Below are 1,153,433 nucleotides of genomic sequence, written 5' to 3'. Positions count from 1 at the left end.
ATAATGTTCCGGAAAACGCTGTTGTTGTAATGTACTTTACTTATTTCCTTTGGTTTGTGTTATGACATACTGCCATTCTTGTCATTCTACATTCTTACTCCTCATGGTTCCATACCTCAGATGAGTCTTGGAGCCTGAAGGAGTTGGCAGAGCCTGATGACCACTGTTGGTGATGTTTCCTGAATAAATCTACAAGATACTCTATTCTGGTGTTTTTGACTTCTTTATAACACTGGCGACGATTGGAAGCTTGGAAGGGACAAGCCACATCACCACTCAACCCTGAACCCACCTTTTAACCTGGATTTTCGAGGATTTTGCGTTTTCATACTTTGGATTTTAAATATTAATTTTGTCTCTATCTTAGTAACTTCTGGTTTATCAAATGCTTACTGGATTTACAACTCTGGATTTTCGTTTTGGATTTTATTGACCTTTTAAAACAAAGATGACATAGGATTTTGACTTTCAAATATACACGATTAAGGATTTGGATTTCGTGTTTTACCATGAATGATTCTCTGCTACTCGGTAAAGTTCCTGCAGGTAACCATTTCTTTCGAAATTGCCTTCAAATCTGACTTTATTTTTAAGCGAAAGACACTCGAAGATTATTGTTTGTCTTCAACTTTAAACGGCTACCCTTACCGTTTATCAGCGCGCTCTGCAACTGTCTCGTTCTGCCTCGCAGCTCCATTCTTTGATGCGCTGACATCGGGCTGTTCTCCTTTGCGTGTCACTTCCTGGATCTTGGCTGGCTACGCGTGACGTGTTGACGTTTTCACGTCACACGCACGCGCACGCAAGCCGCCATCTTAGCTTACGGTTACCTAGCTACCGACTGTGAATTTTACCGAAGCATTTCACGAAGGATTTTCAACTTATTCGTGGTTCGTTTTTCATCATTTGGATTTACATTTGGATTTCGTTTTCACAATCTTACAATTCCTGCATTTTGAAGCATTGAAACACAAATTTGGGATAACTTGGTTTTTGACTACTACTGACTTGTTCCTGTTATTTTTAAGACTGTGTATCTTTCTAGACTTACTTTCTTCAGTGATACACACACTCTTTGTTATTTATTTTTATTTTTCTTCTCCCTTGTTTATGAAATTGTCTTCTCCTTCCTGAATATTTACAGTTGATGCTCTTGTTATAATTTTATCTTTGACAATGAGTTCCACTTCTATGACTCAGTCTCCGGCTTTTCTTGTGAGAAGGGTGAACCTCTTCTACCATGGAAAAGGTGGAAACATTTATTTGATTCTTATCTAGTTGCTATAGGAGGAGAGAAATTCTCAGCCTTAAGGAAACAGGCTATTTTACTTCACAATTTAGGTGTGGAAGGTCGTAATATTTACGATAGTATTGATGAAATATCTTTAGGTAATGGTTCTGGTGATTCACCTTCGGATGTTTTTCAGATGTCTTTAAAAATGCTAGAAGAGTATTTTGGACCTAGAATAAATGTTGTTCTAGAACGACATAAATTCTTTATGAGAGTGCAAGAACCTAAAGAAAAGGTTGGCAATTATGTAGCTTCTTTGAAAACTCTTGCACGCACTTGTAAACTTGGAGACCTTACAGATTCCTTGATACGTGATCAATTAGTTAGATGTACTAATAGCTCTAGAGTACAAGAGAAGCTCCTGTCTAAAAATCCTTCTCTTAGAGAAGCTTTAGCAATTGTTGAAGGTATTGAGAACACTTCTGGTTGGGCAAAAGAGATGAAAGAACACAAAGTTTCATCAGTACCTGCTTCCTCTTCCAGCAGCATTCATGAGGTTTCTCAATCCTTTACTTCTAGTCCTCAAGTAGGTACTCAACCTATTTCTCCTGAAGATAGTATTTGTAAGGTTATTCAAAACTCAAAAAGCAAAGTTCCTTTTGATCGCAGTAAGGTCAAATGTTATCGATGTGGTAGTTCTAATCATTCTTCTTCTTATCCGAATTGCTATGCCAAGTCTGCTACCTGTCTTAAATGTGGCATAAAGGGACACTATGCCAGAGTTTGCAGATCCACTAGCAAAATACACTCCGTTGATAACCTTGAATTTACACAAGATAATCCTAGAGTGGTAATTTCTAGCGTCACTAGTGATGGTATTATTGATGCTGATCCCATAACTATGCCTGAATGTAATGTAATAATTGGAGGTGAACATTTTGTAGTTCTAGCTGACTCAGGTTCGCCTTTTACCTTAATTGGTAATGAAAATTGGAACAAGACATTTCCCAAAGTTGAGTTGATCAAACCTGATATTAATGCCGTCAGTTACAATGGTTCTCGCATTGAAGTCTCAGGCTATACAGTCATGAGAATTCACTTCAAAGGTCGTGAGACTGTTGATAAAATGTATGTTGCCTACAGAGGTGATAATCTTTTAGGGTGGAGACATCAGAGGGATTTGGGGATTATTCTTAATCCTAATGCTCTCAAACCCTCTGATCAAGTTATGCTTATTGATCAAATCTCCTATTCTAACACATTTTTTGATGATTTCCCTCATGTTTTCTCTGACAAATTGGGTTTATTAAAAGGATTTGAACATCGCATCATTTAAAAAAAAAATGCTATCCCTTGTGTATATAAAGTCAGAAAAGTTCCTAACTTAATGCTAGCTCCCCTGAAACAAGAACTTTCCAGACTCATTGATCTGAATGTTATTGAAGAGATTGAGTCATCAGAGTGGTTGGCTCCAGTGGTTTTGGCCCCCAAGGATGGGGCAAGTGCATTCGCATGTGTGTGGACCTCAGGGGGTTAAACAAATGCATATGGGTGGATCACCAACCTCTTCCGAATATTCATGAATCCATCACTATGCTGTCTGGGGCTAAGATATTTTCAGTGCTTGATTTGTCTTCGGCCTATCACCAGGTACCGCTTCATCATGATTCGAAACATCTAACCTCCTTTGTTACACCTCTAGGAGCGTTTCGTTTTGTAAGAATGCCATTTGGGTTGGCATCTGCGGCGGCATGTTTTCAGAGGATTATGAAATTGGTGGTGGGTGATGTCTCTAATGTCATCTTTTTTCAAGATGATATTCTTGTCTTTGGCAAAGACGATATTGACCATGACTGTGTGTTGAGATCAGTTTTGACTAGGTTGGCTGATAAAGGTTTGACCGTAAACAAGGCTAAATGTAAAATTGGTGTAACCTCAGTAACGTACCTTGGTCGTGTGATTTCTGGTGAGGGAATACAGCCTAAGTTAGAATTAGCTAAGTGTATTGTGGAGGCTCCCACGCCATGTGACAAGGATCAAGTTAGATCTTTCCTTGGTCTAGCCGAGTTTTACGCCAAGTTTGTAAAAAATGTTGCATCTGTTGTTGAACCCATTAGAAATCTTCTTAAGAAAGGTGTTCATTTTGAGTGGAATGCTGGTTGTAATGATGCATTTTTGGTTGTTAAGAGGGCAATCAGTCGGTTGCCTAGTTTAGGCTACTTTGACACAAAAAAGAAGACTTTCTTAACTACAGATGCTAGTCTGTCTGGCTTGGGTGCTGTTCTCTCTCAGTTAGACAATGGTGAAGAAAGAGTAGTAGCATTTGCCTCCAGAGCATTAAAAAAAGCTGAAGGACAGTATTCCTGTATTGAAAGGGAGGCACTCGCCATTGTTTGGGCTGTCAAACATTTCAAGTTTTATCTATGGGGTATTCCTTTTGTGGTCAAGTCTGATCATAAGCCCTTGATACAGGTGTTTTCGTGTATGGAGAGTGAGAGGTTAACACCCAGACTTAAACGTTGGAGTGAGGGTTTGGAGGAATTTAATTTTGTTGTGCAATATTTTCCTGGGTCCTTAAATAAAGCTGCTGATTGTCTCTCACGGTTGCCGCTACAGGATCAGTCTGAACATTTAGAGTTAGGTTGTGTCAAAGTATCTTGGGTGAGTGAAGGTGCTATTTCTTTGGAGTATTGGGTTGCTGCTCAATCTGGTGACCAGATTTTTCCGTTGGTAAAGGATTTGGTAATTAATGGTTGGTCTAATGACAGCAGAGGTATTAGTAAAGATCTTTTGCCTTTTTGGTCTGTTCGTGATGAACTTACTATTGTTGATGACGTTGTGATGAGAGGTGAGAGGTTAATTACTCCTTCTTTAATGAGGTCAAAGTTGATCAATCTTGCCCATGATGGACACATGGGTAGGAGTCTTACCAAAGCACGTTTAAGAGAGAGATATTGGTGGCCCAATATGGACAGTGAAGTTGAGCGTGTGGTTAAAGACTGTTATCAATGTGCTGTTAATGATAAATCCAAGGTTGTGTGTAAAGCCCCTTTGTCACCCGTGTGTATTCCTGATCAACCCTGGTCCAAATTAGGTTTGGATATTATGGGTCCATTTTACTTGTTGCTACCTTCTGAAAGATTTGTAATCCTTCTTGTTGACTATACGTCGAAGTTGGTATCTTCTAAGTGTGTTGCCTCTGTTACTTCTAAAGTGGTCATTGATTTTTTGCGTGATGAATTTGTATCTGAAGGGATTCCTAAATGTATTATAACAGACAATGGTGTACAGTTTGTCTCCACTGATATGGAGACCTTTTTGAAACACCATGGCAAAACACATCTTAAGACTGCACTTTATGCACCTCAAGCTAATGGTCTTGCTGAGCGTATGAATCGTGTTGTCAAAGGGTGTGTTCAAATAGTTATTGACATGAAAAGTTCTCTTAGAGATGAACTGCGAGATACCTGGTGGGCCCATCGTACCACTGTCAACTATGTTTCTAAATCTTCTCCATTTTTTTTGTTACGTGGTAGACAAGCTTGTTCTAAACTAAATCCTTCCTGGCTTCCTCCTCAATCTTTTTTCTCTTTGGATAGGGGAAATGTGCAGGATAGAATTCATTCTCATCAACAAAAATATAAAGAACGTTATGACATGAAGAATTCTACCAATCTTAAATCGTGGAGTGTGGGTGAATGGGTTCTTGTTAAAAAAAACAGATTTTCTAAGAAAGGTGTCTCTGAGTTTATTGGTCCTTTCATGATCACACATATTTCCAAGAATGTTGTAACTATGCAAAATGGTTGTAAATGGAGCATGTCCAGGCTTGTTAAGTTTTCTGATGTGGTTCCTTCATCTTCCTCCAGTTTTGATTGTTCCGCTTCCTATTCTAACTCAACTGGACGTGATGTAGTTTCTCCTAGGCGGTTCCCACAGAGGACTCATCAAGCTCCTGTACGCTTCAGAGACTTTGTCTAGTATCCTTATGTTATGTACTTATCTTACTGCATGAGACACTATGGAGTTATGTCTTTGTTACTTACATGGTTCTTTTCTTTTATTTCTCTTAGTATAGGGGATGTGTTGAAATGTGCTTTACTTATTTCCTTTGGTTTGTGTTATGACATACTGCCATTCTTGTCATTCTACATTCTTACTCCTCATGGTTCCATACCTCAGATGAGTCTTGGAGCCTGAAGGAGTTGGCAGAGCCTGATGACCGCTGTTGGTGATGTTTCCTGAATAAATCTACAAGATACTCTATTCTGGTGTTTTTGACTTCTTTATAACAGCTGTCTATGTTGGTGATGGGAAGGATGATGCTGTAAAAAATGATGCTGTTACCTAAATCATTATATTATATTTCCTTCTTCCCCATATGTACACCCAAGGGATGGATTCAGAATTAGAACATTGGAATGTTGGGAGCTCCATTGAAAACAATGGAATGTTCCGGGCTTATAATGGCTGGTATAAGCCTGGAGCTCCGACATTCCAATGCTTCTTTGTTCACAGCTCTGGCTGTGAACAAAGGCTTCAAGGAGCCTGAGGGGATTCCAATCCCCTCACCCTCCCATAAGACCTTGTTCTTTTTTGTTAGAACATTCTGCCCTCTAGTGGCAGAATGTTCTAATAGCCTTATAGCCCTTCGTAGCTGGGCTATACCGGCTATTAAAGTCCCTCTCCCTTGTTAAAGGCCCTCGCCTTCGGTTCGGGCCTTTAACGCTGGAGAGGGCCTTTAATAGCCGGTATAGCCCTCTACGGCGGGCTATAAGGCTATAATACATAGGCTGCTCTTGGTGTTGCATTTGTCTGGATGACAGATCTACAATATCCTCATCCAAGTTTAGACTACCTGTGGACGAGGGTTGGCCACCACAGCTTTGAGTTTTACTACCTGGCGGCCCAGCTGCAGTGGGATGCCAGGTGGAGGAGATATGACTGTGCGCAGCTTGGGGACCACTCCCTACCTTCTTGGAGAGTGCCTTTACCTCTCTTGCTAGATCTGTTGAAAAACCAGCCTACTGGAGAGGACATTTTAAGAAGAACTCTGTGATATGCTTGAAAGTGAGCCCTGCTTCGAACCCACACTGGATGACCATATGCACTGGAACGTTCGCTGTTCTCACTGAATAAACTACCTCGCAGTGGTTAGTGGCCGGCCTCTACGATATGGGAAGAGAAGGGACTCACGTATGTGGGAGACATTTAGGAGGGAGGCACTATAGTTGGTTTCCAGGATCTTTGCTAAGACTATGCTGTACCTGACAATAACTTCCTAACTTTTGGGGCCTTCGTAGGGGGATGGGTACTTGGTGGAACAGTGGGGTTGCAGAACCATTAGTCCACAATACTTTGCAAACGATATGCACTATAGATGGCAGACATAAAGCGGTGATCTGCTTAATGGAGCATTGTTATCGCAATCCAAAGTAGAGGTGGCTGCACTGTGGGATGAACGGGCAAATGACATGGGGATCCCGGTAAGTGAGGGAGATTGGACTAATATATTGCATAGCGCTCCCCGAGTTTCCCGCAATGCACGGTTTAAGATCATTAAACATTACTATATACACATGATATGTATAACACCTAAACATATACATTGTTTGTTCCCTAAGGCAGCCATTGGAAGTCCTAAATATGGAGAAATATGGACTGACCTCTTACCATATGGTATAGAGCTGCCAAGAGCTACGCATATACTGGAGGGGTAGTCCTACAGGTGGTTTGCGGGGCCATGGATGGGGCTATCTCTGAAAGCCCAGGACACTGCCTGCTGGGTTTATTCCCAGGGACCAAGGCCAACAGTATGAAAAAGTAGATTTCTAGACCTGGCATTGATACTGGCTAGTGAAACAACAACTCGTAGTGGAGGATCCGAGGGAAATGTTTAGCGATGAATACCCCCAGTGAAGCTACATAAAGAACAAAGAACCTGTAGGTCGAGTAACGCTGAGATAATTAAACTAACACTGGACAAATTGCACATCAAAGATTACATCAATAATCAAGAGTCGGACTAGGCTATCAACAAATAATGTTTAAGTCCTATCAGCCCACCCAAGTGGCGGAACCTCATCATGTAGGACCACCAAACCTCGCTCTGTGTGCGAAAGCCCTGGTGTATTTTGGCTTCGCATCACTCGGCCATAGTCTGGTCACCGCAGTTGTTCTTACAAATGGTGGAGCTGATGTGTGCAGTGCAAAAAATAAATCAGGTGAAGTGTATAAAATGGCTGTCAAGGCAAACAAAGACCTTTATTAGTGCTTGCCTAGACGAAACTGATCTATTTGACCACTTGTCCTTGTAAGAAGCAGTATGTGGGCCACACAACAAGAATGATCAAATCTCGCATCAGCGAACATAAGAGCACGATCCGGTGTAAGAAACAATCTACATGCCTCACAAATCACTTCTTAGAAGTAAAACATAAAGCAGAGGACTTAACATGGGTGGTACTGGAACAGCCATACATCCCGCCACACATCGCGGACGTGGGTGGCTGATAGGACTTAAACAGCATTTGTTGATAGCCTAGTCCGACTCTTGATTATTGATGTAATCTTTTATGTGCAATTTGTCCAGTGTTAGTTTAATTATCTCAGCGTTACTCGACCTACAGGTTCTTTGTTCTTTATATTGATACTGGCTAGACATCAAATTTCTGTGACTTCAAACAACCCTAATGGTCCAAACTTTGGGAAATGGAGTGGAGAATTTACAAATAGGCGGAATGGAAGGAAAGAACTCTTATTAGGGAGGCGGAGAGTGGTATCCATCAGCGAGAGGTTGCTCAGGCATGGAGTGCTATATGTATGTGAAACATCTAAGACATCATATGCCAATATGTTTAATAAAAGTATTTGAATAAAATCTGGAGAAAATGATCCTTGAGGGAGAAAAACCAATCATCATCAAACATGTTTGTTTCTGGTGTATTTCAATGATTTATTAGTTGCCAATGCAGTAACCCGCTGTGTTAAGGATGCAGTTTGGATTGGTACCTACACAGTTGTCAAGGTTTTGATAGGAGATGGATAGGCCAATAGACATTAACGGTAAACACAACTGATGAATAATTTTCTCATTTACAATGATCCCAGAGGAGTATGTGGATAACTGAGGAAGAGCAGTATTCCAATAAGTGAGGAGGAAGGAGAAATTAGTGTCAGTTGCCAATATGGTTTAAAATATGATTTTTGGGATATGTTTTAGAGCTAGTGGAGGTGGTATATGTTGTTGGGTGTCAAGGTTATGGACACTCCAGAAGGACCTTAAATGCTGGTGGTGAAGAAGTGGCCTTGAGACATGCAGTAAGGTGTCTCAGTTCAAGGTACCAAGGTGGTGTAGTCAACAGAAGATGGATGTAGTGCAGGGTTGGAGGTTGATGGGAGGCAAAGGCTGGCAGAGCACAGCAACCAGGAAGGACAGTACAGGGGGGGTCAGCAGGGGAAGAGGGAATAGAGCATCCATCCCTGTAAGGAGCTTCAACTGGCGTCTGTAGCTGGCAGAAGTAAACATGTCACAAAGTCTCAAATGTCACAAAGCTGATCATTTGTCAAGGAAAAAAGGAGCATTTTCAGGAGGCCTACAAGCAGGTTAATGTATGCAGTAGGCGAGATTAATCGCTCTTATCTCATCCATACATACACGTGCTGTGGCCATGGTACAGATAAGGATTGTAAATGCAATCTAACATTCCTGCTATGTATAGATATATGCTACGGAAAAAATGCTTTTATTGACACTGTGTCAACATGAAATGTTGCGTATTTCACTGTTGGAAAGTCACTCCTGACATGAGTGAGAATGTACACAATAAATATTTGTGTACCTGTGGACATTGACAGTAAACTATGATGTCAACACATCACAGACACACCATTGGAGGGGAGTGTGTTGTTTGAATGACAGGTGAGTGAAGGAGTGGATGGCAAGGATGGTGATGGTCACATGATTATATAGGGCTATGCTTGCTTGCATAGGGTTTCCAGCTCACTGCGTGCCACTGGGATCCTTTACGCCTGATTGGGAGCTGGGTGATTATGAAAAATACTCTTATTTGTGGAAGGAAATCTGGAATGGTTTGACATTGCTGTTCCTCCCAACTTTTACTTTCTTTTCTGGATCATGACATTCATAGAAGAAGCTGAGGCAATCATGTAGCTGTAGTGTAAATAAATAAAGCAGTGGTATTCTTTTTAAGTAAACGGCGCCACATATAAAATTCACACAAATTATCTCAAAAAAGCCCAGTATTCAACGGTGCTATAAGGTAAGGAGAAGCCACCCCTCTCCTTATGAAAGGCCACAGCCTTCTTGAACAGAAAATACTCCTTGGCACACGTGATAATACAAATAGCACAAGTATGTGACGTGTTTCAACAAATGATGTTCGTCGTAACTGGGAAACTGTCCCACGACTTTCTCAATGCTAATTCTTGTAAGTACCTATATCTTAATGTGCGGTGATAATTCCAAGCCGCATAGGGTTTCCATAAGGGTGGCGTCCTTTGGTGTTATTCTGGTGTCTCTGGTCTTTTAGTCTTGTGGTATAAACATTCTTTAGTGCTTCATCCGTATTAGAATTCGCCGTGACGCCACCACAGCTCCTCGAGTCAGAGTGTACTTACAAGAATTTGCCTTGAGAAAGTCGTGGGACAGTTTCCCAGTTACGACGAAACACGTGTTGGCTGTTGAGAACTTCCGGGAATACTTACACTCAATAAAGTGACGAACAGAGAAGAAAGAATATTTTCCTTCTGTTCATTGTTGCATCATTTGTTGAAACATGTCACATATTTGTGCTATTTGAATTATCACGTGTGCTAGGGAGTATTTTCATGTAGCTGTAGTGGTGGATTCCTGCTAGCATGCCTGGCCAGGACTGAATAGTTTGTGTAGATAGGTTTTCTTCTCTCCGTCTCCTGATGCTTGCATCCAGCGCCTTGACGCCCTTGGGCTAAGTTCGCGCTCTACAAGTTTAAATTCATTCATTCATATGGAACCACATTGTCTACTCTCCTTGATTCATCTGTCTGGGAATTATGCTTTTATTCTGTGGTGTTTTCTTACTTGATGTCGTTATTAGATTTATGTCCTGCCTTCCATCCTTTGTAAAGCGCTCTGATGGGACCATGTTCGCGCTATATAAAACTTTATAAATAAATAAATACATTGTGACAATATCCAGGAGTGTCTTGGCACAGATGAGGGTCCACCCATTCATGATATGTGTAGGCTATGGTCATGTGTCAATGTGTTGTGGGTTGCCTTGCAGAGAGAAGTGCCTCGGTGTGTCACCCTTGAGTCCTGACACCAGCCAGGAAGAGCTGACCACAAGTCAGGGCCCACAGTGTACGGGAAACAACCTTTACAACGCAACTTTTACAACGCACTACCATTACAACAAAACTTTTACAACGCAACATACATTACAACGCATGCCATTACAACGCAACCATTACAACGCATGACACTACAACGCATACCACTACAACGCATGTCATTACAACGCATAACATTACAATGCATAACATTACAACGCATAGTACCCTTACACTATGCAACACTTACCCTACTGTTGCACCCCCTGGAGTTAGCATAGTAATTTTCACCACTACACTATCCAACACTTACCCTACTGTTGCACCCCCCTGGAGTTAGAAAAGTAATTTTTACCCCTACACTATCCAACACTTACCCTACTGTTGCACCCCTTGGAGTTAGAATAGTAATTTTCACCAATACACTATCCAACACTTACCCTACTGTTGCACCCCCTGGAGTTAGAATAGTAATTTTCACCACTACACTATCCAACACTTACCCTACTGTTGCACCCCCCTGGAGTTAGAATAGTAATTTTTACCCCTACACTATCCAACACTTACCATACATGCAATGTAATGTTAAGCGTTGTAATGGTATGCGTTGTAAAGTTAGTATGCGTTGTAATGGAATGCGTTGTAAAGGTAGTTTTAAAAAATTCGTTGTGATGGCATGCGTTGTAATGGAATGTGTTGTAATGGATGTTGCGTTGTAAAAAATGCCCTGTAAAGGTATGCGTTGTAAAAGTATGCGTTGTAACGTCATACATTCACGGTGTACATAGGACTGGAGAAACAGGATGTCATTTCCTGAGTGTTTCCTGTCCTTGATGTTCTACAGGTGCAGAATGTAAATGATTTTGCTGAAACCTGTTTGTGTCAATATTTACTGGGACAGTACAGTAAATGTTTTGCATACTTTGTAGAAAGTACTTAAAATGGAGCATGTCTGCCAGCTCAACCTGTCTTTTTAGCAGTGATGGTCTGCACCGGAAGCGCTTGATAGGCTAACCGGAAGCGCGGCGCTGTATGCATTTCTTGATTATGATATAAAGTCTTCCTCAATTCCTGCAGATTGTCAAGAAGCACACCTCCTTTGCCAACAGACAGTGAAGGTGGTGTGTCAGTGAGCGCATGCGTGCAAGTGACGTCATCCGAGCCCAGGAGTCCAGACAGCACTCAGAAAGAGTCCTGAGACTTGCAAATTAATGTTTTGGCTGCAAATTCATCGTGTGGTTTTAAGTGAAAGCTAAAATGCTGCTGTTATGTCTTAATGATCACTTTTTGCACAGCCAGCCTCAGCCGAAAGTGCGGTGTCTGCTCCAGGAATGTTAGAAAATGATTGGTGTGTTTTTCAGGCACGCCACAGTGTTTCGCTGACACAATCAGTTTAATCATCCTGATTATAGTCTGGGTTTGCTGCCTATGCGGGTATTGTCATGACAAATTACTTATTTCATCACAGGGAAAGACTAAAGGTATCTTTTAGGAGAGCTGGAGCAGTGCAAATTCATGAACTCAAAAGCAGAGTTTCTTAACCCGCATCCGTCCCAGGAGGGGGCCACACCTGTTCAGAAAATTCAATAATAACAGGTTAACAAAGACATGCATCAAAATGCAAATTGTAAAATTGAAAACTTTAAAATGCTCTGTAAATATTAAAGAATTTGACATTGCAGGCTAAATGTTAAGTTGATATTCTTAGCTTGATTAGTGAACCAGCCCAAGTCCTACGAGCAGAACCTAGTAGGGACCATTGCTGGCCTCAACTAAAGCACAGGTATGCACACCCCAACAAGAAGACAGGATGCACTAGGAGCAAAAAGACAATCTAGTATGCTAAAGTCTAGCTCACAACCTTTTGAAATAAAACCACATTCTGAAAAACCCTACCTTTTCATTTGAAAATGTTCTTTTTTGTATATTTAGTTTGTTTGAGAATTTAAACATTTCATAGTTTGTGCTTCAGTTTGTTGTACACTGGTATTTGTGTTTATGGGTATTGGTTTGAGGTTTAAATCACAGATATTGCTTAGGCCAGGGTTCCCTGGCCATTTTTTAAGTCCTGTGGGTGAAGACTGGATCAAAAAGATCACCCCACCCTCTGACCCTTCCAAGCTCGACCATCTGACTGCGCCAGACTGCCAGGTCGCCTGAAAAGCCAGTCCAACACTTTTTTTTTTTTTAAATTAAATTCTTTATTCATGAATGTACATACAAGGCAGAACATACCTATAATCGTCACATATTTAACATTCACGGTTTTCTATTTTCACCCCAACAATACGTAACACAGTGGTAATCCCCCTCAATAGTTACGGATCTATGTAGCTTCTATACCATTCAATATGGCCCCTCGGCGAGTGACATTACACATCTACTTACGGGAAGGTTGATATAGTACGTCTATATCCATACATATGTCTGAAGAAGACGACCCATCCCCTCCCACTCCCACGGTCCAACACTTTTAGGAGCTGAAAAGCCGGGGGACACTTGTCACTAGCAGGAAGGATGGATATCTAGAGGGCCAGTTTTTCTTTGCACACCACCACAGAGTGTTCTGTCTACTGCAAGCAGGGCCTTCTTTGTTCTCAACATCTGGCCTCAAGCTTTTGGGAAAGATCAGGAACCCTGATCTCATGGAGGCAAGAACGTGTCCTTTCACTGGCAGGCTAATTCCCCGGCTCCTTCCACCCCCGCTGGGGTCTGTTCAAACCACCACAAACCCTGCAAATCAAGGACCCAAGGGCTGTCTCCTTTTCAAGGAGGGTCTTTCAGAGGCATTCTTTGATGGTTCAGCACAAGTATTTTATCAATCTTGATCTTTGAGTCATGTGCTTAATTCTGATCCCAAGACTGACGCTCTGTGTTGCGCGTGCCAACTCTATCAATGCGTGACCTAAACCGTAATACGGTCTATTAGATAGTTGTTGTTTTTTAACTTTGTTGGCAGAAATTTGGCGTAGTGAGATATTTTTAGGGTACGTGATAGCTCACAGATCTGTTTATCTCAAAAATTAGATATGAATGGACAGAACATGCTGTACATTTTACCAGTACAGAACAGCTTTGATCCAAAAACATGTATAAATGACTCTAACAATGAAAGGCCTTTTGTCTGCATCCAGCGAGAGCCAGTTACGGCAGCAAATTAGAAGGCCTTCACCATGTAAATTCATAAAAAATGCTCCCATAAAGTATTTGAGCCTCTAAATCACTGGGGAATGGACCATGTTTACTTTAAACTATTCAAAATAACCATTGGATTTTGCTAATCTTCTCTTTGAGGATTCCACATTAAAATTACTTTTAGACTGCTAAGTAAAAAATCTCAGCCTTCTTGGGGATCTTGGCCGCGGAAAGAGGCTGCCGTGTCCCTTACCGATTCCTCAAGTTGCCAGGTGTAGCAAAAAGTGAAAACATTCTCATCTCAAATGACATTGCATGGTTGGCCTCTTGTTTCACCCTGGACCCCACAGTGATCTTCCATTTCCCTGATGCTCATGCCATTGTCATCCTGACACCTGAAACTAGTGGTAGGACCCCTGAAACTAGTGGTACCTTGGGTGGTACCAGAGATAGCTGCTTGAACTCCTGGATACTCCTAAGTGGTATCTACGAGTGATTGGTTGACAGACACATCTTGATCTCTATGGCACCAGTGGCCATCAGGTGTTGCAATAGAAGTCCCAAGTAATAACGCATGAGAGAGATATTGCATTATCTGTTCCGCCATGCATTAAAGGCTCTCGGTCTCTCTTCTCATTCTCACCCTGAGGACCCTTTGATACATCATTAACAACCCACAATCTCTCCATCTTCATCCTTCTCTACCTTCATTTATCACTTTGTCAGATTGGAGTCATGTTTATAAAAGTGGAAAACTGGCCACGACACTGACAATCCCACCACCTTGGAAGTCGTGCTCCACTTGGACATGAATGAGCAAAGATGAAGTGGAGCCTCATTATTGACAGGGGTTATAAAAAAAGGGCAGCCAGAACCTGTAGCTAAAAAGCAAGCAGCACAGGAGTTAGCTCTAGTAAAGAAGCAGCACCACTCCACTACGGAGGCAGGTTGCTGCGGAAACATGTTAGGGTGCCTGTGGAAAATAAGTGCCTTTGGTGAACTACGCGCCAATTTTTTGGTCATTGGTAGAAGAGAGGAGGGTGTGTCATTTTAGTAGGTTATCTTCCAGTCTGAAACATACTCGACGATTGTTCCACAGAGTGGAGCATTGACCGCGTGGAGACCTACCACCTAATCTTCTGTGTGTGGATGGATGGATGATCAGTAGGTTCTGGGTGGTTGATTTCAGACTCCTTGCTGATAGAGCGCGCAGGTCACCCGACTAGTTTTACCATACTCACCTGGAAACATAAACAACATACAATGAGTTTAATCAGGTAACCTGTGCACTCTTACTCTAATCAGTGATTTATATATTACGTTTTTAGGACCTATACCATTGACTAACCAATCCTTGTCACCGGTACCTAAAGTTCTAAGGGATCAAGGTGTTAGCATAATAGGTAGAAATAATAACATTTGCACTCATATAATAACCACAAACTCAGGAAAGGTTTAAACTCGTTATTTAAATTTTCTTTAAATTGTCATAATCCAAGCATTGAACAGTAGAAAATTCTCAATTAGGAAAATAATGATTAGAATGAAAATATGCAGAGATTTTATGAGGCAGTCTTTATGCATTTGACATTAGGGCGGGAAGAGAGAAAGAAACAATACAGTGACGTACCCACATTTACTTATATTTGCCTAGAATGAAGTGAAGAGCTAACCCTGGCCACGGGTCAGTCAAAGGATAGAACCCCGAAAGTGCAAGTGCCAGCGAGATAACAGGTGCCGACCAGAAATCTGGACAGGTGCAACCAGATTTGGATCAGGACAGGACCACCACAGGCTAAGACCGGCACCCACAGTTAAAGTTGCTACGCCAGCGCTACAACCCTCTCGGCAGCTAACAGCCAAAACCCCGATTGGGTTATCGAATTCTCCGACAGAGTGCTCCGCCAGCACCCTTACTCCCGAACCCCGATTGGGTTATTGAATCTTCTGTCAGAGTGCTCCACCAGCACCTCTGCTCACGATCACCTATTGAGTGCGTTGGGTCAGTGACAGGTCAGCTATTCGGACAAGTCGGACAAATTAACTAGCTAAGCCTACTCTAGTTATACTATTTTCCAGGTCAGTGTACCACCCCCCAATGTTGCAAGTGTAAGGATCCCCAATTTTGATTGGACAAAAGTACGGGCAGAGGTCATCACACCACACTAAAATGAAACTTTTCGAGATGAATATTAATGTTTGCGTTCCCGCCCATCAATTTATTTTCCCATGCACTTTTATTCCACCCGACAATGAATGTCCCAATAGTAAATACATTGTTATAACATTTTAACAATATAAGTTCAGCAGGTCATCTTCCTAGGCGCATCTCAGTGGAAGATGTCCTTGGCATTCATTCAATGCCATGATTCAAGCGTTTCTGCAAACTGGTGCGCATGTACAGGGTGGATTTTCAAAATGGAGTCACTGATACATTTCAGGCCCAAACACGAGCTGATAGTAAAGTAGAAAAAGAAACGGTTTTAGAACAAAGAATAAATGAATGCACTGTATGCCACTTATCTCTACTCTATTCCCATTACTTTATTTTTACTATTGCATTAGAGGTTAGGCAGGACGAACAGCTTAGCATAAGCAGCGGTGCAAGCTTCTTGCATGTGAGGACATAGAGCAGCCATCTTAGTTCTAGTGCGCAGAAGCAAAAGATTCGCTCCAAGCGAAAGATACATCATGTCATGTGAGTGTGACAGACGCATGCGCAATAAAAAATCCCATGTAGCAGCAGCCATTTTAAGGTAAGCGGATTATCGTTAGTAAAAGCACATATGCAAGCTTCAGTGTCTCTTCACTGGCAGGCCGATTCCCCGGCTCCTTCCACCCCCGCTGTGGTCTGTTTAAACCACCACAAACCCTTCAAATTAAGGACCCATGGGCTGTCTCCTTTTCAAGGAGGGTCTTTCAGAGGCATTCTTTGATGGTTCAGCACAAGTATTTTATCACTCTTGATCTTTGAGTCATGTGCTTAATTCTCATCGCAAGACTGACGCTCTGTGTTTCGCGTGCCAACACTATCAATGCATGACCTAAACTGTAATATGGTCTATTAGATAGTTGTTGTTTTTTAACTTTGTTGACAGAGATTTGGCGTAGTGAGATATTTTTAGGGTATGTGATAGCTCACAGATCAGTTTATATCAAGAATTAGATATGAATGGACAGAACACGCTGTACATTTTACCAGTAAACAACAGTGTAATCCAAAGACATGTATAAATGACTCTAACAATGAAAGGCCTTTTGTCTACATCCAGCGAGAGCCAGTTACAGGAGCAAATTAGAAGACCTTCAGCATGTAAATTCATAAAAAATGCTCCCATGAAGTATTTGAGCCTCTAAGGGCCATATGTATCAAGGTACCCATTTGCGATTCTGAAATAGCGAGAAATCGCTATTTCAGAATTGCAAATTGGTAGGTATGTACAAATTCGCTTTTTTTTGCAAATTCTTAGTATTCCTTAATTGCGATTAGCAAATTGCGAATCGCAATTAAGGAATACTTTCCCATTCATTCCTATGGGCCAGGAGGCCCATAGGAATGAATGGGAAAGTATTTCAATTTTGCGATTCGCAATTTGAAAATCGCAAATTGAGAATATTTCAAGGGTGCAGAGGTGTCCAAAGGACACCCTGTTTCACCCCTGAAATAAGCATGGGTGCACATGTGGTGCACATACATGCCTTAAGGGCATGTATGTGCGTTACATGGCACTTTGAAAAATGCAAAAATGGGAATTTTTCAAGGAATTCGCAAATTACCACCAACTTGAAGTTGGTGGTAATTTGCGATTCCTTAGGGACAATTTGCAATTTTTTTTTGTTTCATACATTGCATTTAAGGAATCGCTAAATTTGCGATTCCTTAAATGCAATTGAAAAATAAGGAATTGCAAATTTTGCGATTCCTTATTTTGCACCATATTTTCCTTTATACATACCATTTTGCAAATTCGCATTCGCAAACGCCGAAATTCGGCGAATTTCGGCGTTTGCGAATGTGAATTTGCTTCATACATATGGCCCTTAATCACTGGGGAATGGACCATTTTTACTTTAAACTATTCAAAATAACCATTGGATTTTGCTAATCTTCTCTTTGAGGATTCCACATAAAAATTGCTTTTAGACTGCTAAGTAAAAAATCTCAGCCTTCATGGGGATCTTGACCCTGGCCCCTTACCGATTCCTTAAGTTGCTAGGTGTAGCAAAAAGTGAAAACCTTCTGATCTCAAATGACATTGCATGGTTGGCCTAGTGGTAGGACCCCTGAAACTAGTGGTGGCTTGAGTGGTACCAGAGATAGCTGCTTGAACTCCTGGACACTCCTAATTGGTGCCTATGTGTGATCTTTTGACAGACACATCTTGATCTCTATGGCACCAGTGGCCATCAGGTGTTGCAATAGAAATCCCAAGTAATAACGCATGAGAGAGATATCGCATTATTTGTTCCACCATGCATTAAAGGCTCTCGGTCTCTCTTCTCATTCTCACCCTGGCCCTCTTAATTATACTAAAGCGGCACCTGGATTTCTTCTACAGAAGGACCCTTTGATACATCATTAACAACCCACAATCTCTCCATCTTCATCCTTCTCTACCTTCATTTATCACTTTGTCAGATTGAAGTCATGTTTATAAAAGTGGAAAACTGGCCACAACACTGATAATCCCACCACCTAGGAAGCCGCGCTCCGCTTGGACATGAATGAACAAAGCTGAAGTGGAGCCTCATTATTGACAAGGGTTATAAGAAAAGGGCAGCTACAACCTGTAGCTAAAAAGCAATCAGCACAGGAGTTAGCTCTAGTAAAGGAGCAGCACCACTCCACTACGGAGGCAGGTTGCTGCGGAAACATGTTAGGGTGGCTGTGGAAAAGAAGTGCCTTTGGTGAACTACACGCCAATTTTTTGGTCATTGGTAGAAGAGAGGAGGTTGTGTAATTTTAGTAGGTTATCTTCCAGTCTGAAACATACTCGACGATTGTTCCACAGAGTGGACCATTGACCGCGTGGAGACCTACCACCTAATCTTCTGTGTGTGGATGGTTGGATGATCAGTAGGTTCTGGGTGGTTGATTTCAGACTCCTTGCTCCAAGAGTTTGGATATGTTGCCAGCAGGCGACTGTGGAGTTTTGCTTTACTATGTAAAGAGGTTTATATTGAGCGCACTCTTTAGTTGGAAGCATGGACTGCGAAATAGGTCATGTCGTTTTAGAACCGAGATGAGCTGGACAGAATTGTTACTTTGTTTGGAGAGGACTTTTTCGGACAGCTTAGTTTATAAATTACTACAGTCCAGACAAGAGACAACTAGGGTGAAAAATAAGGCAGTTTTTTACCAGAGTTGCATTGGGTGTTGATGAAGAAAAGCAATTTCAATGGATGCACTTATGGGTGGATTGAAGCACAGTTTAATGTTGAGAGTTGATGGACCACCTAGACCCAAGTGCAGTATTACTGATACGTCACTACTGAGGCCTGATCAGTTCCTTCGTTTCCAATTCTGAACATCGTATACATAGGCACCTGGTTTTGTACACCCGTTCCCTCAACAACCTAGAGATACTCATGGGTGTCATCGCAATAGAGCTGGTGACCCATGATCGTGGCTACCAGTGTGTAAACCAACGGGGTCCAACTTGTATGGAGTAATGTGAAGCAGGCTATGACTATCCCTATCACCCTTGTGGTAAATGACAGGTGCACTTGAAGGTCAATGCTAAGGAGGGGTCAAATAAAATCAGTGCACCGGTAAGGTCTTTATTTCACACATGGAGTACCACTTCTCTGATGCTTGGTAGTGCAGCATTACTTTGGCAGAGTTGCTGACATTTTGAGAGAGTGCACAGCAAGATGGCTGCACTGTAGTGCAGCTCTGCTGGCCAAAACATCCTTCGTCCATAATCCTCAACACAGCGTGCCAGCCAGAGCATCGAACTGTGACACAATTTTCTAAAATATTTAACAACAAGGGGTGGTGATGGACAGAGTTTCTGAATTAAGCAGAATACTCTCACCCAGTCAAGAGATCAGGGCTAGATCCAACACCAGTTTTTTAGCTCACTGCACCATCCCAGTTCAGAACCTGGCTATATGCAAATTAGTCTGTTCCTGTCCCAGTGCATGATGGGAACAGGGCAAACCAAACTACCAAGCCAATTCTTACACTGGGAAGGAAACAAGCTTCCGGGGACCGGTTTCTGGCATTTCAGCCGTCGTCGGCCCGGCTTGCTTGAATCCTGATGGTGCAATGAGCAAGGGACTCACATCTGAGTATACCCTTCCACGCTTAGGGTGGACAAAATATTTAACAACAAGGGGTGGTGATGGACAGAGTTTCTGAATTAAGCAGAATACTCTCACCCAGTCAAGAGATCAGGGCTAGATCCAACACCGTTTTTTTAGTTACAGACTAATTTGCATATAGCCAGGTTCTGAGCTGGGATGGGGCAGTGAGCTAAATAACGGTGATGGATCAAGCCCTGATCTTTGGACTGGGTAAGAGTGGTCTGCTTAATTCAGACACTCTGTTCATCACCACCCCCTTTTCTGAACAATTTTCTAAAAAGCGGGAGTGTAGATTGATGACGTGGCAGAGGGTGCCAAACTCCAAGATAAACGCTTGCGCTGCTGCGGCACCGGTTGCAGCAGGACAGCCACGGGCTGCAGTGGAACTCTGTGGCTGGACTTCGGAAAGCAGAGCTGCTGCTGAGGTGCCCTGCGGGCCCGAATGGACCTGAGAGGCACTGCAGGGATGTGGTTGATGCCTGATGCCCGCTGGGAGCTCATGTGCTAACGACATCATTTGCGACCAAGCGGTAACAATTAACGGCGGCTCCGGTGCACTGTGGTCAGCCTGGTGCCCCGGACCAGGGCATGGCGTTCTCTCCTCGCTGCTGCAGTGCTGAAGGGCTCTCTGAGAGCGTGAATGACCTGGGAGTGTGCTGAGCGGGTCTGGCTGTAAGAAGTGTGGCGTGCTGCATGATGCTATTATTGCAGAAGTCGGGGCCTGGTGCTGCGAGGTTGGGGCCTGCGGCAGGCGACTGCTTAAGCTGCGAATGCTCACATGAACTGTGAGTCCCATGTGGATGCATTGCTTGTGCCCAGCCCGGCAGTGCACTGAAACATGCCAGAACTGCTTCAAGGACCCTGAGGCAGGTGAGGGAGAGAAACGCGCAGTGGACAATAGAGGGCACTACAGGCCAGATGGACACAATGAGCAAGACGGATAAGAACCAACCTCTCCTCACCTATGAAATGCGGAACCCTGGCAGGTCGCAGCAGAGGGTGACCTCGGACTCCGAGCAGGATGCCCCAGCGGAAGGTGCCCCGTCGCTGGAAATGAATCTCCTTGCAATGCAGAATAGCCTGCAATCTATAGAAGGGAAAATCGATGCTTGAATTCTGCATGGACCACATATCAGCGCAGCTTGATAAACAGGGTGCTAGGATTGGTGAAGTGGAAAAGCGCATCTCCGATGCAGAAGATACCTTATAGAGTGTCTCAACCAAAACCCTAAACATGGAAAAGGTACTAGCAATAATCTAGGACAAGAATGAAGACCTCGAAGCTAGGTCAAGGCGCAATAACCTGAGGATCATGGGCCTGCTGGAGTCGACCAATACAGGGACACTGGAGCTCTATGTTGAGGAAATGCTCGAAGAGTATTTGGAGCGGAGTACCTGTCGAAGATGCTAATTGTAGAAAGAGCTCATCGGTCGCTGAGGCCGATCATCTCACAGCTGCAAACTACAGAGACCGCAATGCGGTCCTATGCCTGGCACGTGAGAAAGGAACAATACATTACCATGAGAACAATTTGGCTTTTTGCCCGGATTTCACCTCATCGGTCCAGACAGCGAGGCAGGAATTCTAGCCTGTCAAGAAGTTGTTACTGACGGAGAACATCCTGTACGCCATGTTGTAACCTTCCCAGTTATGAATTGGATTAGAAGGTAAAGCTAGGATATCATCCAAGTCCACCATGGAGTATGCAAAATCAATTAAACAAAGCTGTCATGACAAATCAGATGATCAGGAAGATGAGCAGCAATAAAGAGCGTAGTAACGCTGTGATTTTCGAATCAGCTCAAGAGACCTTCTCCAAAGTCATCATGGTAGCGGCAATAGCCGGTGGCTGGTTGCGATGGTCGGTGGCTGCAGAGGGTAACAAGTGTAGCAATACACTAAGTTGAACATCGAACGGACCCTTGACCAGCAGTTCGTGAGTATCGCAACAACACAGTTGTTAAAGACTTTAAGTATAGTGGAGTTTTACAGAACAAATGCAGGTCTGTCATGCTACCACAATGGACACGTTCGGCCACCTCCCTGACACCTGGGAAGAAGACTGCGCTATAATGTTCCCCTATGGGTGCACCCCACATTCATAGCTGGGAAATGTTCTCTAGGGGGTTACATTAAAATGTTATTGGTATGGCTTTAGCATGTTGTGGGTGCTGAAGTGGATGGGGGTGGAATGTTTGTTCATGTTCTGGTGCAGATGCAGTGCAGACAACATGTAGTAGAGAACCTAGTGCATTAAGCGGATGGCTATCTATGCAGCAGTGGAACGGGCAGGGCAGGAAAAGGCAAGGTGGTGGCCAGGTGGTACTATTAAAATCATAACATGGAATGTACGAAGCCTTAATAACACCCCAAAAAACCGTAAGGTACTGGCATACTTAGATAGGCAGAACATCCAAGTGGCGTTCCTGCAAGAGACGCAACTCACCAAACACACAGAACAGAATGTGGGGGTTTGTTGAGCTGCTGTTAGGGTGGCGGAGTCGTATTCTACATATTCTAGAGGCGTACTTGTATTGGTGAAGAGGGGGACTCTAGTCACGCTAACCCATTCAGAAACAGATGAACAGGGTAGAGTACTCCTGCTGCTTTTATTTGTAAACGCGTATGGGTCCAAATTGGATGATCCTATGTTTTATGATGACATTTTGAGACGTATGGAGGCACTGCCCCCCTCTGCCGTGATATGGGGTGGAGACTTGAATGTATATTTAGACCCGCAGCTTTACCGATCGGCTAACAGAACATGACATGGGAAACAGGCTGTGCAAATGATAAGTGAAATAATGGAGGCAGAGAGCCTAGCTGATGTGTGGTGATGCTGTAACCCTGCAGTGAGGGAGGGTACATGTCGAATGTACCTGGTTCATGGTCCAGGCTGGACTACTGCCTTGTCTCCAAAGAAGTGAGCACATGCACAGTATCAGTAAAGCATCTTGCCAAAACACTGTCTGACCATGCCCTGGTGCTCCTGGAGCTGGCAATACCGACCCACACAAGGCCACCATTCCAGTGGAGACTGCAGCCGTCGTCACTACTGGATCAAGTATTTAGCACCACAATTGAGGCAGAAAATGAAGGTACTGTGGACAAGGCTGGAACGCTGTGGGAGGCTTTCAAAGCTACTATCTGTGGGGAATGTATAGGAGCGCAGGCAGAGTTTTAAAATCACTTAGGAATAGTTTACGGGATTTCGAAGACAGTATACATGCATTTGAACGTATCTACGAACAAAGACCCACTCACGCAATTCTTGCCCAAATTAGAGAATTAATAACAGAGATGATGAGGTTGCCGAACAGGAGATGCGGCGTAGGTCCAGGAGGTGTAAAGCACAACTATACGGGAAGGGGGACAGACCAAGTCACTCTCTGGCAAGTAAATTGGCAACGCCAAGTAAGCAGGACCATATTGTTGAAATAATAGACAGTGATTCTGAAGCACATAACACCACCCTGGGGATTAGTCGGGTGTTCACAAGGTTCTCCTCTAGTGTGTACGGGCCTAGGACAACTGTTGAAGATTGCGAGATCTCCTGCTATTTGGAAGACATTGCGCTCGGCTGTTTTTCTCTGGGCCAGCGACAATATCTCACACAGCCCTGGATGGTTGAAGATGTGAAGGAGGCTATAATGTCACTCCCGAATGGTAGAGCGGCAGGGATGGATGGGCTGCCTAGCGAGTTTTATAAAGCTTACGTGGATACTTTAGCTCTTCTGAAGGTTTTTTCTGAAGAGTATGGTAAGGGTGTTCTGCCCAATTCCCTGTGAGAAGCGCTCATAGTAATGCTGCTGAAGCCAGACAAGGAGCCCAATAGGTGCAAACCATTCAGCCCACTCTCATTGATAAACATAGATCCAAAAATATTGGCCAAAATAATTGCTAATAGATTACAACCTCTGGTCCCAAATCTGGTCCTGCCGGATCAATCAGGATTCGTACCTAAGAGATCCACTATACATAATTTGCACAATATATTTGCTGTGCTACATCAGTTAGAACCAGAGCTTCCAGCTGCAGCAGTATTATTAGACGCGGCCAAAGCATTTGATTTGTTACATTGGGGCTATATGTTTGTGGTCCTGCAGTGTGTGGCTCACTGGTTAGAGGAGGCAGACCCTGAAGCAGAGGTCAGACCCGGGACCAGGGTTCAATTCCCGACGCGGCAGGGTCTTGAGCCCAAATATCCACGGACTCGATAATTCTCGTTTCGGTGCCTACTCGAATCATGGGTTCACACTCTGCAGCACTGGGCATTAGCCTGCTTAATCTCCACTATGGCCCCCCCTGCGGCGGGATGCCTGGCTTTCACCTTGGGGGAAGCCAGGACGGGTTCCCAAGGCAAGCGCCGAGATGCCTACGGGTAATCGAGCGCTATATAAGAACGCATAATAATAATAATAATAATACCGCCATTTTTTCTAAAATGGGTGTGCCTCCTCTACTCAGGCCCTGTTTTCAGGATACACATAAATTGAGTGGTCACTGCCCCAATAGATATATGTAGAAGTACCAGGCAGTGGTGCCCTCTCTCCCCAATGCTGTTCTTTTTGGCACCGGAGCCATTGGCATGTAAGATCAGGCAAGGTCATGCCAATGCCGCTTTGGGTTTTAGGCAGCGACTGCTCACCATATCATTATATGCAGATGATATGTTACTGTACGTTAGAGAACCTGTGACACACTTGGCGCCCCTAATACGGGAGTATATTCGGTTCGAGAGATATTCAGGCCTTTCCATCAATTGGAATAAGTCAACGGTCTTTCCTCTTACAGAGTGCACGGATGAGCTAGAGTTGGAGTTCCCACTGGCCTGATAGAGTGAACCTGTGCAATAATTGGGTGTGTGGGTGCACAGAGATCCTGCGACAGTTATCAGCATTAACTATGGGCGAGTGCTTGCTAAATTAAATGATCAAGTTGCCAAGTGGACCCGCCTCCCTCTGTCCCTAGCAGACAGAATAGCAGTTGTTAAGATGACAATTCTCCCTCAACTGCTGTACTTGTTCATGAATATCCCAATAGTAATAAATAGAGCGGTATTTCAGGCCCTCAAGTCGTGTCTGCTGGTATTGGTGTGGGGGGGTAAACAGCCGGGATGTAGCTGGGCTCCGAATTTACCATTGTATTACCTTTGCACGCAAGCTCAATTTGCACACTACTGGTACTTTCCTCATCGCTACCTACCACATTTACCTGTAGAGACGGATAGTGCTCACCCAATCCTGTTGACTGCTGTGGGTCTACACAATAGAATGGAGGGGAATAGGAAAGAGAAAGACACAGTTAAAAGTACTATTAAAGCATGGAAGACCTTGGACGCCCATGTAGGACGTTAATGTTTGTACGCACTGGCTATGCCGATTGCTGCGAACCCAGCATTTCGGTGGTGCAGGAACGCGGGGCACTGAGCATTCTGTCTAGTGCAGGGATCACTAAACTAGTGGATATGTATACAAATGGAACATTCATAGCCCTAGGTGCCTTTACATCAGGGAAACCCTACAGTGTGATGCAAGGGTTTGTCTACACTAGACTGCACATAGCTTTCAGAACACTAGACCCGGAGTTCCCTAACGAGCCGATGTTGTTAAAGGCATTACAAATTATATTAACAGTGGGGGAATGTAAATGGCTAATCACTAGGCTATACAATGCATCCCAAAGATAAATTGATGTAAAATGCTCTGCCTCCCTAGATAAATGGAATAGTCAGTTGGCGGAGCCGTTGGTCTGGGAGGACTGGGAAGCATGCTGTGCACTGACCGAGCACCTAACCGCCAATTGTAACCTCCGAATAATACATTTCAAGTTTTTAAATCAAATGTATTACACACCGATGAAGCTGCAGAAATATGGGCTGCGAGAGGATGCTCGATGCGTGAGGTGTGGTGAGTATAGGGCAGATTTTGCGCACCTGGCTTGGGCTTGCAAATCTATTTATGATTTCTGGATGAGTGTAACTCGGACATTAACATTAATGGTAATGGAAAGTGTGGAATGTACACCTGAAATATGCTTGCTGGGACTGTTAAAAAAGCTCAAGCCATGTAATAGGCTTATAGTGCCTGTCACCACCCTATTGGCCAAGCGCATTGTGGCAAAGCATTGGGGAGGTATCCAGGAGGTTGAGCACATCTTACGCACCCTGGTCCAGCATCTTTTTAAGATCCTCTGTGGCCAATATAAGAGCTGTCTCTGTACTGCAACCAGATCAAAAACCAGTCTGAGTCTGGTGCAGTAAATGATTAGAATCCAGAAAGTCAGAAAGAACTCAATTTAACAATTTGTCCAGGATTTTACTAACCCCTTGGAAGTAACAAAATGGGTCTATAATTGTCCACTGTGTCAAGGTCCAAGGAAGGTTTCTTGAGCATGGGTGAATGATTGCATTTTTCCAGGTATCAGAAATATGTCTTGTTCTCCAAATATAGACTATAAATGACCGTTAGAGCACATATAACTGTTTTCACTCCATTTTAACAAAATATTTATGGGGGGAGCCTGACTTCACTGTATTTGCTGCCCTTAAAATATATTTTTTACTCAGTTTTGGGAAAGTTGAAAGTTCCAGCATTGGCTTCTCAACATTGACTCAGTTATTGGCTTAAATGAGGGGGTCTGATGGTCATAATAGAGAGTCATAAATAAGCCTGACTTTCCTAAAAGAAATGATTGGCCAGCTGCTCACACTGTTCCTTGGAGGAAGGGGGACCAGCTCTGGTAATATTTGGCTTTAAAAAGGATTTGACAATGGCACAACATTTCTTTAGAAGAATTTGAGGACTGACTGATCCTATTGGCAAAGTCTTTTAACCTGGCTTTGCGGATCGTGTACTGATACATTCTTTGAACTTTCTTATATATTTCTTTACCAATCCCATCATACTGGCATCTCCATATTGTTTCGTATTTTTTGCATTCTTTTTTCAGCTTCCTTATCTCAAGCGAGAACCTTTTAGATGTGGTTCTAGTTTGGGAGGGTTTGCAGGCATTCCTAGGAGCTAATGTGTCTAATGTTGAATTGATCCATTCATTAACCCGTTCCATGTGTCGGACGGGCCCCGGCCGTCCGATGTCACAGTGGGCATGTGCTGAGGACAAACCCCGCCCACTCATTAATTTGCCCGCACTGCGGCGGAGTTCGCGCTGCGTTCAACGGGTTAAAGGTCTCATAAGAAGCAAAAACATCGCTGTCTAACCTAGGAGGAGATTTATCCATAGTTGCTTCCCAGTTCGCAACGTCCAATTTAGTAGGTTTTACTTGAGCGCTATTTGATTTGGGCAGTTCAGATCTGAGGATAAAAAATGGAGCCAAGAGGTGGTGTGACTTGTAGAGGGGCATTGATCGCCACAGTCGAGAGGTTTTTAAAGACCGGATCCAAGATATAGCCCTTAGAATGGGTAGGGAGAGTAACCAATTGCGCAAGCTGTATTGCTAATAAATCTTGTCTAAGATTACTTGCCTGTGTACATGAATTGCCATCCATATGAATGTGCATATCACTCAACAACGTTAAGTTGGCTGCCTGAAGGCTATGTGCCTATACAATTTCTGACATGGTCTGTACAAATCCTGTAGCTGACCCTGGTGGGGTCAACTCTGGTAAGAGTAGATCAGAAGAGTAGATCAGAAAAAGTCAATTTCCGGGCAAGTTTTATTGAAAAGGGTGGATTTTCACAGTCTGCAATATCAAGAGGGGACAACTTATGCTCAAGATTGTCTTTAAAAATGATTTCCTAGCAGGTCTCTTCTCGCAATTTCTCGCATTTCTCACAATTGCATAATCAGGTGGAAGTGCTGCTGCAATAACCGGGCAACTGTCATCATTCAACCACGTCTCTGTACCAAGGAAGTACCGCGGTACCTATGGGTAAAAAAACCATGAATCTCAACAAGCAATGATACACCACTCCACCCTATTCTACGACATTCTATGACATGCTACTCCACTGTACGCCACTACACTCTATGCTACTGCACTATATGCTACTGCACTCTGCCCGACTTCACTCTGTACCAAAGTACTAAACGCCTATACACTCTACGCTACTATATTCTGCGCCACTCTGCATTGCACCACTGCCTTATGTACCACTCTACCCTGCACCACTCTATTATATGCCACTGTACTCTATGCCACTGCAGTGTACTTTCCACCACTCTACTCTATGCCATGCCACTAAACTCAATGCCACTGCACTCTACTCTGCACTCTATGCCACAATATTCAACTCTACTCCACTTTTGTTTACGCCATTATGCTATACACTACTGCAGTCTGAATCACTCTACTCTGCACCACAGTACTCGCTACTATAGTCAGCACCACTCCACTCTACATCAGAGCTCTATGCCACTGCATTCTATGCCACTGCACTCTACGCTACTCTAGTCTGCACCACTATACTCTGCGCCACTGTAGTCTATGCCACTGCACTTCATGCCAGTGCACTCTATGCCATTGCACTGTATGCCACTGGACTTTACACCACTGCACTCTACGCCACTCTACTGTTCTCTCCACCACTCTACTCTGAACCACTCTATTGCACACCATGGCACTACACTGTACAGCACTAAAATCTCTACTCTGCACCACTGTACTCTACGCCACTGTATTCAACTTTGCACCACTGCAGCCAAAGCCACAGCACTCTATGCTCCTGGAGCCTGCGCCACTCCACTGTGCACTACTGCACTCTATGCCACGTAAGCTATGCTACTGCACTCTGTGCCACTGTACTCTGTGCCACTGTACTCAACACCACTCTACGCCGCTGTACTCTATACCATTGCACTCTACTCTATGCCACTGCACTTTACATTACTGTAGTCTGCACCACTCCACTCTGTACCACTGTATTCAATGCCAATCAATCAATCAAGGAACATCTAAGTGCTTGCTACCTCTGACGAGGTTTCCCGGCGCTAAGAAAGCAGACCAGAAAGACTGAAGGCTTGCGCCACTATTCCCCTTGCTTGAAGGGCCAGGTTTTCAGCGCCTTTCTGAAATCCTGCTCTGAGTTCAGCATACGTATGTGGAGAGGAAGGGCATTCCAAAGTTTGACGGTCCTAACCATAAAACCTCCTGCCCCGCTGTCCCATTTGAAAAAAGTAAGGGATAATTAGGAAACGCTGATGGTTAGATCTTAGAGGCCGCTCCTGGCTGTACAGGCTAAGCCGCCGCCTGAGGCCCATGGCCTGAATGGCACGAAAAGCAAGGTTAGGGCCTTAAATACAATCCTCTTGGTTACCGGGAGCCACTGGAGCTGTCTGAGATAAGGGGAAATGTGCAGGCACATAGGAACCTTGCGGATGAGCCATGCCACCGCGTTCTGCACTGTCGGGAGCCTTTTGATCAGGTACCCTGGCATCCGCAGATAAAGATTGTTGGCATAGTCCAGATGGTATGTCACCAGGGCATGAACCATGATCCTGTGGCTCTCTTCCGGCAGGAAGCCTAGACATTTTCTGATAGATCTCATTTTTCCGAAGCATGCTGCCGAAATTTGTCGGGTATGTGCAGGGGGGGCCAGGTCTTTTTTCCATCTGACTCAAAGGGGAGGGTGGGGAGCCCATTTCCCCAGGCCACCAAAGGCATGGTGGAGAAGGTGATGCTTGATTAAAAAATAAGACCTCGGTCTTATCGGACTTCAATTTCAAGCAGTTTTCAATCATCCATCTTGCAATGTCTGTCTGGCAGTCTTTAAAAGAAGCTAAGGCCGCCGTAGAATGTTCTTTGAAGAAGAACACTAACTGGGTGTCATCTAAGTTGTTTAATTGATGAAGTGAAAGGGCGGAGAAAAACGTGCTGCCCACATCCTTTCAGGTTGGACCAAATCCACATAAGTGCCACCCCCTATACTCCTATAAGTTTTAGCCTTTCCAGCAAAATTGCATGTGACACTGTGTCAAATGCTGCTGAAAGATCTAATAGCACCCGCATGGCTGCGGAGCCGCCATCCATTGACAATAAAACTGAGTCGGCTACTGTGTGCCACTGCACTCTATGTTTCTGCACTCTGGCCACTCTACTTTGCACCACTCTACGAAATGCCACTGCACTGTACACCACTGCACTGTACCCCACTACACTGTTCACCACTGCAGTTGATGCCACAGGACACTATGCAACTGGACTTTATGCCACTGCACCCTATGCCACTGCACTCTACGCCACTGTACTGCACTCTCCACCAGGAGTGGCCCATGCAGGTAAGAGCAGGGGGACGGGATGGGGAGGAGTCGACAGACAATAACGAAGTAAAGTTAAATTAAAAAAAAGAAAAACACTTACCTTGAGCTTGCAGCATTGCCGAGAGCAAGGTGTGTTTTTTATTTAACTTTACCTCGTCGTCGTCTGTCGACTCTCCCCACCATGCCCCCGCCCCACCACTAGAAGTCTACGACACTCTAGTCTATGCCCCCCACTCTATTCCACGCCACTTCACTTTGTGGCACTGTGCTGTATGTCACTCTACTGTAGTCTCCACCATGCTACTCTGCACCACTCTACTCTACGTCATGCACTCCATGCCATGCCATGCCACTACACTGTATGCCACTCTACTCTGCACCACTGCACTCTATGCCACATTACTCAACTCTGAGCCACTGCAGTCTATGCCACTGCACCACTCCACTCTGCAACTCTGTTCTCTATGCCACTGCACTCTATGCTACTGCACTCTATGCCACTCTACTCAATACCACTCTCTACCACTGCACTCTATGCCACTGCACTCTATACCATTGTACTCTACTCTGTGCTACTGCAGTCTGTACCACTCCACTCTGCACCACTGCACTCTATGCCACATTACTCAACTCTGAGCCACTGCAGTCTATGCCACTGCACCACTCCACTCTGCAACTCTGTTCTCTATGCCACTGCACTCTATGCTACTGCACTCTATGCCACTCTACTCAATACCACTCTCTACCACTGCACTCTATGCCACTGCACTCTATACCATTGTACTCTACTCTGTGCTACTGCAGTCTGTACCACTCCACTCTGCACCACTGTACTCAATGCCATTGCACGCTATGCTACTGCACTCTGCACCACTCTACTTTGCACCACTCTACTCTACGCCACTGCATTTCACACCACTGCAGTCTACACTACTCCACTGTACACCACTGCACTGAATGCCACTACACTCTATGTAACTGGAGTGCAAGTTACTGCACCACACGCCACTATACTCTATTTATGCCATGCCATGCCACTCCACCATATGCCACTGCACTCTACTCTGCACCACTGCACTCTACACCACTATCCTCAACTCTGCATCACTGCAGTACATAGCACTGCAATCTATGCTCCTGCCATCTGTGCCACTCCACTCTGCACCACTCTACTCTACCTCACTGAACTCTACTCCACTGCGCTCTACACCACTGCACTTTACGTGTCAGATTTACACTCCGCAGGATCCGCATGCAGCAACAATGCTCCACCTCCAGACCTTCCGAACACCCTGAAGTATAAACACAGGGTGTTCAGACGATACGGTGAGGGAAAAACCCCAAAAGGGGAAAAAACCCAAAAGAATAAAGGGAAGAAGGAAGGGGTCAGCAGGGAAAAAGAAGCTACAAGTCAAATATACAAAGGTTAATACATTCCTTAACCCTACACTCATAACATTCTCACTAGGCAAACAACCAGTTGATTCACCTGAAGAATAACATGTGCATACACCATGCTGCTGTGTCTTCAGTCTTCCTTCTATCCTGCACAAGATAAGATTGTTGCAATAAACACCATCTGCCTAAACCATTAGTTCTCACTAATAACATACCCCATAGCCAATGATAGGAAGCACTGACGGATTAGTACCATTGAAAACAAAAGAGAGTACAAAGGAGCATGTTGCACGTCTTGTGCCTACAAAGAAAAAGGGTTCCAGTTGAAGAATAAACAAATGCCCTCCTTTGCTATGATATCGCCATCATGTTTCCAAGCACTAGGAAAACATCAGGGTAAACCAAACACGGTATGGCGTAGTTCCTTCACTACAGCCATCCGCTTTGATATTTATATTCCGACTTCAGACTGTGCCTAATAACGTCATTCATTCATGACGGTAGTGCGGAGGTCCTCATCCCCCCTGCACTCCGCCACTTGCTACTTCACAAAGAAATCCTTGTTATTTCTCACCGCTGTATAACCGTGTCCCAGAGCGAGTGCAATAACTCGGAGTACAAGGCAGGAAATGAATACTCGCAACCGCGAGTCAAAACACAGCTCTTAACTGCTTCGAGCCAAAGCGTGAAGGAAAAGGAAAACCAAACGCGCTAGCCAGCGCGTTTCCAAATACCGTAATACAGTCTCTTCCTCGGGTAAACAACAGGAAAATTCACCAAGGTCACACTCAGGTAAACCAGGAACACAGAGGAGCAGCCGCTCCCGCCGCCAACACAGAATCACGAGCATCGACCGCCCGTCTCCGCCCAGTAATATTCTGCAACCCACCGGGAATTCTGGGAAGTGTAGTTTTCTGCCCTAGATTGCTGGGAACTGTCGTTTGGCAGGCGCGGGCTGTACTACAACCTGACAGTACGCCACTGTAGTCTATGCCCTTGCACTCTTCTCGAGGCCACTGCACTGTACACCACTCTAGTCTACTTTGCACTAAATTTACTGTAGGCTACTTCACTTTATGCAACTGCACTCTATGCCACTCTATTGTACCCCATGCCACTCCACTCCCTGCCACTCTACACCACTCCACCCCACTCCACTACACACAAAGGCACTCTACTGTACAGCCCTCTACTCTACGCTACTTTAATCTATGTCAATGTACTCTACAGCATTCCAAGTCACTCTACTCCACCCTATTGTTCACCACTCTGCTCTGCACTACTCTATTCTACTAAACTCTACACCACTGCACTCTATCCACTCTACGCCACTATGCTCCATGCCACTCTACTGTGCACTGCTCTACTCTACCCCGCTCTACGCTATGCCACTCCACTCCACTCTAGGCCACGCCAAGCCACTCTACTCTATGCCACTCTACTCCAGCCTACTTTACTCCATATATGTCACTGCACTGTATTCTACACCACTGCCTCAAGAGTTCCTATGCATTTAAAACACACTAACAATCTAGATTTCGCATTAACCCCAGCACAAACCAAAAGTGTGGCCTAGACAATATGCTGCCTTTTAATACTGTAAGTGCTGTCATTAACCAATAGCATTGTGTATTTTAGAAGCGCTGAACCAATTTATATAAAAATAACAAAACCTTTTCCACAACATAATTTATATTCCCAACAAATTTCACAAAAAACTGTTCAGACATTCTTGCGCTACGTGTATCATTAAAGTCTCCCACTCCACTGTACGCAACAACACTCTACACCACTAAACTCTACTACACTTCAATCTACCCCATGTCACTCTCCGCCATGAGACTCTACACCATTTCACTCTATCCCACTTCACTCTACCCCACTTCGCTTACCCCACTTCACTCTACGCCACTCTGCTCTACACTACTCTACACCACTCTACTCTCCCTCACTTCACTCTACCCTACTCTACTCCAATGTACTCTAAACCACTCTACGCCACTGTACTATATATCAATTAATTCATACCAAAATAGACAACATTACATAATTACAAAGCAATTTATACCAAAAAACATAGAAATTCAATGAAAAAGACAAAATAATTTGTTATTTCTATACAAAAAGAACCTTAACTATACAAACATTAGAAATTTATATCACTCACACACCTTCATACAGAGTGTTCTCAACTGGCTGGGCAGACTAAATCATCTATATAACTCTAGCCTTTACTATGCGCTGCTTATCAGCATTCTTATTACATCAGTTATAGCATAGTCAATCATAGCAATCATAAAATCATTCATGCAATCTCAAATTTCATTATTTATGACAACACTGTGCGTGGTAGCAGGGCGCGTTATAGTTGATTTAGTTTGCCTATTGAGCAAGCAAAAGAGATGTGAAACCCATGCATGCCAGAAGCATAAGAGGACATGCTGCAAAGTTAACTAGAAATAATTCATAATAACATAAATTCTACAAAGGACAGAGTGTCGGAATCTGAAATTCATATTAGCACTCTGAAGGCCACTGCCACTAACTACAGATCATTCATTAATTTTTGTCAGATCGGAAAAACTGGAGAAGCACTCCAGGAGCAATAATATATGCATTTCGGGTGTCCCAGAGAGTTCATAGAGAACTCCCCATGGCAGTCTGTATTGTTCCTGGTTGGAAAGGATCTTTTGCTTTGAATTTTACTGATCATCCTCTGCTGACAATTGGTTCCATGTCACGTGGCTCATTATAAGTGACAAAACAGGAATTCACCACAGAGGGTCTGCATAAGTTTGGCCCAAAACATAGCTGCCAGGTGACTGGCCACACGTCATATGTGAAACAGGATGACAGACTTTTTATTCAGTCAGATTTGCATGTTGGAATTTTTGAGCCAAAAGCTGTGATGATAACAGCAAAACTACAAGTCCCAGAATATGAACTATTGTTGGATAAAATATTAGGACAGGCAGAAGACATGACATGGAGTCACTTAGCAGGTATGGAAAAGAAAAGTAGAATGTATAATATGGTTTCTCTCTCACAGAACTGAACAGACAAAACATCACATGACACAAGCAAGATGAACTCTTTTCATTTCCAACACTGTCACTGAAACGTAAAACAAATGTTTACCTAGAATGGATGTGAGCATGTGCTATGCGCAGTAGAGGAAGCTTAGGCTGGGAAAGGGAATTACTGATGTCCCGCGCCGTTGTCCTTTCTTTCATTGTTGAAAGCTACAGGTGAGTAGGAATCAACAGAAATTAGCATTTATCTGTCTTGGGAAAGCAAAACCACACTGTTAAAAGCAGGAAGGTGAACAAAAAAGTTATTAAAAAAAACAAAAGAGCTGAAATAAATCACCTTTATATTATGATAAGGAGGCAAGTTTGATCCGGTGAAGTTGAAAGCTTATTTCAAAAGCTAGAGATGTATATTCTGTTGTCATAGTGCAGAGCATGCAAGCTATAAATTAGCTATAACTTACTTGAAGGAAAATGGCCAGTAGTGGTTTAACCACACTATTTAATTTATGTCAGAAGAAGGATACGTCACCAGCAGAGACCTCCCTTGCTTTACTATCAAGTCCACCATAGCTTGGAGTTAACTCCGCCAGACACGGAGACTGGTCGACTACTTCCCAGATGCAATCAATCAATCAATCAATCAAGACATTTATAGAGCGCACTACTCACCCGTAGGGTCTCAAGGCGCTAGGAGGGGGGGTGCCGTTACTGCTCGAACAGCCAGGTCTTGAGCTTCTTCCTGAAGGCGAGGTGGTCATGGGTCAGGCGCAGGTCGGTCGGGAGGGAGTTCCAGGTCTTGGCGGCCAGGTAGGAGAAGGACCTTCCTCCTGTTGTCGCTCTTCGGATGCGTGGGACATCGGCGAGGGCGTGGCTGGTTGATCTGAGGTGGCGCTTGGGAGCGTAGAAATTGATTCGGTTGTTGAGGTAGCTCGGGCCTTGGTCGTGTAGGGCTTTGTGTGCGTGGGTGAGGAGACGGAAGGTGATTCTTTTCTTGACAGGGAGCCAGTGCAGGTCTCTCAGATGTCCGGAGATGTGGCTGTTTCGTGGGAGGTCGAGGATGAGTCTGGCTGAGGCGTTCTGTATCCGCTGGAGTCTCTTCTGGAGCTTGGCGGTGGTTCCGGCGTAGAGGGCGTTGCCGTAGTCCAGTCGGCTGGTGACGAGGGCCTGGGTGACGGTCTTCCTGGTCTCGGTGGGGATCCACCAGAAGATCTTCCGTAGCATGCGTAGGATGTTGAAGCACGATGAGGAGACGGCGTTGACTTGTCTGGTCATGGAGAGGGAGGAGTCCAGGATGAAGCCCAGGTTGCGTGCGTGGTCCGTTGGTTTGGGTGCGGTGCCCAGGGCGGGGGGCCACCAGGAGTCGTCCCAGGCGGAGGGCGAGGAGCCCAGGATGAGAACCTCCGTCTTGTCTGAGTTCAGTTTCAGGCGGCTGGTAGTCATCCACTCGGCGACATCTCTCATCCCTTCGTACAGGTTGGTTCTGGCGGCGGCGGGGTCGTTGGTCAGGGAGAGGATCAGCTGGGTGTCGTCGGCCAAGGAGATTATGTTGAGGTTGTGTTTGCGTGCGATGGCCGCGAGGGGGCTCATGTAGACGTTGAAGAGGGTGGGACTCAGCGAGGATCCTTGGGGGACGCCGCAGATGACTTCGGTGGCCTCTGACTTGTACGGTGGTAGGCGGACTCTCTGTGTTCTTCCGTCGAGGAAGGAGGTGATCCATTCCAGTGCCTTCTCCTGGATTCCGATGTTGCCGAGGCGCTGTACTAGGGTGCGGTGGCAGACAGTGTCGAACGCCGCGGAGAGGTCTAGGAGGATGAGGGCCGCTGTTTCTCCGTTGTCCATCAGGGTTCGGATGTCATCGGTGGCAGCGATGAGGGCGGTCTCGGTGCTGTGGTTGGCTCGGAAGCCAGACTGTGAGGGGTCGAGGGATCCATTCGTCTCGAGGAAGGCGGCCAGCTGTTTGTTGACGGTCTTTTCGATGACTTTGGCCGGGAACGGGAGGAGCGAGATGGGACGGTAATTCTTGAGTTCGGTGGGGTCCGCTGTGGGTTTCTTGAGTAGAGCGCTGAGTTCCGCGTGCTTCCAGCTCTCCGGGAAGGTGGCGGTGTCGAAGGAGGTGTTGATAATGTCCCGCAGGTGGGGTGCGATGACCACGACGGCCTTGTTGAAGACGTGATGAGGGCAGGGGTCGGTTGGAGATCCGGAGTGGATGGAGTTCATTGTGCGGATGGTGTCTTCGGTGCTGATCGGAGTCCAGGCGCGGAGGGTGGTGGTGGGTGGCGTTGCTGTGGTCGTGGCGTGCGTCGGTTGGATGCTGAAACTGTTGTGTATGTCCGCGATCTTGTTGTGGAAGAAGGAGGCGAGGGAGTTGCAGAGGTCTTGCGACGGGGTGATGTCGTTGTTTCCGGCGTTGGGGTTGGAGAGCTCTTTTACGATGTTGAAGAGTTCCTTGCAGTTGTGTGCGTGATGCATGATTTCAAGCTCGCAAATGCACATTACAGCAGGTGCATTGGTAGGTAAGCACTAGTCAGACCACGTGATTGTAGGCCTGGGTGGAATTAAAATGTATACCCTCTAGGAAAAAGGAGGATGAAAGCAGTGATGAGGTAATGGGTTTGTGGATGATTTGAGGGAAGAGCTTTATTTTGGCCAGCTGTATGAGTATGCATGTATGAGCAGAACCTTCTATTAGTAAGTGGTAGTTGGATATGAGCTGTCCTCCAAGCAATGTCTACGTAAGCTAGCCCAGATGCAGCATTGTGGGGCAGCTGTGCCACTGTCTTACATGCCGTGCTTTGCATAGGTCAACACTTATGAATGTGCGGTAGTCTAAAGTTTCCTGCCTGTCAGTAAGGATCCAACCCAAAGGGACTTAAGTTGTAGAGGAACCAAACCTCATCGAACCATGGATGGTAGATTCCAGGAGGCACTCCAAGTCTACAACACATTAAAGCTGTACATAGTGGTTTTATCAATGCTTGGAGTGTAATCTGTTTGTGTGCTACCTCTGAACATTCATAAAGGCAAGGCTGATGAACCAATCCCTTGGGTGAGCTCCAGCATAATGGCCAGTGGGCATACATGGGAAAACTGAGGGGCATATTATCAAGCCGGGCGTTAAAATTATCGCCGTTTTAGCGGCAAAAAACTGCTGCCAAAGCGGCGATAATGGGCTTGATAATATGCCCTGGAAAATTCCAATAGAAGCCCATGTTATTATTATTATTATGCGTTCTTATATAGCGCTCGATTACCCGTAGGCATCTCGGCGCTTGCCTTGGGAACCCGCCCTGGCTTTTTTTTCCCTGTGAGATACACGTACTGGGCATTCCCAAGGTGAAAGCCAGGCATCCCGCCGCGGGGGGGCCGTAGTGGAGATTAAGCAAGCTAATGCCCAGAGCTGCAGAGTGTGAACCCGTGATTCGAGTAGGCACCAAAACGAGAATTATCGAGTCAGTGGATATTTGGGCTCAAGACCCTGCCGCGTCGGGAATTGAACCCTGGTCCCGGGTCTGACCTCTGCTTCAGGGTCTGCCTCTTCTAACCAGTGAGCCACACTTCTCCTTGTTCTCCTTCACACCAGAACATGGGTTTCAATTGGAATTCACTAAGCCATATTATCAAGCCCATTATCGCCGCTTTAGCGGCAGTTTTCTGCCGCTAAAACGGCAATAATTTTAACGCCCTCCTTGATAATAGTTAGGAGAGCTTCATATGTTATATGTGCAGGAAACTTGCTCACCTCGGCCTACAGTGCACAGCCAGGTCTTAACACTACTGCAGGAAGAGATCAGTTATCTAATCACTATGACAGGCATTGAGGCAATAGAAGGTATAGAGATGTACACTGCTGTGACAGGACAGAACTAAAACAGCACCTGAATAACAGATCTCCTGCATAATCTGTGCAATGTCTCGTGATCATGAAATTACATGCATTGAAGTGGCCTTGGCAGTGCTAAATGACCTTTCGTGTGCCACGTTTGCAACTATATTAATGTCCCCCGACGCAGCCACATCACACCCCATCTGAGAAGCCTACACTGGCTCCCCGTCAACAAGAGGATAACCTTCAAACTCCTCATCCACGCACACGAAGCGCTACACAACACCGGACCTACATACCTCAACGACCGACTCAGCTTCCACACCCCCACCCGCAGCCTCCGCTCAGCCAGCCTCGCCTCAGTTCCTCGTATCCGGAAGGCCACTGCCAGCGGCAGATCCTTCTCCTACCTCGCCGCCAAGACCTGGAACGCTCTCCCTACCAGCCTACAACAGACCCAGGCCCTGCTGACCTTCAGAAGACTTCTCAAGACCTGGCTCTTCGATCAGTAGCAGCCCATCCACCCCCCAGCGCCTTGAGACCCTCACGGGTATGTAGTGTGCTTTAGAAATGCAGTGATTGATTGATTGATTGTGACAAATGGTCATACTGAATATTACACCTGGCATAACTCGGTTGCTCAACATTCATATTTGACTGGGATTGTGTTCAGTGGGCTAACTCATGCATGGTGAAAAACAAATAAGCCACACAGTCTGGACATCAGTGTCAGTCGGCAATTTTAGGAGGGAGCGGGGCGGATAGGACACACACATACACACTCGCTCACACCCATGCATTCACACATTTGCGCGCACAAACCTCCATTCACAACACTTATTGCCAAATAGTTACACATACACGCATGCACAGAACAAAAATGAATGTAAATAAAATCACACTTACCTGCATCTCTGCCTCGGGGGTCCCCGGAAGGTTGAGACTGCTGCCTTCCCTCATTGGTTGACCTTAGGTCAGCCATTGATGGAAGGCATCAGTCCCAATCTCGTCACAGAGATTGTGAGATTGCTGGCCCCACCCCACTCTGTGACGAGGTATCACTGATTGACATTCGTCCCTAGGCACTTCAGGGCTTAAAAACTGGGGAGCCCAGGTCCGAGGCAATGAGTGACACTCCCCCTCGTCACGAGGGGGAGGGCCTCGATGGCTTTTGCTGAGCTGAGAAGCTTACACCCACAGAAGATGTGACATCCTCAGCCCAGCAAAGTTCAGCTCAGGCAACCTGCAGCCTTCGTCTTTAGGACATGTCAAGCTCCTGGCTGCCTGACATGAAGAGTGTCTGTCAGCTCACCTTTGCTCAGCCTGACAGACACTCTTCTTGAGACGCAGAAGGGGAGGCGGGCGTGCCCCCACCCCACCCCCCGGCCCTATGGATGGGCTGAGGCTGCAGGACATACATGAGGGACCCAGTACAAAAAATGAAATAAAATAGATTCAGAAATACCCACACACATTTTTGTCTCTGGGAATTACAGCAGGGCAAGGGATGCATATTAAGGTGTGCAGTGGGAGCTGAAGGCACACTTACAGTACGTGAAAAGTTTGATTAGGCTCACTGTCAAAAACCATACATCAAACAACATGTCTGAGTACTGAGCACCAAGCCTGTAATTAACAGAAATATCACCTTTGACCTTCTAACAATGCAACGGAGCTTTCCAACACGTGTGGTGGCCATTTTCTAAAAGCAGGTAAGAAATGTTCTGAGGTAAATGCAAGGAGATATAAAGTGGAAAATACAGGATATTAAAGAAAAAACGATAACCACACTTTCAAGACCCCAACCATTGTATATTGATTAGTGATATGCACACTGCTAAATGTTGAGCCACAGCATATTGCATTGACTAGAAGAAAGAAACAGTAAGCCAGACACCGCATAACGAACTGTAATGCATGTGCCTAAAAAAACGAGATAATTAAAAATGTAATTAAAAACTAGATAATAGGAGGAGCTTCGCGCGCAACCAAGATGGCCGCGTGAGCAAGGGGCTCCCGAGACCCTCGTAGCCTCCTGAATATATCCTGTAATTTATCCTGCCTACAGTTAACGTCTTGGTGCGGATGAACCACTGATGGTCCTGAAACTGTTGCAGCCGTTCCGATCGGACCCCGGTGACCGGAGTTGTGGCGTGGAGACATTTGCGGCCTTCATCTTCTGGATGCCCGGCGCCCGAGTTGACAGGACACCCGGGGCATAATTGAACAACAACGGCTTGTTGCAGCGCAGGACCTCGGTTCCGTTCAGTTTCACTTTCGTTTTTGGTTATCACTGGGGTCTCGGACTTGTGAAGCCTCATTGACATTCGCCCTCTCGGCTGCCTTCTACTTTGGCGCACTGTTGGCGGTCCCTCTGGATGGAAATTGTTCTTTCCCACTAGCTTTGTCTGTTTGTCCCCTCTTCCCTCGCTGTTGCCTGAGGGGAAGGAACTATTTAATAATATCGCGACATGGCAGGCAAGCCAGATGGAGACAAGCAGAGGGTGAAGAATACCAGACGGGGCAGCTACACGCAAACCAACGTCATGGATCGATATGCCCAGATCCGGGGATCACCCGGAGGGGCCGGCAGGTCGCTGGAGAGTGCAAAGGTTTCGTCGACCCCGAAAGAGGAGCCGACGCTACAAGACGTTATGGCCGCCATTGATGGTATCCAGTCTTCCCTCGGGAAGCAGATGGAGACTCTTGCTCACAAGTTGGACACGGTGGCGATCGAAATGAATCTTATCCGGGCGGATCTCACCAAAACCAATGAGAAGGTTAAATCGTTGGATATTAAAACATCGAGCCTTACGGATGACGTTGTTGAATTGCAAACTACAGTCCGTAAGCTTGGGGCCTCTAATGACATCGTGGTTCGGCGCCTGGAGGATTTTGAAGGACGGGCCCGGCGGAACAACGTTCGTATAATTGGGGTTCCGGAAAAGGCAGAAGAGCAGGCAGCAGACCTCTTTGTTGAGGACCTTATCACCAACAATTTGGCACCTAAGGGTCTGAGCAAGTTTTTCATGGTGGAACGGGCTCATAGGATCCCGGGCGGACAGCCGAAAGTGGGAGCCCCGCCACGGCCTTTGATAGCACAGATTTTTAACTTTCGGGACAGAGATGCTATCCTGCAGGCCTCTCGTGCGGGAGGTCCTCTCAAGTTTGAAAACGCCTCCATCAGCTTCTACCCGGACTTCACGCAGTTGGTACAGAAACAGCGTCTCAGTTTTATGGGGGTCAAACGACGTCTTCGAGATATGGACATGAAATATGCCATGCTCTTTCCTGCCAAACTGAGAATTGAACATAACGAGAGAGTGTACTTTTTTGATAAGCCCGAAGTGGTTGCGGACTGGTTGGACACATTGCCTTCCCGAAGAGATCCTGGGAGTCGGCCTGGCGGAGCTGAGGGAGGACTTGAAGAACAAGAGTAGGCTCCACCGGGGTCGATGAAAGGACCTTTATTGTGATGATTCCGTATCTGAGCTATTACTGTCAATATCCTTTTGCACTGGAGGTTATGGGGTTATCTTTGGGGTTTATTCCTCCTCAGCCTTACTTTTCGTAGTTTAGTTGGGTGTAAGGGCGACAGGCACACTGCAAGTTGGGGTGGCTTTTTAGTCTCGAGCAGGGGTTCAGGGTGGGGGGCATTGTAATGGGTTGTTTAGGGACAGGGGGTGGGGGGCTTGGTTGTTTTGTTTGTTGTCTCTGCATGGTGCTTTACTGTTGAATGACTTCATCGAGGCATTGAACTTAGCTCGTGGCTGGATCTTCTTTCTCTTTTATGATGGGGGGTAGGGGATTGAGGTTGCTTAGTTGGAATGTTAATGGGTTGGGGGACAAGATTAAACGTGGGGTGGTATTACAATTCCTGAAACGCCATTCACCCGATGTTGTTCTTCTTCAGGAGACTCACTTGGTTGGGAATACATGTCACGCTCTGAATAGACTGGGGTATTGTCTGGCTCGCGTGGAGTTGGGATCCTTGTTAAGACTGCTCTCCAGCTTGAAGTGGATTCCACTGTCATCGATGAGAGAGGCCGCTATGTGGCGATTTCGGGGCGGTGGGAGGGTCGCACGCTTACCGTGGTCTCTATCTATGTTCCCCCTGGTTTGCAGTCGACTACTTTCTCTGAACTGGGGCGGGTGCTACTTGACCTCCCCGTTGGGCTTTTGATTCTGGGGGGGGGGACTTTAACGCAGTTGTTTCCGGAAAGCTTGATAGGTATCCACCAAGAGACCTCAAAGGGTCGCGTGGCTGGTTGCCGGATTTCCTCGATGTATTGGGTTTAGTGGATTGTTGGCGTTTACTCCATTCCAGTCAGCGGCAATATACATTCCTCTCTGGAGCCCATGGTAGTCTCTCCAGGATTGACTATGTGTTAGTGCCAGCCGCACAGGCTTTTGGCGTTGTAGAGGCTCGTCATCTAGCCCGGGGGATCTCTGATCACTCCCCACTATGGCTCCGTTTGAATTTGGTCCCGGGTGCCGAGGGTCGGGTTGCCCCGATTAATCCTTGGTACCTTCGTAGCCCTAAAATTCGTACTGGCCTGGTGAAGGCGCTTGACCATTATTTCCTAGAGAATGTAGGCTTGGTTGCTTCCGCAGTCTCCTTATGGGAGGCTTTTAAGACCGTCCTGAGGGGTCAGGCCTTATCATTGATTTCTGGCTCCAAAAAGCAGAAAGAGGAGGAAGTGGTAAAGATAGAGACAGAAATACTGGATTTGGAGTCGGAATTGGAACAGGAGGTGACCCATTCAAAACTGCATGTTTTACAGCTAAAGCAGTTCGAATACAAATCATTAGTATCGGACGCGGCGAAGGCTCTGAGCCGGGAGCAACAGGGACGCATATATGATGTTGGAGACAAGGCCGGCAAACTGATAGCTTGGTTGGATAGGAAAGATAGAGCAAGTCGTGTGGTGCCGGAAATTGAGACGGAGGAGGGGGCCGTGGTTACCGACCCGCGGGAGATAGTGGCGTGCTTTGCCACCCATCTTCGCACTGTGTACTCCTCGGTGTCTGATAGGCCGGAGGAGGACTCTTGTTTGCTACTTCGGGATATCTCCCTTCCAAGTCTCTCTGAGGACGAAAGGATCTTCATGGACTCGGCGATTACGGCGGATGAAATAGCATCGGCTCTGCGTTCCTTGCGCTCGGGTAAAGCAATGGGCCCAAACGGTTTGCCAATTGAATTATATAAGCTTCGGCCCGACAGGGTTGCCCCGTATTTGAGAGATATGTTCAAGGAATCCCGCGATAGTGGGTTCCTCCCCCGCGATCAGCGTCTGGCAACTATAGTGGTTATACATAAGGAGGGGAAGCCTCGGAATAAATGTGCATCATACCGGCCGATTTCATTGTTAAATGCCGAGCCGAAGGTTTTGGCAAAGGTCTTAGCCAATAGACTAATCAAGGTTATTGGTGATTTAGTGCATCCGGATCAATCCGGTTTTATCCCGCACCGGAATACTGCATTGAATCTTCGGCGGTTGCATGGTGTTATTGCTAGAGCCGGGACGTTGCGGGAACCGGCCATTTTGGCGTCTCTTGACGCCACTATGGCGTTTGATACTGTGGAATGGCCGTACTTGTGGGCAGTGTTGGCCAAACTCGGCTTCGGCTCTGAATTTATCGGCTGGATACGGCTTCTTTACGCCGACCCCCTTGCTCAGGTTGTGGTTAATGGCCGAGTTTCTGGAACGTTTGCTCTTGGGCGTGGTACTCGGCACGGTTGTCCGCTATCCCCCCTCCTGTTTGCGCTGGCGCTTGAGCCACTTGCTGCATGGATCCGTTGGGAGCCTTCCATGAGAGGTATCTACTGGTCCCCAGAACATGAGGATCGTATCTCCTTGTATGCGGATGACATCCTTTTATATCTCACCTCCCCTAGAAAATCCCTGATAGTGTTGTGTGACGTTTTGGTCTCTTTTGGTAGGAATTCTGGTTTGACCATCAATTGGGCGAAATCCTCCCTTTATGTGCTCAGTGGTGATGCAACGGTCAGATCACACAGCAGGGGTTTAAATATCTTGGTATTTTTATTTCACTGAACCCTTTGATCCGATATGAGAAAAACCTCCTCCCTCCTTTGGCTCGGTTGAGACGGGATGTGGCGGGTTGGCGAAAGCTACCGCTTTCCTTGCTCGGACGGGCGGCCCTTTTTAAGATGATGTCCCTCCCTCGGTTTTTGTACGTCATGCAAAATACCCTGGATTTGGTTCCTAGTAGTTATTTCCGTGTTGTCGAGGGTTTGCAGAGGAAGTTGCTGTGGGATGGTAGGCCCCGAATTGCACTTGCCAAACTGACACTCCCCTGGTACTATGGGGGTATCGCTCTTCCTGATATTAAACGGTACTATTGGGCATCGCACTTGGGGGCTATCAACCATGGTACGTACTATCCCGGGCCTCACCCGGGTTTCGCTATGGACAGATGGCTGCTCCTCGGAGGTAATTACTATAGGGCATTATATTCCAAATCGGTAGTGGGATCTTTGACGGGGCCGACACGTACGGCTGTGCGTGTTTGGCAGGTTGCCACTAGTACATTAGGATGGAAAGATCGTTTGACCTTGGCTACCCCGCTGTTTGGATCGGATCGACTTGGCAAACTGTGGAATACGAAGGGATTTGACAGGTGGGACCTTATTGGTATTTCCAGGGTTGGGGACCTCTGGGCTAAGGGGCAGGTGAAGTCCTTTGTGGCCTTGCAGGCCGAGTTCAAGCTGGGTGGAGCGGAGTTCTTCCGCTACGCCCAGATTCGTCATGCGCTTGATTCGGTCTTTCCTAAGGGGACGGAGATACCTGAATCTGCCCCGCTGGAGGACCGTGTGCTGGATGGATATATACCGGATAGTACCATCTCGCTGGTGTATAAAAAATTGATTAATCATAGAGCGGACCTTCTCTCCCAGCTGCGAGATCAATGGACCCGTGATGGCCTTGAACTTGATGACGAGGACTGGCAGTCAGCGATCTCCTCCCCAAAGGAGGTGGCGATACCGGCCCGCCTTAGATTAGTACAATTTAAAATACTGCACAGAGTATACGTCACGGGCCCCCGTTTGGTACAGATGGGTTTTTCGGAGGAGGGTCTGTGTAGACGAGGTTGTGGCCAGCTGGCCACATTTCTGCACATTATCTGGGAGTGTGGTTACATCACTGATTATTGGCGCAGGATTCACCGGGTGCTTCAGGAGGTCACAGGGATCGCGCTTTTACCTGAAGCCAGGCGTTGTATTTTAAATGTTTGGGAGCCCACTGATCATAATGTAGCCCAAACTCAATGGGTGACCTTGGGAACAATGATTGCCAAACGCAATATTGCACAGCTGTGGGGAGCCCAAAGGCCTCCTACTATTGACTGTTGGATGAATGATATGGACTGGTGTATGTTTAGGGAAAAGACTGTATATGTAGTCTGGGGTCGCCCCCGAAAGTGGCAGAAGATCTGGGCCCCCTGGAATCGTTATAGAGGAGATATATGTGTACCACCTGAAACAGGTATACTTGATCTCCCACATTCCCCCTGATCCTCACTGTATATGATGTTCAATGTTTTATTTTGTCGTCTTCTTCTCCTCCCCCCTTCCATCTCTATTATATGTGAGTTAACTGTCGCTTATTTCGAGGATCCGCCAAAGCTCAGTCTATTTTCTTGATGTAACTATCTGATACCTTGCTGTTTTGCTTTGTTAATTTTCAATAAAAAGAAATATTTAAAAAAACTAGATAATAACATCGAAAGGAGAGCAAATTAACTGGCATTGAGCTGCATTTAAAATAATGACATTTCAATATACTTCAACTGAGCATGTTGTAGAATTTAAAACAATGACATGAAGACTGTTCCCATGGGGAGCAGAGTGAAGACTGATTTGCATATGGCTGGGTCTAAACTGGAACATCATGGCATGCAAAAACAACTATGGATTTAACCCTGATCTGTGACTGGGGGTGAATGTTTGATTTGTTAAGCATTACTTCTCTCCTTTTTTGCATATGAGTTACAACACTGCGCACAAAATGACCTCTTCTTTTCAGATGTGTTCAGTCTGAAAAGGACGGGGCTTAGATAGAAAGATGAACGTCACTAGGACCTCTTCTCCAATGGCTGGCCACCGTTCAGGAGGCCAGCCAATAGAGAAGAGGGGCGGGGCTTAACCCTCGCTAGTGAAGTCACTCTTAGAAAATCTCGCGAGCTCGACTGCGCATGTGCGCAGTACGCCACGCGAGACCTAAAAAGCATTGTAATGGGGGAAGACTTTGTTTCAAGATGGCTTCTACATTTACCAAATAGTCCCTGCTGCTCCAAAAGACAAAGCACTTCCTGCTTTACAATGTAAGCACACCACCCATGGAGGCAGAATAATATGCTTAGCAGCCATCAAAAGGATGGTGAGAGAGAAGATGTGATTGACAAAATCTCAAAACAATGACTTAAGGGGACTGACTGAAAGAAGCCAGGGGCGGAAGTGAGCTGACTCAGAGCACGCTCTGTGTATATTGTAAACAATAGATCATGCAGACAGGTAAAGCTGTCAAACTAGACCTACACATGCACAACATTCCCACTTGAGGAAAAAAAAACATGGAGAAAAGAAAAGTAGAAAAACAAGAAGATGGGAGTAAAAGGATGAAAAGCGGAAAAATTAATGATATGGAAGAGGAAACAGTCTACGGAAAAGCCAGTAGGTATGGCAGTGTTCTGAGTTAAAGTGGGTCATCACTGATTGGCTAGTTTACAAATGGTTGTGAGGATGAGTGGCTAATTTGATCAATGTGCAAATGATAGATTTATGAGTGTGTGAATAGGTGAATAAATGACTGGATTCAAGGTCAATTAATTGGCAAATAAGCACATACATCTATAGTTGAATGGCGAGCACATGGATGAATCATTGACTATACAAGCGCCATCGATGGATTAATGAATGAATGAGTGAGTGCATGGATGGATGCAGATTGGAACACACGTCTTGTAGGCTGAGGCCTCAACAAAAGTTGTGACTGTATTAAAAAGCCAAGATTTACCAATATTATACCAACACTTGTCAGCTTGACATATATGTAATTGGTCATACTAACACCATATGTTCCCAAGGGGGCAGAAAAGCCTTAGGTTCAGCTATTTTTGTCTGATGCTCTAAGGCATTGTTTAGGTCGGTGGGGATGCAAACGTTCACTCATCGATGACCATGAGGTTGAGTAGAGTGTGTTCGGGTTATGTGTCTATACCTTCTATTCCTGAGCAGAGAGATTAGAATGTAGCCCAGACTTCTGACAGCAGGAAAGTTGTTTGGATATGTTCTCTATACAACAATAATACTTTCAATCCCTGTTTGCTGGTGGTATATGTTAACATATTAGCAGTAAATCTCAACAGAATGTGGACATCCATTACATGTTGTTTTCACTAAAACAAAATGCTGACCATGCCACATTAGGGTTAATTTTTGGCACACTGTTCACATAAAAGGCATGATGGCGTTCACTTATGTATAATGTTTGCACTGGCATAAAGTTGGTTATTCTTCATACATTATGGGCATTGCCAGCATAATGATGTCCAGTCCTGGTATGATGTTGTCAACTGACTTAATATTGGTAATTCTTTGATTTTTAATAACATTACAACTTTTGTTGAGGCCTTGGCCTATAAGACTTGTGTACCAGTCTACATACTCCCATCCATGCACTCATTTACTCAATGATGTATTCATGTGTTCACCATTCAGCTATCCATCTATGCACTTACCTGTTTTCAACCACGCTGCACAACTGTACAATATGGCAAAAATCATTGACAAAGCCAGTAGATCTTGCATAGCTGAGATCTATTGGCTTTGCCAAAGCTTGGGGAAAAAAGCACTATGAGGCAGCCAGCGGCAGCGACGAGGGAGGTTTGAGAGGGATGAAAGCAGCAATAAAGCTGGAAATGGGTGGATGCAAACAACGACGTGAGAGGGGGTGGGGGCTGGCTGCAAGCAACTACTGGGGCAGGGTGCTGGGTGTAAGCAGTGTAAAGGGAGGAGTACAGGGGAGGAAGAGAGACAGCCTGCAAACACGTACTCTTAAGGACACTAGCCATGGACAGGAAGCTGTACTTGGTCTATGCTCCACCAAAGGGACAAATACAAGAAGAGAAAGTGAAACCGGCAAGCGGTAAGCAATGAGAAACAAGAAATGAGAGAGACAGTTAAGCTAACCAATGGTAAGTAACGCGCATGATATACGCCCTTTTTAGGTTGAGCCACAACAGCGCAAGACCTATTGTACCTCTTCTGTGGGTTTTTGGCACACCCACAGTTTGGTTCTTATCTGTGGCATTCAGAAATGCTGGCTTGTTATTGGTGCATCTATGTAAATGTCCCTCCTCTGTGTGCTTAGCTCCCTCCCCAGCGAGAGAACATTTTGGTTGACGATTACATTGTACAGCGTATGATGGCCTCTACTGCCTACTCCCTGTCTTCATAACCCTGAGCCATAGTCCTACATCCCTGTTTCTAGTTGCCCAGGGTTTTTCATGCCGGTTGGTTGTCCTTCCTTTGTTAGTATATTGGCAGCAAAGTCGAAACTGCTCCTGTAGCTCAGAGCATGAACGCCTATGAATACACTCCTCCAATCTGATGCAGCAAATAAAACCTCCCGGCGCTCCAGCTGCTTTCGCCTCAGTCGAGCTGCCCACCTGACAGCGATTGCATGTACCCGATGCACGTTGAGTCTCATAATAGAGTGTGCAGTGGCAGAATAGCCTCTTGCTGGGCTTGTGCGCTCTCCAAGGTGTGGCCCGAGTCACTGCACTTGGGACAACAGCCTCCCCTTACAGTAGTAATATTGAGAACAGGTTTCACGGTCAAGTGAAGGACTGGTCTTGACAGTTCTAAAGAGGCATATGTCTAGCTCAAGAAGAGAAGAAAGGATTCACAGCAGATAGGAAGGAGCTCGCCCTGTGCTTGCAGGGGTTAACTGACTTTGGATGTGCCAAGTACAGTTAAGAGATGTGCCCAGAGACAGCTACACTTTCAGCTCCCGTTCTTAGCAGTTAGTGAGTGATTTTACAGTTTCGTAGTGGCCATATGGGCAGTGCTTTAAATGGGCCGGTACTGTCCGGTACGGAGTACCAGCACTTTTTTATTTTGAAAGGGGGAGTACCGGCACTTCTCAAGAGAAATGCTATACTTTTAATTGGAGAGTACTTGCACTTCTCAGAAACAAGCGATGATGAGTAAATACTGTGTTAAGTTGTGGAAGCACGCGATCTGACCGCATTGCTCTCTAGAGAAAATGAGGTGTTTCGTCGAGTTACGCCGCTCACTAGTAAAAAGCACTCCGATTGTTTTCCTTTTTCCCTCCGTGAATTTTCTGAGAATATTTCTTAACTGGACGGCAAACTTTGCTATTAAAGTGTATGATTTGTGATGAGCACAGAATTGCAATTGCCTCTTCTTCTTCTGTCACTTTAAAAATTAAATCTGACCTTACCTGGCTACCTTTTGTTACCTTCTTATCCTCTTGTCCCCCTCCCTAACCATCCCTCCTTCTTTCTCTTTCCCCCTCTTTTCTCTTTTCTTTTCTTCTCTTTCTCTTTTTCTTCTATTTTCTTTCTTTTCATATTTTACCCGAACCATCTTTTCCTATCAATTTATCTCCCATTGTTCTCTGAGTGGAGAAGCGTGGCTCAGTGGTTAGAGGCGGCAGACCTGGAAGCTGAGATCAGCCGTGGACCAGGGTTCGGTTCCCCACCTCGGCAGGTCTCGGGCTCAAAAATTCCACAGACTCGATAATTCTCGTTCCGGTGCCTACTCAACTCATGGGGTCACACTCTGCGACTCTGGGCAATAGCTTGCTTAATCTCCACTACGGCCCCTCGCGGCGGGATGCCTGGCTTTCACCTTGTGGACACCCTGCCGGGGTATCTCACAGGGGAATACCAGGACGGGTTCCCTAAGCAAGCGCCGAGATGCCTACGGGTAGTCGTGCGCTATACAAGAGCGTAATCATTTCATTTCATTTCATTTCTCTCATATTGGTTCAGATTTTTGTCATGATGTTATCTTATGTTGTACTTTCTTCTCTTATACAAAATAAAACTTTACTAAACTGAAAAAAGTGTATGATTGACGTCTACAGGGGAATGAAAGTGAAATTAATGCATGCATTTGCAGATTAGGTGGCGTGACGAATGTACTCCTTTGCTAACAAGCGCTGGCGTTTTTTTTAATTCTGCACAAGTTTTTTTGTTCTTTTTCAAATAAAGGTTTGTCATGCCATGGTAGTAATCATTTACTATGACTATATCAATCAAATGAGTGGGATGCCCTCTTCCCCCACCTGGAGATTGATTAGTTTAAAACACTAATGGGTGGCAGAGTTGAATTTCTTGACAGTAGCACCACTTTCAACTTTCCAACGCTTTTTCTTTTTAACCAGCAAAAGTGATCAATGTCCCCAAAATTAGGCCTCCTCTTACCAGCCCCTGTGGCCACTGAAATGGAAAGTGCCAGTACTACGCACTCTTGTTAGGATACTTCACAGACTACACTAAAACCTTTGGTCACTGAGGGTATTCAGGCAGAATAGGGGGAGAGAGGGCAGAAGGACGGGGGGTTTACATTACAGAACATTCAGGGACATGTGCTACACCCTGTGCTGTAAATGCCCCACCTTCTCCTTCTGAGGCTTTGTCCTCTTCATCTCCTGCAGATGTTGAGATATGTTGTTTATTCCTTATGCAAATGGTGACAGTTGTTTGCAGGGCCGGGACTGTTTGTTGCTGAATGATTGCCCAGTATGCATTTAGATTGGCAGGTGGAGCACGCCACATACATATATTCATTCCCTAAAGTAAAAGCTGTCACTTGCTACCTCATTTGAGGCATCTTTTTCTGAAAGCCTCTTTTTGTATCGAATCACGCGATACCGTGTATGAAGAGCTAACCGGAATGTAGGTGTGTGTCATTTTTATTGCCTCTCTGACCAAACCCTAAAGTTTTACATCATAGTTACTGTTTGACTTACTTAGTATAAGACCATTCGATATGGAATGCATTGCTACAAAGAATTGGCCAACACACATTCTGTGTGGCCTATGTTTATCAAGTTGACTTTTTGCAATGCACTTTTCAGAATATTTATTAGAAATGCAAACGTTTAATGTTGAGTTAGTATCGTCAATGTAGTTTTAAAACAACAATGAAGATTTACCAAAGTAAGAATATGGGCCCAAGGTTTGTTAATGGATAAGGATGTATGACATTACAACGCACACTTTTACAACGCATACCTTTACAATGCATTTTATACAACGCAACATCCATTACAACGCATTCCATTACAACGCATGCCATTACAACAAAATTTTAAAAACTACATTTACAACGCATTCCACTACAACGCATACTACCTTTACAATGCATACCATTACAACGCATAACATTACATTGAATTTTTTAGTAAGTATTGGATAGTGTAGGGGTAAAAATTACTATTCTAACTCCAGGGGGTGCAACAGTAGGGTAAGTGTTGTATGGTAATGTAATGTGTTGTAATGGTATGCATTGTAATGACTGCGTTGTAATGACATGCGTTGTAGTGGTGTGCGTTGTAGTGTCATGCGTTGTAATGGTTGCGTTGTAATTGCATGCGTTGTAATGGACGTTGCGTTGTAAAAGTTTCGTTGTAATGGTAGTGCGTTGTAAAGGTTGCGTTGTAAAGGTTGTTTCCCATGGATAGTGTAGGCGTGAAGCTGGCTCAGTGAAGAGTGGCTAGACTTCAATAATTTACAGGATATCACTGAGGTTTTGAAAGGTACAAAGTCCACTTGATGCTGAAGAAAAATAATCCATATGCAGCCAACTGTTTTCTTTTAGCAAATGGAAGTGTGAGCCCCAAGATGGAGGGCCCTTGTATTCCAGATGATTAATAGTGTGTTGGTTCATTGGAAAAAAAGCTCACTACTGAAGGTGTAATCTGCATGTCACAGGTGTCCTGTTATAATCTGTATCCTATTATAACCTGTTATAAAAGGTAGGACACAGATTGAAATCCTGTCACAACCGACTCAATTGGTCATCTTTCTGAAGTCAATTGTATTGGTACTCTGCAGTTTTGTGGTAAGAGCATCTTTTCCTAAAGCAGAAAAAGTAAATTCATTTTTTGATCAGCATGGTTTATTTAGCTATTTTCATTGTTATTGTTGGACTGGTTTTCAACTACTCAGATCAAGAAACAGTCAAGCAAGTTGAGGAAGTGGGTCTTGCTGGGACACCATCAGTTTTGAAATGAAAGTGCAGAGGCCAAAGGTTTTTTAAGAGCTTGGTGCTACCGAATAATGAGTTTGTAGAATATTAAGGATGCCTAGTCTTCATTTCACATCCTGCATCTTTCAATCACCAGGGTATTCTTACTGTCTATCTCCTTCTTGCGGGTTCTTTTCCAACACTGTTTTCAGTCTTTGTCACTCTTTTTTCCACTTTCTTTTCCTTCCTTCTTCATTTTTAGGTAGAGCCTAGGAAGCGCTTGCACTGTGTGTAGGAAATGCTATATTCAGTCTATGGGTTGTAAGCACGCCCATCTATTGTCATTCGTTCTTTATTGTGCTTGTCTTAAATGCTTCCTTTTTATTGGTGCATTTTTGTAAATGTCCCTCCTTTGTGCAGCTCGTTCCTCCTACTGCAATTTTACTAACTGTTCATTATGGTTGTCTCGCAGGAGGAGGCAGTGCGAATGCAGACCTCAGTTGGGCTTTTTTGGTAGGATATTGGTTTCATTTTGGGCTTCCTTTTAAGGGGGGCTGGGCTTGTTTGTATGGCTTGAAATCAACTGTTGTCGACGCTGTATCTGAGCATGGTTGGAGCAAGCAAACACTGTGGAGGAGCGTGGACAGGGCTTTCTGGTGTCCTTTTTAGGTCGAGGTAAGGCAGCACTTCGCTGTCTGCAAGAAATGCTGTATTCAGTCTACGGCTGCATGGATAATGACATATAAGGTCCCAAAGGCAAGACCAGTTGGATTACAAATGCTTGTTAAGTTTGGTTTTAGTTAACAAAAGATCTCACAAGCAACAGCGCATGTGCTGTTTCATGTGAGACTTAAAAATGAGAAGGAAAAAAAACCAAGGCAAAATGTTGAGAAGTACTGAGATACAGTCAAAACTTCTGTGAGCATAACATTGTGGAGAGGAAACTCGTAATATGCTGGGCAGGACCAAGGCAGTCCTGCCAAGCATATTGCAGCCTCAAGACAGCCACGCCATGTAGGAATCTGGCTCTGTATATACTATACCAAAGTGAGGCATAGTGTGCACAGAGTCCAGTGGAACCCCAAAGGTAGGCAGAGGTAAAGTTAGATAGCACCACACTCTCTACTTGTGGTAGTGTGGTCGAGCAGTAAGGCAGTATCAGAGGACAGTGTTAAGCATTTGTTGTACACACTCAATCAGCAATTGAATTCACACACTCAAGACTGAACCTCAGACCAATTGTTTTTGTATAAAAATATTCTTTTAGTTATTTTATTTTCTAGAACCAAAGAAGCCTGGCACAGGTAAGCAATAACTACTTTACAGTAGTAATGCAATTGAAATACCGTTTGAATGATAATTGTATATGCATTTTGATATGATTTACTTTTTGGATGCAGGGAAATGCAATACTTAGTAAATGCAGTACATAGACTTGAATAGGCATTTTAGTAAAATAGCAGGTAAGTGACTTTTGAGATTACTAGGCTTACACAGAATAGTATACCTACATACTACTCTGGGACATTTCCTGAAAACAGGTAAGTAAAATCGTTTTTGTTGGATTATGCAATTTGAAAGAATTTCTTTAGTTTCTCAAACTCCACACTTCAAAACTTTTCACAGAAAAACAGTCAATGTTATTCTAGTGTTATCGGCTTTGAGGTAAGTATTTGGTTGTGGGAGTTGAGGTTCTGGGGGTAGACTCAAGGGTCCCCCAGGGTCATGGATGCACTCTAATAACACCCTCAGTGGCACTAGGGCGGCCAGGTGCAGAGTGCTGAGGCCTCCATTTATAGTGTGCGCGGCTACTCTGAAGTGTCCCGGCGCGAAAGCCAAATGGTAGAGAAGGCAAAAGAAATGGCCCAACAAAAGATTACTTAATAACAGGGTTTTTAACTGTTTTTTAAAAACACTGAGGCTCTCAATATTTCGTAATTCAAAGGGCAGGGCATTCCAAGCCATGGCTGCTTTAACGGGAAGAGAGCAACCACCTAACCTAGTCTGGCGGAATCTAGGAACCACAGCAAGGCATTGGCCTGTGTAACAAAGACGTTGAGTTGGCTCATAGAACGAGAACCGTCTCCTAAGATATTGAGGCCCTACCTTATGGAGGGCGCCATGGACTAATGTAAGAGCCTTGAACCGTACCCGCTGCTCAACCGGGAGCCAATGCAGGTCTCGAAGGTTCTGGCTAGCACTGGATCTCCCTGGCATACCCAACAAGGCTCTAGCCAACACGTTCTGGCCAATATGTAGCTTTTTTAGCTGATATGCCGGAAGACCAATGTACAGGGCGTTGGCATAATCCAACCTTGACAGGATGAGCGCACGGGTCACCATTTCCTTAGCCCTTTTAGGTAAAAGAGGCAAAAACTTCTTTACGTGTTTCAGTGTGCCAAAGCACACACCCGCAAATTTGTTAATTTGAGGCAAAAATCTCAAATCCTCACCGAACCAGACCCCTAGATTTTTAGCAGGACACCCGGAAGAGCTAGGCATAGGATAGTCCACAGGCCAAATATCCTCTCTGAAATGCGGCGGGAAAGAACCATAGAGGAGCACTTCCGATTTCTCCTCATTGCACTTCAGTTGGGCCTTTGCTAGCCACTTAAAGACCTCAGCAAGACAATTCTTAGCAATGGTCGGAGAAGAGTCCGTTTTTTTCCATGTGAAGAGGAGCTGGGTATCGTCAGCGTAGGCTATGATCTTAGCACCCAGCTCCTCTGCCAAGTAGACCAGGGGCGTCATGTAAACATTGAACAAAAGAGGGCTCAGTGTAGAGCCCTGGGGGACGCCCGTATTCAGACTTCTAGGAGTAGAAGAGAAGGGAGGCAACCATACTTGCTGTGATCTATTGGCTAGGAAGGATTCAGTCCACTTCCATACCTGCCCAGAGATGCCGATGTGAGACAACCCTGCCAGAAGTTGTTGGTGAGGCACGGTGTCGAATGCGGCAGAGAGATCTAAAAGCACTAATGCTGCTCTGCTGCCAGCATCAAGACACTCTCTAATAGCCTGTGCCATCTCAACCAGTACTGTGAGACCCCCTGAAGCTTGACTGGGCGGGGTAGAGGGCGCCCGAGGTCTCAACAAACTCAGAGAGCTGCTTATGGATAGCTTTCTCACACACCTTCGCCACAGCCGGGAGAAGTGAGATAGGACAGTAGCTAGCCGGGATTGTGGGATTAAGTGAGGGTTTTTTCAGCAAGGGTAGGAGTTTTGCCTGTTTCCTCTCTGGTGGGAACATAGCGGCCTGAAGGGACATATTAACAATGTTGTTAACTTCTGGGTTAACTATATCCACAACTGCCGCCAGTGGCCTTGCTCGACAGGGGTCAGTAGGAAAGCCTGATTTGAGCGATTTACGAATAATCAGGGTGTCGGACAGCGGAATAGTAGAAAATGTAGCCAAAGAAGGGCACACTAAACCCGGCCTTACAGTTTTAGGATGGAGCTGGATCTCCTGAGACTGGTTGACAAACCCAAAGCTATCCTGTATGGCTTTAATTTTATCAGTAAAAAAAACTGAAAGCTGTTCACACCAATCATTAGATCCAGGAGAAGTCCTCTGTTCGGCCCGGGGATCAAGGAAGCTTTGAACAATAGAGAATATTTCTTTTGAATAATTTTTTGATTGGGCAATACGCTCTGCAAAAAAGTGGCCTTTGGCAACCTTCACCATAGAGTAATAGTTGTTCTGCGCATTCCTAAGGGCTGCTTTAGCTACAGGACTGTAGGCCTGTCTCCAATCAAGTTCTAGCTTTTTACATGCAGATTTTTGTTCTTTTAACTCCTTAGAAAAGCAGGGTTGGGACGGGGACTTTCTTGCTCTTTTGTGCCCTAGAGGACCAGAGAAATTCTCCACTGCACCGGCCAACCAAATCTTAAGTCTGCCAACTGCTTCCAGTAAATCCCCTGACATATCTGGACAAGTATCAGCCAGGACCCACCAAAAGCAGCCGGCTCAATACGAAGAGGAGGTCTAATCACAGGAAATGAAATGAAATGAAGAATGAAATGAAGAAATGAAGAAAGTTCTTAATAAAGCGCACTGCGACCAAGCGGCTTCCTGGCGCTAAGGTAAAGAGCTAAAGAGTAGGTATAGCCGAGGGAGATCAGCTAGAGTACGCTATGAGAAACAAATGAGTCTTGAGAGCTTTGCGGAATGGGGAGTAGACTGGTATAGATCTGATCGCCAGAGGGAGGGTGTTCCAGAAACGGGGAGCTAGTACAGAGAATCTAGTGCCTCCAGTTTTAGATCTACGGAACCGTGGAACAGTGAGGAGAGATTGATTGGAGGAACGAAGGGCACGTTTAGGAGTGATGGGGATAACACGAGAGTTGATGAAGGCCGGGGCAGTGCAGGTACGAGCCATGAAGGCCAGGCAGCCCATCTTAAAGAGGGATCTCTGGCAGATGGGAAGCCAGTGGAGGGATTTCAAAACAGGAGTGATGTGAGAAGACTTGGGAAGGTGATAAATGAGACAGGCGGCCTGATTCTGGATAGACAGGAGTGTTCATAGCGGAAGTAGAAGGCTGATTGAGGGGGTACCTCCCATCAAAAAATGAGGAGAAATAGTGAGGGGGAAATCCAACACTTCGCCCTCCATAAAATCCTGGGACTTCCCCTGCTTAAAAATCCAGCTTTCCCTGTAAACTACCTCAACCCCTCCCCCTCTCCCTAATTTTCGATCCACCCTGGCAATTTTAAACCCCATAGGGATAGCCAATGTAATAACCGGGCGGAGCAATCATTTAACCAAGTCTCGGTTATAAATAAAAGATCATGCTGGTTATCAACCAGAAGCTTAAAGATGTCTGACACGTGCTTTCCCATAGACCGCGCATTAATCAGGGCTGCTTTAATATTTTGTCCCGACCAAAGGGGTAAAAGAAGTATGGTTGGGTGTAGAGCCCCCGTGTGAAGAAATCTAAAATTACAGTTAGGACAAATACTATCTATATTTTCAGACATGGTCCAAACATGAGCGCACCTGCTCAAGGACTCACCAATTAATCCCAGGTTCTCCTTGCTCCATGACTTGCGGTCCACATGCACCTGTGATGGAAAACGGGCAGCGTGGCTGGCGCTGGCCACTTCCGGGATGCTGACGGGCGCAGATGGGCTTGCCTTAGGCGCGCCTCCGGAGCGCCAGTGGCGCGCCCACTGCGCTCGTCCGCTGCGTGTCCGCGCAGCGTGCGTGCTTTATAGCAAGTTCCCCCCATCTGCTAGAACGCACCTTTCCCAAGCAGGAAGTGTCCCTCCGAGATTCCAGGGTGTGTGTGGAGCAAAGTGCAGGTGAGTGGTCCCTTTTTAAAAACAGCATCAATGTAAGAACGATCAGCTTCCCAACTACTAATAAAATTTCATAGAGTATAGCAGCAGCAATAATGTTTTAAAAATGAAGAAATAAGCACATTTAAAACACGGGTCAAATTTAAAGAAAAGCGAGTGGCAGGAAATGCTCAATTGCGTATAACAAGAGCATAAAGCCCTGGGAGACAGCATCTAACCACCCTTCTCAATGGAGGATAGGGGGCCTCTGGTTGGTGGCTGCTGACGAACAGGCCACTGGGTTGTGGGAGCAAAGCTCCAGGACTTTAGCGCAGGGCAAATGGGGAAACAAATTAGCACCAAAGGTGCACCCTCAGAGACACTAGGGCAGCCGGGTGCAGGGTGCTATTTCGACGTTGGACACCCTGTTGGTTTCAATGGAGAATCTCCGGTTTGCAAAAGCACTGCAAGCAGGGAGACGAAGGTCTTCTGGGTGTGACCACCACTTCGATAGGTGAGTTGGGAAGTTAGGGGTTGGTTAAGCTTCGTCGGTTCGGACACACAAAGTCGTGGGGTGTCAGGTGCAGGGGTGTCTTTTGAGGTCGGATCTTCTTACCAGCTCCTGGTCACGGTTAGGGAGCCTTCTGGATTTAGACTGCAGGCGTCAGCTAGAGGCTTGAGGATCTCGGGTCAAGATCGCCAGGGGAACCTCCTCGTGGTGTTCGCCCACTCGAGCTCGGGCCGTGGATGGCGGATGCAGAGTGGGGCGGATTCGCGGTGTCCAGCCGTAGTCAGAGGTTGCAGGTGACCAAATCCGGCCTTCACGGGAGACAAAGCCTTTGTGCTTGAAGGCAGTCAGGTCCTCCAGGGTTTTTTATGGCTGCTGGCTGCAGCCCACACCGGGGTTTTGCAGAAGCAGGTTCGAGGTGGAGACTGGTAGGGCTGGGGCCAAGTCAGTGGGCGTCTTCCTCTTGTTAGCTTCAGCACGGCTGTTCGGTCCTTCTTCTTTTCTTGTTGTAGGTTCTTGTCTGTGGAAGAAAGGTTCAGGAGTGCCCCTAAATACTATATTTAGGGGCATTACAGGTAGGTAAAAGGCAGTGACCAATGGGTCCCTTTCCTGGTGTGGGGATACCCCCTATTATGCCACCCTCCAGTGGGAGGGGGCATGAGCTCGTCTCTGGGTGGCTGAGTCCTCCATCTTCAAGATGGCATGGACTGAGAGTTGTGCTTCACCTCGCCTCCCCCACCTAAGGGGTAGAGTTGGCAGAGGTGGGCACACCTCTCTTCCTCACTTGTTTTTCCTGCCAGGTTCTCCCGCCCAAAGTGGGGGTCAGAACCAGGGGGGACCAGCTGCTGAGAGCAGCAAGTGACCTGGGGAAGCTCACAAAGGCGTCAAGCCTTTAAATATCCCCCTTCGTGAACCCTGCCCATCCTGGGGGAGGAGGCTTGGCACCTTGTCCCAGGATGTGCATTGTTTCAGGCCCTAGAGAGCAGCAAGCTCTCGACCCTGGAGTCCAGAAACATGTCTGGTGGTGGCAGGTGAAATCAGCCACTCAGCCTGGACACTAATGGTAGGTTAGGTTTCAGGGGGCATCTCCAAGATGCCCTCTGGGCACATTTTTCATTAAATCCCACACTGGCATCAGTATGGGTTTAATGTGCTGAGAAGTTTGATACTAAACTTCTCAGTCTTCAGTGTAGCCATTATGGTGGTGCGGAGTTCGTAATGACAAACTCCCAGCACCATATACTCTTAATGGCAGCACTGCACGTACAATGTCTAAGAATGGACTTAGAAACTGTAGGGATATGGGCTCATGCACCTGTACCCTCACCACTGGTATAGTGCACCCAGCTAGAGGGGTGACTGATCTATGCCAGGGTAGTCGGTTGTAGGCATGGCACACAGGGATGTGTGCCATGTCGACTCTTCACTTTGTTCTGCACCAAGACACACAACCTGCAAAGGCAGTGTATGGGTTTCAGGGTACAGAGCCTCTAAGGGTGGCACAATAAGTGCTGCAGCCCTTAGAGGCCTTCTCTGGTCACAGTGCCCTGGGTACCTATGGTACCATTTACCAGGGGCTGACCTGTGGCCAGAGGTGCCAATTGGGTTTAGGCCTCAATGCCGTTTTAGGAAAAGAACATAGGCCCTGGGTACCTGATTAGCAGGAGCTCAGGGCACACTCAGTCAAAGTACATCAGCAATTCAGCAAAAAGTGGGAGCATCCATGCAGAAGAAGGGCACTTTCTCACACGCCACCATCAGGGAACGGCGGTTCCATGGTGGTGTCGGCAGTCCCGGGTGGACCAACCGCCCAACTCATAATGGGGCGGGCAGATTGCCACTGCGACAGTGGCTGAACTACCGCCGTCTTGCCACCACAAGTCTGACGGTCCTCAGACCACCAGACTCTTAATCAGGCCCTAAGTGAGAAGGAGTTAGCATTGAGTTAGGAGGCATTACAGGAGGGGTAAGGAGGAACATGCACCCACCCACAAAAGAGAAAGCTCATTGCTATTGACAAAATGCATTTGCATATCTACTATTGCCAGAAAAAGACCCTAAACGTTTGTAAATGTACCCCAGCTCAGACCTGGAGTAAGTCTGGAACCACATATGACCAACCACTGGTACTGAAACACCCTCCCATAGAATATAATGGAGACAGTGACTTAAAATAAAGGGCCATAGGAAATAATGTTAAATTAAATATCTTATTTAATATTAGCAAATTATATTTAAATATATTGTACATATTGGTTTATTATAATATATGATAATAATTTTTTTCAAATTCAGAGATTATTATAACTGTTTTTTAGAAACAATAATGAAATTAATTTCAAATTAAGTACATTTGTTAATTTAGGTAGGATCTATTTTTAATTCAAATCTTATCAAACATATTTTAAATTGTATTTAATACATTAATGGTCAAGATTTAATCGAAAATTGTGCATTTTTTGTTATTTTGTTTTACATTTAAAATAAATATTTAAAATGCATTTACATTAACATTTAAAATTAACATATTTTTACTACCTTATTTTGAAGTTTAATAAAGCTGTACATTTTCCCCTGTACTTTACCATGAGGTACTGTGCCTATGTGTGAAAAGTTACAAGAAGTAACTTTGCACCCAGATATTAGGCTGAACTCAGGGGGTGGGGACATGTAAGTCACACTTTTGAGAAACTTTACAATCACAAATGATGAATAGCCAAAAGTAGTACAGTTACTCAAAAGTGTTAGAGCAAACTTACATGTGTAGATGTATGCAAGCATGAGCTTACCTTTAAACTAGGCCTCAAAGATGTTCAGTTGATAGAGTGGGTGTTACACTCTAATCTTTTTTTAGATTAATCCTTAATACATAGATTGGCTTGCGAGAGTAAAATAACTGGATGGAAGGAAACTGTGGGACCAGAGTAGTTATATAAAGTAACACCAGAGCAATATGCAAAGCTGAGTCACTAGAACAGGTCAAATTAATTAAGGAAAACATACGCTCCTACATATCTCTAGTGGTCCTTAACAGTAGCGGCCAACATGCTCCGGGATGGGGAGACGGGCGCAAGGGGTCGTGGGGGGAGGATTTGAGAGGGTGTAGCTGTGAACTACATTTAAATTTTTTTAAATTAAACTTACCTTTCCGCCGTGCCAGGTCCTGCGTCTTCTCGGCTCCTGCTTCGGCTCTCCTGCCTCCGACAAGAACAGGAAACAGGCAGCCAGGCTCCCTCCCCTAAGCCAATCACAATGTTGCAAGCAGTGTTGTGATTGATCGGGACAGCGCCCTGCCATGGGCAAATGGAGCGGCCATGTTATGCAGACTGCATGGAGAAGGGCTGACTACGAATGACTGGTTTGGGCAGCCCGAGAGGGCCGACCAACCAGTCTTTTCGCACTCAGGAGCTCAAAGGGCAGAGCAGCAACAGCCACCCGCCTGCCCGCAACGCTCAAAGGAAACATAAAATGGTAACAATTTTTAGTTTTGCACCTTACTCAGTGCCTCATCCCCCGTCGAACAGGACTCCTTAGACAATCAGGCCATTAGTTTTAAACACTGGCTCGAATCAGCCAGTGACATTGTTGCACCTTTTAGGCGAATCAAACTAAAACGCCCCCATGACGCCCAGAGATGGTTCTCGGATGAATTAAAAAATAAGAGACTCACACTCAGGCAGGCTGAACGTAGCTGGAGACGAGACTACGCCCCTTGTAAAAAAAACTCAATTTGTGGCGCTGTTTAAAGACTATAAACAAACAATTCTCTAGGCAAAAACTTCATATTTCTCTCTGAAGATCACCGACTCTGCTACTAAAACTAATGATATATTCTCCATAGTTGAGGAGCTTTCACATCCAGACAGAGTTACTATTAAGCCCCTTCCCTCTCAAACTCTCTGTGATTCCTTCAACTTATACTTCATGGATAAGATCGCAAAAATCAAAAGCAGCATCCCTTCCCCCATACCACCCACTATCCCTGTACCTACTATTAAAAATTCCCATATAGTGGACCAAATACCCCTGATATCCAAAAAAGCTTCAAAAGGGTGGCATATTGCTCACTCTCCCTTTTTAAAATTGTATTTGTGCTGTGACGGAGGGAATTTGTGGGGGGAGGTTTATGGTGTGATTTGGGAAATTTGGAACTTTTTATTTTTGTGCGCTTTTAAATTCATTGGGGCATTGTAGTATTGACATTCGCCGGACATTTTGCCATTAGAGTGCACTACTACCCTTGACTATCGGGCGGCCTTTCTGGGGGTTATTTTTAGGACAGCTGCAATCTTGGATGCAACTCGCGTTGTTCGCGGTCAGCGTTCCTGATGACGCACGCTGAACGCCGGTCCCAGGCAATCTCTATTTAGTAAGGCCAGAACGGCGGAGCGGTGCTTCAAAAGGTGGCATTTTGCTCACTCTCCATTTTAAAAATTGTATTATTGCTGTGACGGAGGGAATTTGTGGGGGGAGGTTTATGGTGTGATTTGGGAAATTTGGAACTTTTTATTTTTGTGCGCTTTTAAATTCATTGGGGCATTGTATTATTGACATTTGCCAGACATTTTGCCTTAGAGTCCACTACTACCCTTGACTATCGGGCGGCCTTTCTGGGGGGTTATTTTTAGGACAGCGGCCATCTTGGACGCGACTCGCGTTGTTCACGTTCAGCGTTCCAGATGACGCACGCTGAACGCCTGTCCCAGCCACACCCCTTAAATAGGATGCATGACAGGAAGCGCGCGGGCGCGCCGATGGCGCGCCGAAGACAAGCCCGTCTGCACCCATCAGCGCTACTTCAGGGCATAGGGCCTGTCACTCTGCACCAAATGCCTCGGAGACTTGCATTCCCATTCACTTTTCAGCGGAGAGGCTGAAATCTTTGAAACCCCTTTCTTGTCTATCTCACAGAGTTTGGTCCAGTGGGCCATCCAGAGATTTTACATGTGGGGATTGTGGGTTTAGCTTTACTCTGGAGCCCCTGTCATCGGGCCGGTCCGACGCTATATCGAGCTCGGGGGCGATCAGTGCTTGCTTAATCAATGCGAGATCTGTGAAGAAGCATTTCGTAGATGTAGCAGATCTGATTATGGATAACAATTTGGACATACTGTTTGTTACGGAGACCTGGCTTGATGCCTTCTCTAATCCAACAGTGGCCTTGGCTACACCCGCCGGATTTAAAGTACATCGGGTGGCTCGCTGTGTGGGCAGAGGCGGCGGCTTAGCCATTTGGTATAGGGAAGACTGGATCTTCCGGAGTGAAATATCCACCCTTTGGGGTGAATGTGAGGCCTTGAACTTTAGTCTTCAATTATCAGCCCAATTTACTCTGGGTGGCTCCTTGATTTATCGGCCCCCCGGGCCTGCTAGGAACTTTCTGGCTGCCGGATTTTAGAGTGAGACTCTGGCCTTTGGGCTTTCCTTGCCTGACTGAGAATAACGGTGCCGTAAAAAACCTTGGCGTCTGGTTCGATGAGAATCTGAACTTTGTGACGCATGTAAAAAAAACTGTCTGGCACCTGTTTCGGTGTGCTGAAAAGCTTGAGGAAGTTTCTTTCTTTCTTGCCGAGTACGGCGAGAGAGACGGTGGTTCGTGTACTGATTCTTTCCCACTTGGATTACGCTAATGCCCTCCTAGTTGGCAGCCCGGGCTTCCTTGTGAAGAAATTACAAGTGGTACAAAACTCGGCTGCCAGACTTCTTGGGGGGTTGTCATCCGGACACAGTGTGCGGGCTCAGTTACGGTCATTATACTGGCTTCCTGTCGAAACTCGCCTGAAATTCAAAATGCTGTCAATTGTGCAACAGGCCCTGTACGGTCTCTGCCCCATCTATTTGCAGAAGAGACTTGCTTTTTACATACCAGGGAGACAGCTGCGTTTGTCTTCTCAGCTGCTGATGCAGACTCCTAAGTTTAAGCGCCAGCGACTGGGGGGAAACTCCTTTGCGCACAAAGCTTGTCTGGCCTGGAATACGCTGCCCTTGGCTTCGAGGACCATCCAGGATCCTCTTCTGTTCAGGAAAACCTTAAAAACCCTGCTGTTTTAATTGGATATTTGTGCATTTGTTCTGCCTTTTTGTTGTAAGCGCCGGGACACTTCCGAGTAGCTGTGCACTGTATAAATTAAAATAACATAACATAACATATCCGAGGATGAGTTTTTTGCTCTATTAAAAAAGGTAGGCTCAGGCTCCCCCACAGATTGTTGTCCTCCTCACATTTTACAAGAAGTTTTCGCCACCTGTCCCAAACCCCCTCTGACACTCCTCAATAACTCTCTCAGATTAGGCTTAGTCCCCGACTCCTTTAAGATAGCTGAAGTCATCCCCATTCTGAAGAAACCTAATTCTGACCCTTCCTTAATGAGAAACTTTTGCCCCATCTCGTTGCTCCCTTACCTTAGTAAGGTGCTTGAGGCCAATGTCACTAACTTCCTTAGCTCATTCATCGAACATTCCCAGTTCCTTGACCCACACCAAGCAGGCTTTAGGCCAGCTCATTCTACTGAGTTAGTCAATCTCTCAGTTATGGATGAACTTAGGAGGGGAGCGGACCTTAAGACCAGCCAGGCCTTAGTGCTCCTGGATTTGGCGGCTGCCTTCGACACGGTCGACCACAACACCTTGATCGACCGTGTCGGCGACGCCGGCATCCAGGGGCTGGCACTAAGGTGGATTTCCTCCCTCCCTAGTAACCGACACAAGGCTGTTCGCCTCTCCAACTTCTCTGCGGAAAAAGTTAAGTTGACTTGTGGTGTCCCTCAGGGATCCTCCCTTTCCCCTCTTCTTTTTAACTTGTACCTGACTCCCCTTATTCGTTCCCTGCGCGGAAGCAAGGTCACTGCTTTTAACTACGCAGATGACATCCAGCTGGTCTTTGATATCGATCCATCAGACTACTCAATCAATAATTTCCCGTCCAAAATGTGCCTCATCAGCAACTGGATGGTGGCCAATCATTTAAAACTCAACCCCGACAAGACTGAGCTGACCAACCCGTGGAACTCTAACTTTTGGCCCCCCCGCCTAAGCTCTCCTCCCTGCCCTGTCGATTCTGCAAAAAGCATGGGGGTCATAATTTGTAAAGACCTATCCATGAAGTCCCCAATTAGCGCAGTGGTATCTTCCTGCTTTTTTCACCTTCGCAGAATTCGTAAGATCTCCAGATTTTTAACTACGGAGGCCTTAACCCTGGCTCTTCTGGCCTTGGTCATCTCCCGCATTGATTATGCCAACTCACTCTACGTTGGCATCCCTGCTTACCAGCTCCGCCGTTTGCAGCTGGTACAGAACCAGGCTGCCAAACTCATTTTCCATCAACCCAGATACCATCATGTCCGTCCCCTGCTTAAAAGCCTTGATTGGCTCCCAGTGGCCAAACGCTGTGAATGTAAACTAGGCTGTATCACCTTTAAAGCAATGGCCGGCCTTGGTCCAGCCTTTACTTCTTCCTTGCTTCACCGCTATCTTCCTTCTCGTAATCTTCGCTCCTCCCACCTGGCTCTACTCACAACTCCCACCTTTTTCCGCAAGAAACACGGAGGTCTCAGATTCTCTTTTCTTGCCCCCTCCTGTTGGAACTCACTCCATCTGGAACTTAGATCAACTACTTCCTATACCCACTTTAGATCCCGCTTAAAAACTCTGATGTTCTGCCAGGCCTACGAGTAACGCACTATCTGTTCATTAACCTTCACTGCTGGTTTTGCCTCCCCCCGTTCATAGCGCCATGAAACCGTCTGGTGTAAGTGCGCTTTAAAAATAATTTTAACATAACATAACATATTACCATTTTATGTTTTGGCTTTCTCCCACTGCGAGAAAGCAGTGGGGCGACGCTCCTTTGCCCTAGTGGATGAGCCGCTCCTGGTCCTTAAATACTTTGAAATAAGGCGCAATGCTTCCTGATGTTAGTGTCACCTCCGTTGGGACAAGAGTCCTTTGACCTCCTAAGTTGATCCTATGGGACTTTTTCCTCTCGCCTAAGGGTGGAGAGCAATTTTTGTGTGAAATTGCATCCCATCACCCTCTCTAAAGACGACCCATCACCAGGTCGAGCCATCTAGGAGGAATCTCTCTCACCCTCCCACTCGAAGGGACTAGGGTTGCTTGATATCCCTCCTCAGGGTTAAACTCAGCCCCTGCACCCTATGCGATGCAGAGGGGCCCCCATTCCTGAGTCCCCCAACCCCTTCAAGGGAGCTCCATTCAACTCAAAACCAATTCATATCTGTGGGGTATGGGATACTCAGGGGTTCCTCATCACCCTCGGCAGGGGGGGCATCATTTTCCTTTATGCCACTGTTTAACTCCACTGCCTGGCTAGTACATCAGCTCCTCATCCACACTGCCACTCCCCTGCAGGGACATACCCAATCAGAAACCTATAAAATGCTGTCACTTGCCCCAGACTCAGCTCTCTGTGGCTAGCTTGTTCCTGCAGTCATATGCAACATGAGACCTTACATCTGCAAAAGAGGTTTCTACATCTGGGTCATCACTGGTATTACTGACATCACTCCCACCTTTGTTCTTAAAGTCCAGATGCAACCAAACTCCAGCACATCACGCAATACCACCCACAGTACCAGAATAAAGCCAAGGATGCCCACAGCCTCCTCTAAATGGAAGAAGGACACCAGGGATAGATGCATCACTGACATCACTCATGTCAGGACCAAGTCCACCAGTATGAGCATAGGCTACCTGTACTGGAATGGAGTCGACTTGCAAATCTGTTGTAACAAGGTTGAATGTACTTTGTGAACTAGAATATTTGCATTTCTAAATTGTTTTACTTCTATTTTTTTTCTTATGTGTTACTCCTGACAGCTTTTTACCAATTTGTTTTTGTTGTTGAATTTATTATTTTCCCTGTGTCATGGTGATCCTCAGCTAGACCTACCAGTCCTAGGGGTTCGCCCTTCTCTGCACAAGTCCTTAGACCGATAGAATAGAAGTTGGCACGGAAACTGGAATATAAAGCAAAAGCTTTATTAACCTCATGAGTGGAACTACATCCAGACAACACCCTTCGGTAGTGTATGACGTAGCACACTGAATAGAAGGAACAGGGACCTTTTATACCCGCACAGGGGCTCAAAAGAAGGCGGTACAAGCACAGAAGAGGAGGGTTTACATATATAAAAGGTCATACAGAAACGCACATTCAAAAGTAGGGAGGAGCTTAGCAGTTTGCTAATTACGGTAAAAATATCCTGACAGTTAAAGACTAAAACATATGTGAACAGTTACAGTGTCTTCTGCGCAAGTGCAGAGTAGCAGAGCCTAAATATAGTCTGTCCATAAGCAGAGTACAAGAGTAGACGACAGCAAGGAAGGACAGAGCACATGGTGAGCACATGGCAGACACGATGGCTGCCGAAAACAAGATGGCTTCAGCTAAATGCTAACATCGATCGCTGCCAAATTACAACACCTCTTCCCCTCTGTGTCCAACTTATTTGTATGCATTTTCCCTTTTAGCCCTTTGGGGCATATTATCAAGGGGGGTTATCTCCGCTTTTTTGGCTTTAAAAGCCAAGAAAGCGGAGATAAAATTATCTCCCTATTACCTAGCTGTCGCTAACACCAGTTAGCGACAGCTAGTAGGAGATAGCGACCATCTTGGGCCCCACTTTGCATGTCAGTGATATTTATCACTAATGACATGCAAAGTGGGAGTACATCGCTATCTCCTATTACCAACTTTTGGAAATATTCGCGATAAGCGCGAATATCTCCAAAAGCTACCACCTGCCCTGAGCAGTTCTTAGCCATGTTATCCAATGGGAGGTGGATAACATGGCTAAGAGCATTAGCTTGGTAATGCATGAATATCGCTGACTTTTCAGCGATATTCATGCATTGCGGCCATTTTTTATCACATTTGCGATAAACCTTGGTAATACCAAGGTTTATCTGCGATAAAAATCGCCGCAGCTGAGCGGTAAATATTTGTCTCTAACCAAGCAATAGCGATAATTATCGCTATTGCTTGGTAATATGCCCCTTTATTCTTTGTGCTGCACTTTCTTTTACCATTTCTTATTTTGTAGTTTTCTTTCTTGCTAACCCTTTTGTGTCTGCCTGTAAGCTCCTCTCCGTTGTCTGCCCCTTGCCACAGGAAGTGATGATTATTCGTGTTGTTTATTTTTTCTGCTAGCAATTTCGAAATTATACGATTTGGCAATAATGAGCATTTCTATTTTTTTCCAAGCAGCACTTGTAAGTGTTACATTTCGATGTGACAATTTCGAATGGTTGAGATAAAACCACATCAGTAACAATACTCTTCCCACAAATTCTGGACAAGGCCCCAAACCCAATATTGTCTTTCACAGTGCCGCTTTTGCACCCCAAGAGCATGCTGAAGACGGCAGCACAACCACTGGCATAAGGTGACCCATTCTGTTATACAGTAATGTCCAATGTCATATACTTTGCATCAGAAACAAGCATTTGATTAGGTGACCAGTCAAGACCATTTTGGAATTATGGGCAGAGGTGAAGTAGACAAGCCATCGGATATGATTGATACACTTCCCATATTCTAACGGCTGCAAGGCTGGACTGGTAACCAATAGCAGCCGTGGGAAATTTTTTAATAGCAACCCACAAACGTGTGGTGCTTCTGGCGGTACCCAGCAGTGTTCCTGCAGACAATGCAGGAGAGCTCTGATCAGCAATTTCTTGATCTTATGCTGGCCCCATGGCTCTTAGCAGACCTCAAATCAATCAGTCAATCAAGCACACATCTATAGAGCGCAGCAAATCACCTGTCCGGGTCTCGAGGCGCTGGAGATGTTACCTTGGTTTATAACTGGTGTTTCATAACGGCCCTTTAAATTTATCACAAGAGATGTGGACACTCTGTTAGAACTGTGATTTGTACCGACCTTACAATTGAAAATCACGAAAGGATTTTTTTCCACCAATTCACTACCGATACGTGGACTTATTGTTTTTGTTCTCTTACATTTATGTCATATTGCGTGAATGTGTTGTGTATGACTGAATGGCCAAGTGTGTATGAAATATGTAAATGTTTGATTGTGATTTATGTTTGTGGATGTATATATTGTATATAAAATTCTTTGTATTTCCATGCACTAAAAATAGTGTTACAAAAAGTAAAAAAACTCTATAAATGAGAATAAATCTCGCATGTGCTATTTTGTAAGCAGGTTGTTTTTGTTTCATTCAAAACAGCTATTTTGGTAAAGAAATTGTTGGTATACTGAAACTCTCAGCATTGGTCATTGTTTTGCTATATAAATTTGGTTGGACTCAGCCTTGCTGAGTTAGGAGTCAAGGCCCTTCTGTGTTTTTTGACTTTTGAGCGGGCAATTGCTCGCGAGGTCCTGTTAGGTAGGGAAGTTTCTACCGCAGGGTACTAGTGTTTTTGTGAAAGGTATGGTTACGCGCCCATTGTAGGGGCAATTGTGTATGGTCACACTTTAGGAGGTGAAGCTTTCATTCTTTGCTAATCCTTCCCTTCCCCATCTTTTTCACTCACTTGCTTTGTGTGTGTATTGTTCATTTGAAAACGTGCATTTTTTATGTTATGGCTGAAAGAGATACACTTGCTTTTAGTGAAGAACACATACAGAATTTGATTAGAGACCACCCAGTGTTTGCTTCGGCAGCTCTAAGCCTTACTGCCAACACTCAAAACGAATCGGATAAACTAACTCGTCTACGTAAAAAACAGATCCGGACGGACCTGCATGGTCATTTTTTACTCCAGCACCTCCGGTCAGGCACAATCCCAGCGGGACTCGTTATCCGCAATATACCAGTCGTGTTCACTGACGACCCGGTGTATAAAAAGGGCTTCAGTGGGATCGAAACGAAATGCAGTAGAGACCTTATGGTCCTAACCATCGAGACTGCACACAGGACATCACTTAAAGAATTGGAGGAGATAGCAACGTTACAAAGGGAAATTGAGACTAACCAACTAATTACAGATTCTAAAACGCTTTTGGAAAAAATCGACAAGGAAATCTTGGAATTTAAGGATTTTACAGTTACCCAAAAAAATAACAAATTCGAACTGGACAAAAAGAACTTTTCATTGGAATCCATTTACCCTTATTTAAATAAGGATTTTTATACGCACTCTGATTCACGTCGTTTTTTGCAAGATAACCAGGGACGGTCACGTCGGAAATTCTTGACTTTCTCTGACACAACTTCATCGTCAGGGAGTGAGCCAGACAACACTAATCGACCACCCCAAAATAGAACAGGCAATCGATCGGATCATTACCAACAACAACCACAAAATCAGACGCCTTTTTTAGGACGGGGCCAGCAAAAAACCAGAGGCCGAGTTCGCTATACCCAACCATGGAAAATGAGAACACGTCAAAAGTTCTACAAGAACTAGACAATTCACCAATTTATAACCTTTCGGACAGGATTCTTACATCAGCTGAAACATCTGTTTTGACCAAAGGACTCAACTTCGTGCCGTCCAGGCCAACGGATTTTGTTAAAATGAAACTTGAGACATTAGAATTTTGCCGGAAGATTCGTCTAAAAACATTTTTCCATGATTCAATTGAAAATCCACAAGAGGAAGCGACAGGGTTAAAAAGAAAATCGGCCTTCTGTCCGAAAGGACCAAACATTCCCAAGGAAGTCACCACGTTCTAACGCACTGTTCTATCTGGAATATCTTCGATTGAAAAGAAGAAAACCTTTGTCAAATATAACTTATCTAAAGCAGAGAAAGATGCTTTGTTAACTGTGAAAAATGACAATACCATTGTAGTCAAGCAGGCTGACAAAGGTGGAGCAGTGGTAATTTGGGGCATTGCTAAATATAAACAGGAAGTACACCGCCAGCTAAATGACCAGAATTCCTACAGACGCATTGGTAAAGACCCCACATCGGAAATAAAAAATCAATTGTTCGAAGTGATTCAAAGAGGCTTTGACCAAGGATTCGTAGGGCCTAAAGAACTAGCGTTCTTACAAAATAAAAATCCCAGGACCCCAGTATTCTATGTGCTCCCAAAATTGCACAAGGATGAAAATAACCCTCCAGGCCGCCCTATAATTTCGGGGTGTGATTCACTTTTTGAACCAGTAGCAAAATACATCGATTTATTTTTGAAACCCTTCATTCAGACTATCCCAGCTCATCTACAAGACACAACTGCTTTTCTGAACCGAATAGCCACCATCAACTTTGACCATAACAGACAGCTCCTGGTCACATTGGATGTGGTGCCTTTGTACACCCAAATCCCACAAGAACAAGCACTGGAAACTTTGACTGTGTTTCTGGAAAATAGAGTAAGGCCAGTGAGAGTCCCCACTGATTTCATTCTTGACCTGGCCCGCTTTGCACTACAGAAAAACTTCTTTACTTTTGACGCAGAGTTCTTTTACCAGATAAAGGGGGTAGCGATGGGGTGCCCCTTTGCTCCAGAGTTAGCCATAATGTTTATGGGACTATTCGAAGAAAAGTTCATATATAACGAGAACCCCTACTGCAATCGCATTTCCAACTACATGCGTTACATAGACAACGTGTTCCTTATTTGGACAGGAGGACACGAAGATTTGAATCAATTTGTTTGTTGGCTGAATTCAAGAACATGTGACATCAAGTTCTCAGTCACAGCATCCAATGAATCGATCACCTTTCTGGATGTGAAAGTAGAACCCTATGAAGAAGGCCTAAGTACAACCTTATTCCGTAAGCCCTCAGACAGGAATAAAGCGTTACACTTCAACAGCAATCACCCACGCAGTTTAAAACAAAATCTACCATATGGACAATTCTTAAGGATCCGCCGTAACTGTTCAGAAAAGGAGGAGTATTTCAAACACGCTGACCACTTGAGAAATCGTCTAATTCAAAGAGGTTACCCTAAAAAATTATTAAAAAATTCCCTGAAACGAGCCTGGTGGACTCCACGAGAGACTTTACTTGAGAAGAAGATCAAACAGGATGTGAAAAGGATGGTGTGTGTCACCACTTTCTGTCCAGCGGCAAACCAACATAAAAAACTCATAATGTCCAATTGGCATTTACTCAAAAACCTCCATGAAGATTTCACTGTACCACCACTTTTTGCATATAAAAAAGAGAAGAGCGTGGCTAACCACATCGTAAGGGCTGCCCTCCCAATTGTGAAGGCTCCAACATTGCAAAGCCTATTCGGATTACCTCCACCCAAAGGACACCACAAATGTGGGACGTGTACTTGCTGCAATGAGACTATAGAAGAATCTGTATTCACTTTTGAGAACATCCATTGGAAGCATTACACCTTTACGAATTGTAAAACCAAAAATGTCGTGTACGCGATCATCTGTCCATGCCCTTTGGCTTACATTGGAAAGACTACGCAAGAAGTCAGAAATCGGATAACGCAAGATAAATCGCGAATCCGCAGAGGGATAGAAAATGCCCCATTGGTCAATCATTGGACAAATTTAAAACATGAGCAAACTGATTTAAAATGGACAGTCTTATCAAAAATTGAAAGAAACCCAAGAGGCGGCGATTTGGATGCTAAATTAGCCCAGCGCGAGGCGATGCTAATCATGAAGTTTAATACAGCAACAAGGGGCTTAAATGAAATTTCTGAAATTTATAAACCTAGCGTCTGATCCGCCCAGTTTAGTTCGTCTTGACAGTTAGAGTGAATGCAGATCCAGTCCATTGCATACCTTCACCATTCTGTACAGCCTGCCCAGGGATCGAACTACAAGTCCCAGATCCACCTGGGACACCTTGCAACCAGGAAGTACCGGCCACGTCGGCACAACCAGCCTAGGTGAATCATTCCCCAAACCTGAGTGAAGGACGGACGCCTTTTCACAATCGGTGTGTATTTTCACCAGCTCTACTCGCGCCACGGATACAATTGAGCCCTGTAACATCGACAGACTTACGACTCTCTTCCGTTTTTCTTCCAGCGGAGGACCAGCCACGCTCAAGCAACAAGGAGAAAACTTGAAGATGCCAGCGAGTCAGAAGCTGTCACCCTAGCGGGTAAGTTGCACGCTCGTAGCAAGGGTCACCAGAATGATTGCGTATCAGTGTGTATGACTAAATGCAGCGCGCTTCTTTGTCTATCCCTTCTGCAGCCCCCGCGAGCACTTCTTCGTTTGGAAATACAATTGAAATATCGTGTTGGGAATCTACTCTTTCACTAATCTTTGTGATTATTCGACAGTTGCCTTAAGGTAGGGAGCGGCAGTTGTCTCATACTGGAACCAGTCTTTAATCTTTTTAGAAAATATTTCTAAGCAAGTCTTTGTTATCTTTACAGAACCCTTCCGGTCCTGAGGAGAACCCCACCACTACACAGGGGTTCGAAACGCGTCGACCGACCCTGTCCCGTATCTGGTTTATAACTGGTGTTTCATAACGGCCCTTTAAATTTATCACAAGAGATGTGGACACTCTGTTAGAACTGTGATTTGTACCGACCTTACAATTGAAAATCACGAAAGGATTTTTTTCCACCAATTCACTACCAATACGTGGACTTATTGTTTTTGTTCTCTTACATTTATGTCATATTGCGTGAATGTGTTGTGTATGACTGAATGGCCAAGTGTGTATGAAATATGTAAATGTTTGATTGTGATTTATGTTTGTGGATGTATATATTGTATATAAAATTCTTTGTATTTCCATGCACTAAAAATAGTGTTACAAAAAGTAAAAAAACTCTATAAATGAGAATAAATCTCGCATGTGCTATTTTGTAAGCAGGTTGTTTTTGTTTTATTCAAAACAGCTATTTTGGTAAAGAAATTGTTGGTATACTGAAACTCTCAGCATTGGTCATTGTTTTGCTATATAAAAAAAAAGGAGATGTTACCTTCTGCATGGTGGTTTGGCATTCAAACAGCCAGGTCTTTAGCGTTCTTCTGAATTGCTGGAGTGTTGATGTCATCCTGAGGTGCAGGGGTATGGTGTTCCATCCCTTGGCAGCTAGGTACGCGAAGGAGCATCTGCCGCTGTTGGTTCGGTGAATCCGTGGAGTGTCTGCATGGGAGAGGTAAGAGGATCGAAGGTGTCTGGTCAATTGGTTGAAGGTCAGACGTATGATGATGTATGCTAGTCCTTTGTTGTTTAGTGCCTTGTAGGCTAAGGTTAGCATCTTGAACTGGCATATCTTCTGAATTGGGAGCCAGTGTAGCTTCTTAAGGTGGGAGTGATGTGGGTCCTTCTGCGGAAGTCGAGGATGAGTCTTGCCGCTGATTTTTATATTGTCTGGAGTCTCTTCCGGAGGTGTGCAGTAATTCCCACGTAGAGTTGTTTCCGTAGTCCAGTCTGCTGGTGATGAGTGCCTCCGTGACGGTCCTACTGGTGTTGACTGGGAACCACCTGAAGATCTTGCAGAGCATGTGAAGGGTGTGGAAGCAGGCAGATGAGATTGCACTGACTTATTTCTTCACGCATAGCTTGCTATCCAGGATGATGCGGAGGTTGCGGGCGTGGTGTGTTGGAGCAGGGGGTCTGACGAGTTCTACGGCCCACCACGTGTCGTTGCATGGCGAGGAGTTGTTCCCAAAGATGAGGACTTCCATCTTGTCTGTGTTGCGTTTAAGACAGTTGTCCTTCATCCAGTCATGTAGATGCCACATGGAGCCTCCCCAGTGGGTACCCACAACACTCCTACAGGTAACTTACTAAGCTGCATAGCCCCAGATGAGCTAATGTTATTGTTGGTGCACCTAACGGGCGAGCCCACACAGTACGCAGGACACCTGACACCTAGAACATGTTGTTTGTGGTCAAAGAAAAATAATGTAACTTGAATCCTTTTAAGCTATTTATAATGCTCCCAGAATGCTCCCTGGTTACCAGATTACAGGCAAATTCATGCATAAGCATGGAAGCAAGATCAGTTAGTGTTTAGTTTCGAAATCAAATATACATAAAAAACATGCAACTTGGAAAAAACGTTTTGCTGAGATTTAACTACAAACTCTCAGAGGCAGTGTTTAATAAAATGTGTTTTTTTGCCTGCATCATTTAAAAAAAAAAACAGATTATTAATGAAACTCATCGTAAAACCATTGAGTGCATCATTATAAGCAATAGTAAAATAAATCAGGAGTATGATTATTAAAAAAAGGCACAAGCCTGCACCTGGCCTTGCACTGGTACCGATTTGTGTCTTTTGGGAATTCACAAGAGTTTACAGAGTAGGCCTAAGTCTAGCAAACGTTTGTGAATTTAATTTTCATGCAAAAATCTGCTGATGGATTGCAAATTCACTTTCCCTAAATCCCATTTTACCGCCCTGAAAAAAACCTTCACTTCAGCAGTTGTCAGGAGTAAATTGTTAACCTTTCACAGTGGGAAAAGATTGGAAAGGAGCAGGGGAATACCCTTCAGCATGTTAGTTTGTGGGTCTGCACAGACCCACAGAACATTCCAACTCTGAAACTACCAGTTTCCACCTATGCCCAGACCCTGTATATAGATTTGCATGAAGGCTGAACATTCAAAGCCTTGGTAGAATACAAACCATGGTATAATAATGATAATCAGATATATAGCAAGTGCCTTGGACAAGTAGATATTTTATAAAAATCTAGACCCATGGGTACGTAAGTGAGCTCCTGCGGACACCGCACTGACGTCAATCTTATCCCTCAGACCAGTGGCGTAGCTGGACCTACTGCCATTCGCGGTGGTCCCTAAGTTTGCTGCCCAGTGCAGGTAAGGGGGGTGACGGCCGACTTGTTCCGGGGGTGGGTGTGGGGTGGCTGCCAGCGTACGACTTCTTCGTGGGGGCGGGGAGATAGTGGTAGTCAACAGACATGACTTGCTCACCTTTGCCACCCTCAAAAAGGGCGCCGCTTTGGGTGAACCACCGTCCGCATCCTCCTAGCTATGCCACTGCCTCAAACTAGTGACAGGGGCACATAAGGCATCATCAAAAATCAGTGTGGTGACCAAGAACCACAGTGCTGCAATGGCCCTGCCCATGCCACCCCTAAGACTCAAGGACTGGGATACCTGCAGGAGATGCTGCTGTAACCTCGAGCAAGTGGGCTGCTGCCATGCCTGCAGGTGACCTGCCTCTCCTAATCGATGACAGCCAAGATGGAGGAGTGCTCCTCAGCCCAGGAGACCCGGCTACTTGTAGGTACCGAGGCCACTGCGTTCGCAGGGCCTGCTCCCTAATAAATGATTGTGTTTCGCCTGCTCCCCCATGTTTCTTCTGCTATCTGCGGCACTCCTTGTGACAAGAGGTAGCCAGCAGAGCAAAAACAAAGCTAATGTCCCCGTTCTTGTGAGATTTGCGGTCAGCCATATTGAAAGTAGGTCAATGTCTTGTGTTACACTGCTGCTGTGGAATAGGAGTCCATATACCATATGCTACTGCTGCATGTGCTGCATTTGCTTCTATGTATCACAGAAACAGAGTTCAAATGTAAAACAAGTATTCCTGCCCCCCGCCTCCCACTCACAACCACCTCTCCTGGGACCAGTCTGTGAGTGTCATCCTGCTCCTCAGAATTTGAGGCTGCCTATACCGACCACCAATGTGCACACACCGGTTTAGCAACATGGCCTTCTTAAATGGTGTATTATTCTCTTACGTTATGCAAATCTCGCACATTATCTTCTCCTCAATCAGGTGTTTGTTAAGCGTGACTACTCACCCGTAAGGGTCTCAAGGTGCTGGGGGTTTGGAGGGTCGCAGGTTCCAGTCCATCAAGGAGGGAGTCTGTCAAAGAGCCAGGTTTTGAGGTTTCTTGCGAAGATGGGGAGTGATGTTATCTGTATGAGGTGGAGCGGAAGGTCGTTCCAGGCTCTGGACGCGCGGAAGGAGAAGGAGCGGCCGCCCGATCTGGTCTTTCTGTTGCAGGGGACCACTGCGTAGGAGAGCTGGTCTGATCTTTGGGTCCTTTGGGGTGCCTTGAATTTGAGTCGGCTGTTCAGGTATGCTGGTCCGGTGTCGTGGAGGGCCTTGTGAGCGTGGGTTAGCATCTTGAAAGTGACTCTAGCTTCGATGGGGAGCCAGTGGAGTGTGCGCAGATGCTGGGAGATGTGGCAGTGTCTTGGCAGGTTGAGGACCAATCTTGCGGCGGCGTTTTGGATTTTCTGCAGCTTGCAGTGAGGTTTTTGTTTATTCCAGCATAGAGTGCGTTGCCGTAGTCGAGCCTGCTGGTGTTCAGGGCATGAGTGACGATCTTTCTGTGTTCTGGGGGGATCCATTTGAAGGTCTTACGTAGGAGACAGAGGGTGTGGAAGCAGGAGGACGAAACGGAGTTGATCTGGCGGTCCATTTTGAGCTCTGAGTCCAGGATGCTTCATCATCAATATTTATTGTTTGATTAATAAAAATCTTTACAATATTCGAATGGATAAAAACAAAGAAAGAAGAAGAAAGAGATTAAGATGAAAATAAAATGACATGTATTCTTGACGATAAAGAGTCAAAATGTTCTGTCCCAAAAAGGACCTCTCTGGACATGTTCCTTTCGTTAAAACACAATGTGTGTATCCGGGGCGAGATTTTCGCTAAGTGGCATTTGTACCACCACGTTCTTCTTTCCCTAGTCACTCTTTGCACTAGGTGGTAGGTGCCTTTGTCTGTTCAGTTTCCTGTATCAGTTTTGTTACCTTGGTCATAAATGTTACTCCCCGGCATGACAGAATGGATGAGGCACCTCCTAACCAGCTTATCACCGCTTGTCTGCAAGTGTGATAAAAATTCCCCGTAGATGCCTTCTTCTTAGAGCCAATAAGGCCGGACACGTACATAACAAGTGCGTCAATGTTTCCTTCTGGTATCCGCATAATCTGCAGTTGGAACTATCGGTTTGTTGTTTCCAAGAGGGCCTTAAATCTTTTGATAGATGCATGCCCATTCGGTACGCTATAAAAGCTTTTATTAGATGTTGGCTGTAGTGCAAAGCTAGATATCCTTGTGGTTTTTGGTTGGTGTAGGAGTTAACTACTGTCCAAGCATGTCGTCGTTTGGTTAAGGTAGTCCAGGATGATTCCCAGTTGCATGCGTGGTCCTTGGAGTGGGCGGGCTTCTGAGGGCGGGTGCCTCCAGGGGTCGTTCCAGGCGTCGGGGTTTGGGCCCATGATGAGTACTTCCGTTTTGTTGGTGTTTAGTTGTAAGCTGCTGTTTTTTTTTCCATTTGGCGACGGCTTCCATGCCTTTCTCGAAAGTTGTGTCTGGTAGTGTTGGGTTTGTTGGATAGGGAGAGGATGAGTTGGGTGTTGTCTGCCTATGACACAATGTTGAGCCCGTATGTTCTGACAATGGGGGTGAGTGGAGCCATGTAGACGTTGAAGAGAGTAGGGCTGAGGGAGGAGACCTAGGGGACTCCGCAGGTGGTAGGTGTAGGGTCCGAGAGGAAAGGGGGGAGTCTGACCCGATGCATTCTGCCGGAGAGGAAGGAGCAGATCCAGTTGAGGGCCTTGTCTTGGATCCCAGCATCGTGGAGTCTGCGTATTAGGGTTAGCTTTCTAACCTTAGTGATGAGGCCAGCATCCAAACCATCACCTGACAATCTGCAAGGATCAAGCAATAGCTTTCAGCCCTGTGAGCTGGGACCCAAGACTCCTGACTGAACCCCATCACCATGGAAAGTGCTATAATGTGCAGAGGTGGCAATGCACCCTTACCTCAACCCTGCACCCCAAAAACTACTCCTTCCCGAATCCATCAAATTCAACATCCAAAAATACCGGGAAAAAATCTCACACTCAGAAACTCTTTTGCCCATGCCATTATTACCTCAAAGTGGGTTTTTGTTAGCCATAGTACAAAGTAAACCAAAAAATATTAAAAAAGGAATGAAGATGCAATTCCATTGTGTAGATGACAGATTCACCGATTGTTAAAAGTTTGGAGTTTAAGAGCTCGAGATGGACTTCACGGTGTCATTAAGACATGCAAAGGTAGTATAGGGCACCTGGGGACAGGTGAAGGTAAATAGTGAAGACTTCCTTCACTTGGTTACCTGTTTAGGCTCACTTAACCATTTTGTGGTGGCCTCCAGCTTCTCTGGCAACGGATTCTGTCTCAGGTTTCAGACAGCATTACTTCTCTTTCAGGTTTCCGTAAGCATGTTTCTGCTCAGCATGTACCCACTGATATAGTTGGTGGTTCAGAAAACTAACATGACTTTTATAAATATGTAAATCTTTAGAATTATAAAAACCGTCCTGGAAATATTGGTAGAGTAGGCTTGCTCCTGGGCCCCATGACTGTGCTGCTGGGATTTGTTGCCCCTGCCTCGTGTTGCTCTAGGATAATCCCTTAAGACCTGGTGTGCCTGCATGTGGTGGTCACTGGAGGTGGCTTTCTCACTATACTTTGCAGATATCTGCACACCCACTGAGCTTTGGTCTTTGACTTATCTGTAGCCTGTTATTTTCTGGCACTATGCGTAGGTCACACCCGAGAAATACCTTTGTACATTAAAGGGACAGGCAGGCAAGAGTGATCCATTAAGGACAAATTGCAATGGCGTGTCGTTACTGAAAGGGCTGGGTCTATACGTTCTAGACCTGTTCTAGAGTCAAACTCCAATGGTTCTTTTTCGCAGCATGAAAGTGTAAAGGGGAGATAATTTTGTTAAGTAACAATCAATTAGTCAATACTTCTCCTTGATACATAATAAACGACGGAGTACTACTTAAAGTTAGTTGATTTATTACAAAGCCAAGAATAACCGAACATAGAGACACCTCAACACGAGGGTCTAGAAATACATCGGAATCAGCATGAAGCCAAATATGCGCATCCAGTTTAGACGATGCAGCATAAACAATATAATTAATCCAAAAAGTAGGATACAGAGTATCAGGAAGCATGAGTCCAAGTTTCCCTGCATCGAGGGTTGGTGAGTGAAAATCATTAAACCTATCCCTACTCTAACGCTGAGGTGATATCCCTAAATAAGAATTTTCAGAAGGAAGGACAAAAGGTGTCAGCATGTGGAGTTTTCCTAAGACGTTCCTCCACAAACAATGGGTCAAGTAGCATAAAACTACCAAAGACAGAGCTTGTTGTAGGATACTCTCTCTCTGAAGGCAAGAAAGAAGTGGCGTGCTATCCCTACTTCCAACAACCAGTTATCCACGGGTGGCACTCCATGGTGCATTTTGAATCACACCATCCCCCCTCGGTGTAGGCCTAAAGGTATTTTTCCATGATGGGGATGGTGTGCCTTCCTTGTTACAATTTGTCCTTTGTTCTCCTGTGTGAAGCACAACGGTCTTCCTTTATCGACTCAAGCCACGTGATTGTAACTTCTTCTCTCCTTGACTAACTAGTAAAACAAAGAAATTATTCTGCTTAAAAGAACTCTTCTTTCACTTGCAACACAAAACGTGAGAAAGAAAAGGTTCAACAATGTACATGAAATTCAAAACTGTTAATTCTAAAGCGAGAGTTTTCAGGGACTTGCATTTCAGGCCTACGACTTTCAGATATCATGAGAAAGCATCGCATAAGCTTTATAAATTCACATAAACATCAATGCAATTACAACAAATTCATTTAACTACATGTGGAAATGAAATAATTAATAAACACATCTGATACATGAATAATTATCAGTTAGACAATACAAGTTCTTCGTGTTAATGTTTTCTGCTAGTTATGTTCATTTTCTACGTTGATCGTCCATGCTACCTGTCATTAGCCTAAAATGCGTCATGTTTCCATGTTAATACATTTCACAATACTAACACTTCATGTTAATACAACAAATGATTATACACGGGTGGGCTCTACGTGTGATTATGATGCACCCCTACAAATGAAATAAGATCTCCACTCTATCATTATGGTGGCCAAATGTGAAAGCAAAGCATTCACGCAGGCACCGCAGCTCAGGAATAGGAAGCGAGATCGGCTTTAAAATGAAGGCACCTTAGTGATAAAATAGAAAACTTAGGGGCATATTATCAAGGGAGTTATCTCTGCTTTTTTGGCTTTAAAAGCCAAGAAAGCGGAGATAAAATTATCTCCCTATTCCCTAGCTGTCGCTAACACCAGTTAGCGACAGCTAGTAGGAGATAGTGACCATCTTGGGCCCCGCTTTGCATGTCAGAGAAATTTATCACTAATGACATGCAAAGTGGGCGTGGCAAGATGTTAGCGACTGGAAACAGTCGCTAACATCGCTATCTCCTATTACCAACTTTTGGAGATATCCGTCGATAAAATTATAGCCGCTAAGCCAACATAGCGATAATTATCGCTAGTTTTTGGTAATATGCCCCTTAGAAACCTGCCTCAACACTGCATGAGAAGAAGTAAAGTCTGAGAAACGGCCACATTCCTCGGTGGTAGGAATTCAGGTGCCCAACAGTAAAATAAGAGGCCACAGATTAGCAGGGGCACAGAAGATCTCTCAAGCCGCAGTAATGTTTTCTGCTTGCTACCAGTTTCAGGAAAGGGTCAACCAGACATGTTGCTCTCACGATTCCACCTTTTTATTGATTCCCTTGTTTAACAATCAGTGGTACATTTTGTTCCACTGGTTCCCCAGCACTCGCATCCATCTTCTCTGCACCGCCTCAGTTTCCATTTTGTCCAAATACACTTTTCTTGCCTCTTGATATTCTATGTTTATCTTACAGCTAATGCCTTTTTCCAGTGGCTCGCTTCCTTTTATAGCACAGTGGATTTATGTTATGTGTCTGGTACATGATGGGGCACTCCTAACAGCTCTCTATGTCGTGTTGACCCAGTCCTGGTATTCTGCCCCCCCCCCGAGTCCTCTTAGCAACCATTGTTTCCTCAAGACTATTTCATGAAGCAGTTCTCAGATTTAAGCATGAGACATAACAAACACTGGACGAGATGTGCTCACAGCCTGCAGTTGTCAGTGTGGTCCTCGTGACCGCCCAGGGATGCTCTCTGATTGGTCCAGCCGCGAGCCCAGGGAGCCCTGAGTGCTTTTCCATCCGGCTGCTCGAGTTCACTTTGCTTCAGCACACCCATTTGCCTCGAATGTGAAGAAGCTGATTTTTTATATTTAGATTTTGTCAAACTTTGCAAACTTTTTGGTTATTTGTGGATAGACGTTTGTGACAGTTGCATCCTCTTGAAAGTTTCAATACCCAATGGAGTGTAAAGGTCAGAGTGCTTTCTAGCTCTGACTAATAAACGGAAACAACTAGTTACTAAGGGCCATATGTATCAAGATACCCGTTTGCAATTCTCAAATAGCGATTTTTAAGAAATCGCTATTTGAGAATCGCAAATGGGTATGTATGTACAAAATCACATTTTTTTTGCGATTCCTTAGAATTCCTTAATTGCGATTAGCAAATTGCGAATCGCAATTAAGGAATACTTTCCCATTCATTTCTATGGGCCAGGAAGTCCATAGGAATGAACGGGAAGTTATTCTCAATTTGCGATTCGCAGTTTGCTAATCGCAAATTGAGAATAATTTCAAGGGTGCAGGGGTGTCCAAAGGACACCCAGTTGCACCCCTGAAATATGCATGGGTGCACATGTGGCGCACGTACATGCCCTAAGGGCATGTATTTTCGTCACATGGCACTTTGAAAAATGCAAAAATGTGTATTTTTCAAGGAATTCGCAACCTACCACCAACTAGAGGTTGGTGGTAATTTGCGATTCCTTAAGGGCATTTTTTTTTTTTTGCAGAGTTTTATATATCGCGAACTAGACCCAAACCGAATCGGGTATCAGACCGCTTTACATAGCACAAGTTACGTTACATGAGGACGGACACACATTCATTTTAGGCACGGGGAGATTAGTGATTTGCCCAGAATCACAGGATGTTTGGCGTCGTTATCGAGACTCAAACCCGGTTCCTCCAGGTCCGAGGTCGAGCGCCCTAGTCGTTAGGCCAACTCCTCTCCCCATTAGCATTTTGCTAATTTGTTTTGCTACATACATTGCATTTAAGGAATCACAAAATTTGCGATTCCTTAAATGCAATTGCAAAATAAGGAATCGCAAATTTTGCAATTCGTTATTTTGCACCAGTTTTGCTTCATACATTCCATTTAACAAATTCGCATTCGCAAAGGCCTAAATTCTGCGAATTTCGGCCTTTGCGATTGCGAATTTGCATGATACATTTGGCCCTAGGTGAGTTAACTGCTTCCAGCTGAAATTTTATTAATCTCAGACAGAAGCAAAACTAACAATGTATGTCAAATTTTAACAGCAAATCTATCCACCAGGAATCTTGTAGTTTTTTTATTTACCTTCAAATGTATCAACACTGGCATGGAAGGTACTACGAGCTGCACAGATAGGACTGAGTGATGTTGTCACACATAGCATGGGGCTCCTGAAGGGGGCGTTTAAGGGGTGGGAGGGCCAGGCACTGCAATGCCCCCGTCCCCCAAATAGTCGGGACTGTCAGTGACGTAGCCAGTAGGTCATGAACCCTGGTGCACGGATGCAAATGGCTTCCTGGCCACTGTTTGAACTGTGAAATAAAGCAATAATTAGGGTTCAATGGGTCACTCAGAGCTCTGGGCCCCGGTGCCGCTGCGCCTGCTGCACCAATGAAAACTACGCCCTGGGGACTGTTCATAGTGTAAGAGCTTCAGAGAAAAGGAAAGAGGGAAGGGTGAGAGGGAAGATAAAAGAGCTCTGGCGTTGAGAAAAAAGAAATAGAATGAGTGTGACATAGGTTTATCAGCCATACACTATGCAAGTGCCAGCTTAGCTACAGATTTATACTTGGCAGAGCGAGGAGGGTGGATCAGTCAGCTTGACGTTTGCTGCTGACAAATGCAGTGTTTTGGAGATCAAACATTCTAATCCTGGCAGGGAAAATTCGGCATTCCATCCTTGCAAGGTCAGTTAATTGTCCATCAGAAATTAGGAAACTGTGGACTCCTTTGTCAAATTGGATTTGAAGTAATGAATTATTGTGTTGTTGCTCCAAATGGCATATGTTTTAATATACTGTCTTAATTAAGCTATATTTAGTGTATAATTTGATTGTGAAGATGTACATTGCTGTTTGCTGATATGAAATAAAAAAAATAGGGGAAAATAAAATGAAATTAGGAAGGAGAAGTATCTCTTATTTACTACACTTAGAAACAAAAGAAGTGCAGTATTTAATGCTATAGAAAAAAAACATTTTTTGTCAAAGTCTGTAAAATCTGAATAATGAAATTAATTCATGTAGCGCTCATGAGAGGACAGGCAGGGCTGAGCCTCAAGTGACAAGATCCCAGCTCAGTACTCAGGTGTGATCCTGAGCATCTCACTGGGCTGATTTAGTTCCACCTGAATCAGACTGTAACTTGAGGGATAGCTCTGCTGCCTAAAGACTCACATTGTCAGATCTGAGTGACACCAGAGCCGCATCTACAGCTGAAGCCTGAACTTGTAGGATTGGTGGAGACTGAGAATTAGTTCTGCTGCTTGGTGCCCTAATAGGCAAGTTATGTGTAACCTCATGACTGCTCTGCTGCCTAAAGATAAAGCAAGCCCTAAGTCTATGTCTGTGAAACTCATGAATTAGTTATTTTGTCCAAAAAGGATGGCAGTGCTGATCGAGGCCAGGCTGATAAGGTTTAGGTCACCACGTTTGATCAATTCCTCAAGTTTCTTTGCGGGCGAGAGAGCAGTGATGGAGGAGGTGGTGAGGATTCACCCTGTCTCCGTAAAATACAGACTCTCAACAATAATCTTCCTTTGATATCATTAATACTCTTTTATAAGTCCTGCATTTGCTTCTGACTGGGATCACTGCTTTTCAGAAAGACAAAACCACCATGGACACTTGCCCGATTGTAATATTACAAAACTGTGGGCCTCATTTATGAAAAGTGACGCATTACTGCGTGAAAACAGCTATGCGTCATTTTTCACTGCGCCCTCCTTGCGACATGCTGGATGCGTCATATTTACAGTATAACGCATCATGTCGCAAGGAGTTACAGATACGTCAGAATTTCTGACGTATCTGTAGGCGCAAAAATGACGCATTGCTGGAGTGTGTCACAAAAGTGACGCAACTCCAGCAATGGGTTATTTCAAATGTGCCTGCGTCAGTCTTATGCCTGCTGTGAGGCAGGCATAAGATATTGACGCATTTCCGTCCTAGAAGTGACGCAGTGTCACTTCTACGAGGCTTACTTGCATCAGAACGCCCCCCCCTGCATACATTATACCTGGCGCAGGTATAATGTGGCTCAGGGGTTTACAAAGTAAGGCATCTACCTAGACGCGCCACTTTGTAAATATGATGCAACTTGGCCCATTTTTTTACCCTGCTGGTGCGTCACAGAAAGTGAAGCACCGGTGGCGCAAAAGTGACGCAAGGGCTCATAAATAAGCCCCTCAGTACTCGGGTTAGCAACCCACAAAGAATGAGAGGGTGCACCATACATGCTTGACATGTACCTACTTCTGGCAGGGACCCACACAAGTGATGCTCTGTCATGAATCACATGAAATCACACAACTGCTCACTTCAATGTACTTTTTTTTTTCATATAGTTTTATATAGCGCGAACTAGCCCCAAGAAATCGGGTATCAGACCGCTTTACATGAGCACCAGTTTCGTTACAGAAGGACAGAATTATTTTTGTTAGGCACGGGGAGATTAAGTGATTTGCCTAGGATCACAGGATGTGTTTGTGTCTTTGCCGAGACTCGAACCCAGGGCCATATTAACAACAACTAGCAATATTTATCGCTATATAAGCTTAGCAACATTTTTTTTATCGCCGCGCATTGCCGGATTTTTATGCAGAGATAACGTGCTATTAGCAACGTTTATCTCCAAAGCGATAAAATATCCGGCGATAGCGACGAAATGCGTGAATATTCAGGCATATTCAGGCATTATTGCTAATAGGGACTTAGCCTGAATATCCACCTCCCATTGGATACACAGGCTAAGAACTGGTCTGAGCAGGCGTTAGTTTTCAGCGATATTCGCGCTTAGCGTGAATTTTCTTGTCACTACGCCTGCGTTGATAATAGGCGATAGCGATGTTAGTGACTGCTTTCAGTCGCTAACAGGTTGGGTACGCCCACTTTACATGTCATTAGCGATAAATATCGCTGACATGCAAAGCGGGCCCCAAACCGCTCGCTATCGCCTACAAGCTGTTGCTAACTACTGTTAGCGACAGCTTGCTAATAGGGCGATAAAATTATCGCCGCTTTGCGGCCGAAAACGCCCACAAAAGTGGCGATAATCTCATATCGCCCGCCTTGATAATATGCCCCCAGTTCCCCAGCTCTGAGGTCGATCACTCTAGCCGTAAGGCTACATCCTCTCCCCGACTTATCCTAATGACTTCACATTGTGAAATGTTGAGTCGCCTGACAGCGTTCTAAGCTGCGATACAGATCTCTGGAGCAGCTGCATTTAGAAGACCCAGGCATCTCACTGCTGATTTGATATGCAATGTTATCTGGATAACATGCGCATTACCCTTTTTACTCTTTCTGACCACTATTTCCATACTTATCCAACACCTTTCCCCTTTTCCCGCCTCTCTGACCCATCCAACAGTTTTCTCTCTTTGCACTTTTTGGTGAATGTGTAAAAATCCCGCAAACCTACCCACACCTCTTCGTGTGGATCATTCATTTTTTGAGATTCTTAGATGCAGACAGCAAAAGAGGTTTATAAAGACCCCCGAATGGACCTTACATCACCTTAGAAGTTTGTGGATGTCTACGAACCACTTTTTATAAAATGACATCTGACTTCGAGCAGTTTCATATCTAAGAAATGCAATAGTGAGTGCATTTGTGTTTGCTGGTATGTCATTGTGTCTGTCCATCTATTTCTCCATATGTTCCCTTTGTGGAGTGGGTTGGCACATATCACTAGCTGCAGTATTGCAGCCCCATGCCTGGCCTACACTTAACATCCGTGCAACCTTTGGATCACTCTATCTGTGGTTAGTATCTTCTTTGTTTCATCTTCTGTGCAAATCATATGGTGAGACACATCCTCTCTTATGATACCTCACATCCTAATAAAAAGACATATGAACTATAACTATACTCTTTAACACCTTCAGTGCTCATGATGAGCTCAGCTCATCATGAGGCACAGTGGCGCTGTGCTCATGACGAGCTGAGCTCATGACGAGCTGAGCTCATGACAAGCTGAGCTCATGACAAGCTGAGCTCGTCATGACTGCCGCGGCGCGCCCACGCGGGGACAATTTCTGTGCTGTTCTGGGCGTTCCATTAAACGGGCGTGGTCATGACGAGCTCATCACAAGCACTGCGGCGCCGCATGCGGCCCCCTTCCCCCGCACCAGGGGGGGATTAGCCCCGCGGCGAAGGGGTTAAAACAACAAATAAGAGGTTTAGCAACAATTTCTAGCTATCTAAATCAACCCGCATTTTGTTTGTGAGGCTGTAGGCAGGACCATCTCAAGGTAACTTAGATATTCTGCTGTTCTTGGCGGGGTATAGTTGTGGTCCCACCTCTTATTGTTTGCACCAGCCGCTACAGCTGTGTTCACGGGTAATGCTGGTGAATTGTAAGGCTCTGTAGGTGACAGCCTACGTGGCATTTGCTATCATACAACTCTTTCATACTCTTTTCCCTCCTTGACCTATGTTAGACACCTCTGATCTAAGTGGTTCTCAGCTCTGGTGTGATGACTCCAACAGAACCAAGGAAAATACATCCAGCACAGTCCACCTTCCTTCTGTTAGTCAGCAATGAGGATCACAGGCAGCAATTCAAGGTGCAACAAACATTGGTGTGGTTTAGAGCAGAAAGAACAGACCATTGGTGTAGATTTAATTCCTTAGGTAAAGTTCAGAAAAAAGGTTATTAAGAAAACAGAAAGTGAAAATACACAATAATACAATACACAATATAAGATCATATGAAAGAATAATTAAACATTAGATAAAACCTTGTTTAAGTGAAAATATCAAGTATACATGACCGGGAGAGAATGCCTGAACAAACAAAGAAATATAATAATATCATTCATAAAATATTGTGATCTTGTATAAAAAATATACAAAAAATGACATGAAGATGTAAAGTAGTATAGTATTTAGTTGAGGAATGTCACGGAGGTTGGGCAACTTCTTGTTGCATGGGAGTTTGAGAGAAAAATTGTCTAGCACTAACCTCAATATGTCTTGTGACAGGTGACCATAAATGTAAGCATTTTGTGGCTAAATGTATAAGATAAACAAGAGCCGTATCCAGTCTATGGTTATCACATACAGCGTACCACCAGATCTGAAAGGATAATTGGTAAAATCCTTCCAGTTTTTGGTGATCTGTTGAAAGGCAACTGCTGACAGGCCATCTATAATCCTGATATTAAGAATATAATTGTCCCAAACAGGTGATAGGCTTCCTAAAAATAGGTGAGCAATAGAGAAAGGGATTTTAGAACCAAAAATCAAGTTAATGTGAGACCAGACGCTTTTCGGGCATCAAAAGAGCTAATGTTTCAAATCAGCAGAAGAGGATAAACATGTCCAACTGGTATCGGGGACGTTAGGATGCCTCTTATGCAAAGTGACCAGATGTAGTAAAAGTCTATTATAAATAAAAAATTATATTTGTGTGGTGTTTGCTGCTCTGGATGACTTCCTAATTATAGACCATATCTTGTTACAAAAGAAGGTTGACCAATCCACCTCTAAGTCCCCCTCCCAAGATATTTCTACTTTGGTCTTCTCTCTATCAAAATGTAGATTCCAAAGATAAGAATATATAGTAGAAGCTCCAGGACATGAGTATAATGTATGTAAGCTATTGACAGGGTGAGGAGTGGGATGGCTAAAAGATAAAAAGTGAGTGTAAGCAGCAGAAATGGCTTGTTTTAGGAGGGTGTATTTAGGTTGATAAGAAGGTGGAAGATCAAAAAGTTGGCTAGCCTGTGAAAAAGTAATTTCATTCTGAGTAAAAAGTTGGTGCGTCCAAATTAAGGGGCCGATTAGGATGGCGGACGGACTAGCGTCCGTCCGCCACCCCAGAGGTGGAGGGACCGTCCGCAGGGGCAGCGACGGTCCCTCCGTGCAAATTAGGATGTGACCGCCACCCTGGCGGTCACATCCTGGATATTTAACATTGCGGCGGGTGCAGCTTCAAGCAGCTCCCGCCGCAATGTTAAAAGTGCATGTTTAACATTTACATGCACAAAGCGGCAGGCACCGCGCGGTGCCTGCCGCTTTGTGCATGTAAATACTGGGGGGTACCATAGGTACCCCCCATGTGCACCCCCCACCCGCCTACACCCTGGGGGCCCACAACGGGCCCCCAAAATCAAAAGTACACATGCTTTTCCACGGCGGAAAAAACGCCGCGGAAAAGCATATTTACAAATGCTTCCTAATTTGGCTGACGGTGTCTGATAGACACTGCCAGCCAAATGAGAGCTTTTCCGCCGCGGTTGTAATCTGACCGCGGCGGAAAAGCTGCGGACAGAAACCAAGACCCACCAGCCATCGTAATGCGGCGGTGGGTCTTTGGTGACTCCGCAGAGGATTTTCCGCCTCCTCCGGGCCGGAGGTGGCTTCCGCCGGCCCGGAGGAGGCGGAAAATCCTCCATCATAATGAGGCCCTAAATCTTTATGCCTCCATGACTTCCAATAACAAGCATTGGCATAGCCAATAGGTCTCGCTTTTGGGACCTTATAAGTGTTTAGCCATGCAACAGTTGATGTTGTTGCACCAAGGATATTGTGCTGCATAACTAAACACTTATAAGGTCCCAAAGGAACTGTAAAATACAGGGTACCATATTTATTTTATTTACCATAAGTTACTCTTTGGACAAACCTTCTCCACCATTTGTTTACTGTTTGGTTCTTTGCCAAACATAATTTACTTCGTAAAAATATTTTAACAAAGATTATATGTTGTTTTTCTATGTCCTTGTCTTGTGTGCTTTTAATATCACTTGTCTATGCAGGCTCCAGGTTCTTAAACAATGAAGGCTTATTGTGCCAAGAAGCATTATTCAAACATTTATCAAATGGGAGGCCATTCCTGGGCAGTTATTGACCGGGGTGAAGTCAGAGGGAGATAGGTCACAAAATTGTTTGTTAGATGGTATGTTTTTTATGAGACTTGTAAAATGTATTGCATTGAATGCCTGTTTTTGGTTGTGACATTTCATCAGTGGGAAAAAGCATTACACCCTTGGATCTTCTCGTCCTGATTGGTAATAGTGAGGTGATTCCACCATGAAAGATATTAACCATGCTGCCCACACCAAACAAATCACGATTAGTGTTTCTGCAGGATATTTTGCCACTGCAAGAGAAGGGACATAAGAGTCCTGCACTCCTCTAGCAACCCCTTTTATGGTCTCTCTGCAGCAGTAGGCAACACATCATCAGAAGATATTTCATCAAATGTAAATGCAGGGTGTCTCTCTGTCGCTCACCCCAAGGCGGATGTGTTTGTCCAGGATAGGCCAAGGGCTCATCTGGATGTCAACCTAACTCTCAGAGAGGCATGTGAAGGAGATCACAAGGGTCTGTTAGGACATCAACGAAGAATGAAGGCAGAAAATGTCTCCATAGGCATGAGTAAGGACCGGGGGAGCAGGAGCACATTACCATAATTTGCCCCAGTCACTTTATGTAGCTGGGATAGACCACTTTCTTTCTGCCCATCTTTGGCCTAGCATATGCATGGTGCTGCTACACACAAAGCAAAATTCAATGCAGTGCTGTCTGAAGCATGCTGCTGACCATCTTGATGTGGGTTTTATAATTATCGGGTATTTAACATCCCACAATGACAAAGGGGTCCAGGTGAAGCACAGCAGGCTGGGGTACCCATTAATTTATTGCCCACCACATTCATATATTCAAGGGCCAAATATTGGGATTTATTTATAGGCTTGGTAGCCTAGATGGATCAGACTTCAGCCTGACCTACAGAACACAGTGCAACTACTGTAGCAAACGATGAGACACAAAGCAGAATGCTGCTGTTTGGAATTAATACAAGCTACTAGGACACTTGAGATAAGGAGGAGGGTGGGAGAAAAGAGAAGAGCCTGAGAGGGAGACGTGTTTATAAGAAGGGCCTGAAGGGAGAGAGAGAGGAAAGGAGGAGCTGAAGAAGAGTGTGAAACAAAACGAGATGCACAAAAAGGGGGGTACACGAGAGTATTTATTTTATTTTATTGAAGTTTTGTATAGCGCTAGCTGGACCCGGTGGGTATCAGAGCGCTTCACAGCAAATGGAGAAATGCAACAAAGACAATAAGCATAGAAAACAAGAATCGGACATGATAGGAGGAGAATAGAGACTGTACACCAACATCTAGAGCGCAATAAGAGACGGAGTTCAGGGGCGAATCAGTTAGTTCTGAGTTCCGCAAAAGGATATCTGATTTCTGCTGTTGGGCGATGGGGTTCTCGCTAAGCACCGGAGCGTTCAAGGAAGAGGGCTTTGAGTAGCGCTTTGAATAGTGGGAAGGAGGCGGTCGTTCTGATATGTGGGGGGATGGAGTTCCAAATCCTGGGCGCGTTCCCCGCAAAGGATTTATTTGAGGTCTTGTGTTTCTGTGATTTCAGCGGGATGAGTAGGAGTGTTTCGGAGCTTCTGAGGTTCCTGGATTGACCAGCCCTTTTGAGTTTTGAGGCCAGGTATTCTGGTTTGCCTGTATGCAGGGCTTTATGTGTTAGGCAGGCTGTGCGGAAGTTGGCTCGTTGGTCAATCGGGAGCCATTTCAGTTCTTTGAGTGCCGGCGAGATGTGGTCAAATTTCTTTGTTCCTGTGATCATTCTTGCGGCTGCGTTGAGGGTGGAGTTGAGGGGTCCCAGGTGTGACTTGGGTGTTCCAGTCAGTACAGCAATGCCATAGTCAATTCTAGAGAGCACAAGTGCCTGGGTGGCATGTTTCAGATCTTTGGGTGGGAGGAAGGGTTTAATTTTGTAGAGAAGTTTCAGGTTCATGAACGCGCTTTTGGCGGTTTTAGAGATGTGCTTCTTCATGTCCAGTTTGGGGTCGAGAGTGATTCCTAGGGATTTTGCTGAGTCCGTTGGAGTAAGAGAGACATTGAGGGTATTTAAGGCTTTGAGCCATTCCACTATTTGTGGGTTTTCATCTTTGTTCGAGATTAGGAGAACTTCCGTTTTCTCTTCGTTCAGTTTGAGGTGGTTGGCTGAGAGCCAGAGTTGAACCTCCATGAGTGTAGCATTAAGTCTGTGAATGTCAGCGATCGAAGAAGTTTCCAAGTAGAGTTGAGTGTTGTCCGCGTAAAGGTGGAAGGGGATGTTGGAGTTCCTTAGGAGTGAGGTGAGGGGTTCCATGTAGATGTTGAAGAGTTGCGGGGAGACTACTGATCCTTGAGGAACACCTCTGTTGATGGGGAGGGGGTCTGACTCGAAGCTGTTGATCTTTATTCTTTGAGAGCGGTTGTTAAGAAAGGAGGAGAACCATTTTAGGACTGTGTTTTCGATGCCTGCTCTTTCTCGAAGGACATTAAGTAGGAGGGTGTGATCAACTGTGTCGAACTCAGCCGAGAGGTCAAGGAGAATGAGAAGGCTACATTTGTTGGAGTCGAGTGACATGTGCAAATCATCAAGGACATTTAGGATAGCGGTTTCCGTACTGCAGCACTTTCTGAACCCTGATTGGAGTGGATCCAGTAGGTTAGAATTCTCTAAATGTTGGTTTAATTGTGAGAGCACACATCTTTCCAAAATTTTGGCTAGGAACGGAAGATTCAAGACCAGTCTGAAGTTGTTCATGTCTGTGAGATCAAGGCCGGGTTTTTTGAGCAGAGGTGTGACTTGTCCTAGTTTAAGGCAGTCAGGGATGTGGCCCTCGCTTAAGGAGCTGTTGATGATCTTGCCCCAGATTGGGGCTAAGGTGAGCTTCAGATCCTTGGTCGGTCTCGAAGGAAGTTGATCGAGGGAGTGAGAAGAGGGTTTCGCTGCGTCGATCAGATTGCTTATCATTTCAACCTCAACCGGCTGGAAGGAAGACCAGCGGAAAGATGGGGTTACTGAGGGGAAGTGGATGATTGCAGGACTAGGGTTGAAGGAGCGATCGATTTTGGCGATTTTTTCGTTGAAGAAGCTTGCAAAGTTGTCGCATTGGGTTTTGGAGGCAGCTAAGTTGGCTGCCTTGGGAATGGAGGTTTGGTTTCTAATGATGTCGCTTTGGGGCGGTTTATGGCATTGTCTAAAGCAGAACTGAAGAAGGAGGTCTTTTTGCTTTTGATGTGAGTATAGTACATTTTGCGAGCTGCCTTGAGTTGGTCCCGATGAAGTGCGGAGGGGTTGTTTCTCCAGGTTCTTTCCAAGGATCTAAGGTGTCTTCTTTCCTCATTAATGTCAGTAGAGAACCATGATCTGGAGGGGATGCTTCTGGGTTTAGTTTCAGAGGTGCCAGCTGATCTAAGACGCGCTCTAGGTTGGAATGGTAGAGCGAGGATAGTTCCGAGGTAGAGAGGGGCTCCGGCGTGTTCGGGAGGAGAGTGCTGAGTCCTTCCTCAAGCTTGTCTCGGGGAACTCTGGAGGTGTTCCTGACCCACTTAGGGGGGGCTTGCGTGGGTGGGAGGGATACGGCCGGCTGGATGATATGAAATCGAATGATGTGGTGGTCAGACTAGTCCACCGGGATGATGTGATCAATCGAGACTGCATTTTTGTTCGCAATGATGGCATCCAGGGTCGCTCCTCTGTAGTGGGTTTCTTCTGAGCAATGTTGGACCAAATCGTTGTCTTGCAGAAGGGAGTTGAGAGATTGAATCAGCGGGTTATTGTGGTCATTCCATCTTAGGTTGAGGTCGCCCATAATTAAATTGTCATCGCCATTAAGTGCGGATTGGGTGATCAGATCCGACAACTGAGCTTTAAATTAGTTGGAATTGCCTGGGGGATGGTAGAGGAGATGGCACTGACGAGAGCTATGACCATGAGATTTGATGTTGACCGACAGACATTTGAAGGAACTGTGCAGGTAGGAGGGAGCTTCAGAGACGGAGAGGTCGCTTTTGTAGATGATCGCTATGCCACCACCTTTGTGTATGGGCCTGTCTTTGCGGATAATTGAGAAGCCGGGTGGTACCAGCATATCCAAAATGGGGTGGGATAGGGTGTTTAGCCACGTTTCCGTTATGAAGGCTACATCCAGGTCGTGAGAGAGGATGGATTCAGCTATTTCCGTTGCATGTTTGACAGCGGACCGGCTGTTGATAAGCATGCAGTTCAAGGGAGGGGGGTCTTCTTTTGCTTTCAAATTGTCAGGATTGGCTCTGGGAATGGGGGACAGAAATAGAGGGGGTCTAGCAGTTCTATGGGTGGGTAGGTCCCTACCTACTCTGGTGATGACTTGGATCGAGGAGGGGAGGGTCGAATTCAGGGGTGGGGCCGGGGTAGGTAGGTTCGGGGGGAGTTCGTATGATGCGACGAGTCTGCTCACTTCTAGAGGGGAGAGGGAGGTTAAGTTTCTGCTGGGAATGACTGTTCGCGACTTCGTCGGGACTTTTGTGAGATGAGGCAGGGAACAGGGGTGAGAATGAGCCTGGTAGGTACGGGGATGGTTAATCCTAGGGGAAGGCGGAGGGATGTGGAGTGGGGCGGAGGGGGAGGGGGGTAGCTGGAGATTCCCAAGGGCAGACAGGGTTTCCTTCAGTCCGAGGATCAGGGTCGTGATCTGTGCTTCAACAAGGTCAAGGCGGTGCGTTAGCTCGAGTGAGGGGGAGATGAGGGGAGGATCAGTGGAGCTGGGCCCTGGGTGTGAGGATCTTATGGGCGAGTTTCCCCTGGGGGGGATAAAAGGAAGGGAGGAGGCTGGATCAGGATTAGGGTTCGGTTGTGAGAGGGCTGTTAAGAGCGGGGAGTTACGGTCCCTTCGGGGGAGGGAGATAACTTCAGTGAAGGGGGAAGTGAGAGCTAGAGGAGAGTGGGATGGCGGGTTGGGTGGTTAAGTAATGGAGTTGTCAGGTCTATATATCACTTGTGGAGGGGTTAAAGTGTGAGAGGGGTTGCTATCCAAAAGGGGGGGCGTGTTCTCTTCGTTAGCGGGTACAGTGTGACCAAGAGGAGTGTGGATTGGCGGGGGTGGAATGGGCGATGGCGTTGTTGAGGGGTCTGGGATCAATGGGGGGCGGAGGCAGAGAGCTGGTGGTACTTCCGGAGCTAGGGAATGGTCAAGGATCTCTAGGGGGGGAGGCTGGGAGTTAGAGGAACTTTGTGGGCTAGGGAGTGGGAGGTCCTTTGGGGATGGGATTGGGAGCAACGGGGGGAGGGGGTAGGGAGAAAGGGGGAGCTGGGTCTGGTGAGGACGAGGTATTGTCTGAGTGGAGGGGTAGGGAAGGGTGGGGACGCTGGAGTGGCTCAATGAGGGTGTAGGACTGAGAGTAAGGGGAGTTACAGGGGCTGGGGAGGGGAGAGTTGGGAATCCTAAGGGGGAGCGAGGGGGGCCGAGTGGTGGGAGATTGGGAGTGACGGGTGGTGGGTGTAGACCGACAAAGATGGGTGGGAGAAAGAGGAGAAACCGGTGGATGGCGGGAGATACCAGTGAAGAGGGGGAGAAGCATGGAAAGCAACAGGTAGTGGCAGAGACAGGATGAAAGCAAGGAATGATTGAGTAAGAAGAGGTCAAGGAAGATGGCGGTGAGAAGTAGATGAACGAGGAAAGAGGACTCGAGAGCGTAGACCAGAAGAATGTTCGAGAGAGGAGAGAGGGAGGTGTGTTACTGTGAGCAGCAACTGGTGTGACAATGTGCTAGCGGAGAACCAAGAGACAGGAGTGAGTCTATGAAGAAAGGGGCAGAGTGAGGCTGCAAGGGCAGCTCAGGAGGCGTGCCTCGGGCATGTGCACAGAGGGGGCTGGTGTCACGGTGAGCGGAGAATGCTGCAACATGTCTACTTCTACACATCGACCCTTCCGAGAAAGTCTTACCACAGCCTGCAAATACGTGATACCTTCGGCTCTCCAGAATGAGCTAGATAATGCTTGTTAGAGGAGCCCTTGTGAAAAGAAAAAAAACTGATGAATCACTCTGAAAGGAATGTCTTATGTTAACTCCCTCAAAACTACTGAAAAAACTACAGCAGAAGACTCAAAACGAAAAAAACCAATATGGAAACAGAAATCACTACAAGAGCCTGAGGGGGAGACATGTTTATAAGAAGTGCCTAAAGGGAGAGAGAGAGGAAAGGAGGAGCTAGAGAACAGAGGGGAAACAAAACGAGATGCCCAAAGAGGGGGTACACGAGAGTAGACCATGATGGGTGGGAGAAAGAGGAGAAACCGGGGGATGGCGGGAGATACGAGTGTAGAGGGGGAGAAGCATGGAAAGCAACAGGTAGTGTCAGACACAGGATGAGAGCAAGGGATGATTGAGTGAGATAAGGTCAAGGAAGATGGCGTTGAGAGGTGGGAAGCAGATGAACGAGGAAAGAGGACTCGAGAGAGTAGAACAGAATAATGCTCGAGAGAGAAGATAGGGAGGTGTGTGACTGTGAGCAACAACTGACGAGACAATGTGCTAGCGGAGAACCAAGAGACAGGAGTGAGGCTATGAAGAAAGGGGCGGAGTAATGCTGCAAGGGACTATTTAAAAGAGAACACTCATACATGGAAAAAAAAACGAAAAACAAAACACAGGAAAGTACTCATAACTAAAATAAATACATGGATGAAAACACCAAAATAATGTACAGGCTTGAAACAACTAAACCCATCAAAATATTAAAAACCTAAAATTAGACACGATCTCTAGATACAGAAAAAAAAAATGAAGGACCCTGGAAATGCAACAAAGCAGAAGTTAATTTTCACGCGTCCGAAGCACTCAAAACTAAATTAAGACAAACAAAGGGAGCCAGAGAGAAGGAGCAACAAGACCCGTGGCTGCGAAACGCGCTCTGTGGTGGGGGAGGGGCGTTAAAGCACGAGCAAGACACAGAGGCGGAGTGAGGCACGCGCGCTGGGAGAGTGAGAGGAGAGCGAGATGGCGCCTCTGCTCGTGCCTTTGCGTGTAACTGCACACTCTATGCCACCCAAAAAGCTGTGGTCGGCTTTTTACAGCCCACTCACTAAATGTCTCGCCAGAGCAGCGCATGTGCTGGCTCAGTCGAGACCTAAAAATGTTTACCATGGAGCAGTATAGAAATATTGTGCCATAATGGAGACTTAAATGAAGAATATAAATATGTGGGAAGTAACTTCGTATTAGATTTCAGAAGCTTACAGGTATGTTTAAAAATAGAAGTGGAAACAGATTGTGGTTTGCGGGTGAAAGAAAGATACTCTTTAAAAGAGAAAGGAAAGAGAAATTAACTTTCAAGTTCCACCCACAAAGGACTATCCAATTGAGATTCAGAAAGCCATCTTGAGGTTTGACGAAGTAGGAAAGATTTATGATAATTGAGGAAATCAGGAAAATTAACCCCACCTTCTGACTTTGGTTTTATGAGTCTTAAAAATGACATACAGGATTTTTTAGTAATCCATAAAAAGATGAAAGTATGGAATTAATTTTTTTTTTTTTTTTTTGAGGGGAGAGGTACTGGAATATTGGAAATTGTATACAATACTATAGGAGGGAGCATCATTTTAATGGTATCAAGACGCCCCCACCACGACAAATATAAGGAATGCCATTTGGAAGTTAATGTAGAGATTCTTCGTATGCAATTGTCCATGCATAAAGAAAGTGTTGTTGGAATTGAAGGGGCAAAAAACAAACATAGATATTTTATTTGTTTAGAATTCCAAGTAAAGTTTGAAATAGCAAAATCTTCTTTGAATGTATATTTAGTCAAAGTAATGTAAGAAGGCAGGAATAGAAGATTGTGGATTGGATATAAATAGTAGTATATCATCAGCATAACCTGACATTTTTTTTTTTATCATTAATATTAAACCCCTGGATATCTTTGTTTTGACAGATTTTGGACAAGAAGGGTTCTAAAGCTAGGCTGAAAAGGAATGGAGACAACAGTCAAAATAAGAGGACGTGTTACCGTTTACCAAGACAGCTGCTCGGGGATTAGAGTATAAGAGCGATATCAAAGATATAATCTTTGACCAAAGCGGATCATTTAAGCACTTGAAAGAGATACGACCAGTTGACACGGTCGAATGCCTTCTCCACGTCTAGAGCCACACCTGATAATGAATGAGGTACATGAGAAGACTTAGAGAAAATGTAAAAAAATAGGCGAGTATTGTCTGAAATGAGGCGTCCTTTAACAAAACCAGATTGCTTGGCACCTATTAATTGAGGGAGATAGTATACCAGACGTATTGCTAATGTTTTAGAGAAAATGTTGTAATCAATATTGATCAAAGAAATAGGACTCTATTTTTTTCAGTGTTTCAAATCCTTTCTGGCTTTCAGAATTAAACAGATCAGTGCTTCTAAAAAAGAGCCAGAGGATTCAGCCGAATGTAATAAAGAATTAAAAAGGGTGTGTAACTTATGGAGAAACAGTGGTGCAAAATGTATACAAAATTCAACTGTAAACCCGTCTGGTCCTGGAGCCTTGTCTTTCTTGAGCGTTTGTAGAGCACTGAGGAGTTCCTGTTGTTAGATGTCTGATTCTAAGAGAGTGTAATCGATTTGGGAATCATAGGAGCGTTGAATGCCTGAAAGTAACTGAGAGATATCAAGATCTGAGGGTGTAGATTCAGGCATGTATAAAAGTCATCCAATATTTCCGAGTCCTTAAATCTTAATGTGTTTTGCTTATCCAGAATTGATTCGATGTCAAGCTTCTTATTTTTAACTTTTAAATAATTTGCTAAGAGTTTACTAGCTTTGTTTTGGTCACCATCAAATTTTGCACTCGACTTTTAACAAATAGAGTGAGGTATTATCAGTTGAGTCCTTATTGAATTGAAGCTTAGCCTCGATAAGCTGAGATAACAATTCTTTGGATTTCGAAGAATAATATGAGTGCTCCAATTTCTTTATTTTTGCCAAGAGATCCTTGGTGGTTTCACGTGAGATTCTGAGTTTTTTTGGATACAAAACCAATAATAAAATATCTGGCTGCTGCTTTAAATGTGTCGCAAATAACAGAAAATGGAAAAGTATCAGACTGATTTAAAGAAAAATATTCATTAAAAAAGGAGATAAAGGAAGAATTAATGATCAGAAGGAGAGAGTTACTAAAACACCATCTCCTGGGTGTATTAGATTTAGACAGTATTAACGTAATAGATATGGGGCATGATCAGATATTAAGATTGTCCCAATATCCGCATCTCTCAAAGATTGAGCTACGTTATGTGATACAAAAAAGTGGTCTATTCGAGATTGAGATTGATGAGTCGGAGAATAAAAGTATATTCCCTTGTAACAGGGTTGTAAATTCTCCATGCATCAATAAGCTTATATTGACATCAAGAAACATTTTGTGGGATTTATGTGGTTTAAAGGAGACCAATGAATTACAATCTATAAAAGGATCAACAATTTGATTGCAATCTCCAACATGAATAAAAGAGGGGTCACCGCTAGTGGGAGCATATACATTGAGCAAAGAAACTGGAGCACATTCAATTTGTAATTTTGTATATAACCATTGTCCATCGTCATTAGATAATTGAGAAAGTAGTTTAACAGAAATCGATTTATGACAAAGAGTCACTACACCATTTGGTTTACCATCCTCTGGTGAAAAGAAAACCTCTCCCACCCAATTTCTTTTTAGTTTTGATTACTCAATTTCCGTTAAGTGAGACTCTTATAAAAGAGCTATGTCAGCCTCCAATTTAGATAAATGTGTTAAAACACGTTGTCGTTTAATGGGAGAATTCAAAACTCTAACATTCCATGGCACAATTTTCAATAAAAACATGGGGGAAACGCAAATCTTAAGAAGAAATAGTTCAAGCACAAATGTGAAACATAAAACCAAACTTGGAAAGAAAAGGGAAGGGCCAGAAAACAGAGAAAAAAAAGAAAAAGAAGAAAGGAGAGAAGAAAAGAAGAAAGAAGGCCGAAAAATAGAAAAACAACAATAAGCTAAAGAAACAAAAATAAAAATGGGGACAGACATAAGGCGAACAATGCCAAAAGAACAAAGGCGGAGAACATACCTAAGAATCCAAATAGAAATAGGGGGGAGAAACCACGAGGAGTAGATATGACGCCCAAGCATGACAGAGGGGAGGATGAAGGAAGGTCACGGCTCACAGAACAAGGGGAAGGACAAACAGGAACAAGCATGAATGGACCTGTAAGGGAAGGAAAAATAGTTAATCATCAGAAATAACCAAATACAAATAGTAACAATTTTATAAAAACAGCACTGTATTAACCAACAACATCGCCTTAAGAACAAGACAGCTTTTCAACTAAAAAAACTAAAGTCAAGAAAATCCTGCAACCCTACACAGTCTGAGATGTAGATGCTCCCGAGAAATCCATAGAATCTATCTTACATGAATTAATAAAACTTTTCTGTCTTATCAGGTCTTCATAAGTCATTGTTTTACTCTTATATGTGACTTTAAATAGGCAAGGGTGAAAAAGGCCATAACGAGCTGCAAGGAATCTGAGATCCGATCTCAAATTGAGAAATTCTTTTCGTCTGTCAGCTGTGTTTTTAGCGGAATCTTGAGAAAAATATAAATTACTGCCCTAAGTGACTAAATTGCTGAAAGAACTTTAAGTAAGTCAGTGTACTCCAAAAAGTATAAAATAACACCTCTGGAATGCCGTGGGTTGGCAAAGGAGGCTTGCTGACATCCTAAGCGATGTGCACGTTGAGTATTAAGGGAAATCTCAGCTGGCATTTTCAGAACCCTTGGAATGAAGGATTGGAAAAAAGCAAGAGGGTCATTGCCTTCTGTGCCCTCCGGCAGTCCATAAATGTTTAAATTATTTCACTTATTTCTTTTTTTAAGGTCCTTCACTTGTTTCTGAAGTGAGGCAACCTGAGACTGGAGAGTATTAACTGCCATCTGTGAGTCCAAGTGAGGATACATTGTATATACATATATATACATAGTTAGTCTTTCATCCATTTTTGACAAATTTTCTGTGAGGAACTGCAGTTTGGCATTAGTTTTTTCCAAAAAAGGACATAATGAGCGATGTTCTTCCAGTAACATGTCCAGAGAGACAGGAGAGGATGACTTCGAAGGAGATGGTGGATCTTTTTTTAGACGTTTCGTGGAGGCTTTCCCTGCATCAGCAGAAGCAGTTGTCGAAGAGGAGGAGTCCTTAGATAAAGAAACCAAAGAGTCTTCCATTTAGGAAAATTTCGAGAAAATTGTAGAATCTTTAACAAATGACTGCGTGGAGCAAACCAGGGAGGATTCACCCTATTCCCATAAAAAATAGTTGTAAAATCTCTGAGATAACCAAAAAGGAAGTAGGGCTGGGTCAAAACACGGGCTTCGGAATATATTACAGGCGATGACCTTAGCAGTAATAAAAACCAGACAGACGAGTAAACCCCCTTGTTTGAGGCAAAGTTAATAACATATTTTGCAGAAAGAATAATCATTGAGCAATAATATTCCACAAAGCTGCTGCGAGAAGTCAAGACAAAGAAACTCAACTCCTTGACTAATAAGAACATGCCTAAAGCCAGGGTGGAAAGAGTAACTTATAACACTCCTGTCCCATATCTGCATTGATATGAGGTGAAAGCATGTCTAAAATGGCGGTTATTCACAGTGCTACTCCAAGGCAAGAGGACCGTTTTACAGAGAAAGAGGGAATTTTATGTGAATGCTCAATAAAAGAAGGTTTTATAAACTTTTCCCAAGTCTCAGCACCAAAAAAAAGAACTTCCAAAAAGGAGGAGGCAAAAGGAGCTGATGTTTCATACTTATTTGTGGGAGACTTGCCTCAGGGGAACATCCTATTCAAAATGGCGGCCGCAATTGTTGTAAAGCCGAGACAGGAGCTCTAAATGGCAAATGCGGCATCCCGGGCCCATGAAAACCACGGTAAAAGCTGTCTTCTGAATCAGGCAGGCATCCGAAAGTGAAGGCACCCTTCCATACAGAGGAAGAAACAATGGTACCGTAGAGCCTGCCTGCGTCGTCCCGCGGACCCTCACTCGGGCGCTGCCATCCTCCTCAGCGGTCAAGCCACGCCCCCCATTCCTTAGTTACAGGATATTCATTAAGATAACTTTACACATAATGAAACTAGTTGGAACTCATTCACATTGTACTTATCCTGAAAGTGTAGCATGGATCCACCACCCCCTACCCCCGGCCCTACCTTGGATGTCCCTGCTGTAGACAAAAATATATTGGAAATATGAGTTTGTGGCTGAACTGGAACCTTTGGCCTATTTGAGATCATTCACCAGTGTAATATGATAGTGTTAGAAATGGGGGTCTCTAGTTGGCAGAGGTAGGTACCTTTGTCCAAATAGGGACCCTTGCTTCTATTCAGAGAAAGGGGGATACACACTTTAGATAACCCCTGCTCACCCTCTGGGTAGCTTGGAACGAGCATACAGACTTATCCCAAAGGCAATGTGTAAAGTATTTGTACTCACAAAACAAAGTAATACAGTGATAACACCACAAATAGACACCACACCAGTTTAGAAAAATAAAGTATCTTTATCTAAACTCAACAAGACCAAAATGACAAAAATCCAATACACATGTAATAAGAATATGTCTTTTCAAAGGTTTCAAACACCATGGCCCATAGAAAACTACGGATCCGTGATTTCTCTCAAAGTACCTGCAGTTGCAACAAAATTCACAAGGTCAAGCAGAAGCAGAGATGGGAAGCGTTGAAAAACAATGAGATATGTCAGTTCCTGAAACACTGGGGAGGCAATGCAACAGTTCTGATGCACGCAGGAGAAGTGATGCGTCAAATCCGGTCTGCAGGGGAAAGTGATGCGTCGATTCAGAGACGGTTCTGCAAGTGATGCGTTGGGAAAGTTTGCTGAACAGGTACGATGTATGGACATCCAGGATGTGGTGGCGTCGAGAGGCTCTGCATCGGTTTCTTTAGCCGCGATCCTTCGATGCGTTGGTTCTTGCAGCGGCAACAGGTGCGGCATCGGTTTCGGCGATAAGTGGAGATTCTTCTCACACAGCGGTGCTGCGTCAGAAAAAACAGCCGCAAATCGAGCGATGTGTCAATTTTCTTGTCGTTGCAGCTCCCAACAGCAGGAAAAACCTCCAGAGGCCCAACACAGTCACAGGGACCTCTTGGCAGGTCAGAACTCCCAGCAAAGAAGTTCAGGGGAGCTGGAGGTGAAGTCTTTGTGCCCAAGAGATTTTAGAACAGGAGTCAAGCTCCACTCAAGCCCTTGGAGATCTACCTCAAGCAGGGGGACACAGCCCCCGACAAAGTCGTTGTCCTTTCCTTGGCAGAAACAACTACTGCAGGTCAGCCCCCAGACAGCACACAGCAAAGGGGCAGTACTCCTCCTCCAGTTTCTCCAGCTTTTCTCCTTAGCAAAGGTTCCTCCTGATTCCAGAGTAGTCTAAAGTTCTGGGGTTTTAGGTCTAATAGTTATACCACAAATTGTCTTTGTTATCTTTGTGCAATGGTCTCTGAGCCCAGTCCAAACCAGTTCTGTCCTCACTGGTGCAGTATGACCACAAGGGTTGGAGATAGCATTGCGCAAGGGAGACAGGTCCTATTTAGGTGCAAGGAAATCTCCGCCCACTACACTAAATTCAGCTAGCGTCTCTTCAGCCCAGCTCGGAGTCATCCAGGAAGGGCCAGGCACATCTCAACCCCCTCCCCCGCCCCCTGTGGCTGTCTACAGTGAATGCACATCCCCAGCTCCTGTCACTTCAAAACTAGACAGTCAATACAGAAACAGGCAGAGGCACGCATAATGGTTAAACAAGAGAATGCCTAATTTCTAAAAGTGGCATTTTCAAACACATAATTTAAAAACCATCTTTACTAAAAGATGTGTTATTAAATTCTGAGTTCAGAGAGCCTAAACGTTATTTCTCTGTCTTGTCCCAATGGGAAGTTATGCTTCTAAAATATTACATATCATTTCCCATTCTATCATATGGGGCAAGATAGCCTTTCAATAGTGAAAAATGAAATTGGCAGTGTTCCACTATCAGGACATGTCACACACACCAGTACATGTCCTACCTTTCACATATACTGCACCCTGCCAAGGGGGGTACCTTGGGCCCACCACAGGGGTACCCCATATATAAGAAAAGGGAAGGTTAGGGCCTGGCAGGGTGGGTGCACTTGCCAAGTCGACATGGCTGTTAACAACTGCACACAGACACTGCAGTGGAAGGTCTGAGTTACCTTTTCAGAGCTACGCATGTGGGTGGCACAACCAGTGCTGCAGGCCCACTAGTAGCATTTGATTTCGAGTCGCAATTAAGGAATATCTCCCGATTCATTCCTATGGGCCTAGAGGCCCATAGGAATGAATGGGGAGACAATCTTAATTTGCTAATCGCAATTAGCGATTCGCAAATTGAGATTGCGATTTCAAGGGTGCAGGGGTGTCCAAAGGACACCCTGTTGCACCCCTGAAATTGATGTGTGCACATATGTTGCGCACACACATGCCCTTAGGGCATGGGTGTGTGCAACATGAAACTTTGAAAAATGCACTTTAGTGCATTTTTCAAAGTTTTTGCAAATTACCACTTCATGGTAATTTGCGTGCCCTAATAGCGAATTCGCTATTTTTTTCACTTTCATGCATTGCATTTAAGGAATCTCAATTTGAGATTCCTTAAATGCAAAGAATCGCAATTTAGCGAATTCTTAATTAGTGATTTTTGCATTGGGGATGATGCATCCCAAATGCAAAAATTCTGGTCGCAAAGGGGCAGATTCTCAGAATCTGGCCCTTTGCGAGCGGATTTAAGCTTGATGAATCTGGCCCATAGTCTTAGCTGGTAATGTTAGTGAACTCTTTTCTTATTGATGGCGCAGGCAGCCAAAGTGTGTGATATTTGGAGGGAGGAGAAAGAATGGTTCAGTGACTAAGATGGTGGCTAAGTGAATTCTAATAGGAGATGAGGTATGTATTGAGAGAACCCCATCAATCGTGAATTATTCTAAGGTATACCCAGGAGTTAGGCTTTCAAATTGATCTAGATAGCCGAGCAGCTTGGAAGAAGGAGCAGAAAACAGGATAAGCTCTCCAGCTACCTGTGAGTAGCTCTCCTGTGATCTGCTCAGCCTACTAATATAGAAGCTTTTGCTTATTTGAATTATTATATGTATTCTAAATTTTAAAAGCATATTCTCAAAATGAAAGTGTGTCTATTTTCAGAACTCATAAGCTGATGTTTGGAAACAAATAGGTGCGTTCAAAATGTTTCAACGCTATTCCTGAGTTAGGGAGGTCTATTACTTATCGTATTACCTTAGTGCCAGGGGTATTACAGCTATGGCTTTTATGTATTACCCATGTACAGTCATTTCAAATTCTCAAAGAATCTTTTTTACATTACTGCTGGAAACCCTGCCTCATACACAGGTGATCACTGCTTACAATCTTGGATGGGGTGGTCACTATTACATCACTAACATTAGTAGCTTGGGATGGCTTCTATTGAATGTAAGTGGCTCTCGTTCCAGAAAGGTTTAGATACCCCTGCGTTACAGGATTGGCATCTTGTCTACCCTCACTCCCTCCACAGCCTTCTGTTTGCTGCCAAGAGGCAGTGAGTCCTTTGTGTAGAGAGCAAACAGTACACAAGGAGGAATATTTTGAATTGCAGTGCTGTTATGGCCTACTGTTCAGTTCTGGGGTTCATATTGTAATAGCATTACCTTGTGGCCTGCTGTCGGAGTCTGATGTCCACACTTTTAATGCATATACCGCGGCGGACATTCCGCCGCGGTGCAGGTGTTCGCCGCAGTGGGCGGGGCTGCGTCGGCCGTTGGTCGTGCACAGCGCCGACGCGAGCATGCAACAGGTTCAGTGGACTCCTTGATGTCTGTCACTGAGCTGTTTGGAGAGATTGATCTCAAGCTACTGTGGTAATATATACAATAAGGAAGGGAGTTGGATTTTTAAGTTGTGATAAAAGGTGTTTACGTAGCCAAGTTACAAGGCCGGGCAATTTTACACAGACTGTTCATGAATGTCATAAACTTTCCTTGTTACTGCAAGCAGCTCAGCTGCAATGTTCAAAACAGGTGTAAAATCATGTAGGGTGTGAGGAGATTGTGCAAGTTAGTGGGAGCGTTTTCACTTTTAGAGTTAGAGTGTTTGAAAGCTTCACATTATCAAACCTGATTGGATAATGTAATCACTGCATATGTGTGTGTTACTGGGAGAGAAATGAAACTGTCTCTGGTTGGCACAGGGGGTAGGTATGTGGCTTGTGCATTTATAGTACTACGAGGTGCCAGCCTGTGAAAGCACAGTGAATGTGAAAGTCATTATTTTAAAACTGCATTACACACAGTATATGTCAGGCTCCGGCAAAATGTACAAACAGATCATGGGCTAGATGTAGGAAACCTAATACCGGTCGGTAACGGCCGAAATTACCACATTTCATCCGTTACCGACCGGTATTAGGCTTTCCAGATGTAGGAGGCCAAAAATGAAGGATTCGGTAATTTACCGAATTGGTAATTTAAGGAATCGGTAAATTACCGAATTCTTAAAATACCGATTCTGTAAATTACCGAATCCTTAATGTAGGGAGCACTCAAATGAGTGCTTTTCCCATTTTAGGATTCGTTATTTACCACCAACTACAAGTTGGTGGTAAATATCGAAAACCCTAAAAGAAGCAATTTTTTGCAATTTATTACAGTGCCATGTGGCAGACATACATGCCCTTAGGGCATGTATGTGTGCCGCATGGGCACCCATGCACTATTCAGGGGTGCAACAGGGTGTCAAAGTGACACCCTGCCACCCTTCAATGTGTTCCCCCTTTTACCGAATTGGTATTTACCGTTTCGGTAATTCCCGAAACGGTCTACAGGCCCATAGGAATGAATAGGAATTACCGAATCTGTAAATACCAATTCGGTATTTACCGAATCTTACCGATTCTGTAGTACTTACCGAATGAAAACCTACATCCCATTTACCGATTTCTAAATTACCAAATCTGTAAAATTCGGTATTTTAGAATCGGTAAATCTGGATTACCTACATCTGGCCCTTACTCTTTTATGTCAAGTAGGTTAGGGGCACTACATTTTTTATTTTTTCCAACAATATCAATATTCTTTTATAGCTTTTATTGCTCAAAAGTATGTCATTTCTGATTTTATTGCTTTGATAGGATGTCATTGTTTTGTTTTATCTGCGAAAAAGTGTCACACATTTGGCAGCCTACTGTCACTCATAAGTACACTCAAATAAGAAAAATGTCATATATAAGCATTCTGAAAACTAGCCAGCTATGTTGACCAAGGTTTCCTGTTTATAGAAACTCATATATTGTTTCACACTGTTTTAAAAGGGCTCAGTACTTAGGTGACCACAATGTGTCATAAATCAAAGCATACTTTCTTTGACTATAACATAATGTCCAACTGTTTCTAGAACCTCATTTTACAACTTCGTGATAGTGCCCTTTGTATTTATATGCACTACCATATGTTTACAGCGGGACAACTCGGGGGGTTGCGCTGGCGTTTCCCAGCATTCTTTTTTACCTTATTGCATTAGCAATGAATTATGCCTGAGTCTGAGTGACAGTATAATCTCCTAGTTGCACTTGCTATGCTATAAAATGTGCTTTTTAGGCTAGCGTGATCATGAATGAACAGATTAATGAGCTCATCTTCTGAGCAGCTGCAGTGCCTCCTACCCTCTGTTACTGAGAACTGCAGTCACACAGTCTGTCTCCGGTTAGTGCCCTTCCATTTCTGGTGCTTTGCAGCACTTTTAGGATAAGAGTTTCTTATTACTCAAATGGGTGTAATGTATGAAATGTATATGTTTCCCTCATCTTCATTGCTTGATTTTGCTTGCAAGAATGTGTCACTCATAGTCATTGAAATGTCACTCATAATGACTCTGAAAATATGAAAATGTCACACATAGAAATGTGTTACCATGGCAGCTATGTGTGTGTAATTTCTGATATTTATATGTGTCTCTCATCTTAATTGCTTGTTTTTGGTCACTTGAAAGTGTCATTCATAGTCGTTGAAATATCACTCATTATTACACAGAAATTCTGAAAATGTCACGCATAGTAATCTGAAACCTTGGCAGCTGTGACTATCTGTCCAGGGGTGGAGAATAGGGACACGGTGAACAGACCAAAATAAAAATATACTTTGTCGGTTTTTGCATGACAGCAAGTGCATATGGCTGCTACTTTGTCTGCATTCAAGCCTGTGCGAGTGAGTGTGTGCGTGTGCGACACGTGTATGTGCGTGCGTGTGTACGGACGCACACCTCTGTTTGTCGAGCTTTGTACCCGGGCCCCTTTATTAGGTCGAGACTGGGCAGCGCATGTGCTGCTCTGCGAGGCATGCTGTATTCGGGTATGGACTTGACACTCTCCCCACTATCCGCCCATATTTTTCATTGGCTAGTGTCATTGTCCTTTGTAAACTGTGACTTTTCATTGGTCAATGGGCGTAGTAGTACCCCCTTGGTGCTGCCTTGCCTCATTTTGTAACCTCCCATGAGGACACCCCCTGTTACATGTGTTGTTACTCGGTAGGCTTTCATTACAACCTCCGAGCACTATTTGGTTAAATGGTTTTCACAGGGACTCGATCTCCCGCAATACATTTTTTTTTTCATAGCACAGCACGGCACTCTGATACAGTGTGGCTGGCACACCGGGTAACACTCCGTGTAGAACTGCATAAGTTAAAGTGGATAGTCTCCATCATTATGTGCTAATCGCATTTGCACCTGCACGCCTTACACTGGTATATGGCTAATATACCATGCGCTCTTTTTACCTTGATATTTCTTGGGAATTGGATTTAGCCAACTAATTTGTATAGCTCTACTTGGATTATAACCCTGAAGCATTGAACAGATATCGGGCAACTGTTTTTGTTCAGGATATTTCCCACAACTATGGTACAACCTAGCGGATTGGTTGTTACCTTATAATGAGAGTGCCCTGAAGACGTCCTATGTAAAAAGGACGAAACGCATTGGCTGATGGATTTTTATGAACTGAATAATAAAGAAGAAAATATTACACAGCTTGTATTCGCATCCACTCTCTTCATTGAACTATGATTGCTCAATAACCATGGATAATTACTTATGGACATTTTTTATTATTAGTGGTGCAGTTTGTAGGAGAGTAGGATCTGCTTCCTATGGTTACCCCCACTTGTTGCTGTGTTTCACTGTTTTTTTACTTTAGTCTTGCTGTGGCCCTGCTAATCAGGACCACAGCCTAGCTGTTCTCTCTCTAAATTGATTGCATGTACTTTAGGTACATACCAGATTGGTTACTGAGTTACCTTGTAAACCCCTAGTATATGGTACCTTAAGTACCAAGGGCATAGGTACCCCAGAGGCCAACCAGGGGCTGAAGCATGTATTATGCCACCCCTGGGAAGCCTTCCAAAATGGCACCACATGTCTGCACTTGCAGCCTGGGTAAGGTGGCGTAAACACCCCTTACTTAGATATAGTATACCTATATATATATAGACACCTATTAACCTATAAGTCACTCCTATGGCAGACATTAACAATCCTGAAGGCAGAGTGCTTGGTTTTGTGTGAGAGGGTGCCCTAGCATGACCTGAGCCCCTCTGAAGCTGTTCTATGATATAGCCATATCATATACTCTTAAGTGCATTATAATCCTCGCGGTTAAGGCTAACTTTGGTTTGGCTTTATCAAAACATGTTGTGTTTGGTGTCAAACGCTTTGGAATACTATCCCCCCCGCCAGTTCTGGCGGCTGGGGTAGCATTCCACCCTTCGAGAGGGAGAAAACATGTACACACTGGTACACCTGGTAAATGTTTAAGAGAGCCTCTGCATCACAAAATGGATGCTGCTGCCACAGACACGAGTCTGACCTCCTGCTGCTGGACGAAACTCTGGCAGGTGAGGCCTGGACAATAGCTTTCCTGTCCAGGGAGGTGCCAGCACCTCCCCAGACAGGCTTTAGTGTATTGGGGCAGGGTGGGTTGCATTCAGTGAATGCTTTTCAGACACTGCCTGGGGCACACAAGGTGCTCCATGCATTTCCCAGTTCAAACTGGTTGCTGGGGCACTCAGCCTCCGCTCTGGCGCAAATCTGGACAAAGGGAAAGGGGTGTAATCACCCCCTTCCCAGGTCCACCCATAGGAGGGACCTTAGAGTTAGTCCAACCCCTAAACTTAGTATAAGTATAGGAACCCTGAAGAAGAAATATTGAACCTTCGACATTCCATATCGACTGGAAAACAGAAGAAATCTCCCTTGGGTTCAAGGAGTGACCTCCCTGTTCAAACAGGCACCAAAGACGCATCTTGCCAGTCTGTATTTTTGAGGCTCCCGCCGGATCCCAAAGAATCTGCGACACAGGACATGGACTTACAGACATCTCCGAGGCTGACACGAGTCCCCAGCAGAGCTGAGACCTGTAACTATCACGAGAGACATGGGACCGGAACTCCTGGACATCCTGCAATTTTGCAACTGCACCTACTTCCCGAAGTTTCCTGAAGTTGTGCATTGGGGTATTTAAAGCCCCTGCCCGAGCACCTTTTGCACTGAAGTTGAGAGGCCTACACTCCACGAGTGTTCTGTGGGCCTGTTTTCTTCACCGCAGCTTGAGGCTCCTTCGCAATCCCTAGTCCGTTGGCTAGTGGGTCGCCATGAAGGACAATCTTCTGTTTCTTGGTTGCTCCAGACGTGCTCTGACTCCCCTCCAAAGGGTGAGTCCCTCTAACCTTGCTGGTCTGCACCGAAGCCAATCTTGTCATCTTGCATGGGTTGCTGTTGCCAAGGCTTGTTGGGTCCAATCTGGATGCCGATGCTGCAGCACTCAACATCCTTCGTGGGACAGCTCGAATCCTGGTCCTGGTTGTTGTCGACGCCTCCTGGTCCTCGTGGCTGAAGAGTCAAGCTTCACCTACTTCACCTTAAAGCACCGGACATCGGCTGGCATCTTCCTGTCGCCATCCTGGTCACTGGCTAGTGACCCAGACTCTGTCCCCTCTGCTTTCAGGTTCATCAGATCTCTGATCCACCCTTGGATCTACCCGGACACTTTTCCTCTGGTCACCTGCAGCACTTCTTCGTAGCTCTCCATTGAAATCGACGACGAAACCCGACACCAAATGGCACCTATGCACCCGGCTTCCCTAGGTGAGGTAACACGAGTACTCCGGTGCTCCCATGGGTGTTTAAGTCCAAAAGGGTTCCATCGTAGTTCACTCCCAAGTGTCCTTCATCTTTAAAATTGTAACTTGTATTTCCTCCATAGAAGTCAATGGTGATTCGCTGCTGTGTTTAGACACTGCACGCGTCCCGCGTGGGTCTCCTGCGGCCCTACCTTGGGTGGTTCCTGGTTGCCCCAGTGGTTCTACAGGCCCTAGGCCTCACTTCTATCCCTCACGTGGTTCTTATACCACTTTTTTAGTATATGGTTTGTGAAGCCTCTACGGCAAAACGTATACTGTGCTAGTTTACTGTGTGCTATTTAAGTCCTTGTATTGTACTTTGACCTCTAGCCTCATAAAGAGACTAGAGGGGTTGTGTTTAGAATAAATACATATATTTTATATATATATATACCTTGTGTGGTGTACTTTCATTTGATCATTCAAGAGATTATAGACTGGTAAAACAAGCTGCTTTACATTCCTTCAAGACTTAGCCTGAAGGCTGCTCTCCACAGCTACCACTAGGATAGCTTTCTATAAAGGTTATCTTAAACCTACCATCAATAAGGGTCGTTTGGACTGGTGCAAGGTGCCCACTAGAATAGTGGACATCATATGCCAGGCCAACTTCTCACACAGTTCCAATTCAGTTTTATTATGCAATGCCACACTGCACGCTCAAATCACGGAACGAGCAGGAAATATCACCCCTCTTCCCGTGAGCTGCGACAGGCATTACAGAGTCTAACGAGCGACCCCTGACCCTCCTGGTAGCTCGCTCCCCCTCCACGCAGCTCCGCCTGTGGGCCCCTGCCCATGCTGCCGCTGCTAAAGGCTCGCTGTGCCCATCCGTTTTCTTTTCTTTCTGTGTCACTCGTTTTTCCCCTCCTTTATGCCCCGTTTTTTCTTTCTGTGCCACTCGTTTTTCCCCCTCCTTTGTGCCCCGTTTTTTCTGCTCTGTGCCACTGTTTCCCCCTCTTTTCTGCCCCATTTTTCTTTCTGTGCCACTTGTTCTCCCCGCCGCTGTGCCCCATGCGGCCCTGCCCACTCGCTGCTCCCGCCTCCCAGCTGCTCCTCCCTCCCACCTCCCCAAAAATGCCGGACGCTGCGCGGCCACACCGGTGGCACGCCGAAGGCGCACCTAAGGCAAGCCCGTCTGCGCTCATCTGCGTCTGTCCGTGCCTGGACCGCGCCCTGCACCAGAACCTCTGACCCCCGCAAACTCCACAACGCCAGACTCCGATACGACGCCAGCACCCTCCACGCACTCAACGCCGGCCGAGACCGCAGCTGCTTCCAGGCCGCCCCGAAACGCTCCCACAGACCTTTCTCCTGCCGCACCTGCAGCTTCACCTGCGACAGAGCCACCAAACCACCAAGGACCGGACCCAACCACCTCCGCTGCATACTCCTAAACACCCGCTCTGCACGCAAACACGCCGTCCAGCTCTGGGACCTGCTCGACTCCTCCACCCCAGACGTTGCCTTCTTGACCGAGACCTGGTGGAACAACTCCTCAGCGACCGACATCGCCATAGCCATCCCGGACGGCGACAAAATCACCCGCAGGGATCGCGCCAACGGAATCGGAGGAGGAATAGCCATCGTCCACAAGTCCAACCTCAAGGTCGCCACTCACGCAGATGACACCCTCAACACCGCCGAACACCTGCACTTCCGGATCCACACCGACCCCAACAACACCCTCAGAGGAACACTCATCTACAGACCCCCCGGACGCCAGGCTCAGTTCAGCGACTCCATCACCGACCTCGCCAGCACACACGCCCTCGCCTCCACTGACTACATCCTTCTCGGGGACCTGAATTTCCACCTCGAGAACAACAACGCCAACTCCGCCACCCTGATCGACAACCTCGCCAACAGACAACTCGTCACCGCACCCACCCACGCCGCCGGCCACACGCTGGACCCCGTCTTCTCCACAGGCACCCACGTCGCCTTCAACCACACCACCGAACTCCACTGGACCAACCACCGCTGCATCCATTTAACCTTCAAGAAACCCACCACCGCACCCAACAGCTGCCTCGCCGCTGCTAGAGCAAAGTCACTGAAGACCAGCTGATCACCACACTCGCCCAGAACCCACCCACCGACCCCACCAAACCAGACGCCGCAGCCCGCAACCTCAGACAGTGGATCGACGACTGCGCCATCACCCTCGGTCCGCTCAAGAGAACCTCCAACAGCCACACTAGCAAGAGAGCCACCTGGTTCACCGGCGAACTCCAGACCTCCAAAAGCGCATGCCGGAAACTGGAGAAGATATGGCTCCACAAACGCACACCGCAGCCCACAAGGATGCCACCCGCAGACATCACCACCGCATCAGATTAGCCAAGAGATCCTCCTTCAACGACCGCCTGGATAACAACGCACACGACAGCAAAGAGCTCTTCAGCATCGTAAAGGAACTCTCCAACTCCAGCGCCAACACCAACGATATCCCGCCCTCACAAGAACTGTGCGACTCACTAGCCATCTTCTTCCACCGCAAGATCGCTGACATCCAAGCCAGCTTCAACACCACAACCGCCCCGACTACGCCAGACTCCACCTCCCCTGTGAACACCACCAGCGCCAACCGCCTGACCTCCTGGTCCAACGCCAACGACGACGAGACACGCAAGGTCATGAACTCCATCCACTTAGGATCACCGTCAGACCCGTGCCCACACCACATATTCAACAAACCAGACCAGCCATCGCACCCCAACTACGGAAGGCCATCAACATCTCCTTCGAAACAGCGACATTCCCGGCAAGCTGGAAGCACACTGAAATCAAAGCCCTCCTCAAGAAGCCCAAGGCGGACCCCAAGGACCTCAAGAACTTCCGGCCCATCTTCCTGCTCCCGTTCCCGGCGAAGGTCATCGAGAAAATCTTCAACATGCAATTGGCCCGCCACCTTGAAGACAACAACATCTTGGACCCGTCCCAGTCCGGATTCAGACGAAAAACAGCACAGAGACAGCCCTCATCGTCGATACAGCCAACAACAGGCGCCAACTAGACAACGGCGAAACATCAGCCCTCATCCTCCTGCACCTGTCAGCCGCCTTCGACACGGTCTGCCATCACACTCTAAAGACACGCCTCCTAGAAGCCGGAATCCAAGAGAAGGTCCTTGACTCGACCACGTCCTTCCTCTCCGGCAGAACCCAGAGCGTCCGCCTCCCACCCTTCCGATCCGAAGCCACCTACATCATCTGCGGCGTCGGGCTGAGGGCTCATCCCTCAGCCCGACGCTGTTCAACATCTACATGGCCCCCTCGCACATGTGGCCCACCATCACGACCTCAACATCATCTCCTATGCCGACGACACCCAGCTCATCCTCTCCCTCACCAAGGAACCACACACCGCCAAAACCAACCTCCACGAGGGAATGAAGTCCGTCGCCGACTGGATGAGGAGCAGCCGTCTGAAGCTGAACTCGGACAAGACGGAGGCCCTCATCTTTGAACCCACCCCCTCAGCCTGGGACGACTCCTGGTGGCCGACCACACTGGGAACAGCACCGACACCCACCGACCATGCACGCAACCTAGGATTCATCCTCGACTCCACCCTCTCCATGTCTAAGCAGGTCAACGCCGTCTCCTCCTCCTGCTACAACACCCTCCCCATGCTCCGCAGGATCTACAAGTGGATCCCTACTGAAACCAGAAGAACGGTAACACAGGCCCTCGTCAGCAGCAGACTGGACTACGGCAACGCACTCTACGCAGGAATACCAGCCAAACACCTACGACAACTACAACGCATCGAAACGCCTCCGCCCGACTGATTGTCAACAAGCCCCGCCGCAGCCACGTCACCCCCCACCTGAGAGACCTACCCTGGCTTCCCATCGACAAGAGGATCACTTTCAAGCTCCTCACCCACGCACACAAAGCACTCCACAACGCCGGACCAGCGTCCCTGAACAGCAGACTCAGCTTCTACACCCCCACCCGCCAGCTCCGCTCGACCAGCCTCGCCGTCGCCGCTGTCCCCCGTATCCAACTAATGACCTCCGGCGGCAGATCCTTCTCCTACCTCGCCACCAAGACCTGGAACATCCTCCCTACCCACCTACGGCAGACCCAAGACTTACTCGCCTTCAGAAGACTCCTCAAGACCTGGCTCTTTGAGCAGTAGCAGCACCCCCCTCCCTCCCCTCAGTGCCTTGAGACCCTCACTGGTAAGTAGCGAGCTTTACAAGTACTCTGATTGATTGATTAAGGTATCGGAGCGCTTTATTAGTGTCTATAGCTCGGATCATATGTAACTCTCACTTCACACTTTGTGTCTGTGTAATTTACAACATGTATACATCTTCTTCACTGCACTATTTATTACTAGTGTTTGTACTTTGAAGACGTTGCAGGCCGGTCTCTTCCTCTGATATTTACAATCTAACAAGTGGTAGAGAAGGTCGCAGCTCCCCTACGTGGCACATCATGGTGCGGCGCATGTAAGTCACTTTCTTTCCTCCAGCATTTGGGTTCTGTGCAGTGTACACCTTGAGCATTTTCCCAATATCTCTTTACACAGCTTGTATCGAGGCCCAATGGGCAGTGGAGCACTTGAAACAAAACACAGGCTTCTGTGACATCACATGTTTATTACAAATGGCGGACATATTGTAAACCCTACAGCTTATGCGCCACAGCCTTTAAATACCCAATGTAAACCCACTCGATTTACTGACTTTAGGAAGAGGGCAGGCTGTCTCGATTCGAACTCGTGACCTGCAAAGCTCATCTTTCAGTGTGTGTTCACCCACTGAACCAGCCTGCAGGAACCGCTCTGTGGATACAGCCTGATATGTCTCCCTACCTCAGATGAGCCAGAGTACATGATGTAATGTACAGCTGTTTATATTTTTATCATGTCAAGCCTACAGGCAGTGAAGATGGAGGGAAAATTCCCTCCTTGTCCAGTGCACAGCGTGTCGAGTAATAGTCGTGTAAATTTATCAATAATTCCTCGGTTTCAACAAAATAGTTCCAGATAGTCCAAAGTTTACTGTAATTTTCTTTATTTTGTAATTTAAAGTACTCGTGCAGCATGTTTATTTTAACAGGCAGTTCATAAAGTTAAAGTATTTTTGAACATGTAATGTTGCTTCAGGGCTAGTTTATCAGTGCTTTACATATACATCCAACTCATATCTATTGCTCTGATCATATAATTTAAAAGGCCTATGGGTTTTAACCCCTCACATGCTCATGACGAGCTCAGCTCGTCATGAGCCACGGTGGCCGTGTGCTCATGACGAGCTCAGCTCGTCATAACGGCTGCAACGCTCGCAAGCGGGCTAATTCCCCTGCGGTGCTGAACGTTCTACAGAAACAGGTGTGCCTGTGAGGAGCTCAGCTCGTCATGAGCACATGGCCACCATGGCTCATGATGAGGAGTTAATGGCACCTCAAACCAGGGGGGTGCTACCGGTGCCACCGCACCGGGTGCTGGATTCCGGGGGCGCCGTGTTTGCAAGTTTATTATTCTTTTAAAGCACCTGTTGCCGCGTTCGTTTCCTCCAGCAATTTCCGGGCTACAAAAAAATGTCAGGATAAATCCTGTGATTAGTGTTCTTTCTGAAGAGAGATCGGAGCTTTGCTTAGTTGTGTTTAATTGGGGTTTTGACTCACTATAAAGTAGTGCAGAGGGTTTATACCTATGTTGCAGAAAACAAGTACAGAGCCGATTACAAAGTGCATAAAATGTAAATAGTTCAGTGGGTCATTGCTTTTAAAAGAGATATCATTTTATTACTTGCAATTCATAAGTTAAAATCTTAATATAGGATTTGAACTTATAAATTGCAATTAAAACAATTAAGGGGCAGATTTATGATGACTGGCGCATCCCCAGGGATGCGCCAGTCATCCTGCGCCGCTGCTCCGCCACCCATGGTGCGCCGCATTTACAATGCGGCGCACCATGGGGCAAAAACGGCACAGATGCGTGACGCATCTGTGCCGTAAAGGTGGCGCATTGCTGGAGCTGCGTCGCAAGCGCGACGCAGCTCCAGCAAGGCTCGGGGGTGCCCCATCTCCACAATGCTGCGTCAAGACCTACGCCTGCTTCAAGCAGGCGCAGGGTTTTGACGCAGCATTGTCCTGAAAGTGACTGAGTGAAATCTAATAGTTCACTCAGCCACTTTTAGGAGGCGTTCCTACGCAGGAACGCCCCCCCCCCCCCCTGCGCAGGAACGCCTCCTTATGGCGCAGGGCTTTGAAACGTGATGCATCTCCTAGATGCGTCACGTTGTAAATAGGGCGCATTGTTTGCGCCACCGTTGCGTCAAATAAAGTGACGCACCGGCGGTGCAAGGCCTTCATAAATCTGCCCCTAAGTCTCTTTTAACAACAGTAACTCTTTGACCTATTTACATTCTATGCACTTTGTATTTGTACTGAACTATTAACTTTTATCAAAGAACTGCATGCACGCTGCATAGTATGGATTTGAACAAAGATTAATGTTGCAAAAAGGATTAATTTGGGTAGATATCTATTCTCATTATTAAAGAGAACAACCCAGCTATGGTGTTCCTTTTTAAATTCTGAGTTTGTGCTTCTCCAGACCAAGCACTATTAAACTATCCTGCCTACCAGTATCGATGACATGTGCCTCACACCTCGTAGTGCTGTCTTATGTAACATTTCCTATACAAGGATTTATACACGTATGATTGATTGTCTCTGTGTAATGTATGTGATGTAAAGTGCTCTGACACCCTACACTGGTGAGTGGCGCTATACATGCACCTTAGAGGGACTGCTATATATGCATCTGCGAGAGAGTGGTTATGGAGACTTGGGCACTGTTATAGGGCGGTGGAGAAGGCATATCTATCCCATAGGTAAAAAAAACATATTGACAACAATGCCAATAGCTCCAACTTCAACAAATGCGAGATTTATTGCATTTACAATGCTTGTGTCTATTGGTCTCTGTGCATAATTAACATGACATGCTCCAGATGGCGCTAGAGTTCTTCTCCTTGTGAATTTGTTTTCACAAAGTATTTTGAGATGTTTTTCCGACTCTAATTAGCCTTTCTGTGCTGTGCGGTTTGGCTCTGCTCAAAGGGACTTCCTTTTCCTAACTACAACGAGGTTGAGTAACAAGTCGCAGCCTGGCCTGTAGTTCGGTGTTTTTATGGCACTCTGCGATTTAACAAATGAAACAGTAAAAAGAAGTAGTCTTTTTCACAGTTTAATTTGTGACTTACTTTGTCAATGCGCCTTTAACTAAAGTAACCCGTTTCTAATTTTGATACACCGATTCAAGTTGTGCTTTTCAATAAATATATCAGATCTTTTTTTTTTTTAAGTTGTTGTTTAATCCTATTTTTGGAAATTGTTTAGTATAGCACATTAAGGGGGGGGATTCACAGATCAACTTAAAAAAAGCAAAAATATAATCCTGATTTGCTTACATGTATGACTTTTTGGGACTCCGCCAAAAAACCCTGGGGCATATTATCAAGATAAAATTATCGCCGCTTTAGCGGCAGGAAACTAAAGCGGCGATAATGGGCTTGATAATATGGCTGTATGATTTTACAACGCATTCTGTTGTAACGCATGCCTTTACCACGGTGAACAACCATTACAACGCAACTATTACAACGACATACCATTACCATGCAACTAACTATTACAAAACAAGTCATTACAACAACTTGCGCTGGGGGGTGCTCTAGGATAAGGAATAGTTTAATTTACTATCCAACACCTTCCCTACTATCAACGGGGACTGGAGTTGGAATAGTAAATTAAACTACTCACTATCCAGCACCCCCCAACGCAAGTCGTTGTAACGACTTGCGTTGTAAAACATGCGTGGTAAAGCCATACATTGTGAAAGCATGTGTTGTAATGAAATACATCCCTTTACCACGCCTGCGTTACAACGCGAATGCAATCACCCTTGCATATCTTTTACCACGAATATATCTTTTACGCGCATACTTTTACAATGATTTTCGTTGTAAAAGTATGCATGTAAATGGTATTTTCATGTTAAAGGATTTTCACCCTAAAAATTTTCTTTTTTAATTTAACTCTCCACTACACCACCCGCTCATTCCTCCTTACCTCTCCTCTCCTTGTTTTTTCGTGATGACGTTGTATGTCATTAAGAGGAAGCGGAAGTATTTTTCTGTTTCCTCTTATGACGCCGATCTACTTCACATCTTTTTTTTTCCCCACAAACAGGTGCCTTTTTTGCTTTTTAACCCCACGCTTTTTTTTGTGGGGGGGAGACCCCCCAAATACCCCCCTTTTTTTTTTACTTTAGCACACATGCCTTTACTTCGTATTTCGTAGTAAAGGTATGCGTGGTAAAGGCTTCTCGTTGTAACCACGCATGCGTTGTAATGCATGCGTGGTTATGGTGTGCGTGGAAACGGCCGCGTTGTAGTGGCCGGTTCCCGATAATATGCCCTTGTGAATTCCCATAGCAGTCCAAGTTAACACCAGAACCTGGACTGCTATGGGATTTCACAAGAGCATATTATCAAGCCCATTATCGCCGTTTTAGCGGCAGTTTCCTGCCGCTAAAGCGGCGATAATTTTATCGACGTTCTTGAAAATATGCCCCACGTGTGCTTGTAAAAATGCATTTAAATTGTACATTTCCATGAGGCCCTATAGCACTTCATCCATTTTATACTACAAAAAAATACTGCAATGTATGGCAACCAAAGAAACTATCATTTCACCTAATCATATCTAAACTTTTTGGGGGCACCTGTGTCCCTATCAGCACCTCTTCGTCTGCCCCCACCCTTCTTAACCTTGTCCATGTTGCGTTCATCTTCTAATCAACACCTACAGCTGCGGTAAGTATTTTCTTCTATAAAAGTAACTGCCATCTCCCCTACTTCTCCCTAACTTCCCTTTCCCCACCGCCTTGCACCAAATCAAAAATACAATACTCCTACTGCCATACACTTGCTCCTGGCGATTGCTGTGGCACCTTAAACGTGAAAATATCTTCTCCAAGACCCAATGAAATATCTCCAAATTGCACACTACTTCCCAATGAGCGCTCTCAACACCCACCCTTTCCCTGGGACCACCTGTTTTACTCGGGAAACAGCGTTTACAACACTGTAAATACAACGCAGTAACTTTACAACGCGGTTGTTACAATGACCGCATTGTTACCAAGTGCGCCATTACATTGCAAGTCGTATCAACGACTTGCTGTAGGGGGTGTGCAACACCAGGGAATGTGTTGTATTTTAAATCCAACACCTTTCCTGCTGTTGCACTGTGGGAGGGCGGGTTTGATAAACAGGCGAGGAGGCTGTATATATTTACAAAAAGGATGTTTTTTATTGTCAAAAGTAGTAGTAGGTTGTTCAGGTTGTTTTTCTTAAATGTTCTTCTCCCGATGCATCTTGGGTTCAGCTTGAGCTTGATGGGGATCCCGAGGTTGATGTTCCCAGCTGCTCCTCCTTGTTTTCAAGGAGGAGGAGCCCAGAGGCTCAGAGGATGGAAAAAGAGGGAGCCGTCTGATAGGGATTCTGATTATGTACAATTGATTTTATACCTGTCACCACACCTTCCAGTGTTGGGCTTGCTTCTCTTGTGCTGGTTTAGGTTAGGGAAGGGGTTATTATTAAGTGCCCAAGGATTTTGGGTAGTGCTCGGTGCAAAACGGACTGTGGTGCAAATGTCACCAAAATCACAGAAAACGGATAAATGAGGAGGGTGCCCTTGGTTGGGATATCACAGGGCTCCTCACAGGGCTCACAACACACGGGCTCTGTACAGCGAGACTTCTCGCCCCTTACCCGTAACCCACCCCGTTTTCACCACCCGCTTCCCTTAACCCCACTCCCTGGTCCCTTGAGCCGCTATCACTCACCGGCTCAGCCGCAACTCTCCAGAGTTGCGGCCGCTCCCCAGCATCCTCCAGAGGGCACCACCAATCCTCGCACCAGCTCTCGTCTGGTTCCACATCTTCTTCTTTAGGTCCTGCGTCTTCTCCTTTCGGTCCCGCGTCTTCTCCTTTCGATCCCGCGTCTTCTCTGTCCTTGACGTCCTTGTTCCTGGTTCCTTCTTCCGTTGTCCACGCCAAGGGTCCATCCTCGTTCTTCTGCTTTCCCGCCTTTCTTCCTGTTGCCAGCGCGCCACCGGTCTGAGACGCCTCCCCTTGGATTCCGCCTGCTTTCATTGGATCTTAGTAACTGCTTCCGGAGTCATTCCTTCCCACTTCCGGGACTTCATCGGCATTGGCGTCTCGCTGTGAACAGATAGGCAAGGGGTATGGTTTTTGAAGTCCCCTGACCGAGTCCTGGCTGTTGAGGGAATCCTGTTTTGGAAAGTCCTTCCACAGCGACACCCCGGTGAGTCCTTCCTGCGTTTCGAGCATTTTCTCACATGCACAAACGGCAGTAGGAATAGTAATTATTACTATTCCTAAGTCCAGGGCGCCCCCTACCGCAAGTCGTTAATACGTCTTGCCATGTAATGGCACGCATGGTAACAATGCACTTGTTGTAACAAGCAGGTTGTAATGGCATGTGTTGTAAACGCATGCGTTACAACATCACATATTCGTTTTACTTTAACTACTTCTCACCTTAGTACTACTGAAAAATCACAGCACTGGCAGATTTTCAGAGACTAAGAGACAAATGTGTATGTTGTCGTGCCACTGGTCTCTCCACCGGGGTGATGGAGTAAATTACTCTGTCGCCCTGACAGAGGTTTTTTTGTAAACGTAAGGTACATTTTTATTGTTTAGTTAATTAAAACCATAACAAAACTTCAAGCAAAACAACGGGTAAAATGACAGCAGTAGAAAGCTACCACAATTTTTTAAAAGCTAAAATATAGGTTTTTTTGTTGTTTCTTTTGTACTTAGCACTTTTTGATTGCTTGATAAGTGGTGTTCATTTGCACATGTCATAGTCAGAGTTCCTTGATGAGCGTAGAGTAGCTGCAAACACCAGCAAGACTGCTAATTTCAAATCTCGGTCGTGGAATCTGAGGAATTTAAGCAGCTTACTGTTCTTTTAGGTATCCGTTGGTTTTAGTCATCTCATTATGGGAGCTCTCAGGTCCTTATTCCTCTATCAATGAAAGCTTTTCTTAATAGCGTGGCTCGTGCTGACTGTAATTTCGGGCAGATGCATATTATGGGGTCCATTAGGATGGCAGGCGGACTACAGTCCACCCACCACCCTAGCGGTGCTGGGTTTGGCCACCAGTGGTGCGGTGGCCCCCTGCCACCAATTAGGGTGCGACCGCCACCGTGGCGGTCGCATCCCGCATATACAACATTGTGGCGGGCGGTGTTGTGAGCAGCCCCCGCCACAATGTTGTAAATGGGTGTTGTGCATTTTCATGAAAGCGTGACAGGCACCGTGCGGTGCCTGCCACCTTTTGTAAGCCAATTTAGGGGGGTACCATGGGTGCCCCTCAAGTGCATCCCCTCGCCCACCCAGCACCTCGGGTGGCCCACAATGGGCCCCAAAAATTAAACACTGCATGCCTTTCCATGGCGGAGTCTTCGCCATGGAAAGGCATTAAACCGCCAGCATTATAATATGGATGGCGGTGCCTGCAAGGCACCGCCACCATATCGCAGGCCTTTTTAGCTCCTTAGGCAATCGTGATGATTGCCTACCGGCAGAAAAGCAGCGGACGGTCTTTCGGTCCACCGCGGTACCCCCCGCCATGCTAATGTGGCGGGGGGTAAAAGCCCGTCCGGCAGGGTATTTTGGCGGGCGGATCGCCATGCTGGTGGACCCTTAAGTGTATGAGATCTATTTTTTTACTGCCACAGAGACGGCATGCCGTAGGGCCTTCGTACAACCAGCTTGGTTGGTCCGCTATTGATGGAAACTTTCCGAAGCAGAGTGCCATAAATCGCTTTTATAGGTGTGCCACGAAAGTGAGATTTAGGTAAGCTGCTGATCTAAGGACTTTGTAGTTGTTGATCACCATCCAAGCTTGAGATCTGTGAGAAAAAGTGTTTGTGTCTAGTAATTGAGAATGAAGTTTAGCAGCTTTATTTGTGCCTTGTTTAAACATTATGAAGGGCAGGTTCTTATTCCACAGCTCCTCCGTGTACGTAGCTGTTAGTGCTTTATGTAGATATTGACTGAACGCTGATTTTGTTTATCTTTTTCGAGTTCGGTCTCCTCGACGCACGGGTTCACACTCTGCGACTCTGGGCAATAGCTTGCTTAATCTCCACAATGGCCCCTCGCGGCGGGATGCCTGACTTTCACCTTGTGGATACCCTGCTATCTCACAGGGGAATACCAGGAAGGGTTCCCTAAGCAAGCGCCGGGAAACCCACTGCGGGTAGCTGTGCGCTATATAAGCTCAACTACATTTACATTTACATTTACATTTGCAGGATGGGCCCTCCAATTTTTTTGCCAGGGGTATGAAAGCAAAGGTTAATGCGCAGGTTGGCCGGGACATGTACTTTTTTTGCTCTTGGTGATTCAGCCTGTTATGTTAATGTTAATGTTAATAAAATGTACACAGCGCACGAATACCCTCAGGCGTCTTGGCGCTTATCAATGTAGACCCGAGGTATTTATAGCAGGTTACTTCCTCCAAGGGTTTCCAGTCTACCCAGATGTTCAACTTGGAACTCAGATGATTACTGATGGTCTTTGTTTTGGTTTTGGATGCGTTCATTTCTAATTTGTTAACTGATATAAATTCCAGCATTCATGTAGGTAGCCTTCGGAGGCCAACCTTTGTTACACTTATTAGAACCACATCACTGCGACATGACAGAGTTGCGTCACGGCAGATTTAGAAATGACCGCCAAACTGGCGGCCCTTTCTAAAGCTTGGGCAGGAGCAGCAGTTACTGAGGTTCCTGTAAATTCTTTGTGTAGTTTGGTGCAGGGTTCCGTCAATATGACGGAGCCTTGCACCAAACGTTTTTCATTTTTTTTTTCAAAAAGAAAATCCAGAAGTGGGATTTTCTTTTTGAAAATAAATACATTATTCCCCCCTCCTCCCTCACCATTGGAGTCATCTCCTATGTCAAGGGGGCATTAGTACAATGTCGAGGGGGTATTAGTACATAGAACAACATGTTTACAGTGCAGTCTCTTACACTAAGTAATCGGCTCCCTTCAGAGGGGGTACTTTCATGTTTGGCAATCCCTTATAAAAGTTATGACATCGGCTGATAGTAATACTGTTCTAGAAATATTAAGAATGCCTGATGAGTGATGGTTCTGACCAATATAAGCAGAAACAGGGAGCAATATTTGTGGTTTTCTTAACTAGATGTCCAATAGATAATTGGCTACAGGCTTGAATTTGAGAGAAAGTTTACCTTGCTGGACCTTGGGTTTTCATTCACCTGTACTAACTTTGGAAGTAGGTAAACACTTTTCATCCAATTTATATGGCTCTATGAAGCTAGCAGTTCTCATTTTTAGCCACAATGCCCACAATCAGGCACATAAATTCTCAAATTAGTAAGGCCCAATCTCTTATTTTCAGTACGTCACCTACCTGCTTCTCCTACGGATGCCTGGTTGTACAGGAATGGCAACACAGGCGAAAATGGTATTGAGCAAGAACAAAACACAGTGATGTGAATGAGAGAAAATGTCATCTGAGCCAAATCCAAGCTGCAGAAAAAGCAGGTTTTGCCAAATCTCAATTTCCAAACTTCCCTTTGAAGTCCAGGGTCAGAACTAGAAAAACACCGCTGGGAATTTCACAGATATGTTTACACTCCAGGCGCGTGTATCATCGACATACACATTTCACACACTCTACACACACATTTGCACATCAACTGGAGTGACTGTACAACTAATGCTACTCAGGCATTACTCTCTGGACATGGTGGGCATTTAAAAAATCACTGACCTGACATTCTATTACGATTTTCATTATTTCCAGTGTTTAAAAAGGTAACAGTTTCGTTTGTTGGCACATGCTGAAAAGACTGCAAGTAGATTCAAATGGTCGAGTGTATGTCCTGGAAGTCACAACCTTGAACATTGTTTTGGAGGGAACCGCTTCTGCCAGCTGCCTCAGGCACCTGCTTGCAAGAGCAGTACATGTCGGAGCTCACAGCTGACAATTGTTAGTTGCTGTGTTTCCCTTTGAAAATTTATGTTCGAAACAAATGCGTGCCCCTCCAGGTGTGTATGTTGTGTGTCTAGAGGTCAAGACATACACTCTGTGTATTAAAATACCCCTCACACACCAAAAGGTCCCTCGGTGTCATGCTTCATCATCGGGGTCTTCCCACCCCGCTGCGGGGCGTGCTACGACTAGTGACTACGCTGGAGCATTTATTGTAGTGCTATGTGAGGTGTATTGGTAGTGTCATACACAAGATAATCTTTCAATACTGCCAAGCAGTGGCGTAACAAAGCCTGAGAGCCCCCCCCCCTGCGAAATATGCTGAAGGGGCTCCTCACACTCACATCAGTAGGGAGGGGGCCCCCTCCAGTATGGGTAAGCATGGGGAATGCAGGGGTCTTTGCTACGCCCCTGCTGCCAAGGACACAGATTCCTTGGACCCCGAGAGCACAGCTGAAAGAATATGTCAAAATAATCCTCAAACTTGTTCATGCATTTTACTTGCATTTCTATTCATATTTTGAAATTTGAAACTTAAATCATTTGTTGTGTATTCCTCTCTCATATACAGACCCCTCCTATATTCTACAACAATTCTGTTAACATACAGTTGATTCAAAAACGCATAGTCACCATGACAATAAAGCATCAATTTGTCTCATTGTAATCATTACAGAATTAAATGCCCAATGCATTTTGGGATGTACTGAATTGAAATAAAAAATCAAACGTAAAAAACACAAGTCGGTCCATCATCTAGGTAACTATCACTTTTGATGTGTTTCATAATGGAATTTCGCTACTAATATGTGACATAAAATTCACGTGTGCTCTCGTTTGAAAAATATATCATAAAAAGTGAAAAATTAAAACAAGTTCCCATGCGGTGAAAGAATCTGTATAAAACAATGACCCTGTCCTGTAAAAAGAATGAAGGTTTACTCAGACCTGTCCCCTCGATTGTGTGGTGAAAAATAGAGAGGTGCGTTGGTTTTTATTGTGTGTCGACGGTTATCCAAATTTATACTTAGGACAAACCTGGTAGGATGAAATGCAGCAATGCACTCGTTCTATCACTGTTCCCTCCCATCCTTTGCGGAAAGAATATCCCCACGCGCACAGAATGGTCACTGGCCTCTCTGCCGCCTTCGACACCGTCTGCCACCGCACACTACGCGCACGCCTCCACGCCGCAGGGATCCGAGACAAGCCTCTGGATTGGGCCACCTCCTTCCTCTCTGGCAGAACCCAGAGCGTCTGCCTCCCCCCATTCCGTTCCAAAGCATCCGAGATCATCTGCGGCGTACCCCAGGGATCCTCCCTCAGCCCGAGGCTGTTTAACATTTACATGGCCCCGCTCGCACACGTAGCCCGACAGCACAACCTCAACATAATGTCCTACGCCGACGACACTCAGCTGATCCTCTCCCTCACCAAGGACCCCATCACTGCCAAAGCCAACCTCCACAAAGGAATAAAGGACGTCGCCGACTGGATGAAGACCAGCTGTCTGAAGCTGAACTCGGACAAGATGGAGGTTCTCATCCTCGGCTCCAACCCTTCAGCCTGGGACGACTCCTGGTGGCTGACGGCACTGGGGGCAGCCCCGATACCTACCTACCACCCATGCAACCTGGGATTATCCTCGACTCAATGCTCTCAATGACCGAGCAAGAAAATGCCGTCTCCTCCTCCTGCTTCAACACCCTCCGAATGCTCCGCAAGATCTACAAATGGATCCCGACAGATACAAGAAAGACAGTCACCCAGGCCCTCGTCAGCAGCAGACTCAACTACGGAAACGCCCTCTATGCGGGAGCCCCGAACAAGCTCATCAAATGACCTCAACGCATCCAAAACACATTGGCACGATTGATCCTCGACGTACCACGCCACGGCCACATCACCCCCCACCTGAGAAACCTGCACTGGCTCCACGTCAACAAGATGATATCCTTCAAGCTCCTCACCCACGCACACAAGGCACTCCACAAGACCGGCCCAGCCTACCTCAACAGACGGCTCTCCATCTACATCCCCAACCACCAGCTACACTCCGCCGACCTCTCACTCGCCACCGTCCCGTGCATCCAAAGAACAACCACCAGTGGGACATCCTTCTCCCACCTCGCCGCCAAGACATGGAACACCCTCCCACTGAGCCTACGACAGACCCAAGACCTGCTGACCTTCAGGAGGATACTCAAGACCTGGCTGTTCGATCCGTAGCGTCCTCCCCCCCCCCCGCCCCCCAGCGCCTGGAGACCCTTGCAGGTATGTAGTGCGCTTTACAAATGATTGGTTGATTGAGTGTCATCAGAGGACAGCACCAGCAACAAACACTTTGCTAACCCCCCACACAGTGCTTGAAATGGAAAACTAAAAGTGCAGGTACTCTGTAGTAGAGTACCTGCTTGTTTCAGAGAAGTGCCGGTACTCTCCAATTAAAAGTGTGCCGGTACTCTCCCTCCCAAAATAAAAAAGGTGCCTGTACTCTGTACAGGACAGTACCTGTCCAGTTAAAGCACTGCCCCCACACTAAAACACTTGCTCCTGAAGCAGCGTATATACTTGCTGGTAATACTCCTTGGTGCTTGGCGTCACACCCGGTGGGTTATCTCTGCCCCAAAAATAAACTGTGATTTTTTTAGGGAAAAAGAAAAACTCACAGGAGTCTCTCATTGCTTCTCTAAGTCATGGGCAGGTAGGTGACAATATTTGGAGTCAGACAAAACCTGTCATAGTATCAAATCTGCAGATGGTATATAGAACCCCACCTCCCAAAATCAATACACACACACAGTAGTTGGCATTTTCGACTATATGATAATTTATTTTACACTGTTCCTCTGCAAACCATATCCAATAGAATGATTGTAAGTATTGTAAATAGCTCAGCAATTAGTATTCGTTAGGGCAAAGGTTAGATAAACCTCAATCATATTTCATCATACACCCCTAAACAATTAATCAGGTTTCTTATGAAGCGCAACTACTCACCCGTAAGGGTCTCAAGGCGCTGATCAATTAGTCTAGAACCCTCAGTCATAACCAGCATCCTATCAGCATAATGATATTAATTTAGCATAATATGCCAAGCCATGTAATTCCTCGCTTATTATACCATCAAGCCTAACGTCAGAACATGGCACTTTACCATGACACCAGGAGCCAGCCAGCCTGTGTCTGTCCTTGTCCCTGCACTGGCCTCTTAGTCATTCTGCTTTCCGCAGCGAGGAGGGTCAGTTCACAGTTGGTAAACGTCATTTACAACGCTGTGTTTACACCACACGACCTTTACCACGCTGCCATTACAACGTAAGTCGTTACTACGACTTGCGCTGGATGGCGGTGTTGGTTAAGGAATATTGTAATTTTATATTCCAACACCTTCCCTACTGTTACGTGAACTGGTGTTGGAATATAAAATTATAATATTCCTAGATCCGCGCCCTCCAACGCAAGTTGTTGTTACGACTTGCGTTGTAATAACCACGTTGTTAAGTACCGCGATCTAAAAGATCGCGTTGTACTGACATACATCCTTCACAGTCAGTTCTTGTTTTGTTCCACTGGACGGTGAACAATGCCTCGTGTTCGAACTATAGTAACACACCAAAGCTAACTATTACTTTTCTTCTTTCTTCCAACAAGATGGATTCCACAAGACCTTTTCTTCTCGAAGCCACATTTCAGCTGCTGTGTTTGTGAAAGAGCATCAGAGAATGGAAACTTTCCTTCTCCAGTTTGTTAGCATAAGTCTCAGAAAACCATGGCAACCGAACACACATTTTATTAGCTGATTCATTAGGATGAGTAAGCCTTCTTAACATTTTGCAACATAAGGACGTCTTTCTTCTTCTGTAGTAACATTTGAATATTGAAATAATGGTAATATTGGTGTATGTTGCACTTTCTGTGATTATATACTATGGTAGGATATGGTATTTTGAGGCTATTTTTCTGTTTGCATATGTATAGGTTAATTATGTTATACAATAACAAACTATATAACTCTATATATGTGTTGTTGTTCGTAGTACGTTGACTATACTTTTCTCTATGTTCATCAGCGAATATGTAATTATATGATATGAATGAAAGGTTTATATTACATGTAGTATTTCTAAATCGTGGGGTGAATGTTCTAGTATGATATTTTATGTTTTTAACAGCAGTTGTGTGTTTCTGTGATGTTTATGTTTTTTGTGACAGTGAATGCGTCTTATCGAGGTAGTGAGTGTCTTTTTGAATGTTGTTTGCCATAGAGTGGTCGTTAACATTAGATTTCTGTTATAATGTCTAAAGAAGAGTCATATTTTATAGTAGTGCATACAGCATTATTGCATGGTTCATTCAAAAGTACATGATGTGAAACAATAGTTATATCATCTTTCTGTTATTAGTTATAGCAACAGTGTAGGTGAGACACTTTGTAAATAACGTTGGGGCATATCATCAACAACTAGCGATATTTATCGCTAAATAAGCTTAGCAACATTTTTTTTATCGCCGAATTTTATCGCAGAGATAACGCGCTATTAGCAACGTTTATCTCTGTCTCTATCTCTAATATCGCTGATATGCAAAGCGGGCCCCAAACTGCCCACTGTCGCCTACAAGCTGTCGCTAACTGCTGTTAGCGACAGCTTGCTAATAGGGCAATAAAATTATCACCGCTTAGCGGCCGAAAACGGCGCGATAATCTCATATTGCCAGCCTTGGTAATATGCCCTGTTCTTTTACACCTTGACTTCAAGGGTTATTCCCCCTGATGATGAGTCGTTTTTTGCATGTTTGGGGCATTTGCTCTTAAGCCGTCATAACTTTGTTTACAAAAGGCACCCCGGCCAAATTTACATATTTTCCCCCACATATGGTAATTCTGAATGTCCCCAGGCTATGTGGATTCCTCTGGAGGCAACCAGCCAAAATATAGCAAAAACTTTGTTTTTTGAATGGGGAAAAGTGCAGTGCGAGAAAGTGCAATGGGTTTCGTCTAAAAAAAAAATGACGTCAACAAAAGGTTTGCTGTGCTAAAATCTCCCTCTTCAGACCCTCCGGGATATCGCGATTTGCAAAAAAATCACAAAATCCGTACTTTTGTAAAAAATTGCTTGCAAAGTTGGCACTCTAAATAAATTGAGACTGACCCTCCTTTTATTAGGGCTCGGGCCTACGTCACCACGAAGTGGGGGCGGAGCTTCCGAGCTCTTATGCATTTAGAAAAAAAAATATTCTATAAGGGGTCCGGCTGGCACATTCCTTAGTGCGCTCCGCGTTTTTTATGGCATCTGCCTAGTGATTCGTCTTCGCTGTGCTGTCTATTTAGTAGCCTTGACGTGATAGGCTATATGTAATTTACGCGCGCCATGTTTGGCATATTCTCGGCGGTTTCGCGCACGGCAGACTTATTAATCTTAATTAGGAGCTGTCAGAGTGCCCGTGTAATGCAATCCAGATGGTGCGAGCGCGTTCACCATTGCATTGCATGTATCATGCGCGCGTTTAACATTTACCTTTCGCGCACGGCAGTCCATTCATTTTAATTAGGAGCTGTCAGAGTGCCACGTTCACGGCGGAGATAATGGAAAGAAGTTTCCTGTAGCTTCAAGGGCAGTCACAGTATTTTTTAAGATACCTCGCATACAAGCACCCTTGCCTCGCCAATGAGTGTGTCTTCTAAAATAAAAGTGCGCAGTCTTTCAAGATTTCTGAAAAGATATTTCTGTTGTTGCACGAACATTTGCCTCTTCTCTGCGAGGAGTGATTTCCGTAGCTGTTTTCTCCTCCCTTCAATATGTTAGAGTTTAACAGAGATTTTCGCAATAAACAAAAACACCTATGTAGATTGCGGCGTGTTTTATTTGCCATCACCTTGATTTGATTTTTACGTACGTATTTCACACACACACAGTAGTGAGGGCAGAGTAGTGAGGGCAGAGTGTAGAGTAGTGAGGGCAGAGTAGTGAGGGCAGAGTAGTGAGGGCAGAGTAGGGAGGGCAGAGTAGGGAGGGCAGAGTAGTGAGGGCAGAGTAGTGAGGGCAGAGTGCAGAGTAGTGAGGGCAGAGGGCAGAGTAGTGAGGGCAGAGTAGTGAGGGCAGAGTAGGGAGGGCAGAGTAGGGAGGGCAGAGTAGGGAGGGCAGAGTAGTGAGGGCAGAGTAGTGAGGGCAGAGTAGTGAGGGCAGAGTAGTGAGGGCAGAGTGCAGAGTAGTGAGGGCAGAGTAGTGAGGGCAGAGTAGTGATGGCAGAGTGCAGAGTAGTGAGGGCAGAGTGCAGAGTAGTGAGGGCAGAGTGCAGAGTAGTGAGGGCAGAGTAGTGAGGGCAGAGTAGTGAGTAGTGATTAGAGTAGTGAGTAGAGTAGTGAGTAGAGTAGTGAGTAGAGTAGTGAGGTGAGTAGTGAGTAGAGTAGTGAGTAGAGTAGTGAGTAGTGAGTAGAGTAGTGAGTAGAGTAGTGAGTAGAGTAGTGAGGTGAGTAGAGTAGTGGGTAAAGTAGTGAGTGCCGAGTAGTGAGTAGTGAGTAGAGTAGTGAGTAGTGAGTAGAGTAGTGAGTAGTGAGTAGAGTAGTGAGTAGAGTAGTGAGTAGAGTAGTGAGTAGAGTAGTGAGGTGAGTAGTGAGTAGAGTAGTGAGTAGAGTAGTGAGTAGTGAGTAGAGTAGTGAGGCAAGTAGAGTAGTGAGTAAAGTAGTGAGTGCAGAGTAGTGAGTAGTGAGTAGAGTAGTGAGTAGTGAGTAGAGTAGTGAGTAGTGAGTAGAGTAGTGAGTAAAGTAGTGAGTGCAGAGTAGTGAGTAGAGTAGTGAGTAGTGAGTAGAGTAGTGAGTAAAGTAGTGAGTGCAGAGTAGTGAGTAGTGAGTAGTGAGTAGAGTAGTGAGTAGAAAGTAGTGAGTAGAGTAGTGAGTAGAGTAGTGAGTGGAGAGTAGTGAGTAGAGTAGTGAGTAGTGAGTAGAGTAGTGAGTAGAGTAGTGAGTGCAGAGTAGTGAGTAGTGAGTGCAGAGTAGTGAGTGCAGAGTAGTGAGTAGTGAGTAGAGTAGTGAGTAGTGAGTAGAGTAGTGAGTAGAGTAGTGAGTGCAGAGTAGTGAGTAGTGAGTGCAGAGTAGTGAGTAGTGAGTAGAGTAGTGAGTAGAGTAGTGAGTAGAGTAGTGAGTAGTGAGTGCAAAGTAGTGAGTAGTGAGTAGAGTAGTGAGTAGTGAGTAGAGTAGTGAGTAGAGTAGTGAGGTGAGTAGAGTAGAGTAGTGAGTAAAGTAGTGAGTGCAGAGTAGTGAGTAGAGAAGTGAGTAGTGAGTAGAGTAGTGAGTAGTGAGTAGAGTAGTGAGTAGTGAGTAGAGTAGTGAGTAGAAAGTAGAGTAGTGAGTAGTGAGTAGAGTAGTGAGTGGAGAGTAGTGAGTAGAGTAGTGAGTGCAGAGTAGTGAGTAGTGAGTAGAGTAGTGAGTAGTGAGTAGAGTAGTGAGTAGAGTAGTGAGTAGAGTAGTGAGTAGTGAGTAGAGTAGTGAGTAGTGAGTGCAGAGTAGTGAGTAGTGAGTAGTGAGTAGAGTAGTGAGTAGAGTAGTGAGGTGAGTAGAGTAGAGTAGTGAGTAAAGTAGTGAGTGCAGAGTAGTGAGTAGAAAAGTGAGTAGTGAGTAGAGTAGTGAGTAGTGAGTAGAGTAGTGAGTAGTGAGTAGAGTAGTGAGTAGAAAGTAGAGAAGTGAGTAGAGTAGTGAGTAGAGAGTAGTGAGTAGTGAGTAGAGTAGTGAGTGCAGAGTAGTGAGTAGTGAGTGCAGAGTAGTGAGTCATCTCCTGTTGACCAGACGCTGGGCTGCCGTGCTGCTGCACTTGTTGACCGCTTCTGTCTCCCTCGTTTGAACCTACAGCTCGCGGTACCCGCTGCGCGGGTCCTGCTTCGTGGGGGGCCGCTCCTGCACAGCGCTATTGCTGTGAACCACCTTCTGGGCACTGAGACCTGCAGGGCTGCGAGCGTGTTGTGGGCGCAGGACTCCAAGTCCCAGGAGCGCCCACAACTCCCAATTGCCAACACCTGGGACGCTCTCCCTGCAGGCTCCTCCCCTGGACTGAGAAACGCGGAGAAAAGCAGTGAGTTCACTTGCCTCGGCGGATTCCTTGCCTCATCTCCTGTTGACCAGACGCTGGGCTGCCGTGCTGCTGCACTTGTTGACCGCTTCTGTCTCCCTCGTTTGAACCTACAGCTCGCGGTACCCGCTGCGCGGGTCCCGCTTCGTGGGGGGCCGCTCCTGCACAGCGCTACTGCTGTGAACCACCTTCTGGGCACTGAGACCTGCAGGGCTGCGAGCGTGTTGTGGGCGCAGGACTCCAAGTCCCAGGAGCGCCCACAACTCCCAATTGCCAACACCTGGGACGCTCTCCCTGCAGGCTCCTCCCCTTTCTTTGTTGGCGGCTTAAATTTGATGTGAGTGCCCCGCTGCGCGAGAGCGCGCGGGAGCGCCGGGAGAAGCCCGGGAGAAGGGCGGGACCGTCTGTGGCCGTCCGGGGCCGAGAGGGGTCGGGTCGGGCCACCCCTCTTACATTCTATTTTTGAAGCTAAGGTACTGTGCTGATTGAGGAAAATCCTTTCCTATCTTGCTTACTGACACTGACTGTTCCGATTCCTCTGATTTAGGAAAAGGTCTAGAATGTGCTTATTTTATTTAATGTAGGCTTTTGTAGATTATTTGAAACTGTTTTATATTGTATAGTTTTGTAGTGATTTTTTACATAATAGCTCTGTTATTTTTTTCGTGTCCTAGCTTGCCCATACTTAGTAGACTGTTGAGTGTCATATCTGACCATTGTTAGTATCGTGAAGTTTATAGATATGCCTAGAAAATCGGCCGTTATGACGTCAGAACCACTCAATACCTTAGATTCCTTTCTAGTCCAACTGGTGAAGAAAAAAAATACCGAGAGAAGGGAATCTCTAGGCCTGAGTCAATCCCCAATTTTACGACCATTAAGTCCTGCCCCTGATGCACAATTGTCTGGGACCCGGTCCCCTGATCCTGTAATTCTGATCCCTGATATAAATTCCCAAGCTAATAGCAATGTGATAGAAAATTCTGACCTGCTAATTGATTTCTCACTGCATGAAGGGTCTGACTCCGAGCAACAGCATAATATTATAGCGGAAGCCCTGCCACCTCCGTCGCCTGTTGGCCGACCAGTAAGAAATTGTAGAAAGTCCCAAGCTAAACGTGGGGCCAAGCAGACAGGAAAGAAAAAGGTTTCCCCGCCACCTAGACATAAAGACAAAAATGTGGAGCATGAGAACCCAGAAGAGTTTAGGCAAATCATTGACGATGACCTATTTAATAGGATTTCAGAAATGATAGACATTAAAATTAGGACCATCATTAAGCCACTCATTGGGAAGATAGATAAATTAACAGCAGAAGTAAAAAAGATGGGAGGGTCACAAACCAAGGTGGTAAACGATCTGGAAAACCTAGCCTCCCACGTTATCAAACCAGTAGCCACAGTTGAGGTGGGCACGGGTCCTGACACTTGTGAAACTAGTGATACTTGTGGCATTGAAGGCCAAAAACAGCCCACTTTGGTAGGGCAGTCACCCCCATTATCTGACCCAGGCCAGGTTGTCATAAGAGAGCCACCAACTTTAGCTCCTGCTGTTTTAGCACCACTGAATTCAGGGGAGGATTCAATACATTTCATCATGGCAGCCTCACCCTTAGTCTTAGTATTAGCGAATGTCCCTGTCCTACTTCCTGAGCAAAAGGAAACTGCCCAAGGACTAAAAGACAAAGCTCTACACTGGCTTTCCAACAACATGTACATGGCACCTCAGGGAGTTGACCAGTTAGCAGGGGAAATTGTCACGACAAGGAAGGTACCTTGGATTGGGAATAATCAAAAGAAATTTAAAGGGGACTGTGTAGTCTTAAATTTTGTTAGTGCAGAGACACTTCCTAATATCCTTAATAATATTTTCCCACCTCAGCGTAGAAGCGGTTCTATAATTCCGCTTACTCTGAAATTTTTTTATCATAAAAATCACAATGTGACTTCCCCTAATTTGCCCAGGCCGAGAAGACAGTCAAGAGTCACCCATTGGGGGGGGGGGAAATAGACTTAGATTTAACAATGATCGCCCACATTTAATGACTAGCTTGGGGACAGGGCAATATAATTTCCCGATTGGGCAAAGGGCTAGAACCCCGGGTCCAAATTGGCACAACATAAATAGGTGGGGAGCAAGTACCCCAGGATTTGATAATGGAGGATATGGACATGGCTTTATGGCCAGGCCGGGTAACGAACAGCTCTTGATGCGCCCCAATACCCCACAGCCTGCGTGGAATACAGTAGTGAATGGCTGGGGCCAGACAGCCACCCCATTTGATTGGGGGTTTGGTACAGGGAACAGGTACGGTGTTTTGTCCAATTGAAATGATTGTGACTGACAGATAGAGGGTATGATCCCGGGAAATAACGATTTTAACCAGCAACAAGAACGGAATAACTTACTCATTAATAGTTCAGATTCCGACGAGTTCATCCCCCTGATAGGGCGGGGAGAACAAATCATACCTAGACATGATCACCCTCCTATGTCATATTTGTCTGAGCATTGCGTGATTCAGCACATCGCAGAAGTTAAGCTGCAGAGACCACCGGAAGCTGGTTCAGATGATTTAACTCAACCAATGTTCAATAATGCAGGGATTTTGGCAAGGTATTCGGAGCCTATGTCAGCTAGAGCCCCGTGCAAACTGATAAGTTGGAATATAGCAGGGTTAACTGGTAAGCGACAGGATAAGTTGTGGTCAAATTTTGTTTTAGGTCACCATATTATTGCGCTCCAGGAAAACTGGGATACCTCTGTGAACCTTTGGTGGGATGGGTTCATAAGCTTTACCAAACCTGCTGTCCCCAGTCGCATGGGGAGGGCTAAGGGAGGCCTGTTGATCTTGTTCTCATTAGATTTAAAGGGTACCTTCAGGGAGATTAGTACCAATTCTCCAAACATTTTGATGGTCGAAAGAGTGACTACTAACAATATTAGCAGAACTATTTTTGTAAACTTCTATAATTCAGCGAATTGCGACCACAGAGGTCAAAACATCACTGGATTAGATAATATTTTAAACCTGGCCAGTCAGAATACTAAGTTTGATACCGAATACATTGTATTAGGTGATTTTAATATACACCCTTGTAACCTGTTTTGTATGAAAAACAGTATGGAAAGGGATAATGGAATAGAGGGACCCCATTTTGAACATACTATAGAGGGTGAGGAATTGGAAGATTTTCTTGCTAATTTCGATCTTCACGAACCAGATGGGGGCATTAGACTGCCAACCTTTACTGGTATTGCCCAAGGCACAACCATAGATTACATATTCATATCTGTGGGAATCTTAAACCGGGTAATTTCTTACCGCACAGTTCAATCACACTTTAGTGACCATAACCCAGTTGAACTGGAAGTAGCAGGTCATATGGGTTCATCCCCGTTGGCTTTTAGCTCTGGCCTCCACCTGAAGACTGCTGATCAAGGTAGACGCCTGAAATGGGCTAAGGTGGTACCGGAGGAATTTTATGCTGAAAATTATGTTAAAATTAGGGATAACGTGGAGATTTGTAAAAATCCATGTGCCCAGGGCCAAGAAATTGTCGATGCATTTGAGGGGATATGTGGGCAGGTTTCACAGGACCTCATAGCTAAGACAAAAAAAGGAACTCCAGGGACTAAGCGCTGGTTTGATTCAGCTTGTTCTAAAGCACATAGATCACTGCTGGCAGCCCTTAAAAACACTCCAAGGGTAAAAAGCGAGATTAGCAGATTTAGGAAGATCTATAAGTTAGCTGTCAAAAAACGGAAAGACACTATTAAGCAAGAGGCCTGGGACAATCTCATTTCGGTAGCAGTTCTGAAAGACAGCAAAAAATTTTGGGAGATCATCAAGCAGCCCTTTTTTTCGGATGACAGCAATGATTCTATGGATTGTGTTGTCTCCGAGGATAAATGGCTGTCACACTTTAAAAATGTCTATGGGGACACTGTTGACGCGATGTATGATGTCCCGCTAAAAATTTCAGCCACCTGCCCCATCTTTTTTAATCGAAATGAGGTGGAAAAAGCTATTTTGGCTACTAAAAAGCATAAGGCACCGGGCCCTGATGGCGTGCCTGCTGATTTTTTTCAGTATTCACCAAAACTCTGGGCTGAAGTTTTGGCAAACGTGTTCAATGCCGTTAATGGTGGACTGGCACCTGCCTCCTGGGATAATTCTACTATTGTTCCAATTTTTAAAAAGGGCTTGCGGGATGACCCAGCCTGCTATAGACCCATATCCCTCCTCGATTCTTCAGTGAAAATTTTAGGTAGAGTTCTTTTAACAAGGTTGAAGGAAAATGTAGAGTACTGTGGTGGGTTGGCTGAAATCCAATATGGTTTTAGGGAAAGAAAGGGCACTATTGAACAGTGCGTCAACTTACATCTGCTCATTTCCAAATATACTGTAGCCAAGGAGGGGTCCGTATATCTTGCATTTATGGACCTCTCCTCGGCTTTTGACCTAGTCAACAGGTCGAAGCTGTGGGCCATTTTGCTGGAGATGGGTATTGATGAGGCCTTGGTCTCTTTTATAGCTACCCTGCATCAAGAACTCTCTTCTAACGTACGCATGACAAATGAGGGTAGGTGTACCACTTCATTTAGGTCACTAAGGGGGGTGCGGCAGGGCTGTATCTTAGCCCCTTTGCTCTTCACCATCTATATTAATGGCCTGGGTGCACACCTGTGTGGCCAGGAAGCCGACGTCCCGCGTGTGGGAGCAATTAAGATCCCGGCGCTCCTATACGCGGATGACGCCGTGCTGATTGCCCGCACAGGTGTTGGCCTCCAGTGCCTTTTGAATGCATTTGGTTCGTTTATGGAGAAACTGGATCTTAAAATAAACGTAACCAAGTCACACACAATGGTGGTGGGCCTAGAGTGTCGCAAGAAGAGAAGTAAAACATTTACATGCAGGGGGGACACAGTCTCTAGGGTATCTACATTTCCCTACTTAGGCGTTCTGTTTGACCAGAAAGGGTCCTGGGGGCCGCAGGTAAGAGCTAAGAGGTTGGCTGTTATCAGATCATCTTCTGCGCTCCTGGGCTTTGCTGGTAGGCTGGGGGCTAGGCCCATGGAAGCTATATTGAAAATTTATAACAGTAAACCCGTAGCCATTGCCTTATATGGTTCCGCATTGTGGGGCTATGTAAATGTGGAACCAATTCAAAAAGCGGAAAATAGATTTATTAGATCCCTACTCTCTGTTCCCCAGTCGACCCCGACGTATTCAATTCATAAAGAAGTGGGCCTACAATTTCTTTCCGATAAGCTGAGTATGGCCCCCCTGATTCTCTGGTTGAAAATGTGGATGAATGAAGATCTCCCACTGAATCATAAGATCATGTCTGACGTGCTGTCCTTGGATAGATCTAAGAAGATTCCTTGGGTGGCTTATTTGAGTAAGGCTTTTTCGGATATTGGGCGGCCAGATCTTTTTTCCTCCCCCGAGAATATTAGGTTTCAAGATATTGATTTTGTTAAAAAGTCATTTCTCGAAAGGAAGGAGGTATGTCGTGAAGAATGTAAACTGGTAAAACCGGCAGTGAGGGCCCACTGTTTATTGGTCAACTCACTATCATTTGCTCCATACCTTGGCTTTGTTACAATTCCTTTTCACAGGTTTCTTTTAATTAAATTTAGATTTAATTTGGTACACTTTTACCTGGGTTCTTTTAAAAATTGGCAGAAACCAGAATCGGCTCCCCCCTGTAGCTGTGATCAGTTCTCAGTGCAGGACACGATACATTTTGTTATGTTTTGCAGGTTGTTTTCAGAACCACGAAAAAAATATCTGTTGCCTATACTTAAAAAGGCCGGCTTTACTCAAGTGAGACCAGCCATGCTTTATTTACAACTATTACCTAACCCGTATGTTACTTTTTGCATTGCCAGTTTTCTGGTAGCTGCCTCAAGGGCGAAAGTCGCCTGTCATGATTAGTTTTATAGAAAAGTGTGTTTTACCTTTTTTATTCTTATGTACAAATGATATGTTTTTATTGTAGATTAAATTGTTATTCATGTAATGTTTTTTTCTTTTATGTAACTAGGATAGTCTTATATGAAATGTATTGTATCTTTTTTTTTTTTTTTTTTTTTGCTTTGTATGGCTTTTGAGTAAGCCGAATAAAGTTATTCTGACTGACTGAGTAGAGTAGTGAGTAGAGTAGTGAGTAGAAAGTAGAGTAGTGAGTAGAGTAGTGAGTAGAGTAGTGAGTAGAGTAGTGAGTAGTGAGTAGAGTAGTGAGTAGTGAGTGCAGAGTAGTGAGTAGTGAGTAGAGTAGTGAGTAGTGAGTGCAGAGTAGTGAGTGCAGAGTAGTGAGTAGTGAGTAGAGTAGTGAGTAGTGAGTGCAGAGTAGTGAGTGCAGAGTAGTGAGTAGAGTAGTGAGTAGAGTAGTGAGTAGTGAGTGCAGAGAAGTGAGTAGAGTAGTGAGTAAAGTAGTGAGTAGTGAGTGCAGAGTAGTGAGTAGAGTAGTGAGTAGAGTAGAGTAGTGAGTAGGACATCACAGGCAGCAGCTGTGCAAGCTTCTTACACTCACAAGGAGACCACAGGCAGCTGAGTTGCAATCTTCTCCCACTCACAAGAAGGACATCACAGGCAGCAGCTGTGCAAGCTTCTCACACTCACAAGAACGACATCACAGGCAGCAGCAGTGCAAGCTTCTCCCACTCACAAGAACGACATCACAGGCAGCAGCGCAAGCTTCTCACACTCACAAGAAGGACATCACAGGCAGCAGCTGTGCAAGCTTCTTACACTCGCAAGGAGACCACAGGCAGCAGAGGTGCAAGCTTCTCACACTCACAAGAAGGACATCACAGGCAGTAACGGTGCAATATTCTCACACTCACAAGGAGACCACAGGCAGTACACACCACATGAACACACTCCATAACACATAGTAACAATACATTGGCATTTACAATGCCATTAGCTCAAACTCAAATAAATCCGAGCCCGATTGCATTTCTAATGCTTGTTATCTCTGCTATGTGCTGAGCGAATGAAATGAGGGTAAGAAACAAGTTAGCAGACGGCAGAGGTGTTCAGTACCTCTGTCGCCTGCCTTTAAACCATCCGAAATATTTACCATGTACCACTTACCTTATACCACACAGGATGGTTACCCATATGAAGATATCCCTTTGCACTGTATGTATATGTACAAACACCATAAATATATATATATATTTTTTAAACAGATTTAAAAAAAGGTGCAGGGCCCTCCTCCTGAGCCGACAGTCCCCCTCCCTTTGTGCCCTGGGGCCTGCTGCCCGTAACCATTACCTGTTGTTGTTTTGGTTACTCTGTATAGCTTGGAACGCTTTATTTGAGCTCCAGTTACATTAAATAAGTAGTTTTTGGGAGCTGGTCAGGCTTCCTGATTGACGCTGGACTCAAAACTTTTTGCCCAGTTGCAAAGTCAGTAGCTTTGATCTAAACACCTCATCCTCTCCTCTAAAGTACCCCCCTGCCTCCACTCCCACCCCCTTGATAAACACCCTTCCCCCAACAATCTCAGGACACTCATGGCCCAGCCGCGGCCGGAAGTGGAGTAAATGAAGGGCGGTGATGTGGGGAGGGGCAGGGTGGGGGTAGTAATGTATGGATTACGGAGTTTTACAGGTAAGTAAACATTTAAATAAATAAAACTAATTTTGTTGCGCGCACTGCATCGCATTTGGGGATGCGGTGTACTCAACGAAATTTGTTTTATTTATTTAAATGTTTACTTACCTGTAAAACTCCGTAATCCATACATTACTACCCCCACCCTGCCCCTCTACCTCCCCACATCACCGTCCTGCGTTTACTCCCACTGCCGGCCGTGGCTGTCATGGCCCCCTCGCCTCACCCCCATTGTGCTCCCATTCTCAAGTCATCAGTATTCCCGACACTCCATTTGCCCCCTGCCCTGTGCACTCACCTTAGCAATAGTGGCGGTCCGATGCCAGAGAGAGCAGAGTTTTGACATTTAGATATGCGCTCTGGCAGAAGACACCCTCTTGTCCAAGGTGCATTGCTGCTGGGCACTCTGCCACGTCTCAGAATGTGACTTGTCAGAGTCTCCAGCAATGGGCGAGCGGTATTTTTGTGACAAGCACATGTTTTGCCTGCCACAAAAATCCCCAAATCTTTTGGTTTTGGATCGTTACATTTGCTTTTTTTGCCACAAATATTGCCATCCCAGGTGCAACATCCTGGCGGGTCTGCCACGTTCTAGCTGGCAGGAACAGGCAAAGATGTAAAAAGAAATCTAAGCAGCCGCGGCCGGTTCATTGGGGTCGAGGGGCCCCCCACTTTTTGGCCCTCACAAACAGGGTCTGTCAGGCTGAGCAAACGTCAGCCTGACAGACACTGTTCATTTCCAAGTCAGGCAGCCAGGAGGGAAAACAAACTTTACAACGGAACTTTTACAACGCACCACCATTACAACAAAACTTTTACAAAGCAACATCCATTACATCGCATGCCATTACAACGCAACCATTACAACACATGACAGTACAATGCATACCACTACAACGCATGTCATTACAACGCAGTCATTACAACGCAGATGCTATTACAACGCATGCCATCACAACACATAGTACCCTTACACTATCCAACACTTACCCTACTTTTGCACCCCCTGGAGTTAGAATAGTAATTTTTACCCCTACACTATCCAACACTTACCCTACTGTTGCACTCCCTGGAGTTAGAATAGTAATTTTTACCCCTACACTATCCAACACTTACCCTACTGTTGCACTCCCTGGAGTTAGAATAGTAATTTTACCCCTACACTATCCAATACTTACCATACATGCAATGTAATGGTATGCGTTGTAATAGTATGCGCTGTAAATGTAGTATGCGTTGTAATGGAATGCGTTGTAAAGGTAGTTTTTAAAGATTCGTTGTAATGGCATGCGTTGTGATGGAATGCGTTGTAATGGATGTTGTGTTGTAAAAAATGCGTTGTAAATGTATGCATTGTAAAATTATGCGTTGTAATTTCATACATCCGCCAGGAGCTAGGCATGCACTAAATGTGCAGGCTCACTATCCTGGGTTGAGGAAGTCACAGCGCCTGTGGGCGTGACCTCCTCAGTTCAGCAAAGGTCCCTGGGATCCTCCCCTCAGTGACGAGGGGTAGCGTCACTGATTGCCTCGCACCTGGGCGCTACAGTTTTAAGCTCTGAAGGGCCCAGGGTCGAGTGTCAATCAGTGGCACTTCATCACAGAGTGGGGTGGTGTCGGCAGTCTCAGTGACCCCCATCCCACTCTATGATGACGTTGGGACTGCTGTCTTCCATCGAGGTCAGCCAACGAGAGAAGGCAGTAGTCCCAAGCCTCCTGGGACCTCCGAGGGAGAGCTGCAGGTAAGTGTATGTTTTTTTCAAATTAATGTTTGCTGTGTGTGTGTGTGTGTATGTATGAATGTTTGGTAATTAGTGTTGTGAATGGATGTGTTGACTGTGTGTCCGCATGTGTGAATACATGGCTGTGAGTGTGTATGTGTGCTTGTGTCAAATTGTGTCTTTGATCAGGGAAAGAGGGGGATAGGGTGAGGAAAGGGACAGATAACCAAAAATGCCTGGGATATGACACCACAGGAAGGGTCTTGCACAGGTAATGGCGGTGCAAGGTAATGTTCATGCTTTGGCAGATTCTTAACCCCTTCCATGCTCATGACGGCCCCCGGCCGTCACGAGTCACGGTGGGCGTGTGCGCATGACGGCCGGGGGGCCGTCCGAACCACTCCCAAGAATGGAATGTCCAGCACAGCGGCGAAATTCGCGCCGCGGCCAAGGTGTTAATATAGTGAATAGCGGAGCCACCTTAGGAAGGGAATTAAACTGGATAACAAAAATATTGCATATATGCATAGGTAATGAATGACTTACTAGATCCGTAAGATGGATTTGCAATGATGAGCCCCATAAGCACCTGGATATGCCTCGAGAACGTAAAGGAACAGGCACTAAAGACACCAACAGAGCAGTGGCCACAACCTTGTTGAGTCATCTTGTAGTGCCGCTTTCAGGTAGGAAAGTGCAAGCAACAGGAGCCCAAAAGGTCACAAGGGCATACATGCCAACCCTCCTGATTCAGGCGGGAGACTACCGATTTTAAGGCTAGTCTCCCACCTCCAGATTCCTGCATTCAAAAACCCAATGTCTCGCTGGGCTTCTGCCCACAGGGCAGTGCTTAATTTGAGCAGGTGCTTGCAGGTGCTCAGCACCGGCACCTAATCCTCAGCACCGGTGCTTATAGCACCAGTTAAGGACACACTCATTTGGAAGGCAGCCTGATTTTCCACAGAATCGCAGGATGTTGAGCCACGCTGAGACTCAAACCCAATTCCCCAGCTCCGAAATCGGCAGCTCTAGCCATTAGGCAAAGTCCTCTCCAGAATAATAAGTGCTGGGGCTCTAGTTCAGAGGCAGTTTACACCAGCACATTTTACGCTGCCTCCTGAGGAGAGCCCCAGCACTTTTTATTTTACAAATTAACCACTGCCGCAGGGACTGGTCTTGTGTGCCTCGGAGTGTGCACTACCAGGAACCTGCTCCTGCAGGGCAGTGCACAACATTTTTGTCATGCTCTCTCTGCCTGCCACAGCGCCTACGCCTTGCTCCTGACAGATTAAAAAAAAAGTATATTTGCATTTCTAATATCTGATCCTGCAGCAGCATGCTCTCAAGTCCCATACATGCAAATACACCCGATCCAGGCCTCAATAGAAGTCAATGGAGGAAATACAAACTCCCGAACTCCAGAACTTTTCAGTTCTAAAATGTTGGCATATATGCAAAGGGAACAATTCGACTAGAGGGCGGGGAGAAAACAACCAAAGCAGAGGATGAAAAACTAGTGATGAACTAAAGGAGGACAGGGTCCATACAGCACACGAAACCAGTGGCGGCCACCACAAACAAAGAGTGGTGAGGCAGGTGGAGGGAGCGCAGGACGGGGAGCGCGGGGTGTTAATAATAATGAAACAAGCATTTGCAATGCAATAGGTCTCGCATTTGCGAGATTTTGAGCTATTTTTATTGTAAATGACATTGCCTTTCATTTATGTTTTAGTTTTTGTAACACAAATTAAGGCCATTGTCATTTACAATGCCAATAGGTCAAACCTGCGTAAATGCGATACCTATTGCATTGCAAATGCTTGTTTAAATAAACTTCTTATGTAACTGTTAGTCACCAGTTGATGCCTTTCATCAATCTATTGATAGGTGGACCAGGCCTCATTTCAGTCTAAACATGGGTGAGGGTTGTGTTACCTTAAATGATTTACTTTGTTTACTATGATTCAGTAAACAATAATACGGGTAGACAGCAATGCTTGCGCCTATTCTCACAGCTGCAATCAAAAGTTGTAAATATATGCGCTGATGCTTTCCTCCTAAATTTTGATTAGATTTCTCAGTTGTCGTTTTTTTTTTTTTTAAATCACCCGGAGTAACCATGTACATGTATTCAAGTCACAGATTAAAGAGAATTCCTGAAGCCACACATTTACTTCTGTGGATGGTCTTGAAAAACGCAAGTCACAAGCGTGAATGTGGCTGAAATGTGTTAAAAAGTCGTGGATTTTCAGTGTAAGTAAACTCTATATTCAGACTTAAATCTCTGCAGAGTTTGATTTGGAGTCGAGATCTGGGAATTACAGGAACAGGTGGAATGTGTGCACCGAGGGAGTGAACTTAGTATGCATAAAGCTTTGTGAATCAGTTGATTTGAAGCATTACAGGCTTCTAAGTGTGTGTGTCTAAACGTCATCCTAACTTAATGACAGCAAACATTTTAAATCAGTCACCGTTTGTGCATGCGACAATTTACTCAAAAATACCTGTTACATATTTCACTGCCACTGCACTTTTGTACTGTCATGTTCGATGGATTTCACATTGGCCTGGCTTCTAGGCAGACAGACGCCTAGTTCCGCAGGGTAAATTAATTCGTTAAAACACGGATTTATTCTTTTTTTTTTAACTTTTGGGCCTGCAGGTTAGGTGAAAGGGTGTGGGTACCCTGTATGAAGAGCACAGCTAGTGAAGTGCACGCCTAGAGTCCAGGCCACGAGCCTCATATCGGTTACGAGATGTCTACTGACTTCTTTATAAACAGAAATGTAATTTGTAATATAAAAAACAGAATGTTTGAAGCATCAAGACTACACAGCTCTACGCGTCAATGCTTTTGCTGAAGGGTGCAACTTGCAGAACAGGGATTGTAGACTAGCAGTCATACTCAGCCTTTCAGTCTCCCATATCGATAAAATGAGCTCAAGTACACTAGTAACTCTTTCTAAAATACTACAAGCCTGTGTCAGGAAGCAGATGTGAACCAGGGTGAAGCTTCCGAACGTGTAGGTAGCAGATCTCAGCCAGTGCATGAACCCACTGCGCTGTAGTATAAATAAATAATAAATAAAGTATGCCCAACCAATGGGGTTCACCCTTATCCTGCCACCGGGACGTTTAAGAAGCGGTGGGTGTATGATGATGTGTGTATGCACGTATTTCCAATCGGACAGTCCCTCTCCGGTGCATGCCTTATAAATCGAAATTACATGATAGAGACACAACTTTACCTACCCTAGAAGAGACAGTTGTAAGTTTACTCTGGAGCCGTCAGCTGCACAGAGCACCCCCGCCCTGCCCTCTGGTTGCTCCTGGACGGGGCACGCAGGGCTTTATTCTGTACCTGGCCTACATCGATTTGTGCAGGATTGGGCTTAATTAAGCGGCTTCGCAAACCATGATGCAGAGTTGGAGTACTGCGCCCGTCTCTCGTTCAATCAGATTGAGCGATCCCCGCATCTCTCCAGCTTGCGAGGTTAAAGGCTCCTTCTGTAGCCGGTGGAGTCAAAGGCTCTGGTATCAGCGTCTAGAAAATGTGATCTCGGGGTAGATCTGGTCTGCAGGGAATTGCGTTAGTTAACTGTAACATCTTTTGTTGCAGCGCTTTGAAGTCGTAAGTGTGGTTTGCAGTGCTAAAAACGAATTCTTTCTCTCTCTCACACACACAAGCACACAGACGCAAGTACACCCACACTGCAAGTACAAATTCACACACAAGCACACAGACGCAAGTACAAATTCTTTAGAGGTGTGCAAGCACTATTCTCATGTCAATGTTTCAGGTTGTCTTTTAATGACCGAATACAAAAATCGTGTGAAAGTAGTGAGAATATAAATCGTTTTCAATACATATATTTCAATAAGTTATCAAAGAAACATGACATGTAGAAATGTGGATAATGTATGGGAAGGTTTATTTAAGTCAGAATCTTTTATCGCCGATGGAAGGTAAAGGATACAGTTCTCCAGCCGGCCCCTGGCTGCGCGGTTTCCTTCTGGTGGCCCAGACAGTCTGACGGAGCAGTGCTGTTTTAAAAATGTCAGTGCATGTAGCAGCCATGTTTCCTGCAAACTGCTGGAATCGCTCAAGGAAATGCAGATAGCGGCAGCTCGGGAGGCAGGATACCGTGAGAAAGAGCGACGTGGAACATGGCTCTCCAAAGTGAGCAGGAGGGGGCGCTAGCGAACTCACTTCGAAAGTCGCAGATAGGGCTGGGGATTGGGGGAAAGCGGTGGCTTGGGGAGAGGAATTGTGATCATTACAAAGGGCAGCAGTTCAAAAAACAGATACCAGCGTCGCCTCCATCCATTCAGACAGCACTGAAAGTGATTGCGAGCGATCGTTATTGTAAAAAAAAATGACGGAAGAGACGCGGGAGGGCAGGAGCGAGATGCCGTGAGCGGCGGGGCTGCCCTGCTGCTGCCGTTGTCCTCGTGGTAGGTGCCCACGTGGGACGTGCTCGTGGTGCCTTGGCGGGGCTTGCGGGGCTTGCTGGGCTTGCTGGGCTTGCTTGTGTGCTTCCCACAGAGACAGGAGATTGGGAACGCACGCGCGCGGCCGGCGCCGATCGCTTTCCTGAGCGTGCGCGCGACAGTCTCTGTCTCCTGGGAAGCAGACTCCGCAACTATAGTATCGCGCCTGGCGCGATGCATATGGCTTCGCCATATGCATCGCAGGCGCGAGACCTAAAAATGGATTAACATACCATAAGTTGCCGGCTGCCTCGTGCGTCGCGCCTCCTGTGCTCTTCCTGGTCCCAGCAGCCCTTGGGACAGACTCCCTTTATTTATTTGTATTTATTTATACGTTTTTATATAGCGCAGACTTTACCCGAAGGCGTCAGAGCGCTTCACAATAGGAACAGAAAATTACAGGTGAACAACTTACAAAAGCAGACGTTAAGTTACATGAGGTAAAAGTGACAATTGTGAGCAAACAAAATAAATGAGGTAGCAAACCGTGCATTACAGGAGGAAAAAGTGACAAGTGTGCAGGTTACAAGAGAAAACAAAGTACAATTAGAGGTAAAATACTGCAATATATGCTAGACACTCAGGCACAAGAACAATCGTTACGTAGGCAATGGTGGCACTTGTGTAAGTATCAAAGGCAAACAACATGTGAGAGGTAGGAAACAGTGTGTTACAAGAGAAAAGTGGCGTGTGCATGTTACAAAAGAGTACTAAACACAGGTACAAGGATAATACTGTAATAAATGGCAAACACTCCAACCACAAGAACACACTGGGAAGGCACTTCCATAGTCATGGAGAATAGAGTTTTCAGTAATGGGAGGTCTTCCTTCAGATAATAGAGAGGGCGTGAATTACTTTTGGAGGTGTCTTTGGAGGAGGAGAACTTTGAGGTCCGTTTTGCGATATGAGCAGCACAGGGATTGGCCTGAGCTTGCTGAAAAGACGCACCGCTCAGGTCAGAGAGTCTGCAGGGTGTCTCCAGCCCGGCTGTTCAATGCAGCTGGGTTGGAGATACCTAAGTGCGCATATGTGTCTGCCCGGCCTGAGACAGCTGGAAAACACACATGAGCACTTAGAAGTGCACATAGCATTCCTTCTCCCCTCCCAAGCCTCGCCCCGCCCCTCCCTGCATGCGCTGGCTCAGAGGTGGCAAATTAAAAATAAAATTATGACAGAACATTGTTTTATTTTTCACCCGCTGGCTCTGAGCCAGGCAGTGGGGCGACGCTCCTCCGCCGTTGCAGCCGCCGCTGCACAAAATGTTGCCAAGAACCATCTTGATAGTTCTGATCTCCTTTTTGTGAACCAGGACCAATGTGCATGAACAGCTGCCTCTGCCGGGCCTTATCCAGAAGTGAGTGTTTTCGTGTCTGTGCGGGCCAGTCGCCACGAGCAGTACCATAGTTTCCGGTTACAAGCAACCCACAAGAAGCATCATTGTCTTCACAGCTCAGCCTTCTGTTTCACCAGCTGATACATCCAGAACACTCATATTGAACACCAGAAGCATTGCATATTTCAAACAGTGAAGACAGCTTCACAAGCCTGGCATCCAAGAACCTGCCCTCCAATGGATCTGCACCTTTCTCAACAAAAGAAACAATATATTCAATCAATCAATCAATCATAGCATTTGTATAGCGCGCTACTCACCCGGAGGGGTCTCAAGGCGCCTGTGAGGGGGGTGGGGGGGGGGGGGGGGGTCTGCTACTGCTCAAAGAGCCAGGTCTTGAGTTGCTTCCTGAGGGAAAGGTGGTCCTGGGTCAGTCGTCGGAGGTGGATGGGGAGGGAGTTCCAAGTCTTGGCTGCCAGGTAGGAGAACGATCTTCCTCCGGTGGTGGCTCTGCGGATGCGTGGAACGGTGGCGAGGGTAAGGCTGGTAGAGCGTAGCTGGCGGGTGGGAGTGTAGAAGGTCAGGTGGTTGTTGGGGTACCTGGGGCCCAGGTCGTGGAGAGCCTTGTGTGCGTGGGTGAGGAGTCTGAACGGATCCTCTTGCTGACGGGGAGCCAGTGCAGGTCTCTCAGGTGTCCGGAGATGTAGCTGCGTCGGGGGATGCCCAGGATGAGACGTGCGGAGGAATTCTGGATGCGTTGGAGTCTTTTCTGAAGTTTGGCTGTGGTTCCGGCGTAGAGGGCGTTCCCGTAGTCCAGTCGGCTGGTGACGAGTGCCTGGGTGACCGTCTTCCTGGTTTCGGTGGGGATCCACCGGAAGATCTTTCGAAGCATACGCAGGGTGTTGAAGCATGACGACGAGACAGCGTTGACTTGTCTGGCCATCGTGAGGGAAGGACTCCAGGATGAAGCCCAGGTTACGTGCATGGTCCGTTGGCTTGGGAGCGGTGCCCAGGGCAGGGGGCCACCAGGAGTCGTCCCAGGCGGAGGGCGATGATCCCAGGATGAGGACTTCCGTCTTGTCAGAGTTCAGTTTCAGGCGGCTGTTCTTCATCCATTCGGCGACGTCTTTCATCCCTTCGTGTATGTTGGTTCTGGCGGTGGCGGGGTCGTTTGTGAGGGAGAGGATCAGCTGGGTGTCATCAGCGTAGGAGATGATGTTGAGGTTGTGTTGGCGTGCGATGGCTGTGAGGGGGCTCATGTAGACATTGAAGAGGGTGGGGCTGAGTGATGATCCTTGTGGTACACCGCAGATGACTTCGGTGGCCTCGGATCTGAACGGAGGCTGGCGGACCCTCTGGGTTCTTCCGGTGAGAATTGAGATGATCCATTCCAGTGCCTTCTCTTGGATTCCGATGTTGTTGAGGCGCTGCACTAGGGTGCGGTGGCAGACCGTGTCGAATGCTGCGGAGAGGTCTAGGAGGATGAGGGCCGCTGTTTCCCCGTTGTCGAGCAGGGATCTGATGTCATCTGTGGCTGTGATGAGGGCGGTCTCGGTGCTGTGGTTGGCACGGAAGCCGGACTGCGAGTGGTCGAGGGATCCGTTCGACTCGAGGAAGGCGGCCAGCTGACTGTTGACGGTCTTCTCGATGATCTTGGCAGGAAAAGGGAGGAGCGAGATGGGACGGTAGTTCTTGAGGTTGGTGGGGTCCGCTGTTGGTTTCTTAGGAGGGCGCTGAGCTCGGCGTGCTTCCAGCTCTCCGGGAAGGTGGCGGTGTTGAAGGAGGTGTTGATGATGTCCCGGAGTTGGGGTGCGATGATGGAGTCGGCTTTGATGAAGACGTGGTGGGGGCAGGGGTCGGTTGGTGATCCGGAGTGGATGGTGTTCATCACGCGGGTGGTGTCTTCGGTGCTGACCAGAGTCCAGGCACAGAGGGTGGTGCTGGGGGGGCGTTGGCTCGGTGCTAGGGTGCGTGGTCTGTGCGTCGAAGCTGTTGTGTATGTCATAATCTTCATGAGTCCGGGAACCCATTTGCAGAGTTCTGCAGTGTTCCTCACTCAGCCTGACCATATTCAATATCTACATAACTCCACTGGCAGACATCATCCAAGCACAGAACATCAAAATACTCACCTAGGTCACCCACACACAACCGTTACTGTGTCTTGTAAAAAAACACCCTGCATAAGGAGCAACCTAACTCCTGCATGACCAAAGTGGCCACCTGGATGAAGTTCAACTGCCTCAAGCTGAACACGGGCAAGACTGAAGTGGTGATCTTCGGAGAAGATACCTCACCATGGGACTCCGTCTGGTGGCATCCAGACCTCAGGCCCACTTTCACCATCAGCCCACAAGCAATAAACCTCTGGGTCATTATCAAAAGCAATCTGGACATGTCACCCAGGCCAATGCTATAGCCATGTCCTCCTGTTGCTGAGAAAGATATGTAAGGGGCTACCAAAGAACACCAGGAAGGTCATCTCTCAAGCCCTCATCACCAGCAGACTGCAGTATGGCAACGCCCTCTACACAGGAATCATCAACCAACTCACAAAAAGACTGCACACCATCCCGAGCGCGGCAGCAAAACTGCTTCTCAACCTCCCATGCCGGTCTTATGTCACACCTCACCTCCGGGAACTCCACTGGCTCCCAATACATAAGCCTTCCCAGTTCAGGCTTGTGGCCCACAAACACAAAGCTCTACACAACACAGATGCATCCTACTTGAACAGCTCTGTGTAGTTCAACCAACCCTCCTGACAGCTGCGCTCCGCCAGACTCTCTCTCTCAAAAAAGGATTAGGAGGTCAAGCCTTCTCACGCCGCTCCTAAAGGATATAATACCTTCACATACCACATTAGAGCCTCCTCATCTCTTCTTGAATTCCACAAGAAACTGAAGACTTGGCTCTTCGAGTAAGTCCCGTCAAGGCGCGCCTCACACACCTACAAAGCGTCAGGATACCTATATAGGTCATAGTGCGCTGTTGAAATAGGTATAATGTAGCATAACATTCATGGATAGAAGCAGGAACATCACTTAAACAGACCAAGGTCACTGACCAATAGGAATCGAAACAGATCACCGGAGACAACACACACCGTTTTTAAAGCATGTTTTAGTCACTGTGTGGAAACACAGAAAAGAAAGCGGTCATTAAAAGAGTAGCTTGTATTTCTTCACTGCAAGTGGGCAGAGCTGGCATGATGTGTCATTGAATCCCCTGGGACTATCACAAGCTAAGGATGTTATAAAACACACCTCAATAAAGACATGTATACATGACATATAGGAGTATGATGAATGGAAGACCCAGTGGATTGCCTAAGCCCCCAAAGAAAAATGGTGACATTTTCAGTGACAAGAAAACTGGCAAGCATGTCTGACCCCTCCCCACTGAGTTATTCTTGTATTGATAGGAATGTTAGGAGTGAGACAAAACCTGTCAGACAATCTCTTATCTGCAGCTGCTATTACAGAGCCTCTCCCTGTTCCAGAAAATTACCACACAGGTATTGGTATTTTTATATTATTACTCTAATCAATTTGACTAATTACTACCTACGTTGTAAAAAAGTGATTAACAGTCTAATTATATCTGTGTATTCCAGGCCACGTCATGAAAAGCCCAGCCTTCCGCATGCCTTTCATGCTACCTGGCCTCAAGGTGAATTGAGTGCTAGCCTCCCATCTCAATCAAATGCACCTCATATTCTATCTTGGGTATGCTGGCCTCTGTGTTAGCTTGCACTAGGCTCCTGTTGTGATACACAGGACAGTGAGCAATACTTTTGTTGAAATTATAGGAAGTAAACTGAAGCCTGCTGTTACAGTGTCTCCTCTGTTTCCTTCAAGATGGAACTAGCAAGGTAATTTGTATTCATACTAACATTTCAGTAAATGTATTAATTGAGAAGCTTCAGGGAATAAAAAGTCTCATCTCCAGCTTGTTAATATGAACGTTAGAAAAAAGTTTAATTTAAAGCACATATTTTGTGAGTCTTCTTAAACTGAAAGCCCCCTGGTAGAAAAGAGCAGGCAGGGTAGAAAAGAGCAGGGTTTTTCCACACCATATGGTGTCCCCAAGCATTTTGATGCATTCAATGCCCAAACACTTAAAGTGTTAACATACAGCAGTGTCTGTGCCCTATGCAATGCAACATTATAAAACACATAAACAGCCATGCCAGCAAGATTTTTGGATGATATTTGTTCTAGTCTGCCGTGCGGAAATAGGCTTAGCTGATGTCTCTGGTGCTGAACTATGGATAACTCCTGGTTAAGGTCAAGGGGGAGGCTTGCCCCATTGAGCCATATAGCATATGTTGAGGCTCAGAGAAACTAGAGGAAGTGTACCTAACAACTAAGGGCCTTATTACGATGTCGGGCGGATGTACCGTTGCGAAATCTGGACCGATCGACCTCTGGTCGGCGGTCCCAACCGCAGTATTACATTGTTACCGCACATGGTGTGGTCGCATACTCCCATTTCCCTATGGGACCTTGTGCTGCGGCCGTAAACCAGCCGTAGAACAAGCTCCCATAGAGAAATGGGAGTTTCTGTTAATCCCTGTCCGTGTGGCAGGCACCTACATCAGAAATCGCGACATGGAAAACCTGTGGGAAACCATGGTAATGCCGATGGCGTAAATGCCGTTCATAGGGATTACGGTGAGGCCTCCGACTGGCTGAGACCGTCTGGATCCAGCCAGAATGACCGGCCAGCTTCACTTTTGAATGCCTTTATCATAATGAGGCCCTAAGTGTACAATATGATGGCTGCAGTACATCCTTGTAGTATCCCTGAGCGAAGGAAGTGAGTGATAATATGGGCCCGCCCTTTTCAAGTAACAGTTATGAGGCACCATAACTTAGGATAAGCATAACAGACAATTTGTTCACAATTTTTACTTCTGAAGGTAAACAACTGCTACTTATGTTTAACGAAAAAAAAAACATCCCAAGCTACTTACATTATTACCGTTGTAACAGTGACCACATAAGACAAGATTACATTAGAGGCCACAATTTACAAGGTTACCAGAAGTTAACAACTCAGGCACGGTTGCCAGCATTAATTTAAAAAACGCTTTGTTAATGTGGAATGTCTCTACATTGGTTATAACAGCCGTAGCTGCAATGCCCATGGAACCAAATTAATATTAATAACAAGTATTCCCAATGCCAAATGCTTTATCACTCAAATAATTTTAAATATTTCTTTGAAATTCACTTTTCTCCAATCTCAGCTTGAGTTCTGAAAATGCACACATATGTGGCCCAAATAACCACTTTTCAATATATATATATATATATATACCAGTTGACTCTTCCCAATTAGCCCAATTCCATCCAGGCAAAGAAAGAGCGCAGACCACTGTGGCTAGTCAGCTGCAGTTTATTCAAACACTAGTTAGTGCAGCAGCCGTGGTGCGTTTCGTCCCTCACAGGGGACTTGATCAGATGACGCGCTTCTGGCTCGACAGTTGGTTTAAGTATTTTTTTCAGTTTTTTTACTGCTCACACCATGTGACAATTTTTAAAGTGACAGTGCAATGTTGAAACATCAAAATGGGGCTGTAATTGCTGCATAAATGCATACCAACAATTCGTAACAAGGCAGAGAAATTTCCTACCCAGTATACATATGTCCACCATCCATATTTGTAAATAAATAAATACACACAAATATATAAATATAATATATAAAAATATAAATAAATATATAAATATAAGCCTTTCTATCACATTGTGAAAAAATATATATGACTGGAGTCAGTGTATACATTGATCACACTGCAAACATGTGGTAGTTATAAATAATACATATATGTAAAATATGTTATATATATATATTATATATAATAAAATATATAACTTTGGCGTCACAAACTTTCCAATATGTCTCATCCACCTAAGAACCTTCCTGGAAAGTTTTATGGTGATCCCTTAAGCGGGGACCAACAAAAAGGGGGGATCCAAAAACATGTTTAGATTCAGATGCATCCCAAACGGCAGAACAGATTTACACCAAATTTAACAGAAAGCTAGAACTTGGTCCAGAAAGTGTGCTTTTTGTGATTCGCTTTAAATCGGATTAGTAGTTTTTGAGATACTAAGCACCAAAAATATTGTATATTTCATGCCGCAGAGCATCTGCAGGGCTGGCAGATCACGAGACGAGATCTGATTTGGCTGTCACCACATTAACAACCATGTGGCAGCAGCCATTTTAGGACTTGGGACTCAGTCCTGAGCCCTAGAAAATAGTATATAAAATACAAGCTATAAGGGGGCAGGCCCCCGAGGCCTGGAGGACGGGCCGAGGGGAAACCACCTGCGGCGAAAAAAAATATATATATATTTATATTTTTTTTGCTGAGAATTTATTGTGGATCTGAAAATCTGCAGCAGAAAAAAGCTTGGCCTAACGTACATTTAAAAAATAAACCCCCTGGGGTGCTTGTTTGCGGTCCAGAGGGGACCAGTCCTGGCAGTTTGGGTTGGACTATTCCAATGGGGAGCAGGAGCAAGACTGATTTGAACATGGCTGGGTCAAAAAGCAAAAAAACGATAGATTTAACCCAGACCTGTGACTGGGGATGAATATTTCATTTGTTCCGTATTCCATCTATCATTTATTCTTTTGTAGGGCCCGGCGTGGCAGCGCAGCGTATTTTAAGGGCAGAGGAGGGGCGCGGCCCCCATGCCTTTAATGCCCCTGGGACCGCATCTGGGACGGTAGTTATAGTTACTTTAATACACAATATATAGTTACTCGTACTGTATATTTATGGGGATGGGAGTGTCCCCCCCTCCACGAGCTGTTGATGGCCCCGGGGACCCAATCTTGCCAGAGCACAAACTAGATTTTAAGGGGAAGGCGGTATGGCCCCCTCCTTAAGCTGTTTTCAGCCCCGGGAAGCCCATCCTTTGGGGCCCGAAGTATTTATTAAAGGGAGGGGACCATCCAGCCCCCCTCCCTGAGCCTTAAGGCGGCCCTGGAGACTCCATCCTCCAGGGCCATCATTTCAACAAAGGGAGGGGGGCGGCATGGCCCTCCTCCCTGAGCCTTTTCTGATCTCATCCCCCGGGCCGCTCACTTGCTGTGTCCCAAGGAGCCCACCTTGGAGACTCAGTGGTTTCCCTGCCCACAGTGGTTTGGGCAGGGAAACATGTTTGCTCCTGTCTGGTGGGAGCATTCTCAAATCTCTGGCCAAATGGAAGCAAACCCAAGGTCTACTTCCAGCAGGCGGAAGCTTTAAAAATGCTCCCGCCGGCTCGGAGCAGACTTGTGATCTGTTCCCTGCCCACAGCAATGCGGCAGGGAAACAGAACAATAGATTTCTCCCACCCACAGGAAGCAGCATAAAGAGCTGCTCCCTCCAGTTGGGAGCAATGCCTGCTCTCACAGCATGCGAGGAGAGGTTGGGGCATGGGGGCAATGGGGGTTCCTCGCAGCCCCAATGTTGTGCTTGGTGGGTCCACCTTTAAATAATGGAGGCCCCAGGGAATAGGGCCACCGGGGCTAAAATAGTCTCAGGGGGGGGAGCTGCGTGGCTGAAAAGGCCACCCCAGGGGATGTGATAACCAGGGCTAAATTCGGCAAGGGAATGGGGGCCGCAGCCCCCTCTTCTTTTAAATAAAAAATCGACTGCCCTGGCTCATAGTATAGTAAGGCTTGGGGTGGGGAGCCACACAGCCCCAATCCCCTTTTACATAAGGCATGGCCCCGGGGATGGGGAGCCAGGGGCCTATAAAGGCTCAGGAGGGAGCCTTGTGGCCCCTCCCCTTTTATGTACATTTTGGCCCTAGGGGATGGCAGTGGAGGCTCCTTTATAAGAGCGTCGGGGCATTTACTTGCTATATTTGGTCTCCCTAGCCCCCATATTTAATGTAAATAAAAATGTACAGTTTAAATATTTTTTGCCAGCCACGGGCGCTGAGCACTTTTTTTTAATTGGCCACGGATGTATGACATCACAACGCATACTTTCACAACGCATGCCATTACGACGCAACTTTTACAACGCATACCATTACAACGCATAGTGCTTTGGGGCGCTGGATAGTGAATAGTTTAATTTACTATTCCAACTCCAGTCCCCGTGGACACTAGGGAAGGTTATTGGATAGTAAATTAACCTATTCCCTATCCTAGAGCACCCCCCAGCGCAATGCATTGTAATGGTATGCGTTGTAAAAGTTGCGTCGTAATGGCACTGCGTAGTAAAAGTTGCGTTGTAAAGGTTGTCTACCATTGGCCACTAGCCAGGTTGCTTTGTGATGGGGGGGGGTTAAATAAGATACAGGCTCACATCCTTGTCGTCGACACACACTCACAAGTCAAAGTGTACATGTCATGTTGTCCGACTGCCTTTTTGTGGCCACCCAGACATGCGCACTAGAGGCCTATCACGATCTGTGCATAGTGCCTAGAGCTGCTCTAAGCAAGGGAGCCCCTTGTTGTAAATATTTTTGTCCACCCTAAGCGTGGAAGGGTATACTCAGATGTGAGTCCCTTGCTCATTGCACCATCAGGATTCAAGCAAGCCGGGCCGAAGACGGCCGAAATGCCAGAAACCGGTCCCCGGAAGCTTGTTTCCTTCCCAGTGTAAGAATTGGCTTTTGTAGTCTGGTCTGCCCTGTTCCCATGATGCACTGGGCCAGGGACAGACTAATTTGCATACAGTCAGGTTCTGAAACTGGGATGGTGCAATGAGCTAAAAAACGGTGTTGGATCTAGCCCTGATCTCTTGACTGGGTGAGAGTATTCTGCTTAATTCAGAGACTCTGTCCATCACCACCCCTTGTTGTAAATATTTTTGTCCACCCTAAGCGTGGAAGGGTATACTCAGATGTGAGTCCCTTGCTCATTGCACCATCAGGATTCAAGCAAGCCGGGCCGAAGACGGCCGAAATGGCAGAAACCGGTCCCCGGAAGCTTGTTTCCTTCCCAGTGTAAGAATTGGCTTTTGTAGTCTGGTCTGCCCTGTTCCCATGATGCACTGGGCCAGGGACAGACTAATTTGCATACAGCCAGGTTCTGAAACTGGGATGGTGCAATGAGCTAAAAAACGGTGTTGGATCTAGCCCTGATCTCTTGACTGGGTGAGAGTACTCTGCTTAATTCAGAGACTCTGTCCATCACCACCCCTTGTTGTAAATTATTTTGTCCACCCTAAGCGTGGAAGGGTATACTCAGATGTGAGTCCCTTGCTCATTGCACCATCAGGATTCAAGCAAGCCGGGCCGAAGACGCCTGAAATGGCAGAAACCGGTCCCCGGAAGCTTGTTTCCTTCCCAGTGTAAGAATTGGCTTTTGTAGTCTGGTCTGCCCTGTTCCCATGATGCACTGGGCCAGGGACAGACTAATTTGCATACAGCCAGGTTCTGAAACTGGGATGGTGCAATGAGCTAAAAAACGGTGTTGGATCTAGCCCTGATCTCTTGACTGGGTGAGAGTATTCTGCTTAATTCAGAGACTCTGTCCATCACCACCCCTTGTTGTAAATATTTTTGTCCACCCTAAGCGTGGAAGGGTATACTCAGATGTGAGTCCCTTGCTCATTGCACCATCAGGATTCAAGCAAGCCGGGCCGAAGACGGTCGAAATGCCAGAAACCGGTCCCCGAAAGCTTGTTTCCTTCCCAGTGTAAGAATTGGCTTTTGTAGTCTGGTCTGCCCTGTTCCCATGATGCACTGGGCCAGGGACAGACTAATTTGCATACAGTCAGGTTCTGAAACTGGGATGGTGCAATGAGCTAAAAAACGGTGTTGGATCTAGCCCTGATCTCTTGACTGGGTGAGAGTATTCTGCTTAATTCAGAGACTCTGTCCATCACCACCCCTTGTTGTAAATACTAAGCAAGGGAGCAGCATCTGGATTGGCCAGGACTTGCGGCACTAACGGCAATTGCACGCGGAGTCCATGGAGAGAGTCGTGACCAGTCCGGCTGAGTTCCATCCTACCAAAGACAGTCCTCTTTGAGACGGTGCAAGATGCCCACCACCACGGTGTAATAAATAGGAGGTCATTTTTGTACATGTTCTGGTCTGACTTTGTACGCAGTAACAGGTTTGTTATAAGAGGGAGAAATGAAGGCGTTACCACTTGGGCACGCAGATTTTCCATGGTAAATGCAGACATCGTAGCCTGAGATCATTGCCACTGTTTCTAAAGCCTATTCTTGATGCGAGATGTCCTGCCAACAGCAAAATGGCTGCAAACTGTATGTGCATGAATATTTAACACGAAGGGGAGAGACTAGTGGACCTGGTCAGGTGCACACTCCTTGTGCCTCAGGTAGCAGAGGGACACCATCTCAATGGCATAAGTCACCACACGCACCTGGGCAGGAACTGGGTCACCTGCTGTTGCCATATTGGGAGCAGGGGGAAGTAACCCGAAGCCATGATACATGCAAAAGTGCTGCAGACACTGCCAACAGCTCATAATGGGCCTGGGCACACTCAAGTACATGGAGGCCCAGCCCAGATAGAATGGCAGACCTGTGAGATGTGCAAGGTGGGCTGCCTTGTCCATCTCAGTGCATAGGACCTGCTGCTCTTCAAGGTGGCCACAAGATCTGGGCACAGCAAATGGATGGATATCCCCAACAATATGGGTGTGATCGAGCAGTTCCCCGTCATTCTAGGTGCAATAGATCTAATTACAGATTACTCACCTCTCGTTCCTGTTGACAAGATGGAGACTGGAATCAGCCATCTGTAAAGATAGAAGGTTCGATTGATTACACAAACAGGACCATGCTGCTGTGTCCTCAGGGTGTTTAGATTACCTTCAGTGGTACCGGTTGTGTTTTTTTACAACCCCAGATCCCCGACGTTGCTCAGCTGCTGCTGTTTTCAGACCGGCGCTGAAAAGCTTCTTACGCTGCTTTTTCCCTAAATGTTATAAATGCCCAAAGACAATGGAACAAATAAAACGTAAATATATTTATCCAAACTTTCAAGACTTTTTTTATGCAATACAATAAGGATTCTAGTAATGCATAAATGTGTTTGTTGCTCTCTGCCTCACCACTTTTACCATCTACCAGCTGCCACTGGGGGATGGGTCCCCAGGTCCTAATTAAGCTCAGGGAGGGGAGGGGGGCAGCATACCCCTCCCTTTATTACTTACTCGACATCTGTGGGTGGCACGCTCCCTCCCCTTTTTATTATATCTGGTGGCTGGGGATGGGGGCCCTGGGTTTTAATAAGGCTCTGGGAGGGGGCTGCATGCCCTCCTCCCCTTAGGGTTTGACTCTGAGTATTTCAGTGGCATTGAACACAGGAAACATCTTTTTCAATGATACTGAATACATTTCAACTTTATTAAAGTAGACTGATTCGGTGTAAAATTGGGCTTCTGGCTGCTTTCTCTCCTCTGTTGCCTCTCTGCGTCTCACTCAAGCTGATGGACCTTCTATCCCCTGTGCCAAGGGTGATTAATGCAAACCTGCTTCACTTGGAACGCTGTGAATTTAATCTATGCAGCAGTCAATGCTCAGTTAGTTCCCACTGCTAAACTACAGGAATACATTGAGTAACGTCTGAAGCCTTTAAAATTGAACCAACAAAAATCAAAATTAGGGAGTGAAGAGGTGATGCTGATCAGCACCAAGGTGGACGCACCCTCCTCCAGTAAATGGTTCAGATAATCAAAAAGGTCCAACCTCAAGTAGTTAAGCCTACCAGTCTCCGCTACACCTTTTTTAACGAAACCAGCTTGTGACTAATAAATAGTTTTTTGCTTTCACAAAGCCAGGTATCATTTTAGATTCACTTTTCCAAACACGCCTGACCCTACCTACACTCACTCCAACTCACATAGTACTCACAATTATTTAAGGTACTCCAGCGTAGTCACTAGTCGTAGCACGCCCCGTCTCGCAGCGGAACGGGAAGACCTCGATGATGAAGCATGACACCAAGGGCCCTTTTGGTGTGTGAGGGGTATTTTAACAAACACTGTGTATGCCAACAATATCTGGACTCACAGTTAACTAGTTATCTAGCGATAAAAGCTGCAAGTCCAATTAGTGAACAGTTAACGGTTTGCAGTGCAGCTGGTGTACATTAAACAGTCAGCAAGAAAATAAGGCCAGTCTTTAGTACTACGAAACTGCATTCTGGGACTTGTAGTCTGAGTGTTGCCCAAATGGATTACTAGATCCGAAAGCCATGAATTGATTTTTAAAAAGCACTCAGGGATCGAACTGCCGTGTCCTCACAACATGAGGTTATCTAGCGAACAAACAAACGTGACATGCTCAAAAACTTGGAAAATCGCAGCTCGATTCTACTGAAATTGGTTATAGTAGCATTCTATGAGAGAGGCAGTAGTTAAAACTTTGTAATGGAGGAACAGGAGCACAACTACTGTGTGAAAGTGTGGACGGATGTGACCATACCAGCTAGAGACAAAAGAAGTTGGAGAGAGTTGTCAAATGGGAGGACACCACCACGAAGGGCTAACACTCACCGTTAACCTTAAGATCGGTGAAAGGGGAACTGGATTACGATACTGAGAACTCAGAGCCTAGGCCAACACCGACAGAGGATTTTAACATCCTACATAGCGATTGTAAAGTACTGTCCGAATACCTCTCCACATCGCCCGATCTCTCCGACTTTTACACGTATACGTATCATTGCACATAGCCTCATAGCGAACAACTTGCCTCCCCCTGCCAGTCCTTACCGCGGAGTCGTTACCCAGGACCCGATCCTCCGTTCCCACAATGGCGGCCTCTATACGTCCACAACGCGCTCCCGGAAGCAGAATTCCAACCCTCCAGAGTTTTCACCAATAGCGAGCTGCTAGGCAATAGAGGAACGATTTTTACACCAATGAAAAGCGGAGTACTAAGAGAAGGCGGTACCGCTATGCCTGACCGACAGGCAGCTATCAGCATAACAAGGATGCCGATATAAACAATAGACAGAAGAGAAACACTGCAAAATAGGAAGAAAAAAGTTAGTATGCGTTATAATAAGTGATTCCCTGATCATTTTTACCATGCAGGTTAACAAGCTGATAACCACAGATCACTAAAACCACGGAGGAGACCAGCTGGGGGCACCGGGACACCACCACGTTTCTCCGAGGCGAGGCAGGAATGCCTCGGAGAAACGACCCGTGATTTTGGGATTCGGGGGCGTGTTTTCTTTCTCTCCTCTTCCCATTGGCTGGAAGGGATAATTCCAGCCAATGGGAAGAGGAGAGAAAGAAAACAAGAAAGAAGCTAAAAAAGACACCCCTGAATCGGAAAAAGACGGGGCTTGAACAGAGTGACGCCCCTCTCCTCCAATGGCTGGCCTCCGTTTAGGAAGCCAGCCAATGGAGAAGAGGGGCGGGTTCAAGCCCCACTCTAGAAAACATTAAATCTCTGACTGAGACTGCGCAAGCGCAGCCTACAGTCCTCGACCTAAAAAATATATAGACATTACGAAAACATGTCTAATCACCAGCAATTACTGCACCAGTAGCGCACAGCTTGCAACCTGAAAAATAAATATAGTTGTAAAAAATGTATTTAATCCAAATGTAATGTGTGTACTTTCCTCTTTGTTACACTTATTACATATATAATTCGTAGTATAATCCCACATGGCACTAAAATAAAATTGTGTTTGTTTTATGTTTTTTTTCATGAACAACGTTTCCCTTTTTTCTGAATTTGAATGACAAATATCTAGTTTATGACTGTAACAAGGTAGCTGTTGAACATTTTGTGGTAATATTAAGGAATGAATGAAGTTTGCACACTTTACAGCCTTTAGCTTCACATGCTGCATATTTACACAATAATAAAGCATGGCACAAGCCAGGATGGGCTGAGTTCAAATATTTTTAGAAAGCATTCAGCCAACCCTTTGGCCCGAGGAATACATGTTATAAGCTTGACTTTCACTAACGTGCTACCATCACCTTGAGCCCTTTCACTAAGTTTGGCTATTCCTTTTTTCAGCCGCAAGGTTTGCTCTTGCTACACACTGGATTTTTCTCCCTTCCCCCACAGCACCATTCTCTTTAACACAGACAGCACCTGAGAGGAGCTGTTTATGAAGGCCTTTGATGTTCAAGGAACTGCCCATCCTTCACACTATAAGCAGCTGAAGAAGTGCCAATGTTTTCAGTAGGCTGCTGGAAGCACTTTTCTTCTTTGACTAGTTAGTGTCAAGGAGTTTTGTTGGAGATACTGCTTACGGATGAGTGTGGTAGAACATTCGGAACTTCAAACCTTCTAGCACTTGGGGGAATATCATCGAGACAGGCGATAAAATTATCGACGCTTTAGCGGCAGAAAACTGCCGCTAAAACGGCAATAATGGGCTTGATAATATGCTCTATGGAATTCCAATTGAAACCCATGTTCAATGTGAAGGACATCAAACATGGGCTTCAATTGGAATTCCATAGAGCATATTATCAATCCCATTATCGCAGTTTTAGCGGCAGTTTTCTGCCGCTAAAACGGCAATGATTTTATCGCCTTACTTGATAATATGCCCCTTAGTTCCTTTAAGCAAAGGAAAGGCTGGCGGCCATAACACGGTGTCTGCGCTCTCTAGAATGAGGCTACACATGCGTGGAGAAAGTGCTAATCAAGAGTATATTAGCAATGAACTACCATTCAAAGCAAAAGAAAGTATCCATCTTGGATTATCATGTATAACTTCCCTCGTAGTTAATGGCAGCCAGGACCTCGCTGCACGGATCTCAGACTTTCCTTGCCAAGATCTATTGCTACCTAAGGCTTTGTTTTGATAGACTCATTCCGAGTAGAATACCGTAGAATACCGAGAAGGATTATGAAAATCATGTTGTTGATGAAAGCAATTTTTAAACTATTTTCTTGACATTTTTATATTATATAGCAATTATGGCTTACAAACTTCTCCATCTATTGAATCGTATCTTAAGATTGTTACTAAGCCGTTTCACCGCCTTTTGTTGGTTAGAATTCGGTTCAACCTAATTCATCTCACCTTGGGTATATTTCAACAATGGGGGAAACCGGAAGATGCCGCACCATGCTCCTGTGATAGGTTTTCTACACAAGACACACTCCATCTTGTAATGTTCTGTGAGCACTTTTCTGAGGCACGTAAAAAAAATTGAAACCCTATACTACGAGAAGCTGGATTTGCACAAGTGAGGCCCGCTCTTTTATATCTGCAAATGCTGAGTAGTGTGCATGTTATTTTCAGCGTAGCAAGCTTTTTGGTGGCTGCGGCCCGGGTAAATAATAAAATACTTATTTGTACGTAACTGTTTAGTAGGACTAATAGGGGGCTTATGGTTTTTACTTAAGAAACCCAATGATGAACTTTAAATTGTAAATACTGTACCTTGATTTTTTTCGGTATTGGATAAAGGGTATTTTAAGCAATCGGCGCATGATACATTTAATGTTTGATCTTTGTATTGTAAATAGTGTATATATATATATATATATATATATGAAAAGAACAGTAATAAATGAATGATTATTTATCTTTTTAACCATTTTAATATTTGGTGGATGTATGTACTGTTTCTTCTTTTATGATTTTAATTAATCGAAATAAAGATCTCTGACTGACTGACTGAAACTATTTTCTTGACATTTTTATAAACTTTTTTAACACTGGGGTTGTTACTTTCTACTAAAGATTATCCATTGACAAGACACAAAAGATTCCCACATTGGACCACACTGCATATGTATATAAATTAATGTCAAGCACAGGATATTACAGTCCTAGCATATACAAATGATTTGCTAAGAGTAGAGAACAACAGGAAGGTAACAGTGTTGGTTAATTTGTACTTCTACATAAGTCAAGTAGAAACTATAACTCATCTTTCACAAGAGAGTGTATAGTGACAAAGCTTGAGGTACTTACTCAAATCCTACGGAGAAGTGCCACTGTATGTGTTTATTTGAGGTACTCATTCTTTGTATGTTTAGTTTTCAGTAATTGCCAGTTTCACATCAAAGTACAGAGAGTTGGTTACACAGAGATGTTGCTAAAGTATACAAATTCTTAGGGATCTCTAAGCCAGAACAGAGATGCCCAAGTACAAGCTCAGCCAACAAAAACCCCATTAAGGGAATCACAGAACACATATCCGGTGTAATGAGACTCCTCAAACTTTTTTAAAAGTTAATTACTTTTTAACCTTCAAGTGCAATACATTAGATTATCGTAATTAGTGATATTAATCAAATGTTGTAATCCAAAACATAAAATACTTATATAGGTTACATTTACGAACGATCTAGCCAACTTTACATTAAATGAGCAAAGAATTTGAGAATACTATTGTTGTTTGTCGATAAATAAATTAGCATAATGTGCTCAATAACAATTACTGGCTATGTATACAGTCCAAATCACTACCTATCTTGCTGAAAATGAGGAATGTTTTTAGTAAGACGTTGGTTAAACAGGTTGTGGGTCAATTACAAAATTAGTATCCATCAATCCAATTAACTACAGGGTGTAAAAAAATACCTATGTTCAGAGAGTAAAGTGTATTTAAGAAAATTAGAATACTCAATTTTCCTGTTAATTTCACTAGCCTTCCCTTACATAACACAGTACTATTCCTGAAGAAGCCCCAAAAGCTAAAAAGTATACTGATACTATACTATAAGGTCACAGAATGTGGTCTGGAGGTTTCTTTCAATTTGTAGGCTGGCCTAGTCATTACCGTCACCGCCTCATGCTTCCAAACCTTAAAGATGCTGAGAAAGATTTTCGTATTGCTCCCAATTAGCACCCGGAAAACCATCAAGCATGCCCTAGTCACAAGCAAGCTGAACTATTAGAACACCCTCTATACCAGGATCAACAAAAAACTCACCAGAAGGCTGTGGACCATTCAAAACTCAGTGGCTAGAATCACTCTCAACCTCCTAACCACACCGCAATCACATCACGCCAATGCTCCACTGGTTCCCTGTTCATAAATGAGCACAATACAAACTCCTCACCCATACTTTCAAGGCACTACATTACACTCCCAGAGCATACCTCAACAATGGTATCTGCTTTCACAAACCTTCCAGACATCTCTGCTAGCCCGGACTGCTACTTGCACAGATCCAATGCATATGGAAAACCAGATCTTGCGGCTGAGCCTTCTCCTACATCCCCTGAAGCATGGACCGACCTCCTGTTACACATAAGAGTCACCTCCTCACTTTTTGAATGGATAAGACGCTGAAGACCTGGCTTTTGGAGTAGTCCCACTGGGCCTCAGGTGTACCTAGACTCACATCTGCTCAGCACCAGGATACACTTCTGGATGATAGTGCGCTCTTCAAATCTGCATAACATGTTCATCTAGCAGTAGTCTATTAGCATACATGCAAACAGATCTGATTCAGGCGGGAGACCCCTGATTATTTCAACCAAAAAGGATTTTATTATAGTTATACAAACCTTACTCAAGAGATAATTCCCCATCTGATATCGAACACCTACTGGAGGAACTTCCAATCATGAACTTGGACACTCTATCTGAAGTATTTTGCCAGGTAAAATCTGGCTCGCCTCACGATCCGGCACCCCTCTACTTTCTTCGTAAGGCCGAGGAAGTAAAACTCCCAGCTTTACTGGAAGTGCTTAATTTGTCTATCACCACTGGCCAAGTCCCTCCATCCTGGAAACATGCCATGGTGAGAGCCTGCTTAAAAAAAGCTTAAATCCTGAGGTTATAGGCAACTGGGGAACAACCTTCCCAACGCAACTTTTACAACGCACTACCATTACAACGCAGTCATTACAACGCAACATCCCTTACAACGCATGCCATTACAACGCAACCATTACCACGCATGACACTACAACGCATACAATTACAACTCATGTCATTACAAGCAGTCATTACAACGCATACCATTACAACGCATAGTACCCTTACACTAATCAACACTTACCCTACTGTTCCACCCCCTGGAGTTAGAATAGTAATTTTTACCCCTACACTATCCAACACTTACCCTACTGTTGCACCCCCTGGAGTTAGAATAGTAATTTTTACCCCTACACTATCCAACACTTACCCTACTGTTGCACCCCCTGGAGTTAGAATAGTAATTTTTACCCCTACACTATCCAATACTTACCATACATGCAATGTAATGGTATGCATTGTAAAGGTAGTATGCGTTGTAATGGAATGCGTTGTAAATGTAGTTTTTAGAAAATTTGTTGTAATGGCATGCGTTGTAATGGAATGCGTTGTAAAGGATGTTGCGTTGTAAAAATGCGTTGTAACGGTATGCGTTGTAAAAGTATGCGTTGTAATGTCATACATTCTAGGCAACTACCATCCCATCTCACTTTTCCCTGGGATAAGCAAGATCGTAGAAAAATATGTCAATTTGATTCTCTCCGAGTTCATAGAAACCCATAACCTATTGCATGCCTCCCAAATTGGTTTCCGACCACAACACGATACAAAAACTGCCCTTCTCACAGCAGTCGAGGAATCCAAGAAAATTCTCGATCAGGGAGGAGCTGTTGCTATTTTCATCTTTGAACCGAGGTCCCCTTTCGATACTGTCAGCTATGACATCCTTCTTAACAGACTGAGAAATGTTGGAGTCTCAGGTGGCGTTATCACCTGGCTTCAGTCTTTTTTAGACTGCAGATCATTCCAGGGTTTTGAAGGAGATAACATCTCCAAGAGCCTGTCGCTCAGCTGTGGAGTGCCTCGAGGCTCTTCATTGAGTCTTACATTGTTTAATGTATACATGAGACCTTTTGCTGAGATAGTCCTGCCATATGGGATTAACATTGTCACATATGCCGATGACACTCAACTGGTGGTTGCTCTAAACCACTCCCAAAACCTTCCTTCCGACCTGGAATCCTGCCTAGAGAATGAATGGAATATTCCTGTCTCAAGCTTAATGGAGACTAAACTGAGCTAATGATCATAAGCAATCCCCCTATCTCCAATCTCAGACTGGCCTGGCCTAACTGTCTCGGCCCCTAAAGCCAAGATTAAAGTTTAGGTGTTTGGCTGGATAGGTCTTTCAAATTTGACCGCCAAGCAGTGAATCTTGCAGTAACCACCTACGGCATTCTCAGACTGCTTTGGAAAATTCTACCTCTCCTTCCCATGTCAGCAAGGAGGGTCACAGTCCAGGTGGTAGTTCTCTCCCACCTGGATTATGGGAATCCCCACTACCTTGGTGTCCGGAAGTCCACGTGACGAAAATTCCAAGTCGTACAGAACTGTGCAGCCAGGTTGCTGCTTACTATTCCCAAAACTCAGTCTGCCAAGCCTGCCCTGAAGATGCTACATTGGTTGCCAATTAACAATAGAATAACATTTAAATCTTGTTGCATAGCCCCCAAGACCCTTTGGGGGGGAAAGACCCGTAATCAAAAATTCTCTCATCCCCTTCTATCGCCCTAGGAGATGCCTTCGTTCAGCTAAGCTATTCCTAGCATCAGTCCCTAATATGAAAAGGGCTAGATGAGGAGGCCACTCCTTCTCATATATTATCGACAAACTTTGGAACACTCTTCCCCTACATGCAATTAAGTCCTGGGTACACAGGAACAAGGTATCAATCCAAAGATAATTTCTGTAGGTTTCAAAAAATCTCAAGAGTTCAATCTTCAGTATATTTTTGTTTATTACTCAGAGCAACACACGACAACCAGCCAACACGTGTTTAGTCGCCAATGGGAGTAATCCTGTGACTTCCTCAGGGCTTAGAAAAAATCGCAACGACGGTCAACTCCAGCCGGGTTGGAATTATATCCGACAGAGCATTATACCAGACTATCACCATTTTTTCTAAGGTCTGGGGAAGTCACGGGATTACTCCCATTGGCGACGAAACACGTCGGCTGGTTTTTGTGTGTTGCTATGAGTAATAAACAAGTATTTACTGAAGTTTGAACTCTTGAGACTTTTTTTAACTGAAATTATCTTTGGATTGATACCTTGTTCATGTGTGCCCAGGACTTAATTGGTATTGACTTTGTGTAGGGTTTTCTTAGACATACGAAAGGGTTTTAGGGAATTATCCCCTTGCCTGGTGGCACTGTACACTTACTACCAATTTACATAACCGTAGACAGAGCAGAGCGCCTTTTTTCTCCTGAGTCACTAAAAACCCTTCTAATAGATTTAAACTCTTCCCCCACATCTCCGCTCAGTGACTCGTCATCTCTCCTTTCCTAGGCTCCTGAAAACGTGGCTGTTTCAGAACGCGGCTCTGTAACCATCTCGACTGCTGCTCTACCTGACCAGGGGTGTGGAATTTATTAAAATATCTACTTGTCCATGGGGCAAGTTGCTTCATAAATCTACTTGTCCTGTAACAAAATCCACATGTCCCTTTGGTGCCATGTGGTTCGGCGGCAAATTATGGCAGCAATCTCATTATATAAGTCCTGACGCTGCTAGCACTCTGATGCCTTAGGGTAGCTACGCGCTTAACAAATGCTGAATAATAACAATAATAATAAGTTGTTTCCCACCTAAAATTACCTCTGCCTCAATAGAAGTCAGCAGGGAAAATACATTCCTGCTATTTTCTTTTCAACATCTCCCCTTTTACAGGTTTAAATGTTGGCATGTATGACCTAGACATGTATAGATGTGCTTGTTGTGTGCTTAATTAGAAGTGGAAAGTTGAGGAAAGAAATGGGATCATTTTGGTTAATTCATTGACTTGTGAAAGTAAAAGACCTTCCCAGCATTTCTTGTAAATGTAGTCATCCCAAATTTATAAACAAAGTTGACTGAAGGTACAGACCAAACACCTAGCTGGTGGTTCCATACTACTGCACACGGCTGGACTGGGAACAGCAGCCAGCCCTGGCAATCTACCCGACCAGCTCCGGTAGCAAGGGGGGCTGGGAGTGGGGGGAGGTGAGGGTGCATTGCTCTCACTTTTGTGACATGGGGCCGATATTGCAGCACTGCTGCAAAACTTGCCCCCAGTAACAAAATTGGCCAGCGCGGGTACAAAACTGGCCCTTTCCCTTTTGGCCCCTCTGGCAAATGCCCGGTACATGCTATGGCCATTCTGGCCCTGTTGCTGAAGAACTGGGTTGCGGAGCAGCAAAGGACAATCAGTGGAAGCTGCCTTTTTGTGTTGAAGTCCTAAATAGGCATGTCCCCGGCATGTGTCATAATCGGCATGTAAGCATACACTGTGCAAACCAAGCTGTTCCTATTTGTCAAATCTTGACAAGCACCACTCTGTTTGCTTACCACTTCTGCAACAAGGACTTCGGCCCAGTGCCATGACTCTTCCTGGTCCTGCTGATACATAGGAGTTAACAGTGCTCCTATCTCACAATATTTACATAGACTAATGGGATGTACGTCGTTACAACGCGATATTTTACATCGCAGTACTTTACGACGCATGATTTACAACGCAAGTCGTTACCACGACTTGCGTTGTTGGGGGCTGGATAGTGAATAGTTTAATTTACTATTCCAACTCCAGTCCCTATGGATAGTAGGGAAGGAGTTGGATAGTAAATTAAACTATTTACTATCCTTGAGCGCCCCCCAGCGCAATTCGTTGTTACAACTTGCATTGTAAAAGTTGCGTCGTAAGGGAACTGCGGTGTAACATCCGCGTTGTAAAGGATGTTCCCCAGACTAATGTATTGCCTAAAGCAATCACAAACAAGTACACTCTAATGTGTGTATTAGATAAGAATAGATAGATTGTAAAGATATATGCACATTCATGAGATAAATCAAAAATTGCTTCTTAGCTTTGATTATAAAATAAGCCCATTCTCAGTGGGTGGTATGAAATCCCCTAATTACGGAGTGTGCTGGAATGGCAACCAAATGGACAATAGTGTAAAAGTGACAAGTAACAATAACATTAGCGTTGTGACATCACTTCTAGTCAGTTCACTGCATTTGCCACTAGACTTTTCATATAGATCCCCACTAATTTTTTGGCCTGTTTCACCTGAACAATACTCATTAGTAGATAAGAGACAAAAATGTTCTATAAAAATGTACTGTTCATCACCTATCTTACTAAAACATTAATTTTGGCCAGTACAGTATGTTTCATATGAAAATTGTATTGTGGTATTTATAAACGAGAAAAAGGCTTGTTCTGGCCTGGTGTGCTCGACAGATTGTAGCATAGTGACGCAATTAAGAAGACTCTAAAAAACATTAAAGTAGTTACTGAAAGGTTCATGGTGTTAACATAAGTGTACCATTTTTATCCTGTTTTTGTTTTCTATGTAATGAAAAACCAAATAATGCACTACAGATATTAGCGCAAATACAATTTCCTATTCAATCTAAAAATCTAGCTCTTGGATAGTTCCAAATGTTGGCACTCACTGCCTGAATAGCAACCATACCGGCAGATTTTCAAACTCCCTTGTTACTGAACTAAAATGCACATATTAGTTTTACACTTTTATTCCTACCAACATTTCAGAATGGGAAAGTGGGAGATTTTGTATGAAATATCGGGGTAGTGTACTATCCCTGTTGACTTCTATTGAAGCAATTGGCAATTTCAAGCGAGAAATAGCTAACAAAGACGCCAAGGTTTCAGATTGCTTATGTGTGACATTTTCATAATGTCAGTGTAATAATGAGCGACATTCAACGACTAACAGTGATACTTTCTTGCAAGCAAAATCAAGCAATGAAGACAAGGGAAACATAAAAATCTCAGCAATTACACCTATTTGAGTGTGAGAAGGAACCCCGTTCACACCGCTCCGAGCAGGAACTACCACACCCAGAATGCCCTACCGGACCAAAGCGGCCCCTTCCACAGCCGAGGAGTCGGGAAACACCAACCTCTTCTGTTTCTTCGCAGAGGAGTGCGGAGCCCGAAGGAGGAGCCGAACCCGGAAGAAGATGCGGAACGCCAATAAAGACTGACGCGACCCAGGAAGAGGCGTCTTGGACCAGCGGGAAGGCGGAGCTGCATAAGGAGGAGGAGCCCAGCACTTCCGGGCTAAGGTTTGCTAGTTCAGCGCTCTAGTCCCGCTGTACTGCACGAGTGTATAAATTCTTCCATTCTGCACACTCGCGTGGTGGAGAAGAGTCTAGCCGGTGGCAGTGGCTGACTCTATCCGCTCACGCTGTGTGTCTTGTGTGTGTTACACTGCGAGCGCTGACTTTTAATAGCGTTTTAAAACTTTGGCGAATGCTGCTAAATTTTATGCCTGTGTAATACTGTGTTAGTTTTTTAAACAGCGCCTCACCTGAAATCACTCTGCTTACTTTAACACTCCCGCCCCGGTCCGCCGCGTCCAGCGTGGGCGTTTGTTGCGGAGGGTGGAGGAGGAGCCCAGCACTTCCGGGCTAAGGTTTGCTAGTTCAGCGCTCTAGTCCCGCTGTACTGCACGAGTGTATAAATTCTTCCATTCTGCACACTCGCGTGGTGGAGAAGAGTCTAGCCGGTGGCAGTGGCTGACTCTATCCGCTCACGCTGTGTGTCTTGTGTGTGTTACACTGCGAGCGCTGACTTTTAATAGCGTTTTAAAACTTTGGCGAATGCTGCTAAATTTTATGCCTGTGTAATACTGTGTTAGTTTTTTAAACAGCGCCTCACCTGAAATCACTCTGCTTACTTTAACACTCCCGCCCCGGTCCGCCGCGTCCAGCGTGGGCGTTTGTTGCGGAGGGTGGAGGAGGAGCCCAGCACTTCCGGGCTAAGGTTTGCTAGTTCAGCGCTCTAGTCCCCCCTAGGTCGCCTATAAATGTGCGTAGGTCTGCATCCGCTCAGCGGACGCGTGCAGCGGGCGCGCCGGAAGCGCGCCGAAGTCGAGCCTAAGTCCAGCCCATCTGCGCCCGTCCGAGCCAGGACGGGGCGCGGGGCCAGGACTCCTTGCCCCTCTCATCCCTCACCGCTGCGATATGATAGGCAGGTATTGCTAGATTTATGTCCTGATGTCCCCCTCCTATGCAAACACAATATGGAGGCGCTTTCCTTGCATAGATGCCCTTCGTGCACATTCACGCCGACTATGTTACCTACCAAGAATCCTATCACTAAGCAGATTAAGGCTGGCCTGATCAATTGTCGCTCACTTAGTAAACACAGCACTCAAATACATCACCTACTTGAGGATGATGGATTCGATATCCTGTTTTTAACCGAGACGTGGTTAGGTGAATTTTCTGACCCTGACATCATAGAGGCTATGCCTCCTGGCTACTCCCTCTCCAGAATAGACAGAAAGGATGGAAGGGGAGGAGGAATTGCTATAGCCATTAGATCTCCAATAGTCTGCTCTCTATCCCCCATCATAATTGACCACTGTGAAGCTGGCTCTTTTACTATAGTCTTTGGCCCTCAACTTTCTCTGTCAGGCATTCTTGTATACAGGCCTCCTGGCAGACTGTATGATTTTATAACTAGCCTGACAGAAGCCACAGCACACTTAGCAATTAGGAAAAGTAGACTGATTGTGCTTGGTGATATGAACGTCCACTTTGACGATCCCCTCGATACCGAAGCTAAGGACATCAGGTCTGAACTTCAATCTCTACAGCTCGACCTTATCAACAGTGATCCCACGCACAGACTGGGCCATCTTTTAGACCCAATCTTTATGAATGGTTCCGGAGTACATGCCAACTGCCCTATTCCGGTCCCTTGGACTGATCACTTTATTATTCCATTCATCATTCAACTATCCGACTCTGATCCTAAACCAGTCTGCAATCATCGCTACTTACGGCGGAACTGGAAAAACTTCTCTCATGAGACTTTTAATAAGATACTTGATACAGGAGGTTCCCTGGGAGGCACAGACTGCGAAACAGCCTACAGTCTCCTGCAGAATCACATTCTAAAAGCCCTAGACATCACCGCTCCCATTCGGGAAATGAAAAACCCTAAATATGCGAGGAAATCTAGTCCTTGGTACACGCCTGAACTTCAGGCTATTAAATCGGCTTGTAAGAAATTGGAGCGTGAGTGGCGCATCAACTTTTGTCCTACAATTAAAACACAGTACAAAAATGCACAAAAACAATACTATAAAAAAATACGCTCCTCTAAAGCTCTCCACTATAAAACTCGCATAGGGGAGGCGGAGAACTCCTCTAAAGAGCTTTAAAAAATTTTCAAAGAAATATCGGTGCTTACCAACGACAATCAATCTTGTAATGACTCGGTTGAAACCTGCAATAAAATAGCCCAGTACTTCTCCGGAAAAATCACCAACATTTATGCCAACTTTTCTGAACAGATGACCTCTGGTCACGATTTTAAGGAAAACTTAGAAACTGATCCTACGGCACAAAGTCTTCTACACTTCTCTGTACCGCCCACGGAAACGCTTATAAATATATGTAAAAGCGTTAAATCAGGTTCCCCTCGGGACCCAGCTCCACCAAAAGTTCTAGCCACTAGCCTACAAGTACAAGGAACCCTACTTCAGGCATGTTATTCAAGTATCCTTCTCCTTGGCCTGTCTTCCGGAAGATTGGAAAAAAGCGATAGTATTGCCCATTAAAAAGAAACCTAACATCAGTCAGGATACCTTAGAAAATCTCCGACCTATCTCCCTTCTCCCCTATCTCGCGAAAGTGGCCGAGAAAATTGCAAACAAACAACTGATGGTCCACCTAGAATCCAACCACTCCCTACATGGATCCCAATCTGGTTTCAGAACGAACTACTCCACGGAGACAGCTCTTCTAAGAGCGACTGAAACTCTTCGGGCAGGAGCAGATGAGGGTCATACAATGGCACTCATCATGCTGGACCTCAGCGCTGCGTTTGACACTGTAGCACATTCCATCCTGCTACAGTGTCTAAACAAAGCGGGGGTCACCAAGATAGCACTAGGCTGGCTTAAAGCTTTCCTTTTGGGCCGCAGCTTTCAGGTCCAAAGAGGCTCATTCCTCTCAGACAGCATTGCTCTTGAACAGGGGGTGCCTCAGGGCTCTGCCCTGAGCCCGACCCTGTTCAATCTGTATATGGCCCCTCTGGCAGATGTGGTACAATCGTATGGCATAAAATTAGTATCTTACGCCGACGATACCCAACTGCTCATCTCGCTATCCCAAGCCCCTACTTTAGCTGCAACCAACTTCAAAAACTGTATGCAGGAGCTGGCAGGTTGGATGAACCAACACTGCCTAAAACTTAACGGCTCAAAAACAGAGGTTCTTGTGATAGGTGGTAGCGATACCAGCTGGACTCAGGATTGGTGGCCCTCCGGTTTAGGACCTTTACCTACCCCTGCCAAGGAAGCCAAGAACTTGGGGGTTTGGGTTGATCCCAAACTCTCCTTTGACAGTCACGTCCACAAAGTGGTAGGGAAGTGCTTCGGGGTGCTAAAAATCTTAAATCGCACTCTAGACCTTCTTCCGCTAGAGGCCAGACGCACCCTGACCCAAGCACTAGTCACCTCCCGTATTGATTATGGAAATGTGCTTCTTTTAGGGACAACTGAAAAGAACAAGAAAAAGCTTCAAGTCCTACAAAATACGGCAGCACGGCTAGTCCTTAAGTTACCCAAAAGAGCTCCCTCTAAATCCGCTTTGGATGCTCTTCATTGGCTTCCCATAAAAAAAAGGATCCTCTTCAAAGCATTGCTCATATGCTACAGGATTAATTCCATGAAAGCCCCTGAATATCTCAAAGACTTAGCCTTACCCTATGAGCCAAATAGAGCACTTCGCTCTATGGGAACGGGTCTCCTTAAAATTCCTCGCATAAAGAAGGCCAGGATGGGAGGACGCTCCTTCCGCGTGCTGGCGGCTAAAAACTGGAATGCCCTTCCCACGAACATCAGACTAGCTGAAACAGAAACTATTTTTAGAAAAGTCTTAAAAACCTACCTGTACACCCTATAACCTCGGCCTCTGCGTCCAGCTACTCTCTCCACAGCGCGGGGACACGCCGGGAAGGCGTCACCAGGCGCTTTATAAACTCTTTATTATTATTATTATTTAAGGAAGAAGACGTGAGCGTGGAGGACGCCGAGGGTCGGAACCGAGAACAGCGAGCCGAGACCCAGGACAATGTTCCAGACACCGAGGAAGCGGGGGAGGCCGAAGAACCCTGGTCGGAGGAGTGGTGGTGTCCCCCGGAGGAGGCTGGAGAGTGTGCCGTGACTCTGGAGAGTTACGGCGGGGGCCGGTGAGTGACACTGCGCCTGGGGAACTGTCGAGGGAGGTGGGAGGTTTTTGTTAAGTGATTGAAGGGAGGGAGTGCACGTGGGGAATTCAGCCTTACTCAGTACGTGCATGTATCACAAACTATCTGACTGAACCCTCAGCCATCCTGATATCGTACTTTCGTTTACTCTGACTGCACTATGGTGACTTATTGACCTGATACCCCCTCAATCCCTACCTCACGGGTTATTCCTTTTTACCCACCCCATCCTCTTATCACATGCCTAGTTCTTGCCCCTCACTACCCTTATATTGTCTGTTGAGCACTACTGGGTGCAGGAATCGGGTACATATTGTTGACCCAGAACACTGACTGGTCCCATTCTTTCTCTCCTTCTGGTGAGCCTCCGGGTGAAGTTACGTCACGGACGAATCAACGCCCCAAACACCTTGTCACCCATCCGAAGAGGGTAGACCAACGCTGGCCTCGTCATCAATTGCCTCAGGAAGCAAGAAGACCCCAGAAGAAGAGACTCTAAACCCTGTAGTAACTCCTAAATCTGTGTCAACAACTAATAAAGACACTCTTGTTCGCCAATATATCCAGCCTCCGCGTCTGTATATCCGCCCTGCCCTCCCACATTGAGCAACGAGAAACTCTAAGCTCTTAAAATTGTTTCAAAGCAGCAGAAATGGAAGGGCACTAACCTAGTAACTCACAGCTAATCCTCATAAAATACAGTTTTGCGAATACGTGGTTCATGTTCTTTTGTGAACACTGTCACTAGACAAAATGCTGATCTTGCTCCAGTGCTCCATTATTCACCAGGGTTATCTTGACATTTTTATTGTTGCCTGAAAACTCCTGGACACACAAAGACTTCTTCCCCACTGCCAGTTGGTTTTAGACCCATGTTATATAAACAAAGCACCCTCCATCCCTCAGGTGAGCGCCAGGTGCAACAGAAGTTCCACAAGTAAACAAAAAGGAGCTCATCTGTGTGAGAAAAGCAATAACTTACAGCTATCTTCATATAAATACACAGTTCTACAAATAGGAGTGATTCATGTTCTTTGCAGCAGGGATATTAACCCTCTGTGCTGCTGAAAACTGCCATAAATAAAACACTGATCTTGCAAGGAACATTTATATTCACTGACTTATCTTGACATTTTAATTGTTGTGTGAACAGGTGCCTGCGCTGTGCGACAGAGAAGTTAGTTGCACAAGTAAACAAAATCAGGGTTTGTGCAAGTGGTACCTCACAGCTATCCTCGTAAACAGTTTTAAGAATAATGCATTGATTTAGTGATGTTCTTTTAACAGGGATGTGATCTCAGCTGAGCTGCCTTATAGCTCTGAGGCCTGCCCAACTGTAACTTTACTTTAGTTTAAAGCTCATCATTGATGACGTGTCACACACTCTTAAAAATAATAAATTAAATTAGGAATGGAGATTGAAGATCAGGTCTGAAGTGACACTTACTAGTCTGTAGCGACTCAACCAGCGCTGTCACAGGTACAGGCCAGCCCGCCACAACGATTCCCCGTGCATGGGATGTGGGCACCAGGCAGTGGCCGCAGGCCACCAGGACCCGAGTCGACGTCTCGCGCAGTGGCGTAATTCTGAAATGATCATGGCTGATCAGTGCGGGACTGCGGTACAGGCTGACTGCTGAGGTTGGGTCGCAAGTCGTTGCATTACAGCGCAACATGAACAACGTGTGGCGTGAGCAGTGGCGGGCTGCGCTGACAAACTGTCAGCCACGCTGCCTGCTCATGCCCAGGCGGCTGGGCCTATGTGTGCATAGCTGCTAAGGTTTCAGATTGCTTATGTGTGACATTTTCATAATTTCAGTGTGGTTATGACAGACATTCAGTGACTTTAAGGGACACTTTCTCGCAAACAGTATCATCTCACCTACACTTAGTAGTAGTATGGCACAGCCCACAGCATAGGTCCGATACTTGTTGCCGAGTAGCTGTAGAGAAACAGTAAATTAAACAGCTATTCCCTGCCATAGCCCGCCTGCGCCTCTTTGGCTGGCAACCAATCAAATTAATGGCATGATCAGATCATGATCAATTGACAGAGTCAGTTCAAGCTCTCTGCCACGTAGGTCTCGAGGCTTACTACAGGATGTGAGAAGGGCACCAGTGGGGATCTTCTCTCTGTACATTTCTCCAATTAGGCCCCTCTTTTACTGCAGTTTAGACTGGCCCAGTTTTTGGCATGTAGTTAGAAGATTTGTTTTGCAGCCGGACATCCACAAAGCTTTGATACTATGGTTTGAGCAAGGGGTGTTTTTTTACATTAATAAGGTAGGTGTGTGGTTTTGTGTTTTGGTCTTCAAATCTCTGAAGTTTGTTTGGCTTACAGTGATAGGATATTTCCACATCAAAATAAATTTAGAATCCTATACCTCCCGTTGTACACTAACGCCATCTTGTAGCGTTTGAAAAACAGCACTCAAGCTCAGCTTTTATGAAGTCCGTCTCAGCAACGCGAGAAACTGAAACTATCGCACTTCAGTACACGGTTCTTTTGCGTGACAATCTCAGGAATTGAGGTAATGCCGAAAAATTACCAGAAATACATTGTTCGAATGCGAGGTGCATGGAACTTGCAGGGTTGTGTGTGTATGTGACACAGTCTCAGTGTCTGTCCTCAGCTGTCTCGGCAGTGGCCACTAGGCATTTGCAGATTGACTTACTCACGTCGTGACATCATGTGACTGAATCTATGCGGGTGGTGAAAACGTGTTACATTGTAGCTAAAACTGCCTAAGCCAGTTCAGAGTGAGCTGAGCCAGCCCCCAACCATGCTGCAAGCAGTGCAGACCATGCGCTGCCAGCTGATTTTTATTTTATGCAGTTTTATATAGTGTGAACTTTACCCACAGGTGTCAGAGCGCTTTACAAAAACACCAGGTAAGTTACAAAAGGTACACAAGATAGACTAAACATGCTAACAAGTTACATATATACAGTTACAAAGGTACATAAGATAGGCTGAGCACGCTAATGAGTTGCTATGATAACCACTAAGCTTTTATCTCGTGTCCATGGGGTTTTGTTTACTATCCGCTTCATAGAGGTTCACTACATGTCGGAATTCTATCTCGAGTGATTTTTGCCCCGTGTTGGGCAAAACTTCCCTGAACATATTAGGTGACCCCTCATAGGCCCTCTGGTCTAACCCCTTTATTGTAACCCGGTCATTATATTTATTGTTGGACTTCATTGTACCGTCTTTGTTAACTCCCCGAAATCCTAGCCATCCCCTTGTTATTTATATAAACTGACATCGGATCCAGCGTTCTCATGTAGGGCAGACTGCAGAACGTTTTTAAATTTTATTTAATTTTTCTGCAGAAATTCGACACTCTACTTTTGGCCTAGCGGATCCTGGGAAGATACTTCCAGTTCCCCCTAATCATCCGAGTTCTAATCCTCTGGCATCCTGTCGCAGGATAGGACAAACCATGAGTGCAACGTAGATCTGCCAGCGGCCAACGCTTGTGGTATGTACCACCATCCTCGATTTGGGGATGGTTGAACTGGGTTGTTATATGCCCTTATGTCTTCGGGGAAAGCAGCCCGTTATAATAATATTTATGTCCTCCACAGAGCACCTTGGAAGCGTTTACTGTGGGGCCTTGTATTTATTTAGTCCCCTGAGGGTATTCTACCTCTTGATATGTGGCGTATCTCCTTCTTGAATTGGCATGATGTCCACCTAGGTTTATTTATAATATCTTTAGCTTTTGTAAAGATATATTTAGGAAGAACAATTACATATGGACCTAAACACATTAACATATAACACTAACAATGTAAATATTCTGTGATAATAAATTAACCAACCGGAATTTGGAGGACAAAATTCACAAATAGTTGCCAGATATATTTTTATATATTTATTAACTGATTTAGATGTACAGAAAATATTGTCTTATACTGGATGACTGTTTTTTTTTTTAACTGTTTTTATTAATTTTGTGCACAAATCAGACCATTCAAGTCTCAGATCATCCCCCTCATATATCGTTCCTCCCCGTCTTGTACACACATACCCATTCAACAATCCTAACCATAACATCCCACCTCCCTCTCTACCCCCACCCCCCCCCTTGTCAGTGTGCCTCACATCCCCAATTGCGGTTCGTTTGGTCCAACATTACAACAGCGGGCGGCACTCCCCTTTATTCACCACCCACATACAGCTCCAGGTATAATCCAGCATTATCAAAGTGCAGCGTCACAACCCCGGGGTCCAGTAACCCCCTCAATCCGCCCCCTCCCTGTTCTGGCTGTCAGTTGAACTCCTCCCCTCCATCCCTGCAGCTTCCACCCCGCCCGTCCCGCCTCCCCTGTCCTATTCGCCGGCTCACCAGTCTCCCCCTCCTCATCAGCCTCCATTCGCGACTGCAACTCTATCACTAGTGCGCTCCACGCCCTAGCCGTCTCCATCGCTTTATCGTTAGCCGCGCGCCTAGCTAATTGCAATCGGAGAGTGCTCTCAGATGAGGCCCATTGCAGGAAACACCTCCGCCACCTCAGGAAGTTGGGTCCCCCTCTAGTTTTCCAGTGTAGGGTAAGTTCCCTTTTGGCCATTATGAACCCCAAATCATAAAATTTACTAGTGACTTTAGTGGCAGGAGTATGGGGAAACCAAAGCAGCAGGCATGCCCCCGCGTCTGCATCAATCTGCCGACCCGTGACCGCGTTCAGGCAAGCAACAACGTCCATCCAGTACGTGCCGAGCCCCGTACATGACCAGAACATATGTGCAAAGTCAGCGTCCCCCGCTGCGCAGCGTGGACAGGCCAACAGCGCACCTCCAAAAATTCGATGGATCCTGGCCGGCGTCCAATATGCCCTATGGAGGGTATAATATTGAACCAGCTGGAACCGGACATTTCGGGTGCCCTTCCAGGCCCTACGTACCAGCTGGGGCCAAGTCGTCTCCGGTATCTGCCGTCCAAGGTCAGCCTCCCAGCGCTCCCGCAGCCCATCAAGGGGAGGGGGTTCAGCCAGCGCAACTCTCCTATATAAGCATGTGATGGCCTTATGCGTGCCAGCCGCCATCATTACGTACTGGCAGCCCAGTGATGTGGGCGGCTCCACCAATCCCATCTTCCAACGCCTCTGAATCCCTGCAACCAAAGCCGCGTGCAACAGGAAGTCACCCCGCGGGAGCCCGAATGTCTCTTGTAATGCGCCGAACGGCAGCAAGACACCGTCCTGATACAAGTCACCCAGCATGTGGACCCCAAGGTCCTCCCAGCCTGCTAGCGCCGACCAATCTCCGCCGTGCGGGATGGCAGTACACATCCCAAGTGGTATCTCCGGTGCATAGGGCGTACGACCCCCCCCCGTCTGTGGCAGCGCAGCCAGCACTTGCGAAGAGTACGCTCCTCAAGTGTCAGCTGCTCCAACCGAAGTTCCTGTTGGAGCACAATAAATGACAAAACATGGCGCTGCACAAGCCGCCCCTGCGGGCCGTCCGGTCCTCTGAATTCTCGCGCCACCGCCTGCGTGAGCCATTGAAGTTGAGCAGCCAGGTAGTACCATTCGAAATCTGGCACGCCCATACCACCCTCATCCCGGGACCTGAGCAAAGTATTCAGGGCTACCCGTCGCCTGCCAGTGCCCCAAATAAAGCCGATCACCACGGATCTCAGAGTGCGGAAGAAAGAGGATGGGATCCACACCGGCAACGTCCGGAAAAAGTAAAGGAGTCTCGGCAGGACCACCATTTTTAACAAGGCTATCCGCCCCGCGACAGATAACGGGAGGACCTGCCAAAACCTCATACTTCCTCTGATGCCTCTCATGGCTCTTCCCACGCTTCCCTCGTACAGTAGCGAATGGGTGTGATATATATGAACTCCGAGATACTGCAGGCAATCCGGTTCCCAGCGCAGACCGTCCAGTTCCACTGGTTGAACACATCGAGCGGTTAAGGGGAAGAGGCAGGTCTTGGACCAATTAACCCGAAGGCCCGATAGGTCCCCGAATTCCCGAAGCAAGGCACGCGCCCCCGCCACGGATGAATCCACATCTGCCAGGAACAACAAGAGGTCGTCTGCATACAAGGAGATATAATGCATGTCGCCTCGGGATAGTACTCCGGCAAAGGACCGACCCTGTCGGGCCGAGCCGCCAGCGGCTCGATCGCCAAAGCGAAAAGGAGCGGGGACAAGGAGCAACCCTGTCTAGTGCCCCGCCCAACCGCGCCCGCCGCCGATATGGAGCGGCCCGTCCGGACCCTAGCAGTGGCCGACTCATATAACAGCCTCGTCCAGCGGACAAAGCCCTCACCTAGCCCGAATCGAAGGAGCACGCAGTACAGATAAGGCCATTCCACACTGTCGAAGGCCTTTTCAATGTCCACTGACAGCGCCGCCGCCCCCACAGGGCCCTCCCCCTCCACATCCATAATGCGTATCAGGCGTCGTATGCACGTCGAGGTGTTCCTAGTGGGGATAAATCCCGATTGGTCTGGATGAACCAACGAGCACATATGAGTTGAGAGCCTCGTCGCCAATATCCTGCTCAGCACCTTATAGTCTACTGTGAGCATCGACAATTCTCACGCCGTTCTAGCCGAAGGGACGCCGCCCTTTTTGAACAGCGGGATGACAATCGCCTCTCGCGCCGACGTCGGTAGCCTACCCCGCTCCCAGGCCTCCCCATACACCTGGTGGAGGCGTGGTGCCAGCAAGTCCAAAAACGCCGCGTAAAACTCCACAGGGAGACCATCCCCCCCCGGTGTCTTCTTCCTGGCCATATGTTTAATCGCCGCCCTAATCTCACCCTGCGTAATAGTCGCCCCAAGCAAAGTGCTCTGTTATAGTCCTAGCCGTGGTAGCTGGGCCTCCTCAAGGAAGGCATCCAATTCCGCAGGGCAAGCCGTCATCCGACTCCGATAGAGTTCCGCATAATACTCCCGGAACTGAGTGTTAATCTCCAGTTGCGAATGGACCACGTCCCCGGTCGATGTAGCTAACGACAAAATCGGCGTACCCCTGGCATCAGGGTTCGCCAGCCAGGCCAGCAGCGTGCCGACCCGATCTCGCTCCGCGTGCGCCCGGACCATGTATTCCCGGTTGTCATGACAACGGAGCCTCTCCACCTGGGCGGCCACCCGTTCCCGAGCCTCCAGCACATCATCCTTATTACTACCCGCTACGTGACTGGTCCTCTCCGCCAGGCGCAGTGCAGTCTCCTCCCGCGCGATATCGGCTAACAGCGTACGGCGAACCCCCGACGTGTACGAGAGGCACGCGCCTCGCACCACCACCTTGAAGGCGTCCCACTCAAGTGCCCGAGTGGACGCTGTCCCCGAGTTCTCTAGGAAATAGCGGTCAATGCAGGTCTGCAAGTCAGCGTGAAAGACTGGGTCCTCCAGCGTCAACTGATTCATCCGCCACGAAGGAACCGGTTGTCGCTGCCTGGTCCAAAGGACTGTGAGCAGGCAAGGGTTATGATCCGATATGGTCCGCGCCAAGTACTCGCAATCATGGGTGAGCTCTTGGGCCCCACTTGAGCAGAGGAACGTGTCAAGACGCACATGTAAATCATGCGGTACCGAATAGAACGAATAATCCCTGTCTGTGGGGTGACACGTCCGCCACGCGTCCTGCAGGCCCCAGCGGTCCTGCCAATCGCTCCGGACCGCGGCTACTCTACGCACCGCCGATCGAGCCAGCGGCGGATGAGAACGGTCCAACTCAACATCTGTTACCGAGTTTAAATCCCCACCCATGTACACCGTACTCACGAGCACATCCGAGAGTCGACTCGACAAGACGGAGAAGAACGCTGCCTGATCAAAGTTGGGGGCATATACGCTACAGAACGCCACATCCCGGCCATCCAGCCTCCCCAACACTGCCACAAACCTCCCGTCCTGATCCACTCTAGTGATCAACGGTTGAAAGGGGACACCCGCCCTCACCCAAAGGAGTACCCCCTAGCATGCGCAGAATAAGTAGTATAGAAGAGTTGCCCTCTCCATCGCCGCTGCAGCGCCTGACCCTCCGCCAAAGTTAAATGCGTCTCTTGCAAGAAAGCCACCTGGACCCCCCTCCGGACTAAATATGCATGCACTTTATACCTCTTCCTCATGGAGTTAAGCCCCCGCACATTCCAGGTAATGCACTTCAGTTCCAATCTAGCCGCCATCAGTGGGCACATAGCGCAGTCCAAACCCCAACAGTATCACCGGCACACTGACAATACCCAGCAACTCAACAGCCCCATAACATCCCCAACCAACGCCCTTCCCACCCACCCCCAGAACAGGCATCAAACAGTTGTCACCCATCCAAACCCCACCCCCGAATACGAGGGAAACTCTGGTAACTACCAGAGACTCACGAAGTACGTGAGGTCGAGGAGGTGTCCACTCACCAACCCGCCGGACAGCCCAAACCCATCGCACCAGAGGTGCCGATCTCGGCTATTAACAGTCCTCCCCCACCCCACCCCCGACTGCACCACCCCGTATCAACAATCAGGCCCGAGGCCCATCACCCTCCATAAGATGCGGAGCACAGTTGCCCCTCTGGGCGCCCAAAGCACAAGGCCTCTGGAGCCCTCAGTTTGTTCACCCCGCCGGGCCCTCAGACCCCCTTACTGTCTGGTACTCACCGGCTCGCAGTCACTCGTCCAGTAAGCCATCCGCCGTCTGCGGCGTGATCCGGAGCTGTTCCCCTATGTCCTTGTCCGAAGCTTCATCTGACCCCCCTGGTTCAACCTCTTCCGAATCCTGTCTCGAGCTCGGGTCTGCCACCTGAGTCTGATGAACCACTCCAGATATGTCCGACACCGCTTTCAGGGCATCTCTCCTTTCCTGTGCAGTTTGAGAAGCCGATGGCGACCTCCTACCCTGCTCTCTCCTCCGATTGCGCCTGCTCCTGCGCGGTCTCGGCCGTGTCTCTGCACTCTCCGTCCAATTGCCCGATCCATCCTTGCCCGCTCTGTATCGCTCCAACCACTGCCAGGCATCGTCCGGGGAATCACAGAACGTCGCTACTCCGTCCACCAGCACCTTCAGGCGAGCAGGAAACAACAGCGAGTATTGAACCCCTTCATCACGGAGGGCTCTTTTTACAGCGATAAAGGAATAGCGGCTGCGTTGGACCTCCTGGGAATAGTCTGGGAAGATGGATACAGAGGCGTTGTCCACCTTATAGGGGCCGGCTAGTCTGGCCTGCCGCAATATGATGTCCCGGTCCCTGAAGTGGAGCAGCCGGGCTATCACCGGCCTCGGGGGTCGGCCCGGGGCAAGGGGACGCGCTGGGACCCTATGAGCCCTCTCCAAAGTGTAGAAGGGCGTCAAGCCCTCAGAGACCACCACGTCCCTCAGCCAGTTCTCCAGGTACGCAACCATATCGTCCCCCTCGATATTTTCAGGCAATCCCACCACGCGGATGTTGTTGCGTCTGTTGCGCCCTTCTGCGTCGGCTGCCCTCCGTTCCAACATCTGCACCCTGCGGGTTAGGTCCTCCAGGGCAGCGTTCGACGTCTTCTGGGCTGGTTCCATCGTTTCGATCGCCAGTTCAGTGGCTTTGACCCGGTCCGCAAGCTTTCCATGGTCCGCCTTCAGAAGGCCAAGGCTCGTGGATACCTGGGCGATGTCCAGGCGCAGCGCCTCTCTCGTGTCTCCGATAGCCTGGAGAATCTGGTCCAGCTGTTGCTGCTGTAACCCCGCCGTCCGGTCACCCGCAGTTTGCTGCTGGTCCAGGGGGTCCGACGAATCCTCCACCTGGTCCGGTTGCGCGGCGCCCACTCCCTTCCGTGGTTTTCCCATGGTGGCGAACCGGTGAGCACAGCACTACCAACCCCGCACGAACACCCAACCTGGATCCGCAGCAAGGCCAAATGTGGTAGTCCGCCAAGAAAGGCCTATCTGGTCAGCAGGACCCAGCCCAGGAAGGGAGGGCAACCAGCCAGCACAGCCAGGACTCGGCCCCACTATCTCCAAAGAGGTGCACTGCGCCCCAGGCCCCCAGCGCCAACAGCGTAGGCCGCCAGGGATCCTGCACTGCGCCCAAATCGTCCCCGCCGGTCACCTGCTGCTCGAGGTCCGCGAAGGGGGTGGAACGGGCCCAGGCCCTCCCCGGCGCCAGCCAGTCGTCCCAGGGAGCTCGAAGGGCAAGGTCACCGGTGTAGCTGGTCGTCGCAGGACACAGGAGGGCCCCCTCTGGCGATCCCCGGGCCCCCTCAGCGATTTTGGCCACTAGGCCCGGCAAGCACTACCAAAGTCCGATAGTCCCGCTTCCAGATCAGTGCCACCGCAGGAGCAAGGCGCCAGGCGGTTGCTGTACCGACCTCCACCGGCGGGCACCTCCGCCCCCAGCAGCCGCTTCCGATCGTCTGTTGCGCCGGTGTCCAGGCGTCCGTACCGCCAATGCCCGGTGTGTCAGGCCCGGTCTGCAGGGCCCCAGGGCGTCGCTGCCTTTTCCCGGGATGTAGGCGCCCGTCCGCGCCGCCCGCCAGCCTCCCACGTCCGAAAAGCTCCGGCGGCCCCCAGAAATCGAGGCCGGGGATCTGCCGGCACGCACAGGCCCAGGCAAGATGGCCGGCTGACGCACTCGCGGAGCCCGCCGAGGGGCGCGATTCTCTGCTGCTGCGGGACCCAGCGCAGTCCCTCTCGGCGCTAGGGCAACCCGCGGCTCTCAACTGCCGAGCCCGGGTGTTGGCGCCGCCGGGGGGGGTCTGCGATCAGGATAAGTCCCGAGACCGGCCTGGAGCTCAGGGCTCAGGCATCCATGCTCGGCGGCTCCGTGGCCACGCCCCCTTATACTGGATGACTGATATTATTATTTACTCAATGTCACTCCAAAGATACAAATGATCACAAATACAAAAATCAATACAAAAAATGCCTATTACTACAAAACATTATTGTAAAGCAAAAACAATAAACAATTATTTCATGGCTCGACAGATAAGTAGATCCTACGCGCGTTTCGGCTATTAGCCTTCATCAGGTAGCCATGATTAGAATTTCGATGAACAACCTAGGCTTAATACAAATAATCAAAAAAGATGTATGTAAGTGTCATGTATGGGTCCTATATACATTAAAAATCGTCTCTTTACCATGAGGTCAATCAATATCAAAAAAGTATTCATTAAAACATGCTATTAGTCATATACATTAATTCTAACAACAAAAAATTGGTGCCATATTAAATTTAAAAACACCCAGACCATCACCAAAAGTGTCATATATATACACAATCTCTATTGAGTTTTAAAGCTTCACTAGAGCAAAGCATTAGAGACAAAAGGAGGATAGAAACGACCAAGGCAAGATTGAAGGGGATGCAGGGGAAAAAAACAAGAAGATGGATCACTATTTTTCGTTATGGGCATATCTTTGATGCTCTCTTTCACCTATGGCCTTATTCTTTATTCTTTTTTGTTTTCTTTGTTAGACCTTTATCTACTATTTTCTTCATTTGACACGGGTATTGTCTGGATACTCTCACTATACTATTTTAGTCTATTCTCCAACACTGTGGTCTCATCACCTGGTTGAGACTACACGTCTGGTCTATATTGTGTGTGACTTTGCAGTTTATTCCAGGCATTTTTTGCTTCCTGAAATCAGACTATCTATTCTTCTTATACTCCCCGAACAGCTATGTTTCTGAATTGATTGATAAGTAAATCACTAGTGGTCTTGGTGTTGAAACATGTATTTTCTCTACAGATATTCTGACCCACTGTGAGTTGTACATCTCCGCCCTGATGAAGGTGTAGCCCCGGCTGGGGCCACACACCGAAACGTGTGTCGGCGTTTTTTCAACTGGGGATATTTTGACTGATCTACTTTCCATCTCCCTGATGATTTGTCTTCATCTGTAACATCTTGATCAGCCTGTGGCTGTTATGTACCTTGGATATGTTGTGTGTATGTGGTATGGATTGCATGTAACCCTGGTATGTATGATGGTATGAGAGTTATGTATGAAGTTGACACGTGGGACTGTATTGATGAAGTTTGTTCTCTGTTTTAAAAAAAAAACATTATGTGGTTTGATATTTATGTACTGAAGAAGATTTATCCTATGTAATAAAATCTTTATATATTTGTATTGAATTGTTCCTGGGCTGTTCTGGGGGGAATTTTGTTATTTATTCATTCATTCATTTGATAACTTTATTTCGGTCGTTGACCATAAAAGTGCAGATAAAATACATACAAGCACGGTAATAAAATCCATAAATATAAGCAGTTAAAAATTATTAAACAGTACGTTTATCACAAGGTATCAAAAGTTATCAAAAGGGGGAGTAAAAGGAAAAAGGAATACTAAAGGGGGGTTGCTCCAATTAGGTCCTTATCAAAAAGGTGGTCCTTCTGCGCCACATACCGTGTAAGAAGCGGGAGACAGCAAACACAATGGGGGGGGGAGGTATCATATGTTAAAATTCTGCAAGCCTGTGCACATTGTCTAAGTCCCAAGTTTCTACAGAGAGGGGCCAACCAGCATTTCTGTATTTTGCTATACGCCGAGCAGAAGAACAGGACATGGACGATATCTTCTGTGCTATTGTTACATGCTGGGCAACTTCCCTCATTTGAAATAGTCTATTTGGAGGTCAGCCCCCTGATGGGCAAACAGCCATGCTTTAGTTGAATATATAGTTTTCGCGCAAGAGGAGGCTGCACAAGATCTAAGAAATCCTCCTTCTTGGGCGCAGTTTTCACCTGCAGGAATTCAGTTGTTAGCTTGCCCTGGGATGGCGAGCTGAGTAGCGTGTTGAGGCTGTTGTTTCTCAGGATAGCCAACAGTTCTGACCTCTGGAGCCTAGGACAGCTCTCCTCCAGGGACTCCCACAATTGAGGCAAGCCAATTTGGTAAAGCAGGGCCTTGATGTGGGATAGCCAGGGTATATTTTTGTTCTTGAGCTGCCCCAGACGGCAGATAATTCCGTTCTGTAATCAACAAGTTCCGGTATATTACAGAGCCTTCTCCAGTAGAGCAGGGGTCGTGCGGCTATCAGATCTTTTATGGACTCAAGGCCCATATCTAACCGCAATGGTATGAGGGGGGTGCTTTGGGGTAAGCCTACCAAATTTCTCATGAAAGCTTGTTCCACCTTTAGAAGACTCAGTACGTTCTTGTGCCCCCATAGTTCTGCCCCATACGTAGCTGCTGACCTGGTCTGGGCTCTATAAGTTTCAAGGACGGGGGCGACTGGTTTAAATTGTGAAGTTTTATGAAATTTCACAATCCCCCTATAATCTGTGAAAGTCTCAGGGCAGATCTAGACACCTGTTGGCCCCAGTCAAAGTCTTCAGTTAACGTGACACCCAGGTAGACAAAGGTTTTCACCCGCTCAAGTGGGGTGCCGTTCAAGACAGGGCTCGGGCGGGTGTGCTTCGGGGATTGAAAACCATAAACGTGGTTTCGTCCAGGTTAACCTCCAATCCCCTCGAGGCACAGAAAGTTGAAAACACACCCAGAACCCGCTGGATGCCTGTTGATGTTCGGGATAACAGCAAAGTGTCATCCGCGAACATCAGAGCAGGCACCCTTCCAGTTGCCAATCTCGGGGCATCGTTATCCCTAACTCCATCCAATTCGTCTATCAAGCCATTAACATATAGGCTGAAGAGAGTAGGGGCAAGAGCACAACCCTGGCGTACCCCCCTGGTTACAGGAAAGGGGGCCGAGAGTTTGCCGTTCCTCCCACACCTGACCTGGGCAAAGTTATTTATTAAATGACCTCTTAGTTAGGCATATGACTGAATGTGAATGGATAGTACTCGTCTGATTTTTTATTTTGAGCACGCTAATGAGTTACATATATGCAGTTACAACACTAACAAGTTGCATATGTCTATTGTAAAAAATAAAGGTGTCAGCATTAGGTTAAAACAGGAGTAAAATACATAATTATAAAGTTGACCTCATGTGAGTGCCAGATGACCGTAAGGGTCAAGAAATGAGTTGAATTACTGTCTGGGGTGCAGTTTTCAGTGCTCTGGTTTGACAGCTGAGCAGGCACTATAAATGCATGATTTCACTTCACATTTCAGTGAGGTGATGTGGAACACCACATTGAAAAGCGTTAGTCTAACGCATGATGCGTGGTATTTTTCAGGGCTGTAAAACAGAACCATTGTTGTCTAAAGAAACCGGGAGTCTCCCGTCTGATTTGGGTACATTGGCATGTATGCACTTGCGCCACATTCGGTGGTGCATGGAAGTGCGGTAGCATCCTATTTTCCCTACTAAAGATGGTTCCAGAAACTTAAAAGTGTGAAGGATCCGAAAGACTAAAAGTTAGTCTTCCCAATAGAAGATGGCGTCAAGTTTAACTCAAGTCTCATCATTAAAGGACCAGCATTTGTTCCCAAATATAGACGCAGTTTTGCCATTACAGAGGCACACCAATCCCCGATCAGACATGGCGCTGGTTTGCGCTCCTCAGGGTTCCATCCATCCGCTCTCAAGAGAAACTAAAATAGTCCGCTCAAAGATGGCGTCTGCTCCAGCGGGTGACGCACTGCTGCCCAACCCCGAATGGCTCCCTCCCTCTGCGGGGCGGGGGCTAGGCAGGGGGCGGGCGGTTGGTTCCCCTGCTCCGCCTGGGGATCAGCGGGGACAGAGGGAAGGAGGGAGTGGAACGGAGAGGGACGCCTCACCTCCCAGGCATTCGGCGAGCGGCAGCGCTGCAAGGACCAGCCCGTTCTCTCGCAGATCGCGCGCCATGGCTTTCCTCAGACCCCCGGCGGCCGTGCGCGGCCGCGCGCCCCCGCTGCAGCGCGTCACGCCCTCTGTCAGGTGAGCTCGCGGGATGCGCGCGCCCGCTCCTGTCATTTCGAACCCAACGGTTTTTTTTCTGTCTGGTCTGTGTCATTTGGTTGCCCTGGTGGCGAGCAAGGGGAGGGAGGGGCTGAAGCCGCGCCCGTGTGTCATAGAAACCCCCTGGACACAACAACAACACAATGCCAACGTGTCCTGGGGGTGGGCATCCTTCTGATGCCCATGCCACCCCACAGGACACGTGGACCCCCCCCCCATGGCTGCCCGTGGACACCCGCACTGTCCGCCACCTGAAGGGGTGTGTGGGAGAGAAAACAACCCCCATCTACAACGTGGCAATTATCGGGTCTCAGCAGGGGGCGACCTCACCCATGAGCTCATCATTATGTGGTAGCATTTGTGCTTTTTTTTTTACATTCATAGTTTATAAAATATTTCATACTTATGTGTAATACAGAATACCGTTAAACGTGCAATATACACCATTGTTCACCACGTCCGTATTTATACAAATCCCTAATGTGGCCTAACGGTTGTTGATTTTGGAACAGAATCAACATCCTGTGATTCTGGGCGAACCAGTCAGTCTCCCCGTGCCAAAAAAAAATATATTGACCTTGTTACATTTGCAATATACTCATTGTATTCACTTGTTCTGATTTCTTCCTTTTTCTGGTTCCATAGAGCACTGTTTTAGAATGCAAGTCCCCAGGCAGTCAGTTGCACTGGAGGCCTGATGTCTTTGTTGCTGTGCTGCATATTATATACATTAAATGACTTAATTTTAATTTGAGTAACTGGAGTTCTTTCACTTTTGTACTGTAATTTGGGGGTCATGTAAATGTAAATGCACGCTATGTAAAACTGTAACAAAAGAATACAAAAAAAATACATTGAAATATCCTCACTCATGTTTGTGTTGTAAATGTCACGATCACTATTGTTTATCGTGTCATTTATGTGAAGATATTTTTTTCTTCTCTTATATTGTTTCTGTCTGATGTTTGCGCAGTTGTCACAATAGCATCATCACTATTTACTGTGCATCAGTTCCAAGAGGAACACTTTTTCTGATCGCGATAGCATAACTTTTATAGCATGTCACAATTGTACATCATTCTTTATTCCCGGTTATACCTAATTTCTTTTCTTGTGGTCGCTATCGCGATGCTCTGGTTACTAAGAATCGCGATTGACATGTTTGCTCTCTCTCAGAAACAAAACTGCTTACTTTTCTCTCAGAAACACAACTGCCTACTTTTCTCTATCAGAAGCCAGTGTGTCCTTTTACCCTCTACTTGCCACTTCTTCTGCAGAAGGCCACATTCTGGCTTGACAAAGAACACATGCAGCTATTATTTCTTTGTCTTGGGGAATAGCTGTTGGCTATTTCTGAGGCAGAGTGAGTGCCTCTGTTCTTAAAAAATGTTCTCCTGACTTCTAGTTGCTTTGTTTGACATTCCAGAATCCCCATGCTTTGTGCTTGGGTTGGTTTTGTTTCGTTTATTTCAGTTGAGTGCTGTCTAATGCAAAGTACATTTACACTCATTGCTGTAATTCCCACACTTCTTGTTTAGCAACCATCACCTTTCATTCTAGCACTTCTATACATTTTATGTGAGAGCAAACGTTTTTAAGTGAATTAACACTTTCTGTTTAAATATGTTCTTTGTTTCGGTTTCGTGCACTCTACCTAGTATTCATAAAAAGTAAATACGTTTTGCATTGGGTTATTTCTTTTTGTGATATTTACTAGTTGATGTAAATGAACACCTACTGCCCCAGTTGTGTTTTTCTGCTGGCTGCTCTCAGCCACATGATGACCTGTGCCCTTGAAAGTGACCTTACAGCTGTTTATTAAGCTGATGCCGTTTTTTGAACGCGCTTTCGAGCTCGCTTGCAAGGTGATTAAACTGTGATTTATCATTGCCAAGTGATCTATTGATTGAAATGTGCTTTGTTGATGATAAGGTATCCTGGTCCCCAGCAGAGGACCTCCATGCATTTCAAATGAGCTCTTTTGTGAGGTGGCATCCGCTGTGTCAGATCAGGTGACAGTGCAGGACATGATACCACCTAAATGCACGTTCTGCTGCAGCCAGCATTGCAACAAATATGGACGGTGTGTTTGGAGATTGTTACGGGTTTTCTTTGAGACAAAGTGTTAGTAATTATACCTTTTTAACAATCGGAGGATTTTAATTAGCTCACCTGCCTCAAGCATTGTGGACAGGTACAGAAAAATAGAAGAGCTTCTTCCCTAGACACATGCATTATATAAATACAGTGCACGTGTTTATATTTTAGCGCTTTTTTTTTAAGTTGTCACGGACATGTTCCTTGTGCTTTGTTTTCATATCAATAAATTTTCTGTCTTGTTGCTTTTGTTTTGTGTCACAGGACCCAGTCAGTGATCACTCTTGCTAAGTTATTATTTTGCTCCGTAGTTTTGGAAACTGAGGGCAAAATTCTTTCTTAGGGAGTGAAAAAATAATTATTATAAACTTCAGTAGTGTATTTTAGTGGGTTAGTACTTACGATATTTTTAATTTTAATCTTTGGGTTACTATTGTGTGTGTGTGTGTGTATATATATATATATATATATATATATGTGTGTGTATATGTATATATGAATGTGTGTATGTGTGTATATATATATATATATATATATATATATATATATATATATATATATATATATCCACTACACATCTCCAAACCACTTCCAGCAGTGCCGCCGAAGAAGGAGGATGGACCACTTAACTTTCAGGCAAGTTCTTATTTTATTTCAGCCTGTTTTCCAGCAGTGACGCGTTTCGGGCTTTGCAACCTACGCGTTTCGAACCAAGAAGGTTCCTGTTCACGGTATTTAGCCAATACCTACCGTGCTCAGGAACCTAATTGGTTCGAAACGCGTAGGTGGAGGAAGAGAACAGGCCAAATAAACAGAAATTATAACCTTCAAGAGGAGTGCGGCGTCTTTGTAAAAAGGATTTTGTTGCTGATATATATATATATATTCCAACAACTATTCCCCAAAAGGGGAAAACAACGGGTCGCACAACCAGCTGGGATTTAAACAGCAATCCTCTTTATTTTTTCAAATCTAAGGGCAACTAGCGCATTGATCTACGCGTTTCGGTGTCACTCCACCTTGCTCACGATCGGGAATAGTTGTTGGAATAGTAAGCGGCTGGGTTCTGCCGCAGGATACCGCACATGTGTGAGCGCTGCGAAAACTCCCGAGAAGGAACCGCTGTGGAGGAGATATATATATATATATATGTCGCAAAATTGTAAAACAGAAATCTCCTCCAAATGAAAGAGCAGTGACCCAAGGGGAGATTTAAAAGGAGCACTTTATTTTGGTGAAAACTCAGGCGGATGCATTTCGGCTTGTGGGCCTTCTTCGGCGCCCCTCTCCAAACGTGAGTGCTCTGCCAAATGTAGTCCTGTCTCCATGATGCTTTATGTGCCTTGCTCCGCCCCCTGATGAAAATAGGCACACCCATGTAGTCCTGCGTGGGAGGACTGCAAAACCCTCCAAGAGTTGGGGGTCTGGATTTTCATATGCTGGTATAGTGTACACACGCAGACCCCGTGGGACCCTCTCCACCTTGATGTAGTTCTCATGCGAGGTGGCCTCCCACCATTACCCTTTGGCTCAAAAGTACATAAAGCTCGAGAGACTGTTCGAGAGAGAGACACGGAAATGGTGGGAGGCCACCTCGCTTGAGAACTACATCAAGGTGGAGAGGGTCCCACGGGGTCTGCGTGTGTACACTATACCAGCATATGAAAATCCAGACCCCCAACTCTTGGAGGAATGGCACGTACATACCGCGGAATTTTGCAAAGGGAGCTTGACATTACTTGTCAAATTCGCGTGGAGTGATAGGGAGAAGGCCATGAATGAGATCAAACTACTTGAGGATGAATTGGAAAAATCACCCGAAAACACAAAACATCAAGAAATGATGGTAGAAATGAAAAAACGGCTGACTAGGTACGAAACGAAAATCAGATTGCGAAAGGAAGAAAAATTCGACAGGGACGAACGGGATTATGCAATGGGGAGAGTACTTACTTTCGCCAAGAAATTTGATGGCCCAAGGAAAGATCTATTCAAACAAAAGCAGAACTCTGCACAGCCGCCCGAAAGAATCGAAACCTCAGAATCCGAAGTCACTGGATCCGATGAGGAAGGAGTGGCAGGACCATCCAGGCCAACTAAAACTCCTTTTCACGAGGAATTCGACGTAATCCGCCATGCTTGGCTCAGGGGGGGGGAAAGTAAAGCCCCCGGAACCAGACGCAGAAAAACAAGGAGGGGCGGCCGGAAGAGGACGCGGAAGAGGAAGAGGCAACAATCTGGCTCGCGGGAAAGCAAAGAAGGGGGGAACCCGCTAGACACCTCTGAATCCTTAACTATTGTGAACCTTAGTCCCAAACAACTGACTAAGGATGAAGAAACTGTGTTACAACTGGGCCTCTCGTTCTGTCCACAAAATGATCTGGAATTTACTCAAACTAGGATCGATCTCTTTAGATTTACCAGGAAACTAAAGTTGCATAAATATTATAAAACCAAACCAACGACACATGAAAGACGACAAAATAGAATTTTGGAGACTGATACCATCCAATTGGGTGATCTGGAAACTTTAGAAATCTTGGAAGAGATAAGATCGGAAACAACAGTGAGTGATTCTGATAAATCGAGTTTGACTCAAAGGAGTAGGAAGGTGGGCATAGATCAGGAAGCCCCACAGAGTCCTTTCAAACCTACCTCGCATTTCCTACCACAAATGGCCCAAGATGCGATCGATATTTTCTCAGAGACTGTGATAAAAGATCTGATTAGACTACGCATGTCCAAAAAGAACACAAAAGAGAACGTCACAAACCCATTAACCATGGGACAAAGGAAAGCCCTAAAAAGTCTTCAGGATGACACTTCCGTGATCTACAAGCCTTCCGACAAAGGAGGAAATGTAGTTATAATGACTAAGGACATGTATGTAGGGGAAGCGAAACGACAACTTTCGAACCAAGAACATTATGAACTCACTACTATGAGGAAATATCAGGAGAGCATCCAAGAGTATGACAAGCTTATACAGATATGGCATAATAAAGATATGTTAAGCACTGAGGAACATCTCTTTTTACGATCAAACCATCCTGTAATCCCTACTTTTTACCATCTGCCCAAAGTTCATAAGGATCTCAAAACACCGCCTGGCCGCCCAATAGTTTCATCAATGGGCAGCCTTACAGAGAATCTTTCGGTGTTCATTGACCATTTCCTGTTTCAGTCAGTGCTCCAATTGTCCTCATACATTAGGGATACAAAGGAATTTATTGTACAACTACAAGATCTAGTGTGGGATCCCATGTATGTTATGATTGTGATGGATATCACGAGCTTATACACGTGTATTGATCATGCGCAAGGCCTGAAAGCAGTGGAATATTTTATGAAAAAGAGACCACTAAAGTATGCAGGACATAGTACCATGTTGCTAGAGTTAACAGAATTTTGCCTGTTAAATAACATTTTTCTCTTTCAGGGTGAACTCTTTAAGCAGATCTCTGGGACCGCCATGGGAACCTGCTTCGCCCCCAGCTATGCGAATTTATTCGTAGGCTGGTGGGAGGAGCAGGTGGCCTGGTCAGAGGGAAACACTACTTGGACCACTAATGTGGTCAAGTGGCACAGATACATTGATGACCTCTTCCTGGTGTGGAGGGGGTCGGAACAGAGTGCCAGAGAGTATATCTCTCATTTAAACAACAACAATGTCAATCTTAGATTCACAGGCGAGGTTAGCTCAGTGGCAGTGAGCTACCTCGACCTTCGTGTAACTATTATTGATAACCAGGTAACAACATCCCTATACCGCAAGCCTACTGCTGGCAACAGCGTCTTACACGCTGAAAGCGCACACCCGACGAACCTGAAACAAAGTATTCCTTACGGGGAGCTCTTGCGTCTTAAACGGAATTGCTCACGTGAGGAGGACTTCCAGGAAGCAGCAAAAGACAGTCTGTCCAGGTTCAAACAAAGAGGTTACAATCAGGCTCTCCTGACCGAAACTCTCAAAAGAGTGTCTGGGATAGACAGAGCCGAATTACTGAAAGACAAAATAAACTCCAACAAAACAGATGAGGGCAAATTCCGCTTAATAACATCCTACAGCAACAATTCCAATCAGCTCAAAGGAATCCTACGCCACAGCTGGCATATCTTAAAGACTGACCCTATAATTGGGGTAGACATCCCCAACAACCCACTTGTAACCTTCAGAAAAACGAAGTCCATTAAGGACTTACTGGTACACAGCCACCTAGAGACTCCCGTTGCTAGGACGAACACTCTGGCTGAAATGAAAGGATTCTATCCTTGTGGCAAATGCAAGGCCTGTGCTTACAGCAAAAGGGTCTTGGGCTACGAAATCCCTGGGGTCACAAGGAAGAAAAACATTGGGTCCTTCATCACATGTCAGACACCGTATGTGGTGTATTGTCTAGTATGCCCCTGCAACCTTAAGTATATAGGGAGCACCATAAAAAGTGTGAAGTTAAGAATCCTAGAACATATGAGGGCGATAGCCAACAAGGATCTGACTTCTCCTGTTGCCAAACACTTTGCCATCAAACATCGCAGCAACAGAGATCTGTTACAATACTTTGGGGTTGACCAAGTTCCAGAGAGTGAAAGGGGTGGGAACAGACTTTTAAAGCTAAGACGTTTGGAGTCTCGCTTTATTATTGACCTACAGACCAAAATTCCAAATGGTTTGAATAGTGGCGAGGAATTAGCCATCCATCTGGGCAAATAATCTGCATCAGTCAACAGCTTGCTGTCTCACTCTAATCTGATGGAATCTGTGTTGACCTGGGGGCTTTCCCCTGGTCATTATTAGCGGTTTCTAGCAATAGGAGCCGCCTAAGCCGATCCACGGCAAGATAATAATGGAATGTTTGATCGAGTGGGCATTTGTATTTATTTTCTGTGACAAAATGAGTAACCATGTACAGTAAATAAGAGGATAAATACGGATGGAACCTACATGCAAATTTTAGCATATCTAAAATGTACCTGTTTTAGCTCATATATATATTTTTGGTCACAATAATCATTAATTGAATGTTGAATGCATGCTGATCTACAGCTTAATAACCAAATGAATGATACTGAGAAAAGGTAATCTGTTGCCCTTTGATCATTGTAACAATGTTACATTGCACATTCCAATATGGCGCCCGCGGTTCTGAGTCGGGTAGTCCATTTTCAGTTTCCATCAGACGCAACGCGCTGCATATAATGTCTTCCTGTCAGCGTTTTGTAATTACATTGACAAAGGGCTTTGCCCGAAACGCGTCTGCACTAAAAAAATAAAGAAACTCTGAAACCCACCCCGCGAGTGCTGCTTTTCTACCTCTCTCTCGGCTGGGAGAGGGGTTGTTGGAGCATATATATATATATATATATATATATATATATATATCAATGCTCGAAGGTGTCCACCTTTGAGTAGCACGCGAACAGCAGCTTGGTTTATGTATAGGTGAGGACGGGGATCCACTCGTAGACGCCGCTCCGTACGGGATCTGCCCGACGCGTTTCGAAGCTCCATATGCTTCTCTTCAGGGGCTTTAACGGAAGCGGTGTGCGCAACCGCCGACCCACTTCCCCATTTTATATATAACACACCCACCGATGGGAGGCTCAAATGAGACTGTGCATTCTGGGAAGTGCGGTCCGGGAAGCACACAATCAAGTCCTGTATGGACTCCACAAGTGGGCCCGTCCTCGATTCCAAGTACGACTGCTGCTTCACTTTAGTGACCCCCAGAGTACCGGGGTGGTGCATACTCCGCGGCTGGACGGCCGCGTATAAATCAATGCTCGAAGGTGTCCACCTTTGAGTAGCACGCGAACAGCAGCTTGGTTTATGTATAGGTGAGGACGGGGATCCACTCGTAGACGCCGCTCCGTACGGGATCTGCCCGACGCGTTTCGAAGCTCCATATGCTTCTCTTCAGGGGCTTTAACGGAAGCGGTGTGCGCAACCGCCGACCCACTTCCCCATTTTATATATAACACACCCACCGATGGGAGGCTCAAATGAGACTGTGCATTCTGGGAAGTGCGGTCCGGGAAGCACACAATCAAGTCCTGTATGGACTCCACAAGTGGGCCCGTCCTCGATTCCAAGTACGACTGCTGCTTCACTTTAGTGACCCCCAGGGTACCGGGGTGGTGCATACTCCGCGGCTGGACGGCCGCGTATAAATCAATGCTCGAAGGTGTCCACCTTTGAGTAGCACGCGAACAGCAGCTTGGTTTATGTATAGGTGAGGACGGGGATCCACTCGTAGACGCCGCTCCGTACGGGATCTGCCCGACGCGTTTCGAAGCTCCATATGCTTCTCTTCAGGGGCTTTAACGGAAGCGGTGTGCGCAACCGCCGACCCACTTCCCCATTTTATATATAACACACCCACCGATGGGAGGCTCAAATGAGACTGTGCATTCTGGGAAGTGCGGTCCGGGAAGCACACAATCAAGTCCTGTATGGACTCCACAAGTGGGCCCGTCCTCGATTCCAAGTACGACTGCTGCTTCACTTTAGTGACCCCCAGGGTACCGGGGTGGTGCATACTCCGCGGCTGGACGGCCGCGTATAAATCAATGCTCGAAGGTGTCCACCTTTGAGTAGCACGCGAACAGCAGCTTGGTTTATGTATAGGTGAGGACGGGGATCCACTCGTAGACGCCGCTCCGTACGGGATCTGCCCGACGCGTTTCGAAGCTCCATATGCTTCTCTTCAGGGGCTTTAACGGAAGCGGTGTGCGCAACCGCCGACCCACTTCCCCATTTTATATATAACACACCCACCGATGGGAGGCTCAAATGAGACTGTGCATTCTGGGAAGTGCGGTCCGGGAAGCACACAATCAAGTCCTGTATGGACTCCACAAGTGGGCCCGTCCTCGATTCCAAGTACGACTGCTGCTTCACTTTAGTGACCCCCAGGGTACCGGGGTGGTGCATACTCCGCGGCTGGACGGCCGCGTATAAATCAATGCTCGAAGGTGTCCACCTTTGAGTAGCACGCGAACAGCAGCTTGGTTTATGTATAGGTGAGGACGGGGATCCACTCGTAGACGCCGCTCCGTACGGGATCTGCCCGACGCGTTTCGAAGCTCCATATGCTTCTCTTCAGGGGCTTTAACGGAAGCGGTGTGCGCAACCGCCGACCCACTTCCCCATTTTATATATAACACACCCACCGATGGGAGGCTCAAATGAGACTGTGCATTCTGGGAAGTGCGGTCCGGGAAGCACACAATCAAGTCCTGTATGGACTCCACAAGTGGGCCCGTCCTCGATTCCAAGTACGACTGCTGCTTCACTTTAGTGACCCCCAGGGTACCGGGGTGGTGCATACTCCGCGGCTGGACGGCCGCATATAAATCAATGCTCGAAGGTGTCCACCTTTTAGTAGCACGCGAACAGCAGCTTGGTTTATGTATAGGTGAGGACGGGGATCCACTCGTAGACGCCGCTCCGTACGGGATCTGCCCGACGCGTTTCGAAGCTCCATATGCTTCTCTTCAGGGGCTTTAACGGAAGCGGTGTGCGCAACCGCCGACCCACTTCCCCATTTTATATATAACACACCCACCGATGGGAGGCTCAAATGAGACTGTGCATTCTGGGAAGTGCGGTCCGGGAAGCACACAATCAAGTCCTGTATGGACTCCACAAGTGGGCCCGTCCTCGATTCCAAGTACGACTGCTGCTTCACTTTAGTGACCCCCAGGGTACCGGGGTGGTGCATACTCCGCGGCTGGACGGCCGCGTATAAATCAATGCTCGAAGGTGTCCACCTTTGAGTAGCACGCGAACAGCAGCTTGGTTTATGTATAGGTGAGGACGGGGATCCACTCGTAGACGCCGCTCCGTACGGGATCTGCCCGACGCGTTTCGAAGCTCCATATGCTTCTCTTCAGGGGCTTTAACGGAAGCGGTGTGCGCAACCGCCGACCCACTTCCCCATTTTATATATAACACATCCACCGATGGGAGGCTCAAATGAGACTGTGCATTCTGGGAAGTGCGGTCCGGGAAGCACACAATCAAGTCCTGTATGGACTCCACAAGTGGGCCCGTCCTCGATTCCAAGTACGACTGCTGCTTCACTTTAGTGACCCCCAGGGTACCGGGGTGGTGCATACTCCGCGGCTGGACGGCCGCATATAAATCAATGCTCGAAGGTGTCCACCTTTGAGTAGCACGCGAACAGCAGCTTGGTTTATGTATAGGTGAGGACGGGGATCCACTCGTAGACGCCGCTCCGTACGGGATCTGCCCGACGCGTTTCGAAGCGGCGTCTACGAGCGGATCCCCGTCCTCACCTACACATAAATAAAGCTGCTGCTCGCGTGCTACTCATAAGGTGGACAACCTTGGAGCGTGAATATATATGCGGCAGTCCAGCCGCAGAGTATGCACCACCCCGTTAACGTGGGGGTCACGGCAGTGAAGTAGCAGCCGTACATGGGATCGAGGACGGGCCCACTCGTGGAGTCCATACAGGACTTGATTGTGTGCTTTCCGCACTACACTTCCCAGAAGTCTCATTGGAGCCTCCCATTGGCGGGTGAGTTATATGAAATTGGAGAAGTGTAACGGGTGCGCACACCGCTTCCGTTAAAGCCCCTGAAGAGAAGCAGATGGAGCTTCGAAACGCGTCGGGCAGATCCATTACGGAGCGGCGTCTACGAGCGGATCCCCGTCCTCACCTACACATAAATAAAGCTGCTGCTCGCGTGCTACTCATAAGGTGGACAACCTTGGAGCGTGAATATATATGCGGCAGTCCAGCCGCAGAGTATGCACCACCCCGTTAACGTGGGGGTCACGGCAGTGAAGTAGCAGCCGTACATGGGATCGAGGACGGGCCCACTCGTGGAGTCCATACAGGACTTGATTGTGTGCTTTCCGCACTACACTTCCCAGAAGTCTCATTGGAGCCTCCCATTGGCGGGTGAGTTATATGAAATTGGAGAAGTGTAACGGGTGCGCACACCGCTTCCGTTAAAGCCCCTGAAGAGAAGCAGATGGAGCTTCGAAACGCGTCGGGCAGATCCATTACGGAGCGGCGTCTACGAGCGGATCCCCGTCCTCACCTACACATAAATAAAGCTGCTGCTCGCGTGCTACTCATAAGGTGGACAACCTTGGAGCGTGAATATATATGCGGCAGTCCAGCCGCAGAGTATGCACCACCCCGTTAACGTGGGGGTCACGGCAGTGAAGTAGCAGCCGTACATGGGATCGAGGACGGGCCCACTCGTGGAGTCCATACAGGACTTGATTGTGTGCTTTCCGCACTACACTTCCCAGAAGTCTCATTGGAGCCTCCCATTGGCGGGTGAGTTATATGAAATTGGAGAAGTGTAACGGGTGCGCACACCGCTTCCGTTAAAGCCCCTGAAGAGAAGCAGATGGAGCTTCGAAACGCGTCGGGCAGATCCATTACGGAGCAGCGTCTACGAGCGGATCCCCGTCCTCACCTACACATAAATAAAGCTGCTGCTCGCGTGCTACTCATAAGGTGGACAACCTTGGAGCGTGAATATATATATATATATATATATATATATATATATATATATATATATATATATATATATATATATATATATATATATATATATATATATATTTTTTTTTTTGTGTGTCGAACATACAGTAGTGAAAAGATTTGGTTTTCAACTTAAAGCCCCTCTCATATTAGAGAATGCAATAAATATAAAGTGAGGACATGACCCACAACCAGACCGGGCTAACAGTGGGGACTTTAGCCCCCACCAGGACTCGCGCCTTGAGGCACCAACCGTTATTTCTTGCTTGCATGCTGCCCCAAAGAGCTTATAATCGCAGAACCACTCCTGGAGCGCGAGACACGAACCGCAATCAGACCGGGCTGACAGCGGGGACTACAGCCCCTACCATGCACCCCGCCAGAATGTACTGATGTTTGTTTTCCAGTCGTACACTGGCCTAAAGCACTTGACGCAGTACCACTCCCGCAGTGCAGAACATGAGCCGCAACCAGATCGGGCTGACACCGGGGACTTCAGCTCCCACCAGGCTACCTGCCAGGAGACTGACCAGCATTGTGTTAGGCCAATCGATAATTATTGAGAATAAATCATTGTGGAATGATGTTTAATGGTTTAGATGGCCTATTATCAAATTTATAAATGTGATTCTAAATGTTCCTCTTTTTTGATACTACGTTGTAGAATTGTTTTTTATTTTTGTTAAAACTGTTTCCCAAACCCCCCCTTCTTTCTTTTCTTCTTCAAACAACACATTTCTGTTGGTTAAAAAACTGTATATATGAGTATGTATGAGAAAAGTGAATGAATGATTGTAAGAGTGCGACACCTTCAAGAAAACACAAATCTTATTCAGACAAGGGATTCTTCCCCCCCATTCCCCTTCTCTCTCCTGTTGATTTAATATGTAACTTTTTGATAAAAAAAAGAAAAAATATGACTTTTTGATTCGCTATTGGAAATAAATGGATTAATTCAAATGAATGTTTCTTTCTGAAGAAGTAGTTTAATTCTTTTCTTCAGGTTGATGTTGTGATAAACAGGTTTGCAGTACTGGCACACAGTGGTTGTTTCATAACTTTAAGGCTAAGCCTTACTGCAGAAGAGCCAAACCCTTGCTTGGTTTTCGCGACATTTGTTTCCCACCCGCACGCTGCCTCAAAGTGCTAGTCAGTGCAGTGCCACTCTCACAGTGTGGAAAGTGCACGGATGAAGCCGGGTCCAAGGGCAGGCCATCTGCACCTGTCCGCGGCTGAACGAGGCTGGCCACCCCCTTTGCCTCTCTGCCGTTAAGAAGCTGTGCTGTCAACATTGTTAAAGACCTCATCACCCTACGGGTAAGATGAAATCCACAGCCTTAGACGTGCCTAATGCACCAAATAAGGAGCGTTTAATAACTGGCACCATCACTAGCTTTTTGACAAGCACTATGGGTGCAATCAGTATCGAAATTGAGTGTGTGGAGGAGAGACTGGATGCCACTAAGAAAGCGCTGACCTCTGCTCTAATTAGAGATCCCACCTCTGAAAACACGCTTACAAATGCAACTCTGATGAATTCCCAGGGGGCATCAACAGAGAGCAGTTGTCCGGTAGTGGACAAACCTTGCGTATTTTTGGGGGCGTTGGAAAATTATCCCAGAGAGTGAGCCATATAATGAGAGAGACCCTATTGGGTCACCCCAACTAAGAAGCACAAAAGTAATATGCAACAGATAAGAGCCGGTCTCAGGAAACCAACAGTGGCCAAGAGGGACCCCAATAAGATAGCAGTCAGTGCATCACTTGAGAAAGGCCCTTTGGCCCAAGGGCCTGACAAAGGGTTTCTGCTGTACCAGACATTAATACAGGATGAGGATAAGGGTGACCCTATCATACTTTATCTAAAACTCATGGAGGATGCACATATCTAAACCTCATGGAGGATGCACGTATGAATTTGCTCAGCCTAGTTGTCTCAGCTCCCAAGGGTATCGAACTGGCACTGAAGGACGTTTTAGGGCAACTCCCAAAGCTATTAGACCAAGATGGAAACGTGGCCCAGAGAACTCACACTACACTCCAGTCACTACTTAGCATCTCAACATGAGAAGAGACTCTCGAGGATAAATGAATAGGATTGTACATGAACAGCCATTATATTGTAGTATGACTGATCAACCCGTACCATCCTTGCAGTCGGAAGCTACCTTGATGTGATCTGACTATATATCAAGCAGGAAAGTCAACAAATCCCTTGTAATTACACCTCCCACTATCCTCCACCTGCCCCTTGAGGCTACCCTTTTTGTGATCATATTAAAATATGTACCTGTCCTGCAGCCAGGACAAATCGTGCTCATCGCTGGGGAAGTTAAGCAGTAATCCCTTATCTAAAGGCACTGTCTTGATACGGAGAGTCTTATTGTTAGGCACCAGGACCAGGAGGGAAGAAGGAGACTGCGTAGTTATAAATCCCCATGATGCACAACTGACTGGTTTAGTACTGCATAGTCTGTCCAGATTGGCCTTCACCAAATACACTATACAGGCAGTAGCCCTGAGCTATTTGTACAGGCCCCTTTTTTGATGCATTGCTCAATAAGGGTCTAACAAGACCCCTCGTAAGCAGGACATTAGCCTCCCCATGTGCTATGCCAACATACAATTACTTCTCTGTTTTAGCCGATGTTGACTGACTGGATAAGTGTTGACTGACTGGATAAGTGTAATTGTATGCATAAGATTGAACATTGGGTGGGTGACAAAAATTCTTCCTGTTCTAACGGAACACAGAGCCAAACGGAGCAACATGGACCCTGGCCATGAACTCTGGCCTAGTTCTAATGTTAATGTGCCCAGCATTAAAGAACTATCAAAGGATGCCAAAACCTGGAAGCATTCTACTAATCCTAAACCCACCCACACTTCAACATGATCCTCCACCACATAGGTACTCAACAAAGTTCAATTCTTTTATTCAACCGCTAGTACCAGATATAACCCCAAGTCATGGCATAAATACTGCGCCAATTGCACTGGACCCAAATATTCTTTTTTTGGAATATTGCTGTTTAAACTGATAGATGCTTACTGGGTTAATATGATAAATGAATATCTGATCAATTGTTTACATGAGACATGGTCACATATAAATCAGCACATGAATGGGTTTTATTCAGTAATTACGCCAGCTATACCAGCTACACATGGTCACAACAGTGGCGGTCTTTTGCCCATAATTAATGTTGCATTGTCTTGTAAAATAGTCAACAATCTTTTAGGATCACCACATTTTCAGGTAATTTATCTATCTTTTGTATCACAATCACTCCTAATCCTTTAATTTCTACCATAGCAACTTTAACTACAGATTCCAGCAATATTGTACTCATTGGACTCTGCACTAAGCAATGTAATAGGTAGGACAAAGGAGGATTATGCTATATTATGTGACGGGGATTTCAGTTGTCGGCACTTCTCCATTTCCAGTAACACTGTTAGCGGACTATGGGATAACGATGTAGCTGACGATTCGCACTTCGAACGTAACCTATTTGGTGAGTCGCTATTAGAATGATGGTGGGACACCCCCGGCCACATCAGATGCGGCAGCAGGTCTTAAACGACTCCCCTTTCCCTTCCTTGGCTTATGTTGTCCTCATTTTGTTGTACCCTATGTCCCCAGTTGGGTCCAAACTGCACTATGCCTAAATCGTTTGCATGGATATCAAACTAAGGGGAATGATTCGATTGAGGTGACAGAGGCCAGAATCAATAATCAAATATTTCAACGAGCACGTTACCTCTGACACCATAGATCACAGTAGGTTTCCTATCACAGATGTCCCTTTTATTGACTCTGTGGTTGCAAACTCCATGCTTCTTTTTGCATCAATAGGGACATCTGTGATAGGAACCCTACTGTGATCTATGGTGTCAGAGGTAACGTGCTCGTTACCATATAAATAGTTTGCATGTCACCCAGTGGTTTGACTTACCAGCACTGCTCCGCCCTGTCTACGGATATTGACCCTCAATTCGATGTGCTTGCCATAATATACACATCTGTCTTTCCTGTTAATGTGTGACCATAACCACTTAGTTTAAACTTATCCTTGGGACAGTTTCCATCACAGCATACATTATCCCTTCAATTGAATACACAAAAAATAGGGGCATTGGCCCCAAGTAGGCAGACATTGACACAGGGTGAATGTGAGAATCTTGGTTAGAGTTAACATGAAAAATCTTATGGTATGTCTTGATCACAAAGCTAAACCACTAGATATCCTGGAGGCATACACTGTAGTATGCAAATGTACCTCAGAACTGCTAACAGCCCCTTCGAAGCTTGCCATAGTAAGGATAAATAAGTGATCTGATAGTTCCTGCTCAAAAGCACACAGACTCTTAAAAAGTGTCCTGATAAAAGACTCCCAGGGACCTTGACGAAGTACAACATTGAAGAAACCATTACTAAGCAATGATCAGGTCAAGAAAGGAAACCATAAGAAAGAAGGCATGGGATTGCTAGAGAGGGCAAGTGTTACTAATTAGGTGTCCCTGCTCTAGAAAGTGGGTGAATTCATCCTATTTTATAAGCGGATATATTGTCAGAACTGATGTAACTATACAGTCCTCCACATGGGTGACACTTTACCAAAGACTTTGAACCCTAACACCTAGGGAGTGGACAATATCTCCATCCCAAGTTAAGGTGACCAACTGACAGTCTCACTAGAAGAGGTCAATCTGGCAGTGGGATGGTACTCTAGCAACAAAGCTCCATGTCCGTGTCCCCATTGACCTTTTCAAACACAACATCGATTTTCGGACACTACTTCTAGCTAATGTACTGAATAGCACAATCGTCTGTGGCCCACCTAAGTCTTGGTCAAACTCAGTCATTGTCGTGATTTAAAAAAAAAAAAAAAGAGGACAGAGGGGACCCCAGTTGTTATCGCCAGATATCACTTAATGACTCAACGGAAAACGTGATTGACAGGATTCTGTTGGACCTCTTGGAGACCTGTGCAGCAGAGCAGGATGCTTTAGCATCAAAACAATATGGGTTCAGAATCGGGCTAGGAACCATTGCCTGAACCTCCCACTCATGATTAGCAAGTATGTTCACAATAAGGGGGAGTGCTTATACCTCGCTTTGTGAACCTCAGCATAGTATTCGATAACGTCCACAGAGGTAGACAATGGACTTAGATGCTGGCTGTGGGTGCTGAACCTTTGATTGTATACATTCTATCTAAGCTAGATGAGGATATAGTGGGCAATGTTAAATATAGGCCCGAATATGGGTTAAATATGGCCCTAAAGGAGAATGCATACACCCCATTAAGATCAAGAGGGGCGTAAGAAAAGACTGTGTACCCGCCCCTTTTTTGTTTGGCCTCAATATTAATGACCTGGAGACATACCTTGCTAGAGACTGATTTCCCCCCGCTCCCTCCAAGAGCCGGAACAGGATGTTTGCCAGTCCTCATGTATGCCGATGACTATAACCTTATGTCTAGAACAGGGGTTGGTTTACAAAGGTTACTGGAAAGATTTGTGGAAATTATGGGCAGCCAGGGCTGCAAATAATGAAGACCAAATACTTCACAATAATGTGCGGACCATCCAAGAGCAAGGTGAGCCTGTTTCAGATACGTGGCATCAAATTGCAGACATTATTGACTTTAATGTATTTACGGCTACCTTTCGACAATAAGTGCACTTGAAAACACCTGATGAAAGTGAGGTGCATTGCATATATTTTGAGCAGAATAGGGCATCCATGTTAAAGTTCGCAAAGAAACTGGGATCCACTTCCCTCGAGGCAATAATGAATATATACAAAGCCAGATGCATCTCGGCCGGCCTGTTATGGAGTGGTATCTGGGGCCTCTGCAAACTGGTACAGTTACAAGCTGGCGAAAATATTTTTTTGCGTCAACTCCGACTACCTGGGGGGGGGGGGGAGGGGTACCTCTCACTATATAAACATCTGGGGTACACTATCAAGATAGAACCAATACTGTTTTGGATATCAATTTGAAGTCAATCTTAAGCAACACTCAATCAAGTGGTGATCACAGATTACTTGACTTTAGACTAAGCGTGTATCCTCCTGTGGCTACAGAATATGAAGACCCATTTGTGTGCAATTAGACGTCACAATCTTTTTGATAATCCACAGAATCTAGAAATGCGCTCCAAAGTAATTGTCAAAAATTAACTCTTGGTCCTTATGGTAAGTAAAAGAGGTGAGTTGGAGTGCGGTAAAAGGATGGTGGGGGCTTATGCATCATTAATGATGACTAGCCGTATAAAACCATACCTAAATATTATTCCCAGTACCCAGAGATATTATCTGGTAAGACTTTCAGCCAGATTCATCAACGGAAAATCTGCGCGCAAAGGGCCAGATTCTGAGAATCTGGCCCTTTGCGAGCGCAATTTTTGCATTTAGGATTCATCACCCCAAATGCAAAAATCGCAAATTGCGAAATCGCTAAATTGCGAGAAGTTGCATTTAAGGAGTCTCTATTTGAGATTCCTTAAATGCAATTCATAAACCATTTTTGAATTGCGAAATCGCTATTGTTGGCCGCTATTTGCCGCGAAGTCTGACTACGTGGTAAATAGCGAAAACTGAGATAAATGCACTTTAGTGCATTTTTCTCAGTTGTATGTTACACACACACATGTCCTTTGGACATGTGTGTGCGCAGCATCAGTCTACATTTACATTTCAGGGGTGCTACAGGGTGTCCTTTGGACACCCCTGGCACCCTTGAAATCGCATCCTTATTTGAAGGAAGCTGTAGAAATCGCAATATTGCGATTTCTACATGAATCCTGTTTTGCGAGTCTTTAATAGCGATTCCTTAAAAAATCGCTATTAAGGACTCGCAAAAGAGGACAATGATGAATCTGGGGGTTTGTTCTTAACATGGCCCATCTGTTGGTTTCATTCCCATCACAGGCATATTCCGATAAAGATCTCATGGTTTGCCCATCTGACCCCATATCTACTCAATCACAGTTGCACTTTGTTTTCTTTTGTGCCCTATATAGGGTCCCTTGAAAAAACATTTTAGTCCCACTGCTCAGAAATCTTATTATTGGGTCTCGTAGATCAGCTTTGCTTTAACTGCAACTATTACAAACAGAAATGGTATGCCACACAGTATACATGTTCATTGCAGCCTCCATAAGGCTGTGCAAAGTGGTCTGAAAGCACTGTACTGCAACAAATGCACTTTATTCCATTGCCATAATGTTGCTACCACCATTGCGCTAGGTCCATTGGCAGTGTATTCTAAAATAACGTTTTTTACACCTGGTCTATTAGTGATTGTAAGCGCTGCAGAATTTGAACATGGAGTGACGATTTAATTTTCATGTGCAGACATATTTTATCATTTTATTCACCATGGTCAGTTTTTAATTGTACTGTGCCCAATGCACTTTATATTTTGTTGCTACTATTCAGCTATTTTGCTGAGCCAGGCTCCTGAACGCGCTCATGCCTGGCTTTCTAAGTGATCGTAAATGCTATGGATTTTGAATATGGGTTGACCAACTGATCCTTAATTTGTAGACCTGTTTTCTTTGTCTCTACCACCTAGATTTTCCAGAGCTGTTTTGTTTTAACTGCCTCTGTAAGGCTGCGAGAAGTGGTCGAAAAATAACTATACAGCAATAAATGCATATTATTCCATAGCTTGCATTTTGCTACTCCCGCTGCGCCAGGCCTTGATAGTGTATTCTAAAAGAAAGTTTTTCACACCTGGTCTATTAGTGATTGTAAATACTGGGGAACTTGAATATGGATAGACAACTTGCTTTTTATGTGAAGGAATGTTTTCTCTTCTTATTTATTATTGTCTGATATTTATTGCACTAAAACCAATGCATTTTACATAGTGCTGCTCCTATTTTGCTATTGTTCCGAGCCAGGCCCCCGAAAGCGCCCATGCCTGGCTTTATAAGTTATAAGTGGTTTGAAATGTTGTGGATTTTTAGGTCTCGCCTGTCGATGCGCATGCGCATCGAGCTTGCGAGACTATGGGGGCTTAACCACTCTTTACCTAACTTGCAAGGAATCATGGCGATTCCTTGCAGTGCCCGTGACTTTTAAGCTAAATGCGCATGCGCTTAAAAGCGCGTGCACATGCCCCCAGCCGCCTGCCTGCCCCTGCTGCTTTCACACCCTCTCGCCGTCTGTTCCCCCTGCTGCGTCATCAAAGGCTTTCACGGCCGGCCGGCCGTGCTTTCAGTTTCACTGCCGGCCGGCCGTGTAAAGTGCACTTCAAAGGCCGCTCTCCCCGCTCCGCCCCCTCCCCTGTCCGCCGTGTCGCATTTCTCCTCCTCCCTCCCCTTCTCTGCCTTCCCTCCGTCTTGTATTTTCCCTCTGCTCTTTCCTTTATTCTTTTTCTCTTTCCTTTCAGATTCCGTTTCTTTCCTTCCCTAGTTTGTTTCTTTTTTCCTGTTCCATTTTAAACATATTTAACAATTCTTCCCTTACTCATCGTTTGTTCGATCCGTGTGACTTTGCCGACTTACACCTCCCCTCCCTACTTTCTGCCCTGGCCCCTCCCCCTCTCCTTGAGGTGAGCTCGGCATCACCCTCGCTCATAGCCTCGAATCCATCGCCCTGCTTCCAGTATGCACACCCCGAGCACGTCCTTCGAAACACATTTCCATTCTGTCCATTCCTATTCATCATTCATTTATCACGCAGACACCTCTCTGATCCGTTTCAAAGCCAAACTGCAACTTTCTTGCATTTCAGTTCTAAATGATTTTGTAACGCAGGGCTGCATACCTAAACTGAATCTGTAGTTCTACAGAATTATGTCGTGCACACTAATTATCTTATTTAGATGAACATTTCTTTCAATACATTCTTTTAACTGCCAAATGTCATGGGGATTTCACAGAAGAATACAACACAGTATGTTTTGCAGCATGTCCAAGTGCAAAGCAAAGATGCACTGTCGTCATGCCCCCCTAATCCGAAACCCGCTCCGCCCCCTCCCCTGCCCGCCGTGTCGCATTTCTCCTCCCCCTCCCCTTCTCTGCCTTCCCTCCGTCTTGTATTTTCCCTCTGCTCTTTCCTTTATTCTTTTTCTCTTTCCTTTCAGATTCCGTTTCTTTCCTTCCCTAGTTTGTTTCTTTTTTCCTGTTCCATTTTAAACCTATTTAACAATTCTTCCCTTACTCATCGTTTGTTCGATCCGTGTGACTTTGCCGACTTACACCTCCCCTCCCTACTTTCTGCCCTGGCCCCTCCCCCTCTCCTTGAGGTGAGCTCGGCATCACCCTCGCTCATAGCCTCGAATCCATCGCCCTGCTTCCAGTATGCACACCCCGAGCACGTCCTTCGAAACACATTTCCATTCTGTCCATTCCTATTCATCATTCATTTATCACGCAGACACCTCTCTGATCCGTTTCAAAGCCAAACTGCAACTTTCTTGCATTTCAGTTCTAAATGATTTTGTAACGCAGGGCTGCATACCTAAACTGAATCTGTAGTTCTACAGAATTATGTCGTGCACACTAATTATCTTATTTAGATGAACATTTCTTTCAATACATTCTTTTAACTGCCAAATGTCATGGGGATTTCACAGAAGAATACAACACAGTATGTTTTGCAGCATGTCCAAGTGCAAAGCAAAGATGCACTGTCGTCATGCCCCCCTAATCCGAAATTGCATTAATAACTTACTTTAGCAGATTAAAAAAAAAAGGCACCACCACCGCATCCACCACCACATCCACCACACCCACATCCACCGCATCCACCACCACCACATCCACCACCACCACATCCACCACCACATCCAACACATCCACCACCACTTCCACCACCACCGCATGCACCACCACCACCGCATCCACCACCACCACATCCACCACCACCACCACATCCACCACCACCACCGCATCCACCACCACCACCGCATCCACCACCACCACATCCACCACCACCCCCACATCCACCACCTCATCCACCACCGCATCCACCACCACATCCACCACCACATCCACCACACCCACCATCACTTCCACCACCACATCCACCACCACTTTCACCACATCCACCACCACCACCACATCCACCACCACATCCACCACCACCACCACATCCACCCCCACATCCACCACCATCACCACCACATCCACCATCACCACCACCACATGCACCACCACATCCACCACCACCATATCCCCTAGATCCACCACCACCACATCTATATGTGTGTGTGTGTGTGTGTGTGTGTAGGTGCAAATGCAATGTTCTTGAATTTTCGTCACAATAAAATACACTGAACATAATCTTCACAAAAGTTATTTACAAACGTTTAAGCTATTGCCAATATAAATTACAATACATTTTATTTCAGTATTTATTATTTACAAAATTAAAAGCCATTGTTATTTGTAATATCAATACATCTAAGTCACGTAAATACAACACACATTGCATTACAAATGATATAGGTGTCACATTTGCGAAAGTTAAAACTATTGACATTGTAACTGACAAAGCTATTAATTTTGCTATTTTCAAAACCAACGCCACTCAACCACGCAACGCCACTCAACCACGCAATGCCACTCACCCACGCAACGCCACTCACCCACGCAACGCCACTCACACGCAACGCCACTCATCCACGCAACGCCACTCATCCACGCAACGCCACTCACACACGCAACGCCACTCATCCACGCAACGCCACTCATCCACGCAACGCCACTCATCCACGCAACGCCACTCATCCACGCAACGCCACTCATCCACGCAACGCCACTCATCCATTTGCAAAACGAAAAATTTAAAACTCTTCTATTGCGAGACCTATTGCATTTTCAATGCTTGTTGAATATGGGTTGATTAACTGATCCTTAATGTTAAGATATGTTTTTTTAGTCCCCACCACTTACATTCTGCAGACCAAATTTGCCATATCTGCAATTAGTATAATTAGCAATTATGTTATATAGCATATAGGCTTATTGCAGCTACTATAAAAGCTGCGCAAAGTGGCAGGAAACAATTGCATTACAATTAATGCTCTTTACACCTTCGCTGTTATCATTTTGCTATTCCTGTTATGCCACGTCCTAGCAATATCTTATAAAAGAGTGTGCTTAAGTCCTGCTATATTAACAATCGTAATGCATGTGGTACCTGAATATTAATATTGGTGAACAGATTTTCCTTTTAACATGTAGAAATGCTCTTTTATGTAATGATTGCAAGTGATTTTATATTATTTATAATGAATTCTAGTGTGTACTTTTATGGTTTGACAAACCGAATAAAGATCTTTATATATCTATCTAGAGCTTCATCTTCTTTCAGTTTACTGCAGGTGTAATTGTCCTCCATATATATGATTTTGGACTTGGTGGAAGCTAGAGTAGAGTTCTGTGTATCCGTAACTCATTCTTTTCCTCTGTTTGGAAGTATTTATCAGATTGCATATAGCAAATCAAGGTAGTACACTATTTGTCTTTGGCCCTTCTCTTAATTTCATTCTCACCCTCGGTGCTTGCGCAACACTGACCTTCGATCCACAAGAGTTTCCATCGGAAGGATAGATCTTGTGATGGGCCACATCACCAACTACAAGTAAGCTTTGTTGTGTTTCACATTGAAAACTTTGTTCAATTCTCATGTTTGAAGCAGCATGTTGAAGAAAAAATGCGAAACATTCATGTACGTTTTGTTGACGTGTTAACGTTAATCATCAGCATTCTGTTTGTGCCCCCCCCCCCCATTGAAGATAGTCACATAAATATAAACTGTCTAGTGGGCTGCATATTTATATAATTAGAAGTTTTGTACAGTGCTATGTGTAGTATTAGCTTAGTTCAGAGTGCCTCGGATGGGACAGAAAAGTAATTAGCAAAAGGAAGTAAAGGGAGATTGAGTGTGATAGTGGTCTAGTAACTGTATTAATGTAGCTTTGTCACAATCCCTGATGAGCATACCCTTCAGTTGAGAGGAAGTCTAAAGCCATCAGTTTTTCAGAAGTTTTCTAAAATAATTAGGATTGGTTTGAATCTTAGATTAAGATTGAGAACGTTGTGTAGGTTCTTGATTTCCCAGAGTCATGTCGGCATGTTTTGTCCTCTTCAAAGGGCTCTAGTTGATCAGGTGTTTAGATACTGAATGGAAGGTTTTGGTAGATTCGTAATAGAGTGCCCATTACTATAGGTATTTTGGGTCTTTGCTGAAATAAGCTTTGTATTATTGCAGATAATTTAATATTTGATTTTAGCTTCAACCAGAGCCACTGGATTGCTTTAAGGTTGGGTTTGATGTGGTATTGCAGAAGTTTAGACACATTCTAGATTCCTGGTTGTGTACCATAATGCAAACATATGGGATAGCTTGGGTTTTGGAGATGATTGCTTCCTGCATGGTTGTTGCCAGAGCCTGTCTCTGCAAATCAGTTATATAAGCAGGTTATTAGCAGCACATGTAATGGCAAATCAGCTTCTAGAATGCCGGGGTATTCCCATCTGGTCCACATGATTTCCCTATAGGCAATATAGCAATGCCGTAGATAAGTTCCCTTACAGCTATGCCCTTTTCTAGTATGGTGGCCTGCTGATCCGTAAGTTTTGGAGTATTGGCTGTGTCAAGGTAAAAGATGATGTTATTGTGTTTCGATAGAGGGTCAAAGGATATATCAAATTGTGTAGAATTGCCAAAAGGCATCCACAATCCCGTCACTTTCATCTGTTGTTTTCCCCTTGGTAGTTGGTGATTCAATCCATAATGCCATTCTGAATCTTGACTCTGCTCTCTGGACTGCGGTTTACCGGCTTTCGTCCCTTCTTTGTTGTAGGGCTGGCAAAGATGCAGTTAAGCATACGCCACGCTTTCCTTTCCATGTGTAGGGCATTGAGCTGTTGACAAGTTTGCGTGGCTAGTTCCATTTTTGGCGAGTCTGTGAGTTTGTGTTTTTCCTCCAGTTCTAACCTTTTATCATGCCTGTCAGTATTATTTTTTACTACAAGTGAAATGCCCCTTCCCCCACACTGACTACCTCAAGGGTATTTAACTTGGTCGCCTCAGGGTGTATCAAATCCTCATTCTCCTGTAGAAAGTTGGAGTGATTCTCCCTAATTGTTCCATGCTTGGTCTCACTTTTCAGGAGATTATCATTTGATCACCATGTTTGATTGTGTGCAGGAGTGTGGCGGTCCTCTATTGTGATCATCATGGGTGAGTGATTTGATAAAATCAAGACCCGATGTCTATGTGACGTGTTTTGGACTGTTTGTGGGGTACCCATGAAGAAATCAAGCCAGGTGTAGATTTGACATGAGGTGAAATAGTATGTGTATTTCTGTGGGGGGATGACTAGTTCTCCAGGCATCTGACAATGTTAATTTCCTCGCCCACTCCAGCCCCGCTTTGCTAGAGCTACAGATTGACTCATCCGCTGAGCAGTTGCTCTAGCATGGATGCCATTACTACGTTTAAGGTGCCTCGCACCAGCACCTCTGAATCAGAGAAGGTCATAATTGTTTGATAGGGCTTCTATTAAGAATCTTTCTTGGTTGTCATTATGGGCATAGAGAGCTCATTGTAAAATTATAGGTCACCAATGGGATCCTCACAGCCAGCATGTGGCCTGGGAGTATGTCATGGGTGTTTAAAACACTCCAGCCATGAGGAACTGTTGGGAAAACCAATTTAATCTAAGTCACCCACGTCTCGTTTTATAAGGTGGGTCTCTTGTCCCAAACAGTATTTTCCCTTTGTTTTTGGTTGCAAATCGGAACAGTTGTCTTCTTTGTACAGTGATCGGTGACAAATCTTGGTACAACCAGATGTTTATTCCTGCAAATGAAATCGGGCCTGCTGTAAGCGCCGCTTTCTTGATGGCCTCCTTCTGGTGGAAGTAGTTCACACATGTCAGGATGTCTGGCTGGCTGGCCCTGGGGTCTGCTGATAAGCCCTTGCTTTGTGTAATGGCTAACTGGATGTCCCCTTTATCGAGCCTTGGGAGTATGTTGTGAAACAGTCGCTTTGTGTATTTTTCAATATCCCCTTTTTCCACATCCTGTGGTACTCCCCTGATTTGTACAATGGACCTGCAAGATCTGTTCTCAAGATGTTCTTGGAGTTCGATATCATGGCCCTTCGGTTCTAGTACTTTTCTCTGGAATGAGTCCAGCTCTTCTTCCCTCAGTTGTAATAGGTGCATGAGAAGTTGTCCTCTGGATAGTTGAGGAATTGGGGAAGCCTGCAAATACTAACAACACAGAAATGTTAAAAGATACAGAGAGTCTTGAAAATCCGGCTGGTAAAATCCAGACGAAATGTACTTGAATGAATTCCAGCATTGGGCAACTGTGAAGCAACAACCTACTAGGAAATATTCAGTTCTTAGAAATTGATTGAATCTCCAAGAGCCTGCTCATGATTACACTGGTCAACTAATTAGGCGCAAGTAGCTGAAATTAATCAGTGGCGAAATTCAACTACAGCTAAGATGGCCGCTAACAGAGATAGTAAAGTAATAATTCTCTATTACTATAATAGCAAAAACACATTTAGAGAAGTTATTATATTGTTTGTACCACATGTACTAAATTTCTTTTACTTCTTCATGACACTTGGATAAACGGAAGATAAACTTGAGAAGAGGCAGGCAATGTATGTGAAAAAGAAATGCTATTTCTGTAGACCTCACAGTTGTGGCATTTGCGTGCTTTCTAGTTCTGCCATAAGCTGTTTGTGACTGAGGCCTTCTGCTACCAGAACATGATCTGTTGTAAAGAGCCAGAAGAACTATACTGTGCTGCATAATTCCCTCACGTGACCATTTTTGTTATCTCTTTTATGGTGTAGCAATAGGCCAGCACCCCAGAAAGGCCTGTGTTGTGTTTCCTGTATAAACCTGCTTGCATACTTGAAAAAATAGAGAGAAGAGATAGAGGGTTCCATGTGTAATAAATTGCGTGAAGAGCTAAATAATAAAATTTGCCTACAAAAACGTGACTGAGAAGGAAGGTTAGCTCTATGTGAAAAGCTAAAGTGAGAAATCAACACAGAATGTATGTCCTACTAAACATCACCAATTCCAGTACAATGAGTAATACCCCATTAAAAGTGCTGCAGTGTTTCCTTTACTGGTTTGCTTCGTTCCTTGGAGAATTGAGCAGTTGGAGGTTGTCTTTAGATGTTCTGGCATATTGCTTTATTGGACAGTTGATTGAGGCTTTACAGTCAGGTCCGTATAATTAGGTTGCATCCATTTTATTGCTAAGCTATTTCCCCATGAGAATGTCCTCCTGATATAATTTAAGCGTAGGCCATCTCATTGTTTCTCATGACATTGTAATTAAAATGGTGATAAAATGTTTTGTGCGATGACTGAAGAATTTAGGGATGCTGAGTAATAGGTTTAAGGGTAAAGGGATTGAGGGTGAATGATTTAGGAGTTATGCATAAAGATTGGTGAGACTAGGAGTAAAGGATTTAAAGGTGAAAGGTTTAGAGCTAATGCTTTAATGGTGGGTGTTTAGGGGGAATGATTTAAGTGTAAAGGGTTTATAGAAGAAGATGTAAGAGTTTAAGGGTGATGGCTTAAAGGGTGCAGGGCGATGGGTTTAGTAGTGAATGGTGAAGGATTGGGAGTTTAAGAGTGAAGTGCTACGGTTTCAGGGGTGAAGGGTAAATCATTGAAGGGTTTAAGGAGTTTGATAAAGGTAACCGAATTGAAACAAGCTTTGGCATATCCAACAAGTTTCACTTTTTTAACAAATCAGGTCTCGAAAAATCTACTTACCCACTCGCTATGGCAAGTCAGATTTGATGACGTCGAGCTATTTTTAGGACTTACTCTGGCAAGTGAACTTGAGCTGCAAAGGAACAAGTGTTTTGTTCATTCAGAAAGTGAACGAGCAATAAATATGTCTTTAAAAATTTGTTTTTTTATTGATATATTTGCTGTCTGTTCAAGGACAGAGGTCAAATGCCAGTTTTTTTTTTTTTTACTGATTGCTGCTTATCTTATCCTGGAAAATGGTGTTTACTTCTCTTTCTCTTACTACAGTTAGAAGATTTTGTTAAGTGAGCTGTTTGCCAATCGTGAAACAAAAGGCTGTAGGATTTCAATTTTTGTTTTCTAACACACAACATTTAAATAAGGGCAAAACGACTCTGAACACTTTCCTTGGTGATGTGCAAAGGATAAATATTTACTACATAGTTTTATCACTAAAACCTAATGCCACTTGGAAATCACAATGTGCTGCAACGTGCTAGTACAACAAATTCAATAGATACCATCCCACTCGAGAACTCAGGTCAGCAACTGCCAATCTGATGACTGTCCCAAAATTTAGACTGGCGAAAAAAGGAGGAAAAACCTTGGCAGTCATAGGTGCCAAGGCATGGAACAAATTGCCTCACCAACTTCGAGCAATCAACCCCGAACAGAATTTCAGAAAATCCCTTAAAACCTGGATTTATAGCCTAGCGGATTCAGTCTGCAAAACACTTGTTTAATCCCCCCCTTTTTAATGCGCTGAGAACAGTAAATTCTTCCATCCTTTCAGATATGGAGTCAAAGCGCCATGATGCTCCCTGGAGTGGCCGTGCGCTATATAAATTCCTTTTCATGTCATATCATAGTTAAGTTACATATTTATTAAAAGTGATAGTTTTTATAAACATGTTTGAGAAACGTTCTTGCTCCCGTCCCAATAACCATGCTTTTATTGAACTGAAAGGCATGTCAGGGATTATGTGTGGCTAGATTTGTGTTATAAATGGAGCAAATGTTTAGTCAAATCAATCAAACAAAAGAGTTTTTTGTACAGCAGACATCATATGTGCTATCATATGTGATAATAAAGAAAATGGCGGCTTAAGGAAATAAAACATTTTTATGATTTTTCGAGGCCTGCATAATGACTGGCAATTTTTTTGCTGATGAACTTCCAACAGTCAAAGCATCTCATACATTCCACATTCTCACTTATCCAGTAAAACAGATTATACACAAAGAATAGACAGCAACCAAATCAGGATTATGTAATAATGCAGGACCGAAACCACATAGTGGTATATACCAGAAAGTACCAACTGGATGCTCTCTTGTAAACATACCACTATTATTACATAATTCTGATTTAGTTTCGGTCTATTCTTTGTGTATAATCTGTTTTACTGGATATGTGAGAATGTGGAATGTATGAGATGGTTTGACTGTTGGAAGTTCATGCTCATGTCTTTGAGTTTATGGTTTTATATGAGCTCTATGTAGTGGGTAGGGAGATTCTCTATTTATGTCTATGTATTTGATAATTTTGTGTGAAACTGATTTATAGATTATTGTGTATCTCTTGTGTCTACATCACTCGGAGGGCATAGAGGAAAGCCCCTACAGAGGAAAGCTCCTACCTGGCGTGTAGCGCTGCTGGTCATAGCGCCTGCTCTGTCCTGCTCTCTCCCGTCGCCGCTCTTGCCACCACGGGCGCTGAGAGGGGGGAGCGCCCACGGAAGAAGACTACACATCCCAGCGACCCCTGCTGGGCTCAGGAACGCCGCCTACAGCGTCATTGCAGCGCGCTTTGAGGCGCATATAGAACAGACACCCCTGCTGGGGAGCGGGGGTCTACATCACTCGGAGGGCATAGAGGAAAGCCCCTACAGAGGAAAGCTCCTACCTGGCGTGTAGCGCTGCTGGTCATAGCGCCTGCTCTGTCCTGCTCTCTCCCGTCGCCGCTCTTGCCACCACGGGCGCTGAGAGGGGGGAGCGCCCACGGAAGAAGACTACACATCCCAGCGACCCCTGCTGGGCTCAGGAACGCCGCCTACAGCGTCATTGCAGCGCGCTTTGAGGCGCATATAGAACAGACACCCCTCCCGCGTCGCGGGACGCGCGCGGGCGGAGCCCTGGCAGAGGGCGGGCCGTCTGAGGCCGTCCGGGGACGACCAGGGACGGGACGGGCCATCTCCCCTGGCTTGGACTTGCTAATTAAGGTACTGTGGACTAAATCGGACTATAAAAGTGTCCTCCTCTGGTTGAGATCGGGGGGCCAATTTTAACCTCGGTAACTCCCCATAGTTGGTATTATACAATGTCTCGTCAAAGTTTCTAGCCACACGGGATGTATCAACTGTTTGACTAATTGCGGGGAAAGCTTCTATTATATATATATATATATATTTTTTTTTTTTTGTTGTTGTTTGGGTGGTGAAAAAGGCGGTAGTGCCACATAAGATCCTCATGGCTAGCCAACCTAAAACACGTTCGGCAACCAGTAAACTAATGCGAGGGGAGACTCTTAATCAATCAATGGATGTCGTTAACAATGGGGTGTTAACTACAACTAAAAAGCCTACCGCAATAGACTTGATGTTAAGATCGGTTACGGGGCAAATTGAGCGAATGGAAAGGAGTCTCTCCGCCTCACCTATTCCCGTACTCTCTAGCCCTCTACAATTAACAGCCCTGTCAGTAACAGATAGTTTAAATAGATCAGTCAATGCATCTGTTTTGAGTAACCCGAATGAGGGGGTCCCCTGTGCACAACCCCCTGCACGAGCAGGGCAAGAAAGAACAGACATCCAAGGGGACAAGGCTGGTATCAGCCATGATAAATCTACAAAGCAAGGGAGGACCAAGGGCCTGAATAAGAAGAGGAAGGCTGTGAGGGTGGAGGCTAGTGGAAAAAATGGGCAAACTCCTAGGGGGAAAGTGGTGAATGCAGAACCGAAACTAATTCCGCCCAGATGGTTCGAGGATGTCATGGGGGACCTTAAGAGTTTCTTTGAACAATCTATTGCCACTCACTTAAAGCCCGTGATCAGCAGGGTAGACAAGCTGGCAAATGAAGTAGCGAAGCAAAGTAAATCGCTAGAGTTATTGTTAAAAAACAATACACATGTTGGGCTGACTGATTCTCGAGGTGTAGTATCTAACCCCAGCACCAACGACAGTCGAACAAACAACTGTGTGGCTCATACCTTGGCTCAGATACATAATTCCCCAGTAACCCCCCAAGGACTCAATACGGGTCTAGCCCATCAAGCATCCGTTACAATTACTAATCCGATTCCTCCCCAGCTGCCGACGCAAGGCCGAGTGGAGAACAAGCAGCTAAACTCGAACCTCCCTAGCGCATTAAGTGATTCCCGAGACCCTACCCCGGACCCAGATAGCCCTCCACCACCACACATAGATCTCCCACCTGAGGCCATTCCTTATGTGGTCGTGTTCGCAGGAGTACCAGAATTAGGCCCATCAGAAAAAGAAACATATAATCAATTACATGCGAAACTGGCAGGTTGGTTAAATATACACAGACCTCTGAACACAGGTGTAAATGGTGAAATAGTCCATGTAAGGAGAGTGTCCTGGGTTGGGGGAAGGAATAAGGATATTAGGGGCGATTGTATAGTGGCAAACTTCAGGGATCCCAAACTTGTGGGCCACATCCTAAGACTCCCGAATAGGAACCATACAAGTACTATTCGTGCGGTACCACTGGGCTGTTTTTATCCTAGAAAGTGGAGCAGCATGAACAATGTCAGTGGGCTCACAAAGTGGCAGGATGGAAAATCATTTAATAACATTCCACAATATACAAATAAGATGGGAATCCCAGAGTTTATGCCCCACCTTCGCCCTTCATATGGTCAACCTCAGTGGAGAAATAGATTTGCACCCTTGCAGGATCTTGATGAAAATGATTGACTACTGCCTGGTGGCAGGGCCCTTACCTCCAGCGCCCCGGGAAGGGGTAAAGATGCCCTTTCTTTGGAAAATGTACCTATTGCAACCCAAAGCATTACTAGGGGAGGTATAAGGAATCTGGACCTGCGGGGAGTGGTGTCTATAGCTCCCCAGATACAGAGGGAGGAGCTGGTTAGTTCTCTTGTGATTTTTGCAGAAGAGAGGAGTGGGCAAGACCTGGTGGGCACATTAAAAAGAAAAGAGGAGAGGGGAGGATTAAGTTTTATCTCCTGGAATGTGGCAGGTTTGGGGGCCAAACTGACTTCAGTGGAGTGGTGTGAGTACATTAGGGGTTTTCATATTATAGTCCTCCAAGAGACTTGGGCTCTAACCTCAGATCATCTACAATTGGAGGGCTATAAATGTTTCTTTGGGCCTGCTAAAGAGTCAAGCTCGGGAAGGGCTAGGGGTGGTCTAGTCATCTATGTTAATCTAGAAATAAAGGGTAATTGGACTCAATCAGGCTGGGTGTCTGATACCCTGCAGGCAATAAGATTTCATGGAGCTGGACAGAGCTTCCTAATCCTGAACTTTTATAACTCAGGACCCGTGGATGGTCATTTTCCTGTAATAACTGAACTGGAAACAAGGTTAAAGGATGAATTAGAGTCAGGGAATGCGGGCCCTGAACCGACTGTTTTACTAATGGGGGACTTTAATTGTCATCTTTGTCCAAGTCTACTTACGTTTTCCCCTGACTGGTCATCATGTTCGAGGGAAAGTGGGCCACATTTTGACCATGGCAGAGAAGTCTCTATGCTAATGAAGGTCTGTGAATCCTTTGCCCTGTCTCATACCATGGATTTATTGTCAGTTAAACCAGGAGAGGCTGCTACACCGACATTTAAGGGTAGAGGATGTGCCTCTGTTATAGACTTTATAATGATTTCCGCTTTTGGTAAACACAGAATTTTGGAGGCTCAAATTGAGTGGAGCCCTTTTAGTGATCACAACCCCTTAACTCTCTTATTAAAATACAACAATATTGTATCTAAGCCGCAAAAAGGGGACACAGTAATTTATCCTATAGACCAAGGGAGGCGGTTGAGATGGTCCACGATCAACCCACTAGATTTTTATAGCTCCCTAATAAAGAATGGTAAAAATGATATTGATGTATGTCTGGACTTAGAAATGGGAGATAGGGAGGTGGTCGTAGCGTTCGAATCACTAACAAAGGTGGCAGAGGGACTTTTGAAAACTAAAAAGCCCCTCAGAGTACATTCCTCTCCCAGATGGTTTGATTCAAAGTGCTCTTTGGCTCTTAGAGAGCTAAAACAAGCCCTAAAGGACTCCCCGAGAGACAAGACGGTAATAGCTCTCTGCAGGCAAAACTATAAGGCCCAGGTTAAGGTTAGGAAGTTGGAACTACACAAGGAGGTATGGGCAGACCTTAGAGAAGCGGGGGAGAACAGAGACTTTACTCAGTTTTGGAGAATTATAAATAGACCAGGTCTCCAAGACGCGAGTGCATTAACTATCGGCACTAATATTCTCCCAGGTGACTGGATAGCCCACTTCCAAGGTCTTTATAACCAACATGATGAGTCATTGGTGGCAAAGCAGGACTCATGTTTTGCCCGTAGTAAAGTGGTTCTGGAATTTTCACTCCTCGAGGTCCTGAAGGCCATCCAGGGACTGTCTAGAAATAAAGCTCCGGGGCCGGATGGGACCCCGCCGGATCTCTTCCTGAGCAAAACTGACTTGTGGGCACCTATTTTGACCAGAGTCTTAAATGCGGCCATTAAAACAGGACTCCCACGTTCTTGGTCTACAGCAGTGATTGTCCCTATTTATAAGAAAGGCTGTAGGGACAATCCACAATGCTACAGACCAATTTCGTTAATTGACGTCTCAGCAAAACTTCTGGGGAGAGTTATATTAAACCGGCTATCTGAGTGGACTGATCTCCACAACACCCTGGTGGAGACTCAATATGGATTTAGAACGGGTAGGTCAACGAGTGACCAATGTCTTAATCTATACTTGCTGGCTGCTAAATACACTAAAAGCGAAAATGGTACCCTGTTTATGGGGTTCATGGACCTAGCAGCAGCCTTTGATAATGTGAACAGATCTAAACTGTGGGCTCTGATGCAAGAGTTAGGGATGGAATCAGACTTGATTGACATCTTAAGGGAGCTTCATTGGAACACCACGGCCAAGGTCCGCTACAGCGCGGGAGGGGTGAGTACTGATCCCTTCCCGTGCTCTAGCGGGGTGAGGCAGGGGTGTATCCTGGCTCCCTTTTTATTTTCCCTCTATATTAATGGACTGGAGAGTGCACTGCTGACTCTGGGAACGGACTGCCCGAGAGCAGGACGGCGTCAGATACCTGTGCTTTTGTACGCGGATGACGCCGTCCTGCTTGCTAGAACTGCGGTCGGTCTGCAGTGCCTCATTGAGGGGTTCGGTAGCTTCATGGAGAGTTTGGATCTCTCCGTGAATCTCAGTAAATCTTTTATCATGGTGGCAGGGAAAAAGCCCCTGAAAAAGTTTTCTTTCTCACTAGGAGCACATGTGTTTGATTTTGTAAACTCCTTTTCCTACCTGGGTGTACTCTTTGATGGTCAATTGGGTTTTAATCAACTATTGGAGGAAAGGTCGAGGAAGCTGGTTGCGGCAAATGGCTCAATCCTTAATTTTGCCCGCAGGATGGGACGTTGGTCTCCGGAACAAGTCGTAACACTATATAAAGCAGTTAGTATTTCAAAGGCCACGTATGGGGCGGAGGTGTGGGGTTTTAGGGATGCTCACTTACTCCAAGTGGAGGAAGACAAGTTCTTAAAAAAACTGTTAAGATTGCCACAGAGCGTTCCTGCTTTCATCACACATAAGGAACTGGGACTTCAGTTTATAGCTGATCTGATTAAGCTCAAACCTATCCTGTCTTGGCTCCGGATTTGGCAAAACCCGAATGCAGGTCTTTCTAGATTGATCATCACAGACTGTCTAAAGAGAGATAGGTGGTTGCTAATTGATTGGCTCAAATATGTTAGTGATGCCTTAAAATCCATCGGGTTAGAATGGGTTTTTTCAGACCCCACTAAAATTAATAGCTCTTGCAGGTCTAAGATCGAAAAGCAGTTATATGATAAATACGAACAGCCCAGAATACAAGAAAACTCTGCTAAAAAATCAGTTTTAGCCTACTCTCTTGTCTGTAATGAGAGGGGTATGGAACCCTATTTGTTTTTAATGCACAATCAGCAAGAGAGATTTTTAATTTCCCGTTTTAGGCTCAATTTGTTGCCAAATATCCTCGCTTACCCATCGGGTTTTACCCGAACAATTGAGCAGAAGGGTGCCTGCGGCTGCGACAATAGGTCTCCGCAGGACACCCTTCATTTTGTATTATTATGTCCTTTTTATAGTTTACCCCGCAGAGGATTTCTTGTAAATATTTTAAAGGAGGCGAAAATCTCCCAAGCCAAAACTGCTCTGTTATTCCTCCAAAAAGCTATGGACACAAGGACTCTCTGTTGTATTATCAGTTTCCTGAAGATTGCTGTTAAATTGAGGAATACGAGGGATTGAACTCAATGGGGCTAAAACTACGATTGAATTAATGTTTTTTAATTGACATAGGCCCCCTGGACTATCTTTTTTCAATCTCTGTAATTCGTATTCTTCTTCTTTTCTACAATTTTTTACTGTGATTAGTTTTAACCAAATTGGTTTTTACTGAAATTGTATATGCTGAATCAGATTTTATATGTTTTGTGTATGTACTTTTTATGATAGTTTTTAACTATCGAAATAAAGATGATTCTGATTCTGATTCTGATTGTGTCACTCCTTTTGCTCCGTGCTCAGTAATAAGGAGAAAAAAGATTAAATAATAAATATTAATTTGAATTCCACACTTTTGAATTATGTTTATACTTTTAAATAAACAGTAATCTTTATTTATCTTTAATGTATCCATTGTTGGTTGGATTTTAAAAATTGTATTTCTCCTCCCTGGATGACCCAAACTCACCCTTTATTATTAAGAGACGGAGTCACGTCCCATCAGTATCCATTGGCAGGTGACACCTTCTTCCCTCGCCCTGAGGGTTGATTTCTATTAGTTTTGTCCCAAGATCCCCTGGCAGTATCCATGTACTCGGGGTCCCTTGTATTTTGATTGAGGATCCTGCATTAATCACGGATCGACACATAATTGACCCTAAAACACTCATACCCTGTAAATATGTGGATACGACTCCTGGGTGCAGTAGTGTTCTCCTTGATGTAAATAAGTGACCCCCATTGTGGCTATGGCTTATGATCATTTAATGTCTCATGCTTGTTTGTTTCCAAATTTTTTACTTCCGTTGAGGATTATCCCAGTGGGGTTATATATATTTATATATTTGATTAAACGTGTGACAGCATATCCATTTTTTATTACTCCTGGACATTAATCTTGAATTCAGAGCATTATTAGCTATTCATTGACTTTAGGGACCTCTGTTCCAGTAAATAAAGACCTAAAACAGGTCTGAGAAGGCCAATAATATTGTTTCAGTTAATCCCTACCCTGCACGCATCGGCCAACGGCTATCGCAATCATTACCTGGCCAGTGCTGCACATGTCCATTGGCCGACGCAGACCCACACACTCGTTAAAACCGCCGCACCGCGACTGAATTCGCCCCGTGGTTAATAAAGTTAGTAATGTTTAAATGTATTTCATGTTCGGCTACGTTTGCAGTGAAGGGTAATGGAAAGTTGGTGTGGTAATTATGCAGAACGGGGCCATTCAGTTGAATATGTTTTCAAGAAGGACAACTTGTATCTACTTCCAAGTGGTCAAAATAGTTAAAAAATGTAAAAAAAGATTAACTAATACAGAGGTTGTGTGATGGAGTACTGACAATATTATGTATAAAACAAGGCTGAGAGAGGGTTTTAGAGGAACAAGCTTGACAAGCGTATTAAGAAGAAACCGATTTTACTGCCGGTGTATGTATTTCTAGAGAGAAATTAAAGCTGACTGAAAAGGACTGTGGTCCACAGATGCAGAGACAACAAACGGGTTCAGCAGTAGGTGCATTCCTGACCTCTGCTTTCTAATGTTTAGTGACAGAGGAGTTTAAGTATGTCTTCATGATAGACTTTAGAACTTCCAGGCTACCAATGTATAATAAATGCTGAACATATGCAGAACCCTTTCTCCTATCCCCTTCTGCACAGTTAGACGTACTGATTAACTCATTGGTTATTAGCAGGCTACACTACTTCTTTAGTCTTTTAATGGATTTCACTCATCATGCCTTTGTGCCCCTCAACAAAGTCTTAAGTTCTGATACAAGGGTATGATGCAATCCAGAAACAGCCCTACTTCTTCCTGTCAACATCAAGTTGGTTTTTTTCCTTCTAAAAAGTGCCCCACCACTTCAAAGCCATGCATGGATCACCTCCATACTACCTTTCTGATACTCAATTACTGCAGGATATATAAGATGAGCAAAATCAGCAACTCCTGATTTAGCTGAATTTAGACCTTGCCTTACTTTCCAAATGTAGCACTGATGGTCTTTTCTTTGCCTGCTGAAAGTTGTTGAGGGGAATGAACACTTAAAGAGTATACTTACAATGTAAATCCTAAATAGAAGGGGGACCCGGACTAATTACAGGCAGGTAGGCGGGGAAAATACAGGAAATACCTGCCAATCAAATTCAATTATAGGCCTGACTAAGAGGTCCTTTGATAAACTAATTTTGATCTCTTTTCCACCTCCCCGATGATTTGTCTCCATCTATAACATTTAGATTAGCCCATAGCTGTTCTGTACCTTTGGATATATTGTTTGTGTGTGGTATGAACTGTATGTGTAATTCTGGTATGCATGATGGTATGAGAGTTATGTATGAAACTGGTATGTGGGACTGTATTGATGAGTTATCCTGTTTTAAAAAAAATCTTTATTTGGTCTGCTATCTATGCATTGAAGAAAATTTATCCCATGTAATAAAATCTTTATATATTTGTTATCATGCTTTGATATGATTATTTGAATTGTCTTTGGTCTGTTTCGGGGGCTTTCTGAGTTTATCAAAGGACCTCTTAGTTAGGCCTATAATTGAATTTGATTGGCAGGTATTTCCTGTATTTTGTATTTTATACTTCCAATGTAGTCATGCTTTAAAGACCAAAGACTCTGAATTCTAAGTTATGGATTTTATTTAAGGCCAAAAATAATTGGATATACACGCATCGGATAATGAGTGAATATAGATACATGAAAATCAATAAAGAGCCAAATCTTCGCATATAGTTAATTCGGCATGGAAGCGACAAAGTAATAAATTCAAGAAGCAAAATGCACCCCAAGATGGAGGCGGAATGCAAATCCTTGTTCATTGGGAAGGAAAGCATAAATTATCTTTCCCTACACAACTCTCATTGATTATATTCCTGACTGCTTCCCCCTACCTCAATTCCCAAAGGTGTCAGCACATGTAGCCTTCCTGAGAAGAGCTCACGTCAAATGGGTCAAAATAGCTTAAAGCTATGGAGCTCACTCTTAGGACGCTCCTTCTCCGACGAAAATCTAGAAGTCTGATTTTCAGTCCCTGCACATCCTATAAAAAACCCATAATTCAGCCCCCTCGGAAATGTATCAGATGACGAATTACTTCATTTGCAAGGGTTTCAGTAGCTTTCCATTACTTCTCTAATTAACATTTGTTGTCTTCTAGTGGCCTTGAGGTTCAGATAGGCAGGCAAAGAATATCTCCTCCCTTTCCGCTTCTCAGACTCTTCAAAGACATTCCAGTTATCTCCTTAGACTAAGTAACTAGGTTGAATTCCTGTACCTGCAGTGGGGAGAGAGCATACTGTCCGGCACACACAAAAGATACATTTAATTAACTGTTCAGCAACTAGGGCTTTCAAAACTATCAACAACCTTTAACTCTGGGCCTACAGTGCAGGCAACTTTTACACACAATTACATTATTATGAATATAATATCTTCCTGCACATTATGCACACAGAAATGGTGTCTCTAATACATGTAAATTCTATTTTAAGGTACACATTAAATGTCTTGCTTAAAATGTAGATTACATGCATTTGTTACTCTTAATACGCTAATGTGATTTAAAGTCATAAGTCATAGTCATAAGTCATAAGTTCTTATAAAGCGCACGGTTCACCAAAAAGGTCTCAAGGCGCTAGACAGAAAGAGACAACAACCTTGAGTTAAAAAGGTGACACTAGTTAGTTAGGAAAGAGCCATGTTTTCAAGCATAAAGATATGCGAGTGCGTTTAAACCATAGTATAATGCACCCATACAGGTTAGAGTGCTGTAAGCACTCTATCACTCCTAAATGCTCCACAACCACCCAGTGCACCATTCAGATTTTAGTTTTTCTATCACCATGGACATACACAATGGGATGTTGACCCCTTGAGGAACACTGCAGGATTATTAAACAAAATTAAAAATATATCTCTTGTAAATCTGTTGATTTTGTGCATATACCACATGCTAAATGCCACTTCGTCTGTGCTAATACTTTATAGTTGGTATTTTGCAGAACTATCTAAAGATGACTGTCCTTGATGTTCTTGCTCTCCAGACAATAGTTTATGCACTCTTCTCAGTTATAATCTTATTTGTTTTCTGATCTCTGTTACTCCACTCAGTCCCTTATTGCCCCAGGTATCACAGGACCTAATGTCTGTCATTTCTGATCAAAATGTTACTCGATGCACTATTCTTTGAGACACATCTAGAATGCTACATGTAGCTTTGATATTCAGCAGTTAAATCGGTGCTACTGTGCTGCCTTAAGGACAGTAGCGCCTGGTATGCCAATTGCCCGGTTTTAATTATCAGTCAAATTTACATAACCCACATCATAGCTGTGAAATTTATTTTCACTCTTGAACGTTGAGATAATATTGTTCCATCTTTGAAATGTTTCCGCTAGTCTTATTGCAAGATCTTGCTTTTGTCTCTGAACTCAGTACAAGTTCTTGTATTGATCACCAAACTTTATATAGACTACTCTGCAAACTCATTTTAATTGCTTGGAAAAATAATTCCAGTCCTGGAAATTGTAAAAAAAAAATAAAAAATAGAAACATGTTTTACTAACTTTTAACTCTGTGTGGGCGCTGTTTAGCTGGGGTTACAATCCTGGCGTATAGCAGCATGCTAGTCCTAGACTCCTTATGCAATCAAATACCAGATTGATGTACATTTATAAAAAAAAACTAAATGTGAAATTGTAACATAACGTGTATTTGCAAAGCTCACGTTCACCCAAGGGCACCTTGGCGCTGAATTACAGATTTTTATTGTTACCCAACTCAGTGGTACCTATTTTATCGAACTACGAATAATGAAAGGCTGAGTGGACCGACCGGGATTTGAACCTGTGACCATGAGGTCAAACACAGACCCCTTTAGTGGACGCGTTAATCCCCTAAGCCACCAGACCTGGTCTTGTAAAATTGTAATTGTAAAACGTTTTGTAAATGTACAGGAGTTTTGAAATCAGAGGCTAAAAATAAAGTTTGTATTTTTTACATTGATCCGCAGGGCAGGTGCATCTAACAGAATATTGTATTGGTGATGGGTGGCCTCAATTGAATTTAGAAAAGCACCCAACTTCCTATTAAACTTTTGATATTGTTATAGTTGTTAATTGAACAAAATATTTAATCATTTGTGTATTTGTTTGATAAATGTTTTGTGTATTGTTTTACTGTTCAAGTCATCATAAATGTTTTAGGTCGGGGTCCTTTAATTCCAGTAGTGACTCAGTAGCGATCCCGGATTTCAATAATGATTAATTGGGGTCACCGATTAAGTGGAGGTCGACAGAAGTTGTATGTTAGCCAGTGAGAAGGAAGTAAAGTTTCTCGGGACAGTGTTAACTGTTTAAGTGTAGTAACCAGTACAATGTCAACGTTGAGCTATATGGACGTCTTCGCTGTTGAAAGTAGAGTGATGTTGTTAAGTAGTAGACCTTTCTTTTCGAGTTGCGTGGCGTACTTTTTCCTGTGTGTTTTTTTTTTTAGAAGGGGAGATCTTAGCTTACCGGCAGTTCTCAGGGTAGGGAATTTTTTTTATGGCATGGCTTGATAGTGCAGCCGTCACCAGACAAATATATGAGAACCACCGGTAGAGGGACTTAAGCTCTCCCCACAGGGTAGGAGCCAGGAGTAAGTTTTGATTGGGCAGATGTGTGCTTCCACAAAACAAAGTGCTTGCCCTCCACACAGCTGTGATGGTTTTGTTTATCAAACTGCCTGGGATTTCATTTTTAGGGGTGCACACATGACATTGTAATGGATTGAAGTGTCCTAGATAATTTATAGTGTTTTCTCTGGCAGCAGCACAGATGGGAGGAGGGTGGTCATTAACCTACATGGAGTTTTAGGTCTGACTTGATAGTGGAACCTATCATGACCTTTCATACTAATCCAAGGTTATTCTACAGTTCTTACTTTCCACACACATACATATTCAATCCCATCCTATCTACGTGTAATGTTTCACTTTACCATACAGTGTTTCACGTTACCATACAACATTACATTAAAGCCAGACCTATTGGCATTGTCTATGCTTGTGCTCTATGCATGCCTACAATTGCAGAGGAAGTCCTGCTGGAGGATCTTTTACGGGGATGAGCCCTCGTGAGAAGAATGGAAAGGGCTTTGTGTATTCAACTACTGCTCAGGTGAGTACTTTGCTTCTCCTATGAAGCCAGCCGGCATTTCCGGGGACCCCCCTGCCCAATGCCATCTCGATGACTAGGCGTTGCGCAGAACCCAGATTCATCAGTCTACTGAGAGGCAGTAAATGGGCAAAACTTGTCAGTTAACTAGTTAATGCTGATTAAATAAACAATGGAGGAGTGTGAGTGATTAAAACATAGGAGTTAACTAGGCCCTAGAGATATTTTAATTATGCCTGTGTTACACAAAATTCCCCAAGTTACTTGAAATTTTGCATTATTCAATTTTGCACAGTTTTTGCATACAAGAATCAGAACATATTTAACCAAGAGATATTTTGTGGTAAACAAGCCTCCTTTCGGTTTCTCAAAGACTTTTTTTCCCCCGTGAAATGCATGCTTGCATGAAAAAGTAATGCAAGATACTGGCAAAGCACATTTTGTTCTAAAAGCACAATTCCGAGAATTTTTTTATTAAATTTAGTGGGAAAATGTATGTCATTTTGCCATATTTAGTGTTCACTTATATTACACAATTAGAACCCTTATTTATAAGACCGACCAATGTTTTAGTAATTACACAAATCCCTCGTCTGTGTATTTGCTGCTCCTATAAGTTAACAGATACCAAGGATAACCAAAGATGTATGGATGGGGACCTGAGAGTGAAATGCGTATGCAAATATGGCGGGCTCCTAGGACCCACCCAGCATCTAACTAAATAGATGATCTTCTAAGATGCAGAAGACTTCCACTCACATGAGGAGTCCGTCCCACTCTTGATCAGACATATGATAGTCTTTTTCTCGTGTCTCCGGCCTGCGAGTCAATATCAGAAAGACTTTACTGTTTCTATTGGCGAGGTTGGCCACGATACCTGAGCATTTGCCCGTGCTCGGGATTTGCTGAGAGGGGATGAGTTTTCTATACTTGGGGGCGATGGTTGCACATACAGACGACACCTAAAGGACCCTCAATGAGGACAGGGAGTTGAGAGGTCGATAGACTTTAGGAAGACTCTGCCCTCGTCAGTGGCTGGACGACAGTCATTGCCAAAATGGTCTTTCTTTCTAGTTGCCTATAACTTATTTGGAACTTGTTGTTCCCTCTCGGGATGGACTTCTTTTGTCGTCTGATAGCCTGTTAATTTCTCTGGTGTGGGCCAGGAAGCGTAGTCAAGTTGCCCTGTCGGTACGCAAGAGGGACATGGCGCACAGGGACTAGTGTTGCTGGATATGCAACTCTACTATTTCGCAGCACACCTTCAGTGTGCGGCTCGATGGCTAGCAGACACAGATAACTGGGAGAAACAACTGTTGCCGGGTATGATTGGCGAGGAGACCTTGCCGTGCTTGCTGATGAGAGGTGGCCTCACTAGTGACCCGATTTCTCCCCCCCCTCCTCACTCCCCCAGCTGTGACCTGGTACATCACACAGCTCAGGTGTGGGAGCTGGTGGTGAAAAGGGTATTACAAAGGGCCCCCTTTGACAGGGAGTTGCAGGTCTGCAACCTTGAACCCTTTTGGTCTATAGACCAAAATAGGTCTATGGAAAGATGGAGAGTGGGGATGCCTTTTAGAAGAGTACCTTTACCTGGGGCAGGTTTTCCTCACATTTCCCGACACTTTCAACGGAGGGTAGGGTCACTTCCTCCACTACTTCAAGCTGGAGAATATGGCCAGGGGGATCTGGCGCATCCACCCGCGGTCTCCGCTGCCTTCTCATACACTGGGAGGTTTGGTTAGGTGGGGCGAGGGCAGACACCTTGTTACACTTTTCTATAAAGCTCTCAGAGAGGATACCTCTAAAATTCCCTAATGGGGAGGGCGGCATAGGAGGCTGATCTGGGCGGCCCTATCGAGGACTCGTACTGGAATGGGGTCATGTGTAGAGCGTGTTATGTAACCATAGATGTAAACTGTTGCACTTCAATTTTCTACTTGGCAAATATATAACTCCTGTGGTGCTTCACAGAATAGACCCTTCTAGGGCAGCGAAATGTGTTCGCTGCGGGGAAGAAGGTGACTCCTTTTTACATTTAGAATGGCAGTGTACCATGGTTTTAAACTTTTGGAAAGAGGTGGTCCCTAAAATGGGTGAAGTCATAAGCATCGAGATTCCTTGCACGCCGGCGGCATGCTTGCTGGGGATGGTAAAAAGACCCAGAAACCTCAAAATGCCCTACAAATTTCTGCAACTTGCATTGCTTCTGGCAAAGTAGCCATAGGGTGGATGGTGCCCCTGGTCCAGGTTGGAGTGGGGAACTGCGGACGAGCACCATATACGCATCTGCTGCACTGATGAGAGGGCTCCCGAAGCAGCAGCGGCTTGGAGGCAGCTTCTGGATGAGTTTAATGCATATGGGACCTCGAACTCTGACTGTGACCAGGGTGAGTAGGTTTTTTAGGTCGAGCCTGGGCAGCGCATGCCCTGCTGTGAGGCATGCAGTAGTAGAGTATGGCTTTGAAGCCCCGCACACTCTCCGTCCATGACTGGCTTGTGTCATTGTCCTTCGTAAACGCTGGCTTCCTAGTCATGATTCGGCTTGTTAGTCCCTCCTTGGTACCGCCTTGTCTGCATTTGTTACCTCCTATAACGACTGGACCTTTTACTGGTGTTGTTACACGGCCTGTTTTATAAGTCTTTGAGCACTATTTTATTTAATATGTTTACCCTATTAAACCTACTACCTTGCAGGACGCCGCACGCTTTTATTTTAATTTCTACTAAATGGCGGTCCGCTTTAACTATATCAGCACGTTTTTAAAATTGATTTATTTTAGCAGCGCAGTCCGCAGTTAACGGCATGGGCGCTTATACCAAAAAAACATCTGTTTGTCAACTTGATAAACAGATGATTTTTTTTCTTCAAAGCCCCATGCTGCGGTTTCACTTTAATGTAGACACAGCTTTTTCAAAGAAAGGGGCGCGGCCTTCATGAATGTGAAAGCGCCGCATGGGCTCTAGTAAAATAAATATTTGTAATGCAATAGGTCTCGCCTTTGCATTGCCAATAGCTTAAACTCTTGTTAATGCGAGACCTATTGCATTACAAATGCTTTGTTAATTCATGTATTGGGTACATTCATGTCATCTAATGGGGTCACCTAGTGTGGATGTATTTAATGCATACGTTAGTCCGACTTGTAGACTTGGTGTTCACAATGTTGTTTCTTAAGTCCTGCTTGTAGGGCACAGGGAGGCCAGATGGGGAACACACTAACTGCGCAGTTGATATCCAGTTCCTGTGAAGTACACTGGATCATCTATATATTTTTTTTAACCTTTAGTTTTCGTTTTTCTCAAATCAGTAAGATTTGAGAAAAACGAAAAATAAAGGTTTAAAAAAATATATAGATGATCCAGTGATGATCCAGTGTACCTCACAGGAACTTTCACCTTGCACACTCCGATCCCCAGACAACCCTCCTGTCATCACTGATAGCACTTCATAAACCACGGAAGTGTAGTCCGAGAGCAATGGCGTGAATATCCAGCTCGGTCATCCCTGCAGGTCGGCTCCCTCCAAGCCTGGCCCCACTGAAATATCGCGTTGACCAAAGGTCGTAACTTCCTGATTGTGATGTGGTGGGAGTCAAATGTAGTGTTAACAAGAAAATTGTTTAACGTTACATTAATTTAATAATTCTTAACCGAACCTCTGAAACAGGATCAAGACAACAAAATAAATTGGCTACATTAGGGTGTTTTCATGTGCTGTTCGAGGAAAGTTGCTATGCCATTGTGGAGGTGGAAAATGGAAAGTAAAATGTGGCTGTGTTTAGTTTTTGTATATTGTATTTAATTGTTTCTAATACAAATATTAAGATAATAAATCAAACGAGGCTTATGGTAATGAAAAGAGTATAGGAGCAAAAAACACTATTTTCAATAGAGTTTTCATGAAGGCTCCTTGGAAGTCAAGATAATGAAGGTAAAGCATGAAAGTGATAACATCGTTGGTTTTATAATTCGTAGTGTATCTGAAGTAGATCAGAATTTATGTTTACCTGACTGCAATTGCACCATATCGACAAATAGTTATTGTTAGCAATTGATCTAGTTGTATCAAAGACTAGCTTGAATGTGGTTATTGAATAGGTTGATCCTTAATAGTCTATGCACAACGAGAATTATTTTGTGGCAAACAACCTACTCTTTAACCAACATTTAACTTAACTTCGGTTGTCCACAGCTCCAAGATGAAACTGGGTGCTCACGGTCAGAAAGATGCATCGTTTCACATTTCAGTCTGATAATCTCAAAAGAAACGCCAAAGAGTTTTATTGACACACCTAAATCAGTCCAGTAAAACTCAAGGCACTGCTCCCGAGGTTTCACAAAATGTACGATAGTGATGGTTGATCTATCAATAGGATGCATTCTGATTTTTTTTTCTTCTTACTTTGACAATTGGTTTAAAATAATAAATCTTTCAATTCACCATTGCATGCTTGCAAGAAATTTCCTCTCTGTGTTCCAATTGAGGTATGTTTCTTCCAAGGAAATATGTGAGTTTTTCATAAACTCTCACTACAAGCATTTGTAGATAAGGCTCCAAACCGCTGTACAAGAAAGGACTAGCATTTTTTTGTGTAAACTGCACCACAAAACGTCCAAACTCTGTAAATGCTTGTAAACCTTACAATAACTGTAGTTATTCTAGCCCATTCATAGAGATACCAAGGGAAATGTAAGGAAATCATTGTTTTCCGTTGAACTAGGGAAGGTGGCCTAACGGATAGAGTGGTCGACCTCGAAGCAGGAAATTCGGGTTTGAGTCTCGGCAGTGATGCTCAACATCCTGTGATCCTGGGCAACTCACTTAATCTCCCTGTGACTAACAAAATGAAGTGTCCATCTGTAACCCAACTGGTACTCATGTAAAGTGCTCCGAAACCTTCGGGCCGAGTTTAACGCTATATACAACTCCCCAGAAATAATAATATATATTTTTTTAATTACTGACTATGGAGCAGGAATTTGTATTAGTTATTGGTCCTATTCTGAGTCATGGGCCTACGATGCAGGCAAGTTGTCAATAAGGTTGATGTGTCAAAACTCCTGTCATTTACTAATGCTAGTAATGCTATTGGCACATGAACCTGCCAGCACTGTGACTTCCTCCCTCCATCCCACTCCCTCCCGCACTCCTCCCACCAGCAGTTGTACTGTTGCTCATTTCTTGGTCTTGATATGATTGATTTGGGTTTTAGAGATTTTGAGACCATCCAATACTACCAATACTACCAAACTGATCAATCAATCAGGGGTTGTAAAGCACGGCTAGTCACCTGTGAGGGTCTCAAGTGCTGACTGAGTTCATCCGAAGTGCCAGGGCTTGAGGTCCTTCCTGAATTGTGTCCGCGTCAGCGAGGGTGATTTCTTGAGGTGGGTGGGCAGGGTGTTCCATGTCTTGAAGGTGAGGTAGGAGAAGGACATTCCTCCGGTTCTGGTCTTGTGTATTCGTGGAATGGTAGCCACGAAAGCTGGGTGGAGCGGAAGTGTCTGTTGGGTTCGTCTAATGTGAGGCATTGATTCAGGTATGTGGGTCCTGCATTGTGAAGGGCCTTGTATTCGTGGGTGAGCGGTTTGAAGGCTATTATTCTGTCGACTGGGCGCCAGTGGAGGTCGCAGAGGTGTTGAATGATGTGGCTGCGACAGGGTTTGTTGAGGATTGTTCTTGCTTGGACGTTCTGGACATTCTGGAGTCTTCGGAGGAGTTTCTGGTTGATGCTGGCGTAGAGTGCGTTGCCGTAGGTGGGTCTGCTGCTGATGAGGGCATAGGTGACTGTCTTCCTGGATTCGGTGAATATGCATCTTTTGAAGCAGGCAGAGTGTGTTGTAGCAGGCTGAGTAGACTGTGTTTATCTGGCTGTCCATTGTGAGCAAGGAGTCCCGTACGATTCCAAGGTATTGATATGATGTTTTTTTCACTTGGACACCATCCGATCCATAATATGCAGATTTTAACACAAAAATAAGTTTTAGGTCTTACATGTTGCAAATGTTAACTAGTTACCTCCCAGCTGTAGGTTGCCAATCAATTAGGTGACAGTTTTGGCCAGACAGTATTAACATTATCATACTCTTGTGTAATTCTTGTGTATCTGCTGTTTGTTGTGCTTCCCTTCCCGCAAGTATGGATTTTGACTCTGGATGCAATCATTAAGCTTGCGTCATGTAACTGTTAGCAGGACCAGAGTAGGTCAAGTTCCTTCCCTATACCTAAGATGGCTACTTGTCTTATGGTGGATTTCTCTCCACAGTACAGACGATGAGTCCCTTTCCTACGTATCTCCAGTACACCAGGAACTTTTCACTTACCACGGACTACAGTTCCTGCTTCCCATTTACACCGGAGGCAACATAGAGATGTCACTATTATAAAGCTGTATAGTCTTTATCGGGGGTAGTAAGCTCTTAGTTGTAGCAGCCATAGACTTGCTTGTCTCTCTGCTTCCTTAGGCTGCAAACAGAGCTATTTTGCAGGTTGTCGCCAAGTGATCTAAAGTCCGGTTTCCACTCAGACATTTTGGTGTGTTTTTTATATATCTTCGATATTACTTCCATGTTGAGTTCTTCCTTCAGTAGCTTTGTTAATCAGCAGAGAATAAACTAGCATCTCCTTATACAGTCAGATTTTGAAAACCGAAACACCATGGAAATGCTGCCCTATGTGTAGCCTGGTTGCTTAGCTGTAGCGGTGGGGCTACCTGCAGTTCGCTGGTTAGCTCAAGGTTTGAACTTGGACTTCACTACGTTTTTGCTGTTGCATTTATGGCTTTGCAGCTGCCTGTTTTCAATGTTAGGTCTTCTGTCAGCTCTGACACTGTTCAACTCCCTTAAAGATCTGATGGGCGCAGTGTGGCTTACACCACCTGCCTTCGGCTGGATAAACAGCAGCCTCAGCAAAGACGACATCTGTTATGCCTGTAGTATAGTATTGGAAATCCTGATCGGAAATCTATTCCCCAGGCTGGTCAATACTGAACTTGAAAGGAGATTGTGAAGAGCCAACTCGCACCGGATGGCACAATCTTCAGCAGTCGAGCTCAGAACTGACCCTTCTTCAGACAGAGCTATGGGGACAGTGGTGTGATGAACACAAGAATGTGATCCCGTTTGGTTATGCACGTCCTGGCCCCGGGCGCCAGGCAGCGAGGCTGAAAGGCACGGTTTTATAGGGGTGGTAACGTTTGTGGCTGTTGCTAAGTGTGTACTGTAGATGCCATGGGATGCCCTCAACAAGCAAGAATGCCTCAGCCTGACAAATCCCACGCACAAATCTCCTTGTCGCAAGCTAAAGGCCAGACTGCTGTCAAGTCACAGAAACTTTCCACATGTTGGCACCGACGAGTGGGAACGTTTCATTTCTTGTGGTCACTGCTGTGTGTACTTGCGAGTTCTAGTACAAACTTGATGTGTATTTGATAATTGGTGGTTTTAGAGTTTCCAATAAATATGTGTAATTTAGTATTGTATGGAGTTTATGTGGTTTTAAAAAAACGTTTAAACTTTAGTTTAAAGAGTAAGTCTAAAAATTGTGAGTTTAATCATTTGATGAATTATTTCTGCGTCAGTTTATTTTCTGATCTGCTGTGGTGCTGTACAAATCTGATGTAATGTTTCATTGTATCATGTATCCCTGCAAGTGCAGGGAGGCACTTCTTTGTTGAATCCCACCCTGGGTGCTTTTCGTCAGTGCTGTGAGATGGAACATTCCTTGAGTGCATCACTGGGGTACCTGTTGTAACTTCCTTTACATCTAATCACTGACCCGTACATGCTTGCTTGAAGTTTGTTCTTCATGTCATTACATGCCCAGAGTGGAATGCACAACGTTAACCTCGGCTCATCGGTGGTGCCCTGTGCCAAACGCGAACTTCGAGACCCCTCCTCATGGAGAGGCGTCATTTACATAATATGGCACTAAGGAAAGGTACATTAGTCTGTATGATTAATGGCATTGGTGCCTCTATCATTTGCCGCAATTTTACTAACTATCTTTAACACATAGGTGCTGGGAGGAAGGGTGCGGGGGGGGGGGGGGGGGGTCACCCGCCCCACCCCAAAAATAACCATGCCAGCATTCAAAATGTGAAAGGGCAATAAATAAGCCAGTTTTTTCCTTTAATCGTGTCAGAGTTCAAATGTCAGGATGCATCTTATGGATATTTGCTGCTTATTCTATTAGCGTAGAGATTGAGGTTTACTTTTCTTTTACAGACTTCAGGGTGAGAGCATTTTTGTGAGCAAATATGTGACAATCTTACTGGTTTACATGAGTGTCTAAGGAATGGCTACAGGATGTAAATGTATAAAACCCAACAAAACGTAAATTCCAGTAAAGGAACTGTACTAATGTTTAAATATTAGCAGCTAAGGAACACGAATGAAACACCTTTTTTATATTTCTGAAGTGTGGTGAAGACGAGAATTTTAATGGGATTTAAACAAAACAAGAGTCTATATAGTTTTATCAGTAAAACTTTGTCTGTCCAAGTTTAGTGGCTAATTTAATGGAAAATATGCTGCCTATAAATGACAGTGTGCTACCACACAATTCTTTAGTAATTTATTTCCGAAGGTGTTCTAAAATGCACCACCATTTAATTACTTCAAATTTACCATTCCCACACTGAATACCTGTGGCTCATTTGCTAGACTTATTTTGTGTGTGATGCTTTTGTTGACAGTCCCCATGATTTCTGCGTTGTAACATTGATTTTCAGCAACCTCACTGTGAAAATTGTTCCATCATGATTGCTTTAACATGTTCGTCCTCCATATAGTGTTCACATGGTGTAGATGTTTGCTACTCTCAATTGTATTCTAAATTTGCACTTGCATTGCACTCTCTTGGCACGTTGTCCCAGAATCTAGCACCTGGTTAGTTGCAGTCAAGAGTAATCTCAAGTATATTTATCTATTTGTAGTTTTTCTTCAGCGGTCAAGCTGAAGAGAATATTCTAGAAGAAGAAGAATCGTGAGTGATAATCTGTTTAACTATGGTGTCTGATCGCTTTCACAGTAGACGTGCCTTCAGTAGGTTCACTCGTGAAGCTTTTGAACTCTGCTCTCAGATTAACCTGTAAGTAGTGGAGCTCTAGCTGAATGGGGAGCTTGGGGATCATATGTTTGGACCAGGGGTTAGTCAACAGAGTAGTTTGCTCCCTTTGAAACGTATCCAACTCTTTGGTCATTGCAGCAGCTTAAGGAGGTGAGAACAGCAGCAAGGTTCTGGCTGTGGCGTTGCTCATACGTGGGGTGATTAACAAAGGGAGCCCCAAGCTTTAACCGCTTTCAAAGCACCTTGACCGTAAGTGTTTCCCAGCGATACAGCATCATAGTAAAATTCCAAATGATGCATGACCTCTGGGTAGAGCGGTTGGTATGGAACCCAGCTGAGGTATTGCTTTTGTTAATGACGTGTTGAGAGAATTACTAGGTCCTAGGGATGTGAAGGACTGCTACACCCTCATTTTATATGTTTTTCTATTCACTTGTGAGGGCAGAGTGACCTATTTTCCTTATTTACATATGACACTCTTGGTATACCTCTGGAATGGAGCCCAGAACATTCCAATGTCACTGAACATTCGTTCAGAGAGATATTCCATATGCAATAACAACAACTAGACGGCTGGCCAATGGAAAGGACAAGTTGGTAGTTAACACAGAGAGAAAACAAAGATGTTTGTGTTGTGAAATGGAATAAGGAAAAAAATCCTATTACAGTTACTTAATTTGACTAACAAGGAATATTGGTTAAACTGGTGCTATCATCTTATACAGCGGTAAACATTTTATTGCTTTTCAAGTCGGATGTAGAATGTATGTGAGAAATAGGTTCTGCCAAGTTAATCTCCCGGAATTTTTGTTTTTTAATCCACCTGAGTTTTGCCGTGAGCGAATCTCTGTACCTGAACCTCACTCATCTAGAAGTTTTGGACTGAGAGTGCTAGTCGTCAGTGTCCACCTTTTTAAAACAAAGTCTGTTGCTGCACAGCTGGGATAAGAGACTCTAGGCTGGTTGTACGTGAACAAATGTGTGTGTACGTGCGAGTGTGTGAGTCTTCTGTGTAAGTCTGCCCTGTATCTGCTTACAGGAAGCCTGTCACAGAAGATGCCTCCAAGGTTTGGTTCTGAGGTGGGCCTTCTAATGTGAGTGGACATTCATTGTGTAGATCTGTCATTCTTAATTGAAAAGAATGGGTGCTTTACTGAATTATACGTTATAGGCAAAACTTGCACAAAAGTACAGTTTTGCTATACTTGGGCCTAGTGATTCTGGTGTGGCTTTAATCTTGTGATACAAATAGACCACAGGTGCAGATCCAATTACACTTTTGTGATATCTGCACTCGTTCTGACACTTGAGGATTTGCCATAGTTTTCTGACTCAACTCATAATAGTATTCCTGGCTTTTGTTTTCCCCACTAGGCCACGCAAACTACTAAGACACTAGGAGGATCAAAGCCCTCCCACACCATAGGATAATTTGTCAATGATTGGACCTGTTTCCGACAAAAGAAGGCGTGGGAACTGAATCTGCATATCGCAGTTACTTTTCACCCTGCATCCGGCCTGGCGAAGCACCTACAGAAACGAGGGCGAATTTCCAGACAGTTTGTGTGGGAGAGACCAGGCAGCTGTGGCAGTTAGGGGCTGGGCTTAGGACCTCAGAACAGGTCTTTTAGCAGGGCACTTAATCATCATCTTGCAATGTCCCAGAATGCTGTGTCACAGGGTTGGGATACGTGTAGAAAGATGCGTCTTCACAGGATTGAACAGAGGTGGCTATGTTAATGAACTTTGCGCCCCCAATTAAAAATCTCTGCACAGGGGAGAGCATTAAGAGAGGTGATGGATTTAGAAGGACCCTGGAGAAGGCCAGATTCATGTCTGGGCTGCTGGAAACCCCTGGACTTAGCTCTCTGGATTCACGTCTCCAAGGCCAGTTGATCCTCTGGGAGACAGTACAGGGATAGGACTGGTAGGGGACCCTGCAGGAGAGGGGCTCCCTGAAATATCGGAGGGCAGGACCTGTGGAGGGGTAACCCTCTTCAAAGGGCTAACCCTGACTTCTGCTATCACACTGGTGCCCTTCAAGTGACCAAGGAGCTATGGGTGCAGGCATGGAAGGTATTCTACCCAAAGGGCTGTCAGGAGTTGCTAGAAGTGACCCCAGGCACCTGAACAGGAAGTGCAGTACCCAGACGAAATCAAGCTCTCTGGTGAATATAACACTTTAGAGCCTCTGTTGGTAGATAGAGCTAGCGAACAGGAATCAAGCAACACCAAGATCATCAAAAATGGCATGACATGGGCTGAGGAAACAGCAGACTTATTGTGATTCCCACTGGGGAACTGAGATGGGCTGGGTGTGAGTTACATCCCCTTCCTGAAGTCTCTGAAATTCTTCAGGGGTAGAGAGTGGGGGTGGCAGCTCTGACTGCAAAGAATAGCTTTTTCAGTAGCAGGAGCAGGCTGGGCTGCAGAGTAGTGCCCTTTGGTTCGGCACATGCTGGGTACCCCATTGGAGGGAGAGAGGCTCCTGGCCTTAAAAACGAAAAACACTGTGGCATGAAGCTGCACATGTTAAAAATAAACCAAACGAAAGGGGCTACTCCGTTAATCTAGAATTTAGGCTTGAATGCAAAGTAGAGCCCCAAAAGCTCCCTTGAGTGGCTAACCACTTGCATATTCATCTTCCGCGATGCCCCAGGAAGGACAGGGGCACCGCCAACAAAGTGCCTATGCGTATGCCAGGTGTATGGCAGCTCCCACCCCTTAACCACATCAATGCTGATGGTATTCCCCTCCTATGCTGAGATTTGTTGATTCCCATTATTCATGACGAGCTGGGCTCGTCATGAGCGTGCGAGGAGGCTACTTCATGACGAGCCCAGCTCGTCATGAGTGTGGAAGGGGTTAAGAGCCACACAAAGTTTTTATTGAAAGTTACTTCAAGTCTCCCAGGGGTTTATACTCATGAACTTGGGGACTTCTCTCTCTTGAGGCTTAGACTTCTGCTTCGAGGTCCTGCAGCGTTGGAACCCTGTTTGGATTAAGGCTGCACTTACATCATGTCAAAAGTAAAAGAAAGTCTCATGCCCACATTCTATTAAAATAAAGTATCAAAGATTGACCCTACATTTCTCCCCACTTCTGTGGACCACTTGCATCTGATTGCGCAACTTCCAGCTCCACAAATATCTGCAGTGCCTTGTCCACATTTCCAGTTCCCTCAACCGTCACCATCTTCCTTCCCTCCAGCGCAGTTGCATTCATTTCTATGATTTTCACTCTTGAACTCACAACCTTTTCTTCCTCCTATTCGAGTAAGCTCCGCCTCAACTTGTCATGTTGTACTGGTGAGCGTTGTTATTGTGGGGACGACTTCCCAGATTTTTTTGAAGATTGCGTTGCAGATTTGAGTCTTATTGGTTTTTTGACATGTGTAGTCTTTTGAACGATGAAATGTGTCTGAGTGAGTTTTGGGTTTGATGTGCCAGGTCAGAGAACAGCACAAGGTCACTGAAGTGTCCTCTCATTTGTTAGACATGCCCATTGCCCGGCAGATGTATGTGTGTATAAGGAAGCATGTACTGTTGGTTGTCCTAATAGCCAGTTGTGTGTTTTGACAGTGTGGGCTGCTCATTTGAGGATATGATTTTTGTTGTAGAAAAGTGTTGTACCATGGAGAACAGTATTGTGTTTTGGTGATCTATTCTATGCTGGGTGTTTGTCCGGTGTTTGGTGTAATGTGTACTATGGTATTCTCTACAAGAGGTGTTCTATTGGTCTGTTTGTTCTATTTGTCTGCATGAATATAGGGCCTCATTAGGATGTTCGTCGGACCACCACCAACATGGTGTCGGTCCGACTGACATCCAGCAGAGTGTTGTGACCGCTGCATTATGATGCAGTCGCTCCAACCGCTTCAGTCGGAGGGACCGACTGACGCTTCTGGTGGGCTCAAGGAGCCCATCTGTCGGATCGTATTCTCTAAAACAGGGGCGGGCCTGCTCGGGCACTGCTGTAGGGATTACGATGTCCCTTTCAGACAGCCTTTACCTGGAGGTCTGACCGCCATGGAAAGGCTGTCTGAAAGGGACTTTGGCGGCCCCTAGCAGAGCCCCCATCCCTGAGGGCCTCTGCTATGAAGCCTGGGGGGCAGCTGTGGTGCACCCCCGCCCCTACCCCCAGCCCCCAAACATCCATGCCCCATGGTGCCTGGCACACAGGGCTCAAATCTTTCAAAACATCCTTTTTTATTGCGACTTGTACTGCAGCCTTTTTTGCTTGGTGATCGCATCATAATTTGGTGGGTGGGACCCCTGACTACTTGTCGGTCGGTTCCAGTTCCTCTGCGAAGTACGACTGCCATCGTAATCGGGCCCATAGTAGCATTTGTGTAGCACAAGCCTAGCTAAGAACAGATGCAAAGGTCAACAGTAGCCGAGAGTCCTGGGAAGAAAACACAAATTGGAACCATCCAGAACGGTTGGCTAACACATGCCCTCAGCAAGGAGTTTTAACATGGGAAATCAAATTAGATAAGAGCATGGCATCCGAGGAGCAGCCATTTCTGTAATCACATGGCTTCACTCCATACCATAAAATTGTGATATGTAAGCATCAAGAGCAACATTGTTCTCTGAAACAGTCCTTCTTTATTTCCTTGAATACTGTCTTCAAAAGGGGCCATGTGGACAAATAGATTTATTGAACCACCAAATTGTGTTAGAGGCGTTTGCATGCAGTTGAAATTTGTCTGACGAGGAGCAGCTAGTAATTTGGAACAAAACGTTTTCAGTGGGGTTTTGAACAGTCGTCCAGCTACACAAAACTTCTTTTACAGTTGCCTGAGTAAAGTAAAATAAAATAAAATAGTTTTGTCATCAGCCTGAAGCCTCATGCTGTGACCATGTGACTCTGAAAAGCTGTTGTGTTTTAGCATCTGTATGAATAGATGTATTATGAAAATGATGCTTGTAAAATACTAATATGAATGCGTTTACATATTTAACATTTATGTTAAGAGACAATTTTCCTTTTGATTTTGCAACTACATCGTGATAAAACAAATAGCTTTTTTCCAGTCCATTTAGTCTTGGAGAATCGAAGGGCAATCTTGATAATACATATATTAATGGCCACGTTCTTTGTAAATGGCGAAATATAAAGGTTACTTATCATTATAAAAAGAATGCAGCACAACTAGAATTTGTTAATATTGTAAGCTAACATTCCCAGTTATATAAAAATTATCTATCTATATCTATACTACTATTATAAAGAGAGAACTGTGACCTTTGAGCCAGGTAAACTCGAAAACTACACCACCAATCCAAACACCCAATACATGTTTGAAAACGTCAGGACAAGCAGAAGGACATATATATATATTTTTATAACGCCTATACCTTATTTAAAAAATTTACGATAAAAAAAAAGTAGTCCAGGGGCGTGGCCAACTGCCGAGCATGGCGGCAGCTTAGATCGGGAGCTCCACAAGGCTGACCGGCCCGCGCAATTATCCTGAAGTCCATCCGTGCATTAACCCGCCCGAAGGAGTGAAGTCGGCTCGGGGAAGCAAGCGGCGCACACGGATCCGCCCCCGGCGACAATCCGACAACGAGAAGTGCTCCGTTCGGCGAGGGCGTGGTGGGGCCTCCACCTGCCCAGCAGCGCCGGCCTGGAGTGTTGGACGTACCCGACCGGAAGTCCACCTTGCCCGGCTAGGGGGCGTCGACTCTGGCCGGCGCCCACGTCCCGCCGCCAGAAGAAAGGTACCAGCGCGACTTGTAATCAGCGCGGCAGCCAGCGGACCCGGAAGCGGCTGCTGCGCCGGGGTCTGTGAGGCAGTTCCTCCTGCACACGAAGTGGGCGCCCTCGGGGGCTGAGGCGTCCCTGCCCGGTGGCGGCGCCATCTTGGGACTGCGCAGCCGGTCGGGCGTCCCTCACGCACAACAGGGCGAGACGAAATGCGCCTGAGACCGAGCTGCACGCCTGCAGCCCGGTAAATAGGACTCTGGCCTGAGGCTGCGTGGGGAGAAGACGGTACTTGCAGATTGGCAGTGCCTGTGACACACCGATACTACAGCCCGCTTGGAGGGGGGACCACCACACCACACCACACCGTCTGCGCCCGTCAGCGTCCCTGAGTACCTCCTGTCGCGTTTACAGGTGGTGCAGAACTCGGCAGCGAGAGCAATCTTTGGCCTCAGCCGGAGAGCCTGCGCAACTGGACTTTTGAAATCGCTTCATTGGTTTCCTATACGGAAACTTATTGCTTTAAAGGCTCTTGCCATAGCTTTCAAGACCTTGCATGGCTCGGGAGCCTATTACCTTAGGAACAGAATTGGCTCGCACCAGCCGTCCAGAGCTTTGCGCTTTGCGTCACTGTCGCTGGCTACTGTACCGACTATTAAGCGGGCTCGCATTGGGGGTCGCTCTTTCAGATATCTGGCGCCCCGATCTTGGAATGCACTACCTTTGTCTCTAAGGAAGACTGAGAACTTGCTATCATTCAGAAAGGATCTCAAAACGTGGTTGTTTGGCCAATAATTCCACCTCCTTTCCTTGTTCTGTGCCTTTGTCAGGTCTGAAAGCGCCGGGACACTCTGTTTGAGTAGCTGAGCGCTCTACAAAACACCGGGTAACATAACATAACACTCAATTGCTACCTGCGAGGCACTCATAGCCCAGACACCACCGGTGGCACTTCGCAGCCCCACACCAAGGCATATTGTAGCAGACACGGAAGGAAGGGCCACGCGCGTGGTGGGACACAGAGACTGACCCCCAGGCAGGCAGAGACCCGGGCTGGGCATCGAGGGGCTACAGTGCACTGTGGTCTGAGCTCCTGCGATCTACGACACCAGCGCCTACCCGGGGAATAGTGTGAGCAGCGTGAGGCTGGACCTGGAACCACTGGACAGGCCGGACACTACAGAGCAACACACAGCACTATGGCAGGCAAAAACACGAGGAATACTACGACGCAAGCGAAGCTTGATAAAGTTGCGTATGCCCAGGGTGGCCACTCACAGGGGCCTGGGCGCCACTCCACTGGTGCTTCCACAGACGCGAGCGGGGCTGGGAAAGTTACACTGGAAGACATCATGAAAACCCTCACTGCGGTCCAGGCGACAGTGGGCACCATTTCCTCCGAAGTAAACCTGCTGAGAGCGGACTTCAAGAAGATGTCAGAGAGGGTATCCCAAGTGGAGGTGGTCACCAAGTCACTCGTCGAGGACACCTCGGATCTACAGGTCGCGATGGAACGACTGGAAAAGACCACCAAGCAACTGCAGGAAAAGCTGGATGACCAGGAAGGGCGCTCTCGAAGAAACAACGTCCGCATCCTAGGCCTTCCGGAATCGGAGGGGAAGGGCGCCATGGACCTGTACATCGAAGATCTTATCAAAACCAAACTACAGCCCAAAGGCCTGTCCAACTTCTTCTCTGTCGAGAGAGCACACCGGGTCCCTGGGGGTACGGCCAAACCGGGAGCCACGCCGCGGCCGGTGCTGGCTAGACTCTTCAACTATAGAGACAGGGACGCCATTCTGCAGGCGGCAAGGGTGGCACCACCTGTGAAAGTTCAGAACTCCACTTTGGCCTTCTTCCCAGACTATACGGCTGAGGTGGCCAGACGCAGGAAGTCCTTCACTGAAGTGAAAAAGTCGCTACGTGACAGGGGCCTGCCCTATTCGATGCTCTTCCCCGCCAAATTGCGGATTGTGGCTGAGGGGAAGACATGGTTTTTCGACACACCTGAGGTGGCGCGAGAATGGCTGGATGGTTGGAGGCCGGTGGGCAAACCCCAGCGCTCGCACAGAGACCGCCGCAACGAGAGGACGTCGGACCACCGAGCAGCCAGCCCGACAACTGAACAGGGCGCCGCCGCGGGATTGGACTCCGACCTTGAGAGGGATCCGCTTGATTCCGGTCAGCCTAGCAGGGGTTGACTGCCTGAGCTATATGAGAGACGACACGTACACAGCCCTTGGGACTTCGGGCCGATGGAACTGAGTAGGGCGGGCACTGGCCGGTGCCTGTAGGGGACTCACCAACCCCACGAGCAAGTAAGAATAGGTAGGGAGGGGACTAAGCACTCTGCCAAGTTGGGGATGCGGGCGGGACTTCGTCCGTGGAGCAGGGGAGCAGGGAGGGGGTGGGGGGGAAAGTTGTACTGTTAAAGTTATGGTTATTGGTCATCACTAAGTTTGCGCGAGGCGCAGTTACATTGCTGGCGGTCAGCGCCAGGTACCCCGGCGCACAGCTCACCACACTGGCTCTACCGCATTACTGTATATTGGCAACATGGGTCATAAACCCAAATGGCACAACAAGCGCTAGCAGCACCCACTGAGAGCGCCCCTGTAATGACAATGGTACCTCCACTGAAACTGCTTACATGGAACGTCAGGGGGCTGGGGGATAAAATTAAGCGCGGTTTGGTACTGCAAACCATCAAGCGCCATAGATCTGATCTGGTACTGCTTCAGGAAACACATTTGGCGGGAACCACATGCAAAGCACTGAACAGGCGTGGCTATAACATGGCAGTACATGCTGAATTCACCACAGGCTCCAGAGGCACGGGGATACTCCTCAAGAAAAACTCGTCCTTTTTGGTTACTAGCCACAAGACGGACGACCAGGGGCGTTTTGCGGCTCTCTCTGGCCAGTGGGAGGGAAGGACCCTCAATGTGGTATCTGTGTACATCCCCCCGGCGCTTCACTCTACGGCACTGCCTGCTCTTGGGCAGTTTCTCATCGACCTCCCGGAGGGTGATATGATCATTGGGGGGGACTTTAATGCTATAACAGACCCCTTGCTGGACACCTTTCCCGTACGGGATCGCCAGAGGGGGACTGCCACGCTTCCTGGATTCCTGACGGCCCTGGGACTCACGGATGTATGGCGTCATCTAAACCCCACGGCAAAGCAATACACACACTACTCCGCCCCCCACGATAGCCTTTCGCGCATTGATTTCTTTTTCCTGCTAGGGGTGGGATTGGGCTCCATAGACAGGATGGACATTCTACCGAGAGGCATCTCTGACCATTCCCCGATATCCCTTCACCTTACTACCAGAGAACAAAAGCGCTCTAGAATGTACCCGATATATCCCAATTATCTGCAAATTCCTGGTGTCAGGAAAAAACTTAAGTTGACTACGACACACTACTTCAGCGAAAACACGGGCTCGGTCACCTCGCCTTCGGTGCTCTGGGAGGCGTACAAAACGGTCCTGCGCGGGGCATCCATATCGGCAATCACTGGGCACAAAAGGGAATCCAGAGCTGAACTTGCAAATTTGGAATTGGCACTGCACACAGCGCACACTGCCCACATGACGGATCCCACCCCTGATACCGCGCATGAGTTACAGCTCCGACAGCAGCAGCACCAGGCGCACCTCACCACGGTCACTAGGGGGCACCTAGCACACACCGCACACCGCGTCTATGATGTGGGAGATAAGGCAGGGAAAATGCTGGCGTGGCTGGACAAGCGGGGTGGCAGTAACAAGGGGATACAACGCTTATATGATGCTGAGGGCCAGCTGCAGACTCACCCGGAACGAATAGTACATACCCTAGCGCACCACTTCCAGGGGATATACACACCGGCGCGATCGGTCACGGAACAGGAGGCCATGGCGTCGCTCGGAAATATTCCTATCCCTATGCTCGATCCTACAGCACAGCAGGAACTAGATATGGACCTGACAGAGGAAGAGATCCAATTAGCGATACGGGCATTGCAGTCCGGCAAGGCTCTGGGTCCCAAGGGAATACCTGTGGAATGGTATAAGGCAATGGCCTCGGTGCTGGCCAAGCCTCTCTTGGGCATGTACAATGAAAGCTTGGAAAAGGCGCTGCTTCCACTCGACCAGCGCACGGCCACAATCGTAGCCATTCCCAAACCAGCCAAGCCGCCGACAGAATGCACCTCGTACCGGCCCATTTCTTTGCTCAATACTGAAGCGAAGATCTTGGCGAAACTTCTGGCCAGTCGCCTGACCCAGCATCTAAGTGCCCTGATACACCCCGATCAATCGGGCTTTATGCCTCACAGGAGCACAGCGCTTAACCTACGAAGGGTCCATGGGGTGCTGGCGCGGGCGCATCTTCTTACAGACCAAGCTGTGATACTTTCCCTAGACGCCAAAATGGCGTTTGACCTGGTGGAGTGGGAGTACCTGTTTGCTGTCCTGACCCGAATGGAATTCGGCCCAAGGTATCTTACTTGGGTGCGACTGCTCTACACCTTGCCGGTTGCGCAGGTGGTTGCGAATGGTCACATGTCCTCAGCCTTTCCACTGGGACGGGGAACTAGACAGGGATGCCCGCTGTCGCCCCTTCTATTTGCGTTAGTGCTGGAGCCGTTGGCAATCATGCTCAGAGCGACGCCACTGTTCCGAGGCATCGCTTGGGAGGAGGGGTGGGAGGACAAAGTCTCCCTGTATGCGGACGACATGCTGATATACATGATCAAACCCAATGAGGGGGTCCCTGCCCTGTTGGCTCTCTGCGATGAACATGGCAGGGCATCGGGCCACACTTTGAACTGGTCCAAATCCGTACTTTATGTACTCAAGGGCCCGGGCCCAGTGCTGCCAGCCGAGTGTCCCCTAAAGATAACAACCACCTCATTTAAGTACCTGGGTATTTTTGTGTCTGCCGATGCTGCGGAGTTCTATGCCCAGAACTTGCGGCCGCCTCTGACACGCTTGCGTGCCGATGTCAAATACTGGGCTACACTACCGCTGACCCTCCTAGGGCGAGCGGCACTCTACAAAATGATGGCTCTCCCACGGTTTCTATATGTGCTTGAAAACTCCCCTTATGTGGTGAGCCCACGATACTTTCGGCAGGTCGCGGCATTGGTTTCCAGTTTGCTGTGGAGCAATGGCCCAGCACGAATAGCACAGGATAAATTGGTTACGAGCTGGTACGAAGGTGGGATCGCTCTGCCCAATCTCCAACTATATTACTGGGCGTCCCAGCTTAAGGTTGTTAATCACTGGATCCACGTCACGCGGGAGGACCCCGCGTATAAGGCGGACTGGTCACAACTGGGAACTGAAGGCATGCTTTCAGTGCTATACAACTACCCGCAAGTAAAGACCCTGCTCGGCCCAACGCTTCACACGGCGACGCTATGGCATGCAGCACATTCACGTCTGGGATGGAGGGGTAAAATCACCAGGTTAACTCCATTATGGGACACTAAAACACTGGGAAACCTGCGGACATGTAAGGGGTTCACACGATGGGATACCATAGGGATCTCGGTGGTTGGGGACCTCTGGGACAAGGGCACGGTTATTCCTTTCCAGCAGCTCCAACAGCTATACGGCCTGGGCCCCTCTGAAACATACCGATATGTGCAAATCCGACACGCTCTGTTGCAGGCAATCCCACCTGACACCACACTCCCGGAATCGTCACCACTGGAAGATCGGTTACTGACCGAATTTATGGAACAAAAAGCGACCTCCCTCACGTACAAAAAACTGGTTAACAACCTGCCAGACCCCACACAGAATCTTAAAGAGAGATGGGTGGGAGAACTGGGTGACATGGATGACACAGAGTGGAACGAGGCGCTTGCTTCACCGCGAGAGGTGGGCATCTCGGCCAGATTCCGCCTAGTGCAGCTTAAAATTTTACACCGCACCTACTACACCCGCACACTACTTCACAGAATACACAGGGCGCCGCACCCATACTGCCTCAGGGGTTGCGGGGAAGAGGGAACTCTGCTCCATACGCTATGGGAATGTCCTCAAATCCGGGAACTCTGGGGGCAGATACTGCGCACAGTCTCACAGGCCGTCAAAATCTCTGTCCTGCCGGAACCCTGTAAGTGCCTGCTGAACATTTGGGACCCTACAGACTTAGACAGGTATGGACAACTATGGGTCACACTGGCGGTGACAGTGGCCAAACGAGACATTGCGCAGAGGTGGGGTGCCCCGGAGTTGCCAACGGTAGCAGGGTGGATAAGGAATATGGACCTCCTAATGGTAAAGGAAAGAGCAGTGTATGTGTTACGGGCATGCCCCCGCAAGTGGAATAAGGTGTGGTCACCGTGGAACGAATATAGGGGAGAGCCATGTGAGCCCCTGCCGGAAGGTGAGGACTCGGACTCAGAGGAAGACGAGGACTAGCCGAAAAGGGTATGCTAGTGCGGTGATGGGGGCAGCCGGGAGAATGCGGAAACGCAACACTACCCAGTGCGCACTGTTAAATGACTGTACCTGCGGAGGACTGTCAGTGGTTGAACACACTAAATTGCTCAATGATGACCATAGTTGGGTTTTAATGTTTTTGTTTTTTCTAACCCTTTACATTGTTAGTCTCAGATGAATATATCAGAAATGTACTGTCAGGGAATGACTTATGGACCAGAAGTGGAATTGTGCCATGATTTGAATCTGCTTGTTACTCATAACTGCTACAATACCTGCCCATGGCACACTTTGTTAGTTGAGGACACACGATGTGTTATGTTCATTTCTCCTGCCTACACATGCAATTACTATGTACGTGCACCTGACGAATGAATGTACGACTATCTCTGTTATACTGCTGAAAATAAAGAATTTAAAAAAAAATAAAAAAAAAAGTAGTCCCTTGGAAGTAGCGCCGGCCGGCCGCGACGTGCGTGCTGACATCAGCAGCGCAGGGAGGAGCGGCGTACAGGAGCCCGAGGAACAGCGGTGGACATGAGCGCGGGGAGGGGCTGCGGAGCGGCGAGAAGCGGAGGAGTAGTGGAGCGGTAAAATAAGCAGCGCGGGGAGGAGCAGAGGAAGAGGTAAGAGAAGCATCCGCGGGTGCGCACCGAGGGACGGGCGGGGGCCATGAACACTTAGTGATCAAAAAGCCTTTTCCTCAAAGTCGGGACGTAGGGGGAAACAAAGCGTGGGCAGAAGCGGCCAGGACCAACGACGGGCGGGGGCCATAAACACTGAGTGCTCAAAAAGCATTTTCTTCAAAGTCGGAACGTAGGGGGAAACAAAGCGTGGGCAGAAGCGGCCAGGACCAACGACGGGCGGGGGCCATAAACACTGAGTGCTCAAAAAGCATTTTCTTCAAAGTCGGGACGTAGGGGGAAACAAAGCGTGGGCAGAAGCAGCCAGGACCAACAAAACGGCCGCTCTGCTGCGCCACTCCTGCTGCGATGCTGCCCCCAGCCCCCTTCTGCCCCGGGCAACGCCGGGGCGGGCTGCTAGTTACATGATAAATTGAGAAGGCCTGTATGACCTGATCAGGAAATCTGCGGAGTATGTCATTTGCGTTTTAACCTTCTTGGGATAGGGATGCTCAGATGTAACCGAAACTATGCGCTGAACCGTCAAGAGTTACTATTGAAAGACAGGAGAAGCCCGTGCATGCTGAGGTATGTAGGATAATAGACCATTCTAGAGAGATCCCATCTGAATGACTGGCATAATGCTGAAGCCGGTTCTGTGACCTTGCTAGGCTCTGTGTGTAATGAATCAAGAATCACTGTGTTATAAAATATGAATCTATCTTTTGAAATATATCACGGAATCCTCTTTTAAAAAACGTATTGCAAAAATCAACAAACTAGATCCAACTAGTGTAACATAAGACGGTCATGACTTTCTCAACTCAGCATCTTCTCTCAAGTAAAACATCCCAGATCGGAACAGAGTCAACAATTGTTCAGCAGGTTGTCAAAAATACTTAAAATGACGAACCTGGAGAGGATATGGCTAGCCACGAAGCTCCCAGCAGTTGATCCAAACTAGAAGCTTGGAGGTAGGAAAACAACCATGCAGTCAAAAAATATAAAGCAAATTACATCCAAGAGCAGATCACCACCTCCCAACCTATGCCAGATCACTGTTCAAATTCATCCACAAGTAAATAACCTCTACATGGCATAGCTGTTATATCTCCTAAAAAATGCCATACATTTATGTTTTTACGGGAAAAAAAGTTCAGTCGGAGCAAAATATCATCCAATCAATTGTCATCTGTGACATTCAAACCAATAAAAGAAAACATTGTACATTTTCTCATTAATCACATAGCATGATCTTCACAACAGAGTAAAACAGCTCTTGGCATTCAAATACTGCTAGGATACGGTAGCTAATAAATTTATCAAAATAATTGTGTACCTGCTAAAACCATCATATTGTACAAATGCCAGTATATTTTGCTACTTGGGCAGCAAGAGTGGAAGCTAGAGTAGACCCTACTTCTAACTCCAAACCTAAAAGAAATGAAGCTATATGGCATGAACGCAGACAAATACGAGATCCGTATTCCTGCTGTGTGGTTATCTGACTGACTGGAGACTTTGTCCCTATTTTCAGCTAACCACTCAAGTTTTTTGCTACTGATTCTTTTTCTTGTGGTCCTAAATCCACTTCTGGATTTCTGAGCCCAGGCCATTTTACCAACCTGATTTTAAACCACCTCTGTACGTTGTTTAATATATGGGTAGAATGTTTTGCACTGCACCTTTGCTGACAAATCTCTGCTACCAGCAGTTCTGGGTTATTTCACAAATAATCCATTACACAACCTTGTAAATCATACACCGTGTTAATGGTTTCCACTGGCAACTTTCCAGTGTGGCTTTTATTTTGGATACCAGTTAGTGTTTCCAGGTTTTCTCCTTGGGTAACGTTTTTAGACACTGAAATAGAAAGTTTAATCATTATTCTACATTGAGGATCGGATCAGTTGATTTCTTGAGGCTAGCTTAAGTTTGTTCCAGAGGCGAGGGTCTAGAACTTGAATGGCTCTTCCCCAGTATTTTATTCGTCTAGCTATTTTTGGGCAGAGGCGTGATGCATTAAATGATCCGAAGTGCTTCCTAGGGTGATAATTTTGTGTGCTGATCTGTAGATAAAGTGGGACTTTCCATTGATTCTCTTGTGTATGATATATCGTACCTTGAAGGTGGTCACCTGCTTTAGAGAAAACATTTCACGGCAGGTAAGATTGGACCGCACCTTCGGTGGCCCAGACACATTCTAACTTTAATTTTGTATGCCCGTTTTTGCCCAGCATGGATTATCTTGAAATAGTCCAAGTTTAAGGTGACTACGGCTGTTGTCATTTCCGTGAGATGGGTTCTGTATTTGCCAATTGAAACCAGAAGAAACTACCCATGGTTTTATCTGATATAAACTGATGGGCTCCTGTTGGGACACTAACCCCCTTCCTGATTACCTGACTGCTGTACTGGCCTACATGGTGATACATATTTCCACATATGTATCTTCCTGCCTCCAGCGATGTGTACTTGCCTACATTCATCCTTAATTACCACACAATTGTGCACTTGGGAGTGCCGGATCTGGCGATTTTTCACTAGTATGAATATTAAGCAGACAAAATATAAACATATTGCTAAAACCATATTTAGAGAATACTAGGAAGCGAAAACGGATCCGGTTGTAGAGCTAAAGGCTTAATTTGCATTCTTATGCAATTTGTATAATTAGTCTGCCAGAAAGAAACCTCCAACCCGCTCTTCCTGTTTCTGAGCTAGTGAGACTTGGAATGGGAGAGGACTGTGGATGTATTTGGCTTCCATCGGCGCTCTTTAAGTAACCTCATTCTTTTTGGCACAGTCCTAGCAGGGCCGTCTGCTCCAGCTGCTCTGTTGCTGAGCACAGACGACAATCAGATTTTCTTCTAAATGTGGATTTTAACTGGATCCAGGCTTGGAGGGCAGAGGCAGACTCTGCTCATCTGCTGCCTGTCCATGTGAGAAGGAACAGTGCATGGCTACTTTATGGAGTGGAATTGCTCGCCTGCCTTTTTATCTGAAGCTCCACCACCTATTGTTTCCCTTTCTTTTTGCCAACACCGTTGTCTCACTTTCACGACCTAACGATTATTTGGCATTCGGTCAGTCATTAATTAGGCGGGGGCAGCTCTCCTGTCAGTGTTTCAAATATTAGCCTTTCCTCCCCCAGGCAGTCCATAGTTCACAAATCCATCTAAGACTAAGTGCTGGAGCCATTCACTCTACACCTACCAGGAGTAAATCTGTCAGATAGCATGTAGAAGTAAACGTAAGCCTTCTCATTGATTGGAGCTTATACAGAATTACCCAAAGGCACAGTAATGGGAGGTCAACACGGGTCATTTCTAGGAACTCTGAACCCTTGTAAACCCTTGTAAACTAGTACATATGCGTACACTGGTACATATACTTGCAAGGAAATGCAGGCGGACAAGGGTGTGTATGTATGCCCTTTTTGCAAATTTGTTTTATTGGCTTTTAATTAATGCATAAGATTATGACATTTCAAAAACTAAATTTATGCTAACGTAAAATATTCTTTTTATATGGGGAATAGAGTTACTTAACATCATCAATAAAAGGTTTCATCTCCTATGTACAGGCATATGAGATTAAACCTTTTATTGATGATGTTAAGTAACTCTATTCCCCATGTAAAAAGAATAACAGTTGTATCTAAGAGAATATGAAGTGTGAATTATTACACTGTTAGTACACTATTTGACGATTTTCAGTCTAGTAAAATTGAGCAATAACCATTATTGGTCTTTATATTACTTCAGGCCTATTATTTCTTTTTCGACTTTGTCATTATTTGCATTTGAAAAACATACAAACAAGACACGTTAACATGTCCGATGACAACATTTGCGATCTCCACGTCCCTTGATTATTCTTCATTAGCTGACATCTTTGCATAGTTTTGAGTTGTAGCAACTATACCTTAAATAAAAAAGTATACCAAAAGTCTCAAATAGTCATTGAATTAAAATGACATAAATAATCAAAAATCTTTCAGAACGTATCTTTCCCTCAACTTACAAAAGTGTATTTTGTCTTTGAGCCCCTTATACTACCATTTTTAACATTTTCTTTATAAACCTGTTTTACAGTACTAGGGTTCTGAAGCTAATGTGACCCATTAGAATGTCTGGAATTGTGTGTTACAGAACTCCCAGAGGAACTGGGATCACAAAATGTAGATTCCCTTAAAAGATTGGGTATGCGTCCTGGGCCCAAGGCAGTCCTACCCTGTTGTTTGATATATGTGCAAAAGGGAGTCCCAGTTTTTTTTTCTGTACCCATTTCCTGTAATATAGCAGTAAGTGTTTCCATTGTGTGTATGGACCAGATCTTAGCCACCCAGAAAAATTGAAGTAGGAGAAAAAGGGTATTTCCAAAATTGGGTCAATGTTGATCAGGGTGCAGTGAGTAAATTAGTAATTAGTTTCCCACTCGAAGTTGTCTTTGGGTATTCCTATTCTTCCAACACTAATGGCAGAGGGTCCAGTCGCAATGCCATTCTAGTGATTTTTCTCATTTTAAAAACTGTGGCCTTCCAATGGAACTGAATGAGCTCACATCCACACCACATATCTTGCAGTGTGCCTCTCTCTGTCCTACATAGCCATCATTGTGAGGGAGAACCAAACATTGCAGCAAGACGAGTGGGAGTTAAGTACCATTGCGTAAGGACTTTTTAACAATTCTCTTTATATTGGGTACTAATGAAAGCAGACGAAGCTCGCACCCATAAATGAAGCCACAAGGTCTCATCTTTTTCTAAACCCAAATCTACCGCCCATCTATTGGCATATGTCCATTTAACGGGGTCCCGCTAAATATTGGTATAGTCAGATAATGCATTTTTAGTCAGTTTCTTTTAATTAAACTTCTGTGGGTTTAAAGTACGGCATTAGTCCTGCCCTCTAGGTACTAGTGATGATCCAATGTAATAACTGTATGTCCTGGAAGGACTTGCAGCCCAGAGTTGTCCATTGCTGACTTATTGTGTCTAGTGAAAGGAACTTTACTTTTTCAAACAGCTTCCCTATTGTGACCGTATCGTGTTTAAACCAGTTGTGGAATCCCCTATTAATAACTCCTGGGAGAAATTCTAGATTATTCAATATAGGGATCAGTGGAGATAATAATTTTTATGTGGTAGTCCACCTCCTGAACAACCCCGTTCCAGTGCTTTAAGGTGATTTTTATAGTTTCCATAGCATCTTATGTTCCCTTAATCTTATTGGGAGCCGTGGTAATATGTGTATTGGTTAAAATGAAAATGCATCTTCCAGCTGTACCTGTTGCTTCGAACATTTAGGCATTATGAGATCGGTCAGCAGTCACAATTGTGCGGCACAATTGTATCTTTCTATTTGTGGAAAAACCAAACCCGCCAATATTTTCCCCGATATAAGGAGGAAATGCAAACCGAGAAGAGACCCTTTGGAACAGTACCTCCTTACTCACATAGTAGTTTCCAGTTATACAAATGTAATGTATCACAAGCTTTGTCTCTCAGTCCTCATCCTAGTGGCAACTAGGTTGAGACCAACCTTTTTGATTCAGCGAGCTGTGTATTCTACTCGGTTTTGGGTCCTTTGAACCCGCCAGTTTGTCTTGCTGTTCGTCGCCCTTGCTCATCCTCTTGCGTCTCAGTGGATTTATGAAGATGCAGACGTCTGGGAACGTTGGATTTATGCCCCTAATGAAAAGACTGTAACAATGCATACGTTTTTCTCCATTATCCACCAATATCCATTGTGATCTGCAGAGTTGCCACTCTCTCAAACAGTGTATCCTGCTCATCATCTCTGATTATTGTGGAGCCTCAAATAGTTCGGCTCACCCTTCAGGGATTTGTACATGATGATCTAGATCACTGGTGGATCTATTGAAGTCGTGTCATTGAGTGGATATTTCTGCATGGCACCAGCGGAGGGGTGGTGATAGCACAGACATCCGTAGTGTCTCCTTTACAAACCTCTTGCATCAGTATGTGAAAAATCACTTTTTGTGACGGGTGCTAACAATCTTCTAAGAAGATATGGGAGGCGAATCAGCAACTAACTGATCGGTGGATAGTGATTTCCGACTCCTAAAAGCTTCTTTAATTATGGGGGCGGGGCGACGTAGTTCTAAGTTCAGGTTTTAAATCTATCTCAAGTACTTCTCAGTGCATTACTATGATGTGTTGCATTAATGTCCAAGCTTCCACATGTTAAAGAAATACACTTTTTAAAATGTTGATGAGGCTTTACCATATTTTATATGATGTTTGTTGTATGAGAATCAGGGCAAAGATTTTCGGGGCTCGTTCATGAATGGGCTCTAAGAGCCAAGCTGCCACATTGGCTTGGTTCTAGCGCGGCTCTCCCTGTTAATTTGTTGACCTTCCCACCTCTAAGTATAAATCCTCTCTGGTCATTGCAGATGTCAGTTTGTAAGTAATCTCTTTGCAGTAGATCTCAATTGCAGGGCAAGCCAAGATCGTGTGAAAAAAAACCTGCATCATTTATTTTGATCTGGGACAAATGCGATTGACCCGGTACCATACATTTTACACAGTTTTTGAGTTTTAGAGCATCTGTTAACCAGAAGTGAGTAGGCCATGATATGGTTCCATTCAACATCTATGATTTCTAATCCTAAATCCTCCTGACACTTAGTTTACCGGTAAGATCTATTTTAGTACTATTGTATTACCAAGTCACCAAGTGTCTAGCCTCTCCTAATTTATGAAGTGATTGTAGGACAATGTGTGTTTTTGGTTCGGTGTTAGAATTGTTCCACAACTTATTTGTTGCTCTTAGTACAAAGTTATAGATGACATTGCCTTGATGCGGATACCTTATCTAAGTTCCTACATAGATCTAATTGTCCCTTCAGAGTAGCAGTCTTCTATCCCCTCTAGCCCAACCTTTGCCGTCTATGCGGTTCTGCATGGCGCTGGAAGAGGAGGTGGTAACACGGACATCTGTAATGTCTTACGTGATGTGGTCTGTCCTCTTCTGTGTGGCACCGGCGGCGGTGGTGGTAACGTGGACGTCTGTAGTGTGTCTTGTGATGCCGTCTGTGCTTTTCTGCATGGCACCGGCGGAGGAGGCCGTGGTAACGTGGACATGTATAATGCCTCATGTGATGCTGTCTGTGCTCTTCTGCACTGGCCTGGCGAAGGGGGCGGTGGTAACATGGACATCTGTAGTGTCTCTTGTGATGCTGTCTGTCATCTTCATGGGACCAGCGGTCGGTGGGTGGTAACATGGATATTTATAATGTCTCCTGTGATGCTGTCTGTGCTCTTCTGCACTGGACTGGGGAAGGGGGCGGTGGTAACATGGACATCTGTAGTGTCTCTTGTGATGCTGTCTGCTCTTCTTCATGGGACCAGCGGTCGGTTGGTGGTAACATGGATATGTATAATGTCTCGTGTGATGCCGTGTGTGCTCGAGTGCATGGGACCAGGGGTAGGGGTAACATGGACCTCTGTGTCTCTTGTGATGCCGTCTGTGCTCTTCTGCATCTGTAATGTGTCTCCTGCTCGCCGCCTCATCCTGTAGCTGGGGAGAGCTGCTCCGAGGCTCGGTTTGATGTATTGCTTCCTGCTCCCTCCAGAAGCAGCTGGTCGCACGCCTGCCAGAGCGCTGCTCGCGTTTGCATTGGAGTCTGCATCACATACACATGTTTGTGGTTTGGACGCATCTGTTTGTGTTTGCAGGGGAGGAGTTAAGAAAACATTGGGGGGGGGCTGATTCTTCAAGCAAAAGTCAGTGGAGCAGCAGGGGCCCTAAGAAGGGGTGAAACCCATGAAAGCCTCATTAACAAGCAAAAGGTCTTTAAAAGACGTGTGGAGTGCTCGGGTGCGGCTGTGGGTGCCACACACAACGGGGGAGGGGGGTGGGGGGCTAACGCCCTTTGAGCCCAATGGGCGTTGCGCGCCTGGGGTCTACTTGCCGCGATGGAGCTCGTCCTTCAGACCATCGCATTTGTCAGTGTCGATCGTTCAGCTCACTGAGCCACCTCGGGCCTCGCCACTTGCACTTGATTGCGCTGCCCGTGTTGCTGGTGCCTCACTCTCTGGTGCTGCCCGTGCAGTGAAAGGAAGCTGAATGTATTTATTTGTGCGCGCGGCAGGGGAGGTTGTGTTCCATATCCTATGATGTGCCCAGGTTCACACACAGCACTGCACATCAGGCGGATTCTGGTTTATTTCCACGGCGTGTGCTGGCTGCTGTATTTGCATTACATTCCTCCTTTCAGCGCATGCGCAGCCGTTGTCAGGAGGGTGTTCTGTTTATGGGAATCTTACAAAAGGGACTTTCCGTCGCCTCACAGTAAGGCAGCCTCATCACGTCTGGCTTAGTATGCGCCACATTTCATCCTGGTGGCGGCGCAGACTTAGCTCCCCGAGCACGTAGAGGCCTGAAAAGGGTTCTCAGCCGGTCCCGCCTCGTTAGCATGGAAGAAAGGCCCGAGCCTCGAGGGGCCCTCAAGCACCAGACCGGCCTTTATAGGACCAGACGGACACAACGTGAGGAATGGCAAGGAGCCAGCTAAACACGGCAGCCGTGTTTGTGCAGACCGATGCGCCATTTAGGACCATGAAGGGGGGCCCTGTGCCCTCGGAACCTTGCCTTCGCCGTGGTATACATAGTGCACCCCCTCCCAAAGGTCTTTATTTTACTGCCGCCATAAATGCTGATACATTTGTCTTGAATTGTGATGGCAGTACAGCACATAACCAAACTCAGATGTTACCTGATAAATGCAACCTTTATCCAGAAATGCTTGCATAGATGCGTCCCTGGGCCTACATAGGGCACAGCTATGTCATGCTGTCATCCAAAGATGCCATGCGTGCACCCGTGCTACAGAAGTATACCTGCCAGAGTTTAGCTGCCACGTTTTAGGATTTGTGGCTTAGACGGGATCTTTCCAGGTGTCACAACTACTAAAAACTGGAAAGTAACAGAACTCCCAACTCAGACTGAAAAAGAGATTTCACTCTTCTAACCCTGTTCAGAGGCGAGGTTCTAGATTTGTTTTCCTTTCTTAATTTCTTGAGTAAAGCCTGTGGCATTCCAATTCAGAAATCCTTTATGGAGAGCAGAGCTCATGGTAGTCAAAACAATGGTAGCTGTAGGGGAGCTGGGGACACCTTGGGCAAACCGGTAAGTGGGCCTGGGGATAGTCGGACAACAGACTGACACATGTACTCAGTTAGCTGGCTGGTTGGACCGGAAGCCACGAGCGACGACCGTCCGTTTATTTAAAGCCTTCTGGCCACGCCTGGCCAGAAGGTGATACATTGTGTGGTGGTGTTTCCGGGTCTCGGCCGAGACCCGCGAAACACTAGAACGCTACATCCCTGACCAAATCAGATTTCAACTGAATGTTCTTTTCTTCAGCATTGCAGAGTCAACACACAAAGTCCGCCAGCATCCGATTCGGTCTGGGGTTTGGTCTGAGATGGTGGTAGCTTCGTCCGCGGGTGACCTTAGGACTGGGCGCTCTCGTCTCTGGGGATGGTGGACTGGTGATATTATCCTCCCCATCACAAGATTTCTGGCCGTCGTCTGGTTGGTTGTTCAGCTCAGTCACAGGGTCATCATTTCCTCCGTTACTGTCACTGGAGGGAATTCGTTTAAACCAAGACACATTCCTGGTGATTTCTTCACCATTCTTCTGTGCAGTCACGGCTGTACCTTTCGTAGCTTTGACTGTCCATGGCTCCACTTCATATGGAGTCCTAAACTTTCCTCCTGGGCGACGCGTTCTCACTAGCACTTCATCACCTGGCGCCAAGGTTCTATCCCGCGCCCTCCTTTTGTTGCTTGCCTTCTCATTCGTAATCCTCCTCCTGTTGTGAGTCAACTCTGGCGAGAATGGCGCTTGCTTCCAGTTCTCCGCTGTTGGCAACAAATCATGTCTGTGCCCTACAAACATTAGTGCCCACGGGGATCTCTGGGTGGTACCATGTGGGGTGCTCCGATATTCTCTCAGGAATAGTTGCAATGCTGCTTCAGGATCAGTCCCCTCTACAAGCGCAATTCTCAGAGTCTTATTCACAGTCCTCATAAAACGCTCTGCCTCCCCATTGGCTTGAGGCCATTGGGGTGTGATTCTCCTATGTGTTATCCCTAGACCTTGCAGAAATTCTCTGAACTCATGTCCTTGAAATGGGGGTCCATTATCTGTTTTCAATACCTGCGGGATACCAAACATCGCAAATACCTTACTCAGTATCGGTTGTATGTTCGTGAAACTTGTGGATTGAGCAACTTCTACCACTGGGTATTTAGTGTAACTGTCAACCAATACTACTGTCACTCTCCCGTCCGGGAAGCTCCCAAAATCTAGACTGACCCAAGTCCAGGGTGCTGGGGGCGGTTCCTCCGTTATGATGGGTGCCGGCACTTCTTGAATACTGGTTAGTTGACAGGCTCGACAGTTCTTTACCAGGTCATCCACTTTGTCTTCCATGTAAGGAAACCACACCTTCTCGCGCATTCTAGCCTTCATCCGTTTCGTACCTTGATGTCCTTCATGAGCTAGTCTTGTTGCTCTATCTTGAAGAGTGCGGGGAATCACTATTCTCATTCCTCTCAGTATTAGACCATTACTCGCTCTGCTTAGCTCATTGTGTATCCTCCAGAATTGGGACAGCCGATTCCGATCCGTTTCGTCCCAGTTACTCACGTTCCTCAGGAAATTTTCCCACGACCCAGTGTCCATAGCGGCCTGGACTCTCATGATGACCGCATCTTCGCCATACTGACCCACAATTTCTTCAGGTGCTAGGGCTTGGGGGCATGACAGCTGGGCTACCATGTCTACATAATCCTCTGTCTTGGTTTCCTGATCCAATTTCTCACTACTTTCGGTCTGGGGATGTCTTGACAAAAAGTCTGCCGGATTCTTGGCTCCGGGTCTATAAATCAAGTCCATTTGATAGTGTTGAACCTGAATTGCCCATCTCTCGATCCTTGGCGGGGGATGTGGAGCCGTACCTTTGAACAACGGCACTAGGGGCTGATGATCAGTGATCATTCTGAATGGCTGTCCTGTGATGTACAAGTGAAAGTGATTACACGCCCATTTCACAGCTAACGCTTCTCTCTCGATCTGTGAGTATCTGGCCTCTGTGGCTGTGAGGGCTTTGCTTGCAAACGCCAATGGCACCCATACCCCAGGTTCTGCTTCTTGTGTCAATAACGCCCCTAGTCCTACTGGGCTGGCATCCACCAGTATTTCCGTTTGACGTGCTGTGTCAAAGTATGCCATCGTCGTGCTGTCCTGCAGCGCTGCCTTGATCTTGTTGAATGCATCCTCTTCCGTCCGTGACCACTTCCACGGGTTCTCCTTTTTCGTCAAGTTTCGCAGTGGTTCAGCTATGGTAGCAAGTTGTGGTATAAATCTGGAGCAGTATTGCGCCATCCCCATGAAGCTTCTCACTTCCGACGCAGTTGTCGGTGCTGGAGCATTTTTAATGGCAGTTGACTTCCGGGGATCAACTCTCACTCCTTCCGTTCCGAACACGTACCCAAAGAACTCTATCGACTGCTTGAAAAACTGACATTTCTCTTTATGCAGCGTGACGCCAAACTCCGCCAGTCTTCTCAGTGTCGCCTTTAATCTTCGATGATGTTCCTCGCTGGTCTTGGCATGGATGAGTATGTCATCGCTGACATTTAGTACTCCGCTGAGTCCTGATAGAATTTCTCTGATAGTGTTCTGAAATATTTCAGCGGCTGACGTGATTCCAAAGTTGAGCCTCTTATACCTTCTCAGGCCCAGATGTGTGGAAAACGTTGTGATGTATCGGCTTTCTTCCGCCAACTTCAACTGATGATACCCCGCATTGAGATCTAATTTGGAGAACCATTGCGCTCCATTCAAGTCAGTCAATATATCATCTACTGTAGGGGTAAGATGTCTCTCTCTTTTAATTGCTTTGTTCGGCATCCTCATGTCTATACATATCCGAATCTGCCCTGGTTGTTTCGGTTTCTCGGCAATCACCATCGGCGACACCCACGGCGTTGGTCCCGACACTTTTTCAATTACCCCTTGTTCCTCTAGCTTGGCTAACTCTTTCTCCACTGCCGCCCGAAGATGAAACGGTATCCTTCTGTGCCTTAATGCAATTGGTTGGATCGCCTTGTCAATATGCAGTTTGACTGGGGGCCTCTTGATGGTCCCTAATCCTTGGAACAATGACGGGAATAACTGGAGGATTTCTTCCGTATGTAGTTCTTTGACTGAGTTCGCAAAGGCAATTAACTTGAGGTCTTCTGCCGTGTGACTGCCGACTAACAGGTCTGCTTCTCTGTCAATCACATGGAATGTCGTCGTTAGTTCCTGATCCTCTGCGCTGACTTGCACTGTCATCTTCCCCTTTACCGGTAGCGGCGTCGTGCTTCCATAGGTGAGGATTCGTGCTTTTGACGGTACTAGCGGGGGTTTTGGTCTCAATGCATTGTAATGTTGGATGCCCATTACATTTATCGTTGCTCCTGTGTCTATAACTCCTGTCACAGCCGACCCATCAATCTTGATCTGGCACTTTGGTTGGGGCCGACGACGCCGTTTGAGCTCATTCACAAAGGAGACGTAGTAACATTCCTCCTCATCTTCTGTTGATGAGTCATCCAGACGATTCGGGTGACGAGCTGGTGTTCTGTTCCCTCTTATCGAGTGATCGTCTCTCGTGTCTTCTACTGCCAGCTGCCGAACCGCCTTAGTTATTGATTTCTTTCCTTCCGGTCTTTGTCCTCGAGATGATCCTCTTGCCCCTCCTCTGCACACACTAGCAAAGTGGTTACTTCCTCCACACTTGTCACACGTTTTGCCACGTGCAGGGCAGCTGTCTCGATTGTGCTCTTCATATCCACAGGAACCACATTGTGGTCGCCTTTGTGTCCTGGTCGGCCATCTTCCTCTGCTCCCTCGGTTAGACATCCGTACTGCATCGACCCTCTCGGTCTTGACTGTCACCTCCGAGCTGGTTGACGGATTGATGGCTGACTCCATCGCTGCGGCTCGCACGTCCGATAGCTCGTGTGACCGGGCTAGCAGTAGTATTTCGTCCAGTGTTATGCGTGGCTGCCTTAATATCAATGTTCTCAGGTGTTTGTTTCTGCACCCCTGTATGAGCTGCGCCGTTACCTCCTTATCCTGATCGTCATCCGGGCATGTGCTTATGAGTTCCCTCAGCCGTGCGTAGAACGCATCCATAGACTCCCCTTCCCTTTGCCTTGACTGTCTGAATTTGAATCTTTCAAAATGGGGGTTCAACTGCGGATCAAAGTGCACATTTAGTGCTTGGACGGCACCATCATAGTCTGTAGCTGCTCCCGTATTAGGTAAATGTAAAAATAGCTTGTACAGTTCATCTCCACCAAAATGTAATAACAGAGATCTCTTAACCTCATTGTCCTTTTCCCTCGTCGCTGTGAAGTAGTTATTCAGGCGACTTAGCCACACACCCCAGCGTATCGCTGCTGTGCCGGGGTCTATTAACGCACTGAATGGAGGAATGGGGTTTATTTGGGCATGTGGTGATTGCTGGACCACAGCCCCTACCGCCTGCTGACCTGCTGGCCCCACTCCCTGTGCAGGGGCAACTGCTTGCTGTGCTCCACCCGCATTGGCTGTACCGGGTTGGTCAGACATGTTGTGCCCTGCTAGGCGTTATGCTCCACCACAGTCCAACTGACCAATGTTCCTCCCGTTTGCCTCCACTCAATTCTCTGACTCTTTTACTCCTTTAACCACCGCTTGCGTGAATAAACTGCCCCTCTTGTTTGTGTATCTTGTGCAGTTTCGATTTGCACTAGCCAGTGCTTGTTGATTTCTGGTTCGAGGCATGTGGGCTGCTAAATTCATATCTTAGCATTAGATCGCCGCCTAGTGTTGGGCTCGGATGATTGCACATTGTTGTCCTGGAAGAGTCTTCGAAGTATCCTGAGATAGGTGGCTCCTCCCCTGGACTACAGTGCGCATGGGCATCGGCTCCATCCCCAGATTGTTTTTCGCCATTGTTTTTTTCCGCCATTGGGTTCGGATGTGGTCTCGACGTCTTACTGTCGGAACCAAGTAAAACTAACTTTTAGCGGCCTGAAGGCCTCGATTTTTCTTGCGTCGGTATTGTCTGCGCTCGGTCTCGAGTCTTCCGTCTCTTGAAGCCGGAATAAGCGGAGTTTTCTTCGTTTTCTACACTTTGAGGCCTTCTCATCGCGACACGACAGCAAGCCTTTACGGACATGGAGCGGAGCCCGTTTAAATACTGCCCGCTCTGTGGGTCCAAGTACCCACACATCGATCTACACCCCGTGTGTAACAAGTGCCTTTCACCGGACCACGACGACGGCAAGTGCAAGGCCTGTGCACAGTTCCGCTCCAAGAAAACTCTCAAGCTTCGGCGCGCGGTGCGCTTGGAAGCTAGGCAGGCGGCCCCAGAGCCGGAGAACATCTTCGGCGACCCGGAAGAAGAGGTCCAGGGTCACCTTCTACAAATCTCCCCATCACAGACGGAGGTCGAGGCGGATCCGGGAGACGACGACGGAGTCGCGGGTCAAGTCCTCGAATACGTCGAAGAGGTAGGAGACGACGATGAGATTTATGGGGCCGCGGCAGACAGCTCGGGGGACGAGCTCTGCCCTGAAGGTTACGAAGATACCGACCGGGACACGGGATCGCCTGTCGGCCTTACCCAGGACCCGTTGCCGCAAGCCACAGCCCCGCCTTCGGGCCCGGCTACGGACTCACTTGCTGGGCACGCTGTTTCGAAACCGAAACTGAAACCGTCGGAGTCGTCGACACCTAAAATGGCCGACCCGAAATCGAAACTGAAACCAAAGGACTCGAGTGTCCCTAAGATGGCTGCCGTGCCTGTGAAGAAGTCGGTGCCCGTCAACCCGTCGGCTCCGTCGACCTCCGGTCCGCAGAAGCCGAGGAAGTCTGTCGATTCCGATGCTGCAAAATCGAAACCGACGCCCGAGGAGGGGGCCCCCAAGAAAGATGGTCGGCACGGATCAGCGGCTCCGGCGCCGTCCAAGCCCGCCAAGGTCGGCTCCAAAGAGGCTACGCACAAGAAGTCTGCGCCCCGGCCTCAAGATTCGGAGGCGCCGAAGTCAGTTTCCGCGCCCAAAACGCACAAGGCCCGCGAGGACGTCGGATCCGAGGGACCGCTCAAAGCATCCTTGTCGGCGGCGAAACCCACTGGCGGTGTACCGTCCCCCATTGCGGAGTCACTGCAGAGAATCAGGGAGAAAGCCTTTGCTCCATCGGCTCCGATGCCATCGCCGCAGCCGCGAAAGGACGCTCCGGCTAAGCCTTCTGGGAAACTCCTCTTTCTCTTGCCACCTAAGGAGGCGCCGAAAGCGTTTTCGACGAAATCGGCTCCGAAACAGGGTTCCTCGCTGCCTGACCCCCTTCCACGTCGTGCACTCGAATCGGTAGACGATTCAGAGCATTTCATTGATGCTGCCACCGGCAAGCTGACACTCTATAAACGGAAGATCACTTCGGAGCCGGTGGACCCCTACGTCATCCCGTTGAAGAAGAAGAGGGTGCCCCTTGACGCCTCAGGCCTCACGGAACCGATTCAGCCTCCTCCAAGACGGAGCCCTACTCCCTCCCCAGAACACTCTGTGGGTGAGGAATATGATGAGGATGAACAGTACAATTTCCCCATCGATGAACCTGATGTACAACCAGATTCATACGACGACACTGGTGACCAGAACACCCAAGGTGCGGGCCAAGACCCGCAGACCTTTAATGCACGTGCATCCCCGACTGAGGACTCAGCAGGATTTCATGCACTAATTGAACGGGCGGCGGCCAATCATGATGTGGACATGCATGCCGACCCGGTTGAGGAAGACTTCCTTTTTGACACCTTTGCCATATCTGAAAGGACAGTAAAGACACTTCCTATGCTGAAAGGTGTTCTCAAACATGCTGGAGACATTTTTAAGGAGCCTACGAGGGCTAGAGTGGTCAACCCTCGCATTGAGAAGAAGTACAGGCCTGCTCCTGCGGACCCCGTCTACATCCGGGGACAATTGCCACTGGACTCTCTTGTGGTTGCCAATGCCAGGAAACGTGCCAACTCACAGACAACGGGTGAAGCTCCTCCCCCGGATAAGGAGTCCAAAGTGCTTGAGGCAGGAGGCAAAAGAGTGGCTGCACAGGCGGCAAACTTTTGGCGCATCGCAAATACACAGGCGCTCCTGGCGCGTTATGATAGGGCGCACTACGACACCCTAGAACAGATTATACAACACCTGCCCCCACAGTTCCAAGAAGGCACCAAAATGCTTATTGAGGAAGGAAAGCTAATATCAAACGCAGCCATCAAGTGTGCACTTGACGCTGCGGACACAGCTGCTAGGGCTATCAACACTAGCGTTATGCTGAGAAGACAAGCCTGGCTCCGCATCTCAGGGTTTAAGCAGGATATTCAGACAACAATTCTGAATCAGCCAGTCAATCCTGATAGTCTGTTTGGTCCGGATGTTGACACCACCCTAGAGAAGATAAAGAAGGACACGGAAACTGCTAAGTCTATGGGGGCCCTGCAGTCCCAACAGTTTCGTGGCAGCAATTTTCGTCGCTCAGGTGCACGTGGAGTCACCAGAGGACAGATGGGTCAACAATCCCAGTTCTCCAAAGGTGGGGCGCAATCCTCGTTCACTAAGCAGAACAAGGGAGGTTATAGGAATAACAGCAACAGAGGTCGCGGCAGAGGAAACAACAGCTCCCGCACCTCGACTCCAAGCAAACAGTGACTTTCTGTCACTGCCCCCCGACCACCTAACACCTGTCGGGGGGAGACTGCAGCAGTTCCTGCCCGTCTGGAGAAACATCACCACAGACAGGTGGGTGCGTCAACTGATCCAAAATGGTTATTGCCTAGAGCTGAAATCCACTCCACCCAACATCCCACCGAGGCAAAGGCCTATGTCCGCAGAGCATTTGCACTTATTGCAGCAGGAAGTAGTGGCGATGCTGCAAAAAGACGCAATCGAGCTCGTGCCGGTGGGGGAGGAAGGCACAGGGGTATACTCCCTGTACTTCCTTATTCCAAAGAAGGACGGTTCTCTCAGGCCCATTCTCGATCTACGTCCCCTCAACCTGTACATACTGTCAGAGCATTTCCATATGCTTACACTGCAGCAGATTCTTCCCTTGCTAAACCAGGGAGACTTCTTAGCGACCTTAGATCTCAAGGATGCTTATTTCCACATTCCACTACACCCGTCACACAGGAAATACCTAAGATTCACTATTCAAGGCAGGCACTACCAGTTCAAGGTCCTACCCTTCGGAGTCACTACGGCCCCGAGGGTGTTCACCAAGTGTCTAGCGACAGTGGCGGCGCACCTCAGGAGGCAGAATATCCATGTCTACCCCTACCTAGACGACTGGCTCGTACAAGCCAAGTCAGAGCAACAGTGCGCCGCAGACATGTCGACTACAATTCACCTTCTTCACGATCTGGGTTTCTCCCTAAATTACCCAAAATCGCATCTTCAGCCGGCACATGTCCGGCAGTTCCTGGGTGCTACGATCAACACCCTGACAGCCATGGCTCAGCCAAACCAAGTCAGAATCGACAGCATTCAGTCACTGATCCAACGATTCCGACCGAGACACTCCCTGCCAGCGAGAGTGTTCATGCAGTTGATTGGCATGATGGCCTCCTGCATCTTCATAGTCCCTCACGCACGGTTACATATGCGCCCGCTCCAGGAGTGCTTAGCGAATCAGTGGACACAGGCTCGTGGGCAATTGACAGACCTAGTGTTGGTTACCAGTCGGGCATACGACTCTCTGCATTGGTGGACTCCACACAACCTTTGCAAGGGCCGACTGTTCCACGAGCCCGTGCCGCAGATTGTCCTGACGACGGACGCATCCCTCCAGGGATGGGGAGCACATGTGCTCACTTACACGGTGCAGGGACTATGGACGACGCAGCAACAGAAGATGCACATCAACTATCTGGAACTGATGGCAATCTTCATGGCGCTCAAGTCCTTCATTGTACATCTGAGCCACAAGGTCGTGCTAGTCCGGACGGACAACATGACCGCGATGTACTACATTCAGAAACAGGGGGGCACCCACTCGCCACAGCTGTCTCATCTGGCTCAGAGCATGTGGAAGTGGGCCATTCAGAGGAACATTTTCCTCATGGCAGAACACCTCCCGGGCAAGGACAATCAGATGGCGGATCTGCTCAGCAGATACAGCCATCAGATGCACGAGTGGGAGATACACCCTTCTGTTCTCCACCCGTACTTCCAGCAGTGGGGTCATCCGGAGATAGACCTGTTCGCAACAAAGGAGAACGCAAAATGCCGACTCTTTGCCGCCAGGTTCCCTCACCCACAGTCGCAGGGGAATGCGATATGGATGAACTGGTCAGGCAAATTTGCATACGCTTTTCCGCCAGCCCCTCTAATACCGCTGGTCGCAAGAAAGCTAAGGCAGCACTCCATGACTCTCGTCCTGGTTGCTCCAACGTGGGCACGACAAGCTTGGTACACCACGTTCCTCGAACTCTCAGTGGTGCCGCATCAAAGACTGCGCCTCACGCCCAGTCTTTTGACGCAGAACCATGGAGACATTCAGCATCCAGATCCACGACAGCTCAACCTGGCGATCTGGCTCCTGAAGTCCTAGAGTTTGGATACCTTAACCTACCTCCAGAATGCATGAGTATCATCAAGGAGGCGAGGAAACCTACTACTAGAGCATGCTATGCTGCTAAGTGGAAGCGTTTTGTCATCTATTGTACGTCCAATGACATCAACCCGCTAGATGCATCTATTCCCAACATCATCTGCTATCTGTTACATCTCTACAAGTGCAATCTGGCGTACACTTCCATTAGGATACATCTCTCAGCCATAGCGGCTTATCTTCAGAACAGGCAGCACCTCTCTGTCTTCAGAGTGCCCGCCATTAAAGCCTTCCTTGAAGGTCTGAAGAGAGTCATTCCCCCAAGAACTCCACCAGCTCCGGTGTGGAACCTCAACGTCGTTCTCACCAGACTGATGGGGCCACCATTTGAGCCACTGCACTCGTGTGAGCTCCAATTCCTTACGTGGAAAGTGGCCTTTCTGATAGCTATTACGTCTCTGAGGCGTGTCAGTGAGTTGCAAGCGCTCACCATACAAGAGCCGTTCATTCAAATTCACCCAAATAGGGTAGTGCTACGCACTAACCCTAAATTCCTTCCTAAGGTGGTGTCACAGTTTCATCTTAACCAAACTATTGACTTACCAGCATTCTTTCAAAACCCGCAAACGGTGGCGGAAAGAATGCTCCATACCTTAGATGTACGGAGGGCGTTGATGTACTACATAGACAGAACACAACCCTTTAGAAAAACAAAACAACTCTTTGTTGCCTTCGCACCACAACACAAAGGCAACCCGATTTCCAAAGCAGGCATAGCCAGATGGATTGTTAAGTGCATCCAGATATGTTATCAAAAAGCCAAGCGCACTTTAACAATACCCCCCAGAGCACACTCCACACGCAAACTGGGGGCATCCATGGCTTTCCTAGGGAACATTCCTTTAGAGGATATTTGCAGAGCAGCCACGTGGGTCACACCACATACCTTCACAAAACACTACTGTGTTGATGTGCATTCCAAGCAGCAAGCAGCTGTAGGACAGGCTGTTCTCAAGACACTTTTTCAGGTTTCTGCAGCTGGCACGGGCAACCGCCGCTGATGGAGGGACTGCTATGTATTCTATGCTAAGATATGAATTTAGCAGCCCACATGCCTCGAACTGAATATGCTACTTACCAGTATGCATCTGTTCTTGGCATGTAGGGCTGCTAACATTCATATCGCCCGCCCTCCTCCCCGGTGCCTGTCGCAGCTGCAGATATACTATTGTATTTATTTCATTAGCATGGACATCCTTTACACTTTCACTCCATCTCCTGCCACAATGGCGAAAAACAATCTGGGGATGGAGCCGATGCCCATGCGCACTGTAGTCCAGGGGAGGAGCCACCTATCTCAGGATACTTCGAAGACTCTTCCAGGACAACAATGTGCAATCATCCGAGCCCAACACTAGGCGGCGATCTAATGCTAAGATATGAATGTTAGCAGCCCTACATGCCAAGAACAGATGCATACTGGTAAGTAGCATATTCATTTTGCTTTATCTTTTGTGTTTCTCAGGGTCTGCTTGGCACATCACGCCGTCACACAGCGCTGTACACCCTCCGCGGCGCTCCACGACCACTGCACGCCTCTTGACACAGCCGGGGCCTCCCCACGTGCTTCCACCTCGAGCGCGGCCTCAGCGGTACTGCGCATGCGCACACCTCGTGCGGCGGCAGCCGGGATCACTCCGCGCTCTCCTGCAGCCTCCCAGTGCACTCCGGTCCCCACGCAGCTCCGCTCACGCTGCTTACCGGACACCACGCCGCCAGACACCGCTCCGCCGAAGAGAAAACGGCAGGCACCACGCGGCGACAGGACCACGCCAGGTCCTTCAGCGATATCCCCGCTCCGCAGTCCGGGTTCAGGCCACCACGCAGCCTCGCACCACCCTCGTCGCCAGTGTAGGGGAGCTGGGGACACCTTGGGCAAACCGGTAAGTGGGCCTGGGGATAGTCGGACAACAGACTGACACATGTACTCAGTTAGCTGGCTGGTTGGACCGGAAGCCACGAGCGACGACCGTCCGTTTATTTAAAGCCTTCTGGCCACGCCTGGCCAGAAGGTGATACATTGTGTGGTGGTGTTTCCGGGTCTCGGCCGAGACCCGCGAAACACTAGAACGCTACAGTAGCTATTAAAAGGCATTGCTCCTGGTGGACTTTAATGTTTTTCTATTTTTATCCCTTGAATCAATGCCTGTCAGTTTCTAGCTAACTCCTTTTCTGTGACTGTCATCCGTGGGAGCCCCAATATAATGAACAGTAACAAGGATAAAATAAAAATGAGCACCGAACACACTCCATTCTAGAGTACTGACTAGAGGAACCCGGTCAGCTGATTCGTAAGGACCTCAACGCCTCAAGCTATACAGTCATACACAAATAATATAAGAAGCATTTCAACCCTGTTACTGGGACCACATGCTTGCGCCAGAGGTTGGAGACAACGCAGGACAGTATGGGGTGTATTAAATGCACCAAAGTTAACAATGATCGCCTCTACCTGAACTCTACATCTCCACGTCATCGGTTCAACTCACTCTCTCCGGTTCCCTTGGGTACCTTGTTTGTGTTTAGATTACTTGGTTCTGCTACTGTATTGAAGGAACCAGGGATAGATGTGAGCAAACCTGTATACAGGGCTACCAATAAATATACTACAAGTAAATTAGCAAATGTATGTATACACTTTATTTGCTTTTGTGTTATTTGTTTAGCAAAAACTAGTACAAGACCGGCTGCACAGAACACATAGTAACCATGTACACATGATATGTATAGCCGTATATTCGGATTTACACATGTCTAGTCCTTGAAAGTAGACTGGGCATTGACAGCTGTTATGGCATAGAGCTATTTGAAAATGACCCACCAGGGATGGGCCTGTTTTGTAAATGACCCAAACTCTGTGGGTATATTGGGCAAACCCTTTTAGTTGATGAATACAGTGAATCTTGGCACAGTGATGTGTATAGGAAAATGTCTCCCAGATTATCAAGACCTGACTGGCAGCTCGGGCTGGACTGTTCCTATGGGGAGCAGCGACAAGAATAATTTACATATGGTCGGGTCTAAACTGGAGGGAACGTGGCGAATAAAATAAAGATGGATTAAAACCATGTCTGTGACTGAGGGTGAGTGTTTGAAAAGTTTCAACACTCCGTCTGTAATTTTATTTCGTGATGTTGATGTAATCTAGGCACATGGCCGTGATCCAGTGGGTGCAAGATTTTGGCAGTCATTGACTATGTTACTCAATGTTAATTGGGCACTAATTTCCGATTATGAGAACTTGAAAAGTACAGTCATTGGGAACATTGGTTTGGCTCCTGCATATTTTGAAAGAGATTCCCACAGCGCAACTGGAAAGGTGCCAGTTTATTGTACTGAATCCCATTACGCAAAAGGACTATTTTGCACTCCACTGTTCCTGCCATCTACCTCCGTTCCCGACGTTTAGAAATAGCGCAGTTTGTTTTTCAATGATTGTTTTACATGGTGATAGCTATGAACTTCACATGCTGTGTAAGGCTTTCACATAGCACATCCGTTTGTTCCTCTGACTATTGTCTCAACAGCCTTCGCCCTCCTTCAGTTTTAAGCCTCAACTGGTTCTAGTATCAAGTAGCAGGTTGCATCGTCCTCTCTGATCCTGCATTCTATCTGCCCAGGAGGGAAGCTCTCCACATTGGCCCACATTGCTCCTTGACCCCACTGCTGTTATAGCTGGAACCAGAGCAGGAATCCCCTGCACAGACCTTTTCTAGAACCACCCCAAAGGCCAACCGGGCAACTAGCCTGACCCACACCTACTCCTGATATCAGGAGAATCCATTCATAACATTCTAATGAAGCAGGTTTTCACTTGGTCTTCAGAACCAGTTCCAAACTGGTGAAAGCGGAATGACTGGGGTGCAAGTCTGCACCAGAAGTGAAACTTTTAGGAATAGAGTCCAGGCATTTGAACACCGCGTGATCGCTTCCATTCCTACTAGTGTCTTTGTGGAGGAAAACGCTTTACTAGAGATCCACTCACTGACCTCCAGAGGCCAGTCTTTGAACAAGAGGTTGCAATTACCATAAGATTATAGAGTGTATGAAATCTGACAATATAAAGTAGAGGCCGCAAAAATGACAAAGGCTGATATTTGTGGCCTGTTTTGAACACTCACTTGGGTCTATCATGGATTTGGAATCAATTTGAAACACCCTTATTCCAATGAGTTTCCAAGGGCTTGATAATTATGCAAGGGGAGTGCAATTTATCTTGTAATGAAATATGTTTTGAGGCGCAATGATGATGAAGCAATGTGAAATGGTACTGGTCTGTGACCAGGATCCAGAGGCAATAGCTCTGTCGCATATTTGCTAATTGCGCTGCCTAGTGTGTTCTGTTGGGTGTTTGGTAAGAATTCAATGTGTATCATAGTTGCTGCACTATTATGTGGGAATTATCTGATCATGCAAATAGGATAAGTTTTATTTTACTTAATTGCATAGATCAGGTATTCCTCAATTAGCTACGTTTAAGCACTAAATAAAATAAGCCAGAGCCTTACCAGCCCTGTTAGAGTATGAAAAGCTAACTCACATTACACTTTAAGCTGGTCCTGGCATTCGATTACTGTCCACAGCCATCAGTAGTGAAATAAGTTGGCAAATGCAGTCCCTACCCCAATAAAACATACATTCGCAAAGCCAATAATTGTAGCCTATGCCTATTGGCTTTTTCAGTATTTTTAGACATGTTGCACAGCAGTGAGGGGCAATGATTAAACAACATGGGAGGAGGGTTTGGGGGCAATTATACGAATGGACATGGAATGGGGATGGGGAGAAAGCCGCGTGCAAGGAGGGCGGGGTGAGGGACTGCAGACACATGCACTCTCTGAGTGCATGTGGTAAAATGAAAAAAGAGTGCATTCAGTAGCCTGCGTCCAGTGGAAGGACACTGACCACAGGGAGCTGTACTTGCCCCAAACTCCTCAGCACCCACGTAGACTCCCGAAGAGCAGGAGGAAACCACTGACCAATAGGAAGCAAGGAAACAAGATTGATGTGGGAGCCCACCAATGGTAAGTAAAGGTAATTAGTGGGTGAGCTCAAACCGCTGTGCAGGCAAAACCTGAAAAGGGAAGGCTGCTGGGGTGTCTGAAAGGGCAGCGGAGTCTGCATGGGTAAAAGAGGTGCAGATCCAAGGAGGAGACTACTGGCCCCTAAGATCGCTGTAACCAGTCAGTGCAGATTGTTTTTGCCTTATATTCCAGGTCTGGGGGGGGATATCATAGAGTATACAACAAAGTGATGGGTGGAATGCTTGAATTAATCTCAGCCACAGGTAATTACTCGGGCCACATCCCAATCCATCATTATTTTGCACACTTGCACACCATATCACCGTAGTTAGGATCCAGCCTTCTTCTCGACTCTGCTCCAGTTGGAACAGTCCAGCCCAAACTGCCAAGCCATGTCCTCCCTGAACCAGAACACAAGCAACCCAGGACCGGTTGCGCCCTAGTTATGAACTTATCAGTCGGATACAGCTTGGTTTCAGTGACACAGTGTGCTTGGGACCCATGTCTGGCCATACCTGTCTCACTTAGGGCGACACACTAATGCATACAAAAAAGTGATGGATGGAATGCTTGAATGAATCTAGGCCACTGGTAATTACTCGGTGCATCCCAATCCATCGTTATTTTGTGCATCATGTCACCTCAGTCTGGACCCAGCCTTCTGCCTGCGAATCAGTCTTGACCCTGCTCCAGTTGGAACAGTCCAGCACGAACTGTCAAATTCTGTAACACAGGCAACCCAGGACCGGGTTTGCCCTAGTTATGGGCTCATCAGCCCAATACAGCTTAGCTTCAGTAACACAGTGTGTAGGGGAGCCATGTCTGGGCATACCCGTTCCCACTTAGGTCGCCAACACACTAAAGTATACAAAAAAGTGACTGATGGAAGGCTTGGAATAATCTCAGTAGAGCTACTCCAACCACTACCAGGCGACCACATGGAAGCCAGTGCTACCCACCTGGCAAAGGGATGGAGATAATAATCCAGGAACCAGTATACCTGCGAATCAAAGTGGCCAGACACGTAGAAGATTGGCAGCTTCAAACCAATTGCTTGCCTCAGCAAGATATAGAAAAACACTCTCTCTTTAGAGAAAAGGGAATGGGAACAAGTTAGGACTTCCAGCATTTGGAAACAATGGCAAAACTGAGCTAAAGAACCCCCTTTTAGCTGTGATTACACATCTCAGCCAATCATGCATTTAGAAAACATTGGGCACCACCAGGAGCAGAGAAGTGAGGATCCATCACAATAGTTGCCTGGAGGCGCAGGCAGATGCCAAATCAAGAGAGAGCGCTCATCCCTCAAAAGAGGAGTGATCAACATGAAGATTCCCAAGACAGAAAGACAAGACTGAAACCAAAGCATGGATCACAAAACTCACCCAACCACACTAGGTAAAATAGACTCCAAAGTCCGAATGTTCCTAGTCCTTAATTGTTGCCCTTTTCTGGCCTCACTTTTCAGATTCGAAGACTAGTCAAACATCTTGGCTAATGCTGGTTCGTTGAGTGATTGTCTTGAAAGACAGATCCATGAAAGCCTATTTCATGAGGTTTATTAGGATTGGAAGACTTTGTGAGGGGTGCAGATAGTATGGCATGCCGAATGGCATGGAGAGCTTTGTTGAAAACGTTCTACCAGTCGGCCATTGTAATAGGCCAGTTCGTTTTTCTTCACAGTAAATATGCAGTGATTTTGAAATTTAAAAATGTTTTTCTTATCTTATGCACTTTGGTTTATAACAGACGGTTCCATTCACTAAGGTATTTATTATGTGCTTTAAGAATACTACTTTACATACTCATAAATTACTTTGTGAATTGCTCCTGTGTATATAAATAAATCAAATGTCAGCACTTACTTTTTAAAACATTTAAGACCAAATTTCTGCTGTACAGATTGCTGTTGGATATGGCAAGCTTCTATTCTTAAAACTTCACGCTCAGGTTGTCAAGCTTGACTCCGACTTCTAATACCAGATTTACATACTGGCGCCACTATTAGCGAGTGACTTGTCTGCACATCCAAATATCAGTCGGCCCTAAAGGCTACTTAAGGCAGTGCGATTTGTTGTGTGTTTTGGAGGAACAAACTACAAATGCATGAAATAATTCCATTCCAAACCAATAGGTTTAGATTATTTTTGGAGAGGGGATAACGTGGGCAGTGGTTAATGTCCTCCGGTCACATTTTTTACTGACATTGTACCCTGCTGTTGTTGTTAAAACTGATTACTACAATGTACCTCGACCATCATGATCTAAAACTACTGCATATCCACATTGTCCTGCCCATTCATTCCACAAAATGCGTCAGCCCAGCTACTGTGTGAAACAGACAAGCTAGAGGCATTGAGTCAGAGAAGTATGAAGGCACACGCCTTCCAGGTCTGGAGGAAAATAAACCCACAGAAAGGGTACTGATGGCCAGATGACGATGTCCATTCAGGATAAGCGGTGCAAGGTTCTGGAGTGGGATGCATTAGTAAATGTAAATGTAAATGTAAATGTATGTGTCTTGTAAAGCGCACTGCTGCCCTGAGGCGTCGTGGCGCTGTAGACCGCTGGGGAACCAGTCCTGGCTATCCCTGTGAGATGGTCCCTACTGGGTATCTCCAAGGTGAAACCAGGCATCCCCGGCGAATGTGGGCAGCCGTTGTAGAGATGAGGCAAGCTAATGCCCAGAGTTGCCGAGTGTGATCCCTGGTTAGAGTAGGCACCGAGGCGAGAATTATCGAGTCCACTGACCCTGGTCCACGACCCTGCCGCGTCGGGAATTGAACCCTGGTCCCGGGCCGTTCTCTGCTTCCGGGTCTGCCGCCTCTAACCAGTGAGCCACACCACTCCACCACAGACTGACCTAATTACACCTAATTACCCCAGACATTGCTGGTGTGAGATGAGTACTGGAGCAAGCCTTGCAGATGGACTCTAGGAGCAGCAAAGGTCAATAAAGTCTGAGAAGCCAGAATAGGAGACAAAATGGGTCATAAAAGGAGCTGAGAGCACGAGAAGTAGGAGAGAAAGAGACCTGGAGACAGGTAGTTGGAGAGAGGGTAATTGTCGGAAGGACTTTGCTCATAATGTCTCCACTTACAACGTAGCAATGATTGGGAAAGCCGTGTGCCCTATTTACTATGAAGGTAGTGATCAAACAAATGTGTACTGTGGTGAGCACGCCTTGAGGTCCTGGCCAGGGAACCATCCGTGATCCTATTGGATCCTAATCGGGTCTTCAGCTGGCCTAGATCAGATGCCAGAACCATGCTGCCATATCGGCAGATTACGCCACTACATCATAGTTTTGGACATTCTGGGTAGAGAGGATCCTTTTCTTAGAAAGTTTTTAAATGAGTGGTGCGAGCTAAATATGCATCTGCAAGAATGGATGGTAACATGTTAGCGGTGAGTCAGTGTTTTGCCTAGCTAGGAAAGTACACATTGACTGGATACGTTTTGGCCATCCTGAGATCCATTTACCATATAGACTTTTAAAACAGGAAAGGCTCAGTTGCTGCATATTTACCTTTAAAGATTTGTTGTTCAAAGATGGTGTTACGTGATCTGGGTTAGATTAAATAAAAAATAAAAAATGCTCCGAGTAAACATTTTAACTACTTCTCGTCTACATCAATCAGCAAATTGCTGTTGAGCGGCAAGTTGCTTCTCCGTTCCTTCACAGTGAAGATCTTTAGTTACTATATGTTGCCAAATGATGACTAAATCATTGCAGGCTCGACTGCTGCTTATGTAATAGTTTGTCCTCATCAGCATACATTTAGGTTTCTTGAGTCATCTATCCTAGGATGGGAGGTGCGCCACCAGCCCTACAACTCTAAATTTGGTCTGCTAGTGCCAACTTAAGTTACGAGTACCATTACCTGCTTGAGACTGTTTTAACTCTACACCGCCCCTTGGTGAGACCGTTTCTGAGGGACCTCAGCAAGATCTTTCCTTGTCATAGCCTTCATGCAGGTAGTGGGGTCGGGCAGTGCGGAGCTGTGTCACCGAGCCTCCTGGATGAGTCCACAGGTCTGGTGGTGTCTTCTTGTGGGTAGGCACTCCCAGGTTTGGAGTCAACGGTTGCGTGACAGTAACACCTGAAGAAAGCAAGCGGAAAGAAGCTTGCGACTCAAGGTGGCGAAACAGTGTCCTTGAGCAGACCTAAAAACAGAGGTAGCCAGGCAGGAGGTACTCTGATGGTCTTGCTTGGATTGGGAGGAGGGTTTCGACCATAATAGCAAACGTTTGAAAGAAAGGACTTACAGAGGGGCCCGAAAGAGTCTCAAAAGAATAAAGATAAGGGTGTGTGGATGTATTACCTGCTTTCTGATTGAAGGAACACCGTGCACTTTGTTTATATCCTCAGTCCTGGGACTCGTTGATTTGTGGGGCTTCTAGCTGTTAAGATAATGTATTCACTACACAAACATTGTGCTGTAACTATCCGTTCACTATTCCCAAAAGAAGTAAACCTGGGTTACACAGACCATGTCATCAAAAGGGTTCAATGTATGGAAGGGAGAGCATAGGCGGCATAGGTGCCAAGTTTCCCAGGTGACAAGTTAGGCCAGTACGTTATTTTTTTTTTAAATTATGGGACTTGTAATTATATTGTACCTAGCATCAAACCAGCACTCCAAGTCCAGCTGTGCAGGCGTCTATGCCACATGTGTTTGAAGTAAGCCCTAACTTCATCCGACCTCCCGGCCTCTCCCTCTCTTCACTGTCCCTCCTGGACTGTACACACAGCGGCCCCCCGGGCCTCTAATGTATGGGGAATGTCAAGGCTCCCTGTCGAATGGCGGCCCACTGTGAAGGCATTCTATCGAGGGTCAGCGGTCTGTCACCTCAGTTAATTGGAAACCGTGTTTACAGCCGCCCTTGCCTCATTGCTGTTTCCACGTCAGCGTGTCCACCGCCTTCTCAGCACTCTCTCCCCCTATAGACGTTTGTGCAGTAAGAGCTATCTTCAGTAACCTGAAAGAACAATAAAGTAGTAGCAGAATATTTTGTTTTTTAGTGATGTTTTTGAACCTGCCACCACATTAAATGACCACTCACTGCCACGGCACTCAGCCACAGTCCCATACATTTAAGTGCACTGCAGCCCCTGTAAATGAAGACCGCCTGGAAACCCAACAAGTAAACAAGGTCTTGCTTGCAGGCCATGTTCATTTACAAGGCGATTCAAAAAGGGGGTGCATAAACTACCAAGCCAATTCTTTACTGGAAAGGAAACAAGCTTCCGGGGACCGGTTTCTGGCATTGGTAGTTTGGTCTGCCCTGTTCCCATGATGCACTGGGCCAGGGACAGACTAATTTGCATATAGCCAGGTTCTGAGCTGGGATGGGGCAGTGAGCTAAATAATGGTGATGGATCAAGCCCTGATCTTTGGACTGGGTAAGAGTGGTCTGCTTCATTCAGACACTCTGTTCATCACCACCCCCTTTTCTGAATCATTTTTGGCCACTATAGGTGTGGCAGGGTATACTCAGACATGAGTCCCTTGCTCACTGCTCCATCAGGATTCAAGCAAGCCGGGCCGACGAGGCTGGAATGCCAGAAACCGGTCCCCGGTAGCTTGTCTCCTTTCTGGTGAAGAATTGGCTTGGTAGTTTGGTCTGCCCTGTTCCCATGATGCACTGGGCCAGGGACAGACTCATTTGCATATAGCCAGGTTCTGAGCTGGGATGGGGCAGTGAGCTAAATAACGGTGATGGATCAAGCCCTGATCTTTGGACTGGGTAAGAGTGGTCTGCTTAATTCAGACACTCTGTTCATCACCACCCCCTTTTCTGAATCGTTTTTCGCCACTATAGGTGTGGCAGGGTATACTCAGACATGAGTCCCTTGCTCACTGCTCCATCAGGATTCAAGCAAGCCGGGCCGACGAGGCTGAAATGCCAGAAACCGGTCCCCGGTAGCTTGTCTCCTTTCTGGTGAAGAATTGGCTTGGGTTTGGTCTGCCCTGTTTCCATGATGCACTGGGCCAGGGACAGACTAATTTGCATATAGCCAGGTTCTGAGCTGGGATGGGGCAGTGAGCTAAATAACGGTGATGGATCAAGCCCTGATCTTTGGACTGGGTAAGAGTGGTCTGCTTAATTCAGACACTCTGTTCATCACCACCCCCTTTTCTGAATCATTTTTGGCCACTATAGGTGTGGCAGGGTATACTCAGACATGAGTCCCTTGCTCACTGCTCCATCAGGATTCAAGCAAGCCGGGCCGACGAGGCTGAAATGCCAGAAACCGGTCCCCGGTAGCTTGTCTCCTTTCTGGTGAAGAATTGGTTTGGTAGTTTGGTCTGCCCTGTTCCCATGATGCACTGGGCCAGGGACAGACTCATTTGCATATAGCCAGGTTCTGAGCTGGGATGGGGCAGTGAGCTAAATAACGGTGATGGACCAAGCCCTGATATTTGGACTGGGTAAGAGTGGTCTGCCTAATTCAGACACTCTGTTCATCACCACCCCCTTTTCTGAATCATGTTCATTTACAAGCACTTGCAGAGGCATTTGCACCCCCTGGGAATACAGTCACAGGTACCCAGGGGGCGCCCCCACACTTTGAAGACCTCTGGATTAAGGGGAGGAGACGCGTTTCTTGAGGTGCGTGTGGCATGTTGAAGACAGTGCATAGCCTTCCCCTAAATAATGGGCTCCTGGACTCAGGAATTCTATAGATCTTTACATACAAGAGAGAAAACACTGGGATGGGGGCAATGCTGAGCCTCATGAATACACAAACCTTTTGTTGATTTCAGTAATGCTTGGTTCACATTCTCTGCACGGCCTTATGCACTTCTACAATATATTCTCCTCCTTTATGCACTTCTACAGTTGATTCTCAATGCTGACGTTCCCTGTGTTGGATGCATAAGTGCTTATCCCTTGCTGTTTGTGCTTAAGCACCATATCTTCTTGACCATAATGCAAGGGAAGCCTATGTCTTTAGGATGCTGCACTTCATAGTGCCAGGTAACAAGAAATGCCCTGCACCAATATTTTCAAAGGTGCCTTGGAGTTCTCTAAATACAAAATGTTTCTTTGCTTAGGGTGCTGAAAGACCTTTCCTCTGTAAGGACTGTCCAAGAAGTATCTATCAGTTAACATGTGTAAAATATGTTCTCTCACTGACTGTAGCCTGTTTCCTTTCCAGTCTGTCTTTAACTCCACTATTTGTTTCTTCTTCGTATTTCCTTCTACTGTCCATGTCTCTTCTGTATTGTTCCTTTGAAAGGGGTAATTTTTCATCCTCCACTCCGGCTATCCTTGCTCTGTGTTGCCTAGAATACATGCTCTTCCAAGCAACTGTTTATCACCACCATTTCCCCTATCTGTTGCCCATGCTCCTCTGCCAATCTAGGACTCTAGGTTTTCCCTCCTACGCCCTTTATGCTACCACAGGCTCCTCTAAACCTGCTGCACCTACACATTGGAACTTTTCTCTAGAAACTGTTTGTGATGCTCCTGGCCTTACCCCATTCCAAACATGACTACGGTCCACCTATTTTCTCTTCTTTCCCCACCTATCTACCTCGTGCTTGATATTGCTCACGTTTTAATATATAATTTAGTGATGTCAGTTGCATTGTTTACTGTTCTAAATAAAGTGATCTGGGGAAGCTCTACATAAATGAAAATGCAAGTGCTGTTTCCAGTGCCCTCAAGTTTGTAATGTGCTGATATAAAAAAAAATAACAGGGGCTTGATTTGGTAATTTAAACATATATTATTATAATCCACGGCTACCTTAGAACATTGGAGGAGCGAGTGGAAAAACGAGAGGGATTATATTGTTGGTTTCATTGTATTTTGTTTTTAGGCTATCACTTTTTTGTACCAGTGCTTAACACTTGAGGTCTGCTGCACCTAGCACTCCTGGGGCCATATTGCCCTGGGGTGCAAGTGGCCTATGTGGCTGCTTTTTGCACCCCAGGGCACTATGGTATTACAGAAGGCCACGGCCCCTTCTTTAATAATGATAGCACGGGGGCACATATACCACCAGCACTGGCATTAGACGGTGTCAATCATTTGCATAAGGGCGTGGCCACTGCACATGAGGGAATCACTTTGCCCGTGCTATATGATCAGATAGATAGATAGAAACCGAGTGTCTTCGAAGTTGCTGCTCCGTATTCCACTGGATACGCTGCAGTCAGGGCAGTGTGGGTTTGCAGCTGTCCTGGGGGCAGTACATTGCTGGTAGTAATAGGGAGCAGTCTCCCTATTAGTGCCTTGCACACCTGCTTCAAGATGTGAGGTGGTGCAAACCAGGACAGAGTGCTGTGTTTGTAAAACAGGCCCTGGTGTCCGCTAAGAGCCTTGTCTTTGTTGTGATGAATGCCCTGCAATTTGTACAGCACATTAGTTGAAGTGTTTTTGGTTTGTTGTGAATGCCATTTTCTGGAGACCTGTATGTATTTTTACACCACATATGGCCTGTTTTGCAATTTTTTAAAAAAGAAGTTAGCAAATTAACCAGTGAATGAGGAGACCTATCAGAGCAGCATAGCGGCTGATTTGTTCCTAGGCACCTACTTAATGAAGGACAGGGGTTCTTGGTGGTCAGAAGAGGTGTGCTTTAGATGAAAGGGCTTGCATCAGTGAGCTGTAGAATATTGTGGAATTAATCATTTGGTTTTTCGGAGTGCCTTTGAGAGTCAGACTGCTTTTGATTGACATAGCAGAGGGTCAGTGTTGCTGCCAAGGGAGGGAGTCTGTTAATTATCAGAGATTATCACGATTCCGCCTAAATCCTGTTTGTGGTTTACAAGTTGGTTGTATTATGTAGGTGGAGTTATAATGAGGCAGACCAGTCATTTTCTTAAGATGGTTTGGATGATGGGTGTGTGTAGATGGTTTTATGATTTTGTGTGGTTGTGGGTTGGTGCTGCTCTTTCTTGGTGGCATTGGTATTGTATTTGTAGTTGGTGATCGTTTCAGGACATCATGTGACCCTCAAACGTGAAGGTGTGAGCAGGGACTTTCACCAGCTGGGATAGACTGAACCTTTGTAGTTTACTGATTGCGGGCATTGTTGATGTTTCTTGAGTAGTTGGCTCAGAGGCATTTAGATGTATATTATGCAGAATCTGTTGGTTCCTGTGGTGTATGTGCAGATGATCTTTGGGGGTCTATTGGATGAGTATGTTGAAGAGGGCCTTGCTAAATATGAAGAGCTATGGACCAAAATGGTAATTGAAGATGGTGTGGAAATTGGTATTTAAGTACAGTAGTTTGTTTCCAAATGACACTTTCAGCCCTGCCACTGATGCCGGTCGGTATACTTTTAAGAGCTGCTTCAAGTGAAAGATGTGTTTGCATTTTGTTGTGTTCTGTTTTAGAGGACTATAAATTGGAAAATGAATTGGCCAGCTATTTAGTATTACATTGCCCATGCCTGTTCCTGAATGCAAGATAGTGATATCAATGGTTATTAATAGGGTCATGTCCTTTTCCCACTCTAAACCCGAAGTCCAGCATGAAAAATTGGCCCTCGGTCCTAAACGGCTTAAGATACATTGCAATCTTAAAATAAATTGTGTTTATAGTCACCAAAACCAAACCTTGAGGGTGAGTCTTTCAAGTGAAGAACAAAGAGCATCTGTTTTATACTTCAAAGCATTAAGGATGTATACAAACCAGTGCAGAAATATCCTCACCTGAATGAAAAGAGCAATAGTTAGCAACTCCCATTTCCTCCATGTGAGCAGATGAGCTCAACACCGGCATCTTATTCATGATTTTCTTCTTTTGTAAGACATGAAAGACAGCTTATTTTTAGGCCTGCAGTAGACCGCGTTCCTGTTCTGCCAGGGATCAGGAAGAGAGAGTTGGCCTTGGGTCAGCCCCTTTCATTCATTGGCTTTCATATGTTTTTCATTATTTGCAGATTTTTTTTGGGTGGGCTATCAATCAAGACCACGCTATATCTAGCATGGTCAGATTGATCCATTTGAGTTTCCTTTAGGGTTTGTTGCTGGGCACCACATAGCCGTTTTGTAGACTACAGATGCCAATCTAATTCATGCTTCATGTTTTTATTAGTCTATTTTGGATGTGCAGGCTTGGAAGCCTTTGTCTGTCATATATATTGATGTTCTCTTATCACCCTTGTGCGTTCAGTCGTTACACGTTGCTGTCATGATACCATGGTGGGTTTACAGTTTTCGTTGTTCTCATTGTAAAGACTTGCATGCACATTTGCTTTCTCAAGAATGGAAAGTACTCACCTTTTCAGAAAAGAATCTACTAAGCAGTATTCTGCCAAGTATGGGCTTTATTTATGTTCAACATTTAGAACAATCACTTCATCTTCTGACTCCCTTTCATAACACTTGTCTTTGAGGATAGCGCTTAACTCTGCTTATGCAGCCTGTTCAAAAAAGGGGCCCTTATCAGAGCTTTTTATTGTTGTAGCCCATGGTGTTCGTTCATTATGGAGTTTCTGATCTAGGATGACTGAGGGCAGTGCACACAAGTCACCCACCTACTGCCAAATGCTCCAGCTAACCAAAAAGCGAGACCTCTTGGCTTTGACAACACAGGGCGCCAGGATGCCCTTTGGGTGACAGGTCTGCGCTATATAAGTACACCTACATTTACATTTACATATTTAGTAATGCAACCCACCATTAGCTTCTAATGTATCATGACCAGACTAGCTCATCCATTTCATTCTCAAAATGTAAAAGAATTAGCTGTTCTCAGAGACTTAACTTTTGAAGTGCCATGGACTTCTGATGATGAAAGACTCTTTGGCAAGCTTGTTTAATCTTCTCAGTGCTGTGAACTGAGTTGGGCACTGGCTAAGTAGAAGAAAGAACACAGAGTAGGGTGCTACAAGTGCCCATCCTAGATCCCATTCCTTTAAGTGTCTTTGCCAGAAATGTTGTTTAGGTTCCAGTTAGCTCAACGTGCAACGGACATTGTTACCAAGATGTCCAAAGGAGTTGGGTGCTAAGGTGGCGAAGAAGCATTACTACCTTGAAGTGTTGTATAAAAGGTGGCAATTTGGATTTAATGAAGCTAAGTGCAGAGTCCTGCATTTGTTCTGTAGAAATCCTGGATTACAATTTTGGGAGACTGGAGTCCCTCAAACAAACGAGGCATTTTGGGTGTGTCTTACCCAGTGATGTCTAGGTATCATATAAAGGCAAGGTGAATAATAACATTTTGGAGGTGCGTAAGGGTGGGATTGAGAGTCTTACCTGTGCATATTAGTAGTGATCTCCTGTCTGAGGTTGTTGCAGTACTGAGTTTAGCACCATGGTCTTAACCCTAGCACAACTTGCAGCACCGAGAAAGTTTCCATTTCTAATACTTATTGGCTCCAGTGAATTCATAATGTGATTTCTTCCCAGACATCAGATGATCCAGTATTATTTCTGTGGCTGTGTTAAGTGACTGCTTATTTGGAGTTATGCATTTGCTGGGAGTTGCATGCACGTAGGAAGCCCCGGCATCTGGTGATGCGGTTTCTTTTTCTTTTATGTCTTCCAGTCATGGGATCAGGAACGTTTCTTCTCTGAGAATCTTTTTAATGCTTTTCTACCCCTCTTGAGTCATTTTGTATACCCACAAAAACTTTGAAATTCAAATGCTGTGACTGGTTCCGGAAGCAGCTGTCCATCACCAACCCAAGCAACCTTTGCTTTTGTTGCCTTGATTTCCCCAGACTTGAGAGCCATCAGGGAGGGGTCGCTCACCTTTCCATTTTTTGAAGTAGTCAAAGTCTCAGACTAAAAACTGATCACTCCCCAACTCCCCCCGCCCCCAACACAGTAAGAGGAAGCATTCCTCCTCCCCTTTTCATACGGAGAAAAGAAAGCACAGGCGGGCCAGGTACCTTAAGAGGTCCTGACTGCTTGTGAGAAGCGTCTGAGGTAAGAGCTCTTCTTTTTGGACCCCTGTAAGCCCAGATTGAATTCTTCCAAAAGGCTATGTGTGGATTTTTCAAGAAACATAGCTTTGGTTTACCTTCTCTGGACTCCAAGGGATCGACTTTGCTAAAAGGTTAGACGCTGTCCTTGATGTGTTTTGCTTTGGGGAGTTTTGTCTAGACGCCAATTATAATGTCATCCGAGCACCGCTTGCTAGCATGATTTATTTACTTCTCTATTTATTTACTTCTTATTTACATTGTTTATTAGTTATGTTATAAAACATAAATTCCACCCAACAGGATTGCAGAGAACATGTGAAACATGAGTAAAAAAGTCAACCATGCTTTGGCTGTCGTATCATAACAGATTTGCAAACTACAATAATTACTCTGAGAAAGAAGATTGATATTAGATTGAGTAAAAGCATAAGTGATGAGAGAAAATGCATTAAATAATATAGAGTGCTATTTCAACATCGGCAACATTTGTCTTGCAAGAGCAGCCAAAAGGGACCTGTTTACAGAAACGATTATACATTCTTATGATATACAGTTACAGGAAGTGGCACTGAGATGGAGGAGACAGGGGTTCAGGAGAGTTAGGAAAACAACAGCAGGCTCCATTAGAAATAGGTATAATATATGTGTTACACATTTGCCCGCTGATCCTGCAAGCCGATAACCAGGATGACTCGATTATGCCAGAGATTCCAGTATTTCTACAATCAAAGGTACACGGCTAGCGCTCTAGGAATGAGGCGTGTAGAGGGCCATAGGGGCTAGTGAACAGACACAGGAGATATGAAAGGAAAGGAGCAGCATGGATCATGGGATTGTACTGTCTGGTAGAGGAGTCTCTCGGAGCAGATCATTAAGAAAGGGTTTAAAGCTCGGAAAAGAGGATATTTTTGATAGGAAGGGGGGCATTTTAGCATTTTGCATTGTTGCCGGAGATGAATCTGTAAAACAAGGAGGCTCTTCTTGTAATGTGCAATAGACTGGGGTGGCCTCTTTGCAAGAGAGTGGAAAATTAAATCCCATGTCAAACAATGTTTTTGGCGGCTTTAAACTGCTCATTGCCTTTTTAGGGCTCGCCTGCTGATGCGCTTCAGCGCATAGCTGGCGAAGCTCTATAGGGGCTTATCCAGTGTTTATCCACTGGCGATTCCACTGGCGATTCCTTCAAGTGCATGTGCTTTTTAGGTCATTGCGCTTGCGCAAGCCCTAAAAAGCGCGTGCACAATGCCACCAGCCGCCTGCCTGCCTGCCTCGCATTACCACATCAAAGGCAGCCCTCCGAGCGCATTTCTCACCCCCTAATTATTCACGGCCGGCCGGCAGGCACATCAAAGGCTGCTGCTGCCGTGACTCGCATTTCTCCTCCCTCCTCCCCTATCACTGCCCAGGCCGGCCGTACTTTCTCTTTACAAGGGCGCCCATTCCTGAATCACTTGAAATCTCTCCACATTATTTGCATTTTGTTAATTAAAAAAATTAACTTCAACACAGCGTTGCACATTTTTCTCGACTTCGGAAGGATGAGTCCCAATCTCATTTGTACAAAGTGTTGTAATGGGATTATTGGAGAGTTAGAGAAACGTGCTCACAAGTTACATTTTTATGCAAATCATCTGAGTAAATAAACAATAGCATGGTGCCGTTTGCGTCCTTGACTTGATCTGGTTTTTATTTTTATTTTGCTATTATTCTCACAAAGGCTAAGAAGGTCTGCCTACTTTAGTATTAAGTGCTATACGTCGCATAAGCAACAGCTAACCATTCACTCACCCACGCAACGCCACTCACCCATGCAACGCCACTCACCCACGCAACGCCACTCACCCACGCAACGCCACTCACCCACGCAACGCCACTCACACACGCAACGCCACTCACACACGCAACGCCACTCACACACGCAACGCCACTCACACACGCAACGCCACTCACACACGCAACGCCACTCACACACGCAACGCCACTCACACACGCAACGCCACTCACACACGCAACGCCACTCACACACGCAACGCCACACACACACGCAACGCCACACACACACATGCAACGCCACTCACACATGCAACGCCACTCACACATGCAACGCCACTCACACATGCAACGCCACTCACACATGCAACGCCACTCACACATGCAACGCCACTCACACATGCAACGCCACTCACACATGCAACGCCACTCAACCACGCAACGCCACTCAACCACGCAACGCCACTCAACCACGCAACGCCACTCAACCACGCAACGCCACTCACCCACGCAACGCCACTCAGCCACGCAACGCCACTCAGCCACGCAACGCCACTCAGCCACGCAACGCCACTCAGCCACGCAACGCCACTCAGCCACGCAACGCCACTCAGCCACGCAACGCCACTCAGCCACGCAACGCCACTCAGCCACGCAACGCCACTCAGCCACGCAACGCCACTCAGCCACGCAACGCCACTCAGCCACGCAACGCCACTCAGCCACGCAACGCCACTCAGCCACGCAACGCCACTCAGCCACGCAACGCCACTCACACAACGCCACTCACACATGCAACGCCACTCACACACGCAACGCCACTCAACCACGCAACGCCACTCACCCACGCAACGCCACTCACCCACGCAACGCCACTCACCCACGCAACGCCACTCACCCACGCAACGCCACTCACCCACGCAACGCCACTCACACACGCAACGCCACTCACCCACGCAACGCCACTCACCCACGCAACGCCGCTCACCCACGCAACGCCGCTCAGCCACGCAACGCCGCTCACCCACGCAACGCCGCTCACCCACGCAACGCCGCTCACCCACGCAACGCCGCTCACCCACGCAACGCCACTCACCCACGCAACGCCACTCACCCACGCAACGCCACTCATCCACGCAACGCCACTCATCTATATGCAAAACGAAAAATGTCAAACTCTTCTATTGCGAGACCTATTGCATTTTCAATGCTTGTTTTAGTTATGACGCTAGAAAACACTAGCGTCCTGACTAGAGAACTAGTGATGTTTTAAGGCTAGCTGGCATATCAAACCCACTCTTGTGACAGCTGGGTGTAGAGAATATGTTTTATCTTCTTGCGTGTGTGGATTTGGAGCCTGTGAGACGTAGCCATAGGTTAGATGTGATCTTTGAGATTCTGATTTGAGTTGCGCACAAAACTCAAGGATCTAGCAGGGGAAGACAATATGATATTTAGGGAAGAAGGAATTCAATGTTTTACATTTGAGCTACATTTGCTCCATCCATCTGCGACTGCTTTGAATTGAGGATTTCAACTTGGAGATTAATTTCTATGTGACTAGATGGAGATAGTGAAAAGGAAAAAATCCCTTTGGGTAGATTTCTATACAAATCATGGATATCACACACCTCTTTGCACACCAAGAAGTTACACTCCTTCAACTTTCTCTCTTTTCACACCTGAAGATTGAACCATATATAACGGGGAAACCACTATAGAGATTAAAATTACACATAGATTTATTGTTTACATGAGCACAAATTCATTAAATTGAGTGACCTAACAGTAAACTAAATATCTCAAGGTTTAAAAAAATACAATACATTAAAAATTGAAGCCAACATAATTAAAAAACATACTGGAGAGTAAAAAATCCAGACAGGTATAATATGTCTTGACAGGCTACACATCCATCACTACACAATATCAATAGCATGGAAATGTACAGTTCACAATTAACTTCTTTTAACCAATGCCAGATAGGTGGATTGTGTATAGATTTGGCATCGACGTGTTTCAATGGCTCAATTAATCAGTCCATCTTTTTCAAGACCAGTTTATAGACTCTCTGTGCTTGTTATATTGATTCATCCATTCACCTTTAGTAAAATGGTAGACTTCATTGTCCTTTTTGTACTCGTCTATCCCTTGGGAGTATAGACAATGGCCCACGATCGATAGTCTAGAAGTATCCCAGTATTTAAGCTCAAAGCTGGATATATCAGGGATCTTAATTTGGGCACTCTGTATATGGTTCCAAATTGAAGTTTATTTGTATGGGCGCAGCGGCTTAAAATGTGTCCTCCCCTTAGAAAAAAGGGGGGTACTATAGCCACTGGACAACGGGTTCTCTTGTTATTCACATATCCCTTCAAGTTACTTAGTTTTAATGAGCAGAAATCTTGCTCAGCGTTCTTTTGGTAGTTAGGGTCAATGTTCCGTCATTTCGGGCTGCTCGTGTGCGTCTTCCATACGCTGGAGTCTACCGGCATATACTAGATGGAGATAAACTTCTGTTGTATACGTATTCATGAAACAAGATGCAAAGGTCTTTACAAAGCTCGCCCAAGGGTTCTGCGTGGACATTAAAAAAGATGGGTGCTAGAGTAGAGATCTGAAGTCACCACACAAAATTAATGGAACTTAGATAGGAGTCTAAAATTCTAATCAGTTGACAGAGATCTGAAAGAGCAATGAAACCAGAGTAATTGAAAATAACTGTTGCTGCTCATACTCTCATAGGCTTTTTAGCTGAATGATTGGATAGTAACACTCAGTTTTGCAGGATGCATATTTTCACATTCAGATTACAGTCAAGTGTAGATAATATCTGCGCTTTGTAGTTCGTAAAGAGCACACAAATTAGCAGCGCTAAGTTTAGAAATCTCCCCGGCTAAAAGGTGTTCACCAAAGAAATTGTGGTTGTGGTCATCCACCTCCATCCCAGGGCATCCATATTTTCCTATGTATGCACTATTGTCTAGTTAATGCTTTCTCTCCTGAACTTAATGTCGACACTTCAAAACTACAGTCACTCATTTGCAAGATCGAGCCTTTTCGTTAAATCTGCTGAAATCAAACCTTATTCTTACATCGCTTTCCTTCATCAAGAAGTTGCCTAACAACCCTGAGCATTTCGCAGTTGAGGTTGTTGGGTCTAATGGCATTCTGCTTTCACACACTGCCTCACCGCTCATGAGACATCTTCAATGGGTGCTGGGGAATTAATGGAACTAGTATCTGTGGGAAAAGTCAGAATGAGAACACTTGCCAGTGTTGGATTTGTAGGCATCCCCAGCCTAACTTTGTAGGAGGAACTGTCCCTGCCTTCCTGACCTCCAAAGTTCATTGTGGTGGAGGATTCTCTCGTATGGTGAGATGCGCATCTAAGGCACATGATAACCAACATTCTGTTGTCCCTACAGGAACTTCATTTGCACATTAGCCTCTTGGAGTGGAGTATAATAAAGTTTGCTCTACAGTCTTCTAAGAGTCAAGGTCTTCAAAGTCCAATACTGACAGCCATGTTGCGTGTAAACAATTGGTGAGGAGTCTCCTTCAGATTACTGTGAGACAACGTTGCCTGTTTGTGGTTTTGGGCAATAGACAACCGAATTGGGATATGTGCAGCTCATCTAGCAGGCAGCCCAATATAGCAGATAGCCTCAGCTGACTCCAGTCAGCCAGTCACAGATGGGAGCTGTACCTAGAATTACTAGCCCTTCTTTTTCAGCCATACTACTTTTTGCCAAGAAGCATACCACAGTGACAGCTTTATGAACCCCTAGTGGCTATGGAGGAAGTACTGTCTCTAATCTGGACTTTTTGTGTATAGTTTGCATTCCCCACCCCACCTCTGATCCGTAAGTTATTTTGCAAAAATCAAACATCAAGGGGTGCACACAATTTCCACTCCCCCAGACTGGGCAGGAAGTGTATGTCACCCAAAATTCCCTAGAACCTGATCTGCCTTTTCGCCTCCCGCTCTGAGAGCATCTTCTGTACCCACTGGGGGTTTTCTTCTTCATCCTTTTCTCTAAAAGCAGAACCTTCCGGCATTGAATTTAAAAGGTAAACTGTGAGTTCCTGTGGCCTATATCAGGAGGTTTAGGACGTCCTTTTCTCTGTTTGGCACCACTAGAGCTCACTTGAGCAGTTTACATTGTCAGATGATTGTTATTATCTTCCTGGTGTTGAGTTGCATCAATTGCCGCTTTTTCTACATGAACAAATGTAAAGAAAAAGTGTATTTTCATGTTTACCTGTCAAAACTTAATTATACTCTTCTCCATGGAGAATCCCTTTAACCTACACGTCTGATACATTTGGCAGTGTTTGCTCCATAGTCCTAAACTGCAAACATTTTTACACCTTTTCTTGACACACAGTAATCTGATAGTGTTTTCATGATGGGGAACAACATTCAAAATGACAGTGGCCCACGCTAAATACACCCCTTTTCCTGCCTTTACTACCAGATTTGTATACATGGAAGTTTGATCATTCTGGTTAAATACTCTGTTTGCATGTTGTATAGGCAAAGGTCAAGTTCAAATACTCCTGATGTTGTGATATTTTAATTGATTTATTTTTTACCCTGGCAAACAAATTACTTTTCCATAGATATGTGAAAACATGTACGAATCAAGCCCGGGGTAATGTATGTGCGGGCAGAGTTGCAAGAATAGGTACAGGTGTGTGTATGTTCTTTAAGTGAACAAGAGTACAGAGCATGTTGGGGAGGGGTATGCAGATATCCAAGTAACACTTGACAGCACATTTACTTTTTTTCCAGGCTTGCTTTGCACATGTTTATAATTTTGGGGTACCTCGACGTAATGATGTATTATGTGGAGGTTCAATATGTCCCAGTTATGCTAGTTTGTGCCAGAATTTTCTGTGGCGCTGTAACGTGGACTTCGATGTACACCCCCCTCTCTTAGCCTCTCCCCCCTCCGTCTTCCCAGCAGCTGTGGTGACTCTGGGGAATTACTTGAATGTGCTGAGTTAGAGCAAGAACATGCATCGTTCTTTGCTGTGACGGAGAATGCGGTCTCTTGGTACAAACAGCCCTTTCTCTGGTGCAGCCTCTAACGCTCACTCGGCCCCTTTGTGGTCCTAAATGAATGTTCTGCTTTCACACAAAATGCTTTGCATTTGCGTCACAGCCAAGTCTCCACAGGATTCTCGATTCTAACATTTACTTGCTTACTCTTCAGGCACAGCTTTTCTGTAGGACAAAGCAATTTGATGCATCTTTTCCCAGAGCAGGCCCCCCAGCCTACCTCTCCCGTGCTGCTGCACTGCCCAGCTTCCCCCATGTTTTTTCTGAGTGCTTTCTCCTCGTTTTTTATCCCTCTCCCAATTCTGAGTGCTTTTCCTGCTTTTTTTGCCTGTTTTTTTTAACTACCTTCTCCTTTCTTTCCCTCCCTTTTCTGAGTGTTTTTCCTGCTTTTGCCTGTTTTTTTTACTACCTTCTCCTTTCTTTCCCTCCCTTTTCTGAGTGCTTTTCCTGCTTTTGCCTCGTTTTATACGTCTTTCTCCTTCCTCTCCCCCTTTTTGTCGTGCTTTCTCCTGCTTTTACCATGTTTTCTTTACTGCTGTTTTAGTTTTTCTGAGTGTTTTTCCTGCTTTTGCCTATTTTTTTATTTACTTTTCTCCATCCTTCCCTCCTGTTTACCTAAGTGCTTTTTAGTTTTTCGTGCTTTCTCTTTCCTTTCCCCCTAGCCTTTCTGAGTGTTTGTTCTGCTTTTGCCTGATTTTTCACTGCTTCATTCTCTCCCCCCTGCCCCATTTTTCTGAGGGCTTTTCCTGCTATTGCCTAGTATTTTTATTGTTTTCTCCTTCCTTTCCCCCCGTTTTTTAGGGCTTCTCTTGCCTTGGCTTAATTTTTTTGTGCTTTCTCCTTCCTCAGCCCTTTTTAGGTCTCGCGGAGCGAGAATTCAAGTAGCCAAAATCCTCGTCAAACCAAGGGCTTTCTACTGCGGTTTTGTTTAAGTTCACGTGAATCACGCGATCAAACAAGCACGCGCATCAGCCTCCCTCCCTCCTAATTGCATTTTTTTTAACGGCCGCCGCACAGCACATCAAAGGGCTTCGCCCAGCGTGCGCCCTGCGGCTTCGCGGCTTCTCGGCTTCTCGGCTTCTCCTCCCCTAATTAGTCATGGCTCAGTTTCCCGGCGCACGCATTTGTTTACATTTTTTCGCCGCTCTCCCCACTCGGCCCCCTCCCCTGCCCGCCGTGTCGCATTTCTCCTCCCCCCTCCCCTTCTCTGCCTTCCATTCCGTCTTGTTTTAATTTATGTTCCTTCGTCCACACTAATTTTTACTATTATTTATAAGTATTTAGTTTTGCAGCACAATATCATTGGTGCAATAAGGATATTGTGCTGCAAAACTAAATACTTATAAGGTCCCACAAGCGAGACCTATTGGCAATGCCAATGCTTGTTTTCTGAGTACCTTCTCCTGCTTTTGCCCCGTTTTTTACCTTTTTTTGTTTTACTTTTTACTTTTCTCCCCCCCCCTTCTTCTGAGTGCTTTCTCCTGCTTTTATGTCATTCTTCACTGCTTTCTCGGCAAAGCAGCTAGCAACTCCAGCGCCTTGAGACCGTCATGGGTGATTTTCTACGCTTAATATGTCCTGAGTGAGTGATCGATAATAATCACTCATTCAAGTGTTCATTGTGGGTGGGGTTCCTTCAATGATTGTGTAGATTTCTGAGTTTATGAAATTTCAATGGCTGTGCACATGTATTTTCAGACCACGGCTATGGGGTACAACATTCAGAGTTGGCTTTGGGTCAGCCCGTTGCTCATGATTAGATGACTTTGTTGTCTATCTCAATTCCCTCCTTCCGATTTGATGGTTTGCCTCTCTATTCTTGAGTTTGTTCCGCTTAGCAGCATTTTGGTCTTGCATTGATCTAATTGGACGGGTTCTACCCAGTTGCGGCCGGTGCAGGTAAGAGGTAAGAGCAGTGGGGCTGGGTGAGAAGGGGGGGCCTTCGACAGACCATAAAGAGGTAAAATTAAGGAATTATTTAATTTCCCCTTTGTCCTTCGAAATCACACCCCTCCCGCCCCAAGCGCCTCACCGCTCTTACCTGCACAGGCCGCGGCTGGTTGTGTCCTTCCTCTGCTTAGACCCACATCCCCTTTAAAGACCTCAATTGTTCTATTCCCACTGTAATTGCTCTAGCCGCTTTACAGCTTTTACTTCCCCTCACACCCCTGCTGTACTGTTACTCCACACCCTTCTGTAGCATTCCATGATTTTTTCCCCTACAATTATTGATTTATATTTTGGAAGGCCTGGCCGCTGCAATATGTTTCTGGTCCAGTCCTTTCTTAAAATATACCGTCACACACATTTAATTGTTATTTTTTTGTAATTTGCCACCTAAGAGGTGGTGCATTTGCCACCTTGGAATTGCAAATTGAAAAAAATTTACCATAAAATGGCAGCTCCGTTATACCCCATACGTACGTGCTATGTCCTTTCCCTGCACACGTGTATTGTCACCACAGGAAAATGGGCATCCACCATTTCAAAATGGTAAATAAGAAAAACAAGCATTTGCAATGCAATAGGTCTCGCATTGGTTACATTTTTAAGTATTGGAGTTGCACATAGCAATGTTTCTTGATGTAGGAGTTTGAAATTTACCAGTGTCTGGGATCCTGAGAAAAAACATGCAAAAATAAGCAAAGCACCTACATGTATAATAAAGTAAACTGCGGCATTTGATTCTTAACCCCTTCAGTGCTAATGACAAGGGTAACTCGTCATGGAGTTTCCATTGATTTCAATGGAAAGTCAATGGGAAGAGGGGGATGTACCTTAGCAGCCAAGTGGTTAAGAGTGAAGGGGAGGGGAGAGTGGAGGGAAAGAGGAGGAGTGAAGGGGCTGGTGGGGACAGTGAAGGGGCAGATAGATGGGAAACAGATAACAGAGTGCTCAAAACTGTAGTCCAATTTCTGTGGTTTATTGAAGTGTGCGTGGTTCCTACTGGTAGTTAAAGTGCATGTGACGCCATTTGATGCATAATTTAACATCTGTATCATATAGGGTGACCAGAATTTAAAAGCCAAAAACCGGGACATGTCCCAAAAATAGAATAAGGTCTACAATTTCACATCAGCCCAGTGCACAGAATGACAGTGCTCCTTAGCAGAGAATTACAGAACAGTCAGTAAAAACGTACATAATATGCAATTTTTAAAGCCAGTAGCATGCCTGTTAATTAAATGGCTTTCATATAACGGTTGCTAACTCTCCCGTCTTTGTAAAACATAAAAAGATACCTCCCACCGTTTTCCGCTGACTCTCTAAAAACCGGGATATAAGCTTAATTTCTTGAAATCTGCCGGGACAGCTGACGAAAAACCGGGACTGCCCAGGCAAACCCGGGCCGCCTGGTCACCCTAGTGTCATACTAACAGAACGAAAACTACGCTGCTTCAGGGGTGTGCCCAGACAGTTCAACAGTGTGTGCATATAATGAGCCTCGATGATTATTGCAAAACCAACAGTTGATGGACAGAATGCAGAACAATTTCAAAAATTCACCCCAGTACAGAGATCTGGGCCTAAATCCATTGTTTTTTTGCACTCCACACCACCTCAGTTCAGACATGGCCATGTGCAAATCAGCCTTGACCCTGTGCCTCATGGGAACAGTCCAGCCCGAACTGCCAAGCCATGTCTTTCCTGGACCGAGTGGGATGGGTATGCTCAGACGTGAGTCCCATGCTCTCCACACCACTGGAGTCAAGCTATCCAGGCTATCAGCCGTCTTCAGCCAGGATAGCTTGACTCCAGTGGTGTGGAGAGCATGGGACTCACGTCTGAGCATACCCATCCCACTCGGGGTGACAAAGAATGCAGAATAATGTCATACATTCACCCCAGTACAGAGATCTGGGCCTAAATCCATTGTTGTTTTGCACTCCACACCTCCCCAGTTCAGACATGGCCATATGCAAATCAGCCTTGACCCTATGCCTCATGGGAACAGTCCAGCCCGAACTGCCAAGCCATGTCTTTCCTGGACCGGAATCAAGCATCCTAGGACCGGTTTCTGGCTATCAGCCGTCTTCAGCCAGGATAGCTTGACTCCAGTGGTGTGGAGAGCATGGGACTCACGTCTGAGCATACCCATCCCACTCGGGGTGACAAATGCAAAACCAACAGTTGATGGACAGAATGCAGAACAATGTCATACATTCACCCCTGTACAGAGATCTGGGCCTAAATCCATCGTTTTTTTGCACTCCACACTACCCCAGTTCAGACATGGCCATATGCAAATCAGCCTTGACCCTGTGCCTCATGGGAACAGTCCAGCCCGAACTGCCAAGCCATGTCTTTCCTGGACCGGAATGAAGTATCCTAGGACCAGTTTCTGGCTATCAGCCGTCTTCAGCCAGGATAGCTTGACTCCAGTGGTGTGGAGAGCATGGGACTCACGTCTGAGCATACCCATCCCACTTGGAGTGACAAATGCAAAACCAACAGTTGATGGACAGAATGCAGAACAATGTCATACATTCACCCCAGTACAGAGATCTGGGCCTAAATCCATCGTTTTTTTGCACTCCACACCACCCCAGTTCAGACTTGGCCATATGCCAAACAGCCTTCACCCTGTGCCTCATGGGAACAGTCCAGCCCGAACTGCCAAGCCATGTCTTTCCTGTACCGGAATCAAGCATCCTAGGACCGGTTTCTGGCTATCAGCCGTCTTCAGCCAGGATAGCTTGACTCCAGTGGTGTGGAGAGCATGGGACTCACGTCTGAGCTTACCCATCGCACTCGGGGTGTCAAATGCAAAACCAACAGTTGATGGACAGAATGCAGAACAATGTCATACATTCACCCCAGTACAGAGATCTGGGCCTAAATTCATCGTTTTTTTGCACTCCACACCACCCCAGTTCAGACATGGCCATATGCAAATCACCCGTGACCATGTGCCTCATGGGAACAGTCCAGCCCGAACTGCCAAGCCATGTCTTTCCTGGACCGAGTGGGATGGTTATGCTCAGACGTGAGTCCCATGCTCTCCACACCACTGGAGTCAAGCTATCCAGGCTTATGACGGCTGATAGCTAGAAACCGGTCCTTGGATGCTTGATTCCGGTCCAGGAAAGACTTGCCTTGGCAGTTCGGGCTGGACTGTTCCCGTGAGGCACAGGGTCAAGGCTGATTTGCATATGGCCATGTCTGACCTTGGGTGGTGTGGAGTGCAAAAAAACGATGGATTTAGACCCAGATCTCTGTACTGGGCTGAATGTATGACAATGTTCTGCATTCTGTCCATCACCTGTTGTTTTTGCCTTTGTCGCCCCGAGTGGGATGGGTATGCTCAGACGTGAGTCCCATGCTCTCCACACCACTGGAGTCAAGCTATCCAGGCTGATGACGGCTGATAGCCAGAAACCGGTCCTTGGATGCTTGATTCCGGTCCAGGAAAGACATGCCTTGGCAGTTCGGGCTGGACTGTTCCCATGAGGCACAGGGTCAAAGCTGATTTGCATATGGCCATGTCTGACCTGGGGTGGTGTGGAGTGCAAAAAAACGATGGATTTAGGCCCAGATTTCTGTACTGGGGTGAATGTATGACAATGTTCTGCAGTCTGTCCATCACCTGTTGTTTTTGTCGATGATTATTGGGCACCTTGATTAGCCCAGTTTATTTGGCAATAAGAAAAGATGAAAGACCCTTCCTTTAAGGTTGCAAGCTGGGCCCTGCAGAATGCCAAAGGATACAACAAGCCAGTGGTAGAGCTGAAATCCTGGAGCTAATGTGTTTGAGTGTGAATAAAAGCATTGTGGCCACTTTGTGACCTATTTGTTTTGCTTTATTTAGTTAAATGAATATTTTTTGTATTGTGAATGTTTTTTGTGTTTCTGTACTTAGGCTGCATTTTGTAACCAAAAACAATTCTTACTAATATGACATTTCCAGCAAAAGCGGTTAAAAAAAATCCATTTCACAGTGTAGCGAAGAAAAGGAGAGGAAAAACAATTTTATTGAAATCACCGTTTTGAAGAAAAACGAAAAATAAAACTAGCGCTTCAGTGTCAAACCCAAGTGGCGCTAATGTGTTTGGATATGAATAATACCAATCCGTGCACTTTTTAACCACTCTGTTTTGCTTTATTTAATTAATTGTTGATTTTTAGTATTCTAAACTTTGTTTTCTTTCCGTCCTGAGGCTGCACTTCCGAACAGAAAAATGTCAAACAGACAACATTACACAAACCTAAAAAAGGGAAACGGGCAACAGAAAAGTGAAAAGGCAGGAGCAGCAGACAAAGAAATGAGCGATTGACTTTTCTAATCATCTGGGTTTGGAAAAGAGGAAGGGAGGAAGGGAGGGTGAGTGCTAGTCCACTGCATACATATTTGAACCAATGGGAAGGCAGCAGGTGGGACACAAGTCCTTTTCAAGTCCTTTTCCCCTACGACAGGTCATCCTGAGGGCACATGCGCTGTCTAGGCTCGACCTAAAAACAAAATGGCGACCGTGCCATTATCCTCGCGTGTACGTGTGCGTCGTGACTTATGTCGACCATCCTGCAATGGATTTTTTTAATAAGAAGTCTGTTCCAAGATTGGTGGACATGTGGACGTCTTATCTCTTGACGCATTGTTTTTATAACGCATATTGGCAAAGGCAATAGCTCAGCTATTTAAAATCTCAGACTTACTCATGAGTTTTGTATAGTGCGAACATGATCAGAAGGTATCAGAGCGCGTTACAAAGTAAGCCCAAGAACAATAACAAGAGGTACCTAGAGAGTAGATGAGAAACTATATAGTAACAGTAAAAGGAATAAACTGTATATAGTGGGATGTGTAAACAGAATAGCAACAAGTATCCGAGTTACATAATGCGTAAACAAAAATACATAGCAACATTATAAAAAAGAAGGATCCAATAGACTGTAGGACATGTGCACCCATCAGTTCTGGGGTAGTTGAGGTAGGGAGATGTGAGGGAAGGGAGAATAGATGCATAGTTATCTACAGAAGTAGACAACAAACATGACATCTTAGCGCTTACGTTCATGACAACTTAGTGCTTTACAGAGTAAGCACATCAGCAACAGCATGAGGTACATGGAGAGTAGATAAACATATGTAGTAACAGTAAAAAGGAGTAAACTAAATACAGTGGGATATGTAAACAGAATGGCAGCAAGTACCTAAGTTACATACCGTGTAAGCAAAAATACATAGCGACAATAAATCAAAGAAGAATACGATACAGTGTACACCAAGGTTCTGAGGTAGTAGGGAAGAGCGTGGGTGGTGAGAGTAGATGCACAGTTTTCTCCAAGGTAGTGCTGCATACATTTGAGTGAGGGGTGTAGTGTAATATAGCCCAGGAATCAGGCATGTTACGAGGTGTTTTAGAGTTTTTTTCCTTTATTTGTACCTGAAGACAGATTCTTTTATGCTTTGTGAGAAATAAAAAAAAGATAGGTTTTTCATCACCCATTCTGCAGTTGGAAGTCCAGTGGGCCAACCAGCAACAGGCAGTAGTTAGTTTGCCCCTCTCTCACTCCTCGCTGCTGGCCCTGGGTGACAGTGGGGAAATGCAATGGCTGTGACTTGATGAACCACTAACATCCCCTTCCCCACTGCCTAAAGTCACACTCTTGGTCTTCTGGTGTCAGTGATGGGACAGTAATCAGTTCCTTTGCGACACAGTAAGCCGGAAGCCGGCAGGTGCTGGTGACACCTGTGTCCCCTTGCTGCACTGAAAAGGTTCCCACTACAGCACATCTCCTATCTATGGCAGATCTTTTTTTTTTTAAACTACATCAGGTTTACATATTTTAATACTGTCAAAGTCTGACGTATCCAGCTCCAAGCTTTGCTACTTGCACAACCCTTGGCATGCCCAGGCGGGCACATGGAATCAGCACATTCTACATTTTACTGCATAATTTAGCTTATTTTTGCACCTCAAGATTATACACAGCGAAAACAATTTGTGGTGGTAACCATATTAGACATGTGGTTGTTTTCTACCATTCTTTACTTCTTTTTACAGAAACCCTGGGAGCGTTGCATATCTTTTTTCACCTTAGAACTGTAGCAACAGGCTTAAGTTATTTATGGTATAGTGATGCGAACACATTATTCCTTGCATATTTTATGGCCACGTTGCCTGACACGCTGCCAAACTCCTGTTTTGCAGGCCATAACCATAAAGGCCTACTCTGGAAAACCTACTCCATTCTAGATTTTCTATAGTCGTTGGGGAAATTTCTGGTTTGAAAAATCAGTAAATCTTGTTTTTTGTTCAATTGTGTGTCGCTTTGCTGCAAAAAATGTTTTGGGAGTTGTGCCCTTAGAGCGTCAAGGTAACTTATACATTATCAATTGATGCCATCCACTAAGTGTTTGTGATTTCGCCATAATTTGTTTTTTGCAATGCTGAATTTTAAGTTTTTACATTTTACTCTTTTTTTTCCTCTTCCTGTTTAGTTGCAGCCGCCTTAGACAAGTTCAGAGCATCCTCAAACAAAGCTGCAAATCCAGACCTGATGGAATCCTCTGCATTTTAGGTTTGTCATTTTCTTTCTTATAAATTAATCAACTAAAGTTCCTTTCTGTTTTATGCCTTGAACCCTAAAAATATTCTTCATGTGTAGCCTAATGTTTCCCTTTTTGTTGGGATTATTTGAGAGAAATGGACGGCCTAAAAAAGCCTGCTATTCCACTTAAAATATTTTATGCTATCTAGCCAAGTCTGCTAATGTTTACAGGCCTCCAGGGCGGCCTTTGTCAGGGCCTATATTAGGCCTTCTGCACCCCTTTTCCTTTGCTTCTTGTACCTTTCTTACATGTTTGAGGCGATTTACTTTTACCTTTATATATTTTCATTGGGAACCTTCCCTTCAGTGTGATATTTTTAGACTTATGTTGTAAGGCTTTCTCTGCAAAACTTCACTGTAAAAAAATCACTTTGTTAAATTTTGTCCAAAAATGACTAGTTTTTAAGTTTGGCCTTTGAGACCACTTGAGGCGTTTCACCACACTGTTTGTTGAAAAAACAATTGGAGGCTTTTGGTCGGTGGTTTACCTTCATTGGTCTGTTACATTGTCAGTCACAGTTTAGTTCCATCCACCGCAGCATGGGGCAAGGCTCAAGGTCACTTCAGCCATAGGCTCCTTGTGTGTGAGGGATGGCATTTTGCTTGTACACACCAGCTTTTAAAATATTTCCCTTTAGTGAAACGGATTGTTGGACAATATGTGCTTAAAAAAGGTGTTTTAATTTTTAGCCACCAGTTGTACACCACCTGTTTCTCTGTTTTGGTATACTTAAGTCTCATCCCCTCATCTCAGCGTCCTCTGCCGTACTGTCCATGACTCCTCCTTGCCCGCTGACATTGCTGAGAGTCTTTGTAGTTTTGTAGACCCTCGCCTGTTGATTGGCCCGCTTGCTGCCAGGTGACCCCCTTGATTCTACCTCCCGCCCTGATCACTATAGTTCAGCCTGAAGCTACCAGCCTTCTTAGAATGGGGTCTAGAGCATGAGGTGGGTCGATGACTGGCTTGTGGAGGTGATCCTTGCAAATTCATTTTGCTTTCACACGGTTTTCCTTCATGCTGTTTAAATAGTGTACTGTGTTAAGGAGCACGGCCTAATATTTAATTTACGTTTCATTGTCTGTATTACTATGCCCAGGTTCTGTGATAATATTGCCTCTTCTTTTCCAGGACTAACTGCTGATAGACAAGGAGTTTTCTTCATTCAGTGTTTACCCCCTCTGGTGTGCCTCCTCTTCATCTGCCATGCTCTCTATACTCTTCCTAGGACCTCTTTGATCCCCTTCCTGCCTGTGGAAACTAGTGAGAGTCCTATCTCTTTTTAGTTTTGGCAAGCACTCACTAGGTGGTGATTGGTTTGCTTGCGGTGGTCGGGTGTCACCCATCGCCTCTAACACGCGATCACCCTCTCTTAGCCAGCTGTGACAAACTCTGTTGGAATGGTGCTCAGATCGTGAAGTTTGTGACCACAGCTGCTCTTTAAATAATAATGTTGTCCAAATCCTGCATATTTTCATCTTGGAAATAGTCTGCTGTTTTCGTAAGCATTGTTTGTGATGTGCTTTAATTAACTAATAGTTGCCTGTTTATTTTGCCTCTTTTTTTGAGGCCATATACTATAGACCTTTTCTTTCTGTGTCAGTAAGTATGCATTACCTCTACATCTCTCGTGTTAGTCACATTCATTACAATTTAAGTGACCCACCTCCATGGCAAGAAAAAGCATAGGGAAATTCCATAAATGAAGTGTGCCATAGGCTAGTGTTCCCAGAACCCCCTGTTCTTTTTCCTGTTTACAGGACCACGACGAGTAAGCGGCACGAGGGAGGCGTGTGTTGTGTTTTTAAGGAATTATAGTAGGAGTGCGCCATTATGGGGAGGAACTCTCTGTTTGCCAGGCTTTTCTCTTAGATGGATTTTCTGAACGTACTGCATGGGGCAATATTCCGGGTTCAGCAAAATGTAGGCTCCTTCCTCGTCAACATCCAGGATGCCAGAGGAGGTGGAGCTATGCTTTCGCATGCATGGTGGATGGGGAATCTGCGCAGGCTCGAACTTTAGTTTTTGGAGTGTGTCTCCTTAATCGTTTGTTTACTGTGAAGAATGCTCTGTTAAATGTGTGCTCTGTTTAGGATTTCAGTTTGGTCTTTGGTGGTTAATTTTGCTGTTTTCTGACTGTTCATGAGGGCCCTTAACTATTTCATTCTTCATTATGGTTAAACATTCTTCCAAGAAGAGATATGTGTTTCTCTCACCCTCCAGATCTTCAGGGTCTACTTGCACCTCTAGTATCTCCTCTCCTTCGCTCTAAAGACATAGCAAGGGCACAAGCGAAACTGCGGAGGAGAAGATAAGAATTGCTTCAATACCTTGAAAGAATTTCACAAAGATGATTCAGAATCCATCAAGAGGCCTGTAGGTGATGTGCTTTCAGCTTCAGATGTTACTCCAGACTCATGTAATACCTACCGCGCGAAACAAAAGGGGATGATGGACGGAGCGTTTGAGCAAATCAAACACTCACCCCCAGTCAACTGATCTGGGTTTAATCCACCACCATTCTTTAGCCCACTCAGCCACCCCATTTCAGACATGGCTACATGCAAATCAGTCTGACCCTGTGCCTCATGGGAACAGTACAGCCCGAACTGCCAAGCCATGTCTTCCATGGACCGGAAACAAGCATCCTGGGACCGGTTTCGGATTCATAATCCTCATCAGCCAGGCTATCTTGAATCCAGTGGCCAAGTGAGCAAGGGACTCACGTCTGAGCAGAATGCGTGAGTTCTATAAAAAATGCATTTCTGGAATCAATGGCTTTCTAACTGGTAGTGATGTTTGATTGGTTGGATAGGTTGCTTGTGTATGGTTGTGTAAATGGTTGAAAGCAAGAGTGCATCAGTGGTGCACTCAGTCACTTAATCCATGCTCTCACTTATCAATCTGTATTAATGTACCCACTCACTGATTCTTGCAGCTCCCATTTACCAAATGACACTTAAAAAATGTCTTTTAATATACTTTCGCAGAAAATAGGCCAGACCTGTTGTCTTTGCCGATGCTTCTTTACGACGTGGTGCAACAATGAAATTAAAACCATGTTGCTCTTTGGGCAGCAGAGTTTGATCCTATTTTGGCTGAGACCACGGTTGTATTATGTGGTTTGTTTAAACTGCTCAACTCTTACCTTGGATTAAGTCTCATCTATTGCAGGGCTCTCAGCTAGAGGAACCTTTTGGACGCGTACCTTTGGGGGACTAATTAATATTGTGAGGTGGATAAGGCTATGAAGTGAAAGAAACATTTGTCTTGGTGTCTTTCCTCATAAACCCAAAGGTGACATTGGAAGTAGACATACCTGTCTGTTCTGTGCAGCACCTTTGCCCCTAGTATCAACAGTACAAAACCAAACTTGTTGTCTCCCTCCTGGAATCAAGGTTGATTCTTTCAGGGGAAGCCTGAGATTCCCAACATAAACTTGTGTCTGTGTGTCATGACCTGATGGGTTCCGTGCTCCTCTTTTGCCCGTTCTGCTTGTCAGTGTAGTGTCTATTTAAAGTTTGAATTTATGATTGTGTAGATTCTTTTCATTCTACACTTTCTTTGCCAACTTAACTTACATGAACCACAATCTCCCATAGTTTCACTAACTACCTCTTAGGTTGCACTTGATAAAATCTCCAGGAGTTGAGGACCACCACACTTTAAAAGGAGTCCCTCAGAAAGCTTTCTTGGCAACTCCAGTCAAGAATCAAGAATTAGCTGGCTAAGTAATTGTTCTAGAAAATGGTGTTTGTAGTTATTCAAATAATGGTACATACAAGCATTTGTTTAGTTGGATGTGCACTCACCAGCTCAGAAGACAACCTCTCTGATGCTGGCACCCTCTTTACCTTTTCTCAGGCATTCTTGAGCAGAAAAAACATCTACCGTGGTAGACCAAGGCTTTTCTTTTCTTTTTTATCGGAAGATAAGGCTCTTTATCTCAACTCGGGTATGTTGTGTCCAACGCCACACATTCGTTCAGTGTCTGTGAACCTCAATCAGAATACCAAAAGGAGCTGGGGCTTCAAGCATTGAAGTCAGTGCCCTGTGGACTCGGCAGCTGTGGAACTAGCTTTTGAATACATTAATTTGGAATACGGCCTTTCAGACATACAAGGTTTAAGGGATGCTTCTTCTCCACTTCTTCAAGCAGAGTGTTCCAAATCAATAGTTTTTTTAAAGTTTTTAATGGTCTGCAGATTTTTTATTTTTTTTAATTTTCTCAGAAATTAACTTTGTTCCTCATACTCACTGAAGTCTGCAGTTGGTCTAGAATAGGGTTCTCCCAAGTCGGTCCAGGAGGGCACGATCCATTCCAGATTTTTTAAATAACGACATTTATCTAACTGGGGAATTGTTAAAAATTTGCATGGATCCGGCCTTCCAGGACAGACTTTAGAGAACCCTGGTCTAGAACATTAGAACATACTGGCTTTGCCTACATTCATTTACAACCTTCCAGTGTGCTTTCCAGCCTTGGATCTGCTCAGAACGACCCTTTCCTACATCAGTATTTTAATTCTCAGAGCACGAGGTCCATAATTTTCCACACATCCCGTTGTGTCCTACTAACTATTATAGCAACAGTGTTATTTGTTTTAATGGTATTGCATATTATGCTTAGATTTCTTGAAGATGCATCTGTCACCCATTTATATATATTGTTTAAGTATTTTAACACCCAAGTTGCATTTAAAGTATTTTAGCAACTGTCCTTGGGGAATCTCCATAGTCATCTAAAGATACAGACTTTAAGTTCTGCTTGGCTTATGCCTCTGTCATAAAGGATGTATTTGTTTACTTATAGTGCTAAGTTCATGTCTGATGGGGTAGTATTTGGACTCTTTAGGACATCAGATAGCTAAACATTAACCTTTTTCATATCTGAGGAGTATCTGTATGATTCTGGCAATGCTCTATGTTTGTTAAGGGGTTTTGTAGTGTTGAAACAGTACAGTGTGGTAGTTTGAAATGAAATGAAATTTGATTTGTAAAGCGCATGGCTGCCCGGAAGCGTCCCAGCGCTAACATCAGGGCTAGAGTGCTGTTTAAGTCTCTCTGCTTTATGCACAAAGCTATGTGGAAAAATGCCCCTACCATGATCTGCTCCTTGGCTAAACCCTACCTTCCACACAGGTCCTTAAGATCCAGTACTGCCTTCCTGGCGACTGTCAACAAAATCAGACGGGCCAGATGGGGCGGGCGCTCCTTCTCATGGAACGCCGCAAAAGAATGGAATTCTCTGCCCACCTTCCTCCGCAGTGAACCTAGCCTCTCAAAATTCCGGAGGAATTTAAAAACCCACCTGTTCATCTGATCCCTTTTTTTCTTTTAGTATGACGGTACTTAGCGCTACGAGGCCTTCGGGTTGTTTGCGCTTTACAAAATCCGGTTAATAATAATAATAATAATAACAAAAGGAACAGAAAACAAACTGAAGAGGGTACCAATAGTTAGGAATCCTTTGGAAAAAGAAATGTTTTAAGGGCCTTTCGAAACTTAAAATAACAGGGTTCAGTACGAATCTGACTGGGGAGAGAGTTCCAGTTTTTTGCCGCATTTACGGAGAAGCGGCGACCCCCTGTTCGTGCCTTCCTAACTCTGGGAACCTTAGCAAAATTTCCAAGGTCCGACCGGAGAGCCCGAGATGATTTATAAGGGCAGATCAGGCTCCTGAGGGCCGGAGGTCCTTTGTCCTGAAGAGCCTTATGGGTGATGCATAGCGATTTAAAGATGACTCTTTCGCGTATTGGCAGCCAGTGAAGTGCTCTCAAGATTGGTCTAGCCGACGATCTTCTTGAGGCACCCGCAAGCATCCTGGCTGCAGCATTCTGCACCCGTTGAAGGATATTGATGGTAGCTTCAGGGGCTGCCAGAAACAGGGCGTTACTATAGTCCAGTCTGGATAGTATTAACCCCTGGATCAGAAGTGTCCTGGACTGGGGGGGCAGAAGAGGGAGAACCTTCCGCACTGAACGCAGCAGGCCTAAGCAAATGCCTGCAACTTTCTGTGCCTGCGTCTTAACAGTTAGGTCAGGCTCAAACCACACCCCTAAGCTTTTAATTTTATCCTTTGGTATGGGCAGCTCACCCAAACAGGGGGGCCAGGCGGTTTTGGGGAGAGATTTAAAGTGATGACCCAGGAGCATGATCTCTGTTTTTGCTCCATTAAGTTTGTGCCGCGAACCAGACATCCAGGAAAATATTCCGGCAAGGCAAGCGGAAAGATTATCCAGACATCCCTCTTTTAAATGCAGTTTAACAAGCATGCCAGCAGACTGAATCTTCCAGTTCAGCGGATCACCTGAGTTTGATTTGGTTTGCGTCAGTGATCGCGGACTTTATGTGGAATTACCCACGTGCTACTCTGATTCAGAAATCATACAGTTTTCGGTAGGGATCCATTATGAGTGTTGGTTTTTAAATGGACAAAGTTTCCAAATGAGCCTTGTATGCTAAGTTAGGGCCAACCTTGCATTGCTGTTCAGACTGAAATGCATTTGATATTTTAGTGCTCATAAGGACAGTATGGAATTATGTCCCAGAAGCTATGGCCACCTAATCTCTCACCTTCCTCTTCTCTAAAAATAACTATACCCAGTGCTCATCTTTGAGCTTACTAATGTTGAAAACAAATTAGACTTGGGGTCATGAGAAATACTCTGACATGCATGTTGAAGTAAACATGCATGCACATTATATTTACTTCTGAGATTCTGCACATATTGTACAACTTTCTCAGGTTCATCTTCTTAGAATCCGAATCGTACTAAATATCGACGAGCCACAGTAGGGATACCGTACTGCTAATAACATCTTTGCTGTGCAGTTTGTAAATTCAAAGAACAACTAAATAGCCATGTTATCCAGATAATCGAAAGCCTGCTCGATACAAAAATACATTAGTATGAAAACAGTTTGGCCGACGAACATAGTGAACATAGTTTTAATATTCAAGCAGACAATCGTGCTAACGAGCCACAAGTAGACGAGGCAGGCTATGGGAAGCATTGAGAGAAGGAAATATGTCTCCTCCGCACAAAAATAGGATAACAGGAGAAACATGGGTGAGGGGGAGATATGAAGAGGCCCGGTTCTAGAGGGTGGGCCGGGTGGGCCCGGCCCACCCAAAGATCAGCCTGGCCCACCCAAACAGGAGACCTTGGCCCTCGCAGTGAGGGATTGAAGGCAGGCGCGCACCGCCCAGGCCGTGTGTGTCAGCCCGGGGAGACAGCTTCCCGGGCGCACACACACACACAGACAGTTTAAAATGATCGCAGCCGCACCAAAGTACTTAACAGGTCTTTAAAATACCATTAACATGTTAACTAGGCTTTGTTTACTTTTTTCACCCCTTCATCTCTGCATGGTGAAAGGGGACAAATCCTCTCTTTGACAACAGTAACCTTTGGTAACCTTTGCCTACTGTCCTGCTGCGTTGATATTTCTTTTTCTTTGCAGCGCAGGGGAAAAGTGGTCTGTTTATTCCTAGTCACCCCCTGACCCCTGCAGCTGCTTATCACATAAGGCTGACACACAAAGTATGACTAATGGAGTAGGTAAGAGAATGTGTTACAAAAAAAATTATTTTTAAAATCTGCACAGGCCCAGCAGGACAAATACTTCGTATGTGCTTCATTTAAACAGTTTTTATCATTTCGTCATAGCCGATGCTGGTCAACAATAAAACAATACAAAATGGCAATGCCCAGATAAAGTTGGTGATTAATGATCTTGCTTTAGAGCAATCGTTTGTCTGTTAGTATTTTTTAAATGCAGACGCACTGTATTTTATGTGGATAGCTCAGTGGGTTACTGCCTTTGTCACAGAGATCCTTGTGTTACTTCAGAAGTTACAATCCTAAAAAAAGGCAGTGAACAATGAACTGCCACCAAAGAGCTGCAAACAAACATGAATGGTATAATTAGAACTTCGGTTTTTTGTTTTGTGATATTTGTGATATAGTTAGAGCTTCCCTAGTCTTTTCATTATTCTAATGTTGCTAAAATGAGTATGTTTGGGCAGATATACATTTTTAACAGTAAAGCTGACCCCCATGGAATACTCTTTAAATCCTAAGGTTGTGTTTCCCCAGACCAAACCCTCTTAAAATATAGTACCCACCAGAATGAATGACCTATGATTCCTACACCTTGTAATCCTCATTGGCTTATGTGACATTCCCTGTAGACTGATTTACATACTTGCATGATTCATTGTCTCTGTAAGTGTGTGCGTGGTGTAAAGTACTGACACACACTACATTGATATGAGCAGCGTTATACAACAAATTAAATGCATATGAGAGAGGGGATACGTAAACATGAGGGGCGCTGGTGGAGGGTGCCAGTGAGGGAATCCGAGGAGGAGGTAGTGGGAGGGGCTATGGAGCGATGAGGGGCACTGTTGGAGGATGACAGTGAGGGAATCCGAGGAAGAGGTCATGGGGTGGAGGGGGAAGCTAGGGAGAGATGAGGGCACTGGTAGAGGGTGGTAGTGAGGGAGTCTAAGGAGGAGGTCATGAGGGGGATGGGCTACAGAGAGATGAGGGGCGCTGGTGGAGGGTGGCAGTGAGGGAATCCGAAGAGGAGGTCATGGGGTGGAGGGGGAGCTAGGGAGAGATGAGGGGCACCGGTGGATGGTGGTATTGAGGGAGTCTGATGAGGAGGTCATGAGGGGGAGGGGCTACAGAGAGACGAGGGGCACGGGGGGAGGGTGGCAGTGAGGGAATCCGAGGAGGAGGTCATAAAGGGGAGGGGCTATGGGGAGATGAGGGGCACTTGTGGCGTGTGGCAGTGAGGGAATCCGAGGAAGAGGTCAATAGGGGGGGGCATGGATGGATGAGGTACACTGTTGGAAGGTGGTAGTAAAGGTATTTATGGAGAAAGAGGTTTTTGGTGCAGCGCCCAAAAAAGACTTTTGCATCAGCGCTGAAGCCGGCCCTGTCATGGCCTTTCTGTTTTTGTTTATTTAATTAGCAGTCGGGCCATAAGGGCCACTGTGGAACATACTTTAAAGTGCGTGCTAATTATATTTATTGCTCTATTCAATGTTTTAAGTATGAAGGTGATTTTACTAATGTTTTTACCGGGAGATGGTGGCTGGTATGGGGCTGGGGCCCACGGTCATCTGTGAGATAAGGTGCACTGGAGAGGAATAGTGGCTAATCAAGCTTGTAAGGGAGTGCGTTGAAGAGTCCGTGGTCAGGTGGCGGTAGTAATGAAGAGGGATTCTCACTGAAGTCTTGCACAGAGGGAGCCCGAGAAGTGTCACTTGCCTGATACTCCCACCTCAGAAACCTGCTCTTCCCATCAAAGGAACATTACATAGAAAAAACACTTTTTGTGAGTGATAACATTAAAAAGAGATTTGGAAAAGAGTGAGTTTTACTGGGCCTTGTAAGACTAAGAAGAGGTAAAGGAGGGCCCTGAAGCAGGCCTGCCTAGACATATATGCGACAAATCGAGCCCGCAGTGGCCCACCCAAATGCGCCCTTGGCCCACCCAATTAAAAATTCCTGGAGCCGGGCCTGGATATGAAGTTATTTGAAAATCGTTAAGGAAGTTAGTTTCCCACTCCCCAAAGGAAGTGGGTGATGGGAGGCAGAAGGAAGGACGGTCAGAGTGAAAGGGGGAGAGGGGGAGTTCCCCCACAATAGTATTTAACAAAAAATGGAATGCCTCCCGTTGATAGGACTTTGGAAGTGAATTTCGATGAATGAAAAAAGAATCTGCGCACGCCTTTAAAAAAAAATATATATATATGCCTAAAAAAAGCATGTATAAGGCATCAACGCAGTCTTAAGAGTTGGTTTCTTGAAAAAAGTAAATACCATTTGTCATGACAATTCCGAGTAGGTGAAAAGTCTTCTCAAAATTGGGATGTCATGAATTTATGATTCTTTTAAATTGCATACAACCACACAGTGGTTTGATAACTCCCTGGGATGCAAAGGGTCCTGAATATTTAATGGTGCTTCATGTTGAGAATAATGATATTGCTGCCCCTGCACGACTGGAGCAAGCATTTTTTGTTTTCTTGCTTCTCTTGTTAGATTTTATAATCGGACGCATAGACCATGAACATGTCTATAAATAAAATGTGCTGCCCAAGTGGAGAGCTGAAAGAGATTAACTGGCTCCTTTATCAGAAGCACTCTGAGAAGGGTCAGTTGCAGAATAAATGTTTTCTTTTCTAGTTAAACTTGTAGTGCTTTTTTGGCCGGGGTGAACTGTATTTCCTGCCGTCATCTGAAGATTATTAAATCTGTTGATCATTTCTGCTTTGTTAAGTGCTGACTTGTGACGGAAACCACTTTGTAGCACAGTTCCAGTGGAATGAGTAAAAAAAAAACAGCCCACTTCCTGCAGCAGGGATACTTGGCAGAGGTGCAGCAGGGAGTTTGTAGAGGTTAATCTGCAGTCGTTTCGAATTCCACAATGAATGTCCTATTTTCTGTTGGGGACGGGTAGGTGACCCTGTAATTCCATTGTTTTGATGAAGACTAGGAAAACTTGATTGCACAAGTAAGGTTTGATTTTTCCTTTTTTTTCATTTTACTTGAACACAGCTGGACTTGTAAATTTCCTCCTTTTAGATTGCAGCAAGATCTGTAGTTCTGCTCCCAGGACTTGCATTCTTCTTTGTCCTTGATTCTTGTGATTTAGATCCGATTTGCCTTTCTTAATCTCAAGTTACCCATTAGACTAGCAGTTCTTAACCTGTGGTCTGCGGACTCCTGGTGGCGGTGACACCTGCTCAAGGTGTCCAGGGCTGCTTAGAAAATGAAATAAAATGGACTAATAAACTCGTGTTTATTTAATAAAGAAGCAAACGGCAAGATTGAACATTTTGAAACGATTTGTAAATGTGAAGGAATTTGAAACTAAAAATGAAGTTGTCATTATCCGATTGATTCGTAGGAAAAACACAAGTGCATCAAACAGAACATAGTATGGGTGATAGGTGTCGTGAATTGAATTTAGAAAAGTTCTAACATTCCCATAAAAATTAAAATTTAGATTTTTTTAAATATTTGATTGCAAACTAAATAACATATTTCATTATTTGTGTATGTGTTTAATGAATGATTTTAGAACCACTGTATTCAAATTTAAGAAGGTCGTTTTTTGAGAGCTAGTGTGATGTTATCAGATCTTTTTAAGTTAAAGCAAAGCACATGCGTCATAGATCTGTAATCTAGTTTTATGGTACTTTTGTTAGGTGCTCTCCCACAGAGAGTGTTGCAGTATTTGAATCTATATTATACCAGTACCTTGGTTAGTTAAATCTAATTAGTCACTTTAAGAAGAGTAATCGGTCTTCTTGGGTAGAAATTGGTGTTCTTCTGGTTTTCTGTTTGAAGGATAGATTGCCATGGAGTTGTATTCCAACATCCTTAACTGCTTACTTTGGGGATGGGATGGCTACGTCAATGGTGTTCCCCAACTCTGAGAATGTCATTCTTGGTGCCATTCAGACAGAGATGACTAAGTTCTATCCACAGGTTTATGCATTTCAAGAAAGCTGGAGTTTTTGTTGTTCTTTTATGCCCAGGTGATTGGCTAGATGTATATTGTCTTCATATGTTTGGAAATACATATATTGCAGACAATTGTTTTATTTAAATGTTAGAGGAGAGAATATATCAAAGATCCTTGAGGAAAACCGAAATGTTTTTTATTTTTATTTTTATGAGGCTGATTGACTAATTGTCGCTTTAATTATCAGACTTGATAACCCTGCATGGATGCTCCAGCATAAATTGCTTTAACGGATTTTCAGTTAGTGACCTTTTCAGAATCATGCGGGCGGGAGAATGCAACAGTAGTTTATCCCCTTGATGGCACTTTCTCAGCGAAGTCTTGAATTGAAAAGATATGTTTCTATATGAATGGATCTGCATATACTAGAATTGAAAGTTGTTACTCCAGTAAACTGCACGATGCACTTGAATTACCAAGTACCACAACCTAATTTTCTATAGTTTCTGGGCAGTCATACTCGAAAATGAAACCTACTGCGAGCCAGGTGTTCAGCGGCTCTGTGAGGATCCCGAAACACTTTAATTATCTATAGAATATGTTTTTGAAAAAACAGAAAATGTGACAGTTTTAAATGTTGATATTTTATCATACAATGTACTGGCAATTGCCTCACAGGCTCAGTTATTTCTTCTCGCTCATGTGAGTAAGATCTATGAATACTGTTTTTAGAGGCATTTCTCTCACATGTAATTTGTTTCCTTCTTGTTTCATGTAATGCTCTTAACACCTTTGAATCTTTTCAAAGTAGGAATTATTTTATTAAAATAAAACATGACTTTACTATACTACGCCCATCAGGTTCCCATTCTAGGAAGGACTGTGAATTTTTTAAAAAAAATGTAAAAAGATACTCAAAGTCTTGCAGAACCTCCTCCTCAGAGGAAAACTGAAAGGTTCAGTTCCAAGCAGGCCATGACAGCACAAAATAAGATGCACATGGAGATGTGTCTTCGAAGAGGCACAGGATTCAAAACCACTCACGCTGTTTTTGCTTGGTGTTGGTTGTCTCAAAATCAAAGAGCGCATATTTGCTGCGAAGAATTGATGTGGCCTTTGAATCGATGTTGACGCTGAAGCTTGAATTTCAGTCATAGTCCAGGTCTGGTTTAACATCATGACTCACAACGGTCTCTAGAGATGAAAATAATGGTCTATGGAGAGGTAGAGTTGTTGAGTGAATTATACCAGGTGGTCTGTATTCTCACCAGATATGAAACCACACACACACCCTGTTACCTCCTGATTGTTCCTCTGCCCTACTCCTAAGTTAATTCACACTGACAGCCTTGTTGTCCTGTAGTGCTGTTTCACATTAGCAAGGATATATCTTTGAGGAAATCTTGTGATCTTTGATTGACACATATTTGCCCTCTTCTTAACTAGCCAAGTAATATAAATGATGCAGTCACTCCTATATCTCAGTACTATGGTGCATGTTTTCTCTTCTTGGGACAATGCAAATTATTCATGGAAGAGCACAGACCACAGATATCTGGGCTGGGGCATTTATCAACTGTGCACCAACCCTGCCTACTTTGTCTGCCTTGTTCCATTGGGCCGCACATATCTAATGTGATAAACAGTTAGAGAGTCCACAATTTAAAGCCAATGAGTTTCTACTTTTTGTACTATTGGGTGTGTGAATGCTTTTTGCCAATGCTATGCAGCATCGGGCAAAAAAGCTAAACGGAAAAGCTATTGATACATGCATCCATACATATCATGGTGATATGACTGACCCAACAGTATGACATAGGCACTAAGGGTGTGCGCACATAATGCTTATTTTGGACACAAGGATACATTTTGCTTTAAAAACAAAAAATCCCACTAAAACACAAATGGAGTAAACCATATCCGCTCCATTTCTGGTCATTCGCGTTGTTTTTTTCTGCAAACTTGCATAATTTACACCACATAGATCCTAACTCATAGCATTTTAAACCGTCTCAAAACAGATTTTCCAGCAATTAGGAAAAATTCAATTATGGTTCTTTACAAGAGCTAACTCTGCACATCTCTCATTCTGTGGTCCAGAGAAAACATGCAAAACCTGTTGAGCAGCCACTGCCTCCTAGAGTAATCGGAAGATGCAGTAGCACATCATTTTGATGACCACATTTATGCTCATAGGCACATCCTGTGTGGAATTTGAAGATCTGTTATGCCTCTCTTGGACCATGAGCCATATAGGTTTTTTCGTCATTATTGTTTGTCTGAGGAATTTAGTCAGATAATTACCCCGCAGTTACTTAAGCAAGCATCACTGACATTTGCGATGAGCTGCAGATCATAACTTTGAACCCTACCAGGCTAGTCAATCTTCCTTACTTCATAGACCAGCAACTTAAATTTCATTAAATGCGGTTATGGTACCATTTGGTATTTAGGTTTCTAAGTGGCAGAATTTCGTATGAAGCACTATATAAAACAAATTACTATTCTCACAAGTTGTGTAGCCACCTAAGCCAAGCGTAAATAATGTTTTCAGATTAAGTACACAACATGTTGGGTCTTATGCGGATGCTAAATATGGAGAGGGAAACCAGCTACACCAGTGGTCTAAAAGTCTGAAACCGGTGCTCCAGTTTACCATTTATACTGGCACTCGCACACCACTATTTTTATCTAGCATATACCAATCCTTTAAATGAAAAATAGTTTCCAAGAGTCCATGATTTGATTTGATTTCGTTTTTGTAAAGCGCAAACGATTGCCAGAATTCGGCTTGGTGCTGCCTATGACTGTAAGGGAACAGAGGACATTCACAGACTTTAAAATAAGTAGTTAAGATCCAAAATGAAAAGTCAGGCCTTTAAAGCCTTCCTGAACTAGAGCAAAGAGGTAGCACCTTTCCGCTTCCGGGTTAGACGGTTCCAGTATAAAGTCGTACTGCATATCAAGCTCCTGACTCCCCAGGTTGCCAGCCTGTGGGAGGGAATAGTCCACTCTTGTGCTGAACCGGAGCGAAGTGTCCTGCCTGGAAGATACCAACTAATCCAATCTCTAAGGTACACATGGCCTTGGCCCTAAAGAGCCTTACTAGCTGTACATAGGCCCTTTAAAATTATGCGTTTTCTCACTGCCGGCCAGTTAAGACTGCTGACAGCTTGGGAGACTGAACCACATCTGGGAGTCTACATAAGAAGATGGGCTGCCAGATTTTGTACAATTTGCATTTTTTTCAAAAAAATTATTTGTCAAATTTAAATATAGTCCGTTGCAATGGTCTATTCTCAATAGTGCTAATGCACGGACTACTGTCTTCAGCATGTCGAATGGCAAAAATTGCACAATTGCACTGTGCAGCCGAAGAGAGTAACAGTACCCATGCGCGTTGGTAGGCGTCGTCCGCGTCCGTCGTCCGCGTCGTGATGATGTCGTTGGAGCACTTAGACGCCGCCTCCGCGCGCTGATGTCAGTTCTTGTTTCCGCGCCGGCGAGCGCAGATCTGGAAAAAGTTGTACCCTAGTAAATTTTTGACTAACTTTTTACGATCCTTTTTGATCTACTTCGAAGTCTCTCGACTCCGACGGTGCCGGTAGGGATGCCCGGGGTCAAGCCCTGCGCCGACTGCAACCGACTGATGTCGGTTACCGACCCCCATCGCCGGTGCCTGCACTATCTAGGCCCGGACCACGACGACAAGTCCTGCTCCGACTGCCGGGCCCTGACGTCTAAAGCTAGATGGGAGCGGTCCCGTAAGCGACTCGAGCTTCGGCAGTCTGCCCCGTGCCGCTCGAGGTCCCAGTCCGAAAGGAGGTCGAGGGACCGGTCGCGGGGCCGGAGTAACCACAGTTCCGGGAGTCATCATCGGCCTTCTGGCTTGAAGTCCTCAGGTAAGAGGCACAAGAAGTCGTAGAGGCACCATCGCTCTTCTGACTCCCCCGACGCTCGCGCGACGCGGCCGGGGGTTCAGGCGACACCGCCCTCGCGGCTCCGTCCGGTCCGCAGGCGTCGTGGCCTGCTCCACACCCGCCGGTCCCTGGGCAGAACGCGACGCCGGAGGAGATCGAGGCCTTCGTCGGGTTCCGCAGCGCCTTCGGGCCCAGCGGTCCCAACTGGGTCCCAACGCGGGCCGGGTGCTCCGGCCCTGGCTCCGTCAGGTGCTTCGGTCCCGGCGCCGTCGGCGACTTTGGTCCCGACGCCGCAAGGTCCCGCCGGGTCCGGGTCATAGCCGGTCAACCTTCCGACCTCACCGGCGCCGGCCCCCAGGGTGTCGTCCCAGGACGACGCCGTCCCAGGTCCTACCCTTGCTTCGGGCCCGGAGTCGGAGCGGCGCCACTCGGCGCCGTATTCGACTCTGCTGGGAGATTTTTACTTCTATGACCCGGCCCCATCCTTTGAGCCTGAGTACCAGGCAATAGGTGACGAGGGGGATTGGGAGGGGTCTGAGGACCCTCTGGCACGTGAGTGTCAGTCTTCTGAGGACTGGACAGGAGAGCTTGGGGAGTCCAGTGGTCTGGACACTTCGCCCGAAACTGGTTTTGTCTCTCCTCCTGGCGTGGCTACCGGAGGAGGGGGCTGCCTATAGTGTGGCGCTGATAAGGGCGGCCAAGGCCTTGGGCCTTGAGCTCCCCGTCGCGGCCGTGAGGACTAACCTCCTCACTGAGGTCCTTAAACCGCAGTCAAGCTCTGCCGAGCCTCTGCTGCCGTTTAATGAGGCCTTATCAGACGTTCTTCTGGGCACTTGGTCCATGCCTGCTACAGGTCAGCCTGTGGATAGGAACGTGGCCAGGCGCCACCGCCCGGCTCCGGGCGACCCTTGCTTTCTGTCTACCCACCCCACTACCGAGAGCCTGGTCATCCAGGCCTCTAATTCCCAGACCGCATTCCCGTCGGCTCCCCCCGATCGGGAATCCAAGAGGTACGAGCAATACAGAAAGAAAGTATTCTCCTCCCTGAGTTTAGGATTGCGGTCTGTCAACACCGCATGCCTCTTGGGCCCCTACACCCACTCTCTTTGGGATACGGTCGCGGACATGCTGCCAGAATGCCCGGTGGAGGTCCGGGCTAAACTCGGCAAGCCCTTGTGGTGGGTCGAGATGCGGCGCGTTATTCCATCCGGTGTGGGCTGGACACTACTGACTCACTAGGCAGAGCAATGGCAACAACAGTGGCGATTCGTCGCCACGCTTGGTTGAGATCTGCCAACTTCTCGGCTGATGTCCAAAACACACTTATAGACATGCCGTTCAATGGCCGTCGCCTCTTCAGCGACAAAGCAGACCATGCGCTCGAGCGCTTTAAGGACTCCAGGGCTACGGCCAAGTCCTTGGGCCTCTCGGCCCAGCGCCAGCAAACTACTGCTTTTCGCTCCTTTCGTGGCCAAGGAAGGGGCGCCCCCACACGTTCTGCCAGCCACGGACCGCAAACTACCATTCAGCGCGGTGGCGGACGTGGAAACCGCCGTGGTGGCGGTCGGGGACAAAGGCGAGGCCAGTCCACACCCGCCCCTGCAGCATCCGCCTCAAAACCTTCCTAGTCTGAGTTTTCAGGCCCATGTGACGCCAGTGGGGGGCAGGGTCCGCCATCCCCACCAACACTGGCGCCCTGTCACATCGGACAGGTGGGTGCTGCAAATCGTCCAAAGGGGCTACTCCCTCCCCTTCGAGGCGTCCCCTCCAGCCATGCCACCTCAGTACCACCGCGTGTCGGGGGATCACTTATTATTATTATATAAAATTTATAATGCGCTCAGTTACCCAGGGGCATCCCGGCGCAGTACAGAACAAGAAGAAGAAGCGCACTTTATCACTACACTGGAAACAGATAGGTCTTCAGAAGTTTCCTAAAAGGTAGGATCTTAGGCTCTGAACGGATCTTCAAAGGAAGGGAGTTCCACAGTGCCGCCACTTGCACTGAGAACCGCCTCCCCCCAGAGCGAGCTCTCTTTACTCTGGTTGACTGCAAGAGATGTCTTTGGTCCGACCGCAGTAGACGTGTGGGCTTATAGGGACGAACCATGGGGGCAAGGAGCGGAGGGCCCTTACCATGCAGAATTTTATGGGCCGTACACAGCGCCTTAAATTTCACCCGTTCCCTAACGGGAAGCCAATGGAGCATTTTCAAAGCCGGGGCAGCTGAATGTCTTCTGGGGACATCCATCAACACTCTAGCAGCTGCATTTTGTACCTGTTGGAGGGTCTTCAGAGTTGCTTCGGGGGCGCCAAGAAACACCACGTTCCCATAATCAAGCCTCGACAGGATTAAGCCACGAATAAGGAGCTTCCTCGCTAAATCAGGGAGCAGTGGCAAAACCTTGCGAGCTGACCGAAGCAGGCCGAAGCACACCCCTGCGATCTTCCTGGCGTGAGTCCTCAGGGACAAGTCTTCCTCCAGCCATATTCCCAAGGTCTTGATCTCCTTCTTGGGAGATGGAGGATCACCCAGAGACCGGGGCCAGCAGCTAGCAATAATAGAGGGACTGGACTTTCCCAGGAGCATCAGCTCAGTTTTCTCCCCATTCAGCTTGAGGGCGGAGTGGGACATCCAACGATGAACATTGGCAAGGCAATCATGAAGGACTTCAGGTTGTTCCGCCAACTGGGTAAGCCCCACCACCAGCTGTGTATCATCAGCATAGCTGATGATCTGGACTCCTGAAGGGGCGACCACTCTTTCAAGCGGAGTCATATAGGTATTAAATAAGGTAGGGCTCAAAGATGAGCCCTGCGGAACTCCACATTGAAGAGGGAACCTGGCTGACTGCTCTCCCCCTTCCCATACTTGGTAACAACGATTAGAGAGGAAGGATTCGAGCCATTTCAACGCCAGCCCTGTCACGCCAACCTCTGACAGTCGTTGGAGGAGCACCTGATGACTTACGGTGTCAAAGGCAGCACTCAAGTCCAGGAGGATCACTGCCACTGATCCTCCTGAATCAAGAATGCTCCTAGCTTCCTCCACTACAGCCAGTAAAGCTGTATCTGTTCCCTGACCAGGGCGGAAGCCCGTCTGAGAGTCTCCCAGGAGATGCTGGGACTCAAGATGGTGGGAAAGCTGACGATTGACCAACTTTTCGGCAATTTTAGAAAAGCCGGGCAGAAGTGAAATCGGCCTATAGTTGGCCAAGTTAGTAGAGTCTAAACCTGGTTTCTTCAGTAATGCCTTTACCACCGCCTCTTTCCATCTCTGAGGTACTGTGCCCTGGGAAAGTGAGAGATTAATGAGATCCGACAGCGGGGAGGACAAAGAGTCTGCCACTAATTTAAGATATTTCATGGGCACTGGGTCACTGGGGGACCCACTCTTCATCCCCTTCAAGACGTTTGTGACCTCTTCCTCTGAGAAGGGGCCAAAGGAGGTTAACTCAACAGGGCATATTGCTGGTCTAAGGTCCAACTCCGGATGTTGGGAGGTCGTCGGCAGTGAGAGTAGGATCTTCTCTATTTTCGAGTGAAAAAAACCCGCAAGTTCTTCAAATTTTTCCTGGGGGTTATTGTGAACAACTGGGGGGATAGGGGCCTTCAGGAGTTATTTAAAAATTTTAAAAGATTCCCCTGGACAGTTGCTTGCTTTCTCGATCCTATCACTGAAGAAGCTCCTTTTGGCATTCTTCAGGGCATTTTTGTATTTCCTCATCGCTCTCTTGTAATCTGATCTAAAGTCTTCCGTCTGCTTCCTTCTCCATGCACGTTCTAATCTCTTGCAAAGAGTTCTAAGAATCCTGAGTTCGGGGGAGTACCAAGGGGCAGAGCCCACTCTTCTTTCTCTAGTAGGCCTTCTCTTTTTGGGAATTAGTGAATCCAAAGAATTTGTCAACCAATTCCCTATATGTTGATCAGCGGTAATGGGATCTGTGGCAGGAGGAGGACAAATTCTAGATAATTCTGCCACCCAAGTATCCACTGGCAGCCTCGACCAGAGTCGTTCCACTATGTGCTGCCTAGGGACAGGGTTTCTCCACTTCCCCAGCTGCCATCTAAAAGAGACTAAGTAATGATCAATCCAGGGAAGCGCTAGCGGCTGGAGGGCTAGCAAGTTCTCAAAATTAGCAAAAACCACATCCAGCTGATGACCCCTCTGATGGGTGCTACCGACATTTACAAGCTGAAGATCGAGTGCAGCCAGCGTACTTTGAAGGTCTCTTGCTACATTATCAGAGGGATCATCAAAATGTAAATTGAGGTCCCCAAGGACAACAAAATTGGAGGATGCGGCAGCCAATGGTATCACTGCCTCCATAAAGGAGTCTACAAAATTACCTAACGTTGCGGGAGGCCGGTATACAAGTAGGCCAGATAAAGAGATGGTAGAGGATATGCGTATGGAGAACTGACAGCTTTCCGAGTTATTAATGCTGCAGTCTTTTGCTTTACATACATATTCATCTCTGTATATTATAGCCACTCCTCCGCCTCTCCCGTCCGGCCTATCCAGGTGATACATAATATATCGCGAAGGAAGGGCTTTAACAATATCTGGATCTGAACCGACGTCCAGCCAAGTTTCCGTAAGGAACAAGGCATCCAGATTATGATCTGAAATCACTTGAAACTTCTGCAAGAGGAAGTTACGGCCCTCTTGGCGAAGGGGGCCATTGAGCACGTTCCTGGGCCAAAAGTAGGGTGTGGTTGTTACTCCCACTACTTTCTGGTACCCAAGAAGGGCTAAGTGGGCCTACGCCCTATCTTGGACCTACGGAACGTCAACGGCTTCCTCCGGAAAGAGAAGTTCAAGATGCTGACTTTGGCTCAGGTCTTAGCTGCCCTGGACCCAAGAGACTGGATGGTAGCATTGGACTTGCAGGACGCCTATTTCCACATCCCCGTCCTGCTGGCCCACCGGCGTTACCTGCGGTTCACGGTAGGCCAAGAGCACTTTCAGTTTACCGTGCTCCCCTTCGGCCTTACCAGCGCCCCACGGGTGTTCACGAAAGTGATGGCGGTGGTCGCAGCTCATCTGCGCAGGTTGGGGGTTTCAGTCTTCCCCCTACCTCGATGACTGGTTGTTGAAGGCGGGCTCGCCCCAGACAGTCGTCAGCCACCTCCAGACTACGGCCGACCTCCTGCATTTGCTGGGGTTCTCCATCAACGTGCCGAAGTCACACCTGTGTCCCTCTCAGAAGCTCCTCTTCATCGGAGCGGTTCTGGATTCTACGCAGTTTCGGGTTTATCCTCCCGAACAGCGGGTTCGGGATATTCAGGCTATGATTCTGATCTTTCAGCCTCTATCCCGGGTTTCAGTCAGGATGACCCACTGGCTCCTGGGCCTGATGGCCACCTGCATCCTACTGGTGCAACATGCCAGATGGCATATGCGGGCTCTGCTGTGGGACCTGAAGTTCCAGTGAGCGCAGCATTAGGGCAACCTGTCTGATCATGTCCAGATCTCGGAGGGCACTGCACGACACTTGCAGTGGTGGCTCACGAATCGCGATTGGGTCAATGGCAGGTCCCTCTCTCGTCCCCAACCGTAGCACACAGTGGTGACGGATGCGTCCCTCCTGGGATGGGGAGGCCACTTGGGAGAGGGGGAGATCAGAGGCCTCTGGAGTCCGGCGGAGTCCCGGCTCCATATCAACCTTGTGGAGCTTCGGGTGATCCAGCTTGCACTGAAGGCATTCCTTCCTACTGTCCGGGGAAGTGTGGTGCAGGTGTTCATGGACAACACCACTGCCATGTGGTATTGCAACAAGCAGGGCGGGGTGTGGTCCTGGACCCTTTTTCAGGGGGCTCTGCGCCTCTGGAAATGGCTGGAACATCAGGACATTACCCTGGTGGTTCAACACCTGGCAGGCTCTATGAACGCTAGAGCGGACAAACTCATCCGCCAGTGCTTGATGGATCACGATTGGCGTCTGAACTTGGATGTGGTGCAAGGTCTCTTTCTGCAGTGGGAAAAGCCTTGGTTAGATCTATTCGCCACTGAAGAGAACGCGCAATATCATAAATTCTGTGCTTTGGAATTTCAAAGGCGGCACTCGCTCGGTGACGCCTTTCGTCGCGAGTGGAGCTGCGGTCTGTTGTACGCCAGTCCGCCTATACCACTTCTGCCCAGAGTGCTGATGAAGATCAGGCGCGTCCGGGCCCAAGTCATCCTTGTGTCTCCGGATTGGGCATGAAGATACTGGTATCCCGAGCTACTCAACATGGCGATCGATCCCCTGATCCGGCAGCCTCTTCGGGAGGATCTCATGTCGCAGTAGCAGGGGACGGTCCTCCCCTCGGAACCTGTCTTGCCTCCACCTCCATGCGTGGAGATTGAGCGGCAACAGTTGACAGTTGTCGATCTTCCTCCCGAAGTCTATGATGGTATTCTGGTATGAAAAACAGTGGTCCTAAACCTATATCATAAATGATTGAAACACAATCCTACAATCCTTATCTGTAAAAACCTTTAGAGCCTCAACACTTTCGGCTCACCGTATTAATACATTAATTCTCCTAATGGTGCAACAACCAGATACAGAAAGGAGGCTACTCATAGGAACGTGCAAAAAAAGAGAGAGTGCTCTGGTGATGAGGGGGTGAGTAGAAGTTTCAAGAGTAGTGATAGAGGGACATTTGACAGTTTTGACTTGACTGATCATACAATCTCAGTCCTATTACAACCTGGCACATTTGCTTTCAATATTGATTTGATATCATTTGTTTCTTATACAATGCACAATTGAATTCTTGTGTGGCACATGTGTGAAGGGGAGACTCGTGGTCCAGGTAGGGTATAGATTGGCGTTGACGTTTTGACCCGACTGGGGGCTCAGGTGAGTTGGGGCCTCAGCCTGCGGGTCTTCTTCAGTACTGAGTGAGCAACCTGGGTACCGCTGTGGTGTCAGAGTCACATACCTAGGGGTTTAAAGTATGATGGATCAAGGTTGTGCACAATTAAAACGTATATGCAAGACTATAGAGTCCTTTCTCGAGGTTTAGCTTACCCGTGGGCTCTCCTGGGTAAAGGGGATACATCCCGTCTTATTCTGGCTAAAACCGTGTATCCTTATTAATGATTCAAAAAAGCTACTGCTTGAGTTCCTGTGGTTTGTCGGGAAACTTCTCGTCCGAATAAAGCAGGAAAAAGCGTCCTCCTCTGCAAGTTAGTGGAGCTTTAGGTTAAAAAGAGCAATTACAAGGTACGTCGTCTCCTTATCCTATGTAGTCCCTCCTTAACATTGTTATGGGGACAAGGGAATCTTCGGTCTGAATCAAGTAGGGTAAAATAGCTTGAGGCGCTGGGGTTGGCTGTATGCCTCTGTAGTTAAAAAAAACCCTGTTCAAGTACGTGAAACATGGAGCCACACTTACCCACCAGTGGAAGGTAACGCGTGGGCATGCAATGCTGCTGCTGGATAAAGAGAGGGCGGTGGTTAAACTGACATGTGTGGGGAGCGTATAGCTTGAAGCTATCTACATTATTACCTCTTTTCTGTAGGATCCGGCGTCAGAAGTCCGCACGGAAAAAACGGCAGACTCACTTCTGGGTCGCGAGGACGTTCTATAGGACGTCCCGCTAGCGGGAGCTTCACGCCGGTAGGGGCTACGGTTCAACAGGGGGGAAGAAAGACTCCCTGTCGCCCGGGCTAGTTGTGTAAGATGTGTGCTGATCGTGACATGATAATTACAATATATACAATTTACATTAAAACATGATGTATTTTGGATTCACACGAGTGAACACAACGGGATAATTACATTGCCCTAGTAGGTGCTAGCACATTTATACGAAGTCTTCTTGTGTTTTGTAAAAAATACAGTGTCACGGGTAACAGCTGCATGTGTGCGATATGTCATAACACGACATGGTACAATATTTGCAAGGCGCTGCGTACGTAATTACAATATATACAATTTACAGTAAAACAAGGTGTATTTTCAATTTGCACAAGTGAACACAATTCGATAAATTAATTCCACAGCGGGTGCCTACACATTTATTCAATGTCTGTTTTGGTTGTGGAAAACACAGTTAATGTGTTCGGGATGGCCACTGCATGCGTGCACGACTTCTAGACAGGACGTGGTGCAGTTTTAGCCGGGGCGCTGCGTGCGTGCAATTGGGCTGAAAATGCAATCCTCAGCATTGTAGAAATTATATAAATGAGGCAAAAATGAAATGTACAGCTTAGGCATAGTGCAACAGTCATCGTAAGTTGTGAAACGTATGTACATGAGGCATAGTACGCGGGACAGCAGATGTTAAATTCGTTCATGCTGGTTACTTGTAAGCAATAGTCAACAACAATACCATTTGGAATTAACAATAGGACTAGGTTGGTGAGTGGTAATACAGATCTCACTGGTAAGTCAAGGGCAAGAGTCCTTAGCCATTGTTCAAAACCGAGACCTGTTTGATTATCTCTTCATACTCATTGAGGCCTCGTTTGATGGTGTCAAACAAATGTATGAATCTGCATTCACAAGTGCTCAAGATATTGTTAAAGTCTCCACCCCTGGGGTTCGGTTTCACCTTTTCTGTGATGTTATTCTGGCAGCCAGGCGTCCCTCCACAAAAACGGTGTATGCCTGCAGGTGGAACAAGTTTGTGGCATGGTGCACAGTTAAGTCTGTGGATCCCCTTTCTGACCCTCTTTCTGAAGTTACAAATGGGGGTGGGGTCGCACACTACTCACACACCGGCGGTGTCGCCCCTAAGGACTCTGGTCAATGTAGTAAAGTGTTCGCGATGCATCATCTTTCGATCTTCTGCTATGTTCGCTGTCTTCGCCATCCCTGGACACGTGTTTCGGGGTATTACCCCTCATCAGCAGGGATAGGCCGTGTACTGGGGTTGCCGATGGCTGCCAATATCTGCCAGGTATAGTACCACTCAGGCGCGTAGGTGCGGGATCCCAGGCTCGTCAGCCCGCTGCTTAAGGGAGCTTTGAAGTTACAAATGGGGGTGGGGTCGCACACTACTCACACACCGGCGGTGTCGCCCCTAAGGACTCTGGTCAATGTAGTAAAGTGTTCGCGATACATCATCTTTCGATCTTCTGCTATCTTCGCTGTCTTCGCCATCCCTGGACACGTGTTTCGGGGTATTACCCCTCATCAGCAGGGATAGGCCGTGTACTGGGGTTGCCGAAGGCTGCCAATATCTGCCAGGTATAGTACCACTCAGGCGCGTAGGTGCGGGATCCCAGGCTCGTCAGCCCGCTGCTCAAGGGAGCTTTGAAGTTACAAATGGGGGTGGGGTCGCACACTACTCACACACCGGCGGTGTCGCCCCTAAGGACTCTGGTCAATGTAGTAAAGTGTTCGCGATGCATCATCTTTCGATCTTCTGCTATCTTCGCTGTCTTCGCCATCCCTGGACACGTGCTTCGGGGTATTACCCCTCATCAGCAGGGATAGGCCGTGTACTGGGGTTGCCGATGGCTGCCAATATCTGCCAGGTATAGTACCACTCAGGCGCGTAAGTGCGGGATCCCAGGCTCGTCAGCCCGCTGCTCAAGGGAGCTTTGAAGTTACAAATGGGGGTGGGGTCGCACACTACTCACACACCGGCGGTGTCGCCCCTAAGGACTCTGGTCAATGTAGTAAAGTGTTCGCGATGCATCATCTTTCGATCTTCTGCTATCTTCGCTGTTTTCGCCATCCCTGGACACGTGTTTCGGGGTATTACCCCTCATCAGCAGGGATAGGCCGTGTACTGGGGTTGCCGATGGCTGCCAATATCTGCCAGGTATAGTACCACTCAGGCGCGTAGGTGCGGGATCCCAGGCTCGTCAGCCCGCTGCTCAAGGGAGCTTTGAAGTTACAAATGGGGGTGGGGTCGCACACTACTCACACACCGGCGGTGTCGCCCCTAAGGACTCTGGTCAATGTAGTAAAGTGTTCGCGATGCATCATCTTTCGATCTTCTGCTATCTTCGCTGTCTTCGCCATCCCTGGACACGTGTTTCGGGGTATTACCCCTCATCAGCAGGGATAGGCCGTGTACTGGGGTTGCCAATGGCTGCCAATATCTGCCAGGTATAGTACCACTCAGGCGCGTAGGTGCGGGATCCCACGCTCGTCAGCCAGCTGCTCAAGGGAGCTTTAAAGTTACAAATTTCCTTAGGGGCGACACCGCCGGTGTGTGAGTAGTGTGCAACCCCACCCCCATTTGGGGCTGGGGTTGCACCCATTTGGGGCGTCTCTTCTAGGAGCTGTCGCCTAGGTAATGCATTACTGCCTGCCTGTCGACTCCTTCAGCCCCCCCTCTCCCCCAAGGAGTGCCTTTTCACTTCTATTTCAAAGGGGATTTCACACTAGCTAGTTTTCTGGTGCATACTGGGAACCACCACACGTCATTTTAATCCAACAAGTACAAATGAAAACCCTATGCAAGCATTTCTATGCTGTGATTGCCAAAGAGTCATGTCATATAAAATTGTAAGGTACGAAGTTCGATCTTATCTCCCCCTTTGGCAGTAGCCTGAGATCTTACCTGCTCGTCTCTTGAACAGACAGACGTAGCGCAATACTCGATGTTTCCGGCAGCTCTCCCTCGGAGGCAGGCTGCGACAGACAAGGCTGATGCGGCCATAAATGTTCTCTAATTGAAAGGAAAGAAGACACAACTTTAATTGCCAATAAAGCACAGAATTTATTAGGCGCACGGAAGATCAGTCAGCTCTGCAGAGCTGTGCATCGAATGTCAAATCGCAATGCAGTGGACAGTAGTTTATATACTTTTTAAAGGTGTCTGTGTTGCACCTAGATTTGCATATTTACTGATACATTTGTACAAGCACTGCATCGTTACAAAAAGGCCATACTATTCTACTAAAATAACTGATCACATCACTAATGAATGAAATTATCTATCCTTGTGCTTTGCTACATTTCTGCACTGGCTTGGTGTCCTTGACTTGCCTGTCTTTGAAATGTAGCAATGCCCAACTCCTGCATGTCTACTGTCCTGTGAAGCCTAACACCCCATCTGTCCTGCGCCTCTATTCAGCGTTATCAGCATCTTTTCTTAAACACGTTCTCTCAATGCGGGCTTGTGGCCTTCACGTCTAGGGTGGTGTCTAAATATAGTTTCCTACTCTGCCAGAGTGTGCATCTGCTTACCTCCCCCAAATCTTAATCCCACTTGTGCTGCCTTTTATTCTGCTATTGTAGTAAGGCTGGGCCTGTATCTTTCTTTTAACACGTACATCTGAACATGTTATCCTGCTGATGTTTGCATTAACATGTGTACACTTTCTACAACACTCTTCAGATGTTGAGCCCTGATCTGAAAAGAATCTTTGAGTTAAACCTTTCGGAATTCATTTACCTGATGGTCTGCCAACCAATAAATGGGTGACATGAAATAAATATCCAGTTGTTCAGTCTGAAAATGAAATGTTTAAATTTATATGTGATTAAGGTATGTGAATTGTGTTTCTTCTGGGTAAGAACCTGCTTTACACCCAACTTCCAAATATAGGGCATAAAATACTTCCACCCCAAAAGCTTATCTGATCCCCTATGCGAGTGTCCTCCGAACTGTATTGGGAAGCTCAGAGTATCATCACTTTACACATATGTTCACATAACCATATATGTATTAAGCTTACATACGTTTAGTAGCTAATTGCATGTTATTGTTAAGTGCCACAGCTTATTTTTACCTTATTTTTAATGTTGTAATTTAAAACGCAATTGGTTTTACTGTATAACAGTCGAAGGTATACCCCGGTAAATTGCCCATCCTAATGTCCAAAGTGCTTCTTAATAATATATCCTATAGGTGCTCCAATACGAATATACATAAGCTTGCATTGTTTCCTTGACGGTTGCTTGTGATGTTCTTGCAATGATTGGCAGTCCTGTATCTGTGTAATAGGTCATACAATTATTTTCTTTATTATATTTTGCAGGAATCGACAGCAGATACAATGAAGGCTGCAGAGAACTGGCAAATTACTTACTGTTTGATTTGTATAACCAGAAAAATAATGATTTTGAAAACCTTGGATTTCCTGAGGAAGCCCTAGATGGTATGTTTGATCTTCTAACAACTTGCCGACGTAATGAAAGGTTGCAGCTTGGCGACTGTTAAAGCAATAGTTATTGTGCAGTGTCCGAATAAGGTACCGCTAGTGTTATTGTTTTCTGACTCTTCTGTAGCACACATTCTGCATTAGCATCTCACTAAATTTTCGAAGGCTGTGGTATGAATGTCTAATCATTTCCATTTCAGACTCCATAATAAAAGTGGAGTTTAGCAAATCTAGTTAGTGAATGAATGAATGAATGAATGAAGGATTATTTATAATGCGCGAACTTAGCCCAAAGGGCATCAAGGCGCAGACTAAAACATAAAGTATATATATATACAATTACAAAAAACAGACAACGAATTTAAAAATTCAGTAATAGGCCTGAGAGAAGAGCCAAGTCTTCAAGAGCTTCCGAAACATAATCAGGGAAGGTTGGTTGGAAAGCTCGGGGGGAGGTTATTCCACAATTTAGGGGCCAGAGTGGAAAAGGCTCTTCCTCCCCATTTCGCTTTTTTGAATCTGGGGACCGCCAGCAGATTTCTTGATGATGATCGAAGGGTTCTCTTGGGAGCGTAGGGACTGACCAGAGCCTTTATACCATCGGAGCCAGAGCCGAACACAGCTCTGTGTGCCAGACATATAAGTTTAAAGGAAATCCTGGCATGTATGGGTAGCCAGTGGAGATCCTTTCTGGCCTGAGTAGCGGATGATAGCTTTGGGAGGTTTAGGACCATCCTAGCAGCAGAGTTTTGAACCATCTGAAGACGATGGAGGGCTTTCTTGTTTATGCCCCCATACAGCGCATTGCAATAGTCAAGCCTGGAAGATACCAGGGCAACAGTTGACTGCTTGCGAGCGTCAGATGACAAATAGGGAGCAATCTTTTTTAGCATGCGGATGGTATTGCAGCAGGTGGATACAGTTCTATTTACCTGAAGTTCAAAGGAGAGGGCCGAGTCAAAGAGAACACCAAGGTTCCTGGCCAAATTGGTGGGTTGGGGACAGTCTCCTAAAGAGGGAGGCCCCAGTCCTTGGACCAGATGTCGGGATTTCCTCCAAGAGTTAGTAACCAGAGCTATCCATTAATATACAGTAAATGGAAGAGTTACATGGCTTAACTTGGAGTGTGCATTAATGTCATAGATATTTTCATGAAAAAGAAAAAATATAGCAGATGTACTGGAGTGTTTGATTCAGGATGTAGAAGGATGGATAATGATTGTAGCGAGGTCCTAGGCACAGGGAGCCCTCCTTGAATAGTCTGGGTATTGGTGATTCGAGTAGATTTTATGCTCCCTAACTGGTCTCTTAAACCATTGAGAATACAGTTTAAACTTCCAATCAGCTAACTGCTGTCTGCCAGTATCCTTCACATCAACTACCATTCTAAAACCACATACAGATACTGATGAAGATCAGCCCACCTCTTTCAGCATGACCCATTTTCTACGTGCTTAGTCTTTTCTGTTGAAATAGTGCTTCCCTCACTCCTATAGGTCTCTCCCAGGCTTTGCAGAACAGATTTACTCGTGTTGCCCTACCATTAAAATAATTTCTATGAATGAATTTCTTGGTCTCCTATTCAGCCACCACCAAGTGTCATCTAATAGGAACCAGGCACCTGCTGAATTATTTGCACCCTCTCAGATGGGTCTCTACTGCTGTCCTCTTTAAACTTCTCGATCATCCCTCCCTCTTCCATACTTCAAGGCTGACTCGCAATTAATTTTCCATTCATAAAGTACACCTATAGCCAAAAAAAGTTCTGCAGTGCATTATACTTGATTTCAAAAAGTCAATCAATCAGGGATTTATAGAGCTTACTACTCACCCGTGAGGGTCTCAATGCGCTGAGGAGGGAGGGGGATACGGGCAGCTCCATGGTCATCCGAAGAGCCAGGTCTTGAAGTTCTTTCTGAATAGGTGCAGTGTCGAGCTTCATCTGATGCTGAGGGGGATTTCATCCAGGTCTTGGGAGCGATGAAGGAGAAGGATCTGCCACCCGTTCTGGCCCTGTGGATGCGGGGGGCATGTGGCTAGGGCTAAGTCGGCGGAGTGGTAGTTTCTCTTGGGGGCTTGGAAGGAGATTCTTTTGTTGAGGTATTGGTATCCGGTGTGGGTTTTGTAGGCTTGCGTAAGCAGTTTGAATGTTATTTTTTCGACGTGGAGCCAGTGGAGGTGCTGGGTGATGTGGTCATGTCGTGGGATGCAGAGGACGAGTCTGGCTGTGGCTTTCTGGATGGTCTGGAGTTTGCAAAGGAGTGTTTTGTTGATTCCAGCGTAGAGCGCGTTTCTGTAGTTGTCTGCTGGTGATGAGTGCCTGGGTGACGTTCTTCCTTGAGTCAGGGGGTGGTGCATTTGAAGCTCTTGCGGAGTGTGTTGAAGCATGTGGAGGATACAGCATTTATCTTGCTGTTCATGGTGTGTGAGGAGTCGAGCATATGCCGAGATTGCAGGCGTGGTCCGTAGGGATGTGTGGGTTTCCGAGGGGGGGACCAGATGTTGTCCCATGTGGAGGGGTTGGACCCGAGGATGAGGACTTCTGTTTTCTCCGAGTTCAGTTTCAGGCAGCTGCTACTCATCCAGGATGTGACGTCCTTCATTCCTTCTTGGAAACTGTGCCTTATGTCGGGTTCCTTGGTGAGGGAGAGGATGACCTGCGTGTCGTTGGCATATGTGTTTATGTTGAGTCCGTGTTTTCTGACGATGGTTGCGAGGAGGGCCATGTAGACGTTGAAGAGCGTGGGGCCGCGTGAGGATCCTAGGGGTACCCCGCATCTGATCTCTGTGGGTTCGGAGAGGAAGGGTGGGAGTCTTATTCTTTGTATTCTGCCAGAGAGTAATAGATCAAATCCAGTCTAAGGCTGATCCCTGGATACCAGCGTCGTGGAGTTTGGTGGCTAATATGCTGTGGGAGACGATGTCAAAGGCTGCTGAGAGGTCTATTAGTATGAGGGCTGCTGTGTGGCCTTAATCAAGGAGGGTGCGGATGTTGTTAGTGGCAGCTCTGTGGGCGGTCTCGGTGCTGTGGGTGCTGCGGAATCCGGACTGAGAGGAGTCGGGATGTTGATGGTTTCTATGAAGTGCGTTAGCTGGGTGTTGACGACTTTCTTGATGACTTTGGCGGTGAAGGGGAGAAGAGAGATGGGCCTGTAGTTCTTGAAGTCAGTTCCGGTGTGTGCAGGGCTTACTGAAGAGGGGTTGACTTCGGTGCATTTCCAGTCTTTGGGGAACGTGGCTGTTTCGAGGGCGCAGTTGATTATCTGTCGTAGTTCTGGTGCGATGGTGGCCCTGTGGAAGAAGTGCTGCTGGAAGTGGTCTGTGGGTGCTCCGGAGTGGGTGCTTGTCATAGTCCTTGCGATGTCGTCTGTGGTTAAGGGTCCAGGTGAGGTGGGTAGGTTGGGTGGCATTGCTGGTGGAGGGTCGGTGTCGTGGTTTTGTTTGTCGAAGTTGTTGTAGAGCGTCCTGATCTTGTGGTGGAAGAAGGAGCTGAGTTTGTTGCAGAGGTCTTGGGGGGAGGGACGTCGCAGTTTTGCTGTGGGGTCTGGTGAATTTTTGTATGATGGCGAAGAGTTCCTTGGAGTTGTGGGAGTTGGGGAGGATTCTGTCCTAGATGAAGTTTCTCTTAGTTGATTTGATGAGTTGGTGGTGTGCCGTGGTGCAAGCCTTGTAGGCGATGCGTGCTTTCAGGGATTTTCTGTTTCTCCATGCTGGATCACTGACAGAATATCGAGGAGTACAATATCGACCTGACCTAATATCGAGGACAAAATATTGAATACCAAAATATCGAATTTCGATCTACAAACAGGTAAGTGCAAAAATATCGGATCCAAAATATCGTTGTAAAAATAGTTATTCAAAATATTGAATTTTTTAAGTGTCTTAAAAGTAATTTAAAATTAATTAAATGTTAAATATAATTAACTAAAACATACTTAAAAATACTTATAACCTTAACATTAATAAATAATTAATGTAAGTAAAAAAATACATTGTAATTGTTTAATACATATATATATATATATATATATATATATATATATATATATATATATATATATATATATATTAACGTAATATTAATAAAACATATTCAATATTTTTTGTGTAGGATAGCGGGAGGGTAAATATTACTATTCCCATTCCAGTGAGTGCAACAGTAGGGAAAGTGTTGGATAGCAGGAGGGTAAAAATTACTATTCCCACTCCAGTGAGTGTAATGGTAGGGAAAGCGTTTGATAGCGTAGGGGTAAAAATTACTATTTCCACTCCAGAGAGTGCAACAGTAGGGAAAGAGTTGGATAGCGTAGGGGTAAAAATTACTATTCCCACCCCAGAGAGTGCAACAGTAGGGAAAGTGTTGTATAGCGTAGGGGTAAAAATTACTATTCCCACTCCACTGAGTGCAACAGTAGGGAAAGTGTTGGATAGCGTACAGGGTAAAATTACTATTCTCACTTCAGTGAGTGCAACAGTAGGGAAAGCGTTGGATAGCGGGAGAATACAAATTACTATTCCTACTCCAGTGAGTGCAACAGTAGGGAAAGAGTAGGATAGCGGGAGGGTAAAAATTACTAATCCCACTCCAGTGAGTGCAACAGTAGGGAAAGCGTTGGATAGCGTAGAGGGTAAAATTACTATTCTCACTTCAGTGAGTGCAACAGTAGGGAAAGCGTTGGATAGCAGGAGGGTAAAAATTACTATTCCTACTCCAGTGAGTGCAACAGTAGGGAAAGAGTAGGATAGCGGGAGGGTAAAAATTACTAATCCCACTCCAGTGAGTGCAACAGTAGGGAAAGCGTTGGATAGCGGTAGGGTAAAAATTACTATTCCCACTCCAGTGAGTGCAATAGTAGGGAAAGCGTAGGGGTAAAAATTACTATTCTCACTCCAGTGAGTGCAACAGTAGGGAAAGTAATAATTTAATATTTTAATAAAAATAAATGATCAATACCAATAAAACATGTATTACAATTAATTACCAATTACATAATATGTAATAATTAATCAATGATAAATACAAATACATATTAATTATTAAAAAGTATCTATCCATACTTAATTACCAACTAATTAATTTCCAATATCAAAAATTAATAAATAATACAACATATACCAATTAATAATTAACAGTAAACTAATTATCAATACACAAAAATATTTTTAATATTTAATTACAGTTAAATTACTTCCCACCCTATTCCCCTACAAACCCACAACCCGCTACAAACAATAAAATAATACAATTAACATAATTAATCAATTAATAAAAATGTATTACCAATTAATACAAATGTATTACCAATGAATAATTAATTTACAATAAATTATCAATACCAATAAATAAAAATAAATATTTACTGAATTACAATTAAATTACGCAAAAATTAAATAACATAACATTCTTTACTTTAATTTTTTTTTAACATACATTACAAAAATAACAAACACTTTTAATACATATTCTAACATACAAAACACTTTTAAAAATTCGATATCATTAAAAATTCGATATTTTGACAGTCGATATTACTTACCTACATTTCGATATTATTAACTATATTATGTCCATTCGATATTATGTCCATTCTATATTTTGGATTTGATATTATGTCCATTCAATATTTTTCTCCGATATTGTGTCTAGTTACCCTCCATGCTTTCCCCAGTCGTCTGCAAGAGCGTTTGGATTCTTGGAGGTCCGTGGTGGACTAGGTGGCTTTCGTGCTGTGTCGCCTGTTGGAGTTCTGGAGGGGGGCAGGAGTGTTGGCGCAGTTGGCTATCTATTGGTGAAGGTTGTTTGCTGCTGTGTTGGCATCTGTCGTGGTAGAGGGAGGAGTACAGCTGAGGGTGGAGGTGAGGTGTTCTTCTGTGATTTTGCTCTAATTTCTGCATGGGAGGCATGGCGTTGGCTTGTATGCGGTGGGTTTCGAGAAGGAGAAATGGACGCAGTGGTGGTCCGACCAGAGAGGTTGCATGGTGTGACTGAAGCTAATGTTGTTTCCTCCGGCAAAGATGGGGTTGAGAGCGTGTCCTGCAGTTTCGGTGGGGGTGGAGATGAGTTGCTTCAGTTCAACATTGGTGAGATTCTATAGGAGAGCGGTGGTGTTGGGATCGCTGAGGTTGTCTAGGTGGAAGTTCAGGTCTCAGCAGTATGTAGTTTGTGCAGGCTAGGGTATGGAGAGCGATGTAGTCTGCGATGGCATTGCTTAACGGGGAGCGGGGCTGGATGGTCTGTAGGCGAGTGTCCATCAGAGTGTCGTTCTCGGGTTTGGCTGGATCTGCAAGTGGATGTGTTCCATGGGGGTGGGGGGGTTGGCGAGGCTTCGTCCGAGTTGGAGGTTGTCAGTCAGAGGGAGCTTTTGTGAACGATTGCCAGGCCTCCTCTGGGGCGGTTGTGGCGATCTTTCCTCAGGATATTATATCCGTTGGGGATGGCGCTTGCCTGGTCGGGAGCGGAGCTGGCATGGTCCAGGTCTCTGTAAGGAAGGTGAGTGTTGAGGAGGTCCCACACTTGTACTGAGTGTCAGTGCAGGGAGTGCACGTTGAGGAGGATTCAGCTCAGGGGTTTGTGTTGGTTGGGTGACTGTCTGGGTCCGGAGGTGGGTGACGGTGTGGCGGCAGTGTCGGCAGGAGAATGGGCCTTGGGAGTTGCTCGGCGTCGAGAGCTCGCAGTTGTTGCGTACGGGATTGAGTGCATGGAGAGTGCTGGGGTTGTAGCGGGGTGGGGAGGGGGAGTCGGGTGCCAGGGTCTCTGGCGTTTGTCGCGTATGGGTTGCGGATGAGCACAGACGGGCTTGCCTTTGGTGCTTCTTCTGCGCGCCAGCAGCGTGGATGCACACCGGCCACAATCAAGTAGGGGTCGGAGTCGGGAGAGCAGCTGGGAGGCGGAAGTTGGGAGCGGGAACACACTGGGGGGAGGGGCCGTGAGGGCAGCAGCTGCGGAAAGAAGGTGAAAAAGGAAAAACCGAGGGAAAGAGATAAAATAGGCAAAGACAAAAACCAAGCAGAAAAAAAACAGAATAACCAGCAACAGCAAAAGACCGACAAAAGCTGACAGAGCGGACCAACAGAAGAGGAGGCTCTTTCACTGGACCATTAGGGATGAGGCGCAGAAAGGAGCGTGCGGGTGGAGGAAGGCCTCGAACACCTACCTGGGTCACCAGAAGGCACTGGGGGCAGTGCCTTAAGGAAGGAGCTGCGCGAGGGGAGAGCAGTTACCCTCACCAGGAGGTCAGAGGTCTTGCTCTTGATTTACATGGTTAATTAAACATGCATCAACATGAGCAGGTGTGACCTGTGCACATACTGGACACCCATCGAAGACCGCACACATGCAAACTCTGACTGGGAATCAAAAAGCGAACCGTCCCAGGTTTGTCAGAGTTTTAGGCCTTGAAAATTTGTTTTTTCATTTCCTAGACCTCCAAACTCTCATTTTACCACTCAGTGTGGCCAACGGAAATGCCTTCAGTCTAGTGAAAGCTTCTTTTCACAGCCCCCGGATCAAGCTATTCATCTGTTACCTGTCCCGGTTCTTTATGCATATTCAGGAAAGAGCATGACCCATTTCATGTGTATATATTTATAATTGTTGAAACTTGAAAAGGCGAAACAAATTAAAAATAGGTAAACTTTCCTCGATCTCCCTACTAGCTGTTGTCTTTTTGGAGACATGTATATTTTACACAGCCTCTAAAAAGTCCGGTAGGGCTGGTGTACAGTCAGCCACTTTTCAGTCATAGCGCCCAAAAATATACCACTAGACTGGAGCAGTCTGATTGTTCAGTATCCTTTTTGAAAAATCCAGGAGGGCTTGATGAGAGACACTTGTCATACCCGCCTCGAATAGCCAGCTAGCTCCAGAGTAGAGGCTCTCACATCTGAGGTTTGTGAGAATTGGTGGGGGCTGGTGCAGAATCAGTCACATGACTGTCATCTGAGATTTCATCTAAAGTCCATTAGACCTAGGGCAGTGTTATTGACTAGTGCATTTTGTCTCTGGTGTGGCTGGAGCAATGGTGGTCACATGGTAAGTCAACGACTGAAAGCCGTGACCAAATAAACTGTGAAAGGCCAGTGGTTTGCCACAGTCGGTCTCATGTTAGGTTAGCTTCCGCAAGGTCATTAGTGCTGGAGAAGAATCCGTTAGGTAACAGACTATTAATGATGCTAAAGATCATTCTATAACTGTGCTCTATTACTAGCTGAACACTTAGTATGTCATATTGTCAAAAAATCAAAATACACCATTTTGGGTTTTGAAAAAAGATGTAATTGTCAACATTTACTCCTACTTCAAAATGAGGGGTTGAGAAAACCTATAAGGCTACCTGGAGCCCCATAGGCTTAGTAACGTACTAAGTTACTTCACTTGTGCTTTCAAGTTCAGGCTCACTAAAAAGCAAAGCTGTAGAGATTTACAATCATCTAGTCGAGCTAAACTTATCGAAGCACCACCTTTTCACTTAGTAGATAGATCATAGGCAGTTAAGATGTGTGAAAAATGCTTGTTATAGCAAAATGTTGCTACAGCTTAATATTAATGGCGGAAAGTGTGTTATAAAGATGTGTGTAATAAGAAAAATAACACAGTTTAAAACGTTTATATTGTCCATCCTGAGTAACCCTATTCTTCTTTCTCTATTGTATGCAAATAAAATATATGTGCTGGAAGTGAGTGCAAAGAAATGTGCAAATGCACTTGACAAAAATCGATCATTCCACGTACGAGTAGTATCTAGAGTTTTGAATGTCACCGCCTGTATGGGCCATGCCTCCCATTACTGTGCCGTGCTACAACATGTCTACTTGGTGGGGACCCTGAATCAGGAAATGTCATTGCAAACGACTGAACCCTCTCACAAACACATGTAAGTTCCAGGGAGGACAGCTGAAACAGTGTAGGGCAGGATTTGAACGGTGCGCGGTGCCCAATTGGCTGGGCCAGAAAACACTGGTCTGAAACAGAAAATCCTATTGGCCCGGTGGGATGGTTTTGCAACCAGTCGGCCTGCATCCTTATGCCAAGTGGGGTGGGGGAGGAGTGGTATAAGAGGTTCCTATCACTCTCCTCTCTGTTACTTTAAGTTGCCATTATTTTTCTAAATATGGATTCCGTGAAAATATCCGTTGTTCGAAAATATTATGCGGAGTTGAGTCATCAAGGGTCACACCTCCGCACACTCCTAGCCAATCCAGTTAGGGGATTTATAGTTACCACCCAGTCAAACAAGCAGTATGAAAGGCAATATATCTGGCTTGGAAGTGAGATTGGTGTTTGAATTTGTTTGTAATATTGTGACTTCTAGTCACCAAATTATAAGTGCTTTCTGTCTCCAGTCTCACTAGACAGTATGTGTAGTCCCTTTACGAGGACTGTAACATAGCTGCTCATAGGAGGTAGGGCATCACCTGTACACAACAGACATCAATGGCCAGAATAGACTATGCCTTGTTCTGCTTCTTTACAGAGGCAGCCTCGTGAAAGGTTGACTAAGGTGCACACCTAATGTTCTGGGAAGCAGCTCGAGTCGAAGGACCAAGTTTTGTGGAGCAGATGAGTCCTAGCTCAGCTTTAACCTTAGTCTTCATCCTCAAGAAGATGTTTGAAGCCAAGAATGAGGACAGTGTGCGGGGGCCTTCTGGATCATCCGTGTCCTTGTTCATGTTGCAGTCTGTGGAGTCTTCCATGCTTCCTCTTGTTCTTGACAGCGGACCACCAAGAAAGTTCTTTGCACCAATGGTTCTCAGACAGCTGATACCACTGAAAACTCTGAAATGCGCTCATGGTAAGCTTGTGGATGTGCTCTGACAGCTCACTCCTCCAAAGCCAGGTTTGCTGCAGAGTCTTGCATTCCGCAGTCTGCTTCAACAGTTTCGAAGTAAGAGCCAACAACCACACGGTGCCTCCAGGCAGCTGCATAACACAAGGGTCCATAATCTGGGAGGAATCCCAACACTGTTGTCCTCTATTTTCTGGATATGGCTGAAGTGTGAGGAATACAAGTTTGTGCTCTCTTTTGCTTACTTTATTTTTTAAGTATATGTTTAAACAAATAAAATTAGCATATATTTACAATGTTCGAAAAAGAGCCATGCTGTCAGTTATACAATAAAGTTATAAAAAAAAACTTAAATTAGAGAACCTTTTTTGTAAAACGTCATATCCAAATAAATGCGTTATGTCGGATTATATTTGTATCCAGTACCCTTGGCATTTAAATAAGGGTAATGGGAACGAAAAGCATGTTTATACACTAGAGTGTGTACGCTTGGTCACCAAATCACAAGTTATCCCAGATGTTAAAATTTCATTCGAAAGTTTCAAAATGTCTTCCAAAATGTTTGAGGAATGCTCCTTTCTCACTGCAGTTCATGATTATTACCACGTTTTACATATAAATATTCAAATGATAAATCCGTTCCTGAAATTTTTTTTATATTTTGCTTAATTTCATGGAATGAGTGGGTCAGAAATTGATCTGCTGGATACTTCTAATCGCAGATTCCTCACCTTTAGAATATTCAGAAGGTGCCAGACTGGATCTCAAAGGTTTCTCAGCAGCGCTCTTGTGTGCTGCCAGGTGGCTCTGGTTTGGCCTTGTTCTGCCATGGAAGTGGCGGAGCGGAGCGGCATGTATGCACCACCTAACTGCATTGACTTCAGTTCCTTTCTTTCCATGCCTTTGAACATGGATCCGGAGCCCGCTCTCTTTTTATCAATTAATGATGCTCTCCAAATTGAATTTCGTGCTGCGGCTGTCAGAAACATTTGTCAGTAAATAACCCATACGAGATGTGCCTCTGGTTTTTGGGGTTGGGCATGCTTCTTAGTTGTGTGAAGAGTGTGCCCACATACACCCGGAGACATTCCGGAAGACCATAAAGTGAAGATGTACATCGTCGAGCATCGAAACAAATCACAGACTTTGCGCAAGACCTGCTCCAAGTCGATGGCGTGGACCCGTTCCCTTTCTTGAGGCCACTCTCGCAATATATTCTTTGTGGTTGAAGTAGTATGTTAAGTGGAATTCCAAGTCAAAGAAGAAGCACAAGAAGACGAAGCGGGACATAACCCATCCTCCCTATCTTTTTTTAAAGAGAAGTAGAGAGAGTTTAAAAGTAGCAATTGATTTTGCTCTTGATAACTGATTTAGTAGCCAATTTATGAACTGGATTTCCTGGGCCATCAGTGATATTGCAGCAGGCCGAGGCATTTAAGGAGGCCATGCTTCTTATTTTTGGCACTCTTCTCACTCCCTCTGGCATGCTTTCAGCCCCCAGGATCCGAAGAAGCCTACAGTTAGGTGACCTCAGGTGGATCTGTTGTAAGCACCATCTGAGCCCCTGGAACCTGCCTTGGGTTCCACACTTATTCTGGTGTAGACTTTCACTCTGGTTCCAAGACCTGCGCTGGTCCCTCTTTTGCCAACTCCGGTACCAGAGATCCCTAGAGGAGGATCCAGTGGGAGACTCTGATGTCAATTCCAGATCTGAGTCCGTTGCCACCACAACTACGGTTGTGCTCCAACTCCACTCAAGTGCATCCAGTTCCCGTACGGTCAGGCTCAGATAACAGACTCCCACTACAGCAGAGCTGTCCTCAGAGTCTCCGTCCTATCTTTGGTTCTGATTCTGACCAGAGTTTGCCACCACCTGGCGAAGACAATGTTGATAATGGGGATGATTTACCTCTACATCATGGTGATAACAGTTAATATGTTGCATTAAAAAGCACAATGGCCTTGATATTTTCTTTTATATATAGTTGATATCACACCATAAGAAGAGAGCGTTTCCCTTGCAGTGGTAATTAGATAAGCAGATGGTGTCCTGACCTACAAATGCTTTATTTTGACGTCAAAACAAATTACTTTACTTTTGCACCCTGGACTTCTTCATCCGAGCCCTTGATTGAAGCCCTAACTGGAACCCTTCTCTTGCCCCTCTCTTGCCGGTCAGTCCACTGGCAAGTAGCCAGATGCCATAGATTGTTCCCGGGCAACCCGGAGTTTATTATACAGCACCCTACTTCTGAGAGTTGGGTGTTCCAGGCTTCCACCAGCAAAGTGAATCCTAATGCATTCCTCACCACCCCTCCAGATAGGGAGTTGAAAAAGATTGAGGTGTTTGGAAAAAAAAATTTCTGTTCGCCCAGCCTAGCCTTGAGGTTGGTCAGTCCGTTAATCTGTTATATGCATAACGTCTTGGACATGGCCAACAAGATCTTGCCTGCTGCCCAGAAGGAGTTTAGGGCTTCCATGGTTCAGACCATTTAAGATCACCAGGATGCAGCCAAATATGTGAATCGAGCTGGGCTGGCTACTACTGATTGCACGGACCGAGTAGTTCGCTCGAGTGTGACGATTAGTCGCCAGGTAGCGATGCAATCCACAGGCTTTTTCTCGAGCTGTACAGCCATTCCTGCCTTTTTATGGATCCCTCCTTTTTGGCGAAAATGCTGATTCCGTCGTTGAAGTCTTCAAGAAACTAGAGCCACTGTGCATTCCTTGGGCCTTTCCACCCTGCCTGACAGTTTACTCATGAGTTTCAACCCTTCCGAGGCTGCTCCATAGGGATGATGTATATACAGCGCTAGTCCTCCCATCCCACCCTGGCATACCCCTTGTACTTTGTTTTTGGGTCTGAGATCAAACAGACATGGCACAGGTCACCTGGGACACTGTTCTTCTCATTCGCATGCGGCATCAGCCTGCAAGCTGTTGTAGTTTGCCCATATCTGTGCATGACCACCCTGTGAGGAGACCGGATCAATCATTTTCTCCAAGGTGTGGCAATCCATCACATCCGGCAGTCGGTTCTGTAGATTGTCCAACAGGGCTTTGCCCTTCTTTTCCGTTCTGACCCACCACACCTTCCAATCACCTCAGAGCGGCTTTCAGATGAGTGACTATTCATCTTATTTCAATAAACATGAGCTCTACTTTACAAAGGAATCATAGAGAGAGACGGACTCGGAAATAGGGATGAGATGTTATACCCACTATTTATTTGTGACGAAGAATGATAGAGGGCTTTGGTTCAAGGTTTGCCAGGAGTATTTTCAGTTTGATGTGCTCTGCTGAAAGTGATTACTGTGAGTTTTGCACATCTTCCGAGGTTGGGTTTATCAGCTTTCCCCAACCTTGATGACTGGCTATTTGAGACGAGCTTGCCATAGTTAGTTGTAGACCACCTCCAAACATAGAGAACCTCTTGGCATCTTTGGGGATCTAGATCAATGAGCCAAAGTCACACCAGGCTCCTTCGCAGAGAGCTTCTTTTTATAGGAGCTGTTTTCAACACTGTGCAGTTCAGGATAATTCGTCTGCCGCATCAAGTCAACAGCATTTGGGCTATGAGCTCGATGTTTCAGCTTCAGTCTTGGATCTCGGTGAAAGTAGCTATAATATTTCTTGACCAGATGCACCCTGCTTGTCCACTTTGCCAGGTGGCATATGTGTGCTCTGCAGCTGGATTTAAAGTCTCATTGGGCACATCATAAACAAAACCTGTCAGATGTCATCCAGGAGTCCGAAGACATTGCACAAGAACTGCACTGGTGGCTGCTCTACCGCAACCTGACCAATGGTAAACCCCTCTCTCTTCCACACCCAAAGCTGATGTTGGTGATGGATGTATCACTGTGTGTTCCAGAAGTTATCTTGGTGAGGTGGTGATCAGAGGATATTTGTCTTCCGACTCCACCTCAGTCTGTTGTAGTTGTGGGCCATTCGCCCGGCATTGAAGGCCGCTTTTCTGTCCTTCAAGGAAAGGGTATTGCAGAATTCTTACAGGCTACACCACGCAGGGTTATTAACATAACATAACGTGTGTTTGTAATTGTAAAGCGCACGTTCACAGCGAAGGGTACCTTGGCGCTGAATAACAGATTTCTATTGTTACCCACCTCAATGGTACGACCTCAGATGGATGAAAGGCTGAGTGGACCTGCCGGGATGTGAACCTGTGACCATGAGGTCGAACACTGGTCCCTGCAGTGGACGCATTGCCAATTGGCGCTGCTCCTCAGGAATTGTCTTGCATTTCAGGGTATCTTCCTGATCTTGAACCACCTGGCGGGATCTGTAGTTGCTAGGGCAGCAAATCTCAGCTGGCAGGGTCTGGCGGATCATGAATGGCAATTGCACACTGTGGTTATACCCAGTCTGGACCTTTCAGCCAACATTGAGAATGCCCATTTTCAAATCTTTGATACATTAGAGTACCCAAGAAAGCTCTCTCTAGGAGATGCATTCCTGCTGGAGTGGAACACAGGACTCCTGTGTGTCTGTCTGCCTCTCCTGCCCCATAGTTCTGAAGAAGATCATGAGTTACGAGGCCCAAACCATCTTAATCACTCCTACTTGGCCAGGAGAGTGTGGTTCCCGGACCTTGTGAGTTGCACATTTGTCCTTTGATCAGGGTACTGCCTTGAGAGAACTTCTGTTGCAGTAGGGGAGGGTTCTGTACTCTAACTTGTGCAATCTTCATGGGTGGACATTGAGTGTTGTCAGTAGACTGGTTTTGGTCTCCCACCTGAGATTGTGGATTTCATTCTCTCTAGGCGTCCTTTTACAAAGTCCATTTACGGAGGGCGTTGGGACACATTTTTGGCCTGCTGTAAAGTATGCAACACAGACCCCTTACAAGCCAAACTGTTGAATGTTTCATTGTTTGTTTTTGTCTTTGGCCCAGCAAGGTCTTGTTGTGTTCACTATTAAAGGTTATTTGTTAGCTGTTTTAGTTTTTTTGTGTTTGCCAGGCCAGCCACTTTGCTGAAATCACCTGTTGTGATGAGGTCTGTTAAAGGTTGGGCACACATGTACCCTTCCAATCAGTTTATGATGGCACAGTGAGATCTTGATTTGGTCCTGATGTTCCTCATGTGCACCCCTTTCGAGCGAGTGCACAGCTGCTCATTGCGATCACTTCAGCTCGTCACGAATTCTCTCTCAGTGCAGCAGTTCTAAACCAGTTTTTGCAGACAAACTGGTGTTGAGGACCAGGGCTTTATTCAAAAAGTCGTGACTCCTTTTCACGTTGGGATATCCATCACCCTCGCAAACTTCTTTGCTCTACCTCAGCCCTCAAAAGAGGAGTAGAAACTTCAATGTCTGGCCCCAAAAAAGCCTTAATCTTTTCTATCCATCACACCAAAGACCACCAGGTGGACAATAAGCTTTTTGTGGAGTTCTGGGGACAGAAAAGGACATTGTCAGGGTTCATTGTCCTCTGCAATAAGATCTGCTACGAACTGGCCAAGAATCAGCCTCTAGAAGGATTGAGGGCTCGTTCCACTAGGGCAACGGCTGTTACCACTACATTGGCATGCGGAGTGCCTGTTATTGATATCTGTTAGGCAGCTACATGGATGTCGGTGCACATATTCACAAAGCACTACTGCCTTAATAGCCAGGTCTGATGGGAAGGGCATTTCATCCATCGATCCTGCAGAACGGTTTGTTTTGAGCCCACTCCACAGACCTTCCACCATGAAGAGTTACTGCTTTTGTATATATTCCAAAGGAGAAGAATCTTCAGTTAAAAGCATCCATCAAAAGAAGACGTTAAATACCTTCGTAATGTTCCTTTTGATGAATACTGTATCTAACCACAAGTTCTTCACTGCTGTCCCACCTTCCCATTCTGTGGCGTGGCATCCTTTCTACTGTATAAATAGGTCTTGAATTAGAGATCCGCAAACTTTTAACTCTTCTTGTTCATGCTCTTGATCCAAAGGCACTTTAAAGTGTTGAACAAGAAACTGACGTTGACATGCAGGGCTGGCGCATATGTGTGGCTCTGTCCTGTCACTTCCACGGCGAAGGAGGCCAGCGCAGAGCTGTACAGAGCCACCAGTCAGCATACGAGAGCGCTGCTCTGAAAACATCTTGATCAGTCTTGGGAGGAATCTATGGTAAGAGTATTCACCAGAAAGAGCATTACCGAACATAAGTAACTTATTCTGTATATTATGGTATATTTCACTTAACTCCTCCTAGAAGGTCTCAGGATCTTCTTGAATTTCAAATGTACAGCCATTTAAAAAAATGGGAGGAGTCAAAGTCAGAAGGAACCGTGCTCAGGACGTACCACACCTACAACCGCGAGACCTGTTGGTCTTGCCCCAGAGCAGCACGCGCCAGATGAAATTAAGTCCGCTCTCCAGACATGTCCTCCAGGTCCTCTCTGCGTGGAGTCACTTAGCTTGAAGGGATGTGGAATGGGAATGCTAATGCTCATAAAGCATTTTTCTGGAAGCAGGATTGGGAGGGGAGACTTGCTCTACCCTACAGTGCCTTGACTGTATAAGACCACGACACTCAAACTAGAAGTGCAGCGTGATGTAACAGTGCAAAGGAGTTTCTCGATAAAATACTTTTTGGGTATCTGGTGCTATCACCATTCTGACTGGTATTACCAGCTGTTGTGCATGGTCTCCAATGGTAAGCCCTAGTGGTAGGTGGTGGGCCTCTGAGTGGTATCCTGTGGTATTGCACCAGGTTCCAAGGAGCTCTTTATCGCACCTAATGTCTGAGCCTGAGAGACTGTGTGGTTCTTGCTGTTGAAAATGAAATCCAGCATCACTCAGCGTGCAGAATACGGTCACTCCTGCTTCACATAAGCGTCAGACAATTCATGAAAGCAAGGTTGCATTGGTAACGCACAAGGGAGAAAGTATATCCTAGATTGCTGTTCCCCAATCAGTCCATGCAATGCTTTGGGGTTGAAGATGCTTGGTTAGTACAGATTGCTGAAGAATCGATTTCCCAACTTGAAAGGTGCAGCAAGAAAAGAACACACCTGTAAAGAAAAGAAAGCATAGTCAGAGGTGAAGGCTCAACAGCATGGACATGCTGAGGACAGTAGCAGCAGATTCCAGCCACATCTGTCTGTGATTAAACAAGCATACTGTGTAAGGGCAGGAAGTGTGGCTGTATACCATGGGAGTGCATAATCCTAGCAGTGGCTCTACAACATGACGCTGAACATCTTGAAGTCCTTCCACTGGGTGCCCCTGTACCTATTGGCTAGAAATATGGGGAATTTAATTAAATAGTAAGAGACAATTGTTTTTGAGTGACAGGGAGAATTTAGACCTGGGTAAAGGGTGGTGTCTGTGTGTCTATCGGCGTTTTGGAATTGATTGGGATGCAGTGGGCAGGGTTTAGCTTTGTCATAAAAACACACAACTGAAGATTTTGTTGCCAGTCATTCTTGCGCTCCAAGTCACAGGTTCCATTCCAGATTTGCTCGGATACTGAATCTCTACCACCACTTCTGCCAGTGTTGTTCCTTAAGATTTCCTTAAATTCAGCATTTAAACAGTCTTTGCAGTCAAATTATTTTAGATAACATTTTAGCAATAAGGGGGTATTGACATTAATTTGGAAATCGGTGTGATCTCCACTCACCAAACTTTGAAACATCTACTGCCTTCTTTCAGCTTAGACTCTTCTTTAAATAACTATTAAGGATTCCTGTCTTTCTTTTTTGCAGATCTGATCATTTTAATAAGGCCGGACCATGTTCATCTGTATTGTAACCCTGTCAACTACTCATATCTGCTACCATTTGTGGCCTTCTGGAGGAACCTGCATTTTCACTGCATGACTGAAAATGAGGTAAGAAATTTGTGAAGTGTTTTGTAATATACATTTGAACCTTTTTATTATGCATGGTAGCCTTCAGAATTTCAATTGTGGGGGGGTATGTTTGAAGGCATACATTCGGTTGAGTGTTGACGCCACAATTGCTTGTTAAATCAGATGCTGTTTGGTATATCTGGAAGATAATTGGTTTTTCCATCACTGCATACAGTGAATTTTCTGTTTCCCATGCAAGCTATCAGGCTCGCCAGAAATAGGACCAGGATGGCTAAGTTAGTCAAATCTCAGAGTTGGTTAGCACATTCACTTACGTAGAGTAATATGTGCCCCTAAACTCTCCTATCAACGGATCTGTCACTTGAATGATTGCACCAACTAACTACGACCTTCTTTATGATTTGGCCGGATTTACCAGTTGGTAATATTCTTCCAAGGTGAATTTGAGACTACTCCTTGAAATACGTCTATCGGTGAAATTGCTGCATCGTTTGGAGTTTGAGCTCCGAATGAAAATAACCTTTGGTTTTGGAGTTTGCACATCAGATTGCATCACATGTTCTCTCTTTATGACCTCTGCTGCCTCTGTGCGTTCCCCAGCTATTGCCCTCCAAGCTCAAAGCATCGCTCTTCTCTGACAGTTTCCAAGTGCAGGAACTGTGTGGCTCTCTAGGATTATGTTTTAAAGAAAACTTGCTAAAGATCCGGCCCACCATCGCTCTCATAAACACTACGACGCCCATGTGTAACATACTCCTCTCAACCACTTTTTCTCCACTAAATCCAGTCTCCTTATTAATTGCTAATTAACCTCAGCTCTGCAATGAATTCAGATCTTAGCACTGTAGCCATCACACCACAAAAGAGGTGAAATCCCTACGGTTAGGGACCCCACCGCTCTCCAAAAAGGATATACGTGATCTACTTTGTCCAGACATGTGCCGTCCCTTAGAACATGTAGATATATCACAACCCCAAACCCACATAGAAAATCCTAGACACATACCATTCTGACCCCAGCAGCACCGATCTGCAAGAAACTGCAGCCCTTCGCTCCTTAAACAGGTTGATGCTTTTTTACCTCTCTGCTGCTTTTCATGGCGTAGACCTCATAATCCTCCTTACCTGCTTCCGGTCAATAGCAGACCACTGCCCTCATTTATTTCAGGTACTTCACAGCCCACTGCCAAAAAGTAAGGCTTGATGACTTGTCCTCTGTACCCAGCACAGTCACCGGCAGAGTACCTCAAGGGTATCTGTGTCTCCAACATTGAGTGGGCCTTCTCAGATCTAATGAACTCTGATTCCACTTATTTGTTCATGGCATGTAACTATAACTCCTTGTCAGAGGAGAGAAGCATAACTTAAAGCTGTAGAGTCCTGGATAGGCCCAATCCAGCATACATTTAAAAGGTCTGGAACTGATATGCACATTCTTTCCCGCCGCTGCTTACTCAAAGAAGTAAATGTCCTTCGCCCACCTTATTCACAGAAACAGTTATTAGCCAAAACACTGAGGCATTCCCAGCCTCAATAACCAAAAAATGAGTGCAGTGCTTTCAATATTCTACCACCTAAAACTCCTCTAAGTAACCTGACCCCAGTGAGAAGTGATGCGTATAACATAATCCAATGTCTCACTCCTAAATATTGAACAGTATTCCTAGTCCAGTTGCTCAGCATGTGGTCAGTACAACCCAGACTGCACGCTAAAAACATATGAAGTTGATAACAAAGATGCAATGTAAGATATGTAAGCTTCTGCCTCTCTAAAGATATACATCAGTGCCCTTTCAGAGACCTTGACAAGCAACTGAGGTATGAAGCTCACACTTTGCAGATACTTTAAAAATACACTTCTGCAGCCTATGATCCTCACTGAAGGCATAAAGGTAGAGTATACCCCTCCTTGTGTAGAGAACCCAGAACACTGCCTTTGGAAGGTCACAGAACCAGTCTGTACTTGGAGGAAGGCGCCGCAATGTTCAATCTACTGATTCCTCCACGAATAGCAAGGCTAACTTTTATTGCATTTTTCTTTTGCAAAAAATCTTTCCCTTACATAGCAGTGAGACAACATTCAGCACATATGTGAGAGCAATGTGCTACATTATCCAAAATAACCTTCATTCAATGGAAGAGAAAAATGAAGGAAAGGCTGTCAGGTCAGAAATACTCTCGCTGTAAATAGAATACACTGTTTATCCAACAAGCCCGGACTTTCCATCTCCAGCATTCACGGTTTACCTCACAGCCTCAGTGCTTTTCTAACTCGTGCTAACTGTGTCTCCGACACTTCAAGGGTTATTTACACTTTTCGTCTGAGGTTTTCTCTTCAGATTATTAACATTTTCAGCATTATTTGACGTCTTTTCTGTCTAAGAGCATTTAGTTTTGTCATCTTTTGGGGGAATTGTTCTCTTAAAATGCTTTCTCTCTGTGAAGTGCCTCTCCTATAGGAGAAAAAATTCTGCATCAGATCCAAATTCAGTGCGTGTAATCTGCCTACCCGTGACACATACTGTTAAAGAATTTTGTCATAAGACCACTAATTACACAGTAACCAAATTGGACATTGGGTCCGATGATGATGCAAGAGTACAACTATTTCTTTCAGGCCTGTTACTCCAGCTCAGTCTTTTTCACTTCCACCTTAAATGCCAGAGAGACATAAGAGGAGGAGAATTCCTTCCATTTCTCCATCCTGTTCAAGCTCCCATTCCTCTGACTCATATTGTTTGTATACGCCAGCTTAAAATCATGAATCTTTCTTTTGCTGGAGCTGTCCTCTTTGAATCTCATACTGATGTTGACTGGCGAAGAGATCAGTGCCATCGGTGGCACAGGGTTCTATCCCTAGAGTGTCCATGTTCCTGCAAGCTCTGGGCCAACAACAGCAACCATAGACCCAGAACCACCGTTGACTTAGTCGGCGAAGAGGACAACATCAGCAGCAGTGCTCCTCTTCATCATAAAAATCCCTTTCCCAATCTAAACAGTGAAGGCTGCCCTCTACCCATTCTTCTTCCTACTCTTGTGGGAGTGAATATGTCCAACCACTTGGCAGAGTGAAGTTTAATTAGCTGAGTATTATTTTCATTATTTACTTTCTAATTATTGAGACGGCCTACGCCCTTCAGTTCAAAACTTCTCTATCAATCCCTTCAAAGCTGGCGCTGAAACATCCCTCCAAAGTGAGAACCGAAAGATCAGTTGCAACTTTTAAGAAAGGAGATATAATCTCAGCTCCTAAAGCAAGCAACAGAACCAATTTCTCCATCTCAAAGAGGTAAAGGATTCTATTCCAGATATTATTTTAGTCTTCACTAGAGGCCCCAAAAATATCAGATGCCGGCCTTGCATCATATATAGCCAGATGTTGTGAAGAGAGACTGGATGTGTTCTGTGAATCTGCACAGTGCTTTATTCCCATGCCAGCACAGAATGTTTCTGAGATTTAGAATAGGCAAGACCCCATATCAATACAAGGTTCAACCCTTTGGGCTTAAATCTTCACCAAGAACAATCTCAAAGTGTATGGCTGTTGTAGCGGTTCATCTTCGCAGGAGAAAAATCTTCTATTACTCATACTTGGATAATTGGTTGGTAAAGGCTCGCTTTTCAAAAAATAAAAAATTGCAACACCACTGCGGTTTACACATCAATAACGAAAAATCAATGTTGTCCCTTGTTCAGGTTCTCAACTACCCGGTAGCAGCACTGAACGCAGAAAAGGGAAAAGTGTATTCTCCTGAGGAAAGAATATGTGTCATATTGCAGAAATGTCACCAATTTCTGCAAACACCGCTACCAATCGGACATGAGATGTCATCCCTATTGGGGCCAAGCTTTATATATTTTCCAGATGCCCAATGCAAGTCTCCATATAAGACTGTTATTACAGTGCATAGAGGATCAGTGGTCCCAGTGAAAGGATGGCTGAAAGGCCACATTGATGTTAAACATGCAGGCAAATGCATTTCTCAAATGGTGATGCACGAGAAACAACCCCCTGAAGGGAGTTCCATTTCATCAAGATCTCTCAGCCCCTAAGCCCTTAGGGCCTAAGGGAATGGGAAGCCCATCTGCAAGACCCCTCCGTTCAAGGACTGTGGTCGGAAAAGGATCACTGACAGAATATCGACCTCAAAAATATCGAGGTACAAAAATATCGATGCAAAAATATCGATGTCCAGAATATCAAAGTCCTATCTGCACAATGGTAAGTACAAAAATATCGATAAAAATATTATCTAAAATATCATTGTTAAAAAAAATCGTTTTTTTGTTTAAAAAATAATGTAAAATAAAGAAAATAATACATATAATTAAAATAAACATAGAATTATTACCAAATGTTTAAAATTATAAGTATTACATATAATGTAAAAAGAAAATTTAATTTATATATAAAATATTATATATAGTTACTTAATAACATTAATAAATAATTATTGTATTAAATTATAAATTGTTAGAAACATATTAAAAAGTATAAATACATATAGATATACACATACACCAATAACAAAAATAAAATGTACATATAATTAAAAAATGTAAATATTTTTAATCTTTTTAAAATACATTTTAACCTACATTAACTGAAATAGTAGAGAAAAGATTGGATAGCGAAGGGGTAAAAATTACTATTCCTACTCCAGAGAGTGCAACAGTAGGGAAAGCGTTGGATAGTGTAGGGGTATGTAGGCTGGGCAGGGGGATCGAGAACACTAGCAGTGGTAACAAACTCTGGCTCAACAGACACTAGACCCGTATATCTTTTTAAACTAGGTTTTATTTTCAACGTGCGTCTTGTGCGGAATGTCAGTCTTTCCCTTGCAAACTCTATCTTATCCGTGGTGGTGGTCTTCGGGGTTCGCAGGGTAGTTGATAGTGAAAGCCCCACAGTTCAGAGTTAGACGTCGGGGACGTCGTCTTGGACAGCCGGTTGTCGTCACTCCCGTGGGGTTCCAGACTGTGGCGTTGCTCTCCCGTTATATCCACATGTAAGAAAGGAAATGGACAGAGGGACGCCGTTAGTCTTTTTATCTGACAAGGTATTGCACCTAAGGGAACCCGTGATAGTGAAGGACACCGGTGTATAGAACAAACACGCTAGTGACTCTGTGCTGTAACGGGGGGGGGGGAATTGAGTGAGGAGAGCGGGGTAAGTAACTAGGTATTTTAAGGGGACGGGAAACACAGAGGGAAGTTACATACAGGGGTTTCAACGCTATTCACACGGGGAACTCTTCCTCCCCACCCAAGCCGCCCAACGCCGCCGTACCTGGCTGAGCCACACTCCTCCCTCGGGAGCGTGGCACGGCGGAACACGGGGTCGTTGGCCTCCTGGCTCTCCTTCTTTTCGCCTTCCGTCTTCTTCTTCGTCTTCTTCCTCCGCTCGGTTCTCCTCGCTTCCTCCGTCCCTCGGTGCGGTGATGACGTCACACGCCGCGTACAGGGCCTTCCCCGTTTTCACCCATCCAGGATCGTCGACGTCAGAGGTAGGCTGGTCCTCCTGGAAGTCCTCATACGCCCACTTAAAGGGAACTGTAGACGACTCATCGGTTGGTTCCGCGTCCCAGGCCCCCCTCGTAGATGTAGTCTGTGGAGCAGAAGGGGTACAATCAGGATTCCACCACTCGTCTTGGTAGCCCAACCCGACCCCGTTACAGGGTAAAAATTCCAATCCCCTCTCCAGTGAGTACAACAGTAGGGAAAGTGTTGGATAGTGTAGGGGTAAAAATTACTATTCCCACTCCAGTGAGTGCAACAGTAGGGAAAGTGTGGATAACGGCGAGGTAAAAATTACTATTCCCACTCCAGTGAGTGCAACAGTAGGGAAAGTGTTGGATAGCGTAGGGGTAAAAATTACTATTCCCACTCCAGAGAGTGCAACAGCAAGGAAAGTGTTGGATAGCGGAGGGGTAAAAATTACTATTCTTACTCCAGTAAGTGCAACAGTTGGGAAAGTGTTGGATAGCGGAGAGAAATAATTTACAATTCCCACTCCAGTAAAATAATAAAAAATAATTAACAAACAATTAATAGAAACTTTTTTAACCTCCCACCAAAGCTCCCTTATAAATGACACCATCAATATTGTAAAACATAACCCTATTAACATAATTAATAATTAATTATTCAAAATTAATAATTTAAAAACAATGAATAATTTAATTCGCACAATTAAGAGTACAAATCAAGTTAAAATAAATTTTATAATAAACAAATATAGAAATTAAATTACTTCCCAGCCTACTCCCCTATCAACACACAACCCGCTCTTAGAAAATAACATAATTGATAATTAATAATTAATTATAAATAACCATTCATAAATAACTATATTATTTACCACAATTTACAATATACATTTTTAAAATCATAAATATTAAATATTTTATTAAATTACTTCCCACCCTACTCCCTTATTAACCCACAGCACGCTCCTAAAATAAATAACACAATTTACATATTTACCAATTCATTATTAATGATGAACTAACAATAACTAATTAATAATTCATTATTAACCACAATTAACAATATAAAATAATAAATACTTAATTAATAGAAACTATTAATTAATTATAATTAAATTACTTCCCACCCTATACCCCTATAAACCAACAATCCGCTCCTAAAAAAATAACATAATTAAGATATTGACTGGTCCATGTTTCGTGAAAAGACGGTCTATGTGGCCAGGGGCAGACCCAGGGCGTGGACGAAGGTTTGGGGCCAGTGGAATGATTATCGTGGGGGTATTTGCACCCCTCCCCTTGACAACACTGCTGAGATTGTCCTTTCTCCCTAGACTAGAGTTCCCGGAACCTTTCCGTAAGGTTTTTTATACTTCCGGTTCTCCCCGCTGCTCCCCTCCCCCCCCTCCCCGACTTGATTGGAGCCTCCGGGCTCTGGGTGTGTTCTCCTGATCATGGAACTGTCCCCTCCGCTCTTTGGGCTGACCTTAATTATCGTCCATTCGCCTTAGTGTTTATGTTTTCTTTTTGTAAAAATAAAAATACGAATTGTTCTGTGATGTCTATAGAGTAACGCTCTGTACTTGATCTGTACCTCTCCACGGGTGTATATTTTCTTACATGCATTTTGCCTTGTTATTAGCGGCCAGCCCGTGAGGTTGTAGGCCCATTCTTGTACTTTTTTATGCTTACTCCAATAAAGGTTTTGGAAAAAAAAAAAAAAAAAAAAAGATATTGACAAAATAATTACGAATATTAGCAACTAATTAATAACTAATTGGTAATACATTAAGTACCACAAATAACAATATAACATATTAAATATATAAATCTAAGTTATTAAAAAATATAAATTAATTAATTATAATTAAATTACTTCCCATCCTATTCCCCTATAAACCCACAACCCGCTTTGGAATAAAAACGCAACATGTAATTGAAAATAATTAATAATTTCTAAACATTATTATTAAACTTACTATAATTAAATTACTTCCCACCCTAATCCCCTATGAACACACATCCCGCAACGGAACTAAAACGCAAAATTGACTTACATTTTTTTTATAACTTCTAAAAATGTAAAACATATATTAAAAAAAAAATACAATACTTAAAATATAGCACACATACATTTAAAATACATACTAAAATACAAAACACTCATATAAACATCAATATTATTAACAACAATATTTTTTAAAACGATATTACTGACTTCGGTATTAACAAAAACGATATTTCTTACCTTCATGTCGATATTCTGGTCACCGATATTCTTGATGTCGATAGTCTGTCCCTTCGATATCTCCAACTCGATATTTTTGTACTTCGGAAATAAAAACTCGATATTATGTCTGTGCACCGTCCGAAAAGCAGCATCTCTACCACATAAATACCTTGGAGTTGAATATGTTTGCTATAAAAGAGGAAACTAATTAAACTAGATTGTGAATGCCGACCTGACCAAGGATATTTGTGTTTTTTATATGTGCACATTGCAGCGATAAGATGGGGGTGCAATGGAGTCTCCTTGACAAGTAAACCATCTAGTCTGAAATACATATGTAGTTCTTTCTGGCAGTTTGTTTGGTTTTTTCAGTGCAACGGCATCATGCTGCCAGATCTCTTATGCAAAGAAGGTAACGCTGTTAGCCTGGTCTTTTTCACTTTAGTGAGCTATAGCTGACTTGTAACCTCTACTGTTACTCCCTTTATTATAACCCTGTGGGCAATGTTGTTAGGAAACCGGTTTATATGTTATGATTATGAATGTGTGCATTTACTAAACTGAAAAATGCTAATTTGTTTGATAAGAATCAATACTTAGTATGCTATAAGTAGGTAAAATAATACAATCGTTTTATGTTTGAATAAAAATAATTCTTTTAAGATTAAAATGTTTTCTTATGGTTTGAAACATTTGCATTTCAGTTTGAAGATGAAGAAGCTTCAGAAGAATTTAAAATTGCCAGTTTTGTAGATATGGTCCGCGATTGTAATCGAATTGGCATTCCCTACAGCTCTCAAGGTGTGTTCTAGTGCTATGTGTATTGTTGATTATGGACACATCATTGTTTTTATGTTACTGTGCTCTATTTTACTATGGCTTGTGAGGATTTTAACTAATGGTACTGGAAGAAACACCTACAATTTGTTGGTCGAAAGGAAAGCGGTCTTATGCTAGAAAGAATCTGCCACAAGGACTTTTTGAACTGCTCTGGGTCATAATAGGGGTATCTACAAGGGGGAGCAGCTAGACATTGCTTTTGTCATAGGGAAGGTTATATTTTCTGGCAGCCTTCAAGTGTAAAATCTATCGACACAGTGTTCTCCGTAAGTATTATCCATGGTTCTAAGATAGTTTATCTGAAGTAAAAGATATCAATCTACTTTTTGATCCTTAGATAGTGTGTAGAAGAGCTAGTGACACCCAATAAAAGAGTATTAACCCTGTTCCATAAGCATGTGATAGTATCTGAGAAACAAACTTAATTCTGCTACCTGGCACCTACACTGAGATCGTGCCAAGGCTTTTCTCTCTATCCCGCGGGTCAGGCTTTCCAGACATGGTTCATATCCTTCTCTCGCACCGCTCTGAGGGAATGGAATCCGCTTCCTGTCTCTCTTCGCAGCTCGGTAGATTTCAGTCAATTTAAGAAATTGTTGAAAACCTGGCTGTTCTAGAAGTTTGGGGATGGGATCAGAGGAGGCTAGCGCCCAGATACACCTTCGGGTGGGATTTGTTGCGCTCTACAAATGAATATCATATCATTGCCTGGATAGCTGATATGGTGGAAGGAAATGGTACGTTATCTGGAAATGTACTTTCAATTTAACTTATCTTTAAAAGTGTTGGTGATCCCTATCAGTCTTCTGAATTTTGAGGTGCGAACCAAATTTTTCTTGTTATTTCTAAGGGCATATTCTCATATTGTGGAGGATTCATAGATTTTTTTTTTTATTAATAATGTGTAATAGAGTTGGATTGTTTCATTTAGAGAAAAATGCAGAAATTGTCTTAGTTTTTGTTATTTTATTAATGAAGAATCCATTCATACGAGTATAGTATTGTAATTTCAGTCTTTAAATGGTAGCCCAAAGTAACACAATGTTGACAAATATTTCATGTAAGTGAACAGTTCATTGATGTGACCGTGATTTGCAAATATAGAACACACTTAAATATGTCTGTCACGCATGTGTGAATGCATCAGGCTGCATCAACGTCACTGAAAAATAAGGAGAGATGTCCATATTTTTCCGTTGCTGTCTCAGCTACACCTATTCTGCGTTGTAGTTGGAAAGGCAAAATTGCGTATTGCAGTGTTTGAAGAGGGTTTCTCAGTGTGTTAACTGTCTGCCAAGAAGATGGAGAAACGAATCAATCCACAGTGAGCACTGGAACAGAACAAGGTGAGAAAGATACGTACCTGACTTGGCAAGGTTCAGCTGACCATACTGTTCATCGCCAGCGTTGATTAGAACAAGACTATTAACTGATGAGGAAAAAAGGTTGGAAAATCAAACCAGTTCATAGTACAAAAAGCAAACCTAATAAGATGATGGACGGAGAGCTGAAAAATTTCCGACACTCGCCCGCAATCACTATTAGAGCTGGGTTAAATCCATCATTGTTATTTAGGTCACTTCGCCACCCCAGTTCAGACCTAACCATATGCAAATCAGTCTTGACCCTGTTCCTCATTGGTACAGTCCAGCCCGAACTGCCAAGCCAGATCTTCCCTGGACTTCAAGCAAGCAATCTGGGACCAGTTTTGAGGTAACACCCCTCATCAGCCAGGCTAGCTTGAATCCAGTGGCAAAGTGAGCAAGGGACCCACGTCTGGGCATACCCTTCCCACATAGGGTGAACAATCAGACCCTCCAGGATTTCGCGGTTTGCAGCGAAATCGGCACTTTTGTAAAAATGACGCGGTTTTTACAAAAGTGCCTGCCAAATTGGCACTTTTCTAAAAATGTTATGCCGCGATTTTAACAAAAGTGCCCGCGAAATCAGCACTGCATGGACCGCGGCTGCCTTTAGGTGTTATTGAAGGAGCTGCAGTTTGGAAACTAATTCAATTGAACTTTTAAGCATTCAAGACAGCTGTTTCATAACTTTGCACTTTGGGCACCCTCCGCACTAATTGTTCCTCTCTCTCGCACCGTAAGTCCTATCTGACACAAGGTCATGGTGTGTAAAGCGAAGAACTTTGTGAGGCGGAGCAGTCAGGATATGGCTGCCCTCCCATTAGCCAGTGGACAGAGAAAATAAAACTGTATCACTGGTGCAGCACAGTGAAAGGACACCACACATGATAGGTATGAAGTTATCAAGGAGCATTTCTCGTGGGAAAAGTCCAGCCCAAACTGCCAAACCAGGGGTTCCTTCGAAGAAAAAGGGCAGCGCTCAATCTAGACCTTCTTTCCAACTCCAACCGCTCCTCTGATCTCCACTTTCCAGTGTTGTGGAGACTCTGCCGCGAGCATTCCAGGACACAAGGCAAGTGAATCATGGGTGGCGACAGGAAACAACTCAACACCAAGTATCCTTACTTTACTTGTCACGAGCCTGAGCTTCCAGCAGCAAACTCTGCATTTCCAATAATAGAGACGCAGCACCTAAAACGCCTTCTTCAAGGGGTCATCAAAGACGCTTCCCTGCACTGACCTCTCTCTCCACGTAGTTACCATCGACCCCGTGGTCTGCTCCACAGGTGGAGTCCGATATCAACCTGTATTTGAGCCTCTTCAAATGCCAAGTCTTAGACCGTCTAAAATCCAGCTACTACTCTATCAGCCGATTGGAAACCAGAAGTCAACGTCTCCACAGGTGTGGCTGAAGACCATTATTTCCCCTTATGATTAAAATGTGCTTTATACTCCGTGGCTTGACCTACTAGTCATAAATCTCTCCAACCTTTCTATGTGCCAGTAGAACAGAAAACCTATTGTCTCCGATTGGCCCCCAGCCTCCTCCCCTGGCTCATGGTGTCCAATCCACCACCAGCTCCACCCCCGACCCATTGGAAGAGGTGCCCAGTGTTTTCTGCTCAGGGTCAGGCCCACAGCCAGGGAACAGACTCATTCGCCATCGTACAGAAATCACTGACAAGGAACCTTTCCCTGCTGGGCCTCGCCAGCCACACTGTCGTGTCACTCTGTCGTGTCTGTCTGGGCCTTGAAACAAGTGAGTTGTGCTTTGCATATGTAATACGGCATATACAATGTGTTTCTACATTGTCACCAAGTTTATTCTGCAATGTAAACCGTTCATATTGGATTTCTCCAGTTGTGATTCTTTCCAGCTGTGCCTTCGATAATATGCTAGTGGGTCAGAAAACGGACCAGGCAGCCAGCCAGGGGTGACGGGCTCGCCTACTGAAATGGAAGAAAAAGATTGTGTTATTCGGCTCTTAGTCTTACCGTGGCTGTAAATATTGTCCACTTGGGGTAACGTGCATTGATTGTAATCCCAAAAGAACCGTGCAACCTTTTAATGTCCCGCAGAGGGAGAACACATACTTTATGCTGCGTCTGTATTTTAGTTTTCCTCTCGCTGAACTAAGCCTTAAAAGTCAATGGCTCTGACATCTTTGTGTATCTTGTAGTGTTTTGGCCGTCGCCCTGGCAACAGAGACAGCTTGCCATTGTACAGCCAATAAATGATGGGTCTAGGATGTGGGAAAGTCGCAGACTGGTACAGTTGTAAACGGGACTCTATTCAGAGAGGAGAGCCTCAGATAAGGACTTGGCAGGGTCAGTGGACGCACTTCTGCCCAGGAAGTTCCCTTTTTAGCACAGAAGGCTGGTTTGTATAGTTCCCAGATTTAACCTCATGGCTGCAAACTCAAAAATAGGCTTCCTTCAAGGTCAGTTTTGAGCAAAGTTTTGAAACAGTTTCTTATTTTGGGAGTTCTGTAAACCCTTTCGACCATGAGTGCATTGCTACAGCTCTTATTTTCCTGCCATTCTTTATTTTGGGTGTTTTAACAGAAACACAGGAACTGCATCTTGGAAAACGTGCCAATGATTAAATGAAAACCACCCAGAACTGAAGCATTTCTACCCAGCAGCTGCACAAACTATGTGGTAAAAAAGCAGTAGAATAGTTTGATTTTTTTTTAGCTTTTTAGCTTGTTTGCATATATTATTTATTTTATATTTGTTTCTAGTTTAGGTTTGTGGTGTGAAGTAAAGAGACTGAGGGCCTGATTAGAAGTCGGAGGACGCGTTACTCCATGACAACAGTGATGGATATTCTGTCCGTCGAAATCTAAATCCCATGGGATATCGTGGGATTTCTATTTCGGCGGATGGAATATCTGCCTCCGTTGAGATTTTTTTAGCTGAAACACCTTTCCTTCCATGCTTCCGGTTGTTCATACTTCTGTCCCTTAGGTGCTTACAGGAGTGTAGACGGTGGTTGCTGCCCAGCTTCAGAGGTTGGGAGTATATATATATACCTGTAGCTCAACGACTAACTGTTGAAGGCAGGCTAGCCAAAGTTATTCATACACCACCTCCAGATGTCAGCTGCAGTCCTGACATCGTTGGGTATCACTATCAATGAGAAATTCAACCTAAGCCTCATGCAAATACTTCAATCATTGGGGAGTTCCTGGACACTGTGACTTTGGGGTTGCAGCAAGTAGGGCACATTCAAAATATGATTCTGATGTTTCGGGATCGATCCTCTGTTTCAGGAAGGATGGCTCTGAGCCTACATGGCCTCTTGGCCTTTTGCGTCATTTTCATCCTGAATGCCAGATGGCAGCCTGAGCTCTACAGTTGAATCTTATATTCCAGTGGGCCCAACATCAGAGATTCCTCTCAGGCACTATCCAGATCATGCAGAAGACAGCTCAGGATCTTCCGTGTTAGCAGAAAAACTCCAACCTGCCATGCAGTAGGACTCTCTTCCTCTTCTACCCAGAGTTCGAGGCGGTGACTGACTCCTCACTGTTGGTTTGGTGTGGCCATTTGGCAGAAGTAGAGATCAGTGACCTCTGTACTCTGGCATAGGGACGGCTCCCTAACAATGCTCTGGATCTTTTGGGCCTGATACCCTTTCTCGCGTCCATTAGCGGGATGCTGGTACTGGTCCTCACGGACAACGTGATAATCATGTGCTACCACAAGGTGGATTGCGCAGGACCAGACTAGGGAACCAGAAGCAGCATTGGCAAACCATCCCCTCTTCTTTCCTCTCCCCCACTGTCTCTCGCAATCCACCCATTCTCTCTCTCCATCTATCAAATCTCTCTCTCCTCCCTCTCTGATGTCTTTCTCTACTCTCTCTCTCTCTCTCTCTCTCTCTCTCTCTCTCTCTCTCTCTCTCTCTCTCTCTCTCTCTCTCTCTCTCTCTCTCTCTCTCTCTCTCTCTCTCTCTCTTTTGCTTTCTCGCTTGTAGCTGTGCCGCAGTTAACGTTTGGGAACAGGGGGAAGTAACTGAGGTTCTGTAGTAGGGGATCTCTGTGTATAGTCATAATCTAGTGAATAGTCCCGCCCATGTGCGTGGACCCCGGCAATCAAAAATAATCTCTTAAGTTGTCAAAAAATTGCAGAACTGCAAAGACACTTAAGAGAAAATTTAAAGACAAATAATGCAGCCTATATCCACAGGCTACACTGTCCAGTACTTCAACTAGAAATTCCACCAAAAATCCACAAACAGCGAAGCCTGTCCAGATTTCCCTTGCTTTTACTGCAAAACCCCTCAGAAATGATAGAGAGGAAGGCCTGGACAGACAAGCCCCATAGGCTGCCATTATGTGGCCCAAACAGGATACTGTGCCTTTAAGGAAACCTTCTAGAACCTTCTCCCAGTATCCCAGAATGCATAGCAGGTCCCACTGACTTCAGTTCTTTTTTCCGGCTCCTGCTTACAGGACCCTGGCATTGAGCTCTCCCTTGTTTTCAAGGGTTTATTGCATGTTTTGGCACTTTTGTATTTTAAAAAGTGTTGCAGTTTACTCTCTTGGTGTTCTCCTCTCTTCTGTGTGCTGCTTCAGGTGTTTTAGGGCTCTAAAATGCCTGGACTCTTTGTGAAGTGTCCAGCATGTGAGAGGAAGAAGGCCAGAGGTGATCCACATGATGTCTGCATCGTCTGCCTCCCTGGAGATCATGTCCCTGAGGAGTGTGTCATCTGCCAGCAGTTTACCACTCGCACTCTGAAGGAAAGGGCGAAGATCAGGCTGTCTGGCCTTGAGGAGAGGCGCCTGCAGGCTGCAGGTGGGTCTGGGCAGTCCGGGAAGGTTCCCTCTGCCTCTGCTGAGGCCTCTGGGGGGCTCCCCAGAGGCAGGAAGCCCAGCAAACGGTCCCGACGTCGAGAGGGATGACGGCGGTGTGCTCCCCTTCTCCCGGGGGCTCCGGGTCGAGACATCGGGGCGACTCGACGTCGAAGCCACCGCGGACGAAGCCGCCGTCGACGTCGTCTTCGTCGTCGACGTCGAGGGCTTCATACCGACGTCATGGACGTAGCACACATCGGCGCTCGCCGTCGAGGCGACACCGCCGGTCGACGTCGAGGGGATCCTCGACGTCGAAAGCATCCAGACGGTGACGACGACGCTCGCCGTCGAGGAAGGACCGTTCGGCGTCGCGGAGACACGCGACGTCGCGGAGGAAGAGGTCGACGTCGAGGGATCGGCGTTCGACGTCGAGGGATCGCCGTTCGACATCGAGGACGGAGAGGTCGACGTCGCGGAGGCGGCGTTCGACGCCGGAGTCACGGAAGCGCCCTTCGACGCCGGAAAAGCGACGCTCGACGTCGAGCAGACGGAGGTCGACGTCTGGGAGTCGGTCAGGCTCTCCGAAGCGTCGCAAGAGGGATTCTAGTCCCAGAAGTCACACTGCTTCCAGTGGGGGGCGCAAGAGGAAGCGTTCTCCGGCTGAAGGGGCGGGCTCTCAGCCCTCTTCGCCTAAGGGGTCACCGGGCACGGTGTACTCTGCGGTGTACACTCCTTCTCGGCCTCGGTCGACGCATACCCCTGTTCCTAAGGCGGTCACTCCTCCTCTTCCTAAAGAGGATCCTCCGACACTGCCTCCACTTCCAGCGGACGACCCGCCACCGCCGGTCCCTCCGCGTGGGCCGGCCCCGCAGCCGAAGGTTCCTCCGCCGAGGTCCACTTCGCTGCCGTTTTTGCCTGTACCTCCTAAGGGGACCCCTAAACCTGCACCCAAGGAGGCTCCGAGGAGGACCCCCCCACGGAAACCGGTGGGGCGGCCACGGACTGGCAGGTCTCGCTCTCGCTCTGGGAGGCGGGACGGGTCGCGAAACAGATCTTCCACGCGGTCGAGACGCCGCCATAGGAGGCGCGAGTCTCGATCCCGTACGGGATCCTCTGGTTCCAGGGAGCGTTCTCCTACCCTGTCGGGATCACCGGACACGAGGGTGTCCCCAATTGATGACCTGGTGGCGTTCCAGGATGTCCTCTTGAGGGGCGCTGCGAAGCTGGGCATACCCCTGACGGTGCCCACGCCTAAGACGTCGGTGATCTTTGAGACGTTGCACCAGAAACACTCGTCTCGCCCTCTCCTGCCTCTGGTACCGGGCCTGGAGCAACCAGCTATGGACCTTTTCCTCACCCCCGCGGTGACAAAGGCGGCGCCATCTAGGCTGCTGAGGAAGTACCGGGCCCCGGATTCGGATCCGGCTTTTCTGAGAGCGGAACCCCCTCCGGACTCAGTCATTGTGACGGCGGCACGCAAACAACATGCCTCCGCTCCGTCATCCACGGTCCCCCCGGATAAGGAGTCCAGGTGGATGGATTCGGCAGGGAGAAAGGTCTGTGGAACAGCCGCCACCTCCATGAAGGCTGCGAGTGCCACGGCGCTGTTGGGTCGGTACGCCCGCGCCCTCTGGGACTCCCTTGAGCGTTTTGCGGAGCACTTGCCTCGTGAGCAGCGTGAGGACTTTCAGGAAGTGCTGAGTGAAGGGATGCTGGTGGCCAACCAGATCATCAGCGCGGCAGCGGACTCTTCCCTGTTGGCTGCTCATGAGTTTTGCCATGGCATCAACCAAAGACGTCACGCCTGGCTCCGTCTTACGTCCCTGAAACCGGACGCACAGCAGAGGGTAGCCAACCTGCCGTTCTCCGGCAAGTCTCTTTTTGGGCAACATGCGGACGACGAGATGGCCCGCATGAAGGCGGAGGCCGAGACGCTCACGGCGGTGGGCCTCGAGAAGCCTAAGGAGACGAAGAAGACGTACCGCCCTTTCCAACGGCGGTCCGGTGGGCAAGGCCGTGGACGTGGCCAGGCTTCGGGACATTCGCAACAGCAACAGCAGTTCCGTAAGCCGTTCCAGAAGCGCCAGAGGGGCAGGGGAGGCCAGCAGTCAGCTCCGGCGCCCAAGGGCCAGGCTGGGTCTAGGCCCTAGGAACTTACTTCCCCCGGATCCGTTACCCACTCCGGTAGGGGGAAGCATCCAATTTTTTCTGGCAGAGTGGAGAAAAATTACTCAGGACAAGTGGGTGCTGAATATTGTTTGCAATGGATACAGTCTTCGGTTCACCAGCCCGCCTCCATCGATTCCTCCGGTCAGCTCGCGGTTTCAGCTGCTAGAGCTCCAGGTGGAGGCCGATACCCTGTTAAGGAAAAGGGCGATAGAAGACGTGCCTCTGTCCCAGAGAGGAAGAGGCCTGTACTCCCGGTTCTTCCTGGTTCGCAAGAAGGACAAGAACGAGTTCAGGCCCATTCTGGACTTGCGACAGGCAAACAAGTGGATTCGCAGGGAAAAGTTTCGCATGCTGTCGTTGCATCAGATTTATCCTCAGTTGCAACAGGGGGACTGGCTCTGTGCCATAGACCTACAAGATGCGTACTTCCATGTGCCCATTGCACACAATCACAGGAAGTTCCTGCGGTTCCAAGTCGGCACCAATCATTATCAATACACAGAACTCCCATTCGGACTGAAGTCTGCGCCGAGAACATTCTCGAAGTGCATGGCGGTGGTAGCAGCGCACCTGAGGAGGAACAAGGTGTTTGTCTACCCGTACCTGGACGATTGGTTGATCAAGGCAGCCTCCTTCTCGGAAGCGCGAGAACACTTCCAGAAGACGTGCGTTCTCTTGAACAAGCTGGGGTTGCACATCAACATGGCCAAGTCTGTCCCGACTCCGGTCCAATGCATACAATACTTGGGAGCCTCCATCGATACGCTGTCATCAAGCGTGTCTCCTTCGGAAGAGCGACGATTATCTCTCCTTCGGAAGGCTCAGGCTCTTATGACGACTCCATCTACAACAGTGAGGACGGTGTCTTCTCTGCTGGGATCGATGGCCTCTTGTATCTTCCTGACGCCGCACGCACGACTGCGCATGAGACCGCTGCAGGAGTGCTTGGAAGACCAGTGGGATCAGAGGACAGGATCCTGGGACGGCAGGATTCGACTGTCTCTGCATGCTCTTCAGTCTCTGAAGTGGTGGTGTTCGGCGGAGAATCTCCTCAGAGGGGTTCCTTTTCACAAGGACATTCCCACGCAGACTGTCGTGACGGATGCTTCTCTCCTGGGATGGGGAGCGCACTCCGGGACTCTACAGATTCAGGGAACGTGGTCACCAGTGGAGGCCACGTATCACATCAACTTCCTGGAACTCAGAGCTGTTCACTTGGCGCTAAAGGCCTTTCTTCCGTCCTTCCAGACCAGCTCCCTGCTTGTGCAAACGGACAACACTACCACGATGTACTACCTCAACAAGCAGGGGGGCTCGAGATCCCGCACTCTGTCACAGGAGGCGCAGGCGATCTGGCACTGGCTCCTGGCCAGAGGACTGACGATCACGGCTACCCATCTGCCAGGTGTGCAGAATGTTCAGGCGGACGAACTCAGCAGACTCATTCAGGAAAACCACGAATGGGTCATAAACGACGAAGTACTGGGAGAAGTCTTCGCAAGGTGGGGAACTCCAGACGTAGATCTGTTCGCCACCGCCGAAAACAGCAAATGCCGAGACTTCGCCTCCAGGTACTACCAGCCGGGGTCGCTGGGGAATGCGCTATGGATCAGCTGGTCGAACAGCTTTCTGTACGCTTTTCCACCCATTCCCCTGATTCCGGCGGTACTCATCAAGCTGGCCCGGTCCAGGGCTCGGATGATCCTCATTGCCCCGGAGTGGCCCAGGCAGTGGTGGTTCACGGACCTGCTTCACCGATCTCTCCTTCCTCACATTCGGTTGCAGGCCGGACCTTCTCACGAAGTTCGGGGGGCGGATGTTACACCCCAGCCTTTCGTCTTTGAGTTTGGCGGCATGGCTCCTGAGATAGTGCAATATGGACATCTGAATCTGCCCGAAGATTGCATGGACATATTGAAGGAGTCTAAGAGACCTTCCACTAGGACTTCATATGCTTACAAATGGAAGAGGTTTTGTATCTGGTGCCAGTCTAGGAACCATGACCCTACGACCTGCAAGGAAGATGTCATCCTTCCTTACCTTTTACATTTGGCGCAGTCTGGCCTTAATGTTCATTCCATTAGGGTTCATCTTGCTGCATTGACTGCCTACAGGAAATGTCCTTCACAGACTTCCTTTTTCCAGATCCCTGTGATCAAAGACTTTCTGGAAGGATTGAAGAAGGTGTTCCCTCCTGTCAGGCTTCCCTCGCCTTCATGGGAATTGAATGTGGTGCTGTCCAGATTGATGAAGGAGCCTTTTGAACCCATTCACAAGGCTTCGTTGCAGCACCTGTCCTGGAAGGCGGCGTTCCTCGTGGCCATTACATCGGCCCGCAGGGTGAGTGAAATTCAGGCGTTGTGTTGTACTGAACCTTATACTGTATTTCATGCTGCTAAGGTTGTGATGCGTACTCACCCTAAATTTCTTCCCAAGGTTATTTCTGATTTTCATGTCAACCAGACCATAACTTTACCTACGTTTTTTCAGAATCCTTCCTCTCCGGCGGAACGATCTTTGCATTCCCTGGATGTTAGGAGGGTGTTGAAATTTTATCTGGATAAGACCAAAGATATTCGTGGGTCAGACCAATTGTTTGTCAATTATGGATCAGTCAGGACGGGTCTTGCTACCTCTAAGCAGTCCATTTCTAGGTGGATTGTGTCCTGCATTCAATTGTGTTACCAAAAAGCTAATAAGACCTTAGGAGGTAAGCCTAAGGCTCATTCCACCAGGGGCAAAGCTGCCACGACAGCCTTGCTCCGTAATGTGCCGATTGCAGAAATCTGCAAGGCCGCCACTTGGAAGTCGGTTCATACCTTTGCTAAGCATTACTGCCTGGACTCTGATGCCAGGGCAGACGCTCAGGTTGGGCAGGCTTCGCTGCGGAATTTGTTCGCACAGTAGTGGCGTTATGTTCTTTCTCCACCGCCGCTTTGGTGTGGGGATGGGCTTGCCATTCTATTCACTAGATTATGACTATACACAGAGATCCCCTACTACAGAAGGAGTAGTTTCTGTTCTGTAACTCCAGTTCTGTAGTAGGGGTATCTCTGTTATAGTCATAAGCGCCCGCCCTCCTCCCCGGTGGAGAATTGTTCATGTAAGTGATGCTACAGGTCTGGCGTTTTTACGCCTTCAAAAAGAACTGAAGTCAGTGGGACCTGCTATGCATTCTGGGATACTGGGAGAAGGTTCTAGAAGGTTTCCTTAAAGGCACAGTATCCTGTTTGGGCCACATAATGGCAGCCTATGGGGCTTGTCTGTCCAGGCCTTCCTCTCTATCATTTCTGAGGAGTTTTGCAGTAAAAGCAAGGGAAATCTGGACAGGCTTTGCTGTTTGTGGATTTTTGGTGGAATTTCTAGTTGAAGTACTGGACAGTGTAGCCTGTGGATATAGGCTGCATTATTTGTCTTTAAATTTTCTCTTAAGTGTCTTTGCAGTTCTGCAATTTTTTGACAATTTAAGAGATTATTTTTGATTGCCGGGGTCCACGCACATGGGCGGGACTATTCACTAGATTATGACTATAACAGAGATACCCCTACTACAGAACTGGAGTTACAGAACAGAAACTACTCCTACTGGCAGAGAACCTGGGCTTTCCAACCTCCTGGTGGGGTGTTTGAATGCCAGTGTGAGTAAACTAAGCAAGCTGCAGGCAGTGGACCATGAATCGTGGCTTCATCCCGAGTTGGGAAAGGATGTCTTCAAGCAGTGCGGAACGCCCTGACTAGATGTGTGCCCTACCTTTAAACGCTCAGTGCCAACACTACTGTGTCATTCTCAATGACCCATCTTGGGCTAGGAGAGTGTGGGGCCAGAGCTCCTGAGCCAAGCATGTGCCCTCTCCTTAGGCGTCTGCTTAGAGAGGACCTCCTGTGTCAGAGTCCTATGTCCTAGACTCTACAACCTATACCTTTATATGTGGAGATTGAGCAGCAGCAGCTAAAAGCCTTGAATTGGGGTCATTGGTGGTGGATGTTGTCCTTGCTGCTAGATGCCCTTTCATGAAGTCAATTTACGCTGGGAGCCTGGACATATTTGGTGCCTTTGAGACACTGACCAATTTCAAGCTTGACTTTCTGATGTTCCTTATTTGTTCTTCATTTAGCCTAGTAAGGGCTTCTGGTGGGTACAGTTAAACGTTATCTGCCTGCCTTTTCGGCCTTTCTGAATTCATTCGACCAACTGTCTTTGTTTAGGTCACTAAGCTGTGTTGAGTTTTGCAAAGGTTTGACTCTTATGTCCTCCCTTCCCCCCCAAACCATTTGTTTTGCCCCATTGGGATCCGTACTTGATATTAAAAATGTTTGTGTGCAAACTGTTTGAGCCTATGCACTATTGTTAGACAGCCTTCCTCATCAGCTTTATGTCAGCATGCCATGCAAGTGAACTGCAGACACTTTCAGCCCATCTGCTGTATGCCATCTTCTTTTCTGACAAACTTGCGCTGAGGACTTGGGTCGTATTCCTAAAGGTCATGACTCCCTTTCTCATTGGCCAATTCATTTCTTTGCCTGCTTTTTTACCACCCCCCCATCGTAAAAGGAGGAGGAGATGTTCCATTGTGTTGCCCCTAAGAGGGCCTTGAGCTTTCACACCAGTAACACAAACAGACCATTGTATGTATGATCACCTCTTTCTTGGTCTGTCTGGGTTGAAAAAAGGTAAGGTGGTGCAGAAGAGAATGATGTCGAGGTGAATTTTCCTCTATCTTGAAATCTTTTCTAACCAGGAAGCAGCCTTATGTGGGCTCATTCCACCAGGGCCAAAGTGCTATGACCGCATGAGGGGTGCCTGTTCTAGACATCTGCCAGGCTGTGACATGGGTGTTGTTGCTTATATTCACGTTAAGCTACTGCCTTGACTGACGGGTATGATGGAAAGATGACGCTGAACACTCCTTTATGCTGGAATTTGTGGTATGAGGTAAACATTTGGTATCTGTTCTAAAGTTGAAGAATCTGCAGTTAGAAGTATCCATCAGAAGAAAAACTTTATCTTCGATAATACTCTTTCTGGTGGAAACTCCATCTAACCGCAGATTCTCATGCCTCTCTGCCTCTTTCACCTCCCTGTTCTACAGAGTGGCTTCTTTGCCATCTAAAAAGTTAAGAATCCGCAGACTGTCTCAGACAATTTGATCTATACTGTGCGTCGGATTTTGGGATGAAAAAAGGTGCGAGAAACTGACAGCGTGCAAAGGTGGTGCTTATGTGGGCACTGCAAAGCTACACAGCGCTCTATAACTTTGCTGAAGAATTCTTCAGTCCAGTCTGGCACCTGGAGATATTCTGTAGTTGCGAAATCAGCAGTTAGACTGAGTATCGACCAGAAAGAGTGTTACCGAAGGTAAGTAACTTGTTTGTCAGTACCACACATTCCAGTTTCAGAATGTAACCAATTGCACCCATTAGTAGTCCATCTTTACCGACATACCACATATATCAAGGTATTTTAATTCCCTGTGTTTGACCGCTATCAGATTTGCTATGTTTGTGACACTACAGTTAGCAGGTCTTTTGTCAGCTTTGACCAAATTCACAGGACAGACAAGTCATTCTCTCACTCCCCATCATTGTCCATCTATCTCTAAGACTCAGACTCTGCTATGTTCAATTCGCTTCTCCCCATCCTGCTGTGCTGACATCTTGTATCACAGCGCAGAAGTCTGCCAGGCCATGCCATTCAATTCAATTTCAATTTGTAATCTTTATTCGGTTCTTAAAAAGACACCATAAAAGCACAAATACAAAATACAGACAAAAAAGTTTAAAACGAGAATAATGTTTCCATTAAAAGGTTAAGGATGTTAAAATTAGAATTTTCAGGGACCGTAATTCATTAAGCTAGGGGAGGAAGAGTTCAATTGTTTGGGTGCCAAGTAATGTTAGGGTCCAGATTCTCTGGTGTTCCTCAGCCGTATTGCCATCCGGATAAAGTTTATAATACAAAAAAGGGTATAAGCATCCTCAGCTTCCTTTAAAAACCTCAGGGCCAATTTTGCGTGTTTAAATTTTGAGTCTTTCAGGATTCGCACCAGGAACTTACGTCTTGGGACAGTGTAAAATGGGCACAGTAAAACAAAGTGAAGGGTATCCTGCGGAGACCTATGGTCGCAGCCGCAGGTACCCTTCTCCTCCACTGTGTGAGTGAACCATTCATAAGCCAGAAATCCCAAATTAATCTGAAGTAATTTAACTTATGATCTCATGGCTCTTTCCAAAAGTACAAAATCTAATAGTTTATCCTGCAGACATATAACCACAAGTTCTTCCACTGCCTCATCATTTTCCCCATCACTGCCATTGAGCTGTTTATGACCACCTTATTGTTCCTAGTGGCAGTTGTTGATCTGTCTCATCTTTCAAAATCTTCGGCGCTCTTCCTGAGGCCCTTGTTTAATGCATGTAACAGTAATGAAAAAGAACTCTAACTCAATGTAGGAAAGTCATTTCTGTTGCAGTAAACCCCCTCCCACATTTTTGCAAGATTTCTGATGCACTTTGACTGCGTGCGCCCTGGGTCCCTGCCAGTCAGGTTCCCAGGGCCTGAATTATTTCCAAACCTGTGCCATTGTTTCCACAATTGGCACAACTCTGACCTATTTGTAAGTCCCTTGTAAAGGGGTACCTATGGTACCAGGGGCATGGTAGCCAGGGAAAGGCCTCTGAGGGGTGCATCATATATTATATCACCCTCAGAGACCTCTCACTACAAACATGCTCTACTACCATTGTTGTGTGCCATGCCTGCCCAGCACTGCATGAGGCCTAAGTAAGCCACACTTAAAGCAGAATGCACTATTCCTCATGTGAGGAACCATCTGCATGAGCAGACAGGTCCCTATAATGTCTAAAGCCATTCTTAGATATTATAAGTGCACAGTAAAACCATACTGAGTATATGGTCTAGAAACTGGTCACCACGAGTTTCCTAGCACCACAATGGCTTCAGTGAGTCCTGGGATGTTTGGTATCAAACATATCAGAATAATAAACGTGCATTGATTCCAGTGTCAGATGTATTATTCCATTGGCTCGGGGTCTCTTCTAGAGAGGACCTCTGAACCAAACCAACCACTGGTGGGTTCTTGACTGGTGAATTCCAGCCTGCCACCATGAGCCAGGTTTCTGGACCCCTGTAACGGGAGTCTTCTCTCCCAGGGCCCGAGAAACAAAGCCTGTTCTGGGCAGAAGTGTTCACACATCCTCCAGGTCAGAAAGAGCCATCTGTGAAAGGGGAGCTTCAAAAGGCCAGGCCGCCTTTGTAAGACAACCCCCAGTCTCTCCTGCTATCTGGAGCAGACCCCCTTTCTGTCTCACCCCCTTTTCAGAAGGAAGACGGGCGGGAAACTTTAGAAAGCCCCGGAGGTGTGCCCACCTCTGCCAACTCCACCCCTCAGGTGCGGGAGCTGAGATGAAGCCCACTCCTCAGTTCCCGCCATCTTGCTGATGGGGGGCATCCCTAAATCAGGGTTAGGGAAAGAGCTCACTCCCCCACGTGGGGTGAGCACACCAAGGGTGTAGTCACTCTAAGGTTAGTAGCCCATTGGCGACTACCTCGAGACCCCTAAAAAGCCTCCTAAATACAATATTTAGGGGGCAGCCCTGAACCCAGGATTTCAGAATTGATGACCTACGAAGACGGAAACCCAAAGACGTCGCAGCAGTGAAGACTCCAGGCCCAACTGACTTGGCCCCAGCCCTACCGACCTGCCTTTGGCTCCCAACCCTCCTGCGAAGAAAACGACGACTCCAAAAAGGATCAGCAACCTCCAGTCTTAGTGAAGACTGATCCCCTCCTTCAGTAAAGTCTTGAGACTCCAGAGGACAGCAGTCCTGTCTATAAAAAGGTGTCCTGACGTCCTCCTACATCCAAAGTACCTCCTCCTGGTTGTTGGTTTCCCTTGTCTGGTATCCTGACAGACACCTGCAGCCTGGGACCGATTTTGAAGATCTCCATGGAACAGCATTAGGAACCTGAAACTGCTTAAGCACTCTGCACCCGACCGCCCCTGTGCCGCTGGTGGTGCAGTTTTGGTACTGCCTTTGGTCTCCCTTTGCCTTAACCTGAACCCCAAGAGATCTTCATCCTAGCCTGAGTGGCTTTCCCATTAGCAGCCTCCAAACGATGTGTCCCTAGTCCCCACTTACTAGCATTGGCATCTCTTCACCCGGCCACCCTAGTGTCGCTGGTGCTGCACCTTGAGTGCAGAAATTTACCCTGGGGAACCTTGGTTCTACCCCCTTAAGGACCACACCAAAAGTCGAAATACTTACCTGCAATTGCTAACTTTGTTTTTCCCATAGGGTTACATGGTGTTTTTTCTCTGAAAAATGTTGTAAGTGTTGACTCTGAAGCAAAGTGAGTTAGTGTCTGCAAATGAGTTGTCCTGCTTACTAATGTACTGCAGGACCTAAACTGTGTTATTTGTTTGTTTTGCACTAAGCTAGAAAAGTAGCTGAAAAGTAACTAGAAATGAATCTAACATAATTACAAGTATTCTAAAGAGTTTACAACGCGTTTTCTATGCTGCAAAGTAACTTGTATGCTTCTTCAAAACCAGTACACACCATATTTAGAAAAGTATTATTGTTTTGAAAGTATCACTTACCTGCTACTAAATAAATCTGGGTTCTACTAATAAAAGTAACAAAGTGACAACTTTTTATACAAACAATTGGTCTAGATTCAGTCTCTGAGTGTGTGACCGCATTTCTCGCCTGAGTGTGTACAACAGATGCTTAACACTACCCTCTGATAAGCCTGACTGCTTAACCACACTACCACAAATGAAATAGGGTATTATGTACTTTAGCTTCTGCTATACCTCTGGGGATCCACTGGACTCTGTGCACACCTTACTTTGGTATTGTATATACAGAGCTAGCTTTCTACACTAAACCTGTGGCTAAACATGGTTGCTTACTTCACTCCAAGGGATGAACATGCTGAGCATGAAATAACTGTCACAGAGGTAAGGAGTCTCTGCCTGATCCCAGTTTGCACTTATTCTTTTCCCATCTCTGTGGTCTCTGAAAATCTGTGACTGCAGGTCTAGGGTGACATCTTACACCTCTATACCACTCATTTTACACTCTATTCAGCCACCTCTCCAGGCTTACAGGGAAAGACATTTTTATTTAAAAAAAACCAAACAAACAATTTCAAGCCTAAAACCATCTACCCAGTTGACAGTCCCAGTTGGGAGGCTTTTTTTCAGTAGAGCTTTGGGGTTAATCCCAGGTTTAAACATATATAGACTGATCCATTGATAATATTAATGCTTAATTAGCCCAGAAGATTTTGTGGCATTTTAGTACTTGGCCATGGACGTCCCTTTGTGAGGGGAATCATCTTTATTAAAAGTATGTGGTATGGATCTTTAAAAAAAAAAAAAAATTATATATTCAGTTATCTCTGCTTATTTTGTAGTTATTCCACATTTGACATTTGAAGAAATTTCATGAGAATTTTGCAAACGTTTATAGGAAATATAGTCCAGTTATTGGTACTGTAATGAAGTTCACACTGCCCTAGGTTGTTTTTGTTGATATTTCAGTTTACCACACAGCCTTTATTTTACTTATTGTCTCATCGTTAATGTACTTTTTATCGCTGATATTCTGAAATCTAGGTTGTAGCCCTTCAATTCGGTTGCAATGACCCTCTTCGTGCTATTGTAGTCTTGCTTAGCAATCTCATTTTAATCTAATATTTTTACATAGTGTAATAATAGATTATTCCCCCCACAACCCCTTGAACGGAGTGTGATTACGGTGTTTACCCACAAAAGTAACTAGGTCTGCAGTAATAGCAGGATGTTTTTATGAAGGTCACCTCCTCAGATGACTTTAAAAAAATCATCTTTGGAAGAGGAGTCAAGTGTCTTAACTAAGGTAAAAAAAAAATCTAAGAATAGACTCTTGGAAGGGTGTAATACACTGCCAACATTTGCCTTCTTTGATTAGTTGGTTTCAACGTCACCATGTTGCCTGCCAATCACCTGGGTGTCCTTGGATTTCAGGGCACCACTCTAGTCCGGTTGGGATCTGCAGCAGGCTTCGCGCCGAAGCCCGTCCACCCCCGCCTCCCTCAGGCGCGCCCAGGCTTCACTCCCACGAGGCCTCCGGCCATCCCAGTGGAGGGCATTTAGGACTCATCTCAGCAGCTGAATGGAGTGCCGCTCCTTCCTGGCTGGCAGTGGTCGATCTTGAGTGTCGGTGGGGAGGAACAGAAGGATATTGTGTGTCTACGTGGCAGGATTTCGGCAGATTTTGTATGGGGCTACGGTAGTTCGCCTAAAGCGCGTCCGCCATGTTGGACTGCTAGGCCGCACCTATATTAACAATATTTTGGTGAATACTTTATTGTATTTCTGCAAAAAAGATTGGGTGATTCTGGTCTCGCATTGTTCTGAGGAGGCCATACTTGGAGGCCGAAACGCTTCGACTTTCATCATTCAGGAAACAAAGAAATCCAATTTGGATTAGACCATAAATTAATGGTGGACTCAATTAATTTAAGAGTATTTCTAGTTGGTCTAATAATGAACTAGTGTTTGTACCTGTAGATGCCAATCAAAGCCTGAAAAGTGCAGGCACAATTAGCACAGCAATAAGTTTATTGATTTCATTACCTTTTCTATGTGTTCGTTTATTTAAAAAAAATTGAACTATATTAGGCAAGGTATTCCGCCAGAGGCCAAACAAAACTTAGAAAGCTGGCATCTTTATAAATTATTTTGATCTATCCCACTGGAGCCACTTTATTCCTCGATAATGACAGCCGTAGTCTGGCCTTACCATTTGTTCCTTTGTCAATGGCATCATCTTTGAAGACTGCTAACACCTCTGCGACCACCCCTTCAATGTCCTGTCGAATGACAGCTTTTTAATTGATGACCCCACATTTTTCTATACTTGTGAGCAACCATCAATTACATGGTCAACTATGACCGCTGGAGAGAGTTCAGGAATGAGAACACAGATTTTACTAAAAACATTATCTACTGTTCTATTTCTAATAGACTCTCTAAGCAAAATCTCCTCTCAAACTTGACACTCAAAGTTGACACTTGCTTGACATTGAAAGTCCTTTTGACCACTTGACCAGTGTTAAGAGGAAGAAGAATAGGAAGAGGGGAAGCAAACAGGCCAGGTTATGAGTGGGAGTTCACACCCAAGCACTTATTTCCCAGAGGATAAGTAAGTGATAAGTAAGTGAACTGGGGCTTTGGTCACCTTCTTTTTGTCGGGTGGTATAATGAGTATTACAAGGAAGCTCATTAACAAAAATAACCAGTGCTTAGGTTAGCAGTATATTAATCAACTCCAATTTCTGTCTGAACAACAATCTGCTTAGGAATCATAGCTGCAGCAACCTCCGCAATCATCGGTCTGGATGCGAACCACTGTCACAACCACCACCTGCTCCTCCACAACTTCGACCACCTACATCGCACCCTTGACCAGTGGAAATGGATACAACTGATGGAGAAGCTTACCTTTGGAAGTGCCAATCAGCTCAAGTCCTATAATGGGACAATTACATTGTCTCGATAACCAGTTCCCTAGCACTGCCACATGTTGACTTTCCACCAGACGATATAACTAGTTTTCACTTAATAGTAGACGGAATGTCCATTGTTTTGATTGACTGTCTCAGCTTGAAACAGAGTACTTTTAGCAATGAGAATCTGTGAAGTCTATTCCTTTTTTGATTACGATAAAATAGTATGCATAATGAGGAATCCAAAAGATGCCTCCTATTCTAGCTTCTCAATCTTCATTTCAAGGACCTGCAAGTCTGATAGGGAGGACTGCCAATTGGACAACTTTGGAAAGATGGTCTTAAAATAACTCTGTATTAGATACCGCTTTGGTTTCCTCCCCAGCATTATCCGTGCAGCGCCTTGGCTCAGTACCACCTACAACGTTTGTTGCAGACTGTGTGTAAGACTGGGGAGGAGTATATCACCCACATAACTTGCCTATGTTCTGGTCTGTTGCTTGAAAGAAGGAGACTATATTAAGAACTCTTTTTAACCAACGTGTTATACATACATACATGCAGGTAGGCGGTAATTGCTTGCTTCAAGGCAACAGACCCCACCTTAAATAGTAACTTTACTACATTTTTAAAAACTTGCAGCAGTAAAACTAGATTTGTAAGAATTGCAGCCTCTCTCTTCTGTTTATTAAAAACCTGTCTTTTAAATGACGCTTTTGATATAGATGCTAAGCAATGTTTGTATTACATGCATGTTTACAGATCACGTCTTTTAAATGCTGCACTTGAGGTTTTTAAATGGAAACTCAGCTGGTAAGCAAATAGAACCCCCGCTGGTAATAAATCTGCTTAATCGCTGCCCTGAAATTAGAGTCTCCCAGTCACATCCCTGGTTGTGCCTAAGTGGCCCTCTTATGCTAATAGTCACTTGCACGTTTACCTTGTACGTTAGGAGCACTTTAGACTTCTTATAGATGTTTCTATTTTTACCTGTATGTGCTAAATTTACCCTTCTGCTCTTGAGTCTTACTTGTCTTGTGCCCAAGTAGCACTCTAAAGCTAAAAATCACTTGCACTTTACCCGGTATTTTGGGAACAGTTTAGACTGTTCCTTCCTATTGTTGTCTGTATTTTAACCTGTATGTGCTGAATTTACCCTGCCTCACTTGAGTCTTACATGCTTTATGCCAAGTGTTTTAAGTGTTTTTATCAGGATTAAATTGTAATAATTTTTTTATCAAATACGTTTATATGCTATTTTGATATACAATTTAACAGACTGAAATGTCTAAATAAGGTACATATTCATTCATTCAGCTGTGGCTGGATATGGGTCTTTACTTAGATTGCTGCAGTATGATAATAATGATTAATTAAATGATGTCCTCTGGAAAAGAGAAACTGCCTCACCAGTCTTTATCGTTGGTGCAATGGATGACAGGCACAAGTTGTATGCAGTGTTCACAATTTTCATCCTCAAACAAGTTGTTGTATGATCCTGATCACATAAAACACTCTTATTATTTAATGCATGTTGGAATGTTCACTGGTGTTGTGGAATCCTCATTCTGAGAGATCATGATCTTGAAGGAAGCCACATGCTCTCTGCAATTAATACAACTTGGGTGTCTGCTTTAGAACTGATGATACTTTGTCTTACATTTCTCAAAAACATTTATGCTGTTTTTCCATACCTTAAAAATCTCTAAGTGTATATGGGTGATACCGGAGTTTATTCAAAGTAGTACCGTTCATGGAGTTGTATTAATCGTCACAGTTGTCCACTTGTATATAATATTTTGACCTATCCGGTGTTCTTAAAAATAACGTGAAAAGTTGGAAGATGGCTAAATAATCTGATTGTTGCTTTTCATTTTCTTCCCTAGGTCATCTGCAAATGTTTGATATGTTCAATGTGGAAAAATGGCCAATAGTACAGGCCTTTGCACTAGACGGCATTGGCGGTGGTGGATTTTTTACCATGAAACATGAGGTAGGTTTGTGTATGATTTACTTGCGTTAGGTTACAGCAATTTATTAATTGCACTGCTACCCTGAGGTGTCTTGGCGCTGACTTCTAAAGAGCAAGGGAAGGAGCCTAATTGTTAAAGAGACAAGTTTTTGGCTCCTTCCTAAAGAAGATCAGTGTGGGCTTAGTTCTGATTGTTCTAGCACCAAAGATCTGCCTACCCAGTTAACTCTGTTGAATCTGGGAACCATCATTCGATTCTCCGCCAGGGAGCCCAGCAGTCTGCTAGGGACGTACCATTCAAAGGAATGCTTCAAGACCTCAGGGACAATTTTATGTAATGCTTTGTAGACAGTGGAAAGGACCTTAAATTTGATACGGTTTCTTACTTACTCTTAAGGTTTTTCCTGCATATTAACATCAAGGCCATTTCAGTAATCCAATTTTAAAAGACCTAACGCAGTATTCACTGTCATTTTAGAATGCACTGGGATGAAAGAAAATTATTTCTTAATCATTCCAAGCAGGTAGAAGCTTGAGGAAAATAAAGAATTGATTTGCTGCCCGTAGTTTAGCTCTCCATCTAATAAAATTCCTAAATGTTCAGCCTTGGTCACTGGGATAGGAGTTGGGCCCAATTTATCTGGCCACCAAACAGGAGACCAGGCAGGATAAAGATTCCTGAACAGAACTACCTTTGTTTTATTAGAATTAAGTTTAAGGCCGTGTTTATTCATCCAAGAACTGATTGCCAACATATAATCATGGAAATTGGCAGATACCTCCGTACCGTTTTTGAAGGCTGACAAAACAATTTGAGTATCGCCTGCGTACGAGGCTAGCGAAAGGCCAAAATATTTTACCAAAAGGACCAATTCTGTAACATAAATGCTGGGCTGATAACAAAACCTGCGGGACCCCACATGTGAGAGAAAAAGAAGAGGATTCATAATGACCCAGTGCTATTGATGGTAGTCTGTAGAGATTTGAATATATCCTTGATACCCAAAGTACTGAGACAATTGATCAACATCCTCTGGTCAATCGTATCAAATGTTGCTGACAAATCGAGGAGAATAAGTGCTGCAGCTCCACCTCTGTCCAGCGCCACCCTAATCTCTATTGCTTTAATCAAAATGGACTCTGTGCTATTCCCAGACCTGAAACCAAATTTAGTCTCTTCCAACAATATATTCTCTTGTTTGTACTGTGTAAACTGAGAATTCATAACTTTTTATAGTAGTTTAGTGGGTAATGGAAGGCGCTAAATGGGCTGATAATTGTTGGGATCAACTGGATTCAGAGTGGGATTCTTTAAAAGTGGAAGAAGTGATGCAATTGTTCACTGAGTGGGGAAAACTCTGGAAATAAACATGGAGTTGAAGATGGCTGTCTGATTTGCACCTATCAGGTCTGGGATACATTTCAGGACTAAGGTAGGGCAGGGGTCAGAAGGTGAGGCAGACTTTGCCCTGCTAACCATGATGGCTGCTCTGCCATAACAGGGGAAATTCAGTGAAGGAACAAACCTTGTAAGAATCCTGGAAGAAATCAGCTATGACATCAGAAGGAATTGTGTCCTCAAACGTGGAATACATTTGATTAATGTTATCCTTAAATCACTGCGCCAAAGTGTTGCGAAAAGCTTGCATGTTGTTACTGGAATTATTACCAGGAAGTGTTGTGAGTTTAGATACTACTTGAAAACGTTGTCTGTCTCTCTCTCTCTCTCTCTCTCTCTCTCTCTCTCTCTCTCTCTCTCTCTCTCTCTCTCTCTCTCTCTCTCTCTCTCTCTCTCTCTCTCTCTCTCTCTCTCTCTCTCTCCCTCCCTCTCTCCCTCCCTCTCTCTCTCTCTCTCTCTCTCTCTCTCTCTCTCTCTCTCTCTCTCTCTCTCTCTCTCTCTCTCTCTCTCTCTCTCTCTCTCTCTCCCTCTCTCCCTCTCTCCCTCTCTCCCTCTCTCCCTCTCTCCCTCTCTCCCTCTCTCCCTCTCTCCCTCTCTCCCTCTCTCCCTCTCTCCCTCTCTCCCTCTCTCCCTCTCTCCCTCTCTCCCTCTCTCCCTCTCTCTCCCTCTCGCTCTCTCGCTCCAGTTCAAACCCTGTGGACTGAGACGGCGGTGCGATTCTCCACATCTTGGACCGCAGTGTCTATTTGTTTCCAAAGTTCTGTCCAAAGGCACGAGAACGCACTCAACAGCAGTTGTTCACAGAACTTCGGAAACAAATTGACACGGCAGTCCAAGCTGGGGAGACTCGCACCGCCGTCTCTGTTTTCCATAGCACTGTCAGTGTAGTTTCATTCACGTGACATGGTTTTGAAGGGCTTTAAATTTGGCAAACTTTATTTTCACTGTGGTGAACAGGCGAAACACGTCCCAGCAACCGACTTGTGTAAAAAAATCTTTTAAAAAGCAGAACATGGCGTCGTCTCCCTGTACTGCATCGTCTCCCTGTACTTTCGAGTAGAGGATTGTGGAAAATATATAGATATATATATATATATATATCTCATGACTCCATAAGATGCTATCCATATTGGAGAATGTAAGCATTCTTTAAGTGATCAAGCCTTGTATGGGCAAAGTAAGAAAAAAGGGGGGATGAGAATATTCTGCCGCCTGGAGAAAAGCCAAATAGCCAAAATACATCTCTGTACACCATATTACCCTATGTGGACCCACAGCTCTTTTTCGTTATTGAGGCCAACCAGGGTTTTGGTAGATAATTCTACAATATATCTAGATTCGAAACTTCGCAACTTTTTGACCCGGTCACCTCCTCTTTCATCTTTTTGTATTTGGTCAATACAGAAGAACTTAAGTAAATCACTTTGCTATTATGCTTATGCTCAAAATGCCGGGCAACCGGATAGCTTTGGTCCTTATTTGTGATTGCCCACATGTGATCAACGATTCTCATTTTGGCAGGATGTATGGTGCTGCCACTGTATCTTTTAGGGCAAGGACATTCTAAGCAATAGATGGTAAACTCAGAATAGCAATTGAGTAATGTCATTATCTTTTTATGTTTGGTTGTGCCCTGTCCTTCAAATTCATATTCTGCTACCTTTTTCCTGAATTTGCAGTCCTTCCATCTCAAACAAGGAAAAAAGCCCCTACAAATTTCTTTCTTAGTAGGGTTGATTTTATAATGGATATGTACAAGATGATTCTTGATAGAAGTACTGCGCCTATAAGTAATCTGCGGTTGTAATGGTATCGCATCTCTTATGACATTATCATTGTGAATAATATGCCAGTTTTTCCTAAAGTTCTGGGATACTTTGTCTGACTTCTCATTGAATTCAGTAATCATCCTGATAGTCCCTGTTTCATTGTTGTGTCTTGGATTTGTCTGCTAGAAGCTGTTGTCTGTTAATAGAGTCTGTCTTCTTGACTGCTTCTTGCAATAGGCCATCAGTGTAGCTCCTTCTCCTGAATCTCTTAACTTCGCTACTTTGTGCCTTAAGATATTCCTCTTCGTTGGTGCAATCGCATTTAATGCACTGTGGTTCCCCAAAGGGTATGTTCTTAATCAGTGCTCTGGTGTGTTGGGTACCTGCATGCAAGATGGAGTTGCCGGCATTCAGCTTACGATACAATTTAGTCAATAGTCAATTACCATCTATGTACATCTCTAGATCCAAATAGAAGACAATTGAAGTGCTCATGTTTGCTGTGAATAGCAGGTTTAGTTCATTCTGATTGAGGACATCTACATAGGTTGAAACCTCCTCCTGGGTCCCTCTCCAGACAATAAATAAATCATCAATATACCTGGCCAAAAAGGGCCACTCTATCGCTCCATTGCTCCTGTCTGTCTTCCCAGGCCACATGCTTCTCCCACCAGCCCACGAACAAGTTCGCGTAGCTGGGGGCGAAGCACGTGCCCATCGCGGTACCCCGCCTTTACCGGGATAATTGCTCTGCAAACATGAGAATGTTGTTCTCAAGGCATGTCTAATAACCTAGCATTATGCTCTTGGTATTTTAATGCTCTCTTGCTGAGAAACCATTTGATAGCATAAAGGCCCATTAGATAGGCACAATTTATAGTCAGTAGTTTTAAAATGGTCTGTCAAATAATCTGTGCCAAAATACAGCTTACCAACCGAGCAGGCAGTAGAAACAGAATGGAAAATATAAAAAAACGCCCGCTTGTACTCACTTCATAGTATGTCCTATTCTAAGCAGTCCCTTCAAGACTGGTATATTTTGAGGCTCTAGTTGGCGACACTGGGTGAAACTAGGGTTTTGTTGGTCTAAAGGTCGGAATGTTTGTCTGAAGTGGGTTTGATATTCATTAGTAAGGAGTCTGTTTCTTGAAGTCAGAGAGATTGTCATTTATCATGTACATAGGGTAAGTAATGGGGTCTGGGATTGGTGTGTGGAGTTTCATTCCCTGTTAAAGACTTTAGGATATTAGTTCTCTTGAAGTTGGGTTTAAATTATGTTTCATGCATTTAAGTGACTTTTTGATATTCTTTTCTAGTGAATTGTATTCAGAAATGTTTATGGTTAATGTTTAACATTGCCATGAATAGGGACAACTGTCTACCTCCGAATAACTGAAGCAGCAAGCTTTCTCTGTTAATGTTCCGCCAAATATATTTGAAGAATAAAAACACGTAAATGTAAGGGTAAGGACTCACTTCATAGTATGTCCTATTCTAAGCAGTCCCTTCAAGACTGGTATATTTTGAGGCTCTAGTTGGCGACACTGGGTGAAACTAGGGTTTTGTTGGTCTAAAGGTCGGAATGTTTGTCTGAAGTGGGTTTGATATTCATTAGTAAGGAGTCTGTTTCTTGAAGTCAGAGAGATTGTCATTTATCATGTACATAGGGTAAGTAATGGGGTCTGGGATTGGTGTGTGGAGTTTCATTCCCTGTTAAAGACTTTAGGATATTAGTTCTCTTGAAGTTGGGTTTAAATTATGTTTCATGCATTTAAGTGACTTTTTGATATTCTTTTCTAGTGAATTGTATTCAGAAATGTTTATGGTTAATGTTTAACATTGCCATGAATAGGGACAACTGTCTACCTCCGAATAACTGAAGCAGCAAGCTTTCTCTGTTAATGTTCCGCCAAATATATTTGAAGAATAAAAACACGTAAATGTAAGGGTAAGGACTCTGCCCCCTGGTCCAATGACAATCTAAAAAACCTTAAACAGGGATGCAAAGAAGCCGAGAGAAGGTGGAGACGTGACTATTTGGACACCTTTAAAGAGGAGTGGAAAAATAAGGTCCTTGTATATAAGAACCTGATTAAAAAATCTAAGGCAGAATATTATTCCTCCTTGATCTGTAACTCCACCAACAATTCCAGGAGCATTTTTAACATCCTTAATAATGTCTCTAACCCTGAGTGTTCCAGGAACGCTATCGTCCCGTCCCAAGACCTGTGTGATAACCTTGCGGTTTTTTTCAAGGAAAAAATTGAACTCATCCTTAGGGACTTGGAAAATCCTCCGGAATTCGTCCCTTCATCCGACTTAAGACCTGGGTCTCCTGTGGGCCAGACGGCTGGTCCTGCCTTGGCTATGAAAGAAATGCTACTTGAGTTTCCACCACTTACGTATGAGGCCTTTACTAAGCTAGCCAAAGGGATTTCCTCTGGGTCTCCTCTGGACCCTGTGCCCCCAAAAATTTGGAAGGAATTTGAGGATGAATTATTCCCCCCACTTCACCTAATTTGTAACCAATCACTATTGACTGGCACCGTTCCAGCTCAATGGAAACGGGCGCTAGTATCGCCTCTGCTAAAAAAGCCTTCCTTGGAACCAGATTGCTCTAAAAACTATAGGCCCATCTCCCGGTTACCTTTCCCTGCCAAGATTGTGGAGCGCTTAGTTAGTAACTCACTCTCCAGCCATCTGGAATGTCATCAATTATTAGATGGGGCTCAATTTGGCTTCCGGCCTGCCCACAGAACCGAAACAGCTCTAATCACCGCTATGGACGAGCTTCAAAGGCGCGCAGACAGAAGGTAGGCAGTGTTCTTGATCCTGCTTGATATATCTGCCGCCTTTGATACGGTGAATCACAAGATTCTGTTGAGGCGGCTATTTGAGGCGGGAGTGAGAGGTACAGCGTGGCAGTGGTTCCAATCATTCCTGCAGGACAGGGAGCAGGCAGTGTCCCTACCACCCTTTCAGTCAGGTTTCTCCTTGATATCTCATGGGGTTCCTCAGGGCTCCGTAATCAGCCCAATCCTTTTCAATCTTTATCTCAGACCCCTGATTTCACTCATTAAAAGCTTTAACATCAGGATTGTCAACTATGCTGACGACACGCAGATGATCCTCTCCCTGGAAGGTGAGGACTCAACATCTGTGGAGGTTCTCCACAACTGTCAACGTGATACGTCTCGATGGTTAAAAGACAATTCCCTCCAGTTCAATTCAGGAAAGACGGAGGTGCTCTTTAGTGCCGAAACTAAGATTTCCCGACCATTTCCAAACAACTTTTTGTCCTCGGAAACAGGGACCACAGTTCGACCGGTGGAATCAGTCCGTAATCTAGGGGTCATGCTGGATCAAAGGCTCAGTATGGTGACACATGTGCAAAAGACGTCTGCCTGCTGCTTTGCAATCCTTTGCTCCCTAAGAAAAGTCCTGCCTCTTCTACCATCCCAGGCCCGTGCCCAAGTGGTAAGATGTACCATCCTTAGCAGGCTGGACTATTGCAACGCCCTTCTGCTAGGATCCCCTGGGTTCCTTTTGGATAGGCTCCAAAGGGTCCAATCAGCAGCTGCTAAGCTGGCCTTGGGGCTTCCGAGAAGATCTCGTGGGCCGTCCGCTGTGGGTAAATTGCACTGGCTGCCGGTGAGACCGAGGATACAGTTCAAGGCCCTCTGCATAGTCTTTAGGGCTCTCCATGGAACTGGCCCAGCCCCTTTACAATCGAAATTTGCCTGGTATACTCCTACCAGACAGCTTCGATCCTCTGAGGCTAAGCTGGTTGTTGTACCCAGATTTAAGAAAGTTAGATCCGGAGGTAGATCCTTTGAAGTGGCAGCTGCCAAACTCTGGAACACTCTACCTGCTGAGATTAGGCACATCTCTGAACTCCTCCCATTCAGAAGAAGGATTAAAACCTGGTTATTTCCCGTGGCTACCGCCTGAAAGCTCAGACTCTCCGTGACCACTTACGTTTCCTCTGATCTATTTAGCGCCAGGATGCCTGCAATGGTGACAGTTGCGCTCTACAAATGCCTTAAATAAATAAATAAATAATAAGAAGGCGCGTTATTTTCCAGAGCCTACATGCTTTCTTTGAAAACAAAAACTTTCCTTCATTGGCCTCTGTCGATCTGGAGACATTGGAAAGATAAATGACTATATTGGAGGCTATGAGGTGTGAAAAGATCTACCTCCTATTTAAGTTTCAGGCCCTATGGTCTCACTGGCACTTTTTACATGCAGTTTGGGACCTAGAAAGCCCATCGCCTGACTAAATTGTACAGTTCCTTGCTAGGGATGGTAACTAACCATTCCAGAAGCAGGCCTTGTTTTCGTATTCAAACCCGGTACGTCAACTGACCTAAACTACTTACATTTATCCATTTTCTTCCTCAACTTAGGTTCAAAATTATTTACAAATATACTGACTAGTCAATTTTGTTGTATCTGTTTATTAAGGTTGTTGTACATGAATAAAAAAACAATAAACCATCATAGGAATTGTCATACAGAACCAGTAGGTAATTAGCCGTACACCATTTGTAAGTCAGTGGTTCAACGGCATGGTAACATCATTAGCAGTGTGTACAACTGATAACAATTGGCATATCCCATCAATCATAGAGCCCCCATCCTCCATCAGTAATACGAAATGATCTTGTTGTGGTACATTATAACTCGACTATGCGATTACATTTCAAGTACACACTCCGCGATATCACATCAGTCACCCTATATAAACCAAACAGTCTTTTGAAATACACTGAACGTGAAAACACTAACGGGAACAGAGGGTAGGAGGGAAAACAGAAGCCGCATAAAGGTAGGCAAAGAAACGCGGGTCCCAAGTGCTGTGAAATAGTCTGTCAATCATCGTATGGGTGCACATCTTGACTGCTAGGAGAAACAGCTGTATAGTTTGGGGCATGAAGGAGACTTTTAACAAATCAAAGCATAGTGTGGGCCATAAGTCTGCCCAAATATAACTTATAATTATTCTGAATTAGAAATATCCAAATGATCTTCTGGTGTCAACAGCCCCTGTAATGTACACAGCATTGCATTCCATGTAGCAGAAATAGGGAATTTACGCAGGCCCAACGTATCCTCATGCATCAAAGAGACCGCCTCAGCCTTCACCCAATTCAGCATGGAAAGAAACCAAGGGCCAGATGTAGGTAATTCTATTTTACCGATTCATAAATACCGAATTTTACCGATTCGGTATTTATGAATCGGTAAAATAGAAGTAGTCAGATGTAGGTAAATTTCTTTTCTTATTTACCGAATCGGTAAGATTCGGTATTTACCGATTCGGTAAATACCGAATCGGTATTGCCCATTGATTCCTATGGGCCTTGAAGCCCATAGGAATCAATGGGCAATACTGATTCGGTATTTACTGAATCGGTAAATACCGAATCCTGCAAGGGTGCAGGGGGTGTCACTTTGACACCCTCTAGCACCCCAAATACAGGCATGTGTGACATGTGGCACACAGACATGCCCTAAGGGCATGTCTGTGTTTCACATGGCACAGGTGTGCATGCACAGATGTGCATGCACACCTGCTTTCGGTATTTTACCACCCAATAAGATTGGGTGGTACAATACCGACGCTTAAGGGCCTGTGACACTCAGGAGTGTCACCTACATGTGGAATTACCGAATCGGTAAATTTACCAATTCTGTAAAATGCTGGCCCCTACATGCCGAATCTTAAATACCGGTCGGTAACGGCCGAAATCATCCGTTATCGACCGATATTTCCTCTCCTACATCTGGCCCCAAGCCTTTAGCGGCGGGGGCTCCTCTGTCTTCCACATGCTCATAATTAATCGTTTGGCCACAATAAACCCCAAATCTAGGAACCTATTGGATGCATTGTGTTCTTTGCTTCTTTATACTGACTAGTCATGTAGAGAATCTGCTCTTGAGTGTTGATCCTACATCTCGTAGAGAAATTGAATAAAAGAAAAATCCCACATACTTCCCCACACTTGACAGTGAAAGAGCTTTTGATTGAGAAAACTGGACTTTTCTACACTATGCGATTCCTAAAAACAGTCTGAGGCCGTTGATGGGGTACTACATATGGAAGGGATAAGTGACTCCAAAAGCAAGGGTGGTGATTAATAAAGCAAGATCTGTGCACTTTCTTCTTGGAAGATGGACCAGCAGTGATGACCTCTCTAACACTGAGACATATGAAAAGGACATTAGGCTTTCCTATATCAGCTGACCGGTTGATGATTATTTTGGATCTGCGACCCCCGGATATGAAAGCCATATTGAGGAATGATAGCTTTCTTACTATGTATATGCTACTCGCAAAGCAAGTGATAGCGACCCATTGGAGAAAGGTAGACCCATCTGCACTAATTGGTTGGGTAAAACAACTGTGAGTGTTGATTACCTTGGAAGTGAGCTGCTATGATCCAGCAGATGAGAGGAGCAAATCCAAAGGTATGTGCAAGCCATTAATCTGTGGTGAGATGATCTGAAGACCTTACATGTTTTCAAGCTATTGTGCAACCCATGAATGTCTGTGCAGAAGGGTTTAAACATTAGAAGAGCTGCATTAACTCTCAGATGACAGCTAACCTAGGATGTTAACTTTTAACTGAGCTTACATGTGCACTTTTCAACATGCGGCTCTTGTTGAGGAAAGGGATGGCAGGGTAGTGAAGGGTAATGGAAGCTGCATAAACTGAAAGAAACTGCACTGCTTTTGTTACGTTTTTTTTTTTACAACTTGCCTCGGTGAATTCTTTGAAAATGGCTAAAACAATGAAATTACATAATAGAAAAAAGAAATCCTAGAATTGGTGTGGATTTGCTTGGGATGTTGTGTAGAGATTGCATTTTTATTCAGCCCTATAAAGCATGTTAACTGGAGTGTTCTGGTGAAGTTCAGCAAATAAAAATAAATTGTTATCTTCGGTATATGTACACTGATTTTGAATAGATATACATTTATTTTTGCAGTTAGTAGATGTAAGTGAGGATTTGTGGAAAACGTACAGCAGAATGGATCCAGTTTCCCTTGAGGTTCTTGTGACGGAGGTAATATATTTATAATTCGCAATGCCAGCCTTTTCTACCTATTAGTATGATGAGAATTGAGCTTTTTAGTTCTTTTTTTCTTTTGATAAATGTGGAATGCATGTTTTAACACCTCTTTATTAGTATATTTGGTATGTTAAACTAAATTGAGGGTTGAATTACCAGTCAATAGAGCCCACCGTTGTCAACTTTGCTTCACAACACCTTGCCAATTTAGTATACTCATTAATACCTGTTTAGGAACTGGAGCGAAAAACAATTCAGTAGTTTCTCAGCCCCTCACACCCCCGCTTATCCATCCGGATCCATTTTTAGGTCTCGCCCTGGAATTCGCATCCGAAGGATGCGTCCAGGGTCGGAGACTTATAGCGAGCTGACACGGGGGAATGACGGACAAAAAACTGTCACGCGCTTCTCCCCGGCTGGATTCAGCTGCTTGCACGCGCACCAACATTCACGCATGCGCACATCACAGGCACACGCATACACAGCACTCACGCATGCGCACATACACACGCGCTGCTTACTTTCACTTTGCAACCCCCCCACCAGTCATCGGATTTTTTTACACACGCACGCATGCATGCATACATACACACACACACACACAGACACACGCGCACGCACAGGCACACACGCACACACAGGCAGACACACACGCGCGCGCGCGCGCACATGTCCCCTCCCCCCCTCACACCCCACTCACCGAGTTCTTTTCGTGTGTCCCTCTCTCCTTCCCTCTCTCCTTCGGCAGGCAGCGGCAGGCAACGGGTCATCCTCAGCAGCAGGCGGGGCTCTCCACGAGCACAGGAGCCCCGCTAGCTGACACGCAAATCTTCCGGCAATCTTCCGGCTGACGGGCACAGGAGCGCGGGGTAGGCTCCCGTCTGCTTCCTGTCTTTTTGCGGCCCCGCCCCCGTCCCAACACAGGTTGCCTGGCTTCCTGTTCGAGCCGGGCTGCGGCGGTGAGTTTTTGCACAGGGCACACGCTAACCCATATACCCGGCTGTAGCTACGCCCTCTATGCACACCTCATCAATCAATGAAAATGTACTTAGTTGGATATGGTTGTTGAAAAGATTATGCAGAACGGTGCAGTAAAGTGTTCGGTAGAATGTCGCCTTCAGTAAATTGAATGGAAACGAGTGACGAATCTCTGTGAGTAAGTGCGCATTATTTTGTGCCAACGTTTTTTTGTCTTCAAATAGCCTTTTTAAAAATGCGCTCATCTGCAAGATTGGGAATTTTAAAAAGCTGCTCTTTGTAATGTTTATCTATTAGTCGACAACTGCTTTTATTGGTGGACTTTGGAATGTCGCTAGAATTATGTAATATCAATCAAATATCCAAGAAACAAATCAAGGGTTTAAAGTGAAAGTAACCGCAAGTAAAACATTGCGCCTAGAATCCTGAATGTCTAATCTATGAGCATCGAGGTCTCGGTTTGCATAGATCGGGTTATAGCCATGTGTGTTCCATCACTTGGCTTAACATAGAATGAATATTCTTATGCTGCGCATTCGCCTTTTTATGCAAAGAAAATTAAAATAGCGCATAAATAAAAATAAAAACATTGCCATTTACAGTACTAGTAGCTTAAACTTAAATAATGCGAGACCTATTGCATTGCAAATGCTTGTTACTGGGAAGGTTCCACCCAACATCAGTCCTGAGATGTGCGGTTTGGGCCATCAGTGGCATCATCAAGCACCCAAAACCTCACCGCTCCACTGCCACTCTAGCTAAATATTCAAGTAAATGGACACCAATCAGTGCTTTCTTGCCACATTTGCTCAGAGTGGAGTTGGCTCGTAGCCATACTCTCAATTTAAACCCAGGAGAGATTGAATTTCACTGAAATTTACAGAAGCACAGGTAAAGGAAGTAAATATTTGTCCCTGGAAAATAGAGGACTTACTTAGTAAAGTCAACGACTACAACTTAGCAAGATACTGGCAACAATTCCATATCCTTATGCTTCAAGAAATATGGGTGCAATCCCCAGTTCATTTAAAGGATACATCGAATACTTCAGCCGAGCATGCAATAGTGCCAACTTCGGATCCCTAGGCAGTTCCCATGCCAATACCTCTGAGAGGCAGCGAAAGACCCCAGTCCAGAACCTATGCAACCCCGAGCATCTCCATGTGGTGTGGAATAGTGTGCCAACCTCTGACCCACAGCGCAGGCAGTCCTGGGAACCTATCATACCTGCCTTCCATAGACGCTCCCTAGTAAAGTACGTACGGTGAAGATACTTGATTTGTATGAGCCTCAGGCGTGTGGAAATCGCTGTCCCCCTAGGACTCGCCACGGCCTCCATCCACTCTCCCTCCTCCAACTCCCCCACATCCCCCACCCACGCGGCCCGCAGCTTCTGTAGGTCAGGAGAACAATGTCACACCAAGGACTGGTATATACGGGACAGCTTTTTATCTGGGAGTTCCCCCATAAACAGCTGGGCCTCAAGTGGGCTAAAGTCTGGGAGAGTGTCAATGCCCGTCAGATATGGTGTCAAGGCATGCCGGAATTGGAGGAATCTAAAGAATTGAGAGCGGGGCATCCCGAATTCAGCCTGCAGGTCCAGGAAGGACTTCAACGTATCGCCCGACATAACATCCCCCAGAGAGGAGATACCTATGGCATCCCACCCATCAAATCCCTTCAGGGTCACTAGGTGGGGCAAATGGCCGTTCCTCCACAGGGGGGTCTCCCGAGTGAGGACACTCCACCATTTCATTCGGCGGAGCGCCTGTCGCCAGATAGAGAAGACCACTTGCAGAGCCGGCGGAAGACCCGCCGTAGCTGCGCCGAGTATAGTAGTGTGTGGATAGATGCCGAGCCCATGAGGTGGCGCTCCACCACATAAGCTGTGTCCCCCCTGTCGCGGTACCACCAGTCATTGAGGATCAAGAGATGTGCCGCCTGATAGTATGAGAGGATATCTGATGTGTCCAGGCCCCCGGCGTAATGTGGAAAGGAAGCATGTCGGGAGTGCCACCCTCACGGTCCCCCCCTCCCACAGAAACCGACCCAGTGCCGAGTTGACCTGCTGAAACCAGCGGGTGGAATAGGGTATGGATGGTTCTGCAGTTGATACACAAGCCGTGGGAGCGCCACCATTTTGAATATGGCCGATCTCCCGTAGATAGACAATGGCATACGAGACCACACCTTCAGGTCCGCCCGCGTGCGATCCCAGACCGGAGTGAGGTTGCGGGCTCGGGAGGCACCCGCACTTTCGGATAAATAAACACCCAGGTACTTCATCACCCCGGCAGCCAGCTGCATGTCTACCGCCCCGCCACCCACCGTCTGCCCGTCACCCAGCACCCACAATGTGGATTTACCCGGGTTTACATACAAGCCAGAGGATTCCCCGAAAATCATCAAGATGCGCAGCAGCTGTGGCCCAGACCGGTCCAGGTCCGTGAGGAAGAACAGCACATCGTCAGCGTACAGCGCTATCTTATCTGTAAGGCTGGGGGACCACCGAAACCCCTTGAGCTGGGCATCGATGCGCACCCACGCGGCTAAAGGCTCCATAGCCAACGCAAACAGGTATGGAGAGAGGAGACACCCATGTCGCATACCCCTCTGAACCGGAAAGGGCCGTGAAACCGCCCCCCCAACACGCACGGACGCAGTGAGATCAGTGTATAACAACTGTACATGGGCCAAAAAGCGAGGACCCAGGTTGAGGCGCCGTAACAGGGCAGACAAGTATGTCCCGCTCAAAGAGTCAAAGGCGCAATCCATATCCGCTAAAAATAATGCAGCCGGCTCACCTAAGTTCCTCCAGGCAGAGATCGCCACCTGGGCCCGTCTGATATTGTGCCGGGTCACCCTCCGGGGCATGAAGCCCGCCTGGTCCGGGTGTACCAGGTCTGCAATATAAGGCCGAAACCTGTTAGCCAGAGCTTTGGCCAAGACCTTGGCTTCAGTGTTTACCACTTGACTGCTAAGGCAATTCCCCCCATGTGCTGAACTTTTCAGATTTCCATGGTTTCATGACAAGGTCAGCTCGTCATAAGCACACGACCAGTGTACTGCATGACGAGCTGAGCTCGTCATGAGCATCGAAGGGGTTAAGAAGCGATATCGGGCGATAGGACGAGTGACTCTCCGGGGGTCGGCCCAGCTTTAAAAAGACCACTACCTCGGCGTGCCTCCAGTCCGGCGGGAGCACTCCACTCTCCCGCGCCTCCTCAATTACCGGACGCAGCCGGGGGCCCAGCTGTACATGAAAGCGCTTAAAAAACTCACAAGGGAACCCATTGGAGCCCGGCGCCTTCCTGGGGTTGAGTTCACCAAGGCCGTGCCCAGCTCCTTGTCAGTGAGCGGCGTATCCAAGAGGTCTCGTGCCTCATCAGGGACCGACCGCGGGGGGAGGTCATCTATGAACCGCCGAACAACCTTGGCCGACAGGCACTCCTGAGGTGCATATAGCCCCTCGTAATATGTAGCAAATTTCTCCGCTATGGCAGACGGTTCAGTAACCGGGGATCCCACTGAGTCCAACTACTGAGGCAGCGGCTGGGCGTGAAGAGCCCCCTGACATAAACGGTGAAGCATTTTACAGGATTTGTCTCCCCACTGATATACCCGACTGCGGGTAGCCAACCATGCCTGTCGTGCCTCATCAAGTAGGACCGCAGCATATTGCTGCTGAGCCAGGACTAGATTCCGCCCTATAGATCTATCCCCTTCCTCCCTGCACCTACGTTCCAGGACTACCAACTCCGCCTCCCGCCGCACCAGATCCCGCCGCCTCTCCGCCCGGGCCACCACGCACCAGGAGATGTCCACCCCACGCAGGGTAGATTTCAGGGCTTCCCAAAGAGTCATCGGGAAGTCGACGGAGTCACAGTTGGCCGTCAAGTAATGGTCTATTTCCCGGGTCATATGTTCCCTATAATCAGTCTGGAGCAGGTGCCAACTAGACATGCGCCAACTAAATGGGTGCCGGCAGGGCCCACTCGAAAAGTAAGGGCCACTGGTGAATGATCGGACAGGGCCCTTGGCAGGATGTCCGAGGTCACGATTCTCTGGGCCAGACCCTCGGGGACAAACAAGTAGTCCAGCCTGGAGAACGAGCCGTGCACCGAGGAGAAATAAGTGTACTCTCGGCGCACGCCATGGCCAAACCTCAAGACGTCCACCCAGTCCAGGCTCGTGGCAAGGGCACGAAGCCTGGTGGGGGGTCCCTCCACGTCTACCTCAGTCGCCCCCCTCCGCCACCGGTCTATGCATACGTCCATCACATAGTTCCAATCCCCCCCACTATAGCAAGGGTGTCCGGCATCTCACCCCAGAGGGACATGACCTTTTCAACTAGGGACCACTGCAACGGTGGAGGGGCATAAATGCTACCCAGTGTCACCCTGTCGCCCCCAACCCTCCCCTGGACAAAGATGTACCTGCCCTGAGGGTCGGACCAACTCCGTTCATGTATAAAGGAGACTCTACGATGTATAAGGACAGCAAACCCCCGGGATCCCCTCCTGAAGCCTGCATGATAAGCATGTATATTTCCAAATCATTGTAAGGAAAGTGCCTTTGTGCGCAATAAGTGGGTCTCCTGAAGCAGCAGGGCATCTACCCCGGCTCTCTTGGCATATTGAAGGACTGCCCCCCGCTTTACTTTATCTATTACCCCCCACACATTCCAACTCAGTAGTCGCAGTGTACCTGGAGCTACGCACCCTCCATCCTTAGCAGTAGACATTGTAAAAAGGCATTGTATGAGCCGCGGCGGCCCCGACAGATCAGCATTTAAACATCCCAGTGTAAAGACAGCAGCAACATAAGCGCAACCAGAGCCACCCCCCACCCTCCCATCCCAACCCCGAACACCCCCCCCGCCACCTCCCACCCCGCACCTCCCAACATGGAAGCACCTGTCGCGGTCGTATCGCGGCCTGGCCTCCAACGGGAGACCAAGAGCCACCCCCTCCAATGGATCCCCTGAACATACCCCATAACTAGGGAATCGCCACCCCGACCCACCCACTCCTACAGGGCAGGTGTCCAGCCCAATACAGGGCACCTGAGCATTCGATAGCAACATAGAATCCAAGGTGAACGTCTCAGTCCTCATTTCACCCCACTCGGTATCGCCTGCTCCAGGGCCGGCCGCGGAGACGCTGATCTCGCACGGGAGGCACGGTCAGATCCGGATTTCCTACGACGCCTCCGCTGACTCCTCAACCCCTCACGGGCCACCCCGCTCGAGGATGAGTCAGAATCACCTCCCAAGGGCGCATTGACCCTGATCTTGACTGTCTCATCTGCCCATTGGAACACCTCCTCCGGGGAGTCAAAGAAGAGTGTGCGGGACTTGTAAATGACACGCAGCTTCGCGGGATAAAGCAAGGCATATTGAAGTTTGAGGCCACGGAGACGGGCTTTGGCTGCGAGGAAGTTAATTAGGTTTTTAATAATATATTAAATATGTAACATTTGATCATCTGTTTTTCAATGTACTAATAACATGAAAAATGCAACATTTTTTGGCGTTCGCGTAGAACAGATGAGTTTGAAAGTAAGTGGCATTTTGATTTTTGGCGCTTGTGTTAGTGATAATAATTTTCATGTGAAGAAGAGGAAGTTGGTTCAATACTGATACGAAGCAACGGTTTTGTGGAAACGCTGATGAAGTAACGGTAATAAGAACTAATGGTGGTCAAAATAATAACATATTACTGGATGCAGGCAACCCCAGCACCTGCAGCCAAGATCTTTATTGAGAGGAGATCCACACATGGTCCCCAGAGTCCCAAACCTTGCACTGCACAACGTGAGCTGCACTGAGCCCCATACTATGCAGGCTTTAAGGCACTATGTTAATGAAATGCTGTAAACTTTCATTCCTGATATATGTTAAACCATTGTGAAGCAGGCTCGTTCTGTGCAATAGAGAGAAGAACTGGCATTTGTAATTAAGCATATTAGTGCATGTTACCGCGTACAAATGCTACTCATGTCTTGTATTTTTCTTTACTAATGATAAAACGCATGTCTGTTTTTAGGATTTACAGATTTTTGAACACCAGTGGACCTTATTCTTCTCCAATTTTGAAGTTGAAATCCCCTTTATTTTGGAGCTGTCAGAATCTCAGGCTGGAGAGGTGCAGTGCATCCTTTTTCTTTTAAGTAAAACGAACAAAACATTGAACTGTAAACATCCAAGACGAAGTGCAACTTGTTGCTTATTGTTACTGATTACTTTGCGTTTTAAAACCAAGTTCACAATTTAAAATTATTTGCAAATGTTAGTGAATGTATGTTATTTGTTGTGACGCGTTATGAAAGCAAGAATCATTCCAAATTTTGCCAAAGTGGAATAATCAGTGAATTACCTGTCAGTTCTTAGCAGTTTGTACTTTAGAACAGATTGCGGCAGTAGCAGGTCTGATCATCAAAGTGTACATAATGGATCATCTGTCAGTGTTTGAGAATAAATGTAAATGTTTTTAAAAGATTCCACAATATGATTTCCCAAAGAGATCAGCGAGTAAAGAGAAAATAAGAGTTCAGCAAAACGCCTGAATTAACATTTTTAGACTCGTCCTTTGTAAGGTTCGTTCTTAGGATATTCCATTTAGAAGGTACCTGGGGATTATTTGACACATGCTAGTGTTATTCCGATTTTTAGCATATTTATTCCTATTTTAAATATCCAACAAGACCGCAGCTTCATTTGAAGACATTTCTTTAGCGCTTATATAAAAAGAAGACAGTACCTGAGTTGGTATTCTCCATCATTGACATTTGTACAGTATTCTTTTGTATGCATCGCACGTGTTGAAAGTGGCCCTGCGTTCCACATCCTTTCCACCCCTCTTTTATGTGTCATATTGTCCCCTCCCGACTCCTGCAATACAGTGGCATTAACTCATTCGCTTCCACAAATTGCGGTTCTATCAGAGTAGAACTGGGGAGCGGGGGTATTTGGGTGTGTATGTGTGCGGGGTTGTGGGGGGTGGGGAGTTTGGCGACGAATATCCATTCACTGCTCCGCAGCCCATCTGTATATTCGGGCACGGCCTCTCTAGGTGTATTTCACTCATCCTCATTGTTAGTAAGCACTGCTTTGCGCTGAATGCATTTTAATCTGCTTTTTAACCATTTTAAAATAGCATTTTAAACTGTAACTGTGTAGTTTTGGTGTGAGTTTTTTTTCATGAACGTATTTCTTAACTCTCCTAGTGCGAGGGAACCTTTTAAATAGATTGTGTTTTACCAGGGGAACGGGGATACGGTGTAAAGGCAACCTGAGCAACCATAGAGTAGGAGCCCAGGACCATAGAGACGCTAATTGAGGGCAGCGCTCTAGTTTTTAGCTGACTTCCATAAATGTCAGATGGGAAGCGGGCGCACCTAAGGCAAGTCCGTCTGCGCCTGTCAGCGCCCGAATGGGACCAGGAGCCAGGACCCCTGAATCCACTCCCAAAAAGAAGGTGGAATTTTCTGCCAAAGTTCTACTCTTGCTGCGGTTCCAATCTCTTTCCCCATTCTTCCCACCACTTGGCCTTGAAGTTGGGGGACGTCACTGTTCCCTTTGTAACTTTGCACTGGATAGGATGCTGGATAAAAGAAGTAATTGTAAAACCATTGCATGGAACATTGGTCTGATCAATTGTCGATCCCTCCCATGTCACAGGGATGAGCTCTCCACACTAATAAAGGACGAATAGTTTGATGTCCTGTTTCTAACTGAGACTTGGCTAGATGACTGCTCTAAACCGGATATCAACCAGGCGCTCCCCCCGGGTACTATATCTGCAGGAGAGATCGCTCACAGAAAAAGGGTAGAGGTATTGCCATCATTTTAAAAGACATTTTTCAGGAATTTTAGTATATCGCCTCCCTGGCTTATGTACAGGGTGTGCGGAACCACTGCCGGAGATAGTGGCAGCTCACGCCATTGAAAAAGCTCATTTTACTTTGTTAGGGGACTTTAATTTTCACTTTGAGGAAATTAACACCCCTCCCCCGGCCCCCCTTCCCAATATTCTACAATATCTAGATGTTATGCTTTTAACAGAAAGGGTGGAAGGGTCGATTCGCGTTATAGGCCACCTTTTAGACTCAATGTTCAGCAATGACTCCTATCTTAAAGTTAAGAGTGTCCATCAAATGACCTGGACCGATCATGTCCTCATATTAATAACTTTGGAGGGTCCCTCCTCGGGGTTATAGGTCAAGAACCTCAGAGCAAATGCTGAAGATGGTCTAAATTTAACAGAGACCTGGCTATTGGCACTTGCTAACACTGGACCTGTTTAGGAAACAACCCTGCTGCAGCAAATATTGCAGTAAATAATTGGATTAACCACTCCCTTGAACGTGCAATCCCCATTTCTACTCTAAAAAAGAGGAGCAAAGAGAAATCTGCCCCATGGTCCAATGAGCATCTCGTCTCCTTAAAGAGTGTAAAAAGTTGGAGACAAAATGGAAACTTAAATATGATGATATTGAAAAGCTGCCTATCGAACTTTCACCCGGTTTTACCATCTTGAGATAAAAAGGATACAGGCTGCATACTACACGGACGTACTGGTCAAGGCAGCAAATGCTCCGAGGGAACTGTTTCGGATTTTAAAATCCCTGAGTACCCTTAAATCCGAAAATTCTTTGCCTAATCCCTCAGAGGGACGCTGCCATGAACTTGCAGCCTTCTTCCAGAACAAAGTGTCCTCCATTTGCAGTGTACTTCAAAAGGGTAGCAAAGTCCCACTCACTGAACCAAAGATACTGCCTATGGCCGAAGAAACAGACGGTCTCAGTAGCTTCCCTCTAATGACTGAAGGAACACTTTTGGCCCTGTTTTGGAAAGTGAAATTGGGCTCTCCTCTGGACCCGGCCCCTCCCCATATTCTCTGGGAAGGAAGACCACAATTTTTTCCCAGCAACAGTGAACTACTAAACCTCCATCACCACAGGCCTAGTCCCCAGAGAATGGAATCATGCTGTGGTCAAGCGACAGCTAAAAAGGCCAAACCTTGAATCCTGCATTGCCTAGGAATTATAGACCTATTTCCTTTCTTCCGGCTATGGGAAAGGACCTTGAGAAGCGTATTAATCAGTACCTTTCGCCGCACTTAGAGGAACATTTGCGCCTTTACCTTAATCAGAACGGATTCTGTCCTAATCATAGTATGGAATCGACCATATTGTGCGTAACTGAGGAGGTAAAACAAATTCTTGAGATGGGTGGAAAGGCAGCTATCATTCTCCTTGATCTGAGTGCAGCGTTCAACATGGTCGACCATGACACCTTAGCACTTAAATTGCTCCTGTCCTTTCTAAAACAATGATCTGTCCAGATCTGGGGGCCCGTGCTTTTCGGAGGTGCTCCCCTTAAAATGTGGGGTCCCGCAGGGATCTGTACTTCGCCCCATGCTCTATAATAGCTATGTTCAACTGCTGGCCTCCATCGACAAGGAATTTGGAGCGTCCACTATATCCTATGATGACAATACGCAGCTGATCCTTTGTCTAGCCCCCAGTGATGGCTCCTAGCGTCAGCTAGGTCCCGGTCTTGGAAAAGTCACTACTGGATGGCAAGCTGCTCCCTGAAACTTAACGGAGACAAAATGGAGATGATGCTAGTGGGAAACAATGTATCTCCACTCACTATAGACAGTTTAGGGACCCCACCAGTTCCTATCCCACCCATAAAGAGTTTAGGAATAAGGCTTGATAGCCCCCTTTCAATGAAAGAACAAGGAAAAAAACTGACCTGTACTTGCGTTGCCATGCTGAGAACCTTGCGCACAATTAAGAACTTATTAACTGATCTTTCCAGAAGAATCGTAGTCCAGGCACTTGTTCTGTCACTCTTGTACTACAGGCACTCCTTGTATCTGGGCTCACTCAATTCGGTGTTCATGAAACTGCAAGTGATCAAAAAATACCACAACCAGAACAATCTTCAAGTTACCGACATGCTCGATAGCCAAAGATGCCTTGGTCTTTTTGCACTGGTTACCAGTGGAGAACAGTCTATAATCCAAGACATTTAGCATAACTCACATGGCAACAAATCACAGGGGACCTAATATGCTTAGGCCTCTTCTTACTTCCACACCCCCAATAGGACTTTAAGGTCCTCTAACACCGGTCTTCTGGAAGTCCCTTGCATTCTGAAGTCCAGATGGGGTGAAAGGTTCTTCTCTTATATATCCCCCAAATTGTGAAATTCAGTGCCTATTGGCTTGTGAACAGAGCCAAATGAACCCAAATTTAGAAAGCTCCTCAAAACTTGGCTTTATGCCAAGAAGTTTCTCTACGCATTAATAGGCTAGAATAATGCTTATTTTCTCAGCTCTGGGAAGCCTATGGGTAGCTTTGCGCTATACAAATCCACATAAGATACGTATAGTGTGTTAGCTTACTGATCATATCTGCCCTCCCATCAAAGTCACTAAATTCTCTCATCAGTTCTAATGGCTTTCAAGCATAGCTCTTCCGTGTTCATTTGGTTAGGAGATAGATTTTAAGGTTCATCTCTCAACATTCCTGCCTTACTTCCATAGAGACGGTTGCCGTGACCATTTTGCCGACCTCTGTTCCTGCTATCATCAGAATCTTCCTGGTGTGGTGTTTAGCGCGTGCAGGACTGAGTGGGGCAAAGGTCAGTATAGGACACGAGGCCTTTGGACACAGGTTGGTCTTGGGACTACTTAAGTTACTTGTGTATGTATTGAGTAGTCTGATGCCATTCCAGCAGACCCACGACAGTTCAGAAGGTTATTGCAGTTCAGAGGGTCAAGCACTGGACTGCTCACACTGAGAAGGACTAATGAAGCTTTTAAAGCTAATCAGGGCAAAAGGAACACGAGTGACAGAGTTTCTTCCAATTGTATTTGTGTGTGATGGATGTAACCCAGATTGAAGCGGGCTTCAGATGCCGAGAGAACCATAGCTGGGTTGTGTCTGTACATTGCAATATTTTGTTAGGAGTGGTAATCTGGCCACCAAGCAAGCATTGGAGGACATTTGGGCTCAAGCCATGCTCTCAACATACTCGTTTCCATTCTCACTGAATTGCCCATGGATTCTGTTTCCTCAGTGACTTTGAGTTTAAGCTCTATTTATCGTAACCAGAAAGGTTTCTGTGAAATATATTTTACAGTGATGTTTCTATTCGTTTTTATGAAACTGTTTTAAAAAGAACGATTAATATTATACTCGGGAAAATGCAAAGTGGTCTGTTCTGCTCTTGGGAAATAATCCTAACTCTGTTTGGCTGCAGCAGTGACATGGAGGCACTTGTGAGGTAATAAATGCCCCATCCTTGAAGTGTAATCATCTCTGTGCCACCCTCTCTTGGATGTGTAGACTGGTATCTTCATCCATCTTCGCTCCTTAAAAGCCAGCCGCGCCCAGGAGCATCAGAGGGTGCCAGGGGGGTGGGAGTCTCAGACACGGGTTCCTGGTGGAACTGCTGTCCTTTAATTAGGCGGGGCACAATCAGATCCGCTTTCTCCTTTGAGGTGCATTAATGAGCAAAACATAAACACTTTGTCAAGGCTTTGAAAACACATCGGTTGAGTTTGCTATCGAGATTTAACGCGAATTAAAGTCCACCCCTCCCCCCCAGCATGTGCTATGTTTGTGCTGAGCAAATCTTTCTTTCCTTGTTATCTGTCTGCATAGATACCCACCTACTAATCGGACATTGTGCGGGGCTGTAGCAGGAGACTGGAGAAATTAAATACATTTAGAATTTTTGTTATTTATTTAGTTTTTTTGTATAATCAGCTTCTTACAAAAGGACACAGTGGCTTTGTAATATAGGACTACTTGTCAAGCTCCATCACTTCATCCATACTCAGTGTGAGCATTCTTTGGAAAAGCCTATGTGTTTAAACTGTATATTAACAATGCAAGGTGGAGTAGCACATTTAGGCATCTCTCCTACATGGCTACTACCTCACATCATGCACAGTAACGCTGGATTTACATGGCAAGCTGTCCGTTGATACGTTTCATCTGACATGGAGGTAACTGCCACTGCGGACTCAACATTTGACGTTACTCTAATGTTGGATACCGGATACCGGTGTCCTCGGGTCGTGAAGTCTGATGTGGTTGAAGATCATACGTCTGCCCATTATCATTGCAAGATATCAACTCCTTCACAGTCCTTAATTGTTGGCACCGGGTCTTGACCAAAGCGCTGTTGGAACTTATTTGTTGTCAAAGCTTTGCATGTCCTCAACAAACCCCCTGAGAGGTAACTGTGTGGATAGGGCTATCCTGGCCCACCCTTCCAAGCACCGTCGAGCAAACCTCTCCCCAGGTGGACGTGAACTTTGAACAAGTCCATGGTAACTGCCTGAAGCTTGCCTCCTGCAATCAGCAACAAACAAGCTTCATAACCGCAGGACTGCAGTTGAACTGGCATGTGACGCAGGCTATGCAAGCGTGTTTAATGTAAGGATCTATGTTTAGCATTCTTTCAAACTCCTTTAGCCCAGACCCAGATGCTGTCCATGCGTAGCTGCTACGGTTAGAGGACACCTCTCTTCTAGAATTCCCTCATAAAGACATCAGCCTCTCGATGAGGGCCAGTACTTGTAACCAGCTATTTGAGGACCCAGAATCCCAGCAGCCCCACTGGCTCTGCAAAATTCGGACTGATGCTCCTCGGAGTCTAAAGTAGGTAAAGCGGTCTAAGGAGGTGGTGTTAGAGAACCTTGAAGTATATAAGTGACAATGCTTTTGCTGTGTAGACATCTTACATAGTCCTAGGCCAGCCAGCCGAAGCTTAGCCTTGGGCTCTATCTCAGAAGAAGGTAAGGATTAGTTCCTAGTGAGAGTTCAGATGAATGACCTGCACTCCTGCCAAGCGCCAGCCTGCTGACGCCATGCCCAATTTGTGCAAACCTCTATGTCCACATATGTCACTGCATAGCCTGTACTGTCTTTAAAGAGCACTGTGCCAGCATCCCTATCAATTTCTGAGTGTGGTCAAGGTGGCACTGGGTGGTTAGAAATTGTAAATTCTACCCGGGAAGTAGAATTGTAGATCTCAAGGTCAGGCTCTGAGTAGGCCTTCAATTCACATTGCATTGTCAACAATATCAGAGTAACCTCTGCTTCTTCCTTGCCCACACCAATCTCGAGTGTGCAATCTGCCAAACAGAGCCTTTGGGAAGGAGTATAGGTATTTTAATGAAAGATGCAGGAACCACAATGAAAATGACCATCTTAAGTGCAGTCCCTCCTGCCATAGAAAGATGTAATGCAATCCAACGATCGACAGTCTCTCTGGAGCGTGTGCATCCCGGGTTCAACCAGAGAATCACATGTGTCTTGCAGTGGATCAGCACCTCACTCTACTGCCCTGATTTGCCGTTCCAGGTCTGTAGGTATTTAAACTCGATTAGGGCCGTCTGGGACGTCAACAGGAATAAATCTGATAGTCCACTGAACCTGATGAACTTACAGATGTTCTGAGCTAGGTTGTGCTCTGTCTTGCACACATACAATAGAAAAGCAGCTGTTATAGAGAGGAGAATCCTATTCTTCCTGTGTGTGAGTGGTGCTCCCTGAGAATACAGGCCAGTGGATATAGCGCAAAGACAAATATTAAGCGCAACGTAGGGGACGAGGTGGGGTGTTCCTTCTTGATGTGGCCCTCTAGAGACTGAGAAGGGGAACGAAAGTTATTCATCTTTACAGGAGTACTGGGATCGGAGTACAATAGAGAGCGACCACCTATCATGCCCTCACCTAGTCTGTACCTACCCCGCACTGGGAACAGAAAGGTGATCTCCGGTCATTCACTTTCTCAGCATAGAGAGATCTAGTAATTGCACTGAGATCCGGTAGCACCTGTTGTAGGAGATCAAACATGGTATGCCAGTAATGACCTAGTTTAGGACACCCCCCGCGCCGCACGACCACCAGCTGCTGCGTGTGCCTCCCGCCTGCCTGCCTCGCTGCCCCGGCCGCCGCCGTGTGACCACGCCCCCTGCCACCGAGTGGCGTGGTCTCCTACGGTGTAGCGCTGTGCTCGCCTGACCTGCTGGCTCCTGTTCCCCGCTATCTCGCCGTGTGCCCCTCTGCTTTATTGTATCTTATTGTGTATTTATTTTGGTTTTTTGCCTGTTTTCCTGCTTGCCTGTTTCACCCCCCGTCTCCTCCCTACCCGCTCCCCGCTTCCCGCCACTGCCGCTAACCACGCCCCTTTTTTCTTTCTGTACCCTCCCCGCTCCCGCCTCCCAGCTGCTCCGCCCACCCTCGCACTTCGCCATCTATGGCGACCGTGCGAACGCTCAGCGGTCACGCGCAGCGGGAGCGTCGATTGTGCGCCGAAGGCGCGCAAAAGGTAAGCCCGTCTGCGCCCGTCCGCGCCTGGACCGCGCCCAGTGCCAGGACCCCTGGCCCCCACCGACGGAAGACGACCCGACTATCCTACAACGCCACCGAACTCATCGCACTCAACACTGGCGGGATCCCTGGATGCTACCGAGCCACCCCGAGGCGCACCCACGGACCCTTCAGCTGCCACGCCTGCAAGTTCACCTGCACCCGGACCTGCCCCACACCAGCACCCGCCAAGCCGAACACCAGCAGCAACCACCTCAAGTGCATCCTGCTCAACACCCGCTCCGTCCACAGGCACGCGATCGAACTCTGGAACCTCCTCGACACCACAGCTCCTGACGTCGCCTTCCTCACGGAAACCTGGATGAACGACTCCTCAGTGCCCGACATCGCCATCGCCATCCCAGAGGGCTACAAGATCACCCGAAGAGACCGCGTCAAACAGACTGGAGGAGGCATCGCCATCATCCACAGGGACACCATCCACATCACGACCAACACCGACGACACCCTGAAAACCGCCGAACACCTACACTTCCAGATCCGCACCGACCCGAAGACCACCCTCAGAGGCACCCTGATCTACCGACCCCCGGGACCACGCACACAATTCAGCGAGGACATCGCCGACTTTGTCAGCCCGCATGCCCTCCCCTCCGCTGACTACATCCTCCTGGGAGACCTCAACTTCCACCTGGAGAACAACAACAACCGCAACACCACCACCCTGCTCGACAACCTCGCCAACCTCGGACTCAAGCAGCTGGTATCCACCCCCACCCACCTCGCCGGACACACACTCGACGCCGTCTTCTCATACAGCAAAGACATCGCCTTCAGCCACGCCACTGAACTCCACTGGACGGACCACAGCTGCATCCACTTCACCTTCAGAAGAACGACGATCCACCACCACCAGCAACCGGTTGCTCGAAGAAGCTGGAACAAGATCACAGCCGACCAGCTCGCCGCTTCCCTGAGCCAGCATCCCCCCGCCAGCTCAGCGAACCCCAGCCAGGCCGCCGACAACCTCACGAAGTGGATCAGCAACTGCGCGGACGAACTCGCCCCACTGAGGACCCCGCCTAGCAGACCCGGCAGCAAGAAAGCCCCATGGATCACCGACGAACTCAAGAGCTCCAAGAAGAACTGCCGAGCCCTCGAGAAAGCCTGGAGAAGGGAACCTACACCAGACAACATGACCGCCCTCAAGCTTGCCACCCGGAAGCACCACCAACTGATCCGCGCCACTAAGAAAACTGCATTCAAGGACCGGCTGGACAACAACGCACACAACTGCAAGGAACTCTTCAACATCGTCAAAGAGCTCTCCAACCCCAACGCCGGAAACAACGACATCGCCCCATCGCAAGACCTCTGCAACTCCCTCGCCTCCTACTTCCACAACAAGATCGCGGACATACACAACAGCTTCAGCACTCTACCGACGCACACCACAACCGAACCACCGCCCCCCACCACCACCCTCCGCGCCTGGACTCCGATCAGCACCGATGACACCATCCGCCTGATGAACTCCATCCATTCCGGATCTCCGACCGACCCCTTCCCTCACCACGTCTTCAACAAGGCCGACGCGGTCATCGCACCCCACCTGCGGGACATCATCAACACCTCCTTCGACACCGCCACCTTCCCGGAGAGCTGGAAGCACGCCGAACTCAGCGCCCTACTCAAGAAACCTACAGCGGACCCCACCGAACTTAAGAATTACCGCCCCATCTCGCTCCTCCCGTTCCCAGCCAAAGTCATCGAGAAGACCGTCAACAAGCAGCTGGCCGCCTTCCTCGAGACGAATGGATCCCTCGACCCCTCACAGTCTGGCTTCCGAGCCAACCACAGCACCGAGACCGCCCTCATCGCTGCCACCGATGACATCCGAGCCCTGATGGACAACGGAGAAACAGCGGCCCTCATCCTCCTAGACCTCTCCGCGGCATTCGACACTGTCTGCCACCGCACCCTAGTGCAGCGCCTCAGCAACATCGGAATCCAGGAGAAGGCACTGGAATGGATCATCTCCTTCCTCGACAGAAGGACACAGAGAGTCCGTCTACCACCGTACAAGTCAGAGGCCACCGAAGTCATCTGCGGCGTCCCTCAAGGATCCTCGCTGAGCCCCACCCTCTTCAACGTCTACATGAGCCCCCTCGCGGCTATCGCACGCCAACACAACCTCAACATCATCTCCTACGCTGACGACACCCAGCTGATCCTCTCCCTGACCAACGACCCCGCCGCCGCCAGAGCCAACCTCCACGAAGGGATGAAAGACGTAGCCGAGTGGATGACGACCAGCCGCCTGAAACTGAACTCAGACAAGACGGAAGTCCTCATCCTAGGCTCCTCGCCCTCCGCCTGGGACGACTCCTGGTGGCCCCCCGCCCTAGGCAGCGCACCCAAACCGACAGACCACGCACGCAACCTGGGCTTCATCTTGGACTCCTCCCTCACCATGACCAGACAAGTCAACGCCGTCTCATCGTCATGCTTCAACATCCTGCGCATGCTTCGTAAGATCTTCCGGTGGATCCCCACCGAGACCAGGAAGACGGTCACCCAGGCCCTCGTCACCAGCCGACTGGACTACGGCAACGCCCTCTATGCCGGAACCACCGCCAAGCTACAGAAAAGACTCCAGCGGATCCAGAACGCCTCAGCCAGACTGATCCTCGACATCCCACGACACTGCCACATCTCCGGACATCTGAGAGACCTTCATTGGCTCCCCGTCAACAAAAGAATCACCTTCCGCCTCCTCACCCACGCACACAAAGCCCTACACGATCAAGGCCCTAGCTACCTCAACAACCGCATCAACTTCTACGCTCCCAAACGACATCTCCGATCAGCCAGCCACGCCCTCGCCGCCGTCCCCAGCATCCGAAGAACGACAACAGGAGGAAGGTCCTTCTCCTACCTGGCCGCCAAGACCTGGAACTCCCTACCGACCGACCTGCGCCTGACCCAAGACCACCTCTCCTTCAGGAAGAAGCTCAAGACCTAGCTATTCGAGCAGTAGCAGCACTCCCCCCTCCCCCTAGCGCCTTGAGACCCTCCGGGTAAGTAGTGCACTATATAAATGCCTGTGATTGTGATTGTGATTGTGATAATGAGTCGGCGACTGGCCAGGCGCACAACCAGTCCTGACCTGTGTGGAAGAATTCGGACTACTATAACCTTCCCCGAAACATTAGCATCCATAACAATGAATGAAAATGGCTTACAGGAGGCGGACTGTGAGGCCGGTTCACCAGTCGTAAGCAAAGGTGATAATGACAGCCTCAGGTAGAGACGTTTCCTGTACCTCCTCAAATATGGACATCAGGTGGGGGGGCCAGTGGCTTTCCTCCCCCTTATATAACTTCACCATCTAGTACAAACCATTGGGCCTTGATTGCAGTGCCTCCAGCATTTCTGTTACTAACTTTGGCTTTGTCAGTGGCTCCCCTTCTGCATTGCCTATACAGCCCAATGTGATCCTGTCATGGTAAGACCAGCTGTGGACTTCAGTAACCCACTTGATCCATCTTCTATAAACTGTCGACTGGAGCTCCCTCCAACCACACCTGATGCCCATCGATCGTGAATGAACTGAGCTATGCTCCTCATATGTTTGAGGTTCTTCCTTCATCCCTCTGCCCTTCTTACGACTCCTGTCTAAACCAGCCAACATGTTTAGCATATTATCCGAGTACAAACCCAAATACCTTCCAAAAAATAATCTCATTAGTAAATGAGTAGACCTAGTTTTAAAGTAATTTGCTGGAAGCAAAAATAATAATTTACCAGATTAATTTTTCTCAGCTATACACATTTCATCTATTCTGAGTGCATATATCCAGCTCATTTTGTTCTTAAATTTGCAGTTTTGTTTGTTATGGTGCATATCTTCCTTAGAAGTTAATTGTGTGCCTCTTAATCAGCCAACATATATTTCACCCTTTACTGCACAAAGGGCCTGGACTGTCTGAAGGTTTTAAATAGACAGATAGGTGTAAAAAACTGAAAATAATATCAGAAAAACATAGTAGAAAAACAGGTTGTTCATAGATACATAATCTGTACCCGAGAGTAGCCTTATCATGTTTTGGTGAGAAACTGCAAACCGTGTAGCACTACACACAACAGATTAAGTTGGTGTTTAGTGTTGTTGTGTGAGAAACATCAAGAAAGTTCAGAGAATATATGTAAGAAAATATTACAGCGACAGAGTAAAGGTTTTGACCTTTTTGGTTGGTCAGATCTTATAACGTAAGTCAATTCTACTTGCGCGTTATTTTGAGTTACAAATGGGGGTAAGGAAAACGGTATCTTAAGTTAGTCACAGTTTCCTACATATCCTATTTTTTTGCTGCAGTTATGTAATACCGAGGAAAAAGTGGATAGTGCCACTTTGTCGCAGTATTGGCTCAACCTCCAACAAGGAGGCCGGCAGAATTTTAAAAACTGACACTAGTCAGATAATTGTGTTCGGTCTTAGTAGATTTCTTCTCGCTGCTAACTTTATTAGAATAAAGTCGGGTCTACATTTTTAAACCTTAAGGTTTAATTTTTATATTTTTCATGCTCATTAAACATGCTAAAATGCGTAGGATGGCAAGGTATCTAAATTATATTGTGAAGTACACCAACCGTGTATTACTTTTTAACATTTTGTAGTGTATAAGTTTTAAAATTATGCCTTGGTGGTTACTTATTTAATTATTTTTTATCATGAAAATAGGTTGCTTATATTTTAATAGTATATTTATTTAATGTGTGATGATTCTAAACCATAATTGTAAGATTGTTATGAAATTCCACATAAACAAGATGATGTATACCGGGATGAAAAGAGCACTAATTACCATGTGATATCAGGTCGATCTCCCTTACCTACTCTGTGTTTTAGAAAATTATAAATTGTAATGAAATGATTTTAATTGTGTATCTTTTATGATGCTATTGCAACGAAATAAAGATTATTGAAATTGAAATAGTCACAGTTTCATGGTCTGGAAGAGTGAAAGGCAATGGGAAACAAGTGAAAAGGAAAGGAAGATTAGAGTAGTCCGAGTCATTATGTAAGGTGGTAAGGGTGGAGATAAAAAGGTCTTGTTAACCATTTCTCGTCATGTTGGTGATATCCTCAATACCAGCTCTTTCTCACTGCTGTAATCCTAGTAATCAGCCACAAATTTGGCCACGTTTGTTCGAGACTGACCAGTAAGGTTTATGATCGTGAAATCCCTATCCTCTTCTTCCAAGCCCCCGAGAATATCACACTGACGTGTAAGGTATTTTGGCATGCTGCGTTTTATAAATACCAAATATATACATATTTACGGCAGTGCGTGAACTTTTACTGTCCAGGTAGCATGAATTAGGCGTATTACACCGTCATTTTCTTCCATATGTTGTCGTCCACTGCCTAACAAAATACCTTATTCTATTTCAAATTTGCAGCCATTCCGAAGTTACTTCAGTCATGGAATGATTTCAAGCAATATTACAGACAACAGGTACTCTTTCTATGTCTGTTTTCATGTTGATTGCATGAGGTGCTGACAGCTCTTTTGTCAGTGTTTTTTTTTTTTTTGAAAACCTTTATTTGCAGCAATAGGATATACATTCGTGGGCCTACAACCAATTCGGCCGGCTCCAAATCAAAAAGCGATCAAAAGTCGAAATAAGCAACACAAGGTCAGTCGGCGGGCAAGCAAACATACATAAAACAGTACTGAAAAAAGGACACGCGACTTTCTTTTGTCAGTGTTAATATGTTAATTGAAGGTAGAGCAAGCACAAGTACAGAGACCCCTTTTGAGAGAAGACACAATGAGACACCTCTTTCGAATATCAGTTAGTATGCATGCCTTTACTATGCACATCACTCAGCGAGTTGGCCTTTACAGCGAGTTGTATTACAACGTTTGTGTTTCCCACGCATTTGTGGTATTTTTTTGTGGTAACAAACACAGAAAAATATTTTGTCTTTTTTGTGATGTATTCATTTTTTTTGTATGTATGTGTTTAATATTCTTGGGGGATTGGCTCTCAGACCTCCCTTTTAATTAAATGAAGTACTTTATATTTTTGTAGGGGAATAGACCCAAACCCTTTTTAAAAAACCCTTACCTCTATCCATACGTGAACCCTAAAAACCCCATTACATGACCCCTGCCTAATGTTACCATCCCTCACTACCACTTACTCCTACCCATCTCTGAAACCTCAAAAAAGCCTTCCCACCCTTTACCCTTCCCCATCTCTAAACCCCCTTAGTAACCCTTGGCTCTACTCCTCTCTGAAACCTAATACTCCCTTATTACCCATTCTTATACTCTAAATATCCTTTACCTGTACTTAACTCATTCAACTTAAAACCCTTTTTAAAATAGGTTTGTGTGTGCATATATATATATATATATATATATATATATCTCACACACACACATACATTACCTACTGGTGATTGCCAGTAGGTAGTTACAGTTAGGGCCATGTTACCATAGGAAACGCTTTTTTTGACGTGCCTATTTCTTTGGCACCGTTTGATGAATCTTCACAAAAGTTTCCCCCAAAAATGCCCTGGTGATTCTAGCTGTGCATGGAAAGTTTTGGGTGATCCCCCAAGCGAGGGGCGAGAAAAAGGAGTGGTCAAAAAAAGTGTGTTTCCTGTGTTAATTCCCATAGGAGTTTTAAACACGAATGCAGCCCAAACTGCTGGACGCAATAGTACTTAATTTGGCAGAAAGATAGATTTTGATCCACAGATCGCGCTTTTTTGTTATTTGATGTAAATCCGTTCAGGAAATCAAAATTTGTATGCCTGGGTGGAGTCAAGGCACAGATCTCATAGTGAGATCTGATTGGCTTTCACACTTCAACGAGAAAGTGATGGCAGCTATCTTGGGACAAATATACAGGATAGCACTCCACTGAAATGCACTGTAGTGAATAGCAGGGGCAACAAACCAACCATGCAGGACAGGCAAGAGAGGCGGTGGGGATATAACAGACCATCGGGGGCAGAAAGAACAGGCAGTAGCAGTGCAACCATACATGCCAAAGGCCTGATTCAGGCAGGAGACTCCTGATGTTTTTAAGCCCAAAAGGGATTTATCTTATCGGTCTCCTGCCTAAAACTCCTCTTTTTTAATGTAAGTCAATAGGGAAAATCAATTCCCGAGGTTTTTTCTTCAAAATCTCCCTCTTACCAAGTAAAAAATGCTGGCAAGTATGGTACATTGGATCACCCAGGGCAGGATGAATGGGCTAGGGTCATGGACTTGGATATCAGAGGGCAGGAAGGAGATGGGCAGGGTCATCAAACTGACCTTATATGCAGCAGCAAAATACACCACACAGGGCAAGCAGGATGGCAGTGTAGCACAATGGATCATGGAAAAAAATAGGGAGGGGACAGGAAGATGCACATGGACCACAGAGAGGAGAGGAGAAAGAGACAAGGGCAGCATGCTGACCATACTGGACTGATAGGAGAGTCAGTTGCAGCATAACAAACGATGAAGGGCAGGAGGGAGGGGGCAAGGGCAGGACAATGGACCTGGCAAGGCAGGAGGGATCGGATTGGGGCCTTCACATGGAAAACGGAGGGAAGGGGAGGGGGGGGCAAGGGAGCAGGGCTGGAGCAGCAAGCTGACTATGAAGGGCAGGCGGAAGGGGCACTGGAAGCACACTTCACCATGGAGGGCAACAGTGAGACTATAATGGCATACACACAGACAATGGAGGGAAGATGTGAGGGTAGTACCACAGTGGCCATGGTGGCCAAGAGGGAGGAGGCAGGGGCATGCACAAAGGACCATGGAGGGCAGAAGGGACGAATAGGGGTTGGGGCTTAGCAACAGACCATGCAGTGTAGGCAGGAGGAGAAGTTGCAGCACAACAGAGCATGGAGGGTAGGAAGGAGTGGCACCAAAATTAACCATAGAGGACAGAAGGGAGGGGATATGGGCATGGAACTTAGACTTGCAGGGTAGAGGTGGCAGTGACAGGCTGCAGTCATCTGATCATGCTAGGCAGGTGGGAGAGACAGTGGCAGCTCGACAGAACACTCAGAGCAGATAGGAAGGGGAGTGGAAGCTCCATGGAATATGGTGAGCAAAAAGGAGGGAGCAGGGCCAAGCACACAGACTTCGGAGTGCGGGGGAAGGAGGGTAAGGGTAGCATGCTAAGCACAGATGCTCAGCAGGAATGCCTCAATGGCACATGGAATTAGACAATGGAGGGCAGGAGGGGTGGGCAGGGACATCAAGCTAAATGGAGGGCAATGGCAGCTCATTCGACCATGGAGGGCAGGGGGGAGGGGGTTGATGCATGGACTCGGACTACAGATGGTTAGGAGAAGGTGGATGAGGGCAGCAAGCTAACTGTTCATGGCAGGCAGGAAGAGCAGTGGTAGAACAACGGCCACACTGGGCTGTAATGAGTGAGCAGGGGCATGGACCTGTACAATAGATGGCAAGGAGGAGAGGGGGACACGAGCTGCAAGCTTGGGAGGGACAGCACCATGCCAGGTCAGGCCCTGCGCCCATCTCCTCCACTCCCCCCTCCCCCCGTGCATTGCAATGGGCATTTTACTTAACGTAAAAAAAATGTCACAGAAAAATCAATGGTTTCAGGGTCGTTATAGTTGGGTCCGGATTTTTTACGCACAAACCCAAAGAAATTCAGCTGTTAAAGTTAGTTATTTCAAGTAACTATAACTCGTGACCTAATGTAACTATATCTCGCGCCCTCCCCATGCACTGCTAATTACCCCAGATATACATCACTTGTGACATCTTCTATGATATCATTGATAGTATCACTGTAACATTTGCAGTAAAATTATTGATGAGAAAACTGCATGGCGAGGGCGCGAGTTATAGTTACTTGAAATAACTGTAACTAAAACAGCTGAATTTCTATGGTTTTGTGCGTCACAAAGTGTGGCAGGGTATGCTCAGACGTGAGTCCCTTGCTCACTTGGCCACTGGATTCAAGATAGCATGGCTGATGAGGATTAAGAATCCGAAACCGATCCTAGGAAGCTTGTTTCCGGTCCAGGGAAGACATTGCTTGGCAGTTCGGGCTGGACTGTTCCCATAAGCCACAGGGTCAGACTGATTTGCATATAGCCATGTCTGAACTGGGGTGGCTGAGTGAACTAAAGAATGGTGATGGATTAAACCCAGATCAGTTGACTGGGGGTGAGTGTTTGATTTGTTCAAGAGCTCCGTCCATCATCCCCTTTTGTATCGCTTTGTACGCCCTAAGTGTGGCAGGGTATGCTCAGACGTGAGTCCCTTGTTCACTTGGCCACTGGATTCAAGATAGCCTGGCTGATGAGGATTAAGAATCCAAAACCGGTCCCAGGATGCTTGTTTCTGGTCCAGGGAAGACATGGCTTGGCAGTTCGGGCTGGACTGTTCCCATGAGGCACAGGGTCAGACTGATTGGCATATAGCCATGTCTGAACTGGGGTGGCTGAGTGAACTAAAGAATGGTGATGGATTAAACCCAGATCAGTTGACTGGGGGTGAGTGTTTGATTTGTTCAAGCGCTCCGTCAATCATCCCCTTTTGTATCGCTTTGTTCGCCCTAAGTGTGGCAGGGTATGCTCAGACGTGAGTCCCTTGTTCACTTGGCCACTGGATTCAAGATAGACTGGCTGATGAGTATGAATCCGAAACCGGTCCCAGGATGCTTGTTTCCGGTCCAGGGAAGACATGGCTTGGCAGTTCGGGCTGGACTGTTCCCATGAGGCACAGGGTCAGACTGATTTGCATATAGCCATGTCTGAACTGTGGTGGCTGAGTGAACTAAAGAATGGTGATGGATTAAACCCAGATCAGTTGACTGGGGGCGAGTGTTTGATTTGTTCAAGCGCTCCGTCAATCATCCCCTTTTGTATCGTCACAAAACAGCAGCAATAGAAGTCACATATTTGTTTCAGTGGCAGGCTGAATAAAATCTAATTGCAGGGAAAAACAAGTGCAATTTTGCAATTTGGGTAAAGCGTCTGTGAACATGTTCAATTGAATGTGCTTCAATTGTCTGTGATAGATATTCAAGGTAGGGTTTTGTTATACCAGATCAGTACGTAGGAGCACTGTACTTTCTCTTGATTTTCTTTTTAAAACATGTTATTAGTGAGATACCTCATTGTGAGTTACTTGGCTGTTTTAAAGAGCTATTAAGGAGGCTCTCTTCCAGCATGAGTCCATGGTGGTCTGAATGCCTCAAGGACCCACTGATAGTCATTGCTCAGAGTCCGAGTTATACTTAGGAAAATGATCATGGATTCGGAGAGCTCGCGTGATCATTATTCTGATCACTCGCAAGTCTTGAGGACAAGTGAGATCCCTTTGAACTGCATTAAGCTATGAAAGAGGCCATTGACTGCTAAACACACATTGACTCTGTGTCATTGGTTTTATGTTGGCTATTTCTACTCTTAAAAAGGTTGTTCCATGAGGATCCGTCCTGTTCAAAATGCCTAGTCTGGTCTAATTGTGTGACATTTCTGTGAAAACTAAGGATATTGCTACTCACAGAGGAGTTTAATGACCATATAGAGGAACAAGGCCGGAAGCCGAAGGCTAAGTTCTTTTATAAGGTTATGGAATTCGAAGGTGACTTGCAGTAGTCCTTAAAATACAAAATAACACCATCACCTTTCCCACAAACCATTTGAAACCTTGATGTGTAGATTTCATATGAAAGAGAGAACATGTTTGCATACATGAAGAATAGATATAAAATTTCTAGTGCAAAATTAAACACATCAAAAAAGCTGTTAGATATTTCTTGCAAAAAGATTTTAGAGTCCTTGTAATTCCAGTTAATATATATATATATATTTCTAGAGGTGTAGTTGCTTGGAATGTGTAGAAACATGCAGAAAGATTATAACTTTTTTATAAATTACCTAACAAGTACAAAACATAAACATGGTTCCATAAATAATCTCCTTTCTGCTTGTCAACCACAGCTAGAAAACAAAACAGAAGAAAGTAAATCCATGTTTTGTTTTCGTTCTTTAAACCGCTGCTTTAATTATACTCCCTGACCTGGCCTGCCTTTCTCCTCGTTTGCTGGCTCTGGCAGTCGCCATTGTGTCATCAGAGCTCAACTGAAATCATTTGAGTTCTGATGCCACAAGTCACCGGTTATAAAAAGTGTAACACCATTCTAGTTGTCGGTGGCATATATAATGACAAATGGAGGTGCCTTCAATGCTGCCTTTTTTCTAAATTATTTGTGGCATGTTTATTGTGTGTTTTGATTTCGCTGAGCTGCATTTATTTGAAGTGACTTGCTGTCATGACTGCAAACCTTTATTGTAAACCTCTGTGGCTCCAAGCAAGCTTTGAGCCAGTGGTTCTGGATGCCAATATATTGTCTTTGCGGTCGAGAGTCCTGAGCTACTTTAGGTTGACGATGATTGCAAAGAAAGCAACTAGATATTTAACATTATATTCCATTTTCAGTCCCAGCAGGCAACCCTATGTACTGTTTGGCTGTCACTCTACTAAAGAAAACCTGAATTCTGGTAATTTCAATTTTCCATCCGAAGGACATCTGGTCAGAAACACTGGATTTGGAGGAAGCACCGCTAAACACCTGGTCAGAAAATAAAAACATTTTCTCACGTTAATATTTCAAAATAACCTTTAAGCATGTTTATGAAATAAGAATATCGCCTTTATTGTATTGTTCAGTCTAGATTTCACTGTCTTGAACGGTTCCCTGTTAATGTAAAAAACAAACAAAAAAATGTGGTGTTGGGGGGTTCTGATTGTGTTAAGGCTGTTGTGGTTAGACCTCTTATTTGAGGTTGATAAGATGAGAACTTTTGGTTTGGGTGGGTTAACCATTAACACCTACATTTACAGCAATCTTAAAGAGGTACATTTGCAGTGGCACATACAGTACAAGAATAGTGTATTATTTTTTGATAATTTCCTGACTTCCTTTTGAATGGCCTTGATGCTTTGTTAGTTTATGCATTTTTATTTTCCTAACCCTTTCCTCATACATTACAACTATTTCCACTAGCTGGCGCAGTGTGTCTCTCCAAAAGGACCCTTGGCCTGTTCACGGACGTATTTCTTTGGGACTACTCATGTTCCTTATTTGGGTAAGAGCTTTGGAATTTTGTTGTTGTTATTTTTTTAAACAGGAATGAGTTTGCTGCGCTAATCAGAACTAAAATGTTAACCTTGAGGATTAAGACATGTAGGCATAACCACCACGCGCTGTAAATAAACCAGGTATTGTGGGGGCACTTATTGTAGTAATGCAAAATTGGGGCTGCTGAGACCTCTGGAGGGAACGTTATCCGACACATAAAGAATATTCCTGTTATTCGCCGCCCATGGCACATATAGTAGGCTGGATAGAGCGCTGGGCACTGCACATTTACAGGTGGAAATACATTATTGAGTTCGGTCTGCTAATACACTACACCCCCCTCCAGCCAAGCTCGGTAGGACATATTGGACATCATTGTCCGAATCGGGGAGAGAACCCAAACCGCCAACTCTCAGTGAAATGGGGCGCGCCTCAAAATCCACTCAACAAAGCTCTCCCAGATGCATGCAGTCTGCTTCGCCACACATGGTACAGCGTTCGAGACACCCACTTTCTCCATCAGCAACGACGACAGCCTGTCCGGCGGGACCCTATTGCACAATAGTCTCTTTTCCCATTTGTCCCCCTCATCTTGCCAACGAGAGGCGTGCTGCAGCTGCGCTGCATAGTTATAAAGATCCAGCCGTGGTGCCTCCAATCCACCATACTCGTTAACTGGTTCAGAGTGGCCAGAGCCACCCTAATACGGGGCCATCCCAGTAAAGATCAACCAATGTGGAATTCAGTTGCCTAAAAATCATCCACCTAGGTATGAGACACAGTGAATTCTGTAACACATATAAAAATTGGGGCAGCACCACCTTATTGGCCACTGCCAGTCTGCCTATTAAAGAGAGTGCAAGGATATCCCAAAATCCCACCGAGCGCCTCAATGCGTCAATCATCGTGTAGATATTATATTGCAGTATCTGCGCATCATCTATTGCAACTTGTGTGCCAAGGTACCTGAATTGCTCTGTCTTCCATCGTAGTCCCAGTCATGGAAGCTGCTCGTGGGGGAGTCCAGCCAACCAAGCCAGAAGGAAGATCAGTGATTTATGCTTGTTAATCCCCAACCCTGAGTAGGTGCTGAACTCCTCCAGTACCCGGAGGAACTCAGGCACAGCCCCAGGGGAGAGGAGACATAAAACAGAGCATCATCTGCAGATAGCGAGATGATATAAGGGATTCTTGCTGTGTTCTTGCCCCACTGCTCCAAATCCCTGCATGCTCAAATTGCCAGTGGCTCAATTGCCAAAGCGAATACTAACGGTGACAATGGGCTGCCCTGGCGCATAACCCTCTCCAGCTGCCACTCCTCAGACCTGCTATGCCCCACCTGAACCCTGGCGCTGATCGCTGTAGGTATTTTCTGGACCCAGCGACGAAACAGAGGACCAAAACCGGCCACCCTCAGTACCTCCAGCAGAATTCCCCAGTCGCCAGAGTCAAAAGCCATCTCTAGATCTATGGACACCAGAGCCAGCTCCTCATCTCTATAACATGCCTCATGCATGATCTTTGTCAGTCTTTGAATGTTTATACCCGTGCTGCGGGTTGGTATGAACCCACACTGGTCTTCATGAACCAGGTGGGCCATATGTGGGGCCAGCCTAGCAGCCAAGATCTTACACAGAATTGTAATGTTGGAGTTAATCATTGTGAGGAGCGATACACAGCTGGGTCCCGGTCATTACCCCCGGGCTTCAGGAGTATGACAATCTCTCCTTCCTGCATGGTCGGGGGCAGTAGTCCCCGTTCATATGCCTCCTCGTACACCTGCAGTAGGGGCTGCACAAGCCAACGGGAAGCCATCGGCCCCCAGAGGCTTAGTCCCCTGCATGGCACGTAATGCCTCTTGAATCTCTTAGACTAGTATCTTGGTATCCAGTTCCTCTACTCCCGTATGTGGTAGTTGCATGAAGGCCAACTTCTTGAGAAGGGGAATATAGCGGCCCTCGTGCACTGCTGGGTCTGATGTGTAGACTAGTTGCAGGAGTTGTTTAAATATCTCTAGTATTCATAACCTAATGTACACTAAGTTTCCGCCCTCATCTGCCAAGTTGGTCGTTAGTGGAGCTGTCGGCTCCTTTCGCAGTATTAGGCTGGTAAGCACCCTGATTTATCCCCCTCGGCGTGAACCCTCTGACGATACCGATTCAATGTATAATTGTCTAGCCTGTTCCATATATCTCTGATTCACTTGCGCAATCTCCTTTCCCGATCTCCTGTGTCCAGGTCAGTCTGATCCCCTGCCTGTGCCTCTTACTCCTTTTTGAGATCTCTTTGCAACTGTCTTCGTACCCCGCATACCAGCCCAATGCTAGCTCTCCGAGCCACTGCCTTGAGGGCCTCCCAATCAGTAGCCCTACCCGTTGTCCCCTCCCCAATTTGCAGCCACGTAGTCCATCTCTACCTTCGAAAAAGCAGTTCTCCCCACCTGGTCATCGAGCAGGTCTTGGGTAACCTTTATTGTCTCGGTCCCAGTACAAGAGCCCCCCCACCTCACCACGAATCGCACCGGGGAGTGAACCAACAAAAAACGAGCCGAATATGTTACCTCTGCGTCAGGGAAGGCTGGCGTACCTGAGACCAGCACTCTGTCCAGCCTACTGTGAGTGCCGTGGATGAGGGAATAGCAAGTGAAAAGCGTGAGCATGGGGTGACCCTCCAGCCAAAAATCCTGATAGGCGGAACCAAGGCCCTGTGCGCTCTCTCTATGAGGAAGAGTTCAGAGAGGCCCGGTGGGCGCAGCTGTGTTATGGTCCATTGCGCTAGGAACTGTTCCGCGGACCCCTGCTCAGATTTCGCTGGGAAGCCCAAGATCCGAATGTTGTTGCGCCGGGCAAGCCCCTCCTCATCCTCATCCTCAGCCTGTGTTCCAGGGTTTTCGTTGTGGTGGACATTTGATCTACTTGCCTCTTGAGCTATGCCACCTCTCCCTTGAGTCCCATGATGTCTCCCTCTGCGATGGACACCTTGTCTGCTACCTTACCGAGAACTGCTATGAGGAGGTTGACGTCAATCAACACTGCCTCTATTTGGTTCTCGAGGGCTTTCCTGGAACCCTGAATGGCAACCAGAAGCTTGGCTCGGGAGGGCTTGCGCCATCCTCCCCATCATCTCTTTCGCCGCCGCCCATCTGTCTTATAATACGTTGAGGGGGAGGTGGCGAGGCGTGGTATATTGCATGATGGTGTTGGGTCCGGCAGAGCGATCCGCTTTATCCTTGCCCAAGTTCTTACTCTGGCGAGACCACAAGTCTGCAATTTCCGGTTTCCAGCCGAGTGCTGCCCTGCCCTGTATGATCAGGTGTTGCCCGGTTTACTAGCTCCCGCTGTGCCTCGCTCCGCCAGCCAGTGATGAGGTCCGCTGACTCAATGCGTGAATTTACTAGCTGCGAGGGCACCCAACTCAGTACCTCCACAACTCCACAGTTCGAGGACCTGCAGGCTGTTCTCGCTGCCCTCCCTCCGCTTTGGTATTGTGGGCAATCCTGGATAAGCTGATCAGGGGTTAGGGTCTTTCCGCTGGTGTAAGGAGCAGAACCTAATTGGTAAAGCTCAGTCTCAGTGCTTGGTGCACTACTCGTCCTCCTTCAGGCTGCCAATTCATATGGTCCCTGTGCCGTCTGAGTGCCCTTGGCGCCCCCACACCAAGGCTGGACTGGTCCTGAGCTCCGTGTGCACCTTGTCACCTCCTGGGGCAGTTTCACTGTTCAAGGAGCTTGTGCTACTATCATCGGGCGTCCGAGACCTAGCGATCAGTCAAATACACTGCAGCGCGTGGTGCAGCACATTGGGCTAGTGCCCCTTCGGAGCCGCAGCCAGCCCCAACCACGAGGCCAGCTAGGCCAGCTCAAAGGTCCAATACCCTACCTTCATGCTCCACGGCAGCAAGGATACTGACAGTTGCCTCCCGCTCTCCCATCCCCTACTTCCCCGGGAGTCATTTTTTTTGCCAATGGGCCTCTGGGTCCTCCCGTTGCTGCCGTCAAACCTTGTCCGTCAAGTAGGCCTCGTTTTGTTTAGTTGTCCACTCCCCGCTGCAGCTCTCTGCTACAATGCTTGAGGACCGATCCCTCTCCACCTCATGTAATTGGCTGCGAGGCCGCCGACCTCCCCGCCCACCACCATGCCCGATGTATGCCAGCCCCTCCATCGATGGGCCCTTCCCGGCCGTGATTCCTACCGATGGGCCCACCTCGCTGCTATGGCTCTGCACCTCTCAAGCATGCTTCCCGGAGGCATCTTCGGGCAGGGGCGGGGCATGGACCAATGCCTGCCATGTGCTGAATCCCGAGCGATCACTGGCTACTCAGAGGGTCCTCAGAGTCAGAAACACTTCGGTCCCCTGTCGCAGCGCAGGCCAGCTGGCCCACGTCGCAGGGCTCTATTGAGCCTCCGGGATTTGACTCATCCACGGAGACCATGCTGCCAACCATGCTGCCAACCATGCAGCCAAAGCGAGTCCTCAGTGGAAGACCATTCTGCATGGTTATTTAAGCTTTCTGGGCTGTTTTGTGGGTCTGAGCAGCAGGATTAAGCAGAATTACTCGGCGGGTCGGCCGGGAGCTCTGATGCTCACGTCCTGTCGGCCATGTTGCTTGGCCATGCCACCCCACCTCTCTGGGACAACTTAATTAGAATTATTATAAGTTAGGAAAAAAAACAAAGACAACAAAGTTGGGTAAAACATAAGAGGAAGTAACTTACCTGATGCCTGGTCTTTTCTTTTCCTCTGAGGGCGGGAGCACCCGAGTCAAGTTCCAAGATGGAGTGCACATGGAGGGAAGAAGAAAATAAACATCAAGCGACCAGTGTTCCAGGAGAGCGCGAGAAAACTCTGAAGGGGGATAGGCAGACATCAGTATTCTTTGTGACTCTCAAACTTATGGAACTAGTTTCACATGCTTATTCAATACATTTCTAGCATTCTGACCCTAGCAAGTAGTTTACTGGTGTGCTTGGCCAAACCCTTAACAGTCCCCTAGTAATGTCTGAGAGCCCACGGCTATAGTGTGCAGTTCTGGTGAGTGACCACTGCAGTGACTGAATGGAAGAAAAAAGTTGTTGCTAAAACTACCTTCTGGATGGTAGCAACATTTTAAGGGGCCCGTTGTATTCAGTTCAAACAATAGGACCTCAAACATCTGCCCAAACTTGTGCATATTGGGCTACCAATGAGCGTAAAGTTATTTGATCAACTACACGAGGAGTGCCATAAGCGCATCACCATATTCTTTAGCTTCCAGATGCTCTATTACACCCATAAGAAATACATCTATTAAAGCTTGTGCTTGCCAGATAATTTCCTTCAGAAACCAGTATCTGATAGAGGCATCTAGCCTCAAATTCCTTAACTTAGAATTTCCACCAGGCGCCAGTCTGGATCCGGAGATATTTCAGCAGTACCTCTGTGCGCTGGGGGACGGATTTGTATGGCTCCGCCCTGACGTCGTCCTTGGATATAACGGCTCTCTGACGTCGGTCTTCTTCTTTCCCGCACTGCAACACGGATCTAGAAGAAGCGGTTCCTCAGGCCTCTTTTAGTTTATTGGCCTTTTCGACGCCTTTCATGTCCAGAACAGTGTGCAGATGCCTTCGGATTTCAAGACGTTCAAGACCTGTACGCGACACATGTCGGCTATGGATCTGCATGCCATTTGCATGTGGTGCTTGGGCGAGCACCACGACTCCGAGGAGCCGGAGGGCGCTGACTGTAAAAGGCTGAAGCCCAAGTCCTTGTGGGAGTGTCGGATAAAGTTGCTGTCAGCCCAGATGTCCTGGTCGGAGTCCAAGCAGCTTCGCTCCCCTTCCCGTGCTGGGGCTCCTGCTCGGCGCAGCTCACAGTCGTTCACATGGACGCCATTCGCCCTCAACAGGTAAGTGTAAAAAGTCGAAGTCACAGAGGCGGTCAGCCTCGCGTGGCCATGGCGCTGGTGCCTGTTCCTCCCGGTCTTTACTAGAGTTCCACAGAAGTCGACCCCACCTATCCACCATTTCCTTAGGAAGGGGCGACTAGGGCCCATATGGAAGCCTACTATCAGGCTTTACATGTCCTCTTTGGGTCAGCCCCTCTCACTGGCGTGCCTTCGGGCTCACCCAGAGGTGTAGGGGACTCTGATCGGGGTTTCACCGGCGGGTCCTCCGTCGGTGCTGATCGAGTGCCCTGGCTCCGTATCTGGAGTTGCTGCGACATCGGGATACAGCCCAGTGGTGCTTCCCATTGAGACATCAGGGTGCAGCCCAGTTATGGCATCAGGAAACAGTCCGGTGGGGCTTCCTGTTAAGACGTCTGTTGCGCCTGCAGCAGAGGATTTGTCTCTGCCTCAACGCTGTTCCACGCCGCCTTCACCAGTAGGGGTAGACATCGATACAACGCCGTCCGACGCCATTCGGCAGAGACACCCTTGGTGGCGGACTTTGATACGGTGCCTTCTCAAAGTCATTCAGCGCCAGAGACACCCTTTTCATTTCCTCTCCACATGGTGGATGAGGTCTTCTGTTTCCACTTCTCCAGTGTTGCAGGTGGATTCTGCACCTACTGGTGGAGTTAAGCATTTGGATGCTCACTGCCAGCCTCAGCCAGGAGGTTCTTTGAACCTTGGAGGGCACATTAGCCTACAGCCGTTCCCTACCTATGATTTACTGTCACCCCAAAAAATGGCTACGGAGGCTAGTGCACCTTTTGCTAGGGTCATTAGGGACATTTTAAACTTCCAGCCTCCGGTTGTATCTCTGACTTCGGATCTCTTGTTGGAGATTCACGATCAAGACGGCACTAATGTTGAACCTTTACTGCCCTTCGGTGAGTCATTATACAACATCCTTCTGGTGACTTGGGCAAGACCCTCATGAGGAGACTCTGTGGTGCGTGCCATTGTACATGGTCATCGACCTGCTCCAGATGATCCTGTCTCTGTCACTACACCCTAGGGCTCAAGGGCTGGTCGTACAAGCAGCTTCAGCTTCGCTGCTTTTGTATTCTCCTCTATTGCTTCCACAGACTAGGGAGTCCTGGTGGTTGGAGTCATGTGGCCGGAATCTATTTGCATCCACGAGCACGCCCCTCAGATCTTTAAATACGTCCTGCGTGTTTGGACGAGCTTCTTTTGTCCTCTGGGATTCTGTTCACTGTCTCCTTCAGTCTGGGTTTAAGGCTTTTAATTCCCAGATATCTGGTTCGGCTGGGCAGCTGTTTTGCCTTTGTTTTCCATTTTCTCTGCCTATGAGCTAGTCTCAAGAGATGGCCCTCTTCCCTCCTTTTTATGGGGGTGTGACTTACCCTATGTAGGGTATTAGTTGGTTATTGTATAGCTGTTTTCTCATGCCACATCAGGAGTTCTTCCTAGGTGGTATATTTCCTCGCTGAGGATCCAGCTTGTCCTTCTCAGATTATTGTTCTTCTGCAATACCCCTGGAAGGTTCTGTTGTCTTTTTATGGTGAAGGCTTCTGGCGATGTGCTTTCACTTATTTGTCGCTCAAGGTGTTGGTCATGGAATTTCGGAGCTGGACATGACGTTGCTCTATTTTAAAGTTTCCATGTATGCGTTTTGGTTTACAAGGTAGCAATGTCTTTGTAGTGATGGTTCCTGCCTCTGATAATGCGAGCATTGTTCAAATCCCGCCAAGGCTGACTTCTTCAGGGTATGCTACCGTATGCATACCTTTCGTGCCTTTTAGCTGTGATTTCTCCCTTTGTCTTATAGCCAGTGCCTCCTGGGAGCATGTTTATTTTCTTCCACTTCACAATCAATATCCGTTTTGTTTCAGTTCTGGCATGGTGTTTTGGTAGACACAGGATTCCTACTGGTCCACCTTGCACCCCACAACATTGGGCGGTGCTTGGTTTTTTGTGGTCCGGCAATTCTACAATCCCTTGGGTGTGGAAGTGCCTATGTTTTTCACTTTCCTTTCTCATTACAGTCTTCTGTTTGGTTTCCCAGGTATGCACTTCTGTCTAGTTTCCCTGGTCGGCACTTAGACTTAGGCCAGTAGCGGTTGGTCGTGCTCAATGTCTTGTGCTCCTAGTTTCACAGGCATTTACCATGCATGGGCTCAGATCCTATGTCTTTCTTGTTAGAATATCTTAGGTTTCTTAGCCCCAAGCTCGGTTGTTTCTCTGTCTTTCTTTCATAATGCTAGCGGGCCTTGTTACTATGTCCGGCTTCTGCCGGTATTCTTTGGCCAGAATGATTCTGTGAATGATTTGTTCAGTATGACTCTCTTGTGATACATTTCTGAGTCTTGATAATGTTGCATGTGTGCTGTAGGTGCCCCGTTTGGCGTACTCCAATGTGTGGTGTGGAATCAGGAGTCCACAAGTATGCATATACATATACGTCTCTATGTATACAGGGGGGTATGTACCTCGGTATCTACATATGTCTGTCTTGTGGCATCCACTGTAGTGGATGCACATTTTTTCGGCATTGTATATCTTTAATGCTGTTCTCCTTTCCGTAGTGATATCGTTTTTGCAGATCCCTAGGATCCAGTACACAGTTCTTCTTAATGTCGGACACTTTATGGATTATGTTTCCATTGTGCAATTGGCCCTTTTTTATTGTTAATTTTCCTTCGTCCCTTTCTTAAGGGTTCAATGTTCAATGTTGTCCTCTGACAGCGAGTTCTTACCATTGTTTTATTACTTATGATGCTTGTGCAGAGACTATTGTTCCTCATAACAGCCAGGTTTGCTCTTGCTACTCCTGCCTGTTTTGGTCAAGCATTGTTATCCTGGTTCTATTTCTATGCGAAGAAACTATACTCGTAAGCTGTTTTATTTAACTGAACTTGCATGCAATGTAGTGGTTAGGCATTGTAGTGGAAGCAGTGTTGCAAGGGTGTACCCACAGAAGGGGCAGCCTGAAGGTCCAGACTTCAGAAGCATGGTGTTTTAATATGGACTAGTGAATGGCTGCAGAAAAGAATGTTTGTTCATTTAGATGGTGTTTCATGATATTTGAAAAAGGTTGCTCTGAACGTATTTCTTCTGTAAATGCTGTTGAGAGTGCAATGAGTACAGATATTGATATGATTAGCGGGTTAATAATACGTAATGGTATTGGTAATGGTATTTTACATAATACTCAAATGGCATTTGTTGCTGTGGGATGCGGGAAAAAGAGATGTGTTCCTGATAGTAATCCTGTTATTGTTTTGGAAGTTTATTTTCTAAAAATAAGTTGACATAAGGTAGAAAGGAATATTAACTTTCAAATTTATGCAACCAAAAACTTTAAGTATTTGTAAAATGAATGTTAAGTATCTCGTCCACTTGATCTTAATTGGTTATTATCTATTTCACATTGACTTAACTTTGTTTAAAATTACAATTATAACCATCACGTTTAAATTTGAATTTTTCCTTTGCAGGAAATGACAATGAACTGCAGGCTACCAATGAACATGTGTAAGTTTTTTTGTATAGAGAATGCTGAAAATGCTATTTAGTGAATGAGTTATTTCTATCATTAGATAATTTAATTGTAGGACTAGCTAATTATTTTGATGATTATGGTTTTCCTGTGGCACATTTTGATGACATTTTCATTACTTCATTGGAAATAATGTTACCATCAATCTTGTGTTCTTAACTTTCACATGTTCTTTTGCAAAACAGCCTAGATTTCCAGCGTGACTTAACTCCTCATTGCCTCAGTCACCCAGTAATAAACCCTATCCCCCATATTTCTATGTTCTCCAGCATTGAATGTCTCATAGATTCTCCACTTGAATTAGTTCCCATCCTTAAGCTTGGAATCTCAGGCATTTGAAAGAGCAGTATTAGAATGCATGCATGTAGCCTATCAAACCCATTGTTTCGGGTTGTATAGCAGAAAAGTGTGTCGAGATTCTTCCACATGTTGAGCCCAATGGAATCCTTATCAGCGTAGTGCCCATTCACACCATTTCTACTTCACTTTCTAAATCGGAAAAAGAATATACCTACTTGGTTTGATTTTTGCTACATCTCTTTTATCTCCGAGGGCGTCCTATTCCCAATGTCAGTAACTTGATGAGTTTCTGCATCTTGACAGTTAAGCTAAAAGAAATTATTTGCTTAAATATACAATTGCTAAAATTATATTTGAGGATACCTCCCATTGGTAGGTGTTAGGCATATGTCCATCCTTGTCGCACTAGAAACAAGTGGCAGTGGTAATAGGAGAATGGTCAGCACCTCCGTTATGTTTGCAAATATTCAATAGTTAAGGTAAAGACGTGCTCAATGAAAACACTGTGCCACCAAAACAGTGTTACTCTGTAGAGGAGAAGCTTTTCCGTATACTATATAGGACTTCTCTGCAGGAAGCAGGGAGCACCATTCCCAAGGGTTGCCTTGCACCTACTATGAATATCGCACTTTTACATTGAAATTTTAGGATTGTATTCTCGTCTATCAGAACAAGCTACACAGTCTCAAGCTTTTAAGTGTTACTCGCACACTTGGAAGACTATGTCTATAGTTGGATCAGTATCCGCTACACCGAGGATAATTTTGAAGCTTTTGCAATTTAGTTGAATTGAACAATCATAGACGTTACTGTCAAAGTTTGAGCCTTGAGAAAGTCGTCTACACGACAAAACACGTGTCGGCTGTCTGCATCTACGCTCCAACTACGTGTCAACAATATCAAGAACTTATTTAATATTGTATTCACATTTAGACTTTATTAATCTGTCCATTCTGTTTATCTTGGTGTTTTATTGAAATTAAATCTAACTGACAACAGTTTGAAACTGTCTTGATGCTGTGTTCTGTTTTATAATTGTGATATGTCCATCCTTCTTAGCCTAGCCCTGAGGGATAGGTGGATATTTTCCTGTTAAAGATGTGTTCCTCCAAAGAGAGCTAACAACTATATAAAATTTGACTTTTTGCAATGTGTTGCTGTTTTGATCTGGCTGCTCAGTTTTTAAAGATTCATTTTCATGCACTAAACATTAAATAATTTTGTCCTTTGCAGTAGGGTTTTGTCACTCGTCTATGCTGCTGTCGTGCAGGCTGTTCTTGCTGGCATTAAAACCTATGTCAAATTGTCCAGTATCACAAAGGTAATCTTGTCTAAAATTTAAATGGTGTAAGCCATGGTTGATATTTTTTATTGTATAATTTCAAAATACGAATTATGTATTGTGTTATAATTGTAATCTAATTTGTATTCAGATGACAATTTAAAGGAGGCTTACAAGGTAAGCTAAAGACCGGAAATCTATTTTTGTCAACAACATTAACAGAAATAGGAGAGAGAAAAACAATGGTAAATAATAAAAAAAGCTGTACTTAAGGGTTATTTTAGAGAAAATACTGTTCTTTAAGTGATGGAAAATCCAAAAAGGAAACCGTGTCTGGTTTGAAAAAAAATAGTACTCAAACTGATTCTTTGTGCAGAAGTCCATCAAGCAGTTCTATTTATCATAACTGTGATATATCAGCCAGTTTGTGTGGTATAAAGATATGTTCATATACATTTGTGATGCAACTTGTGTACTAATCGGTTGCAATGCAAATTGTACATTAACAGGTGGTTGCAGAAGTGACCTGCCTAATCTATATAAATGCTCAGGGGCCTGTTTGCTATCTCCTGTGAATGGCTGCAAACGCAGTGATGGAGGCTTGCAAGAAACAGCAAACCTTCATCCTTGCATTCCCAAGTGAGAATCTTTTTTTTATTTTTTTAAAGCAGCCTGTGTTCAAAAGGGACTATTAATGCTTTAAACAAACAGAAGAAAAAGAGTTCCCAGATTAGGAAGACTTCTGGTAGAGCAGGCAGCGGTTCCATGGGCCTCTGCTGTTCCCTTTCGAGGCCATCATCATGATTCCTCTTCAGGCAATCAGATACCACCCCTTTGAGGTGTCAATATCTGATCAATGCTTTGCGATCACAGTTGAGATAAAAAAAAAAGCATTGCTACATTCCTCTACGAATCTGGGAAACGGCCTTTACAACGAAGCCGTTTCCACGAAATCTTTAACCACGCATGCAGTACAACGCATGCGTGGTTACCACTAAAAGCTTTACCACGCATACCTTTACTACGAGGTTTGTAGTAAAGGTATATGTGGTAAAGGTAAAAAGTAAAAAAAAGGTGGCTTGGAGGGGTCTCCCCCCCCAAATAAAAAAACTCACCAGAAGTCACGTTGGGATCTGCACATAATCAGCGTCGTTTAAGAGAAATCGGAAAAAAAATTCCGTTTCCTCTTAACGACGTATGACGTCACCACGCAAGTAGTCGAGGTAAAGGTTATGCGTGGTAAGCGAATTCCGTTGTAACGCATGCGTGGTAAAGGCATGCGTTGCAACGGAATTCGTTGTAACGTCATACATTCTACGAATCTCGGATTGGAGGTCCTAGCTCACGGTTTTAGACAATGTGTCCATTTCAGCGAATATCCCCTTCTTTAGATACCTGTGCCATACACCCCACCGGTAGTGCGGAAGATGATTTCCAAGACATAGCAATGCGACGTTTGGCGAGTATCAAGGCAAGATCTACAAACCTATTAATATTTTTCATCTTTTTTTGTACGTGACATCAACCCCTGCAGTGATTGAAGTTGGGCTGAACAGTTTAAATAGAAGATACCTCTTTATGTTAAAAAAATGAGTCAAAGGCAAATGCGTAAAAAATGAGTTAGCACTTTTTATTTTGTAGTTCAAATTGCTAACATTTCTCATTCTAAAGACCTTAACGGGAAACATTGAAAATAAAACAAGTCCCATATTACTGTTGTGCTTCTATTCAGATTTGGTCAAATGCAATTTTTTTGCACTTTGTAATCAATAGCAGAATGTATTTCCATTGGGAAGGCTATCTGTTTCAGTTGCCTGATAAATGCATACGAAGTGTATGGATGCAATGCGTTTCCTAACTACCTTTAAATAAGGTTAGAGGTAAAAAAAAAAATACAAAGGCAGAGGTGCTAAAACGTGAGTTTGCTCCATAAAGGAGGACCCTTGGAAGCTTCATAATGGCATACCTGCCCCAATTAAACAGAGACAACTGTGAGCGCATTGCTGTATCCACGTTATCATAGCAGCAAATGTATAAACCCATAGAATAGCCATGTCCAGTGCAGATCTTTTGCTGTGCTTAACCGTTCACCTTCCCACGGTGTCAGTGCATGCTTGCGGCGAAAAACAAAAAGAGCGGCACACCAGGAGACTGAATAATAGTTTATTATGCACCAAAACAACGCGTTTCGGCGTTACCCGATAAAGGCTATAGCCGAAATACGTTGTCTGTTGCACAAGAAACTATTCTGCAATCTCCTGGTGTGCCGCTTGTCTTGTTTTTCCTAAGAATCTTTGAGTAATACACTGGACATACCTTAATATAAAAAAAAACACACACACACACACACACACTTACTTACACACACACGCACACACACACACACACGTGCACACACACACACACTTACTTACACACACTCACACACACTTACTTACACACACTCACACACACACACACACTTACACACACACTTACACACACACACACACTTACACACACACACACACACACACACACACACACACACACACACTTACACTTGGGCAGAAAGGCACTACAAATTCCCAGCGTGCAACACAAGTTGAACTCACCTGTTGAGGCCCACTGGAAGGTAGTATAAGTAATTGACATGTAGAGAAGGGCGCCTTTCAGCAGGACTGTGAATAACATGGAAGCCTGTGATCAGGGAGCTGGTTCTCTGAAACGCATATGGCAAGTAAGGACGTCCAAATGTAAAATGCTGGTTTTGCTTTTATTAAAGAATCAAAGGAATTTATCTGCTGTGGAGTGTGTTTTCACAGCGTTCTTAATCGAGGACAAATTAGCAGCAATATAAAAATATATATTTACTGAAAAAACCAAAGGTAATAGCGACGTTATAGTTAAGCTCAGATTTCACTCGTAAAAAATCATTGAAATTCAGCTGTTCTAGTTACCTGAGCAAACTATAACTTATGTCCCCACAATGCACTGCCTATGACCTCAAATATTACATCACTCATGACATGAGTGAAGTGTGCGAGTGAGTGCATGAGTGTCTTAGTTGGTCTGAGAGTGGGTTTGAGAGTATCTGAGTGGGTCTGTCAGTGGGTGTGTGAGTGTGTCTGGGAGTGGCTTTATAAGTGTCTCAGGTGGTATGTGTGAGTGAGCATCTGAGTGGGTCTGTAAGTGGCTACGTGAAGTAGTGTGCATGTGAGTGGGTGCATGAGTGAGTGGGTCTGTGAGTGGGTGTAGGAATCTCTGGGTGAGTGATTGCATGAGTAAATGGGACTGTGAGCAGGTGCATGAGTCTCTGCGAGGGTCTACCGGACCATGCATCAATGTCTGAGTGGGTCTGTGAGTGGTTGCGTTAGTGTCTGAGTGGGTCTGTGAGTGGTTGTGTGAGTGTCTCAGTGTGTCTGATTGAATGTATGGGTCTCTGAGTGGGTCTGTGACTGGGTGCGTGACTGAGTGGGTCTGTGAGTGGGTGCATGAGTCTCTATATAGGTCTGTGAGAGGGTGCATGAGTCTCTCAGAGTGCCTGTCCCTAAGTGGTAGTGTGAGTGTCTGAGTGGGTCTGTGAGTAGATGCATTAGTCTCCGTGTGGGTCTGTTAGTGGGGGCAGGAGTGCCTGAGTGGGTGGATGACTGTCTGAGATGGTCTGTGAGATGGCACATGACCTTCAGAGTGTGTGTCTGTGTCTTTCTCAGAGGGCATGTCCTTAAGTGGTAGCGTGAGTGTCTGAGATCCAAGTGGGTCTGTGAGTGAGTGCATGAGTCTCTGATTGGGTCTGTGAGTAGGTGCCTGAGTGGGTCTGTGAGTGTCTGAATGGATCTTTAAGTGGTTGCATAAGTCCTTGTGTGCATGAGTGTCTGAGTGGGTCTGTGGGTGGGTACGTGAGTGCCTTATTGGGTCTGTGAGTGGGTGCATAAGTCCCAGTGTGCATGAGTGGGTGCATGAGTGTCTGAGTGGGTCTGTGGGTGGGTACATGAGTGTCTGATTGGGCCTGTGAGTGGGTGCACGTGCCTCTGAATGGGTCTCTGAGTGGGTGTGTGAGTGTCTTAGTGATTCTGTGAGTGAGTGCATGAATATCTGAGTAGGCATGTGACTAGGTGCAGGAATGTCTGAGTAGGCCTGTGAGTGGGTGCATGAATTTCTGAGTGGATGTATCGGTGGATCTGTGAGTGTCCAAGTGGTGCCGATATTTGCAAACGGATATATATATGCGCATATATATGTGTGTGTGTGTATATATATATATATATATATATATATATATATATATATATATATATATATATATATATATATACATATATATATACATATACATATACATATACATATCCAACAAACTGCAGAGACCCATTTGGATGCAGCCACACACGAACTCCATTTAGAACTCCTTTATTTCAACAGCCTGCCAGCAGGGTTACAAAGGTGACGCTCTTCCAGTAATCAACTGCCAAATGCATTTCGAGAGGCACAGCTCTCTTCGTCAGTGGCAAGTTCATCATCTGCTGGCACACTCCCTCTTTCATAATGTTAAGTCCCCGCCCACTGGGCGTTAGCAGTCAGAGGCGTTTCTGGGATCAGTAGTCTGTGTATCAAATGGAGTGATCCCCAGCGAAATGGATGCAAATTTTAAAACCAAGTGGAATGAAGGCACATCGCATTTGTTTGCCTGCCTTGCTTTCCTGCCATTGATGGAGTGTTCACAGGGAATATCTCTGCAGTACATATACATATATATATATATATTTATGCATGTGTATATATGTATATATATATATACATATATATATTTATGCATGTGTATATATGTGAGTGTGTGCTTATATGTATGTGTGTGTATATGTATGGGTGCATATGTATGTGTGTGTATATATATATATATATATATATATATATATATATATATATATGTATTTGTGTGTGTATGTATATATATATATATGCATATATACGTATTTATGTGTACATGTATGTATGTATGTCTGTGCTTGTATATGTATATATGTGTGTGTGTATGTGTGCATATATAACATATATGCTATCTGGAGTGTTGTGTTCTTCTTTCACAATTTTAGAAATAGTTTTAAGTGAAAATGATATACTAATACATCATTGTATTGCTTTACTAAGAAGGACAACCTTATATCAAATTGTTTAGAGTGTGGTGGAAGACTTTATTTGTAACTCAGAAGCTATATTGTTTTTTGCAAAATCTTGCATCCACTTCAACATTTTCCAAGTATTGATTTAAAACAGGCATGGATTTGTCTAGCATCATAATAAAGTGTTTTTTTGAGTTTGCTCTGTTTGCTCTATGTTTCTGTGATAAATTATCCTCTTCCCATTCTTTTGTCTTCTCCTCCCAAGATATTTTCTTGTCTGGGCTGTTTGTGTAAGTGTATTCTCTAAATGCCAAGTCTCATTGATTTGATCAACTCTAATAATCAAATGTGTATCTGGTTTATAATATAGTGTTAAGAAAATTAGCCAAGTTAATATAGTTGTTAGATAATTGTATTTATATAGCTGTTAGTTTTTAAATAGAAATGTTACATCAGTTCAGCAAATAGCTTCTGTTATATTTTATCTGATTTATAGAATACTACAATTGCTGTAGTAAAACAAAATTGGGAGATATATAACTGTAATTGTCTCCGATCAAATCAGCATAATTGTATCAAATGACGGTTAACCTAATAAAATTTTTTACAGGCAAAAGAAGCAGCAGAACAGTTATTCTGGTCTCTTTTGGATTCCTTTGAACTTGTGCAATTGAAAACTGCTCTCCGGTATGGAACCTTTTCTACATTTAAATGTTTATTTATTGCAGTGAAGAAAGGCCCAAATTGGTAAATGTCCAGATTAACTGCGATTGCTGAATCTTTGACATCATAGTATTTATTTCCTTTTTCTTTTTATGCTCCTAGATCTAAAACAACATTTCAGATTCAAGCTGTAAATTATCATGGGAGGTCAGTACCATTCTGAGTAAATACGATTTTAGAAACGTTTGATCTTCATTGGCACATTAACTCTTTGCTCTCTGATTCTGCCTCCATAAACTATTTCATTTTTCCAGCCAGTTTACAATGAAAGAATTCCAAGCATCTACCTTTTGTTCTGTTCCGAAAAGGTAAAGACTAGGTCTATTGGGAGATGCAATGGAATTAATTGTTGGATAATTGTAGTACTATATCTAGAAATTCATTTCTATAGGATGACAAAATTGCTAATTTAAAAAATAATCTTACGGGAATCCTTCTTTTACTTCACTAATAGTAGAATTGAGAACCACTGTTGCCTGGCCAGCAAGAAAAATGTCAGTGGAGCAAAGGAAGGCATGCAATGTATTATAATACTGGTGATATTTTGCTATCCCTTAGTTTGATCATTTCTCACCTAATGACTTGATGACATTTGCTGATATGACTGCATCTTCAACCTAATGATTTGGCGACTTTTGCCGCTCTGTAGTCCCTTTAAGACTCAGTGGGACTTTCAACTTTTGGTCCCAAAACTGTCTTTATCCTTAGTTTGGGCTGGTCTGACTATTTCATTGCATTAAACATTATCCCTGACTTGGTCTAGTCCTGTTTCTTCTTTTGATTAGAAATCACATGATTGAACCAGAGTTGGACCATCTGTTTTTGTCAGAAGTTGCTCATCAGAGTATTGAATTATTGTAACAGTGTTGCAGTGGACAGAATTCCTGCTGAATAAAACATACTTTAAAGGGAGTTCTCAAAGCAAACTATGAAGAGCTTCAGCCTACAACTGGAAATGTTATTTTGTTTTCCAATCAGCACTTTTTTGTATGGGTTACTTTTACTGATAAATCCAGTTGTTGGAGTGGTAATAATAGCATGTGTGGCTGTAGATATAAATGCTGTGCACACTCCTGCCATCTAGTGTTGGGTTCAGACATTTACAACTTATTTTTCTTAGAAGAAGGTTTTAAAATTGCAAGATCTTGTGATTCCTTCTCTACAAGGCTACACACATGGTCCTCAGTTCCATTTCTATCAGGCTTGGATTGTTCTGAGAGACGTGATGGAATGGATCCCATTTCGTAGGTGCCCGCAATGCAAAGCAAAGTAGCCGCACAATGACCAACACCTTGTCTGCAACTTTTTTGTCTACCTCCGGAACACAATGACCAGGACTATGCGGCATTTCAACAGTTCAAATCCAAGAAAACCTTAAGAAACCATCTGGCACTTAATCAGGCAAACCACTGAACAATAGGTGTCAGAGGGAATGGAAATAAACTGTGCCGATGAGGAAGGCATGAACGAGGGATGATACGTCTTGCCATCTGCGTAGCATCTGGAGACTCCGACGTCGACACAATCCAGCGATGAAGTGGGCTAGCCACTGTATCCTTTCAATGAAGTCCTGACGTTGAGTCTGAGATAACCACGTTACAGGTCATGAGTGCTGTTACTCCTCTAGCCCTGATACACAAAGAACAACTGCAGGGCTTGTCGCAGCCATGCTCTAGAGCAGATCGCCCCAGCAGCCCAGTTAAAGACTCAAGTCTTGTTGGTCTTTGACCTGGTCGACACAGAGCTGAGAAAAGATGAGGCCTCTTGATCCTAATCAGACCCATGGCCACATAGCACCAAACCTAAGACCTCTGGATGCCACACCTCAACCAACACCTTTGGTGCAGAAAGTTATGGTGTCTAAGCTTACATTTTCGAAGCTATCAATGTTCACGCCATCAGTTCCAAAGGAACAGTCTCTGAAGAGATGCTGAAAAAGCCATCACAGGGACATTTCTCCACTGAGCTCCTAGTCAACCTCAAAAGACTGCTTACTCAAGGGAGACCCTATCCTCAAAAGACTAGTCAAGTCCTTGATTACCATCAGACAACAATAGATTCACTAACTGGCAAACTAACTGCCCCGAAATAAGGAGGCTAGAATTTGAGGAACCTTTTCCTGCATTCACCCCCAGAGAGACCTATGTTCAACAAAGGCACTAGCCCAACACCAACACCACACAGCTCACCTGCACATTCTCTCTCATCGCAGTCATCTACACATTCAGCTTAAAGTGTAAACCATATTCTCAGGAGATGATTTGGATGGGTCAGCTGACTACCCACAGAGTCCTAACAACCCACGGGAAGACTAACGTCGAACCACAGGAGGACCCTGATCTGGAGGCAATCCCTGTTAAACCATCCCTGCCAGTTGACATGACCAGTTATTACACTTTTATATAGAGATCTGCAACATGCAACAAAGTAGATGTGGATGTCACGCTTAAAGAGGAGTGTTTCCCGGTGGAGACATTATCTAGAATGGAAAGGTCTGTCCAATATCTACCGATGATAAAGTCTATGTTAAAACCAAACATTAAGTTTTTCAAGGGCCTAGTTAAAAGTAGGATAATAACTCCCAGGGTGGAAAGAAAGTATAAGACCCACTCAACATCAGGGGGCATCCATCCCCAGATTTCCTAGTTGTCGCTACCGCATGTAAACACGCGGAAGCACAAACAGGAAATGCACCTCCTCCTTACAAAGAGAGTATGCGGATAGATGCTGCAGGGAAGAGGATGGCTGTAGGTAATGCCAACTATTGGTGTATCCCCAATTCTGTAGGCCCCCTGTCCAGACAACTGGGCACAATAGGATGAGATGGAAGATCTCTTCGAGCACCTTTGTAATGAATTAAGAAAAAGAGTAGAAGACTTACCTGTAGAAGGGAAACTTGTTTCTAATACAGCCATTAGAGGTCTATTGGATGTGTCTGACACTTTAGCGAGGTTTATCAATTCTACTATCCTACTATGCAGACATGCATGGTTGCATATTTCAGGATTAAAGCCTGAGGTGCAGCAACACCTACTGAATGTGCCCTTCGATGGAAAACATCTCTTTGGCCCCTATGTCGATGAGATGCTAGAAAAGATTAAAAGGACACAGACATAGCAATAATGATGGGTGCACTACAAAGAGCCGCCCCGAGTTAGTGCTTTCGAAAGCAACAGAGAAGCTGTGGAGGTAAAACATCCACCATAGATCAGGGGCAATCCTACCAGCGACAGCAGCAGGCCTACTCTAGCAGGGTGGAAAAGGTCTTTGTAGAGGTTTATACAGAGGTAATGGGAACTGTTAAAAGTAAAGGCATGCCCTCTAAGGTCACCGCCTCCACCACCAAGCAATGACTCCCCTTGCTTCTCTGCTGACCAACCAACGCCTGTCGGAGGAAGAGTTCTGGAGTTCCAAAGACAGTGATTAATTATCACATCTGACTAGTGGCTACTGTAAATAGTACAGCACGGTTACTGTCTAGAACTCCTATCAACTCCACGAAACATTCCTCCACGCAGCCACATACTCAGTCCTCAAAACTAAAATATTCTGAAGGCAGAAGTAAAGGTGATCCTTGGCAAAGGGGCCATCAAACCAGTTCCAAATAATATCAGGGCAGAGGAGTGTATTCATTATACTTCTTAATCCCAAAGGAGGACGGAACATTGTGGCCTTTTCTAGACCACCGGCTGCTGAACAGATGCATCCTAACAGATAATATTCATACGGTGACCCTTCAAGATGTCATTCCACTTTTTTTTTAGGAAAGCGGGTTCATGACCATCCTTGACCTCAAAGAGGCATATTTCCGTATTCCCATCCACCCAGTAAGTGGTTGTCATTATCAATTCAAACTGTTACCGTTCAGAGTGACAACCGCACCAAGGGTTTTCACAAAATGTCTGGCAGTAGTAGCAGCACACCTGAGAAGACTGGGTATCCATGTCTCCCTTATCTAGACTATTGGCCGATAAAAAATGCTGACAGTCAGGTGTGTAAAAGAACACACAAGCCACTATCTCCCTGGTCCACATATTAGGCTTCACTATAAATGTGACGATGTTAACACTGGAACCACACCCGATCCAACCCTACTTGGAGTCAATTCTCAACACTGTGATGGTCAAAGCCTACCCCAATCTCCATAGAGTTATACATTTTCAGAACAAGCTGGCTATTTCTCAGTCACATTTCCGCCTGCCAGTCAGTATGGTAATGCGTTTCTTATGCATGATGGCCTCTTTCATAGTCATTGTACCCCAGGCAAGATTGCACATGCGTCCCTAACAGAGTGCCTAGCATCGTAGTGATCGCAAGCAGCGGGCAGTCTGCAGGATCTAGTGTTGATTTAGACCACTGCAGGGAAGGGCTTTCAGGTACCCAACTTCGCAAGTGATCAGTACCACAGATACATCAATCACGGGGCGGAGGTGCATGTGTTGGTAATGACAGTACAAGGAGTATGGGTTGCTCAACAAAGAACTCATCACATCAGTTTTCTAGAGCTCCTTGCAATACAGCTAGCACAGAAGGCCTTCCTATCATAAATTTGATGCAAGGTAGTCCTAATAAAAACAGACAATATGACAGCAATGTATTACATACAAAAGCAGGGAGGCACTCATTCTCCACTGCTGTCTCAGCAAGCACAGAACATATGGAGATGGGCATTACAGCACCACATTCAACCCTGGCATAATATCTTCCAGGAGTAGACAGCGACTTTGCGGACCTCCAATGCTGGACGCAGCAACAAGTCCATGAGTGGGTACGCCAGCCAAAAGTCCTTCACCGGTACTTCCAAGTGTGAGGAACACCAAAGCTAGATCTTTTTGCAAAAGCAGAAAACGCAAAATGCCAACACTTTGCCTAAAGGTATCATCACTCACAGTAACTAGGCATGCACTATGGATGAAATGAACTGGTGAGGGATATTTGCCTATGCTCTTCCGCTTCTCCCCCTACTTCCGTATGTGGTGAAGAAGCTCAGACAAACCTCTCACACTAATTCTGGTAGCTCCCTTATGGGCATGGCCACCATGGTACATCACATTACTCTTGGTCCCTCACCAAAAGCTCCCCCAAGCAGTAGAATCCTCACACCTCGATCCCAAACATCTCAACCTAGGCGTTTGGCACCTGACGTCTTAGAGTTTGGTACCTAATCTGTGGTCAGAATATAAGGATAATCTTAAAGAATTTAGATTTCCGACCACTAGAACATACTATGCAGCAAAGTGGAAAAGATTTGCATGCACTGCTCAACACATTGATACTATCAGTCCTGCAGTGCAAAATCTGTTGTGCTGCCTACTGCATCTTCAATGGTCATGTCTAACTTACACATCCATATGTCTTCACAAAACGGAGAACACTGTTTAAAGTACCTGTTGTCAAAGTGTTCATGGAAGGTCTGAAAAGGTTAACACCTCCAAGCACTCCACCAGCTCAAGTATAGAATCTCAGTGTGGTACTAACTAGTCTCATGGGGCTCCATTTCGAGTCTTTACATTCCTGTCCTCTTGAATATCTTTCATGGAAAGGGACATTTTTAGTTGCAGTCCCCTCTTTGTGAAAAGTTAGTGAAAGGCAAATGCCCGCTTTAGAGGAGCTGTTCCTCCAAATGCATGCGTACAGGGTAGTCCTGAGGGCAATCCCAAAATTTTGCCTAAAGTTCAGTTTTACTTATTGAGCTGCCAGTTTTCTTTCCCAATCCGGAATCGATAGCTCAATGAGCACTGCACAACTTGGATGTTAAGAGAGTAATTCTTCACTATATTGACAGAACTATATACAGATACTGCTGGATGGATAGTCAGATTCTTTCAAACTTGCAATGCCAAACACAGGCACATTCTACTAGGAAGAAGGGTGCTTCCGCAGCTCTTTTTAGGTAACATTCCTATAGCTGACATTTGTAAAGCAGCTACTTGGCCAATTGCGCACACATTTAACAAAAACTACTGTGTGAATGTCCTCTTACTCCCAACAGGCATGTGTAGGGCACAATTTACTCAGAACTTTAGTCCAAGCATCTGCAACAGCCAGTGACCAGCCATCGCATGGGGAGAACTGCTTAACAGTCTGTGCGCAGCGTATGTCTACAGCCACACATGCTACGAATAGATTGTTTATGAAACTAATAGATTCACATGCCCACCCACCTCCCCGGAAGTCATTGGTTGTTCCAGATAATATGCACATTGTTTTTTTAATTCTCTTTTTCACTAACACTGCATGGCCGTCACTGTGAACACTATGTAGCTCCACTACAACTGTACCCGAGGTCTGAAAAACAATCCTAAGATGGAGCCAATGACCATGCACATTGCCTCGAAGAGTAGCAGCCACTGGATCTTGTGACTTCGAAGACAAGCAAGTTGTAAATGTTTGAACCCAACACTAGATGGCAGCAGTGAGCACAGAATGTTAATCTACAGCTCTACATGCAATGAGTGGGTGCTTGCACATTAAGTAACATAGGGCCAGATGTAGCTCGCCAATTACCGGTCGGTAACGGCCGATTTCGGCCGTTACCGACCAGTATTTGGGTATTGACATGTAGGGGGCATATTATTTACAGAATCGGTAAAATACCGAATCGGTAAATTTACAGAATCGGTAAAATACCGAATCGGTAAATTTACAGATTCTGTAAATCAATATGTAGGTGGCACTGGAATCAGTGCCACAGGCCCTAACCGAATCGCTATTTACCATGAAATACTATTCCATGGTAAATAACGAATTCCAGTGTACATGTACATCTGTGCATGTACACCTCTGCCATGTGGCACACAGACATGCCCTAAGGGCATGTATGTGTGTCACATGGCACACAAGCCAGAAACAGGGGTGCAACAGGGTGTCAAAGTGACACCCTGTCCCCCTTGTAAAATCGGTAATTTTACTGATTCGGTAATTACCGAATCGGTATTTGCTATTGAATCCTATGGGCTTCAAGGCCCATAGGAATCAATGGCAAATACCGATTCGGTAATTACCGAATCTTACAGATTCGTTTTTTTTCCCGAATTATTTACCTACATAGCAATTACCGAATTGTAAATACCGAATCGGTAAAATTCGGTATTTACCATTCGGTAAATTGCTATTACCTACATCTGAGCCATAATCCTTTGCAACATCTTTGTCCCAGAGTAAACAGGCAAGAAACGCCATGCTTGTGCTTACTAAGTGAACATCTGATGCACTGCCCTAAAATTCCATAGAACTGGCAGGTAGAGAAATGTCTCAATCAGTTGCCAAGTGGTGTAGAGCACCTACATGTCTATGCATTTTAGGGATAGTTTTGTTAGCAATCCATCCTTGTTTGTGGCGCCATGGGACAAGCAGAGGCAACTATCCTCAACTGTGGGAGTTGAGGTCGCTTACTTACTGTGGATCTGCAAACTGTGCGAAGTACAACACCTTCAGTACTTGACACTCTGTGATAGCGATGGCAAGCAGTGACAAGCTTCTCAGGGAAGGAGTGTGGAGGTACTCAAGCTCAGATCTTAACAATCAAACAACACTGCAATATCTGAATGTCCAATCCAGTGCTTATCTTTTAAGAAGGAAAGTGTTTTAGTGCATACTAGAATGGAAATCAACACACAAATATAGGCAAAATCAAAATTTATGTTCTGGGCACTGTTGGACAGGGCTGCCCCTTCATTCTGTGACTTTCAGCAGTTTCCCCCGGGATTAGAGCAGTGGTATGATTACTGCTTAGGTGCAGCTCTACCGCCTTAAGGTAGTTGCCCTCAATCACTCTCAGTTAAGTAGCTTTAGTTTCCATACAGTTAAGTGCTCAGTTCTTACCACCCAAGGTGGAAAAATCCTTTTGGGCAGCAGGCTTTTTCTCAGTGCACCCGGTCCTTCTTATTTCTGGCAGATGTGCTCACTGGCAGCTCTGTCCTGTAGTTTTGTCAATTGCGGCGGGTGCCCTCCCATCAGAAGTAGCTGGAGAGGTTCTGCTTCTGTATGTTTTTGTTGGTTGTTTGTGACGGTCATGCAGGCTGGTATGGTGAGCCTCATTGAAGGCTCGATCACAGTGTGCAACATTGTGCCCCAGCACAGACACGTTCTCTGATATCGGTGGGCATGCATTGGCCATTCTTCTAGTGATGTAGCCTTGCAATGGCTGATCTCCTTCTTGACAACATGACCTCACAAGGACCGAGGTCTTCAGGGCAATATGGCTATGCACAGAGTGATGTTCTACGTAATGGAGACGTAGTGACCGATCTTCTGGGCAGTAAACACGCAGAAAGGCTGTGTTGGTCTTAGATCACAACTCTGACCAGGAATGTCAGGATGAGCTGTCACTGTTACCACCAGGCACTTCTTCTTGAAAATCTGTAGGCCCGCGAGTACTGTTGTCGGCTGATTGCTCTTGGCAGTCGTTGTTCTCTGGAAGTTTCACCAGCCCTGGGGACCCACTGTATCTTCCTCCTCCTAGAGACAGTTACTCCTCCTGCAGTGTTTGCAGACTTCTTCCCTCTGTCCGCATGCAGTCTGGCTCTTAGATACTTCAGGACTGGTTATAACTTTTCAGCAAGGGTCGGGCACAGGTGATGGTGTTACAAAATGACAGTCGTAATGGTTACACCTCAACCCATCAGTACACAAGTATATATTTGATCAAGTAGATAATGACTTTGCAAACTTCTTAAGGTGGACCAGCAACAAGCCCACGAGTGGGAACTCCACCCGCAATTCCTTAACCCGTACTTCCAAATCTTAAGAACACCAAAGCTAGATTTGTTTGCAACAGTGGAAACTCAAAAAGCCAACACTTTGCGTCATGTTATCACCCACAGGCACTACCTGAATATACTATGGGTTAACTGGTCAGGGATATTTGCCTATGATTTTCCGCCTCTCCTACTGCTTCCATATGTGGTGAGGAAGTTCAGACAAACCCCTTTCACTCTAATTCTGGTAGCTCTCACATGGGCACGGCAACCATGGTACACCACATTAATCGAATTGTCAGTGCTCCCCAATTGGCAGTATCTTCTCACACAAAACCACAGGACACTCAAGATATCCGGATTCCAAATAGCTCAATGTAGCCATATGGCTCAACACACCAGTTCACAAGTATATATTAGATCAAGTTTGAGTACTCAAGCCTGGAGGTTCAACTTCCAGATAAGCTTCTCTATATGCCATAATCTTAAACAAATAACAAAGGGAATAACGACATAATAATAAATTGTCTATAATACTGTTATCACACATTGTATTCAACAGATTCCGAAATTACCTTGTTGTTGTGGCAACATCATAACGATTTAATACCTGTCAATAAATTTAAAACCCAGTGTAAAATCAGGGAATCAATATTTATTCTTGAATCTTGCTTAAAACAGTATACATCAGGGGTCTCCAACCTTTCCTGTAGTGAGAGCTACTTCTGATCACTGAAAATGTTTGTGAGCTACTGAAAGCCAAGCCGATCGTGCAACTTTACCTGACACCTCCACGTCCAGTTTCATTGACATTAAGCCTGTTGTCCATAGAGCCAAACACTATGGTTTGAACAAAATACTTTGACATGGGGCACTTTGACAAGGCTGCCATATGTGTCAGTGAGAGTGTGGTCTTCGGGGATGTGTGAACATGTGTGCGTATGAATGGGATATATGTGTATGGTTGACTGAGAGCCTGTGTCATATGTACTTTTTGCACAGGACATACCTTTTGCCATATGTGGCACTGTTAAATGTATGACACAAAAACATACAGCATATACAGATTTTTTTTTTGACGGGAGAATTTTAATTGCAGAAGAATGTTCTGAAAAGAAAATTCATAGAATAGAAACTTTTTCTATACTTTAAATTTCTTCCACTTAAAAAAATTTCTACAAGCCTCTGGGAGCAAGATGCCTGTTGTGTGTATATGCAACGCTTTGAAATGGGAGAAAATTAAACTGAAGCATTAACATTATGTTTAAATGAATTACATAACACTCATCATTTACATTTTCTCCCATTTCAAAGTGTTGCATTTACAACAGCAGGCATTTTGCACTCAGTGAACTGTAGAAATGGTGCCATATTTATAACAGGAAAATACAGCCATTTGTTTACATAAGTGGAATTAAAAGTGAAGAAATATGCTTCATAAAATATTAAGACGTAATTGGCTTAATTGAAAGAGGAGAAAAACATTTACTCAGTGTTTCATAGAAATATGTGTATCTACTTTAAATTCTTCCCATTTGTAAAAAATTATATCTTTCAGTTATAAAAATGGCACATTGTCTACTGGCCACTGGGAGCAAGAGGCCTGCTTTTCATTAATGCAACACTATGAAATGGGCTAAAATTAAAATGAAGGGTTAACTTAATGATTAAGTTAATTGTTCATTTTAATTTTCTTGAATTTGCAAGCATTCAGGAACATCATTTTGTTCTCAATATTGAGTTGACAAGGATTTTTATTTAATATTGAAATACCTCAGTGCTTCAGTTCTTCACCTCTGTGCCCTGGGTCCTAAATCTGATTCCAGCACTGCTCATTATCAGTCCCTGCTATCTGCAGCCTGAGAATAGTAATGTAAAATAAACACAGCCTTCCCTTAACTCTAAAAGGAAAATGTGACCCTGTGTTCATTTAAAAATTAACTCAAGATTGTGAGCTACTTTGAATGTGTCTGTGAGCTATTGTTAGATCGTGATCGACTGGTTGGAGACAACTGGTAATCAATCAATCAATCAATCAAAGACATTTATAGAGCGCACTACTCACCCGGAGGGTCTCAAGGCGCTGGGGGGGGGGGGGGGGTGCTGCTACTGCTCGAACAGCCAGGTCTTGAGTTTCTTCCTGAAGGAGAGGTGGTCCTGGGTCAGGCGGAGGTGGGTCGGAAGGGAGTTCCAGGTCTTGGCGGCCAGGTAGGAGAAGGACCTTCCTCCTGTTGTCGCTCTTCGGATGCGGGGGGCGGCGGCGAGGGCGTGGTTGGTCGATCGGAGGTGGCGTTTGGGAGCGTAGAAGTTGAGGCGGCTGTTGAGGTATCCTGGGCCTTGGTTGTGTAGGGCTTTGTGTGCGTGGGTGAGGAGCCGGAAGGTGATTCTTTTGTTGATCGGGAGCCAGTGCAGGTCTCTCAGGTGTCTGGAGATGTGGCTTCTTCTGGGGACGTCGAGGATGAGTCTCGCCGAGGCGTTCTGGATACGTTGGAGTCTCTTCTGGAGCTTGGCGGTGGTTCCGGCGTAGAGGGCGTTGCCGTAGTCCAGACGGCTGGTGACGAGGGCCTGGGTGACCGTCTTCCTGGTCTCGGTGGGGATCCACCGGAAGATCTTACGTAGCATGCGCAGGATGTTGAAACAGGACGAGGAGACGGCGTTGACTTGTCTGGTCATGGAGAGGGAGGAGTCCAGGATGAAGCCCAGGTTGCGTGCGTGGTCTGTCGGTTTGGGTGCGGTGCCCAGGGCGGGGGGCCACCAGGAGTCGTCCCAGGCGGAGGGCGAGGAGCCCAGGATGAGGACTTCCGTCTTGTCTGAGTTCAGTTTCAGGCAGCTGGTTGTCATCCACTCGGCATTATCTTAACCCAGCCAATGTGTTTCATCCCTACCCAGGACTTAATCAGCAATACATTGTTGCTAGAAAACCGTACAATTCATCGTAATGCATTTTGTCTCTAACTAGGACTTAATCCAGACTGCACAAACAAATTTGGTAGGACATACAGTTAAAACCCTCACAAAAACAAGTATACACAATGTGAATACTTTCCATGTTACAGATTGCTAAAAAGACACAGTAAATCCTCACATCTTTAGAGTAAGAATAATAGGCCAAATAAAAATAATCAATATGGACATAAATTACAAATAATAAAATAACATGGTGACATAATATCTCATTGTATGAAAGTGGCCAGGTTTACATCACCTGGACGCAAATATGCCCAGCTCTATTGATGTACACCATTTGATTACAAATTCTTCTGTTTATATGTTCATAAACACAATTTATTCTCATCAATAATCTTTTCATCATGGACACCACATCATTATGATATGATTCACATCTTTTCCACAAAACAATTAGTAATACAAAAACAATCAGTGTATTTAACAAACTGTTGACCTAATCTCTATAGGTAAACTTAATGATATTCAATTAAATTAAATTAATCTTCGTACTCGCCCAATGCATTTCGGGACGGGCAGTCTCTTCGTCAGGGGAAAACTTGTGAATAAAACATAATATAAGTTCTTCCTACTCAAACTGAGTCATAAATCACAGCAACTAAAATGCTTTTCATGATTTTCCAGAATATGTTAAGTACACACATTTTTTAATTACAATCAGTGTACATTTTCCAATAGGTATGACATCCACATCAAGCTAATGTTAGCTAAAATCATAGGAGCTGTATAACCCAATCAAACTGTGTGGTACATGTTGAGTGAACACAACAATCTATACGAAAACATAACGTCCACCCCACCAGTAGTGTAGCATATCGAGCTAGGAATTCTCACTTGTAAGCTGCCTGTGTTTGGGAGATGCCAAGAATGATGTGGTTTCCTGATTGAGGTTAAAAGAAAAAATGTCAAAGACCGAAAATAGTCCCAAGTGACCTCGTAGATAACCAACTACGTTTAAACAATAAAGTACCTGTTTCTTTAGTTGCCAAGCACACAAAAAGTCTGAGCAATTTAACCTCAAGACACAGATTCTGTAACAGAAGGATACAATATAATAATTGCTGTTACTCATTCCATTCTCACCAATGCTCGAGCACCAGCAAAACAAAGAGGAAGGACAAGGCTATTCATCTGACCAAGGTGCACTCATGTAACCCCGGCGTTTCTTAGCTGCAACAACGATAGGAATGAATATTATCGTTGGTCACTTGTAAATTCTTCAGATCGTGGTTAGTGATGCGATGAGGCGGGAACTTTAGGACATTGAGCAGGAAGACGGTGTTGGATAAGAAAGGCCGAGGTTACATGAGTGCACCTTGATAAGATGAATACCCTTGTCCTTCCTCTTTGTATCGTTTTGTTACAGAATCTGTGCCTTGAGGTTAAATTGCTCAGACTTTTTGTGTGCTTGGCATACTAAAGAAATGGCCCTGGGGTGCATGTGTGTGTCGTGTTTATGGGCTTGGTAAACCCTGAGCATTGCCAGAATAAGTGCTGTTATGAAGCCTTCTGTGGTCTACATGGATTTCAACTGTCATGCTTGGTTGACTTATACCAGATTTGCATTAGGATACCAGTATGTAGGAATCTTATTTACCAAACGCACATATTTTAATCTTTTGTTTTAGAACTGTGCCATTGGACCATGAAGACAGCTTGTATTTAGTGAAAACGGTAAGAAAATGCAACATTACATAGATTCCAACTTTCGCTGAGTGAAAAGCGTATCTGAAAGAGACACGTTAGTATTAGATTCCTTACCTTAGAATATCCCCAGGCGTCAGACTGGATCCGGAAACTTTTGCGTAGCAGTACCCTTGCGCGTCGGTAGGCGTCGTATGCGGCTCCGCGTCTGTCGTCGGCGTCGTGGGCGCCGTGATGATGTCGTCGGAGTACTTAGACGCCGCCTCCGCGTGCTGACGTCAGTTCTTCTTTTTTCCGCGCCAGCAAGCGCAGATCTGGAAAAAGCAGTAACCCTAGTCAATTTTTGACTAACTTTTTTGATCACTTTTGCTTGTTTTCGAAGTCTCTCGACTCCGAACGGTGCCGTAGGGATGCCCGGCTTCAAGCACTGTGACGATTGCGATGTCGGTCACGGATCCTCACCGCGTGTGTTTGTCTTGTCTAGGCGTCGACCACGACGACAAGGCCTGCTCTGACTGCCGGGCCCTCTCTTCGAAAACCAGGCAGGAGCGGTCCCGCAGGCGCCTCGAACTCCGGCAGTCGGTCCCGCGCCATGAGAGGTCCCGATCCCATGGGAGGTCGAGGGACAGGTCGCGGGCTCGGAGCCACCACAGCTCCGAGAGTAGGCCGCACTCCTCCGGGTCGAAGTCGTCGTCAGGTAAGAGGCACAAGAAGTCCAAGCGGCGTCATCGCTCTTCGGATTCCCCCCGACGCTCGCGCGATGCGGCCGGGGGTTCGGGTGATACCACCCACGCGGCTCCGTCGGAGTCGGGGCTCCGCGTGCAGCTCCACACCCTCCGGTCCCTGGGCTGAACGCGTCACAGGAGGAGATGGAGCGCTTCCTCATGGCCTTGAGGAAACTCTCTCCTCCGACGGGCTCCGCGGCGCCTCCGGGCCCAGCGGACCCGTCTGGGGCCCCTAGCGGGTCGGCGGCTCCGGCCCCGACGCCGTCGGGTGCTTCGGCCCCGACGCCGCCGACGCCTTCGGGCCCGGCGGCGCAGGTACCCACTATCCCGACGCCGCCGGCACCTTCGGGCCTGGCGCCGAGGGGTTCAGTTGTTCCGGCGCCGCCGACGCCTTCGGGCCCGGCGCCGCAGGACACCGCTGCTCCTCCTTCGGGATCTGGTTCGTCGCCGGTGGACCTTACGACCTCCCCGGCGTCGGACCCTCAGGTGTCGCCTCCGGCGCCGTCCTCGGGTGGCGCCGTCCCTGGTTCCACCTTCGTTCCTGTTCAGCCGTCGGGACGGCCCCGATGGGCGCCGCTCCAGACGTCGTTTGGTGAATTTCACTTTTATGAACAGGCCCCATTAGTTGAGAACCCTGAGTTTCAGGAGATGGGTGATGAAGAGGACTGGGAGGGGTCTGAGGACCTTCTGACCAGGGAGTGTCAGTCTCATGAGGACTGGACAGGAGACCTTGGGGAAGCCAGTGGCCTGGACACTTCTCCAGACACTGGTTTTGTCTCCCCTCCTACCGTGGCTTCGGAGGAGGGGGCAACCTACAGTGTGGTGCTGATGTGGGCTGCCAAGGCCTTGGGCCTTGAGCTCCCCGTCGCGGCCGTGAGGACTAATCTCCTCACTGAGGTCCTTAAACCGCAGTCAAGCTCGGCCGAGCCTCTGCTGCGCTTTAATGAGGCCTTGACCGACGTTCTTCTGGGCACTTGGTCCAAGCCCGCTACGGGTTCGCCCGTAGATAGGAACGTGGCCAGACGCCACCGCCCAGCCCCGGGCGACCCATGTTTCCTGTCCACCAACCCCACCCCGAGAGTCTGGTCATCCAGGCCTCTAATTCCCAGTCCGCATTCCCGTCCGCCCCGCCGGACAGGGAATCCAACAGGTATGAGCAGTATGGTAAGAAGATACTCTCATCCCTTAGTCTGGGTCTGCGGTCTTCCAACACCGCATGCCTCTTGGGCCGCTACACCCACTCTCTGTGGGATACGGTCGCGGATGTGCTGCCAGAGTGCCCATTGGAGGTACGGGCCAAACTCGGTCAAGCCCTTGTGGAGGGCCGGGACGCAGCCAAGTGTTCCATTAGGTGTGGGCTGGATACCACCGACTCGCTAGGCAGAGCGATGGCAACGACGGTGGCGGTCAGACGCCACGCCTGGCTGAGGTCCGCCAACTTTTCGGCAGATGTCCAGAACACAATGATGGACATGCCGTTCGATGGCCGTCGCCTCTTTGGCGACAAAGCAGACCATGCGCTCGAGCGCTTTAAGGACTCCAGGGCTACGGCCAAGTCCTTGGGCCTCTCGGCCCCGCGCCAGCAATCGGCTGCTTATCACTCCTTTCGTGGCCACGGAAGGGGTGCACCCACACGTGCCGCTAGCCACGCTCCGCAGGGCAATACCCAACGCGGTGGCGGCCGTAGTAACCGCCGTCCGGGCGGTAGGAGTCAAAGGCGAGGTCAGTCCGCACCTTCCCCCGCAGCATCCGCCTCAAAACCCTCCTAGTCCGTGCTTTTAGGCCCATGTGACGCCAGTGGGGGGCAGGGTTCGCCATCACCACCTCCACTGGCGCACTGTCACTTCGGACAGGTGGGTGCTGCAGATCGTCCGAAGGGGCTACTCCCTCCCCTTCGAGGCGACTCCTCCAGCCATGCCACCGCAGAACCACCGTGTATCGGGGGATCACTTGCGACTTCTGCAGGAGGAAGTTTCGGCCCTCTTGGCCAAGGGGGCCATCGAGCGCGTTCCTGGGCCAGAAGTAGGGTGTGGTTGTTACTCCCACTACTTTCTGGTACCCAAGAAGGGCAAAGGGGGCCTACGCCCTATTTTGGATCTACGGAACGTCAAGGGCTTCCTCCGAAAGGAGAAGTTCAAGATGCTGACACTGGCTCAGGTCTTAGCTGCCCTGGACCCAGGAGACTGGATGGTAGCGTTGGACTTGCAGGACGCTTATTTCCACATCCCCGTCCTGCCGGCCCACCGGCGCTACCTGCGGTTCACGGTTGGCCACGAGCACTTTCAGTTTACCGTGCTCCCCTTCGGCCTTACCAGCGCCCCACGGGTGTTCACAAAGGTGATGGCGGTGGTCGCAGCTCATCTGCGCAGGTTAGGGGTTTCAGTCTTCCCCTACCTCGACGACTGGCTGTTGAAGGCGGGCTCGCCCCAGACAGTCGTCAGCCACCTCCAGACTACGGCGGATCTCCTGCACCAGCTGGGGTTCTCCATCAATGTGCCAAAGTCACACCTGTGCCCCTCTCAGAAGCTCCTCTTCATCGGAGCGGTTCTTGACTCTGCGCAGTTCCGGGTTTATCCACCAGAACAGCGGGTCCGGGATATTCAGGCTCTGATTCCCACCTTTCAGCCGTTATCCCGGATCTCGGTCAGGTTGACGCTGCAGCTACTGGGGCTGATGGCCTCCTGCATCCTTCTGGTGCATCACGCCAGGTGGCGGATGCGGGCTCTGCAGTGGGACCTGAAGTTTCAGTGGGCCCAGCATCAGGGCAATCTGTCCGACCACGTCCTGATCTCGGAGGGCACTGCGAGACTGCTGCAGTGGTGGCTCACGGACCGCGATTGGGTCAGCGGCAGATCCCTCTCCCTTCCCCAACCGGAGCACGTAGTTGTGACGGACGCTTCCCTCCAGGGCTGGGGAGGCCACATGGGAGAGGTGGAGATCAGAGGCCTCTGGTCTCCGGCGGAGGCCCAGCTCCACATCAACCTGTTGGAGTTACGGGCGATTCGTCTAGCACTGAAGGCATTCCTCCCCTCTGTCCGGGGGAGTGTAGTGCAGGTGTTCACGGACAACACCAACGCCATGTGGTACTGCAACAAACAGGGCGGGGTGGGGTCGTGGACCCTTTGCAAGGAGGCTCTGCGCCTCTGGCAGTGGCTGGAACGCCAGGGCGTGACCCTGGTGGCTCAACACCTGGCAGGTTCTCTGAACGCCAGGGCGGACGAGCTCAGCCGTCGGTGCATGATGGATCACGAATGGCGTCTGAACTCGGACGTGGCGCAAGGCCTCTTTCAGCAATGGGGAGAGCCTTGGTTAGATCTATTCGCCACCGAAGAGAATGCGCAATGTCATCAGTTCTGCGCGTTGGAATTTCCAAGGCGGCACTCGCTCTGAGACGCTTTTCGTCGCGAGTGGAGTTGCGGTCTGTTGTACGCCTTTCCGCCTATACCACTTCTGCCCAGAGTGCTGAAGAAGATCAAGCGCGACTGGGCCCAAGTCATCCTTGTGGCTCCGGACTGGGCGAGAAGGTACTGGTATCCAGAGCTACTCAGTATGTCAGTCGATCCCCCGGTTCGTCTGCCTCTTCAGGAGGACCTTCTGTCGCTGCAGCAGGGTACGGTCCTCCACCCGAACCTGTCCAGTCTCCACCTCCATGCTTGGAGATTGAGCGGCAACAGTTGAGGCCATTTGACTTGCCTCCTGAAGTCTGTAACGTCATTCTGGCAGCCAGGCGTCCCTCCACTAAGTCGGTATACGCCTGCAGGTGGAACAGATTTGTGGCATGGTGCACAGCAAAGGCTGTGGATCCACTCTCTGCCCCTCTTTCTGAGGTTCTTCTCTTCCTTCTTTCTCTTGCCCAGCAGGGCTCTGCTCTGGGCACTATCAAGGGCTACCTTTCAGCCTTTCTCAGGCTACCTGATCAGCCTTCTTTGTTCAAGTCCCCTATTGTTAACAGATTTCTTAAGGGCATCACACACACGTTTCCTCCTGTTCCGTTTGTGATGCCTCAGTGGGACTTGAACCTGGTTCTTACATTTCTGATGTGCGCTCCCTTTGAGCCACTTCACAATTGTCCTCTTCGCCTTCTGACTTTGAAGACTGCCTTCCTGGTTGCCATCACCTCTGCCAGGAGAGTGAGTGAGCTCCAGGCTCTTTCTTGTACTCCACCTTTCCTTTCTGTCCATCCGGACAAAGTGGTGCTACGTACCAAACCTTCTTTCCTGCCCAAGGTTGTCACGGCCTTCCACATCGGGCAGTCTATCACCTTGCCAACCTTCTTTCCGCCACCGCATCCCTCTAAAGAAGAAGAGCGGCTCCACCGTCTGGACCCAAAATGTGCGCTCTCATTTTATTTGAATCGCACACGCCAGTTCCGGGTGGATGACCAACTCTTTGTTGGTTACGTGGGCGCTAAGAAGGGGAAAGCGGTACATAAGAGGACCATCTCCCGGTGGATCATCTTGTGTATCCAGGCATGCTACTCTCTAGCTAAGAAGGAACCCCCTCCTGGATTGCGGGCTCATTCTACCTGAGCCACGGCGACTACCCCTGCCCTGGGCAGGGGTGTGCCCTTACAAGACATCTGTCAGGCAGCTACGTGGGCATCACTGCACACGTTTGCAAGACACTACTACCTGGACAGCCAAGTCCGGAGGGATGGCTTCTTTGGCCGTTCCGTCCTCCAGGACTTTCTGGTGTGATTATTGGTTCGCAGACCCACCACCGGGGTTGGTATTGCTGGGGTATCTATTCTAAGGTAAGGAATCTAATACTAACGTGTCTCTTTCAGATGCACAAGTTACTACTTGTGTAACGATATATCTGTAAGAGACATTAGTTAGTATTAGATTCCTTACCGACTCACCCATCCTCCCCGTTCTGCAAACCAATATCTAGGGTTAGGGTTGTCCCCTTGCAGGGCCCTAGTTTCAATGGCACCAGTGTTGGTTTTTAACATGGCTCTGCGTTTCTGGCGCGGAAAAGCTGTGTCTAAGAACTGACGTTAGCACGCGGATACGGCGTCTAAGTACTCCGACGACGTTATCACGGCGCCCACGACGCCCACGATGGACGCGGAGCCGCAGACGACGCCTACCGATGCGCAAGGGTACTGCTACGCAAAAGTTTCCGGATCCAGTCTGACGCCTGGGGATATTCTAAGGTAAGAACTGGTGCTATGTAAAGCGCTCTGATAACTGATTCGGTTCGGTTCAAGTTCGCGCTATATAAAACTCTCTAAAAAAAAAAAAAATATACTAACTAATGTCTTTTACAGATATATCGTTACACAAGTAGTAACTTGTGCATTTGAACATGGGTTAAAAGAGCACAATACAATATGTGTATTGAGAATGTTGTTTAACAAATACATTTTACACCACGGACCGTTTCTTAAACGTGTTTTGAGTCTAGAAGAAATGTAATCTCTTCAAACATGATTGAGAAATCCACTGTGACAATTAATCCTATTTATTTTACAGTGGTATATATTTTCTATTGCCTGATGGAACTGTAAAATTTGGAGAGGGAGTACATTATAGGTAGTGAGTACATTTTGTGACTGTTTTCAGTCCAGTTTGACAAGTGCTTTGTCATAGTGGGTCTTGTGTACAGTATTGTATATAGTTTCTTTAAGATGTTTTGAATACCTGGATCCCTAAGTGTGTTTTAAATGTCACTGCAAGTTTTGAAGCCCCAGTTAATATTTGGAGTGGTACATAGGCAGTCATGTTCTCTTGACTGTATCTCTGGGACATACATCCATAATGATGGCTTTACTGTTCCACTCTTATGCATGGCATGGTATTATAGGAGCTCAATCTAAACACGCTTTATATGGTATTTTTCTGTTACAGGCTTGCATGGTAGTCAATGACATTCCTGACCTGCAAAAAGGCAGAGGATGCCTGGGATCTGTTGTCTTCTCAGAATCATTTCTAATTTCTCAGATATCTGTTCGAGAACTGGGTTAGTAGTGTTTGTATGTTTATTTTATTCTCTTGCATGTCTATCCATCTAACTTGCATCTATGATTGTTTAATGCGAATACCATGAGAACACCTTTTAAAATGCAACTTCACCGAAGGACCAGAGAGGGCATCACTGGTTATCACTCATGACCTAACAATGACTCCACTCTATAGTGGCATCGGAGATCTTTAGCCAGTGCTCAGGATAGCAAAGTACGTCATGTATGCACTTAGTAACATGTAAAATCTGCAAACAATATCATAACTGTTACAAGGCGTTACTAGGTACAAGCTCCCTTTGTAGGAACTGCAGACAATAGCTCATACATATCAATGCAGTGAGAACTTGTACAAAAGCATCCCACTTGGCACAAGAACCACCATCCAAAAACATTACAATTAAAGAATATGTATGATGTCTGTGCTTGCCAACCAACCGAATCGCGACCAAGCGGACACAGGATCGAACTTTTGGTCTTCGAATGCTTTACGTGCATGGGCATAGTGACTCCCCCTAGCACTGACCACCATTACTGGCTCTCTATTACACCTGACTGGCCATTTACCCGCACTTCTGATTATTACCTTGCCAGGCACATTTTACATGTTCTCTGTTTGACTTCGCTACCCACACCTGTGTGGTACCGATCACACCCATAGCGGCAACCACGCTTTTCCTCTTTGGTGGACACCAGTTGGATTGTTTACAATCATCCTACGTCGTACCGGAAGTACTTCCTCCAACGACAGTTGTGTTTTGTTCACCCAAACATTTGCTTTGCACTGGTCCGGGACGAGTTGTACTCTATAATGATCGTCATTCTTCTTGTCATACCATTCGACTCATCTACTTAGCCTTGAGAAAGTCGTGGGTACGGACTGTGTACCGACGAAACACGTGTTGGCTGTTTCCTTTGATGTTTTTTGAATAAATGGAATAACAGATACAAAAGGACTTTGGCTTTACTATCCTGTCTTAAAAAGAAAACTTGTTGAAGATATGTGTGATGCTATTGTCACCGTTTTGGGTAGTGTTGGCATGTTGGATGAGGGAGATGATAAGGAGGTCTTAGAATGAATTAATGATGTCCTTTCTGTGCCTGGGAGGCCTGTAGATGAGTGGAAAGGCGGTGATCTCACTTGCAAAGAGTTCGAAAAGACATGTCAGCGGCTCCATGGAACTTGCCTAGGATGGACCAGGAGGATTTATGGATGACAGAGAAGCCTCCTCTCTTCTTATGTGTTCAGTCCACATGATGGATGCTGTAGCCTGCAGGAAGAAGAACAGAGAAGCCTCCTCTCTTCTTATGTGCTCAGTCCACATGATGGATGCTGTAGCCTGCAGGAAGAAGAACAGAGAAGCCTCCTCTCTTCTTATGTGCTCAGTCCACATGATGGATGCTGTAGCCTGCAGGAAGAAGAACAGAGAAGCCTCCTCTCTTCTTATGTGCTCAGTCCACATGATGGATGCTGTAGCCTGCAGGAAGAAGAACAGAGAAGCCTCCTCTCTTCTTATGTGCTCAGTCCACATGATGGATGCTGTAGCCTGCAGGAAGAAGAACAGAGAAGCCTCCTCTCTTCTTATGTGCTCAGTCCACATGATGGATGCTGTAGCCTGCAGGAAGAAGAATGTCAAAGATGTGTGAGGATGGGGTGGCCAACCATGTGTCTGTGGTGAAGCGAATATCAAGTGTGTGATATTTTATGAGGCTGCAATGTCTAGTCCTTGCAGTACTGCAGAGCAAGCATTAATGAGCAGGAGTTGGGATGTGTGTTCTGCAGTTTGAGGGTGGGTGTTAGTTAATTGGATGTGTACGAGGCTGAGTGTATGTAATTGTATGGATTGTCTAAATGTGATTGTGGGGATCGGCAGTATAGGGTGCGGGGTGTGGCACATGATCATTTCTTACCATGTAAGTTTCATTGGAACAGGGGTTCAATGCCCTTCCTGGCCCTAGCAGGCCCACACAGGGATTACCCTTGTATGTGTCCACCCTTTGCTGGGAATGCCATGGGACTCCCTGAATAGCTGATTGACTCAAGGCAAAGGCAGGAAGTGATGTAATGTGCAGATGGAGGATGGGAAACCCAGTGGTTTTACTTCTGTGAAGATGGATGAGAGGAAATGAAGTCTTTTTACTGGCTCCTTCTTTTAAAGACTATTTTCACTAGAAACCAATGTCACATATTTATATATAATGTTATATAGAATTGTTTAGTCACATATAATGCTGTTCTGTATATTGTATAGAGCAAGAACTATTTTGTTTAGTTAGGTTAGTAATCTCTCTAGCATATCATTTGCTTTTATAGGAGTACTCATTTTAAGTTTGTCTGAAGGTATTTTCATATAATTATGAAACATGATAAAGTGTATATTTATCTCGTATATTTTAACACATCTCGTTGTAAAGGAATACATTGTTTGCAATTTAAAAAAAATGAATTGGTAGGGCTTTATTCTGTGTATCTTAAATGGGTTACAGTTTTACAGATTTACTTTCGTAAGGAAACCTTCCTTTATCGCAGCTCCGCAAATAAAGTATGGAAGGCATTGCTTAGAACATGTTTCCTTTTTGCCTTTTAGTGGAAACTCTTTAATACTACATGTACACTTGTTAAAATACCCTTCTTCATTTGTACAGTAACTATTTAAATCTTTTTGTTGTCTTCCTGCAGATGGCAGTGTTAGCTCAGAAAGCAACTACATCATATTGACAGCAGCTGTCCCCCGATTTGTTTCTTGGCTGGTTAGTATCATTGCTCAATTGAATCTACAAGAGATTTATTTGTCTTTCTCTTCTTTTATAACCAAAGCAACCACCGACGCACCCATCCAGACAAATACAAGCATGGGAAAACAAACACATGTTTTATTTCTCCCATTTTCTTCTCTCTTGGTCCATCTTTTTCTCGTCTCTTTCACCTTCTCAGTTTTCCCCTAGCTTTTTTTAATCTCTCTGTCTTGCTCCATTTCTCCATAATAGACTTTAGATGGCTTTGTGGTCCTCTGTATGAAGGTTTTGTCAATATGCATTCAGTAAAGTATGAGACCATTAAAGAAGCATTGCACTATATTGAGGATAACCCATTATAGCTGAGATGTAACAAATACATCTCCGATTCTTCTTGCCTATGCACTGTAGTGATTCATTCTCTGGCTAGGGTCTTGGTTAAGGACCCGAACTATCATCTAGTCCGGTCTTGTATTTTTCAAATTTCCTGAGCTGAACATTTACCTCAAGATAGCACTGCCTTGGTGCTTTGAACGAGACGTGAGGAAGGGTATCGAATGGCCCGTGGGTGATAACGGCTAGTTAGAGTGAAACAAATGTTTGATATAACCTTACTCTCTAAAGTGGTAGCTTGGTCGAGCAGTAAGGCAGTGTCAGAGGACAGTGTAAAGCATTTGTTGTAAACACTCAGTCAGCAAATGGTCTCACACACTCAAGAACTGAACTCTAGGCCAATTGTTTTGTATCACAAGATATAGTTGTTTTATTTTAGAACCAACAAGGTATTAAAATATACTTTCTCGGAATGAGTTGCTGTAGTTGAATACTTTTCAAATAGGCATTAGACTTTTTGATCACAATAGTTATAGTTGTTGCAATAGGCAATACAATTTCAAACAAAATGCAACATTTAGCTCATAGGGATTTTCTAGTTAAATGCAATTAGTTACTTTGTAAATTACTTTCCTAACCACAGGACTGGATCCTAGATTACCAGGGCTGACCTGTGGCCAGAGATGCCAATTGGGTTTTAGTTTCAACGCAGTTTTTAGGGAAGGAACACAAGCCCTGGACACCTGATTGGCAGGAGCCCATTGCACACTCAGTCAAAGCACATCAGCAATTCAGCAAACAGTGGGGGCATACCATGCAAGAAAGATGGCACTTTCTCACAAGCACCACGGAGGTTGCCTCGTCGGTTTAGGTCTCAGTCGAGAGGAAGGTCCGAGCACTGCTCCGGTGAGTCGTAGTCCTCTTTGTCGAAATTGTCGGAGTCAGGTAAGAAGCACCACAAAATGCACATCGCTCCAACCATCTAGCGACTTGGCGGAGGAACCTTGGCTCCATGTTTCCCTCCCTTTCTGGGTCCGTGAGCGACCCACCCCCCGCACCCCCATTTGAAGGAATTTTATGACGCTATGTCTGCCATATTTAGGCAGCCTCACCTTGCTGTTGTGCTTTTAGGCCCCGTAGGCTCAAAAGTTGGAGAGGTCTCCATTGTTCGCATGCCAGTGGCTCTGGCCACGGCCTCCAATTTAACCCGTTCCTGTGTCCAGAGTGACGCCGGTTGCACCGCCACAGCGACCTTCCCCGGCGTCGTGTCCGGGGCAAGGCTTTCGCCGTCGGATGGCGACCACCGGCATCGCCTCTCCCATCCTCATTTCCGATGACACGGAGCCGGTCGGGCGTCCTGCCAAGACAAGCTCCGACCTAGCCGTACGGCTCCATGCCATTCACCCTGCTGTATTATGAAGGGTCAGGGATGGAGGAAGAGGATTGGGAGGGGAGCAGGATCCCTTAGAAATCCTGCACCAACAAGATGTGGACTGGTATGAGGAACTGGGTGATGCCAGTGGTTTGGACACCTCCCCAGACTCTGTCATGCTTTCCCCTCCTACCCTGGCCTGCTTTGCAGTGGTGGTGCCTAGGTCCTTGACCTGCAGCTTCCTACAGTGGTGGTCAAGACTAACGTCTCGATGGTCCTGCAGCCTGGGGTCTCCAGCTCGGTACCCCTACTGCCTTTCAACGAGGCCTTAACAGACATCCTTCTGGGAACCTGGTCCAAACCCAGCAGAGAGGCCCGCCACCATTGTCCTCCAACCGGCGACCCACTTTCTTCCTTACAACCCACCCCACCCCACCCCACCCCTCAGAGCTCGGTGGGCCAGGCTTTCACACCCCACCCCTCAGAGCTTGGTGGGCCAGGCTTTCACTTCCTGGGGCACGTTCCCTTCTGCACCCCCAGACATGGAATCCAATAGAGTGGAGAACTTCGGAAAGAAGCATTTTTCTTCTGCCTGTCTGGCATTGCGGTCAGTGAACACTGCGTGCCTTTTGGGCCGTTGCTCCCATTCGATATGGGATACGGTTGCACAGGTGCTGTCCAGAGTCTCGGGGGGGGGGGCGGGCTCTAATCTCTCAGGCCCTATCAGACGGTAGGGACGCAGCTAAGTTCACCATCAGATGTGGCTTGGACACGACGTACTTGCTGGGTAGAGCGATTTCCATGATGGTGGCCATTCGTCACCACGCTTGGTTGAGAACATCTGGTTTTTCGTGTGGGATGTCCAGGCTAACCTCATGGACATGCCATTTGATGGCTCCCGTCTCTTCGGATGCTGTCCTTGAGCGCTTTAGAGAATCTTGGGCCACAGCCAAGTCTTTGGGCCTCACCCCACCCCAGGGCTTCATCTGCTTTTCACTCCTTTCGTGGCTACGGAAGGGGCTATCAGCTGCGCCAACCCTATGCCGACCAGAGGGATCCACAAATTCAGCAACCTCTGCGGGACCGTGGACGTGGTTCACCCCGGCCCTGTGGGTCGGGGAACCAGAAGTCGCGCCAAGCCACGATCCCCTAAACCTTCCTAGTCCGGTACCCATGACCATTCTCGGCCAGTTGGTGGCAGAATACACAATAATCTTCACCACTGGTGAGAAATTACATCGGACAGGTGGGTGTTGCAAATAGTCCGAAGGAGCTATTTCCTCCCCTTCAAGACTTCTCCATCTATGCCTCCAGTGTAGGACCGGCTGACTGAGGATCACCGTGCGTTGCTCTGCGAGAAAGTCAAGACTCTTTTGGCCAAGGGAGTTATAGAGAGGGTTCTCGGGCCGAAGTAGGCAGTGGTTGCTATTCCCGCTACTTTCTGGTCCCCAAGGACGGAGGTCATCGTCCTATTCTAGAGCCTAGAGTCCTCTATTACTTCCTCAAAAAGTAGAAATTCAAGGTGCTCACCCTTGCTCAAGTCCTGTCTGCCCTGGACCCCGGAGACTGGATGGTAGCGCTGGACTTGGTCGCTATCTGCGGATTCACGGTGGGTCACAAGCACTTTCAATTTGCGGTGCTTCCCTTTTGACTCACCAGCGTCCCTCTGGTGTTCACAAAGGTGATGGAGTTGGTTGCAGCCCATCTGCGGAGATCAGGAGTGCCAGTCTTCCCCTATCTCGACTGGTTGTTGAAGGCAGGCTTGCCCCAAGCAGCTGTCTCCCACCTCAAGGCTATGGCGAACCTACTGCATTCCCTGGGGTTCACTATCAATGTGCCTAAGTCACACCTGACTCCCTCTCAGACGCTCCCTTTCATTGAAGCGGTTCTGAACACGGCGCAGTTTCGGGCCTATCCTCCCGAACCGCGAGTCCAGGATATTTGGGCTATTATACCGATGTTTCAGCCTCTATCCTGGATTTCGGTGAGAATGACTCAGAGGCTGTTGGGCCTCATGGCTTCCTGCATCCTGCTAGTGACCCACGCACGGTGGCACATGTGGGCTCTGAAGTGGGACCTGAAGTTCCAATGGGCGCAGCATCGAGAAAATCCCACTAACCTGGTTTAGCTTTCAGAGGTCACTACGAGAGACCTGCAGTGGTAGCTAACAGACTGTGATTGGTTTAAGGGCAGACTCCTATCCCTTCCCCACCCATATCTATAACTGATGCTTCCCTTCTGGGATGGGGTGGCCATCTGGGGGAGGTAGAGATCAGAGTACTCTGGTCTTTGGCAGAAGCCAAGCTCCATATCAATCTCATGGAGCTTCAGGCGATGTGACTGGCACTGAAAGCCTTTTTGCCGTCGATAAAGGGAAGGCTCGTACAGGTGTTCACGGACAACACTACCGCCATGTGGTACTGCAACAAACAGGGCAGAGTGGGGTAGTGGAGTCTTTGTCAAGAGGCCCTGCGTCTCTGGACTTGGCTGGAACAACTGGGCATTTCCATGGTGGTACAACACGTGGCCGGTTCTCTTAACTCCAGGGCGTACCAGCTCAGCCAAAGGTGCCTTGTGGATCACGAATGGCGTCTCCATCCGGAGGTGGCACAAGATCTTTCAGCAGTGTGGAGAGCCTTGGTTAGATCTGTCCGCCTCCAAAGATAATGCGCAATGTCAGCAGTTTTGCGCATTGGAGTTTCCAAGGCAGCATTCGTTCAGCTACACTTTTCGTTGAGAGTGGAGCGCTGGCCTCCTATATACCTTTCCACCCATACCACTCCTGCCCAGAGTGCTCAAGAAGATCTGGAGCGACAAGGCAAAAGTTATTTTTGTGGTTCCAGACTGGACACAGTGAGTTTGGTATCCAGAGCTTCTAGACATTAGCATCGATCCTCTGGTCAGGCTTCCCCTTCGGGAGTATCTTCTGTCACAGTAGTAGGGGAGGATTCTCCACCCGAACCTGTCCAGTCTCTGCCTTCTTGCATGGAGATTGAGCGGCGACAATAGACAGCTTTTGACCTCCCTCCCTCCCGAAGTCTGTTTGGTTATCTTGGTAGCCAGGCGTCCCTCCACAAATTCACTACACGCCTGCCGATGGAACACATTTTGTAAATATTATACAGACCGGTCTATTGACCCTTTATCTGCTCCCTTATCTGAAGCCCTTCTGTTTCTACTTTTTTTGGCCCAGCAGGGCTTTGCTCTGGGCACACTGAAGGGCTAACCATCAGCCCTTTCTTCTTTTCTTCGGCTACCTGATCAGCCATCTTATTTCAAATCTCCTCAAGTGCTGAGATTCTTGAAGTGGTTAACCCATTTGTTTCATCCTTCACCTTTTATCATGCCACAGTGGGACCTTAATTTGGTTCTCACCTTTCTGATGTGTGCACCTTTTGAGCTTCTTAACTGCCCTGTGCAGTTGCTCACCATCAAGACCGCTTTTTTTGGTGGCAATAACCTATGCCAGGAGGGTTAGTGAACTGCAGGCACAGTCTTCACAGCCTCCTTACCCGACGATCTTTCGTACAAAGTAGTACTCCGGACAAGGGCATCCTTTCTGCCTAAGGTGAAACACCATCTGGGACAGTCTGTCACCCTTCCCACCTTTTATACTCCCCCGCATCCTTCCAAGGAAGAGGAACGCCTCTATCGTCTGGACCCAAAAAAGAGCATTATTGTTCTACCTTGCTCGAACCAAAGAGTTCCTGGTGGATGACCAACTCTTAATAGGATTCATGGGAGCAAACAAAGGTCATGCTGTCCACAAGAGAACTATATCCCAATGGGTTATCCTCTGTATAGAAATCTGTTACACCTTAGCGAAGAAGGATCCCCCTGAAGGGCTTAGGGCCCATTCCACCAGGGCCAAAGCGTTCACCACGGCTCTCTAGTGTGGTGTTCCCATGTGCAATATCTGCCAAGCGTCCACTTGGACATCTCTACACACGTTCTCCAGACACTACTGCTTGGATTCTCAGGTTCGCAGAGAAGACCTGTTTGGTCACTCTGTTTTACAGGATTTTCTATTCTAAGCCATTCCGCAGTCCCTGGTATTGCTTGGGTATCTGTTAAAAGGTAAGGAATCTTCGGCTAGATGTCCATCTATCAATTGGACAAGTTACTTACCTTCGGTAACGCCTTATCTGGTAGGGACATGATCTAGCCGCAGATTTCTTACCGACCTACCCATCCTCCCCACACTGCTAAATTGGCTTTAGGTGTCAGGGATGTTCCTCTTCAAGGCCCCAGCGGTTAATTTTTCAACACACCATGGTCAGTCACTTCATGGCTACGCGCTGCTGGCGTGGAAAGTCGTGAAAAGTACTGACGTCAGCACGCCAGAGTGGCTGTTATATTGACGACACCGAGTCGACTGACGCCACCTTCTGGTGTGCAATGGTCCTGCCTACTTGGCACCCTGGCGGTCAACTATGCCTCGGCTCTAGTCCTCGGGGACTTTAATTATTGGCCTTCGGACCCCAAGGAGTGTGTGTCATCCAAGGAATTCTCTGAAACCCTTCTCTCTCTTAATTTTATTTCTTGTGTTCACACCCCTACTCATATTCATGGGCACATCCTTGACCAGGTCTGGTCTCTCAACTGTATCCTCTCCACGCTGGCCGTTGTCCCCTGCACTTGGTCCGATCATTCTATAATTTCGTTTTCCCTTAGCCTCTCATCGGTCAAGACCCCTATTCACATCAAAAACTCATGGGCTCGTAACTGGGGTAAGGCCAACCTGTCTGATCTCTCGACCGCACTCCGGGCCTCCCTTCCCCCTCTATCGGGGCTAGATTCCGCAGCCCAAGCCAAGGCCATCGATTTATGGCTCACGGAAGGAAGCGATCGTTTAGGTCCCCTCCGGCGTACCTCGATTAGGCGCCCTAAAGACGCCAATCGGTGGTTCAACACCGAGCTGAAGGAATTGAAGCTTACGGTTCGAAGGGCTGAACGCAAATGGAGACTGGATTACTCTCCGAATACCAGGACCCGCTACGTTCACCTCCTGGGGACCTATAAGCAAAAAATTACTGAGGCCAAGAAAGCATATTTCTCGGCGAAAATCTTAGCTGCCGAGAATCAACCAAAGGAGATCTTTGCCATCACCCATGATTTGGCGTTCTCTGACCGGACCACACTTAAGCCCCCCCCCTCCCAGAAACTCTGCGATTCACTGAATCTCTATTTTGTCGAAAAAATCACGACAATTAAATCTAACATCCCCCCCCCCCCTCCCCCCTTCTTTTGTTGACCCCCTCCCTCACCTTGTCCCAGCTTCTTTTAATTCCTTTCCTCCTCTTTCTGAAGAACTTTTTTTGTCCCTCCTCCCTAAAATTAAGTCCGGCTCCCCATCTGACATATGTCCGGCTCATATCCTACGGCAGATTTATACTGTCTGCTCGTTGCCCCCTCTGGGTTTCTTAAACGATTCACTGGCCCGAGGGGTTGTCACTCCATCGTTAAAAGCCGCTTCCATCGTCCCTATCCTGAAGAAGCCGGGAGCCGACCCCTCTGTGATGGCTAACTATCGCCCCATCTCCCTTCTCCCTTTTCTGGCGAAGGTGCTGGAGCGGCACGTTACATCTGCACTCAGCTCCTTTACCGAGGAGAACGGGAGGTTGGCCCCATGCCAGGCGGGATTTCGTCCAAAGCACTCGACAGAGTCAGTGGTGGTGTCAGTATTAGACACCCTCAGAGAGGGTATGGATGCCGGTAGACCTCAGGCGCTGGTCCTTCTCGACCTGTCCGCCGCTTTTGACACGGTGGATCATTCCATCTTGCTTTCCCGTGTCAAGGCGGCGGGCATAGGAGGATCAGCCCTTATCTGGCTTTCGTCCTTTTTGAGGGACCGGACCCAGGCGGTTCATCTTGGGGAGTTTTCAGCTACCCCCTGCCAGGTCCAGTGCGGTGTTCCCCAGGGCTCTTCTCTCTCTCCTTTACTCTTTAATCTGTATATCGCCCCGCTCATCTTTGCCCTACAGCAACTGGAGGTCTCGGTATATAACTATGCCGATGACCTCCAGCTCATCTTTAATCTTTCTTCTACTCCTGACTCTATCTCCAATTTCCAATCTACGCTATCTTTCATCAGGGACTGGATGAACTCCAACCACCTGAAGCTCAATCCCGATAAAACGGAACTTGTGGTGACGGGTGGTTGCTCCAGTCCCTGGAATTCTCTCTTCTGGCCCCCCTCTTTTGGTTCTCCTCCTACTCCTGTTCCCTCTGTTAAGACTCTTGGTATTAAGCTAAACAATCAACTTACTATGCACTCCCAGATTGGCTCTGTGGTTTCTTCTTGCTTTCTTACTCCCCGCACTATCCGTTCTATCTCCCATTTCTTTTCCTTTCCTGCACTCAAGCTAATTATGTCCGCACTGGTCCTGTCCCGCCTGGACTACGGGAACATTCTGTACAATGGCATCCCTCAGTACAGCCTTCGCAAATTGCAACTAGTGCAAAACCAGGCTGCCCGCCTTGCCTTTGGTCTTCCTAAATTCCACCACACCTCCCCCCTCCTGAAAACTCTTCACTGGCTCCCGGTGCGGGAACGCGCCCTGTTTAAACTGGGCTGCATGGTGTTTCAGGCCAAGACTGGCCTGGCCCCCCTATTCATATCTTCAGCCATCAAGGCTTACGTCCCTGGCAGAGACCTCCGCTCTTCGGCACAACTCCTTCTAGCTGTGCCCCGTTACCGGAAAAAAAAACAGGGTGGATCAAAATTTTCCATTCTTGCCCCCATATTCTGGAACTCTCTCCCTTTGTATCTTAGGTCCCTCACTGATTACTCCGTCTTCCGCAAAGCTTTGAAGACCTTTTTATTTCCTCAGGCTCTTCTCTAGTATATTCCCTATTTTCCTGTTGCCGTCTTAGTTACTGTTCTCGCTCAGTTGGTCGCCTTCTACTTTAGCGCCAAGAAACCGCCCAGGTGTATGTTGCGCTCAATAAATATTTTAAACTTAAACTTAAACTTAAGAAAAATATTCCAGATCCAGCCTGACGCCTGGAAGTTCAAAGGTAAGGAATCTACGGCTAGATCATGTCTCTACCAGATAAGCCGTTATTAAAGGTAAGTAACTTGTCATACAGAGCTACATTTATTAAATGCATCTAAACACAACACCCAAAGGAGATAATTGTATAAAACAAAAGTCAGAAAATAGCAAGATATTAGATAGTATTATAAAACATGCAGCAAAAAAAAACAGAGGTATTGGTTCAGACAAGAAGATGAGCACATTGTCACTTACACCGTGGTCATGTAACCGAAAGAATGTATCACTTGTCAGTCACTGCATTGTAATGCATTGCTCCACCTGTTGTTGTACTCCTGTATACCTCTTGTCTTCCACCAGTGGCTCATTCAGTTCCAATGCATACAAGAGATGCAGTGATTCTTGGTGTAGTAGGGGGAAGGAAGAACACTGCTGTGTGAGAGTTGTGATAGTCATGCGAAGTTTATATTCGCGCAATGGCGTGAGTTGATTACAGTGGGCTACAGTGAATTCTCTGACTAAAGAACCTTTTCCCTTTCGCTTCTTACCAATTAATAGCCAAGTAACAGCTATGCTCAAACTGAGGTCACCCAATTCAGTCTTTTCTCCTGGTCTGGAGACGTAACTTAGTAAATCTCTGCTGGTCTCAGCACCACAAACTACATATAAATCGGTAGTAGAGATATTAGCCATTCCTAGCTCATAGACTGTATTTTGTCTGCCAGAGTCTGTGTCTCTGGAACAGTAGAAGTATCCAGCTGGTGCTGTAAAATATACAGAGCTGTGTGTTACATTTGAATCCTGGTGTGGAAAGAATCCAATCTCAATAGACGTTTGCTAAGATAAAGAGTGTTTTAGTTAAATCACTTGAAAATAATGAGTCCTTGTTGTAAAGGCACCTGCAATGTCTGGTGAGTTAGGCTAGGTCAGTGAATTTTCCAATATATTGTTTATTAATCAGAGGTAAAATGATCAATAAGAATATCTATGTTAAATCGAATTGTGATATAACCTTAATTTTATGAGCAATGCATATGAAATACATTTATATATATATATTTTTCTATATATACAGGTCGATGACAATGAAGTGAAACTTTCAGAAAAAGCATTGCAAACAGTGAAGGTAAGAACCGTGTCGGTGATATTGGCAAAGCCTATATACAGAATAAAATACTTTTTCTTCTCAGCGAATGTACTGAAAAACTTTTGGGATAAAAAAATAGGGATTTAATAACGGTGATAAATTCACTTCATCATCTTTGTATTTAGTGTGGATCAAGGATTGGTAAGCTAATCAGATGGCACCAAGGGGGTACTGCTCTGTTGTATGTTGGTGTTAGGAAACTACCTGTTGGTCCAAGTGAAGGTGACTATAGATGATGCTAAACCCAACCCTTCCTGCCAACTCTCACTATTGCTGTGCTGTTGATTACAAGTGGAGGGCATGGAAGAAAAGAAGGCGACAAAACATGGGATTCTGCATTAAATATCTGGATGGGAGCTAGGCGGGTAGATGATTGTCAGGAAGGTGACCTGATGGTAGCCCCTAAGTGTTCTGGTAGACCTCAGAAATGTTAGATGGATTGAGTCCTGTGTAGGACAGAGCGCAAACATGAGCAGTGAAGGAGTGTATCATAATCAATAGCTTTGATACAAGAACTCCACAACTTTCATAGTCACTTGGCAACAGGAACATACGCCAGGTCCGCAGCTACTAGAAGGCTTTTAGGAGTGCCAGGAATCTGTAAAGGAACTGAAACAAAAAAGAAAAGAAAAAACATGTGGAGAACGAGAGGGCGGTGAATGGCTGTATAGCGTGTTGTTGCCAGGTGCGTTCTTTAGCTAGAAAACTGTCTCTTGCATTGATAGACCAGTACATCACCAACCTTTAGAAAGACTGTTGGACACTTTTTTGTCCTCCGTACTTTGCAGTCCTTCCTTCCTCAAACCGTGGGATCCTACATGTGCTAAGACCTCTTAAAGGGGCAACCAGCACTAGTCTGTAGTACCATAATCCCGGCAACCAGATTATCATAAGGCAACATGACGTGCAACCTGCCAGAGGCCTGACTGTGGGTTGTTTTCAGTGTAGAAAGTCATGTGTTGTTTGCAACTCCTTAAGTTCCCAGGCAGTGTTATCATTTGAATTGTACCTCTGCTGCAGTAGATGCCATGCTAAACAGTACTTTGTAGTATTTTTCTTTTTTGTTCAGTGTGTGGCAACCTTGCTGCACTGTCCCACTTATACACGTTGAAAAATAATTCCAGTCCAATCCTAACTCTGACACTGTTTATTGTTGTCACATTCCACGTCAGTTAGGTGTTTGTCTTTCTTTATCCTTATGATAGATAGGTTTGCTCAAACAATCTTATTGCTACCACGTTTTCCATTCTCGTATGTTCTTAACTATGATTATTTCTGAGATGGGCATCATCCTTGCACTGAGTGTTTCTGAATGTTTTCAATAGTTTTTCTTCATTGAATTCAAAAGTTCCGAAGAATTTAGGGCCAGATGCATCAAGCATTTTTCTCCTCGCAAACGGGCCGATTCTCAGAATCGGCCCGTTTGTGATCTCAAAAAATGATTTTCCGAAGCATCAAATCCAGTTTTGCGAACTGGTAACCTGTTATCGAATCGCAAAATGGGTTAGCAATTCGCTATTTGGAAGGGGCGTGTTTAGGGCGTCCCTTCCAAATAACGAATCCTAATGGTATGCATAAATGTTTTGTGAACGTGGTCGCAAACCATTCTCATTTTTCCACCTACTTCAAGTAGGTGGTAACTCATTTGCAAATGGGAATGGCTCCCAGAGGGACCCCTCCCCCTTAGTGAATGTTTGTAAATGCATTTTCAAGAGCAGGCAGTGGTCTCACAGACCACTGTCTGCTCTTAAAAAATTTAAAGAAAACTTTTCATTTTTCTTTTTGTAAAGCATCTCGTTTTCTTTTAAGGAAAACAGGCTGCTTTACAAAAAAAAAAACGGGCTTTATTTAAAAGCGATCACAGACATGGTGGTCTGCTGATCTCAGCTGGCCACCATCCCTTTGATTTTTGTGATTCCTAGTTAGGTAATTTGCGACCCTTAGAAATCGCAGAAAGTGTACTACACACTTTCATGCATGCCTTTTTGCGATGCCCTAATTGTGAATCTCAAAGATTTGCAATTAGGGAATCGTAAAACATTTTTTTGATACATCTGGCCCTTAAGAGAGGTAAAAACTAGTGAACTTGTGTGCAAGTAATGGTATCTATTACAACAGGAGCCCAGAGCGAAAAAGAGAGACAGGGTTTGCCCTCCACTCACAAATCATCAATACAACAATAACCCTGTCTCTTAGACGAAAAATATATCACTTCTTTTTTGCAAAGAGTATATCTCATTATCAATTTCTTCTGCTACAACCCCCCTCGTTACCATTCTTTCCCTGGGGGTGTTTACTGTGCTTCGCCGTCTATTTAAAATTTCAAACAACTTTTTCTAAATTGTATAGCTCCAAAATGAGTCAAAAAGAAAATGATGTCTAAACCACAAGTTATGCAATACATCAACAAGTGAAAAATTGTGAAGGACAAAAAAGACCCCTCACGGGCGCCTGTAAATCAACAGGCACACCTCTCGCACAGTAAACACCCCCAGGGAAAGAATGGTAACGAGGGGGGTTGTAGCAGAAGAAATTGATAATAAGATATTCTCTCTGCAAAAAAGAAGTGATATATTTTTCGCCTAAGAGACAAGGTTATTGTTGTATTGATGCAAGTAATGGTACACAGCACTGGCAGTCTATAGACCGCTGTATTATGAGTTGACTGCAGTGGCATTAGTGTCGATGTGGAGATGTGGTGGTGGTGGTGATTACTTTTTCCATATATTGATGCGTGTGTGTGCATTTCGACTGCATATGTGTCGTATGCACACATATCCATGATATGTGTGGAAAAATACCAACTACCCATTGCCAGAGAGTGGGCCATATAAAGTAAAGTAAAGTCCACATTTGTAAAGCGCACAATCACCCGTAAGGGTCTCTAGGCGCTGGGGGCCGTCGGGAAGATTAAGCAAGCTATTGCCCAGAGTCACATGGTGCTGGGCTAACCTGCCGCCGGAGCCGGGGATCGAACCTTGATCCCCAGATTCCAGCGTCAGTCGTCCTGGCCGCGGCGCCACACCTCTCCCACTAATGCAGTCCTGGCAATGGATATATGGTACGAAAGTGACTCACCTGCAAATTGTCGCAAACAGGGTCGTACTTCTTGGGTTGAAGATCCTGCTATGAAGGGATGACCTGGAGAAAAGGGTCCACGTCAAACTCTGTCTGGGAGAACAAGAAAGGGGTGAGACCACACCCCAAATCCTTTGTTTAATTCACCTTGTAGCAGGCAGTCAGATTGCCACGGTCATCTTGTGACAAAGGCAGCTCGTAATACAGACGGCGGTGCAGCTCCCCTGTACCGTCCTATGGCAGCTGCCTTTTCCCGACTGCAAACCTGGCGGTCTTGGTGGTTCAGCCTGGGTCTTCGCAAAGCCAGTCCGCTCAACTCTTAATACGGCGGTCGGGCCGCCGAGCTCTCCATAGTCGGACCACCACCGCTGGTACAGCAGCCCTACCAAACTCATAAAAAGGCCCTAGTTCTGAGGTCTGTGTCAACTTACATTAGGTTGGTGTTCTTATATGCAAAATGCAATAGGTAATAGAAAGTTTTCGGGGTTACATATATGGTGATGAATGTTGGTTGCACCCTTCAGTCATAAATGAATGGTGAGTGGTTACTACAGGTGAGTTTTGACCTCGCATGGACATAGAGTAGCCAGTGGTGAATGTGTCCAGATGTCCAGCATGTGTAGTGCGTGATCTCTATGTGTGCTAGGTCTCCTGATTGGCTGTGTGTTCCTAACTCTTGTGGCATCTGACTTTGTGGTGTTTTTAGCAGCGTACGTGTAGGAAGGTTGATCCCTGACTATGGTTGCCCCCAACTTTTTTGCCTGGTGTTTTGCTGGTTTTCTGACTTAGTTGACCTGAGGCCCTGCTATTCAGGACCTCAGGCCCACTGCTCTCTCTGTAAAATGGATTCCATGTACCTTAGGTACATATCTAAATTGGATACTGAGTCACCTTATCAGTCCCTGTACAGTGTACCTTAGGTACCCAGGGCATAGGTGTACCCAGGGCCTACCAGGGGCTGCAGCATGTATTATGCCACCCCTGGCTGGCCATCCAAATCTGACACAACTGGCTGCTTGACAGCTGGGGCAAGGTGGTGTAATCACCCTTTGCTTTAGATATAGTATACCTATATCTAACCCTAAAATGGACACACAGATCTCCTATCAGTCACTCCTATGGCAGGCCTTAACAATCCTGAAGGCAGAGTGCTTGGAATCGTGTGAGATGGTGCTCTGGCATGAGCTGAGCCTGTCTGCGGCTTTCGGGATCCATCCCTTAGCCGTTTCCATGATATCGCATACCATATACTCTTAAGTGCATTATAATCCTCGCGGTTATGTGCCAACTCTGGTATCGCTTTATCAAAACATGTCGAGTAAGGTGTCATACGAATTGGAATACTAACCCCTCGCCAATTCTGGCGACGGGGTTAGTATTCCACCCTTCTAGAGGGACACGACATGTATGTAACCCCTAACCCCGGTTAAAGTCAAACAGAGCCTCAGCTCCACAAAATGGATGCTGCCACCGAGACACAAGTCTGCCCTCCTGCTGCTGGGAGTCCTCCCAGAGCAGGAGATAAGGACAAAGGGTTTCCTGCCAGGGGCGGTGCCAGCACCGTCCCAGACAGGGTTTTGTGTATTGTAGGTAGGCAGGGCTTTAGAGGAAGGTGACTGCACGTGGCACCCCGGTGCTCACTGTGCATAGGCTGGCTGGAACCAGTTCCAGGGTCACTCCAGACCCTGTGCTGGGGAAAAGCCCGCCAAGGAAGTGGGTGTAACCACCCCCCTCCTAGTCCCACCCATAGGGCAGGACTTAGTCGCGTGCCAGCCCCTTTTTACAGGATAAAGGTAGGAACTGGCCCCCTTCCAAATCAGATCATCTTTGAATCCTGAAACTACTTTCTGCGAAAGGAACTCAAGACTTCTTCCTAAGATTTCTCCCTTGTGACTAAGGAGTAGTCACCCTGCATCCGCAGGCACCATCCAAGAACACTGCGGTCTGCTGTAAGTCCTTCCTCCGGAATCCGACTGCCCAGCTCGACGAGAACCGGCTTCCCTGGCACCTCTGACCTCTACCCACCTCTACAGCCCAGCTGAGAACCGTGGGTGCGACGAGACCTCAAGGGACCGGCCATCTGCAAGACTGCACGACTTCTTTCCAGCAAGCCCGCCGAGTAATCTACTGGTGAGTGCTTTGGGGTCCGAGAAGCCCCGACTCTGAGCAGCTCCAGCTCCGAAGTGCAGCCCCCCAGCATCTCCACGATCTGCGTGGGGCCCTTCTGCTTTCCGCTGCTCACCGCGTTGTTTGGCTACTAGCCCGTTGGCTTGTGGCCTTCCTGACGACGCCCGACGACATTTCTGCTGCTGGTCTGGTTGCTCCAGACTGGCCCTTGCTCCCTTCCCGAAGAGGAGCACCCTGGACCCTCCTGGTCCACTCAAGACGCCATTTTGAGTCCACCGCGTGGGCTTGAATTAGCCAAGGCTTGTTGCCCACTCCTGGGTAACCTCGACGCCGACGACTTCAACCTTCGTGGGACAGCTCGCACCTCCATCCTGGTCGCCGACAACGCCTCCTGGTCCGAGAGACTGCAGAGCCCAGCAGTGCCCACTCACCTGACTGCGGTGACTTCGCCCGGTGCCATCCTGGTGCCCACTTAATCACTGGCTAGTGATTCAAGAACTTGGTCCCCTCTGCTTTCAGGTTTTCTTCTTCCTTGATCCAGGCTTGGATCCATCGAACTTTCCTTCACTGGTCGCCTGCCAGCAACTTCTTCCTTCCAGGCTCCTGGTCCGGCAACGAGATCCCCGACGTCTTTTCAGACCTATGCAGCTGCAGCCCCCGGGCTAGGTAACTTCGGCACTCCGGTGTCCCAGCATAGCCTCACTATCCAAGGGTCAGGATCCACTGTCGTTTTCTCCCTACCAGGTCGGGTTCGCCCGTGAACACTAACTTTGTGAATTCTAGCTTCCATAGACTTTGTCCCGCATCCCGCGTGAGAGTGCACACTCTGCACCCGAGTCCCCTAGGCCTCCTAGTAGTAATCTAACAATTCCCTAGTCCAGTCCTAGCGATTCCAAAGCCTATTAGAACTGTTACTTACCTGCTAGTAATTCGCATTCCACTTTTAGCGTATATGGTTTTTCGTGCCCCTCGGGCATTTGTGTAACGTGCTAACTTAAAAGTATTTTCGTAAGAGTTTTGTTGTGTGCTTAGCTCCCTGTCTCATAAAGAGCCAGGGTAGTCTTGTTATAAATAAATACACTGTTTATTTTCATAACAACTTGTGTGGTGTCCTTTCACTGGGTGTTCAAGGGGTAATGTGATGGTAAAACAGCTGGCTTAACACGCCCTCTAGAGTCTTAGCCTTAGACTGCTCGTATCCATGCTACTAGGATAGCTGGTCTATAAGGTTGACTTACAACCAATCATCAATAAGGGTTGTTTGGACTGATATATAGTGATCACTAGAATAGTGAGCACTGCACATCAGGCCAACTTCTCACATTGGTGGCAGCGGTGGGATTTGAGCTTGCTGTTGTTTTACCACACATATCCTAAGAATATCTTGTGAAAGATCACATAAGTACTAAAGGTACATATAACTTAGCTTAGAATACTCTGAGTTCTACTGAACCAGCTGTTGTAGCTCCTAGGGCCTAGCACACCCTAAACTACAACTCTAGCAAGGGATCAGTAGGCAAACATATAGTGTAGGTAAGTGCACCACTTACACCTCACTAGAAAAGCATGTCGACTCAGGGGGACTCTACTGAGACTCCCCTGGTCAGTGTTGACCCTCCACAGGTCACTTCAAGATATGCAGCTCTCAGTTTCCATGAGATGAGACAGATCTGTGTCTCCAGAAAACTGAAGCAGGGGTCTAACCCCACCACTTCCTTTCTGATAGGTCTCTTAGAGACATATGATGCCAGAAAGCTTTCTCAGTTACATGAGAACATGCCAGCCTTAGAGGGAACCTCTGGGGATCCAGATCTCCACAACACTGATTCAGCAGTTGAGGAGGAGGATCAGGAGGTACTCTCTGGGGATGAGGTAGACAAGGGTCTTGAGGTAGTCAGAAGGCTAACTAGGACCAACTTAGACTTACTTGGGCTAGGATCTGGGGGCCCCCCAGTACTGACCCGAAGTGGGCCTAACCTTGGAGTTAGGAGAGATAGATCTCTTTCTAGGGACTCCAATAGATCTCTGCACTCTAATGCCTCTTCTCAGGGGAGAAGGAATCCTCCACAGAGGAGATTTACTTCCCCTCAGAGAAAGGAGCATGAAGCTAGGATGAGACAAGCTGAACTGAGGATTGAAAGGGAAGAAATTGCCCTGGCCAAAGAGAAGCTTGCCCTGGCAAGAGAGCAGCAGATGAGTGGGCTAGCTCCCACTGGTGGCAGCAATCTCCCAAGAGAAAAAGAGAAGGGTTTAGATACTAAACACCTGACAAAGATAGTGCCCCCCTTTAAGCAAGGGGATGACATCCAGAAATGGATGGCTGCTCTGGAGAGGGCCTGCACTGTGCAGTGCATTCCCCAGAGTCAGTGGGCAGCTATACTGTGGCTCTCCTTTGATGGTAAAGGTAGAGATAAGCTCCTCACTACAAGAGTGGAGGATGCTAACAATTACCAGGTCCTGAAAAATGCACTGGTTGATGGGTTTGGTTTAACCACTGAGCAGTACAGGTTGCTGTTCAGAGACACCCAGAAAACTCAGTCTCAGGACTGGTCCGACTTTGTTGATTGTGCCACTAAGGCTTTGGAAGGCTGGCTACTGGGTAGTAAGGTTACTGATTTCAAGGGATTGTATAATCTAATTATGAGAGAGCAAGTCTTAAATAATTGTCAGAACCAGTTATTACACCAGCACCTGGTAGACTCTGATCTGACCTCTCCACAAGAATTGGGTAAGAGGGCAGACAAATGGGTCAGAACCAGGATTAGGCCCAAGAACCAAGGTGGTGACCAGAAAAAGGAATCAACCAAGCCTCAAGAGAAGGGTGGGAATAAATCTACAGATCAAACCACATCAGGGCCCCAAAAATCCTCTGAGGGGGGTGGGTCCCAGAATCCTTCCAACAACCAGAAGAAACCTTATTGTTATCCCTGTAAACAGGTGGGTCATTTAAAAACTGACAGCAGTTGCCCAAAGAATAACAATAAGGAAAACATACCCCCAAGTAACATTCCCAAACCTCCTGTTACTACTAGTAGTAATCCCCCAGGTGGTGGGAGTGCCCCCAAGAATTTGGGTGCATTTACTTTGGGAGTTCCTGGGGACTCTGGCCTAACCAGGTCCCCAAACTTAGATACTCTTGTCTGTGAGACTGGCATGGGGTTTGCCAACTTCACCACTTGTCCCAACACTTTGGGCAAGTACAGACAGGAGCCCCTCATCAATGGTATAAAAGTTGAGGCCTATAGAGATACAGGGGCTAGCATCACTATGGTGACTGAGAGTCTAGTCCCCTCAAGGCAACTTTTACCTGGTGCCACATACCAGGTAACCAATATTGATGGAGTACAGAGAGATCATCCCATGGCAGTGGTCAATCTCAGCTGGGGAGGTGTCACTGGCCACAAGAGAGTGGCAGTGTCACCAAACTTGCCTGTAGATTGCCTACTGGGGAATGATTTAGAGCTCTCAGCCTGGGCTGAAGTAGAGCAAGAAACCCATTCTAAAATGGTAAACATCCATGGTAAGGTTAGTGGGGCAGTGGTAGCCACAGCCCCAGTCCAAGATATCCTCCCTGAACAGGTCAGGAGGGTTGTGCCAGTCACAACCCAATCTCAGACAACTTCCTTCCCAGAACAGGTTGTCAAGGCTGTGATGGTCACAGCCCACACCCAAACTGAGCCCCCTCCTGAAAAGGTTGGGAGAGTTGTGATGGCCACAGCTCAAACTCAGACAGATGATAGTGTTGTGAAGCCTGAAACTATGGATCACTCCACTCAGACAGAGAGTATTGAGGAGGAAGAGAAATCTCCCTCCCACCAGACTTTAGGAAAGGATCAGCCTCCTCAGGGAACTGATCTGACCCCTTGTGAAGAAACTGCCACAGAGGTAGTCAGGCCTAGCCTGGCAGAACCCCTGATGTCAGTGGACCCTTCCAAGGTGGGACCCAGTCTGGAGCAGGTAACCTGCCCCTCTCTACCCTGCCTCAGTCAGCCCAGGGCTGTAGAGGTCAGGGAGGCCAGTGGTGGACCCCAAAGGGCCCCCTGTCCAAAAGAATTCCCCAATCAGCAGATTAAGGGCACTGAAGCTAGTAGACCTAGCCAAGTGAAAATAAGACACACTCCTGAGGGATCCCCCTTAAAATTAGTTAGGGACCTCCCACAGATGGACACTGTTGGGCACAGCCAAACTTGGGACCTGAGGGCCCCAGACCTGACCTGTCCCTCCAGTAAGCCAAACAGAGGGACCCAACCTCCAGCTGTAGGTAGCCAGAGGTTGACCCTGAGAGCCCAAAACAACTCAGTCTTGGAAAGAAAGGCCTCTATGGTGGATGATGATTGGAGGAAGCTGAGCCCAAAGTTAGTGGAGCCTCACTTCAGTACTCCATTTCAGCACCAGCCTTTTTCTTTGACAAAACACACCACAGGTAGAGATTCCCTATGGTGGAGACCCTCAGACACCCTTGGGGTGAGGGATTGCTTAGTGGACCATGACATAGGGGGTAACCATGCCAGTGCTGGTACTTCCTTATATGGCCACTCAGGCAATATAGGCTTACCTGGACAAGGATAGCCTTATCTCCTTTCGTTTGGGGGGGGGTTATGTAGGAAGGTTGATCCCTGACTATGGTTGCCCCCAACTTTTTTGCCTGGTGTTTTGCTGGTTTTCTGACTTAGTTGACCTGAGGCCCTGCTATTCAGGACCTCAGGCCCACTGCTCTCTCTGTAAAATGGATTCCATGTACCTTAGGTACATATCTAAATTGGATACTGAGTCACCTTATCAGTCCCTGTACAGTGTACCTTAGGTACCCAGGGCATAGGTGTACCCAGGGCCTACCAGGGGCTGCAGCATGTATTATGCCACCCCTGGCTGGCCATCCAAATCTGACACAACTGGCTGCTTGACAGCTGGGGCAAGGTGGTGTAATCACCCTTTGCTTTAGATATAGTATACCTATATCTAACCCTAAAATGGACACACAGATCTCCTATCAGTCACTCCTATGGCAGGCCTTAACAATCCTGAAGGCAGAGTGCTTGGAATCGTGTGAGATGGTGCTCTGGCATGAGCTGAGCCTGTCTGCGGCTTTCGGGATCCATCCCTTAGCCGTTTCCATGATATCGCATACCATATACTCTTAAGTGCATTATAATCCTCGCGGTTATGTGCCAACTCTGGTATCGCTTTATCAAAACATGTCGAGTAAGGTGTCATACGAATTGGAATACTAACCCCTCGCCAATTCTGGCGACGGGGTTAGCATTCCACCCTTCTAGAGGGACACGACATGTATGTAACCCCTAACCCCGGTTAAAGTCAAACAGAGCCTCAGCTCCACAAAATGGATGCTGCCACCGAGACACAAGTCTGCCCTCCTGCTGCTGGGAGTCCTCCCAGAGCAGGAGATAAGGACAAAGGGTTTCCTGCCAGGGGCGGTGCCAGCACCGTCCCAGACAGGGTTTTGTGTATTGTAGGTAGGCAGGGCTTTAGAGGAAGGTGACTGCACGTGGCACCCCGGTGCTCACTGTGCATAGGCTGGCTGGAACCAGTTCCAGGGTCACTCCAGACCCTGTGCTGGGGAAAAGCCCGCCAAGGAAGTGGGTGTAACCACCCCCCTCCTAGTCCCACCCATAGGGCAGGACTTAGTCGCGTGCCAGCCCCTTTTTACAGGATAAAGGTAGGAACTGGCCCCCTTCCAAATCAGATCATCTTTGAATCCTGAAACTACTTTCTGCGAAAGGAACTCAAGACTTCTTCCTAAGATTTCTCCCTTGTGACTAAGGAGTAGTCACCCTGCATCCGCAGGCACCATCCAAGAACACTGCGGTCTGCTGTAAGTCCTTCCTCCGGAATCCGACTGCCCAGCTCGACGAGAACCGGCTTCCCTGGCACCTCTGACCTCTACCCACCTCTACAGCCCAGCTGAGAACCGTGGGTGCGACGAGACCTCAAGGGACCGGCCATCTGCAAGACTGCACGACTTCTTTCCAGCAAGCCCGCCGAGTAATCTACTGGTGAGTGCTTTGGGGTCCGAGAAGCCCCGACTCTGAGCAGCTCCAGCTCCGAAGTGCAGCCCCCCAGCATCTCCACGATCTGCGTGGGGCCCTTCTGCTTTCCGCTGCTCACCGCGTTGTTTGGCTACTAGCCCGTTGGCTTGTGGCCTTCCTGACGACGCCCGACGACATTTCTGCTGCTGGTCTGGTTGCTCCAGACTGGCCCTTGCTCCCTTCCCGAAGAGGAGCACCCTGGACCCTCCTGGTCCACTCAAGACGCCATTTTGAGTCCACCGCGTGGGCTTGAATTAGCCAAGGCTTGTTGCCCACTCCTGGGTAACCTCGACGCCGACGACTTCAACCTTCGTGGGACAGCTCGCACCTCCATCCTGGTCGCCGACAACGCCTCCTGGTCCGAGAGACTGCAGAGCCCAGCAGTGCCCACTCACCTGACTGCGGTGACTTCGCCCGGTGCCATCCTGGTGCCCACTTAATCACTGGCTAGTGATTCAAGAACTTGGTCCCCTCTGCTTTCAGGTTTTCTTCTTCCTTGATCCAGGCTTGGATCCATCGAACTTTCCTTCACTGGTCGCCTGCCAGCAACTTCTTCCTTCCAGGCTCCTGGTCCGGCAACGAGATCCCCGACGTCTTTTCAGACCTATGCAGCTGCAGCCCCCGGGCTAGGTAACTTCGGCACTCCGGTGTCCCAGCATAGCCTCACTATCCAAGGGTCAGGATCCACTGTCGTTTTCTCCCTACCAGGTCGGGTTCGCCCGTGAACACTAACTTTGTGAATTCTAGCTTCCATAGACTTTGTCCCGCATCCCGCGTGAGAGTGCACACTCTGCACCCGAGTCCCCTAGGCCTCCTAGTAGTAATCTAACAATTCCCTAGTCCAGTCCTAGCGATTCCAAAGCCTATTAGAACTGTTACTTACCTGCTAGTAATTCGCATTCCACTTTTAGCGTATATGGTTTTTCGTGCCCCTCGGGCATTTGTGTAACGTGCTAACTTAAAAGTATTTTCGTAAGAGTTTTGTTGTGTGCTTAGCTCCCTGTCTCATAAAGAGCCAGGGTAGTCTTGTTATAAATAAATACACTGTTTATTTTCATAACAACTTGTGTGGTGTCCTTTCACTGGGTGTTCAAGGGGTAATGTGATGGTAAAACAGCTGGCTTAACACGCCCTCTAGAGTCTTAGCCTTAGACTGCTCGTATCCATGCTACTAGGATAGCTGGTCTATAAGGTTGACTTACAACCAATCATCAATAAGGGTTGTTTGGACTGATATATAGTGATCACTAGAATAGTGAGCACTGCACATCAGGCCAACTTCTCACAGTACGTACCTACTCCAGCCATGTGTCCTTTATTGGGGTAATCTCCCCTGACCATTGTAATGTTTATGTGCCTATCTGTGGGATTGATCAATATTTTCCTGCCAAACTGTATTCCTGCCAGCTGTGCACCCTCCTACCTGTGACCTGCAATCAACAATTCCTGGGCCTAGGTCTCAGGGCTTGCCTAACTGCTTATTTGCATGTCTAGGGCGACGTAGAGTTCACAACGGGCAAATCTGTTAATAAAGTCGATAGTTCATTTCCATTGATGTATGCCTCGTTTTCCATATTAACATCTATTTTTCGATTACTTCTAAATTATGTCTGCCACTGATTTTCTCCCCAGAAAATTGTGGGATTCAGGCTCTGACATAACTACAAGAAGCAGAGACTAATCCCAGACACACACAATGTGTGCTTTTGTTGCTTGGGCTTCAGCAAATCTCAGAGTTGTGTGATACATATGCCCTTATGTACCCAATGGGAATGGGACTACCTATTCGTAATCTTGCAAAACATTGGTCTGCCATGGGGCTTCATATCTTGGGTTCTCCTACTTTACACCGAACCTGTGGCCAAACTCCCTATTAATGGCCACTCTTCACCCTCCATCCCCATATCTCTTGGAACCCGGCAGGGGTGTCCACTCTGGCCACTCCAGTTCGCCCTCGCCGTCGAACCACTCGCCGCTAAAGTCAGACAGTACCATCAGGACAAAGCCCTTCGCAGCATACTCCGACATATTCTGATCTCTATATGCGGACAATATCACGTTATATGTCAGAGAGCCCCAGATAAACCTCAATCCATTGCTTCGCGAGTTTGTACGATTTGGCGGGCTATCCGGGATCCATATAAATTGGTCTAAATCTCAAATCTTCCCCCTTATCTTTTCGGTCATGGAATTTGCTCCGGACTTCCCGATTGTGCGGTGCCCTGAAGAGGTCAAATATCTTTGCATCTGGATCTCCCCGAACCACAACGAATTGCTGCGGCTCAATTACAGTCGTGCTCTAGATGGGATACGAGACAATGTCACGCGTTGGATCTCCCTCCCGCTCTCCATTGCAGGCCGTATAGCCTTGATCAAAATGGTTATTCTTCCTCAACTATTTATTTATTTATGAACATACCCTACGACCCGGGTAGAACTTTTTTCACGATGCTCCGGACAGAACTTATTCGACTCACTTTGGGTGGTAAACAATCCAGAGTACAATGGGACATCCTCACCCGGCCCTACTCGCAGGGTTGGGGTTCGACATACTGGCCTTGAAAGTAAGAGTTGATGTTACTCCCGCTTCTTTCTTGTGCTGACGAAGGATTGCAGCCTTCATTCTGTTCTAGATCGTTGCCCTCTCAAGGACAAATTCAAGATCACTCTCGTCCAGGACCTCTTTGACCTAGACTCAGGAGACTCAATGTGATGATGGATCTGCAGGTGGCTCATTCCCGTCCTGCAGGCTCACAGTCACTAACTGCTGTTCATAGTGGCCAGGAACATTGTCAGTTGCTCCCCTTAGGCCTCGCCAGTCCTCCTTGGGTAATCACAAAAGTGTTGGTGGTGGTAGTAAAATTCCACAGGGGGCAGGTGGTCATCAACCCCCTATAGACGACTGTGGACCTTCTAACATGATTGGGGTTTATTATCCATGTGCTGAGGGTTTTGTGCCTTTTCCCCCGAGTGGATAGTCTAGATATTGAGTGGATGATTCAGATTTTTCAGCTTCAGCCTTGGATCTCAGCACAGTTGACTCGGAGGCTCATGGTAGCCAAACACACCAAGTAACACGTGGGCTCTGCTGTGGGACCTAAAATCCCAATTTGCACATCATTGAAATCTGTTGGATTGTATCCAGATTTCAGAGGAGACTACAAAAGATAGGCTTTTGTGGGCCAGTGTACCATGATTGAATCAGTGGCAGGCCCCTCTCCTTTCCCCACCCAGAGTTGATTGTGGTCAAGTATGCATCACTACTGGGTTGGAGAGGCCATCTGGGAGAGATTGAAATCAGAGACCTCTAGTCTTCTGCGGAATCTCGACTACACATCAATTTGTTGGAGTTGAGGGCCATTCACTTGCAATGTGGTACAGTAACATGCAGGACAGAGTGGAGTCCTGGGCCCTGCTTTATGAGGCCTGGAGCATCTGGAAATGGCTGGACCAGCCAACGGATTTCTCTGACGGTGAACCACATAGGAGGGCTCTTTAAACACTAGGACAGACAAACTTGGCAGCTAGCACTAGTGGATCACTACTACCATATGCACCCAGAAGTGGCACAGAGCATCTTCCAGCTATGGGGTGAACCCTGGCTCAATCTTTTCACCACTTCAGAGAATGCGAAATGTCAGCTGCTTTCTCTGACGCTTCCTGTCTAGAGTGAAGATAAGGACTCCTGTATGACTTTCCACCTCTGCCTCTCCTGCACCCAAGTTCTGAAGAAGATAGGAAGAGCCTGGCCCATTTCATAAAGTGGCGCCGGATAGGGCCTGGAGAGTGTGGTACTCTGAACTCTTGGGTATGAGCATCTGTCCTCCATCAAGCTGCCCTTTCAGGAGGATCTTCTTTCGCCGCTGCAGAGCAGGGTACTGCACCTGGGCTTGCACAATTTGCATCTCCATGCTTGGAGATTGAGTGGGAGCAGTTGACTACCTTCTAATGTAACCCTGAGGTTGTTGATGTAATTTTGGCCGCAAGGCGACACTCCACAGTATCAGTGTATGCCAGTTGTTGGGACAAATTTGTGTCTGAAGGTTGGTTTATTCTGCCCCAAGCCCAACAAGGACTTGTTTTTGTCACTGTTAAAGGCTACTTATTGGCTCTTACAGCCTTTTTGCGGTTGCTGTATCAGCCTTCGTTATTCAAATCACCTGTTATGATGATTTTTGAATGGTTTGCACCATTCGTTTCTACCAAAACCCTTAGTAATGCCTCAGTGGGACTTGAACTTGGTGCTTACTTTCTTGATGAGCCGCTGCACAGTTGTCCGTGAGACTTCTGACTTTGAAGACAGTCTTTCTCTTGGCCATAACATTGGCTAGACAGGTGAGTGAGCTTCTGGCTCCTTCTGTCAATCCCATGCCCACCACCTTATTCCCAGATAAGTTAGTTTAAATGACTGAGCTTCATTTCTACTGAAAATGGTTACTACTTTATTGTCCGGCAGGCTACCCTTCCCGGTAGAAATGGCATGGACAGCCTCGAAAGCAACTGGCATCAGTGCACATTGTTACTTCCGGAGTGGAACGATTTTAGTGCAGAGCCTCACTACGCCACCTGTCGGTGTGCAGAGGAATTGCTCTAAAGGTTTTGGGATCCAGTCTGTCACCTGGGGAATAGTCACAGTGTGAGGAATCTGAGGTTAGGTAGAGTAATAGCAAAAATTTTATTAGACGAGTATCTTTCTTCCATTTTCTTTCCTGTCTGAATCGAGCATTTATGATCAGCAAGGTCTTTTAAGTACAGGGGTGTGGAAATGTTTGGGTTGACCTATTTTTTTTTTTTGCTATAATAGTTGTTAAAGTCACCTAACCCATAGCACTATTGTGAAGCGACTGTATCAGTAGTCTCACTAACAATCAAGTTATTATCAGAAGGTGTTTCATTAGTTACAGTGTAAATGTGATATGCTTGATCTTCATTTCTTCATCCATTATAGGTGCTAAGGTTTTATCTAACAATGGCGAACCATCATTGTCTATCATAGCAGTGCAAGAATCCTTTGTTATCTTCTTTTAATTTGATCGCCGTGGCAAATACACGAGGAATGTTTCATACTGAATCCACAATATCTGAGCCAATAATGGTTTGAAGGTTGGTTAATAGTTAATTTATAAGGTTAGCAGAAGATTATCATTCATTGATGAAGAATGTGGAACAAAGCTAACCACAACCTGTTCAAATTCCAAAGAAATGAGTGTTAAGTTTGTTTGAACATTCTACCAAGACATTTGACAATATCTCAAATGTGTTCTTAATAGTATTCATTGCAGCTAATCCTGAATGCTGGTGAACTGTCCGCAGAAGAGAGTCTCAGCATTTGTTAGATATTGAATTGGATTTGTGATGTCTAGTGATCCCCTAGCAGAGGAAATGGCCTGAGTATTCTTCAGCTGTTTTAACAATTGGCCCAGAGTATCATCTGAGAGTGAATCTAAATCCAGTTTTGCTCCTCCGATAGCACTGATCCGAATGGCCATAAGTGTAATACGATTCCTGAGGAAAGCTATCTAAGCTCAAGGTACAGTGAGCATGCGCCTTTGTGCTTTATCCTATAATAGGTAAGAGTGCTAGGTAGGAGTGCACCCATACACTGCCCCTTCTTCATTTCTCTGTTGATTGTTGTTTTGTTTTTAAAAGTACAAACCATCTTTCTTTGTATTGTATTACTTTAAAACACATTTCCAGATTAGTAAGTCTGGCTACACTAGCATAAGTCATGCTATGATACTGGTCCAGCATTTTTCCTCCTCATATATAAGTATCTCTTATTAAGAAAATAAATTTACAAAGAAATACCCCAACAATCAGTGTGGAGCTTCTATGCCTAATTTGCAACTGACCTCTTCTCTTGTCAGCATAACGCCTCAACGGCCTTCTTCAGCACTTTGCGCACGTAACACTGATCTTGTTGCATTGCCTTTGACGCTGCTCTGCGATCAGGCTGAGAGCCTGAGGGTAGAAGGGCATTCCGCAGTGCTCACTCTTGCCTCTGCCTACCCCTGTCTTCAGGCACTCGCTTGCTTAGGACTCAAGAAGGGGTAGGTTGTATATGGAAAAAGTGCAGGTTTTCAAATAAACAAAAGTGCATCGCACAAAATATATCAAAGTCCAAGCTAAATACATTTCTTGGATCTGCATCTGGGTTTAGACATGTTCACAAACTTCATAGACTTCAGAACTCGTTTACTTGTTACATTGGTCTTCATATACAAACTATAGTAGATACTGAGGGCCTAATTTTAATCCTGGTGGACGGCCTGTTTCTTTGACAGGGCGATGAAGTGAATTACTCCATAGCCCAGACAGAGATGCCGCCGTCCTAATTTATAAATGACTGTCAAGCTGGCGATCACTTATAAAGCATTGGCAGGAACTACCATCATGGCGGCAATGTGTTTTGCAGTTTCATCAACATTACCGAGCCCGCCACCAAACTGTATCATTGATTTATTTTCAAAAATAAAGTCCTGAAGCTGGAGTTTCTTTTTGAAAATAAATAAATAAAACGCACCCCTCGCCATGGCAGTCTTCTGGCATGTCCTGGGGAGCATTTATCAGTTTTCGTTGCCCCCTACCGCCATGGTTTTTGGGTGGTGACAGACAGTGAAAACTGACCTCTAATTCTGCCCTTACTCCACAGGGCGACCAAAGGGTTTAATCAGGGCAAAGTCAGAGTCCTCTCTGCCTTGACTAAACCTGCCGTCCGCCCCCATTTAAATGAGGTGGGCGGAGCACGGTGTTGGCGGGAACTGAACGGAATTCCCCCTTTGCCAACATGTAAATCGGGCCCAGAGTTCTCTGCGCAAAAAGTACCAGATCTCATCCACTCAACCAGAGAATCATGTTCTCTGGATTCTTCTAAATGTAGTGCTTAGCGACCTGGTTGTCAATTTATTGTAATGTTTTATATTCATCTCTGTTCGTTTATTGTTTATAAAGATTGAATACTTCATGTAAAATCTGATTTCTTTTTTTCTTTCTTCAGGATGAAGAATCTTTCCTTGGCACTTTTATCACTGGAGACCATGATGCATACATATATTCCAGCAATTTACAGGCTAGGCCGGAGGAAGGTGAGGTTTTTTCTTTACAACTACCTTTTGTAAATGACATATGTTATTGGGACCAAAACATTTTTTCCAGACAGATGAAGTTAAGAATATGTGACAGGAAAAAAAACAATAGTTTTCTGGCCAGAATAGACTCAATGTAAGGAGGGAAATCACTTGATTGTTTTTCAAAAACTAGTTTATTTTTTTATTTGCAGTGTGCCTGATGTTGACTTAGGGTGTTTCAAAGCCAAAAAAAAGAATCCAAAGCAATTATCACCAAACCACGTAAAAGATGATGGTTTATTGGCTGGTTCAATGTTAGAACAAGTTTTATGGTCTTTGGAGATGAACGTATTAGACCAGAAAGAATCGAAGTGATGGGGGGAGGGGGCGGAGGTCGAGATTATACTCAAGCTACCAGCCCAAGATAGCATTTTGAAGATCACTTTCAACTGCCCCATTGATTCTCCTCTCCTTTCATCTGTGCTGTATTTCACAAAACTGGTGCTTTCAATGCTGGGATTTTGCCTTTCTGTCTCTGTTTAGATCTTGAGGATAATTACTGTGGGCTTGAGATCTAAGATAACTGGTTAGTTTTCTGCTCTAAAATCTTTGCTGTGAAGACGATAGATCCATCGCCCGGATTGCCATGTTGATTATACAAACGATGATGAAGTCTTCCCCGATCTGGGCTTTCAACGACTGCACATACTCGGGTCATCAGGACAGTTGAACATATAGGACTAGACTTAAAATCAGTGTAGCAGCCCTATTCTGACCTTTTATCAGACTCTGTGATGCCTCACATTCTAGCCAAAATATGAATCTTTAGTTATTATGCAATGATGGAATACTGTTTAGTGTGTCCTTGCCGACACCAAGCCGCTCAGTAAAGGCAGGATCTGAAATTTCCTCCAAAGGTGGCAAGCGATCACGACAGACATGCGGATCTTCCAAATTGCCTACTGGGCCATTCCCTTCTTTTCCTGTCGATCCCGCCACACCTTCCACGGCTATAGGATCTTACCGACTGATGTATGTGATGGTCAAGGGTATTGTTGGTTAAAGTTCACAGATTTTACTAACTTCTCCATCTAGGATAGGAGTGATACTAAAGAAACAGGTCATGGGAAGTTTAAAAAAGTAAGAGCTGTCTACATCACAACACCTCTGCTTTAGCTTCACTACAGTGATGCCTGTATTTCAGCATCTGACCCTGAATATTAAAATATTTTTTATTGTATCTGAATTTTTAGATTTATGTTGCACTTTTTCTTCATGGAGACATCAGCTTGGATGTATTGGTCTTCACTACAAATTGTAAGAATTGAGGATTAATCACCTGCTCCGCAATCCGTTTATTTATATATAGAAAAGGAGGAGGTGGCGTTTGTGCCTTTCAAGCCAACTTAATTACTGTATCTTTATTTGAAGGTAAATTATACTTCTGTGCTGATGGCCTGCTGTTTCTTCATCCATACTATGGAAGCATTACTATTTCAAAGACTCAAATGCATTCCATCAAGTTCTACGACGGGGTAGGTATATTAACAGCACTAACTTCTTTATTTGTTCAGATACAAGTTGGCCCCTTGTTATCCCTTATTATTGAGTCCGCTGCCACATTTTGAGGGACATGAAGCTGTTCTTTTCAATGCTATTGAATGTAAGAAATACTTTCTTGTATGTATGACATGCCTTGGGCCTAACTACTTCCACTCCTTTATGTTGCTCTGTGCACAAAATTCAACCTGCTTGTTTTCTGTCACCTGATAAGATTTGGAATTTACTGTTCTCCTATTGCCTTGCCTTCTTCAGTTAAAATTATTTTCCTTTAAAGAGACTAAATGCATTTAGATAAGCTCTGCCTGCCACTGAACACTCCCTTTACCTGACCCGCAAATGCATTGGAACATATTACAGTGATTGTGCTGGCAACATTCATTGTCACATATAGATACCCTGCAGGAAACAAGAAAAACAGGGTATTAATGAACACTATTCATTCTGGGTATGTGAGCTGTAGAAAGTATGCACACATATGGTTATGCAGCTACAAACAGCTAGGTTTATGATATGGACACAGCTTTTAAGTATGGAGATTTATGGACAGACTGCTGCCAGACGTAGTGGTGGAAGTGCATTATTGAAAGATTCAGAAACACATCTCCAGATAACTTGAGTCTGTTTTGTTCATGGAGTGGGATAGAAAAGTGGGGTACATTCAGCATTGTAATTGCATTTGAATAGCGCTTACTACCACTGACGAGGTGTCGGGCCTGATGTACAAAGATTACTTTCGCAAGAAGTGGTTGCTAATTTTCTGCCAACGTAGTCTCATTTTGTGAACCTACCTATGTACACCTAGGTCAGATCGCGACATATTGACTTGCACGGTGTCACAGAATGACCTACCTAATTAATATTGATTCGGTAGCTCGCAATTTGCGACCCCCTTTGACCAGCTACAATCACAGGAGTGGCGGCCTGCAAGGGAATTCGGAACACCAGCCCTGTGATTGCTTTCCAAATGGAAAATGTACTTTTTATCTGAAAGAAACAGGTTAGTATTAGATTCCTTACCTTAGAATATCCCCAGGCGTCAGTCTGGATCCGGAAACTTTTGCGTAGCAGTACCCCTGCGCGTCGGTAGGCGTCGTCTGCAGGCGTCCCCTGCGGCTCCGCGTCGTCGGCGTCGTGCGCCGTGATGACGTCGCTGGAGTATATAGACGCCGCCTCCGCGCTCTGACGTCAGTTCTTCTTTTTTCCGCGCCAGTTAGCGCAGATCCGAAGAGCAGTACTCCGGTCTTTTGACCAAGTCTAACTCTTTCTTCAGGTGCCGGTAGGATGCCCGGTTTTAAAAGTTGCGACTGGTGCGACCGCCTGATGTCGGTCACCGACCACCATCGACTCTGCCTCCGGTGTCTGGGCGCGGACCACGACGTGGAGTCCTGCGTCGACTGCCGGGCCTTGACAAGTAAAGCTAGGCGGGAGCGGTCCCGCAAGCTGCTCGAGCTCCGAGTGTCGGCCCCACGTCGAGAGCGGTCCCGGTCCGGTCGGAGGTCGAGGGAGCGGTCGAGAGAACGATCGCAGAGCCGCCATGAGCGCTCCGGGAGTCGCCACCATTCCTCCGGTTCCTCAGGTAAGCGACACAAGAAGTCGGGGCGTCGTCATCGTACCCCCGACTCCCCCCGACGCCCGCGTGATGCGGCCGGGGGTTCGGGTGGCCCCACCCCCGCGGCCCCGGGTGAGTCGCCGACGCCGTCTGCCCCATACCCGTCGGTCCCTGGGGAAGGCGCGTCGCGCGAGGAGATTGAGGAGTTCCTCATGGCTATGAGGGCGATGTCTCCTCCGGCGGGGCCTACGGCGCCTGCGGGCCCGTCGGTCCCGTCTGGGGGCCCGAGCGGTTCGGGTGCACCTGCACCGACGCCGCCGGGTGCTCCGGCCCCGACGCCGCCGGCGGCTCCGGCCCCGGCGCCGCTGGGCCCTTCAGGGTCGTCGCCGGCTGGTCAACCGGCCTCTCCGGCGCCGATTCCATTGGGGCAACCCGTGGTGCCGCCTCCGCGCGGCGCCGTGACTCCGCCGTCTGTTCCGGCCGGCGTCGGGGCTCCGGCGCCGCGCGGCGCCACCCCCGTTCCCTCTCTGACTCCTGACGCGGAGTCGGACCGGCATCGTCCGACGCCGAGTCCGGCGCCGTTGGGGCCCGTTGACTCCGAGGAGCCGGTCTATATCGTCGACTCGAACTATGGCGATGAGGACGATTATGGAGAGGGTTGGGAGGGGTCTGAGGGCCCTTTGTCACGAGCATGCCAGTACGACGTGGACTGGGTAGGTGACTTAGGTGATGCCAGTGGTCTGGACGAGTCGCCCAACCCTGGGTTTGTCTCGCCTTCCCCTGTGGCGTCGGAGGCTGGGGCTGCCTATTCGGTGGTACTGATGAGGGCTGCCAAGGCATTGCGCCTTGAGCTCCCCGTCGCTAAGGTGAAGCCTAACATCCTCACCGAGGTATTTAAACCGCAGTCATGCCCCCAGGAGCCTCTGCTGCCGTTTAATGAAGCCCTGACGGATGTCCTTTTGGGCACCTGGTCTAGGCCCGCTTCCGGTTCACCGGTTGACCGAAACGTTGCCAGGCGTCACCGTCCGTCCCATTCCCGGCGGCGCCGCCCGATCGGGAATCTAAGCGATATGACCAATTTGGCAAGAAGGTCTTTTCGTCTTTGAGTGCAGGACTGCGGTCTTGCAATACCGCATGCCTCTTGAGCCGCTACACCCACTCTCTGTGGGATACGGTCGCGGAGTGTCTGCCGCAATGCCCGCAGGAGGTGCGGGACAAGCTCAACCAGGCCTTGATTGAAGGCCGGGACGCGGCGAGGTATTCCATACGGTGTGGTCTTGACACGACCGACTCGCTGGGACGGGCTATGTCCACGACGGTGGCGATTCGTCGCCATGCTTGGCTGAGATCCGCCAACTTCTCGCCGGATGTCCAGAATGCCCTCATGGACATGCCTTTCGATGGCAGTCGCCTGTTCGGTGACAAAGCGGACAACGCGCTTGAGCGCTTAAAGGACTCCAGGGTCACGGCCAAGTCCTTGGGTCTTTCGACCCAGCGCCAGCAGACGGGTTCGTTTCGCTCCTTTTGTGGCCACGGAAGGGGCGGTCCCACACGTGCTGCCAGCCACGCACCGCAGAACGCTCCTCAGCGCGGTGGCGGCTGTGGATTCCGCCGGGGTGGCGGTAGGGGACAGCGGCGAGGTCAGTCCACACCTCCCCCCGCAGCAGCCTCCAAATCTTCCTAGTCCGAGCTTTCGGGCCCATGTGACGCCAGTGGGTGGCAGGATTCGCCATCACCACTCCCGCTGGCGCACGATTACGTCGGACAGGTGGGTGCTGCAGCTCGTCCGAAGGGGCTACTCCCTCCCCTTCGAGTCCACTCCTCCAGCCATGCCACCGCAGAACCACCGTGTGTCGGGGGACCACTTGACACTTCTGCAGGAGGAAGTTACGGCCCTCTTGGCCAAGGGGGCCATCGAGCGCGTTCCTGGGCCAGAAGTAGGGTGTGGTTGCTACTCCCACTACTTTCTGGTACCCAAGAAGGACAAAGGGGGCTTACGTCCTATCTTGGACCTACGGAACGTCAACGGCTTCCTCCGGAAGGAGAAGTTCAAGATGTTGACTTTGGCTCAGGTCTTGGCTGCTCTAGACCCACAAGACTGGATGGTAGCGTTGGACTTGCAGGATGCGTATTTTCACATCCCCGTCCTGCCGGCCCACCGGCGTTACCTGCGGTTCACGGTAGGCCACGAGCACTTTCAGTTTATCGTGCTCCCATTCGGCCTTACCAGCGCCCCACGGGTGTTCACGAAAGTGATGGCGGTGGTCGCAGCTCATCTGCGCCGGTTAGGGGTTTCAGTCTTCCCCTAACTCGACGACTGGTTGTTGAAGGCGGGCTCGCCCCAGACAGTCGTCCACCACCTTCAGATGACGGCAGACCTCCTGCACGAGCTGGGGTTTTCCATCAATGTGCCGAAATCACACCTGTGCCCCTCTCAAAAGCTCCTTTTCATCGGAGCGGTTCTCGACTCGGCGCAGTTTCGGGTTTATCCTCCGGAACGGCGGGTCCGGGATATTCAGGCTCTGATTCCCATCTTTCAGCCGCTGTCCCGGGTTTCGGTCAGGTTGACGCTGCGGCTTCTGGGGCTGATGGCCTCCTGCATCCTTCTGGTGCATCACGCCAGATGGCGGATGCGGGCTCTGCAGTGGGACCTGAAGTTTCAGTGGGCCCAGCATCAGGGCAACCTGTCCGACCATGTCCTGATCTCGGAGGGCACTGCGAGACAGTTGCAGTGGTGGCTTACGGACCGCGATTGGGTCAGGGGCAGATCCCTCTCCCTTTCCCAACCGGAGCGCGTAGTTGTGACGGACGCGTCCCTCCAGGGCTGGGGAGGCCACTTGGGAGAGGCGGAGATCAGAGGCATCTGGTCTCCGGCGGAGTCCCGGCTCCATATCAACATGTTGGAGCTGCGGGCGATTCGCCTAGCACTGAAGGCATTCCTCCCCTTTGTCAACGGGAGTGTAGTGCAGGTGTTCACGGACAACACCACCGCCATGTGGTACTGCAACAAACAGGGCGGTGTGGGGTCGTGGACCCTTTGCCAGGAGGCTCTGCGCCTCTGGCAATGGCTGGAACGTCAGGGCGTGACTCTGACGGTTCAACACCTGGCAGGTTCTCTGAACGCCAGGGCGGACGAACTCAGCCGTCGGTGCTCGGTGGATCACGAATGGCGTCTGAACTCGGACGTGGCGAACGGCCTCTTTCAGCAATGGGGAGAGCCTTGGTTAGATCTATTCGCCACAGAAGAGAACGCGCAATGTCATCAGTTCTGCGCGTTGGAGTTTCCAAGACGGCACTCACTCGGCGACGCCTTTCGGCGCGAGTGGAGTTGCGGTCTGTTGTACGCCTTTCCGCCTATACCACTTCTGCCCAGAGTGCTGAAGAAGATCAGGCGCGACCGGGCCCAAGTTATCCTTGTGGCTCCGGACTGGGCTCGAAGATACTGGTATCCCGAGCTACTCAGCATGTCAGTCGGTCCCTCGATCCGCCTGCCCCTTCAGGAGGACCTTCTGTCGCAGCAGCAGGGGACGGTCCTCCACCCGAACCTGTCCAGCCTCCACCTCCATGCGTGGAGATTGAGCGGCGACAGTTGAGGCCATTCGACTTGCCTCCTGAAGTCTGTGATGTGATTCTGGCAGCCAGGCGTCCCTCCACAAAGTCGGTATACGCCTGCCGGTGGAACAGATTTGTGGCATGGTGCACAGCAAAGGCTGTGGATCCCCTTTCTGCCCCTCTTTCCGAGGTTCTCCTCTTCCTTCTTTCTCTTGCCCAGCAGGGCTCTGCTCTGGGCACTATCAAGGGCTACCTTTCTGCCCTTTCCGCCTTCTTAAGGCTACCTGATCAGCCATCTTTATTCAAGTCCCCTATTGTACTGAGATTCTTGAAAGGCATCACGCACATGTATCCACCTGTTCCGTTCGTGATGCCTCAGTGGGACTTGAACCTGGTTCTGACATTCTTGATGTGTGCTCCCTTTGAGCCGCTTCATTCCTGTCCTCTCCGTCTTCTCACTTTAAAGACGGCCTTCCTGGTTGCCATCACCTCTGCCAGGAGAGTGAGTGAGCTCCAGGCTCTTTCTGTTAAACCTCCTTTCTTGTCCGTCCATCCTGACAAGGTGGTTCTTAGGACTAGGCCTTCTTTCCTGCCCAAAGTAGTTTCTGCTTTTCACATCGGGCAGTCCATCACCTTACCCTCCTTCTTCCCGCCTCCGCATCCTTCAAAAGATGAAGAGCGGCTCCATCGTCTGGACCCAAAACGTGCGCTTTCATTTTATATGGATCGCACACGCCAGTTCCGGGTGGATGACCAACTGTTTGTTGGCTACGTGGGTGAGAAGAAGGGAAGGGCGGTACAGAAACGAACCATCTCTCGGTGGGTCGTCCTGTGCATCAAAGCATGCTACTCTTTGGCTCGGAAGGAGCCTCCTGTTGGGCTGAGGGCCCATTCCACTCGGGCCACGGCGGCTACTACTGCCCTGGGCCGGGGAGTCCCTTTGCAGGACATTTGCCAGGCGGCTACGTGGGCCTCGCTGCACACCTTTGCGAGGCATTACTGCCTGGACAGTCAAGTCCGGAGGGACGGCTTCTTTGGCCGTTCGGTCCTCCAGGATTTTCTGGTGTAGGATTGTATTGGTTCGCAGACCCACCACCTGGGTTGGTATTGCTGGGGTATCTATTCTAAGGTAAGGAATCTAATACTAACCTGTTTCTTTCAGATGAACAAGTTACTTACCTTCGGTAACAATATATCTGTAAGAAACAGTAGTTAGTATTAGATTCCTTACCGCCCCACCCGTCCTCCCTGTTCTGCGAACTGATACCTAGGGTTAAGGACATCCCTTTCAGGGCCCTAGTTTCAAATGGCACCAGTGTTAGTTCTCACATGGCTCTGCGTGTTCTGGCGCGGAAAAGCTGTGTGCAAAGAACTGACGTCAGCGCGCGGAGGCGGCGTCTATATACTCCAGCGACGTCATCACGGCGCACGGCGCCGACGACGCGGAGCCGCAGGGGACGCCTGCAGACGACGCCTACCGACGCGCAGGGGTACTGCTACGCAAAAGTTTCCGGATCCAGACTGACGCCTGGGGATATTCTAAGGTAAGGAATCTAATACTAACTACTGTTTCTTACAGATATATCGTTACCGAAGGTAAGTAACTTGTTTGTTAATGCAGTCCGGGTTCTTAAAGGAACCAGGACTGTTTTATAAATGGAAGTTTTCTGTTTTGGAAAACTCCGGTGAGAGCAGGCATTGGTCCCCCATATCACTGTCTACGCCCTCTAAAGCTGCACCCCGATTCACAAATGGGAAGGGGGTTAAAGGGGTACCCCTTCTCGTTTGCAAATCATTTACCACCCCGACGTTATAGTCATTTCCTGGTCAGTGGCTTGCATTCAGAATTAGTCTGAAAACCATTGATACAACAGGGTCTGAGTCTCTATTGGGAAGGGATGTCATAGCTTGCCTCTTCCAAATTATTTGGAAAACCTTGCTAAACCCCTTTAGGGATTCAGAAAAACATTTCCAAATCACTAGTAAATTGATGTAGTACATTAGAAAAAGCTTTTTAGCGGGCACAGAACCTCCTGATTTAATGAATTGGAACATTTGCAACTGGTAAAACACTTTGTACATCAGCCCCATGTCTCCTGCTTGTTGCTCATGAGGCATACCCTTCAGCCGTCTGCTCAACAGGTCATAAAAGAAAGAGAAAAATGTCTGGTGGAGAACCGGGCGTTTTGATATAATTGCAGTGCAGATATTTTGTCAATGAATCAAGTGTTTTGTTTTTATCATTTATAGGATTCTGCTGGTGTTGTTGCTGCTCTTTTCATAGACTTTAAAGACTGTCTTCTGGCTCATTTACCAGTTGAGTTTCATACCCCAAACAACTTGCTAATGATTGCCCTGTTTCCAAAAACAAAGGGCTTTACAGCTTTTTACACCCAGGTAATAGCAATTTTCTATTTTTTTGCAAACTTGTAGCAATAATACAAATGGATGTCTTATTTGTCTATCATGTGATTTTTGTTATTGTGCAAAATAAATCTGTTTTTCTAAAAGTATCCTTAAACAATTTGAGCATGTATGTATGTGATGCATACTTTTATTTTTGTAAAACATTCTTGATCAGAGCTCCTTCCAAGTTTGTGGGGTTTTAGAACTACCGTCCTTCTCTGCCACGCATGTTTGTGACTATATTTCTGAGCAGTGACAGGGCAGCTCAGCATGCAAGACCTGCCCTGTGCATTTCCAAGGAGTGCATGTATCAGTAAAATAAATGTTCACAGTGTTTTCCTCTCAGTGAAAGTTGTGCCTAGTAGTATCGCCTTTTGCTCAGTACAAGTGCTATGAAGTTGATGCAGAATCTAGAGAAATGCTCTCGCCTCTTGGCTAATGCTGGTCTCTCATTCTGGTGCCGTGAGTTTGTTTCTTCTAGACAAGGAGGTCTGTGTTGAAGCGTCAAGGCTGAAACAAAATCAATCTTTGTATTTTAGAAAAGATACTGATTCTGGAGGTGGAGCCGTACCCAAATAAAGCCTAAAGTCTTCGCCTTAGAAGAATTGAAGAGAGCTATCTCTGAATTTCTTTAAAAAGTAATAGACATAATGAATGTAATGCTGGAATTGTAGGACTCACATCTACACCACATTTTTTCTTGGAGGTTTAGTCCCTCAAGGTACTTGTGTTGAAGAACTCCATCATTCATAATGGTTAGAATAGCACATGAAACTCCGGAAAATAGTTTAAAATGACATTTTAAACCTATATGTGAAAGCGAATTAAACCATTGTTCTAATGAGTCAATGGGACACTGGGTGTCTACGTGATACACAGTAACCGTACTTTATGGTAACATTTCCCAAGTTTCCTGCGACAAATACTTGCCCCACATCTCCTTAGAATGTATTTACCAGTTGTGTGCATGCCATGTGGGAAGCCAAGTGGCCAAACCATTGGCAGCGGCTCATGAATCTGTATAAATGTGACTTTTTCTTTGCAACTCTTAATTCAAGGGTTGAGATACAGCATACACATCTGCATATTGACTGCTTTTTCCCTCTCCGGTGCTGGAAAGCATTTTCTCTGTCATAGGATTGTACAACACTGCCATCCAATGTCTCTGGTCCTCACATATTTGGCTGAGCCCTCGGTAGACCACACATGTTTCCTATCCTCGGAGGACAGTATCTCAAATGGCTAACCCCACTTCACTGGAGATTCTCCTACCCCTTCAGATCGTGTAACACCTCTTTATTCTTCATAAAAGTCTGTGCTACCTTCTCATGTAGAACTGCAGTTCCTGCTGGACTCGCATGAGCCCTAACCTGTATGTATCATTTCCATTTGATTATGCTTGCTTCTTGTGCATGCCCTATTCTGTGGGTCTTCGGTGAACTCATTACCTACCTCATTATAGGGATCTTGAGCCTCAGAATTGCATTGTGCCCTATTGTCATTTGCTCAGTATCCACCAGATCACAGTAACACGGCAGCAATTGTTTTTTGAATGGCGTATATCGCTCTCGGGCATCTGGTAACCTTTTAATCCAGAACCCTAAGGGGCACCCTCTTTGTTTTTACCACATACTTCAATTGGTGTACTGCCCCTGGACAGCCACACATGACTCAATGTCTCTCCTGTATTGGTCACAGATCTAAGTAAGGCTTGTTGTATAGACTTTTTTTGCTAACGTAAAAGCACATTGCTGTGGTTCTCTCCACTTGAGTTCATGTTTCTTCCGAGTTACCTTGTACAAGGGGGCCAAAATATGACTCAGATGATGGATGTGTTGCCTCCAAAAGCTGAACAGTCGAAAGAACCACTGGACTTCCTGCCTTTCACGGGGGGTGGCAAATTCCCATATCTTTTGTCTAACCTGTGGCAACACCTCCCTATGTCCCTGATTCCATTGGATTCCTAAAACTTTCTCACTTTGGGAGGGTGCATGAACTTTTTCGGGATTTATCTCCCACCTTTTGCCCATAAGTGTTCCACAAGTTTATCTAATTGAATCTGTACGTGTTCTTGTGTTTCTCTTTGAATCGTCACATCGTCAATGTAATGAGAAAGCTGTACCCCTGGAATGACGGGTACCTCATCCAGGGGTTCTGCCATCAGCAGGGGGGTAGTGGGGGTATGCAAATACCTCATTGGTAGCCTCAAAAGTGTGTTCTGGCTTCCCTGCCAGGAAAATGCGAATTGTTCTGGATTCTCTGTGGCTATCGGGATAGTGAAAAAGCCATTAGCGATGTCAATCATCGCATTCCATGTCCCCTTATGTCTCTGTTTTCTCTCAATTAAGTTAACCATATCTGGGACGGCAGCAGTCAAAGTAGGAGTATATTTATTCAGTTCTCGGTGATCGACTGTCATCCTCCAGCTACCATCCGATTTGTGAATGGGCCACAGAGGATTATTCCAGGCATTAGTGACTTTTGTCACCACCCCTGCCTCTATCAGATCCCATGCTGTTTTGCCTCCCGGGATCCGGTATTGCTATAAGCGAACCACCTTTGAGGCTAGAACAACCTTAACTGGGGGTATCTTTAAATGACCCACATTCTTTGTTGCAGCTGAAATGTATTTTTTTATCCAAATTGACAGCACCCGTCCTCCCAATATAGTAATTCCCTTCAAAATATAGATTCCAATAATGCATTCGGAAAGTGGTACTATCAATACAGTGTACTCTCTTTTTTGGTATTCTCCCTATTTTCATTTAGAGCTTGGTTTGCACAGCTGGTGTTTCTTTTCCATCCAAACCCTTAATGGTGTAGTACTGCTCTTTAAACTTTTACGGGTTCCCATATATCAAAGTAGTCTCCGCACCGGTGTGTACCAGGACTCGGGCCTTCTGAACATTATGAGTTTTCCAATAAATTTGTATGTCAGCATAAGATCTATTATCCTTGCAAGCCCATCCCTGTACCGGGGTTTGGCCTATTTCCTAATCTGATTTCAATCTGTCAACTTTTGCTCAAGTCAAATCTGGGTACAAACTGTTATACTCTTGGGAAACTCCTCCCTCTTGTTCTCACTGAGCCACTCATTGTTAGAGTCTTTCTCCCCCTTCACATTCAAATGGGTAGTTCTCTCTCTCTCTCTCTCTCTTTTTCTTCTTCCTCCACCTCTGGCTTTTTTTGACTCCCTTGCTTCTTGTCCTATGAATTCACCTTCCTACTTCCTTCTTTCTTTTTCATCTCTCGCTTCCGAGACACCTCCCACAGACTTTTTCTCTATTCCATCTATCTGTTCATCCTTCAACAAGGCCATGAACCTATCCCTCCAGAATACCCTAGTATCATCTCCATGGGCCTCGGACTGGGAGGCGCCTTTCAGTCTTTAACCAGTCCCCCCAACTCTTCCCAACTCACGGACTGCCTCCATCACCTATGCTAAATTATTACTGGTCTGTTAAATTACCAGGGCCATGATTACCTGTTTGTAGGCTGGGAGTGCGAATCAAATTATTTTGTTTTGCGCTGATACGGTCAGCAGTCCGTCCATTACGTCATGTGCATTACTCCGAAAAATAGCAGTTTTCATTAATTCTTCCTTAAGCCTCTGCGTAGCATCTCTCAAGGTAAACCTATGTTTATTAATCAGTGACCAATCTGACTCGGTAGGATTCTTGAGGCTGCACCCATCAACCGCTAATTGTAGCAGGCTGATTTAATTGTCACCTCTATTATTCCCAAACTGTTCCTCTACAGTGGGGTCAGTGCTAAGAGTACAAAACTTTCCTCCATCTCCATGAGCTAACATCACCCCAGAGGCTCTTGTATCAAACAGTCACACCATCCACCTAAGCAATGCCTCCCCGGGTCTCTGTCGTAATCTATCTAGAATGTCATTCTTCTCTCGCTGAGTAAAATCCTCCATGGAGTCCACCGCAACACCCTGTGGATTATTTGGACCACCCTGTAAGTTTTGTTGAAATATGGTCTGTGCATGGATAACCTTCCGGTCTTCCAACTCACCCTAGCTACTATTTTGGCAACACTCTTCCCCCAGAATCTGAATCACGTTCCTGCTTCAGCTGAGCACATTTTCTGTGCATTTCTAGATAAGCACATAAGAGGATCCAGCCTCTTTGCCCTAACATACTAAGCTCTTTCCCTTTTTCTATTTGCACTTTCTGCAAACAGTCTCTACTTGTGCTGGGTCAGCATCTGCTAGACATGCATTCCACTTTTCACTCAATCCAGCACAACAAGACCACTCATGCGCCTGCATACCGTAGGGGGTTACTCATTTGGTATCTGGGAACCTGCCTTTGTCTTTTTGGTAAACGTTTTCCCCCTTAATATTGTATCCTGTTTGTGACACCAAAAATGTATTACTTCAGACTTGCAACTCAAGGACACACTTAAAAAGGAACTTGTCAATCTCCCAAAATGAGGCAAATACATTCATCAAGGCGTTTTCAAAATTAAGCACCTGAAATTATAAATTCAGCACTTTTTGAGAAAAAAAGAAGACAAAATATACTTATTTATACGTTCCCAGATGTATTTTCCCAAATGTCAAATGAAAGAAGTCGAAAACAAGGGCAGGGCAAATTGTTTTGTTGCCTCGTGGACTTTCGCGCAGCTTTTGATTTGGTGGACAGGGACTGTTTGTGGGAGACATTGAGAAGGTACGAGGTCCCCAATGATCTCCTGTGGGTAATCCAGAAACTGCATTGCCAAAATTGGGCACAGGTGATCAAAGACACCTCTGGCGGCCTTACAACGGAAATAGGGATAAATAACGGGTTGAGGCAAGGCTGCGTCCTGGCCCCGCTGCTTTTTGCCATATTTCTAGCAGACTTGCCTCTTCGTTTGGGCACAGCCACAGCCAGAGGTGCAAGTCCAAAAATAAATGGTAGGCACCTATCATGTCTGATGTATGCCGATGACCTGGTAATAATGGATCAAACTGAGGTGGGGCTTCAGAGGAAGCTAAGTGTATTCAACGATTATTGCACCACGACTTACAGTAAATATGGACAAAACAAAAATTTTGTGTTTTGGGAAGAAGAGGACGAAGTTTAGTTGGCACTTGGGCCAAACTAAACTGGATACTGTAAGCGAATACAAATATCTCGGAATATGGTTTACAAGAACACTGCAGTGGGGCACGCATTTGGAAGCACAGAAATTGAAAGCTCACCTAGCGGTATGTGGACTGAAAAGATTTAACCATAGTTATGGGGATATGTCCCACAAACCTCTTTTGACAGCCTTTAAGGCCATGATCCCCCCGCAATTCCAATATGGGGCGGAAGTACTCTGCATTGATGGTAAAAGCTCCTGGGACAGAGAGGAGGGGAAATGTTTAAAACCCTACTGTCTCTACCTGGGTTGGTAATGATCCAGGCGGTCAGACTAGAATTAGGCCTAACCGCCTGGAATGTGCAGGTGCAGCAGAACTTCCTCCGATTTTGGAATCGGTTGGGGCAGGGGGAAGTTACAAAGGTGTCGCAATGGTGCATGAAAGAAATTCAGACTAGTGAGTTAAAATGGGCCAAGGAAACGAGAAGAAAACTTCTAGCCATCTGCGACCACCTAAATGTAAACATTGACCCTAGGACACTCCAAATTAATGTAATAAAGAGTGTACTTAAAGCGCAGGGTAAATTCACTTCAAGGGTAACTGACCAAGAGTATTTGAAAAAGAAAGACTCTGTAAAATTGATGTGCTCAGGCTGGGAGAAAGATGTAAGCTTTCCTTATATAGATTTGTTACCGAACCGTTGGCTAAGAATAGAAGTTTTTAAGCTAAGAATAGGTATTAACCCGATATTTGCAAATAGCGCAATAAAAGCCGCCTTAACGCATTCAGATGGGAAATGTGTTTGTAAATTAGAAAAGAAATGTAATATTTTGCACATTTTATTGGATTGTTATATATTTTTAAATTTACGTAAACAGTTTCTGCGACCGATATTTTTAAAAAATGATGTTAAGGAGCGTTCACAAGCACGGGAGCTACTAGTCGATATGGAAAACTTAGATATCGCGATAGCTATCGGGAAATGCAGGGTGTGTATCAGTTGCCTGAAAGATTGGAGGTTTAAAGGTATCCGGTAGCTCCATAATCCAAATGAACGTCTGATTTTAAAATGTGATAAATGTAATTTTTAGGATAATATGCCTTTTTTTTAACTGTTAAGAATATGAATTTGTAAGATGTAAATTTTATATGACGAACTGTGGTTTATAGATCGATGGTCTAAATAAACTTTGTGATTTGACTTTGACTTGTAAGTCGAAAACAGAGAATATGTAAAAACTTATTAAATATGTACATAGAGCAAGGAAACTCATGGAATGTATTCACAAAGTAAGTCATAGAAATACATTAACAATAGAGTGTCTTTCAACATTCTGGCCAGCACGACTGGGGAGCCCTCACAGTCAAGCTGGTCTCGATTGGGATCACAAAAAGTTCCCTGTGGCAACGCATCCGCTCCACAGACGAGCTCCTGTCTGAGAGTCAAGACTCCCCGTCTTTAATACCTTTGCTCAACCCAAGGAGTGATTTCTGGAAACCTTTTACCCCTTCCTTCCCAAGTTAAATGTTCCAGACACTGTTTTGTGAAGAGCGATGACCTCTCCACAAAAACATCTCCACCCTGCAGCGGCAGGCACACACAAAATGGAGTCATTTATACAAAATGGAGTTGATGGCCAATGTATTATTCCTCAAACATCACAATACTCTAAATAGGGGATTGCAGAAATTCCACCATACTGGATATTAAATAATATCACAACGTGTTAACGGCCATAAAAAGTAGTATCTGTGGCATACATGATACTCTTAGTAAAATAAATGACTGGAATGTATCTGTTTCAACTATGTTCATTATTCAGATATCAATATATAGTCGAAGGAGGCATTTTACTTCATCCCTAAACTCGTGATGATGTACTATCACTGTGTTATGAGATTTGAGATTTTGAACATTGGTCTAGTGGGACATACATACATCATGAAAAGCTGAAATCTGGTTGTGTGAATGTTGGAGTAATATATAGTTACAAAACATCAGGTCTTCCAGATGGAGACACTTGGCAGCAGGAGACCATAACATCAACCAAACAAAGTTTTCGTATTTCAGAAACTGTATACCTCTCACCAAGCGAGGGCTTTTGAGATGATCTTTGTGAAACCTATTGGTTAAAGGGATTAAATACTTTACAGCAGTACGGAATAAATGATTGACTCCATTACAAATGCTTTTGTTGGGATACTACAATGGAGGTGAAAGAGACACACTGTAATGGAATTGGAAACGGTATTGCCTATGCTTCATGGGATTTGTGTTTCACAGGTTTGTGTAATGTTAGGACCTGACTTTTATAGAACTTGAATACATGTTAAAGAACTATAGTTTTAAATAGTGACTTGCATGTTTTGTTCAGGTCAAATTGTGATTTGAAAAGTTGAATTAATAGACTTGAATCAATTGACTTGAGTGTCTCTCTTGAAGAAGAGCCTAATTGGTTACAAATACAATTGTTAATATTAGAGATTTAATGATACGAAAATATTGTAAAATGAAATCATGATTTGAGCAATGGATTTGCTTCCATTTTTTAATTTGATTTAAATTCTAGCATGAGTTGCTACTCGGATCGGTTGAAGGCCACCACGACAAATTTGTTTATGATTTGAGAAATGTCCATATTCGCCAAAACAATTCCGCTAATCCCACTGAAGCGTGTTTTCACTCAAAATGGATTTTTTGTGCACATGGGTGGAAAATAAGATCCTGATTTAGATCTTGGCGGCGGGTGACTCCGTCACAACTGTAACGGATATCCCGTCCGCTGAAATATCGTATGGGGTTAATATTTAGGGGGTTGGGATATCCGTCACCGTTGTAACGAAGTAACCCTTCCGCCAAGATCTATATTGGGCCTATAATGTTTTAAAAGACTTTGGATTTTGCCCCCAAGTTATATCTATGACCTGATTATAGAAATTGTCACAGATGTTTGCTCTATTAGTTGTAGATAATGAGGAGGCATGTAGTAGAGAGAAGTGTAGTAGATTTCTCACTTAATTTCTCACTTCTAAACCGGACATCTGTACTTGATCAAAATCATTCTTGCCTCCCCCCCAGCCCCCGCCCATTACATCCTAGTTTCTGTAACTCCAGGATCTGAAAGACACGTTAGTGATAGATTCCTTACCTCAGAATATCCCCAGGCGTCAGACTGGATCCAGAAATTCTTTCATCAGCAGTACCCCTGCACGTCGGTAGGTGGCGTTGTGCGGCTCCGCGTCCGTTGCTGGCGTTGTAAGCGCCGAGATGAGGTCACGGAGACTACTTAGGTGCCACCCATGCGCGCTGAGGTCAGTTCTTTCATTTTCCGCGCCAGCAAGTGCAGATCCAGTTAGAGCACAGATGGTGGGTGGATATTATATTACTTTGGATTGTTCTACCTTATTAGATATGTGTGGATGGATTACCTATGTTGGAATAAGATTGTTGTTTCTCATTTGTTATAGGGACTTGACTGATTTGTTTTGAGTAAGAATGTATTCTAATTTGGGTGGATTACATATAGTGGAGGATCATTGTATTGACGACTATGTAGAATATAAGGTTGGTAGCTCTTGTTATCTGAGGAATTATAGATTAAATACACTATGAGTACACACTTTGGGTGACATTTTTTGGAACTTGGTACTATCCCTCTTTTCTTCCTTCTGACACGGTTATTGGCTTGTAGGTGTTTAATTTTCATGGGATTTAGACTTAAAATAGATTTGGTAAATTGTGTTGAAGTAAACATCTTAGCCATTCTTATGTACTGTTATTTGGGTTGCAGCCCTGAAGAAGTCGATTGCTATATTTAGTGAGACGAAACACGTGTTGGCTGTTTGTTTTGGAGCTGTTTTCTTTGGATTTGAACTTGGAACTTTTAATAAACAATTTGGAAGACTACATACCTGAATGTGCTGACTGAACCTCTGCATATAAAGAAGGATTTGATTGGACACTTGATTTTGACAATTGTGTGCTCGGAGGGCCTCTTTTTGTATCAGATGTTTCCACTTTGTGGATGATATTGGGGTTGTGGTAACCAACCTCGTGTCCTCCTGGAGCACCATCATTGTACTACTAGTTATTACTTTCCCAGAATGTGCTGAGCGCCCAGTGTGTATAACTGGTTACCACCATCTCCTATATTGATAGTTTCCTTACCGCCCCACCTATCCTCCCCGTTCTGCGAACTGATTTCTAGGGTTAAGGACATCCCTTTCAGGGCCCTAGTTTCATGGCACCAGTGGTCAGTTTCTTGCTAGGTTCTGCGTTCCTGGCGCGGAAAGTCGTGTACAGTACTGACGTCCGCATGCATGGGTGGTGCCTAAGTAGTCTCCCTGACATCATCTCGGCGCTTACAACGCCAGCGACAGACGGAGAGCCGCACTCCCCCATCTACCGACGCGCAGGGGTACTGCTTACGAAAAACTTTCCGGATCCAGTCTGACGCCTGAGGTTATTCTAAAGTAAGGAATCTATCACTACCTAATGTCTCTTACAGATTTATTGTTACACAAGTGGTAACTTGTGCTTCAATCATTAAGTAATATCATGCTATTCTATTATCACCATTTTGATCCAGGCAATGCTAAGACAGGCTGGAGGTAGGCAAACATTCTCATGACTTTTACTTGGATAAGATGAATCTTCTTTGTTTATCGCAGAAATATTTTATTACTAATGAAATGAGTAGGGTAACATCATACTAAAATATATAGTTGTTGTTCAGGTATTAAACCAGTGGCAGCAAAAGACAGGACATTCTGGAATAACTTTGAAAACAACCCAGGAAGATCAGCTAACCATGGACCAAAGACTGATGTAAGTTAGTGTTTGAGCATCACAAACTAATTGTATTTCTTCTGTTGAACAAACCTCTTGAATGATTTTTGTATAATAGTACTTGTAAGTAAAAGGTATTTGCTCTTTATTATTGGTCAATTTATTCAGCGACTTCTGAATATAAATGATGTATAATCACAGAAGAGTATGGGGGCTCACAGAAGATGCTGATGTTACTTTTTTGTGTTTTTTCATTTTAAAATGTGTTGTAAACTCACATATTACTTGTATATTCATTATTTGTATTTGAGGCACTCAAAAAAAGAGTTCCGGGTTGGACTGTTGACACGAGGAGCAGGGTCAGTACTGATTTGTCAAAGGCGGACCTCTGTCTAGAGTGGCATTCTGGATGTAAAATGATGAACTGGAATGCTACCCCTAGTAATCGCAACTGGCTGGGATTATTTCATGTATTCCATTACTTGTTGTGTTTTGTAGAGAACAATCTTGCCCACGTTTTTAGAAACATGTAGCTAAAAATATACACGGTAGAACTAAAGTTAATAACAAATAAAACTCACACATGAGTTACATAACACATTTTCTGTACAGTACACAATGAAACCATACTTATCATCCACTTTACTGTATAATATGGCCTCCTACATATTCTTTCAGCCCGTGTTTAAAGGGAGTGAGCATTTTACTTTGCCAAAGAGAAAATGTTAATGCTATGCAGTGCTGATTCAGGTCCGCTCATCATTTTGCACCCTAATGGATTGGCTAGATAGTGTGGCTCGCAAACCTAATTTTTAAAGTGGAAGCAATCAGTCCAGCACCGTAGAACTAAAACCTCGAAATCAGAACTGGTACTCTCAACTCCACCAGTTACCTTATAATTGGGACCATCTCACGCTTCTGATCGGATGTATTCAGTTCACATACTATTCTGATGACATAATTTTGAGCAGTCTGCAAATTATTATTGCACTTAGTTTTATTAAAATGAATGGGCAAGCAATCTAGTAATACTCTTCAACGTGAATTAACAAAATCAAACAAGTTGATTGTAACCCAGCATCCACTTTTGACCAGTTTTACCGTTGACAATTTGAAGGCTTGGTAACCCACCACTCTAATGACAGCATGGGCTTGTTGTGAAATCTCACCAGATTCAGCTAGCTCAATTGCAGTATATTTAGTGCCAGATAAAATAATTTCTGCTGTGCTCACATTGAGACAAAGCTGGCTTCTAGTCATCTAATATAGAATTTCTTCCGAACATGTCATCACATCTGAGTATCAAGGCACTCTTCCTACAGATCCACTAAAATGTGTGCCTCATCCCTGTATATTTGATACCAAAAGCCAATGGCTGTAGCAAAGTATGAGGAGAATCATCTCACTAATAAATAGTACGGGGAGAAACAAAAGTTGGGTGACACACAACAAAAATCATTGTTAACAGTGGAGTGAAACTGCCCCAATTGCACGCACTACATATGATCATGTGAGAATTTACTCCAGTGCACTATCTCTGACTCACACAACTGATCCTGTATTAAAGATATGGAGGTTTCTGACCCAGTCCTATCAGATGATAGCATACCTTTACCAAGTGAAATTTTCTGGATGAATTCATCAGTTTTTTGGTAAAACTCTCGCAAAAGACCAGATTAACCAAATCCGATTGAATGTAATTGAACTGACCGGTGAGTGTAGTGTTACGCCGATTCCCACGTGCGCGCTGGAAACGCTACACCGATGTTGACTTGTTACCACGAAAGACGAAACACGTGTTGGCTAGGCTCGAGTGTGCAGATCATCATTGAATAAGAAAAATAAATAAAGGATACATGAAGACTGCGTCGATTTACTATGAACATTGATTGTTGTGGAATTTAGCTCAGGATATATCAGTGTTGTTGTTTATAGTAGTGGATTTTTCCACGCTATTTGGTTGATGGTAGATGGCCATCACCTTTTCCTTTGAGCTTGGAGATTGTGACTTACCCTACTAATTACTACCCTGTGCAACTATCACCAAGCCATCTGTTCGTGGGTGCTTAATTAGTAGAGTAAATCTGCCCTCTCCATTTTTTGCGCATTTCTTGCGTTTCAGACTCAGTTAAATGGAATTCTTGGAGGAACGCTATCTGTGTCTTACGTCTGAGGAGATATGCATGAATACGATGCCCTTTCTGGATTGCCCCCAACCCACGTACATTCCATGTGATTAGGTTGTAAGACCCTATAGTGTTAACAGTCCTGGGCAGGTTGCAGAAAAGTTTTCAGACCACAAAACGGTTGAGTTAAAGACTGGGACCGTCAATATTTCCCACCCCCTAAACGCTGAAGAACAATCAGTTCACCTTGTGAAACAACCCTCCTCCAACTGTGTAGTACATTTAGTTCCATTGGTAGAGGTGTTACAAGAAGGAGCAGTTAAAGAAGATATAGTTCCGCCCCCATTGAAAATGGACTCAGTAATATTGGATCCGTCAATAGTGGTCCCTTATGTAATAGACCCTAAGGACGATAGGGAACTTTTTCCCATTTTCAATAAACAGCAGGGCGCGGGTGATAAGGAGGCCCCCGATCCAGATGGTGTTGGAAATAAGGAGAATCCAGGGAAAATTAAAAAACTTGGGGCAAAAAAGAGGCGTTTAATCAGAAGAATTGAAAAAAATAGACGGCGGAAAATCTGTTGGAAGGAAAATTTGGAATTAGATTGTGTTCAAGAATCTCATCAGTCCCGCCTGACGGTACAAAAAGATGAAATACAGATTTTAGTTCCTCAACCTTTGAATTCATGCCCCCTTGAGGGGCCCTCTAATAATACAGGGGTCCAGCCAAATTTGAAGTTGAAGAAAAATGAAACCATCATCATAAACTCTGGTTCCCCTAGGCTTAACCCCTTGGCTAGCCCTTTCTCTGTTAAAAGGGAAATAGCAGCAGTCTGTCTAAATTCCCCTGAAACATTTATGGATGAGAGTGTAGACACTCTTATCCTTGATTTTCTTCCCCTTTTTGATGCAGATTGCATCCTAAATAAATCACTGCTTCTTAAATATTTTCAAGAGTCTGCAAATTTGAAATTGTTACTTACCTCGGACATAGACTTAGTACGGATTTTGAAGATCGAGGGGGGCAGCCTAACGAGGGTAAGATTCTACTCAAAATTAGTGGTGAATCTTATTCTACAACGGTCGGAATACTTTCAGAGTAGAGGGATCGACGTGATGCCCTTTTGGGGAGATTTCTCCTTTGATAAACCCTCTAAATCTTTAGGGCCCCTAAGATCCTCCATCCCCCTTCCGAAGGCAGTACTAGGAAATAAAGAACAAGATAGAGGTTTTAATGATCTTAAAATTCAGCTATCAAAAGATCTTCGTTCAGTGTCTTACCCTAAGCCATCAACATTCCATCTACAGGATAAAGCAGAAGATGCCTCTGTCCGTTGGGACTGGCTTCCCGGCGTTCTTTCAAAGAACTTGACAATCGTTTATCCCCCTAATTCTCATCTTTAGCGAGAATATAACGCTATTATCCTGGAATTGTGCAGGGTTAAAGAACTGTCCGGAAAAAATCAATTTCCTCTTGTCATTAAAAGCTAGTGTGATTTGTCTCCAAGAGACTTGGTGTTCGGAGAAAATTCATTTAGGAAGGGACTATTTTGTTCTTGATGGTCAGGCTGTTTCCTCCAGGAGAGGACACGCCAAGGGGGGAATTGCCTGTCTCCTATCCACTGAGATAAAATGGAATTTCTCCCACTATATGGATTCTAGTAATCTATTTCAAGCTATAACGCTGTTTAGTTATGAGAACGTTAAAATAGCTAAACCTCTAGTATTGATTAACGCATATATTCCCCCTGAAGTTAGTTTTAATGTAATCTTAAGAAGAGTTTTTGTGTATATTCAGAGCCTAAGGGAGAATTTTCCTTCCCCTAATATTATTTTTGTAGGGGATTTGAATTGTAAAATTTCCAATACAAGTATGTCTCTGTTTCAAGATAAAGACAAAGAAGAATCATATCATATCCCACAAGCTCTTCTTCCCGAGAAATCTAAAACAAATAAGCGGGGGAAGATGCTCCTCAAAGAACTTTTTGAAATGGAAAGGATTATAGTGAACGGAAGACTCCCCTCTGACTCTCCCGCAAATTTTACTCATAAGTCCCATCAGGGAGAATCAATATTAGATTATGTTATAGTCGAGAACTCTTCATTTTTTTAATTTAAGGATCTCAGGGTCATTGATACGGTTTTCAGCGACCACAAATTACTCCTCTCTACCATGAACATAACTCCTCAGAGTCCTGATCAATGGTCTGTAAATAGTGATCATGTAAGTTTTGAAGTAAAATCAGGAAGGTGTCATTGGAACCCTCAAGCTGAACAAAATCTGGAGAGCGTCCTTGATACTGCAATTGATGATCTTGCCAATTGGCAGGGTTCAGAAATGATGTGCTTCCAAGATTTTATGACGCTAATAACTTCACTTACTAAAAAACCAAATAGGAATAGGCGCTCTGCAACTATCTCTTGGCCCCTACGTGCCATTAATATAGAAATAAATAAACTTGTAAGGAAACAATATCTGAATAGAACTACCGAAAGAGCTAGTGAAGTAACCTTATTAAAAAGAAGGAGGAAAAGGTTGAAGGAAAAATTACGGAAAGATGAGGAGGATGAAATTTGGATCAAATTAAGAGAGGCTACTTTTAAAGGGGATATGAGAAAATTCTGGTCACTTATAGGTGATGGGTGTGGATCAAGAACTCGCCCACTCCCTATTCCCATAGATGAGCATATATGGGTGGCGTATGTTACATCCCTTTATGCAATAAACGGAATGTTATCATCTAATGTAGCAGTTAATGATAAGGATCAGCCTCTGATTCCCCTATCGGAAAAAGATATTAGAACTGCTATAAGGGAAATGCGTTCATCTGGCGCAATGGGGCCAGACGAATTACCTATTTCAGTTATAAAACATAATAACGAAAAATTGAGCAAGTTGTTATGCCCAGTGTTTAATGCTTGTTTTTGTAGCGGAAAGATAGTTCCATCATGGAAAGGTAGTATTTTAGTCCCCCTTTTTAAAAAGGGTGATCGATTAGTTCCCCAAAAATTATCGCCAAATAGCTCTGTTAGACGCTATTAGCAAGGTTTTCGCTAGATGCCTCTTGAAACAAATTAATGACTGGGCAGTCCAGGCAAATATTCTCCCTCTAGAACAAACGGGATTCCGTAGAAATCATGGTACCCTGGACAATTTAACCGCTCTCCAGGTAATAACGGATAAATACGTCAAGGTTAGAGGTGGGGGGAGTCTATGCTGCTTTCATAGACTTCTTCACGGCCTTTGACAGAGTTGATCGCCCACTATTGTGGAGGAAATTATCGGCTGTGGGTATGCCAGTCAAGCTTTTGCATCTAGTTCGGGAACTCCACTCTGAGACTTGGTGTAGAGTGTTGTTGGGGGGGGAAAGAGGCCTCTCTCAAGTAATTCCGACAGCCAATGGTCTTAAACAGGGCTGTTTATTGGCACCCTTACTATTTTCCCTTTGTTTGTGATCTCCCACAGATCCTTTCCCTGAGTGAAGGAATAGCCCCCTCCCTAGGAGACAAACAGGTAGCATGTTTAATGTATGCAGACGACATACTTCTTGATCTTACGCCTAAGGGCCTTAATAGTCGCCTGCATGCTTTGCATTTATTTTCTAAAGATCAACATTTGAAAATCAACATGTCTAAAAGCAAAGTACTGTGTTTCACGGGGAAGAAAAAACCTAAATTATGCAACTTCTGTTGGTTCTTAGGGAATGAGAAGTTGGAGGTTGTAAAAACTTATGTTTTTTGGGAAAAATAGTCTGTGGCAATTTAAGTGACAAAGCACATATAGATGGTAACACCAGGAAAGCCATGTCCCAGGGGAAGGGACTGGGCGCTCTTTATAAATCCACTGGTAGAAGACACTTTGCCATTCTCCTGGAGGCATTTCGAGCGAAAATTCCCGCTTCCCTGCTCTATGCCACTGAACTGATAGATCTAAGTCAATGGGGTTTTTTGGATACCATTGAGGGTAGACTTTTACGCTGTTTATTGTCAGTCAACAATGCGTGCACAGTAGAAACCCTTAGACTTGAATTAGGCCTACGAAGCAGTTGGGCTCAGGCGCTGGCAGGAGTAATACGTTGGGTTTTTCATCTAGCCAAGTGCAACCCCGATACATTAAGATGCCTAATCAAAAAAGAACTATTGGGCCCTATGAATGAATATTCTTTACTTATAAAGAATTTTAGAAGGGCAGTTACGTTATTAAAATTGGAGGAATCATCACTCTTTTCATTATCCTTGCATCAGCTAAAGCTGTCTTTAAAACGGGCAACATGGGAGTTAAGTTTTAAAAGGGACAGAGATATTTTTTGTACAAAGAAAGGTGTTACCGAGGTTGTTAATTCTTACTTATTTAAAAAGACACAACCCTATGCATCTTGGTCCCTCCCCCACGGCTTACGCCGTTTTTGGTTTCTTTTAAGATACGACCTTCTCCCTTTAAACAAATTATTAGCCAGATGGCACGGTTGTTCCGATAAATGTAATTTATGTAGCGTTGATTCCTCAATTCAGGATATTTCCCATATCCTCTTTATATGTCCTGCCCTAAGGGCTCAGCGTCGAAAGTGGTTGAGACCAATATGTTTAAAGCTACGCATTTCTTCCTCTAAATCCCTACTGGACGCTATGTGCAATCCGCCTAATGAAATGTTTTGTCACAGAATTTTTAATTTTTTCAAATGTTTTTTGGTTTTATATTAATTGTTATGATTGTATGAACATTTTTGCTGTAATTGTATGCTTTTTATCTTTGTAAATATGTGGATCTCAGTTGAGTTCCAAATCATATGCAAATAAATTGAAATTGAATCCTGGGCATGTCTATGTGTGTAGTGTGGAGCTCCCGTGCATGTGGAGCCGGGAGATCAAAACCCGACCAGGAGTCCCCTTTCCCCAAAACATTAAAACTTGGCGCAGCACCTGAACTACGCTGGGCCCAACAATAGTGTACAAGTAGTACAGAACAGATAACGGTGCATACACCAGTAGGAAGGCAGCTGCCCTCAGACGTGGTCATGGTCACAGGAAGGTCTGCAACCCGGCGGCTCTATGGGACCCTGCCCTGGGGGCAAGTTGTAACCTGATTTGCCTGGGACAGTATTTCGGTCTTAATCATTTGTAAGAGAATTCCGGAGCCCCCACTAGAACACAACTCAATTTGCATTTACGGAGGTGCGCAACCTATATCATTGTAACAAACAATTCAAGCCCTTTACATTACTAAACAGAGTATAGCAGAGTGACAGTATTCATATGGACCATTGCGGGAAAAAGGATACAATAGTCTCTGAGGTATGGAGTCCATACTATCTGTAGAAGCTAATACCACAGTGTGTTTCTCAGGACATTGTAGATTCTTCGTCTGTGGTCAGTTATGAATTATGTCATCCGCTGCCTGGGGTGTGATCGTGGGGACGAGAGTTATACTGTGTTCAGAGTCTGAATGTAGAGTACTGTCCTCCGAATCCGTGGGGATTTTGTTTGAATCTTCACGGAATGTAGCGGCAACCGCAATGGCCCCTTCCTGATCGCGCTGTTGTTGGTCGCGCGATGGACCAGTGCCTCCTTTACTCCGGTTGAAGTTCTGTGATCAATGGAAGGCCCGTTTGAGGAGTTTGCCTGAGTCCTGCGAAGAGAAGTCCGAGTGGCTGAGTTGGCTAGAACCAATGCACATAACTTCTATCTATTCCTCGGCATCTGCTGGGCTTTCGAAGAAGTGTTTTTTTTGTCATGCCGGGCAGGATACAAAAGTGCGTACTTGAGTTGTGTTTTCTGGAGTTTTTTCTTTACAGCTTGATAGATTGATCTCTGCCTCTGCACCAAGATGGTATAGTCGGGGTACAACGATATACGGTGGTTTTCTAATTGGATTAGCGCCTTTTCTCTCACTTTCTCAATTGTTGTGTAGGCCATGAGAGGTGATCGGTTCATGGCCAATGGGAGCCCTATAAGTATCTGAACAGTGGCCTGTATCTAACTTGTATAGCCTCTGTCAAGATATTTTATTTTAGTTTCATTTTAATGTAAATGTATTTCACGAAGCGCAGCTGATATCCTAAGTGTGTTTGTTGACAATATAGGAAAAAGCAGGTTTCAGTTAGACTCAGGGAAGAGTTTACAGTATGAGGAACTGGATACTTCTAATCACACATTCCTCACCCGTAGAATATCGCCAGGAGCCAGACTGGATCCTAAAGACTTTTCAGTATAATCCTATGCGCTGATTGATGGTATGCGACTCCAAGTTGACTCTATTTACATCTTCGAGGCTTTAGTGGTTTCCTCTGGTGCTCTTCAGGTGCCATGCATCTATGTAGGCCTCCACCAGATTACGCCAATGGGTCTGCCCTTGGCACCGGCTGTGCCTTCTAAACCCATTTCTGGTTCAGCACCAACTCCGGAGCTGATCCCACAACTGCAACCATGCTCTACACCTGTTTCTGCTGCGTCAAACCTGATGCTGAGGAGGGCGAGGAGCCCATAGTTCTGTCAGACACCAAATCGAATCCATCCGGACCTCGAACAGAGCTGTACACTACTTCAGTCCGTATGCACATGGCCACATTCCTTGTGACTCAGACAAGACAATGACTTTGCCTAGAAGCCATGGTCCAAAGCAACTCTCTGGGTCAACTTTAAACAGAGCCAACCTTTTTTGTGATGATGGGGAAGATTTTTCCGCACAGTACGATGATCACAATTTCTTTATGGACCTAGTAGAGACTATCGAGTTTGATATAGTTGGTGTCTTGCCTCATTCCTGGTTCTCAGTGAGGATGGCTCTGCGGCTTCTGGGACTGTTGGCCTCCTGCATCTTGCTGGTCGATCATGCAAGGTGACACATGCGGGCTCTGCAGTAGTATCTGTAGTCTCATTGTGCCCAGCACCAAAGGAACCTTTAAAGTTCTACCTGGGTTTCTGTTGGGATTACAAAAGATATGTAGTGGTGGCTGCTGGACCGCAATTAGACCAGTGGCAGACCCCTGCCCATACCTTAGCCAGAGCTGACAATGGTAACAGACTTGGTATGTCCTTGTTAAGGAGGTAATTTGGGAGAGATGGATATCCGAGAACTCTGGTGGGAATCTGCCTCCACCTCAGTCTTTTTGGAATTGTGTGCCCTTCTCTAAGCATTGAATGCTTCCTGCCATCAAACGGGGGCTGGCTGGGTTTGGTCCTCATGGACAACATCACTGCCATGGTGTATTATACCAATGAGGACGGAATAGAGCCCTAGACTCTATGCCTAGAGGACCTGCGCCTCTTGGCTTGACTGAATAGTAAGGGATCTCCCTGATCGTACACCACCTATCAGGATCGTTAAAGGCCAGGGTAGAAGGACTCTGCTGGCGAAGCCAAGCCTATCACGTATGGCAGCTGCATTTGGAGGTGGTGTAGGATATCTTCAACCAGTGGGGAGATCCCTGGCTTGATCTCTTTGCCACCAAAGAGAATGTGCTGTTTCCACATTTTTGCTTGTTTAAGATCCCAATAAGACTAACTTGAAGACGCAGGAATGACCAGGCCGAAGATAACCTACTGGCTCGGACTGGGCCAATAGAGTGTGATATCCGGAACATTTGGATGAGCATCTGTCTTCTGGTCATACTGCTGCTTTTGCCAGATCTTCTGTCGCAGTATCAGGGTGAGGTATTGCATTTGCACCTGTGCAGTGTATACCTCCATGTGTGGAGATGGAGTGGTGGCTGTTAACCACATTTCTTGTACCTCCGAAGGTAGTGGATTTCATCCTGGCCGCCATGTGTTCTTCTATAAAATCAATTTATGCAGGACGCTGGCACAAGTTTGTGGCTTGTTGTAACACCTTTAATACGGAACCATTACAAAAAAAACTATTGGATGTGTTAATGTTTGTTCTGTCTTTGTCCAACAAGAAATAGCAGTGGGCACAGTTAAAGGTTAGTTTTCGGGCTTTTTGCATTTGATGGTCCTTGGTCAAGTTACCTGTTGTATGAGTTTTCTGAAAGGTTTGGTCCACATCGTCCCTCCTACCCCCACCCAAAAACCCTTTTGTAATTGGACAGTTGTAACTTGATCCTTACTTTCTAATGTGTGCTCCCGTTGGGCAGCTACATAGCTGTTCCCTGTGTCTGCTAACCCCCTTGACCATTTTTCACATTACTTTCACACCAGCTTGTTGCATGAGTGAGAGGAAATTGGGTGTATTATATGGTGTGGTTGTGCGACCTCATGGTGTAATACACGTACCATCCCCTTTAGGACCAGTAGGTTTTGTTTGTTAAACATTTTGCTCAACTCTGGGTAGTTGTGACTGTGAGCAGTCAGGCTTGCACAAAGGAACAACTGTTAAGCATTTAAACAGTACCATAACAATTGCATAAGATGCACACAAGACTCTCAAGAAATCTGCATCTATAAGTCTCTATCAGTAGAGCAACTTATTTAACTTATGTAGCATGCTTTCAGGTAGACTCTATCTAGTCGCATATTCCTCACCAACCCTCCCTTCTTACCCGATCTGTGATTGGACTATATCCATTAAAAGTAAAAAAATCTGCACATTGGTCACAATAAATTTGCTATTGGGGCTGTGCCTATCGGGCGCAGACAGTCTCTAGCGAAACTGCCGTCAGCGAGTAGGAGTGGTGCCTATATGGCCTCCGCACATCATTACGAGAGCTGTACGGCATCAGTACCAAGCAGCATGGCACTACCTACTGGTGCACAGAGGTACTGCTGAAACGTTTTCTCACCTAGTCTAATGCCTGACGAATATTCAAAAGGGAGGTATCTGCAACTAGATACTCTCTACCAGAAAGAGCGTTTCCAAAGATAATTAACTTGGTTGTTGTAGGAAGCTGGATTTCTGTTGTCATAATCATCCCCCAACCCCCCCCCCCACACACACACACACTTTTTGCCAGATTTCTTTCTGATGTACTTTGACTTGATGGTCCCTGGGTCCTTCCTTGCCAATCAGGCTTCTAGGGCTTGTGTTCTTTCCCAAAACGTTACCTTTGTAATCCAATTGGTACCTCTCTGGCCACCTGTAAGTCCTTTGTGTAAGGTGCCATGGGTACCAAGGGCTCTGTGACCAGGGAAGGCCTCTAAGGGCTGTGGCACATTCTGTGCCATCCTTGGAGGTCCTGTACCGTAACACACACACACTGCCATTACAGGCTGCATGTTTTAATGCAGAGAAAAGTGAAGAGTCAACATGGCACACATCCCTGTGTGCCATGCCTACAACCCACTGCCTACAGTATAGTTAAGACACCCCTCCAGCTGGGTGCACTATACCATTGGCGAGGGTACAGTTGCATAGGGACTATACCCCTACAGTGTCTAAGTCCATTCTAGACATTGTAAGTGCAGTAAAGCCATGAAGAGCATATGCTTTGGGAGTTTGTCATTACGAACTCCACAGTACCATAATGGCTTCACTGAATTCTGTAAAGTTTGGTAGCAAACTTCTCAGCATAATAAACCCACACTGATGCCAGTGTGGGATTTATTATACAATACACTCAGAGGGCATCTTAGCGATGCCCCCTGAAAAATGACCAGCTTCTGGTGGATTCCCTGACTGGTAAAACCAGCCTGGCACCACAAGACATGTTTCTTGACCTCTGGGGTGGGTGCCTTCACTCTCTGAGCCCAGAAACAAAGCCTTTCCTGGGCAGAGGTGGTCACACCGTAGAAGTGAGATACCTATCAGTCTCACTGGAGCAGGGACACCCTTTAGTCTACGGGTTCACAAAATGAGGATCAACACTGGAGTGGAACAAAACAAAGGTTTATTATATCTCATGAGATGAGTCTCAGCACTCAGACACTGCAAGTGCCAGAGGGAGGGGGCTAACAAGTACAAGTTCAAACATGGCATTTATACTTTTCGGTGCCTTGCGAAACACATTGAAACCACTTCATCATTGTTACATAATGCTTACACCACCCCTTTGTATAAGGCTTACATGCTGAATTCTGACCCCTTCATCTTTGTAGATAGGCAAGGGAGGTTACAGGTGTTGGTGGGCTAACAGATTAGACATCTGTGCACGCAAGCCCTTGGGCAGGGCTGCTTTTTCTGACACGCAAGCATTATCAGTACAACCAGCTTTCAGTGAACACGTAACTTCTAACTTTATGAAAGTCCCCGCAGAAACACAAAAATGGGGGCTGGTAGACAAAATGGAAGAGGAGCAGAGGCTAACTTAACAGAATACATTTTGTACCGTTCAACAACACCTCCCCCAGGCCAGGGAGAACCATCTGTGGCAGGGGAGCTTCAAAGGCCTTGCCGCCTTTGTAACGCGACCCCCCCAGCCTCTCCTGCATCAGGAGCAGGCCCCTTTCCTGTCTCCCCTCCTTTTCGGCTGGAAGACAGGGAGGAAAAATTAGCACAGCCCAGAATGTGTGCCTACATCTGCCAACCCCACCCCTCAGGTGGGGAAGGCGAGGTGAAGCTCGCTCTTAACTGCACGCCATCTTGCAGATGGCAGGCACTCTCCAATCAAGATTAGGGACTATGCCGACTCCCCCACGTGGGGTGAGCACTTCAAAGGTGTAGTGACCGTAAGGTCAGTAGCCCATTGGCTACTGACCTCGGGACCCCTAAAATTCCCCCTAAATACAGTATTTAGTGGGCAGCTCTGCAACAAGAAGACAGATTCCCACAACCTACGAAGAAGAAGGACGAAAGAAGACGCCCAGCGGAGGAGACTGCAGAGGAGAACTGACTTGGCCCCAGCCCTACCGGACCATCTGCAGTTTCCAGATATCCTGTGCCAAAAGTCGCCTCGTCCTGCAGCTAGCGACCTCCAGAACCCTGGGAGGACTGACTGCCTTCAACAAAGACCGGCTCTTTTGTGAACAGCAGCTCTGTTCAAAAGAAACTCCCAAGACAGACTGAGCCTGCTGAGGACAAAGAAACCCGATGTCTGGAACCACTACTGCACCCGACGCCTGCGGCTCGAGTCCAAGTGGCCCACCGGTCCCAGCGAGGTCCCCCATCGCTCCAGAGTCCGAGTCCACCGTGGTTTCACCCCTCCAGGACTCCCCGATGTTGCCTGCAGCCTCTGCACGGAGACCCACCCCCCCAACCGAGAGTGGAATAAGGTGAAATCTGACCTCAAAAGACACCCCTGCATCCATCTGCCCTGCACCCTGGAGAAGAGGACCTGAGGTGCACCTGCATCCCCGAGCCCTCCAACTTACCTGCCTAGCTGTTGGTTCCTCCAGGAAGACTCCCTGGACTGAGCCTGCAGCTAAAAACATAAACCAGCAATCCCCATTGAAAACAACAGGGCCCTGATGCCAAAACACCCTGCACCAGGCTGCCCCGGCACCGCTGTGGGTGAACCTTGTGTGCTAACTCTGATCCCCCCTTTGCCTTGAGCCTGCCTAAGTCCAGGAGCTTTTCTCCACAACCTTTTGGCCTGCTTGTCAGCAGTCACCAACCGGAGTCCCCCTATCACCCCTTGGATAACATTGGGCCTCAGCACTCTGCACCCAGTCAACCTAGTGCATCTGAGGGTGCTTTGAGAGTGCATCCATGACCCTGGGGGAACCCTGGTTCTAGCCCCAGAATACCAACTCCAAAACCTAAGTACCTACCTGTAAACAGATAACTTCATTTCCTCCTATAGGATTGCATTGACTGCTTCTCTTTGAAAATTATTTTAAGGGTGGAGTTGGTTTGTATGAAACCTTGAAAAACTGCAAATGTACAAAAACTGAATTAATTACCATTTCTATAGGAAATGTTCCAGTATGATATCTAGGTATATCACACTGAGTAGAAAAAGTAACCTAAAAAGTAATCCGAAAAGTAATATACAAAGTAACCTCAAAAGTAACTGCAAAGTCATTTTAACTGTTGACTTACCTGTAAACAAACCAATTGCATCCAACACCATTTCAATTGTATTTCAACTCCTTTATACCTGCAAAGTATTATCTCACTTACCTGCACCAGGCCTGGCTTAGTTCTAGAAATGAAATAACTAAACAATATTTTTTATACAAACAAATTCAGTCTTTGAGTGTGTGACATCCATTTCTTGCCTGAGTTTGCACAGTAAATGTTTAACACTCTGATGAAGCCTTACTGCTCCCCCACACTACCACAAAAAGAGAGTAAGGTATTAGCTACTTTTCCCTCTGCCTACCTTTGGGTTTTCACTGGACTCTGTGCACACTATACCTTACTTTGATATAGTATGAACAGAGCCAGCTGCCTACAGTTGTCCCTAACTAAAACTTTAAGTCAGTATCGGTTATGTTAATTGTCAAAATGATTAAACATGCACAAGAGATGGTATGGAAAGTTGGGAAATGTAACTTATTTTTATTTTTTAATGTTTCATATCTGGTGTACAAGTGATTGCTGGAACATAAGTTGTGAACATGTAATGTTGAATGATGTATAATTTTACACTGAATTAAACATCACTAACTCTCATTTCCCACAACTGTTGTTTTCTCAGGAACATAACTGTATGATCAACTAGCATGAATGGAGGATTCTGATTTTACTTGGAAACTAAAACGCCAAAAATGTCACCCTTTCTTATTGTATTTTATAAAATATTTTATTATACTATGTTGACATGAAATATTACTTATCTACAAAATGACTAATTTACTTTTTAGGCACTGCAAGATGCAGAGACTGTTTGAGTTATCCTCCTACCCTGTTGCTGAGAGATGGAATCATCAGAGGTTGATATCAGGACATCTACTAGAGCATGAAAGGTGAAGGAACTCCTCATATAGTATTTTTGTAAAACATACAATTTAAAGAACATGATCATGCTTAAAAAATCTTGTGATTGTATTTTTATGTTCTTATTATGTCATTTATTTTTCATGAAACCATCCAGTGTTACATATTTGCCAGGATGCAATAGCATTCACAACAAAAGATTAAGCATTGTCAATGAATTTCCTTTTAATCCCCCATTGATTACTCACTGTTTGTGAGATAAAGAGAAAATATCATCACCAATCCTGCTTCTTATAAGGGATTTTCTACATTGCACTTAAAAAGGCTCATAGAGAGTTACAGGCCTTTCCTTGTGTATCTTGTAGCTTTTAGGGGTTACTGGGCAATAACCCATGTGGAAATTGTTAATCACCTTTGTCGCAAATCCAATAATAATATTTCATCCAAGTTCGACAACTAAATCACTTCTTTTGAACAGTTGAGTCTCTAGAATTTGCAACTCCGAGAGTCATTGCTTACACAAGGAGGTTATAGTGCTTGGAAACCGATGCTGCATGATTCAGTAAATAGTATTCAGTGTCTGTCTTATGCCACATGCTGTTATTTTTAAAGTAAAATAGGAGGTTTATTAGAACATAAAAATAGGAGGGGCTAGCACTCTTGGAGACTGACATACAGCCCACATTGCTTTCATAGTGTTTTGACGTAGGATTTTAAAATGACATTGACTAGTGTAATTATATGGGATCGAGTTCGTAAGCTCTTAGCAATATTTAGGATTTCATGGAATTACTGCAATGTTTGCAAACAGTCTCAGTAAGTGGACCAGAGCAGCTGTACAGATTAAATTATGCTACAGATTAAATTATGCGACGTAAGAGCCGAGGCATGAAACATCTGACCCTTAGATTTCTTTGATCTGTGGCTGTGTATTTAAGCTAACCAAACACAGATTTTCAGTTTCATTTAAAGTGGGCCACAAATACTTTGACCCAGAAGCCTTCCATTCAAACAGCAAGGGCCCTACCTTAGTCAAAGTAAATAATACTTGGGGGTGACAATAATCTAAGTGTTTAGTTCTAGAGAGCTTTTTCAATTTTAATAGTCAGTGTCCATACTGTTAAGAAGCCAACAAGTATTGCTGTTTTTAATTGCGATCGGCACCCGCTGTTAGATCTACAGGAGGTTTTCAAACTTTAAGGGCCCTTATCTTGAAAATGGTTGTCCATAGTCAATATTTTCTTGTTGTTTGGCGGGTGGGAGGGGGGAGTAATGGCTCCTCTCACTAGACACCAATCTATCAAGCTTTCCAAATGGGAACTGAACTTAAGGATTGGGGGGCAGCTGCATTTTTAAGCTGTGATGCCCCCAGATCCATAAGGCTGGTAAAACAGTTCATCCCTCAGGACTATCAGCCAGCTCCATCAGAACACAATTACAGGATTAATAATTAAATGTGTCTCTCTGTAGTTGGGAAACAAGGAAACTGTCATACAAAGTTTACAGAGCAGGTCTGTGATTTGGAAACTTACCAGAATGAGAAGATGAAAGCATCTCTGGAAATCCATAATCCATTCAATGTGGGTATGTTGGTCTTTGTCTTTATCAAGTGTGGCTGATCAGCATCATTTTCCTGGCTCCTGGGAAGCTCATTCTCTTGAGGTTTCATCCATATGGGTCATTAAATTAGCTGTCTCTGGGGCAGATCTTATGGGCAGTTAAGAATCGTCTCTGTTAATTGCATGACAGTCTAACTCCTCTTCTCCCTTGGTAGTCTCAGAAATAAGGAGCATTTGGAATGCACTATTAATAACATATTCTTTTGAATTTGCAACTTCTGCTTCCAGCAGTAGTGGAGGAGATTCATTCCGTCTGAGATTAAGTGACACAGTATTGACATTCTGTTAATTATTACTCAAACAGCTTTCGAGAATGGGCTAGTGTGGTGGAAAGAGCAGAATGCATGGGTTATCACACTCCCTTAGCAGACCAGTATACAACACTGGTAAGAAAACTCCTCTGTTGCATAATGTAAAGGACACTGATAATTATGCCTTGAAGGGACAGGATTTCATAGTTAGAAAGGAGTCCTCGATAACACACTCATGCTTCATCTCATCATATTTCAGAAGCGATTTGGGGAGATCGAAGACTGTACATGGCTTGTGTGTATACAGCAGTCCAAGTCTCCTTCCTAGCAGATTAATGCCAAATCATGATTCATTTGTGACTGTTTCTCTTGTGCTAGATACATTGTCTTGTCTGTCATAAGACATTGCAGCATATAAACATTCAACTACATGTAATGACTTTGAAACATTTCTTAATAGCTTGGACCTGATGCTGGTCTAGAAGTCTTATTTTTCCCATTTCCACTAGCTTAAATTGTACCATTGGCCCAATTACCGGTGTGTTTAACAATGGCACATTCAGTCTTTATCCTATTTTGGAATGAAAAACGCTCCAACAAGGTAGGTGTTGGTCATCAATATTTACATTTTCCTGACTCTTGCTTTCACTGTCAAGTGTAACATCACTAAAAAAGAAAGTAACCAGTATTGCAATTAATTATCAACATGCCCTGGTTATTACAAGAGATTTCAACATGAATCTAATGGAGGAGTTGTTAATTGTGGACTGTTATCCAATTAATTAAATGAGTTCTGTAACACCCCACCTACTTCCTTTAATCATCAGATAGTTACTACCCTAGAAGAATTCCTGACCTATCTACATAGCATTAATTTTCATTCATTAAACGGTAGGCTCCCAATTGACAGCCCCATCAAAATTCAGTCATAGGTCCTGTGGAAGATATGTTCTTGATTATTCTAATGTATCCCTTGTCCATTTTCCCCTTCTTTCCTGATGTTAGTTTTTGTAAAGGTTTGAAAATGACGATTAGCCGCAACTCTGATTCCAATGCCCTGTTAGCTACTTGCTCAATAGGGAGGTGTGGGTTTTATAGAAGGGACAAAATCAAAGTCATTTTGTGGTAGGATAGAGTTTCTTTACTCTTGGAGGGATGGATGCTATCACTATTTAACAAGTGCTTTGAGAGTAAGTCTATGGATCTATGGAACCCTGCTTATGTATGCTTCTTAGGGGAAGCAAGGAGATGAGGGATTTTTAAGTTATTACTGTTATCAAGAGCAAGAAGACATTCATCTCCCACGTTGTACCCATTGGTGAGTGCTGAATGCTGAAGAAGCAAAAATAGGAGCTTCATCTATGACTTAGACCATAAAATAGGAATCCAGACTCTGCACAAGAGTTTGCATGATGTAAGAAAACCCTTAGAAAGGGCAATCTATCAGTCATAACACAATGTGGGAGTAGCTGATGATTAAGGCTCTGAGATTGTTAAAAACCACAACAATAAAAAGTGCTATTGAAGATGTATAGCAAAGTCACTCTGTTATTTCCATATTAGGTGTGAGAGCTGAGTTGCTCACATCATCGCTATCCCCTAATCAATGTCTCAAATGATCAAACATGTGCAAAGGCAATTTTTGAGGGCTTTTCCTCTATTCAGAATCTCCTGAAGTTTAAAGGTAATTATCAGTTGATTGCTCGACAATGGCACCAATATTTTCTTAAAAATCTTACTTGACCTTCAGCTCTGTACTTAAGATAAAGGTACCTTACCTCTAACCAAAAGAAAGATCAGGAAAACCACTAATGAAATTAAATGAACACATTTGATATAGCGCACAGCTACTCGAACTAGAGTGTCCTGATGCAAGGAAGCGGGAAAAGTAGCAGAAGGCTGAGGCAGGACTAGTTTTAACAAGCCAGGTTTTAAGATTCTGCCTGAAAGTTAACAGGTCTGTAGTTAATCTCAGATGTTCTTGAAGACTGTTCCACATCCTTGTGTTAAAAAATCCAAACGATCTCCACCCCCCTACCCACGTATGCGCAAGGCGTGTTTTGAGAATAAGGGCAAGGTTTGCATTTTAAGATCTAAGGGGTCTAGTTGGGATATAGCGGTTTACGCGTTTGTTTAAATAGCAGGCTCCTATGCCATAAAAAGCATTACAGAAGGTCACCATAGCTTTGAAGTTGATCCGTTCCTTCATGCGCAGCCAGTGCAAGGACCTTAAGATGGGGGTCATACTAGATCTGGGTTTGGGTCTCACAATAGCTCTGGCAGCCCCATTTTGTACCACCTGCAGGCGCTGAACAGTTTTGATGTCATCAATGCTTGCACCACAATCTTTCTAATGTCCGTTGATAGTGGCAAGATTTTTTTTAGCATGCAGAGTATGCCAAAACAGGCCCCTGTTAAAGTTTGGATCTGTGAACGCATGGAGAAAGAATTGTCTATGACAATACCTAGGTTTTTGACTTTCTCATTGGCTGAAGGAAGGGGTGACAAGTCTTTTGGCCAGCAAATTTATTAAATTTATTAGCACCTATCATCAATCCAACAGCTAATAAGTTATTCAATCTATCTCTTCCTTCTGGCAAAATGCCGCACATATGGAAGCAGGCTAAGATCCTACCCCCTTCTAAAAAAAAACAAATGCCGATCATAACGATCCTGCCAACTATAGGCCGATCTCCCTACTTTCTGCCTTCTCCAAGGTATTAGAAAAACATGTAAATAGACCTCTCATAAAGCATATTGAAGACAGGAAGTTACTTCATGATTCGCAATCAGGCTTTAGGTCTAACTATAGTACGGAGTCTGCTCTGGTGGAGGTGTCCAATGCAGGTACATGCTCTGTAGGTTGAATGGGAATAGCCTTAGGATGAAATCCCATGGAACAAAAGAAAGGTGTCATCCCTAAGGCTGAGTGCATGCAGTTATATGCGAATTCCGCCAAGGGTAGCACCATGACCCAATTACACGTTAAAAGACATCAATAAACACTGAAGATACTGCTCCATCGTTTGATTGGTGTGTTCTGTCTGTCCATCAATCTGAAGATGGTAAGCGGAAGACAGGCGCAACTCCATCTTCAAAGACCAACACAATTCTGTCCAAAAATGGGACACAAACTGTGCCTCTCTATCGGACACAATGACAGTAGGTAACCCATGTAACCTAACCACATGGTTCACAAACACAACAGCCAGTTCACGAGCTGTAGGCACCTTCTTTGGCAATGGAATCAAATGTGCCATCTTCGTAAACAAATCCACTACCACCAATATGGCTGTATTACCTGATTCAAGAGGGAGATCTGTAAGGAAATCCATACTGATAGTATGTCGTCTGAGGATGGTAAGCGGAAGACAGACCCAACTCCATCTTCAAAGACGAACACAATTCGGTCCAAAAATGGGACACAAACTGTGCTTCTCTATCGGACACAATGGCAGTAGGTAACCCATGTAACCTAACCACATGGTTCACAAACACAACAGCCAATTCACGAGCTGTAGGCACCTTTGGCAATGGAATCAAATGTGCCATCTTCGTAAACAAATCCACTACCACCAATATGGCTGTATTACCTGATTCAAGAGGGAGATCTGTAACGAAATCCATACTGATAGTATGCCAGGGAGCAGGGGGTACTGGTAATGGATGCAACAACCCAGAAGGACGTGTATGGGTAGGCTTACTAATGGCACAAACAGGACAAGAAGCCACAAACAACTGGACATCATGCCCTACCGTCTCCCACCAAAATCAACGTAAACAAAACTCCCTGGTCTTATTCATTCCAGGATGACTCACTAAGGATGATGAGTGACACCATGCAAGAACTTGCTCCCTCACCTCAGGTGGTACAAACAGCCTTCCATCATGATACAACAGACCATCCTGAACAGAAAAAAGCTGGTTCTTCAACCAGAGGGCCAGATCAACACTCCCCACTTTTCCTTTCACGGAAGTCAAAAACTCTTCTGCCGAAACACAACCCACGATTCTCTCCTCAAGAATCACAGACCGAAAATCAGAACCCTGTATGTCTTCCATCTGACCCACATGTGTTCGAGACAGCGCATTCGATTTCAACTGCTGGGCAGGCCTATTTGATTTGTAATGACAAAATCATATTAGTTAAAAAATAACACCCACCGCATCTATCTTGGGGTCAATGCTCTTGCTGAGTGGAAGAACTCTAGGTTCTCATGGTCCGTATAGATTGTAATGGGATGACCGGCCCCCCCATAAATGATGTCTCCACTCTTCAAAGGATAACTTAATAGCCAACAGCTCCCTTTCTGCCACAGTATTTTTGCGTTCAGCAGGCAACAATGTTTTGGAAAAGAACGCAATAGGATGCATAAGACCTGTTTCAGCATCCCTCTGTGGAAGAACACCACCTACTACACACAACAAAGCATCTGCCTCCACAAAGAAGGGCAAAGCAGGGTCAGGATGCACAAGAGTGGGAGCTGAAGTGAATTTATCAACTAACAATTTCAACACAGCCTGAGCAGTTGGGGACCAGATGAATGGCACACCCTTTCCCAATGAGGCAGTCATAGGCGTTACTATATCCGAAAAGTGGGAAATAAACCGCCTATAGAAGTTAGCGAAACCAAGAAGGACCTGTATGTCCTTCACACAAGTGGGAGAGGGCCAGGTCACAGTAGCCTCAGTCTTCCCTGGGTCCCTCTTAATACCACCAGAAGAGACAAGAAACCCCCAGAACTACACACAGGATGTATGGAATTTACATTTCTCCAGCTTCACAAGCAAATGATGTTCTTGTAACTTCCGTAACACCTGTGACACGTGTATCTCATGATGCACTGTAGTTCTAGAAAAAATCAAAATGTCAATGTACACTATTACGCTCACATTCAAATACTCCAGTAGAACCTCATTAATAAAGAACTGAAAAGCTGCTGGGGCATTGCACAAACCAAAAGGCATAACGCAATGCTTGAATAAACCAAATTTTGTACGGAAAGTGGTCTTCCATTCGTCTCCTTCACGTACACGAACAAGGTGATATGCTCTCCTCAAATCAAGTTTGGTAAAAATAGTAGCACGCTTCAGTTGATCTAACAAACAGGGATTAAAGGGAGTGGATATTTGTTCTTAATCGTCACTTTATTGAGCGCTCTATAGTCCACACAAGCACGAAGACTGCCCTCCTTTTTAGGGATGAAAAAGATTGCAGACGACACTGGCGATGAAGATAGACGTATGAAACCAGACGCTAACATCTCATCCAAATACTCCCGCAGATGTTGCTCCTCTGGTTCTGACAAGGCATATATGCTGTTACAGGGCAATGTAGCCCCAGGCACCAAATCGAAACAGCAGTCAAAAGACCTGTGTGGCGGAAGAACATTGGCTCGAGTTTTATCAAACACCTCACCAAACTCCACATAAGGAGCTGGAACACCACTAACTTCTCCACAATCGCCCACCGCACAAGTTAATGGCATAACCCAATCTGTGGCAACTTGATAACCACATTGTAAACAGTGATTAGAATCTAACGTCACTGTTCGTCTTACCCAGTCAATACTAGGGTTATGCATCTGCAACCATGGTACACCAAGTATGACCCCAAAAGAGGGAGCATCTATTGTCACACAGTAAACACAAGTGCTCTGTTTGACAGGTTATGGACCCTGAGGACAGTTCGGTCCCATCTATTGCTCTTACAGGTTCTGGTTGCTCCTTGCACACACGGAACATTTAGTCTTTCAGCAAGTTGGATATCCATAAAATTCCCTGTGGCTCCAAAATTAAGTAACACTGACAAAGTTGATCTACTGCTGTTAGACAACACCAAACAGACAGAAATGGTAAAATGCAGTGGAACCCTCTGAACAGCGCCTGATATCACATAGGATTCACTAAAGGCGACCTCTCCCTAGGAACTTCCTTCAGCCCTCCTCCCCACAAATGCCACTGCCTTTGTTGTAGGAAAACTAGAGGTTTCACTGGACATTCATGGGCAAAATGTTCCCCCTTCCCACAATACAAACATAGGTTCTGTGCCCGCCATCTTCCTTTTTCCTCACTTGATAGAGGACCCCTTACTCCACCATAGGTTCAGGTCCCTGTTTCACCTCTGCAGACCCTTTAAGCTCACTTCTCACACCCACAGCACGAGAGGCCTGAAACCGATTCCTCTCCCCACGTCTCTCAGAAAGCCGGTGATTCAATTTGACCACTAGGTCAATGAATGCTAAACACTCCTCTGGGGGATCCACAACTCCTCACTCAACCACTGGTGGAACAAAGAAGTTCTTTTCGCCATGGGCCAATGTGTCTCCGAAACAAGACGATTAAATGAGGAGGCATAAGACAACAAATCATGTTTTCCCTGTCTCAATTTCAATAATTCAGCATCGCTAGCTTGCAAAAAAGCATGCTTTGCAAACAAACTGTGCATCTGTTCCTTAAAGGCCAGATAGTTGTAAAGCACAGGATCATCGCTATCCACTAAAGGGACAGCCCACATAGCTGCCGTGCCTGCTAGGTAAGATATAATAAAAGCCACTTTAGCGGAATCATCCGGAAACGCTGTGGGACGACACATAAAATGCAAATGACACTGTAATAAATACGGTGTATTTATGAATCAGTGTCATTACACCGTTCCGGCACTGCCAAAGGGACAGGAGTAGGCGTAGTAACTGTAACTGCTATAGGAGTACTACCACTAGCCCCTTGAACTTATGACATATCAAACTGAAAAGTGGCGGGTTGTACTATAGGTCCCTGACCCTTTAATGAATGACCCCTACCTGAACCCCATGACTGATCCCGAATCCTAAAGGTATTCAGTTCCTGTCGTAACCCATGATTTTCCTGCCTCAAATCCTGTACCTCAGTCTGAAGTGACGTAATGGCGGTCATTAAATCCCGCATAGAAGGAACCCCATCCTCCCCGCTCTATTAACTCCCTCTAGATCCATCTTCGCTCGGGTAGTGTTTCAATTTGTGGGCTTGGTTTTCTGTTCTGCTTCCACCTTGGTATCACCCAACAATGCAGGAGCAAACCTATACCCAGTCCACTAACCCTGCCCCTGGCAGCCACCACCAAGCTATATATAACGAGATGGCTGCCACGGACACCGGGGGAAGGTGGGGGTAAACAAAGAAAACACAAGGGGACGTCTCCCAAGTGCACCGCTTCCCTCTATCTGCTACTGTGAGGGACAAATGCCCATGTGTCCTAAAAGAAACGTAAAAGACAGAAATACCGGTTAGTACCAAATGCTAATCTCATTCGCATACACAATCGGGCACTACTTGGCGCAATCATGAACAGGCGCTTACCCTTTATAAGAGAAATGGTTGAGTGCCTGTGAAGGATGTCACAAAATCAGCAGCCTGTATCTTCTGAGGGATAAGCCGTAAGTCCCAAAGTCTAAGGCCCAGATGTAGGTAATAGCAATTTACCGAATGGTAAATACCGAATTTTACCGATTCGGTATTCACTATTCGGTAATTGCTATGTAGGTAAAAAATTCAGTAAAAATACCGAATTATTACCGATTCTGTAATTACCGATTCGGTATTTGCCATTGATTCCTATGGGCCTTGAAGCCCATAGGATTCAATAGCAAATACCGATTCTGTAATTACAGAATCGGTAAAATTACCGAATTTACAAGGGGGACAGGGTGTCACTTTGACACCCTGTTGCACCCCTGTTTCAGGCTTGTGTGCCATGTGACACACAGACATGCCCTTAGGGCATGTCTGTGTGCCACATGGCACAGGTGTACATGCACAAATGTGCATGTACACTAGAATTCGTTATTTACCATGGAATAGTATTCCATGGTAAATAACGATTCGGTAAGGGCCTGTGGCACTGATTACAGTGCCACCTACATCTTGATTTACAGAATCGGTAAATTTACCGATTCGGTAGTTTACCGATTCTGTAAATTTACCGAATCCGTAAATATACCGATTCTGTAAATAAAATGCCCCCTACATGCCAAATCACAAATACCGGTCGGTAACGGCCGAAATCGGCCGTTACCGACCGGTAATAGGCCACCTACATCTGAGCCTAAATTCCAGCGTGTTTTATCCTGAGTCCAATAACGTCCATATAAATTCAGCAGACACAAAAAAGGCGAAAAAAGTCTGGCACCGACATAAAAACTCCCCGCAAATGAAAAACGGAAAACCCAATAAGGAGAAACTAGGCTCGTGTTGGTATCCACCAACTACCCGCAAAAAGGACCCAAAAGTGTTCTATAACGACCTCAATGGGCCGTAAAAGTGTCCTAGAAGAGAAAGAGCAAGGAACCGGTACACAACCGTGCACCTGCATTAAGCATTCCAAACACCAGTGAACCCCAATGTAACCACGTACTGTGGCCGCAGAGTCTGGTGCCAAGGGAAGGAAACAACAATCCAGGGCAGTAAACAACCGTGATCCAGTCACAGAGAATCCCGCAATGAGGAGCAAACAAAGACGACTGCACCGGCAGGAATTCTTCGGCGAAGTCCTTCCGGGAAACAAGACCAGAAGAGAAACCAAGCAAAGGGTCCTCGTTTGCCCTTATACCCCTGCCTACGCGCCTAGATCACCCGCACGCCAGTAACCCCCACCATGCACACACAAAGAACAGCAAGGAAAAGGTAAGAGAAAAGAATACAACCCCCTCCATCCTAACAGCAGATACAGGAGATGAAAAAGGGGGTAGCCAGATGCCCTGCGATCTATTTTCCAGGAAGGAGGACATCCAAGTTAGGGCGGTCCCGCCCAATCCAATGTACAGTGGTCTACCAAGAAGTCTCTAATGTGGGACCATATCAAAAGCCACTGACAAATAGAGTAGGATCAGAACTGCTTTTCTTCCGTAGTGCAGCTTACCCTTAATAAATTCTGTCACCTCCCTCAGAGCAGTTGCGAATCATGAAGTAGCTTCCGGTCTTCAATATGCTTTATGAGAGCTCTGTTTACATGTTTTTCTAAACCCTTAGAGAAGGCGGGAAGTAGGGAGATCGGCTTATAGGTGGCAGGATCGTTATGATCGGCATTTGCTCTGTTTAGAAGGGGTAGGATCTTAGCCTGCTTCCATATGTACAGCATTTTGCCAGAAGAAAGAGGTAGATTGAATAACTTATTAGCTGTTGGATTGATGATAGGTGCTAATAAATGTAATATATTCGCTGGGCAAGAGTCAGTTGGAGATCCTGACTTTATGCTTTGGAAAAGAGTGAGTGACTCCTCTATTTGTAGCTCGAGGAAAAGTAGGGAGCTCATGCCAGATAAACTTTCCATTTACCGAGTGATAGAAGGTCTGCTCTTCCTCAGAGATGTTATCAAATGCTTTTTGAATTAAAGTGATCTTGTTATTAAAGAATTGCGCTACCTGCCTGATTAGTTGAACCAAGGCAATAGGGGGGCTGACCTCTTAGAAGAGCGGGTGGCTGCGGGTGCGGCGGCATCTTTGTTTGCTCTGACTCTGGTAGGAGGGCATCCCTGTCAGGGTTGACCGGTCGAGGGCATCTACTAAAGCTGGAATCGATATTTTGTGAAAAGCCCTGTAGTTAAAGTCCCTCTTAATTGAATTAGGTAAGGGATCTGTACTTAAGTTTTGAATTTTGAAATTGAGAATGAGGTGGTCTAACCAGGTAATAGGCAGTGGTGGACTTGCCAGTAGATCAAAGTTGTGAAAAATGTGGTTAAGAGTATGGCCTTTGTCATGGGTGGAAGCAGAAGTCGATGGTATAAGATTACAGGCCTGCATTGTATCCAACAAGGAAGTTGCTATAGGGTCATTTTCTTTATCCATATGTATATTTACATCTCCCAAAATTAAGCAATTGTTGTATTTTAGGACAAATGAGGTGGAGGCTACGTTAAGTGTGGTGATAAAATTACAGAGTGCACTTAGACGTCTATATAATAGAATTCCCGCTATACTTAGACGGGGAGATAGAATACAACGAAAGCCTAAATACTCTCCCCCCTCGATGTTATCAATCATGATAGGAGAACAGTCCAGTTTTTGTTTACAGATAATGGCGACACCGCCTCCTTTCCCTCAAGTCCGGTCCTTTCTGAGGATTTTGTAGCCCGAAGGGATAGCAGAGAGGAGATGGTGGGGTTAGAGGCCTCAGACAACCAGGTCTCAGTGCGAAATAAAAGATCTGGCTGTTCCTCTAGCAGTAAGTTGTGAATATGTGCCTCGTGTCTTTGCATAGAGCGACAATTCAATAATGTAGCGTTAAAATTCTCCATTTTATTTATGTCCTTCAGCTTGTTGCTAGGAAGTGGGACCTTATAGGCTGAGAAGGGGTCCAATTGCAGCCTTGGAAATGGAAGCTGTTATAGGTATTAAAGTCTCCAATTCTACACTGGTAGGATACGGGAGACTTTAGACTGAGCAGTTTTTCATGTATATATTGTACCAGTAGAATCCTACCTGCGGGAGCCTGGGCAGCATGGCCAGCTCTGGTCGCCTCCGGGACACTGATTGATGCAGATGAGCTTGTCTTAGGCGCGTCCGCTGCGCGTCTGCCTTAGCATCGATTTAAATTGGCGAGGGCCTTCGATACAACTAGACCGCTAACCTGGTTAATAGAGAGAGGCTGGGTGGAAATGAGGAAACCAAAACCAGCCCTCTGCACAATCGCAACCCAGCTGTGGCGGACCAGAGCGGTAAAGAGGCAAAAAACTGTGGGTTACAAGGTATTAACTCTTCCTTACTCCCTCTCCAAATTCAAGGCCACTTTAATATTTATGCCCAAGTAAGTCTTCAGGGAGGTAACAGATTGCCACTCATCCCAATATTTTAAGGATTGAAGCAAGGGTGCATAAGCGTTTGGTGATTATTTTCTCTGTATAAACTGCAGATATTTCTGCAAGATACTTCCCACAAACGGGGGTGGAGGGGTTTGAGTGGATTGAGCATATGTAGCCTAATGTATGCGGATAACAAATGTATTCTCTGTCAAACTCTACTATGGCTATACCAGTTATTAGCCAAGTTGCATGACTACAGTGTCAAAAATAATATGCCCTTATTTAGAACCAAAGTCATGGTAATCTGAAGTGGCTGTATGAAAAGGAACTGGTATATCAATGGGAAGAATACTGACAACTGTATTCAGTACTAACACTGTACAATCATACAATACCCTCGTACCCCAATTTTTTTTTACTTTTTTCTTTGTTTACATTGAGAATGTTATTAGAAGCATTTGCCTTAGTAAAACTCTAAAGAAATCTTTCTGATCCAGACTTGTTCTACTGGCCCTTAGCTGTGGCTACAATTTCAGTAGTGGCCTGCTCAAATTGTATTTTCCTTCTAAAAATGATAGTCACTTTCCGCATTGGATCCTGGTCTACCGCTTCTATAGATGACCAATTGCACTTTTTGGTGCTTTTCACTGAAGTCCCAAAGAATGAATATCTATATTAATATTTTTGTCTGTTAGATCTTATTTTAAATTTGGTCGTGGAATCTTATTGTATTTTCTGTTACAATTCTTACTGTGTATGCACTTCTTAAATAATTCACTTTTTCTACTGTGTATGCACTTCTTAAATATGTTACGTATTGCCTTTGATATAAATGTCACTGGTTCGTGTCACGTTACCCTGGATTTTATTTTATTTGTGTGACATCTAGCCGGTGGTAGCCTTATCCTTTGAGGTGGACACTTGTCCGCTCAAGATAATAACCCCCTTTCCTACAGTCAGTCATTCGTTTAGCAGTTGTTTCTGTTTCTTCTAAATAGCAAAACATTTTGTTAGCAAAATGTAATGTATTTTTTTTTCTTTCAACAGTTTTTTTCAGCACTTTACGTTTGGCAGTGTGTGCCGTGAACCAATAAGTAGAACACACCTTTCTACACTTCTGCAGCAAACCGACATTTTCCCTACCAACAACGTAGATAAAGACAAGGTATTGTTCAAATGATTTATTTACATCATGTTATTAAATTGAAAATAAACCCATTATGCTGCAATTGTGAATGACATTGCTCCTGTATTATATTAAATATTGGACCATCTTAGCATCAGTTAACTTTTTTTCCTTACAAGGAAGTAACTCCAGGTGGTGCCATTGGTGGATGCCCTTATTTCTTTCAAACATTTTCCTTTCGTTCTTTTATAAAGTTGCATATATTTGCACTACTCTCTTTTAATATCCAGTTGTTTGCAGTCACCATAGAGAAATGTATTTAAAACGTAATATTCCCCAGACCACTTAATGTTGCAGTTTAAAGGTATGTTCTAGAAAGTGCTGCGCAACGGTTGATGAATATTGAAGATGTGAAGTGAGATCAGTATCCATATACAAGATGCTTGTGAAGTCTTTGATTGAAGATCCATTTTTCTGTGCCTTACAAGGTGTGGGGTCTGAAGCACCTGAGGTTTTCCTCAGCTTGAATCTATGTTTTTTTCCTTCTTTTTTGTAACTCGCGTCATCTCCACATTCGAGTTTTCAAGCCCTGCAACAAATGTTGCAGAGATATCTACAACTTGCTATAGCCTCCCGGAAGGCTATCGAAGAATCCCACAAGATCCAGGATGCCTATTCAAGGTAGTTACCAGATCTGTACCAGGCATGATCGGTACCACAAGAAACATAAAAGGCAGAAACAGTGCTGTGACTCTTCAACACAGATCCTAGTGCTCAATCCCATCCAGTTTACTGCACCTTAGCCACAAATAGAAGCCACCCACAAGGCAATCTTAGCCCTCTTTCCACAGAACTCCTCTGGTGTGCCTGCATCAGTTGCCACAGGATCTGTGGTGCCATCAGCTCCAGTGCGGCAATTGTGGCCCTGACATCCGTGATGGTCTGTACCTGTAAGCCCTTGTAACTGATGGTGATTTATTTATTTATTTATTTTGCGTGTTTGTAGAGCGCTAGAATAGACTCCCAGGGGAGTATCTCCGCGCTTTATGACTGTCGAACCTACAGGAGAACAAGTTACATAACTGCAATCCAATTCTGAGACTGTAAAGTTAGCCCTGGAACAGGAACGTCTTCAGCTTTTTCCTGAAGGCCAGATGATTTTCAAGCTGCCTAAGCTGGAGAGGGAGGCCATTCCAAATCTTCGGTCCCCTTACCGACAGAGCCTTACCCCCTTGCCTTGCCCGCTTGATCCTAGGAATCATAAGAAGCAATTGATCACTGGACCGTAGAGCACGGGAAGGGACATACGGCACAAACTTGTCTGCCAGATAAGAGGGACCCAAACCATGAAGTCCCTTATGTATCGTACAACATATCTTAAAGGTGACTCTCTGACGAATGGAGAGCCAGTGAAGCCTAGCAAGAAGTGGTTTTGATGGTGTTCTGGGAGGAGCATTTACCACCAGCCTAGCTGCAGTGTTCTGCACAACCTGCAACCTGTCCAGATCCTCCTCATTAGCTGACAACAAGAGACCATTACAATAGTCGAGACGACTGATAACCAGCGCCTGGACCAGGGTCTTTCTAATGGTGTCTGGAAGCAGTGGGAAGACTCTGCGCAGTAGTCCTATAGTTCGAAAACAGGACCCCACAATGTTGGTAACATGCTGCTTCAGGCTGAGTTCTTGTTCCAGACAGACCCCTAGGTTCTTGACTATCTGCTTGGGCTCAGGGACTGGGCCAAGATCTAAAGGCCACCAGTCAGGAGCCCAGCAGATTTTAGCCTCCCCAAAGAGCATAACCTCTGTCTTTGAAACGTTGCACTGCAACTTGTTCAAAGACATCCATTGGGAAACTGCTCTCATCCCCTCAGAGAAAGAATGTAATACCTCTGGAGTTAGATGGTCAAAGGGAAAGAGCAGCTGAGTATCGTCAGCATATGACACTGGGCAAAAACCAAAGGCTCTCAGGATATTCGCCAGGGGGGCCACATAGATGTTGAATAATGTAGGGCTCAAACAAGAGCCCTGTGGCACCCCCTTAGTAATCCTGGTCTCCCTGGATCGAAAGTCTCCCATGGTGACACATTGGGTTCGATCCAGAAGAAAGCTCTTTAGCCAAGCCAATGCCATGCCCCCTAGTCCAGTCTCAGTCAGGCGCTCGACCAGAATTTCATGTGAGATGGTATCAAAAGCTGCCGATAGATCCAGCAGCACCAGGACAGCTGATGTTCCTTTGTCCTGGAGCATGCGTAGATCATCGGTAATTGACAGCAATGCTGTTTCCGTGCTGAATTTTGGTCTAAAGCCCGACTGAGATGGATCTAGTGCACCAGTGTGTTCCAGGTGATTAGACAAGTGCTTGTTGACATGCTTTTCTATGAGCTTTCCCAGGAATGGTAAAAGGGAAATGGGTCTCAAATTAGTCATGTCAGCCCATGCAATAGCGGTATTCTTGCGAATGGGTCGCACTTGGGCTCTCTTCCACTCTAAAGGGACACAGCCTGTGTCCAAAGAGAGGTTGACCAAACTTTGGATTTCTGGTGCCAATATGCTCCTCACTGCGATCATCACTCTCGGTGGAAGCTGATCCATAGGGCTCCCACTTTTTATAGTTGTAATGAGTCCCTCCACTTCAGCCACAGTGATGTTAGGAAAATTAGTGAAGGTGGAGGCTAGAACCTTTTTACTCGCTGGGACCACAGTGGGAAAGATCACATGTCCAATGGATGCTATAGAGACATGAATCTTTTCGTAGATGGTTTCGATCTTGTTCGTGAGGAAGCAGGCAGTGTCGTCACAAAGTTGTTGAGATGAAGTGTCAACACTCTCACATGCTGCCGGCTTCAGGAAGGAGTTCAATATCTGGTAGAGAGTCCTCGGCGCATTTCCTGCCGCCTCTAATTGTGAGGTGATATGTTGTTTACGGGCTGTTCGAATAGCTTTATGATATGATTTTAGCGCCGTCTGATACTCCCCTTTATCTGACTCCAAATGAGATGTACGCCAGATTTTCTCTAGTTTCCTAGTCCTACGTTTCATGGACCTTAAGTCCTCTGAAAACCACACCTCCTGATTTTTCGTCGGGCGGGTCTTAAAGGTTTTCATAGGAGCTATATGTTCAATGGCAATGGTTACTGCCTTTTCATAATTTTCTAGCGCCACGTCGATATCGTTCGTTGTGACATAATCTTGAATAGAGAAGGCATCCCTCAAAGAGTCTTTAGTTATCTTGTGCCATTGTCTCCGTTTCATGGGAATCTGAGTGGATCTTTTAGGAATAGGTCCTATCTCAGGAATAGAGAATTCAATCGTAAAATGGTCAGTCCATACATTTACGATAGGGTCAAAGCACTCAATTCCAGGGAACCTGGACAAGATGAGGTCCAGAGTATGTCCAGCCCTATGGGTAGGTCCTGTGTTACGGAGCAGGAATCCCAATGAAAAAAGATCATTTAAAAAGTCCTGGATTTCTTTTTCCTCCTTTAACTCTGCATGTATATTAAAATCACCCAATAGTAAGAAGTTGTGAGAAGTTGGCCTGATGTGCAGTGTTCACTATTCTAGTGATCACTATATATCAGTCCAAACAACCCTTATTGATGATTGGTTGTAAGTCAACCTTATAGACCAGCTATCCTAGTAGCATGGATACGAGCAGTCTAAGGCTAAGACTCTAGAGGGCGTGTTAAGCCAGCTGTTTTACCATCACATTACCCCTTGAACACCCAGTGAAAGGACACCACACAAGTGTTATGAAAATAAACAGTGTATTTATTAGAATCACAACAACCCTGTACTCTTTATGAGGACAGGGTGCTAGGCACACAACAAAACTCTTACGAAAATACTTAAGTTAGCACGTTATACACAAATGCCCGAGGGGCACGAAAAACCATATACTTAAAAAGTGGAATGCGAAATTACTAGCAGGTAAGTACAGTACTAATAGGCTTTGGAATCGCTAGGACTTAACTATAGAATCGTTAGATTACTTCTAGGAGACCTAGGGGACTCGGGTGCAGAGTGTGCACTCTCACGCGGGATGCGGGACAAAGTCTATGGAGGCTAGTAAAGGCAAAGTTAGTGTTCACGGGCGAACCCGACCTGGTAGGAAGAAAACGACAGTGGATCCTTTATCTCCATTAACATGGGGGGCCAATAATTCCAATAACATATTGGAAAAATTGTTCATGGGTCCAGGAGGCCGATAGATCAGAGCGCCATTCACAAAACATTTTGGCGAGGTACAGATTTTAAAAACCAGCATCTCGATCTTTGCCGAGCAATATTGCTCGAGAATGGAGACCATAATGCTATCCTTGTGCACAATGGCTAGGCCACCTCCCATTTTTATGGGTCTATCCTGGCAGATAATTTTATATCCCTCCGGTATTCCCAAAGTAATGGTAGGTGCAGTGTGGGGCTTTAGCCAAGTTTCGGTGAAGAAACATAAGTCAGGTTCTGCCTCTGAGATGAGATCCCAGATCTGCATGTGATGTTTAGGCAGTGATCTGACATTACACAGCAGACATTTATAACGGGAACCTATATTAGTAAGAACCTGGGGGACAGGCACAGCAAATAACTCCGTCCGAGGCGGAGCATCCATGCTCTGAAAGTGACAATTTTTACAGGAAAAGGGTCCTTCCAGGAATTGACCCTTGTAACACACAGAATCACCAAGCAAAGAGGTATGTACATGGTGAAGTGCGGCAGCCGAATATGTAATATTATGCATATGAATAACAGTTTTAAGTGCAGGGGCAACCAACCTGAGGCCAAGCCCCTAGCCCCGTCCAGTCACGGACTGGCACAGACTGGCTTCTCTTTGGCGCCTCTTCGGCGCGTCAATGGCGCTCCCGCTGCGCGTCACCGCTGCGCTACAAACCCGAGTCTATGTAGGTTAGGAGGGTTGGGAGACTAGACCCACACCCTGCAAAAATGGCCGCCCGTCGTGGAACGACCAGGAAGTGCCAGCGCTATTCCTCCCTCCACATCAATCAGCTATGAAAGCTGCGGTGGACCGGGGAAACAGCGCGCCTCCAATGTCAGTGCAAAATGCAAAAACTCGCCGTTTTTAAAAAACGTACTTAAAGTGCAAATATATAAAATATTAAAACCAGCGTTTTCTTAAAAACGAGTCTTGAGCACACCGGTAATTCCACAGTGTTACTATTCACAGTTTCCAAATTAAAATATTTCAGCACAGAACAGAGCTTCACACAACACGCTCCCACCACAATGTTCACAGTCATTCATTCTTACACTGATTGCAGGTAAGATGCTCTGGTAAGATCAGAAGGGTACCCAAGGGTTCTGAATACCTCTGATTTCCAAAGTCATTGGAAATGTGTTCAAGGTTCCATGACCTGTTTGGGTCAGAATGAGAAATATTGGGGTTCCATAATGGTCCCATAGAATTGGGGACGATGATTGAGAGGCTGATTAGCTCCTAACTGTACAAAAAGAATCTGCTCTACTGTACGATGCGCGGTTGGACTTTGTTCTAGTAAATACATGTTTGTAGCATGTGCTGCTGTAGATCACGTTTTTCACACTTCTGCTGTCTAGTGTGAGGCACGGGCGTTGTAGGTTGGTTTTCTTAAAATTACAGATTTTGCTTTCAAGATGGATTGTGGTTCCTTTTCTGGAACCCCCCGTGCACCACAACATAAAGTCCAAGTCAGACTTATTCCCGTCATCTGCTATGCATGTAACTTTCAGGGCTCTGGGACCATCACACTACAGAAGGAAAATCTTTGACAATGATGTACTTGAATTCACACCCGTAATAGGAGAAGGCATTGTGCGACTGTTGACCGCTTCAGTAATTAATCGCCTTGAAGTCTTTGAGGGCAGACCATATCAGAATGACTTGTGGAAGGGAAGTTACGAAGACCCTTTCACTGCTGTCCCAAATGCAATATTGTCTTGTTAGCCTGACCTAAGGTCTTCAACGTCTGTTTCCCAAGTGGCAACAAGGAATCATCTTGTTCGAATATCTGGCAGTGGTTGTGAGAAAGTGCCATCCTTCTTGCTGAACTGCTGATGTGCTTTGACTGAGTGTGCCCTGGGCTCCTGCCAACCAGGTACCCAGGGCCTGTGTTCCTTCCCTAAAACTGTGTTAAAACTAAAACCTAATTAGCATTTCTGGCCACCTGTCAGCCCCTAGTAAATGGTACCCTGGGTACCCAGGGCATGGTGACCAGAGAAGACCCCCTAAGCACTTATTTTGCCACCCTTAGGGGCCCTGTACCCTGACACCCACACACTGCCTTTGCAGGCTGAGTATCTTAAGTACAGAACTAAACAAAGAGTTGACATGGCACACATTCCTGTGTGCCATGCCCACAAGACCCACTGCCCTGGCATACCTCAGTCATCCCTCTGGCTGGGTGCCTATGCCAGTGGTGTGGGCCCAGGTGCATAATCCCTGTGCTCCTACAGTACCCAGGGCCATTCCTGGGCACTGTAAGTGCAGTGCTGCCATTAAGAGTATATGGTGCTGCGAGGTCGACATTACGAACTCCACAGCACCATGATGGCCCCACTGAAGACTGAGAAGTTTGGTATCAAACATCTCAGCACATTAAACCTGCACTGATGCCAGTGTGAGATTTAATGTAAAATGCACCAGTGGGCATCTTAGAGATGCCCCCTGAAACCTAACCTACAATCCACGTCTGGACTGAGAGGCTGCTTAGGCTGCCACAAAGCAGACATGCTGCTGGACCCCTGGGTGGAGAGCCCCACGCTCTCCTGGGCCTACATCAATGCACATCCTTGGTGAGGTGCTAGGTCTCCTTCCCCAGGATGGGCAGGGGGAAGCTTCAAAGGCCTGCCGCCTCTGTGAGCTTCTCCAGGCCATTTGTTGTACCCAGCAACTGGCCCCCACCGGTTCTGACCCCCGCTTTGGCGGGAAGACTGGCGGGAAACCCTACGTCAGGATGGGGGGGTATGCCAGCCTGTGCCAACCCCACCCCTCAGGTGCGAGACGCAAGGTGAAGCACGATCCCGGGCTCCGGCCATCTTGAAGATGGGGAGCCCTGCCCAATCACAGCTAGGCTTCTGCCCCCCTCCCACCGGAGAGGAGCAGACTAGGGGGTGTACCCACCCCAGGACAGGGACCTATTGGTCCCTGCCCTTGCCCTACCTGTAACACCCCTAAATCCAGTATTTAGGGGCTCCTAGAACCTTCCTTCCTCAGATCCCGATAAGAAAAGAAGAAAGACGATCAAGAAGAAGAAGACCTGCCGTGCAGCTGCTAATAACAGGACGACCCCTACTGACTTGTCCCCAGCCCTACCGGCCTGTCTATCCTGGAACCTGCTCCTGCTTAATCCCGGCGACTCCTGTGGACAGCAACCTTGGGACACCCGGAGGACCTGCCTGCCTTGACCCTCTTAAAGACTGGGACTCCCATAAGCAGAGGCTCTGCTTCAACAACCATACCCCTGGTGCCAGCCAGGGAGCACAAGACCAACCCACTCTGCACCTGCCGAGCCCGGCCTGTGCCCGAGTGATCCAAGACCACAAGGACGTCTCCCCGGCGACTGGGACCCGAAGTCCAGTGCCCAAAGACCCCCCTCGACGAACCAGACGACGCCTGCAGACTCAGAACCAGGGACCCCACCAACCGCGACCAGCCGAGGGTAAGATTCCCGACACCCAAAGACACCCCTGCACCCGGCGCCCCATGGCCCCCTGTGCCCTCCTTTGGGGTACTCACCTCTTCTTCAAAATCCGAACCTACCTCTCGAAGAGGTGGTGGAAACCTGAAGAATCCCCTTCCCCGAATCTGCAGCCTTTGTTCCCTTTTTACCTTTTCCATTAAATAACATTGGGCGCCCGAAGACTCAAAAGCACCCTGCACCCAGCCGCCTGAGTGCCGCTGGAAGTGCAGCTACTACTCTACTCTACTTACCCACTTGCCCTGAGTAAGTGACCAGGAGCTCAGCTCCCCCTCCCTTCTATTGGATAACATTGGGCCTAACTACCTCTGCACCCGGCTGCCCCTGTGCCGCTGAGGGTATACCAACTGTACCTACCTGACCCTGGGGGACCCCTAAGTCAATGCCCAGAACCTTAACTTCACTGGTCGAGTCTGCACCTGGAAACTGATCCGGATCGGCTCCAGTCGACTTTATTCCACCTCCCCCAGCGCCGATTCCACCGGCAGCACGTCCGCAGCTGATGCCGGTTGTGTCCCCAGCCGGCGTCGACCCCGGCCTCCACCCCGATGTGGACACGGAGCCGGACTGGCGTCGGCCGACGGCGGATCCGGCGCTGATGGGTACTTTTGTGCCCCTGTTCTACCCTAGATGTTTCAGACCAAAATGGCAGTGAGAGGAGGGTGAGGAGGACTCGGAGGGGTCTGGAGACCCTTTGACTGGCCAGCTAGGTTACGAACCGGACTGGAGAGAGGAATTGGGGGGAGCCAGTGGTCTGGATAGCTCACCAGACCTTGGCATGTTGTCTCCTCCTACCGTGGCTTTAGAGGAGGGAGCGTCTTATGCCGTGGTGTTGCGTAGGGCGGCCGAGGCTCTCTACTTAGAACTACCTACGGTGGCAGTCAGGACTAACCTCCTGACCGAGATGCTACAGCCAGCAGCGAGCTCTAAGGAACCCCTGCTGCTGTTTAATGAGGCCTTCACTGACATACTTTTGGGCACCTGGTCCAGGTCCAACACAGGGGCTCCTGTGGATAGGACGATTGCCCGACGCCACCGCCCGGCTCCGGGCGACCCCACTCTCCTCTCCCAACACCCCACACCTGAGAGCTTGGTGGTCCAAGCCTCTACATTCAAAGGTGCATTCCCTAACGCATCACCTGATAGGGAATCCAAAAAGCTGGACCATATTGGGAAGGAAATGTTTTCTTCCTCCAGCTTGGGACTGCAGCCGGTAAACACTGCATGTCTGTTGGGCCGTTACACCCACTCCGTGTGGGATACAGTGGCGCAAATGCTGCTCCCAGTGCCCGGAGGAGGCCCAGGCCGTGCTCTCCCGTGCAGTTGCCGAGGGGAGAGACGCAGCAAAGTTTACGATTCGCTGTGGGCTGGATACCGCTGACTCGCTAGGCAGGACGATTTCCACGTCCGTAGCCCTTCGACGTTACGCCTGGCTGAGGTAGACTGGTTTTTCAGAGGATGTCCAATCCACTCTAATGGACATGCCTTTTGATGGCCGTCGCCTGTTTGTCGACAAGGCAGACAATGTGCTAGAGCACTTTAAGGAGTCTCGGGCTATGGCCTAGTCCTTGGGCCTCTCCTCCACCCGCCCTCCGCAGTCTGCTTTACGCCCCTTTTGTGGCTACGGAAGGGGTGCCCCGCCATGTCCCGCCCAGAGCCACAGGCGGGCGCAAGCTGTTCAGCTCCTGCACGGGTGGGGACGTGGGATCCACCGCCAGGGTTCTGGGTCCCAGCGGCGGGCCACTTCACCACAGCCTCCTCTGCAGCAGCCTCCAAACCCTTCTAGTCCGACCTTTCAGGGCCACCATTCGCCAGTGAGTGGCAGGATTTGCCATCATTTCCCACACTGGTGCACCATCACGTCGGAAAGGTGGGTTTTGCAAATAGTCCAAAGGGGCTACTCTCTCCCTTTCGAGACTACCCCTCCACCCATGCCACTTCTGAACTATCTCATGTCAGAGGATCATCTGGCCCTCCTCCAACAGGAAGTTATGGTTCTCTTGGCCAAGGGAGCCATTGAAAGAGTTCCTGTCCCAGAAGTAGGTCATGGTTGCTACTCCCACTACTTTCTGGTACCCATGAAGGACAAAGGACAAAGGCCTGCATGCTATCTTGAATCTCATGAACGTCAACCACTTCCTCCGGAAGGAGAAGTACAAAATGTTGACGCGAGCACAAGTCCTGTCTGCCCCTGACCCTGGAGACTGCATGGTAGCGTTGGACTTGCAGGACGCCTATTTCCACATCCCCTTCCTGCCGGCCCACAGGTGTTACCTACGGTTCACGTGTTCACGAAAGTGATGGTGGTGGTCGCAGCTCATCTGTGCAGATCAGGGGTTCTAGTCTTCCCCTATCTCAACCACTGGCTGTTAAAGGCGGGCTCACCCCAGGCTGTTGTCTTCCACCTCCAAACTATGGCCGACCTCCTGCATTCGCTGGGGTTCTCCATCAACGTGCCGAAGTCACACCTGACTCCCTCTCAGAAGCTCATCTTGAGCGGAGTGTTTCTGGACATGACTGATTTCGATCTTTCAGCCTCTATCCTGGGTTTCGGTCAGGATGACTCTCAGACTACTGGGCCTGATCCTGCATCCTGCTGGTGGGCCATGCCAGATGGCATATGCAGACTCTGCAGTGGGTCCTGAAGTTCCTGTGGGCACAACATCAGTGGAACCTGTCTGATTGCCTCCAGATCTCGGAGGGGACCTTACACCAATTGCATTGGTGACTAACGAACCAGGATTGGGTCGACAGCACATCCCTCTCCCTTCCCCAACTAGAGTTCACAGTGGTGACTGATGCGCCACTCCTGGGATGGGGCAGCTAGATGGGGGAGGCGGATATCAGAGGCCTCTGGTCTTCGGTGAAGTCCGGGCTCCACATCAACCTTTTGGTGTTTCGGGTGATTTGTCTTGCACTCAAAGCATTCCTTCCCTCTGTCCGGGGAAGAGTATTGCAGGTGTTCACGGACAATACCACTGCCATGTTGCACTGCAACAAGCAAGGCGGGATAGGGTCGTAGACCCTATGTCAAAAGGCTCTTTGCCTTTGGACATGGCTGGAACATCCTGGCATGTCCTTGGTGGTTCAACACTTGGCAGGTTCAACACTTGGCAGGTTCTTTGAATGCAAGGGCAGACTTGCTCACCTGTCGGTGTAAGATCGATCATAAATGGCATCTTCACTCGAAGGTGGTGCAAGATCTCTTTCAGCAGTGGGGAGAGCCTTGGTTATATCTGTTCGCCACCGAAGAGAACGCACATTGTCAGTGGTTCTTTCCAAGGCGGCACTCGCTCGGCTAAGCTTTTCTTCTCAAGTGAAGCTCAGGCCTCCTATATGCCTTTCCACCGATTTACCACTTCTGGCCCGAGTGCTGAAGAAGATCAAGTGCGACCGGGCCCAATTCATTCTTGTGGCTCCGTACTGGGCACGGAGTCTGGTATCCTGAGCTCTTGAGCATGGCCATCGATCCTCCAATCAGACTGCCTCTTCAGGAGGATCTTCTGTCGCAGCAGCAGGAGATTGTCCTCTACCCGAACCTGCCCAGTCTTCACCTCCTTGCGTGGAGTTTAAGCAGTGGCGGTTGACAGCTTTTGACCTTTTGCCTGAAGTCTGTATTGCCATCTTGGTAGCCAGGTGTCACTCAACCAAGTCTGTACACGCCTGTAGATGGACAAGTTTGTGGCATGGTGCACAGCAAAAGCTGTGGATCCCCTTTATGCCCCCCTTTCGGAGGTACTCTTATCTATCCTCTCTTTAGCCCAGCAGGGCTCTGCCCTGGGCACTCTTAATGGCCACCTTTCGGCCACATCTGCCTTTCTTCGCCTTCCTGATCAGCCTTCTCTTTTCAAGTCTCCTATTGTAAATAGATTTCTAAAGGATAATTCTCATCTCTTGCCTCCCCCTTTCATAATGCCCCAGTGGGACTTGAATCTTGTCTTGATGTTTCTTATGTGTGCTCCCTTCGAGTCTCTACATAACTGCCCTATCAGACACCTTACTTTGAAGACTGCCTTCCTTGTTGCCATCACCTCTGCTGGCAGAGTGAGTGAGCTTCAATCTCTGTCCTCAAAACCTCCTTTTCTTGCTGTTCATCTGGCCAAAGTGGTCGTTCGCACAAGGCCCTCCTTTCTTCCCAAAGTGGACAGACCATCACTTTGCCCACCTTCTTCCCGCCTCCGCACCCTTTCAAGGAGCAGGAGAGACTCCAACGTCTGGACCTTAAACTTGCGCTGTCTTTTTATCTAGACCGCACAAAACATTCCCGGTGGACGATCAAGTCTTTGTTGGCTATGTGGCCGCCAAGAAAGGTTGGGCTGTACAAAAACGCACTATTTCTCGTTGGGTTGTCCTCTGCATTAAAATCGGCTACTCCTTGGTGAAAAGAAAGCTCCAGTGGTACTGCATGTTGACTCCTCCAGGGCTACGGCAGCTACTACTGCCTTGGGGCTTGGAGTCCTACTCCTTGACATCTGTCAGGCAGCCACGTGGGCATCACTGCACACGTTCACTAAACATTATTGCCCTGACAACCAAGTCCGGAGATATGGCTACTTTGGCCGCTATGTTCTCCAGGACTTTCTGGTGTGAACTTAGTTCACAGACCCACCACAGAGTTGACATTGCGAAGGTATCTATTCTAAGGTTAAGAATCTGTAACTAACACTCTCTTTCAGATGAACAAGATAAATTCGGTAAAAATGTATATGTAAGAGACATATGTAGTTATAGAATCCTTACTGCCCCACCCATCCTCCCCGTTCTGCGAACTGACTTCTAGGAATAGGGATTTCCTTCCAGGGCTCTAGATATGTGCACCAGTGGTCAGTGTCTTGCATGGCTATGCACCTCTGGTGTGGAAAGTCATGTCAGAACTGACGTCCGCGCGCAGGGTTGGCGTCTAAGTAGACATCGCGACGTCTATCAGGCGACCACGACGCCGACGACAGGACACAGAGGCGACTGACTCCACCTACCGACGCGCAGGGATACTGCTAAGAGAAAAATTCTCCTGATCCAGTCTTGACGCCTGGGGGTAATTCTAAGGTAAGGAATCTATAACTAACATATGTCTCTTACAGATACATTGTTACCGAAGGTGAGTAACTTGTTCGTTTGTACCACTTTTGCATATAGTATCTCCATTAGTATCTCCATTTTCTCAGCTAAATTCAGCCATCCTAAATTTGGCAAAAGACACAGAAGTGTTGGGCGGGATGCGGAACAAATCAAACATTTACTGTCAGTCAAGAGACCTGGGTTAAATCCATCATTCTATTGCTCACCATGCCACCCCAGTTAAGATGCAGCCATTTCCAAATCAGTGTTGACCCTGTCCTCGTGGGAAACAGCCAGTCCGAACTTTCAAGCCAGGTGCCCCTGGACCAGAAGTAAGCATCCTGGTACCGGTTTCAGGGTTTTACCCCTTATCAGCCAGCCTAGATATGGCACAGCACTGTTTAAATGCCCGGTGTTGACCTGAACCCCAAGCACTAATAGAATGCTGGAGCCACCACTATATCTGTTCTTGGGCAAAAGAAGTCAAGAGTTATAGACCCATTCTCTTATACTTTTAAAATATGTACTGTAAAATAGTGACACCAATGCATTAGAATGCACTTGTTGTACAATTATATTTTTCATCTATTTGACCCATCACTTTGTATTTTGCTTTCATTGTAGATTGTCATCACAGTTGTAGCAGGTCTTCCCGGCAGTTACTCCAGTGATCTCTGTGCCTTTTTGGTTAACTTTCACAAGGAGTATGTAAGGTTGGTGTAGGTTTTAAATTATACATAGAACTTGTTTGAATTGTTTATTCTGAACAAATACTTGACTATATTAATTTTGGTCAGTCTGTCTTCTTGACAATATGTTTTCAAATTTCTGGTTTTCCTCAATGGTCGCACTGGAGAACAGAGAAACATTGTCTAAAAACCATTGTCTTTAACTGTGATCCAAGTAGGTTCAGAGATTCCCAGCCCCTTTACTAAGAGTCTAGCATACTTGAGGCAGAAAACCCCTGAACAGCACTCTACTCCTATAATTGTTTCTCCCTTACTAAGTTACAAAACTTCAATTTATTTTTCCATAGTAATGATACTATATGTGTCAATGCTATTTTAATGGATACTTCACGATATTTCTTTAACACCTATGCGGGTTTGGCACAGATTCTCTTAATAACTGTAAATGTGACTACTCAGTTTGTTGATATTTGCAAAGTAAGTGTATGATGCTCGACTTTGATCAATCTAGACATAGCAAGGAAAGTCTTTTTGTTAAGTTCTATCGGCTGCAAAGTAGTGTTATAGAAGATGCCAAGAGAAGTAGAAACATCTATTGACAGGATTGCCACATGTTAAGCACTTATGTTAATACACTTGCTGATGCTCAAAGGACAAGATCAATGGTTTCTAACAGAGCACAGGCCAACTGAAGGCAAGTGAATACTATTAACTGCTACCTATATAGGTCCTTGCCCTCTCTGCCTGACAATAGATTTCTAATGGGTACTTGTAACTGGTGATTCCTCACCTTGTGAATAGCTCCAGGTACCAGAATGGATCAGGAAGATTTCTACAGCTTAGCCCTTGCACGATGTTTGGTGGCATCATGCCGGACTGCTTCAGGCTCGTTCTGCCTGAAAATTGACAGTCAGAGCAGTATATTGTGTGCACCCTGGCACGCTAACATCAGTTCCTTTTATTTCTGCATCTTCATATGCAGATCTGAAACTAAATCTTTTTCTTGTCAGTTGACGAGTTTCTTCTCAAAATTCTTAGTTTTTGTGTGCAAGGCAACACATTCCCCCCTAAAACGTTTGGGTATCAACTCTGTAGGGACAATCACAAACAGAAGTCCATTACAGGTCCTCACGACATATGCCTCTGGTGTTTGGGTTCACTCCACAATGCGAGGACTGTGCCTTTATGAATCCAAAGGTATTCTGGGAACGCAAAGCCTAGCTGTATAATGCAGAGCACTGAAAATGTTGTGTAAGTCCTGTTCCTGCTCAAAGTCGAGGATGAAGAGCCGTTCGCACGAGAGGTTATCCTTACAGTCGATCACTAAGGGTAAATCAAAGAAAATGCACAAGAAAACCAAGAGGGATGAGTCTTGCCACTTTCTTCTAGAGAAATTGCTTGAATGTCAGGGGTCCTCACAGTCTTAATCCTGCTCCCGCTCCCCGCCAAGCTGTCTGTGCCACCTGAAACTGTTTTGGGTTTAGCTGTGATTCTGGAGCCGACTTCACAATCCGGTGCCAAGATCCTCTCCAGTGCCTGGTCTGATACTGAAGGAGGACGCAGTTCCTGTGGTTGTGCCTGACTGAACCGAATTTATCTTGACCTTGACGGATGTCACCTTCTGTCTGAGTTGAGACATGATTGGTACCTGTTTATTCTGACTCTGGCAAAACATTGACTTTACTTAAGAGTCGTCCCCCAGCGCTTCGGCAACTTTTTGAATTAGACTGTTAACAAAATCATCATGTTTTGTTAACAAAGTCATCAAGTTTTTGGTGACAATGGGAATGAATCACCCTCGTACCTTGATGATGGCACTGTCCTCTCAATAGAAGTGATGGCCGCATATGCTTTGGTCGTCGACATGCAGCTGAAGTCCTAGAATTCGTTACATGCTGGTGAGGTGAAAAACAGTGTCTTCACAAAAGTTTTGAAAACTCAGAGACTTTCCATAGCCCCTTTTGCTCTTCAACAAAGCCCTGACTGACACTCTAATGGGTACCGGGCCTAAGCCTTGCTCTTGCCCGCCTGTAATTAGGCAGGTAGCCTGATGCCAGAGGCCTGCTCGAGGTGATCCTGCTTACCTGACACAGCACCCTACATCTCAGAGCCTGGTAGTATGGGCTTCTACCAGCAAAATTAATCCCAACTCATTTTTTACGATCCCGTCTCTCCCGATCTCTTCCCACCCTCAGACAGTTGAAAATAATTGAGGCATTCAATCAACAAATGTTCGTCTCCACCAGCTTTCGATTAGTCAGCGCCAGCTGTCTACTGGATAGGTACTGCCCAGACATTGTGGTTGGTGATTGCCGAGCTCTTGCCAGTACTCCCAGAGAAATTCTGTGCTAAAGTGATGCAAACCATTCAAATTCGCCAGTATGCAGCAATTTATATAATCAGATTAGGACTGGACAATACTGATTGCTTAGGCAGAGCTCCTGCACCATGCCTGGATGAGATCTACAGGCTTCCATGGTGGTGATCAGGTGTTGCTGATGGATATGGCTTTTGTCAGGTTTCGCCTGTTTAGTAAGAGTGCCGATTCAGCATTGGAGATTTTTCAAAAAGACTAGAGCCACAGTGCACTCTAAGCCCATCAGGGAGTATCCCCAACCGTTTCGTTCTTCTTTTGAGGCCTCGCCTGGTGTTTGACATACAGACAACCCGAAGCCCCACTGCCCAGGTGTTCAGAGTAGGTGGACCATTTGAGAATGTCCATCATTGTCTTCAGGGACAGTGAATCTCACAGTCCCCTGCTCCTCCTGCATCAACCTCCAAACCCCTTTAGTTTTTCCTTAGCGGAACACGACTACCCTGTGGGAGTCAGGATGAGTTGTTTCCTCCGTGGGTGGCAGAACGTAACTTTTGACAGGTGTTCCTGCATTTCGTTCAACAGGGCTACACTCTGCCATTCCTTTCCGACCCTCTTCATCTTCTGCCCACATCAGAGCTGCTTTCGGAGGAGCACTTGCCTATGTTGCTGAAGGACGTATAGGCTGTTTTTGGTAAAAGTGGACATAGAGAGAGTGCCGGCCTTGAAAATAGCAATTGTATGTTTCTCCTGCTATTTCTTAGTGCTAAAAAACAACGGAGGCAAATGTCTTATTTTAGATCTTCAACTTCTCAACTTCTTCCTATGGTAGCACAAATTACTCCAGTATTGGAACTTTCATAGATTCCCATTGCTTGTATCATTCCCCGTCGTCGGACTGGGAGCCTCGGTAATAATAAATATATATATATATATAAATATATACTTAGGTAAATACACCCTAATAGGTGTAAAAAGTAAAAAATTAGGCCTAGGCCTCATTATATTTTGTAGCCTATAGGTGTCCTTATGTAAAAGGACCCAAACTCACATTAGCAACCAATCAGATTAGCCTCACCCTGTGGAACCTTCCTGAGAAAGCTCAGAGCCTCAGATTTTCTACCGCATCGTTGATGACAGGGAGTCTCTTTAGAGCTCTGCTCTAACTTCTACTTTGAGGTACTATTTAAGCTGTTTTTTGACAGGATTCCTTTAAATTCTTACTATGGCTGATAAGGAAAAGAAGAGCCTTTTCAGGCCTTGTGCCACTTGTGGCAAAAAACGACTTTATACTGAGGATAAACATAAGGATTGTATATACTGTTTATACCCTGACCACAAGCCAGAGGGTTGTAAGATATGCAGGATGATGTCTGTTAAGACTCTTCGAGATCGTGAAGGACGGTTACTTCTTTGGCTGAGAAAGTTGGAAAAGAAGGAAGAAGTGGTTTCTAGTGATGATGAAGATGCCAGATCATCATCTTCCAAGACATCTTTGAAGAGGGGTGTACCATCTGAGGAAGTTTCATCTGAACCCCCCTCAAAGGCTTTGCGTGGGACCTCTGATAGGTCTGGCAAGCCCGGGCCTAGCGAATCTCCTCACGAGAGTGTAAAGGAGAGGGAAAGGCTAGCACCTCAGGTGCTGAAGGCAAAACTGGATGAGGGCTCGGCTGGGCCTTCACATCAGGAGAAAGTTTCTAAGTCCTTCAAGAAACCAACTGTAGAGGCTTCAACAGTGGTCAAAAAAGGCGCTAAAGCCTCTGTGGTGACTTTGTCTCCTCATACATCGACGAGCCATCCATCGACGACGAGGATGACGACGACGACGGCGTCGACGAGGACTTCGACGACGATGCCGTCGACGAAGACTGGGTCGACTACAGCGTCGACGACGATGACTACGTCGACGGTTACCACCTCGTCGACGAAGACAATTCCGTCGACGATGACTATCCCGTCGACGGTGGCAATCTCGTCGACGACGACGATCTCGTCGACGAGGGTGAGCCCGTCGACGTTGGCAGTTCCGTCGACGACGACGAACCCGTCGACGATGACGAGCCCGTCGACGATGGCGATCCCGTCGACGGTGAAGTTTATCTCGTCGGCAGTCCCGTCGACGACGGTTCAGACTATGGAGAGGCCGTCGACGGCAGGTGATAGAGGCACCAGGAAGAGGAGAATAACGCCGGATATGACTTCACCTAGAAAGGTGTCATCATTACCCCCAGCCCTGTTGTTGGATGAGGATGAGTACTCGGAGAATGAGATGTATGGGGATGCATATAGCCCATCTCAGTTGCATCTGAAATACCACGATTCTGACCAGGATGATGAGTACTATTATGGGCAGGAGCAGCGACAACAACAACAGGTCGCATACCAGGAAACTCAGGCACAACAGGGCACGGTTACAATGCCTATGAGTCTTTTGACGGACTTGAGAGCAATGCTGGAGGAGTATAGAAGCAGGCAAGGGTCGCGACCAGTGGAAGGTCAGGCGCATGTTCAGCCTCAGGTGATGGCAGTTCAGTCTGTGGCCCCTTCACAGGGGGAAGAGGAGAGGGAATATCCTCGGCAGACACAGGTCCAGGATGATACCTCGGATGAGGATGAACAGAACCAGGATCAGAATCCTGATAACGAATGGAACCAGTATATAGCACAGGATCCGGCTTCTCCTGTGCCGGACCCGGTAGATTCACCTCCGGCTGATGTGGGAGGTTTCTTCAGCTTGATGGAAAGAGCCACGGCACGCTTTAAGCTAGCCATGCCGGCAACATCTACGGATTGTTTTTTGTATGATTTTAAAGAGGCATACCGTAAGACAGTGCGTTCGATTCCCATTGTAGAGCACATTTGGGATGAAGGAAAGAAGGTGATGCAGTCTCCAGCGACAGTCATTCCAACACTTCCACGCTTGGAGAAAAAGTATAAAGCTCCGGATGACAGTCCCGCCTGCTTGATTGGACAACCTAGACCAGACTCAGTCATATCGCAGGCGGCGCAGAAGAAATCACGGAATCCTTCGGCCACCCTCACAACTCCACCGGACAAGGAGGGTAGAAGGTTAGACAACGCTGGAAAGCGTTTTTCTTCTATGGCTAGTTTGTTGGTCAGGGCGGCCAATGCCTTGGCGATTCTAGCAAGATATGACCGCCAGATGTGGAGTGATGTGGCACACTATGTGGAATTACTGGCGGATGACCCTAGAGCTGAAGCTCGGAAACTTCTGGAAGAAGGACAACGGTCTTCTTCTGAAATGATTGATTGTGCGATGGACATTGCCACCGTTTCTTTCCGTGCTCTGGGCAGCGCGGCTGTTCTTAGACGGCAGGGGTGGCTACGAGCGACTTATTTTCGACCAGAGGTCCAAAATAAGATTCTGGACTTGCCCTTTGATGGGGACATGTTATTTGGGAAACATGTCGATGACACCCTACAGGGAATAAAGAAGGACACAGAGACAGCAAGGGCTCTGGGGAACCTACAATATAGAAAGACACCATTCCGTGGAGCGAGAGGAAGAGGCTTCACTTCTCCAAGAGGTGGTTATCAGCAACAGCGATACTCGCAGCAGTCGCAGTCGTACAGACCACAGTACGGCAATCAATATTATCAGAGACAGTCACAGTCTCAATCGTTCTCTCGTCAGAACGCTCGTGGACGTCAGGGGCGTCAGGGCAAAGACGCTGGCAAGCGTCAATAGCGGCCTCCTGACTCTGCCAACTGTTCCTCCGCCTCTGGTATCTCCAGTGGGCGGCAGGATATCTCAACATCTGAGCAGCTGGGAAGAAATAACATCGGATCAGTGGGTATTGAACATCATCCGACATGGGCATACACTAGAATTCCAGGAGTTTCCACCTACAAGAGCTCCCCACGCCACTACTTCAAAACATCTAAACCTTCTGCAATTGGAAGTTCAACAAATGCTTCGGAAGGGGGCGATCCAACGTGTTCCCCTATCACAAAGAGGAGAAGGTTTCTATTCAAGATTTTTTCTGATCCGAAAAACGAAACTAAAGTGGCGTCCGATCCTGGACTTAAGGGAGCTCAATACCTATCTCGTAAAGCTGTCGTTTCGGATGATTTCACTCCAGGACATATTGCGCCTCTTGAATCCAGGCGATTTCATGGCTACACTAGACCTGGAAGATGCCTATTTTCATATCCCGATCCATCCGGCTCACAGACGTTATCTTCGCTTCACAGTGGGCAAGAGTCACTTCCAGTTCATGGTGCTCCCATTTGGATTAAAATCCGCTCCTCGGATATTCACAAAGGTGCTGGCCCCGGTAGCAGCTTTTCTGAGAAGACAGTCGCTGGAAGTATTCCCGTACTTAGACGACTGGCTGCTGAAGGCACCAAGCTTCCAAGAGGCAACAGAAGCAGTGGACACATGCTTGAGCCTCTTCATTCATCTGGGTTTGCAACTCAACAGAGAGAAATCGGTTCTTCAACCGTCAGGTATGGTGAAGTTCTTGGGAGCGATCCTCGATACTCAGTTGTGCAAAGCCTTCCCATCGGAAGAGAGACAGTTGAAACTCATGTCTTCAGCCGCTCGGCTGCAGAGGAAAACTTGGATGACAGTCAGGATGTACAAATCTCTTCTAGGGTCGATTTCATCCTGTATTCAATTGATTCCGCACTGCAGGCTGCGAATGCGCCCCTTGCAGGAGGAACTGGACCTTCAGTGGAGACAAGTGGAAGGGTCGTTCGACGACAAAGTTACGGTCACCCAGCAGATGAAACGGACGGTTTCATGGTGGATGAAGAAATCTCACCTCGCAGTGGGTCTCAGTTTCAGAGCGGCACCGGCTCCTCGCGTCATTACCACAGACGCCTCCCTTCAGGGTTGGGGAGCGGTCATGCAAGATCTCCAGGTCAGTGGCCACTGGACACCATTAGAACGTCGCTTGCATATCAACGTTCTGGAGCTAAGGGCTATTCGATTGGCAATGTTGGCGTTCCTTCCAAGGATTTCAAATTCGGCCATCCTGGTGCGTACGGACAACACCACCGCAATGCATTACGTCAACAAGCAGGGCGGCACAAGGTCACAACTGCTTTCTCAGGAAGCCCAGTTGCTGTGGGAGTGGGTGATCTCACAGAACATCACGCTCGTGGTGGAACACCTTCCAGGAGTATGCAACACGAAGGCAGATACGCTAAGCCGCTTGAGGGCAGTCTCACACGAGTGGGAACTGGACAACACAGTGGTCAAGGACATCTTCTCCCGTTGGGGAACCCCAGCGATCGACCTGTTTGCAACACCGAGGAACAAGAAATGCCGGTGTTATGCGAGCAGGGAACACCATCGAGGGTCACTGGGGAATGCCCTTTTGATGTCTTGGTCCGGCGCATTTGTTTACGCCTTTCCGCCATTTCCCCTGATCCCTCGTGTACTCAAGAAGCTCAAGCTGGACAAGTGCAGGATGATACTAATAGCGCCTGCCTGGGCTCGCCAGTTCTGGTTCACGGAGTTGCTTCTTCTATCGGAAAAGCGGCCCATTCATCTGCACCCCAACCAGACCCTTCTATCAATGTACAACGGCCAGGTTCTCCACCCGAACCCGAGCTCGCTTCAGTTGACAGCTTGGCTCCTGAACACAGAGAGTTTAAGGATTTAGACATTTCAGAAGAATGCAGGAACATTTTGTCACAGGCACGAGCTCCTAGCACTAATAAGACATATAGAGCGAAATGGAAAAGGTTCTATTTATGGTGCCAGAGAGATGGAGTGCATCCATTCTCATCAGCTCCGCATCAGCTCTTGCCATACATTCTATCTTTGGCACGGGCAGGTCTGGCTCATGCTTCCATCAAGGTCCACTTGGCAGCTATTTCCAGGTACAGAAGGACAAGATCGGGCCCTTCTCTACTATCAGCAAGGATAATAAAGCAATTCCTGAAAGGGCTGTTTAGAGTTTTTCCGCCAGTCAGGCCCCCACCTCCGGTTTGGCACTTGAATGTGGTCCTGGCTCAACTGATGAGATCGCCATTTGAGCCAATACATAGGGCTGAACTGAAGTTCCTATCATGGAAAGTGGCGCTTCTTCTGGCACTCACATCTGCAAGGAGAGTAGGGGAACTACAGGCTTTAACTATCAAAGAACCTTTCTTGCAGTTCAAGAATGATACATTGATCCTACGAATGAACCCCAAATTCATTCCGAAGGTACCGACAGACTTTCATCTGAATGAACCGGTGGTTCTGAATTCTTTTTTTCCTCGGCCTTCCACTCAGGCTGAGAGGACACTTCATTCTCTGGACGTTCAGAGATGTCTGAAATTTTATCTGCAACGCACAGCTGGATTTCGGAAGACGCCCCAGCTGTTTGTGGCCTTCGGGGCCCCAAGAAAAGGATTTCCTTTGTCAAAGCAGGGAATTTCCAGATGGATATCAAGTGCGATCCGTTTCTGCCACCAGGCGGCAGGCAAACCGTTGGAAGGACAGGTGAAGGCGCACTCCACAAGATCGATCTCATCGTCAACAGCGCTGTTTGCTGGAGTATCGATAAAGGATATTTGCAGAGCGGCCACCTGGAGCAGTACTCACTCATTCACGAGGCACTACTGCCTGGAGGCGGCTGCAAAGGGGGATTCGGCTGTTGGACAAGCAGTCCTGAGAAATCTCTTCCAGTAAGAGGTGAGCTTTCCTCTCTTCCCTCCTCCTGTTTTTTCAAACATTTCGTTTATGATGATATGATTACTGTTTTATGGTTGTTATGATGTATAATATCATTGGTTTATAATGGTTCTATAACTATGCACGAAATGTTTGAGGTATGCTAACTGCTATCTACTCTGATACAAGCAATGGGAATCTATGAAAGTTCCAATACTGGAGTAAGAAACAAGTTACTTACCTGTAACTTTAGTTCTCCAGTATTGGTAACTTTCATAGATTCCCATGCGCCCACCCGCCTCCCCTGGGAAAGCTCACTCTGGGCTAGGTGATTATGTGGCAATGCAACGGCTACGAAAATCTGAGGCTCTGAGCTTTCTCAGGAAGGTTCCACAGGGTGAGGCTAATCTGATTGGTTGCTAATGTGAGTTTGGGTCCTTTTACATAAGGACACCTATAGGCTACAAAATATAATGAGGCCTAGGCCTAATTTTTTACTTTTTACACCTATTAGGGTGTATTTACCTAAGTATATATTTATATATATATATATATTTATTATTACCGAGGCTCCCAGTCCGACGACGGGGAATGATACAAGCAATGGGAATCTATGAAAGTTACCAATACTGGAGAACTAAAGTTACAGGTAAGTAACTTGTTTCTTCAAAATGCTCACACTGGCCCAGGTTCTATGTGCCCTGAATCCTGCAGATCCACAAATGCAGCTTGCGACTCAATGTGGGCTAGGACCATTTTCTGGGTTGCCAGTCTTCTTCTACCTCAACAACTGGATGTAGAAGACTGGGTTGTCTCAGTCAGTCGTAGACCACCTCCAGACAACGGCGACACCTCTAAAACCAGTAGAGTTCATTATCAACCTACCAAAGTCACACTAGGCTCCTTCAGAAAGGCTCTGTTCATCTGAGTTCTTCTGGATATGGTGTGTATTCAGGCTTTCCCTCTAGATCAACAAGTCCAGGACATTCTGGCTAGGATCCCCCTGTTTCAGCCTTGGTACTTGGATCTCATTCTGAATGGCCTATTGACTTCCTGCATCTTCCTTTTCTACCATGGCAAATGGCTTATGCAGACTCTGCAGTGATATCTGAAGTCTCAGTGGACACAATGGAAATCTGCCAGATCCCACCCAGGTTTCGGAGGAGACTGCAAAAGATTGACAATGCTGGCTAATAAGACTCAGTTGGACCAGCGTCATCTGAGAAAGGTTGAGATCAGAGGACTCTAGTCTCCGGGAGAATCAACTCCCCATCATCCTGTTGGAATTACAGTTAATTCCCTTGGAATTGAAAGGCTTTGTAAAGTTCTTCAAAGAGAGGCTGGTTCATGTTCTCATGTACAACACCACCACTATGTGGTATTGCAACAAGCAGAGTGGGATCTGGTCCTGTGCCAGGCGGTCCTGTGCCTCTGAATTTGGCTAAATTGTCAGGGAGTTTCCCTGGACGTGGAGTCCGTGGTTGGATGTTTGAACGCCAGAGCTGGCTAACTCACTAGACTATGCCTAGCGGACCACCAATGGAAGTTAACACTGCACCAAACTGGGCAGGGTGGAGTCACTGAACTTGTGCCAGGGGGCCTTGTGCTTCTAGAATTAAGTGGACCACCAACGAATCTTCTTGGTGGCGAACCACCTGGCAGGATCATTGAATGCCAGGGTAGACAAGCGCAGCTATTGACTCCTAGCAGATCACGATTAGCAGTTACATCCGGAGGTGACGCAAGGTCTCTTCTGCAACTGGGGAAATATCTAACTTGATCCCGCGGGCTCTACCTACCGACTTTTGGCCTAGCACCTTTCCCGAACCAGTATCGGCATCGGAGTCAGCCCGTAATTTAGGGGTCATGTTCGGCCCTAACTTACAACTTGATCTACATGTTAATAAAACCACGGGAACATGTATGATGCTGCTCCGTATGCTCCGCAGAGTTTTGCCTCTGCTTCCTGCTCAGTCCAGGCCGGAGGTAGTCCGTGGGACTATTTTAAGTCGGCTGGATTACTGTAATGGTCTCCTTTTGGGGGCCCCAAAAAAATCTGATAGGGAAACTGCAGAGGGTGCAGAATATGGCTGCTAAACTGGCCCTTTCACGACCCAGATCTAGCTCTTCTACTCTTGCGCTTCGTGACCTGCATTGGCTCCCGGTAGAACTACGGGTCCAATTTAAAGCGGCCTGTTTGGTATTTAGAGCGGTACACCTCTTGGGCCCCATCCCACTACAAAACATGTTTGCATGGTATTCTGCCCCACGGCTTCTGCGGTCGTCATCGGCTCACCTTCTGGTGGTGCCTAGGTTTCAAAGAGTGAGGATGGGCGGCCGCTCATTTAGAGTGGCGGCAGCTAAATTGTGGAATTCTCTCCCACTCACTCTCAGGAGCTGCAAGGACTATCTTCCATTCAGGAAGGCCTTAAAGACTTATCTTTTTCCCAAGTAATTGCTGCGCGTTTGCTCTGGTCTTGTGTGGGGGTTCTCTGATCAAAGCGCCAGGATGCCCTCTGGGTGACAGGTCTGCGCTCTAAAAGTATGCGAAATAAAATAAAATAAATAAATTTTGCCACCACAGCGAGCACTCAATGTAAGTTCTGTAGTAGGGGATCTCTCTGTATAGTCATAATCTAGTGAATAGTCCCGCCCATGTGCGTGGACCCCGGAGCAATCAAAAATAATCTCTTAATGTGTCAAAAAATGCAGAAATGCATAGACACTTAAGAGAGAATTTAAAGACAGATAATGCAGCCAAAAAGGCTACACTGTCCAGTACTTCAACTAGAAATTCCACCATAAAATCCACAAAACAGCAAAGCCTGTACAGATTTCCCTTGCTTAACAGCAAAATCCCTCAGAAATGATAGAGAGAAGAACCTGGACAGACAAGCCCCATAGGCTGCCATTATGTGGCTTAAATAGGATACTGTGCCTTTAAGGAACCTTCCAGAACCTTCTCCCAGTATCCCAGAATGCATAGCAGGTCCAACTTAGTTTCAGTTCTTTTTTCCGGCTCCTGCAAGCAGGACCCTGGAGCATTGAGCTCTCCCTTTTCAAGGGTTTTGTTGGTGTTTTTTCACTAAATTCGATTTTTGTGCTTTTAAAGTACTTTGGTGACTTTCTTCTTGGGTTTCTGCACTCTTTTGCTGTCCATAATGCCTGCATTATTTGACAAATGCCCGGAGTGCTCCAGGAAGAAGGCCAAATCAGACCCCCATGAGGTCTGTATCCTCTGCCTTCCCTCTTCCCACATCCCTGAGGATTGTGTGATCTGTAGAGGCTTCTCTGGAAGGACCCTGAAGGACAGGAGAAGAATCAGACTTCAGGGACTTGAAGAAAGAAGATTGAAGGCTCGAGGTGGGTCAGGAGAGGCTCCTTCTGCCCATGCTGAGGCCTCTGGGGGGCTCCCCAGGGGGAGGAAGTCCAGCTCTCGTCCAATATCTCCTTCTGGGTCAGTTGCTATGACCACGACGTCGAGAGGAAGGTCCACGGCCAGTTCCCGGTCTCCCCAGGGCTCTGGGTTGAGAAAACGTCGCCCGTCGACGTCGAGGGACGTTTACAGGCCGCCGTCGAAGCCGGTGTGGATTTCCTCGTCGTCGGCGTCGAGTGGACGACATCGGAGGACCCGGCGTCGGCGCTCGCCGTCGAGGCGACACCGCCGTTCGCCGTCGAAGTCATCGTCGTCGAGGGGATCCTCGTCGTCAGGGTCGCCGTCGAGGCGGAAGAGATCTCCAGCGCCGAAGAAGTCGACTTCGAGACGGTCTAAGAGATCGACGTCGAGACGATCTAAGAGGTCGACGTCGAGACGTTCAAAGAGGTCGAGGTCGCCGTCGAGGCGCCATCGCCCGTCGTCGAGATTTCGAGGTTCATGATTCTGGTCGGGGTCGACGTCGAGGCATAGACACCGGTCGACGTCGAGGAGTGTGAAACGGTCGACGCCGAAGGGCCGATCGCCGTCGAAGGGCTCGCGTTCGATGTCTGGGCACCGGTCTTCGGCGTCAGGAGGTCGTAAGGACAGGCCCAGGACTGTGGGGGGCTCCCCACAGTCTGGACATGGTGATGGCTCGCCGGGAACGGCGTATTCCGCGGTGTATACCCCGAAGAAGCCTACTCCGCCTCCTTTACCTAGGGGTCCGCCTCCGAGGGCACCGACCCCTCCCCCGTTGCCTCCCCTACCGGCTCCGAAGGTCCCGGTTCCGGTTACGCCTCCTCCACCGGTTCCGCCGAGATCGGTGTCGATGCCCAAGTACCCGACACCCCCGAAGAAGACTCCTAAGTCGAAGGTTCTTCCGAAGCCTAAGGCGTCTGAACCGGGGAGGCCTACGGACAGGCCCAGACCCAAGAGATCTAGGTCTCGCTCGGGTAGACGAGACAGATCTAGGAGTGGACGCGGTTCTTCATCGAGATCCAGGCATCGCCATAGGAGGCATAGGTCCCGGTCCCGTTCTGCCTCGGGGACCCGTTCCTACTCGCCAACGTTATCTGATTCACCGGAGACTAGGGTGTCCCCAATAGATGACATTGGCACGTTTCAGGAGGTTCTCCTGCGTGGGGCGGCGAAGTTGGGGATCAAGGTTACAGCTCCTACGCCTTCAACTTCTGTGATCTTTGAGACATTACATAAGAAACACCTGTCTCGCCCCCTACTACCTTTGGTGCCGGGGCTCCTTGAGCCTGCTGAACAGCTCTTCCTAACACCGGCGGTGGTGAAGTCTGCGCCTTCCAGGCTCATCAAGAAATACAGAGCTCCAGAGTCGGACCCAGCTTTCTTGAGAAAGGACCCGACACCGGATTCGGTGATCGTGACAGCGGCTCGGAAGCTCCATGCCACCTCCCCTGCATCCACTGTGCCTCCTGATAAGGAGAGCCGCTGGATTGACTCTGCTGGACGGAAGGAGTGTGGGACGTCCTCCACAACGATGAAGGCCGCCAGTGACTCGGCTCTGTTGGGACGATATGACCATTCACTGTGGGACTCGATGGAGCAGTTTGCGGACCTCGTTCCTCGCGACCGCAGAGAGGACTTCATGGAGATTGTCCAGGAGGGGATGCTGGTCTCTAACCAGGCCATCAGTGCCGCCGCAGATATCTCCCTGCTGTCCGCGCATGGATACTGCCACGGTATAAATCAGAGACGCCATGCTTGGCTCAGGTTGACGTCGCTTAAGCCTGAAGCGCAACAACGTGTGGCGAATCTGCCGTTTTCCGGAGACACTCTCTTCGGGAAACACGCGGATGACGAAATGGCCAGGAATGAAGGCCGAGGCTGAGACCCTGACGGCGGTGGGCTTGGAGAAGACCAAGGAGAAGAAACCCTACCGCCAGTTCCAGCGACGGTTCGGGTCGCAGGGTCGAGGAAGGGGACAGTCTTCTGGGCAACATCAGCAGCAGCCACAACAGCAGCAGCAGTACAGAAGGCCCTTCCAGAAACGCCAGGGGGGTAGAGGTAGACAGCAGTCCTCTACCGCGACCAAGGGCCCGGCCGGGTCTCGACCCTGAGCGGTTACTTCCCCTTCGTCCGTTACCCGCTCCGGTGGGGGGAAGCGTTCAATTTTTTCTGGCAGAGTGGAGAACAATTACTCAGGACAAGTGGGTGCTGAATATTGTTTGCAATGGATACAGTCTTCGGTTCATCAGCCCGCCTCCATCGATCCCTCCGGTCAGCTCACGGTACCAACTGCGCGAGCTCCAGGCGGAGGCAGACATCCTGCTAAGGAAAAGGGCGATAGAATACGTACCTCTGTCTCAAAGAGGAAGAGGTCTGTACTCCCGGTTCTTTCTGGTCCGCAAGAAGGACAAGAACGAGTTCAGGCCCATTCTGGACTTGCGACAGGCAAACAAGTGGATTCGCAGAGAAAAGTTTTGCATGCTGTCGTTGCATCAGATCTATCCTCAGCTGCAACGAGGAGATTGGATGTGTGCCATAGATCTACAGGACGCATACTTCCATGTGCCAATTGCATGCAAACACAGGAAGTTTCTGCGCTTTCAAGTCGGCACCAATCACTATCAGTACACGGTGCTTCCCTTCGGGCTGAAGTCTGCACCCAGGACATTCTCGAAATGCATGGCAGTGGTAGCGGCACACCTGAGGAAGAAGAAGGTGTTTGTCTACCCGTACCTGGACGATTGGTTGATCAAGGCCTCCTCCTTCTCGGAAGCTCAAGCACACTTCCAGAAGACTTGCGTTCTCTTGAACAAGCTGGGGTTGCACATCAACATGTCCAAGTCTGTCCCGACTCCGGTCCAGTGCATCCAGTACTTGGGAGCCTCCATCGATACGCTGTCAGCAAGCGTGTCTCCTTCGGAAGAGCGACGTTTATCACTCCTTCGGAAGGCTCAGGCTCTCATGTCCGCTCCATCCACGACAGTGAGGACGGTGTCTTCTCTGCTGGGATCGATGGCCTCGTGTATCTTCCTGACGCCACATGCGCGGCTGCACATGAGGCCGCTACAGGAGTGTTTGGAGGATCAATGGGACCAGAGGAGAGGATCTTGGGACAACAAGATACGGCTGTCTCTACATGCTCTTCAGTCTCTGAAGTGGTGGTGCTCGAAGGAGAATCTCCTCAGAGGGGTTCCCTTCCACAAGGACATTCCCACACAGACTATCGTGACGGATGCGTCTCTCCAGGGCTGGGGAGCGCACTCCGGAGACCTGCAGATTCAAGGGACGTGGTCCCCGACGGAGTCCACGTACCACATCAATTTCCTGGAACTCAGAGCTGTTCACTTGGCACTGAAGGCCTTTCACCCGTCCTTTCAGACCAACTCTCTACTTGTTCAGACGGACAACACCACAACGATGTATTACCTCAACAAGCAGGGGGGCTCGAGATCGCGCACTCTGTCGCAGGAGGCGCAAGCGATCTGGCACTGGCTTCTGGCTCGAGGACTGTCGATTACGGCCACCCATCTGCCAGGTGTGCAGAATGTTCAGGCAGACGAACTGAGCAGACTGATTCAGGAAAACCACGAATGGGTCATAAGCGACGAAGTACTAGGAGAAGTCTTCGCAAGGTGGGGGACTCCAGACGTAGACCTGTTCGCCACCGCCGAAAACAGCAAATGCCGAGACTTCGCCTCCAGGTACTACCAGCCAGGGACGCTGGGGAACGCGTTATGGATCAACTGGTCGAACAGCTTTCTGTACGCTTTTCCACCAATTCCCCTGATTCCGGCGGTTCTCATCAAGCTGTCCCACTCCAGGGCGAGAATGATTCTGATTGCCCCGGAATGGCCCAGACAGTGGTGGTTCACGGACCTGCTTCACCGGTCTCTCCTTCCTCACATGAAGCTGCCGTGCAGGCCGGACCTTCTCACAAAGTTCGGGGGGCGGATGGTGCACCCCAACCTCTCGTCTTTGAGTTTGGCGGCATGGCTCCTGAAATAGTGCAATATGGCCATCTGAATCTCCCAGAGGATTGTATGGACATACTGAAGGAGGCTAAGCGACCTTCCACTAGGACTTCTTATGCTTACAAGTGGAAGAGGTTTTGCATCTGGTGCAAGTCTAAGTACTATGACCCTACGACATGCAAGGAAGATGTCATCCTTCCGTATCTGTTGCATCTGGCGCAGTCGGGACTTAATGTTCATTCCATTAAGGTTCATCTGGCTGCTTTGACTGCCTACAGGAAAGGCCCTTCACAGACTTCCTTTTTCCAGATCCCTGTGATCAAAGATTTTTTGGAAGGCTTGAAGAAAGTATTCCCTCCTGTCAGGCTTCCTTCGCCTTCGTGGGACCTGAATGTGGTGCTGTCCAGATTGATGAAGGAGCCTTTTGAACCCATTCATAAGGCTTCGTTGCAGCACCTGTCCTGGAAGGCGGCGTTCCTCGTGGCCATTACATCGGCCCGCAGGGTGAGTGAGATTCAGGCATTGTGTTGCCAAGAACCTTATACTGTATTTCATGCTGCTAAGGTTGTTATGCGTACTCACCCTAAGTTTCTTCCCAAGGTAGTTTCTGATTTTCATATCAACCAGACTATCACTTTACCTACGTTCTTTCAGAATGCTTCGTCTCCAGCGGAAAGGTCTTTACATTCCCTGGATGTGAGGAGGGTGCTGAAGTTTTATCTTGATAAGACTAAAGATATTCGTAGGTCAGACCAATTGTTCATCAATTATGGCTCAGTCAGGACTGGTCTTGCTACCTCTAAACAGTCCATCTCGAGGTGGATTGTGTCCTGCATACAATTGTGTTACTGCAAAGCTAATAAGACCTTAGGGGGTAAACCTAAGGCTCATTCCACCAGAGGCAAAGCTGCCACGACAGCTATGCTTCGTAATGTTCCCTTCGCAGAGATCTGCAAGGCGGCCACTTGGAAGTCGGTCCATACCGTTGCTAAGCATTACTGCCTGGACACGGATGCCAGGGCAGACGCTCAGGTTGGGCAGGCTTCGCTGCGGAATCTGTTCGCACAATAGTGGCGTAATTTTTTATTCTCCACCGCCGCTTGGTGTGGGGATGGGCTTGCCATTCTATTCACTAGATTATGACTATACACAGAGATCCCCTACTACAGAAGGAGTAGTTTCTGTCCTGTAACTCCAGTTCTGTAGTAGGGGTATCTCTGTTATAGTCATAAGCGCCCTCCCGCCTCCCCGGTGGAGAGTTATTCATGTACATAATGCTACAGGTCTGGCGTTTTTTGCGCCTTCAAAAAGAACTGAAACTAAGTTGGACCTGCTATGCATTCTGGGATACTGGGAGGAGGTTCTGGAAGGTTCCTTAAAGGCACAGTATCCTATTTAAGCCACATAATGGCAGCCTATGGGGCTTGTCTGTCCAGGTTCTTCTCTCTATCATTTCTGAGGGATTTTGCTGTTAAGCAAGGGAAATCTGTACAGGCTTTGCTGTTTTGTGGATTTTGTGGTGGAATTTCTAGTTGAAGTACTGGACAGTGTAGCCTTTTTTGGCTGCATTATCTGTCTTTAAATTCTCTCTTAAGTGTCTATGCATTTCTGCATTTTTTGACACATTAAGAGATTATTTTTGATTGCTCCGGGGTCCACGCACATGGGCGGGACTATTCACTAGATTATGACTATAACAGAGATACCCCTACTACAGAACTGGAGTTACAGGACAGAAACTACTCCTTCTTTTGCACACTGGAATTTCCAGGAAGGCTCTCTTTCAGGGACGCGTTCTGCCTAGAGTGGAGTGCAGGACTTCTGAATGTCTCCCCATCTCTGCTTCTCATTCCTCAAATTCAGAAGAAGATCAAGGACGACCGGGCCTAGTTAATTTTAGTGACTCAAGACTGGGCCAGGAGAGTGGGATACCTGGAACCTTCTGGGCATCGGCATCTGTTTTCCAAGTAGGCTGACTCTTGGGGAGGATGTTCTGTTTTGCTGCATCAAAGCAGGGTCTTGCATCCAGCCTGCTTGATCTACAACTCCATGCGTGGAGAATGAGCGGCAAATGTTCACTGCTTTCAATCTCTCTCCTAAAGTAGTGCTTGTCATTCTTGCTATACAAAAGGGGGTGGTGATGGACGGTGGCAGAGTGGGCTAAAGAACGGTGATGGATTAAACCCAGATCTTTTGACTGGGTGTGAGTGTTTGATTGATTCAGATGCTCCGTCCATCACCACCCCCTTTCGTATCGCTTTTGGCCGCCATAAGTGTGGCAGGGTATGCTCAGACGTGAGTCCCTTGCTCACTTTGCCACTGGATTCAAGCAAGCCGGGCTGAAGACGGCTGGAATGCCAGAAACCGGTCCTCGGAAGCTTGTTTCCGGTCCAGGGAGGACATGGCTTGGCAGTTCATGCTGGACTGTTCCTATGAGGCACAGGGTCAGACTGATTTGCATATAGCCATGTCTGAACTGGGGTGGCAGAGTGGGCTAAAGAACGGTGATGGATTAAACCCAGATCTTTTGACTGGGCGTGAGTGTTTGATTGATTCAGATGCTCCGTCCATCACCACCCCCTTTCGTATCGCTTTTGGCCGCCATAAGTGTGGCAGGGTATGCTCAGACGTGAGTCCCTTGCTCACTTTGCCACTGGATTCAAGCAAGCCGGGCTGAAGACGGCTGGAATGCCAGAAACCGGTCCTCGGAAGCTTGTTTCCGGTCCAGGGAAGACATGGCTTGGCAGTTCATGCTGGACTGTTCCCATGAGGCACAGGGTCAGACTGATTTGCATATAGCCATGTCTGAACTGGGGTGGCAGAGTGGGCTAAAGAACGGTGATGGATTAAACCCAGATCTTTTGACTGGGTGTGAGTGTTTGATTGATTCAGATGCTCCGTCCATCACCACCCCCTTTTGTACCGCTTTTGGCCGCCATAAGTGTGGCAGGGTATGCTCAGACGTGAGTCCCTTGCTCACTTTGCCACTAGATTCAAGCAAGCCGGGCTGAAGACGGCTGGAATGCCAGAAACCGGTCCTCGGAATCTTGTTTCCGGTCCAGGGAAGACATGGCTTGGCAGTTCGGGCTGGACTGTTCCCATGAGGCACAGGGTCAGACTGATTTGCATATAGCCATGTCTGAACTGGGGTGGCAGAGTGGGCTAAAGAACGGTGATGGATTAAACCCAGATCTTTTGACTGGGTGTGAGTGTTTGATTGATTCAGATGCTCCGTCCATAACCACCCCCTTTTGTACCGCTGTCATTCTTGCTGTCATGTGCCCATTTGCAGAGTCTGTTTAGGCCGGATGCTGGGGCAAGTTTGTGGCCTGGTGTGACACCCGTAACAAGAACCCATTACCCATTGATGGCCAAACTGTAAGAAATATTGTTGTCAGTTTTGCCTTTGGCTCAGCAAGTGTTTGGAGTGAGCCCTATAAAGGTTATTTGGCTGTCCATTTGTCCTTTTTATGTTTGCCGGACCAGCCATCCTTTTTCAAAGCACCTGTTGTCGTTAGGTTTTCAAACGGTTTCAAACGTTTCCTCCATAACCCTTTGTGATTTGTCAGTGGGCTCTCAATTTGGTCCTGAAGTTCCTTGTGTGCTTCCCAACCCAACGATCAGCTGTCTCTTGACTCTGAAAGTTGTTTTCTTCATCATGGTTAACTGAGCACTCTGTGTGAGTGAGCTTGAGGCCCTCTCTGTGCAATTACATTACAGCAGCTTTTTTCCAGACAAACAGGTGTTGAGAACCAAGGCGGTGTTTTAGTCAAAAATTGTCTCCTTTTCATATCGGGCAATTTCTCACCCTCTCAACGTTCTTTGCTTCTCCTCACCCCCGCCTCCCTCCCCCTCCCGCAAAGAGGAGGAGAGACTCTATAGGTTGGTCCCCAAAGGATCCTAAAGTTTTTACATTGATCATACCAGAGACTTATCGAGTCGTCAGGAGCTTTTTGTGGCATTCTCCGGGGCACAGATATAGCATGTGCTTTAAGATCTGCTAAGCATTGGCCAAAAAACAACCCCCAAAAGGTTTGAGAGCTCAATCCACTAGGACCAAGGTTGTTACTATTGCATTGACACTTGAAGTGCCTATTCTGGACATTTGTCAGTTTGCAACATCGGCATTAGTGCACACTTTTAGGAGATACTACTGCCTTGACAGGAGTTTGTGACAGGAAGGGTACTTGGCCCGTTAGGTCCTGTGGTCATTTCGGTCTGAGCCCATTGCATAGACCCTCCCCCTTGAAAGGTAGTGTTATGATATCTGTTTTGAAGGCAAGGAATCTGTGGTTAGTAGTATCCATGAAAAGAGCATGTTCCATGCCGTAATGCTCTTTTGGATTGATACTCAAACTGAGATTCCCTACTGCCCTCACACCTGCCTGGTCTGTGGGTCCGAGGTTAGGAATCAGCACACTGTTGTGGACAATAAGTTCTACACCCCGCACCTGAGGGCACGGAAGGAGTAAGAGACAAGAAACCAATGCAGCGGCATAGTCCTTATGTATGCTGTGCTCTGTCACTTCCAGGGTCATATTCAGTCACAGTGGAGCCATACGTTGCCAACCACTAGCATGCTGTAGCATTACTGGAAAGTGCTGGACAAATTCTCCGGATTCAGTCTGGCTCCCGGTAAACAATCTGTGGTTAGAATATCTACCAGAAAGAGTGTTACTGAAGATATGTAACTTGTTTATTGTGTACATGAGAAGATTTATATATGTAGCAGTGACTATTTTCTTGCTAAGTAGATCTCCTCCAAAATAAGACTAGCATTTGCTTTGCCCTTATTATATGGTTAGTTGAACTTATGAGTTTTTTGATTGAGGTGCTGCCTGTCAAGTCCAACTGTTGTGACATGCATTGGTACTTATGCTTGTAAGAGTTAATGTTCTGACAACATCCCATTATTCTTCTTGGTTACATTTATAAAATGTTGCGAACAGTTCCCAGTTCTGAAATTTTTAACAATATAAGGATTTACAATTTGAAAAATGATGCTTGTTATGTAAAAGTATTTATAGAGCGCAACTAACACCTGACGGTTTCTTGGCTCTGTGAACATGTGATGGCAGATCAGAAGGGGACTCAGTTGTATGCTTTACGAAACAGATAGGTTTTAAGGAGACACCTAAAGAGGGTGTAGGAGACAGTAAGCCTAAATTCTGAGGGGAGTGCATTCCAAAAAGATGGGGCTAAGAAGGAGAATCTAAGCCCTCCATGTTTCTTGCGCTTAAAAGCGGGGGTTTTAAGTAGGGCCAAATGGGAAGAGCGACGGTTGCGGGAGGGAACATAGTGGTGAAGTAGAGAAGAAATGAATGACGGGCCAAGGCCAGCTAGGGCTTTGAAGATGATACAGCCTAATTTGAAATAGCAGCGTTCTGCTACCGGGAGCCAATGAAGGTCTTCAGCAGGGGGCGCACATGCTGATGCCTGGGCTGATGGAAAATCAGCCGTGCAGCCTGATTCTGAACCAGCTGCAGGCGGTTCAGTTCATAGATGGGAATGCCAGCATAGAGGGAATTGGCGTAGTCTATTCTAGAAATGACCAAAGCCAAAAGGGTCAGGGTGAGGGCATCAGTAGTGAGGAAGCGGACAATTTTACGGATTTTGCGTAAATGAAAAAAACTAGAAGAAACTACAGCATTGATCTGGGGCTTCATCGAGAGATCATTACTGATGAATACCCCAAGACTTTTTGCTGAGTTTGAGGGGATGGGGGGGAGACCTAAACTTGTTGGCCAGAAGTGAGGCCTCCACGGGTTAGAGGTACCCCCGATAAGAACCAGCTCGGTTTTATCGGGGTTAAGTTTGAGGTGGTTTGCCCCCATCCAGTCACTGATATGACACAAGGTGGACTGAATATTATAAACAGATTGTTCTGAGGAGTTAATGTCAAAAATCAGCTGAATGTCATCCGCATAATTAAATGCGGTGACCTTGCTATTCCGTAAGGATCGGATGAGGGGGGTCAGGTACAAATTAAAAAGGAGAGGGGAAAGGGAAGAGCCCTGTGGGACACCACATGTCATCCCAACTCTCTCAGCGGAGAACTGGGAGAGACGAACAGCCTGGTAACGGTTGCTCAAAAAGGAGCGGACCCAGTTAAGGGCCGAACCCTGGATGCCGGCCTCCCTGACACGGTCGACCAAGATATCATGGTCAACCGCGTCGAAGGCGGCCGACAAATCCAGGAGTACCAAGGCCTGACTGATGTTGGAGTCAGCTCCTCTCCGCAGCTCCTCCATCACTGAGAGGATGACCGACTCAGTGGAATGGGCTGGTCTAAAGCCCGCCTGTTGGGGATCGAGGAACTGGGAACGCTCGATGGAAAGGCTCAGGGAGTTGGTGACGTTGGGACTCAAGGACTTTACCAAGATAGGGGAGTAAAGAAATATGTTCAGCACGGGCTTTTACCCCCCAGTTTGGAAAGAGGCTATCATTAAGCCACTTCTAAAAAAAAAACACACTCGATCCCCTCATCCCAGCTAGCTATCGGCCCATTGCATCTCTCCCTTTCCCTGCAAAGATATTCGAGAAAACTGTGAATATACAACTCTCTAAATTCATAGAAAAAAACAACCTACTGACAGGGTCACGGAACCGAAACTGCCTTACTAAAAGCGGCAGACGAAATAAGGATGACATTGGACAAAGGAGGAGCGGCAGTATTGATACTGCTAGATCTCTCTGCAGCCTTCGACACGGTTGATCATGCCACCCTGATCGACCGTGTCTCAGCAATAGGCATTCACAACAATGCCAAAGAGCTCCTTGCCTCCTTCTTGACGGACCGTTCACAGACAGTAAGAATGGGCCATTTCACCTCCCTTACCTTCACCCTTCCCTGCGGAGTCCCGCAGGGATCCTCGCTAAGTCCGACACTGTTTAATATTTATGTTGCGGACTTAGCGTGGGTGATAAAAACCTACGGTATCGCCCTTATGACCTACGCCGACGACACCCAATTGGTGCTATCGGTGCACAACGATGGCGCATCAGTTGCTGCCAACTTTCAAGAAGGAATGCTGGCAATCAGTTCCTGGATGTCATCAAACTGTCTCAAACTTAACTCTGACAAAACAGAGGTGATGACATTCGGGAAACTGGAACCCACTTGGTCCCCCTATGGTGGCCAACTAAGATGGGAGCCCCACCAGTACCTGTCACTAAGGTTCGTAACCTTGGAGTTACGTTTGACAACAAAATGACCTTCCATCATCATGTCAACTCTGTGGTTTCCTCATCCTTTTTCATCTTGAAGAGGATCAAAAAACTGTTACCCTATCTTCCCACTTCAGCTGGCAAAACCTTAATCAGCACGTTAGTTTTCTCCAAAACAGACTATTGCAATGCCCTTTTTCTGAACGCCCGGGAAAAAGTCCTTAACAGGCTGCAGCTAGTTCAGAATGCCTCAGCCAGAATCTTACTGGGCATCCCTAAGTTCTCTTCAATCTCCCCTTACATTCAACAACTGCACTGGCTCCCTGTCAAGAGCCGAACAAAATGTAAGGCACTGTGCATCGCCTATAAATCCATCAACAACTTAGGCCCACAGTTTCTCAAAGACGCCCTCTGCCCGCTTGAAAATTCAAGAAAGCTTCATTCCTCCTCTGCCCATCTGCTCAAAGTTCCACGAACCAAAAGAGCCAACTGGGGCGACAGATGTTTCACGATCTCTACAGCCAAACTCTGGAACACACTCCCCCTTTACATCAAAACGGCTCCTACACTTATCAGCTTTAGGAAGAAACTAAAAACCTGGCTTTTCTCACAGTAAATTTCTGCCACAGCATCATTCTGTATACTGAGCGCCGAGACACCTCCGGGTATTTGCGCACTATAAAAATTGCAAAAAACATAAACATAAATAGGGCGGAAGTTGCTCATAACTGATGGATCGGCGTTAGGTTTTTTAAGAATAGGCCCCACCTCAGCGACTTTAAAAGAGCTGGGAACCAAGCCCAATTTAAGGGAGTTATTCAGGAGTGTCAAAGGGGGGAGGGGCAAGCGGAGAAAGCCTCACGCAAAACATGAGGGCGACAGCAGTCGGTAGGGGAACCAGAAGCCACTTTATTCAATAGAGTCAAAAACTCATCTTCTGTGATCGGGGGTATCTGAGTAATCAACTGGGGGTTGGGGATAACCGGGGTAGCAACAGGAGCGAGAGGGTCAGGGGTGGCAGGAGGACAAATACTATTTTTAATTTTTATAATGCTTGAAAGAGTAATGCATTAATAGGTAATTTTATTTTCTTATCCAGAAATGGTAGATCATTAACAAGGAATTATGTTTATTAATGTTGGTATAATTGTATGTGTTATTTATTGTAGGTGGATGGTATATCGTCAAACAATCGATGGCTCAGAATATTTCAGTGCCTCTCATTTTCAGCGTTACCTCTCAACTGTTCTTGAGGCACAGCAAAATCGTAGTGCCCGCCAGTCTGCCTATTCAAGAAAGAGAATGAGACTTCTCATTGTTTTGCAAGGGTATGTTTTTAATGCTTTTTTTGTTCATATTTCATGTGGATCAACAGCATACAGGTGAATTGCTACAGACAATATGGGGTACCACACCAAAAAGAAAAACCATGCTGTGTGTGACATTGGTATACAATGCTCACAGGTACCATATACTTGCTTAAATGTTGCTCTGAACATGCTGGATAGGTGAAAGAGTTCTTTAACAGAAGGGTAAAGACAGTTTTGGAAATTGACATTGAGATGAATCTTTAATTGTGACCCCCAGTTATCCTCTGAATTTTGAGATGATCAACAAAGAACAACCATGTGACATTACATTTTTGGTTATGGTTGAGATGTGAGCAGGGTGGCTTATTGGTATTTCAAAAAAGCATATTTGTTCTTTTCTTGCCAAAGAAGCCATATTAATGTATCTACTGGGAAAAGGGCACTGGCTGCTCCTCCAGCTGTTTTCTGGTACCAAAGAAAGAGCAACTTGCATCCACTTCTGGATTTGTGTTTTTTTAAGTTACTCAGTATTGAGAAATGTAAATCATTTGCAACATGTTCCTCAGTCCCTCCCGTCTCAGGTTTGTATGGTGTCACTATGTCTTCATGGCCTGTTATCATCACATATCTTCCTGTAAACTCGAGGTAATAACAGGTGAGAATCTTCAGTGGAGACCGGTTATGTTTCTACAAAAAACTCATTATTTGGCTGATTCCCTCAGCACCTGCTGTGTTTCCAATTCTGTGCAGATGCCCCTCTGACCTACTCAAAGGTTTTTCATCCATTGCCTCCGGTGTCTGGCTTAGAGAGCTTTTTCACACTCAGATGCAAGGAGAATAGGTGCAGCTCCTGATGGACAATACACCATCTATTTATTACCTCCACAAATGGGGTGTGCACTATAGACACCTGTGCCAAAAGGACATAGTGCTGTGGTGGTGGTTTAGAGACCAAAGAATAAGTTATCAGCAGGTCGTTTGGCATGAAAGCAGGAAAAAAAGCAGATCGGTTGAAAAAATTGTCCTCCATAGCTTCTTCAGAGATAGCTCTCTCGTATTTCATGCCTGGGATGTTTTTGAGCTAAACTTTTTTGTGGCTCACACCAAAGATTAACACCTTCTGTGTTTGATCTGAATGTTCAAGCTTTATTTATGCATTTCTGCCTGTTCCACTGTTGTAGAAAGATATTCAGAAGAGAAGGCTGTACACCTCAAATCTGTCACATTTAACCCTCATACTTGGAACCTGCAAGTTTAGCACTTTTGAAGAATGGATTACTTTTTAATGTTCTGGGTGGCCTTTTGCCTGGCATGGCAGTCTACTTAACCAAATGGGCTATGGTCTCTTTCTGGCGCAAGGGCAGTTCATTTTCACCCTCTGGTTGCCAGCACTGTGCACTTGGACATTGCTGAAAAGTAAATTTTTCCCGAGCTAGCAAAATGTTTAGTAGCTATCTGAAAGAAACAGGTTAGTATTAGATTCCTTACCTTAGAATATCCCCAGGCGTCAGTCTGGATCCGGAAACTTTTGCGTAGCAGTACCCCTGCGCGTCGGTAGGCGTCGTCTGCAGGCATCCCCTGCGGCTCCGCGTCGTCGGCGTCGTGCGCCGTGATGACGTCGCTGGAGTATATAGACGCCGCCTCTGCGCGCTGACGTCAGTTCTTCTTTTTTCCGCGCCAGTTAGCGCAGATCCGAAGAGCAGTACTCCGGTCTTTTGACCAAGTTTTTTGATTACTCTAACTCTTTAGGTGCCGGTAGGATGCCCGGTTTTAAAAATTGTGACGGGTGCGACCGCCTGATGTCGGTCACCGACCACCATCGACTCTGCCTCCGGTGCCTGGGCGCCGACCACGACGTGGAGTCCTGCGTCGACTGCCGGGCCTTGACGGGTAAGGCTAGGCGGGAGCGGTCCCGCAAGCTACTCGAGCTCCGGATGTCGGCCCCGCGTCGGGAGCGGTCCCGGTCCGGCCGGAGGTCGAGGGAGCGGTCGAGAGAACGGTCGCGGAGCCGCCACGAGCGCTCCGGAAGTCGTCACCATTCCTCCGGTTCCTCAGGTAAGCGAAACAAGAAGTCGGGGCGTCGTCATCGCACCCCCGACTCCCCCCCGACGCTCGCGCGATGCGGCCGGGGGTTCGGGTGGCCCCACCCCCGCGGCTCCGCGTGGGTCGCCGACGCTGCCTGCTCCATACCCGCCGGTCCCTGGGCAAGGCGCGTCGCATGAGGAGGTAGAGGAGTTCCTCATGGCCATGAGGGCGCTGTCTCCTCCAGCGGGGCCTACGGCGCCTGCGGGCCCAGTGGTCCCGTCCGGGGGCCCGAGCGGTTCGGGTGCTCCGGCCCGACGCCGCCGGCGGCTCCGGCCCCGGCGCCGCTGGGCCCTTCAGGGTCGATGCCGGCTGGTCAACCGGCCTCTCCGGCACCGATTCCATCGGGGCAACCCGTGGTGCCACCTCCGCGCAGCGCCGTGACTCCGACGCCGGTTCCGGCCGGCGTCGGGGCTCCGGCGCCGGCTCCGGGCGGCGCCACCCCCATTCCCTCTCCAATTCCGGACGCGGAGTCGGACCGGCGTCGTCCGACGCCGAGTCCGGCGCCGATGGGGCCCATTGACCCCGAGGAGCCGGTCTACATCGTTGAATCCGTATATGGTGATGATGAAGATTATGGAGAGGGTTGGGAGGGGTCTGAGGACCCTCTGTCACGCGAGTGTCAGTACGACGTGGACTGGACAGGTGACTTGGGTGATGCCAGTGGTCTGGACGAATCTCCTAACCCTGGTTTTGTCTCGCCTCCCACTGTGGCGTCGGAGGCTGGGGCTGCTTATTCTGTGGTGTTGATGAGGGCTGCCAAGGCCTTGAGCCTTGAGCTCCCCGTCGCAAAAGTGAAGCCTAACATCCTCACCGAGGTCTTCAAACCGCAGTCATGCCCACAGGAGCCTCTGCTGCCGTTCAATGAAGCCTTGACGGACGGTGGCGGCTGTGGATTCCGCCGTGGTTGCGGGTGGGGGACAGCGGCGAGGTCAGGCCACACCTCCCCCCGCAGCAGCCTCCAAATCCTCCTAGTCCGAGCTTTCAGGCCCATGTGACGCCAGTGGGTGGCAGGGTTCGCCATCACCACTCCCGCTGGCGCACTATCACATCGGACAGGTGGGTGCTGCAGCTCGTCCGAAGGGGCTACTCCCTCCCCTTCGAGACCACTCCTCCAGCCATGCCACCGCAGAACCACCGTGTGTCGGGGGACCACTTGACACTTCTGCAGGAGGAAGTTACGGCCCTCTTGGCCAAGGGGGCCATCGAGCGCGTTCCTGGGCCAGAAGTAGGGTGTGGTTGCTATTCCCACTACTTTCTGGTACCCAAGAAGGACAAGGGGGGCCTGCGTCCTATCTTGGATCTACGGAACGTCAACGGCTTCCTCCGGAAGGAGAAGTTCAAGATGTTGACTTTGGCTCAGGTCTTGGCTGCTCTAGACCCACTAGACTGGATGGTGGCGTTGGACTTGCAGGATGCATATTTTCACATCCCCGTCCTGCCGGCCCACCGGCGTTACCTACGGTTCACGGTAGGCCACGAGCACTTTCAGTTTATCGTGCTCCCCTTCGGCCTTACCAGCGCCCCACGGGTGTTCACGAAAGTGATGGCGGTGGTCGCAGCTCATCTGCGCCGGTTAGGGGTTTCAGTCTTCCCCTACCTCGACGACTGGTTGTTGAAGGCGGGCTCGCCCCAGACAGTCGTCCACCACCTTCAGATGACGGCAGACCTCCTGCACGAGCTGGGGTTTTCCATCAATGTGCCGAAATCACACCTGTGTCCCTCTCAAAAGCTCCTTTTCATCGGAGCGGTTCTCGACTCGGCGCAGTTTCGGGTTTATCCTCTGGAACGGCGGGTCCTGGATATACAGGCTTTGATTCCCATCTTTCAGCCGTTGTCCCGGGTCTCGGTCAGGTTGACGCTGCGGCTTCTGGGGCTGATGGCCTCCTGCATCCTTCTGGTGCATCACGCCAGGTCGCGGATGCGGACTCTGCAGTGGGATCTGAAGTTTCAGTGGGCCCAGCATCAAGGCAACCTATCCGACCATGTCCTGATCTCGGAGGGCACTGCGAGACAGTTGCAGTGGTGGCTTACGGACCGCGATTGGGTCAGAGGCAGATCCCTCTCCCTTCCCCAACCGGAGCACGTAGTTGTGACGGACGCGTCCCTCCAGGGCTGGAGAGGCCACTTGGGAGAGGCGGAGATCAGAGGCATCTGGTCTCCGGCGGAGTCCCGCTCCATATCAACATGTTGGAGCTGCGGGCGATTCGCCTAGCACTGAAGGCATTCCTCCCCTTTGTCAACGGGAGTGTGGTGCAGGTGTTCACGGACAACACCACCGCCATGTGGTACTGCAACAAGCAGGGCGGAGTGGGGTCGTGGACCCTTTGCCAGGAGGCTCTGCGCCTCTGGCAATGGCTGGAACGTCAGGGCGTGACTCTGACGGTTCAACACCTGGCAGGTTCTCTGAACGCCAGGGCGGACGAACTCAGCCGTTGGTGCTCGGTGGATCACGAATGGCGTCTGAACTCGGACGTGGCGAAAGGCCTCTTTCTGCAATGGGGAGAGCCTTGGTTAGATCTATTCGCCACCGAAGAGAACGCGCAATGTCATCAGTTCTGCGCGTTGGAGTTTCCAAGACGGCACTCGCTCGGCGACGCCTTTCGGCGCGAGTGGAGTTGCGGTCTGTTGTACGCCTTTCCGCCTATACCACTTCTGCCCAGAGTGCTGAAGAAGATCAGGCGCGACCGGGCCCAAGTTATCCTTGTGGCTCCGGACTGGGCTCGAAGGTACTGGTATCCCGAGCTACTCAGCATGTCAGTCGGTCCCTCGATCCGCCTGCCCCTTCAGGAGGACCTTCTGTCGCAGCAGCAGGGGACGGTCCTCCACCCGAACCTGTCCAGTCTCCGCCTCCATGCTTGGAGATTGAGCAGCGACAGTTGAGGCCATTTGACTTGCCTCCTGAAGTCTGTGATGTGATTCTGGCAGCCAGGCGTCCCTCCACAAAGTCGGTATACGCCTGCCGGTGGAACAGATTTGTGGCATGGTGCACAGCAAAGGCTGTGGATCCCCTTTCTGACCCTCTCTCCGAGGTTCTCCTCTTTCTTCTCTCTCTTGCCCAGCAGGGCTCTGCTCTGGGCACTATCAAGGGCTACCTTTCTGCCCTTTCCGCCTTCTTAAGGCTACCTGATCAGCCATCTTTGTTCAAGTCCCCTATTGTAACGAGATTCTTGAAGGGCATCACGCACATGTATCCACCTGTTCCGTTCGTGATGCCTCAGTGGGACTTGAACCTGGTTCTGACTTTCTTGATGTGCGCTCCCTTTGAGCCGCTTCATTCCTGTCCTCTCCGTCTCCTGACTTTAAAGACGGCCTTCCTGGTTGCCATCACCTCTGCCAGGAGAGTGAGTGAGCTCCAGGCTCTTTCTGTCAAACCTCCTTTCATGTCCATTCATCCAGACAAGGTGGTTCTGAGAACTAGACCTTCTTTCCTGCCCAAAGTAGTTTCTGCTTTTCACATCGGGCAGTCCATCACCTTACCCTCCTTCTTCCCGCCTCCGCATCCTTCAAAAGATGAAGAGCGGCTCCATCGTCTGGACCCAAAACGTGCGCTTTCATTTTATATGGATCGCACACGCCAGTTCCGGGTGGATGACCAACTGTTTGTTGGCTACGTGGGTGAGAAGAAGGGAAGGGCGGTACAGAAACGAACCATCTCTCGGTGGGTCGTCCTGTGCATCAAAGCATGCTACTCTTTGGCTCGGAAGGAGCCTCCTGTTGGGCTGAGGGCCCATTCCACTCGGGCCACGGCGGCTACTACTGCCCTGGGCCGGGGAGTCCCTTTGCAGGACATTTGCCAGGCGGCTACGTGGGCCTCGCTGCACACCTTTGCGAGGCATTACTGCCTGGACAGTCAAGTCCGGAGGGACGGCTTCTTTGGCCGTTCGGTTCTCCAGGATTTTCTGGTGTAGGATTGTATTGGTTCGCAGACCCACCACCGGGGTTGGTATTGCTGGGGTATCTATTCTAAGGTAAGGAATCTAATACTAACCTGTTTCTTTCAGATGAACAAGTTACTTACCTTCGGTAACGATATATCTGTAAGAAACAGTAGTTAGTATTAGATTCCTTACCGCCCCACCCATCCTCCCCGTTCTGCGAACTGATACCTAGGGGTAAGGACATCCCTTTCAGGGCCCTAGTTTCAAATGGCACCAGTGTTAGTTCTCACATGGCTCTGCGTGTTCTGGCGCGGAAAAGCTGTGTGCAAAGAACTGACGTCAGCGCGCGGAGGCGGCGTCTATATACTCCAGCCACGTCATCACGGCGCACGACGCCGACGACGCGGAGCCGCAGGGGACGCCTGCAGACGACGCCTACCGACGCACAGGGGTACTGCTACGCAAAAGTTTCCGGATCCAGACTGACGCCTGGGGATATTCTAAGGTAAGGAATCTAATACTAACTACTGTTTCTTACAGATATATCGTTACCGAAGGTAAGTAACTTGTTCATTTCAGCAGACATTTGTTCCACGCGTCTTTTTTCCTTTTACTTTTCATCTCTAGATTTCTTAAGACTCCAGATTACATATCCTCCAGTTGCATTCAATATGCCTCAGTGGGAACCTCATGTTGGTGCATACCTTCCTTTTTGCTTCCATGTATTAAACCGATACTTCGAAAGGATAATTCTAACTAAACAAAAAATGTGTCTAATCCCCCCCAAGTCTACAGGTTTCAAACCTTGTAAGGTGTGCCACCAACCAATTGTCCGTGACATACCCTCATGAGGTCTGTCACTGGTGTTTGTGCTCCTTACACAACTCAATGTTGTGTGACAATTCAATCTGATGAATCCAAAGACCTTTCTGGACCACAAGGACAAGCTCTACTCTGTGGTACAGTGCCTAACTGCCCTTCCTGCTCGAAGTCTCGTTCCTGATGCCACAAGTGCTCTTACTCCGCTCAGAGTATGTGGCATATCAAAGAAGAAGAAATGCAAGACGTCAAAGCACTGCTCGTCTTGTTCCCGCCACGAGGAGCCTTGTACCTCCATGTCGCTGTGTCAGACTTGGCCCATTGGCGGCTCCGCAGCAGTTCCAGGCATTGAAAGAGGCCATGCTGCAAATCTTTTGTACCCTACTGGATCCCTCTGGTGCACCTTTTGGCCCTATACATCCAAGTATTCCTCCCGTCGGTCTACCACTGGCGCATCATACGCCGGCGAAGACCGTGCCTCTTGACCCCGTTCTGGGGTCAGAGCTAAGTTCGGGGTCTTTCCTACCAAGAACCATATGATGCAATGGCCGACACCTATCTCAAAGCATCGACACTGGCAGTGACGCCATCAATGTTAAATGAGGAGCAATTGGGACAGCAGAGGTTTTTGACCTACAAATATTGACTATGGAGGTCAAATCAAACCTCCTAACTGAGGTCCTGCAGCCAGGACAGACCCACAGGAACACCTTCTGCCTTTTAATGAGGCCTTAACAAATACACTGTTGGGCACCTGGGCAAAGACAGGACCCTGCTCACCAGTCAGGAGGCAAATAGCCTTGAGGCATAGGCTTTCTCCGAGATATACGGCTCTTCTGCAGCACCCTACACTGGAAAGTCTGGTTGTGCAGGTCTCCACCAGCAAGTTTAACCCAAACACATTTCCAACCACCCTGCCAGACAGAGTCGAAACACATTGAGGTGTCTGCCAAACTCATGTTCCGCTCAGCTAACCACACCCTCAGGCCTGTTAGTTCCAGCTGCCTTCTCAACGATATTCCTGTGCTTTGTGGTATATGGTTGCCAACATCTTGCCACAAGTCCGAGACGGCTTTTGGACTAACCTACAACAAATAATGGATGGTCAGGGTACATCAAAATATGTCTTCCTCTTAGGCCTGGATACCGCTTGACTGCTTGGGTAGAGCAGTCGGTACCAGCATGGTGCTTCGGTGGCATGCTAGGATTCTCTGATATGTATTTTCCAGCAAGGTCCAGCATTTCCTAATGGGCCTGCCATGCGATGGTACTTGTGGCTCAGGAGACAAGGCAGACTCAGTCCTTGAGCGTTTTAAGGAGAGCAAAGCAACAGCATGTTACCTTGACTTGGTACCGCCTATGAGGCAGTTCCCCCACAGATCTGTCCCCTTTCAAAGCTTCTTAAGAGGATTCCAGCAAAGTCCATGCCAGACTTTGCCTCCCAGGCCTTTCATGCAGAGGCCTGGAATCCGACTACCAATGTCAAGGCCCCCAGTGGCAACAAACTGCATCCATCTGCGTGCCCAGTCCTTCATCCGCAGCTGCCCCAAAACTACCTTAGGTTGCTTTTGGCAGTATGCAGTCGGCTGGTAGGAGGTAAGATCACCTGTTACCTTCACAGGTGGCAGAGCATCACATCACACAAATGGGTTTTTACAAATTGTCCAGAATGGGTATGCCCTCCCTCCTCGCCACCCCTCCAAACATGCCTTCTGCACCACACAGATATTCAGACGACCACTTCATTCTGGAGAAGTTCAGGCTGTTTTGAACAGCCATGGAGATGTTGCCATCTTCAGAAGTCGGGACTGGTTTTACTTCTATTACTTTGTGATGCTGAAGAAAGACTGATGCCTCTACCGTGTTTTTGATCTTCACCCTCTTCTTTCTCAGGAACGACATGTTCAGAATGCTCACTCTGGCCCAAGTTTTGGTTGCCCTTGATCCAAGAGACTGAATGGTGACATTGGATCTACAGTATGCCTTCTTTCACATTCATGTCCTGCAATTCCATCGGAACTACCTGCAGTTTTAAGTAGGCCACAAGAACTTTCAGTTCATGGTGCGTCCCTTCGGTCTTTTTGTAAATAATCTAGGGCAACTTCAATTCAATAGAAAAATCACAACATGTCAAATAATAGTAGTGACACTAACGTTTAGAAAAATACAAAATAATTTATTTATTATATATGATTATGTTGTAAATTTAAAAACATGATAGATATGAATTTACAGAGACAATAGTTTGTGCAAAATACTCACTGCATACATATATCACCCATACATACCACAATCTAATGTTTGTTTCAATACTCAATATATTTGATAATAATGCAATTCATTGATTTGTGTAGTAATTAGTCTAAGACAAGCCATATAGCGTATAACAGTGAATCTGATTGCATACTTTTCAGGTGATTTCCAAGTTGTCTCCCGTCCCTTCGGTATTACCAGTGCACCTCGGGTGCTCATGATAGTGATTGTATTGCTAGCTGCCCATTTTGGGAGGTTGAGAATACCAGTTTTTCCATATCTTGAAAACTGTTTGCTGAAGGCGGGCTCCCCTCAGTCATGAACCACCTTTAGTTGGCAGCCAACCTGTTGACATTTCTGGTATTTTCCAACAAGTCTCACCTGAATCCTTCGCTGAGGCTCCCTTTCATAGGAACCATTCTCGACATGGTTCTCTTTTGCGCCTTTCGTCTACTTCAGTGAGTCCAGGACATTTTTTCTATGATCCTAATGTTTCAACCTTGGTCTCGGTGAGAGCGTCTCTGAGGCTTCTTGGCCTACTACATCCTGTAAGTGAACCCCGCCAGGTGACAAATGCAGGTGCTGCCGTGGACTCTGAAGTCGCAGGGGGCTCAGCACCAAGGGGACCTCCTGGTTTCCATCCAGGTGTTGATGGAGACAGCAGAAGATCTTAATTGGTGGCTTCTAGACCGCAGTTGGATTTGTTGCAGACCCATCTCCCTAACCTACCCAAAACTAATGATCATGACGGATGCATCTTTGCTGAGATGGGTTAGCCATTTGGGAGAGGTAGAAACCTGCCTCCATATCAGCCTTTTTGAGTTGCGGGTGATTTGCTTGCTACTGAAAGCCTTGCTCTCGTCCATCAAAGGAGAACGTGTATAGGTTCTCACAGACAATACTACCGCCATGTGTTAACGGCAACAAACCGGGTAGAGTGGGGCCATGGGTCCTTGGCCAGGAGGCTTTGAGCCTCTGGAACTGGCAGAATCCTCAGGGCATCTCCCAGGTTGTGCAACACCTTTTTATCTCCCTTCCGAAGTAGTGAGTCTCATCGTGCCGGGAGGGAGCCTCTTGATTGAAACAATCTTTGCAGGACTATGAGGGACATTTGCTGTCAGGTGTTCTTCCTGAGATAGCCAACTTTTACAGGCACATTTGTCTGAGATATTACTCTTCTGTTTATCCTTGACAACAGTTAAAGGTTATTCATCACCTTTCAACCTTTACATTTACCCGATCAGCCATCTCTATTCAAATCACCTGTTGTGATGTTTTCTGAAACGACTGCCTTATATGTTCCACCAAGACCATTTGTGATGCCTTAATAGCTGCTTAGTCTTGTTTTCACTATACTCATGTGTACTTCATATAAGCCGATGAATAGCAGCCTTCCCTGATTGCTCACCTTCAAGACATCGTTCCTCATAGCGATAACGTCCACTCATCACATGTGTGAACTACAAGCACTGCCTGTCCAGTAATTTATACCACTACTTTCCGGACAAACTAGTGCTCAGGACTAAAGCTGCATAACTCCTAAAAGTTGTCACACCTTCCACTCTCCCTGTCCGCCTTCTTCACCCCACCTCATCCATCAAAGGAGGAAGAGAGATTTCATTGCCTAGCTGCAAAGAGAGTTCTGAGCATTTATCATCTTAAGAATCGTCAGGAGGACAATCAACTCTTTTTGGGGTTCTCAAATACTTGATTGGGAAAAGCGAGAGAACCATATCTAGATGGATTGTCCTGTGCATCAAAATCTGCTACGGATTGTCCAGGAAACAGTCTTTGGACATCGTATGCGCTCATTCTATCTGAACAGCAGCTCTTACCACTGCGCTGATGCGTAGTGTTCCAGTCTTGAACATTTGCCAGGCTGCGAGGCCGGCGTCGGTTCACACATTCACACACAAAGGACTCCCATGTGGAGAGCTATGTCTGGTGGGAGGAATATTTTGCCCGTTCTGTCCTGCAGGGTTTCTTGGTCTGATCCATTGCACTGACCAATTAACTGGGGAGGTACTGCTTTGGTATCTATTCACAAGATCATAATAGTGAGATTCGAAGTATCCATCAGAAGAACCAGTTACTTACCATTGGTAACGCTATTTCTGGTGGATACTCTAACTGCAGATTCTTCACCAACCCACCATTCTCCCAGTTTTGCAGAGTGGATTCACTTTGTCCATGTTAGTAAGAATCCATCTTAGAAGTCTGCATACTAGCAGAATATGATTGCTGAGGCTCCAAGTCTGATGACGCAGACATGTATCAGAAAGAAACTGATGCCAGTGTGCAGCGGTGGTGACTATGGAGGGCCCTGACATCACATCTGGGGTGGAACGGACTTGAGGTTTCACAAAGCCACCTACAGACGCATGAGGGAATTGCTGCAGAAAATTCTCCAAATCCAGTCTGGTGCCTGACATTCACTAGTTGAGGAATCAGCAGTTAGAGTATCTACCACAAAGAGCATTACCGAAGGTAAGAGACTTGTTAATTCAGACCGTTAATACTTCTTACCTGGAAAACCACTTTTTGGTGCAGTAGATGGGTTATTAGCAAGCTTTGTCAGCTTATCCTCTCTGTCTTCTCAGAGTAAAGCCACCTTTTATAGCAAAGATTGCGGTCAAAAGTGATTTGACATGGATGTTTTTTCTTCCTTTTCGCTTACAAGAATGAGGAGAGGTTTAATACGAAAGCCTTCTGGTTTCTAAATTCACAAGTACATGGAGAAGTTAGATATTCCAATTGTGTGGGGTTTTGAGCAGCGGTACTTTGCTTATGAATTCTTCCAGAGAAGAAGAAATAACTTTTACTGTATTATTGTATCCAGAAGCACTGTTGGTTATAGATGTACCTACACATCATAAACTATTTTCCATCTGTTGGAAGATATGTTATGAATGAATGAATGAAAGAAATGGCATTTGTAATGCGCAACTATGCCCAATGGGCGTCAAGGCGCCTAACTCACAAAACTAGCTGTCAGCAATCAGAGTCAGAGCTTACTGGTATGCTTTAATGAAAAGCTTTCAATGATTTCCTAAAAAGGTCAAGTGAAGGCAGTGACTTGATCTCAAGGGGAAGTGTATTCCACATCTGGGGTGCCAGAATGGAAAAGGCTTTACTCCCGCAGCTAGCCTTCTTGGCATGAGGGATTACCAGTTGGTTAAGTTCACTGGAGCGTAAGCATCTGTTCGGGACATACCTAGTAAGTAGGGATCCAAGGGCATCCGCCGGACCTGCAATTAGGGCCCTGTATGTAAGACAGAGAAGTTTGAACATGATCCTTGAGGGAATAGGAAGCCAATGGAGATTCTTCCTCGCCAAGGTCATAGATGACAGCCAAGGCAGGGCAAGGGCAAATCGCGCTGCCGCATTTTGTATGACCTGCAGGCGCTGCAGAAGGCCCTTGTTGGCCCCGGCGTAGAGTGAATTACAGTAATCGAGCCTTGAGCCAACAAGAGCGATCACAACCTGCTTCCGTGCCTGTGGGGAAAGATAGTGGACGATCCTTTTCAGAGTCCTGATGACACCCCAACAGGTGGCCACCGTTCTATTGACCTGGAGCTCCATAGAAAGCTGGGTGTCAAAAATGACACCAAGGTTCCTGGCAGATTGTGTGGGTGTGGGGCAGATGCCTAAAGATGGAGGCCACCACTCACCTGACCACATGCCCTGGTCTTTGCCGAAGACCAGGACCTCTGTCTTGTCCCCGTTCAACTTTAGGGAGTTGGAAATCATCCACTCTGCAACAAGTTGCATGCAGGACCTAAAGTTAGACGCGGCTACATTCACAGAGTGGGTCAGGGATACCATAATCTGCGTGTCGTCGGCATACGACACTACCTCCATCCCCTGAGATCTTACTAGTCTTGCAAGGGGGGCCACGTAGATGTTAATGTATGTAAATTATTTTCCAGCTTGGCACATTATAAAAAGCATTTTAACCCTTGTTACCATTTTGTATAACTTGTCTTGCACATGATTTTTATGTTTAGCTGACACAACATATTTTCATGTTATCATTTTTAATGATAAGCTTTTGATTTGTCTTTTGTATTTAAGTGACTGTTAACATGTTCAATATGTTCTTGTTGCAGATATACAGATGTTCTTGATGTTGTGCAGGCCCTGCAAACCCACCCAGACCCCAACGTTAAATTTTCTTTCAACATTGGTGCAATCACTACTTGCGTAGATCCACTGAGCTGTTACATGGAACATCGGTAAACAACATTTGTCTGATTAGTTCATCTAAAGCTTTTGTAGATATACTTGAGTTGAGTAAAATAGAATTGGCCATACGCTGTTTAATACTTGTAAATACTCGAGTTGAGTAAAATAGAATTGGCCATACGCTGTTTAATACTTGTAAATCTAACACTGGTTAGAACTTTGCCTAGTTTATTCTCTGTTCAGGAGCCACTTCAGAGACACTGATGTTCGAACTTATGAAGCTTTAGAGAGAACTCACCAGTAACAAAGTGAACAAAGAAAGTGTTTGAACAGTTACTTTCCACTGTAGGTTTCAACTTAGAAATGTCACTAGCTGCTCCTCTCCTAAGAGGCAAAATAACACTGGCTGTACAGATTGATTCTCTGTGGTGCCAAGCTCTCTCCCTGCAACCTCGCAGAATCTATGCACGAGCCACTGTGTCTCTTAGCATGCCAGTGGGAACAGAGATGTGTTTATGTTCCTAATTCATTCTTTTCTTCCCTATTCTTTAAATCACCTCCAATGTATCAGGATTAACATTTTGGTAAGTTTGGAGCAAGAGTATGTTAGCAAAAGATCAACATTGTTTGTGCATTAGCTGCTGGGTATTACCCTGGCATCATTACCCTTTAGAAAGGATTGCTGTTAGCTGCAGGCTTAGTAGTGGGTAGTACTCCACTTATATTGACTTCTTGTGGTAAGCACTCAGAGAGATTCATCCTAATGAGTAATTCAGATCAGTCCCAGTAGCTAATTGCCTTTCAAGGCAAAGAGTGTGATGCTCACAGAACAATGTCTAAGACAACAATGAGAGACTGGCATAAAAAGAGTTACAGAACCATACTGAGAGAGCCTGTTCAAAGTACAGTGAACATCATTGTAATCTTTAAAGAAGCTGGAATTGCTACTGTTGTCGTACCCCACAGCCTTTATTGAATCTCCCTTCTTTAGCAGTCCTGGACAGCTTGATATGTAGATAAATCTTGGACATGTTTTAACTTCTGTAGACTCGGATGCAGCCATTTGGACGTGCAGCTACTACTCATCCAACTACTGTCAAAACAGAGTGATGTGTTTCTTATCGATACTTCTAACTTCATATTCCTCATTTTCTGAATTTTCCCCATGTGTCGGACTGTACTCCTGTGCACGGATAGGTGGCATCATGCAACTCTGCGGCGACTGAGTTCTGTTCCAGTAGTGATAAGCAGAGCCACAGGTGAATGTCACTAATGCGAGGTGATGTCAGTTCTTTCAGCTCCTTAAGATGCGGATCCAGAGCTACTACTTAGTCTTTCTCATGACATTTTCCCCAAAGTTTCCAAATGTTCCAGTATGCAAATTGTAATTGTATTGTAATTGTATTGCGACTTATATAGCGCACGTATCACCCGAAGGCATCAAGGCGCTTGCTTAGGGAACCCGTCCTGGTATTCCCCTGTGAGGTACCCCGGCAGGGTATCCACAAGGTGAAAGCCAGGCATCCCGCCGCGAGGGGCCGCAGTGGAGATTAAGCAAGCTATTGCCCAGAGTCGCAGAGTGTGACCCCGTGAGTCGAGTAGGCACCGGAGCGAGAGTTGTCGAGTCCGTGAATTTTTTGAGCCCGAGACCCGCCGAGGCGGGGAACCGAACCCTGGTCCACGGCTGATCTCAGCTTCCGGGTCTGCCGCCTCTAACCACTGAGCCACGCTTCTCCAGGAATTATGCTACTTCCAAAGACAACAGGATTTTAACCACGTAGGGACTATGGCCAACAGATGTCTCTAACATACCCTCACAAGGTATGCTTGTGGTGCCTTGAGTTGCAACACGACTTCAGGGCGTGTGGAGGTTGTGCCCAGATGAATCAAATTTCTGATTGGTAGAAGTCAAAAAGAAGATCTCAATTCTACTCACGAGGTAGTTCCTACAGCACATCTGCGTCACAGTTGAAGCTGAAGTCTTCGGATTTGTGTAAGAAGAAATTCCCAAAAACAAACAGTAATCAGCTCCTTCTTCCCACTCTCAAAAATCCGCGAAGGTGCAAGGGCGTCGGTGTGCCCCTTGGTCTTGCTCCAGATCTACTGAGAAGCTGATTCCGAATCTGGGCCTGATGCACCCTGAATTTCAGTGTCCATCTGTGAAGTCGTAGCAAGTAGAGGCCTTTCTGATGGATACTTCTACCTTCAAATACTTCACCTGTAGAATGATGACAGTTCATTTTTTTCTGTGCATTTGACGCAGATCCAGAGCTGTCCTCCAGATGTCTGAGCCTTCAATACAGTTGTTACGAAGGCAGCTGAGGTGCTAGGTCTTCAACTCCCCACAGTAAAGGTTAACACCAGCGTCATCCTGGTGATAGTTCCTACAGCAGAACCTTAGCTGCCCTGTCATGATGTTCTCTTGGACCTGTTCCTGGCTGCCTGGGATAAACCCAATTCCACCCCTGCAGTTAAGGCTGGTGGCAAGGCTCTTACCCCCCTGCGATGAGAGATCCACCTTTTCTCTTCTCTCACCCTTCGCCGGAAGGCCTCGTCATACAGGCATCCTGCTCTTCAGGAAAGTCACCTGGCGTATAAAGAGTCGAAGCGCATAGAGGCCTGGGGACAAAAACCGTGGTAGAGAGTATGCGCTATAGTCTTAGAATGCCAATTGTTTCCTTGCACACTACAACCACATCCTGTGGGAATGGCTCAGATGGTGGAGTCTGACATGCCAGATGACAGGAGGTCCCACTTCTAGAAAGTGATCCAGGATGGTCAAAATGCCTCCCAGCTTATAATTAAGTTTGGGTTCAACATTGGAGACTCCATAGATCGGGCCATGGATACCTCTGAATTCATTGGACGAAATGCCTGGTTCCGCAAGTCCAACTTTTCATCTAATGTTCAGGCCAACCACATGGACCTTGATGGTTCATAGCTGCTAGGTGATAAGGCTGACTCAGTGTTTGAGCAGTTCAAGACAAACAGGGCTTTAGCCTGCCTTTTGGGCCTACAACTACCACATCCTTTGAGGGTTTAACACCAGTCCAATCATTTTCGTGGCTTCTCACACGGCTTTTCCTTTTATCTATGTGAAGCCTTCTAACCGCAGACCCAGCATTCGCTACAAAATCAGTTAGTTAGACAATACAGGGGGAAGCTCAGGGCGGTGGATCAGTCTGCAAAGCCTCCTATGCACCACCAGACAAGAAGGCCGAATCCACTTCCCAAGCCCATGTAGAGCCTGTGAGAGGTCAGGGCAGATGTCCATCTTTCTTCCAGTGTGGAAGGACATTACTGCAGACCATTGAGTACTTCAAATCATTGTAAGGTGCTTCCTTCATTCCCCCTCCAGACCTCATTTCTATCCTGAAACAAGAAATGGCACCACTCCTTTGAAAAGAAGCTGAGGAGTTAGTACCTGAGCAGGAAAATGGGCATGGGGTGTTATTTCAACTACTTCCTTGTCCTCAAGACTAGGTCCAAGATCCAAGACTTAGGTCTAGGATCAGGCGCAGTGGTCTGCGCCTGATCCTAGACCTAAGAGAGTTGAATTTGTTTCTCAAAAAGGAAATGTTTAAGATGCTGACCCGAGTTCTAGTTTTACAGCCCTTGGAATCTTGGGTTCTGTGTGAAGTCGCTCCACCTGTAGGATTCCTACTTCCGCATCCTCATCCTATGGTCCCATCTGAAGTATTCGTGTTTTGTAGTGCAGTCCTCCCATTTAGTTTAACATCAGCACCTTAAGTCTTCATGAAGTTGAAGCTAGTGGTCGCTACACATCTCATCCTTTCTATATGACCTTCTTTCCATGTAGGTTTCCCTTTAGGACATTGGCATCATTTTTTCTGAGAATGGTGACACTCTTTCCTGTGGGGAAGCCCATTATACTTGAAGGGGAGAGGTGTGGCGCAGCGGCCAGAGTGACTGGCTCAGGAGCGCAGGGCTCACGGGTCGATCGCTGGCGGCACCTAAGTTTAACATCATGTGACGCTGGGCAATAGCTAACTTAATCCCTCCAACGGCCCCCAGCGCCTTGAAACCTTAAAGGGTGATATGCTTGTGTTTTACAGATATGGGTTTATGGATTTATTATTTATAGATTTACGTTCTTTTCTACCCAACATCCATGCAAGGTTTTCACTGGTTGGAGGTGACATCAGCTCTACATTGATAACTGTTTTGGCAGTTTGGTCCTTCAGGATTTCCTGGTGTAAATCTACTCCTCAAACGCAGCTTCTGTTTTTGGGGTAGGAGGGACTGCTTTGATACTAATTCAGAATATGAGAAATCTGCAAGTAGAAATATCAAAGTTACTTACTGTTAGTAATGCTCTTTAAGGTGACTATTCAATCTGCCTTCAGGTTCCTCACCATTCACACACCTCCCTGTTGTGTTGAATGGACTGTTTTCTATCTGAATTCAGATTTTCTGTTTGTCTCACAGTAGGGGCTATTAGGGTGGGGTCATGAAGAGTGCTGTGATTTAAAAGTGCATCTTACAGTTTAATCGTAAGGTGGTCATAGTCCTTGTTTAAAGAGGCACTCTACTTGGAGAATTTGGTGTTTCAGGAGCGATGTACCTCGACAGTGCAGAAGACTCTTCCACCTCCCAAGCCACACAAAAGGAGAGAAGAACAACTAGACATGGATGATGAGCACTTTGTTGCAGCCTTCATTTCAATAGCAATGTGCCTTGTGGACTGCTTAAGCACTTCTCTCAAGCCAGACAGCAGCGCCAAACAGGATCTTCTTTCTTTAGGGCAGAAGTGAATGGAGTAGCTGTCAGCACTGGTGATATTTAGTTACATTGGGGTCTTTGCTGTGGCAGCATTTGCCAAAGGAGTACGCAAAGCAATTGGGCCTTTAGTTCTTCAACTGAATAGTCTAAGGCATTGTACCATTTCACAACAGCTTGCCAGTGCCTTTAAACCTCTACTCTGGTCTCATGTCAGTGACAGGGCAGGCGTCTTCAGTGACTCATGGGTGGAGCCGAACGCATTTGCGTGCAGTCAAAGATGAGAATGATTATTTGGTTCACAGGGCCAGTTTATATTTGACAAAATGATAGCTGGGGTCAGACAAATAGCCTCTTGGAATAGGTGCAGCGCAGTAGACATCCTATATAGTGTCCATGCCTGTGATTTTATGGTGATAACAGACAAACCATAAATAACAAACAGCTGGGTATATTTCATTCAGGCAGTCCTCCTGCCAATCAAGAACGATTGGTGGGTTCTCACTCTCTTCTGAGAAAGAGAGCTAGGGCATGGGCCAGATTTCATTTTTGGTTCTACAAACCGAACAAAATGGATACAGATAGTTTATCTGCCTGTTTTTCCAGTGCATTTGAAACTGTACTCGTACCTGGTGGTAAATCAAATGGAAAAACTCAGTTTTCACCATGCTTTTACCTAAAAATGAAAAAACGTGAATGCTCTCTAGGATTTACACTAATGGCTACACACTTGGAATAGAATTTCTCTGTTTTCCATGTTATCTATTGTACTGAAGTCTCCTACAAATAGACTATTATACTTTTTTTGTATGGCCACCCAAAAGTTGTGAACTGATGCTGCTGGTTATTCAACTCTGCAAAGTGGCCTGGTTACCAAGCCTTTGTGCCCTGACATTTAAAGTTTGTAAGTTGAATTGGGTTATACTCTGTTGACATAAGCTAACTTACCTGAAAGTCTCTGGTATATGGTACCTAGGGCCTGTTCATTAAAGGGTCACCCCAGGGATTGCACCTCTGGTTGTGGCACCCTGGGTGTGACAAAGGAAGAATGCGACTCCTAGTCTGCCACTGTAGACTGGAAGGGCAGGTTTAAGCTGCTAACCGGACTTTCCCATTTAAAGCAATGGCAAAGCCAAGTCCTGCCTTTTCAATAGATGTATATCAGGCCTATCGAGACCTAAGGCATGGTGCTGTGTACTAAAAAGTGTAACGGGTATATTTAGACGTTTCAACAGTAAAAACCCACAATTTTACTTTTCACTGTGGAAAAGGCTAGTGGTCCCTTTGGTGAGTGCAGTGACAAGCTAGCACCTGAGCCTTGCAAACTTCTGAATGGAACTACTAAAGTTGATACTGTAAGGTATCAAACAACTCGTTACATTAAGCCGGATTTGATGCCAACGTCGAAATTAATGTAACTTGTTAGCAGAGTGCAACTTTTATAAAGTTGCCACTTTGTTGTCCAAAGTCGCCTCTGCCTGTACACGAGACCGCTTTCTGCCCGTACACCGAGACCGCTTTCTGCCCACTTGGAGAGACATGCAAACGACTCCAAGGAAAGGACACAATAGAAGCCTGTGTGTGGGAGAGAAGTGTTACCTCTCCCTGGCACAAAGCCACTCTGGTGATAGCCAAAAAGGCGAGCTTCAAGGTGAAGCCACCTTTGAAGGGCAAATATGGAGAACGCTTTGGAGAGGGGATGCTCTATTGTTTAACTAGACAGACTTCCACTCTGTACAGAGAGGGGAAAGAAGTTGGCAAACTGGTTTTTATGGGACCTTTAGCCCCCTGGTATCCACACCTCTGGATTGGGCTAGGTAGCTCTACATGCCGAGAGGGCGGATTCTTCCACCTTGAAAGTGGCAGAATAAAGACTTCCGGCATAGCTAGATGCCACACTTCACAGGAAGATATCAGGTGGGAGGGAAACTTGTAGCCCATTGACGAGTGACCGAGACCTCCCCGTAGGGCATTTCTGGGCATAGAAAGGGCACCCCTGGGCACTAGAACTCCGATCTCTTTGGGCTAGAGAAGAAAATAAATCGATGAAGGCCTGCCTTGCTGCACCACTGACCCAGCAAAGAGAGGTTTGCCTGACATGGACTGCACCTGGTGGCTAGCAAAGGAGAAGGGGCTGTTCTGGTCGTGGAATTGTCGACTCCTGAGCCCAGCAGGAGACTCCAATGGTCAGTTGACTGATCTCCTTTTCGCAACACAGTGCCACAAAGGCTTAAGAATCCTGCTTGTGTGAGTTAGTAGCCTAGATTCCTTAATCACGGCTCCTCGCTGCCTTGCAGACCAAAGGTCAACACCTGATACTCAAAAGTTGCCTCTAAGTATGCTGTACCTGGGACAGTCGTCAGAGTGCAGTTAGGTCACCCAGAAGGCCGGTTACCGCCAAAGAAGAAAAACACTGAAACCACTGGACCAGGCAGCTGTTAGCCCAGTAGCGACTGGACTTCTGCCAGGCTCGAGAGGACTTTGATCGACGTTGACCACTGTGGACAGGATTGCCTCACCAAGCATGTGGACCCAGGCGTTGCCTGACGAAGACTCCTCTCTTCCGTACAGAATCTTCAGCATCCTTGCGTATCCTGTATCCCTTGCTTTAGTACCAAAATGCAAGTAAAAAACAATGGAAAAAGGAGGAAAAGATCTACTGTAACTTATCTAAATAGGAGACAATTAATTCACCTATTTCTATGCCATTTAGTACATTTAGGAAAAAATCCAATTCATACCACCCCATCACTCATACACAGGGACTAGATTACACATTTTTTATTTTTTTGTAATCACTAAACTCATATCTCTTTGTTCTTTTTTTCTTTGTAACAAACATCAACAAATAATTCTATACACAAGCTTTTTATACAACATATACCATCATATACAACACTATATACACACCTATATACAACACATTCACAATAAATTGACCAAAGAACAAAATCATAATACAAAAACACAAAGACTTGTACGATTTACACCCTACAAAATATTTCAGCAAAGGCTGAGTGCCCTCCCATTCACTCTAGGAGGTGCACTTGGAGGTAGTATAGCACAGATGGTTCGAAAACCCAAATTGCCGAACCTCAATCAAAAACTGTGTCACAAAGGCTACAAGTTCCCAAATTAATTGTAAACATAAACACTCCTCCAGTATGAAAGTGTCGACGCTTTAGTACCACTCCATAGAAGACAATGGCAAGAAGCCACCAGTACTGGAACTGAACTGAAGACTGCTTTTCCTGGACAGGTTATTTTTCTGTGAACCATACTAGCCCCTCTTGACTGTCTCCCTGCCAGAGTTGATTGCCTAATGTAGCTGAGTAATCACATTTTCTTGAATACGTTTCTAAGTGTCAAATTTGTTGAATTTTCCAATGCAGTCATTTAAGTAAAAAAGTGTTGATTACTATACCTTGTAAATTCTGTATTTTCAGAACCCTCCGGTGGATCTTTTTCGTTTTGGTGTAAAAATTGATTTAAAAATCTAACCTATTTTTATAAATTGGTTTGACGTTATTTTAAGTCTTGGGTATTTCTAGGGTACAGCTAAAGGGGTTTGTCTTACACAGAGAGACCACACCATATAATACACCCCATTTCCTCACAGTAATCATACTTTGCTTCTTTAAATCTCATGCTACATGGCTCTTCAGGCAATTAACTTTGTCTTGACTTGCTAGATTATGTTGCATTAAACATTTTGTTAACCTAGTTATCACAAAGGTATACTAATGAATTGTAATTGTTCATTGATGGTGATTTAAAATGATACTTGCATCTATAACAAAACTACCTTCCTCAATGAAGTTCAGTTAGGTATGATAAATACATGGAGGTTTTTCCATGCTCATTCTAATAGTTATAATTCAACTTTCACATTTAACCTGCAAAGGATATCAGAAATAAAACACAGTCATATAAATGTTTGAAAATTTCTGATTGAGACTTCTAACCACAGGTTCCTTACCTTGTGAATACCCCAGGTGCCAGACTGGATCAAGATACATTTTTTCTGGCAATTTCCTTGGATACGCCTCGCCCCGGGAATGACCCTGTAGCCGCATATAACCGCCACTCTTGCACCTTGACAGAAGTTAATTTCTTTCCGTGCCTAGGGATGCGGATCTCTGGCTCGCTTCATAGATTTTCTGTCACCTGACAGGAATATTTTTCTGAAACATTTTTCAAAGTGTGCAAAGGATATGTCCTCTGCACAAATTACAGTGAAACCTTGCAGGGATTATCACAAACAAATGCCCATGACAGACCCCACCATATGTCTTTGATGAATGGGTTCATCGCATGACTCCCAAATTGTGTGGGGACTGTGCTTGGATGACCCGAAAGGTGGTTTAGGGACTGTGAGATCAAGCTCTACATCGCCGAATACAGTTGGAAGGTGTGTAAGTCATGGTCTTGTCTAAAGTCGAGAATGCTGATGCTTTCTCAAGGCCGTTCTCGAGAGAGGTCCTCTTCCCATTTTAAGTCCTCAGGTAAGTCCAAGTTGAATAAAAAGGATGAGTCTAAACATGACTCTTCTTCATCCCGACACTCTAGTCAAATGCAGTCGCAGGGATGTCAGGATGCCTCTCGATCTCTGTCTTGGTCTCCTACCACATACTCAATCCCTCAACTCATCCCAATCCAGCTGGGACCATCGATGACACCGTGATAGGTCGACGCCTTCAAAAAGGCCATGTTGCACTTCTTTGGCACTCTTCTGGCTCCTTCTGGCATGCCCCTAAGCCCCAAGGATCAAGGGAGGCCTCCAGTGAGATTACCGCTGGCGGATCTGTCCTTGGCATGGTCTGGATGTCTCTGACCTGTTGCCGGGTCGACCCGAGGGTCAATGCCCAACTAGACTTCAAAACCAGCAACAAGGTTCTTGATGATTCCCTATGTGTCATTGCTGGCGCTGACACTCGAGAAAGGATGATGGGTTGGCTTTTTGGTCTTTGATGTGAATCCGACAAGATCGAAGTTTTGCTCAACTTGACCTAAGGCACAACTAATTAAGCTTCATTCAGACTCAGATGGGAAACTACCTTTTCCCAGACAGGCCTCTTTGTGTAGGAATCAGAACATAATGATGAAGGACGCGACAGGGATGAAGGATGCCAATATTATGAGGAGGGAAACTTATTTATAGATCTTCAGCATCCTAGTGGGTTAGACACCTCCCATCACAGAGTATTATACTACCTACTTTCCCCCCCCACCACAGAAAAAAACCGCATCATTTCCTGTTGTCAGAAGGAGATCACATGACGGAGAGAGCACATTTTCCTTACCTACCACATGATTTTAGTACAATGATATTTCAGATTGTAATCAAGTATTGGTGAGAAAGGCTCAACAATGACTTACATTCTTTGCAAAAAATATATAATTTATTTCATTTTTGTAAATATAAATTCCATTAGTTTGCATCAATTAACATTCCTTTGTCAGACTGATAAAGGAATGTTAATTGATGCAAACTAATGGAATTTATATTTACAAAAATGAAATAAATTATATATTTTTTGGAAAGAATGTAAGTCATTGTTGAGCCTTTGTCACCAATACTTGATTATAATCTGAAATATCATTGTACTAAAATCATGTGGCAGGTAAGGGAAATTTGCTCTCTCTGTCATGTTGTCTCATTCCCCTCCTTCCCTGACTTGATCTAGTCTTGAGGGGGTCCCATCATTTCTGCTGTCAGAAGGAGATCTGCAGATGTTTACAACCCCCAATTTCCATCTGTTGAGGTCAAGACCAATGTCCTGATGGAGCAAAGAAGCCCTTACAGACCTGCTAATGGGCATGTGGGTCAAACCTGAATCCTGTCAGCCGGTTCACAGACAGATTGCCAGATGACACAGACCAACTGCTGGAGTCTCACACTTCCTCCTCCAACATCCTTGTGGTCCAGGGGTCTAAAGTAGATATGACCCAAACTCATCCTTCCTACTTCTCCTGATAGAGAAGCCAAAAGTATGGAGTCATTCAGGAAGCAAATGTCCTCATCAGTCAATGTTCCCTCCACTCTGTGAATGGTAGTTGCTATCTGGAACTTTACTCGCATTTGTTGAGAGATATGGTTAGCGACATCTTGTCCACAGTCCCTAAAGACTTTTGCATCAATCTTGCATAAATCATACAAGATGGACAGGACACTGTGAAGTAAATGATCCACTCTTGGCTGGACACCACTAACTGCTCGGGCAGGGCAGTCTGTACCAGCATGGTGCTTAAATGCCATACACAGATGAAATCAACATTCTTTTCCAGTGTCGTTCAGGCGTCACTAATGAAAATGCCATTTGACAGCACCTGTTATGTTATTCAGATTATTAGAGCGCTCTATAACTTCAGAGGGCACTAAGCAGGTGTGAGTTTAGTCACACCTATGGCCTAGTGCGACTACTCGAAAAGCCAGGTCTTCGGTTTCTTGCTGAATTCAATAAACGTGGTGAAGGCTCTTATTTGTAGCGGTAGGAGCAATGTAGGAGAAGGTTCGACTACTGCATCTGGTTTACCGTATGCGTGTGATTTGTGCAAGTAGGAGTCAGGTCAAATGGAGGTGTCAGGAAGGTTTGTAAAATCACGATTGTTGAGGTATGCCGTGCCAGTCTTGTATATTGCCTTGAAAGTGTAGGTGCGCAACAACAGACAACTGACGTCTCAGTGGGCATAGCAAAAGTATCATCTTGTCACATGAGTAAGTTGCAAGTGCTGTCCGTCCAGCAACCATGTACTACCTTTATTTGGATAAACTGGTGCTTTGACTATCAATCAGGATTTATAAAGCGCGGCTAATCACCCAATAGGGTATATCCAGGCGCTTGCCGACCCCAAAGGCTTATTCGAACAGCCTGGTCTAGGGCTGCATTTCTTCCTAACGTTGTAACACTTTTTCACGTCTGACAATCCATCATCCTTCTAGTTTTCTTTGCTCCCCCTCATTCCTCAAAAGAGGAATAAATTCTAAACTTTTCGGATCCCAGAATAGCCTTAAGCTTTTATATCGATTGCACCAAGGACGATCTGTTGAATGATTAGCTCTTTGTGGGGTTCACAGGAGCAAATAATAGTAAGGCGATGGAGAAAAGAACCCTTGTAGGGTAGATAGAAATCTGCATCGAAATCTGCTATACACTGCTGTAAGAAACTGGCTCTATATATACTGCACCAAAGTGAGGTACAGTGTGTATAGAGTCCAAGGGTCTCCAGAGGTTTGGCAGAGGTTAAAGTTAGATAGAACCGTACTCTCTAAAGTGGTAGCTTGGTCGAGCAGTAAGGCAGTATCAGAGGACAGTGTTAAGCATTTGATGTACACACTCAGTCAGCAAATGAATTCACACACTCAAGAACTGAACTCTAGGCCAATTGTTTTGTATAAAAAATATACTGTTTTATTTCTAGAACCAAGCAAGCCTGGTACAGGTAAGCATGTAAATACTTTGCAGCTACAAGATACTGTTGTTGAATACTTTCAAAATACAGTAGGACTTTGTACCAATTCGAGTTTACAGGAGTTGCAATGCAATGCACAAACTTAGTAGACTCAGTACATAGAAATCAATAGGCTTTTTCAGTAAAATGCAATTAGTTTACTTTTCTCAACTGACTCTTTTTGGAGTGCACCTTCCTTTTTTGTGGACATTTTGTACTTTATGCATCTCTTGGCAGAGGGTGTCGGGAGTAGTTGCATCAACCTATAATTGAAACTAACGGAACCTATGTTCTTGACCTTGGTCTGCTGCTGTGTTTTTCGTACCTTTCTAGTTTACTTTTCGGATTACTTTTATTAACACAGTGCTGGATCCTAGATTCAGCACCGGGGCATTTCCTGAAAACAGTTGAGTAAATACGTTTTAGTTAGTTGTACGATTTTTAAAGAATATTATTGTATTTTAAAAGTTGACACTTAGAAAAAATTTCACATATAATCACCAATGTTATCCTATAGGAGAAAATTCACTCTGCAGGTAAGTTACTTTAATAATACTTTTCTTACTCAGGGCTGGATACCTAGATTCAGCACTGGGACATTTCCTGAAAACAGTTGAGAAAATGCATTTTGGTTATTCGGGTGATTTTTAAGGAATATTCTTAGTTTTCAAAAGTCGACATTTGGAAACTTTTTGGGAGAAAAAGTGTCAATGTTATTTTATGAGGAAATAGAGGTTATCGGTTTCCAGGTAGGTAATCGGTCTTTGGAGTACGGGTCCTGGGGTTAGACTCGGAGGTCTCCTAGGGTCAGTGATGCACTGTTGTTGCACCCTCAGCGGCACTCGGGCGGTCGTGTGCAGAGTGTTGAGGCCCAATGGCATCCTATGGAGGATAGGGGGACTCCGGTTGGTGGCTGCTGGCAAGCAGGCCACGGGGTTGTGGGAGCAAAGCTCCTAGGGTTAGGCTCAGGGCAAGTTGGGGACCAAGTTAGCACAAAAGGGGCACCCTCAGCGGCACTAGGGCGGCTGGGTGCAGGGTCCTGTTTTGAGGTCGGGTGCCCTGTTGAGTTCAATAGAGACAAAGAAACAATTCAGGCTCGGGGACGAGGATCTTCCAGGAGCGACCACCACTTCGAGGGGTAAGTAGGGATGTTGAGGATTGGTTAGGCACCGCTGGGTTTGGCACACATGGCCGTGGGGCGTCGGGTGCAGGGGTGCCTTGGGACGTCTGATTTTGTTACCCGTCCTGATCGCAGTAGGGGAGGTCCTCTGGATTGGGGCTGCAGGCTTGAGGCAGGTATGGGGTCGCCAGATCTCATGTCAGGATCGCGGGGGGAGAACTCCTTGTGGTATTTTCCCACTCAAGCTCGGGCCGGGTTTGGCGGGTGCAGACTGGGCTGGATTCATGGTTCCTCTCTGGCACCAGAACGTCCGGTGTTCATGGGAGAAACAGCTTGGAAAGTGAAGGCAGACAGGTCCTCCGGGGTTTTTGAGGTTGCTGGCTGCTGGACACACCAGGGTTTTGCAGGAGGAGGTTCAAGGGGAGACAGGCCTGTAGGGCTGGGGCCAAGTCAGTGGGCGTCTTCCTCCTGTTAGCTCTGCACGGCGTCTCGTCCTTCTTCTCTTCTTTTACTTGTGGTTGCTGGATCTGAGGAAGGAAGGTTCAGGGTGCCCCTAAATACTAAATGTAGGGGCATTACATGTAAGTTAATTGCAGGGACCAATGGGTCTCTTCCCTGGGGTGGGTACACCCCCTATTCTGCCACTCTCCAGTGGGAGGAGGGCAGGAGCCTGTCCCTGGGTGACTGGGTCCCCCATCCTCAAGATGGCGGGGACTCGAGGTTGTGCTCCTCCTCGCCTCCCCCACCTTAGGGGTGGAGTTGGCAGAGGTGAGCACACCTCTCTTCCTCGATTGTTTTTCCCGCTGGTTCTCCCGCCCAAAGTGGGGGGTAGAACCAGTGGGGACCAGTTGCTGAAAGCAGCAAATGGTCTGGAGAGGCTCACAAAGGCGGCATGCCTTTGAAGCTTCTCCTTCGTGAACCCTGCCCATCCTGGGGGAGGAGGCTTAGCACCTCGTCCCAGGATGTGCATTGTTTCAGGCCCCCGAGAGCAGCAAGCTCTCGACCCAGGGGTCCATAAACATGTCTGGTGGTGGAAGCCTAGGCAGCCACTCAGTCAGGTCACTGGAGGTTGGTCTCTGGTGCATTTTACATTAAATCCCACACTGGCATAAGTTTGGCTTTAATGTGCTGAGAAGTTCGATACCAAACTTCCCAGTCTTCAGTGTAGCCATTATGGTGATGTGGAGTTCGTAATGACAAACTCACAGCACCATATACTCTTAATGGCAGGAATGGACCTGTGTACTGTAGTGTCAGTCAGTCAGTCAAACAAAACTTTATTGATTTGTTAAAACCTTAAAAGTACACTTCCCACATTCCGTGATAAGAGAAAGAACAGCAACAAAACATGACAACATTCAGCAAGAGAGAGAGCAGCAGCATAACATGATAATTTTAAAACCACAATTACACCTCGAGATACATGTAGTTTAACTTCTCTTGTTCCATTTAAAATGGAGTATTATAACATTTATTTATTAAAATCGCGAAAAAGAAATAAAAAAAAATATATATATATATATATATATATATATATATATATATATTTTTTCCTATACATGACTTCTTCAGAATGCGATTTTACTACTGTTATACCTTGGTGTCTCTACCCTTATTCAAAGATAAGGGCTGCACTATACATGTTCTTCTGCGCATTTGAGGAACAACTTAACTTTATTCATATATTTCCCCAACGCACAGGCTATATCTAAATTCTCCATTTTCACCAACAGAGTAGCAGCTTGCATTCTGTGCGTAATCTTATATTTTTAAAAAATCGGACATAAAAACTCCTTTCGAAAGTCTAAAAATCTCGTACAATCTAATAAAATGTGTAAAATATCGCAGGTGGTTCCTAAAGTGCAGGTGCATTTCCCATTACATCCTATCATTAGGTTTCGAACCCCGTTATTCGCATAACCTGGGTTTTTGCCAATTCGCATTTTCAAGACTTCTCGCCTCAGATTGTGGCTGGGTAGCCGATCCACGTAAGGGAAGTGTTGGCTACTCTCCCACGCCAATTTCATGTGTGCTACCGAGGTCTTCTGAGCAAGGTAGTCCCGATCATAACTACGGGACATATTGACCCCTTGAATCTTTAATTCTTTTTTCCCAATTATTATGGGATCTTGCGGCAAGCATACCTTCAAATCTAACACCCCATAAGCCTTGCTTACCGAGGCTCTCACCTCTTTTGCCCATCGAAGCTCACTAATGGTGATTTCCTCCTTAGCCCATTGGGAGATTTTAGCGATTTCCCCTACTCCCAACCGCTGCCAGAAGCGTACAAGGCTCATACAAGCTGTTATAGCCCAGGAAGTTATTCCCAGCTCCAGTCGTGCTGCCTGCATCATAGAGGATTTTGGCAGTGCGAATAAGCTTTTTAATATATTTCCCTCCTCTCTATCCCAGGAGGTCTTACCACTGAGATAAATAACCTCGGCTCCATACAAAAATTGTGGGGGAACCATTGCTTGATAGGCTTTTAAGACCGGCCTATCTGACCTTTCACCATAGGTATTATTAAAAGGTACTGTAGAGGTACAGGGCTCCCGCACCTGTATCCTCACCACTGGAATAGGGCACCCAGCTAGAGGTATGCCAGGGCAGTAGTTTGTGGGCATGGCACACAGGGATGTGTGCCATGTCGACTCTTCACTTTGTTCTGCACCAAGACATGCAGCCTGCAAAGGCAGTGTGTGAGTGTCAGGGTACAGGGCCTCTAAGGGTGGCACCATAAGTGCTGCTGCCCTTAGAGGCCTATGGTACCATTTATCAGGGGCTGACATGGGGCTAGAGATGCCAATTGGGTTTAGGCTTCAATGCAGTTTTAGGGAGGAACCTATTTATTTTTGACATTTCTAAAGCGCAACAAATACCCGTAGGCGTCTAGACCCTGGGTACCTGATTAGCAGGAGCCCAGCCATACTCACTCAAAGAACATCAGCAATTCAGCAAAAAGTGGGGGCATACCATGCAAGAAAGAGGGCACTTTCTCACAACTGACTAAAAAGTAGCCCCCAGATGCCTTGAGTTCACACGTTACGATTCACTTCTACCTTGATAGCCTGGGACTATGGGAGGGGCACTTTTCCCATTACTCCTCCAGGAATCTCGGCTCTGGGCCATTCCAGAGTCCCACTAACTTGGGGGAGACTGCTTTGCTTTCTGTCCTCAAGATGAGGTATCTGTGTTTATAAGTATCCATCAGAAGAACAAGTTACTTATTTTCGTTAACTCTATTTCTGGTGGATACTCTTCTATCTAACTGCTCATTCCCCATCGACCCACTCAACTCTCTTTTCTGTAGAATGGACTCTTTTCTCAGTTTACAAATCTGCGTCCGAAGGTATGGGCAGATTTCAGAAAGATACTGAACTCAACCTGCATGGTTGGTTGGTGTGTGGGGCTCCGGCGTCATTTCAAGGTGGGACTTGCAGAGCCGGACAATGCCACTTACTGACAACCAATGGAGTTACTGGAAAACAATCTCCTGATCCAGTCTAGTGCATGAGGATATTGACAAGGTGAGGAAACTGCAGCTAGATATAGCATTTACCAGACAGAGAGTTAAGAAGGTAAGTGTTGTGTACATCAAGAACATTGGGATTATTTTGAATTTAAAATGTTTTTACATACAGAACCAAATCTGTGTAACACAATAGTATAAGCTCCGCACAGGCTTGCTGTAGAGTTCCTCAGCGGCACTAGGGCGGCTGTGTGCAGGGTCCTGTTGAGGTCGGGTGCCCTGTTGAGTTCAATAGAGACAAAGATACTGTGCATTATGGCCCAGGCCTATTAAAACCTACACAAAGGTTCTGCGTGCCCTCAAACGCGAGCTCCATTACGAAATATCACAAGGAATCTCTGATGACTTTCGCCTAATGCTCCAGTGATCTCTCAAATGGCAGATGCACACCAGTTGTTAACTTTGAGTCCAAGATACCTAATAATGACGTTCTGGTGCCAGCGAGGAACCATGAATCCAGCCCAGTCTGCACCCTCAAATTAGAACTATTCAAACCGTCCTTTGACAGAACCAGTGTCCTTTTGTTAACTACAGAAAAAGGGCAAGTAAGAGGTCTCGCTTCCAACAATTTGGATTCTGATGTACAGTGTATGCTCATGCTGTGAAGTACCTGTAAGGCAATTTTTGGCCACTTATAAAACACCTACATGAATAATGTGCAGCAGTATTGAAAATGGTAAGTATTTAGTAAGCAGTACATTGGTCTGTTTCAATAGACATGTTTAAAGTTAAACATATTGATTAGTTTAAGGAATGCAACCTGTTAACCATTGTATTTTATTTCCTATTAGGTTTCTTTTTCCAAAATTTCTGGACCAGTGTTCACAAGGTGGGTCAATATTGTGCATTGTTTTCTGTGTATTGGTTGGAAAAACAGTGAAGAAATATGTTCCCTCTTTGTATTAAAAGTGAATTAAAAATACCACTCATAACCAATGTCATGTGGGGATATAATCTCCCCCTGCATCGTTTGTTCCACTGAGTTTTTTCGTACTTTGAATTTAAGCTTGATATTTGATTGGGATTGTATTAAATACTAATTCGCATGATCACCGATCACTGCTAATGCTGCTTGTGTCAACTAAAGTTTTATATAACATATTTGCTCTTCTAAAACCCTCTTTTGGTGGATACAGTCTCACTATTTTGAGTAATATCGGAAATCTCTAGCCTGAAGGCGAAGTATTTTGTGAACGTCAATCCTAAGTTACGTGGTATTAAGTATAGGGATTTCGGCGCCACTTGGCAGGTTTGCACAAATTGTAAGTTCTAAAAATTATGTCAAAGGTGTGGAGAACCACTCAACTCCAGAAAACAAAAGCAAAAGCTTTATAAACATGAATTTCACTCCCAAGCACACGTTACGTTTAGTCAAGGTTTCCCTGTTTAACGTACAAACACAATGATTTCAAACAAAATATAAACAATTCCTTTTAGTTCTTTCTTTTCGGGCTTTATTTTGTTGATTTCAGTCACAGCCAACAAGTGTTTTGTCGCAATTGGGGCGAATCCCGCGACTTCATCAAGGCTATACTCTTCCAAGTGTAGGGATTTCAAATGTTAATATTGGTGCTTCTGAATGGGTTGCATTTGGACGGTGGTGAGACTCCTCGGAACCCCTTTGTGGTCAGAAGTATCAACACATTTGCTGATCTGGGTGCAGGAAAGACCTCACAAGTCAAGGCCCGGCTCCTGCACTTCCCCTTATGAGCCTGAGTCCTTGCTGCGCTCCCCTGAATTTCTTGGAGGCAAGACCAATTCAAAGAGCTTTAGGAGGCCATGCACCTCATATTACAGCAGCATGCCCCCTCTGAATCGCCATTGGGGCTCATGGGCAAAGGAGGTACCCAAACTGCATTTCCACAGGCGTGTTCGCCCTTTGTGCCAATCAGGCCCTCTGGATCTATTCCTGGATCCGGACTTACTCCGGTCACAAACCAAAACCTTTGCAGGCGTTCGCCCCCATGGCACTAAGCCCATAGTCTTTCCCGACTTCGATATGGAGCTGAACTAGCGTTGCTTGACATCGCCACTGACTGTCCAGGTCAGAGACTGTCCCTCCTTTCTTTTACAGGCCTTGTGGGGAGTTTGACTGAGGTGGATCTGAGGATCCTTGTGGCTACCCTTATCTCCAGGAAGGCCCTTTGGCCCAATTGGATGATAACTGGAATGAGCAGCTAGCTCATTCCAGTGGCCTGGACACCTCACTAAAAACTGACCTGGTCTCCCCTCTTAGTTTGGCAATGGAGGAGATAACCTCATTTGCTATGATAGTGAGGATGGCGGCCGAGGTCCTCGCACTTTAGCCTCTGTGGAAGTTAAGACAAATGTCTTGATGGAGATGTTTCAGACAGAACCTCTCCTGCCCTCAATGAAGCCCTTGAAGAGCTGAGCCAAGTCCTGCAAAGGCACCCCCCATGCACAGGACAATTGCATGTCACCACTGTCCTGCTCTTAGGTCCCAGTTTTCTTCGCCCAACACTCTGTACATAGCAGACTCACTGGGCAGGGCCATTGCTTCATTGGTGGCAGATTGAATATGCGGGCTCTGCAGTGGGGTCTGAAGTCCCAGTGGGCACAGCATTAGGGGAATCTCTCCAGCCTGGTCCACATTTCAAAGGGGATTACGAAATATCTGCAGTGGTGGCCAAAGGACTGCATTTTGGTGACCGATTTATCGTTTCTAGGCTGGGGCAGCCATCTGGGAGAGGTGGAGATCAGAGGCCTCTGGTCGAGACTTGTCTCCATGTCAATCTGCTGGGCAATTCGCTTGACATTGAAAGCTTTTCTGCCCTCCATCAAAGGAAATCTGGTCCAGGTGTTCACAGACAACACCACTGCCATGTGATATCACAGACAACACGACTGCCATGTGATACTGCGCCTCTGGACATGGCTATAATGTCAGGACATTTGTCTGGTTGTGCAGCACCTGTCGGGATCTTTCAATGCTGGGCAGATGAACTCAGCTGTCGATGCTTCCCAGACTACAGATGACGACTTCGTGCAGAGGTGGCTCAAGGTTTATTCAGGACTGGGGAGAACGTTGACCAGATGTATTTGCCACTGCAGAGAATGCTCAATGTCTGCATTTCTGCGCTTTTGAGTTTACAAACTGACTCTCGCTCGGATACCCATTCCAACTAGTCTGGATTTCTGGACTCTTATATACCATCCCATCATTACTTCTTCTCCCCAGAGTTCTGAAAAAGATCGGAACCAACTTGTTCCAAGTAATTATGTTGGCTCCGGATTGGGCAAAGAAAATGTGGTGTGCAGAACATCAGGGTAAGAGCATCTGTCCTCCAATCAGGCTGCCCTTCCGGGACGATCTCTGAGCGCAGCAACCTTCATGCTTGGAGATTGAGCGGCGACAGTTGAGTCTTCGATCTTCCTCCTGAAGTCTGTGAGGTCATTTTGGCAGCCAGTTGTCTGTCAACAAAAAAACTGTATACACCAGCTGTTGATGCTAGCTCATGGCTTGGTGCTCTGCGAAACACATTGAAGTGTTGTTTGTTCTGACTTAGTCCGGCAAGGCCTTGCACTGGGCACATTTTGCCTTTCGGCCATCTTGGCTTTTTAACGGTCTTCGAATCATTCTCCATGTATAAGTCACCGGTGTGATAACCTTTTCTGAAAGGTCTTTAGCACATTTCCTCCCAAACCTTTTGTTTTGCCCCAATGGGACCTTAATTTAGGTTTAACTTATTTGATGTATTACCCCTTTGAACCCTATATATAGCTTCCTTCTACTACTTCGAACGATCAAGACAGTATCCTTGGTGGTCCATCATATCGGCCAGGGGGATCAGCGAGATACAGGCTCTTCCTATTCACCCTGCCTACACCAGCTTCTTCCCAGACAAACTGGTTCTTCAAAGCTTTGCCTATTTACTTCTGAAGATCGTGACACCTTTCCATGTCAGACAAAATATCATGCTGCTGATTTTCTTTGCTGCGCTTCACCCCTCTAAGGAGGAAGATATATATATATATATATATCTATATATATATATATATATATATAGATATATATATATATAATCCACCGCTCCAAAGGACACCGCAGATGCCGCACCCTTACGGAGAAAGAACGGACAACAGTCTCAGGTAGCAGATTGATATCTTTTTTTCTTTATTTGTTTTGCATAAAGTGCAGCAGTAGTGCCCTAGACCGGACGCGTTTCGGCGACCCTGTCGCCTTGTTCACCGGAAATAACGAGTGTTTGCCATTACACACAACACAAGTTTAAAAAATGGCAATTCACCAATTGAAGCACTGAATTCTATACCATGTGACCATATTGTATGTTTGATGAACATAGTAGACAGACTGATTTTAAAACGTGGTGTTTTCGACCTCTCAGCATATTACTGCAGGCCACACATTCTTACTGTTCAAATACAGTTTAGTATATGCTCACATTATTTCTCTCATAGATATACCAACCGATTCCGACTTTTGTATACTGTGACGATATTACAACAATATACATTTTATCCGTACAAATACTCCATAAGTACAGTCATGGAAATCGTGGCTTCTCTGAGCTATATACACTAAATAACAGTCCATCTACATATTTTAAAAAAGATTATATATACACATTGTCACTGGTTAAAACATCCGAAAAGTGCTAAAGTGTCAAAAAGTGCAAAGTGTAAAGTGCAAATCTAAAATACAATAGAATCCCCAGCCGGGGAGTCTAATACGGGACAGAACTAGCAGCAATACGGGACAGCATAACCATCAAAGCTTATATATTCATCATTTCATGATTCAACGTACTAAAGTGGCTAATGCTTATCCGCAACCTGACATCACGTTTGATCCTTAAGATCAAAATGCATAATAATAATTTTGACGAAATACATATCTACATCTATATATATACACAATAAAACCAATATCTCAATACACAGTACAATATATCAAGGTTGCTGATGAGTGCCTGGTAGGATCCGATAGAAGCATAACCCTAAAAAAGGAGTCACGATAACATCAGATCTCCCCATGCTCTACCAACAGCAAAAAATCCCAATTTTCTGATGTTATCAAAGTGTACCTGTATAAAATTCATTTCATGTATATACATAAGTATTTCAAAAAATGCAAAGCTTTCAAAACAGATCATATCATGGATTACACAAATAGTCTCACAGGTAATGGTACAGATCTTCGCAAATATTAAGGCCATTCGGGCTCTTAGTGTCTAACTCCAATATATATTTGGACTCCAACCTTCTAAGGGACTTGTCCCTATCACCACCCCTTCTGTTTATCGGCACACTGTCAATTACAAAATAAGACAAGACATTTAAATTGCCCCCATGTGCTGACTTCACATGTCTTGCCACTGGATATGACTGGTCAGAATTGACAGTCGCTCTGAGGTGTTGGAGAATCCGAGCCTGAACTGGTAACTTCGTACTACCAACATACCGGAGTCCGCATGTACAGGATAAAACATAGACTGCGAACTCTGTCTTGCAATTAAAGTTGCCTTTGATTCTTATTTCCTGATCATCAAAGGCACCTCGGTATGTTTTGGTGTTAACACCAAACTTGCAGGCTCTGCAGCTGCTGCATTTGAAGAAACCATACTTGGAGGACACCCAGTACTCTTTGTTCATAACCTCTGGGCTATTGTGAACTAAATCACATCTCATTGAATAAGCTTTGCGATATGTGATGTCAGGTTTAACGGGTAGAGTACTTCTTAATACACCATCAGTTAGAGCTATGGGCCATTGGGAATTCAGAATTCTTCTGATTGCTTGTGACTGTTTGCTGTAAGTGGTGATGAATCTACAGGAGGCTACTGGTGGGAGACTGTCCGTTGACACAGGTGTGTCCAATATCCTGACAGTCTGTTCACTTGCAACCGGAATCTTTGGTTGTAGCAAACTTATTCTGTCTATTGTGTTAACTTTGGATATTGCTACCTCCAGATTATGTTTTTTGTAGCCCCTGGCTAACAGTCTATTTCTAGCAATTTCTCGTGACTCTATCCAAGCCTGCTCAGTACTACATGCGCGTTTGATTCTTAAGAATTCGCCATAGGGCAGACTATCTATTGTATGGCGCGGATGAAAACTTGTCGCATGTAGAAGCGTGTTGCCAGCAGTTGGCTTTTGATATAGATTGGTGGTAATGGCCCCTTCCTGTATATATAGATAGATAGATAGATAGATAGATAGATAGATAGATAGATAGATAGATAGATATATAGATATATATATATATATATATCTCAAAGAACACCGGGTGGGTAATCAGCTCTTTGTAGTATTCACTAAAACGAAGAAGGAGAAAATAGTGTAGAAATGGACCATCTCCAGATGGATTGTAATCTGCATCAAGATCTAGTATGCATTAGTGAAGAAACAACCCCATGGGGGCCTGTGGACTCAGTCCACCAGAACCAGAGATCCATCCATTGCATCAGCTTGTGTAGTTCCTGTTCTGGACATGGGTCAGGCTGCTATGTGAGCGCTTCCATGGACATGTTAACCAAACACTACTGCCTTGACAGTTAGGTCTGTAGTTACAGGCACTTTACCCTTTCGGCCATCTAGGGCTTTTTGGTCTGAGCCAGTTAGCAGGCTCACTTCTCGAGAGGTATTGCTTTTGTATCTATTCTAAGGTAAGCAATCAGCAGCTAGAATTCTCTTACAGAAGATCAAGTTACTTACCTTAGGTGGCTCCTTACCTGGAAGAGACATTATAATGCAGTAGATTTCCTAATGACCCTTCCATCCTCTCTGTTCTGCAAACGTGACTTTTCATACTAAAAAGCTCCTTTTAGAGCCTTAGAATTTGCACACTGGCCAAAAACCTTCTAAAGTGGCTCCGTGTTTCGAGCACTGAAATAGTCAAGAGATACAGTCATGCCTATATAGGCACTGCGCACATTCCAGTGTAAGGTGATGAATCTATGGCTAGATAGTCTCTGCCAGATAAGGCTTTACTGAAACTACTTAACTTGTTTTTTCATTCCTGTTTCAGTTTGTAGAAAAGAGCAATTGTGGATGTTTATACATTCTAACTTCCTTTATCTTATCCCATCTTAAAGCTAACTAAAATGGGCCATCTTTTCCCCAAAGACTAATTCTATAGTTAGACTGGTGCAGAGTTAATACCCTCACTCCATGAATGATGGTTATGATCATCTAGCTGATGAATTTGAACTGATCAATTTTGACCCTTTTCATTGTCTTAATTGTGGAAGCTTTGCGAGATAGCTGAGAGTCTGTCAGAGACCTGAAATATTAGAGGCAAGCTCTTTTGGTGAAGTTTAGTTACATCATTCTTCATAAACTTCTTGTGCACTATGATGTGCCCTTTCTTCCCTAATGTCATTAGTCCTTTGCTCATCCAAAGCTGAGAGTTCTAAACTGATTAAAATGTCATGTTAACTTATTGTAGTCTTGTATACATATTTCCAAAGGTGCTTTCTTTTCCTTTAGCAACGTTTATACTCTTATGGGGGTATTGCAGATTTAACATTTCAAAAACCATACAATTGCTTTTATCATTATGTGAAGAGAGAAGATGATTGGATATGAGAGGGGGGGTCAGGATTTATAGTGTAAAAGTAATCAATAACAAGAGCTAATGTTGCAGTAAATAAATTTATTTTTTCTTTTTGCCAGATTCTTTACCACATTCTATTGTACCCTGTTCACAGTTGAAGTCGTTGTCCTTAACATCATTTTTAAAAACTATTTTATCATTTGTGTATTCCATTTGTTTTTTTATAGGACTTGTAAGCAACGTTGCATTTACTACTCTGACTTCAGATCAAACAAACCCACTACTGGTTCAGCTCCAGAGCCTTATTCGTGCTACAAACCCTGGTGCTGCATTTATCCTTGCAGAAAAAGGAGTTGTTATAAGGTAACTGACGCTAAACAAGTTATTTTTTTACAAAGTAGTATCAGTGTGCTTTTGGAGTCTGAATGCATACCTTTACAAATACCATTTACATACACTTACTAGAATGATCGTAAACTACTTTTCAGACTGCCAGTGACCTACTATATTGTTGACTAGTGCTGTTAATGTTTCTGTATCTTACCAGTAGCTAGCTAATATTCCTGTCATTGCTATGATATAACACAAGGAAAAACTTAATGTCACCTGGCTCTTGATATTCCAACAAATCTGGATCCAGGCACCACTTTGTCACTGAACCTATATTGCATATTTTTTTAGGTGACTTGTAAGACTCAAATATAAACTAGGCCTATTTCAGTTAGGGTTTGAAACCAGCAAATTGTATTGGTAACGCTCAATAGTTGTTGGAAAAGCTGTTTTAAAATGAGGGAAAAACATCTGACCCATGATCCAGCGTACTGTTGATCTCATATTCTGTGCCACATGGATAAAAGGATCTGCCATCACCTGTGCTGTGGCATATTTGTAGACTATATAAATCAACAAGTTAAGAGATTGGGTCAACAAGCAGGTCATTGGGGGTGACCCAGTGCCAGAAGTAGGATGTGCCCCATACTATGCCTGCACCCTCTATGACTTTTTAAGAAAGAGAAATCCAAGATGCTCTCCTTGGCTCCGGTTCTGTCTACCTGGAGCCTGAATTGTAGCATTATTTCCATATCCCCGTCCTGCCAGCTCACAGGTGTTACCTGTGGTTCCTGGTTGGCCAGGAGCATTTCCAGTTCCCTGTGCTTCCCTTTGGCCTTTTCAGCACCCCCGGGTGTTCATGAAAGTAATGGTGGTGGTTGAAGCACATCTATGTAGGCCAGGGTCCCATTCTTCTCCTACATCAATGACTGGCTGCCGAAGCACTCCAGGCAGTTGTCACCCATCTTGAGACTATGGCGGACCTTCTGCACTTGCTGGGATTTACTTTCAACATGCCAAAGTCACACCACACTCCTCCTCAGACCCTCTGTTTCATTGGAGCCATTGTTCACTCAGTGTAGTTCTGCTACTGTCCTCTGGAGCAGAGACTCCTGGACAATTGGGCAATGATCCAATGTTTCGACCTCAATCCTGAAAGGCTGCTGGGTGTAATGGTATCCTGCATCTTGCTGGTGAAGCATGCCCAATGGCACACGCGGGCTCTGCAGTGTATCAGATGTCCCAGTAGGCACAGCACTAGGGGAATCTCTCCGACCTGGTTTAGATGTTAAAGGTGACTGCAAAAGATCTGCAGTAGTGGCGGACAAATTGCGATTGGGTCAGTGGCAGACCACTATCCCTTTCCCAACTGGAGCTGGCAGTGCTGACCCATGCATCTCTTTTTGGTTGTTGCGGCCATCTAGAAGAGCTGGAGATCCGAAAACTCTTGTCTCCAGTGGAATCTCAGCTCCACATCAGTCTTCTGGAACAGAGTGCTGTCCACTTGGCAGTGAAAGCATTCCACCCATCCATCAAGGGAAGGCTGGTTCAGGTGTTCACAGACAAATCTAGCACCATGTGGTATTGCACCAAACAGGGCGCAGTGGGGTTGTGGACCCTGTGCCAGGTTGTCCTGTTCCTCTAGACTAGGCTGAAACTTCAGGCCATCTCCTGGTTGTACAGCACCTGGCAGGATCTCTGAACACCAGGGCAAACAAACTCAGCTGTCGGTACCTTGAGGACCACAAATAGAGCCTACATCCGGAGGTGGCAAGAGGTCTCTTCCAAGAATGGGGAAAACCTTGGCTAGATTTCGTTGCCACCTCCTAGAACGCACAATGTCAGCAGTTATGCTTGTTGGAGTTTCCAAAGCGACTCTTGCTAGGAAAGGTGTATTGCTGAGAATGAAACTCTGGACTCCTGTACACCTTTCTAATACCACAACTTCCCGTAGTTCTCAAGACCAACTGGGCCAAGTCATCTTGGTGGCTCTGGACAGGGCACAGAGTTTGCTATTCAGAAAACCTTATTATTAGCATCCGTCCCCCAATCAGACTGCCCCTTCAGGAGGATATCTTGTGACAACAGCAGGGCAGGGTTCTGCACCCAAACCTGCACTACACCTTTATGCATGAAGATTGAGTTGAATTCCTTTGATCCTCCTTCCGAGATCTGTGATGTGATTTTGGCAGCCAGGCATCCCTCAACAAAGAATGTAATAGGCCTGTAGTTGGGACAAATTTGTGACTTGGTGCTCCTCCTGGGATGAGGCGGCCATATGGGAGAGGTGGAGATCAGAGGACTCTGTTCTCGGGTGGAGTCCCCGCTCTACATCAACCTTCTGGTGCTCCGGGCGATTCATTTTGCACTGAAGGCATTCATTCCTTCTGTCAAATGAAGAGTAGTGCAGGTGTTCACAAACAACACCGCCGCCATGTGGTACTGCAACAAACAGGGCAGGGTGAGTTAGTGAACCCTATATCAAGAGGCTCTTCACCTTTGCACATGGGTGGAACATCAGGGCATATCTCTGGTGCTTCAACACCTGGCTGGTTCCCTGAACACCAGGACGGACAAACTCTGCCGCCGGTGCATGATGGATCACGAATGGCATCTTCACTAAGAGGTAGCGCAAGGTCTCTTTCAGCAGTGGGGAGAGCCTTGGTTAGATCTATTTGTCACCGAAAAGAACGTGCAATGTCATTAGTTCTGCGTGTTGGAGTTTCCAAGGCGGCTCTCGCTTGGCGGCGCTTTTCGTCTCGAGTGGAGTTGCTACCTCCTGTATGCCTTTCCGCCTGTACCACATCTGCCCAGAGTGCTGAAGAAGATCAAGCGCGACCAAGCCCAAGTCATTCTTGTGGCTACGGACTGGGCATGAAGAGTCTGGTACCCTGAGCTCTTGAGGATGGCCATCGATCCTCCGATCAGACTGCCTCTTCGGGAGGATCTTCTGTCGCAGCAGCAGAGGACGAATCTCCACCCAAACCTGGCGAGTCTCCACCTCCTCGCATGGAGATTGGACGGGGACAGTTGACCGCTTTCGACCTTCCTCCCAAAGTCTGTAATGTCATGTTGGCAGCCAGGCATTCCTCCACTGAAACAGTATACGCCTGTAGATGGAACAAATTTGTGGCATGGTGCACAGCAAAGGCTGTGGATCTCATTTCCGCCCCTCTTTCAGAGGTTCTTCTCTTCATTCTTCCTTTATCCCAGCAGGGCTCTGCTCTGGGAACTCTTCAAGGCTATCTTTCGGCCATTTCGGCCTTTCTTCGCCTTCCTGAACAGCCTTCTCTTTTCAAGTCCCCTATTGTTAACAGATTTCTGAAGGGCATTCTCATCTCTTTCCTCCTTCTCCTTTCATAATGCCCCAGTGGGATTTAAATCTTGTCCTCAATTATCTTATGCATGCTCCCTTATAGCCTCTTCATAATTGTTCTCTTCGCCTCCTTACTTTGAAGCCTGCTTTCTTGCTTGCCATCACCTCTGCTTGCTGGGTGAGTGAGCTTCAATCCTTATCTTCCAGAACTCCCTTTCTTGCTGTCCATCCGGACAAAGGAGTCCTCTGTACTAGGCCCTCTTTTCTGCCCAAAGTGGTTACCTCTTTCCACATAGGTCAGACCATTACATTGCCCACATTCTTCCCGCCTCCGCACCCTTCCAAAGAGGAGAGACTCCACCGTCTGGACCTAAAACGTGCTCTGTCTTTCTACCTCGACCACACTAAAGTCTTCCGGCTAGACCATCAACACTTCGTGGGTTATGTGGGTGCCAAGAAAGGTCAAGCAGTGCAAAAACGTACCATCTCTCGATGGGTCGTCCTATGCATTAAGTTCTGTTATTCTTTGGCTAAAAAGGAACCTCCAGTAGGACTGCACGCTCACTCTACCCGGGCGATGGCAGCTACTTCTGCTTTGGGACGTGGAGTTCTGTGGGTATCCCTGCACACGTTTACTAAGCATTACTGCCTGGACAGCCGTTTCCTGGGAGAAGGCTTTTTCAGCTGTTCTGTTCTCCAGGACTTCCTAAGGGAGTGGAAGGGAGTGGTATCTATTTTAGGGTAAGGAATCTATAACTAATAGTCTCTTTCACATGATCAAGTTACTTACCTTCTTTAACGATGTTTCTGTAGGAGACATATATTAGTTATAGATTCCTTACCGCCCCACCCATCCTCCCCATTCAGCGAAATGTCTTCTAGGGACAGGGACTCCCTTGCAGGGCCCTAGTTTTGCGCACCAGTGGTTAATGTCTTGCGTGGCTTGTGCTTCTGGTGTGGAAAGTCATGTCAGAACTGACATCAGTGCGCAGGGCTGCGTCTAAGTAGACACCGGGATGTCATCCCGGCGACCACGATGCCGACGACAGACGCGGAGTCGACCGACTCGACCAACCGACCCCACAGGGGTACTGCTAAGAAAAAGTTTCTCCGGATCCAGTCTGACGCCTGGCGGTGATTGTAAGGTAAGGATTCTATAACAAATATATGTCTCTTACAGATGCACTGTTACCGAAAGTAAGTAACTTGTTCTTCACTTAGAAACCGTGTTTTTATACTGTACTTTTATCATTTAATTATATTTCAGTGTTGTACTTGAACCTATGTTTGCCAATTTAGATATGTCAGATACTTAATAAGGTGTTTTCTACTATCTTCTAGGAATGACGACATTGATCTCATTTTGTCTGAAAACAGTTTTTCAAGCCCTCAGACAATGAAAGCTCGCTACTTAATGTGTCCTGGTTGGTAAGTGTGTTTATGGGGCTATTTCTAATAATTTTATTAGTTAATTTATTTCACAGTTTTCAGTAACTTGAAAATCGTTTCTGTTAAGTTGACTAGCATCATATGAATATTTCTTTAATATGAATGTTGCCAATCATATCATATAAGCACAGTTTGTTTTTGTTAATATCAATTTTTTTTACCTTCACATTATGGGAATAAGAGACTTCTCACTGCAGAATCCTCACCTTAGAATATTCCCCGGGTGTCAGACAGTATCCAGAAAACTTTTGCTGCACCCCTTGCACTCTGGGAGGTGGCGCCTGCAACTTCTTGTCAGCGACATCTGCTCCAAATGTGACTTATGGGAGCCTGTATAAGTGCCACCCATGCATGTGGACATCAGTTGCTTTCTTGACTCTTCGCACCTGAACACATGGAGCAAGTATCAAATTGTATGTTTCCATGGTGCAGATTCCTAGATAGGAATCTTTTTAGGGAAGGAATCTGTAGGAGGCTGGCTTAGTATATGGTGCACACTTATTTAAGTGAAGCACCTTGCACATATCCAGACAACCCCTAAGGTGATTTTAGTGGTCTACGACAACCATAGAAAGCTCTCTACATGGTAGATGTGGAGAGCAGCCTTCAGGCTTAGTCCAGATGGAGTGTTAAGCAGCATGTTTTATCAGAACTTCTCTTATAGTGTAGGTTAAATGAAAAAGAACCACAAAGTGTAGTTATTAAAATAGTTATATTCATTATACATACTGGTATATCTCCTATCAGGAGATATCAACACAATACACACAATATTTCAAATGTAAACCGGTAAGTAAGCACAAATACACAGTGGTCTCCAGGGGGACACCAAACCATATACTAAAGAAGTGAATGTGAACTGCGGCCGAAGTCAGGACTTGGACTAGAAGACTCAGAAGAGCTGGGAGCACAAGGAACCACCCTAGGTAAGTACCCAGGAACCCCATGGAGGCTGTAAAGTAGAAACACAGCTGCATACTCAATGGGAGTCAATGGGAAAGTCGCGGTTGTAGTTTATCAAGGACATTTCTCAGTGGAACCTAAAGAAACCCAGTGGAAGATAGAAGGTTTGAGAATCACCTCACCCGTGGATACTCCTGGAACCAGGATACCTTCACCAGGAAAGCCGGATGCATAGGTGTGAAGTGTCGTTGGAAACCATCATAGACCACAAATGAAGTGAAGATGCTGCTGGATAAGAAGGTGAAGTGAAAGATTCCAGTGGAATGCAAGGGTGGATTCTTGAAGAGGAGTACCTGCAAGTAGAGGGGACAGAGTCTATGCCACTCGGAAGTGACCTGAGGCACGCAAGACTAGTATCTACCAATGACGGAAAACGCAGGATGATGACGGTGACCTTGTCGCTGCAGCTGTGCGGACCAGGAAATGCTGTGAAAGACCAGGAGCTTTCCTTTGTTGGTAGTCATGAACCAGTGGGTCTGTTTTGCGGGAGCATCAACAAGCCTTTGCAGCAGCAACAGAGATGGTAAACAAAGAAGGTGCAGCGTTGGGACTAGTAAGGTCCAAGGAACTCATCAAGCGTAGGAGAGTCAGAGCAGGCCCCGAGCAAGCAGGGGAGCCCACTGAAGCCAAAAAAGGCCCTTAAGAAGACCCACATGCCAAAGGCACAGGAGTTGCAAGAGGACCTCAAGCAGCTCATCAAAGATGCAGGACCTCTGTGCAGAGGATGTGGTGAGGATGAAGATCTTGGCAGGAAGAGAGACTGGAGGCTAGAACTTCTTGTAGCCAAAGCTCTCTGGAGGACGGAGGAAACAAGCCTTGGCAACGGCAAGTCGACACTGTTCACAGAGGTTCTGTTTCAGCGGTTCTGACGAGGGATACTGGCTTCAAACTTGCAGAGAGGACAGATCAGGCCATGAGGGAGTTGTAGAACCACCACCTGTGTTGCTGAGCCTTTTGGAGTCTATGTAAATGTAAATGTGTTTGTATTTATAGAGTGCACTTTTACCCAGAGGTCTCGTAGCGCTGTATTCATACCGCTGTGGAACCCATCCTGGCTTTCCTGTGAATTGTCCACTCCTGGGCACCCCCAAGGTGTAGCCAGGCATCCAAGCGCTGCTGGGGCCGTTTTGGAGATTAAGCAAGCTATTGCCCAGAGTCACAGAGTGGGACCCATGATTAGACTAGGCACCGAGGCGAGAATTATCAGGTCCGGGGAAATTGAGTCCAAGAGCCGTCGAGGCGGGAATTGAACCCTGGTCCCGGGCCAGAACCTCTACGTCAGGGTCTGCCGCTCTAACCATTGATCCACGCTTCTATGGAGTGTCAGGAGCAGCAGACCGGTCAGCTAGTTGGGTGCCTGCCAATGCAAGGGAGTGACTCCTTCACTCCATGGGAGATTACTTCAGGTATCTTTGATGCCCACAGGCCTGGAGAAGAACCTGGATGAAGCACAGGCACAGACGACGCAGAAGACTGGCAGGACGACGAGACCAGGAGCAGCAGGAGACAGTTGAAGTGGTTTCAGACTTGAATCTTGTCATATGATGAATCTGAAGAGCCCCCACAGGTAAGTCCGTAAGTACCCTAGGGAAAGGGTTGTGTCGATTCACGGATGGCTCACAGAGGAGGGGCTGGACAGAGGGAAGGATACTCATGTCCTTTGTCCAGTTTCGCGCCAGAGCAGGAGCCAATGGCTCCCTGAACTTGCTCAATCTGGAGTGTGCAAGGATGGCAACAAATGTGCCCTCCAAGCAGTCTGGTGGCGCTGGCAAGCGCCCTCGCCCCTGCCCAATACCCTAAGTCCTGTCTGGGAGGTGGTCACAGCTCTCTGTGACAGAAAACCTATTGTTCTACCTTTCCCTGTCCGAGCTCAGCTCAGCTGCAGGAGGGCAAAATCGTGTCTGGGGTCGGCAGCAGCACTAGCTTGCTGACAGACCCTGAAAGGCTGGTACAGGGAATACAGGGGGGTACCCTAGGGGTGCACCCTAGGACTTGGGATCCTACATCCAACACTGGAATCAGTGTTGGGGTAGGATTCCAACATGTTTGATATGAAACACCGGTTTTGGTGCAGCCAATATATAGTTAGACATCTTGTATTTGACTTGATGTCACTTTATGTATTAAATGGCTGACCCCACTTACAAAGCCTGGATTGTTGACTCTTGGGTTTGCAGAGGGGCCCTGCTCATGCAGGGGCACCCTCAGAGTTGTAACCAAGCACCTTTCCCTCAGGACATATAGAGCCTGCCATAGCAGTGACTTATGGGTTTTAAGTGCAGTGCTAGCACCAACTTTCACAAGCTGCAATGGCAGACCTGTAGTCACAGTTTGAGTAATCTCTCATGGGTGGCATATTATATGATGCAGCACTTGGGAGGCCCCTGGTGTACATATGCCCTGGGTACCTTAGTACCATATACTAGGGACTTACCTGTGTACACCAGCAGCCAGTTGGGAAGGTACCAGAGTACTCACCACTGTCAAATTTAGAGAGGAAGTACAGTGACTGGGGTCCTGATTAGCAGGATCCCAGTCGGACTCGTCCGAAAACAGAATGATACCAGCAAAAAGTGGGGGGGGGGGGGGTAACCATGAAAGCAGATCCTACTTTCCTACAGAATCTATTTCAAGGAACTAGAAGGAAGGAAGGGTTGCTGAGGGATCTGTAGTTAAAGTCTCTACAAGAAAAAGCATTACTTATGGTAAGTAACAAGATCCTCTGATAGAGACTTCTAACTGCAGATTCCATCTCGTTCAAATGGATACCTCTCAGGAACTGGGTCTGTGAACCACTCAAATCAAAAAATCCTGCCGAACTGAACATACAACGTGCCTGTCTCAGTGGACCTGTCTGTGAGGACAGTAGTGCTTCATTAATGAATGGAGTGATGCCCTCGCATATGCATGTCAGCTATACAGGACAGGCACTCTGGGTGCCAATGCAGTAATAGTAGCAGCAGCCTTGGCTCTGGTCAAATGAGCCAACAAGCCTTCCGGAGGCAGTTTTTTCCGTATTGCATAACTGATCTTGATGCAGAGTACAATCCAGCAAAAGATGGGTTATTTTGCACCGTTTTTCCTTTCCTTGCTCCTGTAAACCCAATAAACAGCTGATCGTCCATTTGCTATTGTCTGGTACGACCGATGTATAAACTGAGAGCCCTCTTTGGATCCAGACAGTGAAGTCTCTCCTCTACATTAGAGGGGTGAAGAGATGGAAAGACGGAAAAGTGATGGTTTATCCAACGTTAAAGGAAATCACTATCTTTAGCAGTTTAATAGTGTCTGTACCAGAAAGGGCATTACCGAAGGTAAGTAAGTTGTTCATCTGGGTTTTAATGTGAGAATGATAAAAATAATTCCTGAAACAGATGGATCATTTTGTAAAAGCATCTCCAAGCACAAATAGTTTTTTTCGAAATTGTTGCACAATCCCTAGTACATTTGGATCCGTTCCGCTTTTCAGTGACACCAAATGTTAAAGCCTCACTATATATCGGACACGGATCCATATCCATTCAGGGCTCTGTCTGAAGTCCTCCCATTTGCTCTCTTACTGGTCCAGCAAGCCTATGCAGTTGCACTGTCAAGGGATTCATAGCAGCCGTGTCTACTCTACTGTACCTTCTGAACCTACCATCCCTCTTTAAATCAACTGTAATGATGAGGTTTCTGAAGGGACTTATAAATATGTTACCTCCCAAGCCGTTTGTCATGCTCCAGTGAGACCTAAACCTCGTTTTCACCTTTTAGATGGACATCCCTTTTGAGCTAATTCACAGTTGTCAGCTATGTTAATGGGTTGCTTTTCTTATTGCTATTGCCTCATCAAGGTGCGTTGGTGAGTTGGAGAAACTGAGCGTCGGTCCACCATTCACTTTCTTTTTCCTGGACAACCTTGTCATCAGGACTATAGCAACTTTCCTCCCCCAGGCAGTTAAACCTTTCCATATTGGACAATCTACATCCCTTTCCACCTTTTTCCTTCCTGGCACCACCCATCTCACCAAGTTTTTTTTAACTTTTCCTACTACATAACATATATCGGTACTTGACGACCAGGAGAGCTGCATATTGCTCTAAAGGTCAAGTCTCATTAAAGAAGTCAGCTACTTTTTTTCCTAAAAACACACCACCAATATGAAAAAGATTGGCAACATTTCCTGGTATTGCAAAAGGATGTAAACCCTACTCACGTTATAGAGAATTAAATGAAAAAGAGAGATGATTACTGGACGGGGTTTGAGGACCCTTCTTTATTCCAATATCTATTTGATGAACTGGAGGACAACAGGTATGAGGAACTGGCAGACGACACTGGATTGGTCTCTCCTCCTAAAGTGGCTTTGGAGGAAGGAGCCTCTTATGCAATAGTGCTGCACTTGGCTGCCCAGAATTTACATCTGGAGCCACCTGCAGTTTCCCTGGTTTGAACCTAAAGTATCACTGGCTATTATCAAGGATCTCAAATCTGGCTCCCCCGTCAACCCGTGCCCTGCAAAACTGTTAGCAACTGTGGCCACAGCCATAATTCCTGTGGTAAATAAAATACTTAATTCCTCGATAGCCTCTGGACACTTGCCTTCGACATGGAAGCAGGCAAACATTCTGCCACTGCTTAAAAAGCCTACTGCTGACCCCAAATTGTTAGCGAATTATAGACCCATTTCCCCGCTTCAGGCATTTACCAAGGTTCTGGTAAAATACATGAAGATGGTTATCACGGACTATGTGAAAATGAAAAACCTTTTACATGTCAGTCAGTCTGGCGTTAGAGCTAACTATTGCACTGAGTTTGCATTATTAGAGGTCTCTGAACATATCAAGGAGAGCCTCGCTGTGGGAGGAATAGCCATCTTATTAGCTGATCTTATTAAACCCGTCAGCTGCCTTTGATACCGTTCCCCATAATAGGCTCTTGGAAAGGATGCAGGATCTCAGTATCAAAGGCTCTGTTCTAAAATGTCTCTCTTCCTTTCTGGAAGGTCAGGAGGTATGGACACCGCCTTATGCGGCTGCAATCCCCAGTCTTAACGTTGGGGTCCCGCAGGGCTCCATTTTAAGTCCCACATTATTTAATTTGTATATGTCCCCACTTGCATCTCTGGCTGAAGCGTACAGTGCTAAAAGTATCTTATACGCCGACGATACACAGCTTCTGTTGTCCTGTGACAGGGGAGAGAGCTTTGAGGGCAGGAAGATCAAAATCTGCCTCGCTAATGTGTTTGTGTGGTTAAGGACCAACCAACTGAAATGTAACCCGGAGAAGTCCGAAATTAATTTTTGGGGCTCTCCTCCTTCGGGTGAATGGAGACATTGGTGGCCAGAAGATATGTCACCTCAGCTCTCTGCCCAACACACAGTTAAAAACCTGGGCATTTTGATTGACGATTCCCTATCTATAAGAACCCAAGTTTAATCGGTAGTGGGAACTTGCTTTGGCCTTCTACGGATGCTGTGAAAATGTCTCCCACTTTTGCCTTTGGACTCTAGGAAGCCCGTAGTCCAGGCGTTGGTCATTTCCAGACTGGACTATGTCAATGTCCTGTAACTGGGCCTTCCAGAATAACTGCATAGGCGCCTGCAGGTGGCCCAAAACACAGTCGCCAGAGCAGTTCTTATGCTGAAGCCTAGGACCCATGTTTCCCCACATCGTAAAGTTCTTCACTGGCTTCCAGTGATCAAAAGGATTAGGTTCAAGGCTTTGGTGTTATTTTTGAAGGCCTTTCGTGGGAGAGTTGCGGGCTACCTTAGCAAAAGAGTAACCCAATATGCACCACCCTGAACCCTGAGATCCTCCTCCCTGAACTTGGCTTCTGTTTCAAGAATATTCCGTGCTCGTTTGGACGGAATCTCTTTCAGGCTCTTAGGAGCACAGGCTTGGAACTCGCTCACTTTGTCACTGAGATTTGTTATGGACTTAGCCACATTTAGGAAATTGCTTAAAACCTTGTTATTCCGTCTATAGACGTCCATCATTTAGCCGCATTTTTCAGCTTTAGCATCTGGGAATGTTAGTTGGGTTGTTGGAAAGGCCTTTCTGAGCGCTGGAACACTCTTGTTGAGTAGCTGTGCGCTATATAAATGTCCTCATTCATTCATAGCCGAGGGTCGTTTCCATGCAGTACTGTATGCCTGTGGCACAGTTACTTAAAGATAGCTTGTTTATGAACTGGTAACCAATGAAGCTAGTCAAGGCAGGCAGATGCTGAGCTTCCGTTACCTACGTTGCAAACAAGTTTGCCAGTTGTATTTTTAACAGTTTGAAGCCTTGAGAACAAACAATCGGCTGTGACTCCATATAATGCATTTTCATAGTCTATCCTACTCAGGACTAAAGCTTGGATTATGTTCCTTTTCCAAGCTACTGGGATCCACCAGAATAATTCCTGGAGGATACGTAGTAGTCTGAAACACGTCCCTTGAACTATAGTTAGTTGCTCTTGAAGGGACAGAGTAGTATTACCAATGAGAAAGCCCACATTTGTAACCACTTTTTTGGGTCTAGGGTGTAGATTCCAGTCATTGATGGGCATGGCCTTTGATGGCATTTGTCTCCTCTGGAGAAAAAGCGTAGCCAAGAGAGCATGGCAACATCGCACACCCTCGGGATAGAGCTGCCTACGCAGCAGTTCCAACTTGAGGATATGGAAGAGGATTTGAGTAGAAGCCAAATGTATTTATGGGAAGTCTGTTTACACCGGCTGCTGGTTTAAGTTTGAGGCATTTGTTGCACCCCTAATACGAATGTATTGTTTGTTTGGTCTTTGGCCCAACAGGGACTCCAATTACACACTGTTAAGTTATTTGTCACCCCTTTTGTCTTTCTGCTTTTGTCGGACGACTGTCTTTTTTTTATCACCTGTTGTGGTGAGATTTCCAAAAGGCTTAAATCATGTTTCTCCCTAAACCTTTTTTGTTGCAACAATAGGATATGAATTTGATCCTCACTTTTATCATTTGCACCTTCTCAAGTCAATGCACTGCTGTTCATTAAGTCTCCTGACTTTGAAAACTCTGTGTTCGAGGCATGTGTGCCGTAGATACATACGTTTTGCATATTCCTGCCATCTAGTGTTGGGTCCTGATGTTTGCAAGTTGTTTTTCTTCAAAGAAGTCTTTCCCAATCATGAGGTAAGGTGACTCCTCCTTTCGGTGATTGTGCACATGGTCACCGGAATCTACTTTGTGATCGGAAAGCTCTGTGGACCGCCTTAGGGCCTAACCGCATTGGGTCAGCTCTTCGTCAATGGAACGGACACCGTTCTAATTCTGCCCTTAGTGCCACGCGAAGTATCCACGCACTGATTCACACAGGGTGTGTAACTTGTGCTTGTCTCCGGAGCACAAGGAAGAAGACTGTGACGCTTGCAGATCGTTTCGCTCGAAGAAAACTCTTCATGATAGTCAGGCTACACGTCGAGAGATGCCGCGTCAGAGCATCGAAGACACGCTGGACATCTTCAGTGAAGATTCCGGTCAAGAAGACATTGAGTCATCGGCGGCAGAGGAGTAAAAAGCCTTCTTAAGTGTAGGACTCCGAATTAGAGCTCATGATAGATTTCGACACCGAAGAACTGCAGCAGGGACAAGGTGACGTGAGTATGGTAGACCCTATTCCCCTTCAAATCACTCCCAAAAAGCACAAGGCTTCAGCACCACCTCTGCCTTCTGGCCAAGGTTGGCACGCCGGACATCTTCGATGAAGGTTCCGGTCAAGAAGGCGATGAGGCATCAGCGGCAGAGGAGGAAGAAGCCTTCTACGTGCAGGACTCTGCCTTCTGGCCAAGGTTGGCACCAAGACATTGTTTCCGACGCCCCACCTCCAGACCCAGCTCCGAAACAGCTAGTCAAGCCTTCCAGCTTTGTACTGAGTCGGCAAAAGTCCTCGTTGGTACCAAAGCCTTCTGGTTCCAAACAGAAATCCGGCTCGGAGAAAAAATCCTCCATGCCGAAAGCCAAGCAGCCTTGGGACCAGAAATGTACCGCACTGAAAGGCCAGCACGCGCAGAAAAACGTCGGCTCCGAAACCGAAAGATGTTACTTCGGATCTGAATTTAGACATTGTTCCACTGAAAACTGATCCCAAGCAGAAGAGACTATATATTAACCCTGAGACTATCATATTCATACCAAGCTGCCTCAGAAACATAAGCTTCCTGATGAGGACACTCCTTACAAGATCCCTTTGAAGAGGAAATCTGTTGCTACCAGTCCTTTTCATCCACTACCATCATCCCCTCCACCACCTACTTCTCCATCTTTAAACCCTTTAAAAATCACACCTCAGGATTCTCCACAATTTCACCATGATGACGATGATGATGTTGATGATGGGGGGCACATTTACCAGTAGATCCCTGGACGGATAGTACAATTGATCCTCCAGCAGATAATAACCCAGACCTTTACCCAGCCAAGCCATCTCCTCCAGGCGACAACGTATCCCACCAGGAACTCATTGCCAGGGCTGCACAATATCATGGGATGGCACTGCACAAAGAATCATTAAAAGACAATTTTTTGTCCGAGGTCTTAGAATCCACACATAGGCCGTCACATACACTTCCTATGCTTATGGGCATGATGAGAGACGCGGATTACATTTTTAAGGACCCAGTACGAGCACGCATCTTGACTCCTAGGGTTGACAAGAAGTATAAGGCCTCCCCAACAGACCCAGTGTTTATCAAGGACTAGCTACCAATAGATTAATTGGTAGTGTTTAATGATCGTAAGCGGGCCAATTCCCAAATATCAGGAGATGCTCCTCCACCAAATAAGGAGTCTAATTTAATTGACACTTCTGGCAAACACATAGGTGCTCAAGCTCCAAATCAATGGTGCATTGCAAATACACAAGGCCTTTTAGCCAGGTATGACAATGCACACTGGGATGAAATGGAGCAATTGCATCAATATCTCCCAGAGGAGCATAAAGCTAAAGTGCAGGATTTCAAATTCCTCCGTAAGGTGTGCTCTAGATGCGGCTGATACTGTGGCTAGAGAGGGCAACACAAACATTTGGCTTAGGAGACATGGTTGGTTAAGGATCTCTGGGTTTAAGCCAGAGGTCCAACAATCCCTTCTTAACACACCATTTGACAAGAAACATCTTTTTGGTCCTGAAGTATATCAGGCATTGGAAAAAATGAAAAAGGACACCGAAGTGGCCAAGTCCATAGGAGTGCTCCAGTCTCCTTCAAACAGGCTCCATTTGTCGGTCCTGTTACCGAGGGGGTCCTCAGATGAGAATACCTCCACCTTCAAAGGTAATAACCATTCCTCTCCCTCAAAAGATTTTTTTCGAGAAGGTTATAGCGGGAACAACTTTAAAGGTAGGGGTAAGGGCAACGCACCCCGTAACTCCCCTTCCCGCAATAATCAGTGACTTACCCAACCTCCCCCGACCCCCGCACTCCTCAGTCCCCACCATCGACTATACCACACTTGTCTGGGGAAGATTTCAACAATTTCTCCCGATTTGGCAATCTATAATAACAGACAAATGGGTGATTCGAGTTATCCAACATGGGTATTGCCTGGAGCTTACTAGCAATCCTCTAAACATTCCATCTGGATCTCACAAATTGTCTCCAGAACACCTTCAATTGCTTGAACATGAAGTGCAATCTCTCTTACTGAAAGGAGCAATAGAGCCAGTTCCAACACAGTACCAGGGCTCAGGGGTTTACTCTCTGTATTTTCTCATTCCCAAAAAGGATGGTTCCCTAAGATCTATTATGGATCTCAGAGAGTTAAACCATTATATACTGTCCGAACACTTTTACATGGTGACTCTTCAACAGGTGCTTCAACTTTTTCTAGACTTAAAAGACACATATATTCATGTTCTAATTCATCCGGCTCAACGCAAATACCTCAGATTTGTGATAGCGGTAAGTATTTACCAAATGTCTGGCAGTAGTCGCGCCTCATCTCCGAAGAAAGCATATTCACGTCTTTCCCTATCTAGATGATTGGCTCATCAAAGCAAGCACTTACCAAAGCTGTCTACAACATACACAGATCAAAATACACCCACTTCATCAACTTAGCTTCACGGTCAATGCCCAAAAATCTCACATCCAACCATTACAGATTCAGTCTTACCTAGGTGCCACTAGAGACACAGTCAAAGCTCTAGCCTCTCCCAATGTAGCCAGAATTCACAATATTCAGGTTATCATACTACAGTTTCAGTCTAATCAAGCCTTACCAGCCAGTGTTCATGCAACTCCTGGGAATGATGGCATCTTGCATCGCAATTTTACCCCATGCAAGACTTCACATGCGTCCCCTACAAGAGTGCTTGGCACGTCCGTGAAATCAGTCGCAGGGTCAATTAACCGATCTAGTGTTGGTAGACAGTCGTACCCCTCGCTCTCTGCAGTGGTGGAACCCACAAAGCTTTTCATCGGCCCTATTTCACAGATCCTGCTCACATGAGACGCATCTCTGACAGGTTGGGGTGCTCATCTCCAAGATTACACAATACAGGGCCTGTGGAGCTACAAACACAAAAGCCTCCACATCAACTATCTAGAGCTTCTAGCAGTTTTTCTAGTGCTCAAAGCTTTTCAAACTCCTCATAGGCAAAACTGTCCTAGTCCGAACAGACAACATGACAGCAATGTTTTATGTACAAAAGCAGGGGGACGCACACTCTCTCCAACTGTCAAGACTCGCTCAAGCCATTTGGACTTGCGCGATCCATCACAAGCTTTTTCTTCTGGCAGAGCACCTCACGTGAGTATACAATCAAATTGCTGACCTTCTGAGCACACGTTGGAACTTCATCCCCAAGTTCTCCTTCCGTACTTTCAACAATGGGGATTCCACAAATAGACTTGTTCGCCACTGCAGAAAACAGAAAATGCCCAAGCTTCGGCTCCAGGTTCCCACACCCGCTCTCAAAGGGCAATGCCATATGGCTGAACTGGTCAGTGATATTTGCCTACTCTTTTCCACCTATCCCGCTCTTTCCGTGTCTGGTTCGAAAGCTCAGGCAAAGATCCCTCACACTAATTCTAGTAGCTCTAACATGGGCCCATCAGCCATGGTACACAACCCTGTGGGAGCTGTCACTTGTTACACATCAAAAGCTGCTCCTCACACAGAACCATGGTGAAATCAGACATCCAAATCCCAAAGAACTGAACTTAGCGATCGGGCTCTTGAAATCATAGAGTTTGGTTAATTAGTGTACCAACAAACTGTATGAATATTCTAAAAGAAGGAAGAAGGCCTACCACCAGAGCTTGATATGCAGCAAAGTGAAAAAGATTTGTTGAATACTGCAATAATAACAAAATCGATCCCTTAGATTCTTCTATACAAAACATGATCTGTTACCTATTACACTTACAGCAAACATGACTAGCTTATACATCTATTCATTTGCACTTTGCAGCGGTAGCTGCGTATTTGCAGAACTGGCAACATTTGTCGCTATTCAGAGTTCCAGTTATCAAAGCTTTCATGGAAGGGTTGAAAAGAGTAACACCACCAAGGATTCCTCCTCCTGCCCCAGTTTGGAATCTCAAAATTATTCTCACATTGCTCATGAGTCCACCTTTTGAATCATTGCACAAGTGTCCCCTGCAATTTCTCTAATGGAAGGTTGCTTCCCTCATTGCGATCACATCACTGAGGAGAGTTAGTGAGCTACAAGCATTAACCTTTGAAGAACCCTTCTTTCAGCTACACAAATACGGGAGTTCTGCGCACCAACCCTAAACACCTTCCCAAAGTGGTTTCTGCTTTTCATATAAACCAGTCTTTTTTCCTCAACATGATTCTGTAGCAGAATGTGCTCTTCACACGCTTGACGTTAAAAGAGCTTTATTGTACTACATAAATAGAACAGAAGATTTTCGCAAAACTGTTCGTTTCATTTGTTCCACCTTTCAAAGGCAATCGCATCTCTAAATTTGGTATTGCAAGATGGATTGTTAAATGTATTCAAACATGCTACGCTAAAGCTAACAGAACTTTATCCATTACCCTTAGAGCGCATTCCACTCGTATAATAGGGGCTTCTGTGGCCTTTTTAGGTAACATTCCTCGAGCTGACATATGTAAGGCAGGTACATGGTCTACACCACACACATTTACCAAACACTATTATGTAGATGTGTTAGCACGTCCACAAGCTAAATGTAGGCCAAGAAGTACTTAAAACACTGTTTCAAACAACTGCAACATCTACAGGGTAGCTACCGAATTGGGAGTATACTGCTTTGTAGTCTATGCATAGCATGTGTATCTACAGCACACATGCCTCGAACGGATAATGTTATTTACCCAGTCAGCATCTGTTCTCGGCATATAGAGCTGTAGATTCACATGCGCCCACCCGCCTCCCTAGTTACCTGTAGTTGTTGCGGTTATTCATTATACATTTATACACATGGGCAGCTCTACACTACATTTACTTACTCCATTCTCACCCTCTTGCGGGAAAACAATCTTAACAGTGGAGTTGATGACCATTCGCACTATCATTGAAAGGAGTCACCTTACCTCGAGTCTAGGAAACACTTCTTCGAAGAAAAACAACTTGCAAGCATCCGTACCCAACACTAGATGGCAGGAGTATGCAAAGCATGTGAATCTACAGCTCTACATGCCAAGAACAGATGCTGACTGGGTACGTAGCATTATACTTCTCATTGTAATAACTTCAGCTTTTCGCTTGAGTGATCTTCAGGCTCTTGCATTCAAGCCGCAATACACCACCTTTCTAAGTAAACTGGTGCTGAGTGCTAAAGCACCCTTTTTGCCGAAGCTTTTGACCTCCTTTCGTGTTACTGTCTATCACTCTTACGATGTTCTTTCCTCCACCTCATCCCTCAAAAGAGGAGAAGAGACTCCATCATTTGTACACAAAAGGAGAACAGAGTTTTCACGTCAATCTTACCAAAAATCATCGGGTGGACAAGCAGTTCTTTGTGGGGTTCTCTGAGGCAAAAATGGAAAGGCAGTCCAAAAAATAACCTTACAAAAATGGATAGTCCTCTGTATTAATATATGATACGTATCTGCTAAGATGCAGCCTCCAGAAGAGTAGAGTGTTCCTTCTGCTGGAGTCAGTGTTGCTACCGCTGGGGTGGCACATAGAGTGCAGATTCTGTATGTCTGTAAGGCCGAGCGTGGGCCTCAGTGCCCATGTTCACAAAGCACTACTATCTTGACATTCACGTTCAACGGGAAGGGCATTTGTCCCATTTGATGCTGCAGCATTTGTTCATCTGCACCATTACACTGGCCCCCCTCCTTCGGAGGTACTGCTTTGGTATGTATTCAAAAGATGAGGAATCTGCAGTTAGAATTATCCTTTAGATGACCAAGTTGCCTACCTTTGGTAACCCTGATTCTGGTAGATACCTATTCTAACCGCAGCAAATAGGTCAGTCTTCTCCTGCCTGCTCTTTCTATGGAATACTCATTTTCTTTATCTAAAATTGTCCCAAATTAGAGATTTGCACACTATCACATCTGATTGATTGATTGGACTCTACTTTCGAGGGTGCAGACAGTGTCAAGAAAGAAGCTGATGTCATTTTATGGGATGGTGCTTATAGGCGGCTGCAACCGTTACTTCCGAAGCTGGCCAAAGTGGAGGAGCACAACGATACCTTAGGACGCAATGCTGTTAAACTAAACTAGATAAAGTCTTGGCAGTTGGGGATATTCACAAGGTGGGTAGTCTGCTGTTAGACAGAGTATCCAACAGAAAGAAAGTTATTTAAGGTAAGTCATTTTTTCATTTACTTCATCAATAGAATATTTTTAAGTAACTCAGTCCATCAATCATTCTCAGAGAAGGGGAAAGAACACAATTGTAAGTCTTGTTATCTTTTTTATTTTTATTAAAAGTCTCATAAATGTCCATAAATCTTGGCTTTCATAACTTCATAACTACAGTCACTTCTTGCGGGCTAATATATCAATCATCCTGTTCGTGCAACAGATGGTACGAAGAATATGTCTGTCATAGTCATCTGCAGTTATTCAGTATGTTGTTTGAAGGAATAACTAAGTGATGCCTGGGGGGAATTAGTGGAGGGGGGGCGGTTACTTGATTAGATATTGCTGAAAGTATAATCAGAATTACGAATGCTTCGAACCATCTACTTTACATGTAGATTGCTGGGCTAGTATTCTTCCATACCAGGTCCAACTAGGGGGAGGTTGTCTTGACCATCAGCTTGACTGGATTATTACATATGTAATTGTCTGTGTCCTATTGTACTAGAGACCTGGGTCTTAGTTGTAAACAATAAAGATTGTTTAAAAAAAAAAAGGGAATAACTAGGCACTTTCTCAAATTAAATTGTACAGAGTATTCATCCCCAAGGTCAGGGTGTCCAAGACAATTAAATGCATTCCTTGCAGGGATAACTTGATAATTTCTCTAATTTAGCTATATTCTGTCTTCCTCCGCATGATAAAAGTTTCAAAGAAGATTGAGTGCAGTCACACTCTCAGCTCCCACAATAAATGAGGCATAACTGTGTCCTTTTGGACACTGTTATCTTGGGGATGAATACTCTGTAGAATTTAATTTGAGAAAATATCTAGTGATTTCTACTAACCACATATTGGATTACTTTTGATGACTGTGAGTTTGAGAGACATTTTCTTAACATTTGTTGCATGAACAGGATGATAAGCTCATTACTCCTAAAGAAGCGACTGTTATCACAAAACACGTGTTGGCTGTCTTTTTTGTCTCTAACTATATAATATGAACTTATGAAAATCCAGATAAAGTTTTATTGATATTCATGAATAAAAAACACTTTTTATAAAAAATAAAAAAACAAGCATCATGATTGTGTTGTTTCCATGTATTGGAGAACGGTTGATGAACCGATTCAGTTAAACTGTTATGCTGGTTGCTTCCCCAGCACAGTTTTATCTGACAAGATGAGCGCTGAGCAATAATCCCCTTTACCTTTTTAGTGTAGATGTTTTTTAAAGAATATTTTTGTCTCATCATGTTTAGGTGTGATGGCAGATTTGTGACGGGGTCTGTTATTCCACAAATGGATCAGATATGTTTATGGTTTAACCGTCCTTTGGAAAAAACACGGTTTATGATGAATTGTAAAGGTAAAAATTTGGTTGCTTTTTAAAGTCATTCCTTGAAACGTATTAGTTTTATTTTACAATGATATTTTAATCATTTAATTTAACAATGTTAAACTAAATGTTATGCCTAATGTGACGTTTTCACGCATCAGGCTGTTTGTGTTAAAAATGTTAAACTACACAAAGTTGTTAAATATACTGGATTCAGTTAAGTATGGGTTGTATTATATAACGGTTAATGGTGTCAGCCTTTTTACTGCATAACTGTGTAAGACATTTGTAGGGAAGTCCCCTTTTTGCATGGTTACCCCCCACTTTTTGCCTGACATTGGATGCAACTTAACTTTATGTGCCCTGGGTCCCTGCCAATCAGGTTCCCAGGCCCTGTGTTGTTTTCCAAACCTGTACCTTTGTATCCACGATTGGCACATCTCTGGTCACAGGTCAGCCCCTTGTAAAAGGTACCATGGGTACCAAAGGCACTTTGACCAGGGGAGGACTTTAAGGGGCGCAGCACCTATCGTGCCACCCTTGGAGACCATGCACTAACACCCACACATTGCCATTGAAGGCTGCATGTTATGGTGCAGAGAAAAGTGTAGAGTCCCTGTGTGCCATGCCTACAACTCACTGCCTGTGGCCTGGGTAAGTCACCACTCTAGCAGGGTGTACTAGACTAGCCCACAGGTGAGGGTATAGTGCATGAACACTGTACCCCTACAGTTTCTAAGTCAGTACATTGTAAGTGCAGTAAAGTCATAAAGAGTATATGGTTTGAGAGTTGGTCATTACGAACACCGCAGCTCCATATGGCTTTATTGACACCTGGGGTGTTTGGTAGCAAACGTCTCAGCACATTAAACCCACACTGATGCCAATGTGGGATTTAATGTAAATTGCACTCAGAGGGCATCTTAGAGATGCCCCCTGGCAAAACGACCAGCCCTGGTGTGGCTCCTGAATGGATGCCCAGCATTTGACCCCACCAAACAGGTTTCTGGACCTCTAGGTGGAGGGCCTCCGCTCTCTGGGTCAAGAAACAAAGCCCATCCTGGGCAGAGGTGTCATGATTCCTCCCCCCGGATGGGCTGGGTCCACAACGGGGAAGCTTCAAAGGACTCCCGCCTTTGGAAGATGTCCCTGCCTTTTGCTGCCCCTACCAACTGACTCCTACCTGTTTTAATTCCCACTTTGGGCTTGAGAATCGGTGGGAAAACCAAGTTAGGAGGAGAGATGTGCCCACCTTTGTCAACCCCACCCCTGAGGTGGGGCAGGCTAGGAGAAGCACACATCTTAGTCCACTCCATCTTGAATATGTGGGGACCCAGTCAATTAGGCAGATGCTCATGCCCCCTCCCACTGGAGGATGGCATAATAGGGGGTGTGCCCACCTAAATTTCGTAATCTGAAAGAGACATTTAGTTGTAGATTCCTTAACTTAGAATTTCCCCCATGCGTCCGTCTGGATCTAAAGACTTTTCTTTAGCAGTACCCCTGTGCATCGGTAGGTGGAGTTGTCGACTCTGCGTACATCGTCGTGGTCGGCAGATGAACAACCAGCAAGATGGCCGCTTGGTAGGAGCTGCCTGGAGGAGCTCCCCGTGCTTGGGATCCCTTAACCGGGTATATCCCTGTTAGCAGCAACCATCAGTCGCTCGCTGGAACAGAAAGAGTAACAGGAACACCCAAGAGTAACGGGAAGTAACCTTAAAGTCATTTGCTGCGTGTATCGTCGTCGCGGCTGGCCAGCACCACAGCAGTCGGGGCTCAGAGGCGTCGGAGGGTTGGGAGAGCTCGAGACGTTGGAAGCTGCTGCACCGAAACAAGAACCGGGACCAGAGCGGAGCTAGCACCAGACCCTCTCCCCACTCAGGAACAGAAGCGGAGGCTGTGGTGGGTCGAGGCAACGACGACTGTGGCGGCAGAGGACCCCCCCCCCCCTCCCGACGGCAACAGAAGACAGCAGAGCGGGACAACGGAACACCCCCTCCCTCCTCCCGCAGCAGAAGGAATACTGCAGCGGAGTCGGAGGGCTGGTTGCGGCTTGTGACGCTGGGAGCGGCTGCCCCGAAACTGTGGCGGCCGGGACTAGGGCCGGGACCAGATTTCTGCAAACGCCGGACCCTTCCCCCCGCTCCGGAGCGGAAGCGGAGGCTGTTGAGGGTTGTGGCAATCACGACGACATCGGCGGCAGAGGACCCCCCCCCCCCGACGGCAACAGAGGACTGCTGAACACCGGGACCAGCGTGAACATCAGAACACCCCCTTCCCCCGCAGCAGAAGGAATCCCACCGCCTACCGACAGCAGAGGACGTCGGGGACAGCCGGGAGCAGCGAGGAACGAGGAACAAGGCGACAACTTCAGAGCTCCCCCTCCCTCCCGGAGTATCCCAGGACCAGCGCGGGACCAGCCTCGTCAATAGACGCCCCCCCCCCCTCCCGACCTGCTCCCGCTCCGCAGCGGAGGCCTCCTGGCGGTCCTGAGGGTTGTGAGGGGCTGGGGGAGACCAGCAGACCACGGGCGGCGGTGGATGCCCTCTCTACCTCCCTCCTATAATGGCTGAAACAAGTAGGTCTCTACTTTCAACTTTCCTGCAGAGGACCCGCGAGAGCTACTTCACAGGGTCTTTGCCAAATAAGGTACTTTCTTGAATTCGCTTATTATGTTATTTAAATCCTTTGTCCAAAATGGCGGGGTCCAGAAGCTAAGGCAATAAATCACCTGTGCCTCAGTTGCCCACGAGGCTCCTGCAAGATAAGACTCCCTCGCAGCAACGTAGAATGTGGGTTAGCTGAAAGCGAAACTGCCCTCCCTGCTCACAAAGCAACAAAAATAAAAAGAGGACTACTGGCTCCTTCTCCCATATGGGGCGGCCACTCATCCTTTCAGTCACACTATCTGAACTTACACTAAGATCTCAACATCGGCTACCACTTAGTCTACCTTTTTTATTGTGGCAAGACTGTATTTTTACTTGTACTCTGTTCATTTTTGACAGAATGTCGGTCTCTTATGCAGGATTTTACCTCTAGCTGTATGATAAACATCTCTGCAGGATTATACCTTTTAACCGGCACTTTGTTCACTTCCCATGTAACACAAAGACTGCTACCTCATATTCGGGGTCATTCCCACATGTCTCCACTACTACCTGTGATAGAGATAGACTATGCTTTGATATATTATTTTTGTATCTATATCTTGTACACCTTGCAACCTGCACCCAGTTCACCTTCGCTTTGGGACGCACCGACTGCTACCTCACATACTACCTCATATACTTCGATTGCTCATATACTTCGATTGCTACCTCAGATACTTTGATCGCTCAATGTCAATGCTACCTCCTATATCAATATTATATTTTTACCTGTATTTTGCTCACCTTTGTATTTTGATTGCTCTCCAAGACCACTTATGTTCTGATTTCTGACCCAGATAACCTGTTGGGCTTACATATGCACCTTGCTCCGGCATAACACGACTGCTCACCCACCCCGCGCTACACTGCTACCATACCAACATGGAACTCTTTGGCAAACACACATATAAAATAAACTACCCTTCCTCTCTCACCAAAAAAATCTACTAAACGATTTAAACACGACCTCCTTAGGTCCCACCCAGAAACACCCTTTGCCGACACCTACTTCTCATCGGTCAATGGACCCTTGAACACCGACATCATTTTCCACACCACACGCAGAGCGCAATGGAAAAAAGTGTTCCTTTCCCTATTCACAGTCTCCACCACCAGGAAATCCGCACATGGCCTAACACTCTCCATCACATCGTCCCAACTCCTCCCAGGCAGAACCACCATCACTATTTACAACAACGGGATTGTTTTAATTCAAGCGATAGACAGGAACCTGGAACTACTGGACAACATGTTCCCCTCTCTCAAAGAGCACCTTTCCAACACTCGGACTTACACGCAGATCACCCCCTGTCCCACCTCCCCTAACGTCACAGCCCCCACCCTTAACTCCCCTAACACAGTTCAGCAGCAAGAAGACACACACCTCACCTTCACACCCTGCTCCACAGTCAATCACCTGCCCCTCGCAGCTACCCCTCCCCGCCCCTCATTCACAGACATAGACCTAGTCCCTACACACACCACTCGCTCGCCCAGCTTTCCTACTAACCTTCGTACCTCCGCTCTTCCTCTTGTCGCCCCCCCCACACTGTGCACTCCCATACCTTCCCCCGCACATTTTTTCTCGGAGCACCCCTTCTCCCCCAATGGCACCACACACAACATGACTCTCTCTCCGACTTCTGCCCCCCCCACACTTAGCACTCCCACCACACCTAGCCTGCACCCCTCCATCAACCTCCCACCCCCCTCGCTCACTCCTCAATACCCCACATCCTCCCCCACAACAGCCAGCCTACACTTCACCCCCTTTTTCCGCTCCCCCCCTAGCACGGATGCGCTTCCAAACACCTGCCCTCTCGCTAACGCCCCCAATGCCCCCAACACCCTCATCAGTTCCGACTCTCCACCCGGACTGCCCCCGGTCAACGCACCCATCATCACCTTGGACACTATTATGTCTACCCTCCTCCAATTGAAAGAAGAAGTACACTCCATCAAAGAGTTACTCCTCACACACCCCAGACACCCCCACATCAACACCCCTACCACACCTAACACCACTTCCCCCTCACCTCCTACCCGCCCTACCACACAACACTCCACACACCGGACCTCTATCCCCCCTCGCAATACCAACAATCGCAGTAACAATTGCAATCTCGTCACTACCAAGCGCAGTACTCCCCCTTCTCCTCCTAACAACACTTCCTCCTCTCCCCCTACTCGCCTTAACACACATCTCCCCCCACATTGGACTTCTACCCCCTCTTGCAATACCACCAATCGCCCCAGACGCACCTCCAACCCGATCTCTGACCATGACGTACACACCCTTCTCCACTCTTACGACCCGGCTCCCCAAAAGCCACTAGCTACCAACAACATGTCCATCCCAACGATTATATCCAACCCCCTTAGGCAACAAAAGGATAACAACAGAGGCGCTGTCCCCAACAACCTCACTAATGTACCCATCATTACGGAATCGTCCTCCACCCTATGCACCCCTAGCCTTAAATGCGTACTTCTCAACTGCAGAAGACATTCCACGGAGGTCGCCGACCTCATCACGTCCCGGGAACTGGACCTAGCCATTCTGACTGAAACGTGGCTGTCTGATTCCTCCACACCTATACTGGATATCCTAGTCCCGCCCAACTACTGTATCATTAGACTTGACAGGGCCATAAAGACAGGCGGTGGAATTGCCTGCATCTACAGAAGCAACCTCTCAGTCTCCAAAGTGGCCGTCCCCTCTCTTACTTCCTGTGAATACCTTTGCCTCGATATCATCAGCGAAAGCAAACCGGTATGTTCTCTCCACATTATATACCACCCACCTGGGGACAATCTCTCCTTCGCCCAACAACTCATGGATACAATATCAGCCAACTCAGGACGGCAGCACACCCAAATTTTCCTTGGCGACTACAATCTCCACTGGAATGACAGTAAGGACGCAGTGGTAAACAGCCTCAAAAGCTTTCTCAACGCACTTGATCTCAACCAAATATGCAATAACCCGACCCATAAGAGAGGTTCAACCCTTGACCTTATCATCTCCAAAGAGGGTGCTATTCAACTGGAATCAATCCAACCTTGTGACTGGTCAGATCACTACATTGTCTCCTTCCTCATCAAGGAAAAAATCAGACTTAACTCAGTTCAACCCCCTAAGCACAAAGTGTGGAAAAGGGACTTGAAGAAACTCAATCCAAACTCCCTACCGCCTACCAGCTGCAATCGCCTACTTCCCCCTCCCGGCGTATCAGACGTTCAACTTCTGACTGACTACTATCTCAATACTATGTCCACAATAATCAATGAGGCGGCGCCCATGCAACTGAAAAGAGTCTCATCCAAGAAGACTTCCAACCCATGGTATGACGGTAGCCTCAATGAGGATAGACGAGCCATGCGAATGGCAGAGCGCACCTGGAGATCAGCCCCTTCTGCAGTGCACCTAAAAAGTCTAAAGATACAGAGAAACGCCTACTTCAGGAAAATAAAGCGCTCAAAAAGAAACTTCTTCAGCCTCCAACTCGCCCAAGCTAAAAACCGTCCAAAAAAACTGTTTGAGTTAGTCAGAACACAATGCAAAGAGCAACCCCAGACACCCAGCCCTATGGGCGATACTCCTTCCTGCGAAGACTTCTCTGCCTTCTTTATCCAAAAAACTGAGAGAATAAGAAGCGATCTCCTCAATGACGCTATCCTGTACTCCAACCCCCGACACACAGCAGTGCCTCAACCAAAGAACAATGCTACTTGGTCAGCCTTTGACACCTACTCCGAAGAAGAAATTGGCAGACTGCTCAACACCTTGAAACCTTCCAATCACCTCTCCGACCCCCTTCCTGCTAACGCTGTAAAGGACTTTTCTCCTTGGCTTCTCCCACTCTGGTCAAAGATTATCAATAGCTCTCTTCAACAAGGATCCATCCCCAACGCCCTCAAAGTAGGGCAAGTCACTCCGCTACTGAAAAAACCAACAGCAGACCCCACTGATCTAAACAATTACCGACCTATTACAAACATTCCCACTCTCGCTAAACTGCTGGAAAAATGTGTACAACAACAACTGACTAAACACATAGATAAGTTTGATCTCCTAAACGCTCATCAGTCAGGCTTCCGAGCAGGGCACAGCACCGAAACTGCCATGACTCACATAGTGGACGATGCCCTCCAAATCCTAGACCAAAACGACACCTGCCTCCTCATCCTTCTGGATCTCTCCGCAGCATTCGATACAGTTAAACATGAGAACTTACTCGAACTGTTAAACACAAGAATGGGCATATCTGGGACTGTTCTAAAGTGGTTCACCTCATTCCTACACAACCGGACACAAAGATTCAAAAGCAACAACCTGCTGTCCTCTTCGGTACCTGTATCGCTAGGCGTCCCTCAAGGATCCTCCCTCTCCCCAACACTGTTCAACCTAGTTATGGAACCTCTCACTACGTTGCTACAGGCATCTAATGTGCACTTTCACATGTATGCCGACGACACCCAACTCTATCTCAAAATACAATCTCCCAAGGACATCATGCTTCTGAACACCACAATCAGAAACACCCAATCCTGGCTTTCTGAGAATCACCTCAAACTCAATGCTCTGAAGACCGAGTTCCTCCTGATCTCACCTCCCGCTAAAATATCCACGGCTCAAACATGGCTTAAGCATTTAACGGCTCTAAATGTACAGCCCATCGTAGTTGACTCCGCAAAATCTTTAGGCATAACACTGGACACCAATCTCAACATGCAGCAGCACATCAGCAAGGCAACCAAAGGAGCGAACTTTCAAATCAATACCCTGAGGAAACTCAAACCCTTCCTTCCTGCCAAAGACTTCCAAACTGCAGTACAATCTATAGTCATCCCGCACATAGATTACGGTAGCACCGCCCTCTGCGGGCTCACCCTAACTACAACAGCGCCCCTAAGAGCATCCCTTAACGCCGCAGCGAGACTCGTCACTGGCTCAAAAAAACACTCGCACATCTCCCCGGACTTTAAATCACTGAAATGGCTACCTTTTGAAGCCAGAATACAACTGAAAATCGCTTGCATGACACACAAGGCTGTGCACCGGAATTCACCCGCCTATCTCACTCAAAAGCTGACAATTTCGGGGGGCTCCCGAACTACTAGAGGCACAAACAATCTTTTGCTGAAACCTCGAAGATTTCGGAAGGTAAAAACTTATAAACGCTCCTTTTCAGGAATGGCACCCAGGATCTGGAACTCACTCCCTCCGGAAACAAGGCTCATCTCCTCCGAAACAATCTTTAAGAGGGAAGTTAAAGCGATCCTCATGGCAAAATACACATGATCTATTGCTCCGTATCACTCATGAATCTGCCTTGCAAGTCCTTCCCGACCCTGGTCTACTGTGCCACCCGTGTTTTCGAACTACTTAACTGTATACGCTCACTCTTTGTATTTTGTTATAATGTGTGATGCACCTGGTTGATTATGTATTTTGTTATATCGTTATATTATTGACGCACCTGGTTGACTTTGCACACTTTACCCTCTCCATCTCAACGTTCCTTACTACTCTCGCACCTGTGGGACTATACACCCTGCTCACACCTACCTCAACCTAACTGTATACGCACACTCTTTGTATTTTGTTATAATGTTTGATGCACCTGGTTGAGTATGTATATTGCTATATTGTTATATTATTGACGCACCTGGTTGACTTTGCACACTTTACCCTCTCCATCTCAACGTTCCTTACTACTCTCGCACCTGTGGGACTATACACCCTGCTCACACCTACCTCAACTGTACCCTCCTTTAAACTCTAAATATTCTAAACACGTTTAAGCAGGTATATGCTCCTTATTATTGCACTTTATACTATTGACGCAATTGTCTGTCTATACACTGTGTACCGACACTACCTCACCTGTTACCTACCTCATGTCCTTTATCCCACCTATGTAACTAGCACCTTGTACCTAACTACCTCATATATTACTCTGTATATACGCTTTATTACTTTGTATTTTTACCCCCATGCCCTTGTAAAGCGCTCTGATATCTGCAAAGATCTTGTTCGCGCTATATAAAACTTTCAAAATAAAAAAAAATAAATAAATGACATTGCGGTGACTACTTAGATGCTGCCCCTGCATGCTGACATTAGTTCTTTCGTTTTCCGCACCAGCCTAGCGCAGATACGGAGAGCTTCCCTTTAGCCATTTTTTGGCTAACTTTTTCCGACTTTTTGTCGATGTCTTTTTCGAGTCTTACACTCGTGGTGCATGGGGGATGTCCCTACGTCGGGACGGCTTCAAGTCCTTTGGCGTCTGTCACAAGATGATGTCTATGACGGATCCACACATCGTGTGCATGTGGTGTCTGGAGCACGACCACAACCCAAAGCTGTGCTCTGACTGCCGGGCCATAAACCAGAAGACTTTGCAGAAGCGATCCCAAAAGTTGCTGGAGGCCCGGCGGTCGGCTCTGCGTCGCTCCTGATCTCGTTCAAGAGGAAGGTCTTGAGGCCTTTTGCGCAGCCCTCACTCCTCGTCACACTCGCAAGTTGTCGAGGTCATTGGGTAAGTCCAAAAACAAAAAGAAGACAAAGAAACACAAGCGCTCTTCACCTTCTCCCTGTCGGTTGGCTGACATTACGCGGGATTCGGAGCGTTGTCGCTCAAAGGCTCTGTCTCCGGTGCCTGCTTCAGAGACGACTCCCCCCCCCCCCCCTCCCCCCTCCACCCCCACATCTCCTACAGGTATCTCTAATAGATTTGGTTTCATCACTCATAGCACAAAGTAAGTAATCCTTCACTTAAGCTTCTGGAAACCAGTATGTGGCTCCCACTTTGAATTTAGTAAGACTCCTCCCCAGATGACCTTCATGAGCTAGGTCTGCAGTCCTATCCCATAAATCTCTGTGGGGGGGGGGGGGTTCAAGTCTTTCACCTCTTATAACCTTGTTCTTGCTAATTCATGGCGTACTGCCCAGAAATCCTTTAACTCATCGTCTAGGTCGCCCGGTTTGATTTTCTCCTTCACTAATCTTGAGACAGATCTTTGTCCATGAACTCTTCCTATTCTTCTCTCGAGATGCCCGGGATCTCCACCAGCCCCACCAGATCCACAACCATTGTGCTTTGCACACGTGGGTTCGGATCCCATCCTCGTCGCCAGGGTTAAAAAGAGATGAACTCCTGTTGAATTCTAGAAATACTTTTATTAAAATTGTAAAATGGCAGCATCTGAAAGAAACACTTTAGTTAGATTCCTTACCTTAGAATAACCCCCAGGCGTCAGACTGGATCCGGACAATTTAGCGTAGCAGTACCCCTGTGCGTCGGTAGGCGTCGTCTGAAGCTCCGCGTCCGTCGCCGGTGGCAGCGGCGCCTGGATGACGTCGGCGGAGTACTTAGACGCCGCCCTCGCACGCTGACGTCAGTTCTTCTTTTTTCCGCGCCAGCTAAGCGCAGGTCCTGAGAAAGCAGTACCTATCTTTTTGATCTCTTCTCGAGTCTTCACGACTCTCGGTGCCGGTAGGGAATGCCCGGGTTTAAGCCCTGTACCGGCTGCAACCGACTGATGTCGGTTACCGATCCCCACCGCCGGTGCCAGTATTGCCTTGGGGCCGACCACGACGACCGGTCGTGCCCAGACTGCCGGGCCTTGACGTCGGTCCCGCAAGCGCCTCGAGCTCTGGCAGTCGGCCCCGCGCTGCCCACGGTCCTGGTCCAGGAGGGGGTCGAGGGACCAGTCGTGGGGCCACAGTCATCGAAGCTCGATGTGTCGACACCATTTGTCGAGCTCCAAGTCCTAGGGTAAGAGGCACAAGAAGTCGAAGAGACGTCATCGCTCTTCTGACTCCCCCCGACAATCGCGCGACGCGGCCGGGGGTTCGGGCGGTTAGGCCGGAGCCGCAGGCGCCGCAGCCAGCTCCATACCCGCCGGTCCCTGGGCTGAATGCGACGCCGGAGGAGATCAAGGCCTTCCTCATGGCCATGAGGTCCCTCTCTCCTCCGTCGGTTCCCGCTTTGCCTCCGGGCCCCGCGGCCCCGACTGGGAGTCCAAGTGGGCCGGGTGCTCCGGCCCCGGCGCCGACTTCAGTCCCGACGCCGCAGGCTCCCGCTGGATCCGGTTCCGGGTCGCCGCTGGTCGACCTCACAACCCCGCCGGCGTCGACCGCCAGGGTGTCATCCGCGGCGCCGTCCCCGCACGACGCCGTCCCTGATCCCTCTCTCGGTCCAGATCCGGCGTCGGACCGGCGTCGACAGACGCTGCATTCTACGCCGGCTGAAGAGCCTTTCTTCTTTGATCCGGCTCCATCCTTTAACCCTGAGTTTCAGGGGATGGAGGACAAAGGGGATTGGGAGAGGTCTGAGGACCCTCTGACATGTGAGTGTCAGTCCTTCCAGGACTGGACAGAGGAGCTAGGGGAGGCCAGGGGTCTTGATACCTCCCCTGACTTTGGCTTTGTCTCCCCTCCTACCGTGGCTACGGACAAGGGGGCTGCTTATAGTGTGGTGCTGACGCGGGCAGCCAAGGCCTTGGCACTTACGCTCCCCGTCGCTACTGTGAGGTCTAACATCCTCACTGAGGTCCTTAAACCGCAGACTGGCGCTCCGGAGCCTTTACTGCCGTTTAACGAGGCTCTCATGGACGTCCTGTTTTGCACCTGGTCCAGGCCCGCTACAGGCCCCCCTGTAGATAGGAACGTTGCCAGGCGCCACCGCCCAGCTCCGGGCGACCCTAGCTTCCTGTCCACCCATCCCACCCCGAGAGCCTGGTTATCCAGGCCTCTACTTCCCAATCTGCATTCCCAACTGCACCCCCAGATCGGGAATCCAAAAGGTATGAACAGTTTGGTAAGAAACTGTTTTCATCCCTCAGCTGTGGGTTGCGGTCAGTCAACACCGCTTGCCTTTTGGGATGTTATACCCACTCTCTGTGGGATACGGTTGCGGGCGTGCTGCCAGAGTGTCCGGAGGGGGCCCGGGCAAAACTTGCTCAAGCCCTCGCGGAGGGACGAGACGCAGTTCGGTATTCTATACGATGTGGGCTAGATACCACGGACTCACTGGGCAGGGCGATGTCAACGACGGTGGCCGTTCGCCGCCACGCCTGGCTGAGGTCCGCCAACTTTTCGGCCGATGTCCAGAACACCCTCATAGACATGCCGTTTGATGGCAGCCACCTCTTTGGTGGCAAGGCAGATCATGCGCTTGAACGTTTCAAGGACTCCAGGGATACGGCCAAGTCCTTGGGCCTCTCGGGGCAGCGTCAGCAGCAGTCTGCCTTTCGCTCCTTTCGTGGCCAAGGAAGGGGCGCCCCTTCACGTCCTGCCAGCCACGGGCCGCAGTCTAACATCCAGCGCGGCGGCGGACGTGGTAACCGCCATGGTGGTGTCAGGGGACAACGGCGCGGCCAGCCCACATCCACTCCCGCAGCATCCACCTCAAAGCCCTCCTAGTCCGAGCTTTAAGGCCCATTTAACACCAGTGGGGGGCAGGGTCCGCCATCACCTCCTTCACTGGCGTACCATCACTTCGGACAGGTGGGTGCTGCAAATCATCTGAAGGGGCTACTCCCTCCCCTTCGAGGCGACCCCTCCAGCCATGCCACCGCAGTACCAGCGCGTGTCGGGGGATCACTTGCAACTTCTGCAAGAGGAAGTGTCGTCCCTCTTGGCCAAAGGGGCCATCAAGCGGTTTCCTGTGCCAGAAGTAGGGTGTGGTTGCTATTCTCACTACTTTCTGGTTCCCAAGAAGGACAAAGGGGGCCTTCGCCCTATCTTGGACCTACGGAACGTCAACGGCTTCTTCCCGAAGGAGAAGTTCAAGATGCTGACTCTGGCTCAGGTATTAGCTGCCCTGGACCCTGGAGACTGGATGGTAGCGTTGGATTTGCAGGACTTGTATTTCCACATCCCCGTTCTGCCGGCCCACCGGCGTTACCTGCGGTTCAGGGTAGACCACGAGCTCTTCCAGTTCACAGTGCTCCCCTTCGGCCTTACCAGCGCCCCTCAGGTGTTCACGAAAGTGATGGCGGTGCTCGCAGTCTTCCCCTACCTCGACGACTGGTTGTTGAAGGCGGGCTCGCCCAAAACAGTTGTCTCCCTTCTCCAGACTACGGCTAACCTCCTGCACTCGCTGGCGTTCTCTACCAACGTGCCGAAGTCATACCTGTGCCCCTCTCAGAAGCTCCTTTTCATCTGAGCGGTTCTGGACTCGGCGCAGTTTCGGGTTTATCCCCCGAACAGCGGGTTTGGGATATTCAGGCTCTGATTCCGATCTTTCAGCCTTTATCCCGAGTTTCGGTCAGGTTGACGCTGCGGCTCCTGGGGGGTGATAGCCTCCTGCATCCTTCTGGTGCATCACGCCAGGTGGTGGATGCGGGCTCTGCAGTGGACCTGAAGTTTCAGTGGGCACAGCATCAGGGCAACCTGTTCGACCATGTCCTGATCTCGGAGGGCACTGCGAGTCAGTTGCAGTGGTGACTCACGAACCGCGATTGGGTCAACGGCTGTTCCCTCTCCCTACCCTAACCGGAGCACGTAGTGGTGACAGATGCGTCCCTCCTGGGATGGGGGGCCACATGGGAGAGGGGAGCTGCGGGCGATCCGACTTGCACTGAAGGCATTCCTTCCCTCTGTCCAGGGAAGTGTAGTGCAGGTGTTCACGGACAACACCACCGCCATGTGGTACTGCAACAAACAGGGCGGGGTGAGGTCGTGGACCCTTTGTCAGGAGGCTCTGCGCCTCTGGCAATGGCTGGAACACCAGGGCGTCACCCTGGTGGTTCAACACCTGGCAGGTTCCCTGAACGCCACGGCGGACGAACTCAGCCGCCGGTGCATGATGGATCCCGAATGGCGTCTGAACTCTGGTGTGGCGCAAGGTCTCTTTCAGCAGTGGGGACAGCCTTGGTTAGATCTATTCGCCACCGAAGAGAACGCGCAATGTCATCAGTTCTGCGCGTTCGGATTTCCAGGGCGGCACTCGCTCGGCGACGCTTTTCATCGCGAGTGGAGCTGCGGTCTGTTGTACGCCTTTCCACCTATACCACTTCTGCCCAGAGTGCTGAAGAAGATCTGGCGAGACCGGGTCCAAGTCATCCTTGTGGCTCCGGACTGGGCACGAAGATACTGGCCCGAGCTACTCAGCATGTCAGTCAATCCCCCGATTCGTCTGCCTCTTAAGGAGGACCTTCTGTCGCAGCAGCAGGGGACGGTCCTCCACCCGAACCTGTCCAGTCTCCACATACATGCGTGGAGATTGAGCGGCGGCAGTTGAGGCCATTTGACTTGCCTCCTGAAGTCTGTGATGTGATTCTGGCAGCCAGGTGTCCCTCCACAAAAACGGTATACGCCTGCAGGTGGAACAGATTTGTGGCATGGTGCACAGCAAAGGCTGTGGATCCACTCTCTGCCCCCCTCTCAGAGGTTTGCCTCTTCCTTCTTTCTCTTGCCCAGCAGGGCTCTGCTCTGGGCACTATCAAGGGCTACCTCTCAGCCATTTCAGCCTTCTTAAGGCTTCCTGATCAGCCTTCTCTTTTCAAGTCCCTTGTTGTAAATAGATTCTCGAAAGGCATCACTCACATGTTTCCTCCTGTTCCCTTTCGTGATGCCTCAGTGGGACTTGAATGACGTACCTGATGTGCGCTCCCTTTGAGCCACTTCATAACTGTCCTCTTCGTCTTCTGACTCTTAAAACTGCATTCCTGGTTGCCATCACCTCTGCCAGGAGAGTGCATTCTGAGGACTCGTCCTTCTTTCCTGCCCAAGATGGTCACAGCCTTTCACATCGGGCAGTCCATCACCTTGCCCACCTTCTTTCCGCCTCCCTCGAAAGAGGAAGAGAGGCTCCACTGCCTGGATTCAAAACGTGCTCTCTCCTTCTATCTAGATCGTACACGCCAGTTCCGGGTGGATTACCAGCTCTTTGTTGGTTACGTGGGCAGTAAGAAGGGACGGGCGGTGCACAAGCGGACCATCTCTCAGTGGGTCGTCTTGTGCATCAAGGTTTGCTACTCCTTAGTGAAAAAGGAGCCTCCTGTTGGGCTGTGCGCCCATTCTACACTGGCCACGGCGGCTCCTACTGCCCTGGCCCGGGGAGTACCCTTGCAGGACATCTGCCAGGCAGCTACGTGGGCCTCGTTGCACATGTTTGCTCGGCACTACTGTCTGGACAGCCAAGTCTGGAGAGACTACTTTTTCTTCCGTTCTCCAGGACTTTCTGGTGTGATCCTGGTTCGCAGACCCACCACCGGGGTTGGTATTGCTGGGGTATCTATTCTAAAGTAAGGAATCTAACACTAATGTGTTTCTTTCAGATGCCCAAATTACTTACCTTTGGTAACGATATATCTGTAAGAAACATTAGTTAGTGTTCGATTCCTTACCGCCCCACCCATCCTCCCCGATCTGCGAACCGATATCTAGGGTTAAGAACATCCCTTTCAGGGCCCTAGTTTCATGGCACCAGTGTCGGTTTCTATCATGGCTTTGCGTCCCTGGCGTGGAAAACTATGTACAGAACTGACGTCAGCGCGCGAGGGCGACGTCTCAGTACTCCGACGACGTCATCCCGGCGATCACGATGCGGACGACGGACGCGGAGCCGCAGGCGACGCCTACCGACGCGCAAGGGTCCTGCTGACGAAAACTTTCCGGATCCAGTCTGACGCCTGGGGATATTCTAAGGTAAGGAATCTAACACTAACTAATGTTTCCGAAGGTAACTAACTTGTGCTTCTGAACACTGTTGAGTTTCGTGCCTTTCCCCTGGAAAAGAGAGTCCAGGACATTCAGTTTATGATCTCAAACTTTCAGCCTCGGTCCAGGATTCCAGTGAGGTCGACTCTGAGGCTGCTGGGACTGATGGCCCGCATCCTGTTGGTTGAACACTCCAGGTAAACCATGCAGTGGATAAGCAGTCTCAGTTGGCCCAAAATCAAGGGGTCCTCTCCAACCAGGTTCAAATTTCAGAGTAGACTCCAAAATATTTGCACTGATGGTTGCTAGACCATGATTAGATCAGCAGAATACACCTTTCCCTCACCCACCAAGAGCTGATGACAGGAGCACTGGCTCCACATCATCCATCTGAAGTTGAGGGCCATCTACTTGGTGTTAAGTGCCTTCCTTACACTACATTTGCTGTCTTTGATACATTTTAGCTACATATTTGTCCAAATAGCCAGGCTCATTGACTTCACCAGAGAGTTGCTTTTGCTTAAATTCCTCATAAATAGGATTGTGAAATATTCGGATTTCAGAATATATTTTTGTCATCTTCAATCTGCAGTTGCTGTAAACATTGTAATTTTTTTTCAAATAGTTCTTTAACATTTTTCTTATTTTAGTATGGATTACATAACAGGACCACACAGACAGTTCCTGTGGATACCTTGACAGATTTACCAGGGTTATCAGCTGTTGTCGTTAATCATATTCAAACCTCATAGATGGTCGCTTGGAGTGCACCAACATGCTTTGGAGTTGATCAATTTTCACATAACAGACCATCTGAACAACTCATCCGCTTAGTGTCCGCCCTGCTGCAAGACAAGGCTCCAGCCAACCTATCCAAAGTGGGTCAATAAAAACAGAAGTGTTGGTGCAAACATTTTTACTTAACTAGCGTTATCTACCTGTGGACTGCTTGGCTGTTGAGTATATATTGCTCATGACTCCTTGACCATATGCAGTGTCGTTTTTTTATCTACGTTGGCTGGAAGGGGAGAGGATAGGGAGCTGTGCAATTCTTCTACATGTTCTGCACTTGAAAACCATGCGCACTGGGTTTGATTTGTGATTTCTTTCTTTATGAATAAATACATCATTATTTTCAAACATAATCGCATCCGATGTGTTTTAAAAATTCATTTGTTTTGTAAAGCCCTGACCTGGGACAAATTTGGCACTGCATAGCACTGATAAAAGTGGAAGTGGCAGTTCTTGATGATTACCTGTTCCATTCCTGGAAAATTGTGTGTTGTTGGAAAGTTTCCTCAGACTTAAAATGTTCTCATCCCAGCATCTTAAAGTGAGGCTTAATGAATCAATGCAATGTAAAAAGCTTACGTTAAGGCCTTGCTATTCACCAATGTCACAATACGGTTAATATTTTCACAATGTCAGAAGTAATGCTTTTCATGAAAAAGTGAACAAGAATGTACCTATATCTTCAAACCTACAACTCCAAAGTAGACCTTGTGTGTGCAGTGGTATTAAACTCAACATGATTACTGCAATAGCATATACTTAGGTCTCCAGGAGAAGCACTATCGCCAACTACACATAGTTCAAAACTGAACATCAAAATAAGTGTTAGGATGAAACATTTTTTTTTAAAGTCAGCATATCACCTTGACCTATCAAAGCTTACATTCACTGCCCATTTAACAGAGGGTAACCTTCAAGATGCTTTGAATTACTCAAAGAGCATATTGATATTGTGGCCAAAATACCTCATTAATTTACTATAATCTCTATTCCCTCCAAGTATTTACATTTGACAGCAGACTCACCCTTGCTCCTTGTAATAAGAAAGGAGTTTAAAACTCTGTCAACAAATGACCTAAGATCTTATAAAAAATACCTGACCCTTGAACTTGGACAACAAAAAGATGATTTCAAGTTCAGCAGGGAGCTGAAGAATTTCTTGTATCAACAAACTTTCCAAGATTCCTCGTTTGATGATGATGGCCTGAATGGAAGCCACCGCCTGCCTACATAATTAGTTGCCTGCTCTCTACTGTCAGGATGAGTTTTTTCATAGAATATTGGCACATTGATTGCCGTGTATAGTGTTTATCTACTTTCAATGAAAGCACTAGGAATGCTTCCTCCTGGATACTGCATATGCTTCTCTGTCTTTTTTCTTTCACCCACCACCTCCTTGCATGCTCGCTCAATCTCCTCTGCCCCATTAAACAAATAAGCGTCCTGATGGCATGTAACACCTTATAAAATTTCAATAAATAAATCACACCATCAACTCTGACTCTAAATGTTTTGTCTCTGTCAGTGAGCAATGTATTCACCTTATGGCTGTCCATTAATCTCCAGTCGTCCATGCCTGGAGATTGAACAGGGCAACCTGAGTTCTTTCTCTCTCCCTCCATATATAGTGGATGTTATTTTATCATCCAGGAGACACTCCATTAAATCTGTTTACTTTTCCCGATGGTCCAGATTTGTAAAGTGGTGCGGAGAGAGAGACATTGACCCTCTTAAGGCCCATTTGTCTAATATTTTGGATTTTTCTTTTTTTTGGCACAGCAAGGTTGTGCTGTGGCTACTGTCAAGGGTAATTTATCGGCTTCGTCTGCCTTTATATGTTTGCCGGACCAGCCTTCTTTAATTAAGTTCCCCATTGTCATGAGGTTCATTAAGGGCCTTACAAATAGGTTCCCTCCCACTCCTTTCATTATGCCTCAGTGGGATCTGAATTTAGTCCTTACTTTTTTAATGGGTTCACCATTTGAGCCTCTTCACTCTTGCCCGTTGAGGCTTCTTTCTTTTAAAACGGTTTTCTTGATTGTCATTACCTCGGGTAGGAGTGTAAGTGAGCTTCAAGCTCTTCGCTCCAATCCTCCTTTCCTAACCATTCATGTGGATAAGTTGGTTCTAAGGATTAGAGCTGCTTTCCTTCCCACGGCGGTTACCCCTTTTCATGTGGAAAAATCCATTACTTTTTCCGACCTTCTATCCTCCCGCTCACCCTTCCAAGGAGGAAGAGAGGCTGCATCGTTTGGACCCTAAAAGAGCTATCAGCTTTTATTTGGATCGGACTAGTGATCTGAGGCTGGACGTTCAGCTCTTTGTGGGCTATGTTGGGAAGATGTAAGGCAAGGCAGTGCACTAGCGGACGCTTTCCAGGTGGATTATCTTGTGCATCAAGATTTGCTACGCCCTGGCCAAGAAGGACCCTCCAGAAGGTATCCGAGCGCATTCCACCAGAGCTAAGTCTACTACTTCTGCTTTGGCTAAAGGTGTTCCTGTTATTGATATCTGTAAAGCAGAAACTTGGGCCTCCCTCCACACCTTTGCAAAGCATTACTGCTTGGACTCTGAGGTTAGGAGGGATGGCCATTTTGCTCGCTCTGTTTTACAGGATTTTTTGGTTTAGTCAGGTGGACACCCTCCTCCGGGAGAGGTACGGCTTTGGGAATCTATTCAAAAGGTGAGGAATCCACAGGCAGACGTATCCATCAGAAGAGTTACTTACCTTAGGTAATGCTTTTTCTGGTGGATACAATATCTGCCTATGGATTCCTCATGCTCCCACACTTTTACAGAAGACCGGAAGTATTATCTTAGTCTATATTTATTACCGATGACACGGAGGATCGATTTAACCCGAAACAGACAGAACTGCACCTTATTTAATATTTATACACTTTCCCTTCACGGATGTTACCAGGAAAAGTCACATATAGATACATTTAGTTAACGTCAGTTCATTGATATGATTACAGGCATAAGAACTTATTGTAAGACCACTATGAATGTACTGCTTCACCATGGCCACCAATTCCAGGTATATCATGTTTATTATTAATATTTTATTTATCGACCTACCATGTTTAATTTGTCTAATGTCTAATTTAAAATGCAATGACGTTTTATATTAATTTGCACTATGTATGTATCAAGAGAAATGTAGAATATCTACACAATGTAGGTAATTCATCACGTAGTTGCTCATTTCAATATGGCCACCTTGATCAAGGCATTTGACGCTACCTGGTAGTTCTTATTTAATGTTTATGTGAATTCGTAACACTACTTCCTGGTATATATCACAGACTGTCTGTACGTCTCTATATGTGGGAGCAATGCGTAACTGCCGAAACGTGTAATTTTTACCCCTCCGCTATCCAATACTTACCCTATTGTTGTACTCACTGCAGTGGAAATAGTAATTTTTACCCCTCTTCTATCCAAAACTTTCCCTACGGTTGCACTCACTGGAGTGGGAATAGTACTTTTTACCTCTCTGCTATCCAACACTTTCCCTACTGTTGCACCGACTGGAGTGGGAATATTCATTTTTACCTCTCCGCTATCCAGCACTTCCCCTACTGTTGCAGTCACTGGAGTGAGAATAGTAATTTTTACCCCGCCGCTATCTAACACTTTCCCTAACGTTGCACTCTTTGGGGTAGGAATAAAAATGTTTGCCCCTCCGCTATCCAACACTTTCCCTACTGTTGCACTAACTGGAGTGGGAATAGTAATTTTTAACCCTCTGCTGTCCAACATTTTCCCTACTGTTTCAATGGAATACCGGTCTTTCCATACCTCAATGACTAACTTCTCCTGGCGAGCTCCCCTCAAAAAAGTTGTAAACTATCTGCATACAACGGCTAACCCAAGATTGTTTGGATTTGTCATCAACATTACGAAGTCACATCTCACTTCTTCACAACGGCTCCCTGTCATTGGACACACTGTTTTTCTAAGCCGTCCTTCCAGATGCCATTGTTTCAACCCTTGACCTTGGTGAGAGTGGCTGGTTAGCGAGGCCATCTGGGAGACATGGAGATCAGAGCACTTTGGTCGGAGACTCCACCAACATCAAGTTGCTGGAGTTGCAAGCGATTAAGGTGGCAATGATGGCCTTCCTTCTGGCAATCAAATGGGTACAGGTGATACAGATTCTCACAGACACCACGACCACCATACAATATTACAATAAACCATGAGGCTTGGGGTTTGGATTCTGTTCTCTGGAAGTGGCTGAATGCTCATGGCATCTCCCGACTGACCAGAGCCTAGCTGGCTCTTGAAGCACCAGAGCGGACAAACTCAACTGCCGTTGCCTAGCGGATCACGAATGGCAGTTACACTGGGAGGAGGCCACTGGGAGGTGGCATCTTCCAAGATTGGGGTGATCCCTGGCTCAATCTATTCACCACCGCAGAGAATGTGTACTATCCATACCGTAGCACATTGGAGGTCCCAAGGCAGTCCCCTTGGGACAGCATCAGGGCAGACTTTTGCTATGAGCCTGCATAATTTGTGCATATAGATTGAGTGGTGATAGCTGATGATACTGATCTTCCTCCTAAAGTAGTTTTTTTCACCTTGGCAGCCAAGCGTCCATCCACAAAATTTAACTATGCAAGGATGCTGGGAGAAGTTTGTTGATTGGTGTTCTTCCTGACACATCCAATCCCTGAATGCACAATTATCTGATGTTCTTCTGTTTTGTTTGTCTCTAGACCGACAATACCTTGCTTTGGTAATAGTTAAATGTTACCTTTCGGCCCTTTTGTTTGTGGTGCAGCAGATGGACCTTATTTTGGTACTCACTTACCTGATGTGCACTCCCTTCGAGCACATGCACAGTTGCCCTCTTCTCCTCCTAATTATCATGATTGCATTTCTTATTACCACAACATTGGCCAAGCGAGTGAGTGGAATCCATGCTTTGTCAAGTGTTCCACCATATACATTCTTTTTCCTGGACAAATTAGTCCTCTGGATAAAAGCGACATTCCTGCCTGAGGTAGTATTGTATTCCACAAAGGGCAATCCATCATCTTGCCTGCTTCCACCTGCTGGACGTTAAGAGGGTGCTTTGCTTCTACTCACACATGCCTAGAAAGCTCTTCACAACGCTGTACCAGCATATCTGAACCACTGCCTCTCATTCCACGTACCCGCCAGACACCTTCGCTCCACCCAACTCGCCCTGCTCACTGTCCCACGGATCCACAATACCAGAACCGGAAGAAGATCCTTCTCCCACCTCGCTGCCAAGACCTGGAACACTCTCACCTCTCCACCTCAGACAATCTCCATCGCTGTGTCAGTTCAGGAATAATCTGGCTAATCGACTGAACCCCTGCTCCCAGACAGATCAGCAGCCCAAGCCCCTTCAGCACCTTGAGACACTTATGGGTGAATAGCTGCGCTATGTAACCCTTTATTGATTGATTGATGATTGGCAAACCAGAGACTACCGTCTCGATCGGCATTTCATCAGTTGTGCTGGGGGTAAGAAAGCTAGTACTGTGCAAAAGAACACCATCTGTAGATGGCATGTGCTCTGCATCCAGATTTGCTGTGGGCAGGTGAAGAAACAGCCTACAGAAGGCTTGTGCACTCAGTCAACAGAGCAAAGGCTGCAACCGCTGTGCTAGCATGCCATTTCTAAATAATTGCCAAGCAGCAATGTGGACATCCTCCACGCATTAACACAACGTTGCTGCCTGGATAGCCAGGTCTGTTGGAATGGGCATTCGATTGTCTGAGCCTTTCCACAGACCTACTACCAGAGGTGGTGTACTGATTTGGGATCTATTCACAAGGTCAGTAATCTGCAGTTATACGTCTCTAACAGAAGAACAAGTTACTTAAACCATCCATAACGTCTTTTCTGCTCGATCTAATCGCAGATTTCTGCGCACACACCCCTCCCTCCCTCATTCCTGTTCTGTGGAATGGACTCATGCTTTTCGATCAATAAGATGCCTATTCTCAAGATCTGCACACTGCATTACCTGACCTGATAGAGACTACTAGCCGTAGATTCCTTAACGTAGAACTATCCCCAGGCGGAAGACTGAATCCGGAAAATTTTCTTTGCCACAGCATCTCTTTGCGCCCAGGGGCGGTACCACGTGACTCCGCCTTGACGTCGTTCGCAGAGGTGACGTAAGTAAGATCACATAAGCCCCACCCCGGCGAGCCGACATCGGTTTTTTCTTTTCCGCATGTCCTGGCCTGTTTTCAAACCTTTTTTTTCACGCTTTTCGTTGAGGAACATTGTGTGAATGCCTTCAGGCTTCAAGACGTGTACCTCTTGTGCACGTCAGATGTCGGCGACGGACCCTCATCCAATTTGTATATGGTGTTTGGGCGGGCACCATGACTCGACGGACTGCGCGCCTGTCAGCAGCTCACCCCGAAGTCACGGCGTCCGTCCCCTACCTCGGAAGCCAGGAGCCACTGATTACGACGGCAGCATCGCCCTTCACCACGTCTCCAAGGGCGTCACTCGCCGGCTGGTAGGTCCTGCAGCTTGTCTCCGAGGCCCTGTCCTCATTCGGCAGAGTGCGCGGGTTCCCCTCTGGACATACGCCCTCACCTGTCTCCACCCTACCTGCCGTTTCCTGGCATCGGCGCGACTAGGGCCCAAATGACAGCCTATGTTGCGGCTCTGCAGGCTTCTTTGGTCCCTCCTCCACCTCCTGAGACATCCGTGGATCCCTTGCTTCGCGCGGGGCCTTCCGCGGAGTCTCCGGCGGCTTCAGCCCCCGTGCCGAAGGGTTCGGTATTAGGTTGTAGGAGGGTATGTCGTTGAGGTGCAGTCCTTCGGGGCTCCCCTCTTTGACACACGGCATCTCTGCCTCGCCGCAAATCCCTACGGGGATCCCTGTGGCGTTGCAGGAGGTCACCGGGACTCGGGGCTGGTGAGGCGGCTGCCTCACCAGTGGCCGAATCGACGCTGTTTCGGTGCCGCAGCCTTTCCTCCCCGGCCCTGGCGGTGTCGCGGGTGGAGGCCAAGGCCTGGGAGGCTTTCCTGGGTCCCTCTCGGTCCTCTACGCGGGCTGCTACCCGGTGTGAGGTCGAACCAGCGCCTTTTCGGTGCCGTTCCTTAGCTAAACTGGCTCCGACCCTTCCTATTCTCCTAGGGAGCACGTGGTGGTGGAGGTCGACACGGCGCCACCAGTGTCCACTCCGGCGCCGATCGACGTCGAGCCGGCGCCTGTCACAGACTCCACGGCGCCGTGCTGACCTTGATTTATCTCCAGAGGTTCCTTCCTCTCCGGAAGTTTGTCATCTCCTGGTCTCTTTACTCTCCGGAGCCAGGACGCTGCATCATTGCGTTCTCCCCCACGGCGCCCTACGAAGGCCAGTGTTGCCTTTGTACGGGCTATTTCCCCGTCACCCAATTCCCCACGGATAATCTTTTGGAAGTTCTCCACCAGGGCTCTGGTGGATGGGAGCTATTCCTTCCTTTTGAAACGTTGCTCCACAACTCTCTTCTGGGGGCTTGGAGGCATCCTGCCATGGGTGATTCGGTACCTCAGCCACTCCTGCATCGCCACCGTCCTGCTCCGCACGACCCAGTCTGCCTTTCCTTCCACCCTTCTGCTCAGGGCTCTCTTCTGCAGACTGCTTTTCCCCCCTGGCCTGTGGTGTTGTCTCCCCTGTCTCGGGAGGCCCGGTGGTTGGATTCATGGGGGCGTAACATCTGCGCTTCATCCAGTGCTGGTTAGCGGGCGCTCAACACTCTGTGTGTTGGCCAGGGCTACCTCCAGCCTGTGGGATTGTGTGGAATCCCTTCTTTCTCATCTCTCCCATGAGGGTGCCCGCGCTGATCTACAACACCATGTGTTGGATGGTCGAGAGTTGGATGCGTTTAGTCTCCATGTGGCCTTGGATGTTACTGATGCTCTCGCCGTGCTATGGCCAGTTCTGTGGCTCTCCGCCACGATGGGGTCCTTTTGTTTAACACTCATGCGGACCCAACCATTCAGCGTTTCCCTGCGGGGCTCCGTCGTCCTCCCCCTCTGTAGGCTGGTTTGTTGATCCTCCGGGACTTGATCGGAGTCGTTATCCCACCTGCTTCCTGGAATCTGGTGTTTTGATTGGCCCGTTTGTATGTTCTGTGTGGTTTGATGTGCCTTCGGGGTCCCTTGGTTGGCCCCGTTTGGTAAGTGTGTATTTTTTGGCTGATTGCTAAGCCGTCTGTGGTTCCTACTGCAGGTCTTATGTTCTTGTTCTCTGATACGGGATTTTTTCCCTAAGAGTGGTTCCCATGTTTTCTTTGGGACGTGTCTTACCCTAAGTGGGGTACTTGTAGCTATTGTATAGCTCTGTCCTACGGTGGTAGGGTTTGGACTCCCTTTTCCGGGTTCCTCGCCTTTCCTGGCGTCGCTGAATACCACTTGTGTGGTTTCTTTGATCTTTGTCTGGGCATAACGTGCGCTGCTACAGGTTCTGTCATTCTCAGTATCTGCTGCATTGCTGGACCAGCTTTGGCATGCCTTCTGCGGCGTTGTGCTGTGGTGTTTCTGCCCTTTTTCTTTTGTTACGAGTCTGTTTTATTTTGGAGCAAAAAAGCCCCCGACATGGGCACATAGACACAGCGTTAAGCATACAACCTCTATTTGAGGCCGGCTGCGGAGAGTATGCAATAGGGTCACACATAGTGCAGAGACAAACTAGTTAACACAGCGCCTTGCCTACAACCCCAAGGGGGCCGGCCGCGTGGCTTAAGAGTCATTCAGCGCTTAGAGAGCCCCAATGCCAGAGTAGGAAGTACAGGCAAGCAGGCAACAAGCCCAACACTAAGAAGTCAGGAAACACTGGAGAGAGCATAGAAAAAGAAGGAAGAAAGGGAGAGAGAGAGAGAGGGAAAAAGAACTCAGTGACAAAGGACAAGAGGGATAGCGCGCTGGCAGGGTGGATGTGCTGGTCCGTGGGCGAGGGGTGATACCAGGCAGCAAAGGCCGGGCTCTAGAATCCACAGGTCATAAAAGGGAGCTATGGGAGCAATCTAGCGGGGTCCGCAGGGACAACAGCATCCTCAAAGAGACGTAGGGTCCGGAGCCTAGTGGGCATATATCGCGCATGTTCCATTGAGCAAAGGTAGCGCACCAAGGGCTTCCAGACTGTGTCAAAGCGGGTATTACGCAGCTGGAGTCGCGCGGTGAGAAGCTCCATTGCCAAGATGTGCCACAGCCGCACAAACCAGGAGGCAATGGGAGGCGCTTCAGTCTTCTTCCAGTATAAGGCTATGAGCTGCTTGGCCGCACCTAGCATTTACAGTGTTACAATCCAGTCATTACGGATGAGGGCCTTGAGGCCTAGAGGCCTAACCCCCAGTAGGATCGTGGCTATGGCTTCAGGCAAGGGGAACCCCAACACCCCCCTAATGTGGCTAAGGATCTCCTTCTAGAAGACAGTTAGGAGTGAGCACGCCCACCATATGTGCACGAAGTCCCCCGTTGCAGCCCGACATGTCCAGCATAGCGGCGAAGCATTGGGGAACATCTTATGGAGCCGCACGGGAGTGTAATACCATTGAGTTAGAAGCTTATAAGCGTTTTCTCTTTGCGGGATACTCCGGTATACCCTGGGGATGTCTCTCCACACTGCGTCCCACTGTGAGGGTTCAATGTCCGCATTGACCGCAGTCTGCCATTGGCGCTGATATCGATGAATGGGTATAAGTGTTGGGTGCTGCAGGATGTGGTAAATCTGGGAGACCAACCGCTGGGAGCCCCCAAGGGAGCGTGCCAGTTTTTCGAAAGGAGTGAAGGCACGCGTGGCAGCCTGTTACACGTCCCCGTCAGAGACCCAGTGTCGTAGTTGGGCATACTGCAGCAGCGCCGCAGGTTGCACACGGAACTCATCGCAACATTGGTCGAACGATTTAAGTGAGCCCCCATCAAAAAGGTCGCAAATCACTCTACAGTCTCCCTGCACCCAGGGCTCAAACGCCTGAGTTTGATAGGCCGGTGGGAAGTGAGGGTTTGCCACTATGGGAGTATGGGGCGACGGAAACGTAGTGAGCCCCCTGGACACAGCAATGGCATCCCAGATGTCCAGCACCGTTTTCGTGGGTACTGCAACGTATGCACTCTTGGAACGGGCCGTCCGATGGAGCCATGGTAGATCCCAAATGGTATGTCCCGTCACCGCCCTATCCATATGCAGCCATCCTTTTTCACTTTCTCTCACCCCTCCCCCCCCACCCCCCCCCCACTCTATCACAAATCGGAGGTGCGCAGCCCAATAGTAGTGGACCAAATTAGGGCAAGCCAGGCCTCCTCTGTCTCGCGGTGCCATAAGGATTTTGTGAGAAAAACGTGGTCGCTTACCGCCCCAGATAAAGGATATAAGTTCGCGTTGTAAGCTTCGTATGCAGTGGAGCGGGATCGGAGTAGGGAGGCATTGGAACACGTAAAGGATTTTGGGGAGGATCGACATTTTAACAGCATTGAGGCGGCCTAACCATGACAGCATCAGGGGTTTCCACCGCCGCAGGTCTTCCAAAATCTCCTTCCGGCAGTCACGCCAATTGACAGACATCCATTCATCCAGGGAGGGAGTTAGGGTGAGACCCAGATACTTGATATGGCGCTCAGCCCACTGGTAGGGCACAATCCCTTTCAAAGTGGAAAGATCCTCTGTAGGGATAGTGAGATTAAGAGCCCAGGACTTATCGTGGTTAATCTTTAGGCCAGAGGCTCTCTCAAAAAGGCAGAGCACCCTATGAACAGCCGGCAAGGATTCTCGCGGGCGCGTGAGTGTAAGTATCAGATCATCCGCGAACAGTGCCACCTTGTTGTTCCGACCACCGTGCGCTATCCCGTGGATGTCTGAGTCACGCCGGATCAGCTCTGCGAGAGGTTCCACTCCGAGGGCAAATAGAAGGGGCGAGAGGGGGCACCCCTGTGGCACCCCTGTCGAGTGCCCCTATGGATTGTTAGTGGCAACGTTAGGTCACCATTGACCCGGATTCTAGCCTGGGGCCCGATATATGGAGCCATAACCCTAGCAATCATCTTCGGACCCAGCCCAATTTTACGAAGCACCTCTCTGAGGAAGGTCCAATCCACCCGATCAAATGCCTTCTCCGCGTCCAGGGAGAGAAGGCAGGCCGGGGTTTGCCAATGGCGTGCTTTCCCCACCAGGTGCGCAAGTTTGCGGACATTATCTGCCCCCTGGCGATCACGAATAAATCCGACCTGGTCAGGGTCCACAAGCCATTGCATAAACGGGTCTAGGCGTTTGGCGAGAAGCTTGGTGTATATTTTGAGGTCCGTATTGAGCACCCCGGACCCTCCTGGTCCACTCCAGACTCCATTTTAAGTCCACCGCGTGGGCTTGCATTTGCCAAGACTTGTTGCCCCAATCCTGGGTCCAGCGACGTCGACAGCAGATACCTTCGTGGGACAGCTCGCACCTCCATCCTGGTCGCCGACAACGCCTCCTGGTCCGAGAGACTGCAGAGCCCAGCAGCGCCCACTCACCTGGTCGAGGTGACTTCGCCCGGTGCCACTCTGGTGCCCACTCAATCACTGGCTAGTGATTCAGAACTTGGTCCCCTCTGCTTTCAGGTCTTCCTCTTCACTGATCCAGGCTTGGATCATCACGAACTTCTCCACTGGTCGCCTGCCAGCAACTTCTTTCTTCAGGCTCCATAGACTGCAACGAGGATCTCCGACGTCTTTTCAACCCTATGCAGCCGCAGCCCCTGGGCTAGGTAACCTGAGCATTTCGGTGCTCCAGCATAGTCTAACTATCTAAGTGTCAGGATCCTTTGTCGTTTCAGCTCTACCTAGTCGGGTTCGCCCGAGAACACTAACTTGGTCTTTACTAGCCTCCATAGACTTTTTCCCGCCTTACGCGTGAGAGTTCCCACTCTGCACACGACGTCCCTAGGTCTCCTGCTTGCAATCTAAAGGTGCAGTAGTCCAGCCCTAGCGATTCTAAAGCCTATGAGAATAGTACTTACCTGCTAGTAATTTCGCATTCCACTTTTGTAAAATATGGTTTTTCGTGCCCCTCGGGCATTTGTGTAAATTGTGCGACTTTAAGTATTTCTTTAAGAGTTTTGTTGTGTGCTTAGCTCCCTGTCTCATAAAGAGCCAGGGTAGTCTTGTTATAAATAAATATACGTTTATTTTCATAAGAACTTGTGTGGTGTCCTTTCACTTGGTGTTCAAGGGATATATGTGATGGTAAAACAGCTGGCTTAACACGCCCTCGAGAGTCTTAGCCTTAGACTGCTCGTATCCATGCTACTAGGATAGCTGGTCTATAAGGTTGACTTACAACCAATCATCAATAAGGGTTGTTGGAATGATACATAGTGATCACTCGAACAGTGAGCACTGCATATCAGGCCAACTTCTCACACCCGCATACACTATGACTTTGAGGAAGCGCCCATCCCCACTCTTATAGGGTCCGGAGTCTCCCCGCCTAATGCCAGCTCTGCATAGTATGGCCACCCCCGCAGTTTTAGTGTCCGCAGCTGCCCAAAACTGGAGGGGGTATTTGGGGTGGGCCATGCGGTGTGTGTGTCCCTGTAGGAGGTGGGTTTCCTGGAGAAAAATAACGTCAGGTTGCTGTTGGTAGAAATAGCGCCAAACCTGCTTGCGCTTGTTGGGGGAGTTTAGGCCCTTGATGTTGAGTGTCAAAACCTTCAGGGTCCTATGTACAGGCGCAGCCATGGCATGTAGCGAGTAGGATCCGCCCACGCTCCCCGCTCCCACCAGCGCAGGGAAAGGCGACCAGGAGAGCCCCCCTCCCGCCCACCCCCCCCCAGGCGACAGCTGCCACCCCAACCCCGTCTCACCACCCACCGAACCAGAGGAAAGGAAAGAGAAAAAGTCAGAAGGAAGAAAAGCGAAAAGAAGGAGGAGAAGAGGAAGAGAGGGAGAAGGGAACCAATAAGAGACCAACCAGGTCTCGCAATCACCAAGATCAACAAAGGCCAACAGGGCCATATCGGGCTGCCCCAGTAACCGGGCATCCTCTACCCAAGGGTTTGGACGCACTCAGGAATGTCACTCCCTATGGGGCAGTACAGGGGGTATCCACGTGCAGTGTAGAAGGCCTCGACCCCACTGGCCCCGCTGCCCGAACCGGAGTCGGGGGCACCATACAGCTGGACGGAGTAGTCAGGCATGCCAACGACCAGCGCTCAGTCCCCAGTATAGACCAGGTACAGCAATCCAGGCGGGCCCCCCCAGAGTGTCAGGCCCACCACATAAATGACGCCAGCAAGGAGTCGTCCGCGGAAGCCAGAGGCAGTGCAACCCCAAGCCCAGGGTAAGCCAAGACATCCCGGGAGTGCTGGTCAGCCGCTCTACAGGAAGATCAGCGTCTCTGTTGGTGATAGCAGTCAAGAATAGGAGTCCAGGCGCCGCGAGGGGTGTCAGCGCAGCCAGAGGGCCAACATAGCGTCACAGGTCAGTGAACATGGGGACGCCCCACAGCAGCGGCAAGAGTCACCGAAGGAAACGCCATGTCGGGTCCCAGGTCACGGTGTGGACGGGTGTGGAGACTGGCCCTCCCTGTCGCCCTCCAGGGAGCGGATGTGCGCTATGATGTCCTGCTTGGCCTGCGAAGAAGATTTCTCATCCACTGGAGGGGAGCGGCGATGCCGTCGGACCCTGGTCCAGTCCGGGCGAGCAGGGACCCTCTCCTGTTGTCGCAATCTGGAAGGGCTGTGCGCCGGTGATTCCGGCATCTTGAGGAGTTGGGCCGCCTCGTGGTAGGAACGGATGACCCTGCGTTTGTCCTCCCAGTGGAAGATGAGTGCGAAGGGGTGCCCCACTGATAGGCGATGTTGAGAGCCCTCAACCTCTCCGTCACTGGCCGGAAAGCCCTCCGCCGACGCAAGGTGTTAGACGCCAGGTCCTGGAAAATTTGTTTTTTGTGGCCTCCGTAGGTGAGATTGGGCTTGTCCCGCGCCACTTTCAGGATGGCTTCCTTTTCCGTGAAGTAATGCACCCGCGTTAAGATGTCCGGGAGGAGGCCCGCTCTGCCCGCTGGTCCGTACACCCGGTGGGCACGATCTAAAGTCAGGGGGGAAGCGTCCTCTTCCCCCATACCTCCTGTAGGAGCTGCGCCACGTAGGTCAGGATGTCCTTCCCATCCTCATCAAGCGGAACACCTCGGATTCGGACGTTATTGCGGCGGCTTCTGTTCTCGAGTTCCTCCTGCTTAACCTGCAGGTCAATGTTCTGGTCTTCCAGTGCCGTCACCCTCTGCCACAGCTGCTCTTGGTCTTCTGTACGTGCGTCGACGAGTTTTTCCAAGCCATCCACTCTGTCTCCCAGCTCGGTGACCTCCTTGCGCAACTCCTTGACGCATGATTGCACTTCCGAGCGCAAGGAGCCTATCTCCGTCTTAAGCTCGGACATGAAGGAGGCCATAAAGGCCTGGGTCACCGGCTGTGAGTCCGTAGCCGTCTGTGAGGGGCCGTCGGTCGCCGCCGCCGCTCCAGTCTTGCTTCACATAGCCATCACCGACGTGTCCTTAACCGTCGCCGCCGAGTCCTGCTTGCCCCCCTTTGATCTCGTCATCGCCAAATCTGCAGCACGCGCCACCAAGGACAAGGAGGGCGCAGACCAGCGGGCTCAGGGGGGATTTAGCGGGGGGAGGCTCCACACCGGGCTGCGTCTCCGCAAGGCTCTTCACCCCCCTAACGATACAACAGGGGCCCAGACCCCCCAGGCGGTAGCAGTCCAGAGAACAGCGGCCCGGATCTCCCGTTCACCACCGGGCCAGGGCGGAGGGCCCGAACAGTACAGGCAGCAAGCAGGGCCCGGCAGCGTAAAGGGATGATCAAGCCACCACGGTTAGGGGAAGAGAGGCAGTAGGTAGAACGCACACAATGCGTGAAGGCAAATCCCCTGTGGAGCAACGCCTCCAACACCTCGGCAGTGTACTGGGGGCCGCCCAAGCAGGCCAGGTGTGGACCACCTCCACCGCAAGGGCCTCAGGTCCGGCAGCGTCTCAAGTCCCCCTACCAGCTCCGCCGCCTAGACAGGCCCAGGCCACTGCTCAATGCGCAGGGTCCCAATGTTGCAGTGTGTAGGGCAGTTCTCAACGGCAGACGGGCTGTCCACCCGTAAACAGCCCCCAGCGACAGGTCTAAAAGTCCGCAGGGTCTCAGCACCCCCCTACCAATGTCGCACTGTCAGCTAGGGGGACAGGGCACAGCCAGTCAAGGCCCCGGCGAGCTCGCTGGTGCGCTGTAGCGTACAGCAGGGTAAGGCCCGTCAGGCAGAGACCAACCCAGGCCCCAGGGGCCCCAATCTGAGCCGCCCGACTCCCGAGGAGGGCCCGCAGCACCCCACCGCTCCTCACCTTGCAGGCCAAGTCTCGGGGCAGATCTGCGGGGTTTCGCGCCGCCAAGGCACACAAGGGGGGCGGCCAACGGGCAGCCGAAGACGTAGCTCCACTCCGTGTTGTCCGTTTCGGGGGGTCTCCGGGTCTCAGCACTCCCACGCCAATCGCTGCATGCAGGCCAGGCTCAGGCACGTAGGGGGTGGAAGGGGCGGAGGGACGCAGGAGTACAGGCCGCAGCCCGCCAATACTGAGCCGCCACAGACACCAGGGCCAAGGGGGCGTCCCTCACGCCCCACTCCAGCCGCCGCAGCCCCCAGCAGGTACAGCTCACCTCTGCCGGTGCGCCGTTCACCCAGGGTGCAGTGTTCAGGCAGCGCCGCCACCACTCGCATTTTCCGCGCCGGGTGGGTGATCAAAATGGCGGCTGGTGCGGCGCATCGAGCCCGCCTCACTCCCCCAGCGTTGCGACCCCCAGGCAGGCCAGCACCAAGGGTCCCCGCTCTCCCGGGCCTCCACACCGCTCACGGGGGAGCCCGTCTCCTGCTGCAAAGCTTGTCACAAGGACCGGCGGTCGGCCCGACTTGAGGGCACGAAGGTCGTCACCGGTCCAAACCGCTGCAGCGCCCGCCGGGCTCCGGTGTCGCAAGCCAGCAACAGAGCTCGCACCCGGGCTGCCTTCAAGTGTCTGCCAGTTGCCACTCAGGAGCCGCCCTTGCCCAGGGGGAAGAATCCGCCGCCAGCCACGAAACCAAAATGGCGGGCGCGACTGCTCTCCGGGACTGCGCCGGCACTGCACGGCTCTCCAACAGCACCCGGGATTTCCTCCGTCGCCCCCGCAGCGCCTCGGCTGGACAGGGGTCCCTCCATGCCTCGGAGACGGTAAGCAGCCCCCAAACTCCGCTGATGATAGCTTAAGCAGGCAGCGGGGCACCGGAGCTCGTCGGAGGCACGACCTACTCAATTGCCGCCGAAGCCACGCCTTCTGCCCTTTTTTGTCCGGCGTTTCGGCCCGGTCCTCTGCCTGGTGTTCCGGGGGGATGGGATTTCCTGGTATTTTCCTGTGTTCTGGTTGATGGCTTTAGTCCGTCCTACGTATTTCTCCTTTTCTCTTCTGGCTGGTCCCACTTCTTTTCGTGGGTCAGTTTATGTCTAGAACGGTCTCCCTTTAGGGGTTGTTCTGGATGTCCCTGGCCCTTGCCTTCGTCTTGCGCTCGGCTTGGTCTGTGCGCTCGGTTTCATGGTACTTGCCAGCTGCGCACACCTGCTCTTTCTGGTCCACAGCCGGGGACTCTGGCGTGTGCCCTTGTGCTCCTGCCTCTTGTTCTGCTGGAGCCTTGCGAGACTACGTCTTTCTTCTCACACCTGCCTTTCTTGGCTGTGGAGCCGTTCCTGCCTTTTCCGCTGACTCGAGGCTGAGGCCGGTTCAGCTGTCCCCTTCACTGTGTGTGTTCTCCTGTGGAGGGCTTTCCCTCCATTTCTACCTCTTCTCCTTGGAGTTTGGGGTGATTCTTTTCTTCCTCGGGACTCATCTGCTGTTTTCTGTCCCTCCGGGGCTTTCTGGCGGATGTCCATGGTACCTTATATGGGCTTGGGGTATCCTGGCCTCCCTTCGCCTCGTCCTTGCTTCCTTCTGCATGGGGGGGGGGGCTAGACCGCCCTTCTTGTCCCCATTACACATCCCCTGCTGGGACCCTGTGTTTCTTCCTACTGGGAGTCTCTCTTGCAGGCTGTCCTCCCTTCTGGGTATGGCTAGGGTATCTATGCTAATGCTACGTTAAGGAATCTGCAGCTAGTAGTCTCTATCAGATGTACGAGTTACTTACCTTTGGTAACGATGTATCTGGTAGAGACGATTCTAGCTGCAGATTCCTCCACGACCCGCCCTTCCTCCCCGTTCTGTGAGGACCTTCAGCTTGCTCTTCTACACTCGCCTGCCTTCGGGTGGTTTTGTCTTCTGCAAGTGTCCTCTTTCGCTTCCTCCCTAGTGGGATGCTCGTTCTGTTTGTTTGATCCACTCCTTCTTGTCTGGTGATTGGTTGGCGGGTTCATAGGTACTATTGCATCCCTGCACCCTGTTCTTCCAGTGTGGGGCCTACTCATGCCCTTCTCCCTTTTTCATTGCTTGAAATTTCTGACTCCTCTGCAGTCCTCTGAGTTGGGGTCTCTTGGCTGTACCTCGACCCTTAGCTCTTTACAGGGTATGGGCCTCTCCTTGCTGGTGTTGTCTTGGGGTGCATTGTCGTTACTCTTCTGTTCTGGCCTTGTTGTCCCTCACTGTTTACAGACTGGGGTTGCTGGCCCCTTTCGTCTGCTGTGACACTTTTCACATGCTTTTCTGCCCCCAGGGAGAATGTTGTTTTTACTTGCAGGGTTGCTTCGCAGTAGCTGTGCTCTGCTCTTCCCTTCTATGACTTTTGGTGCCATAGTGCCTGGCACTCTCCCGGATGGTGCTGTTCCTCACCATTCGTTTTCTTCCCTTTCTGTTTATCTGATTTTTTCGCACACTGTTCCCATATTCTCACAGTTTTTGTTTGTGATGGCTCCGTGTTGTGGCGTGGAAAAGTTCTCCGAAGAAAACTGATGATGGCGGGTGGGGCTTATGTGGCCTTGCTGACGTCACGTCCTCGGACGACGCCAGGGTGGGGTCACGTGGTACCGCACCCCGGCATGCAGAGATGCTGTGGCAAAGAAAATTTTCCGGATCCAGTCTTACGCCTGGGGATAATTCTACGTTAAGGAATCTGCGGCTAGAATAGTCTCCACCAGATACATTGTTACCAAAGGTAAGTAACTCATACATTTCCACAGCTCTACGTCCGATGGCGTGGCCAGTTATTGGAAAGATGCATGTCAGCGCACATAGGTGCCGCATGTATAGGGGCCCAACATTGTATCCGGAGTGGAACGGATCTGATGTGGTGCGGCACAATACCATCTGTCAACTCATGAAGGAATTGCTGAAAGGCCTGCATCTGGTTCCTGGGAAAATTCACTAGGTGAGGGGTTTCCTTTTTGTCTCTCCCAGAAAAAACACTAGAATGACTACTGTGAGAGTATTTTTGTAAACTCATCTAAATCTTATATTGAATAAGTCTTCGAAGTAGTCCGTAAGAACCATTGTTTCTATACTGATCGTTATACCTTGGGTGTGAGAAATGCTGTGTTGCGTCACAGTTTTTGACTCGAGTCAGTATGTTATTCAGGTGATCTACAGGCCAGAATAGCTGCTCAGACATCCTGCAATTGAAAGCTGTTTGGTGAAAAAGCAGATTGTGTGCTAGAGACGTTCAGCACAAGCCAGGCTCGGACTCGTTAGCTGAGCTCAGAAGTTGTCTGTTCAGTGAAGCTATATTTATCTGCTATTAGGAGTTGGTTAGGGCCCGATGAAGATCATGTCTGTCTTAATATGTAAAGCTATAGCATCTTAAAATGGTCTACTTTCTTTTTCACATAGCTGCTTCGGTGGCTGCCTCCTGATGTCCTGTATATGTTTAAACAGGTGTCTCTATCAAGCATGCTGAACGAATACAGTATTCGCCAGAAAAGCAAAAAAAGTTTTCAAAATAATGCAAACACACTGATCCTCAGAAACCCAAAGAGAAATGTATTATTTCTATACAATGTATCCCATGAAGCAAAGCACTCTGAGACTAGTGTTTTCTTTTAGCTTTGATAAAAAAAAAAAAAAAGCCCAGGTTGTAAAAGTAATTCTAACCTCTTCTCCTGTATATTTTTTTCAGCGATTAAGTCCTGCATTAAGTCGAGTCCTTTTACCGGAAATGTTTACCACATTTTGGGCAGAGTTAAGTTTTCAGGTAAACAGTTTTAAACTCTCATTCCACACTTACCTTTATTTATCTTGACAAACTTGAATCTACCTTTTACCCACACTACTGTTTCTGTTTATTTGGACCTGTGAACTGCTCAAATCTCCATTCTTTTATTGAAACCATCATCAGCATCTGGGACCGTGTCATGATAGAGGAAATGTAATACACTTCAAAGTTATGTAAAAACACGTACTATGTTCATAAGAATACTACAATAGGTTTCCAACTTATTACAGTATCTCCTGCAGCTGTTCAGACTTAATAAACATTAGAAATTGTGGAGTGCCAGGACCTAGCAGACTTGTGCATGTTTGAACATGTGGCCATGAATTTCAGTTCATTCTCTATATGCCACCTTAACCTAACAATACTATGTACTACCAGTCATCTGTGTTTTGGGGGTAAAGCTCCACTCAAGTAAAGTGTTGTTAATGGTATTAGGTGAGATGTGGGAAATAGACAACTAGATTTTTCACATTTTGTGCCTACAGAAAACCCTGGGCTGCTTTTTCTACTGGTGTAAACAGGGCATGCCGTGAATTATGTAACTTGTTTCATTCTCTGAATTAAATTGACACCTTGATATTAGCCTGCCTTAACCCAAATACTCATGCATTCCCATACAAAAAAGGGGACATTTTTGCAAGCAGAGACAAATAAACTTTGTGATCTGGAAGAAACATGTTATTTATAGATTCTTTACCTTAGAATCACCCCAGGCGTCAGACTGGATCCGGAAAGTTTTTTCGTCAGCAGTACCTCTGCGCATCGGAAGGTGGCGTTGGTCGGCTCCGCGTCCTTCGGTGCATCCTCAGCTCTTTGGGACTCAGTTGAGAACCTTCTCCCTTCCGTTCCAGAAGGACCTCGGGCAGAGTTATTTCGTCTTCTGCTGTATGGCAGACTAATTTGCATACAGCCAGGTTCTGAAACTGGGATGGTGCAATGAGCTAAAAAACGGTGTTGGATCTAGCCCTGATCTCTTGACTGGGTGAGAGTATTCTGCTTAATTCAGAGACTCTGTCCATCACCACCCCTTGTTGTAAATAATTTTGTCCACCCTAAGCGTGGAAGGGTATACTCAGATGTGAGTCCCTTGCTCATTGCACCATCAGGATTCAAGCAAGCCGGGCCGAAGACGGCTGAAATGCCAGAAACCGGTCCCCGGAAGCTTGTTTCCTTCCCAGTGTAAGAATTGGCTTTTGTAATCTGGTCTGCCCTGTTCCCATGATGCACTGGGCCAGGGACAGACTAATTTGCATACAGCCAGGTTCTGAAACTGGGATGGTGCAATGAGCTAAAAAACGGTGTTGGATCTAGCCCTGATCTCTTGACTGGGTGAGAGTATTCTGCTTAATTCAGAGACTCTGTCCATCACCACCCCTTGTTGTAAATAATTTTGTCCACCCTAAGCGTGGAAGGGTATACTCAGATGTGAGTCCCTTGCTCATTGCACCATCAGGATTCAAGCAAGCCGGGCCGAAGACGGCTGAAATGCCAGAAACCGGTCCCCGGAAGCTTGTTTCCTTCCCAGTGTAAGAATTGGCTTTTGTAGTCTGGTCTGCCCTGTTCCCATGATGCACTGGGCCAGGGACAGACTAATTTGCATACAGCCAGGTTCTGAAACTGGGATGGTGCAATGAGCTAAAAAACGGTGTTGGATCTAGCCCTGATCTCTTGACTGGGTGAGAGTATTCTGCTTAATTCAGAGACTCTGTCCATCACCACCCCTTGTTGTAAATAAGCATGGCAGGAGAATGGCACAATTCTCCCTTAGGTCTTCCTTTGATGCAAATGACTCTATGGGACAAGTGCTTGCTCGCGCGGTGGCTTTACACCTCTATGCTTGGCTGCGCGACAGTCGCTTCCCAGATAATATTCGGGATGCCCTCAGAGATCTGGCGTTCAATGAGGTAGATCTTTTTGACCACCACGCGGATTCGGTGGTCTCCTGTCTCTTGTCCAGGCTGCAGTGAATTTTTGTGCCTTATTTTATGACACCCCCCCCTCTGCACGGGTTGGTTATAGTGCCCGGTTAGTGTTCATGGCTGGTTAGCCATCTCTATGTTCGTTCAGTACAGCCGTTTGGCTGATTCTCTAGTTTTCATGTCCTCTGACTGTGTGCTTAGCCCAAGAGGACACTCCTACGGGGGAATTAGCCTTACCCTATGTTGGGTATTTGCTCGCATTGCGTTCTGCCTTTGCCTTGGTACGCTCCTATGGAGTTTTTTCCTGCGGACAGCCTTCTGGGAGTCACTTGTCTGTTTCAACAATTCCCTATGTGTAGCGTTGCTCTATTGCCTGTCTGGGTTGGTCTATCTGCACTGCATCGTAGCCTAGCATTGGTTCCTTGCCGTGCCGTGTCTTATTTATGCAGGCCTGGCAAAACACCTTGTTGTCGCCAGTTTTTTCACAACTGACATCCTATTTGCCGCTGTGCGGCCTGCTTCTTGATTATTTATTGATACAGATTTGGACATGCTGCCCTTTCTAGGTGTGTCCTCCAAGGCAGTGGTTTAGCAGGTGTTCTCTGCTGTGTGTAGTTGTGACCTCCTTCTGGCCGTTATCCTACCACAATTTCCATATTCCCTGCTGTTTCCGTATGGGTGTTTACACTCCCTTACATTGACATGGTGTGCTCTCAGGGGCATGTTTTCTTTACAATACTCGCTTCTTGGGGTCCGGGACATTTCCATTTGTCCTTACTATTTCCACTATCTGATAGAGACTACAAGCCGCAGATTCCTTCACATAGAATTATCCCCAGCCGTGCGACTGGATCCGGAGACTTTTTGCCACAGCATTTCTGCACGCCGGGGGAGGGGCGGCATCCCGCGACTCCGCCCAGGCGTCGCCCGCGTACGTGATGTCAGCGAGGTTACATAAGTTCCACCCCGGTGCGCCTATGTTTTTTACTTTTCCGCGTGCAATGCGAATCCAGTCTCTGTTCCGGCCTATTTGGGCCCCCCTTTTTTCTTCCTGATTGTGATATTTTGTGCGGAACAGTGTGCGAGTGCCTTCGTGCTTCAAGTCTTGCACGTCGTGTGGGCGTTTTATGTCGGTGACGGACCATCACCTCATTTGTGTGTGGTGTTTAGGGGAAGATCATGGCACCACTGATTGTGAGGTGTGCCAACAGTTGAAGCCGAAGTCGCGCAGGAGCGACGGATGAAACTTCTCTCAGCGCATCTCTCAAGGTCGGCTTCATCCCCTCGGTCAGCCTCGGCTAACGGTTTCAGAAACGGCCCTCGTCTGCGTCCTCGTCCCTCTCTGATGGTGCGAGAGCGTCGCTCCCCGGTGGGTAAGTGTTGCCGTTTTTTCCCCGGGGGCTGGTGTCTGGCCTGCCGGGAGCATGGGCTCTCTGCGGGTGATGCGGCCCCGCCTGTCATCCTCCTGTCCACTGTTTCCTGGTGAAGGGGCGTCGAGAGTCCAGATGCGGCGGCTTTGCAGGCCTCGCTGACGTCTCCTCCTTCCCCTCATGGGGCGTCAGCGGATCCCTTGCATTGCGCGGGCACATCCGCGGCACTGCCGGCGGCTCCAGCGTCGACTTGTTTGGCTCCAGGCTTGGGGGATGTGGTACTGTTGGGGTGCGGCCTTTCAGGGGACCCTCCTTCGGACCACGGCGCCCAATAACCATCAGGGACCACCGGGTCACATACCCCTCCTTTAACAACCATCTCGACAGGGACCCACCCCCTCCCCCCAGGGCAATGCTGCCCCAGACTCTCTCCCTCCCTCCTCGGACTCTCCCCCCTCACCCAAGGGCATTGCTGCCCCAGATACCTTCCCTCCCTCCTTGGGTAACATGACACAACGCCTCATCCTCCTAGAAACTCAGCTCGAAATCCTGATCCGAGGCCTGAACGAAACTCTATCCAACCTGACCTTGTCTTGAAAGCCCACACAGACACCCACCGAGCTATCTAGTCTCAACCAACCCAATCAAGGCAAGGTTTCACCCCCTAGCGAGCCTCATGGTCCCCCCATACCACGACTCTGGTCCAACAGAAAAAGGAATGATAATTGCTACGAAAGACCCAAAAGAGCAACAACCTCACTTTCCCCTCAGCAACTGGCTCACCTAGACTCATCCTACGACCATCGGCGAATTCCTCCCCCAAATCATCGATCCAAGTAATTATGGGATTTAGAAGTGAACACCCCACTATGAGAGTCCCCAGACCCCCAGCCCACCTAGAGCCCAATCCACCAAGAACAGGAGCAAAGAAGCACTCCCAGTCAACTGCATGCTCCTTAACTGCTGATCAGCCTCTAAACATGCAACCGAACTAGCAGAAGCCATCCTCTCCCATGATAAAGACATAGCATTCATAACAGAGACCTGGCTCAATAATCTCTCCTACCCCAGCATAGACATGCTGGTGCCTCCCAGATTCACAATGATCAACAAAGACAGGCAAGTGAAAAGAGGTGGGGGCATAGCAATCATCCACAAGAACAACATCTCCGCCACGGAAACCTCATCCTGGCTGTACAGCTCCTTTGAATGTCTCTCAGTCATCATCAAAACACACGACACTAGGGCTACACTTTGCCATTTTCTATACCACTCCCCAGGCAACTCCTCAGAACTCGGGGTTCACCTTTCTGACCTGAATGCCTATTGCACACTCAGCAACTCTAACAACATAATTCTAGGCGACCTCAATCTAAGAAGGAACGAAACGTAAAATCCGCTCATTCAAACCCTAAACACCTACTTCTAGAAAACAATCTGACCCAACGCTGCTCAGAAGAAACTCATCATAGAGGAGCAATTCTCGACGCAATTATAGCCGAAAGCAATGCAATCTCCATCGACCCCATCCTCCCCGTTGACTGGTCCGATCACCACATAGTTCTTTTTCACATCAACCATGCGATCTTGTCCTATCTAATCCCCAAGCAAGACCCCCCAAATGGGTCAGGAACACAGCCCAGATCCCTCGAGCTGACCTAGAAGAAAGAATTAGCTTGCTCCTCCCCAACACCACTGACCATCTCTTAACTACCGAATTCTCCTCTCTCGACAACTCCAATATGACGCGCATCCCGGATCACCTTGCCCCCATGAAACAAAAAAATCCAGAACATTCCCTCCAGATCATGGTTCTCCTCTGACATCAATGATGACAGAAGACAGCTAAGAGCCGCAGAAAGAATCTGGAGGAACAATCCCTCCGTCCTCCATCGTGATCAACTCTAAGTAGCCCGCAGGACGTACAAAAAGCACGTTAAGAACAAAAAGACAGCTTTCTTCTGCTTTGCGCTAAATAACGCAAAAAAAAGGCCCAAAGAGCTTTTCAATATTATCAGGAATCAATCCTCTAAACCTACACCCTCCTCAACACAGGCATCCAAAGAACGATGCGACAACTTTGCCATCTTTTTCAGTGACAAAATCATCAAGCTAGATCTCTCACTTGGCTGAAATCTCATTCCCTCCACCGAGATCAAATCGACCGAAACTCTTGTTAGCACCTCCTTGAACCCCCCAAAACATTGGCCCTCCTTCATTCCCATCCAGGAAGCAGAGATAGTCAAACTAATGTCCAATGCTAAACCCTCATCCCACGCCCTGGATCAGCTACCCTCTGACCTGGCCAAAGAACTGAAGCTCGTCCTAGCCCCGCTATGCTGCAGGATCATTAACAGCAAACTGAGCTCTGGAATCGTACCCGACTTCCTCAAAGTAGGCCAAGTAACGCCACTGCTGAAAAAACCAGGGCTAGACACTGAGGATCTGAATAACTTCAGACCTGTATCGAACCTACCTCTTTTGTCCAAGATCTTGGAAAGATGTGTACTCCCTCAGTTGACCCAACACTTGGATAACCTCAATCCCCTAGATCCCCATCAATCGGGCTTTAGAAAAGGCTGCAGTACCGAATCCCCAATCCTCAATGTCATAGACGATCTACTCAAGTCACTTGACTCGTATCAATGCTGCCTTCTCATCCTTCTAGATTTATCGTCCGCATAATACAGTTGACCACAAATTGCTCATCAAGGTTCAACAACAAAGGGCCGGTCTGGTTCTCTTCCTTTCTCCACAACCACTCACAAAGAATAAAAAATTAAAAACTTTGAGTCCGACCTCCATCCGGTCACCAGGGGTGTTCCACGAGGGTCAGTGCTCTCCCCTCAGCTTTTCAACATTTACATTGAACCCCTCCCCACTCTACTCAGGAAATCCAACATCCCCTTTCACTTATATGCAGACGACACGCAACTCTATCTGGAAACTACTTCAATTAACGACATCCAGAGACTTAACACCACGCTCAAGGAGGTTCAACACTGGCTCACAAGTATTCACCTGAAACTCGACCAAGAGAAAACGGAAATGCTTCTCATCTCCAACAAAGACGAAAAACCCCCAATCAAAGAATGGCTCAAAGCCATTGACGCCTTCAATGGTATCCTCACATTATCCGATTCGGTAAAATCGCTAGGAATTACCCTCGACCCGAAACTGGACATGAAGAAACACATTACAAGATCCGCTAAAAGTGCCTTTCTCAACCTGAAACTACTATACAAAATAAAACCCTTCCTCCCACCCATGGACCGTCAACCAGCCACCCAAGCACTGGTACTCTCCAGAATAGACCCTGACAGGGACAGCTAAATCTCACCTCGCCCCCCTGAAGACAACCTTCAATGCAGCTGCCAGAATGGTTACGAGAACTAAGAAATTCGAACACATCTCTCCCGCTCTCAGAGAACTTAAATGGCTCCCAGTTGAGTTGCGAGCCAGCTTTAGAACAGCCTGCCTCACGCACAAAGCTCTGCACACTGGCAAACCGGAATACCTGGCCGCCAAACTCAAAAGGGCCGGCCAGTCCAGAAACCTCAGGAGCTCCAACTCTCTACTACTCATCCCGCTAAAAACCCGCAAGCAGAAAACCGCAACCAAATCATTTGCTGGAAACGCACAAAAAATCAGGAACTCCATCCCCCCAACATCAGACCAACCCCCTTGTTTCCAAAATTCAAGACACTACTCAAAGCCCTCTTCCTCGACCGCTCTCGAACAGATAGAGCCAAGGAAGTTCCTTAGCCGACGCTCCACCTTACTTAATTTGGGACCGATGACACTGATTCGGATTAAGAAAACTTGCTGTGTACGAACTAATTGAACAATGAATATGCTCGGATGATCGTCTGTTTGTCTTGCACCCTCCTCCCCTTTGCCCCTTCCCTTAGGTACCTGTTCCCTACCCGGCGTGATCCCTCATGCTCTTCCAATTACCTCTACCGTCTATTTGCCCATAATTGTTTATGCTGTAAAGCGCTCTGATACCCCTGGGTCCAGCCAGCGCTATGTAAAACTCCTAAAATAAAAAAATTAAAAAAACTCTGCCTCCCCGCAAACTCCCGCGGGACTCCCTGTGGTGTCGTGGGAGGTCGCTGGGGCTCGGGTCGCATCCCTGAGCCTCGCGCGGTCTTCTGGACAAGTGGCGGCCTAGCCCACGGCTGAGCTGACACCGCCACGGAGCCGGCGCCTGCTGGACCGGGCGGCGCTACAGGGGTTGGTGGACCCTCCTCGTCCCGCTCTGGGTCGAGGCTGGACAGGGACCCCTTGTCCTCCTCCGGGCCGCTCTCATTACTCCACGCAGGCCGCTGCCTCGCCGGAGGGCGAGTCGGAGGTTGAATCGGCCCTGGCGCCGTCGTATAGGTCGCCGGGCCACCTCCGTCACATTCTGGGCCAAGGCTGGCGGAGGGCTTCGTGTCACTCCCCTGGTCCTTCTCGTTCCTCCACGCAAGCGGCTGCCTCGGCGGAGGTCGAGTCGACGTAGTTCCGGCGCTACCCCTTGGCTGCTCCGGCTCTGCTCCGGTCCCCGGCGCGGTGTTGCTTTGAGGGGCCCTATCCGGCGTCTCCTTCGGCGTCGGATGGTGTTGTCGTCCTGCGTCAGGCGGCGGACTCTACGGCTCCAGACAGGCGCCTGATCGCGGATTCGTCTTCGGATGCTCCCTCTTCTCTGGAGGTTGGGTGCCTACTGGTGTCATCCTCCCCGGAGATAGGCCGCCGCATGGTGGCTTTTTCACTGGCGTCATCGAAGGGCGGCTCCCAGCCATTTCCGAGGCCAAGATGTTGACCAGAGGAGCAACAGGTTTCCCACTCTTCGGTTCCTTCTGACTTCCAGGTCCGGCCTTTGCCCGCCCCGCTTGGCTTCGGGGACGGCCCCCTTAGTTTATAGCCGTCGCCCACTGAGGAGCTGCTTTCTCCACCGTGGGGCCCTATGGAGGCGGGTGCAGCCTTCGCTCACGCAGTGTCCATGGCTGTGGGCATTCTGCGCATGGGTGACCTGGTTGCTCGTTTCCCAGCGGACCATCTCTTGGAGGTTCTCCATCAGGGCTCTTTGGTTGACATCCTGGTTGGTACCTAGGCACGGCCCTCCTCTGGTGACCCTGTTGATCAGGCCATTGCTCACCGGCATCGCCCGGCACCAGACGATCCTCTCTGCTTGTCCGTTCACCCTAGAGCTCAGGGTCTGGTTTTCTAGGCGGCTTGCGACTTGCAGCCTTCTTCCGCTCTGCCATTGCTACCTCCCACTGGAGAGTCTCGGTGGCTGGAGACATGTGGTCGCCACACTTTCGCCTCTGCCAGTGCGGGCATCCGTGCCTTAAACACGTCTTGCCTGTTCGCATGTGCTTCCTCTGCCCTTTGGCACTTGGTTGAGCTCCTTCTTCTTCTCTCCCAGAGGGGCCCCAGGCTGACTTGCATCGTCTTCTTCTTGATAGCCGGGGAATGGCACAATTTTCCCTTCGATCAGCCCTGGACGCTACTGACTGTGTAGGGTCTGAGGGTAGGGCAATGGCCCAGTCGGTTGCATTGCGCCGCCATGCATGGCTGCGTGATAGTCGTTTTCCTGACAATGTTAGGGACGTTCTTCTGGATTTGCCATTCAATGGCGTGGACCTTTTTGACTGTCATGCTGATCTGAAAGAGACACATTAGTGATAGATTCTTTACATTAGAATATCCCCAGGTGTCAGACTGAATCAGGAACGTTTTTCTGCTTAGCAGTACATCTGCGCGCCAGTAGGTGGCGTCCTGGGGCTCCGCGTCCGTCACTGGCGTCGTAGGCGCCAAGATGACATCACGAAGAGTACTTAGGCGCCACCCATGCACGCTGACGTCAGTTCTTTCTTTTTCCGCGCCGAAAGCGCAGATCCGGATGGAGCAACTACCTGGGTCATTTTTTGACCACTTTTTTGAAACTTTTTGTCTCCTCTTTTCTCCTGGTGCACGTAGGGATGCCCAGCTTTAAGTCTTGTGGGTCGTGCCACCGTAATATGTCGGTGGCAGACCCCCATGATGTCTGCCTCAACTGCCTGGAGCATGACCACAATTCCCGGGATTGTCGGAACTGCTGTGCCATGACCCCGAAGGCGTAATGGGAGCGACGCCGGAAGTTGCTGGAAGTTCGGCACTCCTCCTACCGCCGCTCTGGGTCTAGGGGCCGTTCGCGAGATTGCTCACAGGACCGGATCCGTCACTCCTCGGACTCTTAAGTCTTCACCTTCGGATTCCGGTAAGCGACGCCATAAGAAGAAGTCGAAGAAGTGCGTTCGCTCTCCGACGTCCCTCCGTCACTCCCCGTAGACGGATGTGGGGGACAGGGGCTCCGCCCCCGCGACTCCTCCAGAGCCTGGGAGTCTCACGGCCTACCCGCTATACCTGGGTCTGTCGGCGACTCCTGAACAGGTGCAAGAGTTTCTTGCTGCCATGGACCGCCTGTTTAGGCCTCGGTCCCCCGCCGGCGTGCCAGCGGGCCACGTGGTCCTGTGTCCAGATCCTGTTGGCCCGGCAGCACCGCCTCTGGCACCAGCCCCAGAGCCACTGGATCTAGCGCCCTCGGCTCTGGCCCAGGCGCCACAACGTGCAGCACCCCTGGCTCCGCCATAGGCGCCGCACTGGGTGCCGTTTCTCCCGCCACTGCCCCGGTTCTCGGACCATTTTGTTCCGACCTGGGATCCGCATTGGGATACGGCCCGGGCCGGCGCCGCTTGCCCCCTCTCCGGCCTGGCCCTGCCCCCACGGCCAGCTCCAGTTCCTCCGGAGCTGGATGAGGATTGGGACGGCTCCGAGGACCCCCTTGCGCGGCAGTGTGACTCCAAGCAGGATTAGGTGGATGACCTTCAAGATGCGGGTGAACTTGATGTGTCTTCTGATCTGGGGTTTGCCTCCCCTCCGCCTACTATCGAGGAAGGCGCTTCCTATACTATGGTGCTGCGTGGAGCCACGGAGGCTCTCCATATTGACCTCCCTACGGTGGCCCTTAAGACCAATCTCCTTACGGAAGTGCTCCATGCGACGTCTACTTCATCGGAGCCACTGCTCCCTTTCAATGAAGCCCTTACCGAAGTTCTCTTGGGTACTTGGTTGCGGCCGGCCTCGGGGGCACCGGTGGATAAGAACGTCACTCGGCATCGTCGCCCGGCGCCCGGTGATCCTGCCTTCTTGACCACTCACCCCACGCCTCAGAGCCTGGTCATTCAGGCCTCGACATCGCAGAGTGACTTTCCCTCGGCTCCACCAGATAAGGACTCTAAGAGGCTCGACCAATATGGCAAGAGGTTGTTCTCCTCAGCCAGTTTGGGGTTGAGGTCGGTTAATACCGCCTGCTTATTGGGTCGTTACTACCACACGGTGTGGGATTCAGTGGCAGAGGTTCTGCTTCCGTGCTCTGAGGAGGTCCAGGCTGTACTTTCCCAAGCGATTGCGGAGGGTAAGGATGCAGTGAAGTTTGTCATTAGGTGTGGTCTGGACATCGCTGATTCGCTGGGCAGGGCGATTTCCATGATTGTGGCGTTGCGGCGCCATGCCTGGTTACGGTCTACCGGGTTTTCGCCTGATGTCCAGAGCTCGCTAATGGACACGCCTTTTGATGGCTCCTGCCTCTTTGGCGTCAAGGCTGACAATGCCCTGGAGCGCTTTAAAGACTCGCTGGCCACGGCCAAGTCTTTGGGTCTTTCCACGAAGAGCCCTGCCACGTCTGGGATTCGTTCCTTTCGTGGCCAGGGTAAGAACACCCAGGCACTCTCCTCTACTAAACCTGTGCAGAACCAGCCCCAGCGTGGCCGCGGATGTGGCTTCCGCAGGGGCTGGTCTGGTAACCAGCGAGAGGGTCTGTCTACCTCCACCCCCGCTGCTTCCGCCTCTAAGCCTTCATAATCCGAGCTTCAGGGAGCACCCCACGCCGGTGGGTGGCAGGGTACAACACCACCTCCACCACTGGCGCGAAATTACCTCGGACAAGTGGGTGCTGCAGATAATCTGCCATGGTTACTCGCTCCCCTTTCTGTCCCCCCTCTCCAGCCATGCCACCTCGGTTCCACCAGCTGTCGGGGAATCATTTGGCCCTTCTCCGTTAGGAGGTCTCTGCTCTCCTGGCCAAAGGGGCTATTGAGTGCGTTCCGGATCAGGAAATAGGCAGTGGTTGTTATTTTCCACTACTTCCTGGTCCCCAAGAAGGACAAGGGGGGCCTGCGCCCCATCTTGGACCTCCGGGACGTAATCGTTTTCTCCGACAGGAGAAGTTCAAGATGCTGACTCTGGCTCAGTTACTGGCTGCCCTGGATCCTGGAGACTGGATGGTGGCGTTGAACTTGCAGGATGCCTATTTTCACATCCCCGTCCTGCCGGCCCACCGGCGCTATATGCGATTCACGGTAGGCCAGGAGCATTTTCAGTTTGTTGTGCTCCCCTTCGGCCCTACCAGTGCCCCTTGGGTGTTCACGAAGGTGATGGCTGTGGTCGCGGCTCATCTGCGCAGGTCAGGGATGTCAGTCTTCCCCTACCTCGACGACTGGCTGTTGAAGGTGGGCTCACCCCAGGCAGTCATCACCCACCTCCAGAATACTGCTGATCTCCTGCATTTGCTGGGGTTCTCCATCAACGTGCTGAAGTCTCACCTGAGTCCCTCTCAGAAGCTCCCTTTCATCGGAGCAGTTCTGGATTCGGCGCTGTTTCGGGTTTATCCTCCTGAGCAGCGAGTCCATGATATTCAGGCTATGATTCTGCTCTTTCAGCCTCTATCCCGGGTTTCAGTCAGGATGACCCTCCGGGTCCTAGGCCTGATGGCCTACTGCATCCTGCTGTTGTTGACACATGCAAGGTGGCGTATGCGGGCTCTGCAGTAGGACCTGAAGTTCCAGTGGGCACAGCATCAGGGCAACCTGTCCAATCACATCCAGATCTCGGAGGGCACTGCACGAGGGTTGTAGTGGTGGCTCACGAATCCCGATTGGGTCAGTGGCAGATCCCTCTCCCTCCCTCAACTGGAGCACACAGTGGTGACTGATGCGCCCCTCCTGGGATGGGGAGGCCACATGGGAGAGGCAGAGATCGGAGGCTTCTGGTCTCCGGCGGAATCCCGGCTCCATATCAACCTTCTGGAGCTGGGGGCGATCCGACTTGCACTGAAGGCATTCCTTCCCTATGTCCGGGGAAGTGTGGTGCAGGTGTTCACGGACAACACCACCACCATGTGGTATTGTAACAAGCAGGGCGGGGTGGGGTCCTGGACCCTTTGTCAGGAGGCTCTGCGCCTCTGGACATGGCTGGAACCTTGGTGGTTCAACACTTGGCAGGTTCACAGAACGAGGTCGGACGAACTCAGCCGCAGGTTCATGATGGATCACGAATGTCGTCTTCACTCGGACGTGCTGCAAGGTCTCTTTCAACAGTGGGGAGAGCCTTGGTTAGATCTATTCGCTCCCGAAGAGAACGCACAATATTCTCAGTTCTGCGCTTTGGAATTCCCAAGGGGGCACTCGCTCAGAGACGCTTTTCTTCGCGAGTGGAGCTGCGGTCTGTTGTACACCTTTCCGTCTACACCCCTTCTGGCCAGTGCGCTGAAGAAGATCAGGCACGAACGGGCCTAAGTGATTTTTGTGGCTCCAGACTGGGCTCGAAGAGTTTGGTATCCTGAGCTACTCAGTATAAGCATCGATCCCCCGATCCGTCTGCCTCTTCGTGGGGATCTTCTGTAGCAGCAGTGGGGGACGGTCCTCTACCCGAACCTGTCCAGCCTCCACCTCCATGCGTGGAGATTGAGCGGCGGCAGTTGACATCTTTCGATCTTCCTCCTGAAGTCTGTGATGTCATTCTGGCAGCCAGGCGTCCCTCCACCAAAACGGTATACCCCTGTAGGTGGAGCAGATTTGTGGCATGGTGTACAGCAAAGGCTGTGGATCCCCTTTCTGCCCCTCTTTCTGAGGTTCTTCTGTTCCTTCTCTCTTTAGCCCAGCAGGGCTCTGCTCTCGACACTATCAAAGTTTATCTTTCGGCCAACTCTGCCTTTCTTTGGCTTCCAGATCAGCCTTCTCTTTTTATGTCCCCAGTTGTTAACCGTTTTCTTAAAGGCATTACGCATACGTTTCCACCAGTACCCTTCATAATGCCTCAGTTGGACTTGAATCTTGTCTTGACTTTTCTGATGTGCTCTCCCTTTGAGCCCATTCATAACAGTCCCTTGCGTCTTCTTACTCTGAAGACGGCTTTCTTGGTAGCTATCACCTCTGCCAGGAGAGTGAGTGAGCTCCAGGCTCTTTCTTCCAAACCTCCTTTCCTTTCTGTTCCAAGATGGTTCTGAGGACCCATCCTTCTTTCTTGCCAAAGGTTGTCACGCCCTTCCACATTGGGCAGACCATCACTTTGCCTACCTTCTTTCCACCTCCGCATCCTTCAAGGGAAGAGGAGAGGCTCTACCGTCTGGACCCAAAACGTGCGCTCGCAATCTTTCTGCAGCGTACACAGCAGTTCCGGGTGGATGGTCATCTCTTTGTTGGCTAGGTGGGCACCAAAAAAGGTCGGGCAGTGCACAAAAGGTCGGGCAGTGCACAAACGGACCATCTCCTGGTGGGTCGTTCTGTGCATTAAAGCATGTTACTCCTTGGGCAAGAAGGAGCCTCCTGTGGGGCTGCGTGCCCATTCGACCAGGGCAACTGCAGTCACTACTGCCTTGGGACGCGGTGTCCCCTTGCAGGATATTTGTCAGGCAGCAACGTGGGCCTTGCTGCACACGTTTACCAAGCACTACTGCCTTGACAGTCAGGTCCGGAGAGACGGCTTCTTTGGCCGTTCTGTGGTCCGTGACTTTCTGGTGTAATCCTGTTCGCAGACCCTCCACTGTGGTTGATATTGCTGGGGTATCTATTCTAAGGTAAGGAATCAATCACTAACGTGTCTCTTTCAGATGCACAAGTTACTTACTTGTGTAACAATATATCTGTAAGAGACATTCGTTAGTGATAGATTCCTTACCACCCCGTCCATCCTCCCCGTTCTGCGAACTGATTACTAGGGTTAAGGTCATCCCCTTTTAGGGCCCTATTTTTATGCACCAATTGTCAGTATCTTGCATGGCTCTACGTTCCGGCGCGGAATAGTTGAGTACAGTACTGACGGCAGCGCGCATGGGTGGCGCGTAAGTACTCTCCGTGATGTCATCTCGGCACCTACAATGCCAGTGACGGATGCGGAGGTGCAGGACGCCACCTACAGGCGCACAGAGGTACTGCTAAGCAGAAAAACTTTCCTGATCCAGCCTGACGCCTGAGGATATTCTAAGGTAAGGATTCGATCACTAACTAATGTCTCTTACATATATATTGTTACACAAGTAAGTAACTTGTGCTTTGTGGGCTGTTCTTAAATTAAGTAATTTTTAATATCATGACTTAAACATATTGGCAGAGCCAATATCTCTGGCTAAACACTTACAAGGTCGCAATGGCGAGACCGATTGCATTGCAAATGCTTGTTTGCAACTGCCATGTATCTTGCACTAGAATGAACCCACTTGGAGAGGTCTCTCTTTTTCAGATTCAGGTCGGGATGGTATATCGTTTAAAATGGTTCTTTGATGGGGCTAATGTTTAGGGTAGTGTGCTGCCAACCTGTCCCTGTAATGGTAAGGTGGAACAATCCCGGTTACATTTTATGCTTTTCTATGGCTTTGTTTGCAAGTTTTTGCAACTTTGTCTTAAACCCCCACTGAAAAAGTTAGTCTTTCAGAAATGCAGGGTGGCTTTAACCTTCCTACAAATATTAAATATCCCTGATATTTGCTATAGCCTATGTTTATTCCTTAAGATTGCTAGTCGTAGCAGACAATCAATGGAGGGGAGCTAGTTGGGTAGCTGAGACGCCTAGGGGAAAGTTCCATACTCTTTTAATATTGTAATATATTATTTGCGATAGAATGATGCAATTTAAATATTTTTAGCTATTTTTAATGAACCAAGTATATTTATGATGCTCTGGGAATTTTATGTTTAATTGTATTGTTTTATTTTTTGCTTTTATAATCTTTTTACGATCGAATAAAAATGTATATTGATTGATTGAATTCTTTTTGAAAGTTTAATCATCATTTATGATGTCCTTAACACATGGTCAATTGATTTTTCTTGTTCTATGCATGATATTTAGTAATATATCTTAATTATTGGATCTGCTACTTCACTCAATTTAAAAGCCATTCTGATTGTTCCCAGATCTTCTTCTGATGGAACAACTCTTTTAATGCTGATTATTAGCAAAAATAGCTGTTATATGGCACATTATTTGATATATTCACACTCTGTAGATCCATTCTGCATTTTAAAGTATTTCTTCCTTCGGCTAGATTCGGAGAAGATGTTTGAAGTCTGCCATAACACCATATCAAATGCCTTGAGCTTTGTTCCCATACATATTGGACCTACTCCTCCCCCTGATTCAAGAAGCAATCTGCGGGATAATATTCAGGAGGAATGCTGTCTTGTGTTCATCGGCTGTGTTCTTAAAGAAGAAGAATTAAAGGATTGGCTCAGGCAATGTGCAAAGCAGGTTTGGGCGAGTTAACATATATTTTTGTTAGTGGCTAAGAAAGGCTGTTGTTTAACACTTGTTGAATTTTGCCATGCTATTCTTCATGTATGATCCACGCATTTTATTAATTCCCTTTAATGTAATTTGCTTGGGAAGAACCATTGTAAAGAAACACAAAGTAATGGTTAAAAAATCATTTTTAATTCTCTCTCATTATTGACTACTACTTCCAATGAACAATTAGTCCCACTCTTGTCACCTAGAACATACCTCTGTTTGGCTTCTGTGTACGGTGCAACTTTTTCTTTTTAATGCAATAAAATGTGTTTTCCTTCAGATAGCCATAATTCTTAAAAAAAACATCATATTAAAGGTACTTGGTTTATACTTAACACCATCCGAAGCAATCCTAGTATCTGAAAGAGACAATTTGTTATAGATCCAAGAGCCAACCCCAACCTCTCCTCATTCCGGAGACAGCTCAAAACATTCCTCTTCAGCTCCCCTCAATAATGCTTTGCCAGTCTTCCTGCTCCATCTCCCCCCTCTGTTGGTTCCTAGCACTTGGACGCCCCCGGGCAGCAACCGCGCTCTATAAATCCACATACAAATACAAATACAAATACAGATCCCTTACCTTTAGAATTACCCCCATGCGTCAGACTGGATCCAGATAATTTTTCATCGCAGTACCCCTGCTCGTCGAAAGGTGGTGTTGGTCGGCTCCATGTTTGTCGTTGGCGTTGTGGTCACCAGGATGATGTTGTGGCAGCTACTTAGATGGCGCACTCGTGCACTGATGTCAGTTCCTTATCCAGCCCGCGCAGATCCGGAGAGAGCAGTAGCTCCAGTCACTTTTTTACGACTTTTGTCGACACCGTTTTTGAGTCTATCGACTCTTGGTGCACGTTAGAGATGCCCGGTTTCAAGGCTTGCGGTTCCTGCCGAAAGCTGATGTTGGTGACGGATCCGCACTGCATGTGCCTGTGATGCCTGGATCGCGACCACAATCCCAAGTTGTGTTCCGACTGCCGGACCATGAATCCGAAGTCTTTGCGGGAGCAGTCCTGAAAGCTTCTCGAGGCCCGGCAGTCTGGTCCGCGCCATTCAAGGTCCCGGTCACGCGGAAGGTCGAGGGACCGGTCGCGAAGCCACCACTGCCTCTCGTCTTCGAAGTCTTCCCACTCCTCAGGTAAGTCGAAGCACAAGAAGAAGTCGAAGAAGCATCGTCGCTTTTTGACTTCTCCCCGTCTGTCGGCCGATGCGATGAGGGATTCGGGTGGTACCCCTCCTGTGACTCCACGTGCTGAGCCCGAAGGGTCAGCTCAAAGTTTCCCTCCCTTTCTGGGACCGGGAGCAACACCTGCCCAGCTTCGAAGCTTTTACGAAGCAATGCATGCCATCTTTGGGAAGCCCGACTATGCTGCCGTGCCTTCGGGCCCCGTGGACTCGGCTGGGGGCCCTGGGCCTTCAATGCCGGCGGTTCCGGCACCACAGGGTCCCTTTCGATTCAGGCCTGAATCCGGATCGGCGCTTGTTGACCTCATAAAAACACCCCTGGCGCCGATTCCACCGGCACCACTCAGCAGCCAACACCAGTTTTGTCCCCAGCCGACGTCAACCCCGGCCTCCACCCGACGTGGACACTGAGCTGGACATACATCGACCGATGCCGGATCCGGCACAGACAGGTGCTATTGTACCCCTGTTCTACCCTGGTTCTTTCATGCCAGTGTACCAAAGAACAAAGCTTTAGGCCAGATTGGCAACCAGAAGAGGGTGAGGAGGACTGGGAGGGGTCTGGAGACCCTTTAACTGACCAGTTGGAGTATGAACCGAACTGGAGAGAGGAGTTGGGGTAAGCCAGTGGTCTGGATACCTCCATAGACCTTGGCATGTTGTCTCCTCCTAACGTGGCTACGGAGGAGGGAGCTTCTTACGCAGTGGTGTTGTGTAGGGCGGTCAAGGCTCTCAACCTCGAGCTACCTACGGTGGCCGTCAGGACTAACCTCCTGATAGAGGTGCTTCCACCGGCAGCGAGCTCTTCGGAGCCCCTGCTACCGTTTAATGAAGCCCTAACTGACATCCTTTTGGGCACCTGTTCCAGGCCCAACACAGGTGCTCCTGTGGATAGGATGATTGCCCAACGCCACCGCTCGGCTCCGGGCGACCACACTTTCCTCTCCCAACACCCCACCCCTGAGAGCTTGGTGGTCCAAGCCTCAATGCCCAAAGGCACATTCCCTACCGCACCACCTGATAGGGAATACAAAAACCTAGACTATCTTGGGAAGAAGATGTTTCCTTCCTCCAGCTTGGGACTACGGTACGTAAACACTGCATGTCTGTTGGGCCGTTACACCCACTCTGTGTAGGATACAGTAGCGCAGGTGCTGCCCCAGTGCCCGAAGGAGGCTCGGGCCCTTCTGTCCCATGCAGTCGCCAAGGGGAGAGACACAGTCAAGTTTACCATAAGATGTGGACTGGACACGGCCTACTCGCTAGGCAGGACGATTTCAACGTCGGTAGCCCTTCGACGCTCCTTCTGGCTAAGGTCGACTGTTTTTTTCCCGGGATGTCCAAGCTACCTTAATGGACATGCCCTTTGATGGCCGTCGCCTGTTCAGCGACAAAGCAGACCGCACGCTAAAGCGCTTAAAGGACTCTCGGGCTACGGCCAAGTCCTTGGGCCTCTCCAGCATCTCCCCTGCGCAGTCTGCTTTTCGCCCCTTTCGTGGCTACGGAAGGGGTGCCCCACCACGTTCCACCCAGAGCCACAGGCCTGCGCAAGCTGTTCGGCCCCTGCGCGGCCGGGGACATGGGACCCACCGTCGTGGGTCTGGGTGCCAGCAAGTGGGCCAGTCCACCACTGCCCACTCTGCAGCAGCCTCCAAACCCTCCTAGTCCCACCTTTCAAGGCCACCAATCGCCAGTGGGCAGAAGGATTCACCATTACCTCCCCCATGGTGCACCATCGCGTCAGACAGGTGGAAAGCATTCCTTCCCTCTGTCTGGGGAAGAGTAGTGCAGATGTTCAGGGACAATACCACAGCCATGTGGTACTGCAACAAACAAGGCGGGATGGGGTCGTGGACCCTATGTCAGGAGGCCCTGCGTCTCTGTACATGGCTGGAACATCACGGCATATGCCTGGTGGTTCAACACCTGGCAGGTTCACTGAACACCAGGGCAGACGAACTCAGCCGCAGGTGCATGATGGGTCACGAATGGCGTCTTCACTCGGAGGTGGTGCGAGGTCTCATTCAGCAGTGGGGGAGCCTTGATTAGATCTATTTGCCACCGAAGAGAACGCGCCATGTCAGCAATTCTGCGCGTTGGAATTTCCAAGGCGGCACTTGCTAGGCAGCGCTTTTCATCGCAAGTGGAGTTGCGGTCTTCTGTACTCCTTTCTGCCTATACCACTTCTGCCCAGAGTGCTGAAGAAGATCAAGCGCAACTGGGCCTAAGTCATTCTTGTGGCTCCTGATTGGGCACAAAGAGTCTGGTATCCCGAGCTGCTCAACATAGCCATCAATCCCCCGATCCGACTGCCTCTTCGGGAGGATCTTCTGTCGCAGCGGCTGGGGACGGTCCTCCATCCAAACCTGTCCAGCCTCCACCTCCTTGCGTGGAGATTGAGCGGCAGGAGTTGACGTCATTTGACTTGCCTCCCTAAGTTTGTGATGTAATCTTGGCAGCCAGGCGTCCCTTCACTAAGACAGTATACGCCTACAGATGGAATAAAGTTGTGGCATGGTGCACAGCAAAGGCTGTGGATCCTCTTTCTGCCCCTCTTTCTGAGGTTCTCTTGTTCCTCTTGTCTTTGGCCCAGCAGGGCTTTGCTCGTAGCGCTGTGGATCCTCTTTCTGCCCCTCTTTCTGAGGTTCTCTTGTTCCTCTTGTCTTTGGCCCAGAAGGGCTTTGCTCATAGCACTCTTAAGGGCTACCTCTTGGCATTTCAACCGTCTTCAGGCTTCCTGATCAGCCTTCTCTTTTCAAGTCCCCTGTTGTAAATAGATGTTCGAGGCATGTGGGCTGCTGAATTCATATCTTAGCATAGATCGCCGCCTAGTGTTGGGTCCAGATGTTTGCACCTTGTTGTCTTGGAAGAGTCTTCGAAGTATCACGAGATAGGTGACTCCTCCCCTGGACTACAGTGCGCATGGGCATCTTCTCCATCCTCAGATTGTTTTTCTCCGCCATTGGGATCGGATGCTATTCCTCATCTCCAACTTCGGAACCAAAAGTTTTCAACTTTCTAAAGCCAGAAGGCCTTCTACCTGGACGGTATTGTTCTCGTTCGGTACCCCTTGACTCAATAATACTTTCCATCTCAATCCGGTCGTTGACACGGGCCGTTGGGCCTTTTCGATGCCACGTGGGCCTCCTGCCGATGGAAAGGACCCCGTATAAAAAATGCCCACAATCTCACTCCAAATTCCCACATACTGACAAACATACAGTATGCAACAAGTGCCTGTCTCGGGAGCACAACGAGGAAAACTGTCCAGCTTGTGCTCAGTTACGGTCGAAGAAAACTATCCGGAACTGAAGGGCCGCTAGACAAGAGATGCAGCGGCGGGCACCGGAACCGGAGAACATTTTCGACGACGAACATGAACTCCCAGAAGCGGCGGACTCCGACCTAGAAATCGTCACCATAGAGGACCAGTCGGACTCCGATGACGAGATCACACCGGGGCAAACCGTGAGTACCAAAGCCCCGACCCCGCTTCCACCTCAAGACAAGGCTCTGGTCGAAGAATCGCCTAAAGGCCTTAGCCGAGACTGACAGACTCCTTCAGAGGCCCCGCCTTCCGGCTTGGCTCCGAAGACCATACCCAAGCCTTCTGATAACCCAGGAACGAGAAACACTCTTCCCAAGAAGGCCGTCGAACCTAAAAGGGTTGTCGAGCCAAAGAAGGTCATCGATCCAAAAAAGGGCGTCGAACCAAAGAGGGTCGTCGATCTGGAAAAAAAACATCGACCCGAAAAAGGCCGTCGAGCATAAAAAAGGTGTCGATCTAAAGAAAGCAGATCAGACAAAAAAGCCTGTTGACCCGAAGAAGGCTGTCGAGTCTACAAAGATCCTCGAGTCAAAAGGGGTCGTTGAGCCCAAAAAACACATCAAACCTAAAAAGGCTATCAAACCGAAAAAAACGGTCGATCCGAAAAAGGTCGTCGAACCAAAGAAGGTCGCCGAGCCAAAAAAGGCAGTACAGCCAACAAAAGACGTCGAACCAAAAAGAGTCGTCGACCCAAAAAAGGTCCCTGACCCAAAAACAGCAGTCGAGCTGAAAAAAGCTCCACAGCCTAAGGCCCTCGAGCCAAAGAGTCACCACAAAGCGACCAAGCCAAAAACATCGGTGCCAAAGCCACGGACAGTTGAGGAAGAACTTTTCCATCCTGATCCAGTGAGCGCAGAACAACCTAAACTGTATATAGACCCTGAAACAGGACATGTAACAGTTTATAAGAGGAAGAAAAGATCACTGGACACTGACACTTCTTCTCCTGTTCCTCCAAAGAAAAAAGACTTTGGAACATCTCCTTCAAGGCCATTTACTCCTCATCCTTTCATTCCTGGCATGCCTTATGTGCCTTACTCTCCTACACCTTCAGGTTATGATGAGACAGGAAACATGGGGAAAGATCCTCAGGATCCTTTTGTAGAACCCGAAGATCAGGATATCCAAGATAACACATGGAGTGACCATAATGATCCCTATGATACATATGATCCACAACCCATCCGACACCTCTACATATCCTACAAAGCCGCCTCCTACTGACGACACCATTATTTTTAACCAGCTAGTGGATAGGACAGCTAAGTATCATGGTGTAGACATGCACACTGACCCAATAGAAGAGGATTTCCTATTTGAAACCTTTCCAACATCTAAGAAAAGTGTACGTACACTTCCTATGTTAAAAGGGGTACTAAAGCACCTGCCAGACATTTTTAAAGATCCAGCCAGAGCGCATGTCCTTAATCCCATAATTGAGAAAAAGTATAAATCAGCCCCTACAGACCCTTCTTATATTAAGTCTCAGTTACCATTAGACTCACTAGTTGTATCAAATGCCAGAAAATTAGCTAATTCGCAAACGACAGGAGATGCTCCCCCTCTTGACAAAGAGTCAAAGATATTAGAAGCCTCAGGTAAAAGAGTGGTCTCCCAGGCAGCAAATACCTGGAGAATTGCCAACACACAACCTCTCTTAGCACGTTACGATAGAGCACACTATAAAGTTAAGGGTTTTATAAAGCGCTCATAGACCAAATGGTTTCTTGGTGCTGGGGACGGGGGGACGGGGGGTGCTGCCTATTCGACGAACGCTTGTGAGAAAAGCTGAGTCTTCAGGGCCCTGCGGAAATCCAAATAGGAGGCAGTAGTCCTGATGCTAAGGAGAAGAGGTTTTTTAAAAGGAAGGGGCCAGGAAAGAAAAACTCATGCCTCCGTGTTTCTTCCTTCTGAAACTGGGAATACGCAGAAGGTGCTTAGAGGAAGACCGCAGGTCCCTGTTGGGAATGTAAGCCTTGAGTTTAGAAGTTATGTAGGCAGGCGCTGTGCCGGCGAGAGCCTTAAATATCAGATATCCGGACCAACTGGAGGGACATCCAGACCAACTGGAGGGTTTACTACAACACCTACCAGAACCTTTTAAAGCTAAAGCAAACAACCTAATACAGGAAGGCAAATGTATCGCTAACGCTTCCATTAAATGTGCCCTTGACGCAGCGGACATAGCCGCCAGGTCGATCAACACTAGAGTATTACTACGCCAGTATGCATGGCTACGCATTTCCGGCTTTAAAAATGAAGTACAATCAACCATCCTCAACCAGCCCATTAACCAAGATTTCTTGTTTGCCCTGTAGTAGCTACCATCTTTGAAAAGATGAAAAAAGATACGGATACCACTAAGTCCATGGGTGCACTTCAGTTTCAACAATCTAGAAGTTCCTTTCGTCGCTCCTCCTTTCGAGGCTCAGATAGAGGCAACACATCACAAACTTCCTCCTCATTCAAAAGTAATACCCAAAGCACCTTTAATAAAAATGCCAACAGAGGAGGTTATAGAGGCAATAACAACAAGGGCAGAGCACGGGGTGGTGGTAACACACGAGCCTCCGCCACCAACAAACAGTGACTCGCTCACACTCCCTCCAGACCATTTAACACCAGTCGGAGGCAGGTTAACACAATTCCTACCAGTCTGGAACGCTATCACTACAGACAAGTGGGTGAGACAAATTATACAGTATGGTTACTGCCTGGAACTCACTTCTACACCACCCAACATACCACCCAAACACCGTCCAATGTCCAAAGAACACATTACGCTGTTACAACAAAAGGTGCTCACCATGCTCCAAAAAGGTGCCATAGAGCCAGTCTCATTGCAACAGCAAGGGACAGGAGTATACTCTCTATACTTCCTCTTTCCCAAAAAAGATGGCTCACTCAGACCAATACTAGACCTCAGACCGTTGAACCAATACATACTCTCAGATCATTTCCATATGATCACTCTACAACAAGTACTCCCACTACTCCAGCAAGGCGACTTCCCCGCCACACTAGATCTCAAGGATGCATACTTTCACATTCCTGTAATCCAGCTCACAGGAGATACCTCAGGTTCACAATAGAAGATCAAAAAGGGGGTGGTGATGGAAATTATTCAGAAAAGGGGGTGGTGATGAACAGAGTATCTGAGTTAATCAGAACACTCCTACCCAGTCAACAGATCAGGGCTTGATCCATCACCGACTAATTTGCATGTAGCCAGGTTCTGAGCTGGGATGGTGCAGTGAGCTAAAAAACGGTGATGGATCAAGCCCTGATCTTTGGACTGGGTAAGAGTGGTCTGCTTAATTCAGACACTCTGTTCATCACCACCCCCTTTTCTGAATCATTTTGTCCACCATAAGCGTGGAAGGGTATACTCAGATGTGAGTCCCTTGCTCATTGCACCATCAGGATTCAAGCAAGCCGGGCCGACGACGGCTGAAATGCCAGAAACCGGTCCCCGGAAGCTTGTTTCCTTCCCAGTATAAGAATTGGCTTGGTAGTTTGGTTTGCTCTGTTCCCATCATGCACTGGGACAGGAACAGACTAATTTGCATGTAGCCAGGTTCTGAGCTGGGATGGTGCAGTGAGCTAAAAAACGGTGATGGATCAAGCCCTGATCTTTGGACTGGGTAAGAGTGGTCTGCTTAATTCAGACACTCTGTTCATCACCACCCCCTTTTCTGAATCATTTTGTCCACCATAAGCGTGGAAGGGTATACTCAGATGTGAGTCCCTTGCTCATTGCACCATCAGGATTCAAGCAAGCCGGGCCGACGACGGCTGAAATGCCAGAAACCGGTCCCCGGAAGCTTGTTTCCTTCCCAGTATAAGAATTGGCTTGGTAGTTTGGTTTGCCCTGTTCCCATCATGCACTGGGACAGGAACAGACTAATTTGCATGTAGCCAGGTTCTGAGCTGGGATGGTGCAGTGAGCTAAAAAACCGTGATGGATCAAGCCCTGATCTTTGGACTGGGTAAGAGTGGTCTGCTTAATTCAGACACTCTGTTCATCACCACCCCCTTTTCTGAATCACAATAGAAGGTCAGCACTATCAATTCAAAGTTCTCCCCTTTGGAGTAACTACGGCACCAAGGGTGTTCACAAAATGCCTAGCAGTAGTAGCAGCACACCTACGGAGGCAACACATTCATGCCTCGACGATTGGCTCATAAAGGCCAACTCATACGCACAGTGTGCCGGCCACATCTCTCACACTCAACAGCTACTGCACGATCTAGGATTTTCCATAAACTACCCAAAGTCACATCTGCAAACCTCCCACATACAGCAATATCTGGGAGCAACAATCAACAACACAGTAGCAAGGGCATACCCAAACGAAAACAGGATAGCCAACATACAATCTCTCATTCACAAATTTCAGCCACAACACTCTCTGCCAGCTCGAGGGTTCATGCAGCTCATAGGCATGATGGCCTCCTGCATATTCATCGTCCCTCACGCTCGACTGCACATGCACCCCTTACAACAATGCCTAGCACGCCAGTGGTACCAAGCTCAAGGACAATTACAAGACCTAGTGTTGGTAGACCGTCGCACTTACCTCTCTCTGCAGTGGTGGAACCCACAAAACCTTTCCAAGGGGCGACTGTTCCAAGAGCCAGATCCACAGGTAGTATTAACAGCGGACGCATCACTGAGAGGTTGAGGAGCCCATCTCCTTCAATATACAGTCCAAGGTCTCTGGACAATCAAACAGAAGACACTACATATAAACTACTTAGAGTTACTAGCAGTATTCCTAACAATGAGGGCTTTTCAGAAATACTTGACCAACAAGGCTGTGTTAATCCAGACGGACAACATGACAGCCATGTACTACATTCAAAAACAGGGAGGGACGCACTCTCCACAGCTGTCTCACCTATCGCAAAGCATATGGAAGTGGGCAATTCCAAAAAACATCTTTCTCCTGGCAGAACACCTCCCAGGAATAGACAATCAGATTGCAGATCTACTGAGCCGACACAGCCAACAAATACATGAATGGGAGATTCACCCTCAAGTTCTCCACCCGTTCTTCCAAAAGTGGGGACATCCAGACATAAGCCAGGTTCCCACACCCGTTGTCACAGGGCAATGCAATATGGATGAACTGGTCAGGCGGATTTGCGTACGCTTTTCCACCAACCCCACTGATTCCATTGGTGGCACGCAAACTAAGGCAACAGTCACTCACAATGATCCTAGTTGCTCCCACATGGGCAAGACAACCATGGTACACCACACTCCTGGAACTATCTGTAGTCCCCCACCAAAGGCTACGCCTTTCACACAATTGCTAACACAGAACCATGGAGAAACCAGACACCCCGATCCCAATCAGATGAACCTAGCGATCTGGCTCCTGAGGTTTTAGAGTTCGGATATCTTAACTTGCCTCCCGACTGCATAAACATTATCAAGGAAGCAAGATGTCCCACTACCGGAGCATGCTACGCAGCTAAATGGAAAAGATTTGTAATCTATTGTAATAATAATCAAATCAATCCATTGAATGCCTCCATCCAAAACATAATTTGTTACCTGCTACATCTTCAAAGATGTAACATAGCATACTCATCAATAAGGCTACACCTTGCTGCTAAAGCAGCATATCTTCAAAACAGACAACATGTCTCCCTGTTTAGAATACCACCTATCAAAGCTTTTATGGAAGGACTTAAAAGAATTATCCCTCCAAAGCATCCACCTTCTACAATCTGGAACCTAAAATTAGTACTTACCAGACTCATGGGACCTCCCTTCGAACCACTTCATTCATGTGAACTACAATTCTTAACATGGAAGGTGGCTTTTTTAATTGCCATTACCTCCCGTAGGTGAGTAAGTGAGCTACAGGCACTAACCATTCAGGAACCTTTCATGCAGATACACCACAATAAGGTAGTACTCCATACAAACCCTAAATTTATGCCAAAAGTCATCTCCACTTTTCACATCAATCAGTCCATATAATTACCAGTTTTCTTTCCAAACCCGCAGTTAGTAGCTGAAAGAGCTCTACACACACTATCGGTTAAGAGAGCTCTGCTATATTATGTTGACAGAACAAAATCATTCAGAAAGACTAAAAACTATTTGTTGCCTTTTCACCACAACATAAGGGTAATCCCATTTCCAAGACAGGAATAGCCAGATGGATCGTTAAATGCATGCAAATATGCTATCAAAAAGCAAAGCGCACTTTAACAGTTCCCCAAGAGCACACTCAACGCGCAAAATGGGGGCATCCATGGCTTTCCTAGGAAATATTCCCTTAGAAGACATATGTAGGGCAGCTACATGGCCTACCATACACACTTTCACTAAGCTCTACTGTGTTGGTGTGCAAGCTAAGCAACAAGCTGTGGTAGGCCAGGCTGTCCTTAAAACTCTCGTTCAAACCACTGCAGCTGGTACAGGTAACCACCGCTAGAGGAGAAACTGCTATACAGACTATGCTAAGATATGAATTCAGCAGCCCACATGCCTCGAACGGAAAATGCTACTTACCAGTATGCATCTGTTCTTGCCATGTAGGGCTGCTGACATTCATATCATTACGTGGGCGCTAAGAAAGGTCGGGCCATGAACAATCGGACCATCTCCAGGTGGGTCGTTCTGTGCATCAAGGACTGCTATTCTTTGGCAAAGAAGGAGCCTCGGGTGGGTCTACGCGCCCATTCCACCAGGGTGATGGCAGCCACTACTGCTTTGCGACGGGGAATTCATCTAAATGATATCTGTCAGACAATACTGCCTCGACAGCCAAGTCCAGAGAGATGGCTTCTTTGGCTGTTTTGTTCTCCAGGACTTTCTGGTGTGAACTTGGTTCGCAGACCCACCTCCGGGGTTGGTATTACTGGGGTATCTATTCTTAGGTAAGGAATCTATAACTGTTTCTTTCAGATGAACTAGTTAAATACCTTCGGAAATGATATATCTGTAATAAACATAGGTTAGTTATAGATGCCTTACGCCACACCCATCCTCCCTGTTCTGCGAACTGACTTCTAGGAGTGGTGTGGCTCACTGGTTAGAGGCAGCAGACCTGGAAGCAGAGGACGGCCCGGGATCAGGGTTCTATCCCCGACGCGGCAGGGTCGTGGACCAGGGTCAGCGGACTCGATAATTATCGCCTCCGTGCCTACTCTAACCAGGGATCACACTCGGCAACTCTGGGCATTAGCTTGCCTCATCTCCACAACGGCCCCCCACATACGCCGGGGATGCCTGGTTTCACCTTGGAGATACCCAGTAGGGACCATCTCACAGGGAAAGCCAGGACGGGTTCCCCAGCGGTCTACAGCGCAGGGATACTCCTTCGGGAGTCGATTCTAGCGCTTTAGAAACCCACAATTAATTAATTAGGGTTAAGAACATCCTTTCAGGGCCCTAGTTTTGTGCACCAGTGGTCAGTGTCTTGCATGGCTCTGCGTTCCTGTTGTGTACAGAACTGACAGAGCGTGAGGGCTCGTCTAAGTAGCTGCTGCTATGTCATCTCAGCAACCATGACGCCAACGACGGACGAGGAGCTGCACTATGCCACCTTCCGACGCGCAGGGGTACTGCTGATGATAACTTTCTGGATCCAGTCTGAAACTTGGTAATTCTAAGGTAAGGAATCTATCAATAACTAATGTTTCTTACAGATATATCATTACCGAAGGTAAGTAATTTGTTTATTAATAAATCCAGCACTGGCATCAGTGTGGATTTATAAAGACTAGGTGTTTGGTACCAAGTAACTTGGGGTACTGTGAACAATCCTGTAGTTGGGGAACTCGTAATCAAAAGTGTCCAGCCCATGTATTCACCATGGCTTCCCTGTGCACTCGTAACATCTAAGGGTGAAGTTGGATATCACGGACACACATCCACGCAGGCAGATATGCCCACACATGGGTATAGTGTTCCCCACCTTCGGGCTGGAAGGCCTGCTGTAGAGGGTCATTTACTCATACCACATGCATTATTTTGCTGGCATGGCAAACAGGTAAGTGTGCCATGTCGATTCTTTGGTTTTCTCTGCTTCAAGACCCTCAGGCTGCAGTGGCAGTTTGCATGAGCTTAGTGAGGGGCCTCTAAGGGTGGCACCAGTCGTGCTGCCGCCCTTTGGGGCCCTTTTTAGGTTCAATGCCCTAGGTACGAGGGGCACCATTTAGTAGGGGCTTACAATGCGAGGGGCCTAAAGGGGGTGCCAATTGTGGAACAATCATTCAGTTTAGAGAAGGAGGACTGGTGCTGGGAAACTGGTTAGCAGAAACCCAGGACACCTTCAGTCAAAGTTGCACCAAATGCCAGACACGGAAGGGGGAGGTGGAGGCTACAAAAACCCAGTTTACTACAACACCAGGTCGACGATAAGTTCTTTCTGGATTTCACGAGTGAAAACATTCAGGGCTGTGAGGAAAAGAACCATCTGCCACTGGATCGTGCTCTGAATTAAGATCTGCTATTCACTGGCCAAAAGGAAGGCCTACTAGCTCACTTCCAGATCAACACTCTGAGGAAACTTAAACCCTTCCTCCCAGCCAAAGACTTCCAAACCGCAGTACAAGCACTAGTCATCCCTCGAATAGAATACGGCAGCACCGCCCTCTGCGGACTCCCCCCAACTTCAACCGCACCCCTAAGAGCTTCTCTAAACACTGCAGCGAGACTCATCACTGGGTCAAAAAAGCACTCCCATGTTACCCCTGACTTGAAATCCCTGAACTGGCTGCCTTTTGAAGCCAGAATACATCTGAAAATCGCCTGCATGACACACAAGGCGTTACACCTAAACTCACCCGGCTACCTCGCTCAGAAGCTGACAATCTCTGGCGGAGCTAGAAACACTAGAGGCACAAACAATCTTCTGCTGAAACCTCGAAGATTCCGGAAGGAAAAAACATATAAGCGCTCCTTCTCAGGAATGGCGCCTAGGATCTGGAACTCACTCCCTCCCGAAACCAGGCTTATCTCTTCCACTACACTCTTTAAAAATGAAGTAAAAGCTATCCTCATGGCTAAATACACTTGAACTTTTATCTCGAACTCTGTTAATACTCTGCACCGAGCTGTACTACATGTTTGACCCCTTTGCTTATTTGTATTATTTGTCTTATTACTCACATGATTGGCTCTGCAGCCACCTATACTGTTTGATCTATTGATTTATCTGTCTGACTATGCTCCCTCATGTACCCCTTCTATGTAAAGCGCTCTGATATCTGCAAAGATCTTGTCCGCGCTATATAAAACTTTCAAAATAAATAAATAAAATTCCAGTAGCCCCAAAGCCACTGCATTGGCATATGGCGAAACTGTCCAAGACATCTGCCAGTCAGCTATGTGGGCATCACTCCATACATATGTAAAGTACTACTGTCTGGACAGGCAGGATTGCCTGCTCGATCCTACAGGACTTTTTGTTTTGAGCCCCTTCACAGTCTCAATAATAGGTGCTACTTTGGTATCTATTCAAAAGTTGAGGAATCTGCGGTTTGGTGTCTCTGTCAGAAGAAAAAGTATTTACACTTGTTTGTGCTCTTTCTGGTAGAGACTCTATCTAACCGCAGATTCCTCACCGATCCTCTCATCCCCACCTTACTGCAAACTGGACTCTATCCATTAATAAAATCCCAGGTTTAACAATCTGCACATTGGTCAAAGCCAATTTTATTGCTAGGGGGTCTGCGTCTGGGTTCCTCGAAAGTAACCGACATAAGCATGTGAAAGTGCACCTATATATGCTTTGCACATCATTTCCAGAGCAAATTGTTGTTTCTGCGGAACCTCAAGGCTCCATCTACACTCTTGTAGTTCCTACTAATCCATAGGACCTGTGCATTGTTTGGACAGCATAAACTAAGGGCTTGGTGTTCAGACTGATTCCAGACACCCCCCACAGGATATGTTGGCCTGTAGACCCGTGCCACTGTAAGCTCCGCTAACCTACCAGGGAGCAAATAGTTTCTGGCAACCACTGACCATGACCACAATGACCCCTTAGGGATCGTGGAAATAGTACAGAACCTTTCACTCAGTCACTGGTGCTCACTTATTCTCAGAGAAATATACAGAGAATACACAGTGGGACGTTTTCAATAACATTTAATGAACCAACGTTATTCTTGCATAAAATACGTGTGCTGCAATATTTAGTAGGCAGAAGCAGATTAACCTAATTACAAGGACCAAAATCGTAAAGGGTAGATATAGTTCTACCATAGTGCTGTATAATTGTTATATGTAGGCATATAAACAAGGCAGTAATCTAGCGTACTCCACCAATGCAAACCCTACTCTAAGTGTATTTAGAGTGTGTGTAGGTGTAGAGCCAAGAATCCCCCCCAAAGGATGATCCAACCCCATTACCTGATGAGATCGAGTGAAGGACCCCATCTTGTTCACAAACTGGACACCCATCATGAGATTTCAGGTTGCCGCATGTTAATTTCACAGCATACAAGGAACCTCGGTGTCAGTGGAGAAGTACCTCTTCTACTAATCTATTGGAATGCTTATCTTTGGTAATAGAAAGCAGACTTGAGATGTACGCATAGATTAGTGATGTTATATATATATATATATATATATATATATATATATATATATATATATATATATATATATATATATATATATATATATATATATATATATATATATATATATATATATATATATATATATATATATCCCTGTCGCCCTGTGGATGAAGATAGTTATGACATTTGTAAGTAGTGCGAAACATCACCTTGTACACGATGTTCAGAACGTTGTGATAATGTGCGATGCTAGATGTAAAACAAGTTTAGTTTGGGAGAAACGAATCCAACATTGTCGTGCGTGCAAAGGTCACAGCAGGAAATTTTATTGTGAGAACAAAGTAAGAAAATGAGCTGCTTTGCTACATGGGCCTAACTCGGGGAATATAACACTATCAGCATACAGCGGTACTGCTGAAAAGTTTCCATATCCTGCCTGATGCATGGGGAATATTCAAAAGGTCTGTACCAGAAACAGCGTTACTGAAGGTAAGTAATTTGGTCATTAGTAGCAACTGACATCATGGGTACCAAGTTGCCAGTATGTCTGCTAACCAGGCCTCCGTACCAGTGCCCTGACCCTTAAACATGTGCTTCCTGATTGGCCTATACCCAATTTAGCACACACTAACTTCTAAGTCCGTAGTATATAGTACAAGGGGTAACCCGGGCCTGCAAGTTAGTGTTCCCTCAGGGCCTGCAGCACTTGTACCACCCTGAGTGGGATAAGGTAAAATGTGACTCTCATCGTGCCATTGACTGGTAGGGCAGTTTGAAACTGCTAACTCTACTTTGCTACTTAATCACAGCAAAGACTAAAACGTCCTTTTTAGGTCGAGCCTGGTCAACGCAGCGAGAAGCGCTGCCGCAAGCGAGAAGTATTGTTACGGAGTTGCCTCTCATGAGAGACAAGAGATGGGCACGCGCAAGAGACAGACTGGCAGTGTGGATGCGCACGTGAACAGGAGATGTTCACGTGCGTAAGACTCAGCTCGCTACCTCTCTCCCCCTTCCTCCCTGTCTACGCGAATGCAGGACAGGAGATTTGCACGCACGCATCGCGTGCTTTCACTCCCTCCCCCATCTCCGCACCAACCCCACCTCCTCCCCGTCGGCTCCACGGAGAAAGCTTGTTAGATGAGAGATTAAATACTGATGGCCTGGACTCAGCTGTTTTCAGTTCTTTGACGCGGTGCGTTCGTTGTCCTTAAACGTGAGTGTTCAGACTTGTTATATATTGCAAACTTGGCCCAAAGACATTGGAGCGCTTTACATGAGCACGAGATTACATTATACACTGTTTTTTATTTTGTTATTTATGTAGGCAGCAAAGAGATTAAGTTATTGGCGCATAATCATAGGATGTTGAACCTATGCCGGGACTCGAACCGAGTCCCCAGTTACTAAGCCCTCAGCTCGGGCCTGGGTACGTCTCCTCCCAACTTGTCCAAACAGTGAGGTTCTTGGGTTAAACTCTGCCTCAGTTTTCGGAGCACATTTCTATTAAATTGTGGCAAGCAGTTTTCTAACCAATGCGGAGCCAGGTTTAAAACACGTGATGTGCCTTTATTGGACGGCAGGCGTAGAAAGATTTTAGAAAATGATAACTCAATAAAGAGAAAATATTTCGTTCGCTTAGGACATAAGACTCAGTAGCTTACAAGTCAGTGGTTCGTGGGCCCTAGAGCAGAAAAGGAAGTGCGCCCCGACCACAATTTGGAATCTAAACTCCGGCAAGATACAGAGATCAGTGGGTCCCCTCTGGGCCCCGGTGCCACTGCACCTGCCGCATCAATGGCAACTCAGCCCCAACAAAACTTTCCACTGCAAAGTGGCAATATTAGCATGGAAGAGTTAAAAGAGGGGATTTGGGGGGGGAAGCATAGAGAAATAAAAACTCTACAAGAGGTGTTGTGGGGCAGCAAAGAAAGCATCAAAAGGACGTATGTGAGCCCTACCCGCGCCTTGAAGGGGTCCCCCAGAGGATCGTACCCCCCTGTGAGTTAGCATCTACGGCCCTTCGGGGGGGGGGGGTGGAGGGGGGAGGGACTCGGGGGTCACTTCACCGAGCCACGGGCTATGTTATGGTTTTTATGACTCCCACTCCTGTCTTTCCCGCTGACACTCCAACCTGGGGAAGGGTCTCCCTTCTCTGGCGGCCCCCGTTATTAAAGGGGTCCTGCCCCTCCGGCACCCAGTAGAAGTGGGTGAAGGCGCCCCTCGGCAGGGAGGGGGGATAGTCGCGTGGGCGCTCCGGGTCAGCCGGGGCCAGTGGCCTGGAGATAGAGGGGCGTCGGGGCTGCTCATGGTCCCAAGGGGGTCGGAGACACCTGTCTGAGAGAGAAAACATTTATCACAGCCCTCCCCGCGGCAGGCGGGGTTGCAGGTGCACTTGGGATCCATGCAGGCCTCACCGGAGGGGGAGGGGCGTGGGTGCTCGGGGAGAGGGCTCGGTCCTCCCTGGAGGGGGGATCAGTAGTTCGAGATGGCTCGTCCTCACTGGAAGTTTTAGGGGCACCGTACGTGTCCAGGGTGTGAGAGTTCAGATCTCTCTGAAGGTGATTTGGGGGGTACGTGTCCACGGTGAGAAGTTGCAGCATCTTTCGCAGGGTGCGCAGGATATGCTTTCAACACGCACAGTCTATTTTGGTGCTGGTTATCAAACCCTGAGCTTTACTATTTACAAACCATTCTCATCTGGTAATTAAGCACAGCTAGTGCCATGAATGTGAATCAGGACTCCAACTCCCAGAATGCATTATGTTTAAAATAAAAGGCATGACTGGGGCACATCATCTGCTGTGACGTGGGGCAATCCTATGCTGATTGTTGACCCCTGTAGTGCTGATCGTAACCCCAGGAGCTTTGCTCCAACACCCGAGTGTCCTGCTCGTAAGCAGCCCTTAACCGAAGGCCCTCTTATCCCCATTAGTTAACATGGGGCCCCTGCATTCTGTAGCCCGGCCACCCCAGTGCAGCTGGTGGTGCAACTCAACTGCCCATCTAGACCATGAGGAACCTTGGTCCTAACCCCCAAAACTCCAAATCGTAAGTCTAGTACTTGTAAAATCGATAACTATTTTTCTTTTGTAGAAGCCAATATTATGAGTTTGTTTTCCCTAAAAATGTCTCTGTTGACTTGTGTTTGGTATGGAAGAAAAGTAGCTGTATCTTAAACCTGAAAAAGCCTTACTTACCTTGAATTGTAGGATCCCCGGTGTAATATATAGGCACATCACCCGAATAGTCGATGTAATCCAAAAGTACCGAAAACGTAATCAAGAGTAATTTCTATGCAATTTAAACTGTTTCTACAGTGTATACAAACCTGTAAGCATTGCAAATTCAACCACAACATGTAATTGGAAAGTCTTGCTTTTGAAAGTATATTTTACTTATCTGTCCAAGTCTTGCTTGGTTCTAAAAGGAAATATAAGTATACCTTTTTTATACTTACCCAATTGGTCTTAATTCTGTCTCAGAGTGTGTGTAACCAGTCCTTGATTGAGTGAATACAGTAACTGCCTAACACACCCTCTGGATAAGCCTAACTGCTTCCCACACTACCACAAAGAGAGCTGGCAGTACATACTTAATTTAGCCTCTGCTATACCTCTAGGGATTCCCTGGACTCTGTGCACACTATACCTCACTTTAGCATAGACAGAGCCAGCTTCCTACACTCGACATCCCGTTTGGAGGAGATGTAAACACCTCCTGCCAGAGCAGGCCTTATTTCTACCCTCTGAGAGCAGAGCTCTCACCTCCTAGGGGTCAGAAGCATATCTGCTGTGGCAGGCTGGGCTGTACCAGTCAGTAAGCACACTAATGGTTTGATTTGGTTACATTTTTGTAAAGTGCAGCAATACCCGCAGGGATCAAGGTGCTGTAGCCGAACGTCCAAAACTGAGTCATGTCCATAAACCCACCATATTAAATAACAGGGGAAAACACTGCTGATATAGTGTTTATCCAGGCTTTAAGTGTCTTTCTAACAGGCCGCAGCTCTGTGGTCGCTGTAAGGCACTTCAGAAGAGAGTTTCAGAGTCTGCCTGCGGCAACGAGAAGGCTCTACCTCCCCATTTTTAGGTCTCGCCTAGACGAAAGCAAAGCGAAGCTTTGCTGTCTAGGGCGAGACGACTTATGTTGTTACTTATGGGGGAATGAGGACAGCAAAGTGCCACGCGCATTTTCTTTCCGAGATTGTACCTCGTGAGCGCGCACGTCGTCACTCACGCATGCGCACAAAGAAAGCCATACACACACTGCATATACACACACGCACCCCCCTTAAACAGACACACGCGCACACAGACAGACAGACGCACGCACAGACACACTCAAACAGACACACGCGCGTACACCCCACCCCCACCCCACTCACCCCTCCTCTCACTCAACACACTCACCTGTTCTGGCGGTGCTCGGCGGCGGTTCTGCCTCTCGGGCGGCGGTAGCGCTTTGCGGGGCTCTCTCACCACATGAGAGCCCCGCCTTCCCCATGCGCCCGGCCGCTCTTCACCCGGTCCCCCATCTCGGGACCGGGACTCAATGCGGAGCCTTCGTGGCTCCTCGGGCAGCTCTCTCTCTCTCGCCGTGATGGGGCGGGACTTCCGGTTGGGGCCGCGATGGGATTGGCCGGCTGCCCAACCGCTTCCGGGTCGTCGCAGGCAGCGCGGCGGCCCGGCGGGGACTTGTTTACCATTGTTTAAATAACATTTGAAATGCCCTTACTCCTAAACCTGTCTGAATGGACTGAAGGCCCCCGATTGTCTGTTTTCACGCACATTTCACGTAAATAGCCCCGCAACCCGTGAGCGCAGCCTATACCTCTGGAAGATTTGTAAGGGATGCAGTCACGAGCAGCCTCGCCTCACAATGTGGCAGCATGCGTCCTCACGCGCTCCCGGCATCCTGCAGCGAGATGCGCCGTGCACGTGGCTCCTGTGAGACACCGGTTCCGCATCCGACACAATGCTGCTTTAAAATAGAACAATCTGGTTACAGATTACACTATCTCCTTGAAGCTAGTTGTGTGCCAATTGAGAACACAGTGTCTGCGAAAGAGGATTTGGGCTTCCGCTTACTCAGCATAAACGGTCCAGACAGTATTTTTGACAGTCACCCTCAGCATGTTTGTGAGTGGTGAACTTTAATGAGAGCAGATCCACTTACATTCTATCTGAATGACTGACTGATAGTCCCCGATAGTTATTAAAGCTGAGATAGGCTTTCGGTTACAGGGAACGCCAAACGGGGCGAGCTTCTCCGTTTTTTGCCTGAGATAACACAGCGCAGCATCAGGGCATTCGGGAAAAGTTCCCGGCGTTTCCTTAAAGTAGTCGAAAGTGCAACGTGTGCTATTTTCTTTTACATCCCTTCTCCAAAGGTCAGAAACGTCTTTTCTCACATTCAGAAAGCTTACAAGGTCTAGGATGATTTTCAATCAGACTTCTCATTTTTTTTAATGATGGGAAGATTATGTGTTGATCCTCCAATACAAATCTGGCCCTGCTAGATCGCCTTTTTTAATCTCTCAAACCCAACTCTGCCTCCCTTCTGCTGCCACTCTTTAATCCTCCTCCTTCTGACCTACTCAGCTCCCATCATCGTCATAGCTATCACCCCAGGTATAAGATCAGAAGGCAAGACAACTACAATAACTTTCATTTAAGTATGAATTAATAAAAAAAATTAAAAGCCAGTGTTATTTGTAATATCAATACATCTAAGTCACGTAAATACAACACATATTGCATTACAAATGCTATAGGTGTCACATTTGCAAAAGTTATAACTATTGGCATTGTCATACACAATGCCAATAACTCAAACTTTAATGCTGCGAGACCTATTGCATTGTAAATGCTTGTTTCTTTTGGGTCCTATGCACAGAGACCAAATGACGGTGTGTCGAGTGAAGGTTTCCTGCTGGAGTGTACCATTGAAACATCTCTTTAATCCCAACAGGACTAGCGAGATAAAGGTCGTAGGGCACAGTACAGATAGCTTTAAACATAATGATTTTTCTGATGGGGAGTGAATGGAGATCACACAGCTCAGCAGCAGCTGATTGGCACCTCGAAATATCAAGGATTGCTCTGGTGAGCCCATTTTGTGTCACCTGAAGTTTCTGCTGGACATGACCAGGGATTATGCAACCCGCTTTCGCGCCGGAACTAGTATTAAAGAGAATATTTTCATAAGTATCCTTATAAACCAAATGCAGGTCACCACAGTGCGATTAGCCTGGCCATTAAGTGCGAGTTCGGAGTCTCAAATGACACCGTTTTTTTTTTTGCCTTCTCGACTGGAACTGGACAGGTGCCTAAGGTACCCTGACACTAGTTACAATTCCAGCATGATGTTTGCATCCCTAAGAGTAGTATTTACTTTTTATCACTATTTAGCTTAAAAAATTCCTCCCATCCAGTCGGCGACTGTCGACATGTATTGTGAGAAGTTATCAGCGGTGGCGGCAGAGTTCTTAGGCATCCACACAATGATCTGTGTGTCATCAGCATAGGAAATTGTATACATCCAATAGGCCCGGATGATGTCAGCAAGTGGAGAGACCTACAGGTTAAAAAGCTTAGGGTTCAGTAATGAGGTCTGCTGCACTCCACTTGGTATAGAGAAAACACGTGAGTAGAACTGCTGTAGCAGCACCCTATGTGAAATGTCCAGGAGGAAAGAGGACAGAAGAGCCAGGGCCTGTTGTGTGATACCCATATCTTGAAGGCATTCAATCAGTAGCAAGGCAGAGATGGTATCAAACGCTATGGGTAGGTCTAAAAGTACCCACACCATGCCTTGTCCCTCATCCACTAACCGCCTAATACAGTCCTTGGCTGAGATTAATGACATTTCGGTTCCATGATGTTTTCTGAAGCCAAACTGGGAGTTGTCCACCATTCCTGCTCTTTTGCAAATTCCATCAAATGGCCTTTCAGGTGTTTCTCGAGGATCTTAGCTGGAAGTGGGAGCCGTGAAATCTGACGGTCATTTTTAAGATTCATGCTATACAAATTGTTTTTGTTTTTAGTAGGGGCCTAATCAAAGTTTCCTTCTATCGGCAGCGATAGCAGCCAGAGAAAATGGCTTTATTCATCAGATCCGTGAAAGTGTGAGCCACCATGCCAGCCATCATATGCAAAATTGCTGGTGAACATGATTCCAGGAGTGAGCTAGATTTTGTGTTAAGGAGTTGTTGTTCCACCATCTCCGGGGTAAGAAGTTGAAATACTGAGAGCAGATTACACTCTTGGTCTTTAGGCACCGAAGACTCTCAGAAGTCCAGCTGTTGCTCTCTACCCGGGAGTGGCAACCAGTGAAGTCTTTTGGATTTAATTACTTCAAATCGATCATATATGGCCAGAGTTTTGCATTGGAAAAAATTGCCCAGCTGGTGGCAAACGTTTTATGAGCCTTTGAGTTTCCCAACTGTCAGAGGCGTGGAGATCTGTTGTACCACCCTAAAGAGTTCTTTAGCAGAAGTAGCAGTTTCAATCTTATGGGTACAATATGCAGACTTCTCAGCAAGGGCTAATTTGTATTCCTAATTCTGTTCCTATAAATGACTTTCTTACTCCTCCAACTTTTTCCTCTAAATTCGCTCCTGTCTGCATCAGACCTGCTTAAGAATGCTAAGTCATTGTACCAGGGGCCAGAAGGGGAATGGCTTGTTTGCTTGGCTTACCTGATAGGAGCTACCACATTGGCAGCCTTCTCCAGGTACGCTGCAAGGGCTTCTGAACCCTTATCTACATCATCTTGGATTTCAATAGGCTTACTATCAAAGGTTGTGGACAGGGCTTTAGCCGAAACCCCTTTCCAGTTTCTCCTCAGAATCTTATTCTTTGAGCGAGGGACACTTCTAACTATGGAGTTGGACGTAAATGAAAATGAATCTGTGCCATGGTAAATAACATGACACCATTGGATCATTTGAAAAGATGCCATCTGAAGAATGGCCTGCATCATGTGTAGGGCCAGAGACCAATTGGGACAGTCCCATACTAGAATGGGATTCAATAAGTGCTCTAGTCTTTATTGACGTTCTACGGACTTGGAGGTTTCAAGGGGTACCTCTAAGGTACCCTCTGGGTGCATGTACTAATAAACCCATCACTGGAATCAGTGTGGCTTTATTAATACGAGATGTTTGATACAGACATCTTTGGTTTCAGTCAAGTCATCCTGTAGCTGGGGAACTCGTAATCACCAGTGCCCAGTACATATACTTAAGATGGCTTCCCTTTCCTCGTGCAATGTCTACAAATTGACTTAGACATCATAGGGGCATATCTGCTCATGCCGATATGTCTGCACAGGTATTATTATGCACCCTGCCTTAGGGCTGTAAGGGGTGACTTGCATATATTGCATGCAGTGTCTGCAGGCATCACATACAGGAAGTGTAGCATGTTGTGTTTTCACTTTTGTCTTCACCATGTCACTCCGCCGGCAATGGTAGTTTGCATGAGTGTGGTGAGGGGTCCCTTATGGTGGCACAATACACGCTGTATGTAGCCCTTAGGGGCCTTCTTTAGTACCCATGCCCTAGGTACGAGGAGTATCATCTACTAGGCACTTACAGGGGTGCTAAAGGTATGGCCAATTTGGGAATAATTGTACAGTTTTAGGGAAAGAGACATGACACTGGGGACCTGGTTAGCAGGAACCCAGTGCACTTCTGTCAAAATTGCAGCAAATACCAGGCAAAAAGTGAGCATGACCATTTCAACAAGGGCCACTTTACTACGGTAAGTGTATAACATGGTGAGCTTTCACAACCTCACCACATAATACACCCTGTTTTCTCACACCTGTGAACATGCGGTTGGCGTCTCTGTAGCCTATTTACTGCCCTGATGGGGAATTGACTACCGGATGAGAGCTTATTCATCATACAATTTGACATACAAGTCACTTATTCTTCTTTAACAAGGACTGTGCTTTACACAGCAATTCACTATCACATACTAGCTCATTAATAAGAGTATCCCAAACCCAGTCAACCTTTTTTTTCTGTACAGTGGGATAATTTGTCTGTTGGATAAGAGTATAACTGAAACTGTGAAAGTTTAATGTTCAAATTCTCTGTGCTTTGATGTGATCCACTGCAGAGAAAAATGTTCCCCGCAAATTAGTACGTTAAATCCAGTAATTTACAGGAGGGTCACTGTTCAGAAGGAACCTAATTCTCACTGGTTAATGATGGCATAGAAATGTCTGTACTAATGTGATAATTCTCACACAGAGGCCACAGAGAAGACCCCTTAGAACAAGAGGACGGCTATCCCTGCAGGAGATTAAAAACATTCATGTAAGTTTCGTAACATTGTTCATGATTTATGTGATGTGATTTGAGTTATGATTTTATTCTCAGTATCTTTGCACATGAGTGCTTAACAAACAACGTTTCTAACAAAATTAACAATCATTTACAATATATATAAAAATGTAAAACTTGTGTCAATAGTGATTCCATTTTCAGTTTATTTTAAACATAATAGTAACCTTCTTCGGGAACAGATTAGAGATGATGGTTCCCTTATAAGTACTTCACTTTCCATGCCCAATTTAGTATCTCCTTATCTAACACTTCGGCAGTGTTTGGTTAAAGCCCACCAGTATATAAAGCCCCTTGCTAGAGTAGCACCCTACTTCCTACCCAAATGCCTTAAACCTTACCCTGCATTAGATATACCTTTGTGTCAGCCCTCTTCCGCCATTGAATTGTTTGGATCTGGCATCTTCAACAACTTATTGAGTCAAATGGTCATCAAGTTTTGGGTCAACCCACAGCAATTTACAGATGCTTAGATTTTGGAATTTGGCGCAAAATGCACATTTACCATTCACAGTGCTCACATATCTTACAGAATGGACACAGAATGTATCTCTGATAAAATGCAGCTTATTAATTAACCATTGCGATGCCAGAGGAGAGCGAGTCCTGACACTTTCTTTTCTCCTGCATCACTTAGTCTCAGAATGACATGTCTTGATATGCTGTGAGGAGAAGATTTGCTCAACCTTTAGCCCATGCACATGTTTTTTGCAATGCGCATCTTATGGTGACATCTAGCCGCAGATTCCTTACCTAGGAATTATCCCCAGGCGTCAGACTGGATCTTTTAAGTTAAATGTGACATGACCGACTCCACTGGTGTGCCTTCGGTCCCACAGACTTAGCTGGGGGCCCTAGGCCTTCGACGCTGGCAGCTCCAGCCTCACCTCCCAGGGCCTCTTTGGATGCAGGCCTGGATCCGGGTCGGTGCCGGTGGAGGTGTTACGAGGTCAACCGGCACCACGTCCACAGCGGTGCCGGCTGGACCTCCAGCCGACGTCGACCCCAGCTTCCATCCCGATGTGGCTACGGAGCCGGCGCGATGGGTACTTTTGTGCCTGCATTCCACCCTGAGATTTTTCAGCCAGTTTGGCGACTAGAGGAGGGTGAGGAAGACTAGGAGGGGTCTGAGGACCCTCTCACTGCTCAGCTGGAATACAATCCTGACTGAGAGAGGAACTGGGGGATGCCAGTGGTCTGGACACCTCACCAGACCTTGGCAAGTTGTCTCCTCATACCGTGGCTACGGAGAAGGGAACGTCTTAAGCAGTGGTGTTGCGTAGAGCGGCCGAAGCCCTACACCTCGAGCTACCTACTGTGGAAATCTGAAAAAGACACGTTAGTGATATATTCCTTACCTTAGAATATCTCCAGGCGTCAGACTGGATCCGGAAAGTTTTGCTTAGCGGTACCCCTGCGTGTCAGTAGGTGGCGTCGTGCGGCTCCGCATCCGTCGCTGGCGTCATATGCGTCGAGATTACATCACGGAGACTGCTTAGGCGCCACCCATGCGCGCTGATGTCAGTTCTTTCTTTTTCCGCACCGAAAGTGCAGATCCGGATTGAGCACGTACTTCAGTCATTTTTTTACTACTTTTTTAGACTTTTTGTCTCCTCTTATCTCCTGGTGCACGTAGGGAAGCCTGGCTTAAAGTCTTGTGGGTCGTGACTCCAGGGACTTTCGAGACTGTCAAGCCTTGGCCCGAAGTCCTTGCGGGCGCAGTGCCTGAAGTTGCTATAGGTCCGGCACTCCTCTCACCGCCGCTCCGGGTCTAGGGGCTGTTCGCGGGACCGAAGCCGTCGCTCCTCGGGCTCTAAGTCTTCGCCTTCAGATTCCTTTAAGTGACGCCATAAAAAGAAGTCGAAGACGCGTGTTCACTCTCCGAAGTTCCCCCGTTGCTCCTCAGTAGCGTACGAGGGGAACAGGGGCTCCGCCCCTCCGGCTCCTCCAGAGCCTGGAAGTCCGGCGGCCTACCAGCCATACCCGGGTCAGTCGGCGACTCCCGAACATATGCAAGAGTTTCTTGCTGCCATGAACCGCCTTTTTAGGCCTCGAGCTTCCGCCAGCTCGCCTGCGGGCCCCGCAGTCCCGTGTCCAAAACCTGTTGGCCCAGCAGCACCGCCACCGGCGCCACAAGGTGCAGCGCCTCTGGCTCTGGCCCCGGCCGTTTATCCCACCCCTGCCCCAGTTCTCGGAACATTTCGTTCCGACCTGGGATCCGCATTGGGATACGGCTCCCAGCCGGCTCCATTTTCGGCGCCGTTCCTGAAGCCACGTGCCCCCTCTCCGGCTTCGGCCCTCCTGCCGCGGCCGGCTCCCTCACCTCAAGCCGTACGAGGACCGGGACCACTCCGAGGACCCCCTTGCACGGCAGTGTGACTCCGAGCAGGATTGGGTAGACGACCTTCAAGATGCAGGCGAACCTGATGTGTCTTCTGGCCTGGGATTTGCCTCCCCTCCACCTACTGTGGAGGAGGGCGCTTCCTACACTGTGGTGCTGCATCGGGCTGCGGATGCTCTCCATCTCGACCTGTCTACGGTGGCCCTTAAGACCAACCTCCTTACGGAGGTGCTCCAGACAGCATCTACGTCGTCGGAGTCGCTGCTCCCTTTCGGTGAGGCCCTCACCGAATTCCTCTTGGGCACTTGGTTGCGGCTGGCCTCGGGGAACACCGGTGGATAAAATCGTCGCTAGGCGTCCTTGTCCAGCGCTTGGTGATCCTGCCTTCTGACCACTCACCCCACACCTAAGATCTGGTCATTCAGGCCTCGACGTCGCAGAGTGCCTTTCCCATGGTTCCCCCGGCTAAGGACTCTAAGGGGCTAGACCAATTTGGCAAGAGGTTGATCTCCTCAGCCAGCTTGGGGTTGCGGTCAGTTAACACCGCCTGCTTACTCCCACACGGTGTGGTATTCGGTAGCCGAGGTCTTTTCGTGGCCAGGGCAAAGGCACCCAAGCACGCTCCTCTACAAAGCCTGTGCAGAACCAGCCTCAGCGCGGCCGCGGATGTGGATTCCGCAGGGGCGGGTCTGGTAACCAGAGAGCGGGTCAGTCCACCTCCACCTCCGCTGCTTCCGCTTCTAAGCCTTCCTAATCTAAGCTTCGGGGAGCACCCCACGCCGGTGGGTGACAGGGTCCGTCACCACCTCCACCAAGGTTACTCGCTCCCTTTCTGTCCTCCCCTCCAGCCATGCCACCTCGATACCACAGACTGTAGGGGATCATTTGGCTCTTCTCCGTCAGGAAGTCACAGCCCGCCTGGCCAAGGGGGCCATTGAGTGCGTTCCCGGTCAGGAAGTCGGGAGTGGTTGTTATTTCCAATACTTTCTGGTCCCCAAGAAGGAAAAGGGGGGCCCGCGCCCCATCTTGGACTTCCGGGACGTCAATCGCTTCCTTCGGAAGGAGAAGTTCAAGATGCTGACGTTAGCTCAGGTCCTGGCTGCCCTGGACCCTGGAGACTGGATGGTAGCGTTGGACTTGCAGGAAGCTTATTTCCATATCCCCGTCCTGCTGTTCGCTGTGCTCCCCTTCAGCCTCACCAGTGCCCCTCGGGTGTTCACGAAGGTGATGGCGGTGGTCGCAGCTCATCTGTGCAGATCAGGGGTTGCAGTCTTCCCCTATCTCACCGACTGGTTGTTGAAGGCGTGCTCGCCCCAGACAGTCGTCTCTCACCTCCAGACTACGGACGATCTCCTGCACTTGCTGGGGTTCTCCATCAACGTGCCAAAGTCACACCTGAGTCCCTCCCAAAGGCTCCTCTTCATAGGAGCGTTTCTGGAGACGGCGCAGTTTCGGGTTTGGGATATTCAGGCTCTGATTCCGATCTTTCGGCCTTTATCCCGAGATTCGGTCAGGTTGACGCTGCGGCTCCTGGGACTGATGGCCTCCTGCATCCTGCTGGTACATCACGCCAGGTGGCGGATGCAGGCTCTGCAGTGAGACCTGAAGTTCCAGTGGACACAGCAACAGGGCAACCTGTCCGACCACATTCTGATCTCAGAGGGCACTGCGAGTCAGTTGCAGTGGTGGTTCACGGACCGCGATTGGGTCAGTGGCAGATTTCCCTCCCTTCCCCAACTGGAGCACACAGTGGTGACGGATGCGTCCCTCCTGAAATGGAGGGGCCTCATGGGAGAGGCGGAGATCAGAGTCGTCTGGTCTCCGGCGGAGTCCCGGCTCCATATCAACCTTCTGGAGCTTTGAGCGATCCGACTTGCACTGAAGGCATTCCTTCCCTCCGTCCTGGAAAGTGTAGTGCAGGTGTTCAGACAACACCACCGCCATGTGCTATTGCAACAAACAGGGCGGGGTGGGGTCGTGAACCCTCTGTTAGGAGGCTCTGCACCTCTAGACATGGCTGGAACGCCAGGGCATAACTTTGGTGGTTTAACACCTGGCAGGTTCACTGGACGCCAGGGTGGACGAACTCAGACGTCCGTGCATGATGGATCATGAGTGGCATCTGAACTCGGACGTGGTGCAAAGTCTCTTTCAGCAGTGGGGAGAGCCTTAGTTAGATCTATTCGCCACCGAAGAGAACGCGCAATGTCATCAGTTCTGCGCTTTGGAATTTCCAATGCGGCACTCTCTCAAAGACGCTTTTCGACGCGAGTGGAGCTGCTGTCTGTTGTACGCCTTTCGGCCTAAACCACTTCTGCCCAGAGTGCTGAAGAAGATCAAGCGCGACCGGGCCCAAGTCATCCTTGTGGCTCCGGACTGGGCACGAAGGTACTGGTATCCCAAGCTACTCAGTAGGTTAGTAAATCCCCCGATTTGTCTGCCTCTTCCGGCGGACCTTCTGTCACAGCAGGAGGGGACTGTCCTCTACCCGAATCTGTTTAGTCTCCTCCTCCATGCGTGGATTTCGAGCGGCGACAGTTGATGCCATTTGACTTGCCTCCTGAAGTCTGTGATGTCATTCTGGCAGCCAGGCGTCCGTCCACAAAAACGGTATACGCCTGCATGTGGAACAAATTTGTGGCATGGTGCACAGCAAAGGCTGTGGATCCACTCTCTGCCCCTCTTTCAGAGGTTCTCCTCTTTCTTCTTTCTTTTGCCCAGAAGGGCTCTGCTCTGGGCACTATCAAGGGCTATCTCTCGGCCATTTCAGCCTTCTTAAGGCTTCCTGATCAGCCTTCTCTTTTCAAGTCCCCTGTTGTAAATAGGTTCTTGAAAGGCATCAGGCACATGTTCCCTCCTGTTCCTTTCGTGATGCCTCAGTGGGACTTGAGCTTGGTTCTTACTTATTTGATGTCCACTCCTTTGAGCCACTTCACAATTGTCCTCTTCGTCTTCTGATGCTTAAAACTGCTTTCCTGGTTGCTATCCCCCCTGCCAGAAGTGTGAGTGAGCTCCAGGCACTTTCCTCTAAACCTCCTTTACTTTCTGTCCATCCAGAGAAGGTTGTTCTAAGGACTCGTCCTTCTTTCCTGCCCAAGGTGGTTACTGCCTTTCAAATCGGGCAGTCCATCGCCTTGCCCACCTTCTTTCCGCCTCCGCATCCCTCGAAAGAGGAAGAGATGCTCCACCGTATGGACCCAAAACGTTCGCTCTCTTTCTACCTTGACCGCACACGACAGGTCCGGGAGGATGACCAACTCTTTGTTGGCTACGTGGGTGCTAAGAAGGAAAGGGCGGTGCACAAGCGGACCATCTCTCGGTGGGTCGTTTTGTGCATCAAGGTTTGTTATTCCTTGGCTAAAAAGGATCCTCCTGTGGGGCTGTTCACCCATTCCACTCGAGCCAAGGCAGCTACTACTGCTTTTGGACTGGGAGTCGCTTTACAGGACATTTGTCAGGCAGCTACGTGGGCCTCACAGCACACGTTTGCTAAGCACTACTGCCTGGACAGCCAAGCCCGGAGAGATGGCTTCTTTGGCCGGCCTGGTGTGATCTTGGTTCGCAGACCCACCACCGGGGCTGGTATTGCTGGGGTATCTATTCTAAGGTAAGGAATCTAACTAACGTCTTTCTTTCAGAAGCACAAGTTACTTATCTTCGGTAACGATATATCTGTAAAAAACATTAGTTAGATTCCTTACCGCACCACCCAGCCTCCCAGTACTGCGAACCGATATCTAGGGTTAAGGTATCTCTCTTTGAGGGCCCTAGTTTCATGGCACCAGTATCTGTTTCTTGAATGGCTCTGCGTTCCTGGCGCGGAAATCTATGTACAGAACTGATGTCAGCGCGCTAGGTCGGCGTCTAAGTACTCCGCCGACGTCATCCCGGTGATCAAAACGCCGACGACGGACGCGGAGCCGCAGACGACGCCTTCCGCCGGCCAGGGGTACTGCTGACGAAAACTTTCCGGGTCCAGTCTGACTCCTGGGGATATTCTAAGGTAAGGAATCTAACTAACTAATGTTTCTTACAGATATATCGTTACCGAAGGTAAGTAACTTGTGCTTTAGGTCGTGTGCGCGGACCCCTCGTGGTGGTGTGTCAGGGTATTTCCTCGCCTTCCACCTCCTGTCCTGGAGGCTGAGATGGTTTCATGTTTTCCCTTTTTCAGACATAGTCTGCCCAGTCTTCCCGGGGCCCCCAGGCTCTTCTTCCTGTTTCCGGCTGCTTATTGCTGCCGGCACTGCTCTGTCTGGTCTGTTGATGTCCGACTATGGTGGGCTCGCTTTCATTTTCCCTCGTTTTCTTGGGCCCTCTAGGCTTCTTCTTCTTCTTCCTCTTCCTTACCTGGAATTGGCTGGAGGTTCGGTTGCCTTGTAGGGGCGCGGGGTGCTTCGGCCTCCCCTGGCCTTGCTTCCTCTGTTGAGTGTGAACGGGCTTCTCGTTCTCCTTTCTTCTTCCCACACCCCTCTTAGTCAGGGGTGTTCTGCTTGTGGGGTCCCTCTTGCCTGGGGAGCGGGGCTCCTCGCCCTGTCCGTTGGACTGGTCCCCTGAGGTACCTTCTATTATGTTCAAGCTGGTGGGGTCCTTTTGCCGACCCTCTTTCCCTGTGGGAATGGCTATGGTATTTATTCTACGTTAAGGAATCTGCGGCTAGTTGTCTCTACCAGATGTACGAGTTACTTACCTTTGGTAACGATGTATCTGGTAGAGACGATTCTAGCCGCAGATTCCTTCACGACCCGCCCTTCCTCCCCGTTCTGCGAGGACCTTTTTGGCTTGGCCTTCTGCACTCGCCTTCCGGTGGATGGCTATGTTTTTGTGAGTGTATTCTACGCTCTTTGACAGGATGTTTTTGTCTCGTTTCTTGTTCCTTGTGTCTCTCGAGAATACAGTGGGCAAATTCAGAAAGGCATCGGGAGGATCTAGTGTTAGTAGTAACCAGGGCTCTGCAATCTCTGTTTTGGTAGAACAGCAACACCCTGCTGCTTGGCACATTCGGACCACCTTCAGAATGTGACCATGACCACCGATGTGCCTCTGGTGGGGTGAACCTTGGCATCACATAAACTACTTGGAACTGTTAGCCATCATTCTAGCCCTCAGAGCATTCCTCAAACGCATCCTGGGCGAACCGTACTGATAAGGATAGACAGCATGACAGCAATGGATTACATTCATCTCTCTACACTAGCTTGAGACATTTGGCACTGGGCAAAATGCCCAGTTTGGAAAACGACTTTTTGGACCTGCTCGGCAGGCTGCCTCTACAAGTCCTCAGTTCTTTCAATGGTGGAGGATCCTAGCATCAAACTGTTGACCACTCTACTTGCTGACACTTTTTGCCTCTCTCCCTCATCCCACATGTAGTGAGTAAGCTGACCATGACCCTCATCCAATTGGCACCAAATTTAGCAGATAGCCCAGGTATTCAGTGCTCCTAGAAATGTCATTCATTCTCCATGAGAACCTTCATTGAGGTCAAACCTTTGCACGCCGCTTCAAGGCAAGCTCAGTCACCCGGATCCCAGGTAGCTGAACCTCGAGATCTGGCACTTGAGTACCCAAAGTTTGACAATCTCAAACTTCCAGAAGATTGCTTGATTATTCTGTGAGAGGTGTGAAAGCCCATTACTCATGCCCATTATGCAGCTACATGGAAAAGAATTATGCAGTTCTGTATCTCCAAACATTTAAACCTCTGTATAGTTAAGCGATTGTCTATTACCTTCTACAACTAGACAGGGCAGGCATTGCCTACTCTTCCATACGCCTACACGTAACCGCATTTGCAGTGTTCTAACAAAATAGACACCACTCCTCTCTTTTCAAAGCCCAGAGGGTCTTGAGAGGGTAATACCTATGATAATTCCTCCGTCTGTGTGGAACCTTAATGTGGGCCCTTCCCCTGAGCACAGACACTCAGTGTAAGCATCAGTACATCTTGGAAGGTAGCTTTCCTAGTTGCATTTACCCAGGTTCAAAAAGCTAGGCTATTCCTTCGTACGGACCCCAAATTTCTGCCCAACATCTTACCTTACATGAACCAGACCAATGGGCCTGCCCGTTTTCTTCCCGCACCCAGAGTCTGTGGCAGAAAGGGTCCCTCCGACTCTAGATGGTAAGAATCTGAGTATGTACTACTACATTAATGTAACTAAGTCATTTAAGAAGGCCAATCCACTCTTTGTAGCCTTTGCCATACCGCACAGGGGTCACTGTCTCTAAAGCAGACATTGCAAGATGGAGAGTCCATTACATCCAGACCTACTATGCTATGTCCAAGCGCTTACTCCCTCTGTGCCCTAGATCCCACTCCACATGCAAAAAAAAAAAATGCAACCTTCACTTTTCTGGGAAATATCCCTTCAGCAGGTTCCTGCAAAGCTGCCACTTGATCAACGTTACCCACCTGCGACAAGCATTACTGTGTAGATGTTCTGGCACTTAAAAGGCTTGAGTTGGCTAAGCTGTCCTCTGAGCACTGCTTCAGGAATCTGTATCATCTGCTCGCTAGCCACTGCTTTGGGGAAGAATTGCTTTACAGTTTATCCAAGAATGTGCATCCACAGACTCGCACGCTACCACCAAAAAATGTTACTTACCCATTAACCATCTGCTTGTAGTGTGTAGTCCTGAAGATTCATCTTCGCCCACCCTCGTCATGGGAACCCAGTGATGATCTCAAATCTTTTCTCTGTTCCCTCTTTACACACTCTGTCTTCCACACGGTTCTCCCTCACACTACTCGCCCACTGACAGCGGAAAACAATCTGAGGTGGAACCAGTGTGCTGGTCCATTATGGTGCAAGGGTTGAGTCACAACAGATTTTGTTACAAACATCTGGTTTGAACACTAGGTGGCGGTAAAAGGCAGAGCATGTGACTCAACAGCATTACACGCTACAAACAGCTGGTTACAGGATGAGTAACATTTTCCATAATGTATGTGTAGACGTATATGTAGATATATTTAAATATAGACATATATGTAGGTGTGTGTGTGTTGTATCATACAAATCATAGTTGTGCAGATGTATGCTTTTATGTATAATTCATCAGTACTTCTATTTTTTCACAATTGTACCAGGTGAAGCGCCATTTGGATCCACTGCCAGAGGGCTACTACTACAATGGAACACAGTTTGTGAATTTTCTTGGTGAGAAAACAGATTACCATCCATGTATCCTTTCACAGTGAGCAACTTTTAAAGCATGGTCACCTTGGACATTTTGAAATTAAGATGGCCACTATTGACTGTAATTGTGGTAAAAATGTGGGAAGTTTGATACATTTTATAGATTGCGTAACAATTTAATAAAGGTGGCAAAAAATGTCAGCGTGCAGAAGTGGCGCCTTTATAGGCTCCACACATCACTTTCAGAGTGGAACGGCTTCAGTGCAGAGCCGAACTGCGCCACTTTCAGGCAACCACAGGTACTACGAAATAAGTTTTCAGATTGAGTCTGACGCCTAGGAAATATTCAAAAGGTGAGGGATGTGAGGCTGGATTGAATCTCTACCAGAAAGAGCGTTATGAAAGATAAGTAACTTGTTTGTTAAGATCCTGCCTTTTTTGGTGATAATTTTGTCCTTAATGCTATCATTCTATCATGACCCTCATTGTTTCTTTCAGGGTGGCTTCCATTCTATCAGTGCCTAGGGGTTGGATGATTTAAAGTCAACGCTGTGGTGTTGTACAGTTTGGCCATTTCTTGTCTCAGTCCCAACCTCCCGAGTTGGTGCATAGGTATTGATTCATTAGGTGAGGAATTTGCAGGTAAGTATCCATGAGAAGAAAAGGGTTACTGAACTTTGGGAACAATCTTTCTGGTGAACACTCTTGTCTACACTTGCCTACCTGCTCGGGAGTGGATGTAAATGTAAATGTATTTGAGCTTGTAAAGCGCACTGCTACCCGTCCGTAGGTCTCCTGGCGCTGTATAACTCTGGGGAACCCGTCCTGGCTTTTCCCTGTGGGATGTCCCTGCTGGGAGTCCCCAAGGTGGAGCCAGGCATCCCCAGAGTTGATGGGGCCGTTGTGGAGATTAGGCAAGCTAATGCCCAGAGTTGCCGAGTGGAACCCCTGATTAGAGTAAACACCGAAGCGAGAATTATCGAGTCCGCTGACCCAAGTCCACGACCCTGCCGCGTCGGGAATTGAACCCTGGTCCCGGGCCGACTTCTGCTCCCGGGTCTGCCGCCTCTAACCAGTGAGCCACACTACTCCACGTGATACCAGTAAGGTAACTAGTTGGTTTTGTGCACTGCTTTCCTTTAAGTTTGTCATCCTCTTCTCTGCCTCAAAGGTCCGAGGGGGGGGGGGGGGGGGGGTGATTGTATGAGAACTGACATAAAAGCACCTCTTGGCTCCATAACATCATATCCAAGGAGGTGTTTGAGACTGCTTGAAACCATGGCATGGGCGCGCTATTTGACATTTTCTGAATTCAGTCTGGTGTTTGGAGGACCTTTCTGAGGTGATGCATTTGCAGGAACATTGATGTTCATCACAAAGATAGATCCCAAATGTGAGTAACTTTATGATTAAATAATAAATGCCTTGGGAATTTAGGGCCACTTTGCTCCCAGGAGACACTGAGTAGACAAAACTCTGCTCGCCCCTCAGATGCACCATCTTGGGACTGTACAATCCTAAGAAGCTCAAATGTGCTGGAAATGAATTCTGCAATTGTCACAAGGAAGTGGCCTGCCCTTCCACTGGAAATCAAAACAGAACGAACCTTCATGATCTTTAGGAAAAACGTTTTTCAACTAGGACTAGTTTGGGTCAATATACAATGAATAAATATTATTGTTTATTTTACCTTTTCAGCAGGACTCCTGTAGACACATTTTTTTTAGTGTATGGCATGTACTACCATCAGTGCGAGGTCCGCGTGGAACCACCTGGCTTGCATACAGTTAGGGTGCATTGATCTTACAGACAGCATTGGATTTCATCATGAGGAAGAAGAGTCAAGAGCTGAATACAAGTTCAATGCTGTGGTATTTGAGCACCATGGTAACATGAGAATGGCTCAACCACACTATGCAGGTGGTGTGAGTAACCCTAGTAGAAAAGTAATTGTTTCTCTTGTACTCAGCAACTTGTTCAGTTAAAGTAGTCACAGTCCAGAGAAAGGCTGGCAAGCATCGGAGCAGAGTGGACTTATGATATGATCCCTCTCTGTTTCTAGTGACACTGTTGTACTTTTAGTAGAGTACGCTTGTATGAATGTTGAGGTTGCAAGTTGCCACTGCCCAGAATGGCCAAGCCAGTCTCATAGCGCTTTTCATTGACTGTCTCTTTAACAGTCCTAACCTGACCAGGTAGGATCCCCTTTTCCAGCTGAGCTGAGATCATTTCCCTTGTTCTGCATGTAGCACTTGATATGAAGCACATCCACCAGTCAGTGAGTGGCGAGCCTTACTCCAAGGAAAAACAACGGAGAACCCACTCAGTGCTGAGTAGACATCAATTTCATCTCCCCATCTAACGGAAGTACAATAACTTATTTGTGCATCAGAATGTCAGACCAGCATCAAGGCCAAGGGTTGACAAACCAGTCCCAGCACCTCTTGAGGTAGTCCAGGACATCATAGCCCAGTGGGGCACTCCTCACGTCGACTTGTTCACCTACTTGGAAAATGCTCAATTGCGGCAGTTCTTCGCCATCCAGTATCCTTTGAAAGGAGCCTTGGGGACATGTTTCAGTTGAAGTGGAACTTTCAGCTGAAATACGCTCTCACCCCCATACCCTTGGTTCCTGTGTTTCAGAGGAAGATTCACCAAGACTGGGCTCAAGTCATTCTCATCATTCCGGATTGGTCAAGAATGGTGTGGTATGCGGACCTTCTGCACTTCTCTGTTTGTTTTCCCTTCAGGTCGGCCCATCTCGCCCAGTGAAGAGCAATGGTCCTCCACTACAACATCTGAGGCCTCCGCCTACATGCTTGGAGATTGAGCAGGGAAATCTGAGCTCATTTCAACTTCCACTGGAGGTGGTAGATGTCATCTTGTCAGCGTGTCGAACATCCACCAAGTTGGTTTTATCAGGCAGATGGGGCAACTTTATTACAAGTTGTGAAGACATTAATGTGGACCTCTTGGAGGCCAAAATGTCACAGGTCCTGCAGTATACTTTCTCTTGCTAAAATGGGTTGTGCTCTGTCAAGGAGTACTTAGAAGCTTTGTATAAATTCCTTTGTCTGCCAGAGCAGCCGTGCCTTTTCAAGTCTCCCATTGTCACACTTCTTCTGAAGGGGTGGACAAATTTGTATCCTCCATCCCCCTTTGTTGTGCCTCAGTGGGACTTTAAATTAGTCTTGACTTTTCTAATGGGGACTCTAGTTGAGCTCCTACATAGTCGTCCCTTGAGGATGTTGACTCTCAGAAATGTGTTTTGGTGTCTATCTCCTCCGTTGAACAAGTTGCAAGCTCTCAATTTCTGTTCTCCTTTTACCTCTTTCTTCCTGACCAATTGGTGTTGCAAGCCAGGGCTACTTTCCTGCCAAAAGTGGTGACTCCTTACCACCTCGATGATTCCACTACCCTCTTAAGCTTTAAGATCCATCCCTCGAAGGAGGAGGAATGTTTGCATCAGTTGGATTCTAAGTATGCAGTCTACTTCACTGTGTACCACACCAAGGAAATAAGTCTTGATGACCAGCTCTACCTTGTATGCAGCAGTGCTAAGAAGGACACTCTCGAAATGGATCATTCTTCGCATCAGAAACTGTATGCCATTGCTAAGAAAGAAGCTCCGGAATCGGGGCTCATTCCACTAGAGACTTCCACCATTGTCAGAGGCGTCCCCATTGCATAGATCTGCAAGCGAACGACGTTGGCATCCCTGCACACTTTCACCAAGCGTTGCTGCCCGGATTCCGAGGTGCATGGGGATTTCCACCTCTAACCATTCATCAGCCATTCTTCAGGGATGGTTAATTACTCTGAAATCTGTTCTAGAGGTGAGGAGTCTGCAGGTAGAGGTATCCATCAGAAGAAAAAGTTACTTACCTGCGGTAACTATCTATCTGAAAGAGACAACTAGCCGCAGATTCCTTAACTTTTAAATTCTACCCAGGTGTTAGACTGGACCCAGACATGTTTCAGCAGCACCTCTGCGCGCCGAGGAGCGGCGTTGTATCGGGCTCTGTGATGACGTCAACTCCAGTCAATAACTTCAATGGAGCCAAATAAGTTCCTTCTGGCGAGGGGACATCAGTTTCTCCTTTTCCGCTTTGTAACGCGGCTGTGGAGAAGTGCGTCTCTGGCTGTTTTTCGGCCCTCCTGTGACGATTTTTTCATTTGAACCAGTGTCTAGAGCTTTCTATGCCTTCTGGATTAAAATACTGTGGGTCTTGCGCTCAGCAGATATCTGGTACGGATCCTCATTCTATCTGCATGTGGTGCTTGGGTGAGCACCACTGCGCCGAAGAGTGTGATGTCTGCCAATGGCTGAAACCGCAGGGGCCGTAGGAGCGACAAATGAATCTCCTGATGTCGCAATTGTCTGGGACTCCTAAACGTCCGAATTCGCAGTCTGCGGTTCAGATGCAGAGCCGCTTGAGAAGCCATTCCTGTGAGTCTCTCATTACATCCTATGAACAATGGCAGTGGTCCAAGTCCCCATCCATGTCTCACAGTGAGCGTCGCTGTAGATGATTGAAATTGCGGCTTTCCAGGGCTTCATAGTCTGACGCCGTGGTTTTAGGCAGCTACTCATGCCATTGTGCTGAGGACTCCGTGCAAGTCGCTCACGCGCCTCCCTTCATACCCTGGAGCCGGAGCGACTTGGGCAAAGAGAAGAGTATTATGATGCTCTCCATGTCATCTTTGGACCTCACCTTCCTCTGGAACGCTTCCGGGGCCCAAGGAGGTGATGGGTACAGTTACTGCATCTTCGCTGACGGATCGTCCTCTGGTTGCGGTCAGACCCTGAGGGATGCCGGTGCACAGCCTGCTGTGGCACTCAAACCTGTGGCGCAGACTGAGGGATGCCGATGCGCAGCCTGTTGTGGCACAGACTGACTCCGGGGCGACATCAGTTGTTCTGCAAGAAAGCGTTCTGGTGGCACCGGAAGGCTCCGAACTAGTTGATTCATGACCATGCAGAGAGAATTGAGGCGTCAACATCCACTCAACTAATTCTGTCCACAGCGCCTTTCCATTTTCTGATCCCAATGTTGCTACGGTGCTGTGTCGGCGTTGTTTGGGGACCCAGTAATTCAGGGTTCTTTGGAGGTGATGGAAGGAGATGAGGAAGAAGTTTCTTTGGTGCAACCTGAGAATCCACCCCCTATGATGGATAGCTGGATTTCGAAGTTAGACAAAGCAAGTGGGCTAGAGTCAGTTCAGTTCAGTAATCTTTATTTCGAAGAATAAAAAATCCTCATAAAAATACATTACACAGCAAAAATTTCATTATATTAAATTTCTGAACTTTTGATAAATTAAAACTGTGGGGAGGGTACAATTCATAAGGAGAATCTAATTATTTACAAAGATAAATTAATTTCTTGTATTTCTCAATGTTTTCGACTACTTTTAAAAAGCTAGAGTCTTCTCTTGCTTCTAGCCTTCTATCTCCTCCTGGCCTTGCGTTGGAAGCCAGGTATTCCTTGGCAGATGCGCTAAGAAGGGTGGCGGATGTTTTACATTTGACTCTCTCATTGAGGTTCTTTATCGGTTCAGTCAGAGATTGAACCAGTGCTACCCTTTTGTGAGGCACTATATGATATTTTACTTTGGACATGGGCTAAGCCCTATACTGGTGGACCATGCTATTGCGCAAACACCGCCCTGCCCCAGTGATCCTGGTTGTTGTCTTCGCCAACCTACACACCACAGTTTTGTTGTTCAGGCCGCTAAAGCTTTGCATGATTTCGATAGTCTTTCTCATACTCCAGCTGACTAAGATTCCTGAAATCAAGACTCTTGTAGAAAACATATGTTTTCATCCACCAGTGAAGCGTTACGCTACGTTAATTCAACTTGCGTCCTAGGATGTTTTTCTGATGCCTTATTAGATTCGTTGGCACAACTATTGCTATTGTTTCCAGAGGCTAATAGGGGCGAATCAAGTCAATTGATTTCGGATGGGCGGCAAGGCTAATCACATGGATGTGGAATGGACACCACTGATTCGATTGGTCGAACCATCGCGTTTTCTGTGACATTATGCCAGCGAGCATGGCATCATACTACTGGATTTCCAGAGGCAGTCCAGTCAGTTTTAATTGACAAGCAGTTTGATGGCGTTAATTTGTTTGGTACCCCAGCAGACGCTGCTTTGCATAGGTTTATGGATAGACAGGGTCGTACCGACCCTTAGCCCTGTTTCCTTCTTTTGTCTTGGTAGAGGAGTGGTTCCCGTGCAAAAACTTCTCCTGGTTTGTGATTTGATTCAAAACTATAGTATGATGTGCGTTTTGCAGTGTAACATCACTGGTTGTGTTGTTCGAGTCTTTGCAGAGGTTTTTTGTTATATCAATGTCAGGTTTTCTTTCTGTGAGACCCTACATGTGATATTTTCCTACCGATGGTATATTTTTAAGTTATCTCTGCTGAGGGGCGTGGATTACAGGTTTTTTTAGCAACTTCTTGCCTTATTTCAGCTAGCAATATCTTGTAGGTGTGAAGAAACACAGCTTTTAGTTCCCTCCTTTTGGTGCGTTTTTACATCCGTTCATTCTGGGGGTTTATTCATCAATCGTTGCAGATTGTAACATGGTTATTATTGATATTTACCAATTGTATGGCATCAAGGTACTCCTAGTCCTTCAGGTTTGCCATGCTTATCCTATTGCATACAGGTTGTATCCAACTATGTGGATTTTTGATGTAGCTTTTATCTATGTTGATTTAGGATAATTTATTCTGGCATGAGGTTGGATGTTATCTGTCTCTTTGAGACATTAGCCCCTTCTCTATTATAAATCTGTTATCCTCTGCACCTCACAGTTGTTAAGAGATAATAGGGTGAACATATAATCTATTGCTTACTTGAAGGGAGGATATATATATATATATATATATATATATATATCTGAAAGAGTCATGTTAGTGATAGATTCCTTACCTTGGAATAATCCCCAGGCGTCAGACTGGATCCGGAAAGCTTTCGTTAGCAGTACCCCTGCATGTCGATAGGCGTCGCTGTATGGCTCCCCATGCATTGTTGGTGTCGTACTCGCCAAGATGACATCACTGGAGCTACTTAGACGCGCCCACGCCTGCTGACGTCAGTTCTTTCTTTTTCCGTGCCTGCAAGCGCAGATCCGGAGAGAGTGAGATCGAGGCCCCGGTCGCAGAGCAAGCACCGTCATTCGAAGTCTTCGCACTCGGGTAAGGCGAAGCATAATAAGTCGAAGAAGCAACGCCGCTCTTCGTCCTCCCCTCGCCTGTCGCGGGACACGGCTGAGGGGGCAGGTGGAACCGCCCCTGCGGCTCCAACCGAGCTCGAGCAGTTACCGTTGGCTTACCCACCTTTTCCGGGTCCATCGGCAACTCCGGCCGAATTGCAAGAGTTCGTGTCTGCAATGGCACGTATCTTCGGCCCCGTCAGATCGCCTTCGGGCTCCGCTGGCCCCACTGTTCCGCGTTCCTCAATGTCGCCGGCTCTGACGTTGTCGACGCTCAGAAGCCTCCATGGCTCCGGCCGGGGTTCCCCGTTATTGCCGGTGGACCCCATACAGCCCCCATCGACGTCGCCGCTACCGGCGGAGCTCATGCTGACACCGACGGCCAATGTCGGCTGCAACTTCTTTTCCTACGCCGAACCGGTGCCGGAGGGATGTCTCCCAACACCAATCCCGACGCTAATGGGGAACTTTTACCCTTTTCTTCACCCACGTCCTCGTCCACTTGTGGAGATAGGGGAGGACTGAGAAGGGTTTGAAGACCCTCTTGCAGCACAGGCGGAGGCCGGTGGCCCGGATTACACTCAGGCGCCTGGTTCACCATCCCCTTCAGCTACTATGGAGGACAGTGGTTCTATTTCCACAGTGCTATGTAGGGCGGTCAAGGCTCTGGGCCTCGAGCTCCCTACAGTGGCTGTCAGGACCAACCTTCTGACTGAAGTGCTTTGGCCAGCCTCTTCTTCTACAGAACCGCTGTTGCCCTTTAATGATGCACTTACTGATGTACTTCTGGGCACTTGGTCCCGGCCCAAAACAGAGGCTCCTATGGACAAGGGTGTGGGGCGACGCCATCGCCCAGCCCCTGGCGACCCTGCTTTCCTCACCCAGCACCCTACACCCGAGAGCTTATTGGTTCAGACCTCGACGTCCCCGCATGCGTTTCCTTCAGCTCCACCAGACAAGGAATCCAAGAAATTGGAGCAGTTTGGCAAGAAGATTTATTCTTCCGCAAGTTCTAGACTACGGTCTGTAAACACTGCCTGTCTCTTGGGCCGCTATCCCCATTCTGTATGGGATGCGGCTGAGCTGGTGCTACCTCAGTGTCCAGAGGTGGCCCGGATAGTTCTCTCCCGAGCTCTTATGAAGGGAGAGATGCGGCCAAGTTCACTATATAACTTGACACCGCTGATTCGCTGGGTAGGGCGATTTCAACAATGGTGGCACTACGTCACCATGCTTGGTTGAGGACGACTTGTATTTTCTGCAGATGTCCAGAATACTTTGATGGACATGCCTTTCAATGGCACCTGTCTCTTTGGTGATAAGGGGGATTCCACATTGGAGCTTTTTAAGGACTCTCGGGCCATGGCCAAGTCCTTAGGCCTTTCGGCCGCACGTACTCCTTCCTCTTCTAACTTTCTTTCCTTTCGAAGCTCCGGAAGAGGCGTTGAAACACGTTAATTTCAGAACAAGCCTGCGGAGCAACAGTCCCAGCGCAGCCGCGGACGTGGGGCTCGTAGAGGCGGGTCACGGGGCCAGCGTGCTGGTCAGTCCACCAACACCCCCGCTGCCAGTGCCTCCACACCTTCCTAGTCCGGTGTTTCAGGCCCACCAGACGCCAGTGGGCGGCAGGATTCATCATCACCGCCCCCACTTGTACCCCATTATAACAGACAGGTGGGTTCTGGAGATTGTTTGAAGGGGCTACCCCCTCCCCTTCGAGTCTACCCCCAGCCATGCCACCGCAGTTCCACCGCATGTCGGGGGATCATTTGACACTTCTCCAGCAGGAAGTTGTGGCCCTCTTGGCCAAGGGGGCCATCAAGGACGTTCCGACGCCAGAAGTAGCCCGTGGTTGTTACTCCCACTACTTCTTTCTTCCAAAGAAGGATAAGGCTCTATGTCCCGTCTTAGACCTTCGGAAAGTCAATCACTTCCTCCGGAAGGAGGAGTTCAAAATGCTCACTCTGGCTCAGGTCTTGTCTGCTGTCGACCCTCAAGACTGGATGGTGGCACTGGACCTGCAGGACGCTTATTTTCATATTCCTGTCCTGCCGGCTCATCGGCGTTACCTGCGATTCACGGTGGGCCAGGAGCATTTTCAGTTCACCGTGCTCTCCTTTGGCCTTACCAGCACCCCTTGGGTGTTCACAAAAGTGATGGCGGTTGTCACAGCTCATCTGCACAGATCAGGGGTTTCAGACTTCCCCTATCTCGATGACTGGTTGTTCAAGGCGGGCTTCCCCCAGACAGTCGTCTCCCACCTCCAGACTACGGCCGACATTCTGTATTTGTTGGGGTTTTCCATCAAAGTGCCGAAGTCGCATCTGATTCCCTCCCAGAAGCTCCTCTTCATCGGAGCGGTTCTGGACAAGGCGCAGTTTCGGATTTATCCTCCCGAACAGCGAGACCAGGACATTCGGGCTATGATTTCGATCTTTCAGCCCTTGTCCTGGGTTTCGGTCAAGAAGACCTTGAGGCTGCTGTGAATCATGGCCTTCTGCATCCTGCTGACCAACCATGCCAGGTGGCACATGCAGGCTCTGCAGTGGGACCTAAAGTTTCAGTGGGCGCATGTTGGAAAGTGGGTTATTGGTAGGGGCAAATGTAGGTCTGCCACTGGCAATAAGGCGACTAACACATGGTAGGACCCAGCATATGTCTTAGAAAATTATTCCTATGCTCAACCCTTGGTAACGTGGCTGCAAGCAGACAGGCTTAACTTCAAAGACAGGTATGTAAAGCATTAAAAAACACAATTTCAGTAACTAATTAAGACACAACACAAAATAAACACCCAACACCAATTTATAAAAATTAGTAATATTTTTATCTTTTGAATGACACTAAAACTAAAAGAATCCACTGTAGGGAACCAGAGATATGAATTTTTAAAGATTAGTCATTTTCTAGTGCTTGGAAACAACAGTGCCCCTTTTAGTCATTTTGTTTTCTCTAATAGGTATACCTTTAAACATGGTTCTGGAGAATCTCACCAAATGTGTTGCGCCTACTCCAGCAGGCGGGTCCAGTTAGAACTCCTTCCTGAAGTTCTGCTTGCGGGTCCTAAAGTATCCAACACACAAGGCAAGGTTCGGAAATCTCCGAGGGTCCTTGAACGTGTGAAACTTCAATTCCACTTGAACACAACCCATACAAATCCACTGATGGGTCTCCAAGGTGTAGATTTAGTTGGTGATGTTCCAGTTGAGCTTCTTTTAACCTGTAGCTTTCAGGGAGTCTACTCTTTAGTTCTTTTCCAGCAAGATAATCCACAGGGCTGTAGTTTCAGATGGTGCAGTCTTCATAGGTCAGGCCTTAGAGTTCCTTGCACAGCAAAATCTTTTCAGCAGGGCACTTTTTGCTTCATTCAGCTTCAAGCAGCAGATCTGGAGGGCTCTGCCCCTCTCAGATACTTATTCAAAATTCTCTGGGTCAAGCACCAGGTCACTTCTGACCAATGAGAGCAGGGCAACTCCTCATAGTTATGACCTCATCCTGTAGAGTGTGGCATTATTTTGTCCCATAGTGCACCAATCTTCCAAATTCATAATGGCTGATTCTCCAGCAAGGAGGTAAGAGCTGGCTAAACACACACCCTGGGATGGCTTATTTACATGGCCTGTCCCCCTACCATCTGCACTTACCTTCCTTAAACCTAGCCCTGACTCTGATTCAAGAGTGTAAGAGTGAAACTGAAACTCAGGCCTCCCCTCTGCCTTTGAAGAGCCTGGTTTACGACTCCACCCCCTAGCCTGGCATTCCTATGGAACAACACATTGCCCTCCCAGGACAGTTGATAACCCCAGGAGCCCTTTATGGGGCTAATCCACTTAACTCTGACCAATCAGGGCAGACCACTGGAAGGCTGAATTTGGACTTACAAACAGGAAAGCCTTATAACTTCTTGTATGTACATTTTAGGAGAAATTCAACAATAGGATATTGTTGGATATAGCACTGCTATTCATAGTCTTTGAACGGGGGCTCTGGGTCCATCCCTATCAGGAGTTATTATTTAATACCTTCCTGCAATGTTAACCTATGGGCCATGGGGTTTGCTATAGGGAAAATGATGTGGGCCAGTTTTCTAGCACCAGGGCTTATAAAAACATATTTTATAAGTATTTCCCTAATTTCTCCAGGACCCCCCCTCCCCTGTGCTACTATGGGAGACTTCATGGGTTCTGAATTGCAGAAATATTGCAGATCCTCCTTACCCTGTGCTCCTCGCATCAAAGTCGAATTTGAGCAGCACTTTTAAACAATGTGGGATGTGAAATGCGAAATTTCACTTTACCCAGGCATATAAAAACTAATTTTATAAGGGTGTACCTTATAGATAACTGATCCCCCACCCCTGGGATACCTAGGGGAAAGTCTGGGGGTCCTTAATATGCCAAAACATTGTAGGTTTTCCATTTTTAAGTGGCCCTATCACCAAACAAAGTTTGGGCATGATTTACTGTTTAAAAGCAGTCCTGGCAACCAGTGCTGCTTTTAAACTGACCTCGGGCTTCAGCACTGCACACATGCAGGTGCAGAAAACCTGCAGTCCTCTAAACTGCCATGCCCTAGGATAGTGGGGATTTCTAGGTAGTTTCAACCCCCTGCCCTATTATATACTGGGGGCTTATGGGGTAGGTCATGCCAATTACAGGGGTACCCCACCATACCATAGTGTACCCTAGTGTATGTTGGGTGTCTTAACTGTTTTCTAATGTGTTCCCTTTAGCTTGGCACTGCCCCTGGGCCAGGTTAAACAGAGCCCAAAGTTAGTCAGCGTCTGTTACCGCCAGTTCCAGTCAGCAAAAAGTTGGAGGGTGCCCAAGGCACAGGATGACTTTGCAACAGCGCAGCATCAGGGGAACCTGTCCGACTATGTCCAGATCTCGGAGGGCACTGCACTACAATTGCAGTGGTGGCTTACGAATCAGCATTGGGTCAGCGGCAGATCCCTCTCCCTTCCCCAACCGGAGCACACAGTGGTGATGGATGCGTCCCTCCTGGGATGGGACCGCCCATGGGAGCGGCGGAGATCAGAGAACTCTGGTCTCCGGCGGAGTCCCGGCTCCATATCAACCTTCTGGAGCTTTGGGCGATCCTTCCTGCACTGAAGGCATTCCTTCCCTTTAGTTAGTGATAGATTCCTTACTGCCCCACCCATCCTCCCCGTTCTGCGAACTGATTTCTACGGTTAAGGTCATCCTTTCGGGCCCTAGTTTCTATGCACCAATGGTCAGTATCTTACATGGTGCTGCGTTCCTGCTGCGTAAAGTTGCGTACAGAACTGACGTCAGCGTGCGTGGGCGCGTCTAAGTAGCTCCAGTGATGGCATCTCTGCAAGTACGACGCCATTGACGCATGCTGAGCCGTACGACGACGCCTATCGACGTGCAGGGGTACTGCTGACGAAAGCTTTCCGGATTCAGTCTGACGCCTGGGGATTATTCTAAGGTAAGGAATCTATCACTAACTAATGTCTCTTACAGATATATTGTTACACAAGTAGTAACTTGTGCATTAAGTATATGATTCTGATGTCTTAATCACAGTCCTGGGTCTCAGTGAGAGCGGCTTTAAGACTTGCTGGTCAGTTGGCCTAATGCATCTTACTTGTACTCTTTACCAGGCAACACATGTGGGCTCTGCAGTTGGAACTAAAGTCTCAATGAGCCCATCACCAAGGAACCTTGTTGGATATTATCCAGAATTCGGAGTAGACTGTACAAGATCTCCTGTGTTGGTTTCTCGACCGCAATCTGACTAGCAGCAGACCCATCTCCCTTCCCATCCCCACTTAGAGTTGAAGGTGTTTACTGATGGGTCCCTGGTGGGTTGGGTAAGTCTCCTGTAAGAGTATGAGTTATCTGGCGGAAACCCAGCCGCACATAAAACCATTGGCGTTACAGGCCATTCACTTTGCGTTAAAGACTCTACTGCTGTCCATCACTCACAAATAACACCACTGTGATATTGCAGTAAGCAGTTTAGAGTGGGGTCCTGGATCATGTGCAAGGAGGCCTTACACCTCTGGAGTTTGCTGGAGCTTTGTGGTATTTTCCTGATTGTGATTGTGATTGACCTGACAAAATCTGCTGGTGGCACCTGGCAGTTCGTTAATCGTGGCTACGTCCTGGGGTGGTGCAGGGCATGTTCTACCAGTGGGGGAGAACCTTGGCCAGATCTGTTCGCCTCCGTTGGGAACATTCAGTGTCACAACTTTGGAGTTCCTAACAATTGTCTCTCTAGAAGACTCATTCAGACCAGAGTGGAGCACAGGGCTCCTATACACCTTCCGCCACTTCATTTTCTGCCCTGCGTTCTGAAGATCTTGAACAACTGGACCCACGTCATCCTGGTGGCTCCAGATGAGGCCAGAAGAAAGTTGTATATACCACACAACACCTCGGGTCTAAAAAAGACTAAGGAAAATGAGAAAGGCAGGGGTAAACAAATGTCATAAGTTAAGATAACAGCCTCCACTATTCGAGAAGAGTACCTCTTTTGCCAAAACCCATCATTCACAGATTGTGATGTTTCATCATTTGGGTCTGGCCTCCTCTCTCAAGGGACCACAGTCTCATGAATTGACTGGGGTACCCTTAGCTGAGCGAAGGACTAGAGGATGGCTGATGACTCCACAGAGTATAACGAGGAACCCAAAGGCATATTTTATGCTATGTGAAAAGGGTGTCTAAAGAAGAAAAGTGCAGCGCTAAATGATACGAATAAAAGTGTGTTAAAAATGACTAAAGGAGCTCTATACCAATTTTATTCTAAGAGTGCCCATGTCAAGATTAAAAAGCAGTATGCTAACACTTGAGATTATCAACTGTTGAGCAAAGGAATTAGGTCAACATGTTTCTGCCCACACAAGGATCTATAAGTATCAGGGCATTCCTCAGAACCAAACAAACAAAAAATATAAATAAGCTGCTGCTGAATGCCTCAAGTGAAAAATGATACAGTGATAAATGTCAAAGCAAACATTTCATATACTCCACCGGTAATGTCCAACTATACAGGAGTGGAAGTAATTACCGGGAACCTGCAGAGAAAAAATATACATATATTAAGGTATTGGTTACCCCGCCTCACACATTCACCAAAAAACAGCCTCTCTCGCATGCAAGTGCGTACATGAAACTCGAAAGTAGTTACGAAAGAAGTCTGAATAGTACATCAACTTACCCATATCAATTGGGTATCACCCTCACCTCTACCTGGTCACTAATAACGGAAGGGGGCCCCTCACTGTAACAGAAAGCGATGTCCATGACGCAATTTATCATGGCATATCTGACTGTCGCAAAATTCTTACTCATTAAGCATCTGTCACAACAGAACTGCACTCTCCAATGTGTGTAACTAAACACAATATAGTATCCTCCGCTTGTTAATTAAAAGCAACTCTGAAACAACACATCTATCAAAAAAGGTGTAATATAATCTAATATGTACATTAGTTTGTGGCGTACAGTTAATGCAAAAGAAAACGTCAGGCGTACTCAGATCGAACTTGCAGTAGTGGTTGTCGAGTGTGAGTAGCTAAGTCAAAAAGCAGATGAATCTGCAGTCAGAAGAATACTGCCTCCGTTGTCGATATATATCCTATCCCTGTCATTATGGAGAAGCGGCATCTCACAGGGCACAGAAAATTACTACATTTGCATCAGCTGAGTCAAAAGCAGATAAATCTAAGGTTAGAGTAATACTGCCTTTGTCAGCTTGATTTTTGTGTATATATGACCAACCGTCCTGGTTTCAATCACTAGTTGTGAAGTATTTCATTGACGGTGTGGCACATGTTTTCCCCAAAACTGTTTGTGATGCCACAGTGGGACTTTGATTTAGTTCTCACATTCCTTATGCACATTCCATTCAAGCTCATGTCCAATTGCTGCTGCCCCTTTTGACTCTCAAAACTGCCTTCCTCATTTCTTTCAATTGCGCCACACTCTCCTACTGCCACCACCATAACCCACTTGTGTTCCCAGATAAGCTGGTGTTGAGGACCAGGGCAGGCTTTTCATTACCCTCCCAGGGCAGGCAATTCATTACCCTCTCAACGTTCTTTGCCCCGCCTCACCCCTGAAAAGAGGAGAAGGGACTCCATCAGCTGGACCCAAAAGAGCACTAAGCTTCTACATTGATTGTCAACCAGATGCTCTTTCGAGGAATCGGCACTGGCGGTTATCTGGGGCAAAGAACAGTGAGGTGGTGCAGCCAGTGCTTAATTTGTAAAAAAAAAAAAAATGTAAGTGGGTCATTTTCAGGAGTCCACTGCAGCTTGCACCATCCTTTGCCACTGCCTATGACAATAGCAACACAAGTACTAACCATCACACCAAAGCTATACGAATGGTATAGACATCATGGAATTAGTCATTTTTACTTTATATTGATTTCATAAAAAACTGTTGTGCTCATCTCTAAATTAGATAGACAGCACCCCCATGTGGTAATTTGTAATAAGTGCCGCTGTTGACAATTAAGTGCAGAGTAGCGCAAACCACCAGCTCAAATTAAGACGTGTGCAGAAAAGGACTCTGTCATAGTGAATAGTCCTCTGCATTAAGACCTGCTTTGTGCTGCCCAAGAAGCAGCCTCCAGAAGGTTACTACCTCTGCTTTGGCACAACTTAGACGTCTGTGCATACGTACACCATGCACAACTGCCGTGACAGCCAGTACGACAAGAAGGACATTTTACCCTTTTGGTTGTGCAGGACTTTTTGGTTTGGGTCCACTCCACAGGCCCTCCACCTTTGGGAGGTACTATTCTAAACTTAAGTATTCTATGGTTAGAAGTATCTTTTAAAATGTCCCAATTTAGAGATCTCCACACTGGTACCTCTGTGCACTGCGTTCAAGAGTGCGAGGAGAGTCAAGCAATGCCTGACGTCGCTAGGCAGGGACGACACTTATGTACTGCTCTATAACTTCTGGGGTTGAACAAGCCAACGCGAAGTCGCACAATGCCACCTAGCAATGCACAGGAGCACTGCTATGAATGTTTCTGGATTCATCTTGCACCTTTAGGGTTATTCTGAAGGTGAAGTATGTGTGGTTAGAACGAGTATTCACCAGAACGAGAACTACTGAAGGTAGGTAACTTGTTCTTTTTGTGCCTCCTCCTTATGCCAGTTTCTTATCTAGACACAGGTAGTATTGGAGTTTAATATTATTGCCCTTTTCCATCCATCTATTTATCCTTTTCCTCATCCATCAGTGAGCGTTGAGTATTTCCTTCAGTTGGGAGTCTTAGAGGGGTCTTATCTATTACTGAGTGAGATTTCAAGAGTTCAGGATTTGCATCAAGTCATTTATTGGTTTGAAACATAGGAGCTTGCCAAGATTCACCTGCAGAGAATTGAAGGACATTTGTTGAAAAAAACGTGCTTCCTTGGCTCCGTTAAGAGGAGTTAGTTGACAAGCAGTTCTACAGTATTTATTAACTCAGCCCCACCACCTGATGCTGTTTCAGGAGTCGTTCATGATACAGAGTAGGCGGGAAGGAGAAGATTGTTACTTATATGTGGTAACAATCTGACTGATGGACATGTACCTTCTTGTAAATTCCACATCAACATCTAACTTCCCATCTGCTGCAGATCTGACATTTACTTGTTAAAATCATTTTAGTTTTTGTTTATTTTCTGTTGGTGCAGTGGGTGAACATGTGAAACTGGCATCATCAAAACAGAGGTTCCTTTATGAACATGAGTCATCACATCCAGAACTTGCCATCAGGCCCATTTGTATCCGGTGCTACAACAGCGCCCAGTGTTGCTGTTAAACTGTAATTGATGAAAATGTGTCCTAATGGAGTCTGAAGCCTGTGTCAATTTTGAGATGAGCAGTCATACTAGTAAATACAAATCCATTTGAAAGGACGTTACCAAGGGTAAGTAACTTATTCATTGTAAATATGGAAATCATATACTAATCACTGTGTACAGTTGTGGGTAATTAAGGTGGGAAGTGGCAGTTAGTGATTTTTTTATCTTTACAAAATGATTTTTAAAGTTTTCCATAACTTTTTGTAATCAGTAATGGACCAGTTCATTGATGACTATATAGAGGAAACCAACAACGAAATTGAAAAGTATAACAAAGAGCTGGAACAGCAAGAATATCATGATGTCTTTGAGCACAAGATGTAATGGAATGTTGCTTACTTCCCAAAAACTGATCATTTTCGAGTCATGTTATTCATGAAAAGCATTCACTCCTAATTATGTAAATGCAGTTTTTTGAAGGCCTTATGTCCGTCCCTGTGATTAAAGTGTATTGTGCTATAGAAATGCATTGTTTGCAATGTTCAGCTATTTGCATTTTCTACCTTCATCTAACTCATAACACAGTGTTTAGTATTGTTTGCTCATTTTGTAAACAGCTTATAAGTTAGAACAGAGAAGACTAAAAATGCACATGCCCTTTTTAAATGTGATTCAAAAATTAGGACCAAAGTGTACACAATAAATTAAAAGTTCTGCTGTTAAGAACTTAACATTCCAAAGCTTGTGAAAGGGGCCAGCTCACAACAATATTTGCAACAAATGGTAGAGCACATACAGTGTGATCTATCAAGGGATTACACTTGTGTATCAGAAGTTGGAATGTGTCCATTTCCAGTAGGTAGACTTACTATAGGGAAATCCCAAGTCTCAGTTATCCTGTTTATAATTTTTTTTACTGTTAATGTTTACTGGACAGTTACTTTGCTAACAGTAAAGCAGGGTTTCCAGAAATGCTATAACTCACCACAGACTTAGTGGTGACAGTGTACTGCATTTATTTGATAGTGTACTAAATTTACCATGATGTTATATATGCAGCAACCCTTGTCTGCCGCACTTTTTTGTGGCAGTCATAAATCCGTCCCATGGGTTGACATTGCACATCACCTACTAAAAGGTGTATTTGAAATTCAAACTTTAAACACCCTGGCTATGCAGATTGAAGCAGGTGCTGTACAATTAACGTTGAAGAAAGAAAAAAAAGCATTGCCCAGTTTTAGTAACTCCATCTGAGGTGCATAATGTCTAATGAAATAGGTAAAGAATGCGCATTCAGAAAATACAGTTGGGTAGTTATAGAATGTGTCTCTTCTACTCCATATATTTATTTAGTTTGCTCTCTAGCAACAAAAAATGCAATGTCAAATACTTAATCTTGGAAAATAATGTTTTATCTGTAAATCACATGTTTCATTTACCTTGTCAAAATGTAACTGAACATGTGTTGTCTTAAAACCGACGAAGTGCCAGACTGTTTTACTATTTTTCTTTAATATTGTGTTTGACATCAATATTAATCACATAATCTTTCATATTTGTGAAAACAGACTAGCCTTTTGTTTAGTAGTGTGAGTGATGGAGCCTTTCCTGTTAAGTATGGTGCTAAATATGGTTGTTTGTATCAATAATTGGGTAGTTCCTCTCTTCGAAATTTTGCAAACAGTTACAGGCATGTTTGTTGCTTATATCTTTCCTTCCTGTAAAGAAACTGTGACTTAACCACATGCGCGCGGCGGGTTTTCCCGCTGCGCGCTGAAGTTTTTAAAACCCCGCTGTTCATGACGAGCTCAGCTCGTCATGAGCGCAGGACAGGTAAACCTCATGACGAGCTGAGCTCGTCATGAGCGCAGAAGGGGTTAAAAATCAAATAGGTTGTTTTAATCCTAGCAGCCTTGAGACTTAACAGTTTCATTTGTAATATTGGATGCTCTAAAATAGATAACAAAAGTCTGTTTGTAATATTCTTCAAAATTTGATATGTACTAGCTAAATGTAATAGATAGGGGGTGCCCTAGTTAGAAAATAGTTGCTTAAGCTTGCCCAAATGAATTATAGTCCTCAAATAGAAAACATAGGCGATATTGATTATTCAGCAATATGATGTATCCTCTTTGCTGGATTCCAGAATAGAAATGTAGATTCTTAGTTGATGTACATTCAATTTTAAGTGGCTGTAATATTAGTTACTACTGCTTACTTACACTCATTTATTGATTCTTTTGAAGGGCCATTAGATGTAGAAATGTACTGTACTTTTCATGCACTAAGGACTTTAACGTTTGTAAATTCCTTATATGCAAACAATTTGTTGTTAGTTTTTGCAAGTTGAATTTAATAGGTGCAACACATATAATGGCTTGGGATCGACAAACATTAAAATGTGGCATCCCTTAGTCTTTCAGTAAGGTACCTGTTAAAGTTGACTTATTGCACATTAGTTAGCAGTGGAATGTATGTGAAATAACAGTGTTTTAAGCAAGAGTATAAAATGAGCCATTTAGGAAGTATTTGAAAAAATGTAGCTTATAAAAAATATCATACTATGATAATTTGTTAAAAGATGACAAAGCAATTTAGGCAAGATATTGCATTGCAATTTCTAATTGTAGCTCTACCTTAACACTGCTAGATCATTTTTCACTGTTAGTCTAATTTTGTACAAAGCTAGTCATATGTATGTGAGCAAAAGCCATATATTTAGAATTTTTTTTTTTTTTTTAAATCAAAACATACGTAACTTAGACATATAAGAGTTGAGGCAGTGAAGGTACAAACTATCTCTTCTTGGGACATGATAAGCTACGTAGGTTCTAAGTGCAATTTATTAATTGAAGTAGAAACAATTTCAGTAGTTTAATTGCTGCTGGTCTCTAATAACTTAGTGTTGTGCAGCTTACAAAGTCAGTCTCTTCAAGTAGTTAGGGACTAATTGGTGCCTGTTTTTTGGAGTGAATTATTGTCGAACAAATGCCATAAAGTGCAAAACCAATGAACAAAGTACTGTAGGACACTGCACACAAACCAGTTCTTAGAGGTGCCAGGAGAGTGTTATCAACTTGATGATATAAATACTATTTAGTGCATGCTAAGTGGTAATGATAACCTTGTAATCTGATCAAGACCTTTCACCAGACTGGTACTATTTCAGTGAAGATGTTGATTATTTTTTGGTATAGAAAAATGTTATTACCTCAGCCTTTAATATAAAACTGTAATTTGTGAAAAAATTGCAGACAACTGTGACAGCTCTATTTTTTGAAACACAGCAGTGCCTTGCTTATGGCGCCATTGATGCACTAAATGGATGCGCAAAGTGATTGTCATTGGCTGTAATGTCTCTCCCCATGTTCGAAGGGGAAACAGTGATGGTGAAAGGACTTTAAAGAAATATACCTTAGTTTAAACTACTAGGACATACTGTAGAGGTAATTTGTAGGAAAATAACTCTTTGAGGACTAACATGTACAAAAAATGGAAATGTGATCTAATGAAACTTGTAGGTCTGGTGGCTGATAAATTTGTGCCATTGCACATCACAAGTTAGCATATTTTTGCATTGTTCCTGTAAGAAAAGTATGTTTACTGCATTGTCTCAGATTGAGGGGAATATTTTGTTTAAATATGATTGCTCAGATTTGTCTACTGTATAGGTTTTGTAGCTATTGTAAAATGAAAATAGACATTCTCTGTAAGCTGAAGAGAAGATGAAAAAACAAGTGCCATTACACTGTGTCTATATTTATACCGAGTAACAAAACTTGATAACAGTGACTTTTCCCTAGGCATTTTTTGTATTGCACAAAGTGCTTCAATAGAGTCCTCAAGGGGTTTATTACATGCTTTGCTGACCTTATTGTTCGCAGCTTGTTTTTATTATCACAGAGAGTGAGTGTGATTACAAGTTACTGAAGTTATAGGGAGGTGACAAAAATGTGAGAAGCTTAAAGAGGGAACGCCTGCAACCTAAACTACCCAAGTGACTTATTTGAAACATTTGTTATTGTCTAATGCTGCTGATGTTGAGCTTGTTTGAGGTTCAGCGATTTCTGAAATCAAACAGAACTGCTCAGTTACAGGGATAAGTTCAGTTGCATGTTTAAGGGTTCCCTATTAGGCGAATTTTGAGATGTTTTCTTCTGGATTTGCACAGCAACAAGCTCTGAACACCAAGAAGGTGTGTCCGTAAAAGGGAAAAACTTAACTAGTATAGAAAATTGTAAACTGTGAGTTGTTAGGAAGGCATTGTTGGTGTGATTTTAGCTAATTAAATGTACCTCAAAATATTAGTATGAGATTACCTAATTTTTTCATGGTTGTTTAATACTAATATGATAAATGATCTCACTTTACAATGTGCCAAATTCATTTTTTGTACTAGTTTTCAGTACTTGGAATTTTTGAAACTTGTTAAATTAAAAGCTTCTTTCTACAAATACTACTGTAACTTCAGTGAAACTGAATTGTGTGATTGAAGCCTATTTTGCGTTTTATTGTATTTATTACACTACTTGTTAAATATATATATTAAATTGCCTTCCATTTATTTTTTTATTGTTTTACATGTTTTTACCAGCAGTTGTGTGGATGTGTTGATTTTTACACTTGTAATTTGAATGTGATAAACAAACAAATAAACTATCTTCTGTTACGAGTTTGTTCTCATTTGTATTGTTTAATTAATATGTCTTCATTGAGAAGTGAATTAGAACATGGTTTGTGGCTTGACTTAATAGGACTACTCAAAGGTAATTAAAGCATATAATCTAAGCTATAATACCACTAACTCTCATTGTTACAACATTGTAAATAAATTATAACATATTGAATAAAACACTGTATATTTTAGTGATAAGAGAAGGTCACAGCCATTAAACCTTTGATGGAGGACAGTAAAAGGGTCACTGCATGTAAATAACGGACACTTGCCCAGTGCATTTCCAACACAAGTAAAGCCCCTTCCCTCAAGAAATGTTGGAAATTTGACAAAAAAAATAGGGGCATGAAATCAACAACATTAAGCAGACAAGGTAAAAAGGAAAGGTGTAGCTTAAAGGGGGTAGCCATGAAGGTTGCACTCAGAGTAGAATATATGTCTGATACATATTTCATACAAGAACAGTTGCTCCACATGATAAGGATACGATTCTACAAACACTAGAGACAGAGTATACAGGTACCCTAAAAAATGGGAACAACAGTGCTCAAGAAGCAGGATGAAAAAAATTGGAAAACAGTATATATAGGGGGATATGTTTGGGAGATTACTAGCCTGGCTTCTAAGAAATGATCAACCTCATACACATAATTAAACTGCAAATGCAGACAGATACAATGGTGGGTGGTTATCCGTAGGGAATACAAAATGCTTTTAAGGTATGGTTGGAAGTGGTTTTACAGCAGACCCTAAATGCAAACAACAACAATATAAACATAACTTAGGGGGCTACTATTTTCAAGGATAAGCTATGACTAGAAATGTATGTTGGACTCCCAGTTAGACAGGCAGGAGATAAAAAAGTTATTGAGTAACATGAAGACAGGCAAGACCTCTGGTGGGTATAGGCGTATCCCTTGAGATATAGCAAATTAAGTTTGGAACTCTATTGGGTAATCTATTGAATGTGTCTCTTCCGGCACCAGTGCAGGACACAGGTTATTATGAGTCCAAAACTTGATAGAGAACCAGACGTTATACCTAGGAGTGGTGTGGCTCACTGGTTAGAGGCGGCAGACCCGGAAGCAGAAGTCGGCCCGGGACCAGGGTTCGATTCCCGACGCGGCAGGGTCGTGGACCAGGGTCAGCGGACTCGATAACTCTCGCCTCGGTGCCTACTCTAACCAGGGGTCCCACTCGGCAACTCTGGGCATTAGCTTGCCTAATCTCCACAACGGCCCCATCAACGCCAGGGATGCCTGGCTCCACCTTGGGAATTCCCTGCAGGGACCATCCCACAGGGAAAGCCAGGACGGGTTCCCCAGCGGTATACAGCGCCAGGACGCCGTCCGGCAACAGTGCGCTTTACAAGTATACACATTACATTACATTACATTACCTTCATACAAACCATTGTCTATGCTGAAGACAGACGTCAAAATATTGAGTAAAACGCTGGCCTTTAGACTGGTACTTGTAATACCTGAGATTGTACATCTTGATCAATCAGGGTTTGTGCCTGGCAGTAGAACAATACATAATGCTTAAATCATACAGTGTCCACCCAAGAAACTACTCAAAGGCCTATGGCATTGGTGGTGTTGGATGTAGAATGTGCATTTTACTCGGTAGGCTGGGAGTACATCTGGAGGCACCTGAAAAGATGAAGGTGGGCTCAGGTTGAATTAAGTGGGTAAAATTATTAAATGCTTTCACTATTAAAAGGTTGTGTATAGCAAGCCTCGTATCGGAGTTTTGTGGAGAGAGAAACAATAAGGTTGTGCTTTGTTGCCACGGCTCTGTGCCTTGGCAATGGAGCCCTTTTCTGTCCAATTAAGACAGCTGATAATTGAGAGGGGGATAACAATGGGATACAGTACACATTTGTGTCACTGTACGCAGATGACATGCTTCTTTATGTAAACAAAAATCCAGAGGGGGCAAATCCTATTTTAATGGAACTACTAAAGAAATTTGGTGAGATCACTGGATTGCATATGAATTGGGAGAAATACAACGTATTTGTTTTTTGCTGTTTTTTGTACTTTTAAAAATTATTTTATTGAAAAGAAGTCTCAGTTCAACACAGCCTCACGCATACAACCCTGAGGGTCCGGCAGCTTGGTAATTCACAACAGTGCACACTGCTATTTAGTCAACAACCTAAGGAACAGGCAATGTACGTCAACCACAGGCCTCTTGAGGACTTTCGCTCGTGGTAGTCATTGTGCACCTAACCCACTAGTCGAAAACAGCATTCACAGTGTACAGTAAGCATCATAAAGCAATAATCGCGAACAGCGCACCAAGGCCAGAGACAAGCAACAATATCAAGTAGTTGGGATACCATTCCTTTCAAGAGAGATCAAACCCAGCCTCACTCCCTTTGGATTCCGCTTGACGTGCCAGATGCGGATCTTTAATATCAGCAAAATGTCCGGGGGAGTGGCATGTGGTGTGTCTCATGTGTAAGAATCAAGTAGCAAGGACGTGAGTGTTAGTGTCAAGAGTAGCAGGGGCTGTCTCGCCCGGGGCAACCGCTTTGGTAAGCAGATATGAAGTGTATAGTCCCTAGAAGTTCTTAGGTCTGTTCCTGGGGGGTAGTAATTCGCTAAAGGTCTCAGTTTGGGTACTGCACTAAAGCATGTCATGCGACCATTGCGCCAAAGTGGGTACAGGACCCTTCAACCAGCACATTGCAACCCTTCGCTTTGTCACAAGCAGGCCCATGTCCACCAGTCTGCGGACCGCCTTAGGCAGCTTTTGGAGTATCCCAGAAGGGCCAAGGCGGGGTCCGGAGTAAGCTGCGTGCCCACCGCTCTCCCCAGTTATTATTATTATTATTATAGGTAGTTTTGTAGCGCGCTCTGCTACTGGGGAGTATCCTGGCGCGTTGCGGAGGTGACCAAACATAACACAGAGAGACAGCCTAGGCCTGACAAACAAACAGATGGGTCTTGAGATCCTTTTTAAACTTGGATAGATACTGAAATAGATTGGCCGCCCAGCCTAGCCCGCTTATAGCGGGGAAGAGTCAGTTTGGCCATCGAGGCCGACCTGAGACAGCGAGAAGGAGTGTAGAAGGAAAAGCGCTTCCTCAGGTAGCCGGGGCCTAGGTCATGGACAGCTCTAAATGACAGCACGAGAGATTTGAACATAATTCTCTGGGCTACAGGGAGCCAGTGGAGCGCGCGCATATGTGACCGAGCGCTCTGCCATTTCGGAATGCTAAACAAGAGGCGGACCGCGGCGTTCCAGAAAGATCAGCTCCCAATATCTATACACCTCAGGGCAATGCCAAGCGAGGTGGACAAAGTCTGCAGAGTGTGCATTGCATCTGTCACAAGCCAAGTCCTCCCGCAGTCCATATCTTCATTCCTACCTGCACACTACGAGGAACCCGGCGGCGGCGCAGAATCATCGAGGGTAGCTCCAGAGAAGAAACGGGAGTAGCGTCGGGAATGCACCCGAGAAACGAAGTACACCTGAGGCATCCTGCGAAGAGCTCAACAAAACGCAGGACACACTGAAACAAGATGGGCGGGGGCCCAAAGACAGCGTTGCTGCGGAGAAGCAACGCGTCGCGTGGAGACCACAGAGGAGCCCGGGACCGAGGTGAGAGTTCCTGTTCCTGTGCCTGACTATACAATGGCCGCCATAGTCCCAGTTAATAGAGTGTTGCAGCTCGCGTCACAGTCTTGATCAGCCCCTGCTCCCAAATCGGCTGCCAGCGCCCAGCAGCCTGGGGAAATTGAGAGCAGAACTCCTGCTAGGCTGACTGCCTTGACCAACAGCGTACTATTATGAGCCCCACAGTCTCACTACATTACGCCTGTCCCTAAAATAGCTGCCAATCAGGACACCGAGAACAAGCGAAGCATCGACAAAGCCCCCTAAAGTTCAAAACGGACTCTCTCCAAATTGATGCACCGTTCAGCAGCTTGGGCAAACGAGCACAGACTGGCTCCCTTGAGCAAAGACTGCCGATTTTTAATGTTACTCAGTCTCGAACACTCGCCTGCTCCCAAAATGGCCGCCAATTAGATCAGTGAGGACAAGCCATTAACGTCGGAGCCCCCTAAACGTGGAAAGCCAATTCTCACCAACTCAGATGCCAGCGCTCAGCAGTCTGGAGGCAATGAACACAGTTCACCTACTAGATTGACTCACCTGAGCAACAGCTGACAATTTAAGAGCTACTTAGGCTACCCATTACGCCTGTCCTGAAAATGGCCGCCAAAAAGGACACCGAGGCCAAGCTACCAACTACATAGTGATCAAAGTTTGAAAACCAACTCTCAGCAAGACTCATCGCAATAAGGTCATTAATACTCATTAGCCATTAATTAACAGAGCCCTGAGCTAAGAATAACCAATCAAGTCCTGTGCATCAACTTAATCCGAATTAGTTTTCACCTACAAGAATTAGCAACAAAGGTTGAAACTAGCCAGCATACAGTAATAAATGAGGCGCTGATCTTCAAAAGTGTCCAAATCTCTTGAGCTTCGACAGAGAGAAGACCCGGACTCCTGCTCCTATATTGTTCGCCAGAACAATCATTGAAACCAGCTTTCCTCCAGCATAATCCCTATAGCGACATTCCGGTTAAACCTTCATCAATACCCCAGACTACACAATCTACTACACTGTCCATTCTCAGGACCAGAGCAGCCCCTCTCCAACACGCCCTCCCTACCACTCCTCCCCCACGGGAGAACCCCCCACATGAGTCATCCCCACTTCCCCCTCGAGAAGCAACCCCTCCTCCTCACCGCTCCCCCGCCGACCAGAACACTCTCACCCTCCTCTTCAGCATTCCTCCCTCCGGATCAAACCAGACCCCCTCTTATCAGAGAAAAATGTCACCGAATTCACATCCAGCTGCCACTTCGCTAACTTCAAACCGCCTGACTCCCCATGGTCCAAACTCTTTTGCAATCGCCTTCCCCTCCAAACTCTCAAGTAAAGCGAAAAAACTCTTCAAACACAGACTTCTCAGACTCCATCCCGAGAATCTATTCGCTGACACCTACCACTGCCTCTCCAGAGGGCAGATCAAAATGGACCTTATCTTCCACACGGACAGGCCGGACTTCTGGCATTCTACTCTAAACACACACCTCAACATCTTCAAAACCACCTCCACTTCCCTCAGTTGCAAACTGACGACCTCCCTCCCGAATCTCCAGCTAAAGAACGGATATATCTCCATTACCATTTTCACTAACGGCACAGTCTTAATTCAGGCCAAAAACGCTCACCTTGAGAGCTTCGATTGTCTCTTCCTCTCACTAAAAGAAGCCCCCTTGACCACTTCAGGTTTCGGATCCATCCCAGCCTCTAACTCAGATAGACATCCTCGACAGGAGGCGAATCAGACCCCTCCTGCAGCTGCCAAGACATCCACCTCGGCACCAACCCGAGACCCCCCTCGCAAACCCACCCCCCCTTTCTCCACTCACTCCCAGGTTATAAGACAGCCTGCACCCATAGTCCCCCACTGCAACTCTTTCCCTCCCCCTTCCACTTACCCTCCGCCAATCAGAAAACCTGGTCACTGAGCCTCCGCTTTACCAGCTCTGCTGATTCCTATGATGGATCATCTCCCTCCAGCTCAGCCCACCCATAGGTCCCTACTCCCGAATCAGTCGGGATCAGTCTACGTTCATGAGGCAGCATCCCCGTCAATCAGACAGCCTGCCCATCCCTGCCTCTCCTCCCCACCTCTATTAACCCCCAAATGGGAACATCACCCCCCAGCTCAGCCCACTTGCACTCGCTCTCCGTCCCCTCTCCACTCGGGACCCATCACATGCCTTGAGGCATCAATCCCCTCTCCTTTTACTCCTTCTATAGATCATCCAGGCAGCCCCTTTCACAAGAATCATCTTGAACAGGACTCTCGTCCCTCATCAAACTACCTTCTAGTCACAGACCCACCCCCCGCCATCAAGAACAATGCGGCCTCTGACACCCTTCCTCACCCAGTGGTCCCTCCTCCCTTGGTACCTTCTCCCTCACCCAAGATCACTCCGGATTCAGACACCTATCTTCCCTACAGTGACAACATGACACATCGCCTCTCCCTACTAGAAACACAGTTGGAAATCCTGGTTCGAGGCTTGAGTGAAATTCTCCCCTCCCTAACTCTAACCCTAACCCGAAAGTCCTTCCAGCCTCCCTCTGAGCTAGTAGATCCCATCCAACCTAACCTAGGCAAGGTAACTCCCCCCACAGAGCCATACGTCCCATCCAGACCCAAAGTCGGGTCCCCCAGAAAAGGCAAGATCAGCTCCCTGGAAACACTCACAAGAACCTCATCCTCACTTTCCCCGCAGGGCCTGACACCCCACGAGACATCCTCCGAACTTCTACTGAACTCGTCCCCAAAATCCACGATCCAAGTAATCACGGGAGTCAGAAGTAAACATCCCCCTCCGAGAACTCTAAGACCCCCTTCCCACCTGGCCCTCCTCTCTAAGGCCCAACCGAACGAGTATAAAGAAGCACCCCCTATCAACTGCATGCTCATAAACTGCAGATCAGCCTCTAAACATACCTCCGAATTAGCAGAAGCCATACTCTCCCATGACATAGACATAGCATTCATAACAGAAACATGGCTCAACAATCTCTCCTACCTTATTATGGACATATTAGTCCCCCCTGGATTCTCGATGATCAACAAGGACAGGCTAGGGAATAGAGGCGGAGGCATAGCAATCATCCACAAGAGTAACATCGCCATCACGGAAACCTCCTCCTGTGCCTACAACTCTTTTGAATGCCTCTCTGTCAACATCAAAACTCAGGAGTCCAGACCCATACTCTGTCATCTTCTATGCCACCCTCCAGGCAATTCTTCAGAATTTGGGGTTCACCTTTCTGACTTGATTGCCCACTGCGCACTAGGCAACTCTAACTACATAATTCTGGGCGACCTCAACCTAAGATGGAATGAAACCAAGAACAAACTCATCCAACCCTTAAATAACCTACTTCAAGCAAACAATCTGACACAACACTGCTTAGAAGAAACTCATCACAGAGGAGCTATCCTGGACGCCATTATATCAGAAAGGAAGTCTATCACCATCGATCACATCCTCCCCGTCGACTGGTCTGACCATCACATGGTCCTCTTTCATATCAACCTTCCAATCCCGACTACCTCAAATCCAAAACGAGACCCTCCCAAATGGGTGAGAAACACAGCCCAAATTCCACGAGCGATCTTAGAAGAAAGAATCAATCTGCTGCTCCCGTGCGCCACTGACCACCTCTCAACCAATTATATCACCTCTCTCTATAACACTCAGTTAACGCTTACCCTAGACCAAATTGCTCCCTTGAAAATCAAAAAAGCTAGAAACATCCCCTCCAGATCGTGGTTCACCACTGACATCAACGAGGAAAGAAGGCAATTAAGAGCCGTAGAAAGAACTTGGAGGAATAATCCCTCAACCCCCCCACCGTGATCAACTCCAAGAAGCCCGCAGGACATACAAAAATCACATCAAGAATAAAAAATCTGCTTTCTTCTGCTCAGCATTCGAGAATGCAAAAAATCGACCCAAAGAACTTTTCAACATCATAAGAAATCAGACCTCCAAACCCACCCCTTCCTTAACTCAAGCATCCAAAGCTCGGTGCAACAGCTTCGCAACCTTCTTCAACGACAAAATTGCCAAGATCGACCTCGCATTGGGGTTAAACCCCATCTCTCTCAAACAGAACAATATGCCCAAAACCCTTGTCAACGCTTCCATGAAATCTCCACAACAGTGGTCATCATTCATTCCCATCCAGGAAGCAGAGATAGTAAATCTAATCTCCAAGGCCAAACCCTCAGCTCACGCCCTGGACCAACTTCCGCCTCTCCTGACCAAAGACCTAAAGCGAGTCCTAGCTCCAATATGGTGCAAGATTATCAATAGCTCCTTGAGCTCTGGATCTGTTCCAGACTGCCTCAAGGTAGGGCAAGTCACACCACTATTAAAAAAAAACAGGTATAGACACAGAAGATCTGAACAATTTCAGACCGGTCTTGAACCTTCCATTTTTGGCTAAAATCATGGAAAGATGCGTGCTCCCCCAGCTAACCCTTCACCTTGAAAACATCACATTTCTAGATCCCCATCAATCGGGATTCAGAAAGGGAAGTAGTACTGAATCTGCAATCCTCAACGTCATAGATGACCTACTCAAGTCACTCGACTCCGATCAATGCTGCCTTCTCGTCCTCCTAGACCTATCGGCTGCATTCGATACAGTCAACCACAACCTGCTCCTAAGGGTTCTACAAGATAGAGTCGGTTTACAAGAGACAGTCCTCCAATGGTTCTCCTCCTTTCTTCACAACCGATCACAGAGAATAAAAATCAAAAACTTCTAATCCGACCTTCATCCGGTCATCAGAGGCGTTCCTCAAGGGTCTGTACTCTCCCCACAGCTCTTCAATATGTACATCGAACCCCTCACCTCTCTACTCAGAAAATCCAATATCCCATTTCATCTATATGCGGACGACACTCAGCTCTATCTTGAAACTACCTCAATTAATGACATCCAGAGACTAAACAATACGCTCAAGGAGGTACAAGACTGGCTCACAACCGATCACCTGAAACTAAACAAGAACAAGACAGAAATACTACTCATTTCTAACAAAGATGATAACCCTCATTTCAAAGAATGGCTCGAAGCCATCGATGCCCTCAATGGCGACCTCTCTCTAGCAGACTCTGTGAAATCTCTAGAGATCACCCTAGACCCAAAACTTGACATGAAGAAACACATCTCAAAATCTGCTAAAAGTGCCTTTCTCAACCTAAAATACTTTACAAACTAAAACCCTTCCTCCCCACCAAGGACCTTCAGCAAGCCACCCAAGCATTAGTCCTCTCCAGAATAGACTACGGGATCGCAACCTGACAGGGACAGCAAAATCCCACCTTGCCCCCTTGAAGACGACACTCAACGCAGCAGCGAGAATGGTCTCCGGAATTAAGAAATTTGAGCACATCTCTCCAGCCCTTAAAGAACTCAGATGGCTCCCAGTGGAGTTGCTAGCCAATTTCAGAACAGCCTGCATCACCCACAAAGCCCTGCACACAGGCAAACCAGAATACCTGGCAGCCAAGCTCACCAGGGCAGGCCAGTCCAGGAACCTCAGGAGCTCCCACTCTCTACTGCTCATCCCCCTGAAAACTCGCAAGCACAGAACCTTAGACAAATCCTTTGCTGGTAACGCTCCGAAAATCTGGAACTCCATTCCTCCCCACATCAGAACAATACCCTTGTTCTCTAAATTCAAGAGACTACGCAAAGCCCTTTTCCTCGACCGCTCGAGGGAACTGACAGACCCCAGACTACCTCCAACTGTCTCTCCAATTTTTCTAAAACTTCGAGACGATCATCACGGTGTCAACTCAAGATTCCATCTGGGAGCAATCAGTTAGATGACCTATTCTGTACAGTTGAACATTTGCTAACTTGTATATGATTTACATGTTGTGAAGCGCTCTTATACCTTTTGGTCTAGCTAGCGCTATACAAAACTACTAAAATAAATAAATAAAATAAAATATCTACATAGTCTCTCTGGGGTGTAGTATGCTCTGTTCAAGTACTTGAAGTGGACAAGCCTGTGCCTGCCGTGTAGCGATATACATTGGGTACTGGTACAACAATAGGACCACATAGAGTCATCTATCTTCAGTTTCAAGTCCCGTTGCCAAGCTAGCCTAGCTTTGGTATATAGTGATTCGCTCTATGAGACATTGCCAATTTATAAACGTTGGAAACCACCTTGCATGGCGTTTTAGCTTTAATAATGTAAGACAGTTCCACCATCTCAGGTGGTTCCTGCAGATCATGCCCCAGCACCTCCCATAGAGCTCTCCGTACCCTATGAAACTGGAATCTCTGGAGCAGAGTGCTATCAGCGGCTGAGCCCTCCACATCTTCCCATTTCTTCACTGCACCTTCACTAAACAAGTCTCCCACAGTCAGTACATTCAATGCTTGCAACGCTCGGACCACCCCTTTATCCCTGCATGGTGCCAGCCAAAGGGCCCACTCCAGTGGCATGACTGGAGTGTACAACCGGGCCCCCGCCTGCAGGTTCAGTAAAGTATGCCAGGCATGGCACGTCGAATTAAGCGAGTCTAGTATCCCGGTCCTGCGAACAGTGGGTTCACATATCGTGGCTGGGAGGGGTAGCGGGTTGGCAAAGAGCCTCTCCATGTGTAGAAACGGGATATCTGGCGAGCCGTGCATTCAATGGAACGCATGAGCGCCTTGCGCCACTCTGTAATACAAATTCAAATCCGGCGCGCCTAGTCCCCCCATATGATATGGGAGAATAAGTATCTGCCAACACACCCTCACTTGCTTGCCCGCCCAGGCTAGCTTTATTAACAATGTATTAAACCGATGAAAAAATGAAGCTGGTAAGACAATGGGGATATTTGTGAATAGAAACAGAAACCGGGTTTGAATCACCATCTTCATAATCGATACTCTACGGAGTAATAATATAGTAGCTTAATCCAGGTTTCTACGTCCTCCTCCAGCCTACTGACCGCAATACTGTAGTTTTCCCTAAACACGATCTCCAAGTCTGTATGAAGACATATGCCCAGATAGCGAAATGCATCAGTAGACCAGTGTAGAGTGAAATGCGGTTCAAAGCGCATCGTAGCCGGGGTGAGTGGGAAAATCGTGGATTTGGACCAATTGACACGTAATCCTGACAGCGCTCCAAAGTGCATGACTTTTCTGAGGATAGTGGAGAGATTGTTCTCCGGATCTCGGACGTACAGCAACGTATCATCCGCATAGGTGGATACCACTATCTTATAATTCGGAAAACTGATACCTTCGTTGCTATGATATTCCCGTAGTGTGCCCTCCAACGGCTCTGCGACCAGGGCGTAAAAGACAGGGGATAACGGGCAGCCCTGCCTCGTTCCACGAGAAATAACTATGGGATCCGTTACAAAATTACCTATTTTTATTTGCGCCCTGGTTGAGTCATACAGGACCCCAATTAACTGAAGAAAGTCAGGGCCAAGTCCCATCCTAGTTAGTGCGTGATGCAGGAAGTGCCACTCGACTGAATCAAAGGCCTTCTCCATGACGGGGAAGACCGCGACTGCTTTAGTATCCTGCCGAACATGCTGGATGGTTCGGAACACCGTGCGGAGGTTATATGTGAGATTCCTATCCAGGACAAACCCAGCCTGTTCTGGAGCTACCAGCTCCGGTGCCAGGGGGGAAAGACGATTGGCAAGCACCTTTGCAAAAAGTTTGGTATCCACATTGAGCAAGGAGAGTCGGCGGTAGGACCCACACTCATCCAGCAGCTTATCTGGTTTAGGGATGACGACAATCACCGCCTCCCTCATAGACACACACGTCATCGAAAAGTGAAGCAAGGTGTGGAAGTAATAAATCTACAAAGGTCTTATGAAAACCAACAGGCCATCTACACCTGGGGCACTAGATGCCCGCATTCCTGACAGGGCAAGTAATATTTCGTGTTTTGCAATGGGCCGCATAAGAAACTGGCGATGCATGTTCGTAAGAAATGGCAATTTGATATGCTCGAGGTACTCCAGGATTTTTTCCTCTGTGCCGGAAGATCGGGAAGTGTATAAGTCCATGTAATATCTCTTAAACCTGTCTGCTATGTCCGCTTCTACAGTTAACAGTTCTCCCTCCTCCGACTTAGGCGCAGCGATCAGCGTTCTGCTGCGTTTGGCTTTAGGAATCTGCGCCAGGACCGACCCTGGCCTACCACCATCCCCGTTGGTACGCGCCGTCACATAGTTACTCATGTGTTACAATTCGCTATCTGCAGCTTCCTGATATTCCCCCAACCTGTCTTTAATTGCCTGCGTGGTAGTCTCATTAGCAGATTTTGTTCCAAAGCCCCCCAGTTCCTTTTCCAGAGCAGAGAGTCTACCCCGAATCGAGCGGAGAACCCCCGGGTTTTTGGCCATAGCCATGCCGCGAATGTAAACCTTAACTGTTTCCCACACTACTTGAAAAGTCAACTGACCCCTCATTAAGGGGAATAAGGGTTTCTATGGCTTCAGCTAATTCTTCTTTAAAAAGAGGGTCCAGTAGTGAATAAGGGGGAAGCGCCAAGTGAATGGCGGGATTGACTTCCTAGGTGTTTAAAAAACGAGCAGAAGAGGAGAATGGTCCGATAGAGTATGCAAAAGTATCGAGCATTCCCGAGTGTGCTCCACGAGCGAAGAAAAGGTAAACAAGTACTCAATGTGAGTGTGCAAGTTGTGTTAGGCAGAATAGTGTGTATCCTCCCTTGTCCGGGTGCCGTGTGCACCAGACATCACAGAGGTCCAAGCTCACCGGTGCGCCCTCGCAGCCGCCGTGGCCCTCCTCGCTGGGCCCCCTGATCTGTCCAAATTTGGGTTTCTGACCAAATTAAAGTCCCCACCCCAGATGTACTGCACCTGTGGGTGTCTGGCTACTGGGGCCGCAAGCGCAGTGAAGAACTCCGGACAGTCATATTTGGGGCCATAGACATTTACTATAATTAAGTCGATACCCCTTCCCTGACATTTACAAATAAACTAGTGACCATTCTTGTCTGAGTCTAATGGACCAATGTATAGGGGGATTTAGGTTTAACCCATGTCAGGACCCCCCTGGCGTGTGTGGTGAAGCTTGATACATTAACATGATGCAACACCCTCTGCTACGCACAATTACACTATTCAGCGAAGGTGTGTCTCCTGCACCAGGGCCACACCAATATTCTGTCTCTGCAAATAATGTAATACCTTACGTAGTTTACGGTGTCGTTAAGCCGCTGGACATTCCACGTGAGCACACGGAAGGAGTCTAACGGCCCTGGCGCAGGGGTTTCACTGGGTCCCGCCATCTGTACTTATATTGCGTGTGATGCAACCTGGCTTAAGTGACCAGTGGTTAGTGTGCATACCTGTCAGAGGCCAATATGAGAGTACACATCAAAAACAACAAATCTCTCCCCTCCCCCTACCACGAAGGACCACCCCCAACTTGGTCGCGAAGCCTTCCCAAAAACGTCCATAACACCACCCGCCACCACCCCCATCAAACATTAACCCCCCCAAGTGTGTTGCACTCATGGGCAGATGTTGCTCTACCTTTCAAGGAGGAACATTGTGAACATTAAACAGCCCCGCTCCCCGCACATCGTCCCAAACATGAAACTCAGCATCGCAGACCCAAGGGTCCTAGACCTCAACAGTCACTTAGTGCACTAATGTAGCAATGGCATCTTTTAGCCTTGTATCAAATAGTCCTAGAGTCAGCACTCACCAAGAGATTGAGCTCAGTCTCGGTGTGGTCTCCACCTGTGCGTCTCCACCTAATGTAATCCCACGCGATTAAGAATTAGGGGCTGGGTGACCACCCAGCGCAAGTGCCAAGGCTAGGATTAGGCTCACCCTGCAGGTGGCCCCAGCTAGACCGACGTGGTCCCACCGCTACTGGGCCCAAGCAGCAGAGCCCAGAAGACCCAAGAACCCCCCCTCTATTTAGTCCCATTACCATATTTAGCAGTGTGTCGCCGTCTTCCGCAGCTAGACCTGTTCGTCCAGATCGCCCATTGCCGCCTCGCCAAGCTGCTGCCGGTTCGGACTGCGACGTAGTTCTTTTGTCCAGCCTTTTAAAGCCTTCTGGAGCGCCTTTGGATCTGTGAAGATATGGGATCGGCCCTGTGTGTTGACACTCAGTTTGGCAGGGTAGAGCATGGCGTAGTCTATGCCCAATTCTCGCAGCTGTTTCTTCATGGGGATGAACTGTCTGAGCGCCTCATGCACTAGGATCATAAAGTCCGGAATGAGCGAAATCTCGGAACCCTCATAGTTCAATGACTGCTTTTCTCTCGCTAAACGCAGGGCTGTGTCTCTGACTCGGTAATTGAGCAGTTTTGCACTGATAAGATGCGGTGGTGCCCCCGGGGCGGGTGAGGGCCCAGGGAGCGGTGCGCTCTCTCCACCACGAACATTGAGGATAAGAACCCAGCAGCGCAACCAACAGCCTCTCGATGAATTGCTCCATGTTGTCAGTTTGGGTGGACTCCGGTAAGCCAACGATTCTGAGGTTAGCGCGCTTCTAAGTCCTCCGTCTTATCTTGTAGGACACGCATAACTCTAACCAGCTGCATGTGTTCAGTTTCTAGCGCGGTATGCACTTCTTCAACCTCAGTGAGTATCCGCGCTGACATGTCCAAGCACTCAGCGTGCTTGTCTAAATGCTCAGCCATTCTATCCATCCTGTAGGAGAGAGCGTCCATTTTCGTACCTATAGAGGCGATGCCGCACTGTAGGCTCTTCTCCATGGCTAGTAGCATGCTCCGTATATCAGTGCCTGGGTCGGCAGGCGCAGGGGTCTGCATCCGTGCAGCATCCTCCGTTGAGGTATCATGTAATTTCGACCGCTTCTGATCGAAAGAGAGTTTGGGCTGTGCCCTATCTACTCTGCCCATGGTCGTTATCAGGCCCGGTTCTAGCGGGTGGGCCGGGCCCACCCAAACATGAGCCTGGCCCACCCAAAGAGGAGCCTTGGCCCTCGCAGTGAGGGCTTGAAGGCAGGCACGCAACGCACAAATCGTGTGTGTGTGCGCCCTGGCCGAGACAGCTTCCCGGGCGCACCCGGGTACTTCACAGGTCTTTAAAGACCATTTAAATGTTAACGAGGCTTTGTTTATTTTTCACCCCTTCATCTCTGCATGGCGAAAGACGACAAATGCTTTCTTTGACAAGGGTAACCTTTGCCTACTGTCCTGCTGTGGTGATATTTATTTTACTGTGCAGAGCAGGAGAAAAGAAGTTTGTTTATTCCTAGTCACCTTTCCTGACCCCTGCAGTGGCCTATCACATAAGGCTGTGACACAAAGGTGAGTAATTTAGTAGGTAAGAGAATGTGTTACTACATTTTTTCTTTTTAAAATCTGCACAGGCCCAGCAGGACACATACTTCATGTGTGCTTAATTTAAACAGTTTTTATCATTATCATGGCTGATGCAGGACAGCAATAAGACAATACAAAATGCCCAGATACCGCTGGTGATTAATGATCCTGCTGGAGAGCAATCATTTGTCTGCTAGTAGTTTTTAAATGCAGATGAACTGTATTTGATGTGGATAGCTCAGTGGGTTACTGCCTTTGTCACAGAGATCCTTCTGTTACTTGCAGTTCAGAAGTTACAATCCTAACATAGGACAGTGACCAATGAACTGTCACCAAAGAGCTGCATACAAACATTAATGGTATAGTTAGAACTTTGCTTTTTTTGATTTGCGATACATTTGGAACTTCCAGTCTTTCATCATTCTAATGTTGCTAAAATGAGTATGTTTGGCCAGATATACATTTTTATCAGTGAAGCTGACCCCCCATGGAATACTCTTTAAATCCTAATGTTGTGTTCCCCAGGCCAAACCCTCTTAAAATATGCTGCCCACCAGTATGGATGACATTTGATTCCTACACCTTGTAATCCTCATTGGTTTATGTGACATTCCCTGTAGACTGATTTACATACTTGTATGATTCATTGTCTCTGTATAATGTGTGTGTGGTGTAAAGAACTGACACACACTACACTGATATGAGTAGCGCTAAACAACAAATGAAATGCATATGAGAGAAGGGCTACGTAAAGGTGAGGGGCGCTGGTGGAGGGTGGCAGTGAGGGAATCCGAGGAGGAGGTAGTGGGAGGGGCTATGGAGCGATGAGGGGCACTGTTGGAGGGTGGCAGTGAGGGAATCCGAGGAAGAGGTCATGGGTAGAGGAAGGAGCTAGGGAGAGATGAGGAACACAGATGGAGGGTGGTAGTGGGGAAGTCTGAGGAGGAGGTCCTGAGGGGGGCTGCAAAGAGATGAGGGGCACTGATGGAGGGTGGCAGTGAGGGAAATCCAAAGAAGAGGTCATGGGGTGGAGGGAGGAGCTAGGGAGAGATGAGGGGCACTGATGGAGGGTGGTACTGAGGGAGTTTGAGGAGGTCATGAGGGGGAGGGGCTACAGAGAGATGAGGGGCACTGGTGGAGGGTGGCAGTTTGGAATCCGAGGAAGAGGTCATGGGGTGGAGGGAGGAGCTAGGGAGAGATGAGGGGCACTGATGGAGGGTGGTAGTGGGGGAATCCGAGGAACAGGTAATGGGGTACAGGGAGGAGCTAGGTAGAGATGAGGGGCACTGATGGAGGGTGGTAGTGAGGGAAATCCAAGGAAGAGGTCATGGGGGGAGGGAGGAGCTAGGGAGAGATGAGGGGCACTGATGGAAGTTGGCAGTGAGGGAGTCTGAAGAGGAGGTCATGTGGGGGGCTGCAGAGAGATGAGGGGCACTGGTGGAGGGTGGTAGTAAGGGAAATCCCAGGAAGAGGTCATGACGTGGAGGGAGGAGCTAGGGAGAGATGAGGGGCACTGATGGAGGGTGGTAGTGAGGGAGTCTGAGGAGGAGGTCATGAGGGGGAGGGACTACAGAGAGATGAGGGACACTGGTGGAGGGTGGCACTGAGGGAATCCGAGGAGGAGGTCATAAAGGGGAGGGGCTATGGGGAGATGAGGGGCACTTGTGGCATATGGCAGTGAGGGAATCCGAGGAAGAGGTCAATAGGGGGGCCATGGAGGGATGGGGGCACTGTTGGAAGGTGGTAGTAAAGGTATTTGCTGAGAAAGAGGTTATTGGTGCGGCGCCAAAAAAGACTTTTGCATCAGTGCTAAAGCCGACCCTGTCATGGCCTTTCTGTTTTTGTTTATTTAATTAGCAGTCGGGCCATAAGGGCTACTGTGGAACATACTTTCAAGTGCCTGCTAATTACATTTACTGCTATATTCAATGTTTTAAGTATGAAGGTGATTTTACTAATGTTTTTACCTGGAAAAATGAAAGTGCAGCCAGATGGTGCCTGATATGGGGCTGGGGCCCAAGGTTATCTGTGAGATAAGGTGCACTGGAGAGCAGTAGTGGATAATCAAGCCTGTAAGGGAGTGTGTTGCAGAGTCCATGGTTAGGTGGAGGTAGTAATGAAGAGGAATTCTCCCTGAAGGCTCCCACAGAGGGAGTCCGAGGAGTGTCACTTGCCTGATACTCACACATCAGAAACCTCCTCTTCCCATCAAAGTAATATTACATGGAAAACACACTTTTTGAGCGTGATAACATTAAAAAGAGATTTGGAAAAGAGTGAGTTTTACTGGGCCTTGTAAGACTAAGAAGAGATAAAGGAGGGCCCTGAAGCAGGTCTGCCTAGACATATATGCGACAAATCAAGCTCGCAGTGGCCCACCCAAATGCACCCGTGGCCCACCCAAATAAAAATTCCTGGAGCCGGGCCTGGTCGTTATTAGTTGAGTGCCCCCCGCAACGCACCTTTACTGCTCATCACTGTAGTCCTGATAACCACTCCTCGGGGACAGCCGTGAGAAACTCCAAGCCACTACGATCCTGCACCACCACCGAACGTTGCAATGAGCAGTGCCCACTCCAATAGGTGCTGCTGACCTGTACGCAGATGGCAGCACAAGCTGCCTTGGGACTCCACTATGGCGCTTGCCAGTAAGCTCCAGTCGGTGTCTAGAGTGCGCACCAGCGTCGGATTGGTAGCGCCGGCACTCTGGCAATGCCCGAGGGGTTGGTGTCAGAGTTCCTGCTGTGGGCTGCTTTTTTTTAGCAGTCTCGGCGGTGTCTCTATTGTTCGAATACAGCCAGCAACACAATAAGTGTCTGAGTGGCCTTTCTAGAGGTTTTTATGGGTGCTCATTACCTCCCATTTAGCAACAGGTAGAGGTATCACTCCCTTTGTCTCACTAGTCGGTACATTAATGTGTGCACATACTGAGCGGGAGCAGGGGGCCTGAGTAGAAGTGGCCTCACTTGTTTTCAGGTGTGTTTCACCAGTATAAACTAATGTGTGCATTTTTTTCCAACCCCCCTCCTTTTTCATAAAATTACGCTGAAGCAGTAATTTGAGTAAAGGCATTATGCAAATGGGGGCCGATTTTTTTTTTGCGTGCCCGGGCCGATTTTCAATCCCAAACCGACCCTGGTGCGCACTCAGTTCAGGGTACCTTCACCAGCAGGTCCGCTCGCTGCCGCACACTGTGCACCCCCCGCCCCGCTGTGCCACTAAATCCAGGATAATACCAAAGGAATACACGCTCAGGAAACGGCTCATCTGGTCAGAGTACTAGCTCTGTGGGGCGCTTCTACGCGTCGAGCCCCACTCCCAGCCCAGGCCACGTGCTCATACTAGTCTTCACACACCAAGTGTGTGCTGGGCTCCCTCAGGGATGTGGCAGAGGCAGGTCACCGCGCACTTCCACTGTCCCTCAGTATTTTAAGCTCCAGTCTGCGCTCCCCTGCCAATTGTTGCTCTGCCTCCTTTTTCTCTCCCCCAGGCACAGCGTGTGCAGGCTCGCTCACCTGCGGTTCACCTACTGCTACGAGTCACCATCTGCCAGGCACCTCGCGCGCTGTCCACCTCCGGCCCACTTTAGCCCAGGGCCAAACCAATCCCTATTGGGTATGTGTGGCGACCGACTCACCCAACGCTCAGGGCCTCAATGCGCCTCCGAGTGGGTTACAATTCAGGCTCGAAGTTCACTGCAAGGGCTCCACGTTACTCTCCACTGGAGGTCACCCACAAAACCAGGGCACCACTTCACTGGGCTGACCCACAAACCCACTTACACTTACTCTTCAAGCTGCATGCGCCTCCTGATTCCCCCCAGTCCGGTGTTGAACATGAGTTAATCTTACTGTGTGGTTTGTTTTCCATTTCCATTACACGCGTCACGCTCTGTCATCTCCGAATGTTGGGAGACTACATAGGTGACGTCATAGCTGTCATCTGGCAGATGCCGGGTTAGCGCTGCCAGTGACTGCGTCCCTTCCCCTGGCTCCCTGTGGGCCCTTTATTCTGGTAATAAACTTAGACTTTAATATCATCTTAAGTCTACCTCATTATTGAATCCCCCACAACAATTGGCGACAAGGACGGGGATGCGACATGGGCCCACGGGTAGTGGATACCTCGAATGAAGAGTTGCGGTGCTGATTGAAGAGACACCGCGGGGTTTTCAGTAACGTGAAATGAAGGGATGTGGAGTCAAAGAAAAAAAATAAAAGGAATTGAAGTAAGTGCAGCGGAAGTTTGAGGCTAAGGCTACAAGCGTAAATGCGCTAAGGAATTCAGTCTGCGGAACCGTGAAAATTGAGACTAAAGCTGCAAGCGTAGTGCGCTGAGGAATTCGGTCAGCTGTGTGAAGGCTGCCGGTGTAAGCGCGCAGAACTATCCTGTCAGCAGTATAAGGTCGTTGGCATAGAAGCGCAAAGGATTCCTGTCAGTCGTGTTGAGAATGCCGGCGTAGGCGCGCTGTGGAATCCTGTCAGCTGTGTTATGTTATGTTAAATTAATTTGTTGAGCGCGCTAACACCATTAGGTTCCTTGGCGCTGTTCGGAGAGAGCAGAGGGGAGAGACAAAACTAACATAACAGTGGATAACAGCTAATTATACTCTTCAGTGAAAAGATGAGTTTTAAGGGAGGATCTGAAACTGGAGTAAGGGGAGGATAGCCTAAGCGGGAGAGGTAAAGAATTCCAAAAAGACGGGGCTAAGAAGGAAAACCTAAGGCCACCGTGTTTCTTCCGCTTAAATCTGGGGACAGATAAAAGGGCCATATGGGAAGACCGGAGGGTACGGGAGGGGACATACTGATGAAGCAGAGAAGAAATGAAAGCGGGGCTATGACCAGAGAGGGATTTGGAGATGATACAGCCCAGCTTGAATTTGCAACGAGCAGAGACCGGAAGCCAATGGAGACTTTTTAAGAGCGGTTGAACGTGTTGATCTCTGGGCTGATGATATATCAGACGGGCAGCCTGATTTTGAATCAACTGAAGTCTCCTGAGTTGATATACAGGAATGCCTACATATAATACATTTGCGTAGTCAAGCCTAGACATGACTAACGCAAGTAAGGCCAAAATAAGGGCATCGGTGGTAAGTAGGCGAGAGATCTTGCGTATCTTCCTGAGCTGGAAGTGACTGGAGGAGACTACAGCACTGATCTGGGGTGTCATAGATAGATCGTTGCTGATGACAACGCCCAGACTTTTTGCTGAGTTGACAGGACAAGGCGGGGTGCCCAGGCTGGCAGGCCAAAAGGAGGAATGCCATGGATTGGAGGGTCCCCCGACAAGCACCAGCTCGGTCTTGTCGGGGTTAAGTTTCAGATGGTTTGTACCCATCCAATCGCTGATGAAACAGAGGGTATTTTGGAAAGTGGAGATGGATTCGGCCCCGGAGTCGAAGTGAAGCATGATGGGAACTGAAGGGTTGGCTTCTGCGTAACCATTGGATACGAGCCGAAGACGTCAGTGAGCGTCAATAGCGTGCGGCCATTTTGAAAGAAAAAAAAACTCCTCAAAATAAACACGGAGCATATTCAAGTGTATTGAGCGCGAGTGGTAGCAAAAGCGGCAATTTGAACAGTGAAATTTATTGCGCAAAATGAATTCTTTAAGAGAATAAGAGCGGAAACGTCGTAAAATATAAACTATTGAGGTAACCAAAGTATACAATAAGTTGATGTAAGCGCATTTGGCAATAAATATAGCAACATATGAGGCAGCAAAGGAAGACTGTTAATAAAGGTTACAAGCAACAAAAAGTAGTTGTACAAGGAAAAGATTTGAAAGACAATATGGCACCGAGCAATAACATTTGTGTGCCACCACTCTTCCTGGATGAGCCTGGAAAACCAGCAATGAGGTGGAAGAAATTGATTAGGGCATTTGAGAATTACATCGTGTCCATTGATGGAAAAGCATATGATGCAGAGAGGAAGTGTTCATTATTGTTTGGCCTTCTAGGAAGAGCAGGGCAGGAAGTGTTTGATAGTTTACCGGAGTACGAGAATCCCCCGGGAGTCTTTTTACCTTTAAATGAGTACCAAGAAGCAGTAAAGAGACTTGAGGTGCAGTTCGATGAAGAGAGTAACATAATGGTAGGAAGACACAAATTTGCACTTAGGAAGCAGCAAGAGGGGGAAACAATTGATGAGTACATTGCATGTCTGCGTGTCCTAGCAAAAGAATGTGAATTTGAGGACATGACAGATACATATATTAGAGACCAGATCGTATTTTACTGCTACTCAAAAAAGGTGCAGGAAAGATTGCTAGCGTGTAAGAAGCCGATGCTGCAGGAAGTTGTAGATATCGCTAAAGGGATAGAAAGGTAAATGAAATGAATGAATGAAATGAAAAGCGTTTTTATTGAGCGCAGCAGCTGCCCTGAGGCGTCCAGGCGCTATAACTAGAACAGGGTCTTCCAAGTAGAAGGGCCGGGGAAGGAGAGAGTTAGTGGAACAGGAAAGTTTTGAGCTGCTTACGAAAGCTCATCAGATTGGAATTGCTTCTCAGGAGGTAGGGAAGGGCATTCCAGAGATTGGGGACATTGTAGACAAAAGAGCGGCCTCCTGCTCTGGCTCTCTGAATCCTAGGGACTTTAGCCAAAAAGGCATTGGATGAGCGGAGCGATTTGTTAGGTTGGTAGGGTGAAATCAGGGAATGGTTAATTTCTGGGCCGGTTTTCCAAAAGGCTTGGTGAGCTATGCACAGTGATTTAAATTTAATTCTGTCCCTGATAGAGAGATGCAGAGTTCTTAGGCCGGATTTTATCGAGACTCTACGAGAGACTCCCAGCAAGATGCGGGCTGCACAGTTTTGTGTTCGCTGTAATTTTTGCAAACTGTACTCCGGAGCCCCGAGGTACAGGGAGTTGCTGAAATCAAGGCGTGATTGAATTAAACCTTGTATCACTATCTGTTTGGCCTCAAAGGGAAGAAGATGGAGGATTTTTTTTATCGTCCTAAGGAGGCCAACACAGACAGCCGATACCTTGGTAGCCTGTGTATTAAAAGTCAGCGATTTGTCCAACAACACCCCCAGGCTGGTATCTACCAAAGAGTTGTCAAATGCATGTGGTAACACTAATGTATTTTATCTACAGGATAAAAGAAAGGGTGAGAACAAAAGCTATGAGAAGAATTGGAGTGAGAAAAAGGTAGGAGGGAAACAGTTGAGTTGTTATAGATGCGGTTCAAAAGAACATTTAGCTGACTACAAAACGTGTCCTGCAATAGGTAAAAAGTGTATTAAATGTAAAAAATGTGGACACTATTCAACCTTATGTAAAACAAGAAAAGCATATGGTAATGTAAATGTAAATACTGTCTCTGAATTATATGTGGAAAATCCTGACATCTTGGCAATTAGGTTGCGCAAGGCAGGGGGCCAGGATATGCTTATTATTAATATTTATTCTCGTGGCCTTCCTGGTGGGCGATGCCCCCAGTTGATAGGTGTCTTAGACCACCTTTTAACTGGTTGGAATAAAGGAACATTTATTATGTTAGCTGGTGATATAAATTGTACTATCGAGCCACTTTATCTGCCTGAGGATAACTGGGGGTTTGCAGAGGACGCAACATGGAAAATCCCGGAGCTAACGAATCAAACACCTGTTAAAGCAACGGAGGCCGCCCTGAGTTGGACTGCTTTTTGTCTTACCTGGGGATTAAGGGCCATAAATGGCCGTACTAAATCAGACATTGGCGCCAACTTCACATTTGATAACGGTGTGAGAAAAAGCCGTATTGACTATATTTTTTTTTAAATGGAACTTTGGAGCCTAATTGTTGATATGGAAATTGTTATGCGCCCGGAAAGCGATCACAATCCCCTGTCCATGAAACTTAAAATGTATGATCTGATAAGACTGGCGGAACCAGATCCCATGGGGCAAGGGGTTTTAACTTTATCAAATGATCGGAGGAGACTCAAATGGTCCACTATATCAAGTGATGCAACTATACAGGCTAGTATAGAAAATGTGGTGAAGCTTGCACTAAATAACATGAGGACTGATGTTGTTGGGAGGGGTCATATTGAATTAGATAAGATTATGGGCACGCATGACAAATGTTTTATCGAGCTTAAACAACTTCTCTCGAAACCCTGTAAGAAAGGTACTGGGCATTTGCAAGCCCCAAGAGCAAAATGGTATAACAGAGAGTGTAGGGAGGCCCATAGCTCCTTAATTGAGAAAGTGAAATCCAGAAATATGAGCGAAGTAAAGGTGGCTAGGCAATGGTACAAAAGAGTACAATGGGAAGCTAAGAGGGCATGGGAAGATGACTATTGGGCGGATCTCTTGGATGCTAGTAAGTCTAATAATCAGACTAAATTCTGGGACATTGTTAAATGTGGTAAGGATGGTGATTTTCGCACCCCATCCAACCATGTATCCCCTGAAGCCTGGATAAACTATTATTCTTCCCAATTCTGCACAGAGGTTGTTGATCCACCATCTACACTGAACCTGTTACACGTAATGCCCCCCTGTGATGTGATTATGACCTTCACTGAAACAGAAACGGAGATAGCTTTAGGCTTGACAAAGCGGGGGAAAGCCCCCGGGTTGGATCAAATCCCAGCCGATCTGTTTAAGGCTAATACTGCCCTTTGGGTACCTTATCTAACAAATATAGCCAATGCTATAGCGAGAGGAGCTTGTATCCCCAAAACATGGAAGGGGGCCGAGATTCTCCCTATACACAAAAAGGGAGATAGATCTAACCCAGGCAACTATCGCCCGATTAGCTTAATTGATTGTTTTCAAAAAGTCTTCGCTCGCATGATCTTGGCGAGAGTGCAAGGGTGGATGGACCTTGAAAATATACTGTCCCCAATGCAGGCGGGCTTTAGATCTGGTACAAGTACCATTGATCAGGTGCTACGTTTCTGTATGATTTTTTGGAAGGTTGTTACGCTCGGCGGTGGCACTATTTTTGCTGCCTTCATAGATTTGAAGTCCGCCTTCGATCTGGTACCGAGGGGAAAACTATGGCAGGTTCTGAGGGATCTGGGTATGCCGGGTGAATTAGTCGAGATAATTATTAGACTACATGATGAGAACTACGCCAGGGTAAGGTGGGGAGCACAAGGTCAATTCACGGACTCGTTCCGAGTAACACGAGGAGTTCGCCAGGGGTGCGTTCTCGCTCCCACCCTTTTTTTACTCTTTATTGACCAAATAGTTAAATTCTTCATGTCCATACATACTGATGCTCCATCCTTGGCGGGGACTACATTTCCTATGTTGATCTTTGCCGACGACACCCTACTCCTATCAAAGACCCGGGGAGGCCTACAGCGGGCCTTAAACCATTTCGAGGAGTTTTGTAAAAAAAATGACCTCCAGATAAACGTGGGTAAAACCAAGTTTATGGTTTTATCCAGGAAAAACCTAATACGTAGCAGCGTACAATTAAATGGGGTCAACTTGGAACAAGTTGAAACCATGACGTACCTGGGGGTCACCCTGGACCGTCGTCTGTCCTGGAAAGAACAAATAGCGACCCAGCAGTTAAAACTCGCCCAACTGACTGGATGTCTTCTGCGTGAGCAGAAGAAATCCATCACAAAACGGGTTATCCCCGCCCTGAGAATATATGATACCAAAATAAATGCAGCCACACTTTATGGGGCAGAGCTATGGGGGTTTATGGATCTTTCGAGTCTATATAGAACCCAGTGTAGATTTCTTCGTAACCTGGTAGGGCTACCACAATCGACCCCATTGATCCCTCTCTGTCATGATATGGGTTGTCCTCCAATTACGGATATGGCAAGATATAGAGTAGTGTCTACTTGGAGGCGCTTATGGACCTCTGAGGATCTTGTACTGTTTGCAAAAGAGTTAGCAGAAGTGAAGGCCATGTGGGGTTCTGAGCGGATCCCATGGCTCCGCTCGGTGAAAAAGAGTCTGTGTGACATGGGCTTAACTCATTTGTGGGTGTCCCCAGATATTAACACTTTTCCCTCGAAAAAGGAATTTAAGGATTTATTTTGGGCATCAACCCGCCTTTCCCTGGTACATGCCTCTAGTTCTGAGGGTCTAACGGGGCGTTTCCTAAGCTTTAAGCTGGATCCTGCCCGCGAGACCTATTGGGATTCCATTACCAGGCCATTGGATAAAAAACTTTATCATCAATTTCGGGTGGGTGCGCTACCCTTGAATTCCTTTACCTCATCTTGGGGTAAAACCTCCTCAAGTGCTTGTAGCTGCTGCCCTGACTATAAAGAAACCGAGGGCCATTTCTTGTTCGCCTGTCCTCAATATACAGAACCCCGCTCCAAGTGGTTAAAACCCCTTTTCAAACGATTACCCTGTAGAAAATCCTCGGACGCAATATGGGCCCTAAAAACAAACACCTCTGAAATCATCGTGATATGCTTGGCCAAATTTTTAGGCTGGGCCTGGGCAATTAGAGTCAGAAGGAACCCAACCTTTTCTTAATTATATTCTGTAATGTTTTTTTTTTGTGTGTTTATTGTATTTTTGGAACCAGGCTTATTTAATGTCTTGTGGAATCCACTAATGTTTAATAACTTTTTAAGTCGTGGTTTTAGCCTTATTGTAATTTTGTTAGCATGTTTAAATTAGGTTTTATATAATTGTCTGTATGTTGTGGCAGTTTGTCTTTTATGATTTTATTATCGAAATAAAGACATTAAAACCTGAAAACCTGAAATTATGTCGTAGACTATGATGAGGAAATGTGTGCAAATATAATTTTATATGTAGAAATGGTTGATGGAAAAATAAAAGGGCCAATTGGTGATGCAAAAATTGGTGATGTTGAGCTGCAATTCACTGCAGATTCAGGATCACCAATCACAACTATTTCTGATAAGTTATATGAGGAAAAATGGCATGATGTAAATTTAACGGAGTCTGATGTGAACCCAAAAGCCTTTGGTGAGAAAGACATAAACATGTTAGGACACTTTTGGGATGTTGTCACATTCAGAGGAAGGAAGATTAGCACCAAGATATATGTAGCGGAGAAAGGGAGGATTTTAATTGGGTGGAGAGACTTGGCCAAATTAGGAGTTTTATTAAAACCAGGGGAAAAAGATCCTATAATCTTGAGTGAAGACTGGGTGAACAGTGTATGTCTAGAAGACAATCAGGATGCGATTAAAAGTACTATTGAAAAATATCAGGATGTCTTCATAAATGAGATAGGGTGTGTTAAAGGTTTCACGCATGAAATAAAGCTAAAGGATGGAGCTATTCCTAGTAAGCACAAGGTGAGAACCATTCCACTATCGGTGAGAAAGGAGTTGAAAGGGGTCCTAGACAAATTAAGCAATGAGGGAGTGATCGAAGAAGCTGATGAGTCTGAGTGGGTATCAGCTATTGTAGTTTCAAAAAAGAAAAAAAACTGGAGAAATAAGGCTGTGTGTGGATCTTAGAAGCCTAAACAAAAATATCATAGTGAACTGCATCCACTCCCGAAGATCCAAGACATATTACAATCTGTTTCTGGTTCAAAATAATTCACGTTGATTGACCTAAAGGCTGCATATCACCAGGTATGTCTAACGGAAAATTCAAAGAAATTGACAACATTCATCACGCCATTTGGGGCGTACAGATACGTTCGCCTGCCATTTGGGTTAGCCTCCTCATCAGGTGTCTTTCAAAAATTGATGGACATTTTGTTTAGAGGAATGAAGGGTGTCGAGGCTTTCCAAGACGATATCTTGATACAATCAGGGACTGTAAACGAGCATCTGGAAGTTCTGGAAAAGGTATTAAGCACGTTGAAAAAAAAAGGAATGACTGTCTCTAAGGACAAGTGCAAGTTTATGACAAACAAGATAGAGTACTTGGGTCATGTATTGTCCTCTGAAGGTATCACCCCAAAAGATGATCTCGTGAAGTCTATAAAAGATGCACCGAACCCAGATGATAAGGAAAGCTTGAAATCATTTTTGGGTCTCAGTGAATATTACGCTAAATTCATTCAAGGATATGCTGAGAAAGTAGAACCGCTGAGAAAACTACTTAGAAAGAATGTAACATATAATTGGACTAATGAACAGGAACTAGCATTCAAGATAGTGAAAAATGAAATAGCGGGTGCATCTGCCCTAAAGCCTTACGATCCGGAACTTGAAAATGTAATTACCGTTGATGCAAGTGCCAAAGGGATTGGAGCAGTTTTCTGTCAGCTTCAAGGTAACAGAGAAAATACAATTGCGTTCATATCGAGAAGTCTAAATGACACTGAAAAGAATTATAGTACTATTGAGCGCGAAATATTGGCATGTGTTTGGGCCGTGCAAAAGCTAAAAGACTATTTGTGGGGGAAAAGGTTCACTTTGGTCACTGACCATAAACCTTTAGTTTATATGATGGATGGTGAAGGACGTGGAAATGGTCAGGTAAGTTCGAGATTAATAAGACTGCTTTCAAAACTCTAGGAGTACAACTTTGGAATAAGGCATATAAAAGGTGGAAAGAACTGTAGAGCTGACTGCCTGTCCCGTCTACCAGTTAGCAGTCAAACTGAGGAAACACTTGATGATACCGAGTGCGTGGTGGCATGGATAGATGCTACTGCCATGTGTGATGGTTCCATTACAGAGAAAGAATGGTTAGAAAGCATGGAAAAAGATTCTATTCTGACAAATGTAATGAGTCATGTGAAATCCAAATGGCCCCCCATTAGAAATGTGCAAAATGAACTGAGAAGTTACTTGCAAGTAAATGATGAATTGACCATTGAGTGCGGTTTCTTGAAGAGAGGAGAGCTGTTTGTACCACCAGCAGGGTTGAGACAGAAAATAATTGCATTGGCACACAAAGGTCACCCTGGAAGCACAGCCACACGGAATGTTCTGAGGATGCACTATTGGTGGCCAGGTGTGGATAAAGAAATTAAAGACTTCATTGACAGGTGTGAACAATGCCTAAGGTCCGACAAGCACTGGAAGGTGTCTAAAAATGAGTTGCAATTTGTGGAAATACCTAATGGCCCATGGACCAAGGTTGCCATCGACTTTGCTGGACCTTTTAACACTTTGCAAAATGAGTGTAGAAACCTAATTGTATTGACAGACTATTACTCTAAATGGGTATACTACAAATTTGTGAGTACAGTAACAACGGAAGTGGTAATAAAGTTTATGGAGAAAATCTTTGCGAATGAAGGGCAGCCAAAGATCCTAGTCTCAGACAATGGGGCACAACTTATATCACACAAAATGACAGAATTCTTGAGAAATGCGGGCATCAAACAGGAAAAGACGCCATTATATAGCCCTAAAAGTAACGGTCAGGTGGAGAGAGTTAACAAGTTCATTAAGGAAGGCATCCAATCAGCCATTGCATCAAAGAGGGATGTGAAGGAGTTCATTCGGGAAAAGATAAATGCATACAATAACACACCCAATGAAACTACAAAACATACGCCTTTTTACCTAATGAGGGGTAGGAAATGTAACTCTATACTCACGCCTAAATTCAGCAAATGGTACAGTGAAGGAGTTATTCCGGATGAAATAAATGACAATGATACCAAAGTCAAAGAGCAGATTGTAAATAAACAGGAGAAGACCAAAAGATATTCAGATATGGTGAATAAAGTCAGAGAAAAAAATGTGAAACCCAGTGATTGGGTTTTAATAAGGAAACCAACCTTAGTAGCAAAAGGGGAGTCAAAGTTCAGCATTCCTGTCAAAGTAAGATAAACTACTGGAGGTGCTGTTATGGTTGAGGGAAAAGGATGGTGGAGCAAAGATAGCATTGTAGCTTTGAAAAAAGGGGCAAGAGAAGATCATATTGAGAAACATGGACGAGGTTGAAAAAGGTTTGGATGAGAGTATACTTGAATGGGACAACGTATCTGGAAAACAAAACTATTCTAGTCCTGATGGTAGCATCAACAATTCCATGAACAGTGGAGAGAGAGTAAGGAATTCTATGGGAGAGACTGGTACCGAGGCAACCGAAAGAGACAGTTCAGTGGGGGAACCGTTCAGTGAGCGTAATAAACTCTTTTGTGTTCCAATGACAGACGATATGTGCCCGAGCACTTCTGGGGTTCAGTCTAGATTGGGAAGAGCTGTCAAGATGCCTAAACGCTTTGAAGACTATGTGATGGATTGAATAGTTATGGAAGGTTGAATAACGTTCTTATGTTTATTTGGGAAAAAAGGAGATGTTGAACATGAGTTAATCTTACTGTGTGGTTTGTTTTCCATTTCCATTACACGCGTCACGCTCTGTCATCTCCGAATGTTGGGAGACTACATAGGTGACGTCATAGCTGTCATCTGGCAGATGCCGGGTTAGCGCTGCCAGTGACTGCGTCCCTTCCCCTGGCTCCCTGTGGGCCCTTTATTCTGGTAATAAACTTAGACTTTAATATCATCTTAAGTCTACCTCATTATTGAATCCCCCACAACATCCGGCTTCGTGCAGATCTCACCAGGGGACCGAGAGCGCGCCGCAACTCCCGTGTCACCACAGTTCCATGTCAAATAACATGCCAGGTTGCGCTCACCCGCGGTGCACATGCTACTTCGATTTTCCCCCTGCCAGGCACTCCTCGCGCTGTCCTTTTCCGGCGTGCTGTGACTAAGGGTCAGAGGCGCAACTAGAGCCAAATTTCGGGGGGGGGGGCTAAGAAAAAATTTCGGGGGAGGGCTGAACCTTTAATCAGTAGGCAGAGTGGAGCTGCAGGGCCTCCAACAAGGGGTGAAAGAAACACAAGCCCTAATTAACATTCAAATGGTCTTTTAAAGACCTGTGAAACGTTCCGGTGTGGCTGTGTGTGGGCCCGGGATCTGTCTCATCCCGGGCCCACACACGACGGGGGAGCTGAAGCCCGGTGAGTTCAATGGGTGTTGCGCGCCTGGGCTTATCTCCTCCATGGCACGCAAATCAAGTTGTCAGTATCCTGTCGTGGCAGACTAACCCAGCGCCCAGGGCCTCAATGCTTTTCGCAGGGGGCAGGGCTCGAGTCGGGGTACCACGTGGGTGGACGGCGTCCCCCCCACTTGTTTTAGAGGGAGCCCGATAGCTAGAGAAAATGGAGCCACACATTCACTCTTTGACCTCTCTGGGGCGAGATCGGAGCTCCTTCAGAACGCTGCTCACGCGCTGGCTTCTCTGATGCAATCGCATCTAAGGGGTGAGCGATGGGAGGCAATGAATCTGATGGTGCCAGACACTTTTCGTGACGTCACTTCCTATTGTGACATCAGCGTCGCCCCACTTCTTTTTTTTTTTTTTTTTTAGGACTTGAGCCCTGGGAGGGGGCCACAATTCACGGAGCTATGAATCCGCTTACCCCCCACGCGGACAGATTCCAGCATTTCCAGCCGCTGGGTCTGAGAGCCGTTGTTTCCAGACACGCCAGGCTGTCAGCCGGTTCCAAGGGGCTCCAATCCGCCGTACGTGCAGCCGCACGTATTCCTGTTCTTTTATCTGACCTCAGTCGTTCCCCCGCAAGCCAGGACCGACGTGAGTTGCAGTCGGGCAGTCCTCTCTGGCCGCTACAGCGCCTCTCGCTCCGCAGGCAGCACCTCGTAGCAGCGCAACTCAAGCTAGGGCATCCAAGGCCTGCCCGACGGGCGACTTTAGTGCCTCGTAGCTTCGTCGCCCGTGGACAGTGACGGCCCGAAGTGTGATCGCTGCACATTGTTCGCGTTGTCCGGTGTTCAGGCCACATCAGTACCCTCGATATTGGAGAGCGATGCTGTTGGATAACTGCCGGATAGTCGGACGATGTTAGAGAGCTAAAGGGTCAAGTGGCCATCTTGGTCGTGAGCAAGCTGCGCCCCCAATACTACTTATTTGTATGTGATCCCTGAAGGTTTAGAAATGGAACAACTTTCAAACCTTAAAGTAGGAACTGACCAATTTGATATATTTGGTAGTCTGTCTTACGGCAGACCCAGCCTAATTGCTAAACGAAAATATGGAGAGGGTCATGGTGGGCCTTAGAAAGCTTTTCTGCCGAGATGCCTATACACATTAGTAAACATGATGTGTGTTGTGACTACATTTACAGCAGCTTAGCTAGTTTGCATATGTCTGCCTCGTGACTACCATTATATATCATTTCATTGGCGACGATCTGGCGAAGAAACCCTGGCTACCTGAGGTATGAGACTATTTATATACTAAATAAGGATCAATATAAAGAAACCTCTTAAAGAAAATCATATTTAAAATAGGAGAAAAACGCCCACTTGCCCCACCAGTGTCCACCATCATCAGGACAGCCTGCATAAGCGTTTCTTACTCCTTACATGCATTAACTTAAAGGAAGAGGTTAAGCATTTCAAAGTAATTCATTAAAGGCAACTTGTTCTACAAGCATTAAGAAAATGAGACATTGTGCTAATAAGACAACGTGTCTGCCTTAAATACAGTGAAGCTTACTGCTGCTTGTTGATGAAATTAGGAGCATACTGAGCTATTGAGCATACTGAGCTATTGTCACAGCATGGCAATTCCTCAACAAACTACCGATGTTTTGCCTTTAATTTCAATGATTTAAGGAACTCTGTGCTTCAACAAGAATTGCCTCCAGTACATAAGTAAAGACGTTAATCAGTGTCTGTCTGTTATTGCCCACCTGAGAGGGATGTTTTGGCGAATTGGCTGTACATTCAGAGTGGACTTTAATACTGCTTGGCTCAGTGAGGCTGGCAATATGCACCTCAAAGGAACTTTTTAACAAATATTCATGACTTCTGCGGCGAGTTTCAAGAACTTTTCGGCCAGTACTGGAATATTATCTTGTTACATCAGTATTAACAGTTTGGGTGAGCTTTTTCACACATTTTCGTTGAGGCAGAACTGTTGGCAAATCCGATTTTATTCTGGTCCTAGAGACGCTTTGTCTATCTTGTACATTGGAATTTATTCGATGGACAAAGTAGTGTTACTTTTATTTCAAATGTCGAAATGTTCATATACTTTACTCAAGGGGCCAGTAATATCGACAGTTGGGCATTGCTGGTATCATTTTAAAAGAGCTCGCGCTTCTCACCTTGACAACAGGAGTCTCTTCAGCCTTTCATGACGTCACGTCTACGAAGCTGCTGATTGGCGTTTGGAGTAGGAACGTACAGTTAGCCACGCGGCTTGCGTCACCGTACGTCTTGCCGTCTCTGATTTAGAAAATCAAGGCTGATGATCGTTAGTGTCTTGCCTACTTTATATTCACCTAATGGTTTTTTTTCTCGGAACACTCCAAGTCACTGGGCACTATGACAAAACACTGGCCAGGATCGTTTTCTTCAGCAAGCTCTAATTTGAAGACTGCTTTTCTTTCATGGGACATTTCACATCGGAATTGTGCTTCAGATGCTTCTGTGCCAAGTCTCCTTCTTGATCGTCTGGGACTGATATTTGCGAAAAGGAATAGTTTCATGTATGGAAAACGAGTCATTTAAAAAACGTGAAAAGTTTTGATGCACCAAACAACATCATACTGCCATCTACTGGATTAAATTGGTATTTATTTTGTAGTTCTTCATTGACTGTTCTAATGTTTCCTGGAGCTTCTACTTATTTAAACGACTGTACTTATTTAAAAAACTGTACTGCTTATGAAAATTTCTTTTTTACAAAATTTTAAGTAAAGTTGATTTATTTTAATGGCTTGCAACAATTTAAATGCTTTTTTACCATTTGGGTTAAGCTAGGCAGCGTTTTCATTAAAACTCATTTATTTATTGAGATATAAGCAGCAATTTTAGTAAGTCTGTTTTAATATATTAGTATTCATTCTTTCAGCAATTTAAACAACTGTTGATTTATTTATAGTGATCTTAAAATGTTTTAAGCAACTATTTATTTAAGTCTGTTATGCGTATAGTGATTCATGCAGTAATCTATGTGTTTCATGCAGCAATTTAGTAAGACTATACTACATTTATAAATATTTATACAGCATTTCAGTAAGTCTGTATTATTTTTAGCGATTCTTACAGCATTTCAGTAAGACTGTAATATTTATGTGATTCATACAGCAATTTAGTAAGACTGTTTTATGGGTATTACAGCAATTTAAGTAAGACTGTTACACGTTAAATGATTTATACAGCAATTTGAGTAAGACTGTTTTATGGGTATTACAGCAATTTAAGTAAGACTGTTATACGTTAAATGATTTATACAGCAATTTGAGTAAGACTGTTTTATGTGTATTGCAGCAATTTGAGTAAGACTGTTATACGTTAAGACTGTTATATGGGTATTGCAGCAATTTCAGTAAGACTGTTATACGTTCAATGTTTCATGCAGCAATTTAAATAAGACTGCAATGTCTGGAGTAATTCATTCAACACTTATTTCTAGTTATTCACACTTCTATTGTGTGTTACGTGGTACAACTTTTGTGTGAGTTGCTTATTTTTCTCTTGGTATTGCTGACGCTCTAAGTTTATTGGTTGTTTTTTGTCGTAGGGCGTTAGTATTTAAGAGCTGATCTTCATAGCTCACCCACTCATTCCAACTGTCACTCCTCCAGTCCCAGGCATACCAACATTCCACGCTGTCATCATGCGCTCAAGGTTCCATACGCACAGAGATATGCAAACTTGCTAAGCTGCTGTAAATGTAGTCACAACAATGTGCACAATTGATTGAATGTGTTTAGGGAGATGGATGCGCTTATGGGCACGGGGATACGGGAGGGAGGGAGAAGTATGCCACAAGGCAAGTACCCACAAGGCATGTTAAAGGACGCCCTAATGATGAGCAGCACTGATGACGGAGGCATACCCATGTGTAATAAAAGAACTAGTAAGGATATGACTCACAGTAGATCGTAATGTTATAAAGAAAGCTCCATTTGCTGTAGATCTTCTGCTCTGTTTTTTTTTTGGGTATAGGTACAGAGATAACAGTACAACGCTGGAGATGGCGAACCTATGAAACTGTAGGAGATTTACATTGCATTAACAAGCTTGTTATGTTTCAGGAAGCACAATAGTACTTTGGAATAGGCAGGAACCAACTCATGCAATACGCTTAACTAGCAAGAAATCTCTGGATATTATTACCAGAGGTCCCAGAATCGACACAAATATTGCAAACACTGTTTGAGGAAGAAAGCATATAACTAATTTGTATAAAGCATTAAAGCTTGACAGAAAAGTAGAGGTGGGGCATATGTAGCAGAGAAAGTTAGAGGCCACTCTAAAATAACAGATGGGGATTGAAGGAGGGTTTGCAAGCAGATCCATTAAATATCCACAATGCCTTATTTAAGTTGACACAATTTCATTATGTGCACAGAACTTATCTCACCTCCTTGAAATTAGCAAAAATTAATTCGGGTATCAATACTTGCTGAGGTAAATGTGGAGAGCAAAAGGCCAATTTTACCATACTATATGGATATTCACACGCATATCATAGATCTGATAGAGAATACTACCCGCAGATTCCTTAACGTAGAATTATCCCCAGGCGTGAGACTGGATCCGGAAAACTTTTTGCCACAGCATTCCTGCGCGCCGGAGGGACGGCACCACGTGACTCCGCCCTGATGTCGTCTGCATTTGTGACGTCCCACCCCGGTTCGCCTTCGTCAGTTTTTTTTCTTTTCTGCTTGCAATGCGGATCCGGATTGTGTCCTGGCCTGTTTTCAGGCCTTCCATTCTTTTCACACTTTGGCATTAGTGGAACAGTGTGCGAATTCCTTTGGGCTTCAAGACCTGTACCTCTGTGCACATCCCATGTTCAAGACGGACCCTCACCCGATCTGCATGTGGTGCCTGGGTGAGCACCACGACTCGACGGATTGCGACGCCTTTAAGCACCTTAAGCCTAGATCACGGCGGGAGCGCCGGATTAAATTGCTGTTGGCGTGCTTGTCCAGGTCAGTGTCATCCCAGCGTCCGTCTCCTACCTCAGAAGCAAGGAGCCAGGGGCGTGGTTTGACAGCTGGTAGGTCCTTTAGCTTCTCTACGAGGCCCTGTCCTCCTTCTACGGTGGACGCCGGCTCCACTCGAGACAAGCCTGTCACCTTCCTATCTGCTGTTTCCCGGCGTCTGGGCGACTAGCACCCAAATTACAGCCTACGCTATGGCTCTGCAGGCTTCATTGGCTCCTCTTCCACCTCTTGAGACGTCCGCTCATGCGGGACTTCTGCGGAGTTGTTGACGGCCCTGGCGCCAAAGGTTTCTGCTTCAGACCGTAGGAGGGTGGTGTCATCAGGGTGTGGTCCTTCGGGGCTTCCCTCTTAGGCACCTGGCATCCCTACCTCGCCGCCAATCCGTACGGGGCTCCCTGTGCGTTGCAGGAGATCGCCATGACTCCGGGCTTGCCCCGGAGTCACCCTCGGTCCTCTACGCAGGTGACAGCCTCGCCAGAGACCCAGCCGGCGCCGTTTAGGCACAGGGTCACAGGTGGAGGCTGGGACTGGGGTGCTTTTCCTAGTCCCTCTCGGTCTTTGATGTGGGCGGATGCCCCGTCTGAGGCCGAGCTGGCACCTTTTCGGCACCGCTCCTTTGCCGTACCGGCATCGACCCCACCCCAGTCTCCTGGTGAGCACGTGGTGGCGGAGGTTGGCCCTGCGCCGCAAGTGCCCACTCCGGCGACGACTGACTTCGGTCAGGCGCCGGTGGCGTACTCCACCAATGCTCTCGGACGTGCTATGGCCACTTCTGAGACTCTCCGTCGCCATGCTTGGCTACGTGATGCTGTTTTTTCTGCAAATATTAGGGAGCATCTGGTTGACCTGCCCTTTTATTGGGTCCTTCTGTTTAACATTCATGTGGACTTCGCCATTCAGCGTCTTCTTGCGGGGCTCTGTCCTCCTCCTCCTCCTCCTCAGTAGGCGGGTTTGTTGATCCTCCAGGACTTGGTGGGAGGTGTTATCCCTCTTGCTCCTGGTCTTTGGTGTTTGGAGTGGCTGTTACACTTTCTGTGTGGGTTGCTGTGCCCTTCGGGTCCTCTTTTTGGCCCCTCTCTTCAGTTGGCTCCTGGTTCAGCCCTTCCCCCTTTTTTTTGACAAGGATTACCTTTTGGCTGATTGGAAGCCTTCTGTGGTTTCTGCCACAGGTTTATAGTTTTGTTCTCTGATGCAGGATTCTTCTTCCCTAAGAGTGGTTTCCATATTTTCTTGGGACGTGTCTTACCCTACGTGGGGTACTTGTAGCTATTGTATAGCCCGGTCTTACACTGGGAAAGTGGGGACTCTTCCTTGCGCGTTCCTCGCACTTCCTGGTGTCGCTGTGTGCCGCTGGTGCGGTTTCCTGGCCATCTACGGCGTTGTGCTGCGGTGTTTTAGCCCTTTGTCTGCCGTTTGGTCAGGTCCTCTGTCTGGTGTTTCAGAGGATTTATTTTTCTGTGTTGACGGCTTGGTTCGTCCTACATGTTTCTCCTCTTATCTTCCAGCTGGTCGCTTGTTGGCGCCCAGCTGCGCCGCCTGGACGATGTGGTCTGGACGTTTAGTTTTGTGGCGCTTGTCAGCGTCCAGCTGCTCTTCTGGTCTACGGCCAGGGGCCTTGGAGTGGGGCCTGGCGCCCTTGCTTCTTGTTTTGCGGGGGCCTTGTGGGACTATGTTTTTCTCCTCCCACCTGCCTTATTGCTGAGGCGCTGTTCTGTCTGGTCTGTTGACTTGGTCTGGTTTGTTGACTGGTCTGTCTGGTCTGTAGACTTGGTGTGGTCTGATGGATTTGGCTGCCCTCTTCACGGGGTGTGTTCCCGGTGGAGGGCTCTTGTCTTCGTTTCTACCTCTTCTCCTTGGAGTCTCTGGGTTACTCTTCTTCCTCAGTACTTCTCTGCATTGCCTGTACCTCTGGGGCTTCCGGTTGAGGTCCCTGGTACATTGGCTGCTGGCCTCCTTTCGTATTGCCCTTGCTTTCTCCTGCTAGGTGAGGGTTGGGCTGCCTCTTTTGTTGTTATAACACAACCCCTGTGGGGCCGGTGTTCTTTCACAATGCTGAGGTTCTCTTCTGCTTTGGGGGGGAGGGGGGGACTGGGCTCTTTCCCCTGTCCCTGTGACTCATCCCCTGTTGTGGAGGATGGCTTTTTTCCCTGTCCCTCTGACTTGTCCCCTATTGGGGTCTTTTGTTCGTCCGAGCTGGAGAGGTCCTCTCGCAGACCCTCCTTCCCCTTGGGTATGGCTAGGGTATCTATTCTACGTTAAGGAATCTGCAGCTAGTAGTCTCTATCAGATGTACGAGTTACTTACCTTCGGTAACGATGTATCTGATAGAGACAATTCTAGCCGCAGATTCCTTCACGACTCGCCCTTCCTCCCCGTTCTGCGAGGACCCTTCTTTGGTCTTCTGCACTTGCCTGCCTCCGGGTGGTTATCTTTTGCGAGTGCCTTTTCTTACTCCCTCCCTAGGGGGATGCTAGTCTTGTTGTTTGCTCCATTTCTTCCCTTCTGGGGATTGATTAATGATTTCATGGGTGCATCTGTGCCCCTGTACCCTGGTCTTCAGTGTGGGGTCTGCTCGTGCTCTTCTTCGTTTTGTTGATTGCACTTATGAGTCCTCTGCAGTTCTTGGAGTTGAGGTGTCTCGGCGGGATCTCGACCCTTAGCTCTTTTCACGAGATGTCTCTCCCTGCTGGTCTGGGGATGAATTGTCGTTCCTCTTCCATTCTGGCCTTGATGCCCTTCCCTGTTCTGAGCTGTGGTTGCAAACTTCTTTGTCTGCTGTGCAATTTTTCATATGCTTTCTGCCCCCAGGGAGGCTGTCGTATTTGTTTGCAGGCTTGCTTGCAGTAGCTGTGCTCTGTTCTTTTTACTTCCATGACTTTTGGTGCTATAGTGCCTGGCACTATTCTGGATGGTGCTGTTCCTCACCATTAATTTCTTCCCTTTCTGTTTAGCTGATTTTTTCACACACTGTTCCAGTATTCTCACAGTTTTTGTTTGTGATGGCTCCGCATTGTGGCACAGAAAAGTTCTCTTAAGAAAACTGACGTAGGTGCGCCGGGGTGGGACTTATGTATCGTCGCTGACATCATGAATGCGGACGACGTCACGTGGTGCCATCCCCCCGGCGCGCAGGGATGCTGTGGCAAAAAGTTTTCTGGATACAGTCTCACACCTGGCGATAATTCTACGTAAGGAATCTGCAGCTAGAATCGTCTCTACCAGATACATAGTTACTGAGGGTAAGTAACTCGTATTTTTGGGACAGAGCAGTAGAACAGTTGCTGGTAATGCTGGAAAATTAACAAAATGGAAAGAATATTTCAGTCACTAGATACTGTGTTGGTGAAACACAGAATAGCAATCAATTGGAAAAATGATTGACCACCTACATGTGCTAGCTGGAAGTGTTCAAGATCCATTTTAAAAAACACATGCACAGATGAGAGGATGGCAGATGATATACTTGAATGGGCGAAGATGCTACAGCTCATTGCAGGCACATCGATCACTCGCTTGCCCTGAACGTCCTGTGCTCAGATAATGAATGATACTTGATAGGATCCATGAACTATTGTATATAGCAAGTGATATACAACTTACAGATGTTGGGAAATGTGTAGAGGACGTGTTCCAAGTACCTGACCTCAGAGTGCATTTGACTGGATGAACTATTGCTTGCCCTAATGACATGTTGATATGTTTGTTTGTGTTTTTGTATCCTCCTTGTTATTTGGAAACTAATAACATAAATATATATATTTTTTTAAGAAAGGAAAGATTCAACAGTAATGGAGAGTAAGAAGCAGTATCGGACTATATTTTTTTTAACTGTATTTAATTGATTTTCCAGTAACAACGAGCATACTGGAAGGGAATTTTCAGGAGACGGATGTTAAAAACATATACAGATCTACCAAATTCAGATTACAGATATGAATGAAACATGAATCCAAGGGTGTCCCAAGACAGTATAGAAATAAGACCAAGACGTCGATCTCTAAGCCATGCAGTCACACATTAATGCTCACTCGGTCACTGTGAAAGTTGCCAAGGGATAGGTGTTCCGGTCTCCCTTCAAACCTCCCCACCATAGCCATCCTCTATGGGTCGGTCTTCATCCACCTGGAACATACCCAGCAGTTGTAACCACAGTAATATAGCCTTGGACGCCCCATCCTCAGTACGCGTGAGGCACATATGTTGTTCCTCCGCGGCCCACATTCCATCAAGTCCTTCAACCAACAGGTCAGCAGCGGAGCTTGTCCCCCCCCCCCCATCCACCCAATAGCCACCTGCCTCTTTACCAGAAGTAGGGCCAGTTGAGCCGATCTATGAGGGATCTCGTGCCCTCAGGGGCACACCGCCACTCCAAATAAACATGCAAGTGGGATTAATGGGATGCTAATGCCCATGGCTGCCTCTATGCGAGGTACCACCAGTGCTCAATAGGATTGAATTGAAGGACATTCCCAGGCTAAGTGTAAAAAGGTAGCACCCACCCACATTGCGGGCAGGCAGCATTTCATGTGGGTTCTAACCTGTTAAGACTGTGTAGGGTGACATAGGTTCAGTGTACAAAATAGAAATGCAGTAGTTTGAAGCGATTATTGCAGGATACAGTACAAACAAGGTTCAATGCGGTCTCCCAATCCGTTTCTGAAATCGGCGCCCCCCAAATCGCTCTCCAATGACCTATGTGTGGGGTACTGCTACGTCTGCATGTCTTTCCGGAAGGCTTTGTAAAAATGCGTAATGAGGTGGCGCCCTTACCCTCATCCTATGAGCTCCTTGAGGACCTCCGATGAATGTGGGGCCGCCGTTAATTCCACCCAGAAATCTTTATCAACACTCCCCACCTTAGCATAATGCAGAAAATGAGCCGGTCCTGCCCCACAGGTGCCCTGTGCATCCTCGAACGAGATTAAGGTGTCCCCAGGGTAGAGGTCACCCTCTTCCAGGCAACGCTCTCCCAGCAAAAACGCCATTGACATGTTGAAGTCCATAATTCTGAAGGTCTGGGATAGGAAATGGGGTGGGTAGAACACATACAGAGAGGAGATCTGTACCTCTCATCAGAGGATATGGTGATGAGGAACAATCGAAGCAGAGATCTGCCAAATTTTTAACTGTTTGTCATCTAGGTATGTTGAACAGCATGTAAGGGGAGATCTAAACCTTTCTTTCTGAAGATATGGCAATGAGAGGAAATTGTAACGGTAAAAACTCAACATTTTCAAATAATCATAATCTATGTATAATGAGGCACTATGGCAAATGTAATGTGATCTTTAATGTGATATTGTACTGATGCTTTAATTCTAATAAAAATACAAAAAAATAATAATTCTGAAGGCCGCCAAATCCGTCAATTTCAGTTCCCTGCTGAACCACCATTTCCCAAATCTCTGAAGTATGAGTAATCATGTAGGGCATCTGAGCCTCCGATCTCCACCCCTTCTTCAGTAACTGAGGCAGGGCGTCCCCGCCCTAGTCAGCTTCCAGAAGCTGTTTCTCCCAGTTGTCAGACTCCGCTAGTCAGGGGCCGCATGCTGTAGGGGAGCAGCGTAATAGTAAGATTGTAGATCCAGGACAGTCAAACCTCCGTCCTCCATATCTCATTTCAACGTAGCAAGGGCCACTCAACTGCGCTTACCCGCCCATAAAAGCATCACTAAAAGGCTATCCAAATGTCGGAAAAAGCAATCCTGCAGTGGGAACTGAGAGTTCCGCACCGGATACAGACATCTCGGGAGGAAGACCATTTTTGCTATCGCCACCCTTCCCATTAAAGAGAGAGGGAGTTGATTCCAGAAGCTGACAGATGCTTCTAGACCGGACAACACCCTGTCGATATGACGCTGGTGTTGGGCCTCCGTGTGGGTAACCCAGATTCCCAAATATCGAAATCGTCCACTTCCCATCTCAGGCCTACATCTGGTAGTTGATGCAACTTCTTTCTAATCATGCCCCCGATGGGGAACACCATGGACTTACAAATGTTGAGTTTCAGTTCTGAGACATTACCAAAATCGCTCTAATGCCTCATCAACAATGGAATGGACGCTCTGGGCTCGCAGACATACACCAATGCGTCGTCTGCATAAAGTGAGACTACATGATTTCTGTTCCCCACCTGAATGCCCCATGGGGTCTTCTCCTCGCATAACACTAGCGCCAGGGCGAACAACAACGGCGAGAGGGGCCATCTCTATCGGGTGCCGCTCCCCACCAGTCAGGACTCGGATAGCTGCCCTCCCACCTTGATGTGTATCGAGAGCTCAATGTATAGAAGCTGGAACCAGGCACTAAAATTGGGACCGAACCCCATGCCCCTCAGCACTTCCATAAAAAAGGCCCATTACACTGTATCAAATGCCTTTTCTGGCAATCCCATTTCCTCCTTCAAATCCAGGGCCATATGAAACACGCGTGTCAGTCTACAAATATTGTGTGCAGTACTATGCGCTTGCATGAAGCCACATTGACCCTCATGGACTAGATCCCAAATACCTCCCCCCTTCCTTGTCGCCAGAATCTTGCACAACATTTGTAGGTTAGTGTTCAGCATATTCTGATGGATACTTCTGCCTGTGTATTCCTCACCTTTTGAATACCCCCTGTGCCAGCCTTTCACGGGAAATCCTTCCCTAGCTCTCCCACGTCGACGAGGACGTCACAATAGACAGGCTCCGCTTGCGCACCGTATGATGTCATCGAAGCCACAAAAGGACCTCGTCGGCGTGCTGACGTCAGTTCCCTTTTTTCCACACCTTCGATGCTTAACGGTTTTTCTAGGGGCTCTCAAATTTTCTACTAAGAAACCTTTGTATCTCTTGTTTGTTCCTGATGGCTACTTCTAGGACGACAGGATTTAAACCCTGCAGAGAGTGTGGCGGGCATATGTCAATCACGGACCAGCACGATGACTGCCTCTGATGTTTATTTTCGGACCATGACGTCGAAGAGTGCAGAAGCTGCAGGAAGATGAATCCCAAGATGATTAAGGAGCGTGAAGCCAAGCTGTTCATGGCCAAAGCCAAGAAGGAGAAGAGGGGTCGAAGAGGGCGAAGTCTTCATCTTCTCACACTTCGAAGTTGAAGAAACATAAGAAATCTAAAAGGAGACATGACTGTCGACATCGTTCTTCAAAGGCCAGGGCTTCGAGTTCGAGGTCGTCGACTCTGGCTGAGCGACCTCGAAGGAAGGACTTTATCTCTCCATCCCCTTCTCCTCGGGTGACGCTGGTTCCATCTCCGGTTCCGGGGTCACCGGCTTCAAAAGGTTCTTCGCAGCATGAAGATTCACCGGCTTCAGCGATGTCCCCGGCGCCAGCGATATCCCCAGCGCCGGGGGAGTCCTTTCCAGGCCGGGTGGCTTCAACTGTGTGGGCGCCGTCCCCTGCCCCACAGCCTCCAGTTCGACCTCAGGTGACTCTTCAGAAAGGTACGGATCCATATGCATCTTTTCCTGCTCCTGGGTCAGATTCTTCGCATTTTCTCAATGCAATGTTTGGCATGTTTGCCAGGGCCTCTGCTCCGTCCAGCGCGCCTTCAGGCCCCGTGGGTCCTTTGGCCTTTACCCTGGGTGTTCCTCAATTCTATCCCCAGGCACCCTTCATGCCATTTTTGCCGTCTACTCCGGCTTGCCATTTCCCAGCACCGAGATACTCCACTCCGGCTCCTCGAATTCCTTCGGCTGCTGAATCGGTGCCGCCTCGAGTTCGGTCGAGGTTCGAAGCCGAGGCTCCTCCATCGACGTCGTTGATGTCTTCAACAGCGCCGCGTTTGGCTCCACCAACGCCTATACCTAAACAACGTTCTGGGAGAGAGGCACAGAGTCTCCTTGAAGAGGAGGAATATGCACAGAATCAGGATGAAGGGGGGATTGTTGACTCTATGGATGAGTTTGAAGGCCTTCATGAAGCTAGTGGCTTTGATAATTCTCCTGAATATAATCTTCCATCTGCAAGTGGAGGGATTGTGCAGGATATTGCTCCATATCATGTAGTCATAAGGAAGGCGGCTGATTTACTTGGTCTTCAGCTTCCCTCAGCTGAGGTAAAATGTAATATTCTTACAGAAGTTCTGAATACGTCTTCGTCAACTTCTGAGCCGTTGCTTGCCTTTACGGATGCTTTAACTGAACCAATCCTGGTGGTGTGGCAGAAGCCTTTATCTGCTCCTGCGGTTTCTCGTTCCATCTTGAGAAGGTACAGGCCTGTCCCTGGAGATCTGGCTTTTTTATCATCACATTATACGCCAGAAAGTTTGGATGGCCAGGCTTCTTGTTTGAAACAGACTTCTGGTTCTTTCCCTACCATTCTGGGTGATAGGGATTCAAAAAAGATGGAGCAAGCTGCCAAGAAGGTGTTTTCTTCTGCAAGTATGGCTCATAAGTCGACTAATGCAACTTGCCTTCTTGGAGGATATATCCATGCTTTGATGGACTCAGTTGTGCAATTAGCCCCGAAGTTGCCTGAGGAAGATCGTGCCAATTTCCTTTCGGATTCACAGGCTGCAGCACGTCAGGTGATTCAGTCGGGCATGGACACTGCCACCTCTGTGGCTCGTGTGATGGGGTCTTCTGTGGCTGCAAGGAGACAGGCATGGCTTAGAACTTCTGGTGTCTGATGATGTTCAGGCGACTTTACTGGATTTGCCCTTTGATGGGTCAAAGCTCTTTGGCTCAAAGACAGATTCAGCCTTAGAGCGTTTTGAAAGACATCAGGGCTCCTGCAAGGTCTCTGGGTCTCCAGGTGCAATCTAGAGGATATGGCTACAAGCGATATCGTGGATTTGGGAGGTCTGCCTCCTTTCGTGGCCGCCAACAGTCTGAACAGGGTCGGCAACAGCCGAACCCCTTCAACAAGTCGTACAGTGGGAAGAATAAAAGAGGCCTCAGAGGAGCAGCTCGACAACAATCCTCCGCCTCCTCTTCTTCTACCTCCCCTCCCGCCACCGTTGGTGCAACACAAAAGCCGTTCTAGATCCCCCATCTTAGAACATGTTGGTCCGGTTGGAGGGCGGGTGTCCCCCTTTCTACAATATTGGAGACTGATCACGTCCAATCGTTGGGTAGAGAATGGGTATGCCTTCCCTTTTTGGAGTTTCCTCCTCCTTACCGTCCTCGCCAGGGTTGGTGCTTAGAAGACCACTTACTACTTTTACAGCAGGAGGTTCTTACTTTGCTTCAGAAAGGTGCGATAGAGGTGGTTCCGCAGCAGGAAAGGGGTCAGGGTTGCTACTCCCGGTATCTCCTGATCCCCAAAAAGGACGGTCGTTTAAGACCAATCTTGGACCTCGGGATTTTGAACCTTTACCTCGGGCAGGAGAAGTTTAAAATGTTGACCTTGGCTCGAGTTCTTCTTGTGCTGCAACAGGAAGACTGGATGGTGTCCATCGATCTACAGGATGTGGGGGTCTCCTCGGTTGGACCTGTTTGCCACTCACGAGTACGAGCACTGCCTGTTGTTCTGCAGTCCCCAGTTTCAGATGCAGGAAGCGCTGAAGGGCGCGTTTCAATTGGATTGGAGCTCACAACTCCTTTACGCGTTTCCTCCTATACTCTTGATTCCTCGGGCTCTGAGGAAGATTCGCCAAGGACAGGCCCAAGTTATATTGATCGCCCCCGATTGGCCAAAAAGGGTGTGGTACACAGATCTGCGTCACCTTTCATCGCACCCTCTGCTCTGTCTCCCTCTCAGTGCAGACCTCCTCTCGCAGTCGCAGGGGCAGGTTCTACACCCCCACCTCCAGAGCCTGCACCTTCATGCCTGGAGATTGAACGAGATTCTCCCTCCCACCCCCCGGACATAGTGGATGTTATTTTATCATCCAGGAGACACTCCACTAAGTCTGTTTACTCTTCCAGATGGTCCAGATTTGTTAAGTGGTGCGGAGAGAGAGCCATTGATCCTCTAAAGGCCCGTTCATCTAATATTTTGGAATTTTCCCTTTCTTTAGCACAACAAGGTTGTGCTATTGCCATTATCTGAAAGAGACACGTTAGTGATCGATTCCTTACCTTAAAATATCCCTATGTGTCAGACTGGATCTGGAAAGTTTTGCTAGCAGTACTCCTGCGCGTCAGTAGGTGGTATTGTGCGGCGCCGCATTCGTCGCTGGCGTTGTATGCGCCAAGATGACGTCACAGAGACTACTTAGGTGCCACCCATGCGCGCTGATGTCAGTTCTTTTTCCGCTCCAGTAAGCTCAAATCCGGTTAGAGCGTGTACCTCAGTCATTTTTTGACTATCTTTTTTAGACTTTTTTGTCTCTTATTGGTTTTCTCTGGTGCGCGTGGAGATGCCTGGTTTTAAGTCCTGCGGGACCTGCCATTGCAATATGTCTTGGCGGACCCTCACGTCGTCTGTCTCTACTGCCTGGAGCGTGACCATGAATCCCGGTCTTGTCTGGACTGTAGGTCTATGTCCCCGAAGGCCTTGAGGGAGCGGCGCCAGAAGTTGCTTGGACTTGGAGGAGGCCGGCGGCCTTGACGTCTCCTCTGATCCGGGGTTTGTCTCTCCCCCGCCCACTATGGAGGAAGGTGCCTCATTTTTTTTTTTTAAACAGATTTTTATTAACTTTTCTGCAATCAGCTTAAAAACATTCAACATAAGAAGACCATCAGCATCGTGGGGAGTAAGGTGCCTCATATACGGTGGTGCTCTGTGGGGCAGCTGAGGTCCTTAACCTCGATCTCTCCGCGGGGACCCTTAAGCCTAATCTCCTGACTAATGTGCTCCAGTCGGCGTCTACTTCATTGGAGCCTCTGCTACCCTTTAACAATGCCCTCACTGAAGTCTTGTTGAGAACTTGGACGCGGCCGGCCACAGCGGCTCCTGTGGATAAGAACGTCGCCAGGCATCATCGTCCGGCACCGGGTGAACCTGCCCTTCTGACCACCCATCCAACACCTGAGAGTCTAGTCATTCAAGCTTCGACGTCCCAGAGTGCCTTTCCGCCGGATAAGGACTCTAAGAAGTTTGAACAGTTTGGCAAGCGGTTGTTCTCTTCGGCCAGCTTGGGGCTGCGGACGGTGAACACTGTGTGCCTTTTGGGCCGCTATTCCCACGCGGTGTAGGATACCGTTGCTGAGGTGTTGCCTCAGTGCCCGTAGGAGGTCCAGACTGTGCTGTCTCAGGCTTAGGTTCGCCATTCGTTGTGGCTTGGGCATCGCAGACTCCCTCAGTAGGGCAATTTCCACGACCGTAGCGCTTCATCGCCATGCCTGGTTGAGGTCCACCGGGTTCTCCCTGGACGTCCAGAGCTCGCTCATGGACATGCCTTTTGACGGCACTTGCCTGTTTGGTGAAAAGGCCGACACTGCACTGGAGCGTTCAAGGACTCTCGAGCTACAGCCAAGTCCTTGGGGCTTTCCACCACGTGGCCGGCGACGTCTACCTTTCATTCCTTTCGTGGCCATGGCAGAGGTGACCCTGCTCGTTCGTTCAGCCAAAAGCCTGCGCAGAACCAAACTCAGCACACCTGTCGGCGTGGAGGCCGCTGGGGTGGCTCCGGGGGCCGGCGTGAGGGTCAGTCCACCTCCGCCCCCCCGACGTCAACCTCAAAACCTTCCTAGTCTGAGCTTCAGATCGCACACATAGCCGGTGGGTGGCAGGCTTCGTCATCACCTTCTCCATTGGTGCTCTGTCAATTCCTACGAGTGGGTGCTGCAACTCATCAGGAATGGTTACTCCCTCCCCTTTGAGTCTACCCCCCCCCCCGGCCATGCCACCTCAATTCAACCGCATGTCGGGGGATCACTTCGCGCTTCTCCAGCAGGAAGTTATGGCCCTCTTGGCCAAGGGGGCCATCGAGCTTGTCCCTGGGCCGGAAGTAGGATGCGGTTGTTATTCCCACTACTTTCTGGTCCCCAAGAAGGACAAAGGGGGCTTGCGCCCCATCTTGGACCTCAGGGACTTCAATCGCTTCCTTCAGAAGGAGTAGTTCAAGTTGTTGACTCTGGATCTGGTCTTGACTGCCCTCGACCCTGGAGACTGGATGGTAAATGTAAATGTGTAAATGTACAGGAATTTATATAGCGCAAATCACCAAGCGGTTTCTAAGCGCTTGCTTAGGGAACCCGTCCTGGTATTCCCCTGTGAGATAACCCCGGCAGGGTATCCGCAAGGTGAAAGCCAGGCATCCCGCCGCGAGAGGCCGTTGTGGAGATTAAGCAAGCTATTGCCCAGAGTCGCAGAGTGTGAACCCGTGAATCGAGTAGGCACCAGAGCGAGAATTGTCGAGTCCATGGACATTTTAGGACTCAAGACCCCGCCGAGCCGGGAATTGAACCCTGGTCCCAGGCTGACCTCTGCTTCCAGGTCTGCCTCCTCTAACCAGTGAGCCACACTTCTCCCACTGCAGGACTTGCAGGACGCATATTTTCACATCCCCGTCCTGCGGGCCACCGGCGTTACTTGCGGTTCACGGTAGGCCAGGAGCATTTTCAGTTTGCCATGATCCCCTTCAGCCTTACCAGCGCCCCTCGGTGTTCAAGAAAGTGATGGTGGTGGTCGCAGCTCACCTGCGCAGGTCAGGGGAGTCAGTCTACCCCTACCTCGACGACTGGTTGTTGAGGGCGGGCTCGCCAGAGGCAGTCGTCAACCACCTTCAGACTACGGCCGACCTCCTGCACTTGCTGGGGTTCTCCATCAATGTGCCGAAGTCGCACCTGAGTCCCTCTCAGAAGCTCCCCTTCATCGGAGCGGTTCTGGATTCGATGCATTTTCGGGTTTATCCCCCTGAGCAGCGAGTCCGGGATATTCTGGCTATGATTACGATCTTTCAGCCTCTATCCCGGGTTTCAGTCAGGTTGACCCTCCGGCTCCTGGGCCTGATGGCCTCCTGCATCCTGTTGGTGCAACATGCCACATGGCATATGCGGGCTCTGCAGTGGGACCTGAAGTTTCAGTTGGCACATCATCAGGGCAACCTGTCCGATCACGACCCGATCTCGAATGGCACTGCACGACACTTGCAGTGGTGGCTCACGAATGGCGATTGGGTCAGTGGTAGATCCCTCTCCCTTCCCCAACCGGAGCACATAGTGGTGACGGATGCGTCCCTCCTGGGGCCAAATGGGAGAGGCGGAGATCAGAGGACTCTGGTCTCCGGCGAAGTCCTGGCTCCATAACAACCTTCTGGAGCTGCGGGTGATCCGACTTGCACTGAAGGCATTCCTTCCCTCTGTCCGGGGAAGTGTAGTGCAGGTGTTTACGGACAACACCGCCATGTGGTATTGCAACAAACAGGGCGGGGTGCGGTCGTGGACCTTTTGTCAGGAGGCTCTGCGCCGCTGTGCATGGCTGGAACGTCAGGGCATCTCCCTGGTGGTTCAACACCTGGCAAGCTCTCTGAACGCCATGGCAGACGAACTCAGCCATCCGTGCATGATGGATCACGAGTGGCGTCTGAATTCTGATGTGGCACAAGGTCTCTTTCAGCAGTGGGGAGAGCCTTGGTTAGATCTATTCGCCACCGAAGAGAACGAGCAATGTCATCAGTCCTGCGCGTTGGAGTTTCCAAGGCAGCAAGCGCTCGGAGATGCTTTTCGTCACGAGTGGAGTTGCGGTCTGTTATACGCCTTTCTGCTTATACCACTTCTGCCCAGAGTGCTGAAGAAGATCAGGTGCGACCTGGCCCAAGTCATCCTTGTGGCTCCGGATTGGGCACAAAGATACTGGTATCCCAAGCTACTCACTCTGTCAATCGATCCCCCAATTCGACTGCCTTTTTAGGAGGACCTTCTGTCGCAGCAGATGGGGACGGTCCTCCACCCGAACCTGTCCAGCCTCCACCTTCATGCGTGGAGATTGAGCGGCGGCAGTTGATGCCATTTGACTTGCCGCCTGTAGTCGGTGGTGTCATTCTGGCAGCCAGGCGTGCCCTTCACAAAAATGGTATACGCCTGCTGGTGGAACAAATTTGTGGCATGGTGCACAGCAAAGGCTTTGGATCCCCTTTCCGCCCCTCTTTCTGAGGTTTTCCTCTTTCTTCTTTCCCTGGCCCAGCAGGGCGCTGCTCTGGGCACCATCAAGGGATACCTTTCAGCTGTTTCAGCCTTCTTCGAGGCTTCCTGATCAGCCTTCTCTCTTTAAGTCTCCTGTTGTAAATAGGTTCTTGAAAGGCATTACTTCCATGTTTCCTCCTGTTCCATTCGTAATGCCTCAGTGGGACTCGAATCTTATATTAACCTATCTGATGTGTGCTCCGTTTGAGCCACTCCACAACTGTCCTCTTCGTCTTCTGACTCTCAAAGCTGCTTTCCTGGTTGCCATCACCTCTGCCAGAAGAGTGAGTGAGCTCCAGGCTCTTTCCTCTAAGCCTCCTTTCCTCTCTGTCCATCCTGACAAAGTTGTTCTGAGGACTCGTCCTTCTTTTCTGCCCAAGGTGGTTACTGCCTTGCACATCGGCCAGACCATTACCTTGCCCACCTTCTTTCCGCCTCTGCATCCTTCAAAAGAGGAAGAGAGGCTCCACTGTCTGGACCCAAAATGTGCGCTGTCCTTTTACCTGAACCTCACACAACAGTTCTGGGTGGACGACCATCTTTTCGTTGGCTAAGTGGGCGCTAAGAAGGGACTGGCGGTGCACACACGGACCATCTCTCGGTGGGTCGTTTTGTGCATTAAGGTCCGTTATTTGTTGCCTAAAAAGGGTCCTCCTGAGGGGCTGCGTGCCCATTCCACTCGGGCCACGGCGGCTTCTACTGCCCTTGGACGGGGAGTCCCTTTGCAGGACATTTGTCAGGCAGCTACGTGCGCCCGCTGCACACGTTTGTCAAGCACTACTGCCACAACAGCCAAGTCTGGAGGGATGGCTTCTTTGGCTGTTCGGTTCTCCAGGACTTCCTGGTGTGATCTTGGTTCGCAGACCCACCACCGGGTTTGGTATTGCTGGGGTATCTATTCTAAGGTAAGGAATCTAACTAACGTGTTTCTTTCAGATACACAAGGTACTTACCTTCGGTAACGATATATCTGTAAGAAACATTAGTTAGTTATATTCCTTACCGCCCCACCCATCCTCCCCGTTCTGCGAACCGATATCTAGTGTTAAGGTCATCCCTTTCAGGGCCCTAGTTTCATGGCACCAGTGTTGGTTTCTTGCATGGCTCTGCGTTCCTGGCACGGAAAGCTATGTACAGAACTGACGTCAGCGTGCGAGGGCGGTGGCTAAGTACTCCGACTACGTCATCCCGGCGATCACGATGCCGACGACGGATGCGGAGCCGCAGACGACGCCTACCAACGCGCAGGGGTACTGCTGACGAAAACTTCCGCATCCATTCTGACGCCTGGGGGTTATTCTAAGGTAAGGAATCTAACTAACTAATGTTTATTACAGATATATATCGTTACCGAAGGTAAGTAACTTGTGCATCTGTAAGAGATATTAGTTAGTGATCGATTCCTTACCACCCCACCCATTCTCCCTGTTCTGCGAACTGATTACTAGGGTTAAGCTCATCCCTTTCAGGGCCCTAGTTTCATGGAACCAGTAGTCGGTTTCTTGCATGGCTTTGGGTTTCTGGCTCCGAAAGTCGTGCACAGAATTGACGTCAGGGCGCATGGGTGGCACCTAAGTAGTCTCTGTGACGTCATCTCGACGCATACGACGCCAGCGACGGATGCAGAGCCGCACCACACCACCTACTGACGCGCAGGGGTACTGCTAGCAAAACTTTCCGGATCCAGTCTGACTCCTGGGGATATTCCAAGGTAAGGAATCTATCAATATATCACTAACTAATGTCTCTTACAGATATATTGTTACATAAGTTGTAACATGCGTCAAAGGCTATTTGTCAGCCTTGTCAGCCTTTCTATGATTTCCACCCCAGCCTTCTTTATTTAAGTCCCCCATTGTCATGATGTTCATTAAGGGCCTTACAAATAAGTTTCCTCCCACACCTTTCATTATGCCTCAGTGGGATTTGAATCTAGTTCTTACGTTGTTAATGGGTTCTCCATTTGAGCATCTTCATTCTTGTCCGTTGAGGCTTCTTTCTTTTAAAACGGTTTTCTTGATTGCCATTACCTCCGCTAGGACGGTAAGTGAACTTCAGGCTCTTAGTTCAAAACCTCCTTTCCTGACCATTCATGCGGATAAGTTGGTTCTAAGGACCAAGGCTGCTTTCCTTCCCAAGGTGGTTACCCCTTTTCACATGGTGTAGTGTAGTTCCTATAATCCCAATATGCTCTGCAGATTGGAATAATATACACTATAGATTTGACATAGGACTAACGTCAGTATGTCTCTATCGATTAATTAAACTTAATTGTGTGTGTGCCAGCTAACTCAGAGGTCACTAGAAACTTTCTCGAATAAACAAGAAGGGATTAGTCTCTGACAACCGCATAAACATGACAACGTTGTTCCCCTAGAATCGAAACAATATCATCAGAGTTGTGGAAACAATAGATAACTATTTCACTCAGTCAATCGTGCATGCTTAGTTTCTACAGAGTTGCATAGAAATAGAGAGACAGGCGTTTCAATAAAAAGGGTTTATTGAACAGTCTTGTTTCTCATGCAAGAGATATGAACTGCTACAATCGTTAGACAGAATGCGAAATATGCGTACAGCGTAAACAGTAATATAAAATAATAATGTAATAGCATTGTCTGTTGCTATGACATATATAAAAATACATACATAAATAACACAGGCTAAAATACTCAACTGGTGCTTCTAAAATACGCCTACCCCAGTGTACCTAACCTAGGTCTAGTACAAGGGAAGAAGTAGGTGCTGTTTTAGCTATAGTTTTGTTCTGTCAAGAATTACCAAAGGTTTCTCTAGGTTCGAATCGGCTCCATACCTTAGAATGAGAAAGGTTGGTATCTCTTTCCCTGGACTCGATCTCCCAACACCCCGCAAGGGGAGTCAGAAACACTGGAACTGGATTCTCGGCAGGAGGATGATAGCGTCTAGTCAGTGCGCCAGCTGGAGAGGTGGCTTCCTTCAGGACTTGCTGTGGCGAGCTGCGTCGTGCAAGTAGGTAGTCGAACTGCACCAAACCACACTGTCCTTTGCCATAAAAGTGAAGGTATATTTATACCTTGAAGGTGTTTAGGAATGCCAGTATTGACGTAAAGTCGGGCATATGAACGTCATGAATGAACTCCTAAGGAATAGATGTTCATGCATAACTGTGACGGGGAGGACTTGGGGCCGCCTGGCTTACCTGTCTCGCCTCTCTTTGACCAGCATGCAGGGGCCTAGAGAGGAACAGAAGACCAGAACGACACGGAGACAGACGATATTGGAGGTCCCTGTTTCTTTAATTGGGCGTAGCTGGGCAGCGATATCGTCACCGGACACGCCCCCTCGGCTCAGGTAAATGCTGCCCAGGAACACTCACAGGTGTGTTATGCACTCGGAGGAGACAGAGGTGAGAGCGACGGCGAGCGAAGTGAAGAGGAGGAAGAGTGGAGATCAAGAGCGGAGACGGAGAGGCGGGAGCAGAGGAGAGAAGGAGAAGGAGGAGCGGAACATCGGAGGCAGGAGACGGAGACGGGAGAGGAGACGAGAGACCATCTGAGACAAGAGACCGAGACGAAACCGGCGGAGAGAGGACGACGGGGAAAGCCAGGAGGCCAACAAGAAGGCTCTTCGCCCAGCCACACTTCATCGAGGGAAGTGTGGCTACCAGAGGTACGGTCACGGCTTGCGGGCTGGGCGGGCTTTAAGTGGGCGAAACCCCCGTAGAAATACCGCACTCACACTCTAAGCACTACCCCCCCCTCACTACCCAGCACCATAGAGCCGAGACGGAGAGTTGTGCACGTGTGATTCCTCACCCCTTTACCCCTGTGATATCGGTCTGACCAGCAGTCTAAAACGCTGTTGTCTTTTCTTTCTACACGAACGAGACGGCAAGACACCGTGGAGGAAAAGGATCGGACCCCCAGTCCCAGAAGACACCGGGACGAGAGGAGAACAGCATCAGAGAAACGCCTTCAAAGACTCACTGAGGAGGCAGAGACAGCGCTTCCTTACTATCGCAAAACCATACATCGTAAACACACTTTTAAGCTAATAAAGCCTGCGTTACCCAGAGTACCGGTGTCTGTTAGTCTCTTTGAGGGGACAGTACCCCCGCCCCCACACACGCCCACTCCCACGCTTACTGGCATAGCTCAGGACAGCCCGAGGCGCCACAATAACTAATGAGTTCTTGGAGAAATCAATATCCAAGCAAGGGGAAGTCCCTAACGGCCTAAGAGTCTGGTTTACCAAGAAATCGTTGTGACGTAGATGAACGGATGGAAGTAGCCATGCCTGTATTTGGATAGCATGGACTATGCCTAAATATGGACTGGATTTCTATGCCTATATAAGAGCAATGTGAATTGTACCTATATAAGAGCATGAATCTGGAAAATTCATATGGAATCTAAATCGACATGCAACACCCACTCCACTTTCCTATGTACGACATTACTAAGTTCTAAACATGTTAAACATATCTAAATCATATGTATACATGAAGTGTGAAAAGCATGTTTCAAATACATTTTAAATTATGTATCCAAACTAAAGCATTGGTGCTGTACACATTAAAGCAATGTTTCATTCTAAGCATATATTGACATTTGAATGCTCAACTGAATAAATCATGAAAATATACATTTATGATATGGCTCGTTAGATACAGAAGAAAAAGTGCCTAAACCATTTCATGGCAGATTACATAAAACTGTTTGTATGTGGACAGTGGTCATATATATTGTCACTGGAAGTATTCATAGAATTCTTGTTTTCTATGAATAGTTCTACTATAAGCAGATTACTTGGGCCAAAAATGAAAAAACTACAAATTTGGAGAAAAAAAAAATAATCATAGGAAAAAGTTCCAAAGTAAGTTCTTTGTTTAGAAAAATGAAGGTCACATTCAAAGTCTCTCAGAACACTGTGTGCCAAATTCAAAAGTCAGTGTTAGGGCTTGGAGAAAACATGAAATCTATTATGTCTGTTGACAAAAAGTTGTCTACCATTGTAGGAGAAAGTGTGATTACCTCGTTTAGAAGATTAACCACACATAGATGTGAAGCATCGCCGTCAGCATTGGTCGCGTTAGCAATGTTCGTATTGGATGGTACCTGCGCGCCTGTAGTTCCCTCTCGTGCCTCAGCATCAGCATTTTGCATCTGTGAGATCTCAATGAATGCCGTCATCAGAATTGGTAGCCGCTGGAGACAACACAAAGCGTGGGCAGTTACCAGGTCCAGCAAAGTATCAACATCCGTTGGCATGACTGATGGCAGTGTGAGACATGTGTCTTACACGCATTCTTCTCCGCATAGCAGGCAGCGTAAAACAGGTAAGATGCAATCTTGCCAAATTCGTCTGAATGACAGAAACCATGTGGTATTTAATTCTCGTTTTGAGGTAGTCCCAAAATTTGGACGATGCGCTCACGACACTTCATCGCCAGTAGAGTTGTCTCCGTGGAGAACTGGGTGTCGCTTGTGATTTGGCTTGCCATATCGCAGCAGTAGGAGCAAAAATAGTATCCCTGCAATGAGTGCCAAAATGAGGGACAATCCGCCAAACACAGAGTGCCCGAAGTTTGGAAATATTCCTAGGACTGCTTGAAAAGGTGCTAACAGTCTGGAAAATACGGTCTTAAATATATTTACAATACCGCTCGTATCAGACATGTTTAAGATACGACTTAACATTTCTGAGAAATGTATAGGGCAGTGTGTAGCCAAAAGGGCATGTATCTCGGCAGAAGTCCTTGCGATTTGTAGATCATAGGTTTCTTTGGCTGAGGTCAGTGGCACAGTTTTTTGCAAATTAATGGCTTTCATTCTGCTTAGAGTATCAATTCGTATAGAAGAGATGTTCAGTAAAGGCCAAAGTGGCGACTCCCTGGCTGTCTTGGTTTTTGGAAACAATACTTGCATACAGCAACTGACCCTGGCTGACACAGTTACTAGATATGGTATACCTGGCAACATGCCACAGCAGCTGTGATCGTTCAACATGACGTAACTTCCATTTGAAAGTTGTCCAAAAATTGGATCAGTCACCGCAGCTGGTGAACCTTGCAGGTGGCAGGATAAGTTGTTAGAGGAACCATCGCAGGCCCCGTGTAAATTTATACTCTGACAAAGAAGAGAACCGCCCAGTGCGTTTTCACAGTTTGAACCACTAAGAAGCACTTCACGCCCCTAACATCTGTGTGTGTATGGTAATTTCCAGGATGTCTTGATGTATTCTTTACCCAACCTTTGATATGTGCCTGCTGGTATGTGTTTTAGACAATATTGAAAATGGAAAATTGTAACTGGTGATTGTTCCATGTATCATCCATTCAGTAGCTGGTTTCTCTGCTACCGTGAACGGCAATCTTTCCAGTTTTTCAATGCTCAGCACCATATAGTCTGCTCCCCTTTGTGCCAAATTGATCTGTTTATCAGTGAGATTAAATTCTGAAAATAGTGACGTAGTATTGATTAAACACCAAGGGACATAGCCTGAACGAAGGTTTATAACGTCCAGCCTAATAGCATGATAGAACGTAATTGCGACTGACCATGTTGCAACATGACCAAGTCCTGTTCCATGATGTCCATGGCAGAAGACACTATGCTGTCCAGTGAATATGTTCTGGACGACAGAGTCGTTGACCCATTGTCAACCACAGAGAGAGATTTCTCTAAATTAATACGATCAATTTCTCGTATTCTTTCTGCAGTCTCTGCTTGCGTAATCTTCCATATTTCATTATAAGCAGCATATACCGGCATATATATACAATGTTTCTGACGCAGTTTTCTTGGCCCTAGCAAGAATTCCCTAAGATCAGCGCCATCTTTAAGTAACGATAAGTGCTGCTTTACATCCTTATGTGTAGATCTTTGTAGCCAATCAAGGCAGAGCTTCCCTACACTGTATGTTGTTACTATTCCAGGATGCTTTCTTTGAACATATCTTGGGTTTGGCCTATTAAATGTGAAACCCTGTGTTTTGTTCAGGAATATATCTTGACAGTTGTTTGTGTCTGTGGGCCAGATCAACCATTTATTCCAATCTGGATCTGTTCTGTTGTGATGCAAAATAGTATGTACGTCTACCCCCCCCTCTGAAGTGTTATGACTATCAGGTGTAGGTGTAGGTATGGACGGATTGTTCATGTCTTTGACTTGGCTAACCCAAGGCAAGACGTCTGTTAGACAGTGTCATTCAAAAACATAATTTGCTCAGGGATGATACAGGCTCTAAACATAGCTTCCCCCTGTACCTGCCAATCTTTTGTACCCCAGACAGTTTTTGTCTCAATATTGTCTTTCCAAAAGTCGAAACCTAGTTTAGACAGTTGGGCATAAAAGGCTGCAGAATAAATCTGTTTGGTATTAGTTAACATACTTTTCATTCCTGTTTTGTTTACATGTTTAAAGTAAAACGATTCTGCATTCAATACATTAAACCCTAAAAAGTATGGAAATTTCATAGCAAATGTTTTTGGGCTACCCTTTTTGTGGCGTCGGACAATGTTCCCATTGGTTATACATTAATACATTTCTAGGATTTGCAGATTTGTGCAAAAAATGATGACCATAATGATTATAACAATACATTTGTTCATAGTCTGATGAACCTTCTAAATATTCATGATTTGTGAATACTGCAGACATTTCCAGGTCTGACATCATATTATTTTTTTTTTTTTTTTTTTTTTTTTTTTTTAAAAACCTTTATTTGAGCAAGCAGAAATGTACAAGGATGGGCCTACAACCACACGGGCCAGCCGCTAAAAAGGAGGAGAGACATATCACATAAGCCGCAGAGGTAACCGTCAATCAACAATGCAATACTCCACATTATATACAGGACCAAAACAGGTTTTATATAAATGAAAGAACAAACATACAAAAAGGCGAGAGTGTATCACTGAAGGTCAGCCCAAGGGACGCAAGGGGGGGACAGCAACGGAGGTGCAATAATAATATCCTAAGCACTAAGGAGTATGGAGCGGGGGGGGGGGGAGGGGGGCAGAGACCAGGAAGAAGAAGGGGGGAAGAGCCGGTGACACCAGCTCAGTCCCTATATGAAGATTCCGGGAACGCCAGCCTAGGGAGATAGAGGAATCTCGACAGTGTCCACAAGGGGGGGAGTACAAATGTCGCCACGGTATTCGTTCCATTGACCCCACACCTTCACCCATGCCCTGGGTCTACCCCTGGCCACATAAACAGTTTTCTCACGGAACATGGACCAATCCATATTATCCTCCCATTGCGAGAGGGCAGGGGGCCTGGAGGCCCCCCAGAGTTGCGCAATATCTCGCTTCGCGATCATATAGCCCAGGGTGGCCCATCTAGTCTGTGCCACCGAATAGTCCGTGGGCTCCCAAACATTCAAAAGACAGCGACGAGGTTCCGGTCGCAAGGATATCCCCGTCACCACAGTCATCAGATCAAGCACGGCCGCCCAATAAGCAGCCACCATCGGGCATTCCCAAAGAATATGCAGGAAAGTAGCACGCAAACCACATCCACGCTTACACAGTCCATCGGAGGAAAAGCCCATCACCATCAGTCGCGGTCCCGTCACGTACACCCGATGAAGGATCTTCAATTGGACCAAACGGAGTCGAGCCGGTATAGCCACCTCCTTCGGAGAGGAGAGGGCCGAGTGCCAATCCTCATCATCAAGTTCCAACCCATCTCCCATCCATTGTTCCCGAAGCCGGGCCAATAAGTCAGTCCGATTGTTAATCAACTTTTTATAAATCAGGGAGATAGTGCTATCAGGAAGATGTTCGTCAAGGATACGGTCTTCAAGTGGGGAAGAGTCAGGCGGAATCTCACCAGGAGCAAACACCGAAACCAAAGCGTGCCTGATCTGTAAGTAACGAAAGAATTCCCGACTACTCAGGCCGTAGTCAGCCTGGAGGGCCTGAAACGGGCGCACCGAACCCTTTGAATATACATCCCCCACTTTAGAGATCCCAATCAAGTCCCAACGGTCGAAACCCTTGGAAGACCAAAGACCGCCCAGACGTTCTGAAGCATAAAGCGGCGTCGCCAACGTCAAGCGATCCTCCCAGCCCAGGCTCACATTCGCAGCACGCCACACAGTCAAAGCAGTCAAAGTAGGTCCCACAAGATGGCGCCCAGCGGAGCGAGAATAGAGCACTCTATTAAAGTCACCTCCTGGAAGCTGAAGTTTATCCATCTCAAACGCCGGATTACGACCCGGAGAGAACATAGCGTGATTAATAGCGGACAGATGGGAAGCCCAGTAGTATCTCTTAATGTCGGGGAGCGCCATGCCCCCATCGTACCACGGGATGGAAAGTTTAGCGAGAGCAATGCGCGGTCGCCCATCCCAAATAAGTTGCCTCTGAAGGCTCTCAATCTCCCGAAAATAGGTCTTGGGGATAGGGTCATAATAATTCTGGAGAGCGTAGAGAAACCGCGGTAGTGACATCATCTTAAACAGGGCCGCCCGACCCAGTGGAGACAGGGGAAGTTTGCGCCAGCGGGCAACGTCCAAACGGAGCCTAAGCAACGGGGGAAGGAGATTACGACCAAAACGAAGGGACGGATCCAAGGTAACGAACACCCCCAAGTATTTGAAACCATCCCGGACCACCTGAAGAGGAAGTCTACTCGGCAACGGAGGCAAGATACCAGACAAAACGTATACACAGGATTTAGACCAGTTGATGACGAGGCCTGAGTTAGCGCCAAAGGACGCAAGAACGTCAAATAAAACAGATAGAGACTTGCGAGGGGAAGTAAGATACAAGAGGATGTCGTCCGCATAAAGCGAGACGCGGTCTTCGAAGTCCGGGGCCCAACGAATACCTTTAAGGGACGGTTCCCAACGGAGCCAGGCCGCCAACGGTTCAAGAGCGAGCGCGAACAACAGAGGGGACAAGGGGCAGCCCTGACGGGTACCCCTGCCCAAGGAAAAGGGGGCCGACACTCTGCCGTTCACTACAACTTGCGCCAGAGGCTCCGCGTACAACAGCCTAATCCAGCTAATAAACTCGCACCCGAATCCGAATTTCTCAAGTGCCGCCCATAAATAGGGCCACTCCACAGTATCAAAGGCCATGGAGGCATCTAGGGACGCCAAAATGGCCGGTTCAGTCAAAAGCCCCGCCCTCGCCAGCGCGCCGTGAAGGCGACGTAAATTCAGAGCAGTGTTGCGATGCGGGATAAAGCCAGACTGATCCGGATGGACCAACTCTCCAAGAACCGAAAGGAGACGGGTCGCCAAAAGTTTAGCCAACACCTTAGGTTCAACGTTTAATAGGGATATGGGCCTATACGAGGAACAGAGGTCACGTGGTTTACCCTCTTTGGGAATGACGACGATTGTCGCCAGACGCTGATCATAGGGAAGCATGTTCCGCTCACGAGATTCTAGAAACATGGCGCGGAGATACGGCGCCACCTTATCGGGGCATAATTTGTACAACTCAATAGGCAAACCGTTCGGGCCCAGAGCTTTGCCCGAACGGAGCGATCGAACTGCATTGGCTATCTCATCATTCGTAAAAGGGGAGTCCAAAGCAATACGGTCCAAGTCGGTGACACAGGGCAAAGCGATATCACGCAGAAGAAGGCGGGAGTCGTCAACATCCCTCACAGACACGGGAGCATATACCACACGGAAATATTCCGCAAAACGATCAACAATGGCGGTCGGATCTATCACTTTCTCACCACTCGCAGACTGAATCACGGGCACCACACGATTAACCCTTTCTTTCTTGTCCAACCACGCTAGGAGTTTTCCCGCTTTGTCACCAACATCATACAATCTGCCCTGCTGCTCACGAAACATCACCTTTGCAGCGTCAGTGACCAGAGATTTATACGCAAACTGTTTGAGACCCAGGGCATGGAGTTTGTCAGGCGTAACACCAGATTCCAACTCGTCCTCCAAAGCAGAGATCTCCCCCTCAAGTTCCACCACCTCCTTCCTCCCTGCCCTCTTAGCTTCAACAATCAAGGAAAGGGCCTGTCCACGAATCACGGTTTTAAAAGCCTCCCACAGGGACACAGCCGAAGAGACCGACCCCTCATTTTCCAGGAAATATGAATCCATGGACTTGAGCAAGAGGGTACGAGTCTCAGGGGAGGAAAGATACCAAGGGTTAATGGGAGCCACTCGGCCCGCCGCCTCTACCCCAACCTCAAAACGAAGCCAGAGCGGCGAGTGATCAGAAATACCCCTCGGCAAGTGTAAAATCTCACGAACCGCCGATGATTGGGCTGCGGGCATCAGGAAATAATCCAGCCGAGACAGACTGCCATGGGCCCCAGAATGGAAGGTGTATTGGAGTTGAGTAGGATGCAACAGTCGCCAGCAGTCCACAAGGCCAAAGGTATCTAAAAACCCACCCAACCACCGCTGAGCCTGCGGGGTATCTCTAGGGGGATGGCGATCGTGAAGGCCGGAAAGCACCGAGTTAAAATCACCGGCAAGAAAGAGAGTGCTATCAGGGAGATCCAACAGAACACGGCCCAAGTCAGTAAAAGTAGAGGCCTGCAAACCCGGGGGAACATAAACATTGAAGAGAGATAGGGTGCGGCCTTCATATCTACCCACCAGGACAGTATATCTCCCACGGTCATCATGAATCACCTCATCAATAGCCAAGGGGAGGGAGGTTCGAACAAGAATACCCACACCCCTAGATCCGGAGGTAAACCCTGAGTGCGCCACAAGGCGGTAGCCCCATCTATTCATCGCATAACAAACATTACCAATCAAATGGGTTTCTTGCATGAAAACAATGTCCGGTGACAAACGTCGAATACATTTTAAGACCACACTGCGCTTAATACGATCACCCAGGCCATTAACGTTCCAGGAAAGAAATTTCAACCCTCTACCCCCCATCCCAACCACCCGAGCCAAGACCCCTCGTCCATGAGCTAGACATCAGAAACAGCAGCAAACACAGGAGCAAATCGCCTTGAAAACAACACACAGAAAAGAGAAAACTTCCCAACCCCCCTCCCCCAAACTGAGAAGAAACACCCCCCACCCTGCACCCCTGCAAAAAGCTAAAGAGCCACCCCAACCTGCAGTGTGCCTGTCGCCCAAGAACCCCTATTCTACACAAAGACCCCGGAGGAGGAAAGGTCTCCGTTCCATCCACCCCCCGACCTCAGCAAGAACAAAAATAACAAACGAAGAGACAGAATGATCGCAATGTAGAGGGACGCCGGCCAACACCCCTGAGAATGTATTCAAAATAAGACATAAGAGCCGAACAGTTAGATCTCCACACCACCTTCGGCACCGCCAGGGTGAGCGGCGGAGTCAGTCTCAGGAGGACGGTCAGGCAATGAGTCCAGCCAGTCATTAACAGCATCCGGCCGATCAAAGAAAAGGGTACGTTCATTGTATTCAACCCGGAGTCTAGTGGGAAAGAGCATGGCGTAACGTAGGCCCCGATCCCGGAGACGTTTCTTGGCACCACGAAACTCCATACGTTGTCTCTGAACCTGTTGGGAAAAGTCCGGGTAAAAGTTCACCGTAGCGTTCTCAAAGGCCACCGGGCCCTTCACCCGCGAGGCCTGCAGGATAGCGTCCCGGTCTCTATAATGAAAAAGCTTCGCTACAATGGGTCTCGGCGGGGCTCCCGGCTTGACTTTGCCCCCTGGAACACGATGGGCACGTTCCACCGTGAAAAATTTTGTGAGACCAGAAGGGGCCAAATGGTTCAAGACCAGATCCTCAACCAGGAGATCCACCGAGTGGGGTTCAGGGTTTTCCGGTACACCAACCAGGCGAACATTGCAGCGACGCGCCCTATTTTCAAAGTCCTCCAGGCGACGGGTCATGAAGTCATTCCCCCGACGGAGATTTCCAATCTCAGTTTGGAGCTCCGAGACGTCATTCGTAAGGCTAGAGGATTTAATATCCAGTGATTGTACCCTCTCATTCGTCTTGCCGAGATCAGCACGAATCAGATTCACCTCAATAGCCACGGTGTCAAGTTTGTGGGCCAAGGCCTCGTACTGTAGGCCGATGGATTCTCTCACACCCGAGATGGCGCCCATGATATCCTGTAAGGAGGGCTCCGCCGATTCTTCCAAAATTCGTTCGGACGCAATACTAGAACCAGGCAGGGCAGCTCCGGGGGACCCCTTAGAATGGGTATAACGGTCCATGACATTCGATTGAACTGGAGCTCCGCGCAAAGGTGTTTTCGTCTTGCGCGTCTCTCTGTCCCCTCTGCCCGCCATTTTGAAGATGCGTCACAGGACGAGCCACCAGGTTCGACGGGCCCGACACCCAAAGTACAGGATCAAAAGTACATAAAAAGGGGGCACAACTCGGGTGGAGGTCGCCAAACCAGCAAATAGGTCACATGAAAGCCCAACAGCCGATCCGCCTCCAAGTCTCAGTCGCAACACGACATCCACAGCCGTGGCCCAAGTCGGAACAGAATCGAAACCGAAACCTAGGAAGGGGGGACCCACAAGGCCAGATCTCCTGCCGTTGTTGTTCAATTGCAGGACGGCTACAGTACCGCACCCCGTCCCGGGCGCACCTCAAGGGCGGAGCCCAAAAGTTCAGAGCACCATAACTCAGGAATACGAGATCCAAATCGATTCCCGAAAAGTGCCAGGGTAATCAGCCAAGCGTCCCCTACACGAATTCTTGCAAGAAATCAGGATTCAGCCAGGATAAAATGTCGGGAGCGGCGAGGGTCCGGAGAGCGCTGTGCTCAAGCGGCCATCTCGGATGCCCGCCAAGCTCCTCCCTGACATCATATTATTAACAGTCTCGAATTCCCAATTATCAGAAAAGGTACCAGAAGAAACAAAATCACTTAATTAAATCTTGAATAAGTGTGGAATCTTCAACAGCTCCGAAGGGCCAAAAATGTCATAAGCCATTTTGTCCCAAGCTATACCACCTGGTATAGGAATGGCTGTGATGTTCACTGATGACAAGCCTCTTTGTTGATGATGGGATGATTTGTGTGGCTTGAGGAGTAAGTTGACGTTCTTACTTCCTGTGTCCATTTTGGCATATCTTTCATTTATCAGCATACCCAGAGTTATTACCAGAGCTAACCAAAGTAGAAGAAAAAATATTCCCAACACAATCCAAAATTCAATCCATGGTGAGACCAGATAAGTCTTTTCCTGAAAGTTCTTTTTGCTGGCGTCGTTTCAGGCTCCCTGGGATCCTCAGAAAACGTATCAAAGTTAATGAAATAGCCAGAGACAGTTCTGTCAATTGTTGGGATTGCATCAGGATTTGTTGAAATCGCTGGAACCACTTGATCACTTGTTACTTCATTGTAGACAGGTGCTACTTCGTTGTAGACAGGTGTTTCTTGACGAACTGTAATTTGGGTCTCAAGAGGTACAAGTTCCATAGCTTTGTTACATAGTCCTTCTTTTCGCACTGCAGATTCCTCAAAGGTGATGAGTCTCTCAGTTTGAACCTCTTGGATTGTAGCTAGAGGAGTGCATCTGCTACATTGGCGGAGTCCACTTGCCTTACTGCTTAGTATCGGCCACATAGTGTGGTTTAATCAGGTCGATAGACACAAACCTGGTCAATCAATCAATCAATCAATCAATCAATCATTGCATTTATATAGCACGCTACTCACCCAGAGGGTCTCAAGGCGCTGGGGGGGTCCGCTACTGCTCGAACAGCCAGGTCTTGAGTAGCTTCCTGAAGGTGAAGTGGTCCTGGGTCAGGCGGAGGTGGGTGGGGAGGGAGTTCCATGTCTTGGCGGCGAGGTAGGAGAAGGACCGTCCCCCTGTGGTGGCTCTTCGGATGCGGGGGACGGCGGCGAGGGCGTGGCTGGTCGATCGAAGCTGGCGTTTGGGAGCGTAGAAGTTGAGGCAGCTGTTGAGGTATCCTGGGCCTTGGTTGTGTAGGGCTTTGTGTGCGTGGGTGAGGAGACGGAAGGTGATTCTCTTGCTGACCGGGAGCCAGTGCAGGTCTCTCAGGTGTCCGGAGATGTGGCTGCGACGGGGGATGTCCAGGATGAGTCGCGCTGAGGCGTTCTGGATCCGCTGGAGTCTCTTTTGGAGTTTGGCGGTGGTTCCGGCGTAGAGGGAGTTGCCGTAGTCCAGACGGCTAGTGACGAGGGCCTGGGTGACCGTCTTCCTGGTCTCGGTGGGGATCCACCGGAAGATCTTACGTAGCATGCGCAGTATGTTGAAGCATGACGATGAGACGGCGTTGACTTGTCTGGTCATGGAGAGGGAGGAGTCCAGGATGAAGCCCAGGTTGCGTGCGTGGTCTGTTGGTTTGGGTGCGCTGCCTAGGGCGGGGGGCCACTAGGAGTCGTCCCACGCGGCAGGTGAGGATCCCAGGATGAGGACTTCCGTCTTGTCTGAGTTCAGTTTCAGGCGGCTGTTCTTCATCCAATCGGCTACCTCTTTCATCCCTTCGTGAAGGTTGGCTCTGGCGGTGGTGGGGTCGTTGGTGAGGGAGAGGATCAGCTGGGTGTCGTTGGCGTAGGAGATGATGTTGAGGTTGTGCTGGCGTGCGATGTCTGCGAGGGGGCTCATGTAGACGTTGAAGAGGGTTGGACTGAGCGAGGAGCCTTGAGGGACGCCGCAGATGACTTCGGTGGCTTCAGATCTGAACGGAGGGAGACGGACTCTCTGTGTCCTTCCGGCGAGGAAGGAGATGATCCACTCCAGTGCCTTCTCCTGGACTCCGACGTTGCTGAGGCGCTGCACTAGGGTGCGGTGGCAGACAGTGTCGAAGGCCGCGGAGAGGTCGAGGAGGATGAGGGCCGCTGTTTCTCCGTTGTCGAGTAGCGCTCGGATGTCATCGGTGGCTGCGATCAGGGCGGTCTCGGTGCTGTGGTTGGCTCGGAAGCCAGACTGCGAGGGGTCGAGGGATCCGTTCGTTTCGAGGAAGGCGGCCAGTTGCTTGTTGACGGTCTTCTCGATGACTTTTGCTGGAAACGGGAGCAGCGAGATGGGGCGGTAGCTCTTGAGGTCGGTCGGGTCGGCCGATGGCTTCTTGAGTAGGGCGCTGAGTTCGGCGTGCTTCCAGCTCTCCGGGAAGGTGGCGGTGTCGAAGGAGGTGTTGATGATGTCCCGCAGGTGGGGTGCGATGACAGCGTCGGCCTTGTTGAAGACGTGGTGAGGGCAGGGGTCGGTCGGAGATCCGGAGTGGATGGAGTTCATCGTGCGGACGGTGTCTTCCCTGCTGATCGGAGTCCAGGCGCGGAGGGTGGAGGTGGGGGGCGGTGGTTCGGTCGTGGCGTTCGTCGGTAGAGAGCTGAAGCTGTTGTGTATGTCTGCAATCTTGTTGTGGAAGTAGGAGGCGAGGGAGTTGCAGAGGTCTTGCGAAGGGGTGATGTCGTTGTTTCCGGCGTTGGGGTTGGAGAGCTCTTTGACGATGTTGAAGAGTTCCTTGCTGTTGTGTGCGTTGTTGTCCAGTCGTTCCTTGAATGCAGTTTTCTTGGTGGCGTGGATGAGTTGGTGGTGTTTTCGGGTGGCGAGCTTGAGGGCAGTCATGTTGTCCGGTGTTGGGTCTCTTCGCCAGGTTCTCTCGAGGGCTCGGCAGTTCTTCTTGGAGCTCTTGAGTTCGTCGGTGAACCATGGGGCTTTCTTGCTACCGGGTCTGCTGGGCGGGGTCCTCAGAGGGGCGAGCTCGTCTGCGCAGTCGCTGATCCACTTTGTGAGGTTGGTGGCCGCCTGGCTAGGGTTCGTTGTGCTGGTGGGAGGGTTCATGTTCAGGGAGGTCGTGAGCTGGTCGGCTGTGATCTTGTTCCAGCTCCTGCGTGCAACCTGTAGCTGTTGGTGGTGGACCGTGGTCCTACCGAAGCTGAAGTGGACGCAGCTGTGGTCCGTCCAGTGGAGTCCGGTGGCGTGGCTGAAGGCGATGTCCTTGCTGGATGAGAAGACGGGGTCGAGTGTGTGTCCGGCGTAGTGGGTGGGGGTGGTCACCAGTTGCTTGAGTCCCAGGTTGGCGAGGTTGTCCAGCAGGGTGGTGGTGTTGCGGTCGTTGTTGTTCTCCAGGTGGAAGTTGAGGTCCCCGAGGAGGATGTAGTCAGCGGAGCAGAGGGCGTGCGGGCTGATGAAGTCGGCGATGTCTTCGCTGAATTGCGTGCGTTGTCCCGGGGGTCTGTAGATGAGGGTGCCTCTGAGGGTGGTCTTGGGGTTGATGTGGACCTGGAAGTGAAGGTGTTCGGCGGTTGTCAGGGTGTCGTCGGTGTTGGTCGTGATGCGGATGGTGTTCCTGTGGATGATGGCGATGCCTCCTCCGGTGTTGTTGATGCGGTCCTTTCGGATGATCTTGTAGCTGTCTGGGATGGCGATGGCGATGTTGGGCGCTGAAGAGGCGTTCATCCAGGTTTCCGTGAGGAAGGCGACGTCTGGTGAAGTTGTGTCGAGCAGGTTCCACAGCTCGACGGCGTGTCTGTGGACGGAGCGGGTGTTGAGCAGGATGCATTTCAGGTGGCTGCTGCTGTTGCTCGTCGAGGTCTTGAGCGCTGCTGGAGTGGTGCAGGTCCGTATGCAGGTGAACTTGCAGGCGTTGCAGCAGAAGGGTCCGTGGGTGCGTCTCGGGGTGGCTCGGTAGCAGCCCGGGATTCTTCCGGCGTTGAGTACATAGAGTTCGGTAGCGTCGTAAGTCCGGCGTGTGGGCTGGGGTCTGCGGGGGCCAGGGGTCCTGGCACTGGGCGCGGTCCAGGCGCGGACGGGCGCAGACGGGCTTACCTTTGGCGCACCTTCGGCGCTCAATCGGTGCTCCCGCTGCGCGCGTCCGCTGCGCAGTCGTTGAGGGGGCAACATAAGAGGGGAGCCGGGAGTGCGGGTCAGCTGGGAGACGGGGTCGCGTCCACCAATCGTGTGGCGAGGGGGCGGGGCCGCAGGCAGGAAGCGGCGGGAAAGCGGGATCGGGTTGAGCGGGCGGCCCTGTGGCGGCTGGGGAGCTGCTCTCGGCGTCTGTGAAGATCTAGCTCAGCAAGGGGCTCTGGAGCAGGAGCGCGGAGGAGCGAGGGGGCAACCAGGCCAGAGGCGCAGTGGTCGCTTCCCAGGTGCGTGCAGGGTCCCCTTAAGAGGGGAGCCGGGAGGGCAGGTCAGCTGGGAGGCGGGGTCGCGTCCACCAATCGTGTGGCGAGGGGGCGGGGCCGCAGGCAGGAAGCGGCGGGAAAGCGGGATCGGGTTGAGCAGGTGGCCCTGCGGCGGCTGGGGCGCTGCTCTCGGCGTCGGTGAAGATCTAGCTCAGCAAGGGGCTCTGGAGCAGGAGCGCGGAGGAGCGAGGGGGCAACCAGGCCAGAGTCGCAGTGGTCGCTTCCCAGATGCATGCAGGGTCCCCTTAAGAGGGGAGCCGGGAGGGCGGGTCAGCTGGGAGGCGGGGTCGCGTCCACCAATCGTGTGGCGAGGGGGCGGGGCCGCAGGCAGGAAGCGGAGGCAAAGCGGGATCGGGTTGAGCGGGCGGCCCTGCGGCGGCTGGGGCGCTGCTCTCGGCGTCGGTGAAGATCTAGCTCAGCAAGGGGCTCTGGAGCAGGAGCGCGGAGGAGCGAGGGGGCAACCAGGCCAGAGTCGCAGTGGTCGCTTCCCAGGTGCGTGCAGGGTCCCCTTAAGAGGGGAGCTGGGAGGGCGGGTCAGCTGGGAGGCGGGGTCGCGTCCACCAATCGTGTGGCGAGGGGGCGGGCCGCAGGCAGGAAGCGGCGGGAAAGCGGGATCGGGTTGAGCGGGCGGCCCTGCGGCGGCTGGGGCGCTGCTCTCGGCGTCGGTGAAGATCTAGCTCAGCAAGGGGCTCTGGAGCAGGAGCGCGGAGGAGCGAGGGGGCAACCAGGCCAGAGGCGCAGTGGTCGCAGTGGTCTCCTTTTTACCTGCAAGGGGTGGCAGTAATGCTGTCCTTGATCCGTGGATTGCTAGGACAGGTACTGGTTGTCTTTAAGAAGGCCCAAATTCCTTCTTCTCCGCGATCTTTTCTCTGACTAGATCACCAAGCTTTGGGATCCAGACAGGCCTTGCTGGGACAGTTTGTTTTTCCCCAGTGGTTGTTGGCTTCAGGAACACGTTGCTTTGTTTCGTTCTTAGTTCATTTAAGTCAGCCAAACGATCTTTGATATCAAATGTCTTTTGTTCCACCACTGATATCTGACAATCAAGGTTAGAGCAACATTTTTGTCCCAAAAAGGACTTCATATGGCGTGATAACCCCTAGAGAACTTCTTGGCAAGTTATTACGACTACGTTGGACACTTATTATGTTTGACTCATCCGTCACCCGAACCTAATACCCTAGCTGTTATAGATTGCTTTATGTCCCATTTTTTCTCTCCACAACTGAATTTCCCTCAGGATGGAATAGACTAGAATACCGCAATGCAATGCCCAAATTGGCTAGGGCCTCTTTGTAACCTCGAGAGCTAAACGCAGGACCCTGGTCAGAATGTAGCGTGCCGATTGCGTATGTGCCGATAAAGACTCTCAAATCTTTTATAACAGTTCGAGCGTCAGCCGAGGGCTGAGGCCACATTCAAATGAACCTAGTATTAGTTTTTATGGGATTGCCTTTGTCCATAGGGACTTCTGCGTGTAGAAAGTCTAATGCTGTCTAACAATCGTGTCTGTACTGGGCTGGTTATGCTATAGTCAGTTATCTGGTGGCATTCTGTGCTGCGATCTCTATTGCATTCTATGCAGTCAATGACAAATATATGAATGTGAGCATTCATTCCTGGCCACCAGTACATCTCTTTTACATTTAATAATGGTCTAGAGATCCCTTGATGTATCAGACCCTCTCCCAAATGTGCTTCATATATCAAAGCTCCTCTACGATTCCTGTTTGGAATTACCCTATCCCCCACTCCAGGGATTCGAGCAAAAGGAACGCTGTTTGCATCAATTATATATGAGTTTCTGAGTGGAAATTTATTCAAGCTGGACATGAAAAAATTCATCTCAAAAGCCGCCAAAAGTGCATTCCTATATCTGAAACTGCTGTACAAAATAAAACCCTTCCTCCCCCAGGCCACGCAGTCCTTGGTGCTTTCCAGAATTGACTATGGAATTGCAGCACTAACCGGATCAGCAAAATCTCACCTAGGTCCCCTGACCACTACCCTCAACGGCGCGGCAAGAATGGTCACAGGAACCAGGAAATATGAGCACATTTCGCCCGGCTCTCAGGGAACTGAAGTGGCTTCCTATTGATCAACGAGCTAGCTTCCGCACAGCCTGTCTCACGCATAAAGCCTTGCACACAGGCAAACCAGAATATTTGGACACCAAACTCAAAAGGGCCGCACAGTCCAGGAACCTCAGAAGCTCCAACATGCTTCTACTCATCCCACTGAAATCACGGAAACACAAAACCGCAAATAAATCCTTTGCGGGTAATGCACCCAAGATCTGGAACGCCATCCCCCCCCACATCAGAATGACCACCTCCTTCCCGAAATTCAAGATACTACTAAAAGCCCTCTTCCTAGAGCGCTCTTGACCGTAACGAGTAATCCAGAACTGTCTTGGAGAAGGATAACTAACTCCACTTCTTGAAACCCCTCTACCAGGAGATATGTTCTGTAACTGTGTACATATTGCCCTTAAGTTGGTAAACTGAAAATTATTATTTTTCTTTCTCCGTTTTCTTTCCCACCCAAAATTTCCTGTTCACAATTGTACACTGTGAAGCGCTCTGATACCCTCGGGTACAGCTAGCGCTATACAAAACTTCAATAAATAAATAAATAAATGTGCACAGTATGAATATTACCTAAGACTGTCTCTGATCTTAAGAGACAGACATTTATAATTGTGTATTCGTCACGCTTTCTTAATGCACAATATTGGGATAGCAAGGTGCACTCAACCATCCAGACACTACGTTACAGGCACGTACCATGTTTGCTTGTGATTGTACTTTGGTCTTTGCAGGTTTTTCCTTTCGAATAATTGGTCGAAAGGACACCCAACTATAAGTACACAGTTAGGTATCAGTGATCAAGGGTAGGGTACACCTTGGCGCGTGTACACCGCCCGGGTCACGCACACTTGGTCCTGACGGAAACCTGGAAATACCAACTGCAGGTTGAAACATGTAGACCTTTTTAATGCACCCTTTTTCACTTTAGAGATACCAGAGGTCAATTTAACCAAAACAGGTATCTGATCAATTTTTAACATTGACCATATGCTCCGGAATAAAGTCCTCTCAGTGAGTTATATCTGGCCAATTTTTAAACCACTTTGTCGCTCACGTAAACATAAAAAACAACCTACTCCACTGTAATCAGGTGTCGCAGCACACCCGGATGGCATTCGGCTATTCGAGTGGTGTAGGAACTGGGTTCGCCAGGTCCCCGGGGGTAGCATGGACCGAGCAGGCAGGCACCCGAAGCTTAGGTGTTAAGTGACCATACAACACACACATCCACTGAGACAATAAGTTCATGCAAAGACTGAGTCCACACCAGAATGCATGTTTCAAATAAATAAGTTTTATCTGGGTTCAAAATCAGGTCAATCAAAAATCACAGCAGCATTAACTCATTTCTTTCCCCTAAAGACACATGCTTTCCATTTCTTGGCCATAAATACTTAAATAAATAAATATTAACTATTAAATAACGGTAGGCCTGGTAACAGCCATGCTCCTAGTCAGCACCTGCAAGGATTTCCCTTTTAAAACATTTAAATAACATTTCATTACTCCGCAACAGTCACTTCGTCGCTGCAGGAATCGGCATGTCAATAAATGGGGGGTAAACATTTCCTAGCTGCAAAGATAAGCCAGTTATCAGCAAATGTAGTGCATCTCACAAGGCTGGAATAAAGCAGTTCAATAATTAGAAATAAGCGTTTCTTTTAGGTAAACTCCAACAGTTCATTAGATGGACAACAGGCACCAATAACCTTTCCTGCCGGAAAAATTAGCATTTCTTCTGGCCAGAATAGGCAGGACATTACTCTCAGGAGCTAAGCATGACAATTCCAATAACCATCAGGCCACTATAACAGAATAACCTTTCCCCTACTAAGGGGTTAACTTTTCCCTAGGGATAGTCACAAAAGCCCCCTGGAGGGCTCCTCAAACAACACAGGGCTCCTGCCCAGTCCACAGTACTTCCCCGGGGCCAACGAGGCCCAGCTGCAGTCTCCCGCGGGGAGGGCGGTCTTGGAGCCTCCCCGGGGGTTTACCTTACTTCTTTGGCCCCTTCTCGGGCCCTTGCGGAGGTTCAGCACGCTGGGGTTGATACCCGGAGGCGCGCTCTCACTACTGCGCTCTCCGGTGAAGTCGGGGACAGGCCCGGGCTCCGGTACTCTTGGCGCGTCCCCCGCGCAGGTGTCAGAGCCGGTCCCGGTTCTCCCTCAGTGCTTGCAGGGACCGGGAACCAATGGGAGGCCCAGGCGCCCAGTGACCGCCAATAGCAGAGCGGCTCGCGGGGCACAGCACAGGGACTCATTCAGCACACGGTGGGGCGGAGTCAACACGGGCACCCCCGTCACGTGATGCCAGATACAGGCTTCAGGCCTAGCGAGCCCTACTGCGGCCTGACAAGATTTCACGGCGGCCCTCTCCTGGCTCCGGGGACCGCCGAGGGGATGCAGAAGGCGGCGTTGGCGTCTCGGGGAACGCGCCGGGCCACGGCAATGTCGGTGAGGCTCAGAGGGCCCCTGGGCTGAAGCAGTAATTCAGGGGCGCACTCAGTGGAAAGCACGAAAAGAGGTGGGGGCATAGCTGAGAAGCGCCTGGTAGCTACAGCGCTTGGACCTCGTAGCGCTTTGGGGGCAATTCACGATCGCGCTTCGGGCAGCTCTCTTTGGGCCCACAGAGGGTCTCCACGCAGTAGCGCTTCTCAGGGGGGGCACAGGCTTGCCAGTCAACAGTTCACAGCGCTTCTCAGGGGGACCGTAGGAAAGCGCTGGATAGGGGAATCAGACAGAGTTGCAGGTCAGATAGCCCAGGACAGGCCACACGACAGTGGCAAAACAGCAGAGGGGACCCAGGTGAAGTCAGGGAGCCTAGGGGGTAACACAGCGCCAATACCTGGTTGATTCCCCACCAGTTCTGTGGGCAGTGAGAAGGTCTTCTTGGCGCTAGCTGGTTCCTACGCCCTTGTTAGAAGTTACTTGAAGAGAGGGGGGGGGGGGGGTTTGAGTTGAAGGCTTGTCAAGTTTCCTCAGCAGATCACTTCAGGTGGTCCCTGGGTTCCCCTCCCGCTGGGCCAGATCAGTGGGCTAGTTCAGTGTTCCTCACACAGCTTGGTGGGCAGCGCCTAAACCCTGTCACCCCCAGTGGCATAGGTTCCTGACTAGGCCCTACCGCCTAAGTCTCCTGCGTAGGGTCCCCCAGGTCAGTGATGCCCCAACTGACTAGAAAGTTTCCCTCGCTTTCCTTTTATAGCGTCAGTTGGCAGTTGGCAGTGGCAGTTGGTGTCCACTCCCCTATTCTGGAAGGTTCCAGGAGCTTCCTCACTCTAGCTATGGGCAGGCTAGCAGGCTCGTACTGCAACAATGTTTAAGGGTTCCAGTCAGCTCCTGGCTACTAGAGTGCGTCTATAATGACCATGCTGCAGTAGCAGGGGTCAGTGGCAGCCATGTTGGGGGAAGAGAGCACCTGCACCTTAGCATTGATAAGCAATGGGAAGGTACCCAGAGACCTAAGGCCAACAAAAAGTAGGTGGAAAAAATGAGGTAAAAGCGGGAAAAAAAATGGGGAAGACCACCCTAAGGCTGACAGGTCTAACATGCGTCCCCCCCAGCTGAAAGTGGGTAGAGCTACCCAACCTCTAGGGAGTTCTCGTCACTAAGGCGGAAAAACCGGGAGAGACCGTCAGCATTGGCGTGGTCAACTCCGAGTTCCACCCGAAAGTCCATCCCCTGTAGGGAAATGGACCACCTTAGCAACTTGGGGTTTTCGCCTCTCATCTGCATGCGGTCGGTTTGAATCAGGAAGTGAGAGCCAAACAGGTATGGGCTCTACTTCTTCCCGGCCCAGACCACAGCGAAGGCTTCTCGTTCGATGGTACTCCATCCCTGTTCCCAAGAGAGGTGTCTTCTGGAGATAAAGGCCACGGGTTGGTCTTGGCCATCATTGTTGAGTTGCGAAAGCACAGCGCCTATGCCATGCTCAGAGGCGTCCGTCTGCACGATTAATTCCTTTGTGAAAACAGGTGTTGCAAGCACCAGAGCGGTGCACATCGCGTGCTTCAGTGTCTCGAATGCCTCTTGGCAAGCAGCCGTTCAGATCACTTTTCATGGCTGCTTCCTGGACGTCAACTCAGTCAAGGGGGCTACGATGGTACCATATCCCTTGACGAACCGGCGGTAATAGCCAGTGAGGCCGAGGAAAGCTCGGACATCAGTCTGGGTTTTGGGGAGCTCCCAGGCCATGATGGTCTCAATTTTGGCCTGCAGGGGTTGCACCTTACCCCCGCCCACCAGGTGTCCCAGGTAGACGACAGATCCCTGTCCAATCTGGCACTTGCTAGCCTTGATGGTCAGGCCAGCACGTTGCAAAGCCTGCAGCACCTCCTGGAGTTGCTGCTTTGTGAGTATCTCCTGCTCTGTGATGCGCACAGCTTCTTCTAAACTTGCAATTATCAGATTTGACGCCTGTGGAGCCATGTTTGTGAGGTAGTTTGGTGGACATTTATTTTAAATGTCTCTACTCCTACTGCCTCTACATTAGAGACGCAATGCTGTTTTATTCGTTGCTTCGCCTTATATGCTGAATTTCAGGTTATCCAGGCACTTAAGCAACGTTATTTTCTGTCTTTTTGTTTTTGCTCCCATTTTTACAGTGCTTTACTTTTATGCATTATGTTTCTAAGTATACCTACATTGATTTTTGCTATGTTACCATGCTATGTATCTACTTATTTTCTTGTATTGATTTTTTCTTGGATGTACTTTTATCATATTACTTTACATGCTACTGTATTAGTAAGGTATGTCTTGCTTGGCAGGCAGGTTTTCTTACGTTTTGCAGTCTTTACTTTGTTCTTGAGCTTTTTTCTTGTTCCTCTAATTATTTACATGAGTTTTATTTACAGTGCATTTATATATTTTACGCAGGTTTTCATACTTTCTAACTTGAGGTGGGACTGAATTTTATTTGCTGTGTAGTTCAGTTTACCCAGATCGTACTTTCCCTGCACTTTCATATGTGGTCTAATTTTAGGTGTGACTGAATTGTATTTGCTGTGTAGTTCAGTTTACCAAGATCGCACTTTCCTGAAGCATTTTCTATGTTCCTCTGATTATTTACATGTGTACTTGATACTGACAGTTTATTTGTCATATTGTGAGGAGGTTTACATACGTGGTTTAACTTGAGGTGTTACTGAATTTTCTTTGCTGTGTGGTTCAGTTCACCCAGATCGCACTTTCCCTGCATTTTCACTTGTGGTCTAACCTGAGGTGTGACTGTACTCTCATCTTCGGTGTGGTACAGTTTACCCAGATCGCATTTTCCTTGCATTTAATTTTGGTGATTCTCTTTAATGTGTTTTCACCATTTTCACTTCTCACTACATGTCTTTCTCTAGGTTCATGTATTAGGTGTACACCATCTGTGTTACTTTCTTTACTTTTAATTTCTTTTTGTTTTGGGTGCTGGTCACCCATTGCTTTCTTTTGTTTGTGTCGTTTCCTTCTTCCTGTTGCTGTGTTCAGTGGTTCCATACTTCTCGCCAGTCTAGCCAGTTGGTGTAGTTGTGGTGGTTACACTGGTGCACTACTTCTTTGCTAGTTTTCGTGGTATACTTACTTTTTGTTCATGTATATCTTTCTCCTGTTGCTTTTCAGTTCTTTTCTATTTCCTTCCTTTTGAAACTTCCTGCTTCAATTTTTCTCTGCTAAGGAAGGAGATGTGTGTCTTTTCTAATTTTGGTATTCCTTTCATGTTGTATTATTTGCCACACTGTTCACACTTTGTACTTTACTACATGTTTTCTTTTCCTTTATTGCTTCTTTTTAACATCACGTTTCACCTTGTTTATTTTAGAATGTTTTTCATACTTATGTGCATTTGCAATTCTTCTTCTGCAATTTTTCTTTGATATTGGTGTGATGTTACTGCAATGTTGCTATTTACATTTGCTTTCTCTTTGTTCATTTTATAAAGGAAAGGTGTGTTATATCTAAGGTTTCTACTCTACATCTTCCCTGTTTCTCTGCCTCTGCTGTTCAGCCAGTGAGTGTAGAATGATTGTGTGAATGTGATGTCATTGAAATGTTCGGTATGCTGTGAGTTGGACTGTCAGTTGGATTCTGGGCTGAGCAGCAGAGTGGCTGCTCCTGGTCGGGCTTATATTACATTTCTACTGGAAAACCTACCTAACCATCTAAGAAGAATAAACTTATCATCTGTAACCTACCAAGTCTACTGGAACTTCTTACCTACGACGCAACAACGGTCTTAAAGATGGAATTATCGATTTTCTAGCGAATATATTTGGGGTGCATACAGTCTTATCTCCCCTGCTAATGGCTTTTAGGAGTCAATGATGACATAGTGACAGTAAACGCTCTCCCTTTTATATTTGTTGCTTTGGCTGTACTTAGGTTATGTTTGACAACAGCCTGGCTTGATCCTACTACCCCTCCTTTATTTCACTAGTGGATAGCAAGATTACTAGCGATTTTTCATTTGGAAAAAGCTATACATGTTCGGAAGGCAAGAACACATGTGAAAAGATGTTTAGAATTTGGGCCCCCCTATGTGACTGGAAATTGCTAGGTATTCCTTGAGAATAATTGGTGAAAACTTTTCTACAGTAATGATGTTCAACAAAGGAGGGAATTTTTGTGTATGATTTGATATCTTTATGGTCTCTGTATGTTTATATTTGACTTGCCCTGTCGAATTTTAGGTACTTTATAGGATTATGCACTGTCAGCCGACTTATTTTGATGTAAATTATGGGATTTGTCTGCTAGTGGGGAAGGAGGGTTATTATTATTATTGGAAAAAATAAAAATATTTGAATAAACAAATAAAATGGAAAGCTTGGGAACACAAAGGAAGCAGATTCAACCTTTGTTATCTAAGTTCTACATTACGCTTTGAATGCAGGTTCTACGTTTGAAATCTAAGTTCTCCATTATGTTTGGAATGAAGGTTTTACATTTATTATGTAAGTTCTAAATAATGTTGGAATGCAGGTTCTACATTTGTTATCTAAGTTCTACATTATGTTTGGGATACAGGTTCTACCTTTGGTATCTACTTTTTTCATTATGTTTGGAATGCAGGATCCACCTTTGTTTGTTTATAATCTGAATTCTACCTTATGTTTGGAATGCAGGTTTTACCTTTGTTATCTAAGTTCTACATTGTTTAGATTGCAGGTTCTACCTTTCTTAACCCTTCTCTAGTGTGATATTCAACATGTGGAAGGCAACATTCATTTCATGTGGAACAAAGACAAAAGTCTTGAATAAGAGTTTCTCTGGATTTCCAGGGCATAAAGAAAAATTGACAATCCTCTTGTGAGCATCCCACCAAACGCATTTTGATAATGATTTTTTAAATTTCTCAGTTACATGGAAAAGCAAAGACAAAGCAGATATGACTTCTCAATATTCAATACAACATGCTTAAGTTCTGTGTTCGGCCATGTGCACTGACATGGGAAGCAGCCAGACTTCCCGATCAGTAAAGTAGTAATCCATAGCACCCCTTTTGCCAACTGAATGCCTGATGCTAGAGCCTTTGGAGAGGTCAAACTAGAAATGACTAAAAAATGAAATGTTGTGAAACCCTGTGCATGCACCATGTCCACATGCTCAGCACCTCTATGGATTATGTAAAAATGTTCTTTATGAATGGCCTTTGATTTTAGTAATATGTCTACTGTTTGCCATTGTTGATCATCAGTCAGCACAGTTGAGGAATACTTCTAGCTAAAACAAATTATATAACAAATGCTCGGAGTAATATTGTCTTTCTTGGAAAGTTCAAAATAGCAGTCTGTGTGCAATAAAGAGAACACAGGATTCATTGTTACTGACTTCCTCCCCTCAATCTTCTGGTTCTGTGATGTTATATGGCAGATGGGCCTACACCTACCAACATAATGTATCACTGGTCTCCCCAGGTAGCCTTAAATGGTATCAGTGTTTCCCATCAATCGCTTGTGATGTCATCTACTACATCACACCCATGGCCTGGAAGGCTTGAGACATCCTGTACTAGATCACACCACTGGCCCTGGCAAACTTTATGACATCATTCACCTCTATATATAGAGGTGTAGTCGGGGATGCCTGCATTGTACGTACAGTGTAAGGCCCAGCATATGAATGGTATGAATGAAGGTGTGAATGTGGGACTTGGGGGCACCGAGCTAACATCAGCCTCACAGGATGGCCGCGGCAGTTCTGCTTCTCGAGGCCTCTACCATGTGCTTGTTTGGTCGTTCAGTGGGAGAAAACAGGCAGCACCTTGCAGACCGCCAGTGAAATGCACTTTGAGGTGGGGGCGGAGCTTCCATAAGGTGAGGTAAGGCCTTATGGCGTCACCTAGTAGTGGCCTCAAACAAACAGCTTTTAATAGTAATTTTTGGAGCTCTCCAGTTCGTGATTTGAGTCAACTCTTTATAAGCCATATTGCGCCACCAGAACGCCAGTTATTTTGTGATTCTGGCAGCGCACTGCAGAGCCATATCTACAAGGCCATGGAAAGCCACCGAGCTTGGCTTTTCATGGCCTCGTAGATATGTGGTGAGACAGCACAGCAACATGCGCTGCGTTGCCTCGCACTGCCTCTGGGAGACAGGCCATGAGCGTTGCAGTTGCTGTGGGTGATCCCTCTCAACGTCCATGTTTTTTTTTGCACATTCTCTGATTTACATCATTTACATCATAGCATAAATCTGGGACTCTTGCCTTCCCAGGGGTGGCTAGCGGTTGTTTTTATGAAGGAAGTTGTATATTCCCACACAAAAACAACCTGATTTCAACGCAGGCACCCTTGCGTCATGGTGCAAGCTTGCCTGTGTAGTGTAAGAGGACAGGAATGTGCTGAATCTCATAGATACGGCACATTCTTACCCTATTATTTTGATGCAGACAGTGCAGCAAAGGTGCAAGCAGCACTGCATCAAATTGTTGTAAATTAGTCCCTCAATTTTGGTTTGAGCACCCGAAAAACTCGCACCTCCCCTATCTAGAGCTGGGTGCGGAATGTCTGTGGGTCTGATGGGAAGCAAGGTAGTATGAATGAAGGTGTGAATGGTGTGAATGCTCAGTAGCAACGGTTAAAACCTTGCCACGGTGCTATTGCTCACAAGTTTAGTAATAAGCTCGTGCCAATTTGACCTGTTTCGGATGAAAGTAGAGAGTGCAATGTCTTTTTTAAATCTAAATTTGAAATTTGATTGCATTGTCATTTTGATTTCTTTCTGTTTTTCTTCCTGTTGTGTGTTACTCCTAACAACTTGATTCCTGTCATTATTTGTCTCATGCTCTCTTTATCACTTTTCTTTTCTCATTTTTCCCTTTTAAATCTCACTTAATACTCTTGATAGTTAATTTTGTACCTTGGCTCCCAGGGAGGTAGCGATTAAATCGAGATTGCGTCTTATCCAATTCAACGTGCTCCATAGAACCTACTATGATAGACTGAGGCTTAGTAAAATGGGGAAGGTAGACGACCCGCGGTGTATCAGATGCCGCCAAGGGGACGGGGATTTCTTCCACACGATTTGGGCATGTGACGTAATCCAAACGTACTGGACACAGGTCTTCAGTGAGTTGGAAGACGTTCTGGAGACACCGATCCCCCGGGACCCCAAACTGGCACTACTAGCCATGACCACGGAGGTAGATCTGACTCGCCAACTCACCATTTTCCTTGTCCTAGCCCTGGTGGTCGCGAAAAGGGACATCGCTAAGTATTGGGGGGCCTCGGGGAACCCCCGGGTCTAGAGGAATGGCGAAGGGGATTGGACTTATATATGGCAGCCGAGAGGGTGACTTACAAGGCGAGGGGGTGCCCCAAGAAGTTTCGAAAAATTTGGTCCAAGTGGCGACATCATCATGGGTTGGAGGGAGGGGTATAGGGAAAAGGGACCTAGGTACGGGCCACGGAGTAAATTTTGACACTGAATGAATGAATGAATAAAATTTATACCGCGCAAGAAATAACCCGAAGGCATCAAGGCGCCTAACAAAACAGATCAAAAAAGAAAAGCGCTAAATCACTGCAGATACGCTTGCACAAAGAGGTATGTTTTTAAAGCCCTTTTGAAAGCCTGAAAAGTAGGTAAGGATCTTATTTCCAGAGGGAGAGCATTCCACCACTTGGGCGCAAGAGTGGAAAAGGCCCTGCCACCCCATTTCACTCTCCTGAAACGGGGGGCAGATAGCAGAAGTCTGCCCGAGGACCGCAGATCCCTTACAGGGCTTTAGCAGGACAAGATAGATCCTACACCAGTGGGACTATTTCTAGCCAAGGCCCTGTAAGTCATACAATGGGTCTTGAAGTGAATGCGGGACTCGACAGGAAGCCAGTGCAGCAGCTTTCTGGCCGCTGTAGCTGAGGTGCGCCTGGGAAGATCCAAGACAAACCTGGCAGCGGCATTCTGGACTACCTGTAAGTGCTGCAGTAGGCTCCTATTTATGCCCGCATACAGCGCATTACAGTAGTCCATCCTGGAGCCGATGAGGGCAACAGCGAGCTGTTTCCTTGCCTGTAAGGATAAATAATGTCTGATCCTCCTCAGGACATGGATAATGCCCCAACAGGTGGAGATGGTACGGCTGACCTGCTTACCCATATCAAGGGAAGGGTCAATCACCACCCCCAGATTTTTTGCGGAGGAGGTAGGGGTGGGACAGGCTCCTAATGAGTCTGGCCACCAACAGGATGACCATATGTCCTCTCTCCCTCCGAACACCATCACCTCCGTCTTCTCTCCGTTTAGTTTAAGCGAATTAAGGATCATCCATTGACCGACTGCCTCCATACAAGATCTAAAATTGGAGGCAGTCGGGGCGCTAGCCTGGGAGAGAGAGACAAGGATCTGGGTGTCGTCCGCATAGGAGACTATCTCCATCCCATAAGATCTAATAAGCCTGGCAAGTGGGGTCACATAGATGTTAAATAGGGTCGGACTGAGTGCCGACCCCTGAGGGACCCCACATTGCACAGGGAGGGATGGAGATAGGAACTCCCCCAGCTTCTCACTTTGAACTCGGTGGGTGAGAAAAGACGTGAGTAGGTCCAGGGCTGCACCTCGCACCCCAATCTCCCTCAGCCGGGATGTTAATACTGAGGGAGAAAGGGTGTCAAAGGCCGCTGTCAGATCGAAGAGGATCAGGAGGATGGTCTGGCCCTCATCAACACGCGTGCGGATGTCATCCAGCACTATGGTGAGGGCTGACTCAGTGCTGTGTTCCCTCCTGAAACCATGTTGAGAGGAATCGTGACAATCCGAGCTCTCAACAAAAGCGGCAAGGTGTACATTGAGATGCGCCTCTAGCAACTTTGCCGGGGCTGGAAGTAATGAAATAGGCCTAAAGTTTTTTAAGACCGACGGATCCAGAGAGGGCTTTTTTAAAAGAGGTTTTACCACCGCACTTTTCCATTGGGTGGGAAAGAATCCGTCTCTCATGGCTCTATTCATAATGTCCACCAGAGAAGGCAGGAGAGTTTCCCTGCACAGCTTAACAATCCTAAGGGGACACACGTCCAAAGGAGAGCCTGATTTAATTTTATTAAGGAGGTTATCCAGCATCTCCACAGAGAGGGGGGGAAAGGAGTCTAAAGTTCCCAAGGGGGACTTTTCAACCATGGTGGAAACTACAGCCCCTGCAGCAAGGGGTCCACTCATAAGTGATTTTTGTAACTCCAGGGCAGAATAGATATCTGATATTTTTGTCTGGAAAAAAGAGGCGATATTATTGCAAAGCTCTTGGGACGCCACTACAGGATCAGGGGTTTGCAGGGTTATAAGTGAATCTACAACCCTGAAGAGCTCTTTAGGAGAAGACAATGATATTGTCAAGGTCGTAAAGTGCTCTTGTTTGGCTTTTATAATTTCAGCCTTATATTTCCTGAGCAAGATCTTATGGGCTTCCTTATCTTTTTGGTCCCATCCTGTATGCCAGAGGCGCTCCTGTCTCCTTACCTCCTGTCTCAGGAGTCTCAGATGTTCTGAGAACCAAGGGGCCGAAGGCCTTTTCCTGGCACGTCGGCATGGTTGGACCGGGGCTAATTGATCTAAAGCTTCAGTCATGGTTCTTTCAAACTGCATAGCAGCTGTGGAAACACTTTCTTCCTGAGGAGGGCAGAAGTTGGAGGCCCACGGGGAGAGGGAACTATTTGAAATATCCTTGTAGTTTCTACGGAGTTCTTGTTTGCTGGGAATATTTACAAGCGCAAAAGTGCGCGGGCAACAGAGCTGAAATGGGACAGCCAGATGGTCAGACCATGATAGAGGGATAGAGTCCTCAATCGACAACCTCTCATCATTGGAAAAGATTCCATCAAGCGTATGCCCAGCTCGGTGAGTAGCCCCTTTAACCCACTGGTTAAAACCACAGGCTGACATGCTATCCAGCAGAGATATGGTGTCCTTGTTGTCATGCTTTTCTAAATGGAAATTAAAATCTCCTAGAATCGTTAATTCTTTTTGGCCAAAGAAGGGTTCTAGGGCTTGGAGCAACCGTTGCCCAAAATCAATTCGTGGGCCTGGAGGGCGATATACCAACATTCCATGTAGGAAGGCTCTATGGCCACTTTTTATAGAGAAGGAGAGAGCTTGAAAACTGTCCTTCGGATCAGTGACAGCAACAGTATGACAGTGAAAATGGTCCCTATATAAAATAGCAAGCCCTCCTCCCACCCGGCCAATTCTATCCTGACGTGCCAAACAATACCCTTCCGGGATTGCTTCAATGAGATCAGGACCGGAGGAGTCCTTTGCCCAGGTTTCAGTAATGAAAACCAGGGAAGGCTTCCTGTCGGAAACAAATTCCCTAAACAAAATATTGTTCTTAACGAGTGATCGAGCATTAAGGAGAATACCACCTTCCTTCTCCACCCAGGTTGCCGGAACAGAATGTTGCTTAAGCCGATACCTCGATGGTGGAGGGGTGGGACTTACCGAGTTGGGTGTCCCGCAACCACACATGAGAGGGCGTAACAAATCGTCGGGGGAACAGGTATGTGAGCACGTACGACTCAAAGGTTTAAGTTCCAGCATAGTCGCGGGTATATCTGACTTTAGGGAGGGCAGAGATGTTATGGCCGTACGTCCAGCTGTCCAGCCCGTCCTCAGCGCAGACGGGCTGGACTCTGGCGTGGCTGCGGCAGACACGCTGCGCGCACACGCTGCGCGTCATTGCCATCGGTATATATAAGGCTCTAGCGAGTCCACCTGACTGCTAGAGCGTGGCGAGCATCAGCGCTCCCTAGCACCCACCCAAGATGGCGCCCACCAATTTACGAGCGCGAGGGTCCGGCCCGCTAAAATAGCGGTGAGTGGCACAATTACGGTGCAGCAATGCGGCAATATGGGTTTAAAAACAGGGGGGCAAAGTGTGCTAAACGAAAAAGCAAATTAAAGAGCAAAACGGGTAATTTTAATAGCAATAGCGCATCAGAGTGCACACGCAGTGCAGTATGGTATGGAGGTGATGCAATAAGATGGACAAGATGGGTGCCACCGGGCACGGGGTATTCGCCTTTCTGCATATGAAGTAATCTTTGGACTTTGGGGGGTGGTGGGGGGGGGGGGGGGGAAGAAGTGAAATTGCTGCTGTCCTTTTGCCTGTAATGTTAAGTTTGAACAATGCAAAGAAAAAAAAAGAAAAGCTGAACAGAAATTGGCTTCGGTTAAATATTATCTACTGTGGGTTTAGAATTGTAGAGTTCAGATTATGTCGGATATAGTGTATTAAAAAAATTACAATAAATGTGATTTTGAAAGTCATTGAAAACGGTACCTTGATTTACCTTGTAAATATTTCATAAAATTCCATAGAGCTCTTAAAATAGTGACTTTTGTGCATTAATTAGCAGGACTGGTAATGAACACAACTTTAATCTTTGGATACAAGATATAAAGTTTGTTTGTCTTTATGTCTTTTTGGCGCACAAGAAAAAAGGGGGCCAGGATTTAAATATGCTTCCAACCTACCGGGATCACTTCTAAAGGAACAGAAGCCAAATCGTGAAAATACAGAAGTCCCAGAAGCTACACAAAGAAAAATAGAGCTGGAGGAGACCCCCTTAACGGAACCTGAAGATCTTCCTCAAAATCAACCTATAGATTCTATTCTAAGGAGAAAATCAGATGAAGTGCACTTGAAACGAAAAATCGAGAAACCTCAAGAGCCTGGTGTTAGAAAACGGGCCGTTATCAGGGGCGGCTCTAGGCTCATGGCGGCCCTGGGCAAGGAGCGTAGGTAGGGGGCCCGGAAGAGGGGGTCCGGGCGGGGCGGAGCGCGCAGCCAGTAAAGAGGGGAAGGGGTCAGGGTGTTTAGAAGTGGAACAGAGCCGGAGGTCGCCAAATCCCTGTCAGGGGCCACCATGCAAATATGTATCCATCCTCAGAGGATTCATATATTAAGGATATATATTGGCGTGGTGGCCCCTGGGGTTTGGCGGCCCTGTGCAGGTGCACAGCTTGCACATGCCTAGAGCCGGCCCTGCCGTTATCCTCCCCTTGAATGTTCTCTGCAGGCAACACTTCCTAAAAAGGAGGAGATCATTGAAAACCCCAGAAGAACGAGCATTTATGGCCCAGACATTGAGGCGTTTAAAACAGGAGCCGGAAGAAGAGCTGCCAGTAGTAGCACCTCCACAAACACAAGAAAGTGACCAGTCCAGGCCCAGTTCTCCAACCGCTGGCCCCAGCACTGAGGGGGGTGAACCTGAGGAAAGGAAAACACTTAAGATCAGGCGGCGAAAGAAGCTTCCCACTGAGGAACTAAGTAAAGAGCTCAGTAAGGAGCTGACGCAGGAAATACAAAAGACTGAGAATAGCCTTGTAAATGAAAATCACCAACCCATTAAGTCCGAGCCAGAGAGTGAAAATGAGGAGCCCATTCAGCCCTTCCTCAGTGATGAAAGGCTGCATCCATTCAATAAAGGGTTAAATGGAACTCCAAGGGACCTTGTTGCTAATCTCACAAGCACTCCACGAAGTATAACTCGACCAGCGCCTTCTTTATCGCCAACAAAATGTGTTCCACTGGAGCGTCATGTAATCAGGCCCCCGCCCGTCAGTCCGCCCCCAGACTCTCTGCCGCTGATGAATGGTGCATCCCATGTTATGCGACGGGAGGTCTGGATGACGGTCTTTAGCTACCTCTCCCCCAGGGACTTGTGCATTTGTATGAGGGCTTGCAGAACATGGAATCGATGGTGCTGTGATAAGCGATTGTGGGCCAAAATCCATCTAAACCGTTCCAAATCGACCCCTCCACTTATGCTGAGTGGTATCATTAGGAGGCAGCCTGTGACGCTTGACTTGAGCTGGACTAATATATCAAAAAAACAACTGAGCTGGCTCATAAATAGACTTCCAGGCCTTCGAAACCTTCTGTTATCTGGATGTTCAAGGGTTGCTGTTTCAGCACTCTGTAGCTCAAGTTGTCCATTACTCCGAACTCTTGATCTGCAGTGGGTGGAAGGATTGAAAGATGCACAGATGAGGGACCTCTTGTCCCCTCCTACAGACAACAGACCAGGTCAAATTGACAACAGGAGTAAATGACGCAACATTGTTGATCTGCGCTTGGCGGGTCTGGACATAACAGATGCATCACTTCTGTTGGTGATTCGACATATGCCTCTACTTTCCAAACTAGACCTAAGTTACTGTAACCATCTGACTGACCATTCTGTCAACCTTCTTACTGCTGCAGGGACTTCTACCCGTGATTCCTTATCGGACATAAACCTTTCAGATTGCAATAAGATTACAGATCAGTGCCTCACTTACTTTAAACGCTGTGGTAATATATGTTCACTTGACTTCAGGTACTGCAAGCAGGTAACGAAGGAAAGCTGCGAACAATTTATAGCGGAGATGTCTGTGATTGTACAGTTTGGTCAAGTGGAGGAGAAACTCCTGAGAAAAGTTAGTTGAAGTACAACTGTAAATATTTCTACGTCATGTAAAAAAATAAGCTAGAATTTTATTTTCCAATGAGATGTGGATTTTCCAGACGGTATCAACTATTCATCATTGCGAATAAGGAGTACGTATGTTTTGAGACCTTTATCTTGAACTTCAATTTGTGCCATTTAATGCGGAATACCAAGATCTTCCAGCGCTAGCGATTCAAAACAGATGTTGACTGTTATTTACACTGGAACAAAGACTTTATTTTCAAAGACTACTGTTATTTAAGTACCTAAGCATGTGCTTGTTTGTATAATTTTCATTTCCTGTTCTTAGATCTTCCAATTTAGTTCTCAGCTGTGTTCAATGTTAATAGCATTTAAGTCCAGAACAGAAGTTTTTTTGTTATACAGTATGCAGAAATATTTTTCTACAAAATTGTTTAAAATGTAATTTAGGCAACATTTTGCTGCATACCCATGTTCCTTTTTTTGTATTGCCAATTTTAAGTCCACTTAAAATTGTCAACATTTAAACTTATTCTCAGATCAGTATGATTACCTGACATGGGTAAATAGCATGATGCATTGAAGTTTCCCTTTGACTTTGTACATTTTAAAAGTGACACAAGCATGATGTAGAAACAAGATGTAAAATATAGTTAATATCCATCTCTGCCATTTTTCCTGCATAAAATTATACTTTTTCAGCATTCAAAATCCATCTTTTTGCAGAAAATAGATTTTTTTCCAAGCATGACCTCTTTTATTCTGTAAAACGTATTTGTACAGTCAGACATTTGACAGTAAACTGTTGAATGGTTCTTTATTTAAATTCTTTGTTCATAGTTTATATCCTGCTTATAGACGGATTTAAAAAAATATGCCTTCTAAAGTGCCATTGTTGTAAGGTGATGTTTTTGTAGGCCTTTCTGGTGACGTTTTAACTTGCAGAATTTGTATAAAAAAATGTTGGGAAATCAAAAAAAATAAAAAAATTAAATAAAAAATGTTTGTACCTTGGCTGTTTAATTGTTCTTTGGATTTTGTGTTTCTTCTTTCTTAGCCCAGTTTTATTCTTTGATACTGTATTCCCCCGCCACTTTCCCCAATGCTTTTCTTTTTTCCAGACTTTGTTTCTTAGACTTTTTCTTGTCCAGAATAACTTCTTTGCTCATTCGTAGTGTATCCTTCTCTCATTCCGACTTTCATACTTCTCTCTTTCTTCATCATTCTTTATGCTATCTTTATTTCATACTTTCATTATTTTTAACATACATTTTTGCTTTCTTTCAGAGTATTCCTTTCTCAGCTATGTTTTTCATTTCTTTCTGCTACAGTTTCTTTAAGGCTTTTCATCTTCTTGCACCACCTTTCTCACTTCTCTGCTGTTCTGTTTCTCATCTTGTCACCTCACTCTGACATTCTGTGTATTTCTTAGTTCACTATTTCTGCTGTAACTCCCATTTGTTTTATTTATTCCCAATTTCCTTTTTACAAATTACACAATAATCGTGCTTTGTTTGGAGAGTTTTGTGCATCTGAGGGCAGGCCTTAGACGAGGAATTTACCCATGAGAAAAGTATTGGCCTCCTTCTTGAAATGTGCTAGAGAAAGAATTCTTCTGATGGCAGGTGGGAAAGAGTTCCAAATTCTTGGTGCTGCCCCTGTTGTAGGTTCTTTTTTTTCTGAAAACGGGCAGGTTGTAGCAAGAGGTTTCTAGTGGACCCGGAGTTCCTGCTTCCTCCAGATACTACTGGTTTCTGTGCCAGATAAGCAGGGGAGTTTGCGTATAGAGCCTTGTGTGTAATGCATGCCAGTTTCAGCTATATTCTGGTTTCTAGAGGGAGCCAGTTCAGCGCTTTCATATGTGGAGAGATGTGGTCGAATTTCCTAGTGACGGTGAGTAGTCTGGCGTCTGCGTTGAGGCAGGCTTTTAAAGGTGCCAAGGAGTTCTTGGGTTATCCCGTGAGGGTGGAACAGCCATATTCCAATCTAGAGACGACTAGTGCTGCCATTTTTAAGTCAGGAGCATTGCAGAAAGGTTTCAGCTTACAAAGGTAGTTCAGGTGGAATCTGGCTGATTAAGCCATCGAGTTAATGTGGTCTCGCAAGTTCAGGTCAGTCGAGGAGTATGCCCAGAGATTTGGCAGAGTCCACAATGGTCGGCGGGCAGTTTAAGGCTGTGATGGCCTCGGTCCACATCTGAATCTCCGGGTTGGCTTTTGAAGGGGAGATTAGGAGAAATTCAGTTTTCTTTGCGTTGAGTTTGAATTGGTTAGAGGCTAGCCATTGGACGGTCAGTTTCAGGGTCTCGTTCAGGGAGAGGATCTCCTTGAGCAAAGAAATATTGTTGTATATTTGGGTGTCGTCCGTGTACATATGGTAAGAGATGTTGGCGGTATGAAGAACTTCGGTGAGTGGCTCTAAGTAAAGATTAAAGAGGGTGGGGGACAGGGTTGAATCTTGGGGGACTCCAACCATGACCGGGGTGGGAGCTGATAGGTTGACGTTAATGAGGAATCTCTGAGATTTGTTGTCGAGGAAGGACCTGAACTATTCTAAGACAACGCAATCCAAACCCATCCTGAGTTTAAGGCGTTCGAGTAGTTTTTCATGGTTGACCGTATCTAAGGCGGAGGATAGATCTAAGAGGATTAGAAGTCAGGTTTCGCCTTGGTCTAGGGCTTGGAAGGCATCGTCCACGATGTGGAGCATAGTAGTTTCAGAGCTGTGCCCGGTCTGAATCCAGAATGGATTTCATCAAGTAGGTGGAAGTTGTTGATGTGCTGACTTAGTTGCTGTTGTACACACTTCTCTAACAATTTGGCTAATTGGAGATAGGTCCGAAGTTGTCAGGAGAGGCTGGATCCTGCGATGTTTTTTTTTAAAATAAGGAGGACTTGGCCGGCTTTCAAGGGGTCAGGAATCGATCCCTGCTGGAGAGAGGCGTTGATTATTGCAGTTCAGCAAGGAACAATGGATTGGGAGGCAGCAGTGAGGGAGTTGGATGGTAGCGGGTCATTAAAGTGGTTATTTGGGTTTAATGTAGAGAGGATTTTCAAGATGGAGTCTTCGTCATAGTATTCAAAGTCGGTCCAGTGTGCTTGATTTTTAGGTGAGGCCAGTGGGGGTAGTGCGGAAAGGAGGGGCAGGTCCGGAAGGGGCTGAGAGTATGTGGCGGTACTGAGTTCAATTCCTAATGCTGTGATTTTATCAGCGAAGAAAGAGGAGAATTCCTCTGAAGATATTAGAGACTTAGGAGACTCTTTCTGTGTTTTAGCCAGTTTATTTGATTGGTGTTTGACCAGTTCAAAGATCTTGCGGGGTCTATTCTTGGCATTCCCCAATTCCGATCTGAAGTATTCTTTTTTAGAATTGAGGATGTGCTTGTTGTAGGAGTTTCTCGCCTGGCGGAGAAGTTTTAGATGCGTGGCAGAGGGGTGCTGTCTCCAAATTCTTTCAGATTGCAGTAGGGATCCCCTCTCCAAGTTGAGGGAACCAGTGAGCCAGGGGTTTCTGTCTTTGATTTGTGTTCTTTTTAGTTTTAAAGGGGCATGGTCGTCCAGAATGTTCGATATAGACGCTGAGCAATGTTCATTGAGGTCACTGACCGTAGGTATATATGCGAGGGGGAAGGTCAGATTTGCAGCGACCCTCCAGTTTTATAAGGTGAAGGTTCTTAGTGTCTCTGATCCAGCCTTTGGGAATCACCAGTTGCGGTGTCTTTGTCTTGTGGGTCCCAGGTAAAATGAAGGAAATGGCATGGTGGTCAGACCAGTCACATGGGTCTATGGAGATAAGCTTGACTGAGGATTCCGTAGAAATGATCCAGCCAAGGGTGGCCCCTTTTGAGTGGGTTGGCAGAGAGCAGGCCTGAGTCAGGGCTTGATCAGTTAGGAGGTCTTTGATGCCGTTAATGTAGGGATCTTTAGGGTCATTCCAGTGCAGGTTGGAATCACCAAGGAAAATCTCTTTGGCATTGGAGGAAATCTTAATTGTGATGATTTCCAAGAGGTGATCGGTGAAAGAGTCGTTCAAACCTGGGGGGTGGTAAAAGATGTACAAGTTACAAAGATGTAATGAGTTGCTGCAAATGGAGAGGGCGAGGTATTCGCAAGAGTCAGTGGTGTCCGCCGTGAGTTCTGTGACAAGGAGGCAGGATCGGTAGATGCAGGCGACGCCTCCTCCTTTCCTGCCTGAATGTCTGTCAAGTCTAGCAATGTTGTAGTCAGGAGGGACTAATAAGTCCAGGCAAGGGGAAGAGTATTCAATGAGCCATTATTCGGTTAATATAGCTAGATCTAAATGTTCAGCCATGCAACCTATTATCCTGGGTCATGTGCCTCTAGGGATTGAATAGCTATAAAATTACTACACACTGGGTCATATAGTGTGATTCAGAAATACCTGACCGCCTCTGCCGCATGCAGGGGTGGCAAAATAGTGAACATAACCGATGGGTTAAGGGGTCTAGAGGTGCCAAAGGCCAGTGTTAGAACCAAATTCTGTGGTAAGTATGGTAACTGAGGCATACAGACAAATTCACTAGAAGATGTGGTTGTAAGGGATCATGGCCATAGCTGCAAATGGAGACAGGAATGTAGACCAAAGAACTAGCTTACTGTCAAGGGTGGGTCCTTGCCCCCTTTCTATGTTGTCTTTATATTAATGATTTAGAAAGCTATATTAATCAATGGCATGTTGACGTTCCAAAGATAGGCACTAGAAATCTTCCGGCATTACTCTATGCCGATGACTGTGTGTTAATGTCCAGAACCAGTGTGAGCTTGCAAAAACTTGTCACCAAATTCAATGATTTTCTGACTGATCTGGGTTCAAAAACGAACACGGCCAAGTCATACTCTATTCTGGCTGGCAAATCTCCCCCCTTTTAAAATCATGTTTTATTAATAATGAAAAGTTGTACTATGTCCCAACTTTATCGTATCTGGGAATCCCTTTTTACCAGAAAAGTACTTGGCATCATTTAGTTGAAACAAGGGTCAGTAGTACATATTTAGAGGTGGGTTTTGGGTTTACAAAGAAATTAGGTTCAAGACCCATCAAATCGATAATGAATATTTACAAAGCTGGCTCGTGTTCTGTAATTTTGTATAGGGCTGGAGTGTGGGGCTTTTGTAACCCAACACGTCTCCAGACATCATAGAATAACTCTCTTAGACACCAATTAACAGTTCCAAGCAGTCTTCCCATTATCTTCTGTCATAATGAACTTGGCTTGACGCCCTTAACCCATCGTATACTAATTGCACCAATCTTATTATGGCATTTAGTATGGGCAAAAGTTGAGCCGGCCCTTAATCGCGCAATTATATTGGATTGTTTTAAATTCTATCATATACAGAAGATGCCATGGCTCAAATATATAAAAAAATCAATTGGAGACAGTGGGGTTGGGGGATTGCTTTTACAACCCAGAACATATTGTTAAGATCCCAAAGATTCAGCTGAAAAAGACCCTTTATGATTTTTAAAGTTGACCAGTGAGCACCGGGAGTTAGGGAAAAAGAGTGTTATGGAATATTTCCCTCTAGTACGCTCCGCAAATGTTGAGCCCTACCTCCCTTTTTATTTTTGCCACGCGAAAATGTTTTATCTGATTAGATTCAGGTTTTGCATCTCACACTTCTTGGTTTTCTAACCGTGCAAAGCTTATTGTGATGCTAAACTAGATATTTGTCGATGTGACTCTGAATTAATATAGAACACGCTGTTTTTTTTTATCACCTGTATACCAAACCGAGGCAGGATTTCATCATCTCCCTATTAAAAAGTGTCGGCCTGCCTTATATCACCTCCAGCTATTAAATGATGAGTATACATGTCTAATGGTTTACAGGTATATTTCTACAGCTGTTCGCTTACGGACTGAGGTTGGGAAATGACCCTTAAATTTTTTCTGATTTTAACAAACTGTTTTTGTACATCATGGTTTTTAGGGATACAGTGTTGTTTTAAAGATGAATGTATATGTTGTCCTTATGTGGATCTATGGCTGTTGTTTGATGATTTTTATCTTTGCTTTTTATTTGTTAACTAGTGCCATGCTGCTAGTTGTTGGAATATTAATTCAACTTAACACTGTGACTTTGCTGATTATGAATTGCTGTTGTCAAGAAGCCTATTATACATTGCTGGTTTTATATCTTATATGTTTTTAATCATTGGATGTATTCGTTTATGGCTGTAGGTAATCCGAATAAAAATTATTTGACTGGCTGACTGAACCAGATTACCAGCCACTGAAGGTGATTCCACACCTCCAATCTGCCAGGATAAGAGATAGAAGAACACATTTCTACCTTTTATGACAAGTTATACCACCAATGTAAGGCTACAATATGCCGTACCACGCGATGCTGCAAAATGTAGGCCTGTTTTACCCGTTAGCAATGCAAACTAGCCCCACCCATCAAAGTGAATACTGCAGAATACAGGGCCAACCTAACTACCCTGGAAGGAGATGCAACATAACATAAGGAAATCTATCTGCAATCAGCATCAAAGCTGTATACCTGCGACCAGAGGCGATGGGGAGAAAATGTCACTTAATGAAACACAAGAATGAACAAAATTCAATTAGTCTCAAGCCATAATAGGAAGAAAAAGGTCCCAAAAAGTAATAGACATGAACAGACCTCAAGTAGTAACATCTGTCAGTGAACAGTTAGCTTCAACAGCCATGCATTGTCTTCAAGCTTTAATAGGTATAAAGGATCCTTTAAGCTGGTTTAGGCATCAATGGGTCTCAAGCCGTAACAGATGCCATTACGTCCAAGCTGTAACAAACCTAATAGACACCTAGCTGTAAGTAGCATCAGTGATTCTCAGATTGTAACAGGCATCAATGAGTCTCAAATTATAACAGGTTACAATGGGTTCCAAGCTGTAATAAAGCTTAAATGGGCTCCATGCTTTACAGGCATAAATGGGCTCCAAGGTGTATTAGGCATCAGCGGGCCCGAGCTATATTATGCACTAGTGGGCCGCAGGCAGTATTAGGCATCAGGGGCCCTCAAGCGGCAACAGGCCGCAATGGGTCCTGATCTGAAAACGGTCTCAGTCGGTCCAAACTGTAACAGGTATCAATGGGCAGCGAGCTGTACCAGGTCTCAGTGGGCCCCGAGCTGTAACATGTATCAATGAGCAGAGAGCTGTAACAGGTCTCAGTGGGTACGAGGTTGAATTATGTATCAATGGGCAGCGAGCTGTAACAGGTCACAGTAGGTCCGAAGCTGGAACATGTATCAATTAACACCAAGATGTAATAGGACTCAGTGGGTCCGAAGCTGTAACAATTCGCAATGGATCCCAAGCTGTAATATGCATCAATGGGCAGTTAGCTGTAACAGGTGTCAGTGGGTCAAAACTGTAACATGTATCAATGGGCAGGGAGCTGTAACAGGTCTCAGTTGGTCTGATGCTGTAACGTATGCAAGAGCAGCGAGCTGTATCAGGTGTCAGTGGGTATGAAGCTTTGTTATGTATCAATGGGAAGTGAGCTGTAACGGGCTGCAGTGGGTATGAAACTGTAGTATGTATCAATTGGCAGCAAGCTGTAACAGGTCTCAGTGGGTCCAAAGCTATAGTATGTATCACTAGGCAATAAGCTGTAAAGAGATCTCAGTGGATAGCAAGTGGGAACAAGGATCAATTGGTAGTGAGCTGTAACAGTGAGTCAAAAGCTGTAATATGCATCAATGGGCAGTTAGCTGCAACAGGCTGCAGTGGGTCCCAGGCTGTAACATGCATCAACGGGCAGCGAGCTGTATCAGCTCTCAGTGTGTCCTGAGCTGTGCCATGTATCAATGGGCAGCGAGCTGTAACTGTTCTCAGTGGGTCCTGGGCTGTAATATATATCAAGGGACAGCGAGCTGTAACAGGTCTCAGTGGGTCCTGAGCTGTGCCATGTATCAATGGGCAGCGAGCTGTATCAGGTCTCCGTGTGTCCTGAGCTGTGCCATGTATCAATGGGTAGCGAGCTGTAACTGTTCTCAGGGGGTCCTGGGCTGTAATATATATCAAGGGACAGCGAGCTGTAACAGGCTGCAGTTAGTCACAAGCTGTAGCATGTATCAACGGGCAGCGAGCTGTAACAGGTCTTATTGGATCCTGAGCTGTAACAGGTCTCAATGGATCCTGAGCTGTAACAGGTCTCAGTGGATCCTGAGTTGTAACAGGTCTCAATGGATCCTGAGCTGTAACAGGTCTCAGTGGATCCTGAGCTGTAACAGGTCTCAATGGATCCTGAGCTGTAACAGGTCTCAGTGGATCCTGAGCTGTAACAGGTCTCAATGGATCCTGAGCTGTAACAGGTCTCCATGGATCCTGAGCTGTAACATGTATCAATGGGTAGAAAGTAGACACAGTTGCTGCAGGCTAGACGGCGTTGCCAAACAGAGCACTTGTAGCGCTGGGATTTATATTTTCTGGAACACAGACACCTGAATGTACTGATCTTAAAATATCTATAATTCTGGAATTTTTCTTGTTAATGGACTTGATGTGGCCTCTCAATCTCAGTGTCTCACTGGATAGCAAGCTGTACCATGTATCCGTGGACAGGGAGCTGTGACATGTCTCAGTGGGTCTGAAGTTGTACCATGTATCAGTGGACAGGGAGCTGTGACACGTCGCAGTGGGTCTGAAGCTGTAACATGTATCAGTGGACAGGGCGCTGTGACATGTCTCAGTGGGTCTGAAGTTGTACCATGTATCAATGGACAGGGAGCTGTGACATGTCTCAGTGGGTCTGAAGTTGTACCATGTATCAATGGACAGGGAGCTGTGACATGTCTCAGTGGGTCTGAAGTTGTACCATGTATCAATGGACAGGGAGCTGTGACATGTCTCAGTGGGTCTGAAGTTGTACCATGTATCAGTGGACAGTGAGCTGTGACATGTCTCAGTGGGTCTGAAGTTATACCATGTATCAATGGACAGGGAGCTGTGACATGTCTCAGTGGGTCTGAAGTTGTACCATGTATCAGTGGACAGGGAGCTGTGACATGTCTCAGTGGGTCGGAAGTTGTACCATGTATCAGTGGACAGGGTGCAGTGACATGTCTCTGTGGGTCTGAGGTTGTACCATGTATCAATGGACAGGGAGCTGTGACATGTCTCAGTGGGTCTGAAGTTGTACCATGTATCAATGGACAGGGCGCTGTGACATGTCTCAGTGGGTCTGAAGTTGTACCATGTATCAATGGACAGGGAGCTGTGACATGTCTCAGTGGGTCTGAAGTTGTACCATGTATCAGTGGACAGGGAGCGGTAACTGTCCCAAGCTTTATTCCGTATTAATGAGCAGTGTGCTGTGACAAGGTGCAGAGGGTACAAGGCTTTAGTATGTATCAATGGGCAGCGAGCTCTAATTGTTCTCAGTGGGCTCAACTCTAGTATGTATAAATGGTCAGTGAGCTGTAACAGGCTGCAGTGGGTCTCAAGATGTAACACGTTTCAATGGTCCGTGTGCTGTAACAGGCTGCAGTGCGTCTCAAGATGTAACACGTTTCAATGGGTAGTGAGCTGTAACAGGCTGCAGTGGGTCTCAAGATGTAACATGTTTCAATGGGCAGTGAGCTGTAACAGGCTGCAATGGGCCCAATCTGTAACATGTACAAAAGGGCAGAGAACTGTAACAGGTCTCAGTGGGTTCCGAGAGGTAACATAACATGTGTATTTGTAAAGCACATGTTCACCCAGAAGTATCTTGGCGCTAAATAACAGATGTTTATTTTTACCCAACTCAATGGTACTCATTGTATCGACCTCAGATGGATGAAAGGCTGAGTGGACGCACAAGGATTTGAACCTGTGACCATGAGGTTGAACACAGGCCCCTGAAGTGGATGCATTAGTCCACTGAGCCACCAAGCTGTAATTGCCATTATTAGGCCCCAATCTGTGACACACTCTAATGCCTCATAGGCCTCATGCAGCTCTGTGCTTCAATCGGACTCAAGCACTTATAGACATTAATGTGATTCAAGCTGTAAATGCCATCAATGGGTCTCAAGGTGTAACAGGTAACAATCACCTTCATTCTATAATATGCATCAATGGTCCTCAAGCTCTAATAAGCATTAATGGCCCCCAAGCTAGAATAGGCATTACTGAGTTCAAAATTGTACACTTACTAATGTGTGTGTAAGTAAAAGTTGATGTCAAAGGGCGTGTAATGTCACTTCCGCTATCCCTGGCATTTCGGGCAATTGACGACCATGTATATCTGTTGTTGCTTGGTAGCAGTTTGTGTTACACCAGTAAGGTATTTTATCTGTCTAGCTTAAGGTGTGATTCTGTGGTGAATGACTTCTAGAGTGAAACCCGTCCAGTTGTAGAAAAATACCGGAGCAGTTAAGTTTTAGTAAACACCAATGCTTGAAGTATTTCAAGCATTACCTTATAGATTTGCTTGATTCCGGTATCAGTTAAATATAGTGCCTCTAGATTATGTTAAAGGCCCCTCAACAGATGGATTCTCACCAAATACAGGGTTGTTTCCTCAATTGCATCGACATCAGCCTCACCAGCTGTGATATCAATTTATTGCCTATTTCTGTTAAACATTTTTACCTAATGAGAGTTTTTAGAAATAAGTTGTAAACCATACTGTGGACAGGTAATGTGTACTACCACTCCCTCGGCAACCAACACGAGTTCTGGATTTGTGGTAGGACTGAGAGATGTGAGGGTTGTCTGAAATGTGTGCATTTTTCTTTCAAAATAATGTTTATTTAGTACAACTATTGAACTGATGACACACGCTGAAAGACTTCTATGCACTCGAATATTGAAGTAGCGGCTGCTCCCATTGTGAAGTGGTGCGACAGTAGGTCCCACGCTGTAACGTGTGTCAATGGGCAGCGAGCTGTAACAGGCCGCAGAGGGTACGAGACTTTAATATGTTGAATGGGCAGCGAGCTGTAACTGTTCTCAGTGGACCCAGGCTGTAGTATGTAACAATGGGCAGTGGGCTGTAACAGGCCACAGTGGGCCTCAAGATGTAACATATTTAGGTCTAACGCTGTAACATGTATCAATGGGCAGCGGGCTGCTACAGAGCGGAAGTGGGTTCCGAGCTGTAGTATGTATCAATGGGCAGCGAGCTGTGACAGGTCTCATTGGGTCCCGAGCTGTCGATCAATGGGCAGCGAGCTCTGACAGGTCTCAGTGGGTCCCGAGCTGTCTATCAATGGGCAGCGAGCTGTGACAGGCTGCAGTAGGTCTCAAGCTGTAATTGACATTATTTGGCCCCACACTATGACACGCTCAAAGGCCTCATAGGCCTCATGCAGCTCTGGGCATCAATCCTCCCCAAGCAGTAATAGACATCAATGGGATTCAAGCTGTAATCAGCATCAACGGGTCTCAAGGTGTAACAGGCAACAATTGCCTTCATTCTATAATATGCATCAATGGTCCTCAAGCTCTAATAGGCATTAATGGCCCCCAAGCTAGAATAGGCATCAGTGAGTTTAAAATTGTAAAATGCATCAGTGGATTCTCAAGATGAGCTTCACAGTAGACCCTGTGCCTGGGCACGAGTTACTTGGTAAAATGACTGATTCCAGCTGGTTATGGCGCCCCTGCAACATGCAACGATGAGCTTGTGCTCCCAGAATGGAGAAAGATGATGTGGACACGACATTACCAGGGCCTTTACTGCAAATGCATATCTATATTTTCAAAGACATTTTTTCTCCCATTTATCACCTTAATTGACCACGTGGGTAATTTGATCGGGGAGGAGGCATTGGGTTGTGGGTGGGGGTGAAGCTCTACTGTTTGCTACCCAGTCCTCTTTTTACGGTTTCAGTCCTTGTAGTGCCGAGAAGCTCCTCCGAGGGATTGTCACCTCCATGAACAGGTGCGCGGCTCTCAAAATGTTTTTGACCTTATGAAATCAGTACCTTTCTTTCCATGTCTCTCTGCTGCTCTCCTATTGAGCACAGGGTCTTTCGTAGGTCCTTTTTTCAGTTTCTTTTTCCAGATTCCTGAACTCAGAGACACATGAAATGTGTTGCCAGGGTAATAAGGCACCTTGACAGCCAGAGCAGGCACTACACATGCCCCACCCGCAGGCCGCGTGTATCCTACAGGCCTCCAGGCCTTCACTCCAGGGGCAGCAGTCACCGAACGTGCCAGGAAAGAGGGAACGTTTCTCACACCAAAATCACCCACAATGCACCATTGAGCTGAACATCATGGCCCTCGTTTAAGGGTCCCCTGGCACTGCCTTTGTGACCCCTGGCCTCAGAGGTGGCAAAATCGGTGCCAGGAACACAGGGGCAGCTTGGTCTCCACTCTCTTCATTTTCTGTCAATTCTTTATTACACTAATGTGTAAGTGTGTGTGCGAGTAAAAGTGGATGTCAAAGGGCGTGTAATGTCACTTCCGCTATCCTTGGCATTATGGTGAATTGACGTCCATGTATATCTGTTGTTGCTTCGTAGCAGTTTGTGTTACGCCAGTAAGGTATTTTATGTGTCTAGCTCAAGGTGTGCTTCTGTGGTGAATGACTTGCATAGTCAAACCCCTACAGTTGTAGAAAAATACAAAAAATGCCAGAGCAGGAAAGTTTTAGTAAACACCAATGCTTGTAGTAATTCAAGCACTACCCTATAGATATACTTGTGTCCGGTATCATCTACATATAGCGCCTGCAACAGACGGTTTCTCATCAAACACCGGGTCAGTTCCTCACTTTACATCAGCCTCCCCAGCAGTGATATCAATTTATTGCATATTTCGGTTGAATGTTTTTACCTTGTGGGAGTCTTTAGAAATAAATTCTACACCTTATTGTGGAAATGAGAAAACATACACTAAGAATGAGAAAAGATATTCTGGACAAGAGAAAGTCCAAGAATCAACTTTAGAAAGAAGAAAAGGAATGACGAACATGGGAAGGCAATGAGATAAAAGAATAAATGTAAGACTAAAACAATAGGAAATACAAAGCCCATAGAAGAATTAAACAAGAAAGTTATGAAAGTGTAAGGAGAATGAAGTGAGATGTAGATGTTAAAACTGAGAAAAGAAAAAAGCTGGAAGAAAGCAGCTAGGAATAAGACACAGAACAGGAGAAAGAGATCAAAGACAGTGCACGCCCCTTTCATCCAAAACAGGTCAAATTAGCACAAGTTCATGGGTAAACTTGTGAGCAGTAGCACCACGCCAAGGTTTTGACCTTTGCTACTGAACATTCACACCATTCACTCCTTCATTCATACTACCTTGCTTCACATTAGTCCCACATTCACTCCTCTTTCACACCATTCATAGCCCAGTCCACACACTGTACCTACACTGCAGGCATCCCCAACTACGTCTCTATACACAGCTGAGAGGTGAATGATGTCATAAAGCCGGCCAGGGCCAGGGGTATGATGTAGTAGATGACATCACAAGGGATTGTTGGGAAATGCTGATACCACTGTAAGCAGCATGAAATGACAGGAAGAAAGCAAGGAACAAGGCACAGAGCAGGAAGAAAAAGAAATCAGACAGTGCACCCCTTTCATCCAAAACAGGTCAAATTAGCACAAGTTCATGGGTAAACTTGCGAGCAGTAGCACCACGCCAAGGTTTTGACCTTTGCTACTGGGCATTCACACCATTCACACCTTCATTCTACCGTGCTTTCCAAGAGACCCACAGGCATTCCGCACCCAGCTCCAGATAGGGGCGGTGCCGGAGTTCCTGGAGCTCAAGGCAAAATTCAATTCGCCTGCTAAGAGAACCCCAGAAATTGCTATTAAAGCTGTTTACTGCAACGTCAAGGAACCTCATAAGGTCTTACCACACCTTATGTAATCTCCGCCCCCACCTCAAAATGCATCTCTCTGGCGGTCTGCGAGATGCTGACGGTGGTTGAATCAGACACGCAAATGGCAGAGGCTCGAGAAGCAGAACTGCCGCGGCCATCCTGTGAGTCTGATGTTAGCTCGGTGCCCCCAAGTCCCCCATTCACACCTCTTTCACACCATTCATAGCCCAGTCCACACACTGCACTCACACTGCAGGCATCCCCGACTACACCTCTATATATAGCTAAGAGGTGAATGATGTCATAAAGCTTGCCAGGGCCAGGGGTGTGATGTAGTTGATGAGATCACAAGTGATCGATGGGAAATATTGATAACAATCAAGGCTGCATGGAGGGACCAGTGATACATTATGTTGGTAGGTGTAGGCCCATCTGCCACAAAACATCACAGAACCAGATGATTGAGGGAAGGAAGTCAGTTGCAATAATCTTATTATCACGGTTTCCTGTGTTCTCTTTATTGCATACAGACTGCTATTTTTAAGCTTCCTAGAAAGACAGAATGGGTCAGAGGATTTGTTTCAGAATTTGTCACTCTCTTGATTGTTCTACAGATGTTGTGGTCTCGATGGTCAATAATTCACAATAGTCATCTCCTTTCAAATTTGCTGCCAAAAAGAATGTCCTTCATACCCATGTTAACAGAATCTGTAAAGGCGATGGTGAGATAGGTCTTGTGTACTGCACAGGAATGCACAGCTTTTCATTCTGTTTCTTCCAATCTGCTCTGCCCACTTCACAGGTGTGATTCAGGTATTCAAATGTCAGGGCGGGATCTAAGGATTAGAAGACACCCTACATCTTTCTTCTGCACTGACTAGCAGAGCCTGGCAGCGGTCTTATGGCTGGGCTCTGAGTCTTTATCTGTGTGAAGACTGCCATAGACTACTTCTTGTGTGACTACGCACAGCTTCAAGAGCATTGCACACATTAATTAAATAGAAGGTAGTTCTGGATACCCTGGGGGGTCAAGGTGCCCAACAATCTATAGTCATGTAATCTCCTGTTTTGTACTAAAAAAACTTAAGATATCACACATATCTGCGACTTAAACCTTAAAAAACATTTATGTTTTGTGCAAGAGGCATTCCGAATGTAGAATTTGCATTCCATACAGAGCTCTTACGTTCCAAATTAGAACCGTTGTTTCAATCTACATTCTAAAGGAATTCTTTCAATTCCAAATTAGAACTCTCATTCCAACCTTAGAATGTCCTTTACAAAATAGAATTGTCAATCCAAGAAATCAAATTTCATTTGAGCAAGGCCTAGACATTTCATCATGCCTTCATTTTGACACCACAAACACCTTCATTACAGGTTTGTAAATTCGATTTTTGTGCGGAAACTGGAGTTACTGATCTAAGGGATGTTGGGGAAAAAAGTAACACTACTGCACTCACTGGGTTACTCATGGACACATTTGGTCAGGTAAAACCTTGTGGAACTTGTCCATAGAAAACAGCTCTGTACTTCAGAAAAGTCTCGACAAAATCTGGGCAGAAATGTGGACATCAGCTATAATTCTCCTTAGCTGGGAGGAAAATGCCAAGCTGTGCAATATTCTGCATCATAGAATGTTTAACGCTGCAGTGAAGTTATAGATTATAGTTATAGGTGTCCACACAGCACTGGTGTTGTGTTTCGATTTAGATGTCTATATATAGATTTTCCTGAAACATGTCCTTATATAGGCACACTTCGCATTGCCCTTATATAGGCACAAGATCCCAGCCCTTATTTAGGAATTAGCCATGCTCTCCAAATATGGCATGGTCACCTACATCCGTCCACCTCAACGTCACAAATTCTTAGAAACCAGACCCTTAACTCATTGGGACTTTCCCTAGCCTAGGATTACTGATTTCTCCAAGAACTCATTTATTATGCATGAACGGCTATGCCATAAACGTTCATTCATGACGTCTTCCTCTGCCCGACTTTACGTCAATGCTAACATTCCAAGGCACCCACCAGGTATAAATATACTTAAAGGAAGACAACACCAGGTAATTGGAAGAGCTTCCTTTATTTTGGTCTAGTGAAGCAGTCGTTCCGGCTGCACCTGCCGTCAAAGTACATTCCAGTTCCAACCCCGGAATCAAGGTCGGAATGTCACGAGAATGCCCTCGCGACAAGTAAAAAAAGGAATCCCAACACATCCCCTCCTTTCACTGGAAACACTAAAACTTTCGTAAACCACCCCCTCCCAACACATTAGCAATGGCTAAAAACTGTACCACCCCCACCCATCACAACAAAAATACCAATACATTACAATGATAAGAATAACAACTAAAAGACAAAGAAGAAGAAAGAACATAATCATGATATTTAACAGGAGGAGACCTAGTTCTTAAAAGACCCCGTCGAGAAACAACATTGTCATTCGGTACAGATATATCAGGACTGGCAGTTTCAGTGGGCAGAGTCGATCCAGAAGTGCTTACTCCAAATGTATTTTTCACAAACTCAACCTTTGACTCAGGCACTACTGAGATAACAGACTTGTTCCAAATGTTCCCATTCTCCAGTACAGCAACATGATCTCTTACTTCCTTGACTCTGGCAGGAGCAGAAAACCGAGAATAGCCCTTGAGCACAAGTATAGGTTTCTTGATCCTTACCCAGTCCCCTTGACACACAGGGAATGTTCCGATGCTGTCAGATGCATACTTAGCCTGAGCTGCAGCTCTGACATCAGCCACCTTCCCTATTTTATGTACATTTACTTCTTTCCTTGACATCCAGTCCTTATTAAGCCTGGAACCCGCTACTCTACCTCTAAGCAAAGTAAAAGGAGATATACCTGTACTAGAATGGGGAGTAACCCTCATTGCCCACAGCCTGTCAGAGATTACTTGCTTCCAGTGCAAACCATTAATAGTGTAATTAAAAGTGTAATTGATCCTTTATTACTCGGTTCAGACGTTCAACTAAACCATTACAGCAGGACAGTGCGCACACATTACCCGGTGCCAAAGAGGATTTCTCCCCTTCGCCATGCCCCTGTACCTGCACAAGTGGGCGCGGATGTATGACATTACAACGCATGCTTTTACCACGCATGCCTTTACAACGCAGTTTTTACCACGCATGCTGTTACAACGCATAACGCTTAGGGGTGGTGGATAGTGAATAGTTTAATTTACTATTCCAACTCCAGTCCCCGTGGATAGTAGGGAAGGGTGTTGGATAGTAAATTAAATATATTCCCTATCCTAGAGCGCCCCCCAGCGCTATGCGTTATAATGACATGCATTGTAATAGTTGCGTCGTAAAGGCACTGCGTGGTAAAAGTTGCGTTGTAAAGGATGTTTCCCGTGGGCGGGGACACAGCCCACCTTCCTAAAAGGAGATGCGTCATTGGGGGTGCCTGGCTCAATCACGCAACTCCTAGAAAAATAACAGTCAGATGAACGTTTTTATTGCCATGGCCATTTGCTGTTGCCCCCCTGACGCCAGGACCACCGTTCATGCTTGGGTGGTCCGGGCTCATGTTTGGGTGGGCCTGGCCCACCCGGCCCACCCGCTAGAACCGGGCCTGTTTACAGTGCCAGGGACCAGGCAAATACTTTAGCTTTCCCGCCATATGTAAATGGTCCAGAAAAGGGGGTGGTGATGAACAGAGTGTCTGAATTAAGCAGACCACTCTTACCCAGTCCAAAGATCAGGGCTTGATCCATCACCGTTATTTATCTCACTGCCCCATCCCAGCTCAGAACCTGGCTATATGCAAATTAGTCTGTCCCTGGCCCAGTGCATCATGGGAACAGGGCAGACCAAACTACCAAGCCAATTCTTCACCAGAAAGGAGACAAGCTACCGGGGACCGGTTTCTGGCATTTCAGCCTCTTCGGCCCGGCTTGCTTGAATCCTGATGGAGCAGTGAGAAAGGGACTCATGTCTGAGTATACCCTGCCACACCTATAGTGGCCAAAAACGATTCAGAAAAAGGGGTGGTGATGAACAGAGTGTCTGAATTAAGCAGACCACTCTTACCCAGTCCAAAGATCAGGGCTTGATCCATCACCGTTATTTATCTCACTGCCCCATCCCAGCTCAGAACCTGGCTATATGCAAATTAGTCTGTCCCTGGCCCAGTGCATCATGGGAACAGGGCAGACCAAACTACCAAGCCAATTCTTCACCAGAAAGGAGACAAGCTACCGGGGACCGGTTTCTGGCATTTCAGCCTCTTCGGCCCGGCTTGCTTGAATCCTGATGGAGCAGTGAGAAAGGGACTCATGTCTGAGTATACCCTGCCACACCTATAGTGGCCAAAAACGATTCAGAAAAGGGGGGTGGTGATGAACAGAGTGTCTGAATTAAGCAGACCACTCTTACCCAGTCCAAAGATCAGGGCTTGATCCATCACCGTTATTTATCTCACTGCCCCATCCCAGCTCAGAACCTGGCTATATGCAAATTAGTCTGTCCCTGGCCCAGTGCATCATGGGAACAGGGCAGACCAAACTACCAAGCCAATTCTTCACCAGAAAGGAGACAAGCTACCGGGGACCGGTTTCTGGCATTTCAGCCTCTTCGGCCCGGCTTGCTTGAATCCTGATGGAGCAGTGAGAAAGGGACTCATGTCTGAGTATACCCTGCCACACCTATAGTGGCCAAAAACGATTCAGAAAAGGGGGTGGTGATGAACAGAGTGTCTGAATTAAGCAGACCACTCTTACCCAGTCCAAAGATCAGGGCTTGATCCATCACCGTTATTTATCTCACTGCCCCATCCCAGCTCAGAACCTGGCTATATGCAAATTAGTCTGTCCCTGGCCCAGTGCATCATGGGAACAGGGCAGACCAAACTACCAAGCCAATTCTTCACCAGAAAGGAGACAAGCTACCGGGGACCGGTTTCTGGCATTTCAGCTTCTTCGGCCCGGCTTGCTTGAATCCTGATGGAGCAGTGAGAAAGGGACTCATGTCTGAGTATACCCTGCCACACCTATAGTGGCCAAAAACGATTCAGAAAAGGGGGTGGTGATGAACAGAGTGTCTGAATTAAGCAGACCATGTAAATGGTCAGCATTCTGCAAATGACTGACTGTCAGTCAATCGACCTTTGCCCCCATACAGTGCCCTGGGGCCAAACGTTACCTTTAACTCACTCGCATGAGCTAAAATCAACTACAACCTAGTACTTATTAAATGTAAGTGCTGTGGTCACAGTGTTACCGTAGCATTCAGTAGTTTAGCAAGCAAGCAAGCATTTTGCCTCCCATCAACATAAATGAACACTGGGACAGGTGGTCTGTTTCTGAGATCACAATATTTGTGATGTGCTCTAGCACAGATTAGCATCATTAACGCTGCACAAAGAGGAATAATACAAGAAGGTAGTAGTGTTCCCAACATGGGAAAGGACCGCACATCAAAAAAGAAAGAGCAGGTATCTAGGAATAAAGTAAATGGTAGATATGTAAACAGTAGCTGTGAGTACAGCGGCGTGCTAAGCAGGCTGTAAGCACTCACTACCCAGAAGTGCTGTAAGCAGATTAAAAGAACAATCTGCTGGGAAATTCACAAGAAAATCAGCTGATGCAGCACACCCATAGACAATATAGTGGGTCGTAAACACAACCAAATCTTCAAGGACCAATGTCACTGATGATTAAATAAGCAAATTCCAAGAGTCATTATACAATGCAAAGCATCCAAAGGTTCCAAAGGATGAGATGAACAGTCCACGAAGCTTCACTACTTCAGCTACTTTTAATATTCTTCCAAAACATATCCATACTAATATAGTAAAGAGAGAGCCCAAACCTTTGAGGCGCGTAACCTCAGGAACCACAGCACCAATCACAACACCCAATACTGCGTTGGAAAGTGCAGTTGCAGCAGAAGGACATAAGCTATGCCGACGCCCACCATATACATTTAAAAGGTAAACGAACCGTGCCAACAAAGTAGTCCCTTGTGGGCGTGTCTGCGTTGTGCTGTGGGCATGTGCTGGGGGCGTGTGGTACGTTCCGCCCTTCATGCCATGTCTCATATCGTGTGCTAATCCCACCCTGCTCCCTTTAAATACCCCTGCACCCCATAATCATAACCCACTCTTACTCCTTAAAATACCCCAACACCCTTAAACACTAACCCATCTTAACCCTATAAATGTACCCTGTACCCCAAAACCCAAACCTAACCCTGAACCCTATAAATACTCCTGTACCTCAAAACCAAAAACCTACCTCTGAAACCCCAAAAAATACCCCTGTACCCCAAACCCCAAACCTAGCCCTGAACCCTAAAAATACCACTGTACCCCAAAACCCAAACCTACCCCTGAACCCTAAAATACCCCTGTCCACCAAAACCCAAACCTACCCCATAACCCTTAAAATACCCCTGTAACCCAAAACCCAAACCTACCCGTGAACCCTAAAAATACCCCTGTACCCCAAAACCCAAACCTAGCCCTGAACCCTAGAAATAACCCTGTACCCCAAATCCCAAACCTAGCCCTGAACCCTAAAATACCCATGTACCCCAAAACCCAAACCTAGCCCTGAACACTAAAAATACCCCTGTACCCCAAAACCCAAACCTAGCCCTGAACCCTTAAAATACCCCTGTACGCCAAAACCCAAACCTACCCCTGAACCCTAAAACTACCCCTATACCCCAAAACCCAAACCTAGCCATGAACCCTAAAAATACCCCTGTACCCCAAAACCCATACCTATCCCTAAACCCTAAAACTACCCCTGTACCCCATAAACCAAAACTATATCTGTACCCTTAAAATACCCAAACACCCCAAAACATATACCTCAGTACCCCAAAACATATACCCCTATACCCATACTTAACTTATCCAAACATTAAAAAAAAACATGCTTTTACCATTCATGCATTTACAACTATTTTCGTTGTAAATGTATGCGTGGTAAAAGCATATAAAATGGAATGCCATGCATTATAATGGCATTGCGGAGTCATGGTACTATCGTAATGAAAGTATGCGGAGTGATGGTTTGCGGAAAGAAATTTGCGGAATAATGGGTGTTTACCCTCCCCCGGTAAGTACATTGGTGGCACGGCGGCCCAAATCTCCAGCAACATACTCATATTTTTTCACCACCCATTTGAAAAATGCACAGGTCTCTCTCATTGATGGCCAGTACTGACATACACTTTTAGACACAGCTCCCGCCACAAGTTCTAGAATTGCGAACTTTAGAGCTGGGGAGCTACGTTCGAATCTCGGCATCAGCTCAACATCCTGTGATTCCAGGCAAATCGCTTTGTCTCCCCGTGCCTACCACAAATGAATGTGTTCTTCTGTAATGTAAATTGTGCTCATGCCATGTCGTCGAGTTCGCGCTATATAATATTGCAAGGAAAAATAAAGTAGGGAAACTCGAGTTCACACACTACTGAACGCGCACTCTTAAGTGCATCAGCAGTGCACTGTGAATCGGAGTGTTTCACAGGCCTGTCACAGATAAGAAATGCTATCAAAACGAAATCCTACAAAACAATATACTACTGGCCGGCAGCAATTCATACCCGAACAACGTCGGAAAGGACTGCTAGTCCAATAAAAAGAACAGCCAACACGTGTTGCGTCTGTACCTGGTACATACAATGACTTTCTCAAGGCTACTGGTTGTTTCTTAACGTTTTCAAAATTCCAATAGATACGACAGAAGAACTGCAAACTCAGTACATAATCTCCACAGTGTAAGAGCTAAATTCAGGTTGATCCTTTCTGCTGAAAAAGTGTAGACGCAGTGAGTATGGTCCACGCTACAGTACGCGCTCCAATATACGTGTTTCAATAAAAACCTTCCAGAACCTCGTTAATAAGCAGCTGTAAGGTGTATGGAGTTCCCAATGTAGGTCGGTCTGTAATCCAGACAATACACTCAAGTAAGATATAAGCAGCTTGCAAAGAACCTCCTGAAGCAATAACCTTCCTTATGGCAACAAGAGGTCACACAGTAATGGGCAAACCAACCTTAAGAAGTAAGATCCGTCTGTTTAAGCAGGCTCAAAATCCACTGTCCCTGCGCATGATAACGCTGTTTCTGAGATCAGATTATTTGTGATGTGCTCAAGCACAGATTAGCATAATTAACGCTGCACAAAGAGGAACAAGCCCTTTTCCTTGTGAAATAGATCCAAACAAACAAACCTGCGAGTGGAGCACGCGAGTGCGCCACAGCGAGACATGTGGTTTGAATTATCGTGCCCGTGTTTGGGCACGATAATTGAAACCACATGACGGCCGGTGCTCGTAATAGGCACCAATAGGCCGTGGGTGGAGCAATGTGCCCGCCTTTGGCCAATTGTGTGCAGTTTTTCATAAAAAGATGCAGGCAAAGGCTAATAGGGTGCCCCTAAGGAAAAAGCACACGCTTGTGCGTGTGCCATTCCTAGGTCAGAAGCTGAAACCCCATTTTTACCTACTAAATGTCTCGCGCTGCACAAACAGTACTGTGCACTGCAACGCTAGGCACGGACCTAAAAGCTGAGTAGAAAGATTACCCAGCTGAGGAAAAAACACTGTCATGGAACTAAACATGAAAAGGAAGCATTTAAGCAAGTGGGTGTGGTGTAGCGGCTAAAGCGGTTGATATTGATGCTGGTGAATAAGGTGATTCTGGGAAAATCACTAAATTCACAGGAGCCTCACAAAGAGACGACTAGATCTGTGACGCAACTAGTGCTCATGTAAAGCGCTCTGATATCTTCAAGTGGAGTGTCCACTCTACAAATCTCAAAAAAAATAAAAGGTTGTGGGAGTTGGAGGACTGAAATAATGTAAACATGTCTAGAAAAGTAACCAGAAATATCTAAATTTATTCATGAGGATTTAGAATCCCCTTTATGCGTAGAAAGTTAAACACAAATAATGTGAAAACAAACGTAATGATTGCTTATAAAACTAATCATGTGACATTTTTGAAATGTTGTTAAAATCAATACAATTATTCTTTGCAAAATATATGGACCAAACTGTAACAGACATCAATAGGACACAAACAGCGTTAGCCATTAATCCTACCCACCTATAAATAGCCATTAATTGGATCAAGCCGAAATGTCACTAAATGAGCCACAAGAATAAATAACAAGCATTTGCAATGCATTCAGTCTCGCCTTTGAGACCTTATTTATTTATTTATTTTAGTGTTTTATAGAGCGCGAACTAGACATGTGAGGGTATCAGAGCGCTTTACTCGATTTACAGAGGTGAACAAACAAAAAGTCTTAAAGTACAGAAATATACAAACTGGTTGGAAAGGGGCAGGGGTGCTGGGAACATAGGGGGAAAAAGGAGACACAAGTGTATGGTTACAATTATAGTTAGAATCAGTAAAAACAAAAGCTCCACATTTTCTCGGCGGGGTGAATTGGGGATCTGAGGAAGATGCAATAGTTCTAGATTCATCAGGCACACTATGGTGGTTGAGGGCAGGCCTTAGACGAGGAATTTACCCATGAGAAAAGTATTGGCCTCCTTCTTGAAATGTGCTACAGAAAGAATTCTTCTGATGGTGGGTGGGAAAGAGTTCCAAATTCTTGGTGCTGCCCCGGAGAACGCCCTGTTGTAGGTTCTTTATTTCTGAAAAAGGGCAGGTTGTAGCAAGAGGTTTTCTAGTGGACCCGGAGTTCCTGCTTCCTCCAGATACCACTAGTTTCTGTGCCAGATAAGCAGGGGGGTTTGCGTATCGAGCCTTGTGTGTAATGCATGCCAGTTTCAGCTGTATTCTGGCCTCTAGCGGGAGCCAGTTCGACGCTTTCATATGTGGAGAGATGTTGTCGAATTTCCTAGTGACGGTGAGTAATCTGGCGTCTGCGTTGAGGCAGGCTTTTAAAGGTGCCAAGGAGATCTTGGGTTATCCCGTGAGGGTGGAACAGCCATATTCCAATCTAGAGATGACTAGTGCTGCCATTTTTAAGTCAGGAGCATTGAAGAAAGGTTTCAGATTCCAAAGGTAGTTCAGGTGGAATCTGGCTGATTTAGCCGTCGAGTTAATGTGGTCTTGCATGTTCAGGTTACAGTCGAGGAGTATGCCCAGAGATTTGGCAGAGTCCACAATGGTCGGCGGGCAGTTTAAGGCTGTGATGGCCTCGGTCCACATCTGAATCTCCGGGTTGGCTTTTGAAGGGAGATTAGGAGAAATTCAGTTTTCTTTGCGTTGAGTTTGAGTTGGTTAGAGGCTAGCCATTGGACGGTCAGTTTCAGGGTCTCGTTCAGGGAGAGGATCTCCTTGAGCAATGAAATATTGATGTATATTTGGATGTCGTCCGTGTACATATGGTAAGAGATGTTGGCGGTATGAAGATCTTCGGTGAGTGGCTCTAAGTAAAGATTAAAGAGGGTGGGGGACAGGGTTGAACCTTGGGGTACTCCAACCATGACCGGGGTGGGAGCTGATAGGTTGACGTTAATGAGGAATCTCTGAGAAATGTTGTGGAGGAAGGACCTGAACTATTCTAAGACAACGCAATCTAAACCCATCCTGAGTTTAAGGCGTTCGAGTAGTTTTTCATGGTTGACCGTATCTAAGGCGGAGGATAGATCTAAGAGGATTAGAAGTCCGGTTTCGCCTTGGTCTAGGGCTTGGAAGGCATCGTCCACGATGTGGAGCATAGTAGTTTCAGTGCTGTGCCCGGTCTGAATCCAGAATGGAATTCATCAAGTAGGTGGAAGTTGTTGATGTGCTGACTTAGTTGCTGTTGTACACACTTCTCTAACACTTTGGCTAACAGTGGGATATTGGAGATAGGTCTGAAGTTGTCAGGGGAGGCTGGATCCAGCAATGGTTTTTTTAAAATAGGGAGGACTTGGCCGGCTTTCAAGTGGTCTGGAATCGATCCCTACTGGAGAGAGGTCTTGATTATTGCAGTCCAGCAATGAACAATGGATTGGGAGGCAGCAGCAAGGCAGTTGGATGGTAGCGGGTCATTAAAGTGGTTATTTGGGTTTAATGTAGAGAGGATTTTCGAGATGAAGTCTTTGTCATAGTATTCAAAGTCGGTCCAGTGTGCTTGATTTTTAGGTGAGGCCAGTGGGGGTAGTGTGGAAAGGTGGGGCAGGTCCGGAAGGGGTTGAGAGTATGTGGCGGTACTGAGTTCGATTCCTAATGCCGTGATTTTATCAGCGAAGAAAGAGGAGAATTCCTCTGAAGATATTAGAGACTTAGGAGACTCTTTCTGTGTTTTAGCCAGTTTATTTGATTGGTGTTTGACCAGTTCAAAGAGCTTGCGGGGTCTATTCTTGGCATTCCCCAATTCCGATCTGAAGTATTCTTTTTTAGAATTGAGGATGTGCTTGTTGTAAGAGTTTCTCGCCTGGCGGAGAAGTTTTAGATGCGTGGCAGAGGGGTGCTGTCCCCAAATTCTTTCAGATTGCAGTAGGGATCTCCTCTCCAAGTTAAGGGAACCAGTGAGTCAGGGGTTTCTGTCTTTGATTTGTGTTCTTTTTAGTTTTAAAGGGGCATGGTTGTCCAGAATGTTCGATATAGACGCTGAGCAATGTTCATTGAGGTCACTGACCGTAGTTATATATGCGAGGGGGGGAGGTCAGATTTGCAGCGACCCTCCAGTTTTATAAGGTGAAGGTTCTTAGTGTCTCTGATCCAGCGTTTGGGAATCACCAGTTGCGGTGTCTTTGTCTTGTGGGTCCCAGCTAAAATGAAGGAAATGGCATGGTGGTCAGACCAGTCACATGGGTCTATGGAGATAAGCTTGACTGAGGATTCCGTAGAAATGATCCAGCCAAGGGTGGCCCCTTTTGAGTGGGTTGGCAGAGAGCAGGCCTGAGTCAGGGCTTGATCAGTTAGGAGGTCTTTGGTGGCGTTAATGTAGGGATCTTTAGGGTCATTCCAGTGCAGGTTGGAATCACCAAGGAAAATCTCTTTGGCATTGGAGGAAATCTTAATGGTGATGATTTCCAAGAGGTGATCGGTGAAAGAGTCGTTCGAACCTGGGGGGTGGTAAAAGATGTACAAGTTACAAAGATGTAATGAGTTGCTGCAAATGGAGAGGGCGAGGTATACGCAAGAGTCAGTGGTGTCTGCCGTGAGTTCTGTGACAAGGAGGCAGGATCAGTAGATGCAGGCGACGCCTCCTCCTTTCCTGCCTGAATGTCTGTCAAGTCTAGCAATGTTGTAGTCAGGAGGGACTAATAAGTCCAGGCAAGGGGAAGAGTATTCAATGAGCGATGATTCGGTTAATATAGCTAGATCTAAATGTTCAGACATGCAACCTATTATCCTGGGTCATGTGCCTCTTGGGATTGAATAGCTATAAAATTACTACACACTGGGTCATATAGTGTGATTCAGGAATACATGACTGCCTCTGCCGCATGCAGGGGTGGCAAAATAGTGAACATAACCAATGGGTTAAGGGGTCTAGAGGTGCCAAAGGCCAGTGTTAGAACCAAATTCTGTGGTTAAGTATGGTAACTGAGGCCCGCAGACAAATTCACTAGAAGATGTGGTTATAAGGGATCATGGCCATAGCTGCAAATGGAGACAGGAATGTAGACCAAAGAACTAGCTTACTGTCAAGGGTGGGTCCTGACCCCCTTTCTATTTTGTCTTTATATTAATGATTTAGAAAGCTATATTAATCAATGGCATGTTGACGTTCCGGCATTACTCTATGCCGATGACTGTGTGTTAATGTCCAGAACCAGTGTGAGCTTGCAAAAACTTGTCACCAAATTCAATGATTTTCTGACTGATCTGGGTTCAAAAACTAACATGGCCAAGTCATACTCTATTCTGGCTGGCAAATCTCCCCCCTTTTAAAATCATGTTTTATTAATAATGAAAAGTTGTACTATGTCCCAACTTTCTCGTATCTGGGAATCCCTTTTTACCAGAAAAGTACTTGGCATCATTTAGTTGAAACAAGGGTCAGTAGTACATATTTAGAGGTGGGTTTTGGGTTTACAAAGAAATTAGGTTCAAGACCCATCAAATCGATAATGAATATTTACAAAGCTGGCTCGTGTTCTGTAATTTTGTATAGGGATGGAGTGTGGGGCTTTTGTAACCCAACACGTCTCCAGACATCTTAAAATAATTTTCTTAGACACCAATTAACAGTTCCAAGCAGTCTTCCCATTATCTTCTGTCATAATGAACTTGGCTTGACGCCCTTAACCCATCGTATACTAATTGCACCAATCTTATTATGGCATTCAGTATGGGCAAAAGTTGAGCCGGCCCTTAATTGCGCAATTGTATTGGATTGTTATAAATTCTATCATATACAGAAGATGCCATGGCTCAAATATATAAAAAAATCAATTGGAGACAGTGGGGTTGGGGGATTGCTTTTACAACCCAGAACATATTGTTAAGATCCCAAAGATTCAGCTGAAAAAAGACCCTTTATGATTTTTAAAGTTGACCAGGGAGCACCGGGAGTTAGGGAAAAAGAGTGTTATGGAATATTTCCCTCTAGTACGCTCCGCAAATGTTGAGCCCTACCTCCCTTTTTATTTTTGCCACGCGAAAATGTTTTATCTTATTAGATTCAGGTTTTGCATCGCACACTTTTTGGTTTTCTACCCGCTCAAAGCTTATTGTGATGCTAAACTAAATAGCTGTCCGTGTGACTCTAAATTAATATAGTACATGCTGTTTTTTATCACCTGTATACCAAACCGAGGCAGGATTTCATCATCTCCCTATTAAAAAGTGTCGGCCTGCCTTATACCACCTCCAGCTATCAAATGATGAATATACATGTCTAATGGTTTACAGGTATATTTCTACAGCTGTTCGCTTACGGTCTGAGGTTGGGAAATGACTCTTACATTTTTTCTGATTTTAACAAACTTTTTGATACATCATGGTTTCATGGTTTTTTGGGATACAGTGATGAATATATGTTGTCCTTATGTTGATCTATGGCTGTTCGATGGTTTTTATCTTTTCTTTTTATCTGTTAACTAGTGCCATGCTGCTAGTTGTTGGAATATTAATTCAACTTAACACTGTTACTTCGCTGATTATGAATTGCTGTTGTCAAGAAGCCTATTACACTTTTTTTTTATTGTGTTTATTTCGTTTTTTACAAATAACAAAACAAGAGCACACTGTGCCAACATGTAGCCAGTCATTACATGGATAAATCACAGAGTGTAATATACATCACAGCACTTCATATCTAGTACAGGTTGCAGCACCATACAAGAAGGTTTCCCATATTAGTATTTGGGATACATTCCAAGGGACAAGATTAACATGGAATCGCAGAGGCACAACAATCCAGGCACCTCAACCAGCTCTGCTGCATAAAGTTGCGTCATCTTTGCCACATCATTGTACACCTCTCACTTCAGACATATAACAAAGGAGGGGGTACAAATTCAGATCTCAAAGGTTATCAGAAAAGACTACAACGTATTAACTTACATAGTATTAACCCTGTAAAGATTCCGTCTCCACACACCCATCCTCTGGTACCTCCTGTTCCGTCGACATCCTTGACCACTCCAAAACTTGACCACTCCAAAAATGGCTCCCAGATATCCTTTGGGCGAGATGTGGAGGGCATTTGTTCCCAGAACAGTTTTAACTGAGCGTGGCCATATGTCACATCCCGTAGCCAAGCCTTAATGTCTGGTACTCGCTTCCTACCCCAACAAATTGCTACCTGTCTGCAAGCATACAGCAACAGTAAAGCATGTAATTTGCGTCTGGTGGGTATTGTGTCATGTACGTATCCTAAGATCCCCAGTAACGGAGTCGGGGGGTCCTTTCTACCAACAATCTGATTTACTGCACTAAATATCTTGCTCCAAAACATGTGCAGATTCGAACATTCCCACGCCACATGATGAAAGGTAGCCTGGTCCTGTCCGCATCTCCAACATCTAGAGTCCTCCCTCAACCCCATGCGATGCAGACTCAATGGCGACCGGTAATACCTATGTAAGAACTTGAATTGTATCAACCGCAACCGATAATTTGGCGGCAGTTCAGTCAATTGATTACAGCAATATCTCCATTGCTCCTCCGTCACCTGTGGACATAACTCTCCATTCCAAAGTTCCATTGACCTTGGTTGCAATACTGGGTAGTTGGCTTGCATGACTGTGTAGAGTCTTGTTATCAATTTTTTGGGTGACTTTGACTTTAATACATTTTCTAGCGGTAGCATCGTCTTGGTAGCGTCAGGGAACTGTGCGTTCAGCGTACGACATGCTGTGCGTAATTGGTGATATAGAAAACTCTCAGCGAACGGCACCTCATTATCATCAATAGCTATAGGGGGAGGTCTAAAGAGACCCTCCGGATAAAGGTCAGCAAATGTGTGCAGTTTCAGCTTAGCAAGTAGCGTCTTATCAACACCTTTCTCCATACACGCCAGCAGCGGATTGCTTGCTAATAACATTGATGGCGCATATAATGTCACCATACCCGCTCTCTTTTGCAATTCACGCCACACCCAACATAATGTTCCAGCTGTATCCACATCTCCCCTCGGTCGACTGATAGTGCGGTATAATGCCACCCCTAATGGAGTCGGAGCCACAGCATCCCTTTCAACTGCAACATGGGGTTGAAATGGAGTCTCATGTACCCAAAAGTGGAGAAATTGAGCCTGCGTGCATAATGCATATAAATGCATATCCGGAGCCCTGAACCCCCCCTGTCGCAAAGGAAGAGTCAGGAGATCCCAGGAGACCCTGGCCTGCCTTCCCGCCCACTCCAAGCTCAACAACTGCGAACGCAGCAGACTGAAAAAGTGTTCACAAACAAATAAAGAAACTTCGGCAATATAACCATTTTAGCCAGCGCTATTCTACCCGCCACAGATACAGGTAATCGCGACCAGAGAGCCACTTTCCCTTCTAGCCAGGTATAGGCCCTCCCAAAGTTTAGTGTCCAAATATCTTGAAGTTTACGACTCAACCATACCCCCAGGTATTTAACTTCAGTAGCCTCCTATCTAAGGGAGAATTCAGAGCAGACTTCCTTTGTGCCATCAGTCAGTGGGAACACTACAGATTTTGACCAATTTATAGTTATACCTGCAAATCCTCCAAATCTTATAAAATCCCGCAACACTGGGTCAAGGTTCACCTCCGGGTCCAGAATATAGAGCAGAGTTCTTCAATCTGTGGGGCGCGCCCCCCCCCCAGGGGGGAGCGACACCATTTCAGGGCGGGCGCGCACTCCACACTAAGATCTTCCCTTTGTTTGGGTTTTGCTGTTTCGAGTCGCAAGCCTTCAGCCATTTCAAATGGGATTTTTTTATTATTGTAGAGCTCCGGTAACAGAGGGTTGGAGGGGGTAGGGAGGGGAAATAGATGCCCGTGCTTTTGTGATGTAAAGAGCTGAGTTAATTGAGTTAAATGTCCCAGGAGGTGTGATGTATTTACTATGGGTACTGTATCGATCCCCCTATTTCTGACCCTTGTCTGGTTAATAACTAACTAGCAGCCATTCAACGGCGCAAATACCCGTTATCTGATTAACCATACAACGGCACAGAAGCACGTTATCAGATTAGGTCATAGCGCACGCCACCTCATTAGGCACGCACTATTTCTCCAGCCCCCTAAAAGGCATACGGAGTTCTCAAAACAAACTCAAACCTACAGCGACCTGGGAAAATCCCCGCAGCCATTGTTTTGATTTCACCGAGAACTTCAGTAAAGAATGTGCTAACGACCAGTCCGTATGACATCCTTATTGACGTATTTATGTCCATCCTTACGTCAATCTCGGCACCTTTCAGGTATAAATATTACCGACATTGCCTTAAGCAAACACACGCGGTGGTGACGAGATTGGAGCAGCGAGACTTGCCGAGGAGCCCAGCTGAGAGCGAAGCCCACAGACGCTGCCCCTCCTTTCTGACCCGCTGAGAGGACGCTGCCTTTTCTCCTGCCTAGAAATCCAGCCCGGCGCTTCCAGCAGCCCTTGCAGGCTGCTGGGATATCAAGCACTGAGATAGAGATACCAGCCCTCCAGCCTTCTAAATCCCAGGTACAGAACTGAATAAACCCTTGCAGAGAATTCTTGAAGCAGACCCTTGGCAAAGCAAACTTAACTTAAACTGTTATTTATCTACTCCCGCCCACGTATTAGGCTTAGGTCAGGTACACTGGTGTAGGCGTAGTTAGAAACACCAGTTGAGTACGATTAGTCAATGTATATATGTATGTATCTATTTTATCCATTTTAAGTATCATATGGCTCAGAAACCATATCAATGCTTTTACAGTATTATTTTATAATTCTGTTTTTACTGTTTGCACTTTACTTAACTATAAGTATTACAATGATAGCGATTCATTTCTCATGTACGAGAAAAGAGACTGATCAATAAATCACATCTTTTATTGAACACGCCCGTCTCTTCCTTTTCTCTACAATCTGGTGAAACTAAGAATGCACTGAACTGAGTAAAATAAGTTGTCTTTTGTTTTCACACGACTCTAGAGATACACTCTTGATTAGGGGAGAGCAAAGTTGTCATGTTCTATGGTTGTCAGAAACTAAGTCCCTTCTTGTCTATCCAGGGAGGTTAAAATCCTCCTTGTCTATTCGAGAAAGTTTCTAGTGAACTCTGAGCTAGCTGGCAAACACTAAACTTTGAGTCTAATATCGTCAGTAGAAGACCTAGTTAACCTCTGCCCTAGGTCTATACTATTGAAGGTATTATTCCAATGCGCAGAGCCTATTGGGATAATAGGAACTACACTACAGAGGAGGTTAATTCTCAGAGCTGAAATGCTTCAGCTGCAGTGGGAGGCAGGGAGTCTCCTGCTAAAAACGATAGCAAGGAAACAGACAGTCCTGTTCCTTCAGGTTCGATTTTATAGCCAAGTCTGAAATGACCGTCTGTTCCTTGCTTTCAGTTTTAGCAGAGGAGACATCCTGCCTCCCACTGCAGCTGAAGCATTTCAACTCTACAAGTTTAACCTCGTCCTGGGAGGGTTAGCTCTTTGCAAAAGGAGACAAAGTTTCTTTTAAATTTACACAGAGCTTCAAGTTGCCAAAAGAACAATGCCAGCTAGCCATGTGTTTAAACAGCCTGCAAAGTCATAGTCTTGACACTAAATGTGCTTATAAAGAAGTATGTATACATTTGTAATTTGACTTTTCTGTCTTTGTTCCATTTTATTATCAGTCGTGGATCATTCAGGCAGCCATAGAACACAACTAACAGTGCTGTCTATGTATATTTGCTGTTCAAGGTATGCACACACAAGTGCTGACAATACAGCTTTATGTGGCTGTTTATTTTTTGTTTTTGTACTGCCCGGGACATCAAAATAATGAGCTGGCAACCCTAATCATGAAACTGGAAGTTTGTTGTAAGATCAGCACATTTATTTCCTCCAGCCTGATCCCTGGTTAATGCCATAATAGCAATAGTTTAACATATCTGAAACCCAGCGCTGTCGTCAATAGCATGCTGAGGTACTGCAAGTGTCCGGGAATGTAACCTGCATTCAGACAACGTACTCTTCATTCTCGCCCTTCACTTTCACGCTCACCCTGCACTCACAGCAATCACAATGCACTCACTGATCACCTTGCACTCACACAATTCACTCGATCACACTGCACTCACAGTGATCACTCTGCACTCACACCATTAACCCCCTTACCTTGCACTCACAGTGACCACTCTGCACTCACAATGCACTTGCGCTGTTCGCCCTGTACCTCACCATGCAGTCACACAAGCACACTACTCACCCTGCACTCATGTGACACTTCACTCACCTGTCCTCCTTACTGCTCAATCTGCAATCTCACTCAAATAAGACCCACTCTGCACTTACATCCGCACACAAATTCATATGGTCACCTCACTCGCCCTGCAGTCACTCCTCTTACCCTACTCTCACACTGTTGCATGGCTCACCCCGCACTCACATGGTACTCCTGCCACCCACACAGAGCATAGGGTCAATGTGCCTGCTACAAAGAGCGTGTACCATGCAGATCAAAGAACTGAATGTGAGTAAACAATGGGTAGTTCTATAAAAAAACAGAAATGTTTTCCAGAAAGGTGCTATAGGGAGATGAGGTGCATTGTTGGTGAGTTCTAGTGAGGAAATTCATGGAGGAGGAGAAATGGGGGAGGGGCGCCAAAACAGACCGTTCCACTGTGTACGACCAGTGCTAGGGCCATCCCTGGCTGGGAGTATTCGCCCCCACCCGAAGTTTGGGTATAGTTGCGCCCCTGTACACAAGAATGGGCATGTCATGCCCCATCAAGGTTTTCTTCCTAAATTACAAAAGGACACATTTACATGCACTGAAATCCAGCCTTTCAGGGGGCCACTTGATAGAGGCAGCTCTGTTTTTGCCCTAATGGCCTGAAATAATTCCTAAACAGATTCTTGTAAATACTGTTTTGTTTCATTTCTTTTTAATGTGATTGATGTGAGAGTCTATTACTATTTGCAGAGAAATGTTTTTGTTTTATGCAACAACCATAAAAAAGTTTATTTTAGATCAATAGGAGTCCTCAGATAAGAGAAATTGGAGGATATCACAGATATTATTCGCTGCAAAATTTGTGGGCAGCTGCTTTGTAACAGTGAAACACTCCTCACTATCTCTGAATATTAGATGTAAACACTTTTAGAATTTCGACCATAGCGCCTGTGCACTGTTAGTAGCCTGGCTAAAGATAGTATGTTAGAGCTGAAAGTGAATCATTTAATCTCAAAGCTCTTCCGAACAGGGGCCCCCAAAATAGTATTGGCCCGAGGCACCCAAAATCCTTAACATGTCCCTGCCACCACAAAGTCTATCAGACAACATTACTCTGAAGTAAAATAGGCAACATCATTCAATTATTATCAGTTCTATTTTTTTTAAACACAAGCCCGACGTGTCCTATACCCCCACTGCTTCAGGCAAGCACCTTATCGTACCACTAAGGAATTCTCAAATAGGTGTTCGTTCAGCGCCATCTCTGTGGACTTTCACCTTTGTCTTCAGATCCATAACTGGTTGTTGGGAAATTATCCCATTATAATGCTGCCTAAAACGTTTGTTAATGGTTTCGAGAGAAGAATTGTTTCTCGTGTACCAACTCTGAGCTAGGGGGGGCTCGAAAAATCTGATAACACTGTCTTCCTTACAGTCAATGTTTTGGCTGAAAATGTCTTGCCTTTCAGTTCGTCGTATTTGTGTGAGATTGGGTTCTTATCACTTGCGGTGCTAAAGACTAAGTGTCATTCAAGACTGGATGTGGAGCACAACCTGAGGATGGCAGTAGCAAAAATCCATCCACAGATTGACAGTCTATGTGGCTAAAAAACTGCACACCCATCACATTTATTTTGGTGATATTATTAATCTGTCATCCTAGTAAAAACAATTTGCACGGGGGGAGGAGCCAAGATGGCGATCAGAACAGTCGCATGAACGCTTTGCTCTGAGGTCCCTTCCTCCCCGCCCGCCTATCCTGTTGATCATCCTGAACGAGGCTTTTTGATCTACGTTGTTCGAGACAGACGCTCACTTACCATTAAGTTTCGGGGCTCCACCGTGCAGTGAATCCTGAGAACTGCCCTCGCCTGTTTGCCGGCCTCCATGGCGCTGACGCCGGGACCTCGATTGCCCGACAGTGTTCGTAGTGTCGGCGGCCCTGGTTTGGGTGAGAAACCGGTCAGTGGGAGCCTGAGAGCCACGAGCCGTGAGAGGTGGTGCTGACCCACTCCCAAAAGTGGGTCGCCCCATATGCCCGAGCCGTCGATGAGCCAGAGAGCAGCCGTGCCGCCTGGTTCCCCTTGGGTGTAACCCCCGCCCATGTTAATAGTCCCATCTGGGAACCGGCGGTTGGCTCCCGGAGAGCTACGGGGAGCGCGCCAGGCCTTTCGGTGACTCTCTTTTCCGCACCAGACGTCAACTGCTGCCGATCAGCCGTGAGACCTGTTGCCTCCGGTGGTCGGGCTAGCCTTGGAGGTGGAGGGGAAGTGGCGCAGAACGGAATGGTTAAGATGGCGGATGGCGCCTTGGCGTGTACCCCTCCCGGGGACGGAGACACCACTGATTTTGAGACCCCTGGACTACGGCGGCATGGAGAGACGCTTACGTACAGTCACGTGATGGTCGCACTGGCTGCCCTGCGGATTGCTCTGCTCCGGTACTCCCGGGATTTGGAGGTACGGATCGCTGCCATTTCTGATCCTCCATTTTGTGGCGTGGTGGCTTCCCCCCGAGTTGGTGTTGCTGAATCTCCTTCGGTTGCTGTGTCAGGTTCCCCGGATGAATCTACAGTTTTGAGGGTGCGAATGGATCGGGCCCCTGTGCTGCGGTGCTTCCCGCATCTGGTACTTTAATTTCCGTGCTTGGCAGACCTGTTTTTGGACTTGGACTTGTTGGTGGTCGGTGTATTGTTGCATTCTGGCTGCCGCCGCGCATCGCTGGTTGTTCCTTGGTGGCTGGGACGATGTGGTGCGGCGGCGCTGCCTTATCCGCCTGGATGGATTGAACTCTTAGTATCGACCTGTCTCCTGACTGCAAGACTGTTTAGCAGTTCTACTATTCACAGAAGTGGCCAGGGGTGACCTCGCTTGGGTCTTGGAGGGACGTCTTGCCGGTTACTGGTGATTTAAGGACACGTTTTGTGGGGCTGTTGCTGATTGCGTTTTGTGCACTCGCTGCTTTTTGTATTTCCTATGGCCTTTGTCTCTACGATTTTGATTGCGGGAGTGGGGGGGACTTAGTGTCTGCATCGCTGGCTCCTCTCCTCGCTCTTTTTCCCTCTCGTCTTCTTCTTTCTCTCCTTCTTTCTTTCTTTAGGGTGACTCTGGGGCGACAGGCACGCTGTTAGTGGGGTAGGCCATAGCCATTACGGTGATGTAGGGTGGCGGGTGTTGGAGGGGTTTTGTTATTTTAGTTTGTTTTGTTCTATGGTCCCTTTTTCCTCTTCTTCTCAGGGGGTTGGCTATATCTTCTTCTTACATCCTTTTTCTGTTCGGCATCTGCACTTGTCCTTTCTTTCTGTCCTGTTCTGGTGGGTTTTCCACATGATGTTTTTGCTAATTTGCTTGCCATTGTTCGATCTTTACTCCTGGCCTGCTTTCGGCGGGCGTAGGGTGTTTTTGGCCTTATTGCTTATCATTGAATTTTTGATTGCTTGAGGGGATACACCCCTCCCGTCTCTTTTTGTCTACTGTGTAGTGTAATGCCTCTGTTGATATAGCTGCTGCCTCCTTCTCCGTATTATAAAAATGAAACCTCTATTATCCTTGTGTTTCGCTGTGCTACGACCACGTACTATGACTATAGCGTGCTTTCCTTTTATCGTACACATTTACACTGCTCTTGTTTAGCTCCTGATTTTGCGGCCGGCCCCAGTGGTTGTAGGCCAGTGCCTGTATTGACCTGTTTGATTTAATAAAGGTTTTTAAAAAAAAAAAAAAAACAATTTGCACACATTTTATCGTGGAAAATTGTGTTTGGAGCTGTGTAATAAGCCTTTGTCATTTCACCACACCCACTCACAAACCTGCAGTTTACTAAACACTATTATGGTGTTGAACATTATTTGCCGGATATGGCCGTGATAAGCGTGTGGCGGTCGATTATGTAGTGTACCAGATTCCAGAAATTTTCATTAGGTGATGGGGGGCCCCAACATCTAAAAAAATTCAGTTCGGGGGGCTCAACCTACAAAAGACCTCTGATATAGAGGGTTACATCATCAGCATAAAAAGATATCACCAAGCTGCGCGCACTAAATCCTATTCCTCTAGCGGTGTGATACTGTCGTACTGTTGCAGCCACCGGTTCCATAGCTATAGTAAATAATAGCGGTGACAGCGGACAACCTTGTCTCGTAACCCTCGATATGCGGAAAGGACCCGACACCATAGCATTGACCCGTACACGGGCTTCAGGTGCTTCATACAGCAATTTTATTCGTTTAGGGAACAGAGGGCTGAAACCCATGCGCTGCATCACCAAAAATAAATATGACCACTCCAAGGAGTCAAACGCCTTAGTGGCATCTAGAAATATCGCCGCAGCCTGAACAGTAGGGTATAAGTAATGTATGACAGAGAACAGCGTACGCAGTATATGCGACGTCGACCTCTCCGGGATAAAACCTGATTGATCCGGGAGGGCAATCATCGGGAACAGTGGTTGGAGTCTGTTCGCCAACAGTTTGGCATAGACCTGGGCATCAACATTTATCAAAGAAAGAGGTCTATAAGAGTCTAGCTCAATTTCCGCCTTCTCAGGCTTCAACAATGTAATAATCGTAGCTTCTCTCATTGATTGGGGCAGAGTATCTGTTTCTAACGCGTCCTCAAATACGGTTAGCAGTCTCGGAGCTAGCTCCTCAGCATACGCCTTGTAGAATGCAGTGGTCAGGCCATCAGGGCCTGGAGCCTTATTTAACGGTAAACTCTTAATCACTTGAATCACATCCTTTTTCGTTATGGGTAAATCCATGTACAATCTTTGATTGTCATTAAACCACGCTAGGGCAATGAAGTCTAAAAATTCTGTCATGTTGCTTTCCTCCGCTATCCCAGTCGTCTTGTAAAGTGCAGAGTAAAACTTCTTGAATCCCTGCAGTACTCCCTCCTGACCCCTAACAATGTCGCCCTCTACATCTTTAATTTCATGTACATATGCTGCCCCTGGTATTGGTCATATCATGTTCGCCAGTGTACGCCCCGGTCGATCTCCCTCCCCATACTGTCGGTCCTTCGCATGTTTCCCAAGAAATGTAATCTCTCTGGCATCTTCTTCATCAAATTCCAGCAGCATAGTTTTAAGAAGGCCCACTGTCCTACAATCCCGCCACTACACATCTTCCTATCTAGTTCCTTAATCTCTTTGTCTAGTCCTGCCAGTGTCCCTCTAATAGCCTGTAGCACCCCTGCTTGTCTTGCAATACATTGCCCTCGTATAACAGCCTTGAAGGCATCCCACAAGACAGCTGCAGTTTCCACTGTCCCCTCATTGTTCCCAAAGTATACTTCAATGTCCTTTCGAATCTCTTCCTTGAATGCCTCATCTAACAGCGCGTTTTGTGGTAGCCGCCAGGTAAAAGCTCTGGATGGGGCACCTGGTATTGATAATCGGAGCAGACAAGGTGCATGATCAGATAGTGATCGCGGCATATGGGCCACGTCCACCGTCTAGGTCACAACGTCTCTGGAAATTAACCAAAATTCCAACCTGGTCCAGGCTTGGTGTTGAGTGGAAATACACGTTCCCTCCCTCAGGCCTGGGTGCCTTTCTCTCCAGATGTCTAGGAGATCGCCATCCATCATTATGTCTTGCAGGGCCACACATGCCTGCGGATGTAACGATCCAGCAGTACCTTGTCTATCAGCCTCATCAGATATTACTGTATTAAAATCTCCCCCCCAAATCACAGTGTGGCACCCTATCCCTCTGATTTTGGACCATATTTGGTGGAAAAACTCTGGGGAATCCGTATTGGGGCCATATTTCGCAGCAAATGTCACTTCTACATATCCCAGGCTTCCATTCAACATAACAAAACGTCCATCCGGGTCCACATATGAATATGCACATCTCCAATCCAACCCCCTTCTGATCAGAACAGCAACCCCCCCTTGCATAGTTCGAATATATTGCAGAATATACCTCCCCCCACCGGCTATTTTTAAGCTTCTGAGATGGCTGCACATTCAAATGAGTTTCCTGTAGGAAACAAATATCTATGGCGTGTCTTACTAAATATGCATGAACTAGCCTCGCTTTCCAACCATCATTCAAACCTCCTACGTTCCAAGTTCCAATATTCACAGAATGTCCCGTAGACGTCATCCCAACACTACAATCTTACATTCTCGCTCTACCTGCTTGCAACCCGTAACCATCTGCGCTACTGCGCTACGCATATTTACTGTAATTCGTGGCTTCAACAAAGAACTAACCCAAACCCAACACCTCCCCTCTCCCACACCAAGCTCCCAATTAGGTTTTAGTATAACCCACCCATGCGCAATCATTATAAACGTAAAAAAGAACAAGGGGAACCTTCCCAGGGGGCGAGGGTAGACCGGCCTACTCCCCCACTTTCGCAGGGTGACTAGGGGTTACTGCCAGTGCCTACTACTTAGTCCATATATATTTAGCTTATATTTAACACATTTGGTACCGGGGGGAGGTGGGGGGGTAGGAGAGCCGACCGGATTCTCAATAGCAAATTACAACATTTCTAGTTATCCATAAAGCAGCGTAATGTAACGAACGTAACAACTACACTTCAACAATTGAACTTAGTATAGAGAGTTCAAGCGTAAACAGCATTATTACGGTAGTTCAGTCATTATCACTTAGCCTGCCAGCCTGAGATCCATCTGCAGCTCCTTTCTTCTTAGACCCCTTGCCTGCGACATGTTTGGCAAATTTAAGTGCAGATTTCGCGTCTGTGAAGTAGTACGCTGTTCCATCATGGGACACCTTCAATTTTGCCGGATATAGCAAAGAGTATGGAATTTGTGCTTGCAATAATAGACGCTTGGGCGGTAGGAACTCTCTCCGAGCTGCTTGCACCAGCGGGGTAAAATCTGGATAAAAAGGTATTGTTTTCCTTGGTGCGTAACCTGTCCTTTCTCGCGTGCCAGTCGCAGAATGGTGTCTCTATCCTGATAATTCAACAGCTTTACCAGTATGGGGCGCGGTGTACTCCCCACAGGTGGATTCGGACCCAATGTCTGGTGCGCTCTCTCCACAGTAAATACCGCAGATAGGTGTGGGTCAAATAGCTCAAGCAACATGTCTGACATGTAGGTTTCCATTTTCGACATTGCCATCGTCTCCGGTATTCCCGTGACTTGTAGGTTGCTCCTCCGAGAGCGCGCTTTTAAGTCATCATTTTTTTCCCGTATGATCCCTAGCAGCTTGTCCATGTGGAGGAGTTGTTCCTTTGTTTCTGACTGGAATTCTTGAAATTCCACCTGTCTGTTTTCCAGGCCATCCAGCCTTGTTTCATGTACTGACACTTGTGTTTTCACTGCGTCCAATTGCTGCGTCAGCGTGTCCAATTTAGAGTCAATACTTTTCAATCTAGAGCGCATTTCCAGCAGGAGCGCCTTCACATCTTCATCACCCGCTCCAGACTGCATGTCCATATCTGCGCCACCCTGTGCACCTCCGCTCGTCTCGTTTTGCGTGGTAGAGCGCCTGGAATCAAACGTGATCTTTGGTTGTTTCAGATCTTGCTTGCTCATAGTTCCCCCCAGGTGGGGCCTCGTGCTCCAAGTAATGTTACCAGGAATAGTACCCTATTTCATGTACTCCGTCTCTGCAAAAGGTCCTAGCGTCACCCTCAAACACTGTCACCTGGTGCGGTCGTTCACAGCAAGTAGGCCAGTAGCGTTAGCAAGAGCATCTCCTTGTGCCCTGTATGGTGCACCCAAGTATAGCGGTTTGGCAGTGTATTGCGCAGTTCGTTAGTCTCGCCACATCCCCCAATGCTTTTTGCAGCGCGATTTGAGTGCCCCAGTGCTCATCCACTTACTTAATACCGCAGTGTCTCCCCAGAATGGCGTCGCAGGAGTACCGCGTCAGGTTAACCGATTCAGGAGGATCAGCTTGTAATTCCTGTCCCTCGATCTCTCCAACCAGGTTGTTTGTTCCGCAAGCAACTAGTATCGGCTTGCAGCCGCGGAGGGCACTAGATTCACGAGCACGAGCGCAGAATATTGCGAGCATATTCCACCTAACAGGGCTCAATTAAAGCGCTTCACACTCCACCTTTCGCAGCCTTGGTAGGGTCCTGCCAGATATGCGGCGTCTCAATGGTATGCCATCTTCATGTAGTCCCAAGCAAAGCCGCCGGTCCCACCTTGTGCAGTACACCGTGGTTGGTCAGAGCCAATGCCCCCCACAGCGCCTCTCCAGCTGCGTCCAGCTCAGAGTCGTGAGTTTCTCTGGTGTGGCCTATGCTTTCCCCCCCAGCTCACCGCTTAGTGTTCACTTTCAGGAGACGGAGATCCCGTGCGCCGCCATTTCGACCGCATTCAGACGTGCATGTATTTACACTTGATTCCCACCTTCTCAGCCAGTCCAAGAGCCGACCTACCGCCTCATGTATGTGTCTGCCTCCTCCGATATAGGCTGGTGGTATTTTGGCACAGCTCCCGTAGGTGTACGTCGATGGGGCCTCTGGTCCGACATACCTTCCCGGGCTCGATTTTGGTGTCAACGTCTCAGGCACCTCCTTTCCAGCTGCAGCTCTACACGGGCTAATTTCACTTCACGGCCTGTATCCTCAATATCGTGGCGATTTTCTCCGTTGTTTCTCCTGTTTGTGCGCAGCTCTCTCCCCCGTCGGCAGATATGTGTAGCACCACAGCAATGGTTTGAAAAACAGGATAAATGTAGGATTAAGTCCCCGGTCGGTGGAGCACGCTCAGAAGGCAGCCATCTCGCTGCTCGGCTAGCCATGCCCCCAAGAAGCCTATTATACATTGCTGGTTTTATATCTTATATGTTTTTAATCATTGGACGTATTCGTTTATGGCTGTAGGTAATCCGAATAAAGATTATTTGACTGGCTGACTGAACCATCTTACCAGCCACTGAAGGTGATTCCACACCTCCAATCTGACAAGGATAAGAGATAAAAGAACACATTTCTACCTTTTATGACAAGTTATACCACCAATGTAAGGCTACTATAATGCCGTACCAAGAGATGCTGCAAAATGTAGGCCTGTTTTACCCGATAGCGACGCAAACTAGCCCCACCCATCAAAGTGAATACTGCAGAATACAGGGCCAACCTAACTACCCTGGAAGGAGATGCAACATAACATAAGGAAATCCATCTGCAATCAGCATCAGAGCTGTACACCTGCGACCAGAGGCGATGGGGAGAAAATGTCACTTAATGAAACACAAGAATGAACAAAATTCAATGGGTCTCAAGCCATAATAGGAAGAAAAAGATCCCAAAAACTAATAAACATGAACAGACCTCAAGTAGTAACATCTGTCAGTGAACAGTTAGCTTCAACAGGCATGAATTGTCTTCAAGCTTTAATAGGTATAATGGATCCTTTAAGCTGGTTTAGGCATCAATGGGTCACAGGCCGTAACAGTTGTCATTACGTCCAAGCTGTAACAAACCTAATAGACACCTAGCTGTAAGTAGCATCAGTGATTCCCAGACTGTAACAGGCATCAATGAGTCTCAAATTATAACAGGTTACAATGGGTTCCAAGCTGTAATAAAGCTTAAATGGGCTCCATGCTTTACAGGCATAAATGGGATTCAAGGTGTATTAGACATCAGCGAGCCCGAGCTATATTATGCACTAGTGGGCCGCAGGCAGTATTAGGCATCAGGGGCCCTCAAGCGGCAACAGGCCGCAGTGGGTCCTGAGCTGTAAACGGTCTCAGTGGGTCAAAACTGTAATATGTATTAATGGGCAGCGAGCTGTAACCGGTCTCAGTGGGTCAAAACTGTAATATGTATTAATGGGCAGGGAGCTGTAACCGGTCTCAGTGGGTCAAAACTGTAACATGTATCAATGGGTAGGGAGCTGTAACATGTCTAGGTGCTCATTGGGTCTGAAGCAGTAATACATATCAAAGGGCTACGAGCAGTAACAAGCCGCAGTGGATGCCAAGCTGCAATATGCGTCAATGGGTAGCGATCTGTAACAGGTCTCAGTGGGTCCCGAGCTGTAATATGTATCAATGGGCAGTGAGCTGTAACAGGTCTCAGTGAGTACCAAGCTGTAACATGTATCAATGGGCAGAGAGCTGTAACAGGTCTCAGTGGGTACGAGGTTGAATTATGTATCAATGGGCAGTGAGCTGTAACAGGTCTGAGTGGGTCTCGAGCTGTAATATGCATCAATGGGCAGTGAGCTGTAACAGGTCTCAGTGAGTACCAAGCTGTAAGATGTATCAATGGGCAGTGAGCTGTAACAGGTCTCAGCGAGTACCAAGCTCTAAGATGTATCAATGGGCAGGGAGCTGTAACAGGTCTCAGTGAGTACCAAGCTGTAAGATGTATCAATGGGCAGTGAGCTGTAACAGGTCTCAGCGAGTACCAAGCTCTAAGATGTATCAATGGGCAGTGAGCTGTAACAGGTCTCAGTGAGTACCAAGCTGTAAGATGTATCAATGGGCAGTGAGCTGTAACAGGTCTCAGCGAGTACCAAGCTCTAAGATGTATCAATGGGCAGGGAGCTGTAACAGGTCTCAGTGAGTACCAAGCTGTAAGATGTATCAATGGGCAGTGAGCTGTAACAGGTCTCAGCGAGTACCAAGCTCTAAGATGTATCAATGGGCAGGGAGCTGTAACAGGTCTCAGTGAGTACCAAGCTGTAAGATGTGTCAATGGGTAGCGATCTGTAACAGGTCTCAGTGGGTCCCGAGCTGTAACATGTATCAATGGGTAGCGATCTGTAACAGGTCTCAGTGGGTCCCGAGCTGTAACATGTATCAATGGTCAGTGAGCTGTAACAGGTCTCAGTGGGTACGAGGTTGAATTATGTATCAATGGGCAGAGAGCTGTAACAGGTCCCAGTGGGTACGAGGTTGAATTATGTATCAATGGGCAGCGAGCTGTAACAGGTCACAGTAGGTCCGAAGCTGGAACATGTATCAATGAACACCAAGATGTAATAGGACTCAGTGGGTCCGAAGCTGTAACAATTCGCAATGGATCCCAAGCTGTAATATGCATCAATGGGCAGCGAGCTGTAACAGGTGTCAGTGGATCCCAGGCTGTAACATGTATCAATAGACATTCAGGTGTATCTGGTCTCAGTAGGTCCCAAGTTGTAATATTTTCCAATGGGCAGCGAGCTGTAAAAGGTGTCCGTGGATCCCAAGCTGTAAAATATATCAATGGGCAGCAAAATGTGGGGCTCCTAAGCTGTAATATATATTCTTGGGCGGTGAGCTGTAACTGGCCAGAATGGATCTCAAGCTGTAATATGTATCAATGAGCAGTGAGCTGTAACAGGCCTCGGTGGATCCCAGCCTGTAACATGTATCAATAGACACCCAGATTTAACAGGTCTCAGTGGGTCCTAAGCTGCAATATATATGAATGGGCAGTGAGCTGTAACAAGCCGCAAAGGGTACAAAGCTGTAATATTTATCAATGGGCAACTAGCTGTAACATGTCTCAGTTGGTCTGATGCTGTAACGTATGAAAGAGCAGCGAGCTGTAACAGGTGTCAGTGGGTACGAAGCTTTGTTATGTATCAATGGGAAGTGAGCTGTAACGGGCTGCAGTGGGTATGAAACTGTAGTATGTATCAATTGGCAGCGAGCTGTAACAGGTCTCAGTGGGTCCAAAGCTATAGTATGTATCAATAGGCAATGAGCTGTAAAGACATCTCAGTGGACAGCAAGCGGTAACAAGGATCAATTGGTAGCGAGCTGTAACAGTGAGTCACAAGCTGTAATATGCATCAATGGGCAGTTAGCTGTAACAGGCCGCAGTGGGTCCCAGGCTGTATCATGCATCAACGGGCAGCGAGCTGTATCAGGTCTCAGTGTGTCCTGAGCTGTGACATGTATCAATGGGCAGCGAGCTGTATCAGGTCTCAGTGTGTCCTGAGCTGTGACATGTATAAATGGGCAGCGAGCTGTAACTGTTCTCAGTGGGTCCTGGGCTGTAATATATATCAAGGGACAGCGAGCTGTAACAGGCTGCAGTTAGTCACAAGCTGTAGCGTGTATAAATGGGCAGTGAGCTGTAACAGGTCTTATTGGATCCTGAGCTGTAACAGGTCTCAATGGATCCTGAGCTGTAACAGGTCTCAGTGGATCCTGAGCTGTAACAGGTCTCAATGGATCCTGAGCTGTAACAGGTCTCAATGGATCCTGAGCTGTAACAGGTCTCCATGGATCCTGAGCTGTAACAGGTCTCCATGGATCCTGAGCTGTAACAGGTCTCCATGGATCCTGAGCTGTAACAGGTCTCCATGGATCCTGAGCTGTAACATGTATCAATGGGTAGAAAGTAGACACAGTTGCTGCAGGCCGGACGGCGTTGCCAAACAGAGCACTTGTAGCGCTGGGATTTATATTTTCTGGAACACAGACATCTGAATGTACTGATCTTAAAATATCTATAATTCTGGATTTTTTCTTGTTAATGGACTTGATGTGGCCTCTCAATCTCAGTGTCTCACTGGATAGCAAGCTGTACCATGTATCAGTGGACAGGGAGCTGTGACACGTTGCAGTGGGTCTGAAGCTGTACCATGTATCAATGGACAGGGAGCTGTGACACGTCGCAGTGGGTCTGAAGCTGTAACATGTATCAATGGACAGGGAGCTGTGACATGTCTCAGTGGGTCTGAAGTTGTACCATGTATCAGTGGACAGGGAGCTGTGACATGTCTCAGTGGGTCTGAAGCTGTACCATGTATCAGTGGACAGGGAGCTGTGACATGTCTCAGCGGGTCTGAAGCTGTACCATGTATCAATGGACAGGGAGCTGTGACACGTCGCAGTGGGTCTGAAGCTGTAACATGTATCAATGGACAGGGAGCTGTGACATGTCTCAGTGGGTCTGAAGTTGTACCATGTATCAGTGGACAGGGAGCTGTGACATGTCTCAGCGGGTCTGAAGCTGTACCATGTATCAATGGACAGGGAGCTGTGAAATGTCTCAGTGGGTCTGAAGTTGTACCATGTATCAGTGGACAGGGAGCTGTGACATGTCTCAGTGGGCCTGAAGCTGTACCATGTATCAATGGACAGGGCGCTGTGACATGTCTCAGTGGGTCTGAAGTTGTACCATGTATCAGTGGACAGGGAGCTGTGACATGTCTCAGTGGGTCTGAAGTTGTACCATGTATCAATGGACAGGGAGCTGTGACATGTCTCAGTGGGTCTGAAGCTGTACCATGTATCAGTGGACAGGGAGCGGTAACTGTCCCAAGCTTTATTCCGTAATAATGGGCAGTGAGCTGTAACAAGGTGCAGAGGGCACAAGGCTTTAGTATGTATCAATGGGCAGCGAGCTCTAATTGTTCTCAGTGGGCCCAACTCTAGTATATATAAATGGGTAGTGAGCTGTAACAGGCTGCAGTGGGTCTCAAGATGTAACATGTTTCAATGGGCAGTGAGCTGTAACAGGCTGCAGTGGGTCTCAAGATGTAACACGTTTCAATGGGTAGTGAGCTGTAACAGGCTGCAGTGGGTCTCAAGATGTAACACGTTTCAATGGGTAGTGAGCTGTAACAGGCTGCAGTGGGTCTCAAGATGTAACACGTTTCAATGGGTAGTGAGCTGTAACAGGCTGCAGTGGGTCTCAAGATGTAACATGTTTCAATGGGCAGTGAGCTGTAACAGGCTGCAGTGGGTCTCAAGATGTAACACGTTTCAATGGGCAGTGTGCTGTAACAGGCTGCAATGGGCCCAATCTGTAACATGTACAAAAGGGCAGAGAACTGTAACAGGTCTCAGTGGGTTCCGAGAGGTAACATAACATGTGTATTTGTAAAGCACATGTTCACCCAGAGGTATCTTGGCGCTAAATAACATGTTTATTTTTACCCAACTCAATGGTACTCATTGTATCGACCTCAGATGGATGAAAGGCTGAGTGGACACACCAGGATTTGAACCTGTGACCATGAGGTCGAACACAAGCCCCTGAAGTGGATGCATTAGTCCACTGAGCCACCAAGCTGTAATTTCCATTATTAGGCCCCAATCTGTGACACACTCTAATGCCTCATAGGCCTCATGCAGCTCTGGGCTTTTATCGGACTCAAATAGTAATAGACATTAATGTGATTCAAGCTGTAACTGCCATCAATGGGTCTCAAGGTGTAACAGGTAACAATCACCTTCATTCTATAATATGCATCAATGGTCCTTAAGCTCTAATAAGCATTAATGGCCCCCAAGCTAGAATAGGCATTAGTGAGTTCAAAATTCTACACTTACTAATGTGTATGTGTGTGTGAGTAAAAGTTGATGTCAAATGGCGTGTAATGTCACTTCCGCTATCCCTGGCATTTCGGGCAATTGACAACCATGTATATCTGTTGTTGCTTGGTAGCAGTTTGTGTTACACCAGTAAGGTATTTTATGTGTCTAGCTTAAGGTGTGATTCTGTGGTGAATGACTTCTAGAGTGAAACCCCTCCAGTTGTAGAAAAATACAAAAAATGCCGGAGCAGTTAAGTTTTAGTAAACACCAATGCTTGAAGTATTTCAAGCATTACCCTATAGATTTGCTTGATTCCGGTATCAGCTAAATATAGTGCCTCTAGATTATGTTAAAGGCCCCTCAACAGATGGATTCTCACCAAATACAGGGTTGTTTCCTCAATTGCATCGACATCAGCCTTACCAGCTGTGATATCAATTTATTGCCTATTTCTGTTAAACATTTTTGCCTAGTGAGAGTTTTTAGAAATAAGTTGTAAACCATACTGTGGACAGGTAATGTGTACTAACACTCCCTCGGCAACCAACACGAGTTCTGGAATTGTGGTAGGACTGAGAGATGTGAGGGTTGTCTGAAATGTGTGCATTTTTCTTTCAAAATAATGTTTATTTAGTACAACTATTGAACTGATGACACACGCTGAAAGACTTCTATGCACTCGAATATTGAAGTAGCGGCTGCTCCCATTGTGAAGTGGTGCGACAGTAGGTCCCACGCTGTAACGTGTGTCAATGGGCAGCGAGCTGTAACAGGCCACAGTGGGTCTCACGATGTAACATATTTAGGTCCACGGTTGTAATATGTATCAATGGGCAGCGGGCTGCTACAGAGCGGAAGAGGGTTCCGAGCTGTAGTATGTATCAATGGGCAGCGAGCTGTAACAGGTCTCAGTGGGTCCCAAGCTGTCTATCAATGGGCAGTGAGCTGTAACAGGCCACAGTGGGTCTCACGATGTAACATATTTAGGTCCAACGCTGTAACATATATCAATGGGCAGCGAGCTGTAACAGGCCGCAGTGGGTATGCGGCTTTAATATGTTGAATGGGCAGCGAGCTCTAACTGTTCTCAGTGGACCCAAGCTGTAGTATGTAACAATGGGCAGCGAGCTGTAACAGGCCGCAGTAGGTCTCAAGATGTAACATATTTAGGTCCAACGCTGTAACATACATCAATGGGCAGCGAGCTGTAACAGGCCGCAGTAGGTCCCAAGCTGTAATTGTCATTGTCATTAGACCCCGAGCTGTGACACGCTCAAAGGCCTCATAGGCCTCATGCAGCTCTGGGCATCAATCATCCTCAAGCAATAATAGACATGAATATGATTCAAGCTGTAATCAGCATCAACGGGTCTCAAGGTGTAACAGGTAACAATTGCCTTCATTCTATAATATGCATCAATGGTCCTCAAGCTCTAATAGGCATTAATGGCCCCCAAGCTAGAATAGGCATCCGTGAGTTTAACATTTTAAAATGCATCAGTGGATTCTCAAGATGAGCTTCACAGTAGACCATGTGCCTGGGTATGAGTTACTTGGTAAAATTACTGATTCCAGCTGGTTATGGCTCCCCTGCAACATGCAACGATGAGCTTGTGCTCCCAGTATGGACAAAGATGATGTGGACATGAATTTACCAGGCCCTTTACTGCCAATAGATATCTATCATTCCAAAGACATTTTTTCTCCCATTTATCACCTTAATTGACCACGTGGGTAATTTGATCGGGGAGGAGGCATTGGGTTGTGGGTGGGGGTGTAGCTATACGGTTTGCTACCCAGTCCTCTTATTACGGTTTCAGTCCTTGTAGTGCCGAGAAGCTCCTCCCAGGGATTGTCACCTCCATGAACAGGTGCGGGGCTCTCAAAATGTTTTTGACCTTATGAAATCAGTACCTTTCTTTCCATGTCTCTCTGCTGCTCTCCTATTGAGCACAGGGTCTTTCGTAGGTCCTTTTTTCAGTTTCTTTTTCCTGATTCCTGAACTCAGAGACACATGAAATGTGTTACAAGGGTAATAAGGCACCTTGACAGCCAGAGCAGGCACTACACATGCCCCACCAGCAGGGCGCATGTATCCTACAGGCCTCCAGGCCTTCACTCCAGGGGCAGCAGTCACCGAACGTGCCAGGAAAGAGGGAACGTTTCTCACACCAAAATCACCCACAATGCACCATTGAGCTGAACATCATGGCCCTCGTTTAAGGGTCCCCTGGCACTGCCTTTGTGACCCCTGGCCTCAGAGGTGGCAAAATCGGTGCCAGGAACACAGGGGCAGCTTGGTCTCCACTCTCTTCATTTTCTGTCAATTCTTTATTACACTAATGTGTAAGTGTGTGTGTGAGTAAAAGTGGATGTCAAAGGGCGTGTAATGTCACTTCCGCTATCCTTGGCATTATGGTGAATTGACGTCCATGTATATCTGTTGTTGCTTCGTAGCAGTTTGTGTTACGCCAGTAAGGTATTTTATGTGTCTAGCTCAAGGTGTGCTTCTGTGGTGAATGACTTGCATAGTCAAAGCCCTACAGTTGTAGAAAAATACAAAAAATGCCAGAGCAGGAAAGTTTTAGTAAACACCAATGCTTGTAGTATTTCAAGCACTACCCTATAGATATACTTGTGTCCGGTATCATCTACATATAGCGCCTGCAACAGACGGTTTCCCATCAAACACCGGGTCAGTTCCTCACTTTACATCAGCCTCCCCAGCAGTAATATCAATTTATTGCATATTTCGGTTGAATGTTTTTACCTTGTGAGAGTCTTTAGAAATAAGTTGTACACCTTATTGTGGAAATGAGAAAACATACACTAAGAATGAGAAAAGATATTCTGGACAAGAGAAAGTCCAAGAATCAACTTTAGAAAGAAGAAAAGGAATGACGAACATGGGAAGGCAATGAGATAAAAGAATAAAATTAAGACTAAAACAATAAGAAATACAAAGCCCATAGAAGAATGAAACAAGAATGTTATGAAAGTGTAAGGAGAATGAAGTGAGATGTAGATGTTAAAACTGAGAAAAGAAAAAAGCTGGAAGGAAGCAGCTAGGAACAAGACACAGAACAGGAGAAAGAGATCAAAGACAGTGCACGCCCATATCATCCAAAACAGGTCAAATTAGCACAAATTCATGGGTAAACTTGTGAGCAGTAGCACCACGCCAAGGTTTTGACCTTTGCTACTGAACATTCACACCATTCACTCCTTCATTCATACTACCTTGCTTCACATTAGTCCCACATTCACTCCTCTTTCACACCATTCATAGCCCAGTCCACACACTGTACCTACACTGCAGGCATCCCCGACTACGTCTCTATACACAGCTGAGAGGTGAATGATGTCATAAAGCCGGCCAGGGGTATGATGTAGTAGATGACATCACAAGGGATTGTTGGGAAATGCTGATACCACTGTAAGCAGCATGAAAGGACAGGAAGAAAGCAAGGAACAAGGCTCAGAGCAGGAAGAAAAAGAAATCAGACAGTGCACCCCTTTCATCCAAAACAGGTCAAATTAGCACAAGTTCATGGGTAAACTTGCGAGCAGTAGCACCACGCCAAGGTTTTGACCTTTGCTACTGGGCATTCACACCATTCACACCTTCATTCTACCGTGCTTTCCAAGAGACCCACAGGCATTCCGCACCCAGCTCCAGATAGGGGCGGTGCCGGAGTTCCTGGAGCTCAAGGCAAAATTCAATTCGCCTGCTAAGAGAACCCCAGGAATTGCTATTAAAAGCTGTTTACTACAACGTCAAGGAACCTCATAAGGTCTTACCACACCTTATGTAATCTCCGCCCCCACCTCAAAATGCATCTCTCTGGCGGTCTGCGAGATGCTGACGGTGGTTGAATCAGACACGCAAATGGCAGAGGCTCGAGAAGCAGAACTGCCGCGGCCATCCTGTGAGTCTGATGTTAGCTCGGTGCCCCCAAGTCCCCCATTCACACCTCTTTCACACCATTCATAGCCCAGTCCACACACTGCACTCACACTGCAGGCATGCCCGACTACACCTCTATATATAGCTAAGAGGTGAATGATGTCATAAAGCTTGCCAGGGCCAGGGGTGTGATGTAGTACATGATGTCACAAACCTGCCAGGGTCAGGGGTGTGATGTAGTTGATGAGATCACAAGTGATCGATGGGAAATATTGATAACAATCAAGGCTGCCTGGAGGGACCAGTGATACATTATGTTGGTAGGTGTAGGCCCATCTGCCACAAAACATCACAGAACCAGAGGATTGAGGGAAGGAAGTCAGTTGCAATAATCTTATTATCACGGTTTCCTGTGTTCTCTTTATTGCATACAGACTGCTATTTTTAAGCTTCCTAGAAAGACAGAATGGGTCAGAGGATTTGTTTCAGAATTTGTCACTCTCTTGATTGTTCTACAGATGTTGTGGTCTCGATGGTCAATAATTCACAATAGTCATCTCCTTTCAATTTTGCTGCCAAAAAGAATGTCCTTCATACCCCTGTTAACAGAATCTGTAAAGGCGATGGTGAGATAGGTCTTGTGTACTGCACAGGAATGCACAGCTTTTCATTCTGTTTCTTCCAATCTGCTCTGCCCACTTCACAGGTGTGATTCAGGTATTCAAATGTCAGGGCGGGATCTAAGGATTAGAAGACACCCTACATCTTTCTTCTGCACTGAATAGCAGAGCCTGGCAGCGGTCTTATGGCTGGGCTCCGAGTCTTTATCTGTGTGAAGACTGCCATAGACTACTTCTTGTGTGACTATGCACAGCTTCAAGAGCATTGCACACATTAATTAAATAGAAGGTAGTTTTGGATACCCTGGGGGGTCAAGGTGCCCAACAATCTATAGTCTTGTAATCTCCTGTTTTGTACTAAAAAACTTAAGATATTACACATATCTGCGACTTAAACCTTAAAAAACATTTATGTTTCGTGCAAGAGGCATTCCGAATGTAGAATTTGCATTCCATACATAGCTCTTACGTTCCAAATTAGAACCGTTGTTTCAATCTACATTCTAAAGGAATTCTTTCAATTCCAAATTAGAACTCTCATTCCAACCTTAGAATGTCCTTTACAAAATAGAATTGTCAATCCAAGAAATCAAATTTCATTTGAGCAAGGCCTAGACATTTCATCATGCCTTCATTTTGACACCACAATCACCTTCATTACAGGTTTGTAAATTCGATTTTTGTGCGGAAACGGAGTTACTGATCTAAGGGATGTTGGGAAAAAAGTAACACTACTGCACTCACTGGGTCACTCAGGGACACATTTGGTCAGGTAAAACCTTGTGGAACTTGTCCATGGAAAACAGCTCTGTACTTCAGAAAAGTCTCGACAAAATCTGGGCAGAAAGGTGGACATCAGCTATAATTCTCCTTAGCTGGGAGGAAAATGCCAAGCTGTGCAATATTCTGCATCATAGAATGTTTAACGCTGCAGTGAAGTTATAGAATTTCTGACGGGGTGTCCACACAGCACTGGTGTTGTGTTTCGATTTAGATGTCTATATATAGATTTTCCTGAAACATGTCCTTATATAGGCACACTTCGCATTGCCCTTATATAGGCACAAGATCCCAGCCCTTATTTAGGAATTAGCCATGCTCTCCAAATATGGCATAGTCACCTACATCCGTCCACCTCAACGTCACAAATTCTTAGAAACCAGACCCTTAACTCATTGGGACTTTCCCTAGCCTAGGATTACTGATTTCTCCAAGAACTCATTTATTATGCATGAACGGCTATGCCATAAACGTTCATTCATGACGTCTTCCTCTGCCCGACTTTACGTCAATGCTAACATTCCAAGGCACCCACCAGGTATAAATATACTGAAAGGAAGACAACACCAGGTAATTGGAAGAGCTTCCTTTATTTTGGTCTAGTGAAGCAGTCGTTCCGGCTGCAACTGCCGTTAAAGTACATTCCAGTTCCAACCCCGGAATCAAGGTCGGAATGTCACGAGAATGCCCTCGCGACAAGTAAAAAAAGGAATCCCAACACATCCCCCTCCTTTCACTGGAAACACTAAAACATTCGTAAACCACCCCCTCCCAACACATTAGCAATGGCTAAAAACTGTACCACCCCCACCCATCACAAAAAAATACCAATACATTACAATGATAAGAATAACAACTAAAAGAAAAAGAAGAAGAAAGAACATAATCATGATATTTGACAGGAGGAGACCTAGTTCTTAAAAGACCCCGTCGAGAAACAACATTGTCATTCGGTACAGATATATCAGGACTGGCAGTTTCAGTGGGCAGAGTCGATCCAGAAGTGCTTACTCCACATGTATTTTTCACACACTCAACCTTTGATCCAAATGTTCCCATTCTCCAGTACAACAACATGATCTCTTACTTCCTTGACTCTGGCAGGAGCAGAAAACCGAGAATAGCCCTTGAGCACAAGTATAGGTTTCTTGATCCTTACCCAGTCCCCTTGACACACAGGGAATGTTCCGATGCTGTCAGATGCATACTTAGCCTGAGCTGCAGCTCTGACATCAGCCACCTTCCCTATTTTATGTACATTTACTTCTTTCCTTGACATCCAGTCCTTATTAAGCCTGGAACCCGCTACTCTACCTCTAAGCAAAGTAAAAGGAGATATACCTGTACTAGAATGGGGAGTAACCCTCATTGCCCACAGCCTGTCAGAGATTACTTGCTTCCAGTGCAAACCATTAATAGTGTAATTAAAAGTGTAATTGATCCTTTATTACTCTGTTCAGACGTTCAACTAAACCATTACGGCACCGGATGGTAAAGGGAAGTGAGAATATGTTTGATGCCATGCACTTTTAGAAAAGTCTGCATCTCAACAGACACCAACTGGGTACCGTTGTCTGTTACTAATTCCTCCGGGAATCCTTCCCGGAGAAAAACGTCTAAAATGTTCATAACTGTAGCAGAATTAATTATTTCCACAAATCTAACTTCTGGCCATTTTGACATATAGTTGATTAAAACTAAGGCATATTTGGGAGAAATGCCCAAACCGCTAAATGGACCAGCCACATCAAATGCTAACTTACACCAAGGTAATTCTTTGACTGAAATGGGAGTGATGGGAGAAGGACAAGTCACTTGGGTTTTGGCACTTAAAACACATGCCCCACAATCACAAACACAGTGTTCAATGGACCTATCAACACCAGGCCACCAAAAATCCTCTCTTACCCTCCGTTTCATAGCACGAATGCCCAGATGACCTTCACGAGCTAGATCCAAAACTATTTTCCGTAGGGATAAAGGAACAACCAGTAATCCACCCCTGCGCAAAATTCCATCCACTGGAGACAATTCATCACTGATCCTCCTAAATGAGACTAACTCAGAAGGAAGAACCGTATCATTGGGACAGCCATGAGCTACAAAATCTATTACTTTGCTCAATTCAACATCCTCAGAGGTAGTAAGCTTCCAATCAGCCTCAGATAAAGCAGCTCCAGTATTGTCTACCGTGATGACCGCACACACCATTTCTAAATGATCACTTTCTGGTTCCAAAACATTCTGTGAAAGAAAACAATTAGCCACACGATTGTTTACACCAGCTACATACTCCAGGCGGTAGTTAAATTCATTGAGTCTGTACTGCCATTTAGCAATGGGAGGTGTAGCCCTACCACCACCCTTAGTGGTAAAAAGATCCACCAAAGGTTTGTGGTAGGTCCTAAGAACAAAATCATTACCCCACAAAAAATTCCGGAAATATTGCACACCCCACAATAGAGCTAATGCTTCTTTTTCAATTGTGGAATAGGTCCCTTCGGCACCATAGAGTGTTCTGGAAGCAAAAGCAATGATCTCCACCCTATTATCAGATCTTTTCTGCATAAGAACAGCGCCAAGACCCACATTGCTGGCATCAGTGGTGACAATGCATCGATCGTTAATATTAAACAATTTGAGTGGACATGCTTGCACAATCGCCTCTTTCAACAATTTGAAATCATTAGCACACTGGTCAGACCAATCGTATTTCATATTCCACTTAAGAAGGCTACGCAGGCACACAGTTCTGTCAGAAAAGTTTGTTACAAATTTTGCATAGTACTCAACTAACCCCAGAAAAGAACGTAACTGGTCTTTATTCTGGGGTTCAGGTGCATTTTCAATAGCATCAAGAAGCTTCATTTTCGGTTTAACTGTGTTTGCAGAAATGTGGTGGCCCAAGTAATCTACTTCATCTTTAAGAAATGTGCACTTATCCTTTCTTAATGTTAACCCACTGGATTTCACATTCTCTAACACCTGCTTGACTCTAGCATTGTGCTCCTGTACAGTCTTTCCGTGGATAAGAATGTCGTCCTGAAAGAATACAAGTCCCGCAGTGCTCTTAAACAGTTTTCCCATGAGGAGGAAGCCAAAGCCAACCCTAACAGCACACGTAAATAACGGAACACAACATCAGGAGTCACAAATGACGTGAAATGTCTAGAATCCTTGCACAATTCAATTTGATGGTACGCAGAAGATATGTCAAGAGAAGTAAAACACTTGGCACCCCCCAAAGTTGACAACATCTCATTGATGTTAGGCAGGGGCTGGCGGTCTACCCATATACAAGAATTAAGATCGCACAAGTCCACACACATTCTGAGTGATTTATCCGCCTTGCGCGCTAAAACTATGGAGACAACCATTCAGACCCCTTGATTGGTTCAATTACTCCCATAGTGCACAATTGCTCCAATTCAAGTTTCAGTTCCCCACGCATGCATAACGGTACTCTACGTACCTTGTATGCTATTGCTATAGCACCTTCTTTTAGAATAATACGGTGTTGAAATCCTTTAAGCTTGCACGCAATCTCCCAATAGCCCCACCCCCTCATGACCTCCTCCTCAGTCTCCCTCACTACTACCCTCCACCAGTGCCCCTCATGTCTCCGTATCTCCCACCCTCCCCCCATGACCTCCTCCTTGGATTCACTAATTGCCACCCTCCACCAGTGCCCCTCATCGCTCCACAGCCTCTCCCCCTCATCACCTCCTCCTCAGACTCCCTCACTACCACCCTCGAACAGTTCTCTTCATCTCTCCGTAGCCCTCCCATGACCTTACTCCTTGGATTCCCTCACTACCACCCTCCAACAGTTCTCTTCATCTCTCCGTAGCCCCACCATGACCTTACTCCTTGGATTCCCTCACTGCCACCCTCCACCAGTGCCCCTCATCGCTCCAAAGCCTCTCCCCCTATTGACCTCCTCCTCGGATTCCCTAATTGCCACCCTCCACCAGTGCCCCTCATCGCTCAATAGCCTCTCCCCCTCATCACCTCCTCCTCGGATTCCCTAATTGCCACCCTCCACCAGTGCCCCTCATCGCTCCATAGACTCTCCCCCCCATGACCTCCTCCTCGGATTCCCTAATTGCCACCCTCCACCAGTGCCCCTCATCGCTCCATAGACTCTCCCCCCCATGACCTCCTCCTCGGGTTCCCTAATTGCCACCCTCCACCAGTGCCCCTCATCGCTCAATAGCCTCTCCCCCTCATCACCTCCTCCTCAGACTCCCTCACTACCACCCTCCAACAGTGCACTTAATCTCTCTGTAGCTCCCGCATGACCTTACCCCTTGGATTCCGTCACTGCAACCCTTCACCAGTGCCCCTCACAGGACTTAAAGCATACCCCAGTGGTTGCGAAGTTGGCTTTACTGATTAATATATATATCTGCCAAAACAAACTCTTTATAGCAACATTAGAGTAATGACAGACAGGGTAATTTCTAACTATATTGCAACACCAGAAGAAATACGTTCTAATTATACCATTCAGGTTTGTATGCAGCTCTTTGATGTCAGTTTATAGGTCACTGTCCTATTTTAGGATTCTAACTTCTGTACTGCAAGTAACCCACTGAGCTATCCACATAAATACAGTTTATCTGCATTAAAAAATCAGGAATAGACAAAATATTGCTCTCCAGCAGGATCATTAATCACCAGAGTTATCTGGACATTTTAGTAGTTGTGTCTAGCATCCGTCATGATAACGATACAACGATATAAAATATACACAGCATACACAAAGTATGTGTCATGCTGGGCCCTCATAGATTAAAAAAAATATATATATACACACATCTTCGAAGCACACATCTAGCTGGGCCTTTGCAGATTTAAAAAAATAACGGAACAATAGCCACACATTCTCTTAACTGCTCCCTTCAAATTCTGTGGCACAGCCCGATCTCATAAACAGCTGAAGGGGTGAGGAAAGGTGAATCTGGGTCAACAAACTCATTTTCTCCAGCGCTGAAATATCCACGCAGTAGGACAGTGCGCACACATTACCCGGTGCCAAAGAAGATTTCTCCCCTTCGCCATGCCCCTGTACCTGCACAAGTGGACCGGGATGTATGGCATTACAACTCATGCTTTTACCACGCATGCCTTTACAACGCAGTTTTTACCACGCATGCTGTTACAACGCATAGCGCTTACGGGTGCTGGATAGTGAATAGTTTAATTTACTATTCCAACTCCAGTCCCCGTGGATAGTAGGGAAGGGTGTTGAATGGTAAATTAAATATATTCCCTATCCTAGAGCGCCCTCCAGCGCTATGCGTTGTAATGACATGCGTTGTAATAGTTGCATCGTAAAGGCACTGCGTGGTAAAAGTTGCGTTGTAAAGGATGTTTCCCGTGGGCGGGGACACAATGCACCTTCCTAAAAGGAGATGCGTGATTGGGGGTGCCTGGCTCAATCACGCAACTCCTAGAAAAATAAGAAAAATAACATTCAGATGAACGTTTTAATTGCCGTGGCCATTTGCTGTTGCCCCCCTGACGTCAGGACCACCGTTCATGCTTGGGTGGTCCGGGCTCATGTTTGGGTGGGCCTGGCCCACCCGCCAGAACCGGGCCTGTTTACAGTGCCAGGGACCAGGCAAATACTTTAGCTTTCCCGCCATATATAAATGGTCAGCATTCTGCAAATGACTGACTGCCAGTCAATCGACCTTTGCCCCCATACAGTGCCCTGGGGCCAAACGTTACCTTTAACTCACTCGCATGAGCTAAAATCAACAACAACCTAGTACTTATTAAATGTAAGTGCTGTGGTCACAGTGTTACCGTAGCATTCAGTAGTTTAGCAAGCAAGCATGCATTTTGCCTTCCATCAATATAAATGAACACTGGGACAGGTGGTCTGTTTCTGAGATCACAATATTTGTGATGTGCTCTAGCCCAGATTAGCATCATTAACGCTGCACAAAGAGGAATAATACAAGAAGGTAGTAGTGTTCCCAACATGGGAAAGGACCGCACATCAAAAAAGAAAGAGCAGGTATCTAGGAATAAAGTAAATGGCGTGATATGTAAACTGTAGCTGTGAGTACAGCGGCGTGCTAAGTAGGCTGTAAGCACTCACTACCCAGAAGTGCCGTAAGCAGATTGAAAGAACAATCTGCTGGAAAGTTCACAAGAAAATCAGCTGATGCAGCACACCCATAGACAATATAGTGGGTCCTAAACACAACCAAATCTTCAAGGACCAATGTCACTGATGATTAAATAAGCAAATTCCAAGAGTCATTATACAATGCAAAGTATCCAAAGGTTCCAAAGGATGAGATGAACAGTCCACGAAGCTTCACTGCTTCAGCTACTTTTAATATTCTTCCAAAACATATCCATACTAATATAATAAAGAGAGAGCCCAAACCTTTGAGGCGCGTAACCTCAGGAAACACAGCACCAATCACAACACCCAATACAGCGTTGGAAAGGGCAGTTGCAGCAGAAGGACATAGGCTATGCAGACGCCCACCATATACATTTAAAAGGTAAAAGAACCGTGCCAGCAAAGTAGTCCCTTGTGGGCGTGTCTGCGTTGTGCTGTGGTCGTGTGCTGGGGGCGTGACAAATGCTGGGGGCGTGTGGTACGATCCGCCATTCATGCCATGTCTCATATCGTGTGCTAATCCCACCGTGCTCCCTTTAAATACCCCTGCACCCCATAATCATAACCCACCCTTACTCCTTAAAATACCCCAACACCCTTAAACACTAACCCATCTTGACCCTATAAATATACCCTGTACCCCAAAACCCAAACCCATCCCTAAACCCTAAAAATACCCCTGTACCCCAAAACCCAAACCTAGCCCTGAACCCTATAAATACCCCTGTACCTCAAAACCAAAAACCTAACCCTGAACCCTAAAAATACCCCTGTACCCCAAAACCCAAACCTAGCCCTGAACCCTAAAAATACCACTGTACCCCAAAACCCACCCTACCCCTGAACCCTAAAATACCCCTGTACCCCAAAACCCAAACCTAGCCCTGAACCCTAAAAATACCACTGTACCCCAAAACCCACCCTACCCCTCAATCCTAAAATACCCCTGTACCCCAAAACCCAAACCTAGCCCTGAACCCTATAAATACCCCTGTACCTCAAAACCTAAAACCTAACCCTGAACCCTAAAAATACCCCTGTACCCCAAAACCCAAACCTACCTCTGAACCCTAAAGCTACCCCTATACCCCAAAACCCAAACCTAGCCATGAACCCTAAAAATACCCCTGTACCCCAAAACCCATACCTATTCCTAAACCCTAAAACTACCCCTGTACCCCATAACCCAAAACTGTATCTGTACCCTTAAAATACCCAAACCCCCCAAAACATATACCTCAGTACCCCAAAACGTATACACCTATACCCATACTTACCTTATCCAAACGTTAAAAAAACCATGCTTTTACCATTCATGCATTTACAATGATTTTCGTTGTAAATGTATGCTTGGTAAAAGCATATAAAATGTAATGCCATGCATTATAATGGCATTGCGGAGTCATGGTACTTTCGTAATGAAAGTATGCGGAGTGATGGTATGCGGAAAGAAAGTTGCGGAGTAATGGGTGTTTACCCTTCCCGGTAAGTACATTGGTGGCACGGCGGCCCACATCTCCAGCAACATACTCATATTTTTTCACCTCCCATTTGAAAAATGCACAGGTCTCTCTCATTGATGGCCAGCACTGACATACACTTTTAGACACACCTCCCGCCACAAGTTCTAGAATTGCGAACTTTAGAGCTGGGGAGCTACGTTCGAATCTCGGCATCAGCTCAACATCCTGTAATTCCAGGCAAATCGCTTTGTCTCCCCGTGCCTACCACAAATGAATGTGTTCCCATTTAATGTAAATTGTGCTAATGCCATGTTGTCGAGTTCGCGCTGTATAATATTGTAAGGAAAAATAAAGTAGGGAAACTCGAGTTCACACACTACTGAACACGCACTCTTAAGTGCATCAGCAGTGCACTGTGAATCGGAGCGTTTCACAGGCCTGTCACAGATAAGAAATGCTATCAAAACGAAATCCTCCAAAACAATATACTACTGGCCGGCAGCAATTCATACCCGGACAATGTCGGGACGGGCTGCTAGTCCAATATAAAGAACAACCAACACGTGTTGCGTCTGTACCTGGTACATACAATGACTTTCTCAAGGCTACTGGTTGTTTCTTAACGTTTTCAAAATTCCAATAGATACGACAGAAGAACTGCAAACTCAGTACATAATCTCCACAGTGTAAGAGCTATAATCAGGTTGATCCTTTCTGCTGAAAAAGTGTAGACGCAGTGAGTATGGTCTGCGCTACAATACGCGCTCCAATATACGTGTTTCAATAAAAACCTTCCAGAACCACGTTAATAAGCAGCTGTAAGGTGTATGGAGTTCCCAATGTACGTCGGTCTGTAATCCAGGCAATACACTCAAGTAAGATATAAACAGCTTGCAAAGAACCTCCTGAAGCAATAACCTTCCTTATGGCAGCAAGAGGTCACACAGTAATGGGCAAACCAACCTTAAGAAGTAAGATCCGTCTGTTTAAGCAGGCTCAAAATCCACTGTCCCTGCGCATGATAACGCTGTTTCTGAGATCACATTATTTGTGGTGTGCTCAAGCACAGATTAGCATAATTAATGCTGCACAAAGAGGAACAAGCCCTTTTCCTTGTGAAATAGATCCAAACAAACAAACCCGCGAGTGGAGCACGTGAGTGCGCCACAGCGAGACATGTGGTTTGAATTATCGTACCCGTGTTTGGGCACGATAATTGAAACCACATGACGGCCGGTGCTTGTAATAGGCACCAATAGGCCGTGGGTGGAGCAATGCGCCCGCCTTTGGCCAATTGTGTGCACTCTTTCATAAAAAAACGCAGGCAAAGGCCAATAGGGTGCCCCTAAGGGAAAAGCACACGCTTGTGCGTGTGCCATTCCTAGGTCAGAAGCTCAAACCCCATTTTTACCTACTAAATGTCTCGCGCTGCGCAAGCAGTACTGTGCACTGCAACGCTAGGAACGGACCTAAAAAACTGAGTAGAAATGTGACCCCGCTGAGAAAAAACACTGTCATGGAACTAAACATGAAAAGGAAGCATTTAAGTGAGTGGGTATGGTGTAGCGGCTAAAGCGGTTGATATTAAAGCTGGTGAATAAGGTTCGAGTCTAGGTAGGGATGGTCAACATACTGTGATTCTGGGAAAATCACTAAATTCACAGGAGCCTCACAAAGAGACGAGTACATCTGTGACGCAACTAGTGCCCATGTAAAGCGCTCTAATATCTTCGGGTGAAGTGTCCGCTCTATAAATCTAAAAAAAAATAAAAGGTTGTGGGAGTTGGAGGACTGAAATAATGTAAACATGTCTTGAAAAGTAACCATAAATATCTAAATTGATTCATGAGGATTTAGAATCCCCTTTATGCGTAGAAAATTAAACACAAATAATGTGAAAACAAACGTAATGATTGCTTATAAAACTAATCATGTGACATTTTTGAAATGTTGTTAAAATCAATACAATTATTCTTTGCAAAATATATGGACCAAACTGTAACAGACATCAATAGGACACAAACAGCGTTAGCCATTAATCCTACCCACCTATAAATAGCCATTAATTGGATCAAGCCGAAATGTCACTAAATGAGCCACAAGAATAAATAACAAGTATTTGCAATGCATTCGGTCTCGCCTTTGAGACCTTATTTATTTATTTATTTTAGTGTTTTATAGAGCGCGAACAAGACATGTGAGGTTATCAGAGCGCTTTACACGGTTTACAGAGGTGAACAAACAAAAAGTCTTAAAGTACAGAAATATACAAACTGGTTGGAAAGGGGCAGTGTTGCTGGGAACATAGGGGAAAAAAGGGGACACAAGTGTATGGTTACAATTATAGTTAGAATCAGTAAAAACAAAAGCCCCACATTTTCTCTGCGGGGTGAATTGGTGATCTGAGGAAGAAGCGATAGTCTTAGATTCATCAGGCACACTATGGTGGTTGAGGGCAGGCCTTAGACGAGGAATTTACCCATGTGAAAAGTATTGGCCTCCTTCTTGAAATGTGCTAGAGAAAGAATTCTTCTGATGGCGGTTGGGAAAGAGTTCCAAATTCTTGGTGCTGCCCCAGGGAACGCCCTGTTGTAGGTTCTTTTTTTCTGAAAATGGGCAGGTTGTAGCAAGAGGTTTCTAGTGGACCCGGAGTTCCTGCTTCCTCCAGATACCACTAGTTTCTGTGCCAGATAAGCAGGGGAGTTTGCGTATAGAGCCTTGTGTGTAATGCATGCCAGTTTCAGCTGTATTCTGGCCTCTAGAGGGAGCCAGTTCAGCGCTTTCATATGTGGAGAGATGTGGTTGAATATCCTAGTGACGGTGAGTAGTCTGGCGTCTGCGTTGAGTCAGGCGTTTAAAGGTGCCAAGGAGATCTTGGGTTATCCCGTGAGGGTGGAACAGCCATATTCCAATCTAGAGATGACTAGTGCTGCCATTTTTAAGTCAGGAGCATTGAAGAAAGGTTTCAGCTTCCAAAGGTAGTTCAGGTGGAATCTGGCTGATTTAGCCATCAAGTTAATGTGGTCTCGCATGTTCAGGTTACAGTTGAGGAGTATGCCCAGAGATTTGGCAAAGTCCACAATGGTCGGCGGGCAGTTTAAGGCTGTGATGGCCTCGGTCCACATCTGAATCTCCGGGTTGGCTTTTGAAGGGGAGATTAGGAGAAATTCAGTTTTCTTTGCATTGAGTTTGAGTTGGTTAGAGGCTAGCCATTGGACGGTCAGTTTCAGGGTCTCGTTCAGGGAGAGGATCTCCTTGACCAGTGAAATATTGATGTATATTTGGGTGTCGTCCGTGTACATATGGTAAGAGATGTTCGTGGTATGAAGAACTTCGGTGAGTGGTTCTAAGTACAGATTAAAGATGGTGGGGGACAGAGTTGAACCTTGGGGGACTCCAACCATGACCGGGGTGGGAGCTGATAGGTTGACGTTAATGAGGAATCTCTGAGGTCTGTTGTGGAGGAAGGACCTGAACTATTCTAAGACAACGCGATCCAAATCCATCCTAAATTTGAGGCGTTCGGGTAGTTTTTCATGGTTGACCATATCTAAGGTGGAGGATAAATCTAAGATGATTAGAAGGCAGGTTTCGCCTTGGTCTAGGGCTTGAAAGACATCGTCCATGATGTGGAGCATAGTAGTTTCAGTGCTGTGCCCCGGTCTGAATCCAGATTGGAATTCTTCAAGTAGGTGGAAGTTGTTGATGTGCTGAATTAGTTGCTGTTGTACACACTTCTCTAACACTTTGGCTAACAGGGGATATTGGAGATAGGTCTGAAGTTGTCTGGGGAGGCTGGATCCATCGATTTTTTTTTAAAATAGGGAGGACTTAGCCGGCTATCAAGGGGTCAGGAATTGATCCCTGCTGGATAGAGGCGTTGATTATTGCAGTCCAGCTAGGAACAATGGATTGGGAGGCAGCAGCGAGGTAGTTGAATGGTAGCGGGTCATTAAAGTGGTTATTTGGGTTTAATGTAGAGAGGATTTTCGAGATGGAGTCTTCGTCATAGCATTCAAAGTCGGTCCAGTGTGCTTGGTTTTTAGGTGAGGCCAGTGGGGGTAGTGCGGAAAGGTGGGGCAGGTCCAGAAGGGGTTGAGAGTATGTGACGGTACTGAGTTCAATTCCTAATGCCGTGATTTTATCAGCGAAGAAAGAGGAGAATTCCTCTGAAGATATTAGAGACTTAGGAGACTCTTTCTGTGTTTTAGCCAGTTTATTTGATTGGTGTTTGACCAGTTCAAAGAGCTTGCGGGGTCTATTCTTGGCATTCCCCAATTCCGATTTAACGTATTCTTTTTTAGAATTGAGGATGTGCTTGTAGGAGTTTCTCGCCTGACGGAGAAGTTTTAGATGCGTGGCAGAGGGGTGCTGTCTCCAAATTCTTTCAGATTGCCGTAGGGATCTCCTCTCCAAGTTGAGGGAACTAGTGAACCAGGGGTTTCTGTCTTTATTTGTGTTCTTTTTAGTTTTAAAGGGGCATGGTCGTCCAGAATGTTCGATATAGACGCTGAGCAATGTTCCTTGAGGTCACTGACCGTAGTTATATATGCGAGGGGGGGAGATCAGATTTGCAGCGTTTTATAAGGTGAAGGTTCTTAGTGTCTCTGATCCAGCGTTTGGGAATCACCAGTTGCGGTGTATTTGTCTTGTGGGTCCCAGGTAAAATGAAGGAAATGGCATGGTGGTCAGACCAGTCACATGGGTCTATGGAGATAAGCTTGACTGAGGATTGCGTAGAAATGATCCAGCCAAGGATGGCCCCTTTTTTTATTTTTTAAATCTTTATTTTGTTTTTGTTAAAGGAAACAGAAAAAAAGAAAACATGCGATATTCCCGCACATCTTCCCACGCAGGGGGCAATCATAGAGGCAGAAAGCAGGGAGGCTGAAGGCTAGGGAGCAACCACAATCTAGCCCGAAAGGGCAGTCCAAAAAAGCAGTAAGACATTCCCAGGCCATGGTTGTAGAGGAGCCACAGATCAAGAGTCATGGTGGGGTGGGTAGCTCACTGAGGCCAGAATTAGCGAAACGGATCCGTATCACATGTTGATTTGGGCCTCTTTGTGCCTCAGCTATTGTTTAGGATGCCACAAGAACACGTACCAAAAAAGAACACACCCACCCCTCCCATCCCCCCCCCCCCCCAGTGGTGGTGACAACATCCTCACAGTCATTCTTCCAGATCGCAACACTCAAACCTGAAACAGATGGAGAGCTCGCACCGTGGGCGGGCAAACAGCGGACGGTAGACCCTTGGAAAGGAAGCGGACCAAAGGGCACCAGCTGAACAAAAAGTTTTTGAAGTTGCCCAGGAAAATGTCGGCCATGCGTTCCATGCTCAACAGTTTCCACAATCTGGCATGCCACAGGGAGATCGCTGGAGCCTCCGGATTCTTCCAAGCTGCGGCTAGAGTGAGTTTGGCAGCTCCGATACACAGCCACCAGATCTTTTTGTCCGTCTGAGTCTGGTGCTCGAGCTCCGGATCCCGAAGACCCAGCAGGACATGGGCCATCGAGTTAGCTACCGTGTATCCCAAAATCTCTTTGATATGGGACAGGATCTCCACCCAATATGGGCGGATGACCGGGCAGTCCCACCAGATGTAGCGGAAATCCCCCAGCAAGCCACAGCCCCTCCAGAATCTATCAGAGGAGGTCGGGAAGATTCGATGCAATTTGGCAGGGTACAAGTACCAGTCCATGAGGGTCTTAAGATGGGCCTCCCGTAGCTCCACCGAGTGATTATGCGCAGCGATGTCCCGCCACAGGTGCGACCATTCCACATCTGAAATATCAAGCCCGAGGAGCTCCTCCCAAAGACCCATATAACGGGGACGCGGTGACACGGCGGAAGCAAGCAGGAGGTTATAAATGAAGGAGATAGCACCCCTCATGGTGGAGGTCCGCAAGAGGAAGGCCTCGAAGGGGGCGGGAGGCCTCGTGGCCCCATCGCCGACCGCGGGCGATAAAGCCCAATGGAGCAGCTGTACGTGGTGGAATCGTTCGGACAGTGGGACTCCATAGTCCCGCATACAGTTGTCAAAGGTAAGTGGGGTATGGCCATGAAACAAGTGTGTGAGGGCACGACAACCCCCTTCTCTCCAGACATCAAAAAGGCCCTCCCGTAGCGCCGGCGGAAAGGCTGGGTTAAAGTGGATTGGCGTAAAGGGAGATGGGAACAAAGTCCAGCGTTCATCACCTGACACCGAGTCCCAGACCTTCAGGGTAGTGCTGGTGGGGGTACAGATGTATGCGTTCTGGGGCCTATCTCCCTTAGGTTTCCACACCAAATCCCATATCGTTCTCCCCGCCACACTTCTGTCCATATGCAGCCAGTGTTTCTTCGAGGTATGTTGGGACCACTCCACCAAGACCCGTAACTGCGCGGCTTTGTAGTATAGATGCATGTCGGGGAGGCCCACTCCCCCCTCCCTCCACGGCCGATGGAGAGTAGTAAAGGAAAACCGCACCCGACCTCCCTGCCAGACGAACCGAAGCATCTGTGTTTTGAGACGCCGGAAGAAGTCCAAGGGTATAGGGAGCGCCTGGAAGAGATATAAGAACTTGGGGAGAAGAACCATTTTAAGCGCATGAATTCTACCCAGCCACGATATGTACTTCGGCTTCCAGCGCTCCAGGTCACCCCGAATCTTCGCCAGTAACGGGGGGAAGTTCGCGGAGTAGAATTCCCCTATCGTAGGAGTCAGATGGACCCCCAAGTACAGGATGGAATTGGAGGTCCATGGCAGCGGCGTGAGCGGCCGCAGTCGGTTCACCCACGCCAAAGAGAGCGTGAGGTTGAGAACATAAGATTTTTCATAGTTAACCCTGAAGCCGGCCACCTCCTCGAAGCGCAACAGGACCTCCTGGACGTGAGGGAGAGAGTGAGCTGGATCCATAATAGATAGGAGAACGTCGTCAGCAAATAGGGTAATCTTGTGCTGCTCCCCCGTAAAAGGAAGTCCACGAATCTCCTCGTGCTCCCGTACAGCGAGCGCTAATGGCTCAATACTCAGAGCCAAGGTGTGAAACAGGAAGCCCCAGTCCACCCGGTCAAAGGCCTTTTCTGCATCAAGGCCCACCAGGACTGCCGGGATTCTGAATCTATTAGCCTTCTCTATCAAATGTATGACTCTCCTGGTATTATCATGGGTCTGGCGCCCCTTAATGAATTCAGATTGGTCTGGATGAATGAGCGCCGGCATGAGGTCTTGGAGCCTGCCCGCAATGATGAAGGAATACAGCTTGGCGTCTATATTGAGGAGGGCTATTGGTCTATATGAGGAGCATTTGGACAGGTCTTTCCCCGACTTGGGGATAATCGAAATCATGGCCTCGACCATTGATCCCGACGTTTTCCCGGTCTCTGCCATGTCATTAAAAAGGCAAATCAGAAAATCGCTCACCTCGGTCGCGAAGGTCTGGTAGAAAAGAGCTGTGTAGCCATCCGGCCCAGGAGCCTTATGGGGCTTCAGAGCTCTAATGGCGTCCAAGACTTCAGCTTTGGTAAATGGGGCAGCGAGTAACTCATTCCACTCCTTAGAGACCTGGGGCAGAGGAAGGCCGCCTAGGTAGTCTCGTTGTTTCTCAGGATCAAGGGCCTCTCCCGCATAGAGCGCGGCATAGAAACGTCCGAAGAGAATAGCTTTGGCCTCGTCCCGATGCATCTCGGATACCCCCTATATAGTCCTTCTCCCTCTTGTCCCGGAGCTGTCGAGCCAGGTGTCTCCCCACTTTATTCCCCTGGCAGTAGGAGAGGTGCCGCAGTTTCAGCAGAGTAAATTCCGCTCTGTTGTTATAGTGGGCCCTTAGCTTTCCCCTAACTTCCGTCAATGGGCAAAGGGTTAATCTGGTAGGGTTCCTTTTTATGCGCTTTCTCAAGAGTGGCGAGCTCCCCTTCCAGCTCTTCCCGTTCCCTCCGCCTGAGCTTATTGAGGTTAGCATTGAGGGCTAAGCAGGCGCCCCTCACCAATGCCTTAAAGGCGTTCCATGTGGTGAATACCAACGTATCGGTCACTGGGTTGAGATCAAAAAATTCCCGGATGGCCTTACGCAGCTCTTTACATGAGGGCTCATCCCGGACAAGTGAGGCCGGGAAGTACCACTTGCGCTGGCCGTCACCCCTCGCCGACCAGTGTAGATAGAGCATGAGTAGGCTATGATCAGAAACAGAGAGCGGGAATATACTGGCTTCGCGGACATCTCCTCTAAGGGCTTAACTTAAAAATATGTGGTCCAGGCGGGAATAGGAATGATGGACATGGGAGAAGAAGGTAAAGTCTCGAGAGTGGGGATGAAGAGAGCGCCACCCATCCACCAGACCCAAATCTCCTATCAGCCGCTGTGTCTCAGTGGAGAACAAACCAGTATCGTATCTCTGATGATGAGAGCTATCCAGCTCCCTATGCCATACTAATTTAAAGTCCCCCATCAAAAACAGGACTCCCTCAACAAAGTCCTCCACCCTCCGCAGCAGGTCCTGGATGTAGCTATTTTGGCCCGCATTCGGGGCATAGAGAACTACAAAGGTGCACAGTTTACCATGCATCAGACCCTTGACCATCAGCCAACGACCTTCCTTATCGCTACGCATACCCATGGGCTGGAAGTGGAGGGCAGAGCGAAAGAGAAGGGCCACCCCTCTATGCTTCGTGGAAGCGGCCGACCTATAAATAAGGGGGAAGTGCTTATGTTTGAGGCGAGTCTCATCCTTGCGCACCAAATGAGTCTCCTGAAGGCCCACCACATCCAGTTGGTGATCATTTATATACTTCCAAACTTTCTGGCGTTTCTGCGGGGAGTTTAAACCTTTCACATTCCATGTTTCTATATTGAGTGGCATTATGAACTAGAGACCCTCCCCTCCGCTACTTGCATACAGTCAAGAAACCTCGCATCCTCCTCCATCAGAAACTGCCAATGGAAGAGGTGTGGCGCCGCGGCCAGGGCGACTGACGCTGGAATCTGGGGACCACGGTTCGATCCCCGGCTCCGGCGGCAGGTTAGCCCAGCACCATGTGACTCTGGGCAATAGCTCGCTTAATCTTCCCGACGGCCCCCAGCGCCTAGAGACCCTTACGGGTGATTGTGCGCTTTACAAATGTGGACTTTAATGCTCAAATCGTGTCGGTGTACCACAGCGAGTATTGCCATAGGAAACAGGTGCCAGGAGAACGCACCCCAACCAACATCTCATTGTTCCCCCTCCCCTGTCCCCAAGCCTCACACCTCCCCCTGACCCAACTCCGAGCAACCGTGAGTTCCACCCCGCCACCCCACCTCCAAGCGCACCAGGACTCCAACACCGCACTTCCATCAATACAGCGAAGTCATCATTGCAGACACACAGTTGCCTAGCGCTCAGCCCTGACCAGCCAGAAGGCAAAGATACATCACCCCACAAGCCGGAAGTTGCACAGAACCATACAACTTGATCACCACCACTGCCCCCCCACTGCCCATTAGACCACCCAGACACCCTCCCCCTCCCAAGACACAAGAACTCCAACAAAACACCAGCAGAACCAAAAGAAGCAACACATAGAAAAAAAACCACAATAAAGAACAAAGGGTCTGACAGTTCCAATATGTGGACGGCCGTAGGCACCCTCAGGGGATGAGGGTCGTGGCAACAGTTAACGTCCCCCCGGAGGTCCGGTCTGGGGTGTCTTCCCAAAAGTACATAAGTACCCACGGTACCTGAAAGGGAGGTGTCCCTCCGACGCCAACTAACCGTCCTCCCAGGACTCAGGCCGCTCTAGAGCTATCCTGCGACGGCGCAACTGTCAGTGTTGCTACAGAGGCAACTGCAGCACCTCTCTCCTGCAGGCTAATCGTAGGGTCTGGCCTTCTCGAGGCAGTCGCCTGGCCCACTCTTTGCCAAGAGTGGGAGCGCCGTCTCCGCCTCGACGGGGAGCTCCCACCTCTCGGAGAGGGGGCAGCATCATCCAAGCCCAGGAGATCTTTGGAAGCTTGCAGGGATCTCACCTGAACCAACCTGTTTTGCCATCTGAAGATAAGGCGAAAGGGATGGCCCCAGGAGTAGGCGACATTCTGGTCACGCAAGAAGGCGGTCACAGGCCGAAACTCACACCTCTTCTGAAGCGTCGAGGCCGCCAGGTCTTGGAACAGCTGGGGATCATGGTCCCAAAACTGCAGGGAGGGAATCCCGCAGGCTTTTCGAAGTATGCGTTCCTTCAGTTGGAAATCGTGGATGCAAACCAGGATATCAGGGGGTGGAGCCCCTCCGCGTCTTGGCAGACCAACTCTATGGACCCTGTCCATATGGATCTCGTTGAGGTCCTCCTCTCCCAGGATCTGCAGGAAGAGGGCCTTCACGTAGCCCCGCAAGTCTCCAGCCTCCCCGTCCCAGGGCATGGCTCGGATGTGGATGTTGTTCCGGCGGGACCTGTTTTCCAAGTCCTCTGCGTGGGCCTGGAGATCTAAATTCTGCTCTGTGAGCCGGATCACATCCTGTTGGAGCTGGTGCACCTCGTCCGCCATTCCCAAGTCATGGTCTTCCAGTGTGGCCACTCGCTCTCCGATGCCATCCACGTCTCTCCTCACCTCGCAGAGATCCGAAGCAAGCTGGGAGCGGAGCTCCGAAATGTCCTCCTTAATGGCAGAGAAAAGTTCCAGCATGAAGGCCTTAGTGGCGGGTGCCTCATCGTCTCTCGATTTGGGCAAGACGCTGGGACTGGGGGATGCCGCCTGCTGTGCCCCCTTCGGTGGGGCATCATTGCCCGGCTTCTCCTTACGGGGTTTGGTGGTCATTGCGCCTCTACACCTGATAGAGCATCAGAGTTGAGTCTTCACTGTCGGTGTGGGTCGCTAAGAGCCGCCCCGGAGCTTCGCAGTTGTCGCTGTGTTCTACAGGTCTCAGCGCCGGTGTGGTGCTGGTCACCTCAGGCGGTGGGGCCAGTCAGCCCCCTCACGGACGTGCGCTGGAGGCAGGGAGTCTTAGTGCGCCACCATTGTCGTGTCGTAACCAGTGCGATGTAGGCCCAGCGCGCCCGTCAGCCAATGCGGAGCCAGGGTGGACCCCACAGGGAGCGGCTCAGCTCCCCCAAGGCCTAGAAGGCACCAGCCGCGGCCCGCGGCACCGCCACAGCCCACCGGATCCAAAGTCCATAGGAGTGCTATCCTCCCGCTTCAACCGCCAGCTCCTCAAAGTAAATGCCGCACACACAGAACCGCCAGCACGGTCAGGATCGTGGCGGCCGCAGACACAGGCAGCAAAAATGGCGGGAGCAGCCACATCCGTCCACCCGGCGATGCCGGTGCGCGGCGCCGCGGCTCAGGGTGACGGCGCCTCAGGTCCAATGTCCGTTCCAAGCGAAGCAGGGGGTGGGTCGGGAGTCCAGAGCCGATGCTGGCCACTCCGGCAGCGAGGGGGGAGGGGAATATGGCCAATAAAGATGCCCCAATCACCTCACCTCGCGGAAGTCGGCACCCCCGGGCTCAAGGCAGCAGAGGCAGCACAGGCTGGAGGTCCCCGGGCTCAATTTGTGCGGCAGCCCAGACACACAGCAGGGCCCGGGCGTAGTCCGTCGTCCAGCTCCCGCACTGCTGATCCGCACGCACCGGGCACTTCTCCCGGCAAATCCGGCCCCACAGCCCCGCTGCCAATCGGATCCCTCAGGCGCTGCAACCGTGCCGCCAGGCCCCCTCAAACTCCTCGCGGGGTCCTCTTAATCACTGGAGCCGCGGCAGGCACAGCTGGCGGGAGCCGCCATTACACCCGGGCAGGCCACAGCAGGCACGGAGCTCCGACACAGCGCAGGCAGCGGCAAAGCGCTCCAATACAGTCCAGGCTCACTCCGGTTAGCTTCCCACATGGGATGAGGGCTTTTGGTGTCCTGGGAGGCTGCTAAAACAAGGCGAAGCCAAAGCTCGGCGTCGGAGGGACTCAGGGAACGTCTCACTCCGCCGCCATCTTGGACACGCCCCCAGGGTGGCCCCTTTTGAGTGGGTTGGCAGAGAGCAGGCCTGAGTAAGGGCTTGATCAGTTAGGAGGTCTTTGATGGCGTTAATGGAGGGATCTTTAGGGTCATTCCAGTGCAGGTTGGAATCACCAAGGAAAATCTCTTTGGCATTGGAGGAAATCTTAATTGTGATGATTTCCAAGAGGTGATCGGTGAAAGAGTCGTTCGAACCTGGGGGGTGGTAAAAGATGTACAAGTTACAAATATGTAATGAGTTGCTGCAAATGGAGAGGGCGAGGTATTCGCAAGAGTCAGTGGTGTCCGCCGTGAGTTCTGTGACAAGGAGGCAGGATCGGTAGATGCAGATGACGCCTCCTCCTTTCCTGCCTGAATGTCTGTCAAGTCTAGCAATGTTGTAGTCAGGAGGGACTAATAAGTCCAGGCAAGGGGAAGAGTATTCAATGAGCCATGATTTGGTTAATATAGCTAGATCTAAATGTTCTGCCATGCAACCTATTATCCTGGGTCATGTGCCTCTTGGGATTGAATAGCTATAAAATTACTACACACTGGGTCATATAGTGTGATTCAGGAATACATGACTGCCTCTGCCGCATGCAGGGGTGGCAAAATAGTGAACATAACCGATGGTTAAGGGGTCTAGAGGTGCCAAAGGCAAGTGTTAGAACCAAATTCTGTGGTTAAGTATGGTAACTGAGGCCCACAGACAAATTCACTAGAAGATGTGGTTGTAAGGGATCATGGCCATAGCTGCAAATGGAGACAGGAATGTAGACCAAAGAACTAGCTTACTGTCAAGGGTGGGTCCTTACCCCCTTTCTATTTTGTCTTTATATTAATGATTTAGAAAGCTATGTTAATCAATGGCATGTTGACGTTCCAAAGATAGGCACTAGAAATCTTCCGGCATTACTCTATGCCGATGACTGTGTGTTAATGTCCAGAACCAGTGTGATCTTGCAAAAACTTGTCACCAAATTCAATGATTTTATGACTGATCTGGGTTCAAAAACTAACACGGCCAAGTCATACTCTATTCTGGCTGGCAAATCTCCCCCCTTTTAAAATCATGTTTTATTAATAATGAAAAGATGTACTATGTCCCAACTTTCTCGTATCTGGGAATCCCTTTTTACCAGAAAAGTACTTGGCATCATTTAGCCGAAATATGGTCAGTAGTTATAACCAAAATTTAGAGGTGGGTTTTGGGTTTACAAAGAAATTAGGTTGAAGACCCATTGAATAGATAATTAATTTTTACAAGGCTCGCTTGTTTTCTGTAATTTTGTTTGGGGCTGGAGTGTGGGGCTTTTGTAACCCAACACGTCTCCAGACAGCTAAGAATAATTTTCTTAGTCACCAATTAACAAGCAGTCTTCCCATTATCTTCTGTCATAATGAACTTGGCTTGACTCCCTTAACCCATCGTATACCAATTGCACCAATCTTATTACGTATTTAGTATGGGCAAAAGTTGAGCCGGCCCTTAATCGCGCAATTATATTGGATTGTTTTAAATTCGATCATATACAGAAGATGCCATGGCTCAAATATATAAAAAAATCAGTTGGAGACAGTGGGGTTGGGGGATTGCTTTTACAACCCAGAACATATTGTTAAAATCCCAAAGATTCAGCTGAAAAAAGACCCTTTATGTTTTTTAAAGTTGACCAGTGAGCACCCAGACCCAGAGTTAGGGAAAAAGAGTTTTATGGAATATTTCCCTCTAGTACGGTCCGCAAATGTTGAGCCCTGCCTCCCTTTTTATTTTTGCCACGCGAAAATGTTTTATCTTATTATATTCAGGTTTTGCATCGCACATTTCTTGGTTTCCTACCCGCGCAAAGTTTATTGTGATGCTAAACTAGATAGTTGTCCGTGTGACTCTAAATTAATATAGTACATGCTGTTTTTTTATCACCTGTATACCAAACCGAGGCAGGATTTCATCATCTCCCTATTAAAAAGTGTCGGCCTGCCTTATACCACCTCCAGCTATTAAATGATGAATTTACATGTCTAATGGTTTACAGGTATATTTCTACAGCTGTTCGCTTACGGACTGAGGTTGGGAAAGGACTCTTAAATTTTTTCTGATTCAACAAACGTTTTGTACATCATGGTTTCATGGTTTTTTGGGATACAGTGTTGTTTTAAAGATGAATATATGTTGTCCGTATTGTTGATCTATGGCTGCTCAATGATTTTTATCTTTTCTTTTGATCTGTTAACTAGTGCCATGCTGCTAGTTGTTGGAATATTAATTCAACTTAACACTGTTACTTCGCTGATTATGAATTGCTGTTGACAAGAAGCCTATTATACATTTTTTTTATTGTTTTTATTTCGTTTTTTACAAATAACAAAACAAGGGCACACTGTGCCAACATGTAGCCAGTCATTACATGGATAAATCACCGAGTGTAATATACATCACAGCACTTCATAACTAGTACAGGTTGCAGTACCATACAAGAAGGTTTCCCATATTAGTATTTGGGATACATTCCAAGGGACATGATTAACATGGAATCGCAGAGGCACAACAATCCAGGCACCTCAACCAGCTCTGCTACATAAAGTTGCGTCATCTTTGCCACATCATTGTACACCTCCCACTACAGACATATAACAAAGGAGGGGGTACAAATTCAGATCTCAAAGATTATCAGAAAAGAGTACAACATATCTATACTAATATAATAAAGAGAGAGCCCAAACCTTTGAGGCGGGTAACCTCAGGAACCACAGCACCAACACCCAATACAGCGTTGGAAAGGGCAGTTGTAGCAGAAGGACAGAGGCTATGCAGACTCCCACTATATACATTTAAAAGGTAAAAGAACTGTTCCAGCAAAGTAGTCCCTTGTGGGCGTGTCTGCATTGTGCTGTGGGCATGTGCTGGGGGCGTGACAAACGCTGGGGGCGTGTGGTACGTTCCGCCCTTCATGCCATGTCTCATATTGTGTGCTAATCCCACCCTGCTCCCTTTAAATACCCCTGCAACACCCTTAAACACTAACCCATCTTAACCCTATAAATATACCCTGTACCCCAAAACCCAAACCTATCCCTAAACCCTAAAAATACCCCTGTACCCCAAACCTAGCCCTGAACCCTATAAATACCCCTGTACCTCAAAACCCAAACCTACCCATGAACCCTAAAAATACCCCTGTACCCCAAAACCCAAACATAGCCCTGAACCCTAAAATACCACTGTACCCTAAAACCACTCCTGAACCCTAAAATACCCCTGTACCCCAAAACCCAAACCTATCCCTAAACCCTAAAAATACCCCTGTACCCCAAACCTAGCCCTGAACCCTATAAATACCCCTGTACCTCAAAACCCAAACCTACCCATGAACCCTAAAAATACCCCTGTACCCCAAAACCCAAACATAGCCCTGAACCCTAAAATACCACTGTACCCTAAAACCACTCCTGAACCCTAAAATACCCCTGTACCCCAAAACCCAAACCTATCCCTAAACCCTAAAAATACCCCTGTACCCCAAACCTAGCCCTGAACCCTTTAAATACCCCTGAACCTCAAAACCCAAACCTACCCATGAACCCTAAAAATATCCCTGTACCCCAAAACCCAAACATAGCCCTGAACCCTAAAAATACCACTGTACCCCAAAACCACTCCTGAACCCTAAAATACCCCTGTACCCCAAAACCCAAACCTAGCCCTGAACCCTTAAAATACCCCTGTACCTCATAACCCAAACCTACCCCAGAACCCTAAAAATACCCGAATACCCCAAAACCCAAACCTAGCCCTGAACCCTAAAATGACCCAGGTACCCCAAAACCCATACCTATCCCTGAACCCTAAGACTACCCCTGTACCCCATAACCCAAAACTATATCTGAACCCTTAAAATACCCAAACACCCCAAAACATATACCTCAGTACCCCAAAACATATATCCCTATACCAAAACCTACCCTATCCAAACATAAAAAAAAATGCTTACCATTCATGCATTTACAACGGATTTCGTTGTAAATGTATGCGTGGTAAAAGCATATAAAATGTAATGCCATGCGTTATAATGGCATTGCGGAGTCATGGTACTTTCGTAATGAAAGTATGCGCAGTGATGGTATGCGGAAAGAAAGTTGTGGAATAATGGGTGTTTACCCTCCCCCGGTAAGTACATTGGTGGCACGGTGGCCCACATCTCCAGCAACATACTCATATTTTTTCACCACCCATTTGAAAAATGCACAGATCTCTCTCATTGATGGCCAGCACCGACATACATTTTTAGACACACCTCCCGCCACAAGTTCTAGAATTGCGAACTTTAGAGCTGGGTAGCTACGTTCGAATCTCGGCATCAGCTCAACATCCTGTGATTCCAGGCAAATCGCTTTGTCTCCCCGTGCCTACCACAAATGAATGTGTTCTTCTATAATGTAAGTTGTGCTCATGCCATGTTGTCGAGTTTGCGCTATATGATATTGCAAGGAAAAATAAAGTAGGGAAACTCGAGTTCACACACTACTGAACGCGCACTCTTAAGTGCATCAGCAGTGCACTGTGAATCGGAGCGTTTCACAGGCCTGTCACAGATAAGAAATGCTATCAAAACGAAATTCTACAAAACAATACACTACTGGCTGGCAGCAATTCATACTTGGACAACGTCGGGACGGGCTGATAGTTAACTTATATAATATTAACCTTGTAAGGATTCCGTCTCCACACACCCATCCTCTGGCACCTCCTGTTCCGTCGACATCCTTGACCACTCCAAAAATGGCTCCCAGATATCCTTTGGGCGAGATGTGGAGGGCATTTGTTCCCAGAACAGTTTTAACTGAGGGTGGCCATATGTCACATCCCGTAGCCAAGCCTTAATGTCTGGTACTCGCTTCCTACCCCAACAAATTGCTACCTGTTTGCGAGCATACAGCAACAGTAAAGCATGTAATTTGCATCTGGTGGGTACTGTGTCATGTACGTATCCTAAGATCCCCAGTAACGGAGTCTGTGGGTCCTTTCTACCAACAATCTGATTTACTGCACTAAATATCTCGCTCCAAAACATGTGCAGATTCGAACATTCCCACGCCACATGAAGAAAGGTAGCCTGGTCCTGTTCGCATCTCCAACATCTAGAGTCCTCCCTCAACCCCATGCGATGCAGACTCACTGGCGTCCGGTAATACCCATGTAAGAACTTGAATTGTATCAACCGCAACCGATAATTTGTGGGCAGTTCAGTCAATTGATTACAGCAATATCTCCATTGCTCCTCCGTCACCTGTGGACATAACTCTCCATTCCAAAGTACCATTGACCTTGGTTGCAATACTGGGTAGTTTGCTTGCATGACTGTGTACAGTCTTGTTATCAATTTTTTGGGTGACTTTGACTTTAATACATTTTCTAGCGGTAGCATCGTCTTGGGAGCGGCAGGGAACTGTGCGTTCAGCGTACGACATGCTGTGCGTAATTGGTGATATAGAAAACTCTCAGCGAACGGCACCTCATTATCATCAATAGCTATAGGGGGAGGTCTAAAGAGACCCCCCGGATAAAGGTCAGCAAATGTGTGCAGTTTCAGCTTAGCAAGTAGCGTCTTATCAACACCTTTCTCCATACACGCCAGCAGCGGATTGCTAGCTAATAACATTGATGGCGCATATAATGTCACCATACCCGCTCTCTTTTGCAGTTCACGCCACAGCCAACATAACGTTCCAGCTGTATCCACATCTCTCCTCGGTCGACGGATAGTGCGGTATAATGACACCCCTAATGGCGTCGGAGCCACAGCATCCCTTTGAACTGCAACATGGGGTTGAAATGGAGTCTCATGTACCCAAAAGTGGAAAAATTGAGCCTGCGCGCATAATGCATATAAATGCATATCTGGAGCCCCGAGCTCCCCCTGTTCCAAAGGAAGAGTCAGGAGATCCCAGGAGACTCTGGCCTGCCTTCCCGCCCACACCAAGCTCAACAACTGCGAACGCAGCAGACTGAAAAAGTGTTTAGTAAGTGGCATCGGCACGTTCACAAACAAATAAAGAAACTTCAGCAGTATAAGCATTTTAGCCAGCGCTATTCTACCCGCCACAGATAGAGGTAATCGCGACCAGAGAGCCACTTTCCCTTCTAGCCAGGTATAGAACCTCCCAAAGTTTTGTGTCCAAATATCTTGAAGTTTACGACTCAACCACACTCCCAGGTATTTAACTTCAGTAGCCTCCCATCTAAGGGGGAATTCAGAGCAGACTTCCTTCGTGCCATCAGTCAGTGGGAACACTACAGATTTTGACCAATTTATAGGTATACCTGCAAATCCTCCAAATCTTATAAACTCCCGCAACACTGGGTCAAGGTTCACCTCCGGGTCCAGAATATAGAGCAGAGTTCTTCAATCTGTGGGGCGTGCCCCCCCAGGGGGGCGCGACACCATTTCAGGGCAGGCGCGCACTCCACACTAAGATCTTCCCTTTGTTGGGGTTTTGCTGTTTCGAGTCGCAAGCCTTCACCCATTTCAAATGGGATTTTTTTATTATTGTAGAGCTCCGGTAACAGAGGGTTGGAGGGGGTAGGGAGGGGAAATAGATGCCCGTGCTTTTGTGATGTAAAGAGCTGAGTTAATTGAGTTAACTGTCCCAGGAGGAGGTTAATTCTCAGAGCTGAAATGCTTCTGTTGCTGTGGGAGGCAAGGGGTCTCCTGCTAAAAATGAAAGCAAGGAAACAGAGAGTCCTGTTCCTTCAGGTTCGATTTTATAGCCAAGTCTGAAATGACCGTCTGTTCCTTGCTTTCAGTTTTAGCAGAGGAGACATCCTGCCTCCCACTGCAGCTGAAGCATTTCAACTCTTCAAGTTTAACCTCGTCCTGGGAGGGTTAGCTCTTTGCAAAAGGAGACAAAGTTTCTTTTAAATTTACACAGAGCTTCAAGTTGCCAAAAGAACAATGCCAGCTAGCCATGTGTTTAAACAGCCTGCAAAGTCATAGTCTTGATACTAAATGTGCTTATAAAGAAGTATGTATACATTTGTGATGTGACTTTTCTGTCTTTGTTCCATTTTATTATCAGTCGTGGATCATTTAGGCAGCCCTAGAACACAATTAACAGTGCTGTCTATGTATATTTGCTGTTCAAGGTATGCACACACAAGTGCTGACAATACAGCTTTTGGTGGCTGTTTATTTTTTATTTTTGTACTGCCCGGGACATCAAAATAATGAGCTGGCAACCCTAATCATAAAACTGGAAGTTTGTTGTAAGATCAGCACATTTATTTCCTCCAGCCTGATCCCTGGTTAATGCCATAATAGCAATAGTTTAACATATCTGAAACCCAACGCTGTCGTCAATAGCATGCTGAGGTACTGCAAGTGTCCGGGAATGTAACCTGCATTCAGACAACTTACTCTTCATTCTCACCCTTCACTTTCACGCTCACCCTGCACTCACAGCAATCACAATGCACTCACTGATCACCTTGCACTCACACAATTCACTCGATCACACTGCACTCACAGTGATCACTCTGCACTCACACCATTAACCCCCTTACCCTGCACTCACAGTGACCACTCTGCACTCACACTGCACTTGCGCTGTTCACCCTGTACCTCACCATGCAGTCACACAAGCACACTACTCACCCTGCACTCATGTGACACTTCACTCACCTGTCCTCCTTACTGCTCAACCTGCAATCTCACTCAAATAAGACCCACTCTGCACTTCCATCTGCACACAAATTCAAATGGTCAACTCACTCACCCTGCAGTCACTCCTCTTATCCTACTTTCACACTGTTGCATGGCTCACCCCACACTCACATGGTACTCCTGCCACCCACACAGAGCATAGGGTTAATGTGCCTGCTACAAAGAACGTGTACCATGGAGATCAAAGAACTGAATGTGAGTAAACAATGGGTAGTTCTATAAAAAAAGAAATGTTTGCCAGAAAGGTGCTATAGAGAGATGAGGTGCATTGTTGGTGAGTGGTAGTGAGGAAATTCATGGAGGAGGAGAAATGGGGGAGGGTCGCCAAAACAGACCGTTCCACTGTGTACGACCAGTGCTAGAACCATCCCTGGCTGGGAGTGTTCGCCCCCACCCGAAGTTTGGTTCTAGTTGCGCCCCTGTACACAAGAATGGGCATGTCATGCCCCATCAAGGTTTTCTTCCTAAATTACAAAAGGACACATTTACATGCACTGAAATCTAGCCTTTCAGGGGGCCACTTGATAGAGGCAGCTCTGTTTTTGCCCTAATGGCCTGGAATAATTCCTAAACAGATTCTTGTAAATACTGTTTTGTTTCATTTCTTTTTAATGTGATTGATGTGAGAGTCTATTACTATTTGCAGACAAATGTTTTTGTTTTATGCAACAACCATAAAAAGGTTTATTTTAGATCAATAGGAGTCCTCACATATGAGAAATTGGAGGATATCACAGATATTATTCACTGCAAAATTTGTGGGCTGCTGCTTTGTTACAACAGTGAAACACTCCTCACTATCTCTGAATATTAGATGTAAAGACTTTTAGAATTTCGACCATAGCGCCTGTGCACTGTTAGTAGCCTGGCTAAAGATGGTATGTTAGAGCTGAAAGTGAATCATTTAATCTCAAAGCTCTTCCTAACAGGGGCCCCCAAAATAGTATTGGCCCAAGGCACCCAAAATCCTTAACATGTCCCTGCCACCATAAAGTCTGTCAGACAACATTACTCTGAAGTAAAATAGGCAACATCATTCAATTATTATCAGTTCTATTTTTTTTAAACACAAGCCCGACGTGTCCTAAACCCCCACTGCCTCTGGCAAGCTCCTTATCGTACCACTAAGGAATTCTCAAATAGGTGTTCGTTCAGCGCCATCTCTGTGGACTTTCACCTTTGTCTTCAGATCCATAACTGGTTGTTGGGAAATTATCCCATTATAATGCTGCCTAAAACGTTTGTTAATGGTTTCTAGAGAAGAATTGTTTCTCGTGTACCAACTCTGAGCTAGGGGGTTCTCGAAAAATCTGATAACACTGTCTTCCTTACAGTCAATGTTTTGGCTGAAAATGTCTTGCCTTTCAGTTCGTCGTATTTGTGTGAGATTGGGTTCTCATCACTTGCGGTGCTAAAGACTAAGTGTCATTCAAGACTGGATGTGGAGCACAGCCTGAGGATGGCAGTAACAAAAATCCATCCACAGATTGACAGTCTATGTGGCTAAAAAACGGCACACCCATCACATTTATTTTGGTGATATTATTAATCTGTCATCCAGGTAAAAACAATTTCCACACATTTTATCTAGGAAAATTGTGTTTGGAGCTGTGTAATAAGCCTCTGTCATTTCACCACACCCACTCACAAACCTGCAGTTTACTAAACACTATTATGGTGTTGAACATTATTTGCCGGATATGGCCGTGATAAGCGTGTGGCGGTCGATTATGTAGTGTACCAGATTCCAGAAATTTTCATCAGGCGATGGGGGGCCCAACATCTAAAAAAATTCAGCTGGGGGGGCTCAACCTACAAAAGTTTGAAGACCTCTGATATTAAGGGTTACATCATCAGCATAAAAAGAGATCACCAAGCTGCGCGCACTAAATCCTATTCCTCTAACGGTGTGATGCTGTCGTACTCTTGCAGCCAACGGTTCCATAGCTATAGTAAATAATAGCGGTGACAGCGGACAACCTTGTCTCGTACCCCTCGATATGCGGAAAGGACCCGACACCATACCATTGACCCGTACACGGGCTTCAGGTGCTTCATACAGCAATTTTATTCGTTTAAGGAACAGAGGGCTGAAACCCATGCGCTGCATCACCAAAAATAAATATGACCACTCCAAGGAGTCAAACGTCTTGGTGGCATCTAGAAATATCGCCGCAGCCTGAACAGTGGAGTCTAAAAATTCTGTCATGTTGCTTTCCTCCGCTATCCCAGTCGTCTTGTAAAGTACAGAGTAAAACTTCTTGAATGCCTTCAGTACTCCCTCCTGACCCCTCACAATATCGCCCTCTACATCTTTAATTTCATGTACATATACTGCCCCCGCTATTGGTCGTATCATGTTCGCCAGTGTACGCCCCGGTCGATCTCCCTCCCCATACCGTCGGGCCTCCGCACGTTTCCCAAGAAATTTAATCTCTCTGGCAGCTTCTTCATCAAATTCCAGAATCTTAGTTTTAAGAAGGCCCGCTGTCCTACGATCTCCGCCACTACACATCTTCTTATCTAGTTCCTTAATCTCTTTTTCTAGTCCTGCCAGTGTCCCTCTAATAGCCTGTAGCACCCCTGCTTGTCTTGCAATGCATTGCCCTCGTATAACAGCCTTGAAGGGATCCCACAAGACAGCTGCAGTTTCCACTGTCCCCTCATTGTTCTCAAAGTATACTTCAATGTCCTTTCGAATCTCTTCCTTGAATGCCTCATCTAACAGCGCGTTTTGTGGTAGCCGCCAGGTAAAAGCTCTGGATGGGGCACCTGGTATTGATAATCGGAGCAGACAAGGTGCATGATCAGATAGTGATCGCGTCATATGGGCCACGTCCACCGTCCAGGTCACAACGTCTCTGGAGATTAACCAAAAATTCAACCTGGACCAGGCTGGGTGTTGAGTGGAAATACACGTTCCCTCCCTCAGGCCTGGGTGCCTTTCTCTCCAGATGTCTAGGAGATCGCCATCCATCATTATGTCTTGCAGGGCCACACATGCCTGCGGATGTAACGATCCAGCAGTACCTTGTCTATCAGCCTCATCAGATATTACTGCATGAAAATCTCCCCCCCCCCAAATCACAGTGTGGCACCCTATCCCTCTGATTTTGGACCATATTTGGCGGAAAAACTCGGGGGAATCGGTATTGGGGCCATATTTTGCAGCAAATGTCACTTCTACATACCCCAGGCTTCCATTCAATATAACAAAACGTCCATCCGGGTCCACATATGAATATGCACATCTCCAATCCAACCCCCTTCTGATCAGAACAGCAACCCCCCTTGCATAGTTCGAATATATTGCAGAATATACCTCCCCCCACCGGCTATTTTTAAGCTTCTGAGATGGCTGCACATTCAAATGTGTTTCCTGTAGGAAACAAATATCGATGGCGTGTCTTACTAAATATGCATGAACTAGCCTCGCTTTCCGACCATCATTCAAACCTCCTACGTTCCAAGTTCCAATATTCAAAGAAAGTCCCGTAGACGTCATCCCAACACTACAATCTTACATTCTCGCTCTACCTGCTTGCAACCCGTAACCAGCTGCGCTACTGCGCTACGCATATTTACTGTAATTCGTGGCTTCAACAAAGAACTAACCCAAATCCAACCCCTCCCACCTCCCACACCAACCCCCCAATTAGGTTGTAGTATAACCCACCCATGCGCAATCATTATAAACGTAAAAAAGAACAAGGGGAACCTTCCCAGGGGGCGATGGTAGACCGGCCTACTTCCCCACTTTCGCAGGGTGACTAGGGGTTACTGCCAGTGCCTACTACTTAGTCCATATATATTTAGCTTATATTTAACACATTTGGTACCGGGGGGGTAGGAGAGCCCAACGGATTCTCAATAGCAAATTACAACATTTCCAGTTATCCATAAAGCAGCGTAATGTAATGAACTTAACAACTACACTTCAACAGCTGAACTTAGTATAGAGAGTGCAAGCGTAAACAGCATTATTACAGTAGTTCAGTCATTATCACTTAGCCTGCCAGCCTGAGATCCATCTGCAGCTCCTTTCTTCTTATACCCCTTGCCTGCGACATGTTTGGCAAATTTAAGTGCAGATTTCGCGTCTGTGAAATAGTGCGCTGTTCCATCATGGGACACCTTCAATTTTGCCGGATATAGCAAAGAGTATGGAATTTGTGCTTGCAATAATAGACGCTTGGCCGGTAGGAACTCTCTCCTAGCTGCTTGCACCAGCGGGGTAAAATCTGGATAAAAAGATATTGTTTTTTCTTGGTGCGTAACCTGTCCTTTCTCGCGTGCCAGTCGCAGAATGGTGTCTCTATCCTGATAATTCAACAGCTTTACCAGTATGGGGCGCGGTGTACTCCCCACAGGTGGATTCGGACCCAATGTCCGGTGTGCTCTCTCCACAGTAAATACGACAGATAGGTGTGGGTCAAATAGCTCATGCAACATGTCTGACATGTAGGTTTCCATTTTCGACATTGCTGTCGTCTCCGGTATTCCCGTGACACGTAGGTTGCTCCTCCGAGAGCGCGCTTCTAAGTCATCATTTTTTTCCCGAATGACACCTAGCAGCTTGTCCATGTGGAGGAGTTGTTCCTTTGTTTCTGACTGGAATTCTTGAAATTCCACCTGTCTGTTTTCCAGGCCATCCAGCCTTGTTTCATGTACTGACACTTGTGTTTTCACTGCGTCCAATTGCTGCGTCAGCGTGTCCAATAGAGTCAATACTTTTCAAGCTAGAGCGCATTTCCAGCAGGAGAGCCTTCACATCTTCATCACCCGCTCCAGAATGCATGTCCATATCTGCGCCACCCTGTGCACCTCCGCTCGTCTCGTTTTGCCTGGTAGAGCGCCTGGAATCAAAGGTGATCTTTGGTTGTTTCAGATCTTGCTTGCCCATAGTGCCCCCAGGTGGGGCCTCGTGCTCCAAGTAATGTTACCAGGAATAGTACCCTATTTCATGTACTCCGTCTCTGCAAAAGGTCCTAGCGTCACCCTCAAACACTGTCACCTGGCGCGGTCCTTCACAGCAAGTAGGCCAGTAGCGTTAGCAAGAGCATCTCCTCGTGCCCTGTATGGTGCACCCAAGTATAGCGGTTTGGCAGTGTATTGCGCAGTTCGTTAGTCTCGCCACATCCCCCAATGCTTTTTGCAGCGCGATTTGAGTGCCCCAGTGCTCATCCACTTACTTAATACCGCAGTGTCTCCCCTGAATGGCGTCGCAGGAGTACCGCGTCAGGTTAACCGATTCAGGAGGATCAGCTTGTAATTCCTGTCCCTCGGTCTCTCCAACCAGGTTGTTTGTTCCGCAAGCAACTAGTATCGGCTTGCCGCCGCGGAGGGCACTAGATTAGTAATGCTCAGCACACATATCAGCCAGCACTCACGAGCGCAGAATATTGTGAGCGTATTTCGCCTAACATGGCTCAATTAAAGTGCTTCACACTCCACCTTTCGCAGCCTTGGTAGGGTCCTGCCAGAAATGCGGCGTCTCAGTGGTATGCCATCTTCATGTAGTCCCAAGCAAAGCCACCGGTTCCACCTTGTGCAGTACACCGTGGTTGGTCAGAGCCAATGCCCCCCGCAGCGCCTCTCCAGCTGCGTCCAGCTCGGAGTCGTGAGTTTCTCTGGTGTGGCCTGTGCTTTCCCCCTCAGCTCACCGCTTAGTGTTCACTTTCAGGAGACAGATATCCCGTGCGCCGCCATTTGGACCGCATTCAGGCGTGCATGTATTTACACTTGATTCCCACCTTCTCAGGCAGTCCAAGAGCCGACCTACCGCCTCGTGTATGTGTCCGCCTCCTCCGATATATGCCGGTGGTATTTTGGCACAGCTCCCGTAGGTGTATGTCGATGGGGCCTCCGGTCCGACATACCTTCCCGGGCTCGATTTTGGTGTCAACGCCTCAGGCACCTCCTTTCCAGCCGCAGCTCCACACGGGCCGATTTCACTTCACGGCCTGTATCCTCAATATCGTGGCGATTTTCTCCATTGTTTCTCCTGTTTGTGCGCAGCTCTCTCCCCGTCGGCAGATATGTGTAGCACCACAGCGATGGTTTCAAAAACAGGATAAATGTAGGATTAAGTCCCCGGTCGGCGGAGCACGCTCAGAAGTCGGCCATCTCGCTGCTTGGCTAGCCACGCCCCCAAGAAGCCTATTATACATTGCTGGTTTTATATCTTATATGTTTTTAATCACTGGATGCATTCTTTTATGGCTGTAGGTAATCCGAATAAAGATTATTTGACTGGCTGACTGAACCAGCTTACCAGCCACTGAAGGTGATTCCACCCCTCCAATCTGCCAGGGTAAGAGATAAAAGAACACATTTCTACCTTTTATGACAAGTTATACCACCAATGTAAGGCTACTATAATGCCGTACCAGGAGATGCTACAAAATGTAGGCCTGTTTTACCCGTTAGCAATGCAAACTAGCCCCACCCATCAAAGTGAATACTGCAGAATACAGGGCCAACCTAACTACCCTGGAAGGAGATGCAACATAACATAAGGAAATCTATCTGCAATCAGCATCAGAGCTGTACACCTGCGACCAGAGGCGATGGGGAGAAAATGTCACTTAACAAAACACAAGATTGAACAAAATTCAATGGGTCTCAAGCCATAATAGGAAGAAAAAGGTACCAAAAAGTAATAAACATGAACAGACCTCAAGTAGTAACATCTGTCAGTGAACAGTTAGCTTCAACAGCCATGAATTGTCTTTAAGCTTTAATAGGTATAAAGGATCCTTTAAGCTGGTTTAGGCATCAATGGGTCTCAAGCCGTAACAGTTGTCATTACGTCCAAGCTGTAACAAACCTAATAGACACCTAGCTGTAAGTAGCATCAGTGATTCCCAGACTGTAACAGGCATCAATGAGTCTCAAATTATAACAGGTTACAATGGGTTCCAAGCTGTAATAAAGCTTAAATGGGCTCCATGCTTTACAGGCATAAATGGGCTCCAAGGTGTATTAGACATCAGCGAGCCCGAGCTATATTATGCACTAGTGGACCGCAGGCAGTATTAGGTATCAGGGGCCCTCAAGCGGCAACAGGCCGCAGTGGGTCCTGAGCTGTAAACGGTCTCAGTCGGTCCAAACTGTAACATGTATCAATGAGCAGCGAGCTGTAACCGGTCTCAGTGGGTCAAAACTGTAATATGTATCAATGGGCAGGGAGCTGTAACCGGTCTCAGTGGGTCAAAACTGTAATATGTATTAATGGGTAGGGAGCTGTAATAGGTCTCAGTGGGTCAAAACTGTAATATGTATTAATGGGCAGCGAGCTGTAACCGGTCTCAGTGGGTCAAAACTGTAATATGTATTAATGGGTAGGGAGCTGTAATAGGTCTAGGTGCTCACTGGGTCCGAAGCAGTAATACATATCAAAGGGCTACGAGCAATAACAAGCCGCAGTGGATGCCAAGATGCAATATGCGTCAATGGGTAGCAATCCGTAACAGGTCTGAGTGGGTCTCAAGCTGTAGCATGTATAAATGGGCAGAGAGCTGTAACAACTCAGTGGGTCCCGAGCTGTAACATGTATCAATGGGCAGAGAGCTGTACCAGGTCTCAGTGGGTACGAGGTTGAATTATGTATAGGCTTTCCTGTTTTCAGTTTCTGTTTTTGGTAAATTCTGGTGTTTTTTTCCAGTGTTTTCAATATCTTAAAAAACAGTTGTTATCAGTGGTTACACATTTTAGCGCCACTAAAAACAACAGAAAACGTGTTTTTCCGCTGTTTATGGAACGTTTTGCTTTTATTATTGCTTGCTTTCTGCTCTGAAAGAACATGGTATATAGACAGTCTACTTATAGTGTATATGAGGTCCAAATAGATTTTTGCAAATTAATCTTATTGTTGTACACCATACAATACTACTTCAGTGAGTCTTTGGGTCATGTGTGCTCGCTCTTTCCTTCCCATGTAAACTTCTGTGAAAAGGCCCTCTCAGCATTCTTAGCCCATTGGGCTGAGAACCATCAGCTAAGGGACACAGTTTGAATGACGCTTTCTTTGATGCCACATAAAGCACGAAATGATAGGTATTTGCGTTTTAGTCCCTGTGCATTAGAAACCAGTGCACCAGAATGGACTAAAAAGTAAATAGCATCCCTCATTAACTCTTAAGATTGTAAAGATGCTTTCAGCATACCATCTAACAAGTGGCAAGGATCTACTACAGGGAATCATTTCAGCTTGGGTATCAATTTTGACAGGTCAGCACACAACTTTTTTATATACGTAGGTGAATCACTGCAAATACAAACAATATCACTCCAATCTTTGTTGAACTTGGAAATAACCTTTTTTGCAGAGCATTACGTGACACTGCCTTCCATGTTTTCCAAAAGTCTGGTGTCATGTTTTCACCACTATCCCAGATGCTTGGTGATATATATACTTGTCACTATACCTTGCATTGAATGTTTAAAGCCTGAGGTGTTGGCAATTCACCTACTATCAATACTGACCCACTAGAAACTATGGTCTGATGTATTAAGGGTTTTAACCCCTTCTCTGTGGGTAAATGTGATGACACATATTAGGAAAGATTTTTATGAAACCAACCATTTTACCCATCGGTGAAAGAATCAAATGCAGCCAAAATATTAAATATGAGTTTGATATTTCCTGATTCTCTAAAGTTTATAAAATAATTAAACTAGACCTAAAACATGAAACTAAACCCTGCATCTTTAGACCAAAGGCCACAAAACTGAAAAAGTAAAAGGAAGAAGAAACAATATTTTAGTGTTATCCCTAAAGAACAAAACTCAAGCAGAATAATGTTAGCCAGTCTTTCTTACTGCTACTTGAATAACAAAGTTACATTGTATTGACCCATTCAGGAAGAAAAAAATGACTTTCACTCTCTTTTTCCTTTCTTTGAAGGGCATTTAGTTTGTGGTTGTCTAGGTGTTTTTTCAATGTTTATATGTTTTCACTGGTGAGGGCTATTTTTCTTTCAGTTGGGTTTTATCAGTTATTATAGGTTTAAACCTAAAACCCCACAGCCTAATTATGTATCAATGGGCAGCAAGCTGTAACAGGTCACAGTAGGTCCGAAGCTGGAACATGTATCAATGAACACCAAGATGTAATAGGACTCAGTGGGTCCGAAGCTGTAACAATTCGCAATGGATCCCAAGCTGTAATATGCATCAATGGGGTAGTTAGCTGTAACAGGTGTCAGTGGATCCCAGGCTGCAACATGTATCAATAGACAATCAGGTGTATCTGGTCTCAGTAGGTCCCAAGCTGTAATATTTTCGAATGGGCAGCGAGCTGTAAAAGGTGTCCGTGGATCCCAAGCTGTAAAATATATCAATGGGCAGCAAAATCTAACAGGCTGCACAGGGTCCTAAGCTGTAATATATATTCTTGGGCGGTGAGCTGTAACTGGCCAGAATGGATCTCAAGCTGTAATACGTATCAATGAGCAGCGAGCTGTAACAGGCCTCGGTGGATCCCAGCCTGTAAAATGTATCAATAGACACCCAGATTTAACAGGTCTCAGTGGGTCCTAAGCTGCAATATATATGATGGGCAGTGAGCTGTAACAAGCCGCAAAGGGTACAAAGCTGTAATATTTATCAATGGGCAACCAGCTGTAACATGCCTCAGTTGGTCTGAAGCTGTAACGTATGAAAGAGCAGCGAGCTGTAACAGGTGTCAGTGGGTACGAAGCTTTGTTATGTATCAATGGGAAGTGAGCTGTAACGGGCCGCAGTGGGTATGAAACTGTAGTATGTGTCAATAGGCAATGAGCTGTAAAGAGATCTCAGTGGATAGCAAGCGGTAACAAGGATCAATTGGTAGCGAGCTTTAACAGTGAGTCACACGCTTTAATATGCTTCAATGGGCAGTGAGCTGTAACAGGCTGCAGTGGGTCTCAAGATGTAACATGTATCAATGGGCAGTGAACTGTGACAGGTCTCAGTGGGTTCTGAGAGGTAACATAACATGTGTATTTGTAAAGCACATGTTCACCCAGAGGTCTCTTGGCGCTAAATAACAGATGTTTATTTTTACCCAACTCAATCGTACTCATTTTATCGACCTCAGATGGATGAAAGGCTGAGTGGACGCACCAGGATTTGAACGTGTGACCATGAGGTCGAACACAGGCCCCTGAAGTGGATGCATTAGTCCACTGAGACACCAAGCTGTAATTGCCATTATTAGGCCCCAATCTGTGACACACTCTAATGCCTCATAGGCCTCATGCAGCTCTGGGCCTCAATCTGACTCAAGCAGTAATAGACATTAATGTGATTCAAGCTGTAACCGGTATCAATGAGTCTCAAGATGTAACAGGTAACAATCGCCTTCATTCTATAATATGCATCAATGGTCCTCAAGCTCTAATAGGCATTAATGGCCCCCAAACTAGAATAGGCATTAGTGAGTTTAAAATTGTACACTTAGTAATGTGTATGTGTGTGTAAGTAAAAGTTGATGTCAAAGGGCGTGTAATGTCACTTCCGCTATCCCTGGCATTTTGGGCAATTGACGTCCATGTATATCATATCAGTTGTTGTTTGGTAGCAGTTTGTGTTACACCAGTAAGGTATTTTATGTGTCTAGCTTAAGGTGTGATTCTGTGGTGAATGACTTCTAGAGTGAAACTCCTCCAGTTGTAGAAAAATAAAAAAAATGCCGGAGCAGGAAAGTTTTAGTAAACACCAATGCTTGAAGGATTTCAAGCATTACCCTATAGATTTGCTTGATTCCGGTATCAGCTAAATATAGTGCCTCTAGATTATGTTAAAGGCGCCTGCAACAGATGGATTCTCACCAAATACAGGGTTGTTTCCTCAATTGCATCGACATCAGCCTCACCAGCTGTGATATCAAGTTATTGCCTATTTCTGTTAAACATTTTTACCTAGTGAGAGTTTTTAGAAATAAGTTGTAAACCATACTGTGGACAGGTAATGTGTACTACTACTCCCTCGGCAACCAACACGAGTTCTGGATTTGTGGTAGGACTGAGAGATGTGAGGGTTGCCTGAAATGTGTGCATTTTTCTTTCAAAATAATGTTTATTTAGTACAACTATTGAACTGATGACACACGCTGAAAGACTTCTATGCACTCGAATATTGAAGTAGCGGCTGCTACCATTGTGAAGTGGTGCGACAGTAGGTCCCACGCTGTAACGTGTATCAATGGACAGCGAGCTGTAACAGACCGCAGTGGGTACGAGGCTTTAATATGTTGAATGGGCAGCGAGCTGTAACTGTTCTCAGTGGACCCAAGCTGTAGTATGTAACAATGGGCAGTGAGCTGTAACAGGCCGCAGTGGGTACGCGGCTTTATTATGTTGAATGGGTAGCGAGCTCTAACTGTTCTCAGTGGGCCCAAGCTGTAGTATGTAAAAATGGGCAGCGAGCTGTAACAGACCACAGTGGGTCTCAAGATGTAACATATTTAGGTCCAACGCTGTAATATGTATCAATGGGCAGCGAGCTGTAACAAGCCACAGTGGGTCCCAAGCTGTCTATCAATGGGCAGCGAGCTGTGATAGGCTGCAGTAGGTCCCAAAGTGTAATTGACATTATTTGGCCCCACACTATGACACGCTCAACGGCCTCATAGGCCTCATGCAGCTCTGGGCATCAATCATCCCAAAGCAGTAATAGACATCAATGTGATTCAAGCTGTAATCAGCATCAACGGGTCTCAAGGTGTAACAGGCAACAATCGCCTTCATTCTATAATATGCATCAATGGTCCTCAAGCTCTAACAGGCATTAATGGCCCCCGAGCTAGAATAGGCATCAGTGAGTTTAAAATTGTAAAATGCATCAGTGGATTCTCAAGATGAGCTTCACAGTAGACCCTGTGCCTGGGCACGAGTTACTTGGTAAAATGACTGATTCCAGCTGGTTATGGCACCCCTGCAGCATGCAACAATGAGCGTGTGCTCCCAGAATGGAGAAAGATGATGTGGACATAAAGTTACCAGGCCCTTTACTGCCAATAGATATCTATAATTCCAAAGACATTTTTTCTCCCATTTATCATCTTAATTGACCACGTGGGTAATTTGATCGGGGAGGAGGCATTGGGATTGTGGGTGGGGGTGAAGCTCCACGGTTTACTGCCCAGTCCTGTTTTTACGGTTTCAGTCCTTGTAGTGCCGAGAAGCTCCTCCCAGGGATTGTCACCTCCATGGACAGGTGCGGGGCTCTCAAAATGTTTTTAACCTTATGAAATCAGTACCTTTCATTCCATGTCTCTCTGCTGCTCTCCTATTGACCACAGGGTCTTTCTTAGGTCCTTTTGTTCAGGTTCTTTTTCCTGATTCCTCAACTCAGAGACACATGAAATGTGTTACAAGGGTAATAAGGCACCTTGACAGCCAGAGCAGGCACTACACATGCCCCACCCGCAGGGCGTGTGTATTCTGCAGGCCTCCAGGCCTTCACTCCAGGGGCAGCAGTCACCGAACGTGCCAGGAAAGAGGGAACGTTTATTGTACCAAAATCACCCACAATTCACCATTGAGCTGAACATCATGGCCCTCGTTTAAGGGTCCCCTGGCACTGCCTTTGTGACCCCTGCCCTGAGAGGTGGCAACATCGGTGCCAGGAACACAGGGGCAGCTTGGTCTCCACTCTTTATTTTCTGTCAATTATTTATTCCACTAATGTGTAAGTGTGTGTGTGAGTAAAAGTGGATGTCAAAGGGCGTGTAATGTCACTTCCGCTATCCTTGGCATTATGGTGAATTGACATCCATGTATATCTGTTGTTGCTTCGTAGCAGTTTCTGTTACGCCAGTAAGGTATTTTATGTGTCTAGCTCAAGGTGTGCTTCTGTGGTGAATGTAGTCAAACCCCTACAGTTGTAGAAAAATACAAAAAAATGCCCGAGCAGCAAAGTTTTAGTAAACATCAATGCTTGAAGTATTTCAAGCACTACCCTATAGATATACTTGTGTCCGGTATCATCTTCATATAGCGCCTGCAACTGACAGTTGCTCATCAAACACCGGGTTAGTTCCTCACTTTACATCAGCCTCCCCAGCAGTGATATCAATTTATTGCATATTTCGGTTGAATGTTTTTACCTTGTGGGAGTCTTTAGAAATAAGTTATACACCTTATTGTGGAAATGAGAAAACATACACTAAGAATGAGAAAAGATATTCTGGACAAGAGAAAGTCCAAGAGTCAACTTTAGAAAGAAGAAAAGGAATGACGAACATGGGAAGGCAATGAGATAAAAGAATAAAATTAAGACTAAAACAATAAGAAATACAAAGCCCATAGCAGAATTAAACAAGAAAGTTATGAAAGTAAGGAGAATGAAGTGAGATGTAGATATTAAAACTGAGAAAAGAAAAAAGCTGGAAGAAAGCAGCTAGGAACAAGACACAGAACAGGAGAAAGAGATCAAAGACAGTGCACGCCCCTTTCATCCAAAACAGGTCAAATTAGCACAAGTTCATGGGTAAACTTGTGAGCAGTAGCACCACGCCAAGGTTTTGACCTTTGCTACTGAACATTCACACCATTCACTCCTTCATTCATACTACCTTGCTTCACATTAGTCCCACATTCACTCCTCTTTCACACCATTCATAGCCCAGTCACACACTGTACCTACACTGCAGGCATCCCCGACTACGCCTCTATACACAGCTGAGAGGTGAATGATGTCATAAAGCCGGCCAGGGCCAGGGGTATGATGTAGTAGATGACATCACAAGGGATTGTTGGGAAATGCTGATACCACTGTAGGCAGCATGAAAGGACAGGAAGAAAGCAAGGAACAAGGCACAGAGCAGGAAGAAAAAGAAATCAGACAGTGCACCCCTTTCATCCAAAACAGGTCAAATTAGCACAAGTTCCTGGGTAAACTTGTGAGCAGTAGCACCACGCCAAGGTTTTGACCTTTGCTACTGGGCATTCACACCATTCACACCTTCATTCTACCGTGCTTTCCAAGAGACCCACAGGCATTCCGCACCCAGCTCCAGATAGGGGCGGTGCTGGAGTTCCTGGAGTTCAAGGCAAAATTAAATTCGCCTGCTAAGAGAACCCCAGGAATTGCTATTAAAAGCTGTTTACTCAACGACAAGGAACCTCATAAGGCCTTACCACACCTTATGGAATCTCCGCCCCCACCTCAAAATGCATCTCTCTGGCGGTCTGCGAGATGCTGACGGTGGTTGAATCAGACACGCAAATGGCAGAGGCTCGAGAAGCAGAACTGCCGCGGCCATCCTGTGAGTCTGATGGTAGCTCGGTGCCCCCAAGTCCCCCATTCACACCTCTTTCACACCATTCATAGCCCAGTCCACACACTGCACTCACACTGCAGGCATGCCCGACTACACCTCTATATATAGCTAAGAGGTGAATGATGTCATAAAGCTTGCCAGGGCCAGGGGTGTGATGTAGTACATGATGTCACAAACCTGCCAGGGTCAGGGGTGTGATGTAGTTGATGAGATCATAAGTGATCGATGGGAAATATTGATAACAATCAAGGCTGCCTGGAGGGACCAGTGATACATTATGTTGGTAGGTGTAGGCCCATCTGCCACAAAACATCACAGAACCAGAGGATTGAGGGAAGGAAGTCAGTTGCAATAATCTTATTATCACGGTTTCCTGTGTTCTCTTTATTGCATACAGACTGCTATTTTTAAGCTTCCTAGAAAGACAGAATGGGTCAGAGGATTTGTTTCAGAATTTGTCACTCTCTTGATTGTTCTACAGATGTTGTGGTCTCGATGGTCAATAATTCACAATAGTCATCTCCTTTCAATTTTGCTGCCAAAAAGAATGTCATTCATACCCATGTTAACAGAATCTGTAAAGGTGATGGTGAGATAGGTCTTGTGTACTGCACAGGAATGCACAGCTTTTCATTCTGTTTCTTCCAATCTGCTCTGTCCACTTCACAGGTGTGATTCAGGTATTCAAATGTCAGTGTGGGATCTAAGGATTAGAAGACACCCTACATCTTTCTTCTGCACCGACTGGCAGAGCCTGGCAGCGGTCTTATGGCTGGGCTCTGAGCCTTTATCTGTGTGAAGACGGCCATAGACTACTTCTTGTGTGACTACGCACAGCTTCAAGAGCATTGCACACATTAATTAAATAGAAGGTAGTTTTGGATACCCTGGGGGGTCAAGGTGCCCAAAGAATCTATAGTCTTGGAATCTCCTGTTTTGTACTAAAAAAGTTAAGATATCACACATATCTGCGACTTAAACCTTAAAAAACATTTATGTTTTGTGCAAGAGGCATTCCGAATGTAGAATTTGCATTCCATACATAGCTCTTATGTTCCAAATTAGAACCGTTGTTTCAATCTACATTCTAAAGGAATTCTTTCAATTCCAAATTAGAACTCTCATTCCAACCTTAGAATGTCCTTTACAAAATAGAATTGTCAATCCAAGAAATCAAATTTCATTTGAGCAAGGCCTAGACATTTCATCATGCCTTCATTTTGACACCGCAAACACCTTCATTACAGGTTTGTAAATTCGATTTTTGTGCGGAAACTGGAGTTACTGATCTAAGGGATGTTGGGAAAAAACTAACACTACTGCACTCACTGGGTTACTCATGGACACATTTGGTCAGGTAAAACCTTGTGGAACTTGTCCATGGAAAACAGCTCTGTACTTCAGAAAAGTCTCGACAAAATCTGGGCAGAAAGGTGGACATCAGCTATAATTCTCCTTAGCTGGTAGGAAAATGCCAAGCTGTGCAATATTCTCCATCATAGAATGTTTAACGATGCAGTGAAGTTATAGAATTTCTGACGGGGTGTCCACACAGCACTGGTGTTGTGTTTCGATTTAGATGTCTATATATAGATTTTCCTGAAACATGTCCTTATATAGGCACACTTCACATTGCCCTTATATAGGTACAAGATCCCAGCCCTTATTTAGGAATTAGCCATGCTCTCCTAATATGGCATGGTCACCTACATCCGTCCACCTCAACGTCACAAATTCTTAGAAACCAGACCCTTAACTCATTGGGACTTTCCCTAGCCTAGGATTACTGATTTCTCCAAGAACTCATTTATTATGCATGAACGGCTATGCCATAAACGTTCATTCATGACGTCTTCCTCTGCCCGACTTTACGTCAATGTTAACATTCCAAGGCACCCACCAGGTATAAATATACTGAAAGGAAGACAACACCAGGTAATTGGAAGAGCTTCCTTTATTTTGGTCTAGTGAAGCAGTCGTTCCAGCTGCAACTGCCGTCAAAGTACATTCCAGTTCCAACCCCGAAATCAAGGTCGGAATGTCACGAGAATGCCCTCGCGAAAAGTAAAAAAGGAATCCCAACACATCCCCCTCCTTTCACTGGAAACACTAAAACTTTCGTAAACCACCCCCTCCCAACACAAATCAGCAATGGCTAAAAACTGTACCACCCCCACCCATCACAACAAAATACCAATACATTACAATGATAAGAATAACAACTAAAAGAAAAAGAAGAAGAAAGAACATAATCATGATATTTGACAGGAGGAGACCTCGTTCTTAAAAGACCCCGTCGAGAAACAACATTGTTATTCGGTACAGATATATCAGGACTGGCAATTTCAGTGGGCAGCGTCGATCCAGAAGTGCTTACTCCACATGTATTTTTCACAAACTCAACCTTTGACTCCGGCACTACTGAGATAACAGACTTGTTCCAAATGTTCCCATTCTCCAGTACAACAACATGATCTCTTAGTTCCTTGACTCTGGCAGGAGCAGAAAACCGAGAATAGCCCTTGAGCACAAGTATAGGTTTCTTGATCCTTACCCAGTCCCCTTGACACACAGGGAATGTTCCGATGCTGTCAGATGCATACTTAGCCTGAGCTGCAGCTCTGACATCAGCCACCGTCCCTATTTTATGTACATTTACTTCTTTCCTTGACATCCAGTCCTTATTAAGCCTGGAACCCGCTACTCTACCTCTAAGCAAAGTAAAAGGAGATATACCTGTACTAGAATGGGGAGTAACCCTCATTGCCCACAGCCTGTCAGAGATTACTTGCTTCCAGTGCAAACCATTAATAGTGTAATTAAAAGTGTAATTGATCCTTTATTACTCGGTTCAGACGTTCAACTAAACCATTACGGCACCGGATGGTAAAGGGAAGTGAGAATATGTTCGATGCTAAGCACTTTTAGAAAAGTCTGCATCTCAACAGACACCAACTGGGTACCGTTGTCTGTTACTAATTCCTCCGGGAATCCTTCCCGAAGAAAAACGTCTAAAATGTTCATAACTGTAGCAGAATTAATTACTTCCACAAATCTAACTTCTGGCCATTTTGACATATAGTCGATTAAAACTAAGGCATATTTGGGAGAACTGCCCAAACCGCTAAATGGACCAGCCACATCAAATGCTAACTTACACCAAGGTAATTCTTTGTCTGAATTGGGAGTGGTGGAAGAAAGACAAGTCACTTGGGTTTTGTCACTTAAAACACATGCCCCACAATCACAAACACAGTTTTCAATGGACCTATCAACACCAGGCCACCAAAAATCCTCTCTTACCCTCCGTTTCATAGCACGAATGCCCAGATGACATTCATGAGCTAGATCCAAAACTAGTTTGCGTAGGGATAAAGGAACAACCAGTAATCCACCCCTGTGCAAAATTCCATCCACTGGAGACAATTCATCACTGATCCTCCTAAATGAGACTAACTCAGAAGGAAGAACCACATCATTGGGCCAGCCATGAGCTACAAAATCTATTACTTTGCTCAATTCAACATCCTCAGAGGTAGTAAGCTTCCAATCAGCCTCAGATAAAGCAGCTCCAGTATTGTCTACCGTGATGACAGCACACACCATTTCTAAATGATCACTTTCTGGTTCCAAAACATTCTGAGAAAGAAAACAATTAGCCACACGATTTTTTACACCAGCTACATACTCCAGGCGGTAGTTAAATTCATTGAGTCTGTACTGCCATTTAGCAATGGGAGGTGTAGCCCTACCACCACCCTTAGTGGTAAAAAGATCCACCAAAGGTTTGTGGTAGGTCCTAAGAACAAAATCATTACCCCACAAAAAATTCCGGAAATATTGCACACCCCACCATAGAGCTAATGCTTCTTTTTCAATTGTGGAATAGGTCCCTTCGGCACCACAGAGTGTTCTGGAAGGAAAAGCAATGATCTCCTCCCTATTATCAGATCTTTTCTGCATAAGAACAGCACCAAGACCCACATTGCTGGCATCAGTGGTGACAATGCATCGATCGTTAATATTAAACAATTTGAGTGGACATGCTTTCACAATCGCCTCTTTCAACAATTTGAAATCATTAGCACACTGGTCAGACCAATCGTATTTCATATTCCTCTTAAGAAGGCTACGCAGGCATACAGTTCTGTCAGAAAAGTTTGATACAAATTTTGCATAGTACTCAACTAACCCCAGAAAAGAACGTAACTGGTCTTTATTCTGGGGTTCAGGTGCATTTTGAATAGCATCAAGAAGCTTCATTTTAGGTTAAACTTTGTTTGCAGAAATGTGGTGGCCCAAGTAATCTACTCAATCTTTAAGAAATTTGTACTTATCCTTTCTTAATGTTAACCCACTGGATTTCACATTCTCTAACACCTGCTTGACTCTAGCATTGTGCTCCTGTACAGTCTTTCCGTGGATAAGAATGTCGTCCTGAAAGAATACAACTCCTGCAGTGCTCTTAAACAGTTTTCCCATGAGGAGTTAGCCAAAGCCAACCCTAACAGCATACGTAAGTAACGGAACGCACCATCAGGAATCACAAATGACGTGAAATGTGTAGAATCCTTGCACAATTCAATTTGATGGTATGCAGAAGATATGTCAAGAGAAGTAAAACACTTGGCACCCTCCAAAGTTGATAACATCTCATTGATGTTAGGCAGAGGCTGGCGGTCTACCCATATACAAGAATTAAGATCGCGCAAGTCCACACACATTCTGAGCGATTTATCCGCCTTGCGCGCTAAAACTATGGAGACAACAATTCAGACCCCTTGATTGGTTCAATTTCTCCCATAGTGCACAATTGCTCCAATTCAAGTTTCAGTTCCCCACGCATGCTTAACGGTACTCTACGTACCTTTTGTGCTATTGCTCTAGCACCTTCTTTTAGAACAATACGTGTTGAAATCCTTTAAGCTTGCTCGCAATCTCTCAATAGCCCCTCCCCCTCATGACCTCCTCCTCAGTCTCCCTCACTACTACCCTCCACCAGTGCCCCTCATGTCTCCGTATCTCCCACCCTCCCCCCATGACCTCCTCCTTGGATTCACTAATTGCCACCCTCCACCAGTGCCCCTCATCGCTCCATAGACTCTCCCCCTCATGACCTCCTCCTCGGATTCCCTAATTGCCACCCTCCTCTAATGCCCCTCATCGATCCATAGACTCCCCCCCCCCCCATGACCTCCTCCTTGGATTCCCTAATTACCACCCTCCACCAGTGCCCCTCATCGCTCAATAGCCTCTCCCCCTCATCACCTCCTCCTCGGATTCCCTAATTGCCACCCTCCTCTAGTGCCCCTAATTGCTCCATAGACTCTCCCCCCCATGACCTCCTCCTTGGATTCCCTAATTGCCACTCTCCACCAGTGACCCTCATCGCTCCACAGCCTCTCCCCCTCATCACCTCCTCCTCAGACTCCCTCACTACCACCCTCGAACAGTTCTCTTCATCTCTCCGTAGCCCCCCCATGACCTTACTTCTTGGATTCCCTCACTGCCACCCTCCACCAGTGACCCTCATCGCTCAATAGCCTCTCCCCCTCCTCACCTCCTCCTCAGACTCCCTCACTACCACCCTCCAACAGTGCACTTAATCTCTCTGTAGCTCCCGCATGACATACTCCTTGGATTCCCTCACTGCCACCCTTCACCAGTGCCCCTCACAGGACTTAAAGCATATCCAGTGGTTGCGGAGTTGGCTTTACTGATTAAAATATATATCTGCCAAAACAAACTCTTTATAGCAACACTAGCAGCCCGTCCCGACGTTGTCCGGGTATGAATTGCTGCCGGCCAGTAGTATATTGTTTTTTAGGATTTCGTTTTCATAGCATTTCTTATCTGTGATAGGCCTGTGAAACGCTCCGATTCACAGTGCACTGCTGATGCACTTAAGAGTGCGCGTTCAGTAGTGTGTGAACTCGAGTTTCCCTACTTTATTTTTCCTTGCAATATTATATAGCGCCAACTCGACAACATGGCATGAGCACAATTTACATTACAGAAGAACACATTCATTTGTGATAGGCACGGGGAGACAAAGCGATTTGCCTGGAATCACAGGATGTTGCGCTGATGCCGAGATTTGAACTTAGCTCCCCAGCTCTAAAGTTCGCAATTCTAGAACTTGTGGCGGGAGGTGTGTTTAAAAGTGTATGTCGGTGCTGGCCATCAATGAGAGAGACCTGTGCATTTTTGAAATCGGTGGTGAATAAATATGAGTATGTTGCTGGCGATGTGGGCCGCCGTGCCACCAATGTACTTACCGGGGAGTGTAAACACCCATTATTCCGCAACTTTCTTTCCGCATTCCATCACTCCGCATACTTTCATTACGAAAGTACCATGACTCCGCAATGCCATTATAACGCATGGCATTACATTTTATATGCTTTTACCACGCATACATTTACAACGAAATTCGTTGTAAATGCATTAATGGTAAAAGCATGGTTTTTTTTAATGTTTGAATAAGGTAAGTATGGGTATAGGGGTATATGTTTTGGGGTACAGAGGTATATGTTTTGGGGTGTTAGGGTATTTTAAGGGTACAGATATAGTTTTGTGTTATGGGGTACAGGGACAGTTTTAGGGTTTAGGGATAGGTATGGGTTTTGGGGTACAGGGGTATTTTTAGGGTTCATGGCTAGGCTTCGGTTTTGGGGTATAGGGGTAGTTTTAGGGTTCAGGGGTAGGTTTGGGTTTTGGGGTACAGGGGTATTTTAAGGGTTCAGAGCTAGGTTTGGGTTTTGGGTTACAGGGGTATTTTAAGGGTTGAGGGGTAGGTTTGGGTTTTGGTGTACAAGGGTATTTTAGGATTCAGGGGTAGGTTTCGGTTTTGGGGTACAGTGGTATTTTTAGGGTTCAGGGCTAAGTTTGGGTTTTGGGGTACAGGGGTATTTTTAGGATTCAGGGGTAGGTTTTTGGTTTTGGGGTACAGGGGTATTTTAAAGGTTCAGGGCTAGGTTTGGGTTTTGGGGTACAGGGGTATTTTAGGGTTCAGGGGTAGGTTTGGGTTTTGGGGTACAGGGGTATTTTTAGGGTTCAGGGCTAGGTTTGGGTTTTGGGGTACAGGGGTATTTTTAGGGTTCAGGGGTAGGTTTGGGTTTTGAGATACAGTGGTATTTATAGGGTTCAGGGTTAGGTTTGGGTTTTGGGGTACAGGGGTATTTTTCGGGTTTAGGGATAGGTTTGGGTTTTGGGGTACAGGGTATATTTATAGAGTTAAGATGGGTTAGTGTTTAAGGGTGTTGGGGTATTTTAAGGAGTAAGGGTGGGTTATGATTATGGGGTGCAGGGGTATTTAAAGGGAGCAGGGTGGACACCCGGAGCTGGAATGCACAGAACCTGGGAAGAAAAAACAATGAAATATTGGGCACAACGCTCGCTTTTTTTCCCGTAATCCCGCGCCCCGCACACGCCACCAGCACACCCCCACAGCACACGAAATGAGACATGGCATGAAGGGCGGAACGTACCACAAGCCCCCAGGGTTTGTCACACCCCCAGCACACGCCCACAGCACAACGCAGACACGCCCACAAGGGACTACTTTGCTGCCACGGTTCTTTTACCTTTTAAATGTATATGGTGGGCGTCTGCATAGTCTATGTCCTTCTGCCGCAACTCCCCTTTCCAACGCTGTATTGGGTGTTGTGTTTGGTGCTGAGGTTTCTGAGATCTCCCGCCTCAGAGGTTTGGGCTCTCTCTTTACTATATTAGTATAGATTAGAGTAATGAAAGACAGGGTAAATTCTAACTATATTGCAACACCAAAAGAAATACGTTCTAATTATACCATTCAGGTTTGTATGCAGCTCTTTGATGTCAGTTCATAGGTCACTGACCTATTTTAGGATTCTAACTTCTGTACTGCAAGTAACCCAGTGAGCTATCCACATAAATACAGTTTATCTGCATTTAAAAATTAGGAACAGACAAAATATTGCTCTCCAGCAGGATTATTAACCCCTTCAGTGCTGCGCGAATTTCGCTGCAGTGCTGAAGGGTCTTAAATCACATTGACTCATGACGGAAATGTTCCGTCATCAGCACCGGAGCACCGACGCTGATGACGGAACCGTTCCGTCATGAGCATGGAAGGGGTTAATCACCAGAGTTCTCTGGACATTTTAGTAGTTGTGTCTTGCATCCGTCATGATAACGATACAACGATATAAAATATACACAGCATACACAAAGTATGTGTCATGTTGGGCCCTCATAGATTTAAAAAAAATATATATATATACACACATCTTCGAAGCATACATCTAGCTGGGCCTTTGCAGATTAAAAAAAAACGGAACAATAGCCACACATTCTCTTAACTGCTCCCTTCAAACTCTGTGGCACAGCCCGATCTCATAAACAGCTGAAGGGGTGAGGAAAGGTAAATCTGGGTCAACAAACTCCTTTTCTCCAGCGCTGAAATATCCACGCAGTAGGACAGTGCGCACACATTATCCGGTGCCAAAGAGGATTTCCCCCCTTCGCCATGCCCCTGTACCTGCACAAGTGGGCGCGGACACAACCCACCTTCCTAAAAGGAGATGCGTCACTGGGGGTGCCTGTGAGAAAAAGTCCAGGCTCAATCACGCAACTCCTAGAAAAATAAGAAAAATACCATTCAGATGAACGTTTTTAATGCCGTGGCCATTTGCTGTTGCCCCCCTGACGCCAGGACCACCGTTCATGCTTGGGTGGTCCGGGCTTATGTTTGGGTGGGCCTGGCACACCCGGCCCACCCGCTAGAACCGGGCCTGTTTACAGTGCGAGGGACCAGGAAAATACTTTAGCTTTCCCGCCATATATAAATTGTCATGTTTATGCTGTTCGCCGGGAGGTACACCAAACACAGCACGCAGGTTAGTCTGGTATATTCCTTTATTTGTATCTCGTGCAGCTGCTCATCAGTACTTCCGTCCTGGTCACTGTCCTGGTCCTTGTCCCTACTTCCTGTCCCCTCACCGGATCTGGTGTCCGGTGACCTGGTCACTCTCCCTTGACAGACCTTATTTACAGTTATATTGAGAGGGAGGGGAAAGAAAGAGAGAGAGAGAGAGAGAGAGAGAGAGAGAGAGAGAGAGAGAGAGAGAACGAACTGGTCGCTCTACATCTCTTCAATGAGTCTCTGTGGTTTTCTGCATGTTCTTCGTGGTCTTGTGTCTCCATCGCTTCCTTGTCCTCTATCTTCCTCCTTCCATGCTGCTGCAGTTGCTGCTGCCGTTTCTTATTCCTCCGCCTTCAGCTCCTTGAAGTGTGAGCTGTTTCTTGTGATTCGTTGTTGGTCGGAGGCTGCCGTTATCATCGATCCTTTCACTTTCGTCACCGTCAGTGGATCTTTGGAGAATGGGTTGTCCGATTTTCGATGTTGTTTCTGTCTCACCACCACCAGGTCTCCTTCATTCAGTTTTGATTCGGACGCGTGTCTCCGTTGATCCGCATAGGCTTTCATTTTCATCTTTGCTTCCTGATCTCTTTTTGCAATGTCGCTCCGAACCGCACTCATCTTCGCCTCCATCTGTGGTAGTCTTGTCTTGCTCGACCGCCCTAGCACCAGTTCGGCTGGGCATTGACCTGTGGAGCTGTGAGGGGTATTCCTGTAATCCCTCAACACCTGGCACAGTGCCTGCCCAGTCGATATTTGAGTCAGCTTTGCTCTTTGTATTGCTTTCTTGATTGTCCCAATAAAGCGTTCTGCCATCCCAGTGGCCTGTGGCCACAGGGTCGTTATCTTCCGATGCTTGATCCCAAAGTAGTCCATGAACCTGCTAAATTCTTCTCCTGAGAATGGTGGGCCATTGTCTGTCTTTAATGTCTGTGGGGAGCCCCATGCAGCGAATATGTCATCTAGCACAGGTAAAGTGGCATTTGCTGATGTTGACGAAACCTGCCTCACTATCGGGAACCTTGAGAACTCGTCAATGACAACCAACAGGTAATTTCCCGTCTCTAGAGGTCCATAAAAATCTGCCGCTAGCTCTGTCCATACTGCCTTTGGCAGTTCTGACATTTGTAGTGGTGCTGGTTTTGATGGTGGTCCCGTCACTTGACAGATGTGGCAGCGTGTTATTGCTTCCTCTACCATGCCATCGAGTCCTGGGAACCACACCTTTTCTCGCAACATCTTATTTGTGGCTAAAATGCCTCGGTGGGACTCGTGGGCCAGTTCAACAGTTCGCTTTCTCAGTCTGTAGGGGATCCCTATCCGTGATCCTCTCATAAGGATGCCATTCTCTGTTTCTGATAGTTCTTCATTTATTTTTTTGAACGCTAGCAGTTCTTCTTTGATTACTCCTTCTTCTGTGGGACTGTTATTGTTTATGTGTCTCCATCTTTGTTGTCTCACCACGTTTCTGATTGCTTGCATGGTGGGATCTCTCTTTGTTTCTTGCTCTAGCTCTGCTATTGTTATCGATGTCGGAGTGTTTTGCTTGAGGATGAAATTAAGGTACTCTTCTGCCATGGTCGTGGTATCCTCTTTGTGGGGCAACGGGTGTCGTGACATGTAGTCTGCTGGATTGTATTCTTTTCCGGGTTTGTGAACTATTTTAAAGTTGTAGTCCATCAACCTGATCCCCCACCGTTCTATCCGGGGCGAGATCTTGGCGCTCGGGTTGCCATAAATTGTTATTAGCGCCTGGTGCTCAGTTACTATCGTGAAAGGCATCCAGTAGATAAACATGTGGTAGTGCTCACATGCCCACACAACCACCAGACTCTCCTTTTCCGGTTGAGAGTATGCTCTCTCAACGTCTGACTGGCTTTTTCTCCCATAGGCCACGACACATCTTGGTGAATCCTTTCCTTGTTTGTGTTGTGCCAGTATCGCGCCCAAACCCACTGGACTGGCATCTACAGTCAGTTCTGTGCATAAACTCGGGTCAAAGTACGCCAGGTGATCTACAGCTGTCACTGATGCCCTTATCTCTTCGAAAGCCCTACTGCATTCTGCTGTCCATGTAAATGTTTGTCCTTGCTTCGCCAACTCTCGCAGTGGTGTACTCACTGTCGCAAAATCTTTGATGTACCGTGCGCAATAGCTGGCAAGACCTAGAAATTATCGTACTTCTGCTACGTCACTGGGTTGTTTTGTCTTTTCCAGGGTGTCTACCTTGCTGCGATCCGGCCTCATTCCTTTTTTCGAGAAGATGTGCCCGAAAAACACCAATTCTTCTCTTCCCAGTTCACATTTTTTTTCATTTAGCGTTAGTCCGATTTCTTCTAGTTGGGAACAGACGTCTCTCAGTGCTTTGTCATGTTCCTCATCTGACTTGCCGAGGGGGTCGCCGCAAATCCGAGAGGGCACACAGCGAGGGGGACGAACAGCTTACCTGCCTCACTGGTTCATCTGGGCATCACGACGGCGCTGGGTCCCTGACGCTGTGGTCTCCCCCGCCGCCGAGCTGGTGGCAACGCTCGGACGCGGAGAGGGGTCGAGACTACAGCTCCCAGCCTGCCTCGGGGGAACTCCGCCCACTTCCTGTTTGGCGCCACCGGAGGCGTTCAAAAACCATCAGCTTCCACGGAGGAGCGGGGGTCGCCTCAAATCCGAGAGGGCACACAGCGAGGGGGACGAACAGCTTACCTGCCTCACTGGTTCATCTGGGCATCACGACGGCGCTGGGTCCCTGACGCTGTGGTCTCCCCCGCCGCCGAGCTGGTGGCAACGCTCCGACGCGGAGAAGGGTCGAAACTACAGCTCCCAGCCTGCCTCTGGGGAACTCCGCCCACTTCCTGTTTGGCGCCAGCGGAGGCGTTCAATAACCATCAGCTTCCACGGAGGAGCGGGGGTCGCCGCAAATCCGAGAGGGCACACAGCGAGGGGGACGAACAGCTTACCTGCCTCACTGGTTCATCCGGGCATCACGACGGCACTGGGTCCCTGACGCTGTGGTCTCCCCAGCCGCCGAGCTGGTGGCAACGCTCGGACGCGGAGAGGGGTCGAGACTACAGCTCCCAGCCTGCCTCGGGGGAACTCCGCCCACTTCCTGTTTGGCGCCACCGGAGGCGTTCAAAAACCATCAGCTTCCACGGAGGAGCGGGGGTCGCCGCAAATCCGAGGGCACACAGCGAGGGGGACGAACAGCTTACCTGCCTCACTGGTTCATCTGGGCATCACGACGGCGCTGGGTCCCTGACGCTGTGGTCTCCCCCGCCGCCGAGCTGGTGGCAACGCTCGGACGCGGAGAGGGGTCGAGACTACAGCTCCCAGCCTGCCCCGGCGGAACTCCGCCCACTTCCTGTTTGGCGCCACCGGAGGCGTTCAAAAAACATCAGCTTCCACGGAGGAGCGGGCGTCGCCGCAAATCCGAGAGGGCACACAGCGAGGGGGACGAACAGCTTACCTGCCTCACTGGTTCATCTGGGCATCACGACGGCACTGGGTCCCTGACGCTGTGGTCTCCCCCGCCGCCGAGCTGGTGGCAACGCTCGGGTGCGGAGAGGGGTCGAGACTACAGCTCCCAGCCTGCCTCGGTGGAACTCCGCCCACTTCCTGTTTGGCGCCACCGGAGGCGTTCAAAAACCATCAGCTTCCACGGAGGAGCGGAGGTCGCCGCAAATCCGAGAGGGCACACAGCGAGGGGGACGAACAGCTTACCTGCCTCACTGGTTCATCTGGGCATCACAACGGCGCTGGGTCCCTGACGCTGTGGTCTCCCCCGCCGCCGAGCTGGTGGCAATGCTCGGACGCGGAGAGGGGTCGAGACTACAGCTCCCAGCCTGCCTCGGGGGAACTCCGCCCACTTCCTGTTTGGCGCCACCGGAGGTGTTCAAAAACCATCAGCTTCCTCCGCGTCGCGGACGGCGCCGGGCGGAGCCCGGGCAGAGGGCGGGCCGTCTGTGGCCGTCCGGGGACGACAGGGGACGGGACGGGCTTCCCCCCTAAGACACCGATATGGGTAAGCGTAAGACCCTGTGTAATGTGTCCCAGCGGTCTCAGAAAGCGAAGATCCCACGAAAGGCTGACACAATTATCTCATACTTGACATCAGCCGTAGGGGTTATCACCAAGGAGATTGCCCAAGCGGAAAAAGAACTGGGATTTAACATCACCGCACCTCAGCTGCCTGACCATGTAATAATAGAGGATACACAAGACAATGTTTTAACATCATCGAACTTACAACATGAAAATCTCCCTGTAACATTGTACGAAGGAGATCTAGGGGAAACCTCTAACACAGGGGTGATTGGAAGTGGGCTAGTTATTCCATCAGCACAGGTACCGTCACACGATGTACCTACCAAACAGGCTAATGGGGCCAAACAATCCAAAAAGTGCACCAAAAAGACGAAACACCTAACCAACTTAACAGAGTCGATGGAAGAGGACTTGGTGGTAAGACTCAGTAACAGAATTGAAGGGCTTATAAACCTCCATATGGAACCCATACTGACCAACATAGCCAAGGATATCGTTGATGTCCTCAATACATGTGTGTCAGGGCTGCTAAAAAAGTGTAACCATATTGAATCTTTTATGCAGGAGCAGCGGGACCTCCTAAAAAGTAAACTAACAGTGACACTTCTGCCTGAGGGGGGGTCCTACTGTAGCCATTGCCAGCGATGCGCCAAAGGAAAATAGCTGTCCATCAACAGACACAAGGGAGGAAAAAGGGATAACACGTGATAAGCCCACAAGGGTATGCCCATTAGATAAAAATGCCACTAAAGACGGGCCTACACCTAGAGCAGCTGGTAAGATAGATGCTTTAGCTCCCAATATATCTACTGGGCCAACACCGTGTAGCACCAAGTTATCCCTCCCGCCACAAGCCGCTCCCCTGGTAGCTGTGTTAGTGGGTGTCCTGCCTTTGCAATATAACGTGAGGGAGAGCCCAAGAGATCTTTTAGAAAGAACTAGAAAATGGTGCCAACAGTATAGCAGTGGGGATGATGACATTGCACTAGATATAATCACTGCGAGAAGAGTGGGCTGGGTTGGACCCAGGGAGAAAACTACAAAAGAGGACTGTGTAGTGATTAATTTCAAAACACGCTTTATGGTGGAACGACTTTTCTGGGATGGGTCTAACCTATTACACCCAGGCATCAGACCTCTCTCTCTTGGTTATTTCTACCCACTCCCTCGCCACAGATCAAGGAGGCCCCAAATAGTGGTGGCCCGCCCGGTGAGTGGGACAAAAACATCTAATACACACACCCCAAAGGATACCCAGCCTGACTCAAGAGTGAGGACACTGCTGGGGGAGGGCACCTCCATTATGGAGATACCAAACCCAGTGGGTTGTACCCTGACCAATCGTTTTGCACCACTGTTGAAGCTCTCTGAGAACGACTGACTAATCAAGCCGTGCCCACTGATAACTGATTCTGTGACATTACATCCTGTTTGCAAAATGAAAAGCTGGAACATAGCTGGTTTAAGGGCTAAAATGGGGGACCAGATATGGAGGGAATCTATCTCTGAATTTGACATCATATCCCTACAAGAAACCTGGGATCCACACAATTCCTTCTCATTGGATGGCTTTTGTCATTTTTATACTCCCGCTAGGCAAAGCATTGCAGGTAGAGCTAAGGGTGGACTACTGTCATTGTTCTCTCTGGAGCTCAAAGGCTCTCTTAAGCAGCTAGACACAGGTACTCAGAACTGTTTAGCGGTAGAACTCTTTGTGTCTGACACAAATAAGTTACTATTTTTAAACTTTTATAATGCTGTGGAAACAGAAAACAATCTTGATCTATTAGACCAATTTGTCTACAGTTATTGTAGGAAGTCATATTCTTTTGAGATTTTGTTTATGGGGGACCTAAATATCCACCCTTGCGTGAATCAATGTGGGAGCAAGGATTACGAGGGGCCACAGTTCTCTGCGGTATCCCATTTTGAACACACTAAAGAGGGTGAGAACCTGGAACTATTCTTGGCTAACTGGGACCTCTATGAATCATGCTGTGGGATGGGAGAACCCAGGAACCCCACGTTCAAGGGCAAGGACAGGGGTACAACCATTGATTATGTTTTTGTTACATCTTATTTGTTATGTTTTGTTTTGAAATATTGTGTGGAGGTCTCTACCTTTAGTGACCACAATCCTGTGTTAATGGACTTGGCAACGGGGGAATCTTTGTCCTTTAGAAATTCTCAACCAAGGGTACAAAGTGATATTGCCCTAAAAGACCAAGGCAGAAGACTAAAGTGGACGAAAGTGGTACCTGACACTTTCACAGTGGATTTATTGGCATTGACAAGGGCAGAGATATCTATATGTCTAGATAATGAGGTTCTGACATTGTAAACGCTTATAATGCCATCTGCTTACATGTAAATGATAATTTAACCATCAAAGGAAAGCCAAAAACCGGGCATGGAGAGAGGTGGTTTGACAAAAGATGTTCAAACGCGCATGCTGCACTTCTAAAAGCACTTAAAGTTACCCCTAGGGATAAGGGACTAGTAACCAAGCATAGATTGGCATATAAGCTAGCGATAGCTGATAGGAAGCGGGAATTAAGGGATGAAGCCTGGTACAACCTACTGTTACCCGAAGTTTTGAGAGACAGCTGCAAATTCTGGGCCACAGTAAATCAACCCCTCTTTGCAAATACAGACCATGCGTCTCTGGATTGCAATATCACAGATGAGGTCTGGATTGCACACTTTGAAGGGATCTATAGTTTACCTTCCAATTGCCCAATCGCTGAGGCTCATTTACCCGAAAACACTTTGCCACCACTGAAATTTGAAGCCTCAGAGGTTGCAAAAGCCATTGAGGAAAAGTCCAAAAACAAGGCGCCAGGACCGGACGGGGTCCCCGCCGATCTGTTCAAGGCTGCCCCTGGTATGTGGTCAAAAATTTTAGCAAACCTTTTTAACTCCATTAATCAAGACAGTATCCCTTCATCATGGTTAACCTCAACTATCATCCCGGTCTATAAAAAAGGTTCTAGGCAGGATCTATTTTGCTATAGACCAATTTCTTTGATTGACTCTGTAAAGGTCTTGGGTCGGGTGATCCTGCATAGACTGAGCGAATGGTTGAGGGTGAAAGGGGTCCTGTCTAATGTACAATACGGTTTTAGGTCAAATAGAGGTACCATTGACCAATGTTTGAATCTGCATCTTTTAGTTAGCAAGTATACGGTGGCCAAGGAGGGTAACCTACATATGGGCTTCATGGACCTATCCTCGGCGTTTGACCTAGTTAATAGGTCAAAGCTTTGGATGGGTCTCCTTGAGTTAGGTTTTGATCCTCCCTTGGTACACTTCTTGGCAAACTTACACATGAATCTCTCCGCAAAAATTAGAGTCAACACTGAGGGGCGATGTACTAGGCCATTTAGATCTGAAAGAGGGGTAAGACAGGGGTGCAGTTTGGCACCCCTGTTGTTTACCCTCTACATAAACGCCCTTGAGACTGAGCTGGGGGAGGTTTCCCTGGACATCCCGCGCTTGGGGGAACAGGTTATACCAGTTCTCCTATACGCGGATGACGCGGTACTCATGGCTCGCCGGGGTGGGCCTCCAGAAATTGTTGAATGCCTTTGGTACAAATACAAACAAGTGGTTAGGACCTAAGGGAGATTTAAAGACCTAGCTCCAATATGTTCCCTACAGACTAATAACAACAAATTATACTGGAGGGTCTAAAAGAGAGAAGTACGCAAAATGTATACAAAAGGGGGAAACTGAAGGCAACCTAGATATGTGTGTATCTGGCTCAGGTCATCCCCACAGTGGTCAGGAGAGGATGCCCATCAGTCACCACACAGAACCGCCCTTCATCATTTGGGTTTCCCACAAGACCACCATCAAGATAGCCCTATAACTTTCACGGACGGGGGTCCAGATGGTAGAAGGAACACCACCGCCGATCAGTTGGGTCACAGAGAGGTCTCGCTACTCAAATTGTGAGGAACATATATTGAAAAAAGGGGGTGACTGATGTTGCAGTGCTCAAAAAGTGTAAAGAATTTTTTTTTTTGTGAATCTAAAATAGGATAAGGGGGTGCTAATAACTTTATTCTGGTGTTACCCACTATTCCAAAGTTAAAAAGTAGTCAGTAACAGACACTATATTATGAGCTGCCTGGATGTTTTATATGGTTGACATGTTTCAGCAATTAGAGACTAATTTGTCATTGCTTTCTTCAGGACCGTGTATACTGATAGCTACTGCACAAAATAGTGATGATGAAAACAAATGAATGTGCTCAAAATCAAACAACAGATACAAAGATCACCTGATTAAACTAGGTGTTCATATCGTTCTTCTTTCCTCCTTTCAAGTGTTACTGAAAAAAAGGCGAAAAACAGAAACATGTAAAGGTTGAACCCGCAGTGTCCTTCAGAATGATAGCGCGTACAATATTATGACCTTAATTATGATTAAATAATCAATACCAACAAAGTATATCAATAGCGATGATCACTGTAGGCGTGTATACTTACACTGGATTTAATATAATAAATACCAATGTGACAGAAATTAAACCATCTTACCGAACTTGTAAGAGGTAAAAACAACTGGTCTTGAGAAAATATCCTCCCAGATTAGTACAACGGTCACTTAAACGTGCACGCAACAACAACCGTTTGGCTCTTCTGGAACCTGCTGTACAGAAACCTCCACTTGAGAGAAAACCTCTTGTAAGAGCCTTGAACCATATTTATCGGTGGTAAATAACCGGTACCACCGATACCTCCTTACAAGATTTCGTCTAAATTTGATTCATTACATCCTGGGTTCCTTCTATACTTGGTGTACTCCTGAGAAAGCAGACCCTTGTTCTTGTGATTGTTTTTCATCACAAGACACCCTACATTTTGTAATGTTCTGTACATTTTATGAACAGTGCAGAAGGAAATATTTGTTACCAGTCTTGAAGAAGGCGGCCTTTGTTCAGGTTAGACCAGCTCTAATATATTTAATGCAATTGGGTAGCCCTTATATTATGTTTTCTGTAGCCAGTTTTCTAACGACAGCCATTCGTGTAAGGAAAAACAATACCAGCTTACCACAGATTCGAAGTTGCTTTGAGTAAAATATATTCTGTTAAATTCTGTAATATACTTGTGCACTGAGGTTTGTAGTTTTAAAGGATTTTAAAGGTACCAATTTCAGGGTGATATAAATCTTTTAAAAAATGTACAGTATTTTTTAATAATGACAATGAACTGTTTTAATTTCTTTGGTGATTACTGTAAGTGTTTTTTTATTGCTATTTAAAATGATTGTACCATGTCTTTTATGATATTAATTTTATCGAATAAAGAATTTTTGACTGACTGACTTCCCGAACACTAGAATGTTGTCACTATAGTTGAGACTGTTCTTGATTGATCTAATGATTTGCCTGATTGTCTATTGGAAGATTTCAGCTGCTGAAGAGATTCTGAAACTCAACCGCTTGTAGCGGAACAATCCTAGGTGTGTCGAGAATGTCGTTATGTATCTCGACTGTGGATCAAGTTCTAGCTGATGGTATCCCTTGCCCAGGTCTACCTTGGAGAATCGTCTTGTTCCCGTCAGGCAGCTAATCATGTCATCCAGATGCGGCCCGGGATGTCGTTCTCTTTCGATGGTTGTGTTCGGGATCCTCATGTCAACACATATTTTTACAATTATTCAGAGATAGCAACAAGATTGTTGAGCAGGCAATGCAATGCAAACTGTAATGGGAAAGTTTTGAAAAGTTAGGTAGAAACTACAACGCGGAAGGCCGTTGTTATTTCTACGAGGCTGCGGTTTTTCTGCTACTGTACGGTACAATCAATGCCTCTTAAGTGACGGATGTGGTCTGGCCTCAGGCTCTCCTTACTGCATCATGATGGTTTATTTATACCATTTTGGAGGGAGTCAGTGTAAAATTGCTGAAGATTTCGCGTATTTGTTTGATTACATATTTGACTGCCGGCCTCAGCGAGGTAGCAGTACTGATGAGATAAACAACAGTGCGGAAATAGAAGCCACTGTTTCGGGGCAGATCACAGATTATCTTATTGAATCAATCAATGTGCTGCATCAACATGTACAACCGCTTAAAAAGATGCAGCGTATAGAAGTGGCATATGCGGTCCCTCCATCCCTCCCCTTTAGATACTGCTGTGCAGCACCAGTACTCTGAAACAATCTGAATATTGCGTGTTATTCCAGTCGCTCTTGCTTCTGTGTGGTTATTCTAGGTGTAGAAACAATAAAAAATGTTAACTAGCTACTGAGCGCACAGCAAGTAAAATGAGTTGCTATCTGAAGCGCCTGGAAGATTACTAGGAGAGTTTGAATTATTTATGCTGCATGGAATCTCAAATTATGTGTCATATTATTCGATGAAATAAGCATTGGCTTTATTATGTCAATACATTTACATTTCCTCATTCAGGAGAGAGCGGAGTTCTATACAGAGCACACGGGCACCTTAAGAAATAGCTCTGGAATAAAAGGTTTTATTTGCTCATTGAGTCCCAGTTATGGGGAAACGGATATGTTATGTAATTTAAGGCTAATTTGATCTTGATTAAAGAGGCAACTACTTAAAACTGCCTCATTTAAGATGTATTTAAATCCAGAAACTAGGGGCCATGCACGAATAAACAGTTGATTTCTATCGCGGTTTCTATCGTGCTCATTAAGAAATAACTCCTCAGGCCGCCTAGCTCAGTGCATTTATTTGTATAGCGTGTGTGGCAACTGTGGCACTCGGAGACACGTTTAGGATTTTAGCTCTTTGACCTTTCAAAAGAAAGTTGGACACATTTGGGGTTCTTTTCGGGTGCACTTTCGAGATACCGGCAGGTTACTTGGAGAAGTGTCCAATAGCAATTGGTTTCATCATGACAAAGATACCTTTACTGGAAAAGTATTACTTCTTTCCTCCCCTTTAACATTGAAGAGGACTATTTCAGCTTTAACTTGCTGGTATAGAAGCGACGCAGAATGCTCTGGGGAAGCACCAGTGCACTGTGGGAAGCACTTACTGCCCCACAGGGCTCAGCATCCCAGAGGAGACACAGAATGCCCAGGGGAAGCACCAGTGCACTGTGGGAAGCACTTGCAGACCCACAGGGCTCAGCGGTTATCTCACAGGGAAAAGCCAGGACGGGTTCCCAAAGCAAGCGCCATGATGCCTTCGGGTGATACGTGCGCTATATAAATCGCAATACATTTACATTTACATACTCTATTCTTGCTGGCAAATCTCCCCCCTTTTAAAATCATGTTTTATTAATAATGAAAAGTTGTACTATGTCCCAACTTTCTCGTATCTGGGAATCCTTTTTACCAGAAATGTACTTGGCATCATTTAGTTGAAACAAGGGTCAGTAGTACATATTTAGAGGTGGGTTTTGGGTTTACAAAGAAATTAGGTTCAAGACCCATCAAATCGATAATGAATATTTACAAAGCTGGCTCGTGTTCTGTAATTTTGTATAGGGCTGGAGTGTGGGGCTTTTGTAACCCAACACGTCTCCAGACATCTTAGAATAATTTTCTTAGACACCAATTAACAGTTCCAAGCAGTCTTCCCATTATCTTCTGTCATAATGAACTTGGCTTGACGCCCTTAACCCATCGTATACTAATTGCACCAATCTTATTATGGCATTCAGTATGGGCAAAAGTTGAGCCGGCCCTTAATCGCGCAATTATATTGGATTGTTTTAAATTCTATCATATACAGAAGATGCCATGGCTCAAATATATTAAAAAATCAATTTGAGATAGTGGGGTTGGGGGATTGCTTTTACAACCCAGAACATATTGTTAAAATCCCAAAGATTCAGCTAAAAAAAGACCCTTTATGCTTTTTAAAGTTGACCAGGGAGCACCTGGAGTTAGGGAAAAAGAGTGTTATGGAATATTTCCCTCTAGTACGCTCCGCAAATGTTGAGCCCTACCTCCCTTTTTAGGTTTTGCCTAGCAATGCGTACGAAGTACGCATGCGCTAGCAAAACCTCTTGAGTTCTATGTCGGGTGATGACCCGCCTCTGTCTATCATTGGCTAGCTCCATAAATGGAGGCTAGCCATTGGGAGACAGAGGCTGTCAATCGCGCTTTCTCTTGAAAACGCGATTCGGGGGCGTTTCTGCTGCTTTTTTTAAGCCCCGCCCCTTTGTCCCGGGCCGCGCTGCGATTGGCAGCCGGCCCGGGACACCCCCGTGACGTCATTCCCGGGCCGCGCTGTGATTGGCTGCCGGCCCGGGACACCCCCGTGACGTCAGCCAATCACAGCGCGGCCTGGGACCTGACTTGTTTTTTTTAGCCGTCTGCCAGATTGGGCTATTTCTCGCACAATTGGGCTTCATTTTGCCCAACTGCGCGAGAAAAAATCGTGCTGGGCGGGCTGCCGAAATTTGGGCTCGAATCCAACCTGTGTGCGGCGGTTTCAAGGATTTGTGCGGCGCCGCCGCGCTGCAGCCCGTGGTTGCCCTCTCAATGCCCTGCCACACCCCTTTCCTAATTTTAGGTGTGTCTGCCCTGCGGTACGTGCCCACAAGTAACACCTCAAGGGCCATATATACTGGCGGGCGGGAAGCTTTGTCCAATTAGGGTCCTGCAAGACCTGCAGTGACCTCTGACCTGCCTCCAATATTGTGCTGACCTGCCTTTGAGTTCATTTGACCCAATCCTGGGTCAGATCAGTTCGTCAATAGTGGGCGTGTCAGGTGCATTACCGCCCGCCCCGATACCTGTTGCCCTTTATCTTTTGGGGCTCCCGCTCCCGCCCCCACTTCCCACTTCCTTCTTTTCAACTTCGTGTCTGCTGGGACTGGAGCCTCTACGGACCACTGACCCACCGACCCCCTGGATTAAGGCCTTCTGTTGCCGCCGCGTCTCGTGCTACTCGGCCTTTGAGCTTCGACTAGCAGCCAGCTTGCCCTGCAGTCAGCTGTTCCTCCCTCCCGGTCCCAGCCCTTTTGCAGCCAGTTAAAAGATGAGTGAAAGCCAAGGTACACAGCGATTAACGCGATGTTGATTTTCCCCCACTAAAACATGTGTGTCACGGCGTGTAACGTACTCTTTCTCAGCCCTGCCAGGCCTTCCGCTTTGCTCGTACATAATGTACGTTTCGTGGACCTTTCGCACCCATTCCTTTAACCAGCTTATGGCATCATGGGAAACATGTTTGGGTATGATTACTGTGTGGATGTTTATTGCAATAACTCTCGAAGGGGGAGTTGCCAAGGATGGAAATGGAATACGAAAAAAAACGCAACCTTCTGGGAAGAGGCGAAGAGTGCTGTATACATGCGCAGTGTTTATTGTTCTCTCACAGCTGTGTCGTGTGAGGGATTGCAGTGCTCATCTGTCAGACCCCGTTTGGGGGGTGGGAGTCCCGGGTGGAGGGGGATAGTGCAGCTGCAAGCAACAGGACTCCCGACCTGGTGGTTGAGATGGTTACTATTGGTCTCCTGGGGTTTATCTTATTACGGGTGTGTAAAGTGGGCCAAGTACACCCCCTTTTACAGGTGGCTCTCAGGGTAGCGAGGAAAAGTAGTGCAAGGATTCTCAGGGGGGTGAGGGACATGAGCTAATAACTCAATAGCCGATTAACAGACACACTACTTACGCTGTCGAGCCCAGTGCTTGTCATTAAGGGAGAGGTGTGGCGCAGCGGCCAGGGCGACTGACGATGGAATCTGGGGATCAGGGTTCGATCCCCGGCTCCGGCGGCAGGTTAGCCCAGCACCATGTGACTCTGGGCAATAGCTTGCTTAATCTTCCCGACGGCCCCCAGCGCCTAGAGACCCTCACGGGTGATTGTGCGCTTTACAAATGTGGACTTTACTTTAATAGGAAAAACATACTTTACTACCCAAGCAAACCGTAACAGGACTCGGATGTGAGTGGGGCTGTCTCAGGTGCAAAATTATAACTAACAATCATATCTAAAAAATGCCCACCTACTATAGCAATCTCTCCCCATTCTAGGAGCTAGGCCGCTAATGGCTAGAGTGCTTTTATTTTAATCTTAGGAACAGGTGCTGTTCACTAGGTCTCCAGTCACTCAGGGCAGTTTGCAGTTCTGTTCAGAAATGTGTTCCCAACCTAACGGGATTGTTGGGGGTCACAGTCACTGTGCCCATTGCAGAACAGGGCCTGTGCTTCTGCTTTAGTCTGTTGTTGGAGGCCTTGATACCGGCTGTCTTTGTTGGTGTCCGCTCGCACCGGCAGGCAGTACTTGGTCTGGCACCGTGTTAGTTGTCTGCTGACACAGGATTGCAACAGAGATTTATCTTGGTACTGCAGCTGTGGTGAGGAAGCAGTATCATAGCAGGGCTGCTCAGGGACTAAAGTTCAAGGCAGGCCTCGCTTCGAGCACAAGAACGGATGGGTGCTCATTGTGCCGTGCAGCCTCTGGGCTGGGATCACTCAGGGATGTGCTTCTCCAGGCAGTTGTGGCCTTAGGCTGGGATTGACTCCAGATTTGTTGGTGTCGGCTCCTTCTTGGGATTTAGTGGGGGTCAGATGACTGCACCAAGCAGTTGGAGTGCCGTACAGTACTGGATGACCGTTAAGCTGGCTCTTCTGCACACAGGATGTTTCCAGTGTCTGTCAGAACCTTTCAGGGACGTGGTGAGAGGTGAAGGCGACCTTTGACCCGGCAGGAAATTCCTGTGTGTTCCCCACTGACCTCTCGGATCACACATGCAGTGCGTGTATCTGTAGAAAGGTACGAGGGAAGGGGCAGTGATAGGTGGGTGGCGGGGCAGGGGGCTGAGCTAGAGAGGGGAAGGTCCGTCCAGTTTATCTACAGCACAGCTTTCCAAACTTTTCATGTTGGTGACACACCTTTTTGTGAAAAAAATGTCAGGGACACGGTAACGCGAGTGAGCGCAGCGAGCTAGTCCAAACCACCCACAACCCAACCCACACACACAACCTCTCACACACACAACCCCACCCCCCCCACACACACACAACCCACCCCACCCCCACAACCCCACACACCCCCCCACACACACATCCCCACACACCCCCCCCACACACACACACACAACCACACACATCCACCCCCAGATAATGTACGTATGTTTGTATGGATCTGAATAAAACCCACATGGTTGGTAACAGAGCATGAACAGGAGATTTGCACATTTGTGATATTACATTTTATATATTTACAATCACGTTACATTCCACATATATTTACAATTTTATGCACAGTGAGGTCAACTAATTTGCCCTGAAGGATGCTGCTAATCTTGGCAGTGCCTGGCCACAGTAAGGACTGATTTTAAAATTGAGTAGCATTAAGGCAGGTGCCCAGTTAACGCCCTCCCACCATCTGTATATTGAACACAATGTATATTTGTCCTTAAAATTGTTTCTGATGATAATTTGCACATAATTTTAGACTTGCTAATTTGGGCTGGTTTTTGGGCTGGAACTGGTCTGATTGGGCTTGTTTTGGGCTTCTATTTGAGCGGCTTTGGGCTTGGGACGGGTCTAAAAATCTGGCAACACTGCCGCCCACTGTCCGTGTTCGATGCCTTCGGGTAAAGTCCGCCTCCTGGGAGCAGTCCGGTGAGTTTTAAAGTTCTCCGTGTCCCTCCTCCCGCCGTCCCCCCTCCCGCTCTCCCCCCTCCCGCTCTCCGTGTGGTCTTGTCTTCCTCCCGGAGCCTGGTAATGAAAGCCTAAGCAGTCCGGTGAGTTTTAAAGTTCTCCGTGTCCCCCCTCCCGCCGTCCCCCCTCCCGCTCTCCCCCCTCGTGGTCGCACTTTGATTCCAGCAATGTAAATAGGGGGCTTGGCTGAGGACTATCCAAGGGGGCCTTATGGGCAGTAATTTAGATTGGTGCAGTTTGGATTAGACGAGTGCCTGGTCTGCGGCTGAATTGAAAGTATCTCAAATGAGAGGGGTATGGATGACAGGGGTATGGCTGAGAATGTAGCAGCGATTCAAAGGAGATGTTTGTAATTTAATTAAGTGCTGGTTACAGGAGAAGGATAAATGCGATTGTGGTTCAGCTGGGAGTGCTTTACATGAGTGTGACTTGGCCGAGAGTGGCTTCGATGAGTGCGGTTTGGGTTAGATGAGCAGTGGTTCGGAGGAACGGGATTGAGGTGTGACTGAGAGTTGTTTACATGAGTGCTGTTTAGTTACACGCAACCTCCGATCTTCACCCCCGCCACGGCGCCTCAGATGTGGTGCTGACATCACATTCCTCCAAGCGCATTCCTGGCCCGTGCCTCCGGGGCACTGTTTTGGAGTTGAGCTCTGGCCCAGTTAGATTTCTGTAATTGGCAGGGCTCGCCGGAGAATAGGAACAGAGAAGTCTTTAAATCAACACCACATTTCGGAATACTACTCCCTCTGTCCTCCTCCTCCGGCGCTGGCTTCAGCTCCGCCCCGGGCCGCAGGGATGGGGGCTGTGGGACCCCTGCACTCCCCCGTCTGAGAGCAGCTCTCCGAGTCTCTCTGTCTCTCTCATACACACGCCGTGCTCTGTCTTCTCTGTCTGCCTCGGTGTTTCTCCGTGGCTCACTCGTCCCCTCGCACTCTCTTAGTCTTAACCCTTCCCTCACCCTGTCTCTCTGTGGCCGCCCCTCTCCGCTCCTCTCCTTCGCCAAGGCCCTCCCGCTCCTCTTTTTTAATGCTTTTCTTATCTGTCTCTTTCTCCCCTCGGTGCCCCTCTCTCTCTTTCCCCGCCCTCCGCCACTCCCTCTCTGCCCGCCCCCCTCACCCTTGCGCTGTCGTTTTCCTTCTCTTCTTGTTGCTCGCTCTCCCTTTTTGCTCGCTGCCGCCTGTCTGCCCCTTCCTCACTGTCAGTCCTGGCGTTCTGCACACTCTCCCCTCCTTCGCCCCAACCGACCTCCTTCTCACTGTCCCTCACTCTCTTCCTAGTTCTCGGTTCCTGCCCCTCACACTGTGCCCTGCTGCCCGAGCACCGCAGGGGGCACAGACAGGCACGGCATGGGGGCATGACCGGATACTGCACGGGGCACGAACTGTCAGCATGGGGGCACGGACTGGCACAACACGGGGGCACGGACTGGCACCGCATGGGGCACGGACCGGTACAGCATGGGGGCACGGACCGGTACAGCATGGGGGCACGCAGGGGGCACGGACAGGCACAGCAAGGGGCATGACCGGATACTGCACGGGGCACAGACCGGTACAGCATGGGAGCACAGACAGGCACAGCATGGGGGCATGGCCGGATACTGCGCGGGGCACGGACTGACACAGCATTCGGCCACGCACTGGCGCAACACGGGACACGCACAGCATGGGGGCACAGACTGGCACAGCATGGGGCATGGCCAGGTACGGCATGGAGGCACGGACTGGCAGAGCATGGGGCATAGAAAGACAGTGCACAGGGGCGTAGGCAGGCGCTGGATGGATTCATTATCAGGCAGTGCACAGTGGCATGTAAAGGCAGGGTACAGGGGGATAGACAGGCACTGCATTGATACATGTCAGGCACTGCATTGGCATGGAAAGGCAGTGCACAGGGCCGTGAGGAGGCACTGCAATGATACATTGTCAGGCAGAGCACAATAGCATGCGAAGGTAGTGCACAGGGGTGTGGGCAGGCAATGCATTGATACATTGTAAAGCTGTACACAATGGCATGTAAGGTCAGGGGCTAGACAGGCCCTGCATGTGCACAGCAACGTGGGCAGGCACTGCATTGAATCATCGTCAGTGCACAGGGCGTGAGCAGGCGCTGCATCGATACATTGCACACTAGAGTATTAAAGGGCTGCTGAGACCCAGAGATGCTGTTGTGACCAGGTTATGAAGGCACCTAGAAGGCCAGAGTCAAACAAGCAGACCGTGGGCACCCAAAAAATGCCATTGCAATAGAAAACTCGATCATAAATTGCTCTTACAATAGTGGAAAATCTGCCAGAATGGCGCATTTACCACCGCAGGAAAGGAGCATTGCGAGGGCCGTCCGTGCAACATGCAGTGAGAAAATACAAGCTCAGGAGTGTGTGAGTTTTTGCAAACATTTTCCAAACTGTTTGACCATCCTAGAAGTGGGCGGATGGATGAGTGGGCGGATGGATGAGTGGGCGGATGGATGAGTGGGCGGATGGATGAGTAGGTGGAAGGATGAGCGGATGGATGAGTGGGTGGATGAGTAGGTGGAAGGATGAGTGGATGGATGAGCGGGTGGAAGGATGAGCAGATGGATGAGTGAGAGGATGGATGAGCGGGTGGAAGGATGAGCAGATTGATGAGAGGGCGGATGGATGTGTGAGCGGATGGATGAATAGGTGGAAGGATGAGTGGATGGATGAGTAGGTGGGCAGCTGGAGGGAGGGACGAGGGAGCGGATGTATGATGAGGTCGGCGGGCACCTGCTTTGATAGATGAGTGGGTACCGGAATGGTCAAGTGGGCAGCTGGGTGGGTGAATGAAGAGATTGGCAAGCGCATGCGTAGATAGATGAGCGGGTGGATCAGTGGCTGGGTGTTCAGATGGGTTAGATGAGTGGTTGAATTTGCTATTGTAAATGACAATGCCATTTATGTTAAAAAAAACATAAATAAAAATAATGTCAAGAGCAATGCCAATAGCTCTAACTTTAACAAAGGCAAAACCATTGCATTGTAAATGCTTGTTATTTTTGCCACGCAAAAATGTTTTATCTTATTAGATTCAGGTTTTGCATCGCACACTTTTTGGTTTTCTACCCGCTCAAAGCTTATTGTGATGCTAAACTAGATAGTTGTCCGTGTGACTCTAAATTAATATAGTACACTCTGTTTTTTTATCACCTGTATACCAAACCGAGACAGGATTTCATCATCTCCCTATTAAAAAGTGTCGGCCTGCCTTATACCACCTCCAGCTATTAAATGATGAATATACATGTCTAATGGTTTACAGGTATATTTCTACATCTGTTCACTTACGGACTGAGGTTGGGAAATGACTCTTAAATTTTTTCTGATTTTAACAAACTGTTTTTGTACATCATGTTTTTTAGGGATACAGTGTTGTTTTAAAGATTAATATATGTTGTCCTTATGTTGATCTATGGCTGTTGTTCGATGATTTTTATCTTTGCTTTTTATTTGTTAACTAGTGCCATGCTGCTAGTTGTTGGACTATTAATTCAACTTAACACTGTTACTTCGCTGATTATGAATTGCTGTTGTCAAGAAGCCAATTATACATTGCTGGTTTTATATCTTATATGTTTTTAATCATTGGATGTATTCTTTTATGGCTGTAGGTAATCCGAAGAAAGATTATTTGACTGGCTGACTGAACCAGCTTACCAGCCACTGAAGGTGATGCCACACCTCCAATCTGCCAGAGATAAAAGAACACATTTCTACCTTTTATGACAAGTTATACCACCAATGTAAGGCTACTATAATGTCGTACCAGGAGATGCTGCAAAATGTAGGCCTGTTTTACCCGTTCATAGCCCTGATCTTTTGACTGGGTAGGAGTGTTCTGCTTAATTCAGATGATCTGTCCATCACCATCCCCTTTATGAATCGTTTTGGCCACTATAGGAGTTGAAGGGTATGCTCAGACATGAGTCCCTTGCTCACTGCACCATCAGGATTCAAGCAAGCCGGGCCGAAGACGGCTGTAATGCCAGAAACCGGTCCCCGGAAGCTTGTTTCCTTTCCAGTAAAGAATTGGCTTGGCAGTTTGGTCTGCCCTGTTCCCATGATGCACTGTGCCAGGGATAGACTAATTTGCATGTAGCCAGGTTCTGAACTGGGATGGTGCAGTGAGCTAAAAAACGGTGATGGATCAAGCCCTGATCTTTTGACTGGGTAGGAGTGTTCTGCTTAATTCAGATGCTCTGTCCATCACCACCCCCTTTATGAATCGTTTTGGCCACTATAGGAGTGGAAGGGTATGCTCAGACATGAGTCCCTTGCTCACTGCACCATCAGGATTCAAGCAAGCCGGACCGAAGACGGCTGTAATGCCAGAAACCGGTCCCCGGAAGCTTGTTTCCTTTCCAGTAAAGAATTGGCTTGGTAGTTTGGTCTGCCCTGTTCCCATGATGCACTGGGCCAGGGACAGACTAATTTGCATGTAGCCAGGTTCTGAACTGGGATGCTGCAGTGAGCTAAAAAACGGTGATGGATCAAGCCCTGATCTTTTGACTGGGTAGGAGTGTTCTGCCTAATTCAGATGCTCTGTCCATCACCACCCCCTTTATGAATTGTTTTACCCGTTAGCAATGCAAACTAGCCCCACCCATCAAAGTGAATACTGCAGAATACAGGGCCAACCTAACTACCCTGAAAGGAGATGCAACATAACATAAGGAAATCTATCTGCAATCAGCATCAAAGCTGTACACCTGCGACCAGAGGCGATGGGGAGAAAATGTCACTTAATGAAGCACAAGAATGAACAAAATTCAATGGATCTCAAGCCATAATAGGAAGAGAAAGGTCCCAAAAAGTAATAAACATGAACAGACCTCAAGTAGTAACATCTGTCAGTGATCAGTTAGCTTCAACAGGCATGAATTGTCTTCAAGCTATAATAGGTATAAAGGATCCTTTAAGCTGTAATAGGCTTCAATGGGTCTCAAGCCGTAACAGATGTCATTACGTCCAAGCTGTAACAAACCCTAATAGACACTTAGCTGTAAGTATTATCAGTGATTCTCAGACTGTAACAGGCATCAATGAGTCTCAAATTATAACAAGTTACAATGGGATCCAAGCTGTAATAAAGCTTAAATGGGCTCCATGCTTTACAGGCATAAATGGGATTCAAGGTGTATTAGACATCAGCGGGCCCGAGCTATATTATGCACTAGTGGGCCGCAGGCAGTATTAGGCATCAGGGGCCCTCAAGCGGCAACAGGCCGCAGTGGGTCCTGAGCTATAACCGGTCTCAGTCGGTCCAAACTGTAACAGGTATCAATGGGCAGCCAGCTGTAACAGGTCTCAGTGGGTCAAAACTGTAATATGTATCAATGGGCAGCGAGCTGTAACCGGTCTCAGTGGGTCCAAACTGTAACATGTATCAATGAGCAGCGAGCTGTAACCGGTCTCAGTGGGTCAAAACTGTAACATGTATCAATTAGCAGTGAGCTGTAACCGGTCTCAGTCGGTCCAAACTGTAACATGTATCAATTAGCAGTGAGCTGTAACCGGTCTCAGTCGGTCCAAACTGTAACATGTATCAATTAGCAGTGAGCTGTAACCGGTCTCAGTCGGTCCAAACTGTAACATGTATCAATTAGCAGTGAGCTGTAACCGGTCTCAGTCGGTCCAAACTGTAACATGTATTAATGGGCAGCGAGCTGTAACCGGTCTCAGTCGGTCCAAACTGTAACATGTATCAATGGGCAGCGAGCTGTAACAGGTCTAGGTGCTCATTGGGTCTGAAGCAGTAATACATATCAAAGGGCTACGAGCAGTAACAAGCCGCAGTGGATGCCAAGCTGCAATATGCGTCAATGGGTATCAATCCGTAACCGGTCTGAGTGGGTCTCGAGCTGTAATATGCATCAATGGGTAGCGATCTGTAACAGGTCTCAGTGGGTCCCGAGCTGTAATATGCATCAATGGGTAGTGAGCTGTAACAGGTCTCACTGGGTACGAGGTTGAATTATGTATCAATGGGCAGCGAGCTGTAACAGGTCACAGTGGTTCCCGAGCTGTAATATGTATCAATGGGCAGTGAGCTGTAACAGGTCTCAGCGAGTACCAAACTGTAAGATGTATCAATGGGTAGCGATCTGTAACAGTGGGTCCCGAGCTGTAATATGCATTAATGGGCAGTGAGCTGTAACAGGTCTCAGCGAGTACCAAGCTGTAAGATGTATCAATGGGTAGCGATCTGTAACAGTGGGACCCGAGCTGTAATATGCATCAATGGGCAGTGAGCTGTAACAGGTCTCAGCGAGTACCAAACTGTAAGATGTATCAATGGGTAGCGATCTGTAACAGTGGGTCCCGAGCTGTAATATGCATCAATGGGCAGTGAGCTGTAACAGGTCTCAGAGAGTACCAAGCTGTAAGATGTATCAATGGGTAGCGATCTGGAACAGGTCTCAGTGGGTCCCGAGCTGTATTATGTATCAATGGGCAGTGAGCTGTAACAGGTCTCAGCGAGTACCAAGCTGTAAGATGTATCAATGGGCATTGAGCTGTAACAGGTCTCAGCGAGTACCAAGCTGTAAGATGTATCAATGGGCAGTGAGCTGTAACAGGTCTCAGCGAGTACCAAGCTGTAAGATGTATCAATGGGTAGGGATCTGTAACAGGTCTCAGTGGGTCCCGAGCTGTAATATGTATCAATGGGCAGTGAGCTGTAACAGGTCTCAGCGAGTACCAAGCTGTAAGATGTATCAATGGGCAGTGAGCTGTAACAGGTCTCAGCGAGTACCAAGCTGAAGGTGTATCAATGGGCAGTGAGCTGTAACAGGTCTCAGTGGGTGCCGAGCTGTAACATGTATCAATTGGTAGCGATCTGTAACAGGTCACAGTGGGTCCTGAGCTGTAACATGTATCAATGGGCAGAGAGCTGTAACAGGTCTCAGTGGGTCCCGAGATGTAAGATGTATCAATGGGTAGCGATCTGTAACAGGTCTCAGTGGGTCCCGAGCTGTAACATGTATCAATGGGCAGAGAGCTGTAACAGGTCTCAGTGTGTCCGAAGCTGGAACATGTATCAATGAAAACCAAGATGTAATAGGACTCAGTGGGTCCGAAGCTGTAACAATTCGCAATGGATCCCAAGCTGTAATATGCATCAATGAGCAGTTAGCTGTAACAGGTGTCAGTGGATCCCAGGCTGTAACATGTATCAATAGACACTCAGGTGTATCTGGTCTCAGTAGGTCCCAAGCTGTAATATTTTCCAATGGGCCGCGAGCTGTAAAAGGTGTCCGTGGATCCCAAGCTGTAAAATATATCAATGGGCAGCAAAATCTAACAGGCTGCACAGGGTCCTAAGCTGTAATATATATTCTTGGGCGGTGAGCTGTAACTGGCCAGAATGGATCTCAAGCTGTAATACGTATCAATGAGCAGCGAGCTGTAACAGGCCTCAGTGGATCCCAGCCTGTAAAATGTATCAATAGACACCCAGATTTAACAGGTCTCAGTGGGTCCTAAGCTGTAATATATATGAATGGGCAGTGAGCTGTAACAAGCCGCAGAGGGTACAAAGCTGTAATATTTATCAATGGGCAACCAGCTGCAACAGGTCTCAGTTGGTATGATGCTGTAACGTATGAAAGAGCAGCGAGCTGTAACAGGTGTCAGTGGGTACGAAGCTTTGTTATGTATCAATGGGAAGTGAGCTGTAACGGGCCGCAGTGGGTATGAAACTGTAGTATGTATCAATTGGCAGCAAGCTGTAACAGGTCTCAGTGGGTCCAAAGCTATAGTATGTATCAATAGGCAATGAGCTGTAAAGAGATCTCAGTGGACAGCAAGCGGTAACAAGGATCAATTGGTAGCGAGCTGTAACAGTGAGTCACAAGCTGTGACATGTCTCAGTGGGTCTGAAGTTGTACCATGTATCAATTGGCAGCGAGCTGTAACAGGTCTCAGTGGGTCTGAAGTTGTACCATGTATCAGTGGACAGGGCGCTGTGACATGTCTCAGTGGGTCTGAAGCTGTACCATGTATCAATGGACAGGGCGCTGTGACATGTCTCAGTGGGTCTGAAGCTGTACCATGTATCAGTGGGCAGGGAGCTGTGACATGTCTCAGCGGGTCTGAAGCTGTACCATGTATCAGTGGACAGGGAGCTGTGACATATCTCAGCGGGTCTGAAGCTGTACCATGTATCAGTGGACAGGGAGCTGTGACATGTCTCAGTGGGTCTGAAGTTGTACCATGTATCAGTGGACAGGGAGCTGTGACATATCTCAGTGGGTCTGAAGTTGTACCATGTATTAGTGGACAGGGAGCGGTAACTGTTCTCAGTGTGTCCCAAGCTTTATTCCGTATTAATGGGCAGCGAGCTGTAACAAGGTGCAGAGGGTACAAAGCTTTAGTATGTTTCAATGGGCAGCGAGCTGTAACAAGGTGCAGAGGGTACAAAGCTTTAGTATGTTTCAATGGGCAGTGTGCTGTAACAGGCTGCAGTGGGTCTCAAGATGTAACACGTTTCAATGGTCCGTGTGCTGTAACAGGCTGCAGTGCGTCTCAAGATGTAACACGTTTCAATGGGTAGTGAGCTGTAACAGGCTGCAGTGCGTCTCAAGATGTAACACGTTTCAATGGGTAGCGAGCTGTAACAGGCCGCAGTGGGTCTCAAGATGTAACATGTTTCAATGGGCAGTGAGCTGTAACAGGCTGCAATGGGCCCAATCTGTAACATGTACAAAAGGGCAGAGAACTGTAACAGGTCTCAGTGGGTTCCGAGAGGTAACATAACATGTGTATTTGTAAAGCACATGTTCACCCAGAGGTATCTTGGCGCTAAATAACAGATGTTTATTTTTACCCAACTCAATGGTACTCATTGTATCGACCTCAGATGGATGAAAGGCTGTGTGGACGCACCAGGATTTGAACCTGTGACCATGAGGTTGAACACAGGCCCCTGAAGTGGATGCATGAGTCCACTGAGGCACCAAGCTGTAATTGCCATTATTAGGCCCCAATCTGTGACACACTCTAATGCCTCATAGGCCTCATGCAGCTCTGGGCTTCAATTGGACTCAAGCAGTAATAGACATTAATGTGATTCAAGCTGTAACAGGTATCAATGGGTCTCAAGGTGTAACAGGTAACAATCGCCTTCATTCTATAATATGCATCAATGGTCCTCAAGCTCTAATAGGCATTAATGGCCCCCAAGCTAGAATAGGCATCAGTGAGTTTAAAATTGTACACTTACTAATGTGTATGTGTGTGTGAGTAAAAGTTGATGACAAAGGGCATGTAATGTCACTTCCGCTATCCCTGGCATTTTGGTGAATTGACGTCCATTTATATCTGTTGTTGCTTGGTAGCAGTTTGTGTTACACCAGTAAGGTATTTTATGTGTCTAGCTTAAGGTGTGATTCTGTGGTGAATGACTTCTAGAGTGAAACCCCTCCAGTTGTAGAAAAATAAAAAAGTGCTGGAGCAGGAAAGTTTTAGTAAACACAAATGCTTGAAGCATTTCAAGCATTACCCTATAGATTTGCTTGATTACGGTATCAGCTAAATATAGTGCCTCTAGATTATGTTAAAGGCGCCTGCAACAGATGGATTCTCACCAAATACAGGGTTGTTTCCTCAATTGCATCGACATCAGCCTCACCAGCTGTGATATCAATTTATTGCCTATTTCTGTTAAACATTTTTACCAAGTGAGAGTTTTTAGAAATAAGTTGTAAACCATACTGTGGACAGGTAATGTGTATTACCACTCCCTCGGCAACCAACACGAGTTCTGGATTTGTGGTAGGACTGAGAGATGTGAGGGTTGTCTGAAATGTGTGCATTTTTCTTTCAAAATAATGTTTATTTAGTACAATTATTGTACTCTTGACACGCGCTGAAAGACTTCTATGCACTCGAATATTGAAGTAGCGGCTGCTACCATGGTGAAGTGGTGCGACAGCAGGTCCCACGCTGTAACGTGTATCAATGGGCAGCGAGCTGTAACAGGCCGCAGTGGGTACGTGGCTTTAATATGTTGAATGGGCAGCGAGCTGTAACAGACCGCCGTGGGTACGCGGCTTTAATATGTTGAAGCAGCGAGCTCTAACTGTTCTCAGTGGACCCAAGCTGTAGTATGTAACAATGGGCAGCGAGCTGTAACAGGCCGCAGTGGGTCTCAAGATGTAACATATTTAGGTCCAACGCTGTAATATGTATCAATGGGCAGCGAGCTGTAACAGAGCTGAAGTGGGTTTCCGAGCTGTAGTATGTATCAATGGGCAGCGAGCTGTAACAGGCCACAGTGGGTCCCAAGCTGTAATTGACATTATTTGGCCCCACACTATGACACGCTCAAAGGCCTCATAGGCCTCATGCAGCTCTGGGCATCAATCATCCCCAAGCAGTAATAGACATCAATGGGATTCAAGCTGTAATCAGCATCAACGGGTCTCAAGGTGTAACAGGTAACAATTGCCTTCATTCTATAATATGCATCAATGGTCCTCAAGCTCTAACAGGCATTAATGGCCCCCAAGCTAGAATAGGCATTAGTGAGTTTAAAATTGTAAAATGCATCAGTGGATTCTCAAGATGAGCTTCACAGTAGACCATGTGCCTGGGCACGAGTTGCTTGGTAAAATGACTGATTCCCGCTGGTTATGGCCCCCCTGCAACATGCAATGACGAGCTTGTGTTCCCGGTATGGAGAAAGATGTGGACACGACATTACCAGGCCCTTTACTGCAAATGCATATCTATATTTTCAAAGAAATTTTTTCTCCCATTTATCACCTTAATTGACCACGTGGGTAATTTGATCGGGGAGGAGGCATTGGGGTTGTGGGTGGGGGTGAAGCTCCACGGTTTACTGCTCAGTCCTCTTTTTACGGTTTCAGTCCTTGTAGTGCCGAGAAGCTCCTCCCAGGGATTGTCACCTCCATGGACAGGTGCGGGGCTCTCAAAATGTTTTTGTTCTTATGAAATCAGTACCTTTCATTCCATGTCTCTCTGCTGCTCTCCTATTGAGCACAGGGTCTTTCGTAGGTCCTTTTTTCAGTTTCTTTTTCCAGATTCCTGAACTCAGAGACACATGAAATGTGTTACAAGGGTAATAAGGCACCTTGACAGCCATAGCAGGCACTACACATGCCCCACCAGCAGGGCGCGTGTATCCTACAGGCCTCCAGGCCTTCACTCCAGGCGCAGCAGTCACCGAACGTGCCAGGAAAGAGGAAACCTTTTTCACACCAAAATCACCCACAATGCACCATTGAGCTGAACATCATGGCCCTCGTTTAAGGGTCTCCTGGCACTGCCATTGTGACCCCTGGCCTCAGAGGTGGCAAAATCGGTGCCAGGAACACAGGGGCAGCTTGGTCTCCACTCTCTTCATTTTCTGTCAATTCTTTATTACACTAATGTGTAAGTGTGTGTGTGAGTAAAAGTGGATGTCAAAGGGCGTGTAATGTCACTTCCGCTATCCTTGGCATTATGGTGAATTGACGTCCATGTATATCTGTTGTTGCTTCGTAGCAGTTTGTGTTACGCCAGTAAGGTATTTTATGTGTCTAGCTCAAGGTGTGCTTCTGTGGTGAATGACTTGCATAGTCAAACCCCTACAGTTGTAGAAAAATACAAAAAATGCCAGAGCAGCAAAGTTTTAGTAAACACCAATGCGTGAAGTATTTCAAGCACTACCCTATAGATATACTTGTGTCCGGTATCATCTTCATATAGCGCCTGCAACAGACGGTTTCTCATCAAACACCGGGTCAGTTCCTCACTTTACATCAGCCTCCCCAGCAGTGATATCAATTTATGTTAATGTTATTGGGATTTGTATAGCGCTCGGCTGCCCCAGCAAAGGGGCGTCCCGGCGCTGCGAGCAAAGTTAAAAACAGAAAAAGAAGAGAGCACCAAAGAAGAAGAGGTGCGGTTACTGAACGAGGTGGGTTTTGATGGCTTTCCTGAAAGCCAGAAGGTCCTGCATGCCACGGATAGTTTCCGGGAGGCTGTTCCAGAGCTTGGCAGCGAGCAGGCTGAAGGATCGGACGCCCATTCTGGCTAAATTGGTACGGGGAATGACCACCAGATGTTGTCCTTCTGAACGAAGTGACCTCCCAGGAATATACTCCGTCAGGAGGGGGCGCAACATCGGGGGGGAGGCGGTTTTAAGGATTTTGAAGGCAAGGCAGAGTGCCTTAAACTGAATCCTTTTTCCCACCGGGAGCCAGTGCAGTTTTTTCAGAGCTCCAGCCATATTTCGGTTGAATGTTTTTACCTTGTGGGAGTCTTTAGAAATAAATTATACACCTTATTGTGGAAATGAAAAAACATACACTAAGAATGAGAAAAGATATTCTGGACAAGAGAAAGTCCAAGAATCAACTTTAGAAAGAAGAAAAGGAATGACGAACATGGGAAGACCATGAGATAAAAGAGTAAAATGAAGACTAAAACAATAAGAAATACAAAGCCCATAGAAGAATTAAACAAGAAAGTTATGAAAGTGTAAGGAGAATGAAGTGAGATGTAGATGTTAAAACTGAGAAAAGAAAAAAAGCTGGAAGAAAGCAGCTAGGAACAAGACACAGAACAGGAGAAAGAGATCAAAGACAGTGCACGCCCCTTTCATCCAAAACAGGTCAAATTAGCACAAGTTCATGGGTAAACTTGTGAGCAGTAGCACCACGCCAAGGTTTTGACCTTTGCTACTGAACATTCACACCATTCACACCTTCATTCATACTACCTTGCTTCACATTAGACCCACAGACATTCCGCACCCAGCTCCAGATAGGGGCGGTGCCAGAGTTCCTGGAGCTCAAGGCAAAATTCAATTCGCCTGCTAAGAGAACCCCAGGAATTGCTATTAAAAGCTGTTTGGTACAACAACAAGGAACCTCATAAGGCCTTACCCCACCTTATGGAAGCTCCGCCCCCACCTCAAAGTGCATTTCACTGGCGGTCTGCGAGGTGCTGCTGGTTTCTCTCACTGAACAATCAAACAAGCAAATGGCAGAGGCCTGGAGAAGCAGAACTGCCGCGGCCATCCTGTGAGTCTGATGGTAGCTTGGTGCCCCCAAGTCCCACATTCACTCCTCTTTCACACCATTCATAGCCCAGTCCACAGACTGCACTCACACTGCAGGCATCCCCGACTACGCCTCTATACACAGCTGAGAGGTGAATGATGTCATAAAGCCTGCCAGGGCCAGGGGTATGATGTAGTAGATGACATCACAAGGGATTGTTGGGAAATGCTGATACCACTGTAGGCAGCATGAAAGGACAGGAAGAAAGCAAGGAACAAGGCACAGAGCAGGAAGAAAAAGAAATCAGACAGTGCACCCCTTTCATCCAAAACAGGTCAAATTAGCACAAGTTCCTGGGTAAACTTGCGAGCAGTAGCACCACGCCAAGGTTTTGACCTTTGCTACTGGGCATTCACACCATTCACACCTTCATTCTACCGTGCTTTCCAAGAGACCCACAGGCATTCCGCACCCAGCTCCAGATAGGGGCGGTGCTGGAGTTCCTGGAGTTCAAGGCAAAATTAAATTCGCCTGCTAAGAGAACCCCAGGAATTGCTATTAAAAGCTGTTTACTCAACGACAAGGAACCTCATAAGGCCTTACCACACCTTATGGAATCTCCGCCCCCACCTCAAAATGCATCTCTCTGGCGGTCTGCGAGATGCTGACGGTGGTTGAATCAGACACGCAAATGGCAGAGGCTCGAGAAGCAGAACTGCCGCGGCCATCCTGTGAGTCTGTTGGTAGCTCGGTGCCCCCAAGTCCCCCATTCACACCTCTTTCACACCATTCATAGCCCAGTCCACAGACTGCACTCACACTGCAGGCATGCCCGATTACACCTCTATATATAGCTAAGAGGTGAATGATGTCATAAAGCTTGCCAGGGCCAGGGGTGTGATGTAGTACATGATGTCACAAACCTGCCAGGGTCAGAGGTGTGATGTAGTTGATGAGATCACGAGTGATCGATGGGAAATATTGATAACAATCAAGGCTGCCTGGAGGGACAAGTGATACATTATGTTGGTAGGTGTAGGCCCATCTGCCACAAAACATCACAGAACCAGATGATTGAGGGAAGGAAGTCAGTTGCAATAATCTTATTATCACGGTTTCCTGTGTTCTCTTTATTGCATACAGACTGCTATTTTTAAGCTTCCTAGAAAGACAGAATGGGTCAGAGGATTTGTTTCAGAATTTGTCACTCTCTTGAATATTCTACAGATGTTGTGGTCTCGATGGTCAATAATTCACAATAGTCATCTCCTTTCAAATTTGCTGCCAAAAAGAATGTCCTTCATACCCATGTTAACAGAATCTGTAAAGGCAATGGTGAGATAGGTCTTGTGTACTGCACAGGAATGCACAGCTTTTCATTCTGTTTCTTCCAATCTGCTCTGCCCACTTCACAGGTGTGATTCAGGTATTCAAATGTCAGGGTGGGATCTAAGGATTAGAAGACACCCTACATCTTTCTTCTGCACTGACTAGCAGAGCCTGGCAGCGGTCTTATGGCTGGGCTCCGAGTCTTTATCTGTGTGAAGACTGCCATAGACTCCTTCTTGTGTGACTACGCACAGCTTCAAGAGCATTGCACACATTAATTAAATAGAAAGTCGTTCTGGATACCCTGGGGGGTCAAGGTGCCCAAAGAATCTATAGTCTTGGAATCTCCTGTTTTGTACTAAAAAAAGTTAAGATATCACACATATCTGCAACTTAAACCTTAAAAAACATTTATGTTTTGTGCAAGAGGCATTCCGAATGTAGAATTTGCATTCCATACATAGCTCTTACGTTCCAAATTAGAACCGTTGTTTCAATCTACATTCTAAAGGAATTCTTTCAATTCCAAATTAGAACTCTCATTCCAACCTTAGAATGACCTTTACAAAATAGAATTGTCAATCCTAGAAATCAAATTTCATTTGAGCAAGGCCTAGACATTACATCATGCCTTCATTGTGACACCACAAACACCTTCATTACAGGTTTGTAAATTCGATTTTTGTGCGGAAACTGGAGTTACTGATCTAAGGGATGTTGGGAAAAAAGTAACACTACTGCACTCACTGGGTTACTCATGGACACATTTGGTCAGGTAAAACCTTGTGGAACTTGTCCATGGAAAACAGCTCTGTACATCAGAAAAGTCTTGACAAAATCTGGGCAGAAAGGTGGACATCAGCTATAATTCTCCTTAGCTGGGAGGAAAATGCCAAGCTGTGCAAGATTCTGCATCATAGAATGTTTTACGCTGCAGTGAAATTATAGAATTTCTGACGGGGTGTCCACACAGCACTGGTGTTGTGTTTCGATTTAGATGTCTATATATAGATTTTCCTGAAACATGTCCTTTTATAGGCACACTTCGCATTGCCCTTATATAGGCACAAGATCCCGGCCCTTATTTAGGAATTAGCCATGCTCTCCAAATATGGCATGGTCACCTACATCCGTCCACCTCAACGTCACAAATTCTTAGAAACCAGACCCTTAACTCATTGGGACTTTCCCTAGCCTAGGATTACTGATTTCTCCAAGAACTCATTTATTATGCATGAACGGCTATGCCATAAACGTTCATTCATGACGTCTTCCTCTGCCCGACTTTACGTCAATGCTAACATTCCAAGGCACCCACCAGGCATAAATATACTGAAAGGAAGACAACACCAGGTAATTGGAAGAGCTTCCTTTATTTTGGTCTAGTGAAGCAGTCGTTCCGGCTGCAACTGCCGTCAAAGTACATTCCAGTTCCAACCCCGGAATCAAGGTCGGAATGTCACGAGAATGCCCTCGCGACAAGTAAAAAGAGGAATCCCAACACATCCCCCTCCTTTCACTGGAAACACTAAAACATTCGTAAACCACCCCCTCCCAACACATTAGCAATGGCTAAAAACTGTACCACCCCCACCCATCACAAAAAAATACCAATACATTACAATGATAAGAATAACAACTAAAAGAAAAAGAAGAAGAAAGAACATAATCATGATATTTGACAGGAGGAGACCTAGTTCTTAAAAGACCCCGTCGAGAAACAACATTGTCATTCGGTACAGATATATCAGGACTGGCAATTTCAGTGGCCAGAGTCGATCCAGAAGTGCTTACTCCAAATGTATTTTTCACAAACTCAACCTTTGACTCAGGCACTACTGAGATAACAGACTTGTTCCAAATGTTCCCATTCTCCAGTACAACAACATGATCTCTTACTTCCTTGACTCTGGCAGGAGCAGAAAACCGAGAATAGCCCTTGAGCACAAGTATAGGTTTCTTGATCCTTACCCAGTCACCTTGACACACAGGGAATGTTCCGATGCTGTCAGATGCATACTTAGCCTGCGCTGCAGCTCTGACATCAGCCACCGTCCCTATTTTATGTACATTTACTTCTTTCCTTGACATCCAGTCCTTATTAAGCCTGGACCCCGCTACTCTACCTCTAAGCAAAGTAAAAGGAGATATACCTGTACTAGAATGGGGAGTAACCCTCATTGCCCACAGCCTGTCAGAGATTACTTGGTTTCAGTGCAAACCATTAATAGTGTAATTAAAAGTGTAATTGATCCTTTATTACTCGGTTCAGACGTTCATCTAAACCATTACGGCACCGGATGAAAAAGGGAAGTGAGAATATGTTTGATGCCATGCACTTTTAGAAAAGTCTGCATCTCAACAGACACCAACTGGGTACCGTTGTCTGTTACTAATTCCTCTGGGAATCCTTCCTGAAGAAAAACGTGTAAAATGTTCATAACTGTAGCAGAATTAATTACTTCCACAAATCTAACTTCTGGCCATTTTGACATATAGTCGATTAAAACTAAGGCATATTTAGAAGAACTGCCCAAACCGCTAAATGGACCAGCCACATCAAATGCTAACTTACACCAAGGTAATTCTTTGACTGAAATGGGAGTGATGGGAGAAGGACAAGTCACTTGGGTTTTGTCACTTAAAACACATGCCCCACAAACACAGTGTTCAATGGACCTATCAACACCAGGCCACCAAAAATCCTCTCTTACCCTCCGTTTCATAGCAGGAATGCCCAGATGACCTTCATGAGCTAGATCCAAAACTATTTTGCGTAGGGATAAAGGAACAACCAGTAATCCACCCCTGCGCAAAATTCCATCCACTGGAGACAATTCATCACTGATCCTCCTAAATGAGACTAACTCAGAAGGAAGAACCACATCATTGGGCCAGCCATGAGCTACAAAATCTATTACTTTGCTCAATTCAACATCCTCAGAGGTAGTAAGCTTCCAATCAGCCTCAGATAAAGCAGCTCCAGTATTGTCTAACATGATGACAGCACACACCATTTCTAAATGATCACTTTCTGGTTCCAAAACATTCTGAGAAAGAAAACAATTAGCCACACGATTTTTTACACCAGCTACATACTCCAGGTGGTAGTTAAATTCATTGAGTCTGTACTGCCATTTAGCAATGGGAGGTGTAGCCCTACCACCACCCTTAGTGGTAAAAAGATCCACCAAAGGTTTGTGGTAGGCCCTAAGAACAAAATCATCACCCCACAAAAAATTCCGGAAATATTGCACACCCCACCATAGAGCTAATGCTTCTTTTTCAATTGTGGAATAGGTCCCTTCGGCACCACAGAGTGTTCTGGAAGCCAAAGCAATGATCTCCTCCCTATTATCAGATCTTTTCTGCATAAGAACAGCGCTAAGACCCACATTGCTGGCATCAGTGGTGACAATGCATCGATCGTTAATATTAAACAATTTGAGTGGACATGCTTGCACAATCGCCTCTTTCAACAATTTGAAATCATTAACACACTGGTCAGACCAATCGTATTTCAAATTCCTCTTAAGAAGGCTAAGCAGGCACACAGTTCTGTCAGAAAAGTTTGTTACAAATTTTGCATAGTACTGCACTAACCCCAGAAAAGAACGTAACTGGTCTTTATTCTGGGGTTCAGGTGCCTTTTGAATAGCATCAAGAAGCTTCATTTTAGGTTTAACTTTGTTTGCAGAAATGTGGTTGCCCAAGTAATCTATTCCATCTTTAAGAAGTGTGCACTTATCCTTTCTTAATGTTAACCCACTGGATTTCACATTCTCTAACACCTGCTTGACTCTAGCATTGTGCTCCTGTACAGTCTTTCCGTGGATAAGAATGTCGTCCTGAAAGAATGCAACTCCCGCAGTGCTCTTAAACAGTTTTCCCATGAGGAGGAAGCCAAAGCCAACCTTAACAGCTCACGTAAATAACGGAACGCACCATCAGGAGTCACAAATGACGTGAAAGTCTAGAATCCTTGCACAATTCAATTTGATGGTACGCAGAAGATATGTCAAGAGAAGTAAAACACTTGGCACCCCCCAAAGTTGACAACATCTCATTGATGTTAGGCAGGGGCTGGCCGTCTACCCATATACAAGAATTAAGATCGCGCAAGTCCACACACATTCTGAGCGATTTATCCGCCTTGCGCGCTAAAACTATGGAGACAACCATTCAGACCCCTTGATTGGTTCAATTACTCTCATAGTGCACAATTGCTCCAATTCAAGTTTCAGTTCCCCACGCATGCTTAACGGTACTCTACCTACCTTGTGTGCTATTGCTCTAGCACCTTCTTTTAGAACAATACGGTGTTGAAATCCTTTAAGCTTGCTCGCAATCTCCCAATAGCCCCTCCTCCTCATGACCTCCTCCTCAGTCTCCCTCACTACTACCCTCCACCAGTGACCCTCATGTCTCCGTATCTCCCACCCTCCCCCCATGACCTCCTCCTTGGATTCACTAATTTCCACCCTCCACCAGTGCCCCTCAGCGCTCCGTAGACTCTCCCCCCCATGACCTCCTCCTCGGATTCCCTAATTGCCACCCTCCACCAGTGCCCCTCATCGCTCCATAGACTCTCCCCCCCATGACCTCCTCCTCGGGTTCCCTAATTGCCACCCTCCACCAGTGCCCCTCATCGCTCCACAGCCTCTCCCCCTCATCACCTCCTCCTCAGACTCCCTCACTACCACCCTCCAACAGTGCACTTAATCTCTCTGTAGCGCCCGCATGACATACTCCTTGGATTCCGTCACTGCCACCCTTCACCAGTGCCCCTCACAGGACTTAAAGCATACCCCAGTGGTTGCGGAGTTGGCTTTACTGATTAAAATATATATCTGCCAAAACAAATTCTTTATAGCAACATTAGAGTAATGAAAGACAGGGTAAATTCTAACTATATTGCAACACCAAAAGAAATACGTTCTAATTATACCATTCAGGTTTGTATGCAGCTCTTTGATGTCAGTTCATAGGTCACTGTCCTATTTTAGGATTCTAACTTCTGTACTGCAAGTAACCCACTGAGCTATCCACATAAATACAGTTTATCTGCATTTAAAAATTAGGAACAGACAAAATATTGCTCTCCAGCAGGATTATTAATCACCAGAGTTAACTGGACATTTTAGTAGTTGTGTCTAGCATCCGTCATGATAACGATACAACGATATAAAATATACACAGCATACACAAAGTATATGTCATGCTGGGCCCTCATAGATTAAAAAACAAAAACAAATATACACACATCTTCGAAGCATACATCTAGCTGGGCCTTTGCAGAAAAAAAAACGGAACAATAGCCACACATTCTCTTAACTGCTCCCTTCAAACTCTGTGGCACAGCCTGATCTCATAAACAGCTGAAGGGGTGAGGAAAGGTGAATCAACAAACTCCTTTTCTCCGGCGCTGAAATATCCACGCAGTAGGACAGTGCGCACACATTACCCGGTGCCAAAGAGGATTTCTCCCCTTCGCCATGCCCCTGTACCTGCACAAGTGGACGGGGATGTATGACATTACAACGCATGCTTTTACCACGCATGCCTTTACAACGCAGTTTTTACCACGCATGCTGTTACAACGCATAGCGCTTAGGGGTGCTGGATAGTGAATAGTTTAATTTACTATTCCAACTCCAGTCCCCGTGGATAGTAGGGAATGGTTTTGGATAGTAAATTAAATATATTCCCTATCCTAGAGCGCCCCCCAGCGCTATGCGTTGTAATGACATGCGTTGTAATAGTTGCGTCGTAAAGGCACTGCGTGGTAAAAGTTGCGTTGTAAAGGATGTTTCCCGTGGGCGAGGACACAACCCACCTTCCTAAAAGGAGATGCGTGATTGGGGGTGCCTGGCTCAATCACTCAACTCCTAGAAAAATAAGAAAAATAACATTCAGATGAACTTTTTAATTGCCGTGGCCATTTGCTGTTGCCCCCCTGAAGTCAGGACCACCGTTCATGCTTGGGTGGTCCGGGCTCATGTTTGGGTGGGCCTGGCCCACCGACCCACCCGCTAGAACCGGGCCTGTTAACAGTGCCAGGGACCAGGCAAATACTTTAGCTTTCCCGCCATATATAAATGGTCAGCATTCTGCAAATGGCTGACTGCCAGTCAATCGACCTTTGCCCCCATACTGTGCCCTGGGGCCAAACGTTACCTTTAACTCACTCGCATGAGCTAAAATCAACAACAACCTAGTACTTATTAAATGTAAGTGCTGTGGTCACAGTGTTACCGTAGCATTCAGTAGTTTAGCAAGCAAGCAAGCATTTTGCCTCCCATCAATATAAATGAACACTGGGACAGGTGATCTGTTTCTGAGATCACAATATTTGTGATGTGCTCAAGGTAGTAGTGTTCCCAACATGGGACAGGACCGCACCTCAAAAAAGAAAGAGCAGGTATCTAGGAATAAAGTGAATGGCGTGATATGTAAACAGTAGCTGTGAGTACAGCGGCGTGCTAAGTAGGCTGTAAGCACTCACTGCCCAGAAGTGCCGTAAGCAGATTGAAGGAACAATCTGCTGGAAAATTCACAAGAAAATCTGCTGATGTAGCACACCCATAGACAATATAGTGGGTCCTAAACACAACCAAATCTTCAAGGACCAATGTCACTGATGATTAAATAAGCAAATTCCAAGAGTCATTATACAATGCAAAGCATCCAAAGGTTCCAAAGGATGAGATGAACAGTCCACGAAGCTTCACTACTTCAGCTACTTTTAATATACTTCCAAAACATATCCATACTAATATAATAAAGAGAGAGCCCAAACCTTTGAGGTGCGTAACCTCAGGAACCACAGCACCAATCACAACACCCAATACAGCGTTGGAAGGGCAGTTGCAGCAGAAGGACATAGGCTATGCAGACGCCCACCATATACATTTAAAAGGTAAAAGAACCGTGCCAGCAAAGTAGTCCCTTGTGGGCGTGTCTGCGTTGTGCTGTGGGCGTGTGCTGGGGGTGTGACAAATGCTGGGGGCGTGTGGTACGTTCCGCCCTTCATGCCATGTCTTATATCGTGTGCCAATCCCACCTTGCTCCCTTTAAATACCCCTGCACCCCATAATCATAACCCACCCTTACTCCTTAAAATACCCCAACACCCTTAAAGACTAAACCATCTTAACCCTATAAATATACCCTGTACCCCAAAACCCAAACCCATCCCTAAACCCTAAAAATACCCCTGTACCCCAAAACCCAAACCTAGCTCTGAACCCTATAAATACCCCTGTACCTCAAAACCAAAAACCTACCCCTGAACCCTAAAAATACCCCTGTACCCCAACACCCAAACCTAGCCCTGAACCCTAAAAATACCACTGTAACCCAAAACCCACCCTACCCCTGAACCCTAAAATACCCCTGTACACCAAAACCCAAACCTACCCCTCAACCCTTAAAATACCCCTGTAACTCAAAACCCAAACCTACCCCTGAACCCTAAAAATACCCCTGTACCCCAAAACCCAAACCTAGCCCTGAACCCTAAAAATAACCCTGTACCCAAAAACCCAAACCTACCCCTGAACCCTAAAATACCCCTGTACCCCAAAACCCAAACCCAGCCCTGAACCCTAAAAATACCCCTGTACCTCAAAACCCAAACCTAGCCCTGAACCATTAAAATACCCCTGTACCCCAAAATCCAAACCTACCCCTGAACCCTAAAACTACCCATATACCCCAAAACCCAAACCTAGCCATGAACCTTAAAAATACCCCTTTACCCCAAAACCCATACCTATCCCTAAACCCTAAAACTACCCCTGTACCCCATAACCCAAAACTATATCTGTACCCTTAAAATACCCAAACACCCCAAAACATATACCTCAGTACCCCAAAACATATACACCTATACCCATACTTACCTTATCCAAACATTAAAAAAAACATGCTTTTACCATTCATGCATTTACAACGATTTTCGTTGTAAATGTATGCGTGGTAAAAGCATATAAAATGTAATGCCATGCATTATAATGGCATTGCGGAGTCATGGTACTTTCGTAATGAAAGTATGCGGAGTGATGGTATGCGGAAAGAAAGTTGCAGAGTAATGGGTGTTTACCCTCCCCCGGTAAGTACATTGATGGCACGGCGGCCCACCTCTCCAGCAACATACTCATATTTTTTCACCACCCATTTGAAAAATGCACAGGTCTCTCTCATTGATGGCCAGCACTGACATACACTTTTAGACACACCTCCCGCCACAAGTTCTAGAATTGCGAACTTTAGAGCTGGGGAGCTACGTTTGAATCTCGGCATCAGCTCAACATCCTGTGATTCCAGGCAAATCGCTTTGTTTCCCCGTGCCTACCACAAATGAATGTGTTCTTCTGTAATGTAAATTGTGCTCATGCCATGTCGTCGAGTTCGCGCTATATAATATTGCAAGGAAAAATAAAGTAGGGAAACTCGAGTTCACACACTACTGAACACGCACTCTTAAGTGCATCAGGAGTGTACTGTGAATCGGAGCGTTTCACAGGCCTGTCTCAGATAAGAAATGCTATCAAAACAAAATCCTACAAAACAATATACTACTGGCCGGCAGCAATTCATACCCGGACAACGTCGGGACGGGTTGCTAGTCCAATATAAAGAACAGCCAACACGTGTTGCGTCTGCACCCGGTACATACAATGACTTTCTCAAGGCTACTGGTTGTTTCTTAAAGTTTTCAAAATTCCAATAGATACAACAGAAGAACTGCAAACTCAGTACATAATCTCCACAGTGTAAGAGTTATAATCTGGTTGATCCTTTCTGCTGAAAAAGTGTAGACGCAGTGAGTATGGTCCACGCTACAGTACGCGCTCCAATATACGTGTTTCAATAAAAACCTTCCAGAACCACGTTAATAAGCAGCTGTAAGGTGTATGGAGTTCCCAATGTACGTCGGTCTGTAATCCAGACAATACACTCAAGTAAGATATAAGCAGCTTGCAAAGAACCTCCTGAAGCAATAACCTTCCTTATGGCAGCAAGAGGTCACAGAGTAATGGGCAAACCAACCTTAAGAAGTAAGATCCGTCTGTTTAAGCAGTCTCAAAATCCACTGTCCATGCGCATGATAACGCTGTTTCTGAGATCACATTAGTTGTGATGTGCTCAAGCACAGATTAGCATAATTAACGCTGCACAAAGAGGAACAAGCCCTTTTCCTTGTGAAATAGATCCAAACAAACAAACCCGCGAGTCGGGCACGTGAGTGCGCCACAGCGAGACATGTGGTTTGAATTATCGTGCCCATGTTTGGGCACGATAATTGAAACCACATGACGGCCGGTACTCGTAATAGGCACCAATAGGCCGTGGGTGGAGAAATGCGCCCGCCTTAGGCCAATTGTGTGCACTCTTTCATAAAAAGACGCAGGCAAAGGCCAATAGGGTGCCCCTAAGGAAAAAGCACACGCTCGTGCGTGTGCCATTCCTAGGTCAGAAGCTGAAACCCCATTTTTACCTTCTAAATGTCTTGCGCTGCGCATGCAGTACTGTGCACTGCAATGCTAGGCACGGACCTAAAAAACTGAGTAGAAAGGTGACCCCGCTGAGGAAAAAACCCTGTCATGGAACTAAACATGAAAAGGAAGCATTTAAGCGAGTGGGTGTGGTGTAGCGGCTAAAGCGGTTGATATTGAAGCTGGTGAATAAGGTTCGAGTCTAGGTGGGATGGTCAACATACTGTGATTCTGGGAAAATCACTAAATTCACAGGAGCCTCACAAAGAGACGAGTACAACTGTGACGTAACTAGTGCTCATGTAAAGCACTCTGATATCTTTGGGTTGAGTGTCCGCTCTATAAATCTAAAAAAAAATGAAAAGGTTGTGGGAATTGGAGGACTGAAATAATGTAAACATGTCTTGAAAAGTAACCAGAAATATCTAAATTTATTCATGAGGATATAGAATCCCCTTTATGCGTAGAAAGTTAAACACAAATAATGTGAAAACAAATGTAGTGATTGCTTATAAAACTAATCATGTGACATTTTTGAAATCTTGTTAAAATCAATACAATTATTCTTTGCAAAATATATGGACCAAACTGTAACAGACATCAATAGGACACAAACAGCGTTAGCCATTAATCCTACCCACCTATAAATAGCCATTAATTGGATCAAGCCGAAATGTCACTAAATGAGCCACAATAATAAATAACAAGCAGTTGCAATGCATTCGGTCTCGCCTTTGAGACCTTATTTATTTATTTATTTTAGTGTTTTATAGAGCGCGAACTAGACATGTGAGGGTATCAGAGCGCTTTACACGGTTTACAGAGGTGAACAAACAAAAAGTCTTAAAGTGCAGAAATATACAAACTGGTTGGAAAGGGGCAGGGGTGCTGGGAACATAGGGGGAAAAAGGGGACACAAGTGTATGGTTACAATTATAGTTAGAATCAGTAAAAACAAAAGCCCCACATTTTCTCGGCGGGGTGAATTGGTGATCTGAGGAAGAAGCGATAGTCTTAGATTCATCAGGCACACTATAGTGGTTGAGGGCAGGCCTTAGACAAGGAATTTACCCATGAGAAAAGTATTGGCCTCCTTCTTGAAATGTGCTAGAGAAAGAATTCTTCTGATGGCGGGTGGGAAAGAGTTCCAAATTCTTGGTGCTGCCCCGGAGAACGCCCTGTTGTAGGTTCTTTTTTTCTGAAAACGGGCAGGTTGTAGCAAGAGGTTTCTAGTGGACCCAGAGTTCCTGCTTCCTCCAGATACCACTAGTTTCTGTGCCAGATAAGCAGGGGAGTTTGCGTATAGAGCCTTGTGTGTAATGCATGCCAGTTTCAGCTGTATTCTGGCCTCTAGCGGGAGCCAGTTCGACGCTTTCATATGTGGAGAGATGTTGTCGAATTTCCTAGTGACGGTGAGTAGTCTGGCGTCTGCGTTGAGGCAGGCTTTTAAAGGTGCCAAGGAGATCTTGGGTTATCCCGTGAGGGTGGAACAGCCATATTCCAATCTAGAGATGACTAGTGCTGCCATAAGTCGGGAGCATTGAAGAAAGGTTTCAGCTTCCAAAGGTAGTTCAGGTGGAATCTGGCTGATTTAGCCGTCGAGTTAATGTGGTCTTGCATGTTCAGGTTACAGTCGAGGAGTATGCCCAGAGATTTGGCAGAGTCCACAATGGTCGGCGGGCAGTTTAAGGCTGTGATGGCCTCGGTCGACATCTGAATCTCCGGGTTGGCTTTTGAAGGGAGATTAGGAGAAATTCAGTTTTCTTTGCGTTGAGTTTGAGTTGGTTAGAGGCTAGCCATTGGACGGTCAGTTTCAGGGTCTCGTTCAGGGAGAGGATCTCCTTGAGCAATGAAATATTGATGTATATTTGGATGTCGTCCGTGTACATATGGTAAGAGATGTTGGCGGTATGAAGAACTTCGGTGAGTGGCTCTAAGTAAAGATTAAAGAGGGTGGGGGACAGGGTTGAACCTTGGGGTACTCCAACCATGACCGGGGTGGGAGCTGATAGGTTGACGTTAATGAGGAATCTCTGAGAAATGTTGTGGAGGAAGGACCTGAACTATTCTAAGACAACGCAATCTAAACCCATCCCGAGTTTAAGGCGTTCGAGTAGTTTTTCATGGTTGACCGTATCTAAGGCGGAGGATAGATCTAAGAGGATTAGAAGTCCGGTTTCGCCTTGGTCTAGGGCTTGGAAGGCATCGTCCACGATGTGGAGCATAGTAGTTTCAGTGCTGTGCCCCGGTCTGAATCCAGAATGGAATTCATCAAGTAGGTGGAAGTTGTTGATGTGCTGACTTAGGTGCTGTTGTACACACTTCTCTAACACTTTGGCTAACAGTGGGATATTGGAGATAGGTCTGAAGTTGTCAGGGGAGGCTGGATCCAGCAATGTTTTTTTTAAAATAGGGAGGACTTGGCCGGCTTTCAAGTGGTCTGGAATCGATCCCTACTGGAGAGAGGTCTTGATTATTGCAGTCCAGCAAGGAACAATGGATTGGGAGGCAGCAGCAAGGCAGTTGGATGGTAGCGGGTCATTAAAGTGGTTATTTGGGTTTAATGTAGAGAGGATTTTCGAGATGAAGTCTTTGTCATAGTATTCAAAGTCGGTCCAGTGTGCTTGATTTTTAGGTGAGGCCAGGGGGGTAGTGCGGAAAGGTGGGGCAGGTCCGGAAGGGGTTGAGAGTATGTGGCGGTACTGAGTTCGATTCCTAATGCCGTGATTTTATCAGCGAAGAAAGAGGAGAATTCCTCTGAAGATATTAGAGGCTTAGGAGACTCTTTCTGTGTTTTAGCCAGTTTATTTGATTGGTGTTTGACCAGTTCAAAGAGCTTGCGGGGTCTATTCTTGGCATTCCCCAATTCCGATCTGAAGTATTCTTTTTTAGAATTGAGGATGTGCTTGTTGTAAGAGTTTCTCGCCTGGCGGAGAAGTTTTAGATGCGTGGCAGAGGGGTGCTGTCCCCAAATTCTTTCAGATTGCAGTAGGGATCTCCTCTCCAAGTTAAGGGAACCAGTGAGTCAGGGGTTTCTGTCTTTGATTTGTGTTCTTTTTAGTTTTAAAGGGGCATGGTTGTCCAGAATGTTCGATATAGACGCTGAGCAATGTTCATTGAGGTCACTGACCGTAGTATATATGCGAGGGGGGGGGGGTCAGATTTGCAGCGACCCTCCAGTTTTATAAGGTGAAGGTTCTTAGTGTCTCTGATCCAGCGTTTGGGAATCACCAGTTGCGGTGTCTTTGTCTTGTGGGTCCCAGCTAAAATGAAGGAAATGGCATGGTGGTCAGACCAGTCATATGGGTCTATGGAAATAAGCTTGACTGAGGATTCCGTAGAAATGATCCAGCCAAGGATGGCCCCTTTTGAGTGGGTTGGCAGAGAGCAGGCCTGAGTCAGGGCTTGATCAGTTAGGAGGTCTTTGGTGGCGTTAATGTAGGGATCTTTAGGGTCATTCCAGTGCAGGTTGGAATCACCAAGGAAAATCTCTTTGGCATTGGAGGAAATCTTAATGGTGATGATTTCCAAGAGGTGATCGGTGAAAGAGTCTTTCGAACCTGGGGGGTGGTAAAAGATGTACAAGTTACAAAGATGTAATGAGTTGCTGCAAATGGAGAGGGCGAGGTATACGCAAGAGTCAGTGGTGTCCGCCGTGAGTTCTGTGACAAGGAGGCAGGATCGGTAGATGCAGGCGACGCCTCCTCCTTTCCTGCCTGAATGTCTGTCAAGTCTAGCAATGTTGTAGTCAGGAGGGACTAATAAGTCCAGGCAAGGGGAAGAGTATTCAATGAGCGATGATTCGGTTAATATAGCTAGATCTAAATGTTCAGACATGCAACCTATTATCCTGGGTCATGTGCCTCTTGGGATTGAATAGCTATAAAATTACTACACACTGGGTCATATAGTGTGATTCAGGAATACATGACTGCCTCTGCCGCATGCAGGGGTGGCAAAATAGTGAACATAACCAATGGGTTAAGGGGTCTAGAGGTGCCAAAGGCCAGTGTTAGAACCAAATTCTGTGGTTAAGTATGGTAACTGAGGCCCGCAGACAAATTCACTAGAAGATGTGGTTATAAGGGATCATGGCCATAGCTGCAAATGGAGACAGGAATGTAGACCAAAGAACTAGCTTACTGTCAAGGGTGGGTCCTGACCCCCTTTCTATTTTGTCTTTATATTAATGATTTAGAAAGCTATATTAATCAATGGCATGTTGACGTTCCAAAGATAGGCACTAGAAATCTTCCGGCATTACTCTATGCCGATGACTGTGTGTTAATGTCCAGAACCAGTGTGAGCTTGCAAAAACTTGTCACCAAATTCAATGATTTTCTGACTGATCTGGGTTCAAAAACTAACATGGCCAAGTCATACTCTATTCTGGCTGGCAAATCTCCCCCCTTTTAAAATCATGTTTTATTAATAATGAAAAGTTGTACTATGTCCCAACTTTCTCGTATCTGGGAATCCCTTTTTACCAGAAAAGTACTTGGCATCATTTAGTTGAAACAAGGGTCAGTAGTACATATTTAGAGGTGGGTTTTGGGTTTACAAAGAAATTAGGTTCAAGACCCATCAAATCGATAATGAATATTTACAAAGCTGGCTCGTGTTCTGTAATTTTGTATAGGGCTGGAGTGTGGGGCTTTTGTAACCCAACACGTCTCCAGACATCTTAGAATAATTTTCTTAGACACCAATTAACAGTTCCAAGCAGTCTTCCCATTATCTTCTGTCATAATGAACTTGGCTTGACGCCCTTAACCCATCGTATACTAATTGCACCAATCTTATTATGGCATTCAGTATGGGCAAAAGTTGTGCCGGCCCTTAATTGCGCAATTATATTGGATTGTTATAAATTCTATCATATACAGAAGATGCCATGGCTCAAATATATAAAAAAATCAATTGGAGACAGTGGGGTTGGGGGATTGCTTTTACAACCCAGAACATATTGTTAAGATCCCAAAGATTCAGCTGAAAAAAGACCCTTTATGATTTTTAAAGTTGACCAGGGAGCACCGGGAGTTAGGGAAAAAGAGTGTTATGGAATATTTCCCTCTAGTACGCTCCGAAAATGTTGAGCCCTACCTCCCTTTTTATTTTTCCCACGCGAAAATGTTTTATCTTATTAGATTCAGGTTTTGCATCGCACACTTTTTGGTTTTCTACCCGCTCAAAGCTTATTGTGGTGCTAAACTAGATAGCTGTCCGTGTGACTCTGAATTAATATAGTACATGCTGTTTTTTATCACCTGTATACCAAACCGAGGCAGGATTTCATCATCTCCCTATTAAAAAGTGTCGGCCTGCCTTATACCACCTCCAGCTATTAAATGATGAATATACATGTCTAATGGTTCACAGGTATATTTCTACAGCTGTTCGCTTACGGTCTGAGGTTGGGAAATGACTCTTACATTTGTTTCTGATTTTAACAAACTTTTTGATACATCATGGTTTCATGGTTTTTTGGGATACAGTGATGAATATATGTTGTCCTTATGTTGATCTATGGCTGTTCGATGGTTTTTATCTTTTCTTTTTATCTGTTAACTAGTGCCATGCTGCTAGTTGTTGGAATAATAATTCAACTTAACACTGTTACTTCGCTGATTATGAGTTGCTGTTGTCAAGAAGCCTATTATACTGTTTTTTTTTTATTGTGTTTATTCCGTTTTTTACAAATAACAAAACAAGGGCACACTGTGCCAACATGTAGCCAGTCATTACATGGATAAATCACAGAGTGTAATATACATCACAGCACTTCATATCTAGTACAGGTTGCAGCACCATACGAGAAGGTTTCCCATATTAGTATTATGGATACATTCCAAGGGACAAGATTAACATGGAATCGCAGAGGCACAACAATCCAGGCACCTCAACCAGCTCTGCTGTATAAAGTTGCGTCATCTTTGCCACATCATTGTACACCTCTCACTTCAGACATATAACAAAGGAGGGGTTACAAATTCAGATCTCAAAGGTTATCAGAAAAGAGTACAACGTATTAACTTACATAGTATTAACCCTGTAAAGATTCCGTCTCCACACACCCATCCTCTGGCACCTCCTGTTCCGTCGACATCCTTGACCACTCCAAAACTTGACCACTCCAAAAATGGCTCCCAGATATCCTTTGGGCGAGATGTGGAGGGCATTTGTTCCCAGAACAGTTTTAACTGAGCGTGGCCATATGTCACATCCCGTAGCCAAGCCTTATTGTCTGGTACTCGCTTCCTACCCCAACAAATTGCTACCTGTCTGCGAGCATACAGCAACAGTAAAGCATGTAATTTGCGTCTGGTGGGTACTGTGTCATGTACGTATCCTAAGATCCCCAGTAACGGAGTCGGTGGGTCCTTTCTACCAACAATCTGATTTACTGCACTAAATATCTTGCTCCAAAACATGTGCAGATTCGAACATTCCCACGCCACATGAAGAAAGGTAGCCTGGTCCTGTCCGCATCTCTAACATCTAGAGTCCTCCCTCAACCCCATGCGATGCAGACTCACTGGCGTCCGGTAATACCTATGTAAGAACTTGAATTGTATCAACCGCAACCGATAATTTGGCGGCAGTTCAGTCAATTGATTACAGCAATATCTCCATTGCTCCTCCGTCACCTGTGGACATAACTCTCCATTCCAAAGTTCCATTGACCTTGGTTGCAATACTGGGTAGTTGGCTTGCATGACTGTGTACAGTCTTGTTATCAATTTTTTGGGTGACTTTGACTTTAATACATTTTCTAGCGGTAGCATCGTCTTGGGAGCGTCAGGGAACTGTGCGTTCAGCGTACGACATGCTGTGCGTAATTGGTGATATAGAAAACTCTCAGCGAACGGCACCTCATTATCATCAATAGCTATAGGGGAGGTCTAAAGAGACCCTCCGGATAAAGGTCAGCAAATGTGTGCAGTTTCAGCTTAGCAAGTAGCAGTGGCGGCTGGTGAGATTTAAAAGTGGTGGGGCGTAAACTGGTAATGATACTGCACCCTAGCGAGCGAGCGTAGCGAACGAGCCCGGACCCCCTAAGGAGGGTTCGGGGGGATTTCCCCCCGAGAAAATTTTGAAAAAATAGTGGAAAAATGGTGCATTTTCAAGCAAATTTGAGAAAGCAGGAAGGTTAAAAAAGCAATTGTGAAAGTGCAGGTATTACATTATTAAAGAGCTGTCATATAACATACTAGGTAGCTGCTTATTCAGTATAACAACAGAGCTTCATAACAGACAAATGCAGTGACTCACTGACCTATTTACAGCATTTTGTGATCTCGATCAGGTACAAGGTCCTTGCAGCAGGCATATTAATCTTCTCTGCTACCTTTCCATGAGTCAAAACCTCCATTAGACAAAACTCTGATCTCTCTCTAGGATAAACATGACCTGGGGCCACAAATTATGGCAGAGCAATGCGGGGAGTGTTTTAGGGTGTCCCATGGCAATGAGGGGTCATGGGCTCCAACTGAGTCAATTCTATTCAGTTCTTCACCTCTATAGTTCGGCCCCCCTTACCATGAGCCCAGCACTAAGCAGTGTCAGCAGCACCAAATAGACCTCGGTAGCGCCTGTCCTTTTAGGGGCGTCTGGGCAGTCAGCGACTACTGTCCTCTGACAACCAGACCCCTTTTTGCTGTTGATGTCCAGAGGCTCAACCCTAAGTGTTGGACCCAAAGCAGATCGCCAAGTAACCCTACAGCAGTGGCCCTGTGGGCAGTGAAGTCCCTTCGTCACACACCATGAAAAGCTAGAGTCGATCCACCTAACCCGGCCAGCAATGCTTGCCTGCCTGCCTTAAAATCCCAAAAGCCCCCTCTATGCAAACCACCCTCACACTTAATACCGTTTCTGTTCAGAAAAGCACATAGAAGCAGTTCAATTATGTTGCGTGCGCCTTACAAACAACATTGTCATGGATTATAACAGAGGGTCGGTCTGTCTCACTACTCACACATCATGAAAAGCTAGAGTTGAGCTAATGCCTGCCTGCCATAATATGAAAACCTATTCAGTAGCACTTGAAAAAGGGAATTGTGTTTACATACGCTACGCGGAAATATTCCACTTCGGCTGCCAGCTGTTTCCATTATTTGTAAACAGAATGTTTCCCTGAATGGGGATGAAGCTCGACTCTGTTTGGTACTGACAGCTAGAGAAAGGAACAGTTTACTGAGCGGGATAAAATGCTTTACTGGCCCTTTAAAATGAAAATTGCATTCTACCTTTGTGGCCCCTGGCTACATCTTATCAGGTCTGCTAGAGACAGATTTTGCGTTAGCAAGATCTCATTTAACAGCAAACATGAGAATGCCTGGGAAAATATAAACAGGGGATTTCGGGGCTTTTTTGAGCACTTGTACATTTTGAATTGAGTTTTTCATTCGTAAGGGCAATGAAAAACAGTCCCTTTATGCGACTGAAATATGCAGATTTCCTGACACACATTCTGCCCCCGGTACTCCCAGTGACTTGAGTGAGCATTCACAACAGAGACTACAGTAGTAGCCACATCTATCACCACAGAAGGGACCAGAGCGGCAACAACAGCTGTCACTACAGCAGTAACACATGTGCTGTCATAGCAGTTACCAATGAAGCAATCACAGCTTCCATCATGACAAGGACCATACAAGCAACAACCGCTGTCTGCACTGCAGGGACAACAGCAGCGACCACAGTAGTAACCACACCAGTGGAGTATAATAGCATCAACAGTTTCGATTGAGTCACAACCGATGCGACAATTGCCACCACCACTGTAGCAACAACTGATGCAACAGCAGTAACAACGGCTGCAAGTACTACAGAGCTAATGATATAACAGGACTCCAGTAGTGATCAAAGGTGCCATCAGGGTAGAGACCAACGCAGTGACCACAACTGTAACCACAGCAGGGAAGACAACACCAACCAATGAATGCAGCATACAATCACAAGCGCTGAGTGCAAACCTCTCTCACACGTACTGGTGCTGCTCTCGAAAGCACCTCCTAGAAGCAATTTAACTAGTAACAGTGTGCGCTTTACAAACAAAATTAACTTGGTTGGATGTACCAGCAGGTAAGTGCTCACTAATAGGATTACTCATTAGTAGGACAAGGATGACGTATAGCTACCTTACTGTTTATAATTTAAGTTTTAGGTCCTTGCTCATGGCAGACCAACCAACCAAACCCACCCACACCCCCCCCCCACACACACACCCCCCCCCACACACACACACCCCACACCCACCCACACAAACCCCCACACACAACCCCCCCACACAACCCACCCACACACACACAACCGCCCCCCCCACACACACACACACCCACCCACACACACACACACCCACCCACACCCCCTGCCCCACATCTACCATTCGAATGTGGGCCAAACCAGGGGTTAAAAGTGGGTGGCGGCCTCCTTAGAACCATTTTGGGCACCGACACCTATGTGTGTTCCAAATTAATCACTGCTCTTTGCTCTTCTAGGTCTCAATAAGAAACAGATTACGGAAATCTCACACACAAAGGAGATCAGTGCCAGCGCGTGCAGTGACTGCCGGAAGCAAACAACATGCGTCATTACTTTATTCACCTTCACACCACATGTCAGGCAAACAAACTTTCATAGTCTCGTTGTGGTCATGTAATGAACAACATGGGGGTTCACTCGAGCTGATAATGCAATGCGATGCAGTGGTTGCTTAACCTACAGATCTAATATTCCCCAGTTCTCTTAATACTACATTACTACATTCAGCATTTAAAATAGACTTAAGGTCAAACTTCACATCTCTGGTTGCAAACTGCAGCCCCAATATCTGGATTATCTGAGTGGAAAACATTGCCTTTCATGTGTCAAAAGTGGATAAATCATTATAGACCCATCTGAATTAAGTAGCAATCCCTAAAGTTCTAAGAGACAATTTTTTAAAGAATCACATGCAGAGTCACAATGAAGGATGGTAGGAGCACTGTATGCTCCGTAAGCCAACACATTACACATACAACACCTAAAATAAGAGAACAGGCCATATTGAAAACAGTAAAACCATAATAACCATGTTATTGATCCTAGACAGATGAACGCTGAAAGCCACCCATCCTCATCACCACCCCTAGAATTGGTTTGCATAATGTTGTAAATCTGATCCCTACTGTACCTTTAAAAAATCTGATTGCTTTGTCTTCACCTATGCCTCATTTCCATTAAAGTAACTATTTTCTGTGTAAAGCACTCTATCACTGATGGGTTTCAATGGTGCTATATAAAAAACACTACAATGATTGCCAAACAACTGAGTTGGAAAAATAAATAAGTAAACATGCAATTTTTTAAATCATGCATGCGATTCAATCAGCTTTACCTCAAAGAACTTGTGCTTTAATGTGCTGTGACTTATTCTTGGTTTTCTATTTCTAAGAAACACTAAAGAAAAAAGTGCTTTGTTTAGTTGTGTCGAAGGGCTGCAGCACTACATTGCAAACCAGCGCCTATGGGGCCTACAAACGCAAAACCACAGTTAATTGCACAGATCTAAGGGGACTTTAACCCGGGCTGGAAATGTGTACAGTACAGGGCAAGTACACATGGAATGCGAGGATAAAAAGGCATCAGACCCATTATTTAGGCTTTGGCCTATTGTAGCTCGTATTAAGTCTCCACCCCTAACCCTGTGTGCTTCTTTGTGTGCTTATGCAATAAAAATGTCACAACATCGCAAAGATTCTCTGGCCAGTAAAGGCAAGCAACTATTACTTGTTGCTTTACAGGTTTATGTTTATTTTTTTGCAGTTTTATATGGCGTAATATCAACCTGAAAGTATTGTCGCTTTACATGAACGATTCATCACCACCCCCTTTTCTGAATCTCTTTACATGAACACCAGCTATTACAGAACAACATATTCATTTTTGTAGCCACAGGGAGATTAAGTAATGTGCCCAGACTCACACGATCTTGATATGGCGCCTAAAATAAACGTGTGAAAAGCAGGTCTACTGTATGGGATTACAACTCCAAATGTGTGAAAATTACCCCTGTTCAAGCCGAATCAGATATGACCTGCAGGAAACTCCTCCTTTCTGAAAATCAAACAGGCATGGGCCATAGGAACAGGTCCTGAGCCCCCGCCAACCCTACAACAACTCCGGCAATGTCTGAACCCCAACCTGATCCCACACACCAGAGTTAATAAAAAACGATTCCTTGAGCATTGTTGTGAAGGGCAGCCTTCTGCCAGTAAAACGGAAGCTTGGTAAACCACAGGCGGCACTGCAGTAGGCCTGCTTCTCACCCTTCCTGGGGCATGTGGCTCGATAGCAAGGCTCAGAAATGTGGTATGATAATTAGCAGCAGGCCCTGAAGTAAGTGAAAGAGAGCAAGAAGGGTGTGTTGATGAAAGGAAACACATCGAGGCACACAGGAGGAGAGGATTAAAAGAAGGTTTATAGTGATGTCCCGTACCAAGAGAGGTGTAGGAGGGACCCAATTACATATGCCTGTAGTTAAGGCAGGTTTGTGCAGGCATAAGTTAACCCCCGTAGTCTGCCTACCTATTGTTTCTGCAGCGTGCAGCCCAACTGTAACGGGTGACTGTGGCTCGGAGGAATGCATGTGGAGGCTCCAATGCCCGAGTGGAATGGAGCTTTTGTACATGAACCCCCTCCCCCCACCGCTCTGACAGGAATATGCATCCAGACATCACGTGCGTACTGGGCATTGTAACGTAACTGGTTCTAATCTATTGTAAAGCGCTCTGACACCTTCGGGTAATGTCAGGCTTTTAAATCTGCACTAAATAAATAACAATTTTGTAACGTAACTGGTTCTAATCTATTTTTACATCACTCTGACACCTTCGGGTAATGTCAGGCTTTATAAAAATGCACTAAATAAATAACAATTGCGGGGAACAAGGCTTTGATGTTTTACTCCAAAGGCACGCAGCTGATTTGAGCTGTACAAGCTGCTAATGACCAACCTACTGCAAAGTCTTGCTTTTCACTCGTGACCTGCCCTTGACACTGCAAACAGATAAACCCACTCACCACGAAGAAGCTCTCGCTGCATCTAATGGCGGAAAGGGGCTCCAATTTCGAGAATACATCCCCTCACCGTCCCACAAGTACATGGCAAGGAGAGACACAGCAGATCTCTCTCTGGCGCCGTTCTTCGTTCTTCTCAGCAGTGGCAGTCAGCCACAGTAATTCTGCCAACGAACCACCTCCTGTAAGCCTGGGTGGTGGTGTTTGGTGTACATTACAACGGACGCAAAATCTGCACGGCGCCACTTTCAGGTACAGGCGCCATCTAAGCACAACTTTCACGGTGCACAGCCAGCAGCAGTAACTTGAAATGTGCCCTGGCCCGCGCTCCCACAGGCAGTAGGAGGGAACTGACAGACACCGTAATTTGATTGGTCACAGTCAGGGCAGGGTGGGGTTAACACTACAGTGAGGCTTGCTCAGCTATGATTGATGTGTAGCCCTGGCTCTGTGGAGCTGAAGCCGTCAGCGCCCAGGAATAGCTTTAATGGCGGGGGAGGTCCTTCAGCAAAGACTTCAATAGCTTTGCCGAGCTGGTGACGTCACAACCCTCGGGGCTGTAGCTCCTCAGCCGGCAAATCTGTGTTGCTGGCGCATGCCCAGAGTTAATGATTTGTGCCTGCCATAAACCTGACTAGCGAACGCTGCCTGAAGTCATCAGACAGCCCGAGTCAGTTTACTGGCACGCCGCACTTTGGCACAAAGTTGTTTTCACTCGTCACAATTGTGCAATAAAATTAAAGCACAAATTAGGGGGCAGAAAAAGGACGAGGGCGTAGCCCCTCCGCCCATATAAAGGAACCAGCGTCTTATCAACACCTTTCTCCATACACGCCAGCAGCGGATTGCTTGCTAATAACATTGATGGCGCATATAATGTCACCATACCCGCTCTCTTTTGCAATTCACGCCACACCCAACATAACGTTCCAGCTGTATCCACATCTCCCCTCAGTCGACTGATAGTGCGGTATAATGCCACCCATAATGGCGTCGGAGCCACAGGATCCCTTTCAACTGCAACATGGGGTTGAAATGGAGTCTCATGTACCCAAAAGTGGAGAAATTGAGCCTGCGCGCATAATGCATATAAATGCATATCCGGAGCCCCGAGCCCCCCCTGTTGCAAAGGAAGAGTCAGGAGATCCCAGGAGACTCTGGCCTGCCTTCCCGCCCACACCAAGCTCAACAACTGCGAATGCAGCAGACTGAAAAAGTGTTTAGTAAGTGGTATCGGCACGTTCAAAAACAAATAAAGAAACTTCAGCAGTATAACCATTTTATCCAGCGCTATTCTACCCGCCACAGATAGAGGTAATCGCAACCAGAGAGCCACTTTCCCTTCTAGCCAGGTATAGAACCTCCCAAAGTTTTGTGTCCAAATTTCTTGAAGTTTACGACTCAACCACACTCCCAGGTATTTAACTTCAGTAGCCTCCCATCTAAGGGGTAATTCAGAGCAGACTTCCTTCGTGCCATCAGTCAGTGGGAACACTACAGATTTTGACCAATTTATAGTTATACCTGCAAATCCTCCAAATCTTATAAACTTCCGCAACACTGGGTCAAGGTTCACCTCCGGGTCCAGAATATAGAGCAGAGTTCTTCAATCTGCGGGGTGTGCCCCCCCAGGGGGGCGCAACACCATTTCAGGGGGGGGGGGCGCGCACTCCACACTAAGATCTTCCCTTTGTTGGGGTTTTGCTGTTTCGAGTTGCAAGCCTTCACCCATTTCAAATGGGATTTTTCTATTATTATAGAGCTCCGGTAACAGAGGGTTGGAGGGGGTAGGGAGGGGAAATAGATGCCCGTGCTTTTGTGATGTAAAGAGCTGAGTTAATTGAGTTAACTGTCCCATGAGGGGGTTAATTCTCAGAGCTGAAATGCTTCAGCTGCAGTGGGAGGCAGGGAGTCTCTTGCTAAAAACGAAAGCAAGGAAACAGAGAGTCCTGTTCCTTCAGGTTCGATTTTATAGCCAAGTCTGAAATGACCGTCTGTTCCTTGCTTTCAGTTTTAGCAGAGGAGACATCCTGCCTCCCACTGCAGCTGAAGCATTTCAACTCTACAAGTTTAACCTCGTCCTGGGAGGGTTAGCTCTTTGCAAAAGGAGACAAAGTTTCTTTTAGATTTACACAGAGTTTCAAGTTGCCAAAATAACAATGCCAGCTAGCCATGTGTTTATCAGCCTGCAAAGTCATAGTCTTGATACTAAATGTGCTTATAAAGAAGTATGTATACATTTGTAATGTGACTTTTCTGTCTTTGTTCCATTTTATTATCAGTCGTGGATCATTCAGGCAGCCCTAGAACACAATTAACAGTGCTGTCTATGTATAGTTGCTGTTCAAGGTATGCGCACACAAGTGCTGACAATACAGCTTTTGGTGGCTGTTTATTTTTTATTTTTGTACTGCCCGGGACATCAAAATAATGAGCTGGCAACCCTAATCATGAAACTGGAAGTTTTGTTGTAAGATCAGCACATTTATTTCCTCCAGCCTGATCCCTGGTTAATGCCATAATAGCAATAGTTTAACATATCTGAAACCCAACGCTGTCGTCCATAGCATGCTGAGGTACTGCAAGTGTCCGGGAATGTAACCTGCATTCAGACAACTTACTCTTCATTCTCGCCCTTCACTTTCACGCTCACCCTGCACTCACAGCAATCACAATGCACTCACTGATCACCTTGCACTCACACAATTCACTCGATCACACTGCACTCACAGTGATCACTCTGCACTCACACCATTCACCCCCTTACCCTGCACTCACAGTGACCACTCTGCACTCACAATGCACTTGCGCTGTTCACCCTGTACCTCACCATGCAGTCACACAAGCACACTACTCACCCTGCACTCATGTGACACTTCACTCACCTATCCTCCTTACTGCTCAACCTGCAATCTCACTCAAATAAGACCCACTCTGCACTTACATCCGCACACAAATTCATATGGTCACCTCACTCACCCTGCAGTCACTCCTCTTACCCTACTCTCACACTGTTGCATGGCTCAGCCCGCACTCACATGGTACTCCTGCCACCCACACAGCGCATAGGGTCAATGTGCCTGCTACAAAGAGCGTGTACCATGCAGATCAAAGAACTGAATGTGAGTAAACAATGGGTAGTTCTATAAAAAAAAAGAAATGTTTGCCAGAAAGGTGCTATAGAGAGATGAGGTGCATTGTTGGTGAGTGGTAGTGAGGAAATTCATGGAGGAGGAGAAATGGGGGAGGGGCGCCAAAACAGACCGTTCCACTGTGTAGGACCAGTGCTAGGGCCATCCCTGGCGGGGAGTGTTCGCCCCCACCCGAAGTTTGGGTCTAGTTGCGCCCCTGTACACAAGAATGGGCATGTCATGCCCCATCAAGGTTTTCTTCCTAAATTACAAAAGGACACATTTACATGCACTGCAATCCAGCCTTTCAGGGGGCCACTTGATAGAGGCAGCTCTGTTTTTGCCCTAAAGGCCTGGAATAATTCCTAAACAGATTCTTGTAAATTCTGTTTTGTTTCATTTCTTTTTAATGTGATTGATGTGAGAGTCTATTACTATTTGCAGACAAATGTTTTTGTTTTATGTAACAACCATAAAAAAGTTTATTTTAGATCAAAAGGAGTCCTCACATATGAGAAATTGGAGGATATCACAGATATTACTCGCTGCAAAATTTGTGGGCTGCTGCTTTGTTACAACGGTGAAACACTCCTCACTATCTCTGAATATTAGGTGTAAACACTTTTAGAATTTCGACCATAGTGCCTGTGCACTGTTAGTAGCCTGGCTAAAGATGGTATGTTAGAGCTGAAAGTGAATCATTTAATCTCAAAGCTCTTCCGAACAGGGGCCCCCAAAAGAGTATTGGCCCGAGGCACCCAAAATCCTTAACATGTCCCTGCCACCACAAAGTCTGTCAGACAACATTACTCTGAAGTAAAATAGCCAACATCATTCAATTATTATCAGTTCTATTTTTTTAAACACAAGCCCGACGTGTCCTAAGCCCCCACTGCTTCAGGCAAGCACCTTATCGCACCACTAAGGAATTCTCAAATAGGTGTTCGTTCAGCGCCATCTCTGTGGACTTTCACCTTTGTCTTCAGATCCATAACTGGTTGTTGGGAAATTATCCCATTATAATGCTGCCTAAAACGTTTGTTAATGGTTTCTAGAGAAGAATTGTTTCTCGTGTACCAACTCTGAGCTAGGGGGTGCTCGAAAAATCGGATAACACTGTCTTCCTTACAGTCAATGTTTTGGCTGAAAATGTCTTGCCTTTCAGTTCGTCCTATTTTTGTGAGATTGGGTTCTCATCACTTGCGGTGCTAAAGACTGAGGGTCCGATGTAGGTAAAATAGATTTACCAATTTTTAATTACCGAATCATACCGATTCGGTAATTAAAAATCGGTAAATCTAAGGGGTTGAGATGTAGGAACATCCAGATGTTCCTGCTACCGAATCGGTAAAAATCTGTATTTACCGATTCGGTAAATACCGACCGGTAATGGCCCATTCATTCCTATGGGCTTTGAAGCCCATAGGAATGAATGGGGCATTACGGGTCGGTATTTACCGAATCGGTAAATACAGATTTTGACTAGGGTGCAGGGGGTGTCACTTTGACACCCTCTAGCACCCCCAAAAAAGATTCGGGGGCCATGTGGCAGGCATACGTGCCCTAAGGGCAGGTCTGCCTGTCATATGGCACAGGTGTGCATGCACACTTGTGCATGCACACCTGAATTGGTATTTTACCATCAAATATATTTGATGGTAAAATACAGAATCGGTAAGGGTTGTGGGACTCAGAAGAGTCCCACCTACATATCAAAAATACCGAATAGGTATAAATACCGATTCGGTATTTTACAGATTCGGTAAATTTACAGATCGGTAAATTTACCGTATCTGTAAAATTCTGGGCCCTACATACCAAATCTGATTTTCCGGTCGGTAACGGCCGAAAATACCGATTTTCGGCCGTTACCGACCGACCTACATCTGGCCCCTAAGTGTCATTCAAGACTGGATGTGGAGCACAACCTGAGGATGGCAGTAGCAAAAATCCATCCACAGATTGACAGTCTATGTGGCTAAGAAACGGCACACACATCACATTTATTTTGGTGATATTATTAATCTGTCATCCTAGTAAAAACAATTTGCACACATTTTATCTTAGAAAATTGTGTTTGGCGCTGTGTAATAGGCCTTTGTCATTTCACCACACCCACTCACAAACCTGCAGTTTACCAAACACTCTTATAGTGTTGAACATTATTTGCCGGATATGGCCGTAATAAGCGTGTGGCAGTCGATTATGTAGTGTACCAGATTCCAGAAATTTTCATCAGGTGACGGGGGGGCCCAACATCTAAAACAATTCAGCCGGGGGGGCTCAACCTACAAAAGTTTGAAGACCTCTGATATAGAGGGTTACATCATCAGCATAAAAAGATATCACCAAGCTGCGTGCACTAAATCCTATTCTTCTAGCGGTGTGATGCTGTCGTACTCTTGCAGCCAACGGTTCCATAGCTATAGTAAATAATAGCGGTGACAGCGGACAACCTTGTCTCGTACCCCTCGATATGCGGAAAGGACCCGACACCATACCATTGACCCGTACACGGGCTTCAGGTGCTTCATACAGCAATTTTATTCGTTTAAGGAACAGAGGGCTGAAACCCATGCGCTGCATCACCAAAAATAAATATGACCACTCCAAGGAGTCAAACCCCTTAGTGGCATCTGGAAACATCGCCGCAGCCTGAACAGTAGGGTGTAAGTAATGTATGCCAGAGAACAGCGTACGCAGATTATGCGACGTCGACCTCCCCGGTATAAAACCTGATTGATCCGGGAGGGCAATCATCGGTAACAGTGGTTGGAGTCTGTTCGCCAACAGTTTGGCATAGACCTGGGCATCAACATTTATCAAAGAAAGAGGTCTATAAGAGTCTAGCTCAATTTCCGCCTTCTCAGGCTTCAACAATGTAATAATCATAGCTTCTCTCATTGATTGGGGCAGAGTATCTGTTTCTAACGCCTCCTCAAATACGGTTAGCAGTCTAGGAGCTAGCTCCTCAGCATACGCCTTGTAGAATGCAGTGGTCAGGCCATCAGGGTCTGGAGCCTTATTTAACGGTAAACTCTTAATCACTTGAACCACATCCTTTTTCGTTATGGGTAAATCCATGTACAATCTTTGATTGTCATTAAACCACGCTAGGGCAATGGAGTCTAAAAATTCTGTCATGTTGCTTTCCTCCGCTATCCCAGCCGTCTTGTAAAGTACAGAGTAAAACTTCTTGAATGCCTGCAGTACTCCCTCCTGACCCCTCACAATGTCGCCCTCTACATCTTTAATTTCATGTACATATGCTGCCCCCGCTATTGGTCGTATCATGTTCGCCAGTGTACGCCCCAGTCGATCTCCCTCCCCATACCGTCCGGCCTCGGCATGTTTCCCAAGAAATGTAATCTCTCTGGCAGCTTCTTCATCAAATTCCAGCAGCTTAGTTTTAAGAAGGCCCGCTGTCCTACGATCCCCGCCACTACACATCTTCTTATCTAGTTCCTTAATCTCTTTTTCTAGTCCTGCCAGTGTCCCTCTAATAGCCTGTAGCACCCCTGCTTGTCTTGCAATACATTGCCCTCGTATAACAGCCTTGAAGGCATCCCACAAGACAGCTGCAGTTTCCACTGTCCCCTAATTGTTCTCGAAGTATACTTCAATGTCCTTTCGAATATCTTCCTTGAATGCCTCATCTAACAGCACGTTTTGTGGTATCCGCCAGGTAAAAGCTCTGGATGGGGCACCTGGTATTGATAATCGGAGCAGAGCAGGTGCATGATCAGATAGTTATCGCGGCATATGGGCCACGTCCACCGTCCAGGTCACAACGTCTCTGGAGATTAACCAGAAATCCAACCAGGACCAGGCTTGGTTTTGAGTGGAAATACACGTTTACTCCCTCAGGCCTGGGTGCCTTTCTCTCCAGATGTCTAGGAGATCGCCATCCATCATTATGTCTTGCAGGGCCACACATGCCTGCGGATGTAACGATCCAGCAGTACCTTGTCTATCAGCCTCATCAGATATTACTGAATTAAAATCCCCCCCCCCCAATCACAGTGTGGCACCCTATCCCTCTGATTTTGGACTATATTTGGCGGAAAAACTCTGGGGATTCCGTATTGGGGCAATATTTCGCAGCAAATGTCACTTCTACATACCCCAGGCTTCCATTCAATATAACAAAAAGTCCATCCAGGTCCACATATGAATATGCACATCTCCAATCCAACCCCCTTCTGATCAGAACAGCAACCCCCCTTTGCATAGTTCGAATATATTGCAGAATATACCTCCCCCCAACGGCTATTTTTAAGCTTCTGAGATGGCTGCACATTCAAATGCGTTTCCTGTAGGAAACAAATATCTATGGCGTGTCTTGCTAAATATGCATGAACTAGCCTCGCTTTCTGACCATCATTCAAACCTCCTACGTTCCATGTTCCAATATTCAAAAAATGTCCCGTAGACGTCATCCCAACACTACAATCTTACATTCTCGCTCTACCTGGTTGCAACCCGTAACCAGCTGCGCTAATGCGCTACGCATATTTACTGTAATTCGTGCCTTCAACAAAGAACTAACCCAAACCCAACCCCTCCCACCTCCCACACCATCCCCCCAATTAGGTTTTAGTATAACCCATCCATGCGCAATCATTATAAACGTCAAAAAGACCAAGGGGAACCTTCCCAGGGGGCGAGGGTAGACCGGCCTACTTCCCCACTTTCGCAGGGTGACCAGGGGTTACTGCCAGTGCCTACTACTTAGTCCATATATATTTAGCTTATATTTAACACATTTGGTACCGGGGGGTAGGAGAGCCCACCGGATTCTCAATAGCAAATTACAACATTTCCAGTTATCCATAAAGCAGCGTAATGTAACAAACTTAACAACTACACTTCAACAGCTGAACTTAGTATAGAGAGTTCAAGCGTAAACAGCATTATTACAGTAGCTCAGTCATTATCACTTAGCCTGCCAGCCTGAGATCCATCTGCAGCTCCTTTCTTCTTAGACCCCTTGCCTGCGACATGTTTGGCAAATTTAAGTGCAGATTTTGCGTCTGTGAAGTAGTGCGCTGTTCCATCATGGGACACCTTCAATTTCGCCGGATATAGCAAAGAGTATGGAATTTGTGCTTGCAATAATAGACGCTTGGCCGGTAGGAACTCTCTCCGAGCTGCCTGCACCAGCGGGGTAAAATCTGGATAAAAAGATATTGTTTTTCCTTGGTGCGTAACCTGTCCTTTCTCGCGTGCGAGTCGCAGAATGGTGTCTCTATCCTGATAATTCAACAGCTTTACCAGTATGGGGTGCGGAGTACTCCCCACAGGTGGATTCGGACCCAATGTCCGGTGCGCTCTCTCCACAGTAAATAGCGCAGATAGGTGTGGGTCAAATAGCTCATGCAACATGTCTGACATGTAGGTTTCCATTTTCGACATTGCTGTCGTCTCCGGTATTCCCGTGACACGTAGGTTGCTCCTCCAAGAGCGCGCTTCAAAGTCATCATTTTTTTCCCGTATGATCCCTAGCAGCTTGTCCATGTGGAGGAGTTGTTCCTTTGTTTCTGACTGGAATTCTTGAAATTCCACCTGTCTTCTTTTCCAGGCCATCCAGCCTTGTTTCATGTACTGACACTTGTGTTTTCACTGCGTCCAATTGCTGCGTCAGCGTGTCCAATTTAGAGTCAATACTTTTCAAGCTAGAGCGTATTTCCAGCAGGAGAGCCTTCACATCTTCATCACCCGCTCCAGACTGCATGTTCATATCTGCGCCACCCTGTGCACCTTCGCTCGTCTCGTTTTGCCTGGTAGAGGGCCTGGAATCAAACGTGATCTTTGGTTGTTTCAGATCTTGCTTGCCATAGTGCCCCCAGGTGGGCCTCGTGCTCCAAGTAATGTTACCAGGAATAGTACCCTATTTCATGTACTCCGTCTCTGCAAAAGGTCCTAGCATCACCCTCAAACACTGTCACCTGGCGCGGTCGTTCACAGCAAGTAGGCCAGTAGCGTTAGCAAGAGCATCTCCTCGTGCCCTGTATGGTGCACCCAAGTATAGCGGTTTGGCAGTGTATTGCGCAGTTCGTTAGTCTCGCCACATCCCCCAATGCTTTTTGCAGCGCGATTTGAGTGCCCCAGTGCTCATCCACTTACTTAATACCGCAGTGTCTCCCCTGAATGGCGTCGCAGGAGTACCGCGTCAGGTTAACCGATTCAGGAAGATCAGCTTGTAATTCCTGTCCCTCGGTCTCTCCAACCAGGTTGTTTGTTCCGCAAGCAACTAGTATCGGCTTGCCGCCGCGGAGGGCACTAGATTAGTAATGCTCAGCACACATATCAGCCAGCACTCACGAGCGCAGAATATTGTGAGCGTATTTCGCCTAACATGGCTCAATTAAAGCGCTTCACACTAGACCTTTCGCAGCCTTGGTAGGGTCCTGCCAGAAATGCGGCGTCTCAGTGGTATGCCATCTTCATGTAGTCCCAAGCAAAGCCACCGGTTCCACCTTGTGCAGTACACCGTGGTTGGTCAGAGCCAATGCCCCCCGCAGCGCCTCTCCAGCTGCGTCCAGCTCGGAGTCGTGAGTTTCTCTGGTGTGGCCTGTGCTTTCCCCCTCAGCTCACCGCTTAGTGTTCACTTTCAGGAGACAGATATCCCGTGCGCCGCCATTTGGACCGCATTCAGGCGTGCATGTATTTACACTTGATTCCCACCTTCTCAGGCAGTCCAAGAGCCGACCTACCGCCTCGTGTATGTGTCCGCCTCCTCCGATATATGCCGGTGGTATTTTGGCACAGCTCCCGTAGGTGTATGTCGATGGGGCCTCCGGTCCGACATACCTTCCCGGGCTCGATTTTGGTGTCAACGCCTCAGGCACCTCCTTTCCAGCCGCAGCTCTACACGGGACGATTTCACTTCACGGCCTGTATCCTCAATATCGTGGCGATTTTCTCCGTTGTTTCTCCTGTTTGTGCGCAGCTCTCTCCCCGTCGGCAGATATGTGTAGCACCACAGCGATGGTTTCAAAAACAGGATAAATGTAGGATTAAGTCCCCGGTTGGCGGAGCACGCTCAGAAGTCGGCCATCTCGCTGCTCGGCTAGCCACGCCCCCAAGAAGCCTATTATACATTGCTGGTTTTATATCTTATATGTTTTTAATCACTGGATGTATTCTTTTATGGCTGTAGGTAATCCGAATAAAGATTATTTGACTGGCTGACTGAACCAGCTTACCAGCCACTGAAGGTGATTCCACACCTCAAATCTGCCAGGGTAAGAGATAAAAGAACACATTTCTACCTTTTATGACAAGTTATACCACCAATGTAAGGCTACTATAATGCCGTACCAGGAGATGCTACAAAATGTAGGCCTGTTTTACCCGTTAGCAATGCAAACTAGCCCCACCCATCAAAGTGAATACTGCAGAATACAGGGCCAACCTAACTACCCTGGAAGGAGATGCAACATAACATAAGGAAATCTATCTGCAATCAGCATCAGAGCTGTACACCTGCGACCAGAGGCGATGGGGAGTAAATGTCACTTAACAAAACACAAGATTGAACAAAATTCAATGGGTCTCAAGCCATAATAGGAAGAAAAAGGTCCCAAAAAGTAATAAACATGAACAGACTTCAAGTAGTAACATCTGTCAGTGAACAGTTAGCTTCAACAGCCATGAATTGTCTTTAAGCTTTAATAGGTATAAAGGATCCTTTAAGCTGGTTTAGGCATCAATGGGTCTCAAGCCGTAACAGTTGTCATTACGTCCAAGCTGTAACAAACCTAATAGACACCTAGCTGTAAGTAGCATCAGTGATTCCCAGACTGTAACAGGCATCAATGAGTCTCAAATTATAACAAGTTACAATGGGATCCAAGCTGTAATAAAGCTTAAATGGGATCCATGCTTTACAGGCATAAATGGGATTCAAGGTGTATTAGACATCAGCGGGCCCGAGCTATATTATGCACTAGTGGGCCGCAGGCAGTATTAGGCATCAGGGACACTCAAGCGGCAACAGGCCGCAGTGGGACCTGAGCTGTAACCGGTCTCAGTCGGTCCAAACTGTAAAATGTATCAATGAGCAGCGAGCTGTAACCGGTCTCAGTGGGTCAAAACTGTAATATGTATCAATGGGCAGGGAGCTGTAACAGGTCTCAGTGGGTCAAAACTGTAATATGTATTAATGGGTAGGGAGCTGTAATAGGTCTAGGTGCTCACTGGGCCCGAAGCAGTAATATATATCAAAGGGCTACGAGCAATAACAAGCCGCAGTGGATGCCAAGATGCAATATGCGTCAATGGGTAGCAATCCGTAACAGGTCTGAGTGGGTCTCAAGCTGTAGCATGTATAAATGGGCAGAGAGCTGTAACAACTCAGTGGGTCCCGAGCTGTAACATGTATTAATGGGCAGAGAGCTGTACCAGGTCTCAGTGGGTACGAGGTTGAATTATGTATAGGTTTTCCTGTTTTCAGTTTCTGTTTTTGGTAAATTCTGGTGTTTTTTTTCCAGTGTTTTCAATATCTTAAAAAACAGTTGTTATCAGTGGTTACACATTTTAGCGCCACTAAAAACAACAGAAAAAGTGTTTTTCCGGTGTTTATGGAACGTTTTGCTTTTATTATTGCTTGCTTTCTGCTCTGAAAGAACATGGTATATAGACAGTCTACTTATAGTGTATATGAGGTCCAAATAGATTTTTGCAAATTAATCTTATTGTAGTACACCATACAATACTACTTCAGTGAGTCTTTGGGTCATGTGTGCTCGCTCTTTCCTTCCCATGTAAACTTCTGTGAAAAGGCCCTCTCAGCATTCTTAGCCCATTGGGCTGAGAACCATCAGCTAAGGGACACAGTTTGAATGACGCTTTCTTTGATGCCACATAAAGCACGAAATGATAAGTATTTGCGTTTTAGTCCCTGTGCATTAGAAACCAGTGCACCAGAATGGACTAAAAAGTAAATAGCATCCCTCATTAACTCTTAAGATTGTAAAGATGCTTTCAGCATACCATCTAACAAGTGGCAAGGATCTACTACAGGGAATCATTTCAGCTTGGGTATCAATTTTGACAGGTCAGCACACAACTTTTTTATATACGTAGGTGAATCACTGCAAATACAAACACTATCACTCCAATCTTTGTTGAACTTGGAAATAACCTTTTTTGCAGAGCATTACATGTGACACTGCCTTCCATGTTTTCCAAAAGTCTGGTGTCATGTTTTCACCACTATCCCAGGTGCTTGTTGATATATATACTTGTCACTATACCTTGCATTGAATGTTTAAAGCCTGAGGTGTTGGCAATTCACCTACTATCAATACTGACCCACTAGAAACTATGGTCTGATGTATTAAGGGTTTTAACCCCTTCTCTGTGGGTAAATGTGATGACACATATTAGGAAAGATTTTTATGAAACCAACCATTTTACCCATCGGTGAAAGAATCAAATGCAGCCAAAATATTAAATATGAGTTTGATATTTCCTGATTCTCTAAAGTTTATAAAATAATTAAACTAGACCTAAAACATGAAACTAAACCCTGCATCTTTAGACCAAAGGCCACAAAACTGAAAAAGTAAAAGGAAGAAGAAACAATATTTTAGTGTTATCCCTAAAGAACAAAACTCAAGCAGAATAATGTTAGCCAGTCTTTCTTACTGCTACTTGAATAACAAAGTTACATTGTATTGACCCATTCAGGAAGAAAAAAATGACTTTCACTCTCTTTTTCCTTTCTTTGAAGGGCATTTAGTTTGTGGTTGTCTAGGTGTTTTTTCAATGTTTATATGTTTTCACTGGTGAGGGCTATTTTTCTTTCAGTGGGGTTTTATCAGTTATTATAGGTTTAAACCTAAAACCCCACAGCCTAATTATGTATCAATGGGCAGCAAGCTGTAACAGGTCACAGTAGGTCCGAAGCTGGAACATGTATCAATGAACACCAAGATGTAATAGGACTCAGTGGGTCCGAAGCTGTAACAATTCGCAATGGATCCCAAGCTGTAATATGCATCAATAGGCAGTTAGCTGTAACAGGTGTCAGTGGATCCCAGGCTGCAACATGTATCAATAGACAATCAGGTGTATCTGGTCTCAGTAGGTCCCAAGCTGTAATATTTTCGAATGGGCAGCGAGCTGTAAAAGGTGTCCGTGGATCCCAAGCTGTAAAATATATCAATGGGCAGCAAAATCTAACAGGCTGCACAGGGTCCTAAGCTGTAATATATATTCTTGGGCGGTGAGCTGTAACTGGCCAGAATGGATCTCAAGCTGTAATACGTATCAATGAGCAGCGAGCTGTAACAGGCCTCGGTGGATCCCAGCCTGTAAAATGTATCAATAGACACCCAGATTAAACAGGTCTCAGTGGGTCCTAAGCTGCAATATATATGATGGGCAGTGAGCTGTAATAAGCCGCAAAGGGTACAAAGCTGTAATATTTATCAATGGGCAACCAGCTGTAACATGCCTCAGTTGGTCTGAAGCTGTAACGTATGAAAGAGCAGCGAGCTGTAACAGGTGTCAGTGGGTACGAAGCTTTGTTATGTATCAATGGGAAGTGAGCTGTAACAGGCCGCAGTGGGTATAAAACTGTAGTATGTATCAATAGGCAATGAGCTGTAAAGAGATCTCAGTGGATAGCAAGCGGTAACAAGGATCAATTGGTAGCGAGCTGTAAAAGTGAGTCACACGCTTTAATATGCTTCAATGGGCAGTGAGCTGTAACAGGCTGCAGTGGGTCTCAAGATGTAACATGTATCAATGGGCAGTGAACTGTGACAGGTCTCAGTGGGTTCCGAGAGGTAACATAACATGTGTATTTGTAAAGCACATGTTCACCCAGAGGTCTCTTGGCGCTAAATAACAGATGTTTATTTTTACCCAACTCAATCGTACTCATTTTATCGACCTCAGATGGATGAAAGGCTGAGTGGACGCACCAGGATTTGAACCTGTGACCATGAGGTCGAACACAGGCCCCTGAAGTGGATGCATTAGTCCACTGAGACACCAAGCTGTAATTACCATTATTAGGCCCCAATCTGTAACACACTCTAATGCCTCATAGGCCTCATGCAGCTCTGGGCCTCAATCGGACTCAAGCAGTAATAGACATTAATGTGATTCAAGCTGTAACCGGTATCAATGAGTCTCAAGATGTAACAGGTAACAATCGCCTTCATTCTATAATATGCATCAATGGTCCTCAAGCTCTAATAGGCATTAATGGCCCCCAAACTAGAATAGGCATTAGTGAGTTTAAAATTGTACACTTAGTAATGTGTATGTGTGTGTAAGTAAAAGTTGATGTCAAAGGGCGTGTAATGTCACTTCCGCTATCCCTGGCATTTTGGGCAATTGACGTCCATGTATATCATATCAGTTGTTGTTTGGTAGCAGTTTGTGTTACACCAGTAAGGTATTTTATGTGTCTAGCTTAAGGTGTGATTCTGTGGTGAATGACTTCTAGAGTGAAACTCCTCCAGTTGTAGAAAAATAAAAAAAATGCCGGAGCAGGAAAGTTTTAGTAAACACCAATGCTTGAAGGATTTCAAGCATTACCCTATAGATTTGCTTGATTCCGGTATCAGCTAAATATAGTGCCTCTAGATTATGTTAAAGGCGCCTGCAACAGATGGATTCTCACCAAATACAGGGTTGTTTCCTCAATTGCATCGACATCAGCCTCACCAGCTGTGATATCAAGTTATTGCCTATTTCTGTTAAACATTTTTACCTAGTGAGAGTTTTTAGAAATAAGTTGTAAACCATACTGTGGACAGGTAATGTGTACTACTACTCCCTCGGCAACCAACACGAGTTCTGGAATTGTGGTAGGACTGAGAGATGTGAGGGTTGCCTGAAATGTGTGCATTTTTCTCTCAAAATAATGTTTATTTAGTACAACTATTGAACTGATGACACACGCTGAAAGACTTCTATGCACTCGAATATTGAAGTAGCGGCTGCTACCATTGTGAAGTGGTGCGACAGTAGGTCCCACGCTGTAACGTGTATCAATGGACAGCGAGCTGTAACAGGCCGCAGTGGGTACGAGGCTTTAATATGTTGAATGGGCAGCGAACTCTAACTGTTCTCAGTGGACCCAAGCTGTAGTATGTAACAATGGGCAGTGAGCTGTAACAGGCCGCAGTGGGTACGCGGCTTTATTATGTTGAATGGGTAGCGAGCTCTAACTGTTCTCAGTGGGCCCAAGCTGTAGTATGTAAAAATGGGCAGCGAGCTGTAACAGACCACAGTGGGTCTCAAGATGTAACATATTTAGGTCCAACGCTGTAATATGTATCAATGGGCAGCGAGCTGTAACAAGCCACAGTGGGTCCCAAGCTGTCTATCAATGGGCAGCGAGCTGTGATGGGCTGCAGTAGGTCCCAAAGTGTAATTGACATTATTTGGCCCCACACTATGACACGCTCAACGGCCTCATAGGCCTCATGCAGCTCTGGGCATCAATCATCCCAAAGCAGTAATAGACATCAATGTGATTCAAGCTGTAATCAGCATCAACGGGTCTCAAGGTGTAACAGGCAACAATCGCCTTCATTCTATAATATGCATCAATGGTCCTCAAGCTCTAACAGGCATTAATGGCCCCCAAGCTAGAATAGGCATCAGTGAGTTTAAAATTGTAAAATGCATCAGTGGATTCTCAAGATGAGCTTCACAGTAGACCCTGTGCCTGGGCACGAGTTACTTGGTAAAATGACTGATTCCAGCTGGTTATGGCACCCCTGCAACATGCAACAATGAGCGTGTGCTCCCAGAATGGAGAAAGATGATGTGGGCATAAAGTTACCAGGCCCTTTACTGCCAATAGATATCTATAATTCCAAAGACATTTTTTCTCCCATTTATCATCTTAATTGACCACGTGGGTAATTTGATCGGGGAGGAGGCATTGGGGTTGTGGGTGGGGGTGAAGCTCCACGGTTTACTGCCCAGTCCTGTTTTTACTGTTTCAGTCCTTGTAGTGCCGAGAAGCTCCTCCCAGGGATTGTCACCTCCATGGACAGGTGCGGGGCTCTCAAAATGTTTTTAACCTTATGAAATCAGTACCTTTCATTCCATGTCTCTCTGCTGCTCTCCTATTGACCACAGGGTCTTTCTTAGGTCCTTTTGTTCAGGTTCTTTTTCCTGATTCCTCAACTCTGAGACACATGAAATGTGTTACAAGGGTAATAAGGCACCTTGACAGCCAGAGCAGGCACTACACATGTCCCACCAGCAGGGCGTGTGTATTCTGCAGGCCTCCAGCCCTTCACTCCAGGGGCAGCAGTCACCGAACGTGCCAGGAAAGAGGGAACGTTTATTGTACCAAAATCACCCACAATTCACCATTGAGCTGAACATCATGGCCCTCGTTTAAGGGACCCCTGGCACTGGCTTTGTGACCCCTGCCCTGAGAGGTGGCAACATCGGTGCCAGGAACACAGGGGCAGCTTGGTCTCCACTCTCTTTATTTTCTGTCAATTATTTATTCCACTAATGTGTAAGTGTGTGTGTGAGTAAAAGTGGATGTCAAAGGGCGTGTAATGTCACTTCCGCTATCCTTGGCATTATGGTGAATTGACATCCATGTATATCTGTTGTTGCTTCGTAGCAGTTTCTGTTACGCCAGTAAGGTATTTTATGTGTCTAGCTCAAGGTGTGCTTCTGTGGTGAATGTAGTCAAACCCCTACAGTTGTAGAAAAATACAAAAAATGCCCGAGCAGCAAAGTTTTAGTAAACATCAATGCTTGAAGTATTTCAAGCACTACCCTATAGATATACTTGTGTCCAGTATCATCTACATATAGCGCCTGCAACAGACGGTTGCTCATCAAACACCGGGTCAGTTCCTCACTTTACATCAGCCTCCCCAGCAGTAATATCATTTTATTGCATATTTCGGTTGAATGTTTTTACCTTGTGGGAGTCTTTAGAAATAAGTTATACACCTTATTATGGAAATGAGAAAACATACACTAAGAATGAGAAAAGATATTGTGGACAAGAGAAAGTCCAAGAATCAACTTTAGAAAGAAGAAAAGGAATGACGAACATGGGAAGGCAATGAGATAAAAGAATAAAATTAAGACTAAAACAATAAGAAATACAAAGCCCATAGCAGAATTAAACAAGAAAGTTATGAAAGTAAGGAGAATGAAGTGAGATGTAGATATTAAAACTGAGAAAAGAAAAAAGCTGAAAGAAAGCAGCTAGGAATAAGACACAGAACAGGAGAAAGAGATCAAAGACAGTGCACGCCCCTTTCATCCAAAACAGGTCAAATTAGCACAAGTTCATGGGTAAACTTGTGAGCAGTAGCACCACGCCAAGGTTTTGACCTTTGCTACTGAACATTCACACCATTCACTCCTTCATTCATACTACCTTGCTTCACATTAGACCCTCAGACATTTCGCACCCAGCTCCAGATAGGGGCGGTGCCCGAGTTCCTGGAGCTCAAGGCAAAATTGAATTCGCCTGAGGGAGAACCCCAGGAAATGCTATTAAAAGCTGTTTGGTACAACAACAAGGAACCTCATAAGGCCTTACCACACCTTATGGAAGCTCCGCCGCCACCTCAAAGTGCATTTCACTGGCGGTCTGCGAGGTGCTGCCTGGTTTCTCGCACTGAACGATCAAACAAGCAAATGGTAGAGGCCACGAGAAGCAGAACGGCCGCGGCCATCCTGTGAGTCTGATGTTAGCTCGGTGCCCCCAAGTCCCACATTCACTCCTCTTTCACACCATTCATAGCCCAGTCACACACTGTACCTACACTGCAGGCATCCCCGACTACGCCTTCTATACACAGCTGAGAGGTGAATGATGTCATAAAGCCGGCCAGGGGTGTGATGTAGTAGATGACATCACAAGGGATTGTTGGGAAATGCTGATACCACTGTAGGCAGCATGAAAGGACAGGAAGAAAGCAAGGAACAAGGCACAGAGCAGGAAGAAAAAGAAATCAGACAGTGCACCCCTTTCATCCAAAACAGGTCAAATTAGCACAAGTTCCTGGGTAAACTTGTGAGCAGTAGCACCACGCCAAGGTTTTGACCTTTGCTACTGGGCATTCACACCATTCACACCTTCATTCTACCGTGCTTTCCAAGAGACCCACAGGCATTCCGCACCCAGCTCCAGATAGGGGCGGTGCTGGAGTTCCTGGAGTTCAAGGCAAAATTAAATTCGCCTGCTAAGAGAACCCCAGGAATTGCTATTAAAAGCTGTTTACTCAACGACAAGGAACCTCATAAGGCCTTACCACACCTTATGGAATCTCCGCCCCCACCTCAAAATGCATCTCTCTGGCGGTCTGCGAGATGCTGACGGTGGTTGAATCAGACACGCAAATGGCAGAGGCTCGAGAAGCAGAACTGCCGCGGCCATCCTGTGAGTCTGATGGTAGCTCGGTGCCCCCAAGTCCCCCATTCACACCTCTTTCACACCATTCATAGCCCAGTCCACACACTGCACTCACACTGCAGGCATGCCCGACTACACCTCTATATATAGCTAAGAGGTGAATGATGTCATAAAGCTTGCCAGGGCCAGGGGTGTGATGTAGTACATGATGTCACAAACCTGCCAGGGTCAGGGGTGTGATGTAGTTGATGAGATCATAAGTGATCGATGGGAAATATTGATAACAATCAAGGCTGCCTGGAGGGACCAGTGATACATTATGTTGGTAGGTGTAGGCCCATCTGCCACAAAACATCACAGAACCAGAGGATTGAGGGAAGGAAGTCAGTTGCAATAATCGTATTATCACGGTTTCCTGTGTTCTCTTTATTGCATACAGACTGCTATTTTTAAGCTTCCTAGAAAGACAGAATGGGTCAGAGGATTTGTTTCAGAATTTGTCACTCTCTTGATTGTTCTACAGATGTTGTGGTCTCGATGGTCAATAATTCACAATAGTCATCTCCTTTCAATTTTGCTGCCAAAAAGAATTTCCTTCATACCCATGTTAACAGAATCTGTAAAGGCGATGGTGAGATAGGTCTTGTGTACTGCACAGGAATGCACAGCTTTTCATTCTGTTTCTTCCAATCTGCTCTGCCCACTTCACAGGTGTGATTCAGGTATTCAAATGTCAGTGTGGGATCTAAGGATTAGAAGACACCCTACATCTTTCTTCTGCACCGACTGGTAGAGCCTGGCAGCGGTCTTATGGCTGGGCTCTGAGCCTTTATCTGTGTGAAGACGGCCATAGACTACTTCTTGTGTGACTACGCACAGCTTCAAGAGCATTGCACACATTAATTAAATAGAAGGTAGTTCTGGATACCCTGGGGGGTCAAGGTGCCCAAAGAATCTATAGTCTTGGAATCTCCTGTTTTGTACTAAAAAAGTTAAGATATCACACATATCTGCGACTTAAACCTTAAAAAACATTTATGTTTTGTGCAAGAGGCATTCCGAATGTAGAATTTGCATTCCATACATAGCTCTTACGTTCCAAATTAGAACTGTTGTTTCAATCTACATTCTAAAGGAATTCTTTCAATTCCAAATTAGAACTCTCATTCCAACCTTAGAATGTCCTTTACAAAATAGAATTGTCAATCCTAGAAATCAAATTTCATTTGAGCAAGGCCTAGACATTACATCATGCCTTCATTGTCACACCACAAACACCTTCATTACAAGTTTGTAAATTCGATTTTTGCGCGGAAACTGGAGTTACTGATCTAAGGGATGTTGGGAAAAAAAGTAACACTACTGCACTCACTGGGTTACTCATGGACACATTTGGTCAGGTAAAACCTTGTGGAACTTGTCCATGGAAAACAGCTCTGTACTTCAGAAAAGTCTCGACAAAATCATGGCAGAAAGGTGGACATCAGCCATAATTCTCCTTAGCTGGGAGGAAAATGCCAAGCTGTGCAATATTCTGCATCATAGAATGTTTAACGCTGCAGTGAAGTTATAGATTATAGTTATAGGTGTCCACACAGCACTGGTGTTGTGTTTCGATTTAGATGTCTATATATAGATTTTCCTGAAACATGTCCTTATATAGGCACACTTCGCATTGCCCTTATATAGGCACAAGATCCCAGCCCTTATTTAGGAATTAGCCATGCTCTCCAAATATGGCATAGTCACCTACATCCGTCCACCTCAACGTCACAAATTCTTAGAAACCAGACCCTTAACTCATTGGGACTTTCCCTGGCCTAGGATTACTGATTTCTCCAAGAACTCATTTATTATGCATGAACGGCTATGCCATAAACGTTTATTCATGACGTCTTCCTCTGCCCGACTTTACGTCAATGCTAACATTCCAAGGCACCCACCAGGTATAAATATACTGAAAGGAAGACAACACCAGGTAATTGGAAGAGCTTCCTTTATTTTGGTCTAGTGAAGCAGTCGTTCCGCCTGCAACTGCCGTCAAAGTACATTCCAGGTCCAACCCCGGAATCAAGGTCGGAATGTCACGAGAATGCCCTCGCGACAAGTAAAAAAAGGAATCCCAACACATCCCCTCCTTTCACTGGAAACACTAAAACTTTCGTAAACCCCCCCTCCCAACACAAATCAGCAATGGCTAAAAACTGTACCACCCCCACCCATCACAAAAAAATACCAATACATCACAATGATAAGAATAACAACTAAAAGAAAAAGAAGAAGAAAGAACATAATCATGATATTTGACAGGAGGAGACCTAGTTCTTAAAAGACCCCGTCGAGAAACAACATTGTTATTCTGTACAGATATATCAGGACTGGCAGTTTCAGTGGGCAGAGTCGATCCAGAAGTGCTTACTCCAAATGTATTTTTCACAAACTCAACCTTTGACTCAGGCACTACTGAGATAACAGACTTGTTCCAAATGTTCCCATTCTCCAGTACAACAACATGATCTCTTACTTCCTTGACTCTGGCAGGAGCAGAAAACCGAGAATAGCCCTTGAGCACAAGTATAGGTTTCTTGATCCTTACCCAGTCACCTTGACACACAGGGAATGTTCTGATGCTGTCAGATGCATACTTAGCCTGAGCTGCAGCTCTGACATCAGCCACCTTCCCTATTTTATGTACATTTACTTCTTTCCTTGACATCCAGTCCTTATTAAGCCTGGAACCCGCTACTCCACCTCTAAGCAAAGTAAAAGGAGATATACCTGTACTAGAATGGGGAGTAACCCTCATTGCCCACAGCATGTCAGAGATTACTTGCTTCCAGTGCAAACCATTAATAGTGTAATTAAAAGTGTAATTGATCCTTTATTACTCGGTTCAGACGTTCAACTAAACCATTACGGCACCGGATGGTAAAGGGAAGTGAGAATATGTTTGATGCCATGCACTTTTAGAAAAGTCTGCATCTCAACAGACACCAACTGGGTACCGTTGTCTGTTACTAATTCCTCCGGGAATCCTTCCCGAAGAAAAACGTCTAAAATGTTCATAACTGTAGCAGAATTAATTACTTCCGCAAATCTAACTTCTGGCCATTTTGACATATAGTCGATTAAAACTAAGGCATATTTGGGAGAACTGCCCAAACCGCTAAATGGACCAGCCACATCAAATGCTAACTTACACCAAGGTAATTCTTTGTCTGAAATGGGAGTGGTGGAAGAAAGACAAGTCACTTGGGTTTTGTCACTTAAAACACATGCCCCACAATCACAAACACAGTTTTCAATGGACCTATCAACACCAGGCCACCAAAAATCCTCTCTTACCCTCCGTTTCATAGCACGAATGCCCAGATGACCTTCATGAGCTAGATCCAAAACTATTTTGCGTAGGGATAAAGAAACAACCAGTAATCCACCCCTGCGTAAAATTCCATCCACTGGAGACAATTCATCACTGATCCTCCTAAATGAGACTAACTCAGAAGGAAGAACCGTATCATTGGGCCAGCCATGAGCTACAAAATCTATTACTTTGCTCAATTCAACATCCTCAGAGGTAGTAAGCTTCCAATCAGCCTCAGATAAAGCAGCTCCAGTATTGTCTACCGTGATGACAGCACACACCATTTCTAAATGATCACTTTCTGGTTCCAAAACATTCTGAGAAAGAAAACAATTAGCCACCCGATTTTTTACACCAGCTACATACTCCAGGCGGTAGTTAAATTCATTGAGTCTGTACTGCCATTTAGCAATGGGAGGTGTAGCCCTACCACCACCCTTAGTGGTAAAAAGATCCACCAAAGGTTTGTGGTAGGTCCTAAGAACAAAATCATTACCCCACAAAAAATTCCGGAAATATTGCACACCCCACCATAGAGCTAATGCTTCTTTTTCAATTGTGGAATAGGTCCCTTCGGCACCACAGAGTGTTCTGGAAGCAAAAGCAATGATCTCCTCCCTATTATCAGATCTTTTCTGCATAAGAACAGCGCCAAGACCCACATTGCTGGCATCAGTGGTGACAATGCATCGATCGTTAATATTAAACAATTTGAGTGGACATGCTTTCACAATCGCCTCTTTCAACAATTTGAAATCATTAGCACACTGGTCAGACTAATCGTATTTCATATTCCTCTTAAGAAGGCTACGCAGGCATACAGTTCTGTCAGAAAAGTTTGATACAAATTGTGCATAGTACTCAACTAACCCCAGAAAAGAACGTAACTGGTCTTTATTCTGGGGTTCCGGTGCATTTTGAATAGCATCAAGAAGCTTCATTTTAGGTTAAACTTTGTTTGCAGAAATGTGGTGGCCCAAGTAATCTACTCAATCTTTAAGAAATTTGCACTTATCCTTTCTTAATGTTAACCCGCTGGATTTCACATTCTCTAACACCTGCTTGACTCTAGCATTGTGCTTCTGTACAGTCTTTCCGTGGATAAGAATGTCGTCCTGAAAGAATACAACTCCCGCAGTGCTCTTAAACAGTTTTCCCATGAGGAGGAAGCCGAAGCCAACCCTAACAGCATACGTAAATAACGGAACGCACCATCAGGAATCACAAATGACGTGAAATGTCTAGAATCCTTGCACAATTCAATTTGATGGTATGCAGAAGAAATGTCAAGAGAAGTAAAACACTTGGCACCCTCCAAAGTTGACAACATCTCATTGATGTTAGGCAGAGGCTGGCGGTCTACCCATATACAAGAATTAAGATCGCGCAAGTCCACACACATTCTGAGCGATTTATCCGCCTTGAGCGCTAAAACTATGGAGACAACAATTCAGACCCCTTGATTGGTTCAATTACTCCCATAGTGCACAATTGCTCCAATTCAAGTTTCAGTTCCCCACGCATGCTTAATGGTACTCTACGTACCTTGTGTGCTATTGCTCTAGCACCTTCTTTTAGAACAATACGGTGTTGAAATCCTTTAAGCTTGCTCGCAATCTCCCAATAGCCCCTCCCCCTCATGACCTCCTCCTCAGTCTCCCTCACTACTACCCTCCACCAGTGCCCCTCATGTCTCCGTATCTCCCACCCTCCCCCCATGACCTCCTCCTTGGATTCACTAATTGCCACCCTCCACCAGTGCCCCTCATCGCTCCATAGACTCTCCCCCTCATGACCTCCTCCTCGGATTCCCTAATTGCCATCCTCCTCTAGTGCCCCTCATCGATCCATAGACTCTCCCCCCCATGACCTCCTCCTTGGATTCCCTAATTACCACCCTCCACCAGTGCCCCTCATCGCTCCACAGCCTCTCCCCCTCATCACCTCCTCCTCAGACTCCCTCACTACCACCCTCGAACAGTTCTCTTCATCTCTCCGTAGCCCCCCCATGACCTTACTCCTTGGATTCCCTCACTGCCACCCTCCACCAGTGCCCCTCATCGCTCAATAGCCTCTCCCCCTCATCACCTCCTCCTCAGACTCCCTCACTACCACCCTCCAACAGTGGACTTAATCTCTCTGTAGCTCCCGCATGACATACTCCTTGGATTCCCTCACTGCCACCCTTCACCAATGCCCCTCACAGGACTTAAAGCATATCCAGTGGTTGCGGAGTTGGCTTTACTGATTAAAATATATATCTACCAAAACAAACTCTTTATAGCAACACTAGCAGCCCGTCCCGACGTTGTCCGGGTATGAATTGCTGCCGGCCAGTAGTATATTGTTTTTTAGGATTTCGTTTTGATAGCATTTCTTATCTGTCACAGGCCTGTGAAACGCTCCGATTCACAGTGCACTGCTGATGCACTTAAGAGTGCGCGTTCAGTAGTGTGAACTCGAGTTTCCCTACTTTATTTTTCCTTGCAATATTATATAGCGCAAACATGGCATGAGCACAATTTACATTACAGAAGAACACATTCATTTGTGATAGGCATGGGGAGACAAAGCGATTTGCCTGGAATCACAGGATGTTGAGCTGATGCCGAGATTCGAACGTAGCTCCCCAGCTCTAAAGTTCGCAATTCTAGAACTTGTGGCGGGAGGTGTGTCTAAAAGTGTATGTCGGTGCTGGCCTTCAATGAGAGAGACCTGTGCATTTTTGAAATCGGTGGTGAATAAATATGAGTATGTTGCTGGCGATGTGGGCCGCCGTGCCACCAATGTACTTACCGGGGAGGGTAAACACCCATTATTCCGCAACTTTCTTTCCGCATACCATCACTCCGCATACTTTCATTACGAAAGTACCATGACTCCGCAATGCCATTATAACGCATGGCATTACATTTTATATGCTTTTACCACGCATACATTTACAACGAAATTCGTTGTAAATGCATTAATGGTAAAAGCATGTTTTTTTAAAATGTTTGGATAAGGTAAGTATGGGTATAGGGGTATATGTTTTGGGGTACAGAGGTATATGTTTTGGGGTGTTTGGGTATTTTAAGGGTACAGATATAGTTTTGTGTTATGGGGTACAGGGACCGTTTTAGGGTTTAGGGATAGGTATGGGTTTTGGGGTACAGGGGTATTTTTAGGGTTCATGGCTAAGCTTCGGTTTTGGGGTATAGGGGTAGTTTGAGGGTTCAGGGGTAGGTTTGGGTTTTGGGGTACAGGGGTATTTTAAGGGTTCAGAGCTAGGTTTGGGTTTTGGGTTACAGGGGTATTTTAAGGGTTGAGGGGTAGGTTTGGGTTTTGGTGTACAGGGGTATTTTAGGGTTCAGGGGTAGGTTTGGGTTTTGGGGTACAGTGGTATTTTTAGGGTTCAGGGCTAAGTTTGGGTTTTGGGGTACAGGGGTATTTTTAGGATTCAGGGGTAGGTTTTTGGTTTTGGGGTACAGGGGTATTTTAAAGGTTCAGGGCTAGGTTTGGGTTTTGGGGTACCGGGGTATTTTAGGGTTCAGGGGTAGGTTTGAGTTTTGGGGTACAGGGGTATTTTTAGGGTTCAGGGCTAGGTTTGGGTTTTGGGGTACAGGGGTATTTTTAGGGTTCAGGGGTAGGTTTGGGTTTTGAGGTACAGGGGTATTTATAGGGTTCAGGGTTAGGTTTGGGTTTTGGGGTACAGGGGCATTTTTAGGGTTTAGGGATAGGTTTGGGTTTTGGGGTACAGGGTATATTTATAGAGTTAAGATGGGTTAGTGTTTAAGGGTGTTGGGGTATTTTTCTGGAGTAAGGGTGGGTTATGATTATGGGGTGCAGGGGTATTTAAAGGGAGCAGGGTGGACACCCGGAGCTGGAATGCACAGAACCTGGGAAGAAAAAACAATGAAATATTGGGCACAACGCTCGCTTTTTTTTTCCGTAATCCCGCGCCCCGCACACGCCCCCAGCACCCCCCCACAGCACACGAAATGAGACATGGCATGAAGGGCGGAACGTACCACAAGCCCCCAGCGTTTGTCACACCCCCAGCACACGCCCACAGCACAACGCAGACACGCCCACAAGGAACTACTTTGCTGCCACGGTTCTTTTAACTTTTAAATGTATATGGTGGGCGTCTGCATAGTCTATGTCCTTCTGCCGCAACTCCCCTTTCCAACGCTGTATTGGGTGTTGTGATTGGTGCTGAGGTTTCTGAGATCTCCCGCCTCAGAGGTTTGGGCTCTCTCTTTACTATATTAGTATAGATTAGAGTAATGAAAGACAGGGTAAATTCTAACTATATTGCAACACCAAAAGAAATACGTTCTAATTATACCATTCAGGTTTGTATGCAGCTCTTTGATGTCAGTTCATAGGTCACTGACCTATTTTAGGATTCTAACTTCTGCACTGCAAGTAACCCAGTGAGCTATCCACATAAATACAGTTTATCTGCATTTAAAAATTAGGAACAGACAAAATATTGCTCTCCAGAAGGATTATTAATCACCAGAGTTCTCTGGACATTTTAGTAGTTGTGTCTTGCATCCGTCATGATAACGATACAACAATATAAAATATACACAGCATACACAAAGTATGTGTCATGCTGGGCCCTCATAGATTTAAAAAAAATATATATATACACACACATCTTCGAAGCATACATCTAGCTGGGCCTTTGCAGATTAAAAAAAACGGAACAATAGCCACACATTCTCTTAACTGCTCCCTTCAAACTCTGTGGCACAGCCCGATCTCATAAACAGCTGAAGGGGTGAGGAAAGGTAAATCTGGGTCAACAAACTCCTTTTCTCCAGCGCTGAAATATCCACGCAGTAGGACAGTGCGCACACATTACCCGGTGCCAAAGAGGATTTCTCCCCTTCGCCATGCCCCTGTACCTGCACAAGTGGGCGCGGACACAACCCACCTTCCTAAAAGGAGATGCGTCATTGGGGGTGCCTGTGAGAAAAAGTCCAGGCTCAATCACGCAACTCCTAGAAAAATAAGAACAATACCATTCAGATGAACGTTTTTATTGCCGTGGCCATTTGCTGTTGCCCCCCTGACGCCAGGACCACCGTTCATGCTTGGGTGGTCCGGGCTTATGTTTGGGTGGGCCTGGCACACCCGGCCCACCCGCTAGAACCGGGCCTGTTTACAGTGCGAGGGACCAGGAAAATACTTTAGCTTTCCCGCCATATATAAATTGTCATGTTTATGCTGTTCGCCGGGAGGGACACCAAACACAGCACGCAGGTTAGTCTGGTATATTCCTTTATTTGTATCTCGTGCAGCTGCTCATCAGTACGTCCGTCCTGGTCACTGTCCTGGTCCTTGTCCCTACTTCCTGTCCCCTCACCGGATCTGGTGTCCGGTGACCTGGTCACTCTCCCTTGACAGTCCTTATTTACAGTTATATTGAGGGAGGGGAAAGAAAGAGAGAGAGAGAGAGAGAGAGAGAGAGAGAGAGAGAGAGAGAGAGAGAGAGAACGAACTGGTCGCTCTACATCTCTTCAATGAGTCTCTGTGGTTTTCTGCATGTTCTTCGTGGTCTTGTGTCTCCATCGCTTCCTTGTCCTCTATCTTCCTCCTTCCATGCTGCTGCAGTTGCTGCTGCCGTTTCTTCTTCCTCCGCCTTCAGCTCCTTGAAGTGTGAGCTGTTTCTTGTGATTCGTTGTTGGTCGGAGGCTGCCGTTATCATCGATCCTTTCACTTTCGTCACCGTCAGTGGATCTTTGGAGAATGGGCTGTCCGATTTTCGATGTTGTTTCTGTCTCACCACCACCAGGTCTCCTTCATTCAGTTTTGATTCGGACGCGTGTCTCCGTTGATCCGCATAGGCTTTCATTTTCATCTTTGCTTCCTGATCTCTTTTTGCAATGTCGCTCCGAAACGCACTCATCTTCGCCTCCATCTGTGGTAGTCTTGTCTTGCTCGACCGCCCTAGCACCAGTTCGGCTGGGCATTGACCTGTGGAGCTGTGAGGGGTATTCCTGTAATCCCTCAACACCTGGCACAGTGCCTGCCCAGTCAATATTTGAGTCAGATTTGCTCTTTGTATTGCTTTCTTGATTGTCCCAATAAAGCGTTCTGCCATCCCAGTGGCCTGTGGCCACAGGGTCGTTATCTTCCGATGCTTGATCCCAAGGTAGTCCATGAACCTGCTAAATTCTTCTCCTGAGAATGGTGGGCCATTGTCTGTCTTTAATGTCTGTGGGGAGCCCCATGCAGCGAATATGTCATCTAGCACAGGTAAAGTGGCATTTGCTGATGTTGACGAAACCTGCCTCACTATCGGGAACCTTGAGAACTCGTCAATGACAACCAACAGGTAATTTCCCGTCTCTAGAGGTCCATAAAAATCTGCCGCTAGCTCTGTCCATACTGCCTTGGGCAGTTCTGACATTTGTAGTGGTGCTGGTTTTGATGGTGGTCCCGTCACTTGACAGATGTGGCAGCGTGTTATTGCTTCCTCTACCATGCCATCGAGTCCTGGGAACCACACCTTTTCTCGCAACATCTTTTTTGTGGCTACAATGCCTCGGTGGGACTCGTGGGCCAGTTCAACAGTTCGCTTTCTCATTCTGTAGGGGATCACTATCCGTGATCCTCTCATAAGGATGCCATTCTCTGTTTCTGATAGTTCTTCATTTATTTTTTTGAATGCTAGCAGTTCTTCTTTGATTACTCCTTCTTCTGTGGGACTGTTATTGTTTATGTGTCTCCATCTTTGTTGTCTCACCACGTTTCTGATTGCTTGCATGGTGGGATCTCTCTTTGTTTCTTGCTCTAGCTCTGCTATTGTTATCGATGTCGGAGTGTTTTGCTTGAGGATGAAATTAAGGTACTCTTCTGCCATGGTCGTGGTATCCTCTTTGTGGGGCAACGGGTGTCGTGACATGTAGTCTGCTGGATTGTGTTCTTTTCCGGGTTTGTGAACTATTTTAAAGTTGTAGTCCATCAACCTGATCCCCCACCGTTCTATCCGGGGGGCGAGATCTTGGCGCTCGGGTTGCCATAAATTGTTATTAGCGCCTGGTGCTCAGTTACTATCGTGAAAGGCTTCCCGTAGATAAACATGTGGTAGTGCTCACATGCCCACACAACCGCCAGACTCTCCTTTTCCGGTTGAGAGTATGCTCTCTCAACGTCTGACAGGCTTTTTCTCCCATAGGCCACGACACATCTTGGTGAATCCTTTCCTTGTTTGTGTTGTGCCAGTATCGCGCCCAAACCCACTGGACTGGCATCTACAGTCAGTTCTGTGCATAAACTCGGGTCAAAGTACGCCAGGTGATCTACAGCTGTCACTGACGCCCTTATCTCTTCGAAAGCCTTACTGCATTCTGCTGTCCATGCAAATGTTTGTCCTTGCTTCGTCAACTCTCGCAGTGGTGTGCTCACTGTCGCAAAATCTTTGATGTACCGTGCGGAATAGCTGGCATGACCTAGAAATGATCGTACTTCTGCTACGTCACTGGGTTGTTTTGCCTTTTCCAGGGTGTCTACCTTGCTGCGATCCGGCCTCATTCCTTTTTTCGAGAAGATGTGCCCGAAAAACACCAATTCTTCTCTTCCCAGTTCACATTTTTTTTCATTTAGCGTTAGTCTGATTTCTTCTAGTTGTGAACAGACGTCTCTCAGTGCTTTGTCATGTTCCTCATCTGACTTGCCGAGGGGGTCGCCGCAAATCCGAGAGGGCAGACAGCGAGGGGGACGAACAGCTTACCTGCCTCACTGGTTCATCTGGGCATCACGACGGCGCTGGGTCCCTGATGCTGTGGTCTCCCCCGCCGCCGAGCTGGTGGCAGCGCTCGGACGCGGAGAGGGGTCGAGACTACAGCTCCCAGCCTGCCTCGGGGGAACACCGCCCACTTCCTGTTTGGCGCCTCCGGAGGCGTTCAAAAACCATCAGCTTCCACGGAGGAGCGGGGGTCGTCGCAAATCCGAGAGGGCACACAGCGAGGGGGACGAACAGCTTACCTGCCTCACTGGTTCATCTGGGCATCACGACAGCGCTGGGTCCCTGACGCTGTGGTCTCCCCCGCCGCCGAGCTGGTGGCAACGCTCCGACGCGGAGAGGGGTCGAGACTACAGCTCCCAGACTGCCTCGGGGGAACTCCGCCCACTTTCTGTTTGGCGCCACCGGAGGCGTTCAATAACCATCAGCTTCCACGGAGGAGCGAGGGTCGCCACAAATCCGAGAGGGCACACAGCGAGGGGGACGAACAGCTTACCTGCCTCACTGGTTCATCTGGGCATCACGACGGCACTGGGTCCCTGATGCTGTGGTCTCCCCCGCCGCCGAGCTGGTGGCAATGCTCGGACGCGGAGAGGGGTCGAGACTACAGCTCCCAGCCTGCCTCGGGGGAACTCCGCCCACTTCCTGTTTGGCACCACCGGAGGCTTTCAAAAACCATCAGCTTCCACGGAGGAGCAGGGGTCGCCACAAATCCGAGAGGGCACACAGCGAGGGGGACGAACAGCTTACCTGCCTCACTGGTTCATCTGGGCATCACGACGGCGCTGGGTCCCTGACGCTGTGGTCTCCCCCGCCGCCGAGCTGGTGGCAACGCTCGGACGCGGAGAGGGGTCGAGACTACAGCTCCCAGCCTGCCTCGGGGGAACTCCGCCCACTTCCTGTTTGGCGCCACCGGAGGCGTTCAAAAACCATCAGCTTCCACGGAGGAGCGGGGGTCGCCGCAAATCCGAGAGGGCACACAGCGAGGGGGACGAACAGCTTACCTGCCTCACTGGTTCATCTGGGCATCACGACGGCACTGGGTCCCTGACGCTGTGGTCTCCCCCGCCGCCGAGCTGGTGGCAACGCTCGGGCGTGGAGAGGGGTCGAGACTACAGCTCCCAGCCTGCCTCGGGGGAACTCCGCCCACTTCCTGTTCGGCGCCACCGGAGGCGTTCAAAAACCATCAGCTTCCACGGAGGAGCGGGGGTCGCCGCAAATCCGAGAGGGCACCCAGCGAGGGGGACGAACAGCTTACCTGCCTCACTGGTTCATCTGGGCATCACAACGGCGCTGGGTCCCTGACGCTGTGGTCTCCTCCGCCGCCGAGCTGGTGGCAACGTTCGGACGCGGAGAGGGGTCGAGACTACAGCTCCCAGCCTGCCTCGGGGGAACTCCGGCCACTTCCTGTTTGGCGCCACCGGAGGCATTCAAAAACCATCAGCTTCCTCCGCGTCGCGGACGGCGCCGGGCAGAGCCCGGGCAGTGGGCGGGCCATCTGTGGCCGTCCGGGGACGACAGGGGACGGGACGGGCTTCCCCCCTAAGACACCGATATGGGTAAGCGCAAGACCCTGTGTAATGTGTCCCAGCGGTCTCAGAAAGCGAAGATCCCACGAAAGGCTGACACAATTATCTCATACTTGACATCAGCCGTAGGGGTTATCACCAAGGAGATTGCCCAAGCGGAAAAAGAACTGGGATTTAACATCACCGCACTTCAGCTGCCTGACCATGTAATAATAGAGGATACACAAGACAATGTTTTAACATCATCGAACTTACAACATGAAAATCTCCCTGTAACATTGTCTGAAGGAGATCTAGGGGAAACCTCTAACACAGGGGTGATTGGAAGTGGGCTAGTTATTCCATCAGCACAGGTACCGTCACACGATGTACCTACCAAACAGGCTAATGGGGCCAAACAATCCAAAAAGTGCACCAAAAAGACGAAACACCTAACCAACTTAACAGAGTCGATGGAAGAGGACTTGGTGGTAAGACTCAGTAACAGAATTGAAGGGCTTTTAAACCTCCATATGGAACCCATACTGACCAACATAGCCAAGGATATCGTTGATGTCCTCAATACATGTGTGTCAGGGCTGCTAAAAAAGTGTAACCATATTGAAGCATTTATGCAGGAGCAGCGGGACCTCCTAAAAGTAAACTAACAGTGACACTTCTGCCTGAGGGGGGGTCCTACTGTAGCCATTGCCAGCGATGCACCAAAGGAAAATAGCTGTCCATCAACAGACACAAGGGAGGAAAAAGGGATAACACGTGATAAGCCCACAAGGGAATGCCCATTAGATAAAAATGCCACTAAAGACGGGCTACACCTAGAGCAGCTGGTAAGATAGATGCTTTAGCTCCCAATATATCTACTGGGCCAACACCGTGTAGCACCAAGTTATCCCTCCCGCCACAAGCCGCTCCCCTGGTAGCTGTGTTAGTGGGTGTCCCGCCTTTGCAATATAACGTGAGGGAGAGCCCAAGAGATCTTTTAGAAAGAACTAGAAAATGGTGCCAACAGTATAGCAGCGGGGATGATGACATTGCACTAGATATAATCACTGCGAGAAGAGTGGGCTGAGTTGGACCCAGGGAGAAAACTACAAAAGGGGACTGTGTAGTGATTAATTTCAAAACACGCTTTATGGTGGAACAACTTTTCTGGGATGGGTCTGACCTATTACACCCAGGCATCAGACCTCTCCCTCTTGGTTATTTCTACCCACTCCCTCACCACAGATCAAGGAGGCCCCAAATAGTGGTGGTGCGCCCGGTGAGTGGGACAAAAACATCTAATACACACACCCCAAAGGATACCCAGCCTGACTCAAGAGTGAGGACACTGCTGGGGGAGGGCACCTCCATTATGGAGATACCAAACCCAGTGGGTTGTACCCTGACCAATCAGTGCGCACCACTGTTGAAGCTCTCTGAGAACGACTGAATAATCAAGCCGTGCCCACTGATAACTGATTCTGTGACATTACATCCTGTTTGCAAAATGAAAAGCTGGAACATAGCTGGTTTAAGGGCCAAAATGGGGGACCAGATATGGAGGGAATCTATCTCTGAATTTGACATCATATCCCTACAAGAAACCTGGGATCCACACAATTCCTTCTCATTGGATGGCTTTTGTCATTTTTATACTCCCACTAGGCAAAGCATTGCAGGTAGAGCTAAGGGTGGACTACTGTCATTGTTCTCTCTGGAGCTCAAAGGCTCTCTTAAGCAGCTAGACACAGGTACTCAGAACTGTTTAGCGGTAGAACTCTCTGTGTCTGACACAAATAACTTACTATTTTTAAACTTTTATAATGCTGTGGAAACAGAAAACAATCTTGATCTATTAGACCAATTTGTCTACAGTTATAGTAGGAAGTCATATTCTTTTGAGATTTTGTTTATGGGGGACCTAAATATCCACCCTTGCGTGAATCAATGTGGGAGCAAGGATTACGAGGGGCCACAGTTCTCTGCGGTAACCCATTTTGAACACACTAAAGAGGGTGAGAACCTGGAACTATTACTGGCTAACTGGGACCTCTATGAATCATGCTGTGGGATGGGAGAACATGAAACCAAGAAATCGTACAAAGTTCCCCTGGGAATAATCCCAATTATGTAGCGGAGTCTCTCTCTCTGAATTGACTTGTGAAATTGACAGTCAGGGAACCAGGCAGGTCCCTTGTCGGAACTAAGAAACCTCACACAACTAATAAGCTGGATGACGTGTTTCATTCAGCCCTATGGTTGTCTTGTTACATCATCGGCTTCCTGCTCCAACGTCAAGCTGGCGCTGCAATGCCTGACGGGTAACAACGTGTGTTACACTTTTGTGGAGATCTTTTGTTCCTTGCCGTGATTTGAGAGTGTGTGAGGGACCTAGAAAAGTGAAGTAGTGAGTAAGGTGTATATAAAAAAGGTTGGTTAATCCACTAAGAGTCCTTTATTCGTGTGGTTAACCACCTTGTTAAAAAGTGAAATGAGGGGTACCGAGAACCAAAGTAAAGTTAGTGTGGCCTCATTCAACCCTCATATGTGGTCAACATATTTCATGCCCTAAAGGCAATTCTTCAGGACCGGATAGTGCTCATAAACTAATCAGGGGCCCAAAATGGGCTGAAATGTATATAGTATACAACCTGGTGGGTCAATAACCAGAGCAGGCTGGTAGTCCTGCGACCAAGTCAGACCCTAGCACCCCATGTGTCAGTCCACGCAGCTGTTCTTGTGGGACCTGTGCTTAGAGGTAATTACCTTGATAGCGCGAGGCCAGAGTCATTCAGAACCTACCCCCACACTCCGGCGTGTAACGACACGCAGAACAGGACAAATATTGTCCTTCTTTAGTCCCCCCCTGTTGTTCACACGTGGGATGGGAGAACCCAGGATCCCCACGTTCAAGGGCAAGGACAGGGGTACAATCATTGATTATGTTTTTGTTACATCTTATTTGTTATGTTTTGTTTTAAAATATTGTGTGGAGGTCTCTACCTTTAGTGACCACAATCCTGTGTTAATGGACTTGGCAACGGGGGAATCTTTGTCCTTTAGAAATTCTCAACCAAGGGTACAAAGTGATATTGCCCTAAAAGACCAAGGCAGAAGACTAAAGTGGACGAAAGTGGTACCTGACACTTTCAGAGCGGATTTATTGGCATTGACAAGGGCAGAGATAGCTATATGTCTAGATAATGAGGTTCTGACATTGTAAACGCTTATAATGCCATCTGCTTACATGTAAATGATAATTTAACCATCAAAGGAAAGCCAAAAACCGGGCATGGAGAGAGGTGGTTTGACAAAAGATGTTCAAACGCGCATGCTGCACTTCTAAAAGCACTTAAAGTTACCCCTAGGGATAAGGGACTAGTAACCAAGCATAGATTGGCATATAAGCTAGCGATAGCCGATAGGAAGTAGGAATTAAGGGATGAAGCCTGGCACAACCTACTGTTACCCGAAGTTTTGAGAGACAGCTGCAAATTCTGGGCCACAGTAAATCAACCCCTCTTTGCAAATACAGACCATGCGTCTCTGGATTGCAATATCACAGATGAGGTCTGGATTGCACACTTTGAAGGGATCTATAGTTTACCTTCCAATTGCCCAATCGCTGAGGCTCATTTACCCGAAAACACTTTGCCACCACTGAAATTTGAAGCCTCAGAGGTTGCAAAAGCCATTGAGGAAAAGTCCAAAAACAAGGCGCCAGGACCGGACGGGGTCCCCGCCGATCTGTTCAAGGCTGCCCCTGGTATGTGGTCAAAAATTTTAGCAAACCTTTTTAACTCCATTAATCAAGACAGTATCCCTTCATCATGGTTAACCTCAACTATCATCCCGGTCTGTAAAAAAGGTTCCAGGCAGGATCCATTTTGCTATAGACCAATTTCTTTGATTGACTCGTCTGTAAAGGTCTTGGGTCGGGTGATCCTGCATAGACTGAGCGAATGGTTGAGGGTGAAAGGGGTCCTGTCTAATGTACAATACGGTTTTAGGTCAAATAGAGGTACCATTGACCAATGTTTGAATCTGCATCTTTTAGTTAGCAAGTATACGGTGGCCAAGGAGGGTAACCTATATATGGGCTTCATGGACCTATCCTCGGCTTTTGACCTAGTTAATAGGTCAAAGCTTTGGATGGGTCTCCTTGAGTTAGGTTTTGATCCTCCCTTGGTACACTTCTTGGCAAACTTACACACGAATCTCTCCGCAAAAATTAGAGTCAACACTGAGGGGCGATGTACTAGGCCATTTAGATCTGAAAGAGGGGTAAGACAGGGGTGCATTTTGGCACCCCTGTTGTTTACCCTCTACATAAACGCCCTTGAGACTGAGCTGGGGGAGGTTTCCCCGGACATCCCGCGCTTGGGGGAACAGGTTATACCAGTTCTCCTATACGCGGATGACGCAGTACTCATGGCTCGCCGGGGTGGGCCTCCAGAAATTGTTGAATGCCTTTGGTACAAATACAAACAAGTGGTTAGGACCTAAGTGAGATTTAAAGACCTAGCTCCAATATGTTCCCTACAGACTAATAACAACAAATTATACTGGAGGGTCTAAAAGAGAGAAGTACGCAAAATGTATACAAAAGGGGGAAACTGAAGGCAACCTAGATATGTGTGTATCTGGCTCAGGTCATCCCCACAGTGGTCAGGAGAGGATGCCCATCAGTCACCACACGGAACCGCCCTTCATCATTTGGGTTTCCCACAAGACCACCATCAAGATAGCCCTATAACTTTCACGGACGGGGCTCCAGATGGTAGAAGGAACTCCACCGCCGATCAGTTGGGTCACAGAGAGGTCTCGCTACTCAAATTGTGAGGAACATATATTGAAAAAAGGGGGTGACTGATGTTGCAGTGCTCAAAAAGTGTAAAGAATTTTTTTTTTTTAGTGAATCTAAAATAGGATAAGGGGGTACTAATAACTTTATTCTGGTGTTACCCACTATTCCAAAGTTAAAAAGTAGTCAGTAACAGACACTATATTATGAGCTGCCTGGATGTTTTATATGGTCGACATGTTTCAGCAATTAGAGACTAATTTGTCATTGCTTTCTTCAGGACCGTGTCTACTGATAGCTACTGCACAAAATAGTGATGATGAAAACAAATGAATGTGCTCAAAATCAAACAACAGATACAGAGATCACCTGATTAAACTAGGTGTTCATATCGTTCTTCTTTCCTCCTTTCAAGTGTTACTGAAAAAAAGGCGAAAAACAGAAACATGTAAAGGTTGAACCCGCAGTGTCCTTCAGAATGATAGCGCGTACAATATTATGACCATAATTATAATTAAATAATCAATACCAACAAAGTATATCAATAGCGATGATCACTGTAGGCGTGTATACTTACACTGGATTTAATATAATAAATACCAATGTGACAGAAATTAAACCATCTTACCGAACTTGTAAGAGGTAAGGACCTCACCCCACCTGGCCACGGCTCAGGAAAAGGGGGAGCACCGCTCTAAGAATAGAAAGAGAAGAGTGCACAGAACCGTTGTTAACTCTGCTCAAACTATCAAGCACTTGTATATTTCAAGTCAGCACACGTACAACCAGAGTGACACCCATTCCTAACTTGTGTTTACATTTTTATCATATTGGCTGGCTGTTGCCGGTGAATAGCACATGTAGACTTCTTAAGTGAGAAGAAAAGGAAAGAAATGGCTAGAAAAGCCGGTCTCGTTTTAAAAGTTAAAAATAAGGTCACAACCTTATCCAAAGTAAAGGACCTTCTATTCCGCGTTCATTCACACAAAAACACAAACAAACACACCGGGAGTGCCCTGCCCCTTACCTATCCGTCGGTACTCCTAGATTCGGCGTCCGAGCCGATCGGGGAGGTGGCGGATAGTGTTTGAGATCAGAATTATATCCCAGCACGTAATTGGTCTAAACCTAGTCACGTGGTAACTGGCCGGGTATCTAGAAGAACACAGAATTTGATTGGCCCGTGGGGGTTTGTCAATAGCCTGTCACGATATCGAGTTGCTCTAGATGTAAACATCGACACGCCAGCAGTTTTTTTGTATGGAATACAAACTTTATTGCGAGTCATGTTCAAACCAGGATGTGTACAGAGCTAATTCATCCGGTTAGATAAGGAAAATGCATATTATTCTTCCAGAGGACGACATGCATTTCTAAGAAAAAGACACTAAATAACCTCGTTCGTTTGGTGAATGAAAACGTGAGGATCTAGATATAATACCGTTATGTACAATGTACATGTGATGTCTTAGGTTAAATATTGGTAATGTCCTTGTTTAACACGTTAAATGGGTAATATTAAACTAAATTAAATTACAAACCACACGTTTTAACAGGTACTTCATAAGTGTGTGAAAACAGATTAGTGTGTACTAAGTCCAACATATGAACACAAGGGGAGGGGAGGGGGGGGGGGGGTTAAGAATAAATTCAATTAAAGCCCACTACTCAGTCTGGTCATATGAACGCACGCTTAGCAAAGCCCTATCGTTCTGAGTGGGTTTAGGATCTGACTGACAAAGATCACGATGGTTGTGCAGGAGCACAACACTATACAGTTAAAGAGTCGACCAGGGTATATCGTCATTTAAACCCACCCGGTTAGTGCCCAACTTGAACACCCATTTCTGCTCCTTTACTAACAGAAACCTGGATACAGCTGTGACATGGGCGGGGATGTGAGGCTGTTCAATCACTGTCCATTGAAACGCAGTCGATGGATGGCGTGCTTCAAGGAAGTGGTTAGTCAGTTTAGTTGCCTGTCTCTTACACCTGATTGTGCTCTTGTGTTCAGAGATTCTGATCTTAATTCTCCGAGTTGTCATCCCTATGTATTTTAACCCACAGGGACAGGTGATGAGGTAAACGAGATTTGTACTGTTACAATTCGTGAATTTGGTCTGAATCCACGGTCTGGAGGTGCCAATATCGATTTCAGTGGATTTCCTCATTTGTGGGCACGCCTGGCAACCACCGCAGGGATGATGACCCGTGACTGGGGGAAGGTCCCAAAGAGAACCTAGGGCCCTAGGTCTCTCTTCACGTGGTCGCGTGTGAATCGATCCCTGAGGTTTGGTCCCCTTTTGTATGAAAACAAAGGTCTCTGAATAGAAAAGTCGTCCGAATTCAGGATGGACCAATGTCTATTCACCACCTTTTGTATGGTGTTGGAATAAGTCCCAAAAGTGGTTACAAAGGTGAGTCTCTCAAGTGGAGGTTTCTGTACAGCAGGTTCCAGAAGAGCCAAAACGGTTGTTGTTGCGTGCACGTTTAAGTGACCGTTGTACTAATCTGGGAGGATATTTTCTCAAGACCAGGCCCGGGATGTCGTTCTCTTTAGATGGCTGTGTTCGGGATCCTCATGTCAACACATATTCTGATCTGTGAAGTGTCCTTCATTGGCACTGCTACTATTGGTGATACCCAAGGTGTTGGTCCTTCTGCCGGCTCAATGATGTCTTGATCCAGCAGTGATTTGATCTCTTCTTCCACTTGCGGTTGTAGGTGTATCGGTACACGTCTATGGTGTTGAGCAACAGGCCTGACTGCTTCGTTGATGTGCAGTGTGATCTGTCACCCTTTCAGTTTTCCTAGTCCTTTTGTTAATTTCGGATACTCTCTTAGGATGTTTCCTTTGTCGGACATGTGATAGGTCATCTTCAGCAGACCCATTATCTGCGCCGTGACATTGCTTAGTAAACATGGTGCTGGGATATCCTCTCTTAGCACATGAATTTCCTCAGTGACCGTTCTGTTCTCATATGTCAAAGTGTCTGTAAATGTTCCTAGGTTTGTTACCGGTCTTTTCGCACCCCAGGTGAACACTTGTACTCTGGATGGTTGTAGGGGTGGATTGCTTTTCATCTTCTCATATTCCGTGGCGCACATTATGTTGCACGTGGCGCCACTGTCCAGTACGAATTCCGCTTGGTGAGGCCCTACATCTATGGTCACGGATTCTGTCTTTTGTATTGTCTTCTTGTCTACCAACCGTATGCTTTCTTCACTTATTTCTTCAGATGTGGACATGAGGTATAGCCGCTCTACTTTTTCTTCTGCTTCTTCTATCTCTCGTGACTCTAGCGAAGAGCTCCTTGCTGTTGTTTCCATGTGTCTTACATGTCTGTTCGTCGTCATTCGTGGTCTCCCTGGTCGACCTCTTTCATTTTTGAACTGCATGCCTTGTCACATACTAGCGAAATGGTTGCTTCTGTTGCATTTTCTGCAGGTTTGACCGAAGGCTGGACATGCACCTTTGTGCGGAAATTCCAGGCCACATCGGTAGCACTGTGATCCTTGTTGTTTTTTTTTGTTGTTGATCATTTGATCCTCTCTTCCATTGCCCTGCTCGTCCACTCTCTGTTATTCGGTGAGCTTGTTCAATCCGTCGTTCCATTTGTTTTGCATGGACCATCGCACGTGCTTCTGCTCTTGCCAGTTCCAAGATCTTTTCTAGTGTGGTCGGCTCATTTAGTATTCTTGTGGGAAAGTCAGTGTCCCGACATCCTTCTATTACTCTTAGGCGGATGGCCTGCTCATTGTCGTATTTCTCGAACTCACAGTGGGTCACTAGTTTTCTTAGCCTTGTTGCGAAATCATCCAGTGACTCGTCAGGCTGTTGGAACGCTATGTTAAAGCTGTACCTTTCGAAGTCAATGTTTCTCTGGGGGTTAAATTTGTCCGTCAGGGACTTGATTAACCCTTTGTATGTTTTTGTTTCACTTGTTGGTAGCGTTACTAAAAGGTCATCTACCTCATCTCCTACTAGGTTTAGGAACAGTCCTAGTTGTTTAGCTTCTACCACATCAGTTGCTTCCATGTACCTTTCAAATTTAGCGATCCACTTCTCCCATCTGATTCCCACCTGTGGCTCCGAGACGCTAAATGGCAGTGGTTTGCGGTACTGTGCGCTTTGTCTGGTCTCAGCCATGTTCTTTTATTTTGTTTGTGCCTTATTTGTGCTTTATTCTTTGTTTTTCCTTTTCTTTTCTTTTATTCTTTTCTTTTTTTTCTTTATTCTCTTATTGTGGGGATCTTTTGTCCATTTCCTTTTCTTTCCACCTTGTTCCTTTGTTTTTCTCTTCATTCTCTTGTTCTGGGGATCTTTTGTCCCTTTTTCTCTTCTTTCCACTTTCTCTCCCTTTATTTGATTCTTCCTTCACTTCTATTTACTCTTTTCCCATGTTAATCCTCTTGTTTCTCCTTTGCCTGGCCTTGAAATGGCTGCTCTGTTGATTCCTATGGAGCCGCTGTTCTCGCGAGATTTCGCGATCGAAATCTCGCTTGCCTGTGCCCAAAATGGCAGCCACTCCAGTTCTCTCTTCTGATTGGCCCAGCCGCCTGACTCTGTAATGCTTAGTCGGCTGGATCTGCTCTCGGAGGCTGTCGGGGTGGGCTCCCGTGTTTCTGCTTCTTTTTCTAGCTGATTTCCGCTACTAGCGCATCCAGAGCGGGCATCTGTTTTTTTTTCTGATGGCGCCTCAGTGGACACGCGTCGATCCACGCGTCGATCAGTCTCTTGACCTCGTTGCCAGTTGTCGTGTTTATGCTGTTTGCCGGGAGGTACACCAAACACAGCACGCAGGTTAGTCTGGTATATTCCTTTATTTTTATATCGTGCAGCTGCTCATCAGTACGTCCGTCCTGGTCACTGTCCTGGTCCTTGTCCCTACTTCCTGTCCTCTCACCGGATCTGGTGTCCGGTGACCTGGTCACTCTCCCTGAGGACCCACCGGGTCCTAGCGCCCTATTGTCAGTCGCCCACACTGTCGGGTCACGACATAAATGGTCAGCATTTTGCAAATGACTGACTGCCAGTCAATCGACCTTTGCCCCCATACAGTGCCCTGGGGCCAAACGTTACTCTTAACTCACTCGTATGAGCTAAAATCAACAACAACCTAGTACTTATTAAATGTAAGTGCTGTGGTCACAGTGTTACCGTAGCATTCAGTAGTTTAGCAAGCAAGCATGCATTTTGCCTCCCATCAATATAAATGAACACTGGGACATGTGGTCTGTTTCTGAGATCACAATATTTGTGATGTGCTCAAGCACAGATTAGCATCATTAACGCTGCACAAAGAGGAATAATACAAGAAGGTAGTAGTGTTCCCAACATGGGAAAGGACCGCACATCAAAAAAGAAAGAGCAGGTATCTAGGAATAAAGTAAATGGCGTGATATGTAAACAGTAGCTGTGAGTACAGCGGGGTGCCAAATAGGCTGTAAGCACTCAAATAGGCTGTAAGCACTCCAGAAGAGACTCCAGCGGATCCAGAACGCCTCAGCCAGACTCATCCTCGACATCCCGCGAACCAGCCACATCTCCGGACATCTGAGAGACCTTCACTGGCTCCCCGTCAACAAAAGAATCACCTTCCGCCTCCTCACCCACGCACACAAAGCCCTACACGACCAAGGCCCGAGATACCTCGACAGCCGAGTCAACTTCTACGCTCCCAAACGCCACCTCCGATCAGCCAACCACGCCCTCGCCGCCGTCCCCCGCATCCGAAGAGCGACTACAGGAGGGAGGTCCTTCTCCTACCTGGCCGCCAAGACCTGGAACTCCCTCCCGACCGACCTGCGCCTGACCCAAGACCACCTCTCCTTCAGGAAGAAGCTGAAGACCTGGCTGTTCGAGCAGTAGCGGCACCCCCCCCCCCCAGCGCCTTGAGACCCTACGGGTATGTAGCGCGCTTTATAAGTGTCACTGATTGATTGATTGATTGATTGACTCACTACCCAGAAGTGCTGTAAGCAGATTGAAAGAACAATCTGCTGGAAAATTCACAAGAAAATCAGCTGATGCAGCACACCCATAGACAATATAGTGGGTCGTAAACACAACCAAATCTTCAAGGACCAATGTCACTGATGATTAAATAAGCAAATTCCAAGAGTCATTATACAATGCAAAGCATCCAAAGGTTCCAAAGGATGAGATGAACAGTCCACGAAGCTTCACTACTTCAGCTACTTTTAATATTCTTCCAAAACATATCTATACTAATATAATAAAGAGAGAGCCCAAACCTTTGAGGCGCGTAACATCAGGAACCACAGCACCAATCACAACACCCAATACTGCGTTGGAAAGTGCAGTTGCAGCAGAAGGACATAGGCTATGCAGACGCCCACCATATACATTTAAAAGGTAAAAGAACCGTGCCAGCAAAGTAGTCCCTTGTGGGCGTGCCTGCGTTGTGCTGTGGTTGTGTGCTGGGGGCGTGACAAATGCTGGGGGCGTGTGGTACGTTCCACCATTCATGGCATGTCTCATATCGTGTGCTAATCCCACCCTGCTCCCTTTAAATAACCCTGCACCCCATAATCATAACCCACCCTTACGCCTTAAAATACCCCAACACCCTTAAACACTAACCCATCTTCACCCTATAAATATACCCTGTACCCCAAAACCCAAACCCATCCCTAAACCCTAAAAATACCCCTGTACCCCAAAACCCAAACCTAGCACTGAACCCTATAAATACCCCTGTACCTCAAAACCAAAAACCTAACCCTGAACCCTAAAAATACCCCTGTACCCCAAAACCCAAACCTAGCCCTGAACCCTAAAAATACCACTGTACCCCAAAACCCACCCTACCCCTGAACCCTAAAATACCCCTGTACTCCAAAACCCAAACCTAGCCCTGAACCCTAAAAATACCACTGTACCCCAAAACCCACCCTACCCCTGAACCCTAAAATACCCCTGTACCCCAAAACCCAAACCTAGCCCTGAACCCTATAAATACCCCTGTACCTCAAAACCAAAAACCTAACCCTGAACCCTAAAAATACGCCTGTACCCCAAAACCTAAACCTCGCCCTGAACCCTAAAAATACCACTGTACCCCAAAACCCACCCTACCCCTGAACCCTAAAATACCCCTGTACACCAAATTATTCCGGGTCTCTCACCGCATGGTCTTCGATAAGGACGACTACACAGACTATATACTTTAACCACACTCTAAGAAATTGTTTAAATATAACGATTGTATTGGTTTAACTAACTATACACAACACGATAGAGCAAAGACTGCCAAATTTCCAACTGGCGGTAACCATAGGTTCTGGCACCTATTGAACGAACTTTGGATCCACAAATGGCTAGCCCGCCCCAGCTCAGGGATCACTGCCAGATTACAACTCCTGGTCTCTCACCGCACGGACTTCGACAAGGATGATCATACAGTCTACATTCTTTTATTACATTTTATGAAATTGTTTTAATTGTAACGTTTGTATTGGTTTTAATTAACTATACATAATAAATTTACTTACCCCAAACCTAGCCCTGACCCCTAAAAATACCACTGTACCCCAAAACCCACCCTACCCCTGAACCCTAAAACACCCCTGTACACCAAAACCCAAATCTACCCCTCAACCCTTAAAATACCCCTGTAACCCAAAACCCAAACCTACCCCTGAACCCTAAAAATACCCCTGTACCCCAAAACCCAAACCTAGCCCTGAACCCTAAAAATAACCCTGTACCCCAAAACCCAAACCTACCCCTTAACCCTAAAATACCCCTGTACCCCAAAACCCAAACCTAGCCCTGAACCCTAAAAATACCCCTGTACCCCAAAACCCAAACATAGCCCTGAACCCTTAAAATACCCCTGTACCCCAAAACCCAAACCTACCCCTGAACCCTAAAACTACCCCTATACCCCAAAACCCAAACCTAGCCATGAACCCTAAAAATACCCCTGTACCCCAAAACCCATACCTATCCCTAAACCCTAAAACTACCCCTGTACCCCATAACCCAAAACTATATCTGTACCCTAAAAAATACCCAAACCCCCAAAACATATTCCTCAGTACCCCAAAACATATACACCTATACCCATACTTACCTTATCCAAACATTAAAAAAAAACATGCTTTTACCATTCATGCATTTACAACGATTTTCGTTGTAAATGTATGCGTGGTAAAAGTATATAAAATGTAATGCCATGCATTATAATGGCATTGCAGAGTCATGGTACTTTCGTAATGAAAGTATGCAGAGTGATGGTATGCTGAAAGAAAGTTGCGGAGTAATGGGTGTTTATCCTCCCCCGGTAAGTACATTGGTGGCACGGCGGCCCACATCTCCAGCAACATACTCATATTTTTTCACCACCCATTTGAAAAATGCACAGGTCTCTCTCATTGATGGCCAGCACTGACATACACTTTTAGACACACCTCCCGCCACAAGTTCTAGAATTGCGAACTTTAGAGCTGGGGAGCTACGTTCGAATCTCGGCATCAGCTCAACATCCTGTGATTCCAGGCAAATCGCTTTGTCTCCCCGTGCCTACCACAAATGAATGTGTTCCCATTTAATGTAAATTGTGCTAATGCCATGTCATCGAGTTCGCGCTACATAATATTGCAAGGAAAAATAAAGTAGGGAAACTCGAGTTCACACACTACTGAACACGCACTCTTAAGTGCATCAGCAGTGCACTGTGAATCGGAGCGTTTCACAGGCCTGTCACAGATAAGAAATGCTATCAAAACGAAATCCTACAAAACAATATACTACTGGCCGGCAGCAATTCATACCCAGACAACGTCGGGACGGGCTGCTAGTCCAATATAAAGAACAGCCAACACATGTTGTGTCTGTACCTGGTACATACAATGACTTTCTCAAGGCTACTGGTTGTTTCTTAACGTTTTCAAAATTCCAATAGATACGACAGAAGAACTGCAAACTCAGTACATAATCTCCACAGTGTAAGAGCTATAATCAGGTTGATCCTTTCTGCTGAAAAAGTGTAGACGCAGTGAGTATGGTCCACACTACAATACGCGCTCCAATATACGTGTTTCAATAAAAACCTTCCAGAACCACGTCAATAAGCAGCTGTAAGGTGTATGGAGTTCCCAATGTACGTCGGTCTATAATCCAGGCAATACACTCAAGTAAGATATAAGCAGCTTGCAAAGAACCTCCTGAAGCAATAACCTTCCTTATGGCAGCAAGAGGTCACACAGTAATGGGCAAACCAACCTTAAGAAGTAAGATCCGTCTGTTTAAGCAGGCTCAAAATCCACTGTCCCTGCGCATGATAACGCTGTTTCTGAGATCACATTATATGTGATGTGCTCAAGCACAGATTAGCATAATTAACGCTGCACAAAGAGGAACAAGCCCTTTTCCTTGTGAAATAGATCCAAACAAACAAACCCGCGAGTGGAGCACGTGAGTGCGCCACAGCGAGACATGTGGCTTGAATTATCGAAACCACATGACGGCCGGTGCTCGTAATAGGCACCAATAGGCCGTGGGTGGAGCAATGCGCCGGCCTTTGGCCAATTGTGTGCACTCTTTCATAAAAAGACGCAGGCAAAGGCCAATGGCCAATAGGGTGCCCCTAAGGAAAAAGCACACGCTCGTGCGTGTGCCATTCTTAGGTCAGTAGCTGAAACCCCATTTTTACCTACTAAATGTCTCGCCTGCGCAAGCAGTACTGTGCACTGCAACGCTAGGAATGGACCTAAAAAACTGAGTAGAAAGGTGACCCCGCTGAGAAAAAACACTGTCATGGAACTAAACATGAAAAGGAAGCATTTAAGCGAGTGGGTATGGTGTAGCGGCTAAAGCGGTTGATATTGAAGCTGGTGAATAAGGTTCGAGTCTAGGTAGGGATGGTCAACATACTGTGATTCTGGGAAAATCACTAAATTCACAGGAGCCTCACAAAAAGACGAGTACATCTGTGACGCAACTAGTGCTCATGTAAAGCGCTCTGATATCTTCGGGTGGAGTGTCCGCTCTATAAATCTAAAAAAAAATAAAAGGTTGTGGGAGTTGGAGGACTGAAATAATGTAAACATGTCTTGAAAAGTAACCAGAAATATCTAAATTTATTCATGAAGATTTAGAATCCCCTTTATGCGTAGAAAGTTAAACACAAATAATGTGAAAACAAACGTAATGATGGCTTATAAAAATGACATTTTTTAAATGTTGTTAAAATCAATACAATTATTCTTTGCAAAATATATGGACCAAACTGTAACAGACATCAATAGGACACAACCAGTGTTAGCCATTAATCCTACCCACCTATAAATAGCCATTAATTGGATAAAAACCGAAATGTCACTAAATGAGCCACAAGAATAAATAGCAAGTATTTGCAATGCATTTGATCTCGCCTTTGAGACCTTATTTATTTATTTATTCATTTTAGTGTTTTATAGAGCACGAACAAGACATGTGAGGGTATCAGAGCACTTTACACGGTTTACAGAGGTGAACAAACAAAAAGTCTTAAAGTACAGAAATATACAAACTGGTTGGAAAGGGGCAGGGGTGCTGGGAACATAGGGGAAAAAAGGGGACAGAAGTGTATGGTTACAATTATAGTAGAATCAGTAAAAACAAAAGCCCCACATTTTCTCTGCGGGGTGAATTGGTGATCTGAGGAAGAAGCGATAGTCTTAGATTCATCAGGCACACTATGGTGGTTGAGGGCAGGCCTTAGACGAGGAATTTACACATGTGAAAAGTATTGGCCTCCTTCTTGAAATGTGCTTGAGAAAGAATTCTTCGGATGGCGGGTGGGAAAGAGTTCCAAATTCTTGGTGCTGCCCCGGAGAACGCCCTGTTGTAGGTTCTTTTTTTCTGATAATGGGCAGGTTGTAGCAAGAGGTTTCTAGTGGGCCCGGAGTTCCTGCTTCCTCCAGATACCACTAGTTTCTGTGCCAGATAAGCAGGGGAGTTTGCGTATAGAGCCTTGTGTGTAATGCATGCCAGTTCAGCTGTATTCTGGCCTCTAGAGGGAGCCAGTTCAGCGCTTTCATATGTGGAGAGATGTGGTCGAATTTCCTAGTGACGGTGACTAGTCTGGCGTCTGAGTTGAGGCAGGCTTTTAAAGGTGCCAAGGAGATCTTGGGTTATCCCGTGAGGGTGGAACAGCCATATTCCAATCTAGAGATGACTAGTGCTACCATTTTTAAGTCAGGAGCATTGAAGAAAGGTTTCAGCTTCCAAAGGTAGTTCAGGTGGAATCTGGCTGATTTAGCCGTCGAGTTAATGTGGTCTCGCATGTTCAGGTTACAGTCGAGGAGTATGCCCAGAGATTTGGCAGAGTCCACAATGGTCGGCGGGCAGTTTAAGGCTGTGATGGCCTCGGTAAGAGATGTTGGCGGTATGAAGAACTTCGGTGAGTGTCTCGAAGTAAAGATTAAAGAGGGTGGGGGACAGGGTTGATCCTTGGGGGACTCCAACCATGACCGGGGTGGGAGCGGATAGGTTGACGTTAATGAGGAATCTCTGAGAAATGTTGTGGAGGAAGGACCTGAACTATTCTAAGACAAGGCAATCCAAACCCATCCTGAGTTTAAGGCGTTCGAGTAGTTTTTCATGGTTGACCGTATCTAAGGCGGAGGATAGATCTAAGAGGATTAGAAGTCAGGTTTCGCCTTGGTCTAGGGCTTGGAAGGCAATGTCCACGATGTGGAGCATAGTAGTTTCAGTGCTGTGCCCCTGTCTGAATCCAGAATGGAATTCATCAAGTAGGTGGAAGTTGTTGATGTGCTGACTTAGTTGCTGTTGTACACACTTCTCTAACACTTTGGATAACAGGGGGATATTGGAGATAGGTCTGAAGTTGTCAGGGGAGGCTGGATCCAGCAATGTTTCTTTTAAAATAGGGAGGACTTGGCCGGCTTTCAAGGGGTCTGGAATCAATCCCTGCTGGAGAGAAGCCTTGATTATTGCAGTCCAGCAAGGTACAATGGATTGGAAGGCAGCAGCGAGGCAGTTGGATGGTAGCGGGTCATTAAAGTGGTTATTTGGGTTTAATGTAGAGAGGATTTTCGAGATGAAGTCTTTGTCATAGTATTCAAAGTCGGTCCAGTGTGCTTGATTTTTAGGTGAGGCCAGTGGGGTAGTGCGGAAAGGTGGGGCAGGTCCGGAAGGGGTTGAGAGTATGTGGCGGTACTGAGTTCAATTCCTAATGCCGTGATTTTATCAGCGAAGAAAGAGAAGAATTCCTCTGAAGATATTAGAGACTTAGGAGACTCTTTCTGTGTTTTAGCCAGTTTATTTGATTGGTGTTTGACCAGTTCAAAGAGCTTGCGGGGTCTATTCTTGGCATTCCCCAATTCCAATCTGAAGTATTCTTTTTTATAATTGAGGATGTGCTTGTAGGAGTTTCTCGCCTGGCGGAGAAGTTTTAGATGCGTGGCAGAGGGGTGCTGTCTCCAAATTCTTTCAGATTGCAGTAGGGATCCCCTCTCCAAGTTGAGGAAACCAGTGAGCCAGGGGTTTCTGTCTTTGATTTGTGTTCTTTTTAGTTTTAAAGGGGCATGGTTGTCCAGAATGTTCGATATAGACGCTGAGCAATGTTCATTGAGGTCACTGACCGTAGTTATATATGCGAGGGGGGAGGTCAGATTTGCAGCGACCCTCCAGTTTTATAAGGTGAAGGTTCTTAGTGTCTCTGATCCAGCGTTTGTGAATCACCAGTTGCGGTGTCTTTGTCTTGTGGGTCCCAGGTAAATTGAAGGAAATGGCATGGTGGTCAGACCAGTCACATGGGTCAATGGAGATAAGCTTGACTGAGTATACCGTAGAAATGATCCAGCCAAGGGTGGCCCCTTTTGAGTGGGTTGGCAGAGAGCAGGCCTGAGTCAGGGCTTGATCAGTTAGGAGGTCTTCGATGGCGTTAATGGAGGGATCTTTAGGGTCATTCCAGTGCAGGTTGGAATCACCAAGGAAAATCTCTTTGGCATTGGAGGACATCTTAATTGTGATGATTTCCAAGAGGTGATCGGTGAAAGAGTCGTTCGAACTTGGGGGGTGGTAAAAGATGTACAAGTTACAAAGATGTAATGAGTTGCTGCAAATGGAGAGGGCGAGGTATTCGCAAGAGTCAGTGGTGTCCGCCGTGAGTTCTGTGACAAGGAGGCAGGATCGGTAGATGCAGGCGACGCCTCCTCCTTTCCTGCCTGAATGTCTGTCAAGTCTAGCAATGTTGTAGTCAGGAGGGACTAATAAGTCCAGGCAAGAGGAAGAGTATTCAATGAGCCATGGTTCGGTTAATATAGCTAGATCTAAATGTTCAGCCATGCAACCTATTATCCTGGGTCATGTCCCTCTTGGGATTGAATAGCTATAAAATTACTACACACTGGGTCATATAGTGTGATTCAGGAATACCTGACTGCCTCTGCCGCATGCAGGGATGGCAAAATAGTGAACATAACCGATGGGTTAGGGGTCTAGAGGTGCCAAAGGCCAGTGTTAGAACCAAATTCTGTGGTAAGTATGGTAACTGAGGCCCGCAGACAAATTCACTAGAAGATGTGGTTGTAAGGGATCATGGCCATAGCTGCAAATGGAGACAGGAATATAGACCAAAGAACTAGCTTACTGTCAGGGGTGGGTCCTTGCCCCCTTTCTATTTTGTCTTTATATTAATGATTTAGAAAGCTATATTAATCAATGGCATGTTGACATTCCAAAGATAGGCACTAGAAATCTTCCGGCATTACTCTATGCCGATGACTGTGTGTTAATGTCCAGAACCAGTGTGAACTTGCAAAAACTTGTCACCAAATTCAATGATTTTATGACTGATCTGGGTTCAAAAAACTAACATGGCCAAGTCATACTCTATTCTGGCTGGCAAATCTCCCCCTTTTTAAAATCATGTTTTATTAATAATGAAAAGTTGTACTATGTCCCAACTTTCTCGTATCTGGGAATCCCTTTTTACCAGAAAAGTACTTGGCATCATTTAGTTGAAACAAGGGTCAGTAGTACATATTTAGAGGTGGGTTTTGGGTTTACAAAGAAACTAGGTTCAAGACCCATCAAATCGATAATGAATATTTGCAAAGCTGGCTCGTGTTCTGTAATTTTGTATAGGGCTGGAGTGTGGGGCTTTTGTAACCCAACACGTCTCCAGACATCTTAGAATAATTTTCTTAGACACCAATTAACAGTTCCAAGCAGTCTTCCCATTATCTTCCGTCATAATAAACTTGGCTTGACGCCCTTAACCCATCGTATACTAATTGCACCAATCTTATTATGGAATTCAGTATGGGCAAAAGTTGAGCCGGCCCTTAATCGCGCAATTATATTGGATTGTTTTGAATTCTATCATATACAGAAGATGCCATGGCTCAAATATATAAAAAAATCAATTGGAGACAGTGGGGTTGGGGGATTGCTTTTACAACCCAGAACATATTGTTAAGATCCCAAAGATTCAGCTGAAAAAAGACCCTTAATGATTTTTAAAGTTGACCAGGGAGCATCGGGAGTTAGGGAAAAAGAGTGTTATGGAATATTTCCCTCTAGTACGCTCCGCAAATGTTGAGCCCTACCTCCCTTTTTATTTTTGCCACGCGAAAATGTTTTATCTTATTAGATACAGGTTTTGCATCGCACACTTTTTGGTTTTCTACCCGCTCAAAGCTTATTGTGATGCTAAACTAGATAGTTGTCCGTGTGACTCTAAATTAATATAGTACATGCTGTTTTTTTATCACCTGTATACCAAACCGAGGCAGGATTTCATCATCTCCCTATTAAAAAGTGTCGGCCTGCCTTATACCACCTCCAGCTATTAAATGATGAATATACATGTCTAATGGTTTACAGGTATATTTCTACAGCTGTTCGCTTACGGTCTGAGGTTGGGAAATGACTCTTACATTTTTTCTGATTTTAACAAACTTTTTGATACATCATGGTTTCATGGTTTTTTGGGATACAGTGATGAATATATGTTGTCCTTATGTTGATCTATGGCTGTTGTTCGATGGTTTTTATCTTTTCTTTTTATCTGTTAACTAGTGCCATGCTGCTAGTTGTTGGAATAATAATTCAACTTAACACTGTTACTTCGCTGATTATGAATTGCTGTTGTCAAGAAGCATATTATACTTATTTTTTTTAATTGTGTTTATTTCGTTTTTTACAAATAACAAAACAAGGGCACACTGTGCCAACATGTAGCCAGTCATTACATGGATAAATCTAAGAGTGTAATAAATATCACAGCACTTCATATCTAGTACAGGTTGCAGCACCATACAAGAAGGTTTGCCATATTAGTATTTGGGATACATTCCAAGGGACAAGATTAACATGGAATCGCAGAGGCACAACAATCCAGGCACCTCAACCAGCTCTGCTGCATAAAGTTGCGTCATCTTTGCCACATCATTGTACACCTCTCACTTCAGACATATAACAAAGGAGGGAGTACAAATTCAGATCTCAAAGGTTATCAGAAAAGAGTACCACGTATTAACTTACATAGTATTAACCTAGTAAAGATTCCGTCTCCACACACCCATCCTCTGGCACCTCCTGTTCCGTCGACATCCTTGACCACTCCAAAACTTGACCACTCCGAAAATGGCTCCCAGATACCCTTTGGGCGAGATGTGGAGGGCATTTGTTCCCAGAACAGTTTTAACTGAGCGTGGCCATATGTCACATCCCGTAGCCAAGCCTTATTGTCTGGTACTCGCTTCCTACCCCAACAAAATGCTACCTGTCTGCGAGCATACAGCAACAGTAAAGCATGTAATTTGCGTCTGGTGGGTACTGTGTCATGTACGTATCCTAAGATCCCCAGTAACGGAGTCGGTGGGTCCTTTCTACCAACAATCTGATTTACTGCACTAAATATCTCGCTCCAAAACATGTGCAGATTCGAACATTCCCACACCACATGAAGAAAGGTAGCCTGGTCCTGTCGGCTTCTCCAACATCTAGAGTCCTCCCTCAACCCCATGCGATGCAGACTCACTGGTGTCCGGTAATACCTATGTAAGAACTTGAATTGTATCAACCGCAACCGATAATTTGGCGGCAGTTCAGTCAATTGATTACAGCAATATCTCCATTGCTCCTCCATCACCTGTGGACATAACTCTACATTCCAAAGTTCCATTGACCTTGGTTGCAATACTGGGTAGTTGGCTTGCATGACTCTGTACAGTCTTGTTATCAATTTTTTTGGGTGACTTTGACTTTAATACATTTTCTAGCGGTAGCATCGTCTTGAGAGCGTCAGGGAACTGTGCGTTCAGCGTACGACATGCTGTGCGTAATTGGTGATATAGAAAACTCTCAGCGAACGGCACCTCATTATCATCAATAGCTATAGGGGGAGGTCTAAAGAGACCCTCCGGATAAAGGTCAGCAAATGTGTGCAGTTTCAGCTTAGCAAGTAGCGTCTTATCAACACCTTTCTCCATACACGCCAGCAGCGGATTGCTTGCTAATAACATTGATGGCGCATATAATGTCACCATACCTGCTCTCTTTTGCAATTCACGCCACACCCAACATAATGTTCCAGCTCTTATCCACATCTCCCCTCGGTCGACTGATAGTGCGGTATAATGCCACCCCTAATGGCGTCAGAGCCACAGCATCCCTTTCAACTGCAACATGGGGTTGAAATGGAGTCTCATGTACCAAAAAGTGGAGAAATTGAGCCTGCGTGCATAATGCATATAAATGCATATCCGGAGCCCTGAACCCCCCCTGTCGCAAAGGAAGAGTCAGGAGATCCCAGGAGACCCTGGCCTGCATTCCCACCCACTCCAAGCTCAACAACTGCGAACGCAGCAGACTGAAAAAGTGTTTAGTAAGTGGTATCGGCCCGTTCACAAACAAATAAAGAAACTTCGGCAATATAACCATTTTAGCCAGCGCTATTCTACCCGCCACAGATACAGGTAATCGTGACCAGAGAGCCACTTTCCCTTCTAGCCAGGTATAGGCCCTCCCAAAGTTTAGTGTCCAAATATCTTGAAGTTTACGACTCAACCATACCCCCAGGTATTTAACTTCAGTAGCCTCCTATCTAAGGGAGAATTCAGAGCAGACTTCCTTTGTGCCATCAGTCAGTGGGAACACTACAGATTTTGACCAATTTATAGTTATACCTGCAAATCCTCCAAATCTTATAAAATCCCGCAACACTGGGTCAAGGTTCACCTCCGGGTCCAGAATATAGAGCAGAGTTCTTCAATCTGAGTGCGCGCCCGCCCTGAAATGGTGTCGCGCCCCCCTGGGGGGGGCGCGACACCATTTCAGGGCGGGCGCGCACTCCACACTAAGATCTTCCCTTTGTTGGGGTTTTGCTGTTTCGAGTCGCAAGCCTTCAGCCTTTTCAAATGGGATTTTTTTATTATTGTAGAGCTCCGGTAACAGAGGGTTGGAGGGGGTAGGGAGGGGAAATAGATGCCCGTGCTTTTGTGATGTAAAGAGCTGAGTTAATTGAGTTAAATGTCCCAGGAGGTGTGATGTATTTACTATGGGTACTGTATCGATCCCCCTATTTCTGACCCTTTCTGGTTAATAACTAACTAGCAGCCATTCAACGGCGCAAATACCCGTTATCTGATTAACCATACAACGGCACAGAAGCACGTTATCAGATTAGGTCATAGCGCACGCCACCTCATTAGGCACGCACTATTTCTCCAGCCCCCTAAAAGGCATACGGAGTTCTCAAAACAAACTCAAACCTACAGCGACCTGGGAAAATCCCCGCAGCCATTGTTTTGATTTCACCGAGAACTTCAGTAAAGAATGTGCTAATGACCAGTCCGTATGACATCCTTATTGACGTATTTATGTCCATCCTTACGTCAATCTCGGCACCTTTCAGGTATAAATATTACCGACATTGCCTTAAGCAAACACACGCGGTGGTGACGAGATTGGAGCAGCGAGACTTGCCGAGGAGCCCAGCTGAGAGCGAAGCCCACAGACGCTGCCCCTCCTTTCTGACGCGCTGAGAGGATGCTGCCTTTTCTCCTGCCGAGAAATCCAGCCCGGCGCTTCCAGCAGCCCTTGCAGGCAGCTGGGATATCAAGCCCTGAGATAGAGATACCAGCCCTCCAGCCTTCTAAATCCCAGGTACAGAACTGAATAACCCCTTGCAGAGAATTCTTGAAGCAGACCCATGGCAAAGCAAACTTAACTTAAACTGTTATTTATCTACTCCCGCCCACGTATTAGGCTTAGGTCAGGTACACTGGGGTAGGCGTAGTTAGAAACACCAGTTGAGTACGATTAGTCAATGTATATATGTATGTATCTATTTTATCCATTTTAAGTATCATATGGCTCAGAAACCATATCAATGCTTTTACAGTATTATTTTATAATTCTGTTTTTACTGTATGCACTTTACTTAACTATAAGTATTACAATGATAGCGATTCATTTCTCATGTACGAGAAAAGACACTGATCAATAAATCACATCTTTTATTGAACACGCCCGTCTCTTCCTTTTCTCTACAATCTGGTGAAACTAAGAATGCACTGAACTGAGTAAAATAAGTTGTCTTTTGTTTTCACACGACTCTAGAGATACACTCTTGATTAGGGGAGAGCAAAGTTGTCATGTTCTATGGTTGTCAGAAACTAAATCCCTTCTTGTCTATCCAGGGAGGTTAAAATCCTCCTTGTCTATTCGAGCAAGTTTCTAGTGAACTCTGAGCTAGCTGGCAAACACTAAACTTTAAGTCTAATATCGTCAGTAGAAGACCTAGTTAACCTCTGCCCTAGGTCTATACTATTGAAGGTATTATTCCAATGCGCAGAGCCTATTGGGATAATAGGAACTACACTACATGGCGCCCAACCGTTTGGATAGGCGATAAAACTAACGCAAGACATTAGAGTAACTCAGTCGTGCTTTTTCACACAGAGCCCTTTTTTCCCATAATACTCCAAAGACGTCTGGAGTGGGTGAAAGGTAATATCCGCCATACTTCATGACAGTAGAATGTCAGAGACGGAGGAAGAAAGGGAGACCGCTAGAGTAGCAGCTGAACTCATAGAAGCTGACAATACTCTGCTGCAAAATGACCCGAATGCAATACTCATCCCGGTCAACATAAGAGAATCTATAACTTTAAAACTTATAGAAAATGGACTGACACCGAGAGGTGGTACAGTCATATTCGTAGTTGAGGCACACGAATATCGGCAGACAGAGGTATTCTATTCATGGATAAACTTTCCAGCAGCAAACGCTGTAACAAAGGACTTCCACTATTATAAAATAGAGGAACCTCCGAATGAGTACACTCCTTTCGAGGAGGTGGAAATACCACTCAAATTCCAAGAGCACTTGCTCTTGTTTAATGGCGCCCTAAAACATAATAATCACATCACCAGGCTCGGTCCACTAGGTAGACCAGGAGCAACGTGGCCGGTCCTAGCCGGATACACACCACATCCAGACATTGAAGAAATGCCTGCACCAGAACTTTTAGCACAGCTAAAACAATTAATTAAAATACATAGACAATTAGTCCAATATGTAATGCGGACTTCAACAGTCCAACCAGGTATTAAAATTCCACAGCTGACCCCTCATCAGGGGAACACAAATAAAATTACACCACAGAACATACAGTCCTGTCTGGGTAAAGTACCTGCAAAACGGGAACAAATTCCATTCTGGTTAGCACAAGAAATCACTCAAATAGAGGCGGCATTCCGGGATACCACCTCTCTTGAGAAACACAGGATTCTGACTATCTGCCTTCCAATGGGAATCGCACCACATGTGGAGGACTGTGACACTTGGGGTACAGTCTTTGCTTCCATTTACACAAAAACACATGGTGTTCCATCCATGTCAGTAATACCAGATGTGCTAAAACAAATTCAAGATGAATACGGTCCAGAACCTGCTTTAACTCTTGCTATGAAATTACTGAAAGACTTCAAGCAGGTCTCGGCAATATTACTAGCCAACATAAAAGGAGAAGCAGCAAATGTGGCGATCCGCCAGAGGTTGAAAGAGACAAATATAGCAGACCAACCATTTGAAATTGCCAGAATCATAGAAAAATCCTATGAGGAACTAGGAAGAGATAGTGTGGGTGGAATACCGGTGAAACCCCAACTAATTGAAAGTCCTGAAAAGGTATTTATTAAAAATAATCTAAACAGTCAAAAGAAGAGCTGGGATGGAAATAAACAATCCAATCCAAAAGAAAAAAGATTCCAGTCCAGAGGAAGGTCTCCTCGGCGGAGAGAAAGATCTCCGGACCAAGGACGCAAGTCTCCCCAAAGGGAGCCCTCTGTGAAAAAATACAACCTTAGAAATAGGGATAATATAAAGAAACCTGATAGATATCAAGATATTGATACACGTCCCTCTCAATCTTTTCAGACTTCCTTGCAGAAATCGGAAAGAAGAGGACGATCAGAACACAGGGAAGAGCACGTCAAGTCCAAAGACAAGGAACCTGCTCATCCAAATAAAAAATTACAGTTTCCAAAGAAGAAGGTAGCCAGTATTAAAGTAATCAACCATGCCGAGAATACTGAGGACACAGCTGAAAAACGGAGAATGGGCTCAGACAATGCTAGACAGCGCAGCAGAAGTGAGCATAGCTTGCAAAGTCCTTATGAATCATCTGGAGACAGTGGACACGAATGAATACATTCAAGTGGAGACTGCAGATACCAGAGTTAGCAAACCTCATAAAATATATGAAATAACATTGCGTATAGAGGGGGATAAGACTTGAAAAATAAGGGGTCTTTTTTGGGATAATCTCTCCAAGGGCCTCGCAGGGGACGCCCGAGGGTGAGGTTTCAAGGCCAGAACAGGGGCAATTTTCAGAATCACCAACAACATCAATAACTAGAACCCCAATTTATCAGAGAGACCCGCAATCGGCAGTATTGGGGTCAAGGAATGTAATTCCTATTTTCAATTTGTCATCCACTTCCCTGGACACTTGTAGTGAGTCTCTACTTTCCAAGGGCCTTTCCTTTGTGCCCCATGCACATGTAAATACTTTTGAACTTTATTAAGACATTATTTATTTTTTCAGGAAAGTTCGACGTAAAAAGTTTTTTCAAATAAATACACACAATGATGATGAACTCTGTACCAATAAGGAACTATCACTACCCTCTACCTTTAGTCCATCCAAGGACCAAGTAGGCCCTGAAGTAGCGGCATTTGAATTGGTAGTGCTTCAGAAATTGGATAGAACTATGAAATACATACCTAAACCTATCTACAATCTTAATAGAGATGAATCACTCGCCCTTAAGTCATTGTCCAAGAATAACAATCTGGTTATTAAAGCTTGTGACAAAGGTGGGGGGGTTGTCGTGATGGACTCGGAAAAATATAAATCGAAAATGAGGTCCATGTTGAGTGATAGCACTACCTATCAGATGATCACTCTCAATCCTTCCAATATTATCTCCAAAAAAATCCAACTCTTAACCAGTGAGGCACTTTCGAATGGAGATATCAGCTCTAATGAGTATGATTTTCTCAATCACAATAAAGGTAAAACAGCTTGTGTCTATGGGTTACCCAAGATACATAAAGATGATTGTGATCCTCCCTATAGACCTATTGTGTCTACTATAGGAACATTAACAGAACCACTGTCTAAATTTGTAGATCATTTCCTCAGACCTCACATACCAAAAATTAAATCATATATTAAAGATACTGGCCATATGATTACTAGAGTTGAGAACCTATATTGTAGAGCCGATAGAGACATTCTTGTTACTATGGACATTGAGTCCCTTTATAGTAACATCCCCTTGAAAGAGGCTATAAAGGCGACAGACTGGTTTATTGACAGGCATAACATAAATTGCTCAAAACAATTTCTTATTGATTGTCTCTTTTTAGTACTCACCGAGAATATATTTGAATTTGATGACTCCCTCTACCGTCAAACAAGGGGAGTAAGTATGGGCGCTTCGGTTGCACCATCCATTGCCAACATTTATATGTCGGCTTTCGAGGACAGATTCATTGACAACGAGATTGCTCCCTTTTTTGAATCCATTTCCCATTGGTCCAGATACACTGATGACATCTTCTTTATCTGGACCAATGGGGAAGATATTTTATTGGAATTTCTTGAATGGATTAATATGGCTGACATCAATCTCAAATTTACTGCCAAGTACGATACTCATCAGGTAGAGTTTCTTGACCTCCTGATAAAAAATTAGAACAACAAATTAATAGTTGATCTGTTCGTTAAACCCACTGCTCGTAATACGTTACTTCATTTTACCAGCTTTCACCCTAGAAGTCAACGTGATAGTATCCCTTTCGCCCAGTTCCTACGAGTTCGTAGGAACTGTACAAATCTTAAAGATTTTGACATGCAAGCGTCAGAGATGAGGGAGAAATTCATTGAAAGAGGATATCCACACAGATTAGTGAGGAGTTCCTATAAGCGAGCAAGATTCTATGATCGTGATGCCCTATTGAAACCTAATGATGTGAAAAGTAATGACCAACTTGCTTGTGTCATTAAACATTCTATGCTAAATGACCGTGTCAAGCAAATTATTAACAGTAATTGGCACATTTTAAACTGCAATCCAACATCAAAGAATACCCTTCCTAAACCACTTTTTGCTCATAAACGAAACAGAAATATAAAAGACTTGGTTGTCCACTCGAGATTCGACAACAAAAATAGCCTCTCTCAACGTTCATTGCTGGATAATTTGCCGGTACGTGGAACAGTACCTTGTTTCTCCTGTAAATCATGTAATAATATCTTGAAAGGAGAACACTATACACACAATGGCTTCACTACAAAAGCATGTGATATCTGGAACTGCAAGACCACAAACATTGTATATTTTATCATATGTCCCTGTGGTTTAGGCTATGTCGGCGAGACCTCTAGATCTATCCAGACTCGTCTTACAGAGCACAGATCTGCCATTAAAACTGGAAAAATGGTGGCTCCCTTGGTAAAACATTTCATGGAGAAAAAGCATAAACCCGACGAATTCCAATGGCGCATCCTCGAGAAAATAAGAGTACCAGACAGTAAAGGAGGTTGTGCTATTCGTAAAAAAAGAGAAGTTTATTGGATTTTTGTTTTTAATACATTTTCTAAGGGATTAAATTCTGAAATCCCTTGGGAAAATGCTATATTTTGAGCATTCCCTATATTCTGCAGCCCCTTTGATGTCATTACATGTAATGACTAATAACTCTGAACTATGGAAAGATTGCCCCGTTGTTTATATAAAAAATATACTCTCACTAATTAAATTAATGCCTTACGTTTCGTATTTGGCTCTGGTAGCCATAACATAATTATTAATACAGTATGCGGGTTTCTCCCTATTTAGGGATCTTTTATTTTGCCAATTTTCATTTGATTTTATTATTTTCTTTGGTTTTTACGAATCTTTCATCGTTCTTGTTTTTAACAAGTTCTGCAAACAATCAGCAACCTAGGAATGCTGCTGCTTTCTCATTGAAACTGGCTCCACTATATCGTATTGACGCGGTTCCTTTAATTAATTTCATGTCACCAGACTTTTGTCACGTGACCATTGACCGGAAACTATTTGAATCACTGTCAGGCACGTCCGCATTGCTATTACAACGGACAGCAGACGCCGACAGCCATCTTCTATCGTGCCGCTATCTTTGCTGCGGTAAGTGCGAATGCAGACCCTGCCGGCAACCGCATATATTCACGTCTACCCTTGTGTGTTATTTTACATTTTAAACACACTTCTGACAACCCGTGTCGTGGTTTTTTCATTTTCTTTTGTAGATCCGAGTTATCCTTCTCGTGGTCCGCAAAGGAAGTCTTGCCGCCCGCATTTTATTATACGCGGCCAGAAATATCCCCGCCTGCATCATTTTGGGCGTTCCATCTGTCATCTCAGCTATTGAACTCACTTAAGAGAATTTTGCCTTTCCTAAAGTCATTGGTGAGTTATTTAATAGCATATTAGGCTGTTTTTGCAAAAATTTTCCGTTTTAAGAAATTGAATTATATTTTGATTCTTATTGCGTGTAGGGAGAATTGCTACGTTTCTTCAGCATATCTCGCTTGCGGAACCGTTCCCCCTGTGCTGAGCTGCTTCACCGTAATCATATGTTCTTACTATCTTCCATTTATAAACAACATGATTATTTTATGAAGGTGAGGTATTAGGACATTATCTTTATATTTACCTTGGATTTCGTCACCTCTCCTCCTGCATCTCATTAATATTAGTTCCTTTAATTCATTAGGTGACTCTGTTTCCGAAACTAAAAAGGATAGTTTTTATTTTTCTGAAAACCTTGCTGCACAACACAGAGGTCGTTTTAGAAATTAGCGAAAAACAGGTGTACGTCTACACTTTTTTAAGTAAGTCCATCCATATTTACAACGCTGCATGTTTAGTTTATGAAATCATTTATAGGTGACTTGCATGTTTTTGTATTCTATTATATATGCCTTCTCATGAATAAGTTCGCTTATACGTAGACCCTATGAAATGTCATCTGTAGGAATTTCATGCTTAATCTTCTGTGTTACCACCTGATGGACTATGACTTTTATATGTTTTGTAACATCATGTTTTATGTTCATGAATGTTGTCTTGCCTATAGGGTGCAATGAAATATTAATCATGACAATTATATTTCTGATTCCTTATGTTACTATATGTAGCAAATTATTATAAATCTTATGAAATTGAATCTTTATACATGTACTCACATGCACAGATGTAGTAATTTGTTACCTATAGGAAACTTATGTCATATTTACAACATTATATGACAGTTTGCCCCAAGTGGTCATGCATTACAAAATGAAGTTTTTTTGATGGTATATCTGTTTTCTTAATAATCGTTCTTTGATTCTAACTTTATTAACTGCTCTATTAGGGATTAAAATATATTGTGGAGGATTTATTTACAACTGTAATTTTATTATATACAACTATATTTTAATTGGAATTTTTCTGCCTTTGTTATATGTTTACAGAATTTTGTGTGGCTCCTGAAGAAGGCGTTGTTCTACGCCGAAACGCGTGTCGAGAAACATTCTCTTGCCACTCCCGTTTTATGTTTCATTGGTTACTGTTTTTTCTTTATTTAGCTTTATTGTGAACATTTATGTATAGTTTTTATTGTGATGTATTTTTTATCTGAGTGTACTATTTGATGTTGCTTATTAAAAATTATATGATTTTAATAATAATTTTTTGTATTAGTGATCTTCCCCTCCACATATATTAGTCCCCTTGTATGTATCTTAATTGCCTAGGAATTGTTACATATACTCTCCAAGGGCTATGACATCCTTCTAGCTGAAAGAGACTGGCCACCAGAGTTTGTCAGGGAGTGCCCTCATGGCGAAGAAATAATTATGCCTGCCTTCTCAAATCATATTCCAATTCATAAAAAATATACACTTGCAAGAAAGTGGGCAGTAGCTCAAGCTCCTGCTTTATATAAAAATCATGTAGGATGGGATGAGGACTCTCCTCCTCACAAAATCCAGTTAAAATCACAACCTACTGCACAGATGCAGTACCCAATTAAGCAAGAAGCTAAAAAACAGGTAAAAGAGATCCTAGATCAACTTGAATACCAGGGGGTGATTGAAACTTGCACCTCTCAAATGAACAATCCTTTGTTTCCTGTCTCCAAACCGGACAATTCATATCGTCTTGTTTTGGATTACAGACACCTTAACTCATGTTGCAAAACCTTTGCAGTACAAAACTCGCATAGTGCTGCACTAATGAATAACATAGTGCGCAAAAAATACAAAACAACATTAGACATCTCTAATGGATTCTTTTGTCAAAATATAGCACCCGAGAGCAGATATTTGACCGCGTTCTCAATAAATGGCGCGCCAAAAAATTTCTGTTGTTTGCCCCAGGGGTTCAAGAACAGCCCAGGATTATTCTCAGCGAGAGTAACAGAGTTACTACAAACATATGATGACGAGGCATTATCTTATGCCGACGACATCTATCTAACAGATGATGACTTGGATACTCACTTGAAGAGAGTGAACACCATAATACTTGGATTCGCAGCAGAGGGTTACAAATTCAACTTTAAAAAGTCAAGAATTGCCCATCTAACAGTCCTGTTTTTAGGATATGAACTATCAAGTGAAGGCAAAAGCCTGGCTGACAATTTCCTAGAGAAATGTGCTGTAATCCAAGCACCTAGAACACTAAAAAACTTACAATAAATTCTAGGCTTCCTAAATTTCGGAAGAACTTACATTATAAATTATGCAGAGAGAGTTAAACCTCTCTATGATCTTATAAAACCAGATTTTAAAAGAATCAATTGGACTCAAAAACACACAGAAATGTTGAGATCCTTACAAACAGACATTTTAATTAAAACAAAATTACAAACACACGCAACCTTGTGATTCGAGTCATCCCAGGAAGATGCGGATTCACATACCTGACCTCTAATGAGGGAGAAAAGGTACCAATTGCATACAAATCACACTTGTACACAAAAGCTGAAATGAAATTTAGCCCAATGGAAAAAATTCTAACCGCGGTACAGACAGCTGTAGCGAAAGAAAGAGCCCTAGCACAAGGTAAACGAATAATCATCGTGACACCGATACCAGCCCTGGAGGCGGTAACAAAGGCAAGCATTCCGAATGCTAAAGCACTCCATCCGAGATGGATACAATGGGCTAATTCTCTTGCTGCAACAGACGTGGCATACGAATTTGATCCCAACTTAAAAACACAAGAATTTCTCCAATATGAATTCGAATGTCCTCCGCCGACCGAAATTCTGCCTCTAGAACATTACGGCTGTATTATATATACAGACGGATCAGCACAACCCGCAGTAGGACGTAAACAAGCTTACAGTGCTGCGTGCGCGATTGTTAAGGGTCGCTGGCACGAAGGAAAATTTAAACCAGTGGTCACTAAAACGCAATCTCTAGGAGATTGTACTGCTCAAAGAGCGGAACTACTGGCATTCAAGATGGCGCTTGAAAATACAGATCGAGAATTCCCCACACTCATAGTGTGTGATTCGTATTATTGCGTTCAATCATACAATGAATACTTGCAGATCTGGGTTCAGAATGGTTTTAAAGACGCAAAGGGTAGCACAATCAAGCATAAAATGCTTTGGGAACAAGTAGTTCTTTTGCAAAAGGAACTACAAAAGACTCACGTGATACATACACTGAGTCATCAATGTGATGGCGTTCACGTTGCAGGGAATTCATTGGCTGATGAGGCCGCGAAGGCAGCTGTGCAAACGGCTTCCGTAGCTGCCATCACCCGGTCAAAAACAAAAATAGACAGCGAAATATTACAGGCTGTCAGCGCTACAGTAAAAGATGAGATAGAAACACTCCCGAAAGGCTTTCCAGTAAAGTACTCATACATAACTGATGCAAATAATGTTCCGTTTGCTCGAATCCCTGGAGTGGGGGATAGGGCAATTCCAAACATGGAACATAGGTTAGGACTCATCATAGCGGCACACGAAGGGCTTGCTTCTGTACATGCTGGCGTCTCAGCCACAGTATCATTATTAAAACAGAGATACTGGTGGCCACAAATGAGAAGACAAACCAGGAACTATGTTCTAGAATGTGAAATATGTCAAAGAATGAAGGTATCGACAGTGAGACGACCAGCACAGACGCCCCTTCTAATCTCAGATAAACCATTAGCCTGTGTTTACCTGGACCACTGTGGTCCCTTACAAAGGGATGGTAACTATAAATATATCTTAGTCGCAGTGGATTCATGCACGAGATTCATATGGATGTGGCCCCAGCGATCGGCTGACGCCAGAACTGTTATAAAAGATTTGTGAGTCTTTATCGGCACATACGCAATTGGCATGCTACATTCTGACCAGGGTCCTGCTTTTAGCTCTCGAGCTTATAAGGAGGCCATGACCAGCATGGGCATTGCATTGCGGTACTCTTGTCCATTTCATCCTGAGGGAAACGGAATCGTAGAAAGAAAAAACCGTGACATAAAGCAATCTATGACAGCGAAGGTATTAGGTTCAGGAGCTGGGTGGGTCAAACATTTAATAAGTGTCCAACGTAGTCTAAATAACCTGCCAAGAAATTCTCTGAAGGGACTCAGTCCGTACGAACTATTGTTCGGGACTAGAATGTTGATCCAGGACCTTGACAGTCAGACTTCAGTGGTTAAAGATAAATGCTTTGATATCAAAGATCGTTTGGCTATTTTACAGGACTTAAATGAAACAAGAAGAGACCTGAGCAACATAAAGTTGAAACAACAGCCACCAACCACTGAAGAGAAACCACCTGTCCCAGCAAGGCCTGTCTGGATTCCTAAAGTCGGGGATCTAGTCAGAGAGAAGATCGCGGTAAAGAAGGAATTTGGGCCTTCTTACAGAAAAGCAGTTCCTGTCTTGTCTGTCAACGGGACAAGGTCAGTAGTACTACCGCCCCTTGCTGGTAAAAAGGAGAACCGAGTTGTATCCATCGACCTGGTAAAACCACAATCATGTGGCCGATAACAAATAGTAGGCCAAGTGGTCTTCCAAGAAGTAGTAGAACACCAAGGTTTGCTACAAATACAGAGGTTCAAACTAAGAGACTAATCACATTTGAAATGCCTACAGAACATCAACAAGGACTATGCAACAAAGCAATGGAACTTAAACCTCTAAAAACCCAAATAAAAACATTTAGTCGAGACACACCGACCTACAATGAAGTAACATATGACTATGCTGATGAAACAAAGGAAACTTCTAGAACAAAAAGTAATCCAGAAGCAATTGGAACAATAGACAGAACAGCATCCGGCTACTTCATCAACTTCAATGATTCATCTGAAGATCTGAGTGAATTAAAGAATCAGCCATCAACAAAAACCTTTAAAGATAAAGCAAAGGAACTTTTTCAACAACTGAAAGCAATTTATCTGATTTCTCCATGGATTGAAATTTGGGTGGCATTAGGTGCATTTATCCTCATACTTTGGCTCATCATGGTACTATGCTTGGGACATTTCATTGAGGGAAAATATGCTAAAATGGACACAGCAAGCCAGAAAATCAACTTGGTCCTTAAACCACACACATCTTCACACGTAGAGAAAAGAGAACTTTCTTCAGTCAACTTCACAGCCAATCCTATACCCGGCGGGGTAGCATGGGACAATACTGATTATGAAATCTATGGTCCGGTTGAAATCCTGAAGTATCTACACCAATTCAAGATTTCATTAAGTGACTTTGTAAAACCAAGCACATTTGCAGATGATTGGGACTTTGAAAGTATTAATGATATGATGTCTGACCTAGTGATGTCTGCTAAATTTACAGAACATGATTATTTGCAGGGTTCGTCTAATTATGATCAGATGTTCTGCTACAACCACTATGGTAACCATTATCTACATAAATCTGCACAACCTAGAAATGTTTTAAATTATAACCAATGGGAACATTGTGCTACTCTTCCAAAAGGTAGTTCGAAAACATTTTATGATAAATATTCATATTTTTCAGGGTTTAACACAAGTAATGCAGAAACATTTTATTTCAAATTGTCAAATAAGACAGGTATGAAGACCATGCTTACAAACACAAAGTTGATATATTCAGATTCATTTTTTGAGCAAATGAATACATTTGGTTTTGATTTCTGGAACAAAAACATTGAAGCAAAAACTGTTTGGGGCACAAAAGAATGGCAAGTACAAGGTATAGAATCATTGTTTAGAGCCTGCATGATCCCAGAACAAATTATATTTTTGAATGACACTATTCAACAAACTACCTGTCTTGGCCTAGCCAAAATCAAAGATTTAAACAAACCGTCTATTCCAAAGCCAACAACGAACAGTAATAGCTCCATAGATGTTGAAATAGACGTGAACCATATTTTAAACCAAAACAGAACACATCCTGAATGGAAACAATGGTTGATCTGGCCTACAGATACAAATAACTGTCAAGACAGATTCCTGAACAAAACACAGGGGTTCCCATTGACCAGGCCAGACCCTAGATATTCCCAAAGACAACATCCAGGGATAGTTACCACTTACAGTGTGGGCAAGCTCTGCCTTCAATGGCTACAAACATCCACACTGGCAGAAATTAAGCAACACCTAACTTTACTTCAAGAAGGTGCTGACTTGCGTGATTTCATTATGGGACCACGCAAACAGCATCAAAAACGTTTCATAGCGGCCTCTATATATGCAGCTTATAACGAAGTCTGGAAAGAAACTCAAATTGAGACAGCAGAAAAAATATGGGAAATTGACCGTATTAATTTGGAAAAATCACTTTCTGTGGTGGACAATGGGTTAATGACTCTGTCCTCCAGAATATATTCACTGGACAGTATTGTGTCTTCAGCAATCGATATAATATCGCAAGACTTACTGATGTTACAACACGGTCAGCCACAATTGCGTTCTATTGTACAGCTTGGCTGGACGTTACAAAACCTGCGTTCAGGCTATGCGCCTTGGCGTTTAATCAACACAACGTCACTGTTTAATATCTTTAACCTTACTGATAAACAAATCAGTTTGGCACAAAAGGGTGCTGACTATACAATTCTGAGCATTGAAAAACTTGAGAGATTACAATTGACAATGTCAGAACGACCTGTCATTGAATGGATAATACATGGGATAATAAATATCCCGATAACAACTTTCCAGTTTCAATACTGCCAAAAATATATACAGGCAGGCCAGTATGAAAGGTTGGGTAAAGGGTACATTAAGTCAACATGGAACTTGCCCTATACACACGCATGTGTCAGTAATAAAGGCCAGAATGTGTTTCTTAGTGGAAATAATTGTGCGAGGTCACTAAGCGGTACACTTCTGTGTCAGGGTATTAGTTTGCATGGAGCCTGTGAAGGGACTTCAAATAACCTTTCATGTCACCAGCTAGGCACACCTGCAACACAAATAGAACCATTCTTTAGGAGACTCTCGAACGGGAGTTACATTCTAATTGTAGATCGCAGATGTTGCAGTTTGCTGCCCGGAAAACCTTATCTCATAACTGTGACTACGAAGGTCATGTGCTGTGAACGAGTATTGTTCCCGAACGATGCACGAGACAGGGAGGCAAGGTTATAGCCCAGTTTGAGAATTGCTTCTATTCGAATTGATACTTTAAGCAGAATGAAGACAGTGCTCCTACAGACGCCGACAATGTTAACGTCATCAAAAGAAACGTATGATCTCCATGTTACAAGGACAACTGCTGAGATTCATTCATTGTTATCAACCAATTCCCCCATACATTTCGCAGAAATACTGAGCGAAATCTTAAATATTTCTGATACAAGCGGGATCTCTAGTGTATTTAAGACAGTGTTTTCAGGAGCTTTAACCCCATTCAAAGCCATCCTGGGTATTTTTCCTGATTTTGTCCATTCCATCTTTGGCGGACTTCCTCTACTTTTGGGACTAGTGGCAGGCTTCCTATTTTTGATCCTGTTACTTCGCTATGGCAAACCATGTCACAGACATAGCACCTGCGACAAGGGAAGAAACGATCTTAGCCATTGGCTACCGGGACCGCATAACTAAAGTCCTTGGACTAGCACGGCTTAGAGACCTGAACATGACTTGGTTTCTTTCATTTAGACCGATGTGGCAACGTTGTGTTATGCCTGTATTAAGGTGCTTGCTATGCGGCGAAGAATGCGTGTTGGACACCTGTCTAACACTACGATTGGATGTGCCAATGGACGCAGAAACTTTGTTGGGTCCGGTAACGGCTCATGCATTGTGCTGTCCCCAGCGGCTACCAATCCTGATGACGGCATTCGTGGAGACTTCACCACTACGACTGAGGGGTAGTGAAGTACGAGATGAAAGCAGCATCGATCAGGTACGACCTTCTGTCAGCAATGCTGATCAAAACATCAATGAAGGCAATCATGCTCATGAATGCATGGTAACAACTTTTTCCGAGTTAATGGAACTTTCGCAAGAAGCTGTTGACAGTTGTTTCGACAGTCTCAATGATATGATGTTTTCACCAGAACAGAAAGAATAACTTTGAGCAAGCTAGCACATGGCGTTCCTAACACCCTGAATTTGGCCTTAGACTTTGAAAATAGACCTAAATGAAAAAAAATTCTCACCAATTTTACAGACAGCGGGACATTTTTTTCTCCAACTCCAAAAATTATTTACATTTTTTTTTTGGGACACTTATCTTCTGCTTAAAGTAGAAACTATTCTTAGAGAACTAAATTTCTATTTAAGGTACTCTAGAGACATTAGCTACCCTCTAGCATGTTCACAAATATTATATTTTGTGATGAAATGGTCTCATACTTTTCTTCTGTATAAAGAGCCATTTCATGTGTAATTTTCGCATTTTATTCATGCTGATTTAAAAATATGCGTAATAGACTTTGCATTATTATACTGCTTGAGAGCTTATGGTACATATACTTATCTTTCGTATATTTCCGATTTTCAAAATGCATAAAAACGTATTTTGGGGTGGTACGGTATACACATGCACTACTAGTTTTGTTTACTATGCCTAGATTTGTAAATATGGACATAGCTTACGTGGAGTGGGTGTGATGTATTTACTATGGGTACTGTATCGATCCCCCTATTTCTGACCCTTGTCTGGTTAATAACTAACTAGCAGCCATTCAACGGCGCAAAAACCCGTTATCTGATTAACCATACAACGGCACAGAAGCACGTTATCAGATTAGGTCATAGCGCACGCCACCTCCTTAGGCACGCACTATTTCTCCAGCCCCCTAATAGGCATACGGAGTTCTCAAAACAAACTCAAACCTACAGCGACCTGGGAAAATCCCCGCAGCCATTGTTTTGATTTCACCCAGAACTTCAGTAAAGAATGTGCTAACGACCAGTCCGTATGACATCCTAATTGACGTATTTATGTCCATCCTTATGTCAATCTCGGCACCTTTCAGGTATAAATATTACCGGCATTGCCTTAAGCAAACACACGCGGTGGTGACGAGATTGGAGCAGCGAGACTTGCCGAGGAGCCCAGCTGAGAGCGAAGCCCACAGACGCTGCCCCTCCTTTCTGACGCGCTGAGAGGACGCTGCCTTTTCTCCTGCCGAGAAATCTAGCCCGGCGCTTCCAGCAGCCCTTGCAGGCAGCTGGGATATCAAGCCCTGAGATAGAGATACCAGCCCTCCAGCCTTCTAAATCCCAGGTACAGAACTGAATAACCCCTTGCAGAGAATTCTTGAAGCAGACCCTTGGCAAAGCAAACTTAACTTAAACTGTTATTTATCTACTCCTGCCCACATATTAGGCTTAGGTCAGGTACACTGGGGTAGGCGTAGTTAGAAACACCGGTTGAGTACGATTAGTCAATGTATATATGTATGTATCTATTTTATCCATTTTAAGTATCATATGGCTCAGAAACCATATCAATGCTTTTACAGTATTATTTTATAATTCTGTTTTTACTGTATGCACTTTACTTAACTATAAGTATTACAATGATAGCGATTCATTTCTCATGTACGAGAAAAGAGACTGATCAATAAATCACATCTTTTATTGAACACGCCCGTCTCTTCCTTTTCTCTACAATCTGGTGAAACTAAGAATGCACTGAACTGAGTAAAATAAGTTGTCTTTTGTTTTCACCCGACTCTAGAGATACACTCTTGATTAGGGGAGAGCAAAGTTGTCATGTTCTATGGTTGTCAGAAACTAAATCCCTTCTTGTCTATCCAGGGAGGTTAAAATCCTCCTTGTCTATTCGAGAAAGTTTCTAGTGAACTCTGAGCTAGCTGGCAAACACTAAACTTTAAGTCTAATATCGTCAGTAGAAGACCTAGTTAACCTCTGCCCTAGGTCTATACTATTGAAGGTATTATTCCAATGCGCAGAGCCTATTGGGATAATAGGAACTACACTACAGAGGAGGTTAATTCTCAGAGCTGAAATGCTTCAGCTGCAGTGGGAGGCAGGGAGTCTCCTGCTAAAAACGATAGCAAGGAAACAGACAGTCCTGTTCCTTCAGGTTCGATTTTATAGCCAAGTCTGAAATGACCGTCTGTTCCTTGCTTTCAGTTTTAGCAGAGGAGACATCCTGCCTCCCACTGCAGCTGAAGCATTTCAACTCTACAAGTTTAACCTCGTCCTGAGAGGGTTAGCTCTTTGCAAAAGGAGACAAAGTTTCTTTTAAATTTACACAGAGCTTCAAGTTGCCAAAAGAACAATGCCAGCTAGCCATGTGTTTAAACAGCCTGCAAAGTCATAGTCTTGACACTAAATGTGCTTATAAAGAAGTATGTATACATTTGTAATTTGACTTTTCTGTCTTTGTTCCATTTTATTATCAGTCGTGGATCATTCAGGCAGCTCTAGAACACAACTAACAGTGCTGTCTATGTATATTTGCTGTTCAAGGTATGCACACAAAAGTGGTGGCTGTTTATTTTTTGTTTTTGTACTGCCCGGGACATCAAAATAATGAGCTGGCAACCCTAATCATGAAACTGGAAGTTTGTTGTAAGATCAGCACATTTATTTCCTCCAGCCTGATCCCTGGTTAATGCCATAATAGCAATAGTTTAACATATCTGAAACCCAGCGCTGTCATCAATAGCATGCTGAGGTACTGCAAGTGTCCGGGAATGTAACCTGCATTCAGACAACTTACTCTTCATTCTCGCCCTTCACTTTCACGCTCACCCTGCACTCACAGCAATCACAATGCACTCACTGATCACCTTGCACTCACACAATTCACTCGATCACACTGCACTCACAGTGATCACTCTGCACTCACACCATTAACCCCCTTACCCTGCACTCACAGTGACCACTCTGCACTCACAATGCACTTGCGCTGTTCACCCTGTACCTCACCATGCAGTCACACAAGCACACTACTCACCCTGCACTCATGTGACACTTCACTCACCTGTCCTCCTTACTGCTCAATCTGCAATCTCACTCAAATAAGACCCACTCTGCACTTACATCCGCACACAAATTCATATGGTCACCTCACTCACCCTGCAGTCACTCCTCTTACCCTACTCTCACACTGTTGCATGGCGCACCCCGCACTCACATGGTACTCCTGCCACCCACACAGAGCATAGGGTTAATGTGCCTGCTACAAAGAACGTGTACCATGCAGATCAAAGAACTGAATGTGAGTAAACAATGGGTAGTTCTATAAAAAAACAGAAATGTTTGCCAGAAAGGTGCTATAGAGAGATGAGGTGCATTGTTGGTGAGTGGTAGTGAGGAAATTCATGGAGGAGGAGAAATGGGGGAGGGGCGCCAAAACAGACCGTTCCACTATATACGACCAGTGCTAGGGCCATCCCTGGCTGGGAGTGTTCGCCCCCACCCGAAGTTTGGGTCTAGTTGCGCCCCTGTACACAAGAATGGGCATGTCATGCCCCATCATGGTTTTCTTCCTAAATGACAAAAGGACACATTTACATGCACTGAAATCCAGCCTTTCAGGGGGCCACTTGATAGAGGCAGCTCTGTTTTTGCCCTAATGGCCTGAAATAATTCCTAAACAGATTCTTGTAAATACTGTTTTGTTTCATTTCTTTTTAATGTGATTGATGTGAGAGTCTATTACTATTTGCAGAGAAATGTTTTTGTTTTATGCAACAACCATAAAAAAGTTTATTTTAGATCAATAGGAGTCCTCAGATATGAGAAATTGGAGGATATCACAGATATTATTCGCTGCAAAATTTGTGGGCAGCTGCTTTGTAACAGTGAAACACTCCTCACTATCTCTGAATATTAGATATAAACACTTTTAGAATTTCGACCATAGCGCCTGTGCACTGTTAGTAGCCTGGCTAAAGATAGTATGTTAGAGCTGAAAGTGAATCATTTAATCTCAAAGCTCTTCCGAACAGGGGCCCCCAAAATAGTATTGGCCCGAGGCACCCAAAATCCTTAACATGTCCCTGCCACCACAAAGTCTGTCAGACAACATTACTCTGAAGTAAAATAGGCAACATCATTCAATTATTATCAGTTCTATTTTTTTTAAACACAAGCCCGACGTGTCCTATACCCCCACTGCTTCAGGCAAGCACCTTATCGTACCACTAAGGAATTCTCAAATAGGTGTTCGTTCAGCGCCATCTCTGTGGACTTTCACCTTTGGCTTCAGATCCATAACTGGTTGTTGGGAAATTATCCCATTACAATGCTGCCTAAAACGTTTGTTAATGGTTTCGAGAGAAGAATTGTTTCTCGTGTACCAACTCTGAGCTAGGGGGTGCTCGAAAAATCTGATAACACTGTCTTCCTTACAGTCAATGTTTTGGCTGAAAATGTCTTGCCTTTCAGTTCGTCGTATTTGTGTGAGATTGGGTTCTCATCACTTGCGGTGCTAAAGACTAAGTGTCATTCAAGACTGGATGTGGAGCACAACCTGAGGATGGCAGTAGCAAAAATCCATCCACAGATTGACAGTCTATGTGGCTAAAAAACTGCACACCCATCACATTTATTTTGGTGATATTATTAATCTGTCATCCTAGTAAAAACAATTTGCACGGGGGGAGGAGCCAAGATGGCGATCGGAACAGTCGCATGAACGCTTTGCTCTGAGGTCCCTTCCTCCCCGCCCGCCTATCCTGTTGATCATCCTGAACGAGGCTTTTTGATCTACGTTGTTCGAGACAGACGCTCACTTACCATTAAGTTTCGGGGCTCCACCGTGCAGTGAATCCTGAGAACTGCCCTCGCCTGTTTGCCGGCCTCCATGGCGCTGACGCCGGGACCTCGATTGCCGAGATTGCCAGACAGTGTTCATAGTGTCGGCGGCCCTGGTTTGGGTGAGAAACCGGTCAGTGGGAGCCTGAGAGCCACGAGCCGTGAGAGGTGGTGCTGACTCACTCCCAATAGTGGGTCGCCCCATATGCCTGAGCCGTCGATGAGCCAGAGAGCAGCCGTGCCGCCTGGTTCCCCTTGGGTGTGACGCCCGCCCATGTTAATAGTCCCATCTGGGAACCGGCGGTTGGCTCCCGGAGAGCTACGGGGAGCGCGCCAGGCCTTTCGGTGTTTCCCTTTTCCGCACCAGACGTCAACTGCTGCCGATCAGCCGTGAGACCTGTTGCCTCCGGTGGTCGGGCTGGCCTTGGAGGTGGAGGGGAAGTGGCGCAGAACGGAATGGTTAAGATGGCGGATGGCGCCTTGGAGTGTACCCCTCCCGGGGACGGAGACACCACTGATTTTGAGACCCCTGGACTTCGGCGGCATGGAGAGACGCTTACGTACAGTCACGTGATGGTCGCACTGGCTGCCCTGCGGATTGCTCTGCTCCGGGACTCCCGGGATTTGGAGGTACGGATCGCTGCCATTTCTGATCCGCCATTTTGTGGCGTGGTGGCTTCCCCCCGAGTTGGTGTTGCTGAATCTCCTTCGGTTGCTGTGTCAGGTTCCCCGGATGAATCTACAGTTTTGAGGGTGCGAATGGATCGGGCCCCTGTGCTGCGGTGCTTCCCGCATCTGGTACTTTCCTTTCCGTGCTTGGCAGACCTGTTTTTGGACTTGGACTTGTTGGTGGTCGGTGTATTGTTGCATTCTGGCTGCCGCCGCGCATCGCTGGTTGTTCCTTGGTGGCTGGGACGATGTGGTGCGGCGGCGCTGCCTTATCCGCCTGGATGGATTGAACTCTTAGTATCGACCTGTCTCCTGACTGCAAGACTGTTTAGCAGTTCTACTATTCACAGAAGTGGCCAGGGGTGACCTCGCTTGGGTCTTGGAGGGACGTCTTGCCGGTTACTGGTGATTTAAGGACACGTTTTGTGGGGCTGTTGCTGATTGCGTTTTGTGCACTCGCTGCTTTTTGTATTTCCTATGGCCTTTGTCTCTACGATTTTGATTGCGGGAGTGGGGGGGACTTAGTGTCTGCATCGCTGGCTCCTCTCCTTGCTCTTTTTCTCCCTCGTCTTCTTCTTTCTCTCCTTCTTTCTTTCTTTAGGGTGACTCTGGGGCGACAGGCACGCTGTTAGTGGGGTAGGCCATAGCCATTACGGTGATGTAGGGTGGCGGGTGTTGGAGGGGTTTTGTTATTTTAGTTTGTTTTGTTCTATGGTCCCTTTTTCCTCTTCTTCTCAGGGGGTTGGCTATATATTCTTCTTACATCCTTTTTCTGTTCGGCATCTGCACTTGTCCTTTCTTTCTGTCCTGTACGGGTGGGTTTTCCACATGATGTTTTTGCTACTTTGCTTGCCATTGTTCGATCTTTACTCCTGGCCTGCTTTCGGCGGGCGTAGGGTATTTTTGGCCTTATTGCTTATCATTGAATTTTTGATTGCTTGAGGGGATACACCCCTCCCGTCTCTTTTTGTCTACTGTGTAGTGTAATGCCTCTGTTGATATAGCTGCTGCCTCCTTCTCCGTATTATAAAAATGAAACCTCTATTATCCTTGTGTTTCGCTGTGCTACGACCACGTACTATGACTATAGCGTGCTTTCCTTTTATCGTACACATTTACACTGCTCTTGTTTAGCTCCTGATTTTGCGGCCAGCCCCAGTGGTTGTAGGCCAGTGCCTGTATTGACCTGTTTGATTTAATAAAGGTTTTTAAAAAAAACAAAAAACAATTTGCACACATTTTATCTTGGAAAATTGTGTTTGGAGCTGTGTAATAAGCCTTTGTTATTTCACCACACCCACTCACAAACCTGCAGTTTACTAAACACTATTATGGTGTTGAACATTATTTGCCGGATATGGCCGTGATAAGCGTGTGGCGGTCGATTATGTAGTGTACCAGATTCCAGAAATTTTCATCAGGTGATGGGGGGCCCCAACATCTAAAAAAATTCAGTTTGGGGGGCTCAACCTACAAAAGACCTCTGATATAGAGGGTTACATCATCAGCATAAAAAGATATCACCAAGCTGCGCGCACTAAATCCTATTCCTCTAGCGGTGTGATACTGTCGTACTCTTGCAGCCAACGGTTCCATAGCTATAGTAAATAATAGCGGTGACAGCGGACAACCTTGTCTCGTAACCCTCGATATGGGGAAAGGACCCGACACCATAGCATTGACCCGTACACGGGCTTCAGGTGCTTCATACAGCAATTTTATTCGTTTAGGGAACAGAGGGCTGAAACCCATGCGCTGCATCACCAAAAATAAATATGACCACTCCAAGGAGTCAAACGCCTCGGCATCTAGAAATATCGCCGCAGCCTGAACAGTAGGGTGTAAGTAATGTATGACAGAGAACAGCGTACGCAGTATATGCGACGTCGACCTCTCCGGGATAAAACCTGATTGATCCGGGAGGGCAATCATCGGTAACAGTGGTTGGAGTCTGTTCGCCAACAGTTTGGCATAGACCTGGGCATCAACATTTATCAAAGAAAGAGGTCTATAAGAGTCTAGCTCAATTTCCGCCTTCTCAGGCTTCAACAATGTAATAATCGTAGCTTCTCTCATTGATTGGGGCAGAGTATCTGTTTCTAACGCCTCCTCAAATACGGTTAGCAGTCTCGGAGCTAGCTCCTCAGCATACGCCTTGTAGAATGCAGTGGTCAGGCCATCAGGGCCTGGAGCCTTATTTAACGGTAAACTCTTAATCACTTGAATCACATCCTTTTTCGTTATGGGTAAATCCATGTACAATCTTTGATTGTCATTAAACCACGCTAGGGCAATGAAGTCTAAAAATTCTGTCATGTTGCTTTCCTCCGCTATCCCAGTCGCTTTGTAAAGTGCAGAGTAAAACTTCTTGAATGCCTGCAGTACTCCCTCCTGACCCCTCACAATGTCGCCCTCTACATCTTTAATTTCATGTACATATGCTGCCCCTGCTATTGGTCATATCATGTTCGCCAGTGTACGCCCCGGTCGATATCCCTCCCCATACTGTCGGGCCTCCGCATGTTTCCCAAGAAATGTAATCTCTCTGGCATCTTCTTCATCAAATTCCAGCAGCTTAGTTTTAAGAAGGCCCACTGTCCTACGATCCCGCCACTACACATCTTCCTATCTAGTTCCTTAATCTCTTTGTCTAGTCCTGCCAGTGTCCCTCTAATAGCCTGTAGCACCCCTGCTTGTCTTGCAATACATTGCCCTCGTATAACAGCCTTGAAGGCATCCCACAAGACAGCTGCAGTTTCCACTGTCCCCTCATTGTTCCCAAAGTATACTTCAATGTCCTTTCGAAACTCTTCCTTGAATGCCTCATCTAACAGCGCGTTTTGTGGTAGCCGCCAGGTAAAAGCTCTGGATGGGGCACCTGGTATTGATAATCGGAGCAGACAAGGTGCATGATCAGATAGTGATCGCGGCATATGGGCCACGTCCACCGTCTAGGTCACAACGTCTCTGGAAATTAACCAAAATTCCAACCTGGACCAGGCTTGGTGTTGAGTGGAAATACACGTTCCCTCCCTCAGGCCTGGGTGCCTTTCTCTCCAGATGTCTAGGAGATCGCCATCCATCATTATGTCTTGCAGGGCCACACATGCCTGCGGATGTAACGATCCAGCAGTACCTTGTCTATCAGCCTCATCAGATATTACTGTATTAAAATCTCCCCCCCAAATCACAGTGTGGCACCCTATCCCTCTGATTTTGGACCATATTTGGTGGAAAAACTCTGGGGAATCCGATTTGGGGCCATATTTCGAAGCAAATGTCACTTCTACATACCCCAGGCTTCCATTCAACATAACAAAACGTCCATCCGGGTCCACATATGAATATGCACATCTCCAATCCAACCCCCTTCTGATCAGAACAGCAACCCCCCCCTTGCATAGTTCGAATATATTGCAGAATATACCTCCCCCCACCGTCTATTTTTAAGCTTCTGAGATGGCTGCACATTCAAATGAGTTTCCTGTAGGAATCAAATATCTATGGCGTGTCTTACTAAATATGCATGAACTAGCCTCGCTTTCCAACCATCATTCAAACCTCCTACGTTCCAAGTTCCAATATTCACAGAATGTCCCGTAGACGTCATCCCAACACTACAAGCTTACATTCTCGCTCTACCTGCTTGCAACCCGTAACCAGCTGCGCTACTGTGCTACGCATATTTACTGTAATTCGTGGCTTCAACAAAGAACTAACCCAAACCCAACACCTCCCCTCTCCCACACCAATCTCCCAATTAGGTTTTAGTATAACCCACCCATGCGCAATCATTATAAACGTCAAAAAGAACAAGGGGAACCTTCCCAGGGGGCGAGGGTAGACCGGCCTACTCCCCCACTTTCGCAGGGTGACTAGGGGTTACTGCCAGTGCCTACTACTTAGTCCATATATATTTAGCTTATATTTAACACATTTGGTACCGGTGGGAGGGAGGGGGGGGTAGGAGAGCCCACGGATTCTCAATAGCAAATTAAAACATTTCCAGTTATCCATAAAGCAGCGTAATGTAACGAACGTAACAACTACACTTCAACAACTGAACTTAGTATAGAGAGTTCAAGCGTAAACAGCATTATTACAGTAGTTCAGTCATTATCACTTAGCCTGCCAGCCTGAGATCCATCTGCAGCTCCTTTCTTCTTAGACCCCTTGCCTGCGACATGTTTGGCAAATTTAAGTGCAGATTTCGCGTCTGTGAAGTAGTGCGCTGTTCCATCATGGGACACATTCAATTTTGCCGGATATAGCAAAGAGTATGGAATTTGTGCTTGCAATAATAGACGCTTGGCCGGTAGGAACTCTCTCCGAGCTGCTTGCACCAGCGGGGTAAAATCTGGATAAAAAGGTATTGTTTTCCTTGGTGCGTAACCTGTCCTTTCTCGTGTGCCAGTCACAGAATGGTGTCTCTATCCTGATAATTCAACAGCTTTACCAGTATGGGGCGCGGTGTACTCCCCACAGGTGGATTCGGACCCAATGTCTGGTGCGCTCTCTCCACAGTAAATACCGCAGATAGGTGTTGGTCAAATAGCTCAAGCAACATGTCTGACATGTAGGTTTCCATTTTCGACATTGCCATTGTCTCCGGTATTCCCGTGACACGTAGGTTGCTCCTCCGAGAGCGCGCTTTTAAGTCATCATTTTTTTCCCGTATGATCCCTAGCAGCTTGTCCATGTGGAGGAGTTGTTCCTTTGTTTCTGACTGGAATTCTTGAAATTCCACCTGTCTGTTTTCCAGGCCATCCAGCCTTGTTTCATGTACTGACACTTGTGTTTTCACTGCGTCCAATTGCTGCGTCAGCGTGTCCAATTTAGAGTCAATACTTTTTAATCTAGAGCGCATTTCCAGCAGGAGCGCCTTCACATCTTCATCACCCGCTCCAGACTGCATGTCCATATCTGCGCCACCCTGTGCACCTCCGCTCGTCTCGTTTTGCCTGGTAGAGCGCCTGGAATCAAACGTGATCTTTGGTTGTTTCAGATCTTGCTTGCTCATAGTTCCCCCAGGTGGGGCCTCGTGCTCCAAGTAATGTTACCAGGAATAGTACCCTATTTCATGTACTCCGTCTCTGCAAAAGGTCCTAGCGTCACCCTCAAACACTGTCACCTGGCGCGGTCGTTCACAGCAAGTAGGCCAGTAGCGTTAGCAAGAGCATCTCCTTGTGCCCTGTATGGTGCACCCAAGTATAGCGGTTTGGCAGTGTATTGCGCAGTTCGTTAGTCTCGCCACATCCCCCAATGCTTTTTGCAGCGCGATTTGAGTGCCCCAGTGCTCATCCACTTACTTAATACCGCAGTGTCTCCCCAGAATGGCGTCGCAGGAGTACCGCGTCAGGTTAACCGATTCAGGAGGATCACCTTGTAATTCCTGTCCCTCGATCTCTCCAGCCAGGTTGTTTGTTCCGCAAGCAACTAGTATCGGCTTGCAGCCGCGGAGGGCACTAGATTCACGAGCACGAGCGCAGAATATTGCGAGCATATTTCACCTAACAGGGCTCAATTAAAGCGCTTCACACTCCACCTTTCGCAGCCTTGGTAGGGTCCTGCCAGATATGCGGCGTCTCAATGGTATGCCATCTTCATGTAGTCCCAAGCAAAGCCGCCGGTCCCACCTTGTGCAGTACACCGTGGTTGGTCAGAGCCAATGCCCCCCACAGCGCCTCTCCAGCTGCGTCCAGCTCAGAGTCGTGAGTTTCTCTGGTGTGGCCTGTGCTTTCCCCCTCAGCTCACCGCTTAGTGTTCACTTTCAGGAGACGGAGATCCCGTGCGCCGCCATTTCGACCGCATTCTGACGTGCATGTATTTACACTTGATTCCCACCTTCTCAGCCAGTCCAAGAGCCGACCTACCGCCTCATGTATGTTTCTGCCTCCTCCGATATAGGCTGGTGGTATTTTGGCACATCTCCCGTAGGTGTACGTCGATGGGGCCTCTGGTCCGACATACCTTCCCGGGCTCGATTTTGGTGTCAACGTCTCAGGCACCTCCTTTCCAGCCGCAGCTCTACACGGGCTGATTTCACTTCACGGCCTGTATCCTCAATATCGTGGCGATTTTCTCCGTTGTTTCTCCTGTTTGTGCGCAGCTCTCTCCCCCGTCGGCAGATATGTGTAGCACCACAGCGATGGTTTGAAAAACAGGATAAATGTAGGATTAAGTCCCCGGTCGGTGGAGCACGCTCAGAAGGCGGCCATCTCTCTGCTCGGCTAGCCATGCCCCCAAGAAGCCTATTATACATTGCTGGTTTTACATCTTATATGTTTTTAATCATTGGACGTATTCGTTTATGGCTGTAGGTAATCCGAATAAAGATTATTTGACTGGCTGACTGAACCAGCTTACCAGCCACTGAAGGTGATTCCACACCTCCAATCTGACAAGGATAAGAGATAAAAGAACACATTTCTACCTTTTATGACAAGTTATACCACCAATGTAAGGCTACTATAATGCCGTACCAGGAGATGCTGCAAAATGTAGGCCTGTTTTACCGTTAGCAATGCAAACTAGCCCCACCCATCAAAGTGAATACTGCAGAATACAGGGCCAACCTAACTACCCTGGAAGGAGATGCAACATAACATAAGGAAATGCATCTGCAATCAGCATCAGAGCTGTACACCTGCGACCAGAGGCGATGGGGAGAAAATGTCACTTAATGAAACACAAGAATGAACAAAATTCAATGGGTCTCAAGCCATAATAGGAAGAAAAAGATCCCAAAAACTAATAAACATGAACAGACCTCAAGTAGTAACATCTGTCAGTGAGCAGTTAGCTTCAACAGGCATGCATTGTCTTCAAACTTTACTAGGTATAAAGGATCCTTTAAGCTGGTTTAGGCTTCAATGGGTCTCAAGCTGTAACAGTTGTCATTACGTCCAAGCTGTAACAAACCTAATAGACACCTAGCTGTAAGTAGCATCAGTGATTCCCAGACTGTAACAGGCATCAATGAGTCTCAAATTATAACAGGTTACAATGGGTTCCAAGCTGTAATAAAGCTTAAATGGGCTCCATGCTTTACAGGCATAAATGGGATTCAAGGTGTATTAGACATCAGCGGGCCCCAGCTATATTATGCACTAGTGGGCCGCAGGCAGTATTAGGCATCAGGGGCCCTCAAGCGGCAACAGGCCGCAGTGGGACCTGAGCTGTAACCGGTCTCAGTCGGTCCAAACTGTAACATGTATCAATGAGCAGCGAGCTGTAAACGGTCTCAGTGGGTCAAAACTGTAATATGTATTAATGGGCAGCGAGCTGTAAACGGTCTCAGTGGGTCAAAACTGTAATATGTATTAATGGGTAGCGATCTGTAACAGGTCTCAGTGGGTCCTGAGCTGTAATATGTATCAATGGGCAGTGAGCTGCAACAGGTCTCAGTGAGTACCAAGCTGTAACATGTATCAATGGGCAGAGAGCTGTAACAGGTCTCAGTGGGTCCCGAGCTGTAATATGTATCAATGGGCAGTGAGCTGTAACAGGTCTCAGCGAGTACCAAGCTGTAAGATGTATCAATGGGTAGCGATCTGTAACAGGTCTCAGTGGGTACGAGGTTGAATTATGTATCATTGGGCAGCGATCTGTAACAGGTCTCAGTGGGTCCCGAGCTGTAACATGTATCAATGGGCAGTGAGCTGTAACAGGTCTGAGTGGGTCTCGAGCTGTAATATGCATCAATGGGCAGTGAGCTGTAACAGGTCTCAGTGAGTACCAAGCTGTAAGATGTATCAATGGGCAGTGAGCTGTAACAGGTCTCAGTGGGTCCCGAGCTGTAATATGTATCAATGTGCAGTGAGCTGTAACAGGTCTCAGCGAGTACCAAGCTCTAAGATGTATCAATGGGCAGGGAGCTGTAACAGGTCTCAGTGAGTACCAAGCTGTAAGATGTATCAATGGGTAGCGATCTGTAACAGGTCTCAGTGGGTACGAGGTTGAATTATGTATCAATGGGCAGTGAGCACTAACAGGTCTCAGTGGGTCCCGAGCTGTAAGATGTATCAATGGGTAGCGATCTGTAACAGGTCTCAGTGGGTACGAGGTTGAATTATGTATCATTGGGCAGCGATCTGTAACAGGTCTCAGTGGGTCCCGAGCTGTAACATGTATCAATGGGCAGTGAGCTGTAACAGGTCTGAGTGGGTCTCGAGCTGTAATATGCATCAATGGGCAGTGAGCTGTAACAGGTCTCAGTGAGTACCAAGCTGTAAGATGTATCAATGGGCAGTGAGCTGTAACAGGTCTCAGTGGGTCCCGAGCTGTAATATGTATCAATGGGCAGTGAGCTGTAACAGGTCTCAGTGAGTACCAAGCTCTAAGATGCATCAATGGGCAGTGAGCTGTAACAGGTCTCAGTGAGTACCAAGCTCTAAGATGTATCAATGGGCTGTGAGCTGTAACAGGTCTCAGTGAGTACCAAGCTGTAAGATGTATCAATGGGTAGCGATCTGTAACAGGTCTCAGTGGGTCCCGAGCTGTAACATGTATCAATGGGCAGGGAGCTGTAACAGGTCGCAGTGAGTACCAAGCTGTAAGATGTATCAATGGGTAGCGATCTGTAACAGGTCTCAGTGGGTCCCGAGCTGTAACATGTATCAATGGGTAGCGATCTGTAACAGGTCTCAGTGGGTCCCGAGCTGTAACATGTATCAATGGGCAGAGAGCTGTAACAGGTCTCAGTGGGTACGAGGTTGAATTATGTATCAATGGGCAGCGAGCAGTAACAGGTCACAGTAGGTCCGAAGCTGGAACATGTATCAATGAACACCAAGATGTAATAGGACTCAGTGGGTCCGAAGCTGTAACAATTCGCAATGGATCCCAAGCTGTAGTATGCATCAATGGGCAGTTAGCTATAACAGGTGTCAGTGGATCCCAGGCTGTAACATGTATCAATAGACATTCAGGTGTATCTGGTCTCAGTAGGTCCCAAGTTGTAATATTTTCCAATGGACAGCGAGCTGTAAAAGGTGTCCGTGGATCCCAAGCTGTAAAATATATCAATGGGCAGCAAAATCTAACAGGCTCCTAAGCTGTAATATATATTCTTGGGCGGTGAGCTGTAACTGGCCAGAATGGATCTCAAGCTGTAATATGTATCAATGAGCAGCGAGCTGTAACAGGCCTCGGTGGATCCCAGCCTGTAAAATGTATCAATAGACACCCAGATTTAACAGGTCTCAGTGGGTCCTAAGCTGCAATATATATGAATGGGCAGTGAGCTGTAACAAGCAGCAAAGGGTACAAAGCTGTAATATTTATCAATGGGCAACTAGCTGTAACATGTCTCAGTTGGTCTGATGCTGTAACGTATGAAAGAACAGCGAGCTGTACCAGGTGTCAGTGGGTACGAAGCTTTGTTATGTATCAATGGGAAGTGAGCTGTAACGGGCTGCAGTGGGTATGAAACTGTAGTATGTATCAATTGGCAGCAAGCTGTAACAGGTCTCAGTGGCTCCAAAGCTATAGTATGTATCAATAGGCAATAAGCTGTAAAGACATCTCAGTGGACAGCAAGCGGTAACAAGGATCAATTGGTAGCGAGCTGTAACAGTGAGTCACAAGCTGTAATATGCATCAATGGGCAGTTAGCTGTAACAGGCTGCAGTGGGTCCCAGTCTGTATCATGCATCAACGGGCAGCGAGCTGTATCAGGTCTCAGTGTGTCCTGAGCTGTGCCATGTATCAATGGGCAGCGAGCTGTAACTGTTCTCAGCGGGTCCTGGGCTGTAATATATATCAAGGGACAGTGAGCTGTAACAGGCTGCAGTTAGTCACAAGCTGTAGCATGTATCAATGGGCAGTGAGCTGTAACAGGTCTCAGTGGGTCCTGAGCTGTGCCATATATCAATGGGCATCGAGCTGTATCAGGTCTCAGTGTGTCCTGAGCTGTGCCATGTATCAATGGGCAGCGAGCTGTAACTGTTCTCAGTGGGTCCTGGGCTGTAATATATATCAAGGGACAGCGAGCTGTAACAGGCTGCAGTTAGTCACAAGCTGTAGCATGTATAAATGGGCAGTGAGCTGTAACAGGTCTTATTGGATCCTGAGCTGTAACAGGTCTTATTGGATCCTGAGCTGTAACAGGTCTCAGTGGATCCTGAGTTGTAACAGGTCTCAATGGATCCTGAGCTGTAACAGGTCTCAGTGGATCCTGAGCTGTAACAGGTCTCAGTGGATCCTGAGCTGTAACAGGTCTCAGTGGATCCTGAGCTGTAACAGGTCTCAATGGATCCTGAGCTGTAACAGGTCTCCATGGATCCTGAGCTGTAACATGTATCAATGGGTAGAAAGTAGACACAGTTGCTGCAGGCCGGACGGCGTTGCCAAACAGAGCACTTGTAGCGCTGGGATTTATATTTTCTGGAACACAGACACCTGAATGTACTGATCTTAAAATATCTATAATTCTGGAATTTTTCTTGTTAATGGACTTGATGTGGCCTCTCAATCTCAGTGTCTCACTGGATAGCAAGCTGTACCATGTATCAGTGGACAGGGCGCTGTGACATGTCTCAGTGGGTCTGAAGCTGTACCATGTATCAGTGGACAGGGAGCTGTGACACGTCGCAGTGGGTCTGAAGCTGTACCATGTATCAGTGGACAGGGAGCTGTGACATGTCTCAGTGGGTCTGAAGTTGTACCATGTATCAGTGGACAGGGAGCTGTGACATGTTTCAGTGGGTCTGAAGCTGTACCATGTATCAGTGGACAGGGAGCTGTGACATGTCTCAGTGGGTCTGAAGCTGTACCATGTATCAGTGGACAGGGAGCTGTGACATGTTTCAGTGGGTCTGAAGTTGTACCATGTATCAGTGGACAGGGAGCTGTGACATGTCTAAGTGGGTCTGAAGCTGTACCATGTATCAGTGGACAGGGAGCTGTGACATGTCTCAGTGGGTCTGAAGTTGTACCATGTATCAGTGGACAGGGAGCTGTGACATGTCTCAGTGGGTCTGAAGCTGTACCATGTATCAGTGGACAGGGAGCTGTGACACGTCGCAGTGGGTCTGAAGTTGTACCCATTATCAGTGGACAGGGAGCTGTGACATGTCTCAGTGGGTCTGAAGCTGTACCATGTATCAGTGGACAGGGCACTGTGACATGTCTCAGTGGGTCTGAAGCTGTACCATGTATCAGTGGACAGGGTGCTGTGAAACGTCGCAGTGGGTCTGAAGTTGTACTATGTATCAGTGGACAGGGCGCTGTGACATGTCTCACTGGATAGCAAGCTGTACCATGTATCAATGGACAGGGAGCTTTGACATGTCTCAGTGGGTCTGAAGCTGTACCATGTATCAGTGGACAGGGAGCTGTGACATGTCTCAGTGGGCCTGAAGCTGTACCATGTATCAATGGACAGGGAGCTGTGACATGTATCAATGGACAGGGCGCTGTGACATGTCTCAGTGGGTCTGAAGTTGTACCATGTATCAGTGGACAGGGAGCTGTGACATGTCTCAGTGGGTCTGAAGTTGTACCATGTATCAATGGACAGGGATATGTGACATGTCTCAGTGGGTCTGAAGTTGTACCATGTATCAGTGGACAGTGAGCTGTGACATGTCTCAGTGGGTCTGAAGTTGTACCATATATCAATGCACAGGGAGCTGTGACATGTCTCAGTGGGTCTGAACTTGTACCATGTATCAGTGGACAGGGAGCTGTGACATGTCTCAGTGGGTCTGAAGCTGTACCATGTATCAGTGGACAGGGAGCTGTGACATGTCTCAGTGGGTCTGAAGTTGTACCATGTATCAGTGGACAGGGCACTGTGACATGTCTCAGTGGGTCTGAAGTTGTACCATGTATCAGTGGACAGGGTGCCGTGACATGTCTCAGTGGGTCTGAAGTTGTACCATGTATCAGTGGACAGGGCGCTGTGACATGTCTCGGTGGGTCTGAAGTTGTACCATGTATCAGTGGACAGGGAGCTGTGACATGTCTCAGTGGGTCTGAAGTTGTACCATGTATCAGTGGACAGGGAGCTGTGACATGTCTCGGTGGGTCTGAAGTTGTACCATGTATCAGTGGACAGGGAGCTGTGACATGTCTCAGTGGGTCTGAAGTTGTACCATGTATCAGTGGACAGGGAGCTGTGACATGTCTCAGGGGGTCTGAAGTTGTACCATGTATCAGTGGACAGGGAGCTATGACATGTCTTGGTGGGTCTGAAGTTGTACCAGTTATCAGTGGACAGGGAGCGGTAACCGTCCCAAGCTTTATTCCGTATTAATGGGCAGTGTGCTGTAACAAGGTGCAGAGGGCACAAGGCTTTAGTATGTATCAATGTGCAGCGAGCTCTAATTGTTCTCAGTGGGCCCAACTCTAGTATGTATAAATGGGCAGCGAGCTGTAACAGGCCGCAGTGGGTCTCAAGATGTAACACGTTTCAATGATCCGTGTGCTGTAACAGGCTGCAGTGGGTCTCAAGATGTAACACGTTTCAATGGGCAGTGAGCTGTAACAGGCCGCAGTGGGTCTCAAGATGTAACACGTTTCAATGATCCGTGTGCTGTAACAGGCTGCAGTGGGTCTCAAGATGTAACACGTTTCAATGGTCCGTGTGCTGTAACAGGCTGCAGTGGGTCTCAAGATGTAACACGTTTCAATGGGCAGTGAGCTGTAACAGGCCGCAGTGGGTCTCAAGATGTAACACGTTTCAATGGTCCGTGTGCTGTAACAGGCTGCAGTGGGTCTCAAGATGTAACACGTTTCAATGGTCCGTGTGCTGTAACAGGCTGCAGTGGGTCTCAAGATGTAACACGTTTCAATGGGCAGTGAGCTGTAACAGGCCGCAGTGGGTCTCAAGATGTAACACGTTTCAATGGTCCGTGTGCTGTAACAGGCTGCAGTGGGTCTCAAGATGTAACATGTTTCAATGGGTAGTGAGCTGTAACAGGCTGCAGTGGGTCTCAGATGTAACATGTTTCAATGGGCAGTGTGCTGTAACAGGCTGCAGTGGGTCTCAAGATGTAACATGTTTCAATGGTCCGTGTGCTGTAACAGGCTGCAGTGGGTCTCACAATGTAACACGTTTCAATGGGCAGTGAGCTGTAACAGGCTGCAGTGGGTCTCAAGATGTAACATGTTTCAATGGGCAGTGAGCTGTAACAGGCTGCAATGGGCCCAATCTGTAACATGTACATAATGGCAGAGAACTGTACCAGGTCTCAGTGGGTTCCAAGAGGTAACATAACATGTGTATTTGTAAAGCACATGTTCACCCAGAGGTATCTTGGCGCTAAATAACAGATGTTTATTTTTACCCAACGGTACTCATTTTATCGACCTCAGATGGATGAAAGGCTGAGTGGACGCACCAGGATTTGAACCTGTGACCATGAGGTCGAACACAGGCCCCTGAAGTGGATGCATTAGTCCACTGAGCCACCAAGCTGTAATTACCATTATTAGGCCCCAATCTGTGACACACTCTAATGCCTCATAGGCCTCATGCAGCTCTGGGCTTCAATCGGACTCAAGCACTAATAGACATTAATGTGATTCAAGCTGTAACTGCCATCACTGGGTCTCAAGGTGTAACAGGTAACAATCACCTTCATTCTATAATATGACTTAATGGTACTCGAGCTCTAATAAGCATTAATGGCCCCGAAGCTAGAATAGGCATCAGTGAGTTTAAAATTGTACACTTAGTAATGTGTATGTGTGTGTAAGTAAAAGTTGATGTCAAAGGGCGTGTAATGTCACTTCCGCTATGCCTGGCATTTCGGGCAATTGACGTCCATGTATATCATATCAGTTGTTGCTTCGCAGCAGTTTGTGTTACGCCAGTAAGGTATTTTATGTGTCTAGCTTAAGGTGTGATTCTGTGGTGAATGACTACTAGAGTGAAACCCCTCCAGTTGTAGAAAAATAAAAAAAATGCTGGAGCAGTTAAGTTTTAGTAAACACCAATGCTTGAAGTATTTCAAGCATTACCCTATAGATTTGCTTGATTCCGGTATCAGCTAAATATAGTGCCTCTAGATTATGTTAAAGGCCCCTCAACAGATGGATTCTCACCAAATACAGGGTTGTTTCCTCAATTGCATCGACATCAGCCTCACCAGCTGTGATATCAATTTATTGCCTATTTCTGTTAAACATTTTTACCTAGTGAGAGTTTTTAGAAATAAGTTGTAAACCATACTGTGGACAGGTAATGTGTACTACCACTCCCTCGGCAACCAACACGAGTTCTGGATTTGTGGTAGGACTGAGAGATGTGAGGGTTGTCTGAAATGTGTGCATTTTTCTTTCAAAATAATGTTTATTTAGTACAACTATTGAACTGATGACACACGCTGAAAGACTTCTATGCACTCGAATATTGAAGTAGCGGCTGCTCCCATGGTGAAGTGGTGCGACAGTAGGTCCCACGCTGTAACGTGTATCAATGGGCAGCGGGCTGTAACAGGCCGCAGTGGGTACGCGGCTTTAATATGTTGAATGGGCAGCGAGCTGTAACTGTTCTCAGTGGACCCAAGCTGTAGTATGTAACAATGGGCAGCGAGCTGTAACAGGCCGCAGTAGGTCTCAAGATGTAACATATTTAGGTCCAACGCTGTAACATATATCAATGGGCAGCGAGCTGTAACAGGCCGCAGTAGGTCCCAAGCTGTAATTGCCATTGTCATTAGACCCCGAGCTGTGACACGCTCTAAGGCCTCATAGGCCTCATGCAGCTCTGGGCATCAATCATCCCCAAGCAGTAATAGACATCAATGGGATTCAAGCTGTAATCAGCATCAACGGGTCTCAAGGTGTAACAGGTAACAATCGCCTTCATTCTATAATATGCATCAATGGTCCTCAAGCTCTAATAGGCATTAATGGCCCCCAAGCTAGAATAGGCATCAGTGAGTTTAAAATTGTAAAATGCATCAGTGGATTCTCAAGATGAGCTTCACAGTAGACCATGTGCCTGGGCACGAGTTGCTTGGCAAAATGACTGATTCCAGCTGGTCATGACACCCCTGCAACATGCAACAATGAGCTTGTGCTCCCAGAATGGAGAAAGATGATGTGGACACGACATTACCAGGCCCTTTACTGCAAATGCATATCTATATTTTCAAAGACATTTTTTCTCCCATTTATCACCTTAATTGACCACGAGGGTAATTTGATCGGGGAGGAGGCATTGGGTTGTGGGTGGGGGTGAAGCTCTACGGTTTGCTACCCAGTCCTCTTTTAACGGTTTCAGTCCTTGTAGTGCCGAGAAGCTCCTCCCAGGGATTGTCACCTCCATGAACAGGTGCGGGGCTCTCAAAATGTTTTTAACCTTATGAAATCAGTACCTTTCTTTCCATGTCTCTCTGCTGCTCTCCTATTGAGCACAGGGTCTTTCGTAGGTCCTTTTTTCAGTTTCGTTTTCCTGATTCCTGAACTCAGAGACACATGAAATGTGTTACAAGGGTAATAAGGCACCTTGACAGCCAGAGCAGGCACTACACATGCCCCACCGCAGGCCGCGTGTATCCTACAGGCCTCCAGGCCTTCACTCCAGGGGCAGCAGTCACCGAACGTGCCAGGATAGAGGGAACGTTTCTCACACCAAAATCACCCACAATGCACCATTGAGCTGAACATCATGGCCCTCGTTTAAGGGTCCCCTGGCACTGCCTTTGTGACCCCTGGCCTCAGAGGTGGCAAAATCGGTGCCAGGAACACAGGGGCAGCTTGGTCTCCACTCTCTTCATTTTCTGTAAATTCTTTATTACACTAATGTGTAAGTGTGTGTATGAGTAAAAGTGGATGTCAAAGGGCGTGTAATGTCACTTCCGCTATCCTTGGCATTATGGTGAATTGACGACCATGTATATCTGTTGTTGCTTCGTAGCAGTTTGTGTTACGCCAGTAAGGTATTTTATGTGTCTACCTCAAGGTGTGCTTCTGTGGTGAATGACTTGCATAGCCAAACCCCTACAGTGGTAGAAAAATACAAAAAATGCCAGAGCAGGAAAGTTTTAGTAAACACCAATGCTTGTAGTATTTCAAGCACTACCCTATAGATATACTTGTGTCCGGTATCATCTACATATAGCGCCTGCAACAGACGGTTTCTCATCAAACACCGGGTCAGTTCCTCACTTTACATCAGCCTCCCCAGCAGTAATATCAATTTATTGCATATTTCGGTTGAATGTTTTTACCTTGTGAGAGTCTTTAGAAATAAGTTGTACACCTTATTGTGGAAATGAGAAAACATACACTAAGAATGAGAAAAGATATTCTGGACAAGAGAAAGTCCAAGAGTCAACTTTAGAAAGAAGAAAAGGAATGACGAACATGGGAAGGCAATGAGATAAAAGAATAAAATTAAGACTAAAACAATAAGAAATACAAAGCCCATAGAAGAATTAAACAAGAAAGTTATGAGAGAAAGTGTACGGAGAATGAAGTGAGATGTAGATGTTAAAACTGAGAAAAGAAAAAAAGCTGGAAGAAAGCAGCTAGGAACAAGACACAGAACATGCGTTGTAATGTCATACATCCATGAGATGAACAGTCCACGAAGCTTCACTACTTCAGCTACTTTTAATATTCTTCCAAAACATATCCATACTAATATAATAAAGAGAGAGCCCAAACCTTTGAGGCGCGTAACCTCAAGAACCACAGCACCAATCACAACACCCAATACAGCTTTGGAAAGGGCAGTTGTAGCAGAAGGACATAGGCTATGCAGACGCCCACCATATACATTTAAAAGGTAAAAGAACCGTGCCAGCAAAGTAGTCCCTTGTGGGAGTGTCTGCGTTGTGCTGTGGGCGTGTGGTGGGGGCGTAACAAATGCTGGGGGCGTGTGGTACGTTCCGCCCTTCATGCCATGTCTCATATCGTGTGCTAATCCCACCCTGCTCCCTTTAAATACCCCTGCACCCCATAATCATAACCCACCCTTACTCCTTAAAATACCCCAACAGCCTTAAACACTAACCTATCTTAACCCTATAAATATACCCTGTACCCCAAAACCCAAACCTAGCGCTTAACCTTATAAATACCCCTGTACCTCAAAACCAAAAACCTACCCCTGAACCCTAAAGATACCCCTGTACCCCAAACCTAGCACTGAACCCTAAAAATACCACTGTACCCCAAAACCCAAACCTACCCCTGAACCCTAAAATACCCCTGTACACCAAAACCCAAACCTACCCCTCAACCCTTAAAATACCCCTGTAACCCAAAACCCAAACCTACCCGTGAACCCTAAAAACTACCCCTGTACCCCAAAACCCAAACCTAGCCCTGAACCCTAAAAATAAACCTGTACCCCAAAACCCAAACCTAGCCCTGAACCTTAAAATACCCATGTACCCCAAAACCCAAACCTAGCCCTGAACCCTAAAAATACCCCTGTACCCCAAAACCCAAACCTAGCCCTGAACCCTTAAAATACCCCTGTACCCCAAAACCCAAACCTACTCCTGAACCCTAAAACTACCCCTATACCCCAAAACCCAAACCTAGCCATGAACACTAAAAATACCCCTGTACCCCAAAACCCATACCTATCGCTAAACGCTAAAACTACCCCTGTACCCCATAACCCAAAACTATATCTGTACCCTTAAAATACCCAAACACCCCAAAACATATACCTCAGTACCCCAAAACATATACCCCTATACCCATACTTAACTTATCCAAACATTAAAAAAAAAACATGCTTTTACCATTCATGCATTTACAACTATTTTCGTTGTAAATGTATGCGTGGTAAAAGCATATAAAATGGAATGCCATGCATTATAATGGCATTGCGGAGTCATGGTACTATCGTAATGAAAGTATGCGGAGTGATGGTATGCGGAAAGAAATTTGCGGAATAATGGGTGTTTACCCTCCCCCGGTAAGTACATTGGTGGCACGGCGGCCCACATCTCCAGCAACATACTCATATTTTTTCACCAACCATTTGAAAAATGCACAGGTCTCTCTCATTGATGGCCAGCACTGACATACACTTTTAGACACAGCTCCCGCCACAAGTTCTAGAATTGCGAACTTTAGAGCTGGGAAGCTACGTTCGAATCTCGGCATCAGCTCAACATCCTGTGATTCCAGGCAAATCGCTTTGTCTCCCCGTGCCTACCACAAATGAATGTGTTCTTCTGTAATGTAAATTGTGCTCATGCCATGTCGTCGAGTTCGTGCTATATAATATTGCAAGGAAAAATAAAGTAGGGAGACTCGAGTTCACACACTACTGAACGCGCACTCTTAAGTGCATCAGCAGTGCACTGTGAATCGGAGCGTTTCACAGGCCTGTCACAGATAAGAAATGCTATCAAAACGAAATCCTACAAAACAATATACTACTGGCCGGCAGCAATTCATACCCGGACAACGTCGGGACGGGCTGCTAGTCCAATAAAAAGAACAGCCAACACGTGTTGCGTCTGTACCTGGTACATACAATGACTTTCTCAAGGCTATTGGTTGTTTCTTAACGTTTTCAAAATTCCAATAGATACGACAGAAGAACTGCAAACTCAGTACATAATCTCCACAGTGTAAGAGCTATAATCAGGTTGATCCTTTCTGCTGAAAAAGTGTAGACGCAGTGAGTATGGTCCACGCTACAGTACGCGCTCCAATATACGTGTTTCAATAAAAACCTTCCAGAACCACGTTAATAAGCAGCTGTAAGGTGTATGGAGTTCCCAATGTACGTCGGTCTGTAATCCAGACAATACACTCAAGTAAGATATAAGCAGCTTGCAAAGAACCTCCTGAAGCAATAACCTTCCTTATGGCAACAAGAGGTCACACAGTAATGGGCAAACCAACCTTAAGAAGTAAGATCCGTCTGTTTAAGCAGGCTCAAAATCCACTGTCCCTGCGCATGATAACGCTGTTTCTGAGATCACATTATTTGTGATGTGCTCAAGCACAGATTAGCATAATTAACGCTGCACAAAGAGGAACAAGCCCTTTTCCTTGTGAAATAGATCCAAACAAACAAACCCGCGAGTGGAGCTCGCAAGTGCGCCACAGCGAGACATGTGGTTTGAATTATCGTGCCCGTGTTTGGGCACGATAATTGAAACCACATGACGGCCGGTGCTCGTAATAGGCACCAATAGGCCGTGGGTGGAGCAATGCGCCCTCCTTTGTACAATTGTGTGCAGTCTTTCATAAAAAGATGCAGGCAAAGGCCAATAGGGTGCCCCTAAGGAAAAAGCACACGCTCGTGCGTGTGCCATTCCTAGGTCAGAAGCTGAAACCCCATTTTTACCTATTAAATGTCTCGCGCTGCACAAACAGTACTGTGCACTGCAACACTGCAACACTAGGCACGGACCTAAAAAACTGAGTAAAAAGGTTACCCTGCTGAGGAAAAAACACTGTCATGGAACTAAACATGAAAAGGAAGCATTTAAGCGAGTGGGTGTGGTGTAGCGGCTAAAGCGGTTGATATTGAAGCTGGTGAATAAGGTTTGAGTCTAGGTAGGTATGGTCAACGTACTGTGATTCTGGGAAAATCACTAAATTCACAGGAGCCTCACAAAGAGACGACTAGATCTGTGACGCAACTAGTGCTCATGTAAAGCGCTCTGATATCTTCGAGTGGAGTGTCCACTCTACAAATCTCAAAAAAAATAAAAGGTTGTGGGAGCTGGAGGACTGAAATAATGTAAACATGTCTAGAAAATTAACCAGAAATATCTAAATTTATTCATGAGGATTTAGAATCCCCTTTATGCGTAGAAAATTAAACACAAATAATGTAAAAACAAACGTAATGGTTGCTTATAAAACTAATCATGTGACATTTTTGAAATGTTGTTAAAATTAATACAATTATTCTTTGCAAAATATATGGACCATTCTGTAACAGACATCAATAGACACAAACAGCGTTAGCCATTAATCCTACCCACCTATAAATAGCCATTAATTGGATCATGCCGAAAGGTCACTAAATGAGCCACAAGAATAAATAAAAAGCATTTGCAATGCATTCAGTCTCGCCTTTGAGACCTTATCTATTTATTTATTTTAGTGTTTTATAGAGCGCGAACTAGACATGTGAGGGTATCAGAGCGCTTTACTCGATTTACAGAGGTGAACAAACAAAAAGTCTTAAAGTACAGAAATATACAAACTGGTTGGAAAGGGGCAGGGGTGCTGGGAACATAGGGGAAAAAAGGAGACACAAGTGTATTGTAGTGTAGTTCCTATTATCCCAATAGGCTCTGCGCATTGGAATAATATCTTCAATAGTATAGACGTAGGACAGAGGTTAACTAGGTCTTCTACTGACGATATTAGACTTAAGTTTTGTGTGCCAGCTAGCTCAGAGTTCACTAGAAACTTTCTCGAATAGGCAAGGAGGAGTTTAACCTCCCTGGATAGACAAGAAGCGATTTAGTTTCTGACAACCATAGAACATGACAACTTTGCTCTCCCTAATCAAGAGTATATCTCCAGAGTCGTGTGAAAACAAAAGACAATTATTTTACTCAGTCAGTACGTGCATACTTAGTTTCACCAGATTGTAGAGAAAAGGAAGAGACGGCGTGTTCAATAAAAGGTGTTATTTATTGATCAGTCTCTTTTCTCATACAAGAGAAATGAATCGCTACAATTGCATTACTTAAGGTTAAGTAAAGTGCATACAGTAAAAGCAGGATTATAAAATAATACTGTAAAAGCATTGATATGGTTTCTTAGCCATATGATACTTTAAAATGGATAAAAGATATACATACATATATACATTGACTAATCGTACTCAACTGGTGCTTCTAACTACGCCTACCCCGGTGTACCTGACCTAAGCCTAATGCATGGGAGGGAGTAAATAAGTAGCAGTTTAAGTTAAGTTTGCTTTGCCAAGAGTCTGACTCAAGAATTCTCTGTAAGGGGTTAGTCAGTTCAGTACCTGGGATTTAGAAGGCAGGAGGGCTGGTATCTCTGTCTCAGGACTCGGTTTCCCAGTTACCCGCGAGGGCAAGCTGGAAACGCCGGATGCTGGATTTCTCGTCAGGAGAAAAGACAGCGTCTCTCTCAGAGCGTCAAAAGGGAGGGGCAGCGTCCGTGGGCTTCCTGCGTCAGCTGGGCTCTCCGGCAAGTAGTTGCTGCTCCAAGCTCATCACCACCGTGTGTTTGCTTAGGGCAGCGTCGGTATATTTATACCTGAAAGGTGCCGAGTTTGACGTAAGGATGGACATAAGACGTCAGTAAGGATGACATTAAGAACTGGTCGTTCTTACATTCTTTACAGGAGTTCTCGAACGAAATCAAAACAATGGCAGCGGGGGATTTCCCAGGTCTGCTGGAGGCTTGGTTTGTTTAGAGAACTCGGTGTGCTTTCCAGGGGCTGGAGGAATAGTGCTTGCCTAATGTGACAGCATGCGCTATGACTTAATCTGAAAACGGGTTTCTGTGCCGTTGTATGGACATTAGTGAATAATAACCGAACAAGGGTCAGAAATAGGAGTATCGATACAGGTCCCTAGATAAACATACTACACCCACTCCACCCTTTTATGTCCATATTTACTAACCTAAGCAATAGTAAACATATAGTGCATGTGTATACCGAACCACCCCAAAATATATTTGTGCATTTGAAAAATGGCATATGCGAAATACACGAAAATGAGAATAGCTACTGTATGCATACAAGCAGTGTAATCATTCAAAAAGGATGCACATTTCATATCAGCATGAATGATTTGCGAAAATAACACATGAAATGGCTCTTAATACAGAAGAAAAAGGTGCGAGACCACTTCATCACATATAAATACAATTACTTGTAAATAAGCTAGAGGTTGAGGTAATGTATTGTCTCTAGAGTTCCTAAAAATAGAAGCTCTGTTCTCTAAGAATAGTTCTACTCTAAGCAGAAGATAAGTGCCAAAAAATGGTAAATATTTTTGGATTGGGAAAAAGTTCTCGTTTTTCAGGGGAGAAGAAAAAAATAGTTCACAGTTGCTTTGATTTTGCAAAGCTGAAGGCCAAATTCAGTGTTCAGGGAACGCTGTGTGCAATTTTTTTGCTTAAAGTCATTCTCTCTGTTCTGGTGAAAACATTATTTCAGACAGACTCTCGAAAAAACCGTCTACCGCTTCTGGTGAAAGTTCAACCAAGTTGGAAAATGTCGCTATCATGCAGTCATGAGCATGTTCGCTTTCAGTGATGTTTCGATCAGCATTGCTTACAGAAGGTCGTACCTGGTTGATGCTGCTTTCATCTTGTACTTCACTACCCTTCAATCGTAGTGGTGAAGTCTCCACGAATGCCGTCATCAGGATAGGTAGCCGCTGGGGACAGCACAATGCATGAGCATTTACTGGACCCAACAAAGTATCTGCATCCAATGGTACTTCTGATTGTAGTGTAAGACAGGTGTCCAACACGCATTCTTCGCCGCATAGCATGCACCTCAATACAGGCATAACACAATTCTGCCACATGGGTCTGAACGAAAGAAACCAGGTCATATTCAAATCTCTTAGCCGGGCTAATCCAAGGACTTTAGTTATGCGGTCCCGGTAGCGTATAGCTAGGATAGTTTCTTCCATTGTTGCTGGAGTCTTGTCTGTGACTCGGCTTGCCATAACGAAGCAGGAGTAGCAAAAATAAAATGCCTGCTACGAGTCCCAACAGGAGTGGAAGTCCGCCAAAGATGGTATGGACGAAATTAGGAAAAATACCCAGTGTGGTATATAAATAAATAATACCGGATCTAGGTTTGACTAGGCATAGCAATAACAGATAGCTCAATAAATAAGAGTCAAGATTCGAGGTAGTAGGAGTTTGCAGGTTTATTACAGCATAAAGGACAGGAACAGGACAACCTGCATAGGAATAGGATGGCAGGGCCCGGCAGCTGCGGGGGCTGGATCTGGGATGAGCGCGCTAGCTTTTAATAACAATACACAAGTATATATAGTAAAACAGTTGCATTACAGTACATATGACAGGCGGAGCAGTGGGTGGAGCAAAGGGTGTGACGCGTAGCAGTCGCGAAAGATAAGGGTGAAAGTGGGTGTAACAGGGCGTATACATAGATATGTGATGCAAACGTAACAGAATATGTCATGAATGGGGCGGAAACATGGAGGGGGCTACCCAAGGAGCCGGGACCTCTAACCTGATGGTGCGCGCAAACTGGCAATGACGTGTTACTAGGAGAAGCTGGGGGCTATGAACTCTGTGCTAGGAGCAGAGACTGAAGTCTGGAGAGTCAGGGCGACATGTACCTAAACAGTATCTAGTATCTGATGTTTAGAGAACATGTTGATAGAATCCAAAAGCTATCGGGGTAAAGGCTAACAGACTCTAAGACTGGAGCATGCATTATTCTACATGTAGTGCGTGATGAAGAATATTAAATGACCATTAATACAGTATTTCTCTTACATGGAGACGTAAAGGCTAGACTATGACGGAAACTATTGATGCGGTTCAGTAGCTTAGGAATGCAGAGAAGGAGGGCTGGACTGATAACTAGAATCATAACATACTCTTGGCAGACTCGGAGGCAGAGCCAGGCTGGGCCAGGCACTGCGAGGCAGGAAGTGAGTGAAGGGTCAGAAATACAGGTGGGGGCTGTATCGCTCCTCAGCAAAGCTCAGGAGACAGAAGCTGAATCTAGTGTCCGGGCCCTTTTGAGGCCTAGAAACGGGGACTTTATAATGAAATAACGTGCACACTGAGAAACGTGGCAACGTAGCTTTACATAGGCCTGATATTCGTAGTATTCACGAGAACTGGAAATAGACATACTAGAGATGGACACAACTGTAATTGCGTCATTAATCGAACATGGGGAATACATATGCATATTAATCATGCACAGATAACATATGATGGAGGACGCGTAGGGACACAGAACATGGCAAAATTTACTTTTCCACATTCCCTCCTTGTCACTACGTTTCCATCAGGAAACATCAATATTCATGATACCATCTATCATTTCATACAGTATCATTTGCTCATCTCGAATTTTCTTGGAACGGGATTTAGAACGGGGCTTGGGACTAGGAATACAAGAGGTAGCACAAATGCCGCAAATCGCAGGGCCACATTGTATACAGAGGCAGCAACTGAATATGATCGCTACTGCAATACCTAGAAAGGACAATACTTTCCATCCCCAGGCGGAAATTATATTCCAGAACCAACCGGACCATGTCCAGGTGCCTGGATCTTGGTGTAACAGATGGGCAATTTTATGGAGTCTGGTTATGGCTGAATAAACAGACGGCGCGTTATTTGGAATGAAAATGCAGCAACTAGATCCGATGACTCTACAGGCCCCGCCCCTATCGGCCAGTATGACGTCAAGGACGAGACGATTCTGGAGCACGACAAATCTCATAGCAGATTGCTCTTCGGTTAAGTTACCTAGAGCAGAGGCAGTCTCATTTACTATAGCTTCAAGGGTTCGGGTTAACCTACGGATTAGCTTGATATTCTGGATAGGTCCTATAAAGAAGAAGAAACCTCTATTGAAATCTGTATACTGTTCTAGAGCAGTTTCAGTATAATCGACAATCGGGGACTCGATCTCCCTTCTATGTCTAATGTGTACTAGATGTGTGTTTCTATGATAATCAGGTGGGGCTAGGAAAACAGGTGGCAGTAGAAAGGCAATGTAACAGGTTCCCTCCCAATCGAGGGGCAGACGAACATATGCGGTTTGGCCACAAATAAAATAAGAATGACGTGAAGCTTTGAAAATAGATTTCCTACTGTCACTATACTTGACAATAGTAGTACAATCACTATGGCCTACATGTACGGAACCATTATTTCGGACACATAATTCACCTTTGACTGGTAGTACTGAAATAGCAGGTAAGTCTGGGGTAGAATCAGACTGAACATTCAGGACCATGAAATTCGAAGAATAATTTCCTAAATTGTAAACTTCATTCTCTAGATCCAACCCTGTTCTGTGGGGAAGACCTTGCTTGTCTGGGAAACATGTACTGTTAAGGAAAGACATATCTGTTGAGGATGACGTTAACGTGGACCATGCTCCACACGAACCATTATGTGAAAATGGATAAGGAAAGAGTGGCAGAACTCCCTTCGGTGTCTGGAAAGGGGGGAGTCGACCACACACCCAACAATTAGTGGCATTGCTGGTCTGGTGTGAATAATGTAACATGCGGATAAAAGAATTGTTACGCATAGCGAGGCGATAAGAGAGTTCATGAGGAGGCAGATCACTAAACGTGTGCTCTACTGTAACATTAGAAGACTTATTTACATGAGAAACTGGAAAATACAGATAAAATGCATAACTGGTGCAGGAAATCATAATGCTGAGAAATAATATGAAACTTAGAAAAATGATACATCGGATTGAGTTTTGACTAACTCTCTCACTATGGGGGTCTATTTTATACATGTCAGAAACCGGTCTAACCGTTTCACCTAGGGGAGGACTTAGACAATCAAACTGGCTGACTTATTTTACTAGACCTTAACTTTTTCTTATACTCCTGTTGCGGAGTTGTCTCTAACAGGGAGGGTGCAGTAACATTGTCTTTTGCGGGACAGTCCTTAAGAATAGTACTTTGGCAGTCCTTTAAATCCTCGGAAATGTTCTTTGAAACTGGTTTCAATCCATAAAACTTTTTGATATGCGAAAGATGCACCCAGCCTTTGCGTCCCTCCAACTTCACGGCTGTACGGGTGGCCAGGAGGACCTGTCGGGGCTCCTTCCAGCGAGGCTCCAGCGGACTTGAACGATCAAAATTTCGCACTAAGACCATGGATCCGGGAACGATTTCATGCGGTGCCACCTCGGTATTGTCTGGAAATGCGGCGGCAACCTGTGAACGACAAGAGTTGAGGGCAGACATCAAGGAAGCTAGGTAATCTGTCAGCATATTACTTGAAACATCGGTAATACTTCGAGGTCTAGGAGTACCCCACATGTTAGGGGGGCGGCCGAAAACGACCTCATACGGGGACAGACCTGATCTGGAATGTGCGACCATGCGCATATAGAACAGGGCGACCGGCAGAGCTACTAGCCAGTCCACACCTTTCTCTTGACATACTTTGGCAATGCGAATTTTCAGGGTCTGATTATGTCTCTCTACGAGACCAGCTGCTTCAGGATGGCGTACACAATGGAACTTCCACTGGTACCCTAACAACAGGGAAACATGTTTCATCAACTCAGATGAGAATGGCTGGCCGTTATCAGAATATACGATTCTAGGGAGTCCAGAACGGGGGAAGAACTCACGAACCAACTGCTTGGCAGTGGTCGCGGCTGTGTAATCTGGGACTGGATATGCTTCTGTCCACCTGGACAAAGCGCATACAACTACAAGGACATACTTGAAACCTCGACATCGCTCCATCTGAATGTAATCCATCTGGAGGACTTCAAAAGGGTGGTCAGGGGGCTGGAATCCACCTTGTTCCACCGGGACACTTTTACCTGGATTAAACTGGCAACATATCATACAGGTACGGACTTTCTGCTTGGCTGCAGCTCGTAAATGCTTGTTGAACCAAATGTTCTGGATACTGTTTAACATTGCTTTTTCCCCTAAATGTGCTGGACTATGTGCGGTATTAACAATGACTTGAACCATAGAGTCGGGGAGAAACCATGGGGCAGATTTATGTTAACTGGCGCATCCCCAGGGATGCGCCAGTTAATGTGCGCCACAGTGCGCCACTGCTCCGCCACCCATGGTGCACCGCATTTACAATGCGGCGCACAATGGTGCAAGGCAGGGAAGATGCGTGACGCATCTTCCGGCGTACGGGCGGCGCATTGCTGGAGTCATGTCGCAAGTGCGACATGACTCCTGCAATGCACAGGGGCCACCCCTACAATGTATGGTGCGTCACCCTTACGCCTGCTTCAAGCAGGCGTAAGGAATTGACGTAGAAATTGACTGAGTGAAATCTCATAGATTTCACTCAGCCACTTTTAGGAGGCGTTCCTGCGCAGGAACGCCCCCCCTGCGCAGGAACGCCTCCTTATGGCGCAGGGCTTTCCAACGTGACGCATCTCCTAGATGCGTCACATTGTAAATAGGGCGCATTGTTTGCGCCGCCGTTGCGTCAAATTAAGTGACGCAATTGCGGCGCAAAGAGGCGCAAGGGCCTCATAAATCTGCCCCCATATGGCTTTACCCTTCGTTACCCATCCCTGATCTGTCTGGACCCCTCCTTGTTCGGACCATTTCTTGATTTCATCGGGAGTAGCATGTAACTGGATATCTATGACATCTTGAGTGGGGTCCTTAACTGTCATACAGGTAGTCAGATCTGGAGTGTATGTCGGTGTCTTATTTACTGGAACGTCTGGTGTCTGTGCTGTAAGCTTGGCTGTGCGATCTGCTAGATCATTACCTTGAGAAATAGTGTCAGTAACTTTCGTATGTGCTTTGCATTTCATGATAGCAATGGATGTCGGTAAGTGTATGGCATCTAACAGAGCTTGAATAAGGAGACCATTCTGAATCTTGAGTCCATGAGAAGTCATGAAACCTCTCTCCTGCCAGAGCACTCCAAAGTCGTGTACGACTCCAAATGCGTAACGTGAATCTGTGTAAACATTAACTTTCAGGTTCTTGGCGTGTATGCAGGCTTGAGTCAGAGCAACTAGCTCCGCTGCTTGAGCAGACAGGGTGTCAATACGGTGTGTCTCTATAACTTCAGTGTCAGTAGTCACTGCATACGCGGCGACTAGTTCTCCTGTACTTGTTCTCATACATGAACCATCCACATAAAGCGTCAGGTCGGGATCTGGTAATGGAATATCTGTCAGTTCTTGTCTTGGCTTTGTCATGATGTTAACTGCTTCCACACAATCGTGTGTGGCAGGATTTGGATTAACTGACGGTAACAGTGTGGCAGGATTTAGGACGTTGCAGCGTCTGATTTCTATGTGTGGCTGGAACAGTGTCAATTCATAACCTGTTAAACGTGCAATTGTCAAGTGCTGAGTTTGTGTTCGGTTTAAAAGAACTTCCACGGAGTGTGGAACTTGTACTGTCAGGGAATGTCCTAAGACTATGGAATCACTTTGTCTGATAGCTAGTGCTGTGGCTGCAACTGACTTGAGGCACGCAGGCAGAGCCTGGGCTACAGGATCTAATGTGCTCGAAAAATAAGCACAAGGCTTGTATTGTCCTGCTTGATCTTGTGTGAGAACAGATAATGCTGTACCTTCACGTTCAGTGACGAAAAGTGTAAAAGGCTTACTGTAGTTCGGCGTTGCTAGAACTGGAGCTTGGCATAGAGCCTTCTTTAACTCATTAAAACTAAGTGTATGTTCAGATGTCCAAGGGAGGACAGTCGATACGGCTGCCTCCTGTGTCGTTAACTGTATCAGTGGTTTGGCTAGAAATGCATACTGAGGAATCCATTGTCTGCAATAAGAAGTAAGGCCGATAAAAGCACGTACCTCCTTCTGGGTCTTGGGCTGAGGAAGACTCGCTATTAACTGAATACGATCTGGTGTCAACTGCCTACCCCTCTTGGACAGTAAGTGTCCTAAGTAGACCACTTGCTGGACACAGAATTGAAGCTTCGAAGGGGACACCTTGTGTCCCATCTCGGCTAGGAAATACAAGACTGTAAGGGATGCTTGTTCGCAAGCATGTTCAGAACGGGCTGTGATCAGTAGATCATCGACATACTGGAGCAGGGCAGTGTCAGTTGGCATGTGAATGTTGTCTAGTTGTCTCTTGAGTGCTTGACTGTAAATACTAGGACTTTCTGTGAAACCTTGAGGAGCGCGTGTGAACATATAGCTCCTTCCATTTAAACAAAATCCGAAAAGAAACTGGCTGTCCGGATGAATGGGGACACTAAAAAACGCGTTCTTGAGATCTATGACTGTAAAAAATGAGGCTTCGGAATCAATGGCTGTCAATAGGGAAGAGATATCTGGGACAACTGGGTACTGGGGAATAATGCATTTATTAAGTTCTCGAAGGTCAATCACTAATCGATATACCGGGGGTGCATTTGGATCAGTACGTTTCATGACAGGAATGATCGGAGAATTACATACATTGGAGTCAGTTTCTACCACTACTCCTTGAGCCATGAGCTCGTCAATAATTTTGGATAAGGCTGCTACAGCCTCAGGTGGCAATCTGTACTGTCTGATTCGTGGCAACACTACACCTGGTTTAAGAGTCACACGATGGGGTGTGATTTGCATAAAGCCAACATCAGTTGGACCTTGCGCCCATAGATGCTGCGGGACATTAGACAATCTCGGATCAAAATCTCGTAATACATAGTGACCCTTGAAGTCACGAAGAAACAATCGTATTCCCTCTGGGGAACAGCAAATAACTGCACCTAATTCTTTCAGTGTTTTAATGCCTAATAGATTTTCTGGACATGACTTAGTAAGTAACAGATCAGTAGTGCGGAACAATGGACCTACTTCTAGAGTAACTGGCTTTGATATTTCATTTACAATAGGCTTTCCCGAAAATCCAAGGGAAACAGTTCTAGAGCCTGAGAGCGGAGCCCCTGGAACTTCGGCGTGACTTATAGTGGTCCTACTTGCCCCTGTATCAATCAGAAACTTTCTGTCTTTCCCTAATACTTGACTGTGAACATAGGGACCTTCTTGATCTACAGGTATCTCGATGAGAGGCAAGCCTACCTCCCTCTCTAGGCTGTTTCATGAATACGGTTGATACTCTGGATACTCTGACTGAGCATACTGGTACATCTGCTGTGTAACATGCTGTGTTGCAGCGATGGGCTGCGGTACAGTAACTGTCTGTTGTGCATTCTGTGGCTGAGAAGTCTGTGAAACTTGCTCTTGTCTGGGCGGACGTGGTCTTTCTTTAGTCTTACCGGTAGCTATGTTGTGTTTCAGAACTGCACACTCGTTTATAAAATGACCTGGCTGTTTACAATAATTGCAGTTCCCTTTAACGGGAGCTGTAGGATGACTGGCTTGATTCGGACCCCTCTTCTGACTGTCTTGAGGAACAGATTGTGCAACTAGTACTTTCATTTTCGTGTCTTTCATACGTTTTCTCTCGTGATCTTGCTCTTCTCTGATTCTATTCTGGTGATATTGAAGCATCTGTAACATCTGGGACGGGGTATTAGCTTGCCAGGTACTTTCGACTTTCAAAACTCGGTTTTTAATTGGTGGACTTGAATTCTCGACTAATTTAGTAACAAAAAGATGAGGGTATGACTCGCTACTCGTCTTGAGGCCACTGTTTATAATAAAACATTTTTCAAATCTAGAGTAAAAATCACTAGTGTCTTCGTCTTGTTTCTGTTTACATGCTGAGATTGCATCCCAGTCTTCCTTTTTAGTTGCTAATAGTCTGGGCAAAACTTGTATTAACAGTTCAGGTAATTCTTTACATTTATCTCCAAGACCGGTACCTGGTACTCGTGCCTTATCTTCAGCTTCTAGAACTGCCCAATCGATCTTTTTCTCTCCCACCTCCCATTCTTTTTCCTTGAGTTTCTCATATACCCCTGCGGGCAACAGGACCTTTAACATTTTAATAATATCTGGATACGTGTATTCTCCCATACGGAGCATGTCTTTTAATTCTCGGTGGAACCCTGCTGGATCTTTATCATGACAGGGAATTAACTTTTTCATCTCTAAGAGTTCCATCTTTGTGATCGGGGTGTAAACAAACACTCGTTGCATTTCACCACCCTCTGTCTTAACTGGATGCACTTCTCGTAACGGATTTTGTCGGTCTATGTAAAACGGTTTACTTTCTGGAGGTGAGACATGAACAAAATGCGGGTTCAAGAACGTTCTATATTTGTGGCGCTGTTCTAGAATGACACTAATTAAATCGGTACCTAAACCTTTCCATTTATACTGGAGTAACTCGTTCAGGACATCGTGTAACGGACCTGGATCAGAATGTTGACCCTCATACAAAGTAATGAGGTGTTGAATCATATACATACCCGCCAGTCGTTGCTCGGCTGGGGGCAATTTCAGAAACATTTGTGCCACTATTTCGTCTGGAAAAGTGGTAGAATCAGTAATCCATCGGACTGCTGATCGGACTAGTTCTTGTTCATGCATAGTACTTAACTCGCTATAACCGATTCGTGATTTCAGAATGTGATCGGTAGCTTGAAATACTTGTTCTAGAGAACCTTGTTCTGGTGCCGGGTGATGGAAAGTTGACTTGTGTTCTAGGCGTAAATGGCGGTCTGGAAATCTAGATTTTCCTACATACGCTATTCTGGCGGGATTCTCGTCCTCTACCTCTTCCGCAGAGTCATTTTCTTTCTCGCTTACTTGTGCTGCTTTACGTTGTTCGTGTAACCTTATTATTTCCTTACGAATTTTCTTGTACATACTCTCTATACTACCGATAGTTCTATGCTTACCGTCGGCTATATTATCACTCCATCTTGTCAGGGTTCTCATTTCGGCTTGATCTTTGGTCGGATAATCTTGTTCTCTTATTAGACAATTAATCAGAAACTTTAATAGCATGAGCTGGACTTCAACTTTTCTTTGGCACATAACGTCACTAATACTTTCTGGATCATTCCCTGTACGGATGAAACGATATATTCTGTCTAGATCTTCTTTCATATCTGGTAGGGTGTCTAAAAACCCGAGCACCCGTCTTACACGTATAGAATATAGAATCATACTATCATCACCTGTGACGCACATTCATGTAACTCGGCCAACGTTTTACGTTGGTGCGGTGGCGGGGTACCAGGAGGACCTCCTCCTGCGGCCCCTAAGCCGGAATCATCGACTGATGCTCTTCGTACTAGCGCGGCGGGAAATTGAAATGCGGGCTGAACTTGTATGGCGGGCTGAACCTGGGGGACCGTAGCAGGTACTGCAAGGGGTGCCCCGGTGTCTGGAGGAGCAGGAAGTGCCTGATTTACAGGGACTGGCGGAGCGGGATTTGCATATTCCGGGACTGTGTCGTCCAAATAGGACGAAATGAAAATATCAGCTGCGGTCGGTTTGTGACGTAGCTTGGTCGGAACTAAGGGTGGCGGAAAATTACTGGATGCCTCCGGGGTCGTTTTTGGCAAGCCCTCGGCAAGAAGAGGATACATACCCTTAATGAGGGCGTTCCTCTGTCTGTCTGACTGTTCGGTTTTAACTCGTTCACCTATCTCGATTAATTCCCTTTCTTGGGCTCGTTCTAAGGATTCTCGACTTATTTCTGACTTTCTGATTTCTTTTTCGGTTTTTTTATGAGATTCTTTGCGCCATAACTCGATGGCGTCTTTCTGTGACTGTCTGGCTTTCTTTTTCCATAATGCTTCTTCTACTCTCATGATGCACTCGGCATCCCACGTACCTGATACGGGCCATCTATACTTTTCCTCTAACTCTTTGGTATACTCTACCCATAAATCTAGATATAATATGGCACTTATGCCATGCTTCTGATACATAAAATGACCTGGACTGTCCCTAGGCGGGACAGGAACTGCTTCTTCTAGCAGACCCTTTCTAGTTTTTAACTGACGTAATCTCGAAAAGAGGGACATTGCAAACTTGAATCTGAACACAATACAATACACGAGGAACAATAACAATTGAGAAAACAATTCAGGCATACCACGACATTGAAAATACATTGAATAACATTATGAAGCAACAGTTCTGACAGAATACTACCTGGAACACTGAGAACAGAAACACATGAATTTCTCGAGAACGGAACAGGCTAGAATTACTGGATGCGCTGCTGAAACAGCACGGAACATACCGGTCCCATAAAGGGACGCATCAAGACCCGTATCCACCTAGGTGAACACTTCGTTTCAGATCTGCGTACCCAGACCCATCGGACCAGAGACAATTTAGATTGACCCTGTCTAGATACTACCCCAGCAACGGTACTCACCGGGCAGCAAGAACGGAAGGCCTCGGACTGGACTGGACTGCTTCGACGCCGGACGGACGAACTTCGGACTTCTGTTACGGGTGGGCCTCCGGATACCTCGGACCTTGGACTCTCGGCTTGGGCTCTGGTCGGGACTCGCCGCGTTCCTCCACCGTCTCGTCTGGATGCTGGACCGCCTCCTCCGTCTCCTCCGTGGGCCTGAGGGATACTTGAAGCAGAAATATCTGCCGGTGCGCAGAAGAGTTCCGTCACGACTGCAGAGGGTCAGGGGGCCGGCGTGGCTTCACCGACGCGTGGGGAAAGGGCAAGTCCCTGTTCGGGCGCCATTATGTGGTATATAAATAAATAATACCGGATCTAGGTTTGACTAGGCATAGCAATAACAGATAGCTCAATAAATAAGAGTCAAGATTCGAGGTAGTAGGAGTTTGCAGGTTTATTACAGCATAAAGGACAGGAACAGGACAACCTGCATAGGAATAGGATGGCAGGGCCCGGCAGCTGCCGGGGCTGGATCTGGGATGAGCGCGCTAGCTTTTAATAACAATACACAAGTATATATAGTAAAACAGTTGCATTACAGTACATATGACAGGCGGAGCAGTGGGTGGAGCAAAGGGTGTGACGCGTAGCAGTCGCGAAAGATAAGGGTGAAAGTGGGTGTAACAGGGCGTATACATAGATATGTGATGCAAACGTAACAGAATATGTCATGAATGGGGCGGAAACATGGAGGGGGCTACCCAAGGAGCCGGGACCTCTAACCTGATGGTGCGCGCAAACTGGCAATGACGTGTTACTAGGAGAAGCTGGGGGCTATGAACTCTGTGCTAGGAGCAGAGACTGAAGTCTGGAGAGTCAGGGCGACATGTACCTAAACAGTATCTAGTATCTGATGTTTAGAGAACATGTTGATAGAATCCAAAAGCTATCGGGGTAAAGGCTAACAGACTCTAAGACTGGAGCATGCATTATTCTACATGTAGTGCGTGATGAAGAATATTAAATGACCATTAATACAGTATTTCTCTTACATGGAGACGTAAAGGCTAGACTATGACGGAAACTATTGATGCGGTTCAGTAGCTTAGGAATGCAGAGAAGGAGGGCTGGACTGATAACTAGAATCATAACATACTCTTGGCAGACTCGGAGGCAGAGCCAGGCTGGGCCAGGCACTGCGAGGCAGGAAGTGAGTGAAGGGTCAGAAATACAGGTGGGGGCTGTATCGCTCCTCAGCGAAGCTCAGGAGACAGAAGCTGAATCTAGTGTCCGGGCCCTTTTGAGGCCTAGAAACGGGGACTTTATAATGAAATAACGTGCACACTGAGAAACGTGGCAACGTAGCTTTACATAGGCCTGATATTCGTAGTATTCACGAGAACTGGAAATAGACATACTAGAGATGGACACAACTGTAATTGCGTCATTAATCGAACATGGGGAATACATATGCATATTAATCATGCACAGATAACATATGATGGAGGACGCGTAGGGACACAGAACATGGCAAAATTTACTTTTCCACATTCCCTCCTTGTCACTACGTTTCCATCAGGAAACATCAATATTCATGATACCATCTATCATTTCATACAGTATCATTTGCTCATCTCGAATTTTCTTGGAACGGGATTTAGAACGGGGCTTGGGACTAGGAATACAAGAGGTAGCACAAATGCCGCAAATCGCAGGGCCACATTGTATACAGAGGCAGCAACTGAATATGATCGCTACTGCAATACCTAGAAAGGACAATACTTTCCATCCCCAGGCGGAAATTATATTCCAGAACCAACCGGACCATGTCCAGGTGCCTGGATCTTGGTGTAACAGATGGGCAATTTTATGGAGTCTGGTTATGGCTGAATAAACAGACGGCGCGTTATTTGGAATGAAAATGCAGCAACTAGATCCGATGACTCTACAGGCCCCGCCCCTATCGGCCAGTATGACGTCAAGGACGAGACGATTCTGGAGCACGACAAATCTCATAGCAGATTGCTCTTCGGTTAAGTTACCTAGAGCAGAGGCAGTCTCATTTACTATAGCTTCAAGGGTTCGGGTTAACCTACGGATTAGCTTGCTATTCTGGATAGGTCCTATAAAGAAGAAGAAACCTCTATTGAAATCTGTATACTGTTCTAGAGCAGTTTCAGTATAATCGACAATCGGGGACTCGATCTCCCTTCTATGTCTAATGTGTACTAGATGTGTGTTTCTATGATAATCAGGTGGGGCTAGGAAAACAGGTGGCAGTAGAAAGGCAATGTAACAGGTTCCCTCCCAATCGAGGGGCAGACGAACATATGCGGTTTGGCCACAAATAAAATAAGAATGACGTGAAGCTTTGAAAATAGATTTCCTACTGTCACTATACTTGACAATAGTAGTACAATCACTATGGCCTACATGTACGGAACCATTATTTCGGACACATAATTCACCTTTGACTGGTAGTACTGAAATAGCAGGTAAGTCTGGGGTAGAATCAGACTGAACATTCAGGACCATGAAATTCGAAGAATAATTTCCTAAATTGTAAACTTCATTCTCTAGATCCAACCCTGTTCTGTGGGGAAGACCTTGCTTGTCTGGGAAACATGTACTGTTAAGGAAAGACATATATGTTGAGGATGACGTTAACGTGGACCATGCTCCACACGAACCATTATGTGAAAATGGATAAGGAAAGAGTGGCAGAACTCCCTTCGGTGTCTGGAAAGGGGGGAGTCGACCACACACCCAACAATTAGTGGCATTGCTGGTCTGGTGTGAATAATGTAACATGCGGATAAAAGAATTGTTACGCATAGCGAGGCGATAAGAGAGTTCATGAGGAGGCAGATCACTAAACGTGTGCTCTACTGTAACATTAGAAGACTTATTTACATGAGAAACTGGAAAATACAGATAAAATGCATAACTGGTGCAGGAAATCATAATGCTGAGAAATAATATGAAACTTAGAAAAATGATACATCGGATTGAGTTTTGACTAACTCTCTCACTATGGGGGTCTATTTTATACATGTCAGAAACCGGTCTAACCGTTTCACCTAGGGGAGGACTTAGACAATCAAACTGGCTGACTTATTTTACTAGACCTTAACTTTTTCTTATACTCCTGTTGCGGAGTTGTCTCTAACAGGGAGGGTGCAGTAACATTGTCTTTTGCGGGACAGTCCTTAAGAATGGTACTTTGGCAGTCCTTTAAATCCTCGGAAATGTTCTTTGAAACTGGTTTCAATCCATAAAACTTTTTGATATGCGAAAGATGCACCCAGCCTTTGCGTCCCTCCAACTTCACGGCTGTACGGGTGGCCAGGAGGACCTGTCGGGGCTCCTTCCAGCGAGGCTCCAGCGGACTTGAACGATCAAAATTTCGCACTAAGACCATGGATCCGGGAACGATTTCATGCGGTGCCACCTCGGTATTGTCTGGAAATGCGGCGGCAACCTGTGAACGACAAGAGTTGAGGGCAGACATCAAGGAAGCTAGGTAATCTGTCAGCATATTACTTGAAACATCGGTAATACTTCGAGGTCTAGGAGTACCCCACATGTTAGGGGGGCGGCCGAAAACGACCTCATACGGGGACAGACCTGATCTGGAATGTGCGACCATGCGCATATAGAACAGGGCGACCAGCAGAGCTACTAGCCAGTCCACACCTTTCTCTTGACATACTTTGGCAATGCGAATTTTCAGGGTCTGATTATGTCTCTCTACGAGACCAGCTGCTTCAGGATGGCGTACACAATGGAACTTCCACTGGTACCCTAACAACAGGGAAACATGTTTCATCAACTCAGATGAGAATGGCTGGCCGTTATCAGAATATACGACTCTAGGGAGTCCATAACGGGGGAAGAACTCACGAACCAACTGCTTGGCAGTGGTCGCGGCTGTGTAATCTGGGACTGGATATGCTTCTGTCCACCTGGACAAAGCGCATACAACTACAAGGACATACTTGAAACCTCGACATCGCTCCATCTGAATGTAATCCATCTGGAGGACTTCAAAAGGGTGGTCAGGGGGCTGGAATCCACCTTGTTCCACCGGGACACTTTTACCTGGATTAAACTGGCAACATACCATACAGGTACGGACTTTCTGCTTGGCTGCAGCTCGTAAATGCTTGTTGAACCAAATGTTCTGGATACTGTTTAACATTGCTTTTTCCCCTAAATGTGCTGGACTATGTGCGGTATTAACAATGACTTGAACCATAGAGTCGGGGAGAAACCATGGGGCAGATTTATGTTAACTGGCGCATCCCCAGGGATGCGCCAGTTAATGTGCGCCACAGTGCGCCACTGCTCCGCCACCCATGGTGCACCGCATTTACAATGCGGCGCACAATGGTGCAAGGCAGGGAAGATGCGTGACGCATCTTCCGGCGTACGGGCGGCGCATTGCTGGAGTCATGTCGCAAGTGCGACATGACTCCTGCAATGCACAGGGGCCACCCCTACAATGTATGGTGCGTCACCCTTACGCCTGCTTCAAGCAGGCGTAAGGAATTGACGTAGAAATTGACTGAGTGAAATCTCATAGATTTCACTCAGCCACTTTTAGGAGGCGTTCCTGCGCAGGAACGCCCCCCCTGCGCAGGAACGCCTCCTTATGGCGCAGGGCTTTCCAACGTGACGCATCTCCTAGATGCGTCACGTTGTAAATAGGGCGCATTGTTTGCGCCGCCGTTGCGTCAAATTAAGTGACGCAATTGCGGCGCAAAGAGGCGCAAGGGCCTCATAAATCTGCCCCCATATGGCTTTACCCTTCGTTACCCATCCCTGATCTGTCTGGACCCCTCCTTGTTCGGACCATTTCTTGATTTCATCGGGAGTAGCATGTAACTGGATATCTATGACATCTTGAGTGGGGTCCTTAACTGTCATACAGGTAGTCAGATCTGGAGTGTATGTCGGTGTCTTATTTACTGGAACGTCTGGTGTCTGTGCTGTAAGCTTGGCTGTGCGATCTGCTAGATCATTACCTTGAGAAATAGTGTCAGTAACTTTCGTATGTGCTTTGCATTTCATGATAGCAATGGATGTCGGTAAGTGTATGGCATCTAACAGAGCTTGAATAAGGAGACCATGCTGAATCTTGAGTCCATGAGAAGTCATGAAACCTCTCTCCTGCCAGAGCACTCCAAAGTCGTGTACGACTCCAAATGCGTAACGTGAATCTGTGTAAACATTAACTTTCAGGTTCTTGGCGTGTATGCAGGCTTGAGTCAGAGCAACTAGCTCCGCTGCTTGAGCAGACAGGGTGTCAATACGGTGTGTCTCTATAACTTCAGTGTCAGTAGTCACTGCATACGCGGCGACTAGTTCTCCTGTACTTGTTCTCATACATGAACCATCCACATAAAGCGTCAGGTCGGGATCTGGTAATGGAATATCTGTCAGTTCTTGTCTTGGCTTTGTCATGATGTTAACTGCTTCCACACAATCGTGTGTGGCAGGATTTGGATTAACTGACGGTAACAGTGTGGCAGGATTTAGGACGTTGCAGCGTCTGATTTCTATGTGTGGCTGGAACAGTGTCAATTCATAACCTGTTAAACGTGCAATTGTCAAGTGCTGAGTTTGTGTTCGGTTTAAAAGAACTTCCACGGAGTGTGGAACTTGTACTGTCAGGGAATGTCCTAAGACTATGGAATCACTTTGTCTGATAGCTAGTGCTGTGGCTGCAACTGACTTGAGGCACGCAGGCAGAGCCTGGGCTACAGGATCTAATGTGCTCGAAAAATAAGCACAAGGCTTGTATTGTCCTGCTTGATCTTGTGTGAGAACAGATAATGCTGTACCTTCACGTTCAGTGACGAAAAGTGTAAAAGGCTTACTGTAGTTCGGCGTTGCTAGAACTGGAGCTTGCCATAGAGCCTTCTTTAACTCATTAAAACTAAGTGTATGTTCAGATGTCCAAGGGAGGACAGTCGATACGGCTGCCTCCTGTGTCGTTAACTGTATCAGTGGTTTGGCTAGAAATGCATACTGAGGAATCCATTGTCTGCAATAAGAAGTAAGGCCGATAAAAGCACGTACCTCCTTCTGGGTCTTGGGCTGAGGAAGACTCGCTATTAACTGAATACGATCTGGTGTCAACTGCCTACCCCTCTTGGACAGTAAGTGTCCTAAGTAGACCACTTGCTGGACACAGAATTGAAGCTTCGAAGGGGACACCTTGTGCCCCATCTCGGCTAGGAAATACAAGACTGTAAGGGATGCTTGTTCGCAAGCATGTTCAGAACGGGCTGTGATCAGTAGATCATCGACATACTGGAGCAGGGCAGTGTCAGTTGGCATGTGAATGTTGTCTAGTTGTCTCTTGAGTGCTTGACTGTAAATACTAGGACTTTCTGTGAAACCTTGAGGAGCGCGTGTGAACATATAGCTCCTTCCATTTAAACAAAATCCGAAAAGAAACTGGCTGTCCGGATGAATGGGGACACTAAAAAACGCGTTCTTGAGATCTATGACTGTAAAAAATGAGGCTTCGGAATCAATGGCTGTCAATAGGGAAGAGATATCTGGGACAACTGGGTACTGGGGAATAATGCATTTATTAAGTTCTCGAAGGTCAATCACTAATCGATATACCGGGGGTGCATTTGGATCAGTACGTTTCATGACAGGAATGATCGGAGAATTACATACATTGGAGTCAGTTTCTACCACTACTCCTTGAGCCATGAGCTCGTCAATAATTTTGGATAAGGCTGCTACAGCCTCAGGTGGCAATCTGTACTGTCTGATTCGTGGCAACACTACACCTGGTTTAAGAGTCACACGATGGGGTGTGATTTGCATAAAGCCAACATCAGTTGGACCTTGCGCCCATAGATGCTGCGGGACATTAGACAATCTCGGATCAAAATCTCGTAATACATAGTGACCCTTGAAGTCACGAAGAAACAATCGTATTCCCTCTGGGGAACAGCAAATAACTGCACCTAATTCTTTCAGTGTTTTAATGCCTAATAGATTTTCTGGACATGACTTAGTAAGTAACAGATCAGTAGTGCGGGACAATGGACCTACTTCTAGAGTAACTGGCTTTGATATTTCATTTACAATAGGCTTTCCCGAAAATCCAAGGGAAACATTTCTAGAGCCTGAGAGCGGAGCCCCTGGAACTTCGGCGTGACTTATAGTGGTCCTACTTGCCCCTGTATCAATCAGAAACTTTCTGTCTTTCCCTAATACTTGACTGTGAACATAGGGACCTTCTTGATCTACAGGTATCTCGATGAGAGGCAAGCCTACCTCCCTCTCTAGGCTGTTTCATGAATACGGTTGATACTCTGGATACTCTGACTGAGCATACTGGTACATCTGCTGTGTAACATGCTGTGTTGCAGCGATGGGCTGCGGTACAGTAACTGTCTGTTGTGCATTCTGTGGCTGAGAAGTCTGTGAAACTTGCTCTTGTCTGGGCGGACGTGGTCTTTCTTTAGTCTTACCGGTAGCTATGTTGTGTTTCAGAACTGCACACTCGTTTATAAAATGACCTGGCTGTTTACAATAATTGCAGTTCCCTTTAACGGGAGCTGTAGGATGACTGGCTTGATTCGGACCCCTCTTCTGACTGTCTTGAGGAACAGATTGTGCAACTAGTACTTTCATTTTCGTGTCTTTCATACGTTTTCTCTCGTGATCTTGCTCTTCTCTGATTCTATTCTGGTGATATTGAAGCATCTGTAACATCTGGGACGGGGTATTAGCTTGCCAGGTACTTTCGACTTTCAAAACTCGGTTTTTAATTGGTGGACTTGAATTCTCGACTAATTTAGTAACAAAAAGATGAGGGTATGACTCGCTACTCGTCTTGAGGCCACTGTTTATAATAAAACATTTTTCAAATCTAGAGTAAAAATCACTAGTGTCTTCGTCTTGTTTCTGTTTACATGCTGAGATTGCATCCCAGTCTTCCTTTTTAGTTGCTAATAGTCTGGGCAAAACTTGTATTAACAGTTCAGGTAATTCTTTACATTTATCTCCAAGACCGGTACCTGGTACTCGTGCCTTATCTTCAGCTTCTAGAACTGCCCAATCGATCTTTTTCTCTCCCACCTCCCATTCTTTTTCCTTGAGTTTCTCATATACCCCTGCGGGCAACAGGACCTTTAACATTTTAATAATATCTGGATACGTGTATTCTCCCATACGGAGCATGTCTTTTAATTCTCGGTGGAACCCTGCTGGATCTTTATCATGACAGGGAATTAACTTTTTCATCTCTAAGAGTTCCATCTTTGTGATCGGGGTGTAAACAAACACTCGTTGCATTTCACCACCCTCTGTCTTAACTGGATGCACTTCTCGTAACGGATTTTGTCGGTCTATGTAAAACGGTTTACTTTCTGGAGGTGAGACATGAACAAAATGCGGGTTCAAGAACGTTCTATATTTGTGGCGCTGTTCTAGAATGACACTAATTAAATCGGTACCTAAACCTTTCCATTTATACTGGAGTAACTCGTTCAGGACATCGTGTAACGGACCTGGATCAGAATGTTGACCCTCATACAAAGTAATGAGGTGTTGAATCATATACATACCCGCCAGTCGTTGCTCGGCTGGGGGCAATTTCAGAAACATTTGTGCCACTATTTCGTCTGGAAAAGTGGTAGAATCAGTAATCCATCGGACTGCTGATCGGACTAGTTCTTGTTCATGCATAGTACTTAACTCGCTATAACCGATTCGTGATTTCAGAATGTGATCGGTAGCTTGAAATACTTGTTCTAGAGAACCTTGTTCTGGTGCCGGGTGATGGAAAGTTGACTTGTGTTCTAGGCGTAAATGGCGGTCTGGAAATCTAGATTTTCCTACATACGCTATTCTGGCGGGATTCTCGTCCTCTACCTCTTCCGCAGAGTCATTTTCTTTCTCGCTTACTTGTGCTGCTTTACGTTGTTCGTGTAACCTTATTATTTCCTTACGAATTTTCTTGTACATACTCTCTATACTACCGATAGTTCTATGCTTACCGTCGGCTATATTATCACTCCATCTTGTCAGGGTTCTCATTTCGGCTTGATCTTTGGTCGGATAATCTTGTTCTCTTATTAGACAATTAATCAGAAACTTTAATAGCATGAGCTGGACTTCAACTTTTCTTTGGCACATAACGTCACTAATACTTTCTGGATCATTCCCTGTACGGATGAAACGATATATTCTGTCTAGATCTTCTTTCATATCTGGTAGGGTGTCTAAAAACCCGAGCACCCGTCTTACACGTATAGAATATAGAATCATACTACCATCACCTGTGACTGGATCATAGCGACATTCAGTAAGGACTCGTCGGATATCTGCAGCGGACTGATATTTGGGCGTACGTTGTGACGCACATTCATGTAACTCGGCCAACGTTTTACGTTGGTGCGGTGGCGGGGTACCAGGAGGACCTCCTCCTGCGGCCCCTAAGCCGGAATCATCGACTGATGCTCTTCGTACTAGCGCGGCGGGAAATTGAAATGCGGGCTGAACTTGTATGGCGGGCTGAACCTGGGGAACCGTAGCAGGTACTGCAAGGGGTGCCCCGGTGTCTGGAGGAGCAGGAAGTGCCTGATTTACAGGGACTGGCGGAGCGGGATTTGCATATTCCGGGACTGTGTCGTCCAAATAGGACGAAATGAAAATATCAGCTGCGGTCGGTTTGTGACGTAGCTTGGTCGGAACTAAGGGTGGCGGAAAATTACTGGATGCCTCCGGGGTCGTTTTTGGCAAGCCCTCGGCAAGAAGAGGATACATACCCTTAATGAGGGCGTTCCTCTGTCTGTCTGACTGTTCGGTTTTAACTCGTTCACCTATCTCGATTAATTCCCTTTCTTGGGCTCGTTCTAAGGATTCTCGACTTATTTCTGACTTTCTGATTTCTTTTTCGGTTCTTTTATGAGATTCTTTGCGCCATAACTCGATGGCGTCTTTCTGTGACTGTCTGGCTTTCTTTTTCCATAATGCTTCTTCTACTCTCATGATGCACTCGGCATCCCACGTACCTGATACGGGCCATCTATACTTTTCCTCTAACTCTTTGGTATACTCTACCCATAAATCTAGATATAATATGGCACTTATGCCATGCTTCTGATACATAAAATTACCTGGACTGTCCCTAGGCGGGACAGGAACTGCTTCTTCTAGCAGACCCTTTCTAGTTTTTAACTGACGTAATCTCGAAAAGAGGGACATTGCAAACTTGAATCTGAACACAATACAATACACGAGGAACAATAACAATTGGGAAAACAATTCAGGCATACCACGACATTGAAAATACATTGAATAACATTATGAAGCAACAGTTCGGACAGAATACTACCTGGAACACTGAGAACAGAAACACATGAATTTCTCGAGAACGGAACAGGCTAGAATTACTGGATGCGCTGCTGAAACAGCACGGAACATACCGGTCCCATAAAGGGACGCATCAAGACCCGTATCCACCTAGGTGAACACTTCGTTTCAGATCTGCGTACCCAGACCCATCGGACCAGAGACAATTTAGATTGACCCTGTCTAGATACTACCCCAGCAACGGTACTCACCGGGCAGCAAGAACGGAAGGCCTCGGACTGGACTGGACTGCTTCGACGCCGGACGGACGAACTTCGGACTTCTGTTACGGGTGGGCCTCCGGATACCTCGGACCTTGGACTCTCGGCTTGGGCTCTGGTCGGGACTCGCCGCGTTCCTCCACCGTCTCGTCTGGATGCTGGACCGCCTCCTCCGTCTCCTCCGTGGGCCTGAGGGATACTTGAAGCAGAAATATCTGCCGGTGCGCAGAAGAGTTCCGTCACGACTGCAGAGGGTCAGGGGGCCGGCGTGGCTTCACCGACGCGTGGGGAAAGGGCAAGTCCCTGTTCGGGCGCCATTATGTGGTATATAAATAAATAATACCGGATCTAGGTTTGACTAGGCATAGCAATAACAGATAGCTCAATAAATAAGAGTCAAGATTCGAGGTAGTAGGAGTTTGCAGGTTTATTACAGCATAAAGGACAGGAACAGGACAACCTGCATAGGAATAGGATGGCAGGGCCCGGCAGCTGCCGGGGCTGGATCTGGGATGAGCGCGCTAGCTTTTAATAACAATACACAAGTATATATAGTAAAACAGTTGCATTACAGTACATATGACAGGCGGAGCAGTGGGTGGAGCAAAGGGTGTGACGCGTAGCAGTCGCGAAAGATAAGGGTGAAAGTGGGTGTAACAGGGCGTATACATAGATATGTGATGCAAACGTAACAGAATATGTCATGAATGGGGCGGAAACATGGAGGGGGCTACCCAAGGAGCCGGGACCTCTAACCTGATGGTGCGCGCAAACTGGCAATGACGTGTTACTAGGAGAAGCTGGGGGCTATGAACTCTGTGCTAGGAGCAGAGACTGAAGTCTGGAGAGTCAGGGCGACATGTACCTAAACAGTATCTAGTATCTGATGTTTAGAGAACATGTTGATAGAATCCAAAAGCTATCGGGGTAAAGGCTAACAGACTCTAAGACTGGAGCATGCATTATTCTACATGTAGTGCGTGATGAAGAATATTAAATGACCATTAATACAGTATTTCTCTTACATGGAGACGTAAAGGCTAGACTATGACGGAAACTATTGATGCGGTTCAGTAGCTTAGGAATGCAGAGAAGGAGGGCTGGACTGATAACTAGAATCATAACATACTCTTGGCAGACTCGGAGGCAGAGCCAGGCTGGGCCAGGCACTGCGAGGCAGGAAGTGAGTGAAGGGTCAGAAATACAGGTGGGGGCTGTATCGCTCCTCAGCGAAGCTCAGGAGACAGAAGCTGAATCTAGTGTCCGGGCCCTTTTGAGGCCTAGAAACGGGGACTTTATAATGAAATAACGTGCACACTGAGAAACGTGGCAACGTAGCTTTACATAGGCCTGATATTCGTAGTATTCACGAGAACTGGAAATAGACATACTAGAGATGGACACAACTGTAATTGCGTCATTAATCGAACATGGGGAATACATATGCATATTAATCATGCACAGATAACATATGATGGAGGACGCGTAGGGACACAGAACATGGCAAAATTTACTTTTCCACATTCCCTCCTTGTCACTACGTTTCCATCAATGGCTCTTAATACAGAAGAAAAAGGTGCGAGACCACTTCATCACATATAAATACAATTACTTGTAAATAAGCTAGAGGTTGAGGTAATGTATTGTCTCTAGAGTTCCTAAAAATAGAAGCTCTGTTCTCTAAGAATAGTTCTACTCTAAGCAGAAGATAAGTGCCAAAAAATGGTAAATATTTTTGGATTGGGAAAAAGTTCTCGTTTTTCAGGGGAGAAGAAAAAAATAGTTCACAGTTGCTTTGATTTTGCAAAGCTGAAGGCCAAATTCAGTGTTCAGGGAACGCTGTGTGCAATTTTTTTGCTTAAAGTCATTCTCTCTGTTCTGGTGAAAACATTATTTCAGACAGACTCTCGAAAAAACAGTCTACCGCTTCTGGTGAAAGTTCAACCAAGTTGGAAAATGTCGCTATCATGCAGTCATGAGCATGTTCGCTTTCAGTGATGTTTCGATCAGCATTGCTTACAGAAGGTCGTACCTGGTTGATGCTGCTTTCATCTTGTACTTCACTACCCTTCAATCGTAGTGGTGAAGTCCCCACGAATGCCGTCATCAGGATAGGTAGCCGCTGGGGACAGCACAATGCATGAGCATTTACTGGACCCAACAAAGTATCTGCATCCAATGGTACTTCTGATTGTAGTGTAAGACAGGTGTCCAACACGCATTCTTCGCCGCATAGCATGCACCTCAATACAGGCATAACACAATTCTGCCACATGGGTCTGAACGAAAGAAACCAGGTCATATTCAAATCTCTTAGCCGGGCTAATCCAAGGACTTTAGTTATGCGGTCCCGGTAGCGTATAGCTAGGATAGTTTCTTCCATTGTTGCTGGAGTCTTGTCTGTGACTCGGCTTGCCATAACGAAGCAGGAGTAGCAAAAATAAAATGCCTGCTACGAGTCCCAACAGGAGTGGAAGTCCGCCAAAGATGGTATGGACGAAATTAGGAAAAATACCCAGGACTGCTTTGAATGGTGTTAACAGTCCCGAAAAAACAGTCTTAAATACACTCGCGATACCATTTGTATCAGAAATATTTAAGATTTCGTTTAGCATTTCTGCAAAGTGTAGGGGGCAATTTGTTGATAACAATGCATGTATCTCTCCCGTTGTCCTTGCAACTTGGAGATCATACGTTTCTTTTGATGACGTCAAGTGAACTGGCGTCTTTAGGAGCACAGTCTTTATTCTGCTTAAAGTATCAATTCGAATAGAAGAGATTTTCAAACTGGGCCAAATTTTTCCCTCCCTGTCTGGAGTGTCATTCGGAAACAATACTCTCTCACAACAAGTGACCATGGAGCTTACGCTTACTAGATAAGGTTTTCCTGGCAGCAAGCCACAACATCTGTGATCTACAATTAGAATGTACTCCCGTTAGAAAGCCTTCTAAAGAATGGTTCTATTTATGTTGCAGGTGTGCCGAGCTGGTGACATGAAAGGTTATTTGAAGTCCCCTCACAGGCCCCATGTAAACTTATACCCTGACACAGAAGTATACAACTTAGTGATTTTTCACAATTATTACCACTAAGAAATACAGTCTGTCCTTTATTACTGTAACATGTGTGTGAATAAGGTAAGTTCCATGTTGACTTAATGTATCCTTTACCCAACTTTTCATACTGGCCTGCCTGTATATATTTTTAGCAGTATCGAAACTGGAAAGTCGTTATCGGAATAGTTATTATCCCATGTATTATTCATTCAATGACAGGTCGTTCTGACATTGTCAATGGTAATCTCTCAAGTTTTTCAATGCTCAGAATTGTATACTCTGCCCCCTTTTGTGCCAAGCTGATTTGTGTATCAGTAAGGTTAAGGATACTGAATAATGACGTTGTGTTGATTAAACGCCAAGGCACGTAGCCTGAACGCAGATTTTGTAACGTCCAGCCAAGCTGTACAATAGAACGTAATTGGGACTGACCGTGTTGCAACATCAGTAAGTCTTGCTCTATTATATCGATTGCAGATGATACAATACTGTCCAGTGAATATATTCTGGAAGACAGAGTCATTAACCCATTGTCTACAACAGAAAGTGATTTTTCTAAATTAACACAGTCAATTTCCCGTATTTTTTCTGCTGTCTCAATTTGAGTTTCTTTCCAAGCTTCGTTGTAAGCTGCATATATAGAGGCCGCTATGAAACGTTTTTGACGCTGTTTGCGCGGTCCCATAATGAAATCACGCAAGTCAGCACCTTCTTTAAGTAAAGTCAAGTGTTGCTTAATTTCAACCAGTGTGGATGTTTGTAGCCATTCGAGGCAGAGTTTCCCTACACTGTAAGTAGTTATACTCCCTGGATGTTGTCTCTGGGAGTATCTAAGGTCTGGCCTGGTCAATGTGAACCCCTGTGTTTTGTTCAGGAATCTATCTTGACAGTTATTTGTGTCTGTGGGCCAGATCAACCATTTTTTCCAATCAGGATGTGTTCTGTTTTGGTTCAAAATATGGGATACGTCTATCTCAACATCTGTAGTGCTATTACTGTCAGGTGTTGGCTTTGGAATAGACGGTTTGTTTAAGTCTTTAATTTTGGCTAGGCCAAGACAAGTTGTCTGTTGAATTGTATCATTCAAAAATATAATTTGTTCTGGGATCATGCAGGCTCTAAATAATGATTCTATACCTTGCACTTGCCAATCTTTTGTACCCCAGATCGTTTTCGTTTCAATATTATTGTTCCAGAAATCAAAACCAAATGTTTTCATTTTTTCAAAAAATGTCTCTGAATAGATTAACTTTGTGTTTGTAAGCATGGTTTTCATTCCTGTCTTATTTAACAGTCTAAAATAAAACGTTTCTGCATTACTTGTATTAAACCCTGAGAAGTATGAAAATGTATTATAAAATGTTTGTGAACTTCCTTTTTGTGGAGTTGCACAATGTTCCCATTGGTTATAATTTAAAACATTTCTAGGTTGAGCAGATTTAGGCAGATAATGGTTACCATAGTGGTTGTAACAATACATCTGGTCATATTTAGATGAACCTTGCAAATAATCATGTTCTGTAAATTTAGCGGACATCGCTAGATCTGACATCATATCATTAATACTTTCAAAGTCCCAATCATCAGCGAATGTGCTTGGTTTTACAAAGTCACTCAATGAAATCTTGAATTGATGAGGATACTTCAGGAGCTCGACCGGACAATAGATTTCGTAATCAGTTTTGTCCCATGCTACCCCACCGGGTATAGGATTGGCTGTGAAGTTTACTGAAGAAAGTTCTCTTTTCTCGATGTGTGAAGACTTGTGTGGTTTCAGGACCAAGTTGATATTCTGACTTGCTGTGTCCATTGTAACATATTTTCCCTCAATAAAATGTCCCAAGCATAGTACCATGATGAGCCAAAGTATGAAGATGAATTCACCTAGTGCCACCCAAAGTTCAATCCATGGAGAAATCAGATAGGTTTCTTTTAGTTGATGAAAGAGTTCATTTGTTTTGTCTTTAAAAGTTTTTGTTGTTGGTTGTTCCCCAGGTTCACTTGGATCCTCAGAAAAATCATCGAAGTTGATGAAGTAGCCTGATGCTGTTCTGTCAATTGTGTCAATTGCTTCTGGATTTATTTTTGCTTGTGGAATTTGCTTTGTTTCATTAGCATAGTCAGTGGTTACATCATTGTAGATTGGTGTTTTTTGATGTAAGATTTTGATTTGGGTTACAAGAGGTTTAAGTTCCATGGCTTTGTTGCATAGTCCTTGTTGATTCACTGTAGGTCTATCAAATGTGATTAGTCTCTCAGTTTGAACCTCTGTATTTGTAGCAAACTTTGGTGTTCTACTACTTCTTGGGAGTCCACTTGGCCTACTACTTGTTATCAGCCACATGATTGTGGTTTAACCAGGTCGATGGATATAACTCGGTTCTCCTTTTTACCAGCAAGGGGCGGTAATACTACCGATCTTGTCCCGTTGACAGACAAGACAGGAACTGCTTTTCTGTAAGAAGGCCCAAATTCCTTCTTTACCGCAATCTTCTCTCTGACCAGATCCCCGATTTTTGGAATCCAGACAGGCCTTGCTGGGACAGGTGGTTTCTCTTCAGTGGCTGTTGGCTGTTGTTTCAGCTTTATGTTGCTCAGGTCTTTTCTTTTTTCATTTAAGTCCTGGAAAATAGCCAAACGATCTTTGATATTAAAGCATTTTTCTTTCACCACTGAAGTTTGACTATCGAGGTCCTGGATCAACATTCTAGTCCCAAACAATAGTTCGTTCTCTCAGAGAATTTCTTGGCAGATTATTAAGACTACGTTGGACACTTATTAAATGTTTGACCCACCCAGTTCCCGAACCTAATACCTTTGCCATTATAGATTGCTCTATGCCTTGGTTTTTTCTTTACACCATCCTGTTTCCCTCAGGAAGGAAGTGAGAAGAGTCCCGTAATGTAATGCCCATGCTGGCCATGCCCCCCTCCATAAGCTCGAGAGCTAAAAAGGCAGGACATTGGTCAGAATATAGCATGCTCCTAGCGTATATGCCATTATAGACTCGCAAATCTTTTTATAACAGTTCAGACGTCAGCCGAGTGCTGGGGTCTACATCTATAAGTGAAAATAGTCTCTACATGTTAATATGACGCATTATTCATACTGGTTTTTTTTTATTTATTTATTTTTAATTTTTTTTATTGTTTAATCCAATCTGGAGCGAAACGCCATGGTAATATACCGTCTCGGTCGCCACTGCGATCTCTGTTGCAGTCTGGGCAGTTTTTTATAAATATGTGATGTTCCAGGCTCATTCCTGGCCACAAGTATATTGATTGTAACTCTTCCAGAGAATCCTTAAGCTCAAGGTGTCTAAGACCCTCACCCATATGTGCGTCTGCTATTAACCAATCAATCAAATCATTTGTATAGCGCACTACTCACCCGGGGGGTCTCAAGGCGCTGGGGGGGGGGGGTCCGCTACTGCTCGAACAGCCAGGTCTTGAGCTGCTTCCTGAAGGCCAGGTGGTCTTGGGTCAGGCGGAGGTGGGTCGGAAGGGAGTTCCAAGTCTTGGCGGCCAGGTAGGAGAAGGACCTTCCTCCCGTGGTGGCTCTTCGGATGCGGGGGACGGCGGCGAGGGCGTGGCTGGTCGATCGAAGCTGGCGTTTGGGAGCGTAGAAGTTGAGGCGACTGTTGAGGTATTCTGGGCCTTGGTTGTGTAGGGCTTTGTGTGCGTGGGTGAGGAGCCGGAAGGTGATTCTCTTGTTGACCAGGAGCCAGTGCAGGTCTCTCAGGTGTCCGGAGATGTGGCTGCGGCGGGGGATGTCCAGGATGAGTCGTGCTGAGGTGTTCTGGATCCGCTGGAGTCTCTTCTGGAGTTTGGCGGTGGTTCCGGCGTAGAGGGAGTTGCCGTAGTCCAGACGGCTGGTGACGAGGGCTTGGGTGACCGTCTTCCTGGTCTCGGTGGGGATCCATCGGAAGATCTTACGTAGCATGCGAAGGATGTTGAAGCACCACGAGGAGATGGCGTTGACTTGTCTGGTCATGGAGAGGGAGGAGTCCAGGATGAAGCCCAGGTTGCGTGCGTGGTCTGTGGGTTTGGGTGCGCTGCCCAGGGCGGGGGGCCACCAGGAGTCGTCCCAGGCAGAGGGTGATGATCCCAGGATGAGGACTTCCGTCTTGTCCCAGTTCAGTTTCAGGCGGCTGCTCGACATCCATTTGGCTACGTCTGTCATCCCTTCGTGCAGGTTGGCTCTGGCGGTGGCGGGGTCGTTGGTGAGGGAGAGGATCAGCTGGGTGTCGTCGGCATAGGAGATGATGTTGAGGTTGTGCTGGCGTGCGATGGCTGCGAGGGGGCTCATGTAGACGTTGAAGAGTGTTGGGCTGAGCGAGGAGCCTTGAGGAACGCCGCAGATGACTTTGGTGGCCTCCGAGCTGAACGGGGGGAGGCGGACTCTCTGTGTCCTTCCGGCGAGGAAGGAGATGATCCACTCCAGAGCCTTCTCCTGGATTCCGACGTTGCTGAGGCGCTGTACTAGGGTACGGTGGCAGACAGAGTCGAAGGCCGCGGAGAGGTCAGGGAGGATGAGGGCCGCTGTTTCTCCGTTGTCGAGCAGGGCTCGGATGTCATCGGTAGCTGCGATCAGGGCGGTCTCGGTGCTGTGGTTGGCCCGGAAGCCAGACTGCGAGATGTCGAGGGAGCCGTTCATCTCGAGGAAGGTGGACAGTTGCTTGTTGACGGTCTTCTCGATGACTTTTGCCGGAAACGGGAGCAGCGAGATGGGGCGGTAGTTCTTGAGGTCGGTGGGGTCGGCTGATGGTTTCTTAAGTAGAGAGCTGAGTTCGGCGTGCTTCCAGCTCTCCGGGAAAGTGGCGGTGTCGAAGGAGGTGTTGATGATGTCCCGCAGGTGGGGTGCGATGACAGCGTCGGCCTTGTTGAAGACGTGGTGAGGGCAGAGGTCGGTCGGAGATCCGGAGTGGATGGAGTTCATCGTGCGGATGGTGTCTTCGGTGCTGATCTGGGTCCAGGCGCGGAGGGTGGTGGTGGGGGGCGCTGGTTCGGTCGTGGCGTGCGTCGGTTGGGTGCTGAAACTGTTGTGTATGTCCGCGATCTTGTTGTGGAAGTAGGAGGCGAGGGAGTTGCAGAGGTCTTGCGAAGGGGTGATGTCGTTGTTTCCGGCGTTGGGGTTGGAGAGCTCTTTCACGATGTTGAAGAGTTCCTTGCTGTTGTGTGCGTTGTTGTCCAGTCTTTCCTTGAATGCTGTTTTCTTGGTGGCGCGAATCAGTTGGTGGTGTTTTCTGGTGGCGAGCTTGAGGGCAGTCATGTTGTCCGGTGTTGGGTCTCTGCGCCAGGTTTTTTCGAGTGCTCTGCAGTTCTTCTTGGAGCTCTTGAGTTCGTCGTTAAACCATGGGGCTTTCTTGCTGCTGGGTCTGCTCGGCGGGGTCTTCAGAGGGGCGAGGTCGTCTGCGCAGACGCTGATCCATTTCGTGAGGTTGGTGGCCGCTTGGCTGGGGTTCGTTGTGCTGGTGGGAGGGTTCTTGCTCAGGGAAGCGGCGAGCTGGTCTGCAGTGATCTTGTTCCAGCTTCTGCGGGGAACCTGTTGCTGGTGATGGTGGAACGTGGTCCTTCTGAAGCTGAAGTGGACGCAGCTGTGGTCCGTCCAGTGGAGTCCCGTGGCGTGGCTGAAGGCGATGTCCTTGCTGGAAGAGAAGACCGGGTCGAGTGTGTGTCCGGCGTAGTGGGTGGGGGTGGTCACCAGTTGCTTGAGTCCGTGGTTGGAGAGGTTGTCCAGCAGGGTGGTGGTGTTGCGGTCGTTGTTGTTCTCCAGGTGGAAGTTGAGGTCCCCGAGGAGGATGTAGTCGGCGGAGGGGAGGGCGTGTGGGCTGATGAAGTCGGCGATGTCTTCGCTGAATTGTGTGCGTGGTCCCGGGGGTCTGTAGATGAGGGTGCCTCTGAGGGTGGTCTTGGGGTTGACGTGGATCTGGAAGTGCAGGTGTTCGGCGGGTGCGAGGGTATCGTCGGTGTCGGTCGTGATGCGGATGGTGTTCCTGTGGATGATGGCGATGCCTCCTCCTGTCTGGTTGATGCGGTCCCTCCGGATGATCTTGTAGCCGTCGGGGATGGCGATGGCGATGTCGGGCGCTGAGGAGGCGTTCATCCAGGTTTCCGTGAGGAAGGCGACGTCTGGGGCTGTGGTGTCGAGCAAGACTCTCCTGTTCGTGTTTGGAATTACTCTATCCCCCACTCCAGGGATTAGAGCAAAAGGAACGGAGTTTGCATCGATTATGTATGTATAATTGAGTGGATAGTTGATGGGTAGCGCTGAGCAGTCGCATTTTGATGACGTTTTCACCGCCAGCATTGTTTCCCCGTCAATGTATTTTTCTGAACGCTTTTTTGTAGCTACGGAAGCCGATTTAGTTGTTTCCGCTGTGGCTTTCTCAGCCAATGAATTCCCTGCAACGTGAACGCCATCACGCTGATCACTCAGTGAATGTATCACGAGAGTCTTTCGTAGTTCTTCCTTTAAAAGAACTACTTGTTCCCAAAGCGATTTTTGCTTGATTGTGGCACCCGTGTCATCTTTGTAACCGTTTTGAATCCATTTCTGTAAATCGTTATTGTATGATTTGACGCAGTAATACGAATCGCACACTATTAGTGTCGGGAATTCGCGATCGGCATTATCTAGCGCCATTTTTAACGCTATTATTTCAGTTTGTTGTTCTGAATTATTTTCCACTGAGTGTGTTTTCGTAAATAAAGGTCTCAATTTACCTCCGCGCCACACCTCTTTTATAATCTCGCATGTGGCGTTATATGCTTGCTCTCCCCAAACTGAGGGTTGAGCATGTCCGTCTGTATATATTACACAGGCGTACTGTTGTATGGGCAGAATGTCGATTGGCAGAGGATATTCTCTTTCATATTCTAGATTTTTTAATTTTTTCATTTCCGGATCAAAATAGTATTTTACTTTGTCTGTAGCAAGAGAATTTTCCCATTGTATCCATTTTGGATTTAGTGCCATAGTAGGTAAATTACATGGGCTTGTTAATGCCTCAAAAGCTGATTCTGCTGTTCTGACTGTAATACGTCTGCCGTCAGCTTGGTCTTTTTCTCTTGCTACAGCTGTTTGAACCGCATGAACAATGTTTTCCTTGATGCTGAACGTTTTTTCAGCTTCTGTGTACAAATGAGATTTGTATGCTATTGGTACCGTTTCTCCCTCATTAGAGGTTAGGTATGTGTATCCGCATCTTCCTGGGATGACTCGGATTACAAGGTTGCGTGTGTTATCGCGTGTTTGTAGTTTTGTTTTAACTAATATATCTGTTTGTAAAGATCTCAAAATTTCTGTGTGTTTTTGAGTCCAATTGATTCTTTTAAAATCTGGTCTTATTAAGTCATAGAGGGGTTTGTCCCTCTCAGCATAATTTAAAATATAAGCTCTTCCGAAATTCAGGAAACCTAGAATTGATTGTAAGTTTTTCAGCGTTCTTGGTGCTTGGATTACAGCACATTTTTCTAGGAAATTGTCAGCCAGGCTTTTGCCTTCACTTGATAGTTCATATCCTAAAAACAGGACAGTTAGATGGGCAATTCCTGACTTTTGAAGTTGAATTTGTAACCCTCTGCTGCGAACCCAAGTATTATGGTGTTCACTCTTTTCAAGTGAGTATCCAAGTCATCATCTGTTAGATAGATGTCATCGACATAAGATAATGCCTCATCATCATATATTTGTAGTAACTCTGTTACTCTCGCTGAGAATAATCCTGGGCTGTTCTTGAACCCCTGTGGCAAACGACAGAAATTTTTTCTGCGAGCCATTTATTGAGAAAGCGGTCAAATATCTGCTTTCAGGTGCTATATTTTGACAAAAGAATCCATTAGAAATGTCTAATGTTGTTTTGTATTTTTTGCGCACTATGCTATTCATTAGTGCTGTACTGTGTGAGTTTTGTACTGCAAAAGTTTTGCAACATGAGTTTAAATGTCTGTAGTCCAAAACTAGACGATATGAATCGTCTGGCTTGGAGACTGGAAACAAAGGATTGTTCATTTGCGAGGTGCAAGTTTCAATCACCCCCTGGTATTCAAGTTGATCTAAGATCTCCCTGACCTGTATTTTAGCTTCTTGCTTAATTGGGTACTGCCTCTGTGCAGTTGGTTGTGATTTTAACTGGATTTTGTGAGGAGGTGAGTCCTCATCCCATCCCACATGATTTGTATATAATGCAGGAGCTTGGGCTACTGCCCACTTTCTTGCAAGTGTATATTTTTTATGAATTGGAATGTGATTTGAGAAGGCAAGCATAATCATTTCTTCGCCATGAGGGCACTCCCTGACAAACTCCGGTGGACAGTCTTTTTCAGCTAGAAGGATATCATAGCCTTTGGAGAGATTATCCCAAAATAGACCCCTTATTTTCCTAGTCTTATCTCCCTCTATACGTAATGTTATTTCATATATTTTATGAGTTTGCTAACTCTGGTATCTGCAGTTTCCACTTGAATGTATTCATTCGTGTCCACTGTCTCCAGATGATTCATCAGGATCTTGCGAGCTATGCTCACTTCTGCTGGGCTGTCTAGCATTGTCTGAGCCCACTCCCCGTTTTTCAGCTGTGTCCTCAGTATCCTCGGCATGTTTGATTACTTTAATACTGGCTACCTTCTTCTCTGGAAATTGTAACTTTTTATTTTGATGAGCAGGTTCCTTGTCTTTGGACTTGACGTGCTCTTCCCTGTGTTCTGACCGTCCTCTTCTTTCCGATTTCTGCGAGGAAGTCTGAAAAGATCGAGAGGGACGTGTATCAATATTTTGATATCTATCAGGCTTCTTTAAATTATCCCTATTTCTAAGGTTGTATCTTTTCTCAGAGGACTCCCTCTGGGGAGACTTGTGTCCTTGGTCCGGAGATTTTTCTCTCTGGCGAGGAGACCTTCCTCTGGACTGGAATCTTTTTTCTTTGGGAGTGGATTGTTTATTTCCATCCCAGCTCTTTTTTTGGAGTGTTTAGATTATTTTTAATAAATACCTTTTCAGGATTTTCAGTTAGTTGGGGTTTTACTGGTTTCCCACCCAAACTATCTCTTCCTAGTTCTTCATAGGATTTTTCTATGATTCTAGCAAGTTCAAATGGTTGTTCTGCTATATCTGTTTCTTTCAATTTCTGGAGGAAATTTATATCCTCAGTTGCAAATTGAACCAAGTCTCTATATGCCTGTGTTAATTTTTTTATTTTAACTAAGAGTTCTTCGCTTGACATTCTATTAATGTCAGGATTTGATGTGTAGCTGGCTAGTACCGGCCATGTTGCTCCTGGTCTACCTAGTGGACCGAGCCTGGTGATGTGATCATTATGTTTGAGGGCGCCTTTGAACCAGAGCAGGTGCTCTTGGTATTTTAATGGTATTTCCACCTCCTCGAAAGGAGTGTACTCATCCGGAGGTTCCTCTATCTTGTAATAGTGGAATTCCTTTGTTACAGCGTTTGCTGCTGGAAAGTTTATCCATGAATAGAATACCTCTGTCTGCCGATATTCATGTGCCTCAATTACGAATATGACTGTGCCACCTCTTGATGTCAGTCCATTTTCTATTAGCTTAAGAGTTATAGTTTTCCTTATGCTGACCGGGATGAGTATTGCACCCGGGTCAGTTTGCAGGAGAATTGGGTCGTCTGCTAGGAGTTGAGCTGATATTCTAGCTGCCTCCCTTTCTCCCTCGCTGTCCGACATTTTACTGACAGCAAGGTTTTCTTGTTTTTGTTGCAGATCAGGTTTCCACGGAAACAAAGATTAGGTGCACAATATTTTAGAACACTGTATCCTTCAACGTTGAATAAACCAAAAAACCATACATAGTAGTCTCCTCCTACTAAGTTTGGCGGATTTTAACCTTTGACCCACTCCAGACATCTTTGGAGTATTACGGGAGAAAGGGTCTGTGTGAAAAAGCACGACTGCGTTACTCTAATGTCTTGCGTTAGATTTATCGCCTTACCAAACGTTGGGCGCCATGTAGTGTAGTTCCTATTATCCCAATAGGCTCTGCGCATTGGAATAATATCTTCAATAGTATAGACGTAGGACAGAGGTTAACTAGGTCTTCTACTGACGATATTAGACTTAAGTTTTGTGTGCCAGCTAGCTCAGAGTTCACTAGAAACTTTCTCGAATAGGCAAGGAGGAGTTTAACCTCCCTGGATAGACAAGAAGGGATTTAGTTTCTGACAACCATAGAACATGACAACTTTGCTCTCCCTAATCAAGAGTATATCTCCAGAGTCGTGTGAAAACAAAAGACAATTATTTTACTCAGTCAGTACGTGCATACTTAGTTTCACCAGATTGTAGAGAAAAGAAAGACACGGGCGTGTTCAATAAAAGGTGTTATTTATTGATCAGTCTCTTTTCTCATACAAGAGAAATGAATCGCTACAATTGCAATACTTAAGGTTAAGTAAAGTGCATACAGTAAAAGCAGGATTATAAAATAATACTGTAAAAGCATTGATATGGTTTCTTAGCCATATGATACTTTAAAATGGATAAAAGATATACATACATATATACATTGACTAATCGTACTCAACTGGTGCTTCTAACTACGCCTACCCCGGTGTACCTGACCTAAGCCTAATACATGGGAGGGAGTAAATAAGTAGCAGTTTAAGTTAAGTTTGCTTTGCCAAGAGTCTGACTCAAGAATTCTCTGTAAGGGGTTAGTCAGTTCAGTACCTGGGATTTAGAAGGCAGGAGGGCTGGTATCTCTGTCTCAGGACTCGGTATCCCAGTTACCCGCGAGGGCAAGCTGGAAACGCCGGATGCTGGATTTCTCGGCAGGAGAAAAGACAGCATCTCTCTCAGCGCGTCAAAAGGGAGGGGCAGCGTCCGTGGGCTTCCTGCATCAGCTGGGCTCTCCGGCAAGTAGTTGCTGCTCCAAGCTCATCACCACCGTGTGTTTGCTTAGGGCAGCGTCGGTATATTTATACCTGAAAGGTGCCGAGTTTGACGTAAGGATGGACATAAGACGTCAGTAAGGATGACATTAAGAACTGGTCGTTCTTACATTCTTTACAGGAGTTCTCGAACGAAATCAAAACAATGGCAGCGGGGGATTTCCCAGGTCTGCTGGAGGCTTGGTTTGTTTAGAGAACTCTGTGTGCTTTCTAGGGGCTGGAGGAATAGTGCTTGCCTAATGTGACAGCATGCGCTATGACTTAATCTGAAAATGGGTTTCTGTGCGGTTGTATGAACATTAGTGAATAATAACCGGACAAGGGTCAGAAATAGGAGTATCGATACAGGTCCCTAGATAAACATACTACAGTATGGTTACAATTATAGTTAGAATCAGTAAAAACAAAAGCTCCACATTTTCTCGGCGGGGTGAATTGGTGATCTGAGGAAGAAGCGATAGTCTTAGATTCATCAGGCACACTATGGTGGTTGAGGGCAGGCCTTAGACGAGGAATTTACCCATGAGAAAAGTATTGGCCTCCTTCTTGAAATGTGCTAGAGAAAGAATTCTTCTGATGGCGGGTGGGAAAGAGTTCCAAATTCTTGGTGCTGCCCCGGAGAACTCCCTGTTGTAGGTTCTTTTTTCCTGAAAACGGGCAGGTTGTAGCAAGAGGTTTCTAGTGGACCCGGAGTTCCTGCTTCCTCCAGATACCATTAGTTTCTGTGCCAGATAAGCAGGGGGTTTGCGTATTGAGCCTTGTGTGTAATGCATGTCAGTTTCAGCTGTATTCTGGCCTCTAGCGGGAGCCAGTTCGACGCTTTCATATGTGGAGAGATGTTGTCGAATTTCCTAGTGACAGTGAGTAGTCTGGCTGATTAGGAGAAATTCAGTTTTCTTTGCGTTGAGTTTGAGTTGGTTAGAGGCTAGCCATTGGACGGTCAGTTTCAGGGTCTCGTTCAGGGAGAGGATCTCCTTGAGCAATGAAATATTGATGTATATTTGGGTGTCGTCTGTGTACATATGGTAAGAGATGTTGGCGGTATGAAGAACTTTGGTGAGTGGCTCAAAGTAAAGATTAAAGAGGGTGGGGGACAGGGTTGACCCTTGGGGTACTCCAACCATGACCGGGGTGGGAGCTGATAGGTTGATGTTAATGAGGAATCTCTGATATCTGTTGTGGAGGAAGGACCTGAACTATTCTAAGACACCGCAATCCAAACTCATCCTGAGTTTAAGGCGTTCGACTAGTTTTTCATGGTTGACCGTATCTAAGGCGGAGGATAGATCTAAGAGGATTAGAAGTCAGGTTTCGCCTTGGTCTAGGGCTTGGAAGGCATCGTCCACGATGTGGGGCATAGTAGTTTCAGTGCTGTGCCCCGGTCTGAATCAAGATTGGAATTCATCAAGTAGGTGGAAGTCGTTGATGTGCTGACTTAGTTGCTGTGGTACACACTTCTCTAACACTTTGGCTAACAGGGCGATATTGGAGATAGGTCTGAAGCTGTCAGGGGAGGCTGGATCCAGCGATGTTTTTTTTAAAATATGGAGGACTTGGCAAGCTTTCAAGGGGTCTGGAATCGATCCCTGCTGGAGAGAGGCCTTGATTATTGCAGTCCAGCAAGGAACAATGGATTGGGAGGCAGCAGTGAGGCAGTTGGATGGTAGCGGGTCATTAAAGTGGTTATTTGGGTTTAATGTAGAGAGGATTTTCGAGATGGAGTCTTCGTCATAGTATTCAAAGTCGGTCCAGTGTGCTTGATTTTTAGGTGAGGCCAGAGGGGGTAGTGCAGAAAGGTGGAGCAGGTCCGGAAGGGGTTGAGAGTATGTGACGGTACTGAGTTCAATTCCTAATGCCGTGATTTTATCAGCAAAGAAAGAGGAGAATTCCTCTGAAGATATTAGAGACTTAGGAGACTCTTTCTGTGTTTTGGCCAGTTTATTTGATTGGTGTTTGACCAGTTCAAAGAGCTTGCGGGGTCTATTCTTGGCATACCCCAATTCCGATCTGAAGTATTCTTTTTTAGAATTGAGGATGTGCTTGTTGTAGGAGTTTCTCGCCTGGCGGAGAAGTTTTAGATGCGTGGCAGAGGGGTGCTGTCTCCAAATTCTTTCAGATTGCAGTAGGGATCCCCTCTCCAAGTTGAGGGAACCAGTGAGCCAGGGGTTTCTGTCTTTGATTTGTGTTCTTTTTAGTTTTAAAGGGGCATGGTCGTCCAGAATGTTCGATATAGACGCTGAGCAATGTTCATTGAGGTCACTGACCGTAGTTATATATGCGAGGGGGGAGGTCAGATTTGCAGCGACCCTCCAGTTTTATAAGGTGAAGGTTCTTAGTGTCTCTGATCCAGCGTTTGGGAATCACCAGTTGCGGTGTCTTTGTCTTGTGGGTCCCAGCTAAAATGAAGGAAATGGCATGGTGGTCAGGCCAGTCGCATGGGTCTATGGAGATAAGCTTGACTGAGGATTCCGTAGAAATGATCCAACCAAGGGTGGCCCCTTTTGAGTGGGTTGGCAGAGAGCAGGCCTGAGTCAGGGCTTGATCAGTTAGGAGGTCTTTGATGGCGTTAATGTAGGGATCTTTAGGGTCATTGCAGTGCAGGTTGGAATCACCAAGGAAAATCTCTTTGGCATTGGAGGAAATCTTAATGGTGATCATTTCCAAGAGGTGATCGGTGAAAGAGTCGTTCGAACCTGGGGGGTGGTAAAAGATGTACAAGTTACAAAGATGTAATGAGTTGCTGCAAATGGAGAGGGCGAGGTATTCGTAAGAGTCCGTGGTGTCCGCCGTGAGTTCTGTGACAAGGAGGCAGGATCGGTAGATGCAGGCGACGCCTCCTCCTTTCCTGCCTGAATGTCTGTCAAGTCTAGCAATGTTGTAGTCAGGAGGGACTAATAAGTCCAGTCAAGGGGAAGAGTATTCAATGAGCCATGATTCGGTTAATAGAGCTAGATCTAAATGTTCAGCAATGCAACCTATTATCCTGGGTCATGTCCCTCTTGGGATTGAATAGCTATAAAATTACTACACACTGGGTCATATAGAGTGATTCAGGAATACGTGACTGCCTCTGCCGCATGCAGGGGTGGCAAAATAGTGAACATAACCGATGGGTTAAGGGGTCTAGAGGTGCCAAAGGCCAGTGTTAGAACCAAATTCTGTGGTTAAGTATGGTAACTGAGGCCCACTAGAAGATGTGGTTGTAAGGGATCATGGCCATAGCTGCAAATGGAGATAGGAATATAGACCAAAGAACTAGCTTACTGTCAAGGGTGGGTCCTTGCCCCCTTTCTATTTTGTCTTTATATTAATGATTTAGAAAGCTATATTAATCAATGGCATGTTGACGTTCCAAAGATAGGCACTAGAAATCTTCCGGCATTACTCTATGCCGATGACTGCGTGTTAATGTCCAGAACCAGTGTGAGCTTGCAAAAACTTGTCACCAAATTCAATGATTTTATGACTGATCTGGGTTCAAAAACTAACACGGCCAAGTCATACTCTATTCTGGCTGGCAAATCTCCCCCCTTTTAAAATCATGTTTTATTAATAATGAAAAGTTGTACTATGTCCCAACTTTCTCGTGTCTGGGAATCCCTTTTTACCAGAAAAGTACTTGGCATCATTTAGTTGAAACAAGGGTCAGTAGTACATATTTAGAGGTGGGTTTTGGGTTTACAAAGAAATTAGGTTCAAGACCCATCAAATCGATAATGAATATTTACAAGGCTGGCTCGTGTTCTGTAATTTTGTATAGGGCTGGAGTGTGGGGCTTTTGTAACCCAACACGTCTCCAGACATCTTAGAATAATTTTCTTAGACGCCAATTAATAGTTCCAAGCAGTCTTCCCATTATCTTCTGTCATAATGAACTTGGCTTGACGCCCTTAACCCATCGTATACTAATTGCACCAATCTTATTATGGCATTCAGTATGGGCAAAAGTTGAGCCGGCCCTTAATCGCGCAATTATATTGGATTGTTTTAAATTCTATCATATACAGAAGATGCCATGGCTCAAATATATAAAAAAATCAATTGGAGACAGTGGGGTTGGGGATTGCTTTTACAACCCAGAACATATTGTTAAAATCCCAAAGATTCAGCTGAAAAAAGACCCTTCATGTTTTTTAAAGTTGACCAGGGAGCATCTGGAGTTAGGGAAAAAGAGTGTTATGGAATATTTCCCTCTAGTACGCTCCGCAAATGTTGAGCCCTACCTCCCTTTTTATTTTTGCCACGCGAAAATGTTTTATCTTATTAGATTCAGGGTTTGCATCGCACACTTTTTGTTTTTCTACCTGCGCAAAGCTTATTGTGATGCTAAACTAGATAGTTGTCCGTGTGACTCTAAATTAATATAGTACACACTGTTTTTTTTATCACCTGTATACCAAACCGAGGCTGGATTTCATCATCTCCCTATTAAAAAGTGTCGGCCTGCCTTATACCACCTCCAGCTAATAAATGATGAATATACATGTCTAATGGTTTACAGGTATATTTCTACAGCTGTTCGCTTACGGACTGAGGTTGGGAAATGACTTACATTTTTTCTGATTTTAACAAACTTTTTGTATATCATGGTTTTTTGGGATACAGTGTTGTTTTAAAGATGAATATATGTTGTCCTTATGTTGATCTATGGCTGTTGTTCGATGATTTTTATCTTTCCTTTTTATCTGTTAACTAGTGCCATGCTGCTAGTTGTTGGAATATTAATTCAACTTAACACTGTTACTTCGCTGATTATGAATTGCTGTTGTCAAGAAGCCTATTATACATTTTTTTTTATTGTGTTTATTTCTTTTTTTACAAATAACAAAACAAGGGCACACTGTGCCAACATGTAGCCAGTCATTACATGGATAAATCACAGAGTGTAATATACATGACAGCACTTCATATCTAGTACAGGTTGCAGCACCATACAAGAAGGTTTCGCATATTAGTATTTGGGATACATTCCAAGGGACAAGATTAACATGGATCGCAGAGGCACAACAATCCAGTCACCTCAACCACCTCTGCTACATAAATTTGCGTCATCTTTGCCACATCATTGTACACCTCCCACTTCAGACATATAACAAAGGAGGGAGTACAAATTCAGATCTCAAAGGTTATCAGAAAAGAGTTCAACGTATTAACTTATATAGTATTAACCTAGTAATGATTCCGTCTCCACACACCCATCCTCTGGCACCTCCTGTTCCGTCGACATCCTTGACCACTCCAATAATGGCTCCCAGATATCCTTTGGGCGAGATGTGGAGGGCATTTGTTCCCAGAACAGTTTTAACTGAGCGTGGCCATATGTCACATCCCTTAGCCAAGCCTTAATGTCTGGTACTCACTTCCTACCCCAACAAATTGCTACCTGTCTGCGAGCATACAGCAACAGTAAAGCATGTAAGATCCCCAGTAACGGAGTCGGTGGGTCCTTTCTACTAACAATCTGATTTTCTGCACTAAATATCTCGCTCCAAAACATGTGCAGATTCGAACATTCCCACGCCACATGAAGAAAGGTAGCCTGCTCCTGTCCGCATCTCCAACATCTAGAGTCCTTCCTCAACACCATGCGATGCAGACTCACTGGCGTCCGGTAATACCTATGTAAGTCAGGCATTGTTTTATTTTTGTGCTACAGACAGACTGCATTGAAAATTGCCACGCACATTTTGGTGCTAATTAAAAACATGGCACATGAAAAATATGAAAGTGAGGCCTAGTCAGTCTAAAATGCTTGTGCTGAATTAACATGTGTTTTTTTACAGTCTAGAGAAAAGTGGCCTTTTTAGCTTTGAAGATTAATAGAATGTGTTTCTCTCTTCCCAGCTCATCCATGCAATCTAAATCCACTATTTCTGTCTTAAAAGGCTTTGACTTGTTGCGTATTTTGATAAATATTTTCAGTTAAATAACACCTCTTTTTATAATGTGTGTGCATTAACAAATGCACCAAACACTACACAGGGGACTTGTTGGACCCGGCCTCGTGGCGTGGTCCTACCCCTCCCGCATGGCGGGCCCCGGACCACATCGGCCTTCCATCCAGCCCGGGTCGGCCCTGGGCACCCCTCTGCACGACCTACCAACCACCAGATCCACCCCCCGGCGGCCCACAACCACTGACACGGCACCCTCGGGCCGCCCCCAGCAGTACCGGTCCGGTGCCCACCACGAACCCACATTCCCGGCCCGACGCCATCTTGGGCCATCACGTCACAGACACGTGGTCCCGGCCCAGCCGCGGCCACAGCCCCAGCGAGCCTGCCATCCAGGCACCCAGAACCTCCGGGTGGTAGAGTGGCCACTCAACCAGAGACAAGAGGAGGGGAGTTTCGATGGCTCTCCAACCGTCCCCGGACGCCTGGTATTGATCGCCCTCCGGCCTCCCTGGGCGCTGGCTCCGCCCCCCTGCTGGGTGTCTGGACACCATCATCCCGGCCCCTCTGACCCCCAGGCGAGAGGGTCCGGACATCAAAGGACTCCAGACCTATATCTGGGCCAGCCCAAGAGTAGGACGGGAGTTGTATCCCGGAGTCGAGAAGCCCTGCTGACGCTGTCGCGGCTGACCCTGAGACAAACTAATTTCACTGTTCTGCCCGGAACCTGCTGGCGCTGCCGCGGTCCATCTTCGCTGAACCATCTTTGGAGCCTGCTGGCGCTGCCGCGGTCCATCTTCGCTGAACCATCTTTGGAGCCTGCTGGCGCTGCCGCGGTCCACACTCGCTGAACCATCTTTGGAGCCTGCTGGCGCTGCCGCGGTCCACCCTCGCTGAACCATCTTTGGAGCCTGCTGGCGCTGCCGCGGTCCACACTCGCTGAACCATCTTGGAACCTGCTGGCGCTGCCGCGGTCCACTCTCGCTGAACCATCTTTGGAGCCTGTTGGCGCTGCCGCGGTCCACACTCGCTGAACCATCTTGGAACCTGCTGGCGCTGCCGCGGCCCACCCTCACTGAACCATCCTTGGAGCCTGCTGGCGCTGCCGCGGCCCAACCTTCCGGAACCCCCCAGCTCGAGGATTGAGAGCTGTGCGCAGGGTCTCCTTGCAACCGACCATCTATAAGACTGTCCCGCTACCTTACCCCTTTGTCCCGAGACTTTCCAGATCTTAGGAGCTGCTGTATATATTGAAACGATACGTATTGCCAGATAAAGCTTGAAAACTCTACCTACGTGTGGTGTACTTTTGTAGAGGGGGGGTTACTCTGCTGCACGATCCTAAGAGAGGGCCCTCACGTCAGAGGCCCCTCAACGTCGCTCGGTCCCTTCTCTGAAGGAGGGGTAGACCTAGGGGTGAGCAGTCAGACACCTTCTGCTGCCCCCGGGTTCGCCTTTCTAACATTGGTGGCAGGCACTGCGATCCGAGCCCACGCAAGATCGTACGGAGAGGGATCTACCCGCTACAGCACACGGAGACCATTACGACTCAAGGAACAAATCCACCTACCGAATTCCAGAAAGAAAAGATGGAAGAATATAGCCACAAAGAACTAAAACAATTCTGTAAAGATATGGGTATCGCTACCACTGGCCTGAACACAAAAGAGGACTTCAAATCGGCCCTACAAGCCTGGGTGGAAACCCGAGACAGGCCACCCCAAGAGGAGAATAGCCCGAATGGACAACCGGAAACGAGCGCACCCCCGACGGGGGAAAGAACCGCAACCCTAAATACGGACCTCACGTATGAAGACGCTCGAGAACGAGAGCGCAACCGGCTACACGAACTAGAGCTTGCACGACTACGGTTAGACGGAGAACTCCAGCTAGCGGAGAAAAAGATAGCCCTCGAGCAACTACGGCTGGAGGGGGATCTAGAAGAAAAACGGAGACAACGTAACCTCGATGAAAAACGATTAGCCTATGAACACGAACGAGGCCTGAAAGAACTCGAAATCAAAGCCAAGCTCAACGAAGACAGCGCAGCCGGGGCCAAGACCTCGGCCCCTCCCGTGGACACCAAGGTTCACCTACCGAAAGATGTAGTCAAAGAATACTACAAGAACGACGACATCCAGCAATGGTTCAAAGCCTACGAGGTGGCCATGACCGCCCATCGGGTGCCCCTGAAGGACTGGGGCGCCGGCCTGTGGGGAAAGTTCGTCAACGAAGGGAGGGACGCCCTGCTGGAACTCCCTGACACCGAAATGACTTCCTATGAACACATGAAAACGGCCCTACACACACGCTACGGACTCACCCCCGAAATGTACCGGCAGAGGTTCCGAGACTGTAAAAAAATCCCCGGTACAACTTGGGTGGAATATGTGAACTTTTTTAGCAGAGCCTTCGAGGGGTGGGTCAAAGGCAGTCAGGTCACTAACTACCAGCAGTTGGTCGACCTTATATTATGGGAGCACCTCTCCAACAACTGCTTCATTGAACTACGACAGCACCTCCTCGACAGCAAGTTGACCGAGCCGCGAAAGCTAGCGGTCGAAGCAGATCGGTGGGCGAGCAACTGTGTCCACCGGAACCCCACAGGAGAATACGGACGAGGGTCCCCGGGGAACCACCGGCCGCGAGGCGGCGGGTCGGGCATCATCCGAGGCCGAGACCTTCCGCTGGGGTCTTCGGCCGCCTCCTCTACACCAGCCTCCAGCCCAAGGGGGGCCCCTCCAGGCCGACCGGGGCCCCGCCCCAACGTTACGTGCCACAGATGCCAGCGGCTGGGTCACTATGCCAATGATCCTCTCTGCCCCATGAACCAACGGCCCGGCCCCACCGGGCCCCCCGGTCGACAAATCACTGCAGCCGCCCTGAGCGAAGAACAAGATGAAGGAGAAGAGGTCCCTATGGAACCCGAAGAATGGGAGTCCGCGGCCATGTGCCTCGCCTCCCTGGGCAACAAAGACATCCCCCGAGACCACATTCCGATCAACACCCAGAAGTACCGCCAGTGGGTCACCATCAACGGACGCCGGGCCGAGGCTCTCCGTGACACGGGGGCCAGTATAACTGCCGTCCGCTGCCATCTGGTGACCCCAGAACAAATCTTGCCACACGTTCTGTGCCCTGTCCGGTCTGCGGAAAATTCCGAGAGCCTGTGCCAGATGGCTTGCATCCCCTTCGAGTGGGGAGGAGTGTCCGGCATGCTGAAAGTCACCGTCCGAGACGATGCCCCAGTAGACTGCCTTCTAGGGAACGACCTGGAAAGTTCCCCCTGGGCACAGATCGAACGAAGAGAGCATCTGGGGATGCTAGGCCTTCCTGGGTGGGTTTGCGTAACGACCCGATCCATGTCCACCCGGGACGCAGTCCAACCGAAGACAACCTGCCCGAAGAACCTGAATGGCCGGCACCTCCGCCACCCGCCACTGCCACAGCCGAACCCGAACTGGGGCCGCAGGGTCCCAGCCATGAAGAGCTCCCCGAGCTCGGGCCCCTTCCCGAACTAGCCCAGTGACGCCAAGAAGGGGGCCCCACCCGCGAGCAGTTCCTTCGAGAACAAAGGACCTGTCCTTCCCTTGAGGGACTCCGACAACAAGCAGCCACACAAGCCACAGGAGCCCCCTCGGGGTCCCACTGGATCTATTGGGACCAGGACCTCCTGTACAGTGAACAGAAAATCGCCGAGCTGGGAGCCGGCCGAGTGCTAGTCGTCCCCCTTCCCTTCAGAGACTTCCTCTTAAATCTGGCACATGATGTGCCCCTCGCTGGGCACCTGGGGCAGGACAAAACCTACAGCCGCCTGGTGACCCACTTTTATTGGCCGAAGATGCGCAGCGATGTGTATAACCACTGCCGAACCTGCCCGACCTGCCAAGCCAGTGGAAAGAGTGGGGGGAAAATCAAAGCCCCGCTCCAACCGTTTCCTGTGGTGACCACTCCCTTCGAGCGAGTAGGGATCGACATCGTGGGGCCCCTGGATCCTCCAACCTCTCAGGGCCACCGCTTCATCCTCGTCCTGGTGGACCATGCCACCCGCTACCCAGAAGCTATTCCCCTCCGGACTATCACAGCCCCCGTAGTGGGCCGAGCACTCATGGGGATCTTCTCTAGAGTCGGCTTCCCCCGAGAGGTCGTAAGTGATCGGGGCACAAACTTTATATCAAAATATATGCGGTCCCTATGGCAACAGTGCGGGGTCGCATATAAGTTCACCACCCCGTATCACCCTCAAGGGAATGGACTAGTGGAGCGATTTAATAGGACCCTGAAAGGAATGATCAAGGGCCTAGAAGAACCCCTCCGGCGCAAATGGGACGTTCTGCTACCATGCCTCCTGTTCGCCTACCAGGAAGTACCCCAGAAATCCCTGGGGTTCAGCCCCTTTGAACTACTATATGGACACCCTGTGCGAGGCCCCCTCAGCCTGGTCAAAGAAGGCTGGGAGCTGGCCACCTCCGATGCTCCGCCAGATGTTTTCCGATACCTCTTGACTCTCCGCAACCAGACTCGGAAGTTCCGGGAACTGGCCGAAACCAACCTAAAAGCCAGTCAAGAAGAGATAAAGCGCTGGTATGATGAAAACGCCTCGTCCATTGAATTCGAGCCATGCCAGCAGGTCTGGGTCATGTCCCCAGTCGATCCCGGCGCCCTCCAGGACAAATGGACGGGGCCCTTCAATGTGGTGGAGCGCAAGAGCCCCGTCACATACCTAGTGGACATGGAGTCCCCCCGGAACCCCCTCCGGGTCTTACACGCCAACCGGCTCAAGCCCCACTTTGTCCGCACCGAATTGAGCCTATTGTTGGCTACAGATGACGGAGCAGAGGACGACTCCGAGCCTCTACCAGACCTCCTGAGCACCTCCGAGAAAGATGGCTCTGTCGAGGGGGTCTCCCTCTCCCCCACGCTGACACCCAAACAGCGCCAGGACTGCCAGAAACTGCTGGGTCAATTTGCGAACTTATTCTCCCTCACCCCCGGGGTCACACAGTGGTGTGTTCACGACGTTGACACCGGGGACAGCCCGCCCGTGCGGCACCGAGCCTACAGAGTCCCCGACCGAGTCCGGGCCTGCATCCAAGCCGAAGTTCCCAAAATGCTAGCCCTAGGGGTAGTCGAACCCTCAGACAGTCCATGGGCCAGTCCCGTCGTCCTGGTCCCTAAGGCCGCCGCCCCCGGGGTGCCCCCGGAGCTGCGGTTCTATGTCGACTACCGGGGACTGAATGCCGTCACCAGGACCGACGCCCATCCCATTCCCCGAGCGGATGAACTGATCGATCGCCTGGGAGCCGCCAGGTACCTCAGCACCTTCGACCTCACGGCCGGGTACTGGCAAATCGGCCTCACGCCAGGAGCACAAGAACGATCCGCTTTCTCGACCCCGGATGGCCACTACCATTTCAAAGTGATGCCCTTCGGCATGAAAAACGCCCCGGCCACCTTTCAGAGACTTGTGAATAGGGTGCTGGCGGGGCTAGAAGAGTTCAGTGCCGCCTACCTGGACGACATTGCAGTGTACAGCCTTCAGTGGGATGAGCACCTGTCCCACCTCTGGAAGGTCCTGACGGCCCTCCAACGGGCCGGACTAACAATAAAAGCCAGCAAGTGCCAGATCGGTCAAGGGTCCGTGACCTATCTGGGACACCAAGTGGGGAGCGGCCAAGTGGCTCCCCTACAACCCAAGATCGACGCCATCCAGGCCTGGGAGCCCCCCGTCACCCAGACCGCCGTCCGGGCCTTCCTGGAGCTCACTGGGTACTATCGGCGGTTCATAAAGGACTATGGGAACATTGTGGGGCCCCTCATCGAACTAACCTCCAAGAGACTACCCCCGAAGGTGCACTGGACCCCCGAGTGCCAAATAGCCTTTGAAACACTAAAGACTGCCATGTGCACCGCCCCGGTGCTCCAGGACCCCGACTACAGCCGAGAGTTCATCGTCCAAACTGACGCCTCGGAACACGGCATTGGGGCTGTCCTCTCCCAAATGAACTCGGACGGAATCGACCTTCCGGTGGCCTTCATCAGCCGGCGCCTGCTGGCCAGAGAACAACGATGGAGCACCATCGAGAGGGAAGCATTCGCCGTTGTATGGGCCCTGAAGAAACTCCGGCCCTACCTCTTCGGCACCCACACCCGGGTACAGACCGACCATCAGCCCCTGCGGTGGTTGATGCAGATGCGGGGCGAGAACCCGAAGTTGCTACGTTGGTCCATCTCCCTCCAAGGGATGAACTTCACCGTGGAGCATCGCCCTGGCAACGACCACGCCAACGCTGACGGCCTCTCCAGATTCTTCCGCCTCGGCGAGGAGAATCCCCAAGAAGATGGGTGACTCTCCCCTGCCTTCAGCTGGAGGGGACGTGTGTTGGACCCGGCCTCGTGGCGTGGTCCTACCCCTCCCGCATGGCGGGCCCCGGACCACATCGGCCTTCCATCCAGCCCGGGTCGGCCCTGGGCACCCCTCTGCATGACCTACCAACCACCAGATCCACCCCCCGGTGGCCCACAACCACTGACACGGCACCCTCGGGCCGCCCCCAGCAGTACTTGTATGGTGCCCACCACGGACCCACATTCCCGGCCCGACGCCATCTTGGGCCATCACGTCACAGACGCGTGGTCCCGGCCCAGCCCCAGCGAGCCCGCCATCAAGGCACCCAGAACCTCTGGGTGGTAGAGTGGCCACTCAACCAGAGACAAGAGGAGGGGAGTTTCTATGGCTCTCCAACCGTCCCCGGACGCCTGGTATCGATCGCCCCCCGGCCTCCCTGGGCGCTGGCTCCGCCCCCCTGCTGGGTGTCTGGACACCATCATCCCGGCCCCTCTGACCCCCAGGCGAGAGGGTCCGGACATCAAAGGACTCCAGACCTATATCTGGGCCAGTCCAAGAGTAGGACGGGAGTTGTATCCCGGAGTCGAGAAGCCCTGCTGACGCTGTCGCGGCTGACCCTGAGACGAACTCATTTTACTGTTCTGCCCGGAACCTGCTGGCGCTGCCGCGGTCCATCTTCGCTGAACCATCTTTGGAGCCTGCTGGCGCTGCCGCGGTCCATCTTCGCTGAACCATCTTTGGAGCATGCTGGCGCTGCCGCGGTCCACACTCACTGAACCATCTTTGGAGCCTGCTGGCGCTGCCGCGGTCCACCCTCGCTGAACCATCTTTGGAGCCTGCTGGCGCTGCCGCGGTCCACACTCGCTGAACCATCTTGGAACCTGCTGGCGCTGCCGCGGTCCACCCTCGCTGAACCATCTTTGGAGCCTGCTGGCGCTGCCGCGGTCCACACTCGCTGAACCATCTTGGAACCTGCTGGCGCTGCCGCGGCCCAACCTTCCGGAACCCCCCAGCTCGAGGATTGAGAGCTGTGCGCAGGGTCTCCTTGCAACCGACCATCTATAAGACTGTCCCGCTACCTTACCCCTTTGTCCCGAGACTTTCCAGATCTTAGGAGCTGCTGTATATATTGAAACGATACGTATTGCCAGATAAAGCTTGAAAACTCTACCTACGTGTGGTGTACTTTTGTAGTGGTGTGGTTACTCTGCTGCACGATCCTAAGAGAGGGCCCTCACGTCAGAGGCCCCTCAACGTCGCTCGGTCCCTTCTCTTAAGGAGGGGTAGACTAACAGGACTAAATGCTTTTTTGCATGAAAAGCTATCTAAAACATTAAAGCATGTTGTTGTGTGCGCTGTAGTAACTGTGTGTGCTTTTACATTTTACACTAAATTTCATGAAAATGCTATGTTGCACATTTATTTTGCAACTTGTCATAAATAATAGAAAAGCTGCATGAAACTAATAGCTTGGCTAGGTAAACATTTATAAGGGGTATTAGTATGGAGTTGGAAAACATAATGGGCTGATTTACATGAAATTAATATTATCTTTGTGTTTGTTTTATTTTTGGGGCCTACACAAAACATGGCTGCCTGTGAATCCATCAAGGCTATGGCTTGCAATTTAATGAGAAGGGAGCATGCGCAGACTGTGGCAGCTTTCCTCATGACAAGAAGTGAAGGACATCTTGAACTGTAAATTCTTGTGATTCTGCCAATGTACCAGTGTTAGTTAAAAGTGTCCATTTGACTGCGCTGAGAAGGGAAGGAAGACAATTAGAATGAAACATTTTTCCTAGTAAATGTTGCAAATGTTTATAAATGTAGTTATTCATGTATGCTTCTTTTGTTAAAACTGGTAAAGTCAGGATTTTAGAATGAGTCAGGATAGTAAGAACTCATGCCATCATGACTGACCAATCACGTACAGGTTTTCCTGAAAGATGCTAAATCTTTGTGTAGTCTGCCAATAATTAGAGTATAAAATAATGTCCTCTCTGGATGGGGGCTGGCTTTTCTCAGCTCAGCCGGCTTCTATGGGTTAGGTACGCGAAACGTCCCGGGAGATTGCTGAAGGGGAGGTGCGTCCGAGGAGAGTCAGGGGGAGGTTTCTTGCTTCCACATCATATCTTGGCACTGCAGGCCACATTCCTTTGAGGTCTGGTAAAGGGCGGGCTGTCTCCCTCCTTTTTGCTCTTTAGACACAGCGATGCACAGAGCAACAACAGATAGAAAGGCTCTTTAGATTTAGATGCTAAACTTTAAGTTTATGTTTTGACTAATTAATTAGGTCTAAAAAGATGTATTTGTTTTATGCATTTATTTCTCTTAATGGGAGATTTTTGCCAACTATTTAATTATTGATTAGCTTTGCAAGACTATTTTTCTTAGAAACTCTTTAAGAATTGTGACTGAAATTTTGCGCCACATTTTCTTCCCTACATGTTATGCTTATATGCAGACTGTAATGTGTTATTTATTAATGCTATTTTTTCTGTTCTCCAAATTCTGTAACCTGATTGATATTTTACTAATGAATAAAGGGTCAGAGAAAAACTTAACTTTTGACTAGAAAATAAAACCCTTTAAATACTCAACAACTCTCTTTATTGGCTTGAATAATAATTGCAGTTTTTACTGTTCATGATTATTTAAAATCTCCTGAAGGTAATACATGGTGTGAAGGGCCCAACACCTTTTGAGGGGTAAATTAGAGGTAGCATGAGGGTTTTGCATTGAGAAAGTACCAGAAAAAATTACCGCTCCATCATAAGAACTTGAATTGTATAAACCGCAACTGATAATTTGGAGGCAGTTCAGTCAATTGATTACAGCAATATCTCCATTGCTCCTCCGTCTCCTGTGGACATAATTCTCCATTCCAAAGTTCCATTGACCTTGGTTGCAATACTGGGTAGTTGGCTTGCATGACTGTGTACAGTCTTGTTATCAATTTTTTGGGTGACTTTGACTTTAATACATTTTCTAGCGGTAGCATCGTCTTGGGAGCGTCAGGGAACTGTGCGTTCAGCGTATGACATGCTGTGCGTAATTGGTGATATAGAAAACTCTCAGTGAACGGCACCTCATTATCATCAATAGCTATAGGGGGAGGTCTAAAGAGACCCTCCGGATATAGGTCAGCATATGTGTGCAGTTTCAGCTTAGCAAGTAGCGTCTTATCAACACCTTTCTCCATACACGCCAGCAGCGGATTGCTTGCTAAAAACATTGATGGCGCATTTAATGTCACCATACCTGCTCTCTTTTGCAATTCACGCCACACCCAACATAACGTTCCAGCTGTATCCACATCTCCCCTCGGTCGACTGATAGTGCGGTATAATGTCACCCCTAATGGCGTCGGAGCCACAGCATCCCTTTCAACTGCAACATGGGGTTGAAATGAAGTCTCATGTACCCAAAAGTGGAGAAATTGAGGCTGCGCGCATAATGCATATAAATGCATATCCGGAGCCCCGAGCCCCCCCTATCGCAAAGGAAGAGTCAGGAGATCCCAGGAGACCCTGGCCTGCCTTCCCGCCCACACCAAGCTCAACAACTGCGAACGCAGCAGACTGAAAAAGTGTTTAGTAAGTGGTATCGGCACGTTCACAAACAAATAATGAAACTTCAGCAATATAACCATTTTAGCCAGCGCTATTCTTCCCGCCACAGATAGAGGTAATCGCGACCAGAGAGACACTTTCCCTTCTAGCCAGGTATAGGCCCTCCCAAAGTTTAGTGTCCAAATATCTTGAAGTTTACGACTCAACCACACCCCCAGGTATTTCACTTCAGTAGCCTCCCATCTAAGGGGGAATTCAGAGCAGACTTCCTTCGTGCCATCAGTCAGTGGGAACACTACAGATTTTGACCAATTTATAGTTACACCTGCAAATCCTCCAAATCTTATAAACTCCCGCAACACTGGGTCAAGGTTCACCTCCGGGTCCAGAATATATAGCAGAGTTCTTCAATCTGTGGGGTGTGCCCCCCCAGGGGGGCGCGACACCATTTCAGGGGGGGCGCGCACTCCACACTAAGATCTTCGCTTTGTTGGGGTTTTGCTGTTTCGAGTCGTAAGCCTTCACCCATTTCAAATGGGATTTTTTTTATTATTGTAGAACTCCGATAACAGAGGGTTGGAGGGGGTAGGGAGGGCAAATAGATGCCCGTGCTTTTGTGATGTAAAGAGCTGAGTTAATTTAGTTAACTGTCCCAGGAGGGGGTTAATTCTCAGAGCTGAAATGCTTCAGCTGCAGTGGGATGCAGGGAGTATCCTGCTAAAAACGAAAGCAAGGAAACAGACAGTCCTGTTCCATCAGGTTCGATTTTATAGCCAAGTCTGAAATGACCGTCTGTTCCTTGCTTTCAGTTTTAGCAGAGGAGACATCCTGCCTCCCACTGCAGCTGAAGCATTTCAACTCTACAAGTTTAACCTCGTCCTGGGAGGGTTAGCTCTTTGCAAAAGGAGACAAAGTTTCTTTTAGATTTACACAGAGTTTCAAGTTGCCAAAATAACAATGCCAGCTAGCCATGTGTTTATCAGCCTGCAAAGTCATAGTCTTGATACTAAATGTGCTTATAAAGAAGTATGTATACATTTGTAATGTGACTTTTCTGTCTTTGTTCCATTTTATTATCAGTCGTGGATCATTCAGGCAGCCCTAGAACACAATTAACAGTGCTGTCTATGTATATTTGCTGTTCAAGGTATGCGCACACAAGTGCTGACAATACAGCTTTTGGTGGCTGTTTATTTTGTATTTTTGTACTGCCCGGGACATCAAAATAATGAGCTGGCAACCCTAATCATAAAACTGGAAGTTTGTTGTAAGATCAGCACATTTATTTCCTCCAGCCTGATCCCTGGTTAATGCCATAATAGCAACAGTTTAACATATCTGAAACCCAACGCTGTCGTCAATAGCATGCTGAGGTACTGCAAGTGTCCGGGAAAGTAACCTGCATTCAGACAACTTACTCTTCATTCTCGCCCTTCACTTTCACGCTCACCCTGCACTCACAGCAATCACAATGCACTCACTGATCACCTTGCACTCACACAATTCACTCGATCACACTGCACTCACAGTGATCACTCTGCACTCACACCATTAACCCCCTTACCCTGCACTCACAGTGACCACTCTGCACTCACACTGCACTTGCGCTGTTCACCCTGTACCTCACCATGCAGTCACACAAGCACACTACTCACCCTGCACTCATGTGACACTTCACTCACCTATCCTCCTTACTGCTCAATATGCAATCTCACTCAAATAAGATCCACTCTGCACTTACATCCGCACACAAATTCATATGGTCACCTCACTCACCCTGCAGTCACTCCTCTTACCCTACTCTCACACTGTTGCATGGCTCACCCCGCACTCACATGGTACTCCTGCCACCCACACAGAGCATAGGGTTAATGTGCCTGCTACAAAGAACGTGTACCATGCAGATCAAAGAAACAATGGGTAGTTCTATAAAAAAACAGAAATGTTTGCCAGAAAGGTGCTATTGAGAGATGAGGTGCATTGTTGCTGAGTGGTAGTGAGGAAATTCATGGAGGAGAAATGGGGGAGGGTCGCCAAAACAGACCGTTCCACTGTGTACGACCAGTGCTAGGGCCATCCCTGGCTGGGAGTGTTCGCCCCCACCCGAAGGTTGGGTCTAGTTGCGCCCCTGTACACAAGAATGGGCATGTCATGCCCCATCAAGGTTTTCTTCCTAAATTACAAAAGGACACATTTACATGCACTGAAATCTAGCCTTTCAGGGGGCCACTTGATAGAGGCAGCTCTGTTTTTGCCCTAATGGCCTGGAATAATTCCTAAACAGATTCTTGTAAATACTGTTTTGTTTCATTTCTTTTTAATGTGATTGATGTGAGAGTCTATTACTATTTGCAGAGAAATGTTTTTGTTTTATGCAACAACCATAAAAAAGTTTATTTTAGATCAAAAGGAGTCCTCACATATGAGAAATTGGAGGATATCACAGATATTATTCGCTGCAAAATTTGTGGGCTGCTGCTTTGTTACAACAGTGAAACACTCCTCACTATCTCTGAATATTAGATGTAAAGACTTTTAGAATTTCGACCATAGCGCCTGTGCACTGTTAGTAGCCTGGCTAAAGATGGTATGTTAGAGCTGAAAGTGAATCATTTAATCTCAAAGCTCTTCCTAACAGGGGCCCCCAAAATAGTATTGGCCCAAGGCACCCAAAATCCTTAACATGTCCCTGCCACCATAAAGTCTGTCAGACAACATTACTCTGAAGTAAAATAGGCAACATCATTCAATTATTATCAGTTCTATTTTTTTTAAACACAAGCCCGACGTGTCCTAAACCCCCACTGCCTCTGGCAAGCTCCTTATCGTACCACTAAGGAATTCTCAAATAGGTGTTCGTTCAGCGCCATCTCTGTGGACTTTCACCTTTGTCTTCAGATCCATAACTGGTTGTTGGGAAATTATCCCATTATAATGCTGCCTAAAACGTTTGTTAATGGTTTCTAGAGAAGAATTGTTTCTCGTGTACCAACTCTGAGCTAGGGGGTTCTCGAAAAATCTGATAACACTGTCTTCCTTACAGTCAATGTTTTGGCTGAAAATGTCTTGCCTTTCAGTTCGTCGTATTTGTGTGAGATTGGGTTCTCATCACTTGCGGTGCTAAAGACTAAGTGTCATTCAAGACTGGATGTGGAGCACAGCCTGAGGATGGCAGTAACAAAAATCCATCCACAGATTGACAGTCTATGTGGCTAAAAAACGGCAAACCCATCACATTTATTTTGGTGATATTATTAATCTGTCATCCAGGTAAAAACAATTTCCACACATTTTATCTAGGAAAATTGTGTTTGGAGCTGTGTAATAAGCCTCTGTCATTTCACCACACCCACTCACAAACCTGCAGTTTACTAAACACTATTATGGTGTTGAACATTATTTGCCGGATATGGCCGTGATAAGCGTGTGGCGGTCGATTATGTAGTGTACCAGATTCCAGAAATTTTCATCAGGTGATGGGGGGCCCAACATCTAAAAAAATTCAGCTGGGGGGGCTCAACCTACAAAAGTTTGAAGACCTCTGATATTAAGGGTTACATCATCAGCATAAAAAGATATCACCAAGCTGCGCGCACTAAATCCTATTCCTCTAACGGTGTGATGCTGTCGTACTCTTGCAGCCAACGGTTCCATAGCTATAGTAAATAATAGCGGTGACAGCGGACAACCTTGTCTCGTACCCCTCGATATGCGGAAAGGACCCTACACCATACCATTGACCCGTACACGGGCTTCAGGTGCTTCATACAGCAATTTTATTCGTTTAAGGAACAGAGGGCTGAAACCCATGCGCTGCATCACCAAAAATAAATATGACCACTCCAAGGAGTCAAACGTCTTAGTGGCATCTAGAAATATCGCCGCAGCCTGAACAGTGGAGTCTAAAAATTCTGTCATGTTGCTTTCCTCCGCTATCCCAGTAGTCTTGTAAAGTACAGAGTAAAACTTCTTGAATGCCTTCAGTACTCCCTCCTGACCCCTCACAATATCGCCCTCTACATCTTTAATTTCATGTACATATGCTGCCCCCGCCATTGGTCGTATCATGTTCGCCAGTGTACGCCCCGGTCGATCTCCCTCCCCATACCATCGGGCCTCCGCACGTTTCCCAAGAAATGTAATCTCTCTGGCAGCTTCTTCATCAAATTCCAGAATCTTAGTTTTAAGAAGGCCCGCTGTCCTACGATCCCCGCCACTACACATCTTCTTATCTAGTTCCTTAATCTCTTTTTCTAGTCCTGCCAGTGTCCCTCTAATAGCCTGTAGCACCCCTGCTTGTCTTGCAATGCATTGCCCTCGTATAACAGCCTTGAAGGGATCCCACAAGACAGCTGCAGATTCCACTGTCCCCTCATTGTTCTCAAAGTATACTTCAATGTCCTTTCGAATCTCTTCCTTGAATGCCTCATCTAACAGCGCGTTTTGTGGTAGCCGCCAGGTAAAAGCTCTGGATGGGGCACCTGGTATTGATAATCGGAGCAGACAAGGTGCATGATCAGATAGTGATCGCGTCATATGGGCCACGTCCACCGTCCAGGTCACAACGTCTCTGGAGATTAACCAAAAATTCAACCTGGACCAGGCTGGGTGTTGAGTGGAAATACACGTTCCCTCCCTCAGGCCTGGGTGCCTTTCTCTCCAGATGTCTAGGAGATCGCCATCCATCATTATGTCTTGCAGGGCCACACATGCCTGCGGATGTAACGATCCAGCAGTACCTTGTCTATCAGCCTCATCAGATATTACTGCATGAAAATCTCCCCCCCCAAATCACAGTGTGGCACCCTATCCCTCTGATTTTGGACCATATTTGGCGGAAAAACTCTGGGGAATCGGTATTGGGGCCATATTTTGCAGCAAATGTCACTTCTACATACCCCAGGCTTCCATTCAATATAACAAAACGTCCATCCGGGTCCACATATGAATATGCACATCTCCAATCCAACCCCCTTCTGATCAGAACAGCAACCCCCCTTGCATAGTTCGAATATATTGCAGAATATACCTCCCCCCACCGGCTATTTTTAAGCTTCTGAGATGGCTGCACATTCAAATGTGTTTCCTGTAGGAAACAAATATCGATGGCGTGTCTTACTAAATATGCATGAACTAGCCTCGCTTTCCGACCATCATTCAAACCTCCTACGTTCCAAGTTCCAATATTCAAAGAAAGTCCCGTAGACGTCATCCCAACACTACAATCTTACATTCTCGCTCTACCTGCTTGCAACCCGTAACCAGCTGTGCTACTGCGCTACGCATATTTACTGTAATTCGTGGCTTCAACAGAGAACTAACCCAAATCCAACCCCTCCCACCTCCCACACCAACCCCCCAATTAGGTTGTAGTATAATCCACCCATGCGCAATCATTATAAACGTAAAAAAGAACAAGGGGAACCTTCCCAGGGGGCGATGGTAGACCGGCCTACTTCCCCACTTTTGCAGGGTGACTAGGGGTTACTGCCAGTGCCTACTACTTAGTCCATATATATTTAGCTTATATTTAACACATTTGGTACCGGGGGGGTAGGAGAGCCCAACGGATTCTCAATAGCAAATTACAACATTTCCAGTTATCCATAAAGCAGCGTAATGTAATGAACTTAACAACTACACTTCAACAGCTGAACTTAGTATAGAGAGTGCAAGCGTAAACAGCATTATTACAGTAGTTCAGTCATTATCACTTAGCCTGCCAGCCTGAGATCCATCTGCAGCTCCTTTCTTCTTAGACCCCTTGCCTGCGACATGTTTGGCAAATTTAAGTGCAGATTTCGCGTCTGTGAAGTAGTGCGCTGTTCCATCATGGGACACCTTCAATTTTGCCGGATATAGCAAAGAGTATGGAATTTGTGCTTGCAATAATAGACGCTTGGCCGGTAGGAACTCTCTCCGAGCTGCTTGCACCAGCGGGGTAAAATCTGGATAAAAAGATATTGTTTTTTCTTGGTGCGTAACCTGTCCTTTCTCGCATGCCAGTCGCAGAATGGTGTCTCTATCCTGATAATTCAACAGCTTTACCAGTATGGGGCGCGGTGTACTCCCCACAGGTGGATTCGGACCCAATGTCCGGTGTGCTCTCTCCACAGTAAATACCACAGATAGGTGTGGGTCAAATAGCTCATGCAACATGTCTGACATGTAGGTTTCCATTTTCGACATTGCTGTCGTCTCCGGTATTCCCGTGACATGTAGGTTGCTCCTCTGAGAGCGCGCTTCTAAGTCATCCTTTTTTTCCCGAATGACACCTAGCAGCTTGTCCATGTGGAGGAGTTGTTCCTTTGTTTCTGACTGGAATTCTTGAAATTCCACCTGTCTGTTTTCCAGGCCATCCAGCCTTGTTTCTTGTACTGACACTTGTGTTTTCACTGCGTCCAATTGCTGCGTCAGCGTGTCCAATAGAGTCAATACTTTTCAAGCTAGAGCGCATTTCCAGCAGGAGAGCCTTCACATCTTCATCACCCGCTCCAGAATGCATGTCCATATCTGCGCCACCCTGTGCACCTCCGCTCGTCTCGTTTTGCCTGGTAGAGCGCCTGGAATCAAAGGTGATCTTTGGTTGTTTCAGATCTTGCTTGCCCATAGTGCCCCCAGGTGGGGCCTCGTGCTCCAAGTAATGTTACCAGGAATAGTACCCTATTTCATGTACTCCGTCTCTGCAAAAGGTCCTAGCGTCACCCTCAAACACTGTCACCTGGCGCGGTCCTTCACAGCAAGTAGGCCAGTAGCGTTAGCAAGAGCATCTCCTCGTGCCCTGTATGGTGCACCCAAGTATAGCGGTTTGGCAGTGTATTGCGCAGTTCGTTAGTCTCGCCACATCCCCCAATGCTTTTTGCAGCGCGATTTGAGTGCCCCAGTGCTCATCCACTTACTTAATACCGCAGTGTCTCCCCTGAATGGCGTCGCAGGAGTACCGCGTCAGGTTAACCGATTCAGGAGGATCAGCTTGTAATTCCTGTCCCTCGGTCTCTCCAACCAGGTTGTTTGTTCCGCAAGCAACTAGTATCGGCTTGCCGCCGCGGAGGGCACTAGATTAGTAATGCTCAGCACACATATCAGCCAGCACTCACGAGCGCAGAATATTGTGAGCGTATTTCGCCTAACATGGCTCAATTAAAGCGCTTCACACTCCACCTTTCGCAGCCTTGGTAGGGTCCTGCCAGAAATGCGGCGTCTCAGTGGTATGCCATCTTCATGTAGTCCCAAGCAAAGCCACCGGTTCCACCTTGTGCAGTACACCGTGGTTGGTCAGAGCCAATGCCCCCCGCAGCGCCTCACCAGCTGCGTCCAGCTCGGAGTCGTGAGTTTCTCTGGTGTGGCCTGTGCTTTCCCCCTCAGCTCACCGCATAGTGTTCACTTTCAGGAGACAGATATCCCGTGCGCCGCCATTTGGACCGCATGCAGGCGTGCATGTATTTACACTTGATTCCCACCTTCTCAGGCAGTCCAAGAGCCGACCTACCGCCTCGTGTATGTGTCCGCCTCCTCCGATATATGCCGGTGGTATTTTGGCACAGCTCCCGTAGGTGTATGTCGATGGGGCCTCCGGTCCGACATACCTTCCCGGGCTCGATTTTGGTGTCAACGCCTCAGGCACCTCCTTTCCAGCCGCAGCTCCACACGGGCCGATTTCACTTCACGGCCTGTATCCTCAATATCGTGGCGATTTTCTCCGTTGTTTCTCCTGTTTGTGCGCAGCTCTCTCCCCGTCGGCAGATATGTGTAGCACCACAGCGATGGTTTCAAAAACAGGATAAATGTAGGATTAAGTCCCCGGTCGGCGGAGCACGCTCAGAAGTCGGCCATCTCGCTGCTCGGCTAGCCACGCCCCCAAGAAGCCTATTATACATTGCTGGTTTTATATCTTATATGTTTTTAATCACTGGATGTATTCTTTTATGGCTGTAGGTAATCCGAATAAAGATTATTTGACTGGCTGACTGAACCAGCTTACCAGCCACTGAAGGTGATTCCACCCCTCCAATCTGCCAGGGTAAGAGATAAAAGAACACATTTCTACCTTTTATGACAAGTTATACCACCAATGTAAGGCTACTATAATGCCGTACCAGGAGATGCTACAAAATGTAGGCCTGTTTTACCCGTTAGCAATGCAAACTAGCCCCACCCATCAAAGTGAATACTGCAGAATACAGGGCCAACCTAACTACCCTGGAAGGAGATGCAACATAACATAAGGAAATCTATCTGCAATCAGCATCAGAGCTGTACACCTGCGACCAGAGGCGATGGGGAGAAAATGTCACTTAACAAAACACAAGATTGAACAAAATTCAATGGGTCTCAAGCCATAATAGGAAGAAAAAGGTACCAAAAAGTAATAAACATGAACAGACTTCAAGTAGTAACATCTGTCAGCGAACAGTTAGCTTCAACAGCCATGAATTGTCTTTAAGCTTTAATAGGTATAAAGGATCCTTTAAGCTGGTTTAGGCATCAATGGGTCTCAAGCCGTAACAGTTGTCATTACGTCCAAGCTGTAACAAACCTAATAGACACCTAGCTGTAAGTAGCATCAGTGATTCCCAGACTGTAACAGGCATCAATCAATCTCAAATTATAACAAGTTACAATGGGATCCAAGCTGTAATAAAGCTTAAATGGGCTCCATGCTTTACAGGCATAAATCGGATTCAAGGTGTATTAGACATCAGCGGGCCCGAGCTATATTATGCACTAGTGGGCCGCAGGCAGTATTAGGCATCAGGGACACTCAAGCGGCAACAGGCCGCAGTGGGACCTGAGCTGTAACCGGTCTCAGTCGGTCCAAACTGTAAAATGTATCAATGAGCAGCGAGCTGTAACCGGTCTCAGTGGGTCAAAACTGTAATATGTATCAATGGGCAGGGAGCTGTAACAGGTCTCAGTGGGTCAAAACTGTAATATGTATTAATGGGTAGGGAGCTGTAATAGGTCTAGGTGCTCATTGGGTCTGAAGCAGTAATACATATCAAAGGGCTACGAGCAATAACAAGCCGCAGTGGATGCCAAGATGCAATATGCGTCAATGGGTAGCAATCCGTAACAGGTCTGAGTGGGTCTCAAGCTGTAGCATGTATAAATGGGCAGAGAGCTGTAACAACTCAGTGGGTCCCGAGCCGTAACATGTATCAATGGGCAGAGAGCTGTACCAGGTCTCAGTGGGTACGAGGTTGAATTATGTATAGACTTTCCTGTTTTCAGTTTCTGTTTTTGGTAAATTCTGTTTTTTTTTTTCCAGTGTTTTCAATATCTTAAAAAACAGTTGTTATCAGTGGTTACACATTTTAGCGCCACTAAAAACAACAGAAAAAGTGTTTTTCCGGTGTTTATGGAACGTTTTGCTTTTATTATTGCTTGCTTTCTGCTCTGAAAGAACATGGTATATAGACAGTCTACTTATAGTGTATATGAGGTCCAAATAGATTTTTGCAAATTAATCTTATTGTAGTACACCATACAATACTACTTCAGTGAGTCTTTGGGTCATGTGTGCTCGCTCTTTCCTTCCCATGTAAACTTCTGTGAAAAGGCCCTCTCAGCATTCTTAGCCCATTGGGCTGAGAACCATCAGCTAAGGGACACAGTTTGAATGACGCTTTCTTTGATGCCACATAAAGCACGAAATGATAAGTATTTGCGTTTTAGTCCCTGTGCATTAGAAACCAGTGCACCAGAATGGACTAAAAAGTAAATAGCATCCCTCATTAACTCTTAAGATTGTAAAGATGCTTTCAGCATACCATCTAACAAGTGGCAAGGATCTACTACAGGGAATCATTTCAGCTTGGGTATCAATTTTGACAGGTCAGCACACAACTTTTTTATATACGTAGGTGAATCACTGCAAATACAAACAATATCACTCCAATCTTTGTTGAACTTGGAAATAACCTTTTTTGCAGAGCATTACAAGTGACACTGCCTCCCATGTTTTCCAAAAGTCTGGTGTCATGTTTTCACCACTATCCCAGATGCTTGGTGATATATATACTTGTCACTATACCTTGCATTGAATGTTTAAAGCCTGAGGTGTTGGCAATTCACCTACTATCAATACTGACCCACTAGAAACTATGGTCTGATGTATTAAGGCTTTTAACCCCTTCTCTGTGGGTAAATGTGATGACACATATTAGGAAAGTTTTTTATGAAACCAACCATTTTACCCATCGGTGAAAGAATCAAATGCAGCCAAAATATTAAATATGAGTTTGATATTTCCTGATTCTCTAAAGTTTATAAAATAATTAAACTAGACCTAAAACATGAAACTAAACCCTGCATCTTTAGACCAAAGGCCACAAAACTGAAAAAGTAAAAGGAAGAAGAAACAATATTTTAGTGTTATCCCTAAAGAACAAAACTCAAGCAGAATAATGTTAGCCAGTCTTTCTTACTGCTACTTGAATAACAAAGTTACATTGTATTGACCCATTCAGGAAGAAAAAAATGACTTTCACTCTCTTTTTCCTTTCTTTGAAGGGCATTTAGTTTGTGGTTGTCTAGGTGTTTTTTCAATGTTTATATGTTTTCACTGGTGAGGGCTATTTTTCTTTCAGTGGGGTTTTATCAGTTATTATAGGTTTAAACCTAAAACCCCACAGCCTAATTATGTATCAATGGGCAGCAAGCTGTAACAGGTCACAGTAGGTCCGAAGCTGGAACATGTATCAATGAACACCAAGATGTAATAGGACTCAGTGGGTCCGAAGCTGTAACAATTCGCAATGGATCCCAAGCTGTAATATGCATCAATGGGCAGTTAGCTGTAACAGGTGTCAGTGGATCCCAGGCTGCAACATGTATCAATAGACAATCAGGTGTATCTGGTCTCAGTAGGTCCCAAGCTGTAATATTTTCGAATGGGCAGCGAGCTGTAAAAGGTGTCCGTGGATCCCAAGCTGTAAAATATATCAATGGGCAGCAAAATCTAACAGGCTGCACAGGGTCCTAAGCTGTAATATATATTCTTGGGCGGTGAGCTGTAACTGGCCAGAATGGATCTCAAGCTGTAATACGTATCAATGAGCAGCGAGCTGTAACAGGCCTCGGTGGATCCCAGCCTGTAAAATGTATCAATAGACACCCAGATTTAACAGGTCTCAGTGGGTCCTAAGCTGCAATATATATGATGGGCAGTGAGCTGTAACAAGCCGCAAAGGGTACAAAGCTGTAATATTTATCAATGGGCAACCAGCTGTAACATGCCTCAGTTGGTCTGAAGCTGTAACGTATGAAAGAGCAGCGAGCTGTAACAGGTGTCAGTGGGTACGAAGCTTTGTTATGTATCAATGGGAAGTGAGCTGTAACGGGCCGCAGTGGGTATGAAACTGTAGTATGTATCAATAGGCAATGAGCTGTAAAGAGATCTCAGTGAATAGCAAGCGGTAACAAGGATCAATTGGTAGCGAGCTGTAACAGTGAGTCACACGCTTTAATATGCTTCAATGGGCAGTGAGCTGTAACAGGCTGCAGTGGGTCTCAAGATGTAACATGTATCAATGGGCAGTGAACTGTGACAGGTCTCAGTGGGTTCCGAGAGGTAACATAACATGTGTATTTGTAAAGCACATGTTCACCCAGAGGTCTCTTGGCGCTAAATAACAGATGTTTATTTTTACCCAACTCAATTGTACTCATTTTATCGACCTCAGATGGATGAAAGGCTGAGTGGACGCACCAGGATTTGAACCTGTGACCATGAGGTCGAACACAGGCCCCTGAAGTGGATGCATTAGTCCACTGAGACACCAAGCTGTAATTGCCATTATTAGGCCCCAATCTGTGACACACTCTAATGCCTCATAGGCCTCATGCAGCTCTGGGCCTCAATCGGACTCAAGCAGTAATAGACATTAATGTGATTCAAGCTGTAACCGGTATCAATGAGTCTCAAGATGTAACAGGTAACAATCGCCTTCATTCTATAATATGCATCAATGGTCCTCAAGCTCTAATAGGCATTAATGGCCCCCAAACTAGAATAGGCATTAGTGAGTTTAAAATTGTACACTTAGTAATGTGTATGTGTGTGTAAGTAAAAGTTGATGTCAAAGGGCGTGTAATGTCACTTACGCTATCCCTGGCATTTTGGGCAATTGACGTCCATGTATATCATATCAGTTGTTGTTTGGTAGCAGTTTGTGTTACACCAGTAAGGTATTTTATGTGTCTAGCTTAAGGTGTGATTCTGTGGTGAATGACTTCTAGAGTGAAACTCCTCCAGTTGTAGAAAAATAAAAAAAATGCCGGAGCAGGAAAGTTTTAGTAAACACCAATGCTTGAAGGATTTCAAGCATTACCCTATAGATTTGCTTGATTCCGGTATCAGCTAAATATAGTGCCTCTAGATTATGTTAAAGGCGCCTGCAACAGATGGATTCTCACCAAATACAGGGTTGTTTCCTCAATTGCATCGACATCAGCCTCACCAGCTGTGATATCAAGTTATTGCCTATTTCTGTTAAACATTTTTACCTAGTGAGAGTTTTTAGAAATAAGTTGTAAACCATACTGTGGACAGGTAATGTGTACTACTACTCCCTCGGCAACCAACACGAGTTCTGGATTTGTGGTAGGACTGAGAGATGTGAGGGTTGCCTGAAATGTGTGCATTTTTCTTTCAAAATAATGTTTATTTAGTACAACTATTGAACTGATGACACACGCTGAAAGACTTCTATGCACTCGAATATTGAAGTAGCGGCTGCTACCATTGTGAAGTGGTGCGACAGTAGGTCCCACGCTGTAACGTGTATCAATGGACAGCGAGCTGTAACAGGCCGCAGTGGGTACGAGGCTTTAATATGTTGAATGGGCAGCGAGCTCTAACTGTTCTCAGTGGACCCAAGCTGTAGTATGTAACAATGGGCAGTGAGCTGTAACAGGCCGCAGTGGGTACGCGGCTTTATTATGTTGAATGGGTAGCGAGCTCTAACTGTTCTCAGTGGGCCCAAGCTGTAGTATGTAAAAATGGGCAGCGAGCTGTAACAGACCACAGTGGGTCTCAAGATGTAACATATTTAGGTCCAACGCTGTAATATGTATCAATGGGCAGCGAGCTGTAACAAGCCACAGTGGGTCCCAAGCTGTCTATCAATGGGCAGCGAGCTGTGATAGGCTGCAGTAGGTCCCAAAGTGTAATTGACATTATTTGGCCTCACACTATGACACGCTCAACGGCCTCATAGGCCTCATGCAGCTCTGGGCATCAATCATCCCAAAGCAGTAATAGACATCAATGTGATTCAAGCTGTAATCAGCATCAACGGGTCTCAAGGTGTAACAGGCAACAATCGCCTTCATTCTATAATATGCATCAATGGTCCTCAAGCTCTAACAGGCATTAATGGCCCCCAAGCTAGAATAGGCATCAGTGAGTTTAAAATTGTAAAATGCATCAGTGGATCTCAAGATGAGCTTCACAGTAGACCCTGTGCCTGGGCACGAGTTACTTGGTAAAATGACTGATTCCAGCTGGTTATGGCACCCCTGCAACATGCAACAATGAGCGTGTGCTCCCAGAATGGAGAAAGATGATGTGGACATAAAGTTACCAGGCCCTTTACTGCCAATAGATATCTATAATTCCAAAGACATTTTTTCTCCCATTTATCATCTTAATTGACCACGTGGGTAATTTGATCGGGGAGGAGGCATTGGGGTTGTGGGTGGGGGTGAAGCTCCACGGTTTACTGCCCAGTCCTGTTTTTACGGTTTCAGTCCTTGTAGTGCCGAGAAGCTCCTCCCAGGGATTGTCACCTCCATGGACAGGTGCGGGGCTCTCAAAATGTTTTTAACCTTATGAAATCAGTACCTTTCATTCCATGTCTCTCTGCTGCTCTCCTATTGACCACAGGGTCTTAGGTCCTTTTGTTCAGGTTCTTTTTCCTGATTCCTCAACTCAGAGACACATGAAATGTGTTACAAGGGTAATAAGGCACCTTGACAGCCAGAGCAGGCACTACACATGTCCCACCAGCAGGGCGTGTGTATTCTGCAGGCCTCCAGGCCTTCACTCCAGGGGCAGCAGTCACCGAACGTGCCAGGAAAGAGGGAACGTTTATTGTACCAAAATCACCCACAATTCACCATTGAGCTGAACATCATGGCCCTTGTTTAAGGGCCCCCTGGCACTGCCTTTGTGACCCCTGCCCTGAGAGGTGGCAACATCGGTGCCAGGAACACAGGGACAGCTTGGTCTCCACTCTCTTTATTTTCTGTCAATTATTTATTCCACTAATGTGTAAGTGTGTGTGTGAGTAAAAGTGGATGTCAAAGGGCGTGTAATGTCACTTCCGCTATCCTTGGCATTATGGTGAATTGACATCCATGTATATCTGTTGTTGCTTCGTAGCAGTTTCTGTTACGCCAGTAAGGTATTTTATGTGTCTAGCCCAAGGTGTGCTTCTGTGGTGAATGTAGTCAAACCCCTACAGTTGTAGAAATCTACATATAGCGCCTGCAACAGACGGTTGATCATCAAACACCGGGTCAGTTCCTCACTTTACATCAGCCTCCCCAGCAGTGATATCAATTTATTGCATATTTCGATTGAATGTTTTTACCTTGTGGGAGTCTTTAGAAATAAGTTATACACCTTATTGTGGAAATGAGAAAACATACACTAAGAATGAGAATGAGAATGAGAAAAGATATTCTGGACAAGAGAAAGTCCAAGAATCAACTTTAGAAAGAAGAAAAGGAATGACGAACATGGGAAGGCAATGAGATAAATGAGATAAATGAGATAAAAGAATAAAATTAAGACTAAAACAATAAGAAATACAAAGCCCATAGCAGAATTAAACAAGAAAGTTATGAAAGTAAGGAGAATGAAGTGAGATGTAGATATTAAAACTGAGAAAAGAAAAAAGCTGGAAGACAGCAGCTAGGAACAAGACACAGAACAGGAGAAAGAGATCAAAGACAGTGCACGCCCCTTTCATCCAAAACAGGTCAAATTAGCACAAGTTCATGGGTAAACTTGTGAGCAGTAGCACCACGCCAAGGTTTTGACCTTTGCTACTGAACATTCACACCATTCACTCCTTCATTCATACTACCTTGCTTCACATTAGACCCTCAGACATTTCGCACCCAGCTCCAGATAGGGGCGGTGCCCGAGTTCCTGGAGCTCAAGGCAAAATTGAATTCGCCTGAGGGAGAACCCCAGGAAATGCTATTAAAAGCTGTTTGGTACAACAACAAGGAACCTCATAAGGCCTTACCACACCTTATGGAAGCTCCACCGCCACCTCAAAGTGCATTTCACTGGCGGTCTGCGAGGTGCTGCCTGGTTTCTCGCACTGAACAATCAAACAAGCAAATGGCAGAGGCCACGAGAAGCAGAACGGCCGCGGCTATCCTGCGAGTCTGATGTTAGCTCGGTGCCCCCAAGTCCCACATTCACTCCTCTTTCACACCATTCATAGCCCAGCCAGACACTGCACTTACCCTGCAGGCATCCCCGACTACGCCTCTATACACAGTTGAGAGGTGAATGATGTCATAAAGCCGGCCAGGGGTGTGATGTAGTAGATGACATCACAAGGGATTGTTGGGAAATGCTGATACCACTGTAGGCAGCATGAAAGGACAGGAAGAAAGCAAGGAACAAGGCACAGAGCAGGAAGAAAAAGAAATCAGACAGTGCACCCCTTTCATCCAAAACAGGTCAAATTAGCACAAGTTCCTGGGTAAACTTGTGAGCAGTAGCACCACGCCAAGGTTTTGACCTTTGCTACTGGGCATTCACACCATTCACACCTTCATTCTACCGTGCTTTCCAAGAGACCCACAGGCATTCCGCACCCAGCTCCAGATAGGGGCGGTGCTGGAGTTCCTGGAGTTCAAGGCAAAATTAAATTCGCCTGCTAAGAGAACCCCAGGAATTGCTATTAAAAGCTGTTTACTCAACGACAAGGAACCTCATAAGGCCTTACCACACCTTATGGAATCTCCGCCCCCACCTCAAAATGCATCTCTCTGGCGGTCTGCGAGATGCTGACGGTGGTTGAATCAGACACGCAAATGGCAGAGGCTCGAGAAGCAGAACTGCCGCGGCCATCCTGTGAGTCTGATGGTAGCTCGGTGCCCCCAAGTCCCCCATTCACACCTCTTTCACACCATTCATAGCCCAGTCCACACACTGCACTCACACTGCAGGCATGCCCGACTACACCTCTATATATAGCTAAGAGGTGAATGATGTCATAAAGCTTGCCAGGGCCAGGGGTGTGATGTAGTACATGATGTCACAAACCTGCCAGGGTCAGGGGTGTGATGTAGTTGATGAGATCACAAGTGATCGATGGGAAATATTGATAACAATCAAGGCTGCCTGGAGGGACCAGTGATACATTATGTTGGTAGGTGCAGGCCCATCTGCCACAAAACATCACAGAACCAGAGGATTGAGGGAAGGAAGTCAGTTGCAATAATCTTATTATCACGGTTTCCTGTGTTCTCTTTATTGCATACAGACTGCTATTTTTAAGCTTCCTAGAAAGACAGAATGGATCAGAGGATTTGTTTCAGAATTTGTCACTCTCTTGATTGTTCTACAGATGTTGTGGTCTCGATGGTCAATAATTCACAATAGTCATCTCCTTTCAATTTTGCTGCCAAAAAGAATGTCCTTCATACCCATGTTAACAGAATCTGTAAAGGTGATGGTGAGATAGGTCTTGTGTACTGCACAGGAATGCACAGCTTTTCATTCTATTTCTTCCAATCTGCTCTGCCCACTTCACAGGTGTGATTCAGGTATTCAAATGTCAGTGTGGGATCTAAGGATTAGAAGACACCCTACATCTTTCTTCTGCACCGACTGGCAGAGCCTGGCAGCGGTCTTATGGCTGGGCTCTGAGCCTTTATCTGTGTGAAGACGGCCATAGACTACTTCTTGTGTGACTACGCACAGCTTCAAGAGCATTGCACACATTAATTAAATAGAAGGTAGTTCTGGATACCCTGGGGGGTCAAGGTGCCCAAAGAATCTATAGTCTTGGAATCTCCTGTTTTGTACTAAAAAAGTTAAGATATCACACATATCTGCGACTTAAACCTTAAAAAACATTTGTTTTGTGCAAGAGGCATTCCGAATGTAGAATTTGCATTCCATACATAGCTCTTACGTTCCAAATTAGAACCGTTGTTTCAATCTACATTCTAAAGGAATTCTTTCAATTCCAAATTAGAACTCTCATTCCAACCTTAGAATGTCCTTTACAAAATAGAATTGTCAATCCTAGAAATCAAATTTCATTTGAGCAAGGCCTAGACATTACATCATGCCTTCATTGTCACACCACAAACACCTTCATTACAAGTTTGTAAATTTGATTTTTGCGCGGAAACTGGAGTTACTGATCTAAGGGATGTTGGGAAAAAAAGTAACACTACTGCACTCACTGGGTTACTCATGGACACATTTGGTCAGGTAAAACCTTGTGGAACTTGTCCATGGAAAACAGCTCTGTACTTCAGAAAAGTCTCGACAAAATCAGGGCAGAAAGGTGGACATCAGCCATAATTCTCCTTAGCTGGGAGGAAAATGCCAAGCTGTGCAATATTCTGCATCATAGAATGTTTAACGCTGCAGTGAAGTTATAGATTATAGTTATAGGTGTCCACACAGCACTGGTGTTGTGTTTCGATTTAGATGTCTATATATAGATTTTCCTGAAACATGTCCTTATATAGGCACACTTCGCATTGCCCTTATATAGGCACAAGATCCCAGCCCTTATTTAGGAATTAGCCATGCTCTCCAAATATGGCATAGTCACCTACATCCGTCCACCTCAACGTCACAAATTCTTAGAAACCAGACCCTTAACTCATTGGGACTTTCCCTGGCCTAGGATTACTGATTTCTCCAAGAACTCATTTATTATGCATGAACGGCTATGCCATAAACGTTCATTCATGACGTCTTCCTCTGCCCGACTTTACGTCAATGCTAACATTCCAAGGCACCCACCAGGTATAAATATACTGAAAGGAAGACAACACCAGGTAATTGGAAGAGCTTCCTTTATTTTGGTCTAGTGAAGCAGTCGTTCCGCCTGCAACTGCCGTCAAAGTACATTCCAGGTCCAACCCCGGAATCAAGGTCGGAATGTCACGAGAATGTCCTCGCGACAAGTAAAAAAAGGAATCCCAACACATCCCCGTCCTTTCACTGGAAACACTAAAACTTTCGTAAACCACCCCCTCCCAACACATTAGCAATGGCTAAAAACTGTACCACCCCCACCCATCACAAAAAATACCAATACATCACAATGATAAGAATAATAACTAAAAGAAAAAGAAGAAGAAAGAACATAATCATGATATTTGACAGGAGGAGACCTAGTTCTTAAAAGACCCCGTCGAGAAACAACATTGTTATTCGGTACAGATATATCAGGACTGGCAGTTTCAGTGGGCAGAGTCGATCCAGAAGTGCTTACTCCAAATGTATTTTTCACAAACTCAACCTTTGACTCATGCACTACTGAGATAACAGACTTGTTCCAAATGTTCCCATTCTCCAGTACAACAACATGATCTCTTACTTCCTTGACTCTGGCAGGAGCAGACAACCGAGAATAGCCCTTGAGCACAAGTGTAGGTTTCTTGATCCTTACCCAGTCACCTTGACACACAGGGAATGTTCTGATGCTGTCAGATGCATACTTAGCCTGAGCTGCAGCTCTGACATCAGCCACCTTCCCTATTTTATATACATTTACTTCTTTCCTTGACATCCAGTCCTTATTAAGCCTGGAACCCGCTACTCTACCTCTAAGCAAAGTAAAAGGAGATATACCTGTACTAGAATGGGGAGTAACCCTCATTGCCCACAGCATGTCAGAGATTACTTGCTTCCAGTGCAAACCATTAAAAGTGTAATTAAAAGTGTAATTGATACTTTATTACTCGGTTCAGACGTTCAACTAAACCATTACTGCACCGGATGGTAAAGGGAAGTGAGAATATGTTTGATGCCATGCACTTTTAGAAAATTCTGCATCTCAACAGACACCAACTGGGTACCGTTGTCTGTTACTAATTCCTCCGGGTATCCTTCCTGAAGAAAAACGTCTAAAATGTTCATAACTGTAGCAGAATTAATTACTTCCACAAATCTAACTTTTTTTTTTTTTGTAAAATAATTTTTATTGCAGAGAGGTTGTCAAACATACTGTATAACCATCAGCAAGAACTCTAGCATAACTGCAGGCACTGCCCAATTGTCGTTCGTATACACAGCCTTTCGGCCCACATCCCGGAGGCTGGGCGGCGGTCAATCATGTAGTATGGTGCAGTTAGTATTCGCAGAAACAGCACAACTGTACAAAGTTCTCCGCTTTTATTTCGTCGACGCCTATCGTGCCCCCCTGCTCTACAGTGGTGTATAACCCTCTCCCTTCAAGTAAACAGGTCAATTTTACTCCCCTCTTCCCTCCCCCCCCCCTACCTCCCCATCCCCCTGGTGTCTAAGCCTACATGTCCAGTGTAAAATCTCGGGCAAAGCTGTGTGAGTAGGATTGCGGAAACAATACTTTAGGTGCGTGTGGCAGGTGTCAGTGCAGGGTCCGATACCTCCTCCCTCGGGGCTTCCTGTCGTGCCACTCCCTCCTCCTCATCACTCAACTCTACACTATCTCTGAGCGCCTGGACTAGGGCCTCCCAAGCCTGCGCCGCCTCCTGAGCCTTATCATTTGCTGTCCGCCGGGCCAGTTGGTATCTGAGTGTGCTTTCTGCCGTTGCCCATTTCAGAAATTCGTTCAGCCATTTTGTGTGTGTCGGAGCTGACTTTGACTTCCAACCCCTAGTGAGCTCCCTCTTTGCGATCAGAAGGCCCATGTCAATAAATTTACTCGACAGGTTTGTTTTGCGTGTATGTGGGAACCAATGTAGGAGGACGACCGCGCTATCATAGTGCAGTGCTCTATCCGTGACCTCATTTAGGGCGTCCCCAACTCCCTCCCAGTACTCTTGAATGCGCGGGCAGGTCCTAAGCATGTGTTGCAAGTCTGCGCCAACTAACGTGCACCTGGGGCATGCCGCATCTACTGCGCCAAAATATCTCGCTATCTTATTCGGAGTGAGGTAGTCTCTGTGTAGGATATAGAGGTGTATTAATTGGAAACGGGCGTTTCTGGTGCTCTTCCTTGCTCGCTGAAGCAGTTGGGACCATGTTGTGTCTGGGATTTCCTTCTGTAAGTCCTCTTCCCATTGTGTTTTGAGACGTGTTAGCGGTGGGATGTGTTCTGTATGCATTCGGGAGTAAAGGCATGTAACCGCCTTCCTCATTCCTGCTGACATCATCGTATATTGACATGCCAAGGACGTCACAGGTTCCATCAGTCCCTCACCCCAATGTGCCTGAAGCGCCCGCACTATTGCTGCATGCACCAAATAGTCACCCCGTGGAAGACCATAGCGTTCCTGCAGAGTACGGAACTCCATCAGCACCCCGTCGGAGTATAAGTCCCCCACCATCTGAAGTCCCGCCTCTTCCCACAGTTGGAGGTTCGACCAATCCCCCCCATGTGGAAGTGCCGTCAACATCCCCAACGGTATCTCTGGGGCATAAGGGTGACCAGGACCTGCGCGCTTTTGCATTCGAATCCAACATAATCGTAGAGTCTTTTCTTCCTGGGTCAGTCCACTCAGCAATAGCTTCTGCTGGAGGGCTATATAGGCCAGCACATGGTGGGGGGTGCCCGCGTCTCTCTCATGTTCCGGCCCCCTGTACACTCTTGCCACTTCCTGCGTAAAGAATTGAAGCTGCGCTGCCAAATAATAGAGCTCAAAGTCCGGGACCGCTAGCCCTCCTTGATCCTTGGGCCGCATGAGAGTCGTCAGTGCTATACGCCGTCTGCCGCTTCCCCATAGAAAAGCTGTTATGCTGGACTTCAGGCGCCTGAACACTTCTCCCGGTATCCATACCGGCAAGGTTCTAAAAAAGTATAATAGCCGCGGTAGGGCGATCATTTTGAGGAGGGACACTCGCCCCGCCATAGACAGGGGGAGGGTAGCCCAGAAAGCCATATTGCCCTTCAACCCTCGGATACATCGCCCGATGTTCCCATCCAACAAGTTGGCGGGATCGTGGTATATGTAGGTCCCAAGATAGTGCAGGCAATCAGGTTCCCAGCGCACTCTGTTGGTGGTCGTCGGGCATGTCTCCCCTTTCCGGAGTGGGAACAAGCATGTCTTCTCCCAATTCACCCTTAAGCCTGAGAGCGCCCCGAATCTCTGGAGGAGATCCTCCGCACCCCTGGCCGCCTCATCAGCGTTATCCAAAAACAGCAAAAGGTCGTCCGCATACAACGATATATGGTGGTAGGTCCCTCGCACTTCCAGCCCGAGGTACGCATCACCCCGTCTAGCCAGCATTGCAAACGGTTCCATGGCCAGGGCAAACAACAGCGGAGAGAGCGCGCAACCCTGCCTCGTCCCCCGGTTCACATCGTAGCGGTCCGATATCAAAGCTCCCACCCTCACCCTCGCACCCGCCCGTGCATAGAGCACTGTGGTCCAATTTATATAACCCTCCCCGAGACCGAACCCCGCATCACTGCATATAGGTAGTCCCATTCCAGGCTATCAAAGGCTTTTTCGATGTCGACTGACAACACCATTGGGGCTAATGCCGTTTGTGGGGGGTCCGCCAGTATCCTGAGCAGCCGCCGAATGTTATGGGTCGTGTTTCTGGTTGGAATAAAGCCCGACTGGTCCCTATGAATCAATCCCGTCATGTGAGTGATCAATCTCCCGGCCAGAATCGTGCTCAGGATTTTGTAGTCCGTCGTCAGCATTGATAACGGTCGGTATGACGTCGGGTTCGCGCTATCTCTGCGCGGTTTAAGCAAAGGGATCATGATCGCTTCGCGCATCGACTGGGGCAGCTCACCTTTCTCCCTGGCTTCATTGTACACCATTCTGAGTCTCGGGGCCAGGAGCTCCGTATATTTCACGTAAAACTCAATAGGGAGACCGTCCATCCCCGGCGTTTTGTTTCGCGCCATCCTCTTGATAGCCCCTCTAATTTCCTCGAGGCCGATCGGCCCACCGAGAGCCGTAGCGTCTTCCGGGTCTAACTGGGGCAACTGGGCCTCTGCCAACAGGGCCTCCGTCGCCTCAGGTCGGTTCTCCAACCCCTTCCCGTACAAGGTTCCGTAGTAATCTTGGAAGCACCGCACTATGTCCGGTTGCGTGTGATAGGTTTCCCCGCTCGCTCCCGCCAGGGATAGTATTGGGGTGGACCCTCTGTGAGGGTTGGCCAGCCAGGCTAGGAGAGTCCCCGTCTTATCCCCCTCAGCGAGTGTCCTGGTCACATAAGCTTTATAATGGAAGCAACGCAGGCGCTCAACTTCAACCGCCACCGCCTCCCTCGCCTCACTAACTCTACGCTGCAGGTCAGGACGGCCGGGCCTCAATCGCTCGGCCGCTCGCAGCGTCCGTTCCGCCCTGTCCACGTCCTCCACCAACGTCCGTCTCGTCCCCGCGAATTTCCCTATACAGTGCCCCCTTACCACCACCTTGAATGCATTCCATTCAGCGGCCCTGGAGGAGGCGGTCCCCTCGTTTTCAGTAAAATATTGGACGATTCTGAGTTCCAAGTCTGTTCTAAAGGGCGGGTCATCCAACGTGTCTGGCCGGAGCCGCCACGTCGGAATCGGAGCAGTCCCAGTCATCCAGGCCAGGGTGAGCAGCAGGGGGTTATGATCCGATATTGTACGCGTGAGGTATTCTGTGTGCGCAATTGCCGGGAGAACCTGAGGAGAGCATAGGAATGCGTCGATGCGGACATGTAGGTCGTGCATGCTGGAATAGAAGGAATAGTCCCGCTCAGCCGAGTGTTGTGCGCGCCATGCGTCAGTGAGGTCCCATTGCCCCTGCCACTGGACCCTATGTTTCGCTAGCCTGTGCACTGGGGAAGCATGGAGCGGTGGGTGTGACCTATCTAACGTAGTGTCCGCTATAGAGTTAAAGTCCCCCCCCAGCAATATCGGCCCCGCGAAGTAGGTTGCTAATCGCGTAGAGAGTTTAGTGAAGTAAGGTGCTTGTTCAGTGTTGGGCGCATAAATGCTGCAAAGCGCTATGGCACGGCCCCTGAGCAAACCCTCAACTGCTACAAATCGACCCTCCGGGTCCTCTGTATGCCTAGTGACTTGGAAGGGGATCCCAGCCCGAATCCATAGCAGCACCCCCCTGGCAAACGCTGAGTATGTGGTGTAAAACAGGTGACCCCTCCACCTCCTTTGGAGCGCTACCCCCTCTTGTTTGGTCAAATGTGTTTCCTGTAGGAAGGCAATGTGAACCCCTCTGCGGACTAGGTATGAGTGAACCTTGTGCCTTTTAGTCATCGAGTTCAGACCCCGCACGTTCCATGACACACATTTCAACGATCCCACACTATCCATAGTCTTGACATTGAAGGCCAAGAGCCCTGTTCCACAGTGGCCAGACACCAGTAAAGGCCCCCCCGTCCCTCTTCCCCAATCTGTTCGTTCCCCACCTCCCTTGTCCTACACCCCTCCCCAACTCCGTACCCCTACCCCTACCCCCCTCCCTGTCCTGAGTATCCCCAACATCTCCAGACATCCACCCCCCCTAGAACAGGACCTAACTGCAGAAGAGTTACCCCCGTCCAAACAAATGAGCAAAGTGCTCTCAAAACTTTCTAGCCCGCAGTCTGTACTGCGGTGGCCTTAGGGGCCTCTGGGTGCGTGTACTAGCTGCCGCAGCAAAAATTAGCGTCCCGTTTCCCATTCGCCCCTCCCTGTACAGCCAAACTCACGATAGATCAGTCTCACTGCAGCCTGCTCCAACGGCCAGTTTCGTCCGTCCCTCCAGACCGACGCCGCCAGCCCCCACACTCCCTAGTTCAATACTCAGCTGCCGAAGATCTCCTCCGCCGTCTGTGGCGTCACCGTCGGGCCCTTCACGCTGTCCACCTCCGACAGTTCAGTCTCCGACCCTGTCTGCTTGTCCTCCGAGATCGATTTCGAGTCCTCCTCCTGCTGTGGGACCTCCGATCCCGAGACCTCTTTCACCGCCTGCAGAGCTGCTTCCCGTTCCAACGTTGTCTGTGATTCCGTCAGTCGCTTCTGGTGTTGGCCCCTCTTCCGAATTCGTCTCGATCGCCTCACCGCGCCCCTTTGGAATTCCTCCGCAGCCGCCCGTTGGTGGGCCCCGTCCGTTCCAGCCTTGTAGGAGTCCCACCAGGCCCAGGCATCCGCTGAAGAAGTGAAGAACAGTGCCTTCCCATCCACCGAAACTCGGAGTCTCGCCGGGAATAACAGTGAATATTGCAGCCCCTCCGTCCGCAGTTCCTTTTTAATGGAGAGGAATGAAGCTCGTTGCTTTTGGGTTTCAAAGGTGTAGTCCGGAAACAACGTGACTGCGCTATTGTCAACTTGGAAGGGGCCCGCTTCCCTCGCACGTTGCAGAAGCCAGTCCCTGTCCCTGTAGTGGAGGACTTTGATCACCACCGGTCTCGGGGGGAGCCCCGGCTTGGGGGGTCTGGCAGGCACTCGGTGAGCTCTTTCCAGCGTGAAAAAGGGGGAGAGGCCTTCCGGCGCCACCACTGTCCGTAGCCAGTTGTCCACATAACCCAGCATGTCCGTCCCCTCGCTTTTCTCTGGAAGGCCCACCAGGCGTACATTGTTCCGCCGGCTTCGGTTTTCCGCATCTTCCGCCCTCCTTTCCAGCGTCTGGATACGTTCCAGGGCGTCCGTAAGTTTCCCCTCCAAGGCTTTCTGTCCTGGTACCACTTCCTTCAGGACTATTTCTGCGTCTTTGACCCTGTCGGCCAGTTTCCCATGGTCTGCCCGCAGGAGTCCCAGGCCCGTCGACACCTGAGCAATGTCTTGTTGCAAGGCGGTCCTCGTGGCCGCTATAGCTTCCAGGATTCTGTCCTGCATCGTGAGTAAGTCCGATTGGGTATGCGGCATGGCGTCCGGGGCCTCCGAGGCCGCTCCCGCATCACCTTTTGGGCCTTTCGGTTTCCCCATGCCTCCTCCGGGCCAACCGCCGGGCAAACGTGGAGGCGATCGAGACTGTCAAGGCACGTAGCCGGTTGGCCGGTCACTCCGTCGATGCAGAGCCGTCGCTGACCAGTCTGTAGTAGTCCGCAGTCTGCGAGGCCAGGGGCGTCCACTCAAAGCCGTCCAGCCGTTATCTAGGCCCAAGCTGGCTCCCCGCCACTGGCCAGTTTAAGCCCCCATGCCGCCCACTGGCGTCGTCTCCTCGCTTCTCCCCCACCACCTCGGGCCGCCGATGCCTCTGCTGCTGCGCAGGGTGTTTGCGTGGAAAGGACCCTCTCTGCCTCCGGTGCAGGCCTCCCAGCGGTGGGCCCGGACGTCGCTCCAGAAGCGGGGCCGCCAGCCTCCAATCTCACCCAGCCATCCGCCGGCGGAATGCACGGCCGCCAGGAAGTCACCGCTTCGCTGCTGTCGGAGTGTTGTCCAGCACTCGCCCGGCCCCAATCAACCCCCCGCTCCAATGTCCACACCCAGGAGCTCACCCCGCTGTGACCAGGCCGTCCCGCCGGTCAGCGCCACTCTGACCGCCCCGCCAGGCCGTCACAGGATGTCGCATACACCTACCGGCTCCTCCTGGGTGGTGTGCAACGAAACGGGGCCGCTGTGCGCGGGGGTGGGGGGGGGGCACGGCCACCGGGATTGGGCTCTCTGTCCGGATATTCAGGTCAGCGTCGGAGCTCGCCGGGCCCCCACTCGGGCTCGTCAAAGTGGGGCTGCTGGGTTCTCAGTCCGGGCCCGTGTACCGCCTCCCTGGCGGCGAGTCACTGCACGCTCAGCTTCCTGACCCTCTGGATCGAGCCCACTCAGGCACCTCAGTCAGTTCGTGGGGGCGCCCCACCAGTGCCCTGGGCTAGGCGGCGTCCTCGCTGCCGCCCCGCGGTCTGCACACGCTAGTGCAGGATCGGGCGCCACAGTGCCGCCACCGGGGCCGCCCAGGCCCAGAAGCCGGGACCTCGATTTCTGAGCCCCCCAGAGGCACGGGAGGCGCCCCTCTCCTCAGCGCCGCCTCCGGGTTTCTCCCAGTTCACCGCTGGCTCTGCCCCGATCTCTGCGATCCCGCAGCCACTCCAGGTCCGCTCTCACCTAGCTCAGGTAGCCGTAGCCGGGTCCTGGGCGCCAGGACGCTCAGGGCTCAGTCCGTTGGCTCCCGGAGATCCACGCCGCCATTTTGGGATCCGTCCCGTCCGGGACCGGCGGGGGCCGCAGCACCGGCCGTGGGCGACAGACACGCTCGGCGCGCCTCCCAAGCAGGCTCCGATGTCAGGGGCGGACTAGACCCGGTTATCGCGGGGAGTCCGCGCAGTTTGGGGGATAAATGAAGGATTTATCGGGGCTAAGGACGGGAGCCTCGTTAGGCTGCGTCCGCTGGCATCGGCTGCTAGCCACGCCCCCTTCCACAAATCTAACTTCTGGCCATTTTGACATATAGTCGATTAAAACTAAGGCATATTTGGGAGAACTACCCAAACCGCTAAATGGACCAGCCACATCAAATGCTAACTTACACCAAGGTAATTCTTTGACTGAAATGGGAGTGATGGAAGAAGGACAAGTCACTTGGGTTTTGTCAATTAAAATACATGCCCCACAATCACGAACACAGTGTTCAATAGACCAATCGACACCAGGTTTTGTCACTTCAATCAATCAATCAATCATAACACTTGTATAGTGCGCTACTCACCCGGGAGGGTCTCAAGGCGCTTGGGGGAAGGGGTCCGCTACTGCTCGAACAGCCAGGTCTTGAGTTGTTTCCAGAAGGCGAGATGGTCCTGGGTCAGTCGAAGGTGGATGGGGAGGGAGTTCCATGTTTTGGCCGCCAGGTAGGAGAAGGATCTTCCTCCGGCGGTGGCTCTTCGTATGCGTGGAACGGCGGCGAGGGCGTGGCTGGTCGATCGTAGCTGGCGGGTGGGATTGTAGAAGGTCAGTCAGTCGTTGAGGTACTTGGGGCCCAGGTCGTGGAGAGACTTGTGTGCGTGGGTGAGGAGCCTGAACATGATCCTCTTGTTGACGGGGAGCCAGTGCAAGTCCCTCAGGTGGCCGGAGATGTGGCAGCGTCGGGGGATGTCCAGGATGAGTCGGGCGGAGGCGTTCTGGATGCGTTGGAGTCTTCTTTGTAGCTTGGCTGTGGTTCCGGCGTAGAGGGTGTTTCTGTAGTCCAGTCGGCTGGTGACGAGTGCCTGGGTGACCGTCTTCCTGGTTTCGGTCGGGATCCATCGGAAGATCTTTAGGAGCATGCGTAGGGTGTGAAAGCAAGATGAGGAGACGGCGTTGACTTGTCTGGTCATCGAGAGGGAGGAGTCCAGGATGAAGCCCAGGTTGCGTGCGTGGTCTGTTGGCTTGGGAGCGGTGCCCAGGGCGGGGGGCCACCAGGAGTCGTTCCAGGCGGAGGGCGATGGTCCCAGGATGAGGACTTCCGTCTTGTCTGAGTTCAGTTTCAGGCGGCTGGTCTTCATCCACTCGGCGACGTCTTTCATCCCTTCGTGTAGGCTGGTTCTGGCGGTGTCGGGGTCCCTGGTGAGGGAGAGGATCAGCTGGGTGTCATCAGCTTAGGAGATGATGTTGAGGTTGTGTTGGGGTGCGATGGCTGCAAGAGGTCTCATGTAGACGTTGAAGCGGATGGGGCTGAGTGATGATCCTTGTGGTACGCCGCAGATGGCTTCGTTCGCCTCGGATCGAAACGGGGGGAGGCGAACTCTCTGTGTTCTTCCGGCGAGGAACGAGATGATCCACTCCAGTGCCTTCTCTTGGATGCCGATGTTGCTGAGGCGTTGAACTAGGGTGCGGTGGCAGACAGTGTCGAACGCTGCAGAGAGGTCCAGGAGGATGAGTGCCGCTGTTTCCCCGTTGTCGAGCAGGGCTCGGATGTCGTCGGTGGCTGCGATCAGGGCGGTCTTGGTGCTGTGGTTGGCTCTGAAACCTGACTGCGAGGGGTCGAGGTATCCGTTCGTCTCGAGGAAGGCAGCCAGCTGTTTGTTGACGATCTTCTCGATGACTTTAGCAGGAAAAGGGAGGAGCGAGATGGGGCGGAAGTTCTTGAGGTCGGTGGGGTCCGCAGTTGGTTTCTTCAGTAGGGCGCTTCTCTCCGAGAAGGTGGCGGTGTTGAAGGAGGAGTTGATGACGTCCCGGAGTTGGGGTGCGATGATGGAGTCGGCCTTGTTGAAGACGTGGTGCGGCAGGGGTCGGTCGGAGATCCGGAGTAGATGGTGTTCATTGTGAGGGCTGTGTCTTCGGTGGTAACCGTGGTCCATGTGCGGAGGGTGGCGGTGGGGGGCGTTGGTTCGACGGTTGGGTGCGTGGGTGGTGCGCCGAAGCGGTTGTGGATGTCGGCGATCTTGCGGTGGAAGAACGAGGCAAGAGAGTCGCAGAGATCTTGTGAAGGAGTGATGTCGCTGTTGCCAGTGCTGGGGTTGGAGAACTCCTTGACGATGCTGAAGAGTTCCTTGCTGTCGTGGGCATTGTTGTCCAGTCGATCCTTTAGTGATTTCTTCTTGGTGGTGCGGATAAGCTGGTGGTGCTTTTGGGTGGCTTGTTTCAGGGCGGTCATGTTGTCTGTGGTCTGGTCGAGGAGCCAGGCTTTCTCGAGGGTGCAGCAGTTCTTTTTGGAGTCCTTGAGTTCGTCGGTGAACCAGGAGGCCTTCTTGCTTCTGGGTCTGCTGGGAGGGTTCTTCAGTGGTGCGAGGTCGTCGGCGCAGGCGGTCAGCCACTGTGTGAAGTTGCGGGCTGCTTCGTTGGGGTCCGTTGTGCTGGCGGGTGGGCTCTTGCTGAGGGAGGTGGTGAGCTGGTCGGCGGTGATCTTGGTCCAACTCCTGTGAGGTACCTGTTGCGGGTGGTGGTGGGTCGTGGTTCTTTTGAAGCTGAAGTGGACGCAGCTGTGGTCGGTCCAGTGGAGTCCGGTGGCGTGGCTGAAGGTGATGTACTTGCTGGAAGAGAAGACGGGATCAAGCGTGTGGCCGGCGTAGTGGGTGGGGGTGTTGACCAGTTGCTTGAGTCCGAGGTTGGCGAGGTTTTCCAGCAGGGCGGCGGTGTTGCGGTCCTTGTTGTTCACCAGGTGGAAGTTGAGGTCCCCTTGTAGGATGTAGTCGGCGGAGGGGAGGGCGTGCGGGCTGATGAAGTCGGCGATGTCTTCGCTGAATTGTGTGCGTGGTCCCGGGGGTCTGTAGACGAGGGTGCCTCTGAGGGTCGTCTTAGGGTCGGTGTGTATCTGGAAGTGGAGGTGTTCCGCAGGTGGCGAAGGTGTTATTGGAGTTGGTCATGATGCGGATGGTGTTCTTGTGGACGATGGCGATGCCTCCTCCGGTCTGGTTGACGCGGTCCCTCCTGATGATCTTGTACCCGTCTGGGATGGCGATGGCGATGTCGGGGGCTGAGGAGACGTTCATCCAGGTTTCCGTGAGGAAGGCGATGTCGGGTGACGTTGTGTCGAGGAGGTTCCAGAGTTCCACGGCGTGTCTGTGGACGGAGCGGGTGTTGAGCAGGATGCACTTCAGGTGGTTGCTGCTGGTGTTAGGCTTCGCGGGTGCGGTGCAGGTTCGGAGGCAGGTGAACTTGCAGCTTGTGCAGGTGAATGGTCCGTGGGTGCGTTTCGGGGTGGCTCAGCAGCAGGCGGGGTTCCGGCCAGCATTGAGTGCGTTGAGGGCGGCGGTATCGTAGGTCAGTCGGGTCGTCTTGCATCGGCGGGGGCCAGGGGCCCTGGCGCTGGGCGCGGGCCAGGCGCGGACGGGCGCAGACGGGCTTGCCTTTCGCGCGCCTTCGGCGCACAATCAGCGCGCCCGCTGCACGTCAGCGCTGCGCGTACGTGGGGGCGACATAAGAAGGAGCCGGGAGGGAGGAGCAGCTGGGTGGCGGGGCGGCGAATAGGCAGGAGGGGGGCGGGGCCGCAGGGAGGCAGCGGCGGGAAAGGAGGGCAGGGGGCGGCTCAGCGGCAGCTGGGTCACCCTGTGAAACAAGGTTAGGAGAGGGAGAAAACGAAAGAAAAAACGAAGGCAGCAGCAAGGCAGCAAAGGGCACTGCAAAGGGCACAGCTGATGGGGGCAAAAACGAAGACGAAAAAAACGAAGGCAGCAGCGAGGCAGCAAAGGGCACAGCAAAGGGCACAGCTGATGGAGGCGGTAGCAGGGGTGTGTGGGGGCGACCTCGCCTGGTTACAGGCTCAGCTCATGCCCCACAATCACAAACAGTTTTCAATGGACCTATCACACCAGGCCACCAAAAATCCTCTCTTACCCTCCGTTTCATAGCACGAATGCCCAGATGACCTTCATGAGCTAATCCAAAATTATTTTGCGTAGGGATAAAGGAACAACTAGTAATCCACCCATGCGCAAAATTCCATCCACTGGAGACAATTCATCACTGAGCCTCCTAAATGAGACTAACTCAGAAGGAAGAACCGCATCATTGGGCCAGCCATGAGCTACAAAATCTATTACTTTGCTCAATTCAACATCCTCAGAGGTAGTAAGCTTCCAATCAGCCTCAGATAAAGCAGCTCCAGTATTGTCTACCGTGATGACAGCACACACCATTTCTAAATGATCACTTTCTGGTTCGAAAACATTCTGAGAAAGAA

General features: G+C 46.5%; 1 protein-coding gene and 1 pseudogene across 3 annotated transcripts; both read left to right on the top strand.

Annotated features, from left to right (window-relative positions):
- Positions 1 to 188,394: 188,394 nt before the first annotated feature.
- DNAAF9 (dynein axonemal assembly factor 9) lies at positions 188,395 to 737,238 on the top strand. 3 transcript variants are annotated; one of them, XM_078678718.1, is made up of 37 exons: positions 188,395 to 191,012; positions 304,899 to 304,978; positions 332,356 to 332,475; positions 349,987 to 350,111; positions 358,517 to 358,613; positions 380,392 to 380,498; positions 390,642 to 390,719; positions 397,751 to 397,849; positions 411,534 to 411,589; positions 417,569 to 417,704; positions 418,137 to 418,218; positions 427,593 to 427,629; positions 429,188 to 429,275; positions 434,946 to 435,022; positions 435,161 to 435,205; positions 448,353 to 448,398; positions 454,946 to 455,057; positions 457,739 to 457,809; positions 467,573 to 467,623; positions 485,894 to 485,981; positions 487,395 to 487,498; positions 494,878 to 495,024; positions 504,853 to 504,944; positions 519,668 to 519,769; positions 533,432 to 533,549; positions 546,886 to 546,974; positions 571,597 to 571,755; positions 584,882 to 585,007; positions 602,590 to 602,627; positions 609,563 to 609,698; positions 614,323 to 614,409; positions 630,410 to 630,516; positions 665,679 to 665,753; positions 681,410 to 681,612; positions 705,978 to 706,043; positions 715,505 to 715,598; positions 732,838 to 737,238. In XM_078678718.1, exons 1-37 carry the CDS (start codon positions 190,531 to 190,533, stop codon positions 732,948 to 732,950), a joined length of 3,933 nt encoding a protein of 1,310 aa, XP_078534844.1. In that variant the 5' UTR covers positions 188,395 to 190,530; the 3' UTR covers positions 732,951 to 737,238. The 3 variants fall into 3 exon arrangements, with proteins under 3 accessions (XP_078534844.1, XP_078534846.1, XP_078534845.1); XM_078678720.1 differs by lacking the exon at positions 188,395 to 191,012 and adding an exon at positions 191,116 to 191,381; XM_078678719.1 differs by lacking the exon at positions 188,395 to 191,012 and adding an exon at positions 191,116 to 191,384.
- Positions 737,239 to 820,587: 83,349 nt separating this feature from the next.
- On the top strand, positions 820,588 to 823,015 carry LOC144821891 (lysine-specific demethylase 2B pseudogene; annotated as a pseudogene).
- Positions 823,016 to 1,153,433: the final 330,418 nt, after the last annotated feature.

The sequence above is a fragment of the Lissotriton helveticus genome, chromosome 2_2 (genome assembly GCF_964261635.1).
Source record: "Lissotriton helveticus chromosome 2_2, aLisHel1.1, whole genome shotgun sequence".
Taxonomy (NCBI): domain Eukaryota; kingdom Metazoa; phylum Chordata; class Amphibia; order Caudata; family Salamandridae; genus Lissotriton; species Lissotriton helveticus.
Note: the sequence above shows the minus strand (reverse complement) of the source record. Positions and strands in the feature narration are given on the sequence as shown.

Coding starts and splice junctions, on each gene's coding strand:
- DNAAF9 (XM_078678718.1), top strand. CDS start 190,531: ATGGCGTCAAGTTTAACTCAAGTCTCATCATTAAAGGACCAGCATTTG. Junction 380,499..390,641: donor TTTTTACCATGAAACATGAG/GTAGGTTTGTGT, acceptor TTATTTTTGCAG/TTAGTAGATGTAAGTGAGGA. Junction 390,720..397,750: donor TTGAGGTTCTTGTGACGGAG/GTAATATATTTA, acceptor GTCTGTTTTTAG/GATTTACAGATTTTTGAACA.